Raw genomic sequence first — 1,153,433 nt, forward strand, 5'->3', positions numbered from 1 at the left:
GGGCCCATTAAATGATTTCATTAGACATTTTGAGCCATTGAACTTCCATAAACACATAACCCATTTTCTCGGCAAAATTGTTGCTCTTTCACTAATTACATAATTTGCCACACTTGAGTGAAGGAGACCTGGTGAGCATAAGAGAGCAAAGGGTCGGGGACAAGATGGTTAAACCAACGGAAGCTGGGAGGGAAATAGAGTGATTTTGTTTTTCCTCCTTGGATCCAGTCCACATATTTTCATGTTGGTCTCGGGAAAATGAGCAATGAGATTTATACCTTAGTTGTTTTAGAATTTTATTTTAGTTTGGACTTTGCATCAAAGCAAGACCAAAAAAGAAGTGTCTAAAGATATATCTTCCAAAAGGGATTGGTCTTGTGGGTGATGTTGCGTGAACAAGCCCTTGGATAAATGGGGAACTCCCCAGCAATGTAAGTGTGACTCAGAGCCATGACATATAAAAGAATGATTGAAGAGATTCAGGGTAGAGGGGTGAAGTTGAAGACAAGTGAACGTTTCAGTTGGGTCTTGGTCTTTCCACAGATGGTGCCAAAATGGTACCAAGACAGCTAAGGAAGACAGCATGAGAGAGAGAATAGCGTACAGATGGGAAGCTACAGACAACATTCAGAGCCAGAGGCCAAACAAATTATCCCTTCCTCAAGAGCTCTCAGTGAGTTTCCATCACCTAGAATGTACACTCCAAATGCCAAAGCCCTCAACGAGCTGGCCTAAAATAAATTTTCTGCCTGGTGGCCCACTATCACTCCACTTGCTCAATTGGGACTTTTTGATGTTCCCTGAGCGTTACACATAATTTCAACCCCATATTGTTTCCTTATCAGGGGACACCTCTTCCATGTAGAATCGGAACCTTCCCACACTTCTGGAGACAATGTAAAATGGGACAACCATTTTTGGAAAATAGCTAGACAGTTTCAAAAATTAAACTTCTTGCACTTCAGTAAGTACTGGACTGGACCAGCTACCATATGACCCAGACACTTCCCTCTTGGATAGGCATCCAAGGAAATAAAAGCATCATGCCTACAAAGACTTACACATGAATGTTCCTAGGAATTTATTTGTAATACCAAGAACTTGAAACAACTCAAGTGTTCCATCCACGCCTGAAAGGATAAACAAACTAGGGCACACTCGTTCTATAGAATGCTACCCAGCAACAAAAAGGAACACGCTACTCATACATACTACATACATGGGTGAGTCTCAGAATTATTTTGCTGAGTTAAAGGATCTAGGTGGAAAAAAAAATGCATGACCTATGGTTGCACATATATGTAAAACAAATGAATCTGACATGAAGATAGCCTCCCCAGTTGCCTGGCAGGATGAGAGGAAGGGGGCAGGGGAAGGAGATTAAAACCCTGCGGAGAGATGTGTTCACTGTCTTGGCTGTTGTGATGGCTTCACAAGTGTCGAGATGCACCAAATGTGTACCCTTCAAACATGCACTGGTTACTGTATTTCAGTGCTATCCGAATAAACCTGGGATGAAAAGTGCCCCCTACACTAGTTGATCCTTTCTGGGCTCTCTGTGAGGACTTTCATGACTTCATCCTCTCATCCCTCCACCACATGGGATTTGTTGCTCCTTCTGTGGCATTTTGGTAGCAACTGAATTTGGCAATTTTAATCTTAGGAATTAATAATGGGTGCCCGGCTCCCCAGTCTCTACCAAGATTCTGGAAAGCAGACTCTGGCTTTTTGGCACCCCGTTAAATATTGACTGAATGAAAGAATAAATGGACAGTAAGTAACCCAGTCTGATAAATGTAGGCAAATGATGGGGAAATGCCAGGTGGGAGCCATGTTGGGAATACCACGTAAGGACTGTGTGACTACTGATGGTTCTGCACTGTTGAAGGGTTGGAAGTGAGAAGGTGGGAGAGAGGAGGCTGTTGCTCTAGACCAAACAAGGTGAAATGAGGGAACTAGAGAGAAGATAACTCGAATGGAAGTAAAGCAAGTTGTTTGAAAGACGAGATGGAAGCAAAATTTGGGGACTTAAAAACCCAAGTTGATGAGATGAATAATAAGCAGGAAGGATTAATAAATAAAGCCACTTATAGTCTAGAGAGTCTAGTTGGATGTTTCTTCTGCCACTGCACTTTGGGGGAAAAGACCTTTTGCTAGTTTCTTCTTCTTAAAAAAAAAAAAAAAGTTTTTATGAGAGAGAACATGAGCAGGGGTGGGGGTAGGGGAGAGGGAGAAGCAGACTCCCCATTGGGTGAGGAGCCCAACGTGAGGCTCAATTCCAGGATCCTGAGATCATGACCTGAGCCAAAGTCAGATGCTTAACCAACTGAGCCACCCAGGCTACCCAAGAGTTGTTTTCTTAGCCACGAGCTTATACATAACTGCCAGGGTCTCTGAAGGAAGATTCAAGCTCTTGTGCTCACCATCGCTCATGGTGTCACCATAACACATGGTGTTAGCACTTGTCAGGCACTGGTCTAAGCCCTTGACATGAATTACACTGAAGTCATCCTCATACCAACCCCAGGAGGTCAGTAGTGATATTATCATCTCCATTTCATAGATGAGGAAATCAAGGCACAGAGAAGCTAAAAACCCTGCCTCATTTTCTTGCAGCCAGTAAGTGACAAAGCTGGGATTTGAACCCAGGTTGAATGGGTCCAGCCCATGCTCTGATGGGCTGTGTAAGACAGTACTGGATTTTTTTAAAAGCCAGAGACTAATGGCATAAACTTCTTAATTTCATAATTGTGCACAGAAAATAGTACATCTATGTTTCTGTGCCTTGTTAATTTGAGCAGCTTTCATTTTCTGGATGGAAATGATAATGTGCATAGAGAAGAAGCTATCAGACAAATATCAGCATTTATATGGTATGCAAACAAATGGACATTTAAAATTCAGGAATTTCAAAGGGAATTAAGAGGTTCATTTAACATGCTCTTTCTGGGTTTTCTTGAACATTCTAGACCAGCAGGTGCATTGTTAACAGGAAGGAGCTGGAGAAATTTGCTCTGGACTCCCAAGTGAGAAGACAAGAGGTCTAGAGCAGGATGTGGGCCCCCATGCTGGGCAGCTTCCTTGTCCATATATAAAAGTAGAAAAAGTAAGATGCTATTCTAAGGAACACAGTTCAGCCAAGGGTAAAAGAAAGCCAAAGTGTGAAAAGTAATTCACTGTCCCAAATGGAAAGAAAGCAAAAACAAAAACAAAAAACCAAGCAACTGTGGGGATTCTTTCCATTTAAAAAGCCATTTGCCATGAAAGTAACTAATGACAGTCCTAGGTGTCTAGTGTTTTTTGTTTAAGTTTTTTAAAAAATGATCCTGTTTTAGATACAAAAAGTGTCACATGACAACACTCCAGAAATAGGACATACAGCATAAATCCAAAAACATGCTGGATAAAGAAGAAAATACTGAATAAATACTGAATCCACCAAACATCACCCAGAGCCGAGTGGATGTTGGCTTGTAAGCGTATTCCATATTTGGTAAAAATTGCCCCCCCCCAATTAAAAACACTAAAAATATACCCCTCTCCTTGTCTTATGTTGGATTTTCTGGAAGCAGACTCTGAGCTGGAGATTTGTGCAGAGGATTCCTGGGAATAGCGTCTGTGCAGGAGTGAAGGCGGCAGGACTTAGCAGAAGCTGGGCTTGGATGCAGTCACTCCAAAGGCCTCAACCACCAGCTGGGACCTGCAAAGCATGGATGGCCCTGCAGGGGGCGCCACTTGGAGAGAGGAGCCACTCCGGCCAGGCAGCTGTAAGCAGTTTGAGGCCACACTGTTGGCATCTGGGGAGCCTGGGACCTGACCGGTGGAGTTGGGGGGGGGGGGCGGTGTCTGGACAGTGCCTCCAGTGCCTCTCCTCTTATTCTCTCTCCCTACCTCCTTTGATTTAAAGACAAATCATGAACATGTTTTCCCTTGCTTCCTTCTTAGGGTCTCCTCAGAGGACCCTAAGACTTGAGAGAGAGTATTTCTGACATCTGCACACAGAAGCCACACCCCTGAAATGCAGAGAGTTTTCCAGACTGGCTGAAGTGGTGGGAAAGATCCTGAGGGAGGTGTGGGACTCCTGTCCCTTCTAAGAGGTGGGGGAAAGGGGGGTCCCTGCCTGAGGGAGTCCCCCAAATGTGTGGAATGACAGGACAGATTTTGAAAAGACCCCCAAACACAAAGACAACTGAAATCTGAAAGCATCGGTTCTTCCCTGCTTTTTTTCTCAGAGCTGTAAATTCCCTGATAGTCTTTGAAGGATAGAGCTGTGTTTTGCCTTAGGAAAAAAAACAAAACTGACTTTTGTAACTTGAGCCCATGAGAGGAAAAAGTAGTCCTAGCCATTGCTCTTCTCTTCCAGCATCTGGTTTTTACTTCAAAAGGGAACCAGTCTTGATTTACATACAGTCTTCTGAGATGAATATAAATACTTTGGAGTACTGCTCAAGAAATGAAAATTTTCTTTGTCTACCCTGAATTGATACCAATTCCTGGGAAGCTGTTGGTTTAGAGGAGATTATCTTAATTAACTGCTCTATCTCTTCCGAAGGAGTCAGGGAGGGAGGGGTCTCCCAGGGGCTTCCATCCTGGGGGACTTGCAAAGTCAACGTCCGTCCGTGGGAACGTGAGATGCGGCGGGGTGACAGCGTTACAGTTGTCTTTATAGACAGTTTTAATGGGACAGGTGTCCTCGGGGAGCGGGGAAATTCCTCTTTCCCTCACACATGTGTTAGGCTGGCAGCTCCCTGCCTTTCCTGACAGAAGCTGCCTCTGCACTCGTCCTTACTCAGGCTGTGTGGCTGATTAATTAAAGCAAAGCACCTCCTCTCAGTTTCCAGGCAAAACCTCATTTGACCTGGTGCAGATATTCGATGCCTGAGCTTCTCATTTCCTGGCACCTTCACAGCTGCTTCAAGATGGTGTCTATGAATGTGGGGGCTCTTTTCCAGCCTCCTGATTAACAAGTTCCTGGGTATTTCTGTCACTGGAACCCCAGCCTCCTCAGACACCTGACTGGGGGACTTCAACCTGTTCGAGGGGATAAGGACGCCATCTGTCATTTGCAGATTCCCTGTATTCCTTCCCGATTATGCAAATCCTTCCTCTTTCTATTGTTCCTCTTCTATTGTCCTCTCAAAACACCTCCAGTGTCTATCATGATAAGAACCTGTAGGAGAGGTTGCCAGTCAAATAGAAAATACTGTTTAGTCTCTTTCTCCCTCTTTCGTTCTCTCTCTCCCTCCCGAGCTAAGAAGCAACTGTTTGGCGTTTAGCTCTACCACGTCAGAAGCTTTGTCTATTATGTGTCATCCCCTCTCCTGGGGAAAGCAGTCACTTTTAGTTTTTTTCCATGTTTATGGAAAATTTTTTTTGAGAATAGACTTGATCTTCCTGCCTGGTCAGCTTTCTCCAGAAGCTCAAGCAAGTCCTTGGCGACCAGCAGTCAGTTGCGGTGTTCCCTGGTGCACCCCCCCTGTAGCCCATGGAACCCTGGACTTTGGGACAGCTGGTCCAGGAGAGGAGCAGGTAAATTTCTTTATCTGGTCCTGCTCTTGCCCTCTTATGCCTGCCTGCCCTCCCTGCCCTCCAGGCTGATGCCCACTGGAGGAAGGTCAAGCTCTCACTTCATTTGTCTACACGCCTCATAAGGAGAGCAGGTGGTCGCGTGGGGCAGGCTGGAAGCCCCGGAGGGCACCACGCTCAGGACCAGTCTGTGGTGTCCCTCTCATCTTGGAGGAAGGCATATGTGGGAGGGGACCTGGGGACTACCAACCAAGCTTTTCTCCTAACATCCTTCCAAAGGCCCTGGAAAGTCCCAGGAGCCAGTGGCAAAATGGCCTCGACCTTTCACACCACATGTTCCCCCAAATGAAGTATGTGCACACTTCCCCTCTTCTGGGGGAAAAGTCTGAGCTCTTTCAGAGGTATCTTGATTAGAGTTGCCTAATCCAGCATCTTTGTGGGAAATTCGATTTGACGGACACATAACGTGCAAACACGGGCCGTGTCGTCCAGCCATGAGAAGTTCAGGTGCCTCCTGCCTTCATACTCGCCAATGGGAACGTGTGTGTGTCTCTAGGTCAATTTATGTATTAATTTGTCATTTGATGCATAATATTTAGTACCGCGATAAAAACAAACAAGCCAATCCTATGAGGCATTGATTTTCCCTTCCACAGCTGTTCACGAAGACATAAATCTAAAGTTTTGCTACTTTAAAAGCCTCCAATGCAAATATAATCTAAAATTGCTAGGCTTGGAAGTTGGGCTTTTCTGTCAGAAGATGTTTATAGACCTGCTCCCCGGAGCCTGGCCACTCATCTGCCTCCAGGCCCCAAAGACATTGATTACATCTTGAGGTCCCTTCTGATTTATTCCAACTCCATCTGACGCTGCTGAGAACCTTCCGCGCACAGGCTCCAGGCCGACCATCAGGTTTGGTGCAAGAGCAGCCCAGCCATCACGCACGGGCTAGAGCAGAGAACACAGACTGCACGTGAGCAGCCGCAGGGGAAGTCAGAGAGTGGTTGCTGGACTAAGGATGAAGAGGCATGGCGGCACAGAGGACACACTTGACTTTGCTTTGGGAGGATAATGCAAGGTCCTTGGAGGGAGTGGACTTTGAAGGATGGATGGGATTTGACAAGGAAGTAGGGGAGAAGAGCATTCTAGGAGGAAGCATGGCAGGAGCAAAGTCCCAACGTGGCCAAAGCAGGCTGAGTTTGGAGGAATTGGGGTCGGCTGCAGTACAGGATACATGACTGGGAGGTCTTTGACTGGGAGAGTCTGTGGACACATGCCTGTGGAGGGTCAAGAACGTTGAGGGTATGACCGTCATGGTTTCCCCTCCCTAGGTAGTGGTCTGCAGTTTCCAAAGAAGCTCTTCCTAATGTATTATCTTGTTGGATTTTCACAGCAGTCCTGTGAGCACCCGGGTAGAGGCCCATTATACAGACGAGGAAACTTGGAAAGTTGAGATGATCTGCTTTAGGGGATAAAGCCCAGGTCTTCCCACTCCTTGACCAGAGTCTTTCCCCTAAACCAGTGGTGGTCGTAGGGAGTCTGTGGGAGAACTGACTCCTTAGAACCTGCCCATTCTCCATGTTTGGAGAACTTCTGCGTGTTGGTTTGCTTTCAGGTTCCGTTCACTGATTTTTCCTGGGGGAAAAAAAAAAAGGACCACGTGGTGACCACCGGCAAATATGTCAGCGTGGGTCAGTGAATTCCTGACAGAGAGACTTGGGGAGAAGTCTCTGCCCAGAGGTCAGAGTATGGGTCTTGGATGTGGCATTGGGGTGGCCTTGGCAAAGCTGGCAGAGCTGGCAAAGACCTGTCAGCAGCAGCAGCTTCCTGGGCACTGGAACTGAGACAATGCCAGGGGGACAGGGATGAAGCCCACGAGCACAGAGCCTCAGGGTTAGGTCACCATGTGGGGCTTGCTGCCCCCAGAGTCCTTCTGTACCAGGATGATGGCCAGGATGGAGGCCCTGAGGATGGCAGCAGGTATCTCCTTGAGCTACTTGACATCCAGACTGACATGACTACTATAGTCCCTGATGACTACAGTCACCTTGAACCTAGGCCTAGTCGCCTAGGCCTGCTTGTGCTTTGCACATGATCTATTGGACCTTGTCCTTGAAGGGTATCCTCAGAAAAAAGTCCATGATCTCGAACTCTTTGATGGGCAGAGAAGAGATTGATCTCCAGGGACTTGATCTTCATGTCCCAGACCTGGCCACCTGGTTTGATGTTGGGGACCCACTTCTCATCCTCCGTTTGCCTCCATCAGTTCCAGGCCTCAGCCCTGGTTCTGACACAGCAGAGACTCCAGCTCTGCAGGGCTCCCAGTCTTCCCCCGGCCACACACCTCTTTCCACGCCCTACCATAGTGCTGGCATCATCAGCTTTTGTCTCTGAGAAGTGTTTGTGAGCTCTCATCTGGTCAAACTGCCATGCTTGGAGTTAATTCTGGGAGCCCTTTCCCCCAGGGAGCTCTCCACGACAGCACCTGGATGGTGGGAGTTCGGACATTTGAGTCATTAGGTGCTAGGTGGCTCCAATCAGCTTTGTTTGCCATCTCGTTTGGCAAATGATCCAGAAACCAGAGCATTGCTCTGGGGATGAGGGCTTTCAGAACAGGGGAGCTGTTTCAGTTCAGTTTCAGAACTCTTGAGCTGGATTTGAGAGGGGAAAGATTGGGTCCTTGGAAAATGTCAATTGCTGGGCAAAGCCATAGGTCCACTAGAAGTCAGGTCTGGGGGGTCAGACCACAACAGAAGGTGACTCTGAGCTTCCCCTAACCATTTGCCAGTATGGAATTCTGAAGCATTATCAGGTCACAAGTTAGCCAGGACTTGATCCAAAATGGGAACAGAAACTTCTGGGCTGCAGAAGTCTAGGAGACAACTGCCGGGTCAGTCCTGTATGACTGCTGATGCCTCAGGCTGGACCCGAGATGTGACCTGTGAGGTCCTAGGCAGCCAGAGATGACCAATGAGTCTACATTCAGAGAGTCAGGGCATGGAGGTGCAGGTTGCTAGGAAGAGTCAGATTTTGTTTTTTCTTTGTTTCCTTCGTTTAGGAGAAATGAGTAAATGGGTTGTCACCTGCCTTTTAGGCAGAAGCAAGGGAGGTGGTTGTCCAGCCTGAGTGTGTAGTGAAAGTGAGCTCCAGAAGGCTCTGGGAGAAGAGCGTGGCTGTTCCCAGGGGCCCCATCTGTCCCACGTGCTTGTATTTCCATGCTCTGGGGAACTCTGACGAAGCTTTACATTGACCTTGACTCAGCACTGGAAGGGATGCTGGTTCCTGACATGCAGGGACAGCTTCCTGACCCCAGCTCCTGGCCTCCGTGCTGAGCAGTGTGGCCTGTGATAGGCTGGTCTGAAGAATGCCCCAGGGGGAACAGCTGGCGAGAGTTTCTAAGAAGGACGCTGTGTGCTGGTGGGCTGGTTAGCATGTTAGTCTGAGGAACCCTTTATTTTAGATTCAGGCTGATGTTGGTTTCATTTCTCATCTTGGTCACAGTGGGTTTCTTGGCCGTGACAGAGGTGCTGAAAGGTGACAGTAAGAAGGCCCACGTGGTGCTTCTTTTTTATTTGCTTTCCAAATGTCTGAAATTTGGCACATTTCCTTTTTTCCTGCAGGGCTTTAATTCTGTGAATGGACAGTGTGGGCTCTGTCACAACTAACTCCTCTCAGGTCCCCCCAACCTTCTTTCCGGAGAAGGCAGACAGGTGGGAACAGCAGGGATGAGGGGTAGAGAGGAGCCAGGTGGATAAGACCAAAGGGGCCTGTTCCCAGGCCCAGGAAGCCCAGCCACACAGACCCAGAATCCCCATTCCGATGCTGCCACCCACAGTCAATGGTGAGGGGAACAGAAGAGCGGGAGATGGGCCTGGAGCACAGATTCTCATTCACCTAAATGCAGCTGCTGAGGGGGCCTTCACAAGCCCTCTGCTTGGACTAACTATCCCTGTCCCACAAAGACTAAGGACAGGTGCCACCCGTGGGTGTCAGGATAGGCTAACTGCAGAGATAAACAGTTCCTGAATCTCAGCGGCGTTAACATGAGACAATACAAGGCAGGTCAGCAGGAAATTGCTCCAGACAGGCACTTAGGGACCCAAGCTCCCATTTCTGGTTCTACCGTCGCCTGGAGCCTTAGAGTTCTCCATTGGATCACCTGTTCTACCGTTCCCTGGAGCCTTAGAGTTCTCCCCTCGATCACCTATACCGGCTGGCCGTTGGAGGGGGAGACGGTGTGAAGGATCGTGTGGGAAGTTGAATGGCCCCAGCCTGGAGGGAGCCTAACCCACCTTCCTCCACATTCCATTGGCCATACTAACGGCTGCTAATCAAGGGATACTGGGAAATGTGGTCTTGCTGTGTCATGGGTTGAATCACGCTCCCCCTACCCCAAAGAAAGGGATCTTGGAGTCTTGGCTCTCAGTACCTTAGAATGTGACCTTGTTTGGAAATAAGCTCTTTACAGAGGTAATCAAGTTAAAATGAGGTCATTAGGATCCTAATCCAATAGACTGGCATTGTACACAACAGGAAAATTTGGGGACAGATAGTTGCAGAGGGAAGATAATGTAAAGACAAAGGGAGAATGCCACCTATGGGCCAAGGACTACCTAAGGATACCAGAAGCTAGGAGAGAGGCCTAGAACAGATTCTCCCTCTCAGTCCTCAGCCAACATCATGATTTTGGACTTCAAGCCCCCAGGACGGGGAGGCAATAAATGTCTATTGTGTAAGACCCCTAGTTTGCTGGGACTTTATTATACAGCAGCCACAGGAAACCAACACAAGCTATGTGCCCAGATTTGGGGAGCATTCAACCAGCTCTGCAACGTAAGCTTCTTGTCAAAAGGAAGAGAATAGAAGGCTCTTTGGACAGTACCTGCCTCCCTTGCTGGTTCTACCATTCTGCCCATGCCACCCTCCCTGTGATTCTCTCCCTCCCCAGGGTTTCCTCTCACCTCTCCTCACTGCCAACCCAAATTCCTCCCAGAGGAGATGGAGGGAGACCCATCATTTCTTGCCAGAATTCCCATTTGGAGAAGAGAATGGAACTTTGCTGTCCTCTTCCTCTTTTTGTTCTATTCCCTGGTCCAGAGGAGCACAGACCCTGCCAACATCTGGTTAAATGACCTCAAGCAAATCCCCTGACCTTTGTGGGATTCAATTTCCCTCTCTGTAAAGTAGGAACGATCCCACTGACTTCTTTCTCAACAGAGGAGTCAGTTAGGAAAACAATGCCCTGGCCCTTTGGAAACAGAGCTGCATTTACCCAGGAGGGAAATAATCACTGTAGCCTGAGAGACTGTAAATCCTTCCCAGCTGACTGCCCAGACCTGGACAGGACCCAGCACCTGGGAAATTTGGCTGGATTGGTGAGTGGTGGAGGCAGGGGTAGGGGGATAGTGAGCATGGCCTGGTTGGGGCTGGGGGCAGGACCTCTTTTGGTTCAGCCAGCCTCCTTCCTCCCCCAGACCTAGGGGATCAGGCTGGAGCCCTTTGGACAAGGAAGGGATGTCCAAAGCTGGAGACCCTGGATGCTAGCATCTGTTCCTGCTGCCGTGCTGAGACCTGGCCCAGCTGATGTGACGGGGGGGAGATGGGAGGGTTGTGGGGAATGCTGCCATTTACGGAGAACTTGTTTATGCCAGGCTCTGGGCAAGCATGGTTTCTGATGGTCCAACAGTTGTGCAAGGTGGTGAATGTGAGTTGTATAGGTAGGGCACGAGGTCTGGGAGGGTCGCATCCAGGCTACCTTGGCTATCCGGAGTCATCTTGGGCCAGTTACTCCACTGCTTTGTGCTTTAGGGTCTGAAGAGGTCAAGCGGGACATAGAAATGATCCCACTCACAACCCAGGGCTGCTCCTTGCACAGGGACGGGCAGAAGAGAAGCAAGAGGTGGGGGCACAGGACCCTTGCTGGCAGGGGCAACCTCTGGGGACAGACACACTCCTCCACTCTTGCCTCTGTTGTGCCCTGCAACCAGGTTCTCCGAGCTCCTGCAGAAGGAGGACTCCTGGGCCTGCTCCCTCTGTCTCTGCTTTCTTCCCTCGGCCAGCGGATCTTCAGACTCTACTGGCAATGGCCAGGCTGGGGGCAGTGGTGAGCATTAAAATGGAGTAGCACTCACATGGCTCCTGGATCAGTGCCTGGCTTAAGGCAAGGACTCGGGGGATGGCGGTCTTTATTATCGTCCTCCTTTTACAGACTGTGAGACCAAGGCTAAGGGAGCAGCTGAGATTGGATTTGTTGGACTTGAACCCGAGACCGACAGGCTCTAAGATCGATGTGGAGGTGTGTGTGTTTCTATTATGCTAAAATATGTTGGCTCTTTCCTCATCTGGACCCCCCAGAGGAGGGACAGTTTTGAGCTTTGGAAAATAAGGAACTGGGAGCTCAGAGAGGAACTGAACTATAAGGGCAAGAGACACCTGTCCTTTTAGCAGTTTTCCTCATCCCCCCTCCTTCCTCACTGCCTCCCCCAAGATGCAAGATTCTGCCCTGCCCGCTGGCCAGGTCTTCCTACTAAGGAGAGGTTTATCCACAGCCAAGGAAAGGGTAGGGTGGCCTGCTCCCAGGTCTGTTTCCATAGGAAAGAACCTTGCTGCATCTTTTCCTCTAGGGCTCCAGTTGCTCCCAGTCCCACTCTGAAGGGGATCTGAAAACCAAGCCTTCTTTGTAAAAGCTGATGGGGCCATCCTTTAGGGCCACAGGAGAAGCTTTGGGCATGGAGGTAAGGAGAAGGACCTGGAGCTCGGGGATACAGAGGAAGGAGCCAACGGCGGGTGCTCCCAAGACAGCCTGGCAGAGGTGAAGCCTGTCCCCTCTGCGATTCCCATCAGAGCTGCTGTACTGGCTTTGGGGGCAGGGGACCCTGGGGATGAATGTCGGCACCTCTCTATGAACAACTCAATTTTCATCCTGGAGCCTCAGTCTTCTTCTCCATAAAATGGGTATAATAGTACCTGCTCATAATACTTGAGGAGATCCGGGCATTAAGCAACCAGCAGCACCTGGCTCAGTGCTGCCAGCAGCTCCCTAAGTGGTAGCTATTGTTGTTGTTCACGGGTTTTCTTAGTTTAACAGACTAGTCCATCTGTTCAAATCTCTGTTCTTTGGTAGCTCATCCTGCCCTCTGTTCTAGGGAGCCTTAGTTTGTTTAGGCTGCCATAACAAAATAGCATAGACTTTGTGCTTATAAATAAGCATTTACTTATCACAATTCTAAAGAACTTCAAGATCATGGCACTGGTAGATTTGATGTGTGGTGAAAACCTGCTTCCTGGTTCACTGATGGTGGCTTTCTCTCTGCATCCTCGCATGGTGGCAGCTGGGGGAAGGACTTCTCTGGGGTCTCTTTTATAAGGGCACCAATCCATCATGATAACTCTGCTATCATGACTTAATTGCCTCCCAAAGTTCCCACTGCCATAATCACCACCTTGGGGGTTAGGATTTCAACATGTGAATTAGGGGGGAAGACGCAAACATTCAAACCACAGCAGGACCTGGGAGGGGGCTGATAACAGTGTAGAGAGAGGAGGTCCTGTACTCCCCAGGACCTAATCTGTCCTCTGTACCAGCCCATCTTTCTTCTGAGAAATTTCTGAGCACCTACTATGTGCCAGACATCTCACTGGACACTTGGATTGACACGCTCTTATTGCAAAAAACACCATTGAGCACCTACTATGTGCCAGGGCCTGTACTAATGCTGGATACCCAGAGATGAACAATGAACAATGAGAGATTCCTTCCCTCAAGGAGCCCACAGTCTAACAAGGGAAACACAAATGGACAGTGATAGAACATGGTAAGTGCTTCAATTCATTCCATTTCTTATTTTAAACAAGAGCCACCAAGCTCCTAGTATATATTAAACACTGAGCTGGGTGTTGTGGGGTATTACAGTTGGTAAAACAAGGCCTCTGCCCTTAAGGGGCTCTGAGTCCATGAGGAAGCTGAGAAAGTAACCGGCAAACATTCAAGAGGGTTTGAAATACCCAGATGGCTATATGCACAAGGCCCTGGGACCCTGAGGAATTAGGTGTGAGGGATTATGGAAAATTTCCTGGTGTGGGTGACTCCTTTACTGAGGCTCTGAGGGTGGGCAGAAGTTGGGGAATCCTTCCAGGGATTTCTGGGAGACTGCCAGGGCTCTTGCCACTGACCAAAGCACCTTGGCTGTCTTGAGGGAGCACTGAAGGACAGGGCTGAGGAGACGTTTCTTAGAGAGGGGGCTGCCTGAGCTAGGTCCTGAAGCATGAGTAGGGGCTCAGGCGGGTGAGGTAAGGGAGGACACTCATACAGAAGGAATTACATGTGCAAAGGCAGAAGGCTGCAGGGAGTCACTTGCAAGAAATCCAGTTGGGAGGTAAGCTGGGGGCAGCCCTAAGAAGGCTTCTTAGATACTAAGAGTTTTAAGAACCTGGTCCTAGGTGATAGGGACCCAACACGGACTCAGGGACAAGGTCAGATAAGGGTTATGAGAAAGCTAATCCTCTGGAGATGGGATAAGGAGGAAGGGAAAGATGTGTTAGGAAGAAAGAAAGAAAGAAAGGAAGAAAGAAAGAAAGAAAGAAAGAAAAGAAAAGAAAGAAGGAAGGAGGAAAGGAAGGAAGGAAGGGAGGGATGGATAAGTGAATGAGTGAATCAGACCTTGGACTCACCTTGACACTTACTTAAAAGTTGGGGGCACAAATCTTCCCAAATGTCCAACATACAGCCTCCCAGCAGCTGCAGGGCCCTTCCACAGAAGAACCGGGGCACAGTGCCCAGTAGCATCTATCATACCCAGAGACAGAACCAGCAAGGTCTGTGTATACCCAGCCTTCACTCGGTTGGCTGTGCTGCAGTAGAATGCTGGCTCTTGGATCCCCAGTCCCAAGGAGCCACAGCAGGACATGTGGCGATGAGAGGTAGCATCAGGGAAACATCAGAGGCTTTGGACCTCTGGGAAAGGTCAGCAGTCTGCCACCCAAATGACTCTGGGCTCAGGGGGGCCACCTCCACCCCTGGAGACTTCCCTGTGCCCAATGACTTTAGCTGGGCTCTCCCAAAAGCAGACCCCAAGATGAAGGTTTAAGGACAGGTAGTTCATTTTTATCTGAGAGGTGTCCCCAGGCAGCACTAGTGCCCTACTGTGGGAACGCAGGGCAGGCCAGGGAAGGCAGCTGTGGATGGCAGGGCCTCCACTGCTTGAGGAACCTTGAGAGCCTGGTACACTCTTCTGAGGTGTCCCAACCCAGGGAGAGGAGCTGCGGTAGCTATCCATCCATCTCTGTCCATCCAGAGCTGCTTGAGAGCTATTCCTAGGGGTTCCTAGTCTGCACAAAGGCACCTGCTTATCACAGCAGTGCTGGTCACCCTTGTAACTGTAAGAGAAATGGCTCCAATAATTGTTGAATGTCTCTCTCCTGCACAGAGTAGAATCTTCCTGAGGGTAGAGGCAGCATTGCCACTTTCTCCCTGGGACCGAATTCAGTGTCTGGCACATAACAAGGTGTTCAAGATTATTAAGTATCTATTGAATAAATGTGATTCGGAGGCTGAGAAATTCATGACACATGCCCACTTCTGTCTGAAAACCTTCTCTAGCTTCCTCTTCTCCACAGCTCCCCACCCTGGTACAGCAGAGCCGACAAGTTGTTTCCCTGCATCTGTATCGACATCCATATCATCTATGTCTATCATCTATGTCTATAATCTATATCTATATGTCTATATCTATGTTTATAATCTATATCTAATTTTGCCTTCTTTTAGAGCAATATAAACTCCAATATTTAACCTTGCCAGTGACTGCCTGGGACAAAGAGAGCTTTTCCCAGCCCCCTGTACAGCTAGGACTGCCCATGCATCTAAATTCTGACCAATGGGGGTGCCTGGGTGGCTCAGTTGGTTAAGCATCTGCCTTTGGCTCAGGCCATGATCACAGGGTCCTGGCATAGAGCTGGGCAAGGGGCTCTCTGCTTAATGGGGAGTCTGCTTCTCCCTCTGCTCCCCGCCCCATGCTCTCTTCTCAAATAAATAAATTAAAAAATTTTTTAAAAAAATGGGTGCGGAACTGACAATTGCCACTTTCAGGATGAGCCCTTACCCATGGAGGCGCAACCCTCCTACTCCCCTTTCTCCTTCAGGCTGGCTGGAATTTGGATATCATGGTGAGAGCTGGGGCAACCCCTTGGATCTTTTAGTAGAAGGCTTGGGCCATGAGAATGGTGGAAGCTAGAAGAACAGGGGGAGCGCTAATGATCAGGGAGCCACTGCTCCAGCCCTAGGGTGAACCTCTGGTCTTGTATAGGAGAGCCCTTGGTTACACCATTGCTATTTGGGGTTTTCTGTCGAGTGTAGCTGAACAAGCTCGTAATCCTAAGTGGCACCCCGGAAGGAGAATGTAGACTGCCTTCTGGGCAGGGGAGGGAAGACATGACTCCCAGGTAGTGGAAGTAGAGCTTGCAGGAGTGGATGATTCCTCTGGCGGAAAGGAAGCCCCTGGCTCCTCCCACTGGCTGTCTCCACCCCGCTCCCCCTACTCTATCCTCTTCCCCGACAACTTCCCTCAGGGCTTCCAGAAGTTCTTTCTCCCAGAACAGCAGTTACTCTCACAGACCCTCTTTCCTTTCGGGATGCTCCAGACACCCCCCCCCCCCACCTATGGTGAGTCCAGGACTGCGTGCTGCTGCCACCCCCCTTCCCAACAGTGACATCAAAGTTCCTTTGGGGCTGGGGCAATCCCCTCTTCCCACCCCTACTCTTTAAGGGCATCAGGGAAGTAAAGTCTGCACAGCCTGGCTGTAAGAAGGGAATCTGAGGGTAGCCTGTGCACCACCCGCCGCCCCCCAAACCCTGCCCACACTGTGTTTGGAGCATGAGAGGTGGATCTAAAGGCAGGTAAAATACAGAGTCCCTACAAAGCGGGTGACAAAGATACAGGAGGCACAGGGAACAGCTATGGGCCCAAGTTGGCCCAGGGACACACGGTTCTAAGAGACTAGTGATTCCGAACAAGGGCCGTGGGGGCTGCAGGAGTGGGAGGAAAACTCAAGACCCTCCACTAAGGGCTCCACCGATCCATTTGTCCTGGTCTCTCTGCTCTTCTCCCAACCTTAGTTCTTCCGGCGCGACCCTCCGGATCGAGCTCGGGAATGAGGAGAGGTCTTGGGGCGGGGCAACCCCGCACGGCGGCTCTTTCTTATACTAGTCACTAGCAGCTCTTGGGGTTACTCGAAAGTAACCGGAAACGGGAGGGGTCTTACGGGTAGTGTGACCTTGGACAAGTCCCAAGCGCTGGTCCAGCCCCAGTTTCTTCTGGGGTAGCCTGAATGGGGGGTGGGGGGGGGATGGTCTGGCTTTCCTTAGCCAGAGGAACTTGGGGGAACCTGGGGGAGGCTGGGGGGCGGGGGTTGGGGGGACGAGGGGACCCGCGGCGCTGGGTGCTGGTGGCAGGCTCCTGCGCTTCTCAGTCCGACCGGTCCTCTCCCGGAGCGCAGCGCCCGGTGCCCGCGGTCGGGGTCCGACAGGTGAGAGGTGGAGGAGGCCCCGGGCGGCTGGGGCGGAAAACGCGGGACCCCGCCAGCCCCTCCCGCGGGCGGGGCGGCCCCGCGTCGGCTCCTCCCCCGGCGCCGCCGGCCGCCCAGGATCAGTCGCCGCGCGCGGTTCCGCAGGTGGCAGCGATGGCCCGGTCCTGAGCGCCCCGCCATGGCTCGCGCCCCCAGCCCGCTCTGCCTGGCGCTGCTGCTGCTCGGGGCGGTGGGCAGGGTCGGCCCCCGCCCCCAGGTGAGACCCGTGGCCCCCGGGGGTTGGGGAAGAAGGCGGGGGGCCCTGAGGGTTGCGGGCGCCGAGTCCCGGCAGGGGCGGCCGGGACTTGAGCGAAACTCCGCGACCGCAGGCGGAGGGAACCGAAGCCCTGAGGGGGGAGTAGGCACTGGAGAGTTGGGCGCCCTGAGCCGGGGGCTCAGACGGCGGCCGGAGGCGGAGGCTCGGACGGCGGCCGCGCCCCCTCGCTCGCCGCCCCTGTCCCCCACCCCCAACCAGGCCACCAGCTGCCCCGCAGCCGCCCTGCGCTGACTTCTGCGCCGCATCTCCCCAGACCACTTTCCCAACTCCTGCTCCTCGCAGACTCGTGCCCGCGGCCCTGGCACGGCCCCGGCTCGCCCCCTTCCCTGACCTCACCTCTCCCACCACGTCCCTGAGCCCTTCCCGCGGTGCCTGCCCTTAGCCCACCCCTCTCGCTCCTCAAAGACCCCAAAAGGCTCCGGGAAGACGGAGAGGGCCAGGGTGTGGACACCCAGCTCCATTACCCCCTCACCAGCCCCCCAGCACCGCCTTTGACTCATAGCCCCAGGGACCCTGCGGTGGCAGCTGGTTGTCCTTCTTTCTGACCTCCCAGATGGAACTTGAGTGCCCCCTCCCCCAGCCCCTGCGGCAAACACGTAAGGAGGCTCCCAGCGCCTCTGGGAGCAGCCGGGTCCCCTTTACACACTTGTGTGACCCCCCCCCCCCATTCTGACTAACCTGGTTGACAACATATACCAGAAGGCATACTGGGACACGCAGAGACACCTTGGTCCCCTGGATGCCACTGAGGAGCAGACCACAGATAGACCCCTGCAGCCCCTCTCTGTGGCTCTCACTGCCCTCCCTGCCTTTCCTAGCTGCAGGCTCCTGGGCTGGGGGCTGTAGCCAGCCTGCTGGCAGAGTGGGGAGTTGTCCAAAGATGTGAGACGCTACAGCAGAGAGGAGGCGCAGGCTTGGGTGGCCTGTCTGGTGTCAAGGGAAATATCTCTTCCTGCGGCCTCTGGTTCCTACCTCAGATCTGAAGAACTGAGAGCTTTGGGGGAGTGGAGCTCTACAGGCCTTGGAATTTGTCCCAGCACGGGTGGGGGACATGGTGAGGGGCCATTGCCTTGGTAAAGGCTGACTTGAGCCTGGCTGAGAATCCAGATGTGGACAGATGCCAGCCCATGTCAGCCCCCCAACCCCAAATTCTTTTCCGTATTCATTCCTTCCCTCTACCTGTCCCCCATCCCAGCTACTGACCCTAGCTACAGGAGACACCCCGGCTTCTCCAGCACTTTCCCACAGTCCCTCAGCCAGGCCTTGACTTCCGTGGTGTACTTGGCATCTCTCAGGAGCCAGGACCGCAGAGACATTAGCATGACGGCCTCTCGGGCTCATCTTCAAAGCCTCCGAGTTGGAACTGGGACTGGATGGAGGTGGAGAGCCCTCCGGCCACCTCCCATCCTGCTCCAGGCAGGTTTGCAGACCCGGTTTGGACTGAGGGAAGAGGGCAGGTTCTGGAGGCTGCCTGTCTTCTCCCCAAAATTCCTTTTCCCAGAAGAATCTGGTTCCTTGAACCTGCCCTTACTTCTGATCCCCTCACTCCTCAGCCCTGGGTCAGTGCAAAAGCCAACTATCCTGGAACCCTAACAGGCCTGGGAGGGCAGAGCAGGACAGGAGGAGCTAGGCTCTGAGCAAGGAGATGGAACTTTCCAGGGCTGTTCTTGTTGCGGGGGTGGGGGTGGGCAGAGGGGCTAAGCCTCCCTGGCCATCACAGTGATCTGAGCAAAGGGGCTTTGAGGTTAGACTGCAGTCCTGTGACACAACCTTATGCCCATGTAGAACATTCTAGAAATGGGTGAATTTTGCTTTCTGTTTTCTGTTCATGAGGTCAGCAAGACTAGGGGTATGCAGACACTGAGAGAAAAACGGGTGAGAGGCTGGGCTGGTGCCTCAAACCTGCTTCCTGGAAGGAGGAACACAGAGTAAGCTGTCCACTGTCAGATCTGGCTAGGCTGTAAGTGGCTTCCTTGCAGGCAGGTGGATGACCAAATTGACCTCTAAAGAAGGGGGCCTAGGCCACTCCTTCACTGTTGCTGAAAGGACCACCCCCTTCCCCTATTCCTTACCTCCCTAGGACCCCTGTGAGGGAGCTGGTCTATGAGGAGACAGGTAAGCCTCTGAGACCCAAAATGAGAACCAGCCAAACCTGGGTTCACATCTCAGGTCTGCTCTTAGCTGGTGATCTTGGGTAGGACAATGACCATCCCGAACCTCAGTGTCCTCGTCTGTAAGCAGGAATCACAACGTCTACCACAAAAAGTTATGGAGAGGACTGAGCTACTGGAACCCTGAAATGGCAGCTTTAGGCACATGGGGGAGCTCACCCATTTGTCCTCCAGAATCCAGAAGCCTTCTTCAGAAGGGCAGCCTAGGGCTTGGAGAGAGGCTGTGGGAGGCCTGAGCCTCCGCATTCTAGTGAAGGGTGGAGGGAGTCCGGGGTGCACAGCGGTCAGCATGGACTTTGTTCTGAGCTGGGCTCCCTCCCGGACACGGATCCCAGGTGGGAGCTGGGACAGGAGCCACCAAGAAACCACATCCTGCCCTCCAATTCCTTGCTCTGAGGAAAAACAGGCCCTTCCTTAGCTGCAGCCTGGCCCTGGGCAGATTCCTCTGGGTGTGTGTGTGAGAGTATGTGTGTGTGATAGAGAGACACAGAAATACAGAGACAGAGACAAGTAGAGAGACATGGAAAGTGAGACCAGGGGGAGGAGGGTATAGGTTCTATGAGCCCCTGTTTCTGTGTGTACGTGTGTGTGATCCTGTGTGTGGCAGTCCGCTGGTGTGCGAGTCACATGTGTGAAACATCTCAGCGTGTAATTGTGTGTCCAACAGTGTATATGTGTTTGCAACCCCATGGGTGATACTGTGTCTATGGGGAGGTCTACATGTGTGTGTGTGAGAGACAGAGAGATTTTTGTGTAAATGGGTGTCTGCCAGGATGTGCCAGCACATGGGTGAGAGAGGGTGTGCTCATGATAGAATGTGTGTTTCCCTGTGTATGTGTGTGTGACCACGTGGGTCGAGTATATGTTCAGTCAAGAAGGGGGTATGTGTATGTGCGCATGTGTGTATTGGGGGCAGTGTCTCAGCATGTGAGTGTGTTCCTGACAACCTGTGTGTGTGTGTTTGTGTGGAGGGGGGAGACTGTCATGTAAGCATGTGCTCAACGGTGTGCATGATAATGTGTGTGACAGTATATCTGTGTGAGGGTTCCTGAGCATATGACAGTGCGGGTCAGTGTTCTTTTCCCTGCCCTCTGCTCATGTCTCCGGAGCCCTTAAGAAAAAAAATAATGAGGTCAAGGAACCAGGGGTTGGCAGCCCCCACCCTTCCTGGGCACAGGGGCCAGGTTTGGGCAATGGGAGGTGGACAGAGAGGAAGGAGGCTGGGGGTAGGGGGCGGGACTGCTGGGGAGGGTAGGGGCCGCATCATTTGGGAGGTCCCAGAGTTTTCTTGTGGATCGCTCTTCCTCCTTTGGGGTCCTCTCCCATTTTTCCCATTTCAGTGGCCCAGAGAGACCAAGGTCTTGTTCCTCCTTCCCTCAATCAAAAAAGTTCCCAGAAAAGGAAGGAACTTAATTTACACTGAGAAACCAAACTGGAGGAGGAATTGTTTTTAGGTTGGCACCCAGTCTTTGGAGACCGAGTACCTTCCTAGGGAGAAGGGAAGACTCCGCCACCTTGAGAGCATCCACTCCATCTTCATCCTTCCCTGACTGCCTTTCCTTCTTTCACTGCCCACCTGTACAGGGCTGGAGAATTCAGAAAGATATTCACCTACTTTATGTTGCTGGATCTGTACAGTAACTCTTTGGGGAGAGCAATACGCCCATTTTATAGATGAGGAAACGGAGGCCCCAAAGGATTAAAGTGAATCCTGTCAATCCCACATTAACAGCCAGAACTGGGATTTTAAACCCAGGACTTGTGGCTCTCTGTCCAGTGCTCTCTCCAACACGCCACTCCCTCCTGGCATCCTCTTTCTCACCTCCTGCTTCCTCCCGAAACTCCCTGAATCTGAGAGATGCTCCTCCTTATTATAACCTTCACTGGGCATCGTCTCCATTTTATCCCCTCATCCCCTTCCGAGAGATCTCACAAAGCCTGGCAGGTCCGGATTCTAAAACCTTCCAAGCTGCCCTCACCTGGCCCCATAGCCCCCACCGCTGCCCTTTTCTCTGGGCCATCTCTGCCGTCTCCACGACCGTGTCCTTCCCATCAGCAGCATCCGAAGCTCTGCCTCATCAGTCTTGGAGCGGGGACTCGTGCCAGAGGAGGGTGAAATGGGACAGGGCCTGCCGCTTCTCACGGCTCCCTGCCCACGGACGTTGAGTCCTGAGCCTCCCCACATGGGTTTGCGGCTGGAAGCTGCCACACACTAAGCGGAATGACTGGTCCTTGGCAGGAAAATGTGTTCATTTTCTCCTGGGAGATTGCTGATCCTGGAAGTGAGGAAGGGGTAGTGCTCAGACTCCCCAGGAGGCCAGGCTGCACTGTCCACTCTGTCTTTCTTTGTAAACAGCAGAAGTCCTGAGAAGGGCTGCCTTGGCTGTACAGTTTCCATGGGCCAGGGGCCCTTCTAAGCATTAACTCACTTTTAATTCTCACAACAATCCCGGGGGCGGGGGATAGGTAGGGACTACTATTATTCCCATTTTACACACATCTAAGCTGAGGCTAGAAGTTAAAACTCTTGCACAGGGTAACAAACTTAATCTGTGGGGGAGTCAGGGCTGGGCCTAGATCTGAGCCCAAAGCCAGGGCTGTTCACCCTCCACGGTCTTACTGTGTTCACCTGAGCACTTGGGCTCTGCTTACTGCTGGTCACCATCCTTGTCCCAGACCAGAGTCTCATATCTACCCCAGTCCTGGCCCCTGCTCTCTCCCTGGCCCAGAAATTTCTTTGGAACACCAGCCCAAGGCCTTTCTCTGCTGACAGGAACTGTCCCCACCTCTGCATTTTGGTTCCTGCTGGGTCATCCTGCTGAAATACCCACCCTCCAATCTTGCTAGCCCAGTGTCTTCCTCAGCTCACAGTCCGCAGAGTCCCCTAGAACTGAGTACCTGAACCTGGCCCCAAACACCGCCTGAGTGCTTTCATCCCTTCTTTTTCTGTGATGTCCTGCTAAGCCCTTGACCTGACCCACCCCAAGTAGCCCGAGGACTGTTTCAGGCTAGGGCTCTGCCTTTCCACTATGTGTTCCCCATCTCCCTCATCCTCCCAGAGCCTGGCACAATATGACTTCCATAAACACCAGATGGGGGCGAGGCCAGAGGTCCTGGTAGTTTGTGCTATATATGCAGTGGGGGGAGGGAGGGGGAGCGAAAAGTGCAGTGAGGAGTTTGTGGAGACCCTGGGCTCATGTGGGAAGAAGACAGAGGACCCAGACTGTCAGGAAGCTCTCTCTCTCTCAGGGGAAAGATATTCCCTGCCCTCAGGGAGCCCCAGTCTGAGGGGGGAGACCCAGCGCTGCCCTTGGGGAGCCCTAGTCTGAGGGAAGACACAGCCCTACCTCAGAAAGCCCCAGTGTGAGGTGGGAGAGATACAATCTTGCCCTCAGGGAATCTTAGTCTGAAGACAGTTTTACCTCAGAAGCTCTGCTCAGAGCAGGTGACAGGGCTCCCTCTGTCTTGAAATGCCCTGGAGTGTTTGTGACCAGGTTCGCCATCATGATGCTGTCCTTAGCCTTTAACCTCATTCCTATCCATACCCTGAGAATTCTGGTTTCCATCAGCTTCCTTTTCCCCACTCCCTGCCCCAGACACACCTGCCCCATTTCCCAGCTGTGACCGTGACCTTGCTTCCTTCCTGCTTTCCTTCTAGAAAGGGAGATCAAGGAGAATTTCTTCCCAGTCTTTCTGCCCTTTTACCACCAGCTGCTGTGTTGGGGGTCCAGGGGTGGGGTAGAAGGAAAAGGGGTGGAGAGTGGGATTGATCCACCGGGACTGGCTGTAGTGAAAATTCTGCTGACCTTTCCGTTGTAGCTAAAAATCAAGACACTGCCTTCACTACTGTTGTGTTTTATTCCTTGTTCTTTTATTTGTTTTTTAAAACAAATCACTTGACCTTTGCCCTCAGAAGAGCTCCTTCAGGTGACACTCCTTGTAGCCTCAGCACACTAACTCCTAGAACATGGCTGGGGCTCTAGCAAGCCCCTTCCAGAAGCTTCCACTGGGGGCAGGGATGAACACAGGACAACCTGTGTCTTTGTGGGAGGTGTCCTTTAAACCAGGGCAAGATTACCCAAAACCAGATCCAGCATGTGCTTAGGGCACCACCACCAAGTCAAGGGTACAAGCTTCAAAAAAGTAGCTATTTTGATTTCAGCACACGTGTATATTTTCAAAAAGCGAAATTTTGTTTTCAATTATGTATGAACCTTAAATTTTGTACAAGGGGCTCCCTGGTCATTTCAGCATCTACAGCCTCCAAATGAGGAGTATTTAGAATCTTAAGCCTGTTCAGGAAAAAAACACAAATTAAAAAGGAACACCGTCCCTGGACCTATCTTAAAGAAGTGAACAAAAATTTCTTTTTTTTCTCAGAAGGGTCATTTCTCACGTGGGTGGGTCTGCTTGGGTCTCTGTGCTAAAAAGCCTGTTGTGTCTACCTTATCTAAAACTTGAGGTTCATGTCCCCCTTCCTCACAGATAGGGGGACCCATCCCATTGCAAGCCTGAGCTCCTTTTTCTGGTACTTTTCTGACCCCATGTCCTCAGGACTTCTTCAGGTGGGGAAGCTGAGCTGAATATTTTATCTCTATTGTTACATTAGAAAGGGACAATGCGGGGGGGAGGGGGTCCTGTTGGCCTCCCAGATAATGGCTGTGTATTTCAGGAGGTATGCTAATGATGTAGTCTTACCAGGCTCTGCTCCTTATGTGGCTTCAACTGAACTCCTTTCCCACTCTGGGCCAGCGTGTCCCCTAATGGAATGGTTGAAAGTGCAGGAACCTTGGTGGCAGGCTGACTGGGCACTGGGAAAGGAGTCTATGGCAATCATGAAGTCTTGGGCCTTCAGGAACTCTGCCTTCTCGGTGAGGTCAGAGGAGACCATGAATGGACACCCTCTCCTCCCCCGTCACCCACTCACTCCCCAAAAGCATCATTTCAGTTGATATTTGCTGGCCGCTTCCTACACACCAAGGTATGCGCTTGTCTATCGTGGGGGGATAAAGATGTAAAAATATCCACCTGGAGCCCCCCTGTGGTAGGACTTGCTCTGTCCCCCTCTTGGACATAGCCAGTGCCTGAGGGAGTTTGGGGCTCTAAGGTACCCTGGAGTTGATGAAACCCAGTGTGGGGAACAGGGGGTAAGAGAGAGATTGGCTGGACCCAAAGGGCCTCCATTTCTCCCCTCCCCGCACAGGGTGCCACTGTGTCCCTCTCGGAGACAGTGCAGAAGTGGCGAGAATACCGACACCAGTGCCAGCGATTCCTGACTGAGGCTCCCCCACCAGCCACAGGTGAGTCCAGGTGGGATTTCCTGGGGACTTTGAAGCCCCACTCCCCAAGTCATGGCCAGGCATCCTCTGCCTCTCTAGGATGCCACATTGGCCCTAGGCCTTGGGGTGCCGTCTTATTCCTCCTTATTTTCGGGAGCAGGGACCTGGCCTTTCCATTCTTGGCCTTCCTTCACACTTCCTGGCCTGTGCAGGGGCTGGAGGCCCAATGAACATGTTTATAGGAAGCATTGCTTCAGGGGAGATTGGAGCCAGATGGGCCTAGGTTCAAATCCTGGCCCTGTGATCATAGCGCGTGACCATAGGCAGGTTATTCTAGCCCCATGAGCTACCGTTGCCCCCTTGCCTGAGACAGAGACTTTAAGACCACTTATGTACCATGCACAGGGATGGCACAGGGATCCATGTGACATAACACTGTTGGTCCCCCAAAGGCCCTGTGGGCTCAGGATCAACCCCATTTCACAGATGAGAAACTAGACAGTAAGTAACTTGCTCCAAGTTCCACGGCTGCTCGGGGCCTGAGTCCCCTTGCACAGTACCTGCCAGATGGGAAGAGTGCTGACCATACAGTAAGTGCCCAGCAGAGCTTAGCAGGGCACAGGTTTGGGCCCATCAGCCTCCACAGCAGGGAGTGGGGAGGAGTGCGACTAGCAGACCAGGCAGGAACTCAGAGACTCTCTCTTCTGTCCCCAGGTCTGTTCTGCAATCGGACCTTCGATGAGTATGCCTGCTGGCCAGACGGGCTGCCAGGCTCGTTCGTGAATGTCAGCTGCCCCTGGTACCTGCCCTGGGCCAGCAGTGGTGAGTCCTCTCTCCGAGGTGGAGTTGGAGCACTGCTGCCTTTCTGCCTGACTCAGTACTCAGGACTCAGAAGGTGTTTAGGCCTCCTGATGGGTGTCTCTCTGCCTGTCTTTTCCTGGGAGGGGGTTGTGGGGAGCCTCGGGTATAGCCTAGGCTAGGGCCTGTGCTGGCGCGGGAGGAGAGGGAGAGAGTGTGGGGTTTGACTTAAGAGAGACATGTAAGCCCCCTCCATCCAGTAGTCAGGAAAGGAGCTGGGTGGGAACAGATCCTAGGGTTGGGGAGTGTGTGTGTGTGTGTGTGTATGTGTGTGTATAGGGATGTGTGTTTGTAGGGCCACCTACCTCGTCATGGTGCCCGGCCACCTCCTGACTCCTCAGTGGTTCACTGGTCAGATGAATACAGATGAGATGAGAGCTTAGGGCAGTGGTGATGTTGTCCCTCCCATGACGCCCCTCACCCCTACCGCCAGTGGGCTTCCCTCCCTAGCTCACTCCTGCCTGCAAGGGATACCCTGCCCTGGGAGAGGTATGTCGTTGGAATGCAGGGACCTACGGAGGGTGCAGGGGGTGCTCTGACTGGAGAGGTAGCCAGTGGACCCCCACTGCCACCCACCTGTCCTGGGCACCAGAGAGGTTAACAGGGGACCAGCACCTTTGCCTCGAGGAGCTCATAGTCTCAGTAAAGGAGAAAAGTCACTCTCATAATAAAAATAATAGCCAATACTTACTGACTACCTACGCTGTGCCAAATCTGGTATCTGGTATCTGGTACCTCAAAGCAGGTATACCATTTACTCTTTACAGCCACCTCATGGTTATGCTTGTTGTACAGATGAGGCAATTGAGGCCCCAGAAAGAGGAAACCACTTGCTTCAGATGATGTAAATGGTAGACCCACTATTTGAACCCAGACTGTGCTCTTAAACACTGTGTCTTGAAGAGGCCTCCAAGGAGAAGCCAGCCCAGAAGCAAGTGGGAGAATGAAGTCATACTGTGGGAATCCAGGGGTCTTCCTGGAAGAGGTGGCCCCTTAATGGAACATCAGGGCCCCTGGCAAGGCCTGGCGGTAGACGTCCCCTCAGAACGAAGGACTGACGTCAGATGAAGCCCAGAGAGGGGTGTTGAGGAGGTTCTTTCCTTCTCAGTCTTCCAGTACACCCACCTCCTCCCCAAGGTGCACAAGGAGAGCCAGGGCTTAGAGACAGGTAAGATGCAGAGTAGACCAGTGGCCTCTCCCACAGCACTTCTGTGGCCTATTGTAATCACTTTATATCCCTACACTCACTTACTCCTCCCTTGAGCAAGGACTCTGATTATGGTCTCATTTTACAGAGGGGGGAAACTGAGGCACAGAGATGCCAAGTGCCTTTTCCAAGCTCACAAGCTAGGGAGTAGCAGACCCAGGAATCCCTTCCAGAATCTCGTTGGAATTGGTGGAATTTCTACACCAGGCTCCCTTGAGTGTGCACACACTTGTGTGTGTGTGCCTATGTGTATGTTCCTGTGTGTGTGGCTCTGGGCATGAAGACAGGTGAGCAGCCTGGGTCTGCTGGCTGGGCACACTCCAGGAAACGGCAGTGAGCTACCTGCCCTCTCTACAAATGAAAGAGTTGAGTCCTGCAATCTAACAGTTCTTGTCAGTGCTCTGAGTGGCTCTGGGATCCTCAGCAGATGCCCGGACCTCTTTGTGCCTCAGCTCGCTCGCTTGGAAGATGGGATAAAGCCAGGTGATAAGGGTACGAGGAGGATTGCAAGTTCTTGAAAAACGGCTGCTGTTGAGTTTTTCCACCCACCCTCCTTATCTGCCCCACCTCCCCAAATCCACAGGCTTGCTCTGCCTCTCGGGGATTTGGGACTGGCAGCTCGGCCAGCCTGGGCTGGGCCTCTAGACCCCAGGGAGCCAGGCCCCGGACAGGGCCCATCACTCAGCACTAAGCTGCCCCCAGCTCTGCCTGCCCCTTGCGGCTCCATCCATCACCTTTAATTTTATTTGAGCAGGAAATAGGTCCTGGTGGTGCCCGTTTATGAGCGAACACGGTTTTATTGCTTTCTCCATGAAGATACTGGCCGCTGCCCAGGCCCCCTGCCAGGCTCCGCTCCCTCCCCTGACTCACCATGCTAATTCACTCTGTTTTCTGATGCTCAGGATCACAGGCTCTGCCTTTCTCTCTCCTCTCCCTGAGTTGGGGACCTGCAGAGCCATCATCCACCGTGGACTCCCACAGTACAGTTGCCCGTTCGGCTTGTCCTGCTGGTCCCCTTGGCAGCGGCCCGCCCCAGGGACTTCCCTGACACCCACCATGCCATGTGGAAGCAGGAAGGGGCCAGACCTGGAGTTTCTTGGGCTGATCAAGGGAATGGCCTATGGAGAAACTAGACTCCGAATGACACAGTTAGGGGTGAAGAGAAGGACCAGGGTGTCATAGGCAGGGTCGTGGCAGGGAACACACTCAGCTGAGAATCTGAAGAGAATTTAATGGAGGGGACATTTGCCAAGGTTGGGCACGGTTAAGGGGCCATGAAGGTATAAAGCACCAAGGATTGTAAGAGGAGGAAGCCTTAGCATTCCTGGACCTGAGTGGAGCCCGCATAGGGCCTGGGGCCCCATGGCAGCCGGAGGTGGTGGTGATGGAGAGCCCACCCAGCAGGGCTGTGGCCACAGAAAGGCCCTCCTACCTTTTACTTGTGCCTCCCACTGGGCAAACCCGTAGAGGGCAGGGAGCCCAAGCAGTGCTGTCCGCACAGGTCAGTCTTCTGGAGTGCAGGGCAGGGCAGAGGGATATGTGACCACAGAAAGAATTAAATTCAAAACAATGACCAGACACTCGGGTTAGGTCCATGTCAGGAGATGGGGGTGCCGGTGAGACCTCAGGAGTGTGTGAGTGTGTGCATTGAGGAAAAGGGGGTGACCCCTCACCACAGGGCTGAAGAGGTCAGCTCAGCAGCTCAGGCAGTGGTGCTGAGGAAGGTCAGAGCCCTCTTTTTTACCTGGGGTATGGCATCAGGAAGGCTTCCAGAGAGAGGGGGCATCAGCACCAGGTGTGAAAGAACAGAGAGATGGAGAAAGGGGAAGGAGGGCCCTCCGGGATGGGAGAACAGCCAGGCATCGCCTTGGAGATGGAGCTGGGGCCAGGCCTCAGGCCTCAGAGCCACCTGACATCCAGGGATAGGACGCCAGCCAAACCCTTGACTTCTGAGCCGTTTCACTCAGCATTTGGGACCCCAGAGGGCAGAAGCAGATGACTCAAGGAAGGAACGTGTTCAGAGGAGATGCCTGGCATTAATAAGACTTTGTGAACCAGAAGGCTTGAGTGGCTGCCGAGAGCCCGTTGCCGCCTGAGGGCCATCTAGCAGCCTCGTTTACCCACAAACAGCCGATCCGCTCGTTATAAATCATTCCAGTCTCATTAGCGGCACCCCCTCCTGATCTGTACCTGTTTGTTAGTTTAGTTCTCATTAGAGGAAAGTCATAAAAGGCTTTTAAGATGGCCTATAACTCACAATTCTCAGAAACTCTGACAGGTGCCTCCCTTGAATCTTGTCAAGCCCAGGAGCTTTCTTGACAGGCCGGCAGGCAAGTGTTGCCCCAGGGAGACCAGGGCCAGAGCTTGGCCCTGGAGGAGTGGTGGCTGAGGTGGTGTCCTGCCCCAGCCCCAGCCTCACTGAGGGAGTGCTTTCTGGAGGAACTGGGGTGGGGGCAGCCACAGGACTTTTACTGTGACCATGTCTTAAAGGCCTCCTACACACCAGGCACTTCTCATGCTTTATCTCCTAATCCTCACGCCACATACCTGGGACACCATTACGGTTCCCATTTTACAGATGAGGAAACTGAGGCCCAACGAGGTCTGCCCAAGGTCCCACAGCTGGCTGAGGGCAGAGCTAGGATTTGAACTTGGGTCTGTGTAGTTCAGAACCTGAGCTCTTCTGCGCCATAACTGACACAGTACACCTGTCCCCCAACCCAAGCTGAGAGCTTTCTGTTCCAGCCCTGCCTTTGACCCTTGTTCCACTACACTGGGGCGGGCCTAGGACTCCCCACCCTGAATCTGAGCCCTCCGGTCTGTCAGCTGGGGCCTAGTAGCCCTTGCTGGCCGCTGCTGTTGCCAGGGTGCAGGAGCTAATGGATTCATGAGCAGCTCTCCACAGCCCTGAGAGCCCGCATCCACGTGGAAGGGCGGCTGTTAGCTTGATTACAGACGCCGCTGCAGTTTCCGGGCGGGGAAGTGTTTAATTGGGGGTTTTATTTCCAGCACCAGGGTCCGACTTAATGAAATATCCCTGGGCCTCCTGGCATGCGGCCGGCGGCCTCCTGGTGTTGACAAGACCAGAGCCAAGCCCCTGGCTGTGATTTACCAGCCGCTCCTGGGCCAGATAAAGCTGAGCTGATAAGCAGGGCTGGGCGCGGACCCACACCACCTCCAGCCAAGATGGGCATCTGGGGACCAGAGGCCTGGCCAAGAATGAGTCCTGTCTTTTAATACTGGCCGCTAATGAAGGGTAATTGACAGACACACTCTCATGGGCTCCCTGAGCTTCTCAGGGACACAGTGATCCCTTGACATGGTGCCAGTCACACATCTGGGCGTGTACCACCTCCCCATCTTCCGAGCTGGCCCTGGACAGAAGGCCCAAGAATGGGGCACACTGCTGGGGATCCACACTGGCTGGAGGACCTGAGGGGAGGATGCTGGGAATGTTAGCAAACCGAAGCCCAGAAGAAGGGCAGACAAGAAATGGCACGTGGCCACGGTTGACTGTTAGCAATGAGCTTGGCTGTGAACTTATGATCTCTGAATGTAGAGAGCTGGGGCTCTGGATCCTGACTCTGCTACTTCCTGGCCGGATGAACTTGGGCAAGTCACCTGGCCACTCAAAGGCTCAGTTTGTCCATCCATAAAATGGGACTTGCCACGCCTACCTTGGAATGTGATTGTGTTGTTCAAAGGTGTCAGGCATGCCGCAGGTCAGTGTGTAGCTTGCAGAGAGGCTGTATAAGGTGCATGTGGAGAGGGAAAGCAATTGTGGGTGCACCTGTGTTACCTGTGGTATTATTAGGGTGTTACTGGTGTCACCCTGCTGTGGGCTGAGGACTGGGTAGAGTGGTGGGTTTTGCCCCATTGCCATATCCTGTCCCTTCCCCCTGGGCCCTCTGTCTCCTTTCTCCTCCCCTGCTGTCAGGAGAATGGGTTGCCAGTGAGGGCTCTGACGTCAGTCTCACTCCCTATGGGGTCAGCCCAGATCCCCATCACTCCTCTGACACTATCCCGCCACTGAAGACTGGCTTGGCCTCATCTCAGAAGATTCAAGCTCTGGTGAAGAATTCCAGACATCCATGCAGCACATGAGAGAGGCACTGGGTCCCGAGAGGAACCCTTCCAGTTGCTAAAACCAGACCTTTCCCTGCCTTTGTTTTGGCCTGATTTTTTTTTTTTTTTAAGATTTTATTTATTTATTTGACAGAGAGAGAGGTCTCAAGTAAGCAGACAAAGATAGAGAGGGGAAGCAGGCCCCCTGCCGAGCAGAGAGCCCGATGCAGGCCTCAATCCCAGGACCCTGAGATCATGACCTGAGCTGAAGGCAGAGGCTCAACCCACTGAGCCACCCAGGCGCCCATGCCTGATTTTGTTCATAAACATACTTGAGGGCTATTGGGACTCTGCTCTTCTCACTGCTGGAAGTCCCGCCATTAGGTTGTCAGGTTTTTGTTTCTCTTCCAGGTTAAGTGTCTTAGAATGCAGGTCCTTCTAGAAGCAATGATGCTGCAAGCTAATTTGCCCTACTGTATTGCCAGATACTTCTGTCTCTTGAAGAGGGCCTTGGTTCAGGGCTTGTTTATGAAAGAGAGTGGGAGAAAGGAGAAGCGTGAACAGGGAAGCAGCCGTGGGTGACTGGAGGTCGGTGGTAAGGAAGCACGAGGGTCTGACTGACAGCCCCTGCAGGTGTCTGACATACCAGGAGTGGACAGACTGGTCGTTTGTGAACTGCAAGACAGACCCCTGGTCTAGATGGCTGCGTGCCTACTGGGCCGTTTCGGGGCAGGCCCTGGGGTCGTGGGGCTCCCATCATGCCCACGTGTGAATGAGTCTCTTCCCACACACAGTTCTCACTGCTGCGGCTCCACCAGGAAACTTCTGACCAGGGCCTCCTAAAATTCTCCATTTTCCCTCCCTCCCTTGGCACCTTCATCTCATAGCTGTCTTTAACATCTTTTTGTCCTTTAGAATTTTTAAATCTTTTAAATTTCCTCCTGGCTCCAGTTTCCCTCATTGATTTCCCGGGGCTAACCTAACCCTGTTTTGACCCCGGTTTCCTGGTCCGGGGGTCAGACTTCCATTTACCTCCAGAGAGGTAAGGAGACATTTCCTTCCAGGCAAAGGTAAGCCCCTCATTCCCTCTCATGACTTCCCAGTGAACCGGGGGCCCAAAGCCACCGACCTCCCTGGGCAGGGAGATGGCGTGTGGTAGACTTGATGTGAAAGGGCGTGGGCGTAGAGAACGTCCTACCCCCAGCTCTGTGGGGCCTGTGTTTGTTCTCTCCCAGTTTACATTTATGCTGTATCTTTCTGAGGACTGTTTTTTTTTTCTGTGAGAGTCTCCATTCCCTGAAGCCAGAAACTGTGCTTCTTCCTTCAGGCTGGGAGCTCTCTGAGGACAGGGGCTGGAACTCTCCCTCCTTTCAGACCGGGAGGTCTCTAAGGACTGTCTGTCGCTATATCCAACATCCCCATTGAAGGGAGGAGCTGGGTCTTCCCCCTTTGAGTGGAGTGTCCCCAAGGGTTGTGCCTCTATCATGGAGCAGGCATCTGATTGAGGATCATTTAGATATCATTTAGATCAGGCCATCTTTGAGGATGGGAGTGTGTCATTTTTATCAGATTAGGACTTCCTAAAGGCAGGGCTATGTCTCCTCCCTCAGACTGGGGCTCCTCAAGGACAGAGCTATGTCTTCCCCCTCGGACTGGAGCTCCCTGATGGCAGGGCCGTGTCTCCCCCTCAGACTGGAGCTCCCTGAGGCAGGGCTGTGTCTTCCTCCCTCTCAGCTCTGTAGGCATCTGTTGCAGGGTCTGTCCTGTCTGTGGAGTGTTGGAGGGAGCCAGGGACTGAGTCCCGAAAACCAGAAGTCACAGTGGGTGTCTGTGGAGCTGTCAGGTGGTCAGCGCCAGACCTTGTCAGGAGTGTGATTTGAGGCTAGAAGCAGGACATGGAAATAGGCTAGAGTTGTCTCGTCTCAAAAGCGTGGCCTCATCAGACTGCATCCCAGGATGGCCAAGAGGAAAAGGCTGAGGTGGGGCCTGGTGGCTGCCTTTCCTGTCTTGGGCCACATAGGCACATGACAAGACAGGAGGACCTGAGTGTGTGTGTGTATGTGTGTGTGTAAGAGGTGTTGCTAACTCCTAAAGGCCAATCCTGGAGGAGCAGGGGTGACCCTTGGGAGGGGGCAGGAATGAAGGACCTGTGGCGTTAGGCCAAGGCACAGCTTGTGCGTCTCTCTGCCCAGTGCTGCAGGGCCGCGTTTACCGATTCTGCACAGCGGAGGGCCTGTGGCTGCGCCAGGACAACTCCAGCTCGCCCTGGAGGAACCTGTCAGAGTGCGAGGAGTCCAAGCGAGGGGAGAGAGTGAGTTGTAGATGGGGGCTCTGAGGCAGTGAGGGGTAGCAGGGTCCCAGCGTAAGTGGAGCTGGGACCACGGGCATCTGGGGGGCTGGCCTGTGGCCATCTTATCTATCCTCCTGTCTCTGGGGCCTTTGCACACCATGCTCGCTGGGCAGAGGTGATGTGTGTTCACCCCACTGGCCTTTGGACAAGGCCCTAGACAGCCAAGGGCCATGGCCATAGGTTATTTTCTTTCTTACTTCTGGGGTCCCGTGTGCAGCCTGACTCAGGGCCCTGCCTCTGCCCCTGTCCCCTGGGGAAGGGGAAAGAGGGAAGGGGGAGAGGAGGGTGTGGGCTACCTCATGTGCACCATATCCCTCGTGTGCACACAGAGTTCCCCAGAGGAGCAGCTCCTGTCCTTTTCCATCATCTACACGGTGGGCTACACGCTGTCCTTCTCTGCTCTGGTCATCGCCTCGGCCATCCTCCTGAGCTTCAGGTAAGAAGTGGGGCCGGCGGGCGGGCTGGAGGTGCTGCTCCATCCCAACGCCCCACTCTGTCCCCAGATGAGGGAGCAGCAAATTAAAGTGACCATGCAGCAGGTTCTACTAAGAGATCTCTGGAGAGCCTGTCCTTTTCCCCGCATACGAGGCTGAAAACATGGAATAGGACACAGTATGCTTGGTCTAATCTCTACTCTGTAAAAGCATGCTTAAAATACTGCAAAAAAGGAAAAAAAAAAAAACAAAAAACAAATACCACATAAGGAATACACAAGGCACACCCCCCCCAACCTTAGTAGTGGGTGGCAGGATTAGGGGATATCCTCTCCTGTGAGCCTTCGAAGCTTAAGTAGGAATTCATTATGATTTTAGATAAGAGCTCAAGGATTTAGAGATTTTGCTTGTTCTCTTTGGAGCTTATCAGCCCCATAGAAGAGGTCTTCCTATGGCTAACCTTGATGAGCCATTCCTTCCAGAGGGCGCTCTTCTTCCCACTCCCTCTGCACTTGGTGGGTGTGTGGGAGGGGGCTGGGTTCAAGGTCAGAAGGCATTTTGAGTGCAGGGACCTCAGGCCACCAGCCAGCAGAAACAGGACAGGCTTTATTCCTCTTGCTGCCCCCATGGCACCTGGCACAGTGAATGCGGAGCCACAGTCAGTGCTTAATAAATGCATTCACTCAAAAAAATAAAATAAAATAAAATAAAATAAAATAAATGCATTCACTCAGTGAACATTCCCCCCCTGTATTATGAAGTATTTCTGAAAATAAAGTGGCTGCTACCGATCACTCATGGGCTCAATACCTAGCACAGTCACGCTGCCCTGGGGGGTCCCGCCCTGCCACTGCCTGCCACCCCCCCAACCAGAGGGAACCCCCGAAGGGGCTACTTATAATTCTCCTGCATCTCTATACCTCTGCCACCTTTTTAGTATCTCTGAAAATATGTAGCTGCGGGTCTTGCATATTTTTAAGGGTGTGTTGTACAACCCCTTTTGCAATGTTATTTTTGGCCTGGTGTGGCGTGTTTTTGTGAGATTCATTTGTGTTGATACAGGTAGTTCTGTTTCATTTATTTTAACTGTCACTCCAGACTCTGTTGTATAACATGTTACAATTTATTTGTTATCACTTTAATGGGTACTTGAGGTTTTCCATTTTTTCTTCTCCTCTGAATTACAAACCTGGCTACAAGCAACATTCTTACTTATGACCCCTTGTGTATTTCTCCCAGGGCGGGGGTGGGGGTAGGGGGGGTGGCTGGGGCGCACACCTCTGAGTACCACATGATTTTGTTAATTTATTAGGTGAGGTTGCTCTCCAAAATGGTCATATTTGCCCTCTTACCAGTAATAGATGAGAATTGCCTTTGCTTACCATCTTCACCAGTAGTTAGTAGTTTTACCTAATTGTGGCTAATCTGAAGTGTGTGAACTATCTTGTGATTTTAATTGGCATAGCCTAGATTCCTAGAGGGATCAAGCATTTGCATCTGTTTCAATCTGTGAATCACTTACTGCCATCCTTTGCTTTTTTTATTGGCGCATTTGGCTTCTTTTTTACTGTTTTGCTTTTCATTACATATTCTCGATCCTAATCCAGGGTATATCCTCTCTTAATCTGTGATTTATTTTCTCACTCACTTGGTGGTGGCCTTTATACCTGGAAGTCCTTAATTTTAATGAAATGAAACATATCCATGTATCCATTTTTATTGATAAAATCTATCAGTAAATGTTATTAATTGATACAGATTGATTTTGCCAATTGATTAAAAAAGACTATCAATTTCTTTTTCCCCAAAGACCAAATTTCTTTATGGTCTTGTTTAAGAAAGCTTTCCTTATCCCAGGGTCATAAGTTCTGTGCATTCCTTCTGGCTCTTTAGTCCACCTGGAATTAATTTTTGTTGATGGTGAAATTAAGAGACTTAATGTTGTTTCTATATACACATCAAGTTAATTGCTTCAGTACTGCTTATGATAGCTCATTCTTTCCCCTTCGGGTTTAGGGTGCTTACTCTGTGATGCAGTGAGAGTTATCTTTGCCTGGGTTGCTTTCTGTCATCTGTATTCTTGCCCGTTGGTCTATTTATCTGTCTGATTGTCAGTATCATGAGGGCTTAACTACTATAAACTCATTGAAAACCTCAGTTCTCTTAAAGTAAAAGCCCACTTTGTGGTTCTTTAGGTGTGTCTGGTGTATTCTTGGCTCTTGGTTCTTTGTATGTTTTGAGAGTTCCAGGAAAACAAACAAACAAAAAACCAACCCTGTTGGAGTTTTTACTATGGCTATATTGAATTTATCAGTTACAGTGGCAAGAATTGCCACTCTCAAAATAGTGAGTCTTTCTGTCCGTGAATGTGGGATTTTAAGTCTTCTCTAACAATTTTAAGCAAGTTTTATTATATCCTCCATAGAGAACTTGCCCATCTTCTGTTGGACTTTTTTCTATGTAGCCAATTAAAAAATTGTAAGTGAATTTTTAAAATTTGTTTTTTAAGTGTTTATTGCTGCTCTACATAAACGCACATCAGCAACCTTGCCAGATGAACTCTCCTAATTGGTTCTAATAATTTGTGTGTAGATTATCTTGAATTCTCAACGAAGATACTCTCCTGTATAAATAATGACAATTTTGTTCTTTTATTTCCAATTCTTTTTTTTGCTCTTTAACAAAATTGAGGTGTGTGAAATATCTTGTGATTTTAATTGGCACAGCCTAGAATTTTGAGATTTAAAAATTCTATAAATAATGACAATTTTGTTCTTTTATTTCCAATTCTTTTTTTTCCCTTGCACTCTTCCAGCGGTCAGGATCTGGACTATGATGTTCAATAGACATGATGATAGCTTTGTTAGACTAGGCAATCCTTATTTACTTGAATTTGAAGGAAATGCTTATAAAATTCCTCAGGTAAGAATGATGTTTGCTCCCGGTGTGGTTCGATAGCCCTTATCAAGTTAAGAAACGCCCTTTTATTTGCAGTTAGCTCTGCCTTTTTACCTGAAAGGATATTGAAATTGTGTCTAATACTTCCTGAATCCTGCCATGTGCTTCGCCCTAGCCCTCTGTGAGGCAACCTTGAGGCATGTGAGAGGTGGGTCCTTTCCTCAGGAAGTCTCTCTTGGGCCAAGGGGTCCTCACACACAAATCACTTGGCTTACACACGACTCTGTAGAAAAGAAGACGCCGTAGAAGGATGGATAGTGTGGACGGAGGGTGGCAGTGAGCCTTCAGCGAAACCTGAAGGCTTTGTGAAGAGGCAGGACTTAACATTGGGCCGAGAATTTTCAGGGTTATGAGGAAGAAGGGCATTTTCAGAGGAAGAAAAGATAGTCCCAGAGACAGGTGCATGCCTGAGGGGGTTCGTTAGCTTGAGAACTGAGGCTTGTGGAGCAAACCCACCGGCCATCTTGCCAGGAAGGAGCCCTGCTTTGTCCCACAGACACCTGCACTGCACCCGGAACTACATCCACCTGAACCTGTTTGCGTCTTTCATCCTGCGAGCCCTGTCCGTCTTCATCAGGGACGCGGTCCTCAAGTGGATGTACAGCACGGCCCCCCAGCAGCACCAGTGGGATGGGCTCCTCTCCTACCAGGTGTGTGGTTTGGACAGGAAGGGCCCCGGGGAGGGTTGCACAGTCAGGGAAGGCAGCCTCTCCCGGCCCACCCAGACCTGGCACAAAGAAACGCAAAAGCTGCCCCCACCTGGTCCTCAGGGAGCCCCCAGTCTGATGGGGACAGGCAGTCCCCCCTTGGGGTCCCCCAATCTAAGGAGGTGGACCCTCTCCCTGTCCCTAAGGAGTTCTGTCTGACCCAGGAAGGGGATTTGGGAAACGGACCCAGGCTGGACTCCCAGCTCTGCTCCTTAACTAGCTGTAGAGCTTGGAGTGAGTCACTTAACGTCTCTGGGTCTCAATCTTCTTAGCTGTAATGGGGCTAATGGCTTCTGACACCACCATAGCGATTCAGTGTGCTAAAGCAGGTCCAAGTTCTTAGCGCTGGCCCTGGCAAGAAGGCCTTAGCTCGCTCCTCCTGCATTCAAGGTGGGAGGGTAGAAGCTGGAGCAGGAGGGGGAGAGGGGCCAAGGGAGGCAGAGGGCAGAGCTGTTGTCCCCTGGGGACCCTTTCTCTGCCCCCAGGATTCTCTGGGCTGCCGCCTGGTGTTCCTGCTCATGCAGTACTGCGTGGCAGCCAACTACTACTGGCTCCTGGTGGAGGGTGTGTACCTGTACACGCTTCTGGCCTTTTCCGTCTTCTCTGAGCAGCGCATCTTCAGGCTGTATCTGAGCATAGGCTGGGGTAAGGCCCACAGTCCTTCGTCTCACGCGCCCCTCCACCCCAGCCTGTGGCATGGGAAGTGGGAGACCCTGACCTCTCTCGGGACTGTCACCCTCAGGCCACCCCCAGGAAGCTGGCTTGGTACTGAGAACACACTGCTCGGCCAGTGGAGCCAGGCCTGCTGGATAACCCCAGATAATGGGGCTGTGGTTACCCTCCCCTCCCTGCACAACCCTTCCTACTTTATAGAAGCAGAGGCCTCCACCCTGTCTGACCAGATACACCACACACACACACACACACACACACACACACACTCACACACACTGGCGGCCATGGCACGGTCCTCAGATAGCTCTAAGACCCTTGGGGAGGGAGCCCCAGGCCCTGAGGGAAATGGGAGAGTCCTGGAGCTCCAGGGAGGGTGAGTGCTGAGGGGCTGTGGTTCTGTCAGCCAATGATGATGAGGTGGGCTCCGAGGATCCTGGCAGGGCAGGGCTGGTTAGCCAGAAGCCCCCTGAGGAAGGGTGGACCGCGGATGCGCCAGGAGCCCAGCTGGAAATGTTCTAGCCAAAAAAGTTTGCAGAGAACCATTGTGTCTTTTTTTTTGCTGGAACATTTCTGGTTGTGCTTCTGCCTCTCGCCATGTGGGATTCTGATGAGGACAAGGGACTGTGACCCCCGCCACCGGAAGTCCCGCAGCCCCCACCCCCCACGACAGGGAAAACGAATGCAACGGGAGTATTCATTTTCAGGAGCCCCCCTGGGACAGAGCCAGAGAACCTTGCCCCTGGCCCTTCCGAATCTGCCCATGGCCCTGCCCCCCACCACAGGGCCCTGCCCTCCACCTCTAGCTTGCCATTCAGTCATTCCCTACTGTCATTCCTTCCTTCCCCTGCCTCAGGTTGCTCTGACCACTCTGCCCTGACCTCCGACCTCCGGGGACTTATGGCCTCAATCAAGGCCACGTGAAGTCCCCCTGGCATACAGCCTTCTCATCCATTCAGCCCGCCTCCTCAGGAAGCCTCCACTGGTTGTCTGGCCCTCTTAGCCTCCCTGTTCCTGTTCCCTCCCTACATTCCTTTCTGCTGGTATCCATTAGCCACTTGGCTCTCTATGGCACCATTATAGAAGGAGGCCTCTAAAGGGAGTGATCAATATCTTGAAGACACTGAGGCTCAGATAGGGCAGGGTCTTACCGGCAGAGTAGGCCCTGGAACCAGTCTCCTGACTCCCAGGCCCCGGGCCCCTGCTGCCTGTCATGGAAACTTCTCTGTCCTGTGCTGCCTCTTGAATCCCCTGAAGGCCCAGCTGAGCAAGCTTGGGCCCCTGCACAAGTGGGCAGGTGGGCCTGGCCTCTGGGTCCAGCTCCCTGCTCCCACTCTTCCCTCCCCAAGGGCCCATCTCTCCCTGTTCTTCCTTCCTCCCCTTCTAGGCTAGGGCCGTCAACCTGGCAGAGGGCAGCTGGAGAGCCCTGCTGCTAGTTGAGGGTGGGTGGCTTTACATCACTGAGGGGAGCTCTGGGAAGGCTGTCCTTAGGGTGGGGGACCACACCTATCCATTCTGGGAAATAGCATCAGCGCTGTTAGTGCCTGTCTCCATGGCGACCTGAGGGCAGGAACAATCAGAGGGACTGTGTGATGTATGCAGAGGAGTGGGGGTGGTTGCTGGAGGATTGGTGGGGGCACATGGCATCCTAGGGGTTCCTGAGTGGGAAATGGGGGAGGGGCGCCCATCTTTTCCTACCACCTCATGCCGTGGCTCAGGGTCTGAGGGGACAGAGGGGTAGGACCAGGGGGACCTTCCTTCCATCTTGAGGGATTGGGATGGGAAGATACAGGGAAAGACAAAGGGGCAGGGACAGAGGACACAAAGACAGATCTGCAGAGAGCTCCATTGTGGGTCCTGGGGACCTAGCCCACGTTGGGGTGCTTGGAAACAACTTTCAGCTTCACGTGCTGGCAGGAGAATCAAAATGAAAACTCGGACACAGCTGGGGAGTCCCCAGAAAACATGTCAGCTTCTTTTGCCATCTGCCAGCAACAGGGTGTCCCCATAACACACCACAAAGAGGCTGCCTGGGGGGAGGCATGTGATGGAGAAGGGAACCATTACTTCTCAGGGCCAGTTCTATGTGTCTTACTTTGGGCTTTTTCCCCCTTCAGCCTATCTTGTTGACTTTCTAAGTAGCGGAAAGATGCAGCCAGCCAAGAGCATGTCGTGTTTGCGTGTGGCATAGCTGTGCCTCCATTTTTGAAAAGGCTTTGTTAAGGAGAGGCTGATGAGTGAGTGATGTTCGCCGGGTCTTGTTGATAACATGAGTGAGCTCCCCAATCCTGGAGTGGGGTCTCAGGGAGAAAGGTCAGCAGGTGACTGGGAATATCCAAGAGGGAGGCATCCACAGGCATGCGTAGCTCAGGGAACTGGCAGATTCTTGCCAGGAGACTTCCCCTGCTCTCACTGATAAGTCAATCCACTCGTCATTCCTTCCCTCCATCGTCTTTGAGCATCTTCTGTGTGGCGTGCTATGTTCTGAGGCCTTTGGAAGCCACCCGTCCCTTGTGCAGTCTCATGAGGGCCTGCTGGTAAAGCATCATGGATGCCCAGAGGTCTGGCTTATGTGACAATAAATGACCAGGGAGAAGGAGATCCGATGAAAACTGACGGTCAGCGGCTGTTTCCTCCGTCCCTGTCTTCTCTGTAATTCCAGGCATCTTTCCTGCTCAGGAGCTGCTCTTGGGGACATGGATCATAGCAACAAGAAAGGCTGGGGAAATGTGCTCTTGAGGGAGACCCCTTAAGGCCACACAGGCATAGGCATGGACTGCCCCCCACCACCACACACTCACATCATTGCACGCACACCTCAGTACACACACTCTTACCTAGCTCAGATGCCCGCATCTCCCACCCTGCAAGAGGCACCCTTAGGGACAGGCATGGGGAGCTGGTGCAGAAAGCCACTGAAGGTGGTTGGTGTAGTTGTGGGATGGCAGCCCTGCATTCTAGGTTCTAGTCCCACCTCTGCCCTCCTGAGCTCCTGACTCATCTCTGTCCATTGTGAGGATGGGCAGTCCATTTGGGCGGGTATCTGGGTTCAATGGGGCTGCATGCCTCTGGCTCCAAGTCTCTAACAGGGATGCAGTCAAGGTGTCACCCCGGGATGTTGTCACCACAAGTCCTCACTGGGGTTGGAGAGTCCCCCACAAACTCCCTTGCAAGGCTGTCAGGAAGCACAGGCCCTTTGCTGCCTGTTGGAGAGTCCCCCACAAACTCCCTTGCAAGGCTGTCAGGAAGCACAGGCCCTTTGCTGCCTGTTGGCTGGAGGCCTCCGCCCCTCACCACAGGGGCCTCCACGGGCTCTCTGAGCACCCCCACGACCTGGCAACTGGTGTCCTCCAGAGTAAGCAATCAGATTGAGAGAGAGAGCCAAGGCAAGCCTTTTCTAACCTCTTAAGACACTGTTTTATAACCTAATCTCAGAAGTGACATGCTGTCCCTTTTGCACACGTTATCGGTCATGCAGACCGATCCTGACACGGCGTAGGCTACCCCATGGTGTGAATACCGGGGGCTGGCGGCCGCGGGGGGCCTTCCTAGAGGCCACCTGCCACACCAGCTGAGTCTCAGCCGAGTGCAGAGTGTGGACGCTAGAGCTGTTGTTACACTGGGCCACTGTGCGGTTAGCTGGGCTCTTGGCCTCAAAGTCAGGGTCCCTACCTCCCCTCCAGGCTTCTGCTCAGCCACCTGCAGTGAGAGCAGGCAGGGCACAGGTGGCCGGAGGGACTTCCGGTGCCTGAAGGAGTTGACTGAGTTGGGCACAAGGGCCACAGCAGGGGGAGGAGGACATCAGAGGGTTGGCCTGTCCCCGCCTCACTTGCATGTTCTCCACACTCCATGGTCTTGTTACTTGGGTGTCTGCATCCTCACCCCTCAGCCACGACTTGCGGACAAGCTCTGACAGTGTGCCTGGGAGGGAGGGGCGAGGAGGTGAGGACAGATACAGCCGCAACATGGTGGGATCCTCTCTCTGAGGAAGAGTCTGGTATGTGGGTTGGGAAGTGGGTGTTCGTGCCGCCTCCGCTCTCCCGTGCTCCCAGACCAGCCTAGTTCCACACCTGCTAGGAAGTGGTTTTATGGTCAGGCAAGAGAAGGGCATGGAGGAGGAGAGGCCTGGGGAAGGAGAGGCCCCTGGGTGTGCCTGGTGCTGGCTCGGGCCTGCCAGCCCCTCTCCCCTCTCTCTCTCTTTCCCTCTCTCCTCTCAGGTGTTCCCCTGCTGTTTGTTATCCCTTGGGGCATTGTCAAGTACCTCTATGAGGATGAGGGGTGAGTGTCCTGCTCCTGGGTCCCCATCCTCAGACCCCACGGGATTCCTTGGCCCCTGGGGCATGTCGCTACTACCTGTTGGGAGAGTACACTGAGGGACCAGGAGCTTCCTTTACAGATTCAATTCTCTAGGACCCCTTCCCTGTCCTTCCCCGGGACTGTGTGATGGCAGACGGTGCTGGGTCCAAGGAGCATGTAGTGGCTTTTCTGTAATAATTATGAAATGTCTCTGCTATTTTGTGTATAGTGCTAGGCACACACTTGAGTGTTTGTGGGTTCCTGAAGGGGCCATGTGTGTCTTTCTGACCATGTATTTAGGACTCTGGCTCTGGTGTGTGTGTGTGTGTGTGTGTGCGTGTGGCTTGAAGAACTCTGTGTGAGTCTGTGGGACTGGTTGTTGGGTGGCTCATGGTGGCCATGTCTGTGTGCCCCTGGGTCTGCTCTGTGAGCTGGGGGCTCTGTGTCTCCCCCTTCCCCTCCAGCTGCTGGACCAGGAACTCCAACATGAATTACTGGCTCATCATCCGGCTGCCCATTCTCTTTGCCATTGGGGTGAGTGACGGTGTGGGGGCGGGCGTGGCAGTTCTGGCATCTGGAGCTGCTGCGGAAAGGCCGGGAGATTGTGGGTGTTTTGAGAGGGCCCCCAGCCGCCGCCTCCTGTCTGCCCTGCAGGTGAACTTCCTCATCTTTATCCGGGTCATCTGCATTGTGGTGTCCAAGCTCAAAGCCAATGTCATGTGCAAGACAGACATCAAGTGCAGGTGATGTGCCCGAGTTGTCTCTGCAGGGTCCCCTCGGCCCTTGTTTCCGGAAGAGACGGACAGATTCTGGGGTGCTGAGCTTGGGACCCCACATGAGCTTCTTCTCCCCCCTGGGCCAGACTGGGACCCCAAGCCTTGTCCTTAGTCCTGGATCTGAGCAGCTCCTAGGCTTCTGGGGGTGTTGACCTCTACTTCCCCCTTGCCAGGCAGCCCAGCCCAGTGTGTCTTGGGTGGGAGTGTCTACTGCCCCAGATATGGGGTCGGGGCACAGAAAGGGGAAAAGAGTCCATTGGGAGAGATCCAGAACAATGTCTTCACCCCCCACCCCCTAGACTTGCCAAGTCTACCCTGACGCTCATCCCTCTGCTGGGGACCCACGAGGTCGTCTTTGCCTTTGTGATGGACGAGCATGCCCGGGGGACACTGCGCTTCATCAAGCTGTTCACAGAGCTGTCCTTCACCTCCTTCCAGGTAAGCTCGTGACCCCCTCACTTGCCAGGTCGCAGAGTGGCAGTGGGGTAGAGACCGGCCCGTACCGTGCTGACAGACACCTTGGGGCCCCTGGGGAAAGCGGGCTATGCCCAGGGTTCTGTGGCTGGAGCAGAGCCAGGGCTAGAATCGGCGCCCAGCACCCTCACGTGGGACAAGACGCCTTCCCAGAGGCAGCCGTGGGCACCCTGCCTGGCATCACAGCGGCCAGATCCCAGGCTGTTGCTGGGCGCAGACACCTCACCAGGGGCTTTGCATACATTGTCCTCGCAGCACCCCAGGAGGCGTGTGGGTCGCCCAATTTTACAGAGGGGGAAACTGATGCTCTGATGTGTTAAAACAAGACGTGCCAATCACATAGTTTTCAAAGCCAAGGAGTCATCCTCTCTCCTAATATTAGCTGACCCCACAGGCACAGATATATGAGAGTCTGGTCTCAGTCCCTCAGGAGGCCTGTGGGAGGGCCACACGCATGTAGGCCTGTGCATGTGATCGTCACGTATGTGCGCACACACACCCAGATGACAGCTCTGGAGCACCGAGTATGCTGAGTGAGCAGACGGAGCCATGGTGGGAAGATGGCCCATGATCAGAGGACTTCCTAGGGTCAGACCTCCTCAAGGAGGAAGAGCTTCTGCAGTATCTAAGCAAGGGGCCTTCTTGTATCTCCAGAAAGGAAAGGAGAAGAAACCCACCACATGGGCTCTGGGCCTGCTGGGGCTGCCCATTCTGAGGAGGTGGTTGTTGGGACTAAAGCTCCAAGGAGTTCAGGGTCTCCTGTAGGGCACCTCCTTCCCCCTTCCTCCCTGCTGACGGGACTCTTGTTTCCAGGGGCTGATGGTCGCCATCTTGTACTGCTTTGTCAACAATGAGGTAAGGCCTGAGGGGGAACGGTGGGGACTCTTACAGGATGCTACCACTCTTATAGGCTGTTCTGGAGTTGTCAAGGGGGACTCCCATCCATCTTTTCAGCTGAAACCCCCTACATATCCCACTAGGCACTAGACCTGAGGAAGCATCTTGTCCATGCGTTGTTTTCTGTACACGGGTCTCTCTCTGTCTCTCTCACGCACACACACAGGCATACCCTAATTTGTGTGAACTTGGGGCAAACCCAGCCTGGTGTGAAGGGGGTCCAGAGTGAACAGGTGATGGTTAAAAGATGATTCAACAGTAGACGTACCCAAGTCACATACTGGGGCTTTAATAATCACTATCTTATTTGTCACTGCTTCCCCCACCACCACCAAAAAAAAAAAAAAAAAAAAAACCTGCTAAAATTATGGTTTTTATATTCCCATTTTTCACACATGAAATCATTGGAGAACAGAGAGAATAGGAAGCATGCCCCAGGTTTGGCCTGGAAGTGGAGGCAGAGCTGGGACTGGAATGCATTCTAACAGAAAGAGGGATGTGCCCACTGTGTGTGTGCAGGGGAGAGCCCCGCCTGCCATGGCAAAGGGGCGCATTCCTACAGGGGCTTTCTGCTTGCTGGAGTGGAAGAAGGGGGCTGCTGCTAACCCCCACACCCTCTCCTTTCCTGTGGCTCCTCCTGGACCATAACCCTCCCCTCCCTGAGACCATCAGCCTCTGGGAGGGGTACCTGTGCCTGTGGTGCCTGGGGAAGGCCCCTTCCACCCAGGTACCCAGTTTTGTGCTGGAGCAGATCAGGAGCAGCCCCACACCATCGGACCAGGTGTCACAAATGCCACAGCACCCCCTCCCCCTTCCTTCCAGGAGGGAAACAAATGCTAATACTAGATGTGGCACCGGTGCCCTCTGGGGAAGTAGCCATAGAGGAAGGACCCCAGCAAGTAAGAGGGTGGGAAATCTTCCATTCCAGACTCTAAGGAGCCATTGGAGGCCTCTCTTAACTCTGTTCAGGCGCAGGTGAGGGTTTATATCTGTGAGTCTGGGGCTCAAATGACCCGAGGACACAGCTCCTCAAAGAACCGGTGCTCCTGGTGTGGCCTGTCACCGAGTCTGGGAGTTCAGAGATCTCAAGAGTCTGCATTCATACATTACTTTTACTTGCGCTGTGGGCATGGGGGACATGGCGGTGGCAGTGTGTAGGGACCTTGGTATTTCAGGGAACCGTGCATGGCTCAGAGCGCAATGCGACGTGGTGGGACAGAGGTGGGACGCGGGCTGTGGCTTCAGGTCCCTGCTCCCATCCAGGCCCCACCACTTAATGAGCTGTGCAGCTTTGGGCAAGTCACATGCCCACAGTGGGACACCTGTCTCCTCTTCTGCAAAGTGGAGTTAATGATGCTCAGAGCACATGGATCTCTAAAAGGGAGGGAGACGCTTCCTAAAGATTTACTGTATATGAGGTGCTCACATGTTTTAGTAAATGCTCACATGTTTTAGTAAATGCAATCTATGCAGCAGGGGCTTTTGTCATTATACAGGTGAGGAAATTAAGCCTTGGCAAAATGAAATGAATAGCCCCAGTTCAACAGCTCGAAAGTGGTGGGGCTGCTGGACGGGGAGGGGTCTCCACTAATGGCTCAGCACTGGGAAGGGGAGGCAGGGCCAGGCACAGAGTGGCCCACAGAGGCATTCTGGCCGGTCTCTGAGGGCTTACCAGGCTTTGTGCGGGGTGGTGGGGGAAGGAGAGGAGGCCGGTGCAGAGAACGCTCACAGGGGCCTTGTCCTCCAGATAGGCCCTTGCTCCACGGGAGGCACATGAGATACCAGCAAGCTCTTCCCCACACTTGAGCCCTCCCAAAGAACTTCCTAAAGAACTGAAGAAAATGCTGAGAGACAAGGAACCAGCAGCTCCACAGGGCAGCACTTCCCTCAGGAATGGCTCACAGCCAGAGGGGTGATGTGCCTGCTGGCCCTAGCACTGCTGCTTTACTTCCCAGGAACAGGGCAGGGTGGCAGGTGTCCCCGGTGCGGTGCGGGCTGGAGTGATGAAGCTCCCTTCCGTGCCTTCTCACCTTCTCGGTCCCTCGCGGTTCCTGTTTCCCCCTCCTCCCTCCTCTTCCCCAAAGCCTTGCCGGCAGCACGTGCCTCCCCCAACACACACGCATGCCAGCCTTCCCCACCACTTCTGCAGAAAGTCTCCTGGACCCTGGCTGAGTTTCCTCCCGGCTCTCTTCCTCAAAGCCCATCACCTCCCCGCTTCATCCACCCCCCAGGGCTGGCCTAGTTTTGTCAGGAGGGAGGGTCGGGCACACATCCCACTGGATCCTTGGCAACTAATGACCCCTCAGTCACCAGATTCCCAGCTGGTCTCTCCCAGGCTTAGGCTGTGGGGTTCAAGAGGCCTGCTCGGACACTTGCCTTGTTCAAGTGCGCTGCCCAGTTCCCAGAGACGCCTCAGGCCCTGGCTCCTCCAGGCACCAGGACAGACATGTCACCTTCACTTGGCCACAAAAATACACGTGGCTCCTGAGCTGAGATCTCTGTCCACAAAAGCTGTTCTCCAGGCCCTCCTCCTGGAGGGCTGCCATGGCAATGCCAGGTACTGCCATGGCAATGCCAGGTACTTGTGACCTGAAAAGATGGCCTGGACATGGGTCCTGCCTCAGCTGCCAGGAGAGCAGACCTGGGGAGGGGAGGGGAGGGGGTGGTTCTACTGTGGCTCACGTGTCCTCTCACCGTGGCTCTGACCCAGAAGTCTGAGTGTCAATCCCAGATCTGCCACTATCCAGTTGTGGCACAAGAGCAGTCACTTTGCCTCTCCCCCCAAGTGTAGATAGAATTGAGTGAGCTTCACCCATTCCTCCCAAATCCCAGAGCCTGAGGCCTGGCCAGACAGGACTTCAGAGGCTGAGAGTCGGGTAAACTTAGCAGGTGAGGAAGTGTACCACCATAAGCGCAGGGGCAGGTGTCTGGGACTCGTGGCGTCAACCCCTCTGTTTCACTGTAGTAACTCAGTAGCACAAGGAGCCCTGTGTCAGATGCTTGTTTTGTCACTCGCTCCTTCCCTCAGCTCATTTACAAAGCACATGTGGAGGGCCTGCTGTTTGTGGTGCATGGTGCGAGGTCTGCGGATCCCAGATGAGGACGAGGTGGTCCCGGCAGAAAGGGCAGCATGGGTCAGAGCTCCGAGAAGTCCCAGGCCCGTCCCTTTTCCTGCTGGTGTCCACGAAACCACCTCAGTCCCTGAAGCAGCTTCCCACAGATGTGCCTCCATTTGCCCTCCTTCTCCCCAGCCTCTGCAATTAAGGCTGTGAGACCAGATGGGCCTCCATGCTACTGCACAAGCAGAGGCTCCTGTCTCCCTGGGGTGTCCCCGTACCTCCTGTTGGCACACTCGCCACAGGTCCCCAGCCAGGCAGTGAGCTGGTGTGGAGCAGGGCAGCGGGACGCACAGTCCGCTCCGCCTCCCTCTGGCACCCACGCTTGGGTCCCCCCATGCTGCTGCCCGAGACACCAGGGCGGTCCTGGGCAGGCAGGCTCTGGCCTCGGGGCTCCACGGGGCTCCACGCTGCTCGGAAGTCAGGCTCTCCCTCCTCCTCGTCTTCTCCCCCCGGCTCCGGTCTCCACATTGCTCTCACTCTCGTTCTCTTCCGTTAAACAATAGCGTGATGGATTGCGGAGGGGACTTAGCTGAGTCACAGAGTTTAGAGATGGGAGAGACCAATTAGATCATCAACCTCATCTCTCTCCTGAGGAGAGGCGGAAAATAAGAGACAACGATAAACAGTTTTATTGGCATATTAATTTAGGCGCCCAAAGGCCTTGACTTGTGTCTCTTAATATAATGCAGTGGATATTTTTCCCCCTTCCCTGCTAATGTAATAACGGGGCCATTTCGTGGACAATTGGTTTGCATGATGGCTCTTGTTTCCCTCCTTTTCCCACGGAAGGTCCAGCTGGAGTTTCGGAGGAGCTGGGAGCGCTGGCGGCTCAAGCACTTGCACACCCAGGGGGACAGCAGCATGAGGCCCCTCAAGTGCCCCACCAGCAGCCTGAGCAGCGGGGGCACCGTGGGCAGCAGCGTCTATGCAGCCACCTGCCAGGCCTCCTGCAGCTAAGACCCCCACCCCTGTCCTCCCTGTGGTCTCGCTGCTGGCTGGCTGGCTGGCCATCCCAGGTGGGAGAGCCCCTGCCGGGGCTTGGGTGGGATCGGGACACAAGCTTGCATCCATCCCCGCTTTCCCTTCCCAAAGCCATCAGATGGGCAAACGGGCAGTGCCTCCTGGGACCTGTGGCCACATTTCCTCTGTGGAGAAACAGCTCTGCTAATTTGATCACCGTGGCAGGAGGAAAGAAAAACCGATTGCTGCTGAACTGAGGAGGATTTCTTCCCGTGAAGCCACCAGGCCCCTGGGGTACCCCAAGACAGAGCAGCAAATCAGCCCCGGACTCGCACTCAAGGTCAATGGCTTATTAGCGGGATTGCGGCATGCGAGAGAAGAGGCTCGTATGACCCAGTCACACAGAGCTGAGGGAACGCAAGCCAACCCTGCTTGCCTCCGGTTGGGTCACCGTCCCCACCACCTCCCCGTGAAGGGATGCTTCTCCCACGTCTGCGTTGCTTGTTCACCCTCCCCGGTCATCTCACCACCCAGCTTCTTGGCGGGGGCTTTGTCTGGGCTTCCAGCGGCAGCTGTTTCTAGAAGTGGCTGTGGGTGGTGTTGGGCGTGAAAGCTGAGAAGGTGCCCGACAGGTTCCTTTGCTGGTGCCCACTTCTCCTATGGGTGCCTGCCCTGCCTGGGTGCCCGCTACCCTGTGCCCAGGGAACAAGGCAGGCCCACTGCTGAGGAGCCCAGCATTTGGGACGAGCTCTGAATTCTGTTCTAGAGATGCTCCAGAACCCTCTAGGGTTCAACAAGGAAACCTCAGGACCACCTGCACCGAGGGGTCCACTGTACCTGTAACTCTCGGGAACCCAGAGGGCTGAGAGCTTTACTTCCACCTCTCAGGGGAAAGGCTTTTGTGACCAGATTATGTATCCCGTTAGCATGGGTTTTGACTTTAAGAGACTTCTGGGGTAAACTACCAGTTGCCGCTGCTACCATGGAGGCAGTCTTCCCCTATCCTTGGTTTCTTCCCCTTGAAAGTCCCCCACTTGGGAGCTTGCATATATATACTTGATTCATTTTTCTTTATTGCTGTGAACAGTCTGCATGTGCAAATGTGCGATTCTGATTTCCCCCACCTGATGGAAAAAAGGACAAAACCATTGTGATCGTGGTGGTGTTGGGGGAACTGGGGCATAATGCATTTGACTCAGCCACAGTTTGAGCTCATCAGTGTTTTCCCGGCCTCCGGTTTCATCCCATAAACAATGAGCAGCTGAGAGGCTGCACAGGGGAAACCTCTCGGTCCTGCTCCTGCCATGAGGAGAGGGCAGACAGGGCAGAAACCCAGACAGAAGGGAGACAGGCAGCCCAGGGAGGATGGCAATGGAGTCTTTGGATGCAAAGGAAGTATCCAGAGTAGGAGAGAGCTTTTAAGGGAGTCCAGACCACCTGGGAAGGTACAGGGAGTAGCTTCAAGTGAATTCCTCTATGGGTCCATCTCTCCCTCTTCCTCCTTAAGTGGTAGACGACCCTCCCCCCAAAACCTTGCACCAGACACATTTTTCTGTGCCTCTCAGAGAGACATGTGATGTACAGGGGAAATAATAATGGGACATAAAACACATCAAGCAGAAAATTTCTTATACTTCAGCTTCAGTGGAGTGTTGTATCTATGTTAATGGGGAAGTTGAACCCCAGGCTAGAGAAGAATTGTGCAGAGTTGCTCCTAGAGAAAATGTAGAGAGGTGGGGGATGCGGTAGGGGGGACCCCTGCTTCCCCGGAATAAGGGAGGATTTTCCAACAGGCCCCACTCCTTGGCTTTCTTTTCAGATAGGGGTAAGGGGGAGGTGAGCACCCGTGAGTTGATGTGGGATACAATTCTGGTGCCAGTGTTTCAGTTTGAGATAAACTGGAAGATTTTGAGAATCATGAATACACTGCATAGCAAAAAAAGAAAGAACCAGATTGATATAGCCTGAGAGAAATAAATTGTTGGTGGGGGCAGGAATTGTGGGGAGAAAGTGTTTAGTTAGACACCAGGGATGCTCAGATAGTTTGGTTTAAACTGTAGGTAGAGTTCTTTTCCCAGCTGGCACTGATTCCTGATCTCCGAAAGCTCATCATACCCCCATGCTCGAAGCCTTGTAACACTGAACCATCTCCTTCATAGATACATATCAGATACTGAATAAGTATTTTCTTTGCTCCAAGACCCACACTATTAATATTCATTTGACTGGCAGTGTACTCCCGCCAAACTATTCTCAAGCTCTCCTGAACTAAATATAACTCGAAGAGATCTGGAAACACTCCCAAACACTCCCAAATTCCACTAGCTGTTTACATGCGTGACACTGAAGTGGGAAGCTTGCTGCACACAATTTCTCTGCCTCTGTCCTGAGGGTACGACTGCTGACCAGCAGGTGTGGACGGTGTGTATGTGTGTGTGTCTGTCCACTGCACAGCCAGCAGGGGCTGAGGACTATTGTGAACTGATTCTGAGTTCAGCACTCTGGCCAGCTCCACTCGTTAGGGGCTTAAATTGTGTTGACCCCATCTTTACCCATGTCGATCTTTAGAACAGCTAAATCACAGAACTGAAACAAACCACTTACACTGCAAAGCTGCCTTTGAGACAACTCTCCAGATTGCCTGCATGATTTTCAGTTGCCTCAAGGCAATCCCCACCGAACCCCATACCAGCTGTGTTTTTAAAGACTCAGAGCAGGGAAAGAACGGCCCTCAATGAAGTAAGTGAGGAGGGAGGCTTGCAGAGGTGACTTGGGGGAGGGAGGCAGGGCTCGGCCTCCAAGTCCAGGGAGGCCTCTGGGAAGGATAGGTAAGAAACAGAAATAGCGATTCAAGATCCTCTTAGTAAAAGCCAGCAATGGGTATCTGGAATTTCTGTTAAAAAGGACTTGCAGCCGCAAAAGGTAGGCAGGTCAGCTAGTGAACGCACCCACCTCTTCAGGGACTTCTGCTGAGAGGAGGGGAAGGCTGCACTTCACCATCGCTACTATGGTCCATCATCCTTGTCTTAAAATGAAGAAATTGAAATGAAGCAGAGCACACACACACAGAGCAAGGGAGCCATTTTAAGTATTGACTTCAGCACTCTGGTACTGGGTTGGCTGGGTTTTCTGATGCGTCTGGGTTTAGTTAACAAGTTGCTCCGCCAGCCACACAGAGTGAATTAAAAGAACTGGAAAAAGGTCCAGAAGACTAGCAAACTGGGCAGCGTTAGCCTAGCAGAGACGGCACAGCCCATACAAGGGCAAGTAGAGTCAGCTCATATCTACCCTGAAAGGCTTGGTTGCCTCATCAGCATGGGTCGTGTTTTAGCAGCTCCTGTCTCCATCCAAGGAGAGAATACTGTGTGTGTGTGTGTGTGTGTGTGTGTGCGCACGCGCGCGCGCGTGTGTCCTGTGCACAGCAGCATAAAGTTAGGAGATGATGAGTCTGGAATCATCTTACCCACTGTGAAGGTCATGGGACCACACAGTCCAGGGTGAAGATGGGCGGGAGCCCGAGCCATAGATGCTTCCTCTCCATGCACAGACAGGATTCGCATTATTGCTAATGCCTGCGACGTGCTCAGGGAAGATAAAATATATTCCAGAGGTTTATTTTCCCTCCACTGAATTGATTCTAATCTACGGTGCTGACCCTGCTTTTGGATCCTACAGGGAGCCAAACTCTATAAAAATTCTCAAATAAAATATGTCAGCTTCCTCTGCTAAAACAGTTATGTGAATGACATGCTAAGTATTTCAGTTGAAACCAAATTAGTATCAACTCAAAACTTTTTTTCCTTTCTGTTGCTGGAGCAAGGTTTTTCTGGGAAAGAAAATGTGAGAAACTTCTTTAAACAACATCGCCCTGCCAGGACAGTATTCTCTGCTGGCTCAAAACAGCTCTTTGGCCATGCCTGGAGGGCCAGAACAGGAAGTGTTGTTAAGCAGTGTCATTCAAACACTTAATGCCACAGTGTGTCTACAGTATCTATAATTACTTCTGCTCTGTTGGTGGCTACCGATTGGCAGGAAGCAGATAAGCATAATTGTTTCCCCATTAACGACCCAGATCTCTTGGACTTTGCCTGCATTTGAATCTCTCAGAGGGGGAGAGTTTTTTGTTTCTCCCCTTTGGCCATTTTAGCCGGTTTCTGCGGACCTGATCCAGGGGGTGCATTTTCTCTCTAATGCACCCCAGCTCCTCCCCACCCCCCACTACCTCCCTCACGCCCACCTCCCCCATCCTCACCGTGAGCTTCCCCAGGCTCCTCCCCCACCTGACCACGTAAGGAACGCTGTTCTCTCAGCTGTGACCAATTTGGGGGTACAGCTGAGAGTGAGGCACTGCCAGGGCTGAAATGGTGCATGGTACTCCATGCTCTGGGGCAGTGAGGAGCATGGCAGCCAGCGGCTTGGAGCCTAACTTACACTGGGGTTTTGCAACCTTTCTGATGGAGCCTGTCAACCCGCACAATCTAGCATGACTAATTGCCACTGTGTCAGAGCAATCTGGGAGAAGGAAAACATAAACAAATGAGAGTGTTGGGATGTGCTGGGCAAAAACTCCAAGGAAGTTTGGAACATGTAACAAGTTAGGGTCTTGGCTTCTTTGTAGGGGAGCTGGAGGGACGAGGAGGGCAGGTCAGGAAGAAGCAAGATTTCCCCCAGACAGGGCTGGACCTTGCCAAACCATTCACACTTTCCTTCCAACTCTGCAGTTCTAAGCTCCTCCCACAAAACCATAATCATGTCCTCAAGGCAGATCAGCCTCAACATCCCACTGGTTTTGGAGGGGGTTCCATGCAGAGTTTCAAACTCCAAGAGAGAGGTGAGCCAGGCTCTCAGGAGCTGGATTTCTTTCTTCAGTGCTCTTGGGGGAAGTCTGCTCTTCATGAATGTTTAAACAAGATAACTTCCATGCGATTTCTTAATATATAAATTCATGTACAATACGACCTGCGTCTATAGGTAGCAAACATGTATAACTCCTTGCACAGACGTGAAATGGATGCAGACTCGTCCCTAATTTGTCTTGTAAACGTCAAATAAAGGTCTGTCATTACTGTGTCCCTCTTGCTCTTCCTTTGGGAGAAGAGGTTTTTTGCAATGTCAACCCAGGTGACAGATGGTGCAGTGGGAAAACACAAAAGATGCCGTTTCCAGCCCAAGGGGGGGAAAAGCCCTTGCTCATTACTGATTTTCATCTTCAGAGCACTTACCAAGTACTAATTTATCCATCGCAGCCTTTATACAGGGACTGCACTGCCATTTAATTAGAGAAGTTGGGTGGTCGAGTGGCTTAAACAATGACTGGCGGCCAAATGGACGTGTATTTTAATTCCACTCATTCATTTGATCTCCCCTGTCTAAATGAACTCAGTCCATTAAATCCATTTTTTCAAAAATGTCATAAAAGCACAAGCCTTGTGTGCAGAGCAGCCACAGAATCTGAATGGAGCTGCTGTTTAGAGATTCATCTTCAGAAAAAGGAACTTTCCTCCAATTTAAATAGTCTCTCGCTCTCCAGGTTTGTAACTCACTCTTCCAGCAGAGCAGAGGAATTGCAGATTCTCCCACTTCCTCCACCATGGCAGCTACCCTTGCTTGCAGAGCCACGTGCTTATCTGAAGGTTTCCCTAAATGACCTCTTCTCTAGACAAGCGTTGGGGTTTGTCTCTTTCAAACCCAATAATTCTTCCTCCTGAGAGCAAACAACAAATACAGCCAACTCCTGGTATTTGCATCTTGGATGGTCTGACCAATCTTGCTTTTGACTTCATTCACTCGCCTGTGATATTCTCACCTCTCCCTGTCCTTACTCCACCACTCAGCAGCAGGAATAAGATGGAGCTCAGCACTTTCTCTCCGTACCCCGATACCCAGGGAAAGACCTGCCCAAACCAAGAATGACCAGCATGTTTGTAGGATGTGGAAACCGGACAGATGCAACCTCAGGAAAAGAGGGTGCACTCTGGCCCAACAGGTTGTAACCTCAGGCTGAACAAGGGATAAGGGCAGCTTCCTGCTCTGCTGAAATTCTTGGCTTCCAGACTCACTTGTGTTCACATGTAACATAGAGCCACGTTCCAGAGGCTGATGCCCCACAGATGGGGGATAATTGACCCCCCCCACCCCAACCCCCACCAAATCTCTCACCATCCTTTCAAAAGCCTGTGCTTTAAACATGAGCAGTTCAGTGCCTTTCAATACCTCTCTCTCTCTCACACACACACACACACACTAAGGAGAATACCGAAAATGGTCTCCCTTACCAGAAACAGTGGGAAGAAAGCCTCAGCAGTGCAAACTGGAATAGAAAACAATGTAGGCAGAACGTTGGAGAAGATGGAAAATCAGACCCAATATTGGGACAAGGAAGAAGTAGAAACTGAGTGTCTCCAAAGGTGAGGAGGGGTAGAAGGGAAAGATGATGAGGCCAGAACCTAAGAAAAGTAAATAAGGAAAAACAATAGACTGTGTAAATGTGGGAAGGAGAGGTAGTAAGACACAAGGAAACTGCAGCGGTGGGGAAAAAAAGGGAGTTCCCAGTGACAAGCCCATAGGGAGCCAAGTTAGGAGACTCATCTGTAGCCAGTGTTATTAACTCCTACTTCCATAAATCTGAGCTCTTCCACTGAAGAGGTCTCTAATCCTAAACTGTGATAGAATCTTTTCTTTGGTCCTAAGGCTCCTTTTAACGAACGTAATGATTTTAGAAAGTGAAAACGATCACAGCCTAGAGTAAATCCAACCATTTTTTTCTTCCCACTAGTATAGAGCGCTAGTGTTAGAATGAATTACTGTGACTCCTCCTCATGTAGGACCAATAGACCAGAGGATTTATCTGTGTTGCAACCTTCCAGAATAAAATCAATAGATAAGGATTATAAATACCAAGCAGTCCCATGCCACGAGATGGACTGCTCTGGGGCTGAAGCAGGCGGGTAACACCTGGAGGGGATTTACAAGCAACTTCTTTTTTTTTTTTTAACCTTTCCATATCTCTAGAGTGAAAGAGCAAGGACTTGAAATAATACATAATACATAATACATAATACATAATACATTTACAGAGACTTTTCAGTTCCAATGACCTAAGGTAGAATCAGAAACAGAGCTCAGGACTTGTGCGCATTAATGACACACATTAAATAGCTACAACAAAGCAGCCACAGTTACTGTACTAGTTTGGTCCAATCTTCAACATTCTCTAACCATTTATGTGCATTTCTGTACAAAAGAGACAAGTGTTTTATCACCATATATTCTGCCCTCCAGAAAGCTTCAGAACTTTAAAAATGCCTAGGAAATGAAATTTACAGTTTTACAGAAGCTCAACTGGTATCCACCGATTAGACGGCACTTTACAATGAAACCACCCAGAAGTCCTTTCACTTTTCAAGTCCTGGTTTGGGAAGCAGAGACTGGAGAACCAACATACAGGAGACACACACTAAAGACATCTCACTGTGACGAAGCTAAGCCAACGTCCTTCCAACAGCATCCTTTGGAAAGGTACAATAAAAAATCAGATGAAAAGACATGTATACTGGGGCACCTGGCTGGCTCAGTCGGTAGAGCCTGAAACTCTTGACTTAAAGGGTGTGAGTTCAAGCCCCACGTTGGGTGTGGAGCCTACTTAAAAAAAATACAATAAAAAAAAAAAAGACATGTACACTCATATAAAAGAAATCAGGTTACCATACAAATTATACTGTGTTGGAATATTCTTAGTAATCAAGAGGAATGTCCATAACACCATACGTTACATAAGGTATTTACAAAAACACCTTCTCTCAGAAAACAGTAAAGATCACAAAGCCTGCCAACCAAGGCATGATGGGGCCACAAGCCCAGAAAAGATGCCATAACCATGGAGTCCTGGCATTATCAGCTGCAACCACATTCTCGCACATTCTCCGGGTCCGGAACGCCACCTGCTGCTCAGATACAGCCCTTCTTTGCTTCTCAGTTTCCTTCACGGACTTAGTCTTGGTCTTTACTCCTCACCTAAGAAATGCAACAGTTCATGAAATATTCTGTGTCTACGGTGCAGAGCCTCTGAGGGTATGCCAAGCCACCTGAAACCCAGCAACGCCCCCAAGTTGGAGTCATCCCCATAATGGCATGTGGGGCTCGGGCAGCCTCTGTTCCAGCAGCCACGTGAACAGACCTTCTTCACCTGCTCTCAGAACGTTGCACTGGTGTAGATTTCTAAAGGCTGCAGCAACGAGATCATGCACACCCTGTGTAGACTTTTTGGAATCCAACCACCCTCTCCTCCTTGGGGCTGGATCCCCCAAAGCTGTCATGTCCTAACATCAATTTCCCATTTGATCAATCTCTCTTTAAGAAATGTCCTCCCAACTGCCCTACGCACCCGCATTTGCCTGCCTTTTACAAGGCATGAGGCTTCCTCTGCTTCTGGGAAATGTACAAATGTTAGGAAATTCTCCTCTTTCCATAGAGTTCTTTGAAGATCACAGATAGGAGCAGAACCTGGTCTCACCCACTAGAAGTGCCAGATTAGTTAAAGACATTACTTTCTCACTGATGAGAATCTAGAACAAAGCAATTCTTTCATATGACTCTGTGCCACTTCACCACATGAGATGAGTAGCACTGCTGAACTCAGTCTAAATCTTGGGGGAAAGTCATTAGAAGAAGCGTGATTAAAACCAACTCCGCATAACAAATCCATTTGTGTCCATAGAGATGGTCCGCTGTAAATCAACGGCTAAATGTATAAAAAATGCTCTGCCTATAAACGCATATGCTTTTCCCTAGGAATCATCAAAATATGACCAGTATCATTAGCAAAGCAGTGGGATGAAGTATTCACCGTAGGAGAGAGGTAGGAAGGGAGATGGACACATAGGGGAGGTGTGTTGTCTGTACCGGGGGGTCAGGGAAGGACTTTTGGGTGATGCGACATCAGACAGGCCTGACAGGAGTAAGGGAACAAATCCCAGGCTCATCCAGGGGAAGTGAGTTCGAGGCAAAGGGGACAGCTCGCGCAAAGAGTGTGAAAGCAGAGGCCGCTTCTGTGTGTTGGAGGAGGGGTCAGCAAACTATGGCTCGCTGCTCAGTTTTATAAACAAAGTTTTATTGGCATTCTCATCTGTCCACATATTGTCTCCCATGGCTGCTTTTGCTCTTTGATAGCAAAGTTGAGTCATTGTGACAATTACGGTATGTACGCTCAACAAAACTATTTACTGTCCAGCCCTGTCCAGAGGAAGGCCAAACCTTTTACTTTGCTAACCCCCTGTGTCTGAGGAACATGAAGGAAGTGAGTATAACTGGGAGAGGCAGGTAGGGGCCAGATCACTTAGGGCCTGGTAGGATAAAACCAATAAACCACCAACCAACCACCACACGAAAGATGTGTCCCCCAGGGATAGGAGTTCAGACATCTCTTTGCCAGCTCACTCCAGCGTGCCTGTCTGAACTCTGCCTCCTTGCTGGTCTGTAGGTTCTCAGCCGTTTTTCCCTGGTGGTGGCAACATGCACATCTGGCAATCTCCCATGGACACACCCCCGCTAGGCCCAGGCGAGCCAGCAGGTGTAAAACACAGGGTCACCTTGCAGACACCTTAATAAAATGGCAAAATGAACATTCATGAATCACAGTAATTTCCTAATATGTTAAATGCGTCAGAGGGCACAATGAGAACCACTGCTACGGAGTACGTTTTCTAGCATTTTTTTTCTCATTTGAGCAAAACTCCAGACACAAAACGTATTCAAAGACCTTGCTACTCAAAGTATGGCTGAAGACCTATAGCATCAGCATCCCCTTGGAACTTATTTGAAATGCAGAATCTTAGGCCTTGCTCCAGATCTATAGAATCAGGATCTTCATTTTAACAAGATTCCCAGGAGATCTGAATGGTCACTAGGGTTTGAGACCACTATCATGATTGGTCTCTAAGTATTCTTTTTTTTTTAAAGATTGTATTTTATTTTGACAGAGAGAGAGATCTATCACAAGTATGCAGAGAGGCAGGCAGAGGGGGTAGGGGGGGTAGCAGGCACCCTGCTGAGCAGAGAGCCTGATGCAGGACTTGATCCTACAACCCTGAGATCATGACCCGAAGGCAGACGCTTAGCTCAACTGAGACACCCAGGCACCCCTCTAATTACTCTTTTCTAAGTGTCCGAGATGGGGTTTTAAATTTCAAAGAGGTTAGCTTATTTATACTATTCATACTAGTAAACACTGGCTATAAAATAATGGTTAATAATAATTAAGGATTTGCTAAATAAATAATGATACATTTATCTATACAGAAATATTAGCGGCTGGCAAAATCAATATTGTAGAAGGACGTGGGAATTTTTTACAGCTTATCATGAAGTGAAAAAATATCAATTATAGGCAGGACTAAGACTAAAACAAATGTATAAATGATAATTAAAGAACAAAATGTGGCCCTTATTAATCTAAACAATACAGTAATGATATAACTAATAAAATCAAAGAAAAATAGGTGATAGGAGGTGTACAGCAGTGTAGTTATGCTGATTCCCTCATCTTTCATAGCCATTGGTAGCAATATGTAATTTAAGGCTAATAAATAATAAGTTATAATTATATTTAAAAATGGGAAGTTGATTAACCAATCAGTCAACAGGATTGAGTACTGAGGAAATGGAGAGAAGTAGGGAGAAGGTGGAAATACTAACTTTTTACACTTGTTTTTTACATGATCTGAACAAATACTGGCTAAACATCCAAAGGACTAAGTAATAAAAGTGTAAAAAAAAAAAAAACTTTGGAACAGAAATCTAAGTTTTCTAAATCATCAAAAGAAACACACACACAAAGGGGAACACAAAACAAAACAAGGAACAGAGACCAAGTGGTAAAATCACCCATATAAACCGAAAGCGTAACGTGTGAGAAGGTAAACAAGTCTCAGGAAATAAAAATGAGCTAACCTCATCTAGTAAAAGAAAAATAGTCCCCTCATGTATTACAGAGTAAAAGTCAACTATTCCCTACCTACAAGCAACACACCTGACCAAAAGGGCTCGGGCTGAAAACCACAGTGTGCACTGAGGCATACTTGACAAATTCAAACAAAAAGCAAGCAGGGGTCCCGAGCTTAACATCAGATGAGGATGGATTCAGGCAAAAATGAATGAAGAACACAAATATGGCTTTTTATAATGATGAAAGGGGGACACTCTGTAATGAAAAATAGGCTTTTATATATTCCCAAACCTAAGAAATACTAAAAAATTACTATAGTCTCATGAAAATGATTGATTAAAAATGGCAAGAGTCTATCAGCACATTACAAGAACAGTACATTAAAATCAAGAGTCATTTATTCCAGGAATAAAAGGATGGTTTAATGTGAGTAAATATATAAACTGATTACATTAATTGGTTAAAGAGAAAAATCACATCATCAATCTCCACTACACTGAAAGAGATTTTGTGAAATGCAACATCCATTCTTAATTTAAGAAGGAAAAAGCCTTTTAATAACATAAATACAGATGATAATTATCCATCCACTTACCACAGAGCCAGCAGCACGCTTAGTGGGAAAATACTAAAACATGCTCATTAAGGTCAAGAACAAGACAAAGACATCATTGACTATCATTCTGATTTAACATTTTTCTAGATGTTCTAGCCACTGTTATTGGAAAAAGAGAAAAAACAAGGGCATAAAAGCTGGAAAAAGAGGAGTTAAATTTTACTTTACTGGAAAAGAAAAAATCTATGTGGAAAATCCAGGAGAATCAAGTGAAACACCACTATAATTAGTAAAAAAAAAAAATTCAATAAAGGACAAGAGCTATAACAAAATTAACATGCTGAAATCAACAGTGTATGTGCATATATATATATATATATATATGGAACAACCAGAAGTACTATAAGTCCTCAGAATGCATCACCTTTTCCCAAGCACCCTAGTCTCCCTCTTGTCACCTTTTCCCTAGGTGGTTTCCTGTGACTGAAAGGCTATCTCTTTGCCCCCGCCTCTTTTTCTGGGGAGTACAAGATGCTCCTTCAAACTCAATACAATGTCACCTTTAGGTGACTTTGGCCCTTCCCAACCCCTGAGTGTTCTGATCCCCTTCTCTATGCTCTGGCCCACATTTAGCCATCACACCATCATAGCGCTTACCACACTATCCTGTAACTATCTGATTATTGGCTGCCTCTCCCATTTGACTGTGAGCTCCTTGAGAAAAGGGACCTTGTCTACATTCTCTGTGTGCTCAGAGCCCAGCACCAGGTTTGGCAAAGTTAGTTGCTCCATCAACCCGCACAGTAGATACTCTGTTAGGTTTCTGATTCTATTCACAAGAAATGGCCCAAACCTGAAGACAGGACAGACTGGACAGATCAATGGATAAAGATGGGCAGATAGATATGGAGAGATATGATATAGTCACAGAAGTTTAAAAAGCAAGTGCTGGTTCATAGATTATTAAGTCTCATTTGGTCACATTTATGGATTATAATTCTTTCATTGATGAATGAATTTAATAAAAAATTTATTCAGTATAATGCTGTTAAATTGATGAATGCACAAATGTATCTGTTTTAGAAATAAATGGTTACAGATTTTGTTTCTTTTTCTAAAATATTTGTAATTTTTATTGTGTTGACTTGTGGGATATTTCAATTTAGTTTTTAATTATCATTAATATCATTGGTTTCCCCAAATTTAAACCTTCCACTTTAGCATAAAAAATGGAATGTATAAATACACTTCATAATTCAATAAGTTTGCCATACTGTCAATATCTGTTAAGAAAAATCTTAAAAGCTAGCTGAATAAAAACATATGCGAACATTTTCACACATGGGAACAAAAAGATCAGGTGCTCCATAAATGAATGGATGGGGTGGGTGGGCGGATGGACAGACGGACGAATGAAGGCAACGGAGAATCCACGTTCCACATGACAGTCCAGGTGATCTCTTAAAAATGAAAGTTGGGGACGCCTGGGTGGCTCAGTTGGTTAAGCCGCTGCCTTCGGCTCAGGTCATGATCCCAGCGTCCTGGGATCGAGTCCCACACTGGGCTCCTTGCCCTCCGCAGGGAGCCTGCTTCTCCCTCTGACTCTGCCTTCCACTCTGTCTGCCTGTGCTCGCTCTCGCTCACTCTCTCTCTGACAAATAAATAAATAAAATCTTTTTTAAAAACAAATAAATAAATAAATAAAAATAAAAGTGAAAGTTGGATCATGTCATTCTCTTACATAGAAACGTTAGGTGCATGTAAATAAAGCCCAAAACCTAAAAGAGAAAAAACAAACAAACAAAAAAAAACAAAGGGCAGGATAGCATGCATAGTGTGCTGTCATTTGTGGGCTGGATAGAGCACAGCAGGACATGGGGGAGGGAGATTCTAGTCCCGCATATCTTCTGTGTCTCTTGAACTCTGACATGTATGCATGTGAGTCCAAAAATAAAAATATTCTTTTCTATAGTTCCAACATGTTTTAAAATGAGCACATACTTCTTTTTGTAATAATTGTTTACAAAGAAAGCTTCAAAAATAACACATCTTTAATTATCTTACAGTCTTTGGAGCTAGTTCCTCAGTAGTTTAAAACCAGGCATGGGGTTCTTTTTCTCTGTGTGTTCCCGGTGAACAGTTTGAAAAATGGCAAACCTTGTTACCCCTTTTTAAAATACATACCCAGGGACGCCTGGGTGGCTCAGTTGGTTGGACGACTGCCTTCGGCTCAGGTCATGATCCTGGAGTCCCGGGATGGAGTCCCGCATCGGGCTCCCAGCTCCATGGGGAGTCTGCTTCTCTCTCTGACATTCTCCTCGCTCATGCTCTCTCTCACTGTCTCTCTCAAATAAATAAATAAAATCTTAAAAAAAATAAAATAAAATACATACCCATCTTTCTTTGCTTGAATCTAATACATGCTGTTTCCTTCCTATTTTAACATTTGTGATTTTTTAAAAAAAGATTTTATTTGACAGAGAGAGAGAGGGAGAGAGGGAACACAAGCAGGGGGAGAGGCAGAGGGAAAGGGAGAAGCAGGCTCCCCACAGGGCTCGATCCCAGGATGCTGGGATCATGGCCTGAGCTGAAGGCAGATGCTTAATAACTGAGCCACCCAGGCACCCCAACATTTGTGATTTATGTAGTGGCTCTTGATCTTTGGTGAACTGGAGCTTGCCCAAAGGAGGCTGTTAAAATACAGATTCTCAGGGCGCTCCTGCCATACATGCTCAGGCAGTGGGATCTAGGCGGGGCCCTAGAATCTGCATTTGAGCATCACTACAAGAGATTCTAAAGCAGTTGGTCCATAGTCCATACTTTTCAAAATATTCATCTACGGCTTATTAAGGAAACAGTATTTTCATTTCAAAGTGACAATCCTATGTAGTCTACAATTTAGATTTGAAAGTGATCTCTCCTTCTCATGACTCCTCCCCTAACACACACACACTTAGAACTTTAGACCTTTATAAACATCTGTATTATGTTATATGCCTTATAATGTGGTTCTCTGTGTCCTTTGTCTTCTCTCTCAGCTTTCTGAGAGATCCAGATCTTTATCTAGCTTTATCAATGTTCCAATGTTGCAAAATAAAAAAGCATGTGACAAAAGCCAGAGCGTAGAGTTCAGATTTTAGTTTCTTTGCCATGGGGGTCAAGTTTCTCTGCCAGCTTGAACGTTTCTAGTATCCCCCTTTCCCCAACCCCAACCCCCCCCCCCAAAGCTCTGATATAAACAAGCACAGTGTTAACCCCAAGTGCCATGCTGCCTGCTAAGTCTAGAGACGGGCTGTTGTTTTATTTTAAAATATCAGTATAAATCACTTCTGGTAGCTTTCAGTGCCTTTCCCAGGACCTCTGATGAGCCCTTTCCTCTGTGAATCTTGAAGTGAAAAGAACTCTTAAAAAGGCAGCACAAGTGGCTCAGATAAACATCCTGGTGGGTTTTCCACATTACATAAATTATCAAGTGTTGGGAAGGGATCAGGATGTATAGCAGCAGCTCTATGCTACCCCCTGGTGGCCAGACGCTCCATGGCATCCCAGCCCCACCAGGTATCCTGGCCCTCAGACCAACCGGCCAAGCTCACTTACTGGTTCCTCAGCAGCGTCAAGCCTAACTAAATACAAATTATTTGCTGGTAAACAGCTAACAGTGTGGCTGGCAGGAAACAAAACATGCAGTCAGAATTTTACTTTCTTCTGCACAGCTGAAGATCATCTATCTGCCAATTGTATAACTTCCTTTTAAAAAAAAATTTTAGCACAAAGCTTAAGAGCCTAATCTTAATGATGAGATCAGTCAAAAGGCAAATGTGGAAGACCTCTTACACTCAAAGTACATCCCTAATAGCACAAGATATATATACGTAAACCATCACCGGTGAAACTCCAGAGCTTTTGAGAAAAGTCACTCACTGTACCCACCAACTGGGACATTCACCCCTGCCCTGGCCTGGAACCTCACAGCGGGTCGGGGCTAACTTGAAATTGATTGTCCGAGAGGTACAACATGGATAATTTAGCCTGAAGGACAGGGAGGATTAAGAGAGAATAGAGTAACAGTCCACTGGTCTGAAGGATGCTCTGTGTCCCCTGAGATTAGATGAGAAATAATGTGGGATGGCACTGCGGGTGGCTTAAGTTCTTTCAGTAAAGAATTTCCTAAAAAGTGCCTACATCTGGGTGCCTGGGTGGCTCAGTGGGTTAAGCCTCTGCCTTCGGCTCAGGTCATGATCTCGGGGTCCCAGGATCGAGTCCCGCATCGGGCTCTCTGCTCAGCGGGGAGCCTGCTTCCTCCTCTCTCTCTCTGACTGCCTCTCAGCCTACTTGTGATCTCTGTCTGACAAATAAATAAATAAAATCTTAAAAAAAAAAAAAAAGTGCCTACATCTTGTACCTGGATTCTTCTTTAAGGGTCACTAGGAAAACAAAAAGAAATTGTCAGGAATAAAGTGCCCAAGTTGAGGGGGATGAATTTGGTGGCATTTTGGGGTTCCTTCCGGCCCTACAAGCAGAGGTTCATTTCGAAGTTTCTGTGAATAGACAAGACAGGATAATGTGAATAAAAGCAAAAACCAATTTTCTTGTAAGATTCGGACAGAAATGACCTCACCCATGCACACAGCAATCATAGGGACAGAATGCATCTCTGGGATTTCAAGTTCCCTGGTGACAGAGGCGGCCTTTAATGGGAGCTGCTTGCTGAGCTAATGGTCGGCCCTGAGCGGAAATTCTGAGATCAATAGGCCTTTCTAAATTCAGGAAATCAAGACTCCACCTAAAGCTTAATGGTCTGATAAGAACAGCAAATAAAGACTGTCCCTTCCTCTCTTCCCTGCCATGCATTTAATTGGTTCACACCCCAATTTTCCTAGAAGTTAATGCTGTAATGACATGCAACCTTTGGCAAGAGGTGAGGAAAGAGAAGTGATAGATTGTGCACAGAAAATCCCAGAAAAGATGGGTTTATGGCAATCAAGCTGTACCTCGTTATAAATAGCTACATTTTCAAAGAATGCTAGTGAGATCCTCTCCTAAGGTGAGTCTCTGCTTTGCTTAAGCGAAGTCTCCAGTTTGCTGAGATTGCTAATTGGATCAAATGTTCCCCATTCAGAGTTACAGGCACTTTGTTTTAGGTAAAAATTTGAATCACACTTTTTAAAATGAAAATTCTTCCTTAGAACAAGGCTTACTGAACTGGGCATTGGAGTGTGTCTTTGAGCAGCAATATTTCCTCCTTGTATTTGACTTTTATGAAATGTAAAAGGCCAAATAAAATATCAGAGAAATGAAGAAAGCCTGAAGAAAATAAGTCAGGAAACATTACCATATATCTTTAAATACGATCAAAACTTTTCTGTTTCATAAAGATTCATGTGTTTCCCCACACTTAGATAGAAGTCAAGAAAGAAAAGACTTCTTCATGAGCTAAAGGAAACGTGTGCTGAAGAGATGTCTCCGAGAGACAGCTAAACTCCCAGTCAGCATAGGGAGAGATGATCAGCAGATGAGAAGAATGTTCAACAAGGACTGAAACACATGGGTTAGTTAGCCACGAAGTGTGATTCACGAGAATATCCCCTCTATACTCCTCCTACTACTGAAACTTATCTCACTCTATTATTTTTTAAAATTATTTATTTAGTTTAACTAATCTGTATGCCCAACATGGGGCCTGAATTCATGACCACAAGACCAAGAGTCATAGGCTCTTCCAACTGAGCCAGCAAAGTACCCCACCTGACTCTGTTATTGATATTGCTTGTTTTACTTTGCCCAGCACCCCACTCCCAGCTGGACGATATGCTCAGAGCAATGAGTATATGTTGCTTTTTTCATTGTCCTATCTCAAGCACCTACCAGAGTGCTGGCACTCAGTGAATACAAGTTAAATTTAAATTGAGCTATGGTTAAGCAAATCAGGCAAGAATGAAACAAGACTTTAGCAACAAGCATCATTGTTTAGTAACATCTCATAAATACTAAAGTTACTGTCATAACCTAAGAATGACTGAATTCTGAAGTTGAAAACCTATTGAGGAATCATTAATTTCTTAAAATCTTAAGAAAAAACTATGGCTTTAAAACAAGACTCTTCTTACTTATCAGTGCCAACCATGAAAAAGATATTTGATGGTTTGCTTTGCCCAATTTTAATGAATCCAAACTCTAACTTTGTACTGGAAAAGGAAGGACAACTGAATCATGTCTGGTTACCACTTTTTACAAAATATCTCACCTGAGGCCACAGGCGACAGGACTGCTTACTCTAGAGCCCTCGGAATACAAGAAACACACAGAGCAGCCAATGAGTTTGGAGTTCCACTTCCACAGCTCTTATTTGAATACGCTCAAGAATTTCTTTCTTGCTGAATTTATCATGAACAACCACTTACCAAATCTACCAATACTGACTTTGTGAAATCCCTCCCCACACCTGTCACTTAGGACTCTCTTCTCATATCTTCCGTCACTGAGTGCGAGCAGAATAACTGAGGAGAGTGGAAGATGGTGATGGGCAATGGGGATCTGTTTCTGAAAAGCGGATGTTTTAAAGATATTTTATTTTTCAACACCATTAACGACCAAAAAAAGCAAGATTTAAAGCAGGAAGGAAAAAACAAAAACCCCAAAACAATGAAAAAACAAACATCATCAACAACAACAACAACAAAAAAAACAAACACAAAATAAAAACCGAAAGTTACACTTAAACTTTTGGGGTGGGGAAGGGGAAGTTCTGTAAATATGAAAAGACTTTTAAAGAGAACACTTATTGAATACACAGTCCTGAGGCACCTCCCCATTCTTTTAAACCCTCTCCTTTCTCCTCAGTGCCCTTCTAATGCTCTGAGAATCACCTTTCTCAAATAATGAGACACACATTTCTTTCCTGAGTACATAAGTTTTATAAATTGCATCAGATCCACAGTGAGTGTCTTTCAGAGGGTTTCACCAAAACCAAAGAAAAGCTCAGAGATCAAACTGCAGTAAAAGATCTGGGAAAGAATGCAGAACTTTACAGTCACAGAACTAACCTGCAAGCTGTCCTTAGTCTTGGGAACCTGAAATCAAACCCACAAGCCCACGTCCAAGGGTGAGGAGAACCACGTGGGAGGCCAGCTGCACAGCAAGAGAGTTGGACCTATCTCCCCTCCAGGGGTCTGAACTGTAACTCGCGTTCAAACTGCTCTGCAGTCAGGGTGCCCTGGATAGCTTCGCAGCCTGGGTTGAACACAGAGTAGGCGCTCTTCTCTCCCTCTCTCTTCTCTTCAGGGCCTCGTGTCCCGACATACATCCAGTAGAACAAGGACAGGACAAAATAGGCCAGGCCAAATTCCAGTTCCACAAACAGTCCCAGCAGGACCAACCAGAGAAGAACCTTCAGGAAGGTGACATTGGTCAGGAAAGACTGGTCCCGGGGTGCTGGCAGAGGAATGGTTATATTCTGTGGTGGCTGTGATGTGCTGGTCCGAGGCCGAGCCACTTCCTAGGACACACAAACAAACAAAAGTAAGAATAAAGGGTAATGGGGCTCAGAGGATCAAAACCAATCTGGAGAGACAGCTCTCACTGCTCTGGAAAGGCTTCTGGCTCATTGATTTCTATTTTCTGGCTCTGCTCTCTAAAACAATCATCTCCAAGGAGCTCCCGTGCCCTGCTCTGACTGAATCAAAACTGATCTGCACTTAGTGAGATGTGATCTGATAAAAACCTGACGGCATTCGGATGGATTCCCATTCGTGGGCGTCACTTCCTCAAATCAGTCTGCTGCTAACAAGAACTCATCTGAGCCCCGTACAGAAATTACCCATAATTGATCATGCAACAACTACACCTAATACTTCACACACAGAATCGATATGTTTATTGATTTGATTAGATGAGCTACAGTCTTGTGAGTGACATGATTCTAAAATGAGAACTAAATCAGAAAAGGAAGAAATCCCTTCCACTTATTAAAAACAAATCAGGGGCACCTGGGTGGCTCAGTTGGTTAAGCATTTGCCTTCAGCTCAGGTCACGATTCCAGAGTCCCGGGATCAAGTCCCACATCCGGCTCTTACTTGGAGGAAAGCCTGCTTCTCCTTCTGCCTGCTGCTCCCCCTGCTTGTGCTCTTTCTCTGACAAATATATAAAATCTTTAAAAAATTAATAATAAAACAAATCATTAGTATAGCCACAACCTTTCCATCCTGGGAACATCCTACTCACCGCCAGGTCCAGGCAGTGTGTCTCCTAACTGGACTCCCTGCCTCCTAGCTCTTCCCTCTCCAAACCATCCTATGTAAAGCTGCAAAGTGAATTTCCTACAACACCTACCAACCTCCTGTTCACAAACCTTCAACAAATTTTACTGCCTGCAAGCTAAAATTTAAACTCCATGGGCTGGAATCCAAGCAATGCCTTCCATTTATTTAACACATAGAAATGCCAGTACACAGGCCCCTCTGTTGGGTGCTAATGGGAGAAATATTTAGATAGCTTTAGGGAGGCCTGATCTCTAGTCCAGCATTTTTCCAAACTTTTTTGGGTATGGCCCATAATAAGAAGTACATTTTGTACTGGGACCCAGCATATAAACATATAAAAAAATAGAAAAAGTTTCACAAACCAACAAATATTCATCACCACATACGAAATTCTCATTTTCTATTCCATTTTTAAAAATTCATCTTTAGCAGAGGACTAGATCCTCTAAATTGATTTTACCATCCACCAATTGGTTGCAATTTGTAGTCTGAAAAACAATGGTTTAAAAAATTCCCTGTATAATCCATTACTCTATCAATGAACCTCTACTCAAGTGCAACAGATCTTACTACCCAGAGACACTGCCCAACTGTAGCCTAGGACAGGCATGACTGGTGAACTGTGTATGCTTGACCTCCTTGGCCATCAAGGAGGGGTGCCCCCTCTGTCTCCCAGAGCACTGACTGCCTGTCTTTCTCACTGAGCATGAAACTGTTTGCCAGTTAAGTGTTTTTTCTTTCAATACAGGTCACATGTGTCCCTAGATTGCTACCAGGAGGCCAGTGGACTACCATTTACTATCCTTTGATGTCTCCAGAGCCAAACTCAGCAACCCACACATTGGTTCTCAATGCAGAGCATAACTTTTAGTCCATTTCTTCAATTATATCCCCCATTCTTGCTATGATCATTTAAAAAGGGACCACAAAACATTATTCAGTCTTGATAAAAAATATAGGTCATCGATTTACGTTGTCTCAGAAGTTCTATTTTGTTAGAACCTTTTTTAGTGTCAACGTTGTAATTATTACCTTTTCAGTTAGATTGGAAAACCCCCTAAGATGCTATCAGCAACACACCCCCTCCACACACACACACACATTTGTTAAGTAAATGTGTGCCCCTTGCAGTTAAGTAAATGTGTGTCATTTCAAAAAATGCTCCTTTCAGATTTGACCTGTATGCACAATAGGGAAATCACCAAAAGGCTCAGCAGGGAACTAATATAATCTGATTTATATTTAAGCCAGATAGAGAATGGGCTACCAGAGTAGAAGCAGGGAAACTATGAGAAGCTCACGCAGGAGGCCCAGTAAGAGAGGAAGACTGGGCATAATGGGGGTGGTGACATATGAGTCAGAGAGAAATGATGGACTGAGGGATATGGAATACATTTTGAATGTGTATAACTTGAAATTCACTGTAGTCTGAGTTTATTATTGAGGGAGTATAAAAAGAATAATGCTCATGGCCACCATTTATTGAGTGCCTTCAAGATGTCTGATCTCCTGTCATCCAGGAGACAGGCACTATTGATCCCAATTTACTGATATGGAAATGCTAAGATGTGAAGTAACTCCCCTAACTTCACACAGCGAGAGATAGGCAGGGATGAGACTGGTGTAGGATCCTAGGATGGTCTCCCTCCACAGCCCTTTGTACTTAATTAAGGGCCTTTATGGGGGATGGTAAGGGGAAGGGTTAGAGATCTAGAAGGGAGATGGGGGGGGGGTGGAAAACCAACTGCCAAAGGGAAAAAACAAGAGGAAAGATACAGAAATTCCTTTACCTTATTTGGCATTTGTTTTAGTACTTGTGTGGCTTCTGCTATGAAAGCTGCAGATGGAAGTGTCTGTGGTCGTCACAGCACATAGAGGCATAGTTTGTTTGTTTGTTTTTTAAAGAATTTATTTATTTGACAGAGAGAGATCACAAGTAGGCAGAGAGGGAAAGGAGGAAGCAGGCTCCCCGCTGAGCAGAGAGCCCGATGTGGGACTCGATCCCAGGACCCTGGGATCATGACCCGAGCCGAAGGCAGTGGCTTAACCCACTGAGCCACCCAGGCGCCCCACATAGAGGCATAGTTTAAGGAAAGTACTTCCAGTTCTCAAATATCAAACTGCTTCTCACCTCAGGGCCTTTGCACCTGTGGCTCTTTTTGAGAGGCATGCCCCCTTCCCATCACATCACCTGGCTGGCTCCCTCTTCTCCTATAAAGCTCAGCAAACACGTTACCACATGTGCCCCTGGCCTTGTCCTAGGTTTCTCCAAGAGTAGCTCCTAATTATAAAATGCCCACCTCCTCCTGCCCTGCCTCATTGACAGGTGCACCTGTCACCCCCAATTCATTAGCACAGTATCCTGTTTTTTCTGCTTTCCTGGCATTCATTATTCTGTTCTTCTGTTTAGTGTCTGTTGCCCCAAACGCAAGCGCAGGTTCTTTGATAACAGGGCTTTGTCTGCCCTTATCACCCTGTTTCCCCAGATCTGGGACAGAAGCTGGAACAGAGTGGGCACGTGATAGAATTTTTCTGAATAAATGATGGTGAGACAAAGGAAAAAATTAAAAGATGATTCCTGGGTTGGAGGGAGCTGTACTTAGTTAGCCAGGTGACTCCAAAGAAGGAGGGCACTGGAGCGGTGGGTCAACCTGAGCCAAGGGTTGGGGTGAGGAGTCACAGGATGTGTGGGCACCTTGGGAGCTGCAGAATATGCCTGGGGAAGGAGACAGGGTTTTTTTTTTTTACAGGACTGAAAAAGTCACAAGCATTCCAGTCTTCATTTGGCAGAAGCTTGTCACAAAAAGTATTTTATCTTGGGGACTGTTTTCCTCAAGCTAAATTGGAGAGTGGGGAAGGAGGATATGGATGCTTCCTTATCAATGACAACTGAGAAGCAATTACAAACAGCAGGCTAAAGAAATGTCTGACAAGCACCATGTGTCAGTGAAATTGTTAAGAGAGATGGATTGTAAATTGGGAGGAAAAGATACAATTTAATGAGAATTCTCACACCAGAGCAAAGCCAGGAATGATAACGGAGTCAATAAAAATGAGCTTAAGACAGAGTCCCTTATGAAAAACGGAGTAATTAATAAAAACCAACTGTGGGTCTAGCATTTCCTGTCATCGTTTTGTCAGGATATCAGTTTTGGGGCTTTAAACAATGGAAACTTTCTCCAAGTTCAGCTTTTTAGTCCAATTCAATGATCTCAGACTCCTTTGGAAACGAGACATGCGGGCAAACACTCATTGTGTGGGTCAGACTTTTTTTTTTAACTGCAGAGAGGAAAGAGCGTAGGGAAAGTAGATTCTAAAATCTTAAGCAATTGTGCTCAGTCAGTTCTAATCAACAATGAAGTTATACTGAGACAAACCTCATGCAAGGAAATGGATTGTTTAAACCCTGCTGCACTCACTTTCTGTAAGTCTGATGGACCCCTGTGTGTCATGGAGAATAATATCTAATCAAAACTGAGTAACAGTGAGTTCTCCTTGGTTTAAAAAATTGCCTAAACCAGATGTTGTGCAGTATAGTAATAAATGAACTAAGATAAATAATTTTAAGAGGAGTAAGGTACACTTCTCATCCAATACATTTTCATTTTTAAAAGGAATTTTTGGCTCTTATTACACTTTTGAGATACAAAGGCTTTTTCACAGATTGCCTCAAGGCACCCTTGATGTTGTGTCCTGTATTTCAACATAAATAATCCAGTCTCACACCTGCAAGGCACCTTGCCACTCTACCTGAGTGAAAACTAAATGAAAATACAAAATGGGAATCAAGATCATCTGCAAAATAAGAGAATTAAAGGGTGAAAAGTCTGCAATACTGATCTAATAGTCTAAACAATGTTTTCTCTTGAACATTCACTACTGAACTTGAGTAAGTTTCCCTAACCCAGTAGCGATGCCCCAGCATCAGCCACCTCTGGCAGTGAGAGCGACCACACCTGCGAGTCTTATAGTCAAATGCCAGTTCTAAAGCATAGTCTATTTGGGCTACAGGCTGCATGTGGCCCAGATGCGGAATCAAAGGAAGCCTTAATTACCGCCGCTTTTTAAGCAGTATCCAATTAGACCTTTGACCCTCCATTAGTGGAGGGCTGCGGCTGAAAGCGGTTGTGGGGAGGTTTCTGGAAGGCACGGGGCATCACAATAACTCAAGAGCAGAGGTGCTTTCTTCCAGGGCCCTAGACCCTCACTTCCCGACTGGCATCGGGAGCTGCGTGGGTCGCAAGCTGGAAAGAAAATGTCAAAACCACGGATCAGTGCTGACAGGAGTGACCGGAGACGCCCAGCCCAACCCCGCAGCAGGCGGGAGGCATCAGCACGCCAGTTCTGCCACCGAAGGTGGAAACCAGAGGAGGGGGCGTGGCCCGCTCCTCGGCGGGGGGCGTGGCCTTTAGGCCACCACGCGGTGGGCGGGGAGTGGGCGGGGCCTCGGCCGCAGTTTCCTGGGAGGCCACGACAGCGTCCCTGAAGCCAGGTCCCCGGGGCAAGGCCTCCCTCTCACCTGAGCGAGACAGGGCTGAACCTGGATACTCGCAGGCCTCGGTTTCCACACCAGGAACCGTTTTAGCCAGCCTAGGGCTGCCTTTGGAGTCGTAGTTGCTTCCGCCTTCTCTCCTGAGGTTTGTGCACTCGCGCTTGAAGTGCTAGGTTCGGCCGCCAGCCCGGCCCGTTTCCTGGCCGCCCGGAACTCGGCTAACCGCTGTTCCATGGCGCGCGCCTCGCTCCCCGCCCGCCGGGAGCGCGCATCCGCCGGCCGGGCCCCTGCCCTCCGCCTTACCCGGTGCCCGGCCGCACTGCGCCTGCGTAGCGACGGCACTGTGCCGCGCCTGCGTGCTGGCGGCGTGGCCGCCCAGCGCGGGGTTTGTGACGTTCTTTGAGCGGAATATGCAGTTTATGTCCGTTCTAAGTGCTCGTGGTCGTAGAGTCATACTCTCAGGAGAAATGGTGAAGCATTGAAGCATAGGAGCATCTGGCTGGCGCAGTCGGAAGAACGCAGGACTCTTGATCTCGGACTAGTGGGTTTGAGCCCCTGTTAGGGGTAGCGATTACATGAATAAATAAAAACTTAAAAATCTAAAACATAAAGACTTATATTGTTCCCCTCTCGCTTGGGGGCTTTTCTGAGGAAAGTTCTTCAGAGGTCCATCTCCCTTCAGGGATCCACTCCCTACCAGATGGTGCATGCCTTTAGCTGTTAGGCACTACTATTGCACGCCAGTTTCAGAAGGTCCCAGGGCATTGAGGAAGGCCCATCATCTATGGGAGGTTCTGGATCGGGAGAAACAGGACACAGTCTCCCTTTTCCTTTTAAACGAGTCTGCGACCTTCGCACTCGGAGGGTGACTGTCAGCGCTCACTCAGCAGCAGGCCGTGCAGACCCTCTATTATTGCTTTTGCCACAATGCAAACTACCCCTTCGCTGTGTCTAGATGACTCAGAAACTAAAAACAAAACAAAAACGTTTATTGGGGTGCAACTTAAAATTCACAAATCTTAAGTGTACCGCTCAATGGGTTTATAATGATGACTACACTTACAAAAGTACTACCTAGAAAAAGAACGTTTTCTGGTGCCCTGAGGGCTCCCTTGTGCGCTCTCCTAATCGTTACCCAAAAGGTCACAGTTCCCGTGTCTGTTAGATTATTTTTTGTTGTTGTTCTTGTTAGGTAGATAGATTTTTAAAGCTCTAAACATCTAGCTAAGTGCCACTCATATAATTGAGACTCAAATATCTGTTCCATCTTGCTGCGTTGGAGTCAAGGAACTAGATAGAGTAGAACAGAGTCTTGCATTCATTTAACAGATATTTATCAAGACACTTCTGTGTCAAGAACTGTACCTGACATTAGAGATGCTAGAGTGACTAGAACGAACCCATTTTATCTGCGCTTACATTCTGAATAGACAGACAAATGTGATCTACATATTTATATTTAATGTACTGTCAGGTACTGATTAGTGCTGTGAAGAAGAATAAAGTAAGGACTAGGATGGTGGGACTATTTAGAGGTAAGGGAAGACTCCTCTGAGGAGTTGCCATTTCCCCAGAGACCTAAATGAAATGAGTGAGCCATGTAGGTATCTGGAAAAGAATGTTTCAGTTGTAGGAAACAGTAAGTGCAAAGGTCCTGAGACCTTAAGTCTATGTTTGACTTGCTCCTAGAACATTAGTGAGGCCACCATAACCAGGGCAGAGGGAGGGAGAGAATTGAAGAAAATAAAGGTTCACAGATATCCAGGTGTAAGGCTTTACGCCATGGTGAAGACTTTATATATTGCAGTCTGAGTGATGATAAGTGTTTGGAAGATTTTTGAATGGAAGACAACAAGATACGACATATTTTTAAAGGATCACACTGGCTGCTTCAGCTGGGGCCCTGGAAAAGTGCAAGAGTGGAAGGAGGAAAACCAGTTAGGGGTGCAGTAGGACCAGAGAGGCTGACTGTTGGGCTAGAGTAGTGGTGATGGGGGTGGTGAGATTCCCAATATATTCTGAAGATCAGAGCCACGTGATATGTGGATGAATTAGATGTGGAATGTGCAAAAAAGGAATAGAGCATGATAGATTTCTGCCATCCTCTCTAGCCCCTCAAACACACCTGGAGTAACCAAGTGAAAGGCACTGGGGCCTTCTACTGAAATGAGGGAAGACTAGGAAGAGAGGACTATGGAATGAACATTGAGAGTTTTGCTTTGGATATGCCAAGAGTCTGAGAAGCCTGTTGGATATCCGGTGTAGCCAATTGGATGGTGAAAATTGTTCAGGGAGAAGGCAGACTATAGATGCCTATTGGAAATCGTCAGCATTTATATGATATATATTTAAAGCCATGAAGCTAAGATGAGATCAGTTAGAGGGTGAGTGTGGAGAAGGGAGGGAAGATACTTGAGGACTGAGCCCTGAATGGTTTGTAAGACAGAAAGAATGGGGTCATCATACTACAATGGCCTCTTATAGAGCAACCACAGGGAAAATTTCTTGCCTATCTTGTTGTCAGGAGTAGGTCTACTTCTCTCAAGGAACTGGAGGTTCTTTTATTGATTGTGTTTCCCACTTGATAATCACACTGAGACCTTCTAGTATGTAGTTACACTTAAGGCATGTGATCTGTGGGCTCTTGTAATCAGGGTCCCTGGTGGGAAAAATGACACTTTCAAGTGAAGTAAGGAGAGTTTCACGAAGGAGTTATTACAAAGGTGTGGCAGGGTGGAGGGAGCCAGTTGGGGACGATTCACAGGCAGTGCTACCGGCCTCTAGGCCTCCAGCAGCAAGAGGACACATTGGTCATCAAACCCTGTGAGACCTATAGTATAGGAAAAGCCCAAGACAGCGGATCCCTTTAAGGAGGACAGACCAGGTGGGGAAGAAGGGAGAGAGGATCAGGAGGAGCAAACGGAGACCACCCAGCCCCATCTTGCTATGATAATCTTATTTTCCCTTTGCCTTGTTTTCTGATTCATTATACATTTACTTTGTCTCAGTGCTTTGTAAACCTCTTTAAATCCTTTTTCGAAGAGGTTGAAAGAATGAAAGAAAGTAAAGATAAAAGAGATGAACAACTGCTCACCTGCATTTCCCTTTTGGATAAGATTATGAGACTAGTAAATAAGAAAGGTCCCAAAGTGTACTTAATGTGTGAATTTAACATTTGTTACGAAATAGTTTCTACATACCAAGTTCATACACACACACACACACACACACACACACACACGGATATACATATACAAACCTGGGGTGAACTTGTATATGTATACATATATATCATATTTGTAAGTTAAAAGTAATAAAATATTCACAGGCCCCATGATATATTAAATCCGTGGCCTCAATTCCTCACTCCTTGTATCTGTGCCATAGAAGGCAGAGTATACTTTCCCATCCCTTGACTCTGAACTCAACCATGCAGGTTGCTTTGGTCAACCTTTGGCAGACATTATGCAAGCAGGGCTTGAAGCGTCTTTATCCCCGTGGGTGCACCCTCTCAGTACTCCATGCTGCAGCAAGATGAGCTTGCATGGGCTGGCCAGCGGGTCTAAGAATTATAAACCATGTGGATATGGACATAGCTACCCGGCTGACCCACAGACCTTCAATTTAAAGCTGAGGTGCCCAGCTGAGCCCAGCCTCAAATAGCTGACCCTAGCTTATAACCCCAAGATGTAGTTAAAAAAAAAAAAAAAGTGTGTTTTATGTCAAAGAAATTCGGTGGGTTTTGCTACCCAGAAAAAGCTACACAAGAAAAAGATGTCTCTGTGTGCTCATGGTCCATTCCTGACTCTGTCCCACCTCTTCCATCTATTAATGTGAGTTACATTAATAGATTTTCTGTTAAAACATCCTATATTCCTGGAATAACCCCAATTCAATCACGTTATAGAATATAACATTCAAAGCTAAATTCAGTGTAGTGATTTTTTAAAAGGACTTTTGCATCTATGTTCATTTAATGAGATTTTTTTCCTATAATTTTCTTTTCATGCACTGTACTTGAAAAATTTTTGGTTTTAGGATAATACTAGCTTTATGAAATAAACAGAAGTGTGCCTCCATCTTTGCGCTCCCCCTCTTTTCTAGAAGAGCTTGATTGAAATAGGAATTAACTGTTTCCTGAATGTTAGTAGTAGAACCTTCTAGACCTAGTGTTTTCTTAATCAGATAAATAAATGTAAGCTACAGTTAAGTGGAGTCATAGCTGGTCAACAGGGTCTTTTTTCTTACCCAAAAAGTGTTAAGAAAAGGCTCAATGTTAGTCTGTCCTGTCTGATGTTTTGGGGAGTGGCCTGGATGAAAGTTTTAAAAGCCAGGGGTACCTGGGTGGCTCAGTGGGTTAAGCCTCTGCCTTCAGCTCAGGTCATGATCTCAGGGTCCTGGGATAGAGCCCCTCAGCGGGGAGCCTGCTTCCCCCTCTCTCTCTGCCTGCCTCTCTGCCTACTTGTGATATCTCGCTCGCTCTCTCTGTCAAATAAATGAATAAATAAATAACCTTTAAAATCCAATTTGTATTTTCAGATGACAAAAATGTAATAGGGAAACCTATAATTATGTCCATAGGACAAAAAAATAAATAAACTGAAATGAATCTGATTCAGTTTATTATGATGAGAGGATTGTGGAGATACTAGGAGGGAATACTACCTCATCCTAGATTTGCATTTCTGTTTTTATATCTTCATTCCTTAGTCATTGGCCCTGAGAGCTGTTTGTTTTGATAGAACTCAGAGCTTTTCATGACTACCGACTAGAGAGGAGGGGGCATATGTTGCAGGCACTTCAGCTGCTTATAGTGAGAGAGGATCCCCCCATGTTCCGTGATTTTTGGGGTCCTATCCCTATTCCTGCATGGTCTGAGCACTATGCTTTCATGACAAGCCACAGTATGTGCAGAGAAGAATGACCTGGATAGTATTTCTAAAACAGAGTTTCTCCGCCTTGTTACTTCAGACCTTGCAGGTCAGGTAATTCTTTGTTGTGGGGGCTATCCTATGCCTTTGTTGGATTTTTTTTTTTAAGATTTTTAAAAATTTGCTTATTTATAGAGAACACACACATGAGGTGGGGAAGGGCAGAGAGAGAGAAAGGGAGGGAGAGAATCTCAAGCAGACTCTGTGCAGTGCCTGATGTGAGGCTTGATCTCATAACCCTGAGATCATGACCTGAGCTGAAATCAAGAGTCAGGCACTTAACTGCCTGAGCCACCCAGGTGCCCTCTCTTGTAGGATTCTTAGCAACCTCCCAGGCCACAACCCATCATTGTCAGTAGCACACCCTGCTAGTTTTAACAGCCCAAAATGTTTCCAGACAGTGTCACGGGTACCCTGGGAGGCAAATTTACTTCAGGTGGAGAATGACTAGTCTAGAGACCATATTGTGGTCAGAGTAGTAAAGGCAGTGGATGATTTGGGCCAGAGGAGAGGACTCATAGTGAAAATGTACCAGTTATTTTGGAAGCTATTAAAAGGGCTATTGTAAGTGGGGGAGGAGACATTCTGTGGGCCTCCAAAAGGCAGAATTAAGACCAACAATCAGAAATTACAAGGTAATGTATGTGAATGCTTAAAAAAAAAGGGGGGGGGGATTTTTCAGCAGCTCTCTTATTTTAGCAACAGCATGGGTTGCCTTGGAGCAGTGAGTACCCCGATACTAGCTGTATTCAACCCGAAGCTGACCAGCCCCCTCTCAGGGATGTTGTGGAGGGGCTTTCTGAACTGAAGAGAGATTTGGTTAGCTCAAATGACTACTAAATCTCTTCCGACTGGAAAACTTCATGTTAATGCAAGTAGAGCAAACCAGGAGAGAATGGAAGACTTTGGGGCATCAGGCTAAGAATATGTCATGTAAGGTGTTGGCATCGCTGCCCCTATCCCGTCAGATCTCACTGTGGCTGCACCTGCTGATGGCTTGTTTCTCTAAGCACCTGGGGGCTTGCTGTGGCTGCTCCAGTGTGTTCGACTAGTGCATGAGGCAGACTAACAGTGGTGGGGCTTATTCCCCTCCCCCATAGCGTCCAACCAATTTTGGGTGTGAGTTGGTGGATAAATACTCAGGCTCCCTCACCCCTTATGGGGATGACTCTGAGATGTGTTCCTCCGAGTCTCCTAGGGGTCATCAGGAAGAGCGAGCCTCAGTTGCCCATAGCAGTACCTGCCCATTAAAGCATCCTGTATTACTTTTCTTCCCTTTCTGGTCTCACTTCCCTGCTCCACTGTCCGTGCTCCCAGGACCACTACCCCGGTAAATTTCTTCCATTCAGATTATTATCTCAGGATCTTCTTCCAAGACCCATGCAAGTCCTAAGCAAGGCAGAAAGGGAAATCAAGCAGTGGGCCAGTTGGTAGTTTAGATTTACTACCCCTGTCTTGAAGTTTGAAGCAAGCAAAACAGGACTTTTAGACTGGCACAGTCTAAGCAGAATGATATTTGGAGATGGGAATAAAGAAGAGAAAGGGAGAGGAGGGGAAGGCCCCAATGCCTCCACTGACGTAGCCTGGGCCAGCTTCTGGGAAGACGAGTTGGCCCACACATTATGTTGAGCCCTGCGGATGACGGGTCCAGTCATGCTATGATTCAGTCCTCCAAGGATTTCAGAGACCCGTCAGTCAGCAAATGTTGACAAAAATCTTGTTATAGGCCAGGCTCTCTGCCAGGCTTTGAGGATACAGAGAGGCATAAAATACAGTCCCAGTCTTGAGGAGTTTAAGGTCTAGTTGAGACTCACTAGAAGACAATTACATGTGAAGTTCTGAGGGAGCAGAGAAGGGTCACTGACTCAGGTTGGGGAGTAGTGCGACTTCTTTAGATTTCAGTATGGGGAAACTGATGCCCGCAAAGGCAAGCTGATGAGGTTGTATGTTCCTGGGCATTGCTGTAGACAACAAATTTTTCTGGAGTCTGTTCTTTTCTTGATAGCACTACCTTTTGAATTTACATTGGAAAGTGTTGCCAGATGACCCCTTGGACCACTTCCTCCCACCCCGCCACCACCTGTTCTTGGCTTGGTGGTCATAACTGCTTTTGGCTGACTCCTACTGCTGGGTTTTTTTTTTTTTTTTTTTTTGCCTTTTTGTGTCCCCTACCCAATTTACAGGGATCTTCTGTTCCGAAAGAGCCAAGGCATCTCTGCAGGTGTTTCCCAGTCAGCCCTGCCTAATCCCATCATCTGAAGCTTCCTCATTACCCTCTTTTATCCTGTCTTTAACTCCCTTTTCGCTGGAGACCTCAGATTGTGACAGCTTCTCTGCCCACCTGACTTGGCTGGCATTGTTCTGAGTCCTCTTGTGCTTAGCTCTGATGCTCAGAGAACTGCCTCCCGTGGCTTGTAGGACAGATGATCAGACAAGGCCCACAGAATTATAACAGGGATCATCTACATGTAAATCCCATCCCCAGACTCTCCTTAAAATGATCTGAAAGTATTTGAAGAAGTACCTCTTTGCAATTTGAGGATACACAGAGAGCATAAAGCATTAGGTGTTGTATTTCTGGTAAGCTTGTTCCTCCCTGGTTCTGTATGGGGTTAAAGTCAGGAGGAAGGCAAGCTTTTGCCCTTTAAAGTCCTTTGAAGAAATGGGCTATTTTGGTAAAATACATACATAGGCACTCAAAGTGGTGTCTTTCCTAATTCTTGACAAAATTGGCCGCTCAACCTCTTCTCTGGAAACTCCTGCATTTCTCTCTAGCTGTTGACCTTCTAGAGTTTCTTGCCTGAAGACAGGGGTTTGGGGCCCAAATGGACCCATCTTTCATCCTAATAGCATTAGCTACTGCTTAGGCTTGGAGGGAAAGTTGGCCCCTTCTGCATGACTTAGCAGCAGGAACACTGCCAGGGCGCCTGACTGCTCACTTGTCGCCTGCTCAGCTGTTAGTCATTTCAATGCCCTGCACACTTGGGAGCCATTATTGCTCCAGTAGTAAGGTGGACATGATGGAGGGGAAGTGAGGCAATCCTTACCCAACATTTGGTTTCCTTCCAACTTGCGTGTTACTTTTTTAGGCTTGTATCCCATGAAAAGATTTTTCTATCTGAATTTTTCCTTAAACAAACAAACAAAAATTTTTTTAACCTTGAGGACCAGTTGAGTAATTCGCTATCAACAATGGATACTTGTTGGGCTCCAGTATAGTTGATCTTTGTGGAATGATTCATGTGTGCCAGGCACTGTGTTAGGCCCTGCAAATTATTATGCACTTTAGTTTGCTCAAGGACCCTTCAGGTATGCACTTGGATGGAGATTAAGTAATTCGATATCACACAGCAAGCAGCTAGAAGGGCCAGATTTTGAACCTGAGTCTGACTCAAGAGATCAGGAATCCACTTATTCTGCCTTTTCCTCTGTGCAGACCACTTTCAAAGTTCTACAAATACAAACAGGTATAAATTGTAATCCCTGGCCTTCAGAAAACTTACAAACTCGGTGGGAAAACGAAACGAGAATGTGAAATGCTAAATAATGCCAGGCACTATCTGCTCAGGGTTCTTGTCAGTGGAACAGACAGGCAGGAACTTATTGGGCAGAGGAAAAGATCAGTGAAACCAAGATGGTCTAAAAGGCTCCATGGAGGAGGATGGCATTTGATTGGCCTCGAAAGAGAGAAGGGACTTAGATAAGCTGAGAAGAGGAAATTAGTCAGGGCACAGAGGACTTGGAACACACCGGTTCAAGTCCCAGCTCTGACATTATCTCTACAGTCCTAGGAATGTCCTTATAGTCTTTATTGCTCCATTTCCTTTACTACAAAGAGAGAGGCTCAGGGAGATAGCATGGAATGGGGGAGAAAGCAAAAGTTTGGAACGAGAAGAGGCCTCAGAGAAGTGGGGAGGGAGGAGATAGTGATTTGAGGCGGGGAGGGATGTTGACAGAATTCTCTCTTGACTTAAGTGGTGATTCCCTGAGTAATCACTGTGATAATCCATTGAGCTGTAGAAGTCAAACAAAAACCCCTAGCTTCTAATTTTTATTTTGCCTTAGGCAAGGCAATTGTCCCTCTCTTTCTGTATCTATAAATGGAGGGATAATACCTCACAGGAGGATATCAGGATGAGCTGAGCTGAAAGGGGGTGCCTGGCAGTACCTGGACCATTGAAGATGCTTAGTCAACATGGATAGCTTAAGAGAATAGGAAACCAGCATGGTCCATACTCAGTGCGTAACCAAAGGGCTGGGAAGAAACGGAAGGAAGAAAAGAACATCTTCCTAAGCCAGACAAATTGGAATGCATGTGGAGAATTGGTATGTTGGAAGGTGTTTAGACTGAAGAAAATACCATTCACCTGAGATGGTTGAATTCAGATTGTTGTCAAAACACTGACATAAATGGCTTCTGTTTCTGCCTTCTTCCTAGACTCCTTTCACCCTCTGGAACTTATCTGAGCTAAAATAAGCCTCTTCCTCCTATTTCCTTAATAGGCTTGGCTTAAATTTACTCAGCCATTGATCTCACTTCCAGGTTGGTTTGAGGTGGTATTGATAGGCCTGTCAATCAGCCAGCTTCCCACAGTCTGTTTGTAGGAGGCCCCAGGGAGTCCCTTCTGCCTCACAAGCAATCCTGCTGGCAAGGGCACCAGACTGAGCCCTCTGTGAATCTGGGATTTCCATCAGGAAGCTACCCCTAGGGGAAACCATAGAGCACTTATTGTTGGCTTTCAGTCTCCTTGCCAGGAGCTGCTCAAGACATGGTGAGATTCCATAGTGAAGGATTCTCTGATTAGAGTTTTCGTCGTGACACTACACCCTCTTTTCTTCCCTCACACAAAATCCAGTCCCAAACTCGACCTCCTCACTCCCCACCACCCATTGAAACCCTACTCTTTAGCTATGCTAATTTATAATTCCTCAAACGTGCTGCGCTTAATACATCCTGCCTCATAGCTTTGCCCACACTTTTCCTTGTTATCTGGGGCACCCAGTCCTTCCTTCTTCACCTATCAAGTGTTGCCATCTTACATCCTTGGCTTAAACATCTCCTTCTCTAGAAACTGTCCTAGACCTCGTTCCCTCAGATACATTCTCCTAGCATCAGCTGCATCCTCCGTAGCAGCCTTCATGACCCTTATTAAAGGGCCCTTATTAAAGTACTCGTTAGTAGGATACAGTTTAAGATTTTTGATTAAGACCAAAAGTAATAGTAGCTTGAACAAGATAGAAATTTATGTTTTCCTTGTAGGCATCGCTAGAGAGTCCCATTGGGCAGTGACCCAGGCTTCTCTGTATCGTTCCAATTTTAGTGTATGTGCTGCCGAAGCGAGCACGACCCAGGCTTCTTCTCTTTTGTTGCTCTGGCATCCTTAGGGCATTGACCAGTATGGTACGAGTGGTTCACTACCACACCAGAATTCTGGCCTTCCTTAATTCCAAAGCCAGCCTCTTAACTACTAGGCCATATCGCTTCTGTTAGTGAAATTGAGCTCATTCCAGATTGGGGAGGAAGATATGAAAAATGTTAGGAAATTTCAAGATATGTTGGGAGACACTTTGAGTGCCTGGTGGGAGTGGAAGGAGATGAGATCATGAAGGCAGGGCTTGAGTATCAAAAACACATCTGATGCTGTCAGTGACCTTCATTGTCAGATAGTGTTATTTCTCAAGCACATACTCCCAAATCACTGCCTCTGAAGTGAAAATCAGCTCCAAGTGTCTCTCCTAAATCTTTCTCACATTATTTTGTAGAGAAATGGGTTGGATCTTTACAAAGGGTCATGAAGAAGAGAAGCTAATAATCGGTGAATCACTTTGAAAGCAGGAGCCCAGGACCTGATCCATCTACCTCTGAGCTATTTCCAAACCTGACTGATCATCCTAATAACCTTGTCTCTTTAACAACAACAACAACAACAACAAACAAAAAACAGGATCCTGAGCCCTTCAATGGCTCTTGAATCTCTAGGATGGGGCTCCAGAGTCTATATATTTTTGTAAAATTCTTTCAGTGATTCTGATGAAAAGCTGGGTGTGGGCACCCTTGCACTTAAGAGACCTATAACCACCGTGTATTTAAGTGAGATTCACCAATTGAGCTCTGTTTTTTTGTTTGTTTTTGTAGTGTTGTTGTTTTTTTATGGTGATGTTTTTCTTTCTTCAGATGTTTGGCAAGGTAATTCCTGTTTGACATTCTCCTTGAACTCTAAGTAAACCCCAGGTTGTTGCAATGTCCTAAAAATTTTAGACCTTCTCCAAGGTCTACTCAATGACAAATCCATTCTCTAGAAACTTCAAATAAAGAGCTGAGCAATTCAAAATATCTGTTAACTCCCAACCCAGCATTTTTACATCTTGTAAGGGGGTTTGGAAAATCATTAGACCTCAAAACTTCAAGTGGATCCCTGCTAAGTTTTTTTATTCTTAAATTTGACCAACCATATCCAGGATTCTCATCTCATGAGTCCCTTGGACCAAACTTTCTGTCTTTAGAAAATTACCCAGGCAGAGAATGAACTCACTAGTGATAATAGAACATTTATTTAGTGCCTTCATGAGCCATGTGTTTTATATAGATCATCTCATGAAAACTTCCTTGACAAGCTGGGGATATTAAGATTATTAGTCTAGGGGTGCCTGGGTGGCTCAGTCTGTTAGGCATCGGCCTTTGACTCATGATCTCCATCAGGTTCCTGGGCTGGAGCCTCGCACCAGGCTCCCTGGTCAGCAGGGTGTCTGTTTCTCCCTTTCCCTCTCCCCATGCTCCACTCATGCTTTCTCTCTCTGTAAAGTAGATAAAATCTTAAAAAAAAAAGATTATTAGTCCAAATTTATATGTGAAGACTCAGGCTCAGAAAAGGAGCAGAACTGAAATTCAAACTCAGATCATTTGAGTCCAAAGTTTGAGTTAGTAAACTACTTCTCCCCAATGTGTGTTGGTGGGAGCAGCTGTGTGGGGACAGGGAAGAGGAAGAGAACAAGGGATAGAGGTGTTGAGATAGCAGTTCTTGTTGGGACTGATGCTGATTATCCTTTTCTGTCCCCATCCCACCGCCGTAGTCCCTTCACATTCTCCTGCTAGTAGCAGCTAATACAGGAAAAGCTTTTCATTCTCCAAGGCAAACTTTAGCAAAGAAAGTTGAGCTCCTTTTACAGAATCTAGCTTTCTCTGTGCATCATTTCAGAGCCTCAGTTGGCCCACAAATATCATTTCCAGCTAATCGCATATGCACCAGACAGTTATGATATACAGTAAGTGATTAAAACATTCAGCTGATTCCCTTGAAGACAATTCACCAAATTTATTGGAAGGCACTTTTATTCAAGGTGCCACACAGATTCTTTTTTCCACATTTCCTTCCTTTGCTGATTCACTGTGTATTGTGCCTGAATCATTTGGCCTTTTTAAATCAACAGGGCCGAATGGGAGAAGCTCAGGCCTATGATTACTGCTGGGAAAATGGCAGATTTGTCTCATGAGAAGAATGTGTGGGGCACTCTTTGGGATCAGGAGCATTCTAAATCTGAGGCACTTGAAGAGGGAGATAACCATCAAATTTCGTTCAGAGCTTCCCTTGGAGATTGCTATTATTTGTTGATAGGAGGAAAATTATACTGGATCCCCTTGGTCTGTGGCAGTTAGAGTGAATTCTCCTGTGGAAGCCCAGGCCCTCTAGAGCTTTAATGGATTCTAATGCAGAGCGGCTTAAAATAATTCACTCTTCCACAAGCTAATCTCTCATTTCCCAGAGCAGATGAATTGTTCAGAAATGAGCCATTGAGAGAAATCTTCCCACTCAGTCCTAGATTTGTGGCGTGTCTTTCCAGAAAAGAGGGACGGATGTAGGGGGGCTAGGGGATGGGATGAGGCTGGCTCTGCCTGTTCTGTGACTAACATTTTTTTCTCTAGTCTGAACAGGCTCATCCTTGTCCCCCAAACCTGCTTGATGAACCCAGGATAATGTGCATTTAAAAAAAACAAAAACTATTCTGTTCCTATACAACATAGAGTACTGGATGGTTAAAAAATTGTTAGCCAGTGCACCCATTTGGAAAGAGTGCCATGATCTAAGTTCTTGCCCTGACCTTATAACCAACTTGCTCAGTTTTTTCATCTGTAAAATGAGCCAGATGGATTCCCTGCCCTCTGAAAACTTGAATGTGATAAAATCCATTTCATTATTCTAAAACAGGGTTTCCTAACCTCTGCATGAATAACATTTGGGGGGCAGATAGTTCTTTGTTATAGGAGCTATCTTGTGCATAGTAGGATGTTGAGAAGCATCCATGGTTTCTACCTACCTCACTGAGTAGCACCCACCCCACTGAGTTGCAATAACAAAAACTATTCCCAGACATTGTGAAATGTCCCTTGGGAGGCAAAATTACCCCTGGTTGAGAACTACCTTCAAAAGCGCCTACTGGGGCACGTGGGTGGCTCAGTGGGTTAGGCCACTGCCTTTGGCTCAGGTCATGATCTCAGGGTCCTGGGATCGAGTCCCGCATCGGGCTCTCTGCTCAGCAGGGAGCCTGCTTCCCTCTCTCTCTCTCTCTCTGCCTGCCTCTCTGCCTACTTGTGATCTCTCTCTGTCAAATAAATAAATAAAATCCTTAAAAAAACAAAACAAAAGCTCCTATTGCCTATAAATAATGCATAATTTATTAAATATTGATAATTATTTGTTGGTACTTACTAAGGCCAAAGAATAACTGAGTCTCAGTCCCTGCCCTCAAGGAACTCAAAGTCTAGTTAGGAGGGCAGACAGACAGTTGTAATCTAGTGTAGCATATATAATGATCAGGATGCAGAGGAAGGCAGGGGAAACTTTTTTGAGGGAGAAGACAAAAAGAGCTCAGAAAGCTTTTTGAAGAAACTTATCATTAAATTTAGCATGAAAGGATAAGTAGAAATTAATGAGGCCTTCTTAAGGGAACAGTATGAAAAATAGGCCTAGTGTTGAGAAAAATGACCTATTCCCAGAAAGCTGTTTCAACTGAAGAGTAGTGAAGTCGAGTCCCTCAGGGACAAAAAAGATCCCCAATCCCAGCTGTGTGTGTGTGTGTGTGTGTGTGTGTGTGTGTGTGTGTGTGTGTACTGTTTGTTTTGTTTTTAAGATTTTATTCTGGAGAAGCAGTTCAGAACCCTAGAGAACTCCAGCCATTGTTCTCTTGGATCCCCAGTACAATGTGACGATGTGGAGCTCTCCACGGTACTGAACCGTATCTGTTTAAATTGCCCTTAATCAGCAGCTCTCTACTTAGGAATCGCCTGGAACCCTGCTCTTTCCCGGTCCTTACCCCTGTCCATACCTGGAAAGAGCAAAGGTATACCAGCCTAAATGATTCTAATTAGGAGATAGTCAAAAAATGATTAATTTATTATTATAAATTATGGCATGTCCCTATAAAAGAATGTTCCACATTGGTGGCCTTATATATACATTTTTAAATTATTTGGAAATTTACATGTTTTCTAAGATACCTATAGTAGCATGTATTTCTTTACTTAGAAAATATCATTTAAAATAAAGTAAAAATAAAGAGCCTTGGGATCATAGGATGGGGATGTGAATCCTCTTGTCACTTAATAGCTGTATGACCTTAGGTCAGTTAATTTAATCTCCACTGGCCATTGTTTACTCAACTAAACAATAGTAGGGGGGAAAGGACAAACTGTCCATAAATCCCATATGCCTATAATAGATAATTGTAGATAATTAAATGAGTGCAAGTGCATGTATATACTACTTTAAGTGTTGCTTAAAGAAAAGAAACAAACATGTGGCAAGTGTTTTATGCCATCACTTAGATGCTCAGTTTTCTACTATAGCAAAGGCAAGCTTGGTGTATATCAAGGGTGGCAACATGTTTTGCATGCATGGACTGTCAGTGTCCTTCCCACTTCTCATTCCTGAGGACTTCATTAAAAACAGAGCTCCGTAGTAGGATTTACTCTATATGGGTTTATGTTATTTCCACACTTGGCTCCCAATACATTAGCACCTAGCCCCTTACTCTCATGGCAGGATACTGGAAGATCATTCCCTAGGTAATCTAACTATCTGAAAAGTAATTGCCTATTTTTGATGTTCTTGAAACCAACAACTGAACCAGATCACCCTACTTTGAATCACAAAGTTGTCAGGGCCCCATACCCTGCTTAGAATTTCTAATTAGTTTTTTACTTTCCCATTCATTATCATGAGCATAGAGCCAAATTCACATCTAAGGAAAGCCTGTGTTATGGGAGATAGAGATCAAAAACAGAGGAAAAAAGCAATTTGGAGGAAACAAAAACTATGCAGGGAAGAAAATTTCCCAAACAAATTTTATGATTAATATACTTTGAAAAATAAAAGAACTTCCATTAAACAAGAACTGGATGGGGGCGCCTGGGTGGCTCAGTGGGTTAAAGCCTCTGCTTTCGGCTCAGGTCATGATCCTGGGGTCCTGCGATTGAGCCCCCCGCATTGGGCTCTCTGCTCAGCAGGAAGCCTGCTTCTTCCTCTCTCTGCCTGCCTCTCTGCCTACTTGTGATCTCTGTCTGTCAAATAAATAAATAAAATCTTAAAAAAAAAAAGAACTGGATGCTATATATTTTTAAAAAATGTTCAAGGAACATTATAAGGCTCTTAAAAATGAGAAACTTGATAGGAGAAATGAAAAACTAACTTTTAGGAAGATAATACTGAGGGAATTTCATCTCATTCTCACCTTCTGACTAAAAGAGCAAACATACATAGAAGGAAAATAAGAGAAAACATTAAAAAAGCAGAGACGACCATCATAAATGTCCAACATTAGAATAATGGCATTTCTAAAAAGAGACAACAGAGAAAATGGGGAAGAGTAGAAAATTCTTAAAGAAATAATACAAGAAGTTTCCCAGAATGAGTATCAAAGGACCCACCAAATACTCAGCCTAAGGAATGAAAGAAAGAAAGAAACTTAAAAGGTACATACATCATTGTGAAATTTCAGATCACTAGGGACAAAGAAAAAGTCCATAAGCTACCAGCAACAGGGGATGTGATAAATATATTTTTTTCTTACATTTTGTGATATATAATTTAATATATAATATAATAATAATATATAATCTTATAAATTTTATATTATATATAAAATCTCAAAGATCTAGAATCAGAATGACTTTAGATTTCTTAACAGCAAATCTTGAAATAAGAAGACAATAGAGAAATTCAAAATACTGATGGAATAATTAACCCCCATTGGGAATTCTATACCCAGCCCAAGTATAAATCAACTACTGTGGAATAAAAACATTTCTAGACCTGTACAGATTTCTCTTCCTATGTGCCCTTCCTCAGGGAGTTACTAGAGTATATGCTCCACAAAAAAGAGTGCACCGAAGAAAGAGAAAGACATCAAGTAGAGGAAACATATGCTCCAGAACTGGGCAGGGTAAAAGAATACCCAAGAGGATGGTAAATGGTGGTCTCAGAATGACAGCTGTGTGACAGGCATTAAGGACAACCAGGCCAGGTGATAGCAGAGTGTCTTGAAAGAGATGTGTTGACAGCTGTCATCAAGACTCTCACTGCTGTTAATCATCTTCTTCTTCCTCCTCCTCCTCTTCTTCTTCTTTTAAATATTAAGTACAAAATTCCCAGGTGAGTCTGGCTGAACCCATGATGTGTTCTGACTTGATTTAATTATTTCTAATGTAGCTGCTGCTTTTCCTACTATGGCCTATTTTCTTATCAGCTGAGCATGCTCTTTTCACCCCACAGAAGTACCCTGCTTGGATCTACTTCAGAAGCTGAAAATAGGCTGTGGTAAAGCAGAAAATCCAGAGGAATCCACACTCTGGACCATATTTCTTTTAGATACCCAATGCCTGGCCCCCACTATAACCCTAACTAACCTAACTAACCCTAAATCTGCTTTCCCAGGACCCATTCATGACCTTGTCCACCTACTTCCCCAGAATAGGCTCTTGTAAGTAAACTCTTGAGGAAACTGAAACCAGACTGACCCAAGGACTGTTTAGTTTCTCTCACTCCTGGATGCCTTCCAGCATTGCCCTTTTATTCTTGGCTAGATTTATGCTTCTACGGAATACACATTGTTTAGAAAAATATACCTAGGTGGTTAACCTATCCAGAAAAATCAAGAGAATGATTAGCACAAAAGTAAAGATAATGGTTACTTCAGGGGAAGAGGTTGGAAGTTTTCTTTGGAAAAAGACATTTTGCAGACTTCTGAGGTACTGGTTAATGGCCTATTACTCTTTGTGGTAAGTAAGTAGGCGTTAAACATACTATATTTTCACCTTCACATGTATTTTAAATACTCCCCCATACATACAATATACTTTACAATGAAAATTTGCATACCAAGCAAAGCCACCCTGTGAAATAATGAAATCAAATACTCATATGTACCCTCTGGGCCTTGAACAGAGGAAACTATGAAGAGGAACATAAAGTTCTCCCTCTCTCAGAGCTCTAATCAAGATGCAGCAGGAATAACAAAATACCCAGCCAGCAGCGCAGAGCTGAGGTTTTTCAGACCAGTTTAATAAATTGGTTTCATAGCATTTGGAATCCTGTTGTAATAACCTGCATTCCATGAAAGACATCTCTGCATAGAACAGCAATCCAGAACTACCCCTTTGGCTGTTAGCAAGAGAGTAGGAGGTAGGAGGCTGTTATTCTTCCTTTACCCCTTCGGATCCATTCACCCTGATCCATGCCCTGTCCACCTTGAGTTGTGCCCCAGAGGCTGACTTCTATGGACTATATCACCCAGGTGCCTCTGTTCTTTAGTTTTTAGCAGATTCTGCCAATAGGAAACACTGTTGAAAGAGAGAAGTCAAGGGGATTTGTTCCCCTCTCCCTGCCTACCTCACCATCCCTTTTTGTTTCCTTAATTCCACACACACCCCTTTGAATAGTTCCATATGAAATTTTCTTCAGTCAGACCACTTTGAGTGTCTCTTCCATTTCTTGTTGGGACCCTGACTGATACTTTATTTTAATATTATTTACTTGTCCTTACTGAGTGGCCGACGTTCATATTAATATGGATTGTTGAGGGTCCAAGCTGCCTTATCCAAGGGAAGACGCACACATAAAAATCTCTCTCTCTCCTGGGGGGTCCGCAGCCATGGCTTTTTGAGGAAAGGTTATGTGTTGATTTATTATTCAGTGATTGCTACTGATAGCTAAGTGTAGAAAGGCTTAGGAGACCTTGCTTCTAGCTTGTGGAATTTTCATTCCTTTTCCAACTCTGTCCCGGAAAAAAGGAAGCTCTTCCCTATAGGCCCTTGGCAGAAATGGAGGTTTCACCAGCATCCTTGCTTTGCTTGAAGTGAGGACTTTTTTCCCTCCCAGAGGGTGAGTCAGATGCTGACAGACTCCTAGCATCTCTGATCATCTTCCTGTTGCCCCTTCCCCTCTGAAGATCAAAGCTCACCTCAGGAGAACTTCTAGAGAGAAGAAATAGCCAGCGGAACCTCCAGGGCCAGGCAGGAAAACCCAGTAAACAAGTGATTGACGCACTTTGTAGACAAGCTGGAGGGGCCTTCATGCAGTCCCTGCTGGGGGTGAGCGTGACTGGGGGGAAGTTGAGGAAGTGGTCCAGGATGGGGGCGGAGCCCCGGAGGACTTGGGTAACAGCTCATTGTTCCTCTGGTTCCCAGGGAATAAGGCAGGCCTCCAACAAAACAAACGTGCCAGGAGGACAGGCTATTTGTGTTAAACACGGAAAGAAGGGAAGTGACTAGCTGGAGGGAGCATGGGTTTAAGTGCCTTATCCCAGGCCCCTTGGGACACAAAAGGAAGGAGGAGAAGGAACCTGGACAAAAGGAGGCAGTGCTGGGTGTTAAACACGTGGAACCTGGAGGTCAGCAGACCTGGGTTCGAGTCCTAGGGTCTCAGTTTCCTAACACCATAACTTGGCCCCGTTATCAATTTTCTCTGGTTTTATCATCCTTGAAATGGGTTAATACTTCTTACCCATAAGGTTTCCTTGAGATGTAACAAGGGAATGCACTTTAAGTGACACATAAAAAGTTCTTGTTAGGTGATGCATTAGGGAGCAACTAGAACATGGGGAGGAGGCAGGGTGCTGCTGCATCATCAAGCACGTGGGGTATAATCAAGTCTCTGGCACAAATCCCTTGTGTGAACTTGAGCAAATTACTCTCCATCTTGGTGCGGAGTTCTGCCTTCCTGGAATGAGGGTGCTGAGCAAGATCTCCAAGGTTTGTTCTAGAGCCAACATCTAGAGTTCTAAGGAACGCTCTCCAAGGTGTGGCTAGGAAGTTCCTTGACTTGAAAGAAAAATAATGCAGAAGCAGCCATGTGAGGTGTTTGTACCCATCGTACTGGTCTCCTTGGGAATTTTACTCCTACTAATATGATGCTGCCCTTTCTCAAAACATTTTCAAATTCATTGGTTTAAAATTATCTGTAGAGCTAGTTGTTGGAGACAAATAGGAAAATCATCTCGTTGCTTTATGAATTTCTTTTTTGTTTGTTTCTTTAGTTTTTTTGACCAAAAAAAAAAAATGTTTTCATTCCCTTAAGGTAAATTAGATTCTACTTCCAGAGTTGCCAATAACTGGTGGTAAATTATAATTTGATCTCTTCTGACCTTAAAGATGGGGATAATATTGCCCACATCGTACTGTGGCCACTAATAAGCTGAGGACTAGGAAAGCAGCACCAGCCAGGGTGCATGGTTCAGGGTAGGCAGCAAAAGACATCAACACATGCATCTACAACACCCTCACTCTGCCACTCCCTCCTCATCCCAGTTACCCAATTTACCACTTTATCCACTAAATAAACTCACAGCTCACTCAATCCACCACACTATGAGGCTCTGTAGAGGCAGAACCTGAGGCTTTTTCCTGCTGTGGGTTTCGCTTTCACACAAAACACTTCCAACTCTTCTGGTCACCAAATGTGTGCTGGTTTCTCTGTGGCTTCCAGCTGGCAATTCTCTGTGACCAGGTGTCCTACAATTAAGCAGGTGAAGTCAGCTCCCTGACCATCCCAGAGACAGTGCCAGTTCCCAAAGGTGAAGAGATCAGTCCCACAAGACTTTCCTCCACTTCAGATGCCAATCCCAAGTCATAGGAGCCAGGTTGACCACAACTTCTGTCTGCCTTGGCTACAGATCAGAGGTTCCCATAACCTCCCTTCTTGGGTTTGATTAACTTGTTAGAACAACTCACAGAACTCAGGGAAATACTTACTTGCTGTTACCAGTTTATGAAAGGCTATGATAAAGGATTCGGATGAACAGCCAGATGAAGTGATGAAGAGGGTGAGGTCTGGGAGGGAGCCTCTGTCTCTATGAAGTTGGGGTGCTTCACTCATCTGGTACACAGATACTTTCACCTACCTAGAAGCTTTCTGAACCCCATCTTACTGCGATTTTAGGCAGATTTCCTCACATAAGCATGATTAATTATTAACTCCATTTCCAACCCCCTCTCCTCTCTAGAGAAGTGGGGAGGGGCTGCTGAAAATTCCAAGCTTCAAATCCTGGCTTGGTCTTTCTTGTGACCAACCCCCAACCAGGAGCCATCCAGGCCCCGGATCCAGGGGCTCCAGAGTCCCCTCATTAGCACAAAGGATGCTCCTAGGGCTTGTGCTCCTATTACTTAGGAATTCGCAAGGACTTAGGAGCCTGTGTCAGGAACTGGAGACAAAGATCAGATCTGTAGCTCTCATTATAAATCACAATATGATAGGCTCCAAATGATTTGTTTCCCTTTCCAAAAACCCAATAGAATTTCAGAGGTAAAAATGTGCTACCATGAAGGACATTTCAGAGGAATGTGCTCAGACTTTGAATATTTCACTTTCAGATGATCTACTACATTTATGTGTGTGTGTATTGTGTGCATTTGGTGTTTAGTAAAATCTTCAAACCCTGTGAGAGCAACAGATAGACCTGCAGCTCGCACTGCCGTGCTTAATCTACTCGGCTTCAGAAAGCCAGGGCTCAGGGTAGTACCCAGAGACAGGGAGATGTTGAGGGCACTCTGGAGCCAGCCAGGCCTGGCCTACAGGCTCAGGGCAGCCTGCTTTGGCTGGGTGACCCTCTGTCTGTCAATCACATCACCCTTTGAAGTTTCCGTTTATTTACCCGGAAAATGGGGGAGTTAACCCAAGCCTCATACTGTTCTTTTGAGGATTCTAAGTACGAGTTTTATGAATGACCAAGGAAGAGGCACCAGTAGGCAGAATGTTAGTTCTATGTGAGGCAGATTACACCAGACCCCATGTGGCAGGGAAAGATGGAGAGAAAAGGCAGACAGCAGTCTTAACTCTGTCCAGTGCAGCTTAAGTGCTCTCCCCAGTGAAACCCAGTTCCCTGCCCGCCCCCCTTTCCCAGTTGGAAGAGTAGTGCTTTGTTCTCTCCTTCTCCCAAGGAAACCATTCCTAAGCCTCTAGCCTAAAGCTGCCAGACAAGTTTCAAACATGTTTATGAATGCCTTCACCTGAAGTCACTTGATTGGTTTATCAGCCCTGGCCCTGGACACATTTCCTTACAATGAGCAGTGACATTTACAGCTCCAAGAAGAGTAAGGGAAACATTTTTCTTGCTGACTCCTCTCTCCCTAATGAAGCTGTCATTATAGTCTTTCAAAGGTGGACCCTGTCTGTCAAAATGTGCCATAACTTCCCATAGGAGAAACGCTGTAAATGTCACAAACCTGATAGTATTGTTGAAAGTGCATAAAATCAACCGCTTGAAAAGTGTTGAACAAAAGCCGTGTTTCTTCCTGTTCTGCAGCCCAGGGCCAGGTTCACAGGCATGCAAGCCTGGCAGCCACACCGAATCCTAAGCTCACAAGGGCTGTGCTCTTGGTTTAATAGCCTGCATTGAAAATTGGCATTACCACAGGATAAGGAAGAACAGTAAAATTCATGCTAATAATTGAAAACCCTCAGTTTTCTTTACTTAGAATGACTTTACATAGCAAATAAATAATACCATCACCAGCAGAGACCCCAGAAGAAATGAAAAAATTCTGTTTTTGGACATCTAACAACATTGTTTTCCTACCTTTTGAACAAGGAGCCCTGCACTTTCATTTTGCAAATGAGGTAGCCGGCTCTGTCTGCAATAGTGTGGAAAGAGCAGATGTTTCCATTGTAAGAACAGAAGGTAAAAATAAACACAAATCACAGGCACCTTGGCATAACTCACCTAATGAGGACCACTTTTGGGTGAGTTTTCTCTTCCCAGTTTGTAGTCTATTCAAGCTACGTATGTATTCTTGCTTACGCTAAAAAGCTGCCTACTGCTGGACACAAAAATTTCTCTCTGTTTCAGTTGCACGGTATTTTGTCTGGGGTGGGATGTGGAATACTTTCCTAGGTAACTACAGTTCCTAGGTATCTATTTGTGAACACCTGTGGAAACAAGGCTCTGCTTTCTCCCCGCTCACCCTTTCAATGGCTCTGTCTCCCATCAGTCAAAATAGTGTATTAAAGGCTCAGAGAAATCCTGCAGCAAAAACAGACAAAATATCCAACCTATTTGATTTCTGTTAACCCAGAATTTTGGAAACTTGCTCTTTCCCAAGCTGGTTCCGGTCCCCTTCTTTGGTATGACACCCCTGATCATTCTCTCCAAGTTAGCAATACAGCACCGTGTTTACAAACTTAGTTCTGGGCTCGGACTCTCTAGATTTGATTCATGCTTCCACCAGTGTCCTAGAGGAAATCTCTTAATCTTTCTAAACCTCAGTTTTCTCATAAGTGAAATGGGGCTAATAATCCTCTCTCATAGGATTGCCGTATGGATTAAAGAACATCATATGTGAAATAAACACATAAGCACTTAATAAAGGTAAAAGCTACTGCAATTTTAAAATCTTAAGGAAGTGCTTCCCTGCAAAGCCATTCCCGCCCTCAGCAGTTACATCCAGTCTGTCTTCATGTTCCTGCCTCCCTGTCTTTCCCTGTTTTCTTAATCCTCAACTTTGGGCTCCTTCAGTCAGCACTCCCCAGGCCCCCAGTGTGTCTAAGGTTCTCACCAGTTTTATGAATCCCTCATCTCCCCCTCCAGGGCTGCAGTTGGGGGTGGGGCAGGGCAAGGCTGCTTTTACTACCCTGTGATGAAGAATTTGCGGTCTGGGTCCTCATTTGGGAAATGTGATTTTGTTGTTGGTTTTTGTTTTGTTTTTCTGGAGTATTCCTTTAAATGCACACAAGTGTTTATTGCTATAAATATTACAATGCAATACAGTCTGGCTGCAGGGAGACAGATGCCCAGGCTCGGTCTGAGCAACATCCAGAGGCAGAACATGATGTTAATGAAAGATTCCAGTTAGCAGAACTGTCTGTTCTATGCTGAGGTCTTAATGCCAAGCAAGAGCACCAGTGTAGTTATTAAAATGCCCTGTGGCGGGGTTGGTGGCTCCTGATGCTTTCTCTGTTTAGATCATTATGAGCGCTGTCACCGTGAAGCTCTCTGACAGAGCCTGCTAGGGAGAGGACCCTGGGAACCTTCCTGGGCCTATAGCCTTCCAAATACAGGGCAGAGAGCATTATGAAGTGACCTTCAGTGACGTCTTTTGTTAGCACTCGGGATTTAGTTCAGTAAACAGAAACCACTCTTGATTTTTCAAGCCCAAAGCAATTAGACTTTAAGCGATTAGTTACGGGATCAGAAGTCAGGGGCCACTTGAAGGCTAATAGTTCAAGGTCATACATCCACAGCTGCAGCCAGCGGTCAGGAAACTGCTGTTTCTGCTGCTGCTATCGCCGTGATGTGAACCCACAAACCTGGTGACCAGGAAATTGGACATGGTCTCTGGCAGCTGCAAGCACATCTGTCCAGTCTTCCTTACTTCCTCCTCCTAAATCTTTTCTGAGTTTATGTCAGCCTTAGATCTCTACTGCAAGGGAGTCTGGCCTTGGAAACTTCCAGCCCTTGTGATAGAGACGAGAGTGGAGGGACATGGAAGAGAGTCAGCTGGGTTCTGGGAGACCATGTCAGGCACATCTAGACAAAACAAGGTAGCTTGCACTTAGCAAGTGTGTATGATTTCCCAGACACTATGTTAGGTGGTTTGCATATTTATCCAATTTGATTTTCACAGTGGTCTTCTGACGAAGTCGTAATCACAGCATCACTTTACAGCTGAGAGAACTGAGGATCAGTGAGACTGAATAGATGACTCAAGGTCTGTGGTAGTTAATTGTGTGTGTCTGCTTGGCTAAGCTACGGTGCCAGTTGTTTGGTCAAACACCAGCCTAGATGTTGCTCTGGAGGTATTTTTAAGATGTGATTGACATCTACATCAAGAGACCTTAAATAAAACTGATTACCCTCCATAATGTGGTTGGGCCGCATCCAAACACCTGAGGGCCTAAGAGTAGGAAGAAGGAATTCTTCCTCCAGACTGCCTTGGGACTGAAGACTGCAGTATCCATCAATACCTGGCAGAATTTCCAACCTGTGGCCTGACCTTCCCTGAAGATTTTGGACTTGCCAGCCCTTCTGGTCATATGAGCCAATTCCTTAAAATCTCTCTCAAGATAGGTGGGTAGGTAGATGGATAGGTAGAGAGATGATATACTTCAATAGATAAATCAATGGATAGTTTGTCTTTATCTAAATAACCATATTCATCCATTCTGTTTCTCTGGAGAACCCTGATGGGTACAATATTCAATAAGTGGTAAATGTTGGAGCCGAATTTCAAGCTCAGATTGTCCAACTCAAAAGCCTATGCTCTTGAAAGACAGAGTCAGACAGTCTCGTGTTCTTGGACTTTCCTCAGCGCTCTCAGTGCTTGGGGAGCTCCAGACTCCTTGGGGGAAAGATGTCCATGCATTCTGGGACATCTCAGAGAGGAAGCAGAGGTCTGTCTCAGTTACATAGACCCAGGTTATGAGGGGGTCGCCCTATCTGTCAGCTAGTCATTCTTCCAGCATTTATTGACTCCCTGCTACGGATCAGAGACTGTGTCAGGCTTCATGAAGATGCAAAAGAATGGGTGCAAAACAACCACCATGACGGTATGGTCCCTGACTTCCAGTTGAAAGATGAGTGTCTCAAGTGTTCCTGTTCTGGAAATAACCTACAAGCAGTAAGGTCATACAAGAAACAGAAGTTCAAACTCAGCCTCTGTTCCAGCTCTAAGAAAGTCAGAACTCTAAGTAGGGGGAGAGAGTGTCAAAAGATGTAGAAATACATTGGGAGCTAGGGAGGGAAGAGCAGAGAAGGCAAAGGCGGCAGATGTCCAAGATTTTGCCAACCGCGCTTACCTGAGGTGAGGGGTGCACCTGAAGGGTTAGAACCTCAATCCTTTGCTTAGAAGAGTGAGAAATAGGTACCCAGAGCTGGAACCAGAGCTTCCCTGCATTTAGCTTGGTCTCGAGGAAGGAAGGAGATGGGGAAACTCTCAGTGTGACAGTGGGGAAAAGAGAGGTTTTCCTTAGTATCAGGCCACTGGCTGTCTGTACCTAGTGTCTGAAGAGAAGTAAAAACGAAACTTCCAGGGCGCCTGGGTGGCTCAGTCGTTAAGCATCTCCCTTTGGCTCAGGCCATGATCCCAGGGTCCTGGGATCGAGGCCCACGTTGGGCTCCTTGCTCAGTGGGAAGCCTGCTTCTCCCTCTCCTGCTCCCCCTGCTTGTGTTCTCTTACTCTCTTTGTCTCTCTCTGTCAAATATCTTTTTAAAAATAAAAATAAAAATAAAAAGCCTTCTATTCCTAATGTGTAAAGAAAATTCTCGCTGATTTGGATCCTAACTTCCTGGGTGAACTCCTGCAAGTACCAGCTGAAGAAGAAACACACCTCACTCAGTTTATCCATCAGAAGTCTATATAACAGTGACTTCTGCTTTGGAACAAAATGGCATAATAAGGACTAGATTTACACTCTGTCTGAAGAAAGAAAAAGAAAAAACTGAAAATCAGACAAAATATTTGAAGCAAAAGATGTTCAAAATATTGGGTGTCATTCAGTGGTACTCATTGATTTCAGAGAGATGGGAAGTTCATGAGGTGAGCCCTACAGTTGCCCCAGGTTACTATTTAGAGTTTTTAGGTCATGACACCGAGAAGAGCTGGTGGTCAGAGCTGGTCAGAGCTGGTGCCCTCAGTTCAGTAGAAAGAGCTGGAAGGCCTGAGAGACTAAGGCGACCAGAGTTTTTAGAGAAGAATATGAAAGAGGAAGAGAGAGAGTGTGTGTGTTCTCCAGAGAGGTACCGAAGGCCCTCCTGAGGCTTTAGCTGAATTCTGATAAGTGTATGCAGGTGAGGAAACCACCTGAGGGGGCCAGGGGAGGAGGCTGGGGAGGCTGGGGAATGAACCACCGAAAAGATTAGAGGAAAGATTCTCACTTACAATCAGGCAAGGATGTCTGTCCTCACCACTTCTACTGATACATGCAACAACATGGATGTCTCACTCGTCATGCTGATTTAGAAGTCAGACCAAAAAAAGACTACATACTGTATGATACCATTTACATAAAACTTTAGAAAATGCACACTAATCCAAAGTGACCGAAAGACGATCAGTGGCGCATGGGAATGGGGAAAGGGTGGGAAAGGACACAGGGAGGGATTATAAAGGGTCTCGGGAAATTTGAAGGGTGATAAATATTCTCACTCTTTGCGACAATGGTTTCATGAGTGTATATAGATATTAAAACAGATCAAATTGTATGCTTAACTATGTGCAGTTTCTTGTATATATTTATACCAGCAGAAAAATATGACCCCCCCAAAAAAAGGGCAAGAAAGGTCAAGGAAATACAACATACCAGAAAAGTGGGGTGGCCCTGGAGGGGAATAAAACCCCCAGAAATCATGACTAGAACAAATATTTAAAGATACAATTCATCAAAACTTCCCAGAAACCAAAGAAGATTTGAACTTAGCTATTGAAAGGGAACAGCTAATTCCAGGGGGGAAAAAAAACAAAAACAAGGATTCTCATCATCAAGATCTATCCTAGTGAAATTACTGAACTAAAGAGATAAAGGGGTAAACATATTTAAAAAAAAGATTAGGGGCATTAGGGTGGCTCAGTCTGTTAAGCGCCTGACTTCTTGTTTTGGCTCAGGTCATGATCTCAGGGTTGTGAGATAGAGCCCTGTGTCAGGCTCTGCACTCAGAGCAGTCTGCTTGAGGATTCTCTCTTTTCCCCTCCCCATTCACAGACACACTATCTGTCTCTCTAGCTCTCTAAGCAAACAAACAAACAAAAAAACAAGATTAGTGACTTGCTGACTTCAGGCCTCTCTAAGTCAATACCCATTGCTGGAAGATAATAGAACCAATCCAAATCATCTTTCAAAGGAAAGAAAATGTGCTCTAAAATTTTTATTTAAATTTATTTAATTTTTATTTTAAAATTTAAAAAATTATAATTCAGTGACTTTTATTTAAAAGAAATCAAACTAAACATTTTATGAACATGCAAGAATTTAGGAAAAAATTGTTCTTATGAACTCTTCCTGAAGAAATTACTAGAGGACCAACTTCAACCCAAATGACACTCAGAATGGAAGGATAACAAGGAATTATATGGGGAGCACTGCCCGGGAGAAGAGTCCGTTGTTAAGAATCGAAATGACTTAAAACAATTTAAATATGTTAAAAGAGTCTGGAAACTTAACTGTACATGAACTTGGAAGCCTTGATGCCTTGGAATGTGGCCAAGAATAAATGCAGAAAAGCACCCATCTCTGATAGCAGTGGAGATGATAAAACCTAAGTTGATATGCCAACGGTAGCCAAATGGCCACACCACCTAAGGAATTCAAGCCAGGCTAGATTTTTATCCTGTGCCCTTGGAACATGGAATTTTTACTGCCTTCTTGAGAGAGGTGAATTTGCTCATTTCTTTTGGGGAGGGCACTCATTTCTATAAAGAGTAGAAGATATCAAGTGATCAAATAACAGGTTGCACAGTATTTTTAAATGATTTTGGCAGAATTAAAAGAAGTGATTGAAAAGTTGTCCCACTCATTTTTGGTACAAATAAGGAAATTTTCCATATAGTCATATTGTAGATTTTGGAACTGTTAATTTTCTGAGATGCGAACATGGTATTATGGTAGGAAAATGTTCTTATTTACAGGAGATTTATGCTGAAATATTTAAAGTTGGAATGTCCTATCTGTGATTTGCTTCCAGATTATGCAGCAAAAAAATATATATATCATCATAAAAAGAAAATATAGCAAAACGTTAACAATTACTAAATCCTGGTGAGGAGTATTTGTTCATTACACAAATCTTCAATTTTTCTGTAAGTGTGAAATTTCCAAAATAAAAAGTTATCCAGTTAAGAACAGAACATCAAAACAGCAAAGATTATCTTTTAGGGAAATCAAGATCTAAAAAAGCATCTCCCTAAGGAAGTATCAGGGCTTAAAGATACAATTCAGATACACAGGAAATGTGCTTGCTGCTTGGAGGACTGAGAAGGGCAGAATAGGAAGAATTCACTGGAAAGCTGGCACTCTTTGGGAAGGTCGCACATTTTTATTCACGACTTTAGAAAGCTTCCAGAGAGCGAAAAGAATCCCTAATAAAGATGAGCTAAGTAAAGTGAAGATGATGTCTGCACACTCTTCAGTTCAGGAAAAGAAAATCTCAGGCCAAATCCAGCTTCTCTTAGGGAGGAGATTGGGATGAATGAAACACTGAGCTCAGTAAATGAATCAAATTTTATCCGAAGTCTCAGAAAGTCCTTAAAAGAAGCTGTGCTGCACCAAGAGGATAAAACTCCCCTTCTGAAAAATGGCACTGGGAGGCAGAAACACCTGATGGCCGGGAGTGAGAAGAGAAATGGTCAAAGGAGACAGGCAGTAGCTACCTCTCATCAAAATGAAGAATGGTTGAAAACACAGAGTCCACTTCCCATCCAAACTGAGTCACACGGTATCAACTAGGCGTAGGCTGAAAGCAGAGGGAAGCTAGACCCTGACGCTGGGACACAGCATTCCATCAAGGCTCCCCTAGAAAAGTGATGCACAGCCTTGCAGCCAAAGCCCAAGTTCTCCACTGCCCTGGGCAGGTGGAGAGGCATGGCCCTGCAGGAGCAGGAGCAGGAAGATGGAGAGCAGGTGCTCTCAGCTGCAGAGGAAGTAAAACTTTCAAGCAGAGAGTTTAGGAGCAGGGGGATGAATTGAGGGGGAGGAGAGGATAAGAGGTAATGAAACCTAAATTGCTGTTTGGGATCAGAAAGTCTGTGACAGCAGGTTCCCTGCTGGTGCTGTAGAAAAAGAGTTCTTGCTGGAGGAAAAGGCAAGCTGCTAGCTGGGATAGAAAGGAATACGAGTAAAACCCAGGCACCAGGGCCTCAAACTTTCATGACTAGAACTCCAGGAACACATGATCATCAAGTCCTACTACAGAGAGAGCCAAGCTTCTCCCAGAACTGCAGGTGTCCTCTACCCAGGGCCAACTACATCATTTGCTGTCTTCGTGCAAAATGAAATTTCGGGTCCCTTGATTATTTCCCATTGGAAAATGCTATTAAAGGTACCAGAATACATGCTCGCTCTTTTCTTCTGGAGTCTTTTTGATGTGGCATGGTGTTGGTCATGAATTTTATCATTCATCTTTATATCATCCTGTGGCACTTTTACATGCAAATAGAAGAGCCTTTATAACATCTGCAGAATCACCAGAATTATAAGGTTCTCATTTTGTAGCTTTTACATGTATATGTGTTTAGTTCTTACCAGAATAGTGGAAACACTGCACCAAACAAACAAAACTTTTGAATTTCACTTCTTGATTCGTATGCATTCTACCAACCCTCTCTCCTTTTGGCAGCCTGAGGAGTAAGAAAGACTGAAGGAAAGGGAACTGTTGTCACCCTGTCTTTGCCTTCCCTTCCATGTCATTATTTCAGGGGTCAAGTGGTTGGCAAATACAGGGAATTTGCATGAGCAAAGATGATATGACAGTTGCTTGGTCATTTGTGTTTCTTAGACCATCACTGCCTTCTGGCTGTGTTCAAAGCAAGTTCTAGTTCTAAGGGAAAGTGTGGCCTCACCAGGCTGTGAACAGCTCTGCTCAGTCCTCAAACACTGCATATCTTATACTTGCTGTCCCCCTGGCTTTACTCAACTCCCACACATTGTGAGTCCACCAGAATTCTGTACTCATAAAGCCAAAATACAAGTTCAAAGAGAAAATTAGTAAGAATTTCAAGATGGCAGGGTGCTTGGGTGGCTCAGTTGGTGAAGGGTCTGCCTTTGGCTCAGGTTTTGACCCCCAGGGTCTTGGGATCAAGCCCTGTGTTGGGCTCCCCACTCAGCTGGGAGCCTGCTTCTCTCTCTCCTCCCTGCTTGTGATCTCTCTCCTCTCTCTGTCTCAAATAAATAAAATCTTTAAAAAAAAAAAAAAAAGGAAGAAGGAGAAGGAGAAGGAGAAGAAGAAATTCAAGATGGCAACAACAGAATGTTAAAACCAATTGTGGGGCCATTCTAAAAGGCATGCCCACAAAGCCAAACCTGATTCTTACCTCCCAAACTATGATTTGGGGGAATCCTTTGATCTTTAAGATCTGGATCTAGGTGGGAACTTGTGGCTGTCAACCAGCCTCTACCCAGTTCTAGAAGCCTCTCTCCTTAACCATGATGGATGACATAGTTGATGATGTCCCAGGAGTGCCAGCATGATCTTCCCAGTATGAGGATGCCACCACTTTGGGCGACTGGACCACCTCCTAACCTGTGGCCAACTACCTTCCTTAGGGACCTCCACCCATTTTCTTTGTCAGATTCCCAATACTCTTCCAGACCAGGAGAAGAGTCCCTAGACTAACACCAAGAATAAGGTCCTTCAAGCACTTCATGGACATCCATCTTCTAGGTCCTTGGTTTCTTGGTGTAAACTCATACATTCCTTCTGGCCCCACTTACCACTTACCCTCTCACTGCCATCCGAGGGGTGGCCTCCACATTTTAGCATAGTCACAGTCCACGCACAAAAATTGCTTTCAATGTCACACAGGAAAATCCAGAGGCTTCTCTTGGCCTTTTAGCCTGAATCAGTAAAAGGAATTTTTGGAACACTTCATATTTCAGAATAAAATATGCATTCGCTTTGAATACGGGACTTGTGCTTTCCATTTAAAAGTTCTTTTTCTTTGTGCCTTAGCCTGACCAGGAAAGTCACCCCTGAGTTTTGTAGTTGGGGAAAAAAATTATACTTATTCAAATGAAGATCACCTCCTAAACATTATCCTGCTACCTGCTTTAGTCCTAGTTCCTATAGTTCGGGTAATTGATAAATGTTTTTAAATGTTATAAAAATGTAACATATTTAAATACTTTTCTTTTCCAAATTCCAACAACCTGGTCCCATCCTAACAGTAGCAAATGAAGAAAGGCCACAGGCAAGCCTCACATAGGGAATACTTTGTCTACTCTTCTAAGGAAGCCCCAGATCGTGGTCCATCCCGCACACCCTTCTCCGAGCTCCCTTGGCTCCTTCATTTTCCATCTGATCACCGTCTGCCTACTGCTGAACTATTGATTTTTTTTTTCCAGAGAATATCCTTTATTTAGGGTATCTGGCCCAGAGTTTTTCAAAATGTGTCCAGAGACCCAGATATCAGAATCCCCCTAGAGGAGGAGATCAGGAGACTATTGAAGAATAGAATCCAGAGTCCTTTGCAGACATTTTGAAAAAATCTCTGGGAATCTTGGGAATCTTCAGCTTTAACAAGCTCCCTAGAAAATTCTAATGCCTACTGACCTAGACCCACCCCTACTTTTGCATTTGAGGAAACCGAGGCCTAGGGGGTCACCTAAGTCAGAAGCAGTGAAGTGAGGACTAAAAGCTAGGTCTTTTCTCTCTTAGCCCACCTGGAGTTTCTACACCAGGTTATCTAGTCCCCCCTCCCCCCAACTTTCTCAATATACAACCTGCGTCTCAATCATCTTATAAACTCCTCAATGACAAGAACCATATGAATCATAGTAAGTACCCGGCCCAGGGCTGCTGTGATGCAGTGAGTTACTATTTCAGCCGGTAGACCAATGAATGAGGGAATGAATGACTCCCTACAGTAAGGCTTGAGTTTCATGGCTCATTTTAACTTCACTTGAAGTGTGTCTTTATTGCTAGCCATTGCAAATCCTCTTTGGCAGAGGGCTGGGTTTAAAAGAGAAAAATCAGGTGGATGAAAGGAAGTGGTTCCAGTGGAATGGAACCCCCTTGGCCTGCCTGTCTGCTCTAGTACCCAGGAGGGGGCTTCCAGAAGACTGACTACCCCAGCAGAACCATTGATCATTTCTGCCTCAGGCAGCCGCCCACACCCTCCCTGCTTTAACACACAGCTGTGGCTCTGTGCCCTCCCCAGGCCCCCAAGGTCAGTTTAATCCAGTGTTTATAATTGTTTGTTGCCTCTCATTTGGGCTGTTGGTGCTTTGGTTGTCAAAACACCCACCACCCCTTGTGGGGTCAGGGACTGGGAGGGAGAAGTTCATCAGCCTTCAAAGCTGCAATAATAATTCATGTCCAGGTAGGGGGTGCATGCATGGCTGGCTAGGGGCACTGACTGTATTGATCCCATCTCTAATGAGAGGATGGCACCTTGGCTCTCAGGTAGGAGGGAAAGGATCTTTGTCAAAGGCAGAGCCATGTCTTCTGAGACCCTGAGAGGACACTTTCCTGAGAAAGGTCCTACTGGGTCTCCACTCTTTCCCAGAGTGGCCTATTCCCAGTCCTTCTCTCCACCGGCCCCCTAGACTCTTACTCTTGAAAGGGATGAAAGGGATCAGTGGATGAATGGAATCACTTCAGTTAAATGGGGTAAGTGTTAGATAGCACCTGAAGTGAAAGGGCCCCCACAGATCTTTGAATCCAACACCATCATTTTGATGAGGGAGCAGGAGGCTGGCTGAGAACGGAGCAGGGGCTGGCACCTTGCACCCCCTCTCCACCCACTCCCCTTGGTAATATGTGTGACATTTCACAGGCACCCCTGACTGCCCTAAAAGAAGAGCAAATAGTTATCTTGCAGAGATCACAGTCCTGCAAGGCAGGAGTCTCTCTTGGTTTACAAATGTCCTTTAGATTTACAACAAAGAAGTTGCCTTCTCAATAGCCCAATTTCCAAAGATACATAACTCAGTTCCTCAAGCCCTAACGTCACCTTCCCCTCCATAAAAAAACCGAAGGAGATGGAGGTAGAAGGAAAAGTAAATAAAGTTAAATTTCTTTAAAGACCTAAATCTCACTAACAAGGACGTTTGATAGCAGGAATGTAACATTCCACCAGGAGACTCCCAATTGTCTTTATGTTAGTGCCTCATTAGAGGGAAAGTGGCCTTGGCTTGATAGTAACCAGGCCTTCCATATCCTGACAGTCTTCTTTATCCCAATAGCCCTTCTGAACACCCCTTTGTCCTCACCTACGCAACTCCTGTGTATATAACCAGCCACTCCTCACAACCCAGAGCAGCAGCTCTTCCTGCCCACGGGTCCTGTCCCCGTGCTTTAATAAACCACCATTTTGCACCAAAGATGTCTTAAGAATTCTTTCTTTAGTCGTCAGCTCCGAACCTCACCCCACCAAACATGACTTAGGTTCTGGGACTTCATCAATTTGACAGATGAGGGGAACGAGACTCAGGGGGGAGAAGGTTGTGGGTTTCAAGGCTTCTGACTGGGTGTCCAGATGTTAACAGGCCTTCATTCTAGTAAAAAAAAAAAAAAAGAAAGAAAGAAAGAAAAGAAAGAAAGAAAGAAAGAAAGAAAGAAAAGAACTGTGTACAAGGGGAAGGGCTGCTTCTAGCCCACTGGATGCTTTTTTGCATATAAGAAAGGGGATCCCTATCCTCCTGGCGACACTGCTCTGCCCCAGGGGTGTGTGGCTTGTAAACTGAGGGCAGCTGGATTTCAGCTCCTGCCGGCTTCTTGGCAGGGCACCCTTGTCCCATGCACAATCTCTACGATCACACTGGTAGCTCCGGCCACGGAAATGGAGAGTTTGTCTCGGAGGGCAGGACCTGAGCCTTATTTACCCCATAAATCCTGCCTCCTCTAGACCTATGCCTGTCCCAGGACAGGAGGAAGAGAAATATTTACAGAAGGAAAGAAGGGGGGAGGGGCAAATGCCAATATCCTTGGGAACTTCACAAGGAGCAAAACAAGCAAAACCCAAACAGCCAAACCCTAGGTCTGGTACAGGAAAATAGGCAAAGTGAAATAGAGTCCAATTCGTTTGCTTAAACGATATTAAACTCTAGGGGAAAATGGAAAGATAGCTCCGCTGACAGGACTGCGAGCTGTGGAAAGGGGCCAGGCAATTGCATTAGGGAAAACAGATAAGTTTGTGAGTTGCCAAATAAAGAAGCAATCACAGAGATAAAAGCAGGCGCTTTCCCCCAAACGGAAAACATAACTAAATCATTTGTCAACTTCCTGTGCAGAGCCCAGGCACCTGATCTGGAGACAAATAAGAGGTTTTTGTTGTTGGTTTTTGTTTTTTTTTTAAACCGGTGTTATCTTAAATAGCCTGATTCCTTTGCCTCGGGCTAATTTGGATTAATGTCTCTCCCCAGGAGGCCATAAAATCCTTCCTTTCCTTCATAAACCTTTCAGCCGGTCACTCATCTGCCAGTGAAGTTTGAATTCCCTCCTTACTCCCCTTGGTGGGGAGTGGAGGGCATGGGGGTAGGGTGGGGGGTAGGGGGTGCAGCGGTTGGGGGTGGGGTCTGAGGAAGGTGTGTCTGGAGCAGAGAGGCAGAGAAGAGGGAGAGAGAGTACATCTTGCATTATGTTCAGAAGTAATGTCTTCCGATTCATTTACTGAGACAAGCTCCTGTCCTTTTAAGAGTCACTGTGGTCTGTAAACTTTTCAGAGTCACAGATCCTTTGTTTTTTGTTTTTTAAACATCTTATTTGTTTATTTGAGAGAGGGAGGGAGGGAGAGAGAGCCCAAGCAGGAGAAGGGACAGAGGCAGAGGGAGAAGCAGGCTCCGCACTGAGCAAGGAGCCTGATGAGGGACTGGGGACTTGGGACAGGGTTCCAGCATCCTGGGATCATGACCTGAACCGAAGGCACATGCTTAACCAACTGAGCCATCCAGGCACCCAGGGCACACAGATCCTTTTGAAAATCTGGTCAAAGGATTGGGATCCCCACTTCAAAAAAAATACACATATGCTCGCACACTTTGACAAACAATTGCAAAGGCTTCATGCATCCCCTGAAGCCCAACCTTGGATCCCAAGTTAAAAACATGTGCTCTAGAGCCTGGAATGGCAGTCTTTTGGAGAGGGCCCCAGAAGCTTAAAATATGACAATGCTGTCCTTTTGTATTTTAAATGGGGGTTGAAGGCCTCAATTGCATTATGAGGAGCAACTTGGGAAGTGGCCTACCTTGAGGACCCTGCTAGCTGAGACTAAGGGACAGGTGGGGCTAGGTACGGAGAGATAGGTAGGGGGCTACATGATCTGGCTCACCAAAAATCCCAGAAATGCTGAGGCATAAGGAAACCAGAGATAAGGGAACATAATCAGACCACCTCGTTTGTCTTAAACATCAGAGATGAGATATTCAAAGGAAAAGTAATCATGGTGCTATCCGTGGTGATGTCAAGAACATTTTAGGTCCCTGGTCAGTTCTAGAGAGCTTTCTTTCTGTTCTCATCTTCACTTAATAAATTATCACTTCATCCCTCTGTGTTTGCAAATTCCTTCAACTCCACGCACAAGAATCCGGCAACAAGACCTGGGTGAGGGGAGAAATTGACAGGGAAATGCTAGCACTGTCTTTATTGGGAACACTTAAACCTTCTAAAAGTCAGGTCTTCACTGAAGTTTAGCCTGTAATTTACCAATGCTGCCACAAGGCGGCAGTGCTGCGGTCGTATGGTTTTTCTTGCGAGTAAGCCTGTGTGTGCATATTTCTGGGTTCCAAAACCAAATCAAAATTTTTCCATTCTACTTTTTCAGTAACTCAAGAACAAATATAGAGAGCCAAATACCTGACTACCAAGTGCCTACTGCTGGCTTAGGTATTGGGGGTGCAAAGATAAGGAAGATCCATCAGTATTTTTACGTTCCTTTCTTTTTACTTCCTGCAGCAATAGTTAGCCTTCATGTGGCTAGATTTTCATTTCTGAAACTCTTTCAATCACTTTTCCCTTTCAGAGGCAGGTAGTGAGTACATATATATCTTGTCTTTTAATTTCACAAAATCCGTGTGGGCTGTACCTGGCATTTTCCGCCTCTGAATTTCCTGAACTCTGAGATGATGTAGTGTCTTTTTGCTGAATAACTAAGAATTTTTGTTAAACCAGCTAACTGTTATACAGATGAAGAAGTATTACTGGTCACCAAGGATTCACTAAGCTCTCTTCATAAATTAGAGATATTATTCTTAGATGCCCCTGACCCACACCTCTAACACTCTCTCTCTCTCTCTCACACACACACACACACACACACACACACACACACACATTCTTTAGGCTGCTGGGAAGTAGGTCAACTCCTGTAAGAAAGTTGGATTTGATTTAGGCCTTGAAGGAAATTTTTTGTGATTATTGCTCAAAGTATTTGTCTTCTCTGAATTCCCAAGTTCTTGTGATCTGGCATATGGTGTAAATGACCTAGACTTTCAGCTACTTGTGTGTCTATTCTGTCCTGCAGGATGGGGATGAGTTTCCATCTGCCAAAGCATCGTAGGTAAAATGCCCAATAAGTAACATCGGTTGAATATATCAGCTAAGAAGGATATGAACAATAAGACAAAGAGTTGTGGGGAAGGGGGCACATTGGGCAGAAAGGGCGAAGACAGCTGGGTAGGAAACTCCAAGGCTCTCACAGGAGAAGGTGACTCCTCCCAGTGTGACTAGGGAGAATGCATCAGAAGGGCAGAGGAAGACAGAAGATTGGGGGGGTGGGGAGCAGACAGACTGAAGTCACCTTGAATTTTAACCTAAAGAATCTGGACTTGGTTCAGTAGGCAAAGGTGAGCCAATGAAGGTTTCCAAGTAAAGATTTCAGCAAGACTCAGAAAGAACAGGTTGGGCTAAGCCAGAACTAGTAGTAATCCATCACACACATTCCGGGGTAGGTCATAAGGGGGCCAAACCCTCTTATGAAACACCTTTCACAGTGACAGGGAAGGGTGGACGGAAGTGAGATGGTTAATGGAAGAATGAATTAACAGAAACTGGTGACTGCATGTGGAGTGGCCAAGGAGAGTGGCCTGGGGCCTAGAGGGAAATGAGGTGCTAGATTGGGAGCCAAGATTCACATTCAAAAGAGTACCACTGTAAACTTCTGATGTTATCTCCAAATGAATTTGAATATAAAATTACAAAGACACACACACAAATAAGATTACTCATAGATATAGGCAAGCTGATTCCTAAAATTATATGGAAAGGTAAAGAAGCTTGAATTATCAGAATAATTTTGAAATAGAAAATCAAAATAGAAGAATTTGCACTACCTGATTTTAAGACATACTAGGCACTACAGTAATCCAGATGGCGTGGTATTTGGGAAAGAAGAGACATGGTTCAAAGGGATAAATAGAGTCCAGGAACAGACTCACAGAAATATGATCAATTGATTTTTGACAAAGGTGTATAGGCAATTCAGTGGCATGTTTTCAGCAAATGGTGCAGAGACAGTTGGATTTCAACCTCAACCTCAACCTACCTCACACCATATATAAAAATTAACCTAAATGAATCATGGATCCAAATATAAAATATAAAGCAATAAAGCTCTTACAAGAAAACATCATAAAATCTTTGTGACCTTGAGTTTGGCAAAGAGCTCTTAGATATGACACCAGAATGATGATTCATAAAAAATAATAATAATAAATTTAAATTTCCTGAACTTTAGAACTTTTGCTCTGCTAATGACACAGAGAATGAAAGTTCAAGCCACAGAATGGGAGAAAATATTTGCTAATCATGTATCTGGCAAATATATCTAGAATATATAATGAACACTCAAAACTCAAGAAAACAGGGGTGCCTGGGTGGCTCAGTAGGTTAAAGCCTCTGCCTTCGGCTCAGGTCATGGTTCCAGGGTCCTGGGATAGAGCGCCGCATCTGGCTCTCTGCTCAGCGGGGAGCCTGCTTCCCCCCCTTCTCTCTGCCTGCCTCTCTGCCTACATGTGATCACTGTCTGTCAAATAAATAAATTTTAAAAAATAATAAGAAAACAATCTAATAGTTAAAAAAAGACAAACAAAGGATGACTGGGTGGCTCAGTCAGTTAAGCATCTGCCTTTGACTCAGGTCATGATCCCAAGATCCTGGGTTCGAGTCCTGCATTGGACTCCTTGCTCACTGAGGAGCCTGCTTCTCCCTCTGTGCCCCCCCCACTTTGACAAATAAATAAATAAAATCTTAAGGAAAAAAAAAATTGAACAGGCACTTCACCAAAAGAAGATATACAGATAGCAAACACACACATGAAAAGATGCTCAATATTTCATTAAATAAAACCACAATGAAATATCATTTTATAACTATTAAAATGGCTCAGTTTTTTAAAATACTGAAAATACAAAGTGCTGGCAAAGATGTGGAGCAACTGGAACTCTCCTACATTGCGGTGGAAATGCCAAATGGTACACTCTGGAAAATGGTTTATCAGTTTCTTATAGTTATACACACAGTTACCACACAACCTAGCTCTCCTTCTCCTAGGTGTTTACTCTAGAGAAATGAAAATTTATATTCATAAAAAACCTGTTCACAAATGTGTATAGCAGCATAATTCATAATCACCCAAATCAAAAATAATCCAGATGTTCTGTAACTGGTGAATGGATGAACAAACTAGGATACAACTATACAATGGAATATTATTCATCAACAAAAAAGAATAAATAATTGATGAATGTAACAAATTATATAGGTCTCAAATACATTGTGCTTAGTTATAGAAACTAGTCCCAAATATTACATGATTTCATTATACGACTTTCTGAAAAGGGTGATAGGGACATGTGGTAGGCTAAGATATTCCCCTACCCCCCCACCCCCAACCACCACTGAAAATGTACCCACATCTTAATCTCTGGAACCTGGAAATGTAAACTCATCTAGTAAAAAAGTATTTTGCAGATGTGATTAAGGTTCTCAAGATGGAGTGATAACCCTGGGTTATCCAAGGGGACTCCAGATGCAATCGTAAGTGTCCTTATAAGAGGGAGGAAGGAAGAGATTTCACACAGGAAAAGGAGACATGAAGATGGAATGGAGAGGGATTTTGATGATGCTGGCTTTGAAGATTGAATTGACGTGGCCACACCCAGAATGCGGGCAGCCTTCAGAAGCTTGAAGAATCAAGGGACAGATTCTCTCCTGGAGTCTCCAAAAGGATTGCAGCCCAGCCTACACCTTAATTTCAATCCAGTAATACTGATTTTGGACTTCTGGGTTCTAGAACTGTGAAACAATAAATCTGTATTATTCTAAGCCACCGAGTTTATAGTAACTTGTCACAGCAGCCACAAGAAACTAGTACAGGACAGAAAACAGATGAATGGTTTCCAGAGATTGGCATTCTTTAGGGTGTTGAAATTGTTGTGTATCCTGTGTGTTGTGGTGGTTACAAGAATACAGATATTAATATGATCATCTCAATAATGCAGAAAAGGCATCTGACAAAATTCCACATCTATGATCAAAGCTTCCAATGAAGTGGGTATAGAGGGAACATGCTTCCACATAATAAAGTCCGTATATTAGGATAAGCCCACAAATAACATATATCAACAGTGAAAAGCTGAAGACTATTCTTCTAATATGAGGAAGAAAACAAGGATGTTCACGCTGGGCAGTTTTATTCAACATGGTTTTGAAAACCTAGCCAAAGCAATTAGGCAAGAAAAAAGAAAGAAAAGGCACTTACATCAAGCAGGAAGAAGTAAAACCATTGCTTTTCAAATGATGTATTATATATAGAAAACTGCACCAAAAGACTGTTAGAATAAATGAATTCAGTAAAATTACAGAATATAAAATCTATATGCAAAAATCAGTTATATTTATATATAGTGATAACAAACTATCAGAAAGGGGAATTAAGAAAACAATCCCATTTACCATTGCATCAAAAGAATAAAATACCTAGAAAGAAATTGAACCAAGAAGGTGAAAAACCTGTGCACTGAAAACTGTAAGATATTAATGAAAGAAATTAAAGAAGACACAAAAAAATGGAAAGATATTCCAGAAAATTTAAAGTTGTTAAAATGGCCATACTACCTGCAGCAAGCTACAGATATAATACAACCCCTATCAAAATTGCAATGACATTTTTTTCACAGAAATAGAATAAACATTCCGAAACTTCACATGGAACCACACACAAGAAGACCCTGAAAAGCCAAAGCAATCTCGAGAAAGAACAAAGCTGGAGGCATCGTTCTCCTATTATAAGCTGTATTTCAAAGCTATAGTAATCAGTACAGTATGGTATTGGCATAAAAACAGACACACAAATGGATGGAAAAGAATAGAGTGCCCAGGATTCATTCACACACAAATGGTCAATTAATTTACAACAAAAGAGCTAAGAATACACAAAGGGGAAAGGACAATATCTTCAATAAATTGTGTTGGGGAAACTGGACAGCCACGTACAAAAGACCACTCGACCACTACATTACACTATGCACCAAAAATTAACTCAAAATAGATTGAAGAGTTGATCTGAAGCCATAAAACTCCTAGAAGGAAACGTAGGCAGCAAAACCCTGGTCATCAATCTTGGTGATGATTTTTTGGAGTTGATATAAAAAACAAAGGCAACAAAAGCAAAAATACACAAGTGGGGCTACATCAAACTAAAAAGCTTCTGTACAGCAATGGCAACCATCAATAAAATGAAAAGGCCACCTACTAATGGGAGCAGGTATGCCCAAATCTTGTATCTGATAAGGAGTTAATATTAAAATATACAACGAATTCACACAAGCCAATAACAAAAAACAATCTGATTTAAAAATGAACAGAGTAATTCCAGAATTAACGTTATTAACATTAAAAATGAATCAACGTAATTCCAAAAAAGACATGCAGATAGCCAACAGGCACAGGAGAAGGCACTCGGCCTCACTGATCGGGGGAAATGCAAAATGACTATTATCAAGAAGAGAAGAAATAACAAGAATTGGCAAGGATGTGGAGAAAAACATTTGCGCGGTGTTGGTAGGAATGTAAATTGGTGCAGCCACTTGTAGAAAAACAGCATGGAGATTCCTCAAAAATAAAAAATTGAATTACTAAATGATTAAGCCAATTCCACTTCTTGGTATTTTCTGAAGGAAATGAAAACAGTAACATGTTCACTGAGGTATTATTTAAAAAGCCAAGACATGGAAACAACCTAATTGTTCATTAGTGGATGAATGGATAAAGTAAATGTGATATATTATATTATATTATATTATATTATATATATATATATATTATTTCACAGCCGTAAAAGAGAAGGAAGTCTTGCCATTTGTGACAACATAAATGGATTCTGAGGGCATTATGCTAAGCAAAATAAGTTAGAAGAAATGCGTGATCTCACTTATATGTGGAATCTCAAACAAAGAAATAAAAACAGGCTCATAGATGCAGATAACAGATAGATGGTTGCAAAAGGTGGGGGAGGGGAGGGGAAAATGAATAAGGGGGGCTCAAAAGGCACAAATAAGTCATAAAATAAGTTTTATAAGAATAAAATACCTAGAAATTCTTTATTATTTAAAATACCTATTCTTTAAAATACCTAGAAATTCTTTACTCTTTATTCCAGTCATAAAATAAGTTAGTCCTGGGGATGCAATGTGCAGCATGTTGACTATAGCTAATAATACTGTGTTGCATATTTGAAATTTGCTAAGAGAGCAGATCTTAAAAGTTCTCATCGCGTGAAAAAAGACTGTGACTATATGGTGACAGTCATTAACTAGATCTATGATGGAGATCGTTTTGCCATATATACAAATATTGAATCATTAGATTATACACCTGAAATATACATAATGTTGCGTGTCAATTATACCTCAATTAAAAAAACAATAATTTAGGCATGTGTTAAAAATCAGAAAACTGTGGGTGGCTGGGTCATGATCCCAGGGTCCTGGGATGAAGTCCCACATCCGGCTCCCTGCTCTACGGGAAGCCCACTCCCCCTTTGTGTTCCCTCTCTTGCTGTGTCTCTCTCTGTCAAATAAATAGATAAAATCTTTTTTAAAAAGAATTTAAAAATTAAAAGAATAAAAAACTGTACACCAAGAAAAGTGAATATTACTGTATTTAAATTTTATTTTTTAAAAAAGATTTTATGTATTTGCTTGAAAGAGAGAGAGAGCATGCGGCGGGTAGGGGGGTGGCGGTGGTGGTGGAGAGAAGGGTCTGAGGAAGAGGGAGAAGCAGACTCCTCACTGAGCAGGGAGCCTGAGGAAATGGGAGTCAATCCCAGGACCCTGAGATCAGGACCCCAGTCGAAGGCAGGCACTTAACCGACTGAGCCAGCCCGGCGCCCCTGTATTTAAATTTTTTAAAAAGTGATCAGTAAAATTTTTAAATTAAAAAAAAAAAATACTGGACTTTCAAAGTGGTTCCACTGAGAGCAAAGCTAAGGGGAAGAAGTCCGGTCTCCAGCCCAGGGGATTCCAAGGCCATTACAGGAAGCGGCAGGAGGAGCTGCTATGTCTGTGTCGGGGAGGCGAGCTGGGGAATGAAGGGGAAAAGGCCATCAGGCTTGTTCCAGACACTATGAACTTGAGGAGACCTCTGGCTATCTAGGCGGAAATGTGCAGCAGGCGGTGGAAATGGTTGACTCCGAGAAAGGATGATGTGGGAGGCTGGAGGGTATAGGTGGTTATGAGCAGGCTTTTTAAAAATTTAAATACAATTAGCCAAGGTATAGTACATCATTAGTTTTTGATATAATGTTCAATGATTTATTAGTTGAGTATATCACCCAGTGCTCATCATATCACATGGCCTCCTTAATGCCCATCACCCAGTTGCCCCATCCCCCCACCCACTCTGGTTTCCCAGAGTCAAGAGTCTCATATGGTTTGTCTCGCTCTCTGGTTTCTTCCCATTGAGTTTCACCCCGCTCCCCAACCCCAACTGTCCTCTGCACTATTCTTTATGCTTTACGATGGAACATGTAAAGTTGTAGTTCCATCCATGTGGTTGTAAATGAGTGGACTTTCAGCCAAGACCATATTCCAGCTGTGTGACTTTAGCAAGTTACTCAGCCTCTCTGAACCTCAATTTCTGGGAAATTGGGACAATGTTGGCACTTACCTCATGTGAGGACTCAATGAGAGAAAACAAGGAAAGCAGCTGACCCTAAGCCTGGCACATGGTAGGGGCAGGAAGTGTGAGCTAGGACAATTATTGTTGAGAGAGTGATGGAGACCTAACACATGGAACCACGAAGGGACCAAGGGTCTGTTTTAGGTCTGATTAATTGCAGAGATGCACGGATGGATGTTGCAGGAGTACGGGGCTGGCTGGAGAGATTGAAGAAGAGGGTACAGAAGCAGAACAGGTAGCTAGAAGAGGATGGAGCCGGGGGGAGGGGGTGGTAATTAGATTTAGAGGGCTTCCGTAACACAGTAACCACAGGCGGGTGACTGAAAACAACAGAAATGTACTATATCAGTTCTAGAGGCTAGAAGTCCAAGATAAGGTGTGGGTGGGGCTGGTTCCTTTGGAGGGCTGAGAGAGAGAATCTGTCTGTCTATGCTTCTCTCCTAGCTTCTGGGGGTTCTGGGGTGCTCCTGCACATAATACCTCCAATTATGGAAGTGGCTTTGGAATTGGGTAATAGGTAGAGGCTGGGGGAATTTGACTGATAGAAGCCTAAGTGGCCATGAAAGAGACTGGTGCTGGATATCCCCATGTTCAAGGGGAGGTCTCAGAAGAAAAGGAGGAGGCTGTTGCTGGCAGCCCTTGCTCTATGTACCCCAGAGATGCGGAGAATAAATGCAGTGGTCCCTGGGCATCGGGTATGCAGCAGACATGAGGACTCTGATGTCCCATTACAGTGTCCTGCCAAGGGGTCAGCATGAGGCTCAACAGGGGAGGACTGGAGGGACAGAGGCATAAGAAGCTTTGCCGATGAGATGAGTTTCTTAAAGGCAAGTGTGAAGGATCCTAGGCTTGTCTCTGGAGTCGCCCTGGCTGAGTTCCTTCTTCCTGCTCTCCTTTTCACGTTGTCTCCGGCAGACTCCCCCTCCACCCACTACTTTCTCCAGGCTGCCCCTCTCAACCCTGTCCCTTTCTGCTCCCGTCTTGACAGTGACTCCTCTTTTGGACCCCTTGTACCTGCCCAGGGCTTTATGCAAAGGGGGTTTCTCCAGCCCTCACCACAGGTCCTGAGGCTAGCAGGCCAGAAACTGTTAAGTCTCATCTTAAAAATGAGGCTGTGGAGGCTCAGAGACACTGTCGGACCTATCCAGGACACACAGCATGTTGAAGGCAGTGGTGTTAAAACTTCTGGTATCTAGACTCCAGCCTGGAGCTGGGTTCACAACACCACATGGCTTTGGTTTCTGGAGATTGCCATGCTGGGAGGCTTGACCTGAGAGAGAAAGTGAAGCCAGAGGCAGAGTTATCCTGAGTTTCCCAGTCCTGACCCTGGCCCCAAGATACCGCTCTTGGGAGGCCTTCCTTCCCAGGCACTTTGAGCATCCCAGAGGGACAGAACCTTCAGCGTTGCTCTCAAGAGTGACCACAAGGGGGCAGTAGTGCCCGCGTGATGACCTGCCTGTGGTGAGGCTTTGAGGTCTGCAGAAGTGGGGAGGAGTTCTGCTTCCCTAGATGTTGTCAGAGCTCTGGGCTGCCAGGACCCTTCCCAGATTCCCCTCCTCCACGGAGAGACTCATCACTTTTCAGGGTGTATACATTTGACTCAAATTGGTCGTTCCAGCATTTCCTGAGCTGGGGCTGGTTTTGATGCCGGAGAAGTCCCCCATTTCCCACCACCGAACACATACATTCAGCCTCAACCCAGAATCATTAGAGCCCCTTCCTCTGCCTCCCTGGGGACTGAGTTAAGATGATGTCCACATCCACGATCTCCTCCTTGGCTGCTCCCTGAGCGCTGTGGGCAGAGAAGCTCTGCTCCAACCCACCCTGCTCCCTCCTTCTCTCCCCTTCCTCAGGATCTTAAAATTCTGAGAGATCAGCCCAGATCTCAAACTGGGCTCAAACAGGGCTTATTGGAGCCAGAGAATCTGAGAAGGGGGAGTGGGAGGGAGTGGACTGGGGCGGGGCGGGGGGGTGTCTAACAACTCCCTTAAGAGAACTTCTAGTATCCGCTGTTTTGTATTTTGAGTGTTTTCTTAAGATTTCTTCTGAAGAAAGAGCACCACCGTGGAGGGGGTAGGGGCGAAGTCCTTCCAAATCACTAAACTAATTGATTCTCTTTTCGTTGGAGACACTGACGGAGACCCGAGGGCAGAGAGACTTGCCTGAACACACATCTCAAGAGGAACAGAGTCAACCCTGAAACCCAAGTCTCCTGGCCACCAGGCCCACCCCACACAGCCTACCAGGGGCTTATGGGGTATGTGAGTGGGGTGAGGGTAAGGAGCAGAGGAAACTCCTATAACTGTCAGGAACAAGATAGAAGGGTCTAGAAGTCCATGAAGCCATACCAGTTGAGAATCTGTCACTCACTCAACAAGTATTAATTGAGCACCAACTATGTGTCAGGCACAGTGAACAAAACAACAGTGAATAAAAACAAAGATCTCAGTCTTTAAGAAGCTTACGTTCTAGTGGGAGTCTGTTTGTTCTGTGACAAAGCAAAAATGGCAAAACAGAGGATTAAAAATTCACCCCCACCTTATCCAACTGTATAGTTGCAGTGCCTGTACGTCACCCTTGTGGTGATCTGTCCTTTGTTTTCTTAGAACCATGCACCCATCTCTTCGGTATGTTTCCTGCTTCCTGGATCGCTCCTCTTCATACTCCAGAGAGGCATCATGACAGGCAAGAAGGGGCCTGCCCTTCTGGATCCATGTGGGGCCAAAGGATAAACATCGAGATGGCCATTCATGCGGATGGCCAGGCGGAAGGGAGGAAGCCAGAGGTCCTGCTGTGTCAAGCCCAGAGCAGGCTGCCCCTTGACCCATCATTGGTGGGGACAATCCCCGAGAAGGACCCCTCTGTCAGAGACAGCCATGGTTTTAGCTCTCAGAGTCAACCATCCACACCCCACAGCAGAGGGAAGGGGACAGCCCAGGAATAGGAGGGAGGGGCAGGGTTCCCCAGGGGAGTTCCAGGTCTAAAGTCATCTTTGGTAATGAGGATATCCAGTCTGGACCTCCCTGAACTCCAGCTGAGACAGAGTGCATTTCCTGAGTATTTCTACAGAAGCTTCTGAGATTAAGATAAGTGTACCAGTCAAATAAATCATGGTAAACACACATAGTACTTATGGTTCTTTGTTCCCTGGTAGATCAGCTTCTCAGGCATCCCTAGACTGAGGGGGAAAGGAACAGTCCTTCCAGGGATTTCCAGTATGAGGGAGAGACACAGCCTTGCCCGCAAGGAGCCCCAGTCTGAGTGAAAACACAGCCCTGCCCTCATAGAGCTTTAGTCTGAGGGAGGAGACACAGTCTTACCCTCAGAGACCCCAGTCTGAGGGGAGACACAGTCCTGCCCTCAGGGGGACCCAGTCTAAGGGGGAGACACTGCATAGGGAGCCCCAGTTTGAGGAGTGGAGACAGCCCCATCCTCAGGGTGCTCCAGTCTGAGGGAGAAGACACAGCCCTGACCCTCAGGGAACACTAGTCTGAGGGGAGAGACACAGCCCTGCCCTGAGGCAGCCCTAGTCTGAAGGCAGACACAGCCATGCCCTCAGGGAGCCCTAGTCTGAGGGCAGACACAGCCCTGTCTTGAGAGACCTTCTGTTGTTAGGGGGAAGACACAGCCCTGTCAAGGGAAAACATCCAGTCTCAGGGGAAAGACACACTTTCTGATCTCTAAGTGTCTCTGAGAAGTTATCCTTCTGTCTTCCTGCCCCTGTCTTGCCTCTATGTCTTTCTCACTCTCTGCCTCTTTCTCTTCATCATGTGTGCACACACGCAGAAATACATACACACACACGCACATGCAGAGACGTTCAGAAGAAGGCTGGGGTGTGAAACTCAAGACCAAATTTTAATAAATGCCACAACACACTGCAAACTCTAAGAACTCTGGAGACTTAGACTCAGGGAGGCATCAAGGAAGATCTTGAGGTTGAGCTGCTGGGGGAGGCTCCAGAACTTACCTCAACTCAGGGGTCTTAAAGCCAATGGGCTTTCTGAGGCTCTGAGTGTGACTACCCTTGTCAGCAGATGTGTCCTCTGTGGTCACTATGTTGGGGGTGTGAAACTCCTCACCTTGGAGCTGTTTCCTCCCAGCCTTAGCAGTCCTGATGCATCCTTGGCTTCCAAGGAAGCGGGACCTGGAAGGGTGAGGAGCACAGTGACTGAAGACATCTCAGAGTCAGAGGGGGATGGGGGCAGTGGAGCTGACCAAGAAACAGAGAATCCATACTACACACAAGCGCACACACACACACACACACCCGCCTTGACTTCCAGAGCCCAGGTCTTTGCATCTTCCCAGGGATGTGCTCCATGGCCCTTGTTTGGGACTCGATGCTGGGGAGGGCCCAGGGGTGGACAGGAGGGGACCTTAAATGGATGCATTTCCAGTAATGTTTAGAAAACCTCCTTCTGTTGCTTTGCATGACTCTAGTCACTTTTTGTCTCAAGAAAAGGACCATTCCAATTCATTTATAAACGTGGAAACTAGAGTCTGTCCCCCAGAACAGACACAGTCCCAATGAGAGCTAGAGGGAAGGAAGCCATGATGTCCCATGAAGACAAGGGGTGCAGAGAGGCTGTAAAGTCTGCCTTTCCTGCGCTCTTTAAACTCCGGGCGGGTTGCCTTCTTCCTTGCTGTTCATTTAGGCTGGAGGCTGAGGAATGAAGAGTTGACGTCTTTACCGGCAGAAGCACAAAATGGCAAGACCGCCCATCTCCCAGACAGGGCACTGCTCCAGTGATGGAGAGTTTGCTGTCTTTCAAGGCTGCCTTGCTTTTCACTAGATGCCTCCCACGGGGGCGGGGGGCGGGAGGGTATGGATTGTGAGGCTGCTTGGTCCCCTGCCCTCAGTCCGGCACAGAGGACGGGGCACTGAAGCTCACTCTCCATGTGACACGGAGGCCCAGAGCCTTCCTGGCTGTGTCTGGGAACTGGTCCTGGGAAGCCAGCTTTCACAGATGGGCTTTTGCTCTCAAGTGGCCCCATTGTGCTCTGGGGTGGCGCCAGGGAGGCGGGGGTGGTGAGGCAAGAAGGCTGCACGGGGATCCACCGCGTGATGGAGGTACACGGGGCCTCGGCCCTGGCCCAGCCCCTCCCCAGGCCTGGCCCGGCCCCTCCCTGCCTTGGCACGGCCCACGCCGGGATTATGGTCGAGCCAGACTTCCTGCGCAGGTCTAGCCACTCCTGAGCCCCGGGGGGCCAAAGGAGGAGTTTAAGCCCCGGGGCTACTGTCTGGTGGACAAACAAGATGTTTATTCAGCGAAGGTGAACGGGAAGGTCCAGGGATGAAGCTGCTGGTGCCTAGGCCCAGGTATGCGCCCTCGGACATCAACACCAAAGGATCTATGCTAGACATTATAGACACAAACACACACACCCACACCCCACACACACACACACACACACACACGCGCGCGCGCATGCACCCACAGACTCTCTGTCTTAAAGGAGGGGCTCGGGTCCAAGTCTGTCACAGCAGCTACCAGTGCCAACATGGAAGAGAACTGGCCCAGAGAGGGACGGAGGCCGTAGCTGGTGGCAGGGACAGGGCATGCAGGGGGCCACTGCCAGGTCTGTGGTGTGGCGCCTCTGGAGTAAACAGACTGGGCCTTGTTTGATCTGGGATGCTGTCCTGGAAGGCCCTGCCTCCCCGGACAAGGGATCCATGCTCTGCGGCCCTGGGCATGGAGAGTGGACAGATGGACAGATGGACCCCCAGAGGGAATCTGAGACCCCCTTGGGCCTTGCTCCTCAAAGTGTAATTCACGGACAGCAACATGATGGAAACGCAGAATCTTGGGTCCAACCCAGGCCCACAGATTATGCATTTACCTAATCAGGTTGGGGAGGCACTTCTCTGGGAGCTTCTTGGACCCTGGATGAGTTTCCCTGTGAGCAAGGCACAGAGGACAATGTCATCGCAGCAGACTTCACTGGAGTCTGGAAGGCACCCCGCCATTTCCCAGCCTTGGGGGTGTGGCTACGTGTCTGGCCTCCCAGGTGGATGCATTCCTTCATCTCCCAAGTGTGCACTAAAATACCCTGCAAAGCATGGAAGATACAGGAATAAGCAAAACCCAGACACAGTGCCTGCCCTTGCGGAGTTCTGGGGCTAGTGGGACTGGCAGCTAAGGTTTTCCTGAAGTGTCACTTGAGGTGCATTTGAAGAGGTTCCTTTGGTCAAAAGGGGAGAGGAGCCTATTCCAGGCAGAGGGAATAGCACAAGCAAAGGCCCTGTGGTTAAATGGAGCATGGCTGGTTTGAAGAACTGAAGCTCACCGCGGCTGGAAGGCAGAAAGGGGCAGGACCACTGTATCAGATGACCCTGAATGTGGAAGTCTCCAGTGAGCCAGAGTTCCCAGGTGCCTGCCACACTCATTGATTCAGAGAATCCTAGAATGCCAGGAATGGAAAGAACATCAGGCTTCATCCATGCCGATGCTTTGAACCTGACTTCAAACCTCAGCTCCGTATGAATGAAGGGTAGCAGTGACCTTGGGTCACAAATTTTTTTGTCTGAAAAGTGCAGGAAGTGACACCTACTTTGCCTGGGCTGGGAGTACCTCGTGTAAGACTTTAATGAGGACTTAATTTAGCTAGGACACATTTAGGCTGCTACTAAAAAGAGAACCCCCTGGGTACCTGGGTTGTACAGTCCATTAAGCGTCTGACTCTTGGTTTCCACTCAGGTAATGATCTCCCATACAGAGATCGAGCCCCACGTCTGGCTCTGAGCTCAGCAGAGAGCCTGTTTCTCCCTCTTCCTCTGCCCCACCCCATGCTCATGCTCTTTCTCTCCCTCTAAAATAAATAAGTAAATCTTAAAAAAGAGAGAGAGAGAGGGACCCCCACATATAATGACTTAAACAGGAAACAGTTTCCTTTCTCTGTTGTGTACAGGTCCGAGTAGATGGTCTGGTAAGGAGGGCAGCCAAGTGGTGTTGGAGAGTCAGGTGTTTCCTACCATTTTGCTCTCCCATCCTCAATGCATAGCTTCATCGGATCCAAAGTGGCGGCTGCAGATCCTGCCATCACATTTGGACCCTCTTTCCTTTTAGAGGCACCATCTAGATGTTGTGCCCAGCCTTCTGCTCAGATCTCATTGGCTAGAAATTAGTCATGTGGCCACACGTTGCCACAAGAGAGTCTGGGAAATGAAGTCTGCAGCTAGGCCACGTGTGTGTATTACTATGTGAAAGCGGGAGAATGGATATTGAGGGGCCACAGAGGGTGACACAGAATCTGAAGGTACAGCTGGAGTCAGGACACCCAAGCAGGTATCTCTAGGATTCTCCTCTTAGCATGAGCTGCCCTGGCCCCCCTTTACTGAACTTATCAGGGGTGGGGTCTGTCCTGCCCCACAATCCACCAGCCTTCCTACCAACTTGGGGAAGCAGATCCAGCCTGTGGAGGCTTTGATGGTGAAGGGTCACAATCATGGGAGGAGGCCCCAGCTCTTGAGGGGCCCCCATGACACCACACACTGGGTTTTAGGAGGGTCTGTGGCAGGCTGGTAGGACAGCTCTGGGAGAGGGAGGTTTCCACTGCTCACACTTGTCAAAGGCTACTCTGTCTGTCCTCAGGGTAGTGGGACAGGCCATTGGGGGGTGGGAGTGGGCTGGTTGTGGTTTCATTACCTGCTCCTGAGTCAGGACCAGGGGTGCTCCCATGGAGCATTTTCCTACCGGATTGTGTGACCCTGAGAAGTCCAAAACCCACACCAGGGATTCCTGGGGCTGCGTCCCTCCCACTGTCTGGGCAACTCATCATAGCTGGCTGCTGGCAGTGGCTCCCCTTCTGGGCCTCTGCTCTTGCCTCCCGTTGTCCCTGAGGGGAACTGGGGGAGTGTGTATGAAGTAGGGGTTATAGGAGATTGGAGTTTCTCAATCTTGACACTATTGACCTCTTGAGCTGGATAATTCTTTGTCCTGGGGGGCTGTCTGGTGCATTGAACGGTGTTTGGTAACATCCCTGGTCTCTCCCCACTAGGTATTGGTAGCACCAAGTCCCTCTCCAGCTGCCAGAAGTTTCCCTGAGAAGCAGGGGAAATCAACCCTGGATGAGAGCCACCAGAAAAGATTGAAAATGTCCTGATTTCTTAAAGGAAGAAGTCAGGGATGGTTGGAGAAAAGGGGGGAGAGAGAATGGGGGGAAAGGGAAAAGAGAAAAACAGGTGGGAGAGAAAAAAGAAGGAAGAAGGGATAGTGAGAGCGAGAAAATGAGACAAAAGGAGAGAAACAAAGATAGAAGGAGCAAAAGAGAGAAGCAGATGTAGAGGGCCAGAGGGAGGGCCAGACCCCAGAAGGCAGGGGAGGGCAAGTAGGTCCGGGTATTGTGCAGGAGTCTGGGGATGTAATGGGCCATGCAGGAGCTGGCTTGGGGCAAAGAGACCATCTCAGAACTCTAGTGTCCTGGGCAAAACCGAGGTCCTGTCACCCGACTTTCTGGAGGCTGGGCTGCAGGTCAGAGCTTTTGGGGTCAAGCTTCTCCCAGGTCTCTGGCCATGCTGCTTTCTTAGTGGAGTTAGAATTTGAATGTGGGATTTCCTCAAAGTTTCTTTAAGCCTCAATTTTCCCCGGCAGAGAATGGGCCATTACTAGAGAGAAAGCATGGAGGTGCCTGCTTCTTATGTCTGCTCTCTCCTAGAACCCCACAAAGATGATGACCATAAGGCATGGCCCACAAGGACAAAAAGAGTGGAGCTCAACTGTAGGCAGCAGAATTCTGGAAGCTGGAAAAGTGTGGGCAGTTAGCTTGGCAGAAGCCGCAGCTTCAGTGCCTGGAGTAGGTGGGGTGGGGGTGGGGATGGAAGAAGGGGCTCGTGAGCAGGCTGCTGGGGGGGCACCAGGGGAGCTCAGTCCGTTAAGTGTCTGCCTTTCACTCAGGTCACGATCCCAGGGTCTTGGGAGTGAGCCCCGCATGGGGCTCCTTGCTCAATGGGGAGCATGCTTCTACCTCTCTCTCTGCCTGCTGCTTCCCCTGATTGTGTGCAGTCTCTCTCTCTCTCTCTCTCTGTCAAATAACTGAATAAAATCTTAAAAAAAAAAAAAAAGAAGAAGAAGAAGAAGAAGAACACGCAGACTGCTTGGAGCTGCGAGTGCCTTGAATGGCTCAGCATGGGGCAACAGGAGATCCCTCTGAAAGGAGGTGCAGTTGGGGCTGAGAAGACTAGCTGGAAGTGGGCAAAGGAGAGAGAGCCTCAGGCCGCCTCTCGCATCTTGCATAGCTGGACACTGATTTCCCCACCTTAGCAGAGAATGGGCTTGCTGATCGTCAGAGACGTTTACACAGCTGAGGAAAGACTTAAGTGCCACTACCCTGTACACAAAGAGTAAGCTCCCTGAAGCCCTTCCCCACTCCACATCAGAACTGGAAACACGTGTTCATGTGCTGGCACATTCTGGGGAATCTCTTGAGGAAAATTGGCCTGAGAGAAAAAGCCTACAGAGGCTGACATTTAGGGGGTTCTCAATGAGAGGATCAGCTTGCCACCAAGTCCCTGAGGCACAAGCCCTGGTCCTACAATCAGAGACAGTCTTAAAGATGAATAGACAATGGTGGGTCGCTGGGAAATGGAGAAAGAAACCAAAATAAGCAAGTAAGAAAAAAAAAAAAAAACACCCATAACTCAGAGATGATGCAGAAGCCAGAATCATTTTTTTTTGTCTCTTTGAGACAAAAATATTGTTTCTTTGAGATAATATTCTCAGTGATAATAAAAATGCTGTCACCTTTGAAACAAGAATAGGATGCAATAAAAAAGGAGCATTCAGAGAATAAAAAATAGCTCTTGGAAATTAAAAATATGATAGCAACCTATTTGCATCCTTGCTAAAAATATTTAAACTGATTCTCACCATGATCTTACTTACCCCACAATACAGGGGTTGGAGGGATGAATTAAATGGCATGGTGAGGAAATAATCAGACAAATCCAGCATGTAGGACATTCTGTAAGACAACCTGCCTTAAAAGAAAGAAAACCTGACTGTAAGAAAACCTGACTCTTAAAATGTTCTTTTCTGTAAGAAAACCTGACTCTTAAAATGTCAATGTTGTCAGAGAAATAGAAAGAGAAACTATCATATATTTTTAAAAGACTAAGGAGACCCAACAGCCAAATAAAATAGATAGGATCTCCGTTCAAATAGACCAGCTATAAAAGAAAACGTGGACATAGGGAAATTGGGATCTGGACAAAATATTGAAGATATTATGGGATTATTGTGAATTTTGTTAGGGGTTATAATAGTGGTGTGATTGTATAGCAGAACATTTTTAATTTTAGGATCCGCAGGCTAAAATACTTAAAAATCAAGTGTGGGGGCACCTGGATGGCTCAGTTGGTTGAGCATCCTGCTCTTGGTTTCAGCTCAGGTTGTGATCTTGAGGTGGTAGGATGGACCCCATGTTGGGCTCTGTGCTTATTAGCAAGGAGTTTGCTCAAGATTCTCCCCCTCTCCCTCTATCCCTCTTTCCCCCATTCTCCACGCATTCCCTCTCTCTCTCAAATAAATAAATCTTTAAAAATTATTAAAAAATAAAGTATAATATGATCTTCAAATTCCTTTCAAATGGCTCTACCAAAATAGATAGTTCATAGATAGATATATAATAACAAGCTTCAATCTTGTCCTGTGCTAGTACAATAACTAGTACAATAACTAGTCACATGTGTTTACTAAGCACTTGCCATCATCTATCTGAATTGTGATATGCTGTGATCATAAAGTACACACTGTATTTCAAAGACGTAGTACAAATAAAAGGAATGTAAATTTACCTTGATTGTTTTAATATTTATTAAAATATAGTTTGAAATAAAATATTAATTTCACCTGTTTCTTTTTACCTTTTTAGTGTGGCTGCTAGACTTTTTTTTAAAGATTTTATTTATTTGAGAGAGAGAGAGAGAGTATGTGTGAGAGAGATCATGAGCAGGAGAGAGGGGTAGACGGAGAAGGAGACTCCCCACTAAGCAGGGAGCTTGATGCAGGACTCAGTCCGAGGACCCTGGATTTATGACCTGAGCTGAAGGCAGACGCTTAACTGACTGAGCCAACCAGGTGCCCTCTACTAGAAGGTTTAAAGTTACCTATGTGGATCACATATTTCTATTAAATAGCACTAGCCTAAATGTCAGGAAAAAAATGTTAACTCAGTTATTTTTTTTTTAAACTTTTCTACAATCTGTGATTGTCTTAATAAAAAGTTATGAAGAGAAAACAAATAGTAAAGTAGAGGGCTTTCTTTTTAATCACTAAGAGTATTGACAACAAAGTTTGGAAATTCCTCTTGAAAGTAGAATAAGGGGACACCTGGGTGGCTTAGTAGGTTAAGCATCTGCCTTTGGCTCAGGTCATGATCCCAGGGTCCTGGGATCAAGTCCTGCATTGGGCTCCTTGCTCAGCTGGGGGTATGCTTTTTCCACTGCCTGCCACTCCTCCTGCTTGTATTCTCTCTCTCTCTCTCTCTTTCTCTCTGACAAATAAATAAATAAATAAAATATTTTTAAAAAAGAAAGTAGGATAAGAAGACACAAAGTAAAGATTAGAAAATCAGACCAACCCCAGAGTCCTAACTGAAAATATGTAGAACACAATAAGCACAGAAAGGAGCTGAACAGCATGAGCTTCTAGGTTGAAGGGAAGCCTGAGGGCTAAGTGAACTCCAGAATATACAGACAAGTGCTCCAGTAGCTAAAGAGACCATAAAATATTTCCAAGGTGAAAAGACAACAACACGGATCACATACAAAGGCCCTGGAATTAGAATTTCACGGAACTTTTCTGCAACCACACAGGAAGCTAGAAAACAAGAAGGAAAAACTCTCAAAATTCTGAAGGAAACAATTTCCAACCTAGGGTTAGATACCCAGCCCAGCTATCAATCAAGCTAAAGGTAGGATAAAGATCTTTTTAGATATACAAGATCTCAAACATTGTTCTTCCCTCACACCATTTCTCAGAAAGCTGAAGGAAGTGTTCCATCAGACAATGGAGTAAACAAAGAAAGACGGAAGACAATGGATACAGAAAACAGGGGCTCCAGTGCAGGAAGGAGGCAAAGGGAATCCCCCAGTGAGGAGTGAAAGGACAATCAAGGATGTTAGCTCTGGAGCAGGCCTAGAGAGCACCCAGGGGCAGAAAGATGTTTGGTTCAGAAAGAAATTTATCAAGAAATAAACAAATGGGTCTGATGGATAATCCTGGGAGGAGTTTTACAGCTGTACAGGGGGCTTGGAAATTAATCAGTGACAGAAACTTACAAAATTAAGCAAACAAAACACATGGAAAACAAAATGAATGCAAGAAAGTGTAGCCAAGTACACGAGGTAGAATTTACATAGTCATAATAATGTGAACATATAAATTAAAATCCAACTATAATAGAAGGGCTGGGGAAGAAGTTTGGGTGTTGGAAGCCATATGGAGTTAATCCCCATTTTTTCTAGTAGGGAGATGGGGCACAAAAATAGCTACACGTTATTTGGAGAAGTGGAAGAAAAATAAGAAATGGTTAAAAAGCCTAGAAGAAGTTACCTCTGGGGACTGGGGATGGGGAAGGGTGAGGCAGGCAATGCCTGTTTTTCCGTTACCGTCTGTGTAGTATTTTTTTTTTTAACTTTTTGGAAGTATTTTTATATATATCACTTTGCTAAAAATAAAAATTGAATGAAAAGATAAAAAGAAAACTCAGGCTATCCAGGGCAGGGCAAGTGAATGCCCAGAACTGAAGGTCATTCCAGGTGTCACTGCCTGGCAGCTGCCTACGTCAGCAACTCCGGACATGGCCAGAGGAGCTCTTTTGGAGAAACATTACCCTGCCCACCCCCATGACTCATAGGCTCCCATTGTTTCCACCCCCTGCCATTCTCCCACCATGGCGATGTGTGCGCTGATGTGGGGAGCAGAGACAGAAGAAACTTTCTTGTGCTCTTTGTTTAACTGCGTGCCCCACTCCCATCCCCAGGGGTACAGGCTTCCTTGCCAGGGACCAGGTGTTAAGCAGGGGGGTACTGGGTGCCAAGAAGGAAGAAAAAAACAATCTTAAAATACCCCTATGCTTTCCTATTCTGGAAACTCAGAATCATGTGTTTGAGCGGGACCTATGAGTTCAACTGCCAGCATCTCCAAGGAGTGGACACCGACCCATCGCCTGACTACGTTGAATGACAGGGACCTCAGTGTCTCAGAGGCACAATGTGGGGTTTGGGGGCAAAGGGACGGGTGCATTGGGGTCTTCAGTGCTTATAGGCTTTTGTAGGGGCTGTTCAAGTCCCATTATATTAATCAAGGCCCACTGGTTATAAGAGGTGAGGTTCCACGGAAAGATTCAGCTCTCGGGGAAGCCCAGCCTGTCCAGTTCCTTGTCTCTGCCTGTCTTACTATGTGTCTGTTCTATCCTTCTGCTTCTGTCTGCATACCTTCTTTCTCTGACTCACACATGACCGCAGAGGTCTGCCACCACTCCCAAGCCTCCGTGACCTCACGGCTCTGCTCGCCACTGCTCACTGTCTCAGTCTCTCAACATCCTTGCTTCGAATGCCTAGCTAGGTCATCCCACTGGTGCATCTCGGTTCCAGTTTTTCTCTCCCAGTCTAATCAGCATTGCTAAGGGGGAACACATGGTTCGGAGCTACAAGCGATTGTCTGAAAGGTCCCAGGGGAAGCAAGGGACTCTTCATGAGCTCTGATCTCCTTGAAGCCCAGACATGCTTGCTCCTTTCCAAGGTGGGCAAAACCTCACTGTTTGTCCCAGCCCCCCTTCCCCCCAGCAGTTCACATGGCCAGTCCAGAAGGGGCTCAGTGCAAAGATGTGCTGGACATGTGGCACATCTGGCCATGTAGAACATCTGGCTCTCTGAGGAGGGGAGAGCCCTAATTTGCAGTGCCTGCCCATTTGCATGGTGTCACTGCTCCCACTAGGGCTGATTTTCAGCTACCGACACGATGTCCCAAAACGTGAAGTTGAGGAGAGAAGCACCGTAGTTCTCATTATATAACAGTCCTTCCATTTACCTCCAATAGATGCAAATATCCTCAGAAGCATGGGTAACGGTGGCATGTGATGAGGAAATGAGGAGCTCTGCCAATTTTATCACATTGGTTCTTACTATGACTTGTGTGTTTGTATAATTTAACTTCTAGTACAGCCAGCTTGTGAGATGTCTGAAACTGGAGTCACCGGGTCCCCTGAGCCAGTTCGAACAAGGCTCCTGAGCACTGAGTTGGAAACTTTCCCCTGGTGGTAATCTGAGTGGACAGAAAGACAGAGAGGGGGCCCTGACTGCCTGGCAGGTCATTATCTGTTCCTCATTTTTCCTTCCTCCTTCGTCACTAACATCAGCTGTTCCAGGTAACCTAAGAGGGACAACAAATAGAGATGATTTGAATGGAATGGTGTGTGATGTCAACACCCCAAACAGAGCGGCTGAGCTGCAGGTGAAGGAATCAAAGAATGACAAGGAAGTTTCACATCCCTGGAGGTAAACACGGATTTCAACACAGAATGAAAACACCGGCAGGGATGGATTGCCGGGGGCTCCCAGACACACCGAGGGACCTGCCCTCTAACATCTCCGGCCAGGTGTTGCCAGAACCTGGATATTTCCAAGGTTTTACCCCCAAACTTCCTGATTCAGAATCTCCTGAGATGGAGCCCAGGAACCCCCTGGTGGTTTGGGGGGGCAGTTGCCACAAGGGCTGGGATCTACGGACCGGGTCACTTCCTGGGTCTTGAGGAGGACGATTGGCTGGGAATTGTGACCAGCACACCTTCTCTGGTAACCTCTCCCTTGAGCAGGGGAGCCTGCTCTGGCAACCTGGTGTGGTAGTTAGTAGCCCAGGCTGGGACTTCGTTTAGAACTGAGGCTAAGCGTCTAGCTGTGTGACTTGGAACAAGTTACATAACTACTCTGAGCCTCAGCCTCCAAATGCAGCTAATGATGGGATTAAAGGAGACCATGGACCAACATGTCCCTGTCAGTGCCTGTGTGTGGTAAGGATCCCACAATGGCAGATGTGGCTATGTGGGTCACACTGCTCAGATGGCGGCAGCCCCCAGGTCTCCCAGGACTGTTTAAACCTAGCAGAGAGGGTATCAACATAGTTAGAGAACCCCCCCCCCCAATAGAAGGGGCTTTGATATCTTGCAAGTAAAAATTTTGGTCTTACTTAAGTAAGGACTTAGGGAATGTGCGTGTGTTTGGTCTCAGCTGGGACGCTGCTTCAGTTTTGGATTCAGGGAGGCAGATGCTATTTGCATCGGATGTCCCAGTCCCTCCTCCCGCTCTGGGTGTCAGCCCCGCTGTAGTGGACAGCCCCACACACGCTGCCCAAGAGCTTCCCCAGTGTGCCTCAGTGCCACTCTGCTTTTCCACCTCAGAGCTCTCTCTAAAGCTGGCAGAAAAGTCACTCAGCTCAGAGCAAGTCCGCCCTGTCTTCTCCTTATCTCCTGCCGTGTCACAAACCACCCCAAATCTCAGAGGCTCAAAACAGCGCCTATCATTTATCTGCTCATGGTTGGCTAGGTTCTCTTCCACACGGCCTGGGATGTCCAAGGATGTGCCTTGGCTGGGCAGATTCTCTGTCCCCGTGCCTTCCCCACATGGCTAGTTTGGCTCTCCGCAGCGCGGGGCTCAGGGTACTTGGGTTCCTTACCTTTCATCTGGTTTCCCCAAGAGCTCAAAGGTGGGGGCCGCCAGGCCCCTTAATAGGTAGATTCAAAAAGCACAGAAGGTCATTTCTACAGTGTTCTATTGATCCAAACAGTTGGGTCCCATGCCGAGGGAAGAGACTCCACGTCTTGCTGGGGGAGTAGCGAGGTCACTTTGCCAACAAGTATGAGGGCGGGGAGACATTGTTGTGGCCAACCTCGGACCATGCCAACTGCCACATCCAGCCTGCATGGGAGGAAGGTGGGGACTAATGCCTCTGGGGGCATCCTCAACAAGGAGGGTGGCATTTGGTGGGTAAATGCAGGGCTCTTATCCTCCAGAGGCACAGTTCTGAGGTGCACTGGGCAGGTTTTTCAGAAGATCCCAGCAGGACTGAGCCCCAGTTTCCCACAGTGGAACCACTTCAGCCTCTCCACAATGCCCCCTTTATTTCCTTTTGCTCTTTCCCCATCTTTGCCCCCCCTCCCTTTCTACTTCCTCCAACCACCTCCCGGTTGTGCTCTTAGGCCTTGTTCTCCTGGAAAAACAAACCAAAACACTCAGTTTTCCTCACTTGAAAAAGCCGTTTAAATTGGGCTGTAAAATTTTGCACCTGCCTCCAGGGGCTGTTGAATGATCCCGCAAGAACGGACGGGAACAAGCTTTGTAAACTGGGTGGCCAGCCACAGAGGTGAGGGGTCACCGCGAGTGGAGGTATTACTCCCTAGGGAAGGCAGGGACTTGGGGGCTGCTGGTGTGGGAGGTCCAGTCCCCCTGATCATCTGTGAACGGTGACTGGGGCTGCTGTGGGGGTGATGAGCGGTGAGGGCAGAGAGGTGAGGGGAGCTGGGAGGGGAGGGGTGTGGACAAATAAGGTGTGCTGTGTCCCTGTCCTGGCTGCCAGACGGAGGTGACTTGGCACAGTTACGTGACTCAGCAGGCCACCACCGCCTGGGACAAGGTCCCTCAAGATCATGTACCCAGCTCTGCTGAGACTCGCCCTTGTGGGATAAGATCTGCCTCCTGATTTGGCTTTTGCCCCAGGAAGAGAGACGGAGTTACCACTGGGAGGGTCCAGGACTCTGGCTCATTCACCTCTACTCAGGAAACCCTGAAACACTGAGCCCTTCCTTCTCTGTGGGCCCTGCGGGAAGTATCCGAAAGTGAACAAGCCACTCTCCGCGTTCTTGGGGCTTCCGGGCAGGGACTAGATGTGGGACACCAGGCGACAAGCACCTTGAACCGCACTGAAGCAGCTGCTTGCTGAACTCCTCCCAGAGAAACTGGCCTCCAGCATTAATCCCACAAGGCTTTAGGATACCACAGGGAGAGAGGAAGGGCATAGCCCGGAAACAGCATAGGGCAAAGTCGTGGGCGGCCTGGCTCATTGCAGAAACTTTTCTGTGGCTGGAGCCCAGAAGGACATGGGGGTGGGGATGGCCATTAGAGGAGGCTGGAGATGGGGTGTCCGGAAGAGCAATGGGAGCCCAGAAATTCAAAGCAGGACGAAAAGGGGGGTAGGTTTGAGTTCTGATTCTCCCTGCTGGGGGCAGTGATGGCCAAGTGGGAGAGGGTCTGTGTTAGGGCCAGCTAAGGGTCCTCACTCACTCATTCAACAAACATCTCGAGAACCCCTTTCAGGTGCCAAGCAAGCCCTGATGCCGCTGGTACGAGGCTCCACATGAGGGGCCGCGGGGGCTTGGTTGGAAAGAAGGGGCAGGCGAATTTAGGAGTTCTCACTGTATTACACAAACACATCCTGGAGGTTCTCACGCTGGCTTCCTGAACCAGTTGTGTATGAATTTGGAAGTCGGGGACCTGTTGCTTCAGGGGTGACGAACTGTTATTTCGGGGCTGAGCTCAAACCTCAGGGGCGCCACAGAAGGGCCGCCAGTCCTGGAGACCCCGCCCAGCCTCATTCCTCCCCCTCCTTCCCCTACTCTGTCCCAGGCTCAAGAAAGCATTGACCCACCTCTGCAGTCAGGAGAGGTGGGTCAAGCTCATCCAGTGCAGAGCTACGGGACTCCTCCAGGATGATACCCGAGGTTGGAGGAGACCACTCTTGAAAGGATTTTACCCGGCCCTGGAAGGAGCCCTCCACCCTTTCCCACATGATAGATAGATGACCAAAACCTGATTGGGGGACAGGCACAGGGAGGGTTCATCAGAGAAAAACAGCCCACCAACAAGCCCATCAAAACCCCTAGACATAATAACTCCACGACAGCTCCCTTGGGTCCCCTCCCTCCTCGGAGATGTGCGATCACTTTGCTATCCCCCCCCCCCCCCACCCACACACACACACCTTGCTTCGCTGCCTAGCCCTCCTGGTCTACCTCTTCATTCTTCCATAGCAGCGTGACCAAGGACTGCGGGCACTTAGAGGCGAGGAAATCCTGTAACAGGGTGTCACTGACGTGGGTTATGAATCCCGAGTCAACAAGAGGGTTCCCGTCGGGGTCCTCTCCCCTGACTCCCAACCACCTCGCCTACCTTCCATGCCCGGCAGCTCACGACCGACTGTGACCGTGACTTGAGGTCTCACCACACCCCCACCCACCACGTGGCATGCCCCCTCTGCTTCAATCCCTCAACAACTTGGGGCCTCCTGGGCCCCACCTTTTACTAGGAAATCTCCAGACTCATCTTAGCCAGGGTTGCCCCAGACCACACCTCCACCCCAATTTGGCATTGGTGCTTTCTGTCTGTGGGATGCTGTGCCTGGTAGAGACAGGCTTTCTTGAGCCTTCATCTCCTTAGCTGACAATGGGGCCCAGTGACCTGTGGTGTGGGGACGCTCCGTATTTGTCAAAAGGGCTTGGTGAAGTGGTCAAGCGCTAAATAAGGGTAGCGCTTAGTTACCTTGAGGTTGAAAGGTGCTAAAGCAAAACCAGAGAATCTTGGACCTGTTGTTGGGGGAGGGTGTGGGGGTGGGGTCAGGAAGGTGAGGGAGGGAGGTGGAGAGTTGTTCTGGTCGAGGTAGGGATGATACCAAGTAGCTCTAGAATGGGTTGGTATTGTTCAACACATAGGACTCTTTGTAAACACATCCATGCCTTCATGAAAATTGTGACTCACTCCTGAAACCACAGAACTTTATATTTTTCCCCAATAGACTCCAACTTTTAACTAACGTCCTGTCTGGTGCTGTTTAGGCGACTCTGGAACCATAGAAGAGACCAGTCTCAAACCCTTTAAGTGGACACGGACAGGCTCAGCCTGGTCAGTCCTCCTTTCACATTCTTTCTGATCCCCAGGGCCCATCCCCCCAACTCAAGCCTGGTCCTGTTATTCTCTGGCCCAGATTCCAAGGCAGGAGCCCTTCCAGGGGACATCAGTGGCCACAAGTACAGGCTCGCTCCCTCCTCCCATGCCCGTGGCTGCAACAGGTGCAGGAGCATGGCTGTGTGGGTTTGAATTCAGGCCTACTGAGATCTTGCCCCAATCACCTCTCCACATTTCCCCTGGCCTGTAAAATGGGCACGTACACCCACTGCATGGTAAGATCTTTTGCAAGATCAGAGTTCGTTTGTGGAGCACGAGCAAGAAGCAAACTGCAGACAGTTTACACGCTCCCCATCACTGCCCCAGAGCTCTCCCCGGCTCCTCACTCCTTCCCAGTTCTAGGATCCTTTCTGCAAGGGTCTTCCCCATCCACCTTCAGACCTGTTAACTGCCACCTCCTCCAAGAAGCCCTCCCTGACCACCTCCTCTTAACTAGCTGGCTCCTTCCCACACCTCCTCAACTCTTTTTCTCCCCTTTCCCTTCTGGACCACCCCAATCCTCACCATGACCCGCACACTGTCATCCGTTCTTCCCACCCCCAATCCTCCCAGACTGCCCCCACAGAGCACACAAACGCCAGGCTGCCCTGTCCATCTTCAAGGCTTTATTGTAAAAATGTTAAAATAAATTACATTTAACATCATTGCTAGTATGTACATACAGTGTGTGAGTCCAGGATGGCCAGCGACACCCAGCTAGGTCGGGCAAGGAAACTGGGATGAACTCAGAACATTCAGAGAAACAGAAGGCCGCTCCTTCTCACCCAGCTGCCCGGCCAGCACAGCCCTGGGTCACAGGATGAACGCAGGTGGGGGTCACACACACCCATCACCGTCTTCACATGTTGGTGGCAGGGGAGGGGGCTGAGAGGCGGAGAGTTTGGGTCAAGGGTGATCCCTTGCCTCCTGGCCAGCGTCAGTCACCCGTGAGGGATGCCTCGCCCCTACCACCGCCACTCTGTGTGTGTGTGGGGGGAGCTCTCGACAGCGTGGTGCTGGCTGAGTCCACCAAGAAAGACCCAGCTAAGCTGTGGGTAGGAGGGCAAACAGTTGGCGTCCCAATCCTTGGGAGCCTGCTCTTCCTCCCCTGCCCCCTGCCAACAATGGAGCCAACAATGGAAGATCAAAACAGCAGTTTATTCAAAACCAAACCAAACCAAACCAAACCCTACAGGGCAGAGAGGGCTGGCCCCAGGGTGTACCTGGCAGAGGACCTCTGCTGCCCCACACCAGAAGCAGTCTGTGTGCACTTCACATTATCTTTTGCTCCCCGTGTCCCCAGTCTTTTCTTAAACACACAAACGACAAACCGTGGCTGCAGGTGGGGAGCTGATTCACATCTTTGGTCCCTCCCATGTGTAAGCCAAGAGGGACTCGGCCTCCCCCACCATGGGGGCCAGGAGGGCCAGGGAGCCATGAGGTCCTTGTTCTGAGCACAGGGAAGGCTGGGGATGGAAGGAGCCGGAGCCGAACCCAGCCCTGTAGCCCCCCAGCCACCGCTACCCTCTCTTCCCACAGCATTCCCAGGGGGAGGGAAGGCCTGCATCTGTCACCTCTCGGTGGAAGAGTGAGTCAGGGAACTGGGCTCCGGGTGGCTTGGTCTGGGCAAAACCAGGACTCAGACCCTGGGGCCAACTCAGAGCTTGCTGGGGGGTCCTGTGCATTCGGAGTGTTTCAGCATCTGCCCGGGGTCTTCCCCTCCCTTCCCCTGGGCGCCTCTTCCCTACTGAGCTTGCAGTAGGGCCTGGTGGGCACATGGGGTGGGGTTGGGGGATGCTTATACGGGCATCCCATGCAGCGTGCTGCTATTTGCTGAGGAGCTGGAATGCTCCCCACACCACTGCTGTACCTTCTGCAAAGGCAGGACCCAGGGCTCCTAATGCCCTCCCCCCACCTTCTGAAATACTAGCTACGTGCTGGGCACACAGGAGCTCATTAATACTGGTGAACTCAAATGGCCGGGGCTCCGAGCCTAAGAAAACCGTGTGACATGCTCAACCAAACACCCGAAGACCCATGCAGGTGCAGGCTTCCTGAAGGGTCACCTGCCAGGCCACACATGTCTCTGAACCACCAAATACACCAGCCTCCCACTGCCAGCGTGCCCATTCAGCCAGAGAGCAGGGGCCCTGCCCTGGGTGCACGCTGAGTCTGACCCGCAGCATCTCACCGGAGGGGATGGAAGGTGAGGAAGGGCCCTGGCCCCCCACTCCCAGTTCCAGGGCTGCCCCCCACCAGGGGCCAGAGGTCCCAGCCGTAGTAGGACGCTCCAGGATGAGGGGAACAGAAGCCATCGGAGTTGGGGTGGGGAGCCGGGCCTGCCTCACGTGCCCCTGGGGCAGTCTGACTGAATGTACTCGTTCATAAGCTGTTCGTAAGGCAGAGAGAGCTCTGACTCCGTGCTGGTGAAAGTGGACTCGTCGGATGACGGGAACTCGCCCAGGTTCAGGGGCGCCTCGGCTTCGGTCCCCTCCTGGGGCCTCTCCTCCCCAGCCAGGTTGTCCTCTATGGAGGACTTGGATGTCTCCTCATCCGAGAGGCCGGCCTCCTCGTTTGCAAAGGTGATGCTGACGTTCTGGAAGATGAGCGGGTGGTAGTCCTGGGCGTCCCACGGCTCACCCTCCTCGCTGATTCGGTCCAGCTGGTTAATGAAGACCTCGGAGGTCGGGGAGCCCTCCTTGGGGGGACCCTGCCCCGGCCTCCTCGCTGGGCGGCCGCGACACATGGCCTTTACTCCTTAGTGTCTGAGATACCTCTTCCAAGCTGGGCACCCGGTTCTTGGAGTAAACCACCAGGGGGGACAGGGAAGTGGGGAGGGATGGAAGCCCACCCCCCTGGGGCCCCAGCCCTGGCGCTGGGACCCTCTCCCCAGCCCCGCTCGTCTTCATTGCCTTCTTCCCGATCTGCTTGATGAGGTCATTGTAGGTCTCCTCCTTCTTGGACAGAAAACCGAAGATATTGATGTCCTTGGATGCCGTACTCCCAGTCACTTGCAGAGCCTTTCTGGAGTGTGGGGAGCTCTCAAAAGACTCCTTCCGCCGCCGCCGCCGCTTCTTGATGGCCTTGTGGACCTCCACGAACATGCTCACCTTCCAGTTGACAAAAAGGGACAGCCAGGCCAGTCCCAGGTAGATCCAGAGCTCCACAAAGTAGCGGTACAGGGCATGGTAGTTGGCGCTGGGGTTCACACCTGCAGATGGGACAGGAACCCCCGAGGGTCAAAAGTGGGTCAGCAGGGACCTGAATACACGTCAAGGCCACTGCTGGGTTCTCTGAAAGCAGGCAGTGTCAGAAACCAGACTGTTCCACCATCCTGATGATTCATGTCCCTATCTTAGTCTCCAACCTGCCTGAGCCTCCGAGTCCTCAACTGTCAGAAGCCAAGAGAGTGGTTCACCAGGATAAGGTAGGCTCCAGGTCCCAGGTGATGGGAAATCGGTTAATGTAGCCACCATATGTGTCAGAAAATAGTTCATGAATGTTTGCCTTTCGATTATCCACTGTACCACATCTAGGTGTTCTGTGCACCTTTGGGGACGTATATGTTATAATTCAGTTAAAACCAGGATGGAAACTAAGTGAGCGTGTGGCCGGCATATTCACAGCAAGGGATGGACTCACTGGTTTAACATGAGTGGGGCTGGTGGGTAGGCCAAGAGGGCTGTGCCCACCGGTTTCAGCACAAACTGCTCTAGAAAGATGTGATTCTCCTTCAGTGGGGTCTGGCTGCTCCCGGACTTCCTGTTTCTGCCTTCTTCAGACTGGCCCTTCCCATGGTGGAGAGGGCTCTGCCACCCCACACCCTCCTCTGAGCCCAGGCTCCTGACACCTGCTCCAGAGAGTCAGTCCTCTGGGGTCAGCCTGTGCAGCTCTGACTGATCTCCTACATTCCGGCATTACAAGGTTTCCAGCTTAACTTCACGTTTCTGGACCCACTGACCTGCATTAGTATCTATCCTGCCCCCGTCACCTTCCAACTGGGAGCAGTCTGGAAAAGGGGAAAGGGCAAGGGGGCTTCCTGCAGAGTAGGGCTCCCGCAGGGCAGGAACTATACAACCCTCATCAAATTACAGGTCACAGAGGACAGTGGCTGTGTTTGCCCCTGGAGGCAAGCGGTGTCTCTGAGGGACGCTGGGGGCTCTTGGTCACAAGTGGGCTGAGATGACAAGGAGGGCGCACGCTGACACAGCTGGGTCTTATCCTCAGCACTCATTTGATCTTTGACCACCCTGTTAGGTAGGTGCTGTTCTTTTTAAACCAATCTTAAAGATGAGGAAACTGAGGAAAGGGCCTAAGGTTTTGCTGGAGCCGAGAAAGTATGGGTAAATACACTTTCCCTAGGACAAAGGCTTCTCCCTGCCCACTCGGGGTCCCTTAGACAATGGGTGGGGGGGCTGTGCTTACATCTGAATTTATCTCTCAAGACAGCAGGCCCTGAGCTGCCGACGTCAGGGAGAGTGTCTGGGTCTCTTTCCTGTCCCCCCTCACCACCACCACCCAACCATCTCTCCCAGCGTTTGGAGTCTCCCCTTACAATAAGGCAGAGGGGTAATGAGCTGCTCCTGCCCCTTAGGAAGGGGGAGGGCGGAGACCAGAGGCCCCTGGAGCAAAGGCTGGGGTCGGCTGAGCAGGGCCAGCAGGTACTGAGGAAACAAACACGGGGCCGGCCAGTGCAGCCAAACAGGGGCTGGTTGAGAAGATGAAGGGCCAAGATGCACTGCTGGCCAGAGACACAGGTCTTAGAGGCTGTGGCCAAAGAATTTTATCACCTGCCTGGATTAAGCAGGGGAGGAGTGGGAGGGACTCTCCTGGCCCCAGAGGGTGGGGCAGCTTAGGAGAAGGCCTCTCTTGTTTCTAAACTGCCTGTGGCAAGAGCAAAGTTTCGGGCCTCTCGGCCAAGCCTCTATAACAGCTCCCTCTGCTCCTGTGATGGGAAACAAGGCAGGCAGCTCTCGGACAGGAAGGGGACCCCACGGCTTGGCTGCAGGGCTTTGTGGGTAACAGGCTCCAACTCTGCAGAGGGGGAAGAACCTACCTCCTGCCCCGAGTGAACCTAGGCCTGAGAGCAGGGGAAACAGGGAGAGGAAGCAGGAAAAGCTACGGCCCAAGAAAGGGAAACAGAAGAGGACCCCTTTTGGGGGAGGGGTTGCTGCCCAGGACGCTGAGCACCTGCTGGGGCCCCAAAAATGGTCCCCTGAATTGCACATGGAGAAGCAGAGGTCTGGGGGGCAGGGCAGGACTCACCAGCCACAAAGTCACCGAAGCCGATGGTAGAGATGGTAATGAAGGAGTAGTAGAGGCCCTCGATGTAGTCCCACTCCTCTGTCACCATGAACACGAAGGGTGGGATCACCAGGTGGACCAGGACGCCCCATACAATGAAGATGGCTGTGCACGTGATCTGCGCCTGTCGCTGATGGGGTGGGGGGGATGGCAGGGAGACTGAGTCAGACCCATGGCAGAGACAGGAAAATCAGCAAGGGCATTCAGAAGGCCGGTGAAGCAGCCAGGCGGGAGGCCAACTGGTGCCACGCCTGGGAGAAGGCTTGGCGCCCAGGAAAGGGCGAGGAGCACTGTTCCCAGCCTCAACCAGGGGCCGGGGGTCCCCGAAACTGCCCTCTCGACTCCTGCTCTAGCACCTCTGTCCATTCTTAGATCTTTCCCCTCCTCCATCCCCTGCCAGGGTCTCCCCAGTGCTGCGCAGCATCCAAGGTTTGGGGACATACCAGGCTCACGCCTCTCTTGGTGAGGAACTGGCCCAACCTCTTGGCACGTCCCCCGAAGAACTTTCCCAGGGCACTGATCCACGTCAGGCAGAGTGGCACTCCAAAGAGACCATAGAAGACACAGAAGAGGCGCCCAGCAGGGGTCTTGGGGGCCACATTGCCATAGCCTGAGGAAGAAAAAAAGTGAGGCATGGAGAGCTGCAGCAGGGGTGACAGAGTCAGACTCAGCATGGCCCTGGGCTCCGCTACATGGCCAAACCTACACCCACATCCACACCCACACAGCCCTGTCCTCTAAGATCACTTGATACTGATCTAATATCAGTCCTCCAGAAATGAAATTTTACTTTATTACACAATGGTCATGTCTCTTCCATCAGACTGGGAGCTCCCTGCTGGACAAAGCCTTCATCATTAGCAAGCCCTCCACTAGTCCATACAGCACCACAGTGCAAATTACAAACAGCCTTCTCTGGGGAGACACCCCACAGGCACCACGGGAGGTGGTCTCTAAAGACGGCCGTTCTTTCTTTCTTTATTTATTTTTAAGATTTTATTTATTTATTTGACAGACAAAGATCACAATTAGGCAGAGAAGCAGGCAGAGAGAGAGGAGGAAGCAGGTTCCCTGCTGAGCAGAGAGCCCAATGCAGAGCTTGATCCCAGAACTCTGGGATCATGACCTGAGCCGAAGGCAGAGGCTTTAACCCACTGAGCCACCCAGGCACCCCTAAAGACGACCATTCTTAATCCCTTCCCCTCCTGTGCATGCTGCTGCTCACATCCGGCTGGTGTCTAATCCCCAACCTTGGAAGCTGGGGCTTCGGGGGCCTGCTTAGCCAGCGGATGCAGCACAAGTACTACCAGATAGGCTAAGCCTGAGAAGCCCTGTTGCTTCTCCCCTGGCTGGCTGCAAGTGCTCACTTCGGGGATTCTCCCCCTTGGAATCTAGTTGCCGCGCTGCGAGCTACCCGAGTCACGGTGTTTTCACCTCTAGCCGTGCTCTCAGCTGACAGCCACGGTCCACTATCCAACGTGTGATGGCAGAAGCAGTCCTAGATGTCTAGCCAGTAGTGCTTTTGGCTGACTCCAGCCTCAGACACAAGACCGCCACCGCCATTACTGACCTCTAGCAAGAACCAACCGGCTGAACCCAGTCAACCCTCAGAATAGCAAAAGTAGCAAAATAGTAAAAAACAGTAAGTTGTATTTTAAGCCACTGAGTTCTGGGGTAGTTGGTCATGCAGCCATAGATATCAGAAGATACACCCAGCCTGGTGAGCAAGCATGGGTTGGTTTGGTGCAGAGCACAACCTGTTCAACCTCCTGCATGGCTCGGGCTATCAGGCTTTGTTGTTTCTGCTCCAAGAGCCCAGGTGAGGACTCCTAGAGAAATCTCCCAAGCATGGCCAGTCACCAAGGACTTACTAAATCCCCAGGAAAAATGCTCAAAGAGCGCAATGCAACTGAAGGGCACGGGGCCAGAGCTGGACTCTTATAAAAAAGTTCCGTGGATGGGGGGCATGGACGTGGGTATCTGGAAGGTCCCAAAAGACTTACCAATGGTAGTGATGACCGTGGCTGCAAAAATCATTGCGTTGGGCCAGTTCCAGTTGTTGAAGGTCTGATTCCCCGTAATGGCCACACCCTGTCCTGCAGCATCAGATACTACCTAGAAGGAGAGACACAAAGTGATGATTTCTTCCCAGTGACAGCAGCGGGTGCAACTCCATATGAACATTCTTACTGAATCATCACAATAACAAGGTGGCAGTTACTGTCTCCAATTTATAGGTGATGAAACATTTTACAGAGGATCAGAGAGGTTAAGCGATTTGCCCAGGGCCACACAGCGGGTAAGAATGCAAACTCAGGCACTCTGTCTCTCAAGTCCGTTCCCTCACTGACCCAGTACTTCTGGAACTTACTAGCATGTACCAGCATCACCTGGTGAGCTTGTTAAGTAGAGACTGTGGGGCCCCACCTCCAGAGTTTGATTCAGCAGGTCTGGAAAGGGGCCAGAGAATCTACATGTCTAAAAAGTTTCCAGGTGATGTTGCTGGTACTAGGCCAGAGCCCACACTGTGTTAATACTATTCTGCTTTAAGGCAGGCATATGTGATTCAGAAACACAGGACGCCTATGCCCTACCCAGTCCTCCACAGAGGAGTTTCCTACTGCGGGACAGACCTGGGAGGGACCCGCATCCACTCCTCGTCCCAGCTCAGCACCTCCTGGATCTGTTGTCTGAAAGAGTACACATCGCATCTGCTGGCTTCCTTCTCCCCATGCTTGGGACTCTATCCTGCTCCCCTAAAAGGTCCCCTTTCCCTCTCTTCTCTGGGTCCATCTCTCTGCCCTGGGCCTGGCAACTTCAAGGTCTAGGCCAGGACAGATCACCAGAGATGGTGTGTACATTTCAGGGGGACTCAAAATCAAGTGATCAGTCCCCACGGGGCTCCCAGCAACTGTGGGCAGCAGGTGACACAGGCCACCTGGGGAGTACATTGGTAGCCCTAGAAGAAGACTGATCTATTCCAGGAACTTTAATAGTTGCCAAAACTGCTTCAACCTGTTGAGAACTGGCTCTACCCGCCACATCATTCACCCCACCCTGCAGATGGCGGGGTATGGACCCCAGCAGAAAGCTCACAAGCAGGGTTCAGGGTTTAAGCCAGGAGTTCCAGGACAACCCGAGGAGGACCCCAATCCAGAGACCAGGAAACTCAGCCGAATTTTCTGTACAACTCAAGCCTGGGTCTGAGGGAAGACAGAAGGGCAAGGGATGGAAGCCAGAGGGAGACGGAGAGCCCACAGTTCTAACCCTCCGTGGCCTGACTGAAGTCTGGTGGGAAACAAGGGAGGGGCTAGGCTGGTTCTGAAGGAACCAGAAGTTTGCAGCTGCGATAGCAGGCCTCGTGTTAACGGCTCTGCAGCTTCCATAAAGAATTTTCCATGATGACATGCTCCTCTGACAGGCCATCAAACCACACCACCCGCTGCCCTGCCTCCTCACTGCCTTTCCAGAACATCTCTCTGCAGGTCGGGAGGGGCGGACGGCTGCCCTCCCCTCAGAGAGCTGGCCATCTAGCTGGCCAGGCCACTTCCATGAGAGAGCACCAGCACATCTAGATCCCAAGGGGCCTCCTGGTCCATCGGAAATATTTTCTAAAAGATTAAACCCACGTCCGAAGCAGGAGAATGAGGAGTGGGGTCCTGTGTCTTAGCGTTAAACAGGCTAAGCGTTAAACTGGCCCTTTGTCCTCTCGGTGGCCTGTTGTGCAGAGAGAGGGTCGAAGGCAAAGCCGGGAAGCTCAGCCTGATGGACGAAGGGACATTGAAGGGGAAGCCACCCCACTGAGCCGAGGGCAATGCATTTGGGGCACCAAGGCTGGTCATCCCTGTGGAGTCTCAGGAACACGAGCGCTGTCTTCTCACACAGACGGGAGGGGTGGATTCCAGAAACTCAAACCAGAGTCCTCACCGATGTCTAAATGGGGACATGAGAATGTTTGGCACATTCGGAGGAGGAACTGGCGGGCACTAGGAGCGAGCACAGGTCTGTCAAGAACCAGTCACGCTCAGCTAAGTGCATCTCCCGCTCCACAGGGGCTGTGAGCCCTTGAAGTTGGGTGGAATGCGGTAAATCTCGATTTCAGCAACAGATGGGCTGGCAGCGATTTCATGTGGACAAGACAGAGTAATGCAGGGCGGAGCTGGGATTAATTTGGGCCCCTTTACAGGCAGATAAACAACCAAGAAGTATTGATCGTTATCAATTTGACCGGAGGTCTTGGCCTCTTCCGTATTTTAGTCAACGACACAGCCAAGACGTACGTAGAGGGCTGCCCCGTCCCACTGGCAGAGGAGGCAAAGCGGTAGGCAAGGCGGGGATGGGGAGAGGGCCATGCTCATCTCATCATTGCCGTGCAAGGGCAGTGTGACCTCAAAATCCCCTCCCCCACACTAATGAGACAGGATTATCTTTGACTATTTTCATGTCATCCACTTTGAGTTCCGAAAAGACCAGACCAGGATGGAGGGGAGAAGGCCTTGGGTTTCAGGAGACCACAAACTAGCAAACATGAGGAAAGTCAATAAAATCGCCGGCAGTGTCAACACCTCACGTCTTCAGGGCTGGGCTACACTCGGGGAGCTCTGCCCCACCCTGGGTGTCGGACCTCCCACCATCTGCTAACCGAGAGGGAACGAGGGTGGCATTCTGGATAAGGAGCTACCTGAGAACCCAGGGCTCCCAGCAGCACATCACTCCCGGGGAACAGAACAAGTTTACAGCAAGGCCAAGCAGGGCAACACAGGGCCGCTAAAGGGGTGACAGGAACCCCGGGGAGCCCAGCTGGGGAATAGCGCCTTCCGGGAGAGTCAGCAGGTGCTGAGTGGGGAGCAGTGGGTGTGGGAGACGCTGCCGCAGGTCCCGGGGAGGCACTGTCAGGAGGCGAAATCCCTGTCCTCCCCCCTGTCTACGCCAGGTGATGGGGCTTCAAGCCCCACGACACACAGGGACAGCCCACCCCACGCTGCCCAAAGGCCGTCCATGACTTGGGAATCAGTAAGTGCTCAGGAGACACTGAACAGAAGAGGGGCAAAACAGGGTAACCCAAGATGGCGCTACGGTTGGGAGCTCTGAGGCAGACAGGCTAGGTTTCCTGCCTTTTCCCCCACCAATGCTATATGCCCTTTCAGGCACAGCCTGCCACCTCAGCCTCCGGCCCTGGGTCCTCAGGGGGCCACAGTCCCAGGCACTCTCCCCACGACCCCCATTATCTCTCCACAGTCATCTAGAGAGGAGCACCCGGATGGGTCCCCTGTGTCTGCAGGGCTAGAAGCACCACCAGCCCTTAGAACAGTCCCACTGGTCAGGTCACAAAACAGGCTGAGAGAGGTTAAGTGGCAGAACTGGGCTAGTTTCTGGGCTAGCTGGCTGTCAGCCAATGGGGCTCCCTCCACCTCCCTTCACGGCTCTAACTGCCCCCTGGGCACACCAGCACCGCCCTGCTGTTGCCTCCTCTCTGCCCATGGGCACCAAGCAGCTGGCCTAGGAATCAGCTTGGCTCCATCCCAGCGCTGGGTGTGAAGTAGGATTTCTGTGCTGCTGAATGGCGGACACCCCTTGCTGGGCGTAGATACACACATCACCTATCCTGCCTGTGTCAGGGGAGGAAAGGGAGGCCTGGGGGATGGGGGTGGAAGTCCCAATGTGGACTTGGGGGCCTGTTCCCTGTTCCCACTGTGTGTAGCTGCAGCTCTGGGAGGGACAACTCAATGGTTAGGCTCACGGTCACAGAGGATACAAAGGGGAGGCCTCCCAGAACCAAGGGCCTGGCCCAGGACTGAGGTCATTCACAGGTTACAGAGAGTGGCATGAGGGAGCCAGGCCGACACCCCGTTAGACACGGCGTCCTGTCCCCAGGGTTAGGGAAATAGCTCTCGCAGGAGGAGGTGGCCCCTGTTCACTCACGAGGTTCTTTAACTTGGCTCCCAGATTCACACAAGACAATATTTTCATTTTCCACAGAACCGGGCAGAGTGATGGGAGAAGGGGATACTGCACACAGCCTGGGCTCAGCTCTTATTTGGGGAAGGAACAGAGTTCCTGCCTGAGCTGCCCTCCTGACCAAGTAGCTATGATTTATTGAGGGCTTTCTGTGCACCAAGTGTTGTGCTAACACTTTACTGCCTTTAGCTCATTTAATGAGGACAGAATCCTGCTGGGAAGATACTGTCATTTTTTCCATTTTGCAAATGAAAATTTAAGGCTTGGAGAGGTTAAGTAAGTAGCCTAAGGTCAGAGTGCTCCAAGCGAAGCCTGGAGAGCCCTGACTAGACACGGTTATCCTGCGCACCCCCCCTCCTGCCCACAAAGGCTTCAGGAAGGAGGCCAGTGCATACTTCCACCCCTTCGCACCAGCTGAAAAAACAGTGCCCTAAAACCAGTCCATCCACTCTGACCCGAGCTCAGCATTTCCAGCCAGGCCTCCAGGGAGGCTGCATGCCCTTGCCTTGGCTTCAGGCAACCAGCTGCCCTGACCCCACCCTCTGTCCGCGGAATATGGGGTTCCCGGACATCTCTGCATGCCCAGGGGATCGGGGGTTTCCCGGGCAGAGGCAGCTACCAGGCCTCCCCTTCCTGGAGAGTGGATCGTCCCGGGGCTTGGGACACGAGGCCCACCTTCAGCCCTGGGCTGGTGGGGCCTCTCCCCTCATCTATCCTGGGTGGGCAGGGGTGGGGCACTACAGTCCAGGGACAGGTGGGCTGGCGAAGGCAGCTAGGGGGCACGCAGGGGGCTATGCCCCCCTGGCCTCCAGCTCCCAGGCAAACATGAGGTCTGGACCACAGAGCACTTTCCTGCTATGCAGATGCAGACGTAAGCAGCCTCCGGCATGCCGGCCCCCCTGGACCCACAGGCTGGGGGGGGGGGGGCTCTTACCTGCCCCTGGCTGCATTTCATCCTGCGTTTGTTCCATCTAAATCACTTGGTGCCTCTGGCCTGGAAGGCAAAATAAGGCCGCTGGCCACATACTGACAAGGGGCTTGGCAAGAGAGAACAGGACTTTCTTTTATCATTCTTCTGGTCTGGTCCTCCCAGCTCCCCCTTTTGAGGGGGGAAGGGCAACTGCTGATCAGTCCTTGAATCACAGATGAGCAGAGTTGATATTTGAATAGCAGCTGATTTTGAGCACGGAAGTGACAGATACCAACCAAGCACCTCAAATCACTTAGTTTGCTGAATCTTTATAACCCTAAAACGTGGGGGCTGTTAGCCCGATGAGGACAGCTAGGCACAGAGGCTAATGAAGGAGTGTGCCCAAGGTCACACGGCGAGTCAGTGGCGGAGCTGGGGAGCTTCCTTCCACTCCCAACCCCCACCCCACCCCAACCTATAGACAACGGGGAGGATGGATGCTGGGGTGGGTGCTTCTTAGCTCCAAGGAGTGGAGCCAGGCCTCTGGAGAACACAGCTTTCCAAGCAAGGCTTGAGAACTGTCTGTAGAAACACAGGCTCCCCAAGAACATAAGCCTAACGAGGACAGGGCTTTTCAATCTGCTTGCTTTTCTGCGGCTGTATTCCCAGCATCTACAACACTGCCTGGCACATAGTAGGTGCTCAACAAGGACTTGAGCGTGGGTGAGGAAATTAACTGAAATGATTACTGTACATTCTCTGGTCTAGACTGATGTATCCTCCTGTGTCCTTCCTTCAGTGCTTTCCCAGCACCGTTCTGCAGTTGGGTTTTAACTAAATTCACTAGTGCCGAGGTAGAGCAGGAGAGCGGGAAACAGAGGCAGACCCCAGCAAGGGTGGGGGCTGGTGGGGTTGAGGGCGGGAGCCACGGAAACCACCTGCATCAAAGGGGAATTGAGGGGAGGGGAGGGGAGCAGTTGCTAGACTTTGAGAGGGGGCAGAGGGCTGGGGAAGGGGGTGGGCTGAAGGAGGAAGATGAAAGCCCCCCCAGCCATGGCCAAGATGACAGGAGTAGCAGTGGGGCTGGGAGAGTCCCTGGGGAGACTTGAAGGACTTTTCTGCAGGGAGGGGAAGCAGTCCCCTGTGCAAACTGTCCTGAAGGCAGTGGGTGAGCAGAGAGCAGAAAAAGGAATCTAAGTCACCCCAGGTAGCAACACTTTAGTAAGAAACCCGGCACCTTCCTCGGGGAATGCTTATATGCCTAAGCCCTGCATCTAGGCAGGCGGACGGCTCTTGGGCCCTCTCCAGGGCACTGACCTGGCGGTGAGTCTAGAGGGGCTCCCAATGGCTCATACCAAGTCTCTGGGTAAATAACGTAACCTATCAGCCTCAGTTTCTCCGTCTGCCAAGAATAACACCTACCCTGAGCATACGAAAAGTATGCAGGACATCCAGGCAGGCCGTCATCGTCTGCACTGAATAAATGGATCCACAGTCAGGGCCAGGACTTGCTCCGTGTGTCTGTCAGGAAACCAGACCCTGCACAGACTTGAGACCCGGGCAGAAGGACCACGTGCCCCCAAAGCTACATCAAAGAGCGTGGGGTTAACTCCCCTGCACCTGGAGGGCAGGCCTTGCTGAGAACAGGACACTGTCCCCAAGTTTCCTCACACCTGCCACCTTTTCCCACCCCTTTCTGTTCGAAGACTGAAAGCTGCCCTTCCTCAGTCTCATCAGTCTGCTCCTTCAGGGCACAGGGTGCCTTCTCTGACATCTATGGGGACCAAAACAACTCAAGATGGGGTCAGCGGGTTGGCTGGAGTTGGAGGGGCTGGGGGCACAGGTGTGTTAAAGCTCTCCCTGGAGGAATCAGAGGCATGCCCCAAGATGTCCTGTTTCATCCCTTGGAAGGCCCATCTCTCCTGGTCTCTGCCATCTGGGGGCTCCTCCCAGGCTCCCTGGCCAGTTTCCCCGAACAGCCAAGCAGGGCAGGCAAGCTGGGAAGGAAACAATGCCACACACTACATCCCCTGACACTGTGCCTGCCAGGAGGGGCTGAGCCTGTCTGAACCCCAGTTCCCGCTTGCCACCCCGCTGCCCCCACCTATCCCCCGGCCCCGCCCAGGCTCTCCCCACATGTCCGTGTAGTCCACACACCCATCTGGTCTGACAAAGAACCCCTCAGAACGGGGGGGCCATGGGTGGGGTTGAGGCTCTGTAAGAAGGTGTTCTGAACAGGACACAAGTGGAGGCCAGTAAACCTATCTCAGGTGCTTCCCAAGCAAGTAGTTTGGGCTTGTTTAGAAGTCAAGTTTTTCAAATCCTTTCACACCTGGACAATTGAACAAACAGAAGAAGGAGGGGAGGAGGACCCCAGAGCCCCTGAGTGTGGGGACTCCCTAGAGCAGTCTGAGAAGTGAGAGTGAGCATGTTGGGGGCTCGTCTGTCCAGCCGCCAGGCCAGTCCCCCATCAGACAGTTCTTTCTGGGTCTACTGGCAGATCAGAAGTATCTAGGCCAGAAGGTGAGCACCTGTTAACCCTCATATTCCTAAGACCAATGAAAGAGTTGAAGACCGTTGGTCAAACCCTCCATGATCTCCATCCTCCCTCCCTCTGCACTGCTCAGTTTTCTCTAGCTTTGCCTCACAGGGGATGCGGGAGGGGCTACTGGACTTGTTATCAGATGTGGAAACTGAGGCTCAGGGACCTGAGCCACCACACAGGTCTCAAGTAGTGGTTCTCCGTCCAGGCTGCCTGGTGGAACCACCAGGGAGCTTAAAGGACTACAGTGACGGGGCCCCCCCGGCAGGTGTGCGCGGCTGATCTGGGCTGCAGACAAGCTCTACTGGGCATTCTGAGGGGCTGCCCCTCACTGCCTCAGGCAGGGTGACGATGTTGGGAGGGGTGTTGCGGGGCTCCAAGCTGCCCCATCCCCAGCATTCTCACCGACCTCTAGCCTCAGCCCAGGTGACTGCGGTGTGGCAGGGAGGGCAGGTGTGCCTTAGGGGCAGGGCACTGACAAGGGCCAGGTGGTCACCCTGATACCCATGCCAGCTGCAGACCCAGCTCCCCAGGCCCGTCACTCCCGGGAAGGAGCAGGTGTCTGTGGCAGGTGCTGGAACCCCAGCAGGCAGGGCCACACCGTGACTCTGTGGAGACCAGACTTCAGCTATTGCGGTGTGGATTTTGTTAACTTCTTTTTTGCTTTTCCGCAACTTTCAGCTTTGCTCCAGTGCCTATCAGGAGTAATTATAATGTTTTCGGAAGAAGGAAAGACAAACTGTTAAAGGAATGCTAGGATGGCCACACAGGGCTGAAGGACAGGCTCAGCTCTGCTCTGCCAGTCACTTGCTGAGATTCTCCAGAACCCTTGGACCTCTGCCTGCTTTCTTCGCTATAAAATGAGGCGGCTGGCTTAGGTTGCTGGGGTGCCCCTGTGTTTACAGTCATATCTTCTTCTGCCCACAACCATGACTTTGGAGCCCAGTTCAGCCCTTCCCAAGTTCCCCTGTCCACAGCATGTTCAAGAAAGTACATTTTCATTCTCAAGACTCAGGTTTACTGGCCACCAGCTCCAGCTCCTCCTGAGCCCCCAGCAAGTCAGGCTGCCCACGCCAGGAGTAGCCCACTCCTCAACCACACTTTCTTCCTCATGTCCCTGGGCCCTACTGCAGGATGGAGAAGACGCCTCACTGCGTCCCCTCCTCTCTGGTCCTTCAAGTAACGTGCCGGTGCTGGTCCAGGCTGCCCTCCCACAGCCCATGTGTCTTCTGGGGGACGAGGTGTGTGTACAAAACAAGTCCCCTGCAGCGCTGCTCACACCTACAGACACCCACGTGACTTCATAAGGCAAGGGAGCAAGTGGCCTACGGTCCCATCCTCGACGCACACTTTAGGCGTCACTCGACTCCTGCTTCCCCTGGACTACATGTAGAGATCATCTGGCAGGAGTTTGGGCAAGTCCTCCTGCCTGCGTCCTATCCTCAGGGAACCAGTCAGACGTGGTCTGGGGCATGGAACCAGGATGCTTCAAGCTGTCCCAGGTGACTCTAATATGTACAGCCAATTTCAAAGCCACTGCACTAGACCCAAATCGTCCTTTCGGTTAGGAGGCCAGAGTGCAGCCCAGCCCAGGGCAGCAGGCCTGGAAGCATGGCTGTCCTCCAGGCCACTGCTGGCCTTCCCCTCACACACCCTCCTGAACCATCTCTCAGCAGCCTTTGCGGAGTGCACAGGCACTCCTAGATCTCACGCTCACCGGGGCAAGCCCGTGCCAGAGGTGAGCACGTTTTCAGCAGAAATCTCTGGATTTCCGTCTTTCTCAGGCCCGGGAGCCCTGTCTGTACTCAGGAGGGACAATAAAAACAAGGCAGGTGACCCTGCCCCCATTGTTCTCTGCCTGGGACGGTAACCCTCCCCAGCAGCTGGGAGCCCCTCCCGTGAGAGCTGAGCCCAGGGACGGGCTGACCTGGGAGGGCAGCAGGTTTGGCTAAAGCAAACAGTGAAGGGCTGGTGGGGCTGAGCTCAGGATGGGACGTCAGCAAGCATTCTCAGGCACCTGGAGGGCTCGGCAGATGCGTAAGACTGGAAATGCCTGTGTGAACAGGCACAGGGGACCTCTCTGGTGTGGCTCGGGTCCCACAGCATGGCCAACTCGGAAAGCATTTCCTCCCACCCACCTACCCAACCACACAAAGATTATTCTCCACAGCCATAGTCTCAAAATCCACCTCCCGCTTCATCTTCCTAAGGACTCAGGGCAGGTGGGATGTCCCGAGACATCCTAATGACAAGAGGGACATCCTTTAGCCACCTCAGCTTTTCTACCCACGAGTTCACACCTACTGTCCCGCCTGGGGTGACTGTGGCCCCGCACCACTAATGGCTCCCTACCTGGGATGCCATGACCCGGGGCCTGGCATCATGACTTGGGTCCTCCCTTTCCCCAGAATCCAAATCCTGGGAGTGTCTCCCTCCAGCACGCCAGATGGGCAAAGCAGTCCCCTTCCTCTCCCACAGGGGTGTAGGGACTACGGAGTGAGAGACCCCTACACCGTGCTCAGCTTCTGCCTTGTCCTTCCCAAGCAAGCTAGCAGACCTTTCTGTTGAGCCCCACTTGATGGCTCTAACAAGGAAGCCAGGAAGGGCGCTGAGATGACATCTCCCTCCTCCTTGCCCAAACCCACAATCATTGGGCACCTCTCCCACCTAGAATTCCTCTAGCCCTAATGCTGTTTCAGACCAAGACCCTAGAGGAAAAGGGAGGCAAAATGGATAGTCCTAGTCCCATTTTGTAGCTGAGGAAATCAATCAGAGAGGGCTAGTGACGTGGGAGAAGTCACACAGCAAGGTGATGACAAAGCACTGGGAAGAATCAACCAGAAGAATCCCCTGACTCTCAGTTGAGGGCCCTTTCCACCCATCAACCAGACCACCCACCACCCACCCCTGGACTGGGCTGAGAAATGCCACCCAAAGTGGAGCTGGGAAGGGGACGATAGACAGGTAAGCACAGCTAACAGGTGGCAAAGAGCTATGAAAGGGTTGCGCAGATCTACTTTTGATATTTGGGATGAGCGTATGCGGACACTCTCTGTCCCAGCTCCCGGGATGCCTCTTGGATTTACCCCGACCTTGCAGCGGAGTGGAAGGAGCAAACACGGGAAGTCACTATCCATTCGAGGCTTCTAAAAACAGCCCTTGAGCAGGCCACAAAGGAGGTCACAGGAACTGCTGACTTGCCATCTCCCCATCCAGGGCTGATGACCTGAGGGAGATCTAGTTCACCATCAGCCTGGCTGGCCCCCACCCCACGCCCCACCCCTGCCAGCTTGCTTCCCATCCTGCAGAGCTCAGGTCTGCATGCTGGCCTGGACACCATAAACTGTGGTAGCCATCCACTTCAAAATCACAAGATCACGTTCAGGACTCCACGAGCAGCACAGGGACAAAGCAGGAAAGGCCTGGGCTTTGATGCAGACATGCCTGGATTGAAATCCACGCTCTCCCACTCACCACCAGATCACCTGGGGGCATGTCCTCCCCCTCTCTGAGCTTCAGGTTTCATATTTGTCAAGTGGGGGTACCAAGACTTCGTGGGGTTGGGGTGCGGGTTCAGTGTGGCCGTTCAAGGGCTGCTCCTGAAAACAGGTACTAGGTAGAAAAGTGCATGTGAAAGAACACGGGGGATGGGGAGGCCACCTCCACTCCGGGGGAAGTGCACCTGCTGGACAGGGCCTCTGGAGCTATAGACATGAGAGATGGGCTGTCAACAGCAATGCCCTCCTTCCCAGCTACCACCACCTGGAAGACCAGGGCTTGGCACAGTACTTATGGCTACAGACATTCTAGTAGATATCTGTTATCTAGCCCACTGTTTCATCTCCCCCCAAAAGACCGTGGATTTGGAAGGCAGGCCTCACTCATCCCTTACCCCTAGAGCAGTACCTGGCACTAGTAAGCACTCAATATTAATGAGTAACTGAGTCTCTGAGATGTAAATCTTTTACAACCAGCCCTTCCAGGGCACGAGGGGTGCCGGTGTGTTCAGGGTGGGTTCTGGCTCCACAGGAGCAGATGGGCAGTTCTGGTAGGTGCAGGCAGCCCGGGGTGATGGCTCTGTGTTTCTCTACCCCACTGCCTTTCCCCTGCATCACCCCATCCCACCTGTCTTCAAGGGTAAAGCCCCCAGAGGGCCTAGCCCTGGTGAGTCAGCTGACTTTGCAGACTTTGGAACCATCAAGATTTTAGAGGAAGGAGGCAGATGGGTGGGGAAGGGTGGGAGCCCAGGAGGCATTTCAGGGTGAGGGCCACAGGTCTTCCCACACATGATCCCATTTTCCCACATCTCAGCAGTGGGGCGGGACACTCTGTTCCACGAAGCTCTCTTGGGCCCTGGTGGCTGTCAGCCCTGTTCCTCTGGACACAGCTGCCTGCTGCCCTGGGCTCCCCTGCTGGGATGCTGAGGACAAGGTTCCCTACCTCTGGCACCCCCCACCCCAACCGACTCTTGCTTTCACGGTACAAAACCCATTCTGATGACACCTGCGGCATTCCTGCCTCCTGGGTTCTCCAGCACCCTGGAAAGAAGGTCTGTGGCTGACAAGGCCCCCTCCTGCCTTGTCTCGCAGAGCACACCAGCCCACCGGCACACTCCTCCACACCCAGGGGCCTCGAGAGCAGCCCCTCCTCCTGCTCCTTCCTCCTTTCCCTCTAGCTTCACCCAGGACTGGTAGCTCTGGGTAATAAATAACCACCCACCCTTGAAGCCTGGGGTTCTGATGATAAGGAATTATTAAGCTTACCCATTTATTGTAATTTAAGATGACTAGATGGTTAAACTGTAAGCCCCTTCACTAATTTAAAAAAAAAAACAAAACCACCCAGGGGGTCTTAGAGGGTGGGTGGCAGGAATTCTGCATGAGCGGCAGGCACCTTGAGCTTCTCTACTATGTAGGAACCCCCCTGCCTGCTTCCTACCCAGCACCCACCAACCCCCCAGCCCCTGATCCTGGCCCTACCACCTCCCAGCACAATCCCAGCCCACCGCTCTCCACAAAGCCCCCTGTGGGATCTTCCTGAGGGCCAACCACCTGTCACAAAATCCTTCCTTATTGTCAGACTCTAACCTAAATCCCTCCGGCTGCACTCCAAGCCCATTTCCTCTGGTTCAGTCTCCAGCTGGAGACGAACAACAGCTGGCTTCCATCCTCCCTGGAATAAACTGTACCAGAAACTACCGGCGAAGTGGCACAGGCATTTTGGGGTGGGGGGTACACCTCCCCACTGCAGGGAGGTGGAGGGGCGGACGGCAGCTTCTGCCTCCATGGCCCCCAGAGGCCAGATCAAACCCCATGAGAAGATGGAGTCCCGATCAGAGACAAGGGGCAAGACCGCCAAGCCCAGCTACCATGAGGATCCCTGGGCCAGACATATGGGGAGCAATGTCCTAAAAGACCGACTGCCCACTTCCCAGACAGCCACAGATTTCACACATCCTGGCTGCCAAGGCCCCCTGTTTGGAAATCACAGAGAGGAGATACGAACAGGATCCCCAAAAGGTGTGGGACAGGCAAGGACGCCAGATATAGACAACCAGCACCCCCCACCCCACTTGCCCCCGGGCCAATCCTACCCACGCGGGTTGTGAAGGCACAGGGCCAGACCAGGCACAGTGGCCTCAGCCTTCCCTGCCTGGGATGGACGCGCCCCCCACCCCAGCCCACCTCCCATCCCCAGCCGACTGGGGCATGGACGTGACCAGGAGAAGAAACAGAGAGCCGTTTTGTGCTGAAGGTACGGAAAAGTACAGCCAGGCGCTCCCAGCACACAGAGGCTGGGTGAGGTGAGGGCTGGTGTAGGGGCTGGAAAACCTCCCGTGCCCAGACCTGGGGCCCAGGACCAGTGAAAGGCCGGGTGACAGGAAACTCTCCAGTGGCACAGCCGCAGAATCGTGCCTGTGGGGCCGCCCCACTGCGAACCCCACGAGGCGAAACGGATCAGGACCGCTGCTCACTCGGTCTCTCCTTCACGAGGGCTGTGATGTTAAGCAAAAGGCCCTTCTCAAGTCTGCTTAACCCCTCCGCCTCACCCCACCCCCCAGGCTCTGGCAGCCCTCAGTCTTCTTAGTGCAGTGCAGTAACAGTGAGTGCTCAGGCCTGCAGGGGGCCAGCTAGATCCCCTGCCGTAGAGGTCAGAGGTCACGACCTCCATTTCTTTCCTTGTAAAATGGAATACTACTCCCTGCCAACTCTCAGGGTTCTGGATCCAAAGGCTCAGTGGACGTGGACACGAGGAGGTTGCACAGGCAAAGCTACAGATGCTCCTGACTTGAGAGGCGAGTCAAGATGGCAGGATGGGAAGGGGTTCCCTTCACCCTCAATCCCCGCAAGGGACCCTGGGGTATCCCCTCTTTGGAGGGGCATGAGGGCAGCTATGTCTGACTGCTATGAAGGCCGCATCTGGCCAGGTCCCAGCCCCAAGCCCCATGCAGAACCCACCCAACTTCATCTAACCCAAGGAAAGATGGGGCCAGAAGCACGAACGACCTTGCACTGTGCAGTTCCAAGTCGGATCTACTGGTTGAGTATTTGCTGAGCACCGGCCACATGCCTTGATGCTGTGCGCCAAGCAAGCCAAGTGCAAGACACAGGCCCTGCCTAGCAGGACTCGCCGTCCTCGCGCCAGAGACAATCTGGCACACAGAAGTTTCTCGATGGTGGAAGATACCACGACAAAGCAGTGGACAAACATCGAGGCCAGGACAAACCCCGGGGTTCGAGCCATGCCCTTGTCACAAGTCCCAGCAAATGAGCACAAAGCTGGACAAGGAGCTCAAACACAGACAGGGAAACGGAGGCTCGCAAGACGCAAATGACTAGAGCAGAGCCATCTCCCAGCGAGTGGCCTCCCCCAACTCTGAGAACTGCCTGTCCCGCCCCCTCCGTCCCCACCCTTGGGTCTTGCACTTTTCCTGGAGCGGGACCCCAGAAAGAAGCTGCAAAGCCCATACCAGTTCCATCAGTCACCCCTTCTTCCACTCTTTCCAGATTTGTGATGGAAAACATGTTCACGGTTCTCATCCCAAGGGGAAGATGTGCCAACAGACTCACCCAAGCGGTGAACCTGAACCTTAAGTACAGGCTTCCCTCCCAAGGACCAGAGAAGAAAGTTGATGCTTCACTGGAGATGGGCAGGCCGCGGGAAGGGGGTGGAGTGGGTGATCAGAAGGAATTGAGACCCTGAAGCAACAACTGGAGACCCATGAAAAACGACGAACTTGGGGCGCCTGGGTGGCTTAGTCAGTTAAGTGTCTGCCTTCTGCTCAGTTTGTGATCCCAGGGACCTGGGATCAAGTCCTGCATCCGGCTCTCCGCTCAGTGGGAAGACTGCTTCTCCCTCTGCCCCCTCCGCCTGCTTGTGCGTTCTCTGTCTCTCTTAAATCAATAAATAAAATCTTAAAACACAACAAAACAAAACGACTGACTTCCCACAGTCTGGTCCCACCTCCACCGAACCGAGCCTGACCGATGACACCAGGAATGACCCTCCCACCAAATACCCACTCATCTGAGTCTGATGCAGCTCAGAGGGCAAGGCAGTTCAGGGCTCTCTGAATCACTTTCTGGGGTGGAGGGTGGTGGTGCTCACCTCAGAAGGGCTTGCAGGTTCCCGGTGGGTGGCACAGGGAAACCATGTCTGGTGGGTTCCCGGCACGTCACGCCCGGCACTTCTCTGAGGCGGCCAGGTCAGGCTGGCTGTCCCCTCTCCCACCCCAGAGCGGGAATGGAATTTGACTAGACACCGAGAGAAGCCACTGTGCCATTAGAAACCTCCACAGATTCCTATCAACACGCCAGTGCTGTCCAAGAGAACTCTCTGTGCTGATGGAATGTTCTACATCTGAGCAGTCCCATGTGGCTACCAAGCCTTTGAAATGTGGCCAGGGTGACCAAGGAACTAAATTTTAATTTAAAATTAAAGAGCCATGATATTTAGTGATGGCACGTTAAAAAAAATTAATTAGCTACATGTGGGTGATTACTGATACCGAATCAAACACGAGACATCCTACCCAAATCCTCTCCTAGGCAAGGCGTGCCTTCCCCTGGACCCTCAGGTTCACCCCAGACCTCGGGCTGTCATCTACGGCATGCTCCAGACTCTGAATTCCGTGCACGCTGACCCAAATCTTGCCGGCTTGTGCTTTTGTTCATCGGAAAGGCAGGGCAAGGTCTCCTTGTGGCCCTGTGGGGCTTGCCGAAGCTGGATGCAATGGAACATGGGGGCCGTGGGCCTCCAGAAGACACAGTCCCTTGCAGGGGATGCGAACCCCAGCACTGGGCTCAGCCGTTGGGGCTCCCCAGGCTCTGCCAGGCACCTCTCAGGGAGCCCCACTTGGAGGCTGCCAACTCACAGGCGTCTAGTCTCCAGCAGCTTGGTTTGCAGACTGAAGGCCCAGCGGGCATCCCCCGTCTCTGAGACCCTTCCCCTCCAAGTGTTCAACAGCACTGCTGCTTGGGAAGCCACCACTCTGGCAGCTAAATTTAAAAATAATGACAGGACGCTGTTAGCAATCCCAGGACTGACACCGGGTCTCAGAGTGTGTTCTGTTTAAGACCCGGTTTGGCTTTGTGCTTGGTGTTCCTCACACGTTTAAAAATAGCGAGCCTAGAAGTGGCTAATGATATAAATTCAGTTTCCTTGTTTTAAAGGCAATTCAACAGCATTTCAGAAAACTGGGGAGTCAGAGAAAGAAAAAGCAGCAATCATCCTGCCTCCCACTCAGCACCGACTGCCTTCTGTTTCTGCACCGAGTTTCTGTGACTCAGTGCGAACAGAACCACACGTGCACTTGGGCGCCCTGGCCGCCCTCACCCCCAGGCTGGTTTTTGCCAAACTTGAAGTCTAACTTCCAGCTCAGGCCCACTTTGGGAACACCAGCGGAAGGACTGGGAGACCACCCCCGCCCTCAGGACCTGGGAGTCCCCTGCGCCAGTCTATCTGAGGGGGTCCCATCAGAAGGCCCCACAGCCCCAGCCTGGCCAGAAGGAAGGACCACTGTGTGTGCAGAGATGCAGGGGAGAGGTGTGGAGGGCTGTGTGTGCACACACACAACACCAGCGTCAGGGAAGGGGAGAGTTTTCTAAGACCTGTGTGCGGTGACCCCAACAATGAGCAGGCCCGGGAGGCAGAGGGTCTGACCATACACCGCTCTCAGCCCTGGAAGATTCCAACAAGACAGGGCATGCCGAAATGGAGATCTGTGAACTTGGAGGCCTCAGCTGGCTGGGTGCAGAGAGGAACCTTCTAGAGCAGGACCCGACAGTGTCCCCCACAACTCTGACGTCGCCCTGCCCCAGCACTATGGAGCCTGCCCCAGGTCGAGACGTGGCTCCATGCCCAGGGAGGTAACACTTTGCTGGGCAACCAGCTGAGCTGTCCCAAGAGGACATGTGCACAGGAGGACGGCAGGGCCGTGGGTGGGCCCACGGCACCTAGTGGGGGGGTGCAGCATCTGGGCAGGCAAGACCCCCGCTGGGAGGGTGAGGGACAAGTATCCAGATTGGAGGTGGGCCTAGAAGGAGGGCCGCAAGGGTCCTGCCTCTGGGCTTTGGAGGCTGGAGAAGACAAGCTAAAGGACACAAGCCTCCCAGTTCACAGTGGTTTTTTTACTAATTATCCCTCACGGGGTACTACGTTTGTGATGCAATGGGGCACAGGGTTAGGACCTTGCAGAGCGGGGGGGAAGAGTGCAGACAAGGCAGAATCCCCCAAGGCAACATGCTCTGATGCCCCAGGGTGCAGAGGTGATGCCCCGAGAAGGATGAGGAGCCTGCCCTGGCAGCCACAGCCTACAGTGACTTTTCTCCCTTGGGGCCCCTGAAACCCCTGCCACTTGCCCCATTACTAATTAATAATCCTTGATCTAAGGTCCCACCCCAACCTCAAAAAGCAGGGATGATGTCCAAGTCTTCCCATGATTTCCACAACCCTTAAACCAGCACTGGGCATACAGCAGGTGCTCGGGAGGTTATCTAACTGGCCTTAGTGACCAGGTCCTGGGTTCAGAGAGGGGCAGTGATCTGGTCTAGTTGCGCAGTAAGTCAGCTGAGCAAGCCCCAAGACCTATGAGTCCCCAGCGCACGGGGCCGCTCCTAAGTAGATCTCTGGGCTGCGGCTAGCGTCTGGGGGATGGGAGAGAAGGGGTGTTGAAAAGCTGATAATCAGGACACCCTCCCTTTTCCTGCTCCCCAGAGGGGTGCTGATGAGACACTACTGCATCAGCCTGTCCCACTTAGCCCACTCAGCACTTATGCCTCAGTGAGAGGCGGCCCTTCCACCCGCTGCTCCAGGGGGCCGGGATGCTGAGAAGGGAAGGGCATCCGTCCAAAGCTAACAGTGTCAGTATGCATTCCACGATCCGGGAGGCAGGAGCTTTATTTGAACAGCAGAGACGGGCCAGGCCTGGGGCTGCTGTTCTTTCTCCTCTGGAGGGTCTGAACAGGTGCCATCCTGCACCCGGGATGTGGGAGGATCAAGGAACTTGCACTAGTCACCACGGACACCCACGCCCAAATCAACATTCGAGGCCGTACCCTGGGGTCCTCAGCCTACGGCAGGATCACTGATCCCTGTCATCAGCCACACAGGCAGGTGGCACTTCTACTCCAGGAGAATGGCAAGACTAAAACTATTCCCTCCCAAGGTGGGGACCGGAGTCCTGCTGGGGCTTTGCCCTGGGGAAGCCAAATGTGGGCAGAGGTTACAAGTACAGGTTTAGCTGCTGAGGAGGGAGCAGGTAGTATGGGGACTCAGATGGAAACCCCACCACTGACAAGCAGTTACATTCCCCCTCCAGCTCCCTGATGCTTTTCTGAAGGCTCGGTTGCTGGGTCCCCTGACCCACAAATTCTAAGTGAAGGGTCAGTGCCTGTTGGCTCTGTAAGGATGCTGGAGGAAAGGGGCTGAGAGCAGGAAAGGAGTTGATAGTCCTGACCCTGAACTCTGGCCTCTACTTACAGGACCCCAAGATTTCCTGCTTTAAACCTTTTCATGCTGAAAATGGCAAATATACCTATGTATGGTCAATGTGGTCGGGGAAACAGTGGTGTCAGAACCCACAAGGCTGTAGAACACAGTGCTCAGCAAAGGCCAGCAAGCAGGCCTGGAATGCTTTTGGGGTGCTAGGAGCCAATGGGTCCCAAGGAGAAAGTGCAGCCCCAAGGAGTGGCTGGTAGCCTAGCAAGATGGGTAGGACTGGCGCCAATTTAGGACTCCACAGTCTAAATGACGGGGCGCCTCTACAGAGCTCTGGCTCTGGACACAAAGGCCTGGGTTCAGGCCATTAACTAGCTGTGTGACCTTGGTTATGTCTTTAATCTCTCTGCTTCAGATGCCTTATCTGCAAAATGAGGTTCCCCACAGCACTTATCTTGTCATTGCTGTGGGAGGGGGGTTGATGCGTGTGGTGATGGCCCTCGCCCAGCCTGTGGCTCCCTTTCCATCACCAAGTGCCAGCCACCGTTACTTCTGGTTACGGTTATACCGTGACTGTGGTCCTGCCCCCGCAGCCACCCTTCCCTGCAGTGACTTACGTTACTAGCGGATACAGACCTCGAGTTCTTGGTAAGAACTGAAAACTTGTGATGCTTCTACAACGTCTTAAAACACCTCTCCTCCCTCATGAGATGGCCTTCTGTCTATATGAAGGCCAACTGGGATCAAAGGGACGGGTCCAGAAAGAGGCCAAGACCACGCCGATAGTAGAGTCCAAATGACAGAGGCCACAGCAAGAATGTTAGCTTGGTCTGACCGAGAAGCCACCGAGGGTTTTCTCGGTTGGGGGTCACGATCTGAGTCTATGAAGACCCCTGACAGCTGACAGCCATGACAATGGCCAGGACAGCTATTAGGACGTGTGGTGGTCACCTTTCAACCTAACTCTCGGGGACCTTGCTTCCAAGATGACTTCCCTAATTGCCCCACTTAGCTCTAATTACTGCTTCACTCTCCTTCCCTGCCCCTGGTGAGCACAGTAACCTGGGGAAAGTTACATAACCTCCTAAGGACTGGGCCTTGGCTCCAGGGCTATCCCGGGAGGCCGGTTAGGTAACCACTAAGCTTCCTTCAGCATCCCAATTCATGATTCACTGCCAGGAGAGGTGCCCAGAGCTTGACCCTCCTCCCCCATCAGCCTCCTCTGCCAGCCTCCAAGCGGGGTGCTCTGGGCTCTGGAGAAACCAGCTAACAGCAGCTCCTTGGGTGTCAACACTTGGGGTGCGGGGTCCTGTGACAGGGCGACTCCCTGGGAGGCCTCCAATCCGTTCTGCTCCAGGTTCTGGACAGCCCTAAAAAAAACATCCTCCTTACAGAGCTTACAGTTGCTTCCATCTCGACTCCTGCCTCTCGTCCCACTAAAACTCACTAGTTAGGGTGGGGAAGCTGCCACTTGAGGTGCCAGGAAGGCGTGTGCTGGGCAGGGTAGGAAATCAGGCAGACCTGGTTAGTGTACAGAGAATCAGTGTTCGGCACCCCAAAGCACCACCATGGTTTTGGTTTAAAGGCCATTTAAAAGGGGATTTGAGACAGGGTGACAGATGGCTTGGTAGAAAAATACTCCGGACCTGGGCAAGCAGAGCCGGTTTACCGGTAGAACTTAGTTCTACCGTCTGTCCCCACCCAGCTCCTCACCAGGCCTCAGTTTTCCTACCTAGCAAATGGGATGGTGTTTCACTGCCATACCTGTCAGGCCCAGAGAGGTCACAGGAAGGCACCTTGGATGAACGGGTCTGCACAGACCCATGGCAAGGCCCACGGTGGGAATCTGGGAAGGGCAGGAAGCCTGTGTATCTGCGAGCTTCTTGGGGTCCTCCAGGTACTTCAGGCTACAATGTGCAACACTCCTGCTCTGTTCCCTGGGGCCAACACCCTCAGTCCACTGTGCAAGGCTCCCCATGACTGGGGCCCTGAGGGAGAAAATGCCCAAGGTAGGCTCCAGCCGGGCCAGAGTGATCAGGTTAGGACATGCCCCTCTCCCCGAAGAATAGCCCGGCCTTTGCTCCTGTTCCTCAGCAGGCTCTGAAGGCCTCGACCTGTCTCCACAAGGGAGGGGCAGGGGTGTTGCTTGCCTCCCCCAGCAGGTCCACTTGCCTTCTTGGGTTTCTGCAGTCCTTGGTCTGAAGGCATTCCCCAAAAGGCAGAGATGCGGCTCATTCTCTTTGCAGCAGGTTTCAAACAGGTTTGGGCACATAGTATGTGCTTAGTAAATATCTGCTGAAGAAAGCACTGGATGGCTATTTGCTCTGCCTCAAGTTCCTTGAAAGCAGCAACCACGGTGAGCCTGGCCGGCTGGCCCCAAGTGAAGGGGGGTGGGGACTTGGTGGAGGGAGCAGGGGCTGGACAGATTGGCCTTGTTAATCCCAGGAGAAACAAGTTTAGCAGAAGTTTATGAAATATGGGATGGGGAGAGGAAGCAGGGAAGGGAGTTCCCAGAGATAAAGACCCAGAGAGGGAGAGCTGTTACAAGTTCCTCGAAGAGGGAAGAGACAGCAATAAACTGAATTTAAAGGCTAACTTGGAGCTGACAGCAGGGCCACAGCAAGTGACCTCCACGCACATTTTCTCCTACGATCTCCTGTGATCTCCACCCACCAAGATGGGTAACACTGTTCCCACTTTCCAATGGAATAGTGTGCTCAGGGTTGCACAGCTTGCAAAGGTGCTGGGACTTGAAAAGCCTGTCCTTCATCACTAGGAAACGTGGCCCCGGCTCGTGAGGCTTGAAGGGGAAAGCAGGAGCACATTTGATAATGGCATTCCCCTCCCCTCCTCCTTTCCACAATTCCCAGCCTATGAGGCCATGGGCCACAGTCTGGGCCTGGCTCAATGCACCTAGACAAGAGCCTTGATCTTCCAGAGGCCCAGCCCCTCCTGACTGGACATGGAAATGGAAGGCCCACAAGGCTCGCAGCATCCCCCTCGGAGCCAGGCACACCACTGGGCACTTGGGGCCCAACAGACATTGTGAGCACAGCAGTGGGCAATTAAATCCACAGGCTTCGTGCACGGGTCTGTAGACCTGGGCCGAGGGTGGGGAGACATGTCCCTGCCCAGGCAGGGCTCCTACGGTCTAGCTGGGCCTAATTTAATAGGCACTATGAGCGTTCTTGAGTGCATGGATGAATTTACTTGAGGGAAATGGAGTCCAGAGCTCGGCACAAAGCAGCACCACAGGCAGAACTGGAATCAGGGTAGAATCCACTATTTCCTACACAGCAGTTCAGGTCCGAGCAAGCACAGACAAAGGGAGGGACTTTGAACATGGTACTGGCCTGGCCATCAAGCACCCTGCTAGACTTTTCTCCTGGGGCCCCCTGGGGGGAGGGGAGAGAAAGCTTCTCCCTCCCAGGAAGAGCCTAGCTAAGCAGCTGCAGCCAGATTACACTGGGCCATGGGAGGTGACAACAGCCACAGTACACAATCCTGCCTAAATATTTCGACAGGAAACCCAAATATTTAGATGGAAAAGAGGAAAAATAGAAAAATAGAATGCACATTTCAAAGGCAATCAAAGGGACCTGTCTACCAAGGGCCCTCTGAAAGGGGAAGTGGGTGGGGGTGACTGCCCCCTACGAGGGTATAATTCTGACCCGGGATCCTTTGTGATTACACACCATGTGAGTCCATCTGCACCTGGAATCCTCTAGAATAGGAAAAGTTTGATGGGGACTTGGGACGAGCCCGGGCCCTGCTGGACAGGAAGAGGAGGCCAACCTGCTATATGTTTAGATGTGGACCATTAATTCTTTTGAGGGGAGGGCTGTGGGTGAACTTGAAAGAAATAGGAAATGGTGGGGGACTCCACTAGAAGGAATCTGGTGGGCTTTACCATCTGTATCTCCATCTCCAGATCCAGAGCTCAGTCCGCGGTGGGGCCTGAAACAGCCATCAGAAACAGCCCCCCCCCCCACCCTGAGAGATGGGGCACAGGATCGGGAGCTAACAGGCAGCAAGTCACCAGCTGCATGCGCCAGGCACTCTGCCTAGTACGTTTCCATGGACTCTGCGGACATGAGGGAGATACTGTACTACCGTCCCATTTTGCAGATGAGGAGACTGACCTGCCCAAGGTCACGCAGCTTGGTAAACATCCTGATAGCTAAGGCATTGAAGACACCATGCAAACCTGACCCTTTCCTGCCTCCAAGCTCCTTGTTTTTTTGTGGACTCCAGGTTCAAATCCTCATTCTTAATTCCTAGACGTACAGCCTCTAGGTTGAACCTATGTGGCTGTGGCTCTTACCAAGATGCAGTGCTGGTAAGAGCCCTTCCAGCAGAGGGCTGTGCATGGATTCATGAGGTGAGGCACCGAAGAGTTCCCACAGCCTATGGCTAAACAAGCGCTCGGCTCACACCATTCCTACCCCAACCCCTGTACTCCAACCTCTGGGCTGTTTCTCCATTCCTGGCTCTGAAGTCACCAGGGCAGGATGAATCTCAGCCTCTAGTTAGCCATGTAGACCCAGCCAAATCCCCTGGCCTCCATTTCCCTAGAAAATGGGCGTAACAGTAACATTTCCCCCACTGGACTCTTAAGGAGACAGTCAGAGAACCAGCCCAAGGCTGGCATGCAGTAAGAATTCGGCAGCACGCTCCCAGGCGCTGCTGGCTACACCACTATCTTTCCAGCATGCCTTATATCCTGCTTCTTTAAATCTGAGAGTGAAGGTTCATCTCTCAATGACTGACACTCAGAACCTCCTGGTACACTTACCAATATCAACACGGTGATAGGTCCTTTTACTTTTCTTCCTCTAAACTGGGGGCTCCCTGAGGGCAGGGGTTATGTGTGGGTCAGACCCAGATCCCCTGCCAGCCAAGGGGTCCTACAGGCCTCAGGAAACAGGAACCAAATCCTCTGAGGCCCTGTGACCCTCGTCCATCTCTCTGGCCTCTACCATCTGCAACCCATCACTCAGCACCAGGACCGCATTTCCCTTCATTCCACCACTGTGACCGTTTCTCTCCCTTGTGAGGCTGAACTCCCGAGGGCTAAGGCCCCTGCCTGGTTTCTGAGGCTTCAGCACACACTAAAATGCTGGCTAGCAGGGAGACCCTACTGTGAGCCCACCCTTTCTTTTGCCCAGATCTCTGAAACTTAGGGACCAGATGAACCCCTCACCAAAAACCCAGAGGCCCCAGGCAGCTGTACAGAGCTGGACTACACCAAACGCACTTTTGCTTAAAGGGACAACTAAGGCATAATTTGGTCAAATGGTTTGGGGGGGGGGGCGCTGTGGCAGGGACCCAGACCTGATTGTCCAAGGGGCTCATGGTAAGAGGAGAAGGTGCCCTAACTGAAAGTTGGGTTTGGGGGGGTTGCTGAGGGTTCTGTGGGCTTTGGTGGAAAAACCCATACTCCATCACATCAGAACAAGGAAGGGAAGAAGCATCCTTATCAGAACACCCATGGGGTGAAGGGATCAGCCCACAGAAATGCTGTTAATTTCGAGTCAAATACTCCACTTCTTTAAAGTTGCAAAGCCAGTGAAGGAAGAGGGAACTTTCTGAAATGCTGTTCACTCCCTTACTTGAAAATTACAAAAATTTGGTCAGTTCAAATTCCTTGGCTAAACCCAGAGGACTTCATCATCTGACCCTCACCCTCTAGCCCTGTGGCTGCTGCCCAGGATCATCAGGCAGTTTTCCTCCTCCCTGAGAGCTGTGGGCAAGAAAGATCTATACACCCCCCCCCCCCCCCCCCACCTTATTTGTTCAGCAACTTAAAAATCTCACTGATGCACACCCAGAAGAGGGACTCTGGATCATACGGTTCCACTTCTAATTTCCTGAGGAACCTCAGCACTGTTTTCCATAATGGTTGCACCATTTTTCTCAAAGAGACAAATACTCTGTGATTCCACTTGAAAGGTATTTAAAGTAGCCAGACTCACAGGAACAGAACATAAACTGCTCATTAGCAGGGACTGGGGGAGAGGGGACACGGGAGCTGTTTAATGGAGGTAGAATCTGTTTTGCAAGATGAAAAACTTCTGGAGATCTGTCTCACCACAGCGTGAATATACCTAACATGAAGGAAATGTACTCTTAAAAATGCTTAAGATGGGGAAAAAATGGATATGATGGTAAACTCTGTTATGTGTTTTTTACTGCAATTAAAAAAAAAAATTGGGGGCGCCTGGGTGGCTCAGTGGGTTAAGCCGCTGCCTTCGGCTCAGGTCATGATCTCAGGGTCCTGGGATCGAGTCCCGCATCGGGCTCTCTGCTCAGCAGGGATCCTGCTTCCTTCTCTCTCTCTCTCTGCCTGCCTCTCAGTGTACTTGTAATTTCTCTCTGTCAAATAAATAAATAAAATCTTTAAAAAAAAAAATTGGTTGACATTTCTTCTGCTTCAGGAAGGTCCTCCTGATCCTGTATGAGCCAGACTTGTGTGGGCAGCCCTCTCCCAGTGCAGGGGTGTCTAGGGATAGTAGCAGGGTCAGTGGAACTAACATTTAATGAGGACTGACTATGTGCCCAGCACAGGTCAAGGCAAGCAATGAGGGTGCTATTGTGGCCTGCCTTCCGAGGCCAGCCCATAACCATGACTCACGGCAAGGATGGGACTCTTGCACCAAAAGCAAGGGCCCCGCGGTTGGTGGGGCGAGTGGTCCTTGGAGGACAGCGTGTCAACCCATCCCCCGGGAGGGTGGACAGGTCAGGCCTCCTCTGTCCTATTCAGAGAGTCCCGGAGAACTCTCACTGAAATCTCCAAGGACCCTCGCCTTGACTTGCTCCACTCTCCAACAGGCAAACCTATTTCACTTGGTTTCTTCTGGTACCCAGCACGCTTGGCCTCTCTGTATCACCCAGTTCTGGCCATGTAGTTCTTCAGCACTGGTCCGATCTAGCAATCCAATTTGTAGAAAGACTCTCTTGGGCGTTCTGTCTCAGGAGTACGGCTCCTCTGTTCCCCAAAGCCTTATACTTCCCTGCTCCCCACCCCCACCCCCACCACACATAGAGTTCAGAGGCTGAGCCCAATCTGACAGCAAACAGCCAAGTTCAAGATGAAAGCCCTTGGCCGGAGGTCAGAGCCAGCCAAGCACAGCATCCAAAACTGGAGGACTGTTTCTTTTAAACGCCAAACTATAAATAGGGCAAAATCCCAGGAAAATACTTAGACGCAACAGTCCTCACCTCCCTTGCACCCCCTCCTATAGGACTCCCCCCACCTCCACTAGAATCTTTCAACACTTGCTAATTCCCACCGTCTGAGAAGTCTCTAATACCATGCCATCTGTAATCATCCTAAGGGTTCTAGTAAAACTCTCCAAACGATGCAATAAAAATTCACTTTAACTGTTGAAACTCTAGAGCAGTTAACGGAGGCAGATTTATCGATTTAAGAACTCTTGTTTTGGGGTGCCTGGGTGGCTCAGTGGTTTAAGCCTCTGCCTTCAGCTCAGGTCATGATCTCAGGGTCCTGGGATTGAGCCCCACATCGGGCTGTCTGCTCAGCGGGGAGCCTGCTTCCCCCTCTCTCTCTGCCTACTTGTGATCTCTCTCTGTCTATCAAATAAATAAATAAATAAAAATCTTTTAAAAAAAAAAAAAAAAAGAACTCTTGTTTTTTTTTTTTTTTTTGGCGGCCCTCAACTTTGAGAGGAACATCAACAGACAAGCCATGAGGAGGGGACCTCCTCCTTCCAATTCCTCTCAAAAACCCGACTTCTCTACTTTCCACTTCTCCAGTTCTAGACAGGGAGGACCCAAGTTCACACTACTGACGTGGAAGCCTCCGTGATCTTGGATAATCAAAAGATCTATTGTGTTCCCTTTACTTACAAAGGCAGTTAAGCAGACCAGTGTGCTTTACCACTTCCAACAAGGCTTGAAACAAAAGAGGTTTTCATGTTAACTCTCAATTCTCAAAAAAATTCAATTAAGGTGCCCCACTCTCAGCATTTTGGGCAGATATAACTTTAGCACATAATCCCTGGTTATATTTTCAAATTTTGGGAGGACTGGTGTTAGTGACTTGAGGTCAGACCTTTAAAATTGTTATCAGCTCGACTGGTATAGATGGGAACAGGTATGTTAAGAAGGTTCTAGGAAATAAAAGGAGAGAGGTCTGGCACACATGGAAAACTTCCAATTAGGATAATGCAGTTTGAAACTGGCAAGGCGGCCAGCAGGATCAGAAAGGCTTCTGGGAACTGGTCAGATACATGAGAAGTCCAGCCAAACCCAGAGGTAGGGATGGGGCATCCAGTAGAAGGCAGGGTCTGGAGCCACCCCTACCACACCCCTAGGAGACATGGGGGAATCTGGAAAGCCACAGCAGGAGCACCCACTCTCTCCTCCCTTCTTCTTCCTCTCAAACCCTCCTAATTTCAAGACCCTACTTGAGGTCATCGCCTCCAGAGAGCCCTCCCTGACCCCTCAGGCTGGTCCTGGGGGCCCTCTCCAGCCGCCCCATCCTGGGGAGTTTACTCATCCTTCTTCCCAGAAGCGAGTTTCAGCCTGGCGGATGTCTTAATCCATTTTTGCACTCCCAGAGCCTTGCCTAGTGCCTGGCACACAGTGGGCCCTTAGTAGACACCTGCTGACTAATTCTCATGTACTTCGGAATACAGCACAGTGTGAAATCCGACTCTGTGCCATATAATCCTGGGCAAGTTATATATCACTGTTCCCCTCTATAAAAGGGGGTGGTCACCAAGATTTAATTAAAATAAGAACATCTATAAAGTACTTATTGGAAGCTCTGGTGCACAGTGAGTTCTCAGATCCTTCCTGTTTATGATCACCACACACCGGAGGTGAAGGCTGGAGAAGGTTCACTGCTCCCCTTTACCCCAACCCTTTGCTTTCTTGTGCTGCCAAGGGAGGGGCAGACTGAGGCTTACCGCAGTCACAGAGGAGGTGCTGGCTTTGGCCAGGCCCCACACAGGAGGCCTGTGTGCCAATGCCTGTTCTAGCGGAAAGAGAAAATAGAATTCCCCAGCCGGCCAGAGTCCACCTGAACCAATCCCTGCAGCTCACTCACAGACTAACCAGTCAACAGCTTCACATGCCCGAGGGCAAAGGTGCACAAGGAATGGGCTCTGGAGTGCTCCTGCAGTGTCGCCAAGGCCATTCCAACCTCCCTGAGCTTTGTTTCCTTATCTTAATACGTAAGATTGCTGTAAGGAGTAACTAAGGCAGGTAAAACGCCTTGTCACTGGGTCACCAATAAATGCTAACAACAGCGGGAGGCGTGTCAAGTCACACCCAAGTCACACCTGCACGCATCTTGCCTAAGGCTTCTGCTTGACCTGGTCCTCACTGGACCCTCATTTTGCAGGTGGGGAAAGAGGCAAAGTTAAATGGCTTGATGGGAAAATGGCCAAGCCAGATGGCAATACCAGCCTGTGCCCTCTCTCATAAAATGCACATGCTACCCACAATGCCCAGTGCACGAGGCATTCAGTCAATGCTAACTGCCCTTATGGAAACCGCTGCAACTTAGGAAGAGGCTGGTGGAACAAGGCTTGGGAGCAAGGTTCCAAAGTGGTTCTGAAGGCAGGAAGGAGGGCGACCACGTGCTCTGAGGCCAGTGGGGGTGGGGAGGTTTGAGGTTTGAGAGTTGGCCTTCAACCACAGCTTGTACAGGGAGGAAGCACATGAAACTTGGGGTCTATTTCCAAAGATCTAACGAAAGGTGAGGGGGGTGTGTTGCGTTAACTCCCTTTGCATGCTTTTGAAAGCACAAGCCGTTTCCAGGGTAAGAAAAACCCCAGCCCAGACTGCACCCTCACCCGCTTCTAACAACCCCTCCCAAGAGCCCACCCCAACCCCAGGAATTCCTAGCCTGGGACTTCTTTAGGATTACAAAGGGGATTCAGAACCTGACAAAACACAGAACCTCAGGTGGGCCAGATGGGAAAGAAGTTTAAGTTTTCAAAGACTGAGTCTTCGTGTTTTTTTTTTTTTTCCCTTAAGCCAATTTCCTAGGGCTGAAGGCAATGCTTCAAGTCAGAACAGAAAGCAGAGCCAGGCAATTTCTGCAGACTAAAAGTGACGCTAGCAAAATGCTTCCCCTGGTCAATTTTCATTTCTTGGGTTTTTCCTATGATGGGAGTAGACTCGCCCAGTTGGAAAAGGTTTGAGAGTTTTCTGGCCAGGGATGAGGAACAGGGCTGTCCATAATCGTCTCCAAATCAGACTGGCCTGATGCTCAAATCTAAAAATTACCTGCACACTTCTGCGGGGCCATCATTGGCGGGTTTAAGAGGACCTCCAAACAAGAAGCACAAGAAGTATTTTGTTTCCTCGAACACCTTAGGAAAGCTGTTTAACTTCCAAAGCTACTACCACCAGCTGCACCCGGCTGCCTTACCCTGACCGCCCCCCTTTCCCCTCTCCTTGGGTTTTGAAGTTTATTTTCCCACATTCAGCCTTGAATTCTTTCCTTCCTTCCCCTGCTGTGGCGAAAAGGGAAACACTTCGAGGGCAGCTTGATTCTTCATCACCCGCGCCTGCCCTCTTCCCCCTCTTAAACAAAGCCCTGGAAGAAACTAAACAACAACTAGTTCTCCGGGGAAATTGTTTCCTCAAGGGAAATTATAAAGTGACCCCTCCCCAACGCGCACACACAGGGCACGCATTGGAAGGCGCTCCTGCTATGGGGTGAAACCACACAACCCTCTGAGCCCATGCTCCCCACCAAACCTCATCTCTCCTGGGCCCCCACTCTGGGGATGGCTACAGGTCCAGAGACTCTCCCCACTAAAATCCAACACCAAACCTGCCCAACCTCCCCTCTTGCTGGCCTCTGGGAAGTCAAGTCTGTACTTGCCCAAATGGTGGTAAGTACTTATATGCTCATGTGTGTAAATGTCCATTGATTTCAGGACAAAAAGGAAGTGGCCAAGGCAAGACCTGCTCATGTGCTCCACAGCGTTCAACTTCCCAGCCGTCCAGGGCAGGGAAGACAGATGAAGACCGGTTCGTTCTCATTTCACATATGGGGAGATTTGAGACGGGGTCAAATGAGACAACTAAACAACCATAACACGTTGGGGGCCTGCTACAGATTAAGTGTTTGTTCCATCAAACCTTCTTTCTGGCATCTTTCGCCCCAAGAGAAATCTAACACCTTGGACAATCTCCCTCTATTCCACCCCACAATCTAGAACCTTCACCAGCTCTTATATCCAGGTTCTGGTCCTTCCACTGGAGGGATGCCATTAATGCAGGCCAAGAGGATGAGGCCAAGGACCTCTGAGAAACTGGAGCAAAGGGCCCTGGGTCCCCAAACAGACTCAAGGTCCCAACCAGCATGGTCAGCTCCAGTTTATCCCAGTGAGGTCAAAGCCATCCATAGAACACAGGGAGAAGATAAGAGGCTTTCAATCCCAACACGGAGAAGAAACTACCCCCCAACACCTCCCATTCTGCTCAACCTCTCCTTCCCCCTAAAAATGATCCCCAGCATTTTGTTCCTTTGTTCAAGCTGCTACTTTCACAAACTTTAACTCCAAGCCTAGGGGGAGGAGGGGGACTGTCTCTGAGAGATAAGCCCTGCCGGAAGCGTGAGCGCGTCCCCAGCATTCCAGCCATCGCCCCCCACCCCCCATCCAGGGTGCTCTGGTAGGACAGAGCCCCCTACCTACTTCCTGAGGGGGTAGGCTTTGCTCAGGCTGGGGCTGGGGCGGACCCTCCACCGACTACGCTGGGCTCACATTCGCGAAGAAAAACCGCGCGGGCGCGGCACCGGCCTGGAGCTGGGAGGTGGAGATGCGGAGGAGTGGCACCCGGCTCGCCTCCCGAACTCCGGGAGCGTCTCCAAGTGAAGATAAATGCCTTTATCCGCCCTCCAGCCCCCTTCCAAGCAGGGAGGTACCCGCACACTCACACCGAGCCACCACGAAACCTGGTTCACTCGGGGGGTGACCCTCAACTTCTCTCGGGACAAACCGGGTTCCCAAAGAATCTCGGCGCCTGGGTCACTCCGGCGTCTACCCGTGAACGACAGATCCCAGCAGCCAGACCCATGCGAGACATCCTTTCCTGCCACCCCCAGGACTACCCACGGGGACTGTGGGTTATCCAAAGCTGTGAAGGGCAGCCCTTCAGCACTCCTGACTCTCTGGCCGGCTCTAAGTATGTAGGGGCACGGACGGCGGCTCACCTGCAAGATCTTGTCCAGGCCCTCCTGGCCCAGACACGGGAACTCCTTGAGCAGATGCAGTTTCTGTGTATAGTAGCTTTTCTTGGCCTCTTTCCAGTGCGGCTCCTCGAGCACCTCGAAGATCGCTGCCCCGATGGCCAGGTAGAAGATGATGGCCGAGGTGAGCAATGGGCCCCGGTCCACCATGGCTCCTGAGCGGCTGCCTCCTGGAGAAAGCCTCCCCTAGCCCCAGCGGCTCCCGGTCCACGCGCCCTCCAGCTTCTGCAAACAGCTGTTTGAATTTGGAGCTTCGCATGCGCAGTGTCCTATTCCTCCACCCCCCGGCGCCGCTCCCCGGACAAAGTTGCTCAGTCAAATTGGGCCACCGAGCGCGGGTAACTGTACGAAGCTTTCCTCCCGCAAGCGGGGTTGCGGGGGGGGTGTGGGAGGCGGGCGGACACCAAGGTGGGGGCAAGGGGGCCGCCCTGCCTCGCGGGGCTGAAAGGAGCTGGGAGGGGGTGGAATTAAGGCCAGACTCTGTGGAGACACGTGGGCCGGCCTCCGCGAGCTAGAGCAGTGTGCGCTGCGCCCGCCTCCGCGCGCCTCTTTAACCAGCGCCCCGCGCCTGATTCCCGTGGGGGAGGGGCCCGCGCAGGCCCCGCCTCCTCGCCTGCACTGCCCGCCCCCCCCACCCCGCGCAGGCCCGGCCCTGCGCTGGCCCCCAACGAGGTGCGCGCTGCGCAATTCGGTGCTCGGTGCGCTCCCGGTGCGGCCGCCAGGGGAAGCTGCGCGCCCCGCGGTGCCACAGGGGTTGGGGTCTCCGGGGCTCGCGTTGGTGTTTTGTGCTGATGGTATTAACTAAGAGGAGTGTGTACCTATTGATTAGGGTCGGGAAGTTAGTACTATTCTTACTTTCATTGTAATTCAACTTCCATGCTCTGACGTTTCTGCCAAGAAAGTTTGATTGTCTCGGTCTCTTTCTCTTATACCCTCCTGTAAACCGGGTTGGCGGCGGCAGCGGCGCTGGGCGGTAAGACTAGAAAGGGACTGGAGAGACTGTAGAGAATCAGGATAGCAGGAGCTAATCCAGCCACAAAGGCGAGACTCCCCGCTCTTGGCCCATTCTCACCTGCCTTGGTGAGACCCCCCACATTGAGAAGGCGCTGTTGAGGCTTCATTCTCGTAGGTGCCTATTCCGCAACCCTCATCTACACCCACACATGCGCACTCATCCCCACTGTTGGGAGATATTTTCTTCCTAATTCCTTCTGAGAGACGATATTTAACTAATGCACCCTATAACGGTAAAGTGACTGCTGGGGGAGGGAATCTGGATTGTTCAAGGACATGTCCCTGGACTGTTACGTAGGAGACACTCAATAAGCATTTGTGCAATGAAGGAGTGAATGAATTTGTTAAGAACAGACGCTGAGGACCTCTCTCACTCATCAAGGGGCTGAAAACCCCAGGGAGTACCACATCCTTTCCATGCATCACGATCCGGGCCTCTAATTATACCAACCTTGCAGTGAGGAAACTGAAGTCGTGGTGGGTTAGTATATTAAAAATTTCCAACCAACAACAGCCAGAAATTGGAATGGCACATTCCAGTGCTTGGTACCAAGAGGCTGGCCTTGACCCTGTGGTGGCCTCTGTGGGGGCAAGTGTGGCAGTGAGCCAAATTGGTGCACTGCCTTTAGCCAAGGCCATTTTTCCCCCATGGGGATGGCGAGGGACTTTGTTCAGGTGTTGAGAGTTAGGACGTTTTTTCTTGGGGGGGGGGGGATCTGTGACATGTCCAAATTGGGCAGGGGCAGAAGGTCTAGGGAAACAGGTGTGAAGGGTTGATCTGATTTAGTGGATGTTTCTATCCCTCCTTTATGGCCCCCTGTGTGTGTCTCCAGGAGGCAGGGCAGGAAGTCCCATGTTTCCTGATTTGGTGTCTCTGGGATTTAGGGAGCCAGGTCCCCTCAACAAGGCCTTTCAGTTGCTGGCTCTGGAGCCCAGCCACTCCCCAGCCAGGCCTGGGCCCTACCCCTGGCAGACCACTGTTCTGTAATTCCTGTCTGCCTCCTACTGAGCCTACAGTCAAGCTCTGCAGTCCCGCCGTCCAGCCCTCAGCCCACAGAGCCCCCAGTCTTCTGTCCCAGATCCCCTGTGTCTCCAGAGAAAGTCAGGGACTGTGGTGTGAACCGTTCATCCAGAGGGGGGTGGGGGCAGTTTGGGAGGCCCCAGGCTCTCTCTGTGTTTGGAAAATTCTCCACTGTTCCTCTCCCACCTCCAGTCTGCGTTCTTTTCCTAAGAAAATAAAGGGCCTCTTCCTATTTCAGTTTCACTGTCTCACCAAAACACTGCAGAATGCTTTGGAATGAATCAGGTTTTATTCAAAGTTTTAAAAATTTCTAGTTTCTCTTATTCAAAGTTTTTATAATTTCTAGTTTCTCTATCTTTCCACCTTACCTATTTCTCCCTTTCCCAGCTTTTCTCTTGCCCTCAGTGTGGTGCTCACTGTCTCCTCATCTCTCCTTCTGTGATCCCATTCCTTACCTTTCTGTGTCTTCCTGAACCTCTTGACTTAGCTCTCCATTCACGCGCCTCTCTCCCCTTCCCCGGGCTCCTTCCAGAGTGATTGTGCTTCTCCTCTCCCCTCACTTCCTCCCCCCTCCCAGACCCCATCCATACATTTGGGTCAACAATTTCTTTTCTTTTTTTTTTTTTTTTTAAAGATTTTATTTATTTATTTGACAGAGAGAAATCACAAGTAGATGGAGAGGCAGGCAGAGAGAGAGAGAGGGAAGCAGTCTCTCTGCTCAGGACTCGATCCCAGGACTCTGAGATCATGACCTGAGCTGAAGGCAGCAGCTTAACCCACAGAGTCACCCAGGCGCCCCGGGTCAACAATTTCTGATGGAGATTGGGAGCTATGGCCATTCTCTAAAAGCAGCCAGTGGGGGCTTTTGGAAATATAAACTGTCCTGGGACCAATGAATGTTTAGACTACTTGAACCTTGAGGATGGAAAAGTAAAAGTAGGTAAAAGGTGGGGGAGGGGTATTTTCTTCCACAAGCTGATGTTGGGAAGCAAGAATTTCCTGTGCCCTTCTGGGTCCTTCTAGCTGGACTAAGAAAATCAAATTGACATGAGACAGGTGAACAAGAGAAAATCCAGTTTAATTTCATATGTGCAGGGAATCCACAAAGACATGGAAATTCCAAAGACAGTCTGGCAAAATGAGGTATACCTGTCATTTTGGACTTAGAAGACAGGGGTAGGGGTCTTGGACTTCAAAGGGAAGGATTGCAATTCACAGGAAGATGAAAAAGAGTAAATGTTTGGTAAACAAATGTTTGCTAGGTCACTCAGAAACAATGAGACATAGAGGACTTTGATCAAACAGGCCTTGCCAGATTCCTCTGTCCACCATAGCTAGTTCATAGTGTAATGTAGATATCTGTGGTGATAGCTCTCTTCCTGGAACAGATCCTCTATCTGAATTCTTTTTAGGCAGTTGAGGGCGAAGGTAAAGAACCTTTCCTGAATCTGCTGGGTTTTGATTGCTTTTTAACTCAAAATAATCTTTACGTTGGCATCAAGTGGCCCATCTTGGGGTGGCCTGCCCTTGGCCGCTACACTGAGGCTATGTTTATGGCTGATAATCATTTCAGAGTGCCATCTTTTGAAAGTTAATTAGCTTTGAGAATGGAGTTGAATTTCACATTGATAGCAATAAATCATTAGTGCCCTCTGGAAGAGCAGATCAGCTTCCCCCCCCCAAGTCATGCTCTCGCCACAGAAGGATCCACACTTACTTTTGTTTCTTCCTTGGTTCAATTAGGGGAAGGGGTTATCCTCTTGGTGAATGAATGTTTGATAATACTTTCTTTCTTTCTGTTTTTTTTTAAGATTTTATTTATTTATTTGTTAGAGAGAGAGAGCACAAGCAGGGGGAGAGGCAGGCAGTGGGAAAAACAGGTTCCCCACCAAGCAGGGAGCCCGATGCAGGACTCCATCCCAGGACCTTGGATCATGACCTCAGCTGATGACAGATAGCTTAGCCAACTGAGCCATCCAGGTGTCCCTTTCACAACACTTACCACTTTATTTCTGTTTGGGAATATTTCCGTTGATATTCTGTTTTGGGACTTCAAGGGGAATAATTCCCCTCTGAAATGCACATATGATCTAAGGAGACATATGAAAAACCATTAAGAACATCAAAGTGGTTCAACATCACAATTACTTGAAAACCTTGTTTCCTTAGAAGAAGCTTGGTAGCTGTCAATTCAAAAGTTCAAAAGGTTTGCTTTCATTTTTGTTCCTGTCATATTGCTGGAAGGGTAGACAGTTTTAAATGTCGTATAAAATAGCTTGCATTATGAAAGATTGTCAATTACTTTATAAACTTGCTCTACTTCTAATGGCTCATTTAGAAACCTGGGGAAAATATCTATTAAATTTTCATGTCTACTAATCTCCTGGTTCGTCAGTTAGAAAGGTTCTGAGAAAGGTAAATTAGAAAGTTAGAAAGGTAAATTCAATATACCCAATAAGAAAACCTTCATATTTTATCCTAGGAAAAACAAAATAAAATCACAGAGCAATAAAGTTGTAATGAAAATGGTGTGTACATACAGTAGAATATTATCTAGCTTTTAAAAACAAGGAACTTCTGGGACACCTGGCTCAGTCAGTTAAGCATCTACCTTTGGCTCATATCATGATCCCAGGGTCCTGGTATTGAGTCTCACATCCAGCTTCTTGTTCAGCAAAGAGCCTGCTTCTCCCTCTGCCTGTTGATACCCCTGCTTGTGCATGTGCTCTCTTTCTCTCTCTGACAAATAAACAAGATCTTAAAAAAAAAAAAAGTGACCTAAAGTTCTCTTTATTTAAAAAAAAAAAAAAAAAGAAGAAGGAACTGCTGACACATGCTTCAACATGGATGGACCATGAGGATGTAATGCTAAGGGAAATAAGCCAGTCACAAAGAAGACAAACACTGTAAGATTCCATTTATTTGAGGCATCGAAAGTGGCCAAACTCTTAGAAACAGCTAATAGAATAGAAGTTGCCAGGGAGTGGGGAGTGGGGGAGGGACAGGAAGAGCTGCTCAATGGATATAGAGTTTCAGTTTCATAAGATGAAAAAGTTCTAGAGAATTTGCGGCAGAACAAGGTGCATGTAATTAACACTACTGTCCATTTGAAAATGGTCAAGAGGGTAGATTTTATGTTATCTGTAAAATTTAAGGTAAACACAGACACACACACAATGAAAATCAGTGAAAATCGAACTTGGAAATTCAAGGTGAGATATTTGAAGTTACAAGGATTAGCCAGCCGTTGAGGAGAGAGACGTGGCTAAAGTGGCCGGGAATTAGTGAGTAATTAACCTTCAGCAGGGTTTCAGTTACTCTTAATACTGAAGCTCCATGTCTTTCATTCTGAGAGCTTGTAAAGCTGTGGAAAAACATGACCTTGTAGGTTAATAACAGAGCTCAAACACCAATGCCGGATTTTTGGTCTTGGGAGATTTCAGATATTTCTGTTGCCATTTCAAAGTCTTTTCCTTAAAAAGGGAGCAGGACAGTATGAGAATTTCACTGCTGTCGGACAATGTCTGAAACTTGTATGGTCAGGAAAAATAATTCTGTAAGAAGCCCTCCGCCCCTGTCTGGCCAGTTCAGGGGGTCACCCAGAGAAGTTCTTTATCATTTTTAGGAGTTGGCATAGCAGGTCGTGAGTTCCAGGATTTACCCCCAAATCTTTCTGACTGGCATGATGTCTGAAACCCCATATTCGACACTCATGCCTTTGTGTTACGTGTTATCTTCTCCCTAAGACCTCTTTTTTTAATTCCATGAAAAGGGTGTGGCATTAAGACTCTAACACTTGCAGCGCCTGGGTGGCTCAGTGGGTTAAAGCCTCTGCCTTCCGCTCAGGTCATGATCCCAGAACCCTGGGATCGAGCCCCGCCCCGCATTGAGCTCTCTGCTCAGCAGGGAGCCTGCTTCCTCCTCTCTCTGCCTTCCTCTCTGCCTACTTGTGATCTCTGTCTGTCAAGTAAATAAAATCTTAAAAAAAATAAAAGACTCAAACACTTTGCTTCTGTGGATCTTTCCCTTTTATTGTTTTGTTTTCATGACTTGGAGTATCTGATCTCCTCTGAAAAAATGCACCCATGCACTAAACCCCCAAAATGTTTACACAAGTTCTGGTGGTTTCAGAGGGACACCCCATCCTCACCTCCCACCAGTGCTGCCCCTGACTAGCCAGCTCCTTCAACTCGTTGGACAGGGAGGTTTGGGTGATTGAACAGAGCTGTTTGATGAGGAGAGTATAAGAAGAAGAGGTGAATGGAGGCGCACCTGGGTGGCTCAGTCAGTGAAGCGTCTGCCTTCGGCTCCGGTCATGATACCAGAGTCCTGGGATCGAGCCCCTCATCAGGCTCCCTGCTCAGCACGGGGTCTGTTTCTTCCTCAAGCTTGCTCTGCTTTCCCTGCTTGTACTCTCTCTTCCTGACAAATAAATAAATACAATCTTAAAAAAAAAAAGAGAGAAGAAAGGGAAAGAAAAAGGTAAGTGGAAAGAGGGGCAGGGTACCAGGCAAATTTGACTATCTCTTTTACTTTAGTATTTTATTTCCTTATTTGAGAGAGAGCACAAGTAGGGGAAGCAGTAGGCAGAGGGAGAGGGAGAAGCAGGCATCCGCTGAGCAGAGTGCCTGACGTGGGACTCAATTCCAAGACCCCAGGATCGTGACCCGAACTGAAGTCAGCCACATAACCAACTGGGCCATCTAGGTGCCACCAAAATTTGACTATCTTTACAAATTTACCTATAACAATAATAGTAAGACTCTTTTATTTTTAAGATTTTATTTTTTTATTTATTTGACAGAGAGAGAGAGAGAGATCACAAGTAGGCAGAGAAGCAGGCAGAGGGGGAGGGGGAAGCAGGCTCCCCGCCGCGAAGAGAGCCCGATGCAGGACTCGATCCAAGGAAGTAACCCAAGACCATGACGTGAGCCGAAGGCAGAGGCTTAACCCACTGAGCCACCCAGGCACCCCAGTAAGGCTCTTTTTATGTGTTCACTATGTGCTAGATATTTAATGAACACGAAATGAGGTAATGCAGATAAATAAAGCATATTATTATTATTATTACTATCTTATTTAATGGTTGCAATAACACCACAGGGGGTTATTAGCCCATTTTACATATGAGGAACCTGAAGCTGGAAGAGGTTGAGTAACTTGCTTGAGGTACCTGGTACAGCGTGACCTGAATCTGCAGTCCATGGCTGCCGGTCCCCATTGACCTGAGCACATGCTGTCACTACCCACCCCTCCATGGCCACCTCTGGCTCCCCCTGAAGCCTCCTGGGTTCTTTCTGGACTGTGTATCTTCACCCTGCTGGCCTATCCTGTGTATCCTCCCCAGCTTCTTGAGGGAGTAACTGGGTGCACCTTCCAGTCCTTTGGGGCTACCTCTCTTGTCTCTCTGTTCTGCAGGGAGCAACTTCCTACATAGCCTGCAGTATTTCTTTTGGATGTTGTGGGCTGTCCCTGCTGATCTCTTACAGCCTGCTCCCTTTGCTGGTCACCCTGAACACAGAAAAGAGCTTTGGAAAGAAGAAGAAATTGTCAGTGGGGTCAATTGTTCTCTGCACGTAGAGATGATACTCCTGTATTGACGCTGCCAGTGTCTTTGGGCATCTGTTTATAATGTCTCATATTCATGCATTTATTTATTCATTCATCCATTCTTTCATTTTTTTTTCTAAAGATTATATTGATTTATTTGTCAGAGAGAGAGAGAGAGCACAAGCAGGAAGAGCAGCAGGTAGAGGGAGAAGCAGACTCCTTACTGAGCAGGAGCCTGATGTGGGACTTGATCCCAGGACCCTGGAATCATGACCTGAGCTGAAGGTGGATGCTTAAGGGACTGAGCCATCCAGGTGTCCCTCTTCCATGTGCTTTTGAGCAAATACTATGTGCCAGGCTCTGCGCAGAGCACTGTGGATTCAGCATAATGGGGCCCTGTCTTTGTCCCAAAGGGCCTTTGAATGACCAGGAGATAAAAGGGCAGTAAAAGTACACTTTGGGTTGGGAAGCCAGGGATTACAGAAGTGGGGGTGGGAATCAGTTCCATCTGGATAGAGTCAAGAACAACTTCAAAGAGGAGCTGATCTTGATAGTCATTTTAGAAGCTAGGTAAGAGTTCACCAGGTGGACTGCGTGGGGGGATCAGTGAGAAATGTCGTGAAGGTAGAAAGCAAGGAGGTGGGCTGAGCAGCTGCAGGAGACTCACCAAGCCTAGTGCTCAGGGGAGGGGAGCCGGAGACCAAGTCCCCGAACTACAAAGAGATGGTGTGTGTGTGTGTGTGTGTGTGTGTGTGTGTGCATGGATGCGCACATACGCTCAGGCAAAGGGTTCTAACTGTAGTCAAGAGGTCCATGGCTAAAATTGAGAGGCTCCGTGAACTTAGATGTAGAAACATTTTACAACTTATTTTGCACTCATCTCCATCTGAAATTCTTTTTTTAAAGATTTATTCATTTGAGAGACAGAGAGACAGAGAGAGAGAGAGAGAGAATGAGCAGGGGAAGGGGCAGAGGGAGAGAGAGAATCCTCAGACTCCCCACTGAGCAGGAAGCCTGTGGAGGGGCTTGATTCCCTGACCCAGCTATCATGACCTGAGCTGCAATCAAAAACCAGCCGCTTAACCAAAAGCCACCCAGGCACTCATCTCCATCTGAAACTTACTGTCCAGTTCAATAACAACTGCAGGCTATACACATGGTAGCATTAGCAGTGCTTCAGACTTTTTGTCAACAACAGATAATCACCAACATCACATTTTCATACCCCACGAAATGGCAGTAGATATCTCAAAACATTGTTTCAAAATTATGTTTTTCTTAGCCCCATTGCTGTAACTTACAATGCCTTAATGAAAAAGCAAATTTTTATCTTTAAGGACTCTTGGTTGCCTTCATAATACAGCACGTTGCATTTTATGCATTTAAAGACATTTTACTAGGAAGAAGTTCACAGGCTTCACGGGACAGTCAGAGGGGTGTGTGAAACAAGAATAAGGTTAAGCATTCCACCTGGGAGGGTTTTAAGCAGGCGGGGTGCTTATCACTGCAGCCTTTTCAAGAGTTCACCCAGGCAGCTGTGTCCTTTCGAAGGTAGGGACAGCAGCAGTCCTGGGAGGGGAGACAGGGGGGACCAGAAGGAAGGTAAGAACAGTGGCAGAGAGAGGCAGAGAGGACTCAGGAGATGTGAAGGGGTTGGGAGCTTTGTGATTTGGGGGCCTGTCAATATTTTTGGAACTCCCCTACTTCCTGCTGCTGTTTGCGGACCTGCTCCATTCTGGAGCACCCATGATAATCTTCCTTCCCTCTCGTATTGCCTGAACACAGCCTTTCCCCCAGCCTGCCTCCTCTAGCCTCCCTCAGCCGTTGGCTGCGCCAAGCAACCCCAGAAAGCCTCATTCAGACCCACTGTTCAATGCCTATGACAGCCCCTTCGGGGCCCCAGTGTGACCGTTCCCAAGGGATGTAAACACCCCAGAGACAATTGGTTCCTTGTCCACCAGATGAAAGAGGGGCCTGAGGGTTGGATGAGAGGGGGATGGGGGGAGGGGAGGATGAGGAGGATGCCAAGGGGCAGGAGGAACTGGGATTCCTGAAATTTCTGCCTTCTGAGCTAGTGTCGTGAGTGAGCTGAGCAATAAACAGAACTTGCACACACATAGGACTTTGGTCTCAGAGCCCTGAGACGTGTGTTTCTGAGTGATGGCTCACCGGGCTCTGGGGCTCCAGGGGCTTGGAGCCCCATACCTTGTGACAGAACTCATTATGCTGAAGTTACAACTCATTGACTATCCTGAGGAACTGGAATCCCAGTCACAAAGCACTCCCCTCCTCAAACCAGCCACCCCAATCCTCTTGACCTTGTGTCAGGGACCCAAACTGACCAGGTCTAGAATAACCCTTGATGGGGGTCCTGCTCCCAGACCTTCTTACAGGTGACCATATTGGGGTGAAAGGACTAGCCCCTTCCCTATCTCCATCTTACTCTCAGGGCAAGGAGGGGACTAGTCAGAAGTGAGGCCATGATGGAAGTCACCCTTCCTGTGGACGTCCCCCCCGCCCCCAGCCATATGCCAGGCGCTGGCAGTGTGTACTTCACAGACACATGGCAGTGTGTACTTCACAGTGACCCTCTAAGGTGAGCCTGACCAGTCTCCACATTTTACCTGTGAGGGAACTGAGGCTCAGGGAGGACAGTGACTTGTCCGATCTGGTGTGTGAGGAAGGCAGGAGAGGAACCCAGACTGGTCTGCTGGCAGAGGCCTTGGAGCACTTAGGGCAGGGCCTGAGGGAGCTTCTCTCCTCCAAAACCTGTCCCAATCCCTCCAAAGGCAGGCTTTTACCTGGGGGGTAGGCGGTCTTAATCTATCCATCCTTTCCCACCCCAATAGCTATCTGGTACCTCTATTTTTTTTTTATGGTAAAGTATACGTAATAGAAAACTGATTGCTTTAACCATTTTTTAAAATTAATTAATTAATTTATTTATTTATTTATTTATTTTAAGGATTTCTTTACTTGAGAGAGAGAGTCGGGGGAGAGGGGCCGAGGTAGAGGGAGAGATAGAATCTCAAGCACGTTCCCCGCTGAGCACAGAGTCCATCCACGCGGGGCTCGCAGCTCGGTCACACAACACTAAGATCATGACCCAAGTTGATATCAAGAGTTGGATGCTTGACCGACTGAGCCACCCAAGCTCCCCTAACCTGTTTTTAAATGTACGATTCAGCGGCATTCAATACATTCACCATGTCGTGCAGCCATCACTGTTATTCGTTACCAGATGTTAACATTTTTAAGGTGTAATAGGATATTGTGGCTTAAAAAGAAACATTTTCTTTTTAAGGATTAAAACGCCGAAAGAATCTTGTTGCTTCTCTGTTGAGGCTTGAGACGAAGTCCCGTGTTCTTACCGAGGCCTCAATAGATCCAGTCCTCACCTTCCTCTCTGGCCACGTCTCCCACCATCTTCCCAGCCTACCCACATGGGACCCAGCCACCCTCCGTGCCAGGACGACCTTGTGACTTCCGTGGGAGGTTTAGCCTGTGTGGGTCCCTTTCTTTATAAGTGATATCTTACAAAGGTATTAATATAAAGACCAATACATGAACATCATATTTAAAACAATTTCTTCCACTGAAAAGTTTGTCTTTTTTCTTCTGGTTTTAAAATAAAAATGTTTTCATGGGCTCTTTGTAATCTGGTGGGCCTGGGACACTCTCCCAGCCACAGCTAATGGGTAAGTCAGCCCTGTTCCAGAATCTTCCGTCTCTACCTCCCCAAACACTCTCCTCTCTATCCCTTCATCCTGACAAGCTACTCTTCCTTGGAGAAGGCTTCCCTGACTGCCCCAAGGCCCCAAGAGAGCTAGTGGCCCCCATCACGGGCACTCAGGCTTCCTGTACCCTGGCTTCATGAGAAGCATCACAGTTGAGAATCATATATTAATTTGTATGATTCCTTGCTCCATGTCTGTCTCCTCCACTAGATTGTACATCTCTGTATCCCGGGCCCCTAACGCAGTGCCCGGCATATGGTGGCATTTCATGATAAATATTTACTGAATAAAGAAATGCATCCGAAGTATAAAGAAACATCAGTTGTGTTTAAAAACATTGGAATAAGGAAGCCTGGGTGTTTCAGTTGGTTGAGCATCTGCCTTTGGCTCAGGTAAGAATCTCAGGGTACAGGGATCAAGCCCCGCATCAAGCTCCCTGCTCCGTGGGGAGTCTGCTTCTCTCATTCTCTCCCTCTGTCCCTCCTCATCACTCACTCTCTCTCTCTCTCAAGTGCGTGGATAGAATCTTTAAAAAAAAATTGGAATAGGAAAGAGAAAAACGTCTGGAAAGATATAAAGCCAAAGGGTAACAATGTATTTGGGGGAGGTAGGTAGTAGAAGTTCAAAAGAGGGGTAGGTTTAAGAGGTTTAAGAATTTTTACAAAATTTCTAAGAGACTAGCTCTTGAATGTTCTCATTTCAAAAAAGAAACAATAACTTTGTCATGTGATAGAAGTGTTCCCTACCCTACAGTGGTAATCATGTTGCAATATATAAATGTATCAAGTTGATAGGTAGTACACCTTAAACTTATTCACTGTTTTATATCAATTACACCTCAATAAAAAAAGTGATTTTCCCCCCCTTGGTTATGCTTGAGTTCATTTTCTAGTCATTTCTCTATGAACATCTGTTCCTTGTGTATTTAAAATATTAAATGAAACAGCAAAGAAGCATTCTTTCCAGACAAAAAGAAAGACCCTACTGACTGCAAGCTCCTTGAGATATGGCTGTGTCTGTCTTGTTCTCAGTGGCATCCCTTGTGATGTGCACATTATAGGTGCTCAATAAATATTGGATGACCGATGGAATGCTGATCCTTGAGGTCTGCACTGGAGATGATGACAGCGGGGAGGAGGCGTCTGCCTTGCCCTGGTAAGGAGGAGATGGGCACGCTCTATGGTCAGCAGAATGGGAAGAGAGAGGGACCTTCTGGAGGTAGGATTGTCAGACTCAGATAGAAAGGATGCATTTTATCTGGACAACTGGATGCACGGCAAACTAGAGAATAAGGTGGAGAGAGTAGAGTGGGGTGGGGGTTGATAATGAGCTCACGCTGGGGCTTTTTACATGGAAGGTGCTCTTGGCATACCTGGCAGAATCAGCCCGGAGGGCGGTGAGACCAAAGGACTAGGAATTTGGAAATTTGAAGAGACAAATTTGGGGGTCCCAGCACCCAGATGGTGGTTGTCTTCTTCCAAGTGGATCAACAGCCCACTCCTGCTCCCGGGCTGGAAACCCAAGATGTTAGCAGCACGGCTGGCTTCCGAGCTCTTAGAGAGGAAGAGGGAGCTTCACTGGGACAAGGAAGCAAACTAGTACCAGGGGCCAAACAGAAACTGAGGAGAACTGGATGAGCCTCTGAGCAGAACACTGGAACTGAAACAACTATCAATTACCCCCACTGAGTCAGAGTCCAGGTTGATATTTAAGAAAACAAACACATATGAACACGTAGAGGAGGCAGATCTTTCTGTTCAATAAAAATCACTGCTGTGACCCAGCTGAACCGTCCTGCGGCTCATGCCTGGACTGGAACCACTTCTCATTCCAGGTGCGTCCTTACTCTGAAATGGGCATATGAGTCACTTGGAGAAGAGTATTTGATTAGCAGAGATTCAATCAGACTACAGCTGTGGCCAAAAAGTGGGGCGCACCTGCAGGGCAAGCCTTCCCCACAGGCAGCCAGATTGCCAGGCACCCCATTAATGCCTGCTGCCTGCCAGTGTGCCCCAGATCTCACCATCAGGGGGCATGCTGCTGGGTGAAGGCATGGCAGCCTCTGCGGTTCTTACTGCAAAATGTGACTGTCCTTTCATGGTAGCACATCCCAGTGGTTAAGAACTTGCAGTACATTTATTCCCAAATCTCCTGGAGGGTTCATTAGGATCAGGACCCCGAGAGAAAAGAGTTTTCATGAGGAAATGGAAGGACAGACAGTTGCATAATTTGGTATGATGCAGAGGGTAGACTGCAGCTTAAAGGCTGTGGGCATGGGATGGGGATGGGGTACAGCATGGGAAGGGTCTGCGTGGACTATAGCTGTGCTGTTCTGGAACAGATGTATGCAGAGAACAATTGGGCTGATCCTGGAGTAGCTCACAGCCATCGAACCCTGGGCCCCTGTTGTGGGTTGTTCTCCTGTCCATGTATGCTCTGTGATTTTCCTCCAAATGTATGGAAAACCATTTCTTTTTCCAGGGACCTTTCTTCAAAATCCTGTATCCTTCAAATCTCTGGGCATCGCACGGGGCACATAGTCTGGGTGTTAATAAGTTGTCCATTGTTAGCTCAGAAAAGAAAGCTCTGCCAGAAGCCAAGCATCCAGCAGGTGTACTAGATCACCTCCAACAAATTCTTCAAACACCTACGGATCTGCAAATAACAAAGAGTTCCAGAAAGAGCTGCAGTCTTTACAAACAATGACAGGCTCTGCAAACACCTTCAAGCTCTTCAAACAGCTGTGTATTTTAAAGAAATTACAGTTTTCAACTGTGGTTTAAAATTTTTTAAACATTTACGGATGACAGGCTCTGTAGATGGGGGAGTTCTGCAAACATCTGTGGGATCTGTGAATAGCTATAGGCTTTGCAAAAAGTGACAGGTTCTATAAACACCAGGTTCTATAAACACCTGCAGTCTGCCAGCACCTGCACGTTCTGCCCTGCAAGCAGCTGTAGGCTCTGCAACAGCTGAACACAAGGCTGAAAGAGTACCAACTATAGCCCAAACCTGAGAATCCTATTACAGTTCTGGAAACTGATCGTGACTGACCCTTTACAGAAGGACTAAGTATTAGGAAACAGATGGGAAGGGATGGGAGGACAAGTAAATTCAATAAAAAGAAAAAGAAAAAAAAAAGATTATGGGCTCTGGGTGGGTTCACCTAAACATCAATGGAATCATTTTTGTTGTTGTTTAAGCTTTTATTTATTTATTAGACAGAAAGAGCACAAGCAGTGGGGGAGCCAGAGAGGGAGGAGCAGCCTCCCCGTTGAGCAAGGAGCCTGATGTGGGACTCGAGCCCACGACCCTGGGAGCATGACCTGAGCTGAAGACAGCCACTTAACCGACAGAACCACCCAAGCGCCTCCGCTGAGAATGTGCTGAGAATGGTGCTAGGCACCATGGGAAGCAGTGGGAAATGTGGAGAACGGTATGCATTCCCTGCTCATGGAAATCCAGACATCCTGCGCCGTTTCTAGTAGTCATCGAGAATACCTGTACACAGCTCAGATTGATTTCCTTCTGAGTCACGGTTACCATATTCCTGGCTAATATCCCTGGTTATCAACTGAAGCAATAAAAACCCATCATAATCCACCTGTAGACCGTATCCAAAGGTGATCGACACCTCTGCTGATGTTTGCTGGCATCAGGACCGGGCCAGTCTTGTCTGCAGGGATACAGGCACTCTAAGGGCAAAGAGCAAAGCAGGACTGGGGGCAGGACTCCTGCCTGGCATGTCCCCAGTACATGATGCCCATGTGCTCCTGTGGGTGCTTCAGCACCTATGAAGCACGGAAACGATGCTGCAGCATTTGCTCAGTTGATCTCACCTCCTCTGGCAGGAGGAGGTGAGATCGGGACACATTCCCAGCAGCCAAATGCTAAAGAGGAGGGTGGCTGTTGAGAGGAGAGGAAAGGAACAGTCCTCGGGGAGTGCCAAAGCCACCACACAGACCCCTTCTGGCTGTGTGGCCTTGGAAAGATGATCTGACCTTTCTCAGCTTGATTTTCATATTCTCTGGAAAATGGGGATCATCCTAGGGCCTGCCTCCTGCTGTGAGGCTTAGATGAGTTTGTGTCAACAAAGGGCTCAGAGCAGCAATGGCATGAGCTTAGCCTCATCTGAGTTAGTTAGATGACAGTGATGATGATGAGGATAGTGGTGATGACGATGATGGGGGGTTGGGGGGGCAGTGATGCTGCTGCTGATGGTAATGGAGACTGTATTCATTTCCTAGGGCTGCTGTCACAAAGTACCGCACACTGGTGGCTTAAGCAGCAGAAGTTCATTGGCTCACGGTCTGTGCAGGCCTCAGCTGCAGGTGCTGGCGAAGCTGGGCCCTTCTGAAAGTAGGAGAAAGACTCAGGTCCCTGTCTCTCTCCTAGCTTCCAGTGGTTTGCTGACAACCTTTGGTGTTCTTTGGCTTGTTGACCCATTACCCTGATCTCTGCTTACACATTCCCATGGCATTCTCCCAGTGTGTGTTTGTCTCCCTTCGTGTCCAGATTTCCCGAGGACACCAGTCATATTGAATTAGGGCCCCACCCTAATGACCTCATCGTGATCATCTGCAAAGACCCTTTTTCCAGATAAAGTCACATTTCTGAGCCCTGGGAGTTAGGACTTGAACGTTTTGGGAAGGACACGGCTCAACCCATAACAGTGATGATGAGGATGGTGGTGATGACGATGACGAAGGCAGTGGTGGTCATCTGACCGTGCCCTTCCTTTTTCTCACCTTTCTCTGCCCGATAGCATTCTTCTACACTGTTATTGCTTAAATAAATGCCTGTTCATAGCCCTGTGTCAGATCTTACCCCTTTAGGGCCCATAATCATTGACTTGCCATCAATCCCACCCCACCATGAACTTACTGTCTGTCTGGGGGTCTTCTGTCCAATCTGAGATGGAGGGGGTGGACATACTGTGCTGGGGAAGTGGGAAACAAGTTGTTCTAGCCAGCGTCACTGTATCGATATTCCCAAGACTCCGAGCAAGCCAGGCATGTGGCTGTATGTTTTATGAGTGTCTGTATAAACATATGGCAGGGGAGCACTCAGTTGTGACAGGAAGGGGTGATAAGGCATGAAGAGTCATAAAGACTTGGGTGCTGGCTTCATCCCAGCTGAGCCCAGGCTTGGTGTTTGCCCAGGTGTGGCCCCTCCCTACTCCCAGTGCAGATTGCATCACCTGTTGCCCTGGGGGACAAGGGGTTAATCTGGGGGATGGAAAATAAATAAGCACACACTCCGTGGCAACACCCCCACCACCCCCACACACAGGGCACACCCTTTTGGAATAATCCCACATACCAAAAAAAAAAAAAAAAGAGTATAACAACAGTCCACTTCTTACCTTCTCTGCATTTTCTGAAACATTTCCGTCCACTCTTTAAAAAAAAATTTATTTTGAAATCATTTCAAATTTATAGGAATGTTGCAAGAACAATACTAAGAACTCCCTTATCCCTTCACCCAGATTCTTTAACATTTCACCACACTTGCTTTGTCACCCTCTCCCTTTAGATCCACCCACTAATCTTTTTCTGAATTTCAGAGCAAGCTGCAGACATAATGCCCATCACTCCTAAATACCGAAAAACAAAACAAAACAAAACCAAAAGCCAAAACAAAAAAACCAAACCCAAACAACTCTCCTATGAATCACTCTACGGCTCTCCAGATAAGGGAATGGACATACGTAAAGACTGCTATTCAGTCCACAGACTGTTCAAATGTTGCCCATGTCTCTTTCCTTCCGTGGTCCAGGATAGACTGTGCATTGCGTTTAGTTGTCATGTCTCAACGATCTTCAGTCTAGAAGTTTCTCCATCTTTCCTGCCCTTTGTGTCCTTAGCAGACCTAAAGAGTTCAGGCCTTCTATGCTGTAGGATGACCTTCAACTTGGGTGCATCTGATGTTTTCTCTTGAGTAGCCCCAGGCCACTTATTCATTCTTGACGGAAACACCACAGATAGGACTCTGTGCCTTCATCCTGTGGTCTGGTCGATGTGTGCCAGCCTCCCACCCCACATAGTCACCATCTCTGTGTAGTAATTAACACTATGCCAATCTCCTGATCCTCATCGAACCTCTGCCCACCAGCTTTAACATCTGTTGACAACTCCTCAGTCAAACACTACTACTTTGGTTCCCAAATGGGAACGTTTCCATTTTTGGCATTCTGTCCGTCATTTGTTGGTTGGGATGCGACTACAAGGAAAACCTTCCTCTCTCCCCCATTTGTTTGTTTGTTTGTTTATGTCAGAATGGGCTCGTGGATTCCTATTTTATTTAATCAGTTGAAATGCATTAAAATTGTTATTTATTTTACTGTTTAAATTTTCCCAAGTTGAGCCAGATAGACCCCCTTCAGGTTGGCTCCTTTGCCATGTCTCTATAGTGCTTTGAGCATTTCCTTACTGTCTGGTGCAATAAGCGTTCCAGGCTCACTTGTCCTGTCCCTGCTCCAGCATTGGAATCAGCCACTTCTACAAGGAATCCTTGTTCCTTTTAGTGGAGGGTGATATTTAGAAACCAAGCTTTGGGTGCTCAGTGAGTTGTTACAGGGACATTATTACTCATTACTTCTAGACCCTCTGAAAAGATAGAACTAAGACATACATGTATATACAGCCACTCTCATTCACAGTGATTGTATTTTATAAAGTTTGCCAACACTGAATTAGTGAGCACTGAACCATTGCTCTTAGAATAAATACAAGGTTAGGCTCCTGTGAGCTTCTGGTCGCATTTCTACCAAACAATCAATACATAACCTTGTTTTATGTGTGTTTCTGTTTAAAGACACCTTATTGGGGCACCTGGGTGGCTCAGCCATTGGGCGGCTGCCTTCAGCTCAGGTCATGAACCCAGGGTCCTGGGATTGAGCCTGGCGTCCGGCTCTGTGGGAAGCCTGCTTTTCCCTCTCCCACTCTCCCTGCTTGTGTTCCCTCTCTTGCTGTGTTTCTCTCTGTTAAATAAATACATAAAATCTTTTATAAATGTTATTAAAGACATCTTATTTAATAGATAGTGTTGACTCATGGACATTGAATGCACTGGCATCAGCTCTATAACTTGTGCCTGAACAAAGCTTGTCTAACATGTATTTCCTCCATGAGACACATGGTGGCTTTCCTACCTGCGCAACACTAGACGCACTTTAGCTCTATGCTCGGGCGCTGTTTTAAATAGCAACACCAACAGAAAGCACCCAAATGAGAACAAGGTGGCCCTAAATAGACCATGACAAGGACACTTGTTGACAGCATGAGAGTTGAAACAAGGAGATGAAGCATTCCTTGTTGACCTCAACTGAGACACTCACCGGGACAAACTAAAATTTTTTACCTCTCTGCAGATCCATAACCTCAAAAGTGCTCCGAGTGTTTACTTTGGGGGTTGCAAATATGTTTTAGTGAGTAGGTGCATTTGCAAATATGGAATAATAAGGATCAAAACTCATACAACTCAATAGCCAAAAACCAATCTGATTAAACATGGGCAGAGGATCTGAACAGACATGTTTGCAAAGAAGACATACAGATGGCCAGCGGGCACATGAGAAGTTGCTTAACATCATCGGGGAAATGGGAAATGGAAATCAAAAGTGCAGGGAGATATCATCTCACACCTGTTAGAATGGCCAAAAAAGCCAAGAAACAACCCGGGTTGACAAAGTTGTGGAGAAAAGGGAACCCTTTGTGCACTGTTGGAGGGAATGGAAATGAGTGCAGTTACTATGGAAAACAGTATCGAGGTTTTCAAAAAAGTACAAATAGAACAACTGTGTGATCCAGCAATCCCACCTCTGGATATTTACCCAAAGAAAACGAAAACACTAACTCAAAAAGATATCTGCAAAACCCATGCTTACTGCAGCATTACTTAGTAGCTGAGATATGGAAGAAACCCAAGTGTCCATCAACGATGGATGAGTGGATGAAAAGTTGTTTTATATACATGTGAAATAATAGAATATTATCAGCTATAGAAAAAAATGAAAATCTTGCCATTTATGACAGCATGGATGGACCTAGATGGTATTATGCTAAGTGAAATAAGTCAAACAGAGAAAGACAAATACCATATGATCTCATTTATGTGCGGCATCTTAAAAAACAAAAAACGCCCAAACCCCCAAGTTCATAGATGGACAAAACGGATTTGTCATTGCCAGAGGTAGGGCATAGGGGGGTGGGCAAAACAGATGAGCAGTATTAGGAAGTACAAACTTCCAGCTATAAAATAAATAAGACCCAGGGATGTAATATACCACATGGTGGCTATAGTTAATAACACTGTATTGCATATTTGAAAGTTGCTTGGGATGCCTGCATGGCTCAGTCCGTTAAGCGTCCAAGCCTTGGTTTCAGCTCAGGTCCTGATCTCAGGGTCATGAGACCAAGCCTGGATAGGGCTCTGTCCTGGGTACGGAGCCTGCTTAAGATTCTCTCTCCGTCTTCCTCTCTCCCTCTGACCCCACCCCCACTCACATTCCCTCTCTCTCTAAAAAACAAAAAAACCAAAAACAAAAAAAAATAGGAAAAATTGATGAGAAGAGATCTTGAAAGTTTTTGTCACAAGATAAAAAATTTGTAACTATCTGTGGTGACCGAGGTTAACTCGACTTATTGTCACCACAATATTATTTCACAATATATACAAATATCAAGCCATTATATTGGGCTCCTGAAACAGATACAATGTTGTATGTATTTTTTGTATCTAAATAAAAGTGAGTTCTGACTGTTTATACATACAATACATACATATACACATAATACCTAATACAGAGATACCCACAACTCTTTCAGTATCTATCTGTGTGAATGTATTTTATTTTATTTATTTTTCCTTTTTAAAGATTTTATTTATTTATTTGACAGAGAGAGACACAGCTAGAGAGGGAACACAAACAGGGGAAGTGGGAGAGGGAGAAGCAGGCTTCCCACTGAGCTGGGTACCTGACGTGGGGCTTGATCCAAGAACCCTGGGATCATGACCTGAGCCGAAGGCAGATGCTTAACAGCTGAGCCACCCAGGTACTCCTGTGTGGATGTATTTGAAAACCATGAGCTCATACCAATACTTCCTATCCCAACCCCGAAGCTCCAGATCCTTCTAGCTTTCCCTCTCTCCATGTGCAGGTAAAGCACGTCTCTGACAGTGAGAAACTTAGCTCCCATTATCCCCAATGTATTTACTTCCTGTGCCCACACTCTCTGAGCTGAGTTCTCTCCAGTCAGACACATGGTTCTGTGCAAACCCTTACCCCTCATGGTCTCCCTTCCTTGGCTGCCCCGCGCACTCACCCTCCTGTAAGCAGGGGAGACGGAGGAGCGGGGAAGGAGAGGGAAGCTTGGGTAACCATTAGTATCCTACTGGCTTCGCGAGGTAGACAGACTAAGTATTTTTATACCCGTTTTTCAGTTGAGGCTCAAAGAAATTGACCCTCCGGCCCAGAGGTCAACAATGAGTAACTCTAATTGCTGAGGGAATCAAATGTGCCAGGCCTCAGAAAAGTGGCTCTCGGGCCTGCATGACCTTTAGAATCCCCAGGGAACTTTCCAAAGACTATGACTCTAACTCTACTCCCGGCATCGAGAAAGGCAACTGGGAATGGGAACCCGGCAGGGTTTCTTTTCCAAAGCTTTCCAGGGTATCCCGCTGTAGCCAGGGCAAAGAGCCCCAGCCTTAGGATGACATGAGTCCAGATCAAATTTCTGCTGTGCCACCTGAGCACAGCTCAAACAGGCTGCTGAGATGTTGGGGGAGATCCTGAGGCAGAGAGCAGCTTCCATGGGACTGTTCACCATAGCTGTGGCTGCTAGCAGACCTGTGCCCGGAGGGCATGCGAGGCAGGCAATCAGGGGCATCTGCTTCCAACAGATACCAGAGAGGGGTGATAACTGGAGGCTTACTGGCTCTTCGTTGGTCAGCCCAGAAAGCTTCTGGAAGGGTGAGCAAGCAGGGAGAAGCTGATCCTTATAGATCCAGGATAGGAAGTCAACCTTGATTCTAAGGGTTTTGTTTTGTTTCTAACAACGGAGTGATGAGGACTCACCCTCCCACCCCCATCTGTTGAGGATGATGCCATGATGGTAGATGGTGTCTCAGGCTTGAGCACGTAGAGCACATTCTGTCTGCGCTGCTCCTACCCCCAGTCCATCCCGTCCGATGCCCAAAGACCACAATGCGTGACATCATCCCCTCTTGGCTGAGATCTTTGGAGAAAAGGACCCTATGTCTGTTTGGAGGGAATTTTAGGGAAGCTCAATGTTTCAGTTAGGAATTGCATTTGGCTGCTAGTAAGAGAGAGTCAAAATGATAGTGAATTAGTAAGATAGAGTTTTGTTTTCTCTTCTGTAGAAGAACTCCATAGATAAGCTAGTGTTTACAGTTTCAGCATCAGCTCCGTGTTGTCGTGATGTCCCAGGCTCCTTCCAGCTGTGTCTCTCTCCATCCTTTGCGTGGGTCTTTATCTTTTGGGTCACCTCATAATCCAAGAGAGCAGCTGGAGCTCCAGCCAGCACATCCAAGTTTGAGGAACGAGGGAGATATGGCAAAAGGCACCTGTCAGCTCAATTAGGATGCTCACTGCATTTCCCCCAAAACCTTCCCGCTCCCTCACCATCAGTGCTTCATCAGCCATCCTGCTGTGAAAGGGAGTCTGGGAAATGTTTGTCTGTTTTAAGCTGGGTACCTCATCACCTCCCACAATACCTCCCAGTATAATAAGGAAGAAAGTGAGAGTGGATATGCAATGGCAGCTTTCACTCTCCACATAGGGCTAAGAGCTCTCCCGCGGCGCTCAGAGAAACTGCTTTAAATCCACGATGGACAGAAAACCTGGAAAGAAATCCCACTTGAGCAGCATGCTGTCCACTTCAGATTCCACTTGTACAATACCCTGCCCAGCCTTCAGATGGTGTTGATGAAGTTGTTGGTGGCCAAGGGTAATGGTGGTTTAAGACAAGGGCTCCCAGTTGACAGCAACCTCATTTGGGAAGCCCAGTGTCCTCCACCAAGGGGAGAGCAGACCTGGGACCTTGGTCCTGCTTGGATGCCTTCCCCTGTGATTCAGCTGCACTCACTCTTGTTTTCCACTTGGCTGGGCCAGCGGATGTTAGACCCTTCAGGGATCAGTGGTTCCATGCCCGGGAGGGACTGAGGTCGACCCAGGAAGCAGAGGCCCAGGGAGTAGCCCTGTTAGGAGGTGGTAAAGGAATGGGGAGGAATAAAGTCAGACAGCTACAAACCCAGAAGAGTGTGACCCCCAGAAAAGAACTGCCTAAGCCCCAATTCAATGCCTAGTTCTGACTGAACTGACCTCGGTTAAATGAGAGAGGGGAGGAGGCTCCTGGACTCTAGGGTCTCTCACTACTCCTCCCCCTTGCTCCTGGGGTGGGGCTCAGCCTGACCCAGGCAGCCCTTTCCTGACCTTTGAGGCCGGTGATGGCAGTGGACGGGGAGAGGAGACTACTCTGCCCTAGGGTTCAAGTCTCCCTTTCCATGCTTCTTGCACCTGAATACCCCCCACACTTACTTAGTCCTTACCAGCACCCGAGTGCTTAAACATTTATGGGGCCCAGTCAAGTAGCTTTCCAGGGGCTTTGGCTCCCTCAGGCACAGATGATTGCTAAGCATCAGCCATTTATTTGTTCATGGAGCAGAACTGCAGTTGCTGACTTTGATGCCCTCTGCCCCCAGGCCCTCTGCTCCTGGCCCCCCACTAAGGGATCTACAGGCCAACCACACTTCAGCCTCCAACTTCCTCCCAGACCCCACCCACCATTGCTCTGAGCTCCTTTTATCGTAAAAGCACCAGGTTTGTCCTCAAATGCAAAGGGGGTGAACAGTGTGGGGGTAGGTGTCTGTGGTGGTGGTGGGCGGGGAGGAGCTGGGACTGTTATAGTTACCTCTAAGAGACAGGTCAAGGAGAGCTTTAAACCTGGCTTTGACACCTGTGTAACTTCAGGCAAATGACGTAAACTTCCCTGGGCCTCAGTATTTTCATCTGTAAAGTGGGAAAAACTAGATAGATAGATAGACAGACAATAGGTGATGATAGATAGATAGATAGATAGATAGATAGATGATAGGTAACAGAAGACAGATAGGTAGATAGGTAGATAGCAGATAAATATAGATAATAGAAATTTCACAAGGCTCAAGCGAGATCAAGATAACTTATAAATTGCTGCAGATAGGAAGTATCTACAAGGAAATGTTTAACTCCTGCCTGGCTGCCTTTAGGTGTCTCCCCAGGGGTCAGTATTTGGGCAGCCCAGATGCTGAGCGATGACACATCTGGCTGTTAGGTCTCGGAAGCCAACAAAAACATAGATAATGTCCCCTGTCTCAATTATTCAAAAGTCTCCGACACCCTCAACACTAATGTATAATGTTGGGAATTACCTGAAATATTTTTAAATGGTCCTTTCAGCACTTTTTTCAAAGCACAGTGTTTTCAGTTAAAAAAATTACATCTTTGAAATGTATTATTACAGTTATATTATAGAATTCTTTTAAATACTTGTAATGTATAAGGACTAATTTTGAGGTTTTTCAAGGTAAGTGAGCTTACTACTGAAGGAAAAGCATGCTTTGTCAGACAAATTCAAAAATGACAAGTTATTGTGTGTGTCCATTAGGGACTGAACGTATTTAAAAGTGACTTTGATAGTATTTTCAATTGCAGAAAACTGTTTTCAGGACATAACTTGTGGAATTCTTGTATTTCACATCATGAAGAATCATCTGGCTCCTTGTCATATGTTTCAAGTCTTGGTTTGCACATGATTGATGGGAGAGAAGGTTTCAGGTCACTTCCCCTCCCCCCTCTTTTTAAAGGATTTTGCCTATTTATTTGAGAGAGAAAGAGAACACAAGCAGGGAGAGTGGCAGAGGGGGAGGCAAGCTCCTGCTGAGCAGAGAGCCGGACCTGGGGCTCAATCCCAGGACCCCTGGATCATGACCTGAGCCAAAGGCAGATGATCAACCAACTGAGCCACCCAGGTGTCCCTCAGACTGCTTTTCCTAAGTGTATCTGCACATATAACACAGGGAGGCTATACATAGCCTCCATTTCCAATAAAAGCACAGCCAGGTTGGAAGGAATCAGCCCTTTTTGTTTCATTTAAATATTGTTTAATAATAAGAGCCCAAGACAGCTTGTTGTGCTTTAAAAATAATTTTGATCAGATGAATGCAAATTGCAGATCTGCTGATGAACACTGGGAGGCAAACTGCCAAAGCCCATATCGGGTGCTTATACTCTAGAATCAGTAATTTTTCTCCTTCCCTTTCCTAACCAACCAGCCGTCTTAGAAAGACATAAAACAATAAACAACAGTATCTGAAAATGGTTTAAATTTGTTTAATGGTCAAAAAACAGACATCAACTATCTCCCGTAGCTGAGTAAGTGGCTTCACCCCCACTGAGCCACAAAGACTGTGGGCTCCCCTCATAGGCTCTCATACCTCCCTAGGGAGAAGTTTTTAATTTGTTCCAATTTACTTTCAAACAGTTAATATGGTCAGGTGGTTTCAAATGCAAAAACTGCAAAAGCAAAGTGGAATGGTTAGGTCAAATGAAAGTGCATTTATAATTTTGAGGGCTGTAGCCAAATTGTTCTCCAGTGGATTTGTTCCAATTTACATGCTCAGCAGAAAGATCTGAGTGCTGTTTCTACATATCTTTGCCAAATCAGTATACGGACAAATGTTTGATGTTTGTAGGTAGGAACCGTATGTTGGTGCTTGTTTAAATATGCAGTTCCCTCATTGCAGTTGAAACTGGGCATCTTTTCAAATGTTTGAACCATTCAAACTTTTTCTTTCTGTGGATTGTCTGTTGATGTCCTTTGCTTACTCTTTTTTTCTGTTGAAGATTGTTGGGCTTTTTTCTTATTGATGTGTAGGAGCTCTATATTAGATTGATTATTAGATTATCTATATTAGATTAGATTCTTATTGATTTGTAGGATCTCTATATTTGTAGGAGCTGTATATATTAGGGAAATTAACTATCTGTTTATGATGTTAACCACAAATACTTTTCCAAGTTTGTTGCTTGTCCTTTGGTTTTGTTTATGATAGCATCTACCACACAGAAATTTGAAAAAAAAAAAAAAAACATTTTTTTGGGAAGTCAATTTATCAAACTTCTACTTTATAGTTTTTGTGTCATAATTAGAAAGCCTCAGGGTGAGAAAAGTGATTATTTAATTTGTTGAAGTAATAAGGCACTGACATGGAAAGAGACCCATCATCTCCTTTGACTAGAAATCCCTGGTTAAGAAGACTTTGGGACACCCTGGGCTTCCATAAGCCTTTCGTTGGTATAAATTGATTTATTCCAACGTCTGCATTGGAAAAGAGTGAAGATGGAAACCCGGAGCAGGAAAGTCCACACAGGGTTGACAGGGTCTGCTCACTCTCCCCTTCCTGGGACCTTGCTCTCTCTTCATAAGGCACCCCAGGTGGAGGGAAGCTCCACCCTGTTCCTGACTGCTGGGAAAGCTGGTGGTGGGGGGGGGCAGGTGGCTCCTGTTGGCTCCAAAGAGGGAGGCAGATTCACTGTGAGCAATGACATCTGTGCTTTAAAGGGTGGGGTGTCCACCAGGTGGGGGAGGAGCCTTAGCTACCTTCTCTTACCGCCATCTTCCCTGGTCCTCCCCCTCCTGGACTCCCACCCCTTTCTTGTCAGAATGCCCACCCTCAGTGCCCAGCACCCTTCCCTTGAGCCATATCCTGAGAACTGGTTCCTTTCATTAATATCTGCACTTCTAAGAGGCAGTGCCTTAGGGGGGCACCTGGGTGGCTCAGTTGTTTAAACATCTGCCTTCGTCCCAGGTCATCTGATGCTTGTGCTCTCTCTCACTCACTTTCCCTCAAATAAATAAATAAAATCTTAAAAAAAAGAAAGAAAGAAAGAAAGAGGAAAGAGGCAGTGCCTTAGTTTTACAGTGAGTTGGGTTTACTGAGAGGAGAAGCTCACAGAGCTCAAGCTGCAGGGTCGGGCTTTCACTTTCCAGGCCCCTGTGATGGGCCCCAGCAATGTGTTCCCACTAGCGCAGTTTTCTGTAAAATTTGTCATTTAGAGGGAAAGGATTATTTAGGGGGGGGGTCCCTCCTGCCCTCTCTAAAATCACGTGGACTCACAGAGCACTGTGTCTTCTTCACCCCTGGGTCCCCAGTCCCTCGTGCTGAGCCTGAATCTGGCCCGTAGCATGGAATGAGCCAGCGAGCAAGTGAGGGAAGAAGGTGCCTCACGCATGCGCTGGTCACCTTCCCTATTCAGCCCTTCTCAGAGAAGCAGATGCAGCCAGAGGCCCTGACTCCTTCCCCTAGGCCCAGCTCAGCAGCCCTTTCCTCCGGGCTATGGTCAGAGGTACAGGTGGGACCTTGATTGAGGGGTGGGAAGAAGGTGGTGTCCTTGGATGAGCAGTGCTCAGTGTTCTCCAGGTTGGGGTGGAGTGTGAGTTAAAGTGTGAGTGGAAGCTTCTGAGTGGGAAGGGGGAGGGGAGCAATGCCCCACAGCCCACATATGTGCACCTCGCACCTCCTCCCACACTTTTGGGTGGTGTCTCCTTTCTTCCCTTTCCCTTTGTCACCCTGCCTTTGGAGCCCTTCCTAACTGGCAAGTCTTTCCAGATCATCTCCAATCCAGACCACACCTCCCTTCGGTGGTGTCTCCTTGGGAATTTTGGGTGTGATTAGCTCTGTTTGTTCATCCGCTTGTATTGTTTGGCCTCCTCTGTCCTCTCCTGGGCTCTGCAATGCCTGCTCCTTACAGCCTGTTGGGTCCTCCTTCCTGGTGGAGATAGCCTCCCTCCTCAGGCTAGGTGCTCTGTTCCCCGGTAGCTTGCCATATTAAGAACAGAGGCGTGGGGTAGGGAGGGTCACTTTTAGGTGGGGATATGGAGTTGAGTGGAGACCAAGGGGTCTATTATGAAGACCCCAAGAGGGTATTGGAAAAGCACGTGGACTTTTCTCCCCTTCCTTCTTCTTTCTTAATTAAAAAAAAAAATTGGCACTAGGTTTGACTTTAGCTTCAAAATTCCAACTATATAAGGAGTGCTGAGTGAAACTTAAGTATCTTCTATCCACATCCTCTAAACACCCCCTTCCCCTACTTGCGGTCAAATACTATTACCAGCCACCACCGTGTATGAAAGATGTTTATGTAAGCTTAGACTTTCTCTTTAATTAAAAGAAAATGATTTGCCACCATGTTGGACAACTGGCAATATCTTTAAAGCTGACCACTCGCTTGCCCTAGGACTCGGCAATGCTTTTTTTAGGTTTCTCTCCAAAGAAATGCACGTGTCTGTGCACCATGAGACCTCAAAATATCCATAACAGCCTCATGTATAAAAATCAAACAGCAGAAACCTCCAAAAGGCCCATCAAAGGTAGAATGGGTAAACAGATTATGAACTATTCTTCTAATGGAATATTAGGCAGCAATGAACATGAAGACAGGGTCGTTACATGTGACAACATGAACTGGTCTCATAAACATGATGTTGAGTGAAAGAAGTCAGATTCAGAAAGGGGTGTGTTGTGTGATTCTGCTTTAGACACACTGCAACAATACATCGATAGTGCTAGGTGTCAGGCTAGTGGTTACGTTTGAGGGAAGAAAGGGCAGGTGACAGGGACCCGGGGAGACAGGTAACTAGAGCACTCTGGGTCCCTGCTTGGGCTCAGGACCCGAAGACCATTTTCTGGTCCAGGGTCCATGGCACACTGGAGTTGAGAACCCACAAGAAAGTAAGGATGGGTGTGACATCATGACAGAGGAAAGGCATCCCAGCTTGGGAAATGTGGTGAGCCCCACAAGGGCTGGGCAGACCGGATGACCAGCCCTTCACTTGGTCTTGGCAACATGTCAGCCTGAGCAGGGCTTGGGGACAAATGAGGTGGTGAGTAAGGCCCAGTATTGGAATCAAAAACCTTCCCATTCAGTTCAGCAGACGCTGAAGCACCCGTCCTGGGTCAGACTCAGGTCTAGGCTATCTAGGGATCCGAGATAAAGAAGACTTGGTCTCTCCTCTCGTGGAGCTCACAGTCCGGTGGGAGAATGATATGGCACATAGATGACTAGTTAGCATGCCATGTGACACACACAAGGGAGGTATGTGTTACGTCTCAGGGGCCCAGAGAAGGAAGTATGGAACTTGAACCAGGAGATGACACACGGGAGCTGAGTCGTGAAGGGCAAGCAGGAACCGTGAAGACAGCAAAGGCATTTCTGAAGGGGCACAGCGTGTGCAAAAGCTCCGGGGTAGGGAAGATCATGGTGTGTTGGGAAACTGCATTTTCTCTGGAGCATAAAATCTGTGCAGCAAAGTGAAAAGAGATGAGGAAGCTTCTGGAACAGGGCAGGACCCAGAACCGTGAAGAGCTTGGCTTACCTCACTCAGAAGTTTGGACAGGAATCCACCTTTCATCCATCGTACCGTTCCTCCCTCCCTCCTTCCCTTTCTTTCTCTCTTTCTCTTTCTCCACCCTTCCTGGCTCCCTCTCTCTTTTGCTTCACTTTCCTTCTCCCACAATACAACTAACAGTGCCCCCTGATAACTCTGGGATATGCAAAAACCAAGAGTGGAAGCTCAGTGAAGACAAGAACTTTACTAATTCCCCATCATTTCCCCAGGGTCTATTTGTGGCACCTGACATTTTGCAGACACTCAAAAAAAATATTTGCTGGTGACACGGGTGCTGGGAGGCACCCTGCAGGCAGAGTCTGCGCGAGACAGACAGGGGAACTGTCCCCATTGGAGTTGCTATAATTTGCCAGTAACAGTAACCTGGCAAGTGCCATGGCAGGGAATTGGGGCAGAAACACCTAACCCGTGGGGTGTGGTAGGGGATTCGGGGAAGGCTTCCGGAGTGAGCAGTGCAGAAGCTGAGAACTGAAGGTCTGGGCAGGAATTAGTCCGAGGAGTGTGTTCCAGGCAGAGGGAAGAGCATTTGAGGAAGCCCAGAGGCCAGAGAGCCCTGGTGGGAGTGTGTGGGAGGGGGTGTTGACTTTAAGGATGAAAGGGCAACAGTGTAGAGCTATAGGAGGGGAGCAGAAGTGAGTACAAAGTTGAGTAGTGGTCTTATCCTGAAGGTCAAAGTAAGAACATGGGGTTTTGTCTTGACAATAGCCGGGTTTAGGGAAAAGAGTGCTGTGGTATGTTTTTAGCAAAGAAAATAGATCTGAGGGATCAAGGAGCTGGGAGGCAGGCAGACAAGAGACTGTTAACAGCAGGGCACAGTGGTCCTGGGAGGCCAGCGGCCCTGGCAAGGATTCCAGAAGTCCTCCAAAGGTAGACTGGTCTCAGGGCACCTGGCTGGCTCAGCCGGTGGAGCCTGGCGCTCTTGACCTTGGGGTTGTGAGTTTGAGCCCCACATTGGGTGTAGAGATTACTTGAAAATAAAATCTTAAAAAAGAAGAAGAAGGAGAAGAAGAGGAGGAGGAGGAGAGGAGGAGGAGGAGGAGGAGGAGGAGAGGAGGAGGAGGAAGAGGAGGAGGAGAGGAGGAGGAGGAAGAGGAGGTGCAGAAGGAGGAGGAAGAGGAGGAGGAGGAGGAGGTAGACTGGTGTTGGAGACTGAAGCGCAGAGGGGGCAAAGGCGAGAGGAGTCTAGCATGACACCAGGTTCCTGCTGGGACACTGGACTCAATTCCGGGAGGAGGAGCCCTGATATTATGCAAACGCTAGACAAAGTTCCTGCCACTTCTCCTTCTCATTCAAATGCAGTTTGCTTGTGGTTCCGTGGATGATGACTGACAGAAGTGACGGATGGGCTGCCCGGGAGCTCTGCTGGCTCTCATTCCCCTGCCCTCTCCTTGCCAGGAGGCTCCTTCCTGTCTCAAGGGCTCACCCTGGCTCTGGGTCTCTGTCTTTGGACTTTCTTCAAGGTCCCGTCTCCTCCCTCCACTCCCTAGCTCTTAAGAAAGCAGACATTTTTCCTCCTTGGCCCTGTGCCCAGCTGCTGGCTCAGGATTGCATGCGCCTTCCCTGCTGTCATCTGCTTCTTGCTCATTCCTGCATGGAAATGCCCCGCCAGAGACAGGCTCTGCCACCCCGACTCGCTTTCCCTTTCTTCCGCCTGCAGTTTCCAGCTAGCCCGTCAGGCTGACCCTTCCTCCACCTTTGGTGTGCTCTCTCATCCTTCCAGTGAAGCTGCAGCTTCTCTGAAAAATATTCACCCTTTGAGGACCCCCTTGATTGTGTGTGAGTGCGTGTTCCTCAAGCGTGCATGCACATGGAGCGATAGGTCTGCTCCAACACAGGCATATGCCCCGTCTGACTCTGACACACAGATATGGAGGCCCAGACCTGGGTATGTGCAGGGAGACAGGCCAGACTGGAAGCTCCCCAGGGCAGAGACTGGTCTGATTTGTTCATTTCACATCCCCAGAAACTGGCACCTGGCAGGTGCTCAATAAGCGTGTGTCCAATGGAAGAATGTGGCAAATTTGGACATGAGCTGTTGCCGACTTCCTTTTAACTGCCTGCCCAGTTGCAAAGAGTGTGGTGAGCTGAAGGGTTCTAGGTTTTAGAGTCTTCCAGAAGCCTGGGGCTGGGGCTATAGGATAGGGAGAGGGGGCACCCGGGACACAAAATGTGAGGACACGCTGGCCGTCAAGGTCATGCGAGCACCTCCTGTCAGCATGTGCTTTAGGCACTGCCTCACCTCTCCGGTCTTGACCTTGAGGACCACTGGCTGAGTATATCCGTGGTTCTGGGGCCTGGTCATTTTGCCCGATTCCATCAGGGCTCCTCTGCTGGGCAATCTTTGCTCTGCAGTTCCCTGGATGGGCTGGTAGAGAATGGTCAGATATGCCCAATCCCGCCCTTCACAGAAGTCACTCCCCGGTGACCCTTTCCCATGCCCACCTCCCTCTCAGCAGCTGCTATCTAGAGAACACTGGCCTACTGAACAAGTCCATCCAGGTGACAAAGAAATAGACACTCACACACATACCCGTGGGAGTACCTCTCGCTCAGTCCTGAACCCGGTGCTTGGCATACATTAGGTGCTCAATAAGTCACCAGAGAATGGCTGAATGGAGAGGAGATCCCCAGGATGGTGGGAGGCCAGTGACCAGATATGTTCGCCCAGCTAGATGTCCTTAACTTGGGGTTCCCAAGGAACCTTGAAGACAACAGTGAAGGTGAAAGGGTTCTTTCCGTGGAATCCCAATCTCGTGGACTATGTGCTTCTAGATGAGATAAGGCCATTCGGGCTAACTAAAAGGCCCAACCTTCTGTTTTGGCAGGAATGATATCAGGGTAGTGTGGTAACACGGGGTTATCTTGGGGTGAGCAATAGTTCCCAGTGGCAACTCCATACAAACATGTTTTTCACTGGGCACAGTGGAGGCGGAAGTGAGGACTGGGAAGGCCGTTGGCTCAGGAGGGTCATAGGAGGCATCCTCAGGGGAATAAATAATCCCACATCTCTTTCTGAGGCTTAGCATTCTCACCCTCGGAAACTAACAGGGCCCAGAGTCCGCGGTTTTGAAAGTCAGATCCCAAGATACTTTCCCCTCCATTATCTCCTTTGATTTTCACAGTAATCCCAGTGGCTCCCTGGGCAGGAAGCCCTATTATTCTGATTTGCCTTTCAAAGCCAGCCTAGATAAGCCCTTCTCCAATAAATCCTTCTTTCCCCTGCCCATCCCCCCTTCCCCCCAAACCTGGGCCCCACCTCCAGGTTAATCATTGCATCTTGGGGGCTGGGCGGCCTCTGAATCTGGCAGGGGCTCCTGCCCTTCCACTCAACCCCCAACCTTGCGTTAAGGGCATTGACCGTTCATTGTCCCTTGATTTCCCAGGGCCTGGCACACAGTAGGGCCCAAAGGCTGTTGTAAGAACACCAAACGCATCATTCGCAGGGCCGATCACCCTCTGCATTCTGTCTTCACAGTGTTCCTAAGTCCACTCTGCACCAGCTCTCTCTAGAAACTCAACAGGTGCACAGTTGTGTCTTCCTCCCAGTCGCTAGTGACGATACTGGCCAGGAAGGATCCAAGAGCAGATCCCTGGGCCCCCTCTGTAGAAGGTGTCACTCCCAGGAAACCAGTCTTACAAATAGCTGGTTCCAACACCAAAGAACTTGGAAATTACTGACCTGCCCTGGTCCCAATTCATCTTACAAGCACCATGCCAAATGCTAGTTCCTGCCTCCTCCTTCCCTACTGGGTGAAGGTAGGCAAAAGGGAGACTCCAATGGGTTTCCCGTTTATGCCTTTATCACGGCCCGAGTGCAGGAGCCAGCCTTTTGTACCCACAACCACTTTGTAATTTATCCAGAGTCTGTCTCCTGCTCTCAGGGTTCTGGGTGGCCTTTGAGGAATTTGAGGGGTGAGGCAGCCGTTGGGTCCTGGTCGTGTGCTGGTAAACAGCAAGAATTTGGAGCTGGGCAGCCCCAGCTGAGCTCCCCAAGCAAGTCCCTACCCCTCTCTGGGCCCCAGGATCCTCATTCTGGGAAATGGGGCTAGTAACACTATCTTCTCATTGGGTGAGTAAGTGTTGTGGGTGAGGAAATATTTGTGAAGGGACTGGGCAAAATAAGTGGGAGTAGTAATTTTTTTTTTTTAAGATTTTTATTTATTTATTTGACAGACAGAGATCACAAGTAGGCAGAGAGGCAGGCAGAGAGGCAGGCAGAGAGAGAGAGAGGTGGAAGCAGGCTCCCTGCTGAGCAGAGAGCCCGATGTGGGGCTCGATCCCAGGACCCTGGGATCATGACCTGAGACGAAGGCAGAGGCTTTAACCCACTGAGCCACCCAGGTGCCTCGGGAGTAGTGATTTTTATAATCATCTCCAAACTCAGTTGCCATTGAGGGGCAGTAGGAAAAGCTGGGTAGGAAAAGCTGAGCAGCCTATGCTGCGAACCCCCTAGCCTTGAGGGAGCCCAAGAGCTGCCCCCAGGTGAAGGGTACCCAGGCAGCCCTTTACTCCCTGCCGCCAGGGCTGGGATGTCCTGGGTGCTTGCAACAAATTTGGGATGGGGGATCCAAATGGATCCTTGTTGGCAAAGCCCTGCTCCCCCTGGGCACAGAAGCGGCGAGCCTTAACCAGACTTTGCCGGTGATGAAATGTACCGACTGTGGGTGGGGCCCGTCAGCCGCTGGCATGGCCACGCCGCTCCACCCCACCAGGGCGAGGACAGAACAGCGTGTCTCCCTCTGGGTGTCAGCCTGACCCAGAGTCCCGGGTCCAGGTACAAGGGTGGAGAATCAGGCAGAGAGAGCGAAACAGTGGACCCTGGTTCAAGTCTTGGCTCTGTTTCCGGTAAACTGATGTGATTTGGGGTAGGCCCTTACCCTTGGTAAGCCTCAGTTTCAAGACAGTTCTAAAACCCTTTTCAGCTCAAAGAGGGTCCCCCTCCCACGCTCCCAGGGAAAGGCAGCGGGGGCTAGATGTCTCTTGCCCTCTTGCTTCTGTCAGGAAAACTAGGTTTGGGTTCTAGTTTCTTTTATTCATTCATTCATTCATTCATGCATTCACGTTTTCTTAAGGACTGCGCCCATTTGGCCCAACACCCATTTTTTTTTTTAAAGATTTTTATTTATTTATTGGAGAGAGAGAATGAGAGACAGAGAAAGTGAGCATGGTGGGGGGTCAGAGGGAGAAGCAGGCTCCCCGCTGAGCAGGAAGCCCAGTGTGGGGCTCTCTCCCAGGACCCTGGGATCATGACCAGAGCTGAAGGCAGACGCTTAACCGACTGAGCCACCCAAGTGCCCACCTATTCTTGAGGCTTAAGAATTGAGAGGAGAAGAAAGGTCAAAAGCCCCCGTCTACCCCAAATCAGTCAGATGACAGCAGTGTGGGCTCGGAGGGTGTGACGGCAGCTCTGACGGGTCAGGTGGGACTGAAGGAGAGTAGGATGGGGCACACCGGAGGGAAAGGGGGTGCGTTCTGGCTGAGGGGCAGGGTATGCACCTGAAATGCCAGGAATCAAAGGCCTGGATGGTGAGCAACCTCCCTCAGACCACTCAGACCTTCACTTCTGTGCACTGGACCTAGGCCCAGTTCTGCTGTGGGGGATCCCTGGGGGCTGGGCGCAGCGTGTTGTGGGTCACGCTGGCTCTGTCAGCAGCTTCAGTAGCTGCTCTCAACTGGTCATCAGCAGCCACTGTAGGGACGAGATGGGCCAGCTGTGGAGGCTGTGTCACTAGCTGCCTCCCTCTCATCACTCTCCCAGTTTTCATTCTTGGTTCTCTGTCTCTCTGTCTCTCCCTCTCGGGAGCTGTGATTTTCCTACTGCTGAGTCACCTAGGGAAGGGCAATAAAGGAGGGTGATTAAAAGTGTTTCAGTTCCTGGGATTTCCCACTTCTGTTTACAGGAATTCAAAGCAAAGCCACAGTAGTATTTGTGGCCAGCTAGACAAAAGCCTCTGTGGGGGCCTAATGAGGTTCTCCAACCAGGCTGGGGCTCTCTTAGGGCACAGCCAGGGTCTTCTGACAGACCTAGGGCTCCCTGAGGACAGGGGCACTACCTTCTCTTAGATTGAGGCAAGGTTATGTCTCCCCTCAGACTGGGGTCCCTGAGGGCAGGGCTGGGTCTCCCCACTCAGACTGAGGCTCTCTGAGGGCAGGACTTTGTCTCCCCTTAGACTAGGACTCCCTGAGGTCATGACTGTGTCTCCCCTCATCCTGGGGCTCCCAGAGGGCAATGCTGTGTCTTTCCCTCAGACTGGGGCTCCCTGAGGCAGGGCTGTGTCTCCCCTCAGACTAGGACTCCCTGAGGGCATGGCTATGTCTTCCCTCAGACTGGGGATCCCAGAGGGCAGGACTGTGTTTTTCCTTCAGACTGGGGCTCCCTGAGGGCAGGGCTGTGTGTACCCCTCTATCAGGTGTTTCCCAGGGGATATATTCAGCTCTCATTTATCCATATCAAGCCTCCTGTAGCCGAGGGTCACTATGTACCTCTTCAGGGGAACTATTGGACCCACTGTCAGGAACAGACTAGGTGGCCTTCTGGGGAGGAAGATGCCAGGACATAAAGTCTCTCACTGCTCTTCCATGTTCCTTTTTCCTCTTGCCTTTTCCTGCTCCGAATCAGACCACAAAGGGTTGCAACCCTTTCTTCATCTTCTCCCCACCTATCCGACGTTGAATCTATCGCTACCCAGCCCTTTGGTCCCCTGTACTAGCCTCGAACCACTCTGCTACTCATCGACCAGGGAGCAAAGGTGACAGAATTGGACACTGCAGGTGAAACCAGTGACCAAACAGACGGTGGAAGGACTGGCCGTCTTCCCTCTTGCCTCCTCCTGCCAATGGCTGACCGAAGTCCAGTTGGGCGCGCTCTGGCTCTGTCTTCACCGGGAGTTGAGGGCCAGAGAACCGGCTTGCCCTGTGCTCAGGGGGAGATAAGAGGAATGCTCTGCTGATAACTGGCTGGGACCAGGAGAAGCGAACGTCAGCTCCCTGTGAGAGAGTCTGCCAACATCCGCCATGCCCTACATTGTTGGTGACTCTGACGTCACTGCCTTAGGGCAGCCCAGGGTGACTCCTGTTTGACCTGGCGGCCCCTTCCACACACAGCTGTCCCTGGAAGCAGCAGCTACTCTTTGCAGAGCCTGTCCTTCGGATCGTGGCTGTTAAAGAACGCTGATTTTTCTCAAACTTTTCCACCAGAATGGTGTCCAAAAGGACCAGACCACATTCCCCCCAAGGGCCTTGGCTCAAAACAGCCAGCTCAAAGTCCTAGTTGGATCTCAGGGCTTCTGTTTATCTAAAGCCCACACATAAATTTTGCATTCTATTCCATCATAACTGTGTTTGATACAAAAATAATATTATTTTCCTCACATTCTTTGAGTCAAATGGATGTTGCAGGAAGATGGGGCACATTTATCCCTTGGCTTTGTGGCCAAAGCAAAATGGTGACATAATGGTGCCAGCGGTGGGAACCTAATGCAAGTGGCACAGGGCTCATGTTGCCTTAAATTTAGTCCTAGAGTAAACGTGCCACCCAACATCAGCTGTGCAAGAAGGCTCTCTGTCAGGGCACCCAGGTTGCTCAGTGGGTTAAGCATCTGCCTTCAGCTCAGGTTATGATCTTGGGGTCTTGGGATCAAGCCCCGCATTGGGCTCCCTGCTCAGCAGGGAGTCTGTTTCTTCCTCTCCCTCTGCCCCTCCCCAACACTTGCGCACTCTCGCTCTTTCAAATAAAGAAATAAAATCTTAAAAAAATAAAAGGTCTCTGACCTTCCTTACTTCCCTTACCCAGGTGTTCTAGTTGAAGGTCCACGGTCACTTAACGACCTGAGGATGTGAACAGGGCTGGGTGATGAGTTGAGGATGTGCTCCCCTGTGTGTAGGGCTCTATGGCTCTTCCTTCCAGGGACGACTTGGCTCTGTTCCCTTGAAGAGACTTGAGAGGAGTCCCATTAATGGATTTAGGCAGTTAGTGAATCCAGGGACAGTTGGGGATGTCTGCCATATCTGGGTCCAGAAGGCCTTGTCATGCCCACAAGGCTGGCCACCTGACAGGCAGGCGTGTGGCACACAGCAGCTCCTGGCGGGGTCTGGAGGTTTCATGCCCTGAGGAGGAGCTTCTTTGAGCTCAGGGAGCTTCCCCTTCCTGCTCCAAACCAGTCCCAAGACCCAAAGTTTCTGTCCTCCAAATGCTTCTCAAATCCATTTCATTTCACCCCCCCCCCCTTTCATTGTGAAGTCATTGAGATACAGCACAGTGTAAGTTTTAGATGGACAGTATGACAACTGGACTTCTGCATATTGTGAAATGACTTTCACAGTAAGTTTAGTTAACATCCATCGTCTCATATGGGTATATAAATAAAGAAGAAAAAGAATGTTTTTTTTTTTAAACATTTTATTCATTTATTTGACAGACAGAGATCACAAGTAGGCAGAGAGGCAGGCAGAGGATGGGAGATGGGGAAGCAGGCTCCCCGCTGAGCAGAGAGCCCGATGCAGGGCCTGATCCCAGAACCCTGAGATCATGACCTGAGCCGAAGGCAGAGGCTTTAACCCACTGAGCCACCCAGGCGCCTCTGAAAAAGAATGTTTTTTCCTTGTGATGAGAATTCTTGGGATCTACTCTTTTAGGAACTTTCAAACACACCATATGGCAGTATTAACAATGGTCACTGTGCTACACCTTAACTCCTCAGGGCTTAGCTCACCCCTAACCAGAAGTTTGTACCTTTCAACTACCTACATCTAATTTTCCCTCCCCGACCCCCTGCCTCTGGTAACCACAAATCTGTTCTCTTTTTATGAGCCCTTTCCTTTCGTTCCCTCCTCCTTCCCATCCTCTCTCTTTCCTTCCTTCCCCCATTTCTTCTTCTTTTTTTTAAGATTTCCACATGTGAGATCACAGATTGTATCTTTTTGTCCGACTTATCTGACTTAGCATAATGCCCTCCAGCTTCACCTATGTGGTCACAAATGGTAGAATTTCTTTTTTATGGCTGAATAATATTCCCTTGTATCCATACACCACATTTCCTCTACCCATTCGACTGTCAGTGGACTCTCAGGTTATATTCCATATCTTGGCTCCTGTAAATAATGCTGCAATGAACATGGAGATGCAGATATCTCTTATGTCCAGATATATTCCCAGAAGTGGACTTCATATGATATCATGTGATATTCCTATTTTTAATTTTTTGAGGACCTGTTATACGGTGGAAACAGTGTAGAAACATAGTGGCTGTCCCAGTTTACAATCCTACCAGCAGTGCATAAGGGGTTTGGTATTCATCTCTTTCCTTTTCAGTGACAGCCCTTCCAACAGGTGTGACGTGATATCTCATGGTGGTTTTGATTTGCAGGTCCCTGGTGATTAATGACATTGAGTACCTTTTTATGGACCTGTTGGCCATTCATAGGTCTTCTTTGGAAAAATGTCTATTCAGGTCCTTTGCCCATTTTAATTAAAAAAATTATTTGTGGGTTTTGTTGTTGTTGTTTTTTTTTTTTTTTTTTTTTTTTTTTGTTTTGTTTTTTGCTATCAAAGGACTTGAATTCTTTATACATTTTTGATATTAGCCCACCATGGTCTGCAGGTATTCTTTCCTATTCCCATAGATTGTATTTTAATTTTGTTGACATTTTCTTCAAAATAATCTTTGAATCTTATCTCAAGATCTTATCTTATTTTTTGGTTTAAAACTCTTTAAATCCTCTCTCCCTAGAATCCAGACAAAGTCCAACTGGTCTGGCTATCTCTATCCTCATCTCTTTCCTCTTTCTAGACTCTGACATCCTTTTCTTTTTTCTGTCAGAAGCTTTGCACATGCTGTTCCCTCTCAATATAGAACACTTTTCCCCTCATCCCAATCATGTGCCCCATTCTTCTCCCCCAACAGTCTGACTCTTAATCATATGTCCTCTTACTCATCCTGCACATTCCTGTCTCTCATGCTCCAGGCCTGGGGGGAAGTTCTTCCTCAGGCTCCCAGAGTACCTCTCCTCACAGCTGGGTGAGGAGCTTGTGTAGTGTGATGTGGTGTCCTCTTCTCTCAAGGGTGGGCCACAACAAATCAGGAAGCAGAAAAGACTCTGGCCTTTGTGTCTCAACCCCAAGCCCTCAGGGGAACTACAAGGATTGGGGAATGAAAAATAGGGGAAACATTAAAAAAAAAAGTAAGCCTATGAAAAGATGCTCAAAATCACTAATTATTAGAATCATTAGGGATATGCAAGCCAACACTACAATGAGATATGATCTCACGCCCATTAGCATGACTACTATCCAAAACCAAACAAACAATACAACAAGTACTGACTTAGAGAAGCTGGAACCCTTGTCCACTGTTGGTGGGAGTATAAAATGGTGTAGTAGTGGGTGGCTATTTTGGGTGGCTCAGTTGGTTAAGGGTCTGCCTTTGGCTTAGGTCATGATCTCAGTGTCCAGGGACGGACTCTCCTGTATTGGGCTCCCTGCTCAGTGAGGAGTTTTTTTCTCCCTCTCCCTCTGCCTGCCACTCCCCCTGCTTGTGCTTTCTCTCCCTGCATATCAAAAAAAGAAATAAAATCTTTTTAAAAAATGACATGGTAGCTGTGGAAAACAGTATTGCCGTTCTTCCAAAAATTAAATAGAATTACTGGAAAAAGCAATTTCATTTTTGGATATCTACCCAAAAGAACTGAAAACAAGATCTTCCATTGAGGTTTGTACACCCATGTTCATGACAGTATTATTTTTAAAAAATATTATTTATTTATTATTTGAGAGAGAGAAAGAGAAAAAGAGAACATGAGCAGGGGGAGAAGCATCATGAGATCATGACCTGAGCCGAAAGCAAAGGCTTAACCCACTGAGCCACCCAGGCACTTCTCATAGCAGCATTGTCCACAATGGCCACAATAGGGAAGCAACCCAGCGTCCATTAATGGATGAACAGATGAGCAAATGTCGCCTATCCTCACAATGGTATATCTGTTAGCCTTAAAAAGGATGGAAGTTATGTAGTATACTATAATATGAATGAATCTTGAGGATGTTAAATAAAATAAACCACCCCCCAAAAAAATAAATACAGTTGGATGCCAATTATATGAGGAGCTTGGAATAGTCAAATCATAGAGACAGAAAGTAGAACAGTGGTTGTCAGGGACAGGGGTGAGGAGGGCATGGGGAATTATTGTCTAATGGGTACAGAGTTTCAGTTTTATAAGACAAAAAGAGTTAGGTGATGGATAGCAGGGATGGTTGCTCTACAACATGAACTGTACGCTTCAGAATGGTTGAGGTGATACATTTTATGTTACGTGTGTTTTACCACAATAAACAGAATAGTGGGAAAAAATGTAAAGAGGTCCCCTCTCCACCTGCATGGTAGACAATATTTTCCAAAAATGGTCACAGACCAGTTGCTTCCCCACATGCTCTTCCAGAAGAAGGGGTCTCAATTTCCTCATCCCATGGAAACTGGGTGGGAGCTTGGGAATGCCTGGATGGACAGAAGGCAGCACGAGTATCCTGTGTGGCTTCCCAGGCTAGGCTGTACGGGGCAGCGCAGCATCTATCTCCCCTCAGGGCTCACGCTTGCCCAGCAGCCAGTAAGTCATGAGCAAGCTTAGGTCACATGGAGGTGTGGTAGGTCTCAACCAACAGTCCGTTCCAGACACAAGTGAGCCAGTGACTGTAGATGACCCACACAGCCTTCAAGCCACTCAAGGTTGTAGGTGGAGCTCTCTCTTTCCAGACAGAACTGGGATCGCTTGTTGACATGTTTACGTCCTGGGATCCCTTGTTGACATGTTTACGTCTTTGACCCCATTCCTCATTGACTGGGTTGCCCGTGACTCCTCAGCTCCAGAATAATTCCTGTTACAGACAAGACACTCAACAAATACATGTCAATGAGTCTATGAAAAATGGTGAATGAATGAAACCCAAAGCCCATCATGGATTTTTCGGAAAACTGTTGGTCATTTCTTCAGAGAACATTCATCCAAAGTCAGGCTGGGAGACTTACTCCTTTTATGAATGAGGACACTGAAGTCCAGAGAGATGTAGTCACTGGCTCAAGGTCTCATATCCAGTGGGTGGCAGAGCTGATCCAGGACTCACTCTCCAGGAGCCTACTCCATGCTCCCCACTGGCCCTGACTGCCACTAGGCCACCCAGACCCTGGAAAGGACTGAAAGACAGTCCTCACTGTCTCAAGTCATGATTTGCCCAAGTCTACTGGCTGGTGTGGTCCCAGTCCCTCCAGGGAAAATAGCAAATACAGAGAAATTATCTGAAAGGGAGCCCTTGAGAGCTAGTTACTGGGACCAGGAGGAGGTGCTGCATATAATAGGAATTGAATTGAAATAAACACCAAAATAAATATGTAATTACAAACTTCTAAGTACTATAGAAAAAGGTTTTTGGGGAGATGTGAGAGCTTTCAAGCGGGGTCATGCCTTCCTTTTGGTAAGGTCTCTGAGGAGATGGCAGTGACAGGTATGGGGTTGAGCATGTGGGACGGAGTGAGGGGAGAGCCTACATGCTGTTCTAGGCAGAGGAAACAGTTTATGCAAAAACTTCAGAAAACCGAGCTTGTCTGAAGAACTAAGAGAGGGTCAGCGTGACCTTTGCTGAGGGAAGAAGGCTCTGTATGACAGCGACACAGAAAACAAGCCTGATGAGGTAGGCAAAGACCAGACCAGTGGTGCTCTGGGCTTCTTGTCGTCTGGCTAAAGCACTATATTTCCCAGCTTCCCCTGGAGTGAGATGTGATCTTGTGACAAACTTCTAGCGCTTGAAATAGAAGCCCATGGGTTCCTGGTTCTTTAAGAAATCTCTTTGAGGGGCGTCCGGGTGGCTCAGTGGGTTAAGCCACTGTCTTCGGCTCAGGTCATGATCTCAGGGTCCTGGGATCGAGCCCCGCATCGGGCTCTCTGCTCAGCGAGGAGCCTGCTTCCTCCTCTCTCTCTGCCTGCCTCTCTGCCTATTTGTGATCTCTCTCTGTCAAATAAATACATAAAATCTTAAAAAAAAAGAAAGAAAGAAAGAAATCTCCTTGAAAGTGTGTGGAGTGTGGAGCAACTTTCTTCCTCTTTCCTGAGTGAGCGTGAACAATATGGCTGGAGCTCACGTGGCCCTCCTGACCAGGAGATGATTAGAAGGTGATGATCTCAACTGCTTAGCTTCAGAAACTCAAAGGAGAAATCTGATTTAGAGATGAAAATTTGAGAGAGGTCAAGCTGTGGTTGGTTGTTGAAATCTTGGCAGGCACTGATGGCCTAGGGGGAAAATATGGAATGAGGAAAAAAAGATGGCCTAAGGATGAACCTTGGGAAAAACCAACATTTGCAGGAAATAGAGCTGGTCTGGGATGGCAGCTAGGACTCCAGTTAAAGTTTCTAGGCTCCAAGGGCCCTACTGCAGGAGCTCCAACATCTCCCTCTGGAATTCTGTTATCTGTAGCTGACAACATTCTCAGGGGGCTTCTCAGTCCCAAGGGGCTGGGGGCTGAGGTTAACAATGGGGTGAGAGGGGACTGGAGCCCTGTAGTCTCATCTGCCCACAAATCTCATGGCCATAGGTCATTGTTGTAACTGGTACGGCACATTCCTCTCTCTGAATATCTCTAAGGGTTTCACTAATTGTCCAGCTGCTCCCCCAAGCTCAGAATAATGGGTGCTTGGTTGCCCTGCATTTGAGTAGCTAAGTGTTCACCAGAAGCAAAACTTTACCTGACAAAGGTCAGTCATCCTCCATTTCAGGAAGGAAAGAAAGAGGGAAAGAGGGAAGGAAGGGAGAAGGTAGGAATGTAGGAAGGAAGAGAAAAGAGGAAAGTATAAAAGAAGGACAAAAATAAAGACAAGACGGGGCGCCTGGGTGGCTCAGTGGGTTAAGCCTCTGTCTTCAGCTCGGGGTCATGATCTCGGGGTTCTGGAATCCAGCCCTGCATCGGGCTATCAGCAACGCGGGGAGCCTGCTTCCCCTTCTCTCTCTGCCTGCTCTCTGCCTACTTGTGTTCTCTCTCTGTCAGATAAATAAATAAAATCTTAAAAAAAACAAAAACAAAGAAAAAATGACTATCCTGCTATACCTGAGAAGTGTGTCTAGGTGAGCAGCAGGAAATCCAGCAGAGAATAGCCACACACGTGCCAGTGTGTTATGAGGGACAAGAAAGATGAGGCTGGAAAGTGTAGCTGAGTCTAACAGCTGATTGTTTCCCCCCAAAATTTGTATGTTGAAACACTGCCTCCAAAGTGATGGTATCAGGGGATCAGGGCTTGGGAGGTGCTTTGACCATGAGGGTAGATGTTGTGTGAATGGGATTAGTGCCCTTGCAAAGGATGCTGGAGAAAGCTCCCTGTCCCTCCCTACCCGCCACATGAGGACATAATGAAAAGATGGCATCTATGAACCAGGAGCGGGCACTCACCACACACTAGCACCTTGATCCCAGACTTCCCAGCCTCCAGAACTGAGAGAAATAAATTTCTGCCGTTTCTAAGTCCCCTAGTCCATGGTATTTTGTTATAACTGCCTGAGCTGACTAATACACTTGACTTAACAGCCTGGAGGTCTGTCCTCAAGGAAAAACACTTTGGGTCTGACTCTGCACTGGGAAGAGTTAGGAGAAGCAGCGTCAGGGGCTGTCTCTGGGGGCACTCTGGGGCAGTGTGGAGACCCAGGGCTTTAATGCCAGGTGAGCTGAACAGAAGCCTGGCTGGACGGAACCCCTGGTATTACCACCTCGGTGAAATGAACTGATGAGTCCAGGCATATGGCAGGTGTTGAGGACGTTGGCACTTCCTTCCTTCCCACATTTTATACTGGTTCTTGTTTCTGAAATAAAATGCCCAGCTCCATTGCCTCTCTTCCTCCAGCAGGTTAGTCTAGAAATGTTCTTGTGGCTATGGCAGACAGAGCCAGAGCCAGACATAGAAAGAGAGAGAGAGGGAGAAGCTCAAACTCTTAAGTACTGTTTGAGCCTTTGTGGGCCTCTCATTTGCTAACACCCCATTGGCCAAAGCAAGTCACACAGAGCGTGGGAAAGCATTGCAGAGTCAGCCTGCAAATGGGAGAGATCCAGGAAAAGATGAAGACTTGGGGCCACTTTTCAGTGATGGCAAGCATCACAGGGCCAGGGGTGAGTAAAATATTAGAGTGTCCCCTGAGTCCCCCCTTCCTTCCCATTTCCCAGAACATGGGACAGCTGACAATTTGGGGAAGCCGAGCTGGAGTGCTAGGAGAGGAGTAGCTCAGTGCTGGGAAGAGAACCAATAGTTAAGATTAAGTTTAGCTGTCAGGGACAGAAAATCCCAAATAGCAGTGGGTTAAATGAAGTGAAGGCATATTTCTTTCTCTGGTAAACCAAGCCCAGAGGGAAGCAGCTCAGGGCTGGTGTGGTTGCACCATGTTTAGGGCTGTAGTCCTCCTAAGGAGTCAGTCTACTTTCTTAACACAGCTCTCAGCTCATGGTCCAAAGAGGCCTCAGGCTTCTACCATCATGTCTAGAATATTCCAACAACAGGAAGAAGTAAGAACTGAAAAAGGGAAGGCTCCTTTCCTTTAAGGACAACTCCTAGAGGCTGTGCACACAAAGTGACTCTATCCAGTTGCCATTCATGGTGGCCATTCACCCCTTCTGACAGAGTAATGGCGTTTTTAACGGACTATAAACCTGGTCGACTGACGTGGTCATGTGATATAGTCATGTGACTGACTTCCAAATAATACAGTGTGAATAGAAATGATATTTACAGCTACTAGTTGTGACCTGAAAGGGAACAAGTATGACCTTTTTCCTTTCTCTCCTTCCCACTGGCTGGGATGTGGATGTGATGGCAGGAACTGCAACAGTCATGCTGTATGATGAGATGAAGGCCTTATATTGAGAATGATAGAACAAGATAGAAGGGTCATAGACAACCTAGTAGGCCTTTATATGAAACATAAATACATTTCTCCATTAGTTAGATTACTAACATTTTGCATCTCTGTTTCAGTAGCAAAACAACACCGCACCTAGTATACAACTCTTAGTTCTTTTTTTTTTTTTTTATGATTTTATTTATTTAGAGAAAGAGAGAGAGATCACAAGCAGGGGGAGCAGCAGGCAGAGCGAGGAGTGACACCCCGCTGAGCAGGGAACCATATGTGGGACTCAATCCCAGGACCCAGAGTTCATGACCTGAGTTGAAGGCAGACACTTAACCTACTGAGTCAAGCGTCTCTACAACTCTAAGTTCTTATCATAAGGCTGCACTGCCTCAAAGAAATGAAGTCTTTATTCTGGGAAGCCATTACTGGGAAAGAGCAGATGCTAGAGGAAAACCACCAGTTCCAGACGCTGGAGGAATAATGACAACAGTCACAGTGTCTATCTACTGGGAGTCAGGCTCTGTGTTGGCCACTTTGCCTCCATGTCCTTCTGGAATCCTCATAGCCTCCTGAGGGCAGGTATTAGAGTCCTGGCTTTAGAAGTGGATGACTGAGACCCAAAAAGTTACGTGACCTGACCAAGGTCACACAGATCTGGGGAGTAAAACTGGGATTCAAAGTCAAGGTCCTAAACCAGTGGTTCTTAAAGTGTACTTCCTGGACCAGTAGCTTCCACATAGGAACTTGTATGAAAAGCAGATTGTCCTAGAAATCGCATAGATCAGGGATTGGGCCAGCAATCTGTGTTCAAACAAGCCCTCCAGGGGCTATGGGTGCATAGTCAGGTCTGAGGACTACTCCTCTGAGACGAATCTGGAAACAGCACCCACTAGCCTTTACCTTCTCCTTCCCCAGACAAACCCCACCACCAAGGGAGAGTTCACCCTGACCAGATCCAAGCTTTCGTTCATCTGCCATCCCTGCCCCTGGAACTTAGCTTAGCTGATATAGGCAGGGTCTCTGCCAGATGGGAAATGACTCTGCCTTCTCCTAAGAGATGCCTGAAGCAGGTTGGTGGGGAGGGGTATAGTTGTGGTGTCAGGCCCTGAATGTAGATATGTAGTTTTGGGGTGGAAGGGGGAGATTTGCACAATCTTGTAATCAAGGCTTCCTAGGCATCTGACATTTCCTGTTGAATGCACAACATCGTGCATTCTCTCTCTGTCCCACCTGGTCCTGGGGCACTATGGGCTAGCATGTGGTTGGTTTTCAGTGGCAAGTTGTGGGGTAGGAGGGCTGGGAGTCTATGGCCTAGGCTTTGAGGAGTTGGGCATTTCATGGGCAGGAGTGATGGTGATGACGATGACAAGGACCATCCTGTCTGTAATATTTGTTCCGAGTAACGCCATTTTCTATGCTCATTTTATATATTGACGCATTTACTCTTAGAAACGTTTGAGTGAGGTGGTGTCATTATCCCCATGTTAGATGAAGGAACGGGGAGGTTAAGCAAGGCGTCTGCTATCACACATCTGGTAAATAGTGGAGCTGGGCTCCGAACTCAGATGCTGCGGCTGCACGTCCAAGTGCTTACCCACTGGGCTATTCAGCCGCCAAATGATAGTAAAGATGTTTATGTTCCAGGCACTGTTGCAAGTGTTGCAAGTGTTTTGCATATAAAAAAGTGGGACACTCTTACCATGGTGACAACTGAGATATTTCCAGAAGACACTTGGCATTGGTGGATTAAACATTTGTGGTTTGGGTTATTTTTTATGGCTCCGTATGTGTGGGTGTGTGTATGTGCGCACACGTGTGTGTACGTGCACGCGCGTGCCCATTTGTTTGCGTGGGTGTGCATGTGTGCCTCTCACCAGAAGTGGGAAAGTGAAGGCCAAGATTGTCGCTCTTCCCGCGGTGTCATGTTCTAAAATGAACCTGTGCATCACACTTGTGGTTCCCGGGGGAAAATAAACCAATCCCCACTACCAGTCAAAACAACAATATTTGTGCAGCTCTGGTAATAACCACTAGAACCCGCCCTCCTTCTGGCTTGCTGGCAGCGCCTTGCTCTCTGCTCTCTCTCACTCTCAGGGCCCCTGCAGCTCCTTTTCTTGGGCTCTCAGCAGCTGCTGGCTCAGGGCTGGCCTCCTCTGGGAAGTCTTCCCAGATGGCTCATGCCTCCACTCTGGGCAGGACTCAGTTCCTGAGAACTTGATACTGCCTTGTTCTCACTCTCTTCCTTGGACCTCTGTGAAGCGGGACTCTGTGGTTCTCCCTCTACCCCTGTGATTGAGCTTTTTTGCATCTCTGTTTCTTTTTCTCCTTTCCCCAAGTTCAGTTCTTCCTTTCTCTTTCTCCTTTCCTTTCCTTAATTTTTCCTTCCCTTCATTCCCCTTCCTTCCCTTTCTTTGGCATCGCTTTCTAGCCCTACCCATTCCTGCTTCTCTGCCTTTGCTCTTGAGGTTTTTTCACATGGCCTGCCTTCCCTCTTCCTCACCTGTCAACCAGGGACCTGCTTAAGCCCTTACGCCTTGATCCAACCTTTCCTGATGCCCACAGGCATCTGACCATGTCAGTTCCTCCACTGACTGGCCATGAATCAGTCCCACTAACTCAAGCATTTGAATCTTTCTGGACTTCTTTGGCATTCATTGAAATATTTATTGTGAGCCCATCCCGGGCGAGGCCTACTTCCTGCTTTGCCTAGAAAACTTGTATTCATGCTTCAAAGCTCACTCGGGAAATATCTCCTCCTGCTCTGACCCCCTATCCCACAGCAGGGGCAGGTGCCTCCTCTGTTCCCATGTCTCCTGCCCAGTCCAAGTGTAGTTAACATGTACATGTTACGTGACAGCACCCTGCCTGCTCGGCACTGACATGTTCCCACGTACTCTGCAGATTTCTGCCACATGTGCCGGGCAGGAAACACCTCCCTCTCAGGCAGTAGCCTCACATGGTGAGAAATGGGAGTGATAGTCATATGCCTCCATTTCCTTGCCCCTAGGGATGGGCAGCTCTGAGGCATGCTCCAGCCAGAGTTCTGCATTGAGCTGGAGCCCCAGAGCCCAGCAGCCCTCCCCAGCCTGTCAACTCTCTGGGTTGCTCTCCTTTTCTTCCCATGGTTTTCTTCTTTACTGGTGCTCTTTGGAGCCATGTCCCCAGTCACCTACTTCACACCCAGATCCTGCCCCATGATCTGCTCCTGGGAAACTCAGACCAACAAGGTAAATTGTATAGAGCTGACTTCATGTAGGTGCTTTCTAGGTTCTGGATTTGCACGAACTCATTCCCTCTACACCACGGTTTTCCTCCGGAGGCAGATGCTATTGGCACATAGGGGGAAACTGAGGCATGGGGAGGTTAAGTAGAGCGAACAACTGTCCCACTCTTCCTAGGAGTAAAGGGGGCCTTCAGAGATAGCACTTTCCTAGGGCAGTGACCAGAGAACTGGGACCCGTTGGCCACCTCAAGTTGAAGCGGCTTGTCCACAGGTATATAGGTGTTGAGTTGGCAAGATGGGATTGAAGCCAGGCAAGGGCTCCAGGGACCAGCTCCGGACCACCTGCAGAGCAGGAGCTGCACTGCATTGTGGGCCTTTTCGAGAGACTGTCTCTCCAGGTGGCGAGGAGGAGGGAGCGGGTGGTGGTGGGTCATGCTTTGCACTTGTCCGTGTCTCTAAGGTTTGCACTGAAGACTTGTTTGTTGTTTGAGATAGATGCTGTGGATAATAAGAAAATAAATGAATGAGACCAGCCCCTGCACTCAGCTAGTCAGATGGGGGAGTCATGGAGCTCCCGGTCTGACAAGGAGTTTCCTGTGGGGAACAGGGTCTGCTCCTTCTTCCCCAACTTCTCTGCGTGGCCCAGAATGTGGTTGAGGGGAGCTTTTCCTCCCTTCCTTCGTGTTGCTGTCCCCAGCCAGGCAGAGGCAGGCAAGGGTGACAGGGTATGCCTGGGCCCTGGCCTGGGTTTCCACTCTTGTTACCCAGAGCCAGAGCTGGAGCCTCTCCTGGATCAGGGAGGCTGGGTGGATTCCTCCATGATTTTAATTCAGTGTTTTGAGTTTCCATCTCCCAGCTGGACTGCAGTCTGGTCCAGGGAGGGGGTGGGGAGTGGCTGATGAACTGGGCGCTTGGATCAGTTGGGTCTTTGCCGGAAGCAGATGGTACTTCCTGAGGGTTCATTGCAGAAAGCGTAATGAAAGGAGCATGGAGAGTGTGGGCAGGCCTAGGTGATGGTGCAGCTCTAGGGACTAGAGACCATGGGGAGTCATTACCACCCCGGGTCCTGAAGGGGTGGGGTGGGGGGGCACTCTTACTAGAACCATAGTCAGTGTTGCTACCTTGGGAAGGGCGCCAGCAGGACAGGCGCTGTGCCCTTAGGGAAGGAGCACAGCACTGCCAAAGCCAGGGCCTGCTGGGAGAGGGGGCAGGCACTCTGACTCCTCTCCCCTCTTCCCCTCCCATCACTTGCACTCTTGGGCCTCAGCAAGGCAGAAGCCAAACACCAAAGGAGCCTGGGAGACTCAGTCCATGGGGCTCAGACCCTGTCCCCTGCCGGAGAGGTTCAGAGGTTCAGAGAAAGTCTGAGAGTGCATGGGGAGAAGGAGCCAAAACAGATTATCCAGGAGTGCTCACACCCACCCCTCAGGGAAGTGACCTGACCCAAGAGGTCGGCCAGTGGGCGGAGTGGAAGCTGCTCCTCCAACACACACAGGAACCCTCTCACTTTACACACTGTCTCCAGCCACACAGAACTTTGGCTAATGTACTTCCTCCATCCCCACCTCACTTCCTGTCCCTCCCAAGTCCACTGGAGGCCAAAGGGTGGGAGGGTCTGGAAGGTCTTCTCAGAGGCAAGGGTGCAGAGGGGCTCCATGTGCTGCCTGATGAAAGAGGGTGGGGCGGGGGAGAGCTTCAGGCCAAGAGGAGAAAGGGAGGGGAACAAATATTTCTGAGCCCTACCATGTAGCAGATCCAACTCGGGTGCTTCCTCATTCATTACTCACTCCCCTACATTCATCCAAACATTCCTGAGGAGGGTATCAGCGTTTCCATTTTAGGCTCAGGGATGTTATGTGACTTCTCAAATGTTGCACAGCAAGTAAGTAATTGACAGAGTCAGGATATAGATTCATGTCTGCCCGAATCCAGGGAAGAGTAAGTGAGATAAAAGTTGGTCTGAAAAGATGTGGAAAGGTTGGAATGTGGGTAAAGGCTGGACAGGATCCCAACCCCAGAACCAGGCATGGGCAGGGGGCTCAGTGGCTGATGGGTAGTGAGTCTGAATGATTTTGCTTTCACACTCCTAGATGATATGCTGGTGTGGCAGGGGGAGTATCCCTAGCTCCCCACAAAAGCCATTACTGGGGTGGGAGGTCTCTAATTCTGGTTGCCCTTCTTGGCTCCAGGTCTTCCCAAGGCTGCCATGGGGATTGGGAGGGGTGTTGTGACTGGAGTCTGGGTGGGCTAGGAATCTTGGGCAAAGACCCTAGGAATGGGCTGAGGTGGCCTTGTGGGAGGGAGATTGCTATCTCCTTAACCCCAAGGAACAATTTTAACTGGAGATGAGTTTTGGTTAGCAAAGGGTGAGAAGGGTAGGACATAACAGGGTACAGCACAGTATATGGGGGAGAAGGAGGGAGAGTCAGTGGGGCCAGGGCCCAGCATTGAGCATCTAGGGTGTGGGGGTGGGAGGGACAGTAGAGTGGCGAGCCCAGAGACCATCAGTATGGGTGGTTTAGGGAGAGCACTGGGGGGCTGTCAGAGGGTCAACTTAGGGTCAGTGCTCTCTGGGCCTGGAGCCCAGGGGTGGGGAGCCAGTGAGGTAAGGGTAGAGGGAATTGGGGATGGGGAGAGTCTCAGCATAGATGTTGTCCAGACTGGGGGGGTCCTCTGGTTCCTACTGAGTCTAGCCTTTTCTGGCCCGGCTCCTAAAATGAATGGAGACCCCTCTCACAGCCAGGCTGCCAGTGTTGGAGGGGCCCTGAGGGAAGGGCTTAGGGAACTTTGTGTGCCTGTGAGTCTGTGTGTGTGTATGCATGTGAAGGAGGGAGGGAGAGAGAGAGAGAGATAGAGAGAGACACAGACAGAGTGAGACTTCCTTGGACCTAAATGCTTAAGACAGTCCAGGAGATGGGTGGGACCCAGAACTGACCTGAGACACGGTCAACTAGAACAATCTAGTCAAAAACTGAGGACTAGCGCCAGTAAGATATAGACTCTCTGAAGCCAGCCTCATCTTGTACAGATGAATAAACTGAGGCACAGAAAGGGAAGTGGCTGATCAACACCCCACAGGGCTTAAAGGGAGGGTCTCCCGTTGGGGACCAGGCCCTTATTCTCCTGCTCACCCACACGATTGGAGGCTGCCTGTGCTTTGCATCTAGTGAAAATGTCAATTTCCCCCTCTTAGAACTGCATTACAGAGAAGTCCCTTTCTGGGAGTTGATGGGAGAGGTAAATAACTCAGTAGGAGCAAAGTGCTTACAAAAAACAGTGCCTGGCCCATAAGCACCCCATATATGTTAGGAAATCATGATGATGTCTGTGATGATGACGTGGTAAAGACGAATATCGCTGGTTTAAAGGAAACCACCATGTGATAGTCCGATCTTGCCCTGGCCGCGCTGCGGCCACAGAACTGGACAGCCTGTCATGAGCGGAGATAGGGCAGCCACTGGTGCGAGGGGCCCACCTGCCCTTCTGCCTTGTGCGAGCAGCGGAGGCCGGTCCTCCGACCCTGCGTTTACACACTGGGCACGCACTTCCCAGCCTCTGCCAGGAGGATCCTCTATGACTCATATGTGTCCAGACCCCCTCGTGCTGGCCAGCAGCGTGATGGTGTCAGCCTGGAAGCCCCCCCGGGCGGGGCTGAGTCCTGTGTCACCGCCTGGCCCAGCCCTAAGCCCCGAGAGGGGTCAGCGGAGGCGCTGCCTGGAGCGTGGCCACTAACCTGCCCAGCCCTGCCCCCTGCCTTGTCCCCGGGCCCGCTGTGGGACGCCAGAAGCTGAGATGCGCACCTTGCCGCCTCCTTAGGACGACGCACACCCTGCTGCTACTTGATACACTCATGGAAGCCTGGGCCATCAGCCGGGCTCTTATCTCCCTTTGCGGAAGAAGAAGAAGCCGATGCAAGATGTGAAGGGATTTACACAGGTCACCTAGACGGTGAACCAGGTAGGCTGGCTCCCAGCTCTGCACCCTGAACAGCTGGGCTCTGCCGCCCCGAGGGGCCGCTCCCCCTCCGCTTCAGGGCCCAGGTGGTGCGAGGGAACGAGGGACTTGGTTGCTTGGCCTCAGGCGCAGGACAGCTTTCTCTGGCTGCCTGCAGCACGCCTCCCTCCCCTCCGTCTCGTCTGCGAGTGCAAGACGGCGCTGCCCGTGGTAGTCTATGGTTTCTGTGCTGAGGTCTGACTCCGTTCTGGCGCCTCTCCCAGAACCAGACCTCTCCCAGGGGCTCCCAACATGGCTTCTTGCGGCTTCTCCTCCCTCTTCACAGCGCTCGCTCCTCATCAATGTAACCACCCCACTACTCCTCTCGCTTTCTAGATTTGCGCCTTAGGTTCCAGCGACTCCTCTCTTTGGCTGTGGAGTGGACACCCGCAGGCCACTGGCCAATCAGAAGCCTTCCTCTGCCTCACTATGCGTACCACAGGCTTGTTCTTCCCCAGCCAAGGGCAGGCCTTGGGAGCATGGGTGTGGGTGTCCGTGGGGGTAAAGGGCTTGATGCGCGTGAGAGGGGCTCTGTCTAAGAGTCCAGGCCTGGGAGAGAGGGGCTCAAGGCGAAGCAGAATTGGCACCGTAGAAACTAGCCCAGCACTGGCCTCTCTGTCTCTCCCAATTTTGAGTTACGGGCCTTCTCTCCCGAGTGTGTTAAGTACAAGGACGCCGGTTCCAAACGGCCAGCAATCTCTTCCTCACCTCCATTTTCCTCTGCCCAGCCTGTGGGCCTTAGGAAGAGGGCATGGACCCTGTTGTTTACCTGCTGGTGTTTGCTTCTGGGTCTGGCCTTGGTCCACTTAGGGCCAGGCCAGATGGCGTAAGCTGGATGGTGTAACAACCCCTCCTTCTTTCTTGGCCAAAAGGCTGCCCCTGACCCACTTCCAGGAGGGCTCTGAGGCCGAGGTTTTTGTCCACAGGGAGAGGCCCACATGGAGCCCCCAGGGTTCCTGTGCCACCACATGTAGCCCAGTGGAAGGGAGTCAAAGTCACAGGTATCCACAAGGGCAGGAACCCAGGTGCCCACGGCGACCCTCAGGTGTGGCTAGTACTGCCACAGTACTGGGGCTCCTGGCTGGGCTCCGGGACCTCGGTGTGATAGAGAGTGTGCCACCTTAGTAGCATCCTACATGAGAGTCAGAAATGCTCAGGGTGAGATTATCTACATACTGAATGACATCCACAAAGCCTACCTGGCTTCACAAACTGTGATTGGAGTCCTCAAATGCAGTGGGGTGGGGTGAAGCAGGAGGAGCCCACTGGCCTGCCCCTGGCTCCCCACCCCCCACCCCTTCCCGGTGTGAGAAAGTTCTAGGCTAGGGCAAGGATTCTGCAGCCAAACTGGAACCAGCTACCGCTGGTTATTTCAGCCCTGATAATGATCGGCAAATCTTTAGTGAGTTTACCTAGAAGTTCTCTGGAGGTGGAGGAGGCCTTGTACTTCTGCCTTCAGTCCATCCCTTCCACCACGGAGTCCTGGCCAAACTCATCTGGGAAACAAACATCTCGCTGTGTATGTTCCCGGCTCAGATGCTATCTTTATCTCTGGGTATGTATGTCAATTAGAATTAGCTGCGGCTATGAGTGACAGAAAAGTCCAAACAATACAATAGTCATTAAGACTGACATTTATTTCTCTCTCACATAAATGATGTCTGAAGGTATTCAGTCCAGATTTGTTGTGGTAGCTCTGCAACCATCCATAGAAAGAACCCGGGCTCTTTCTATCTTACTGTGGTAGCTCTTTCTACCTTACTTATGGTAGCTCTGCAATCCACCATAGAAAGAACCCAGGTTCTTTCTGTCTTACTGTATCACCAATCTCAAACGACCTCAACCTCATGGTGCAATGTGTCTGTGGTTGCCAGAGCTCCAGCCATGGTATCAGCATTGCAGCCAACTAGAAAAAGGAAGTAGTGAAGAGGAGCATACCTCCCTGCTGCGAAAAGTCACATTCATTAAGTCACACAGGATACTTCTCTGTGGATTCTATTGAGCAGGATTTAATCATATAGCTGCAAATAGCCTCAAAGGGAGATTAAAAAAAGGAACTTAGTCTTTAGTCTGGGTGGTCATGTGCTAAGCTTAAAACCAGGGGTCTTGGTGCTGAGGAAGAAGATGAACACATACTGGAGTAGAACTAGCTATCCTTTCCACAGCATGAGACCTGAGTAGAGGGTTCTGGATGCTGTGTGATTCCCATAGGCTCCTCCAGATGGCAACCTGGCTGTGGTAAATGGGGTTCTGCCTCCCCATCCAGGCTCTGCCTCCAGCTTCGGGGCTGGAAGTTCTCTTTGGAGCTGTGGTGGTAACAGGAATAAGATCTCCCTGGCGCCTCCAGCAGGGAAAGGGTGAGTTTGATGATCAAGGCCAGCCATGCCATCCCAAAGAGGATCCATAGGGACACTGTATTCTTGTACCACAGTGGGTACCTCCGGGAGGGGTCCATCCCTGTGGGGAGAGGCAAGGTCAGAGGATGGAGGCCTTGGAAGGTCATAATCAAACAGAAACAGACACACATGGCTTGATGCATATGAGCAGAATAAGGGAAGTTCAAGGTTCAAGTTCGAGATTGTTGGACTTATGGCCACCTCTTTAGGCCTCTAAGAAGCCTCCCTGGGTTGACACCTTGGGTTTGGAAGCTCAGTTTCCTCTTATAGGGCTTTCTGACAGACTCTGTGGTCTATCCCAGTGGTTCTCAAAGTGGATTCACTGGACCCGAAGCATCAGCATCACCTGAGAGTTTGCTAGAAATGTAAATGGTCAAGCCTCTCTAGCTACCATTGCAAACTCTGGAGGCAGGTCCGGCAATCTGTGTTTTAATAAGTCTTCCAAGAGATTCGAATGCCCTCTCTGTTGTTTGCCTGTCTCTGTGTTTGGTTTCCTCATATCTAAACAGAGGCAACTTGCCAGGAGCCTTAGGAAGAACAGATGGAACCAGTGGAGTTTGTATCCTGCCTCAGTTCTTCCTAGCTGTATGACCTTCATCTGTCTGAATGTTCCTCACCTGGGAAATGGGGAAGATGATTATTCTGCAGACCACTGGCTTTTGGGATGAAATCATAAACTCTTCTCCCAATGGCCTTATCTACTCCTCTGGCCTTGATTTGCACACCTCTTCCTGCTGAGTGCTGCGCTTGTCACTCTGGAACTTCCCCTTTCTCCATCTAACAATCAGTCCTGCCCCAGGGCCTTTGCATATGTTGCCCTCCCTGCTCACAGTGCTCTTCATTTCCGATTCCTCTTGGCCTAGTTGACTTCCCCTCATCCTGCAGATAGGTCTCAGCTATCTGCTGAGACTCACTCCCAGAGATGAGGAGGGCTCTCTCTCCCAGCCCCTGTGCTCTGCTGAGTAAACTGCTTATTCTCTCTGGGCCTTGGCTTCCTCCTGTATAAAACAGAGAAAACAAGAGGTCCACCTTCCAGGATTGGGTCCAAATATCTAAGGTTTTCAGCAATGTGCCTGGCATATAACAGGTGACCTGTAGTTGGGTGATTGTTTTACTCACCATTAGACCCCGACACGGGTGCCCCCAACACAGTCAGGACTGGGTCAGTAATGGTGGAGGGAAGGGACAGGTGGAGGTCACTGGGAGGCTTAGCCTGCTCCATAACTTAATTTTTCCCTCTTAGCCAGGGGTCTATCTTGCTTCCCTTATCAGATCGGGTTTGTTCAAAGGGCGAGATCTGTCTTATTTCTTCAATCTCTTTTTCTGTCTTGATGTCCTGTTCCACCCACCCCTCTGTCCACCCCCATCCTGTCTGGCTGCCCCCGAGGTAGCCTCTCGTTCCTGTCATTCAAGCCTGGGTCCCTCTCCTGGGCCCCAGCTCGGGAATGAGCCCGCAGCCCTGGACTCCACCTCACCGCCTGGCGGGAGTCAGGATTGGATTAAGCTGATTGGGTTATGGGGCCAAGATTCCGCTGACGGTCCCAAATGAGATCAGCAGTGAGCCAGCTCTCCGCCCCTGCCACCTACCAGTTCGGCTTGCTCCTGGCAACCAAGGGGAGGAGGTGTCCTTCTCCCCTTTTATTTCATTGTTTTAGCCGAAATCATAAGTGGCGGGAGATCTGGCAGCTGGCAAGGCGCTCCAATGAATTGCAAATGCAATTGGGGGACGTGGGGGTGTGAGGCTGGGGAGGAGCAGGCGGCTGGGACTGGGGTGCTGCTCGGGCCACAGCCTTCGGGGGAGAAAGGGGTGGCTTGAAGACAGTACCCCCATGGTTGCTGACACAGGGACAATGGGCACCCCAAGTCTAGATCATGGGCGTCAGCATTCCCATCCAAGGAAAGGGTTTGACCTTGTCCGTGGAGGACAGAGAAGACTGAGAGACAGAGGGCAGAGGTGGGAATGGGGTGTGTCCCCACTCAGCTGTGGAAGATTCTGCAACACAGGTGTCCTGACTTGGGAGTCTGTCCTGTTGGCATGCCTGCTCTAGGACCTTTCCCCTCCCTGGGCCTCAGTTTCTCCTTGCAGATGAGGCACTCAACGCTTCTCCATGTGGTCAATTGCCACAAGGCACTGTCATGCTGCAGAAGGCATCAGAGCAAGCAGCAATGTCTGGAGATGTGGTGGAGGGGACAGCTCTGCCTGGTGCCCCTCCATGGGAGTGGTCTGCCCTGGGGCCTAGAAGAGTTCCTCCTGTGGATCGGAACCAGACCTCCTCAGTCAGGATGTTGGTAGAAGGGCGCTCGGGGAAGTCTTTGCCCCATACTCCAGCCTCCCTGGCCCTGCCACTCCCCTGAGGGTGGCTCACAGGAAGCAGTGACCTGATCAGCCCTCCTTGCTCCCACAGAGAGGGCTTGTGGATGTCACTGGCCCTCCCTTAATGCTGCTGGAGGCCCATTTCCAGGGTGTTTGTGTCTACAGAGAGCTGCCCCTCCTCCTGCCCACCCTGCCTCAGGGGACTGTGGCACCTGAGGACGTCCTCACAGAGATGCCCCTTCAGCCCCATAGAGGCTTCCAGGGGAGACTGCTTTCAGCTATCCCCACCCTGGACCAAACTTTGGGGGACCTGCTGATCAGTGGGCATGAAAAGACTGCAGCAAAGACTCCTGGTCCCACTTTCCCTCCCCTCTCCTTGCACTGGATACCCTCAGAGCAGCAGGCCTCCTGGATTTAGGATTACCACTGGGGCAAATCCCGAGTTTCATGCTCTGAGCTCTGGTGGTAAGGGAGGCAGGACCTGTCACATCTCACATGCCCGGGTTGAGGCTGTTCCAGCTGAGCCCCTGGTGGCCCCGGTGCAGTGTAGAAGAGGGAGGGCTCAGAGAAGAGAGAGAGGCAGGGCTTAGCCACACAGGGGGCCCTCATAGGCCAAGGCATGGAGTTTGGACTCTATCCTAAGACTATGGGAAAACACTGAAGGATTTTGGAGGAGCTGGCTAGGTGACATGATAGCACCTGTCAATTTTAAAGGCCCCAAGGGCCAAGGCGGGGGGACAAAGATATAGGCTGCACAAATCCACAGGTGCCGTTCCATTGTGCTCTGTGTGAATGGCAACCCCTTAGGGTTGTGCATTGCCCAATCTACGTAACCAGTCCTGCCTGGTCTAAGGACATGGCCGTGGGAACAGAGAAGAGAGGACAGATCCAAGAATTGCTCTCTGAGCTGTTCGGGGGGTAGATGTGGTCCTTGGAGCCAGTGGGCTCAGCTCTCCTCAGACACATCTCTTCACTTTGAGGATAGGAATGGGACTGTACCCAGCTGGAGGAAATCTTCTCAAAGATTTCCTTCCAGAGCAACAGGCTTCCTCCCAGGATGGAGGATATCAGGAAGGGACAGAATGTGGCTGACACAGGACCCTTCTACCTAAGGAAGGAGAGGTTCAGGGAAGGGGGGCCTGCACACAGGTGAGGAGGCCATCACCTAGCCAGGTCGCCCATTTTATACATAGAAACACTAAGGCCCAGAGAGGGGACGTGTGAGGTGGTCTGGAAAGAGTATGAGCTTGGGAGTCCATGGATCAGAATTTGAGCTAGCTGTGCAGTCTCAGGCAAATGGCTTGGCCTCTCGAAGCTTCCGCTTCCTTCTCAAGGTCCCTTGATGAGCTAGCTGCTTGTTACTTTTGTAAGACCTCATTTCAATATTCTAGGCTGGGATCAGGACTCTTAAAGATGGGAAGAACAGGGCCTCCTCCCTAACTGAGGGCCAGGGATCTGAGGGAGGGAGCAGAGTCCCTTGCGACCAGAGTGCTGGTGGTACCAGGGGTCACTGCTCCTGTGGGGAACCTTGCCAGGGGGCGGCAGGATGGGGGCAGCAGAGGGGGCCAATGAGGCTGCGTGGAGGGCCCCGTGGGCCCTGCCGCCCCACAGAATGTCCCTCCACCGCCACCTGCTGGGCACCTGCCTCAGCTTTATTATGCAAGGCCAGTGGCCTCTGGGCCACTCACCTTGCCCATTGATTGAACCTCACCTTGGACCTTCTGGACCACACAGCCCTTCTTTGCTGGGCATTCAGAGTTTGTCTGCTGATTGTATTCCAGTGGAGGCCGGTGGGGGTGGGAGGGTGGTGCTGGCATTTCCCAAGTCTTCCAGACTCTTCCTGCCTAGTCTCTGCAGTCTGTGGTGTGGAACATATGGCTCCTCTCCCTGGGAGGGTGGGAGTCTTGGCATTTCATGGGGCAGGGTGAATGGGGAGGACAGACCCTGGAACTAGGAAGGGTCAGGGAGGGAGGTCAGGGACTCCCCTAACTTGGCGGGCGCTCATAACAATAGCTGAGCCTCTGATGTTTCCAGTGCTGTCAAGAAGGCCGGAGTGTGACTTTCAGTCAGCCCCAAGCCCTGGGGTCAAACTCCAGGTGTCCCTTTTTAGCTGGACCTTGACTCATCGCAGGACAGAGCAGGTTGAACTCGCCAAGGACCCAGTCCTCTGGACTTGGAGCCCGCGAGCCCCCACGGGGCCTGGTGCATAGCGAGGGCCAGCCGGCGGAGCGGGGAGGGGACGCAGGGCAGCTGAGTATCCAGGCCGCCCTCCCATCGCCTGCAGGGCTCTCTCACCAATCACATAGTCGCCGAAGCCCACGGTGCTGAGGGTGATGAAGGCGAAGTAGAAGCTCTCCACGTAGCTCCAGCCCTCCACGTGGCAGAAGAGCAGGGGGGGCAGCAGCAGGAACAGCGGGAGGCCGGAGAGGAGGGCGCCGGCGCCCACCAGCCACGGAGCTTTGGTTGGGTCCTGTGGGTGCACAGAGAACCCCGGCCCCCGTGTGGCCTCTAGCCAGTGCTGGGGGGAACAGACAGCCTGGGGTGGGGGTGGGGGAGTGGTCCTGAGCTGGAAGCAGGATAAACAGCCCCTGCCAGGAGGAAGGCGCTGCCCTTGGGGTCCCTCCACCTACCCTAAGTTCTCCAGGTTCCCGGGGCAAGATCTTGGCTGGCTTGTACCCTTCTGGGCAGTGGCCTCCAATCCCACCACACCTGCCCCCCCAGGAACCCTGTTTCCCATAAGTAACCCCACCTCCCCTGTGCCCCCGATTCCCAGGACCTAGCTCATCCTGGAAGGAACCCACCCTTCCCCTCACTCCCACAGCCCCTTCACCTGCCAGGCGCCCCCCAGCCTGCGGGCACAGCGCTGCACTCCCCGCTGCATGAGATGCCCCAGTCGGTTGAGCACCACGAGGTTGAGCGGGATCCCCAGGAGAGCAAAGAAGATGCAGAAAAGGCGGGCGGCCATCGTTCGGGGGCTCAGGTTGCCATAGCCTGAGTGAGGCAAGACGGAGGCACCTCAGGGGCCCCTTCCATCCCCAGGGACCCTCACTCCCACCCCCTCCAGACTGAGCAGCTCGTATTTACTGGCCACGACTGTGCCTGCCTTCCCTCAGTGCCCCCTCACAACCAGCCTTCCAAGTGGAGATGACGCCCCATGTTTTATAGACTGGAAAACGGAAGCTCCAGGAGGCTCAGCAGTGTGAGCGAAACTCCCTTCTCTCCCTTCATTTCCCGCTCTGTGGACAGACAGAAGGATGTGCACAGGGGCACAGAAGGTTTTGAAGCTTCCAGATGCTGCCCCTCAGGGACAGACACCATTCCAGCCTCCGCCCTGCTGCCTCCAGGCTCCTGCCTCTGGGTGCGGCCCCCAGGCTGGGTGTCCCTGGCTCATGTAGCTGGGGTTATGAAGGCTCCCACCATCTTTGCGTCTGGCTCCTTCTTCATCCTTCAAAGACCTCCTTCCCTTCCCCCGATATATCTCTTGTACATCTGATTCTGTCTTGATACCTGATTTCCAGAGGGCCCTCACTAACACACCTGGGCTTCCCTCTGAGCCCCTCAGGGGTGAGTGAGGGGTGGTGGATGGACTGCCAGGTGCCCTGGGGGAGGTGGAGGTTGGCTATCTTCTTTGTCATGAAGATAAGGGATGGGGAGGTGTTCCCCAAGGGAGTCCATCAGTCTGGGCATTCCTTCCCCGTCATTCCTCTCCAGCTCTGTTCCCCTACTTCTTGGTCAGCACCACCTTCCTATCTTGTTTGAAATGCGAGCCTTATGCTATCGTTTCCCAGGTTACGAGCTGTCATCATTTCTCGAGTCTGCTGAGGAAAGCCCAAAGTCTCATCCAGCCTATCTCCAAGCTCATCTGATCCCCCACTTTTCCAGTTCTGGCCATTCTCCTGCCCTGCTGTACCCCCAGACTCCTTTGTGCCTCTGTGTTCTGAGCATGACTCTCTCTCTGCCAAGAGTGTGCATCCCTCCTTGCCTGTCTGTCGATGGTGACCCCCTTGAAGTGGCTCCTCCCAGCACTCTGGCAGCTTGGAGGGTAACCCGCTGTATGAGGACGACTTGTTTCCAAGCCTGCCATCCTCAAAGTTCATACGCCCCTCAAAAGCACGGGCTGAGTCATAATCAGCTTTATATTCTCAGCAACTGGCCCAGGATCTGATACCCCGTAGGTGCTCACCGAATGTGTATTGAATGATTCAGAATGAATGAATGAATGAATGAATGATACAGGAATGAATGAGTAAATAGATGAACAGCTGTCTTGCACCCTGCCTGGCCTCCCCCCACCCCCCGACTGGGTCAGCACTCTCACATGCCTCATGCTCACTTGCATTGGTGGTTTACCCCACCCTCACCTTACTGAGGGGTCTCAGACGTCATAGTCTCAAGAGTAGCCAAAGCATGCACTCGTCTAGGACACAGGCTTTGGAATCAGAGGTGCTTCCTGGGTTTGAAACCCAGCTCTAGCCCTTGAAGGCTGTGGGACCTTGGGCAAGCAGCTTGACCTTTCTGAGCTTCTGTGTCCTTGTCTGTAAGGTGGGGAGGTGGACATGTACCTCGCAGTGTGCTATGGGACAAAAGGAGGCAATGGAGGTGTGTCAGATAAGAAGGGGTCCCCTTTAAGCATCTAGCATGCAGATGGTGCTAAATGGATGTTTGTTTTGTGAATGAATGGATGGTGACCCAACTCCACTGGTCTGAGGACATCAGCAGCCACCTCTAGAGCTGCAAGCATCCTCCATCTCTTGGCCTTCCTAGGATCCCTCACCTAAAGGAGGGAACTCTCTCTGGGCATCCAGGGAGAGGTAAGTGTCTCAGTAAACCTCCCTGTCTGACTCCTTCCTGACCCCCCTCCTCTGACTGTGGGTCCCCCCACCAAGTACCCTCTGTCCCTGGGGGTCTTTCTAACCCATGGAATGGTGGCACTTAGATTCCAAATCTGGGAGGATCCTCCCCACTCCCATGAAGCTCCCACCTTTTTTCAGACTGACATTAAGTGAATTTTCTCCTTCCCATCCTTCTCAGCCAGCCCTAGGTCAGCGCAGTCAGCGGACACCACTGAAGCTGCACTTGCCTGTTCCATGCTTGGAGACCACCACTCCAGCTAAGCCACATCCCACTTCAGCAGGCCTCCCACCTGTCACCTCTTTCCCATTGCTAGTCCAGACCCAGGACATCCTGAGAAGGCCTTGTGTGGCTGCCCTGCACCTTGTCCAAAGTCAGCCTTCATTTCCAACACCTTCCAGTCACCTCGTCCTCCTTCCTGTTGTCCAAGCCCACCAGCCACACTCCTACCTCAGGGCCCTTGCATTTGCTTCCCCAGGTATTCACATGGCTTTCTCCCTTATTTTGCTCATGTCTCTGCTTCAAGTTTACTGTCCCAGCAAGGCCTTTGATAGCCACTCCCTATACAGTAGTCCCTATGACTATCAGACCCCCTTACCTGGCATTATTTTTCTTGAAGCACCTCTCACTCCCTGAATATTGTCTATGTATCTGTTTGTTTCTTGGGTGTCCTCTTGCACTAGAATGTCCATCCGCCAAGGGCGGGAACTTGCCAGTTTCCTCTCCTCATCGTTTCCCCAGAAATGTCGGGCTCCCACAGCTACCGCATGGCTGGATGAGTGAATGGATGAGCAAGCCAGGGATGCAGTTCATAGGCGATGGACAATGTGAGGGCTCAGGCCCGTCTGGCTGGTCTAGAAGTGTTCAAGGCCCTGTCAGACCCTATTTCATTTTGGGTCTTGGAAAGTAACAGCCCTTACAGGGTGCTGGACTCAGGGCCCGAGGGACCCCAAGGAGGCAGTCCTCTGCTGTATCTCTCGGATTATCCCTTCCTTTTCCTGTGGAGGGTTCCGTAGGTACCTGTTTCCTGTCTCTGCCCTCCTCCTCCTCTCTCTGCATCCCCTCCTCGTGCTCGTGCGTGCGTGGTCAGAATCCCAGGGTCATGAGCTTCCCTACTGTCCATCGCAGAATAGTTTCCTCTTTCTTCCTGTTGTTTAGAATTCCCACTCTATCTTGTAAACCTTCTAAAGGCTTACAGTACTGAAAAGAGCAATATTGTCCTCCAGCTGGGTTTCAAATTCCACCTCTGCTGTTCACTGTTACGTGACCTTGGAGAAACTGAGCAAATTCTGCGTGCCTCAGTTTCCTCTTCTATGACATGAAAACAATAAGCCCTGTCCTTGGAGGCGGGGTCATATGGACAAAATGAAATCTCAGTTGTAAAAGAGCCCCCACAACAAGTAGACTGTATGTGCAGTGTGGGGTGGGCTCCCCCTTCCCCTGTCCTTCCCTTCAGAGAGAGCCGGCTCAGGCTGAGTAAAGAGGAAGGGACAGGCTGCTAAACTCGAAATTCGGAATTCGGAATTCGGTGGGCCAAAGTCCCAGGCCTCAGGCAAAGGATGTAGGAGGTGCAGGGTTTAGAGAATAAAGACCCCCATAATTGGGAGGGCTTCCCACAGAGCCCCCAAATCCCCTGGAACTCAAGGAGTCCCCTCCAGCCCTGGGACTCAAGGAATGCAGGTGGAATGGGTATTTTTGGAATTCATTAACTGTGTCAGTGTTTGTTGGGTGCCCATTGTATGCGGGGCCTTGTATTAGGCCCAGGGGGTGTAAAGAGGAATAAATGCCATCTTGGCTAGTCCTTCAGAGTCACAGGGTTCGTGGAGTCTGAGAGGTCCCCTACCAAGCATGTTTGCCTCAAGGTGAAGAGCCCTGAGACCTGCTTCCAAGTAGTATTTGCTGGTTTAAACTAGATGGAGAATCATCTGGGTTTTCTTGCCTGGCTCTGGTCTGGTCTGGGGAGGACAGAAGTTGGGACACTGGTTGCTGGGGAGAGGATCCTGGCTGGCCCAGAGCTGGTGGAGGTGTGGAGGTGGCCCTGGCCAGCCGTGGTGTTAGCCTGCCACCTGGTGGTATGTTCAGTGTCATGCAGGGCGAGGTGACCATTAACACCCCCCACCCCCGTGGGGGGGCTTGGGACTCTGGACTTGAGTTATTTCCTGGGTTTCAGAGCTGGAGGGATCTAGGCTGCTTTTCTCTTATCCTATCTAACATCCCAGAACAAGTTCTACCTTTGCCCTCCTGAAGGCAGGGCTAGGGAAACGGGAGAGAGAGAGGGAGAAAGGGGGCTTGGAGATGGTTGGGGGTGCTGGTGAGGAGCTGGGGTGAGGCCTCCAGGAATGGCCACATTTTCCCAATGCCGAGAATAGGGTGTGGAAAGGCTCTTTATGGATTTCTACCCCTCCTTCCTTCCCAATTTTCCCTTGCCCCCCGCCTCTACCCCTGGGCTCCGTGTTGGGTGGGCTTGGCTTGGGACACTTATAAAGCCAAGAGGCAATTTTACTGCTGCACAGGGGTGACCCTCTGCTTCCCGAGAGGTTGTGTGAGGCAGAACCCTCCAGGGAAGTGCTTCTTAAACTTGAGTGTTGTGCATAAGCCTCGTGGAGACTGTGGTGAAATGCAGAATCGGATTCCACAGATCCAAGGGGACCCCAGGATTCTGCCCATAGGCAGTGGCCACACTGCAAGGGCTAGCTACACTTGGAGTCACAGGGCCCTAGGGACCCCTCCAAAAGGCACTGGTCCCCTGTCCCCCATCCTGTAAGGGGAGGCCAGCCTCCCCAGCCCCATCCACTCTTACCAATGGTGGTGACGGTGGACACGGAAAAGAAGAAGGAGCCCATGAACTCCCAGCGCCCCATGCTGGTGGTGTTGTCAAGGACAATGTCCCCATTTTGGTATGCTTGGATGATGCCCTGGGGGAGAGGCTGCAGTGACCACTAGGCTCTGGGGGCAACTGGGCCCCTTCCCCCAAACATATACACGTGTGTGCATGAATACATGTGCATGAGTGTGCACATACACCCACACGCACACACAAACACTCACGGACAATCCTCACAACCACTCTTCGATCTCAGCCCTTCCAGGGCAGGGAGGCTGTTTCCCTCCACCCAGGGCCTCCCCGGGCGCAGGGGCCATGGGGACAGCTTCTTCCCTTCTTTGCCCTAGAGCCCAGGTCAGCTCAGGGTGTCTCAGCAGCTTGAAGAACGCCATTTGTTCCCCCCTCCCCTGCTTGCCCCATCCTTGCAACAAGCAGTGCCAGGCAGGATACCTGGTGTCTTAGGGGACCCAGAGATGTAAGAACCAGGCCCTCAGTCCTCAGGGGGACAGGGACAGACTTAACTAATACAGTGCAGATTCCCCTTAATGCTTTGGGCATTAAGGCAGTAGAGCTGCATGATCCTGGACAAGATACCCAACTTCTCCGGGCCTCAGTTTACTTATCTGTAAAATGGGAATGCTAATATCACCTCCTTCACAGAGTTGTGTGGGGGTTAAATGAGGTATTCGGTGTATGGTAAGTGTGAGGGGTTGCCATGATTGTCATTGTTACAAATATAATAATAGGAATATAGGAATGCAGAGAGGAAAGGTGTTCATTCTGATGGGGGTAGGGGCAGAAGACTTCATGGAATGGGTGATGTTTTAGTCGGGCCTTCTTTGAGGGACAAAAGGGACTGCTCCTGATGGAAGGACATTCAGGGAAGATGGGACAGCAGGGGCAGAGCCTGCAAGGCAGGACTGTAGCTGGGATCTAGTACAGGGAGACGGAAAGGCCGTTGGGAACCAGGACATGCCTGGCTATGCCATGCCAGGGATGGGGCAGCAGGCCTCTCCCAAGTTCACCCAGCAAAGAGGAAGCAAGATCTGGTTTGTGTGTTCCCTGGCAGCTGGCAGCAGAGGTGTGAGCAGGCCAGAAGCAGAGAGACACTTGCAGGAGCAAGTCGCCTGCACCCTGGCCCTGAGTGGCCCAGGAGGAACAGAAAGGAGATACTCAGAAGCCTGGGACACTGGCCCCATTTGGTGTGGGTAGTGAGGAAAGCCTTTAGGACCGCTGTGAGAGTGTGTGGACGTGGGGCCAAAGACAGAGATTTGGAATAGATGGAGGCGCAGGGCTGGGAGGAGGCAGGCTGCTTGCTCTTGACGTTGGGGGAGTTTGGGGAAGCTGCCTGTATCTGTTGGTACTCAGTGGGAGGTCTGGGCTGGAGACGCCCAATCCTTATCTTGGGGATGATGGAAGCCACGGGATGCTTGAAGCGGGGTGAAGTAGCAGAGGGGAGCAGAGGGGCTGAAGGGGAAGGTAAGGAGATGAAGGCCATGTGGGAGCTTTTCGGAACCCCTCCCACAGATCTGCACCAATCTTGGTGGTTAACAGGCCCAGCATCCTGGCTATGCAGCCATATAGTTGTATTTAATCTCTTTGAGTCTCAGTTTCTTCATCTTGAAAATGGGATGATGAGATGGTACCTACTGGTTAGGTAGGTGAGGATGGAAGGAGTAAATAGGAATTAATTGCCTGGAACAATGCTTGGCACACAGCCAGTGCTCCACAGAAGCACTCCCGGCTATCATTGCCATCACTGTCAGCCTCCCTGGGCCCATGCGGCAGGTAAGGGAGGCCCCCCACCTCTGCTAAGGGGGTGCTGCCCAGCATAGGGGACCAGGCAGTGCCGCCGTGTTTGTGAAAGTGTAGACGTTGGGGGATAGAGGTGCGACAACAGGCCCTTAGCAGAGACAGTCCTTCTGCTGCCCAATCAGCCCAGTGCAAGGCCTCAGGACTCTACCACTGCTCCAATGCCCGGTCACTTCCCACCCAGAAACGTTTTCCTGCGACCTTCTGGGAACTGGCTTTGGATTGGCAGCCCTGGGACTCAGACCCTGCCTGGATGGAGGCGGCGCTGAGACTGCGGGAAAATGGCCGGGCTTTTGGGGCTTGGTCCTGGGACATGTTTGTGTCCCCGGACCAAGGGAGGTCCCAGGACGTTAAAGCACCCAATCCTAGGGGGGTCCCAGTCGGGTGTGGCCTGCCCGGAATGGAAGGGGACCTCCATCCATCTGCAATGCCCCCTCTTTCTCAGGAACCCTCCTGTGCCTTCCCCCTCGCCCACAGCCCCGCTGGGTCCCCCAGCCGCTCAGTAGTGCGTGGCCCGGACACGTCCAGTCCCTGAGTCCGAAGACCCGGAATAGAGCGGGATCAGTCAAAGAGCGCTCCCGTGTCTGTCTCTGCTTCTCTCAGAGCGGGTCTGCGCACTTCCGGCTCCCGTCCCCATCCCACTCACCCGCTGGGACAAGTGCGCCCTGAACCTTTCCCACCCCGACTCCCACTCAGCGCATCCTCAGACAGTGCTCGTCGCCCCCTGCCCTCCTCGCCCCCAGTTCGCATGTTTGCACTCTGCGCAAGGGCTCAGGCCTGCCCTTCCATCCTTGGCGTGCGGTGCGACCCCTGCGGTGCGGGTCTGCTGGGACCGTTGCCCCGCCACCTCCCCCGCCCTACGATCACCGGGCCCAGCTGCGGACGCACCGGGCAAGCCCTGCCGGCCCCGGCCCCGGCCCCGAGTCGGCGCGCCCCCTGCGGTCCCCACGCTCAAATTCCGGTGTTGGGCCTGGCAACCCTCTCCGCGGGACAGGTCGTGCCCTCTCGGCCCCAGAGGGGGACTGACCGCGTGCCGCGCCCTCTTCCCGCCGCCGCAGCCGCGCGTTTCGCAGCGCTCCAGCCAGACCCTCCTGCTCCCGCCCGCCCCGGGATGCCCGCCTCGACACCGTCCGCCTCTCTGTGCCCTCAGTGCTCGCGGCCGGACCCGGGCCGCAGCCAGGGCGTGTCCCCTCGCCCCCGCCGTGCCCCCACCCCCGCTCGCCCGCCCCGCTCGCCCGCCCCGCTCGCCCGCCCCGCTCGCCCGCCCCGCTCGCCCGCCCCGCTCGCCCCTGACCCGGATCAGCGAGTCCAGCGCCGGACCGTCCAGGCACGTGAAGTTCTGCAGCAGCGCCCACTTGTCGCGCTGGAACCTCGCGCTGGAATCGCGCGCCGCGGGGCTCTCGAGCACCCAGAACACGCCGGTGCCCAGCGCCAGGTAAGCCAGGTAGGCGAGCAACAGGAGCACGGTGCCCGGTACCGCGCACTCCGGCGCCCTGTCGCCAGCCGCCGCGGGGGCGCGGGGTCTGCACAGAGCCTGAGAGGCAGGGAGCCCTGGGCCTGGAGCCATGGGCCGGGACTGAGGTGGAAAGAAAGGGCTAGAGACTTCTCGGCTGGTCCTCTCCTCGGTCGACGCCTGCCTGTGGCCAGTTTTCTCAGCAGAGGAGGCTTGCTGGGGAATGGGACAGCCCGGCCCCGCCCCGGCCAGGGATCCAATCCCAGGGACAAAATGAAGCTGGAGATGTGGGGCATCTGGCCCCGCCTTGAGTGTGCGTGGAGTGCTCCCCACCCAGGCCTAGCTCAGGAAGAAGGGGAGGGCTTGGGGTGACCACAGGCACTGAGAATGAAGGGGCCCAGGGGCCCCAGCCTGTCCTACTGTAGGGAGCAGCGGGAGAGACTCCTGGAGACTGCACACTGGAGGAAGAGAAAGTAGAAGCCAAGTTTATTGCCTTAGGGCCCCAGCCCAAGTTCTTGGACCCTGGAACTATCACCAAGGACTTGCCGCCTGTGGAGTCTCCCTGGATCTCTTGTAACACTCTTCTTTCTGTTGTGTACCCAAAGGTGAGGGACCCCAGTTGATCCCCACTTGTCTATGAACTTGGGAGGCAAGAGGATCCTTCACTAGTGGGCTTGTCCGTTCCCTGATTCTGAAGAGGCCCCCTTACTCCCTTCCTGGAGGAATGTAAGGTATGTAAGGAGTCCCCTGGGGGTCTTCGTTTCCCAGGCCTCTTCTCTGTATTAGGAAGTCCTGCCCTATAATCTGGGTCTCTCTTGCTGCTGTAGATCCTTCCCTGTGTGTCCCACCTGGAGCCTTCTCTATGTCACAGCCTTGCCTCAGTCCTGTCCAGAGCCCCTGGACACTTATGGACCTTCCTTGGTGGCAGATGTAGGGGCAGAGGTTGGAGTCCTTGATGAAGTTGGGCTTTAGATGGACTGGTCTCAATCTCTCCTCTCCTTCTGGCCAGAGATGTCACAGTCTGGCAGGAGAAAGGTCAGGGTTGCAGAGCACATTCCCGAAGGAGGCCAGTCCTCCACGGAGCTCGTTTCCTGGAGATCTCTTGGGATCTGCTGGCTCCCTGTTTTCCCAGGCTGTGTTTGGAAAGCTCTTAGGACAGGCACTCAGAAGGGGTGATGAGGCTAAGGGGTGCCCTGAGGAGTCAGGGGAGGCCATACTCCGGAAGGTAGGTGGAACATCCAAGAGCTCCTCCTTGTTGAAGGACGGCTGGCTCCAGACCTCTAGGCAAGGGGCGCTGGCAGGTTGGAGAAGCAGCTGCTGGCTTCCTGAGGGCAGATACTGTGTTTGCAGAAGGTGCTCCAAAGTCCCTGCCCAGCCTCTCTCCTTGATGGTCCCTGCCAGCCATTCCTATGGGCTCTTGTCATACACCCCCTACCCCATTTGGGGCACTGGGTCGGGGCGTCTCTGCTTGTCTAGTCTTTCCACTGGATCAAACACACACAGAGAGTGAGATCTTTTACTGTTGTGCCCCCAGAGCCTGGCACTCTGCCGGACGTGCAGGCAGATGCTCATTGTGCATGTATCACGTGAGGTGAAAATAAAGTCACCCTTTGTCTGCTGTACTGGATTAAGTCTCCTGGGTGGGTGGGTGGGGGGAAATGCAGGTAGGGCGTGATGGGGACTTGGCCAGAGTGACCCATATCTGGATTCGACTTTGCCAGGTCATGTTTGGGGGAGGAGCTTTGGGACAACAATGCACGTCTCACTCCACACACATCTGTCCTTCATCCTGTCCCACATCTCCTTGCAGTGACTTGCTTGGGCAACCCGTCTCCTTTGCTCTCTGGAGAGCTCCTGAGACCAGCCCTGGCTAGGAAGAGAGTGGGAAAGGACACAGAACAGGAAGTCCGGAAGGCATACAAGGGTTGGGGAAGTGGGAAGGGCTCCTGAAGCCCCTGGAGACCTCACGCAGAGATGGGGATCTTCTGAGGTCTGGGGAGCCCATCCATCTCTGGGGCTCCCCGGTCCTTGAGGCTGAGTCCCCTGCTGAGCAGCCAGAGCTGGGAGCACCTGTGCAGAAGCAGAGGGCCTAGTGGGAGGATCAGCGCCAGCCATGCCAGGCCCAGGAGGATCCAAAGGGCGGCCAGGCTCCGGTACACGGAGATGTAATGCTTGCTGGGGTCTGTGCCTGGTAGGGAACGAGACATGATACATGCCAGGGATCCGAAGGCACAATTCCCATCGCCCCAGGTTCCATAGGGGTCCCCGCCAGTCTCTCCATAACAAGGGTCTGTAGTGGGGTTCCCCTGGGGAAAGGGCCATGTGTCCCAGGCCGCAGATGTCTAAGGCTGTTAGAATCCTCAGCAGCCTCACCAACCGCTGGTCTCCCCCGGATACCCAGGGACGATCTGATGCTCAATGGTTACCATCCCCTGAATCCCCGTGGCCCCCACCCTGAGCTATGTGACCGCCTTGTTCTCACCAACAACATAGTCCCCGAAGCCAATGGTGCTGAGAGTGATGAAGGCGAAGTAGAAGCCTTCCCCAAAGCTCCAGCCCTCCACATGGCTGAAGACCATGGGCGGGAAGATGAGAATGACCAGCGTCCCCAGGGTCAGGAACAGAGCCAGGCCAAGGATCTGCAGCAGCTGGGAGAGAGAGAGTCTGCCTCTCAGTCTACTTGGAAGACCCCAGGGCTGTGTATTTGTGTGTGGGGGGGGGAGTGGGCGGACACAAATCTGGGAGTGGAGCTAGACCACAGCTATGTCCCCTCCTTGCCTGCAGACCTTTTTGGGGTAGGGGTTGTACTGTGTGTGTGCGCTCTTGCCCAGGCCGGGGAAATATTTGCTCAGAGGGATTTCATTAGTGGATCAGGCTGGAATCTGGAGACTCCTCTGGGCCTAGAGATCACACTTGGATAGGCCCACGGGGACTCTGATCTGAACTATCCCAGACTCCTCTGCACCTTGGCTTTCCTTCATGCGCCTGGCTTTGCATGCTGGCCAAGCTGGTGGGCCCTGGGGGTGTGCTGGGTGGCCTGGAGCTTATTTTCAGCCACAAGGGGAGGTGCTGGAGCTCTGTGATGACCGCAAGGATGTGCCACCCAGATCCCCCTGCAAAGAAAGCCTTGTTGACCAACCTTCAACCAGTGGCCTCCAGCTCTCAGTTCTTCGGAGGTGGCCCTTGGCTACAGAGGACTGCCTGGCTTAAGGGCACACCCTTCCCAGGATGTGCCTGATGGACACCAGGGAATAAACCCCTGGCCAATTCAGCCCCCTGTGGGGCCAACTCCAATGGCCACACATACAATGCTGAACTCCAGGGGTGGGGGCTGTCCAAGTCTTCATTCCAGCCCAATCACAATTCACCTTCTCCCTCTGCAGGGCCCTTTCTTCCACAGGCATCGACCCTTAAGACCTTGCCTGTCAAACTGTATCTTGGTGTCAACCTGCAACTGATCCCATTGTGGCAGGGCTGGAAGTGGGAAGGGGCCCTACCTGGGAGCGCCTGGGCTGCTCCTCCCATCTCTCCAGGGTAGCCAGGTGGCCATGCAGGCCTGCGCCCAGGTGGTTGAGGAAGACCACGTTGAGTGGGATGCCCACCAGGGCGTAGAAGACGCAGAAGACCTGGCCTGCCTCCGTGCTGGGTGCCAGGTTACCATATCCTGCAGGGGGAGGAGGAGTGTGCAAATATGGAGGAGAGTTCAGAATAGCCTCCCCCACAGACTCGAGCAGAGTGGTGTTCCACTACCTCTGGGGGTGGAGGGGAAGCTCCTCTGTTCCTAAGAACATTCTCTCTGCCGCCACCCACCCCCCACCCCACTAGAATGATCTCTCTTTGTAAGAATTCTGCTTGTGGGGGCACCTGGGTGGCTCAGTGGGTTAAAGCCTCTGCCTTCGGTTCAGGTCATAATCCCAGAGTCCTGGGATCGAGCCCCGCATCGGACTGTCTGCTCAGCAGGGAGCCTGCTTCCCTTCCTCTCTCTCTGCCTGCCTGTGATCTCTCTCTGTCAAATAAATAAATAAAATCTTAAAAAAAAAATCTGCTTGTGTTTGAAAGGCACATCTCCAAGGACTCTGTCTCTAGGAGGCCCTCTTAACTGCCACCATCTTCTTCCCTACTAGGAGTTATTCCTTATAGTGCTTTGTGTCATTCCTCTCTAATTATCTACTTTGCCTTGTACTATTGTTTTTTGTGTGCTTATCTCATTCTTCTTCCTTGGATTAGAAGCTCCTTGAGGGCTGAGCCTGGATCTGATCCAAGTCTGTACCCTCCCTACCGACCCCCGACTCCTTCTGCTACAGTTATCCCCTGAGGTCAAGGAAGGTGAGTGGAATTGAACTTAATTGAAAGGATGGGGAGGCCTTGGATATGGGAGGTCTGGGGTTTCCTTGGGAGAGGTGGTGTGGGTTTTCTAGGTGAGGGGGTAGGTGCTAGGCAGGTGCTGTTGGGTGGCCTGTCCCGTCAGAACACCTGGGGCATCCCCTGCAGCTCGGGGGAGGGGCGCGGTTTCTATATACACAGGTGGCTCTGAATCCCGAGTCCCTGCATTTCTCTCTACCTGAGAGTATGCTGGGTGTATGGGCAAGTTCCGAGCTGATCTGGGATCAGCTCTCATCCGGCGAGGGCAGGAGCTGGTAGGTAAATAGCCCTGCTTCCTCGCCCCTCATGGGCACCATTCTGAGGCTGAACTCTGCCTGGCCTCTGAGAGGGTCCAGGTGGGAGTGAGGCCAGTGGCCCTCCCTGGGACCCTGCACTTCAATGCGAACTTTGCTGCATTTTCTCCTCTCCTGCCCAGCCTTCCTACCTCTCTGCTCATGCTTCCTGGCATCATCTCTTAGACAAACCATATCCTGGTCTCAGCCTCTGCTCTGGGGAACCCAAACCAAGACAGGGGCTTTGGGGAAGCCCTTTCCCATCCCAACCCTTTACCTATGGTGGTGACAACTGTGCCTGCGAAGAAGAAGCTGCTGCCAAAGTCCCAGTTGCTGGGGTTGGTGGAGTTGCCCTTGGGGTTCACACCTTTCACCCAGGCTTCCATGATGACCTGTTGTGGCGGGGGAGGGGAGGTTGGGATGGGGTCGGAGGTGGAGGCAGCAGAGGCATCAGCTGGTGGACAAGCAGGGTGCTTTCCTGTTATCTCATTTAATGATATTCTTAGAGGCTCTTGCTTCCATTTTGTGGGAAAGGAAACCAGGGCTCTGGCTGAGTAGCTAAATAAATGACTTGTCAAGGGTCATTGGATTCCAAATCCACGGCTTGTTCCATGGGCCAGGGCTGACTGCCACTTGAGCTGTAAACATGGGCTGGGGAAGGGGAGACGGGGCCTATGGAGGCAGAGGGTGGTTATGGGGTGGGCCACGTGGGAGATGCTGCCAATGGCCAAGAGGGTGAGGTGTAGGTGTGTTGTGAGGACAATGGGACGACTTCAGGTCAGATGCTTCCAGAAGGGCTTACTGGGCAATGTGGGGTTTGGGGGACCACAGGAAAACCATGGGTCTGCCCTCCCAACAGGGTGTATGATGGAGACCTAGAATCCTATGTTCTCCGAACTTCCAGGTGTGGGGGCGGCTTTGCTCTTTGCTGCCCCCTACTGACTCCCAGCCTGGGACTACGGGTAAGGGACATTCCATCAGAGGCCTGGGCAAAGGTTGGGTGTGTAGCAATGTTTCTGGGTGGTGTGTTGTATGCCTGCGACGTGCATGGGTTCTCCAAGTTGCATGTGTGTGCATATGTGTTGAGTGTGTTACACAACCTGAACGCTTGTGGGCTCAACCAAAGCCCCTGCGTCCCTAGGCCCAGGCCTCTTGGAGATGGTTAGGGGTCCCTCTCCAGTCTGTCCCCCAGTCCCATCCTGTCACCGTGCATTGTCCCAGGCAGCAGCACCGCCTTTCCACTTGATAGAGCCCCCAAAGCAGGAGGAGGCAGTGGGGGAAGGGCAACTCCAGCCTCTAGTTCCCGTGAGAACCTTTTCCCCACTGGCTGCACGAGCGTGCTCCCTGCCAGGGTGGGGTGGCCCTGGTAGGCTGGGCCAGTCTGGGAGTCATGACACAGGCTGTCTGCTTTTCTTCACTTTGGCAGAACTGCTCTCTTCGAATGTGGACTTTGGTCTCCCTCCCTTTCCCACACACCCCGAGAGGCCAGGAAGGAACATTCTGGAACACGCTAGCTCCCTGGAGACCCTCCCCCTTGGGAGCAGCATTTGCCCTGGGCCCAGCTGTCTCCCACGGCCAACCTGAAGATCTCCATCCTACTGAGGAAGAGGCCTTGATTTGGTGAGGGTACTGAGGGTGGGGCCCCCAGTGCAACCTTCCATTTTTCTCTAAGAATCCACATGTAGTTGGGAAAGTCAGACATGAGTCCTGTGACACCGGGCCAGGCCTTTTCCCTATGGAGGAGTCTCTAATACAGCTTCTGGTGCTGCTAACAGCGTTTTCCTCTCGTGATTGTACCAGTAATATGTGTTCTGGAATTCTAGACCAGCATTCTTCCTGTCAACCGGGCATCCCTGGCAACTGACGCTCCCTCCCCAGGAAGCTGAGGACAGGGGTATCCTGGTTCCCCTGAGGAGGCCAGAGCGGGGTGTCATTAATCAGCAGCTGGGGCTACCATCAAGCCTGTTGTCTCCCACCTCTGTTTACAGAGCTAGTTAGATCCCGGCTTCCGATCCTTCTAGCACCCTCTGGCTCCTGGGTTTCGCCTCTAACCCTAGGCTGAGGGAGGAGGAGGTGTCATGGACTCCGGGGCTTCTGCCTTATCCCCTGAGGTCTTGGGAGGCTCCAGAGCCCTTCTCAGCCCCACAGGGGTGCCATGGCCCCAGGCCTATACTGCCGGAGAGCAAAGAATCCTCATTTCCTGGGAGCAAGACATGGACAGGGGTCTCACATCTCCAGAACGTTCTCTCTGACCACTCAGCCAACCCATCATCTTCTATGTCATCTCATCTCCATCTTGAGGGTATGGGCATGGTATGGAGGACTGATGAAGGACAGGTTGCTGGGCTGCCCCCAGAGCTGCTGATTCCAAGGGTCTGGGGCCAGGTGCCATTGCTGGCATTTCCAAAGGACTCTCCCATGTGATGCGGTCACACTTGAGGAACCGCTGCTCTAGGCCCTATTCTACCGGCCCCCAACCCCGCTCTTATGCTAATTTGTATGGTAAGAGCATCTGGCCTAGGGTGAGATCTGTCTCTATCACTCACCCTGCAGTCTTGCCAACACTCCGCCCCTCTCTGCCTCAGTTTCCACCTGCCGACTGGAGACAGTGATGGTAATAGGTTGTTATGAGGAAACACATACAAAATGCTCGACTCCAGAGGATGCATCTTGACTGCTCTGACCCCATCAGGATGCCCGTCTTCCCCACTGTTTTTGGCAAGCCCACTAAGTGTCATTTGTCTTTGTGATGACTCTGCACTCGGCTTGTTCCTTCGTGGTACGTATTGTCATTCACGGGGCCCCCTGGTCTCCAAGGCGTTCATTGTGATTTTGCCTTGCTTCTTGATGAGAGGGTGCTGGGGCCCCAGAGTTTGTGCAGGGAAGCAGAAGGGGCCCAGGTCAGGTGGAGGGAACAGCTCTGCCACCAGAGACCTCCCCCTAAGGACATCTTGCTGGGGCTGTCTCCCTGGCCCCGGCTCCCCATCCATCTTTGTCAGCCCTCACGGGTGTGAGCAGGGAGAGGACAGCAGGATTAGCAGCTGTGCCGTTGGGAGAGGGGAAGGGCAGAGTGTGGGAGAAGGAAATTGGTGATGTTGATAACACTGACACGTAGTTCACGTTTATGCCGCGAGTGTCAGCTTAAAAAGGTGCTTTTGATTTGCTGTAAACGTCTGCAGCTCACGTGAGGTCATTCTCCTCACCTTGCAGAGGAGGACGTTTGGGGCCAGCGGGTGGAAGCAGCTGGCTCAATGCGGCATGGCAATCTGGTTCTGGACCTGGGGCCAGAACCCAGCCCAGGGCTCAGCCGGCATGCTCTGCGTCTGAACAGGGCACCGGCCCCTGGGGGGCAGCTCTGGACCTGCTGTGAGAACCTGCACTATGCCCGCCATCCCATACCAGCCTCTCCCCTTCACCTGTACAAACTGCTCCAGGGCCCGCTGGTCCAGGCAGGTGTAGTTCTCCAGGAAGCGCAGCTTCTCAAACTGGAACTGGTCTCTGGACTGAGCCTCCGCCTGCTTCTCCAGCAGCTGGAAGACAGTGGCGCCGAGCAGCAGGTAGCAGACATAGGCCAGCAGCAGGGGCAGCACCCGGCCTCCCCAGCAGCTGCAGAGCCCGGCTCGGGGCATGGTGTGGCCAGGACGCTGCTGGGGCCTGGGGGGCTGCCTGTGGGAGGAGAGGTGGAACGTGCGTAGGGACCTGCGTCCAGCCTCCTGCCTGCGTTGCTCTTCTCGTCCTCCTCAGCACAGCTGTCTAAAGGCCGGGGAGTCTGTTTGAACAGTGCGGCTCAGCTTGGCTGCGCTAAGTGCCTCCAGTGCAAACAGGCCTGTCACCCCCAACCAGCCTTTTTTTTTTTTTTTTCCACCATACAGAGCACAAGTCAGTGGCATGGACCCTCAAAGAGACCTATAGGGTCCTCCTGAGGTCATCTTGCCTTGTTGTTGGCCTCTAGGTTGGATGGGTACTTCTGGACCAAATCAAATGCTTCCCCCTTGTTCTGCCCTGGTCTGAAGGGGTGCCCTCCGCAGCCCCCAGTTTTTCATCCATAATGCTTCAGGCCCCAAGCTGGGAAGAAATCAGGATGTTTGTTGGTGGGGGAAGGGCACCTGGATTGCTCAGTCATTTGAGCATCTGACTCTTAGTTTCAGCTCAGGTCATGCTCTCAGGGTCCTGGGATCGAGCCTCACATCGGGGTCCCTCTTCAGTGTGGAATCTGCTTGAGATTCTATTTCTCTCTCCCCTTTGCCCCTCCCACTCATGCTGTCTCTCTTTCTCAAATAACTAACTAACTAACTAAATAAATAAAACCTTACAAAAAAATAAATCGGGATGGGTGTGACTCAGCCTTGTGCTCAGTTGCCCTGGCTACAGAATGGGGCTGGGAGGATTGACCTGCCTATTGGGGAAACCCGAGGGTAAGTAAACTCGATGACAAATCAGGGCAAAGCAAATAGACACATAACAGCCTCCATCAGGAGCGGTATTGGGGTTGATGTCCCTAAGCAGTTGGACCCACTTGCTTCATAGCTTTTGCTGATGGTTTTCCGTGCCTGAAGTTCTTCAGCAGGTTGCCTTCAGAGCATACCACAACGGCAAGATGTATGCATGAACAAAAAAGAAGCTCGAAGTCTATCCTGACCTGAGATGTTCACAGGATTCTCCCAGGGGAGTGGAATTGAGGGTGTTTTCCTCTTTTTCTCTTCTTTGCTTGTGTGTGTATTTGCAATAGCTTTATTGAGATATAATTCACATACTGTATCATTCACACGTGTATTTTTTTTATATATTTTATTTACTTATTTGACAGAGAGAGATCACAAGCAGGCAGAGAGGCAGGCAGAGGGAGAGGAGGAAGCAGGCTCCCCGCTGAGCAGAGAGCCCGATGCAGGACTCGATCCCAGGATTCTGAGATCATGACCTGAGGCGAAGGCAGAGGCTTAACCCACTGAGCCACCCAGGCGCCCCACGTGTATTATTTTTTAAAAAGATTTTATTATTTATTTGAGAGAGAGAGAGAGAGTATGAGGAGGGGGAAGGGCAGATGAAGAGGGAGAAGCAGTCTCCCCACTGAGCAAGGAGCTGGATGTGGGACTTGATTCCAGGACCCTGGGATCATGACCTGAGCCGGAGGCAGACGCTTAACAGACTGAGCCACCCACGTGCCCTTCATTCACACTTTTAAAGTATACCGTTGGATGGCTTTTAGTATGTTCAGAATCATGCTATGTCCCCAATTCCCTGTCCCCTCTTAGCTATCCTCCCCGTCCACCCAGCTTGCCCCCTCAGCCTCAGGCGGCCATCCATCTGCTTTCTGTCTGGGTTTCTCTGTTGTGGACATTTCATAGACGTGCTGTGATACCATACGGGGCTTCTTGTGTCTGGCCCCTTGGTTTGGTGTTTTCAAGGTGCATCCGTGCCATGGCACGCATCTCGGCACTTCATCCTTCTTTAGAGCTGTGTCCTTTTCCGTAGCACAGAGAAGAGAATTTTATTTATCCATGTGTCAGCGGATAGATATTTGAGTTGTTTCTACTTCTCAGCTCTTATGAATGATGCTGCCACGAATATTCGTGGACAAGTGTTTGTGAGGATGTATGTTTTCATGTCTCCAGGAGTGGAGTACTGGTGTGGGGTCACTCGAACTTTCTGAGAAGTGCCAGACTGTTCTCCCCAAGCAGCCGCACCGTTGTATCTTCGTACTGGCCCTGTGTGAGAATCAAGTTCCCTGCTCACGTTTTGTCTGATGAGCTGGGGCAGTGGACAACACCAGCCTCCGCCCGCACCCTTTCCCTCCCTCCCAGCTAACACAGCCCCACGTGTGTGTGTACATGTCAGCTCCAGGCAATGGAGCGTGATCCGTCCAACCCATCATGATAAACCTGCTCCCCAGGCTCTTCATCGGGGTCTCTGGGAGCAGCCCTGAGAGCAGGATTTGTGTGTGAACAGCGGACAGCGAACAGTGCTGTGTCCCCTGTTCTTCCTCTTGCTACTCTTTGCCTCAGGTCCTCTGTGGTGAGAGGCCAAGGGTCTGAGGGAGCCTTTTCACGTGGGCCACTTCACATGCGTCCGGCCATCCTTGTGTCGGGCACTACCTTCAGCCTCTCTGCCCCAGCCAGGGGTGTGGGGGCCGCACACGGACATGGGTCCCTTGGAAGGGGCTATGGGGAGGCAGAGATGGTGGCCATGTATGTCCAGGGCGAGGGAGGGGAAGAGAGAGATGGTAGGAAGTAAAAGCCAAGGGGAGAATTTTACCATCCCAAGTACAGGGATGATCAGGAGAGCGGGAGTGTCATATCGTCTTAATCTGCTCTGAGGCCCGAACCGGCACAATAAATCCCAGGGAGCCGAGGTGAGGGCAGGATGTGGAGGCTAAGCATGGGGACATCTCAGCGCTGTAACTGGTGCCGAGGGCAGGCCGTGGTGTCCTCCATGTCCTCTGGAGCACCTCATCCATCCCGGGGTTTAGGTGGGGCCCGGCCCAGCCTGGCAGCTGCCTTCTCTGCCATTCTACATGTTCTGGGTTCCCCAAAGCCACCTGGGGGATCTCAAGCTCTCCTGTACGACACTCCTCTGCACCCAGGGCTTTCCCAGACAGCACCATGCCAGGGACGTGGGCTCATCTTCGAGGAGGAAGGAAGTGTCAGGACTTTTCTTTCTGGTCTGGAGAAATGGGATGACAAGGTATTGGCCACATCCCGTCATTACAGACTTGCTAATAATTCCTGACGTGAAGCTAGGGTTGTAGTTACACCTGCAAGACCATGGAATAATCAAATCCCATTTTATTGCCCTAGAGAAGCTCAACGCGTGACGCATTCTCTCCTGTATCATTTAGAAAGCTCATCTGTGGATGTCTGGGGGATCTCAGGCAGGTCTTAGCATCATCCCCTGTAGCCTGAGCGGCCTCGACGGTCCTGGACACAGTCCAAGGGGAATGGTGGTGGTTCTCGGGTGGAAGGAAATGAAGGGGAAGAGCGTGGACTACCTGTGTGGGAGAAAAGGGTGGGTGCAGGGGGCCAGAGGTAGGTCTCTGATGTTTTGGGGGTGGAGGGAGGTCTGGATCAGTCCTCCCTGGAGCACCCGCTCCCCTCCTCCTGCTGCCTCTGGTCCTGGGCAGGTTCATCGGGAGCAAGACAGTCCATTCACTTGCAGCCTACCTACTGGGGGCCTCCTGTGCACCAGCAATGTTGTCTCCCCTTGCCCGGCCTCTTGGCCTTCCCTTCTGATGTTCTCCGCTCCTCGCTCCTGCACCCTGGGTCCTGTCTTCATGTTCACTTTTCGCACATCCAGAGACCTGACGGGAATTTAGATAGAATCCTTCCCAGGAGCACTGCCAGTTTACTGGGTCGTTAGGAAAACCCTAAGGCCACAGAGCCAAAGGGTGGTTAACGGAATGGCAGAACCGGTGGATGGGGGTCAAGTCAAGAGGCCTTCAAGGCCCCTTTCTCTGTCCCCGTACTCAGTCAGCGCACACTTGTTGCTCGTTGAACCCTCTGTGCTGGGACCTTTTTAAGGCACTCCTTCTGTCGGCTGAGACCTCCCTCCATCTGGTTTCGGGGAGAAGCTGCATGACCGCGGGGACCTGCCCTGGCCCTCAAGCGCTCCGTCTCCCTGCCTGACACCTCCCCACATGGGCACACAGCGCTGTGAGGGATGGGTGGACGCGGGGCCTGATTTATAATTCCTTTCAGGGAATTGTTTCTGCTAATGGGCAGAGCCAATTTGTGCTCCCCAAGTGGGGAGGGCAAAATCAATTAATGGAGAGCCGGACCTGGCCAGGCCTGGTGGCAGAGTGTGGCCTGACATCCGGCAGTGATAAGGGACTTTCTGAGGCTGAACTAATAAGGAGATTGGAGGAAAAAGAAAAAAACAAAACCCCTCTCAGATCAATTTTGTGTACAATGGGCAGAGAATGCAGAGTAAACAGAGCAGCTGGGCCTGGGGCCCCTTTCCATCTGAATGAGCCCCGAGATAAGGAAAAGGACAGGCCACCACCCCACCAACCAACATCGGCATTCGCTTGGGGAGTCACTCGATAGGCACATATCCGCACGAGCGAGACAGGGCACGTTCCAAACCGGAACTGCAGGGAAAAGATAAGGCCCACCCGCCCCAGGGACGTCCCCTGTGGGGAAAAGGGCAAGGGGAGGAAAGGAGCGCGGGTTTCAGACGCCGCCTCCCTGTGCCCACCGGACGGGCAGCACCGTGGGGCCAGAGCGGCAGGTCAGGTCCCCTGTGTGGATGTCCCCCACAGTGAGGGGTGCGGGAGAGCATCATGTCTGGGGGCAGGGGCAGCGTGGGTTTGTGTGGGGCTCTGCTCTCATGGCCAGAGAGTGGGACGGCAGGGAGGCCCGGCCCAGCTCTGTGGCCGGCAGAGAGGAGGGAGAAAGCTGAGGGGTGATTTGAGGGAAAAGATTAAAACAAACAAACACACCTGGTACTGACCTTGTTCAGATTTTCCATTGTGTTTTTTCGGAGCAGCAGGACTCCTTTCGCACATGAACTCTTTCCCTGTGGCCCAGCATGTGGCACCGTGAAGAGCAGGGCTTTGGTTGAAGTTGGGGACTGGACTCCGGCGCTACCAGCCCAAAGGCTTGGTTGCAAGAGCGCCCCCTACCGTGACTTTGAAGTAGATGCCCTTGTTCACCTTGGGCTTGCTTCAGAGCAGACCCTGACGCAAAATCTGGGTGTGAGCGGTTCATGGGGCAAGTGATGCCAGGAGGTGATCCCAAGAGACTGGGGAGGAGAGACAGGGGCAGTCAATATAAGGTGAGTTATCAAACAGGTGACCGCGGTGTGCCGCTGGGGAGCTCTGGGACACTGTGTGGGACATACTTCAGAGCTCTGTTGTCCCACAGGGAGGCGAGGAAGCTGGGGGTGTTTATCTACCAGCCCCTCCCCAACTCATTAGTTTAGGATTATTCTAGGAGAGACTAACTCCTGGGCTGCTGGTCTGCCCTGCATGTGGGCCGAGAGAGCTGCCAAAGAGAACCTTCGGGTAGAGACAGATGGGTACTTGAGACGGAAAGCCGTTGGTGTGGATGGGGACTGTTCACATGGGACCTCCGGGGCGGGGGGCGGCTAGGGAACACTGCCAGGGTCTGTTAGACTTTTGGTTCTCTGCCTCTTTTCCTGAGTCATTATAGTTGTCAGTTCTGCAGGGCAATAGCTCATCCGTGGAACTGAACTGGAGTCGTTCAGCTTGTCAGACAAATGCCCTTGGGAGATGACAGAAGTGGGAAGATCATGCCTCTCTCTTGACGGCCACTAAATTTGAGCAAGGCAGAGGGATTGGTAAGGGCTCCATCAGATACCCTGTATGAAAGAAGCCCTCCCACACCCCCTAAGAAACCCCTGTGTCTCCCTACATCTGCCCTGTGTCTCCCTACATCTGCCTACTATGGAAAAACCCAGAGCTGTAAGATGCATTGGAGCAACAGCAGAAATAAGCCCAGGAAGAATGGACCAGGGTGTGGACGTGGAGTGTTGACCAAGGTAGGGCCCATCCTGGCTGCTGGGAGGAGCGGAGCCTCCCCAGGGCCCGAGAGACATAGTGAATGGAGGAATTGAGAGTACAGGAAAGGCCAGGCCTGCTCCTGTTCCTAGAAGCAATTCGATTAAAATTGTCCCATGTGAGGTATGACTTATTGGTGAAGATTCAGAATGGAGCAGAGAGCAGGTACTCATGGATTTGTTTGTGGAGCTGTTCTTACAGCTCTGGGTTTTTCCATTGAGGGCATGTGGAGATTCTTTGTTCTACGTGAGAGTCATTTAAGTGAGTGGGTCAGCACCACTCTGGTGGCCCGGTCTTGAGCAGGGTCATGAGCGGAATGCTGCACCGCTCAGTAGAATGACCTGCTCACCAGGCTGTTCTCCTGGAATGAAGGATTGCTTAAGGGACCCCAGAACACCTCCATAGGCATGAATTCTAGAGTAGCTTGGGGCATCTGGTCAACCACCCCATGCAAGAATGATCTGAAAAGGGACGCCTGGGTGGCTCAGTTGGTTAAGCGTCTGCCTTCAGCTCAAGTCATATTCCCAGGGTCCCGAAATCAAGTCCCCCACTGGGCTCCCTGCTCTGAGGGGAGCTTGCTTCTCCCTCTCCCTCTGACTGCCTCTCCCCCTGTTTGTGCTCTGTCAAATCAATCAATCAATCAATCAATCGACCAATCTTAAAAAAACATAACCTGAAGAAAAGGGAACAAGGCCCACATGGGCCTTGTTGATGACCCTGTTGGAAGATTTAGAAACTTTCTGGCAAGATACTTCAAAGTGTCGGCTACTCTGAGGCATGGCCAAGGGCATCTCCTTGCCTTGTTTCTTCTTTTTTTTTTTTAATTTATTTGTCAGAGAGAGAGAGAGCGTGAAGACAGGCAGACAGAATGGCAGGCAGAGGCAGAGGGAGAAGCAGACTCCCTGCCGAGCAAGGAGCCCGATGTGGGACTCGATCCCAGGACGCTGGGATCATGACCTGAGCCAAAGGCAGCTGCTTACCCAACTGAGCCACCCAGGCGTCCCTCCTTGCCTTGTTCTAAGGAAAGTCATGGAAAAGGCAAACCCAAAAGATACTTCCAAGGAGACATGACACTAGTATCTCATGCCGGGGATGGAGTGCAGGCAGTATAGGGCTGCTCTAGGGAAGGGCTGCTTTCTCAAGACAAGGAAGTGAGTGAAGTGAGAGGGAGGGATGCCTCACCTGCTTTTTGCTTGCTGGTTGTTCTGAATTCCCCCTCAGTGTGCGTAAAACGGGCCTAGGCCTGCTCGCCAGCACTTGGCCATCGAAACCCAAACAGAGCAGTTAACCCTAAAAAAGTTTGCTACTTCCTCCCTTGCACTGACAGAAGCACCGGGGGCCATGGTCAGTGGCCACTTGCCACATTGGAGATAGAAATGCTGTTTTTCCTCCCATATTTTATATGGATATTTTCAACTTCCGACATTCACAGCCAAGCTTTCCACACCTCCTCTGCCTGGCTGCCCTGGTAGACCCCTGGACACACATCATGAAATAGTCTCCCTCCATAATCTTCGATGGCTCAGATCCCCAAAGGGCCCCCTTTGCCATGCTCCACATTCCAAATCCACAGCTCAGCCCCAGGCCTCTTCACATCATTGAACCCCTTACCTACCATTCTAGTCCTGAGCCTGACTCTCCCACCTTCCTTTTGGTACCCCGCCCTGGCTCTCATACTCTGACCCACCTTGACATTGAGCCCAGGCCCACCCTATCCCTTTGCAACTCTTTCTTAGCTCAGTTTCCCTTGCTTATTTGTTGTCCGTCTCCCTAATTAGAACATAATTTCGAAGATGGTTGTCACTTTCTCTGTCCTGGTCACCTCTGAGTCATTGGAATTTAGCACAGTGGCTGACACATCCTTGTTAAAAGAATGACCAGATGATTGAGTCATGTTTACATTTAAGGAATTACAAGGTACATCTTTCTCCCTATAGTTTAAACATATACCCATTGCATTAAAAAAAAAAAAGTCCCTGTCTATTAATTCAATTATCTGTGTCACTCATGGGGCTGTTTCTAATTCTTCTGACTGGTTTTTCTATGGGCTGTACTTTCTGCCTCAATGAATGCTTGGTAATTTTTTTTTTTTTTAACTGGGTGTCACTTGTACATTGCTAGGGGTTAGATTATTTTTTATTCATTTAATTATTTTTTTAAAAAAGATTTATTTGTTTGAGAGAGGGAGTGAGCATGGGGAGGAGCAGAGTGAGAGGGAGAGAAAAAATTTAGCAGACCCCTCACTGAGTTTGGAGCCTGATGTGGGGGCTTGATCTCACAACTCTGAGGTCGTGACCTGAGCCAAAACCAAGAGTCAGATATTTAATTGACTGCGCCATGCAGGAGTCCCTCCTTTAAATATTTTTGAGTGTTGTTTGGAAACTCACTGAAAACAGTTTGCCTCTCTTGAGGCTTGCTTTTTTGATTTTATTAGGCAGGACTGGAAGAGCTTTGATCTACAGCTAATTTGGTCCCAAGTGCATGGCAGCACCTTTATGGGATTTCTGTTCAATGACTCTTTTGTGAGAAGGTTTCTCCATGGCAGCTGTTGGGAGCACCAACTATTCCCAAGCTTGTGTTATTTCTGGAAATTTTTCTACTTGCTCCTTTCTGGTGGTTCTTTCCCCAGCACTGAGTGATTTCCTCCCCCACATGCACGGCCCAGCTGTAAGCTGAAGACCTGAGAGTAAGCTCTGAAGATCTTCGGAGTCAGTCCGCTCTCTCACTCTCTGTGGCTCGCTCATCCCTTGCCCCTCACCTTGCCAATGGAAGCCACCTTCGCCTCCCTGGACCCCTGGTACCAGTTCCTCAACTCAGGAAACTACTAGGCGCCCCCTCGTGGCCGTTTCCTGGACTGAGGCCCAAGCCCTGTGGGCCGCTAAGTTCCACCATCTTGGGCTCACCTATCTCACTTGTTTCCCTTCCCTTGGGGTCCGTGTCCTGTAACTGCCTTTTTCCATTGTTTTATACATTTTGTCTAGTCTTAAGTTATTTCAAGCAGGAGGGTAAGTCAGGTCCCTGTTGCTCTATCATGGCCATTAAGTGATGTCCTGCTTTTTTATACACAGCTTACTCTCAAGTGCAACTCTCAAGTCCTTACTCTCAGTAGGCAGCATGGAAAGAAACAGTGAACTCTGAGAAGTCCTGCGTCTAGCCGTATATCGATTCTGGTTTTCAATATCTGTGTCTGTTAGCCATTGCTACAGTTAATGCTCCATAACATATCACCCCAAGTCTCAGTGCCTTATGTCACAAGTGTTTATTCTCCTGATAGTGGAGTGTTTGGGTCAGCCGGGGTTCAGCTCATCTGGGCTAGGCTTGGCCGGGAAGCCCTGCTCCAAGCTATGGGTCAGCTGGGCTTGGCTCCAGTATGTAGGCTGGGCTCGGATCTGCTCTCCAAATGTTCTGGGATGGAAGCTGAAGGGGCAGCACCTATTCCGGGCATGTTCTTCTCAAGGCAGATCCCTGGAGTGCAGAGAGGCAAGCCTGAGCACTCAAGACTTGAATCATGCATGTCTGCTAACATCCCATGGACCAAGGCAAGTCACAGGACCAAGCCCAGATTTAAGGGGTAGGAAGTAGACCCCGCTGCCGTGAGGCCATGGCGAAGCTTTGAATGTGTAATTTTATTATAGGGGGTAAAGCCTTAAGACTGGCTATTCGATCTACCCCAGTTTCTCTATCTACCTTCTAAAAATCCCTTTTAGTAAGATCTGGGCAAGCCCTCCTCCTAGCATCATAGCCGCCTTCCTCCTCACATCCCCTATTAAGTGAACAGCAGAGCAAATTGAATTCTAGTAGGGACAGGGCTAGAGTCACTGGCCAGGCTGCTTTCCAGAAGATGGTTTGGAAAGCTCCACAGTTTGGCCTGGGGTGAACTCAGGCTTGCTGGACAGTCTTTCCAGAGCCTTGCATCCATTTCTCCCCTTTCAGAGGCCAGTAAATTTTGGAGAAGATGCACTATGGCCACGCCTGTGTCCATGTCCAAGGGCCAGCCTCCATCGGGAGGGGAAATTTGGAGAGAAGCTCCCTCTCTAGGGGCTGCATATGCTTTGTATATGACTCCCCGCAGGACGCCATGGCCCAGCTGTCTGTTTTTCTCTCTTCTTCATTTCCTCCCTTGTCTTTGTGGGTTCACACCCTGCGTGGGGCCATACCACACATCTCTGTCAATAAGGCCTTTGGATCCTGGAGATAAGTTCTCAGCAGGAGATCTAAAGTCAATAGACTCTAACCAGCTCTAGAGGGTGGCAGGCCCTCAGGTGTGCTAGGTACACTGAGGCTGTCTCTGCGGGGCTCTGGCCAACACCATGCTGCTCTCTGCACTCTTGAGAGTGTGTGTGTTTGCTACGTGTCTGCCCTGTGGCTTCGGGGAGGATTCGAGGATCATGCTGCAAGGGCTCTATGTGATCTTCCCGGCTTCTATAGACTTTATGGAGGACTTACTATGTGCCACAGAACCACGAGGGCTGGAAGTTGACCAGGGAGACTGGACTCTGCCTCAATGGGCCTTGGTCACAGAGCCAGAATAAAGGCATGGGACAGATGTGAGCCTGAGAAATAGGAGGTCTGGGCTCCGACTCTGCTGCTCATTAATTGAAGGAGTATTTATTTGGTTCCAGCTTGTGCTGGGCACACGGCAATGAGCAAGACACACAGGTCCCTGTTGTCATGGAGCATTTAGTCTTGGGGGGATGGGGGGAGGTGGCAGGCCATAAAGAAATAAGCAAATAGAGAAAGATGATATGTCACGTAGTGATGGGCAAAATGAAACAGAGAAACGGTGGTGGCTCCTGTCAGGGGGTCAGGGAAAGCCCCCCAAAGAGGGGACACTTGCCACTAACTAGCTCTTAGAAGCCAGCCCCTCCACTTTGTTTCAGGTTTCTAATATTATCAATGAGGGTATGGGTTAGAGGGGCTCTATGGGCGGCCTGGCTCTGAACTGTCATCATCAGCTTCTTCTGCATGATCCTTTTACCCAGTCTGGGCAAGGGGAGAAAATAAGCCACTTATATGTATTTTCTCTCAGCACTCTCTCCGGGGTGGTAGGTCTTGTATTCACAGGACAGAGACAGTGGGGGTGGTAGACGAACATTTTTATTCACTTAGCTTCATCGCAGGTGCCATTCCTCTCCCGACTCCACACCCCTCCCCACCTACAGCTGACCTGGGACCTTGCTGCTGCTGTCCAGATGCAGGCCAGGCAGTGGTTCTCCAAGGGCCCCTTGTATCCTGCAGCCAGGCCCTGGAGTGTTGGAAAGGCTCATAGAGGCAAGCCCCTAGCAGCTCTGTTTCCCTGGTGGGAGTGGGAGGTTTCAGCCCAAATCCTACAGAGCCCCAAGTGGCTGGGTGAGGGTGTGAGGCCCTAGGTGCCCATACCACCCCTTCTCAAGCTCTCTGCAGAGCTCTTGGGAGCCGTCTCCTGCTCTCGGGGTGCAGTGATGTCCTTGGACCCTACTGGGTGGCTCTCTGGAGATACGGCTGATTCAGGCACTGCCTATGGTCACCCGGGCCATGAGGGTGATGGTAGAAGTTTGGTTTGGGAGATCAGGACTGGTCATCAAGATGCTTTGTATTCTTCTGTGTTGTATTCTGCTACCTGGCTTGTCCTAGCCATTCCTGGGCTCGTGCAGCTGGCTGGTAGGTAGCTTTCTCTGCTATTCTACCAGCATGAGCTTCCCCTGCCACTACGTTCTGATGGTACTATTTCATAATGTCTACTATTTCATAATGTACTGTTTATAATCAACCATGGGAAGCATCACTACAAGAGTGAGTAGAAGCCCCTGTCCCACCCCTAGCATCCTGGCACTATCTCCAGCACCCACAGCAAGGACAGCACCCTAAGTCCTAGCCCCAGGCTCACTGGTGGCTTCCAGGACAACATCCTTAAGGAAACACAGCCCCTTCTATTGGAGCCAAAATCACTAGAAGCTCTCAGCAGCCCGCAGATCACATCTGAAGCCAGGCTGAGTGAGAAAAGGCGCCTTCCTTCATCCGTACTCCGTTCCTGCAGCTGGACACCTACTGGAAACCTGAAAGGAGATGGGATGTTCTCGGTTAGGATGTGTATCGGGGCACCAGTTTCTCTGCAGATGGAAGGGCAAGGAGCACGGGGAGGAGGCTGTAGGTCACTTCCCTCGGCTCTGGGGTGGTGTGCCTCCCAGTGCCCCGACTCCCAGGGGCTGTCTTTATCCCCCAGCTCTGCAGGATGACACCTCCTTTGTCCTCTGCAAAAGCTTAATTTCTCCGAGCCAGGACCAGTACTCCTTGTCCAAGCCCACAGTTTTCACAGACTCTCCAAAAGAGTCTCTTTTTGCTTTTGGCTCCTGATGCTCATTTTATTCAGGGTGGCTCTTTCTCACCACACAGCTGGACAAGGAGAAGGGTTCTCTGGGCTAAGAGCCAGGGCCCCTGGTTGTAGCCAGGACAGTCCCCAGCCCGTGGTGTGGCTGGGCAAATCATGTTCATTCTGTGGGCCTCCTTCCGAGTATCCAGACTGATGGAGCAGGTGAGGTCTCCGGAAGAAGCAAGCTAGCTAGCATGGCTCCTTGCTTCTCAAAGTGTCCATCAGCAGCACTGGCGTCCCCAGGAAGTTTGTTAAGAAGTGCGGAATCTCGGCCCCCAGCCCAGACTTACTGGACCAGGACCTACCTTTTAACAAAACCCCTAGATGTCCTGGCATATTAACACGTGAGAAGAAATGGTGTGAGTGACAAGCAGTTAATTTGTTTAAAGTTTGGCTATCTTAATAGGCCAGAGGGCTTGGGAAGAGAGTGTTTCAAACAATTGCAGTGGGCAGAGAGCTTGAAGGCAGCGGCCATCTGAGTGTGCCCACAGGGACCTGGCCTGGGGGCGGCCAGGGGCAGGGAGTATAGGGCGGGCACGATCTGTCTGACATTGCAGAGGACGACCAGGTCATTCTCAGTGACACACTGAATGTGGCAGGTGATGGGGAGGAAGAGGTTGAAAACAAGTCAAGGCAGTGAGCTCTTGGTCTTTCAGATCTAATTCTGAGTGCAAGATCCCAGGCTGTTTAATGAAATAGAGCTGGTCCTTAGCTTTCAGACATCCCTCGTTGTTTTTACTAAATCTTAGGGCAGGAAGGAAGACCAGGCACCCCAGGGCATCTGAAGGGATGCGTTCCAGGCACTCTGGACCCATGGTTCCCAGCTCTGCTGCACATTGGAAACCCATGCCCAGGGCATGGGGCAGGGGTGGGTGGGGGACAGTTAGTACCCATGAGGAGCCAGGGCTGAAGCCCACTGTCTTTGGCTCTCTAGTCCAAGGATGGTGAGGGCAGGTACTGGGGCTCAGCAGGCACGTGGGTCTGGCCACGTGCAGCCTGGGCCAGGATGCGTCAGCGCTGCCAATGGAAAGGGGCCTAGGGTCTGAGCCAGCTCCCGGCCAGACACTGGCCTGCAGTGGTGACTGGGGCAGGGGCGGGGCTGGGGTGGAGCGCCACAGAGCAGGGCTCGTAGGGCCCCTCAGACACAGACCTCCACCCCAGATAAAAGGTGCCCTTTCTTGATTTGATGAGCTCCGGGAAGTGGTGGAGCTGTCAGACTGTGCTGGGGTTTCTTGACTGTAGGTTCCCAGACTGGAGGGTATTGCCGCAGAGAAACCACGGACAGGAAATCATCCCTTACCGTGTGGGGCCAGTTCTTACCACCAAGGCCAGTTTCCCCACTAACGGCTCCCTGGTGCTTGGCTGCGTAGAGGGGACTTTTATGGACGTTATCTCAGGAGGGGCTGGCCACGCAGATGGAGGCAGAATCTGAACTTGATAGATGTGCAAGGGGGCCGGGGGAGGTGACGTGCCCAAGGTCACACAGGGCTGAGGGCTTCAAGGAGTCCTGCCTTTGGGCCTCCTCCCTCACCCAGTTCTAGGTTCTCTCCATTTCACTGGGATGGATCCAGCACAGAGGAGAGCTGGAGGGTTTCTCTGGCTGGGGATGGAGGAGTCGGGGGAGGGGGCAGGAGGCTCTGAGGTCTTTGGCAGAGCCTCTTCCTGGCACCAGCTAGAGAAAAGGGCACAGTGGTCATGGGGGTCACACCAAGGTTCCTGTCCATATGCAAAAAGTTCCAAACGTTTTGCAGGGATTAAGGAAGTTTTTTTTTTTTTAAGCACTCTAGAAAGGGGTTAATCTCATTTTCTCAGATTTTAAAGCCGTGCTCGGCAGTTAGAAACAGCAGATTTGACACCATGGATGACAAACGCCCCATAGGGGGGATATATACCTGTCCACACGTGCCCCTGGCAGGGATTTAAACGTTCCACAGCTTTTCCATGGATCCTAAATCAACTAGATTCATCCTGGCCCTTGGTGGAGTGCGAGAGCCGGCGGGCGAGGCGTACGTTAAATCACCTTTTCTGGGCTCCTGCTCCCAGGCTGATAGTCACAAATTCCCCATAATGAGCACTGCTGAAGAAGCCCAGACAGACAGCGCCGCTAAATTAAGAGCAGAGGGAGCCCAGGGCAGGGGAGAGGGAAGTGTTTGCTTTGGCTGGGGAAGGTGCCTGGGGCCGGTCTGCATGTTTGCCTGACGGGGAGGCCTGATAAGGGGGCTGCATGGAAAGTGCTGCCTGTTGGGTCCTGGCCATCTGCCACTGGGCGGTGAGGCCGCACCTGCTGGCCCTTTGGCCCTGACCTGGCGGAACGGGGATCCCCCGTCACCCTTCTTCAACTTCCTTTGCAGCCTCATGGTCACTTATTTATTTATTTTTTTTCCCTTAAGAATAAAAATTGAACCCTTGAACTTTTGTTTTGATGGATTACTTCCAGGCGACTATTTGTTTGGAGAACAAAGCTCCCCAGCTGCGGGGATGGTGGGGGCCAAGAGACTGACACCAGGCGGCCGCAGAGCGGCTTTTCAAGACAGTGTGGCCCGGGGGTTGTCCTGGCTCTGCCAGGCAACTGCTGTGTGCCTCAGTTTCCCCATCTGCCAAAAGAGGGTTTGGACTCTTGGCTCAGTACATGAAGAGGGCTTTGCCTTTCAGCCCAGCTTTCTGTACCATCTGGGCACTGTGTACGTAGCAGGACCCCATCCTCACATAGGCCTTGAGTTAATGCCTTTCCTTCTGGGAGAGGGCTGGAAAGGGCGTCTTTATTATCCAGGCAAAAGCTTGGTAAACATAACTTAACAATGTTGCTACGTGTTGGCTTCCTGAGGGGATGAATGACGGTTGATGTCTACGCATTTTCTCCAGGCAAGAGGAGCCTCCCAGCTCCAAATGCCAACCGCAGCTCCACTTAAGTCCCGGCTGCCACGCCCTCTACTTCCCGGAAGAGTTTCCCCTGTAGATCTGGTCCTTGTTCCCACTTCACCCACCTCCTTTCTCCCGCTGGCGCATTCCTCTCAGCGCGAGAACACGGCTGCACAACCACTGCTTCTCCTTGGCCCCAGCTCCGGGCTGCTCCTCCTCCCAGCTCAGCCCCTGGGACAGCTGGCCCCATTCCCCATCTCCACTCAGGCTCCTTTCTTTTCTCAACAACAACCTTGGGCCTTTCCTCCTCCTGGTCCCCTGCCTACAGGGCAGGTGTCCTCGGCCACTGTGACAGGTGGAGTGGCCGGTGGGCAGTGTCCCATCCATGCTTCCTCAGCCTCCAGCAACGCTGGGCTCTACTGGCCCTTCTCCCCTGGACCATGTTCTCCTGCAGGCCTGCCTGAGGCCACGCTCACTCCACCGCTGGCCCTTCTCCCACCCTGGCCGAATGTTCTCTGTAGCTATGGCTGGATCTTCCCGCTCACCTCCAAACATCAGATTGCCCAGTGGTCTGAGCTAGACATTAGAATAACCCTATTTCTCTCTTCCACAGGGATTTCACTCAGGATGTGGCGCAATACTCCACCCAGACTCGTGTTCAGAGGCCTACTTACCTCCTGTGGGGTCTCAGAGGGCTTCTGAAACTTTGAATGGGCCAACTGGAACTCTGAATGCCCCAGCAACTTCCCTCTGGCGTCCACCCTTGCCTGCCTTTCTGTCAGTTGACATTGCTGTTCTGTTAGTTGCTCAGAGCAGCTGCCCACCGGCCCTCCTGGCTCTCCTCTCCTTCATTCACACTCATGGCCGACCTGCTGCTGGGGTCAAGCTGCCCTCACGCCTTGCCTGGACCTCCCAGGATCTGGAAACTGCTATTCCTGGGCCTCTACGGTCTCTGCTGTATACAGTGGCTGGAGTGAGCCTGCCAAAGCTCCAGTCAGACCACATCACGCCATGGCTTAAATTCTTCAGGGAGCTCTCAGAACACCTGGAATAGAAGCCAAGCCCCTTGCCCTTGCCCACAAGCCTGTGAGCTGTCTCCTGCTCTCTCTCTCAGCACCTCAAACAATCTTACGTATTTGTTGATGTCCTTTCTTTTTTCAACAAGGAAATGGAGGAGAGAAGGCAAGCTATGGTGTAAGGGGGTTGGTGGCAGAGCCAGCCTATCTCAGGTGTCAGAGGAACCCCACCACAGAGAAGCTGATCCCAGTGGTAGAGAGAGAACAGTGGGCAGGCTGGCATTTCAGTGAGGGTGCCTGCTTGCTGCTGGAAGGATGACGTGGCATGGCCATCCTTTGCTTGTGATGCTCCGTCCATGTGCAGATCTCCTAGGGTCTAAACTGCAGAGAGTTGGCCGTGAAACTGACTGTGGGCCTCTCGGGGCAGGTGTCAGTCCTGATTATGATCCAAGTCTGCCATTTCATCCATCAGAGTGTTGGCACAGGAAAGCAATGCTTGGCCCATCTGGTAGCTTTTGGCTTACTACTGGGACGAGGTTAAAAGTAGGGCTCGGGTAAGGGGTCTTGGGTCTTATCCCTGGGGGTCTCTAGGGAGAGGGGAGGCAGGAGAAGAGAAGGCCTGTCCACAGTCGGGGGGGCAGCTGCCAAGAGGAAGATGGGGGCGTGGGGGAGGAGGTGACAAAGGCCAGGGAGGACCTTTTCTTTCTCTTCCTGTTGTCTGACACGCCACCGGTATTTCTTCCTTAACTGTTACAGGTGTCCTCAGGCCTGAGCCTTCAGATGGTGATTACGTCTACAACTCACTGGTAAGAACCAGGCTCCAATAGGAGGGTGATATTTCTAGGTGGGGATTCAAGTTATCAAACCATCACTCAGCCTCTTGTATGGAGAAGGCTAAACAGAGGTGAATGGCTTTGGGAACAGAGAACACAAGGAGCTGAAGGTCTGGAAGAGGGCGGGAGGCTTTGCCAGGAAGAGTGGGAGGGCCTGGGCCCGCTGCCCCCTTGGGTCTGTCCTGGTGTTTGTGATGTCGCCTCCTGGAACTTTTTCCTGGAGGAAGCAGAGGCCAGGCACATGTGAGGTGATCACAGGGTCAGTCCTGTGGTTTCAGGAATAGGCGGGAAGCTTCCTACTTCCTTCTCAGCCCACTCCTTGCTCTGGCCTCCCCCCATTCCCGAGGGCTGGTGAGCAGAGCCGTGGAGGAAGGCGCACTTACATTTCTTCTGGAGAATGCTCTGTCTGGCCTTGATGAATGCCAGGATGTCGGAGTCCGTCTGGCTGTCCCCGGTGAGAGGGATGGATGACGCTGGCCTCTCAGAGATGCTGAGGACAGCCACAAGTCACGCATCACTGCGACTTACATTTGGACCCCACGCTTACCTTTCCAAAGTGCTTTGCATAGATCAGTGACCCGATCTCACCCAGGAGGTCGTGGGATGGCAGTCTGCCTCCTCATCCCTCCACTGTATCTGGGCAGAAGCCACAGCAATCCCTTCATGTGCAAACGTGTCATGTGCTCCCCTAACCCTAACCCTTAAACCCATTAGTGGCTTCTCACATCACTCTTGGAATGAAACTCAGACTCTCTTCTTGTGTGATCTGGCCCCTTGCATACTGTGTTCTGGCCACCCTGCCCTTCTTTCTGTTATTCTGTTACTCAGTAACATGAGTTCCTTCTGGCCTCAGGACCTTTGCTTTAGCTGTTTCCTTTCCCTGGACTGTTCTACTTCAAGACCTTTGCATGGCTGAATGTGCTTTGTCTGAGCACCTTCCCCATCCCTCCCAACCCCTGCCTCCACCAAGTCTGATCCACCTGGGGCTTGACTGTCTCCTTCAGCACCCAACTTAGATGGCACATCCTTTAGGACGTCTCCCCTATGTGTACCCTTACTCTACCATGGCTTCGTTAGTTGCTCCTGGGACAGATAACTATTCTCTCCTCTCTTCATAAAAACGTATTTAGCTGAGTATGTTACCATGGCTGAAAAAAAATACTACATTTCCCAGCCTCCTTTGCAGCTATGTGTGGTCAGGTGATCAGGTTCCAACCAATGAGATTTATGAGAAGTGTGGAAGTTCCAAGAAATCCCCTTAGAAAAAGGAAGAATGTTTGTGCTTTCCTCCCTCTTATTTTCCCATCCAACAAATTGTCCCTATAGAAAATTCAAAGCAGTTCCCTCCTGACTCGCCAAGCATAACCCACATCCTGTCACTCCACCCAGCAAGTGACAGTATCCACTCTCTTAGAAGGCAGTGAGGACAGGACATAATAAAGGGCTGTTCACGATCACAAGTAATTGTGTTGGCATCCAGCTGCAATCCAGAAGTGGTCCCGCGAGGCCCGCGGGGGTATAGCTTCTGTCTGGGCTCCAGGAGGAGTGTGGCTGGACCTCACCCTCGGACAGTTTGGGGGGTATGTAGGTGAAGAGGGGTGCTCAAGCCTTCTAGTTAGAGGGCACAAAGAGCACTGCTGGGGAGAGGTCTTGTCAGCTTTGTTCAGTCTGCAGTGAACAGTGCACAGGGCCTGAGGCTAGTCTTGTCAACTCTCTGTCCTTCCCTGCCTGGGGACACTGTGGTGGGACTGGAAAGACCTGTGAGCCAGCAATTCTTTCCTTTAATGGCCCTGGGTACATCTCTTTACAAGGGGACTTGAAGCAAGTCTGCCTGCATGGAGCCACCAAGACCTCTGGGAGAAAATACTCCAGCTTTGGCACTCAGCATCTATGAGAGACTCCATAGGGTACCGGGGTAGACCAGCCCTGAGCTCTGTTTGTGTGGCTACCACACAAGGGGCTCCTCGGGATGTGGGAGAAGAGAACTGGCAATTTTGACTCATCCCACGCATAGCAGGGACTGTCACAGGCATCAGAGGAGGAGAAGACAGACCTGCTTTCCAGGGAGGCGCTGGTGCTGTTGTGCCCCCAACTCTGTGGGATGGGGTGAGGCGAGGGCAAGATTTTCCTGGTGTTCACATCACTGCAAAAGAAAAAAAATGACAAAAGGAAAAGGAATGGGAGGAGGTTTACAGACAAGAAATTTAGGTTTATATTAGGAGATGTATGGGTTGAATGCATGTGTCTCCCCAAATTCATCTGTTGAAGCCCTAAACCCCAGTGTGATATATTTGGAGTGGAAGACTTTGGGAGGTAATTGGGCTTGATGAGGTCATGGGGGTGGGTGACTTTGAGGGGACTGGTGCTCTTACAAGAAGAGGAAGTGAGATCAGAGTTCATTACCATGTGAGAACACAGCAAGAATGTACTGTCCGTAAGCCAGGAAGAGGGTCCTTGTCAACAATTGAATTTGTTGGACCTTGATCTGGGAATTCCCGCTTCTAGAACTGTGAGATATAAATACGTTCCTATTGTTTAAGACAGCTTGTCTATGGTATTTTGTTATGGCAGCCTAAGCTGACTACGAGAGGAGCCAGGAATCCCGTGTCATGGACAGTGTCGTGGTCAACTCAGGCTGCTGTCACAAAACATCCTAGACCTGTGTCTCACACAACTGGAATTCGCTTCTCAAAGTTCTAGAGGTTGGGAGTCTGAGGTCAGGGTACTGCATGATCATGTTCTCAGGCCGGTCCTCTTCCAGCAGATCGCCAAACTCTTCCTGTGTTCTCACAGGCAGAAAGAGAGTGAGCTAGCTCTCTGCCTCTTATGAAGGTGCTAATCTCCTTCATGAGGGCCCCATCCTTGTGATTTAAAGACCTACCTCCAAATATCATCATATGTGGGATTAGGTTTCAACAAATCAATTTTTAGAGGACACATTAAGTCCATCACATACTAACCTGCCCCCTCCCTCCACTCCTGGAAAATTCATGTCCTTCTCATGTGCAAAATACATTCCTTCCATCTCACCAGCCCCCAAAGCCTTAACTTGTCCCAGCATCAACTCCAAAGTCCAAAGTCCCATCTAAATCTGATATGGGTGAGACTGGAAGTCATATCCTCCTGAGGTGGAACTCACCAGCTGGGAAAACAGACATGTGATGTGCTTCTAAAACACAGTGGTGGACAGGCATAAGTTAGACATCTCCATTCCACAAGGGAGGAAGAAGACAGAAGGAAGAGCTGTGAGGTCCCAAGCAGATATGAAACCTAGCAATGCAAACTCCATGAGCTCTTAAGGCTTGAAAATTATCCTCTCTGGTCCATTGTTCTGCCTTCTGAACTCACTGGCATGATGGTCCCGTCTTCTAGATTCACTGAGCAAAGGCCCTGCTGGGCTCTGCAGGGCTGGGGTCATGCCTTCATGGTTCTGCAGGGAGGCCCTGCCCAGCAACTTGGGTAGAGGCTATCTGCTCTGTTGAAAGCAAGGCAATGCCCACCACTTTTGAAATGGAGGCAGCCGGGATGATGTCTCAATTGCCTTTGGGGTCATTCTTCCCTGAACTTGGAAGAACAGCACACGCTCACAGAACAGATGGCATTTATAGACGCTGTCTACTCACCAAGTCTTGGAAAGTGCTCTGCACACATCATGCCATTTTCTCCTGCCAAGAGCCTCATTTTCCCCATTACACAAGTGAGGGAATGGAGGCTTAGGGAGGTTAAAGAAATTCCTTACCAGCTGGCTAAGGGCAGAATCTGAATCTGACCCATGATTCTGTGAGGGGTCAGGATCCGTGCTCTCAGCCATGACACTTTATCAACTGGACTCGGCTGGAGATGCATAGCTCACCCCTTGCCACCCTAACTGACCAGCCCCTGCCCCTGAGTGATGAATCAGACCCAATGGCGCAGGCATCTGATTCATTCAGGCTGCTTGATGGGTGCGCCTTGCCTTGGATTCCTGCTTGCAAACAGCAGAACCCAACACTGCCGCTTGGGAGGTGAAGAGGCCAATGCTGTCCCAGGTGCCAGTGACAGGCTGGGATTCTCTCCTTTGCTTTGGGATGGTCCTGTCTAGGCACCATATCAGAGCTGGAAGAGACCTGAAAGGTGACCTGGTCAGAAACTTCCTTTACAGATGGGGACACTCAGGCTGCGAGGTGGGTTGGGGTTGGACAGGGGGGCTAGCTTTGCCTAGCCTGAACCAACAGTTTGAGGTGCTCCACAGGCCGGACCACCTGCTGCCTCACCCATAAATACAACACTTTCCCTCACTCTAGCCTTCTACTCTCTCCCAACTCAGCTAGCTGCTGGACCTCTTTCCCTGGGCCTGCCTCCATAGGTTCGAGACTGGGTCAAACGCATGGAAAGAGATATCAGGGCCTGCGAATCCGAGCCACCTCACGCCTATTTCCCTGCATCCCAGAGACTCCACTGGGTGGTGGGGAGAGAGGAGCATCTGTGCTTCTGGTTGGGGTGCTGTAGAACCAGAGGCAGCCACAAGGTGGCAGGCTCTGCACGCTTTTCCTTGGAGAACAGTGGCCAATGATCAGGACTCCTGAATGGTTTCTGGTGCAGGCCTCCAGGAAGGAAGGAGAAAGAGCTTTCCATTCTATAGGAGCTTGGATTATGCCAGGCCAAAGTCAGTGTGGAAACTGTAGCAAGTCTTGCAAAATCAGGTCGCAGGCACTCAAATGGCTCATTAACTCAATGGATTCCCAGTGGGTCCCCAGAGGCTCCTTATTTAAAAATCCAGGGAGGTCTATGGGTACAAACTATTAAGGGTTGGCAGTGGATGGCAGAGGGGTGGAGATGGATATGGACAGGGCATCAAGGTATCATGATCACACCGTGGAAAGATGGGGTTGTTCAACACCCTCTGCCCGAGCCCAGTTGCCCAGTATCTTGCCACGACTGTGCAATAGGACGGCACACCATGAAGGCTTGGGGGTCCTAAGGGAGTTGACTCTTCCAGTCTTGAAGCTACTCGAGTGCCCCTGGCTGCCACAGCTCAGTTTCTGACCCTCGGGATCCCACCACAGATTCTTTTTTTTCCTCTTTCCTGACCAACCAGCCTTGCATAGTGCATTCATTTCTCATGTTGACATGCCTTCTGGAGAAAGAACACACCAGCCATCAGAATTAACTATCTTTTTCTTAATAAGGATTAATAGGTAGTATTAATAATAGGTCTCCTGGGTTGCCAGTCAGAGTGCTGGGAATTTACTGTGATTGGTCCGCAGGCCCTGGGCATCCCTGAGGAAGTTTCTTCCAGAACCTGAGGAGCAGAGGACCAGCCCCAGGCTTGCAGCGAGTCCATCTGGAGCAGGCGCTCTGGAGGTGGGGGGAGGACAGCCAGCAGACTCTGGCTCTCTTGCCCCTGCAGCTCTTCCATTCCCTGGCACATTTGTCTGTTTGTGGTGTCCCTGCAGAGGGACCTTGATGCATCTCAAAGATGAGTCGAGGAAATCCGCAAGGGGGTGTGTGGGACTGTCTTGCACAAGAGCATGCTGCTTGAAAGAACTAAAATGATGATTTGTTTCAGACATCCTTTGTGGAAGTCTAAACCGAGGGAACTCCTTGCAGGTAACCCATGGTGATGTGATGCACCCCTCTGAAATCCACTGCGCAGAGCTTTGGGGCTAAGGCTCTCTTTCACCTGAAATATCTAAGGCATGTTCAGGAATGACACTACTTCTCTCACAGGTCGGTGCTAGGAGGGGAGCATGATTCTTGGTTCCTCAGGAAGATTCTAGAAGGCCCTGCCCAGTGGCTGGTTCTTAGCCTTTTCCATGGTGGGCACTCCTTCACAGAAGCTGGCAGGTAAAGGCTGGTGGCAGAGGGGACAAATGGAAAAGCAATATGGAGAGGCAGCCTTGGCTAATGGAGAGCATGGGAGAGGGACAAAAGGTCTAGGGAGAAGGGAAAGGAAAAAAGAAGAGGGAGGAGGGCAATGGAAGTTGGGGATAAAGATGAGCAGAGCAAGAAAGTGGGAGAAAGGAATGGGGAAGAATAGAGTGCAGGAGTGAAGCCAAGAGAGGAGAAGAGGCAGGGAGGGGGTGGGGGGAGGGAAAGTAGGATGAAAGGCAGCACCACCGCTCAGCCTGGAGCCTGAAGTTCAGGACTAAGCTGTAGCTCTTTGCATTATCAATGACAGCCAGAGAAACATCCCTTTTCCTTTCTGGGCCTCAGTTAGTTAAATGAGGGGGGTGGAAATCAGGGCTTCTCGGCAGAAATGGTGGGGGCAAGTAGCACGAGGGCTGGTTTTCCAATCAGAGGTTGGCTCTGTAGGCAAGGGTAGATTTACTTTTTGAGAATCCTGGCCCCTTGAGAAAATTAGGCTGTGGACACATGGAAAGAGCAGAAGGCCCAAGCAGGAGGACCTGGCATGTGGCACAATACAAAGAAAGCGTGGTTATACAGAATAGCACAGAATATGGGCTGGAAAATGCCTCCTTTTACTAAGCAACAGAAAATACATGTGCCTCTCAAGGGCAGTCATTGAGGTGAGGAGTGAGCAAGTAGCTGGAGACTGACAGGCCTGGGTTCCAACCCTGCCTTACCACTGATTAGCTGGGAGACCCTGAGCAAGTCAGTTGACCTCTCAGAGCCCAAGTGTTCTCATCTGTAAAATGGGGACAATGATTTATGTTGCACATTTGCTCCGTGCTTGGCCTACAAGGCCCAGGAGAAGAAAAGAGAAATAAAAAGAAATAAGAGAAGAGAGCTAAAGCTGGCTCCTCAGGGGAATTTAAGGACACTGACAACTCATCCTCCACTGCTGGGTGTTGGCAGAGAAGGTCTGAGAAGCCATGATGACGTGGGACATCGTGTCCTTCCCGTCTCACTCCTGCTAGAGTCCTGTGAGTTCTTTTCTGCCAGCATTATAAAGCACGTGACAGGTGATTTCTTTGTCAGAGGTGGAGCCCCCATACCTTTGCCTTTTCAGGCTCTAGCAGGGAGCTTTTCCTCTTACCTATTGCAAACTTTCTGACTACAATTTTGGGTATCCAAACTGCTGCGTGGAGGGAGTTTAGGGGTGCCAACCACCTGCATTTGAGGTGTCTTAGCAAACACCATTCAGAACGCTTGGTTATCTCAGAGGGTTAGAAGACAGCCAGAGCACTGGCTGCCACTGGGGTTGAACAGCACTCCAAGGCCTATCTGGGCCATCTCTCCAAAGACCTTCCTGCCAGCAGTCAGTGAAGGGGCTTGGGGTAGTGCTCTGGGAACAAGATTTTGAGAAAAGCTCCCATGGGTAATCTGATACACACCTTTGAAATTCAGGGTTCTGAACTTTACTTGGAAGGCATAGTCTATTTCCACCTTATAGTCCTGGAGTGTGTGTACTGGGCCTTTACACACACACACACACACACACACACACACACACGTGCTCACAATGCATTATCTTTGAAACTAAAGAAAACTTAAAGTCGGAGCTTCCTATTTGTTGGACAGGATATTTCTATCAGTAAGGAAACATGCAAGAGATCTGGAAAAGTGGCTGGGGAAATAGCCAGGGGTTCTGAGCCTCATCATTGGGAAGAGACCTTATTAATGCGTGAAACACACAACAGGTTCGGGACTGAGCCAGAGCAATGACCAAGGAAAGGCTGGGTCAGTGTTTTTCAGACACGTTCTGTGCAGTCCAGGAGTTTCAGGGGAAGGAGACAGCTATACAGGGGTTACAAACTCAAGTGTCCCAGAGGTTGGAAGGTACCTGAGGGAATGCACAGACAGGACCAGTGTAGGACATTAGTGCTAAGCTGCCTGTATTGCCGTAGAGCAAGTCTACTTACACTGACGTTTTAAAAAATTTAAATTTTTTAAATTTAAAATTTAAATTGATAGACTAATTTTTTTGAGAAGTTTTAAATTTTCTATAAGAGAATTTAGATCTCTGTAAGAGGTCTTGAGGTAAGAGAATTGAGCAGATGGTACAGAGAGTTCCCATATAACTCCCCTCTTGAGCCTTGTGGTTTCCCCTATTATTCATATCTTGCATTAGCTTTGTACATTCGCTACAACTGATGAACCAATATAGATACATTGTTATTAACTCAAGTCCACAGTTTATCTGGGGATTCACCCTTTTAGTTGTACAGTTCTATGGATTTTAACAAATGGGTGTTATCATATGCCCACCATTATGTATCACACGGAATAATTTCACTGCCTTAAAAATTCACGGTGTTCCCCCATTCCTCCTTTCCACCCCTCCCTTCTCACACTGGCAATCACTAGTCTTTCTATTGCCTCCACAGTTTTGCCCTTTCCAGAATATCATGTTGGAATCACACAGTATGTAGCCTTTTCACATTGGCTTCTTTCACTTAGTAATATAAATTTAAATTTCCTCTATGTCTCTTCATGGCTCAATAGCTCATTTCTTTTTAGCACTGCATAGTAGTTCATTTTCTGGATATACCACTGTTCATATATCCATTCATCATTTGAAGGGCATCTTGGTTGCTTCTAGCTTAGGGCAATTATGAATAAAGTTGCTGTATACACCCACGCATAGGTTTTTTTGTATGGACATAAGTTTTCAGCTCATTTGGGTAAATACCAAGGAGCATGTCTGCTGAATCGTATGGTAAGAATATGTTTCATTTAATAAGAAACCACCAAACTGTTTTCCCAAGGACCACACCGTTATGCATTCCCACCAGCAAAGACAGAGTGTTTCTGTAGCTCCACATCCTCTCCAGCATTTGTGGATGTCAGTGTTTTGGAATTTTAACCATTCCAATAGGTTTGCAGAGGAATCTCATTGTTGCTTTAATTTGTTCGTTTTCTCTCTCTTTCTTTCTTTCTTTCTTTCTTACTTTTTTCTTTTTAAATAAACATATAATGTATTATTAGCCTCAGGGGTACAGGTCTGTGAATTGCTGGGTTTACACACTTCACAGCACTCAATATAGCACATACTCTCCCCAATGTCCATAACCCTGCCACCCTCTCCCTACCCCCCTCCCCTTAGCCACCCTCAGTTTGTTTTGTGAGATTAAGTCTCTTATGGTTTGTCTCCCTCCTGATCCCATGTTGTTTCATTTATTCTTTTCCTACCCCCCAAACCCCAACATTGCATCTCCACTTCCTCATATCAGGGAGATCATATGATAGTTGTCTTTCTCCAATTGACTTATTTTGCTAAGCATGATACCCTCTAGTTCCATCCACGTCGTCACAAATGTCAAGATTTCACTTCTTTTGATGGCTGCATAGTATTCCACTGTGTATATATACCACATCTTCTTTATCCATTCATCTGTTGATGGACAGATTCTTTCCATAGTTTGGCTATTGTAGACATTGCTGCTATAAACATTCGGGTGCACTTGCCCCTTCGGATCACTACGTTTATATCTTTAGGGTAAATAACCAGTAGTGCAATTGTGGAGTCATAGGGTAGCTCTATTTTCAACATTTTGAGGACCCTCCATGCTGTTTTCCAGAGTGGTTTTTCCAGAGTGGTTGCACCACTCTGGATCTTGACTGGATTATTTTTTCTTTGGCTGTTGAGTTTGATAAGCTCTATATAGATTTTGGATACTATCCCTTTATCTGATATGTCGTTTGCAAATATTAATTTGCAATTTCTTAATGCCATATGATTTTGAGCATTTTGTCATACACATATGTCTGTAAATCATCTTGGGTGAGGTGGCTATTCAGACACTTTGTCCATTTTTAAATTGGGTTGTTTTCCTTATTTGTCAAATTTTAAGCTTTTATGTATTCTGGAATACAAGTCCTTTATCAGATTCATATTTTGAAAATATTTTCTCCCAGTCTGTGGCTTATCTTTTCCTTCTCTTAGCAGTGTCTTTGCAGAGTAGTGTTTTAGGTTTTAATAAAGTCTAGCTTAGCAATTTTTTCATTTCTGTATCTACACTACCTTTTAAAACACCAGTATAACTAAACAGAACACACTTTCCCTGCTGTTGACCTTGGATTTAGGGGCTCAGATAGGAGGTGTTTCCTAAAACTGGGACATAAGTGGAAGTGCTGGCACCTAGGGCCAGCTTTGGGGGGAGGGGTGAGCAGAAGCCCAAGGAAAATGTCGATAAGGTGATGGAGGGCTCACTGGCTGACTTTTTAAATTTTCTTTTTAAATAATAGTTTCAGATGATAGCATAAGGTATAGACTTATGGAATTACTACGTTGTATACCTGCATTAATTTAACAATGTAGTGTGTCAACCATATTACAAACAGCAACAAAAACATAGTTCTAGGTTTACAGAAAATTTGTCAAGATAGTACAAAGGGTTTCCATGTCCCTCATACCCAGTTTCCCTTATCATACAATTTTACCTTGGTATGGTACACATTTTCCAACTAATGAAACAATGCCGATACATGATTATTAATTAAAGTCCATGCTTTACTTAAAGTTTCTTAGTTTTTCCCTAATGTGTTGTTCTGACCTAGGACCCCATCCAGGCTCGCAGTTTGCATTTTGTTGTCCTGTCTCCTCAGTTGCCTTTTGTCTGTGACAGTTTTTTACATTTTTCTTGTTTTTTTTTTTTTAAGATTTTATTTATTTATTTGACAGAGAGAAATCACAAGTAGATGGAGAAGCAGGCAGAGAGATGGAGAGGGAAGCAGGCTCTCTGCTGAGCAGAGAGCCCGATGCCGGACTCGATCCCAGGACCCTGAGATCATGACCTGAGCCGAAGGCAGCGGCTTAACCCACTGAGCCACCCAGGTGCCCCATACATTTTTCTTGTTTTTGATGGCCTTGACAGTTTTAAGGAGGACTGGTCAGGTATTTTGTAGAGTGTCCTCTGGTTTTTTCCTCATGACTGGATTGGGGTTATAGGATTTTGAGGAAAAGAGCATAGAGGCTGAGTGCCTGGGTGGCTCAGGTGGTTAAGAACTGCCTTCGGCTCAAGTCATGATCCCAGGGTCCTGGGGTGGAGTCCCCTGTTGGGCTTCCTGCTCAGTGGGGAGTCTGCTTCTCCCTCTCCCTCTGTCCCTCTCCCTGATCATTCTCTCTCTCAAAGAAATGAATAAAATCTTTTAAAAAAGTCATGTGACATTCTCATAACATACATTAAAGATACTGACACAACCTGCCCCCCTGAACCCACCACTTCTTCCCTCCTTCCTTCCTTTCTTTCTTGATTTTATTTATTTGAGATAGAAAGCGAACATGAGAGAGACAGAGAGAGAGAGCGAGAGCACCAGTGGGGTGAAGGGGGTGGTGGGTGAGAGAGAGGGAGAAGCAGATTCCCCACTGAGCAGGGAGCCCAAGCAGGGCTCGATCCCAGGACCCTGGGATCATGACCTGAGCCGGAGGCAGACACTTAACTGCCTGAGCCACTTACGTGCCCCACTACCTCTTTCAAAAGCTCTATTTCACATTTTCCACCTTGAGAGCTCAGTCCCTGTTCCAATCCAGTCAAAGGATTGCTCCTCGGTGGCAGAGGCCAATGCCCTACTTGTGCCTCCCTGGCCTCTGTCCTGACAGTAGTGGATCTGTCTGGGAGAGGGAGGGTGGTTGAGGCCTGCGTCCTTGGCCTTACCACCTGAGTTGTGTGGTTGGAAAGGTAATCGTGTGAATGGCATAAGAAGGAACCTACCTTCAGAAGTGGGCGTGGGGTCAGAGGAAGTGGAGTCCCTTCTGGATCATGCCAGCAATCAAGGAAACTGGCTCTGGGCTGTCCTCGGGTGGAGGCTGTTCTCATGGGAGGCTGCCCACCTCTGTCCTGAGTCTGTGCTAGGACAGAGTCATTTCCCAGAGCTCCTCTGTATCCTGACATGCCTGCTAACCTCTGATCTACCACCAACATCCCCCTCTCTCTCCCATGCCACACCCCCCCTCTACTGCCAGCCCCTTCTTCCTACCCAGGGGGCAGGACCTGGGCTTCGTACAGTTAAACCACTCGTCTCTTGTTGCCATGGCAGTAGGTCTGCTGGCTGTCAGAGCCAGGGGAGAAGGACCAAGGAGGTGTGCTCAACAACCTTTGCTCAAAACATCCGAAAGCCATTGGCCTGACGCCAACGCCACAGTACACGCGATTCATCTCCCTGGGTCAGGAGGTCTATAGAGACACACTTAGAGCAGAAAAACCGATGGGGAAGAGGTGAGGAAACTTTCTTGCAGCCTCCCTCTGTTGGTAGAGTTCTCTCCTTACCTCCTGTTAGAGACAAGCTGAGACCTTTCCTGCTGGGACTCAGGCGTCTGGGGAAAGGGCCTCATGTGGTTGAGTGAATTCGTTGCTGGCGAGTTTACCTGTTGGACCAAGAAAGAGTTTCACAGTATGACCTTTTCCCTGACACGGAAAAGAATTCCCCTAGTTAGGGAAAAGGTCCTTGATGTATTTTTTAAGGTGAAAAAACCTGCTCTCAAAGTTGCTATGTACAACACGTGTGGGAGAAAAAAATTAAGCTAGACATTGCATGGCTATGATGATGGGCATCAAAATATTGTCTCTGGTTGGCGGGATTGTGGATAATGGTTGATGTATTCTCTGTTCCTTTCTGTGTTCCGCCTTCCAAATTGAGCATGTGTTCATTGTTTGTAGGTAGGAAAAAGGGTTTAAAATGCGATCTGACAATTCTCCAGAAGTCCTCTCTGCTTTTGCCTCCCCTCGTCCCCCGAAGAGATGCTACTGGAGGCAGGAGAAATCCATTGAGCTCTTCATCTACAGGAAGAGTGGCGCCCCAGCAACCCTGCATGTCTCCACACAGGGCTTGTGAGCACGGCTTCAACGGCAGCATCTCCGAGTCTTGGCAGAGTGCCCTGTGATCCTCCCCGAATTTGAGTGGTTATTCTAAGGCCCATTCCCCACTTGCCTTCCTAGCTCCCCAGGAGATGGTCAGGGGACAACTGAGGGACAGTTTCTCATCACCTCTCATGTTCTGATGAGGTTTAAAGCTTTCTGCCTCGCTCCCCTCAGGGTACATTTGCAGGCTATAAAACCGCCTAGAGGCAGCATAGAATCGACTCCTCAGCAACGGGGTGCCCCATCTTCCCTATTGCAGTCATCTGGTCTGTTTTGTTTCAGTGACTTCCTGTGGGGTGGAGGACACGCAGAATGGACATTTTGGCGACACTAGTTTTCACTGTCTCTATGAGCAACACGCGGCCTAAATCCAGCTGCCTTGCCTTGACTCCCTGCGTCACCCAAAGTGACCCTCGTCATCTACTACCCAGTGACTAAACGCCCCTGGGCACCAGCAGCGGTTGATGGCCTCTCCTCGAAGCGTTCTTAACCAGAGAATGGACAGAATGCAGGGGGTGCTGGGAACATGGATAGGAACCAATGACATTTTCAATTTTCCCAACTTCCACCTGAGATTTAGCATTTCTTTCAACAACACAATGTGGACAACAGACCATAGCAGTATATGTAGTATCAGTGACTTGTCACTGGTTAGAAAGCACAGATATTTTCATATCCTATTACTCCATTGCAGAAATCTTAAAATACTCTGTTCCCCATTACTTTGAAATTATGTTAAATATTGAGCCCACCCCCTAGATCTTATTAATACATTTGTAAAGTGGTTTACATCTTATTATACTATGACTTTGCTTTAAGAATATTTTGATAATTTATTTCCATCTTACTGGATTTCTTTGTCATCTCATGTATTAAATTTTATCCAAATATTCTCTCTAGTGTCTAGTAACCATGGCTATTGGTAACATACTGGTTACTGCTTGGCTGTGTGTCATTGGCTAAATAAGTTCTTGGGCTCTCTGCTTCCTTGTCTTTAGGATAAAGGGATCAGCTGTTCATCTCTGAGCATTCCACCAGCCACACTGGTGATTGGATAGTATGAATCTTGTCACTTCCATTATACCACAGCTGATGAATTACAGGACAATTGGAATTGGGGTTTTGTATTAGCTTCTTATTTTACATTTATTTAGCCATTTTACTTTCATAGTATTGTAGAGAACTTCCAGGAATCTGTCTAGTAAATGTGTGAACATTTATCTATAAATATGTCTCCAGTGTAAAACTAGAAACAACCTAAACATTAAACAGTAGAAGATTAAGCAGATTAAAATAAATTCATAGGCGGGAACAATGATGGTCACTAGAATGATACAGAAAAGTATCACAGAAGAGCTGTCATGCAATGCAGTGAGATCCACAAGCAAAAGCCATTTATGATACTTGAAGACCAATATGATTCTATATTTATAAAAATAAATGGAAATGTATGCATCAGAAAAAAGATAAAATAATCTAATCCAATAAGATAATATTGGTTATCCTTAAGTGGTGATGATTTTTACTTTGTGTTTTCCTCTATTTTTCAAAATTTCTATAGCTTATATATAAATTAGAGAAATATATATTTACATATATGTACATTATGGATACAAACACACATATGACTCTAATAAAAAACAGTTGATATTGTCAATGAGGTATTACACAAAGCAACAGTGGCAAATCTGCCGGTCTGGGCACCCCTTCCGTCCCCCACCTTTCTACGTGTCAGGCCCCAGAGCACGGAAACAGGGAGCCCCTGGCTGTGGCATTGTTACAAAGATAAGCACTTGCCTCGCGAACCAAAGCTGAGATCACGTGGCCTGTGGGTCGAAGCCCCCACTCTTCAGCCTCTCCCCAGCCTCCCTAATATTCCCTGGGCCCTAGGAGGAGGGCGGGCTCTGGGGCAGGGAAGGGGACCTTCACTAATACCTGCAGGTTGGTGGCTTCCTCTGTCCACCATGCTTCAAACTCTTTCTGCAGCTTCACCTTGGCTTTGTCCATGAGCAGCTGCAAGTGTTCAATCTCCACCTTCAGGGCCTTCAGGCGCATGAACATTATTTTATACCTACAGTGGAATCAGGGAAGAGCCTTGAAAGTCACTGGCAGCAAGGAAAGGCCGGGAATGGAGTGTTACTGTGGGGTTTGTGTCTTAGAAGTCTGTCAGTGTCATGCTGGAACCAGGGATAGGGACCCCAGGGCAGTCCACGGAGGCCAGGGGCTGGGGACCTGGGCTTGAGACCCTCACAGATAAGCAGACCCCATGGGCTCTGTGTATGAGATGAATACCCCCTTCTTCCAGAAGGATGGCTACCATTACTGAGCACTTACTAGGGGGTAGGCATTGTTCTAGGCACTTGGCATAACAATGGATTCAGTCCTCTGCACTGTCCTGTGAAGAAGATGCTCCACTTTACAGATCTGGGGCCTGAGGCATGGAGGTCCCATAAGTTGCCCCCCCATACATAACTTGCTCTGTGGCGGGGAGGCTAATAAACAGAGGGGCCAGGATGTGAGCCCCCACCATCCGGGTCTAGAAACCACAGTCTCAGCCACCTCTCTATTCCATTGGTTCACTTTGTACTGAGGACAGAAGTCACTCTACATTTATTACTGTGCGTATAGATTTGGGGCATGTGGCCGTGAAGCAGAAGTTGTCCAACGGGAACTGCGGACACAGTGTTGCTCCTGAGGACGCTGAGGTTGGGAATGCGGACCAAGGAGAAGACACAGGGTGGGGTAAAGATACAAGAAAAGTGGGTCAGAAAGAAATGAGGAAAAACAAACAGTGAGGAAGGAGAGCAACAGTGGCACATCTGAGAGGCCAGCCCAAGGCTTTCTGGAAGGAGGATGTGGGGAGGCCAGAATGCCTGGGTTTGCTCAGGGAGCACAGCTCCCTAGCCCAGCAGTGGCTCATGTAGCATTGACACCCTCAGCAACCCGAGGGCCCGGAAGGTGACTTTTTGACTCTCCCCAGAGCCTCTCTGTGGCCTGAAGGGCATAGCAAACGTTGGTCAAATGCATCAATCAGGGAATGAAGGCCGAAGCTGGACCGTGGCGTTTAATGAGATTCTGGGGCCATCCTGAGGATCAGTTACGGCCACGTGTCTGCCGATGCTGGAGGTTTCTCGCCGCTTTGTTACTGACGTCATCTTGGGAACCTGACTGGCTGCAAGAGGGTGTGAGGTTCTCCGGATGCCCTGCAGGTGAGGAGACTCCGGAGGGAAGTGGGGGCAGACATGCAGGCCGGAGGGAGCCCTCCATGGTCCTACTTCTGGGCTCCACTAGATGGCAGCAGTAGCTAAGCCTAGTTGCTCCTGAGGGGCAGCCCAGGACCTTGGGCTGGCGGTGGGTAGGATGCCAACAAGCAAACCTCCCTATGGGCTCGAGGGCCTGGCTAGGCCTTCTGCTCTGGAGATTCCAGCCTCATGCTGCTTATGGTCCCTGCATTCCATATCTGTCTGCTCAAAGGCAGCATGCCCTCCACCTACTTGAGGACCCAACCACTGGACCTGCTTCCCAGAGCAGCTCCAGACCCAGGCTGGGGAGTGGCCACCCCGCTTGGCCTGGGCCGCTCCAGGTCATCCCCGAGGGCCCTTGCAGGCTGGGGTCAGGGTGTGTGAGGTGAAAAAAAGGGTACCTTCTCTTTTCTTCCTCCAGTTGGGATCGAAGCTTCTCTTCCAGCGAGTCTGGCATTGAAGGCAAGGCTGTGTTTTCTGAGAGGCCTGTGGAAGGGAGATGGCGATGGGTTACTCCAACAAGGCAGAATGGCAAAAGATGTGTGAGATTCAGGGCGAAGGACAGGGAAATGTGAGCCCCAAGATGAAAGGGGACTCTGTGAGGACCTTCTGGGGCCTCTGGGTGAGAGTTCAGCCCCCTCCTCTGGATGGCAATCTCTGCTTGGTTGAAAGCCTCCCAGGAGAGGCTTCCATGATGATTTCCACCGTCCCTCCCCCAGTCCAACATCTGTCGCTGGAAGAGAACCCGTCCTTACATTGCTATTAATCCTTTTACTGTGGAGTTCACTTATTTCCTCTTGAATCCTCAGGGAAGATGCAAAATAGCATTTTCCCATCCTCTGCTCCCGAGCCCCTCACAAATGGGAAGACATCACTAACCCGTCTCACATCTGTCACATCTGTCACATCTGTCCCTGTACCAGTTGAGGGGCTGAGGGTCTCTGGCCTCCAATCATGTCTCCAGTTTGTGACTTCCCTCCCAAGAGGAGGTTGCCAAGCTTGATGACACTGAGCAAGGGTAATATGCAGCCAGAGCTGAGAACAGGCTCAGACCCCTGCCATGGGTCTGTGAGACCATGGCAAGGTCCTGATGAGGGCCGTGTTCCCAGGCATGCTGGGAACCCCTGCTGCTGGTTACAAAGCTGCCCACTGTGGTTGGTTGCTTGTTGGGGGCCTGGCCCCTCCCTAGCGTGCTGGGCAGTCTCTATTTATCCTCCTAGCAGTCTCCGTGGCTGCTCTGCTTTTCCTAGCCTCAGAGAGGGTGTCTTGGAAGTCACACAGGTCTGCTTTTTTACTCCAAGTAGGCGAGAATCTACTTTGGGCCAGGTGCTTTCTGGACATGATCGGACTTCATCCTTCTAGTACTCATTTGAAGCATTATCATTCTCATCTGGCAGAGAAGGACACTGAGGCTCAAAGACGTTAACTTGCCCCAAGGCCATCCGGCTAACTTCAGGAAACCGGATCCAAAGCCAGCTGTGTTTGGTTGCAAGGGCCTTGGATCCAGAAATTTCTTCTGTTAGCTTTTCTGACAGATGGTCATCTATTTTCTGCCCAAATACTTCTAAGGGTGGGGAGCTCACTTTTTGGCACCATAGCGCATTTCATGATGGGTAGCTCTGTTTCCTTTTCCTTTGAGCTGAGATCCACCCCAATCACTTCTTTCCACCTCGACTTTGGGTCTTAAGAGCGGCATAGCTTGTCTTCCTTCCTCTGATGGCTCTTTAGAGATTTTCACAATGATGACAAAAATATAATTTACCAACCATGTTTTTGGAGCTTTATTCTCAGGCTAATTCTACCCAACTCCCTCATCAAGGGCTCAGTGACATGGTTGCTTTCTGACTGACCTTAAGCATTAAGGACTAAATCTGGACATAATATTCCAGAGAGCTTTTACTCCAACTTTTAAAAAATGTGCGTTCTCTATTTCTCTAGCAGGTAAATAATGAACAATGACTATTATTGAATGCCTGTTGTCTGCCAAGTTCTACTGGGTACTGGGCTAGGTGCCAACTCACGTTACTGATTCTCAAAGTAACCCAGGAGGGAGGGTCTTATCATCTCACTTCAGTTAGATTCTGAGTTTCAGAGAGGGCGATGAATAACCCAAAGTCACACAGCTAATGTGCAGAGCTAGGATTTGGACTCAGATTTTTCTGTTTCCAAAGAGCTCATTGTGTAGACCAGGCATCCCCCCCACCCCATGCCATTTTTGTTTTTCTGCAGTTTTGTCATTGTCATGGCCTGTCGGTTTGTCACTGGCCTCTATTAAGCTTGTGGTTCGTTTCAACACTTTCATATTTTTATGAGTGGTTGTCAAAACACATCCTATTTCAGTGCGATTGTCCTTTGACTCTAAATGCTACACTTTCGATCTATTGGGGGTTAAGCCTTCTGAGAGGTCCTTATTCTGCCATGCCTTTATTCTGTCCATTCTGTTGCCTTTTGTGCCATTATCTAACTCATTGATAAACATGCAAAGCAGATCAGGAGTCTGTCCTTTATCTTCTGGGCACTGATACTCTCTCTTCCATGAGCCAAGTGACAACTGTCTCTTGGAAAACTGACTGGATAAGTGTCTTCCTTACTCCATCTAAACATGGGAGATGCAGATACCACTCGACTTGCCAACTCAGAATGACATGTCACCTGGGCTAGTGTGATTTTTGGCCCTGATGATTTGGCTGCCTGTCTACATTGCCCATGCTCCCCCAGGCATAGGCACTGGAAGCCCCTGGAGGGCGGGGACCGGTCCTGCTGTGCATCGTATCTCCCCTGCTCTCTGTTCAGGCCCCATGTGCAGGGGACACTCAGTGCTATATGCGTGCACCAGCCCTTGCTCTCTCGGAAAAATGGTAGCTGCGATAAACCAAAGATAGTATCTTAACATCAAACTGATAATGGTAGGACTTGAAATGGACAGAATGTTTCGCTGTCTCCTAACAGTTTCAGAAATGAGCAAATCTGTCTTCTGGCCTGTTGAAAAAGAAAAGCTGTGGATCTCCTTCTTCCTTTTAACACTTTTTGGCTCCGTGCCCAGGGAACCCCTGAGAAACTCAGCGAAGACCCTGCTCCACAGTGGCTGGCCGGGCAGCCCACAGATGTACTCTGTAGGAGAGGTCACGGGAGGGAGTGGGGCATGGCAGGGCCGCTGGATCAGCACAGAGACGTCTCACCCAGCCTGGAGGAGGCTGTCTCTAAGGACCTCATGCAGGGAGCCCGAGATGACCTGGTCTCCCACCTAAGGGCTGTGGTTGCCCCAGGAGGAGTGTGGAGCTCATATGCAGGAGAGGGCTCTCACCCTGCCCCATTGCTCACTGTCTTTTCATCGGGCACCTGGCAGGCTCCCCTGGCAGATCACAGTGGCAGGTGTCTTGGAGATGCGTGGGTGTCCAGGAGCCTAGGGCAGGTAGAGCATTGTTCCGAATGCAGGTGCCCCCAGAATAAGAGATGATGTCAGCTCCCGTGTGTGGGGCATGTTCTGGGTTCTATCCTCTGTACTGCCTCATTTATTCCTGTAATTCTAGCTAGCAGATATGATCACCGCTGTTTTCCAGACAGGGAGACCAAGGCTTGGGGGACCAGGTGGTTTGCTTGCACCTGCCCTAAAGCTACCAAATAGAAAAGGCAGCTTCGAATGCAAGGCTGGTCATTCATTCACTCATGTAACAAATGGGCTGCCTCCACAAGGGGCAGTCTGCTGGGGAATGTGGACATTGAACCAACGAAAAACTGAGCTGACATAATGCCAGGGGCTGAAGGGCACCACGAGGAGAGAAAGCTGGATAAAGGGTGGAGGGCTGCGATGTTAGGTAGAGTGGTCGGGGAGGCATCTCTGAGGAGGGGGCAAAGACCTGAATGAAAGGAAGGAACAAGCATGCAGAAATCAGGACAGAGAGTATAGCAGGGGGTGCAAAGGGCCCGAGATACATCTGCTTGGTGCTTCTGAGGAACTGTGAAAAGGCCGGGGTGTCTGGGAAAGTTGGTAGGGCAGAGGGGTGGAAGCTGAGGTCAGATCACATAGGACCTGTAGGCCCTGATAAGGATCTTAGCTTTGAGAGAGTCAGAGGCTAGAGCATTTTGAGGACAGAAATGGCTCCATCTATTCCTTTGATAGCTAAGCCAAGCAGTTTTTTGCTGATCAAGAAAAGCTGCCCCAAACTAAAGAATGGTCCTTGTGAGTTGGTGCCAGGATGCTGTAAGCCTATTGAAAAAATGTGGGAAAGAAAGCTGGGGCAAGGGACCTCGGGCAGCCAGAATGAGGGCACAACATATCCCCAAGACACAAGCTGTCCATGTTGTCATGGCAACCAATGGGTTATTGCCAAAGGTGATGTCTACTTAGTGAAATGCATTGTAACCCCAGCAGGAGACAGCCCCTGGCTGCTTCTGATGCTTCCTGAGGTTGGGCTTATCAGTCTTGTCTGAAGAGAAAGAGGGGCTGGGAACTGAAAGGAAAGGGAACAAAAAGCGGCTGAGCAAGAACAGAGGAAGAGGGAGTAACTGAAGGGCATTCGGGCTTTGTAGGTCTCCGTGCCCACTGGGACCGGGGCCAGGGACAGAGCCTCCAGTCACCTGACAGGAGGCACCGGGGGCCATCCTTTCAACCACAGGATTCTGGCTGGGACAGGAACACAGGGGGTCGTAGTCCTGAGTGGCCTATGAGGTGACACAGTGACTCTGCTCAGGCAGCCGGCTCCAAAGCAATACAAAAGAAAGAAAGAAGGGTTTCATTCCAGCAGGCGCAGACCTGAATGTCACACAAGGAGGGAGCCCTGAGTGGTTGAACAGTGTATGAAACTTCAAACAGGGCACCCCCCCGTCCCAGGCTGGCCCTGTGTCTGATGTGTCAGGTGTTCGGGAACCAGCAGCACCAGGACAAGTGAGGCCTCTGCTGGGCAGGCCGGCCTATGGTGGGCCCCCTCCTACCTGGTGGGATCTTGGGACACTGAAAAGATCATTAGACACTGAAAAGATCTTTCTGCTTGCCCACACCTTCCTCATGCACCCCAAACTCTCCTACAGTTCTTCAGTGTCTGAAATGTGCAGAATTTCATTTTTTTTGGTTTAGTGGCTCTCTATTGGATGTGCACATGAGAGGCTGGTAAAAGTACAGAGAGAGTGGGGCCCTGCACTACACCTACTGAACTAGAATTTTTCAGTAGCTTCCTCAGAGACGCAGATGCTCAGCTCTGGTTAAGAACACTGCTCCAGGTTTTGAGACCAGGTTCAATGCAACAGTTCCATGCAAGCGTTACAAGGAACAAAGAATCTGCAGTGGTTTAGATGGCACAGTATATGGGGCTAGTGTGTCCATTTGCCCCCATCTGCTTTCCAGACTTTTGGGAGCCCCATTGGGGAAGAGGGGCCCAAGCGTTTCCAGGAAGACGACACACTCTTTGTAGGGCTGGAGCTGCTTGCACTTGACTCTTGTAAAGGGTAGACAAAATGTGAGCTGTGAGATCCCCGACCAGGCTCCTCTGTGGGTCAGATACTTCCTGCATCTTATCTTATATAATCTTCACGACCCCCCACTACAGATGGGGAAACCGAGCTCTGATGGGGTAATAATCCACCCAGGATCACACTGCTAGTCAGTAGAACTGGAGTCAGGACACAGCTCTGTCTCACTTCAAAGCTGGCACTTTCTCCTCTGGAAGTGATTCTGATAATGAAGGAAGCCATGGGGGAGATCATTGACATCAGTATTGATTTGTCCTTGGTATTTGAAGGCAATGCCCTTTTTCCATGAATGCCCTTCATATCTGGGGGCTGGGGCTGAAAGAAAGCCTCAGCCTCTCCTCGAGTGCTGACCTGTGAAGACTGGCCTTTACTAACCAAAACCATGGCCTGCAGCCTGATCTCACTTGGTATTTGCTGCTCACCTGCTGGGTGTGAGTTGTCCTTGTTGGAATCGGCGCCTTTCCTAAGTTTAGTTGCTGGAATACTCAAAGCCAGTCTGCTCATCTCCTAGACTTGGTGCTAGGGATCCTAAGGAAGGCAATAATGAAATTTCCAACTGGGCACCAGAGCCAAAAGGGCCCCCGAGGGCTTCTGGAGGCTTCTGTGGAGCAAAAGCTACAGGGTCCAACATGCAGTTGCTGGTCCAGTGCCCTGCATGGAAGGAAGCCATGAGTTCTGTGGCTCTACCATGACCAATAAGACCTCAGGGCCAGGGAGGTGTTCTAGCTCATCTCCTCAGCTGTCCAATAATGATTCATTTGCTGAACACCCACTCTGGGCCTTTTGGGGCTAAACCATCTCATAGAGCCATAGATCACTCAGCCTCACCTGTTTGAGAGGTCAACGTGTCTATTCTTACAGAGATTGATGGTGTCACTAGCTCAATTACTACAATGGCAAAGATTCTGGCTTTCCAATCGGACCATTTCCTGTTAATGGCTCAAATTTATTGTCAGCTGGGGTGATCACGCACTGACAGGTGCTCAGAGCCACCATCCATCTTGGTGTTGATTTTGTAACACCTTAGCTGCCTGTGGCACTCTCAGGCTTAAGGGTGTGATGAATACCCTGAGGACCGATAATTTCTTGGGCACACTCACCCCTACAGACACAGGCCCACAGTCACTCAGCAAATCCAGAGAGCAGCCATGCTTTTGGACAACTGGAACTGTTGGGTAAGCCTTTTTAGAACAAAATGCAGACATACACACTCCCTGAGAAGGCTGCTGTCTCCCGCTGCTCGAGTAACCTCCCCTGTTCTACTCTGGGCTTCTCTGCCCAAGATCTGCTGGCTCTGGGACGGCGGCCCCTCTCCTGCCTTGGTTTCTTCTCTCCTTCTGTGTTCCCTGTCGGGGGAGGTGAACTGCTCAGAGAGTCAGTGTGCAGCAGAGACGGGGTGGACTTGCAGGTACATCCCGGGAGCATACTGCAGACACAGGAAAGACATTTCTATTGCCATTACTTGCTTAAGCTTGGCACCGGGTCCTTTCCATGTTCACCTCTGTTCAAAGAGGATCTCCTCTCTCTCCACCGTCCTTTCTGTTGGAGCCCCAGATCCATCTGTGGTTTGCAGTCAGTGTTCTCTGGCTGCGACCACTCAGAGCCTGGCATGGTGTCTCTCCTTTGGAGGGTCCGGATGCTGCTCCCACCTGCTTACTGGCCCATCAAAGCTCCCCACTCCTCAGAAGCAAGCTCATATTTCGGAACATAGGATTTCTCTCAAAACCCAAGTCCCTTGGTGAGTCTACTGTCTGTCACTGCAGCCTCCCTGACCAGTGGTGTCCTCAGTCTGAGTGGCTTTTCCAACAGAAGTTAGCAAGAAGTTGGCATCCCTAAAACTCAGTCACATCTTTGTCACACTGGAACAAGCCAGTCTGGAGCATTCTCAGGACACATACGGTCTTGTGGGAGGGCAGATTTTCTCATGCCTCTAACAGTAAGCATGGGCCTTCCTCCTCTAAAAACCCCTAATGATGATGGTTTGCAGGATTTAGTTCAACTCGGTTGATTGGCTTAAAAGAGACGTTTTAGGACTTTTAGGAATTGAGTTGAGGATCCTTAATAAAACCATCTCCTGCCACTTTGAGGAAACTTATCTGCTACTAGCCAATTTGTAAATCATCTGTTCTTTTCCAAAAAGTTTATTACACACTAGAGTCAGAAGTGAGTTCTAAGATGGACCACACAGTCAAGCTGGCACATTTTCAAAGTACGATGGCAAGAGCTTGCAAGACAACCAAAATACCCCACATCGAGACAAGGGCCAAAAGAAATTTTTGGAAAGAATTTCTCTAAAGAAAGTTGGCAGATTGCTTTAAGTCTGCCTTACCTTCTTCATGGGGGGCAGTGTGTGTGGAGGTCCTTCTCCCTCCCTCAAAGGTCTTGAGGGGGTTTGAAGATGCTCAGAAAGATTGGTTAGAATCCTCAGGAATCTGTGCATGTGTGTGGGGTGTGCTGTGTGTGTGTGTGTGTGTGTGTGTGTGTGTGTGTATACATGCACAGTGGACAGAAATCTGATTCCCATTCAAAAACTCTCTAGCAGGGCATAGGCTGACATGCTGGGAGCAAGACCAGAGCTGCAGCTGTGCTCCTGTGGAAACAATGTGAGGTGTAAATACTCCCATTATAGCTGATTTCAAGCTACCAACATGATGTTCCTGAATTCGGGGCTGAGAAGAGATGTACACGGTCAACTCTCACAAGCCAATATAAGCTGACTCTGCACACCACTTACACCCTCTAGCACACACTTAAAACTCCTATCAGTTTTTTTTTTTTTTTTCAGTGCAAAAATCTCAGATCCTTTTTAGTGGGACAAGTCAGAAGGGCAATGGGACCTGGGTAGAAAGAAACTTGGCAGTGGACCACAGAATGCTTGTGGGCTGAGTCCTGTACCTATCTATTTTTCTCCCCTAAGTTCCCCCTCCATCTTCTTCTACTCTTCTGCTACTTGCCCTGGGAGGCTGGCTGGTGGAACAATGGGCTCCTTTACCCCTCACTTCTGGCTGGGCTCAGCCAATGGTGAGCATGGGCAAGTGACTGGAAGTGGGGGAGGGGAGAGAGGTTGAGGGGCCATGAGTTGGATGCACTGCTTGACTGAAGGTCACAGCTCCTATCAGATGGCCTGAGCCTTTCTGCACAGCCCTTTCTGTCTTTGGGTTCAGGTAACTGCTCACTCTTCTTGCCCCCTCAGGTCTAGGGGCAACAATGTTTCCTGTCCTGCTGGTTATGACCTCTGTATTTCCCTGGACTCTGCTAAGACCTTTGTTAATAGGTTTTTATTCAACTCTCTTTAAAACATCTAATTTGAATTTTTTTTTCTTTTTTTGAGAAAGAAAGAGTGCAAGCAGGGGGAAGGGACAGAGGGAGAAAATCTTAAGCTGGCACCACTTCAGCACAGAGCTGGAGATAGGCTCCATCTCCTATCTCTGAGACTATGACCTGATCTGAAATCAGGACACCTCACTGACTGAGCCACCCAGGTGCCTCACATAATTTGATTATTGATTTGAGTAATCTGTTTTGTGTTTAGAACCTGACCCATAAGGCTCAAAGTGGGTAAGCAAATGTCCAATCAGGTACATTCCATCAGGTCAAGGGACCTGCTGCTGAGGGACCTCCAGGGACACAAGAAGGTACTCAAAGTGAGGAGGAGTCAGCTTGGAACATCTGCCTGGCCCAGAGAGCACAAAGCCATGTTACAGAGTACCAGTCAAGTAACAACTTTACCAACTGCCCTTCCTACTTCTCTCCAACTCCTTCTTTGGAGTCAGGGGAAATTGAGCTCATCAGACTGAGGAAGGAAGTGTCTTAGAAAGAGAAGGAGCTGACTGTATCCCTTTCCTCCCAGGATACCCTATCCTTCCAGGAATACCTCCTCCTGAATTCGGAGTTAGCCTTAGCTGGGGAAAAGGAGAGAAGTCTTAGCGTTACGTGAAATTTGAATTGTTGAGACTGTAGTTAAAATATAAAATGACCAATATTTTTTGGTACTTGTTTGCTTTGTTTGTAATTAGCAATGAAAGAGCAATTGAGTTACTGAGCTGTCCAGTTTCCAACCAGGGCAGAGGCCAAACTGTCACGACTGTGAGGACTTAAAGAGATGGTAGAAGAACAACAGAAGGTGGTCTTACAAGCACTTCCCCCGCATTGCTCAGTGGGTCAGGCACACCTTCTTTAGCTATGAAGTCCCTCCTAGAGGACACAAGGTACCTAGAGAAGGGAATAAGAAGTGGCAAATTTTCTGTTCCCATCTTTAAGTGAAATGCTCCTGACACAAACGGTAGTGAGGAAATGAAGGTTAATCAGAACTGAATAGGGATTTGGGTTTTATAACCACCGCTATTATGGGGATTCCACTAAACAGTAATTGTTTGATCTCTGAATCCTTGGAATCTAATCCTTCATCGAGTTCTGGAAATTATTATAAACCATTTCAAACATAAAAAAATTTAGAGAATGATATAAATAACACCCACATACCGCCTCCATGTTTTGAAAAAATCCCTATAGTACACCATAGGTGCCTCCATGTGTGTGCATATGTGTTGAACAAGAACGGTGCAGAGCTGGGAGAGGCCTCCGTAGCCCTCCTTCCCATCCACTATCCCTGACCCCCAAAGATAACACTATCCTGATTGTACTGCAGACCTCCCCTTCCTGCTGGCACTCTCTTACCCTGTATCTCGAACATCCCTTAAAATTACTTCATTACTTAGCTATTTTTTGACCTAAGGGGAGGTGACAGAGGGGTTCTATTTGTAAGTATTTGTTGGATTGTACATCTGTACATATGTTTTATGCATTTTTCTGTACTTACATTATCTTGCACCATAACACAAAGCTCCCACTCCCCTCCCCCCGATACACAATATCAGCAATTTTAGAATTTACATAAAATGGCATCATTCCACAATATCCTTCAGCAATTTTCTTTCTTGCAATCATCATTGTGTTTCTGAGATTTATTCATATTGCTACATGTAGTTCTAGTTTATTCATCTTTAATTCTCTATGATGTTCTATTATATGAATATGAATTATATGCATATATCATAGTCCTAGATCATTTATCTACCTGCCTACTCAGGGGACCTTTGGGTTATCTTCTGTCTTGTTTGTTGGTTTGTTTGGCTGTTTGCTATAAGAATGATGCTGGTTTCCTGTTGGTAGGTCTTCCCCAAACTCAAACTCATGATCAACTTCTTTGGGGAAATGAGTGAGCTTTTGGGGAAATGAATCTTACCTAGCTCCATTACTATGCAACAGAATTGTTCCTAGGGAACCCCAAGACCTTTCTTGGGCTGGTACTTGTCAAGAACAAATGGTGATTTTTATCACCATATCTAGCTGTCTTATGTCAGTTAGAGGGGCCAGCCATGATACATTTTAGCCTACCAGATGACATCAAGAGGTTAGAATTTTGTCTTCTATATATTTGACTGGTTATATGTTTATTATCTGTTATATATGTTGCACATATTTGTAATATATTATATATTTGGATATGATTGTCTGTATGTTTGTTTGTGTAACCCCAAAATTTATATGTTGAAATCACATCCCCAATGTGATGGTATTCAGAGATGAGGTCTTTGGAAGGTAATCAGGTCATGGGGGTGGAGCCCTCATGAAGGGGATTAGTGCCTTTATAAAAAGAGTTCAGAGAGCTAGCTCACCCCTGTTCTGCCATGTGAGGACACAATGAGAAGCTGGCAGGGTGCGACCCAGAGGAGGGCCTTTACTAGAACGACCATGCTGTCACACTAATTTCCAGCTTCAAGCCTCTGGAATTGTAAAAAAATAAATTCCTGTTGTTCATCGTGCAACTGGCCTACAGTACTTCGTTAAAGCAGTCCCAACTAACTAGGACATTGGTCAAATGCCTCATTAATTCAAAGTATCATACATGGTTCCCGCACATTTACATGATGAATAAAACTGCCCTGGCAACTGGTGAGAGGACCATCCTTAATCAGTGCTCAATGGGAGAGACAGTGACTGTATTTTTTCAGGGTAGAGTGATTAATGGGGCCTGTGAGCATATGTGGGTGGAGGGATGTGGTGAATGCAGAAATGTGGCGACCTTCACCAGTTATGCCAACTGGTGCTGTTGGCCCAGAGCTGTGGTCGGTTCTGTAGCTGGGGACTGTGTCTGCTGCCTGGCATCTGGTTGTCTGGTTCCTGGCACTCAGAGATAGGTTCCATGTAGATTTGCTGAGCATCTACTCTGTCCTCAACTCCGTCACACACGCATTTCACCTGGTACTCAGACCAGCCCTGGGGAACAGATATTCTTCTCTTATAGACAAGGAAATGGAAAGTCAGGAAGGTTGATGGACCAAGGTCACATGACTAGCAAAGGGTAGAGGTATGATACAATCAGGTCCCTCCTGATTCCAAGGTGAGTGTTCTTTTTAACTATACCACAGCTGTAGTTCAAGGCCGGCACTAGGGCTGATGCCCAGAGCCTCCTTCTGTTCTCCAGAATGGCTGGTGGGGAAGTCTGGAACTACTCAAAGGGACTGGAGCCTTGGAAATTGGGAACTCGGCAAGGAATTGGGGTGGGAACTCTGCAGGCTCCAACTTGAGCCTGGGAATCTGGCCAAATTTGGCCTCATGTCACAGAAGCTCGTCCTGTATTCACAAGCTACTGTGTATTAGGATTGACTCAGGTGGACAGAATTTATCACTGTTCTCTTACAGAGCCAACTGAATCCTTCTGGAACCAACTGTGATGTCATCTCAACCTCTGGGACAGCTGCTTCCTTTACATTCTGCCTTACTCCAGGGGTTCACATTTTGATCATTCCTTTCTGAGAGGAAGAAGACACCTATAATCCAAGCCTTTATGTATCTTTTCACCAAGGCTACCTTTCCTGCATGTCTTAAGGAAGTGTGCATTCACAAAGAAGTAAAATCATGGCATCTGAGGGCTGAGGAGTGTTAGATTTGTTTATTCATTCAATAGGCAACCAGCAAACGCCAGCTCAGTTTCAGGATGTGCTGGGCACAGGATGTCAGTTGGTCCGACCACCTCATATTATGGATGTTGGAACCTTGGTGCAGAGCAAACCTTCATGGAAGACCTACTGTGGGCCTACCACTGTGCCCAGTGTTGGGGAAATAAAGATCCTCTGTCCAGTGGGGGAAATGAAAAAAAAAGGCTGATTAGTTATCACACAATGTGATAAGTCCTATCAGAGAGGTACAAGCAGAATTCTGTGTGAATCCAGAGGACACTCAGAGAGTTCTTGGGAGGGGAACTGGGTATTTGCCTCTGGAAATATCTTGGAGCCACAGGTTTGAAGCAAGATGTGTTAAACGCTGCAGAGCCTTTTTTTTTTTCTTCAAACAAAGGCTTCATGGCAAAAAGAGAAATAGCAGTTGCTTTGGTTGAATCACGGTGGGCAAAAATCCTGGGGTCTTGCCATTTGCCTCTCTCCCCTTTGCCTCATGCTCCCCAAAAACACATAGGTCCCAGAGAACTCATTCTGAAAACCACTGAGCTAGAGAATGCAGGGAGGCCCCTCTAGTTCCATGCCAATCAGTGGGTCCTCCCCACAGCCTGGACTTCCTGCTTTCACACGCTGTCTGGACCATCGGAGGTGCTCAGTGAAGTCTGATATAGAAATGGATGATTCTCACGTTTGTTATCCCCAGGAACAGAATTCCAAAAAAGTGCCAGATTCAGTCTTTAACGACAGTTCAGAGGGGCAGAGGGATGGCAGGGCCCTCCTCTAGAGAGTGGTGGAGATGGCTCAAGAGGCCACTGTGGGAATTCTGTTTGGGAGAAGAGAACCCCTCGGCAGACTAAGCTGGAACAACATGGTAGAATAGGCTGCCTCTGGCCTCAGTGGCTCTCCCAACCCTCCTCAAGTCCCCTGCTGGGGACGAGGAGCTGTCACTGCCCCATTTTCAGGGTCAGGGAGCATACACCACCCAAGGAGCAATCCAAGGGTCCATGTGGCACTGCAGCCACAACAGACTGTTCTTGGGGGCTTCTTTTGTTCAAAGGATCTCTGCTTCTAGGGTGCTGAGAGGGATGGGGGAGGGGAGAGGAAGACTAGTGTTCAAGAGGCTAGTATTTGGGGTGGGGGCAAACTCAGGATGCCATTTGGAACCTGCCAATGCCATGTTCATGAATTTTTATTTATGAGTCACTATTATTTTTATCTTCTGTAACAGTATATAAAAAAACATGCCTACACATAGAGGTAATGGAATGTTCCAGTAGGTTATGTTTTCACAGAAGCTGGGTCAAGGGATAAATGCAGAGAAAGGTGTGGTGTTACCCAACATGGACAGCTTGTGTGGGGCACATCTGTGAGCTTCTCAAGGGCAGTGATCTCCCACTTCCATCAACCACAGAACAAAAGAATGGATTGACCACCTACTCACAAAGGACTGGGCCAGTGCTCAGGACAAATGGTCAGTGTGCCACTCCCCGGGACATCATTATATCCCAGGGGGTGAGGTTGCCAACAATTTACTAAGATAGCCAGACATCCTGGAGACCCTCCCTGAGCTTGGGCCAGAAGCATGTGTGCCCAGAGGAACAGCTATCGTAGGGCAAGTAGGCAAGGGGCTGGGGGTGGTGTGGTACAGATTATTTACTCATCAGTGAGTCAGAAATGCTGAAGGATTGGAATGGCTGCTTGGGGGCTTTTTTTTTTTCTTAAAAGGCCTCTTTGACCAAACATTCCTTGCTAAAATGATCAGATTCAAGGCTCTCAGTCAACTGGCCCAACTCCCCATTTTAGATTTTTGCCTCCACTATTTCAAATAACTTCTCAAGAAAGTCCTCTCACTCTACCCCTGACACACAAAAACACATACCCCACACAAAACATACAGCCCCCACATAACCGCACACACACCCTCACATACCAACGGCACACCATATACACACATACCACACACGCCAGACCTGCACACACACACTACACACACACACACACACACACACACACACGACAACTACCTCCCCACTCCGCTCTGAAGTTCTGAATCCTGCCCGTTCTTCATGGTTTGGCTTAGACCTGTGGCCTTGGTGACAACTGCTGGGGGTCACTCCCTCTGGGAAGTTCCCAGAGCTCTCATGGCCTGGCTCTCTCACCTGACACATTTCATATACTGCTAGTACCATGTGTCATAGATCTGAATCACTGGCATTTGGTAGAGTTTGGACTGTGAGCAAAGCAAGAGCTTGTTGCTGACCAAATATTGCTCAAAAGAGACACTTAAGAGAGAGGCCATGGCCCACCTTCCTGGGGCTGGCTTTTCCTGGTTTTATTCCTGCTCTGTGCAACCATCAGAAACCAGAACACCTGCAGCAGAGGACTTCAGCCACTCACATAAATGTTTTCGATGAGTTATGCTTTAATGTCAGGCCTCTTGCTTTTATTGAGGGTCGATATAAGAATCATCTGGTAGAACAACATTTCGGTATCTTTTTAAGACTGCGGCTGAAGACATTGTTCACTGTGTCACTCAGTGCCTTTTAATAAGAATCTGCCCAATAAATTCTGGTTTGTGTTTCGTTCCAGGAAGAAATTTCATTTCTGCAGATAAATTAATTGGTACGCTTCCTGTTGTCAGAAAATGAAAACTATGTAATACTGGGTGCTTCTTGTTTTGCTTAGTGACTAGATAAGAGGGAGTCAAATTTATTGCTCCTGTATTGTGATCAGCTCAGCTGTGGGGTCCAAAAGCACTTACTCCTTCTACTTCTTTTAAATGGGCTTATTTTATTTTATGTTCAAATGCCTCATTATACTTTTGCAAGATATGTGAGTCTGGCAGTCATCTGGAGAAGCACTGATTCGCCCTATTTATCACCTGCACTGGCTGCGAGGGGTACAAAGATTAATTCGAACCACCCAGCTTTCCAGGAGCTCATGTTTCAGCATGGAGAATACAGCTATGGAAAATATACATTACAAAAAAAGGCTGATGCCTTTTGGAGGTGTGTGAGGTTAGAGGACAAAGCAGGCTTGGGGAAAAGGGGCCAGGCAAGGCTTCATGGCAGAGGCCGAGGCTGAATTGGTTTGGGGCTACAGTGGGATGAGCACAGTGAATAGCATAATATGTGTAATTAAATACAAAATTGGATAAAGAGTTACCTTTTTATGTGTATTTCCCCTTAAGCTGGCTAGAGTAGAAACCCTCTGAGAGTGGACCTTGTATCTCTGTCCCTCTGTGAATGCTACGATGCCCTTCACAGGGCTGAGGGCAACACGGTACGGGGGTTACCGCACAGGCTCTGGACATGAGTGTCCATTTGCATCCCTGAGCTGAGCAAAGTTAGGCAGGTTCACATAACCCCTTTGGGATTTAACTGTAAAGTGTGGGTAACAGTAAAGTCTCCCTCATGGGGGTTTGAGGAACATTAAAGAAGAAGCTACACATAGAGAGCTTAGATCCACGCCGAGCACACACCAGGTTCTCAAGGAACATTAGCTGACCAGCCTCGTCTGCGTTACCGACAACATTAAACTGTTCAGGGCGGCCAGTACAATGAAATGGGAGAACAACACACAACTAAATGAAGCAAAGCCTGCTCAACCCAACCTGCTGAATCTAGTTCAATCAATACCAGTTCCAAATGAGGCCTGGTTAAAAAGAGCACTGTTTTCTTGTTTCCTGAAATGATGTGTGGGAGTAGGCTCTCCTCTAAGACCAGGGGAACATGTGTTTGTTGATGTTCATAGAACTGATCATTGGTACTTCTCTTAGAGGTCCCAAGACTCTGGCTGTTACATTGAGGGGCCCTTTGGGGCCAGTGCTTCTCCTGGCCCACATCTGTCTTCCCTGGTTTCTCTGTCTACTCATTTTCTAAAGGGCCAGGTTTCCCCAGGGTAGGCAGTAAATGGAGAACTGTCATCTAGATAGTGAACCAGGAAGAGGAGAAGAAGTCTTCCCAAGAACATACATGTGCACAAAACTGTCTTCAAATGGGTGCTTATCAGGATGCCATGGTGGGGAAAAAAGTGCCCCAATTTATAATAAAATTTGTCAATTTCTGTGGTGTAACTAGTCCCACGAGGCTGGTTTCAAGCTGCCGGAGTGACGTTACTGCATGCAAAATTAGGAAGAGGTGCACAGTAGTGCCCCCTAAGACAGTATTTCCATGATATAGACACAGTGGCAGCAAATAACCCCAAGGGCAGAAATAATAGTAAAATGTAATAAATAACAGATGGTCACTAACTTACCATGGTTCAATTTAGGACTTTTTGGCTTTTGGATGGTGCAAAAGCGATGGCCATTTAGGAGGAATACTACTTTGAATTTTGAGTTTTGATTTTTCCCCAGGCTAGCGAGAGAAAGCATGACGGGCAGGCTTTTGTGATGCTAGGCCATGGCAGGGAGACCCCAGCTCCCAGACTGCCCTGTAAACACCTGGTAAGCTTGCAACCACCCTGTACCAAGACACCCATTCTGCTTTTCACTTTCAGGACAGAATTCAATCCATTACAGGAGCTACTCAACACTTTATTATAAAATGGGCTTTGGGTCAGATGATTTTGCTCAACTGTAAGCTAATGTAGGTTTTGTGAGCATGTGTAAAGCAGCTAGGCTAAGCTAGATGTTTTGTAGGTGAGGTATATTAAACACATTTCAAGTTAATGATATTTTCAACAGATGATGGGGTTATCAGGATGCAACCCCACTGTAAGTCGAGGAAGATCTGTAATTAGGAGGTGATACATTTTGAGATTTGTTGCCTTTGTTTTTTAATAGAACTAACTTAGTTGTAAGTTTCTATAATTTAATTTTTTAAATGATTTTTAAAATTTATTTGAGAGAGAGAGAAAACATGCGTGCAGGTGCAGGATACGGGGATGCGGGGATGGGGAGAGGAAGAGAGAGAGAGAGAGAAAATCTTAAGCAGACTCCCCGCTGAGTGCGGAGCCCTACACAGGGTCGATCCCAGGACCCAGAGATCGTGACCCGAGCTGAAATGAAGAATTGGATGCTTAACTAAGCCACCTAGAAGTCCCTCTCTAATTTAATTTTTAACAACAGTCGTGTCTTATCATGGCTCCCCAAATAGCTGAAATGGTGACAGTCGCTTCTCCGATGGGTGCAGAGCTGGCTCCAGCACATCACTGGCCGACAGCTTCTTACACGTGGCGTTTCTCATGCTACCATGAAGTCTGTGCTCCATTGAGATATGAGATTGCCTTCACACACGTCTCTCTGGGGCATACATCCCCTCATCCATACACAGATCTATTCTGACACAAAATACATGAGGAAACCTCTCTTGCTCAGCCTTGCTCATTACCTCCTCTGTTCTTCCCCCCAGAACAACCAACCAAACTGACCTACACTTTCATGGAAACCTCAGAGCATGGAGGCAAAAGAAAGAAACAGTACCGAAAGGGAATACTTAAAATGGAGGGGAAGTAGAGAGAAGGAGACAAAGGAAAGAGAACAGAGGGCAGGGAGGGAAAGGTCAGATGTCATGCCTGCCCTGTTCCTCCAACTGGAAACCCCAACTATGGAACACCAGGACATGCCGAACATCAAGTACACTGAGCTGCTTTGTGTCTCACTGGAGCCCTGGTTCCCAGCTCTCAGCCCCAATGTGGGCCTGAGGGGCGAGGGTGAAGGCAGGAAATGACTCTGGAAACAGTCTGTTGCAGTGAGAGGTTTCTCCCCATGAGAAGAACTCTGAAATGTGGTCGCCAGGGAACCTATGAGCGCCGGTGGTTCCAAAGCTCTGTCAGACAAGCTCCTGAGAAGTGTGGACTAAAAACATGGCATTTAAGCTCAAAATGGCAGCTGGGAGATGTTAACACTTCTTTTCTAATTGGGATAGTATGCTTTTAAAATAAATAGGTATTTCAAATGCTCTTAATTAGACTTCCATCCAGAGTGTTTTCCATTTGAAGTCTGCTGATTACTTCAGGCAAAGCTGGGCCCTGTTGAACCTGACACCTGCTGTAATTCAAGAGAAGGCTCCCAGACAGAGGAGCAAGGGGAATTGCGGAGAAGACATGCAGCCGTTTCCCACAGGCCCAGGACTGTCTGGGATTGGGGTGGGGAGGCGGTCAGAGAGGATGGAACATCTCTTGCTCTGACAGCCCCAGGAACTGACCAGTGTTTTCCAGTCATTGTTTCTAGTCACACAACATCATGAAGACTGGAGAAGAGGCCACACGGCAGCCCTCAGATACAGGGTCTAAAGGCAGTCCTTAGAGATGCTGCCCTACCCAGTGACTTACTGGTGAGGCCCAAGGATCACTTTGGCACAGCTTCCCAACAGAGGTCCTTAAGACCTTCCCCAGCCCAGCCCTATGAGCTGGGGCCCTGGGGGAGTCCTGGCTGCTTCCTGAGAAGCAGTCAGGAGCATCTCAGCTCTGACTCCCTGCTTGCATCTCTGGCCATGGGAGGGCCAGCCTGGCATGTTGACCTGAGCTCTCAGCGCCAGGGTCAATGGTGGGAAGCTCAAGTTCTGGTCAGTGTGCCTCAGGCTTCCTTCTTCCTTGTTTCTGATGCAACCAGTGGCTCTGTGATGTGTTCATTATTATTACTGAAACTAAACAACCCACCTTCCTAATAATCCAAATTACTGGAGTTCAGTAGGTCATCTCTCTGACTCTGGGGCTCTCCTCCACCTCCCCTCTAGAGGTCCTGGGTGTTGGAATTCTCTAATTTCAGGAGGTTCCAGGGGCCAGGCCATCTCAAGGGAACCCTTTGTTTGGAGTACATGAATTGCTTATTTAATCAGAGCACTCTAAGCACTTGGTCCCAGGCCAGCTGGAGAGGAAACAAGGTGGTCGTGCCCAAATACCTGCTCCACCAGCCTTTCCGGGAGCTGAACTCTCCCCCCAAGTGACTTCCTTGGGTCCCCTATCAAAAGGGGGGAGTTTTCTGCAGAGGTCCACTGCTTGAAAGGGGCCAAGTTCCTCTTAGAATATCACTGTTTTGGTTAGCGTTTGCATTATTAATGTATTAAGTGAGCCCATCATTGTTGGCGGTGAATAGCATGGGGGCTGAGAGCACCAGGTGTGTACTCAGAGACCTGGGTTCACATTCTAGTTTCGATGATTTCTAGCTATGTGACCCTGGGCAAGTCATTGAGTCACCTGCATCCCCAAAAATGCACTTACTTCTAAGGACAGTCGCAAGGCAGAAAGGAGGCCGTGCATACACAGCAGCGCCCGGGGTGGTTCAGAAAACATGATTTCTTCATCACCCATGGTTGCTGTTAGGGTTAGTTAGTAGCAGCTCTGGAAAGCTCAGAGTAGAGCCCTGAGGAGCTGGGACCTAGGGGTGAACTTAAGTTGGGGTGTGGGGTGGAAAGGTCAGGGGGATGAGGCAGCAGCTGGGAAGGTGGAGTGCCAGGCTGGAGGGCTGGGAGCAAGCACACAGGATGGGGGTAACTAGTCCCAGAGAGGAGGGACATCCAGAGGAAGCTTTACTGACAGCAAACCTTGCTTTCTTTAACCTTCTTGAGGGTTCTAGATGCATTTCTTTTTTTAATTAATTATTTTTATTAACATATCATGTCTTATTTGCCCCAGGGGTACAGGTCTGTGAATCATCAGGCTTACACATTTCACAGCACTCACCATATCACATACCCTCCCCAATGTCTATAACCCAACCACCGTCTCCCTACTCCACTCCTCCCAGCAACCCTCAGTCTGTTTTGTGAGATTAAGACTCTCTTATGGTTTGTCTCCCTCCTGATCCTATCTTGTTTCATTCTTTCCTTTCCTACCTTCCAAACCCCTCACCCTGCATCTCAAATTCCTCATAGCAGGGAGATCATATGATAATTGCCTTTCTCTGATTGACTTATTTTGCTTAGCATAATACCCTCCAGTTCTATCCACGACATTGCAAATGACAAGACTTCATTTCTTTTGATGGCTGCATAGTATTCCACTGTTTATTTATATACCACATCTTATTTATCCATTCTAGATGGATTATCTTTTAGCTAGGTTTCCAAGACCACACAGCTTGTCTTACCTTCACCTTTTTCCCGCAGACTTCACTTTGTACCTACCTAGAGCTACCTGCTGCATATGTCGCTGGGTGATTTCTTCCTTCAGGCGACCTGTCAAAGACACAAAGGAAAACCATTAGTGAGTTTCCTGCAGGTTGGAGGAAGACTTTGCCTCCAAAGCATGTAAGCAAAAAAAACAAAAACAAAAACAAAAACAAACCAAAACCATCCAAACAAACAAAAAACCCCAAACAAACAAACAAACAAACAAGGTAGAGTAAGGAAGATAAAAGTGGGCATAGCTTCCAAGAAGAGCCCTCCATGCACTGGATGGTGTTGGAAGAACAGGCTGGCATGCTGGATTCTTGGCACATCGATGCAAATACACATTTCACTTTTGGGTTCAATTCATCTTTGGGTTCAGTTACCGTAGGCTGTCACTCTCAACATTTGTTGGGGTCCTAGTCTCCTCAGTAGTTCTGTCTATTATTAATGAGAGGGGTGGCAGGATTGGATCTTGTAATAATGTACAGGGCTATTTTTAAATCTACTTTTTTTCAAATCTACTTTTTTTCTTTTAGGCTGTATGAAACTGTGTCAAGGAATAAAGATGGAGGTTTTAGAGGTCTAAGGTCTAAGGTCTAAAGGTCTAAGGTCTAGTATCTAAGGTCTAGAGGTCTAAGGTCTAAAACCTTAATATGAACACAGCAGTTGATCATTTACTATGAAACATATATTATTCTAGGTTGCATTAATAAAGGTATAGTGTGCAGTTGAAGGGAGGTGATGGTGGTAGACCCTGCATATGTACTCTGTCATGGTCAGACCACAGTTGGCATTTATTCTGGGAGTTTATTCTTCATAAGGAATACTAGTCAAATAGAAAATATTTATAGAAAATGGTTAGGGGTCTAAAACCATGCTATATGAGAAATATTTGAGGTAATTTGAGATGTTCAGATGGAGAAGGAAAGACTTGGAGGGAGAAGAGTCTCAGAGATAATGGCTGTCTTTAAAAATCTGAATGTTGTTGGGGTGTCTGGGTGGCTCAGTCAGTTAAGCATCTGCCTTTGGCACAGGTCATGTTTCAGGGACCTGGGATTGAGCCCCATACGAGGCTCCCTGCTCTTTTCCTTCTCTCTCTGCCTTCCCCCCCATACTCATGATTTTTCTCTCTCTTCCAAATAAATAAAATCTTAAAATCCAAACCTTGTCATCTGGATGAGAGAAGAGATTTTTGTCCCACTGCTGAGGGCAGAAGTCAAGTTGAATATAAAGACCAAGTAGGGGCTCCATATGAGGAAGAAACAGTTCACAACAAACACTGTCTCCACATGGATTGAGTTGTCTCTAACTGGACTACATTTCCTGGCAGAGCAGCGAGGGCCTTCCTGACAATGTTAGAGCACAGGCTGGGGGACAGTTTGTGGGGTGTGAGAGCAAGAACTCCTGCCCTGGGGAGGACTTGGGGTGAAGTGGCCTTCAGGCTTCCTCCATCTCTATGATACGGCTATGAATTCCTGCTGGATGGTGGAGTGAAGCATCCTCCCCCACCGGGGTTTGTTCATATCCAAGGGCTCAGAAGACTTGTTAAAATGTCAGTGCCGTCTGCATCACGTGTCCCATTTGGGAGATGTGATCAGGCTCCTGGGGACCCTGAGAAAGCCTGGGAATTTCGCTGCTCCCTGGTCTAATGTATTCATTTCTTCACATGAGGTACATTGGACACCTCAAAGGTGATGACTGACCTGAGTTTTCAAAAGATCAGTAGACAATGAAGCAGTCACAGAAGACCCCATCACTCACAGAAAGTTTCTACAATACTGTGACTGGGAGGCATGGCAGAAGTCATTCACTTTAAGGTCTCACTCAATTCAGGAGTCCCTGCTACTTGTATGACTTGTATGTGTCCAGGCTGTTCCACTGATTAAACTGTATATAAGGAGTTATTGATATGATATTGACACCTGCTTCCCTGTAACTTCCAGATTTGGACCTGGTTGGTTCTCTGGAACAGCACAGAAGAAGGATCCTCTCTCATTGAGAGTGAGGGTCTGAGGATGCCATGATTTCTTGGACTCGTCCTCTCTGGGTTAAATGTCACCTGTCCCTCAGCTCCTGCCAGAGTGCGAGTCTGTGCCTTGCCTTTCATGTGTCCCCACTGGAGAGGACTGTGAAGAGAGGAATCCAGGAATTGGGCATATGCAGTATTGCACCCTGATTCGAAGTGAGGGTGAGTAAGAATTTAGGGAATGTATTGGATGGGGTGGGGGGAGAGGTGGGAAGTAGCAATCTGGCCCATGGGTGAGAATTTGACCAGCCTGACGCCAACAGGAAAATGACCTGAAACCCAGGCCAGCCACAGCCACAGATGGGATCTTGTTCCCACTCTCAGCAATATGACCTTTATTGTCTACATCAGTAGAGAGAAGAAGATGGGGGTGCAGGGTGGTGCTGGGCTGAGATTCCAGTCTATGTCCAACACCACTGAACTGAATTGTAAAGAAGCATAGCACATGTGTTTTTCAATAAAAGGAGGTAGTGCTGTGACAAATGCGACACACCATTTAGACACAGCCCTTGGTGGAGAGTAGGTCATTAAGGGCTTTCTTATGCCCACAGCAGGAACAGCGAATGCCGCTGTGGTGCCTGGTCTGGGTCCTGGGTATCTGGCATAGGCACCTGCCACCACAAGCCTCGTCTGTGCCTGGCTACCTCCTTCCTGCTGACACTGGATGGGGACTTGCTCCTTTGGAGGACACACTGGGCTGCGTTCCTCCTTGAGAAACTATCCCCCTGACATACTCCCGACAGCTTGTCCCCCTGACCATGGGCCTCCCCAGCAGTAGGTCTCCCCAACTACATAGCTCCCATGCTCATGCCTCACCCCTGTAGGTACTCAGTCTAGTGTGGCATGATTTCCCCTGCTCCCAGCAGAATGATCCACTGGGCTCCCTTCTGCAAATCCCGGGGAAGCAGGGTTAGAGATTTTCCGGCGGTCCCCAGCAAGAGCTGCTCTGGTAAGTAAACAGCGGGATTTGTCCCCAGGACTGCGGTTCTATAAACTCCGCAAACAGAAATATCTATTTCCAGAACAAGGAGCCATCCTGACGGGATGGGTGGGTCTTTATAATGCTTTATAATGCCCCTATTGAGAAAGGTAGGTTTAAATTGTGCGTATGGATGTTCAATTTGGGTGGCTCGGATAACATTGGCCTCCACATGGCGATCTTTGTTTCTGAGATGTTCCCAAACAAGCATCTAAAAATAGCCTTAGAGCTGATACCTAATTGCATTTTCTACCAGAGCCATTCTTCATGTGAAGATAACAGTCTCTGTAATCGGCTGGATCTTGCAGTTCCACAGGTTTTGGCAAAAGAAGGAGTTGAGGGGGAAAGCAGAATTCACTCAGCATGCGGCTTGCTGTCATTAGCATGGTGATAAATTTGCTGGTTTTGGCTGGGGTTCCTGGACACATCTCCATCCTGAGGTATGGAAAAGAGATGAAACGGAAACAGAGAACTCCCAGCCTGAGGCAGGACATGGTCAGGGAGGGAAGCTGGGGTGCGGTGGGGGCGGGAGGGAGGCTCGGCTTGTACTCAAATGGTGGTAATTAGTAATTTTGTCTCCAGTACCTTACAATAGCGTATGCCAGAAACACATTCTCTCCCTGTCTGATTCACTGATGGCTGGAGTTGGGGTGTTAGCAGGGGGTGGAGGGGTACTTGGAACACGCAATCACCCACGGAGAGCGCCAGTGGAGATGCCTGGCCTTTGTAACTGCCACATGTTGGGTAGCGTGGTTTAGTGATTTTCTGTACCAAGTAGTTCATATGAAAAGTATTATCATCATCGTGAAGAAGCAACACTTATTATTATTTTTTACAATGATAGTCTTTTGGATACAACAATTTTCCTTACATTTCACGTTTTATTTTGCATGCCTGGTAGTTTGAAGTTGGTCACCAAGGGAAAGCTGCTTGAGTGGGATCTGGAGCAAGCCCTTCACTTTGACTCCCACCCAGAATAGGGCCCTCAGGCAGGATGCTTGCACAATTTGTGTGATGTGGTGCCTTACTGAGGATGCTGATGTCACTACCAGGCAGTAAATATTTCTCGCTCATGAACTATATGTTAAGCACCATGTTCTAAGTGCTGTGGAATAAATAGACTAGTTAAGAAGTCTCTTCTAGGGTGCCTGGGAGGCTCAGTGGGTTAAGCCTCTGCCTTCGGCTCAGGTCATGATCTCAGGGTCCTGGGATCGAGCCCCACATCGGGCTCTCCACTCAGCAGGGAGCCTGCTTCCTCCTCTCTCTCTCTGCCTGCCTCTCTGCCTAATTGTGATCTCTGTCAAATAAATAAATAAAATCTTAAAAAAAAAAAAAAAGAAGTCTCTTCTAGTTTGAGAAAGTTAACCTGATACAGGGGACCATAAACAGGGCACCTGCATGTTCTTCCTGTTAAAAGCTGGACCCCTGGCAGACCTTGCTCTTCCTTCCTGGACGGTTTGTGTTCCTGCTGAGCCTGGGTTTGGCTCTTCAACACAGCACTTTGGGCAGCTATGTCTGATTGCTGAGAGTTGGCATTGAGATGAAGCGAACTTCTTTGCCATTTTGGTTAAACTAGAAGATAATTACAAACTTGTAGTTCTACAGATTTTAAGTTCAAATCCCAACTCTGTGACTTCTACTAGAGTACGTTACTTAATGTCTCTGAGACTCCATCTTATCACTTGAAAAATGGGTCACAGTAAAATAACTGGGATAATATCTGTTTTACCATCTCTCAAGACGTTTGGGAGGATAACGGATAATGTGTCAGCATATGTGGCACACCAGACTAGTTTTAGTCATGAAGGCACTTTCAGACATATGGAAAGGTTATTATAGTTACAAGATGACTGGCCTGAAGGACGAGTGGTTAAATGTCAAATCAGTGGTAAACCTGAGTTTAGAGGAGGAAAGGTAGGTTAGCAGCATTAGGAGAGGCATCATCACTAATGGTGAGCCTTGGGTGGATTGTGAAGGGAGCAGAGATGTTAAGGTGAGGCTGGGGAAGGCATGGCAGTCAATGGCAATGGTGGGGGCCACAACGGTGGAGAAGGCCAGGCATGCCCTTGGTTGGGGTGGAGGTTGGAAGGGAGGGCTTGAATGGAGGAGTAGGGCTGGGGGGAGACTACAGTTCAGGGTCCAGGGTCATCCCTAAAGGGTCTGGACCCCAGTGAAAATCTGTTCTTCTATTTGACTACTACTACAGCAATTCAGTAAATCAAATTAAACTTCAGTAGCAGGATTGGGGTGTGGGAAGAGGACACAGAATTGTGTTGCCTGCCTGAGGGGCCTCTTTGAAAGGAAAGTCTAGTTTAGTGGGTATGAACTCAGAGTGTGGATTATAGCTGTGACGTGGGATGCCAGTTTCTTTGTATTCTAACATAGAGGACTGTGATTACAAAAAGGTTAGACTCCCCAAAGACCATTTGTAAGTCTATTTGTAAAATTAATGGGCCCAGCATAAATTATGTGTGTAATGCTTAGATGAATTTCCAACAAACAAGAGTATGCAAATCCTTTGAAGTCTTAAAATCAGGCACATTCATCTCCTTCTTGCTACTCTTTCATCAGGTTGTACCTAAACTTGTTTGGATAATTTGAAAATCAATTGAGGCAGCACCCACCTCTTCCCACCATAGCAATAGTGAAGAAAATAAAACAAGAGAATATTAAGGAGACTTTGCTGGATTAGCTTTCAAGACAGATTTCTGAAGATTTGAAGTGGGACAGAAATGAAGAATGGTTGGAGGAGCCCAAGATTTTGGCTGGCAGGGTTCCAGGTCCAGAAGCAAGAAGGTGACTAAAAGTGCATCTGGCAAGCAAGACACAGTCTGAAGCAGCAGGGTGGGGTGAGAGTCCCCCACCACCCAACCTGTGCCTGAAGGGGGACTGAGGAAAAAACGTGCTGCTAGATGTTGCCTAGGGCTATAGTTCATGTCCTACTGCAAGCCCAAGGAGGAAAATAGGGTACACCTGCAGCTACCTTCAGTTGCCCACCAAGCTGCCCACTGATAGTCTGTCTGCCCAGGTGGGCCACATCCCAACATTGCCATGGAGCAGTCACTCCCAATTGTCCTCCTGATGGGGGGCCTGGAGGGCCTGTCAGATAGAGAGGGATGAGAAAAAATGGACAAAGGGAAAGAGAGAGAAATAAAATGGGTTTCATTAAAAATGGACCTGGCCACAAAAATGCCAAAATGTATGAATAAATCTAATGCTAAAAAAAGATAGTAAAATTAATAGCTGGAACATGAATTCATTAGAGATGAAAGTAATTTTCTGGATAGACAGCTACAGACACTTATTGATGCAGAATTACAAAGGGTTGAATTAGTCTTATTCTTTAGTTAACAGCACATTATCCTTGTCAGTATGGATAAAGCCCCGCGTGTGTGTGTGACAGAGAGAGAGAATATGTATATATGTGTGTTTATCCCCATACCTTATGCCCCATCTGCAATTCCCCTACTGTTATGCCTCTAATAGGTGGCCATTCTGATTGGTTTGATACATACTCTTTTATCACATATATTCTTATAATTTGTGTTAATGTTTTCTGTGAAGTTTTTAAGCTATGAAAGAAATACTGAGCTACAGATCTCATTGTGTTTCCCATTTATTTGCTAGCACTGTGTTTTTGACAACTACCCATTTTGCTATATGCGCATCTAGTCCTCAGTTTCTAACTATTGCATACATTGCATAGTGCATTTTACTTCCCTTCCCCAAGTGTAGGACAACTGGATTGCTTCCCACTCCTGCTAACACCAGCAGTGCTGTGATGGCCATGCTGGAATATGAAATCTTATAGGTCTGAGAGAGAAGCCCCTGCTGGGTCTCAGCAGATCCGTGTTAATTGGAGGTGTTGCCTCCATAATGATCGTACCACTCTAGGCTCCTGAGATAGACTTCAAAGTAAGTATGATGAGAATACTCAAAGAGATTAGTGACAGCTTATGTTTTCTTTGAAAAGAATAAGAAATCATAGAACAAATAGGTATGAATAAGAATGAAACCAGAATAATAGGCAGATAGGAGAGATGTTTTGAAATGAAAAATAGAGTCATTGACCAACAACCAAGAACAATAGAGAGAATAAGGGAATAAACCCCAGACTGGACATAGCTTTTAAAAAGACATTTATTTATTTATTTTTTTAGAGCGCTAGTCAGGGGAAGGACAAAGGGTGAGGTGGGGGCAGAATCTCAAACAGGCCCCATGCTGAGCATGGAGCCCAAGGGGGGGGGGATTCACCTCACAACCCTGAGATCATGATCTCAGCCAAAACTAGGAGTTGGCTGATTAACCAACTGAGCCACCCAGGCACCCCCAGATGTATTTTAAAGGTGAATTAGCTTTTCACCTTTTTTAAAGGTGAATAAGCTACTGAATGGCCCTGTGCCTCATTTTCTCTTCTATGAAACAGGGTTAGTACCAATATCCGGTGTGAGGACTGAATTAAGTCACCTATGCAATATCTTTAGGAGAGTGCTTAGGATATAAGAACCAAATAAGTGTAAAAAGTTATTATGATGATCAGCAAGAAGAAAAATTAACACAGAGAAATATGTAGGAAATATGTAGGAAAAAGAAACAGTGATGAGCATAAAAAGAATAAGTAAGAATACTTAACTACTGACCACTACTAACCATAAAAGCCCTGTATGTGAGTGTGTGTGTGTGTGTGTGTGTGTGTGTATGAAAACTAAAACATGAAGCCATAATAATAAGATAGAGATACAGTGAGGGGATGTTCAAGCTACAGCCCTGGAGGTAGATGGTGGAGGGTATATTTGCAATAACTATAGGCATCGTTATAGTTACTTTTAAACTCTAGAAGAAAAAATACATACTCTAACAACCAAATCAATAGAGGATCAGGAAAAAGACAGCAGGGAGGACTGTAGGGAAGGAATGCCAAAATTTTGATGATTCAGTAGATCAGGGAAAGAGAAAAATGAAGCAAAGAAGACAATGGGGGAAAACGGTGTAAAAGATCCTGCATTTGATCAAACAATGGATATAGAACTCTGTGTGTGTGTGGCACATACACACATATGTGGCCTTATTAACATGGAAGCACTTTTATTTTTAATTAGTCAATTTTTAAGAGAAAGTGCACAAGGGGGTGGTGAGGCAGAGGAAGAGAGTAAATCTTAAGCAGGTTCTGCACTCAGCATGGAGGCTGACTCAGGGCTCGATCTTATGATCCTGAGATCATGACCTGAGCCGAAATCGAGGCAGGCACTCAAGGGGACCCTCAACCCACTGAGACACCCAGGCATCCCTGAACATGGAGGTATCGTGAATGGGTCCCCATAAAGCTGTTACAATGAGTTACCCGAGTGTGGAGGATGAATTGGGTCAGAAAGGTGAGAGCCGAGAGAGATGAAAAACAAACAAACTGCTATGAATAATATTATGATTTATGTAGAAGTCTGTTTATGTGTATTTATAAAAAGAAATTAAAATTTAAAAAACCACTACAATTTGCTTCCTTAAAAGGGAATGGGATGTTCCTCCCGCATGTTGACAATTGTTTTTGGGTACTGTCCACACAGTGACACTCATCAGTCCTGTGTGCTGACTGAAGATGGTCAGCCTGAGTCCCACCCACTGCCGGGCTGGGGGTGATGAGGAGTTCCAGCTTATCCCCAGAACTCTGTTCCAGGTTATCCTCAGCACACAGGACCATGTGCAAGAAAGGTGAGGATTGAAGGAGGATAGTCAGAGGAAACCCAGAACAGCGGCAACAACCCAAGGGATTTTGACAAGCTTAGGCTGGGGGAGGTCCCCGAGAAGCCTTCAACCCTCCCTGGGAGAGGGAGGACAGGTCTTTTCCTGGAGTCCCTGAAGAAAAAGGTTCAGTGACAGGGCACTGAGTGGGAGACCAGGAATGGTCTAAATGTTGGGCAAATGTTTTTAAGCCTTCTCATTCCAACATGACATTTCAATTTTCCAGATTCCAAGACTTTTCTTCCACTTGGTAACATTATTAAGTCACGGAGAGAGGAAAAAAAAAGCAGCTCATTCTTCATATCAGTAATTTCAAGAAAAACACATTGTAACCTGCCTTGATTTCCCCCCACCAGGATTTTCTCAAAAGCACCCCATCACCTTGGCCTTATCTTGCAGAGGAGGACATGCCCTGTAATTGATGAGCATTTCAGTTCAGGATGAAAACACCAGACCGCAGTCTGGGCTTCAACACAGCTCCTTTCTTATCAATAGGACAGTACATGATGATCACATTTTGGGGGAATGCTCTCATTTATAAAAAATGACCAAATTATACCATGTCTGGGAGACCTGATTCTTTTCCTGTGGGATATTCATTCTGGTTACCCACGTAATCATAATAATCATACGAGATTAGCACATTCTGTCTGAAGCTTAGGCATTTGGCTATTGTATCCACTTAATTAAGCTAAGGAGCTTACTGGTATCACTATTCCAGTAGGTGATAATATTCCATAAACATATTTGGAGAATTAAGTAAATAAGCACATTTGTTAAAAGCTCAAATAAATGTGCAAGTAGGTAAGCAGAAGGAAAATTTTCAGCTCAGCAACCAGCATGAATTGTTAAATACTAAACATCTTAGGGAGCTGAGGGCTCATGATTGTGTTGGCTTCCATTCAAAAGATGTTACTTAGGTGCTTGGAAGTTCTTAGCTCAGCAAGGGAAAGATCTAACCACCTTTCAAGACCTGCCCTGGAAGAGTAACATAGATCACAATCCTTCTTTCCATTTGAAGATGTGGCTCTGGTTGCCAAGGCTGCTATCTGGGGCAAGGAGAGGGTCCACAGCATGGCCTCTGATTTCCATCCCAAAGCTCCAGAGGTAGCCCAGGGGACACACCCAGGGGACACACTCAGGGGACACTCCCAGAGGTACCTAGGCACATTCAAGCCTCTTCTGCTCCAGTGTGGGTGGAGCAGGTATATTCTACTTCTTAGTGCCCCCAGCCCACACAGGAGGATAGTTTGTACAAGCCCCTTATTAACTGTGGATATAGGGAGCAGGGCTCATTTAGGAATATAAAGTAAAGCCCAGGCACTAAGGTGTTTGATTTGGCAGTGTGTTTAGTTTTCAGATGAATTAAAACATGAAATTTTTTTTAAACAAATGTAGGCATCCCCCATTCTAAACCTCTACCTTCTGATCATTACTCACCCTCAAATTCACTATTACTTACATTAATATCTGGGTCTTTCATATTCCTTCATAAAATCAAAGATGATTGATTTCCGTAATTGGAAATAAACGACTTTTTAATAAGCTTGCTTGAAATGCTGGTGGTAACAGTCTTGTTTTCAGAGCCTGGGATGATTCCTACCCTCATCCTTTTATTTTATTTTTCTTCCAGAAAATAAGCACCAGAAGTCTTCCTCTTTTTGTTTCTGTTATGGCTAAATATTCTCAAAGAGGAGAGGGGAAGAAAGAGAAAGGAAGAGACTTGCTGACCATCTTGCAGAGGATGCTTTACAGAAATGACATGGTTCAGGGAGAATATAGTTTTCCCTCCTTGAACTTGAGCTCTGCCTACATGAAATGCTCTATTTCTGTCGAGATTTCTATCCCAGGTACACATTTGGGGGATAAGTGGAGAAGAAGGAAACCAAGGGACTTAGGACTAGAGAAAGGAGGAAAGCAGACAGCAAAACTGGAAGGGAAGTTTTGCGGAGAAGCTTTGGGAGAGATAAAGGAAGTTGAATGGTAAAGTCCACCTAGCCTGAGAACTACCTTCTTCATTCATCAGAATGGGTGAGGAGAGGGACTGGGGAGTTGGAAGGGGTGTGAGTAGGATCCATGGCACACGTTTTGATGCTGTGTCTCTGAGGAGTACTGCTCCAAGTGATAACAGCAGGCAGGGAACACTCAGAAGAAAAACAGACACAGAGAAGGAATTGCCATAATATGCAAAGATAAAAATAACTTACAAGCTTCATGTTGAAACTTCTGGGGAGAGAGATCCTGAAAAAATTTCAGCGTATTAAGGAATGATAAGTGGAAGTTAAATATACACAACCCATTATGACAAGTTGAAGATGAATTAGATGCTCTTATATGCTCTTTGGTGTCTTGGTTTTACTGTTTTGTTTTGTTGAATATACAAATACTGTAGGCCTTTCATAAATTTACTTGCAGACTCCATCTTATTTTTCATATAAAGGCTTACTCCTTAATTACGGCTTTTCTTATCACAGGGGTGTTCTGGTCCCTCACGGTTGGGGATGGATGGACAACTGCACTCTACAAATCAGAAGACAAAGACAGTGTATATCCTAGGGTCCAGCAGTTGTTGGGAACTCTCATTTCATCAGAAGCTGTTTTCTCTTCAGCTCGTGGAGTGTATTGGTCATTAGCTGCCCCAGGGGACTAACAGGGGCCAGGGCAGAAGACCTTCATATTCTTTGAACTTGGGGAAGTTAAAATTTTCAGAATTAGGAGCAGTTTCTGCCTCTTATGGGGGAGTCTAGATATCATTCTCAAGGCAAACAGTGCTGTTTGAGATAATCTAATCATTTAATGGACCATTTGAGGTCCCTACATATAAGGCTAAGCTCCACTATTCTTGGGGAAGATCTAGAAATGGGATAAGCCAAATGCAGGTGTTTCAGGGTAAGAATTAGGTGCTCTATGTTCAGAAACACAATGGATCTGTGTTTCTTTAGCAGAACTGTGTCGGCGCAGCTACAGAATTTTATCCCCCTCCTAAATCTCAATGTAGGTTGTCATATGCCTTAGAAGTACTGTTTGTGCATAGACCATGTGATGGCTCATTTTATGGGCCAACTTGGCTGAGGTATGCTGTCCAGATGTTTGGTCAAACACCAGTGTAGATGTTGCTTTTAGATATCAGCAGAGTTTGAATAAAGCAGACTACTCTCCATCATGTGGATGGGTCTCACCCAAAGTTTAAGAGGAAAAAGACTGAGGTTCTCTGGGAAAGAAGTACTTCCAGAATGCCTTGGGTCTTGAGTTGCAACAGCAACTCTTCCCTGGGTCTCCGGCCTACAGACTTAGCCTACAGATTTGCACAGCCTCACAATCACATGAGTAAATTTCTTAAAATAAATCAGTGTTTCGCCTCTCTCCCCCTCTCTCTCTCTCTACACACACACACACACACACACCTCTATTAGCTCTAAGTCTCTAAAGAACTCTGACTAATACAGGTGGCGTGGGTGTGTGTTCTTGTCCAAGCACTTGCTTTAGCACTTTGGAAGCAGAAGACAGACCACGGTGGGATAAATGTCCAGGCCTATTCTGGTCCTCACCTTGCACATGAATGGTGTCTCTCATTTAGAAGCCGAACAATGATCATAAGACCAGGGGACAGACACAACTAGTGTTTAGTGAGTGGAATCTGGTCCTGTGCAGCCCACTAGGACTAGCCACTTGCTTGTGTCCTTTAAGACTGAATAGCCCAGGTGTGGGGAAACCAAAGTGCTATGAACTATTTGTCAGGGCTCTGAGTCAAGGCAATGACCTAGAGAGAGTGAGTATGTAAAGAGGCAGTTGGGCCTGGAGGCCAAAGAGCCCAGAGCCATGGGTGACTGCCCTCTAAGAGCCCCACTTCCAGAAAGAGATATTATCTCCTGTTCACTAGTCTCTGTTAGCGCAAGCTCTGGTAAGGTCTTATAAAAGTCTTCCTGGCCTAGTCAAATGTGGTAGCCAAGGAAGCAGGGTGCCCAGGGCTGGAGCAGTGGCCCGCAGTGATGCTGGAGAGCAGGCCCAGCATATAGCAGTCCCTGCAGTGCGTGGAAAGGTGAGGAATCCAGGGAAGACGAGCGATCCTGGGCAAGTACCTGGGCATGAGAATTCAAGAGGCCGTCCTTGGAGACCCTCTCAGGATCAGTTTGGGGACTTGTTTTGAGACAAGTGACTAATTTTTAGCAAGAAAGCTTCAGAGACTTCAACCTTAATAATTTGGGAATAAAAAGGAGACCCAGCTTTGTTGGGCCATCACTGGCTGGTGAGGCCAAGGGTACACGAGACTCACTGGGAGGGGTGTCCTCTGATGCTATCCCCTCCAGAAATGAGAATGGAAGCCTTCTAAGGGCAAGTGAGATGTAAGAAGGCCATGTGAAAAGGACAGAATCTTCCAGATATGGCTGGATGATTCCATTCCTAACCAGCGCCAGTCTGCACTCCCTGACTGCTGAAGAAATGAGATCTGGTTAAATTTGTCCTTTTTCACCCTCCTTAGAAATATCAGAAGCTTATATTTTGCAGATGGCTTTATGCTGGCCACGCTGGCCAGGCTTGGTGAGGTCCAAAACAAACATACCTGACCTACATTTGGTCAGCATTGGGAGGCCCAAGGAGGCCAAGGAATTAACAGAAGAATTCAAGGATTGTTCCTTATCCTGAAAGTCCTCAACTTGAAATAGCTCTTGCTCTGGAGGACTTGGGTGAATGTGTGGCAAGGAGAGGGGGCAGGGCTGTGGGAGAGAAGCTTGTGAATCCATTCAGGTTCATATAAAAGGATTTTGATGCTGATCTGTCATTGGAAAGAGATCTGACTCCTTCTTCATGGGGATGAATATAATCTTTTTACTTCATAGTCAAGGGTGTAATGAAGAGTGAATATGGGTGACATGCAATTTTTGGTGGGAACTTTGGTCTGGGCCTGAGGATATTGTCTACTGCAGACAATATGTTTGAGGTAATAATTTTCGGTACCCCAGAATCACAGAAATCTGTTTTCTATAGAAGACATGTTAGCAGACTAACATGAATGATCCTCTGGGGGTTGTTATTTTAACAATTAGGGGGCGTTTAGTGGAATTGGTGGTCTTTACCTAGATCTCAGGAACTCACCAACTATGCCAATACAACAGATGAATGATGGTTGAGTTAAGATCTTTCACGTACTGAGGAAACAGCAAAGCATCTGGCTGGCAAACAGGCACCCTAATTTCCTAACAGTGTGATATTATCAATACTGACAGGACTTCTAGGAAGCTCTCAAGGAGTGCCTGAGGCCTTCCTGCAGTTTCCCAATCCACTTCCGTGCTCCTCCATCCAGCCTGCATAACCCTGATCACAGTTTTTTTCTGTCTTCCCTTGACCATTGGAGTCGTGGAGACCCCCTGTCTTAACGTGCAGTGGAAGGAAGGCAGTGATGTGCGGCTATGGCAGTAGAAGTCACTTTGGCCTACCCTTGCAGAGGTGGACACCGGCTGGGGGCATGAAGGACCAAGCCATTTCAAGGACTCATCTCTTCCAGGAGCAGACCCCAGGACAAGTAGCTTATTTGGAAAGTGAGCCTTGGACAAATGGATAAGAAAGAGGGGAAGTGAGTCAGGGAGGGAGAGCAGTGAAGGGAGCAGTAGGAGCCCAGCTGTCAAGTATGGGCAATGCAGCTCAATCGCACTGGGCGCCTCTGGGGGACAGTGCAGGACCCACATCTCCAAGTTGTCCCTCCTGGGTCCTGAGGGGGGCGGAGTGGGGAAGGTGTTAATTTCCTGGCACTAGTCTTTTCTAGATGGCCAGGGAATGCTCTTAGGAAGACAGGAAGGTGCTAGCAGATGAAACCATGCTAGTGTACACACATTGTACCCAAGGGCATATGGGTTAGGCTCTGACAGCATCTGGTCTAGCCTTTGTTTCTCCTTCTTCATCCTCCTTGGCTGAGAAAGACCAGTACCTCCTGCTGTTAGTATAGTTTCTTACAAACAGAGCTAATTCTCTGGCAACCAAGCCAACCAATCGAGGAGTGACAGGTAAAAGAAATGAACTATTCTAGCCAGTCCATTGCCCGATTCCTTATAGGCCTGGCTAGTATCTTGGGGCCAAGTTTATTTTCTGACCTGGCAGATAGGAATGCCTGTAGCAGCCACTTGTTTTCTACTGACCAGATTTTAATAGAAACCAGATGTCTATGGGTGCTGGGGTGGCCCAGTCAGTTAAGTGTTGGCCTCTTGATTTCAGCTCAGGTCATGATCTCAGGGAGGTGAGATTGAACACAGAGTTAGGTTCTGTGCTCAACAAGGAGTCTGCTTCTCTCTCTCTCTCTCTCTCTCTCCCTCTGCCCCACCCCCATTCTCTCTCTCTCTCTCTCAAACAAACAAATAAACAAATATTTAAAAATTTACTCATTTTCCAAGTATGAACTTTGGAGGGTTTATATTATTTATTTATTATATTCTGAATATAGGTCTTTTATCAGATATGGTATTTGAAAATATTTTCTCCCAGCCTGTCACTTGTCTTTTCATGCTCTCAACAGCATCTCTCATGGAGCAAAAGCTTTAATGATGATAACCGCAGTATAGCACCTTTTTTTCTTTTGTGGACTGTACTTTTGGTATATCTAAGAACCCTAGTCATGAAGAGCTTCTCTAATATTTTCTTCCAAAATTTTGTCGTTTTACATTTTATATTTGGATCTTTAATCTATTCTGGCTTAATTTTTCTATGTGGTATAAGAACATAGTTTTGTTTTGCATCTGGATGTCCAATTGTACTAATATTGGTTGTCAAAAATGTGATTCTTCCCTCTTGCACTGACACCTTTACTGAAAAGTCAATGGATCTTCAATGTGTGGGTCAGTTGTTCAGTTTCTGTATTTTCTTTTTTTTTAAATTTATTTTTTATTTATTTTCAGCATAACAGTATTCCTTGTTTTTGCACCACACCCAGTGCTCCATGCAATCTGTGCCCTCTCTAATATCCACCACCTGGTTCCCCAAACCTCCCACCCCCCCCACCACTTAAAACCCCTCAGATTGTTTTTCAGAGTCCATAGTCTCTCCTGGTTCACCTCCCCTTCCAATTTCCCCCAACTCCCTTCTCCTCTCTAACTCCCCATGTCCTTCATGCTATTTGTTATGCTCCACAAATAAGTGAAACTGTATGATAATTGACTCTCTCTGCTTGACTTATTTCACTCAGCATAATCTCCTCCAGTCCCGTCCATGTTGCTACAAAAGTTGGGTATTCATCCTTTCTGATGGAGGCATAATACTCCATAGTGTATATGGACCACATCTTCCTTATCCATTCGTCCATTGAAGGGCATCTTGGTTCTTTCTACAGTTTGGCGACTGTGGCCATTGCTGCTATAAACATTGGGGTACAGATGGCCCTTCTTTTCACTACATCTGTATCTTTGGGGTAAATACCCAGGAGTGCAATGGCAGGGTCATAGGGAAGTTCTATTTTTAATTTCTTGAGGAATCTCCACACTGTTCTCCAAAGTGGCTGCACCAACTTGCATTCCCACCAACAGTGGAAGAGGGTTCCCCTTTCTCCACATCCCCTCCAACACATGTTGTTTCCTGTCTTGCTAATTTTGGCCATTCTTACTGGTGTAAGATGATATCTCAATGTGGTTTTAATTTAAATATCCCTGATGGCTAGTGATGATGAACATTTTTTCATGTATCTGATGAACTTGAAAGAAGTTGCTGTGGCTGATATCAAAGAGATTACTGCCAGTTTTTGTATTTTCTAACCTGTCCCATTGATCTGCATGTTAATCTTTTTGCCAATGTCAAAATTGTCTTGATTACAGCAGCTTCTCAAAGTCTCAAACTTGGATAGTGCAGCAATACTCTTTTATAAGATTGTTCTGGCTATTCTAATTCCATTGCCTTTTCATATAAATATTAGAATCACCTTCTTTGTAACTACAAACAGTTCACTCAGATTTGATTAGAATTGTATTAAATCTAAAGATAAGTTAAGGAGAACTGACATCTTTTCTTTTCTTTTTTTCTTTTTCTTTTTTTAATTTTCAGCATAACAGTATTCCTTGTTTTTGCACCACACCCAGTGCTCCATGCAATCTGTGCCCTCTCTAATATCCATCACCTGGTTCCCCCAACCTCCCACCCCCCACCACTTCAAACCCCTCAGACTGTTTTTCAGAGACCATAGTCTCTCATGGTTCACCTCCCCTTCCAATTTCCCCCAACTCCCTTCTCCTCTCTAACTCCCCTTGTCCTCCATGTTATTTGTTATGCTCCACAAATAAGTGAAACCATATGATAATTGACTCTCTCTGACATCTTTTCTATATTGATTCTTCTAATTTATGAACACATCATGTCTCCATTTAGTTAGTTCTTTTTTGATTCCTTTCATTAGAGTTTGGTAGCTTTCCTTCCATATGTTTTACTAGTTTTATACCTATTTCTTTAGTTTTCAAGATCTATAATCATGTACTAATTAATATATGTTATATAACTATGTATTTTAAGGTATGAAATGATAAATATTTGGTTTTTGTTGTCAATTATTTGTGATTTGTATATAGAGTATAATTAAATTTTTAAAAAGAGATTTTATTTATTTATTTGGCAGAAAAAGAAATTACAAGTAGGCAGAGAGGCAGGCAGAGAGAGAGGAGGAAGCAGGCTCCCTGCTGAGCAGAGAACCAGATGCAGGCCTTGATCCCAGGACCTTAAGACCAAGACAGAGAGGCTTAACCCACTGAGCCACCCAGGCACTCTAGAGTATAATTAACTTTTGTGCATAAACCTTGGATCATGCAACCTTGTTAAACTCTATTGCTTCAAGGCAGTCTTATAGATTCTTGGAATTATCTAAATAGACAAATATGTCACATGTGAATAGGGACAGTTTCATTGTTTCTTTACAAATTTTATGCCTTTTTAATATTTTTCTTATTAAATTGCACTGGCTAGAACTTTTGGTATTAAATTAAATTTTGGTGTTACATGGGCATGATCTCAATTGTTGCCAATTTTAGAGTGTTAAGACATCCACCAGTAAGTATGATGCTAGCCATGAGTTTCTCAAGAGTTGCCCTTCATTAGACTTAGGAAGGTCCCTTCTATTTCTAGTTTCCTAGAGTTTTTGTTGTTAATGAATGTTAAATTTTATCAAATATTTTTCTGCTTCAATTGGTATGATCATGTGTTTTTCCTTGGCTTGTTAATATGGTGTGTTATATGGATTGATTTTTGAATACATCAAAATTGTTTTCCTGAGGTAAACCTCATTTAGCTGTAGTATGCCATTCTTTTTATACATTGCTGGATTTTATATGCTGGTATTTTAAATGTATGTTTATAGAGGATATTAGTCTATAGTTTTATGGTGATGTCTTTGTCTGATTTGGCATTAATACTGTCCTCATAAAATGTGTTGGGAAATGTTCCTTCTTGTAGTTTCTGGAAAAGGTCGTGTGGAATTGTATTATTTATTTTTTAAATGTATGACAGAGGGACGCCTGGGTGGCTCAGTTGGTTAAGCAGCTGCCTTCAGCTCGGGTCATGATCCCAGCGTCCTGGGATCGAGTCCCACATCGGGCTCCTTGCTCAGCAGGGGGCCTGCTTCTCCCTCTGCCTCTGCCTGCCATTCTGTCTGCCTGTGCTCGCTCTCTCTCCCTCTCTCTCTCTGATAAATAAATAAAATCTTTAAAAAAAAATAAATGTATGACAGAATTCTATAGTGAGACAATCTGGGCTACTAAATTTCTTTTTGGAAGACTTTTAACTACGAATTCAATATTTAAAATAGATACAGAAGCATTTAGGGTATCTAATTCTCCTTGTGTGAGCTTTGGTAGTTTGTGGCTTTCAAGGAATTTGTCCATCTTATCTGAATTGTGAAATTTGTATAGATTGTTTGTGATGTTCCCTTATCCTTTCAATAATGTAATGATATCCCTCCTTCATTCTTGTTATTGGTTATTTATGTCTTTTTCTTTGTCAATCTAGGTAGATATTTATCAATGTTACTGATGTTTGATCAAAGAACCAGTTTTGATTTCACTGATTTTCTTAATTTTCTTTTTCATTGATTTTTGCTCTTATTTTATTTCCTTCCTTCTGCTTGCTTTTGAATTATTTTGTTCTAGTTTCTTAAGGTGGTAGCTAAGGTTGTTGATTTAGACCTTTTTTTTTTTGCCAATAATATATGTATTTAATGCTATAAATTTCCTCCAAAGTACTGATTCAACTAAACCCAGAAATTTCTATGTGTTTTATATTCATTTTCCATCACTTGAGAATATTTCCAATTTCTCTTGAGAATTTCTTCTTGATTCAGAGGGAAGCGTATTGTTTAATTTCCAAGTTTTCAGAAACCTTCCATTATCTTCTGTTATTGATTTCTAGTTTAATTCCATTACTTTAAGAGAATATCTATTGTATTATTTCATTCATTTAAATTTGTTAATGTTTGTTTTATAACCTAGACTGTGGTCTCTCTTGGTGAATACTTCATGCACACCTGAAAACAATATATATTGTATTATTTTTGGGTAGAGTGTTCCATAAATGTCACTTAGATATTGGTTGACCAAGCTGTTCAGTTCTTCTATATCCTTGTTAATTTGAAGTCTATTTGTTCTGTTGATTACTGAGAGAAGAGTATTGACATTTCCAACTATAACTGAATTAATCCAACTCTCCTTTCAGCTGTACCAGTTCTTGTTTCATGTATTTTGAAGTTCTGTTTTTAAATATATATGTGTTTAGGATTGCTAGGACTTCTTGGTGAATTGTTTCTTTTATCCTATGTCATGTTCTTTTTTTAAAAAAAATTTTTATTTTTTAAATTTCTTTTCAGTGTAACAGAATTCATTGTTTATGTACCACACCCAGTGCTCCATGCAATATGTGCCCTCGATAATACCCACCACCAGGCTCACCCAACCTCCCACCCCTGCCACTTCAAAACCCTCAGATTGTTTTTCAGAGTCCATAGTCTTATGGTTCATCTCCTCCTCCAATTTCCCTCAACTCCCTTCTCCTCTCTATCTCCCCATGCCCTCCGTGTTATTTCTTATGCTCCACAAATAAGTGAAACCATATGATAATTGACTCTCTCTGCTTTACTTATTTCATTCCACATAATCTCTTTCAGTCCCGTCCACGTTGATACAAAAGTTGGGTATTCATCCTTTCTGATGGAGGCATAATACTCCATAATGTATATGGACCACATCTTCCTTATCCGTTCATCTGCTGAAGGGCATCTTGGTTCTTTCCACAGTTTGGCGACCATGGCCATTGCTGCTATGAAATTTGGGGGTACAGATGGCCCTTCTTTTCAGTACATCTGTATCTTTGGGCTAAATACCCGGTAGTGCAATTGTAGGGTCATAGGAAAGCTCTCTTTTTAATTTCTTAAGGAATCTCCACACTGTTCTCCAAAGTGGCTGCACCAACTTGCATTCCCACAAACAGTGCAAGACAGTTCCCCTTTCTCTACATCCTCTCCAACACACGTTGTTTCCTGTCTTGCTAATTCTGGCCATTCTAACTGGTGTAAGGTGGTAGGTCAATGTGGTTTTAATCTGAAACTCCCTGATGGCTAGTGATGATGAACATTTTTTCATGTGTCCAATAGCCATTTGTATGTCTTCTTTGGAGAAGTGTCCTTTTTATCCTTGTAATTAAATCTGAGTAATTTCCTTGCTTCACATTTAATATGAATTTAATATAGCCATGCAATATTTCTTTTAAATAGTGTTTTCATGCCATATACATTTCCATCCTTTAATCTATCTCCTATTATATTTAAAATAGGGTTCTTGTAAATAGAACAATGGTTGGATCTTTTTTAAAAATAGATTTTGCCAATTTCTCCCTTTCAGTTGGTATGTTCAGGCTGTTTATATTCAATGTAACTACTGACATGTTTAGATTTAGGTATTCCATTTTCTTGTCCTTTGTTCTTTCTGTTTTTCATTCTCTCTTCCCTTTCTTACCTAATTTTAATCTGAGTGTTTTTGAATTCCATCTTAATTTATTGATTCAATGTTTGATTATATTTCTTTGAATACTTTTTTAAGTGACTGGTTAGGGGTCACAATATAGTTACTTCATTTTTCAAAGTATACATAGAATTAATACTTTACCACTTTGAGTGGGATTTGTAGAAACCTTATCAACAGCAAGAAGCAGTGAATCTCTGGTATGCTAAGGTTCTATACATATAAAAGGGGTGAGGCACTGCAGTGACAAAACAAGCTGGAGAATGATGGATTAAACAAAACTGTTGCATGGGGAGATTTCCCAGAGAGACTTTGAGTAAGTTAGTGTACAGTATGACTCTTTAATGGGGAGGGTAGACTATTTAGCATCTCTCAAGCTTTCTGATCAGAGAAGCCCTGGCTTATGGATTTTCCCCAGGACTATGCTTTACAGAAGGCTGCCTTCTATGTGGGTAGGTGCTCCATATTTTTTTTTAACTGAATTGACAAAGGATAAGTCTTACCCCTTTCATTTGATATTTAAGGACAGCCTATTTCTCCTTGTTTTTTTCTTTTCCATATTAACTATTCTCTTTAGACTTTCTTCCTCTGTAATTATTACCATTCTTTCTTATCATTGCCTTATTAAGTCTTTCTGCATTCCACACTGTAAAAACTGGGAAGGCAGTTTCACCACTTATCCCCATGAGCTCTCTCTTTTGGGTATGTTTATGAACAACCTTGAAGAACTGGGTATCCAGAATGAACCTGCCATGTCAGAGGTGATCCAACCAAGGCAACCCAATGGGTGAAAATGTCACTATTGCCGTGCTTTGGACACTGACTTTCTCATCTGCCCAGGATCATTTGGCTTTGTGGGCAGCCATCACATGATCCTGCTGACTCACACAAAGCTAGCAGCTAACTGGGATCCCTGGCCCTTCTATATAGGGAGCTGCTTCTCCTGATACTCCTGATACTTCTCCCTACTTTTGCCATTTTCTTTTTGTTTGTTTGCATGTTCAAAACAGCTTTATGGAGATGTAACTCACATAGCATAAAATTCACCCACTTGAAGTATATAACCCAATAGGTTTTGGTATATTCACAGTTGGGCAACTATTGCCACAATTAATTTTAGAACATGTCCATCATGACAAAAAGAAACACTGTACCCTTCAGTTATTACCTCTGAGTCCCCCCAGTCCCTCTGGACATAGGCCACCACTAATCTACTTTCCGTCTTTATAGCTTTGCCTATTTTGGGCATGTCATATAAATAGAATCATATGTGGTCTTTAGCGACTGGCTCTTTCACTGAGCATAATGTTTTCCAGGCTCATCCATGTTGTAGCATGTATCAGTAACTCATGCCTTTTTGAATAATATTCCATTGCATGGCTGGAGCAGAATTTGTTTATATATTCATCAACTGATGGATATTTGGATTGTTTACTTTCAGCTATTGTGGAGAATGGTGATATGAGCATTTGTGTACAAGTTTTTATGTGAACATATGTTTTCAATTCCTTTGAGTATATACCTGTGAAATGGAATTTCTGGGTCCTGTGGTCACTCTATGTTTACCTTTTTGAGGAACTGCCAGATTATTTTCCAAAGTGACTGCTTCATTTTTCATTCCCACCAGCAGTGTACCAGAGTTCAAATTCCTCTACATCCTCTCTAACACTTGATGTTTTGGAGCTGAGCTGTTGTAAGATGTGTGATGTGGTATTTTATTGTAGTTTTGATTTTCTTTTCCCTGATGATTAATGATGTTGAGTATCTTTTTATCTACCTATTGATCATTTGTACATCTTCTTTGAAGAGATGTTCATTTTAATCCATTGCCCATCTATTAACCGAGTTTTTGACTTTTTATTGCTGAGTTAAAGTATTCCTTTTACATTCAGGATAACAGACCTTTCTCAGATATTTCATTTGCAAATATTTCTCCTATTTTTAAAAATTTTTTCTCTTTCTTGTTTGTGTCCTTTCAAGCACAAAAGTTTTGAATGCTGGTGAAGTCCAATTTATCTTATTTTCTCTTTTTCTGTTTATGTTTTTCATGTTATAACCCCCAAACCATTGCCAAATCCAAGGTCATGGAGATTCACTCCTATGTTTTCATTTTAGCATTCTGATCCATAATGAGCTAATTTTTCCATATAGTGTGAGGTAGGGTTCTAACTTCATTCTTTGTAATGTGAATATCCACTTGTACAAGTGCCATTTGTTGAAAAGACTATTCTCCCACCTCTTTAATGGTCTCAGTACCTTGTTGAGAATCAACTGACCATAGATGCAAGGGTATATTTCTGGACTTCTAATTCTAATCCATTGGTCTGTATGTCCATCTTTATAGAATTACAACACTGTCTTGCTTACTGTTGCATTGTAGTAAGTTTGAAATTGGGAAATGTGAGTCCTCCACCTTTGTTTTTTTCTTCCTAAGATTGTTTTGGCTAACTTCATCCCTTGCATTTCCCTATGAAGTTTAGGATGAGCATATCATTTCTACAAAGAAGCCTGCTGGGATTCTGATAGAGATTGCATTGCTTCTGAAGATAAATCTGGTGAGTATTACCATCTTAACAATATTAAGTCTTCTGATTCATAAACATAGGCTCTTTATTTAGATATTTCTATTTATTTAGATCTTTAATTTCTTTCAGCATTGTTTTGTAGTCTTGAGAGTATAAGTTTTGTACTTCTTTTGTTAAATTATTCCTAATATTTTTTAAAAAAGATTTTATTTATTTATTTGACAGATCACATGTAAGCAGAGAGGCAGGCAGAGAGAGAGAGGAGGAAGCGGGCTCTCCACGGAGCAGAGAGCCCAATACGGGGCTTGATCCCAGGACCCTAGGATCACGACCCGAGCCAAAGGCAGAGGCTTAACCCACTGAGCCACCCAGGCACCCCTATTCCTAATATTTTATTCTGGATGAATTTGTTTCTTAGTTTTCCTCTGTTCACTGCAAAGTATATAGAGATACAATTTGAATTTTATACATAATCTTGTACCCTGCAGCCTTGATGAACTCTATTAGTTTTAATAGTTTTTTTTTAGTGAATGTCTTAGAATTTTCTATATATAAGATCATTTTATTTATGAATAAAGATAGCTTTACTTCTTTCTTTCCAATCTAGATACCTTTTATGACTTTGACTTCTTAATACTAACAGCAGAATTTTACATTTATTCCTATTACATTTAATTTTGTTTGTTTTAACCATAGCTCAGGTCTCTTAATTTGGATGGTCTTCTAATGCATTTTATTTGCAATTCATCTTTTTACCCCAGCAGTTGGCACTGTGTCTTGTGCTTTGCATTCAATAAATGTTTGCAAGATTAAGATTATGTTATGGATCTGCAGTTTTGGCAAGGATGTCTTCTTAGTGTTTTTTACTGTGTTTATTTATTTACAAGTGTCAAGCAACAGGGGTGCCAGTAAAATTTCTAGGGCCCCAGGATATCAAGGTGGTGGCAGTGGCATCAGAAGCTACACTTTCAGGGTACCAAGAGGCCACACCAGAAGCAGCTTCAAGAAGCAATGGGGACATTTGTACAAGTACACTTGTACTTGTAGACACTAATTCCAGAGGACAGAGGTGAGGTATTCTCACTTGACTCAGGCAGCAAATGGTACCAAAGAGGTCAGAGCAGGAAAGGAGGATAATAGCTATCATGATGTAGCGGGAGAGACCTTGGTCATGTGCAAATGTGAAATGCTTTCTATGGACCCTTAAAATTAATGGAGGGGAATACTCTCAGTGGTCTGGGGACCCCAGAATAAGAAGTTGGGATGAGAGTTAAATGTGAGTCACTCTGTCTCAGGCAGCTGTGGTGTGGGAAAACTTGAGCTGTCCATGCAAAAGTCTCTCTGTCACAAATGGTTTCTTTGATTTTTCCTTCCCTTCAAAATGCTACATCAAAAACTAATGATGGGGCACCTGGGTGGTTCAGTTGGTTAAGTGTCTGCCTTCAGCTCAGATCATGATCCTGGAGTCCCAGGACTGAGTCCTGCATCAGGCTCCCTGCCCAGTAGGGTGTCTGCTTTTCTCTCTGACCCTCCCCATCTCTGCTCTCTTTATCAAATAAATAAATAAATTCTTGGGGGAAAAAAACCCCTAATGATGTATTAGACATCAGCTAACTTAACATAATAAAAGAAAATGCAGAATGATTTTTCTTTTCCTCTTTAATATTAAACCCCTAACCCCCTGCTATTCTTCTTCAGATCCCACACTGTCCAAAACATATTGCTGTTGGTTTCAGTGCCTACCATCTACCAGATCTGCCTGCAAACCCTCTGATTCCACTCTCCCATGACAATCAGTCGATGTGTTCACGTTTTTGAAAACATTTTTTCTGTCTATTATTTGGATTAGATAATTTCTATTGTTCCCTCTTTAAGTTTTCTAACTTCTCCCTATGTCTTCTTCATTATTTTCTTGAGTCCATTGGCTATTTTATTTTTCATTTATAAAATTTCCCTTTGGTTCTTTTTATGTTTTCTGTATTCTTGTTTATTTATTTATTTTTTTAATTTTCAGCATAATAGTATTCATTATTTTTGCACCACACCCAGTGCTCCATGCAATACGTGCCCTCTCTAATACCCACCACCAGGCTCACCCAACCTCCCACCCCCCCTGCCACTTCAAACCCTTTAGATTGTTTTTCAGAGTCTATGTTCACCTCCCCTTCCAATTTCCCCCAACTCCCTTCTCCTCTCTAACTCCCCATGTCCTTCATGCTATTTGTTATGCTCCACAAATAAGTGAAACCATATGATAATTGACTCTCTCTGCTTGACTTATTTCACTCAGCATAATCTCTTCCAGTCCCGTCCATGTTGCTGCAAAAGTTGGGTATTCATCCTTTCTGATGGAGGCATAATACTCCATAGTGTATATGGACCACATCTTCCTTATCCGTTTGTCCGTTGAAGGGCATCTTGGTTCTTTCCACAGATTGGTGACTGTGGCCATTGCTGTTATAAACATTGGGGTACAGATGGCCCTTCTTTTCACTACATCTGTATCTTTGGGGTAAATACCCAGGAGTGCAATGGCAGGGTCATAGGGAAGTTCTATTTTTAATTTCTTGAGGAATCTCTACACTGTTTTCTATATTCTTTGTTTTTTTTTTAATTTTTAAAATTTATTTATTTTCAGAAAAACAGTATTCATTATTTTTTTACCATACCCAGTGCTCCATGCAATCCTTGCCCTCTATAATACCCACTACCTGGTACCCCAACCTCCCACACCCCTGCCACTTCAAACCCCTCAGATTGTTTTTCAGAGTCTCTTATTGAGACTTTTTATCTTTCAGTTTGTTTCCAGAGGGTTGTCTTTAATTCCTGAAGCATGGTTTTAGGAGCTGCTTTAAGTCTTTGCCTTTTAATTTCAACACTATCCAGTTGGGGCTGGTCTCCAATGATTGACTGTCTTTTCTCTTTTGAGTTAAAAATTTTTATTCTTATACCAGGTAATTTTCAGTCACACCCCTGAACATTTTCAGGGTCTTGTTTAAATTCTAAGAAGACCATTTTGTTGTTGTTGTTGTTTCTTAGTTTAAGCAGACAGTCAGTCTGGCTAAGGTCAGGTCACAAATTCCAATAGTTTCTTTCACCTGTGGTTCCAGTGTCAGTTCTGTTTTTGAATGCTTTGTAGTGATATTCAGATTTGGCTCATGTGTGTGTCACTCAGTGGCCAGTATGGACCTGGGTGTTGATCTACCTTATAGCAGGATTGTTAGAGCCTTTGGATTCAAGCATGCTCAGTTTGAAAGTAAGGAGAGTATGTAAACAACTTTATGGAATCACTGTCTTGATTTCCTTCCTCTCTGGGATCTATCTGCCTGACACATGCACTCCCTGAGGCCCACTTATGGACTCCTCAATTCTGCCATGCAATTCTCATGACTATATCTACATTTGGGACCAAGTGGTGGAAGGATGGAGAGAAGATAAAGCCATGGATAGTCTTCTCATTTTTGGTACCACAGCTCCTGTGTTCAAAGGAATCTCTCTCCATTAGAGTTTTAGGCTTCTGTTTGTCTGCTTCTGCTCTCACTGCCACCAGAGGATTTTCTGAGTGGTGTTGACTTGATGGTACTTTGAATTCTGGTCTCCTTCTCTAAGTTGCCTGCTACCATTTATTCTTCTGAGTTCTTAGCTAGCTGCTCCATTCATTCTGTCCATGGTTTACAGTTCCTTCCAGTGGGAAAGACAAGATGGAGTGTGATTACTCTGCCTTCCCCAGAACTGGAACCTTACACTATTTTTTATTATAAGCAAATATCCATCTCACTGGCCAGTTGTATGGTTCGGTCTGAAAAGTCTCATCTATAACATTTACCTCATTTCTCTTTCTCATCATATGGCCAGATACAATCTCCCTCCTTCACCAAGTTCATTAGCCAATTCTATTTATATTGTACTTAATGCTTTATCACTCCCGAGATATTTATGTTTACATAATCCTCGGACCTCCTCATCAGGCCAATGCTCAAATACAGAATCTCTCCATTACCTCTCCTGCCTCTGGAGCACTATGGATCTCTCTCATCTCAAATTCACGTTATGGAAATTCTAACAGCCCAAATAAGGTGATATATACAACCCTTACTGTATTCATATGATGTCTTCTGTCATTCTAAATTATGTAATCTTAAGCTGTTTTCATTATGCTCAGGAACAAGATCAGAGAGGCTGTTACTGCTATGAGCTAAGAGTGAGCAGCTGAATAGTGATTCAGAGGCTCCAATGAATATAATAAGAGAATAAAATATTGAGTGTAAATATTGGAAAACAATTTTTCTTTTGTGATGAATAGGACTATATTTATGGAATTCTCAAGAAACTATAACAAGAAAAATCCCATTGAAATTAAAAAGGGAATTTGGTACGATGACTAGGTATAGGAAAATATTTTTTAAAAATAGATTTTTCTACCCCAGGAAGTAGAAAAATATTCCATTCACAAAAGCAGGAAAAAAATATAACATACTTAGGAAGAAATCCTACTCCTTGGACTCTTACTCCAAGGACTGGCAAACTGGGGCTGGCAGGTCAATCTGTCCTGCGGTCTGTTTTTCTATGGCTTTGGACTGAGAGCTAAGAATGGTTTTTAAATTTTTATGGGACTGTGAAAAGAAGAATATGCAACAAAGACCATAAGAAGCCCACAAAGCCTAAAATATTTACTACCTGGTTCCTTATAGGAAAAGTTTCCATAGAAGTAGAAATGCCAGTATAGAAGGATATATGTGGATACTACAGCATAGTTTCAGAAAAATGGAAATAAAGCAAATACCTGTCAGGTAGAAAATTATAGAATATATTATGCTACAACCATTCTGTAGAATATTATGCAGCCATTAAAAGGAATACAATATAGCCATATATGAAATTTAGGATGTAGTGAAAAGCAGGATACAGAAAAATTGTACATGATGATTTCTATCTTTTTTTTTGTAGGACAAGCAACCTAATCCCCCATATAAGTAAGTGAATGTTAATATAATTATATCAACATGGATACAGAATCTGAATGTTAGATTAAGGGGCATGAACATTTTTGTAGGTCTCAGAGGTTTATGAGTGGGAGTGAGGAGGAGAGAGATTGGCTGCAGCTGTGGTTTAGGGATATGAATATAATGCAATCTTTATTACTTATTACCTGATTTTCTAATATTAAAGGTGGCTAACTTCCTATTGGCAGACTACTGCCAAATCTGCTGTTTCCTTCACCACCAAACCTTCTCCCAGTGGATTTCTTGTTTAGAAACAGCATCCATGGATTATTCTCTAGCATTTGAATAGCTCTGTGGCTTTGGCAGCAGTCTGACTCAACCCTGACTCTGAACTTCTTCCTCTGCTGCAGCCTATCATTTCCCCCTAGGTGACAACAGAAGAAAGGTATTGCCATTACTGTCCTGTTGAGACCTGCCTGCCTAGGGAGTCCCCATCACACATGGATTAGTGGCTGTTAGGCCAAAGGCCTGCCTCTCCAGTTCAGCTTCACCCCTTGTGGATATGGTATAAGGCCTCCCGAGTATTGGACCCCTTTTTGCATGGCATCACCTCTGTCATGGGGGCTAATAAAGGTTTTGTTCTAGTTATCTCACTGTGTATAAAGCAAAGCCAAACCTTCATGACTCCTCTCCATGACATATATACAAGACTGGAATATTTACCCCTGCAGGAAGGAGTATATCATTTCATAACTTTCAGACATAGATCTACCCTTGCTTTAGGTTATTGGTGCAGGTGATTAGTAAACTTTTTGTCTTTGATGTCCCTTGTCTATTAAGTTTACTTGGTACATTACCCATTTCTGTAGCCATTCCTTAACTATATGCTTTTGTCTTCCAGCAGAAGGGTCTACCCAAGGACCTTGCTATTTGCTAATGAGTTGCTAGGTACTGCTGTATTCCAATTATTTATTAGGAGGTTTTCTAGACTTCAGCATCATCTCAACATGTGTTAATAAGTTGTTTTGCAAAATACAATAAAAATTTAAAAATATTCAGGCACCATTAAAGATAACTTCAATAAAGATTAAATTAATAAAATCAGTCATTACAAAGCTTATGTCTTCAGCAATAAAATCACCAGACTAGTGGTCTGGTAAAAGGTTTAACATTCTGTATGCAGGGGTCATGTACTGATGTAGTGGTCAGTGGCTACAAGACAAATGATCTGAAATGGTCATATCCAGTTTGGGCCCATATATGTTTTGGTGAGTGCTATGCAGTGTGATCACATTACCCTGGATATCTTCTCTAGGGCAGTGCTATGGTTAGGCAAGGTGATGGAGAGATAGATAAGAGCCGATCTGTGGTAAGGTAGGGTGGATAACTCCCAGTTACAGGCAACTTCCAATGAAGAAGAGCAGAAAAACCAGTCTTACCCAAGGCATTTTTTTTTTAAGTTAGGGAAAAGCAACTGTCCTAGAGTTCTTCAAAAAATCTTAAGAAAATTAAAACAAGTGGCAGACTGGAAGAAAAACATCTGCTATTTACTCCATTGACAAAGGCCCAATATCCAGAGGACACAAAGAACTCCTACAAATCAAAAAGAGCAATTCAACCAACCAATGGGCAAAAGATATGAGACACATGAAAAAGCATTCAATTCCACCAGCTGTCAGGGAAATGCAAATTAAGACAATAATGAAATACCATTTTTTGCTCTCCAACTGGCAAAACATAAAATGACTGATATTATCATGTACAAGTAAGGGGACAGGGGGATGGGTACTGTCACACACTGATGGGAACACAAACTAATAAAATCCTCTTGGGAAGGCAACTGGGGAGCACTCATTAAAATGAAAAATACACATCCATCATTGTTTTCTCCAACTCTACTTCCAGGCATATAACGCAAAGAAACAATCACATTTGTACACAAAAATGCATACAGTATTTGTGACACAAAAAAATTGGGGGAAAAAAGTGAAATGGCCATTACAAGGGAGTAGCTAGATAGATCATGGTTTATTCATACTTACAAATAGCCCCATCAAAAATAGTGAGCAATAGACCCACACTCACTGGTACATGAGAAAAGCAAGGTGTGAGTAAGATGTACATTATGGTCTCATTTATGCAACAAAACTCTCCTCTGGTTACTCCCCTCTGGGGAGGGGCTATAGTTGGTACTGGGGAAAGAAAACTAAGAGGGCTGTCACATTTTGATTCGTATATTAATGTAGTGTTTGAACATTCTGCAGTGAAACTACATCCAAGAATCCCGTGTACAATTAAAAAGAGACAGAAACTAAACCTCCAAGCAATTTATAACTTTCTAAACTCCACATCAGGGGAGAGAGCCTAGGAAGGTAGGCCTGCTCTGCCTTGGCTGACTTAGCCCTTTTCTACCTCCTGCCAACCTCTCTGTCTCCTTCCCTTATTATGTTGTTGAAAGTAAAGAGGGGGGTAAAGCCTTTCTTTGCTGGCTCCTTTTCCTTCTTTTTATCATTAACTTGGACTCAGAGAGAACATGTGACCTTCCTGGGCACTTACACAACAGGAGCCTAACACCTTTTTAGTTGAGTTGTGAATTCTCCTGCTAACCGAAGGTGTTGGCCTTGGAGCCCAAAAGAAACTGGTTCCAGCTCTGGCTCTACCCCTCACTAAGTGTGGTATTATTGAGCATGTTTATTAACCTCCTTCAGTCTCAGCTTTTTTATCTATAATAACAGGATAATACTGTTATTTTTTTAATCTATAATAACAGGATAATACTAGTATCTCTACCAAAGTTAATTATTATTACTATCATGGTGGGGACTCTACCTCTTTGACTCTTGCTGGCCCAAAGTCTGTGCTTAGACACACAATGGTTGGCCTCAAGTTTCTCTGTTTATTCCCATTCCTTTCAGGCAACCCCAATCTGTCCAAATATTGATCCCAAACTTCAGGGAGTCCCAGTGGTACTCCTGCTGGTCCTGCTTATGGCTGCCCTTTCAGGTTTGCTCAGCCAGGTGCCCAGGGTCCTGTTGTTACTATTTTCCCCACACAAACTGCTAGGGCTGGGCTTTCGTTCAGGAGATGCCTGATTAGTAATGCAGTGTGAATGTGCTTGGGAAGATCTCAATTTTTTAAATGTTGCCCAACAGCAGACACCTACCTACTGGAAGAAGAGTGCTGAGTCCCTGCAGCAGAGACAGATGTCTCTGAATGGCATCTGGTCCCCGCTCTGCAGGTCTGTGCTTTAACCAGCACAGCTTGTGGTGGAGCTGCCAATGCCTATTTTTAGTCTCACTTTGGTAAGCTGTGGTGCAGACTGTATGTTGGGGGTATGGCTGGTCCACAGGGTCGTGTTACTACATGAAGCCAATAGCAAACCCAAGCTGTCTCCCCACTGAACAGAACGACCACTGTGGGGGGAAGAACCACCCTTGCGTGTCTTCTGCTTTTGAAAGCTTTTGCTGGTTTTTAGCGGGGAACGCACTAGTGTTTTCAGGGCGGTTGACAGGAGTCATGGCAAACCCTTTGCTAGGTTCAGCTCTTGCCTGCACAGCATCATTGGCAAAGGCTGTACCCAATTCTAAGAGAGCTATAATTATTTCTCCTGTTTAATCAATGTAAGATAATGTAACTCACGTTTTCTCCTTAGAGGTGAAACAACATGGTACCATTTATCTTCCCGAGCTCGTGCTGCTGGGTTTAAAGATAACCTCCTTAAAAGAGCCCAGATGTCTATCGACAGATGAATGGTTCAAGAAAATGCAGTAGGCATCTACAATGGAATACTACCCAGCCCTCAAAAAGAATGAAATCTTGCCATCTGCAATGACCTGGATGGAGCTAGAGGGTATTATGCTAAGCAAAATAAGTCAGTCAGAGAAAGACAATTATCATATGATCTCACTCATATGTGGAGTTTAAGAAACAAGACAGATCAATGTAGGGGAAGGGAAGGAAAAATAAAATAAGATGAAAAGAGAGAGAAAGGAAAACCATAAGAGACAGTGAACTCTAGGAAACAAACTAAGGGTTGCTGGAGGGGAGGTGTGTGGGGCATGGGGTAACTGGGTGATGGGCATTAAGGAGGGCGGTTGATACAATGAGCACTGGGTGTTCTATGCAACTGATGAATCACTAAATTCTACCCCAAAACTAAAAAGATACTGTATTTTAACTAAACTGAATTTAAATAAAGAAATTAAAGGAAAAAAGGAAAGCCTCCTTCCTTCACAGGGTTTAGAGAGGGCCCTTAGACTGCACGGATCACCCACTTACAGATATGTGCCCACCACTCCCCCTCCATGAACTTCCTGGTTTACATAAAAGTTGGCACTCCTCTGCAGGCTTATTCTGATATCCAGATAATAGTATTGGCTGGCAAAGTTATTTTTGTAATACTTGTAAGAAAATTATCATGTCGAGGATGTACATCACTGCTATGATGAGATTAGATGCATCAGCTGCCTTCTGAAAATCTGAAATGACTCTCTTATGAGGGGAAGAAATTTTATTTTAAGGCATTTCATTAAACCAAATAGGTGTTGGGAAAATTGGTTCTTTGCAAAAGATTCCACTTTGAGCCTTAGCTGATGCCATATTCCACAGTAAAGCCTAAATTAGTTGAGTGTGAAAAATAGACAATAAAAGAACTATAAGAAAATTTAGAAAGCTTTAAACAAATACTCAGCAATGAACAACCCGTAGTTATTATTGTTCCAATGACCCTTTCTAAGTACAAAAGCAATGAAGAAAGTCATAAAAGAAAAGATCAATGGGTTTGAGTATATAAAAATAACAAAATAAAACCCTATATATTATAATACACTTTACAAAGATTAGTCACTAGTACTGTTGGTAAACCATAGGCAAAATGGTGCACTGCTTCCTTCAGAACTTGCAAATGAAGGAATTGATCGAATCTTGTAAGAGCTGAACTAGCAAACATCTGTACACAACTGTAAGACAAAGCCCAGAGGATACAGGACATCAATCCCTGTGCCTGCTCTACCAATCCTCCTTTAAAAAAAGAAATCTCTCCTGCTGTCTAGGTGGCCTTTTTCTGAGACCTCTTTTCCTCCCTGGCTGCCTGGACCAGCAGTCGGTTTCTGACCTCAAGACAGCACATTCTTAAGCTGACCTGCAGCTGCTGTCCTGGAGGCGTAGAAAGTATAGAGCAGGCCACTCAAGTTCTCTTTCCTGTAACTCTGAGCTAAGAAATAGGCAAATAATGAGCCCACTCACCTTGGGGACAGAATGTTAAAGGATGCTTTCAGGTCACCTGGGGCCAGAGCAAACCAAAGATGAGAGAACAAGGCCTATGGTCAGCAAAACCAGCAGGTTGCAAGAATTGGCATGAGAGAGGTGGCAAGAGACCCTGAGGAAGGCCTGGGGAGGGTGCACTGGGCTCTAGAGCCAATCTGGTTCCTGAAGTCCCCCTGGGTCCTGGTTCTGGCTCCCCTCAGTTTGCACAGGTCTCAGCTCTTATTACTACATATTGAGGAGATTTTTGCCTCCTAAGCCTGAGCTAGGTGAGGTTTTTAGTTCTGAAAATTGAAAGAACCAAACTAAAAGGGATTGTTTCTAGGACCCAGAGCACAGTTCAAAGTGATGTGGACTTCATCCTTGAGAGACGGGTATGGGAAATAATTACAGGAAGTAGCACCCTAATGAATGGTATTTTATCTTTTCTGGAGAAAGGGTTCTTCTGCACAGAAGGGGTCTGGTCAGCCTGGAGACCAACTGTAATTGCTATAGGGATATTGGCTCCTGTGGGCAATGGACACCCTGGGAGGCTTCACCACGACTGTGAGAACTTGTCTTTCAAAGCTTTTTTCTTTGTTTTGATTCTGTTTGTGCTGAGGGCTGCCTATTTGCCAGCCTTCCAATAACTAATCTACTTTGTTTCTTAAGAGAAGATGCCCCAGACGGAGGCAGTTTAAGAGCTTCTGTCTGTAAAGGAACATCTTCCATGGTCCATTTAACACTTGCTTCTTCAGTTTATAGTGAATTTGATTGGCATGACTTTCCTGAACCCATCCAGAAAGGCCAGATCCCAGATGCTGGTCCCTTCATTAATGTAAGACCACCCTGTCAGGATGCCAGGAGAGCAGTCATCCATCTTTCTTGGCTGTCATTCGAACCAAATCATGGCTTCCTTCCTTATACATGACAATTATTAGTGTTACCTCTTGTCATTTAACATACTCTACAGCTCTCCAGCTTGCTCAGATCATTTTTGTTTGTTTGATCTCCAAACTATGACAGCAGAGCACTCAGTCCATTCCGTGAAGACATCAGTCATGCTGGTTATGGGCTGTCACTCGTAACTGCCTGTCTTGGAGTTTCAGTGCTCCAGATTGCTGCAGGAGGGACCTCGAGAAATCAGCTTCGCCCTTTTTGTTTCTAGCTGCCCTGAGCCATCTCACAAAGAGGCCCACCTCTCCTGTTTCTAAATAAGATTCCTAGAGTCTCTATCCATTTAATTACGACAATTAAAAACACAATGTCTTTTCCCACGGTGAACTGTGTTTTCTTCAATACAAGTGAAAATTATCTTCTTCCTTTTTCAGACCCTTGAAAGGTGAATTACGACTTGTTGGTCCCTCTGTATGACATTGTGTCATATACAGTCAGCTCGCCTGTATGACTTTGTTCCTTTGGCAGAAATCCATATCACGCAGGAGACTCATCTGCTCATAAAGGATTTTTTCACTAGTAAGTTAATGTTTTTGCACAACCAGGAAAAATGTCACCAAATAAAAAGCCAGCTTGCAGAGCTGAGCCCCCTTGGGCTGTAGAGAAGCAAGGACTGTACACAGCGTTTCTTCTCCTGGTCTAGCATGGTCAGTGGGCTTTCTTGTTGTGCGGCAGTTCCAGTCTTTGTGGGTATTGGTCACATTTCCGTAACTCAGCACCTCAACCCTTCCTGATGGCCCCTCTTCTCTCGCAAAGCCTCAAACTGGACAACAAATCAATGTTTTAGATAGTGTTTCCTTATCTAAATTTAACACTTCCTTCTGTTTATAGCATTATTTTTATTTGGATTGTAATTGGTTTCATTAGAGCTCCAGTTATAAAGTTACATGGGTTTTGAGAGGTCGCCCCAATCTCAATTTTCTTGCCAGCCTGGTTATTTTTTCACATGCAATTCTGCATTTCTTCCATCATAATAGAAGCACTGATACTTAAAACAAACTTTTTAAATTTCCCGTGCACAGATATCTTTTGTATAGGATAAATCACTTTAACTGTTATCTTTTCTCATAGGACCTACAATTCATTCCCTTACAGATATTTTTCTGTTTCAAACCACAGACACATTTCTGAAAGGTCTGTAGTGAACTTGGTTGTTGTGTGCCCAGCATTCCTTCCTTTGGAGAAAGAAAACTCTTCAATTCCTCACAAATCTTGTTCAGTTTATGTGGTGCAGGCGGATTAACCCTCCCATCCATGCAACCTGAGGAATGGGTGGAGCTTCTGGGCCCAACCAACAAACATGTTTCATTTCCCTTGGCTGGAGGGATTGCTTTAGGGATGGACACATGACTTAAGTGAGGCTAAGTGTCCTCACTCCAGGGACTTTCTGCCAATTTTGTTGGGAAAGATTGCATTACTGGGATTATGAATTCCACAGGCCATGTAAACTGAGATTTTTCAGGGGTACCTTGTCACTAAGTGGGGTTAAGCCATTAGGGAACTTAGTCAAGTAGAACCGAAGGAGGAGGAATGGAAGGAGGGGTAGGCAGGGGAGGAGAAACAGAAAAGGAAGAAGAGGAGGAGGAGGGAAAGAAGGTACATGTGAAGCCAACTGTACTTCTTCCGGGTTACATGAGACAGTAAATTTCCTTTCATGCTTATAGCCAAACATCCTGGCCAATACAAGTTGAGCATAAATGAATGGAGTTTTTTTTTTTTTTAAAGATTTTATTTATTTATTTGACAGAGATTACAAGCAGGCAGAGAGGCAGGTAGAGAGAGAGGAGGAAGCAGGCTCCCTGCTGAGCAGAGAGCCCGATGCGGGGCTCGATCCGAGGACTTGGGAGTTCATGACCTGAGCCGAAGGCAGCGGCTTAACCCGCTGAGCCACCCAGGCGCCCCTGAATTGAGTTTTGTTGATAAATGTAGTTTAAAACAATCACACAAATACTTTAGAGCACAGACAGAGCTTGTTATTTAAAATAAACATGTGGTGAACTGTTTCATAAAGCCAAAGATCTACTCATTCCCTCAGCTGCTTTTCTCTGAACCATCTCTCTCCTCATGGAGCAAATGCAATGTGCACAAGGAAGTGCTGGGCAGAGCGGAAGTCTTGGCTTCTGCGTTTCTTAGTTTTGAGAATGTAGTATTTTCTCACTTGGTGGTAACATATTTTTATCTTGTGGTCACTCATGATTTCTATGCCTTTCCTTAATCAGGCTTTCTCCAGTGCTTATTGGTTACTGTTTTACATGAAGCATAAGTACTTCATGACACTCATTCCTACTACACCTCATCTAAGTTACTGCTTTAAATTCTCTCATGTTTCCTGAAGCATCAGTAAACCCACTCAGTTGTACAGAGCTTGAAAATACAACCCCACTATTTCATTTTCTAAACCACTGAAGAGAATGGTTGAAACCCATGTGGGGCACTGAATCCTACCAGGCTTGCTGCAAGTCCATAGCATATCTTTCTGCAAACCAGAAAAAGTCATCCCTTCCTAAGAGCAGACACAAGCCTGGGCTGGTGCACATGGAAATGACAGCAAGGGCAGGCTGTGTTTCAGGTACCACCCGCCCCTGCAACTGAGCCCCAACAGGCACAAGACAACCTCTCGTTAATCATGTTACAAAGACCCTTTTCACCTTCATGAGCTGTGTGTCCATGAGCTAGACTGAAGTTTGAGTCTTTTGTTGGGTACAACGGATAAAGGCCAAAGAGAGACCTGAGTAACAGCTGAGTAAAATTTTAAACTCAGAAACAAATGTCAAAGTCAGATTAATCTGAATTTATGGAGATCATAAACTGTATTTAAAAGTTTTGGAGGATATTAGGAGAAGGAAAGGAAAAGTGAATTGGGGGAAATCGGAGGGGGAGGTGAAGCACGAGAGACTGTGGACTCTGAGAAACAAACAGGGATTTGGAAGGGAGGGAGGTGGGAGGATGGGTGAGCCTGGTGGTAGGTATTAAGGAGGGCATGTATTGCATGGAGTGCTGGGTGTGGTGTATAAACAATGAATCTTGGAACACCAAAAAAAGTAAAATAAAATAAAGATGTTAAAAAAACATTTTGGAGTTGGACAGAAATGAAATTTGATTCTTACTTAGTCACATAGCAGGAAACCTCACTGAAACTTCATTTTTTAAAAAATCTGCAAAATAATGATAATTCCCTATTTCACAGAACCTAGATTACATCAATGTTAAGACTCATCTTCATTCTAGAGGCTTGTAAACTGTGAAAAAAATGGCCAAATATATCTTGATTTTCAGATGCATTAACACTAAAAATCATTATCTATAATATATGACATAAGGTAATACTCCTGTTCCCCTGTAGGTCATGGCTCTTCTTTGTGAGGATTAAATGAGATAGCGTATGTCAAATTTTGGCACGACACAGTCAGTGCTTAATACATGGTGGAAGCTGTTGTTAGGGCAGTTGTTAATTGGGACTAGTGACAAAGAGTAACAAAAGATATACTTAATTCAGGTCTTCATAAGCTAGCAAAATGACCCAGATGTCATCTTTCCCCTACTCCTGGATAAGCTACTAGAAATCAACATGCACCAACAGGTCCAAAAGCAAACCTCAAGGGAAGATCCCAGGACAGAAAGGCACACAACTGAAAATCATCCTATTTACCCTGCTGATGGAGACCTGGATCTGAGAAATGATTTTTCTTAATGCCCAAATATGTAAGAGAAACATTTTATAAAAGAGTGTTGTTCAAATGTAGGGAGGGGTGGTTGGGGTTCTTTGAAGTTGAGTTAGAAGAAAGAAACCTTCCAGAGCATTTTGTTAGCTTTCTAGCATTTCCCTTTACCTCCTGCTAACAGCTACTGCCATTACATTTTTTGTGACTTTTGAATTGATCACTGATTGGCCCACTAGTGAAAACCCTTCTGTGTGGCATCCTGTGATGTTAGTTTTCATTTAGGCCTGGAGGGGTCAGTGGAAGATGAAGAGGTTGTCAATCAAGCTCTTTCCTCTCTCCTAAAGGAGCTGACTCCTGGACTGGTCTAGGTGTGGGCCTCATGCCAAAGGACAGCCCTTCATTGTTCCTTGTTGCCAAAGACAATGCTGCCTGTGGTAGAACACTGATGTAGAAGAAGGAATGCCAGAATTCTAGCAAGTGAAAAGTGGCTTGGTTGATGCCACTGCTTCTCACACAGTCTATCTTCCTTCCCCTCAGTTTGGACTCAATTGCAGTGTCAGAGGTATGATGAATGGAAGCAGGGCATATGTGAATGTGTCAAATACACAGCCCAGGTGGTGAAATGCAGTCTAATGCTCTTGTGTATGGGACACATAAATACAATGAAGACACCTCTTCTACAGAAACAAAGACTCTACATTTTTCGGGGAGATTCTAAATTGGCTATTTCTTCCATTTCTGATTTCAACTGATTCGACATCAGAATTGATGTAAATGGTGTACAGAAGAGGGACAGAAAAGGATTTTATGGCAAGAGTTTATCCACCTAGTTTGTGTTGGCTTATTACAAGAAAAGAAAATAACATGGGAGTTTTGGTTGACATTATGCCATGTAAAATTAGATATTATGTGGTTATAACTGAATTGTTAGCCTTTAAGAATTTTTGAGGATGACACTCAAGTGACAGTTCTAGATCACAATATCAGAGAAAAATTACCCAGGAAGGAACCTGAACTTGAAACACATGGGCTGGGTAATCTGTAGTTCACAAACAGTTTTCATTTCCTTTCTGCAGGCCAATTCCATGTGTACTCCACAGCATCCCATTCCTGCCTCAGGGTCCAGAGGCAGGATGTGGCACAGTTTGGGAGTGGAGCTGAGTCACCATACCACACATGTGATGGTACAACTGTGCCAAGCTCCCACCTCCTGACTTTTAGATTCACTAAGTCTAAGATTTCAGTCACTGGGGACTAAAAATTCCACTTGATTTAATTTCTCCCTAGGAAAAAGCGTGCTTAGAAAGGTCACAAATCTCCTGAAGTCAGTTTCCTTCAAGACTCCCTTGGAGATTTTAAATTTAAATGTGTGTACAAGTTCCACCTAACACTTCCTTAATCTTAACCTTGTCTCTGACATGCAGTGATGGCAGGCTGCTTCCTTAAGTCACGGACCATGACAACTTGTTCAGTAATAAGGCTGAATATCAGTGATCCATCTCACCTGGGCCACCTTGGATCAAAAGCACATTAGGAAGTTGGGTGGCCAGGGGATGGGTTTTAGTCTTCTCTTTGCACAAAGTAAGGGAAAAGTGACATTGGGACTATTGGGACAACTAAACTAGCTACTTTCTTGGTAGTGGTGAATGCTTGAATCTCAACACTGGTATGAGCTCTGCTTGTTATGACCCAGAAAAAACAAAGGTCCACTTCCCAGGGTTTCTGCTGACATATCTGGACCCTTTGTGTGTCCAGATCATCCTCACTGAGAATAAATTACAGCACCCCCCCCTCGGAACCTGGACTTGGACAGGGCACAACCTGCAGAGCTGTAGGTCAACGTCTGACTTGCCTCCTCTTGAGAATGTGGCAAACCAGATCTATGAACATACAATATTGCACCAAAACTAGGGAGAAATTCAGAATTATTTGTGACAACCACCTGTACTCACAGTGAAAAACTATATTAGTATAGGCCATTGGTGTCTTTCATCATGAGTCTATTTCACTAGTGTTGGAATGAACACTTTGGTTTATTTTGGTTGAGAGAGATATTTTTCTTTTTTCTTTTTTAACTCCAACCTATAATTATTTTTATTTTTATTTTTTTAAATTTTTTATAAACATATAATGTATTTTTATCCCCAGTGGTACAGGTCTGTGAATTTCCAGGTTTACACACTTCACAGCACTCATCATAGCACATACCCTCCCCAATGTCCATAACCCCACCTCCCTCTCCCAAACACCCTCTCCCGAGCAACCCTCAGTTTGTTTTGTGAGATTAAGAGTCACTTATTGTCTCCCTCCCAATCCCATCTTGCTTCATTCATTCTTCTCCTACCCCCTTAACCCCCCATGTTGCATCTCCACTTCCTCATATCAGGGAGATCATATAATAGTTGTCTTTCCAATTGACTAGTTTCGCTAAGCATGATACCCTCTAGTTCCATCCACGCCGTTGCAAATGGCAAGATTTCATTTCTTTTGATGGCTGCATAGTACTCCATTGTGTATATATACCACATCTTCTTTATCTATTCATCTGTCGATAGACATTTAGGTTCTTTTCAAAGTTTGGCTATTGTAGACATTGCTGCTATAAACATTCGGGTGCACGTGCCCATTTGGATCACTACGTTTGTATCTTTAGGGTAAATACCCAGTAGTGCAATTGCTGGGTCGTAGGTTAGCTCTATTTTCAACTTGTTGAGGAACCTCCAAGCTGTTTTCCAGAGTGGTTGCACCAGCTTGCATTCCCACCAACAGTGTAGAAGGGTTCCCCTTTCTCCACATTCTCATCAGCATCTGTCATTTCCTGACTTGTTAATTTTAGTCATTCTGACTGGTGTGAGGTGATATCTCATTGTAATTTTGATTTGTATTTCCCTGATGCCAAGTGATGTGGAGCACTTTTTCATGTGTCTGTTGGCCATCTGGATGTCTTCTTTGCAGAAATGTCTATTCATGTCTTCTGCCCATATCTTGATTGGATTATTTGTTCTTTGGGTGTTGAGATTGCTAAGTTCTTTATAGATTTTGGAAACTAGCCCTTTATCTGATATGTCATTTGCAAATATCTTCTCCCATTCTGTCAGTTGTCTTTTGGTTTTGTTAACTGTTTCCTTTGCTGTGCAAAAGCTTTTGATCTTGATGAAATCCCAATAGTTCATTTTTGCCCTCGCTTCCCTTGCCTTTGGCGAAGTTCCTAGGAAGATGTTGCTGCGGCTGAGGTCGAAGAGGTTGCTGCCTGTGTTCTCCTCCAGGATTTTGATGGATTCCTTTCGTACATTGAGGTCCTTCATCCATTTTGAGTCTATTTTTGTGTGTGGTGTAAGGAAATGGTCCGATTTTATTTTTCTGTATGTGGCTGTCCAATTTTCCCAACACCATTTATTGAAGAGGCTGTCTTTTTTCCATTGGACATTCTTTCCTGCTTTGTCGAAGATTAGGTCTATTTCTGGGCCCTCTATTCTGTTCCACTGATCTATGTGTCTGTTTTTGTGCCAGTACCATGCTGTCTTGATGATGACAGCTTTGTAATAGAGCTTGAAGTCTGGAATTGTGATGCCACCAACGTTGGCTTTCTTTTTCAATATTCCTTTGGCTATTCGAGGTCTTTTCTGGTTCCATATAAATTTTAGAATTATTTGTTTCATTTTTTGAAAAAGATGGATGGTATTTTGATAGGAATTGCATTAAATGTCTTTAGGTAGCATAGACATTTTCACAATATTTATTCTTCCAATCCAGGAGCATGGAACATTTTTCCATTTCTTTGTGTCTTCCTCAATTTCTTTCATGAGTATTTTATAGTTTTCTGAGTATAGATTCTGTGCCTCTTTGGTTAGGTTTATTCCTAGGTATCTTATGGTTTTGGGTGCAATTGTAAATGGGATTGACTCCTTAATTTCTCTTTCTTCTGTCTTGTTGTTGGTGTAGAGAAATGCAACTGGTTTCTGTGCATTGATTTTATATCCTGACACTTTACTGAATTCCTGTACAAGTTCTAGCAGTTTTGGAGTGGAGTCTTTTGGGTTTTCCACATATAGTATCATATCATCTGCGAAGAGTGATAGTATGACTTCTTCTTTGCCGATTTGGATGCCTTTAATTTCCTTTTGTTGTCTGATTGCTGAGGCTAGGACTTCTAGGTCTATGTTGAATAGCAGTGGTGATAATGGACATCCCTGCCGTGTTCCTGACCTTAGCAGAAAAGCTTTCAGTTTTTCTCCATTGAGAATGATATTTACGGTGGGTTTTTCATAGATGGCTTTGATGATATTGAGGATGTGCCCTCTATCCCTACACTTTGAAGAGTTTTGATCAGGAAGGGATGCTGTACTTTGTCAAATGCTTTTTCAGCATCTATTGAGAGTATCATATGGTTCTTGTTCTTTCTTTTATTGATGTGTTGTATCACATTGACTGATTTGCGGATGTTGAACCAACCTTGCAGCCCTGGAATAAATCCCACTTAGTCGTGGTGAATAATCCTTTTAATGTACTGTTGAATCCTATTGCCTAGCATTTTGGTGAGAATTTTCACATCTGTGTTCCTCAAGGATATTGGTCTGTAGTGCTCTTTTTTGGTGGGATCCTTGTCTGGTTTTGAGATCAAAGTGATGCTGGCCTCATAAACTGAGTTTGGAAGTTTTCCTTCCATTTCTATATTTTGGAAGTTTCAGGAGACTAGGAATTAGTTCTTCTTTATACGTTTGGTAGAATTCCCCTGGGAAGCCGTCTGGCCCTGGGCTTTTGTTTGTTTGGAGATTTTTGATGACTGTTTCAATCTCCTTACTGGTTATGGGTCTGTTTATGTTTTCTAATTCTTCCTGGTTCAGTTGTGGTAGTTTATATGTCTCTAGAAATGCATCCATTTCATCTAGATTTTCAAATTTGTTTGCGTAGAGTTGCTCATAGTATGTTCTTATAATTGTTTGTTGTGATCTCTCCTCTTTCATTCATGATTTTATTTATTTGGGTTCTTTCTCAGATTTTCTTTTTGATAAGTCTGGCAGGGGTTTATCAATCTTATTAATTCTTTTAAAGAACCAGCTCCTCTTTTCATTGATTTGTTCTATTGTTTTTTTGGTTTCTATTTCATTGATTTCTGCTCTGATCTTTATGATTTCTCTTCTCCTGCTGGGTATAGGGTTTCTTTCTTGTTCTTTTTCCAGCTCCTTTAGGTGTAGGGTTAGGTTTTGTACCTGAGACCTTTCTTGTTTCTTGAGAAAGGCTTGTACCACTATATATTTCCCTCTCAGAACTCCCTTTGCTCTGTGTCCCACAGATTTTGAACCATTGTGTTTTCATTATCATTTGTTTCCATGATTTTTTCAATTCTTCTTCAATTTCCTGGTTGACCCATTCATTCTTTAGAAGGATGCTGTTTCGTCTCCATGTATTTGGGTTCTTTCCAAATTTCCTCTTGTGATTGAATTCTAGCTTCAGAGTATTGTGGTCTGAAAATATGCAGGGAATGATTCCAATCTTTTGATACCAGTTGAGACCTGATTTAGGACCCAGGATGTGATCTATTCTGGAGAATGTTCCATGTGCACCAGAGAAGAATGTGTATTCTGTTGCTTTGGGATGAAATGTTCTGAATATATCTGTGATGTCCATCTGGTCCAGTGTGTCATTTAAGGCCTTTATTTCCTTGTTGATCTTTTGCTTGGTTGATCTGTCCATTTCAGTGAGGGGAGTGTTAAAGTCCCTTACTATTATTGTATTATTGTTGATGTGTTTCTTTGATTTTGTTATTAATTGGTTTATATAGTTGGCTGCTCCCATGTTAGGGGCATAGATATTTAAAATTGATAGATCTTCTTGTTGGACAGACCCTTTGAGTGTGATATAGTTTCCTTCCTCATCTCTTATTATAGTCTTTTACTTAAAATCTAATTTATCTGATATAAGGATTGCCACCCCTGCTTTCTTCTGATGTCCATTAGCATGGTAAATTGTTTTCCACCCCCTCACTTTAAATCTGGAGGTGTCTTCGGGTCTGAAATGAGTTTCTTGTAGGCAACATATAGATGGGTTTTGTTTTTTTATCCATTTTGATACCTTGTGTCTTTTGATTGGGGCATTTAGCCCATTAACATTCAGGATAACTATTGAGAGATATGAATTTAGTGCCATTGTATTGCCTGTAAGGTGACTGTTACTATATATTGTCTCTGTTCCTTTCTGATCTACTTCATTTAGGCTCTCTCTTTGCTTAGAGGACCCCTTTCAATATTTCCTGTAGAGCTGGTTTGGTGTTTGCAAATTCTTTCAGTTTTTGTTTGTCCTGGAAGCTTTTTATCTCTCCTTCTATTTTCATTGATAGCCTAGCTGGATATAGTATTCTTGGCTGCATGTTTTTCTCATTTAGCGCTCTGAATATATCATGCCAGTTCTTTCTGGCCTGCCAGGTCTCTGTGGATAAGTCTGCTGCCAATCTAATATTTTTACCATGGTATTTTACAGACTTTTTTTCTCGGGCTGCTTTCAGGATTTTCTCTTTGTCACTAAGACTTGTAAATTTTACTATTAGGTGATGGGGTGTGGACCTATTCTTGTTGATTTTGAGGGGGGATCTCTGCGCCTCCTGGATTTTGATGCTTGTTCCCTTTGCCATATTAGGGAAATTCTCTCCAATAATTCTCTCCAATATACCTTCTGCTCCTCTCTCTCTTTCTTCTTCTTCTGGAGTCCCAATTATTCTAATGTTGATTCATTTTATGGTGTCCCTTATCTCTCGAATTCTCCCCTCATGGTCCAGTAGCTGTTTGTCCCCCTTTTGCTCAGCTTCTTTATTCTCTGTCATTTGCTCTTCTATATCACTAATTCTTTCTTCTGCCTCATTTATCCTAGCAGTGAGAGCCTCCATTTTTTATTGCACCTCATTAATTCCTTTTTTAATTTCAACCTGGTTAGATTTTAGTTCTTTTATTTCTCCAGAAAGGGCTTTTATATCTCCCGAGAGGTTTTCTCTAATATCCTTTTCTAATCCTTTCTATCCTTTCTTCTAATATCCTTCCATGCCTTTTTCGAGCCCGGCTAGAACCTTGAGAATCATCATTCTGAACTCTATATCTGACATATTACCAATGTCTGTATTGATTAGGTCCCTAGCCTTTGGTACTGCCTCTTGTTCCTTTTTTTGTGGTGGGTTTTTCCGTCTTGTCATTTTGTCCAGATAAGAGTATATGAAGGAGCAAGTAAAAAACTAAAAGGGTGGCAAAGACTCCAGGAAAATATGCTTTAACCAAATCAGAAGAGACCCCAAATCGTGGCAGGGGTGGGGAGAAAGGGGATAAAAAGAGGTTCAGAAAAAAATAAAAGAAACAATTAAAAAAAGAAAACAAATAAAGAAAAAATAAAAATATATATATATTAGATAAACTAGTTAAAAAAGTTAAAAAAGAAAAGGTAAAATTTAAAAAAATTTAGCAGAAGAAAAAGAAAAAAAAATTGAATAAATAAAACAAAACAAACAAAGAAACAAAAAACAAATTAAATTAACTGCAAAACTAATGAATCATGGGGGGAAAGCCATGAGTTCAGTGCTTTGCTCTCTGCTCCTCTGGAATTCTGCTGCTCTCCTTGGTATTGAACCTGTACTCCTTGGTAGGTGAACTTGGTCCTGGCTGGATTTCTTGTTGATCTTCTGGGGGAGAAGCCTGTTGTATTGATTCTCAAGTGTCTACGCCCCAGGCAGAATTGCACCGTCCTTACCAGGGGCCGGGCTGAGTAATCTGCTGGAGTTCGTTTTCTGGATCTTTTGGTCCCTGAGCGCTTTCCATAGAGTTCCAGAGGATGGGAATGAAAATGGCGGCCTCCCAGTCTCCGGCCCAGAGGAGCCAAGAGCTCAGGGCCCTGCTCCTCAGTGCGCCCTCAGAGAATAGCACCCAATCACTCTCGTCTCCCTGGCCTCTGGCTGCGCTCCGAGCTCACCCAGGCTGTGACTGGTTCAAGGTAACCCCAAATTGAGAGCTCACTCCTCGGCTCTGTCTCTGTAGCTGGCTTCCCCATTCTAATACCTATAAGCTCTGCAACACTCAGACACCCCCAATCCTTCTGTGATCCTGTAGGACCTGGGGCCACACTGACCCCGCGTGGGCTTCACCCCAGTTTAGCCTCTGGAGTGATGTCACTCAGCGGAACAGACTTTTAAAAGTCCTGATTTTGTGCTCCATCCTTCCACCGCTTGCCGGAAGCTGGCCTCGCCTGCCACGGTCTATCTTCCCGTCGCTTTGGATTCACTTCTCCGCCAGTCCTACCTTTCAGAAAGTGGTTGATTTTCTGTTTCTAGAATTGCTGTTCTTCTCTTTGATCTCCCGTTGGATTTTAGGTGTTTGCAATGTTTAGATAAGCTATCTAGCTGATATCCTGCTAGCTGAAGTAGTCTCAGCCTGCTACTTCTCCGCCATCTTGACTCCTCCCCAGAGAGAGATATTTTTCAAGAGAAAAACTTCATATTACTTTTTGGGGAGAAGCAGTTTATAAAAGGTCTTTCCCTCTTATCCCTCCTGGGATAAAAACAGACCACTGGATCCTTTGAGTCGCATAAGCCTGCTAATTCCACCCCAGATACACTGAGGCCTGCTTCTCCTTCTCTCCTTACCTCCCTTTCTTCCAGGTCATCAATCCAGGTGGGCCAGAATGGTCCTGCTGCTGGGCCTGGGCTTCTCCTTAGCCCTCAAGTCCTGGCATAGCTGATGGGGCACTGCCATAGAGCCAATTTCCTTACTGGTTTGGGTCACTGACCCTTCTGATAATCAGACCTCTCCAGAAAAATGTACACACCCTTAACATCCAGTTTTCTTTTTCATGCAGTTTTAGGGGTTTGGAAATCCAGGTCAAGAAAGGAGTTTGTAATCTTTGTTTTTTGCCAGGGATCCTTCTGGCAGTCTGATAAAACCATGGACCCTTCCTCAGAATGATGATTTTTTTGGTACATAGCATGGGGAAAAAAAAGGATTTTAAGAGAAATGAGTTATACTGAAATAGTTATCCAAATTTTACTTTTTGTGGTACAGAAATATCTATATGCTTTTATATAAATGCATCAAATAATAAGATCAAATGCTGAGTCTAATAACTACCATAATTTTGAAGTCCTGATGTGTATAAAAGATATTTTTTGATATCTGCCACACTGGGCTGTGGAATGAAAATGTCTGCAATTTCCATGGATGACAGGTGTTGCTAGTCCTACTGGGGTCAGCTGCCTCCATTCATCCCTGAAAATACGCTTAATTGCAGTTAGAGGTTGGTGAAAATAAAGGCTAATTTTCCCCCTGTCCGAGTTCCCAGATCTTAGGTTACGAACCCCTAAGACTATAGAGATTCTCTGCATGGTGTTGGGCATGGCCCAGGGCCTGGCTGCCTCAGGCAGCAGAGAAGAACGTAAGACTCCTATTTAGGGACTGAGTGTTTGAAGCTGCTGTAATTTTCCATATTCTGCAGGAAAAGCCAATGAGGACACTCACAGTGGCTTCTGTCCTACCCTCATGTATGAGGGGAGGAAGACGGGGACAAGGGAGATAGATGTAGGAAGTCAGCCTCTCTGACAAGAGGCAAAGGCACTGCTCTGCTCTGCTCTGCTCTACAGAGCTGCCCCAGCCTGGGAGATGGGTCCCTAGGTGTCTTCTAGTTTGGGATAAAGGCAACATTTTCCTCTCACTTTGAGAAAAATATGAAGCATACTTTAATTGAGTTTGCCTCCTGCCTTAACCTCATCTTTCCAGGGATGTTCACCTACATGGCGGGGCCCTGCTGGGCAGCCTGTGTCCTGGCAAGGCACAGAGGCTCATTTTCCTTCTCCTCCTTCCACGGGCTTATTGAATGGTGCTGAAAAATGCATGCCTGTGCCAAAAATGCTAAGTATAAGCTTTTGGGGGGTGGGTGTAGAAGTGTTTCACAGCACTTGAAAATATGAAACTTCACTGTAGTCTTGCCTTTATGACTAGTTGAGCTATTGTTGAGGAACACTGGGGGAAAAGCAAAACTTTCTCATTGGGATGCTAGAGCTCAGGCCTTCATGAGGATGAAAAGTTCAAGTTCTAGACAAAAGAAAACACTTTTCCTGATGGATGGTAGGGGAGATGACAAACTTCCAAGGAAAGGCACTCTCAAAGCGGCTTCCTTGGCAGGGATGTCCTGAAACTCGGCCTGATGGTTATTTGGAGGGACATCATGACCTGATTTTCATCAGGAAAATGGTCTGTGAAAGACGCTTACAGAATAACATCTGCTTACCAATTTTGCTTCTTGTTTCATTTATACTTTCTCCGAGGGCCTTCGCTTCAGAAAATCTGCAGGGAGAAAAAAAAAAAATTGCCGATTTCTGTTCATCCCAAATTATGCATTAAAAATAATAATTTCTGGGAACCCTCTAAAATAATTTAAAACTTTATGGAAAGAGATAAAAGAAAATCTAAATAAATGGCATACATATAGTGGGCTTAAAAATAGAGCTAAAATTTGTATTAATTACTGGTACTGTGAATTTTTACTTTTTTATCCAGCACAGAATTATGACTTACAATTTTGAGTGTTTTATGATGCAAGGGTACTGGAATAAAGCACTGTAAGATGTTTGTGCCCTGCTCTTCTCTATTAATCACATTATCGAGAGCTTTTAGTTATAGTTGAGAATACATGCTTACTATAACTTAAATAACATTTTTTTCTGATTATTAATTAATAGGTCCGAGGCTGGCCAATTATGGCTGGTTGTGAAACACATCCAGTCCTCCACCTACTTCTGTAAATAAAATCATATTGAACCAGAGCCACCACGATTCATTTAGATATTGTCTATGGCTGCTTTCAGGTAGTGTTGGCAGAGCTGAGTAGTTGTGACAAAGACTGTATGGCCTGTGAAGCTGAAAATATTTACTATGTGACCCTTGACAGAAGGTTGCTGACTCCTGTTGCATATGATGTTAAATTACACTTTGAAAGTATGAAAACAAAACAAAAAAAGATTCCTAATAACCCCGCCCCAGAAACCCGCTCATTTTGAGCTCCAACCAGTCTTTTTTCTACTCATACCATGGGGATGGATCATACCATCCCCATGATTTTGTGCATTGATTATTTTTTACATAACAGTACTAATCCCTCTGCACATCATTAGAAACTTGTCCATTATCTTTTTAAAAATTTTTATTTATTTTTTTGATTCCAGTGTTCCAGAATTCATTGTTTATGCACCACACCCAGTGCTCCATGCAATACGTGCCCTCCATAATACCCATCACCATGTTCACCCAACCTCCCACCCCCTGCCCCTCCAAAACCCTCAGATTGTTTTTCAGAGTCCACCATCTCTAATGGTTCATCTCCATGTCCATTATCTTTGATGGCTGTCTATAGTCTGCTGGGTGGTCGTGCTGATGTTTACTCAATGACTTCTACATATTTGCCAACAAATATGTATGAGATACCTGCTGAGAGCCCAACATTGCGCTGGCAAAGTGGCCTAGGATCTGGTCTATGTGAGAAACATGCGGTCTGGTCTCCTATACATGGGGGACCCTTAAGAAAGAAAGGGAAAGAAGCCTTTCCCTTCTCCTCTCTGCCATGGAATTTAAAGGGCAACTGAAAGGCTATGAAACAAATCCATAATAAATGGCTACAGTAAATCATTGCACCACTGTGGCTAACCCTGGCTAAGCCACTAGGGTATGACTGGGAGGGGCCTTTCCATAAGTGGAGCGTAGTCAGGAAAGCTACATGACAAGGTAGGATTGACCCGGCTTTCATGGATGTATAGGACATATTAGAAAACTCTACCCACCATCATGCTTCATTAACTATAGACACTGAGTCAATTTGATTTTAACGATCTCTTCTCTCCGCATTCCCTCTCCACCCCCCAAATCTTTCTGGATCCCATATATCCCAGGTATCATGTTGTTTTGTCTGTTAAGTTCTTTAGTGGTGTAGGATTTTGTTAGAGGAAGTAGGAAGAGGAGGGCATTCCAGGCAGGGGAACAGCGTGAGCAGAGGCCAGAGTGCCGCGACGGCCCTCTGCTTGATGAGGGAGAAGTGTGAATTATGTCACTGCTATTTTCCGAGTCTGGCTGCTTGGCTTGTGACTGCAGATGGGAAGTTTCCAAGGAAGGGGACTAAATTTCCTCTCAGTTTAGGCTTCTTGGGTCTCCACCCCAGTTCCCTTATTAGGGTGTTCAGGCTTGTGACAGATTTATGGATGTGCTCTCTTCAGCTAGGGCCTGTCCCCTTTGGGAGAGAAATGCAGGAACATTTGATGCCACTCAGACTGAATTCGGTTCAGCAGACATTCTCATAAGTCTCTGTGCTGGGCTCTGTGGGCTCAAGCTGGCCTTTGCCTGCCAGACAGGCAGCATCTTAGCTGTGGGCCAGGCCACTCAGAAGACGGGGCTATTTTCATCCTGTAAGTTCTGCCAAGCGGGGGGACTCTAACTGTCAGATTGTTGGCTCTGTCCATCCCCAGAACCTAGGACTCCACAGGGCTTGATAATCCTTCCCTGCTTGGTGAAAGACTCCTCGTAGTGCCTGCTCCCATAGCGTCCACTCACCCATTTGGATTTTCGAGAATCAGGAAGATATAAGAACAATGTTGCAGAGCTGCTGAAATTCATGTCAATTCTGGAGAAAACCAGAGTAGAGAAAGAAAAGGGGAGATACTGAGGCAGTCCAGGCTGTCTCCACAGTGACTCTTCAGAGAAGCCCTGACAGAGGGCCTGGGCTGGAGTCCCCCAAGCCTTGGTGGTGCCCACATTTGTCCTGGAGGGAGCTGCTTTGTGCTGAGGTGAACCTGCTCAAAAGAGCTGCCGTGCCAGGGCTGGCAGACCCAGCGCGGGAAGCCATGAGCTGTTCCAGTCTCTCCCCTGCAGCACAGCGCTCAGCTAAAATGGACTTGCCCACTGAAGAGGTGTGCGCCGAGGGCCGTGCTGTCCACATGGGACCATTTTCCCTTAACTCTGCACTTGTCACTGCTCCAGGCCACCCCACCCACATGTGTTCCTGATCTCCAGTTGTCAAGACAAACTCTTCCCTGAGAAAGCCCAGCCCTGAGGAGAAGAAGAGAGTGCAGGGGAGGCGGAAGAGATGAGAAAGAAGGTGACCCCCATTTCTGCCACATTCTTCCTTGCCCACCTGCATCTCTGTACCTGCCCAGCCCACACCGCCCTCAGCCCCCCTGCTTCCCCTCTCTCAGGCTCCAGACTGAGTTCTGATCATTAGGAAAGGGAGACTCCTGACTCCTTCCTGACCTGACAGAGGCACATTCCCTTAATGAAGTGGCTCAGGAAGCTAGTCTGGGTCCCTGGTGCTTGGACCTGTGCTGACTTTCTCCAGGGTGCACTGTTCCTCTGGAGGACAGCCTCAGCTGCTGCTCATGGGGAGGAGGCTAGGTCTATGTCGGGGAGGCTGTACCTTGGGCAGGGCCAGGGACAAGGCTCTGTGACTCAACCCGGGCGCTCCTGAGGGTCTCCTCCTGGCACCAAGGCACTCCTATCTGGGAGTCGTTGGCTGCACGGCTCATTTCAGGAAGGCAGCTTTGCTGAGGGGGTATTTCCAGCATGGGGGCTGGCAGGCGGCTCTGTGCACTGCTCAGAAATCTCCACCTCGGGGCAAGGCCTGGGCTTGGAAGGGAGAAGGAATGCAGTCCTCTGGCTGCTCTTTCACAAGCCTGGTTTCCCGTGACACTGAGCCGTCACTGATCCCACAGCAGCCATGGTGCGCCCAGGGCCGTGCCGGATACTGTCCGCAGAGTGCAAACCCTTCTCTTTCTTGGCTTCCACGTCACATCAGCCCTCTCTCGCCCGGGTTGCTCCTTCTGTCTCCTCTTCTGCAGCTGTTCCTTAGACGCTGCGAATCAGGTGTGGGCAGGGTTTTGTCGTGACCCTCTCCCCGTGTGACCTCTTCTCCCCAGACACCCCATCACACCAGTGCCTTCACTTGTCATCCCCACAGACAGCTCCCAGATCTCCCTCCCTGTCCTGGTTTATTTCTTTATTTCTTTTCTTTTTTTTTTTTTTTTTTCTTGACAAACACACTTGAGGAACTGATCGTCCCCCAACCCCCACCCCGCTTCCCCAAATCCCTCTCCTTCCTCTTGCTTTTTCTCATCTCACCGTCCAGGATGGGCACTCCCCCACGTGCTCCTGCCCCTCCCTCCACTGCCATCCTCACTCAACGCATCTATCCCCTGTCCTCCCCTCTGTCCTCGTCCTCTGTATCTCTCACAGCATTCCACCTGGTTTCATTCTTCCTCTCATTGCCTCAGAGAAGGAACAGTTCCCCCACCCCATTACGTCCAAGGGACAAGGACTTCAGTGGCTCCCTGCATTCATGCTATCTGCCTTCAGGCCAATTCCCACACTTTAGCTGGTGTAAGCCACCTTCTTCTTCTTTTTTAAAAAGATTTTATTTATTTATTTGGACAGCTCACAAGTAGGCAGAGAGGCAGGCAGAGAGAGAGAGAGAAGAGGAAGCAGGCTCCCTGCTGAGCAGAGAGCTGGATGCAGGGCTTGATCCCAGGACCCTGGGATCATGACCTGAGCCGAAGGCAGAGGCTTTACCCCACTGAGCCACCCAGGTGCCTGGTGTGAGCGTTCTTAAATGCATACCTGATCTTATTAGTCTCCTGCTTAAAACTCTTCAAGGGCTCCCCAGGGACCACAGGACAAAATCCAAATTCCTTAACAGGGCTAAATAAACTCTTCATACTCTGGCTGGTGTGGACTTTGCCAGAATCTTCTCTAACACCCCCACCCCCGGCCTTTTTCGGCTGGCCCAAATGGTCTCAGTTCCCTCAAGTGTCACACTGGTTCACCTGAGGGCTGTTCCCTTTGCATGGGATGTCTGGCTAATTTTGACCTAACCCTGCCGGTGCAGCAGAGATGTCTCTTTCTCTGTAGGGCTGTGCAGATCTGCAGCCCCGTGTGTTCCAGAGAACTCTGAACTTCTGTCATCATGGGCAAACCATTGGGAATTGCCTGCTGACATGCTTTGTCCCCTTTCTCAGTATTGTAAGCGCCTCGAGGAGAGTGACCACAGCTGTTTAATTCACACTTCTCTCCCTGGAGCTTAGACCCGGGCCACGTACTACGTGAGCATACTATACCTATCTGTAGCATGCAAGTGGCAGTGTGTGAGGGAGCATGTCTCACAGGCACGGTGTGCAATGTAGACAGCACTCCCTGGGGTGCAGAGACTTGGACTTGAATGTCTAGATAAATCTGAGAGCCCTTGTTTGTAAGATTAATATGAGACGGCTCTCCGGGGAGGGTTGATGTGGGAAGTACATGCATACAGATGTTCTTTGTACCTAGATCATGACCACTGCCTGGCAGTGTAGGGACCTGCTTGGGTGATGAACTGTGATGTGGGATTGAGTGTTGGAAGCAGCAACCACAGACAGGAATGATGAGTATCATCTTCTCAGCAAACCAAGGGGTCAGAGGAAAGATCCTTGCAAGTCTGTGGTCAAGGACACCTAGGATAGTTGCTGAGTTTCTCAATCTTCAGGGGGAATAAAAGGGATGGGAGTTGAGGTCGAATGTCATATGACTTTCAAGACCAGCAGTTCCTGGGAGAATTCCATCCTGCCCTTGGTGTGTGTCAGGCAGAGATAAATCCCCACTGGGGGAGTAGCTGAGGAAGCAAGACACGTGGCTCTGCCCCAGGGCAGTTAGAACCACAGACAGTTTGCTGGGGACCAGGGGCAGCAGCTGCTTTAACCTATGGGCTAAGACGAGGAGCTGGTATTCATAAGTCACTCAGTCTCTAAGAGCCTTTGCTGTCTATTCCCTGTCACGTCATCTGGGAAGGTTTTTTAGGCCAGTGGGGCAAATATGTCATTGGAGGGCAAGGGGGTTCCTCTTAACACCTTTCCTAGTCTTCTTGTCTAGAGCAATTAACTTAATATGTTGATTATTTACAGAGTGAACATGCAATACTGTTCCCTATCAGAGAGGAAGAGTAGGCCTGCATCTATGCATTTCCTTCCTCTGTAGACCCATCCCTGACATGGCATCTTAGCTCTCTCTGTTGTATTGCCGTGAAGATCCACCTTTCATTTCCCTTAGCCTTTTCCTTCATACCAATACTTCTTCTCTATTCCATCTTGTTTCCCATCAAGATGGCAGCCCCCTCCTGTGTCTTGTTGAGCTGATCCTTTTCTGAGTCTCGAGAAGTCTGCCATTGCATTCTCTTGCTTCTAGGAAGTAGGTCTTGAGCAGTCTGCTTGGCTGCTAAGACTTCCCAAAGCCAATTTCAAAGTATCATTCTCGAGCCAAAGAAGTATTGTTGAGTACTGTTTTTGTGGCCAGCACTGTGTTTAAAAACTATGGGGAGGCTGGGAAGATTCTAATCTAATCTCAGCTCTCAGAGTCCATAATTCTAGTTCAGGAGACAAGGTGTAAATACAAAAAACAAATGGAAAAATAATAAAAGTTAAAATTGGAGTCTAATAGGAACCAGGGAACTCCTATTTGTCATGGATGTTATTTCCAGATGGTGCCATGAGATTGCTCTCCAGCCTCGGTCCGGTTTTCCTGTTGGTTTTAGATTGCTGTTGTATTCTGTGTCTGAAGGATCCAGTGGAGAGAAGAGACGCTTTTCTGGGTTGAGTTCACACTATCATTGCCTTTGTTTGCAATTGCAGTTAATCTCCCTATTTATCTCTTCTTTTGTTATTTAATGGAAGTCTGTGACAGAGGGACTCAGTTTGTATCAAAGACCTGCCACAGAAGAAGGTTAGCTGTGTGGTGCCTGGGCACTGGTCTTTGCCAACCATGGGGTCTCCAGCCTCTCTTCATATTACCATGTACTACAAGGATGAGTCTTTCCTGAAAAATGTGATTTTGAGTTGTAGTTGTCTTCCACTGAAAAAATCCAGCTTAAGAATTGGCTCACATGCTCTAGTTCAGCAAAGGGTAAACACCCCATTAATGTGCCAGTGTCTTGTTTTTCTTGTCACAGACAGGCAGCACGAACTCCCCCAGACTGGGGACTAGGGCTAGGAGATCCTAGAAATTGCCTGGGAGGACAGCAAAGGGTCCAGGTAAGATGGGGAAGAAAATCTTTCCATCCAGTAACATGGGTGTGTACATGTGAGCCACGGATGGACCCCTCTTGCAGCTCCAAGTCAATCCTTGCACTCTGGGGGAACTGAGCGATCGCAAGGGATCCAGGGCCACCAATGGTTCCTTCATTTGGGCTTAGAAGCCCCTTGCCATGGTCTAAAGAGGCTGAGCTGCCCCCAGGCTCTTGTGTGGGTGCAATGAGTCCCTTTGCCAACAATGTCCCAACATTGGAAACCTGGATGGTAGAGTGATGTGATGTGAAAAGTTGGGAATGAATGGCAGGCCAGGAAGATGGGGTCTCGTTGCTGGGGGCTAGCAGAGAGTGAGACTTTCTCTGAGGAAGTCTCCTGGGAGCAGAGTGAGGAAATGCATTTAGCACCATCCTGACTAAAATCTTGGGGAGAATGTCTGCATTCCTAGGACCGGCCAGCCCTCCCGCAGATGGGGTGCATGGTGCTTCCCGTCACCAGGGAGACCAGCAACAGATGCTTGGAGGGGATAAGGGTTATGGAAGACTGCTTCCTGAGGTAAGGGCGGTGTGGAAGTTGCACCTGTGGGACCCGTTGGCACCAGTGGGACCCTATTCTGATGTATGCGGTAAGAGCGGGGCTTTAGCTATTTCTTTTCACAGAAAAACATTTTCTTTTAGTCTTCTGCCTCAAGCAGCTATGAGCATGTAATACTTAGTAACTGAATACTCTCCACGAATGCAAACAAAAGCTCCAATCCTGAGAAGGGAGTAGACCCTGGGTTACACCCCTTCGGTACCAAATATTCATTTAATGATTGTTATTACAATAACATTAAACAGATGTAGACATTTTTAAAAAATGTGGGCTTGGTCTTCCTGACATTTCATTTGATTTAAAAAGACTGATTAGCTGCTGGGAAAAACCCTTTCAAAGCTTTGTGTGAGTTTCATTAATTCCTTTGCTCTATGGCCACAAGCAAGATGGGACCACCAGTGTTACCAGCTCATCCTATCTGATTGGATATGTTTCAGCCCAAAAGCACATTTGTCACAGGGTTGTCAGAACCTTACTAGAGTTAAGTGAGCTCTGTATTGAGAGGCTTTCAAAGACCACATCTTCAGCCCTGCCATCCCAACCCACTCTCCCGCTGGAAACAGACCTGAACTCTAGTATAAACCAGAACCAGGAAACATACCAATTCCAGAATAATTCCTGGGGTGCCTGGGTGGCTCAGTCAGTTAAGCATCTGTCTTTGGCTCAGGTCATGATTCCGGGGCCCCAGAATAGAGCCCCAGGTCAGGCTCCCTGCTCAGTGGGGAGTCTACATTTCTCTTCTCCCTCTGCCCCCGTCCCCTGCTCATATTCTCTCTCTCTCTCTCAAATAAATAAACTCTTTAAAAATAGAATTCTTTTTAAGCTTGTGTTTCTTAAACTCAAGTGTACAAAAGAATCCCTTGGGAACTGGTTTTGTCTGTAGAGTTTGGGGATCCTGCCTCAGAAGTTCTGGAGCTCCAGGACTCTGGACACTGTTCAGCTGGTGGTTTTCAAACCTGCTTTCATGTTGAAATCTTTAGACAAATGGATGCTTCGCTCCTACCTAATTAAATTAGAGTATCTGAGGGATGAGGCCCAGTGTTGGGAACTTTTACAAGCTATGTGGCTCATTTTCCTATAAAGTCAGATTTGTCAGGCACTGATGTAAGCTCTGAAGCCCCAGGGAAGGACAAGGCTGAGGGCCCCGTATTGGATGAGGCAGCTAGTGTGACATGCTCATCTTCAGACAGACAGGTGTTTTGCTCCAACACATCCAACTGACGACCCCAGAAAATCATGGCTTACTGTGGATATGTGTTAGAAGGTTTGTGAAACCCCAGGGTTCATTTGCTAAAAGTTGTGTGGGTGAGCATATAGCCATTTTTCCAGAGGGAGTGTCCTCAGCTTTCACTAGAGGTACTTTATTTTCTCCCCCAGCCCTTGTTTTATTCATTTATTCATTCCCGCCACCCCGTCCTGCTCTCATTCTGCTCCCTCACACAGGTAACCATTCTTATGGTTAAAGCATGTGACAGTCTATCTTTACCTTTGCCTCTTCTGTTTGTTTTGGGTGTGTCTATTTATTATCTCCATGAATTGTGCATTCTTAGTGCTGTCTGTGCTGGTGTGTGTATATTCATCCATTGCTCCTGACTTCATGGGCAGCTTCCCCGAGATTTTATCTCATTGCTTCCCCAGGGATGGACACCCAGGCTTCGGGCTCTCCTCAGCCACAAACTGAGCTGCTGAGAACATCCTCGTGTATGTCCCTTTCGGAGCCCACAGGAGAGCTTCCGGGGAGATAGACCGGGAAGCAGAAGCACTGGGCCGCGGGGGCCGCATGTACTTGCATGGACTAAGGGGGCTGCACAGCGCTCTGGAAGGCTGCTCCTGGCTACACCCCTCCCACCATTGCTGGATTCCTAAAGTGATCTGAGACCCCCCCATTCACAAGTGAGAAAGCCAGTGGTTAACCATCAAGCTGGGCCCTCCGTACTGCTTGCGCTTTTCTTTTTTCAGCTCTACCTTCTTTCCTGTTCCCTATGACATCTGTATGAAACCTCTGCCACCACATCTGCCACTACCCTCACGACTCTTATTCCACTTCAACTTCCACAGAGAAAATAGAGGCCATCTTTAACTCCCTCCCTTCGCTTCCAAGGGCATCAACAGCAGCCCTGTCTTGCCTCGTTTTTCTCTCCAGGCTCACTTCACTGGGATCTTTGAGGCCTTCCCTCCCCAGACCTTCTCCCTGAGGCCTTGCTGCATCAGTCCTTCTCCTTCTGTCCGTCTGTCTGCCTCTCTCTCCACAGGCTTGCTTCTGCGGCCTGCAGTGTTCACCACTTCTCTCCCGTTCTGAAACAAACCTCTCTTCTCCTGAGGCCTCCCTTTTCCCTCCTTCGAATGTTTGTCGTCTATCACAGACTTTTTTTTTTATTTTTTTAAGATTTTATTTGTTTATTTGACAGAGAGAGATCACAAGTAGACAGAGAGGCAGGCAGAGAGAGAGGGAAGCAGGCTCCCTGCTGAGCAGAGAGCCCGATGCGGAACTCGATCCCAGGACCTGAGATCATGACCTGAGCCGAAGGCAGCGGCTTAACCCACTGAGCCACCCAGGCGCCCTATCACAGACTTTCTGAACACATGTTCACGTGTGCTCCATTTGCTCAGCTCCTTTTCACGTGCTCCCTCAGTCCCAGCCCTCCGACCCATGGTCCATGGTCGCCTGTTTGCTTGGTGCACTGGGTCCAGCCTCCCCTGCTTCTTTCTTTCTGGTGTTGGACACCACTCACAGCATGCTTCTTGGAGCCACTCCCCTCTTGGTTTTCAGTTCAACATGTTCTCCTGGGTCTCCTTTGCTTCTCTCTCTGTTTCTCAGCCCCCCTCTGCTCCTTAGAACTCCCTGGATCTCCCTCGCTTCTCTCTCAGCCTCCCTCACAGCCTCCTCTCCCTCCCTGTCCTTTAGAGCTTTTCCCGTTTCTACCCTCTAGACCCCTGCATCTCTACCTGTTTTCCTGAGCTTGGCCACTCCTTAGACTTCCTTAAAGCATTGATAAGCATATGACTCCCAAACCTGGATCTCCTTTTAATTCAATGCATTGGTTTTGAACATTTTCAAATGTTTGTGTGCTAAGATCCAGAATCACGTGTGACTCAGTTTAAGAGTTCACAGGCTAGGACATTCTCTTCTGAACTCTGGACCCAGGCATCTGGCCATCTTTCTGTCTGCCACAGTCTGCAGCTATGCATCTAAACTGCGTATGAGCTGAAACGAATTATGTACCCTGAAGTTTTTTCTAAAGGTTCCAGAGGCCAAATTGACAGTATGTCAGCAGACGCTGCTGCCCGCTCTGCTTCCGGCTGGAGAACGCACCAGAGGCCTCTGGGTCACAGGCTGTGCACACGTTTACTCCCTTTGAGTAGGAAGCACAGGGCTGCAGCAGCTGGAGGGTCCAGAGTTCTGAGATGATAATTCGGTCTACAGACTTTTTTTCCTTTGCCTTTGGAGCAGTATGACATGGACAAAGTCACAGGCAGATAGGAATTAGTGTAACAGGGGAGAACTGGAGACAAAGTTGGTGCTATCAGTGTCAGATCCCGCCCTGATGTTGCATACCCCAGTGGTACAGGGATGAGGAGGTTCCCATGTAGGAAAAGTCCTGCCGGGCTGGACACAGTTCACTGTGAAGCTAAATACACGTCAGGCCCTTCTTTTAGAAGTTAGGTTAAGCAAGTTAGGGACAATGGAATAGCAAGTTTCTTTGAGACTGGCCCAGCTAAGCTTCGGGGGACCAGTGGCCCTGTGAGCCAGCCTTACCTCTGCTTCAAAATCTGCTTGTTATCTTCGATGGTAATGCTGTCAGCGTGGTCCCTCTTGAAGATTTCAAAAGCCTCTTGTCGTCCTAAGGACATTTCTTCTCTCATCCCTGTTTGGAGACACGGGGAAATGGCCTCAGTCATGGCATCAGGATCCCATTAATTTCACTGTCATTTTAGGTGGACCACAAAGCCAGCCCTGGCTCCAAGAGGCTCACAGCAGAGAGGCTCCTGACCAGACAGGTGGCCCTGGCCTCTTCCAGCTGGCCACCGACCCAGCAAGGAGGCCCTTCCAGCGACAACCTGCACCCTGCAGGGCTGTGCCTGTGCAGGCATGTGAACTTGTGGGGGGTGGAGTTTGGAATGTTTGGTCGGAGGAAATGAGAACCAGAGTGCCAGGCCCTGGATTGCCGAGAACATCTGCAAATGCACTTTCTGCCATCATTCGGTACCACGGCTCTCCCCATTTTCCTGCTATGCCCTGTTTTGGTTTTCTGTTCAATTTCATGCTGGATTTCCAGGCATTTAGTTAAAAGTGGTACAGTCCAGACTGAAAGATACAGAATCTAGAAAATTCTACTCTTAGTCTCCATATAATGACTCATCCTTGTCTCCTGTGTCTAGAGAGGGGCCTTGGTGCTTACTCTGAGGATAGATTTTCCATCGAAAGATCCATGAGCAGGTTGTGATGGAAGCTCCTAGGCCATGTCTAACTCCAACATTCTGGGTTGCTATCCTTGCTACTGGGCCCTGCTCAGGAGCCAAATTCTGAAATCCAGAGTCAGGACAGCTAGGGATGATGTAGTGAACAGGTGGCATTTCTGCACCATAGACCTCTTTCTCCCAGCCTCCCAGAGGAAGGGTCAATGCTGGTGCATGCCTGGGATCCCTACGTGACAACTGAATACATAGCTGGATTTGGGGTGAATCTATAGACTTTTTTTTTATGCCTCTTTTAAGTTTTGGTTCCTTTTCCCCATGTTTTCATCCAGTTAATTCTACTTATCTTTGAAGCCCTGGCTGAGTGTTACCAACCCCAAAAAGCTTTCCCTGAGGCCCAGGCAGCATGAATCCTCCCTCTATTATGTACCTATCAATGCATCTGTAACACGTACAGCCCAGTAGACACTGTCACTTCACATGACAATCCTTTCTGGTGACAGGCATGTTTCTAGGAGGTAGAGATTACATCTTTGTGAATCCCTAGTGTCTTGTTCAATGTCTAGCATTTAGAAGGTGCTCAACAGATGTGTGTTAAATGAATCAGGTCAGGAATGAACCAGGAGTGAAAATGAGCCTTGCTCTAATTGCCACATGAACATGATCCAGGGTGAGAGGGGTTTGCTGTGAGGCCCCAGGTTCCGGAGACCCATACATATGGGCCACATACCACATCTCCTCCTGCCTGGAAAAAACCCGTGGAGTCTCATCACCAGGCCTCGGGGTAAGGAACCGGACCAGCCCATCTGACACCAATTTAATGATTACCATTGATAAAAATAGCACCATGAAGAATGTCTAAATGGTGAGGCACACAAGACGCCCCACCCTTTTCCAATCAGAAGCAAATGGGCACGTCTTGGCTTTGTCTCCACATCTGCCCTGCACACTCCAGAACCGGGCCGGCCTGGGAACGGGTTTGGGGGGGACTCGGAAAGATGAGCTCTACTGTACAAGACGCATTAACCAAGGGGCACTTTTCATCCAGCAAAGCCCACAGGGAGCCGAGGGACTCACGCCATACCTCTCCCTGCCCCTGATCTGTGCCTAGTTCTGACAATGTGTGCTTTTCACTGCTAATGAAACAGCAACAGGGGGTAGAGGGAGCAAATCTCTCTGGAATGGAGTGGGGGTTGAGGAGAGCGACGAAGACCACAGGAGAGCCTGCCTGGGGGATCCCCCAAATTGCTTCCCACAGAGGAGGTGATGAGAAGGCAGCAGCAGGGGTGAGGGGCGGGGAGAGGGTTGTTCGAAAAGCTGCAGTGAAGGAGATGGGTTCATGGCCTTTTCTCTCCCAGGCTCTGCTTTCTTTCAGAGCTGAGAGTCCAAAATCGACAGCTGGGAGCAGTGGCCATGCCGAGATTTCTCAGCGCCCATGGCACTGTTATAGCAGCCGGTCCTGGAAGAACTTAGAACCAACTGAAAACCCTGTTGCATCTTCCTTGAAGTGCAGAGGGGGCCTGGGTAGTAGGAACAGAAAGGACGTGGGGTGAACAGGAGAGAGAAGCTCAGGAAGGTAATTTGCTTTCACTTTCCAGAGGATCTTGAAAGTCTTGCTAAAAAATGTGGGGCCAGTGCCGTATCACAGTATGTGGGTGCCACCAATTTTCCAAGACTTAAAAGTCAGTGAAGTACATGTTACGAGAAAGAAAGTTACACTGGAAGCACTTCATACTTTTGATTTAAGAGGTCCTTGGGGTCCTGCAGTGCTTTGGGCGTATTGTCAGGAACATGGGATCAGCTTTCCTCCAGTGACGATGGAGTTCTCTGATGGTGGTGAGCTCAGGTGAGTGGTCGTTAATGTGAGGGCTCTAATTCTGGCAGCTTGTGTTCCCCATGTCTGCTCAGGGAGGCCAAGGAGTGGTGGCTGTGATGCCCAGCTTCTGAAGGCAGAGAGGCAATGTAGGGCCTGGAAGCCCACTAAACAGTTGTTTTCCCCTCTCAGGATTTAGAAAACAGCTTTCTTATATGGCAAAGCTCTGGCCTCCAAGTACACAATGTCCCCATTAGAAGGAGTAAGAGCAGTTGGAGCACTAGAGTGACTAAAAGCTAATGAGATAATCATCTATTTATTTATTCTCTCCACCAATATTTATTTCTCCTAGGCACTGCGGTTGGCATGTGGCCGAGCTATAAACTTGAACAAGAAGATTAAAGCTTTGATCCTTGCCCTTCAAGAATTGAAAGTCTAGTGAAGGAGAAAGAAACGTGAGTAGTTGCCACAAAAGCTGCTATTTGCTGTAAGGCAGGCATGTGTCCAGCACCAGGAAATAAAGAGGAGGAAGGTCAGCCCTGTCGGGGAGACTGGGGAGGATTCCGAGGGACAAGCAGCATTTGCCAGGTAGAGCAGGAGTGGAAGAAGATCCCTGATGAAGGGGGAAGAGGAGGATGGAGCAAAAGGGCAACTTGATTCAAATGCACGGTTCTGCCACAGAACAGGAATGGTCTTTGGGGAGAATAAAATGAATTTCTTACGTACTTTACACTAGTCACCGTGTTAAGTGTTTCCTTACCTATTGTATCAGTTAAACTTCTCCATGATCCCAGGTCAGATACCATTTTACAGAGGAAGGAACTGAAGCTCAGTTAAAGAAATGTTATAAAGGGGTCAAAACAGCCCGGCGCTTTAGCGGAAGTCAGTTCTGCGCTCAGATCCACTTCTCCAGGGAGTCTGAGAGAGGAGCCAAGTGGTAGGCCTCAAAGTGCCCTGCTAAGGGTGGATCTGCCCATGTCCATGGGATTTCACTCTCATTACTGTCTATCTTGTCCAAAACCCTGAATGTTCTTTACAGTATCACAGAAAAAACAGAAGCACAAATTTTGTTTTACTGTTTCTATTATTATTTCTAGACTATGTGCACTCCATGGGGCAGTGATTTTTGTGAGTTTTGTTTGCTGCGGTATTTCTAGCACCTGGATGGTGCCTGGCATGTAGGAGGAGCTCAAAGTCTTTGGAATGAATAAATGAATGTCTTATGTGCTTAATGTTCTTCCTTCTAGCATAGCATACTGTAACATGACAGGGTAAGCGCTCCCACGGCTCTTCCTCCCTCAGCCACCACACCCCTGGGTGGGTGCATCTCCTGTATAGTGTGATTTTAGAAATTCACACACACACACATGCACACACACACACACACACACACACACATGAAAATCAACACCATCTTTTCCCACTACATGTTATTATGCTTCATAGCCCGCCCTTAGAGATTCCAGCTCCAAGAAGCTTTTATAAAAATGCAAATACTCTTGAAGGCATCCCTGTCTTGGAGCTAGCAAAGACAAACTCCACAATCTGTTGACAATTAGCTAACAGGTCCTGCAAAGACAAGACATAAGATGGTGTCTCAGGCTGGTGCCAAAATGGGGGAAAATCTGAGCCTGAAAGGGAAGGCACAATGGCAAAGACCAATTGTGCCTTCTCCCCAACTTTGTTTAGTCTGTTAGACTCAGCTGCGCATCAAAGCAGAGGACCTTAGGAGTTCCTGCTTGCCCTGACCATTTCTAGTTCGTGGTTGTTTCCTTTTAGTGAATTTCAGTCGTAGGTCACAGTGTCGAATCCCAGAAAGCATGGATGACTCAGAGGAGCCTGCTGGCTTGCTGAGGCACAGGACAGTTTAAGACCCAGAGGAGAGCACATAAAATATTACAGGCCAGGATAAAATTTCAAACGAAACAAAGCAAAAACCAAAAGGCAAACAAACGAACCAAAAACCCTAAAGAAGGAGAGGAGTTTCTCCATCTCAGTCCCCAAAACGCGACATTGCAATTCTAGGTTGTGAGCTAGATGGAAAACACTTCCAAATCCTAAAGACGTAGCCTCTTCTGGATTTTGATAATTCTTATGAACAGCACTTTGGTAGAAATGGGAGACAACAAGGCACTCACAAAATCAGCCTTGACATGTAGCTTCTGATACTGTTAGGCATACAAAATTCTTCGGTTCTTGTCCCTCACCCATTTCTAAAATGTGCGCGCTCTCTCTCTTTTGCCATCCTGAAATTTGGCCCTTTGTTTTGCTGGAGAATATGCATCAGTCCTGTTAGAAGCTCTCCCCGCCCCCAAGACAGGATCCCATGGAAACCAAATGGAAAGGAAAAACATCGGAAGTGGAGAGTTTATGCTCCTGCCTTTGGGCCTGCTGTCTGATTTCCTTTAGTCTGGAGCACAAGGGCCAGAGCTCATTTTCCTGGCTGCCCCAAACAACCTACTGCTGCTTAAGCTATTGCTTAAAAATTGACAAAGGTAAAATGATGGAGAGTTGTGTTATTCATGCTGAAAAATGGATTCCCTGGTCAGAGCCAAAAATCTGTTTTCCTTGGGAATGACGTCCATTCATGTGGTGCCTCAGTTCCCTCTGACTGAAGAAGGAAGGGGAGAAAAGAACACCCACAGGGAACGAAGAAAAGTGAGCCATGGGGTGGGATTCTGACAGGAATGGGGGCGTGGATCACACTGGTGGGGACTAAAAGCAAGAGAAGGCTCAGAGCTGGGTAGGAGGCATTCAAGGCTGAGACAGGGAGGAAGCTGGATGTGGGGCATGACTACATGACTTATGGCTTGGTAGCAGAAGTTTTTGAAACCACAGGTGAGGGAGTGGCTTTGATATAGTGGCATGAAGAATTCCTACAATATATAGGACATGGAAGTGCAAACAGAAATGAGAAGCAACGGGCAGAGATAGAGTGTGGTTTTGTACAGTATGTGATACAAAATTCTCTAGGCACTGAAATTTCTCAGCAAATGTTGACTTAGGTGAAATATACAAAAGTATCCTCCTAGGACACCTGGGTGGCTTAGTGCGTTGGGGCCTCTCCCTTCGGCTCGGGTCATGATCTGAGGGTCCTGGGATCAAGCTCTGCATCGGGCTCTCTGCTCTGAGGGGAGCCTGCCTCCTCCTTTCTCTCTCTGCCTGCCTCTCTGCCTACTTGTCTGTCAAATAAATAAATACTATCTTAAAAATAAGTATCCTCCTATAAATAATTTTAAGAGAATTCCATCCTTTGGTGTATAGAGAAGTTAGAATGAATGGATCAGTAGGAGGGAGAGGAAGGAGGAATTTAAATGAGAGGAAGGGATAAATCTATCAAAGCAGCATGAAACGTAAAACGTCAGGAGGGAAATGAAGGAAAGCTCAGTGGTCCAGCACTCTTGGGAACGATGTCTGGAATAAAGATGTCCCAAGAGCCATCGAATGGAAATGATGGCTACAGCCAGAAACTCTGCGGCGAAGGACAAGTCAGCAGCTTCTAGCATGGAAAGCAAAGTGTCCACTGCTGCTGGACTGAAAACACGCATGAGATGGGGAGGTGCTAAAAGATCTTATAAAGAGAAATGGCCCATTTTCCAGAAAGATTCAGAGGGACATTTGAGACATTTTACCTTCCTCCCCTCACTGTGGGGCAGATGCTGCGTTTAGGAAGGAGGAGGTTTCTGGAAGTTATGTGAAAGACCTGCATGGTGCATAGGTAGACACTGCCTTCCCATGTTCCTTCCTCACACTCACGGAAGGCATTTTCAGGCAGCCTAAGTCACTTGTCTCCTTTCACGCATGGCTCCCAGATTACCATGCAATCAAATGACAACTGTTATTAACTTTTCTCATTCCTATGTTTCTGGGGAAAAATAACAGCCCAGTTCTACCACCTCTGGGGCTGACATGCAGGGGATTTTCCCCAGGGAGCAGCATCATGCCCCAAGTACTGGAGTCACTGAGAGGGGCTGTCTGGGAGCATATGCCAAGGAGCCCTCTGTCCATGTTTCCCCGCCACCAGAGCGGTGGAGGCCACCATAGGAAACAGTGTCATGTGCCATGGGTCTGTTTACTTTAAGGACCAGCTCAGCTACAATTTGAGGGGGTGCTGGGCGGGTGCAGCAGGGTATGGAATCTGAGGACGAGGGGAAGACAAAACCACTTAGCCACGGCCAAAGTGACTGCAGATGTGAAGACCAAGAGTAGATCTTTTGGGGTGACCAAGGAAGCTTGCCCAACCTACTTCCTGCTTTTCAGTGACACTTCTGGAATGAGTTGGTGCCCTAGGCCTTGGGGTTAAAGGCCTATGTTCAAACCAGAAGATACCACCTGGGCTGAAGTCCTCAGATTAGGACTGGTCTTGGAGTTTCCTAAACTGCCACATGAAAGCCATCAAAGGAGAACCTTTAATTTGTAGATTCTTAGGGCTGGCTTGGACCAGACTGAAGCATGGTAAGCTTGGCAGGGGCTCGAGGGAGTGGAGTAAAGGGAAAATCTGAAGTGGAAAGCCACGGAAACCTTAGGAGACCCACCCAGTAGTGGCACCACATCTAAATAAATCAAATGGGCTCCTGGTTCCTGGTGCCAGAGATCACACATACCACCAGCAAGCCTTGTAGGCCCAGCAGCGCAGACCATGTGGGCTGGGTGGACTTAAGGGGCAGTGTTCGAAGCTGGTTGTGTTTTTCTTTCGTCTTGGTAACCATGTCTGATTCACCCTCCTGCTGCAGCTGCATGCTGGATGTTAGTCTGAGAGGGTGCTGAAAGGCCTAGTGTGCCAACTGAGTGGACAGACTTGGAGCACCTAGAAGAATGGCAGCTGCTTGAGGGCAGTGGCTCATTTCCAACAGTCACATTAAGTCTGTGGTCCTGAAGGTCATCTGCCGAAGACCTTGCATTTCCTAACCCGGCCTCTCTGGGGTTTTTCTTCTGTGAGCGTTCTTATTCAGGACAAAGTGCCCATGTGGGTTGCTTAGAAAAACCCATGGACAGACACAGGCATGGAGCTTGGAGAAGAGCCTGGGTCATGTTGGCATTTCTGCGTTTTGGAGTTAACTCAGGAATCTGGAGGCCAGCAACATTTCCATTAAATAAGACAGCATGGCGTGGCTCCTGCTGCCAGGCGAAACTGGATCTATGGAGTCTTTTCCATCGATTTCAGTCAGCCTTGGTGTCCAATTCCATGCCCAATATTTGGACCAACACTGGAAATGTGGGTGGAAGGACATGTGGGCTCAAGCCCTTTATGGGCTAAAGGGCAGTTGATGGAGTGGCCCACTGAATTGAAAGGCAGCATTTCTCTTCAGCTAATAAGTGGCTCCAAATGCTGCAGAATCTGAAAAACACAGGATTCCCTGAGTTTGAAATGTCCTGACCATTTCCAAAGGCCATGGTCAACAGGGTTCTGTTGGCTGGCTTCTATGTCATCCTGTGCTTTGGGGGAAGTGGTTAGAGCATTGCTCACATGCCCTATTGTCTGACAAATGAAGGCAGATTTCTATCTACTCCTGAATTAGGAATGAATTCCACTGTACTCTCAAATTTATTCTGCTACATTCTTAAAAGAGAATTTAAAAAAATACATTCTAGACTAGTAGCCTGTTCCCTGAAATGCATGTAGATTTAAATAAAATTCTGTTTCTCTGGCTTGGAAGTAAGCAAAAGGTAAAATGGAGTTTGAGGACACTGGTATTCATTTTTTGGGGGCAAAAAACAAGGAAGGAGGAAATTACTTGTTGTGTGTCTTCTATGTGGCAGGCACTCTTTCATGCTTCACAAATAAGAAATCACAGATATTTACTAATCTCACAAGTCTATTGGTGGTGATGGGGGGGATCTAATGCTTATTGAGAACTTTGCATGTGCTAGAGGCATTACGTATGTTGTCTCATTTAATTCTCACAGTGACCCTATCAACTAGGTAGTATTGGGCCCATTCTACAGGTAGGGTAATTGAGGTTGAAAGAGGTTAAAATGACCCCAAGACAACAGTTAGCAAAATGGCAATGCCATAACTTTATCTCAGCTTTGTTTCACTCTGGAACCCTTTTTCTGCATGCCGTGTTAGAAGAAAATCACTCGCCTAGTAGAAATGACCTCACTAATACCAGCAAACCACTGAGGTCAGACCTAAGGGGTCAGGAGGTCATGAGAAAAAGACCGTGTTGGGAGGGTTGTGTGTTGGGTTGTGCACTGAAAACCATGAATGCACATGGCAGCTCGGGAGAGCTGGAGATGTTCATGAATGAGAAGCTTGGGCAGGCACCAGATGGCCAAGAAGAGCTGCTCCACCTGGAGCCCCAGGGCCTGGGTGAGGATCAGAGGGAAAGGGAGGGTTGTAGGGGAGGCTTAGCTCTCTGCCATAAGGACTTTATTAGTTAACCAACTAGGTCGGACCCATGTAAGTATCTTTCCCTAATCTATATGGAGCTTCAGTTCTGAAGAGTCTCCATAGTCAAAGAGTTTATGCACTTAAAATGATGGTGTTGGACCAAAGCAGGGGGATACTATAGAGAGAAGGGGTAGGGTCCAGGTTCTGAGAGTGTGGACTTTGGCAGAGAGTAATTTCCTGTCCCCAAATGAGCAACAGCCATGAGAAAGAGATGAAAAGGATCCAAGGGGTCATCATTTTCCCTTTGGCCCCTCTTTATCCTGACTGCTTTTCCTCTAGAAAGAATTTCATTGTTTAAATGTAACATTTGTTTATTCACTGAGACAGTGAGACAACTGGTGAAGTAGACCATCTGTCAGTAGTACTGAGTATCTGCTCTATTGACAGTCCTCTTCTATGGTTAATGGTACAGATAAATAGAAGAAATATCGTCCTTGACATTGTGATAGAAAGCACTGGGGGTGTAGGAAGGTCAAAGCTTACATTAGAAAGCTGGCAAACACTCATAGACAATGCATTGGTGGTAGTATGGAGCAAGTGGTGTAGATGATCACAAGAAAGTGAAAAAAGGACCGTGGTCAGATTGCAGAAGACTTTTCAATAAATGTGCCACCCAAGGCAGGGATTAGGGAAACTGAGGAGCAGGAGCTGGAGGAATGGAGGCCAGTGTCACTCCTTGCATAGGGAACACAGAGAGGCAAGGTCAAAGGGGCGGGGAGGGGCCCACCATGTTCAGGGACAGGCACAGAGATCGACTAAAAGCACCTTGGGTTTCATTTTTTTTTTTTTTTAAAGATTTTATTTATTTATTCAAGAGAGAGCACAAGCAGGAGGAGCAGCAGAGGGAGGTGGAGAAGCAGATTCCCTGCTCGTGGGCTCGATCCAAGGACCCCAGCACCATCACCTGAATCGAAGGCAGACATTTAACTGAATGAGCCATACAGGCAGCCTGAGAATGACCTTGGGGTTTCCTCTGACTGTGGGGGGAAGTGGGGCCCAGTGACCTCTAGGTCCAGACACCACACCCTTAATGAGTTCCCTGCATTCCCAGGACATTCCCAGGAGAAGCACACTGGAGTTTTCCACAGACTTGTCAAGCTACTCTCCTCCCTCAGATGATGGATGAATACCTGCTTTAGAGTATAACTCTGGGCTACTCTTCTGCTCTTGTGCAGTGGTTGGGAAAAGGTGATAGAATTTCAAGTAGGCAGACATGGGTTTGAGCACTGGTTTAACTCACTAGCTGTATGACCTAGGATCTGCCATTTAAATTGCGGTAAGTCTCAAGCTCCTTGTCTATCAAATGAAGCTAATAAAAACTTCTGTCTCTTAATGTTACTGTGAAGTGTTAATGAAAGATGGTGGCACTTGGAGCATCTCTCCATTTTGGAACCGGTGAATATCTTTGCCATGAACTATCTGCATGACTACCATATCTGCCCACCTTCTTCACCCCTCAGGCTCTGAGTCTCCAAAGGCACGTGATTTTTCCTTATGCGTTTGTAGCCCCAGCTCCAGCTCGGTGCCTGGAATACTGCAGATACTCCAAACAAGGTTTGTCAAATGAATGATCAACGATGAGATACATCTAGTGAACTTGTTTTTCTTAAAAACATTATTTGTTAAACTGTACATGCATCTCTAGGCAGTCTTCTAGGTATCTATTTTACAGTAATAGAACTGAATACAGCAGCTATGAATCATTTATTTGAAAGTCTGACAGAATAAATGAATAAATATGGGCTCCACTACAAAAAGTGAATTGTAAAAATGAGTTATTATTATCATAAGTAATAATGAGTCATCTAAAAACCTACCCACAGCAAGCTGTTTAGAATGCAAGAACAACTTAAAAACAGTAGGAACGTTCTGGAGGTAGTTGCTAGTTATGAGTTAGCAATGGAGAAGAGAGAGTGGTTTAAACGGTCAGGTGGGCTTCACTGCTTCTGTGTTCTCTGGTTCCTGACCACCCCAGCCAGGCTCATTCCACAGTAACAATCTGCTCTCACTGGGGAGAGATGCACAACAGGACAGGGGCTTCCTCATCAGTCCTGCCTGGTGAACTCACAGCAAACCAGGCTTTCCTTCTGGTGACAATGGATTAAGCATTCATCATCAAAGGCCAACCCCTCTACCTGAGCTGTGGTTCTCAAACTCCCTTGGCCTTCTTCTCTTATCCCTTCTCTCTTGCCTGAGCAACTGTCCCCCTCTTCTTTGGATTATTTCCACACCTCAAAACCATATTTTAAAATCCCTGTTGAATGGGATATAGTTAGATGTAGCTATCTCTGAATTTGTAGGTATAAAATAGAAAGCTAAAATATTCAGTGTTCATTGGTCTTGGTTTCATTAGTGAAATAGGAGCCAAGTTCATCTATTTATAGAGGGATCACAGAGTAAGAGATTCAAGGGCATTTAGATTCTCAGAGGAAGGAAAAAATACTGTTTAAAAATATCCACCTCTCCCCATTAACCTTCCAGTTATCTATCTATTTCTCTGGTCACTTTTCATTAAAAAAATAAAAGCCTCTTCAGGGTTATCTGTATTTACCATCTCTATTCCCTCATTTCCCATTGTCTCCTCAATCCAGTCTAAGGGAATTTCATTCCTTCCATTCTACTGAGAGTATCCCTTTAACATCCTTAGTGATCTAAGCATACCTAAAACCAGTGGTGAGTTTTCTGTTCTCATTTTAGTTGACCTCTCAGCAAATGGTAGAGAAATAAAGTCTCCAACCATTAGACATGCCAGCACCCAGTCCCTAAGTGCCCAGTGGGTTGGGAAGGTGCACATGACTGCTTCTGGACAGTGGGTTGTGAGTGGCTGTGATATGCGTTGCCCCGTGGCTGAAGCACGGAAGACTCGCTGTGCCATTTTCCATGCTCTCTCTTATCTCACTTTGGTGATCCGTGTCATCCCAGATATGGAGTCTATATCAGCCCGGGGTCCCTGATACTTATGGAGCAGAACTTCCACCTTTTCTGACCCACAGCATTCATACAGTGTGAATGAGAAATAAATGTTGTGATCAGCTACTGAGAATTAGCGCTAATTTATTACCAGAGGATAACCTAGTAAATCCTGACCAATACACACCACCATTCTACATGGTTGACTCCTCCCTTCTGCCTGAAGCACTTCCTTCATTGGCCTTCTGTGAAATCACTCCCTCCTGATTTTTCTTCCATCTTCCTGGCTTCTTCCAACCTCCAGATGTTGGAGTGCGGTAGGGCTCAGTCCTGGGTACTCTTGTCTTTCAACAGGTGATTTCATTTAGTCTCATGGCTTTAAAAGGTATTATACACCAACGGCTCCAAAATTTATATCTTAAGCTCTGACCTCTCCATTGAGGGCCATATTGGGACATTTAACAGCCCACTTGAAATCTCTACTTTTTTTTTTTTTTTTTTTTTTTTTTTTTTTTTTTTAAAGATTCCATCCATTCATTTGACAGAGAGAGAGATCACAAGTAGGCAGAGAGGCAGGCAGAGAGAGAGGGAAGCAGGCTCCCTGCTGAGCAGACAGCCCGATGTGAGGCTTGATCCCAGGACCCTGAGATCATGACCTGAGCCGGAGGCAGAGGCTTTAACACACTGAGCCACCCAGGCGCCCCGAAATCTCTACTTTAATGTCTAATTGGCATCTCAAACTTAACATGTTCCAAACAGAACCCTTAATTTCATGCTCCATTCCAAAATCTACCCCAAGATGTTTCCCCTAATTGTTTCCATATCAGTAAATCATACCACTTGCTCAAGCAAAAAATCCTAGGGCTCATCCGTGAGTCCTCAGATCCCACAACTGTTCTACCAACAGATTCTGTCTGAACTCTTTTAACAGTGTACAGTTTGCTTATTTGTGGAGAAAAGGGAATAACACTGAGGACATGGGGAGATGGAGACAAGAAGGGAGTTGGGGGAAATTGGAGTGGGAGATGAACCAAGAGAGACTGTGGACTCTGAAAAACAATCTGAGGGTTTTGGAGGGGTAGGGGGTGGGAGGTTGGGTGAACCTGGTGGTGGGTATTATGGAGGGCACGTATTGCATGGAGCACTGGGTGTGGTGCAAAAACAATGAATTCTGGAACACTGAAAAGAAATTTAAAAAATAAATAAAAATTAAAAACAACAAAACAAAACAGTGTGCCTTAGACCTTTTTGCTTCTCTTTGTTTCCTTGCTTATCCCAACTGAAGTAACCATCATTTTTCACTTAGGCTGTCTCCTACTTTGCCACCATTCATCTTGCCTTCCTACAACATATTCTCCACTTAACAACCTAAGCGATATTTAAAAGAATATAATCATGTCATTGCTCTGCTTTAAACTTTTCAGTAACTTCCCATGGCTCCTGAACAAATCCAAACTACTCAGTTTGGCGGACTTCACATCATGGTGTCTACCTACATCTCCCTTTCCTCATGCTCCTCATAGATTTCATTTGCTCACATCTTCTCAGCTCACTGCCCTTCTTCCAGCTCCTCAAATATGTCAACCATGTTCCTACCTCTGGTCCTATACACTTGCTGTTTGTTCCTTCTGTCTGGAATGTTATTTCCCTGAATCTTTATGGCTCATTCAGTTCTCAGCTCCCATATCACCTTCTCTGGTCTCCAACTCACCCTGTTTTGTATCCGATTGTTTTGTTTTAGATCCTTCCTAGCACTTGTCATCCTCAGAAACTACATGTATATATGTATTATATAGAATGAGAACTCCACAAAGGTGATCTGTCTTGTTTATTGCTCCTTTTCTAACACTAGGAGGGAAGGAAGAGAAGAAGGAACTAAGCATGAAAGGAAGGAAGGAAAGAAGAGAGAACTAAAGGGAGGGAGGAAGGTCAACAGTTTTGTTAAAAATAGGGGCCACTAATATGTACCAGATTTGCACCCTTGCTTCCTGCCCTCCTGCTCAAGTCCAAACTGCTCTCCTATGAGAACCCTGATGCCCATGTTTCAGCTCCCACCCCTCTACACCCACAGTCAGAAATTTTTAAAAAGATTTTATTTATTTATTTATTTTGAAGGGAGAGAGAGAGAGACAGAGAGACAGAGAGACAGAGGGCACAGAAGGAGAGTGAAAGGGAGAAGCAGACTCACAGCTGAGCAGACAGCCGATGTGGGGCTCAGTCCCAGGACCCTGAGATCATGACCTGAGCCGTAGGCAGACGCTTAACTGACTGAGTCACCCAGGCACCTTCCACAGTCAGAATTTTTAAAGTTCCCCCTCTTTCTCAGGAACCCAGCCCTCAGTCAACTTCCAGAGCTCCCTGCTAACCCATTCCCTGAATAACCTCACCACCTCACTCCTTAATCTCTCTCTCCTTTGGTTTTCCCTTTTGTGGTGGTTCTTTTTTGTTTCTGTTTTATGCATATTAAACCTATAAATAATTATTTCTAAAGAGAGCCAGACTAAATGCCACACCTAAACGGTGAGTGGGCTTGTGAGAATATCTCCTCTTCTTTTTCCTGGAAGGAGCTTCCATTTCTGAGACAGAGAAATGAGAATCTTTTGGGACGTCTAGCATTATTTCAGAACACTATAGGGTCACCCAAATGCTGTGCCTAGCATTTGTTCATCCTCAACAGAGAGAGGTAATTTACCGTTATGAACCATTTTATAAGAAGTTGTTCAGGAAGGCTTCTGAGGAATTTTTCTTTCAAAGATGCATTATCTTTTAGGAATTCAGAGAGGAACATAATTCATGCAGAAAGCAAGTTCTAAATATTTAACCCCCTATATCTTTGCCTGATGAGGTAAGAACATCTATAAGGTATTATTTTGCTTTTCTAATCATCAAGGTATAGCTTGTCCCTTGCAAAAATGTGGGAATTAAAGAATGGTAAAAAGCAGCAAGAAAAAACTAACTCACAATCCCTCTACTTTCCTTGCCGTTTTTTCTCTGCTTTGTTTTATGACATAGTTAAGAGGATAATGTATATACAATTTTGTAGCTTGCTTATTTCAGTTAAAATTATCTCATAATTCTTTTTCTTAATCATCAAATTCTTCATAAATATTACTTTTTTGTGGTTATGTAATATTTCCTCATTATCGTCTATTCTCTAGAATTAGAATTGTACATTATTTTATATATATGCATATATGTATATCTATATATACACACACATATATATATATGCTATATAAGTAATGCTGCAGGGAGTGTCTTGGTGTGTAAATGTTATTCCACATTTAAGTACTTAATTAGTTAATTAACATAAATATTTACTGAGTGCCTACTATATCCCAGTTACTGTTCTTGGAGCTGGTCAATAAAAGCTTATTTCCTTGGAGTGCTGACATTCTACTGAGGATGACAGACAACAGAAACAGAGAAACACTATCCATTGGCTCTGTGAAGAGAGGTAAGGCAAAGTATGGGGATGGAGAGATCCCAACGATGCAGGAGGCTGTTTTCCTTAGGGGTTTAGAGAAATGTCTCTCTGAGGAAGTGGTATTTGTACAGGGCATTTTGGATTATTTCTGTAGGCTAGATTCCTAGAGGGAGTTTCTGAATTAAAGTTCTTACTTTCTAGGAAGCCAGTTTATTTCAACAGCAGTTCTCAGCAGGGCCTGGAAGAAATAACAGTCATAAAAATGTACCCTACTAGGGTACGATCTTGAAAAAGTGACTTAATTCCTGTATTCCTTAATTTTCCTGTGTGAGGTGGAAATAATTATGTTTGTATGTGTACATGCTCATGTGTGTGGGCACACATATGTGGTGGAGGCAGGATGGTCGGGGATGGCCATGGAGAGGAGATGTTAATGGTTTTTGCATTCCAGAAGACTGGGTTAGGGAGTGAACACATGTCTGTGAAAAGGGAATGTTTGAACTGTGAAATGTGTGCAGGGCATTCTAGTTGATGGAGACTTGATTGAAAGAGGGTCTGGAAAGTGTGGCATGAACGTTTACTGTGCCTGGTACATAGTAAGTGGTCAGTAATGCAGGCTAAGTAAAAGAAAGAACCTAACCTCTTGGGAAGAGCTTCTTGATACTGGGGAGCTGAAAAAGGAAGGTCTTAGATGACCAGTCACCACACAGCAGTACAATGTGTCTCATGAGGTGTCAGTCAGACAAGCTCCTTTTTATCCATAAGTCTGCAAATAGGTGTTATCCTCCGTTTACTCAATCAAAGAAAACAGGGCTAGTAGTATTGACTTCATAGGGCTCTTCTGAAGATTTCAAGGGATTGAAATATGGAAAGAACGCAATACTGTGTCTTGGTCATAGTAGACCTTCAATAAATGCCTGTTTCTCTCCTTCATTTTGTAGATGGATTAGGTAGAAAAGGATCTGGGATAGTAAAGAGGTAGGGCAATGGGATTTAAGTAAATTGTGTCTCTCCCAACTCCAGAACTGGAGAGTGTCTTTGCATATACACCTGCATTTGGGTGGTATTCTTTTGAGTTCTCAGATCTATCACAATAAAAACATTTTGTTGCACCTAAGATAATTAAGGTGTGTTGCTGTTGACAAAAAACTCCAAGGAAGGAGTTTCGAGGCCCTAGTTTATGGCTGATCATAAGCAAAGTTATCAAAGCCGTCTATTTTAGCATCAGACTTAAATGCTCTCTGCATTTAAAATGATTAACTTGATTTAGGGGCGCCTGGGTGGCTCAGTGGGTTAAGCCGCTGCCTTCGGCTCAGGTCATGATCTCGGGGTCCTGGGATCGAGTCCCGCATCGGGCTCTCTCTGCTCAGCAGGGAGCCTGCTTCCTCCTCTCTCTCTCTGCCTCTCTGCCCACTTGTGATTTCTCTCTGTCAAATAAATAAATAAAATCTTTAAAAAAAAAATAAAATGATTAACTTGATTTAGAAAACAGCTGGAATTACATCTCCTTATTTCCTCTTGGTCCTTCCAGCAGAGTGTCTCCCTCATATTAAGATCCCTCCACCTCTACCCTCCACCCCTCTTCTTAAGCTTACTCCCCACTTCATATCTTCCTGATCCCAGAAGAGGTTCTTTGTAAGGTCTGTCAGACTGGGCACCCTGCACAACCTGTTTGGAGAGTGCAGATCTGTATGGGGTAGGAAACACATTAAACAGAACTACCAGTATCACCCTTTGTGTTCCCAAATTCAGTGATGTCCAGGGTTCCCTAGTCTTGAGGCAGCCAAGTTGCAGCCACAGATCTGCTCCATCAACTGCTGGGCTCCTGGCTCCTACTTCTGTCTATCTTCTGCTCTTGGTCACCTCTCTTCATGTGGTAGCAGCACATAAGCCATACTTGCAGTAATAGCTTTGTCTGAATTCTTTCCCTACTGTTTAATTTTTTTTTTTTTTACTTTTTAAAATCCTGTCTTTGCCTTAAGCCAGAAGCAGAACTAGATTGTGGAAAACAATGCCAAGGGCATGGGGCCCCGACTGCTGCCATCAGCTACAATGGTAGGAAGAGGAAGAAGAAGGAGAGGGTACTAAAACTTAAGTAGATGAAGTAGTTAGTCGACAAAGAGGAATCTAAATTTAATTTGCTTAAAGCTTCTCAGACTGGCATTCATCTGTGGTGGAAAATGCTCACTGGCAGATGCTCTAGGAGCTGGTTAACTGTTTGTGGTTTGCATGGCAGGGTAGAAAGACTCCTCTCTGTCCAAGCTGAAGAAGCTGCCTGTCTTTGCTGGGTTCAGTAATGAGTTTTGGGTTGCCTTGGGCAGTAATTTGCTCTCTGGATAAAAAGAATGCAAAGAGTGAGCAGGCTGAAAGCCCCTCTGGCTGGGTTTCCTCTTCTTACAAACAGCCAGGCTTTGAACTTGTAATTATGAGTCATGGGGCTCCCAGTCTGGCGCAAAAGTGACTCATTTTAAGCAAATTATCAGTTTTTGCCCTGTTACCAAATCCTGTGATCAGCCATTCTGTATTAAAAAAAAAAAAAAGGAACAGTTTTATTAAAAGAGCAGGATGTGTGGAAGGCAAATGAACGGCACTATGCTTTCCAGACGTATGGACCAAAGTCAAGCTCAGGCCCAGGGTAAGCCAAGCAACAAAAAATAAATAGTAAAAATGGACCAGAAAGCAAACGATCAGGAAAATTAATTTCAGAACAGATGCAAACCCAACTTTTGCAGCCAACAGCATACGATGCCTATAATGCTAGGATTCTAGGACATTCTCCCCTGCCTAGCTTCCAACTCACTTGGACCTACTGGAATTGAGGTCAAGGAAGAAATGTCCTTCTTTGGGTTGATTTAACCCACAGTTTTGTTAGTCAGTGATGAGAGATGCTTCTGAGTTGCCCAAAGCTAGTTACTTAGACAGATGGACTGATAGAGCATAGTAAATAAATGTGATCTAGTGATGAGTCTGTGGTGGAAGGAGAATTCCAAGGCCTTCTGTTATAGAGCCTTCTCCTGAGGACACCTGCTACATTAATGGACTTTAGTTGAGGAAATATTAGAAGTGATCATTACTTCATCAGTTGCAAGAATAGTAACTGATCTGAAAGATGATTTTTTAAAAAGGTTTTTATTTATTTATTTCACACACACACACACACACACACACACTCACAGTGAGCACACAGGCAGGGGGAGTGAGAGAGAGACCCTCGATGCAGGGCTCAATCCCAGGACCCTGGGATCAAGACCTGAGCTTAAGGCAGATCTTTAACTGACTAAGCCACCAGGCATCCCTAAAAAGATACTTTTTCTTCTCTGATGCCTTGGGTATGATTAACACTTTCCTCAAACAATGATAAGGAGAAAAGGACTGAGAGTAGTAAACTGTAAGGCTATGTGGCCAAGTATATATTTTCTTGAAGAGTGGTTTGAAATTTCTAACTAATCCCTTTAAATAGCTGCCCATTCATCTACACCACTGTAGAAGACACCACAAACTACCTGAAGAATGTGGCTCTGGGTTAAATGTGTCTGACTTACTATGATAAAAACTCTCAACAAAATGAGTAGAGGTGGACCATACCTCAGCATAATACAGGCCATATATGGTGAGCCCACATCTAATATCATACTTAATAGTGAAAAGCTAAAAGCTTTTGCCTTATGATCAGGGACGAAACAAGGACATCTACTCTCACCACTTTTATTTAGCATAGTATTGGAAATCTTAGCCATAGCAATTAGATAGGAAAAAGAAATAAAAAAGCACCCTAATTAGAAAAGAAGAAGTAAAATTACCACTACTTATAGAATACATGACCTTATATTTAGAAAACCCTAAAGACTTCACCACAAAAAGTTAGAACTAATAAACAAATTCAATAAAGTTGCAAAATAAAAAATCAATATACAAAAATCTGTTGTGTTTTTATCCACTAGCAATGAGCTATCAGAAAGAGAAATTTTTAAAAATTTCCTCTAAAATTGCATCAAAAGAATAAAATACCTAGAATAAATTTAACCAAGGGGGTGAAAGACCTGTACACTGGAAATTATAAGACATTGATGAAATAAATGAAAGGAAACACAACTAAAGACACAAAGATATTCTGTGCTCACGGTTTGGAAGAACTAACATTAAAATGTCCATATTACCCAAAGGAATCTAAGATTCAATGTAATCTTTATCAAAATTCCAATGGCATTTTTCACAGATATAGAAGAAACAATCCTAAAATTTGTGCGAAACCATTAAAGATCCTGAATGAAAAGAAATCCTGAGAAAGAACAAAGCTGAAGGCATAATGCTTTCTGATTTCAAACTGTACTACAAAGCTAATCAACAGGATGGAATTGGCATTAAAAACACAAAGGTCAGTGGAACAGAACAAAGAGCCCAGAAACAAACCCACACATATATGGTCAATTAATTTATGACACAGGAGGCAAGTATATACAGTGTGGAAAGGGCATTCAATGAATGCTGCTGGGAAGCCACATGCAATAGAATGGAATTGGACCACTATCTTAAACTGTACACAAAAATGAATTGAAAATAGATTAAAGATTTGAATGTAAGACCAGAAACCATAAAACTTCTAGAAGAAAACATAGATAGTAAGCTACCTGACATTAGTCTTAGCAATATTTTTTTGGGCCTGACTCCAGAAGCAGTGGTACCCAAAACAAAAACAAACAAATGGGACTACATCAAACTAAAAAGCTTCAGCACAGCAAAGGAAATCATCCACAAAATTTAAAAAGCAGCCTACTAAATGGAAGAAGATATTTGCAAGTCATATATGCAATAAGGGGTTAATATCCAAAATGTATAAAGAACTCATACAAGTAATTAGCAAAAAAAAAAAAAATCTGATTAGGTAGTGGGCAGAGGATCTAAATAGACTTTTTTCTAAAGAAGACATACAGATGGCCAATGGACACATGAAAAGATGCTCAACATCACTAATCAGGGAAATGCAAATCAAAACTGCCATGAGATATTATCTCACATCTGTCAGAAAGACTAAAATCAAAAAGGTAAGAAATAACAAGTATTGGTGCAGATGTGAAGAAAAGGAAACCCTCAGTGTGGGAATGGGAGATTTGTGCAGGCACTATGGAAAACAGCACAGAGATTTCTCAAAATATTAAAAATAGAACTACCATATGATCTAGCAGTTCCACTCCTATGTATTTATCTGAAAAAAATGAAAACACTAATTCAAAAAGTTATATGCAAAATCCCCATGTTTGCTGCGGCATTATGTATAATAGGCAAAATATGGAAACAACCTAAATGTTCACTGATGCATGAATGGATAAAGATGTGGTATATACACACAGTGGACTACTACTACCCAGTTATAATAAAAATAAAATCTTGTTATTTGCAATGTGGATGGACCTTGACAGTAAATAGTGAAATAAGTGAGACAGAAAGACAAATGTTGTATGATTCCACTTGTAGCTGGAATTTTAAAAACAAAACAAATGAACAAACAAAACAAAAATCCAGATACAGAGAACAGATTGGTGGTTACCAGAGGGGATGGGGACTTGGGGGTGGGTGAAAGGGTTAAGGAGTACAAGAGATACTAACTTCCAGTTATAAAATAAGTAATGGGGATATAATGTAAGCATGGATCTATGGTCAATAATATTGTAGTGCAAGTTTGAAATTGGCTAAGAAAGTAAATCTTAGAATTTATCATCACAAGAAAAAAAAATGAACTTTACCTCATTGGCCCAGCCTGTATAGGCACTCACTACTACCACCTCTGCCCAAACCTGGAGTAAAGTGACCCCACCAAGAAGAAAGAATCTAAGGCATGGGAAATGAATATAAATTGTTTATTGTATAATGAAAAAAAATTGACTTACAAATTTTACATCCTTTCCAAATTATTTTCAATTTAAAACTGCCTTTCTTATTTTCTTAGTCTATTATCTTTTGCCCCTTACACAGAAACCATGGTGATTAAATGGTTATCTTTGTATGTTCCCAAATCCCAAACAAAATTCATTAATCAATCACTTAATATTTTTTGAATATATATCTTCTATGCTTTCTGCTCATTACTGTAGTTAATAAGAATTCAATGAAATCCATGAAAAGTAAAGGCAGAATAAGGGTCAGCAATCATCTCTCCATTGGCAATTCCATTGCTCAGTTTTCAATTCTCATACTTCCTTGGCCTCTCTGCAGTATTCCCTCACTATTAAACTGGATATTATTTAACTACTCAGTTTAATATTCAATTTATTCAATATTCTGTAACTATTCAATATTCAATATCCCTTAATTATTCGATTTAATATTCCTTAATTATTCAGTTTAATATTCAGTTAAATATTTAATATTCACTTAAACTGAATATTAAACTGAATATTCCTTAACTGTTAAGATTTCATTCTCTGGCATCTTGGCACAGTTCCCTCATTATTCTCCTTCTATGTCTCTGACTGTTTATTCTGAGCCTCCTCTACTGGCTGCTATACTCTCTGTCTATCTGAGCAGCATAACTGACAAGGAGAAGTTCAGTGGCGATGGAAAGGAAGTGTTGAATTCAGTACACACTTCTTTTGGAACATGATGGCTAGCTGTGTGTGAGTATATATTAGAATTTCTGTGTTGCAAATAATAGAAACTAAACTTTAAGCCAGCTTTGAAAAAATGAATTGTATCAGGTAATTGAAAAAATGCAAAGGCAATGCTGATTTCAGTCATTCTTTGAGACAAAGACTCAAAAAGCAAAAGAAAAAGACTAATCTAAGGAAGTCAGTCAAAAGGTAGCACAGACATCTAAAGAGATAGTAAATAATGAGTGAAAGATTAAGATGTGAGATATAGAGTAATAAAGTCAACATAGGTCTAACAGGAATTTCTAAAGATGAGAATACAGAGAACAGGGTAGACTCAATGTTTAAAAAGATAATGGCTTTGTATTTTCCTGAAATAATAAATATATAAATCCTGGTACTTGGGAAGCATAATGAATTCTGGGCAAGATAAAAACAAAACTCATTCTCTAGGCATAACATTGATACCAAGAGCACCAAAGATAAGAGAATCTTAAAAGTAGCCAGGGGTTTAAAACCCATATTATTTACTAAGGAAAGATGGTTAGATTGACAGCATATTTCCCAATAATAACAATGAAAACAAAAAAACAATAGGATAGTGCCTTTAAAACGCTGAGAGAAAATACATATTAGCCTAGAATTCTATACTCAGCTGAATATACCTCTCAATAATTGAAAGATTAGAAAAAAATGAGTAAAAATAAAGAAAATTTGAAATAACCAGTTCATCAAAAGAACACATGAAAATCATATAACCACAAATAAGAAAATATACATTCTTTTAAAACATACATGGAAAATTGACAAAAGCAAACATGTACTGGGTCCCAAATCAGGTTTTAACAAGTACAAAGATTTAGTCATAGAAACCATGTTCATTGGTCATAGTGCAATAATATTAGAAACTAATAACAAAAAGACAGCTTTAAAAAGTTCATATGTTTGAACAATTATAGAACATCCCCAAATTACTTGCGGGTCAAAGAAAAACTAAAAAGGAAAGTAGGTGCTATCTATAACAATGTTAATGTATTCATATCCAATCTTGTGGAATAGAGTGAAATCAGTTATTAGTGGCAATTCTATAGCTTAAGGGTTATATTAGAAAAGAAAGAACACTGTAAGTTAATGAAATAAGCATATACTTTGGAAAGATAGAGACACAAAATCAGAATAAATCTCTTACAAGGAGAAAGGATATAATCTGTTCACATCATCTGCCTGCTTAGAGAAATATCCTGCTTATTCCTCACTTCACCCTTACAGAATGCCCAAATTCTAGCCTCAAATCCAAGCAGCCTTCTCTAGCTACACAAAATTTTCACAAGTATCCAAAGGCACTATGTCTTTTCGTGCTTTTGCAATAATATCTCCTCATTTTGGAATGCCCATTCCCATGTGGTAGGCTCCAGCTCATTCTTCTAATTTCAGTTAAAGTGCAACCTCTTCTGGGAAATTTTCATGACTCCTCCTGGCAGAATTATTAACTTTATTATTGCATTCTTTACCATTTATTTCAATGTATAATAAATTTTTGTTATATGCAAGTGAGCATGGACATAGAGTAAGAGTGCTGAACTAGGTGATCAAAGAAAAATGTTTGGAAGAGGTCAGCTTGAAGCTGGAATTTACTTAACACCCAGTTAGATCTTGTTTAAAGGCCAGCCTAATAGCAATAGGAATAATAATAAATCATAAATAGGATTTATTGAGCACTGTTCTGTACCAATTAACAAGTGAGATGGGGGCGCCTGGGTGGCTCAGTGGGTTAAGCCGCTGCCTTCGGCTCAGGTCATGATCTCAGGGTCCTGGGATCGAGCCCCACATCAGGCTCTCTGCTCAGCAGGGAGCCTGCTTCCTCCTCTCTCTCTCTGCCTGCCTCTCTGCCTACTTGTGATCTCTCTCTGTCAAATAAATAAATAAAATCTTTAAAAAAAAAAAAACAAGTGAGATGAGAGGTATTCTTCATGTGTAGGTATTGCAGGCACATGAGTGAGGCCAACTGTATTGGTTGGCTAACCGAAAAACCATTCCTAATCCTCCTAACCTTTATATTCTCCTAGCTCTAGACAAGCACTATTCAATAAAAAAGTAATGCAATTTGTATATATAATTTTAAGCTTTCTAGTAGACACATTAAAAAAGTGAAAAGAAACAGGTAAAATTAATAATATATTTTTTAACCCAACAGATTTAAAATATTATAATTTCAACATGTAATCAATATTTACAAAATCAGGAAGATACTTTACATTTGCTTTTTTACATTAAATCTTTGGACTCCTTTGCATATTATATACTTATAGCACAGAGGCTGTGTTCACACAGGAAATATCACTTATATTTATTTCATAAAATATCCAATTGTTCCAAACAACCTTAAAAATTTTCAAATAACCAAAGTGAGAGCTAAAAAATGTATTGTCCTTTAATATTTGAATCCTATTGACAAAACTTGTCAATGAAATGTTTATGTGTAATACTAGAAACAATTTCTGTGTCTGTTGACATGTGTCGCATAATAAAATAATAATATTTTGTGCCATGCAATGATTAAAGTGAAATATAATTCTACCAAAACAATAAAGTTGTAGCTAGTGGAAAATTGCTTTTTACTGCTTCAATTTGATATTTAAATTAAATTAATTGAAATTAAATAAAATTAGCAATTCAGAGCATCACACACACTCACCACATATCAAGTACTCCATGGTCACATGTAGTTAATGGCTACATTGGACAGTGCAGCTCTACAGGCTGGAAGCCATAACCATGTTTTGAGACCTCCTTTCACGTTAGGGTGGTTTTGTGATGTATTTTTGACCTAAGAAAATGTGTGAGAAAGTTTGGAATGGTCTTCTGACCCTAATTTTCTGACAAAGAGATAATCACAAGAAGAAAATTGGCTAATGCTATTCCTTTCTTCTCCTTCTTGCTTTCAAAGTAAACATGTGATCCCTGGGCTATAGCAGCCACCTTGTCACTATGAGACAACCCACAAGGATAAAAAATCAATTCACTAAGAATGATGAAGTAATAACTTAGAAATATGGATGATAATCAATGGACCAACTCTGAGATTCCCTGCCATTTAATTTCTTCATAAGAAAACCACATCTGTCCTTATACTGTAAGTCATTAGTAGATAAAACTTGCAATGGAAAACATTCCTACAATGAGTATGGCACACTAGTAAAGAGACACTAGGCATCAGGAGCAAATAGTGGTGTATATTGAAGAATAATGGTATATGTTGAAGAATAATAGTAAGTTAGCAGAAATGGGGCAGAGCCAGATAATGGAAGGCAAGGCTTCTCAGCTGAAAAATCCAGTCATATGCTTTGTCATATAGAACTTATTATATCCTCTCTTTTCTATGGTAGTTTATACATAAGTCATTTTTTTTTGGTTATTAAATTATAAGGGCTGGGGATTTCTACAGAGAAAGTTTAGTAAATAGTCATTAGCTGAATGATTAGATACAGAGTCAGGGGGATCGAGACTGGGTTTTAACATAGATCAAATGCTTAACATTAAAGAAACCCCAACAAAAGAAAGCCCTCAGTGAGGAAACCTATTAAGGGTTCCATTATCAGTATGTCAAATAGAAAGTCTTTGGCCTAACTTTTATATCCCATAAACACTTAAAACAAAAAGGACCATATTAAATTGAATTTTGCCTAACTCTTTCTACTTTCTACTTTCAACTTAATTACTAGGTAGCACCTTTATCCTTCCTCTGACATTTGGCTTTTATTGTCATCTCTTTGAACATGTAATACTTAGCTTCATGGTGTCCTTTCTGTTATTCTTCCTAAATAAGCTCCCCTATTTTATCATCTTTATCTCACTCCCACGGTGTGAAACCAGGTCTCCAACTCACTGCTTGAATACTGTGCAAACCCGTACTGGATGATATGCCACCAGCCTCACCAACTCCAACCTATAATCCAATCAAATTCTTCTGATACTATTTTTCAAAGAACACACATAATTTTTTTCTTTTACAGATTTTAAAAACATATTCTTTGGAGTCTATTTGGAATAAACTTTTAAATGGAAAAGAAAAAATAAGACAGTAAGATAATATACTAATCAGATAGAGATATTAACTGTACTTTAGTGTATCTACTTGAATTTTTTTCTATGTAGGTTTAGATCTTGGTAACATAATTGAAATATTATAAACAAAACTTTGCATTTATCCTTTTCATTTCTCCTCCCATCATAAAACATTTCCTGTGTCATTAAAAGTTCTTCAAAAGCATTAAAAAATAACTGTATGAACCCATCAGGTGGCCATTCTTGAACTTGTTTAGCCATATTATATCATCACTTTTATATCATATTATATCATCACATATTATATCAACTCTTTTCTGCATCCCCACGGGGGACTGACAACTGTCTTTTGAATTAAATAAAAATTCCCATTCTTGGATCCTGTCAGGTGCTATAATTCTACATCTGCTTCTATCCTCCAGCTGGTGTTTCATATTCTAGCGAAATAAATTGGCTCCCTCCTTCCCATATACAACTTGTTTCTCTCCTGAGCCATCATTCATTTTCTTTCTCTTATATCCCAGGCAAATCACTGCTCTTCTTAAAATTTACCTCGGTGTCATTCCCAAATCTCTCACTACCTCCTTCTTTATATCTCACATATCCTGGTTTATCTAGAGCACATGTTTATGACCTCAGCAGTGTGCTGGTTGTGTTTATGTTTCTAGCACATGTAGATGATCTGATAGGGTGCCAGGGACATGCATGGTGGGCCAAGCAAAGGAGGAGCAAAGCTAGTAGGTCGGGGGCCAGTTCTTCTTGACCCCCCATTGCACTTTATGAGGTTCTGGAAGGGAAGTGTGAGGTAGGACTACTCTCATGCTCAGAGCTGAGCAGCAGGGAGTGGTTAATGTTGGCCCGACTATGATTAACAAGATAGACTATCAGGCATTTGGAGACCATCTGCATTTCCAGGCTAAATGAAAACATATTTATTTTGGCTGCTGAGTATCTGGAGGATGAGGGATCCTCTGAGCATATGGGAGGCTTACCCTCCTTTTGGAAAAAATGATCTCAATTAAATCCAATATCTGCTTTAGATTAGCCAGTATGTTAAGCATAAATTTGTGCACTAACTTAAGGACCCCATGAAGTTCCCTACTTTTGCATCTAATGTTTCTTTATCTTATATGGCTATTCTTTTATAATTGAAAATTGTGAGCATCTGGTTACAGGTTGAATGTGAAATGCAAAACAGTCTCTGGCCTCCTCCTCCTCAGCCTTGTCAGGCCATCACTTGGCAGCTTGCCCCACACAGCCAGGATGCCAGCAGGCTGAAGTGGCCAGGTCAGACCAGTACTGAGCACCACTCAGTGGAACAGAGCTTGTGCTAACAAGATCCTAAAGGAGCCCACTGGTCTCCTGATTGTGGGTGATCATTATGACTTTTTGAATTCAATGCAGTGATAGAACTACAATGGATTAAATGCCTTTCAAATGCTTGTCAGGAGTATCCTTCTAAAATAAACCTGATAGTTTTTCTCTGACACTTAAGCACTTTCAGAGGCTCCTTAGTGTTTATGTTTACACCATCATTTCCAAGCCTTATGGATTTAGCAACTGGGCCCCAACTGAAGTCTCTTCTGCCACTCCCCCCACAGAGTACGTTTTATATTCTGACTGTGTCCCACAGTCAAGTGCTTCAAGTCCTCTCGATGTTTTACATATCATGCTTTCTCGTGTCTCTCTTCTTTTTGCCCACACTATTCCCTATTTCTCAAATGTTCTTCTCCACCACTACTGTGGGCTTTATTTCAAGAGGCAGCTGAGATGCTGCTGTCCCTGAAGTCCACCCTAACACTTCCAGGCAGAATGTCCCTCCCTCTTCTCCATGGCACAGCACTTTCCACATGCTTCCCTCATCACTGCTGCATTACACGGTAAGGGCTCCTTTACTTTTATCCACCTCTTTGACTTCTGTGAACTCCTTGACCTCAGGACTTTGTACTCCAGGAACTAGCATATGTGTATAGTGTTCATTCATGTTTGCTGAATACATAATTATGATAGTGGAGGAAGTTATGATGATAAACAATTTTGTGTGACAGTAAGACCAGCTTGCTTGTTTCCTTCCTTCCGACCAACAGACACTGTACCAGAACTCTTTTGGACTTTCTGGAAGAACAGAGAGCAATGGTTCCTTAGTTAAAAATAAAAGATAAGAGATTGGTATGCCCAAAATGATGGTGTGAGGAGCTCAGAGGGTCCTCTCACCAGGAAAACAACCATAGCTAGTGAAAAATTACTAAAAAAAAAAAAAAAAGAAAAAACACAACCAAAAAAGCCCACAACTATTTTAAGTTCCTGGAAGTTATCCTAAGGGCACATAGCAAATGGAGAAGTATTAATTTGAAAATATCCACTAAATCTTGGTAAGAACATCAAAAGTTTGTGGCATTAGAGCCATGACTCCCTTCCCTCCCATCATTCACCTCAGGGTGATGGAAATTGTATACTGGGTGAGTTCAGATTAGAACACAAGGCTCCCTCTCCCCATATCTCGCAGTCTGGTATTATGGTATCTCCCTAGGAGAAGAAGGCTACCACAATTTCTCATGATCCCCAGCTCTGTGTTGCAGAAGCTTTATTCTAGGTAAGAGCAGGTGAGATGTCTGGAGCTCCCTTCTTCTCCCTATCCCCCATTTGTAAGACAGAAGCTCTACCCCAAGAGTAGTGGGCCAAGACTACTGGGTTCTGCTCATCTCTTCCTCAGTTTGTTTATAAAAAGATGGTTACATACTGGAAGAGGCAAGGTGCTGAGGGAAAAGGACACAGCTCCTGGCCAGCACCTCTCTCATAAACTAGGTATGACGTTGCTTCAAGAGAAACAGACCACTGTCCCCACCCTCCACTCCAGAGCAGAGGTTCAGAGGCTTGACTCATGGGAAGAGGCAGGTATAACACCAGAGAGCTTCACAGCTCTCCCAGGGAAATGCCTTATTTAGAAAGAAAGCATGGAGATGTTCAAGTCTAAAGGTTCTATGGAAACAATGGAGATTTGGGTGGCAAGTAATTAAAAGTAAACTGGTAGCTCCCTGAAGGCAACAAACTAAATATACTTGTTTAACAGAGATGAGACAAGTTTTACATAGAGAATAAGGGAAAGACACTGTTAATAAGAGCCTTTCTGGGGTTAGAACAATCCTTGAAGACTGACCTTAAAGACTACTGCAAAGGGGCTGGATTTAATTGTATCAAAATCTGGAGCAATTTATGCCCAAGTATCTCTGAAAACAATGGAGAAACCAGCTGTCAATTAGTGGAGGCTAACAGGTAGGTGTGATATCAACAGTGACAGACAGCCCAACAGAGAAATCAGGAAAAGAGGCTATTAAAGAGAGGCCTGCTAAAACCGCTGTCATCCCAGGTGACTATGCACCTGCCTAGGATTGTGCCCTCTGAGGAGCATCACTAGAACTTGCACACTGCACAGGATTAGACTTCACTGAGATAATCCAGCCAAATCACAAAACAAATAAACAAATAACTATGCCCTGGGGGATGGGGAGGGATCACCATCTAGACTTGCTACAATATATGATCTAAAATGTCAAATTTTCAATGAAGAATTATGAAAAATGCAAAGAAATAAGAAAGAGTGAAAAAATACACAAAAAAGGAGGCAACAGAAATTGCCTATTAGCGGTTTCATATGTCAGCTTAGCTGATGAAGACTTCAAACCAGCTATTATAAAGAACCAAAGAAAACCATACTTTATTAAAGGAAGGTGTGCTGCATGCCTTATGAAATACAGATTATCAATAAAAAGATAGATATTATTATTATTAATAATTTATTTTTTATTTTCAGCATAACAGTATTCATTGTTTTTGCACCACACCCAGTGCTCCATGAAATCCGTGCCCTCTATAATACCCACCACCTGGTACCCCAACCTCCCACCCCCCGCCCCTTCAAAACCCTCAGATTGTTTTTCAGAGTCCATAGTCTCTCATGGTTCTCCTCCCCTTCCAATTTCCCCCAACTCCTTTCTCCTCTCTATCTCCTCATGTCCTCCATGCTATTTGTTATGCTCCACAAATAAGTGAAACCATACGATAATTGACTCTCTCTGCTTGACTTATTTCACTCAGCATAATCTCTTCCAGTTCCGTCCATGTTGCTACAAAAGTTGGGTATTCGTCCTCTGATGGAGGCATAATACTCCATAGTGTATATGGACCACATTTTCCTTATCCATTCATCCGTTGAAGGACATCTTGGTTCTTTCCACAGTTTGGTGACCATGGCCATTGCTGCTATAAACATTGGGGTACAGATGGCCCTTCTTTTCACTACATCTGTATCTTTGGGGTAAATACCCAGGAGTGCAATGGCAGGGTCATAGGGAAGTTCTATTTTTAATTTCTTGAGGAATCTCCACACTGTTCTCCAAAGAGGCTGTACCAACTTGCAATCCCACCAACACTGTAAGAGGGTTCCCCTTTCTCCACATCCCCTCCAACACATGTTGTTTCCTGTCTTGCTAATTTTGGCCATTCTATGTGGTGTAAGGTGATATCTCAATGTAGTTTTAATTTGAATCTCCCTGATGGCTAGATATTATTAAAATAAAAACCAAGATGGAAAGTCTGACATTGAAAAGCACACTACTCAAAATGAAACTTTTACTGGAGTGTCTCAATAGTAGATTTGAACCAGCAGAAGAAAGAATTAATGGATTTCAAGAAGGATCATTAGAGATTATGCAATCTGAAGAACAGAGAGAAAAAAGAATAAATTAAAAAATAATAAAGCCCCAGAAGAATATGGACATGGTTAGCACATCAACATACAAGTAATGGAAATACTAGCAGAGGAGAGTGAGAAGAGCAGAAAAAACAAAAAAAGAAATAATGCTGAAAACTCCCTGATTTGATTAAAAAAATAAAAAAGATTAACCTACACATCCAGGAAGCTCAGTGATTTTAAGTAGGATAAATACAAAGAACCTTATACCCAGGCACATCATAGTTAAAACGCTGACAGCTGAAGATAGAGAAAATTTTGAGAGCAGTAAGAGAAAAATGACTTGTCGTGGACAAGGGAACCTCAGCAAGATTAAGAACTGTCTTCTCCTTAGAAATGATGGTGGCCAGAAGGCAATGGGATGATATATTCAAAGTCCTGAAAAGGGGAAAGAAACCCAACTACCTGTCAACAAGAACTTATATCCAGCAGAACTATTTTTTAAAATTAAGGTGAAATAAAGACATTCTTAAATAAAAATGGACAGAATTCATTGCTAGCAGATCTGCTTTACAAGAAATACTAAGGGATTTCTTCAGGCTGAACACAAGTGGCTCCAGACATTAATTCAATCCACAAGAGAAAACACAGAGCATTAGTTAAGGTAATTATGTGGGTATTTATAAAAGACAGTATATTGCATATTTCTTTTTTTAACAGATTTCAAAAGTAATAGCACAAGACAATATGAAGGTAGTTGTAGTATGTGGCATATAACACACAAAGATTTAATATGGTTGACAATAACAGCACAAAAGAGGTGGGGGAACAAAGCTGTATTGGTGTAAGGAAATTACTAGGTTACCCAGGTGGTAACTTGAATCCACTGGAATAAATTAGAGGCCCAGAAATGGTAAATCAAAAAAATAACATATTCTGTAAATATATAATTGCTCTCCTTCTCTCAGCTTCTTTAAAATGCACAGTTTTATAAAGGAATAATTATAACAATGTATTATATGTTTGTAACACATAGAGATGTAATATGTGTATTAACAATAGTTAAAAAAAGGAAAGATGGTGTAGAGTTATATAGGATTCATTTTTATATCTCACTGGAATTACTTATTATTAATTAGGTTAATTAGTATTGATTAGAATTAATTAGAATTAATCTGAACTAGATTCTGATAAAGTTCAAAATGTATATATAGGTATGTGCATATACACATATATAACTATATATATAACCATATAACTATATAATATGTAGTTTATATATATTATATATAACATATATATTATATAGTATGTGAACTATATAATATATAGTGACTCATTCATTCTATAACTGGAAACCTGCACACTCCCCTTCACCTATTTTGTCCTTCCCCCGATACCAGGCAAACATTAGTCTGTTCTCTGCACTTATGGGTCTGTTTCTCATTTTTTAAATTTTTTTCCTTGGTTTGTTTGTTGGTTCATTTGCTTTGCTTTTTAGATTCCACATATAAATGAAATCATATGGCATTGTCTTCTTCTGTCTGACTTATTTCACTTAGCATAATACTGGGCCTCTAGGCCCATCTATACTGTTGTGAATAGCAAGATCTCATTCTTTTAAAAAAATGGCTGAGTAATATTCCTTTATATATATCTTTATCCATTCATCTATAAATAAACACTTATGTGGCTTACATGACTTGGCTATTGTAAATAATGCTACAATAAACATAGGCGTGCACACATCTTTGAATTACTGCTTTTGTTTCCTTTGAGAAAATACTTAGTGGTGGAATTATTGGATCATATGGTATTTCTATTTTAAAATATTTGAGGAACCTCCACACTATTTTCCACAATGGCTGTACCAATTTCATTCCACCAAAAATGCACAAGTGTTCCTTTTGCTCCACATCTTCACCAACACTTATTTCTTGTTTTCTTTGCTCTAGCCATTCTGACAGGTGTGAGGTGGTATCTCATTGAGGTTTTGATTTGCATTTCCCTGATAATTAGTGATACTGCACATCTTTTCAAATGTTGGCCATCTGTATGTCTTCTTTAGAAGAATGTCTCTTCAGGTACTCTATCCATTTTATTTTTTATTGATTTTTTTTTATATAATTTTTTTTATTTTTTATCCCGAGGGGTACAGGTCTGTGAATCACCAGGTTTACACACTTCACAGCACTCACCAAAACACATACCCTCCCCAATGTCCATAATACCACCCTCTTCTCCCAAACCCCCTCCCCCCAGCAACCCTCAGTTTGTTTTGTGAGATTAAGAGTCACTTATGGTTTGTCTCCCTCCCAATCCCATCTTGTTTCATTGATTCTTCTCCTACCCACTTAAGCCCCCATGTTGCATCACCACTTCCTCATATCAGGGAGATCATATGATAGTTGTCTTTCTCTGCTTGACTTATTTCGCTAAGCATGATACGCTCTAGTTCCATCCATGTTGTCGCAAATGGCAAGATTTCATTTCTTTTGATGGCTGCATAGTATTCCATTGTGTATATATACCACATCTTCTTGATCCATTCATCTGTTGATGGACATCTCGATTCTTTCCATAGTTTGATATTGTGGATATTGCTGCTATAAACATTTGAGTACACGTGCCCCTTTGGATCACTACGTTTGTATCTTTAGGGTAAATACCCAATAGTGCAATTGCTGGGTCATAGGGCAGTTCTATTTTCAACATTTTGAGGAACCTCCATGCTGTTTTCCAGAGAGGTTGCACCAGCTTGCATTCCCACCAACAGTGTAGGAGGGTTCCCCTTTCTCCGCATCCTCGCCAGCATCTGTCATTTCCTGACTTGTTGATTTTAGCCATTCTGACTGGTGTGAGGTGATATCGCATTGTGGTTTTGATTTGTATTTCCCTGATGCCGAGTGATATGGAGCACTTTTTCATATGTCTGTTGGCCATCTGGATGTCTTCTTTGCAGAAATGTCTGTTCATGTCCTCTGCCCATTTCTCGATTGGATTATTTGTTCTTTGGGTGTTGAGTTTGCTAAGTTCTTTATAGATTCTGGACACTAGTCCTTTATCTGATATGTCATTTGCAAATATCTTCTCCCATTCTGTCAGTTGTCTTTTGATTTTGTTAACTGTTTCCTTTGCTGTGCAAAAGCTTTTGATCTTGATGAAATCCCAATAGTTCATTTTTGCCCTTGCTTCCCTTGCCTTTTGCGTTGTTCCTAGGAAGATGTTGCTGCAGCTGAGGTCGAAGAGGTTGCTGCCTGTGTTCTCCTCAAGGATTTTGATGGATTCCTTTCGCACATTGAGGTCCTTCATCCATTTTGAGTCTATTTTTGTGTGTGGTGTAAGGAAATGGTCCAATTTCATTTTTCTGCATGTGGCTGTCCAATTTTCCCAGCACCATTTATTGAAGAGGCTGTCTTTTTTCCATTGGACATTCTTTCCTGCTTTGTCGAAGATTAGTTGACCATAGAGTTGAGAGTCTATTTCTGGGCTCTCTATTCTGTTCCATTGATCTATGTGTCTGTTTTTGTGCCAGTACCATGCTGTCTTGATGATGACAGCTTTGTAATAGAGCTTGAAGTCCGGGATTGTGATGCCACCAATGTTGGCTTTCTTTTTCAATATCCCTTTAGCTATTCGAGGTCTTTTCTGGTTCCATATAAATTTTAGAATTATTTGTTCCATTTCTTTGAAAAAGATGGATGGTACTTTGATAGGAATTGCATTAAATGTGTAGATTGCTTTAGGTAGCATAGACATTTTCACAATATTTATTCTTCCAATCCAGGAGCATGGAACATTTTTCCATTTCTTTGTGTCTTCCTCAATTTCTTTCATGAGTACTTTATAGTTTTCTGAGTATAGATTCTGTGTCTCTTTGGTTAGGTTTATTCCTAGGTATCTTATGGTTTTGGGTGCAATTGTAAATGGGATTGACTCCTTAATTTCCCTTTCTTCTGTGTTGCTGTTGGTGTAGAGAAATGCAACTGGTTTCTGTGCATTGATTTTATATCCTGACACTTTACTGAATTCCTGTACAAGTTCTAGCAGTTTTGGAGTGGAGTCTTTTGGGTTTTCCACATATAGTATCATATCATCTGCCAAGAGTGATAATTTGACTTCTTCTTTGCCGATTTGGATGCCTTTAATTTCCTTTTGTTGTCTGATTGCTGAGGCTAGGACCTCTAGTACTATGTTGAATAGCAGTGGTGATAATGGACATCCCTGCCGTGTTCCTGACCTTAGCGGAAAAGCTTTCAGTTTTTCTCCATTGAGAATGATATTTGCGGTGGGTTTTTCATAGATGGCTTTGATGATATTGAGGTATGTGCCCTCTATCCCTACACTTTGAAGAGTTTATATCAGGAAGGGATGCTGTACTTTGTCAAATGCTTTTTCAGCATCTATTGAGATTATCATATGGTTCTTGTTCTTACTTTTATTGATGTGTTGTATCACATTGACTGCTTTGCGGATGTTGAACCAACCTTGCAGCCCTGGAATAAATCCCACTTGGTCGTGGTGAATAATCTTTTTAATGTACTGTTGAATCCTATTGGCTAGTATTTTGTTGAGTATTTTCGCATCTGTGTTCATCAAGGATATTGGTCTATAGCTCTCTTTTTTGGTGGGATCCTTGTCTGGTTTTGGGATCAAGGTGATGCTGGCCTCATAAAATGAGTTTGGAAGCTTTCCTTCCATTTCTATTTTATGGAACAGTTTTAGGAGAATAGGAATTAGTTCTTCTTTAAATGTTTGGTAGAATTCCCCCGGGAAGCCGTCTGGCCCTGGGCTTTTGTTTGTTTGGAGATTTTTAATGACTGTTTCAATCTCCTTACTGGTTATGGGTCTGTTCAGGCTTTCTATTTCTTCCTGGTTCAGTTGTGGTAGTTTATATGTTTCTAGGAATGCATCCATTTCTTCCAGATTGTCAAATTTATTGCCGTAGAGTTGCTCATAGTATGTTCTTATAATAGTTTGTATATCTTTGGTGTTAGTTATGATCTCTCCTCTTTCATTCATTATTTTATTTATTTGGGTCCTTTCTCTTTTCTTTTTGATTAGTCGGGCCAGGGGTTTATCAATTTTATTAATTCTTTCAAAGAGCCAGCTCCTACTTTCGTTGATTTGTTCTATTGTTTTTTTTTGGTTTCTATTTCATTGATTTCTGCTCTGATCTTTATGATTTCTCTTCTCCTGCTAGGCTTAGGGTTTCTTTCTTGTTCTTTCTCCAGCTCCTTTAGGTGTAGGGTTAGATTGTGTACCTGAGACCTTTCTTGTTTCTTGAGAAAGGCTTGTACCGCTATATATTTTCCTCTCAGGACTGCCTTTGTTGTGTCCCACAGATTTTGAAGTGTTGTATTTTCATTATCATTTGTTTCCATGATTTTTTTCAATTCTTCTTTAATTTCCCGGTTGACCCATTCATTCTTTAGAAGGATGTTGTTTAGTCTCCATGTATTTTGGTTCTTTTCAAACTTCCTTTTGTGGTTGAGTTCTAGCTTTTAATCTCTCCTTCTATTTTCAATGATAGCCTAGCTGGATATAGTATTCTGGGCTGCATGTTTTTCTCATTTAGTGCTCTGAAAATATCATGCCAGCTCTTTCTGGCCTGCCAGGTCTCTGTGGATAAGTCAGCTGCCAATCTAATATTTTTTCCATTGTATGTTACAGACTTCTTTTCCTGGGCTGTTTTCAGGATCTTCTCTTTGTCACTGAGACTTGTAAATTTTACTATTAGGTGACGGGGTGTGGGCCTATTCTTATAGATTTTGAGGGACGTTCTCTGAACCTCCTGAATTTTGATGCTCGTTCCCTCTGCCATATTGGGGAAATTCTCCCCAATAATTCTCTCTAGTATACCTTCTGCTCCCCTCTCTCTTTCTTCTTCTTCTGGAATCCCAATTATTCTAATGTTGTTTCGTCTTATGTTGTCACTTATCTCTCGAATTCTCCCCTCATGGTCCAGTAGCTGTTTGTCCCTCTTTTGCTCAGCTTCTTTATTCTCTGTCATTTGGTCTTCTATATCACTAATTCTTTCTTCTGCCTCATTTATCCTAGCAGTGAGAGCCTCCATTTTTAATTGCACCTCATTAATAGCTTTTTTGATTTCAACTTGGTTAGATTTTAGTTCTTTTATTTCTCCATAAAGGGCTTTTATATCTCTCGAGAGGGTTTCTCTAATATCTTCCATGCCTTTTTCGAGCCCGGCTAGAACCTTGAGAATTGTCATTCTGAACTCTAGATCTGACATATTACCAATGTCTGTATTGATTATGTCCCTAGCCTTCGGTATTGCCTCTTGTTCTTTTTTTTTGTGTTGAATTTTTCCGTCTTGTCATTTTGTCCAGATAAGAGTATATGAAGGGGCAAGTAAAATACTAAAAGGGTGGCAACAACCCCAGGACAATATGCTTTAACCAAATTAGAAGAGATCCCAAATCGTGAGGGGGTAGAAAGGGGATAAAAAGTGGTTCAAAAAGGAAGAAAGAAAAAAAAAAGAAAAAAGAAAAAAAGAGAGAAGAATTTTTAAAAAAGAAAACACCTAAGAAAAATATAAAAACGAATATATATATATGTTAGATAAACTAGAAAAAAATCGTATAAAAAGAAAAAGGTAACAGTTAAAAAAAAATTTTACCCGAAGGCGAGAAAAAAAACAAAAAATTAAAAATAAAAAAAATTAAATTAACTGCAAGACTAAAAAAAAAATCACAGGGAAAAAGCCATGAGTTCCGTGCTTGGCTTTCTCCTCCTGTGGATTCCTGCTGTTCTCCTTGGTATTGAAACCGTACTCCTTGGTAGGTGAACTTGGTCTCAGCTGGATTTCTTGTTGATCATCTATGGGAGGGGCCTGTTGTAGTGATTCTCAAGTGTCTTTTCCCCAGGTGGAATTGCACCGCCCTTACCCGGGGCCGGGGTGAGTAATCCGATCGGGTTTGCTTTCAGGAGCTTTTGTTCCCTGAGCGCTTTCCGTAGAGTTCCGGAGGACGGGAATACAAATGGCGGCCTCCTGGTCTCTGGCCTGGAGGAGCCGAGAGCCCAGGGCCGCACTCCTCAGTGCACCCTCAGAGAACAGCACCCAGTTACTACCGTCTGCCTGACCTCCGGCTGCGTTCTGAGCTCACCGAGCTTGCGACCGGTTCAAGGTCATCCCCAGCTGCGAGCTTACCGTCGGCTCTCTCTCTGTAGCCAGCTTTCCCGTTCCAATACCTGCAAGCTCTGCGACACTCAGACACCCCCGATCCTTCTGTGACCCTGCGGGACCTGAGGCCATGCTGACCCCGCGTGGGCTTCGCCCCGGGTAGCCTCTGGAGCGATGTCCCTCAGTGGAACAGACTTTTAAAAGTCCTGATTTTGTGCGCGGTTGCTCCGCTGCTTGCCGGGAGCCGGCCCCTCCCCCCGGGGTCTATCTTCCCGTCACTTTGGATTCACTTCTCCGCCGGTCCTACCTTTCGGAAAGTGGTTGTTTTTCTGTTTCCAGAATTGCTGTTCTTCTTCTCTTCGATCTGCCGATGATTTTCAGGTGTTTGCAATCTTTAGATAAGCTATCTAGCTGATCTCCGGCCAGCTGAAGTAGTCTCAGCCTGCTACTTCTCCGCCATCTTGACTCCTCCTCATGCATCCATTTTAATGAGAGGTATTGTTCTGTAGTTTTCTTGTAATGCTTTGATCTGTTTTTGTTATTAGGGTAATGTTGACTTCACAGAATAAATTAAGAAGCATTTTCTCTGTTTCTACCTTCTGAAAAAAATTGTGGAAAACTGGTCTAATTTCTTCCTTAAATGTTTGATGAAATTCCAGTGAACCCACCTGGGCCCATTGTTTTAGAAGGTTATTAATTATTGATTTCTTTAATAGATATAGGCTTAATCAGATTGTCTATTTCTTCTTCTTAAGTTTTGGCAGGTTGTGTCTTTCAAGGCATTGACACATTTATCTCATCTAGGCTATCAAATTGATGGTCATAGAGTTGTTTGTATTATTTCTTTATTATCCTTTTAATATTCATGGGGTTTGTAATGAGGTCTCCTCTTTCATTTCTGATATTAATAATTTGTCTTTCTTTTTTTCTTAGTTAGCTGGGCTAGAGGCTTATTGATTTTACTGATCTTTTCATACAAACAGCTTTTGGTTTCATTAGTTTTTTCTATTGATTTCCTATTTTTCAGTTTTATTGATTATTGCTCTAATTTTTATTTCTTTACCTCTGCTTACTTTGGATTTAATTTGCTCTTCTTTTTCTAGTTTCCTAATGTAGAAGTTTAGATGACTGATTTTAGATCTTTCTTCTTTTCTAATATTGCATTCAATGCTATACATTTTCTTCTGAGCTCTGCTTTTGCTGTATTCCACACAATTTGATGTTGCATTTTCATTTCATTTACTTCAAAGTATTGTTAATTTTCTCTTCATATTTCTTGTCTGACCCATGTATTATGTAGAAGTGTGCTGTTCAATCTCCCAGTATTTGGGGATTTTCCAGTTACCTTTTTGCTACTGATTTTTAGTTTAATTCAATTGTGGTCTGAGAGCAGACATGTGTGATTTCTATTCTTTTAAATTTGTTAAGGTATACTTTATAAACCTGAATGTGTCTATCTTGGCATATGTTCCATGTGAGCTCAAGAAGGGTATGTATTCTGCTGTTTTTGGGTGAAACAGTCTATAGAGGACCATTATATACAGTTGAATTATGGTATTATTGAGTTCAACTATGTCCTTACTGATTTTTTGCCTACTGGATTTGCCCATTTCTGACAGATGTTGCAGTCTACAACTATAATAGTGGATTCATCTATTTTTCCTTGCAGTTCTATCAGGTTTTGCCTTAAATACTTTGATGCTGTTGTTATTTGCACACACATTAAGAATGTCTTTGTGTTGAATTTATTCCTTTATCATTATGTGATGTTCTTTATTTCTGATAACTAATCTTGCTGTGAAGTCAGCTCCAACTGAAATTAATATAACTAGCTTGGTGACTTTTTTCTCCCAAAACTTTAAACGTGTCACTATACTCTGTTCTTGCTTGCATGGTTTTGGAAGAGAAATTGAATGTAATTCTTACTTTTCCTCCTCTGTTGGTAAAGTGCTTCCCTCCCACCCCCACCTTCTTTCAGGATTTTGTTTTCTATTTTTGATTATCTGTAGTTTTAAAAGTATATAAATATATGAAGTTTTTCAGTCATTTTCCTAGTTGGAGTTCTCTAGGCTTCCTGGATCTGTGGTTTGGTGCTTGAAATAAGTTTTAGAGAAATTTTCAGTCATTATTGTTTCAAATATGTCTTCTCTTCCTTTCTCTTTTCTGCTTCTGGTATAGTCATTACATCTATGTGACCCCTCCCTTTGTAGTTGTCCCATAGTTCTTGAGGATTCAATTCTATTTTTTTTTTCAGTCTTTTTTCTTTCCAGTTTGAGAGGTTTCTGTTAGGATATCCTCAAGCTCAGAGATTCTTCAGCCATATATCATCTCCTAATAAGGCCACCAAGAACATTCATTTCTGTTGTGGTGTTTTGGTATCTAGCATTTTTGAATTCTTTCTTAGAATTTCCATCAGTCTGTATACATTGCCCATCTTCTCTTGCATGCTGTCTACTTTATCCACTTTAGGACCTGGGATATTCATCATTGTTGTTTTAAACTCCTGGTATGATAACTTCAACACCCTTGCCCTATCAGTGTCTAGTTTTAATGTTTGGTCTATCTCTTTGAGCTGTTTTATGGGTTTTTTGTTTGTTTGTTTGTTTTTGCCTTTTAGTACATCTTGCAACTTTTTCTTTATAGTCAGACATTATGTATAGAGTAAAAGAAACTTCTATAAATTGGCCTTTAGTAATGTGATGGTAAGATGCAGGAAGAGGGGAAGCATTCTATACTACTGTGATTATGTCTCAGTCTTTTAATAAGCCTATACTTCTGGCTAATGAACTTCATACATGCTTCTCAGTCTCTGCCACACCCCACTTGTACTTAGGTGGAACATGATTGCAAGAATAGCTGGAGTTGGGTATTTCCTCTTTCCTATATAGAAAGCTAGACAGGGTTGCAGGTGGGCATTTACCTTCCTCCAGGCCAGTTAGGGTCTGATAAAAACTCAGCAGGTGAGGCTCATGTTAAAGAGTTTATCCTAAGAGCAGACCTTGTTAATAAGAACAGAGTGCTCTGGCATATTTAAAAATGTTCCTTTCCCCTTGCCCCTGCTAGAAGCATTAGGAGATTTTTCTTCAATATTCACTTTGAGGATATAGTAGAGCTCTTGGAGGTAAAACTCACAAAAGTATGGGGACATCCAACAATTTGTCAATTATGGTTCAGTTTCCCTAACTTGCCACTAGTTTCTGCACAGATGTATCCATATATGAGTCTCTGTTCCAGTAAATTGTGGTTCTCTGTCTTCACCTGTCTCCAATTTTGAAGTCAGGGCCCTGTGACCTCACTTGTTTTATAAATCTAAAAAGAATTGTTGACTTTTCAGTTTGTCCAGCTTTTTACTTGCTGTTAGGAGAGAGTGATGACTTCTAAGCTTCTCACATGTTGGATCAGAAATCCCCAATAGTGTCTTTGTAGTCCTCATCTGATTTGATACCATGAACTAATCCCAGTTTTGTTCTGTTGGTTCCCAGTACTCCTCATTGCTGGTTGTCCTCCCATTGCCCTGTCTATCTACCCCTGCTCAGTTTTCATAGCAGGCTCCTTCTCTACTTAACACTGGCATTGTATTCTTTCTTACCCTCTAGCTAGAAACTTTCCTGTCTCTGGGTGAAAATGTAATTCAAAAATTGTTATTCCTTGTCATGTTCCTGATCTCAAAGGGAAGGCTGTTATGCCTCCACCAGAAAGGAAGAATACCCAGCTTTTGCCTCAACATGGACGGGACTGGAGGAGATTATGCTGAGTGAAATAAGTCAGGCAGAGACAGTCAATTATCACATGGTTTCACTTACTTGTAGAGCATAAGGAATAACATGGAGGACATTAGGAGAAGGAAAGGAAAAGTGAATTGGGGGAAATCGGAGGGGGAGACAAACCATGAGAGACAGTGGGAGAGACTCTGAGAAACAAACTGAGGGTTTTGGAGGGACGCAGGGTGGGGAGTTAGATATCCACACTGGTGGTGGATATTAAAGAGGGCATATAATGCATGGAACACTGGGTGTGGTGTTAAACAATGAATCTTGTGACACTGAAAAAGTAAAATAAAACTTTGAATTTCAAGTGGAAAAGAAATATGCATTGTTCACCTGCAAAAAAAATTGTTACTCTTAAAATGACAAATAATGAATGACTCCAAAAGATTAATCATTGGTGTCTTTGCTTATACATTGCTGGGGAACTAAACATAGCCCCATATTGTAAAGAAATGGTTGGTGCCAGTTGCTATAGATTTCAAGGACTTTCAAGCAGATTTCTAGGACTTTCCCCAGAATGCAAAGTAAAACCAAAACAATTAATAACAACAATACCTCTCCACCCCCTGGAACATATACATATTCTAATGTGACACTCTAGTTTGAAAAAATGTAGCTGCCTGGGCTTTCTAGGTCTTGCTGAAAAATCAAGCACTTCAGATTTTCTGCTCCTACAGATGAGTCCTGGCCAAGCAGGTCAGTGCAATTCACACTGTCTCTGATAAATCCATCACACTTTTTTTGTTCTAATGTAACTGCAATGCCAATACCACAAGATTCTCCAATAATAAAAATGTTGCATATTTTTCAATCACTTACTGAGCATAAAAATTTCTACTTTCTAGGCATTTGCCTAAAAAGAAAAAAGATAAAATTGATTTTTGTAGAAAAGATTTTGTTAATGTTTCTGTATGTTTGACATGACAAAAACTTTTAAGAGTACTGAAGTTCATATATTTCTCCTACACATTCGCCAGTATATTAGATGTACAAGAAGACTTGCTTCATGTTAATTTAGTGGCTTTGAATCCTCTAGACCTACTGCTGCTTACCTGTGGATATTAAGTTTAAGAAGCAGGGCCCTATGTATCAGGAAGGGACTAAATGTTGTACAATATACTTTCCTTACACTGACAGAGCAATGCAATTGATTTTTAGGATGTTTCTCAAAACATAAAATTGGTTAAAATGAAAAAGAAGGAGATAAGCTTCAGTTTTTTGCAAATTTCCCTTATCTGAAAAACTTCATTGACCACTAGTACAGGACAAATGACTCTACTAAATATGAGGCCAAAAACTAAGCAGAAATCAGGGTTAAAACACTGGGTATATTTATCTCTAATTTTGACTTTTAGCTTTATTTTCCCTTCTGCTGAAGAGCTTCACTGATTAATCTGGTAACTTGAGTATGGTAGAAAACTCAAAACACATCCTTTTTCAATGAATAATTTTCTTTGTGGAAAATTCATTTGAGTTTTGATACAGGACCAGGATTCTGACCATGACAATATCAATGATTTCTGTTCTTTATTTGGCCTTTGGAAAATCCAATCCTTGGAAATAATAGATGTGTACTTCCAAAGAGCTTTCATATTATTTCTGTGTGACTCTGTAGAAAAGCTTTTATCTGAAAACAGGTAAAGACTGGGGGAAGGAGTCTTTGATAAGGGAATGTTTAAACGGGCAGTTATTTTTAAAAGTTTGAGATATTTATAAATCTTTGGTTACATGTAAGCCATGATGTGTGACTAAATACAAAGTAAGCAAAATAATTAATAAATATATAACCTTTTTTTCAGTTAATCTATTTATTCTCAAAGCAAATTTCTTTCTTTGTTAAGAAGTTTCTTTAATTGCAGGCATCTGGTAACTAAAGTAACTGGTACATAGTACTGCTCAATAAATTTTCCTTTACTTGCGTGAATGAAGTACATTCACGTAATTGGGCTGGAACTGATAAGTTCCTCCTGTGAAAGTTCTGTGGTCATGTGGAAGAACAAAATAAATCCTTAATGGAACTGTGTGTTGTCACATTGTGGTTTATGAATTGTGACCTAGCAAGTTTATCTTTAGGTAAGTGGCAAATCTTCAAAAGTGATTCCAGTTCTCAAAAGACTCCACCCCAAACTACTAGAACTCATACAGAAATTCAGTAATGTGGCAGGATACAAAATCAAAGTACAGAAATCAGTTGCTTTTTTATACACTAACACTGAAAATATAGAAAGGGAAATTAGGAATTGATTCCATTTACTACAGCACCAAGAACCATAAGATACCCAGGAATAATCCTAACCAAAGAGGTAAAGGATCTGTACTCAAGGAATTACAGAACACTCATGAAAGAAATTGAAGAAGACACAAAAAGATGGAAAAGCATTCCATAATCATGGATCAGAAGAATAAACATTGTTAAAATGTCTATACTGCCTAGAGCAATCTACACTTTCAATGCCATCTTGATCTAAATTCCACCGGCATTTTTTAAAGGGCTAGAACAAACAATTCTAAAATTTGTATGGAACCAGAAGAGACCTCGAGTTGCTAAGGCAATGTTGAAAAAGAAAAACAAAACTGGGGGCATCACATTGCCTGATTTCAAGCTTTACTATAAAGCTATGATCACCAAGACAGCATGGTACTGGCACAAAAACAGACACATAGACCAGTGGAACAGAGTAGAGAGCCCAGATATGGACCCTCAACTCTATGGTCAACTAATCTTTGATAAAGCAGGAAAAAATATACAGTGGAAAAAAGACAGTCTCTTCAATAAATAGTGCTGGGAAAAATTGGACAGCTATGTATAGAAGAATGAAACTTGACCATTTTCATACACCATACACAGAGATAAACTCAAAATGGATAAAAGACCTTAGTGTGAGTCAGGAATCTATCAAAATCCTGGCGGAGAACATAGGCAGTAACCTTTTTGACATCAGCCACAGCAATTTCTTTCAAGATATGTCTCCAAAGGCAAAGGAAACAAAAGCAAAAATGAACTTTTGGGACTTCATCAAGATCAAAAGCTTCTGCATAAAAAAGGAAACAGTCAACAAAACAATGAGGCAATCCACGGAATGGAAGAAGATATTCACAAATGACACTACAGACAAAGAGCCGATATCCAACATCTATAAAGAATTCCTAAAACTCAACACTCAAAAAACAGATAATAACATCAAAAGATGGACAGAAGACATGAACAGACACTTCTCCAAAGAAGACATAAAAATGACCAACATACACATGAAAAAATGTTCATCATCATTAGCCATCTGGGAGATTCAAATCAAAACCACATTGAGATACCACCTTACACCAGTTAGAATGGCCAAAATTAACAAGACAGGAAACAACGTGTGTTGGAGACAAGTGGAGAAAGGGGAACCCTTTTACACTGCTGGTGGGATTGCAAGTTGGTGCAGCCACTTTGGAAAACAGTGTGGAGATTCCTTACAAAATTAAAAATAGAGCTACCCAAGACCCTGCAATTGCAGTACTGTGTATTTACCCCAAAGATACAGACATAGTGAAAAGAAGGGCTATCTGTACCCCTATGTTCATGGCAGCAATGGCCATAGTCACCAAACTGTGGAAAGAGCCAAGATGCCCTTCAACAGACAAATGGACAAAGAAGATATGATCCACATATACCATGGAATATTATGCCTCCATCAGAAAGGATGAATACCCAACTTTTCTATCAACATGGATGGGACTGGAGGAGATTATGCTGAGTAAAATAAGTCAAGCAGAAAGAGTCAATTATCATATGGTTTCACTTACTTGTGGAGCAGAAGGAATAACATGGAGGACATTGGAGATGGAGAGAAGTGAATTGGGGGAAATCGGAGGGTGAGACAAACCATGAGAGACTGTGGACTCTGAGAAACAAACTGAGGGTTTTGGAGGGGATGGGGGTGGAAGGTTGGATGATCCTGGTGGTGGGTAATAAGGAGGGCACATATTGCATGGAGCACTGGGTTTGGTGCATAAACAATGAATCTTGGAACACTGAAAAAACATAATAAAATTTTTAAAAAAGTGATTCCAGTTCTAACTTTTAGTTGAACTGCCTTGCAGTGGACCCACTGCCCTGTGGCATAATCCCCAGGATGATCATCCGGAGGTATGGACTACTCACTTAACCCTCTTTGGATACAGCACAGTTTCTAAGGCTTCAGATGATCACAAAACAATTTTAGAGTGGTTCTGTTGCTGAAAATGAAGATAACCCTTCTTTTTTGGCACTTCTCAGCACCAGAATGTCTTCCCTGAGACCAATTTTACAACAAGCTAAGAAACAAATCTTTACTCCAGTTTGGGGTTCAGAAGACGTAAGTCAAAATCTGGGCTCTTTTTTATGAAGTATGTGACCTTGATCAAGTCATTCAACCTCTTCTGGCTCCTCTTTGTCTACAAAATGTGTGAGTAGTAGAGATGAAAATAACACACAGGGTGTTCATTATAGGAAGTGACACAACAGACACACATGCATTAAATAGACTTTTAAACATTGAACATATGTTAAAGTTGTTTCTTTTTGATCTGCCATTTTAACACACACACACCCGCACCCCCCCCACCCCCCCAAAAGTAACAACAGAAATGGAAAGAACCTCTAATGGGATGGTTGCAAGTATCTTAATTTTCCAAGTATCCTTATTTTAAATAGTTAATCTCCATCAATAGATTCATTCAAAATACTGAATCCCCACTCATATTATTTTCCCAGGTCCCTGACAATAGTCCTTAGTTATTTTTAGTTATAGAGGGTCTGGAATCATGATCCTAACCTGAATTCAGACTTACCTTCTCTTTCTTCTTTTCCTGTCCCCTTTCTGCCTCCCTGCTCTTTAGGTGGCTGTCAGAGCTGACTAAACCCATTGCTTGATGTGATTCTATATTCTGGGCTATGACTAGGAGGACAGCTCTTGTTGCTTAAGGATGAAGGGGGAGTCTCCTAAGTAGGTGGAGGGCTTCATGGGTTTTTGGGGTAGGCTTTCCTTTAGGGAAAGGTTCAGTTCAAGCACAGCTGTTAGATAAGTCACTTCTGGTAAGAATACACCATGGAAGTTCTGCTCTGGTCTAGCTGACAATTGCTCTCACCCTCCACCCGTCTAGCGGGGGCTTCTCTTTGACTGGAGATAGCATAAAGCAGACAGTTGGCAAATGTGCTCCTGGAGAACAGAATTCCATACAATTCATAAAACTAGCAAACAAACAAATATGCTTTGCTGTGGCTCACAGTATTTTGATGTGAGAACACAGAGGAACAATTAAGAAACTCAGGCTTCAAACTGTAGCTAATGACAGTTTACTCTACCACAGGATCTGAGTTCTGGGTGGATTATGAGGAGAAACGAAGGTGGAAGGGGCCTGAGAACTCACATGCTGGGCCTTATTTTGTCTGATTTGCTACTAGTTCTATGGAAACCACTTAATCATACCAGCTCCAAACCACTCTTTTATTTTTTTTTTTTAAGATTTTATTTATTTATTTGAAAGACAGGGATCACAAATAGGCAGAGAGGCAGGCAGGGAGAGAGGGGGAAGCAGACTCTCCACTGAACAGAGAGCCCAATGTGGGGCCTGGGATCATGACCTGAGCCGAAGGCAGAGGCTTTAACCCACTGAGCCACCCAGGCGCCCCCCAAACCACTTTTTAAATAAACAAGAAACTATGGAAAAGAGCTATGGGATTCCTTCATCCCTTTCTGGGGATGAACAAGGTATTTCATGTAAGTTTCTTCACTTTTCAGCCTAAGGCAAGTAACTACTCATTCTTAGAATAGGGCTTGTAATCTTTGAATTTACAAGTATGTTACTTTTATATCTGCCCTGTAAGCTTATGCTATCTTATGCTGGTTGAGGGAAGAATCATACCTAATTGAAGATTTATAGCTCCAACAGCATGACCATGTATTCAATGACTTATCTATTCATTCACGCAAACTTTTCTTGGGTTTATAAATCTTGACTGAAAACCTGCTCTGTAGAGAGGCCTTTGGGGAGGCCTGGAAAGGGTGGCACAGAAATGATGAAGTTAGCCCCCTAAGAAGGAGCTTAAAATCTACTGGGTCCATAAACATATGAAAAGATGCTCAACTTCACTCATAATAAGAGAAAAACAAATTGGAGCTGCATGAAGATTTCACCAACAGAACAGAAAAGTCCCCAAAGTGATAACCCACTGTGTTGGCAAGGCTGTGGGAAAGCAGGCAATTCCAGATATCCCTGGTGAGAATGCAAATTAGTACAACTCCTTATCAGGGCAATTTGCAAATTGCTATTAAAATTATAAATGTGGGGTGCCTGGGTGGCTCAGTGGGTTAAAGCCTCTGTCTTCAGCTTGGGTCATGGTCCTGAGGTCCTGGGATCAAGCCCCGCGTCAGTCTCTCTGCTTGGGGGGGAGCCTGCTTCCTCCTCTCACTCTGCCTGCCTCTCTGCCTACTTGTGATCTTTGTCTGTCAAATAAATAAATAAAATCTTTTAAAAAAATAAAATTATAAATGTATGTAAACTTTGATGCAATGAAACTATTTGTGGAAATTTATTCTGTGAATATATACACACATACAAAATGGTACAGGGCAAGTTATTTTTTACAGCACTATATATATATACAGTATCAAAAGTATGTTAGAAAACACATCTCTCGATACGGGTCTTGTTCTCTACATAATATAATACTCTGCCACTGACAAGAAGAATGATGTGGAAAAATCTTCAAGATCAATTATTTATTTATTTTTTTTTGAGGAGTAATGCCATTTTATTTTTTTTTCTTTTTTTTTTAATATAATTTTTTATTTTTTATAAACATATATTTTTATCCCCAGGGGTACAGGTCTGTGAATCACCAGGTTTACACACTTCACAGCACTCACCAAAGCACATACCCTCCCCAATGTCCATAATCCCACCCCCTTCTCCCAAACCCCCTCCCCCCAGCAACCCTCAGTTTGTTTTGTGAGATTAAGAGTCACTTATGGTTTGTCTCCCTCCCTATCCCATCTTCTTTCATTTATTATCTTTAACAAGAAAAGCAAAATTCAAAAAGAGAAGTACATAGGCTATTATCTTTGGGGTAAAAAGAAAAAAAGATGAGAGCATGCATTAATATTTGCCTGAATTTGCATTAAGAAGCTCTGGAAGCATACATAAAGAAGCCATGTACATGGCTTGGAGGGGTGGTACTGCGGGGCTGGGGGTGGGGCATGTGCCAGGTGGGAATGAGACCAGTTGAGACCAAGGTGGGAACAGATCTCTTCAACTGTACACCTCTTTATATTGCTTGGATTTAAGATCCACCTGGATGTATTACCTCTTCAAAAAATAAAATAAGTATGTTCTTAAAATTTTTTAGGGAACACACACACATGTTCCAAGAATATGTATAATACACACTGCTGCCTTATTTTCTAATTAAACTTAAAACTCCTCAAGGGATGAATCACATAAGAGCCTTTCAAGTTAATCTCTCCGACAGTTTCTCCCTCTGCTCTTCTGTTATAAACCCTTGCCAGATTAATCTTCCCTTTAGACAGATTGCCAGAAATGTTTCCTTATGGTCTCTGCATCAAATTCAAACATCTCTGTTTGACTTTTAGGGCTCTCCACAAACCCATCCACCCAAATGATGCAATCTAATGTCCACTGTTAAGATACCCAACAAGAACCTTGTGCTTCCATCAGGCTGAATTTGCCATTGTTCTTGAACGTTTCCATTCCCCTGCCTTTGCTTGGGCTATTTCTGCCTGGGAGTGTCTTCTACCCTGCCCTCTGTCTATCCTCAGCCCCAGTGTTTTCCAAGGCTCCTCCCTTCCCAAAAGGCTGTGCTTTGAACCCATACTGATCTATTCCTTATGTGACTTCCATGATACTTAACCATCAGCATTCCATACTTAATTCTGATTTCATGGTGAGATTGTTAGGTCCTTAAAGTCAATGAGATCTACAATGGGACCTACACACACACACACACACACACACACACACACACACCCTGAGACCCTTGACAGGCAGCAACATCCACGACACGCATCTCCAGCTTTCTGGGTCTTACCAAGAGGCTATCCATGTCACAGCTGTAAGGACTGTCCAGACCCCAGCCCAACCCCAGTTGCTGCTTCAGATGGGGGTTTAGAGACCCTGAGCCAGGGTCTGTTAATTGTTACTTGCATAACAGACACCCTACCATGGGGCCAGACTGAAATCCAGACATTACTGGTTGTGTCTGCTGAACTGAAGAGTGGTCCCATGAGGTGCCTGTTTGCTTGTCAGTCCCCACACACCTACCACCAGATGAGGGAAAAGGAAGGAGGGCACTTGACATAAGAGAGAAGAGGATACAGCGTCTGTTCCCAGTCCCTATGAGCCCATGTCTGAGCACTATAGAGTGAGAAACAGGGGCAGACCCAAAGGGTCTGCTTCCATGAGGAATGCCAAGAACCACAACATATAATTCGTAGTCTACCAGCAAGCCATCTATTCATGCCAGAATGTTTCTGGGACAGTGAGAAGTGGAGAGAAGGTAAGGCAGATCTGACTTTTTTTTAGGTTTACAACTCTGAGGAGCATTAGAAGTGACAGCCTTAGCAGGGTAACTCTGGCAAGGGTAGGGCAACAAGTGACACCTCAAGCCTTGAATGACAGGGAGGGGACCACTATGGAATTACAAGAAAGAGCAGTTCTCGAGCTATGTAAGATACCCCAGAAACTGTCAGAAATCCCTGGGTGGTGAGGGGGTTCTGGATGAAAGTGGGTAATGGCAAGAGCAAGAAAGATCTGAATTAGTTCTGTTGATTCAACATCATCCACACCACCCAAGTAGATGACGCCTTGAGAACTTCAACTTATACTTGATACATTCCAACTAGCTCCTCCCGCAGGGTAGAGACCATGGTCTCACTGACACAACGAACACATAGTCCGAGTGACAGAATTTTAGAGCCAGTGTTAGGAATGGACAACAGGTTTCATCCTGAGTGCTGACTGTCTCCCATCAATTCATAGTGGCTTCTTGGAATCCTGTTGGGAAGGATTTTGAAAGCCAGTCTGGCTCATTGGGAGAGAGTACCATATTCCATTAGGATGTCTGCCGTGTGCTCAGAATGGGAGGCTGCTTTTTGTGTGTGTGTGTGTGTGCATTTGTCATCCTTCGATCCTATCTATATTATAGACAGGGAAACTGAGCCCTAGGGAAGGGAAGTGGCTTGTTCAAGTTCTCCTTATCAAGCTAGGAACAAAACCTGGATCCCTTCTTTCTCTCTCTTCTCCATTACATTGTAAGATTTTATTTTTGTTGTTTTGTTTTGGTCCTTTCTTTCTTCCCTCCCTTCTTCCTTCCCTCCCTCCAACTCTCCCCACCCCCTTTCTCCCTCCCTCCATCCCTTTCTTCCTTCCTTCCTTTTGATAAATGGAAAAGTAAGGATAAGCAAAATAACAAATTACCTAAAACCTTGATTTCTAGTTAACAGTTTTATTCTTCCATTCCTTCCCACTGCCCCTCTACAAAAGAAATTATGAATGTTTCATAAAATAGTCAACAGATTTGAGATATTTTTCTCCTTTCTCTCTGGCTCTCTGCCTATCCTTTGTGCGGGGTGGGGGGAACTAGATGGAACTGAAGAGGCAAAATATAGGCAGTCTGAAGGGGAAGGAGGTAGGAAAGTATCTGGCTAGTACTACACAAACAGAGTGAATATTCTAGAGTTGATGGTGCCTACAAACCTTTCTTGCATGTGCCAAGGTCCTTTCCCTCCACAACTGCTGTTCTCCTGAAGCTACTTCCTCCAGCTCTGCCACATACAACCCCCACCCCATTCCACATCTGATTTCTGCAGCTGAGTTTATGAGGAAACAATGATTTTTTAAGATTTCCCACCTGCCATATCACATTATGAGTCATCACACTGGGGTGTACCTTTGGCCGACATGCCAAGTTTTCTCTGCTAGCTTTTTAAAAGGTATTCTTTCACTCACAGTAACAATTTGAAATCCACTGATATAGAGTAGGTTTTAAACTTGTGCATTTCAAGCATCTGAAAGAGATCTAAGGTTTGACCCCAACATTAAGGGCATGTGCACTTAAATGTTTCACTGCTCTTCCAGGCCTTTCTCCGGGACTCAGAGGAAAAACTCAAGCACTGGTGCTGTAAGATCCAGGATATTAGCCCTAAGAGAAAAAGGAAATGGAAAAAGGCCTAACAGCATTTCAGGATCAATAAATGAAATGAGACAGGCTCTGACGGAAGACAAGGTATTTAAAAGTGACATTCTTGGTGACTAGCTGCTCTGTTCATTCCAAAAACATTTATTGAATTCTGACCGAGGGTCAGGACCCAGGGATAAAAACATGAATCAGTCATATCCCATGCTCTTCAATTCACTGTGTGGGGGAAGCCCACACGCGTCAGCAGGTAATTTCAGGACAGTGTAACAAATGATAATGAAGATGAGGGCACAGAGCAAAGGGGATGCTTTCAGGACGGACTCAAAAGGACTTCCTGCTGCGAACACTCATTTTGTGCTAATTGTACACCACTCTACATGCACACCTGTGCATTTCTACTTTATCTCCCTACTACGTTGTAGGGGCCACTCTTCAACTTACTCATTTTCTTTACAGGGTCTGCTCTATAGCAGATGCATAATAATTATTTAATTAGATCCACAATTATTTATTGTGCAGCTGGGACCTGGTGTAAGACAAGAAGTCGAGGAGACTCAGGATGATGGATACACTCAGTCCCACTTGCAGTGAAAACGGAAGACACGGTGTGAAAAAGGGTTATAAAAGAAACACAAACCAGAGTGCTGTGGGAATTCAGGGCCAGGACGATCTGTCTGCTCTGAGAAACAGGAAGGTCTGAGGTCCAGGAAAGAGCAAGGAGCAGTGTGGACAAGAACCACTGGAAAGAAAGTGGTGGGAGATGGAGTGGCAGAAGCTGGAAGTGCAGACAGGCTGATGACGTGTGGAAGACCTTGAACTTTATTTTCCAGGCAACAAAAAGTCTATGGTTGATAGATTGATGGAAGTAATGAATTTCAGAAGTCGCAGATGTGGGCAAACCCGGCAGTATTACTGGAGTTTAGCAATTACTGAAAGCCACCTGGACTGTGAACCTTGGTGGGATTGTTGCATGCATTAAGCAACATCCTCTGTGCTACAGTCTGGGCCTGTCTATACAAAGGTAACACCTTTCCCTCATTCAGAGGCCAGGCCACAGAACAGTGGAGTGGCTCAGGTGGTCAGCCCACCATTGTGACTGCCATCATTTCCACCCCTACTCAGTCTGGTGTCTGCCTCCCCCAGGGAAGCTCCTCTTACCAAGTCTACACCACGTGGACTTACCAAGCCCAGGCCCTTTCTCTGGCCTCTTCTCTCCACTTGGGCTACTTTGTTTATCAGCTTCCCTCTTCCCAACAATTCACTATCACCCATCACCCATAGAGCTTTACCCTTGCCCTGAAGATTCCTCCATTTTGCAGATGAGGAAATGAAACCTTTGTGAGTTTAAGCAATTTGCCCACTCTCACACTGCTAAGAGGTACAGTTAGTAGAAAGGGACCTGTAGTGGTGTCCTGGGGCTGGGACACTGGTCATTGTCTAGCTGTGACACTAATACAGTCTCCACAGAGTGGGTGAGATTAACCACCTGCAGAGCTACTTCATACATAGGATGTCCCAAAAATTAAGGAAGAAAGGAAAGCCCTAGAAACTTAAGGTATGAGGAAATGTGAAACTGTTCACAGGTCAGGTCTCCTGAACAAAGAGCTCTCCCCTAATACTTTATCTAAAGCCATTGCCCCCATCTTCCCCTACTGTTCTTGATTTTCTTCAGAGCATCAATCATATCTTTGCTTACTTGGTCACTAACTGTGGCACTTAGTTGAATATGAGTCCCTTGAAGGCTGCAACCTTGTATCTTAATCAGACTCAAATCCCCAACACTCAGAACAGGGTTTGGCAATGAACAGTAAGCCATGGATTAATACAACCTATAATTTTGGGATTCTCAAGGAAGAACTTGAAAAAGCACCACTCACACTCCCACCTCTCAGTGGGAGATTCTGATCTCATTCGTCCCATTGATCATCAGCATGCAGAGAGCACCTGTCACGAAAGCAGTGTGTTGGCCTCTCAGGTATATTGGACCATAACAAAAGGGCAAGTCACTGATGTCTAGCCTAAACAAGGGTATGGACACATTTTTAGAAAGAAAGTCTCAATGCAAGAACAGTAAAAGAAAGAAAGTAAAAAAAAAAAACAAAAGCCCCTGATATGAGGAAGTGGTGATGCAACATGGGGGCTTAAGTGGGTAGGAGAAGAATCAATGAAACAAGATGGGACTGGGAGGGAGACAAACCATAAGTGACTCTTAATCTCACAAAACAAACTGAGGGTTGCTGGGGGGAGGGGGTTTGGGAGAAGGGGGTGGGATTATGGACATTGGGGAGGGTATGTACTATGGTGAGTGCTGTGAAGTGTGTAAACCTGGTGATTCACAGACCTGTACCCCTGGGGATAAAAATATATGTTTATAAAAAATAAAAAATTTAAAAAAAATCCCACAAACAAAACAAAACAAAACAAAAGCAAAAACAAAAAAACCCTTATATAGCACTTTGCTTCTTTCATCCTGTCCCACCGGCCAGATGAACAACTGCGATGCATACTTCAGGACCCAACAAAGATGCTCTCTTCTCCCAGAAGCCTCCCTTGCCTCTCTGGGGCTGGGTTAGATCTCATTCCTGTGTCTCTGAAGCTGACCATTATCCTTGCTGTTTACTAGGTGGTGAACTCCAAGAGCTTAGGGACTACATCCAGTCCCTATATCTTATATTTCACTTAGCTATGACTCCCTAAAACCTGACATGGTGTTTGGCACTGCTTGACATCTTGTAAATATCTGCTGAATAAGCAACTACCTGTTTAGCCATGTACATAGTCCTACTAGAGACAGATTGTCTCCACTGGCTATTCCCTAACCAAACACTAGAATCCTGTCTCGCTTGGTAAACATAAATAATTGTGAATTATTGTCAATCGACATTTTGTGATTTATAGCTCAATGTTCACATGAATCAGTCTTCATTAGTTTCATAAACTAATGTCTTGATCACAGCCATCTGATGTGTGACTCTGATAATCTTACCTTGTTCCCTGACATCAATTTTAAGTGCTGGGCCAATACCTGAAATCTAGAGTTCTTGGCCTTTAATTATTTGGATTTCTTTTGTAGGATTTTTTTTTTTCCTTTTTGAGGCTTAGTTCCACCCCCCATCCCCAAGGAAGACTATTAACAATTTTCCAAACTGCTTTTGTTCAAAATCACATGAACTGGGGCACATTGAATACATCTGTTAGTTTAAAAATCAGGGGTAGTCATGGCAATGGATTTGAGAGAAATCTCAGCTGGAACCAAGCAAGGTCTGCATGGACCTATATAATTACTGTTATCATTAAAAATAACCTTCAATTATTTCTTACTTGTTGCCAGGATAGAAAATGAACAATACTAGCACCTGAGCAAAAATCTCCAACAGGAAAAGTAAAGATCAGAGAGGGATGCTAACTGCGACAAGGGCAATAGTATTTCAGGGCCTTCAAGTGGCCATACTGTTCCAGGACAGAACATTTTCCCCCAATGGCTGGCTTAATAGAACCAAGAAAAAAGCTGCCAGGGAGAGCCATCTGAGAAGGGGAAGGAAGGATAAAGGTCTTACAAATGAGCAAGCCAAACCTTACAAAATTACTTAATACAAACCTAGAGGCATTACGACTTTATATCGTTATCAGTCATTTCCAAAGGAAAAATTAAGGTCTTCTTTAGAGCAGGGCACAGAGTCCAGGGAACGATGCAGAAAGCAGAAGGCAGAAAATACATTCAGAAATGAACTACTGGTGATGTACATGACCCGTGACAGTTTTGTTCTTTTTATCCTCTGGTCAAATTTCACTCTTAGATATATATGTAACAGTTCTTACTAAATTAAATGGAAGTTAAATGTGAATGCTCAAAGGACAAATTTGGCCTGAAGTATCTTTTCAAAGACATTAATAAAACAGAAGCGGACGTGATTGTTGGGCCATCAGTTCTTGTTTCAGATGAGGAATGCTGGATAGATCGGAAGCATGGTGTTATGTTCTCTGAAGAGGCTCCATCTCTGCATTCCCTAATGTCAGTGTGTTCTAACACTTGGAGTGCCCAAAGAAGCTTCGTGGATTCCAAGTAAACTTTCTGATACCCTGCAGCAGTAGGCTTCTAGACTATGTGAAAGCAGAAGGGCTTGGGAAGACATCCAGTTAGGGAAAATGGAAGCTTTTATCCTAAAGGAGAAGTGAGTCATCATGCCTTTCTTGATGAGACAAGTGGGAATGTTACGTGGGAAGAAGTATGGGTCTGAGAATCTAAACCAGGGGTTTTGGGGTCTGGTGTCTGTGACTGATAACTTGCCTTTGTGTGTGGAGCAAGTGTCTTTGCTGTGCGAAGCTTTGGGTTTGTCATCTCTAACATAAAATGGTTTCTTGAGATGATAAATAAGGTATATAGCCCTAATATTCTGTGATTTTATGAGATTTAAAATTATCTATAGAAGTAATCTACTAGCAATTAAAGGCATGATAAAAGTTATAAAGAAGATGGAGAAAGGAAGTTAAAACAGTACGTTATCTGAGAAGATTCTGATAACACTCAGGAAAAAAAATACTGAAGAGTAAGAGTAATAATGACATGAGTAATAATAACAATAATTTATTTAGCAACTACTTGGCTGTGTGCCAGGAACTTTGCATTTACCGTCCCTAACCCTCATTGCAGTCCGCACCCTAGGTGTGGTGGATTGTATTTTCCAAAGATGGCCACAATGCTATCTTCTATCCTATGTGGAATTTTGTCCCTTCATCATCAAGCGGTAGAGTCTAATTTCCATATCTTTGAATCTGGATGGACTTGTGACTCATTTATAACCAACGGGATGAACAGATGTAATTCCGGATGGCTCCTGGCTCTAGATCATGCAAGGTAATGTAGCTTATGACTTGTTAGCTGGAATTCTTGCTCTTGAAGACTCTAGCTGCTGAACAAGCAATCTGGCTGCTTATATGCTGGAGGCTGCCATGTTGTAAGACAGCCCATCCAGAGACTACAAGGAGAGGTCCTGAGACAATGTGAAGAGAGGCTTAGACAGTTCCCAATTTCTCTAGCATCCTTTCCCCCACTCTTCTAGTTCTAGCTACCATCTGACTGCAACCACGGGAGAGACTCTAAACCAATACTGCCCAGTCAAGCCCTTACCAAAGTTCTGATTCAGAGAAACCATGAAAGATAATAAATTGATTGTTGCTTTAAGCCAGTAAGCTTGGAGTAGTGGTAATAGCCAGCAATAGTTAGTCAGTAGATTTGGGTAACGTTGCTACCTGAAATGGGGGTATTGCAGTAAACAAAAACCTGTAGCATGTGCCTTTGGCTTTGGGTTTAGACAGCAGTAGGAATCCAGAAGGGACATAAAGAGTATGCCAGTGAAAGTCTAATGAGTTTTAAAAAGCATGTTAGCAGAAGCCTTGAGGGGTGTTGATGAGGGCTTCCCAGAAAGTGAGAGAGATATCATTTGAGCTGGAGGAAAAGATACTCATGTAATGGGGGAAGTTTCACAAAAGTGTCACCAGCATAATGTGGTAAGTAGAGATTGTACCTAATGAATACAATGACTGAGATAGGGAGAGTTCCAGGAAGAGTGGTAAGGGTGCTGCTCAGTTTCTTCTAGCTGTGTATATATTTTTTTAAAAATATTTTTATTTATGATAGAGAGAGAGAGGGAGAGAGAGAGAGAGTATAAGCAGGGAGGGAGGGCAAAGAGAGAGGAAGGAGGGAATCCCACTGAACAGGGAATCCCACATGGCACTGGATTCCAGGACACTGGGATCATGACCTGGGCTGAATGCTTAACTGACTGAGCCACCCAGGCACCCCCAGCAGCCTATATTAAAATGGGAGAGTAGAAAAATGAAGTAAGGAATAAGGTCCAGAAGAATCTTTTCAGCCCGCAAAGGTGTTCTTAAGGAATGCTTCCTGGAAAAGATATTACCTAGAGTGAGATGTTAAGATCCTCTGTTAAGACCTCGTAAAGTTTAGGGCACCTCAGTGGCTCAGTTGTTTAGCACCTGACTCTTGGTTTTGGCTCCAGTCATGATCTCAAGGTGGTGAGATGGAACCCAAAATTGGGCTCTGTGCTCAGCGGGGAGTCTACTTCTCTCCCTCTGTCATGTTCACACTCGATACCTCACCTCTCTCACATACACTCTCTGTCTCCCAAATAAATAAATAAATAAATCTTAAAAAAGAAAAAAAAGGCCTCATAAAAATCTAGAGCAGGATCTCTTTGGCCCTCTCAGACAGTCAAAAGTTCTCTTAAGGATTTTAAGGGCATGTCTCACTGATCCTTATAGTTAAGTAATAGGACTTCAAATGATTTTAAGGGTATCATCCCACAGAAGCCTCACAGGGAGCTGAAAGTAGAGAAGGACTCATCTTGCGGAGATTCGTGGGTATGGGTTTTACCTAACAGAGTGGATTATAAATTGAGATGCAGGCAGGCCATAAAGTTTTTTTTTTTTTATAAATTTTTTATTTTTTATAAACATATATTTTTATCCCCAGGGGTACAGGTCTGTGAATCACCAGGTTTACACACTTCACAGCACTCACCATAGTACATACCCTCCCCAATGTCCATAATCCCACCCCCTTCTCCCAAACCCCCTCCCCCCAGCAACCCTCAGTTTGTTTTGTGAGATTAAGGCCTTATGAAACAAGATGGGATTGGGAGGGAGACAAACCATAAGGCCTTAAAGTTTTTAAGGAAATTGTATTAGTTTGGGCTGAAGTAGACTGAGATAGTATGAAATATAAAGAAATCTTTGGAGTCCCAAACTTTTGCAGATAGGAAGTAAGCTAAAGTGTTCAATTGGGAAAAAAAAAAACAAAACAAACAAACAAAAAAAAAAACAGTTGCTCATTGCTAATACAGGCCACTTCTTTGGGGGAAAAGAGCATAACCCAGAGACTAGAACCAAAGGCAGAGCCAAAGCCATGGAACTCAAACACTAGGAAGTCAAATTAGGTTTGAATGAGGGTCCTGAAACTATGTAGCTGGATAGACTTTATAAAGGGGAGAGGAACCCTCTCCCCTTCTTTTAAAAGGGAGTATCTACTGCACTTATCTGGGTTTGGCACTAAGCTCAGCATATCCATTGTATATTGTATCTGAGGGGGGTGGGTAACTTGTCCCTACTGGTCTTCAGTTGGTAAGTGGGCACTCCCAGAGAAGTATTCAAGGAAGCACACCAGATTTAGAGCCTAGACCTTGAGCCTAATGCTTGCTTCAGGCTCTTGATTTTTATAGGAAAAATTATAGCTCAAAGCACAGAAACTGTCTAGATTTCCTTTTCTCCTTAACATATAAACTACTAACTTATCTAAACTATTAACCATGACTACTTCATAACTGAAAATAAGCTCCTTTGGAGCAGGAATGAAGCTTCACTTCACCAAGCATGCAGCTCAGGATCTTATGTTTATTGGGCTTATATTAAATGCCTGATGATAACTAAATGGTGATGAAAGCCTTGTACCCTTCCTTCTCCTTCTGCAGAACATAGAAGGTTATACTTCTCCTAGCTACAGAATTCTTAGTTCAGTTCTGGATGACTCAGAAACTATGCAAGATAATTCCTGTATATTATGGAATTTTAGAACTGGAAGGGACGGGAGAGATCCAATAATTCAATCCCTTCATTTTACAGATGAGGACATTGAGGTTTTATAGATCAGTGGGATGATTTATCATAATGTGGTTGAGTAACCTGCCCAAGGTCACATAATTAATGACAGAGCCCAGACTAGAAATTTCTCCTGTCCTTCCATTCCTGCATTCAACAAACTTTTCTGAGAACTTGCTATTTGTAAGGCATGTGGTCGAGTCTTTCCTTTTCTGTTTCCCTTTGATATATATTCACTAGATGTCCTTAAACAGAATCAGGTAGTAGAGATGCATTCAAGCCAGTCTACTGAATCCCCTTTTAATAGTTCTAGAAAAAGTCTGATGGGTGGGGATGTTAAAACTTGCCTTTGGCATAGTATTGCCTGTGATTTGATATTATTAAGGCAGATAGTTTTTGTACCACCTTACCACAGATAATCAAAACCTAAATAAGTTGGCTATTTTCCAAACAGAATATTCTTCTTTCTCAGATAGCCACCTTCAAGTTGTACAAGCTCCATTTAATTCAAAGTTTTACAGCAATCCTTCTTACCAGTGCTTTGGCCTATTCCGGAATACCACCTGGCCTTTCCCAAAACCCATCATTGCCTCTCAGCAAGATGAAGCTCAACTTGGAACCCCTCCTGGCTCTCAGAATCTTCTTTTGATCTTTTTCTGCACACAGCTTCATGATGTCTTGGCATGTTTCATCAGGATTTTCTCCACCCCTGGCACCAAACTTCTTATTGCACAACTCCCTACATGAGGAATATTCCCTGTTTCCAAGAACAGTAAGAACTTTCTTGATATTCTTAGGAAAATCTCACCAAAGAACCCACTACATTTTTAATCTGTAGGATTTTTAGTGTGCAATATGGATTCTCCCATCCTTACTACTTTATTTCTTGTCCTGAGTTTATTATTGACTTGATATGTAGCTTAGAAGGTGAGAGTGATATCTGGTCACTGACTCTGGGTAGTCCCGGTATATCATTAGGTACTCAACAGAATTTAATACTACCTTTAGTATAAGACTGCACCCTGATTAAATTGACTAAGGTCTAGCAACAGTGCTCAGTTTTATCACTTGGATGTTTCTATTAAGAAGTAGATACAGCCTCTTCCTTAAGAAGTTTCTAAAATAAAAGGTTTATAGTGAAATGAGTGACAAAGTAACAAATTAATACTCAACACCCAATAAAAAAAATCGTGTTTTTTTCAAAAGGTTAAATAATCATAGGCATTTTTGGAGTATTAGAGAAGGTGTAGACACTTGAAATAGTATTTTTGTAAAAGAAATATGGAGAACTGTATTATTCAAACAACAGCATATGTTTAATTTGATAACAAATCAATGCTTTTATGATTCTGAATTTTTGAAAGAAACTATAATATTCATATATAAAATAAGGTGGTACTTTATTCATAGGCAGAAAAGTTATGGTGATATTTTCTTGTTCTCAATCCTTGCCCCTTTTGTAGGAAAAATAATCAAGATCAATAAATGGTGAGGTACCTAATAGCAAACAGATCAAACCTATAAGAAATGCTCCTAAAAACTTTGCAGACCAAAAAAAAGAAAAACTAATGAACATGATGAATTAAAAAAAAAAAAAACAACTTTCTAAACAGGCAAGGTAGATGCCAGGATAATTTTTTAAAAAAATTTTATTTATTTTTTGTAATTTCTTTTCAGTGTTCCAGAATTCATTGTTTATGCACCACACCTCCCGCTCCATGCAATACATGCCCTCCATAATACGACCACCAGGCTCACCCAACCTCCCACCCCCTCCCCTCTAAAACTCTCAGATTGTTTTCCAGAGTCCACAGTCTCTCACGATTCATCTCCCCCTCTAATTTCCCCCAACTCTCTTCTCCTCTCTATCTCCCCATGTCCTCCGTGTTATTCCTTATGCTCCACAAATGAAACCATATGATAACTGACTCTCTCTGCTTGGCTTATTTCACTCAGCATAATATCTTCCAGTCCTGTCCATGTTGCTACAAAAGTTGGGTATTCATCCTTCTGATGGAGGCATAATACTCCATAATATAAATGGACCACATCTTCCTTATCCATTCATACGTTGAAGGGCATCTTAGTTCGTTCCACAGTTTGGTGACCATGGCCATTGCTGCTATAAACATTGGGGTACAGATGGCCCTTCTTTTCACTACATCTGTATCTTTGGGGTAAATACACAGTAGTGCAACTGCAGGGCCATAGGGAAGCTCTATTTTTAATTTCGTAAGGAATCTCCACACTGTTTTTTAAAGTGGCTGCACCAACTTGCATTCCCACCAACAGTGTAAGAGGGTTCCCCTTTCTCCACATCCTCTCCAACACATGTTGTTTCCTGTCTTGTTAATTTTGGCCATTCTAACTGGTGTAAGGTTGTATCTCAATGTGGTTTTGATTTGAATCTCCCTGATGGCTAGTGATGATGAACATTTTTTCATGTGTCAGCCATTTGTATGTATGTCTTCTTTGGAGAAGTATCTGTTCATGTCTTCTGCCCATTTTTTGACATGATTATCTGTTTTTTGAGTGTTGAGTTTGAGGAGTTCTTTATAGATGCCAGGATAATTTTTAACCAGCTTCCAAACATACTTTTTGCATCAGGGAATTTCTCAGGGGAAGTGGAGATAGGGACACCAGACACCAGGACACCAGGGCCTCTGAACTGCCAAATTTATTTAGGGAAAGGAAATAAAGGTAGAAAAAAATGTGTACCCACAGCTCCTACATCCCATGTTGGTGGGCACTTCCAACTAACTAGTCACCAACAACATTTTCAGCAGATGAGATAGCTACATTCTCAAGCAGCCACAAAATGGACAAATTACCAAAATTAAAAGTTTCCATAGAGTTTTAGTTCTTTTAAGGCACTAGTGAAGTGATAACTGACACTCAATTTGGGCTCTGGTCTCCATGTCTCTATACTTAAGGAAGACCTAATGGGGAAGAGACACAGGATTTAGCAATTTGCAGCAACAAAACAGAGCAACAGTTCCTAGGTCAAGGGGAAGAGAAAGTGCTTGGTACAAACATGGGCTCACTGGGTGCTGAGCAGCACCCTGTAGCTCCAGCCCTAACTTAGACTGAGATGGAAGCTTCCTAAGGGCAGGCAAAGTGACCATCATATCTATTCTTTGTATCACTCTTCAGTGGCCACACTTTTGTGCCTTCTAACAACATTTGCTGCAATATGCTGCAAGGAGCAGTGAATCTGCTATGCTAAAAGTTCTAAACATTTAAAAGGTGTGGGGAAGTGCAGTGACCAAACAAGCCTAAAAAGTGATCGAAATTGGAAATTGGAAGGGGAGGTGAACCATGAGAGACTATGGACTATGAAAAACAATCTGAGGGTTTTGAAGGGGCGGGGGGTAGAAGGTTGGGGTACCAGGTGGTGGGTATTATAGAGGGCACAGATTGCATGGAGCACTGGGTGTGGTGCAAAAATAATGAATACTGTTATGCTGAAAATAAAAAAATAAATTAAAAAAATGATCGATTAAACAAAACTGTTGCATGGGGAGATTTCCCAGAAAGACTTTGAGTAAATTAGTGTACACTATGATCTTTAAAGGGGGAAAGTAGACTATTTAGCATCTCTCAAGCTTTCTGATCAGAGAAGCCTTTGTTTATGGATTTTTCCCAGGACTGTACTTTATGGAAGGCTGCCTTCTATGTGGGTAGGTGCTCCATATTTTTTTAAACTGAATTGACATAGGATAAGTCTTACTCTTTTCATTTGATATTTGAGGACAGCCTATTTCTCCTTGTTTTTTTCTTTTCTATATTAACTATTCTCTTTAGACTTTCTTCCCCTGTAATATTACCATCCTTTCTTATCATTGCCTTATTAAGTCTTTCTGCCTTCCACACTGTAAAAATTGGGAAGGCAGTTTCACCACGTATCCCCATGACCTCTCTCTTTTGGGAATGTTCATTAACAACCTTCAAGAATGGGGTCCAAAACCAAAAACAGATTCTTAATTATTGAGAACAAAATGATGGTTACCAAAGGAGAGGTGGGTGGGGAATGGGTGAAATAGGTGATGGAGGGAGTAAACCTGTTATCATGAGCACCAGGTGATGCATGGAAGTGTTGAATCACTATATTGTAGTAAAACTAATATAACATTATAGGTTAACTATACTGGATTTTAAAAAAAGAATAGAATGACGTGTCCGGAATGAATTTGCCATGTCAGAGGCAATCCAAACAAGGCAATCTAACTGGTGAGATTGCCACTACTGCCATATTTTGAACACTGTCTCTCTCCATCTGCTCAGGATCACATTGGCTTTGCTGGGAATTCATCACACGATCCTGCTGATTCAAAGCTAACTCAAAGTTAGCAGCCAATGGAGATTCCTGGCTCTTCTACACAGGGAGCTGCTTCTCCTGATACCCTATTTTTGCCATTTTCTTTTTATTTGTGTGTTTGTTTAAAGCAGCTTTATATGCTGAGTGAAATAAGTCAAGCAGAGAGTCAATTATCATACGGTTTCACTTATTTGTGGAGCATAACAAATATCATGGAGGACAAGAGGTGTTAGAGAGGAGAAGGGAGTTGGGGTAAATTGGAAGGGGAGGTGAATCATGAGAGACTATGGACTCTGAAAAACAATCTGAGGGGTTTGAAGTGGCGGGAGGGTGGGAGGTTGGGGTACCAGGTGGTGGGTATTATAGAGGGCACGGATTGCATGGAGCACTGGGTGTGGTGAAAAAATAATGAATACTGTTTTTCTGAAAATAAATAAATTGAAAAAAAAACAGCTTTATAAAATTTTTTTAAATATAAATTCAATTAACCAACATATAATGCATTGTTAGTTTCAGGTGTAGAGTTCAGTTAATCATCAGTTGCATATTGCATAAAACAGCTATTGAGATGTAATTCACATAGCACAGAATTTACCCACTTAAAATCTACAATCCAATAGGTTTTAGTATATTCATAGTTGTGCAACTATTGCCACAATTAATTTTAGAAAATATCCATCATGCCAAAAAGAAACACTGTACCCTTTAGTCATTACCTCCCAGTCCCTCAACCACTCTGGACACAGGTGACCACTAATCTACTTTTTATCTCTTTAGATTTGCCTATTTGGGGCATGTCATATAAATAGAATCATATGTGGTCTTCTGCAACTGGCATCTTCCATTGATGTGAAAGGCTCATCCATGTTGTAGCATGAATCAGTAATTCATGCTTTTTTGAAACTGAAAAATATTCCATTGTATGGATATAGCACAATTTGTTTATATATTCATCACTTGATGGACATTTGGGTTGTTTCCATCTTTCAGCTATTATAAAGAATTGTGCTATAAACATTTGTGCTCAAGTTTTTGTGTGAACATATGTTCTCAATTCCTTTGGGTATATACCTGGGAATGGAATTTCTGGGTCCTGTGGTCACTCTATGTTTACCTTTTGAGGAATTCCCAGACTGTTTTCCAAAGTGACTGCTCCATTTTGCATTCCCGTCAGCAGCATACTAGAGTTCCAATTCCTCTCCATCCTCTCCAATACTTGACTTTTTGGAGAAAAGCAGTCATAGGGAGTGAGATGTGGTATCTCACTGTAGTTTTGATTTGCTTTTCCCTGACCACAATTGATGTTGAGTATCTCTTCATCTTTCTATTGGTCATTTGTATATCTTTGGAGAAATGTTTACTCACATCCATTGCCCAGTTCTTAATTGGGTTATTTGGCTTTTTATTGTTGAGTTAAAGTATTATTTTAAAAATTGTTATTATTATTATTATTTTGGAAGTTTATGACTAAGAGGGCATTTATTTTTTGTTTCTATTATGTTTAGGTTAGTAGGATTTGAAAAATTGGCAAGTAGATACTTCAAATCAACACTTGAAATGTATTTTTTTCATGATATATATCAAGTTAAACAAAATGTGAAATGCCTTACTTAAATAACACATCATCATGAGACAAATTTCTGATAATTTTTCATGTTTTCACAAATTGGAGAAAGTTCATTTGAAATAAGTTGACTGCTCTCCTCCTAAAATTACATCACTAGCTTTAAAACATAACAAATATGATTAAAAATTTTTTTTTCCTTTTTAAAATTTATTATTTTTTATTATGTTCAATTAGCCAACATATAGTACATCATCAGTTTTCGATATAGTGTTTGATGATTCATTAGCTGCATATAACACTCAGTGCTCATCACAATACATGCCCTCCTTAATGCCCATCACCCAGGTAACCCATTCTCCCTCCTTTTTGTTACCCTCAGTTTGCATCCCAGAGTCCAGAGTCTCCCATGGTTTGTCTTCTCTGATTTCTTCCTATTCAATTTTCCCTCCCTTTCCCTGTGGTTCTCTGTGATATTCCTTATGTTGCACATATGAGTGAAACCATATGATAATTGTCTTTCTCTGCTTGACTTATTTCACTTAGCATAATCACCTCCAGTATTCTTTATATATTCTGGATACCAGATCCTTCTTAGATATATCATTTGCAAATATTTTCTCCTATTTTGTACATTGTCTTTAACTTTCTTGATGATATCATTTGAAACACAAAAGCTTTGAATGCTGGTGAAGTCCAATGAATCTATTTTCTTTTTTGCTTACACTTTTGATGTTGTATCCAGAAGCCATTGCCAAAGCTAAGGTCACAGATATTTATACCAATTTTTTTGGTAAGCATTTTGCAATTTTATCTCTTTGATTAATTTTGACCTAAGTTTTGCACATGGTGTGAGATAGGGGTTCAATTTCATTCCTTTGAATGTGGATATCCACTTGCCCCCTTCCCATTTGTTGGGAAGGCCATTGAATGGCCTTGGAATCCTTTCCCCCCATTGAATGGCCTTGGAATCCTTGTTGAAAAATCAATTGACTTTAGATATATGGGTTTATTTCCAGATTATAAATTCTATTCCATTGGTTTATATATCTATCTTTAAACCATATCATTGTGTATTTATAACTGTTACTTTGTAGTAAGTTTTGAACTGGGAAGTAGTGAGTCCTCCAATTTTGTTTTTCTTTTTCAAGAACATTTTGGCTATTCTGAGTTACTTGATTTCCATATGAATTTGAGGATGAGCTAGTCATTTCTACAAATAGCCAGCTGAGATTTTGATAGAATTTCTTACCTCTGTAGATTAATTTGGGGAGCATTATCATGTTAACAATATTATGTCTTCTGATACACGAGCATGGGCTACCTTTCCATTTATTTAAATCTTTAATTTCTTTCAATAATTTTTATAATCTTCAGAGAAGAAGTATTATACTCCCCTTATTAAATTTGTTCTTAAATACTTTTTTGTCTTTGATTCTGTTATCAATGGAATTGTTTCTTTTTTTTAATTTTTTATTTCTTTTCAGCATAACAGTATTCATTGTTTTTGCACCACACCCAGTGCTTCATGCAATACGTGCCCTCTCTAATACCCACCATCTGGTTCCCCCAAACTCCCACCCCCTACCCCTTCAAAACCCTCAGGTTGTTTTTCAGAGTCCATAGTCTCTCATGATTCACCTCCCCTTCCAATTTCCCTCAACTCCCTTCTCCTCTCCATCTCCCCTTGTCCTCCATGTTATTTGTTATGCTCCACAAATAAGTGAAACCATATGATAATTGACCCTCTCTGCTTGATTTATTTCACTCAGCATAATCTCTTCCAGTCCCATCCACATTGCTACAAAAGTTGGGTATTCATCATTTCTGATGGAGGCATAATACTTCATAGTGTATATGGACCACATTTTCCTTATCCATTCGTCCGTTGAAGGGCATCTTGGTTCTTTCCACAGTTTAGCGACCGTGGCCATTGCTGCTATAAACATTGGGGTACAGATGGCCCTTCTTCTCACTACATCTGTATCTTTGGGGTAAATACCCAGTAGTGCAATGGCAGGGTAATAGGGAAGCTCTATTTTTAATTTCGTAAGGAATCTCCACACTGTTCTCCAAATTGGCTGCAACAACTTGCATTCCCACCAACATTGTAAGAGGGTTCCCCTTTCTCCACATCCTCTCCAACACATGTTGTTTCCTGTCTTGCTAATTTTGGCCATTCTAAGTGGTGTAAGTTGGTATCTCCATTTGGTTTTAATTTGAATCTCCCTGAGGGCTAGTGATGATGAACATTTTTTCATGTGTCTGATAGCCATTTGTATGTCTTCATTGGAGAAGTGTCTGTTCATATTTTCTGCCCATTTTTTGATATGATTATCTGTTTTGTGTGTGTTGAGTTTGAGGAGTTCATTATAAATCCTTGATATCAACCTTTTGTCTGTACTGTCATTTACAAATATCTTCTCCCATTCTGTGGGTTGCCTCTTTGTTTTGTTGACTGTTTCCTTTGCTGTGCAGAAGCTTTTGATCTTGATGAAGTCCCAAAAGTTTATTTTCACTTTTGTTTCCTTTGCCTTTGGAGACATATCTTGAAAGAAGTTGCTGTGGCTGATATCGAAGAGGTTACTGCCTATGTTCTCCTCTAGGATTCTGATGGATTCCTGTCTCACGTTGAGTGAGGTCTTTATCTTTGTGTACAGTGTAAGAGAATGGTCGAGTTTCATTCTTCTACATATAGCTGTCCAGTTTCCCCAGCACCATTTATTGAAGAGACTGTCTTTTTTCCACTGTATATTTTTTCCTGTTTTGTTGAAGATTATTTGACCATAGAGTTGAGGGTCCATATCTGGGCTCTCTACTTTGTTCCACTGGTCTATGTGTCTGTTTTTGTGCCAGTATAATGCTGTCTTGGTGATCACAGCTTTGTAGTAAAGCTTGAGATCAGGTAACGGAATGCTGCCAATTTTATTTTTGTTTTTCAACATTTCCTTAGCTATTCAGAGTCTCTTCTAATTCCATACAAATTTTTGGATTATTTGCTCCAGCTCTTTGAAAAATACCTGTGGAATTTTGATTGGAATGGCATTAAAAGCATAGATTGCTCTAGGCAGTATAGACATTTTAACAATGCTTATTTTTCTGATCCAATGGCATGGAATGGTCTTCCATCTTTTGGTGTCTTCTTAAATTTCTTTCATGAGTGTTCTGTAGATCCTCGAGTACAGATCCTTTACATCTTTGGTTAGGTTTATTCCCAGGTATGTCATCGTTCTTGGTGCTATAGTAAATGGAATCAATTCTCTAATTTCCCTTTCTGTATTTTCATTGTTAGTGTATAAGAAAGCCACTGATTTCTGTACATTGACTTTGTATCCTGACACGTTGCTGAATTGTTGTATGAGTTCTAGAAGTTTGGGGGTGGAGTCTTTTGGGTTTTCCATATAAAGAATCATGTCATCTGTGAAAAGAGAGAGTTTGACTTCTTCATTGCCAATTTGGATACCTTTTATTTCTCTTTGTTGTCTGATTGCTGTTGCTAGGACTTCTAGTACTATGTTGAACGAGAGTGGTGAGAGTGGGCATCCTTGTCGTGTTCCTGATCTCAATGGGAAGGCTGCAAGCTTTTTGCCATTGAGGGTGATGTTTGCTGTGGGTTTTTCATAGATAGATTTTATGAAGTTCAGGAATGTTCCCTCTATCCCTATACTTTGAAGTGTTTTAATCAGGAACGGATACTGGATTTTGTCGAATGCTTTTTCTGCATCAATTGAGAGGACCATGTGGTTCTTCTCTCTCCTCTTACTGATTTGTTCTATCACATTGATTGACTTGCGAATGTTGAACCATCCTTGTAACCCAGGGATGAAGCCCACCTGGTCGTGGTGGATAATCTTTTAAATGTACTGTTGGATCCTGTTTGCTAGGATCTTGTTGAGAATCTTAGCATCCATATTCATCAGTGATATTGGTCTGAAATTCTCCTTTTTGGTAGGGTCTTTGCCTGGCATGGGGATCAGGGTAATGCTGGCTTCATAGAAAGAGTCTGGAAGTTTTCCTTCTGCTTCAATTTTCTGAAACAGATTCAGGAGAATAGGTGTTATTTCTTCTTTGAAAGTTTGGTAGAATTCCCCAGGGAATCCGTCAGGTCCTGGGCTCTTGTTTTTTGGGAGGTTTTTGATCACTGCTTCAATCTCGTTACTAGATACTGGTCTATTCAGGTTGTCAGTTTCTTCCTGGTTCAATTTTGGGAGTTTATAGTTTTCCAGGAATGCATCCATTTCATCTAGGTTGCTTAGCTTATTGGCATATAACTGTTGATAATAACTTCTGATGATTGTTTCTACTTCCTTGGTGTTAGTTGTGATCTCTCCCTTTTCATTCATAATTTTATGAATTTGGGCTTTCTCTCTTTTCTTTTGGATTAGTGTAGCCAATGGTTTATTGGTCTTATTGATTCTTTCAAAAAATCAGCTTATAGTTTCATTGATACTTTCTACTGTATTTCTCGTTTCTACCTCATTGATCTCTGCTCTAATCTTGATTATTTCCCTTCTTACGTGTGGAGTTGATTTGATTTGTTGTTGATTCTCCAGTTCTTTAAGGTGTAGAGACAGCAGGTGTATTCTGGAATTTTCAATTTTTTGAGGGAGGCTTGGATGGCTATGTTTTTCCCCTTTAGGACCGTCTTTGCTGTATCCCATAGGTTTTGGACCAAAGTGTCTTCATTCTCATTGGTTTCCATGAATTGTTTCAGTTCTTCTTTGATCTCCTGGTTGATCCAAGCATTCTTAAGCAAGGTGGTCTTTAGCTTCCAGGTGTTTGAGTTTCTTCCAAACTTCTCCTTGTGATTGAGCTCCAGTTTCAAAGCATTGTGATCTGAGAATATGCAGGGAATAATCTTAGTCTTTTGGTATTGGTTGAATCCTGATTTGTGACCCAGTATATGGTCTATTCTGGAAAAGGTTCCATGTGCACTTGAGAAGAATGGGTGTTCTGTTGTTTTAGGGTGGAAGGTTCTGTATATATCTATAAGGTCCATCTGGTCCAATGTGTCATTCTATGTTCTAGTTTCTTTATTGATTTTCTGCTTTGATGATCTATTTCTGAGAGAGGCATGTTAAGATCTCCTACTATTAATGTATTCATAGCAAAATGACTCTTTATCTTGATTAATATTTTTCTTTTTCTTTTTTTTAAGATTTTATTTATTTATTAGACAGAGATCACAAGTAGGCAGAGAGGCAGGCAGAGAGAGAGGAGGAAGCAGGCTCCCTGCCGACCAGAGAGCCTGATGCGGGGCTCGATCCCAGGACCCTGGGATCATGACCCGAGCTGAAGGCAGAGGCCTTAACCCACTGAGACACCCAGATGCCCCCCCCCCCACTTTTTAAAGATTTTATTTACTTATTTGACAGACAGAGATCACAAGTAGGCAGAGATAGAGGAGGAAGCAGGCTTCCCACTGAGCAGAGAGCCTGATGTGGGGCTTGGTCCCATGACCCTGAGATCATGACTTGAGTCAAAGGCAGGGGATTTAACCCAGTGAGTCACCTGGGTGACCCGCTGATTAACAGTTTTCTTATGTAATTGGCTGCTTCCATATTGGGGGTATAGATATTTACAATTAGGTCATCTTGGTGGATAGTCCCTTTAAGAATTATGTAGTGTCCTTCTGTATCTATGACTACAGTCTTTAGTTTAAAATCTAATTTATCTGATATGAGAATCGCTACCCCAGCCTTCTATTGAGGCCCACTGACATGAAAGATGCTTCTCCATCCCTTCACTTTCAGTGTAAGTGTATCTTTAGGTTCAAAATTGGTCTTTTGTAGACAACATATGGATGGGTCCTGTCATTTTATCCAATCTGCAACCCTGTTTCGTTTTATGGGCACATTTAGGCCATTCACATTGAGAGTGATTATTGATAGATACGTTTTTATTGACATTGTGTTACCTTTGAAGTCTTTCTTCTATAGATTGTCTCTATATTTCTGTTCAATGCTATTCTTAGGAATTTTCCTCTTTTATATAACACCTCCTTAATATTTGCTGCAGTTTTGGCTTGGTGGTTGCATAGTCTTTTAAGCCTTGCCAATCTTGGAAACTCTTTATCTCTCCATCCATTTTGAATGTCAGTCTTGCTGGATAAAGTATTCTTGGCTGCATGTTCTTCTCATTAAGTGCCCTGAATATATCTTGCCAGCCCTTTCTGGCTTGCCAGGTCTCTGTGGACAGGTCTAATGTTATTCTGATGGGCTTTCCTCTGTATGTAAGTAGCTTCTCTGTCCTAGCTGCTTTCAAGAGGGTCTGCCTACAATTGTAATTCTTCATTCTTACTATTAGGTGTCTCGAGGACTTTCGAGAATGTATAATCTTGGGGGGAAACCATTCTGCCTCTAGTACATGAACGCTGGTTCCATTTGTGAGATTGGGAAAATTTTCATGGACAACTTGTTCCACTATATCTTCTAGACTTCTTTCTTTCTCCTCCCCTTCAGGGATTCCAATAATTTTGACATTGGAATGTTTCATGGCATCATTTATTTCCCTAATTCTGTTTTCGTGGCTCCTAAGCTGTTTGTTCCAGGCTTCCTCCTGATCCTTTCTCTCTATCTGTTTGTCCTCCATATCACTAATTCTACCTTCTCTCTTGGTTACCCTAGCTTTTAGAGAATTTAGATTAGATTGGAACTCATTGAGAGCATTTTTAAATAATTTTTTAAAAAATTTATTTATTTTCAGCATAACAGCATTGAGAGCATTTTGAACATCATCCCTGGTGGCTTTCAGTTCTGCCCTAACATTGTGAACATCATCCCTGGTGGCTTTCAGTTCTCCCCTAATCAATTCCATTTGGTCATCCATGGCTTTCTCCAACCTAGCTATTGCCTGGATAATTGTTAGCCTGAATTCCCTTTCTGACATATTGTCTATGTTGATAGCCATTAGCTCTGTTGCAGAAGGCCCATCCTCTGTATTTTTCTTCTGTTGGGCATTCCTCTTCCTAGTCATTTTGATGAGAGATGACCGAATGGATGTAGCTGGATGTATCAACTGTGGTGCAGTCAAGGTACACCCAAGGTGCACGCTTCTGAGCAATCAGGATTCCCCACCCAAATGAGAGAAAAAAGAAAAGAAAAAGAAAAAAGAGAGAGAAAGAAACAGGGAAAAAAAGGGAAGATAAAAGAGAAGGCTCAGCCCAAATGGGCCCCAAGGTAAGATTTATGAAGTATACAAACAAAAAGACTGATAAAAGTATATGACAAGAGAAAAAAATATATATGCAAAAGAAGGAAGAACCTCATCAAAAAGAACCCCAAGTATAAGATTTATATGCTATCAGGACAAACACAAATACATAGAAACATAGGCGGAAGAAAAAGATGGGAGAGTGGTTATAAATTCTCAGTGTGGGTGAGGAAGTTTATTTTGATTCTTCCTGGATGTATATGAATCCTGACGTTTATAGTACCATTGTCAATAATAGCCAACCTGAGCTGAGGTAAACTCAAGCCCGTCTTGACGAATGTTTAGCTGCGTTTATGCAGCTTTGCACCAAGGGACTCAATTATGAACTTCCGCTCTCTCGCGGTTCCCTAAAGAGGGTTGCTGTTGACTTTACACTACTTTCTTTTGTTTACTTTCCTACCTGGAATTGTTTTATTAATTTTATTTTCAGATTGTTCATTTCAAAATGTGTTAAAATAGTTCTTTACATGTTAATCTTGTACTTTTTAATATTGCTAAACTCTTGTTAGTTCTAATAGTTTTTTTTTAGTAAATTCTTCAGAATTATCTATTATGTCATGTCTGAGAGAGGTAGTTTTACTTCCTATTTTCCAAACTAAATGTTTTTTCTAATGTTGGCATTCTAATACTAAGAACATAACTTTATATTTATTTCTATCCCATTTAATTTTGTTTGTTTTATATAAACATATATTTTTATCCCCAGGGGTACAGGTCTGTGAATCACCAGGTTTACACACTTCACAGCACTCACCAAAGCACATACCCTCCCCAATGTCCACAATCCCACCCCCTTATCCCAAACCCCCTCCCCCCAGCAACCCTCAGTTTGTTTTGTGAGATTAAGAGTCACTTATGGTTTGTCTCCCTCCCAATCCCATCTTGTTTCATTGATTCTTCTCCTACCCACTTAAGCCCCCATGTTACATCACCACTTCTTCATATCATGGAGATCATATGATAGTTGTCTTTCTCTGCTTGACTTATTTCACTAAGCATGATATGCTCTACTTCCATCCATGTTGTCGCAAATGGCAAGATTTCATTTCTTTTGATGGCTGCATAGTATTCCATTGTGTATATATACCACATCTTCTTGATCCATTCATCTGTTGATGGACATCTAGGTTCTTTCCATAGTTTGGCTATTGTGGACATTGCAGCTATAAACATTCGGGTGCACGTGCCCCTTTGGATCATTACGTTTGTATCTTTAGGGTAAATACCCAATAGTGCAATTGCTGGGTCATAGGGAAGTTCTATTTTCAACATTTTGAGGAACCTCCATGCTGTTTTCCAGAGTGGCTGCACCAGCTTGCATTCCCACCAACAGTGTAGGAGGGTTCCCCTTTCTCTGCATCCTCGCCAGCATCTGTCATTTCCTGACTTGTTGATTTTAGCCATTCTGACTGGTGTGAGGTGATATCGCATTGTGGTTTTGATTTGTATTTCCCTGATGCCGAGTGATATGGAACATTTTCCATGTGTCTGTTGGCCATCTGGATGTCTTCTTTGCAGAAATGTCTGTTCATGTCCTCTGCCCATTTCTTGATTGGATTATTTGTTCTTTGGGTGTTGAGTTTGCTAAGTTCTTTATAGATTCTGGACACTAGTCCTTTATCTGATATGTCCTTTGCAAATATCTTCTCCCATTCTGTCAGTTGTCTTTTGATTTTGTTAACTGTTTCCTTTGCTGTGCAAAAGCTTTTGATCTTGATGAAATCCCAATAGTTCATTTTTGCCCTTGCTTCCCTTGCCTTTGGTGTTCCTAGGAAGATGTTGCTGTGGCTGAGGTCGAAGAGGTTGCTGCCTGTGTTCTCCTCAAGGATTTTGATGGATTCCTTTCGCACATTGAGGTCTTTCATCCATTTTGAGTCTATTTTTGTGTGTGGTGTAAGGAAATGGTCCAATTTCATTTTTCTGCATGTGGCTGTCCAATTTTCCCAGCACCATTTATTGAAGAGGCTGTCTTTTTTCCATTGGACATTCTTTCCTGCTTTGTCGAAGATTAGTTGACCATAGAGTTGAGGGTCTATTTCTGGGCTCTCTATTCTGATCCATTGATCTATGTGTCTGTTTTTGTGCCAGTACCATGCTGTCTTGATGATGACAGTTTTGTAGTAGAGCTTGAAGTCCGGAATTGTGATGCCACCAACGTTGGCTTTCTTTTTCAATATCCCTTTGGCTATTCGAGGTCTTTTCTGGTTCCATATAAATTTTAGAATTATTTGTTCCATTTCTTTGAAAAAGATGGATGGTACTTTGATAGGAATTGCATTAAATGTGTAGATTGCTTTAGGTAGCATAGACATTTTCACAAGATTTATTCTTCCAATCCAGGAGCATGGAACATTTTTCCATTTCTTTGTGTCTTCCTCAATTTCTTTCATGAGTACTTTATAGTTTTCTGAGTATAGATTCTGTGCCTCTTTGGTTAGGTTTATTCCTAGGTATCTTATGGTTTTGGGTGCAATTGTAAATGGGATTGACTGCTTAATTTCTCTTTCTTCTGTCTTGCTGTTGGTGTAGAGAAATGCAACTGATTTCTATGCATTGACACTTTACTGAATTCCTGTATAAGTTCTAGCAGTTTTGGAGTGGAGTCTTTTGAGTTTTCCACATAAAGTATCATATCATCTGCGAAGAGTGATAGTTTGACTCCTTTACAGATTTGGATGCCTTTAATTTCCTTTTGTTGTCTGATTGCTGAGGCTAGGACTTCTAGTACTCTGTTGAATAGCAGTGGTGATAATGGACATCCCTGTCGTTTTCCTGACCTTAGCGGAAAAGCTTTCAGTTTTTCTCCATTGAGAATGATATTTGTGGTGGGTTTTTCATAGATGTCTTTGATAATATTGAGGTATGTGCCCTCTATCCCTACACTTTGAAGAGTTTTGATCAGGAAGGGATGCTGCACTTTGTGAAATGCTTTTTCAGCATCTATTGAGAGTATCATATGGTTCTTTTTCTTTCTTTTATTAATGTGTTGTATCACATTGATTGATTTGTGGATGTTGAACCAACCTTGCAGCCCTGGAATAAATCCCACTTGGTTGTGGTGAATAATCCTTTTAATGCACTGTTGAATCCTATTGGCTAGTATTTTGGTGAGAATTTTCACATCTGTGTTCCTCAAGGATATTGGTCTGTAGTGCTCTTTTTGATGGGATCCTTGTCTGGTTTTGGGATCAAGGTGATGCTGGCCTCATAAACTGAGCTTGGAAGTTTTCCTTCCATTTCTATTTTTTGGAACAGTTTCAGGAGAATAGGAATTAGTTCTTCTTTATACGTTTGGTAGAATTCCCCTGGGAAGCCATCTGGCCCTGGGCTTTTGTTTGTTTGGAGATTTTTGATGACTGTTTCAATCTCCTTACTGGTTATAGGTCTTCTATGTCTTCCTGGTTCAGTTGTGGTCGTTTATATGTCTCTAGGAATGCATCCATTTCTTCCAGATTGTTAAATTTGCTTGCATAGAGTTGCTCATAATATGTTCTTATAATTGTTTGCATTTGTTTGGTGTTAGTTGGGATCTCTCCTCTTTCATTCATGATTTTATTTATTTGGGTCCTTTCTCTTTTCTTTTTGATAAGTTGGGCCAGGGGTTTATCAATTTTATTAATTCTTTCAAAGAACCAGCTCCTAGTTTCGTTGATTTGCTCTATTGTCTTTTTGGTTTCTATTTCATTGATTTCTGCTCTGATCTTTATGATTTCTCTTCTCCTGCTTTGCTTAGGGTTTCTTTCTTGTTCTTTCTCCAGCTCCTTTAGGTGTAGGGTTAGGTTATGTACCTGAGATCTTTCTCATTTCTTGAGAAAGGCTTGTACCGCTATATATTTTCCTCTCAGGACTGCCTTTGTTGTGTCCCACAGATTTTGAACCATTGTATTTTCATTATCATTTGTTTCCATGATTTTTTTCAATTCTTCTTTAATTTCCCAGTTGACCCATTCATTTTTTAGAAGGATGCTGTTTAGTCTCCATGTATTTGGGTTCTTTTCAAACTTCCTTTTGTGGTTGAGTTCTAGCTTTAGAGCATTGTGGTCTGAAAATATGCAGGGAATGATCCCAATCTTTTGATACCGATTGAGTCCTGACTTAGGACGGAGGATGTGATCTATTCTGGAGAATGTTCCATGTGCACTAGAGAAGAATGTGTATTCGGTTGCTTTGGGATGAAATGTTCTGAATATATCTGTGATGTCCATCTGGTCCAGTGTGTCGTTTAAGGCCTTTATTTCCTTGCTGATCTTTTGCTTGGATGACCTGTCCATTTCAGTGAGGGGAGTGTTAAAGTCCCCTACTATTATTGTATTATTATTGATGTGTTTCTTTGATTTTGTTATTAATTGGTTTATATAGTTGGCTGCTCCCACGTTGGGGCATAGATATTTAAAATTGTTAAATCTTCTTGTTGGACAGACCCTTTGAGTATGATATAGTGTCCTTCCTCATCTCTTATTATAGTCTTTGGCTTAAAATCTAATTGATCTGATATAAGGATTGCCACTCCTGCTTTCTTCTGATGTCCATTAGCATGGTTAATTCTTTTCCACCCCCTCACTTTAAATCTGGAGGTGTCTTCGGGCTTAAAATGAGTTTCTTGGAGGCAACATATAGATGGTTTTGTTTTTTTTTTCCATTCTGATATCCTGTGTTTTTTGACAGGGGCATTTAGCCCATTCACATTCATGGTAACTTTTGAGAGATATGAATTTAGTGCCATTGTATTGCTTGTAAGGTGCCTGTTACTGTATATGGTCTCTGTTCCTATCTGATCTATCACTTGTAGGCTCTCTCTTTGCTTAGAGGACCCCTTTCAATATTTCCTATAGAGATGGTTTGGTGTTTTCAAATTCTTTCAGTTTTTGTTTGTCCTGGAAGCTTTTAATCTCTCCTTCTATTTTCAATGATAGCCTAGCTGGATATAGTATTCTTGGCTGCATGTTTTTCTCATTTAATGCTCTGAAAATATCATGCCAGCTCTTTCTGGCCTGCCAGGTCTCTGTGGATAAGTCAGCTGCCAATCTAATATTTTTACCATTGTATGTTACAGACTTCTTTTCCCAGGCTGCTTTCAGGATTTTCTCTTTGTCACTGAGACTTGTAAATTTTACTATTAGGTGACGGGGTGTGGGCCTATTCTTATTGATTTTGAGGGGCGTTCTCTGAACCTCCTGAATTTTGATGCTCGTTCCCTCTGCCATATTGGGGAAATTCTCCCCAATAATTCTCTCCAGTATACCTTCTGCTCCCCTCTCTCTTTCTTCTTCTTCTGGAATCCCAATTATTCTAATGTTTCGTCTTATGGTGTCACTTATCTCTCGAATTCTCCCCTCGTGGTCCCGTAGCTGTTTGTCCCTCTTTTGCTCAGCTTCTTTATTCTCTGTCATTTGGTCTTCTATATCACTAATTCTTTCTTCGGCCTCATTTATCCTAGCAGTGAGAGCCTCCATTTTTGATTGCACCTCATTAATAGCTTTTTTGATTTCAACTTGGTTAGATTTTAGTTCTTTTATTTCTCCAGAAAGGGCTTTTTTATCTCTCAAGAGGGTTTCTCTAATATCTTCCATACCTTTTTTGAGCCCGGCTAGAACCTTGAGAATTGTCATTCTGAACTCTAGATCTGACATATTACCAATGTCTGTATTGATTAGGTCCCTAGCCTTCGGTACTGCCTCTTGTTGTTTTTTATGTTTTGAATTTTTCCATTTTGTCATTTTGTCCAGATAAGAGTATATGAAGGAGCAAGTAAAATACTAAAAGGGTGGCAACAACCCCAGGACAATATGCTTTAACCAAATTAGAAGAGATCCCAAATCGTGAGGGGGTAGAAAGGGGATAAAAAGAGGTTCAAAACGGAAGAGAGAAAAAAAAGAAAAAAGAAAAAAAAAAGAAAATAAGTAAAAAAAAGAAAACAAATAAGAAAAATATAAAAAAGAAAATATATATATATTGGATAAACTAGTTAAAAAATGTTAAAAAAGAAAAAGGTAAAAGTTAAAAAAAAATTACCAGAAGGCGAGAAAAAAAAAAAAAAAACAAAAATTGAAAAAGAAAAAAATCAAATTAACTGCAAGACTAAAAAAAATCACAGGGAAAAAGCCATGAGTTCCGTGCTTGGCTTTCTCCTCCTCTGGAATTCTGCTGCTCTCCTTGGTATTGAAACCGCACTCCTTGGTAGGTGAACTTGGTCTCGGCTGGATTTCTTGTTGATCTTCTGGGGGAGGGGCCTGTTGTAGTGATTCTCAAGTGTCTTTGCCCCAGGTGGAATTGGACCGCCCTTACCAGGGGCCAGGGTGAGTAATCCGCTCGGGTTTGCTTTCAGGAGCTTTTGTTCCCTGAGCGCTTTCCGTAGAGTTCCGGAGGAGGGAATACAAATGGCGGCCTCCTGGTCTCCGGCCCGGAGGAGCCGAGAGCCCAGGGCCCCACTCCTCAGTGCGCCCTCAGAGAACAGCGCCCAGTTACTCCCGTCTGCCTGACCTCTGGCCGCGCTCCGAGCTCACCGAGCCTGCAACCGGTTCAAGGTAACACCGAGCTGTGAGCTTACTGTCGGCTCTGTCTCTGCAGCCGGCTTTCCCGTTCTAATACCCGCAAGCTCTGCAACACTCAGACACCCCCGATCCTTCTGTGACCCTGCAGGACCTGAGGCCACGCTGACCCCGCATGGGCTTTGCCCCGGTTTAGCCTCTGGAGCGATGTCCCTCAGCGGAACAGACTTTTAAAAGTCCTGATTTTGTGCGCGGTTGCTCCGCCGCTTGCCGGGAGCCGGCCCCTCCCCCCAGGGTCTATCTTCCCGTCGCTTTGGATTCACTTCTCCGCCGGTCCTACCTTTCGGAAAGTGGTTGTTTTTCTGTTTCCAGAATTGCTGTTCTTCTTCTCTTCGATCTGCCGATGGATTTTCAGGTGTTTGCAATCTTTAGATAAGCTATCTAGCTGATCTCCGGCCAGCTGAAGTAGTCTCAGCCTGCTACTTCTCTGCCATCTTGACTCCTCGATCAATTTTGTTTGTTTTAATCCATAGTTCTGTTCTTTTAATTTGGATAGTCTTCTAGTGAATTCCATTCAAAATTCATCTTTTTATCTCCAGCAGTTGGCAGTGTCTGGTGTTTTGCACTCAATAAATGTTTATAAATTACAATTGTGGCATGAATCTATAATTTTGGTGAGCTAACTTTGTTCTGTGTCTTTCATTAACAAAAATGTTAAGCAGAATGGGTGCCAAAAAAATTTCTAGAGTCCCATGATATCAGTGTAGTGGCAGTGGCACCCAGAACCCGCCCCTTCCCAGTACCAAGAGGCTAAACCAGTGGCAAGAGATGGCAGCCTCAAGAAGCACTGGAGGTACCGCTATTATGCCTCCATCAGAAAGGATGAATACCCAACTTTTGTAGCAACATGGACGGGACTGGAAGAGATTATGCTGAGTGAAATAAGTCAGGCAGAGAGAGTCAATTATCATATGGTTTCACTTATTTGTGGAGCATAACAAATAGCATGGAGGACAAGGGGTGTTAGAGAGTTAAGGGAGTTCGGGTAAATTGGAAGGGGAGGTGAATCATGAGAGACTATGGACTCTGAAAAACAATCTGAGGGGTTTGAAGGGAGGTTGGGGAACCAGGTGGTGGGTATTATAGAGGGCACAGATTGCATGGAGCACTGGGTGTGGTGAAAAAATAATGAATACTGTTTTTCTGAAAATAAATAAATTGAAAAAATTTTAAAAAAAGAAGCACTGGAGGTATAGCTATTATGAAAAAAATATGAAAGTTCTTAACAAGTTAAAAATAGAACTGTATAAAATCCAGCTATCCTATTCTTGGGTATAGATATCCAAAGAAAATGAAATCAGTATTTCAAGGAGATATGTGCACTCCTCACATTCATTGCAGTATTATACACAATAGCTAAAAAATGGAAACAACTCAAGTATCTACCAGTGGATCAATGGATAAAGAAGAGAAACATACACACACACACACACACATATACACACACTGAAATATTATGTAGCCTTGAAAAGAAGAAAATCCTGTCATTTGCCACAACACTGACAAACCTGGAGGACATTATGCTAAGTGAAATAATGCAGGCAAAGAAAGACAAACATATTATGATCTTACTTATATGAAGAATTTAAGAGTCAAACTCATTAAGCAGAAAGTAGATAGTTGCCAAGGGCTAGGGGATTGAAGGTATGTTATTCAAAGAGTTCAAAATTTCATTTATGCAGAATGAATAAGCTCTATAGCATGGTAACTGAAGGCAATAATACTCTATTGCATTCTTGACATTTGCTAAGAAAGTAGATCTTAAATATCTTTACCACATGCATAATAAAGGTAAATATGTGAAGTGATGGATATGTTAATTAGTTTTTATTATAGTAATCATTTCACAATATATGCATATATCAAAACAACATGTTATAACCACACACACACACACACACAGTTTTTGTTTGTCAATTATACTTCACTAAAGCTGGGAAGAATTTAAAAAATAAAAAAAGAGAAGCAGTGGTATCACCACTGGAGCAAACATTGGCACTGGCCTTGTGGACTCTAACAACAGAGGATAAAAGTGAGACATCCTCACCTGGGGTGGGTAGTAGATGGCACCAAAGAGGCTAGAGCAGGAAAAGGGGGAAAATGGTTGCCATGATATGGGCAGGGTGCAAATGTGAAATGCTCTCTATGGACTTTAACAATTAATGGAGGGGAATACTCTCAGGGAGCTGAGGACCCCAGAATAAGAAGTAGGGGTGAGAACCAAATGTGACTTATTTCATCTCAGGCTGCTGTGGTGTGGGAAACCTTAGCCACACATGCAAAGGTCTCTATCACAAATTATTTCTTGGATTCTACTTTCTCCTCAAGATGACAGTCCATTTTTCTTCCTGTAAACCTCTAAGCTGCCTGCTCTGATTCATCAAATCCCATACAATTCATAGCCCATTACATTCTGGCTGCAGTATGAACGATCTACTGAAGGAGATCTACTTAAAGTCCCTCAGATCACTGTCACAACACACTTCATTTTCCATACAACCAAAGGATGGATGGAAGTCATAAGGGGAGACAGAGCCTTCTACATGTAGACTATGTGCTCAAAAGGCTTAGTTGCCTCCCATAGTAATGGTAATAGTCACAGTGTCACTAACATTCCTTAAGTGCTTATTGTGGTCAGTCATGATTTTAAACACTTTGTATACGTGTGTTTGTGTGTGTGTGTGTGTGTGTGTGTGTGTGCGTGTGCATATGTGTGTAACCTCTGAGGGTTAAGAAACTTTCCCTTTCCTTGTAAATGGCAGATCCTACACTTGTACACCTGTCTTCCTGCTCAGACTCAAGAGAAAAAATGAAGTTTAGATCAAAATAAGCCTCCCCCCACCATTTTCAATCCTGACATGTCAATAGGGTAACCGTCTATTTATATGTGAAAATCTTACTTATGGAGAAACTATGCTCACCACCTAACATCAACAGAAGCCACTTAAAAACAGTAAATTACTAACATTTTCACATTGAGCTCAGAACGATGAATATACATTTAGTTATTACATGACTAAAATGAGCCAGAGCTTGGGTTAATATAGATCTAGATTTTGTTTTGTTTTGTTTTATTATGTTCAATTAGCCAACATGTTCAGGAACTCTACTTTTTTGAGATCCTTCAGGAAGTTAACAAATTTAGGAATTCCACTTTGACTTACAGTGCTTCATCAAATTGCTTAAAAAGTCGAAGTCTTCATCACTAGCCATCAGGGAGATTCAAATTAAGACCACATGGAGATATCACCTTACACCAGTTAGAATGGCCAAAATTGGCAAGACAGGAAACAACATGTGTTGGAGAGGATGTGGAGAAAGGGGAACCCTCTTACACTGTTGGTGGGAATGCAAGTTGGTGCAGCCTCTTTGGAGAACAGTGTGGAGATTCCTCAAGAAATTAAAAATAGAACTTCCCTATGACCCTGCCATTGCACTCCTGGGTATTTACCCCAAAGATACAGATGTCGTGAAAAGAAGGGCCATCTGTACCCCAATGTTTATAGCAGCAATGGCCACGGTCACCAAACTGTGGAAAAAACCAAGATGCCCTTCAACGGATGAATGGATAAGGAAGATGTGGTCCATATACACTATGGAGTATTATGCCTCCATCAGAAAGGATGAATACCCAACTTTTGTAGCAACATGGACAGGACTGGAAGAGATTATGCTGAGTGAAATAAGTCAAGCAGAGAGAGTCAATTACCATATGGTTTCACTTATTTGTGGAGCATAACAAAAAGCATGGAGAACATGGGGAGTTAGAAGGGGGTTGGGGTAAACTGGAAGGGGAGGTGAATCATGAGAGACTATGGACTCTGAAAAACAATCTGAGGGGTTTGAAGTGGCGGGGGGGTGGGAGGTCGGGATATCAGGTGGTGGGTATTATAGAGGGCACGGATTGCATGGAGCACTGGGTGTGGTGAAAAAATAATGATACTGTTATGCTGAAAATAAATAAATGAAAAAAAAAGTTGAAGTCTTCTATCAGATTTACAGAACCATCACCAAGCTAAAATAATTGCTTGGGTCACAAAATGAAGATTGCAAACTGGAGTTCTAAGTGCCTCCTCCACAGAGCAGCAGCTGGACTACACCACACATAGAAAACTGCTCATGCTACATCAACTCCCTTTTCCAATCTTGGTAAGTTCCTCAGTGACAGGAGCCAGGCTGCCAAAAGTCAGCATCAGGCTTGGGTCCAACATCAACACCGGGCATTGTGTGGCTAATGCACTGAATTAGAGTCATGCCGCCACCCCACCACTCCTTACTCAAAGACGACTTTCCAGATCCAAGAAAAACAAATCTGTCTGCATGAAAATTGGTATTGTTGTCAAATAAAGTCAATGCCATTCAAGTGCATTGTCATCAGCCAGGTCTGAAGAAGACCTAAAGAACTGCAGGTTTCTGACAGACCTGTTGCTTGGGATCACCAGATTTTATTTTTCACCTCCCAATATCTCAGGCAGGTGGTTCTGTATGGAGAGGAAGAGATTATTTGATCCATTTACCACCCAATTCTAGCACAAAGCACAGTGTTCAAGGAGACTACCCACCGGCCTAAGGCAGGCTAGAACAAAACTTTGTTCCATACATTAAAAAGTAAGAAATTTCAACCATAGTGACAGCTTCTGTGTGGCCCTATGGGGCCAGACCTCCAGGTAAGAAACATATTGAAGTCCACTTTTGACAACCCCTCACTCTCCTGTTTTTCCCCTTCCTGACCCAAACTCCTGTTTCCTAACTTTTATTTCATGTTCTTACAGATTTTCTCCCTGTCCTCTTTACCAGGCAGCCCTCTCCTTGTTCTATTTTTCTCCAGATTTCTGTAAGTGAACATCTAGTATATTACAAATGATTGCGCTCTAGAGAGTCAACTGAATTATTTTGCAACTAACTCTTGTTCATCTTTAAAGAAAGCTTCTAACCTATAACTAAGAATCTAGGATGTCTTACAGAGAGAAGAATTCTGTGATTCTCAAACTTCAGGATGCATCAGAGTCATATAAGGAACTTGGAAAAATGCAGTTTGCCTGTGGGGGGGGGGCCCACACGGAGCTCAAGATTTGGCACTTTGACAAACCTGGCCTAGACAGAGACCAAGACCCTTCCTCTCTCTCAATTCCTGGGCCCTGCATAGTCTACATTTTCAAAAGCTCCTCAAATGATTTAGATGTAACTGAGCCACAGACCTCACTTAAAAAATATTGGCCCATACAGTTCCCTCATCTTCCTCCAAAATATCTCCCTAATCAGCTGTTGATAATTCCAAAGCCCATCAGAGAAGACATTCACTTCTCCCTTAGCAGATGCACCAAGTCGAGGGTGAGGAGAATTTAGAAGGTGAAGAGAGGGGCAGAATGATGAGTGCTCAAATAATTGAGTCTACAACAGAAAAGAGAAGGTTGGATGACCACAGTCAAATATTGACTCCTTAACAGTTTCTTTTAGAGCAGGGGTCAGCAAATTTCTTTTGGAAAGGGCCAGATAGTAAATATTTTTTTTCCCTCTGTGGGCTATATGACATGGTCTCTGTTGCGTCTAGTCAAACTACTCTTATAGTATGAACGGAGCCACAGACATGCAAACATATAAACATGACTGTGATCCAGTAAAACTTTATAAAAGTGGGGTGCTGGCCATAGGCTGTGGCTCATAGTTTGCTGATGCCAGGTTTAGACTCAATATTATAATAAATAACTTTAAGCAAAATTCTCAGAGAAGAGATGCTAGGGTGCTGAGTTCTAACTGCATTTTTGGAAAATTATTTTTAAAACACCTGGAAAGAGAAAAACTGAATGGCACACTTGCTAGAAGTGGTCTTCTCAGCAGATAAGGAATACTGAATATTGAATATTAGCATATTCAAGCCCTCTGGCCTCTGCTGTGAGCACATGGAAGAAGAAATAAATAGAGAAGGGGGAAAAAAGAAATCCTAATTTAAAAAATAGTTGATAAAGGCTCTGGAAATAATGAGGAACCACTTATTGCTATAGAACCTGTGATAGAAGCTAAAGAGAGTACTAAGAATCTGGGGCCAAAAGACCTTAATTCAATTCTGTCAAGTGGACTGGGCACTGAGCATGGCTAAAATCCTCCCCTAGGGATACTGAATCCCATGGGGTATAGGTTCCTAACCAGATGGCTGGAGCTGCATGTGTAAGGTTAGTGGAGACCCAAGAGAAGATGATCTAGCTCAGCTTGGTGGTGCGGGAGTGCTTCCTGAAGCGGGTGACACAAATAGAACCTTGAGAGTTAAAGAGAAGTTGGCTCAATTTTTTAAAATGAAGAGGAAAAGGGGCATTACAAGAGTCAAAAACACGAGGAAAAGCATGCAGATGAGAAATGACAAAATGGTGATCCCAAGCCTGGGATCAGGTTCACGTTGCATGGGGTTGTGTCCCACTGGCATATCTGGTTTATGGCCAACTGGGTCACAGTTTCCCAACAGCCCAAAGCCCCTATTGGTCCCCTCCCCTGTGCACTTCTTTAAATATTTCCTTCCTTTACAAACCTCTGCAAATATCCCAGCTGAGCATGCCATCTCTGTCTGATTCTTGCTGGGACTGCAAAGTTTGAATGGAGAAGATGGGTAAACACCTCCACCTCTCCTTGGGCCAGCAGTAGGAAAGTCTTTTTCTCAGAAGAAATCCCCACTTTTAGCCTCTTTTAGATAGCCTCAAAGTGAGTGATAGAAAGTTCCAGGTAGCAAAATTGGTTTCACCTTATCTGGAAAGTGCTTACGTTTTAGTTCAGTAGTTAGACATGTGAATTAATTCTCCCAAGCAAGGATGAGGAACTGCTTGATAGAGGTACAGGCAAGGTGCTGTGGTTTCATGAGGGAGACAGTGATGAACACTGCCTGGTGATGTCCTGCCCCCACCTAGGGAGAGGCAGCGTGATGTATGTATATTTGGGATGGGGGATGACATCTGAGGTGCCTTCAGTCAGGGAAGGGCAGAGTGGGATGTATATGGAAGATGAGGTTAGAAAGGGAAGCTGGGGTTGTCCTATGCTCAAATTATGGACTCTAATGAGTCAGGGATGGGAAGATGGTGAAAGGAGCTGAACAGATGAGGGACATCCCAGCAGTCCTGTGGGAGGGTCACCTGGTTGTGGCATGAAAGTGATTGCAGATGGTACAAATGGAGACAAAGAAACCAGATGCAATCATACAGGTGAGATGAGGGCAAGGGAAAGAAGAGGCAGTCTCCAGAGTTCAGGGGGAGAACTGGTCAGAATAAATAACCACTTTGGTAGTGGGGAGCTAGGGGATGAAGGAATCTGAAAATAGATGCTTTCCCACCATGACCACTGCTGATGTCATTAACTGAGGAAGAAAAATATAGGAAGAGGAGCTAGGGATTTATAATTAGTTGAACTTGGACACATTTCCCTAAGGGGGTGTCCTGAGGTACCTTGGGGATTTTGGCTGGGTACTTACCAGCATTATGACTGAAGGCAAGTTACTTAAATTTCTCTGCCTCAGTTCTCCCATCTGTAAAATGGGCAGTGTTACTTAGCTCAGGGGCTTCTGGGAGAATTAAATGATAAGGCAAGAAAAGAGTTATCCCAGAGCCTGATACATAAAAGTGCTTGACAAATGTCATTGTTGTTGTGACAGGGTCATCTCAACAGAGATGGGAGTATGGAGTTGAAGACAGGGATAGAGCCAGAGGTAGAGAATTGGAAGTTGCCTCCAGAGAGAATGTAGCTGAGCTCTTAGAGGGGCTGAAATCCATTAGGGAAAAGACTAGAAGGAAATGGACAAAAGTCTGGGAGCTAAGGGTTTGTGAATTTGTTATAGGCAGATCCAGTGGGAATTCCCCCTCCCCCAGTGAAGCCATATCCTACCACTTGCCTCTTCAATTACTTTATAAAAGTTGTTCTGCTCTTTGGGTGTCCATCCAGGTGCCATGAAAATTCTCATGTTTTTGACAAAGATGTTTTCTCCAGATATGACATACTTTTGTCTAAAAATTTAGTTCCTAGGAGTCTGGACTTGGGAGGCAGTAAGAAACAAAACTGGAACAGAGACAAGGACTGGGGTCAGGAGAGTTCTAAGCATAGGCTGGACAGTCTTACAAAGTGTGCTCCATGGGTTAGCAATGCAGGTTCCCAGGGCCTAGCCACAAAGATCCAACTGGTGGTTCCTTTGTGTGAGAAAGTTTGATAACCAATGGATTCCAGATGCTATAATCAGTAACAAAGCAGCCAGTATAAAGAATCAGAAATAAAAAAAAAGAATTTTTCTTCTGTGCAGAGAGATGAAAGGGGTGGTGGTGGTTAGAAACAATAATGTTATTATTATTATTCTTATTATGTTCAATTAGCCAACATACAGTACATCATTAGTTTTTGATGTAGTATTCAACAATTCATTAGTTGTATATAACAGCCAGTGCTCATCACAACACTTTTCTTTCCTTTTGTCCTGATTCTTTTTTGATGTGTAATATAGGATTTTGTAGATGTTTTAATTGCCTTCCTTTGTTCATATGCTTGTGATACTGATGGGCCATGAAGAAGGCAGGCATTTCCAGGTTTTCTGAAAGTTGCCCATCCACTCCTTTGTAACCCACTGGGGTGTGTGGTCTCCATTGCCTCCCACTCACAGCCTGTATCTGTCTTGGCTGTGGCAGGTTGCACATTAGCAACCCTAGTCCTTGTGCTCTGCTGTGAGTTTTACTACCCTTGGTCAGTGTTCTGATGTTTCTGGTGGTGAACCTGGGCACTTTTCCCCTTCCTCCCTCCATGTGGGCACAGGCTATATGACAGAAAGAATTTTACCTCAGTTTCTTTGCCTACTACTTCAGATCCCCATTGGAATGCAGTTCCATCTTGAGCTTCATTCACCTTGGCCGGGACCCTGACATCCATTTTCACCCCCACAGATCCTTTCAGCCTACAGGACTGGCTTCTATTTCTTGTACCTCCAACCACAGGCTAAGATCTTATTACAAACTGATAGCTGATGAAGATTGATGGAAGGTTTCTGACCTGAGTTTTGCCTGCCTCTAATAAAGAAGTGCACTAAAATTTGGAATATGAGCCAGGCATATTTGTATATTTTTGTTTTCATTTCCCAATTAGTTCTTTGGCCCCCTCCCCAACAAAGTAGATTTTTAAAGATAAGGGAAGTAGGGCTCAGAGAGGCTAAGTAACTTGCCTGAAGTGACACAGCTACTGAGTACATATTCATGAAGATTCTAGTCCTGGTCTTCATGACTCTAGAGCTCATGTCCTTTCTTCAATACCACAATGGGAGGCTCCCTGCTGGTTGTCCCCATCTGAGTCTACCATGATACTTGAGCTCCCACAGCTGCCTTTTTGGGGGTCAGCCAACCTGCAGCTAGGTTTGCTTCCCCAAGTACCTGTGGCATCTGCATCAGGTTTCCTCTTCTTCCTCCCTACCAGACTTCCAGGTGCCTGAGCTCACCCAAGTCCTTTAACAGCAGGTACTGGCAGGCTGACTGCTTTACCCTCTTGGTCCCGGATCACTGTGATTCAAAATATGCCATGGCATCATTGCCCAAAAGCTAAGGAAGCTCAAGCTTTAGGACCTTTTCTTGCATGGGCCCCTAAGTGGGTCTTGGTAGCATGGACACATGGCCAGGAGGTGTTAGTATTTTTCAAAGGTAGGAATTTTAATTGTGATCAGTCAAGACTGCTGGATCTTTCACTTGGACTTGCCCTCAGTTACACTTCCCATCTAGTCTGGAAGTTTGGAGCAATGGAGTGACTAGTGGCATTTGGTGATCTGACGAAGGAGGTTTTAGAGTAGGGTTTGAGAATAATATAGCTACATGGTTCTTAGTGGCTTCTGTTTATGCCTAACTTATTGGCAGTGGTTCTGGTGTAGGAACAGTTTCCAGCAATAGATTTTCCACTCATTGTGCCAACCCACCTGGCACTTTGGCATGAAGATACGGCTCTGGAGGTTATTCTATGATATGAACATCCTCTGTGGCACCCAGCACTGGGAGATTTGGGCATTGGGGTAGAAACAAAGTTGAAATGTAAGAATACGGAGATGGGTCTGTGCAGGTACACAATTCCTCCAAATGGGATGGCTTGCATATGAAAGAAACATGATGGGAGTTTCCCCAAATTTGAGAATACTAACAATTTACATGACATTAACAATGACAGGCTGCAAAGATGAAAGGATCTTTTCTAAACTGCCAATAAGAGAAATGAGTTTCAGCCAACCATGTTTAGAAAAGGAATTGAAAAAAAAAAAAGAAAAGGAATTGAATAATCTTCCTTTTCTTTCTATAGAAGATAATATGACAAGATGGTTATGTGAAGTAGTGAAGATTATGAAGTAAAAAATACAAGAAAAAGTATTAGCAGTGTGTCAAGCACTTAATTAAAATACTATATTTTTATGGATTTCATTATTTGTTAGCTTTTTAAAATTTATAATGTGCTATGATATAGTTCTTTTCTAATTATTTCATAAATATTCAATTTCATGTCTGCATTTGAATAATTAATTTTGAATTTTTTTCTTAAAAAGGACCCCCTACCCCATCAATGCATAAGCTTCAGGTCCCAGGAAACCTGGATCCTTCTCTGATAGTGGAATTTGCAAAAGGGCTATCTAGTTATAGAGGTACAACATATAAAAAGTCAGCAGGCTTTTTTCTTTTTAAAAATGTTCTTGTTGTTCTTCTGTTTCCTTTGGGGGTTAAATGGTTCAAATGAGGAGCAAATCCCTGTCCTTTCCCAGTTTCCTGGTACCAACTGTGAACTGACTCCCCCCGCCCCACCCAGAAATCTGCATGTAGGCAGAGCAATGACATCAGAGATTGAAAGAAAACCCTCTTTCATAGAGGGCACAGAGTTGGAAAAGAACACAAAATGTCTATTAATAGACATGAAATGTCTATTAATTACATGCAAACATAAATATAAAATGTAAGATTTAGTGGTGCCCGGGTGGCTAAGTTGGTTAAGTGTCTGACTCTTGATTTCAACTCAGGTCATGATCTCAGGGTTGTGAGACTAAACCCTAAGTTCAGCTCTGCACTGAGTGTGGAGCCTGCTTGGGATTCTCGCTTTCCCTCTCCTCCTCCCCAGTTTGCATGACTCTCTCTCTCTCTCTCAAAAAAAAAAAAAAAAGTGTATAAGATTTAATTTTTGCATTCCTTAGAATAACTCTGAAATGCCAAAAAATGAAATCATTCAACTTCAATTAAGTCCACCAATATTTGCCTTGCTAATAAGCACATATAGAAGCCATATATAATACTCACATAGAAGATGTCATGAGGTGCATTTGATTATCTCATTTATGAAAATACTTGGATGAAGTTTCCAAAAATAATCATCCAAACTCAAGACTTTTTATCTGGAGATAATTCCTGTTACTATTTGGTTTAACCATTTTCAGGTTAAATGACTAGATAGACAAATGGAAAGTATTAGCACTAATTTGAACATCAACACTTGACTAATCATGGAAAAATCAGCATTATTTTCACTGATGATTAAAGTGAAGAAACCAAAGAAAAGCTTAAATCATGTTTTTATGTTATACTGTGATAAAGCAGATCTATAATAAACTCCCTGAAGCCTCAACTGGAAAGAGAAAACCATGAAACCTACTAATTTTCTTTAATGATATGACAATAAGTTTTCCTATATAATGCACATTAAATGCATGCAGATCAGAATGAGGTAAGGAAAATATTTCCATCATGAGGACTGGATTTCATTCCATACTTGAAGCTCTTCTCATAAGTCTCATTCTATTTGTTCAGACAGAAGGGCTTTTTCACATCCTCATCAAACCCGAATGTCTAGAAACAGGAACTCAGGCTTTCCTAGTTCAGGGGGATTTAAGAAGGGAACTAGGTGATGTCATGAATAAGAACCATACTGGAAGATGAAAAATAGAAAGTTAGTACCAACATAAGCCTTCCTCATGTTTGATGTGGACTCGGATAAAGCTGGCCCCCTCCCCTTTGCTCTGATAGATCATGGTCATTTGCTGCTGTCATCCAGGCCCTGCCCCCAGTGTTCTCCTGCTGCCATCCTTCACAAGTAGTTTCTGGCCACAACTGTTTCATTTCTACTCCCCTGGTCACCACTCTCACTTTGATTCCTATCATTAAATCTTTGATGCATTATCCCAAGGAAAAAAAGAAATTTTCCCTCCCCAACTCGTTCAAATATTTCTCTTGCCTTATTCTTCTGGTCTGACAACCCAGGATGCAACCAACTAAATCATCATAAAATGATATAGGAGATGCAGTTACTTTATCTCTTCCACCACAAATAGGGAAGGAAGAGCTACAAAGGGGGCCTTCCCCACAGCCAGTCAACTGTAAACAAATATTTAGCAGAGCCTATCGCTAGTTCAAAACTTCATGATGGAGAGGAGTCAAGATGGCAGAGGAGGAGCAGACTGAGATGACCTCAGGTCAGAGGAGTTCAGCTAGATAGTTATCAAACCATTCCAAACACCTACAAACCCAACAGGAGATTGAAGAGAAGAAGAGCAGCAATTCTAGAAACAGAAAATTGACCACTTTCTGAAAGGTAGGACTTTCAGAGAAGTGAACCTGAAGCAATGGGAAGATAGACCACGGGGGGAGGGGCCAGCTCCCAGCAAGTGGTGGAGCAACGGAGCACAAAAGCCGAACTTTTAGAAGTCTACTCCACTGAGGGACATTGCTCGAGAGGCTAAGCAGGGCTAGAGCCCTCGTGGGGACAGTGTGGTCTCAGGTCCCACGGGGTCACAGAAGGATTGGGGTGTCTGACTGTAGCAGAGTTTGCAGGTATCAGAGCAGGGAAGCTGACTACAGAGATGGAGCCAAGGAGTGAGCTCTCAGCTTGGGGTTACCTTAAACCATGATCTACGGCACAGTCAGGCCACTGCTCTTTGAGCAGGGACTCCACAAGTGGCAGATCTGGGGAGATCCACCTTCCTCCGCCAAAGAGCAGAGCAGCAGGAATCTGCAGGGTTTGGAGACGCCAAATGGGGTTGTGTTCCAGAGATAGAAATGCTTGCTCACAGGCCAGGTGACCTCAGTCTGGCCAGAGACCAGGGAGACAGGAGGGATTGACAGTTTTTCTCCGAGGGCACACTGAGAAGTGGGGCCCCTGAGCTCTCAGCTTCTTCAGGCTGGAGACAGGGAGGCCACCATTTTCATTCCCATCCTCCAGAGCTCTATGGAAAGGGTTCAGCGAACAAAAGCTCCCAAGAGTGAACTTGAGCAGATCACTTAGTCTGGCCCCTGGCAAGGGCGGCACAATTCCAGCTCCGGCAAAGACATTTGAGAATCACTACAACAAGCCCCCCCACAGAAGATCAGCAAGAACATCTGGCCAAGACCAAGCTCACTGATCAAGGAGAACAGTGGAATTCCAGGGAAGGAGAAAGCAAAACATGGAATTCATGGCTTTTTCCCCATGATTCTTTAGTCTTGCAAAGTTAATTAAATATTTTTAATTTTATTTTTTTCTTATTTTAATTTTTTTGAACTTTTCCTCTTTCCTCTTTTAACGTTTAACTAGTTTATCTTAACAATACTTTTCTAAAAAAATCTTTTTAAATATTCATTATTAGAGTCATATTTTATCCTTCATTGTATCTACTTTAGTTTTTATATACATTTGGAGTTTTTTCTTCTAAAAATTTTTGGGTTACAATTTCTTCTAATAGATCAAAATATACCCTAAATCTAGCACAGGGCTTTGTTCTAATTTCCAGCCTGAACAAATTCTCTCCACTTTCTTTTTCCAACCAACTTATCTTATCAATTCCTTTTTTAGATTTTTTTTAAAAATTTTCATCTTTACACTCATATTCCATCCCTTCATCGTGTTTAGCCTTATTTTTGTATATATATAACTTTTTCTTTCTTTAAAATTTTGGAAGGTAGTTTCTTCTAAGAGACCAAAATACAGCCAAAATCAAGTGGGTGGCTCTGTTCTATTCACCAGTGTATGTGTGTGTGTGTGTATATACATATACACACACACATATATATGTACATTTTTAAATTTTTAAATATTTTTTAGAAAGTACACATATATACATATATATGTATGTGTGTGTGTATAAATATATATATATATATATACATATATACATATATAATTTAAATTTCTTTTTAACCCCTTTCTTCTCCCCCTGATTTGGGGGTCTCTTCTGATTTGGATAGCATACATTTTTCTGGGGTCTTTGCTACCCTTTTAGTATTTTATTTGCTCTTCATATATTCTTATCTGGACAAAATGACAAGGCAGAAAAACTCACCACACAAAAAAAAAGAATAAAAAAAGAAGAGGCAGTACCGAAGGCTAGGGACCTAATCAATACAGACATTGGTATGGTAATATGTCAGATCTAGAGTTCAGAATGGTGATTCTCAAGGTACTAGCTGGGCTCCAAAAAGGCATGGAAGATATTAGAGAAACACTATCTGGAGAAATAAAAGCCCTTTCTGGATAAATAAAAGAACTAAAATCTAACCAAGCTGCAATTAACAAAAGCTATTAATGAGGTACAGTAAAAAATTCTCTCTTATGGTATAGAGATTAGAGATAAGTGATACCATAAAATGAAACAGTATTAGAATAATTGGAATTCCAAAAGAAGAAAAAAGAGAGAGGGGGCAGAAGGTATATTGGAGTTAATTATTGTAGAGAATTTCCCTAATATTGCAAGGGGAACAAGTATCAAAATCCAGGCGGTACAGAGAAGTCCCCTCAAAAATAAATAAAAATAGGTCCACACCCCATAGTAAAACTTACAAGTCTTAGTGACAAAGAGAAAATCCTGAAAGCAGCTCAGGACAAGAAGTCTGTAACATACAATGGTAAAAATATTAGATTGGCAGCAGACTTGTCCACAGAGACCTGGCACACCAGAAAGAACTGGCATGATATATTCAAAGCACTAAATAAGAAAAACATGCAACCAAGAATACTATATCCAGCTAGGCAATCATTGAAAATAGAAGGAGAGTTTATGAGGCCAGCATCACCTTGATCCCAAAACCAGACAAGGATCCCATCAAAAAGGAGAACTACAGACCAATATCCTTGATGAGCACAGATGCGAAAATTCTCACCAAAATACTAGCCAATAGGATTCAATAGTACATTAAAAGGATTATTCACCATGACCAAGTGGGACTTATTCCAGGGCTGCAAGGTTGGTTAAACATCTGCAAATCAATCAATGTGATATAATACATTAACAAAAGAAAGAACAAGAACCATATGATACTCTCAACAGATGCTGAAAGAGCATTTGACAAAGTACAGTATCCTTTCTCAATTAAAACTCTTCAAAGTGTAGGGATAGAGGGCACATACTTCAATATCACCAAAGCCATCTATGAAAAACCCACTGTGAATATCATTCTCAATGGAGAAAAACTGAGAGCTTTTCTGCTAAGATTGGGAACACGGCAGGGATGTCTCTTATCACCACTGCTATTCAACATAGTACTAGAAGTCCTAGCCTCAGCAATCAGACAACAAAAAGAAATAAAAGGCGTCCAAAGCAGCAAAGAAGTCAAACTATCATTCTTTGCAGATGATATGATACTTTATGTGGATAACTCAAAAGACTCCACTCCAAATCTGCAAGAACTTGTACAGGAATTCAGTAAAGTGTCAAGATATAAAATCAATGTACCAAAATCAGTTGCATTTCTATACACCAAAGCAAGACAAAAGAAAGAGAAGTTAGTGAGTCAATCCAATTTTAATTGTACCCCAAACCATAAGATACCTAGGAACAAACCTAACCAAAGAGGCAAAGAATCTGTACTCAGAAAACTATAAAGTACTCATGAAAGAAATTGAGGAAGACAAAAAGAAATGGAAAAATGTTCCATGCTCATGGATTGGAAGAACAATATTGTAAAAATGTCTATGCTCCCTAAAGCAATCTACACATTTAATGCAATCCCGATCAAAATCCCATCCATTTTTTTTCAAAGAAATGGAACAAATAATCCTAAAATTTACATGGAATCAGAAAAGAACTCAAATAGCCAGGGGAATGTTGAAAAAGAAAGCCAAAGGTGGTGGCACCACAATTTTGGACTTCAAGCTCTATTACAAAGCTGTCATCATCAAGACAGTATGGTACTGGCACAAAAACAGACACATAGATCAATGGAACAGAATAGAAAGCCCAGAAATAGTCCCTCAACTCTATGGTCAACTAATCTCTGACAAAGCAGGAAAGAATGTCCAATGGAAAAAAGACAGTCTCTTCAACAAATGGTGTTAGGAAAATTGGACGGCCACATGCAGAAAGATGAAACTGGACCATTTCCTTACACCACACACAAAAATAGACTCAAAATGGATGAAAGACCTCAATGTGAGAAAGGAATCCATCAAAATCCTTAAGGAGAACACAGGCAGCAACTTCTTTGACCTCAAATGCAGCAACTTCTTCCTAGATACGTTGCCAAAGGCAAGGGAAGCAAGGACAAAAATGAACTACTGGGGCTTTGTCAAGATCAAAAGCTTTTGCACAGCAAAGGAAACAGTCAACAAAACCAAAAGACAACTGACAGAATGGGAGAATATATTTGCAGATGACATATCAGATAAAGGGCTAGTATCCAAAATCTATAAAGAACTCATCAAACTCAACACGTGAAGAACAAATGATCCAATCAAGAAAGGGGCAGAGGACATGAACAGACATTTATGCAAAGAAGACATCCAGATGGCCAACAGACACATGAAAAAGTGCTCCACATCCCTTGGCATCAGGGAAATATAAATCAAAACCACAATGAGATACCACCTCACACCAGTCAGAATGGCTAAAATTAATAAGTCAGGAAACAACAGATGCTGGCGAGGAAAAAGGGGAACCCTTCTATACTTTTGGTGGGAATGCATGCTGGTGAAGCCACTCTGGAAAACAGCATGGAGTTTCCTCAAAATGTTGAAAATAGAGCTACCGTACAACCCAGCAATTACACTACTGGGTATTTACCTTGAAGATACAAATATAGTGATCCGCAGGGGCACATGCACCCGAATGTTTATAGCAGCAAAGTCCACAATAGCCAAACTATGGAAAGAACCTAGATGTCCATCAACAGATGAATGGATAAAGAAGATGTGGTGTATATATACAACGGAATACTATGCAGCCATCAAAAGAAATGAAATCTTGCCATTTGCAACAACGTGGATGGAACTAGAGGGTATTATGCTGACTGAAATAAGTCAGTCAGAGAAAGACAATTATCATATAATCTCCCTGATATGAGGAATTTGAGAAGCAAGTTGGGGGTGTAGGGAAGGGAAAAAATGAAACAAGATGGGATTGAGAGGGAGACAAACTATAAGAGACTCTTAATTTCACCAAAACAAACTGAGGGTTGCTGAGGGGAGGGGGGTATTGAGAGGGTGGTTGGGTTATGGACATTGAGGAGGGTATGTGCTATGGTGAGTGCTGTGAAGTGTTTAAGCCTGACGATTCACAGGCCTGTACCCCTGGGGGAAATAATACATTATGTGTTGATAAAAAAAATCAACTTCATTACAATAATTCCACCAATGTGGGAATGTCTAAATCACATGTGATGTAGCCACATTTATGCATCATTTAAAATTACCGAGGTACATTTTTATGTATGAAAATGAATAAACCTCCAAGACAATTATGGAGTGAAAGAAGAGTTCGAGAATGACAGCACTTACTACAGTAAAAGTTTCATGAGGGCAAGGATCTTTGTTTTATTTAGGATTCAACTGCCAGCACCTAGAAGTGTTTCAGGATAGAGCAGACACTTCACATTTGCTGAATATTGAATCATTATTCACGGAGCAACACACAAATATGTTCACATAAAATAATATTAGATATTCTCTATGGATTTACTATATGTAAATAAAAATAGGTATTCATATGTAGTAAACATATACATATATTTCTATTATTTATTTATTTAAATATATTTATGTTTAAGATATTTCTATTTACATTTAAATATATAAATATATTATATAAGTAAAATTTTATATTATTTATATATTTTGAATTATGTATATCTCTCTAAAAATACAAACATATATGTATAAGTATATATGTACATACATACATATATAGAAAAGGGGAAATTACACACACATATATATAAAGAAAAAGTAAGAAAAATGATCTCATACACACAATTCTATCTGGGGAGGTAGGGATTTAGAGATTGGCATGGGTTGTCAAATGGAAGTTAGCGCTACTTATAAGGTTTTAATTATTTTTAAAGGAAAATATGTGTAAGTATTACTTGTAAAATTAAAAGTTCTATGGCATCATTCTTGCTAAACTATGTGGATGTTACAGCCATATGTGACATATAAGAAACTTAAAAAATCCTTTTTGTTACAAAAATTTTGTTTGTTATAAAAATCCTACCGGCAGCACAGAGCAAATTTGGGGTCTGTCTTGATAATACACTTCCCAGATTTCTGTGCCTGTTACCACCAAGCCAGCTGTGGTTGCTTCCCCAACTCCTTTCCTGCTCTTTCCTAATGTGGAATGAGCCCTGGGAGAAGGGAAGGTAGGAGCAAGCACATTTCAGAGTGGCCTACTTCATTCTTCTCGCTCTCTCACTGTGCCTCTGTCCGTCTCCCTTTGGCCAGCATGCTGCTTTCCAGGCTTCTGGAAAATGGGACCTCACCTCTAAGTACCCTGTCCATGCATGCAGCCTCCTCAGATTACCTCCATTTATCTTAGCTAAGAAAAGAGGTGACCAAATGAAACACACTAAGGTAGATTGATAGATATTCCTAGCTTAACCTTCTTAAGGTTTTTATCCCATTTACCCCAATGAAACTGAAACTAACAAAATTTCAAGCTTAAGAGAGTAGGAGGATATTTGGGGCAGAGCATTTCTAGCCCCCACCAGAGGTCTCTACTGTTAGGGACATGGAAAGGAGAGAGAGTTCTTTTGAGAATCCAGGCTGCAGCAGGGACCGGCTGACCATCTTGCATCTTAACATTTGGCAGATTTGAGTTGTGACAGTCAGTGACACAGACTGATGGGAATTCCCCTCTGTGGACAAGTAAGATACCATCCATAGCACTGTCACCTACTGCACCTGGTAAAAAATGGTGTTTTCAATCCTGAAGTCAATCTTCTGTCCCACAAAACTATCCCAGGAAAGTGGTTAATTGAACACAGAAGCAATGAGTCTGGGATAATGAGGTTCTGTGGGCTCTGTTTGCTAATGGCAAAAACTGATTATTTCACACAGCATATGTAATTAAAATGGAAGGGGTAATGAGCAATGAAGTTATGAAATGAATACGCTAACCAATTAGGTTTTTACTTCTCCTTAAATTTTTTTTTAAAGAGCCTATCTATTGTATATCCAAGCTAACATAATCAGCTTAACAAACCTTTATGAGCTTGTAGAGAGCAATAGACCACTAAATCCTGTCTATCTCCCTGTAGGGCATTACCAAAAACCATCTCGGGCCTTGGTTAGAAAAATCTTTCTCCCTCCCTCCCTCCCTCTCTCTCTCTCTCTCTCTCTCTTTCACACACACACACACACACACACACACACACACGGCAGAGGATCATTTTTCCATGATCTCATACATATCAAATATTGTTTGGCTCCTGCCTGTGTTCACAGAATAAAGTGGGTCACAGGAATTTACTGAGATCATAAGAGCCAGATAAATGCTAGAGGACAGCAACCCAGTAGCTGCCAGATTTAACAGAGTGGAACAAAATTGAAATTTAACCTATGAGTCAGTAAATCAACCATTTAGATAGTTCTGGACCAGTAAATATGGCAGGACATTTGCTTAATTTAGTATGGACTAAGAAGACTAGACTAGACAGGATATACTAGAAAACGACAAAGAACAAAAGAGTTGGTGTGCATGCCATGTGTTTTATGTGTGAGTGTGGTGTGTGTGTGTGTGTACACAGTGTATTGTGTGTCTGCGGTGTGTGTGCATGAAAGTATATGTACACACACATGTATTTGCATAGCTGTGATTGACAGAATGATCTAGTCACCCCGTGTTATTTGAGTTAAGTGATGAGCATTGCTGACTAATAGTTTAAAAGGCTCAATTTCTCTTTCTCATATAAGTGACTGTAAAATTCTAAGGTGACATATCTCAGTGTGAGTTTTACTGTAATATGGGAGAATGACTGAGCAACGTGGGACTTGAAATATGAAGTACTATGCTACAGTCTTGTAAGAAGAATATGCCAGGCATTCGCTTGTGATTGCAAATATAAATTTCTAGTGAAAGAAAAAAAAAAGATACCATGCCTACATTCAAAATCCAGATGGTGCTTAAAGTCAATTAGATCACATTTAGAAATGAGACCTGAAGGCCACGCTCATCGCTTTATGGCACTTCTTGGAATAACCATTGTCGGACTCCCACTAAACTCTTGTGGGTAAAGTAATGCACTTGTTGCAAAACATCGCTCAAACCATCCACATGGTCAATGTTGAGCTCTAGAGAAATAAACCTCTTAAAAAGGGATTTGTAAACTCAGCTAAACCGCACAACTGGTGAGGGGAACCTGGCAATGAGATAATTTCCATCATGCAGTGAATGGGAAGGCTACTATGTTAAATGTTAATATCCCCTATTTATACCTGTCACCTTCACAGAAGCTATGGCATCGTGCACAGAACTGAGCTACGAAAGCTTCTAAGTGTGGCTGCCTTGAGAATTTCAGAAATATCCACAGGTTATCCTGACTGTATGGTTGGTCAAGTTAGAGTGGGAGTACTTCACTGGAAGAAAGTACTATCTATGATAGCTCTACTTTGGCTTTTCAGCTTAAGGAAACTAGGCTCAGAGTATTTCTGGGCATCTGAAAAACTTCCAATAGAAATAAGCTACATTATTAATGAGAGCATTGGTTATAAACCTCATTTCCAAAAATAACCGTATACTAATCACTGGGCACTAGGAACACACTGTCAACAAGATACAGAGTTTATCATGCCATGGTTTGAGCCAGTACTGGTCCCTGACAATAAATCTGAAGAATAAATAGCTGGGTAGAGTAGCTTTGGATGAACTCTACATGGAGCAAAAAATGTTCCTGGGAAACACTGCCCAGCAGGTGCTCTAGACAGTGCAAGCCTCCTGTGAGGTACTGACAGGCATTCTCTGTCTTCCTGCTAGGATCACAAACTGGGAATTCCACCAGTCTAGAAAGTGGTACCTGTAGGACAAAGGATAAAAAACTGCAGTGTTTGGTGCTAGCATGAAGATCAACTCCGCCCCCTCCCATGTCCCCACACCCCCACCAACACAAGAACCCTGCAGGAGTCCTGCATGCCAATGGACCCACACAGATCTCCTATTCCTCTGCTGGAGTGGTTCCTTAAAGGCTGTCTGGGAACACTTATACCAAGGAAACATCACAACAAAGAAAAGGGCCAGGGGTAGTGTTGTCAGGTAAAATACAATATTGCCCAGTGACATCTGAATTTAAGATGAACACCAAACTTAATGTTTTCGAATAAGCGGGTCCCATTCTCTATTTGGGACACATTTACACTAAAATATCATGCATTATTTACTCCAAAATCTGGAAATCCCAACCAGAAGCACACCTCTTCTAGAGGTTTTGGGACAGTACTCAACACAAGCTTATGAGGTTCAAGATATTCAGAAAATGGATGGCTGTAGGAGTCCCAAGAAATCGCTGTTCATCAAAATGAAGTAGAATAACCTAAAGTGAAAAATTTACCAGAGCCACAGAAGCATCACTAGAAATCAAGAAATCGGAAGGGGAGGTGAACCATGAGAGACTATGGACTCTGAAAAACAATCTGAGGGTTTTGAAGGGGCGGGGGGTGGGCAGTTGGGGGAACCAGGTGGTGGGTATTGGAGAGGGCACGGATTGCATGGAGCACTGGGTGTGGTGCAAAAACACGAATACTGTTACGCTGAAAATAAATTTAAAAAATTTAAGAAAAATAAAACCACCATGTCTAATAGAAAAAAAAAAAAGAAATTAGGGAATCGGAAGATCAGCCTGAAATGCAGCTGGAGGGCATGACGTAGTTAGTGTTTCTGTGCAAAACTTTCTGGCTGAGGGAGGTTAAGAGGTAGAGTAACAGGTGACAAAAAGCTTTTCAAATGATGACTCAGGGTCTAATCAAAAGACAAACTTCATGTGTACAGTGGAGAAAGGTTCATTGTTTCCCAGGTGGTCTTTGTAACCACACCTACTCTGCTCCTCAACCTATAGACTGATTGTAGTAAATATCAATGACAACCATAAACATGACAACTTAACTCAAGTAGGAGCAGAGTGGTAAATTCTGGTTTGGGTTGTCAGAGCAATTGATAGATGTTTTACAAAGTTCATTTCTTATGCTACAAATAAAGTCAGGGTTCACCTATCACATTTTCAAAATACATTCCCTGCTGAATACAGTGACAGAAACTATTTCCATCTTTGTTGGTATAAATCCCAGAAAACCATATTTAAAAAAGGAAGAGCTGGTGCATTCTCAAACTCCATGGTCAAGGCAAATGCTGTAGTTCTGTGCAATTACTGTCTCTCATTGCAAGAGGAAGTCTGATTATATGATGGCCAGAGGGAAATGGCAGAGTTAACTTTGTCGGATGGGAGGCTTAGAGATTCTCAGCCCTGTGCCTGACCCAAATCAAGCAGACCAGAAAAAGGATCTTCTTGATTCAATTCTATTTCTCTTGCTTTAGTGTCTGTTACCTCCAGAGGGGGCTCTGTGGAGGCCTCCGAACACAAGGCCTATTTAGGAGCCTACAATTTAGGAAATGCAATACCAAAATTCTAAGTATCTGACTTAGGAATGACCCCTATCTACAAAGCCACAGAACTAGCATTGATGCAAGCGTCCCCATCACTAGGAGAGTCGCTGCTACTGCTGGAATCACCCAGGACTCCTTCAAGGGAAGAATGTGTGGGAGATGTACAAACTACTCCCCATGATGTGAGGAAAACTCTATCAGAGAATTTCCAGTCCCTTTCCAAGCTTTCCCATGCTGTACCTTTGTCCTAAGCTCACAGGGTCCTGTGTATTTCTCTGGAAGTGGAATGTTCCAGAAGCCAGCTGATCTTTCGCCCCAACCCTCATTCCAAAACATCATCCGGGGAGAGTTCATGTCAAAGGAAATCATCAGAAGCATATCATTTAAAAACCAATAAGAGACTGAATCTGCCACACTTCCCAGGCCTGAAGCCTCAAGGATAATCAATCCTGCCATGACTTCTATCCCTATCATCTTTGGCCACCCACAAAATGCAAGCCCCTGCTGGCAATTGTCATCTCACTTATTATTCTTTACTTCCTTACCTTACCTCAATGTCATTCTACCCATTCCCCCTTCCACTGCTGGCCTCCCTGCGAACCTGTCCTACTCTGCTCTCTGGACCCCACATTCATTGTAGATTAAGCTCTCCCATGTGCTCATCATTTTTATGGAATACCCCCTTCAGTTTTTTCTTTTTAGTGAAAACTGACCTTTCCTTCGAGGATACTGACTTATCTGAAGTCCTCTCAAGTGGAGGATGTTCATTCTACTCTAGTGTAAACACTGGAAGGGCCAGAGACAGTGTGGCCTTTTTCTGAGGCAACAGTACCATTTCAAAATCACTATTTTTAACATCAAGGCTCAGATCTTTCCTCCTCTGTGATTTGTGCCATTTGGTCCTGCTACCCACTCTCTCTGATGCTGCAACTTAAGGTATATATCAGTCTAAAGAGTGAACAAACCACTCAGCTACCCTAAGCAGAACTTGGGCTCCTGGCTCACAGTTTTCCTTTCCATCCCATTTCCTGCCAATATCCGAAATGACTTCAACACCCACAAAGAAACTCCATTTAACAATGCTAGCCTCAAAATTCTTTCACTTCCAATGATCTCTGTGACTATTTCTGCCTCACTTCCTCTCCTCCCACTCTTCAATCTGGTACAGTGAGCTTTCTGCTCCCTCACTCTTTGAAAGTGCTTTGGCAAAAGTCACTGATCACTTCCCATCCAAATCCAATCAACTGTGCAGTTCTCATCTAACTTGACCTCTCTGCAACATCCAACACTGTTAACCACATCCAGCTCCTTGGAACACAAACTCTGCTGGGGTTTCTGAGATCTCACTCTCTCTTGACCTCACTTGTCTTTCACAGTTCTGCTTTGCTGGTTATTTTGCTTCAGCCCACCCCATTAATGTAGGGAATCTTAAGTGTTCTGCCTTTGGCCCTTTTGTCTTCTTTTTCCTTGCTACCAATTTCTGGACCACCTAATCCCCTCTCATGGCTACAAGTCAGCGATCCAAGTCCCTAACCCCTTGCCTTGAGCCCTGAAACTGCATATTTACTAGCTTAGACACTCCCATTTCATACTCCTTCTCAATGTATTCATAATTAAATGAATAGACCCTCCTTCCTACCTGCTTCCCTTCATGGCTCATGGTCTTGGTAACCTGGGAGTCATCCCAGATTGTTCATCTCACCCCCATTCCAACCAGTCATAGCCAGTTCTCCTTCCTATGTATCCCTAATACTTTTCTCATCTTTTCAATCCCTACTGTGGTTTGATCCAGGCTCTTATCATTTCTGACCTTGGCTAGTACTACAATAGCCTTCATTCTACCTTCCCCTTAGTTCCCAGTTTACTCAGCACATTGCCGTCAATGATCTTTCCTTAACAGAAATAAGATCATGTTACTTTCCTATTAAAAAGCTATAATGATTGCTACGACATGGATGGAACTAGAGGGTATTATGCTAAGTGAAATAAGTCAATCAGACAAAGACAATTGTCATATGATCTCTCTGATATAAGGAATTTGAGAGGCAGGGCAGGAGGTCATGGGGGAGAGGGAGGGAAAAAAATGAAACAATATGGGATTGGGAGGGAGACAAACCATAAGAGACACTTAATCTCATGAAACAAACTGAGGGTTGCCAGGGTGTGGGGGGGTATAGGCTGGCTGGGTTATGGATAATGGGGAGGGTATGTACTATTGTGAATGTTGTGAATTGTGTAAGACTGATGATTCACAGACCTGTACTTCTGGGGCAAATAATACATTATATGTTAATTAAAAGTAAGCTATAATGGGGGCATCTGGGTGGCTTAGTCAGTGAAGTTTCTGCCTTTGGCTCAGGTCATGATCCCAAGGTCCTGCAATCAAGCCTTGTGTCAGGTTCCCCACTTGGTGGGGACCACTCATACTCTCTCTCTAATATAAATAAATAAAAATATTTTTTTAAAGCTATATAATCTTTTTTTTATATAAAGCTCCTAGCTGCCAGGACAATTAAGTTTTAAATTTAGAAGCATGGCTTTTAAGCTTCTCATGAGCTCCTCCTTCTTTATCTTTAGTTCTTGGTAAACATGATCCTATTCACACAAACCTTACGGTCTGGCCAAACCAAAAGCTTTAACATCACAAGCATACTATGTTCCACACCTCCATGCTGTTGCTTGAGAAGTTTCCAAGGTGCTCTTGTCTTTTCCTTCCCCCTCTATTCATTTTGCTAGACATAAGTGTGAATTCTTTAAAGATTTTTTCAAGTACCACTTCTTCCATACAAGTTTTCCTGAAGCTACCCAAAAAGAGTTGACCATTCCTCTTCCACATCCCATGGCACTCTCTGTGCATGTTCACTACAGGTCCTCTTCTGGATTGTAAACAGGTACTGGGGCTCATTCACCTAGCATAATAACTGGTACATAGCTTCAAGTCAATGTTTATTAAATGAATTAATAAGAACCACTGCTCCTGAAGCTAAGAATAGTCCTTCATGTTTCCCAGAGCCTCTGTAGCAGAATACCTCATATTCTCCACATCATCTAGAATAGCATCTGCTGCCAGAGTGAAAGGGCATGTGTTTTTGACACCTGAAGTAGGAATGTAGAATAACAATGCTAAAAACAGTGATTGGATAAAACAATTATATTTATTTTTTTGTGTGTTTTATAAAGCAAATACACAATTGGTGAAAAAGTAATGTTTTATTGCCAAAGTCTGTGTGAGACTTTGAATGGATATGCATGTGTGCACATGCATGTGTGTGTGTGTGTGTGTGTGTGTGAGAGAGAGAGAGAGAGAGAGAGAGCAAGATTCTGTTCCTCTGCTGCCAGAGTGAAAGGGCATGTGTTTTTGACACCTGAAGTAGGAATGTAGATTAACAATGCTAAAAACAGTGATTGGATAAAACAATTATATTTATTTAGCTTTATGAGTCATACGACTATAGAGTGACATTATGAGCTGTAAGTAACATAATTCAGCAAATTAAGCACTACATTGGTATTTTGGATATCCTAGAAAACTTACTATCTTTGGTGGATACTGTGATGTGCCCTCCAGATACCCCTTCAAGAATGAAGAACTTCAAGAATAAAACATCTAGAAATAAATTTAACCACGGAACTGAAAGACCTATATATAGAAATCTAACAAGACATTAATGAAAGAAATTGAAGAACACTCAAATAATGAAAGAAATTGAAGAAAACACAGTCTAGTTCATTGACTAGAAAAATCAACATTGTTAAAATGTTCATGCTATTCAAATCAATCTACATATTAATGCAATCCATATCAAAATTCCAATGGAATTGTGCTAAGAAATAAACAGACTTCGTCAAGATAAAAAAACTTATGCACAGCTAAGGAAACAGTCAACAAAACTTAAAAGCAACTTATGGAATGAGAGAAGATATTTGCAAATGACATATAGATAATCGGCTCATCATATCCATGATCTATAAAGAATTTATCAAACTCAACACCCTAAAAACAAATAATCCAGTCAAGAAATGGGCAGAAGACCTGAACAAACATTTCTGCAAATACATACAAATGGCCAACAGACACATGAAAAAATACTCCATATAACTTGTCATCAGGGAAATACAAATCAAAACCACAATGAGATACCCTTACACCAGTCAGAATGGCTAAAATTAGTAAGCCAGGAAACAAAAAATGCTGGCAAGAATGTGGAGAAAGGTGAACCCTCATACACTGTTGGTAGGAATGCAAGCTGGTACAGCCACTCTGGAAAACAGTATGGAGGTTCCTCAAAAAGTTGAAAATAAAGCTACTCTGCAACCCAGCAATTGTACTACTAGCTATTTACCCCAAAGATACAAAGGTATTGATCTGAAGGGTCACCTGTGCCCCAATGTTTATAGCAACAACGTCCCCAATAGCAAAACTGTGGAAAGTGGCAAGATGTCCATCGACAGATGAATGGATAAGAAAGATGTGGTATATATATATACAATGGAATATTGCTTAGCCATCAGAAGGATGCACACTTACCATTTACAATGACATGCATGGAATTATAGGGTATTACGCTAAGAGAAATAAGTCATTCAGAGAAAGACAGTTATCATATAGTTTCACTTATATATGGAATATAAGAAACAGTGCAGAGGATCATAGGGGAAGGAAGGGAAAACTGAATGTGAAGTCATTGGAGAGGGAGAAAAACCATGAGAGACTCTTAATGATAGGAAACAAACTGAGGGTTGCTAGAGGGAACTTGGGTGGGGGGATGGGGTAATTGGGTGATGGGCCTTAAGGAGAGCACAGGACCCAGACCACTGTGTGTTACATGCAACTGATGAATTATGGAACTCTGTATATGAAACTAATGTTGTCCTCTATGTTGCCTAATTGAATTTAAATAAAAATAAAAATTAAAAAACTAAACAGTCATAAAATTTATGGAATCACACACACACACACATACATGCCAAAGCAATATTAAGAAGGAAAACAAAGCTAGAGGCATTGTGCTCCCCAATTTCACACTATATTGCAAGCTATAATAATGAAAACAATGTGATATCAGAATAAAAACAGATATATAGATCAATGGAATAGAATAAAGATTCTAGAAACAAACCCATACACACATGGCCAATTAATTAATGACAAAGGAGACAAGAATATGGAATGGGTAAAGGACAGTCTTTAATAAATGGTGCTGGGGAAACTGAACAGCTACATAAACTAGAATGAAACTGGACTGTTATCTTATAATGTACACAAAAATTAACCCAAAATTGATTAAAGATTTGAACATAAGACCTGAAACCATAAAACTCCTAGAAGGCAGTAAGAATTTATGAATCTGACATCAAAAGCAGAAATAAACAAGTAGGACTATATCTTACTAAAAAAGCTTTTGCACAGCAAAGGAAACAATCAACAAAATGAAAAGGGAAACCACTGATTGGGAGAAGGTATTTACAAATCATATATCTGACAAGGGGCTAATATTCAAAATATAAAGAACCCATGCAACTCAAAATGAAACAAAACTACAGCAACAAAAATCCCTCAACAACCCAGTTAATAAAGAGCAGAAGATCTGAATAGATGTTTTTCCAAAGAAGACATATAGAGGGTCAACAGGCACATGAAAAGATGCTTATCCTCTTTAATCATTAGGGAAATGCGAATCAAAAGCATAATGAGGTTTTGCCTTACATTTGTGATATCAGCTAATATCAAAAAGATAAGAATTAACAAGTGTTGGCAGGAATGTAGAGAAAAGGGACCCCCTGTGCACTGTTGGTAGGAATATAAATTGGTGCTGCCACTATGGGAAACAGTATAGAGGTTCTTCAAAAAACTAAAAATAGAACTACCATATGGTCCAGCAATTCCACTTCTAGGTACTGATCCAAAGAAAAGGAAAGTAGTAATTCGAAAAGATATATGCATCTCCCTGTTCATCGTAGCATTATTTACAATGCCAAGATATGGAAATGACCTAGTGTCCATTGATAATGAATGGATAAAGAAACTGTGAGATTGATATGGATATCATTCAACCACAAAAAACAATTAAATTTTGCCACTTGTGATAACATGGATGGACTGATTTCAAGAGCATTATACTTAGTGAAATAATTCAGAGAAAGACAAATACTGTAGGATCTCTCTTATATGTGGAATATAAAAACAAACAACTCATAGATACAGAGAATAGATTGGTGATTCCCAGACATGGGGGGTGGGGGTGATGAAAATAAAATTTAGGGTGAAAAACAAGAATGAAGGACTTGTTCCTCCAGCTCCTAAGTACATTAGCAGCAAGTTGTCAATTGTCAACCCAATTTGGAGATTTTCTCAGCTGAAGAAAACTACCTAATTCAAAGCCTTGCCTCCTTTTAGGGGCAGGCCCACATCCAGTGACTGATCATCATGAAGGTAGAAAGGCCTGTCCCATTGTCTCAACTTTGGGCAACTCTGAAGGACCTGTGCCGTGTCCGAGCCCTTGAAGCCTTTGTCAGTACTGCATCATAACTCAGCCTCTCCCTCTGCCAAGTCCCGCATTCTTCCTCTCCCGTCCATAGCTGTTGGTCCTAAGGGCCCTCTCTAATAAACATCTTGCTGAGACTTTGCTTCCCAGGAAACCCAACCTCCCTGTATATGGGAGAATGAAGCCCAAGCTCTAAATAATCAGCAGAAAAATCATTTTTCAAATGCAATGTTTAAAAAAATGAAAATGACCTGTGTTCTGATCCAATCTTCATATTTATGATCTTTTATCCTATAGCCAAAAGATAGGGTTCCCAGGCCCAGAACTATCACTAACTTTTAGCTGCATATAAGTACAACCCTTTGGGCAACTGGTCTTCCATGGTTGTTTGGTTAGGGTCCTCTACCAGGCCTGAGGATGTACCTTTTGGTAGCAAGTTTTGAAGGAGATTTGGGGGTGTCCCTCCTATTAGAAGAATCAATTTGTTGAGCAGGCAATATTCTATCTACTCTATTGACATAATGGAATAGAAATACAGCCTTTCACCCTGAACTTCAGGGCAAGGTAAGGAAGATGGCATTATCTCAGAATAAGAATCTTCCTACAACCAAGTAGGGAAATGAGGATGTTGGTCTTCATTTTATCTGCTTTCTCTTGGTGACCCTAGAATAATACTCACTCATGCTAATGGAAATAAACACACAAGCAAAAATACAATGTAGGCAAACCTTTCCCCATTCAAGCTCATTCCATCTGGCTACAGCTTCTTCTACTCTCTCTTTCTTTCTTTTTTCTTTTTTTTTTTTTTTTTTTAAGATTTCTTCTGATGTCCATTAGCATGGTAAATTCTTTTCCACCCCCTCACTTTAAATCTGGAGGTGTCTTCGGGCTTAAAATGTGTTTCTTGGAGGCAACATATAGATGGGTTTTGTTTTTGTATCCATTCTGATACCCTGTGTCTTTTGACAGGGGCATTTAGCCCATTAACATTCAGGGTAACTATTGAGAGATATGAATTTAGTGCCATTGTATTGCCTGTAAGGTGACTGTTACTGTATATGGTCTCTGTTCCTTTCTGATCTACCACTTGTAGGCTCTCTCTTTGCTTAGAGGACCCCTCTCAAGATTTCCTGTAGAGCTGGTTTGGTGTTTGCAAATTCTTTCAGTTGTTGTTTGTCCTGGAAGCTTTTAATCTCTCCTTCTATTTTCAATGATAGCCTAGCTGGATATAGTATTCTTGGCTGCATGTTTTTCTCGTTTAGTGCTCTGAAAATATCATGCCAGCTCTTTCTGGCCTGCCAGGTCTCTGTGGATAAGTCAGCTGCCAATCTAATATTTTTACCATTGTATGTTACAGACTTCTTTTCCCGGGCTGCTTTCAGGATTTTCTCTTTGTCATTGAGACTTGTAAATTTTACTATTAGGTGACGGGGTGTGGGCCTATTCTTATTGATTTTGAGGGGCATTCTCTGAACCTCCTGAATTTTGATGCTCGTTCCCTTTGCCATATTGGGGAAATTCTCTCCAATAATTCTCTCCAGTATACCTTCTGCTCTCCTCTCACTTTCTTCTTCTTCTGGAATCCCAATTATTCTAATGTTGTTTCGTCTTATGGTGTCACTTATCTCTCGAATTCTCCCCTCGTGGTCCAGTAGCTGTTTGTCCCTCTTTTGCTCAGCTTCTTTATTCTCTGTCATTTGGTCTTCTATATCACTAATTCTTTCTTCTGCCTCATTTATCCTAGCAGTTAGAGCCTCCATTTTTGATTGCACCTCATTAATAGCTTTTTTGATTTCACCTTGGTTAGATTTTAGTTCTTTTATTTCTCCAGAAAGGGCTTTTATATCTCTCGAGAGGGTTTCTATTTATTTATTTGACAGAGATCACAAGTAGGTAGAGAGGCAGGCAGAGAGAGAGGAGGAAGCATGCTTCCTGCTGACCAGAGAGCCTGATGTGGAGCTCGATCCCAGGACCCTGGTATCGTGACCTGAGCTGAAGGTAGAGGCTTTAACCCACTGAGCCACCCAGGCGTTCCTACCCTCTCTTTCTTACTGTCATCAGAAGTTCTCTGCTTTCATAATTTTACTGAGCACTTGGGTATTGGGCCATGGTTTTCCTCTACATATCCAACTCAGCAATTTTAATGTCCATAAGCAATAGAACACTGCTTCTTTGATACATCTAGTACTTTGATTCCTCCCCATATTCAGAATCTGTGTTCCCCTCCTGACAAAACTGTTCCCCCTAATAATATGGAGTTGATGGTCAACTAAGCTACAGTTTTGGAGGAATCCTCAAATCTCCAATCCCCTTTCTTGAAGACTCTCATTATACTAAAAACAGCTCTATCTACCTACTTATCTCCCTGACAAAATTAAAAATTCCTGAGATGCTCATAGATGATGACTTCTAAGATAGTTGAGTCCCATCTAGGGTCATGCTGCTTTCCTTTAAAAAACACACTGACTTGTATTTGTTCACTTTTTAGGTTTGAAGACCTTTTTGGAATCACAAAGATTATCAGATAAAATAAAATGAAATGGGGGTAAGCCTTGATTTTAAACCTAAAGCAGAGATCTGTTCTTAGTTTCTCTCTCTTCTCTCTTTCTTGGACATCATGTATTCATTTCATCCAATCTATGGACCCTTCAAATAGGAGGGATGCAAAGATGCATTTCTCAGGGATAGTGCTCAGAGTAACCTCAATACTGTGCCAGGCAGAAGTGAGATTGGCCAGGGAGCTACAGAGAAGGCAATGATCTATTTACTGACCATCTCTTTAAGTGCATTTATAAGGAAATGCAAGGCAAAAGTGTGGTCAGTTCCAAAAAAGAGGGTAAGATGGAGCATGAGAGGTTTGAAAAGCAACAAATGTAGTGATCTGAAGGGGCACCTGCACCCCAATGTTTATAACAGCAAGGACCACAATAGCCAAACTATGGAAGAGCTCAGATGTCCACTGGATAACTGGCTTCTTTATGCCTATATTATATTATATTATAATATAATATATAATATAAATAATATACAATTATATATTATATAATTTATATAATTTATATTTCATATATCACATATTTATATAAATTATTATATAATTTATATATAAAATAAATATATAAATTATATATTATATAATTATATATTATATAATATATAATTTATATATTATATTATATATAATATATAGGCATATTACTTAGCCATCAAAATTGAAATCTTGCCATTTGCTACAATGTAGATAGAACAAGAGTGTATTACGCTAAGCAAAATAAATCAATCAGAGAAAGATAATTATCATATGATCTCACTGATATGTGGAATTTAAGAAACAAAACAGAGGATCATAGGGAAAGAGAGGAAAAAATAAAATAAGATGAAACCAGAGAGGGAGAAAAACCACAAGAGACTCTTAAACATATGAAACAAACTGAGGGTTGCTGGAGGGGAGATGGGTGGAGAGATGTGTAACTGGGTGATGGACATTAAGGAGGGCATAAGATGTAATGATCACTGGGTATTATATAAGACTAATGAATCACAATAATACATTACATGTTAATTTAAAAAATTAAAATGTAAACCACTTAAAAAAAAAAAGAAAGAAAAGCAAGAGGTGAACCTTTGTGCCTGAGGCTTACAACAAAGCAAGTTGGAAAGGATCTTAGAAAAATCTAAACTCTATTCTTTTTCTCTGGTTTTATGGGTGAGTTTTGCTCTATTGATTTCTCTTTGAGCTTTTTTTTTTCAACTTAGTGATGATGGGGGTATATTAAACCTTTGTAACAAAAGCCATTGGTCCAGAGAGCAATCATTTGAGCATGGATGAAACAAACTTAAGGAACGGACTCCAGGTTTGATGCAGCATGCCAGAGAAGCTCTAGCTTTCCTGTTCTCCTGGCTATGCCTGTGGCTGCATTCTCAATGCCAGAACTGGGAAAACCAAGAAGAGGGAGAAGAAAGAGTTGTTTATGCCATGGAGAACTGTTGTGGTCTCCCTCCATTGTATCTCTTTCTTGCCCTTGCCTCTTCTGCTTCTATCACTCCCACCTTAGACTATTTTATTCCCTAAACCATTTACTCACATCTCTAGGCATCTCATCTCCAAGATACTCTAAAGATTTCTTCCACAAATGCCTTCTAGAGTATAGCTATCACCATGCCCCCTCTGTCTTGGTGGTTCCCTGCAACTTGAGGAAGGCAATTCCCTGGCATGGCAGTCAAGGGTTTTCCTAACATGGTAAGAAATTAAAACAACATGAAAGCATATAAAATTAAAAGAGGACATTCCCATCTATTCCTCTACTCTCTCTTCCTGAAGCAGCCATTCCAACAATTTTCCACTCATTTTTCTAGCCTTATTTCTTTGGACTTCCTGTACCTCTCCAAGGCCCCAGCTAAACAAGTACCCTTGCCAACTCCACATATTTTCCCTTGCTTTCCTGTTCCCAAGCCTTTACTCATAATATTCTTTAAATCTGGAATGTAAGAGAATGTTCTTCCCTCCATCTTTGTCCAAATTCTACTAATCCTTTGAGACCTAACTTCCATGTCACTTGCATTGTAATGCTTTCCCAATCATTTATTAAAATCCTGCCTTCTCCTTTGACTTCCCATGGCATTTCTTGTAGCTCCTGAGTATAGCACTTGTTACTTTATTCTCTACTCTTTAGGTACCAAGCCAGCCTCTGCTATTTAAATGTAAGCTCTCAGGGGCAGACACCACTTTTCAGTTTCTGTTGATGGCCCCTACCACCCTACCCTTGGACCTTCCATGCACATAGTGGGGATTCATTACATTCTTAAAAGTGAATAAAAGAAAAGATGCTAGAGCCTCCAGGCTACGGTTTTGGCTTTCAATTCACACTTTTTTTTTTTTTTTTTAAAGAACTTATTTATTTATTTGACAGAGAGATCACAAGCAGGCAGAGAGGCAGGCAGAGAGAGAGAGAGGAGGAAGCAGGCTCCCCTCCGAGCAGAGAGCCCGATGAAGGGCTCAATCCCAGGACCTTGAGATCATGACCTGAGCCGAAGGCAGAGTCTTAACCCATTGAGCCACCCAGGTGTCCTTCAATTCACCTCTTAAAAAGCCAGTGTCATCACCTGTGATGAGTGGGTGCTGTTAGCATCTCAGTTAAAGGATGTGGTGAATCATCAGGAGGTTTGGGAACACTGACTAGTTCCAGGTGACCATCTGGGACACACAATCAGAGAACTAAAAAAGTAAACAACAACAAAACCCCAAAAAACCAAACAAGAAAACCAAACTATCAAAGTCCTGCTATTTTAAAGAGAACCATATGACTCTTTTCAAAATGTGGAGCTCAACAATCCCTCTCATTACTTCAGTGAGAGCAAAACAGACACTTAACCTCCAAAAAACCAAGAAGCCCCAGAGTGCCTAACCTTCCTTCCTCTGCCTTGGCAGGCTGCTTGCACAGTGACTGTGTGGGTTCTCTAGTGAACCATGAATTAAGTCTCATTTTCTTTTAGTACAAGAAATTTGAAAGAAGTCATTTTTTTTTTTCAGGATGAAGTGGGGGTCAAAGGAAGAATGAGGAGGGTCATCAGAGCGGAGACAGTTTCACCGCAGTCTCAGGGTGGCCAAGGTCAAATCTTCTTGCTTTCTGCATTGAATGCAGCCCAGTGGATGGTTAACAGACATTGATAACACCTACATAAGGCGGAAATCTTTCAAAACAACATGCTTCTTAATTTTTTTTTTTGTATTTGGGTTCATTTACATGAGTTTCTTGTATAAAATAATGCAATAATAAAAGCTTAATCAGCTCCCAGGATCTTAAACATTGTAATAAACTCTCCCATTACCTGTTGCTTTGCAGCACAGATTCATCCACAATTTCATCCTATCTGTAGTTTTGCCAAAAAATAAAATCAATCCTTCATCAGTCCCTCCTCCAAATGCTTAGATCATTATCAATCCATTTGTGAGCCTACTCCTATTTAAAGTCTTTGGTAGAACTATATCCAACAACAGTTAAAACAACTCAAAAACCCTTTCAACTATAAGGCTCATCTCCAAAACTCTTTTACCTCATTCATACTTGGACTTTACAAACAATTTCCACTATTATTATTATTTTTTAGTGATTTTCTATGCAAGTGAACTTAATTCATTCTCCAAATAAAACTACAGTATGTCTTGATAGTAGTATCAAGGGAGGAGAAGGGTTACTGAAAAAGTTGACTATAATTATGAGTTAGGAGAGAGATTACGAGATGCTGTGGGGAAGAAGAATTATGAGAAGGGAGATGGTGTGGGCAAGAGAAAATAGAAACAGAAAAGGTCTGGCACACAGCAAGGGGTGGGGCAGTGATATCCCGGGCCGTTTCTTCACAGGCGTAATGGTGTGCATCTTTGGAGAAGGCCAGTGAACAGTTCCTTCCATTGTGAGCACAGGGTTCTAATTTGGGTACAGACTCCCACCTTTCCTGTCAGTAGAGATGCCAGGCGCTGCTCTGTATAGCTAACAATGCCAACTGTTGCGTGAAGAGCCTTACCAGCCACCAGAGATCTGGGGCCCTCCTTACCCTTACCCTTCAAATTCATTAGTCACCAAACCCTGCTCACTCTCTGTCCTAAGTGCTTCTGATCCCCCTATCTCTCTCTCATCATCCCCATCCTTTGGTCTGGACCACTGTGCTACAATGACCTTCTAATTACTCATGCATACTGTGTGTCCTGTGCCTATCTGTTCTGCGCACATTACTCAACCTGTCTTCCCAGCCTCCCCCTGCCCACATCCCACCCATCAAGGCCTTTTTACTTCTTAAAATGCTCCTTTCTACCACAAAGGCCCCAAAAACTATTCAAATGATTCCTTATGCTTACAGTATTGCTTCCAGCCACATTCTGCTCCTCATGACCCTTTTTGGATCCTTCTGATCTTAACTTGAGGTTGGGTTCCCTGATATGTGCACTGTCAGTAACACAGAGGTATAATTTTGTAATTGTTCAAAGCTTTCTTCTCTGTCAGTCTCTAAGTGCTGTGAGATCAGAAGCTGTTTGTCCTCATATGTTCTTGTATAGTATGGGGGCAAAACAACAACCTATAGAATAAGGATTAAATGAATTAATTCAATCAGACAACTTTGAATAAATGACAACTTTGAATATATATTTATTCATATATATAAATAACAACTTTGAATATATTCAAAGTCATCTGATTGGATGTATACACATATACATACATACATATATACAGGCTATGTAAGCTGTAGCCATAATAGTAATAATTAGCATGGTACCTAGAACAAAGTGTGTGCTCAATAAATATATGTTGAAGAATAAAGGAATATATAAATTGATGGATGAACAAATGAATTCATGAATCCAGAGGGTCTCTTTTATTTTTTAGAACCAGCTGTTACCCATAACAGAGTACAGGAATGCTGTATGGTAAACAGTCACAGAGAGAAACAATTGCTTTCCTTGTCTACTGCCACGATCATGGTAAAAATAGGATTTTTGGTTTCCTTTGACTTTGAATTTATTCTACTGTATTGCTAACTAAATATTCAAAGCAAGGAGATTCAGAATTAAGAGATAAAGGGATATAATATCATGAAGTATATTTCCAGGCTTCTCGACCTTGTCTTTATTAATTAAAAAGTGTCCTTCTTAATGAATACCATCCTTTAATTATTCCCCAGCTAAATCCTGTAGAAAACCATGCATATCAGATCATCTATCCCAACAAACATTTATACAGAAAATTTCAACCTATATTGCCAAAAAGGGAAGGTTTTCACCCCTTTGTTCTAGTACATTTCCATATTTCAGATTTCTCAATGTCTTCAAGAGAAAGGTACCAATCACATGCCTGTACATCATGATCTGCTGGTCTAACAGAAAGAGAAAATAACACAAAGCAACCAGGGCCTCTAGTGTGGTTCTGTAGTTGCAGAACTGACATACTGATCAAAAGCTATAAGTGGGGAAAGTGCCCCTGAGTTGGTCCAACTCAGTCAAATCCTACTATCTGATAAAATATTGTTTGTTTAGTATCCTTTAAGGCAGACTGTGATAATATTTTTAAATTATTTTGCTGCAGATAGCTTATTCAGATTTAGAAATAAATACTGTGTCATCACGTTGGCAATGCAACATCTGTCCTTACTCCTTACCTCCCCTATCAGAGGAAAGGTTTTGTTCCTTTCTCTAAATTTAACTTTTCTCCTGTTGCCCTGGACCCACCTGTTTCTGCCTCTGAGCTCTGTCACAATTTAAACTTTGTGTTTTCAGTTCAGTCATCAATTTTGGAAACTGGTATTTAAGAGATTTGATAGTTATAAAAAATAATTATAACACATAAGTTGCCATTTCTTCATATTTAAAACCAAAAATGCTATGCTGAATTCCATTATGGAGGATGAGGAATGCCAGACATTTATCTATTTTATTTTATTTTTATTTATTTATTTATTTTTTCTTGATACGTTTTACTTGGGGATTTTTGTTATTACTGCTGGAGCTGTTGCTGGTACAACTTTAAAACCGCAAGAAATACTAGTAATAATACCAACAATAAGAATTACAATGGTGAAGAATAGAATGATAAATTATAATCATTTCTATGTTTATTTACCTTTTCTGTAGATGTATGATTTATGATAGCCTATTTTTCTCATTTAAGCCTATGTTTTCCATACTTCAGATAATTTATAGATCTATATGTGTAAATATAACTGACCTGTTTTTCTGTGGAGCAAACTGGATCTGTGCTCGACAGTGCTGACATCCTGGACCTGTGTGGTTGCTGAGGATGGCAACGTCCTCACACCTTCTGAGTTCCCAGGTGGCAAGGGCGAGCTCTGTGAATGTCTCCATTCACTTCTACCCATGCTGGATAAGTGGAGAGCATCTTGAGCTTTCTTTTTTTCCTTCTTTAGCATATTGACCAGAATATCTGAAACTTGATTTAAGGATTTAGTGACTCATGCTAAGTTGCAATGATTAAAACACTAATGTTTCAGTTGACATTATTATATCCAAAAATATTTGCTATTTGTCATATGGTAAAGAGACGACTGAAGGAAGACTTCAAACTTATATAGTTACAGACAGTTTAGGAAGCAACTGGTCTTTCAATATGGCACCATTATATGAAAAGTTAGCAAACCCGAAGGTCTTTAAAATGTTTTGAGATTAAACTTGTTAAGACCTAAAATTCTTATGAAAGGTTTTACAAGAAATAAAATGAACACGTAATAGGAGCAGGCAATGGAGCTATGGATGTATCTGCATAAGTATGACTTGAATCCATGATGCTGCTCAGGAGGCAGCAGGAGGAGTGGAGAGGGAGAACACCAGAGTCCATCCAGCTGGCAGAGCAGCTAAATCCGCTTTGGTGGCCAGAGTACCCCACATTCAACACATGCTGGCTTAGCATACATAAGAATGGGACTTACGGTTACTTTTTTAAGAAAGTCTCTAAATCTTGGTCCCAAATGGACTTGGAAAGAAGTGAATGGTTAGTACAGACATATCATTTTACGGTGCACATTTTGGTGGGCGATTTCAGTATACTGGGAACACTGATGAGGAGCAATGGTATCACTGCCTGCCACCCTCCTTTGCTGTTCTTTCGGGCTCAAGATGCTGAGAAACCTAAGGGATTTCTGCCATCACTGGAAAAACAGACTAAAATCCCTCTTGAGGATTTCAGAACTCCACAAGTGTTCACGCAGTAAGCTGAACTGCAGGCCTTCAAGCATGCCCAGAGATGGGGAGTGAGGAAATATGGAGGTGGTGGGGAGAGAAGACTGTAACTCTGATGCCTGTTCTTGGGCAAGTCTCATGGGGGGGGTCACTGGATTTTCATCTTCCTCTTCAGCTTTAACTCCAAATTCTTGGAGATTTCCAGAAGCATAATCACTCTTTCTCTCAGAGTCCCTGATGTGGCTTCCAATCTTTGCCTCAAAAAATGTGTTCTTACCAGAGGTGGTGTGTGGGCCTTGGCCTGGCAGAGAGGAGCAGTGCTCTGCCCACATCTTCCACTTCTCATGCGGAACTGATTATCCACAGCATCAGAAGCTTCTGCTGGTTCACACTGGCAGCATCCATGTGCTCACCCATTCGACTATGGGCCATGGAGCTTATACTCTATGCCAGGCATGACTCTAGGCAGAGGGACGGAACAGTGAAAAGGCATATGAGTTTCTTGCTCTCACAAAGCAGAGGTCCTACTGGGGAAAGTCAGATCTCAAGTACACATACCTCATGTTAGAGGATGAAAGGGTAGCTCATTTTTAAAAGGTCAAGAATGACTGAGTGGCTACTCTCTGCTGGGTGCTCACAAAAGACTTTCCTAAGAGTGACATTTAAGATGAACATCAAGAGGCAACGGCCAGAGGAAGAATATGTCAACAGAGTTCATGGCCAGTGCTAAAACCCTAAGGAGAAGAGCCTTGTCAGTGGCTCCCAACAGGGGCTATTTTACCTCTCAAAGGACGTCTGGCCACATCCAGAAGCAGTTATGGTTGCATACTACAGTGGCGGGGTGGGGGGGGGCAGGTGTTGTTACTGAAGTCTAGTGGGTAGAGGCCAGAGAGGCTGCCAAACATCCTATAATGCACAGGGAAGCACCCACAACAGAGAATTAGACAGCCCCAAGGGTCGAGAGTGCCAACGTTAACAAAGCCGGTGTTAGAACCACCACAGAAAGGACACTGTGACCAAAGCCTGATACATACAGGACAGAGACAGAATAAATGAAATCAGAGGTGTGGCAGGGGCACTGTCATGTAGGGCCTTGTGATCTGGAGTAAGGAGCTGAGGTTCATTCTAACCGGCTCTGGCAGAATTTAACCAGAAACATGCAGCGTTCTAATGTACATTTCATAGAGATCAGAGTACAGATTTATCTGCTCGGCTGCCTTCCTTCTTCCCACCTTTCCTTTGTCTTCCTCCCCAGCCCATTCCACACTGTTACAGGACACATTGTTACATGACACACTGTTACATGTTTGGTGAAGGGGTTTCTGAACTTTACGCAGACTGATAATGTCACTGAAAATGTCATTTTCACTCCCTTACCAAGAAGAGTGTTCTGTGTCATTCACTGTCATTTTGGTTGCGTTACTGTCATTTGCTGAGCTCAAGTATTACCACCTGTTTTTCCCATATACCAGATCTTTCTCATTCCTCCTGTCAGTCTTCGCCTTGGTGGTTCTACAGACTAGATGTGAAAATATCCTCCACCCTGGCATGAGAAACTTTCATATCTCCCATCGTATCACACCACATGCTCAAGAGTGCTCAAAGCACTTTCCAGCACCTTACCTTACCAGCTCTGCTCAGCACTGTGAGGTTGGCAAGGCAGGCTTTATGGTCCTACTACAGAAGAGGAGGAAACCATTCCATGGAATAGCTGTGGAGCTAAGCAGGGGGAACTAGGATATCAATCCAGGTGTGAATTTGAAGCTCCATGATCTTTTCACCATGGCTCCTACACACCATCATGTTGAACATGAGTCTCAGAAGGAGGAGACACTGCTCAGGTCATTCCCAGTTAGTGAAGAATCCAGGCCAGCCTCACATAAACAGTGGCACCTGAATCGGGTGGTCAATAAGGGAGATGATGTATGTCTCTTTGTCACTCTCTTGTTTAAATAAACATACATGCAAAAGCCCAGACTGGTTCCTTGCTGACATATCTCATATCTCATCCCTCCTATCGGCACACATATTCATGAGCCCAGCAGGGGATTAAGAAGTTGGTAGGAGTGTTTAGGGGAGAAGATCCTAAAATAGGATCAAGGTTTGGAAAAGATGCAGAACTCAGATGGGTGCCAGACCCAGGTTTGAGGTCTGGGCTGGGAGCATCCCTGGAGCTGGATAGGGTAAGAGAGAGGAAAAGGAATGCAGGGTGACCCCGTGGGCAGCACTCACAGACAAGGCCTTGTGTGGGAGTAGAATTTGCAGCTGAACCTACTGTTGCTGGCTGGATAAGAAAGCAGCTAAAACTCACTTGGATCAGGCATACAGGGTCTGCTAATACTCAGCTAAAATTAGAGACCGAGGTTAATCAGGCAGTGTGCCTACCTTGTGTGTGGTTTGTTTTTACCTCTTTATTTACTGGATGTAGGTGATTTTATGCATTTTTTTTCACATTAGCTGCAGCTAAAAGGCCCTTTAGTAATTTTTAGAAATGAACACAAATACCTGTTGATGAGAGACCGAAATAGCCTCTTGTGCACGTTTACAGTCTGCAAATGCAATGAAAATGTCAAATCTTTTTACAAGAAGCTGAGCTGGACAGATAAAGTGAGAAACAAGACTGAAGAAATGCTGGGGGGACCTGAGGTCTAGGCCCCCTTCCCCACCCCCCTGCCTGTACCTGGAGGCAGCTCCAATGGGCTGCTGGCTCACCCCGCACCCTATACTGCCTCCTAGAGTCAAGAAGGATTCTATCTCGAATGCCCATCGATACTCCTTTCCAAATTTGGGAACATCTGCTAAGTGGAACCCAAAGCAGTAGAACTGGCCTTTAAATGAAAAAAGTTACATTTAAATCAATCTCTGCTCTCCATAAACTAAATACCATTTGTCAGTTTTCAGCCACCATTTGAGTGCCGCCCACACACCAGCCACAAATTCTGGGCCCTGGTGAGGCTGTGGTGGGCCCAGTGTCCGGTCAGTCAGCTAAAGATAACCAGCTAACTTCTTGGCTCAGAACTAAAACAGAAAGAGCACAGTGGAGTAGTCCAAAAAATATATTAAAAAAACAATTCCTGTTAAGAGATGGTGTAAAAAAGACCATGCTTTTCATTAAACTGAAATATTCCCCATAACAGTCACTATCTAGCTAAAAACAAAGTCAAAATGTTCTTTTTTTAGTAACTGTATTTTTCACTGGTGGCTACATTCTGTGCGTCGGAGGGACCTCTCCTAAATGACAAGAAGCATTGTGAACTGGACGCAGGGTGGGGATCTAGGTGATGTGGTTAGCGGAAAGCATCAAAGTTGTTCCCTCTCCCTCTTTCTGGCCAGGAGAGGGTCAGTTTCTAATCACTTTGGAAAGGATACTGATTTCATTATCCCTCTGCTGTAGAATGTCTCGGAGCTTTTGGTATTCTTCCTCCTTTAATGGTTCTTGGCAGTCTTGATCTTTGATTTCGGAGGAGACTGTGCTTTTTCCATGAATCTTCTTGTCATTCAATAGTTTCTGTAAGAGGAAATAAGAGTTTAGAGCCCATACTTCTCTTCCAAATCTCTGGGTTTCTTGGACTCTTTTTGCCTTAGACAATTCTTTGCACAAATCAGGCATGCCTGTCCCTTCTTGCCTCCTTGTCTCTACAGTGCAGCTGCCTTCCCGTCTCCCTGTCCCCTCTCCTCTCCCCTTCCTTATCCCGTTCTCTGCTATTATCTGTCTCTTTCCCGAAACTCAGAAATTCCTGCTCAAACATGATCTCCTCTTGAACTTCTCTCACTCCTTAACCCCATATCGCTTGATTCACACTTTTAAAAATATCACATATCATGTGTTATAATTATTCTCTACACATAAGCCTTCTTCATGACTTAACTTACTCAATTTTGCTTTCCCAAAGGCCTGGCCCATAGCAGACTCACAATGAATGTTTATTATCATAGTGAAGAATGCCAAATTACAAGTGAGGTAGAAATAAAAGATAATGATATTCCTACTGTGTCATCATGAAAGGTAAAATGTAAGGCAGAGAAAAACTGAGGGTTTATGTGGATAAATCTAAACTGCTAGGAAATACACAGGACACAATTTTCTTGATATATGTGCAAAATAAATGGTTTTTGAACATGGAATTATTCTGTGTACAAGTTAGAGGTTCCTGGCAAAAGAATTACAAGTCTATGGTCTGAGCTTATTCACTGGCAGGTAAGATAAAACCCCTGAAAAAATTCCAGAATAATCCCAGCCTTTTTGGAAGATCATACCGTTCTGCACATGTGAAGTTGGGTCCTGACCTATTAAGAGTTGGTCAACTATGTGTTGCCACACTTTTAGTATTTTACTTGCCCCTTCATATACTCTTCTCAGGACAAAATGACAAGACGTAAAAATTCAACACAAAAAAAAGAACAAGCGGCAGTACCGAAGGCTAGGGACCTAATCAATACAGACATTGGTAATATGTCAGATCTAGAGTTCAGAATGACAATTCTCAAGGTTCTAGCCGGGCTCGAAAAAGGCATGGAAGATATTAGAGAAACCCTCTCGAGAGATATAAAAGCCCTTTCTGGAGAAATAAAAGAACTAAAATCTAACCAAGTTGAAATAAAAAAAGCTATTAATGAGGTGCAATCAAAAATGGAGGCTCTCACTGCTAGGATAAATGAGGCAGAAGAAAGAATTAGTGATATAGAAGACCAAATGACAGAGAATAAAGAAGCTGAGCAAAAGAGGGACAAACAGCTACTGGACCACGAGGGGAGAAGTCGAGAGATAAGTGACACCATAAGACGAAACAATATTAGAATAATTGGGATTCCAGAAGAAGAAGAAAGAGAGAGGGGAGCAGAAGGTATACTAGAGAGAATTATTGGGGAGAATTTCCCCAATATGGCAAAGGGAACGAGCATCAAAATTCAGGAGGTTCAGAGAATGCCCCTCAAAATCAATAAGAATAGGCCCACACCCCGTCACCTAATAGTAAAATTTACAAGTCTCAGTGACAAAGAGAAAATCCTGAAAGCAGCCCGGGAAAAGAAGTCTGTAACATACAATGGTAAAAATATTAGATTGGCAGCTGACTTATCCACAGAGACCTGGCAGGTCAGAAAGAGCTGGCATGATATTTTCAGAGCACTAAATGAGAAAAACATGCAGCCCAGAATACTATATCCAGCTAGGCTATCATTGAAAATAGGAGAGATTAAAAGCTTCCAGGACAAACAACAACTGAAAGAATTTGCAAACACCAAACCAGCTCTACAGGAAATCTTGAGAGGGGTCCTCTAAGCAAAGAGAGAGCCTACAAGTGGTAGATCAGAAAGGAACAGAGACCATATACAGTAACAGTCACCTTACAGGCAATACAATGGCACTAAATTCATATCTCTCAATAGTTACCCTGAATGTTAATGGGCTAAATGCCCCTGTCAAAAGACACAGGGTATCAGAATGGATACAAAAACAAAACCCATCTATATGTTGCCTCCAAGAAACTCATTTTAAGCCCGAAGCACCTCCAGATTTAAAGTGAGGGGGTGGAAAAGAATTTACCATGCTAATGGACATCAGAAGAAAGCAGGAGTGGCAATCCTTATATCAGATCAATTAGATTTTAAGCCAAAGACTATAATAAGAGATGAGGAAGGACACTATATCATACTCAAAGGGTCTGTCCAACAAGAAGATTTAACAATTTTAAATATCTATGCCCCCAACGTGGGAGCAGCCAACTATATAAACCAATTAATAACAAAATCAAAGAAACACATCAACAATAATACAATAATAGTAGGGGACTTTAACACTCCCCTCACTGAAATGGACAGGTCATCCAAGCAAAAGATCAGCAAGGAAATAAAGGCCTTAAACGACACACTGGACCAGATGGACATCACAGATATATTCAGAACATTTCATCCCAAATCAACCGAATACACATTCTTCTCTAGTGCACATGGAACATTCTCCAGAATAGATCACATCCTCGGTGCTAAATCAGGACTCAACCGGTATCAAAAGATTGGGATCATTCCCTGCATATTTTCAGACCACAATGCTCTAAAGCTAGAACTCAACCACAAAAGGAAGTTTGAAAAGAACCAAAATACATGGAGACTAAACAGCATCCTTCTAAGGAATGAATGGGTCAACCGGGAAATTAAAGAAGAATTGAAAAAAATCATGGAAACAAATGATAATGAAAATACAACGGTTCAAAATCTGCAGGACACAATAAAGACAGTCCTGAGAGGAAAATATATAGCGGTACAAGCCTTTCTCAAGAAACAAGAAAGGTCTCAGGTACACAATCTAACCCTACACCTAAAGGAGCTGGAGAAAGAACAAGAAAGAAACCCTAAGCCCAGCAGGAGAAGAGAAATCATAAAGATCAGAGCAGAAATCAATGAAATAGAAACCAAAAAAACAATAGAACAAATCAACGAAAGTAGGAGCTGGTTCTTTGAAAGAATTAATAAAATTGATAAACCCCTGGCCCGACTTATCAAAAAGAAAAGAGAAAGGACCCAAATAAATAAAATCATGAATGAAAGAGGAGAGATCACAACTAACACCAAAGAAATACAAACTATTATAAGAACATACTATGAGCAACTCTACGGCAATAAATTTGACAATCTGGAAGAAATGGATGCATTCCTAGAAACATATAAACTACCACAACTGAACCAGGAAGAAATAGAAAGCCTGAACAGACCCATAACCAGTAAGGAGATTGAAACAGTCATTAAAAATCTCCAAACAAACAAAAGCCCAGGGCCAGACGGCTTCCCAGGGGAATTCTACCAAACATTTAAAGAAGAACTAATTCCTATTCTCCTGAAACTGTTCCAAAAAATAGAAATGGAAGGAAAACTTCCAAACTCATTTTATGAGGCCAGCATCACCTTGATCCCCAAAACCAGACAAGGATCCCACCAAAAAAGAGAGCTATAGACCGATATCCTTGATGAACACAGATGCGAAAATACTCAACAAAATACTAGCCAATAGGATTCAACAGTACATTAAAAAGATTATTCACCACGACCAAGTGGGATTTATTCCAGGGCTGCAAGGTTGGTTCAACATCCGCAAATCAGTCAATGTGATACAACACATCAATAAAAGAAAGAACAAGAACCATATGATACTCTCAATAGATGCTGAAAAAGCATTTGACAAAGTACAGCATCCCTTCCTGATCAAAACTCTTCAAAGTGTAGGGATAGAGGGCACATACCTCAATATCATCAAAGCCATCTATGAAAAACCCACCGCAAATATCATTCTCAATGGAGAAAAACTGAAAGCTTTTCCGCTAAGGTCAGGAACACGGCAGAGATGTCCATTATCACCACTGCTATTCAACATAGTACTAGAGGTCCTAGCCTCAGCAATCAGACAACAAAAGGAAATTAAAGGCATTCAAATCGGCAAAGAAGAAGTGAAATTATCACTCTTCGCAGATGATATGATACTATATGTGGAAAACCCAAAAGACTCCACTCCAAAACTGCTAGAACTTATACAGGAATTCAGTAAAGTGTCAGGATATAAAATCAATGCACAGAAATCAGTTGCATTTCTCTACACCAACAGCAAGACAGAAGAAAGGGAAATTAAGGAGTCAATCCCATTTACAATTGCACCCAAAACCATTAGACACCTAGGAATAAACCTAACCAAAGAGACACAGAATGTATACTCAGAAAACTATAAAGTACTCATGAAAGAAATTGAGGAAGACACAAAGAAATGGAAAAATGTTCCATGCTCCTGGATTGGAAGAATAAATATTGTGAAAATGTCTATGCTACCTAAAGCAATCTACACATTTAATGCAATTCGTATCAAAGTACCATCCATCTTTTTCAAAGAAATGGAACAAATAATTCTAAAATTTATATGGAACCAGATAAGACCTCGAATATCCAAAGGGATATTGAAAAAGAAAGCCAACGTTGGTGGCATCACAATTCCGGACTTCAAGCTCTATTACAAAGCTGTCATCATCAAGACAGCATGGTACTGGCACAAAAACAGACACATAGATCAATGGATCAGAATAGAGAGCCCAGAAATAGACTCTCAACTCTATGGTCAACTAATCTTCGACAAAGCAGGAAAGAATGTCCAATGGAAAAAAGACAGCCTCTTCAATAAATGGTGCTGGGAAAATTGGACAGCCACATACAGAAAAATGAAATTGGACCATTTCCTTACACCACACACAAAAATAGACTCAAAATGGATGAAGGACCTCAATGTGCGAAAGGAATCCATCAAAATCCTTGAGGAGAACACAGGCAGCAACCTCTTCGACCTCAGCCACAGCAACATCTTCCTAGGAACATCGCAAAAGGCAAGGGAAGCAAGGGCAAAAATGAACTATTGGGATTTCATCAAGATCAAAAGCTTTTGCACAGCAAAGGAAACAGTTAACAAAATCAAAAGACAACTGACAGAATGGGAGAAGATATTTGCAAACGACATATCAGATAAAGGACTAGTGTCCAGAATCTATAAAGAACTTAGCAAACTCAACACCCAAAGAACAAATAATCCAATCGAGAAATGGGCAGAGGACATGAACAGACATTTCTGCAAAGAAGACATCCAGATGGCCAACAGACACATGAAAAAGTGCTCCATATCACTCGGCATCAGGGAAATACAAATCAAAACCACAATGCGATATCACCTCACACCAGTCAGAATGGCTAAAATCAACAAGTCAGGAAATGACAGATGCTGGCGAGGATGCGGAGAAAGGGGAACCCTCCTACACTGTTGGTGGGAATGCAAGCTGGTGCAACCTCTCTGGAAAACAGCATGGAGGTTCCTCAAAATGTTGAAAATAGAACTGCCCTATGACCCAGCAATTGCACTATTGGGTATTTACCCTAAAGATACAAACGTAGTGATCCAAAGGGGCACGTGTACTCGAATGTTTATAGCAGCAATGTCCACAATAGCCAAACTTTGGACAGAACCTAGATGTCCATCAACAGATGAATGGATCAAGAAGATGTGGTATATCTACACAATGGAATACTATGCAGCCATCAAAAGAAATGAAATCTTGCCATTTGCGACAACATGGATGGAACTAGAGCGTATCATGCTTAGCGAAATAAGTCAGGTGGAGAAAGACAACTATCATATGATCTCCCTGATATGAGGAAGTGATGTTGCAACATGAGGGCTTAAGTGGGTACGAGAAGAATAAATGAAAGAAGATGGGATTGGGAGGGAGACAAACCATAAGTGACTCTTAATCTCACAAAACAAACTGAGGGTTGCTGGGGGGAGGGGGTTTGGGAGAAGGGGGTGGTATTATGGACATTGGGGATGGTATGTGCTTTGGTGAGTGCTGTGAAGTGTGTAAACCTGGTGATTCACAGACCTGTACCCCTGGGGATAAAAATATATGTTTATAAAAAATAAAAAAATATATTAAAAAAAAAAAGAGTTGGTCAACTATGCAAACTTTATTGCAGTTTCAACATGGCACACAATGGCTTCTACTAGAGGAAATGCTGAACTTTACCTTTAAATGATGGAAACAGTGATGAATTTTACGCATATCAGTGCCAACATCGAGTCTGCTCTCTGGATCCTGGTCTTCCAAAAAGGATGTTATTAGTTTTTCCAGCCTAAAAATACATAATGTATGAGAAGCAACTATGAGCTAGAAACTTTAGAAATTCTAATGGCATTACTTGGTTAGTTAACATTCAAAGTACTGGATATTTTCCTACTTTTTAATAGAAATACAGTTAACTGATTTAACTAAAAATTAAGGGGAAAGAAACATATTGACAAAGTGAAATCTGAAATGATGCAATTATTTGACTACTTTCGAAAAATTTTCATACCCAGCTTTCAACTGAAGAATCCCTTGATTTCTACAAAATACGCATTCTGGTGAAGCTGAATTTCCATGCCTCTATGCCCAGCTGCCACAATGCCAAAGAAAGTAATGCAAAATGTTTCTTTTTATTAGTTTCATTAAAGATTCATGCCACTCCACCTCAGGTGGGACCTCAGTGATGTTCCACAACCCTGCTAATGCTCCCTGGTTGATATTCCAGTTAGTTAACATATTCTGTATTATTAGTTTCAGGCAGACAATACAGTGATTCAACACTTCCATACATCCCCCAGTGCTCATCACAAGTGCCCTCCTTAATCCCCATCACCGGTTTCACCCATCCCCCACCCACTTCTCTTCTGGTAACCATCAGTTTGTTCTCTTACAGTTGAGAGTCTGTTTCTTGGTTTGCCTCTATTTTTTCCCCTTTGCTTATTTGTTTTCTTTCTTAAATTCCACATATGATTGAAATCATACGATATTTGTCTTTCTTTGACTAACTTATTTCACTTAGCATTATACTCTAGCTCCATCCATGTCATTGAGAATGGCAAAATTTCATTCTTTTTTGGGCTGAAAAATATTCCATTGCATATATGCATATATATATTATATATATATTTCAGATATTATATATATATTTCAGATATTCTTTATCCATTCATCAATTGATAGACACTTGGGCTGTTTCCATTGTACTGTAGGTAGTGCTGCTATAAACAGGGTAGACAGCAACAGTGCAAAAGAATGAAACTGGATCACTTTCTTACACCACGCACAAAAATAAATTCAAAATGAATTAAAGACCAAATTGTGAGACCTGAGACCATAACAACCCTAGAAGAGACCTCTAGGCAGCGACCTCTTTGGCAGCAAAATTAAAAATAAATTAAAGACCAAATTGTGAGACCTGAGACCATAAAAATCCTAGGGGAGACTTCTAGGCAGCAACCTCTTTGACACTGGCCATAACAACTTCTTTCCAGGAATGTCTCCTGAGGCAAGGGAAACAAAAGCAAAAACAAACTATTGGGACTATATAAAAATGAAAAGCTTCTGTACAGTGAAGGAAACAATTGACAAAACTAAAAGGCAAACTACAGAATGGGAGAAGATATTTGCAAATGACATTTCTGATAAAGAATTAGTATCCAAAATATGTAAAGAATTTATAAATCTCAACACCCAAAAAATGAATTATCCAATTTATAAATGGACAGAAGACATGAGCAGACATTTTTTCCAAAGACAACATCCAGATGGCCAATAGACTCATGAAAAGATGTTCAACATCACTTATCATCAGGGAAATACAAATCAAAACTGCAATGAGATATCACTGCACACCTGTCAGAATGGTTAAAGTTAGCAACACAAAAGTTGGTAAGAATGTGGAAAAAGTGGAATCCTCATGCAGTGCTGATGGGAATGTAAACCAGGCAACTATTCTGGAAAAGAGGATGGAGGTTCCTCAATATGTTAAAAATAGAACTACCCTATAATCCAGCGATTGCCTTACTCCGTATTAACCCAAAGAATACAAAAGTACTATCCCCTGGTTGACTTATATTCTTCACAGTGGCTGTTTCAAGTCTTTTCATAGCCCCCAAGCCTACCATGACTCTTGTTCTGGCAATATTGTAACTTCCACTAAATGGACAAAGTCAAACCTGTTATAAATGGACTCTTCCAGTTTCCTCCTCCTTCACCTCCTGGAGCATCTCTGTCTCACCACACAGACCCTTTTCTTTCTTTCACATGCTTTGTGTAATATCCTTCCTCCTACTCATGGCTTTTCTCTCCCCTTGGCCTCTCTCTTCAGGCTTCTGTCTGGGTTACCTCCTATTCATCACCTCCTTTCTCTTACCCCATTGTCACCTCTCCATGCTGACTTACAATAATGTTCATGTTTTTTCCATTCTAAAACAAAAAAAAACAAAAAACAGAACACCTCCCCTTGGAGGAAGCATCCATCCCCTCTATTCTGAAGTCCTAGTTTAGTTTACCCATCTGTGTGCCTCCTACAGTCCCCATGGCACTTCAGAGCTAGTGCACCACCTTAGGTCCCCCACTAGATTGCAAGCACCAGGAGGCAATGCTTAGCTCTTCTTCATCTTTGCGCTCCCCTCTCCCACCCTGTATCTAAAGCAGTCCATGCATTATGTTCTCAGTACAAATGTGTTCTTAGTTAATAAGTCTTAGTTAATGGACTTATTTCCATGGAAATTATTCACCTCTATGTTGAGACAAAATTCTTGAAGAGGAGGGCATAGGGATGGTGATCAGTATCTAAGATGCTAAGTATCCTAATAGAGCAGCAGCATATCTTTCTCACATTACTATCTTTCTTAAAGATTTTATTATTTATTTGAGAGAGAGATGAGAGCCAGAGTATGAGTGGAGGGGAGTGGCAGACAAAGGGAGAGGGAGAAGCAGACCCCGCTGAACAGGAAGCTCAATGCAGGCTCCATCCCAGGACTCTGGGATCATGACCTCAGCTGAAGGCAGACGCTTAACCAACTGAGTCACCCAGGCACCCCATCTTTCTCACATAATTATGAAATTATTTGCACACTTCTAGCATCTTTTTTACCTGTACACATTTCCCTTCTGCTGTTACTATCACCCTCTCAAACTAGATGTAATGATTTCCATCTATAGCAGCTTTGGACTTAATTTTTTTCTCTTCTTATAATCTGTAACATGTACAGCTGATATTTACAAGTGTGAGACAATTTATAGTGTAATTTGTAAGGCGTTTCTTAGGTGGAGGAATACTTGTCATTTGCACTATTGGCTGCATGATACCATGTTTCTTTGAAGAATAGAGCACACAGATTCATTTCTGGTACAAAGGTTTTATATGGCTTTTCATATAAAATATTATAATAGTATAATATAAAAATATATTCATATGAAATATTATAAAAATGTTTAAGAGAACAATTCCAAACAACACAGACATGAATAAATTAAAAAGTAAACATACCTCTCTGTTCCCCTCCCCCCTACGCCATGCCACCATTCGCATCTCCTCTATTCACTTGCAATAGCTTGGGAGATCCACTGCCAACAACTGAAATACATTCCTCTAGCTCTGACCCAAGCAGGCACCTAAGTCCTTATGTTTATACGTTTTGTGTTTGTCTTTACAAAATTGAGAGATCACATTCTGAATAGTACTCTTGCCATTATTTTTCTAAACAATTTATCACAGATCTTCCAGTCATTTTATTTCATTTCTAATGCACTAGTGTATTTCATTTTTATGTATTCCATTTTAATAGCCATATAATATTCCATAGCATAGGCATACTGATCCTTTCATGATTAACACAGAGGAGACATATTCACAGTTGCTACTTTCCTCGGTAACCTCTGAGGAGGACTGAATCTACAATTGCCATTTAATGAGGCTTCAAAAAAATAGTAATGTTTATCTACTTGTATTTTCTCTGAATATTTTTCCCAGAAGTTCTGGAACTCTTAAAATCCCTATTAGTACTAGGATATACCCATTTTTTGAAGTAAAAACATTTTGTGGTTTTCAGTGTCCATAATATTTTCAACAGAAACTATTCTAGGAGCTATGGTTAATCAATTTTTCCTTCTTGCTTTTTCTTTAGAATATTATTTCGTCTAAAGTATAGTTTGATCAGAAAGCATATATTTTAGGAAATTTCCTATGAGGGAGGGCTGAAGTAGAATCCTAGTTCTTAAGAAAGCATTATAACATACAAGCCTGCTGATAAGCTGAGTAACTACACACAGATCACTAGCCCCACTGGGCTTTGGCTATTCCATTAAGATTCTTGTCCTGAACAGTACTAGTATAAGATTACAAGGAGGACCAGGAACTCCTGTCTAAATGAAAGAACCAGGTTGCCTTACCCTTTCTAGTACAAAACTAAATCTGGTACAAAACTAAGCATGAAAATCAGGCCTTTTGATGTGCATTTTTTTCTCAGTGCTTGAGACTATGAGCCTCTTTAGATAAGAAAAATGCCTGGTCTTTCCTTCATACATTTGATTTATTGTAGAATTTATTTTCTTATCAACCAAGGACTTGATCTAACAATTAAAATACAGAAAAATGCCTAATTCAAATGTTTCTGATGTACTTCTCTAGTAGTTAAGAGTGAACGATTGACCCCAAATTCCGTACATTTTCCTATCTCCCAAAAATAGTTCCCAAGTTCATACCTAGTCACTGCTCCCACTGAGGGGTCTCCCAAATGCCAGAACCCTGCTGGATAGTGAAGAACTGTTTGCAGAACAGGCTCTCTAAGGAGGTCAAATAGAACAATAAAGTCTGTTCTTTAGGAAAAGCCCAAGTAAACAAAACAAAACAAAAAACACTTTATTTTCTCTCTACTTTCACTAGGACAGAAGAAGAAAGAGCAAAGAATCCTAGGGGAGAAGTAAAAATAAATGTATGCCATTCAGTTCTAGTCCATATGGACAGGAAAGATCACAGATAATCTACCTGTGTCTGAACACAAAACCTGGTTGACGGTAGGTGACTGGTGGATGTCTGGTGACTATGTTTATCTCCACCACCTTGACTACTAGAGAGATGTCTCTGATAGCTTGGAGCCTAGTCTAGCAACTCTACCATATTAAATATTTGATACTTAAACATGTAATAAGAATTGACCATATTGAGATTACGTTAGTCTTCTCTTTCTGCTCCTAATATTTCTTGCTGAAAAATGAAGTTTTGTTTGCAGCCACATTTTGGTGGAAGTTTAAGTTAAAGAATGTGAATAAAAGAGCAAGTTAATTATCATTAACAGTGGTTAATTTAACTTGAGCAAGTACTAAATGCTAGATACTATTCTGTACCATTTAAATACATAGTTTCCTTAATCTTCACAACTAGATGAGATAAGTACTATTTTATCCTCTTACTGTAGGTGAAGGAACTAAGGTATAAAGAAGTCGAATATCTTGCCAAAGGCAAGAGTCTGCTTGAGATTCTCCTTCTCTCCCTCTCTTTCTGGATCTCCCCTCCCCTCTTGCTCTCTCTCTCTCTCAACTAAATCTTTAAAAAATAATGGTAAAAATGTGTATGTATTAACATTAAAAATATTTGTGCTATATTATAACAGGTAAACAATGAATCCTTTACAGGGATTCTGCAAGTACCCTATAACATACCCAAAAGACAGAAGATAAGAAATAAAGAGGGAAGGAAGGAAGGAAGGCAGTCCCGAGACTTATACCCAGTTGTTTCTGGCTCAAGAACATTTATTATCTCCCTGTGAAGAAAGACCAGTGATCCAAACTAAACTGGCTCTTCTAAAATATTCTTATGATTATGTTACATTTAACTGTTTATTAAATTAAAGTCATTATTTATACCTTGAGTGTGATTATGACATTCTCGTTATTCTGAATTAATCTTTGTTTAAAAAAAAGTTTATGAGCCTGTTCCCATCAGCATTAGCTTCTAAAAATGAGTTAGAAACCATAAGTCTATGGTGCTGGATGTGGGAAAGCTGGGAGAAAAGAGGAATGCGGCATTATTAAGAGCATATCTAACTTGGCTCATGGAGACCCTGGCTGGTTAACCATGGGGAGTGTATCCTGGGGAGAGGAAGGGGGGTGTGCCTTCATAAAGGGGGTACAAACATAATAGAAGTATCCCAGAGCAGAGTATTTATTCCATGGAATTTACAAAAATGAGGCCAGGGAGTCCACAGCAATGGAAACTTGTTCTCTGATATTGACCTGAAAAGACTGAAGTAGATAAAATAGATCCCCATTGGTGGGTCAGGGCTGTTTTGTGGTTAGAACAATGGAAATGCCTAGCATCCCTGAACTGACGGCTCTTAGATTATCTGTCTTCTCGTTGGTTCTAGGGGAGGGGTAGGCAGCTTATTCCAAAAAACTAGAAAGGAGTTCTGATATAAAAACCCAACTGCTATTAACTATGCCAAAAAGCATCAAAATCTGCCTGACTTTTACCAATCATTTTGCCACTACAGAGGGCTCTATCAAGGATGGGCTGTCTCTTGACTGGGTTATGCAACGCGGAGGCTGACAAACTATGGTTCCATACAAACATGAGCAAAGATCTCAAAAGGAGATGGAAAATAGTAATAAAGATAGAAGAAGAAACTTGATTACTCTTAACTTCTAGGAACAAAACAACTAAATAAGAAGGATGAGAGAACAGTTAAACAATTAAAAAAATTGATCATGGTAGATAACAAATGTTGCTGAACTATAAGGATGAAGGATCTCAACTATTAACTTATTCATCAACCTCTGTGGTCACAAATTGCTCATCTGTAAAATGTGCAAAATAATATCATCTCTAAGCTCTCTCAGCTCCATGAAATAAGATATTGTAAGAAGCAAAGGCAGCATATTTATTGTCTGGCCCATTGATGCCATGAGATTCAAAGTGTGAGCACTAAGCCAACCTCAAGGCATCACCTTGGAGCCTCTTAGAAAAATAGAGTCACTGGTCCCACCCTGGACCCACGGAACCAGAACTCAGGCCCTACCAAGATCCACTGAATCTCTACTTCAACAACATTCCTGGGTCATCTCTGTGCACATTAGTATTTAAGAAGCACTACAAGGAGGCAATCTACTGTTGAATGCCAAGTCAAGAATATCTTGTCAGCCCTGGAAACCAAGCAAATATATAACTTGAAATTTTGAATAAAAGAGTAACTAACATCCCTTGATGGCCAACTATGTCCTGGCCACTGTGCTAGTTACTTCACATTTTCTTTTTTTTTTTCTTGTTTAAGTGGAAAAAGAATTAAAGAGAATTTCATAGTCTGTTTCTCTTTAAAACTGCCTTTTTCCAATGATTTTATTATTACTTTTATTGAACATCCATTACACATCAGGCACCCTCATATGCATTTTGTTATTCAGCTGGACCATAAACCTATAAATTATTTTCCCTCTTTCAGAGATGAGGACAGGAAAGCTCAGAAGTTAAGTAATGTGCATATTATTACAAACTTAGAAAACTGAAACACAGGGATTTAAAAACTGGTCTTTTGCATCGGAAACCCCTCCTCTTTCCACATATTTCACAAAGCCTCTCAATCAACTCAGAAAAATGCCTCGCACTTGCCATAATCTCTGTTATACTGAATTTTTATTTTCTATTCAAAACTGCCCATAGACTTTAAAAAAAATTTTTTTTTTAAGATGTAAAGATGCAAACAACAAGGTCAACTTTGTGTCTGGCATCTCCAAGACAAGAATTTTTAACAAGACACAACAGTGGGGATTCTTGAGACCTAATTATGGGGGGCAAAGGAAGGCCTTATTTTGACCTTCCTAACATGACACGCCTCTTTTATGGGGTGTCACCCTCTAAAACATAGTGTTGGGATGGCATGTAATTTACAAAAGGAGAGTTCAGATAAGAACAATAAATTCACAATTTATGATTAACTATAATCCACAGGACACGAAAAACTAAAGGCTGAAAGTGAGCCAATAGGACCAGGGCCAAAGGAAACTATACAAATATTTTTCAGGGTCATTAGTTTCATGTTTGTTTTTTGTTAGATTCTGCTGAAAGCAGCATTCCCAATTGGCTTAAAGGTGGTTGCTTCAAGATTTTTTCCTTTTAGAATTCCCCGGCCTGTGACAAGTATTAGAAACGTTATACACTCCCCCAGCTCTAATCAGTAAGTGAGAGACATGGACTTTCATGCACAAGGAATTGAGTTCAATGTCAGCCACTTTGTTGGAAGGAGCTCTTTTTAATAACAGTAGGGGGCCAGAAAAGTCATAGTTTCTGTGTTGCAGAGGAAATTCCTATGCAAAGTTTATCTTCAAGATTTGTCTTAGTAAGGAATATTTCCTTTACCTCCATAAAAGCACAGTTATCTGCCACCTCAAATGCAGAGTCGCACAACTGCTTGATTCTTTCTGTGTTTTGAAATGACAACTGTGAAAAACCCATATCAAAAACCAGACTGGTTTGCCTCTTTAATGGTGAAGGTATAGCCTATTTATAGGAAAATGCATTTGTGGTCATGCACTTCAGTTTATGGAATTTTCAAAAACTACTTTGAAATAATTTTTTTTCCTTTTGTCTTATTCTTTTTTTTTTTAAATTTTTTATTTTTTATAAACATATATTTTTATCCCCAGGGGTACAGGTCTGTGAATCACCAGGTTTACACACTTCACAGCACACACCAAATCACATACCCTCCCCAATGTCCATAATCCCACCCCCTTCTCCCAAACCCCCTCCCCCCGGCAACCCTCAGTTTGTTTTGTGAGATTAAGAGTCACTTATGGTTTGTCTCCCTCCCAATCCCATCTTGTTTCATTTATTCTTCTTCTACCCACTTAAGCCTCCATGTTGCATCACCACTTCCTCATATCAGGGAGATCATATGATAGTTGTCTTTCTCTGCTTGACTTATTTCGCTAAGCATGATACGCTCTAGTTCCATCCATGTTGTTGCAAATGGCAAGATTTCATTTCTTTTGATGGCTGCATAGTATTCCATTGTGTATATATACCACATCTTCTTGATCCATTCATCTGTTGATGGACATCTAGGTTCTTTCCATAGTTTGGCTATTGTGGACATTGCTGCTATAAACATTCGGGTGCATGTGTCCCTTTGGATCACTACATTTGTATCTTTAGGGTAAATACCCAATAGTGCAATTGCTGGGTCATAGGGCAGTTCTATTTTCAACATTTTGAGGAACCTCCATGCTGTTTTCCAGAGTGGCTGCACCAGCTTGCATTCCCACCAACAGTGTAGGAGGGTTCCCCTTTCTCCGCATCCTCGCCAGCATCTGTCATTTCCTGACTTGTTGATTTTAGCCATTCTGACTGGTGTGAGGTGATATCTCATTGTGGTTTTGATTTGTATTTCCCTGATGCCGAGTGATATGGAGCACTTTTTCATGTGTCTGTTCGCCATCTGGATGTCTTCTTTGCAGAAATGTCTGTTCATGTCCTCCGCCCATTTCTTGATTGGATTATTTGTTCTTTGGGTGTTGAGTTTGCTAAGTTCTTTATAGATTCTGGACACTAGTCCTTTATCTGATATGTCGTTTGCAAATATCTTCTCCCATTCTGTCAGTTGTCTTTTGATTTTGTTAACTGTTTCCTTTGCTGTGCAAAAGCTTTTGATCTTGATGAAATCCCAGTAGTTCATTTTTGCCCTTGCTTCCCTTGCCTTTTGCGTTGTTCCTAGGAAGATGTTGCTGCGGCAGAGGTCGAAGAGGTTGCTGCCCGTGTTCTCCTCAAGGATTTTGATGGATTCCTTTCGTACATTGAGGTCCTTCATCCATTTTGAGTCTATTTTTGTGTGTGGTGTAAGGAAATGGTCCAATTTCATTTTTCTGCATGTGGCTGTCCAATTTTCCCAGCACCATTTATTGAAAAGGCTGTCTTTTTTCCATTGGACATTCTTTCCTGCTTTGTCGAAGATTAGTTGACCATAGAGTTGAGGGTCTATTTCTGGGCTCTCTATTCTGTTCCATTGATCTATGTGTCTGTTTTTATGCCAGTACCATGCTGTCTTGATGATGACAGCTTTGTAATAGAGCTTGAAGTCCGGAATTGTGATGCCACCAACGTTGGCTTTCTTTTTCAATATCCCTTTGGATATTCGAGGTCTTTTCTGGTTCCATATAAATTTTAGAATTATTTGTTCCATTTCTTTGAAAAAGATGGATGGTACTTTGATAGGAATTGCATTAAATGTGTAGATTGCTTTAGGTAGCATAGACATTTTCACAATATTTATTCTTCCAATCCAGGAGCATGGAACATTTTTCCATTTCTTTGTGTCTTCCTCAATTTCTTTCATGAGTACTTTATAGTTTTCTGAGTATAGATTCTGTGTCTCTTTGGTTAGGTTTATTCCTAGGTATCTTATGGTTTTGGATGCAATTGTAAATGGGATTGACTCCTTAATATCTCTTTTCTTCTGTCTTGCTGTTGGTGTAGAGAAATGCAACTGATTTCTGTGCATTGATTTTATATCCTGACACTTTACTGAATTCCTGTATAAGTTCTAGCAGTTTTGGAGTGGAGTCTTTTGGGTTTTCCACATATAGTATCATATCATCTGCGAAGAGTGATAATTTGACTTCTTCTTTGCCGATTTGGATGCCTTTAATTTCCTTTTGTTGTCTGATTGCTGACGCTAGGACCTCTAGTACGATGTTGAATAGCAGTGGTGATAATGGACATCCCTGCCGTGTTCCTGACCTTAGCGGAAAAGCTTTCAGTTTTTCTCCATTGAGAATGATATTTGCGGTGGGTTTTTCATAGATGGCTTTGATGATATTGAGGTATGTGCCCTCTATCCCTACACTTTGAAGAGTTTTGATCAGGAAGGGATGCTGTACTTTGTCAAATGCTTTTTCAGCATCTATTGAGAGTATCATATGGTTCTTGTTCTTTCTTTTATTGATGTGTTGTATCACATTGACTGATTTGCGGATGTTGAACCAACCTTGCAGCCCTGGAATAAATCCCACTTGGTCGTGGTGAATAATCTTTTTAATGTACTGTTGAATCCTATTGGCTAGTATTTTGTTGAGTATTTTCGCATCTGTGTTCATCAAGGATATCGGTCTATAGCTCTCTTTTTTGGTGGGATCCTTGTCTGGTTTTGGGATCAAGGTGATGCTGGCCTCATAAAATGAGTTTGGAAGTTTTCCTTCCATTTCTATTTTTTGGAACAGTTTCAGGAGAATAGGAATTAGTTCTTCTTTAAATGTTTGGTAGAATTCCCCTGGGAAGCCGTCTGGCCCTGGGCTTTTGTTTGTTTGGAGATTTTTAATGACTGTTTCAATCTCCTTACTGGTTATGGGTCTGTTCAGGCTTTCTATTTCTTCCTGGTTCAGTTGTGGTAGTTTTATATGTTTCTAGGAATGCATCCATTTCTTCCAGATTGTCAAATTTATTGCCGTAGAGTTGCTCATAGTATGTTCTTATAATAGTTTGTATTTCTTTGGTGTTAGTTGTGATCTCTCCTCTTTCATTCATGATTTTATTTATTTGGGTCCTTTCTCTTTTCTTTTTGATAAGTCGGGCCAGGGGTTTATCAATTTTATTAATTCTTTCAAAGAACCAGCTCCTACTTTCGTTGATTTGTTCTATTGTTTTTTTGGTTTCTATTTCATTGATTTCTGCTCTGATCTTTATGATTTCTCTTCTCCTGCTGGGCTTAGGGTTTCTTTCTTGTTCTTTCTCCAGCTCCTTTAGGTGTAGGGTTAGGTTGTGTACCTGAGACCTTTCTTGTTTCTTGAGAAAGGCTTGTACCGCTATATATTTTCCTCTCAGGACTGTCTTTGTTGTGTCCCGCAGATTTTGAACCGTTGTATTTTCATTATCATTTGTTTCCATGATTTTTTTCAATTCTTCTTTAATTTCCCGGTTGACCCATTCATTCTTTAGAAGGATGCTGTTTAGTCTCCATGTATTTGGGTTCTTTCCAAACTTCCTTTTGTGGTTGAGTTCTAGCTTTAGAGCATTGTGGTCTGAAAATATGCAGGGAATGATTCCAATCTTTTGATACCGGTTGAGTCCTGATTTAGGACCGAGGATGTGATCTATTCTGGAGAATGTTCCATGTGCACTAGAGAAGAATGTGTATTCTGTTGCTTTGGGATGAAATATTCTGAATATATCTGTGATGTCCATCTGGTCCAGTGTGTCATTTAAGGCCTTTATTTCCTTGCTGATCTTTTGCTTGGATGACCTGTCCATTTCAGTGAGGGGAGTGTTAAAGTCCCCTACTATTATTGTATTATTGTTGATGTGTTTCTTTGATTTTGTTATTAATTGGTTTATATAGTTGGCTGCTCCCACATTGGGGCCATAGATATTTAAAATTGTTAAATCTTCTTGTTGGACAGACCCTTTGAGTATGATATAGTGTCCTTCCTCATCTCTTATTATAGTCTTTGGCTTAAAATCTAATTGATCTGATATAAGGATTGCCACTCCTGCTTTCTTCTGATGTCCATTAGCATGGTAAATTCTTTTCCACCCCCTCATTTTAAATCTGGAGGTGTCTTCGGGCTTAAAATGTGTTTCTTGGAGGCAACATATAGATGGGGTTTGTTTTTGTATCCATTCTGATACCCTGTGTCTTTTGACAGGGGCATTTAGCCCATTCACATTCAGGGTAACTATTGAGAGATATGAATTTAGTGCCATTGTATTGCCTGTAAGGTGACTGTTACTGTATATGGTCTCTGTTCCTTTCTGATCTACCACTTGTAGGCTCTCTCTTTGCTTAGAGGACCCCTCTCAATATTTCCTGTAGAGCTGGTTTGGTGTTTGCAAATTCTTTCAGTTGTTGTTTGTCCTGAAAGCTTTTAATCTCTCCTTCTATTTTCAATGATAGCCTAGCTGGATATAGTATTCTGGGCTGCATGTTTTTCTCATTTAGTGCTCTGAAAATATCATGCCAGCTCTTTCTGGCCTGCCAGGTCTCTGTGGATAAGTCAGCTGCCAATCTAATATTTTTACCATTGTATGTTACAGACTTCTTTTCCCGGGCTGCTTTCAGGATTTTCTCTTTGTCATTGAGACTTGTAAATTTTACTATTAGGTGACGGGGGGTGTGGGCCTATTCTTATTGATTTTGAGGGGCATTCTCTGAACCTCCTGAATTTTGATGCTCGTTCCCTTTGCCATATTGGGGAAATTCTCCCCAATAATTCTCTCCAGTATACCTTCTGCTCCCCTCTCACTTTCTTCTTCTTCTGGAATCCCAATTATTCTAATGTTGTTTCGTCTTATGGTGTCACTTATCTCTCGACTTCTCCCCTCGTGGTCCAGTAGCTGTTTGTCCCTCTTTTGCTCAGCTTCTTTATTCTCTGTCATTTGGTCTTCTATATCACTAATTCTTTCTTCTGCCTCATTTATCCTAGCAGTGAGAGCCTCCATTTTTGATTGCACCTCATTAATAGCTTTTTTTGATTTCACCTTGGTTAGATTTTAGTTCTTTTATTTCTCCAGAAAGGGCTTTTATATCTCTCGAGAGGGTTTCTCTAATATCTTCCATGCCTTTTTCGAGCCCGGCTAGAACCTTGAGAATTGTCATTCTGAACTCTAGATCTGACATATTACCGATGTCTGTATTGATTAGGTCCCTAGCCTTCGGTACTGCCTCTTGTTCTTTTTTTTGTGTTGAATTTTTACGTCTTGTCATTTTGTCCAGATAAGAGTAAATGAAGGGGCAAGTAAAATACTAAAAGGGTGGCAACAACCCCAGGAAAATATGCTTTAACCAAATTAGAAGAGATCCAAAATCGTGAGTGGGGAGAAAGGGGATAAAAAGAGGTTCAAAAAGGAAGAAAAAAAAAAAACAAAAAGAAAAGAAACAGAAAAAGAAAAGAAAAGAATTTTTAAAAAAATAAAATACCTAAGAAAAATGTAAAAAATATATATATATTAGATAAACTAGTAAAAAATCGTTAAAAAAGAAAAAGGTAACAGTTAAAAAAAAATTTTACCCGAAGGCGAGTAAAAAAAAAATGAAAAAGAAAAAATTAAATTAACTGCAAGACTAAAAAAAATCACAGGAAAAAAGCCATGAGTTCCGTGCTTGGCTTTCTCCTCCTCTGGAATTCTGCTGCTCTCCTTGGTATTGAAACCGCACTCCTGGGTAGGTGAACTTGGTCTCGGCTGGATTTCTTGTTGATCTTCTGGGGGAGGGGCCTGTTGTAGTGATTCTCAAGTGTCTTTGCCCCAGGCGGAATTACACCGCCCTTACACGGGGCCGGGGTGAGTAATCTGCTCGGGTTTGCTTTCAGGAGCTTTTGTTCCCTGAGCGCTTTCCGTAGAGTTCCAGAGGACGGGAATAAAAATGGCGGCCTCCTGGTCTCCGGCCCGGTGGAGCCGAGAGCCCAGGGCCCCACTCCTCAGTGCGCCCTCAGAGAACAGCGCCCAGTTACTCCCGTCTCCCTGACCTCCGGCCGCGCTCCGAGCTCACCGAGCCTGCGACCGGTTCAAGGTAACACGGAGCTGCGAGCTTACTGTCAGCTCTGTCTCTGTAGCCGGCTTTCCCGTTCCAATACCCGCAAGCTCTGCGACACTCAGACACCCCCGATCCTTCTGTGACCTTGCGGGACCTGAGGCCACGCTGACCCCGCGTGGGCTTCGCCCCGTTTTAGCCTCTGGAGCGATGTCCCTCAGCGGAACAGACTTTTAAAAGTCCTGATTTTGTGCGCGGTTGCTCCGCCGCTTGCCGGGAGCCGGCCCCTCCCCCCGGGGTCTATCTTCCCGTCGCTTTGGATTCACTTCTCCGCCGGTCCTACCTTTCAGAAAGTGGTTGTTTTTCTGTTTCCAGAATTGCTGTTCTTCTTCTCTTCGATCTGCCGATGGATTTTCAGGTGTTTGCAATCTTTAGATAAGCTATCTAGCTGATGTCCGGCTAGCTGAAGCAGTCTCAGCTTGCTACTTCTCCGCCATCTTGACTCCTCCTCCTACTTTGAAATAATTTTTAAATAAACTAAGACAACTTTGAAGATACTAAAGCCTTTTTGACTTTTTGTTGTTGCTGCTTTTGGTTTTTTTTCCTTTCTAGCAGTTCAGTATTTTTTTTCTTCAAAAGACATATTTTAACAGTTTTGTTTTGTTTTGTTTTAAATAGGTTCCATGCCCAGTGCAGGACTTGAACTCATGACCCTGAGAATAAGACCTGAGCTGAGATCAAGAATCCAACAATTAATTGACTGAGCCACCCAGGTGATCCTCAAAAGACATATTTTAAAAGTACTTTTGTAATGCAATGATGAAGGCTTTGAAAAGTTACAGAAAATGATTATGATTTTGTCAATCCCGATATTCACATACCCAATTTAATGGCATATAGTTCTTGATATGATCAAAATATCTTAACTTCAAGATGTAGAAAGATTCAGTGGTTTAGAACAAATGTAAATAAGAAATGAAAATAACATAAATCAATCAATCCACAGATCTTAATAACTATCTCTTTAAATTCTGTTGTATCTTTTGAACCCTTTGTTGGCTGTAGGCAAACACTATCTTATTTGTTTTCATGTAAACATGGGTACTCATCTACATAAATGCATAATAAATAAGAAATTGACTTACAGGAAAGAAAATGGTGGTCTGGTAGGATGGGGGAAGAGAGGCTAGTTAGTGAGCAGCAGAGTAGCTGGAGTCAGGAAAACATAAAAGACAAGTCACTTTCTGGAAGGCAGCGATGACAGTGAACAGAAACAAGCTAGAAAAGATTTCCTGTCATTGTGTCAGAGGCTCGGGGAGCTGAGAGAAGTGAAACTGGGAGTAGAGAGACAGACACCAAAGGCAAGGGGGAAAAGGCAAATTGGATTAAAACGTGCAGAAGCGGGGTGCCTGGGTGGCTCAGTGGGTTAAAGCCTTTGCTTTCTGCTCAGGTCATGATCTCAGGTCCTGGGATGGAGCCTTGCATCCGACTCTCTGCTCAGCAGGGAGCCTGCTTCCCTCTCTCTCTCTGCCTGCCTCTCTGCCTGCTTGTGATCTCTGTCTGTCAAATAAATAAATAAAATCTTAAAAAAAATTAAAATAAAATGTGCAGAAGCTACAGAGAGAGCCCCTCTGAGCAGAACACTGGGGACTGTGAGAAGATCAAGTGTGGGGACTGAGGCAAGAGAAGAGAGAAGGGACAGAGAGGCAGGAAGTGAGGCAGGAAATAGGTATAGGAAGGTGGGGCAGGAAGAGGATGAGGAGAATAGAAAGGGAGAAGAGACAGAGAAAGACATATCTCCGAGGGATAAAACAGGAGCCTACCCATGGAACAAAAGTTTACTGGGAAATCTGGAGGAATAGGGCCTGTGGAAATGGGTTGGACTTTACCATCACTATATGGCTCCATGGTTCATTTCTGTCCACAGAAATGTGGACCTGTCCACAGGTCTCTCCAGACCGTTCATTAATTTAAAGGCGTAGTGAGAGTTTTATCCACCCCTTGCTCCAAGTCTCTGAACTCCTTTTCTATAATTCTGTCTTGTAAGAAACTATATTTGTAGATAACATGAAACTTTAGACATAAACATTTCTCATCTGGTTCCTTTAGTGAAAATTTTGAACGGCGGCCTTGGTTTATATACAAAAATGCGGAACATATATATATTTTTAATTAGAAAAGTTGTAAAAATTTTTATATTTTATTTGTTTATTTGACAGAGAGCTAGAGAGAGAGCACAAGTAAGTAGAGTGGCAGGGAGAGGGGGAGAGAGAGAAGCTCTCTGCTGATCAGGGAGCCTGATGCGGGGCTCGATCCCAGGATCCTGGAATCATGACCCGAGCCGAAGGCAGCCGCTTAGCCAACTGAGCCACCTGGGCGCCCCATGTTGTAAAAATTTTTAAAAGACAGATTTTACAAGATTCTGGTATGTAAAAATACAAGGAAATCCTTGTGGGTATGTTACCAATTATTTGATAACAAATAATTTGTTTTATTCTATCATATGGAAAACGGCACATAGCTATTTATGAAATGTGTATGAAACAGGTATAAAACGTATGTTCATGCAATGTAAATCTAGAGTAAATTTGTGTAAATTGAACCTTACATTATCACTATATATTCTATATTAGTTCTATATTAAACTGAAGATGAGTTTACAAGGTAACAAAAGAGACCTTGAGATATAATAAAAATCATAAGAAATATCTAAACCTTAATAAATTCAATGTTTTTCTTAAAAAGATGACCATTAAGTTATTAAAACAGTGACGGAGGACCTATACAGAAAAAAGTAAAAATTTAGAAAGGGAACAAAGAGGACAAGCACACACTGGGAGGCTTACTGTACTCCTGAGTGAGAAGAGGCACGACTGTAATCTCTCCCTAACTTTATCACTAAAAGTTAAAGTAAATCAATAAACATCTGAATGCATCTTTTTTTCTAGAAATATATATACACATAGCCCCCACAAAATTTCGTATCGTTTTTGGGGGGTGCAGGATCCCCAAATCCTGGCAAATCTATACGTGGATCCTAGACCAAAGATATACATACATATTGATATGAGAATATGTCACAATCAAATTAAAACACAGGTTAAAAAAACAGTAAAAGTGTGAGCTCATTTTGGGGCGAGGGCGTGGGCAGCAAAGCAAGGTTTATTGAGTGAGGGATAGCAAAGTGATAGTACAAAGCTCCTATGGAGGGAGGGAACCCCAGGGGTTTGCCGTGAGCTCATTTTATTAAAATACACATTTATATGTATTCACTGAAAATACTGAAGGATTACAACCAAATAATAACAGCTGTTATCTCTGAGCGGCACAATTACCAGTGGTTTCTATCTTCTTTTTGTTTGCCTGTCCATTAGCACTTTTCCAAAATGAACGTGAATAGTTGGCAAAATAAGAAATTATAAAACCCCTCCATTCTCAAAGCAGAATTGGAAAAAAAAAAAAGCAGATGAAACTCTAAACATGAATTTATAGCATTTCGCATTGCTTTCCCTGAAGATGATACTATAGGAAAGAGATACACTTTATTTGCTATTATGTGCTTGAAATGAATTAGATCCTTTGGTTAAAACCCAAAGTCATTCCTCTGCTGCTTCCAGATGGGCTTGATTTGTTAATATGATCTAATTACTTATTTTATGGCCCTGATTATACTGGTTGGTGGCTATTTCTGCATTTGTTCATGCATCCTTTGAGCAAGCTATCAGGAACCAGGTGTTAGACATTGCTATAATTTATTATTTCCATAAGTGCACACTTTGACACTGTAGGTTTTCTTTAAGTGGCATAAACTATATAAAACTGTAATTAGAACAAACATTTGTTTCAGGAAGTCTTTAAAAATGTCTAGTGCCATGTGTAGGCAAACTTTTCCCATGAAAAGGTTATTGGGGAAAGCAAGAGAGAAATACAAATATTCCTGGCTGTGGTGATGGGTCTCATTTCTTCTTTTAAAAGAATTCCCTGGAGCTCACAAAACCCAACTAGCAAAAAGCATTAACAGTGAGAAAGCACTGAATAACTAGAAGAATGAAACAGTATGTTCATGCTTTCCTACTCAAGATTCTCTAATTTAGAATCAAGTACTTGGACTTCTGAGGCAAGAGCTGTCCAGGCCAAAGGAATGCAATGTGTCAGCTGTGGTCCAACAAATAGCGTTGCCGCTCACGCCCCGTCCCCTTTTCATTATCTGCTTTCAATATCCATTCATCTGGCCTATTAGAGCTCAAAGCACTTAAACTTCAGGACAATCAAATAATCATTAAAGTACAGAAATAGACCTAACACGGAGACAGGCCTTTTTAATCATATTAGATAACTATGTCTTAAGAACTCAACGCTTTCACAAACTACCCAAGGATAATTAACACAAGCTGTAGACCATGCTTTTAGTTTTCATTTTAATACCTTCAAAATGTAGTGTCAAGACCAGAAACACTTTGTACAAAAGTGGAGAAACCTCATCTGTAGTGAATTATATATCTCATGAATGATTTCAGGGATCTGATTTCTTACAAAATAAGAGAGGGAGCATTAGCCATTAATGACCTCTGGGATATGTAATCCACAAGTGTAGGTTATTGCTTTATATTCAGCCATTTTAGAAGCTAGGGTAAGAATGTTTAGGATCCAAGAGATGTGAACTCAGGACCACGTTAGCAGATAATCTGCCAATTAAATAGTTAATTAATTAATGTAAACAATGCCTGATTACTTGGGCTACTTCTCTTCAGGAGGTGTGAATTAACCCACTGGCAAACACTAACCATGATATGAGATGTTTCTCATTCTCTACCCAATGAGCTATTTTAGAAAAGAACTACATTTGGGGCTTAAATTTATCACTGCATAAAGGGAGACTTTCAGATGACAGGGTATAAAAACCAGAATGGGCTAACTCCTTCATTCTTAAGTTTATTCAGACACCATTTACTGGCCGTCTACCATGAAGCAGCTATTGGGTATATAAAGATGAAAGACACATTCAAGTCTATTCTCTTCACCTTAACTTCCCCTGTATCTTGATCTTTAAAAATCTTTAAGGCTGTGTTTAATGGTGCTTAAAAAAGAAAAAAAGGAAAAACACGAATGTCAATTAGTTGTTTTTAAGACAAAACTCTCCATGGGAATTAAATAAAAGTAAAAACTCTGATCATACAAGAAACTGAAATCAGGTTACAAAGGTCACATTGGACACACTTCTACAAAAAAAAAAAATGTTGTTTATTTGAGATTCAAATTTAAGTGGATGTCTTGCATTTTTATTTGTTAGATGTGGCCATCCTAGGCTGGAAGCTGGAAAGCCTGCAGGGAATCCAGTGCTATGCTGGCCTATGGAGGCACATGGCTGGGGTGCCTGGATCTGGCAGGTAGGCAGGCACTGGCGACTGCTGTTGGGTTCCTAACCTACTCACTGGTCATAAAGACAGGCAAGGCCCAATGCCACCATTCTTCCCTCAGAAAATAAAACACACCACAAACACTGTCTGCAGTGTCTAAATGTCTCCACACTAAATAATAATATTGATACCCTACACTTTCAATTGATTTTATTATTATTTTTAAAGATTTTATTTATTTATTTGACAGAAAGAGACAGCTAGGAGCCTGATGTGGGGCTCAATCCCAGGACCTGAGTGGAAGGGAGATGCTTAACTAACTGAGCCACCCAGGCGCCCCCAAGTGATTTTAAACACTAAAAATTCAGAGACTGATAAAACTGTTTAGAGCCTTCGGGGAGCCAGGATTTGTGCAGGCTGATTTTCTCAGGAAAATATCTGACTTGGTAGTTATCTTTTTTAAGTTATATCATTTCTCTGGATCTGTTTATGAATCTATAAAATAAGGAGACCAGACTACAGCTTTGCTCCTTTTGATGCTCCTCTTTCTGAAATGTGCTCCCTGCCCAGCTTTCTTTCCTAAATTTTGTCTTAATTCACAAGTCTGCTAAAAGTCATCCCCGATCTTCCCACTCAAACATAATTTCTGCCTTTCCAATTATCCCAGCAATTTTGTATCAGGGGTTACCTTTCACCTTTAGTATAGATATTCATGTATGTGTCTCTCTTACAAGACTGAAGCTCCTTAAAGCCAGAGTCTGTCACTAACTTCATCTTTGTTGTCCCTTCCTGGCCATCCCTGCATAAAGGACCTTCTTTTATCTAATGCCCCTGCTGTGGGCTGAGGACACAGTCTTTTTTTTGTGCCTCAGATGCTGCAGCCTTTTCAGAGGCAGAAGTTGTTTGCTGGGCATTTTCTGATTCAAGTCAGACTCTTTAAGATGTCCTGCCTTTGTACAGAGCCGAGCTGTAGCAAACAGAAATAAAAATAGCTAAAGCAAGGAAACTTCCATTGCACACACTGCTGAGCTAGTGTAATTGTGGTAGAAAGTCTGGATTTAAAAATGCACTTATGGGGGGCTGGGTGGCTCAGTGGGTTAAGCCACTGCCTTTGGCTCAGGTCATGGTCTCAGGGTCCTGGGATCAAGTCCCACATCGGGCTCTCTGCTCAGCAGGGAGCCTGCTTCCTCCTCTCTCTCTCTCTGCCTGCCTCTCTGCCTACTTGTGATCTCTCTCTGTCAAATAAATGAATAAAATCTTAAAAAAAAATGCACTTATGGACTGAGCAGATAAGTTGCCTTAACAACAAAAGCATGGGTTAACATTCAAACTAGACAGATAGAACCAGACCCAGGAGAGGGGTGCCTGGGTGGTTCAGTTGGTTGGGTATCTGATTCTTGATTTCAGCTCAGATCATGATCTCAGGGTCCTGGGATCAAGCCCTGTGTCCAGCTCCACACTCAGTGCAGAGTCTGCTTGAGATTCTCTCTCTCTCCCACTGCCCAACCCCCATAAACAAAACAAACAAACAAACAAACAAACAAAATCTTTTAAAAAAAAGAACCGGAACCATGAGAGAAGGGTACCTAAGCTAGAATCAGAAGAAATCCTACCTTAGGAGAGGATCAACAGCTAAACCCAACCCACATAAGTTATTACAAACCTATATATTATCGGCAAAGAATATTTATGAAAGTCATAAAGTGTTTTTCAAGAAAAGAACAACCAGAACAAACATGAATATCAAACTCAAATCTTTTAGAAACAAGTATGTGTAACCTGTTGTTTCCTAACTCAGTGAGGAAACAACAATGCTTTGGTTCAAAGCTTAGCTCATACAAGGAAGAAGATTCTACTCAGCACCTGGAGGGGTCCCTGGGGAAGTCATGGGCAGGACAGGGTCACCCAGGGAGTCCCAAAAAACTACATCCTGCATTTATGAGATTAGGCATGAGGAGATCCCAGGGTTTCTCCCCAGCCATCTGAACTTCTAGTTGTGTGACACAGTCAACAGAAGTCTTCTGAGAACATGTTTCTGTGAAATCAGTGATACTGACCGAAACAAACAAAAAATCCCATACATTTCCGCTATTCCCCTTTGGCTGATAACAAAGAAGAACGAAGGAATGAACTTTGGAAAAGTTAGTCATTTGACCCAAATGGTGGCTAATAAGAATAATTAGAATCTGTCCCTGTGTTTCTTAGCAACTACCTCATAGGTTAGTGGCCCCATGATTACTTGAACTATGAGGAATTTCATTATTGGCATGAACTCTTGAGTTTTATCAGCTGTGGTTACTTCTACATAAACTGTCTCATATTAAAACAAGCACTAGTTAATACACTTCTAACACACCAAAAATGAGCCAACAGCAGTGGGCGGATATTTACTTTATGGCCCTGTTCTCCATCTTAGTTCAGAAGCCAATCCCCTAGGACAGAAAGGGGGATACATTTCCTCACGAGGGAAAACATATAGATCCTTTCCTTGTCTCTTATTGGACAGTCTAGACAAGACCATTTCTATATGACAGAGTGAATGAACAACAGTGAAGTCAACCCAGAACTCTAGACAGCCCTTAGTTTCCGACAGTGAGCAATACAGAGAAATCCTGCCAGTTCTAGAACAGGGCATGCATTTTGCCCTGTAATCCTCTTAGAAACAGGATTCAGGTGCAAGTCATCACAACACCTTACATCTTTGTGGCTCGAGGGCCACAAAAGAGCAGCTTCGGAGACAGACAAAATAGGATTCACATTCTGATTCTGTATCTCATCTTGCTAGCCTCATATTATCTGCCTCATGGAGTTATTGTGGAGTTTTTATCTGATTATGCATACAAAAAATTAATGAAATGCCTATCAGCAAATGCTCAATACATGATATTTATTTTTATAATAATTATTACTGCATGCTTGCTGAGTGATTTGATTATAACTTATGGAAAATGTTATGAGCTAGAGAATATTTCACTTTTATATCTTTAACAGGATTTAAATACTGTTATTTCATCTGATCAAAAAATGATACATGCCCAATGCAAAAAGTATGCAGAATGAAAAAGAGTACTCTAATTTAAGAACCCAGAGATAAGATGGTGAAATTCTGGTGTTTACAATTCTAGACTAGTTTATAAGTGTGTATATGTGTGTGTGTGTGTGTGCGTGTCTGTGTAAGTGTATACATAAAAATGCATTTTTTTGGTTACAAAGTAACAGAACACATAGTTGGGAAGTGTTCCCAGGTCAGTATTTACACAGATCTTCACTGACATTGAAAATATGAATTGTATTCCCCTTAAAGGCATTTTCCTCTCTGTAATACTGTGATAGGCATTTATTCATGAAGTAAAAGAATGAACTTTTTTTTTTTTTTACTATTGACAACATAACAAACGTATGCCAAACATTGCATACATTGAATATGCCTTCCCCTAAGAAACTTATGGTTAAGTAAGCAGCATGAATGTGCACAGTTCACACTCTCATGGAGAGTATATTTTTCTCCAGAGAAGTTGAATTGAGATCCACTCATAGAGATGAGCACAGCTGATTCTGTATACAGCTGATATTAATAGAATAAAATGGTGATTTGAAGTCAATAGGTTTTTTTTGACAAGTTGTATAATCATATTTTTATATCTGAGATAACTAATAAAAATAATAACTGAAAATACTTTGTTTTTTACTGTCCATCACTAAAAGCAAAGCTTAAACAAAATCCAGGGATGCCTTGGTGGCTCAGTGGGTTAAGCCTCTGCCTTTGGCTCAGGTCATGATCTCAGGGTCTTGGGATGGAGCCCCGCATCGGGCTCTCTGCTCAGCAAGGAGCCTGCTCTCTCTCTTCCTGCCTCTCTGCCTACTTGTGATCTCTCTGTCAAATAAATAAATAAGTAAAAATCTTTAAAACAAAACAGAACAAAACAAAAAAAAAGAAAGAAAAGAAAATTACTGCATTATTGTCAATTAAATGAATGTATCAAAACCCAATTCCCTATTATAAATGGTGTAAAAAACAACTTCATACATACATCTTTGTACATTTAAGGACAAATTTCTAGAAATTAAATTACTGAGCCAAAAAGTATACTCACTGAAAAAGTTTGGAGAAATGCTTTTTAGGGCGGTCCAGGAAGAGGGCACAAGATAAAAATGTTACATGAGATTTACCCCAGGCCCAGTCCTTTGGACCACCCACCTTTGGCCCTGTCCACTCTACCTCCGGTGTAGAAGCTCATCCATACCCTCCCTGACATGGGATATCATACCAATAAGATTGGCAAAAAATTGCATCTCATTTTAATCTGCTTTTCTATGATAACTAGCAATGTCTCGGTCTCCTGATGGTTGCTTTCTTCATCCACATTTATAGGAAGAGTTATGGCTATTAAACAGGGAACATGAGAAAAAGTGAGATGCACAAAAAAGGGGAACGTGGCTGTAATTTTCAATTAGAGTTTCAGATTCTATAGCGAAGTAAATATACAGTACTGAACTCGGCACAGCACATGCTAGATGACGTATCTGGAAAGTACCTGGATGAGCAAAGCAGTGGGAAAGCAGTGATAGTAGAAGGTGGGTTTATGAATGAGAAGGGGAAATCTTATTCCTCCAGGAAACTGAAGAAATTATACACTCGGCAGTAGCTATCTTGACATTAATAGTGACAAGTTCTGGAGTCTGAGGTTATGGTCATCCGTATGATCAGTTCATGATAGACACAGAGAGAACCATAAGGAAATTAGGCTGGGAGGATGGGAGTGAGAATGAGGAATACAGTCAAATGAATGAATACGAGTCAAATGAATTTTTTTGGTTTCCCCATGTATATGAGTTATGTTCACACTATATTGTAGTGTTTTAAGTGTGAAATGCCATTATGTCTAAAAAGGCAATGTAAATACCTTAATTTAAATACTGATGGGAGGCAGACAAACCATAAGTGACTCTTAATCTCACAAAACAAACTGAGGGCTGCTGGGGGGAGGGGGGTTGGGAGAAGGGGGTGGGATTATGGACATTGGGGAGGGTATGTGCTTTGGTGAGTGCTGTGAAGTGTGTAAACCTCGTGATTCACAGACCTGTACCCCTGGGGATAAAAATATATGTTTATAAAAAATAAAAAATTAATAAAAAAAATACTGATGGCTTAAAAGTGTTAGTCATCTGAGATCTCAGTGAGTTACAATATTTTTGCTGGTGGAGAGTATTTTCTAATGTTGATGGTGCTGACTGAGCAGGGTCATGGGTACTGAAGACTGGAGTGGCTGTGCCAACTTCTTAAAATCAAACAATAATGAAGTTTGCCACATTGATTGACCTTTCCTTTCATGAAAAATTTCTGTGTAGCATGAGATGCTGTTTGATAGCATTTTACCCACAGTAGAATGTCTTTCAAAATTGGAGCCAATTCTCTCAAACTCTGCCACTACTTTATCAACTATGCTTATGGAAGATTCTAAATCCTTTTGGTGTCATTTTAATAATCTTCACAGCATCTTCACCAGGGACAGATCTCAAGAAACCACTTTCTTTTCTCATCCTTAAGAAGCAACTCCTCATCAGTTCAAGTTTCATCGTGAGATTGTAGCAACTCAGTCTCATCTTCAGGCTCCACTTCTGATTCTAGTTCTCTTGGTATTTACCCCCCACCTTCAGTTGCTTCCTCCTCTGAAATCTTGAATTCCTCAAAGTCCTCCATGAAGGTTAGAATCAACTTTTTCCAAACTCCTATTCGTGTTGATATTTTGACCTCTTCCCAGGAATCACAAATGTTTCTTAATGGTATCTAGAATGGTGAGTCCTTTTCAGAAGGTTTTCATTTGACTTTGCCAAGATCTATCATAGAAATCACTATCCATAGCAGCTATAGCCTTATGAAGTGTATTTCTTAAAGAATAAGTCTTGAAAGTAAAAATGGCTCTATGATCTGTGGGCTGCAGAATGGATGTTGTATTAGCTGGCATGAAAACAACATTAATCTCATTAAACGTCTCCATCAGAGCTCCTGAGTGACCAGGTGCATTGTCAATGAGCAGTAATATTTTGAAAGGAATCACTTCTTTTGAGTAGTAGATCTTAGCTAAAGCTTAAAATATTCAGTAAAAAGATGTGCTGTCATCCAGGGTTTGTTCCATTTACAGAGCACAGGGAGAGTGGATTTAGCATAATCAACATAATTCTTAGGGGCCTTAGGATTTTCAGAATGGTAAGTGAGAATTGGCTTCAAATGAAAGTCATCAGCTGTATTAGCCTCTAATGGGAGAGTCAGACTGTCCTTAGAAGCTTTGAAGCCAGGCACTAACTTCTCCTCTCTAGCTATAAGTCCTAGATGGCATCTTCTTCCAATCTGTTGTTTAGTGTAACCACTTTCAACAATTAGCATAGGTAGATCTTCTGGAGAACTCACTGCAGCTTCTACCCCAGCACCTGCTGCTTCCCTTGCACTTGTGTTATGGAGGCAGCTTCTTTCATTAACCCTCATGAGCCAACCTCACGCTTTCAAACCTTTCTCCTGTATCTTCCCCACCTCTCTCAGCCTTCATAGAACTGGGATTAGGGTCTTGCTCTGGATTAGGCTTTGTCTGAAAGGAATGCTGTGGCGAGTTTAATCTCTACCCAGAGAACTAAAATCTTCTCCATATCAGTAATCATTTGTGTGTTCACTGGAGTAGCACTTTTAATTTCTTTCAAGAACTTTCCATTCACATTCACAACTTGGCTAACTGTTTGGTGTAAGAGACCTAGTTTTTGGCCTGTTTAGGCTTTTGGTATGTCTTCCTCATTAAGCTTAATCATTTCTAGCCTTTCATTTTAAGTGAGAGACATGTGACTCTTCCTTTCACTTGAATACTTAGAAGCTACTGTTGGGGTATTAACTGGTCTAGTTTCAATATTGTTGTGTCTCCAGGAATAGGGAATTCCAAGGGGAGGAAAAGAGATGGGTATTCCAGCTGGTTGGTAGAGCACTCAGAACACATACCACATTTGTCGATTTAAGTTTGCCATCTGACATGGGTATGATTTGTGGTGTGCCCAAACAATTACAATAGTAATACCAAAGAACACTAACCACAGGGCACCATAACAAATTAAATAATAAGGAAAACATTTGAAATATTGTAAGAATTACTAAAATGTGATACAGAGATATGAAGGGAGCAAATACTGTTGGAAAAATGGTGCCAGTAGACTTGCTTGATATAGCATGTGATGAATCTTCAATCTGTAAAAAAATGCAACATCTGCAAAGTGCAGTGCCATAAAGCAAAGTACAATAAACAAGGTATGTTGTACTCAGAGGAATAAAGTACAAAAACACCCAGTCTTGAGTCATGACTGAGCTTAGCTCCTTAGAGTTAGGTCTTCTAGAATTTGGACAGGTTGTCTGCTAGGCCAATCAGGGTAGGCTAAGAGCCTGTCCTTGTATGGTCTTGGGGGATGTTTGTCCTTCACTGATAAGGATGTAAAGGCAGACTATAAAGCAGGGTTTCTATAAGAAAGCCTATCATCATTTGGAGGTAGAAACAGAATACTTGCATGAGGCATCTTACATTTTATTTTGGTGTGCCTCTGTTGGGAGTTGGAGGTATACCATGAACTCAGATTTATGTTATTTGGAGACAATTCTCCATGATATTGTGCCAAACTAAAAGGGTCTGTCAAACTACCATTATCAATAGGTATAGAATTAAAAAAGAAGTAGGATTTATACCAATGTTCAGCTGAATACAAAATAGTCACCATTTCATAGTCCAGTGAATGACACAAATTACCCCTGTTCCATTTGGGAGCATTCTTAACTTTACTGGCACTGGGATGTCCTGTGCTGGGGTTCATTAATGTATAAAAAAGTTGTTGGATTTTCTCACAAGTTCTCAGATCTTTATCTGAATGGCAGGGGGCATGGCTATCCATCCTGGACACAGAGAAGAAGCATGGGTGTCCATACTGTATAGAGAAGCTGAAAAATAAAAGCCAGTTGTCTAATTCTAGATTCCACGCAACTTGGTAGCAGTTCTGAGAGTCCTTAAGAGTTTTCCTTCATATTGAGTTTGGACAATTCCTCAGGCAGGCCACTTTTACATTTTATTAAGAAAGCTGGATCTATACAGACAGTTATTTGGGTAATTAATTAATCTTTCTTTTCATTAAGTCCTTTATGCTCCTGGTTGTTATTGCTTATTCTGTACATAACCATTTATATGTTTTAATCTTTAATTTGTTTTTTTGTTGTTGTTGTTTTTTCAAAAGCAGATGTCACATGTCCTCACATAGTTCCCTCTGGCCAGGCACCGTGCTTTATGCTTCTACGTCTTTGCAGCTTCTAGCCTAGTGCTGTGATGTGCTTAATAATACTCAGGGATTGACAATTAAGTCCCAGATAGAACTGAATCACCAATTTTCAGCTGAAGCAGGGCCAAGGATTAGAATAAAAGGAGAAATCTTTACATGTCCTCTCCCTAGCCTCAAAAAAGCCAAGACCAACTGTTCTCTTGGAACTCTCAGGAGTCCACAGATTTGTAAGCAAATGAGCTATATTACAAGACATACCCAAAGGTTAGGTTCTTAAGGTCATAAGACAAGTTAGCCTCCCTTTGCCCCCCAAAAAACAAGTAATCAAACAAAATTTTTCTCAGTAATGACAGCTACAAAATCTCAACTCAATCTATCTTGCCCATTTATAAGATTTTAGGATGTTCACTAACAATTGTATGTTTGAGTATTTTTAGTAGAGCTATTATACAGATGTTGAAATGCTAAATTCAGAAAATGGGAAACAGAAGGCTTTGTTGACAATTCCGGCATTGGAAAGAAAGAATAGGGGACTCAAAAATAAAAACAACTGGGAAGTACCTGAAAGAAGTATGAAGTTATTAAAATAAATTAAACTATTCACATTTAACTTCCACAGAGAGATGTGGGGAATTCCAGCTAGTGGGGATCCTGAAGAAAAGGGATGGGGGAGAGAGAACAGGGGCTTGCAGGATATGCCTTAATATTGGATAAAACATCTACAAGTGGCTGGCAAAGTCACCTGGGGGAAAAGCCTTCACCAACAACATTCAAGAGAAAAGCATTTGCTTTTCCCTCTGGCATGATGCTCATGCACTCAGATATGGGCCTGTGCATATACAGATGGCTTTTTTATTTGTCTGTCTCTGTTTTTCAGAATTTCTGTTAAGTACACGTCCCTTATATACTTATACACATAAGTGTATACATAGTGTAAAATTACATACATACATTTACAAAGACTTTATTCTAATTTATAATGTTACTTTAAATACAAATAAAAACTTTAGGCATCAGTTCTCTTTATGATTCAGGCTGCTACTTTATCTTTAATTTTCCAAATTATCTGGAAAGTTTCAACAAATTGTTCTCACTTTTGGAGTATGTAGAGCACTGTTATGGTTAAGGAAGTGGACAGGAAGATGCAAAGCAAGCAAGTCCAATTTGGAAGCATTTTATGAACATTCCATTCTGGTAATTTATAGGTTTTGTTTTATTTAGCCATTTAGATATACAGTCTTAGATCAACTGTCTAAGAAAAGCAGCACTCTGAAGTGACTGATTAATAATACACAATATTATAGCCCAAATATACAAAAAATAATATGAATATTAACTATAAAACTAAAGTTAAAATTCCAGAAGCAGATGTAATTTAGATCTCAGGACCAAGTATGTGGGTTGTGCAATAATTTGCAATATGCCAAGAGAGAACATTTGCTTTTAATTCAGCTGTGAAATTTAGTGTAAAAGTAGAGTTAACAAAGAAGGACATTTTTTTCTGCTGTTCATTAATTAGGTGAAATGACCTTATTTTGCCACTTGGAGCTGTAAAATAGACAGGAGACATTTGTTCTTTTAAAAGTAAACTTTAATTTTCCACAGAAATTTTAGGAAATAGAGTCAAGTAAAAAGAACTAGAAAGCAAAAGCAAAAACCTGGTAATTCAAATAACATTTTTGTGGTGTTTCCTTCTGGGACTCCTTTGTGTATGAATGTGTGACTGCATATAGATTCTAAAGAGAGATACTAAAATGTGGTTTGCTTCTTCATTTCTAAGTAAAGAAGCCTGACAAAATATAAGTAGATTCTTCAGCACCAGTAAAAATTATATCAAAGAATCATAGGGAAATAATAATAATAATAATAATAATAATAATAATTGTGTTCAATGCATAACACGGGTTTATTTATCAACCCTCAGAACAGCACTGTGGTTAGATACCATTATTCCTCTGTTACAACAGATTAATACCTGGGACACACAGAGATGATATAATTTGCCCAAGGTCACACACCTAAAATTAGAAAATTGAGGTGGAGTGAACATTTTAAGTAACGCATCTCAGCAGGCTAGAAGACAGGTCACAATTAGAATTCGAGTCTCTTGACTCAGTTCCTTCCAATAAATTTTCTCTGCCTGATCTCGGTAACTCTGGACAAAGTTCAAAAAATAGTTGTGGGCCAAATTCTGAATATTGCAAATAATTCCTCATCATTCACACTGATAAATCCTTCAAAGACCTAGCAGACCGTGGATCCCAAACCAGTGAAGTTGAATATGAATGTCAGGAAGTGCTTTCTATCCACAGAGACTAGTTCTGAGGGGCCCTGCTCACACACAACATGTAGGGGCTGCTCTGAGTGGGGCCCTGGAGAGGTAAAAAGCCAGGGAAGGGGTGGGTGTCAGTTGGCACTGCGTGGCTCAATCAGTTGAGTGTGATTTTGGCTCAGGTCATGATCTCTGGGTCATGGGAACAAGCACCGCATTGGGCTCTTTGCTCAGCCTGGAGTCTCCAGAGATCTGCTCATGCTCTCTCTAAATAAATAAATAAATACATAAAATCTTAAAAAAAAAAAAAAAAAAGCCAGAGATGGAACTCAGACCCCCCACAGAGTGTTGACCAGTTCATTCACCACATTATCTTCATGGGCCTGGTACTGTTTTAGGTGACAGGGACATAATGGCAAACAACACAGACGAAGACCAAGGTCTCACAAAGTAGGCAGAGAGGCAGAGACAGACAATGGACAATGAAACATTAAAAATCCTGTTGCTGCTACGAAGAAAAATAACTCCATATACAGGGGATAAAGAGTAATGGGAAGGTGTGTTTTAGATAAGGTGGCCTGGGAAGGAAGTCTTCCTGATACTGTGACACTTGAGTAATGAAGTGAGGGAGGAGCATTTCAGGAGCATTTCCTGATGAGGAGGCCAGGGGGAGAGAGGATGGAGGTGGGAACAGGTCCCAGCAGTTGCCAGGGGCCAGACCACAGGCAGCCCCAGCAGGTCCTGGGACTAGATTTTGGAGAATCAGAGATAATCCATATCGCTGTCAACAGGATAATTTCATCCATAATGACAAGAAATTAGGCACAAACTTTCTTGAGACTTTTCATTTTCTGATGGGCAATCTGGTGCAGGAAAAAGTTCAGTCATGTTTCAAACAATTTTCAAGAGATTGTTCAGACTCCTGCCTGGGCTTCTCTCTTTCTCTCCCCCATTGTTTCTCTCTCCCCACAACCTTCTCTCTCTCTCTTCCATCCTTGGGGAGCATGGTTTCCTGAAATCCATTCCTCCCTGCCTCCACAGTGAAGACTCTTCCACAGACCAATCAGGATAGCTCGTCATGTCATAGGACTTACACAGCATAAGTTATGATTTTGAAGCATATTTTTAATAACAGCTTGACAAATAAAACCACTCTGGAGGCCAGTGACAATAAACTGAATATAAAAAGGATAAAGTATCCAGAGTTAAGTACTGACAAGAGATTCTCCCCCAAAAGACTGGTTTGGTATCTAATTCTCACTAGAACTATATTAACTCCAATATTGTGGAGATTTATTTATTTTTTTGTCTGCTTCATCTCATTTCTCTAATAGTCTGAGGGTACAGTACAAGACTTACAATCATGGTGATGGTATATCTCAAATTCTATGGGATGGTCTTGATTTTAATCATTTTGTCCCATACCTTGGGGAACAAGTTATCAAATTTTAGGTTCAGGAGAGCCACTATATCTGGAGTTGAAATCTATTTTATGGTTTTAATCCAGTTCAAACAAATTGAGGAACTGAACCCAATTAAACTTTTATTAGACTAGTCGAATAAAAAAAAATCTTAACTTCAAGTTAACTGTGGTGGAAATGACTTCTCCTGAAGTCACCTTGAAATGCTTACTGCAAGAGGCTGAAAGCACTGATGGGTTTTCTGTGTGTCACTTCCTCTATAAAGTCTTTCTTCTGTTCCCCTGCCCCTTACAAAAACTCCCCTCCCCATCTTGGACCCAAGCGTCTCTGACAGCAGCTCAGCATCACCAGGAAGCATGTACGTCTGGTCATCTGCCCCTGGCTCTGAGGTCCTAACAGGTCCCATGACATGGGATCGTTGGTACCCAGTGAGGGTTTCTTCACTAGAAAGAATGAATGAAAGTATAAATTACTTCAAAGTGAGATTTATTTGATGGGAAAATGAAGATTTAGAACTCTTCCTTCACGTATATTCATTTATATGTCCAAGTAGAAGTCTGGGCATCAAGGAAGCTTTTATTAGTACAGATCCATTCTTTTGAAACAAATTCTGTGTCTGTGCTTCTGATAATACAATGTGCTTGATTTTAAACTATATTTAGTCTTAAATTATTTAACTTGACAAAGAATAAACAAAAAAATCCCATCAGATAACAATCTCCAAATGAGCCCCAACACAGAGTATAGATAGCCCCAAGGATGGAAAGTGAAGGCCTACTCTCTATCTGAGGGTCAACTCCAGCACAGCTGCCAGCTTAACCAACTGTTTCAGTCTGGAAGGATGGCATTATTTCCCAACAGGAGCAATAAGCCCAGCAAGAGCAATCTGGGAACTCCTGAGGAGTAGGAGTGACCCTGTCACTGCAGGAACCACTTCCCATTTGGTAAACTGCACACCAAACTAAGGCCTCATCTGCTCAGGGTGATACATGCTTGCATGGATGGATTTCAGTAGCTCCATCTCTCAAATTGTGCAATTAAGTGTTCATGAACGGGTCAAATACCTCTCAAGCTTTTTCCTGCATAATGTAGCTTATGTGTATTCTTTGCTGTATTAATATTCACTGCATATTCTTTGATTATGTGCCACAAAATGATACAAATTAAGGTGCTGTGTATCTTCACTGTAAGCAGACATAGCCTCAAATGACTTTCAGTGTGGTGGAGGACAACAGATAGCAACCAAACAACACCCCAGGTACATGATTCTAACCAGAGATAAGTATTCTGACAGAAATGTACAGAAAAGGTGAAAACCTGTCATGATTTAGTTGGGGCTGCAGATCAACCAAGGAGGGAGAATTTAAACCGAGATTTGGAGGAGGAGTAGAACAAACCAATCAAGATGTATGTGTGTGTGTCCCATGTACACACAGGTCATCCCAATCAGAAGGCAGAGGCAATTCCAAGTGCAAAGGCCCCAGGGTAAGAGACGGAATGAAATATTTAAGGAACCAAAAGGCTAGTGCCGTTGAAGCTCGGGGACAAGGGGGAGATGTATGTGAAGTGTGACTGAAAACACAGAAGAGGGTCAGATGAGGCAGACACTTACAGATCATAGAAAGAAATCTCGTCTCTTCCCAAGAACGGTGGGAAGTCAGAATTCACTGAAGAGTCTTAGAAAGAGTCAAATGATAAGAACTTGACTTAAAAAAAAAAAAAGAGAGAGAGAATATTCTGGCTGCACAAAAAAAAAAAAAGAATTAGAAGCAAAGTAGGGAGCAAAGTAGATTCAGGAAATCCTATTATGGCAGCATTTTAGTAGTGAAAAGATGGTGGCTGAGTGGGTGTGAAGTTGTCTGATTTAAGACACGCTTTGAAGAATCAAAAGGACTTACCAATGGGTTGGATTTTCCAGGGATGGGGGTGAGAAGAAAAGTACGGTCACAGGTAATTTCCACGTTTCTGGCTGGGGAAATTATAGGGCTGGCTGTGACAATGACTAATGGGGATACAGCGGCAGAGATCAGGTCTGGAGAAAGATCAGAGTTCAGTTGGGGGCAGGTGGAGTTCAGAGTGTGCTGGCAGGTAGGCAATGCAATTGATAAGTGTGGCATTCAGAGGAGAAAAAATGTGGGCTAGAAAAATAAATCAGAGTCACCAGGGTTGTGTGGCTGTTGATGAGATCACCTAGGAAAAAATATAAAGTAGAGAGAGAAGGGGAGGCCCTGCAATAGTACCTTAAGGAATGCCAACACGAAAGGAGGAGAATGTGCCAGGGAAGCCAAAGAGCATCAGGGGAGGGGAAGGTCCCAAGAAGACAGTGTGTCAGTGAGAGGGTTGTTAATAATGGTGAATGCTGCCAACAGGTCAAGAGAGATGAGGATTGAAATTGACCCATTACATTTGTCCACATGTAGGTCATCAGTAACTGTAAGAGTTATGGCTCTTCAGCGGGAGGCAGTAAAAGCCAGATCGGAGGGTGTTGAGGATGACGGAAGGGAATGGACACTGTGAGTGAAAGCAACTTCTTGGTGTAGTTGAGCTTCAAGAAGAAAAGGAGACACACACACACACACACACACACACACACACATATACATATACATATACATATACACATATACATATATACATATAAGAAAAACTTGAAGATTAAAAAGAAGGCTAAAGGATGTTCCTGAGATGGCAGAAGGGACTGGGACTGAGAGCACGTTTGGTGAGGGGAGCTCTAAGCAGGAGAGGGGACACATGACTGCAACAGGAAGGAAGGAGGGGTGGGGAAATACTCAGATTGGTAGCAGAGCAGGAGACTGAGGAAGTCCTCCTCAATTTGGGCATGCAGTAATTAATGGTAAAAAGATATGTCTCTGTGAAACGAGGGGCTTATAGTCAAAGATAAGTTTCTATTATTAAACTAACTACAGCACAGTTTTACCTAAGGAAAATTCCTCACTGTATGGTTTTGTTTTACTTGGCTTTGCTGTATTTAGTGATTGGTTTTAAAATTTTATATTACCTTTTATCATACAGATTTTTCAAGTTGTCTTTAAAGGTCAGGTTAGTTGAGGTTAAATTTACAGGTAGTAAAATTTTTAATTCACCTTTTCTAGATGTGTAGACTATGCATTTTGACAAGTGTGTATAGTTATGTAACCACCACTAAAATCAAGATATAGAATATTTCTATCACCCTAAACAATTCCCTCTTGCTCCTCTGTAATCAGTTCCTACTGGCCCCCACCAGCAACCTTGGAAACCACTAATATGATTTCTCTTATTATACTTTTGCCTTTTACAGAATGTCCCATAAATAGAATCATATGGTATGTAGCCTTCTGTATCTGGCTTCTGTTACTTAGCATAATGCTTTTGAGATTCATCCAAGTTGCTGAATGCATCAATAGTTTACTCCATTTTTACTGCTGGGTGTGATTCAACTATATGGCTGTACAGCCATTTGCTTAACCACTCACTGATTTAGGATGGTTCCAGTTCTGGGAGATTTTGAGGAAAGTTGCTGTAAATATTCATGTAGAAGTCTTTGAGTGGGCATATGCTTTCATTTCTCATAGAAAAATTCCTAGTAATGGGATTGCTGAAGTTTATGGTAAGTATAATATTTAATGTTATCAGAAATTGCAAAACTGTTTTTCCAAAGCGGGGACTCCCACTTGTAACATCCCCACCAGCAAAGTAAGAAAGTTTCAGGGTCTCATCCTTACCAGCGTTGACTATGGCTAGTTTTAAAAAGCTATTCTAAAAATTGTATAGTATCATTACACTAAGGTTTTAATTTGATTTCCCTAATGACTAATTATGTTGACCTTACATCCTTTTTTGCCATTTATCTTTGATATACGTCTGCTCAAATATTTTGTACATATTATTGTTTGTTTTTTTATTATTGAATTGTGATCATTTTTTTTTTAAATTTTATTTTTTAATTTTTTTATAATTTTTTATTTTTTATAAACATATATTTTTATCCCCAGGGGTACAGGTCTGTGAATCACCAGGTTTACACACTTCACAGCACACACCAAATCACATACCCTCCCCAATGTCCATAATCCCACCCCCTTCTCCCAAACCCCCTCCCCCCGGCAACCCTCAGTTTGTTTTGTGAGATTAAGAGTCACTTATGGTTTGTCTCCCTCCCAATCCCATCTTGTTTCATTTATTCTTCTTCTACCCACTTAAGCCTTCATGTTGCATCACCACTTCCTCATATCAGGGAGATCATATGATAGTTGTCTTTCTCTGCTTGACTTATTTCGCTAAGCATGATACGCTCTAGTTCCATCCATGTTGTTGCAAATGGCAAGATTTCATTTCTTTTGATGGCTGCATAGTATTCCATTGTGTATATATACCACATCTTCTTGATCCATTCATCTGTTGATGGACATCTAGGTTCTTTCCATAGTTTGGCTATTGTGGACATTGCTGCTATAAACATTCGGGTGCATGTGTCCCTTTGGATCACTACATTTGTATCTTTAGGGTAAATACCCAATAATGCAATTGCTGGGTCATAGGGCAGTTCTATTTTCAACATTTTGAGGAACCTCCATGCTGTTTTCCAGAGTGGCTGCACCAGCTTGCATTCCCACCAACAGTGTAGGAGGGTTCCCCTTTCTCCGCATCCTCGCCAGCATCTGTCATTTCCTGACTTGTTGATTTTAGCCATTCTGACTGGTGTGAGGTGATATCTCATTGTGGTTTTGATTTGTATTTCCCTGATGCCGAGTGATATGGAGCACTTTTTCATGTGTCTGTTGGCCATCTGGATGTCTTCTTTGCAGAAATGTCTGTTCATGTCTTCTGCCCATTTCTTTTTTTTTTTTTTTTTGAGATTAAAGATTATTTATTACCTTAATTGCTAAAATTAAATGACGCACTTAATAAAAACTATGTTAAAAATAGTAAAATACAGAATCTAAATTAATATGGGGAGAATTATAAAATTATACTTTTTATTACCCCCAGAAAAGAAAGACAGCTTGTATTTTTTGAAGAAGCACTGTATTTGGGATTTAACCAACTCTGCATCTGTGAGACTTCAAAAATGGACCTAGTCTAGATTAATTAGGACAACCTTAACCATACAAGGCAATCAGTACTGTGTTCTTATCATGCCCAGGATAATCACCCACATCCTAGGCAACCAGAAGAATTAATTAAAAAAATATGAGAACAGATAAAAAGAAGGATTTTCATTCTTTCTTGACTAGTAAGAAATATCACTAGTAACATCATATATAATAGAGAAGATACCAGATAATCAATGTCAGGGATGATCATTGATTTCCTTCTCATGCATGGCACAGAAATACAGTTGTTTCAGTTTGATTAAATCCATTACTGTTTTTATTACCATGTGTATAATAGTAATGGGAATAGCATACAATGATTATGTAGTTTATCTCATTTTTTACTGACCAGAATAGAGAATAAAATTGAATATTCAGCAAACTATAAAGATTAAGACTTTTGGCTTTTTTGTCATTGTAATATTTGACTCCATTCACATTTTTTCATTTGGTTTCTTTCATTTTTTGATGTTAACTTTGCAGTTTTCAAGGTTCCATTTCTACTTAAAAGCGCTTAGTGCCTTCAAATTGCCAGTTCTAAAATTCTTTTTTTTTGTTGTTCTAAAATTCTTTTTTTTTTTTAAGTTTTTAATTTTTATTTTTTATAAACATATATTTTTATCCCCAGGGGTACAGGTCTGTGAATCACCAGGTTTACACACTTCACAGCACACACCAAATAACATACCCTCCCCAATGTCCATAATCCCACCCCCTTCTCCCAAACCCCCTCCCCCCGGCAACCCTCAGTTTGTTTTGTGAGATTAAGAGTCACTTATGGTTTGTCTCCCTCCCAATCCCATCTTGTTTCATTTATTCTTCTTCTACCCACTTAAGCCTTCATGTTGCATCACCACTTCCTCATATCAGGGAGATCATATGATAGTTGTCTTTCTCTGCTTGACTTATTTCGCTAAGCATGATACGCTCTAGTTCCATCCATGTTGTTGCAAATGGCAAGATTTCATTTCTTTTGATGGCTGCATAGTATTCCATTGTGTATATATACCATATCTTCTTGATCCATTCATCTGTTGATGGACATCTAGGTTCTTTCCATAGTTTGGCTATTGTGGACATTGCTGCTATAAACATTCGGGTGCATGTGTCCCTTTGGATCACTACATTTGTATCTTTAGGGTAAATACCCAATAGTGCAATTGCTGGGTCATAGGGCAGTTCTATTTTCAACATTTTGAGGAACCTCCATGCTGTTTTCCAGAGTGGCTGCACCAGCTTGCATTCCCACCAACAGTGTAGGAGGTTTCCCCTTTCTCCGCATCCTCGCCAGCATCTGTCATTTCCTGACTTGTTGATTTTAGCCATTCTGACTGGTGTGAGGTGATATCTTATTGTGGTTTTGATTTGTATTTCCCTGATGCCGAGTGATATGGAGCACTTTTTCATGTGTCTGTTCGCCATCTGGATGTCTTCTTTGCAGAAATGTCTGTTCATGTCTTCTGCCCATTTCTTGATTGGATTATTTGTTCTTTGGGTGTTGAGTTTGCTAAGTTCTTTATAGATTCTGGACACTAGTCCTTTATCTGATATGTCGTTTGCAAATATCTTCTCCCATTCTGTCAGTTGTCTTTTGATTTTGTTAACTGTTTCCTTTGCTGTGCAAAAGCTTTTGATCTTGATGAAATCCCAGTAGTTCATTTTTTTGCCCTTGCTTCCCTTGCCTTTTGCGTTGTTCCTAGGAAGATGTTGCTGCGGCAGAGGTCGAAGAGGTTGCTGCCCGTGTTCTCCTCAAGGATTTTGATGGATTCCTTTCGTACATTGAGGTCCTTCATCCATTTTGAGTCTATTTTTGTGTGTGGTGTAAGGAAATGGTCCAATTTCATTTTTCTGCATGTGGCTGTCCAATTTTCCCAGCACCATTTATTGAAAAGGCTGTCTTTTTTCCATTGGACATTCTTTCCTGCTTTGTCGAAGATTAGTTGACCATAGAGTTGAGGGTCTATTTCTGGGCTCTCTATTCTGTTCCATTGATCTATGTGTCTGTTTTTGTGCCAGTACCATGCTGTCTTGATGATGACAGCTTTGTAATAGAGCTTGAAGTCCGGAATTGTGATGCCACCAACGTTGGCTTTCTTTTTCAATATCCCTTTGGCTATTCGAGGTCTTTTCTGGTTCCATATAAATTTTAGAATTATTTGTTCCATTTCTTTGAAAAAGATGGATGGTACTTTGATAGGAATTGCATTAAATGTGTAGATTGCTTTAGGTAGCATAGACATTTTCACAATATTTATTCTTCCAATCCAGGAGCATGGAACATTTTTCCATTTCTTTGTGTCTTCCTCAATTTCTTTCATGAGTACTTTATAGTTTTCTGAGTATAGATTCTGTGTCTCTTTGGTTAGGTTTATTCCTAGGTATCTTATGGTTTTGGATGCAATTGTAAATGGGATTGACTCCTTAATATCTCTTTCTTCTGTCTTGCTGTTGGTGTAGAGAAATGCAACTGATTTCTGTGCATTGATTTTATATCCTGACACTTTACTGAATTCCTGTATAAGTTCTAGCAGTTTTGGAGTGGAGTCTTTTGGGTTTTCCACATATAGTATCATATCATCTGCGAAGAGTGATAATTTGACTTCTTCTTTGCCGATTTGGATGCCTTTAATTTCCTTTTGTTGTCTGATTGCTGACGCTAGGACCTCTAGTACGATGTTGAATAGCAGTGGTGATAATGGACATCCCTGCCGTGTTCCTGACCTTAGCGGAAAAGCTTTCAGTTTTTCTCCATTGAGAATGATATTTGCGGTGGGTTTTTCATAGATGGCTTTGATGATATTGAGGTATGTGCCCTCTATCCCTACACTTTGAAGAGTTTTGATCAGGAAGGGATGCTGTACTTTGTCAAATGCTTTTTCAGCATCTATTGAGAGTATCATATGGTTCTTGTTCTTTCTTTTATTGAGTGTTGTATCACATTGACTGATTTGCAGATGTTGAACCAACCTTGCAGCCCTGGAATAAATCCCACTTGGTCGTGGTGAATAATCTTTTTAATGTACTGTTGAATCCTATTGGCTAGTATTTTGTTGAGTATTTTCGCATCTGTGTTCATCAAGGATATCGGTCTATAGCTCTCTTTTTTGGTGGGATCCTTGTCTGGTTTTGGGATCAAGGTGATGCTGGCCTCATAAAATGAGTTTAGAAGTTTTCCTTCCATTTCTATTTTTTGGAACAGTTTCAGGAGAATAGGAATTAGTTCTTCTTTAAATGTTTGGTAGAATTCCCCTGGGAAGCCGTCTGGCCCTGGGCTTTTGTTTGTTTGGAGATTTTTAATGACTGTTTCAATCTCCTTACTGGTTATGGGTCTGTTCAGGCTTTCTATTTCTTCCTGGTTCAGTTGTGGTAGTTTATATGTTTCTAGGAATGCATCCATTTCTTCCAGATTGTCAAATTTATTGCCGTAGAGTTGCTTATAGTATGTTCTTATAATAGTTTGTGTTTCTTTGGTGTTAGTTGTGATCTCTCCTCTTTCATTCATGATTTTATTTATTTGGGTCCTTTCTCTTTTCTTTTTGATAAGTCGGGCCAGGGGTTTATCAATTTTATTAATTCTTTCAAAGAACCAGCTCCTAGTTTCATTGATTTGTTCTATTGTTTTTTTTGGTTTCTATTTCATTGATTTCTGCTCTGATCTTTATGATTTCTCTTCTCCTGCTGGGCTTAGGGTTTCTTTCTTGTTCTTTCTCCAGCTCCTTTAGGTGTAGGGTTAGGTTGTATACCTGAGACCTTTCTTGTTTCTTGAGAAAGGCTTGTACCGCTATATATTTTCCTCTCAGGACTGCCTTTGTTGTGTCCCACAGATTTTGAACCGTTGTATTTTCATTATCATTTGTTTCCATGATTTTTTTCAATTCTTCTTTAATTTCCCAGTTGACCCATTCATTCTTTAGAAGGATACTGTTTAGTCTCCATGTATTTGGGTTCTTTCCAAACTTCCTTTTGTGGTTGAGTTCTAGCTTTAGAGTATTGTGGTCTGAAAATATGCAGGGAATGATCCCAATCTTTTGATACCGGTTGAGTCCTGATTTAGGACCGAGGATGTGATCTATTCTGGAGAATGTTCCATGTGCACTAGAGAAGAATGTGTATTCTGTTGCTTTGGGATGAAATATTCTGAATATATCTGTGATGTCCATCTGGTCCAGTGTGTCATTTAAGGCCTTTATTTCCTTGCTGATCTTTTGCTTGGATGACCTGTCCATTTCAGTGAGGGGAGTGTTAAAGTCCCCTACTATTATTGTATTATTGTTGATGTGTTTCTTTGATTTTGTTATTAATTGGTTTATATAGTTGGCTGCTCCCACATTGGGGCCATAGATATTTAAAATTGTTAAATCTTCTTGTTGGACAGACCCTTTGAGTATGATATAGTGTCCTTCCTCATCTCTTATTATAGTCTTTGGCTTAAAATCTAATTGATCTGATATAAGGATTGCCACTCCTGCTTTCTTCTGATGTCCATTAGCATGGTAAATTCTTTTCCACCCCCTCACTTTAAATCTGGAGGTGTCTTCGGGCTTAAAATGTGTTTCTTGGAGGCAACATATAGATGGGGTTTATTTTTGTATCCATTCTGATACCCTGTGTCTTTTGACAGGGGCATTTAGCCCATTCACATTCAGGGTAACTATTGAGAGATATGAATTTAGTGCCATTGTATTGCCTGTAAGGTGACTGTTACTGTATATGGTCTCTGTTCCTTTCTGATCTACCACTTGTAGGCTCTCTCTTTGCCTAGAGGACCCCTTTCAATATTTCCTGTAGAGCTGGTTTGGTATTTGCAAATTCTTTCAGTTGTTGTTTGTCCTGGAAGCTTTTAATCTCTCCTTCAATTTTCAATGATAGCCTAGCTGGATATAGTATTCTTGGCTGCATGTTTTTCTCGTTTAGTGCTCTGAAAATATCATGCCAGCTCTTTCTGGCCTGCCAGGTCTCTGTGGATAAGTCAGCTGCCAATCTAATATTTTTACCATTGTATGTTACAGACTTCTTTTCCCGGGCTGCTTTCAGGATTTTCTCTTTGTCATTGAGACTTGTAAATTTTACTATTAGGTGATGGGGTGTGGGCCTATTCTTATTGATTTTGAGGGGCATTCTCTGAACCTCCTGAATTTTGATGCTCGTTCCCTTTGCCATATTGGGGAAATTCTCCCCAATAATTCTCTCCAGTATACCTTCTGCTCCCCTCTCACTTTCTTCTTCTTCTGGAATCCCAATTATTCTAATGTTGTTTCGTCTTATGGTGTCACTTATCTCTCGAATTCTCCCCTCGTGGTCCAGTAGCTGTTTGTCCCTCTTTTGCTCAGCTTCTTTATTCTCTGTCATTTGGTCTTCTATATCACTAATTCTTTCTTCTGCCTCATTTATCCTAGCAGTTAGAGCCTCCATTTTTGATTGCACCTCATTAATAGCTTTTTTGATTTCACCTTGGTTAGATTTTAGTTCTTTTTCTCCAGAAAGGGCTTTTATATCTCTCGAGAGGGTTTCTCTAATATCTTCCATGCCTTTTTCGAGCCCGGCTAGAACCTTGAGAATTGTCATTCTGAACTCTAGATCTGACATATTACCGATGTCTGTATTGATTAGGTCCCTAGCCTTCGGTACTGCCTCTTGTTCTTTTTTTTGTGTTGAATTTTTACGTCTTGTCATTTTGTCCAGATAAGAGTAAATGAAGGGGCAAGTAAAATACTAAAAGGGTGGCAACAACCCCAGGAAAATATGCTTTCAGAAAGTGGTTGTTTTTCTGTTTCCAGAATTGCTGTTCTTCTTCTCTTCGATCTGCCGATGGATTTTCAGGTGTTTGCAATCTTTAGATAAGCTATCTAGCTGATCTCCGGCTAGCTGAAGCAGTCTCAGCTTGCTACTTCTCCGCCATCTTGACTCTTCCCCGAATTGTGATCATTTTTAAACTATATTTTGGATACAGGTCCTTTGTCAGACATCTGTTCTGAAAATGTTTTCTGCCAGTCTGTGTTTTTAAAATTTTTTAAAGTGGGTTTCAAAGAGTAGTTTTTTTTAGATTTTGATGGAGTCCAATTTATCTTTTTTTTTCTTTTATGGTTTGTGCTTCCTATGTCCTATACAGTTTTTGCCCAACTCAAGGTCACAAAGGTTTTCTATCTTTTCTTTTAGAGGTTTTATATTTTACATTGTATATTGAGAGCTATGATTCATTTCAAATGTTTGTATATAGTGTAAATTATGGATTGTTTTTCTTCTACAAAGTCATTTTATCTATTCTAGGTCCTTTGCAATTCTGTGAATTTTAGAAGCAACTTGCCAATTTCCATACACAAACAAAAAGCGTGCTGGAATTTGGGTTGGGATTACATTAAATCTCCAGATCAATTTTGGAAGAACTGACATTATAGCATTAAATAGCCCAATCCATGTACCTAGTATATTTTTGCCTTTACTTAAGCATTTTTTAATTTCTTCATCAATGTTTTATCATTTTCAGCATATGAATCCTGTACATATTTTGTTAGATTTACCACTAAGTATTTTGGGTTTTGATGATATTATAAATGATGCTGGATTTATTTAAATTTCCAGTTGTTCATTATTAGTATATAGAAATATAATTGAGTTTGTATATTTACCTTGTATCTTACAATCTTGCTAACCTCATCTATTAGTTCCAGTTGCCTTTTTATTTTCTGGATTTTTTTTTTTTGAGTTTTCTACATAGACAAACATATTGTCTGTGAATAAAGATATTTCTATTATTTCCTTTCTAATCCTTTATGTGTTTTATTTATTTGTTGCTGTATTGCACTGACTAGATCTCTTAGTATAATGTTGAAGAGGTGAGAAAAGACATCCTTGCCTCATTTCCCATTTTAGGGGGAAAGAATTCTTTCTTTTACTGTCAATTGCTAAATTAGCTCTATTGTTTTTTGTAAATATACTTTTTAGGTGGATGAGTGGATGTCAAAGTTTGTACAATGCTTGCCTGCATCTACTGAGATGATCAAATATTTGTTGTTAGTTGTTGTTGTTAGTTTGTTGACATGGTGAATTTCATTGATTGATTTTTGAATGTTAAACCAGTCTTGCATTCCTGAAATAATCCCCACTTGGTTATGATTTATTAATTTTTTTATGTTTGGTATACTCAAGTTGCAAATATTTTTTTAACATTTTTACTCATAGGGGGTGTTGGTTTCTGGTTTTCTTTTTTCGTGAATGTATTTGTCTACTTAAGATATTAGGGCAACAGTGGCCTATAAAATGAGTTGGGAATTGTTCCCTCCTCTGTTTCCTAAAAAAAGTTTGTGTAGAATTGGTATTATTTATTCCCTAAATGTTTGGCAGGATTTACAGTGATGCTATCTGGGCCTGCAGTTTTCTTTGTTGGTAGGCTTTTATTACAAATTCATTTTCTTAGGTAGATATAGGACTATTAAGTTCCTCTATTTCTCCTTAGTAGTCTGCACCTTCAAAATCCGTCAGATTTATGTTAGTAAATATATTGTTATATGTTGTTCATAATATTCCCTTTTTATCCTTTTAATGTCTCATCTTCCTATACTGTTTATTATTAACACTATGAGTCATAAAGGAGAATTTTTTCCCATTGGAAAATAACCAAGAATGGAATATCTAATTATATGTACATCGACATAAAGGAGGGAATGGATATGATGTGGCCAAGTACAAAGGTAAATTCAGTTGGCAAGCTGCCTACAGTAAATTTGAATGTAGCGAGACATGGTCTTGTTGATCCTGATTACTGCACATTTCAAATCAGATCAGGGAATTTCTAAGCTGGCTTATGGACTTGACTTCAGCATTAAATCAACTCAGTATGAGTCATTCCAAAATTTAAGTCTTTAGCCTCAACCTTCTTGTAAAGTTCCAGAACTTTAAAAGTTCTGTATATTGTATATTCCTTCATCATGTCAGGAACTGAACATTTCTTATCCTTAACCAGCTTTTAAAAAAAAAATTTATTTATTTGATAGAGAGAGAGAAAGCATGAGCAGGAAGGAACAGTAGAAGGAGAGGGAGAAGCAGACTCTGCTGAGCAGGGAGCCTGATGTGGGGCTCGATCCCAGGACACTGGGATCATGACCTGAGCCAAAGGCAGACGCTTAACCAAGTGAACCACCCAGGTGCCACTTCAACAAGCTTATTTTTCTAACCTTTGATAATTCACCCAAAGTCTTGACCTTTTACTATTCTTCCTTCTTTATCTTTTATATTGGTAGTCATCACTGCTATTGATTTTTCCTCAATAAAGTATCTCACATTTGTCTCGTCCTCTGTATTCACTGTCATTACTGGAGCCTTTTAATCCTCATCACTCTATACCTAATGGTAATATCATCCTGGTTTCTCACTTCTGCTCATTTTATTTGTTGCTATCACATCTACTTGTTGCTATAAGCAGCCATTAAAAAAAAATCTTTATCCTATAAATTGCAACTCCTGTTTTATTTTTCTTTTTGCACTTTCTACTCTCTGAAATGCTCTGTATTTTAGTTATTTATCTTGTATATGATCTCTCTCCCCACCAGAATGTAAGCTCCATGAGTGCAAGGACTTTGTTTTGTTCATTTCTATATCTCTGGCACTTAGAACAGTGCCTAGAACAAAGGAAGAGCACAATAAACATTATTATATAAATGAATGAATTGCAGTACTCCCAAGCACAATGTTTCCTAGTCCCCATTAAATAAAGCAGTAGCTCCTCTACACATGGTGTTCATAACTCATCATGAGATTACTGCTTAAGTGTCTAACCCTATTCTTCAATTCTACCAGGAGAACCCTTGGCTCCTGCCAGGCCAGTTTCATCCAGATCCTCATTAGGCAGTGCCTCTTACACGCAAGCCTCCATTCTGGATTCTTGCCACTGTCCCCTGCCCCCCAACACATGCACACACGTGCACACGCACATGCATGCACTCACAGACACTATGCTCTTTCCCTCTCAGCACCTTCCTTTATGTGGTCTCTCCTCTTTCTCTTAGTGAGGTACCTTCTTCCTCTTGACGTCCTTTAAGGCTTATTTAGCTTCCTCAGTGGTGATACTTGTAATGACTTCCCCATTTCTGAATTCCTACCTGATTGAGCTTTTCATTATCATAGATAATGAATAAATAACATATTAAACCATGTGTAATAAGTTGATATGACATTTAAAAACATGGAGCTGAAAGAGGCCCAGATAGCATTTAGTCCACTTCTCTTACTTTATATACAAGGAAACCCAAATCTAGAGAGTCATTAAAAACCTAATACAAGTAGAATTAGAACTATAATTAAGGTTTTACAGTTCTTAGTGCCCATTTATTCTTTTCACTAATATGCTATCTTATTCCCTGTTTTATATGTGCATGTGTGTGTGTAACTGTGTGCATTTGTTTATATACACTATGTCCCTGATAAAACTGTCACTGCTTAGAATTTTTTTACATGCCCTATATTCCTGAAAAGCCAAAAGTACCTATTAAAATGATTAGCATCGAGTAGGTGCTCAATAAATTCAGGATGAAGGACTGACTTGCAAAAAATAACTAAGAGAAACAAGCCAGGGGAAGACCAATACTATATAAAGTCACGTATGTGTGAAAAATAAAAAGCTGGACCCAGAGAAATGGAGACTAGACTGGTGTTTGCCAGGAACTGGGAGGAAGAGAAAACGGGGGAGATGTTGGTCGAAAAGGCAAAAACTTCAAGTTATATGATGAGTAAGTTCTGGAATCTAGTATATAGCATGGTGACTATAGTTAACAATACTATACTGTGTACTTGAAAGTTGCTAAGAGAGTAGATCTTTAGGTGCTTAACACACAGACACACACACAAACACACATGAGGTGATAGATGTGTAACTAACCATATTGTGGTAATCATTTCACAATATATACATATATTAATTCATCACACTGTACACCTTAAACTTACACAATGTTATATGTCAATTATGTCTCAATAAGGCTGACAGGAAAACAGAAAAAAAAAACAACAAAAGGATCCAGAAGTTTACTTTGGGCAGAGTTGAGCCCATAAGATCCAGTTCAATTCCATCTCAAAGGTAAAATGTTGCTATGCAGAAAATATTCTACTATTTAGACTTGGGCCAGGATATAATACTTCCATCTTAACCAGAGATCTACAGGCTTATTATTATTTTTTTAAACCAGAGAAAAAAAGAGGTATGTGTTTAGAGAATCAATCAGAATCAAATCTTCACCCAAGAAGCTCTGTATAAACATTAACTTGGCTATCCAGCCTTCATCCAGCTGTCTCTTCTCAAATTTACACAGGCCAAAAAAAAAAAAAGATGTAAACTAAAAATATCAGAATAACTGGAGGCTGACATCTGTAAGCCTCTTCAGTTGAAGCATCCGAGTCAATGCAACAAATATTTACATTAAGAGCCAGAATGTTAGGAAACAGTTCAAAAAATCTGATAGGGCTAGATATTCACAGACATCTCCAAAGTGTTCAGTGCACATAACATAGAATATAGAATAGGTTATGTATTAAATATCTGCTTTCTAATATCCTTCATAGAATCTCTGATAGGAATGTCATGCGATCAGCATAAAGCCTGGGAACAGCAGGACAGCAGGACAGAGAGAGTAGACCAAAGCCACTACATTTCTGCCATTCTGTCCTGCCAAGTCATGGGACTCTTCTCTCCAACAGCACTATCCACCTCCTACCCTCACCATCCATGGAGTCCAGGCACAATGAGAGGCTAGATCGAATTCATACTCCTGAATTAATGTCCAGCGTCCCCAGAAGACAAAGAAGCACAGACTAATGATATTAAATAGCAGTGCCACATGTCAGGCAAATTTTAATTTCTCTCTTTGATTTTATGATGATACAGAACTCTAAAGTCTGATGAATTTTAAGTTGTGCCAATATTCAATCCAGTGGATTCTGGCAAAACATAACTGTAACAACAATAGAATGAAAACCATAACAAAACCCCACATTATCTGAAAAATCTTTACTATCAGTATGAACAAGCACCCAAGGTGGAGCACCAGATGGTTGTGAACCCCTGTGCTTTGCTTTGGCAGAGTAGGTATAACCTTTTGCCACATTTGTTCTCTCTCGCTGCTCATCAAAAGTCATTAATAAGATGTAATGCTATATGGTATACTTAGCTTGTCAGCAGAGAAGTCATTTCACTGGGAACGGCGGAAGCACACAAACTAATTTTACATGAGGATCCTGAACTCAAAATTAATCCGTACTATCTTCCCAAACTCGTGTTTTATTTATCTGTTCTCATAACACTTACATTTTGCATTGTGATTACTTGTGCTGTGTCTGTCAGTGCCAGTAAATTGTGAACCCTTTGAGAGCCAGCTCTAGGTTTTGTTCATCTTGTGTTCATCTCTCAAGGCCTAGGGTGGAGTTTTATAAACACTAGATGAATAATAAATGTTGAATGAATGAATGAACCAACTGCCCAGAAAAACTAAAGACAACACTACACACTGTATATAGAGAATCTGTTCAATTGACATGTGTATATGTATTGCTACCTGTGGATCAAAGGAAACCAACTACATCCAAGAGTCTGTCAATATTTTAAAACAGTTGTCCCATTTTTATTTCTCTCCAGTCTACCCTCCCAAACTTCTGTGACTGGCAAATTTGATTGTTGTCAATAATTTTTAAACAACAACATCTGTGTATGTGGGAAGTGGCAAGTCAGTAAAAGAGACAATGTAAATATAATACAATATTAAGTATTGTAAAGAAATAACATCTGCTCATTGTTTTTTATACTTTGTAGCATTTTTCTTTTTGTGAAAATGTAGTCTGTTGTAATCTCTTCTAGAAAGGGACTGGGGTGGTTAACTTTCTCAAAGCTGGTATGTCTGAAAAAGGCATTGTTTCGCATTTGCATTTGAATGCTAATTTGGGTAGATACAGAAATCTCCATTCAAAGTCCTGTTTTGTTTTTTGGCACCAGAGGTCCAGAGGTTCCTGTCTCCCAGAGAGGCTGATGAGAAGTTTGCTCTAAATCAGATTCTTCATTGTAAATGATATTTTTCTTCTTTGATAACTTTTAGGATTCTTTCCTATACTTTGAGGTCTTAAAATTTTTCTACATTATTATACAGCTTAGTACATGGTAACCTTTTCATTATTAAGTCTTTTTTTTTTTTCTTAGTTCTAAGAAATTCTTAAGAGAATATTTATTTAACCATTGGCTCCTCTGTGTTACCTCTATTTCTCCTTTAAAAAACGTCTCTTTGTTAGATGTTGGTAAAGCTAGAGCTATTCTTCAAGATTCTTTTCTTTTCAACTTTCTCTTTACCCTTTCATCTTATATTATGGAAGAATTCCTTAGCCTTGCTAAGTAGTCCTAGCTGACTAATTTGTCCCTCTGTTTTTTCATGCTGCCCCTGAGCCATCCTTTAAGTTCTTAATGGTAACAATTACATTTCTTCATTTTTCAGATTTCCTCTTGAGTCTGTTTTATAAAAATAAAGATCCTGTTGTTTCATGGATGTAATGCCTTCTTTTACATCTCCAAAGGTATTAATCACTCTTCCTATCATGTTTGGTTCTGAAGCCCTCCAAGCTTAGACTAGACTCCTTGTTCTGGTCTTTCTCCAAGTCAGCAGTCCTTCTATTTCTGGTTGTTTCCGACTGTGAGCTCATCTTTTCTAGACTCTCTGCGAAGGCAGCTGGTCCTGGAGGAGGGGCTAAGCAGCGGTGGGTGCTTGTGCTCCTTGCCACTTTCAGTGGGAACGGGGGACAGGCAGAGCTGAGGACAACTGCTCACTTCAGAGCTTTTTAGGCCCCCAAATTATTCTGGATATCATCAGCTACCTGGAGCCTTTCCCTGTTTCTCCATCCTAAACTCTGACGTAAACACTGGATGGAGAAGGGAAGAAGGAACGTACAGGGATCCACAGGACAAATTGCTCCCACCACTAGGGCTGTACCAAACTCAAGTGTACCAGGCTATTGCCACACTTCTCCCACTCCAGGGTGCCAGCACGCAGAGTGATGTAGGTTTTCCATGGTGGCTCTGGGTCGGCCCCACCCTTCAATCTGCTAGGAATTCCTTGAAGCCCCTAGTCCCTTGAGAGATTTATGTATAATTCCTCGGTATAGCTAGAGATTCAGATGTCTCTTTGTATCAGTTCTAAAATTCTTCAGATTTGGCACAGTGGAGGGACCGGACATCTTGAAACTAGCACATGCATAATCTTAACCTTACCTGGAGCCTCCTGCACAACAGATAGGATATATTGGAATTGGAGAAAACTCTGGTATTTATTTGACATGTTGGCCATTTTCCTTTTTGCTCTTGGATCCAACTTCTATTTTTCCCCTCTTTGACCCTGCATCACAGGAAACTACCTTCCCTGACTCTCCTAACACCTGGTTTCTGGGCCAGTTCAGCCAATAGGCTGACGGGTGGATGATGGGAAGTGATATGAGAGAGCAGCTCAGGCTCCCTGCCAGGATGACGCCTCTGATAACACGTGTCGCTCTTCCCTGGCCCCAGCACTCATCATGAGCTCGCTCCACTGGTCGGCTCTAGTCTTAGACCTTACTGACATAAGCTTCTACCATCCTCTCCCCAGTCCCAGGAGTATAGGGCTCACTGCTGTTCCTGATCTCTGGGGTGCTGTGTTATTTCCTATAATACCACCTCCTTACAACATCTCCTATGTTTAAGTTTTGCTGAGAGGCCTAGGATGCTTTTGTTTTCCTGGCTGAACCCTGACTTGAAGCTCACAGTTCTGAGGAGACATCTTCAAAGATGATAATTGATAATTCCTTTCTTTGAGGGGAAGGGAGCATCAGAGTGAAGGAATACTCAACCTGGAGAAGTTTCTCCATATCTAAGCTATCCCAAGTTATTTCAAGGAGTGACAGGGAATTCTTCAAAATGTGACTTTGGGCAAGTAGTTTACTTGAATTGCATATATGCGATAAAGCGAATTTGCAAGGAAAGTCTTAGGAGCCTCTCCTGTTATTAAACACAGTGTTCTAGAATTACAAAATGGTATCCTAGAGGAGTGAAATCTTTGATTATAGCAGAAACCTTGCTTAGAGCTCCTCAAGCTTTAGGCCTACCTCTGGCCTAAAGGGGCACAGCCATGAAATAGTTTAAAGAAAACACTTTCATCATCTCTACTATTTACCATTTTCTCTGTTAGGAGAGGATTAGGTGAAATGATACCAAACCCTTAGAAAAAATCTTGTGTAGCTCTATTTCTCATTTGGAAATTGAGAATATCACTGGCTTTTAGGCCCAGCCCATTATTATCACTCCATAAATGCTTTGTGAGTTGCACAGAAACAAGAAAACCCAGCAGCGTGGCTCATGATCAGAGAAAAAACGAGAGCCACACCATGCCCCCAATATGCCACATGGCTGCAGATATGAAAGGCCCTGAATCCCTGCTTTCATTCCCATTTCCAGTGTTTGAACTTGAATATATGGGCCATCTATTTATTAAAGGAGAGAGCTACATTGGCATGGGATAAATTGGTGTTTGCAGCAAGATGCTTTTTAATACAAAGGATGTTTCTTGAATTCCTTTTAGATCTGAGATCCACAGCTTAGGAGTGTTTGGTGTGTATGTTTTAAAATTGCATGACTATTATACAAGCCCTTCTCTTCAGTTGGCATGAGAAGGCTATTCCCATCCTTTATGGGCTCCGTTCTTTACTCCCTCAAAGCTGAGGCGGCAAAAACACTGCCAGCCTTTGCCAGCTTTTCGTGGAAAGCTGCCACTCTTAACTGGCGCCTACATGCAATTTCAGACTCTCCCAGGAGACCTTAATGCTTTGAGGTGAATTCGTAACACTGGGGCCAACAAAGAAGTTAACACAAACTTTCACACTTAAAGACCCAAAAACAAGTCTGCAGGCTTACTGAAGGAGCTCCGCGTCTGTGAGCGCCTCTGTCCTCTGCTCCCCAGTGACCACAGCCAGTTCATCCTTCAGTTCCTGGATTTCTTTTTGTAGGCGTATAATCATCTACAAATGGCAAGGCGGGAGAATAAATGTCAACTCCTCATTAAAGGGAACTTGGTGACAGAGAACATAACATCTTTGAAAATTACGAGCAATTTAGAGGATGCGAAAACGTACAGAGAATGATACAAAAGCCACCCCGTACCTACCACCAGCCTTCGTTAATTCTTAATGTTTTGTCAAAATCATTCTAGAATTCATTTTAACAAATAAGGCAGTGCTTATGTAACTGGAGCCCCTCATTCCTATTTCTTTTCTGTCTCTTGAGGTGATCACTGTACTGCATTTCATCGGGAGCATTTCCCTGCATGTTTTCATATGTTTACTCCATCTTTATGGATTAAACTATAAATAATATACGGTATCATTCTGCATGCTTTAAACTCTATGTAAATGTTACCATGCTGCGTGGAATGGTAACTTGCTTTTTTCTTCCTCACATTAGGTTTTTGGGATTATGTATCCTGCTTCATGTGGCTCTAGTTCATTAATTTGCATGGAAATATACTACTTCAGTGAAGGAATATATCACAATTTATCCATGTCTCCTGTCGATGGACATTTAGGATTCCTTCCTCTTGCTATTACAAACAGTGTTGCTGTTAACACTATAAATCTCTGGGCACATATGTGAGTTTCTCTATAGGAGGTGCTTAGAAATAAAATTGTGTGGTTGTAGAGTATGTGCATCTTCTCTTTAGTATATATTGTTAAACTGCTCTTCAGAGCCATTTTATAAACCTACATTCTGCATAAGCAATGTGTACAAGTTCCTGTTTCCCCACATTTACTTCACTATGTATGTAGTATTTTTTTTTTTTTTATAATTTTTTATTTTTTATAAACATATATTTTTATCCCCAGGGGTACAGGTCTGTGAATCACCAGGTTTACACACTTCACAGCACTCACCAAATCACATACCCTCCCCAATGTCCATAATCCCACCCCCTTCTCCCAAACCCCCTCCCCCCGGCAACCCTCAGTTTGTTGTGAGATTAAGAGTCACTTATGGTTTGTCTCCCTCCCAATCCCATCTTGTTTCATTTATTCTTCTTCTACCCACTTAAGCCTCCATGTTGTATCACCACTTCCTCATATCAGGGAGATCATATGATAGTTGTCTTTCTCTGCTTGACTTATTTCGCTAAGCATGATACGCTCTAGTTCCATCCACGTTGTTGCAAATGGCAAGATTTCATTTCTTTTGATGGCTGCATAGTATTCCATTGTGTATATATACCACATCTTCTTGATCCATTCATCTGTTGATGGACATCTAGGTTCTTTCCATAGTTTGGCTATTGTGGACATTGCTGCTATAAACATTCGGGTGCATGTGCCCCTTTGGATCACTACATTTGTATCTTTAGGGTAAATACCCAATAGTGCAATTGCTGGGTCATAGGGAAGTTCTATTTTCAACATTTTGAGGAACCTCCATGCTGTTTTCCAGAGTGGCTGCACCAGCTTGCATTCCCACCAACAGTGTAGGAGGGTTCCCCTTTCTCCGCATCCTCGCCAGCATCTGTCATTTCCTGACTTGTTGATTTTAGTGTCTGAGTGTCGCAGAGCTTGTGGGTATTGGAACGGCAAATAAAATCTTTTTTAAAAAAGAGTCATTTGGTAAGACTTATCAAATTAATAACATTGAATCATCTCATCCACAAACATAATATGATTTCCACTGATTTCTTTCAATAAAGATTTACCATGTTCTCTATAAAAATATGTTTAATCAGATTTTTCCCTAGATTGTTAGTTTTTGTTGCTTTTTTTTCATTTTATTTCTATTCAATATTCCAAAATTCATTGTTTATGCACCACACCCAGTGCTCCAGGCAATAGATGCCCTCAGTTTGTTTCTCAGACTCCACAGTCTCTCATAGTTTGTTTCACCCCCAATTTCTCCCAACTCACTTTTCCTCTCCATCTTCCCATATCCTCCATGTTATTCCTTATGCTCTACAAGTAAGTGAAACCATATGATAATTGACTCTCTCTGCTTGACATATTTCACTCAGCATAATCTCTTCCAGTCACATCCATATTGATATAAGTTGGATATTCATCCTTTCTGATGAAGACATAATACTCCATTGTATATATGGGCCATATCTTCTTTATCCATTCGTCCATTGAAGGGCATCTTGGTTCTTTCCATAGTTTGGTGACCGTGGCCATTGGGGTACAGATGGCCCTTCTTTTCACTACATCTGTATGTTTGGGGTAAATACCCAGGTGGGCAATGGCAGGGTCATAGGGAAGTTCTATTTTTAATTTCTTGAGAAACCTCCACACTGTTTTCCAAAGAGGCTGCACCAACTTGCACTCCCACCAACAGTGTAAGAGGGTTCCCCTTTCTCCACATCCCCTCCAGCACATGTTGTTTCCTGTCTTGTTAATTTTGGCCATTCTAACTGGTGTAAGGTGATATCTCAATGTGGTTTTGATTTGAATCTCCCTGAGGGCTAGTGATGATGAACATTTTTTCATGTGTCTGATAGCCATTTGTATGTCTTCATTGGAGAAGTGTCTGTTCATATCTTCTGCCCATTTTTTTGATATGCTTGTCTGTTTTGTGTGTGTTGAGTTTGAGGAGTTCTTTATAGATCCTGGATATCAACCTTTTGTCTGTACTGTCATTTGCAAATATCTTCTCCCATTCCATGGGTTGCCTCTTTGTTTTTTTGACTGTTTCCTTTGCTGTGCAGAAGCTTTTGATTTTGATGAAGTCCCAAAAGTTTATTTTCACTTTTGTTTCCTTTACCTTTGGAGACATATCTTGAAAGAAGTTGCTGTGGCTGATATCGAAGAGATTATTGCCTATGTTCTCCTCTAGGATTCTGATGGATTCCTGTCTCACATTGAGGTCTTTTATCCATTTTGAGTTTATCTTTGTGTACGGTGTAAGAGAATGGCTGAGTTTCATTCTTCTATATATAGCTGCCCAGTTTTCCCAGCACCATTTATTGAAGAGACTGTCTTTTTTTCCACTGTATTTTTCCTGTTTTGTCGAAGATTAATTGACCATAGAGTTGAGGGTCCATATCTGGGCTCTCTACTCTGTTCCACTGGTCTATGTGTCTGTTTTTATGCCAGTACCATGCTGTCTTGGTGATCACAGCTTTGTAATAAAGCTTGAAATCAGGTAACGTGATGCCCCCAGCTTTATTTTTGTTTTTCAACATTTCCTTCGCGATTCGGGGTCTCTTCTGATTCCATACAAATTTTAGGATTATTTGCTCCAGCTTTTTGAAGAATACTGGTGGAATTTTGATTGGAATGGCATTAAAAGTATAGATTGCTCTAGGCAGTATAGACATTTTAACAATGTTTATTCTTCTGATCCAAGAGCATGGAATGGTCTTCCATCATTTTGTGTCTTCTTCAATTTCTTTCATGAGTGTTCTGTGGTTCCTTGAGTACAGATCCTTTACCTCTTTGGTTAGGTATATTCCTAGGTATCTTATGGTTCTTGGTGCTATAGTAAATAGAACTGATTCTCTAATTTCCCTTTCTGTATCTTCATTGTTAGTGTATAAGAAAGCCACTGATTTCTGCACATTGACTTTGTATCCTGCCACGTTGCTGAATTGCTGTATGAGTTCTAGTAGTTTGGGGGTGGAGTCTTTTGGGTTTTCATATAAAGAATCATGTCATCTGTGAATAGATAGAGTTTGATTTCTTCATTGCCAATTTGGATAAGTTTTATTTCTCTTTGTTGTCTGATTGTCTGATTGTTTATCTTTTTCAACATTTCCCTAGGAACTCGGGGTCTCTTCTGGTTTCAAACAAATTTTAGGATTGTTTGTTCCAGCACTTTGAAAAATGCCAGTGGAATTTAGATCGGGATGGTTTTGAAAGTATAGATTGCTCTAAGTGGTATAGACACTGTAACAATGTTTATTCTTCCAATCCATGAGCATGGAATGGTCTTCCATCTTTTTGTGTCTTCTTCAATTTCTTCTTCGAATACAGATCCTTTACGTCTTTAGTTAGGGCTATTCCCAGGTATCTTATGGTTCTTGGTGCTATAGTAAATGGAACTGATTCTCTAATTTCCCTTTCTCTATTTTCATTGTTAGTGTATAAGAAAGCAACTGATTTCTGTACATTGATTTTGTATCCTGCCACATTGTTGAATTGCTGTATGAGTTCTAGCAGTTTGGGGGTGGAGTCTTTTGGGTTTTCCATATAAAGTATTATGTCATCTCTGGAAAGAGAGTTTGACTTCTTCATTGCCAATCTGAACACCTTTTATTTCTTTTTGTTGTCTGATTGCTGTTGCTAGGACTTCTGGTACTATATTGAGTAATGGTGGCGAAAGTGGGCATCCTTGTCATGCTTCTGATCTTAAAGGGAAGGCTGTCAGCTTTTCCCCACTGAGGATGATATTCACTGTGGGTTTTTCATAGATAGATTTATGAAGTTGAGGAATGTTCCCTCTAACCCTATAGTTTGAATCATTTTAATCAGGAACGGATGTTGTATCTTGTCAAATGCTTTTTCTGCATCGAGAGGACCATGTGGTTCTTCGCTCTTCTCTTATTGATTTGTTCTATCACATTGGTTGATTTGTGAATGAACCATGCTTGCATCCCATGGAGTTTTGTTGCTACTATTAATGAAGTTTTTGTCAAATTGTATTTTCTAATTGTTACCTTTTCATTTATAGGAAGGCAATTAATTTTTATATATGGACATTGTTTGGTTCTGTTTATCATTAAATATTTTTAGGTGTTCAATATAAGCAATCAAATTGTTTGCAAGTAATGACAAATGTTTCCTCCTTTTCATATCCTCATACCTTTTATTTTTTAATTGTCTCTTTCCTAGCTAGAACTTCCAAGTATAATGCTTCAGACGTTCATTCTTACCTTATTCCTTCTAACATTTCACCTTCAAAATGTTTGCTGTAGTTTTTGGTTGATAGCCTTAATCACTTTAAGGCTGTTCACTGATATTTATAGTTTGATGAGTCTTTTCAAACTATGGATGAATGTTTAATGCTAAAAATAACTCTTCTGCATCTAGTGATGTAAGCATATAATTTTTCTCTTTTTAACTGTGACTGTTATGAATCACCTTCATTCATGTGACTTCTTATTTAGTATAAACTACTTCAGATATACAAAAAGATATATAAAGGGTACCTTGTAAACCCACTACTTAGCTTAAGTGAACACCATTATACCTACTATGTAGCATAAGAAATAAAACATTACAGATGCTTTTGAAGCCTGAACCTCTGTATAGCTTTCTCTAAATAAATCTCTTGTTAGCATTACCTAAAATTTGGTGTTTATTTTTCCCATGGCTCTTTTTCTTTTGTTATATACACTAAAATGTTTTCTAATGACACATTATCTTTCAATTCCCCAAATAAACCCAACTAGCTCATGATACCACGTATTAATAATCATAATGCAAAGTTCCTAAAAGAAGAATTGGCAGACTGATTTAAACTTATATTCTTCCTTCAATATTTGATAAACTTAAAAACAACATGGGGTCTGCTCCATCCTTCCTTTCTTCCTGTCTTCTTTCCCTCCTTCCCCACTTTCCTCCATTCTTTCCTTCCTCTTTCTCTCTTTCTCTTTGTCTTTCTCTCCCTTTGGTACCTCTGTTAGTACTAAATCTATTTAATAGTCATAGATATATTCATGTTTTTAAAAATTCTTCTTAAAAATTAAAATAATAAAATAAATTCTTCTTGCATTAGCTTCAATGTTGCTTTTAAAGGAAATTGTCCATTTTTGCTTTTAAATTTACTGCCAATAAAGTCATTCAAAATACCTTACTATTATTTTAAGCTATCTGTTGTACCTATGGTTAAGTCTTCTTTTCATTCCAAATACTGGGTCAATTTCTGCCTTCTTTATTCCTTTCTTAATTAATCTTTCCAGAGATTTGTTCATTTTATTAATAGATTAAAAGTCAACTTCAGTTTTGGTTACTCCTTTCTACTGTATCTTTGCTTTGGGTTTTGTTTTTGCTCATTTTTACACTTTTTAATTTCTGTCTTTCTACTCTTTTGAATTTATTTTAGTGCTTATTTTTCTAACTTCTTGGCTTGGGGTCCATTAGACCAAGGGAGTTTGTAAATTTGAACTTTGAAGTCATGGGAAGCAGAGGCTTAGGATTTAAAACTTGCAGAGAAACCAACTTTTGCTCCACCTGAAGCCCAGGCTAAGGCAGATAAGCTTCCCTAGCATCTCCCTATGCCAACTGGCAGATTTTTTCCTTTCTGGTTCACCCTTTCACCGGTTTCATATTGAGAAGCAGAGAACATATGTTCATTGCCCATCTTCCAAGGTTCCAGGGCTCCATATTTGATGGCTTTCTTACAATTCCCTTCATCCCTCTACTCCAGGACAACTGCAGCCTCAGCTTGGTTTCTGAGCCCTGGAGAATTCCCTTCACTCATTCAACCTCAGACATACATTTCATAAGTACTTGTTAAATTTTATATATAGGTAGGGTTCCTATTATCTCTGACATATTGACAGGACCAGAATTTCCAAAGAATGGGACACTGAGTATTTTGAACATGTCAGTTCTCCTGGAATTTCATTTAAATGCACAGGATAGGGTGGGTTTTGGTTATTTGCTTCTTTTCGAAAACATGGTCAGAATCATCCAGCTCTGCACAGTGAAAATTCTCAGACAGGAACTATGTGAGTTATTCATTTGTATCTCCTTCCCTTCACCCCCAAATTAATATTGATGTCATATTTTCTAGTCTGCTAAGGCATTCAAAGTAAAATATAACAACCAAATTAACTTCTGTCACTGAGCAGAAATCTCAAAACTAAGCCAACTTTCATGATTTTGAGATTATTACAATCATACCTCCCATCAAATTGCTGTAGAAACTTTGGAATGAGAGCCATCCATAGAAGATTTTGGCCCATGCTGAGTCACCACAGACTCTGGCCTCTTTATAATTCTTTTATCACCTTGTCTTACTGAGATTTGTAAAGAAAGCAAGTCAAAATCCTGGTGATCCTGATCTTAGAGGGCTGGTTTCATGTGTGCCATTGGATTCTGAGAGCTATATATTGGGAATCCCCTCCAAATTGTGTTTTGGGTGGTTTTGAGGACAAATTTGCAATTGTCACCTGTGCTTCAGAAAAGCTCTGTCCATAAAGTCATGAATAGTAATGTCAGTTTTTTGAAGCCATTATAAAAGAGAATGGGAGATAACACTTATCAATTATAGATTGTTTTGCACCAGAAGATATCTCTCTCTCTCTCTCTCTCTCTCTCTCTCTATATATATATATATATATATATATATATATACATATATATATATATATATAAAACAAATCTTACTTTATTTCTTATTTAGATTCAATAAGCCAACACATAGTACATCATTAGTTTCAGATATAATGTTCAATAATTTATCGGTTGCATATAACATCCAGTGCTCATCAGCTCATCACCTCACAAAAGAAACTGGACCGTTTTCTTACACCATACACAAAGATAAACTCAAAATGGATGAAAGACCTAAATGTGAGGCAGAAATCCATCAAAATCCTAGAGGAGAACATAGGCAGCAAACTCTTTGACCTTAGTTGCAGCAACTTCTTGCTAGACACATCTCCAAAGGCAAGGGAAACAAAAGGAAAAATGAACTATTGGGACTTCATTGAGATAAAAAGCTTCTTCACAGCAAAGGAAATAGTCAACAAAACTAAGAGGCAACCCACAGAATGGGAGAAGATATTTGCAAATGACATATTAGATAAAGGGCTGGTATCCAATATCTATAAAGGACTTATCAAACTCAACACCCAGAAAACAAATTATCCAATCAAGAAATGGGCAGAAGACCGGAAAAATAATTTCTCCAAAGAAGACATAGAAATGGCCAACAGAACTATGAAAAAACACTCAGTGTCACTTGGCACCAGGCAAATACAAATAAAAACCATAATGAGATACCCTACACCAGTCAGAATGGCTAAAATTAACATGGAAGACCTCAATATTTATTCAATTAACAGCTGTCAGCTTTGATTCAGATTTCTCTCTTCTTTACATATTTTGCAGTCATACATCAAACACATGACAATGCTCACCTTTCTTCACATTCCTCAAGTAACTTCAAAGTCTCTCTAGCCTAATTTAAAGAAAAAAAAAAACCCCTCCAGCATTTAATATGTTTATTTTCCTTCAATTACGCTCTAATTTTTGTCTTCAGGCTAATGACTCATGGCTGTCTTTCTCGGGTTGTTCTGTGATGCAACAGGGCTGTTTGCTGGGGAGGTGGGGATGGCAGAAAAATTCATCCTATGTGTTTCCTTCCATTTGACTCAAGCCTTTGAATTCCAACTCCTTCTTCCAGTGGGGGCACTGTGTGTTGCAGGTGTCTGAGCAGGGTCTGTGCTGGAAAGAGACCCTGCATCACCCACTTGGTTTCTCCAGAAGAGATTTCCAGCTGGGCAGCTCAAGCTCCGGAGACAAGCGGGGTAAAACAAATAACCCCACTATCCTTTTAACCTCCTTTGCCTCTATACTTCAGCACAATGATTTCAGGGAGACACGGCAAACAATCAGAAGGAAATAATTAATATGGGTAACAGTGAATTTAGAAGGTTATTATTATTATTATTTTGGAATTTGAGGAATTTATAAATGAAGCACTGTTGGTGAGATTTCACACCCTTTTTATAATGCATACTGCTAAGCCTACACCAGCTTATGTTCTAGAGAAAATTTTTAAAAACTGAGTGATCTGGAAAGTAATATAATCTTAATTTGGGAATGTATAAAATTAAAATATTTTATTTCTACATTTTCAATGTTGGCATAAGTTGATTTTATGTTGTATTTCATTTAGAGAAGACTAACAAAACAGAGAAAAAACATCTGCATTTAAAATGAGGATCTGAGTCATGGAACTTGCAAATATTTTTGCTTTAAAAAAGCACTCTGATAGGAGTGCCTGGGTGACTCAGATGGTTAAGCATCTGCCTTTGGCTTAGGTCGTGATCCCCAGGTCCTGGGATGGAGCCCCACATCGGGCCCCCAGCTCAGTGGGGAGTCTGCTTCTCTCTCTTCCACTGGCTCTCCCCCTGCTTGTGCTCTATATCTATCTCTGTACCTCTCTCAAATGAATAAATAAATAAATAAATAAATAAGCACTCTGATAAAGCAGGATTCATTGTTGGAGAACTAGAAGTTTAGCTATTTTTCCATGGACCCAACTAATGATTAAGTTTTTTAAAGACTTGTTTATTTATTTTGAGAGGGATAGAAAGTGAGGGAGCAGGAGGAGGGGCAGAGGGAGAGGGAGACAGAGAATCTCAAGCATACTCCCCACTGAGCATGGAGCCCAACATAGGACTCAATCCCTCAACCCTAAGATCATGACCTGAGCTGAAATCAAGAGTTGGATGCTTAACAGACAGAGCCACTCAGGGACCCCACTGATTAATTTTTTTCTAATCTCTAAAATAAGCAGCAGGGAAGTTGTACAAAATACGGTTTTACTTAATAACCATTAGAACTTCGTTTTCCTCTGTTAGCTTTTATAGAAGATGGTCTATTTTTATTATTATCTCTAGAAACTTCAACTGAAGTTTTCTGAAAGGCTACCACCTGCATGTAAATAGAACTGGCCCTGATCAAGTCCCATGCATCCTCAGGACTCACTGCACTATCTCAGGAGCGGACTGAGGGGACTGCAGCTGCCAGGTCCTTGGGTCAGACTGTCTGTACCTAAATCCCGGCTCTGCCACTTATGGGGGCTGTGACTCTCAGCAAGTTAGTTAATATTTCTGGGCCTCAGTTTTGTCATCTGTAAAGCAGGGATGGGGATGACATCTACTCTAAAACTTGTTGTGAGAATTCAATAAATTAATAGGTTTCTAATACTTAGAACACTGCCTGGTATGAAGGATGTGCCTCTTGAGTTTTGCTAATCTTTAATCCACTTTGATTTTTCTTCCAACCTAGTAAGTTCAAAGTTGCTTACCAATCTGGGATCGATTTCTTCATTAAGAACAGCTTCATTCTTTATGAGTGCCACTCGTTGTGCAAATCTGCAGGTAGATATTGACTCCTGTAAAGCAAAATAACTCCTTAAAATGTTATGGCTTAGAAAGATAACCCTTCATTTTTGTTCACAGAAGAAAGAAGCACATCTAAAGAGTGATGTGTATAAAACACAATGAGGGACCAAACCTCCAAATGAGGAAGTTTTGCTCTAGAACATCAGTTTAATTAAAATTTTATTTTGGCCTAATAAAATGATCCATGGTAAACAGGTGGGAGATCATGAGGTCCTACATGGCAACTTATGTTATTTTTCAACTACTGATCTATGAAACCAGAGCCCCATATAGAAATCATAATTATGGCAGATACTATTATAACCCACAAACTTGAATGACTACAAAATAAACATTTGTAACAGGCCAGAAAGAGGCTTTGCAAGACATCTTAGAATGCACTTAGGGGTTGGCCTCGTTTTGGAAGATGTCCTGCCACTTCTTATTTTCCTCTTCTAGAGAAATTCTGGATCCTAAGAATTGGACTGCAATACATAAAACATGAAGTTGAGTCTAAAGCAACCCAGGAAAGTCAGTCAGTAGCCAGGCCTTGATAAAGTATCCTGTACACTGAACTCAGTGACAGGTCTAGGGACATCTTAGTAATCAAGAGCTAAACAGAAAAGCAGCTAATGGATCTCCTTTCTTATATCCTCTGGCCAAGATAACTAACCCAGCAGGAGGCTTCCCAAAATCTGTATCTGAGCCTTCTTCCCACCATCCTGGACTGTGTGAAGTCCATTCTCAAATGGGGGTAATTATAATGCTGGCCAACCAGCCAAAGCTGTGAACTCTGCAGGCTTCACAATTTTATTAGGCCAAAATAAAATTTTAATTAAACTGATGTTCTAGAGCAAAACTTCCTCATTTGGAGGTTTGGTCCCTCATTGTGTTTTACATCTCAAAGCATACCCCAACCTGGCTGAAAAGATGGAAACCCTCCCGGGACCTTCAGTGCCATCTCAGACACTGGCTACTGAAACTCAGACTGAGATCTCTGGAAAGAACCAACATACGTCAATATTCCTTTTCTCTAAAGAGAGTGTTGCAATCATGGTTGTCATGCAGTTCCCTCCCAAACTGTCCCTTAGGACACTGGTCATCATGGAGTTCCTGTAGGGAATGTGTGCACGGTGTTTTTCGGAAAGAGCAATGATCACCTGTGGTGTGGCAGAAAAATAATGGCATTAGATTAACAGAAAATGCACATCTTACGCTCAGCTAAAATGCAACTGCAGTGAAAATTCAAACAGAAATCATAACTGATTGCAGGGTGACATCTAAAACCTAGGCTCATAATAAATATTTTAACATGATTTGGTACACTAATGGTGAAGATGGAGGGAAGTAAACTTAACAAAAACATACCACTGTGAACACTGTAATTTTTGGAGAGAGGATATAACTTGGCATAGAAAAGGATACATTATTATCCTGTCTTTGGCCATTGGAATATTCATGTAAAACTCAAGAGTAAATCATGCCAGAGTTTTAAAATCCCCACCAAAATTGATTTCTATGACCCATCTTCAAGGTAGAAGAGGCAGAGCAGTAAAGAACTATGAGAGACAGTAGGGGTTAGTGATGGAGACCCAAGAATCTGGTATCACATTGTCCACGTCCAAATTCTAGCCTTACTAGGGCATGTCACTCAACATCCCTGCCTCAGTGTCCTCAACTGTAAAACAGAGAACGGATAACAGCTACCTCACAGGGAGTTGGAGTGACTGAGTTAAAATGCACAAATTTTGAGAAGCAGCTAGCTAGCTCAGTGCTGTGTGAATGGCTGCTACCAGTCTAAGTGATGGGGGTAAGTTTATGTTGGGTCAACTAAGTCTCACTCATCTTACTCTTCATTTAATAGGAAGGTACCAGCTGGATGAAAGGCTGCTGCCCAAAGGGAGCCACTAGGGCTTCAGGGTTTCCCTGGGAAGATGAACCCAGTGCTAGGATGTCCATCCCAAGCATCAGGAACAAGGCACCCACAGATGTGACTTCAGAGGCATCATGAGGCCCAGACCCTTGAAAATTACCTCGGCTAACACCTACCATTGTTCTAACCTTCCCTCCCCTCAGGTGTGTAATCCCCACCAACAGAACTTCTTCTACCCTCCTGGTTTATAAAACAAAATTGTTTTCAAAGGCTGTTTGGGGCAAAAACACATAATACCACAGGTCCTGCTTTAAATTCATGACCACAGATTTTATTTCTCCCAAAAATTACTGATCATTTCTCTCAAAAATTACTTCTCCAATCTCAGAAATGAGGATTTCATATTTTATCATTTTGTTTCAGACCTCCATCCAGCCTTCCCTCCCTGCCTTTAGTCTTAGCTTGATTGTCACACACCCTTCCATTAGAAGGGAGCAGCCTGACCAGAACCATCTCCCGTCCCATCATTAAATGTCCCGCTCTGCTCTTCCTGTGTCACCAAACTGCTCCTTCTAAGGTTAGCCCTTCATCCTCTCCCTCTTCTCTTCTCACTTACCTTGCTCCTACAATTACCCCTTTACTTCTTTTTTTTTTTTTTAATTTCTTTTCAGCGTAACAGTATTTATTGTTTTTTGCACCACACCCAGCGCTCTATGCAATCCGTGCCCTCCTTAATACCCACCACCTGGCTCCCCCAACCTCCCACCTCCCACCCCTTCAAAACCCTCAGGTTGTTTTTCAGAGTCCATAGTCTCTCATGGTTCACCTCCCCTTCCAATTTCCCTCAACCCCGTTCTCCTCTCCATCTCCCCATGTCCTCCATGTTATTTGTTATGCTCCACAAGTAAGTAAAACCATAGGATAATTGACTCTCTCTGCTTGACTTATTTCACTCAGCATAATCTCTTCTAGTCCCATCCATGTTGCTACAAAAGTGGGGTATTCATCCTTTCTGATGGAGGCATAATACTCCATAGTGTATATGGACCACATCTTCCTTATTCATTCGTCTGGTGAAGGGCATCTTGGTTCTTTCCACATTTGGTGACCATGGCCATTGCTGCTATGAACATTGGGGTACAGATGGCCCTTCTTTTCACTACATCTGTATCTTTTACCCCTTTATTTCTGCATCAATTTCTCTCTCTCACCTGGATCATTCCCATCCTGTGTGTCCTCTAGTCTAAAAACCAAGATGGCTCTTCCTAAGGTTTTCAGCAGTCCCCTGCTGTACCCAAAGTATTTATGGCCATCTTATTAGACTTCTGAGTCGAGTAAGCATTCAACACAGGTACTCTCTGCATCCTTTTGGAAACACTTTATTCATTGGTAACCAGGACATCACATTTCCCTGGTTTTCATCTTTTCTCAAACATTAGTTAATGAATGCTTCCTTTCCTTCTTCCTAAGTTATAGACATTGGAATACTCCAGGGTTTCTCATTCTTATCTATACTCTCTCCATATGGAATCTCATCCAATCCCCTTAAATACATATATACACATATATCCTGCTATCTCCCCAATTTATACCATCAGCTTCCCCCTGAGCTGCTCTCTCTGTGGCAACCCTAAATCTCCACTTGAATGTCTATTCTTGACCTTCTCTCCCCTCTCCACACGAATCTGATTCTTTTCTGGGTTTTAGCCATCATTACTGATGGCACCACCATCCACCTACTGGCTCAGGTCAAAACCCTGCACATCATCCTTATTTCCCCTCATTTCTGACATCTAATCCACTAGTTATTTCTATTCGTTTTACCTAAACAGCATGCCCAGAATTGGGCCACTTTTCCCACTTCTTCTGTCACCACTCCAGGTCAAGCCTCCATCACTCCTTCCTTGGACAGCTATACAAGGCTTTGACTTATCCTTGTTTCTCTTTTTGCCCACCACACCCCTCACCTCCCTTTGATCTACTCTCTGCAGAGAAATCTTTACAAAATATAAGTTACTTCAAGTCACTTCACTGCTTACAACCTTCCCGTAGCTTCCTGAAACACCATAATGACCCAACTCCTGCATGATCTAGTCCCTGTCTACCTATCTGTCCTCATCTTCTATTGTGCTTTCCTTTCACAGCCCACATTGGCCTCACTGTTCCTCCACCATAACAAGACTGTCTCCACGTCACCACCTTTGAATTTGTTCTTTTTACCTAGAATATTCTTGCCCAGATTTTCATATAGCTTCCTATGTCACATCATTTAAATCTTTGCTCAAATCTTGTCTCCTTACAAGGGCTTTCACTAAACACCTTGTCAAATGTAACCTATCTCCAGGATTTTAATCGATTTCATTTTTCTTCCTGTTCTTATCACTATTTGAAATTCTATTCACTTATTTACCTTTTTTTAAAAAATCTGCTCCCTCACTTGGCTTTCAGCTTCATTAGGCCAGAGATTTTGTTTCTCTCATTCACAATTCTACGCCACCATCTAGAGAAGTGTCTGGCCCCCAGTCTATGGGGCAGAAACTACATTGTCTTTTTACTCCATTCTCAGGATAACCCCCATTCTAGTTTCATTCACTATGAAGTTACACTTCCTAGTCTCTCTTAGGAGACCTAGCTCCATCAAAAGGACACCTTGTGTGGGGCTGGGAGGTGAGTGATGAGAGGTGGTAGCCACAAAAAGGAAGATCAGATATATAGGAGAGAGTGGTGGTGAAGGCATCTGGTTCCTTCGAGGTAGCTGCAACAAACTTCTGGAATCCAGGACTTACTGTCCTGGGTGCCAAGGGCGGAGTTCTGAACTGCCAAGAGCAGTTCAGTGCTGTGGCTGGACTGTCTCCTGTTTGCTCTGCTCTAGGTTGTGTAGTATCCAAGCCCAGTTTTCTAACTTTTCTTGCGGTTCTTTATGTTTAATAAACTCTACATTGCTTAAATCAGCTACAGTAGGGTTTCTGGTTTATGATAAGGAAATCTGACAAATACAACATGTGTTTGACACCGTTATGTGAAATGAACAAATAAATGAGCAGATTAATTAGCTTCACCTAGGAAGATAGTGCAAGGGTCAACAGTATGGAGTGAGATTTGGTGGAACTGAGTTTCAGTGTAATTGGAAAGGAAGTAGGGAACATGGCAGACCCAAGTCTGAGTGGCAAGGTGGTAGCAGGGAATGCTGAGCAGAACTCCAGACCCTCAGAGCTAAGAGGGCAAAGGAAATACCTCTAATAATTAAGGCAGGCCCAAATACCAAGCCAAACCAAAGAGAGGTTGGTCTGATAGATGTGTGGGGAGGGTGGCATAACTGCTTATGAATCATAATTAAGTGTCTGACAATGCTCTAAGTACTTTGAAATTCTTTCATAAAACAAATGTCACTTTTTTTTTCCTGCTCCAGGAAACAATATTAATACCTCCTCTATTCAGCAGCTTTATGACAACTTAGGTGACATAAAAGAGAATATGCTTATTAAGCTTCCCGCTGATAGTAAATTCAATGGGGTTAGTTAATTTACTATTGGTTGCAGCAACAGAAAATGTAACCCAAACTGGATTTAATCATAAGGGAAATTTATTGGCCCATGTATCTATAATAGGAAAGGTTTTAGGTTACACATAACCCAAAAGGTCAGTGCTACCACCAAGGATTTAGTTTTCACCAATATCTCTGCTCTACCTTCTATGTTGTAGAAGTCTGCCTCTCTTCACAGCCACGGGATGGCTGCCAAATATCCTTATTTATAACTGATGTGAGAAAGTTCTCTAATCATTAAATATATACCCTGAGCTTCCCTAGGGACCAGCTTGGGTCATAGGCCCATCTCTGAACCAATCACTACAGCCAAGTCTCCAATTGGTTGAGACTAGTCAAGGTCTACTCTTGGAGCTGGGATGGGCTCATGGCTGCTACTCTTGCAGAGAATGTTGTAGAGGAAATTCCAATGCCCTTTCCAGAAATGGTTCTAAAATGGTTCAAGAGAATAATTAAAATTCCAAATGTGATTATGGATTGGAAAGCATTGTCTTTAGAATTGGGAAAAATGAAAGCAGTTCATAATAAAAGAATGAACCCAGGACTTAGAGGCAGAATCTAGCTGCCCCACTTGTGCAATTTTAGACAGATCTCTTAAGTTTATTAGTCTCTGTCTCCTCACCTGTAAAAGTAGGATTAGAATACCTGCCTATCTCAGAGAAATGTTTTAAAGATGAATAGAGATTGTTTCTGGGATAGTAAAACAAAATGCACTCCATATAGCAGGGGTATCCAGGCTACGTTCTTTAGGATCCCTCTGGACACTTGTTATAGCCCTATAAAGCTAGTCCTGGGCCATTTCTCTAACAGAGGGCCCTGAAAAGGCACCTTCTCAGCTCTAAAGGAGCCTGGGAGTATCAGAATAAGTCTAGACCCCTTGGAGAAGATATAGATCTTCAGAGTGACCCAGAAATGGCCAGTATTCGGGAAAGAGGCAAAGGTGGATTATTTTTTATGGGGATGCTTTGGGCTCTCTAAATTGGGCCAGAACCAAATGATCTGAATGTCACAAGCTAAGGAGATAGTTACACAACCTGGATTTTTAAAAAAATGTTTATTCCCATTTGGGATTTCATACATAAATATAACAAAATGTTCCTGAAGACATTCTTTAAGCAACAAAGAATGGAAACTCACATTATACTTAATATCTCCAAGTACCTAGAAACTATTCTTAGAATCAGTCACTCAGATTACTATTTAATGAATTGAAGAGATTTTCTTTTAAAGAGCTCAGAAGCACATGGAAAATTATCCTCTGAAAACTGACAATGATTTGGAGTGGTTACAACTGTCATTGGCAGCATTCGTTTTTCTCCTCAACACACACATTCAGTGGAAGCCAAGTGGAAACTGAAACTCTGAAGAAATCCTGCTTATGGTGGATAACTGGTTGAAGGGAACCCGGATTCTGATTTCTGTAAAGGCAGAGAGCAAACACACTGTTCCCAGTGGTTTCTCACTTGATGTTTGGGCTGACAGAGAACAAAGGTCACACCAGGAGCACTCGGTGAGGCTAATGGTTAGAACAAGTATGCATGTCCCCTTCCTTTTCTTCCATGCACTTAATTTCCAGGGCTGATATGCACCCTGTTATTGTGGCTTAAAATTTTTTCAAGGAGACTTTTTGGAAAGAGTACCACATACACAAGGAAAACTCCAAAACCAACAGTACTCTGACAAACAGAAATTTATTTACTGATAAGTACAGTAAGGGGCATGCAACTCAGAAAGTCTGTAAGCTGCGAGCAGATGTAAGGCCCACAATGATGGCCAGAAGGACAGTGGCAGTTCTGCATGGAATTTCTATAACCAACATGGGCTAATAAGTGTAAGAGAGGTTACCAAACTATTTCTTAGGACATTTCCATCTATATACTGAAACTAAGATGGAGAGGATGTAATTAATTACAAACATTTACATGAGTTGCTGAAACAGCATTTATCTGACCTTATGTAAGGATCTGTTTATACGTGTTGCTCCTTCACTAGATAACATGATAGCACCATTTCTCAATGATGCATTTATCCTCATTGTCTGACATAATTCAAGCACTTCACAGACAGTTACAGTTTGTTGAATGAATGAATGAATGCAGTTAAACTAAAGTGTGTTACACTTCCAGTCTCATTAGCCACAAAATCAAGTTCTGCATAAAGAAAACCCGGGTATAAAAATCCTTGAATTCTATTATTTTATTAATAGTATCTGCCCCCTCTTTTTATTACTCTTATTCCCCTGTACTCCTTGGTTCTCCCTCACTTATCTCTTTCTGTGTGAAATTCCAAAATTTCGCTGTGACCCACCTATTTCCTTATTTGCCACAACTCCTAGATTTACTCAACCCCACATATCTATGTCCATACCTGCAGTTTTCCATATTTCTGTCCCTCTTTTTTTGTTGTTGTTTTGTTTTGTTTTTTAAAGGATTTTATTTATTTGACAGACAGAGATCACAAGTAGGCAGAGAAGCAGGCAGAGAGAGAGAGAGAGAGGAGGAAGCAGGCTCCCTGCCGAGCAGAGAGCCCGATGCGGAGCTCGATCCCAGGACCCTGGGATCATGACCTGAGCCGAAGGCAGAGGCTTTAACCCACTGAGCCACCCAGATGCCCCTATTTCTGTCCCTCTTAACTCTGATGCTAATCTTTCTCCCCTTCTCTCTGTTATCTTATGCTATAACCTCTAGGAAAACCCTTGTAGAGTAGTGTAGGTAGTTAGCAGCTAGAATCATGCATTGGGTACATATAAAACAGATAGTTGACATTCAGAAAGCCAAAGGTCAATGACATGTGAGTATTGCTGTGGCCCTGGCTGAACTGAGCCCCTGGACTGGAGCTAAGGTTTAAAGGACTCCCAGTTCCCACTGCCTGACATGCTCTAACCCCAGATCTGCCTGGTTCTCTCCTACTTGTTCTTTGAGTCTCTGTTTAATATCAGCCCTGAGAGAACTTTCATTCCCTTTGCCCTGCTCAGCCGAAGACCGGTCCCCCATTATAAGCTCCCCTCGCCCGTTGGCCTTTCTCTGCACAACTCACCTGGATAGCAGCCAAGTATTTAATGACTATTTATTCCATGCACATATCCCTGCACCAGCCCCTGAGACCTTTGGTGCAAGGACCATTTCTACTTTGCTCAGCACTATGCTCCAGTGCCTGGTGTAGTCCTCAGCATGATACTGCTCCTTACAAATGTTCGTTAAATACATAAATTCATTATACAGAAAATCAAGTGCATAGAGCCACCAAGATTACTCACATGAGGCTGATGTTGCAAGAATTTTGAAGAGAAGAGATGTGGGGAGAGGAAGAGTTTTAATGAGAAGTAGCAGCTTGCAAAGGTTGTATAGAATGAAGGGAGAGGATTAGGGGCAGAATGTTTTCCTTGAGTGATAACAATTGGTGGAAATTCTGATTTAACTAATGAATATAATTTTGTATGAACAGATGGGCATAATGGGAGTTAAAGCAGACAGTGCTACCATCAGAAACAACTAGGAATATTTCTTTGAAATAAAGCACTTTGAATACAGTCCATTATGTTTTCATATCAGGGTTTTATAAATGTTCAATTAAGAAAAAGCTCTGTTAAGCAAAAGTACTACTTAATATTTGAGCAAGAACAGCTAGGGAAGGCTGAGTCTTGTCAGAAACACTAAAATCATCTGAACACATGCAGGCCATTAATCTCTGGGTCCTGCCTTACTGGGGTTCATTTAGTCAGAGCCTAACTGCAGGCACCTTGTTCAGATACAGCTCCCTTAGGTTTCTCTCAATCTGCTTTCTCAGCCAACTTGACCATTAGAAGCATTTAACATCAGGACAATATCAGTCTCAAAAGGGTTCATTAGGCAGTAAAAGAAAAGAGGGGGGAGTTCTGTTTGTTTTTTCAAATCTTTTAGCCTCCAACACTCATTAGCAAGTCCTTCTGCCTTGCCAATATACTCTGTACTTCTCCACTCCAGTTTTTGATCATGTTTCTTCCCCCCCCCCCCCGCCTTAGAATTTGGAAGTAGTTGCCATCTTTAACATTCAACTCACAGCACTTTACTCATGGAGCTGAAAGAACTTGAGAAATCATCTAATTCAATATGCTCATTTTAGGGGTGAGGATTTTTTTTTTCTGGAAAATTTATTTAGCTAAATTCAGATGAGCTTTCTTTGCACTTGGGAGATAAATTCAGAAGTCAAAAATAGAGCATACACTGGGGTAGACTGCAGGAAATTTGGGGTAAGGGCTGGAAGGGGAAGCTAAAGCAAAGAGAACTTTCATAGAATCACAATCACCAGCTAGATGAAGTCACCAGAAGCTAAAAAGCTATTAGTCATCTTTAAATTATGTTCCCACAACAAATCTACTAGCCTGAAAAGACAGGCCATGGGAGGCCATTTATAACCTATATTCACACCCATTACAAATTTTATAACAAAAATAATAAGGTATAGTGAGAGAAGACGCGGGCTTTGGAGCCAAGCAATTCAAGATTCAAATCCTCATCTCACCATTAACTGGTAACCTCAGGAAGGTCTCAGGAAGACCCGAGTTTCAAAATATATAAAATGGGAATAACTAATACCCACAGAGTAGGGTTGTTGCAAGGTTTAAATGAAATGGTATAGACAAAATGCTGGTAGCTACACCAATGTTCACAGCAGTATTATTCACAATAGCCAAAAGGTAGTGAAAACCTAAGTATCCATTGATGACTGAATGGATAAACAAGACATGGCATGTGCAATAAGAAAACATTACTCAGCATTACAGAGGAATGAAATTCAAACACATGTTAGAACATGGATGGACTTTGAAGACATTAATCCTAAGTGACATACGTCATACTGAAAAGGACAAATATATGATTCCACTTACATGAATACCTAGAATAGCCAAGTTCACAGAGACAGAAAGTAGAATAGAGGTCACCAGGTACTGGGAGTATAAGGAAATGGAAAATTATTGTTTAATAAGTACAGAGTTTCTGATTGGGTTATGAAAAAGTTCTGGAAATAGATGGTGGTGATGGTTACACAACACTGTGAACTTAATGACACAGAACTGTACACTTGAAAATGATTAAAATGATGAAGTGTATATTATGCACATTTTACCAAAATAAAAGAAGAAAACAAAAATAATGCTAGCAAAGTGCCTGATGCAAAGTCTTTTAACAAATGGTAGATACAGTTACATCCCATTATGCCTATTTTTACCTGTTCTAAGTAATGTAGGGACAAGTTGATATACTTGGCCTCAGTTAGAAGTTGGCCCCCTACTCCAGTCTTTGCAACTCGCTCTGAACCAGCCAGGTCAACCAAATGAAGTTTGGCATGCCGGACAGTCGCAGATCCTGGTTCCTTGCTTGATAAGTGAATAGTGAAAATGCAGTGGGATCGAGTTGAAGCCTGGTTCATTGGAGTCTATAAAATGAAATTGCAAAACAAAATTAATGTGAACACTGAGAATTTTTGCAAACTATCAAAAAGTTTAGATGTATGTCTCTAATAGTATGACTTTGAAGCCAATGCTGTCAAACTCAGCAAAAAGCTTGTAGCTGAGATCACTTTAAGTGAGTTATTTTTAATATACTGTCTCTTGAATGACTTACAACAGATATGGGTGGGTTGATTCAGAAAGTGAGGAAAGAGTTCAAATGAAGTAAAGCATGAATCCTCTTACTAATACGGTAACTTAATTTCATTACGTGACCACAGTCCTTATCTTAACCTTGGGTAGCCATACTTGCAAATGTTCGATGGGAATGTCATGGGGAAAAAAGTGAAAATGGATGCACTGGGGGAATTCATTACACACTTGTAATTAACACAACCCACAGATGAGAATGCCCAGTATCACTGCTATCATAGTGAATGAGGATCCCAGCCAATGCATGGACAGGACTGGAAGAGATTATGCTGAGTGAAATAAGTCAAGCAGAGAGGGTCAATTATCATATGGTTTCACTTATTTGTGGAGCATAACAAATAGCATGGGGGACAAGGGGAGATGGAGAGGAGAAGGGAGTTGAGGGAAATTGGATGGGGAGGTGAACCACGAGAGACTATGGACTCTGAAAAACAATCTGAGGGTTTTGAAGGGGTGGAGAGTAGGAGGTTGGGGGAACCAGGTGGTGGGTATTAGAGAGGGCATGGATTGCATGGAGCACTGGGTGTGGTGCAAAAACAATGAATACTGTTACGTTGAAAAAAATAAATAAATTTTTTTAAAAATGTGGAACTATAAGAAAGAGGCTGAAAATTCTGTCTCTACGTTTATATTTGTAACTTTAATTAATTATACATTTATATTTCTGCAATCCCAAATATTGATGATAAATTGTTAAGAATTTATCATAAGTATTAGTTGAATCTTTCCAAGATGCAAATTATTAATCTGGACTAAAAATGATTCTTTATTGAAAAATATAAATACAAATCAGGCAATGGAAACTTATACTTGGTAATAAAAGTTTATCTAACACATAATCTGTGGTTTCTAAATTATTCTGGGATCACAAGACTAGATTTCATCATAAACTCTAAATTTTTTTAAAAAATAAAAATGTGAAATCTTTAAAAAAAACAAGAAAAAGAAATACAAGTCATAGTGACAGGAAAAAAAGAGGTTAAAACATAATTGTGTACAGAAATATGATGATGTACATAGAAAATGCAAAAGCACATATAAACCGTTAAAAACTAAGAAGTTTAGCAAGGCTGCTAGATGCAAGATCAACATGCCAAATCAAGGAAGTTCTAATAACCCGGCAATAATTAAGCAGGAAATACAATATTACTCATAATGGCCACAATGAGATAACAGGGGATTAATCTTATAAAAATGTGTGATTTGCTGGGAAATGATATTAAAAGATTCAAAAAGGAAACCTGAGTAAAGGTATCCTAGATATTAATATACGATGTCCAGGATGGGAAAACTGAAAATTCATCTCTATGTTAATTTCTCTGTATTAACCTATATATTCAATGCAATTGAAATAAAAATACCACACATTATGTTTGTGGAATAGAACAAATAAATCAATTCTAAAACACAGATGGAAGAGCAAATATTAAAAAAATAACAAAAATAATTCTGTGAAAGAAGAATGAGAAGGCAACGTGTCCTGCTGTACATCAGGGTATATCAGGAACAGATAACACAGTCAGTAAAACAGGCTGGGCTTGGGTAGGCACTCTGCATAGGATAGAGGACACACGGAGCACAGTGGAGAAAGGATGGACTAATTAACAAATGGTGTGGTAATTATTAAAAAAAATAATAAATTAAGGTTTCTTTCTCACAGCAGACACACAAATAAAGTCCAGAATGTATTAAAGACTTAAGTGTAAATTAATACAATTTTAACATTAATATAAGAAAATATGGAAGCATATCATAGTCAACCCAAGGTAATAATGGATCTTTTTTTGTTAAAAAATAAATATTTGTTTATTTATTTGAGAGAGACTGAAAGAGCAAGTGGGGAGAGAAGCAGAGGAGAGAATCTCAAGTAGATTCCCCACTGAGTGCAGAGCCTAACATGGGGTCAGTCTCATGAACCATGAGATCATAACCTGAGTCAAAATCACAAGTCAGCAACTTAACTAACTGAGCCACCCAGGCACCCTAGTAACGAATCTTTTATGATAAGACATTAAACACAAAAATGAAGTGATTGAAAGTATTTGACCAAATTATCTAAAACTGAAGAACTTCTGGGTGATAAAATCTGCCACAAAGTTAGAAGACTGGGAAATGACATTTGAAATCCATATGGCTAACAAAAGATTAATATTTGAAATAAAGAACTCCCATATGTCAATATGAAAAAGACAACTCAGAAAAAAATGAGCAAAGGATATGAATAGGCAACCCATAATGAGGAAATCTGAACATGGTCAATAAGTATTTTTTTTAAATGCTCAAATTCACAGATAATCAGGACAAAAATTTCAAGCCAAAATGATAAACTATTTCATTCACATCCATCAGACTGGCAATATTTTAAAGAAACAAAGTCTAAAGAGATAAGGTTTGTAAAGATACAAGGAAACAGGAACTTTTACATACTGCTGGTGACAACATAAATTAAGAACCCATTTTGAAAGCAACTTGACAATATGTGGTTAATATTGTAGATGCATAAAACCCACAATCCAGCTGCAGACTATGAGGTGTATTTCCTGGGGAGAAAATTTGGAACAAGGAATACTAGGAGAGAGAAAAGTGTGGATCATATACACACATATGAACATTCACTATGACACTGTTTGGGGATAGCAAGAAAGTGGTGCAAGATGTATCACGTAAATGAACATCTGTGGTGGAAAAGATGAATACACTGGGATAATTCAAACTATAGAGAAGTTAAAATGAAGCCGTTTGGCAGATGGGATTTCTGAAACACTGAAGAAATAAAAGTATATTAAAGAATGATGTAAAGTTAGATGATCAAAATGATATCTATGTTAGAACTTAGGGAACCAAAGAAGCAATGCTATCTAAAAGATTTGTTCATGGCTCTATAACTTAGGTCATTAAAGTATAAAAATACAGACTGGAAGGACATAGCACATTAACAATAAGAATTGCTTTTGTGAGGGATACAAAGCAAAAAGCCAACAAGAGGACTTCAAGTGTATGTGTAATAGCCTATGTATTTAAAATGATCAGAAGCAAATTCTGATACCTAAAAATAAAAAAATCATCTAAAAATATTCCAAATGAATGCTCATATAAGTAAATATGTTCATCTTTCTACCTCTGCAAAATGGGATTTAATGAAAGAATTTCCATATGGATGCACATGTATTTGGGTAACATACTTGGATGTTATTCTATGTTATTTTATTTTATTTTATTATTTATTTATTTATTTGAGGGGGAGAGAAAGAGAGAGAGAACACAAGAGGTAGGGAGGGGCAGAGGGAGAGAGAAGCAGACTCCCCACTGAGCAGGGAGTCCACCCTGGGGCTTGATCCCAGGACCCTGAAATCATGACCTCAGCTGAAGGCAGATGCTTAACCGACTGAGCCACCCAGGCACCCCTTGGATGCTATTTTAACCAGAAATTTCTTTCTGTAAATATGAGTTCTTGATATATAATCCACTGTTGATTTATACCAAGAAGTAAAATACACAGATGTCAAAATACTAACATTGTTTTGGTGATCATGTAGACAGTGAGTTAAATAGGCTGAAAATGTGACCCATTACTCGTTGCCACAATAACTATACCCAGATCTGGCCAGTGTGTGATTTTGCTTGCTGAAGTGGATCGGCAAATAACTGTGCCTGAAAAACCGCAAACTCAAATTTAGAACCCAAGTTGAGGTGTCTTGAAAGTGACTGGAAGTTATTTGCAGAACTTAAACATGGGTTTCATTTCACTGTTACATTCGCACAATAAATCCTACAGTACTGTCACAAAAGTCATATTGACGATCGATATAAATGAGTAACACGGAGACTGTCCCCAGTGGCTGTCTTCAGCCTCTATGTGGATATATTGAAATCACAGTAAAATGTGGCCATTAGCAAATAATGGAAGAGCATGCCCATTTCAAAGGAATGTGAGATTTACATTAAATTAAATTGTATTTCTGGAGTCTGTAATTAAAATGCTGTCGGAGTCCATGCCTACAATTTTGTAACTTCTCATAAATATTTCCTGCATGAAGTAGTAGTTGGTGTCCTCTCAGCTAAAATTTTCTTAAACCTCAGAGAACACTCTTTATGTGTAGCTGTTTTAAGTGTGATTGAATGTGTTGGTGTCTGCTCTGTGTTTGTTTAGGGGTGTCTTTATGTCTCATAGGCATGCTCCTACGTTTGCCCTTTCAAAGGTAAAATTGTATTAAAACATTTCTGAAACTGCCTAAGAACAGATGGCACCATTTAGGCAGATTCATTCAAATTTAAGCGCACATTTTAAACAAATGTGCTCTTGGCACTACAGCTTATGTCTTTGGAAAAATTTTAGTGATGATTAATCATCCGCATGGAGAGAGCTTTCACATTTCATATCAGTCTATGGCTACAGCTCTGCATCAGGCAGCACAAAGACTAGAAGGAAAGTAAGACATAGACCTTGCCTTCAAGGAATTTATAATCTAGTTCAAGAGCTAAAGACAAAACAAGAAAAATGAGAATGAAAGATGAGAAAAGGGCAAATGTTCAGTGAAGTGATCTGTTCTCAGAACTGAGCATCCTGATCTTTTAGGTAATACCCAAGAATGCTAACCATGCCCTTATTCTGGAAGTTCCAGCCACCCTGTCCCTCCTTGTTCCTATAATCAAACATTATTCTGGCATATTTTTTTCTCTTGAGAGAGAGAGAGAGAGAGAGCTCACATAAGCAGGGGATGGTAGGAGGGGTTGGGGGGAAGGAAAGGGCAGGTGGAGAGAAAGAACCTGAAGCAGACTCCACACCCAGCTCAGAGCCCAACACTGGGCTCAATCTCACATCCCTGAGATCATGACCCGAGCCAAAATCAAGAGTCAGAAGCTTAACCAACTGAGCTACCCAGGCTCCTTGTGTTCTGGCACTTTCTGTTGTCTTTTTCCTTTATTGGATCCTTTTCTTTCCAATCCATAAAATAGGTATGTCCCACGCTGTGTTCATCATATTTCTTCCCCTTGGAGAGTTCTTCTTCTATAGCTTTGATTATCAAGGGAGAGACACTGTAGTGTGATTAAAAGTCACGTACCAGTGATTTTAGATTTTGGTATTGGAACACCTGGCTTTAAGTCCTGGTTCTGTCACTCACTACTGTTGAAATTTTAAGCAAATTTAATTTTGGTTTTCATGTCCTTGCAGTGCCATAATAAGACTTGCATTGCTGGATGTCTTGGTGGTTTAGTTGGTTAAGCATACCACTCTTGGTTTTTGCTTAGGTCCTGATCTCAGGGTAATGAGATCGAGCCTGGCATCTGGCTTAATGCTCAACAGCGAGTCTGCTTGAGATTCTCTCTCTTCCTCTCCCTCTGCCCTCCCTCAATTTGCTTTCTCTCTCTCTCTCTCATAAATAAATAAATAAATAAATAAAATCTTAAAACAAAAGACTTGCTTTGTTGCAAAGAGCTACAGTGACTGTTGTAGTGGCCCATGAACCATAAAATATCATATAAATGTCCATCCCTGCTGATATTCACCCAATTCAGATGCTTCCCATAGCCTTATTTCCAACCACAATTTCTCTGTACACTAGATTAGAATGTCTATAAGCTTGACTGATAATCATCTCTAAAATGACTTGCCAGCATCTTCGACCTAATGCTCCCCCCAAACCACCTCAATACTTTTCCTCATTCTGTATCCTACGCATGGGTATCCAATTCATTCTATTCCTGTTGAATTTACCTCCACTTGTCTCCAAATATCCTTTATCTTTCACCCAGGTCATACTCTTGTCTCCTCTGATTGTTCTCCACCTTCCAGACAGAGTAATAATATTTTTAAAAGATATATTTGATTATGTCAATTCTACCTACATCCTTGAACTGAACTATTACACTCCCTAAGACTAAATATCTCTAGTTCCTTCAAATGTTTCTCAAGCAGCTGTAACTCAAAATCTTTTTTTTTTTTTTTAAATATAGCAGGTACTGTGACACCCTGAATTGCCTACATTCTCTCTAATATAGCCTTACCACAGTAGAGGACATTGGAATTGGGGCATTCTAAATCTTGTGTTGCTAGTAAATAGCACTTAAAGTATTCTACAATATTTGCTCTACCTTTTTACCCATGCTATGAAATTTGTTTGGGAAACACAAACACACATGCATACACACATGGACATGCACACACACACACACACACACACACACACACACATTTCTTTGATGAGTGATCTCATTAGAATGTTATAATCTCTTGAGATATTTCTGGAACTGATTTTTTTTTTTTTTTGCAATTTTTTGCTATCTACAAATGAAAATATCCTTATTCAAATAATTTGTAAGACATCTAATAGAGCAGAACAACAACACTTCATGAACACTCCTTCTCTCTGTCCTGTTAGGCAATAGTTTTGGACATTTTCCAATTGGCTTCAACCCAGTACTTTCATATACCTTCAGTTTCTCTTTATATCCCCAAGGATATTTTGAGATACTTTATTAAATATATTGGATTCATTTTATCTATGAATTTTTAAAACCTTATCAAAAAAGTGAATGGAATTAGTTTAGGGTGAATCAATGTTGACCTTTTCCTAATTGCTTACTGAAAGTTATTTAAGAATTCTTAATCAGATTCTTATCTTAGGACTTGGTGTCAAAAATATCAACTTGCAGGGTACCTGGGTGGCTCCATGGGTTAAAGCCTTTGCCTTCTGTTCAGGTCATGATCCCAGGGTTCTCTGCTCAGCAGGGAGCCTGCTTCCCTTCCCCTCTCTCTCTGCCTGCCTCTCTGCCTACTTGTGATCACTATCAAATAAATAAATAAAATCTTTTAAAAAAATCAACTGGCCATTTTCCAAATATGTTTTCCTTTTTGTAAAAGTTAAAAAGAGATGACTTTCTTTTAGGATACAAGTGTCTAAAAACCCAGGCTCACTGGGTCCCTTACATATTCATCATAATAAGGTCTGTCTGAATGATTACCTCTTCTAACAAAAGCTCTCTACTTCCTCCTCCAACCCAGATTCTGAGTTCCTTCAGGCTGAGACTATGTCTTATTCATTATTGTGACCCTAGCATAACATAACATGTGTTCAAAAACACTTGTTTAATTGCTGACCTTATTCATTTCTAGTTTTCTGGAATCTCTATGACATGCTCCATAATTTCTAAAAGTCTCCGTACCATTTGGAGACCACATCTGAAAACTTCTTCTCCCCCTCAATAAGTCCATGGAATATAACTTGTTTAAGTCTAAAAATTAGGATGATTTGAAAAAGTAAGACCAACTCAAATCTGTCTACCTATCTTGGGCTTCCATTATTTTTTGTGCCTGATTCCAGAGCTCTCCCACTACCCTCTGTATCTTCTACTGCCTTTTCTCTTACCTAGAATGTCTTCTCGCTATTCAAGTATCACCTAGCATTTCTTACTGGAAAAGTATGCCCTCTTCCTCCTTCCCAAATAAGCCAACTCAAAATTCATTTATTTTCATGAATTCGCTTGGACTGTTCACAGCTGGCATTAGCCATTGTGTTCAGAACGGACATTTGACATTTGTGCATATAGTAGAAGATCATTAATATCCAAATCTGGAAAAATTCAAAGGATTGATTGTTCCAAATGGATTTTTAAATGTTCACCATTTTAAAAATTATAAATATGAATAATTGCTACAGTGGGCAGTGAGGGGTGATGGTGTGCTCTATGAGTGTTTGGTGGCCAGCCCACTTTGCACGGTATAAAAAGCAGTGCACATTATGAAAGGTGACTCAAAAATGACCCTGTCAGACAATGGGGACTTCAAACTGTCTATAAAGAAGGGCTTGGAGCAGCAATGTGGCTGAGGAGTGGTACTTGAAACTGCTTTTGCAGGAGTACCTGGGTGCTCAGTCAGTTAAGCCTCTGGCTCAGGTCAGGATCCCAGGGTCTTAGGGTCAAGTCCTGCATTGGGCTCCATGCTCAGTGGGGAGCCTGCTTCTCCTCTCCCTCTGCCGCTCTCCCTTGCTTGTGCGTGCACTTTCTTTCTTAAATAAATAAATAAATGAATAAATAAATAAAATATCTTTTAAAAAAAGGAAAAAAACTGCTTTTGTAGAACGTTTTACATAATATAGCATTAAATCAAGAAAATACCACATGCCCACAGTGAGGACTAAAATTCTTTCTCCTGCCTTCCAAGCCTTTACTGGCTCTGGCTGGGCTACCACTCCTAGAAACTATTTTGTAAGTATAAAAATCTCAAATTTTATTGAAGAAGAACCATTTTCTACAAAGCAGGAGACTTTGGTAGGCTGAAAGAAATTTTTGAAAAGAAATGGTTTAGTGACGAGAACATTGATGAACATTTTCAAAAGGCTGTTCATTCACCGTACCTTATTAAAAAAAAAAAGATTTACTTATTTATTTCAGAGAGAGAGTATGTGAGAAGGCATAGAGGTAGGGGGAGAGGGAGAGAGAGAATCCTGAAGCAGACTCCTGCTGAGTGCAGAGCCCTACACAGGACTTGATCCCAGGACCCTGAGATCATGAGCTGAGCCAAAATCAAGAGTTGGATGCTTATCTGACTGAGCCACCCTAGCACCCCTCATCTTCCCTTTTGGATTGTGCAGATGTACAACAACCAATCCCGATGCCCAATTATTTCATTACATATATTCTCTTGTTGTTGTTACACATATTCAATTTTTGGCAGATCAACAAGGATTCCCTATGAATTAAAATTTTCACTTTTTTTCCCATTATTTTACAACAGGTTTTATGTGTGTGTGTGTGTGTGTGTCATTGTATGTATGTATGTGTGTGAGTTTGTGTGTGACCATTCTCAAGGTTGAACATTTTGATTTTATGGGCAAGAATTGATAAGTAAAATACTGTTTTGTGTTTACATAATATACTACTATGCTTTTGGTAAAAAAATTTTCTTTTAGTTAATATGTCTTCAGTCAAAATGATTATAGATAATATAGTCTACAATAATTCAAATAATCTCTTCAAATTACATATAACATTATGTCTAGGATCTTTTGAATACTATTTTATTTCTTAAAAGCTTATATTCCATTCCTATGTACCAAATTATTATTTGTTTCAATCACCCCTCTATTTTGGAGTGAAATATCTCAACAAGAATTTCCACTACACTAGAACAAGTCAGGTGAAGAAAATCTCTTCAACTGAACAGAGTATATAATGTATACACTTGAGATTCTTTAAAGCAAACCAACTAAGGACAAAAGTGCACACAGAATCCAGAATTCAGATTTCCACTCCAATTCTCTTTGTTTGATAATACTTTCTAGTTAGATAGCCTAACTGATCTGTTCCTCTGCTCATTTATTCTATCTGAATTAAGGACTGGAAATACTAACTTCTATGTGTTTTCTAGGCTACCCCAGCCTTTCAGGTTGAAACACTCCCTACCGCCCCCCATCCCGCCACTGGTTAAATGATTCCTTGTCTAATTCTTCCAATAGCAAATGGGTTGGATTAGGAGGCCCATTACGCCTTTGATGTACACTAACTCAGACTGAAGTGAGGCCTGAACAAACCTGGTGGTACAGCACTTGACACTATAAACACTGGCCTTGATCCCTCCTGAGGCTGGTTTAGACCATAGTGCCTAGCAGCAAAATATCTCCAATTAGAGAAACTTCTGTTGGAATTAATGATCCTAACTGCTTGTTTTTCAGAGTTTTCCCTTTATAAGATCCCTGGATTTTAGAAAAGTAGTCAATATCATTTTCTCTAGTTGTGGGATTAGGCCCTGCATATTGTCAAAATAGTTTTGTAGAAGAGAAAGACAGATTAGGCACACCAATTTTGTTTAAAATTTAAAAGCAAGCTTTGGAGCAACCTGGAACATATAATAGGAACATTCTAGCAAGTATGATTTACTTTTCTGATAAGAATAGACTATTATATTTTATTATATATCCCTCCTAACAAGTCTGGAATCAATTTGATGCATTTTTTTTTTAACTTTCACATTCCTCCAAGATGTATCAATTAGGTGACTTAATTTTAAAAAAACTAAATGTCAGAATTAGGGATGGCTCTTCCTCTGTTAGATGTCAGAATTCAGAAGATTGCCTCCCTATGGGTCATTTCTTCAGGATTTGACAATGAAAGTCAAGCACATTTATATAAAAAGCCAAGTATGCTAAAATCGGCACATATGCAAACTGAGAAGGAATTTTACCCATATCTTGAATCAGAATTCTGTTCAATTATATTCTCTTTTTATCATCCTTGAATGAGGTATCATCATATTATCTCCAGAGTTAAGGTCTGCTCTCTGAACAATGGAAATTATGAACCAAATATTCCCCGACCTCCACCCCCCCTTTTTTTTACTTGACTGCAAGAAGAATCATAGCTAAATTTATTCTTTGATGCCAATAAGTAACTCATCCTGTTATCTAGCACATTTTGCACCTTTTAAATTGAATTTAATTTTTTCTCTTTTCCTTTTAAAATTCAGTGTGGCTTAACAATTTCCAAGTGTGACCATACACATAACTGGAACAACAGTATTATGGGGCCCAAAGGCTAATGATCTCAAGAATTTGACAGCAATTAGTGGATTTGTCTTTAGAGAAAACCTATTTTATACACATTACATAGCTTGAGATTGTAGGAAAGCTGAAAATACCCTTTCCTATCCTGTGTACAGACGATGAGATGAGTACTGATAACATGCCAAGCAGAATTCATATATACATTCGCATTATAAATACGAATTCTTTATAAATAAAGAAGTTTACCCCATCTGATCGATTGTGATAACTCTCAATGCAATGTTTAAGGTCAGACATCAAGGTGAGTAACAGACATGAATTTGAGGATAGTGTCACTCAGCTAACAGAAGAACTCTAGAAGCACAGAAGGTTACTATTAGATACATTATTTCTTTCCTTTTTTTTTTTTTTAAAGACTTTATCTATTTGACAGAGAGATATAGATCACAAGTAGGCAGAGAGGCAGGCAGAGGGAGAGGGGGAAGCAGGCTCCCTGCTGAGCAAGGAGCCCGATGTGGGGCTCAATCCCAGGACCCTGGGATCATGACCTGAGCTGAAGGCAGAGGCTTAACCCACTGAACCACCAGATGTCCCTAGATACATTATTTCACTCTGTTTTATAGTCCAATATTTGTTCCACATTTTGAAGATTCTACAGTTCTCTCTATGATCATGAAGATCTCTTGCTGTTACAACTGGCAAGACTCCAAATGGCATACCCAAAACATGATCAAATTACTTGCTGAAGGTTTTTGGGTGATTGATAAGCCCCCTGTATCCTCCCTCCGAGCTTGGACCAATATAAGAAATAGATACAAAAGTTAGCCTGCCAAAAAAAAATTTAAAAAATCTATCAGCAAGAAATGCTAAAAGAATAGCTTCTGTGCTTAAAACCACAGCCAAAATGGACTTCCTGCCAGTTCCCCCATGTGTATTCCTGATTTGTAAGATAAGCCAAAAGCAATCTATCTGAGCTATTATCTCAGTGTCTTATAGAAATAGTTTTATTCAGGGGCTAATCCTAGGCTTCTTTGCCCTCTGATCCATTCCTCCCTTCCTCTTTTTTTTTTTTTTTTTTTTTTTTTGTTAGTTTGTGTTCCTGTACCACAGATTTTGAGCCCTAAAAGTGGCATCTTCCCAAGGCCCCCTTTTTTGCAGGCATCTAACTGGAGAAGTCAGGGAGCGGGAGAAATCCTCTGGCTTTTCTCTTGCTCATGCCCTCCCATCGCCTGCCAGTGCTTTGGCTGGGTGAGATCTGCCTCTGAAGAGTGGCAGCTCCCAGGGCTTTCTGAGCTCTCTTCCTAGGTGGCACCTTCTCTCATTTTTTGCATCCTTATTTCTCCATCACATTTCTTCCTCTTCTTTTCTCTCTCCCGTCCTCAGCTTCCTCATTCTCTTCTTTCTCCTTTTTTGTTTCTAATGGCACTTTCATCTTTACAATGGCTTTCTTCTTTGTCTTTTCTTCTCTGAGTTCTCCAGGTTTGCTTTTCATCTTCTTCTCTTGTAATCCCTTCTATATTTTAGAGCTATTTTATTTTTTTAAACACAGATTAACTGGAGGTAACATATTTAAGAGTATGAAGTACACTTTCTCTGCTCGCTGATGTAATTAGCCTTCAAACAGATGTTCCTTAGCCATCCTCCACCCTATTCCATATACATGGATAAGTCTTCAGCTGTTTTCTTTTTTTTTCAAAGATTTTATTTAATTGTTTGTTTGTTTGTTGGGGGGGGGGCAGGTGGAGAGAGAGAGAGAGAGAGTGGTGCGAGCACAAGCAGGGGAAGCAGCAGACGGAGAGGGAGAAGCAGGCTCCCTGCTCAGCTGGGAGCCCTATGTGGGGTTTGATCCCAGGACTCAGATCAAGACATGAGCCAAAGGCAGATGCTTAACTGAGTCACCCAGGCGCTCCTCGTCGCCTGCTTTCTTTCTGATAATTTTACCTCTGAATACATCCTTTTTTTTTTCCCCTAAAGAATAGTCTAGGGGATGGGTGAGGGAACATTCAAATTAAGTTTGTGCTCTGAATACTTCTACTTTATATCTGTTATATTCTGAGCCTGAAGAGTATATAGTTTCCTTGATTTTTTACCCAAAGAGGCCTGGGATGGTACAACCCCTTAAGTCACAAATTCTCTGAACCCCATTCACCAAACACCATCTTTCTGGCCATGAGCCAAGACCTCTGACCATAAAAATGACCTGTCTTTCAGGCTTCTTCCTTGGATCCACCTTTCATAGTGTAGAATGAATGTGTCTAATACTGCCCCCTTCCCTGTACTTGCCTATGTTCTTAAATCTCATCACTGTAACCAAAGGATCATTGGATTTTTGTTTGAGAATTGTGACCCTTTCTTTAAGGGGAAACTGTATCCTGCCTGAGGTTGGAGGATAAATGTGTTGGCTCTCAGCACCCTCCCTCATCATAATTCAAATTTCATAATATTTGGCAGCTTTCCTCATGGTTTGAGGTTAGGGCTATTTTCTTTTTTCACTGAAGATGGCTTTTTTCCCCTCTGTTTTTATATTTTATTGCTGCTGTTGGGGAATTTCGATAACAGGGAGTAGGGCAAAAATTACTTTCTTCTCCTCGTTTAATCATAAATGAGAATTTGAAAGATCACGAGAAACTTCGGAGCTAAACTTTTAAGTCAAAATTTATGTTTCTCAAAAGAAAAATTATGTTTCTCTTACCATGTATATTGAATATGTGTCTTTTAACTTTATAATAATGGCTGTACCAGACCCCTTCATTTATTTTAATAAATAGTTTAGATTTCAAAACTCATAGTTCACGTAATACTACTTATCAGGTTAGATGAGAGCAGAATGCAAACTATGTTATAACACAGAATCACTATCTTTAAGAAATTATATATCTCATATATAAAATATGAGAAAAAGAAAGAAATGTCTGGCATATAGTACGTACTCAAAATTAAAGTTTCCTTCCTTCAGTGAATAAAAGAGGTTAGAATTATCAACACATCCACTTGCTCTGTGGAGACCTACTAATAAGAGATGTTATTTTTATAATAAGAGCAGGGCCAGGGGCAGCTGGGTGGCCTAGTGGTTAAGCGTCTGCCTTTGGCTCAGGTCATGATCCTAGGATCCTGGGATTGAGCCCTGCATTGGGCTCCCTGCTCGGTGGGAAGCCTGCTTCTCTCTCTCCCACACGCCCTGCTTGTGTTCCCTTTCTCGCCGTGTCTTTGTCAAATAGGTAAATAAAATCTTAAAAAAAAAAAAAAAGAGCAGGATCAATATGTAGTTTTCATGCTGTTTTTTGCTCTTCCCAGCCACACAAATCTTGGAATAAACTTGCTAATTACATACAATTAATATATCTTTCAAACAAAAAGCTGTGGGGATGTGTTAGTCAGTGTTCCTTCTAACAGTCAGTCTTGCAGAATAAGATCCCAGAATGCTAAGTGCAACCCAAATCCTCTTGTTTCCCACACACACCACACCAGATCAAGGCTTAGAAGGTTGTTAGCAAACACAATCACACACTAAAAGTGCTCTTTCTTTCCTTTGCTGTCCTCATGTTATTAGATTACATGTCCAAAGCCAGTGGTTCCTTCCAACTCCACTTATGCCCTATCTCCAGCTGACTTTGCACTTCCACAGGATCCAACAGTCACTCCACAAGTTGGATAATATGCAAAGTCTGAGAAATTATAAAACATATCAGTGCAACTCAGATAAATCTACCTTTTTTATTTCAAGCAAAGAATTAGGTAGAAGGACCACTAATATCTCCTGACAAAATGACTTCTAAATCCCATAAACACTGTTGATAGGCTGATTATTTGGAAAGTAATCTCTTCCAAAAGGTCTGGAGTATCACAAATTTTAAAATGTCAAAGTTGTTTGGGATGTACCCTGTATTCTCCAATAGGGATGGTGTACTATAAAACCACTTTTGATTCTAGGCCTGAGATTGTAGGTCTTCTCTCCTAAAATCACCAAATCTTCCTCTCTCCAGCAATGGAACTAAGTAATTAATTAATGACTGATCGATGGTTGCCAGGTGCTGAGAGAACAGAGTTGAACAGGCTGATATGCTTACCTTTAAATAGTTGTTAGCTGAAAATTTTAAGGTCTTTCCAAATGCTACTTAATTCTTACTATAACCCTAGAAAGTAGGTATCATTGTGCCCATTATATGGGTTAGAAACCGGATTCACATCAGGTCACTGACTTGTCCAAAGACAGACACTTATCAAGGTGGAGCCAGGAGTGGAATAGGTAGGTGGTCACCTCCAAAACCCATGCACTACACCACTGCCTGGCAGGAATGCCCAGTGATGGTGAAGAAATGAAAGAGTGGATATCAACACTGACTGGAAGAATTTACCTGATGGTTCACTCAGGAAAGGAAGGGGAAGAAAGCAAACAACCTGACCAGTGGGACCCTGGACGTTCTTAATGTTGGCACAAAGTGTTCTTTTCTCATCCTATCTTTGATAAGATCTGCTCCATCCTGACGATTATCATCCCTTTCCACATCCCAGGTCAAAATGTGAACAATGGGGTAGATGCTACTGGGCATAAAATTTCAATTAAAAAAAACAAAATGCTTTCTATTAAGTAGAATTATTCATCAATGAGCTACTGCATGTCTAAGCATGGCATCTAACACAGAAACCATAAAATAAAAAGACCCAATTAACTACAGTTAAAAAAAAGAAGAAGAAGAAGAAAGAAAAACCAAAAGAAAATTTTTAAAATTTAAAAATATTTGTTAAATATATGGCAAGGGCAAAAAGCTATTATCTTTAATGTTCATTCATTCAATTATTATTTACTGAGCACCTACTGTATATCAGGTTCTGTTTCTCGGTATCATGGATGTGAACAAGACCAAGTCCCAGCCCTCATGGAGTCAACAAATCAACCAGACCTATCCTAAGACTCCAAGAGAAAAACAATTAGAAGACATAAACAAAAACAGAAATACAAATGGTAAATAAATTAAAACAAGATTTTTTTTTGTGTACCAAATTAGCAGAAGTTTCAAATTTTGTGGTGTTGGCAAGGGTATGGAATATGGACTTGGTCACTTACTTATCTGAGAGTGGGTTTCAACCAGCTCTTAATGATAAAACCCAAACTGTCCTCAAGTTTAGCCTGAACACATTTAAAATACTAAGATGGCAAATGACATACCCAATATCCAAAGTAGATAAAGAACTGATAAAACTCAACACTTGAAAAACAAATGACCCAATTAAAAAATGGGCAAAGGGGGACACCTGGGTGGCTCAGGTGGTTGAGCAGCTGCCTTTGGCTCAGGTCATGATCCCAGCGTCCTGGGATTGAGTCCCGCATCGGGCTCCTTGCTCGGCAGGGAGCCTGCTTCTCTCTCTGCCTCTGCCTGCCATTCTGTATGCCTGTGCTCACTCTCTCTCCCTCTCTCTCTCTCTGACAAATAAATAAAATCTTAAAAAAAAAATGGGCAAAGGATGTGAACAGAAATTTCTCCAAAGAAGACATACAGATGGCCAACAGACACAAGTAAAGATGGTCAACACCCCTTATTATTGGGGAAATGCAAATCAAAACTGTAAGATATCAGAATGGCTAAAATCAAAAACACAAAAACAACAACAAACGCTGGTGAAGAGGTAGAGAAAAGGAACCCTCATGCACAGCTGGTGGGAATGCAAACAGGTATAGCCACTGTGGAAAACAGCATGGAGGTTCCTCAAAAAGTCAAAAATAGAATTACTATATAACACAGTAATTGCAATGTTGGGTATTTACCCCCCAAATACAAAAACACTAATTCAAAGGGATATATGCACTAGTATATTTCTAGGAGAATTATGTACAACAGTCAAATTAGGGAAGCAGCCCAAGTGTCCATTGATTGATGAAGAGGTAAAGAAGAGGTAGTATAGAAGTAAAATGGAATATTACTCAGCCATAAAAAAGAATGGGATCCTGCCATTTGCAACAACATGGATGGAGCCAAAGAGTATAATGCTGAGCTAAATAAGTCAGTCAGAGAAAGACAAATACCATATGATTTCACTCACATGTGGAATTTAAGAAGCAAAACAAATGATCAAAGGGGAAAAAGAGAGAGAGACAAATGAAGAAAGAGACTCTTTAACTATAGAGAACAAACTTATGGTTACTAGAGGGGAGTGGGTGGGGGTTTGGGTGATGGGGGCTGAGGAGTGCACTTGTCCTGATAAGCACTGGATGATGTATGACAGTATCAAATTACTATATTGTACACCTGAAACAAATATAATACTGTAACCTCCATGCTGTTTTCCAGAGTGGCTGCACCAGCTTGCATTCCCACTAACAGTGTAGGAGGGTTCCCCTTTCTCCGCATCCTCGCCAGCATCTGTCATTTCCTGACTTGTTAATTTTAGCCATTCTGACTGGTGTGAGGTGATATCGCATTGTGGTTTTGATTTGTATTTCCCTGATGCCGAGTGATATGGAGCACTTTTTCATGTGTCTGTTGGCCATCTGGATGTATTCTTTGCAGAAATGTCTGTTCATGTCTTCTGCCCATTTCTTGATTGGATTATTTGTTCTTTGGGTGTTGAGTTTGCTAAGTTCTTTATAGATTCTGGACACTAGTCCTTTATCTGATATGTCGTTGGCAAATATCTTCTCCCATTCTGTCAGTTGTCTTTTGATTTTGTTAACTGTTTCCTTTGCTGTGCAAAAGTTTTGATCTTGATGAAATCCCAATAGTTCATTTTTGCCCTTGCTTCCCTTGCCTTTGGCGTTGTTCCTAGGAAGATGTTGCTGCGGCTAAGGTCAGAGGTTCCTCAAAATGTTGAAAATAGAACTGCCCTATGACCCAGCAATTGCACTACTGGGTATTTACCCTAAAGATACAAACGTAGTGATCCAAAGGGGCACGTGCACCCGAATGTTTATAGCAGCAATGTCCACAATAGCCAAACTATGGAAAGAACCTAGATGTCCATCAACAGATGAATGGATCAAGAAGATGTGGTATATATACACAATGGAATACTATGCAGCCATCAAAAGAAATGAAATCTTGCCATTTGCGACAACATGGATGGAACTAGAGCGTATCATGCTTAGCGAAATAAGTCAAGCAGAGAAAGACAACTATCATATGATCTCCCTGATATGAGGAAGTTGTGATGCAACATGGGGGCTTAAGTGGGTACGAGAAGAATAAATGAAACAAGATGGGATTGGGAGGGAGACAAACCATAAGTGACTCTTAATCTCACAAAACAAACTGAGGGTTGCTGGGGGGAGGGGGTTTGGGAGAAGGGGGTGGGATTATGGACATTGGGGAGGGTATGTGCTTTGGTGAGTGCTGTGAAGTGTGTAAACCTGGTGATTCACAGACCTGTACCTCTGGGGATAAAAATATATGTTTATAAAAAATAAAAAAATTAAAAAAATATATATATAATACTGTATGTTAACTATACTGGAATTAAAATGAAATGAAATGAAATGAAAATTTTTATACCTGCAGATTTTGCATTCATTAAGCATTTCTGTAAGAACTTACTGTATACCAGGCAGTGCTTGAGGTACTGGGGACCCAAAGATGAAGAAAATGTAGAAAGATCTGGGCCCTAAAAGAGCTTAGTCAAGTCAGGGGGACAAATGAAATTTTTTTAAAGTAACAGTTTCGTATATGTTCTAGCACAAAGAAAAAAAAGGCTAAAATGTATATTCCTGGGCTCCACCACGGAGGTTCTGAATCCATCGATCAGAAATGAGATCCAAGAAAGGTCTCTTGACCACTACAAGGTATTGTGGTGCAAGTTACCTCAGGCCAAACTGGGGCACAAAATGGTCTAGACTATGGGTGGGGCTGAACCAATGGTCCCAGCAATAGGACTTTGCAGGGCTTAACAGTCAAATGCAGAATGTCTTGGTCAATTAGATTTGATTAATTGATGGAAACATTTCCGTGATAAGATAGAAAAGGATCAAGTCACACTTGCTACTGGTGGGCTTTGACACTGGGTTACACACAGTTCAGCTTTGACAATTCATCCTCTTTGGCACAGCAAGTCAAACATTTTTAAAAAAACCTACCCTAAGGACATAATCAGGTTTTAGTCAAAATATTAGTAGGATTACAGAAATTATTTAAGAGTTCTGAATAAATAAGAAGAGGATGAAGCTATTCTTAATTACTTTTCCTTAGAATGCTGGCTAGGGGTAGAGAACACTGAGGGAAAGAGTGCTCCACTCTGTGTCCCTCAGATTCAGGCTCTGTTTTGCAAATGTTTTCTGGTTACCATGACAACTTCTGGATGTCTCCGTATAAATGGGAAATTGGGAACCTCATTTAAAAAAATGATTAGTGTGTTCTTTTTATCCTGGTAAGCTCATTCTGTGCTGACAAATTATATTCTGACAGCTACGTTGTAATCTAAAACATACTTTTTTAGAGGCTCCGAATAATAAAGTGTTTCCAGGGGTTCCTTTATATTTTTATGTATTTGCTTTCAATGAATTCGAGAGATAAACTGAAGCACTGAATAACTGCTATACTTTTTAAATAACTCAGAAATATGTCCTCCCTTGAAAAAGTTGATGTATGTCACTTTGATTATTGTACTTGTGAGGTATAATAAAAGGAAAGAGCAAAAGCTTCTAAATCAGTCAGACTTGAAGATGAACCATGACCCTGTCACTTGCTAGTTAGTTGTGTGACCTTGGGTAAGTAGTCTAACTCTTTGAGCCTTAGTTTCCAGCTATAAAATAAGAACCAAAAATAATATATACATACAAGTGTTCACAGCAATGCCAAGTCTATTGAGCAGGTTCTCAATATAACACGGTGGCTATTACTACTAAAGAAAAAATAAAAAGCAAGCAGAGAAACATCTAAAACCCATCAGACTTGGTTTAAAAGAAATTGGGCTTTACCTAGAAAAACAATGAATATATAAAAAAATAAGGCAAAACCAGCATCATTAGGATTGAACTTTGTCAGGTTTTAGCTATATATGATACTATTATTAGCTACACAGCACTAATAGGAAAACACTGTTGGAATTCTGTAAGGTGGTGGAACATGACAGATCCTCTGGCACAAAAAGTTTAAAGTTCTCAAAACTTTAGAAAACAATAGTCTGAAAATATGCCATCAGCTAAAGTTAATGCATAACTTTGAAATATCAAAGCTTTTAAATAATAGAGGTCATGGTGAACCAGGGCCAGGAGCCCTCCCTCGGTAACCTATTCAAGATGAGAGAATGTAATTGTGAGGGGAAGGCCTTGGTTTCTGTAGGGATGAGTCACCTCTAGAGGAAGGTTAGCATCATGGCAGGGACAGGTTTCTCTATTTGTTTTCTAACAGCAGGTACAAATTAAGTTTTTCTCTCTTTCATAGTTGGTTGGTGGCCAGGACTCAGTTATATCCTGTATCTCTAGGTTTGCTCTTTATTAAACTGTGTATGGAGAATGAGGATTTTTAGTAGGGAATTCTAAATCTTTTGTCATTATACTCCCTAATTCTGAATCCACTTTTATTTCTTAAGCTTCAATTATCATGACAAATAAGAGCATGGTGGATAATCACATGGGCAATGAATGTTGAAGCAAAACACAAATGCAAAACACTAAAGCAAAACAAGGTATTTGGAAATTAAAAAATACATAAAACTTTCTTTAAATGAAAATAATAATTTCAAGGTTCTTAAATCCATGCTATATGTGGCACATAAGCTCAACCTATATAAGTTAGTCTATTGGAAAGTATTCATGCGGAACTGGCAAAATAAATAAACAAACAACAGCAAAACCAAAAATCCAGAGTAACAGATGTCAGCAGCACGCTTTCACTATCTGATTTTGGTTTCCATTTATTTATCTTATATCTAAAGCAGTACAATCTGGAGAGTAGAAATGGACAGGAAGAAAAAGTCATTTGATAGAGATTTTCTCAGACATCTTATCCCCCCTGCCCCCACCTTACTAACCTTACCTAATGCTTGTTATTTAAGACAAGGTAAAACAGGGAACTCAGGGAGCATGGTTTACAAAGGAAAGTGCCAAGAATATAGAATGGGGAAAAGGCGGTCTCTTCAACAAATGGTGCTGGGAAAAGTGGATGGCTACATGCAAAAGAATGAAACTGGAGCAGCTTATTACACCATACACAAAAATAAACTCAAAATGGATTATAGACCTGAATGTGAGACCTGAAACCATAAAAGTCCTAAAAGAAAACATAGGCAGTAATCTCTTTGACACTGCCCTTAGCAACATATTTATGGATATGTCTCCTCAGGCATGAGAAACAAAACCAAAAATAAACTATTGGGACTACACCACAATAAAAAGCTTTTGCACAGCAAAAGAAACCATCAACAAAACAAAAAGGCAACCTAGTGAATGGGAGAAGATATTTGCAAATGATAAATCTGATAAAAGGTTAATATCCAAAATATATAAAGAACTGATACAGCTCAACACTCAAAAAATAAATAATCTAATTTAAAAATGGGCAGGAAAAAAAAAAAAAGAACATGCTCACTCAGTACTTAACATGCAAAAAACCCCAAAAATGGTTAGAAGACATGAACAGACATTTCTCCAAAGAAGACATACAGATGGTGAACAGACACATGATGATCATCATCACTTACCATCAGGGAAATACAAATCAAAACTACAATGAGATATCACCCCTCACCTATCAGAATGGCTCGTATTAAAAAGACAAGAAATAACAAGTATTGGAAAGGATGTGAAGAAAAGGGAGCCCTTGTCCACTGTTGGTGGGAATGCATACTGGTGCAGCCACTCCAAAAAGGTATGGAGGTTCCTTGAAAAACTAAAAATAGAACTTCCATATGATCCAGTAATTCTACTATTGAGTATGTACCCAAAGAACAACAACAAAAAAAAAAACACTAATTCAAAAAGATATAGGCATCCCTATATTTATTGCAGCATTATTTATAATAGCCAGGATATGGAAGCAACTCAAATGTCCACCAGTAGATAAATGGATAAAGAAGATGTAGTCTGTAGAAGCAACGGAATATCACTCAGCCATTAAAAAGAATGAGATCTTGCCACTTGCAACAACATGGATAAACCTAGAGGGCATCATGCTAAATGAAGTTAAGTCAGACAGAAGGACAAATCCTATGTTCTCTTACTTTTATGTGGAATCTAGAAAACAAAATGAATAAATAAAACTCTTAAATACAAATAGACTCTTAATACAAAGAACTCTTAAATACAAAGAACAAACTGGTGGGTTGCCAGAGTGGAAGTAAATGAGGATGGGCAAAATAGGTGAAGGGGATTAAGAGGTATAAACTTTGAGTTATAAAATAAATAAGTCACAGAGATTAAAAGTACAGCATAGCAAATATAGTCAGTAATACTGTAGTAACATTGCATGGTGCCAGTGGTGACCAGACTCATGGTGGCAAGCATTAAATAACATACAGGCTTGTCAAATCACTTTGTTGTATGCCCAACACTAATGTAACATCACATGTTAACTATATTTCAATTAAGGGACACATGCACCCGAATGTTTATAGCAGCAATGTCCACAATAGCCAAACTATGGAAAGAACCTAGATGTCCATCAACAGATGAATGGATCAAGAAGATGTGGTATATATACACAATGGAATACTATGCAGCCATCAAAAGAAATGAAATCTTGCCATTTGCGACAACATGGATGGAACTAGAGCGTATCATGCTTAGCGAAATAAGTCAAGCAGAGAAAGACAACTATCATATGATCTCCCTGATATGAGGAAGTGGTGATGCAACATGGAGGCTTAAGTGGGTAGAAGAAGACTAAATGAAACAAGATGGGATTGGGAGGGAGACAAACCATAAGTGACTCTTAATCTCACAAAACAAACTGAGGGTTGCCGGGGGGGGAGGGGGTTTGGGAGAAGGGGGTGGGATTATGGACATTGGGGAGGGTATGTGATTTGGTGAGTGCTGTGAAGTGTGTAAACCTGGTGATTCACAGACCTGTACCCCTGGGGATAAAAATATATGTTTATAAAAAAAATAAAAAAATAAACAGAGAAGGAAATGCCACTGGTAATAATAAGCTGTTCATTTGGGGAACTCTTTCCACACCACCCCCACACCCATTCCTTTACTTCACTGTCACTGGGTGAAAGATTTGTGACTATTCATCTTCAGTCAGTAACTGGTTGGGGTCAGGGCCTCTGTCCAAGCTTAGTCAGTCCTGGCTCCTGTGTAGGGCTTCCAGGTGAAATATAGGCACCCAGTTAGGTCCAAATATAAGATTAGCAATAAGTAAGATTTAGTATAAATATATCCCAAATATTGCATTGAGGCATACTTACTACATTCCATGGCAGTATTTGCAAATCTGCCAACAACAGGGGCAAATACATACAGCCCATCTCATGTTCCATGTATTGTTCTAAATGCCATATAAATATTAATTCCCTAAATACACGAAAATATATGGATATGTAAACATATGCTGATGTTTGGATGATCTGAGGTTAGGAATAATGAACTGTGTATTTTTAAATTTTAAAAGCTATGCAAAAATTCCTATGATTAAAACAATTAAGGAGTTTTCATTGGTTATCTGTAAACTAATTTGCATAAAATTGAAAATATCAAAGTTGTGAGTCTAGATTTCAGTCCCTGCTCATTAACTAAGCCAAATGACCTTGGGAAAGTTTCAATTCTCTGAATCTAAGATTTTTTATCTGTAACATGAGATTTGGATGAGATTCTTTTTAAGGTTGTGCTGTCGCTAAAATTCTATTAGATCGTATAATATGCGAAAGCAACTTGCAGAGAAAAGTTTATTACCTCTGCAATCATTCTGTTCGTGTCTCCTAAGAAGAGCAAATTTAGAGCTTCTTCCTCCGTGGCTGCCTGATGGAGAGACAGGTTTTTCAGGTGAATGTTCTGATCAGGGTCCTCCAATATTGTCACTTTCCTAGGGAAATGGGAAGCAACAAAACAAGGGACTTTGAGAATGAAAAGAACTTGAGGTCTTCTTATAGGTTTATTTTTAAAATGCTGTAGAATACTACATCTTGAACTTATAAACTCAAACAATACACAAGACACCATACAGTACTGGATTCACATCAAACACCGACATCCCCTTGATAGTACTATTAAATAGTTTGGGGGCTGAAAAGTATATCACAAGCTCCTTCTGTCTTTGCAATCATCACTAAACCATACATATTGTTGTTCAATTAAAAATGCAAATAAATAATCTTCTACCTATATATCAGAAAAGTTGGCCACATTGCTTTTTCTCTGTCATAATTCAGTTTCTTACCTAGAAAATGCACGGATTCTTCTTCTGATTTTTCCCTTTTGTTCAATTTCATATCACTTTCAATTTACATAACCTTTCAAACTGGTTAGCTCATCAATTTAAACATGCTGGAAATTGAAGTATCTGTCATCTTTCCCGCAGTTATTACCTTGTCTAGTTTTCTTATCAAGATGAGTTTTAAAATCCTCAAGAAGTTTTATAATAAAGTTTTAGTTTGTCATTAATATTTTCATGTCCATCAAATGTATTTCTTGATCCTTTTTTGTAAAAAAAAAATTTTTTTTTTTATAACATAGCATTTCCCTCCATTACATCCTTATGGCCAAAGCTTTAGGTCTGGAATTATGTTCATCTATTACAACTGCCTTCATTTTCTTCCCAAGTGAATCTTAACCCTGTTTCCCAAGTTGGATTATCAATACTCTCCTTGGAGTCCTTTTAGGACTTTCTGCGACTGAATACAATGTGAACTCCCTATACTCTGCTTCAAAGACCCACCGACTCAAGCAATAAAATTACTAGAGAGAGTTCCCTTCTGACTCTTGAGTTTCACCTCCTTGATTTTCTTAAGAATTGTCAAGGAAAGAAAATCTTATAATTCACTAGTACTGCCAAAAAGTACCTTGGCTTATCTGCACTTGCTTAAGGCATTCAGAATTGATACAAATGAAGGCTGGCATCATCTAGCATTACTTCTCCTTTAAAAATATAAATAGCCAATGGACTTGTGTCACTTGTCTATAAAATCACATTTAGAATACCTTAAAAATAAAGATTTGCAAATATCATTATTTTTCTTCCTTCCATTTGGTAAAAAGGTCATCTGAGCTTTCATATGTAGTTTGTGGGTAACATACTAACTGATAGAAGAAAATGTAGTTCTAACAGCACATCTGTGACCAATATGTCACTAATAATATAGTCCTTTGCCAAGTTTTGGACTTCTTTTTGTCTCCTTCAACAATACCAACTAAGATGGAAAAAGATCTTTTCCCTTAATGAAAACAAGTGTATTTTATTTATTTTTCAACAAGATTCATAAGTGAACATATTAAAAATGCTTAAGAGTTGAAAAATGCTTGGAAAACATGAAGGCATTTTTAACTGAAATGGATGAATTGTCGTCTATTTTTAGGAACCCTCTCTGTTCCTTAAACTTTAGATCCACCCTGACTTTATAAAGTGCTCGAGAAGGTTTAGCTAAATTCAATCACTAGGGACACAGAAGTCAGAATTCTTCCTAAATCCACTGTTTCTGGATGCAAGAAATTAAGTAATACTGGAAGGAAGATGAAAACAGGAAACAAGGGAGGAAATGGTACATTCAGAATTAAAATAGAAGAGAGTTTATTTTCAACACAGAGATAAAAATCAATTCTCTAGCTCTGAGGCCAAGCCATCTGTGATACATGTTGAATGACCAAGCCAGAGACAGCACTATCTTGTGCAAGTTCAGAAAAGGGGTGGCTGGGGGAGGAAATCATTCAAAGAAGAGAATGCTCATGCTCTTTGGGCACCCAAAGTATGCCAGGCACCAGCATTGTTTCATTTAATCCAGTTTTCTTATCTTGGCTGCACATCAGAATGACCTGGGGAACTATAAAGCAAATAATAAAAAGCTGATGCTGGGTCCCATCCTAAGAGATATTGATGTGATGGTTCTGGGGCTTGGTCTGGGAAAAAAAAAAAAAAAAAAAAAAAAAAAAAAAACCAAACTCATGAAAACTCCAAGTGAGTCTACCATATAGTCAAGATTGAAAGCCACTGACTTCATCTTTAATAACCCTATAAGGTAAATACATGGGGGTAGAGATTTCTGGTTTCTTTATCTTTACTTTCCCCCCAGATCCACCCCATGCCCAAAGGGGAAAATTGCTCATCTTATGGGCTGCAGGAAGTTACCATTGAGCTATACCTACCAATAGGCAAGATCAGTGTGAATTTTAAAAAGCTAGTCTTTTCACAGGAAGTTTCTTGTCTACATCCCTGACTTCCCATACAGTTGATGGGTCAACTAAGTCACCCAGCAGCCACTGCAATAACTAATGCTCAACTGGGGATTATGATCTACTTAAACATCCATACGGTTTTTAACATTACCGAATCAAAAAAACCCCAAGTACTGGTAGGGACTCACCTTACTCACCATTACTTCACTGAAATAAGAAATGCAGAAAACAAGCAGGTTTGGAATTATGAAAGTGTTCATTTGTTAGGCAGCCTAAATAGATCACTGATTTGGGATTATATTTACACAGAATAGTTAGACGCATAAGGTATAAGTGTGAAAGGTCATCAGAGGCATTTGGCTAAGCTACTTCTTTCTTCTAAATCATTCAGAACCTTTGATCTCCAGTGTGGCTACTTCAGGGCTACTACACTTCTGTATGTACTTCCAGATCCTTGCCTAGTTTTGTCACTTTGATCAAAATACAACTTGCACACACTCGCAAATTATCTGTTCGAACTTTCAGTTGTCTTTTGTGACCCATTGCTATGCATCTCTCTGATGGTTTTCTGATATTATATTTCCCTCACAATTGTCTGATTTCTTGCCCATGGAGGTTTTGAAAAGTAAATGAAATTGCAGGTTGGTGTTCAATTTACTTTGGCTTCTTTCATGATTCTCTCTCTACTTAGGGCTCATCTGTGGCCACCCTATAAAAGGCTCTACCTCTGGCATCCTTCTGGAATCTTCTGTGGTGCAACTTTCTCTCTCCAGTCAGGATCTCCCTTGCCAGTTCTCCTCCTCAGATTCTTTCCTGGTTTCTGCCTAATCCCTTGGGCATGAGACTTTGTACTTTCCTTCATAGCCCTGCCTGTCTTCACTGAAAATCCCTTTTGCATTAAGCCTGACAGCCAACGTGTCAGCCCCACCCACACTCATGCCTTTACTCACAGAAGCCCAGCCTAAGCCATGCCCTGGGTACTAACTCTTGCCTAGGTGGGCTAACCTGGGAGTGAGAATGTTTTAAACTTTGTTGCTAATGAAATGCATTTTCAAAGGTGGGAAAAATAAGAACTATTAGCAAAAGTTTCTCACCAAGTTGCTTCTCCTTCCTTGGCATTTTTCTTTCCCTCTCTCTCTCACAAATCAATAGCTATTTCCTGAATCCTTAGTCCACCACTCAATTCTGACTATAATTTTCATGGGCTTGAAAGAGGACTTTATTAGAGTTTCTTAAATAAACATCCTAATTCCAAGATGGAAACCCCCCAAACTATTTATTTGATTCTTTTTGAAAGGGCCTGTGAATAGTTTTCCCTACAAAATGTTTCTAAAATGTTTAGATTTCAAGCAAAAAGTCACTGATAGCCTTAACTTGGATACCTAAGTGGAAAAGTTCAGCTAAGTATACTCGGCCTGTTTAATGATGGGGAAGAAGCAGGCTTTGTGTTTTCTCTGTAAACAGAGAATCTTTTCCATTTGGCTAAGTAGTTGGAATTTGTACACTCTAACTGGCTGGAAGACAGAGAAAGAGCAATAGCCAAGCTCTTGTTCTCAATAATGGAGGCCATCAATGAAAGAACCCTCCCCTCCCCACACACTACCTCCACAACATTCCAATACCACCAACTTGCTGAACAGGAACTTTCCAGGAGTTACTGCAATGAATCTGGCTTCTCATTTTCATATTGTAAACATGTGTTGCCATGGTGCTAATTTTTCCCCCCTACTTGCAAATGTCCTGTGTGATTGGGCAGGCGATGCCCTACATAAGGACACTATGTCTAAGGGGGTGCAATTCACATCATAAGTTTATATATTTATTATGAAAAAATGTCTGTCAGAGGGCAGTAAGCATCTTCTAACAAAACTAGCATATTACAACAGTTTTCCAACAGATGGCAGGGGTGCCTTTTAATAATTCACATGAAGTTGCTATCCAGAAAAGAAGTAGCCCTCTCTAGTTAATTACCTTGACTCAGAAATATCAATAGCAGGTCAGACTCATGAAAACAGAAGGGTGTCCAGTCAGGTTCTTCTAAATAAATGGATATGTTGCACATGTTGTAAATACAGTCACACTATTCATTTTAATGAAGAAAACACTCTCTCCTTCAGTGGTTTTCAGCCTCTCCCCCACCCCCACCCCAACACACATTCTCAGAAGCTCTTTAATGGTAAAGATTTGAGAAAAAGAAAGATGCAAATTTTTAGAAGATATGTAAGTGGAACTATCCTTCCTGCACTTAAACAATTTTAAAGGTAGATTTTCTTCAGATTGACTAAAAATTTAAGATTTCCTCTTTTGTATAAATAATTAAAACATATCCCTTGAGGAAGTTTTCCAAACCTGTAATACATTTTTATATTGGTCTTAACCTAGACAGAAGGGACTAAAAAGAAATGATATTTTTTCTGTTTATTGAAAATACTTTCTAGTAGGTTGGAAAACATTTCTTTTCTTTATAGTTTTATCTAATATTGTATCTTTTTACTGATAATGAAGAATATACCAGTCACATGACATTTTAAAAACTAAGTTATTTAATTTCACCTACTAAAAATACCAGTTTCTCTACTAAATATTTAAGGAATCAGTTATTTCAATTCTCAATAATCTCTTTCAGAAGAAAGAAGCAGAAGAACTATTTCCTAACTCATTTTATGGGAATTACCTAATATCAAAAATATACAAAGACGTTGCAAGAAAACTATAGACTAATATCACTCATGAACACATATGCAAAAATCTTCAACAAAATATTAGCAAATCAAATCCAACAAAGTAAAAAAAGAATTTATGCCACAACCAAGTGAGATTTATCCCAAGTATATGTGGTTGGTTCAACATTCAAAAATCGATTAATGTAATTCATCATATCAGGCTAAAAAAGAAAAACCACGTGATTATATCAATAGGTACAGGAAAAGTAACAAGATCTACCATCTATTCATGATAAAAACTCAGTAAATAAGGAATAGAGGGGAACCTTCTCAAGTTAATAAAGACTACTACCAAAAACCTAGAGTTAACATCATAATTAATGGTGAGAAACTCAAAGCACTTCCACTAAGATCAGATATAGGACAAGGGTGTCCCTTTTACCACTGCTTTTCAACATTGTACTGGAAATCCTTGCCAATGCAACAATGCAAGAAAAGGAAATAAAAAGTATACAGATTGGGAAGGAAGACCTATAACTGTTCCTGTTCACAGATGACATAGTCATATATGTAGAATACTGAAAGAATTGACAACACAACTTCTAGAACCATAGTAATAAGAGCAATATTGCAGGATACAAGGCTAATATACAAAAGTTAATTGCTTTCTTATATTCCAGAAATGAACAAGTAAAATAAAATTAAAAACACAATATCACTTACATTAGCATCCAAAAAATATGAAATACTTAAGTATAAATCAAACAAAATGCACGTAAGATCTATTTGAGGAAAACTACAAAACTTTGGTGAAAGAAACCAAAAAAGATATATTCCATGTTCATGGATAGGAAGATTCAATACTGTCCCGATGTCAGTTCTTACCAACTTGATCTATAGATTTAATGCAATCCCAATAAATTCCTTGTTATTTGTGGATATTGAAAAGGTGATTCTACAGTGTATATGGAGACACAAGGGACCCCCAAATACCAAAAACAATATTAAGGGAGAACAAAGTTGGAGGATCAATATCATTTGACTTCAAGATTTACTATAAAACTATAGTAATCAAGACAGTGTGGCACTGGTGAAAGCATAGATAAACAGATCGATGGAATGAAATAGAGAGCTCAGAAATAGATCCACATGAACACAGTAAGCTCACGTTTGGCAAAGCAGCAAAGACAATACAGTAGAGCAAATATAGTCTCTTTAACAAATGGTGCTACAACATTGGACATCCACATGCAATAAATAAATAAATAAATAAGAAATAAAGAAAGAAAAGAGAAAGACCTGCTATCCAAAATATACAAAGAACTCTGAAAATTCAGCAATAAGCAGACAGACAATCCAATTCAAAAATGGTCCAAAGACTTTAACAGATCCCTTACCTAATAAGATATATGGATGGCAAATAAGCATATGAAAAGATGATTCAAATCTTATTTCATCAAAGAAATGCAAATTAAAATGAGATATCACTACAAACCTGTTAGAATGGTCAAAATCCAGAACATTACCAACATCAAATGCTGGTATAAGTGAGTAAGTGGAGCAATCTCATTCACTGCTGGTAGGAATACAAAACAATACAGCCACTCTGGAAGACAATTTGGCTATTTCTTATAAAACTAAACATGCTCCATTAGATGTTATATTCAACTGATGAATCACTAAACTCTACCTCTGAAACTAATAATACACTATATGTCAATTAATTGAATTTAAATTTAAGAAACTTTTAAATTAAAAAAAAAAAGTGAGGAAAGAGAGAAAACAAAACAACTAAGCATGCTCTTACCAACTGACTCAGCAATCATGACATCCAATCCAGCAATTATGTTCCTTTATATTTACCCAGAAGGGGTGAAAACTTATGTTCACACTAAAATCTTCACATGGATGTTTATAGCAGTTTTATTCATAATTGTCACAGTTTGTAAGCAACCAAGATGCCCTTCAGTAGGTAAAGGGATAAATTAATTTTGGTACATCCAGACAATGGAATATAATTTTGAAAGGAAATGAGCCATCAATTCATGAAAACACATGGAGACACCTTTGATGCATATTACTAAGTGAAAGAACCCAGTCTGAAAAGGCTATATACTGTATGACATTTTGGAAAAGACAAAACTATGGCGACAGTAAAAAGATCATTGGTTACCAGAGGCAAGAGGTAGCAGGGGATGGACAATTAGGTAGAGCACAGAGGACTTTTAGGGCAGTGAAAATACTCTGTATGATATTATCATGATGACAGGTGCCACCATATATTTGTCCAAATCCTCAGAATGTACAATACCAAGAGTATTACAAACATACAGTAAACTATGGACTTTGGGTGAGTTTGATGTGTCCATGTAGGTTCATTCTTGGTAACAAATATATCATTCTGGTGAGTGGTGGGAAAGGATATGCACATATAGGGATGGGAGGTGATGGGAGATTCCTGCACCTTCTTCTCAATTTTGTTGTAAACCTAAATCTGCTCTAAAAATTTAAGTCTTTAAGAAAAAAAAAAAAACTTGGTTTTAACTTTTTAAAAGACACACATGGTATATGAACAAGTGAAATACTTTGTCAGAAAAAAGAACAAGTCCAAATTCAAAGCCCCAAAATATTCTGAGTGAATGTTGTGATGAATTCTTGTTTGTTATCCGTATTAATTTCATTCAGTTGGTAAATATCCTCTCCTAAATAGTGTCATTACTATTTCTAACCTAACTGTATCTACCTGTGTTGCTAAATTATAACATTATTAGACTTGAACTCTCTGATCCATTTGATTTCCCAAAGAAGTTAACCAACACCCTAAGGTTTATTCTACTTCCATAGTCTGCCATTTCAGAGATGCTGACACCTGTACATTATTTATTCACTGTCTGAAAATGAGCAAGGATTAAGTCATCTAAGGTAACTTATTATGCTCATGCTTTCAAATGCTATGAAAACAAAAGTCATTAAAAGAACTTAAAACAGAGAACTGGAAGCTGTTGGCCACTGCTATGGAAATGGAAGACTAAAATGAAAATTATCCATAGTAGTCAAAGACAGAATCATACTCGGTACAATTAATGTGTAAGAGAACCAAAACTTATGTATTTATTGGTTACTGTAATTCAGTTATTTCACTAAGATTTAGTATGCATATGAAACATCTTTTCACTTCTATTTTTTTCCCCAAATTAATCTAAATAGAATAAATTTTTTGACTGTTAAGAACTTGGTAAGGTCACTTTTCTGTATTATATTTTCTGAATATATTATATTTTCTGTATTATATTAAAGTAACTGGACTTCTCTGATCCCCAAACAGTATCACTGTGCAACCACGAACAAACAAATGGCTCCCAAATCTAATGTACATAACCAAGGCTTCCCCTACACTTATCTATTGTCTACAGGCAATTTGCATAATTTTCCGAAAATGAATATTTTACACATCAAATACAAGGCTTATGCTAGTACCTCTCTCTTACACTAGTATGCTTTGCTAATTTCCAGTTATATCCTGCCATATATATCATGTTCCTTCCAGTGTTCTAGGTTCACATAACCCATCATTTAATAGAAATGTCTTATTTAACCTAATTCCATATGGTAATTATAGAGCCATACACTAAAAAATTTATCTTTTTCAGAGCAATCAACTTTTTTTCCCCAAAGAAAATATTTTTCCTCTCATTTTTCATTAATACTTGCTTTCTCATTCAGACTTCATGGTTGCACCATCAAAATTATGTGGTCAAGTTTTCCACATTAGGGGGAATTGTAGCATCAAATAGATCTAGAGGCCATGGATTTCTAATTTTGGAAAACCATAGCCTTTCCCGCAGGAAAATAGCTTTATACACCTCTAAGATTATGCCATTACATTTGACAAGTTCTGTGTTTATTTACTTTTATTTATTTTCATTAAAACATAAGGTTTATTTTTGTCCAACTATAAAAGTAATACACGCTTCTTGTGAAAAAGTTTGAAAATTTTAAAAAGTTGAAAGAATTTTAAAAAATAAAAACAGAATCCCACCACAGGGACAATGATAATCCATTGATATATTTCCTTAAAGTGATTATCTTAGGCTAAATATTTAGCAGATTTGTGGTAAAAAAAAATAAATGCATGCATGTTATTATATCCTTTAGTATTAATAATACATTTTCTTCTATTTTTTAGGATGCAGGTGCAGGGAAGGAAGTAAGGGATATACACGGATTTTCCTCCCCAGATAACAAATTGTGACTCACAGTGCAGGTTGCCTTTATGGAATCTGTCCTCCCCGTCTGTGTAACTGCTAAGCTCTGATTTTTGTTCAGGTTATTATTTAAAAATACTAGACTTTCCCTGACTCCTTTGCAACTAACTACCACTGGCCATGTAACATAATTCTGGTCAGTGACAAGTAAGTGAAAGTCAGAGGACAGAGCTTCTGGGGAAAACTGTTAAAAGGACAGGCTCAGCTAGCACATGCCTGCTTTCTTATTTTTTCTTCCAGGAATGTGAATATGCTGCTGAAGGTACGGTAGTCATTCTACATGAGGACTAAAGCCACCTGCTAAGCATGGCTCTAGCAGAATGATAAAAGAAAGCCTCGGCGGCATCCTGCAACTTCTATAGCAGCCCTGGCTCCCATCTCTAGAATCTTTACTGTGTGTGCAGGGTTGCGGCAGGGCAAGGGCAGGAGTCATGGGTGGGGATGGACAGACTATTTAATCAAGCCACTATAAATTGGGCTGCTGTTATAAGCCGCTGTTAGTTAATTCATTAAAGACGATGTTCAATCCAGTGACTGAATAACTCTCCCCTTTATCCACATTAAAGAGTGACATGCTATAGAATCTAATTCTGGTTTATCTGTTCTCTCTTCCTCATCTGTCCAATTCTGAAGTGGTACAACACAATTTCATTATTAGAGTTTTACCTAATTTGAATATATGGCATCTCTGGTCCGCTCTCATTTCTCCAGTCTGTTTCAGACATTTCTTTGCTCATCTTGGTTGTTTTTCCTTTCAGATAAACTCTGGACTCCTATTTGTTTTTTTTTTAAGTCTTTAAGATTTGGCTTGGAACTTCACTGAACCTCTAAAAATGGGAAGAGCTGACCTCTTCAAGATATTCACACTTCTCATTCAGAACCAGATTAACAGCTCTCCATTTATCTTCAAAGTCTTTTATTTCTCACCAAAGAAGGCACTACCTGTATTGTCTTCACAAAGATCCTGAACGTTTTACCTCTTTTTGCTATTGTAAAAGGGATCTATTTTTACCATTATTTCTTCTAACTGGGTTATTCCTAGGGTTTCCTTCTTGGATTGAGTCACACATGTACTAAAAGATAATAGGTGGCTAGCCAGCCTAAGTAGCATTAGTCTGATCTCTGGCTTACAATAACTTACACTTTGTATCTTACAGTCTTCAGCTGTCTTAGAACTCAATATGAAAACACAAGGTCAATTACAGTTAGCTAAACAGTACATAAGCTAACTGGCATGGAAGTTTCAGAGCAGCGAGAGTAATGCACTACCTGCTACACTTCTCACCTGGTGCAGATGAGCCCTCTAGCTGTCTATAGATCCTCTCCCCCTCACTCTAGATTTCACTGGAAAGGCTTTTCCCCATGCATCCTCTCTCTAGATTGGCTCACATCTACAGCACTGCCAGCTCTCAGCTCAGTTAGAACTCTGGTCTTGGCATATGCCAGTAAAATGAGAAGATCATTGAGGGTGTAGGCTATGACAGGAGATCATTGGTTGATGTGGCCCATTCATGAGACTACTGCAGCTATAAGTCATTTTAATGTCTTTTAATGTCTTTTTTGCATGTACACACATTATTGGCTGCACAGTTGAGAGTGGTTGTGTTTTGCAGAGGTTTCTTGTGGTGTTTCATGTGGATGCTGCATATTTCAAATAAATGGTAAGTTCATTGACGATAAACATACAGTATGAATTCTTTGTAATGCCCCAGAAGAGCTGAGATTCCTACAGTATAATAATTGCTTGGTATATATATGATGCTGACACTCACAAACGGTTGTACTCATTTTTTCTGTATTGTTGAGCTGTACTAGTCAGATGGGTTTCCAAACACTATGTATTCTTCTAAATGAAAGAATAAAGTGACCAAGCAAGCCTAAATTATTCAACACTCTTTTAGGTAATCTTATGGTTTTGCTTTTATACTCAAAATTTAAAACAGATTGAAAAATTACATTGTATAAGACCAAACCAAATGATTCATAGAGCAATTATGAAGAGTAAGTGGACAAAAAGTCAAAGAAAAACAAATCCACAATAACACATAGTTTTAAAAGTGCATTTCAACTCTTAATCTTAGAAAAAGAAACTGTATGCATTTGTTTATATGTAACATACGAGAAAGATGGAATAGATTGAGGTGACAGTGTTTTCCCCATCGTTAATTAATCTCAAGTGACTAACAACCCTAAATATCACAGATATATTTTTACATTCCAGATGTATGGGTGAAAATGCTGCATCTGTTTCTTCCCATCCTTCTACACATCACATATGAGGCAACTGTTTGCGAAAGCTAACACCTTTTTTAGGGACTGAATGGTTATGCCCCACAAAAACTTGTATGTTGAAGCCCTAATCCTTAATGCAATAGTATTTAGATGTGGGACTTTCGGTAGGTAATGAGGTTTTGGATAAGGTCACAGGATAGGGTCTGTGCCTTTATGAAAATAGGAAGAGAGACCAGAACGTGCACTCTCTCTCTCTCTCTCTCTCTCTACCATGTAAGGACAAAGCAAGAAGGCAGCTATCTATTAGCCAGGAAGGCAGGTCTCACCAGGAACCAAATATGCCAGTTCCTTGATATTAGACTTCCCAATTTCCAGAACTATAAGAAATAAGTGTCTTTTGTTTAAGCCACCCAGTCTACAGTATATTGTTCCAGTAGCTGAGCCGACAAAAACAGTCTCCTATATGAGACATTTCAGATGTTGAGAATGATCTCTTCCAACTGGCCATTCAGAGTAAGGGTTATTATGCCAATAAGACAGGCTTTGGGAAAAAGTGTCATTCTGAGCCTGTAACGGTTCTCTATTCCCTCTGTTATGGTCATTGCCAATGTTCTGTTTCTCCAAGAAACAGTGTCTGGCCAATCCATGAAGGACATAAAGTGTAAGTGACCATCACTAGTCACGGGTCACTTGCTCAGATCATCCTGTAAGACAGCAGCCCTACTTCTCAAGAGGTTGCCTCCCAGCTATATCAGTAATTGACTCAGTTGAAGACTGGAGTTAGTTTTAACTCTAAGATCTGTATTTATAGGCCCAGGAACCTCCAGAAGTGTTCAATGGGACCAGAAAAATAACACAAATGAAAAATATAATGCAGTAGGTAGGAATAAAAACTGAGGACCCATGCTTCAGCTAAAGGCACTAAATTCAAAAATTTTAAACATAAAATGTGTAGGCCAAATAAAGTAGATTTGCTGCCCATCCAAGGGGAGTCCTGAGCGTAAGTGGGAATATTGAGTTGTAAAAGGACAGAGTTTCCCGAGGCTAGAGAAAAGTAGGTGAGTGGAACATATTTGGCAGCTTCTGAGGTAAGGATACAAGTGGCTTGGAAGAGAAATGGAGCAGGTAGTTCATGACAACAGAGAGAGACATTTGATATAAATATTGTGGGCAATGGGAGAAAAAGTACTGGGTACATGAAGGTATTGCTTAGCAGACTGAGGGTGTAGCTGAGCTTGGAGACCATAATGTGGCAGACTTTTTCTCTAGCCTTCTCTGAACCCTCAGGTAGAAATCACCATCCTCCTATGTACCTTTAAAGAACCCAGGACATCTTACCACTTACTGTATAAGCCTGAAATGATCAATTTGTGAGTCTGTTCTATTAGACTAAGTTCCCTTGGAGGTAAAAGAGCAGGTACTCTCCAAGCCTTGCAGAGGGTTAGACACACAAGAGACAGAGCTGAAGAGGACTCAAAGCTTTGGCTCACACAAGAGGTTCCAGAGGCCAGCAGAAGCCCAGAAACCATGGCTCAGAGCTCAGAGCTCAGATGGAATGCCAGGACACAACACAGATCTCCCAGGCAAGAGCACCAGGATTCCCAGCTCTGATGTTTGATGGACGGAGGTTGATATCCTGGTCCATTCTTGGAAGACATGGAATCTTACGGAAATATCACACTACCTGTGTGAACCCCAATTTAGTCATCCATAAAACAAAGATTAGGATACCTACTTCCTCAAATGAGATACTGTATTTAAAGTCCCTAGGACAGGGACTAGCACACAATAGGTACCCATGTCCTTCTTTGGAGAGATTTTTCTGGTATCTCTAAAAAGAACTTTCCCTAGGTGGATGAGGGAAGAGATGACTATAAACCGCCTTCATTAGAATCACCTGGGGTATCCGAAGGGGCACGTGCACCCGAATGTTTATAGCAGCAATGTCCACAATAGCCAAACTATGGAAAGAACCTAGATGTCCATTAATAGATGAATGGATAAAGAAGATGTGGTATATATACACAATAGAATACTATGCAGCCATCAAAAGAAATGAAATCTTGCCATTTGTGACAACGTGGATGGAACTAGAGCGTATCATGCTTAGAGAAATAAGTCAAGCGGAGAAAGACAACTATCATATGATCTCCCTGATATGAGGAAGTGGTGATGCAACATGGGGGTTTAAGGGGGTAGGAGAAGACTAAATGAAACAAGATGGGATTGGGAGGGAGACAAACCATAAGTGACTCTTAATCTCACAAAACAAACTGAGGGTTGCTAGGGGGAGGGAGGTTGGGAGAAGGGGGGTGGGGTTATGGACATTGGGGAGGGTATGTGCTTTGGTTAGTGCTGTGAAGTGTGTAAACCTGGCGATTCACAGACCTGTACCCCTGGGGATAAAAATATATTATATGTTTATAAAAAATTAAAAATTAAAAATTAAAAAAAAAAGAATCACCTGGGTTGCTTATTCATACATATCTGAACTTTCTGGAGGTGGAGGCCAGGAATCTGCACTTTTAACAACACTCCACATGATTCTCATACATGGTTAAATGTCAAGCCACTGGATTATGTATTCTAGTTATGTCTCTCTTTTTTATGTCTCTCTCCCATTGCAACGTAAATGGTCCTAATCATTTCCCACAATGCTCTGGAGTCTCTCTCACTCCCATCCATCTCATTTCAGCCCTACATGCTACTGACTGGGTTCTCTTCCTAAAAGGCAGTTCTAACCTGCTATACTCTTGAATAAAAAAATCTCTGAGGGCTACACCTTCCTACCAAATCCACGCATTCCTGCCTTTCCAGTCTTGATGGTCTCACCTACTCCCTTACTGGAGTCCAGTCAAACAGGTCTATTACCTATGACAGAACAAGCTTTATGCTTTTCCCTACCTTTGTGTCCACATGAATGCCACTTCCACTGCTCCAAGTCCTACCCCTTCCCTCAAGGACTATATCATGTACCACCTTCTCTGTGAATCTCTTTCTGATCACTTGACCTAATGAAATTTCTTTCTCCTTTAAGCCCAAGTCATTCTTTGTGCCTCTCTTATGATGGTTTTCATATTCCACTTTATGCTATTTTGTACAAGGTGTACCTACTCTGCTGTGAGCACCAGGAAAGAAGAAACTATGTCTCCGTGCCTAGCACTAAGTGTGGAATCAAGCTGGATCTCAATAAATGTTGAAAAAATGAATGATTCTACATGACCAGACTATAAGTCATAAGAACAGACACTGTGCATTAATCTTTTCTGTAACTCATGCAACATTCAACAGTGTTTCATATCCGGTAGGTATTAGAATTGTGATGAATTAAACTTAACATTCATCAACTTTTTTTTCTTTGATGACAAATTATTTTACAATACAGCCAAGATTTCAATACTGGATTCTGGGGCTTATGGACTTTTTTCTAACAGTAATAACCATGACTGTCTTTGAAACCTTAAATCTATTATGTATCCTTATTTAGGAATACTAAAATTACACTAAAGTAAGGTGACTATTTTCCTTATGGTTAAGACCAGTAGTTATACTATTTTACTTCATAAGACATACTTAGATTCTAACTATATTCCATTTATAGCATATGACATAAGGACTTTCAAAAATAGATGTTTTATTTTCATTTAAATTACTAAATACAGAACACATTAAATACACATATGTCTCTACATAAATATATAGACACTTTTTAAAATTAAACTTTGTATTTTGTGATCCTTGTAGATTTGCATGCATCTGTAAGAAATAATGCACCCATTACCCAATTTTTCCCAATGTTTACATCTTGTAAAATTATATTAAAATATCACAACCAGGACATTGGCATTGATACAATCCACTGATCTTATTCAGATGTCCCAGTTTCACCAGTACTTTGTGTGTGTGTGTGTGTGTGTGTGTGTGTGTGTGTGTGTGTAGTTCTATGGAATTTAATCACACGAGTAGTTTTGTGTATCCACAGCCATAGTTTAGATACAGAATAGTCTGTTACCACAAGCATCTCTCACTGGCCTTGTATAACCATTCCCACCTCCCTCTCTAACTTCTGTCAACCATTCAGCTGCTATCTACTTCTATAATTTTGCGATTTAAAAAATACTCCATAAATAAAATCACACAGCATATGACTTTTTGGGATTGGCTTTTTCGCTCAGCACAGTTCCCTGGAGAGTCCCCCACACTGTTAAATGGATCAAGAGTTCATTCCTTTTTGCTGTTGTTATTTTATTAATGAAAGGTCTATGGCTTCCATTAGGGCTCTCTTGCTGGTGTACATTCTGTGACCTTGGACAAATGCATATCATGCAACCGCCATCATACTACCGTATACGCTAGCTTGTCTGCCCCAAAGCCCCCTGTGCTTCACTTACTCATCCCTCTACCTGCCCTCTCCCCAGCTACTAGCAACCAGTGATTTTTTTACTGTATCTATATTTTTGCCTTTTTCACAATGTCTTATAGTTGGCATCATGCAGCAGGTAGACTTTTGATATCTTTTTGTGGCTTGATAGATCACTGCTTTTTATTGCCAAATAATATTCCACTGCATGAATATCCCACAGTGGGACATGTTGGTTGCTTCCAGTTCTTGGCAATTATGAATAAGGCTGCTATATCCACTCATGGGCAGCTTTCTGTGCTGATATAAGTTTTCATTTCATTTGGTTAAATACCCAGGATCATAACTGCTGGGTCATATCCTAAGAACTATTTTATTTTTTAAGAAACTGGAAATTGACTTCCAAAGTACCTGTACTATACTGCATGAGTGAGAGTTCTAGTAGCTCTACATTCTTTCCAGCATTTGGTATTGCTAGTTTTTTTTTTTTTTTTAGATTTTTGCCATTCTAGTAGGTGCATAATAGTTTTAATTAGTGATTCCCAAAGACAGATGATGTTGAGCATCTCTTCACATGCTTATCTGTATGTCTTCTTTGGTGAGGTGTCTGTTCAGATCTTTTTCTCATTTCCTCATTGGATTGTTAGTTTTCTTATTGTTAAGTTTGAAGAGTTCTTTGTATATTTTATATAAAAGTCCTTTATCAGACATGTGTCTGGTAATATTTTCTCTGTCTCTGGCTTATCTTTTCTTAACAGTGTCTTTCAGAGAACAGACATTTTTAATTTTAATGAAACGCAAGTCAACTATTTTATTTTTCTTTCACAGATCATGCTTTTGGTGTTGTATCTAAAAACTCCTTGCTAAATGACTAGAGCAGTATTTTCAAAAAGCAATTGACTTTATTTTGGCACCCTGACATCATATATACAAAGTCTGCAGGCAGTCTATAGGTAAATGCTTCAGTAACAGCAGGGAGTTGGAGCTCAAATTAGGATGTAAAAGAACAAGAAGGAGAAAAGCAGAGTGCTCATGAGAAGAGCATCCAGCAGGTGAACTGGGGGAAGTGGTGTTCCTGCTCAGGGGTAAGAAACGTGCTACTGATGGCTATTACTACGCAACATCAAAGTGATCTTGGATTTGATTGCACATGGCTATGCCAAGTACAAGAATGTGGAAATGCAGCAACCTCTTCGACCTCTGCCGCAGCAACATCTTCCTAGGAACAACGCAAAAGGCAAGGGAAGCAAGGGAAAAAATGAACTACTGGGATTTCATCAAGATCAAAAGCTTTTGCACAGCAAAGGAAACAGTTAACAAAATCAAAAGACAACTGACAGAATGGGAGAAGATATTTGCAAACGACATATCAGATAAAGGACTAGTGTCCAGAATCTATAAAGAACTTAGCAAACTCAACACCCAAAGAACAAATAATCCAATCAAGAAATGGGCAGAGGACATGAACAGACATTTCTGCAAAGAAGACATCCAGATGGCGAACAGACACATGAAAAAGTGCTCCATATCACTCGGCATCAGGGAAATACAAATCAAAACCACAATGAGATATCACCTCACACCAGTCAGAATGGCTAAAATCAACAAGTCAGGAAACAACAGATGCTGGCGAGGATGCGGAGAAAGGGGAACCCTCCTACACTGTTGGTGGGAATGCAAGCTGGTGCAGCCACTCTGGAAAACAGCATGGAGGTTCCTCAAAATGTTGAAAATAGAACTGCCCTATGACCCAGCAATTGCACTATTGGGTATTTACCCTAAAGATACAAATGTAGTGATCCAAAGGGACACATGCACCCGAATGTTTATAGCAGCAATGTCCACAATAGCCAAACTATGGAAAGAACCTAGATGTCCATCAACAGATGAATGGATCAAGAAGATGTGGTATATATACACAATGGAATACTATGCAGCTATCAAAAGAAATGAAATCTTGCCATTTGCAACAACGTGGATGGAACTAGAGCGTATCATGCTTAGCGAAATAAGTCAAGCAGAGAAAGACAACTATCATATGATCTCCCTGATATGAGGAAGTGGTGATACAACATGGAGGCTTAAGTGGGTAGAAGAAGAATAAATGAAACAAGATGGGATTGGGAGGGAGACAAAGCATAAGTGACTCTTAATCTCACAAAACAAACTGAGGGTTGCCCGGGGGAGGGGGTTTGGGAGAAGGGGGTGGGATTATGGACATTGGGGAGGGTATGTGATTTGGTTAGTGCTGTGAAGTGTGTAAACCTGGTGATTCACAGACCTGTACCCCTGGGGATAAAAATATATGTTTATCAAAAATAAAAAATTAAAAAAAAAAAAGAATGTGGAAATGATCAAATGTGTATATTATCATTGTCCCTCAAATGGATGGCTGCAGGAGAGAACCAAAGTCAACAGACATTTTACCTACTATTTTTTGGGGATTGTATTCAAAGTGTTTGGGACATTCCAGCTTGTGACAATGAAAGCAGTCAACCAGAAGGATAGTATTGCAGAGTTAGAGCTCGTCCCAGTTCAAGAGTGTGTGAAACCAGAATAACTGAACATACTCTTAATGCAACCCAGGTATAGCAAAAGTCACCTTCCATTATGAAGAATTACTTGATAATCTTAGTAAAACACAAACCTAAAATCCCCAGAAAGCCAGCAGACTCAATACCAGCCAAATCTTAAAATCCCCACACCATAAGATTGCAATTCTCAAGTTGTTTTGGAATTTTATAGTTCTGAATATATTTGAAGTAAATAGGCTATACTCCTGGGATATGGGAATCTTCTTTCATAATGAGAATCTTCTCATTTTTATTTTAATGAGGACTGTTGTCATGTAATTATATCCCAAAACATAAGATAAGAACATCTTTCTGTCCACTTTTGTATGCCTGTGGGAGAGGGTGATAGTTCACTGAAAATATCTGTTTTGTAACTGAGGTTACTTCTGACTTGAATCGGTAAACTCATTCTCCAACAGGAGGACAAGGCTACCAAGGAAGGAGCAGTAGTTTAAGATAGAAAGCTAGTGACATCTACAGAGACAATCTGATCTACATTGAGAACCATTACTGTCAGGCATGTCAGGAAACACAGACACATACAGTGAATTAAAGCATTGTCCTTGTTCTCAAGAGGCTGAAGGCTCTTTCTAGGAGAAAAATATAAATACTTCTTAATCTTTTTCAGTCTTTTTTTTTTTTTTTTTTGACAGAGATCACAAGTAGGCAGAGAGGCAGGCAGAGAGAGAGAGAGGGAAGCAGGCTCCCAGCTGAGCAGAGAGCCCGATGCGGGACTCGATCCCAGGACCCTGAGATCATGACCTGAGCTGAAGGCAGCGGCTTAACCCACTGAGCCACCCAGGTGCCCCACTTCTTAATCTTTTTGTGAGAGGGAAAAGAGTAACCAAGTAAGTCCTATCCTGTGAGGTTACCAATCTTTGAACTCTAGATATTGGAAATTGGAAAGTTGTTAAATATTATATAACTCAATGGCCACATTCTATTGATAAACCTAGAAAAGTGAAATAAATGCATCTAAGATTGCAGGGTTGGGACTAGAACCCAAATTTCCTGACTTGTAATCAAATATTCTTGACTCTATTACACTGCCTCTCTTAAATTCAATGACTCTTCTCACTCCTGCTTCTCATAGTCAGGCTGTGTCTCGTTATGTCTCTATTAGACTCTGATTTATAGAACTTACGCTGTTTCCCCTTTCATGCTCATCTTCAAAAAGTCTATGTCACAGCTCCAATTTTACAGATAATTTTCTAAAACATTAAGAACTGGGGTGCCTGGGTGGCTCAGTCTTTAAGTGTCTGCCTTTAGCTCAGGTCTTGGTCTCAGGGTCCTGGGATCAAGCTCCATGTCAGGCTCCCTGCTCAACAATAAGCCTGCTTTGCACTCTCCCTTCCCCCTGCTTGTATTCCCTCTCCCGCTATGTCTCTCTCTGTTAAATAAATAAATGGAATCTTTAAAAAAATAAATAAAATATTAAGAACTTATTCTGGTTGAACGCAGTAGAGAGACTACCAACTCAAGTAAGGCATGCTTCCTACCTGTGATGAACTTATTCTAAACATCAAGTGGGGTACTCTGAGACACCAAAGTTATGTATGTATGTGAAACTCATTACCACCACCCAATCAAGGTTTCTAGCAGATCATCTTTTAAGTCAATGCTTCCTTAATTCTCTGGGCTCTACAGTAAAATCTTGAAGCTATTTTTGCTACTTGGGCATGGAAGTGGGACTATGTGGTTTTCAATTCCTGCTGTACCCATTAACAGATCAGTTTGAAACCCTGGGCAAGTCATACCTCTCTGGGTTTACTCTACTCAATCAGTAAAATGCAGGGAATGAACTTGCTATAATTCACCTTCTTTTCAAATCCAAGGTGAGCATAATCAATGTATTTTATTTCTATCTATGTATCTACCTAGCTCTCTATCATCAATTTATTTATTTATTTTAAAGATTTTATTTATTTGTCAAGAGAGAGGGAGAGAGAGCACAAGCAGCAGAAGCAGCAGGCAGAGGGAGAAGCAGGCTCCCTGAGCAAGGAGTCCAATGGGAAACTTGATCCTAGGACCCTGGGATCATGACCTAAGCTGAAGGCAGATGCTTAACCAACTAAGCCACCTAGGTATCCTGTCATCTATTTATTTTTTTTATGCATATCTCTTACATTTCTCTCTCCTCCTTCATGTTTATCAGAGCCAAACCATTTCTGAGTTATGGCTAAGAGGCTTCAAGCTTCTTCAGTGTAGATGTGACTTGCTAAAAGTAATTTTAAGCAAGATATAGCCTAGAGGTCCTGGTTAGACTGGAGGCTAGAAAACTAATTTAAAAGCCTATTAGAATAAAGATCAAACTCACAGCAAAAGCCTGTCTTTCAAGTCCCTCAAAAGTAGTTGCTCAAAAAAAGGCCTGTTGGCCTTTCTGATTTTACTTCACATGACTCCTCACCACATGGCTTCTCTGACCACATCTTCATGGTTGTTTTTTTTTAAATTTAAAATCAATTAGTTAGCATATAATGTATTATTAGTTTCAGAGGTAGAGTTCAGTGATTTATCAGTTGCGTGTAACACCCAGTGCTCATTACATCGCATATTCTCCTCAATGCCCATCACCCAGCTGCCCTGTCCCTCTACCCACCTCCTCTCCAGCAACCCTGTTTGTTTCCTAGAGTTGAGTTTCTTATGGTTTGTCTCCCTCTCTGATTTCATCTTCTTTTATTTTTCCCTCCACTTCCCTATGATCCTCTTTTGTTTCTTAAATTCCACATAAGAGTGAAATCACATAATTGTCTTTCTCTGACTGACTTATTTCGCTCAGCATAATACCCTCTAGTTCTACCTTCATGTTTTTAATGTTGTTGTTTCTAACCTTCCTATGAGGGACTTCTTACCTTTCCTCAAACTTAATTTCAATAGCTTCCTTAAGACTGATTTCTTCCATGGAGTCAGATTTTTCCTCTCTCTTCTTATATTATTTAATTAACATAAATATTTAGAGTACCAATAATAATCCCCTTTTCTAACTCCCTCTAATGAATATAGCTGGCATAACAGAGATGCTATGTAAAGACTGTCGTCAACATTAAAAGGAAGAATACATATAAAGGTGATGTAAAGAGTGTAACTTATTTTCTTTAGTATTTTCTCTTATTTCCTTTGCCAATTAAAGCAAGCAACTAATTGTTGGTCTCTGTAGTAAAGGATTAATATATGTTTTTAAGTTGTTTTAGAATATTTAATAAGAAAATGAAAGTACATTCTATTTATTTATTTATTTATTTAGAAAGTACATTTTCTTGGTTACCAGCTTCTGATATATGAAGATGTCTGGACAAAAGGATATGAAGTATTACCATTAATACCTAAGTTAGACAGCTATTCAAACAAACAGCGAATATTGTTACACAAACGTTGGCAGAGTAACTGACTCAGTTAGTAGGTAAGCTCTTAAGACTATTTATATTTCAGTCATGATGTAATCAGTGCCAATCTGACCAAATGATTGTCAATGTCAGTCTTAATAACAGTAGAGAAGCAATGAGGAAAACAAAGTTTTTATTTTCTCTCTTTCAGATTCTCTTATTGCTGCCTGAGCCCTAATTTGAATCCCCTCTTCAGAGCCCACAATTAGATGAGTAAAGGGTTTGATCTGACAAGAGTAAAGCAATACTGGCATATGCCACCAGTCCTCTCAGCACCCACTCTGAGAACATTCAGCGTATTCTCTTGTACCGCCTCCAAAGGAGATTTTCCCAAGAAATGGGTTTCAAGCAATTTTAACTCCCATCAATACTGTTTGTCATAACTGAAAAAATATCCATTATATTACAAAAAGATTCTGTTATCCAGTATTTGTTAATTATGATTGAGACCAGAAACATACAGAGTTTCAAAGGAAACAATTGAAGAGAACATCTGAAAGTGATTTCCCCCCCTTCTTTGTTGTTCTGCTACTCACGGCAAATCTTCCAAACTGGAGGCTTCGTGTCTTGGATCCAATAGATCATAACCACATTCATTGTAGATTTCCAAATAGGAAATGTGCGTTGTATGTATTGTGCTGCTGTCCTGATTGGAAAAGGGGAAGACACTGTTTAATGGCTATAAATAGCGACTCAGCTCGGAGGAGGATGAACACATTTATCACTCCAGTTCCTCACAGCTTTCTCTCCTTTACTCTCTTCACTTTGTATGGTTTCCATTTTCAGTTCGTGACACTTTCAAGTTGCCAGTTACCATATGCATGAAGCATTTTTTTAAAATGGCCAACACCCATGATTACAAGCAACTTTAGTATGTTGTTTTTTTATTGGTTCCACGTTATACATGAAGAGTCAATATACACTTAAAATGAGCCAACTTGGTTGCAGAACTGTATAACACATCATTTTTTACTTTCCAGACCCCCCAAAAAAGGTTACTATGAAAAAATAAACTTACATCCTGTGAATAGCCTATTCATAAAAGAAAACAGAATCATGACTTCAGTTTAAAAACCTCAGTAGCATAAGAGTTTCCATCTTTAATCATAATTATTTTTTTAAAAAATTTTCCAATATTCAAAATTTCTGATGAGACAAAGAGATAACAGACAATAGAAGAGAATGGAAAATGAATCCCAGGGGACAGAAATACTTTAGATCAATCAGGTAACAGTGAGAGTGGACATTCACAGTTCAATGCCTATATCTTACTGTTGGGTTAATTTTTCTGGCTACGTGGCAGGTCAGGGATACTGAGCTATTGGTTTGAGGATATTTTCTGTGGGTCATTGCTGGGGAAGTGCAATGACACAGGCATCAGTGTCATTAGGTAAAAACTGCTGTCTCAGTTCTGCCAGCAGACAAAAAGTACCTGTTCTCTCTGAGATGGAATAAAATGGAATTTTTTCAGGTCTCAAGAAAATTCCTGGCTCAGTTTTCAAGACCAAGTATCACTTTCTAGCACTTTTTCTTGCTTTCCCCAAAATACAAATTCTTCCATTTTGGCAAATAGAGCCCTACTTCTCATAAGAGGACAAGATATTTGTGTCTTATGGCAAGAAGGTCAGCAGATTGCCAGAGAATTTGCTCAGGATGACTTTCCCATTGATTCTCACCCATATCCAAGGCAATCCATTTGACAGATACTATTCAAAGAGAGAGAGGACCAAGTCACAGAAATGGGGGAAGAGCAGGGGCCTACAAATCCAAAGCTGGAATCCTAGGCCTACTTGCTATGAGCACCTGTGATGTCAGGCTTCAGTTTCTATAACCATTAGTAAGGCAACTGAATAACGAATCCCCATGTGTTCTTCAGTTAAAATTAGTATGATTCTTTGGTCCTAACATGGCTCAAACTACCCAAAGAAAAACACCAAGATTTCATAAAAACAAAACAACACCTGAAAAATTAAGACAAGTCTTAAGCAGCACATGACTATGAAATACTCAAGCTACTGCTGAAATTCCATGTTCTGGTGGTTTGGGAAGGTGACAGAATGGACTGAGTCTACACTAAGCAAATTTCTCCCAAGAAAATGCTGGAAATCTTCCTGATGTGGGCGACTCTGGCTGCTTATCCTAACACATGGCCTGTCGATCAGATTAGTGTAGTAAAGGCACATTTCAACATCATTCTGTGGGTTATAACTTGGCTTAGCACAGGTATCAGAGACCATAAATACTAGGCAGATTCTGCATGGCCTTTAGTCTAATAGTTTTCCCCAAAATGTCCCATGAAGGAATTTGTGGAAAAAGTGTTCCATGATCAATATATATGCTGTCCCTCTCTAGAAGATTCTCAGAGCATGTTAAAGGCCACGGGGATCATTTACCAACTTCCTGAGATCCTGTTCAAAAGCAATATATTTCTAAAACCTATCTGACCATATCTAAAATATCCCATCTATAATAGTTTGAGATTTTAGCAGACAGTTCAGCGCTCATCTTAGCATCAGAAAAAGCTGGGTCTGAACACCAAATCTGGCATTTATAACTGAGTGATCGTGCATTATTTGCAGCTGTTTAATTGTGGAATTGGGGAGAATAACCCTCATCTTGCATAACTGTTGTGACAGGGAAATGGGGTTCTGAACTTAAAATCCCACCAAGAACATGTGGCCCTGTAATAATCCCTAATAAATCTTTGCTACTGCTATTATTATTGCTATTGTTATTGTTTCTATTATTTCTAAAGGGCTCCAAATGGAGAATTCAGCACATGACTATAAAAGAGAAAGCAAAGAAAGGAAAAACAACAGCCAACTTGTATGTTCATCTGCAGTGAAGAAATTCTCTTTCTTCCAGAAAGTAGAAGAAATCATCGTAAGTCAGGAAAATGGCAGGTCCACTCCCCTGAGATGATGGGGATAATGCCTTTGGCTCCTCCAGCTTCTGCATTTTCTGGACTTTTATTGGAATATACACTTAAAAGTCACTGAGCAATGTGGCAAGCTACCTTTCCTTATTACTACTTTTTTAGTGTTTGGGATTGCCAGACTATAATGTAACACACATGTTTCCTGCAGACAGCCTTTTCTCCTGCCCCCAAACAAGTCTGAACCTCAAAATACTCAAAAATAATGAGCAGTGATTTCTAAAATAAATGGAATCAATTGTCTTCTGTTAAAATCACTGTAAATGTGCTCCCATCACACTCACAGCATTTTAGGAGCCAGTATACAATTGTTCTTAGTTTATCTTGAAATAAATACTTTGCATAAGTCAAATATTTCCTTTAAGAATTCTAGAGAGCTCCATGTGGCCCTCTGAAGCAATTGACTGGTGGCATCTGAGTACCTGTCTGCATTTTTCAGCTACACAATGTGGACAAACTTAATGATGAAACTCAGGTTGCCTCTGACTAATTTTGCAGCAGTTTGGTTTGATTATAATGAATGTATTGTGCCCCATCAGGGAAATCCATCCTTTTACAAAGAGCTGTCCTGGATATAAATTTGTCCAAGGAGCTCTCTCTAGTCCAGGAACTGATTTAGAATCATTCAAAATGAAATGAGGTTTACAATAATGTCAGTGACCAAACAGATATATAACAATGGACCCAAGAGATGGTAGGTACTTGGGAGACATTTTGACTTTTACAGCATTTGGTATCCATAGAGAAAATTTTAGAAGGGATAAATGTTTCTGTTAGGTAAGGATTTGTTTATTCTGTTTAACTTAATCAGGGAAATTGGTTTCATTTGTTCTAGTTTCAAAGGATTCTTTGAAATTAATCAGGATTGTTTGGCCACAACGTGTGTGTGTGTGTGTGTGTGTGTGTGTGTGTGTGTGTGAATATACATATTAACAGCAATTGTAAATGAGCTCATTTGTTGAGCATATACTATGTGCGAGGAACTGGACAATATCTTTAGATACAGTATGTTCAGCCCTCACAGCGAGTTCACAACCCTGAGACCTTAAGTCTCAACTGCCACCAGGACACATGCTATAAGTGGTACACTTTCTCAGAACCAGATTGGCCTACACCAACTTCAGTGATATTTCCAAGACAACATTGGACCACAGCAGCAAAAACTATTAGAAATTATATTCCCAGTCTGTGAAATCTGGGAACAAAACAAAACAGCTAATGTCAGAAATAAATGAGTAAATGAAAAGACAGGATCTGAATCCAACTTATACACTGTACTCAACCCTTTCTCTTCTACGTTTTCTGGCATGCAGAGTTGGCATGTTTGAGCAAGTGAGAGATGAGTTGAACTAATGGGTAATTGCTACTTTATGGATGGAAATTAGAATTATGCAGATCTCAGCAATTTCTTCTCATCTTTGCAACTCAAAAGGCAAAAAGCATACAGTCAAGAAATTTTGGAAAAACTGTTACAGTGACCTAGTTAGAATATTTGTTATACAGAATTCATAAAAACCAAGTAAGTGTAGGAATTATTAGTAGGGCCAATGGAGATCTTCTAGTACGATGCACTCCCCAGTTTCACAGAGGGGGGAAATGAAAACCTACTGAAGTTATGGGACTCACTATTGTTTAAATACAACCAACAAAATAAAGCCAGTCTGAGACAGAGAGGCAGTGTATGTAGTGGTAAAAAGCACAGAGTATGGCATCACACAGACCTGGGATGGACCTCTAAGTCAGTTATGAAGACTCAGAGAAAGATATTTAGACTCATTTTTCCCAACTATGAAATTGGGATAAGGATACCTACTTTGCTAGTTGTATTATATGTTATATTAATATATAATAATGTGTATATGTTATATTAAAAGTATTATATGTAATAAAGCAATAGGCACTTAGAGACACACAATAAATGATGCATATAATGCAGAGAACATCTCTTCATAACAGTATTAATTGCAATAGGAGTTTTACTCTGGTAAAAGTCTTTTGGGCTTCTATTACAATTGTGAAAAAGGTACAATCACATCATCTTATTCAGTGTTTTAGTAGCCGAAATAAAGATGTCTTAGCAAAAGGACATCCAGTTTCTTAATGAGAAATATAAGATGTTAGTTGGTAAAATGTGTTATCTGTTCTTTTAACCTCCATGGATGTATCAGAAGGAACTCCCTTTGAACCTTTGCTGAAACAGCATCCCTTTAATGAAAAGCACCTTAATTTCTACTTCTTCAGCAAAATCCCAAACTTCCCTTAAATATAAAGGCCAGAGTTATTACAAAATAATACTTCCTCGTTTAGATATAATAAAATGTCACAATAAATTTTTTACTCACCATAAATTTCTGCTGAATATATCAAATAGAAAATGAACTTAAAGTTCCATACCTTTTGTAATTGCTCAAAAATGTATGACAATGTCCTTGGGATAATGCCTCGGTCACTATAGCGTTCTGCCCCACCCGTGATGGTGAATGTCTTCCCACTGCCTGTTTGCCCATAGGCAAAGATGGTACCATTGTAACCTGCCAAGACACTACATAAAGAAATGGCACACTTTAATATCAAAATGACTAACTGCACAAGTATTAAGTGGCTTGTATTCTAATAGCAGCCTTATTCAACACTAGTGAAAAGACATTTATAAAGTATCTCTATATGTGAGTATCTACCTAAAATAATTCAGATTTTTTTAAATCCAGGAAAATCAGCACAACCAATCCTTTTCTCTGTATAACTCAAATGGAGTCTGTTCATCTTAAGTATTTTTTAACCTAATTTTTCTTTAGAAAACTTTTATATTTACATAAAAGTTATAAAGATAGTGCAGAACTAACACATGCCCTACACCTGGTTTCCCCTACTGTTGATAACATTATTATTGTGCACCTGTTACAACTAAAGAAACTATACTGATATATATACATTTTATAAAAATGTCCTTGGTTTTTATATATTGTCTTTTAATTTTTTTCCAGCTTTACTGAGATATAACTGACACATAAATGTAAGTTTAAGGTACACAAATGTGATGATATGATACATAAATATACTGCAAAATGATTCCCACAATAAGATTAGTTAATACATCCATCACCTCACATAATTATCATTTTTGTGATAATATCTAAGATCGATACTCTTAACAACTTTCAAATATATAATATATAGTCACTATGCTGTACATTCGATCCACAGAATTTATTCATCTAATAACTGGAAGTTTTTACTCTCTGAACAACATCCCCACATTTCCCCCACCCACCATCCCCTGACAACCCCCATTCTTTTCTTGATATTTATGAGTTCAGTTTTTTAGATCCTACATGTAAATGAGAATATACAGAATTTGTCTTTCTCTGTCTTATTTCACTTAGCATAATGCTTTCAAGCTCCAACTACATTATTGCAAAATAGCAGAATTTTCTTTTTTTTATGGCTGATTAATATCCCATTGTGTGTGTGCACGCACACATGCATGCACGTGTGTGTGTGTGTGTGTGTGTACACCACATCTTCTTTGTTCATTCATCCATCTATAGGCATTTAGGTTTTTCCATGCCTTGGCTACTGGGAAAAATGCAATGAACATGGGGAGGCAAATGCCCCTCTAAGATTTCATTTCCTGTGAAATACAGGCAGAAGTGGCATTGTTGGATCATTATTGGCAGACCTAGTTCTAATTTTTAAAGGAAACTCCATACTGTTTTCCATAGTAGCTACACCAGATTGCATCTCCACCAATAGTGCACAAGGATTCCCTTTTTTCTACATCCTTGACAGCATTTGCTGTCCTTGACAGTGTGATAATAGCCATCCTAACAGGTATGAGGACATGTCTTATGTTTTTGGTTTGCATTTCCCAGATGATTAGAAATACTGAACACCTTTTATGCATCTGTTAGCCATCTGTACTTTTTCTTTGGATAAATTTCTATTCAAGTCCTCTACCCATTTCTTAACTGGATTTATGCTTAACATGTAATCTATCCAAGAGAATGTTTCATGTGTGCTTGAGTAGAATCTGTATTCTGCTGTTGCTGGGTGAAATGTTCCATATATATATATGTCTGGTAGGTTCATTTGGCTTAAGGTATAGTTCCTATCCAATGTTTCCTTCTTGATTTTTTTCTTTCTTTCCTTCTTTCCTTCTCCCTCACTCCCTCCCTTCCTCTCTTCCTTCCTTCCTTTCTTTCTTTCAAGATTTATCTATTTATTCTTTGAGAGAGAAAGAAAGAAAGAAGGGAGAGTGGGGGTCAGAGGGAGAAGGAGAGAGAAGATCTCAGGAAGATTCCTTGCAGAGCACAGAGCTCAATGTAGAAGTTGATCCCATGACCCTGAAATCATGACCTGAGCCAAAATCAAGAGTTGGATGCTTAACAAGGTAGGCCACCCAGGCACCTCTCCTTACTGGTTTTCTATCTGGATGATCTATTCATCATTGAAAGTGGGGTGTCATCAGAGACCAGTGGAACAGAGTAGAGAGCCCAGATATGGACCCTCAACTCTATGGTCAAATAATATTTGACAAAGCAGGAAAAAATAGACAGTGGAAAAAAGACAGTCTTTTCAATATATGGTGCTGGGAAAATTGGACAGCTATATGTAGAAGAATGAAACTCGACAATTCTCTTACACTGTACACAAAGATAAACTCAAAATAAAAGACCTCAATGTGAGACAGGAATCCATCAGAATCCTAGAGGAGAATATAGGCAGTAATCTCTTTGATATCAGCCACAGAAACTTCTTTCAAGACATGTCTCCAAAGGCAAAGGAAACAAAAGCAAAAATAAACTTTTGGGACTTCATCGAGATCAAAAGCTTCTGCTCAGCAAAGGAAACAGTCAACAAAACAAAGAGGCAACCCACAGAATGGGAGAAGATATTTGCAAATGACAGTACAGACAAAAGGTTGATATCCAGGATCTATAAAGAACTCCTCAAACTCAGCCCACACAAAACAGATAATCATATCAAAAAATGGGCAGAAGATATGAACAGACACTTCTCCAGTGAAGACATACAAATGGCTATCAGACACATGAAAAAATGTTCATCATCACTAGCCATCAGGGAGATTCAAACTAAAACTACATTGAGATACCACTTTACACCAGTTAGAATGGCCAAAATTAGCAAGACAGGAAACAACGTGTTGGAGAGGATGTGGAGAAAGGGGAACCCTCTTACACTGTTGGTGGAAATGCAAGTTGGTGCAGCCACTTTGGAGAACAGTGTGGCGATTCCTCAAGAAATTAAAAATAGAACATGCCTATGACCCTGCCATTGCACTACTGGGTATTTACCCCAAAGATACAGATGTCATGAAAAGAAGGGCCATCTGTACCCCAATGTTTATAGCAGCAATGGCCACAGTTGCCAAATTGTGGAAAGAACCAAGATGCCCTTCAATGGACGAATGGATAAGGAAGATGTGGTCCATATACACTATGGAGTATTATGCCTCCATCAGAAAGGACGAATACCCAACTTTTGTAGTAACATGGATGGGACTGGGAGAGATTATGCTGAGTGAAATAAGTCAAGCAGAGAGAGTCAATTATCATATGGTTCCACTTATTTGTGGAGCATAACAAATATCATGGAGGACATGGGGAGATAGAGAGGAGAAGGGAGTTGGGGGAAATTGGAAGGGGAGGTGAACCATGAGAGACTATGGACTCTGAAAAACAACCTGAGGGATTTGAAGGGGCGAAGGGTGGGAGGTTGGGGGAGCCAGGTGGTGGGTATTATGGAGGGCATGTATTGCATGGAGCACTGGGTGTGGTTCAAAAAACAATGAATACTGTTACGCTGAAAAGAAATAAAAAAAAAAAAGGGGTGTCAGATTCCACTACTATTATTGTATTGTTGTCTATTTCTCCCTTCAGATCTGTTAGGCTTTGCTCAATATGTTTAAGCATTCTGATGTAGGAGGCATATATATTGTTATATCCTTATGATGAACTGACTGTTTTATCACTATAAAATGGCCTTATTTGTCTCATAGCCTTTTATAAAGAGTCTAATTATTTATCCAAGAGAGAGACAGGGAACACCAGTGGGAAGGGGGGAGAGCAAAGGGAGAGGGACAAGCAGACTCCATGCTGAAAGCAGAGCCTGACAAGTGGTTCGATCTCAGGACCCCAAGATCATGACCTGAGCAGAAATCATGAGTTGGACACTTAACCGACTGAGCCACCCAGGCACCCCAGCCTCATCATAGTTTTGGCTTAAAGTCTATTTCATCTGATAGAAGTATACTACTTTTGCTTTCTTTTGGTTTCCATTTGCATGGAGTATCTTTTTCCATCCCTTCACCTTAGTATAAGTACGTCCTTAAAGCTGAAGTGAGTCTTTTATAAGTAGCATATAGTTGGGTCTTGTTTTTAGTTCATTAGTCACCCTATGCCTTTGGATTAGAGAATTTAATCCATCCATTTACATTAAAAGTAAATAAGGCTTACTAATACCAACCTATTCACTGTTTTCTAGTTTTGTATTTCCTTTGTTCCCTTCTTCCTCTTTTACTGTCTTTCTTTGTGAAGTGATTTTCCCTGTGGTATGCTTTGATTCCTTCTCCTTTATCTTATGTGTGTCTACTATTGGTTTTTACCATTCATCCCATTTTTAATGTTTTTGATGTCACAATTAACTTCTTTTACAGTGTGTCTTCATTATCAAATTATTGTAGCTATAGTTGCTTTTAATACTTTTGTCCTTTAACCTTATACTAGATTAAGTAATTAACACATCACCATATTATAAGAGTATCATGAATTTGCTTATGCTTGCTTTTAGCAGCATACTTTATATTTTCATATGTTTTCATGTTTCAGCATTTCTTATAAGGTAGGTCTAGTGGTGATGAACTCCTTCAACTTTTGTTTGTTTGGGAAATCTTTGCTTCTCCTTAATTTCTGAAAAAACAACTATGTTGGGTAAAATACCCTTGGCAGTTTCTTCTTTGAGAAATTTGAATGTATTGTCCCACTCTTTCAGGGCCTGTAAGGCTTCTGGTGAGAAATCTGCTGATAGCATTATGAGGGTTCCCTTACTGTGTGGGTATTTTTTTCTCTTGCAGCTTTTTAAATTATCTCGTTGTCTTTGATTTTAGATAGTTTTATTTTAATGGGTCTTGTAAAAGATCATTTTGGTTTGAAATTATAGGGTCACCTTTTAGCTGTATGAACATGAATGTTCAAATCTCTCCCTAGATTTGAGAATCCTAGGCCATTATTTCTTTAAATATACTTTCTCCCCCTTCCTCCCTCTCTTCTCCTGAGACTAATAATGTGAGATTGTTTCCTTTAATGGTATCCCATAATTCACAAAGATTTTCTTCACTCTTTCTCTTTTATTTATGCTTCTCTGACTGGATGATATCAAATGACATGTTTTCCAGTTAACTAATTTATTCTGCTTGATTATGTCTGCTGTTGAAGCTTTCTATTGAATTTTCAATTTGACCACTGTGATTTTTTAACTATAGGATTTGCTTGAGGTTTTTTTATGGCTTCTATTCCTTTGTTGAATTTCTCATTTTATTCTTGTATTATTTTCCTAATTTCATTTAGTTGTCTTTCTTTAATTCACTGAATTTAAGAGTGTTATCTGAATTCTTTGTCAGACAGTTAGTTCCTAGATCTCCATTTCATTAGGGTCAGTCACTGGACCTTTGTTAGTTTCCTTTGGGGATCGCATGCCTGTGTGGTTGGACCTGGATGCTGGGTACACAGTGACTGGCCAGTCGCTGGGAATCACTGGGATGGGCCCAGTATCTGGATCCACAGGGACCAGTCTAGTGCTGGGACAGGCGCGGAGCCTGGTTTCACAGAAGAGAGCCAAGAGGCTAGGGCCACAGGAATTAGAACCAGCCTAGAGTCTTGGGTCATGGGAGTCAGTTTATAAAATAGGGCCTCAGGGGCCAGGTTGGGTCTTCAGTGACCAATGTGGTGTTGTGCAGGCCAGGAGCCTAGATCTGTGGAGCCAGCCTTAAAGCTCAGGCTGCAGAGGCTAGCCTGGCATTAGGGAGGGCTTGACATGTGGGTCTGGTGGGAACCCACCAAGATATTGGAGTTACAGGAGCCACCCAGGACCATGCTGGCTGACAAACAGGGGTAGACTGGGATCCTGGATTTCCTAGAGTTTGCTGGGAGCCTGGTATGATGGGAGCTGCCTGGGGCCATGGGAGCCTTCTGGCCCCAGGGTAAATCAGAAGCCTGGTTTATGGGAGCCTGCTGGTAGCCTGCCACTTCAGGATCTGCTTGGGGCTAAAGGAGTGGGCAAGTGGTAGGGTGGGCCAGGGGACTGGATTCTCAGTAGCTTGTCAAGAGTCTGGTGTCACGAAGTCAGCTGGGGCCATGGATGTCACCTAGGCCATGGGAGCTGCCTGGGGCCACTGGAACCAGCTGATGCTGGGATGGGCCAGCACTGGTGTCTGCAGTTCAAGTCAGGTGCTCACTTCAGTCTCCTTCCACGGGGATGGTGTCTTTCTCAGTGCTAGGATGGCTAGGCTTCAGGGAGGGGTAATGGGGTAATGTCAATCTATCTTTTCTACCCTCTTCAACATGTCTTTTTTTTTTTTTTTTTTCCTGTGCCCCATCCCAATGCTCTAATTCCTCAACTGGAATCCTTAGCTTTTGTGAAGGTATTTGCATGCGTGGTAGTTATTCAAATTGATATTTCTGGAGGTACAAGTGTTAGAAATTCCTGTACTACCATTTTGCTGAAATCACTCTCTAAGTATTTTCTTCATCTTTAGTATACTTTAGTATATGTTGAAGGTAAAAGTTCTGAGGAAACCATACCTATAATTTGGCAAACTACAAACCTGACAACTGGCACTTCATGGGGCAAATACTCACAACATTAAGTTACCTCCTAGAATACCAGGTATAGAATGTAGAATGTTTACCACTACATACCTTGTAATGTAACCTCATATAATTTAACAATCAACACCAACTATAAATCCTTTAAGAATTCCCCTCCTCAGTTTTCGTGGAATGACTTTTGGTAAAACAGTAATCCAGATGTGCTCTTCAGTCATAAAGAGCAGTCTTTGATTTGATGGAAATTGTAAGAAACCTAGACTTCAAGTTATATTACAAAGCTATAGTAACCAAAGCAGTATGGTACTGGCACAAAAATAGATCCATAGATCAGTGGAACAGAATAGAAAATTCAAAAATAAACCCACACTTATATGGTCAATTAATCTACAATGTGGGGGCAAGAATATACAATGGGGGAAAAGACAGTCTCTTCAACAAATGGTGTTGAGAAGGTTGGATAGCAGCATGCAAAAGAATGAAATTAGACCACTTTCTTATTCCATACACAAAAACAAACTCAAAATGGATCAAGGACCTAAATGTGAGACCTGAAAACATAAAAATCCTAGAAAAAAACATGGGCAACAATTTCTCCAACATCGGCCATAGCAATATTTTTCTAGATATGTCTTCTGAGGCAATGGGAATAAAGGCAAAAATAAACTATTGGGACCACATCAAAATGAAAAACATCTGCACAGTGGCAGGAAACAATTAACAAAACTAAAAGGGAACCTATAGAATGAGAGAAGATGTTTGAAAAATGACATACTCAATAAAGGTTTGGCATAAAAAATATCTAAAAGACTGAAACACCTCAACACCCAAAAAACAAGTAATCTAATTTAAAAATCGGCAGAAGACATTAATAGACATTTCTCCAAAGAAGACATACAGATGGCCAACAGACACATGAAAATATGCTCAACATCATTCATCATCAGGGAAATGGAAATCAAAATTACCATGAGATATCATGTCACACCTGTCAGAATGGCTAAAATCAACAATCCAAGAAACAACAGGTGTTGGTGAGGATGTGGAGAAAGGGGAACCCTCATGCACTGTTAATGGGAATGCAAACTGGTACAGCCACTGTGGAAAACAATATGGAATTTCCTCAAAAAGTCAAAAATAGAACTACCCTATTATCCAGCAATCACACCAAATGGGTATTTACCAAAATACAAAAACACTAATTCAAAGGGACACATGCAGCCCTATGTTTAGTAAAGCATTATTTACAACAGTCAAATTATGGAATCAGCCTAAGTCTCCAATAATAGACGAATGAATAAAGAAGATGTGGTATATGTATACAATGGAATATTATTCAGCTATAAAAAAGAATGAGATCTTGCCACTTGCAACAGCATGAAAAAAGACAAACCAAGAAACAGACTCTTACCTATAGAGAATAAACTGATGGTTACCAGAGGGCAAGTAGGAGGGATGAAGAAAATAGACAATGGGGATCAAAAAGCATACTTATGATGAAAAAATAAAATTTTTAAATTTTTAAAAAGAAAAAGAACACTAGATCTTCTCAGCCACCATCTCTCTTCTCTCTTTTCCTCTCTGCTTCACTTCTCCCCCTTCCCATTCCCTTCTCTCTCCCTCTCTCTTTTTATCTCTCTGTCTTTCTCTTTGTCTTTACAAGTGGATCTTTCCTCTACACTGCACAGAACAGCAAACTATTATAGCATTATGATCTTTTTTCTTCAAAGTAACCCTTCATCTGTGAGATGTTTTCAACCAAACAATTATGAAGATGTCAGCTAATGGTGGCTTCACTGCAAATGGATGTTTGATAGATGGCTCCTGTGAGAATCACCCCTCACTATTCACACTGAGATTCCTGCTCTAGCACTTCTTCTGAGATAATGCTCACAGTTCTATGTTTTGCTATGCTTTCATGCTTGTATGTTAAGTGATTTATCATCATCATGCCCCCTCAAAACACATAGGTTTTGCTTAGAGCTTCTTGTGAAGTAATCAGTTAAGTCTCAGGCACCTTATACAACTATGAAACTAAGAATAATATCTATAACAACAACTCAATGCATCATTTGCTATGTAGGTAGAAGGTGTTATTGGTGCTTATAAACTTAAAAGACAGCACATTAAGTAAACAAAAAATGGATGAGTACTGTGTGGTTCAACTTCTCATTTCTGAGAGGTTTAATAATTTTTCTCTGTGTCTTCACATGGAGTTGGAACTATAATGATTAGTTGGATGATTACAGAATCTTTCTTCTCAATGACATTTGTCACCAATGAAACAGCTATGTTCCATTAGCAATTATCATTTGAATATATGCTATCTCTTGACCATAAATGCTCTAGGTAAATGAAGTTGATAACTTAAAGAATCAAACTTTAAACATTTTAAAAATGTTTGATAGAAATTTTTCCAAAATATATTAGTCTGTCCTTGTCTTGAAAAGCAAAAAACTGTACAGATTATCATTTTTATTTTGACTTCGTGACAGCCTAAGAAAAGTGAGTACCGTGGTATGCTACATTGACATCTACTGATTATTAGGGTTTTTTAAAAAAAATATTTAAGTCTTTTTCACTACCAGTTGTCCTAGTATACTCTCTTCCTTTCCCCCCATCTGCTGTGGAAAACTAGATGGCAAATCTTCATAGAATGCTATTTAAAATACAAAGGATGTAGGTTCCACCAATATATAATCTATTGATATTTGTTACATTGCTACAATAAAAAATTAAATGAAAAAATGTGAATGGGCAACATTTATCTCCAATTCCTCTCTCCAGAGCATTTTCTACTTAATCTTGCACCTCCTTTCCATTGAACACTGGACAATTTCATATGCTTGTAGTCTCATCCATTCTAAGAGAAGTTACTATTAAAAACAAAGAGAAGAGGTGGAGTAAAGACTTCTGAAAATCCACTCCTCCACAAGAATAATGAGAACAGTGGCAAAATTGTCAAAATCACTTTTTTTTCAGAATCCTGGAAGTTATCCAAAAGCTCACAACAATCCAAGGAGTGTTTACTCAAGTAAAATGGCTGAATCTCAGTAAGACCAGTGAGCTTTCTGACATTGTAACTTGACCATTCCCATGCCCTCTCCCCAACTCCATAATAGTCTTGAAAAATAACAGACTTGCAACCACATAACTGTGAAAAACATAAGTACAGCAACCACTGGATGGGTAGTACAGGTTTGGAAATCTCCAAAAGGTCCACAGAATTGTACTTCTCTGACCCATCTCGCAGCTCCCTGGAATAGCCCTACACATAGTACTTGTCTTTGTGTGACCTTAGTTTACTGAGTAAAAAAAAAGTCATATCCCCATGGAGTTTGCTGAAAACAAATCAGCAGAAAGTGTTCAACATGACAGTTGCCCTAGGTTGCAATACCAGTGAGGCAAACAAGAGGGTGATCAAAACTTTAAAGTAGGGCGCCTGGGTGGCTCAGTGCATTAAAACCTCTGCCTTTGGCTCAGGTCATGATCCCAGGGTCCTGGGATCGAGTCCCACATCGGGCTCCCTGCTCAGCGGGGAACCTGCTTCCTCCTCTCTGTCTCTGCCTGCCTCTCTGCCTACTTGTGAACTCTGTCTGTCCAATAAATAAATAAAAATCTTAAAAAAAAAAAACTTTAAAGTAAAAATCTGTGGAATACCATGCTATATAAGGGGCTTTGAAAAGTAACAACATATTTTTGGGACTCTACAAGACCATACACATGTATGGGGCTGTGTGCATGCCCAGAAGAGACCAGAGAAGGCCCTATATCTTACCTCTGGCTGACCTTGAGGCCCTGAACAAGCGTGAAGTGAGAGCTAAGACAAAATTATAAACTTCCAAAATTATAAACTTCCAGTACTGAATGGGTACCCCAACACATGCAGAAAGTACCTTACCAAAGACTCAGAGTGATAGATTCAAGGCATTTTTAAAAATCTCTGTCCAGGCACTAACTGACCACTAAATTTACTGAACAGAGATTTCAGGGGTTGCATATAACAAAAAACACAAGTTTTATGAAATTAGGCAATAAAATTTACTAAACAAACAAGCAGCCGCAGCAACAATAACAACAACAAAACTTGGGGAGGGTTGGAATCTGATTTCCAGAGCTGTCATATCCTATTACTTAAAATGCCCAGTTTTCACCAAAAAAATATATGAGAATCTCTAACAGCAAAGTATTTCCCATGCACAGGAAATAAAATGTTTCATAGGAACAGCCCTTGAGGAAGCCCAGATTTTGACTTCTAGCGGAAGAGTTCAAGTTAGGTATTATAAATAAGCTCGAAGAACAAAAGTAAAGCATGTTTAAAGAATTAAAGGGAAGTATGAAAATGATGTTACACAGACAAGAGAATATGAATAAAAAGATAAAAAAAAGAATAAAACAAATTTTGGAGTGGAAAAGTATGATAACTGAAATAAAAAATTCACTAAAACAGTAAATTTGAGTTGGTATAAGAAAGTAAATTTCAAGATAGGACAATTGAGATTATTCAGTCTGCACAATAGAAATTATAGAGACTGAAGAAAAATGAACAGAGAAATCAGATCAATATTTGTGTAAAGTCCCAGATGGTGAGGGGAGAGAATGTTTAAAAAAAAAAATTATGGCCAAAAAGTAGCCCAATTTGATGAAAAACATTAATCTACATATCCGAGAAGCTCATTAAACTCAAAGGTATCCAAACTTCAGCACATCATAATCAAATCGTCTAAAGTCAAAGAAAATCCTGAAAATTGCAAAAGAGAGGTGACTAATCACAAACAAGTATTCCTTTTTAAGATTAACAGTAGATTTCTCAGGGTGGGGGGGTGAGGAGTCAAGATGGCAGAGAAGTAGCAGGCTGAGACTACTTCAGCTAGCAGGAGATCAGCTAGCTTATCTAAAGATTGCAAATACCCACAAATCCAACAGGAGATCAAAGAGAAGAAGAACAGCAATTCTAGAAACAGAAAATCAACCACTTTCTGAAAGGTAGGACTGGCAGAGAAGTGAATCCAAAGCGATGGGAAGATAGACTGTGGGGGGAGGGGCCGACTCCCAGCCAGTGGCGGAGTGACGGAGCACTAAATCAGGACTTTTAAAAGTCTGTTCCGCTGAGGGACATCGCTCCAGAGGCTAAACAGGGGTGAAGCCCACTCGGGGTCAGCATAGCCCCAGGTCCCGCAGGGTCACAAAAGGATTGGGAGTGTCTGAGTGTCACAGAGCTTGCAGGTATTAGAACAGGGAAGCTGGCTACAGAGACAGAGCCAAGGAGTGAGTCTCAGCTTGGGGTTACCTTGAACCTGTCGCAGGCTGGGTGAGCTCGGAGTGAGGCTGGAGGCCAGGGAGAAGGGAGTGATTGGGCACTATTCTCTGAGGGCGAACTGAGGAGTGGGGCCCTGAGCTCCTGGCTCCTCCAGGCTGGGGCCTAAGAGGCCATTTTCATTCCCATCCTCTGGAACTCTACAGAAAGCATTCAGGGAACAAAAGGTCCCAAAAGCAAACCCGAGCGGATTACTCAGCCCGGCCCCTGGTAAGGGCAGTGAAATTCTGCCTGGGGCAGAGACACTTGAGAATCACTACAACAGGCCCCTCCTCCAGATGATCAACAAGAAATCCAGCCAGGACCAAGTTCACCTACCAAGGAGTGCAGATTCAATACCAAGAAGAGCAGCGAAATTCCAGAGGAGGAGAAAGCAAAGCACAGAACTCATGGCTTTCTCCCCATGATTCTTTAGTCTTGCAGTTAATTTAATTTTTTTTCTCTCTTCTTCTGTTAAATTTTCTTTTAACTTTTACCCTTTTCTTTTTTAATGCTTTTTAACTAGTTTATCTAATATATATGTATACATTTTTCATTTTTATATCTTTATTTATTCGTTTTCTTTTTTTTAATAGTTTCTTTTTTTTCTGAACCTTTTTTTAAGATTTTTTTTTTATTTATTTGAGAGAGGGAGTGAGAGATCACAAGCAGGCAGAGCAGCAGGTGGGGAGTGGGCAGACTTCCTGCTGAGTAGAGAGCCCAATGCGGGGCTCAATCACAGGACCATGGGATCATGACCTGAGCCGAAGGCAGAGGCTTGACCCACTGAGCCACCGAGGCGCCACTCTGAACCTCTTTTTATCCCCTTTCTCCCCCACACGATTTGGGGTCTCTTCTCATTTGGTTAAAGCATATTTTCCTGGGGTCTTTGCAACCCTTTTAGTATTTTATTAGCTCCTTCATATACTCTTATCTGTAAAATGACAAGGTGGAAAAATTAACCACAAAAAAAAAAAAAAAAAAAGAACAAGAGGCAGTACCGAAGGCTAGGGACCTAATCAATACAGACATTGGTAATATGTCAGATCTAGAGTTCAGAATATGATTCTCAAGGTTCTAGCCGGGCTCAAAAAAAGGATGGAAGATATTAGAGAAAACCTCTTGGGAGATATAAAAGCCCTTTCGGGAGAAATAAAAGAACTAAAATCTGACCAAGTAGAAATGAAAAAAGCTATTAATGAGGTGCAATCAAAAATGGAGGCTCTCACTGCTAGGATAAATAAGGCGGAAGAAAGAATTAGTGATATAGAAGACCAAATGACAGAGAAGAAAGAAGCTGAGCAAAAGAGGGACAAACAGCTACTGGACCACGAGGGGAGAATGTGAGAGATAAGGGACACCATAAGACGAAACAACATTAGAATAATTGGGATTCCAGAAGAAGAAGAAAGAGAGAGGGGAGCAGAAGGTATATAGAGAGAATTATTGGAGAGAATTTCCCTAATATGGCAAAGGGAATAAGCTTCAAAATCCAGGAGGTGCAGAGAACCCCCCTCAAAATCAACAAGAATAGGTCCACACTCCATCACCTAATAGTAAAATTTACGAGTCTTAGTGACAGAGAGAAAATCCTGAAAACAGCCTGGGAAAAGAAGTCTGTAATATACAATGGTAAAAATATTAGATTGGCAGCCGACTTATCCACAGAGACCTGGCAGGCCAGAAAGAGCTGGCATTTTATATTCAGAGCACTAAATAAGAAAAACATGCAACCAAGAATACTATATGCAGCTAGGCTATCATTGAAAATAGAAGGAGAGATAAAAAGCATCCAGGACAATCAAAAACTAAAAAAATTTGTAAACAACAAACCAGTCCTATAGGAAATACTGAAAGGGGTCCTCTAAGCAAAGAGAGAGCCTAAAAGTAGTAGACCAGAAAGGAACAGAGACAATATACAGCAACAGTCACCTTACAGGCAATACAATGGCACTAAATCATATCTTTCAATAGTTACCCTTAATGTAAATGAGCTAAATGCCCCCATCAAAAGACACAGAGTATAAGAATGGATTAAAAAACAAAACCCATCAATATGCTGTCTCATTTTAGACCCGAAGACACCTCCAGATTTAAAGTGAGGGGGTGGAAAACAATTTACCATGCTAATGGACATCAGAAGAAAGCAGGAGTGGCAATCCTTATATCAGATCAATTAGATTTTAAGCCAAACACTATAATAAGACATGAGGAAGGACACTACATCATACTCAAAGGATCTAACAAGAAGATCTAACAATTTTAAATATCTATGCCCCTAACGTGAGAGCAGCCAACTATATAAACCAATTAATAACAAAATCAAAGAAACACATCGACGATAATACAATAATAGTAGGGGACTTTAACACTCCCCTCACTGAAATGGACAGATCATCCAAGCAAAAGATCAACAAGGAAATAAAGGCCTTAAATGACACACTGGACCAGATGGACATCACAGATATATTCAGAATATTTCATCCCAAAGCTACAGAATACACATTCTTCTCTAGTGCACATGGAACATTCTCCAGAATAGATCACATCCTCCGTCCTAAGTCAGGACTCAATCGGTATCAAAAGATTGGGATTATTCCCTGCATATTTTCAGACCACAATGCTCTGAAGCTAGAACTCAATCACAAGAGGAAATTTGGAAAGAACCCAAATACATGGAGACAAAACAGCATCCTTCTAAAGAATGAATGGGTCAACCAGGAAATTAAAGAAGAATTGAAAAAAATTCATGGAAACAAATGATAATGAAAACACCACGGTTCAAAATCTGTGGACCATAGCAAAGGCAATCGTGAGAGGAAAATATATAGCAGTGCAAGCCTTTCTCAAGAAACAAGAAAGGTCTCAGGTACACAACCTAACCCTACACCTAAAGGAGCTGGAGAAAGAACAAGAAAGAAACCCTAAACCCAGCAGGAGAAGAGATATCATAAAGATCAGAGCAGAAATCAATGAAATAGAAACCAAAAAAACAATAGAACAAATCAACGAAAGTAGGAGCTGGTTCTTTGAAAGAATTAATAAGATTGATAAACCCCTGGCCAGACTTATCAAAAAGAAAAAAGAAAGGACCCAAATAAATAAAATCATGAATGAAAGAGGAGAGATAACAACTAACACCAAAGAAATACAAACAATTATAAGAACATACTATGAGCAACTCTATGCAAACAAATTTGACATCTGGAAGAAATGGATACATTTCTAGAGATATATAAACTACCACACCTGAACCAGGAAGAATTAGAAAACCTGAGCAGACCCATAACCAGCAAGAAGATTGAAACAGTCATCAAAAATCTCCAAACAAACAAAAGCCCAGGGCCAGATGGCTTCCCAGGGGAATTCTACCAAATGTAGAAAGAAGAACTAATTCCTATTCTCCTAAAATTGTTCCAAAAAATAGAAATGGAAGGAAAACTTCCAAACTCATTTTATGAGGCCAGCATCACCTTGATCCCAAAACCAGACAAAGATCCCATCAAAAAAGAGAACTACAGACCAATATACTTGATGAACGCAGATGTGAAAATTCTAACCAAAATACTAGCCAATAGGATTCAACAGTACATTAAAAGGATTATTCACCATGACCAAGCGGGATTTATTCCAGGGCTACAAGGTTGGTTCAACATCCACAAATCAATCAATGTGATAGAATACATTAATAAAAGAAAGAACAAGAACCATATGATACTCTCAGTAGATGCTGAAAAAAACGTTTTATAAAGAACAGCATCCCTTCCTCATCAAAACTCTTCAAAGTGTAGGGATAGAGGGCACATACCTCAATATCATCAAAGTCATCTATGAAAAACCCACCGCAAATATCATTCTCAATGGAGAACAACTGAAAGCTTTTCCGCTAAGGTCAGGAACATGGCAGGGATGTCCATTATCACTACTGCTATTCTACATAGTACTAGAAGTCCTAGCCTCAGCAATCAGACAACAAAAGGAAATTAAAGGCATCCAAATCAGCAAAGAAGAAGTCAAACTATCACTCTTCACAGATGATATGATACTATATGTAGAAAACCCAAAAGACTGCACTCCAAATCTGGTAGAACTTATACAGGAATTCAGTAAAGTGTCAGGATATAAAATCAATGCACAGAAATCAATTGCATTTCTCCACACCAACAACAAGACAGAAGAAAGAGAATTAAGGAGTCAATCCCATTTACAGTTGCACCCAAAACTATAAGATACCTAGGAATAAACCTAACCAAAGAGGCTAATAATCTATACTCAGAAAACTATAAAGTACTCATGAAAGAAATTGAGGAAGAGACAAAGAAATGGAAAAATGTTCCATACTCCTGGACTGGAAGAACAAACATTGTGAAAATGTCTATGCTACCTAAAGCAGTCTACACATTTAATGCAATTCCTATAAAAATAACATTCTTTTCTTTTTTTTCCAAAGAAATGGAACAAATAACCCTAAAATTTATATGGAGTCAGAAAAGACCTCAAATAGCCAAAGGAATATTGAAAAAGAAAGCCAAAGTTGGTGGCATCACAATTCCGGACTTCAAGCTCTATTACAAAGCTGTCATCATCAAGACAGCATGGTACTGGCATAAAAACAGACACATAGATCAATGGAACAGAATAGAGAGCCCAGAAATAGACCCTCAACTCTAGGGTCAACTAATCTTCGACAAAGCAGGAAAGAATGTCCAGTGGGAAAAAGACAGCCTCTTCAATAAATGGTGTTGGGAAAATTGGATAGCCACATGCAGAAAAATGAAATTGGACCATTTCCTTACACCACACAGAAAAATAGACTCAAAATGGATGAAGGACCTCGATGTGAGAAAGGAAGCCATCAAAATCCTTGAGGAGAACACAGGCAGTAACCTCTTCGACCTCAGCTGCAGCAACATCTTCCTAGGAACATCACCAAAGGCAAGGGAAGCAAGGGCAAAAATGAACTATTGGGATTTCATCAAGATCAAAAGCTTTTGCACAGCAAAGGAAACAGTCAACAAAACCAAAAGAAAACTGACAGAATGGGAGAAGATATTTGCAAATGACATATCAGATAAAGGGCTAGTGCCCAAAATCTATAAAGAACTTAGCAAACTCAATACCCAAAGAACAAATAATCCAATCAAGAAATGGGCAGAGAATATGAATAGACATTTCTGCAAAGAAGACATCCAGATGGCCAACAGACACATGAAAAAGTGCTCCACATCACTCGACATCAGGTAAATACAAATCAAAACCACAATGAGATATCACCTCACACCAGTCAGAATGGCTAAAATTAACAAGTCAGTAAATGACAGATGCTGGTGAGGATGGGGAGAAAGGGGAACCCTCCTACACTGTTGGTGGGAATGCAAGCTGGTGCAACCACTCTGGAAAACAGCATGGAGGTTCCTCAAAATGTTGAAAATAGAACTACCCTATGACCCAGTGTGCAATTGCTCTACTGGGTATTTACCCTAAAGATACAAATGTAGTGATCTGAAGGGGTGCATGCACCCCAATGTTTATAGAAGCAATGTCTACAATAGTCAAATTATGGAAAGAACCTACATGTCCATCAACAGATGAATGGATCAAGAAGATGTGGTATATATACACAATGGAATACTATGCAGCCATCAAAAAGAAATGAAATCTTGCCATTTGCGACAATGTGCATGGAACTAGAGGGTATCTTGCTTAGCGAAATAAGTCAAGCGGAGAAAGACAACTATCATATGATCTCCCTGATATGAGGAAGTGGAGATGCAACATGGGGGGTGAAGGGGGTACGAGAAGAATAAATGAAACAAGATGCAAATGGGAGGGAGGCAAACCATAAGTGACTTAATCTCACAAAACAAACTGAGGGTTGCTGGGGGGAGGGGGGTTGGGAGAGGGAGGTGGCATTATGGACAATGGGGAGGGTACATGCTATGGTGAGTGCTCTGAAGTATGTAAACCTGGCGATTCACAGACCTGTACCCCTGGGGATAAAAATACATTATATGTTTATAAAAATAAATACATTAATTAATTAATTTTTAAAAAGCTTAATGAAAAAGATTAACAGAGGATTTTTCATTAGGAATCATGGAGGCCAGAAGGTAATGGAATAACACATTCAAAATACTGAAAGAGTGTTTGGTATATCTTCCTTTGCAAAAATTAACAAGACTCCCAAAATTTACATTTTAATTTTGTTTTCAGATTTTTTATTGTTACTCTACAGAACTATAATAGATTTTTCTATATTGACCTTGGACACTGAAATTTTGTTGAAATTGTTTACTTCTTCTTATCCTCCAAGAGTGGATTACCTAGGATTTCTACATACAAAATCATATCATCTGAAAATAAACATTTACTTCTTCTTTTCTAATCTAGATGGCTTTTATTTATTTTTCTTGCCTAAATGCATTAAATTCTCTCCACTTCTGTTTATCTCGGAATATCAATTTCTCCTTCACTTTCAAAGAATGACTTTTTGCAGATATAGAATGCTCTATTTGTAGATGGCATGATCTTGTACATATACAGAAAATTCCAAGGACTCTACCATAGAACTATTAAAAGCAATAAACAAGTTCATCAAGGTTGTAGGGTACAAGACTTAATGAAAAGTGGCATTCTCCCATCTGACCTATAGGTTCATGCAAACTCCATTAAGATCCAAACTGTTTTGTTGGAAAAATTGACCAACTTCTGAAATTTATATTGAAATTCAAGAGTTCAAGAAGAGTCAAAACATCTTGAAAAATAACAAAGGTAGAGGACTCACATTTCTTTGTTTTTTTTTAATTTTCTAATTTATTATTTTTCACTTTCCAAGTAATCTCTACACACAATGAGGGGCTCCAACTCACAACACTGAGATCAAGAATTGCATGCTTTACCAACTGAGTCAGCCAGGCACCCCTTAATTCAAAACCTACTATCATAACAGTCATCAAAACAGTGGGATATTGGCATAAGGATAAACATACCATGAATAAAACAGAATTGTGAGTCTAGAAATAGACCCTTATGTTTACAATCAATTGATTTTTGACAAGGGTGTCAAGAACACTCAATAGAGGAAAGAAGATTATTTTCAAAAAACGATGCTTAGACAATGGATAATCACATGTAAAGGAATGAAGCAGGAATTCTACCTCATACCACATACAAAAATTCATTCTAAATGGATCATATACCTGATAAAAGAGCTAAAAGTGAAAAAATCTTTTGGCAGAAAACATGGGGTAAATCTTCATGACTTTGGATTAGGGAATGGTTTCTTAGAAATTACATCAAAAGCACAGCATCCAAAGAAAAAAGATAAACTGGATTTCATAAAAAATAAAAACTTCTGTGTTTCAAAGGACACCATTAAGAAAGTGAAAAGATAACCCATGGAGTAGAAGAAAATGTTGGAAAAATCATACATGTATCAGGACACTTATCACAATCCATAATCCATAAAATACAAAGAATCTTTACAGCTGAAAAAATAAAAAGACAGATAACTCAATTAAAAAGCAAAAGCAGAAATAAACTATTGGGGCTATACCAAAATATAAAGCTTTTGCACAACAAAGAAAACTATCAACAAAACAAAAAAACATTCTCTAGGGAATGAGAGAGGATATTTGCAAATGATATAAATGATAAGGAGTTAATATCCAAAACATATAAAGAACTTGTACAACTCAACACCAAACAAACAAACAATCTGATTAAAAAATGGGTAGAAGATCTGAATAGACATTCTCCCAAAGACAGATGATTGATACATGAAAAGATTTCATCACTAATCATCAAGGAAATGTAAATCAAAACCACAATGAGCTATCACCTGACAGCTATCACTGTCAGAATGGCTAGTATAAAAAAGATAAGAAATAACAAGTGTTGGCATGGATATGGAGAAAATAAACTCTCATGCACCACTGGTGAGGATGTAAATTGTGTAAGCACTGTGGAAAACAGTATGTAGGTTCCTCCCAAAATTAAAAATAGAAATAGATATGATCCACTAATTCTGCTACTGGGTATTTACTCAAAAACAAATAAACAAACAAACAAAAACCAAAAAACACTAATTCAAGAAGATATATATGCCCCTATGTTCATTAGAGCATTATTTACAATAGCCAAGATCAGGAAGTAACCCAAATGTCCATTGACAGATAAGTGGAAAAGAAGATGTGATATATACACACACACAATAGAATATTACTCAGACATAAAAAAAAAATGAGATCTTGCCATTTGCAATATGGAAGGTCCTAGAGGGTAATATGCTAAGTGAAATAAGTCAGAGAGAGAAAGACAAATACTGAATGATTTCACTTATCAGTGGAATCTAAAAACAAAACAAAGGAACAAACAAACAAACAAAAAAAACAAACTCTTAAATACAGACAACAGGCTGATGGTTTATGGAGAAGAGGTGAAGTGGGATGGGCAAAAGAGATGAGAAGATTAAGAGGTACAAACTCCCAGTAATAAAATAAATCAGTCACAGAGATGAAAAGTACAGCATAGGGAACACAGTCAATAATATTGTAAGAATATTGTATGGTAACAGATGGTGGCTACACTCATGGTGACACTGAGTAATGTATGGAGTTGTCAAATCAATATGCTATACATCTGAAACTAATATAATTTTTATATCAATTATACATCAATGACAAAATTTTAAATAGATAAATAAATAAGAACACATCAGAGATTTTTGAGAGAAAAAGAATTGGCAAAGGATCTGAATGGACATTTCACTAAAGGAAATATATGGATGGCCAATAGCACATGAAGAGATGCTCAACATCATCAGTCACTAGGGAAATGTAAATCAAAACCACAATGGGATACTCATTTCATAATCACTCTAGAATGGCTTAAGAAAAGAGAGAGAAGGAAAAAAGACAACTGCAAGCATTACTGAAGAAATGGAAAAACAGGAAACCTCATACATTGTTGGTAGGAATGTAAATGGTGTAGCTGCTTTAAAAAAGGTTTGCAGTTTTTCAAAATGTTAACACAGAGTTCCCATAAATAAGACCCAGCATTCCTGGGTATATACCCAGTGGAATGGAAAATATGTCCACACAAAAATTTGTAATGAATGTTCATAGTAACATTATTCATTATGGCCAAGAAGTGAAAAGAACCCAGATGTCCGTCAACTGATGAGTGGATAAACAAAATGGGTCATATCCATACCATGGGATACTATTTGGCAATGAAAAAGAATAAACCACTGATACATGCTACAATAATTGATCAATCTTCACAACATGCTAAGTGAAAGAAGCCACCAACGAAAGGTCTTATACTGTATGGCTCCACTTACATGAAATGTCTAGTGTGCAAATTCATGGAAACAGAAAATCAATTAGTGGTTGCCAGAGGCTGAGATAAGGGGAAAGGAGGAATGACTGTTAATGGGTATGGTACAGGGCTTCTTTTATGAAAATGTTTCTAAATTTAGATTATAGTCAATGATAGTTGCACATTTGTACTAAAAGCTACTAAATGTTCATTTGAAAATGAATTTTCTGGTATGTGAATTATACCTCAATAAAGTGTTATAAAAATAAAATAATAAGGAATCTATTCTACTTTGGTACTAATTAGATGTGCTTCAATTGCTTAGCAGTAGCATTTTTTAAAGACAGAATAGTAATTAATAAAAGGATGAAAAGCTAGTATTAAGTTTCAGCAGTGAACGATGGGATGGATGTTTTTGGTGAGAAATATTTCTCAACTTCCTAAAATCAACAATGCAGGTGACTGCCTAATACATCCCAGCTAGAGACAATTCTGATATGTGAATAAATCAACGTTTTTAAACCAGCGTTTGGTGATCAGAGGAAATCTCCAGAGTAGAAACTCTCTCCTTCCTTTTGCAAAATGCATTTTCCCTAGAAATCTAAATTACAAAGCTGAGATATTTTGTCATTTTTTACTTTTAATATTTGCATGACTAAGACAAAAATAAAGCTTCTACTCTCCTGGAAATTATAAACTGCAGTATTACTCCACACACATTACATGTACATGTCAGAAAAAAATACAAACCATTTACGTTCAGTTTTTCACTTATATTACTCTTTATTTAACTACACCCCAAGTAGAAGAAAGCTGTTTTGAAGTATATGCAATAAAGTGAGAGCTCATTTGGTTTACTCAAATGCGAAGGCTTTAAGAATCTCCTTATTCGATGTCAAAATCAAAGTAACCAACAAAAAATTATTATTGCTATGAAAATTTAGTTCACAGAGCCAAACAAATGATATTTTTTAGTCCCTCAAATCTGAAGATACAGCATAGCTGTAAACAACATTAACAACTAAATAATGGGATCATAGATTTTATAATTGGTATCATCAGAGGCCTTTTAACATGTTTTGTCCAACAGAAGATTTCCTTCTAGGGCATTTCTGAAAACCATATATCTGAGCTATGCTTAAACAGCTGTTAGATTCAGGAACAGGATAGAATCAGAGAATCCAGGTGAATTCATTTTTGAGAGTAGAGAGTGAGGTGAGGTGGTACTTTAAAAGATTGTGATATTCAGCCTTAGAAATATTAAGAGTCCCAGAAAAAATACATACTTATATATTTATTTTTTTATTTATTTTGAAAGGAGAGAGAGAGAGAGAGCAGGAGGAAGGGTAGAGGGGGAGGGAGAGAGAAAGTCTCAAGCAGACTCCCGGCTAAGTGCTGAGCCCAACGTGTGGCTCGATCTCAGGACCCTGAGATCATGACCTGAGCTGAGTCAGAGGCTTAACCTACTGAGTCCCCCCAGGTGCTCCTACATACTTAAACTTTAAAAAACTGTTTATCAGAACTAAGCCAATTTATTCATTCAGAAAATACAAATAAATCAGACAATATGAAGAACAATTTTTTAAGCTAATAGAAATTATACTACATTTACATTCAACTTGATTAAAAATCTTTGCTCAAGGTTAACAAAACTAATCTGGAAGAGAATTATCAAAATTAAGCCCTCTGTTTTAAATATAATTACCCAATTGCTCCATCTTATATCTCACACAGTTCTAAAAGCCCCAGTAGCTGGAATATACTTATTTTCATTTGTTTTTGATTCTCAGAACAGTTCACTGCTCTCCATTGCCATCCAGTTCCTAGAATAAAATCCCTTTCGCGCAGACTCCCCAGCTCTTTGGTGTGGTCCATTGTTTTTTGCAGAGAAAATGGGAAGGAGACTCTTAGACTCTTAATCATTTCACTTTCAGAATATTTCTCAGTGCATAATTTTCAAGAGGAATTTGAACCAAAAACAATAGCAACTCATAATTAACACAATTTAACACAACTCATTTTACCATATATAAAAATAATCTTCCCATCTTTTAAGCCAAATGAGCATACAACTTGTAAAATTTCCAGCAAAATCTGGTTATGGGGCATTCCCTTTGCTGTGAGGAGAAGGAAAAAAGAAGTTGGGGAACTACCCTTCTAGGGAGTTAAAGAGGGCAGCCGACTGGGAGAATTCTAGTTTCTGGCTAGAAAGCTTGCTTAGTCTCTCTTCTTCTGGTAACAGCTCTGCTCCCAGTCCATTCTTCCACTCCTGAGGAGCAGGCTGTGTGGGGGGCACAAGACACAGGACTGGCCAATCATGCTACCTCATTCCACCATGACTACCCCCCCTAACCCCAGACCCCTCTGAATAGCTACTAGTCCAAGATGATGGGTCTCAAGCCGAGCAAATAAGGTTCCCTCCTGTCCAGATTCTTAGAGGAACAAAAGCTCTCTTTCTGCTAGGGTCTTTAAAGCACTGCTGCCAGAGGCCCTGTCTCCTGCCCTTCTGTACAAGGAAGCAGGGCCAAGCAAAGGTCAGATGGGTGGAGAAGTAATCTTGGCTTTGTCCGGTACTTAGTTTAAGTAGCTACAACCCTGATTTTTATAGCACTCTCTTCAATTCTCTGAGCTAACCCAGTTTTGTGAGCCAAGAAATCCTCTCTTTTCTTTGAATTGGAATTCTGTTATAATTAACCAGCAAAGTCCAAACTCATGCAAAGTTTCTGAAAAACATCTTTTATCCATTAGTGTGGACCATGGGTCTCAAGCTAGCGGTGAATCTTACCTATAGAAGTGTTTAAACTTATCTCAATGTGAATGCTTTTATGTGGGATGTGTGTTCTCCAGTTTGCCACTGTCCCTCAAACTCCCTCTTGTCTTAGACTCATTTGCTTCCCAAGCGCATAACAACCAGTCCAGGCTTGAAGGCAGGACTGCACTGCTGTGCGCTAAGGATTCGCCAGTCTTGGTGTAGGCCACTTGAATGCCACTGCTCAGGAGACCTGCCCTGCGCTCAGTCATCCACACAGGCTCCGGTGAATCACGCCCCCTTGAGGTATATAACGTGGAAGTCCTAGTTAAAAGCATCGGAGCTTAGTTCTCCGGGTTTAGACCTCATTCCTTCTCAAAGTATGTTCTGGCAAGATCATTCGAAGGTCTTGAGAGCTTTGCTTGTATGCTATATTGATGGAGTTATAGATCCTGATACAGAAATAAAGTAGGTTACATAGCTAACCTTAGCTCTAAATCAGAACATTAGCTACTTGGGGCAAAGGATTATCTAAGGCAAGGATATCCAGATTGGAAACAATTAACTACACAATCTAAAATATGTCTTTTTCAGAAAACTAAAGCTGTGCATGTAGATTAAGTGGTAACTGAAACACTGGAGATCATTTAAAACTCTTCTGTAAGTGCCCATGGGCAAACTGGCTGTTGGACTCGGGTCACAGATACGAAGCCGCATACTAAATTTAGCCAGCAGAGCATCTGTTGATCCAGCACTGTCATTTTTAAAGAAACCCAAATGGAACGTTCTTTGCTACCAAGACTTGTGCTCCCCATTCTGCACAGACACCACTACTTCCTACTGTTCTCCTTGGCTTACTACAGATTAGCTGCCTGCCCTTCATGGAATTTTGAGTTTTGCAATCCCTGGTATAAAGCAACACAGATAAATGTGAGGAGAGGAGCTCTATGATTGAGAGGGGAAAAAAGAAAGAAAGAAAGAAAGAAAGAAAGAAAGAAAGAAAGAAAGAAAGAAAGAAAGAAAGAAAGAAAGAAAGAAAGAAAGAAAGAAACTAACCTATAAGAACGATATGACTATAGATCTTCCAGATTTTTGAAATGTCCTAGGCAGTCCCCTTCCAGTCAAGCACCTAAGAAACAGACAGGCTATCTCTCTCATCATTGCTGGCATTGTAAGTTTTAACATGGGATAGGAAGATTGGAATTTGGGGCCCATTTTTCTCAGTCACTTTGGCACAATCAGGACATCCACTCCTGGATGTGTCACAAACACAGGATCAGTCACTGCCTGTCTTGAATGACTCACAAATTCTCCTCCCTGGATATGGGGTCTGAGAAAGAGAAATCTTTTTGAGGTTCTTTCCAGCTCTGTGATTCTCAGGGATTTGTTCGCAGTCTTGTCCCCACTACTTCAAAACAAACTTTGCAAGAGGCAAACACATCATGGGGTACAAAATCTAAACAGTCTCCCTTGAAAGGATCCTCAAGATCTTAAGCACACTAAACAGCTCCACATCCATAAGCTCATGGACCAAATCCAGGCCAAAGTGCTCTCTAAATGAGGCTGTTTATTATTTCCCAAGTTCCTGAAGAAACCATTTTCTTTAGTATTAATAATAAGCAGCTTAAAGCTGGAAACATAAGAGAGATGCATGGAACTTTAATAGAAGAAAATGACCCCTCTGAACACAATCCAGCTCTGAAATGTTTCAGTTGGAAGTCCAGTAGACTGTATTAGAAAGCAAAAGCTGTGTTTTTATCTTATTTACATTATGAAAAATGAATTTACTGCAGCATTTCTGACAGATTTTTTTTCATGACCCTTGAGAATAAACCCTTAGATTCATTAAACATAATCATTCTCAGATGACCATCTAAGGAGGCAACTCAAATGAACCAACAGAAGTTTTATATGGTAATGTGGAAAAACCCATTGTCTATAGAAATTTATTTGGGCAGAATCTTGCATAAAGTCTGAATTATTACTTTGTGTTTCTTTTCTAAGGACACAAAAGAAAATAGAAAACACTTTTTCCTAAAATTGTAACACTAAGTTTTCTGTCAGTAAATTGATCAACCACATTTTTAAAGCACTGACTATATTACATTAGAGGCCTGCTACTATTCTCTATGTGAATTTACAGGAAAAACAAACAAACAAAAAAATGCAAGGTAAAAAAATAATTAGCAAGATAAGTATCTTTAAATATATGAACATGTGCATACATTACGACTACATAATCTTTTAATTTACACATTAATCTTTAACCAGAACAAAACTAAACAAAACAAAATGGCTTATTTATAAACATATCTGTAGAGAGATGAAGAATTTATAGAAAGTCCTCTGTGAGGATTTCCTGGGGATTCCATTTTTCCTCATAAGGCTGAATGCAGCTTTGGGGTTCTCCAGCTGAGCAGGGAGCAAAAGAAATGTAGGAACCCAAGAAGGAGGGAAGATGGGCATAGGACAGAAGGGACATAGGGGCCAACCTCATGGGGAAGTGCAGTCAGAACAGTTCTGAAGGGGTCACAAGTGGGAAACAGAGAAGTGAAGGGTGGTGGGGAGGGCAGCAGGGAGTGGCCCTGGGTGTGGGAGCTGTTAACAGAAATAGCAATGGGGAAGGGACTCTGAACACGACTGTGCAGCACTGCAAATACACTTTCCTACCCCACATATTTCCTCGAGAGCCTGAATAGATCCAACTTCATGATTCTTCCAAAGTGACACTGTACACAGACTGGACCACCTGGAGCTATAGCAGAGTTTGTATTTGAGTTACAAGCCTTTTTCTCTGTACTTGGAGTCTCAAGATTATTTGCTAAATAAGACCATCTAACTTGATTTCAATTTTGTGTGAAATAGAAGACAGTTTTCACATGCTTGGGAAAATCCACACACATTTTCATTTCAACAGACAATAACCAAGATGGGGGGGATACTGCCATTTGGGATAGAAAGATAAGTAAGGATACATCTCATGAAGTTGCTAATCACTCTTCTCTGTGGTTTTAGTTATATCAGGCCAACAATTGTCCAATGAAATTTAAGAGCTGCCAGTCTAAAGTAGAAAGATGTGCCTTGATTGGGACCACTCATAAGTGAAGGGGATGAAGGAAAGGAGCAGAAAATGATGTAGAATGTGTGGGCCACATCATTATTCAGCTGACTGTACAGCTGAGTAATGTCAAGTGCATCCTGCTGGCCATGGAGAGCCATTGGAGGGTTTATACAGGGGAGAGGTGGCCAGAGGTGACTAGTGGTGATGAGGGAGGAAGGAGAGAAGCGGGAGGCTGGGAAGACTTCATACCGGGGGCTTTCTTACAGCACAGGGTGAGACAAGACATGAGGAGAACAAGAGGGAAAAGTTCAAAAACTTTTGTGAGAAACATGTCCTACTATTAGTTGATGAATCGTATAGTTGAAATACCATCTTACCAAACACTTTGAATAATATGGTCTCAATAAACTAAAAACTCTCAAGTCTTAAAGCAGTCAATCAAAATTTACATATCTAAATGTTTCTGTAGCACTTCAAACTCAGTTTGAACAAAACCGAACTCATTATTTCCCCCTCTCGAACATATTCCTCCTCCTTCATTCTCTAGAGAATTTCTCCTGAGACATCTCTTTTATCCCCACTTTAAGATGGGAAAAAAAAAAGTAATCTGAGAGAAGTTAAGTACATCAAGGTCACAGTAAGTGATAAGACCGAAATCAAGGTCTGATTCCAAATATAATAGTCTTTCTATTACCAAATTACGTTATCCAATGGATTTGGCCACCTTTAAAAAAAAAAAAACAAAAAACTTAATAATCCAGTGTGCCAGGGTGGCTCAGTGGGTTAAGCCACTGCCTTTGGCTCAGGTCATGATCTCAGGGTCCTGTGATCGAGTCCCTCATCAGGCTCTCTGCTGGGCAGGGAGCCTGCTTCCTCCTCTCTCTCTCCCTGCCTCTCTGCCTACTTGTGATCTCTCTCTGTCAAATAAATAAATAAAATCTTTAAAAAATCCTAAATAATCCAGTGTGTTCACTGGAATCATATCTAGAGAAATACTCATCTCAAAGTTGCTTTCTTCAGAAGTTCACAGGAAAAATAACATAAAAGTCTTAGAGATTAAGTTTACTGACTTCATTTAAAAAATAAATGTGAGAGCTAAGAATATTAAGATATATACAATTAAATTACCCATTCAAATAGTTTTCATCTGTTCTCATCATAAAGTCACACCTTTTTTGCTCACACTGCATGTAGTAAGCAGCTTATAGGTATGAATGTACTACATATTTATAATCCTTTCATCAAAAGTACCTTGACTTGTATTAATTATACAGCATAATCCTGCAAACACTTCATAACGCTTACCACTAAGTAGGATGGTTAAAGGTAAGGACAGAATGTTAACAATAAAAAATCTGTATCACCTATTGAGAAAGAAGCGAAAGATGTGCCTTTATGTTAGTAATAGGATTAACAGCATAGAAGACAGAACAGAATGGCTAATCTGTTTAGGATTTTTCCTTTTGGAGGGAGCTATCAAAGGGAGAAAGTACCAGAGACTTGGGGGAGACAGCCTCTAGGAAAGTCAGAAATTTCAGAGCAGAAGAAAGGACTCAGATATTTATTTGCCTTAATGTCCTTTGATGCCTGATCTAAAAACTCTTTTCAATTCCCCATCTGGAACCCGAGGATCACAAAGGAATTGAAACAAGCAATGAGTGGCTAAGTATATTTTACATAAAAGGTAAGGTCAGGCTGTTGGAAGGCTCTTAAAATCTAAAAGAGAGGGAAGGGCAGAACCACTTCTTCCCAGCTTCACAGTTAGCTGATGGTTAAAGAACAACAGAAGGCTTTGTGAGGCTGAAAAAAAAAAAAATAAGAAGAAGAAAGAAAAAAAGGAAAAAAAAAAAAAAAAAGAAAGAAAGAGAAAGAAATTCCAGAGAATGTTGGTGTGGGGAGGTTTCTCTGGGGAGAAAGCTGGGAACATGGTCCTCTGAATGCAAAGGAAATAGGAAAACTTTTGGGTACAAAATGGGATACACTAGGAATGAAAGCAAGACATTTGAAAGCAATTACCCGGGTTCCTTCAGACAACAGAAATTGGCCCATTGTTAGGACCTTGTGTTCAATAGCACTGCACAACTTACGGGAGCATATGCAATGGCAGTAACGAGCTAATCTTCACAAAGATGGCAAGAGGACGGAGTGCAACAGCAATGAGATACTAATAACATTAAATGTGCTTGAGGTTAGCTGTGGAGAAGCCATGCAGTCACATTACTGATATCCACAGCGATATGACAGGGCATAAGGGTGGTGGCAAACAAATTGTTACTTCAAAGAGAAAACAGAGGTCACCCTAAAGGAAATTCCTCAGCTTCTCTCTCCACGTGCTACCTCCACCCATATATATATATATATATATATATATATATATATATATATTCCTCTTCATCATTAACTCATCCTCTGTACTTTTCTCCTTCCTTTCTGTTGTTTGCTTCCTTTTTAGAAAATAGGCAGACACAAGTTTCTCTCATTGTGGAAAATATTTTCATTTATTTTGATTAGTAGTTCATAAATGCATGCATATACATGTCTTAAATTTTTTATTTTTTAATTTATTTTTTAAAGATTTTATTTATTTATTTGACAGAGATGGAACACTAGCAGGGAGAGTGGGAGAAACTTTTTTTAAAATTTTAAAAAAAAATTTTTATTTATTTTTAAAATTTCTTTTCAGTGTTCCAGAATTCATTGTTTATGCACCACACCAACTTCATAAAATCTGTCTATGAAAAACCCACAGTGAATATTACCCTCAATAGGGAAAAGCTGACAGGCTTCCCTTTGAGATCAGGAATACGACAAGGATGCCCACTCTCACCACTCTTGTTCAACATAGTATTAGAAGTCCTAGCAACAGCAATCAGAAAACAAAGAGAAATAAAAGGTGTGCAAATTGGCAATAAAAACGTCAAACTCTCTCTCTCTTCGCAGATGACATGATACTTTATATGGAAAACCCAAAGACTCCGCCCCCAAACTACTAGAACTCATACAGCAATTCAGGATACAAAATCAAAGTACAGAAATCAGTTGCTTTCTTATATACTAACAATGAAAATACAGAAAGGGAAATTAGAGAACTGATTCCATTTACCATTTAGAGAACTGATTCCATTTACCATAGCACCAAGAAAAAGCCCTTACCACTTCTCTTTAGTAGATGGTCCGAAGCAAAATTTCTGGATCACGGAGCAGGTATCCTTGGGAGTTTTCATAGATACTCACAAAGATGCTCTCTAAAGTGACCACAACAATGTTTATATACATCTATAATGAAAGAGTTCCTATTTTCCTAGATTCTCATCCTTAATACTACCAAATTTTTATTTTGCCGACTTAGTGAGGGGAGGAGGCCTCTCATATCTCTAATTTCCATTTATCTGATCACAAGTGATTAAGCATATTTTCATATTCACAGAAGCATACTTTCATATGCTTATTGACTAATTATATTTCCTCTTTAGGGAACTGACTTTTCATGCCATTTGATTAATTTTGTAATAAATTATTTGCCTCTTTCTTAATTGGGAGGGGTTATTTCCACATTATGGATATCAAGCCTTATATATATTTTATATCTTCTTCTAGATAGTAGCTTACCTTTTATTAGTGTTTATGATGGCTTATGTTGCCCAATTGTGTTTTTTTTAATCATGTCAAATGAATTTGGTTTTGGCTCTTTTTTTTTTTGGAAAAATAGTACTTGTGTGAATGGGGGAGTAGGTAGGGGAGGGAGAGGACTGGCAGAGGAAGAGAGAAACTTAAGCTGAGCATAGAGCCATCCAGGTGCTCTTCTTTTCTTTTTTTAAGTAGGCTGCATGCCCAACTTGAGGCTTTAACTCATGAACCCAAACCCAAGATCAAGAGTTGCATGTTCTACCAGCTGAGCCAGCTAAACACCCTTGTTTTCTGCATGTAATAAGCAGGGCCTCTGTTTTCCAACATCATAAACATGTTTCCTCCATTTCCCTGTTTATTGCCTTATTTTTTAATTATTTATTTATCTTATGTTTGTTCTTTGTTGAGGGCATGAATTTTAGCGCTTAACTTTGTTTTTGCTGAGTCAATAGCTAGTTTCCCCAGCACCAGTTATTAAATGACCCAACGTTCCTCGACTCATTTAAAACGCTACTCTTACCATAAACTAAGTTGTCAGATACATATGAGATGGCTTCTGAAACATCCATTCTATCTTATTAATTGATTCATCCATTTCTGTACTGATAACCACACTATTTTCATGATCATAGATTTATAATACGGTTTAATGTCTGGTAGGGCATGTCCTTGTTCTTCTACAAAATTATCTTGGCTATTCTTGCACATTTTCTTTTCCTTGTATCCTTGTGAATTTTAAAATCAGTTTTGTCAAGTTCCAATTGCTTCTAATTTATTTGACCACAGAACTCATTTTTCAAAGATCAATGTTCAAAAGAACACACTTCAGTGATACATTGGCTTAGGCTGTATCTGGCCCTAAGATTTATTTTGTTTGGTCAGTATAGTGTTGACCTGTTCATGTTTTTAAAAACGCTTGACACCCATCTGAGAGCCAAAAGTAAATAATGAATGTGCAACAGGGTGTGTGTATGTGTGTGGTGGGGTGTCTTTGCTTTCCCAAATGGCAACAACTGCCTGCAGCCAAGTAGTGTGACTGCCCCTTTTATTTACTTAGGCCCTAAGTCCAAGTTCTCCAGTTTCTGAATTTGGCCTGTTCACTTATTTGTGCTATCTACTTAGACTTTAGGCAGCCTCTGCCTCTGAGAACCCTGCGTTACAGTAACTCCATCCTCAATAGCCTTGTGTCCCTCCAATTCATCCTTTCTCTACATTGCCACCAGAACGATTTTTCTATAACCTACATAACTGGGCCACCGCTCTGATTTGAATTATTTGGCAACTTCTCACTAGTTCTAGGATAAGATCCAGTTTTCTCTGTAGACCAAAGGAGGCTTGCCATCACCTGAAATATTTCTCATGTGTCATTTCCCATTATTTCTCCTCTTCTCTAGCCATTGGGCCTGTTTACGGTTCCCAAAGGATTTCCCACATATTCATCCATACTTGAATTTAAGTTGTTCTGTGTGGAAGGAAGTTTAAATCAACCCACCACCCATAAACTTCACTCTCCAACCCTTTGCCCCAACCAGACTTCTTTTCTCACATGAGTTTGCTTGTATAACACCTTCAGCTCCAAGTCTCAGGCATAATTCCATCACTAGCTTCTCTTTACATTTCTTCCTGACTGTTTCTCCACTGTCACTTCCACCTTCCCAGTGCTATCCCAAGAAAAGAATGGAACGTCTTCTTCTGTATCCCTTTTCCACCCATTATATTTCCCACTGAATCAATACGTGACTGATGTTCTTGTCTGTTTGATCCATAAGGTTGTGTTTTCCTTGTGGTCAAAAATCCTATCTTAGGGGTGCCTGGGTGGTTCAGTGGGTTAAAGCCTCTGTCTTCAGCTCAGGTCATGATCCCAGGGTCCTGGGATCGAGCCCCAGATCAGGCTCTCTGCTCGGCGGGGAGCCTGCTTCCCTTCCTCTCTCTCTGCCTGCCTCTCTGCCTACTTGTGATCTCTGTCTGTCAAATAAATAAGTAAAATCTTAAAAAAAGAATCCTATCTTAATCAAGTCACTGTCTCCTAAGCCTAGGATAGGGTAACTAGAAGCCGAGGTATTCAGTGGAATGGAATGAAAGAAAAGACTGGAGAGAGGGAGAGTTTAATGAGTAGATCACTGCCTCTACTCTTGAAAAGCTTAGATAGATAGATAGATAGATAATCACTATTTAAATTAGTAGCATCACCTCATGACCAAACAACTAAATCTCCAAGGAGAAAGTGGAATTAACCTTATCTTCTATCTTAACAAATACCATAGACACAATCACATAATTGTTTTTCTGGCACACTCATAAGAATTGTGCAATGCCACAGACAAATTCTCTCTAAATTTAAAGTTGCTAAGGTTATTTTGCCTTTAGCCAATATATTTTGAAATTTTCATTTCTAAAATAATAAAGGAATTTGTGATAAAATATACAAATATTTGCTTTGCCCACAGTCCTCCACTAGTCTGTAAAGTTAAGACAACCTGTACTCAAATAAAACTGAAGGATGCTCTTTGGCATATATGAACATTCTTCTTGCGTATTAAAGGTCAATCAGCTATGCCAGCTTTGTCAGAAAACAAAAAAAAAAAATATGATCTCAACAAGATGCCTAAACCCTATAATCACATTTACAGAACATTTTTATTTGTTTTCTTAGTTGTATTCATCCTGTTTTGGCATTTTTACCATCTGCCTAGCAGATTTGCGCATGCACATATAAAACACAAAATTCCATTAATACAACATTAAGGTTTCAAATTTAAACATATAGGAAACTGAGAAGTTATAGCCCTCATAACAACTTTAACTCACCCTCCTTCCTTATTCTACGTGTGTTAAGTTTAGATACTAAAAGGTTAAGCATTGAGCTAGAACACAAAACGGACACATATATGAATAGTCCAAACTCTCACATTGCTTAGGATGTCTACTTTTATTTTCAAAGAATTACACACTAATATGATCTATTTTCCATATACATAATGGATACATGCAGAGGAGTTGGAACTGAGCCGATTTTATTAAAATATTCAGGAGGTTTAAAGTTGAATATTCACACTGCATCAAAAACATCTCCACGGTGCCTTAAAGAGTTGCTATGCATTTTTAGCATATTCTTAGTTTAGAAAATTAAACAAAATATAGAAAGCACCTATTCCCAAGTAAGAGAAGACATGATTTGATTAGGTATCTTGAAAATTCCGTAATGGTTGAAAGAGCAAAAAAAATTATACCTGAGAGTCTTATGACATCTTTTTTATTCTATTTGTTATTTTATTTTCTCCCTAAACTCTTTTTATGCAAAAATATTAGAAAGAATTCTGTTGGCTTGGAAATAAGCACCTACTTCTCTTGAAGAGCATCATTTGTTTCACAAATGAGGGGAAAAAACCTTATTTTGTTCTACCAATGCTTGACTTAGTATATTAAGTTTAGAGTTATACATTAAATAATTTCCCCATAAACTGAGGCCAAGCACACATATTTCCACCAAAGGGGAAAAATTTAGAGTGAATGAAAATAAAACTCAATAATGAAGGTCTTCACACAGAGGTGGTCAGCCAAGCTAGAGTGTAAAAATCCAACATGGTGTGTGGCTCTCACACATGAAAATACATGAAAAAGAACTACTAAAGCATTTAAGTACCACAGGCTTCCTTTTGGGTTATAATGAACCACCAAACCTTGGGGCTATAAGGACCTATCTGGTTTGTCCTTCTGTTCTCAGGTAGGCCTACATAATCTATCCTGGACAGAGGAGGAACGGAACTAGGTTTAGAGCCCGCCAAGAGAATCCACTCATTCTAGTATTAAATAGCTCTGTCAAGAAATCTTCCCAGTATCTCCAGTAAATCCTTTGTGCTGAAATTTAAACCGGAAAACCAGCCCCAATGTGACTTTAACATGTGGTCCCTTAACCTGGAGGTTATACTGTACCATAAAGACTCATACAATAGGACCAATTATCTATATTTTATAGCAATTTCCCAACAGTTACTTAAGAGTATCTGGGCCAAGAAAGTGTTACATATAGAAAATATATGTCCTATTTTGTTTCAGTATTTGGAATATCATCTCATTAATCTCGGTTTCTTTCTTTAATTGTGGCCACAAGTCTAAGGCCAGCAAAGCAGCTAATCACAGAAAAAGACCTGTTCTATATATTATCACTGCACTGGTCAGTCAGCAGTCAAACTGGATTTTTCACCACATTCATGGTTGTTGATCAGCTCAACTATGCAACAATCAGAGTCAATAAAGTTGTATTTTGTATGACTTAGCTTCAAAGAAATGGCTTAAATTTGGCCAGGCTGAAAACTAGCTAAGTTGGCCAACCTAGCCATAGAACATCCACCCATAAGTTCATGTTCATAGTCATCATAATTGACAGTCAAAAATTTGTGGAAGGCCTATTATCTATCCCCTCATCCATTTCTTCATGCATTCATTCCAACAAACACTGATGATTTCCCTTCTTCCATAGCACTGTTCCATGTAGAGTCTAATATAAATATGTAAAATTATAAAACAGCCTTTAAAGAGTCAAATTTTGTTGAGCTAGGAGCCCCAATATTCAGTTTATTCTATTCAATGATATGACTGTCATCAGTCTAAACATACAGGGTATGTTCTTGTAAAAGAACTTTGCAGCAACTTCAAAACGCTAACAATTAGCATGAGATAATAATATTGTCTAAGTAGACTAATGTGATCCAGAAACTTCCACTATCTTTTCAAATAAGTAAAAAGTTAAAATACAGTTATTCCGGTCAGCAAGGACATTATGCATGATTCTATAATTACATCACGTTTTCTAAGGCAAGTGATAATTTCCTTTTCATTCCCTGTAAATCCCATGAAAGCACCTTGAAATGCTTCATACAAAAAGCTGGTGCTCACAAGATCCAAATTGGTCTTACCTTCACTGCAATTATTAAACTGTGGAAACAATCACTCTCCCAAAAGGCTGATAAATACAGAAACCTATGCACAGTGACTTTCGTTCGCAATCTGTCTGAAAAGACACATCAAAATCTACTATTCAAAAGCTGTTCTTACCCTATAATTATATATTGATAGAAGATTAAATAACAATAATGTTGTTTTACATAGGTAGGCTCAATTTTCTTTTTTTTTAAATTTTATTTATGTATTTGTCAGAGAGAGTGAGCACAGGCAGACAGAGTGGCAGGCAGAGGCAGAGGGAGAAGCAGACTCCCTGCTGAGCAAGGAGCCCAATGTGGGACTCGATCCCAGGATGCTGGGATCATGACCTGAGCTGAAGGCAGCCGCTTAACCAAATGAGCCACCCAGGCATCCCTAGGCTCAATTTTCCATCCAGATTCACTCTACCATCTTTCGAAGGCCTTTGTAATTCTATTGCCACACTAATCCCTGCATCTCTTTTTATTTATTTTTTAAAATTTCTTGGATTATAGGAACAATATATGTTTCTTGTCAAGAACACAGAATAGAGTATAAATTCAAAGTCAAGAACTGTGTCAAGAACACAGAATAGAGTAGAAATTCAAAGTCCTTCATAACTTTGTCCTACAAATACAGGTTAACATATGCTGTGTATACCTTTAGATTTTTGTCTACGTGCCTGTGTCGAGAATGTTCTCTTTCTTATTTTATTTTTCCATTACCAACTCTAATCCCCAACCCACTTTCTTATCAGGGCCTGATTTTCCTCCACTCCCAGCATTGAAAGCATCTTACCTCACCTCCAATAGTAGAACTAGAAGCAAATGAAAATCAAAGGATCAGAAAAGGAGTTAGAGGGGTGCCTGGTTTGCTCAGTGGGCTAAGCCTCTGCCTTTGGCTCAGGTCATGATCTCAGGGTTCTGGGATCAAGCCCCGCATCTGGCTCTTTGCTCAGCAGAGAGCCTGCTTCCCCCCACTCTCTGCCTGCTTTTCTGACTACTCGTAATCTCTCTGTCTGTCAAATTAATAAATAAAATCTTAAAAAAAAAGAAAAGGAGTTAGAGAAGCACATGGAAGGGGAAAGAATAAAAGAGAAGGGTACAAGAGGCAGCAGAGATGTGAAAACTATTAAGAGTATCTTAAGAGAGTCAAATAAAGTCCCTTCCCATGAAGACGCTGATGAAGTTAGACCCTTGAGTCACTGCCAGACTGATATTCTCTGAGCCACACCCCCCTTACCCCCCTTCTCTGCCCACCACTACCATTACCATTAATCCTTCATCACCTAGACCAGGAGCCATCTTTGAAAAACAGAAATCAGGCCAATCTCTGAGCAATCACTCACCATAGGAATATATTGATTGTTCAACCTAATAACCTCAGCCCTCCAAAGATAGTGTAAGTCCTTACCTTAATTGTATTGGTGACTTTGCCACCCAGGAAAGATTAAATCAATAGAATAGAGATAACAAAATAAATCAAACCCACACTCTTTATACTTTTTATGGAATATGTTTAAAAGTAATTTTCACATCACTGGCTATTCTAAGTATGTTTACTTAAAGAGTCTGAAATACTTTGAGATTATGATTTCAATTTGACACATGCAATTGATTTCAAACTTGTGATATTAAATTGGAAGGTGTAAGAACATTTGATTTAATTTTGGAAACAGTGTGGAAGTGTTTAACAGAGGTTGATTTACTACATGTATATGTTTGATCGTTATTTTTTAAGTTGCTTATGTTCTTAGAATGATTTGCTTCTTAGGTTTGTAAGTCTGCCCCACCAGGCAGTTGAGGTGCTTGAGAAATCAGATATATTAAATGTTTAAAAGAGGTTTAAAATGCTTAAGGGAGCTGAATTACCTAAACTAGAATCAGAATAATTATTTAGAGAAATTTCAACTTTTAAACTTGAATTAACCAAATGTTAATAAAATAAAATATGAAAGAACCTGTTCTTATTATTATATAATAATGACTTGATTCAAAAATAGACTCATAAGATTTGTAGGTTGCATAGGTTTCTGAATGCACATCTTTAATAGATTAAATATTAATTTAAAGCCCAATTAAATGTAAGAAGGCCCTTTTTAAAAATTCCCCTTGGACAATAAAATGCTCATACTGAAAGTAAGCTCCAAGAAAGCAGGGGTTTTCTCTGCCGTGTTAACCCTGGTGAACTCAGAGCCTAAGACAATGTCTGCAAATGGCAGGCAGGCAGAAATACTTGTCAAATGAATACCAGAATGTAGGACTTTGAGCTGGGAATCTATCTTAAACTTCAACTTGGTATCACTCAGAAAATCAAATTAGAGCAGCCAGTCATACCAACACTAATGGAAAAACCAGTGTTCTAAGATATGTGTAGATTTAAGGAAATACAAATTTTGGAACAAAATTGTCAAAGGATGCTGCGGGGAGCCAGAACTATAAGAATGAGACTACAAGGATTTGTTCCCTGAGTGGTGATTACAGATGGAAACAAAGAGGTAAGGAGTTGGGCAATACATTGTAGAGTAAGAAATAAAGCTAACCAGCCTCAAAGTCCTCTCAGAAGGATGCCCCATGTGCTACTGAAATCAGAGTAGAAGGATGGCCAATTGCATGGTATTGGACCTGTAGAAAAGGTCAAAAAGAGCATAGTATAAGCAGTTTTAGATGTGGCTATGAGATGTTGTAGGAAGAAGTGTGTTGATGAGAGGAACTTATGAAATATAAATATAGCACAAATCAAGCTGCAGAGAGTTTTAAAGGGAACGTGGCCAAGATGGCAGAGCAGACCATCTCTTCCAAGACCTGAGCTGGGAATGGAAGTAATGACAAGGAATAGTAAGTAAAAAAACAGAGACAAGTCTGAGGAAGTAGTTGCCTTTTATCGTCTTGTTTAAGCTGTGAGAGCTGGCTTCTCTTAAAGATGCAGACCGAGGAGAACATTTTATAATGACAGGAAAAAAGTGAGGATTGGGGGGAGGCAAGGAAATCACATCAGATGAGGAAGCACAATTTTACAAGAGAAATCTAAGTCAATTCAATGAATGCTGCCAGAAATTTCAGCAGACAAATGCAGCAATAAAAATGTGGGAAGATTTATCCTTAGCACGCATATATACCAGGTCCTAACTCTATGAGCTGAAGAAACAGCAGTGACCAAGACAGACGGGTCCCCTGCCCACATGGGACTTACAATCTAGTCAAAATAATTAGGATCAGAACTAATACTAATTTAAAAAGTAAAATAAAAGCTGTATATAATGCAATCCCACGTGGTGTTATCAAGAAACATAATAAAGCAGGGGAGGGAGAAAGAGAATGAAAGGACTCCACAGGACTGTTGAGACAAGGAGAAACAGATCAGAGAGTCCAGCTGGCCTTTTGGGAGTGGGAGAGAGAAGGCTGAGAAAGGAGGGAGGAAGCTGGGGATCCTGAAATCATAGTCTCTGGGAATCTCATTCAGCCTTAGACAATGGCATGACAATTACCTCTAATTTCCCCACTTGATGGCAGCCTTGATTCTGAGACTAAAAACTATAAGGCTTCTTTTTAACCCCCTTAGCATCTCACTGGCAGATGGTCGGATGTGGAAGGAGCTGTCGTTATAGGTCCTTTCCTGACATTTCTAAATAAATCTGGGTCCTCTGGTCCCCAAATGCACCATGTTATTCATGACAGTTGACCTTACATAAAAGTATGTGAAACATGTTTGGCAGTGAATTAGTTATGTACAGAAGAAACATGAGCTGACTACAAGCAAGATCAATCACAAGCACAAGAAATCTAAAGGAAAAAAATAGCTAAAACATGTTTAGTTTCCTCTTCTCCAGCTGGAGTTCGAGTTGTAAGGGTAACTAGTTAGAGAGACCTTTTGCATTGCCTTTCAAAACTTGAATAAATCCTTTTCCCCTGTGTGATTTATCTTAAGCTTAGAAAATTAGAAAAGTTAAGCATTTAACTGCATCTTAAATAACCAAGAGAAATTTCCCTTAGGTTCTGTCTTCAAAATTAGAGTGATCATAGAATGACTTCAAACACCGACTCATCCAACCAAAAGTACATGACTAAGACAAACTGAACTACTTAGAACTCTTGCCCTAGATAGAATGCAAAGAGCCCTCAGAAGTCTCTCCCTACCAAACACCTTCCCACAAAACGCAGAGACCCAGTATAACTCTAGGATCCCTGACAGAGGGACATTCAGCCTTTGCTTGAATACATCCTGTGATGAGAAGTTCATAACCTCACAGAACAGCCATTTCACTTTGGGTCAAGTTTCATCACTACATAATCTTTCAGTACCCAGAGGTACAGGGCATCTCCTGGTAACTCACCCTAAGTGTTTCTGCTTTGATCATCAGGTCCTCCAAATTAAGTTAATTGTTCTTTAAATCTCTCAAATAAGAAACACAAATGCAATTTAAATCCTCCTACATTGTAATTTTAGGAAATATTTAATATTGATTTCAATGTAGTAAAGCAATTCTGTAAATACACATTATTTAGCCCCTTTTCAGTAATGAAAAATGGAATCTACTAGAAACCAAATTTATCTGGAAAATACCTAAAATTAAAAAAAAAAACACTGAAACATTCATTCCTAAGATTAAATATTTAGCACTTGGGAGTATACCAAGTATACCATAAAATCCTTATTTTAGTTAATGTCCACAAAGTGAATATTTGCTTTTCAAAATAATTTATTTATTTTTACTTAACACCTGTACATTTGACTTATGAAATCGAGGGAAAATATATTCTCTTGAAGCATTCGCTTAGATGTTATGAGAAGTTGCAAAAACAGACCTGAGGGGAAAAAAAATAAATGAGAAAATCTAACAAAACAAACCAAGTTATGTGTTTCAAAGGTCACTTTTTTAATTATGTGACAAAGTGTCCATTGTGGATATAAAACTCTGCTCCACAAGTCATGCTACACCCCCTTCCACCATTCTGATTCTTAAGAGGAAACAGCTAAAATCATTCAAAGGGGCTCCTTTCCCTCTGAGTTCTAATATTAAATACTCTTCCATGAGCATTATGCAAAGCACACACATATGGATTTATCCAAGACATAGAGGTTCTCCACAGAAGTTAAAAACTGACCTGCATAATTCATCTAAGTGCCACGTCGCTGAGGTGCTGAATCATTTCCTTAGCTTTAAAATATTTTCCACATCTCACACAGGTCCATTCTCAGTTTGTTTTCTTTTGAAAATGTTACTGTTCACTCATAGCTACTTTAAAAATGTTAATTGTAATAACAAACCCTGTAATAAAAAACCTGGATTTTTTTCCATAGCCTGACTTATCTCTGTCATGCCAGGGTAGTTGGGCTTTGTGCCTCAAACAAGATGTTAAGAGATCCAGTTCTCAGAAATAGACTAGATGTGCTGAGACACAGCTTGGAGCCTGCAGTCACAGCTGGGGGCCAGGTCAGGGCAGAGATGGCAGGTGCTGTCTGAGCAGGCTCCTGGGTCCTTAGGCCTGGACTCCAGGACACTCAGACTTGTGGAAATGTTGCCAGTGATGGCAAACTGCATGTTGTTTGTTTCTCTACCTTTAAAAGTGCCTTTCTAACTAGTGAGTGAAAAGCAGATGGACCACTCTCCTGGAGACCCTGAGAAAGGGTCCATTGTGGAAAAGGCTACCCCAGGCCCTAGCTCAGCCAGTAAGAAAGTCCCCATTCCATGGTGATGCTCAGGGAAATCCATAGGGCTCTGCCTCCCTCTTTCTGTGAAAGTCTGTGCTTGTCACCCACTTCTCTGTACCCAAGTTCATACCCAAGTCTGTACTTCAGCTCAAGCTGCCATTAACAAAATACCAAAGACTGGGTGGCTTGAACAACAAAAATTAATTTATCAAAGTTCTAGAGGTTGAAAGTCCAAGATCAAGATCTGGCAGGGTTTGGTTTCAGGTGAAAACCCTATTTCTGGCTTGCAGGTCTCTCCACCTTTGCCTGGTGTCCTCACATGGCAGAGAAAGCCTCTTCTTATAATGCTAGAGTCCTGTCAGATTAGGGTTCCACTCTTATGACCTCATTTAACCTCACTTCCTAACCTTACTTCCTAAAGACCCTCTCTCCAGATACAGTCACATTGGGGGTTAAAGCTACAACAATGAAGGACAGGTGCACAATTCAGTCCATAGCAAATAGACAAGAAACTGACTGAATGGAAATGAAGCAGCTCATAAAATCTCCAGGAAATTTAGAGTACCAGAATGACAAAATAGGCAAAAGCAAAAGGAAGCTACACATCCAGAAACATTCCCAAACTATTCTCAAAACCATTCTGATGAGGCCCCACTGCTACCAGGGATGCCACAGCCATGGCTGTTAGCCCATGTGGTTTAGAAAACCAAACACCAGTGCATGGTCACTGACACTACCATCAGCCTCCATATTCACTTTCTCTGACCCTATCAGTCCCAATTCAACATCTCAGACAGCTGGTAAGTGAGCCTTAGTCAGAAGCCAGTGCTTCAGCTGCAAGGGATGCTGAAAAGGCAAGCCATAGGCATTTTTTTCTTTATCTGAAATACAAAATGGGTCCTACCTCCTATCAAGACTCAGATGATTGAAAATTCTCTAGACTTAGGGAAAAGGTTCAAATGCTAGGGAAATACTCCTCCAAATGACAAAAACCCAAGCAATTATTATCTATCTCCTATTATTAATAATAAGTTAATGGTTGGTATATGTATATAATAAAAAAACAAAATTTTAATGAAAAAACAACCTGGTTATAGACATGGCCTGCAATATTATCTCTCTCTTCTATCTTACATCATTAGAAAATTCTGATCATAAATAAGAAAATTGACTTTATAACCTATTAGATTGGGAACTGCAATGTGAAAAACACAGGACTTTAAAGTAAGAAGAAATGGAAAACATTTAGGAAGTGACCCAATTATCAGTTAGAAAGGATAAAGGTGTCAGCCGGGACACTAAATGTGGGACTAAGATACCAGGAAAAGATATGAAATATTTCAATGGGAAATACTGATGGGACTTTCTGCTTAATGAATATTGGTTGAGGTTACAGAGAAGAGTAAAGATCAAATCTAAAACTTCTAGTTCCAATAAAAACTCATCCCTCATGAACTATTGGGATTTCATCAAGATCAAAAGCTTTTGCACAGCAAAGGAAACAGTTAACAAAATCAAAAGACAACTGACAGAATGGGAGAAGATATTTGCAAACGACATATCAGATAAAGGACTAGTGTCCAAAATCTATAAAGAACTTAGCAAACTCAACACCCAAAGAACAAATAATCCAATCAAGAAATGGGCAGAAGACATGAACAGACATTTCTGCAAAGAAGACATCCAGATGGCGAACAGACACATGAAAAAGTGCTCCATATCACTCGGCATCAGGGAAATACAAATCAAAACCACAATGAGATATCACCTCACACCAGTCAGAATGGCTAAAATCAACAAGTCAGGAAATGACAGATGCTGGCGAGGATGCGGAGAAAGGGGAACTCTCCTACACTGTTGGTGGGAATGCAAGCTGGTGCAGCCACTCTGGAAAACAGCATGGAGGTTCCTCAAAATGTTGAAAATAGAACTGCCCTATGACCCAGCAATTGCACTATTGGGTATTTACCCTAAAGATACAAACGTAGTGATCCAAAGGGGCACGTGCACCCGAATGTTTATAGCAGCAATGTCCACAATAGCCAAACTATGGAAAGAACCTAGATGTCCATCAACAGATGAATGGATCAAGAAGATGTGGTATATATACACAATGGAATACTATGCAGCCATCAAAAGAAATGAAATCTTGCCATTTGCGACAACATGGATGGAACTAGAGCGTATCATGCTTAGCGAAATAAGTCAAGCAGCGAAAGACAACTATCATATGATCTCCCTGATATGAGGAAGTGGTGATGCAACATGGGGGCTTAAGTGGGTAGGAGAAGAATCAATGAAACAAGATGGGATTGGGAGGGAGACAAACCATAAGTGACTCTTAATCTTACAAAACAAACTGAGAGTTGCTGGGGGGAGGGGGAGTTGGGAGAAGGGGGGGTGGGGTTATGGACTTTGGGGAGGGTATGTGCTTTGGTGAGTGCTGTGAAGTGTGTAAACCTGGCGATTCACAGACCTGTACACCTGGGGATAAAAATAAATATTTATAAAAAAATAAAAAATTAAAAAAAAAAAAACCTCATCCCTCAACTAAATTAAGCTCTTTCACTGAAAATGTTGTTGCATCACTAGTTTGCCTAACAAATTTTCAAAAACTAACAATAAAAAATTAGCTGAAGTCTTGGACCAAGTAGGATACCCTGGATAAAAAAGTCAACATAAGAAACCAGGCCAAAAAACATAAAATTGATATCAGACATGTATTATTGCACTATCTTTCTGGGAAAGAGGAAATTTGGAGAAGAGAAAATTTGAGAAATTTTCTCAAGGGGATAAATAGAATAGAAATAAAAAGCAAATAAAATATGAAAGTAACCTAACATGTGCCCCATAGTTTTAGTAATCCTTTATTGATATAAAAATATTCTGAAAATTTAGGAATATAAAATACCAAAATGAATTTATTCACAAAAGATTATAGAGAGGAGAGATATGAAAAATAGTCCTGTGGAACTTTTCCCACAAATCAATCATATAAACTCAACTGATATGTCCATGGTACAGTAAGAAAAAGCAAAGAGAGTGCCATAAACTAGCAATCAGTGAGAAAGAAGCCAATCCTGAGCAAAATGCAGAAAGAGATTACCATATGGCTGATTTATTTGCTTACCTGAAGTTTTCCTCTACGAGGTATGAGCATCATGAAGGAAGGAACTATGGTTTACTCTTCTTTATGTCTCAGTACACACAGTACACACAATGGCCCAGAGGGTGTACTTAAGAGATATTGGTGGAAATAAATTGGACTGAGCTGAGCAAGTTCACTAAGAATAAGCCTTGTGAGCCAAGGTGAGTGTAAGCTGAATTGAATAGCAGAGTTGGACATATATATAAATAATTTCAAAGAGATATAATCAATGTTCTCTGACACAGAGATCTTTAGTGGAATATCCTGACTATGTGTATGGATTGTCCCAGTTTAATATTTTTACCAAACACTTATGGAAAAATCAAAAGGTATGTACTTGAAACATACAAATGACTTGGGTCTGGGAGGTAAAGCTAATGTATTAGATAACTGAGTCAGGATTTTTCTTTTTTTTAAAGCTAGAAGGAGGGACCACACTTAATGAAAACAACTATAAAAATGTAACAGAGATCAATAGAAAGTTCTGCAGCTCAATAATAACAACAAACAAACTCACTACATTAGCACAGGACAGGAAAATGTAAAATGACTGAGGCCTCCAATTCTGCCATTATGGTTGTCCAGAGTGGTTGAAAATTTATCCTCCAAAACCTACTTAGAAACTTGGCGGGGTGCCTGAATATTCAGTTGGTTAAGCATCTGACTTGATTTCAGCTCAGGTCATGATCTGAGGGTCCTAGATTAAGCCCTGTGTCTTGTTTTATACTCAGCAGGGAGTCTGCTTCCTCTTCCCTCTCCCTTTGAGCAATCCCCCCCGCCTCCCCAAATAAATAAATAAATCTTTTTAGAAAGGAAATGTGGGATAAAACATGATGTAGAAAATACAGAGGGACCATGAAAGTAAAAGTACATGAGATAGTACTGGGCAACCCCAGGAGTATGGAAGTAGGAAAAGAGTGCTGGTATCAGTAACCAGGGTTTAAGCCAATGGGAACTGGATATTCCTAAATATCCAGTTCCCATTGGATAAATGGGATTCCTTATAAGCCTGGGCCCATCACTAAAATAACAAACAAGGAAAGAAAATCATATCCACCTAACAGCATAGGAAATGATAAAGAAACTTATCTATCTCTGCTTTAACTATGAGTAGGAAATAAAAGGTCATCCTTGAACATTTGTAATCATTGACCTATCCACATACATAATGGAGGCATAAATATACAGTAATCAACAGGTCTGCAAATCTCAATCCCTAAAAGTAATACAAAAAGTGGTTTGAAAGTGATGATAGCCCTGAGGCAATAGGCAGAGGCAAAAATATATCTAGCCTAGAGTCACATGCCCTTAATGCTGTAGTACAGGATTCTGACAAACAAAACTCCACTGAAAATGAATTCACAGTCCAAAGCAACAAGATCCATAAAAATACAATCTGCCAGAAAAGGGCCAACAGGTGTACTAAATAGCAGGTCCCCACCTACAAGAACTATTGATATATAGACTATGCGATAAATGTGTGTAAAACTACTAAATACTTGGAAAAAGTAATAAAAAATATTAAACGAGAAAGACACTATGAAAAGCAAGAACAAATAAGAAAAGATGACTGGGTAGTACTTCTAAATATTAAGATATAATCATTGAAACTTAAAAAACTCAATAGAAGAGTTAAACAGATTGGACATAGGTGAAGAAAGACTTAGTGAACTAAAAGAGATATCTGAGGAAATTATCCAAAATGCAACAAAGAACAAATATAAATATAGAAAATACATATTTTTTGAAGTTAAGAAATCTACACAAAATGCAAAGGAATGTGTATTTAATATGAGTTACAAAAGCAGACACTTAAAAGAATGGAAGAGAGAAGCTATTCAAAGAAAGTATAGCTGAGAATTTCCCAAAATTGATGAGACATGAGTTCTCATATTTAAGAAGCACAAGTCCGAAGTAAGATAATTAAAAATAAATCCATATGGAGGCACACCATTATGAAACATCAGAACATAAATACAAAGAAAAGCTCTTAAAAATAATGCAAAAAAAGACATTGCCTAAAAAAGACCAATTAGACTAAACAGACTTCTCAAAAGCAGAAGTTAAAATATGATGGAATGATTATCTTTAAAATATTGAGAAATAGAACTATTAACCAAGAATTCCATACTCAGCTACTATGCAAATCCAATAAAATTAACATTGAAAGGGTGAACCCTTTATAGACCTTTTCTGAAAGAACTACCAAAGGGTGTGCTTCAGGAAAAGCAAAATGGAAGCCAGAAAGAAGTAAAAGAAGACAACACTGGGCAAAGAAAAGAAAGTATGGGGAAAATTTAAGCATTCATTTTTTTAAATAAAATAACAATGAGGACTAGTTTGGATCATATTTTAAAAATGTAGTATTAAAACATTTACCAATGTTAAGATAAAATGGGGGGAATATGATTAAAGTTAATCATAAAGATCAGCAGATAAGAAATATTAATTCTAGACTTCATAAAGTCAAGTATCCTTATAAGCTTTTATTGATAACTACTAAAATTAAAGACAGACAATATAAAATTTCCATAAAAGAAGTAGAAAAAATGAATAAGGAAAAGTTGATTAGCAAAACAGAAGGTAGGAAAAAGAGGGAGACAAAGAAAGGGAACAGGAAAAAAAAAAACAAGAAAAATAGAATGTAAATATAGATAGAAACAACTGCAAATATCAGTAATCACAACTAAAACTTGGTTGACAAAGTAAAAGTCATTCATTTGTCATTTTTTTTTTTTTTGAGATTTTGTTTACTTATTTGTGAGAGAAAGAAAACATGAGTGGGGAGAGGGTAAGAGGGACAAGGAGACTCTGTGCTGAGTGGAGCCTGACATGGAGCTCAACCGCATGACTTGAGATCATGACCTGAGCCAAAGTCAGTTGTTTAACTGACTGAGTCATCCAGGCGTCTCTCCATGTGTCATTTATAAAGGGACACAACTGAGACATAAGAACATAGAAAGGTAAAAAGGTGAAAAATATATTTTTATTTACTCCATTTAGTTAAATAGTCACACCTTTTGTTGTGATTTTATCAATGTGCTTGATTACGGCATGCTGGCCCAGACCCTTTAGTGCTGTTATATAAAACTCTGTACATGTACTGTTGCCTTTTGATATGGGCCTAGATGAGTTTTTTTAATAGACTTTAGGATATAAAGAACCGTTAGAGATAAAATCATCAATTTCCTTTCATCATAGGATAAAAGGAAAGCTTCTCAGAAAAATGAAGCAATTCTAAATAATATAACCTCCAAATATAAAAGACATAAATTGACAGAATTACCAGTATAAATTCACACATCTGCAAGTTTTTACACACCTCTTTTGGTTCTTGATAGATTAAAAAGAAAAAAGTCATACAGATACAGCAAACTTGGACCACAATGTCAACAGGCTTAAATCAAAGGACAAACATGGACTCCAGCATTGAAGTTAATTAGCTCTTAAAAGACTTTAAACAATCTGAAATTGATCGTTGGGAATCACGTATCAGGTGGAGAGTCTGGTCAAATGGCCTCTAAGATCCCAACTAACTCTCAGATTGTTTAGTCTAGTTTCAATAAATATTTCACTCAAAGATTTAAAATCCAGGCTTTTCTTTTTTCTTTTTTTCAAAACTGGGTAAAGCTCTAGGATGAGTTATAGCTTGAGGTATAAACCTCAACATTCCCACTGTTTTCCACTTTGAGTTTGGTGTGGGGTGGGGATCACCAAGCTAAACCCAAAGAAATCTTCATGGGTATAGTCCAAAGGGAACCAAATCAAACAAACCAACAATTTTGCACAAATTCCCATGAGCCAAACCACTGAATTTCACTCGGCAACAAAGACCTATATTAGACCCTCCTCAACAACTGGAGCCAAATTTTCCTAAACCTCAGTCATGTCATCAGTTTGAAAGATGAGCAAAAAACTACATTTCAAAATAATTAACTTGAAACTATTCAAGTTTCTGTAACATTTTGGAGTCTTTACAATACAACATTTTGGACTTTTTACAATGGAATAAAATTAGAAGAAATAAATCATACAAGGCCCTAGTCCCCTCTGCCAGGCAGCAATATTTCCTCCCAGACATTCACCACAGGGACACAAAAAAACAACCAAACAAACAAACAAAAAAAAACCTGGTGTATTGATGTTCAACAAACAAATGACAGCAACATTCTAGAAGGAAAAATAAATAACAAAGCACATGCTGAAATAATGTAACAGGCTAAATTTACAACTAACATCTTTCTAAAGACAGACTTGGCCCAAACATCAGTCTGTATATACAGTTATAGTTCTACTGTTATAAAAACAGATAAGGACAAAAGGGAGCCATGATTTAATTGGCTCATACTGTACCTACTTGTGTGGAAAATAGTGCTGTGTGTACTGATGTATGAATTTACATTTACATTTACAAATTTATGATATCTCAGTGTTCCTTTTAGAGAGTCCAATTAGGTTGCTTACCTTACATCGTTTTAAAAGGAAGGATTAAGGAGGAATTAACTTCACTGATGTTTACCTTACCACCAGGGAAGAGCAAGGAGGGTGGAAGAAAAAGTCAACAGAACAATCATTTGTCCCACAAGTTTCTGGATCCTTTAGCTTTTCCTTAAATTCCTTTAGGCTTTCATACATGTCATGCCATCTCTCTGGAATACCATCTGGGACACCCAGGCTTGTGGATTTGAGATTAGTTTTACAAGAATTGTATAGACATCACATGGCAGGGTTTCTGTTCTTACATGAAAGCTATTACTAACATAATGGTCTATCTCACCAAGTTCTGGCATCACGAATAAAGCAAGCATGGTTAGTTTCAATCCCCCAAGCACATTATCAGTTCCTTGAGAGCACACAGAGCATCTTAATATTTGTCGATTTTCCCACTGAACTGGTCGCAGTGTTTTTAATGAATATGCCCTGACTGGCCTGATAGACTGGCCTTCAAACAATTTAGTATTACTTAGATAGATAACTGGGGAAAAAGACAAGTAAGACAACACCAACAGAAAATTCACTGAAAAAAAAAAGACAAAGAAAATCCACTGAAGCATATGTAAAACCGTAGAATGGAAAGGGATCAGGTGTTTTTTTAGGGGGCAGATTATGCTTCTTGGTAGAGGAAGACAAGACGGACTTTTTTTTTTTAAGATTTTATTTATTTATTTGACAGAGAGACATAGCAAGAGAGGGAACACAAGCAGGAGGAGTGGGAGATGGAAAAGCGGGCTTCCCACAAACAGAGAACCTGATGTGGGACTCAATCCAGGACCCTGGGATCATGACCTGAGCTGAAGGCAGACGCTTAATGATTGAGCCACCTAGGCGCCCAACAAGATGGACGTACTATCAAAGAAGACCTTACTCTAAAAACTAAAAGACAGGCGAAAAAGGCAATAAAACAGGCTGGGGACAAGCTAATGTCCCACCCTGCTTGATAGCTTGACAAAGACTAGAAATAATTGCCCATTAAGCAAGCAGCTTTGTTACCAAGGGCAGGATAAGAAGTAATGGGCAATGTAAGGAATAGGCTAAGGTAAATATAGAAATAGATACCACCAATCCATAAACATGTATTTAAAACCCTTTCTTGCAGGGACCATTATACCAGGTGAAAGGGGGAGTGGAAGGGAGAGTACAGGTGATAAATGCACAAAGGAGTAAAACACAGCCCGTGTCCTTAGTATGTTGGTTCACCGTACAGGACACAGACAGATGAACACAATCACAGTACGAGAAGCACCATGTACCAACTATCAAAAGAGCAAGGGAAAGGGTAGAACTACCACCATCTGAGAAGAAGTTCTTAATGGACGACTTTAAAAAGTAACTCAAGACATTTTTATATAACATAACATTTATATGGCTCCTAACATTTGAGCATTAAAGCAGAAATCTGAGGATCTGATTGGAACACAATTACCATTACAATGAAAGAAAGATCTTTATAATGTAACAAAGGTGTTGCCACATTTCAGAAGACAATGCAATTAAAAACAAAAACAAAAAAACCTTCACGGCTCTGTTTACAACAAACTGTCAGCACCAAATACTTCAAAATAGGGACTGTGTTCTGTTTTGTCTTGTTTCGTTTCCTGGCCCTTGTTCATTTTATCTTCCCATGTGTAAACACAGTACCTGACTACGCAGCTGTTCACGCTACAGAAAGTAGGAGAGAACACCGTTGAGCTGAAACTTTAAAAAGGTGAACGTAGAATCTTTTTGTCACCAAACAGAAATTGCCTGTTCATTGTTCTCTCTTCAACTACCCCTCTTCTTCCAGTCCTCGAATCACTCAGCAAGAAACACACAACTCCCAAAGCCAGCGTTCCATGTAGAATATCCAGGAGCCTGGACAAGGCAGTCAGGAGATTCGCTACACCTCACTCACTCCCCCTTTCAAAGTCCAAGCTTTTCCCTTCCCATTCTTCAGAGAAATAGAGAATCAGCTGTTTCACCCCTAGTTCTGTGGACTGGAAATGCAATTTCTGGCTCTGCGACAAATTCCACTGTAGCAAAGCCAATAGCATCCCCCATGGAATTCACCATAATGGGATTTTAACTGTATTGGCATTATGTATAAATTCAAGGAAAATTACATTTCAGGGAATGGTGAATATTGTAAAAGCTTCAAGTTCAGAAGACTAGAATTAAGAAAACTCACTCCTCCTCCCCCGTTCAGAACAAAGATATAGATATATAGATATATATAGATATATAGATATATAGATATTTATTTATTCATGGAGGTGAACAAATGAATTTCTGTCAATTCTCCCATTCTATCAACATATATGAATGTTGATACATACCAGGCACTGAATGAAGTGAATGAGGTCTGGGAATGCAGCAATGAACAAGAGAGAAAAGGACCCTGTTCTCATGGAGCTTCTGTTCCCGTTGTGGGGAAACAGTAAGTAAAACAGAAAAGGATAAGGAAGTGTTAGTGCTATGAAGAGGATGAAAATATGGTGACACAGTAGAAAGCAACTAGATACAGTACTTAATGTTGAGAGGTCAGAGGTGGCCTCTCAGAGGAGGTGATTTAAGCTGAGCTCTGAGTGATGAGGAGGAAGAACACCGAGGCATGAGATGGTAACAGGTCTGATGGCAAAAATGACTTTTACCTATGCTAGGGACAGAAAGAAGGCTGTTGTGTTTGGAGCAAAGGGAAGGAAGAAGTAGATCTGGGGGCCAGAACAGGCCAATTATGAAGGTTTTTTTTTGTAAACAACATAAGGCAATCTGGGTTTTGTTCAAAGTTCAATGAAGAGCCTTTATAGTACTGTAAACAGGGAAATGACTGGACCCAATCCACATTTTTAAAAAGCCCATTCTGCCTACTGAGTGGTGGGTGGATTATGAGTAGGCAAGAGAGAGGGCTGTTGCAACACTGCATAGGGCAGCATCTGTGAAGACAAAGAAAAACGGATTGATCTGGGAGACACTCGAGTTCAGTGGCTAGGACTTGCTGATGGGAGAAGAGAAGAGACATCAGGAATGACTGGCGCCATTTACTGAGACAAGGGCTACTGAAGGAGAATGGATATGGATGAGAATCATGACTTCCCTGGGGTGCCTGTGTGGCTCAGTCAGTTGAGCATCTGACTAATCTGACTATTGATTTCAGCTCAGGTCATGATCTCAGGGTCCTGGGATCAAGCTCCGTGCAAGGAGTTGGCTTGGGTTTCTCTCTCCCTCTGCAACCCCCACCCAACTCTCTCTTTCTCTAATAAATAAATAAATCTTAAAAAAAAAAAAAGGCTTCCTTAAATCATGTTACCTTTCAGATGACCACTAAAGATCCAACTACAGATGTCAGAACATGATTAGGTATAAAAGAAGTCTAGAGTTTGGAGGAAAGATCAGAACCAGAGATTTTTCAAGTCTTCCTTCTGTAGTCATGAGGATGACCAGGTTTGTGCTGCAAACGAGCCAGCACCATGTGGCTACTGCTCTGATTGTTCTCAGATGAATGTGTATACAAAATAATATCTTCATTTAGTTTATAAACATACACAGTGCTGTTCCTTTCAAATTAAGGAAAAAAAAAACCACACACAAATACTGCAAAGTAGCAAAATACAAGGGGAAAAAAAGCTACTTTTGGTTTTGGCAACATTAAAAAAAAAGAAATACAAAAAGCAATGTGGCATTGGTGCCTGTTTATAAAAAAAAGGTACTTGGGCACGACACTGAATCAGAATTGGTTGGTTTTCTAAAATTCAGAGTATCAGAGATACAGATTTGCTAGTAACATAAAGATTGTATTTAAAGCAAGGAATGAATGAGGTTCCAAAGGCATAAAGAAGAACAGAGCTCGTCCAGGAATGGAGCCTATCAGTGTTACGGGCTGGTGGAAAAAAGGAGGTGAGAAGACAAGGAACTGCCAAGCGAGTGAGGGAATAGGATAGTTTGTGAGTACATTTGAGCCCTCTGGGAAGGTGACACCAAAGTGGGATGAGACATACAAGAGAAATATAAAGGAGGAGGGGTCAGGAGTAGGTGAAGAGGGTTTGTAGGTTTGACATCTATGAAAGGGAGAGGGATGGAAGGACTGCGAATGAAGTGCTTTAGACCACAGCCCCGTTCTAAGAGAGAGTAGGCCTGGCCAATGGGGACTTTCTGATCCAATATATCTATTGGAGGAATCTCACGTAGTGAAAGAAGTTCCCAGTTCTCGGTTATTCACTGGGAACATTCTAAGGAAGCCTGGACTGTGTTTCCACTGTGTTGGATGTAAGGGTATGGTAGCTGAAGGCTTCAGGCAGCTATTGCCCTGTAGGAAATTCTCATGAAGGGAGATCTAAAAGGCACACCTCCACAGCCACCATGGTGTGATGTTATGTAACCCAAAAGTAAAAGAATGTTTCAAAGAGAAGGGAGAAGTCAGCCCTGTCAAATGCTGCTTAACCATCAAGTAACACAAGAATAGGCATGTGGCTATTGTTTTTGACAACATGGAGGTCACAAATGACCTTAACAAGATCAGCTTCAGGAGAGCATAGCAGACAGAAGCCCACCTGGAGAGGGTCGAAGAATGAACAGGAAGTGAAGAAGTGAAACAAGAGGACAGATAACTCTTTTCAGGTAGTTTTGCTGAGAACAGGGAGCACAGAAATGGAAAAAAGCTGGATGGGATACAGGTATGTGAGGGCACTTTTTAATTTTAAGATAGGAGATACCAGAAAATACTGATGAGACTGATCCCATAGATATGAAACATCAATGATGCTGCACAAAAAAGAAAATTAAAAGTGCAGCATGCTTGAGAAGGTAGGAGAGGACGGCCAGAGGATACAAATGGAGAACTGGCTTCTGGCAGGGAGAGAGGAGTTCTGACAACCATAACAGGAAGGAAGCCATAGAGTTGGGTACAGATGCAGGCTGGTAGACTTGGCAGCAGGAAGATAGGTAATGCTTGTCTCACTGGGTCTGTTTACTCAGTGAAGTATGAAGCAGCTGAGGGCAAGGAAAAGCGAAAGGAATGTAGGGAGCCTGAGAAGAATTAAATTGGGAAAGCGTCATCTCAGAGAGTGAGAAAGCAAGCACACCAGGAAGTGTATTAGGACTCTCACATACCCTGAGTGTCTACTTGAGGTGTGTGGGCATGAGTTTATGGTGAGACCAATCAATGTGATGTTTTTCTGTAGCAATATCAGAGGCCTAAGTGTAGGCACGGTGTAGCTGGCTGATTAGGTTTAACAAGACAAGAGGTTTTTTAAGTATATGATGGGGAAAGAGGCAGAAGGATAAGTGGAATTTCTTGGCCATGGATCCAACCCCAGATGGGGCTCAGAAGTCATAAATGGGTACACCTGATGGCGGTTAATACTGACTGAGTGGCTACAGCTCCTTCAATTTTCCAAACCCCTAGAAAACCTTCTACTCCTTTGCTTTTCCTCCATTTGGGCAATCTCTGTACTTACTCCTCCTCTGTTGCTAATTGAACTCACAGATATCAACATTTATAATGAATACAATGCAAAGCCCTGTGGCAAAAGTTTATTTTTCTTTAATTGATTTAAATGACAAGTTTTCTTGAAATCTTGTTATTTTAGAAAGAGGGTTGGATTTTAAAACATCTCTGAATTTAAATATCCCTTATTTGGATGACAGATGAAAGAGCCTTTTGATGAAAATAAACCAAATAGCTCAACATGACACTTTCTTCTTAAGTCTTTGCCAGGAAAATAGAGTAAATCATATTTGGTGAGGTGTTTAGCTTAATAGATCTATCTAGATCTCAAATGTACATAAAATGGTTTTTGTTTTCTTTTTTAAAGAAAAGATACTACCACATAGATCTTTTTTTCTGGAAATTTACCTCAGAATTTCCCTATTTGAGGAAATCTTTGAAAATCCACTTGAGATATATCATAAAAAACTCCTGACTATAGGAAACAAAGTGAGGGTTGTGGGAGGGGAGGTGTGTGGGGGGATAGGGTAACTGGGTGATAGGCAGTAAGGAGGGCACATGATGTAGTGAGCACTGGGTATTATATGCAACTGATGAGTCACTAAATTCTATCCCTGAAACTAATATACTATATGTTAATTAAATTGAATTTAAATAAAAAAATTTTAAAAACATATACCTTCATCAGGCAAAAGCATTTGACCAAAAAGGTGCTATCTATACCAATCACGTGGTGAAACAGAACCTTTGCAATATGCAGCTTTCTCTTACAGCCTTAAAGCTACCGTGTGTTTCAGAATAAATCTTAAATACAACACCAAGGTAAGTAGTTTGAGAGAATATAAATGATTGCTTGTACTCACAGATTTGAATTTCTGATCAAATTCCCGAGTTTGGCAGTTGAAGCCCATGGTAATAATGGGGTTCCAGGCAACAAGAAAAGAGAACTGCCAAGAAACTCTGGCCTTCTCCCATGACCCAACCGCCCACGTTAGAAAAAATGACTGGGAAGCAAATTTGTCAAGAACAGGACAGGACCTTCGCTACAGAATAACCACCCAAAACCCAGACTATAAACAGCCACTCATTCAAATGCACTATTTTTAACAAGAACACCTGAAACACAAATGTATGTTTTTCTTCTCCAAGCTGCTAAACACCAACTGCATTTTCAAGTTTGCATATACCCGAGACCAGTGTAATTATAGGCGATCATCCTGTGAAGTTTTAATGATCCAAGGATCCCAAAGGGACTGCAAGAGAGCTGTTTCTTTATTCTCACTATTTTAGCATGAAGAAACGAAGCTACACTTTAGGAAGCTGCTGTGTTGGAAAAAATGTTAACTGCCAAATAAGTCAGGCCAGGAGCAGCACAGTGTAGCAACCGAGGATATCCAGAGTCCAGAATCAACATAGTGCAGCTGCATTCAATAGCGGCACAACACAAGCCCAAGGGGACGGAAAATGTGACAGGTTCCACCCCAGAAGAAGATGGAGGACAATGAACAATGAATAATGTGTGGGGACTGTGGGGGGTAGGGCAGAAGAAGACACATACCCAACACAAAGCAGACAACAGAATGATGGCTACGTCAGCTCTGGGAACGAACTGACAGGACCAAAATTATGTAAAAAAAACTAGGTCATTGTGAGAAAGGAATACTAACTCCTAATGTCAGGCTCTTAAGAAGAGAAAGAAGCTAAATTTGAGCCTTTGATGAGTTCATATTTTAAAAAGAATACTTGTTATGGGTGAAGAATTTTTTGAATAGGGCTGAGGATAATAAGTAAAATTTGAACTTCTTATTTCTTAACATCAAAGAATATCATTCTTTCAATCTTTCCTGGATAACAGAGAAAAAAAAATCACTCTCTTTTGAAGTATTCAGATGAAAGTTCTACGTGGGGAGAGAGCACTGGCGATAATTTGATCAATCTATACATGTCATCAACATAGGTAATGTTAATATATTTTGTTATTGTGAATATTCCCAAAACAATGATAAAATCACTGTTGTTCATACTATCATAGCTGGGTATAGAGTAATGGTTAAGATGGTGTAGCCTGGATCCAGGCTTTAATCCTGGCTCTGTCACATATTAACCCTGTGATCTTTGCAGGGCATTTAGTGTTTCTGTGCTTCACTCTCCCTTCCTCTAGAATAAGGATGCTGTTTGTGCTTATTTCATGGTACAGATGAAGGGATTAAATTAGTTTCACCATGTAAGGCACTGTATCAGTGAGATCCCAACAGGAAATCCATGGCACACTCCATTCACTAAGGGACTGTTTACAAAACTGTGGGACACAGGGAAGAGTGTGAAATCCAGGGCTGGTAGTGATGGGTCTGATATCACCTCTAGGCTTTCAGGTACAAGGAGAAAGAAAGATTCTGGAACCCAGACACTGTCCCTTCCCCTCTTATCACCTCCTGGACCTTTCCATTGGTTGAAACCACTCAGAAGCTGGAGGGCAGTAAGCAGGTTGATGAGCCCCCACAGGCCCCAAATTGGGGTGAGACCAAGTAGAAAGGGCAAGACAGGAGATCTGGAGAGACAAAAGAAGAGATCCAGCTCAAGCACTTCTATGTACTGAAACTCTGATGATTTTAATCCTTCACATCTACAAATACACATTAACTGTAATTCATTACAGCATGCCGATCAGTACCTATCTTGAGATAAACTCAGCCAGACTGCAGTTCAAGATTAATACAACCTTATTTTCATTTTACTATAGGCCAGAGACCAGACACTCATTATTTACTCAACTTATTATGCCTCCGGAGAAAGAATGAGAAAAGAAGTATCATGGGAACTAGCTGTAGACTTACAAGAGCTATGACAGTATCTTATAACAAAGCCAAACCCATGTCTGAAAGATATATTCTCCAGAGCCTGGGCAAATGGTGTCATGAGGAGAAAGCAGATGACTACATAGTTGAGCTTTTTATTTCCCATGAATAAAGATTATCTAATTCTGAAATATATGACCTATAGAAAATGCTGGAAAATGGCAACTTGATACCTACTTTCTTATCACTGAGAAATATACTGTAAGCAAGGTATGAAATTTTTGAAATTACAGAAAAGTTTGTTTTTAAGAGCAAAATGTTAAGAATTAAATATCAGGTCATGAAATGCTGCTGCTACATAGTTTAATAATACACATTTCCATGTGCGTTTGGTCACAAAGCCAAACAGAATGCAAGGAGCCATTTTAAACGTTAGTAAGTCACATTTTTCTTATTTAATTAATTCAAACCACAAGAAAGGATGTGTCATTTGGTAAATGAGGAAAAGTCAAAATATTTCTTTGTATTTACACAATTTGGATAGTATTAAATTTTTATTAGGAATAAACTTTATAAGGTAACACTTACTAATACAGTAACATAAAACTGAGATATTACTTCCTTTTAATCTATATGCCTGGGATGCCTAGGTGGATCGGTCAGTTAAGAGGCTGCCTTTGGCTCAGGTCATCCCAAGTTCCACATCAGGTTCCCTGCTCACTGGTGAGCCTGCTTCTCCCTCTGCTTGCCACCTCCCTGCTTATGCTCTCTCTCTCTCTCTCTCTCTGAAATATATATCTTTAAAAAAATTTTAGAAATAGTCTATATGCCAAAGTATTACATAATTTGAAACATTTCTAAGGGAGTTTCCAATATTATATTATGGTGAAAGGTTAAGTGAATCTAAACAGGGAATAAACACTGATCAAAGGTACTGATGCAACCAAGACTAGAGAAATCAGCAGAAATCAATTGGGGAAAGTATTTTGTGGGAGGCCTCAAATAAGGAGCTTAAGTTTCATTCTGTGGACCACAGTAAGTCACCAAAGGCTTTTAGCTGAGAAGGAATAAAATTGGTACAATAGTTTAGAATGTGAACCCCAATTTCAGAATGACTAGGGGTAGGAAGAGACTAGAGCTAGAGGCCAACTGGAAAAGTTGCAGACAAGGACCTAAACTGCAGGCAGCGAGGGGAATGGACAGATGAGGGCACTTGGAAAGAGAAAGAGAGAGAAGCAGAGGGAAAGGCCAGGAAAAAGGGAAGGAAAAACAGACTGCGAAGGAAGAATGGATGGCCTTGATTGACAAAAATGGAGCACAAGGGTAGAGGTGACTCAAATAACCTGGGGGTGTCAAGCAAAGACAATACCATGTCATTTTGGGGAGGGGTCAGGAGGAGGGGTGGATGGATGAATGACTGCATTAAGCTGGTAAAGCAACAAAGGAAGAAGAGAAGCCATCTGGATGGAAATGGCCGCAGGCAGAAGGAGATATAGGGACAGAAGGTTGTCAGCATAGGTCAGGACACTGATGGAGATGTGAACTCCAACGAAGAAAATACATGACAACAACACAGTGATAAGGGCTGGAAGTAGGGTTTCCAGTTCAAATAGGGGATGCCCCGCTAGATTTGAGTTTCAGACAAACAACAAATTAATTTTTTAGCATAAGGATGACCCATGAGACATTTGAGACATATCTATACTAAAACTGTATTTGTTGCTTATCTGAAATTTAAGTTTAATGGTGGCATCCTGTATCTTCATTTGCTGTATCTGGCAACCCTAGCTGCATGTGAACTGGGAGACAAGCTTCTGAAAGAGGCTGACTAGAGACAAAGGCCTATGTGGTAAATTTAGTTAAGAGAAAGTCAAACTTAAAACTAAGTCTCTCTATGCTCGGTTGTTTTTGAAACCACCTAATTTCTCCAAAGTAACCATTGACATTCTTTTCATAACATGATGGCCGTAAGGAGACAACACTACACTTTGGTTTGTTGTAAAGTCACTGGAATAGGTCACTCAGAATTATGCTCTACAAGAATTTTATAGAGGAAGTTTCACATTTGCTTTCTTGTCTGTACTTCTAATCTTCGAGAGGCTGAAAATATCAGGTAAATTGTCACACAACTTTTTCAATATAAAATTGTGATATATGACTCATCACAGTGCAGCCTTAACCACATTTGAACATGTTTATGGTTCAAATAAAATATGCTATGTGTTTTTATATGTCTAACAAAGAAGAATAATGGCTATATCACTGAGATATTTCCGAACCTCTGTTCATTATTTTGTCAAGTAATCTCTAAGGGGAAATATTTTTACCACATCCACACTTTAATAAATTTACTCGAGGCTACTTAAAATACAACCTTATTGTACTCTTACTGTTCCTTAAAGGATTTGCAATATGTGAGGTGAAACAGAAGAGTTATACTCAATAATTTCTTTTCATGAGAGAAGAGTTTGCTGTACTTAATATATAGAATCCTCACTTTCAAAAATGACACAACAAAGCAACAGCTAGTTAGGACAGAAATGAGGTACCCTCTCAGCAGCAAGAGGACTATCATAAACTCTCACCCTCCGATTCATTTAGGGAAGAATGGTGGTAGTAACAGATGGCATCTGAGAAAGCAGTGGTCACATGCAGTCTTAGTGTAGAGCCACACTCCCCGAGTTCACAGGCACAGAGGCCCCTGGAAAGTCAGTTCATACCAGGACTCTGTGAAGATCCACCAAAAGCCTCTTTATAGCATGTCTGAGGCCTTATGTAAGAGAAGGAAGGGAGCTCTTAAGGATACCAAAGTAGTTCAAATCCAGAGATAGTAAGACTTTTCCAAAGTTGGATCACATGGTCTTCCAGCTCCACAACCAATGTTTGCTGTACACCTTAGGAGATAAAAGTATGAGGCAGAGACTCCTGGTTGCCTCCCAATGGTCATCTGCCCTTCTTTCTTAGTAGCCAAACCCCAGACTTTAGCTGGGCACATGGCTAACTATAGGAATTACATCCCCCCCCCGACTTGTTGTGTGTTATGGCCATGTGACTAAGTTAAGGCTAATGAAAGCCAAGTGGAAAGTTGTATGGGACTGCCAATAATTCTCTTTAAAAAGGAGTGGCTGCAATCTTCTTCTCCTCTCTCCTTTCTGCTGCCTACAAGGAACATCTTTGCACTGGAGTACAAGCAGCCATCTTGTGCAATGAGGTGGTATAAAATAAGGATGGTGGGACATGAGAGAGGGTGCCTGGGTCCCTGGTGGTCATGGAGTTTCCCATACAGCCTTGGAATGCCTATATATAGGTTTCTTTTATGTGAAATAATAAATGCTCATATCTTTAAACCACTATTAAGTTTTTCTTACTTACAGATGAATCAATGTCTCATTGTTTCAACTAGAATGTATACCTATGTGTGTAAAATACTGCAAAGTGTGTATGGCCTAACACCTAGTAGAAACCTAATATGCATTTAGTTCTTCTTTATCTAGTGTAACTACAATCAGTCCCGAACATACAGACATCCGTAACTTCCCCTTATTAGACAAATGAGCTAATTGTTCGATACCATAAAAGGACACAGCCAAAATGTGAACGAGCCCTGCTCTTGGTCTTCATTTTCTATAGTCACCCCTGAATGTCCTCAAGCTTTAAATATCTCATAGGTATCTTCTTATTTATTTGTTTTTGTTTGTTTGTTTTAACTTTGCCTATAGATTCAAGGCAGAGACCGATCTGTCTAGCTTATCTTCTTATGCCCCTTTTTTCGGGCATTGCTAATAAATAACCTGTCCTTTGGCAGAACCTCTTCCTACCTCCAAGTGGTATTGGGTAGGGCTATCACTCAGGTTGGGGAAATCTAGGTAAAGAGAGTACCCCATCCTCTAATGATAGTGATTTGTTTGGGGATGGCCATGCAAATAGAGAACCTCACATGATCATTCTACTGAAGCTATTAAGAAAGGTAAATGTCCTGTTTTGAGGGTTGGGGTTCTACAAGCCTGTAAATTTGGAGCTGCTGGCCACCTGGAAGAAGCTGAGTCTGGAGTCAACACATTTCTTGACTTCCTACTAACATAAGCCAGTAAATTTCTTTCTCTAGGATTTGAGGTAGGTTTCTATGTCTTGTCATTGAGAAAGTTCTGAAGACTAATATTATACTGATCATTTTTTCCATGGTTCAATGATATTGAAGATAAAAATAGATCAGAAAACTACAGAATCAGCAACTTTGTAGTATCCATCTTAGGATCTTCTTAGTACCATAAAATTTTAATTCTTATTGCTCATATATGAATATCATATGGAAATTGAGAAATCTTTGGAGCCATGCCTTTATATGATACAGATATGAAGCTATCATCATGATTTTCACCTTCTAATTACATTTAAAGAAGCTAATCAAGATTTTATGTCATATCAACATTTAGAAAATAGTTTTGATATGTTACTTAAATGTTTCATTATTCTGGTGGCTTCCTTGAAAATTCAAAATTTTATTGTCCTGATATAAATACTCCCTCTCCCAGAAACATACAGATAGCCCAGCAACTTTCAATAACAATTTCTCCCATTAAAGAAGCTATTCCATTTAGCTATTCCATTTTTTTTTTTAAGTAGCAAGCAAAACAAGCTTGTTATTTAAAAAAAAAAAAAGATTCTTCCTAGTTTAATAACCCTGATTTCATCTCAGTGAGAAAAAAAAATGGGTGTTCTCATAATAAACCAAAATTAAATCAGAAGTAAAAGGAATATTGATTTTCAAAGATTCTAGTGCTCGCAAGTGCACACAAGCTAGTAAATGAATTTTTGCAGAGCTATGGGTGAAGAATATTTTATCTCCGAATAAGAATAATTCCTGATGCAATTGCCTATTCACCTAAATTAAGAATGAAAATACAGACACTCCTAAGTGAAAACATACTGTACTTCTATTATCATTTAGATTGAGGCTAAACAGGGTCTCATAGGGGATAAATATTCTTAACAAGCAAATAAAGAATTCAGCCACTGGGGTTTTCTTTTTATTTTAACTGTTTAAGCTTTTATAACAAAGTTTTTAGTGTTCTGAAAGCCTTTTATGGCTACAATTATATGAACAGCACAATTTAATTAGCATGCAATGAGTATATGGTCCTATAATGGGAATTTTCATTAATTAAAGTAGATGGAAATACAAAAGCATTAGCTGTAAACAATTTGAGGAATCAAGAATCTGATTTGCCTATGTACAACAAAGGCAAACACACTGCAGTTATATGAATAATTTTGGTTTGTACAGTGACTACACGTTTATCTAATGGTTTCAGACTTCATTCCACAAATACTCACCGGGTTTCTATCATTATTGGTTCTTGGGAGTCATCAGCAAACAGAACAAAAATCCTACATACTAATTCTGACATTCTAGCAGAGCAGACAGATAATGTACAACAGACAAAATACGTAGGCAATTATATATGTCAGAAGGTGATAGGTTCTACAGAGAAAAAGAAAAATGCAGAGTAGGGTACGAGGTCTATGGTAGTCAGGGAGAGGGATGGGATACAGTTTTAACTAGGGTGATCAGGCTGTGCCTCATTAAGAAGCTTGACATTTGAGGGGCGCCTGAGTGGCTCAGTGGGTTAAGCCACTGCCTTTGGCTCAGGTCATGATCTCAGGGTCCTGGGATCGAGTCCCGCATCGGGCTCTCTGCTCAGCAGGGAGCCTGCTTCCTCCTCTCTCTCTGCCTGCCTCTCTGCCTGCTTGAGATCTCTCCCTGTCAAATAAATAAATAAAATGTTTTTTTTTTTTTTTTAAAAGAAGCTGACATTTGAGCAAAAACTTTAAAGAGGTGACAGTATGAGCTATGTGGGTATCTGGGGGAAGAACATTCCAGGTAGGAAAAAAAAACAGCCAGGGCAAAAGCCCTACCTGAGGCTGAAAATTCCTCGAGCGTTAAAACCTGAAGCATAGTGAGTGAGCAAATGGGAGAATATAAGAGAAAAAGAAAAAAGTTTTCTGGATAAGGAAGATGTGGTCCATATACACTACGGAGTATTATGCCTCCATCAGAAAGGATGAATACCCAACTTTTGTAGCAACATGGACGGGACTGGAAGAGATTATGCTGAGTGAAATAAGTCAAGCAGAGAGAGTCAATTATCATATGGTTTCACTTATTTGTGGAGCATAACAAATATCATGGAGGACAAGGGGTGTTAGAGAGGAGAAGGGTTTTGGGGTAAATTGGAAGGGGAGGTGAATCATGAGAGACTATGGACTCTGAAAAACAATCTGAGGGGTTTGAAGTGGCGGGGGGTGGTGGGAGGTTGGGGTACCAGGTGGTGGGTATTATGGAGGGCACGGATTGCATGGAGCACTGGGTGTGGTGAAAAAATAATGAATACTGTTTTTCTGAAAATAAATAAATTGAAAAAATTAAAAAAAAAAGTTTTAAGGTAAGTCCCCTTTGTTTACAAAGGGGAAGCAGATCTTGAAGACCTTTTATGGTAGGGCTAATTGTAGTATTTGCAAGTCCCAGTGAATGATGAAAAAGCATAGCCCCTTTATTCAAAATGAGAAAAAGTGCTGTCAGAGTTATTAGAATATAAAGTGTTTTCCTTAAAGATACTTTAGTATTTATAATATAGGGATTACTTCTAATTCAAGGCATAATGGTATTATATTGCACAATGATAAACTTTCAAATGTCCAATAAATTGGAATTATAATTTTATACATATAAAACTTTATTATTTAATGTTTACATATATTATCTATACAATAATTTATAAATATTTTATTAATATGTCTTGATTGACCATATAATTTTCCTGGCTTGCTTTTACTATATATTCATTTATTAGATTATCAAAATTTATATCTCTCACATCATTTTCAATTGATTTAACTGAAAGGTGTCAGCAAATGCAAGATCATAAATAGGCTTTTTTTCAAAAATTATTTTTCTTGTGATGAAAACTTTTGGATCTATTAGCAACTTTTACTTAAATATAAAATACAGTATTGTTAACTATAGTTACCACAGTGGGCAGAGGGGGTCAAAAGGTACAAACTTCCAGTTATAAAATAAGTAAGTCATGGGTATGTAATATACAAATAGTTTTTGATAGTCTTTACTTATGAGAAAGATCTTTCTGCTGATCCAACTGTTACTGGAGCTATTATGAGTATTTTATAGGTTACGACAACATTGAAATAAATTTCTTACAAATTACTTCAAAATACAAATTTTAGTACCTCTAAGCTGATGAATCTTACAAAATAATTTCTCTAAAAAGATTGAACTCTTCATACAAATCAGTTTCATGTCGTTTGGATGTAATTTTAAATGCAATTATACCCAATGCATTTTTTTTTTTTTTTTAATTTTTTATTTTTTATAAACATATATTTTTATCCCCAGGGGTACAGGTCTGTGAATTACCAGGTTTACACACTTCACAGCACTCACCAAATCACATACCCTCCCCAATGTCCATAATCCCACCCCCTTCTCCCAAACCCCCTCCCCCCAGCAACCCTCAGTTTGTTGTGAGATTAAGAGTCACTTATGGTTTGTCTCCCTCCCAATCCCATCTTGTTTCATTTATTCTTCTACCCACTTAAGCCTCCATGTTGCATCACCACTTCCTCATATCAGGGAGATCATATGATAGTTGTCTTTCTCTGCTTGACTTATTTCGCTAAGCATGATACGCTCTAGTTCCATCCATGTTGTTGCAAATGGCAAGATTTCATTTCTTTTGATGGCTGCATAGTATTCCATTGTGTATATATACCACATCTTCTTGATCCATTCATCTGTTGATGGACATCTAGGTTCTTTCCATAGTTTGGCTATTGTGGACATTGCTGCTATAAACATTCGGGTGCAAGTGTCCCTTTGGATCACTACATTTGTATCTTTAGGGTAAATACCCAATAGTGCAATTGCTGGGTCATAGGGCAGTTCTATTTTCAACATTTTGAGGAACCTCCATGCTGTTTTCCAGAGTGGCTGCACCAGCTTGCATTCCCACCAACAGTGTAGGAGGGTTCCCCTTTCTCCGCATCCTCGCCAGCATCTGAACAGACCCATAACCAGTAAGGAGATTGAAACAGTCATTAAAAATCTCCAAACAAACAAAAGCCCAGGGCCAGACGGCTTCCCGGGGGAATTCTACCAAACATTTAAAGAAGAACTAATTCCTATTCTCCTGAAACTGTTCCAAAAAATAGAAATGGAAGGAAAACTTCCAAACTCATTTTATGAGGCCAGCATCACCTTGATCCCAAAACCAGACAAGGATCCCACCAAAAAAGAGAGCTATAGACCGATATCCTTGATGAACACAGATGCGAAAATACTCAACAAAATACTAGCCAATAGGATTCAACAGTACATTAAAAAGATTATTCACCACGACCAAGTGGGATTTATTCCAGGGCTGCAAGGTTGGTTCAACATCCGCAAATCAGTCAATGTGATACAACACATCAATAAAAGTAAGAACAAGAACCATATGATACTCTCAATAGATGCTGAAAAAGCATTTGACAAAGTACAACATCCCTTCCTGATCAAAACTCTTCAAAGTGTAGGGATAGAGGGCACATACCTCAATATCATCAAAGCCATCTATGAAAAACCCACCGCAAATATCATTCTCAATGGAGAAAAACTGAAAGCTTTTCCGCTAAGGTCAGGAACACGGCAGGGATGTCCATTATCACCACTGCTATTCAACATCGTACTAGAGGTCCTAGCCTCAGCAATCAGACAACAAAAGGAAATTAAAGGCATCCAAATCGGCAAAGAAGAAGTCAAATTATCACTCTTCGCAGATGATATGATACCCAATGCATTTTAATCTTTGCTCTGACATCTCCTGTCACTCATGGAGATGGAACAAGAAACTGGAAGTGGCTTCATAATTTGTGCAGAACCCAAGACACCTATTTATGAGTTTTATTGCTATATCTATGATTATCAGGAAAAATTTAATTTTAAAATTATCTCCTAAAATTTTCATTTTAAAATATCAGTAACTGGTTCATCTGAAGCTTCTTGTACAAATAGTATCCTTTTCTGTTGCATGATCTTAAATTTAATTTCTGTTTCTAAGCCTGGGGATATGTGCTTTACCTGCAATGTTTTCAAAATGGGAAATTCTGACCTCTTTGAGGAATTCTAACTCTTTGATATGCTTTATTGCCATGTTCCCATGTCCCCCCTTTTTTTTAAATTTTTTTAATTTTTATTTTTTTATTTTTTATAAACATATATTTTTATCCCCAGGGGTACAGGTCTGTGAATCACCAGGTTTACACACTTCACAGCACTCACCAAAGCACATAACCTCCCCCATGTCCATAATGTCCCCTTTTATTTTGTCATAGCTTACTGATCAAGTCTGCACCCCGAGTGCTAGCAGTTCTGTTCCAGTGCCCAAAACTAAGAGTTAAATATCACACACTGTCAGGACCAGCTCTGGGAACACACAGGGCAGCCAGCCTCCCGTGGCTGTCATGGTGTTGCCCCCTTAAGAAGCCCCTGCTTTTTTTTTTTTTTTTTTAATGTTCACCATCTTTCAGGTCCTTAGCTCCCCATTGTCTTGCATGGCCGAGATGCCCTTCTGTTGATGTTACAGTGGTCACACTCTGCATCTAGAACCATGCCCCAGCATGCCCATGCCCTCAGGGACGTGCGGCACCCTGGACTACTCTGATGTGCAGCTGGCCAAAGGCTACTGGGTGGGTGCTGCCTCCTGTGCCCAAGGCTGTGTGCGTGTCAGCTGCTAGCTGGACCCCAAGCACATGTGCAGCCTGCTGCTACAGGGAATCTCTGCTCTTCAAGAAAATGCTCCTCTGTCCCATTGGACTTCACTTACAAAATGCAAATTCAAATATAAACTTATTAGGAATTCCAAGATGTCAATAGCAGAGGACGAAACCAGGCATGGGGCCCTTTTCAGTATAGGGCCCTGAGTGGCTGCAAAGCCAAGGTCCATAAAGCTGGAGCTGGTTCTAAGCCATCATAAAGAGCTGGGCTTTTTCTCTGAATGAAACAAGGAGCCACTGAAGGGTTCTGAGCATAGAAATGACACATGCAGTAACTAGACAGGAAGATAGGCTTTGCATTTCACACCAGAAAACTGGACTCCAACTGCTCAGATTCAAGTATTAAACATAATTTTTACAACCATTAGGTTGCTTTCGAACATTCAGTATACTCAAAAAGTAATTTTTTTAAAAACAGAATGTTGAACAATCTAAATATATACTTTTAATTTTGTCAGTCACGTCTCAACAAAAGTAGGAATAAAAATAATTTCTACATCTGTATTGAGGCTAACATCAGGTATAAACAAAGTAGATCAAGTCTACTTATAAAATAGACCTTGATTTAATGAAATGCATTTGGTCAGAATGAACAAAGACCCAGAGAAGCAAGGTAACTGCAAGAGCATGAGGACATGTAGAAACAGGGATTTCCTCCAGGCCTCTCTTACAATTAGGACCTTTATCTTGTGCACCAGTTATGAACTAGCAGAGGCTATGATAATTCCTAACTGTCACCGCTGTGTAGTCCACGATGACCCCTTCAGACTCTCATTCTCTACCCTCACTCTTCCAGCTCCTGCTCCACTGGTCTGCTTTGTCCAGATTTGTCTAGTTCATATTCCGCCAAGAGTGACACCCAACCAGCCCCAGCCCATTTCTATTTGGGTAACACTTTTGGCCCTAGATCTCCAAAGTCATGGGCAGCCTTTGCACTGCTGCCCTTGACTCGGATTCCTTGCTCTGGTCCCATCGGCCATGGCTGCCAGAGACCACATTACAGGGTCACAACTGTCCTGCTGGAAACTATAGTGAGACAGTTTTCCCCTATCATAATCTGTGAGAATGACGGGCCTGGCAATGACCTAATTCGACACTTGATCAAAACATCTTCCAACACACAGCTTAACATCTCTCATTTCAGTGTATCTTCATGCCTGAGATGCTATCAGTCCAGGTCTGATTTTGGTAAACAAGGATCTTTTCATATAACAAAAATTCCTCTAAGAAAGTTAAGACTTAACTTTCAGTGCCTGATATATACCCAGCGCTCAGAAAATGTTAGCTGAATGAGTGATAAATAATGGTTAATTTATCCAATCTAGTTCTTTTCCTCAAAGAATAGCCACACTGAATGAAGACATTTTATGGACAAAGGGAAGAAAAGTCATCTGGAGGACATGAACATTTGAGAGGGCATGGGAAAAAGGCACAGTGGTTACAGGACCACAGAGATCATGGATTCTAGAGCACAGAAAGAACAAATCCAGGAGGGAACTGAAAGAGAAGTTGTGTTTCACTTCCCACACCTGCGGAACCCCCACCCCCGGCACTTACCAAGACAAAGCCAACACCTCAGTTGTGTCTGTTTACAATGGCCAGGAGAGAAAGAGCTAACACTGCTGAATGCTCCTGAAAGTCAACCAGGATGAGGACTGAAAGCTGCCCACTGATTTGGTGACACCAACCTCACTGGTGAATTTAGAAGGGTAATCTCACTGAAATGCAATGAAATACACAAACACTGCTGTGTGATAGAGCAATGTAGAGATCAAAGGACCATGAAAGAAAGACCTATTCTAGTCTCAGTTCCACAACCTAACTACCGTGTGACCCCAGGGAAGTCAGTTAAACACTCAGAGCCCTACTTTTCTTATCTAAAAGGGGAAAAGTAAGACCTGCCTACCCATGGGGTTGAGGTAAAAACTGTGCGAGATCATGTGTGTGCAAGTATTATAAGGTTGGCAAAGCTCCACATAAAATCAAGTGTATTCTCGCTGTTATCAAATGACAATAAGTAAGTCTGTTCATGTTATTTAGCCAGAATTATGTTAAAAATCTGACCAAAAACACCTGGCCAGGCATAGGAATGGCCACATTCACTGAGAATGACAGAAATTCTGCTAAGAGATCTGCTCCAAGTAAAACAACTTTCAAAAGAAGACATTTAGATCGCGCACTAAGTAAATTTACTGCTGTATTTACCCCAACAATTTAAACAACATATTTTAACTATGGTTGTGCTTTTTGCCAGTCAATTGTAAATTCAAATAACTATAGTAAAAACCTTGCCAGTTGTAATCAATCACTTCACATTTGTGTAGGAAGGATTTTCCAGAAGCCTTTGCATTCCATTTGCTTTCTTTGTTTATCATTCATTGATAAGATAAGAAGGTGAATAATAATAACCGGAAATATCTCTGGATCATCTGGGACTGCATCTTCATTTCCAGAAGTAAAGATTTCTGATAAAATGGCAGATTTCTGCCTCACCAAAAACCAAAGCTAACAAGAATCAGGGGGCAGGGGAGGGAAGTCCATACAGAAAAGCATTCACAACTTGGTAAAACCCTGCACTGGAATGAAAAATCTTAGTCCAGAAAAGTAGTGGTGACGAGCCAAAATGGGTGCTAGTTAACACTTCCTGAGCCCACACTGTATACTGGGGCATGTTTTTTGTGTCCAGTTCATCTGATCCTCACAAAGTAGCTACAGTGGCGCCATTTTCCCCAACTACAGATAAAAAACTGAGACATGGAATGAGTAACTTGCTCAACGCCACAGAGTTATCCAAGGTGGGAACTGAACCAAACTTTTATGGCTCCAAAGTCCACAGTCTTAACATGTTACATAGTCTCCCTCATTTATTTCTTTAGAGAAAGTGTTCAAATTCCTGAAAACTAGTCATAACTGATTAAGAACCTTAGCCAAATCGTTTCTGATTTCTCTGTTACTTTTTAATTGTCCTATAAACATGAACAACAGAGTGTTAAACTAAGACAGGTGCCCTTCCGCACAGGGGGCCCTGCACATGGGGCTCATACTCAGGAAGCCTTCCTCAGCAGTAGGGTGAGGTGTTTCCACTAATTTTAGAAAGAAGTGGCATGACAATTATAAACACGCACCAAAATTTCATAAGTGTAAAGTTGCTCAGAGTATATCTCAGATCTCTGGAAAAGATACCCCTCCAGACAAACACCAGGAGTGTACTCTCCCAAGCCATCTGCCTAGATGACACAATCTCCAGCTTCAGTTTCTGGGTTAGTGTATCAGAAGCATGTACAGGCCTTTTTAAGAAGAGACTGCTCTGATTCAGCAGGTCTGAGTGAGGCTAGAGAATCCGCATGCCTCCCAAGTTCCGAGGTCACCACTTTGAAAACCACCAGACTAGACAAAAAAGAAAAAAAGAAAAAAAAAGCAGCTATCTGTCATGTTTAGATTCACCGGGAAGGCCTCTGTCCACAAAAATACCTCAGGAAGGAAGCAAAAGTAAAAACTGCTTTTATAACAAAAAGAGCCCATCACCAAGCATTCAACAAGAGAGGGAAAGCTACGGCCCTGAAAGAATGATCCTCCTCGTCCTGAGCCTCTCCCTCAACAGCAATTCACTGAATATCCAGTATATATCCAACGCCTTCCTAGGAGCCAAGGTTACAGCAGTAAGTGCAGATGAAGAGTCTGTGCTTTCATGAAGCTTCCATTTGAATGGGCAGAGGCAGGCAATATACAAACATGACAAGTAAACTTTGTGTACAGTATGTTAGTGGGTGACACATGCTATAAAGAAAAATCGAGCACAGTAAGAATAAGAGCAGGGTGGGGGCTGTTTTCTTACATGGGTGGTCAGGGAAGGTCTCACTGAGAAGACATGGGAGCAGAGACCTGCTGGTATAAGCCAGGAGCAAGAAAGAGTTCCAGGCAAAAGGGATAGCAAGTGCAAAGGCCCTGAGCTGGGAACACACTTGCTGTCTTTGAGGACCAGCACATATTAAAAAAATGTTCTTAATGGACAAGGAAACTGTTTTACTTCCTCAAGGATGAATGGGCAAAATGATACTGAGTATGTGAAGTTCAGAAAACTGGGAAGAAAACATGCAGATAATTTCTCTTCATTCCAGTATTACAATGTTTTAAGAGCACAGTCTTAACATAAGACGTAGTTACTGATCACATCGGGTTTCGTTTTCATTTTGAATTTTGTTTTGATCTGCTTTCCTATCAGGGCCATTGCGGAGGAGAGAAGCCCAGATGTTCTCTGGCGACAATCAGCAGAAATGCGGGTGTCCTGCCGCAGAAATTAGAAGGGGCCCCATCCCTATCAACTCAAGACTTGGCTGTTCCCATTCACGCAAATGGCTTCTCACTGCAAGAGCCTGCTGCCCTCTTCCCGCATACTCACCAGGCCTAGGAGGCTTGTTTAGTCCACGTAGGGTGAGGCTAGAAGTGCCACGTGTTCATACCCCGGAAGCAGCCACCAGCCAATGATAGACAGGTGTGGTGGAATATAGAGGAGGTTCTTTGCCTCTTGGGTGGAACACCTCTGAGGCATGCCCTTCACAGTCCCCCAGAGAACTCCAGTGGGATTGAGTCCCAGCTCCCAAAATAGTAACAAACTCTCTTGACATAACTCCTGGTGGCTTCCTTTCTTTCACTGTCTCACTTCCCAACTCCCTGGTGGTGCTCCCTGGGCTCACCTTCACAATCCTGGCCTCATGATCTGTTTTAGTAGGGGGTATGCTAGCCTAACACAAGTATCTTCTGGCTAAGGAAGGAGTCACATCACTGTGAGAGAAAGCACCCCTGATCCACAAGTCAGTCTCTTTTATTGTCTTTTTAATTTTAGCCATGCTACTTATTTTACCACTGACCCAGCAATTTTCATCGCATATCTCTGCTCTGTCAGAGAACTCCTAGTTCCCACAGTCAAACTGCTTCATACAACTCTCAGACCATTTCTAGAGGTATTTTATCATGTGCATCACAAATAGCTTTAATTTAGTTATCCTTGAAAAACTGACGGTGGCATGCAATTTCTTGAATGGCCATTCCTAAGAAGAGACATCCAGATTTAGACTCATTTGTTTACCTACAATAGTAAATTTCATTACTTTAAATGTGCACCCTTAATACAATCTGTGTTTGTCAGGTAGACTGCCATGCTCTCTCCAAGTTCACAAGCTGTGCACAGCATGGTAATATGATCCTTATTAAACATCTTTAGGTCATCATCTTATATAATTTCAGGGGAGTTTAAAAGCTGATATGTGTTCTGGTTTTTAAGCACAAAGCCATGTTTTCAGTTGATGATAAAATTTTAAAAGAGCTACACTTAAGAGTTTCCATTTAAGAATAATAGTGAAATCACAAAAGTTAGAAATTCAAGAAATTCAGCAGAGCAGGAAGTGGAGCCAAGCACAGGTACGTGTTTATAAACAATCCATCTGGTGAAATAAAACTGTGGCCAGAAGTTGAAAAGATCTGTGGGAGCCAGTGGGTTTTTGTATAATTTGGTGGTGACCAATGTTTTCTACTAAAAAGCCAACTTTGAGAAAATAAAGTGTTTACTGGCAGGCATGTTGTGGTCAATGTCTAATAGAATTAGTTTTACTGAGTCCCATGAGGGAGAAGTCTAATAATTTGTATTACCAAATTTACTGAATAGAAGAACATCACAGAACAAATGACACTAAAGTTTTCAGATCTGTAAATATTAATTTTTTATTAAAGTAAATAGTTACAAATTTTCAGGAAATGGCAAAGAGAGGACAGAGTGGCTCTGTGTATCCTTCACCCAGTTCCCCCCAATGGTTATTTCTTGCATAACTTGAGTATGTTGTCAAAATCAGGAGGCTGACATCAGTACAATATGTATGTCATTTTATCACATGTGTAGGTACAAGAAACCATCACTGCAATTCAGATCCAGAACTCCTTGGGTGCCTGGATGGCTCAATCATCTGCCTTCAGCTCAGGTCATGGTTCCAGGGTCCCGAGATCCAGTCCGACGTCGGGCTCTTGGCTTAGCTGGGAGTCTGCTTCTCCCTCTCCCTTTCTCTGTGCCCCTCTCCCTACTTGTGCTCACTCTCTCTCTCAAATAAATGAGTTAAATCTTAAGAAAAAAAAAATATCAAGAACCCTTCCATCACCAGAGATCTACTGATGTTGACATCTTATCAGTTTGAATAAAGTATAAAAACCTTCTACCCTCCCTTGTTTACAATATAATTGTCATCAAACAGTGCTTTATTTTTTGCTTCACCAAACACAGTTTGAGGAGAAACACAGTTTATTTTATTAATGCATATTTTTGCTCTTTCTGTTGTTCTCTCTTCCTTGCTAGTGTTTCAAGATTCATTCTTCTTTCATTTCCCTTTTTTTCAAGAACCTCCCTTATCCCTTCTTTTAGGGAAGGTACACTGGCAACTAATTCTCTTAGGTTTTCCTTTGTCGGAACTTATCTTTATTTCCCCTTGATTCCTGACTGTTAATTACACTGTGTATACTGTGTGTACATTCTGGGCCGACAGTTCTTTTCTATCATCACTTGAGAATATTCTACTTCCTTCTAGATTTCTTGATTTCTGATGAGAAATCCACTATACTTCAAATTATTCTTTTTTCCTGTATGTAAAGTATCATCTCTCTCTCTTACTGCTTTCAGATTTTCTCTTTGTCTTTAGTGTTATGAAGTTTAACAATGATGTGGCTTAGTGGGGATGTGAGTTTATCCTGTTAGAGGTTTGCTCAGTTTCTTAAAGCTCTAGATTTATGGCTTTTGCCAAAACTGGGGAATTTTCAACCATTACTACTTTGAATACTTCTCAACTCCACACTCTTTCTCCTCTCCTTGGGGACTCCAATGACATGAATGTTAGATTTTTTGCTATAGTTCTCAGGAGGTCCCTGAGGGTCTCCTCACTTTTTTCCCAACCTATTTTCTTTCTTTCTTTCTTTTTTCTTTCTTTTTTCTTTCTATTGTCCATATTGGGTGATTTCTATTGTTATCCTCTTCAAATCCATTGTTTGTTTGTTTTTTTTTCTCTGAGCTCTCCCTTCTGCTGTTGAGCCATCTGTCATTCTTTTTTTCTAATTTATTTAAGTCATTATACTTTTCAGTTCTAAATTCTAATTTGCTTCTTCTTTATATCTTCTATTTTTTTGCTGAGACTTTGATTTTTTTCATTTGTTTCAAGCATGTTCCTAACAGCTCATGGAAGCAGTTCTACAGTGACGGTTCAAAATCTTTAGATTGTTCCAGACCTGTGTCATCTATGTACTGGCTTCTGTGGATTATTTCTTCTTATGTGAGCTGATGTTCTCCTGATTCTTGATATTTCATATTTGATGTATGATTTTCAATTGTACCCTAGATAGCTTAGGTACTATGTTATGAGATTCTAAATCATAATTCCAATCTTGTTTTGGCATGCTGTAGGGGTGAAATTTCAGGCTCCCTTCTAGGCCTCATCTGACACCCACCCTGGAAAGGAGAGGAAGGGGGACCTTGCTGCTGCCCACTCATTCCACATCGGGGTGAGGGAGGCCTTGCTCCTATTGGATGGTGGTGAACTCCAGCATTCCACATAACTTCCAATGACAACTTGGGGCAGGGGAGAGGGAGAAGTTCTTATCTCCAAGTGGCGATGAAATTCTTTCCACTCCTCTGATACCACCCTGGCAGTGGGGAATGGGGTCCCTTGTGACAGCCAGGCCTTTGCTGTTGGGGTGGGGCTGGGGATTTTTCCATGGTATCTGGATGGAGTAAGGCAACTAGTATCTAGAAGTTTCTGTCTCATACAGTTGCCCCTTTCCTGGTCCTCTGGCTGTAGAGAACGGACTTTTCTTGTCACTTTTGACTGAGATTATTAGTGTTTCTGGGTTGTCAGTTTTTATAGCATCCAGTCTGGGACACATGAGGGGAAAAAAACCCGAAAAATAAAACAACAACAACAACAACAACAAAACCAAACCAAACCCACATCATTCCTCAGGTCTTGAGTTCCTCTGGCTCGTCTACCTTCTTCTCCCCAACTTTCAGAATCTTTTTATGTCTCTTTTATATATAATGCCCAGAGTTTTTACTTGTACTTAGAAGAATAGAGAGAAGTGTATCTACTTCATCTTGGTCTGAAGCCATAAGCTACTGGGCATATTTTTAAAGTGGAAAAAAAAATGTCTAATTTTTTTCAACCCTGAGAATAAAGAAGGCACTGAAGTTCCCAAAGTACATTTGAATGTACTCTTTCTTTTCATACCAAAACAATCTTGTAAAGTTGGTCATATTGGTGTCTGCCTTTCTCTGAGGGGATAACTGATTTGGAAGGGGCAGGTCAGACCCAGAGTCCCAGAGTAACTAAATCACAGGGCCGAGAGCAGAATCAGATCATTCCATTGCCACACTGTTGGAGCCAGATAAGGTAGAAGCATGAGTACACAGAGGTGAAAAACCGGCCAGTGAGATTTGAGTTTACTTTTTTCAGTACTCCTGTTGTGGCTTCTCTTGTACTCCACTCTGGTCTCCTTGTCTCTGCTTAGTGCAGCAGGCCTAGACAAGCTATGCAACTAACAGCAGCATCAGCAGAGCCTGTTTCCCAGAGCCACAGCATGCTGCAGAGTCCTGACCCTGCCCCACTGGAAGTGTGGGACCACCCCTCCCATAAGCCTATCTCCTTGACCGAGGCCTGTCCTACTGCCCAGCCACAGCACCGGGCAAGTATTCTAATACATCCCTCTTTAAGACTGCGCTGGCAGTCCTGGAGCCTGCTTTCTCTCTTCATGCTCTTCTCAGCTTGCACTTGGTATTGTTCAACCGTGGTAAAATCAGAGGTTAAAAAGAACTGGTTCGGAGTGCTTGGATGGCTCAGTCAGTTGAGCATTTGCCTTTGGCTCAGGTCATGACCCCATCAAGCTCCCTGCTCAGCAGGGTGTCTGCTTCCTGCTCTGCCCCACCCCCCCGCCCATGCTTGTATGCACACACACACACACTGTCTCTCTCTCTTTGAAATAAATAAATAGAATCTCAATTAAAAAAGAAAGAAAGAAAGAAAGAAAGAAAGAAAGAAAGAACGAACGAACTGGTTCACAGGGTGACTAAAAGCATCATCACCGGGCTGGCCTCATTGCACTGCAGATGCATTAGCTTGTCCACTGCCAGCTGTGGGGACCTCTGTCTTTGGCTTAATCAATCCCCCTGATGGTGTGCACCCTACTCATTTTGGTCAAACTACATTTTTCTAAAATACTAAATTTCTATGTTTTTCCAAAAGCACCCACTGCACATAAAAATATATTTCCTACACCCCAAGCTTTTAGGTAAAACCTAAGACTGAAAAATGGGGATTCTGTAGACTTACAAGTGCATGGGATAGGACCTCAGAGAAGTTGAGAGTTCAACCTCCTCTCCTTCAATTTTTCAGTCAAATTCGCTCTCAGGATGAGGCACCATATTTGGCTTGTGACTTTAGGCAACCCATGAGAGTCTACTACATACTCCCAAAATAGTTGCACACCAGCTTGAAAACCAGAACACTGGGTGAAATGTCACATCAAACCACAAATTCCTTATACCTTAAATGAATATTACACTGTATGACAACTATACTTCAATAATAAACTAAAAAAAAAAAAAAACCCTCTACAATCTCTTTCATATCACACAATACCATGTACTAAAAACATTTGTGTGATTTGTGTGCCTACTAAATTTTATCTTTATAAAAATCTAATCCAAAATCCATAAGCAAAACTAATATGAAAAAAGGCTGTTTCTGCATGTTACTAAGCAACACAGGATATATTTCAGAAAAAGTTCAAAAGACGCAGGATGACAAAGTACTTCCTACAGAAATGTACTCAATAATAAACAACTAACCACGAAGATTCCTTTACTTAATCTCCAATGACACAAATGTAAATCTTTATAAATTCTCACACTGCACCACCTCACTTATTTGTGGAGCATAACAAATAACATGGAGGACATGGGGAGATGAAGAGGAGAAGGGAGTTGAGGGAAATTGGAAGGGGAGATGAACCATAAGAGACTATAGACTCTGAAAAACAACCTGAGGGTCTTGAAAAGGTGGGGGGTAGGAGGTTGGGGGAACAAGGTGGTGGTTATTAGGGAGGACATGTATTGCATGGAGCATTAGGTGTGGTGCAAAAACAATGAATACTGTTACGCTGAAAAGAAATTTAAAAAATAATAATTAAATTAAATTAAATTCAAAAAAAATTCTCACCACTGGTCATGCAGCTCTGCAGTCTTGTAGTCTTACCATTCTCTGACTTAGGTAGGATAAGATGAGTCTAAATTAGCGAGACTCCTGAATTGCACAATTTTAGAAAGAAATAGAACTAATTTTTATTTCACTTTAATTGTACACAGCAACCAAAATTAAGCTACAATATATTAACCCAACAGAACAGCTTGAAAGGGCCTGTGTAGAGTGGCTGGATTTCCACTGGGCTTTTATTCCTGAAGACTAATCACAGGGAATAGAAGGTATTTCTTAAAATCACCAAATATCTGAGGAAAATCTGCACCAGGAAAGCAACAATCGGCACAAAAACTTAAAAAAAGAAAAAAAAAAAGCATGGGGGGGGGGGAGCCAATCCAAATAATTGTCTTCAGAGTGAAAAGGGAGGACATTACAGACATTACATCAATAAACAAGAACAGACCTTCTCTCCCCATCTCTAGAATTTAAGCAGCCAGTGAAGAGAATGCACATGACACAACTGAAAAGCAAATTACCAATGCTGGAAGACTGAGCTAACAAATTTTTCAGAACTTAGAACCAAAATACAAAGAGATGGGAACTAGGAATGGACAATTATAATATTTGAAGGAGAGAAGTGATAGTTCTGGAAATACAAGTTCCAAAAAGAGAAAATAAAAAGATGGACAGAAGGAAATGATTTTGTTCATTCTTAAAGATATTATCAACATGATGACCTGACCCTTGAGCTTGAATGTAAGAGTTTTCAGACTGAAGTGGCTGAATGAGACAAGAATACATGAATACATGAAAAAACAATCATGCCTACATGATCTGTTGATTCATTGATACAAAAAAAGAACAAAATCAAAAAATCCTAAAAGCTTCCAGAAAGGAAAAAAGAAAGGCATTTTCTACAAAGAAATAAGATCCAGATTGACACTGACATCTCTTCAGCAACACTGCAAATGAAGGGGCAATGGAGCAGTATCTTCACAGTTACAAGAGAAAGGAAATGTTTAAGCTGGGATTATCCTAGGCCCAGTCAAATTCCATTTAAAAATTTATTAAAGGACGATGACTAGCAAAAAGGAATCTAAGAAGTAGAGAAGAGTATAAGGAACAATGATGAGCAAAGTAATAAATATTAACTCAGGGACACATTTAAATAAATGCTATTAATAAAAATGATTAAAAACAACCCAGAATGCAGTTATCAGTTGGTCTCAACACTGGAAATGATAGGGGTCAGAAAGACAAAGTTAAGGTGTGCAAAGTGAGAGGCAGAGGGAAAAAGTTAAGATATTGAGAAAAAATACAAATGAGTTTAAATATCTGAACTTACAAATGAGTTTAAATATCTGAACTTACAAATGAGTTTAAATATCTGAACTTAAACTACACTGGGGCTGTTAAAGTACAATGTACACCTTCAGGGAGAAAATGGAAAGCAGCAGCAGCAGCAACAAGTATTGTCAAACCAACAAATAGCAACAAAGGAAAACAATAAAGTATGGTGAATGGAAAAAATAAATTAAGATCGAAGAATAGCTCCAAACATCATTATCATCATTGTGCATTATATTTATAAATATAAACAGGTCAAAGTACCCAGTTAAAGATCAGGGACTCTGAGTGTGGCTGGAAAAAAAAAGCCAGCTATATTTTATTTAGGTCATACTTAAAAACAAAATGTTGCAGGGTAGTTGAATTAAGAGATGGAGAAAGATAAACCAGATAAAGGCTAACAGAAAACAAAACAAAACAAAACAGCAAAAATAGTTTCAGAAAAAATGGGATATAAGGAAAAAAGTCTTAAAAAGGACAAAGAAGGCACCTGGATGGCTCAGTCAGTTAAGCATCCAACTCCTGATTTCAGGTCAGGTCATAATCTCAGGGTCGTGAGATCAAGCCCCACATTAGGCTCATGCTGTGCATGGAGCCTGCTTAAAATCCTCTCTCTCCGTTCCTCCCACCCCCCACTCTGCTCTCTCTTCTCTTCAAAAGATAGAATCCACTAAGAACACTTGAGCAGCCTGGATAAAAATGCTTGTCATCATCAGGTTGGGTGTCATTGCCAAGTCAGAGAACAAAACAAACCCCAGCCTTTGTAGAGCTTTTGTTCCAGTGGAAGACAGACCAAAACACTAACAAACAACAAAACTACACAGCATGTTGGATGGTGGTAAGTGCTAAAAAACTAAAATAAAACAGAGAAGGGTGAAAGGGAATGCAATTTCAAGTGCAGTTATCAAAGGCAAGCCTTACTGAGAAGGGAACATATGGGCAAGACAGCAAAGCTAAGGGGGCAATGATGCAGATTTCTGAAGGAAGACAATTCCAGGCCAGGGACCCAGCAAGAGCTGGAAGGGGAAGTGGGCTCAAGATGGATGAGCTCATTAATAGTGGAGAAAGAACCAGACATCCAGGAAACAGAAACTAAGGCTCCCTCCCTGAAGGACTTTAGGAAGTTTCAAAATAAAACACATGAGGTCAGCTTACTGAAAAATGACATAACCCAAAAGATTACTACAAGGAAGAGAATTTTAGAGATGTGTGACACACAGTCAAGGAGACCTGAATTTAATCTGGAGAGGTTATCGGATTGTGACTCTAACTGAAACAGCCAAAGCCTACTTGATTGCATTTCACTCACCGTAAAGGAAGACTGTCTTAACAGAGAAAGGCTTCGTTTGAGTAGGATTCAGAAAACAGCGGGGAGCCCACTTCCCCCTCTCTCTCTGCCTGCCTTCTGCCTACTTGTGATCTCTATCAAATAAATAAATAAAAATCTTTAAAAAAATTAAAAAAATTAAAAATTAAAAAAAAGAAAACAGAGTTTGAGAGACAAAATGTGACTATGGGTTTCCAGCAAGGTCTACGGGAAAGGGTATACTGATGAGTGGAATTGAAAAATGGGCTTATTTAAAGGATACAGATCTTCCTCCATTTATAATAGGGCTCTGTCCAAGAAACCTACCACAAGTCGAAAATGCATTTAATACACCTAACTCACCAGACACCACATGTTAGTCTAGCCCACCTTCAGTGTGCTCTGAACCTTCAGTGTGCCAGAAAGCCTGTTTTATAATAAAGTATTGACTACCTCATGTAATTTAAAAAATGGAATGGTTATATGGGGACAGAATGGCTGCAAGTGCATTGGTTACTGACCCTTGTGATCACATGGCTGGCTGGAAGCTGTGCCCACTGTCTCTGCCCAGCATCACAAGGGAGTACTCTACTGCAAATCACTAGCCCAGGAAAAGAGCAAAATGCAAAATTCAAAATAGGTTTTCTACTGAATGCCTATCACTTTCACACTACCCTAAAGTCAAAAAATCATAAGTTGAACCATCCTAAGCTGGGGACTGCCTGAACATTTTTCATTTTAATCATGAATATAGATGTATCTGGAGATTATGAGGTCACTGGAATCACCCAACTGATACAAGGATAAGAAAGCAACTGTAGGTAGTGGTAATTTCTCATATAGATTTCCTATAAGAGGAGAATGTCCTTATCAAAAGGGCCTGAGTGTCTAGTCCAAAGGAGACTTTTGCCAATATATGCTAATAAAATAGCATTCTGATTTATTCGGTATTGTCATGTGAATTTGGTTCTAATAGTCAATAGCCTCGAACTATCTGAATACATAGAAACACAAGGGACCTAGAAGTTAAGGGCCAAGCTTTGAAAAGTAGTTATTACTGTGAGATTGGGCTGAGTCAACCATTAGTAGGCCTCCTGGTGTCACCCATACCTCAGCCTTCATCCCTCTGGTCAGATGTTAGAAATGCTATATTGAAGGAAGAGCCTGGATGTAACAGTATGGCACTCCATTACCATGAGCCACACAGTACTGAGCAGTTACACAGTCCTCAGTTACACAGCCTGTAAAATGCGAGTAATAATGGCTCTTCTACCTCTCTGGTTTGTTTTAAGGCTCAAAATCTACATCTAAAATGAACAGCTATATAAGTAGAAGGTATTAATACTAGCATCATTGCATGTCCTGAAGCAATGAGTATATGATTGATACATTGAAGCACATTACCACAATTATCTGAAAATTGAAGACAAGATGAAAAACCACCAACCCACCGAATAAAATACAGGAAATCCTACCTCTCGGCAACTGGTTTGGCAATATTTTCAAAAATGGTCTCTTGGTTTGCACCCTGATCAAAAATCTTTTGAAATCTGCAAATATGAAAGTGGTAGTTATTGAAAAGCTGAGCTTCAAACACAATTGGATTAATATTTTTTTTCCTAAAAGCTTTGCAAATACTCCATATTTACATCACTGGGCTTACCTAACCTGACACAATGTTTGCCCTGTAGTCCTGACCACACAGCGCTGTTGTACCCCTGTATACAAATGGTGGGTAAACAGTATTGCTTTGACAAGATCTGCACAATAAATCCCTCTGAAAAACTGCAGCAGCTTTGAACCAAATAATAAACTGTGTGTTCTTTAGCCCTCAAGAGGGACAGTGTCTGCAACTGGCATCAAATTCAAATCCAGATAAGTATGTGAAATGGAAACCCAAGAACAGGATGTAAATAAGCCAGTGAACTTCTGATGTCTGACCTGTAAGGACAGAACGCAGCTGTGAAATGTATGATTATTGAACTTAGTTTTTAAATTGTGAACTGAGGTTGATTTTTCATCAGTAGGTGCTACATCCTGGTATCGGCCACTTAAACTCTCAGGGTAGTTTTGCCCCATTGGGTTGATCATGAATCAAAAGTCAAAAAGTAAATCCAGATGGGTCTGTAGAGAGATGTCTTTATCAGAATGCCAAGGCCAGGGGCGTGCAGTGGTGGAATGGTGTCGATGCTGCCTATCTCGCAATGGTGCGGTGACTGAGCTTAGTATGAGATCATGAGCACAGTGGGAAAATCAAGGTAACTTTTATAGTGTGATAAGTCGCTTACTGGCAGGAATGGCCCTCATTAAAACATCATGAAGGAAGTAAGAGGAAGAGGGAAACACATGGGGAGGTAAAGGAGGAGAGGGGCTGAAGGGGGAGCAAAAGAGAGAGAGAGAGAGAGAGAAGCATAAGGATATAGGGCAAAATGTTAACAATCAGTGAATCTCCCACCAAGGGTCCAAGAGAGGTTATACTGCATTATTCTTCCACCTCTTCTGCATGTTTAAAATTTTTCAAAAATAAAAAAAAATAAGGATGGTGTGGCTTTAAAGCAAAACCTTTAAAACAAACATATGTGAGCACATCCTAAGCGGCTTTCAGAATAGCTTAGGAACTTCTGGTCCATGGGTCTCACTTGTGACTCACAAGTGGGACACATGGTCTATTAAAGTAGAGACTACATGGGGACGCCTGGGTGGCTCAGTTGGTTAAGCATCTGTCTTTGGTTCAGGTCATGAACTCCGGGTCCTCGGACTGAGTCCAGCATTAGGCTCCCTGCTTGGTGGGGAGCCTGCTCCTCTGCCTGCTGCTTCCCCTGCTTGTGCTCTCTCTGACAAATAAAAAAATAAATAAATAAAATAAAAAATCTTTAGGGAAAAAAAAAATGTGGAGACTACAGGAGATGTGGGACTATTTTCATGACCCAGGAGTTCAGATGAATGTCTGGAGCTGGGCAGGAAATACAAAATGGAATGAAATTCATGGTCTTTAATCAACATTAACTTCAAAAGATCCTTAGAGCTTATCAACCTCCCTTTTGAAGAAGCAAATAATGAAACTATACAAAGAGAGGGATTGTCAGACACTCTGGCGACCAGGTCATTTAGCAGGCGAGATTATATCTTAGACAGCAGTATTTACCGGTTTGCTCAGAACACTCCTCAAAACCCTGCAGGTGCGTCACAGCTTCAGATATGAATGCTGACATAACACAGGGCCGCTCAAGCGCTCTTCAGAGCTCTACCTACTGTGATATCTGAGCACAGACCCAGCGGTGCTTTTGAGGATGATGGCGATCGGGCTGCTTTGCTTCTTCAACCAGGCTGGCCATGCCTGAGTGAATCCATCAGCCATTGCCAACTCCACCCCCCTAAGTAATAGGAATTACATCGATCACCATGTAAACGCAAGAGATAGCAAGAGTTTCAGTAAATCATACGATGGTACTTAAAGACCAAATATCATCATCCCAAAATATTTAAGTTTATGTAATGTAGTTACCTAGTAATTTGAAAAGTCATTAAGGATCAGCTGGCATCTGAAAACCATGGAAGGACAAAATAGAATCAGAGAGTTTAAAGAGTTCCGTGGAATCTTTTCCAGAAAAGGAAGTTGAGGCCCAGGGAGAGAAAGCAATTTATTCACAGCCCTGGAGCTAATCAGTACCGCACCCTGAAACATAACTTCGGTGTCCTGATTCTGAGGAGGTCTTTTCAGTTATCAGGAAGTTGAGTAGGCTTTTTGTAAAATCTGTTTCGACCTTGGCATATGTTGACCTCTTCCCACCCCAAACCTGTTCTTCCTGGTCCTCCACATCCTGGTACAGAACAACTCCATCCTTCCAAACATGCAGCCCAAAGCCCTCAGGACATCCTGACTCCTCTCTTTCACCATTATACTCTCATTCCCACCCATTCACTAACTCTGTCACCTTTGACCTTCAAAATGCATCTAGAATCCAACTATTTCTCCACATTTCCACTTTCTACTACCGTGGCCCAAACTACCATAATTTCTTGCCTGGACTTCCTTCAAACAGACTGCTCTTACAGTCAATTTTTCAGGTGCCAGGACAAATGATCCTGCTAAAACCTAAGTGAAATTATTTCATTCTTCTGCTTAAAACCCTCCATTATCTTCCCAAAAGACATTGGGAGGGAAAAGCTTACAATGACTTTTCCCCCCAAACAATCCTTACAATGACTTCTAAGGCTCCCTAGGATTTGGCCACTCTGCTGCTCCATTAACCTTCTTCTTCTCCAGCCACACAGACCCCTTTAGTCTTCCTCGGACATGCCAGCACTCCCGTCTCTAAGACTTGTTCTTGGTTTTTCCTTGACCTGGAATCCCAATCCCTTCAATATCTGAATGTCTGACTTCCTCACCTCCTTTAAGCCTTTGCTCAAATATTACCCTCCTAGGATGCCCTCCCTGACTGCCCTATGAAACACTCTATCCCTCTCCTTTGCGGCCCTTCTTCTTGGCACTCTTTATTACCCTTGCCTGCCTTATTTTTCTCTGTGGCACTTAACACTTTCTAATATACACTGTACTTAAGGGTCTGCCTATCTACCTCCTCTCACTAAAATGTAAGCCCTATAAAAGCTGGACCTTTGCTGCATTCTCTACTATGTTCCTAGCCATTAAAACAGCACATGGAGGACAGTCAATAAACATTTACTGATTGAATGAATGAATGTTCTTGGGACGAAACACCCTTAAGATGCTGAAATATTTATCTCTGAACATAGATATAAGTTAAATACCTTACTAATTTCTTGATTTAATGTGCAAAGCCAGGGACGCCTGGGTGGTTAAGTGGGTTAAAGCCTCTGCCTTCAGCTTAGGTCATGATCCCAGGGTTCTGGGATTGAGCCCTGCATCAGGTTCTCTGCTCAGCAAAGAGCCTGCTTTCCCTCCTTCTCTCTTTGCCTGCCTCTCTGCCTGCCTGTGATCTCTGTCTGTCAAATAAATAAATAAAAATCTTTAAATAAATAAATAAAAATAAAATGCAAAGCCAATATTTTTAATCCAGAGATTTAGAAAGAATGAGTAAGATTTTTACAAAAGCAAATAACACATTTTCAATGAACAGATTTAAATGCACTGTTTCTATCTATATAATATAAAGAATACTTTGGAAAAGGACAATAGATAGAGACATGGCCAGTTGTTCCTAAGAATCACATAGAATCATGCTGAATAAAATGTTTCAGCAAACTGTGGCTTTATAAAAGGAGACTGACCCCGCTCAGCTGTCATGAAGTCATAGCCACTGAAGTATGTGGCATGCTTACATCAGTGGGGGAAGGCCCACTTCAGAAAAAGTAAGTCATGTATTATAAAGCTGTTCCTTAAAGAACAAAATGAAAGGCAATGAGGAGCCAAAAAGACAGGGTAAGCACACCTTACTATGCAGCCATGTGCTAGACACAAGAAGATGAGCTATAAAAGAAGATGGGGTAAATGAGACACAAAGGATAAACTGTCAAGACCAATGGGAATTTTATAAGACATAAGTAAATAAATATAAGAATTCAAGAGAAAACCATAAAAATATCTGGACTGGTTTTATGCAAAGGGCAAGGGCAAAAACAGTACGAAAACAGGGCCCAAGCCAAACAGCCCAGAAAGAAATGCAAGACAGCAATTAGGATTCCTTCCAGGGGACCCAGAAATCCACTACCTAAATTTAGGCAGAGATCAAATATGGCTTTGACTTGGGCTCAAACTTCTTCAAAAGCCAAAAGTGGGGAAGAAAGAAAATAGCACAGACTGAAACCAGAGAATAAAGGCAGCATAAAGGAGCCCAAATCCCCCATTTCAAGGAGAATTTGGACTGGGACACATAGGTGGCTCAGCCAGTTAAGCCACTGCCTTCGGCTCAGGTCATGATCCCAGGGTCCTGGGATAAAGTCCCAAATCAAGCTCCTTGCTCAGCGGAGAGACTGCTTTTCTCTCTGCGTCTGCTGCCACTCTGCCTGCTTGTGCGCTGGCACGCTCTCCCTCTCTCTCTCTGACAAATAAATAAATAAAATCTTAAAAAAAAAAAAAGAAGAAGAGAATTTGGACAAAAGGCACTGACGACAATCCAGGGGTGCCTGTTGGTTATGTTTCGCCTGATCCCTATAGCTCAGCACTGTCCAAGAGAAATATAATGCAATCTGCACATGTGAGTATATATGTAATTTAACATTTTCCAGTAGCCACTTTTTTAAACAAAGAAACAGGTGAAATTAATTTTAAGAACCTATTTTTAATCCAATGTAACCCCAAACTTTATCATTTTAATATGCAATCAGTATGAAAAAATTCTTGAGATGTTTTACATTCTTTTTTTTTTTTTCTTTCCCACACCAAGCCTTCAAAAATCCTCAATGTATTTTACACTTAGAGCACATCCCAGTTCAGGCTGGCAACATTTTAAGTACTTAAGAGCTACCTGTGGCTCGTGGCCACTACATGACACAGTAGAAATATGGAGAGTGCATATGGGCATATGAGACCCAGATATCATTTATGTTATAAAGAAAGCTCATGGATACAGCACACAGATTATACCTTGAGTTACTAACTTGAATAAAGTTTAGTCATACACTGAGCTTCCTATAAGTCCTAAATCATAGTGGGCCAAGGAGGAAAAGGACAACACTGGAGAAACAGATGTAACAAAGAAAGGCTGGGATTTGGGGACAGCATCTTAGACAGAGAGAAACACATCCTCAGGGTGCTGGGATGGCTCAGTTGGTTGAGCTTCTGCCTACAGCTCAGGTCATGATCCCACATCAGGCAGGCTCTCTGCTCAGCGGGGACCCTGCTTCTCTCTCTCCCTCTGCCTACTGCTCCCCCCTGCTTGTGTGAGCTCGCTCTCTCTCTCTCTCTCTGTCAAATAAATAAATAAATTCTTAGGAAAAAAAAAAAAGAAAAGAAAGGAAACACTCCCTCTTTTCAACTCTGGGCCCAGCAATGAAAAGGCAGCTTGAAATCTACTAGATGAGACAGAAAATAGGACCACATTCTTCCCAAGAAATGGCACTAGTGATTTTACAGGGGATAATTAATGCACCACAAGAGTTAGTTCAATAGTGAAACAGAAACAAAGGCAAAAGAGAAACTTACTTAAATTTGTAGCTTTCTCGCTTGTTATTCACAAATCCATCTGCCAAATCACGAGGTAAGATAATTTCCAGGCTAGGGGTTAGTTTTTCATCTTCATCTATAGAGTAAATCTGCAAATGTGAAGACAGCAAATGAATATAGCATAGTAAAATTACAGCTTGAATTATGACCATGTTATTATGATAGATATTGTAATTGTATAAAAAATTGCACTCAAGATAAGTCATAACATAGTATAATTTGGATAATTTTCCTCTTTGAACTGTGCATAGACTCTGAAAAATATATGGAACAGAAAAAGAGGTAAAATCTAAATCAATGCTCTACCAAAGCTCAGGTCCTCTCTGAATGATCTACTATTCAAATTTGAGCATCTGAATGTCTCTGTTGTTGAGAAACTAATAGTTCTGAAAGCAGGACATTAATCTAAGTACTGCTTTGGAATTATGTACCAGAAATTAATATCATTCTATGAGGAATAAGCATTTCTGAGCATTTACAAAGTGGCCGACATAGATCAAAGGACTAGGTCTGAGACTTCTCAGAGAGCTCACAAGAATGCTCTAATTCAAGTTATATTCAAAGCAGCCCAAGTTTCCATGAGACATATTCAGGATTTGATAAAAGACATGTGGTTTCAAAAGATATATATAATTCATGTCTTTGATGTCATCTTCAAGGTTCTCTTCCCAGCTCAGCCACTAATTAGCAAAGGACCTGGAAGAAATCACTTAACCTCTCTAAACTGATTTGGAAATGAAGGGTCTTAACCAAGCACCTGTTCCACTGCAAATTCTCTGATTCTCTTCTTGGTTACCTACTCCTTTATTTATTGGCCAGGAAAATCATGGATTAAACCTATAAAGAGGTCACGTGTAATAAAGAATAGCATGACTTGGTACCCAAAGACTGGTGTCCAACACTGAGCTCAATTTACCAGCTGTGTGACCAGCCACCACATTCAGAATCTCACTTCCTTTATACATAAAATGAGGAGAACAGAATTGCCTCCCTTACAAGATTGCTTTGGGGATAAATGATGTCATGGAACTGGAAGCATTTTGTAATGCACTATAAAAAATGTTAGTCATTAGATCGAGAGGTTCTTTTTGGTTTTTTTGTTTGTTTTGTTTTTTTAAAAGACTTCTTGTCTTTCACCAGGAAATAAAAGTCTTTCTAACAGGGAATACTTCCTGTTCAAGATTCATTTAGATGCTTGATTATGGAGGAAAAGTCATATTCTTAAACAAGTAAAAGCTTACCTAAATCTCCCAAAAGTAAATAATTTTCCTAAGCAGTTTTTTATTGAACCTTCTCACCTAAAATGTGAATAATTCATGCAGAAAAGTCATTCTGTAAAATAAAATTATTTGTAGAAAGTAATGGCATCAAGTCCGAGACTTTCCATAACTAGGCTTCTCAAGAGACATTTAAAAATTATATCCTGTAGGGCACTACACCAAAAAAAAAAAAAAAAAAAAGTTAATGACTAGGCAGGTGAGTGAGTGAAAGGGGTGTGTTAAGACATGAAACATACAAGAGTGAGGTACTCCTTTCAATGCGAGTCATGGTGTTTTCAAAAATTCTTTAACACTCAGTGCTCCGAAGACAGAAAAGACCCTCTACCTCGCTGATTAAGCCATTCTTTGAGGCATTGAGAAATGTCCCTCTCAACCAGAAAATTTAGTTAGTCTAATAGATTGACTTTTTACCTTTAGTCATAACAATACTTATTTGAGACACAGTGGGGGTTTTTAGGCCCAGAAGGCAATTACAAGAAATGCAAGAATGAATGTGAACATGTTTTGAAATGTACTGAGCACTATACAAATGAAAAGCATGGCCGTTGTTAAAATTATCAGAGGTTTGTCTTATGCATCTTCTAAGTTACCATTCTAAAGATTATTATAATTTACTTTATATTACCTTAAGGAATAAGAATAATGAAGTAATGGAACCACAAAATGAAGAGGAAAGAAAGAAAAATACAGGGGTGCCTGGGTGGCTCAGTCAGTTAAGCATTTGCCTTCGGCTCATCATGATCTCAGGGTCCTGCCATCATGCCCTACATCAGACTCCCTGCCCAGCGGGGAGCCTGCTTCTCCTTCTTCCTCTGCCACTCTCTCTCAGTCTCCCTCTCTCAAATAAAATAAATAAATAAAATATTAAAAGAAAGAAAGAAAGAAACCAACCTTTGAATCACTCCTAGTTGAATGTCACAGGCAAAGAAACAACCATACATCTCCAGGAGCAAAAAGATCGGGTGTTAGAAGTGGGATTTCTAAGGGAGAGCAGGAATACACTAACTCAAAGTGTGTTCAGCTATGTTCTCTTATTTTTGTGTATGTGGCATAATGTTGCATCTTGGTAAGTATCTGCTATTTAAAAACATAGTAACACCTAAAAATACTTCCTGGAGTATCAAACAATCCACCCTACAGAATCTCACCAAAGAAATGCAAAAGGCAGCACAGTAAAATATCCAAACACTGCACTTTAAAAAAAGAGAAAGCTCAAAATAGCACCCAAGATTCTTCATCAACCCCCTATCATACTCCCTCTACCCCCTCACCCAACCAATCTTCTAATACTACCAAATCCAAACACCTGCTTCCCACTGCTGAATCTATGTAGACAAGCTCACTATTTTTGGCTAAGAACCTGAAGAGGTATGAAGGGACTTTACATATAAAACACGTGGTATACATGATTAACTTTTAAAAACCTTATTGTAAGTGAATATAAGAGGAGAGAAAATGCTAAAGTATCCATAGTTCCTTTCTATACTGTTTTATTCCTTTAAAAAAAAAGTCTATACTTTCTATGGAGTCTTCTCATGCATCTTATCCTCAGGTAGTCCATGAGTAAAAAACTTTTGATGATGATGATGACAAAGATGCCATATTCTTGCTCCAAATACATAAATAGCACAATGCAAAAGCTACATTATGATATACTATGATGTTACATATATATCATAGATATGGAATAGATATAAAATATTATTAATAATATACCCATTCCAGGCACTCATGAGTAAGATCCAGACTGCCCTTACCTAAGTTCTCACTTTGGGAGGCAAAATGTTAGGTCTTGAGAGCCAAGAACTGTAGAATAAAATCCTTCATTAAAATTTGGTTCTGCCACTCACTGGGTGGATGGCTTAACTGTATTATTTAACGTGAGACTCAGTCTCCTCATCTACAAAATGAGGAAAACTACATCGACCTTGCAGAGTTCTCCTGAGAATCAGAGATAATGCCGAATCTATGAATCTAAACGACTATGCTCTTTCTAGAGAGGGGGAAAAAAAAGTGTTTTGAAACATTTAAGAAGCACATCTCTTCTCAGGGCAAGGGCAAAATCTTAACCTTTTTGTACCTCTGAGCTTAGCACACTAGACGAAGCACCTAGTAAATACTCACTCAGTCGATGTTTTCTGAATGAAAAGTATATATATGGATACATTTATATACTTTTAAAAATGTATGTATTTAAATATATAAATATATTTAAAATACATATATATGCTTTGAGATGCATAAATATGTATATCTGCAAAAAGTATTATGTCAAAGGTTCATGTTTGTGTCGCAGAAGGACGATGTAGTTAGGCAACAAATTCCTAAGGGCCCACCGTGCACAGAGCCACAGTCATAGGTGTTGAGTTTGTGTAACTACCTGCATCATCTGTAACATCTCAGACAGGTATGGACACATCTTCAGCTGGCACCTGCCGCTCGACTGAGAAAGACGTTTGGGCTTATGTGTGCGCAGAGTGTGCAGAGCTGCGTGACCGCTTGCCAGAAAGCAGCCAGAAGTGCGCAAGATGAGGCGCGGCCCGTGTGAGCGCGTACACGGGCACACCCGCCCGCGTCGGCCCCCGCGTGAACACGTGCGCCGGGCGCCTGTGTGGGGCTCTGTGCACAGCGTCCGCGTCCGCGCCCGCGGGGCGCTGCAGGGTGGGAGTGGCCCGGCTGTCTGCCCGCGTCCCTGACAGCGCGGCGTTCGTGTCTGCGTGGCCGTCGGGGCGGCGCCTTAACTGAGTATGCGGGACTCGGGTCCACATCCCGCGCCCGGCGCCAAACCCCCTTCCTAGCCTAGGCCCCCGCGTGCCGTCCCTCCCCTGCCTGGGGGGCCCCGCCGCGCCGGCGCCCTCGTTGCCCGTACCCCTTGTTGCTGCTTCCGGACAGTGGGCTTCACCCTCGCGAAAATCTGTATGGTCTGCTTCACCATCTCTTCTTGGCTCTGCACTGACCCTTGACCTCTCTCAGGAGAGGGCTCCTAAAACTTCTGACTCCCACCACTTCCGGCCAGCCGCAGCCTTAGCAACAGTAACTAGGGACACTACCCAAGGAGCACCGCGCCACCCAGGACCGCCTCCTCTCCCTAATTGGTTACGGACTGCAGAGGGGGCTGAAGGGAAGTCCCGAGGGGCGGGGTTGGGGCGGGGTTGGGGCGGGGCCGAGTGGCCAGCGCTACGCACGCGCGGGGTCAAGGTCTGGGCACCAGGTTTAGCTCCACAGCTGGCCTACTTAGTGGTTAATGGGGTGACAACCACCATGCCCTGAACGATTCCTTAATCCATTCTTTCTCTGTGCCAACACCTCTTTTTAGCACTGAAGTCATTCCTTTTTTTTATTGTTCATTCATTGAAGAAATGTCACTTAATCTGTGACAAGCAGTATGCTGGCTGGGCGTTATCCTGAGCTAAGCACAACGGCTTCTGCCAACTTAGAGATCAGGGTCTGATGAAGGAGGTAGCTTTTCCACAGGAAGTTCCAAGTTATACCAGGACTGGGCACAAGATGCACCTCTTCTATCTCTGTCTTGGAAGAGGTCAAGACCGGAAGAGAGAGGGGCCGTTTGCCCTGCCGATGGCCCTGTCAGGATTGGCTGGGCTCCCCTGGGCAAGGTTAGTAGGAAGGTAAATTTGTGCAGTCACTATGGAAAACAGGATGGAGGTTCCTCAAAAACTGAAAAATGGAAGTGCCATGTGATCCGGCACTTCCACCTCTGGAAACATATCCAAAAGAATTGAAATCTGATGCCAAACAGATCACTGCTCACCCATAATCATTGCAGCATTAACCAGACATGGAAAAAAAACTTAAGTGTTCATCAGTGGATAAATGCCTAAAGGAAATGTGATATGGGCATATTTGAAGACTATTTAATATATTATTTCTCTTCTATGTATAATGGAATATTTTTCTGTCATTAAAAAAAAAAAGAATAAATGAAACAAGATGGGATCAGGAGGGAGACAAACCATAAGAGACTCAATCTCACAAAACAAACAGGGTTGCTGGGGGGAAGGGAGTAGGGAGAGGGTGGTGGGGTTGTGGACTTTGGGGAGGGTATGTGCTATGGTGAGTGCTGTGAAGTGTGTAAACCTGGCGATTCACAGACCTGTACCCCTGGGACTAATAATACATTATATGTTTATAAAAAATTTTTTAATTTAAAAAAAAGAAAGAAACAAGGAAACCTTGGCATTTACGGGTACACAGATGAAACTGGAGGGCATTATGCTAAGTGAAATAACTTAGAGAAAGCAAATAGTGTTTGATCTCACTTATCTGTAGAGTCTAAAAGAGCTGAACTCATAGAAACAGAGTAAAACAGGTAGCCAGGGGCTTGGGATGCAGAAAATGGGCAGATATTGGCCAAAGGTACAAACTTCCAGTCATAAGACAAATAAGTTCTGAGAATCTAATGTACAGCATGGTGACTATAGTTAAAAATATTGTGTTATATATTTAAAAGTTGCTAAGACAGTAAATCTTAAATATTCTTGCCAGAAAAATATATGGTAATTATGTGAAATGATGGAGGTGTTATCTTTATCGTATTAACAGTTTCACAGTACAGATGATCCCTGTCTTACCATGGTTTAACCAATGATTTTTCGACTTTATGATGGTGCAAAAGCAATATGTATTCACTAAAAAATGTACTTAGAGTTATGAATTCTGTTCTTTTTCCAGGCTGACAATATACAGTATCATGTTGTCTCATGATGCTAGGCAGTAGGAGGGAGCCATAGTGAGCCCCAAATGATCATAAGGTTAAACAACCTATGTACTTAGAACTATTCTGTACCCATACAACCATTCTGTTTTTCATTTTCAGTGCATGATTCAATGCATTACACGAGATGATCAATACTCTGTTAAAAAATGGACTTCGTGTTAGGCAATTTTTCCCAACTGTAGGCTAATCTAAGTGTTCTGGCACATTTAAAGTAGGTAGGCTAGGCTAAGCTACAGATATTTGGTGGGTTAGGTATGCTAAATGCATTCCAATTAATGATATTTTCAACTTAAGATAGGTTTATTGGGACATAACCCCATCAAAAACTGAGGAAGATCTATATATACATGGATCAGATTATCACATTGTACACCTTAAAACTTGTACATCAATTAACTCTCAATAAAGCTGGAAAATACATACTTACATACACGTATACATATATAAATACATAAGAAAGGGTGACTACCTTGGAAGACACTGTTAGCACATTAAAAAATGTTCAACATCATTATCCACCAGGAAAATATACCTTAAAACCAAAATGAGATGTCTCTACACATCTCTCAGAATGGCTACAATAAAAAATAGCAACAAAACCAGGTCCAACTGGGATACAGAGAAACTGAATCACACATACATTACTGGTGGGGATATAAAATGTAAAATGTATTGTGGATAATGGTGCAGCCATTCTAGAAAAACAGTTTGGCAGTTTCTTACAAAACTAATGATGCAACTACTGAAAGATCCAGCAATTATGCTCATGAGCATTTATCCCAAAGAAATGAAAACTTGTGCCTACATGAAAAACCAGTACTTAAATGCTCCTAGCAGCATTATTTGTAATAGCTCCAAAATGGAAATGACCAGAATGTCCTTCAAACAGTGAATGGATTTAAAATAACAACAACAACAACAACAAAACTCTATGGAATACTACTCAGCAATAAAAATGAAGGGACCACTAGTACATATAACAACTTGGATGAATTTCCAGAGAATTATGTTGAGTGAAAGAAGCCAGACTCAAAGTCAAATACGTATGATTCCATTTATATAACATTTTTGAAATGACAAAATTATAGAGATGAAGAGGAGATTAGTGGTTTCCAGGGGTTAGAGAGGAAGGGAGGGGGTAAGATGGCTATGGCTATAAAAGGATCCTGGTGATGGACTGTTTGTATCTTGGCTGTGGTGGTCACAGAAATCTGCATAGAATTTCATAGAATGAAGCACACATGCACACGCACACATACACACACGCAAAATGCATATAAAGTTGGTGAAAGTTAAATAAGATGGATTGATTGTATCAATGTCCATTCCTTGGTTGTGATGTTGTATTATAGTTATGCAAGATGTTAACTTTCGGGGAAACCGGGGGAAGGGAACGAAAAATCTCTCTGTATTATATCTTACAACTGCATGTGAGTCTACAATTATCTCAAAATACAAAGTTTTTAAAAAGAAACCCTTAGAGAATAAAAAGACAAGCCACAAACTGGGAGAATATTGTTGCAAAACACATATCTGATAAGGAACTTGCATCCAGAATACCTAAAAACTCTTAAAACTCAATTAAAAAAATAGGAAAACAACCCAATTTACTTTTTGAAGGGGGGAATCAAAGATTTCAACAGACACTTCCCAGTATATGGATGGCAAATAAGCATGTTTAACATAAGATGTTAACATAATTAATCCTTAAAAAACTGCAAATTAGGGGCACTTGGGTGGCTCAGTGGGTTAAAGCCTCTGCCTTCAGCTCAGATCATGATCCCAGGGTCCTGGGATCGAGCCCCGCATCGGGCTCTCTGCTCCGCGGGGATCCTGCTTTCTCCCCTCTCTCTGCCTGCCTCTCTGCCTACTTGTGATTTCTCTGTCAAATAAATAAAATCTTAAAAAAAAAAACCTGCAAATTAAACTACAATGAGGAGCACTTATTGAGCGTCCAACTCCTGGTTTTAGTTCAGGTCATGATCTCAGGGTTGTGAGATCTAACCTGGCCTCAGTCTCCAAGTTCAGCATGGAGTCTGCTTAACACTCTTTCTCCTCTGCAAACCATCCCCCAACTCTGTGCTCTCTCAATCTCTATCTCTCTAAAAAAATAAATAAATAAATCTTTAAACACACACACACACACACACACACACACACACATGCACAATGAGGCACTACTACAAACTTCTTGGAATGGCTAAAAATAAGAAAATAAGACTGGAAATACCAAAAGCTGGCACAGATAGAGAACATCTGGAGCTCTCAAACATGGCTGAAGAGAATGCAAGATGGACCAGTCACTTTGAAAAATAGCTTCATTGTTGCTTATTTTATAAAGTTAAATATACACTTACTATATCACTCAGCAACTACACTCCTAGGTGTTTACCCAGTTCAAGGAAAACTGACATCCCCACAGAGAGGTAAAGGTGAATGATTATTATGGTTTTATTCACTACTGCCCTGAACTAGAAACAAAGTAAATGTTCTTCAACTGGTGACCTGGATAAACTAACACATATACATGATAAAAATGAATAGACTGCTGATGCTTGCAACAATATAGCTGAATATCAAATTTATTATGCTAAGTAAAAGATGCCAGACTCAAAGTTACACACAGTATAATTCCATTTATATCACATTCTAGAAAAGGCAAAACTGTAGGGTTAGAAAAGAGATGACTGTTTGCCAGGGCTAAGAAGAAGGAAAGAACTGAATGCAAAGGAGCATGGGAGAGTTTGGGGCCAGAGTGGAAGTTGTGGGACTATTTCATATTTTGACTGTAGTTGCAATTATATGACTATATAGTTTGTCAAAACTCATAGAACTTAAAAGTGAGAATTACATGGTATGCACATTATACTAGTATAAGAAAATTTTTTAAAAAATCAAAGAAAATTAAAAAAAAAGAAAAGGACAGGGTATGAACAGGTATAGGAGGTGTAGTGGTAGCAGGGATGGAGAAGAGCAGAGAACCAGGACAGAACCAGGTATTTATGAAATAGACTTTAAGGTCTTTTTCACCTGGAACTGGGTGGTAAGGATGAGATGATTTAAGATGGGGCAGCATCCATATCTTAACTGTTGTGAGCAATGCTGCAGAGAACATGGGAGTGCAGATACCCCTTCAAGATACTGATCTTGTTTCCTTCAGAAGTGGGACAGCCTAATTGTCTATCTATGGATAAAGAAAATTTGGGAAACGCTATCTATGTCTATCTATACACATAATAGAATAGTACTTGGCCATAAAAAGAAGAAAATCTCGCCATTTATGACAACATAGATGTACCTTGAGGACATCATGCTAAGAGAAATAAGTTAGAAGAAAATACTCTGGGATCTCGCTTATATGTAGAATCAAAAAAAAAAAAAAAAAAAAAAGAGAGAGAGAGAGAGAATCAAACTTACAGAAACAGAACAGAATGGTGGTTGCCGGGGACTGGGGAATTGAGGAGGAGGGGAGAATGGGAAACATTGGTGAAAGAGTATAAACTTTCAGTTATAAGATAAATACATTCTGAGGACCTAATGTACAGCATGTTGACTATAGTTAATAATACTGTATTGTATCCTTGACAGCTGCCAAGAGAGTCAATCTTAAGTGTTCTCACCACAGAAAAATTTAAAAGGTAACTAGGTGAGGTAATGCATGTGTTAATTAGCCTGACGGCGGTAAAAGTTTCACAATGCGTATGTATATTAAGTCATCACATTGTACACTTTAAATATATACAGTTTTATATTTTCAATTATACTTCAATGAAGCAAAAAAAAAAAAAAAGTGAAGAGAGAAATTGGGCTATTGGGTTGATGGTGCAGATATGTACCCAGATAGGTAAAATAGGTTAGAATGGAGAGCTGGGAAATAAGATGCTGCAGATGTTCTAGATGTCACATGCCTATGGGACTTCTGTGGGTAGATGGATAAACTTTAGGAGAAAGCTCTGGCTAAAAATACAGATTTGGGAGTCATCACAGAGTTTCTTTTCCAGAAAGTGATCAAGTGTCTCATTAGGAATGAGGGTGCAATTCTAGTGCCGATAGTTGGAGGTGGAGGGGGGCTGCCAAAGGGACAGAGAGGAGTAGCTGGAGAGCAAAGGTTGGAGGGAGGAAGGGGAATGCTGTTGTCATGGACATTTATGGAAAAGGACTCTTTCAGAAGAAGAAAGTGCTCAATAGTGTTGGATACTAAAGAGGGTGTTTTGAAAATGTCCATCCACTCGGACAATTGGAAAGTCACCTGTAACCTAGACAAGGCTCCAGTGGGGTGATGGGGGTCTAGGTCAGACTGTAGGTGGGCCAGGAGTAAATGGGAGGTTAGGGAGTGGAGGCAGCCAAGTGAGGCTACTTTTCAGGAAGCTTGGTGGTGTAGAGTTGTAAAGAAGAAAAGCATGGGATAAAAGCTCAGGAACCCAGGGTCAAGAAGGGTCTTTTGTTCCTATCTAAGGGGGCAAAGCCAATAAAGAAGGGGACATTGAAAGAACAGGAAAGAGGAGAAAATGTGTGGATGTCTCAGATAAAAAGTTGGAATTATACCAAGAGAATGCAACAGAGGAGGCAAAAAAGCCAAGGGTATTGGCAAAAGATCATCTTTAAGTGTTGAATCATAAGATCCAGGCTGCTTAAAGATGTTAGTGGTCTTCGACATGAAAGAGTGGAATGAGATTAGGAGGACAATCTGTGGGATCCAGGTGTGGGAACTTGATACTTCCTGTTTTCTACACCAGGTCACATGATCAAAGGCATTGACAGGGTGGAAGTGCAGGTTCAAATCCTGCTCTGTATCAACCTGAAGTTGTGACCTTGGGCATGTATTGGGATCGATAATTGACAGCAGCTACCTCATGCAGTTGGCATGCAGGCTATCTATGGACGGTTATGTAAGAATGTTACTCTGCTGTCCTGTATTCTAAACACTTCCTAAGAAGCAGAAGCAACCATGTATGTATGTACATAAGCCATACAGAAGATTGCAAACTCAGTTATTTCCTGGGCCCACACTGATGGTGTAAGTGTGCTGAACAGACAGGTCTGTGACAATAGGCAGTTGTCCCACTGTGAACTGGAGACTACATGCCCTCAACTAAAAACATTCACATGCGAAACAGTTAAAACACAAGGCTGCCTAAATAAAGTACATTTGTGAGCCCCAGTTTACAACCTCTGTTTCTGTTCCTGGTATAGTCGACTTCAATAACTCCCAGGCCAAAGCCTCTGACAGGTTTACCTAAATCTCAAACAGATGGCCCAAATGGGTATTAAATAAGTTCTGAGATTAAATCTCCAAGTTACAGTGTCTTTCCCACAACTGGGTATATATTCCATATTATTATTTGCACCTTATCTACTTGCTTAAGTGGGGGAATTAAGATGTCTTTAAATTGTTGAAGGGATTCTTGAGCTCTGTAGTTGCCAAAATAATGTATAATTGTACCACACAAATTAGCCAGGGTTTATAGGCCTCAGATCTGAAAGAAGTTAAGCTGTGCCTGAAGTGAATTAGTCCATAGGCAAGTGAGTTGGGTTTTGTTTGTATGTTTTTTAAGAAAGATTGAAACTGTGTGCCGGTATGAGTTTTCAATTACTTCTTTAGCTGTTGGTGCTACAACTGTAAAATGCATAATTTTTCTTTGTAAGTCTGAATATGTACATAAAATTACCTAATTGCAGTATACTTTCCCTCCCCTGTTTTTTCCGTGACTTTGGGGGACTTAATGATAGTTTGTTCTAACATCTTTCATTGCTACAACACGACACTGCCCCTTTACTATCAGATGAACAAGCATGTTCAGACAGGAGTGGGAGGCTGCTCATTAATAAGACAGAAACCATTTGATTGGGGCCTTTTTCTATTAGTTTATTCCAAGAAGCAAGACCAGAAACCTGAACTGTGCTGCTTATTGGCAAATGGTGATATTAATAGAACAAAAATCAACTGATGAAAACTGTGCCTACAGGATCATGAAAACTGCTTTGACTCCCAGTAAGAATGTGTTTGGGGATAATCAATAGGACATCAGGCATGACTCCCGAGTGTCCCTGATTGAGGATTTTAAAAGATGAGCAAGAAAGAGCACATTTCCTGAGGAGGACATATTCCTTAGGAATCCCTTCTCATCTGAGTCCCCATCCCTCTGTTTCTTGTGTGGTCACTACAAGAGGCCTCCCCTTATTCCCATCAGTTCAAAAAGATCCACTTAGTCCATTGTTTCTGAATCTTATAGAGAATACACAGAGCATTTTCTGGTACTCATTAAATGCTAAATAACAGCATCATGCTGTTAAATTGCAGAGAGAGAGTACCGCAAAATCTGCAATGTATAATTTCAGCAAAAAAATTCTTTGAGAATATGTTCAGCTAATTTAAAGCATCATTTAATTAACATAACCATCCTTGCACACATAGCAGAGTGGAATTCATAAAACTTAGTAGTGCTTTGGGTTGCTTGGGTTTATGGGATCAGTGGGAATCATTGGTTTTGGTAAACGTGGGCTCTTTCCCTTTTCCTACGAGATGGCGGATACAGATTTTTGACACCTTACTGGGTTCCTTCTCCTTTGGGTCCATCCCCTCTTTGGCTGAGAAGCAGAGGCTCCTTTTTCCCTGCTTTGTCTGATCCTCTTCCCGCAGCCCTCCTGGGGCTCCTCCTGAACAGCAACATCAAAGTCATTTATGGCTGGAAGCTGGTGGCCAGCCATATGGAATTACAGCCCAGGCTCTTGCCGGATTACAGAGTGTAGCATATGAATCAAATGACAGTCCATGACATGGAGGGAAGGCTGGTAAGGCCTCCAGTTTTGACTGGAAAATATGACTGTTTGTGTATTTATACCCAGGCTCCTCATAAACAACCTGAATGTTTCACCAACATCCCAATGAAGCAAGGGATGGGCTGAGTTAGAAATAGCTCCAGAATGCCTCTCTTCTAAGTAAATTACCCACCCTGTCCTATCTTCTCTGGGTGTTTAATGTGTTTCCCTGCATATTTCAGAATTACAGGAAGTGCTTACCAAATAGCATAACTTAAGACATCAAAGAAAATGGTTTGCATAGCAGAGTTCCCTTATCTAACTCATTACGATTGCCACCAAATCCAGTCTTGGCTCCTGCATCCTGAATCTAGCTTCTTCACAATCTAATCTATCCAGACCTCTACTTCCTCATCTCCTCTTCCCTTCTCAACCTCTCATAGTCTGGCTTCTCCCACACTCCACAGAACTTGTTTAACTGTTTTAACCTTTGCAACTTTACAGTAATACTTTCTGTCTGCACATACTGGAATAGCATCATGATAGACCCAACTGTCCGGGTTTGACTTCAGAGCTGTCCCTTGCTGCATCCTGTCCCTTTGATAGCTATATTCCATTTGCAAGTCCTGAGGATCCTGCCTCCCAAAGATCTTTTGTCTCTTCCCCATCAACTCCATGCCCAATGCTTATTGCCTGACTGTGGCTTTTCATGTCTGCCTGAACTAGGAAAGGTACCCTGACTGCTTTTCTTGCCTCTAATCCAGTCCTCTCCTTTAACCCATCTTCTACACCTGTTACTGGGTTAATTTTATACAATGCAAATCAGTTCATGTCTCCTTGACATCAGTTCATCTCCTTGAGAAATCAGTTCTCAAACTCCTTGTTTGAGAACCTCCAAAACATCCCATTACACACAGAATCTAGTCCAAAGAACCTTCATAAGCTGGTCCCAAACTATCTTTACATCAATTTCACAGCCCTTCTTTGTGTCCTCCATCCTTCTTCCCTGAGCCTCTACTCTAGCCACTGATTCCCTGTAGTTCCTAAACATGCCATACCTTTGCATGTCTTCATGCCTTTGTCTACGCTTCTGTGTCCACCGTCTGTGTTCAGTGCCATTTTCCACATTGCCCATTAAGAAATCACACACACACACACCTTTCAAGATCTGACTCAAATGTCACCTGCTCTGGAAAGACCATCAGCCCCATGTCCCCTAGTCAAAGTTAGCGACCCTCTTCTGTGCAGCTACATCTTACATGTTCCTTTGGAATAGCACTTCTTGTCTTGTCAGTGTTGCCTGTATGTACCTGCCCCCCCACCCATCACACTGTAGATTACTTTAGGGCAATGGCTGCTTGCTGTTTATCTGTCTGTATTCTCAGTGACAAACAGGGTTTTAGGCACATACCAGAGATTTCTACATGTCTGATGAATGAACGAGTGGACTCATGACTCATTGCAAGAAATCAATAAAATCAGACTCTTATAATTTAAAATTTTTATGTGAGGTTCATATTTCCATGGAGAAAATGACTTTCTCCTTTCACCCAAGAGAACAAAGGTAATTTACACATTGAGTAGACACTGAACAAGAGAAAGAGTTGGAAACAAATACAGCATCATTGTTTCAATTTCTGAACCCTCTTTCTTCAGGCACAAAAAGATGGTTACAAATTTCCCATGGTTAACATTTGTATCAGTGGAAGATAACAGAAACAGAATGATAAGTACAGAAGCAAAGTAGCCCATTGTTAAATTAGTGAGTTTCATCCAGGATGCCTGCCACCCATTTAATGAATCTAGGAATTAACTGCTTTTTAATTTAAAAAGAAGGCACCATTACAAATAACCAATTAAAGGGAACCTGGGTAGCTGAGTCGTTAAGCCTCTGGTTTTGGCTCAGGTCATGATCCCAGGGTCCTGGGATCAAGCCCCACATAGGGCTCCCTGCTCATCAGGAAGCCTGCTTCTCCCTCTCCCTCATCTTCGTCATCTCCCTCACCCTGCTTGTGTTCCCTCTCTAGCTGTCTGTCTCTCCCTCTCTGTCAAATAAGTAAATAAAATGTTAAAAAAATAACCAATTAAATGATTACTCACCTTCTTTTGTTTCATATTATGAAAGGCTTATTCTGAAGTTTGACCCAGGCAGTCTTTGGTACTTCAATCAACTGCTCTTCCTCTTCTCCACGATTTTTATTCCTGCAAACATTAAAGAAATATTTCCTAAATTACACAGCTTGTTGTACTTTTCTCCCTCCTGTTTCCCCAGCCCTTGCTTATTGGTCAGGCCCCAGGTTAAATACCTCTTTCTCTGAGAAGCTTCTCCTGATTTTCTCAAACTATATAGAGAGCTCAAGCTACATGTGCCCTTAGCACCTGCCCACACCCCTTGTATCCTTACACCACTTTGTCATCATTACCTATTACTTACTCACCATCAGACTCTCAGTCTATGTAGGTAGCAAGTGCTTAATAAATACATATTTAATGAAAATTGATACATTTGTTGAATTGATTGAAAGTGGGCTTGGTGGGGGAAAGGAATCAACATTGTCTGAGACCTGCCATCCTCCTCAAACAGACTTTAAGGTAAGGATTTGAGTGTAAGAAATTTATGTGGGAAGGGAGGAAAACAATGGTGGGTGCATTTATGGGTGAATTGTCATGGTAGGAAACTAAGGCATAATCCCACCCAGGACCTTCTGAAAGATTGTGCATAACACAGCTCAGTCTTGTTCCCCTGAGGAGTAAGGCAGCTGGGGCATCTATCCAGCAGCTCTTGCTCCTCATTATTTGCAGGCTGCTCTTGTGGTTGCAAGTAACTCCCTCTCCAGCACTCTCAGTCCACCTGGTGTACCAACATTTCAAGAAAGCCCTTGGGCAGATAGAGGTCCAAGGGCTTGAGGTAGAATGCTATTGGCATGCACAGGTATGTCCATCAGAGTTGCAGTGGCATGTGGAGTGAACTGAAGAGATAGCAATGGGTCACCAATGAGGTCACCAGTAATATCTTCTACAGTAAGTACTACTACTGTTTTTCTTATGAAAAAATTTTTAAAAAAATGTATGTTAGAAAATTACCAAGTAGTTCTAAGTCTTACATAATTGGCTACCTCCAGGTAATAGTATCTACCTCTAAATAATAGTGTAGTGCCTTCTGCAGTCACAGGAAACCACATGAGATTTGTCTCCTATAGAAACACATGACACCCAATCTTTGAATAGATGTTTACTGGCCACCTTTACCAACCAACCACACCTTTGATATTACTTGCTTACTTGATGATCTTTGGTCTATGTCTGCACCATGTTTTACAGTGTCAACATATATTTATGGTAATATTCGATGTTTTTTATGAGCTAAACATTTGTACTATGCATTTTCTCCTGTGGATCAGTTGGTAAATCAAATGTATTTTAGCAAAAAGCTAGTGTTATCTCTCCCAAGAAACACGCTGGTATACCATCTACACATTTCAAGTTTTAAGTGCCCCATGGTCAAATGGTCTTGAGAAATTTTGTCCTAAAGTCAAGCCCTACAGAAAGGTTTTTGGTTTTGTTTTGTTTTTGTTTTTGTTTTTGTTTTTGTTTGCTTTCCACTGTCTATTGAATTAAGAATATCTTGCCACACCATCCAAGACACCCCTTAAATTAGCTCCAACACTTTCCACTTTTTCTCCAAAATAAACCACTTGCTGTTCTCTCCACACAGTCCGCCTACCTACCTGCACCCATGCTATTATGCTTCCTTTGGACCTGACCTTTCTTCTCTCCCATCTTTGATCCCTGTCTACTAAATGGTGCTTCTATTTTAAAGTCCATCTTAAATTCCCTAAGTCTTTTTTTCTCATCATGTCTACAAAGTGGTCTCTCCACTGTCTTCCCTTTAAGCGCCTTGCCCCTGTATGTACTTTTCTTGAAGCTCTTTATATAGACTGCTCTCCAGCACAGTTTTTAGTGACAATGTGTCATTCTCCACCCTTGCCTAAAGGCTTGCTTTTTAAATATTTAATAAGGATGGGGGCTCTGACTCTCATTTTTGTATCTTATACTACCTTAGCAGGCTTCCTGGCACATAATATTGAAACATTAAGTTTTTGTTGAACTGTATTTTTAAAATTTATTTTTAAATTTATATGCAGTAAAATTTGCTTTTGAAGTGTACATTTCTGTGAGTTTTGACACGTGTAGAGTGGTATAACTATCACCATAATTGGAACATCGAACAATTCTATCATCTTCTAAAAATTCCCTCATGCTACTCATTTGTCCTCAAACACTCTCCTCTCTTAAGGCCCCTGACAACCACTGATCTGTTTTCCACCATTTGGTTTTACCATTGCCACAATCACATGAATGGAATCAAATGTTAGGTAGTTTTGATTCTGGCTTCTTTCACTCCGTGAGATGTATTTGAGACCCATCCATTTTGTTGCATGCAGCAGTTCATTTTTTCATATCGCTGAGTGGTAGTCCATGGATTTGATGTGGTATAGTTTGTTTATTCTCTCACTCACTGAAAGACATAAGTCTTTATATATCCAGGTTAATGCTTAGTAGTGGGATTGCTGGGTCATGTAGTTAGTATGAGATTAAATTTATAATAACTGGCCAAAACTACTTTCCAAAGTGTACTATTTTGTATTCCAATGATCACTATTTGAGAATTCCACATACTCTGTGTTCTCATCAACATTTGTTATTGGCACTTAAAGAAAAAAAAATTCTAGAATTCTACTAAGTACTAGTATCTCATGTGGTTATAATTTTCATTCTCCTAGTGACAAATGATGTGGAGCCTCTCTTAATGTGCTCATTTGCCATCTGTATATCTTCTTGGTGACATGAAAACCTTTTGGCCACCTTTTAATTGGGTTGTTTATTTGCTTTTTGTTGAGTTTATATATGCATGCATACATATATACATACATATGATGCACAAATATTTTCTCTAGTCTGTAGATTTTCATCCTCTGAACAATGTCTTTTATAGGGCAAAAGTTTTTAAGATGTTAATAAAGTCTAATTTATTATTTTTTTCTTTGATGGCTCATGCTTTTGGTGTTATAGCCAAGAACTGTCTAATTCATGGCTGTGAGGACTTTTCTACTACTTTTACCCTCAAGTTCTTTTTTTAATTGTTATGTCACCATATGTAATGATGACACATGTCATCATTAGTTTTTGATGTAGTGTTCCATGATTCATTGTTTGCATATAGCACCCAGTGTTCCATGCAATATGTGCCCTCCTTGATATTCGTCATTCAGCTCATCCATCTCTCCACCCCCTTCCTTCTAAAACCCTCAGTTTGCTTCCCGGAGTCCATAGTCTCTCATTGTTCATCTTTCCCTCTGATTCCCCCCTCCTTCATTTTTCCCTTTCTTCTCCTAATGTCCTCCATGTTATTTCTCATGTTCTACAAATAAGTGAAAACATATGACAATTGACTTTATCTGCTTGACTTACTTCACTTAGCATAATTCCCTCCAGTTCCATCCATGACAATGCAAAATTGGGTACTCATCCTTTCTGATGACTGAGCAATATTTCATTGTATATTGTATATAGGGACCACATTTCCTTTATTCCTTCATCTGTTGGAGGGCATCCTGTTCTCTTCCACAGTTTGGCTATTGTAGACATTGCCACTATGAACATTGGGGTGCATGTTCTTTCCACTGTTCTAGATATTTCCACTACATCTGTATCTTTGGGGTAAATACCCAGTAGTGAGATTGCAGGGTCATAAGGTAGCTCTATTTTTAACTTTTTGAGAAACCGCCACACTGTTTTCCACAGTGGCTGTACCAACGTGCATTCCTACCAATAGTGTAAGAGGGTTCCTCTTACTCCACCACCTCCCAACATTTGTTCTTTCTTGCCTTGTCAATTTTGGCTATTCTAACTGGTTTAAGGTGGTATCTCAATATGGTTTGATTTGAATTTCCCTAATGGCTCATGATGATGAACATTTTTTCATGTGTCTGTTAGCCATTTGTATGTCTTCTTTGGAGAAGTGACTGTTCATGTCTTCTGCACACTTTTTGACATGATTATTTGTATTTTGGGTGCTGAGTTTGAGAAGTTCTTTATAGATCTTGAATATCAGTCTTTTATCTGTAGTGTCATTTGCAAATATCTTCTCCTAGATTTCCCTTAAGATCAGGATTATGACAAGGATTCTCACTCTTACTACTATTATTCAGCATAGTATTAGAGGTCCTAGCAACAGCAATCAGACAACAAAAAGAAGTAAAATGAATTCAAATTGACAAAGAAGAAATCAAACTCTCTCTCTTCAAGGTGACATTATACTTCATGTGGAAAACCCAAAAGACTCCACTTCCATGTTACTAGAACTCATACAGCAATTCAGTGATGTGACAGGATACAAAAATCAATGCACAGAAATCAGTTGCTTTCCTATACACTAACAATGTAACTGTAGAAAGAGAAATTAGGGAATCAATTCCATTTGTAATAGCACCCAAAACCATAAGAATAAACTTTGGAATAAACCTAACGAAAGAGGTGAAGGATCTATACTCTAGAAACTACAGAACACTTATGAAAGAAATTGAAGAAGACACAAAAAGATGGAAAATCACTCCATGCTCATGGATCAGAAGAATAAACATTGTTTAGATATCTATGCTGCCCAGAGCAATCCATATTTTCAATGCTATTCCAATCAAAATTTTACTGGCATTTTTCAAAGTGCTAGAACAAACAATCCTAAAATTTGTATGGAACCAGAAAAGACCTTGAATTGACAAGGAAATGTTGAAAAAGAAAAACAAAGGTGTGGGCATTTATGTTGCCTGATTTCAAGCTATATTACAAAGCTGTGATCACCAAGATGGCATGGTATTTGTATTAAAACAGACACATAGATCAATAGAAAAGAATAAAGAGACCAGATATGGACCCTCAATTCTATGGTCAACTAATCTTCGACAAAGAGGGAAAAAATATCCAATGGAAAAAAAGTCTCTTCAATAAGTGGTGCTGGGAAAATTAGACAGCTATATATATATATATATATATATATATATATATATATATATATACACACACAGAAGAATGAAACTTGACTATTTGTTTACACCATACACAAAGATAAACTCTAAATGGATAAAAGATCTCAATGTCAGACAGGAATCCATCAAAGTCCTAGAGGAGAACATGGGCAGTAACCTCTTTGACATCGGCCACAGCAAATTCTTTCAAGTCATTCTTCTAAAGGTAAGGGAAACTAAACCAAAAATGAACTTTTGGGACTTCATCAAGATAACAAGCTTCTGGGTGTGGTGAAAAAATAATGAATACTCTTATGCTGAAAATAAATAAATTAATTAAAAAAAAAAAGATAACAAGCTTCTGCACAGCAAAGGAACAGTCAACAAAACAAAGAGGCATCCCTACAAGTTTTACAGTTTTACACCAGTATCTTTACTTTTAACTCTATCATGCATTCCAATACATTTTATGTTCACTTTTTAAAAAATTTCTTTTCAGTGTAACAGAATTCATTGTTTTTGCACCATACCCAGTGCTACATGTAATATGTGCCCTCCCTAATACCCACCACCTGGCTCCCCCAGTCTTCCACTCCCCCCCCCTTTAAAACCATCAGGTTGTTTTTCAGAGTCCATAGTCTCTCATGGTTCACCTACCCTTCCAATTTCCCTCAACTCCCTTCTCCTCTCCATCTCCCCAGGTCCTCCGTGTTATTTGTTATGCTCCACAAATAAGTGAAACCATATGATAATTGACTCTCTCTGCTTGACTTATTTCACTCAGCATAATCTCTTCCAGTCCCATCCATGTTGATACAAAAGTTGCATATTCTTTCTTTCTGATGGAGGCATAATACTCCATAGTGTATATGGACCACATCTTCCTTATCCATTCGTCCGTTGAAGGGCATCTTAGTTCTTTCCACAGTTTGGCGACCGTGGCTATTGCTGCTATAAACATTGGGGTACATTGGGGCCCTTTTTTTCTCTACATCTGTATCTTTGCCAAAATTAGCAAGAAAGGAAACGAGTGTTGGAGAGGATGCGGAGAAAGGGGAACCCTCTTACACTGTTGGTGGGAATGCAAATTGGTGCAGCCACTTTGGAGAACAATGTGGAGATTCCTTAAGAAATTAAAAATTAAAATTAAAATTAAAAATAGAGCTTCCCTATGACCCTGGAATTGCACTACCTTCACTTTTATACAAGGTATGAGGTGCATTGAGTTGAATTGAGTGCCTTTGGAGACATTTTGCCTTTACCTCAGAACACTCTGCTTCCAGTTTGACCATTGCAAGCTTTAAGATGCTCTATTTTCTGGGGCCCCTGGGTGGCTCAGTCGTTAAGGGTCTGCCTTTGGCTCGGGTCATGGTCCCAGGGTCCTGGGATTGAGCCCCACATGGGGCTCCCTGTCCTGCAGGAAGCCTGTTTCTCCCTCTCCCACTTCCCTTGCTTGTGTTCCCTCTCTCACTGTATCTCTCTCTGTCGACTAAATAAAAAAAAAAAAAAGATGCTCTATTTTCTTACATCAAGGTTTTAACTCTAGAAAGATATTTGAGGTTGGGTAAATATGAATTGAAGAAAGCTTAATTTTTATCAGATAAGATGACTACAATGAGTCTTAGTAAAGAATAAGCAATAAGCATACTGAAATATCAAGTCCTTTCTTTGAGAAGTAAGTATTGGTTGGCAAAATGAACGTATAGTATGTGTGTTTATGTATATGCATGCATTAATTCACCTACATGCACACATGCACGCACGCACACACACGTACATCTATACTGTCTTAAATATTTCTGAGTTATTGCCTCTCCCTGGAGCTTTAAGTCCTAATTATACTTTTTCAGTAATTCCAGCTACCCTTTTCCCAGGGGCAGGAGGTTTTGGTTAGTGGCTTTAGAGTTTGTCACAAACTGTCACATTATTCAGTTTATAAAATGTCCTTGACTTGGGTAGACCAAAGATGGGTTTTCCATTACATCACTTAGAAATGGATAGGTCTTTCCATAAACACACTTCTACATTTGATCCCAACTTTCCTTAGTTTTATATTTCATTTCCATTTTTTAATGGCACTTTTACTGGCAGCTAGAACATCTTTTTTTGGAGTCACTGGCAGTGTCAGGAAGCTTGAGTGTGTCTGCCCTGCCCTGAACCCACTAGAGTAGCAGTGTGACTTCTCTGCTCAGCCTGCTGAGGTTTGAGGCCTGAGGCATCCCCATCACTTCTGTGCACTAGAAGACCTTCATACAGAGCTGGGAGTATTTTAAATTTCTTGGATTTATGGTGAATGACTTTCTCACTGTTGTCAATTCTTTCATGATTATGGGTACACTGAATATAACACTGTCAGGCTTTAGCCTAAAATATTATCCTTGCATTAAAAAAAGCAGTTACCTAGGCCAGATTTTACCCAAAAAATAGCACATGTGCGCGCGCGCGCGCACACACACACACACACACTCTACTTACTCTGGAGGAATAAACTTTGGTCCAACTCTTTACTTACCTGCAATAGGATTATACATATATACCTTTTGCCTTGCATCTGGTTCTGCCCCCCACCAGGACAATGGGATAGCAGAGGGACTTAGCTTCCCTCCAAACTCCACTTTATTAGCAATTGGTTTGACCAGTGGAATGCAGTGAAAATTACATGACTAGGCTTTATGCATGCCTACATGGATTGGCTTGAATTCTTGCACTCCTGTGAGGTCCATGAGAGGAGCAGGGCCAGCTAGCTTCTGTCCCTTCAATTTGGGCCCATAATGTAACATATTAAGTTTACACAAACCTGATCTGCAACCTTGACCTAAACTAGTCAACCTGCAACCTGAAGCAGAGCTGTTCTGGCCAGTCCACACACCAGTGAATAAGAAAAATAAAACACTTGTTGTTTATAAGCCACTGAGTTTTGTTACACAGCATATTAGAGCAATAGCTGGCTGAAAACTTGTCCATCTTCCAGTCATGTGTCCCAGAGACAGTGGAGTCAATATAAAACCCATCACAAGGCATTAATTTGCCAGGGTAAACACACAAGTGAATATTTGTAGCTATGGATCTGACAAGTTAGCATCTTCTCGTGGATTTTTTTTTTTTTTCCAGCCTAGCCCATTCTTCAAGAATGTGCTCTGAGCAGATTTTCTGAGTCTCATTTAATAGGATCAGTTTGTATAGAATTATAGAATGTAAAGGCTGTCATTTCTGAGTTGTCCTTACTGGTGGTAGGTCTTAACAACTGCAATGTCTATCAAGTTGTTATGTTATGATTTACACAAGAGTGATGGCACAGGTTCTAAGCTGTAAGAGCCAAGTTTCACGACAATAGAAAAAGTCATTAAAATTTAATCTTTCCCCAAGAATACTAACAATCTCTGATAATTAGTTATTGTTCAAGTGTCCAGGGCAATGCTCAGTGAACATCAACATGAAATGACAGGATCTTCCTTGTTTTACCTATATCCCCAAAGAGAGAAGTGCATTTTCTCGGATTCCTTGCTCCACAGGTACAACATTTTACAGTTATATTATGGAGTGGGCTGGACCTCACAAGTATATTTCCTTTTACTGAGATCTTTAGCTAGATAATTTTAATTGGAATCCTTTATTATAGTACGCTGTTTCAAATCTAAGGTCATAGATTGATACTGCCTTTAGGAGCATATCTCAGAATAAGATGTCATCATTTTATCAGGGTAAGTTCCTAGGTTACTTTGAGCCCCAGATTTGTATCTTTAAAACATGGTAAAAAATAGTCTTCCTACTTTTAATAGGAGTCTTGAATTTTTAAAAAAATAGTCACCAAGAACATAAAAGTTATATTTAACCTTATAAAGCATGTGCTGGCTCTGTTTATTCCCTCAAAGCTCACCTCCCCTTCTCTGCCTTGATATTTTCTACTTCTTGTCCCCCCCACCATTTATATTCCATCCCCTCCTTTTTTTAAATTTATTTTTTATTTATTTTCAGCATAACAGTATTCATTATTTTTGCACCACACCCAGTGCTCCATGCAATCCGTGCCCTCTATAATACCCACCACCTGGTACCCCGACCTCCCACCCCCCCTCAAAACCCTCAGATTGTTATTCAGAGTCCATAGTCTCTCATGGTTCACCTCCCCTTCCAATTTCCCCCAACTCCCTTCTCCTCTCTATCTCCCATGTCCTCCATGCTATTTGTTATGCTCCACAAATAAATGAAACCATATGATAATTCACTCTCTCTGCTTGACTTATTTCACTCAGCATAATCCATCCCCTCCTTGAATTAGACTGTTTCTCTCCTGACTAGCCAAGTGCAGGCAGATTGGGCAGGGCTTAATTGCATGGTAGAAATTTAACCTACAATAGTAAATACTAAAGGTAGACATTATCACCACCTTTTAAAATTTGGTGATCTGTGTTATAGAAGGAGTATGCTTGTCCTGTGTTACCACAGAAAGAACAAAGCTACACCAATAATAAGTTATAGGCAGGACAATTGGGTTATTTACAAATCTTTCAGAGAATTGCTAATGTTCAGGAATAAAAGAGAAAGCAATGAGCTCCTCATCAGTGGATGTGTTCAAACTTCTCAGGCATAGTAGAGACATAATACCTATATTTCTGAGTAATTTCCAACTCTAAACTATTGTGATTTGATCTATTTGATTCTCTATAGTTTATTAATATGAATGTTTGTACAATGTGGGATAACACCAGCCATAACATTTTTATGATACTATGATTAAATGGAAATGACAAGCAAAATTTGTTGTCTTGAATCCAGTATGTCCTTCTGAACATATTATCCAGAGATAATATGTAAGATATAAAGTGTTCCATTTCTTCACATTCTGCTGGCTAGTTTTTCATTATACCCATAGCCTGGTCTCCACTGTCTAGAGATAAATATACACACACCTTTATGGCTGAGATAATGTTAACACACAACTTCCCATAGTGGTCCTGAAAGTCCTTGTTGCATTCTTTTCTATTTTCTGACCACAACAACTTTTGGGTTAAATTTCATTTAATCTAGTTGTATCAACATACAGTATATACTAAGAGAAATACTTTCTATATAGGCTTCTTAAATCAGGAATACAATCAAAAGGAACAAAAATGGTACATAGTGAAAATTATCTCTCCTTCCCTTGTTAATAAACCTAAAGATCACATGTTAAAAATGTATTTAAAACTTAACTTGACCATTCAGATTAATTAATTTGAGATTTGAGATTATTTTCTTCTACCTACAGAGAACCTTTAGAAAATAATTCACTGTGATCAATTAGTGATGATCTATCTCAATGATTAAAAGAAAGTATCTTTCCTGAGGCACCTGGGTGGCTCAGTTGGTTAAGCATCCAACTCTTAATTTTGGCTCGGGTCATGATCTCAGTATTGTGAAATTGAGCTCTAGCTTGGGCTCCATGTGGTGGAAACTGGAAAGTGCTTAGGATTCTCTCTCTCCCTTCCCTCTACCTCCCCCATCCCCCATACCTCACTTGTGCACACTGTCCCTCTAAAATAAAATAAAATAAAATCGAATCTTAAAAAATAGCTTTCCTGAAGAATATTTTTCTGGGTGAAGAATTCTAGATTATTGGTTACTTATTTTTTCTTCAGCACGTCAATGACATCAATCTGTTGACTTCTGGCTTCTATTGCTACTATTGAGAAGTCAGCTGTCCATCTAATTATAGTGTATTTTGAGGTAGTCTGTTTTTCCCTTTGAGGAGATTTAAGATTTTTTTTTGGTCTTGGTTTTCCGTAGTTTCTCTTAGTATGCCCAAGTATGAATTTCCTTTATTTTTCTTGTTCTTGACTCAGTAGGCTCCTTGAATGGGAACATGAAACACCAGATTGACGGTTTTCATCAGTGCTGTCAAATTTTCATCCGTCATTCTTCAAATACTGCTTCTTATCCTTTCTCTTTCACTTTTTCTTCTTGAATCCAATTAGACATCCTAAAATTCCTCATTATGTACTCTAAGCGCCTTATCTTTGCTTCTGTATTTTCTAGGGTTTTTATATGTGTTTGTTTCTCAATGCTTCATTTTAAAATATTTTTGAACCCATTTTCCAATTCTCTAAGTCCCTCTTTGAATGCTACTACATCTATCCACGGAAGTCTCACTTTGGCAATTATAGTTTTCACTCTTAGAGTTTTTATTCAATTGCTTTTCAAACATTCAGGTCACCTTGTATGGGTTCCAGTTCCATGTGGTAATTTTCAGTCTGTCTTCTTAGCTCATTGAATATATTAAATACAGCTTTTTAAATAGTCTATCTCTAATAATTCTGTTATCTGGAGTTCTATATCCTACTCTTTTCACTTCATATTACATTATACACATAGTGTTACTTAATCTTCTTACTTATAATTTTGATATCTGTATAATATTCTGTTGACCAAAAGAATGATAGTTTACTCATCTATAAGATGGGACATTTCCACCTCTTGGGGCAGCTGCCTGGCTCACAATGATAATCTTCTCATAGAATGGACCCTAATTAATGATATCTGTCCTCCCAGGTCTTTGCAATGATTATGACTTTAAAAATAATGTTTGTGTAGGGCTGAAGGTTGTCAGTTAACCTCTGCCTCTTGATCTCAGCTTAGGTCATGATCTCACAGTTGTGAGATTGAGCCCCATGTCAGGCTCTACGCTGGGCATGGATCCTGTCTAAGATTCTCTCTCTCTCCCTCTCCCCTGGTCCCTCCTCCCAACTTGTGCGTGCACACACACACACACACACACGCTCTCTCCCTAAAATAATAATAATAATAATAATGTTTATGTAAAAATGGGGACCTGAAGAGAACATGGAAAAATGAAATCAATTGATAAGGTATTGGTATTGTGTGTGTTTAAATTTTCTATTTATATTGAAATATATTTTGTATTAAACATAAATTATAAAAAATAAAATGAAGCCTTAAGGTAAAGGTAGAATGGTCATAACTAATATTTTAATGAGCTCTTATTATGTACCAGGTCCTATTCTAAGCCTTTTAAGTGTATTAGCTCATTTAGTTATCTCAGTAACTCTCTTTGATAGGTATGATTATTATTACTACTTTACAAATGAGAAAAGTGTTAAATTACTTTTCCATGGTCACACAATTAGCAAGGTGCATGACCAGGATTCTAACAAAGCAGTTCAGCTCTAGAGCTCACTTTCCTTACCATTTCTTAACTAAATATTTCTTAACCAAACATTTCTTAACCAAAAGAAGCAGGAAAGAAAAATAAAACAAAAGTATCATGTCATTTTACCAGTCTTATTATCACAACTTCCTTGATATTCCCCATGCCATTCATACTAACCTTAGAGGACTAGGAAAGGGAAAACTAGGAAGAGAAAAAGAAGTGTTCTAGATACAATGGATGTGTAACAAATCACCTAAGACTCAGTGGAATAAAACAATCATTTATTTTGCTCATGGATTCAATGGATTGGGAGTACAGAAAGGATAGGATGAGCAAGGCTTTTCTTTATTTCACAATGTCTGGAGTCTCTGCTGGAAGACTTGTAGCAAGGGATAGGAATCATATAATCATCTGAAGGCACCTACACTCTCTTTCATGCACATATCTGGCTCTTCATGATGACTATTTGCTAGGAGTCTCAGCAAATTTCTATAAGGACTTCTCCATGAGACTTTCCTCATGGAGTAATCTGAACTTCCTCATAGCTTAGAGTTGGCTTCTTCCAGAATCATCACTTTTAGTGAGAGAAAAAACAGATAGAGAGAAAGAATAAGGCTAAAACTATTACCACCTAGCTGGGAAGTCAGATAGCATCTTTTCTGTCATCTTTAGCTCATTGATGCAATCAAGACCCCCATGCAGACTCAAAGTGAGAACAGTCATATTGTAAGAAAACAACTTGAGATGGAATATATATTAGGAAATATAATATGCCTTAGAAGGAATATACAAATTTCATTTCCATATTGCACTGAGGCCAATAGCTATAAACGTGGTGATTTAGGCACTCTATAAAATGTGAATGATATTCTTTTTTAACCTAAAAATGTGGTTAACAAAAAAAATGCATCTTTACCTAGAGTAATAGCAAACAAGCAGATATATTAATTTACATAAAAGCAAATGACTTTAAAAGTAACAATCCTTATAAATATGTCTTGAATAATTTATAAAATGCATTTCAATATTTTATGGTAGGACACCTATTCTGAGGGAAGAAAAAAATTTTATTTTAAATACAATGACTGATCTTTACACCCAAGCAAATTGAGAGTGGTTAAATTGAGAGTGCAGCTGTAGAACAATGTTTTTCATTAAGCAGGCAGATTCTTTGATGTAAAGGATGTATCTGGGTTGGCAATTTGGTTCTTAAATGTAAATTATGGCCAAGACAAGCACTTTGGAGAATATAAAATGGGTCCTTAGTGTCACTGAAAAGCAATGACAACAAAAGAAGAAACTTAAGGTACAAATATGATCTTTCAACAAAAGTGTCAATGAGACTAGGTTGGGCATTTTATTTATGAGATGAAACTAACACCTAGACCGAAACAACAGATTATGAAATACTGTGTCTTTTTGATATGGCATCTAAAAAACCTGAAATATTAAGGAATTTTCTGTGTTTTTTGGCTTTCTCTATGATTCTGGTTTCAAACTCAAATGTAAAGCCTAAACAGTGAAAAAGAAACTGGCTTGTGAGTCTCCAATGTGTTAGATCATCTCTGTCTCATTATGCATCCAATGAGATGGGACAAATTTCAAACCAAACAGACTCAATAAATCCCAATTCAGGAATAAAATCAATATGTATTAAAAATAAAATCCAGGTACTCAATGTGTCCAAAAGCACAAAATTTTTCTCAAAGAAAATTTTCTTAAAGAAAATTACAGAATTCAGAGGCATCAAAGGCAGATATAAACACAAGAATGTACAGTCCTATCCAGGGCAGGTAGATATGTGGTTGGGGCCAAAAGCTTTATGGGAGCCTCAGTAGATGTGCAAATCCCTCTGTGGGAGGGAGGACCAGAAGGAGTCAGGACGTCTTGCTAGATCCCTGCTCATGTCTACTCAAGCTCTTGGGAATATGTGAACTCCACCTCACACCAAATTTTTTTGTCCCATGTATTCTGATAGCAATACCTTTAAGAACAAGAACAATGACAATTCTGAAGCAAAATGTGGTGATTACAATAACTGTATAAGAATCTCTGTGTATGCTTGTTATTCATCCTAATAATCAGCAAGATTATATGGAGATAGATCATCTGCCCATTTTTTTTTTTAAGTCATGAAGGTTTTCTTTTATGGTGGTAGGAGTCCATTTAACATTTGTAAGCAGTAGAGAAATACTATGGACATAATTGAATACAGCTTGTGTAAATCAGAAATAAATCTAAATTCACTATTTTTTTTTTACTTTACTTCAATACTATAGAGGGTATATATACAAAATTCTTCCTCTTGAAAGTGATTTTTAGATAATTTAAAAATATAGCTTAAACTGACAAACTTGGATTTGGAAAAAAAAATCCATTTTGCATGCAAAAGGAAAAAGAAATTTCCAAAGGATGTTAACACATTTTGCTTTTTTCCAGTGGTACTTAATTGCCAGAGACAGTTCTGAAAGTGTATCTTTGGAGATATATCTAGCTTAGTGGTAGGACATTGGCTCTGGGTCGCACTGAAGCATAAACTGTGGATGCTGACATGGTGGCATACTCCTTCCTCCAGGTCGTTCTGGAGCTCTTGGCTGATATTCAATTGGAGGACAGCAGAGACATGCCATTCTTTGACCACATTTTATTTCAAGCTTACCCAGAGTTTACATGGACCTAAGATAGTATGTGTGTTCTTTCTCTTGTCTGACAGTGGAACCCATGGCCCACTCCAGCCCTTTCTTACCTGGAGCTATTGGGTCATTCAGAACATGACTGTAGTTGTCCACATAATGCATTGTAGGGGGATGCTACCCAATGTTGTCAAAGCATGTTGTCTCTCTGTGTTCTCACTTCTTAATACCTGCTTCTTTTTTTTCTCCTCAGTGGCTTTCAGAGGCCTCATTACCCATTTGTCAATCTCAGCCAATAAGCTCTTTCCCTCTGGCTAGAGTTTTAAAGTTGCCTTTCTCTTTCATAACTTAACTCACTTGTCAGATCCAGCTCAAGTTCCTGCATCTGTATTTCCATGTAGGAAGGTTGTTTATGAAAGGGCCAGGAGCCTGCCTCATTTCTCTTTTGTCTGGAACACACCCATTTTGTAAGGAATCGCACAACATATTAATGGCTTCTGAAAATAATGCTTACCATGCCTCTTGGAAAATCAGGATGAAATTTACTTCAAATAAAATGACCAATGCAAGCTTAAAAAAGAAACCCACAAGAAACTAACTTTTTTGAAACAAAACAGAAGCCCTTTTGGCCTGAGCTGCTTCCTTAAATTTACTTCCAGTCAAGGCTTATTTTAGAGACAAGCAACCCAACAGATCTTTATAGCCTTTTCCTTACCTTAGAGGACAATGGATTCTTAGTCCTTTTTTCATCATTCCTAGCCCACCTCAGGATCCCTATGCTGAAAAGTATAGAATCTATAAGATTGGATTATGTACTTCTTATAATCGGCTTCTGAGACTTAAATTCCCTTGCAATCCTAAGAGTGTTTTAGTCCATTGTCATGCAGATGGAAAATCCTCAAATATAGTTAATTTGCTATAGTTCAGCTTCCAGTTATGTGACATAAGATAAATATTTGACAGCACAGGCTAGATTAAATTACCTCTGCTTATATAGTTCTGACATTCAGAAGCAGAATTTCCAGTGTTTTGAGCTATCAGACAAATATATGAAATATGGGAAAATTCCTTCCTATCAGCACAAAAGTAGTGAAGCACTCTGTAAGGAAACTGACCTTCGTTGGGCTACTCATAATTAGTTGGAAATGTATTTCAGTTGAACCAGGATCCCTCACACTGAACATTATCTCTGTATGATCTCGGCCACTCATATAGCTTCAGCCACCTCCTAAAAGTGTTTGATTTTCAATCACTGTGCAACTCATATCCCTTCCATGACCTCTACACCACTGATTCCAAGTCTGTACTGGAAACCTCCACTTGGGTGTTCAACAGTCAGCTCAGAGTTAATATGTCCAAAGCTAAACTCCAAATATGCTCTTTCTTATATTCCAAATACTATTTTATAACACTATCCTTCCTACTGGACCCTAGCCAATGAGACCTTGTCATTGTTTACGACATTTCCTTCAGTCTTACTCTCTAGCAATTCAGTTACCATGGCCCATCTTGTTTGCCTTCTTAACTCTTTTTATTTTTAACAGTTATTTGAGATTTAATTTACATTCCATTAAACTCACCCATGTTAAATATGTTCTTCAAGGTGTCTTAATAAATGTATATAAGTGTGTAACCATAATCACAATCCAGTTTTAAAATATTCTCATTACAACAAAAAGTTCCCTACACCTTTTTGCACTCCCCCCCTGGCCTCAGATAGCCAACTTATCTGCTTCTACAATTTTGCCTTTTTAGAAATGTCATGTAAATAAATTCACACAATATGAAGTCTTTCGTGTCTAGCTTCTTTCATTTTTTCATGTTTTTGAAATTCGTTTATCTTATTTCATGTTTTAGTGGTTAGTTCCTTTTTATAATTGATATAATGTACAATTTTATAATTGATATAAGTTTAGTTACTCTTTATAATTTTATGATAATGGTTAGTTCCTTTTTATAATTATAATTTATAATTGTAATATGATGTTCCATCATGTGGGTATGCCACGTGTTGCTTGTCTCTGGATATTTTGGTTGCCTTTCCAGTTTCTGGCTACTATGACTAGCATTGCTATGAGCATCCTCATGTAAATCTTAGTGTGGATGTAGGTTTTCATTTCTCTTGGGTAGACATATAGGCCTGGAATTGCTGGTTTACATGATAAGTGGGTTTAACTTTTTAAGAAATTGCCAAACTGGATATTAGCCCTTTATCTGTAGTATCATCTGCAAATATCTTCTCTCATTCCGTGCGTTGCCTCTTTGTTTTGTTGATGGTTTACTTTGCTGTGCTGAAGCTTTTTATCTTGATAAAGTCCCAAAGTTCATTTTTGCTTTGGTTTTCATTGACTTTGGAGATGTGTCTTGAAAGAAGTTGCAGTGGCCAATGCTGAAGAAGTTACTGCCTATGTTCTTCTCTAGGACTTTGATGGATTCCTGTCTCACATTGAGGTCTTTCATCCATATAGAGCTTATCTTTGTGTAGGGTGTAACTGAATGACACATGAAAAAATGTTCATCATCATTAGCCATCAGGGATATTCAAATCAAAACTATATTGAGCACTGTGTGTGGTGAAAAAATAATGATACTGTTATGCTGAAAATAAATAAATGAAAAAAAAACTATATTGAGATACCACCTTACACCAGTTAAAATGGCAAAAATTAACAAGGCAAGAATCAGCAAATGTTGGAGAGGTTGTGGAAAAAGGGGAACCCTCTTACACTGTTGGTGGGAAGGCACAGTGGTACAGTCAAAATGTTAAAAATAGAGCCATTCTATGACCCAGCAATTGTACTACTGGGCATTTACTCCAAAGATACAGATGTAATGGAAAGGAGGGCCACATGCACCCCAATGTTTATAGCAGCAATGGCCACAATTGCCAAACTTTGGAGAGAGCTGAGATGCCCTTCAACAAATGAATGGATAAAGAAGATATGGTTCATATATACAATGGAATATGACTCAGACATCCGAAAGGATGAATACCCAACTTTTGCATCAACATGGATGGAACTGGAGGAGATTATGCTAAGTGAAATAAGTTAAGTAGAGAAAGTCAGTTATCATATGGTTTCACTTATTTGTGGAACATAAGGAATAGCATGGAGGACATTAGGAGAAGGAAGGGAAAAATGAAGTGTGGGTGAAATCAGAGAGGGAGACAAATTCTCCCCTGAGAGACTATGGACTGTGGGAAACAAACTGAGAGTTTTAGAGGGGAGGGGGTGGGAGGATGAGTTAACCTGGTGGTGGGTATTAAGGAGGGCACAGATAGCATGGAGCACTGGGTGTTATATGCAAACAATGAAACATGGGACATAACATCAAAAACTAATGATGTACTGTGCAGTGACTAACATAACATAAAAAAACCCCAATATGCTAATTTTTCCAAGGCCTGAGAAAAAGAAGGACTAAAGCCAAAGCTCATTTAAAAAAAAAAAAAAAAAAAGCTGCCAAACTGTTTTACAAGTGAGAGGGGTTGTCTTTTACAATCCCACCAACAGTGTATTTAGGTTCCAGTTTTCCCAAATCCTTATCAAAACTTGATAGAGTTTAGTTTTTAATAGTTGCCATTATAATAGGAGTAATGGGGGATTTCATTATTATTTAGTTTGTATTTCTCTAATGACTAATGATATTGATCAGCTTCTCAAGAAATTTGTCATCTATTTATCTTCTTTGATGTTGTATCTATTCGACATCTTTTTCTTTTTGTTGAGTTGTCTCTAATCATAGAGTGGTAAAAGCTGCTTAAATTTTCTGGATATAAATCCTTTATCAGGTGTATGTTTTGCCAACATTTTGCACAGTCTGTGACTTGCTTTTTCATCTTCTGAATATTGTATTTTGGAGAGCTAACATTTTTAACTTCTTAGCTTTCTTGAATCTAGCTCATGCCTCCCTTCACAGAGTTATTTCCTCAAATTCAGTTCTTTTCCATTCTTGGCTGGATTTCTGCACTATCCTACTGAGCAGTCTTTTTATCTCCACAGTATATTTTCTGAAATCCTCTTTGCTTCCTGGATTAAGCACAAATTCCCTAGCCATGCATATGTGACATCTATGGAGGGACACCCTCAGACCTCTCCCCAAAGAACCTGCAGCAGAGAGCATGCTGGTTGAAATCCTCCAGCTACCACAGCTGTGGATCCAACATAGCACTCAGTCCAAGGTCTTTCTTGCTCCAGACTGGCCCTAGACAATGACTGAGCAGAGTGGTAACACTAGAGCCAAGCCAGCCTTCACAGTGCAAGACTCTCCTGACAGGCAACCTTTGCTCAGAAACTCCTAAACTTTCTCAGGCCAAGGCTTTCTCAGGACTTTGCTGCAGTTGGAATACTTTCCAACAACTTTCCAACAATCCCTGCTTCCCTCTTTCCTTTCAGAGATGTCAAACCAAATCACAACTCAAAGGATGCCCTAGCCTTTGCCTGTTTCCTTTCCCTTTATCCTTCTCTTTCCTTCCCTTTTCCCCAATAGATCTCTTGCATGTCTAATCCTATCTGTACATCTGCTTCTCAGAAGACCCTAACTGACACAACAGGTGAGGCCATTCTTGATCCAGACCCCACTACAAACTTGCTGACTCCTCAGTCATCAGTGGGCTGTGTCTACCCTTTCCAAATACCATGACCATGGAGGGAAAAGGGCTTCCTATGCTTTATCCAAGATTCCTCTCTTTTGTTCAAGCTCCTGAGGCAGCAGAAGAAAGATGAATGTGCAGTATTACAAAGGATGCAATAATGTGCAAAGAGAACATTGTCTGAGTTGGAAGAGCAGGGACTTCAAGGAAAACCCATCCCCTGCCCCATCTATACCCCGATCTCCGTCTTTTGAGCTAAGAGTATTGGAAGGAGAAAGAAAAAAATGACCTTTTTCCTCATGGAAGTTATTCTCCTAGTACCCTTAGATAAATTCACTCTTCCTTCCAAAAATGCTGCATCCGACAGCGTACGAATGTGCTTTTGGAGGGATTTCTTCAGGAGTGAAAGGTAGCAGAAGGAAATGAAGTGTTTCTCATTGTAAGAATCTCACAAGATTCTGAAATTATAGTGCTCTGGGTTGCAACTCAAACCTTCTAGACAAGAGTCTCCAGAGAAAGGCACTGGGAAGAGTATTTTTAACAAGTGCTTCAAGTAATTCTTAGGAAGTTTGAGAAACACATTAGAATGATTAAGAACATGGATGGGTACTAAAGCTAACCTGATTCACTTTGATTTTTTATTCTGACCTTCACTAGCTGTGTAGTCTTGGACAAGTTCCTTAATATTTCTGTGCCTTAGTTTTTTATCTGTAAAATGTAATAATGAATAGTACCTCCCCATAGGTTATCCTGAGCACCCAAAGGTTAATGGTTGCAGAATGTGTAGGACAGTGTCTATCATGCACTAAATTGCTCACTAAATTTTAACTTTTTGTCATTGTTTTTATTGTCACCATCATCATCATCATCATCATTCTCATTAGTTATGGATCGAACTCAACAAAGATCATGAACACCTACCAGTATTTTGTGAGGGTCCAATGGAGAGACAGTGTTTGTGATGATAGGGCTAGGAAATTGAAACAAACAAGACCTAACATCTGCTCATAAGTTGTGAGTTTTTTTTTTTTTTCTTACCCATCCACTTTCTTCTATCTAATCTCCATTACCCAGGGCACGTATTTGGCAGCTATCCACCAAGATTAAAAGTGGGGTCTGTGTTCGTGCAGAGACAAACTAACAGTCTTTGTTCTTGGCGTCAGAGGGTCTCTGATGTGTAGAGGAAAGAGTCTCTGAGTCATCAGATCAGAGTTCAAGTCCCAGGGTATCTCATTAAAGTAGGGAATGACCTTGAGCAAATTATTTAAGCTCTTTGAGCTTTAGTTTCCTTTATTTCTGAATGTTTTCTACCTCTCTAGGCTATTGTGAAGCTTAACTAAGATTATGTATGTAAACTTGTGGCACACTGTAGGGGCTGGAGAAAGAGCTGTCCCATCTTTTATTCACTAAATTCACCCACCCTCAGAGCCCGAGTGGGCCCCAGCTGTATCTCTCTATAAGGGCAGAGTTGAAAAACCTAACAGGCTTCCCCAAACTGCCACATCTATAATTCAAATAACCCACCTCTACTTTGGATGTCTCTGTGGCACATGGGACTTCCTACTCCTTATTCTTGTATTGCCTTGTCATTTACTCCTATAGTCTAGAAGTGGCATTTCCAGGGCCATTTAAAAATACTGATAGAAATACATCTCAGCTCAAAAAAAAAACAATTATTTCTCCAAACTTTGGCTTTGGTTTCATCAACATGATTTTGAATTCTTGCCCTCTGCCTCTGTGTTGAACACATATGGCCTTTATAAACATGTCTTCAAAGTGTTTTCAAAGTTTCCCAAATGAACTTTGGAACAGGATAGCAAGTAATATCACCAAAGCAGCAGTCATTGGTAAAATAATCTTTTTAAGCATGCTGATATGTTTTGGACTTTGATGTGTCCAAATTTTAGAGGAATGTATAAACTAGTTGGTATGAATTTTATTTAAAAAAAATTAAAACATTTCTCTTTTTTAAGATTTTATTTATTTATTTAAAAGAGAGAGAGATCACAAGTAGACAGAGAGGCAGGCAGAGAGAGAGAGGAGGAAGCAAGCTCCCTGCTGAGCACAGAGCCTGATGCAGGGCTCAATCCCAAGAACCTGAGATCAGACCTGAGCCTAAGGCAGAGGCTTAAGTCACTGAAGCACCCAGGTGCCCCAAAACATTTCTTAATAAAGTAGTTGCCAAATGGTGCCTAGTTTAGAATTGTGCTTTCCATTCTGTTTTGCAAGAGATTTGCTATGGGGTAAGGTTATATAACAGTGATTACAAATCAAAATTTACATCTCACAGTTTTCTAAACTTAAAGTGAAGTTGGTTCCCAAAAATGGATTGGAAAGAACTTGAAAGTTTTGTGAGGTGAAGGGCAGGATTATGCAGAGATAATAACAGACAGTTCGTCACATTTTTGCTCTTTTTCAAATGTGATGGTGAACTCCTACAAGTTAATAAAGCATAGGAATAGAGATACAACAAAAAGTCTTCGGCATAGAGAATGAAAATGTGAGAATATTCTAAAAATCTGGTAAGTAAGCAACTTGTGTTCAATAGGGAAATAAATCATACAGATTATATGATCAATTTACTTAAACATGAGTCTATACTTCAAGGAAAAAATGATCTCTGGAGCAATAGAATGGAAGTCCCCACGTGGTTACCAAGACAACCCTTGAAGAAAAATTACATCTAATAGATAAAACTAGGATGGAGTCACCACAAGAGTGGAACACCAATTCCTAGGAAGCTTAGCTACAGCTGATTCTTGTGTCCTTTATATGAAAAGAAGAGGTTGGACTGATAGGAAGAAAATTCTTTCTTTGACAAGATGCTGCAAGAAAGTGGAATCCTACTAAAAGGAATCTAAGAAATGCCAGTGGCTGAGGGCTAGTGCAGCAGCTAGCAAGCCCTCTCCTTTTCTCCTTCCCTAATGTGATCTGGCAAACTGTTGAATACAGTTCTGCTCAAATTAATAGATTTAAAGCATAGTCCCCAATGCTGCCTGGGACAGAGGTTTTTTTTTTTTTTTTTAAACACAGCCTGTGTTTTAGTTATTTATTGCTGTATAACAGATTATTCCAAAACTTAGTAGCTCAAAACAACAATTTATTTTTCTAATTTTGGACGCAGTTGAGTAGTTTTCTTCTCCATGTGGTGTCAGTTGGGATACTTAACATTCAGCTGGTGCTTGGGCTGGTGGGTCTAGGAAGGCTATACTTATAGGTTAGCTGACTTAGTACTCCTTCTGGTTGTCTCTCCATGTTCTTAGTTTGGTCTTCCTTATAGCATGTGGTCTCAGAATAGTCCAACCTCTGACATAGCAGCTCGTTTTGCAAGGTCTCAGAAGTTACTACTCATCATTTCTCTTGCTTTTGATTGTTCATAGCCAGACAAAAGGCCAGCCAAAATTCAAAGGGAAGTAAAATAGATCCCTCATCTTGAGGGAGGAGCATGTACATACAGGAGGAAAAGAATCAATGGTAGCTCTCTTTGGAGAGTCTCTACTATAGTATAGTATAGAAGATGGGGCTGGCAGTGGACAGCTGTGGGGGAGAGAATGAAATCAGGTTAAGCGGGGAGAGCCTTATCTGGAGGCAAACGTGGTGTGAAAATCTTTTTAAGCCTTAGACAATTTGGCACCAAAATTTAGGTAGAAGTTCAGAGATACAGGAAGTTAATCTTGAGGAATCCCAGGGGATAGGAGAAAACGGAACTGGGAAAGCTATACTAGCATGAATCAGATTTGCCATAAAACCATGACTTTTTAAAAAATAATTGAATGTCTATACAAATACAAGGACTTTTTGTATCATCTTTGTATCATGGATGACTCTCAACTTGTGGCTTTAGGAAACGAGCAGGGAGATGAGTGGCCCAGAAAAGATGGGGCAAGAAAAGTAATCTGTTGCCTGGCCCTGTCCTGATTGCAACTGGCTTTCCTGCTGCTGCCTTGGAGCCTTCACATGAAGTAGCCAGTGGTTCTCATAAGGGAGATAGAAATGCCTTCTAGGGAGTGCTTGTAATTGTGGTGTAGGCCCTAAAAACTTTGGGGGTATGGGAGTGCTACTGGCTTTTAGTGGATAAGGGCCAGAGAGACTAAACATCCAAACACCCCACACACTTGAGGAGAATTATTTCAGCCAAAATGCCAGAAGCACCCCAGTTGAGAAACTCTATGTTTGATAATAGAGCTGATGTAAAATATTTGGGTGGAAAGCATGAAATTTGGAACATGCAAAAACTATGAGATCCCATTATAGGTCATTGTCCTCGGGTAAGACCAGAGTCAAGCTTGATGCTAAATTGTAGGAAGTACAGTGCCTATAGAAGACACACTCTTCAGATCACATACCAAAGAATGCCACCATTGGAAACACACATTCTCTTACTTGTCTCAACCCTTCGGAAATATTAAATGGAGAATCAAGAAAGTTTATATATTTTTTATAGAAATAAGACTCTACCATAATCTTTTGAACAATTCCTTCTAGGGATTGGCTTATCTCCATCTGTGGAAATCATGGTGTCCGATTTTTGCTGTTCTTCTTTAAAACCAAATATGTTCAGTTTTGCTGTGAAGATAGGTTTCTGCTAACTGTGTTTGTGATCATATTTTGTTCTTCCCTAATGTAACAGATTTCCCCTGTGCCTATCAACTAGCTCTACATTGTCTGTCACATCCAACCTGTAATAGTAGTTGAAATTGACTTATATAAAAATCCTTACATGGGATATAATAAGCTAGTTCTCTTCCAGAGTGAAATTTACCTCATGCTGTAGAAACATACTCTTGCAGTGCTTTATCTAAGAAGCAAGCTTGAGTTTGTGAGTCATAATTGCTCTGCTCAGAAAATCGCCCCATCTCAGCTTCAATCTCTTTCTTCTTCTCCTTTTTTTTTTTTTTAATGCTTTCATTCTTATATGTGGCTGTGACAAATATAAGATTTTTCTCAGAGAGAGGAGAGCATTCCATGTGAAGCTTGGTATTGTCCATCCAAAGTCTGGAAATGGCTTAAGAGTTTGCTGCTGTGTGGTCAGCAGATGGGACTTATAATGTAGTAGTGGCCAAAGGGAGAGAGTATGTCTCACTCACTCTTAAGCTCAGAAAGTTTCAAATTTTAAAAGCTTTTTAACCTCTTCGGATTTGTCAATGAATATTACAGATTAGGCACAAACAGCAGTGATTTAATTGGGTACACTGACATCTGCTTTTACAGATTGAAAGTAGTACTTGGGTATTTTAGTTGAGTTCATGTTGACCATGAAGAAAGTCAGGAGAGAGGGAAGTTCTAACAGATGTAGTACAGATTTTTATTATCCACACTTTGAATTACCTGTGACAAATTTGAAATCCCCACTTTATTTCTTCTTCTACCTAGCACTTATCTGGACTCCTGCCCTTTGCGGTTGGTTGATGTGTGCCCTGGGAACGCAAACTCATTTTAGTGCATTCTCTTTGATGGCTTGGAAGGCATTTGAGACCATGCAGAGCCCCAGGGTCATGATTATGAACAACAATTATTGTACTGGAGATTTACAGATGTGCTGGTTACTAGAGGGTTGTGGTTAATAGAATGTTGAACAACAAAGAGTTTATTGTATAACTGAGGAGGAAAAAGCTGCCCAACAGCAAAATACATAATCTCAGAAAGTCAAGGGATTTGGAGGAAAACATATGAAGTTGAGTTTTTCCTTTATAAAAAATATTTTTTTTGTTCTCCCAAATTAAATGGTTAGAGTTTTAAAAAGTCACCCTGTAGGAAACATGCTGCTTCAAAGGAGAAAGAGATCAAATGTAGATGCAACAAGCCAGCATCTCCCATATGTAAACTCTTTTCTACAATATGGTTAAGCATTTGGTGAAATCTGATTAACTCAGGTCACTAGGGAACTGTTTAGTGGCTTTTTACTTCATGGCATTGATTCAATTCTCATCGACCTCCACTGCACACGGAACATCTGACCTGATCTTTCTGTGGCACATTCAAAAGCAGTTCAGGAACTATCTTTAACTTTCCACTCCAGATCCATTCCCTAGTCCCTCTTACAGTCCTCTGTTCCTTGGGGAGATTGACCTTAGATTTGTCCCATGTGAGGGTTCCAACCCTGGGAGACTCAAAGAAAGAGATCAGCTTTGCCTCTCCCACCCCTGGTTTCCAACCTGTGGCAGCCACTTCCCTCTACTGAAGTCTGGAGCTCACTCTGTCTTCTGCCCTCTAGTAACCACTTTCTCCCTTCTACCTTTCAGACCTAGGAATTGTAATAACTCTCTACTGTGGCTACCTAGCCCCCAGGACATAGCACTATCTTTTGTGGATTCTTTCTCCCACTCACAACTTTGGAAGAAATCTCTTCATTAAGCTGGTCTTAAATAACTTAGTTTGGGGGCGCCTGGGTGGCTCAGTGGGTTGAAGTCTCTGCCTTCAGCTCAGGTCATGATCTCGGGGTCCTGGGATCGAGCCCCACATCGGGCTCTCTGCTCAGCGGGGAGCCTGCCTCCCCCTCTCTCTCTGCCTGCCTCTCTGCCTGCTTGTGATTTCTGTCTGTCAAATAAATAAATAAATAAAATAAAAACCTTTAAATAACTTAGTTTGAGTGTGACAGCTTCTTTCCTGCTAGAACTCTGATGAACACAGACTTAGCCCCACCTGTCTTTATATGTAACTCCACATTTCCCAGGCTATACTATAATAATAACAGACACAAAATAATATTTCTGTTTCCCTTCTCCCATGCTCCTTGCCCTACAACAATTTCCCATGGGGTGCATTACCTTCTTCCATTACTGCTCCAGCTCAGTGTGCTAACAGCTCTAGCCATCTCAAAAGGCAGCAGCAACCATTTTGCCCCTCGTGGCTTCCCTAGTTCAGCGGCTGCAGAATGTTTGGGCCAAGGTTCCTGATGCAGACACTAAAAGCACCTGCATAGGTTATATACATTATGACTTACAAACTACAGCAGCCATCACCAATTTGGGTGGCCATGCTCTACTCCTCACACTTTCAGTGTTCTATAGAGATGATGCTCATCATCTTTGCTTGCTCTTTATCAGACAGAACACTTTTGGCCAAAGACTTGGGCATAAGCCCAGTAGAATGGCTCTGAGTTTGATATGAGTAACAGATAATACACCAATCTAGAATCAGGCCTCCCTTTGTTTTATTAGCTCATTGTCCTTAAGCCAACATCCCCACCTCTACTCATCTATCCCTGTGTTCTTTCTCAGGAGTCAAGCTACTCATGTAAACAGTGCCCTGCTATTTATTCTTCCAGACCTGCCTAGAAAAGTCTGGATTCCAAGGAGAATACTGCCTAGATTCACTTGATACCTTCATAGGCTGGCCATTCTGCTTTCATCCCTAGAGACCCACTCTGCTCTTATCTGCCCCAATCTGAACCTGGGGAAGTTGAACTCTATGGACTCCTTCACCTCAGCTTCCTTGCCCTCTGAGTGCCAGTTGGGCCTAGGCAATGGAAGGTCGTGACAAGACATCAGCGAGTAAGCAGAGAGAGATCTCAGAATGTTTCCTCCCCATCCCTCCCTGCCAGGCTGCTGTTTGGCAGTAGTTGGTCACCCAGTGTATGGCCCCAGCTCCTACCTCTACCAGGGCTACTGTTTTCATTGCATTCTGGTAAGAGTGCCCTCTCTTAACCTTTTCAATCCTAGGGGTGACATGGTAGGCAGAATAGTCCCACCAAAATGACCACACCTAATCCCTGGAAACTGAATATATTACATGACGTGGCAGAAGGAGATTTGCAAATGTGATTAAGGTCATGACCCTTTATTTTATTTTTTGAGAGAGAAAGAGAGAGAATGAGCTCTAGTAAGGAGTCAGGGGCAAAGGGAGAAAGAGTCCCAAGCAGGCTCCATGCTCAGTGTAAAACCCAATGCAGTGCTTGATCTCATGACCCTGAAATCATGACCTGAGTCCAAATCAAGATTCGGATGCTTTGCCAACTGAGCTACCTAGGCACCCGAGGTCATGGTCCTTCTAAAACAGAGTATCTAGGATTATCCAAGTGGGCCCAATTTAATCACATGAAGTTTATATGAACTTTCTCTAGCTGCAATAAGATGCTGCAGTGGAAGAAATCAGAGAGATTCCAAGTGTGAGAAGGATATAATACTGGTGCTGGACTAGAAAGGAGGAGGCACGAGGAGCTAAGGGCAGCCCCAGATGACAGTCAGTAAGGAAACAAGTCTATATCCTACGCTCATAAGGAACTGGATTCTGCAAACTACCTGCATGGGCTTGGAGGCAGACTCATTCCCAGAGCCTCCTGAAAGGAACATAGGTTTGGCAGCATAATAATTTTAGCCTTGTGGGATGAAGTAGAGGACCCAGCTGAATTACACTACAAGTACAGTTTTGACTTATTCAGCTGTGATAGATGGGTGCCATTCTAAGCCATTAAATTTGCAACAATTTGTTATGGCATCAGTAGGAAGCAAATACTGGTGGTAATGGGTTTCCACTGTTGCTAGCCTTTGGGTGCAGCACCACTCCTGGTTGTGGTGCTCTGCCCACAGCATGTCTTTACACTCTTTTCAGTCATCCCATTTGAATAGTTGCCTCTTTCCTTCTGGTACCCTGACTGATACACCCTGCTCTATTTAAAAGCCCTAAAGATACTCATCCAGATAATTGCTAAGTGATTAGGGCATATTTTTTGGTTTATGCAGTTTCTCTTTTCTTCTTCTTCTTCTTTTTTTTAAATATAACATCCAGATTATTTAATTATCCTTTAACATTGGATGTGAATGAAAAATGTTGATTTCAGTACTGGCAAACATTCACGATTTCACTGACCTCTGATAAATAATATGGTCCTGATACTGCTGGTAGCTTATTGATCACATTTTTGAAAAAAAACAAGAAAGGACATTTTATGTTGGATTCTACTGTATGCTGAAAAAAAATTTCCCCAATGAATGCATTCTGAATTTTCCCTCTTATTACATCTCTTTTTTTGTCTTTTTTTTTTTTTTTTTTTAATTTGAGTCTAGTTGGCTCACGTGTTACACTAGTTTCAGGAGCACAGCATAGTGATTTGACAAGTTTATACATTATGCTCTGTTCACCATAAACATAGCTACTACCTGTCCTAAAGCATCACTATTACAGTGTCATTGACTATATTCCTTATGCTTTGCCTTTTATTCATTGCATAACTGGAAGTCTATAACTCCGACTTCCCCTCACCCATTTTTTCCAAACTTCCCTGCTCCCTGGCAGCCATCACTTTGTATTTAGAGATCTGAGTCTGCTTTTTGTTTGTTTACTCACTTTTTTTTTTTTAAAGATTCCACATAACAGTGAAATTATATGGTATTGTCTTTCTCAGTTTGACTTGTCTCACTTAGTATAGCTCCTTCTAGGTATATCCACATTGCATTAACTGGAAAAACTCATCTTTTTTATGGCTGAACAGTACTCCATTGTGTGTGTGTGTGTGTATTTATGTGTGTATGTACAAAATCTTCCTTATCCATTTATCTATTAATGAATAGCAACACTTAGGTTGCTTCTATATCTTGACTATTGTAGATAATAATGCAATAAACATAGAGGTGCATGTATCTTTGAATTAGTGTTTCATTCTCTTTGGGTAAATGTGCAATAATACAATTATTGGCTCATATGGTATTTTTAGTTTTAGTTTTTTGAGAACCCTCCATACTGTTTTCCATGGTGGCTGTACCAATTTACATTCCCACCAACAGTGTATGAGGGTTCCTTTTTTCTCCATATCCTCACCAACACTTGTTGCTCCTTGTCTTCTTGGTTTTAGCCATTCTGACGGGTGCTAGGTGATACTTCATTGAAGTTTTTATTTGTACTTCCTTGATGATGAACATCTTTTTGATGGTGATATAGTGATGTTAAACATCTTTTCATGTGCTTGTTGGCCATCTTTATGTCTTCTTTGGGAAAATATCTATTCAAGCCCTCTGACCATTTAAAAATCAGATTGTTTGATTTTTTTGGTGCTGAGTTATATAAGTATTTAATATATTTAGGATATTAGCCCTTGTTGGATATTTAATTTGCTGATATCTTCTTTCATTCAGTAGATTGCCTTTGTTTTGTTGAGGTTTCCTTCACGGTGCAAAAACTTTTTATTTTGGTGTTGTCCAATAATTTGTTTTGCCTTTGTTTCCCTTGTCTCAGGAAAGTATCTAGAAAAATGTTGCTAAGGCCAGTGTCAAAGAGTTTACTCCTTATGTTTTCTTTAAGAGTTTTATGGTTTCAGGTCTCATTTTTTAGGTCTTAAATCCATTTTGAGGGTTTTTTTTTTTTTGAGTCTTGTATAAGAAAGTGGTTAAGTTTCATTCTTTTGCATGTAGCTATCCAGTTTTTCCAGAACCATTTGTTGAAGAGACTGTCTTTTCCCCATTGTACATTCTTGTACCCCCTATTGTAGATTAATTGACCATATAAATGTGGGTTTATTTCTGGGTTTCCTATTCTCTTCCACTGATCTCTGTATCTATTTTTATGCCAGTACCATATTGTTTTGATTACTATGGTATCTTGAAATCTGGAACTGTGATACCTTCAGCTTTGTTCTTCTTTCTCATAATTGTTTGGCTATTCCAGGTCTTTTGTGGTTCCATACAAATTTTAGGATTATTTTTTCTAGTTTTATTTAAAAAATGCTGTTGGTATTTTGTTACTACTTGCCTTGAATCTGTAGATTTTTCTGGGTAACATGGACTTTTAGCAGCATTAATTCTTCTAATCCAAGAGCATGGATTGGCTTTCCATCTCTTTATGGGTCATGACATGTTCTTGATACACAAAGTATAATAGGTTTTGCTGGTGTATATAGGCCATGTATCTCATAAAACCCAACCCATATTAACTGATGGGGGGATTTGAACACTAACAAAAGAGTTTATGTGAGGGGTCTGTAATCTAAGAGAATCTTTCTTCTTTTACCTCCAGGATTTCTGAGGTCCTTCTGGGATAGAATGAGAACAAAAATCAGAAAGACATGACATTTAGTACCTCAGAATATGCCCAAGAACTCAGCCATAATGAGACCTATGTGCAAAGGTGGGCTAGGCAGGTTGCTACACCAAGCGTAAGATAGAGATCTGGGTCCAGCATGTAGCCTGTTCATATCTGTTCATGGGCATGAAGGATACCCAGCCCTGCCAGCCATCTCACAATCAAGTTCCCTTCACAGTCCAGATGAGATAGTATAATAGATCCATGTTGCTTGTTAAAGACCTGCAGGTGGTAGGTCTTTTTCATTTGCCAAATACAATTAATACTGGGATACAGCTATTCTGTCTTTGCTCCCCTGAGTTCACAAATACAATACAACTTCAATGTCTAGGCTTTTGAGTTGTTCCCAATGTAGACAGTTTTAAAAAATCTGCTTCTGGCCCAAGAGAGGGAATTGAGGCTGTGTTTTAGAGAAGCAATGTGGTAAGCATTGGAGACATGATGAAAAGACAAATGATTGGCTTTCACTTTACTGTGAAGTGAAATTTCCCTTCATTTACATTCCCCAGGGGTCATTTGGGTGTTGGGCATTTTCACTGGAACCTGGACCTTGCTTTTATTACAATAAGCCATGGATGTTGTGCCATAAAACTCTGCAGCTTAAATCAGAGCACAAACTAGACACTTCATAGGGCCTTTGTTTCCTTCACCAGTCACAACCAGTCCTAGATGTAATGGGTAATATGTCACTAATTATAAACAAGCAGACAATGGAGTTTGTTTTTTGCCCTGAGAATCTGCACTTGCTCCCAGTCAGATGTGAATACATTTTCAAATGTAATAGAAACCAGAACTGAGTGCTTTGGGGCTTTATGATGTGTCCAACAAAACAAAACAAAACAAAACAAAACAAAAATCAGGAGTAAATGGAAAACCCAATCCAAGTTTTAAAAAATTGAATATTCACTATGTGTGAGTTGCCTTACACACATTTTTTTCTAGCAAGTAAAATAATCCATAAAATTTACTATCATCCCCATTATCCTTAATTTATAGCTGAGAAAACCAAGGTTTAGTATTATTATTTTTCACTTGGGTAGGGCCACCCAGTTAACAAGTGTTGAAGTTTAGATGAAACATTATGCCCATTTGGCTCCAAAGCCCAGGCACAATGCAATTCACCACACTGCCACACCAACTAATTTTTCACCAGAATTTAAGAATATTTAACTATCTTCTCAGGTATGGAAGGTAGCTCTCACCCTGTCCATTCTTTTGCCTTCTCATGAAACTACAACCACAATATCTTAGATACATACTATTTCTAGAACTTTCTCCTAATGGTTTTCACTGCCTAGAAGTCCTTACTTATGTCTGACCCAAATAGTCCTTGCTTTACTTGGTAACCTTCTTTCTTGCTACACTCTTACTGTTTAGAAGAGCTAAACATCAAATCACCTCTCAGACATGTGGATTGTGAAGTAGCTGCTTACCCCCACCCCACCCCTCTGTGGAGGGGAGAACTCATCTTCTCAGACCAGACAGCTGATCAGCCAGAGAATATCCACCTTGTCTGTGAGAACTCAGTACAAGTTTAACCTTTCCTGAACTCTCTAGTCTGAAAATACAACTTAGAATAAATCTTCAGTATTCTTAACAATCTTCTCCATACTTCTACTTTTTTCTCTACTCCCTGCCTTACTAGCTTATTCCCCACCATCTTTGAGTTTAAAGATAAGTAAAGAGACAGAAATGGTAAATGAGAAGAATTGGATTGAATATAAATAGCAGTTGTTGTACTAAATTTTTTATGGAAAAGTGTCCTTATGACGATCACGCTGATAAGAGTATGGAAAGGCTGGAGAGCTAAGGAGGCATCCTCTCCTGCCTGACACATCAGTCATCATTAGACACACCTGACTGGGTATATGAATGGCTCAGTGGAACCCCTGATGAGGTTGGAGAACCAAAGCAAAGTCCCTCTACAGGCTGGTCTCTTCTGAAGGAGCCTTAGACTCATCTGGGAATGAGAACCCAGCTGAGGGAGGGCCTGCCATGGATGGAGATCAGAGGGAAGGCTGGGCAGCGTGGTCAGTGGTTGGTAAGAGTATTCCAGTGTAGGACTAGCAAGGCTTTGAAAGTGAGCCAAGGAGCTAGATGGCAGGCCCCAGGCTTGGTTCAGAGGAACCACAGAGGATACCAGGATGCTGAAGATCTGGGAGCTGATTTGCTTCCCAAAGTTGGCATTTGATGCTTTGGATGTGCTAAGAAAAGGACAGAACCCCACATAAGCTGGGCTCTCGCCATGCTCTCTTCTGCTCTGTGAAACCTCCGTGAGCTATTCCAACCCTTCCCAGGGCTTGACCAAGATTTCCCTCCATCCCCACTGATTTCTATGTCCAGCCTGGAATGCTTGGTTTCCTATGCAACAGACTCCTCTTATTTTAAAAATCACAGAATATGTCTCTTTGGGGGCCCTATGGACACCTCCAGCTTAATATCCCAAACTGAGCTTGCCATTTTCTCTTCTTCAAATATTCTTCCCCTTTGCTTCTCATGTAAGTCATTAGTGTAATTCTTTCCAATTCCCCCAAGTGGGAGAATTCAGAATCCTCTGATTGAGGGTCTTCTGAGACCTCACTGTTATCTACAGTCCATCTGTAGCTGTCTTCACTCAGATCTTTTTCATCTCCATGGAGGATTAAAACAACTCGCTGTTGGCTTCCCTGCCACAGTCTTTACTCACTATTGAGCCCAGCCTTCACCTAGCCTGCACTGTCCTTCCTAAACCCTCTAGATAACAGCCATGCCCTGCTCTATAGCTGTAGAGGCTTCCTTGCAGTCTGCAGGACACAGACCAGACTTGTTAGTCCTTCACACTTCAACCTACAATTTACCTCCCTAACCTCACAGTCCCTCAGCCTTCCTCAAATCCTGCAGTCTAGGTTCTGGGATCAGCTTGCCAATGTTAGAATCCTGGCATCTTGGGCAAGTGTTTGTTTTTATTTTCCCCTAAGGCTGAAAGACTCTTGGGAGGTATCTGCCAATCTCTGTCACACCCACTGGTAGATCCTCTAACACTGCTGGAGTGATTTATATGTATCACTCCATATATATCATATATGTGTGTGTGTATGTATGTATGTATATATACATACACACATAGGCATATACATACACACATAAATGCATGTAGACATATAAACATATATGAAAGTATCTGTTGAGCACTTACTGTGAAGGTAAGCATAGTTCTAAATATCTTATGCAAATTATGTACTCCTCACTCAGTCCTCTGAGGTATATTATTAGCCTCAATTTACAGATGAGGAAATGAAGGAACAGAGAACCAGCTCAAGGTTGCAGAGCTAGGGAGTAGCAGAGCCTGGGTATGAACCACTGCTGTGGAACTCTGGAAACTTCCCTATTAACTACGATGCCATACTTCCTGCCATTGCCTTATTCCCCCACAGTGTAACTTCTGGGTCTGGGATAGCCCCCTTGTCTGGCCAAACTGGGGATTTTTTTTTTTTTTATTGTTAACTCTTCTATATCTTGGAGCCCTGGAAAATCAAATTTGGGAAGGCTCTTGGCTCTGGTCCAGCTTTCCACTGTTCAGAGAAGGAAACAGACTTATTTAGAAGCACACAGGAGATCAGACAAGACCAAACATAGAACTTCTACATTGCTTTTGCTTCATGTTTCTGGATATAAGTTTTCACTCATCAGCCCATTTCAGATTTGGGATTTCTGCAAGATCTACATATTTCAGAACAAAAGGTAAAAAATGTGTGTAGGTGTATATATATATACATATACTCAGTTATATAAGTGAAGATATATTCCCATCTTCTCCCTTGTGAGTTCTCTATCCCCAGCCAAATCCTACTTTCTTCTCCATGGTCTTCTAGCCATAGCATCCTTCCTAGTTCTTGTTGATTTCATCTAGGCTAGAAATGTGGAAACAACTACAGAGCCTCAAAGAGCTAAATACCTTACTATGACTGTGCTCATCTGTTACTAATGCCCAGCGAATGCAAACAAGGACTAACAAAGGCAGAGGGATAAACACATTTAAGCCAGACCGATTTCCAGAGAAATAATTTAAAGACGGTTCAAACAAGTGCTTCAAGCACACAAGAATAATGATTTCCCCATGGAAACATTGTGTGTTTTCTGGCACTATAACTTTGGTCTTACATGCAGAATCCCATAAAAAGTTAGGGGTAAGATAAAAAGAAACAAGTAGTGCACAATGAGAGGAAGCCATTTGTGCTGCAGCCAAATATCCCTGAGTCTGCTGTCTGGGGCTTCCAGACACCTAGACTGCTGCAAACCCAAGGTCTGTGGCTGTGTCTTGTATGGCTGCTGGGGCACATGAAGACAAGATCCCTACCTATTACTTCCAAGTGATTTTTTTTCGAGTAAACTTCTTATCCTACTCACAAGGTTTGCCAATGCTTATTAATCTTTTTTGTAGAAAAAAAAATGCCACAGCACACATGCATTCGGGCAGTGGGGAAATGGCCCAGTTCCAATGAGTGAGACCAGAGTAACAGAGGAGACTGATGCTGGTGCAGTCTACCCTTATAACCCTTCAGACCACTGGAAAACATAGTGGTGGTTTAGTCAAGTTAAGGGGGTTGTCTGACCCTGATCTCCAAAGACTCCCTTCAGGTATTCTCATCACCCTACAGTAGGTTCTATGTTGGCAGGAGAGATTCAGGGGAAATCATTGTGATTGACTGTATCAATTTTGATCTGCTCCTAAGCACCCCCCCACACCAAGGACATCATCAACGATAACAACAACCTTGAAAAGGACTACCCCAGTGCTTCCTTGTTTAGGGTTTTCAGGCTGTTGGGGGGGGTCCATCAAAAGTGATGAGTTGTTTTCAGTGTTTCAAGGAAGCTTTTTTTTTTTTTTAAAAAAAAAGGCTATTTCTTCAGTAATAAGACTGTACATGTTGGTTGAAGAATAAATTTCTTTGTTTATGGCTAGAATTATATTAACTCAAAATGTCACGATGCTAGGACATCCTTCTCACAAGTGTTGATTGTTATTGAGTCCTCACTTTGGGACTTGCTGGGAGGTTTAGGACATCAGATCTAGTTGTTAGAGCTGTTTGCTTTTTTTCCTCCCAATGTGCATCCTGTCCAACTCCTCACTGCTTGCTTAGGGTTCTGAAAGGTGTGATACTGGCTCCACTCCTGAGTTCAGAGTTCCTGAGTTCTGTTATCTTTACCAAACTTGGGTTCCCCATTTACTCCTGCACACAGATGAGACACTAGAGAGAGCACAATAAGCACTCTCCTGGTCTTCTTTCAAAGGTCTCCCAAGTAAGGGAGTTAATAGGGGACTCAACAGGGTTTTATGCTCCAGGGGCCTCAGTATGGGTCCTGGATACAGACTGAGTTTCCTTACTGAGATATTTAGGGCAAACTGATAAGTTGTAGGGTCAATCAGGAACCTGAGTTCCCAAAGGATCTCATCCCTTACTGGATCAGGCTTACAAATAGATGCAGAAAGTCTCCTGAGTTTGAACTGCCCATCAGAGAAAGAGAGCTATGAGGGACTTGCAAAGTGCTGTCTCACCTTGCAAAGGCTTCACCCACTGTTCTAGAATAGGGAAGCTTGCCTGGCCCCTTGGGAAGGGCTCCCAAGCCCCAGGACCCCATGTGTCACTGTTACATGTTTGAAGATGGGTTTGAAAATGCTAAAGAGTCAGAACCAGGGATTAGAATTCTGAACACTCAAGAAAGAGTCTTGCTTCCTCTGAAAGGGATTAAATCCCACAACACAAAGACAAGACTGAAATTCATTTTCAGTATCTGACTGAAAGAAGGAAATTCTAAGGGCTACATTAACAGCTTCCCTTACTCTGGGCTCTTATTTTGACCTATGATTTAGGTAAAATTCCCAGGAGCAGATATGAGACAATGACTTGTATATAAGTATTTTTAAAAGAAATTGTTGCAAGGATACCCCTAGGGGAGCTAGCAGGCTTAATAGGGAAGGGGGAGAATAGGGAGCAAGGAACTATCTCAAGCAAAAAGCTACAAGGAAAGGGGATCAGCCTGGTTTAGCAGGAGGCCTCTGGCCTAGAAGTTCTGTATCCAAGTGGCCAAAATCTGAGGCAAATGACCCAGGCTTTTTTACTCTCCTTGCCATAATCATGGGCCTTAGGGGTGGGGAGAGGGTCATAAAGCAACCCTCTAGTTCTCTGGGAGGGGACAAAGTGGTTCTAATAGCCAGAAGACAGGCTGCCAAAGATGAGTTGCAGGTGCAGGTAATTGAACTCACACATCAAAAAAAGTAGGAGGTAGACAGAGACATGATAAAAAGGGATCCTAGGAGGCTGCCTTGGAGCACTGATGTTGTCTGCCACAACCCAGCTTCCCTTCATGGATTCTTCTCTGTGACCTGGCTTCTCTGACTTGACTAGACCCTGAGTCCCTGGTTTGGAATAGGCCACTCAGACTCTGACTTAAAAAAACACATTCTTCTACCCTCTCTATCACAGGTATAAGGGTTGATGGTCTGTTCTAAAAGGAGCATGATTGTCCTGCCATTTGGATCACACTCAATTCTACTGCAAACACCAGCAAGAAATGCCCTGGATTTGTCCATGCAGCAGATCTTGCACATGCCCAAATGATCAAATACTGATGACCTGCCAGTTAGGATTATTCACACCACTGGTCCTTTTCATTGTCCTGTTTATAGGGTTTTTCATCTATGTGCATGAGTTTATTTATTGCCTAGATTGTTCAGATGAAAAGATAGAAAATAATATATCGCATGGAGCACTGGGGGTGGTACATAAGCAATGAATCTTGGAACACTGAAAAAATAAAATTAAATTAGAAAAAAAAGAAAATAACATAACAATGTGTGTGTGATTTGTGTCAAGTGAAAATGTCCATATTCTCTAAAGAGCATATATTAATGCTGTCCATTCTAGGGCTATTCATGTCGATAATAATAATAAAATACATGATGTAAATATAAATTAATATATATTAATAAATTAAATTAATAAATATATATAAATTACATGATTATTATTGCTCTAACAACAGTAGTTAGTGGGTTTTTGTGCCATGCATTACGCCCTGCATGCATTAAGTTGTTACCGTTTCAGGGTGGAAGAGCAAGAGGGTGGAGGAGTAGGAGACCTAAATTTCATCTGGTCCCAGGAGTTCAGCTAGATAGTTATCAAACCATTCTGAACACCTACAAACTCAACAGGAGATCAAAGAAAAGAATAGCAGCAATTCTAGGAATAGAAAAGCGACCACTTTCTGGAAGTTAGGACATGTGGAGCAGTGAATCTGAGGTGATATACGGGAAGATAGACCTTGGGGAGGGGCAGACTTCCATTAAGCAGTAAAGCAGTGAAGCAAAAAATCAGAACTTTCAGAAGTCTGCTCCACTGAGGGATGTCACTGTAGAGGCTAAGTGGGGGTGGGGGGACCTCTCACAGGGACAATGTGGTCTCAGGACCCACATGGTCACAAAAAGACTGGGGGTGTCTGAGTGTGGCAGAGTTCCCAGGTATTGGAGCAGGAAGCCAGCTACAGAGATGGAGCCAAGGAGTGGCCTCTGAGCTTGGGGTTACCTTAAACCATGATCTGTGGTACAGTCAGGTCACTGATCTTTGAGCAGGGACCCCACAAGTGGTATATCTGGGGAGACTCACTTTCCTCCTTAGGGAGGAGTGGCATGGGAGCACACGACAGGAATCAGCTGGATTTGGAGACTCCAAATAGGGTGGGTACCAGAGAGAGAAACATTTGGTCACAGGCTGGGTAAACTCAGAATGTGGCCAAAGACCAGGGAGATGGGAGGAATTGACTACTTCTCTCTGAGGGCACACTGGGGAGTGGGGCCCTGAGCTCTTAGCTTCTATAGGGCTGGAGACTGGGAGACCGCCATCTTCATTCTCATCCTCCAGTGCTGTATGGAAAGCATTCAGGGAACAAAAGCTCCTGAGAATGAACCCGAGCAGATTACTTAGCCTGGTCACTGGCAAGGGTGGTATGATTCCGCCTTGGGCAAAGACATTTGAGAATCACTACAATAGGCTCCTTCCCCAGAAGATCAGCAAGAACATCCAGCCAAGACCAAGTTTACTGATCAATGAGAACAGCAGAAAGAACTCCAGAGCTAGGGGAAAGCAACACCTAGAATACATGGCTTCTTCCCCATGATTCTTTAGTTTTTCAAAGATAATTTTTAAAATTTTCTTTATTTTTTTCCTTTTGTATTTTTAAAAAATTTTTCCTCTTTCCTATTTTATTTTATTTATTTTATTTTTTTATTAATTTATTTATTTTCAGCATAACAGTATTCATTATTTTTGCACCACACCCAGTGCTCCATGCAATCCGTGCCCTCTATAATACCCACCACCTGGTACCCCAACCTCTCACACCCCCGCCACTTCAAACCCCTCAGATTGTTTTTCAGGGTCAATAGTCTCTCATGATTCACCTCCCCTTTCAATTTACCTCAACTCCCTTCTCCTCTCTAACACCCCTTGTCCTCCATGCTATTTGTTATGCTCCACAAATAAGTGAAACCATATGATAATTGACTCTCTCTGCCTGACTTATTTCACTCAGCATAATCTCTTCCAGTCCCATCCATGTTGCTACAAAAGTTGGGTATTCATCCTTTCTGATGGAGGCATAATACTCCATAGTGTATATGGACCACATTTTCCTTATCCATTCATCCGTTGGTTGGTTCTTTCCACAGTTTGGCGACCATGGCCATTGCTGCTATAAACATTGGCAGATGGCCCTTCTTTTCACTACATCTGAATCTTTGGGGTAAATACCCAGGAGTGCAATGGCAGGGTCATAGGGAAGTTCTATTTTTAATTTCTTAAGGAATCTCCACACTGTTCTCCAAAGAGGCTGCATCAACTTGCATTCCCACCAACAGTGTAAGAGGGTTCCCCTTTCTCCACATCCCCTCCAGCACATGTTGTTTCCTGTCTTGTTAATTTTGGCCATTCTAACTGGTGTAAGGTGATATCTCAATGTGGTTTTGATTTGAATCTCCCTGAGGGCTAGTGATGATGAACATTTTTTCATGTGTCTGATAGCCATTTGTATGTCTTGATTGGAGAAGTGTCTGTCCATATCTTCTGCCCATTTTTTGATATGATTGCCTGTTTTGTGTGTGTTGAGTTTGAGGAGTTCTTTATAGATCCTGGATATCAACCTTTTGTCTGTACTGTCATTTGCAAATATCTTCTCCCATTCCATGGGTTGCCTCTTTGTTTTTTTGACTGTTTCCTTTGCTGTGCAGAAGCTTTTGATTTTGTTGAAGTCCCAAAAGTTTATTTTCACTTTTGTCTCCTTTGCCTTAGAAGCTGCTGTAGCTATGTTCTCCTTTAAGATTCGGATGGATTCCTGTCTCACGTTGAGGTCTTTTATCCCTTTCGAGTTTATCTTTGTGTACGGTGTAAGAGAATGGTTGAGTTTCATTCTTCTACATATAGCTGCCCAGTTTCCCAGCACCATTTATTGAAGAGACTGTCTTTTTTCCAAAGTCAATGTGCAAAAATCAGTGGCTTTCTTATACACTAACAATGAAAATAAAGAAAGGCAAATTAGAGAATCGATTCCATTTACTATAGCACCAAGAACCATAAGATACCTGGGAATAAACCTAACAAAAGAGGTAAAGGATCTGTAATTGAGGAACTACAGAACACTCATGAAAGAAATTGACGAAGACACAAAAAGATGGAAGACCATTCCATGCTCTTGTATCGGAAGGATAAACATTGTTAAAATGTCTATACTGCCTAGAGCAATCTATACTTTTAATGCCATTCCGATCAAAATTCCACCGGTGTTCTTCAAAGAGCTGGAGCAAATAATCCAAAAATTTGTATGGAATTAGAAGAGACCCCGAATCGCTAAGGAAATGTTGAAAAACAAAAATAAAACTGGGGGCATCATGTTACCTGATTTCAAGCTTTACTACAAAGCTGTGGTCACCAAGACAGCATGGTACTGGCATAAAAACAGACACATAGACCAGTGGAACAGTGTAGAGAGCCCAGATATGGACCCTTAACTCTATGGTCAATTAATCTTTGACAAAACAGGAAAGAATATACAGTGGAAAAAAGATAGTCTCTTTCCTATTTTAACCAGTATCTTATCAATACCTTTTAAAATTTTAAAATTTTATTTTTTCAGTATTCCAAGATTCACTGTTTATGGAGCTCACCCAGTGCTCCTTATCAGTACCTTTTTAAAAAATCTTTTTTAATTTTCATTTTTATAGTCAGATTCTCTCCCTTCATTGTATTTAACCCTTTTTGTGTATATATAAGTTTTTCTTTTTTTTTAATTTAAATTTTTCAGTGTTCCAAGATTCACTGTTTATGCACCACACCCAGTGCTCCATGCAGTACATGCCCTCCTTAATACCCACCACCAGGCTCACCCATCACCCCAGCCCCCTCCCCTCAAAAACCTTCAGTTTGTTTCTCAGAGTCCACAGTCTCTCATGGTTCATCTCCCCCTCTGATTTCACCCAATTCACTTCCCCTTTTCTTCTCCTAATGTCCTTGGTGTATTCCTGTGCTCCACAAGTAAGTGAAACTATATGATAATTGACTTTCTCCACTTGATTTCACTCAGCATAATCTTCTACAGTCACATCCATGTTGATATAAAAGTTGGGTATTCATCCTTTCTGATGGAAGCATAATACTCCATTGTATATATGGACCATATCTTCTTTATCCATTTGTCTGTTAAAGGGTATCTTGGCTCTTTACACAGTTTGACAATTGTGGACATTGCTGCTATGAACATTGGGGTACAAATGGCCATTATTTTCACTATATCTGTATCTTTGGGGTAAATAGTAGTGCAGTTGCAGGGTCATAGGGTAACTCTATTTTTAATTTCTTAAGGAATCTTCACACTGTTTTCCAAAGTGGCTTCACCAACTTGCATTCTCACCAACAGTGTAAGAGGATTCCCCTTTCTTCACATTGTCTCCAACACTTGTTGTTTACTACCTTATTAATTTTGGCTATTCTAATTGGTGTAAGGTGGCATCTCAATGTGGTATTGAATTGAATCTCCCTGATGGCTAGTGATGATGAACATTTTTTCATGTGTCTGTTAACCACTTGTATGTCTTCTTTGGAGAAATGTTCATGTCTTTTGCCCAGTTTTTTGATGTGAATTATCAGTTTTGTGACTGTTGAGTTGTAGGAGTTCTTTATAGATCTTTTATATCAGCCCTTTGTCTGCAGTGTCATTTGCAAACATCTTCTCCTATTCCATGGGCTTCCTCTTTGCTTTGTTGACTGTTTCCTTTGCTGTGCAGAAGCTTTTGATCTTGATGAAGTCCCAAAAGTTCAATTTTACTCTTGTTTCCTTTGCCTTTCAAGACATATCTTGAAAGAAGTTGCTGTGGCCAATGTCAAAGATGTTATTGCCTATGTTATCCTCTAGAACTCTGATGGATTCTTGCCTCATGTTGAGGTCTTTTATCCATTTCAAGTTTATCTTTGTGTATGGTGTACAACAATGGTTGAATTTCATTATTCTATATATAGCTGCCCAATTTTTCCAGCACTATTTATTGAAGAGACTGTCTTTTTTCCAGTGTTTATTTTTTCCTGCTTTGTCAAAAATTATTTGACCATAGAGTTGAGGGTCCATATCTGGACCCTCTACTCTGTTCCACTGGTCTATGTGTCTGTTTTTGTGCCAGTATCATGCTGTCTTGGTGATCACTGCTTTGTAGTAAAGCTTGAAATCAGGCAATGTGATGCCCCCAGTTTTGTTTTTCTTTTTCAACATTTCCTTAGCAATTCAGGATCTCTTCTGGTTCTATACAAATTTTAGGATTGTTTGTTCCAGCACTTTGAAAAATACCAGTGGAATTTTGATAGGGATGGCATTGAAAGTATAGATTGCTCTAGGCAGTATAGACATTTTAACAATGTTTATTCTTCTGATCCGTGAGCATGGAATGCTTTTCCATCTTTTTGTGTCTTCTCTAATTTCTTTCATATCTTTAAATAGTTTTTCTATCTTTAGATTTTTGGAATACAATTTATTCTGAGTCCACAATAGACCCTAAATCTAGTGTGTGGCTTTGTTTTAGTCTTCTGTCTGATTACATTCTCTCTTTTTTAAATTTTTTTCTTTCTTTTTTCAACCAACTTCTTATCTTATCAATTCATTTTAAAAAATCTTTTAAAATTTCCATCTTTACAGTCATATTCCATCCCTTCATTGTAGTCATCTTTATTTTGTGTGTGTGTGTGTGTGTGTGTGTGTGTGTCCTTCTTTCTGTAAAATTTTGGGAGGCAGTTTCTTCTACCAGACCAAAATATACCCAAAATCAAGTATGTAGCTCTGTTCTGTTCAATATCCTGATCATATTTTTGTTTGTTTGTTTTCTTTCTTTTCCCCCCAGATCTGGATCTCTTCTGATGTGTTTAGTGTATATTTTTCTGGAGTTATGCTTTTAGGATTTTGTTCTGTCATTCATCTGTTCTTCTTTGGACAAAATGACAAGGCGTAAAAAAATCACCCCCCCCCCAAAAAAAAGAGGCAGTATCAACTGCTAGGGACCTAATCAATGTGGACATTAGTAAGATGTTAGAACAAAAGTTCAGAATGATGATTATAAAGATACTAGCTTGGTTCTTTCCACAGTTTGGCAACCGTGGCCATTGCTGCTATAAACATTGGGGTACAGAACGAATGAATGGATAAGGAAGATGTGGTCCATATACACTATGGAGTATTATGCCTCCATCAGAAAGGATGAATACACAACTTTTGTGGCAACATGGACAGGACTGTAAAAGATTATGCTGAGTGAAATAAGTCAAGCAGAGAGAGTCAATTATCATATTGTTTCACTTATTTGTGGAGCATAACAAATAGCATGGAGGACATGGGGAGTTAGAGAGGAGAAGGGAGTTGGGGGAAATTGGAAGGGGAGGTGAATCATGGGAGACTATGGACCCTGAAAAACAATCTGAGGGGTTTGAAGTGGCAGGGGGGTGGGAGGTTGGGGGTACCAGGTGGTGGGTATTAGAGAGGGCATGGATTGCATGGAACACTGGGTGTGGTGCAAAAATAATGAATACTGTTATGCTGAAAATAAATAAATTTTAAATAAATTTAAAAAAAAATAAAGATACTAGCTGGGTTTCATAAAAGCATAGAGGATACTAGAGAATCCCTTTCCAAAGAAATAAAAGAACTAAAATATAACTAAGTTGAAATCAATAAAACCATTAATGAGGTGCAATAAAAAATGGAGGCTCTTGCTGCTAGGATAAATGAGGGAGAAGAGAGAATTAGTGATATAGAAGACCAAATGATGGAGAATAAAGAAGCTGAAAAAAAAGGGAGATAAACAACTATTGGATCATGAGGGGAGAATTCAAGAGATAAGTGATACTATAATATGAAACAATATTAGAATAATTGGGATCCCAGAAGAAGAAGAAAGAGAGAGAAGGGGAGAAGGTATATTGGAGCAAATTATAGCAGATAATTTCCCTAATTTGGCAAGGGGAACAAGCATCAAAATCCAGGAGACACAGAGAACTCCTCTCAAAATCAATAAAAACAGGTCCACATCCCATCATCTAATAGTAAAACTTACAAGTCTCAGTGACAAAGGGAAAATCCTGAAAGAAACTCAGGACAAGAGGTCTGTAACCTACAATGGTAGAAATATTAGACTGGGAACTGATCTACCCACAGAGACCTGGAAAGCCAGAAAGGACTGGCATGATATATTCAGAGCATTAAATGAGAAAAATATGCAGCCAAGAATACTGTACCTAGGTAGGCTCTCACTGAAAATAGGAGAGATAAAAACTTCCATTACAAACAAAAAGTAAAAGAATTTGCAAACACCAAACCAGCCCTACAGGAATTATTGGAAAAGGGTCCTCTAAGCAAAGAGAGAGCCTAAAAGTAACATAGACCGGAAAGGAACAGAGACAATATACAGTAATAGTCACCTTACAGGCAATACAATGGCACTAAATTCATATCTTTCAAATGTTACCCTGAATATAAATAGGCTAATTGCTCCAATCAAAAGACACAAGGTATCAGAGTGGATAAAAAAATAAGACCCATTGATATGCTGTCTGCAAGAGACTCATTTTAGACCCAAAGACACCTCCAGATTTAAAGTGAGGGGGTGGGAAACCTTTTACTGTTCTAATGGACATCAAAAGTTGTTACCATTTCAATCATTCCCATTGTGCAGAGGAGAAAATCAAAGCACAGAGAGGTTAGGTAACATGATCATAACCAAATAGCTACTAAGACATAGTGAACAGATTTAAACCCAGGTCTGGCAACCCCCTGAATTCACCTTTTACTCACATTGCTGCCTATGTTGGTTGCTGTTGCAGACATGCCAACATGCCAAGAAGTTTGATAAATCAAAGCCAGCAGAATTATGAACTCTTCACTTCAGAAAAGGCAAAGATGCCTGAGGACACTTAAGAATACTCAATAAAGTGGAAGGGCACTGGCCTTTGAGTGATTAAATCTGGTCTCATTATAAGGTTGTTGACAGTTGCATGTCTAACCTTAATATAAACACAGACAACTGAGCAACGGATGAAAACTCCACAAATAGATAAATATGGTAATAGCTTAGCTTCAACCCATACTCTTATTTACTCCTCTCCATTTTATATGTATGTATGCATTTTTCCTTACCTTCAAAGGAAAGTTGGAAAAACAAAAATGAAGAGAACCTGGAAGTCTACTGACAGTGGTTTTGCAACCTCTCTCGCACATTCTGAGTGCACACTTGCGTAAGAATGATGAGAATTCTCATGTTGACATCTCCACACATAGGGTCAATGGTGTCCATAACATTTGGACTTTGGAGTAATAAATAAAAGGGTATGGCCTAGAAGTCAATGAAGATGGTACTCTGTAGAAAAAGGGAAGAACACTTTATGAGGTTCAGGTTGTATTTTTTAAATGGACGACACAGAAAGATAACCTGACTTGTTTGAAAGGGTTTATTTTTGATTTAAAAATGACTACTTTCTAGTAAAAGGGAGACTTGGGGAAGTAGAGAGAAATAGCTTTCTGTGGATGAATAATGCAAGTTATTTGTGGGGATTAAGACTGTCTACCCGGGTTTGAGTAATTTGATTGCTTAAAATCTTGAACGGACACAAAGCAGTTAATTTGTCGGCTTTCTGATTGACCTCTGTGGCATCATTTTTCTCTCCAGGGGAGTTCTGGCAACATTTATCTGGGGTGGCTGCTCAGTTGTGGTACAGGGCCTGCAATAGCACTTAGTACCTCTTCCTCCCAACAGACCCTTCTTTGGGGTCTTTCACAATGGTTTCCTTTGAGCCCAGAGATCCACAGTCTTACAAGCCTCTGTCTAATGTCTCAGAGGAAAATGCTAGAATCCCTCAGAACAGAGCAGAACTGGAAGAGGTCATTATCCCAGAGCTGACTAAATTTTGCTGTTTAGTCTGTAAAGCAATTAGGTCTGCGGAGTGTAATGTGATGCTTTAGGCTGGCTGGCCTTTGTGGCCCTTGTAGGTCTGTCAGTTCTCCATGGGCACCAGCACAGAGCTTTCTGAGCCAGTACCTTGCTCTCCCTAACCCAAACAGATACTCCAAAATAGATCAGTTTCCTCTTAGGAGTTGAGTGGCTGTACGCACAAAAGGCCTGGACTTGGATCCTGGACTTGGGTTCAAATTTCAGTGTTGCTTCTTTCTTGCTATTTAATTTGAAGTAGGACCAGTCATTGCAGCTGCCCAGAGTGAGCATCAGTGACATTAGTGGGCCTCATCTTCTCTACCGTGCAGGCTTAACAGAACTGTGCAGGGCTAGCACGTGCCTGGTTGTGGTTAGAGTGCTATGCGTTCTCCTAAATCATGGGAGTCCCTGTGCAGTGTGGCTGACTGCTACTTGGTTGGCAGCAACAATGTTCTGAAGATCTGCCATCATTTCTATCTGCTTCTTGAGAATCCTGGCTGGCCTGCAGACCTCCATGGATATTTTCCCCTACCATTTCTGTAGGTCATTCCTGCTATTCTATATCACAGCATCCTTTCTCTTTCCTTAAACCACTTAGCCACAATTTTCATTTCACTTGCTTATTTTTTATCTGTCTTTCCCACTTAATTATGAGCTTTGTAAGAGTGTGCAACCTAGTTGTCTTAGTCACACTATGCCCTACCACCTAGTGTAGTACCCAGCATAGAGTGACCACTCAGTAAATATTTAGTAGAATGGATGAATGAAAAATAATAAACATCTAGTAGGCATATAATAGGTAAATTGAGACAGATGCCCTCCTCTTCGTTGGTCTGATGATGGCTCAAGGTCAGAGTCATGTCCTTGGATGTTTCGACAGAGCAGCTTCATTCCTGGGTACACCTGGTTACATCCTTATATCCTCTGTACCATGCACAGACCTGGACTCCCTACCTCTGGACTTCTTTTACATGAAGAAGAAATAATAGTCTATTACATTTATGCTGTTGTTATTTTGGATTTTCTGCTTTATGCAGCCAAAATTTACTTAGTTGATACACCGGGAAATTTATGCTCAAGGGCAGCTCCGCTGGGCCAGAGGCTGCTTTAGAATAGCAAATAAAATGAGGGGCCTTTGTGTACTTGTGTGTTTTGAGAGAGGGAGGTTTCAGCAAAATCTTAGGTATGTTTGGTGCAGGAAGGAGTCTCTTTTCCACAGCAAAGATAAAGCACTAGGAGAACTCTTGCTACACTGCACATTAAGCCAAGCCTACTTTTCTCTTGTAGACTCCAGCACACATTTGTTTTAAATTATTCTCTAATTGCTTAAGTGTTTGTGGTGTCTTTGCTCTTAACTTGGGGGCCTGGAGAATGGAAGGAGGGAATCTTATTGTCCCCATCCTGTTACCCCCAGGATGGAGACCCTCACAGAAACTCCCCTCTCTAGGCCTAGTCGGAGGACAGTTGGTCAGAAAGCCAAGACCCCTGGATGTGGGAAATGGAATAACCACTGGACTTCCCTTTGAATCCTTCAAATTCCAAATCCTGACTTGGTGTTGTGTTGGGAAATCTGACTGTTTTGCTTTTGTGGCAATGCTAACATATACCTAATTAGTCTGTTTGTCTTAATATCCACCCACTCTTCAAAAGAAAAGGAAAATAGCTGGGACTTAAAATAGTTCAGTTGTATATGTGGGAGCCATTGCCAGAGCTTTAATAAATACCAAAGCCTCTTTTTGGTCTTTGCTGGACCTGCTTCTGGGACAAAAAGTTGCAGGGACCTGTCTGATGCTCTCTCTCCTGGGATCCTGGGTGAGCTGTTATGGCAGCAGGGCAGGAGGGACACCCGTCTCACAACAGTTAGGAGTCCCCACACTATCACAGACTGTCATAGATAGGAGAGATCAGGAAATCTTGAAGATCAGTCCTACTGCTTTACATCCCAGATTACAGAGCTGGGGAATGACTTGCCCAAGGTCTCAATGGTTTGTAATGGCAGAGCAGTAACTTGAACATGTCCAATGTTCACTCCTCTCTTTATACTTAAAGTCAGGTATACAGAGTCCAATTTCCTTATTTAATGGGCAGCCCTCCCATAAGCCTCACCCATGATCTCTTCTTATCCAAATTCAATGCCTTCTAAATTCTGTTCATCTGTAAGAACAGTGAATCATTTGTTGAACGCTCACTCTGTGCCTTTGCTCTGTGCTTCACACATGGAGTTCCTCTGATACTTGCAATAACCTTATAAGATTATATTAGGTAATTATTATAACAATTTATGGTTATAACTTGTAGATAACTACTATTATCCCCCCTGAGGCTTGGAGAGATCAAGTTATAAGTGACATGCCCAAACTCAAACAGCTTGAAAGTGATGGGGGCTTAGATTTGGGTCTAGGTGTTCATGCAGTCTGACTGCAGAGTCCCCAGTCTTAACTACTATACCATGCACTCTTCTAGACTTTTTATATCTTAGCTCTTCTGTTCAAGGAATCCAGTACTACTCACCAAGCATCAACAGACCATGTCCCAGGAGTGATCTTTTTTTGGAGGATGATAGAATCATATGGATCTATGTATAATTTCTTGTCTGCTCCACTTTGTGGCCATACTTGTGACCCATGCCTAATACACATTACTCACTTAATTTTTTTAACTTATGATTGTATAGTTTTGAATGGGGTCCCAAATAAGAAAGGGCATCTCAGTGGATCCAGGTTGCTGTGTAAACTGTTTTTCCACTTGGACTAGATGACCCAGCATATTCAATGGTGCCCTAAGTATCTGGGGTGGATCGTGCTGCTTATGTGAAACCCATGGCAGGCCTTAATTAGTGAGTCAAAACAAAGATCATCAGCATTTTGAGCAGATATGCCATCTTCTATGGATAACAATTTTCCTTTGAGAAAACACCTTTAGCTTGCTCCTTGGCCCTAGTAGAAGCTACACCTACTTAACTATGAACAAGCATGTTACCATGTGACTTCAGTGGCTCATTGTGAACCAGGTGTTCATTGTCTAATATGTTAAACCATAAAGTTGAGCATGCATGCATCATTCTGTCTTCAAATGGAAGTGGTATACATGAAATTAGGTTCAGACAGGTCTTAAAGCACAAGCAATATGTTTACTTGCATGAATAAGTAGCCCAGATGCCATGGCCCATACTCCTGCAGAGGTCAGCTTCATGGGCATGTGACCTGGGCATTCTCACAGGGCCTATGTTCAGAAGGACCCCACATTTGGTTTAAGGCTCTGCTGTCACTGTTTTGAAATTCTTAATAATTTTTGAATAAGGAGTCCATTTTCATTTTGTTCTGGGCTCCACAAATTGTAGTCAGTTCTGTTCCTGCCAAACTGCCTCTTCCCACTGAACATGCATCTATGATTGCATGGGGAGTTTTCAGTGACCAATTGACTGAAGAAGAAAAAAAATCAAGCTTGGTTTATGTATGATTCTTGCAAGACGCTGACATTACTCAAAGATGGATGGTTACAAAACTGTAGCTCCATGCTACAGTGTCCCAGAAAGACAATGATGAAACGACAATGTCCCAGAAGGACAATGACGAAGAATTATCCTTTTAACATATAGAGTTATTCATCTTTCCTGGAAGAAGAGATTGCCAAAGGTTGGATCTACACTGATTCATGCATAATGGATAATGGTGTGGCTGAATGGATGGTGACTTGACAAACTGGTGACAAGGAGGCCTGGGAAAGAGGTATATGGATTGTCTTCTCTGAATGGGCACACAGTGTAAAGATATTTGTATCTTTGCCCACCAAAGAATAATCTCAGCAGAGGAGGAACTTAATAATCTGACAGACAAGATGACTCAGTGAAGAGCTCAGGTGGCCTCCTTCCCCAGCCACCTTTCCTTGACCAATTGGCTTGTGAACAATGTGGTCATGGTGGTAGGAAGGGAGGTTATACATGGGCTCAGCAACACAGATTTCCCTTCACCAAGGCTAATCTGACTATAGCCCCTGCTGAGTGCCCGATATGACAACAGCAGAAACTGACAATGAACACTTGATAGTATACCATTTCTTGTGGGGAATCAGCCACCTGATGGCAGGTCAATTATAACAAACTGCTTCCATCATGGAAGGAGGTAGCACTTTGTTCTTTCCAGAGTAAATACTTTCCTTGGAAATAGATTTGCCTTTCCCACTCATAATACTTCTGCCAAAAGCACTCTACATGGAATTATAGAGTGCCTTATTCACTGTCATCTTATTCAATGCAGTATTGTTTCTGACCAAGGAAACCATTTCACAGCCAATGAAGTATAGTGATGAGCTCATGCTCATGGAGTTTCCTGATCTTACCCTGCTCTTTATCACCCTGAAGCAGCTGAATTGACAGAATAATGAAATATTCTTTTGAAGACATAGTAATGGCATCATCTAGGTGACAATACCTCACAGAGATGGGGCAGTGCTGCAGTGCTCTACAGGATGAGGCATATGTTCTACATCAGTGACCAATATACAAGTGACACTTAAGCAACACAAGGATTAGAGGTGCAGAGGGGTGCTGACCCCCACATGGTTGAAAATCTGCATATGACTTTCAATTTCCCCTAGACTTGACTCCTAACAACTTACTGTTGACTGGAAGCCTTTGATAACATAGTTAATTAACACATACTTTGTATGTTATGTGAATTATGTACAGTATTCTTAAAATAAGGTAAACTAGAGAAAATGTGATTAAGAAAATCATAAGAAATAGAAAAATAAACTTACAGCACTATACTGTATTTACTGAAAAATAAATCTCTATATAAGTAAACCTGTGAAGTTCAAACTGTATTGTTCAAGGGTCAACTCCTTAGTGCTTTTTTGTCCATTGTCAAGATTCATGCATTTTTGAAGCAAGGAGTGGAAGTGGGAGTGTGTTCTGTCACTATTACCACTAATGATATCACTAGTGAAGTTTTGCATTTTATCCCTGCATATTTGGACTCTTCTCATCTGGAGGTCTTAGTTTCCAAAAGAAAAATACATCCATCACAGCAATAATTCCATTACACTAGAAGTTGGGACTGCCTCCTGAACTCTTTAAGCTCTTCATGCTAGAGAATCATTAGGCAGAGAAGGACTCTCGTGCTAGCATAAGAAATTTATCTTATCAAGGGGAAATTTGTTGCTAATATACAATGGGGGTAAAGAGGAATATGCTCATATGCCTGGAATGCAGGAGATCCCCTGAGGCATCTCTTAGTTCTCCAACGTCCTATGACAAAAATCGATGGGAAACTATAGCAACCTAGTATAGGTTGTTCTGCTAGTGGTCCAGACCCTTTAAGGATGAAGGTTGGGTCACTCTCATCAGGTAAGAAATCTTGGCCACCTGAAAATGCTCATTGAAGGCAAAGGGAATATTGAATGGGTAGTAGAAAAACATAGTTTATAATTACCAGCTACAGCCACATGACCAGTTGGAGGGTACTATATATATAATAGTCCCTCTTTATCTGTGATTTTGTTTTCTGTAGTTTCAGTTACCTATGGTCAACTGCCATCTAGAAGCAGGTATCTTCCTGATGCATCATCAGAATACCAATGGTAGCCTAACACTACATCACAATGCCTATGTTGTTTATCTCACTTCACCTCATCATGTAGACATTTTATTATCACACATCATCACAAGAAGGGTAAGTGCAGTATAATAAGATATTTTAAGAGAGAGGTATAACATTTATTACAGTACATTACAGTAATTGCTCTGTGTTTTTAGTAGTTATTTTTAATCTCTTACTGTGTCTAATTTATATATAACTTTATCATAGGTATGTATGTATAGGAGAAGACATAGCATATATGGAATTTGGTGCCATCTGAGGTTTCAGGCATTCATTGGTGGTCTTGGAACATGTCACTTAATAGTTATCAGTATTTCTTCCTTATTTTTCTATGATTATATTAACTTATTTTTCTCCTTTTTCCCCCCTCTGCCCCATTTATTTACCTCTAACATAAGATGTGTTAATAGTAGTGTAAGGGCCTACTTAGCCAGAGGGAGCCATTTTGTTGTTTATGCAGTAAACTTAGATTGACCCTGACCTCCCAGAGGAACTTACTAAAAGCAAGTCCCGGAAACCAGTCCCAGGTAGCAAAGCCCAGATACAAGGGCGGGTCAGGCCAGGTGGAGACATCCAATCAGTGGGGTGCGCACACTGTCTTCCTAGCTACCAAGGAGAGTGGGCCTCGCCTTTTGGGTGGCAATTCTGACTAAGGTGATAGGCTAGTTCAAATATCTACTAGGGTAAATTGAAATTCAATTGGCCACCCGTGTGTGACCTAGCATGATTGTGCAGTTTTCTATGTGTTTTGCAATCTCATTGGCCACCTCTGTGTGGCCAGGCTCAACCACATGGCCTTTGCTCTATAAAAGTTAGCCTGTGAGGCTGGGAGGGGTCACCTCTTTGTAAGAGATGGCCCCAACTGATCGGTTTGATTCTCAATGCTTGGCGCGAAATAAAGCTTTGCTTGACCTTCGCTTTGTATCAGTCTTGCTTCTTTGATCATGGACCCATTTCTTGGGGATCTATCACTAGTTAGCTTGATTTCTTAGTATTTAAGTTACAAGATAGCCCCAGATGAACTTGACTCAGCTATAAGAGGAATGAACATTACCTAAAGACAAGTAAAAGAATTCTGTACCTTCTTTACAGAGAAAGATCGTGTGTTTTTGGTGGTACATGAAATAGTTGCATTGTGAGGCAAAGTGTAATCTTGCTATTATCTTTATTTGGACATTAAATATGATTGCAAAAATATGTTTGGACACCAAACTCTCATGGGGTGGACTGTAGTGGCATTGTAGTATGTCAATCTAAGTTGAAACTATGTTTCCAAAATTCTCTTCTCTCCATGGTTCCAGGTTAAGATTGGCCACAAGAGAAATTTGCATTAGATTTGAAAGGTAAAAGTAAAACTGTAGTCATTTTCTTATGCTTTGAAGGCTGTTGTAAAGCAGATGTTGAAACTCAAATGCCTTGTGACTGATATGCTGGCTCACCTTGGTGAGGGGTAGAATCTGGGCGTGCAGTTCTACCATCTCCCACTGGATACTCTCCTTCCTTCTCTTAACCCTGAGCTAGATACATGTGAATATGTGTGGAAAAGGTGCCAACTTATACTGCTGCAGGATGTTGGGTCATTTAGAACTGAGGTGGTGAAATACAGACATGGTTCTAGTCTACTCTTCCAAGTTCCAGCTGAATCTTAGTTTTCCCAATTCATATCCATCCTCCATTTATAGCTTCCAGCTCTACTGATTTTGTGCCCAAAACAAGATATAGAAGTAACAGCCTTAAATAGACTGCATTACTGTCCTCTACACTGGGTCTCATTCCTATAATACATTTCTTATTCTGTATCATACTTAGTGGTTCACCTTCCCTGAGTGAACCCTGACTGATACACCTAGACTGATAAGTTGTCTCTCAAAATCCTTTTATATTTATTATCTACTTAATCTTACAGTATCCCCTTGAGGTTGATATTACTATTGTTATTTTGAAGACAAGAAATTTGAAATAAGAGAGGTTAAGTAAAAATTCCTGAAGTTATATAGCTATTAAATAGCCAAGCTAGGACTCCAAACCAGGTCTAAGCCTGAGTTCAAAATTCTTCTGTTGGCCAAACACTTTGAATTTTTGTGTTTTGTCTCTGTTTCTGGTCCTTGTGGCACCAGAGGTGAAGCTAAAAATTAGTTTTCATGAAGGTGATCATGAAATCAACTTTACCTTTGTCTCCTTCTACCCTGTCACACCTGCAACATGAGGGTGTCATTTTTTGGCTGTCAGGTAAAATCTCAGGCCCTGTGACTTTTCATTAGTAGGCAATAGAATGTTCTACAAACATGTTAGGGGGGGTAAAACATAGCCTTATCTTAAAATACCTAATTCTGTATATTAATTGGGAATATTCATTTATATTTAGAACAAGACTCTTCTTCTCTGACCCCCTATACCTATCTCCTCCCACCTAACTGCTGTCTAACTGCCCATCTTTGGAGAAAGGATGTGGTTAGCATCCTTCTCTCTCTCTGGCCTGATTATTCCCCTGCTTTTCCTCCAGGATTGGAGCTTAGAGGAGAGAGGAGAGACAGGAAAATCATTTTGTTTGTTTGTTTTTTTAAGCAGTTTTGCATACCATAGTTTATATGCCATAAAATTCATCTCAGTGTATAACTCAATGATTTTTAGTATATATGTAGAGATGTGCCACCACCATAATTTCAACTTTGTTAGAACATTCCCATTACTTCAAAAAATGTTCTTGATTTAACTTGCAGTTAAACCTCATTTCTTCTCCCAGTCAAAGGCAACCACTGACCTACTTTCTGACTTTATAAGTTTGCCTTTCTGGATATTTCCTATAAATGGAATCATATACTACATTTGCATCTGGATTCTTTCACTTATTAATTTTTGATATTTATTCATATCATGATATGAGTCAAAAATCCATTCTTTTTTTATTGCTGAATAGTATTCTATTGCGTGGCTATATCGTATTATTTATTTACTCATCAGTTGATGAATATTTAGGTTGTTTTCAGTTTTTGGTTATTATGAACAATGCTGTTATGAACATCCACATATGTGTCTTTGTGGATATATCTTTTCATTCTCTTGGGTTTGTTCCTAGAAAAGGAATTTTTGACTCTAATGATAAGTTTATATTTAAGTTTCTAAGAAACATGCCAATTGTCTTCCAAAGAAGCTGTACTTCATTCCCATCAGCAATGTCTGATGAGTATAGTCTCTTCATATCCTCATCAAGTTCTTTATTTTAATATCACTATAGTTGATATACAGTGTTCTACTAGTTTTGGTTGTACAAGATAGTGTGTTTTCTGTCTTTTGAATACAAAGGCACTTTAGTGGATGTATAGGGGTATCTCATCGTAGCTTTAATTCTCTTTTCCCTAATGACCAGTGATGTTGAGCTCTTCTTCATGTACTTATTAGCTTTCTAATTCTTCTCCTAAAATGTCTATTCAAATTTTTTGTCCATCTTAAAATTGGGTTATTAGTCTTTATCTTGCTGAGTTACAAAATTTACATATATTTTTTTGCCTATTAGTCCTTTATCAGATATATGATTTACAAGTATTTTCTCCACATATGGCTTGTCTTTTCATTCTCATAGGGTCTTTTGAAATGCAAAACTTGGAACTTGCAATGGAGTCCAATTTGTCCCTTTTTTTCTTTTTAAAGATTTTATTAATTTATTTGACAGGCAGAGATCACAAGTAGGCAGAGAGGCAGAGAGAGAGGAGGAAGCAGAGAGCACAATGCGAAGCTGAGCAGAGAGCATGATGCGAAGCTCAATCCCAGGACTCTGGGATCATGACCTGAGCCGAAGGCAGAAGCTTAACCCACTGAGCCACACAGGTGCCCCCAATTTGTCCCTTTTTCCCCCTCCTATGGATTATGCATTTAGTGTCATATTTAAGGACTCTGCTAAACCCAAGTTCACAAAGGCTTTCTCCTATTTTTATTCTAAGATCTATAGTTTTAATTCTTTCACTTAAGTCCATGATTAGAGTTAATTTTTTTCATATGTATCTCCAACTGCTCAGCCATTTATTGAAAAAAAGTCCTTTCCCCATTGAATTGTTGGAAATCAATTGTACAGAAATGTAAAGTTTGGGGGCACCTGGGAGGCTCAGTTGTTAAGTGCCTCCTTCAGCTTGGGTTGTGATCCCAGGGTTCTGGGATAGAGCCCAGCATTGGGCTCTCTGCTGAGCGGAGAGCCTGCCTTTCCCTCTCCCTTGCTTGTGTTCCCTCTCTTCCTGTGTCTCTCTCTGTCAAATAAATAAATAAAATCTAAAAAAAAAAATGTAAAGCCTTATTTTTGAACCATCATTTCTATCCCATTGATCTATAATAGAGGTCATATGTAGATTTTATATGCCCATTTGTATGCTGCCATGCTGTCTTGATACTGTACATTTATAATGGGTTTTGAAGTCTGGTAATGTAAATTCTCCAGCTTTGTTCTTCATTTTCCATTTGTTTCCATTATTCTAGTTCCTTTACATTCTGTATGAATTTTAAGATAAACCTTCCAATTTCTTTTTCTTTGCCAAAAACAAACAAAAACACAAACTTTGGTTAGATTTTGATAGGATGGCCTTGAATCTATACATCAATCTGGAGGAAATCTCATTTAAAAATATTGAGTCTTCCAATCCATGAACACTTTGAAGTATAGGAATCTGCCCTTATCTGTGGTTTCACTTTCTATGGTTTCAGTTACCCATGGTCAGTCACAGTCCTGAAGCAGATGCTCCTCCTTCTGAAGTACTGTCCATAGTAGCCTAATACTATGTCACAATGCTTATATCATTCCCCTCACTTCATCTCATCATATAGATGTTTTATCATCTCACATCACCACAAGAAGAATGAATATAGTACAGTTGATATTTTGACAGAGAGAACACATTCATAGAACTTTTATTATAGTATATAGTTACAGTTGTTCTGTTTTATTGTTGGTTGTTGCTAATCTCTTACTGTGTTTAATTTATCAATTAAATTTTATCTTAGGTATGCATGTTTATGACAAAAACATATTATATAGAGGGTTCAGTAATATTTGTGGCTTCAGGCATCCACTGGAACTTAACTCCTACAGATAATGGAGGGTACTACTGTATATTGTTTAATTTTCAAATATCTGGGGACTTCCCAGATTTCTTCTTGTTGTTGTTTCATAATGTAATTCCTTTGTGGTCAGATATCATACTTTGCATGATTTCAATCCCTTCAAATTTATCAAAACTTATTTTTTCCAGTATATAGTCTCTACTGAAGAGTGTTGCAGGTATACTAAGTAGAAACAGTATTAGAGAGAAAGATACTTCCTAGTCATAAAATGGTCACCCAGTGACTGGAGATTATCAAGCACATTTGAAATATCCTTCTGGAAAGGATACAATAGGCCATAAAACAAGTCTTAGTACATTAAAAAAGATTGAAATTACACAAAGTATGGTGTTTGACCACAAAGGAATTAAATTATAGTATCAGACAAAGTAGACTTTAAGACACACACATGTACATACACAATACATACCAGATGTTAATTATGTCAAGTTGGTTGATAGAACTGTTCAAGTCTTCTATATCCTAGCTAATTTACTATCCAGCGATTTGATCACTTATTATTGAATTTTATATTTCTTCTTTCAATTCTGTTACTTTTTAACTTTATGACTTTTGAGGTCCTATACTTTTTTGTATCTTTTTTTTTTTAACCATTTTTTGATATAATTGTCTTTTTTGTGTGTGTTGAGTTTGAGTTCATTATAGATCCTGGATATCAACCTTTTGTCTATAGTGTCATTTGCAAATATCTTCTCCCATTCCGTGGGTTGCCTCTTTATTTACTTGACTGTTTCCTTTGCTGTGCAGAAGCTTTTGATTTTGATGAAGTCCCAAAAGTTCATCTTCGCTTTTGTTTCCTTTGCCTTTGGAGACATATCTTGAAAGAAGTTGCTGTGGCTGATATCGAAGAGATTACTGCCTATGTTCTCCTCTAGGATTCTGATGGATTCCTGTCTCACATTGAGGTCTTTTATCCATTTTGAGTTTATCTTTGTGTACGGTGTAAGAGAATGGTCGAGTTTCATTCTTCTACATATAGCTGCCCAGTTTTCCCAGCACCATTTATTGAAGAGACTGTCTTTTTTCCACTGTATATTTTTTCCCGTTTTGTTGAAGATTATTTGACCATAGAGTTGAGGGTCCATATCTGGGCTCTCTACTCTGTTCAACTGGTCTATGTGTCTGTTTTTATGCCAGTACCATGCTGTCTTGGTGATCACAGTTTTGTAGTAAAGCTTGAAATCAGGTAACATGATGCCCCCAGTTTTATTGAACCAGGCAGAAACTGACAACCTGAATAGAACAATATCTAGTAACAAGATTGAAGCAGTGATCAAAAACCTCCCCAAATACAAGAGCCCAGGACCTGATGGATTCCCCAGAGAATTCTACCATTAGAATTCTACCATTCTAACTCTATGGTCAAATAATCTTCGACAAAACAGGAAAAAATATACAGTGGATAAAAGACAGTCTCTTCAATAAATGGTGCTGGGAAAACTGGGCAGCTATATGTAGAAGAATGAAACTTGAAAGAAACTTCAAAGAAGAAATAACACCTATTCTCCTGAAGCTGTTTCAAAAAATTGAAGCAGAAGGAAAACTTCCTGACTCTTTCTATGAAGCCAGCATTACCCTGATCCCCAAACCAGGCAAAGACCCTACCAAAAAGGAGAATTTCAGACCAATATCACTGATGAATATGGATGCTAAGATTCTCAACAAGATCCTAGCCAACAGGATCCAACAGCACATTAAAAAGATTATCCACCATGACCAGGTGGGATTCATCCCTGGGCTACAAGGATGGTTCAACATTCACAAATCAATCAATGTGATAGAACAAATTAAGAGAAGAGAGAAGAACCACATGGTCCTCTCAATTGATGCAGAAAAAGCATTTGACAAAATCCAGCATCCGTTCCTGATTAAACTGCTTCAAAGTATAGGGATAGAGGGAACATTCCTGAACCTCATCAAATCTATCTATGAAAAACCCACAGCAAATATCATCCTCAATGGGAAAAAGCTTGCGTCCTTCCCGTTGAGATCAGGAACACGACAAGGATGCCCACTCTCACTACTCTTGTTCAACATAGTATTAGAATTCCTAGCAACAGCAATCAGACAACAAAGGGAAATAAAAGGTATCCAAATTGGTAATGAAGAAGTCAAACTCTCTCTCTTTGCAGATGACATGATTCTTTATATGGAAAACCCAAAAGACTCCACCCCCAAACTACTAGTACTCATACAGCAATTCAGCAACGTGGCAGGATACAAAGTCAATGTACAGAAATCAGTGGCTTTCTTATACACTAACAATGAATATACAGAAAGGGAAATTAGAGAATCGATTCCATTTACTATAGCACTAAGAACCATAAGATATCTGGGAATAAACCTAACCAAAGAGGTAAAGGATCTGTACTCAAGGAACTACAGAACACTCATGAAAGAAATTGAAGAAGACACAAAAAGATGGAAGACCATTCCATGCTCTTGGATTGGAAGAATAAACATTGTTAAAATGTTTATTTTAACATTTGGCTGAATAGACCAATATCTAGTAACGAGATTGAAGCAGTGATCAAAAACCTCCCAAAAAACAAGAGCCCAGGACCTGATGGATTCCCCAGAGAATTCTACCATTAGAATTCTACCATTCTAACTCTATGGTCAAATAATCTTTGACAAAACAGTAAAAAATATACAGTGGAAAAAAGACAGGCTATATTGGGGGCACCTGGGTGGCTCAGTGGGTTAAAGCCTCTGCCTTTGGCTCAGGTCATGATCCCAGGGTCTTGGGATCGAGCCCCGCATCAGGCTCTCTGCTCAGTGGGGAGTCTGCTTCCTCCTCTCTCTCTCTGCCTGCCTCTCTGCCTACTTATAATCTCTGCCTGTCAAATAAATAAATAAAATCTTTAAAAATAATGTTTATACTGCCTAGAGCATTCTATACTTTTAATGCTATTCCGATCAAAATTCCACCGGTATTCTTCAAAGAGCTGGAGCAAATAATCCAAAAATTTGTATGGAATCAGAAGAGACCCTGAATCACTAAGGAAGCATTGAAAAACAAATATAAAACTGGGGGCATCACGTTACCTGATTTCATGATTTTTTGTATCTTTTCTGATACACTGACTGTTTTATCATTATGAAATATTGTTTGCTTATAACATAATTTCTGGTTCTGAAGTATGTGTTGTCTGGCATTAATACTGCCACTCTAGATATTTTGTGGATGCTGTTTGCACAGTATATTGTTTTTCCAAACTTTTACTTTCAACCTGTTTGTGTCTTTCAACCTAAGATGCTTTTCTTGCAGATAATGTATAGTTGATTCTACATGTACTTATTTTTATGGTTGGATTTACAGTGATCATTTTGTTTTTCTTTTCATTCTTTTCTGTTCATTTTCTGTTCCTTCTTGGCAGCTTTTTGTGTGTGTTAAATAAGGTTTCAAGGAGTATCTTTTTAATTTCTTTTTATTTTAACTATGCTATGGGGGTAATTTTGCCAAAATTTTTGAAGAATAATTTTGCTAGATTTAGAATTTATTAGTTAGGAATATTTTTCTTACAGCTGTTTGAATATGTCATTTTACTGTCTTCTGGCTTCCAATGAGAAGAGAGAACCCAGCCATCATCCTATTGACACTCCTTGCATGTAATGAGTCTTTTTTCCTCACTTCTTTCAAGATTTTCTCTTTGTCTTGGCTTTGAAGAATTTGACTGTGATATGTCTAGGTCTGAATTCTTTTGTGTTTATTCCACTTACAGTTTTTGAATTTCTTTCATCAATAGCTTAAGTAGATCATTGCATTTTCATTAAATTTTAAAACATTTATACCATCATATTTAAAATTTGGGGGGATCTAATTCTATCTTTTTTCTCTTGGGACTTCCATTATATGCATATTGGCACAGATGATGTTCCACAGGTCTCTGAGGCTCCACTGGTTTTTCTTCTTTTTTTTCTTCTTTGTTCTTCAGATCGGTCATTTCTTTTTTTTTTTTTTTTTTTTTTTTTTTTTTTTTTTTTTTTTTTAGAGAGAGAAAGTGGGGAGGAGCAGAAGGAGAGGGAAAGAGAGAATCTTTAACGGGCTCCACACCCAGCATGAGGCCCAACTCAGGGCTTGATCTCACTACCCTGAGATCATGACCTAAGCCTAAATCAAGAGTCAGATGCTTAACTGACTGAGCCACCCAGGCACCCCTAGACTGGTAATATCTATTCATCTGTCTTCAAGTTCACTGATTCTTTCTTCTACCATCTTGAATCTCCTACTGAGCCTTACAATGGATTTTGCACTTTAGTTGTATTTTTTAAATCCAGAATTTTCATCTTATGATTCATATTATAGTTTTTTTCAAACTATAATATCTGTGTCCTGATAAAGAATCCCTATTTATTCATTCATTGTTGTTACTCTTTCAATTCTTTAAAGATGGCTTTCTTCAGTTCTTTAGACGTATTTAGAATAGTTAATTTAGGTTTTTGCTAAACCCAGCATTTGAAGACAGTCAAACAGTTTCTATTGACCACTCTTTTTTTTTTCTTGCATATGGGTTACACTTCATTGTTTCTTTGTGTGGCTTATAAATTTTTTGTGTTGTTGAAAATTAGACATTTTAGAAGGCTTATTATAGCAACATTAGATTCTTATCCTCTCCTCAACACTAAAGGTTCCTGTAGCTGTTATATTTGTTTGTTTTGTAACTTGCCTTGGCTAAATTTGTGAAACCTGCAGTATACAAACACTGATGTCTCAGCTCAGTTATATTTTGAATATTCTTTCTTCTATTTGTAAAATTGGCTTCCCAAAGGTCACCCTTGTGTCTTCTTAGTGGCCAGTCGGTGATTTCATACAGCCTTAAGCCAGAACATCAAAGATTCCCTTATTCTTACTCAAAGTTCATCAGTTTTTGAAATATAAACCACCTCTCAGATTGTCATATGCCTTTAGTTGATTTCCAGAGTGCTGAAATGGCTATTTTTATCAATCTAATCCAGATTTATAGTTGCTTTGGGGACATAAGGTATGCTAATCTCCTTACTCAGCCATGGTCAGAAGTCCCTCCTTTCACAAAGAAGTTTTTATCTGATTGGTATTGTTGTGAAATGGTTTTGCATATATCAGATTGTTTTTCCTGATTCCTTTGGTATATTCTTCAGAGATTACTCATTTGGGCCCTTGCAACTCCTATTTTATGTGCATTTTCTTCTTTCATCTGCTTTTTCTCCACTTAGTTTGGTTTTCCAATGGTCCACTCCATGTCAACTCTTGATATTGTGGTTCCATAATTCTTTCAGGTAGTCCTTTTTGATAGGATCTAAAAAGGGCTCCTGGCTCACTTTCTCTCCCATGTGGCCCACATATGGTCCTCAGGAAACATGTATTAATCCATGTCCTAGCAAGCTCAGAGAGTGCTAGCCTTCCCAATAAAGCAACTGCTCTCTCCTTTGATCCACCACGAAATCAATTCATCATCTGTCTCTTGTCCTCTAGATTTCCAGGCTGGGGTCCAACACTGTCCACAGTTCCCAGCTTCGGGAAGCACTTTGGTCCTTGACTCATCACCCTCAAGCTGTTCTCATTGTGGGGGTAAAGGCATGGAATTCTGGTGCAGGTCTTTCAAAGAAATCCTCTTCATAACAATCTTTCTCAACTTCCACATTTCCAATTCTTTTTATAGAAAGGGGTTTTTGGAGGCATAAAACCAGTACCCAGATATTTTCTTTTTAAAGTCTGCTTCTCACTCTGAAATATTATTTTAGAATTTCTTATCTATTGTATCTTGCTGCCTCATTAAAAATTCCAATTCAGCATTCTGTTACACTTGTGTTTATTTTTAGAAATTTCTTATGGTCCCCTTTAGACTAAACAGTGTTTCTTCAAGTTATGGAATGTTCATAAATGTTATGTGAAAAATGGGTCCTATGAGTAAATAACTTTGGGGAATACTGTGCTAAGCAAAGATAGGCAGGTCTCTTTTTCTGTAGGCCTTCTTAGAACCTTCAATTTGCTAACATGCATTGAGTAATTGTAAGGGGGTTGGGGCTCATAGAATTTATAATTTTATCAAACTTACTTGACCATGAGGAACTCTCATACTACCTTTTTGGCAAGTCATTTAAGGAATTTGCATTCTATAAAACACAACTTGGAAATATTGGCCTGGAAGGTACCAGTAAAAATTAGGGATGGTATTTTCTTCTTCATCCAGAGAACTCCCTTAAGGCAGGAAATGTGATACTGCCTTTTACCTCCTGCTAATCACAAGAATTCTGAAAGTTTCATGATTTCTATTTTTTTTTTTTAAACCTGAATGTAGTTGATTTTGACTGCATGGTCTCTCCACTAAACTAAGTTTGTCATTGATAAGAATCCCATCTTGTTCATCTTTGCATCTCCAAGGCTTACCACAGTGCTTGGTGCTTGGCAACTAACAGGAATGAATGAACAAATGGCATTAGAGGAGGATTTCTCACCTTCCTTGTCCTCTTGCTTCTTGTGTCTCTTCTTCTCCTCCTCCACCTCCCCCTCCTCCACCTTCTTCTTTTTCCTTTTCTTTAAAGAAAGTAAGGAAAGGTCTTCTCACCAGAGTCCCAAACCACATATATAGAGCAATCAAACCTACTGGGTGACTATGAAAGTCCCCAGTGTGTGAAAATTTGTGCTTGTACATATTTACAGGAGAACTCATTAAGTGTGCAAATGTCCTGTGCTCTTTCTAAGGGCAACCAGGGTGGGTTTTATCTCTCCTTCTATCTGTGTCTGATTGTGTACACACAGCTGAAAAGACGAGTTACTGAGAACTTTCCAAAAGAAGTGAATGGGATATGCCAGATCGCCAAGTTACTGAGTGGTAATTAAGAACAGACTCCTAACATCATCACTTTGCCATTTTTAAGATATTTTCCTTTAAAAGACAAAACCACCAAATGATGAAACATGTCATGCTTCTCTCAAAGTCCCTTAGTCTCACACAAGTTCCTGCTCAGTTGTACACACATATATATTTACCAGCCCAGAGTCACACATGCTTGAAGATTTTAAGCAGTCTCAAATTATTTTTCAATGGAGAAAAGTGTGTGTGTGTGTGTGTTTGTGTAACCCATTCTCACCCTCAATAGAGATCAGTGGAAAGATTCCTTTCTCTCACATTTCAAAATACAACTTACCCTGAAGCTAACCGAAACACTTGGCCCTGAGCATTATTTTTCACAGGGTTTTGAGCTACTGAAAATGGGACTAGAATGGCAGACTGTATGCCATTGTGAGTGGGCAAGTATTCTGACTCCAGAAATAACATGAGCAGCTGTGGCTACTAGCGGGCATGGCCTTCCTCAGCCTGGAAACCTTAGGCTCTGATCACACATTGTCTGGAGTCGGGGGGAGGTGGGAAGGAATCTCACCCCTTCCCTGCCCACTCGAGCCCTCTGCACACTGTGTGATATTCCATCCTCCATCTGGCCAGGTGCGGAGCCTCACTGGCCCTGCTGGGGGGCCACATACCAGATTAGACACACGCGTGGCCTGCCTCGCCGTGGGGGTGGAGGGCTGCCGCCACGATGTCCCAGGATTGTGTGTCTTGTGGTTAAACACTTAGGGTTTTGACGTAGGCAAGGCAGCACAGCCGACCCTCAAAGCCACTGCAAACAACCTGAGAAGGCTTCTCAAAAAAATGCAGTCCTGCGCCTCGGAAGGAGACAGCTTTTATGGGGCAATTTTCCAATCGCTGCCTATTTGGTGTGGTCATGTCTGATCCCGGGGAAGTTTCTTAACTCCAGGCAAAGATGTTTGCAGAGAACTGGATACGAGGAGCCTAATGAATTGTACATCAATGTTAAGTGCATTCTCAGTATTAACTAACACAGGAGCTGTGTGTGTGTTGAGGGGGTTGGTGGGAAATGGGAAAAGACAAAGAGAAAGACAAGCATATAAGAATAATGGCTGTCTGTAAGGTACGAACGTTCTGTAGTTCAATTCTCACTTTGCATTATGGAGTTGATCCTCCTGCTAATCTGTATTGTTCAGAGAAGCCAAATGATACTTGTACTCAGCTATAAAAGCCGGAGCTGGGATTAGAAACCAGGTTTTCCTGTTACCATATTTGGGGGCTTTTCTACTATATACCACAATGAGGACCTAAACCATTCATGATCAGCTCATGTCCTCCTGATCCTTTCCAGGAAAGAACTGTGGTAGCTTTGGACTTTTTTCTTTCTTTAGTTGTATCCTTGGATGTTACTGTCTGATAATAGAAGGCCAGGAGTCCTGATCTAAACAATGGAGATTTCATCCCTTATTATAAGTGAGAGAAGCGGGATGGAGGCTGTGATCAAAATGCCTGATATGAGATGTGTCCTTGCTGAACTAGGTCCGCTTTAGAACAAGCTTCCTCTGCCTTCTAAGCATTCACATTGCCCTTGATACAGAGTTTGGCACTTTCATGAGCAGAGCCTGGGGGCCAGTGAGGCGGTTCTGACAGCGTCCGTGGTGAGATCAGGGAAAGCTTGCAAATCAGTGATCTTTCCTTCCCTGTTTCAGAAGGACTCATTGGGGTAGGGACTTTCAACCTGCTCTCCCACAATTCAACAATCCTTTGAAGTGTGATGATCTTCATCTCATGTTATTGATGAGAACATTGTACTAAGGTTCTCTAGAGAAACAAAACCAACAGGGTGTGTGTGTGTGTGTGTGTGCGCGCGCGCATGCGTGTGTACAGATGCGTAGATGGGTTTATTTTAAGAAATTGACTCATGGGGTGCCTGAGTGGTGCAGTCAGTTAAGTGCTGCCTTCCGCCCAGGTCATGATCCCAGGATCCTGGGATCGAGTGCTGCAGCAGGCTTCCAGCTCAGCAAGGAACCTGTTTCTCCCTCTGCCTGCTGCTCTCCCTGCTTGTGCTCTCTCCCTCTCCATCCCTGCCATAAATAAGTAAGTAAGTAAGTAAGCAAGTAAGTAAATAAATAAATAAATAAATAAAATCTTAAAAAAAAAAAAGGCAATTGGCTCATGCAATTGTGGAGGGTCGAGAAGTACAAAATCTGATGGGGAAGCTGGCAGGCTGGTGACCCAGGGAAGACTTGCAGTTCAAGTCTGAAGGCCAACTGCTGGCAGAAGCCTGGAGATCAATCTTTATTCTATTAAGGCCTTCCACTGATTGATTGAGGCCCACGACATTAGGGAGGTTCCCCAATTTAATTGTTAATCTCAGCCTAAAACATTCTTATAGGGCATCTGGAATGATGGTGGACCAAATATCTGGGCATTGTGCCTGAGCCAAGTTGACACATAAAATTAACCATCACAACACTAAGCTTCAGAGAGTTACCTACCATGCTGAGATCACACAGCATTGAGAAGCACGGCTGGGGATTTAACCAAGGTCTCTGATTCTAAAGAGTTCGTTTCATGATCTTCTATAGCCCATATCAGTAAATCAGGGAAAGCGGCATCTTATACATAGAGAGCCTCATCTTGATTAGATGTCCTGTTCACTGGCTTCTCACTCATTCTCCAAAAGGTCATCATTAAATGCCACTAAAGTCCATGCATTATAAACTGGGAGTGAGCAAGGAAGGACCTTTGTGAAGCCTAATTCTCCCCTTGAATAGGCTGAGTCTTGGAAGTGCGTGGTTGACTCTGGAAGCCAGGGCAAGTTCGGTGAACTATTTGAAGATACTTAGTGAAGAGGCAGACTTTTCCAGATGACTGGTGTGCTATACAGAGCTTACTGTGTGTTCAGGGAACATGTCTGGAACATGATGATGACTGACGGGTGAAGGATGATGGGGCTCCCTCCCTGGTAGTCTTGAGAATAGGAGACACTTCCTTACCTTAGGGCTTTACAGGGTGGGGGATAGGGTACTGAGTGAATCACATGACCTTGGAAAGGCCCCTCCACTTTATGAACTCCTCAGGGCTCAGCAGCCTCAAAAACAACTCCTTGGGAAGTGGTGATACAACATGGGGGCTTAAGTGGGTAGGAGAAGAATCAATGAAACAAGATGGGATTGGGAGGGAGACAAACCATAAGTGACTCTTAATTTCACAAAACAAACTGAGGGTTGTTGGGGGGAGGGGGTTTGGGAGAAGGGGGTGGGATTATGGACATTGGGGAGGGTATGTGCTTTGGTGAGTGCTGTGAAGTGTGTAAACCTGGTGATTCACAGACCTGTACCCCTGGGGATAAAAATATATGTTTATAAAAAATAAAAAATTAAAAAAAAAACTCCTTGGCACTGAAATCCACATGTTTTATGAGCTTCCCTTGCTCCTTTCCCCAACAGAACCTGAGTAAGCTCACCTGGGGAGGGATAGACTCCCTTCTCCTAGACCTGGAATATTCCATTACACAGCCTCACTTCTCCTGTTCTCACGCACCACGGCTAAGTGTCTGGCCCTATCCCACCTCATCTTTAATTCCTTCCTTTCTCTCTTTTCTCTGGAATGAGTTAATGAGGATATTGTAAAAGGAGTTATTTCTAAAAGCAGTTAATGAAGATATTCTATTTCTCATTAGGTCCACCACTTCATTTCCATTTGGACTGCTGCTGCTCATTTCCATGAATTATACCACATCTTCTTATGACTGTAGACAATTCAATTGGCCTATGGTATGATTTTCAAGGGAGAATGGTCACATCATAGCTCCTGATACTAGAAATGAGTCAGTCATAAAAGTCTCTTATGCCTGAGGAACTTTTCTGCATCTTTTAAAAAACAGTAATAATTAAAAATACATACCATTTATTTAACCATTGACACATGCTGGGCCATATGACAATAAATAGCTGGAAAAGTGAGAAGAAAATGGTGGTTGGCATATACATTTAGTTGTAGAAACAGTGGTTGACTTTCCCCAAGAACTTGGGGTGGAATTCACAACAAAGGATGAAATCATAGGACAGTCTGTGACTCTCAGAAGGACAGTTGCTGACAGATTCTAGGGGAACACCAACATCTAGATCAAGGAAGAGAAACCACATAAGGAAGTCAAAGTGATGGGAAGATGTCCCTGAGAGGAAGGAGCTTCAAGAAAAGGGTGGCATACGCATTTTAAGGGATGTGGGAATGAAGAGGGACAGGACGGATTCATAGAAAAGGTCATTGACTTAAGAAAGAGCGATTGCAGGGATTCAGGGCAGGATGCCAGAAGGGAGCTGGAAGGTGAAGGGGATCTGGGAACTTAATTCCCTAGTGGACTGTGGCACTTTCCAGTTTCAGAATTTACTTGCAAACTGCTTCATTTAGGTTGAAATAAGTAAAGTTCATTTCAGCTTAGTAGGAATACAGATTCTTCATTATACATTTCTGTTGTGATTTTATAAAGGTGTGGAAAATCCACAGAATCAGAGTCCGAGAAACTAGGTTAGCATTCAAGGTATCTTATTTGCTGACTGTGTGACCTTGGGCAAGACACTTATCAGATCTGGCTTTTCTTATATATATATATATAAATACGGAGGCTATAGTGATAGCTCCCTGAATTGTGAGGTTCAGAGGAGATATATGTGTATAGGCTTTGAAAACTATAAAGAATTATGCCAGTGCAAAGTTTCATGTTAAAAATAATCATCCCTATAAGCTAATGTTTTTATTTGGGAATTGTCCCAATATTATATCTCGGTGAGCTGATCGAGATGTATCTGGTAAGATTATACTTGGCTGTAAACAATGGAAGACTCAACTCTAATTTAAACACATACACATTTATTTTTCTCACCTAACAAGAAGTCAGAGGAAGGCACAGCCATTTATGGATGTCCTCGGGCCTCAACTCCTTCTACCATCCTGCACTCAACAAAAGTGAGTGACTTTTGTTCTCAAGGCTACAGGATGGCTGCTGTGTCTCCAGGCATGATATCCGTGTTCCAAAAGAGAAGAAATGGTGGAAGGAGGAATACGGAGCATCAAAGGGTTGAAGGGGCATGCCATCTGAATCTGACCTTTTCTTACAGAGTTTTTCTGGAAGCTAACTCTTGCCTTCTGCATGCCAACCTCACCGGCCAGAAGTGGGTGTCCTAGCTATCCCTAGCTACCACGGAGTCCGGAGTGGTGAATATTGTAGACTTCCGGTTTCTTTAGTTGTGGAAGGCTGGGGACAAGGAGCCTGTCAATGGCTTCAGGAAGTCCATTTTTAATGTCTACTACAGAGCCCAGTTCATCTTGCCAGTGGAGCCTTAATGTGAGGAAGGGGATGGAGGGAGATGGCAGTGGGATATTATGCTCAGGAGGGCAAACTGACAGTGACCAAACAGCAGGGCTGTGGGCCCTCTGTGGCTTGGACCTAAACATTTTGGCTGTCCCCCACCAAGAGGCTCAGACCCAAGACTTGGCTCCTTCTGGCAATCAGCCCTAACCAGCTGCTGCCAAAGGGGTAAACACATTCCAACTCCTTGAATCTCTGCTGCACTGTAACTGTGGTTAAGACATCCCCCCACTTCTACCCCATCTGGGCTAATGGAAAGTTCACCAGAGTTGTGTTTTTTTAGTGATGCTTTGCGGTTATCTGTGCTCCTTCCCATTAACAGGGAGTTGAATACATACACATTTCTGTTAATCGAACTACCCGAGCAATTTATACAATCATGTGTATCACATTTATGTTTATTCTCCAGTCTGCAGGAATCATGAAAGATAAAGCATTATGCCTCTTATTTTCCTCTCTTGAAAGATGGCAGTTAAGCCAAACCCTTTTAAGTCCCTTTAGCTGGGTGGAGGGACAGGTGACTGCTGGAATCCAGTCCTAAACACCTAGAAAATTCTGCAAGAGTCATCACCTAGTGTGGGCACCCTTGCTTGCACACTCCTGGGATTGGGGGATGGGGTAGAGAGATCAAACACTCACCCTGACAATGGTGCCAATCATGGAAGACACGGTTGTTCTTGACTGAGACGATTTCCAGTGGAGTCAAAGAGATGGATCACAATCACTTTTAAGAAAAAAAAAAAAAAGTAATTTTTTAAAACTATGAATAAGAGCTATTGTAAACGGCTCAAACTCTGTATATAAGCAGTGAAGTAAGATGAATTGACTGGCACTGAGTTGGAAAAGCTATACAGAGGCAGGGAGTGTGGAACGTAATTTAATAAAAATAAACTTTTTTATACGTACACACTCCCAAAGAAGAAATGGAAAAGTTGTTAGGGTGTGGACCAGGGCTTCTAATTAGCTGTTCTGGTCTGCCTCGTTTGTCTCTGTCCTTGCCCCAGCACCTTCCTGGGACTTGTGGTCCCCCCTGGAGGGACACTTTGGGGAACGAGAGGCATCCCCCGGCACCTGACCCCCGCAGCCGGCTCAGACCAGGTCTTCTTGCCCCTTCCCCAGGGGAGGAGAGGCCCCAAACCCCGCTGCCCAGGTCGCCACTCTTAGCCTCCTTGACCCTCAACTTGTTTCCCAAACAGAGGGAGCCCTGAGAAGGCTCCTTGCCAAAGTTGGAAACAGCTACCCTCATTGTCTGCCTCGCCCTGCCGGCCGCGCTCGCCCTTCCTCCCTCCCCTCCTTTCTGTCTGAAAGTGTGAAAATTACAAATCCCAAGGAGCTGCAATCAGAACTCTACCTAGGGAACATTCAGAGTATCCTTGCCATAAATATCCCGCTCCAAGACGCCTGACGTCAGAGCGGGGCGGGCGGGGGCGCGGGCCGGCCGGGCGGGGAGCCGCGCCGCCCGCTCTCGGAGCCCGGGGGCGCCCAGAGGAGCCGGGGCGAGCGGCGGCCGGCGGCAGCGGCGGCAGCGGCGGCGCGGCGGCTTCGGGGCTGCGGGGAGCGGCGGCCGCGCCATGGGGTCTTCGGAGTAAGTGCGCGGCCCTGCCTCTGCCCCGCTTCGCGCCGGGCGGGGCGGGCGGAGCGGCGGGCGCTTTCTGCCGGCACCTCCACACTTCTTCTCCAACACCCCTCACCCCCCAACCCCGCTTTCTTTGCAGTGCTGAAAGGGGACCGGAGAGGCGGCAGCTCCGCAGGCTGCCTGTTTTGTTTCTGCAAAGTGTTTGCAGGAGCCACCGGTCCAGGAGTGGGCTCCCGGGGCCTGTGTGCGTGTCTGTGCGCCCACGGGTGTGATTCGCGTGTGTGTCTGTGTCTGTGTATTGGCACATCTGGACACAGGAAATGTCTTTGGGAAACTTAGAAAAAAAAAATTTTTTTCGTGGCTTTGAAATCTGATTCCTTGTTGTCACAAGTGGACGAACATAGCCACATAGCCAGTAACCCCTAAGCGGACAACTTTTTGGTGGTGGCTTTTCCCCCCCGCTCAGCTTGTGACTTCGTTCCGGTGATTTAACTCTTCCCCAGCCCCAGCTCCCACTTGAAGGCTGGCCTCTGGCCAGCAGGCAGGGCAGAGGGAGCTGGAGGGTCTTGCTCTCAGCCACAGTGGGACCTGGGGCGAGGGAAGGAGCATCCCAGAAAAGGGGTTCTGACTCTGGGGACCTCAGCACCTGCGGCTGCCGTCCAGCCTCCTGCTGTGGCCCTGACATCACCAGGCAATGGGACTTTGACTTAACAGAGGAAGGAAGGATCCGGGCTGGAGGCAGGTAATTGTAAGGAGGAAGAGGAGGCAGAGGTGGTGGTGGTCTGGACACTTCTGTGCGGTGGCCAGTCCTGCCCCAGGAGTGGGAGGGGTGCGTCTGCCACAGGGGCCCACAGGGAGGGATGTGCCCGGTTCTCGAGGAGCCGCGGTGCCCCAAACAAGATGCAAGCTCCTAACATAAAGAGACATGTCTGAACTGTGGGGTGGAGGAAGGGGGGTGGTGGGGGAGAGGGAGAGAGATTTTTATCAAAATTGAACACAGATTGCCGAGGTCTGGGCTTGATTTAACTCTTCTCTCTCTGCCTTGGCCACTTTTCCACCTCTCTGGTGAATTTGCAGAGTTCCTGGGAAGGTAGGAAGGAAAATTACACCTCTCCAGGAAAGAGTCCCTGGAGGTTTTCCTTGAAATCTACATGGGAATGAAAGCAACTTCCCATCTTTCAAGAGTTTAGTTTTGTGTTTCCCTTCTTCCGGGTTTGGTGTCAGTTTCTTGGATTTCTCTGAAGAGTGGGCTGCTGGAGGGAGTGGATTTTCCCTAGGAAGCAGAGGCGGACTGTGCTCTCAGAGCCAGTAGCTAGGCATTGGCTAGCCCTGGATGGCCCCAGGCACGGTGCTGGACGTCAGTAGTTGGGCCCAAGAAACAAGGACCACAAAGAGAGCCCTTTCACTTTGCCCTCACTCGGTCTCTGGTTTTGTATTTTGCAAGAGAGCCAACCTACAATGTTTGGGTGGGAGGAAGATTGCCGGACTCTCCCCGTGTCCTAAGGAAAAGGAGGGATTGAAGGAACAGGGAGGTCATCTGGATATAAAAACGGACCCACAGGAAGTTCGAGATTTGGGGTAGATTTTAGCCATTATACAAATTGACCCCTGCGGAAGTGCCGTAAAGGACCCAGCAGACAGCAATGTCAGAAAGACTCCTTTCACTTCAGAAGTTGTGTCTTCAACTTAAATGTCATGAAGAAGAGGGAAACCATTCCGAGGGCAGTGTAAACAAAAGTGCGTGTAAGCAGGGGTCATTGGGTACCACGAGATGCACGTGCAGGCACATGTTTATGCCTTCGTGACTGTGCGGGGATGGTCCTGGCCTCAGGCATGAAAGCACAAACAGCCCATTTCTCTTCTGTTCTGGGAGCTGCAGCCGACTCCCGTTTCTTCCTTTACCAAAAACAACTGTGCTATTATTGTCTTGCTGCCTGCTTCTGTTGCCTGCTCTGGCTCCTAACTCCCGAGTTTCCAGAGCTTTTCCTCCAGATCCTGGGATGCTGAGCGAATACTCGTGCCCCCCACAGGACAGAAAGAGGAAACTTCTCCTGGGCCTTAGCCCTCAGAAGAAAGTCAGGAGTTCAGGAAGCGGGAGGCAGAGAGGGCAGGACCAGTAGGAAGGCCTGTGAATGTGTTTTCTTTTGGTGAGTGTGGGGGAGGTTGAAAGCCTACTGCTTTCTGTGGGAACATGTTCTCTCCCCAGTCTGCTTTCCCAACCCCCCACTCTTAGAGTTCTCGAAACTAAACAGGTTAAACTCTGCCTTTCGCTGAAGAGAGTTGTCCAACTTTACCCCTGTAAAGAAGGGGGTGAACCTAAGGGCAGGTGGTTGGGACACTATAAAGATAATCAATGAGGCAGAGGCTTGTTTCTTTGATTTTAGTGGAGCCAGTGGAAATCCCATTTTTTAATGTTCCCACCCATTCCTGCTATGTGCAAATAGAAGGCTGAAGACTCAGGGACACAGGAGATGTGGAGCCGGTGGACTCTGAGAAATACTCTCGTCCCTGTGCAGGAACCCTCAGGGAAAGCCGAGGGCAAGAACTGCGCTTACAACTCTTCCGTCATGTCAGCTTTCTCTGGCGGGCTCATGGGGTTCTAACCTTTCTGGGTTTGCTCTGGGAGATGTTTCGTCAACTACAGACCCAGGTTGAGTTCCCAGAACATTGGCGTTTGGGCTGATCTCATTGCCTCTTCTGTCAGCTCCAGCTTCTGGCCGGTTGTTGGGTCATCTTGGAGATTGGCATACTTAGATAGGATGAAACTCAGGCTCTTTCCCGAAGGTCCCTGCACCTGGCAGGCAGAACAACTTGGCTTTCATAGCAGAGAGCCTCCACAGCCTGAGTCTCTGTGGTTGGGGATCTTGCATCCTTCAGCCCTGAACTTCAAATACACCCTGGGATAGCAGAGAGAGTGCAGATCTCAGAGCAGACGGCCCTGGGAAAGGATTAGGAACCCGAGGTAGATAGTACTTACTCCTTCTGAGCCTCAGCTTCCTCATCTGTAAAATGGGGATAATGACCTCACAAGGTTATTGCAAAAATAGCATTTGTGCAAAAGGACTAAGAACAAAGTTAACGATGTCATAGGTCCTTAATGAAGGGAAGAGCACAATGTTATTTCTTCATTTTTCAGCCATCAGGAATCCATGTTTTTTGGAAAGGACCTCTCCCCAAACCTCATGTTTTCCATTATTAAAAGCCAATAGGTGGCAGTCCCAGGGCTCTGGTCACCCTTATTTCCTCCCTTTAGAGAAGATGACCAGTGGGGATGATCCGGGAGCATGCCCGGTCTGTTACCCCGAGTAGTGGGAGGAGGTGGCAGGCCTCCTGGGTTTCTGGCCCAGAAACCACTTCTGTGTTGGAGATCTCTCAGAAGGGAGGATGGCAGCAGAGTCATTCATATGGGCCTGGGGGGTGTGGGTGGGTCCGGAAGATCAAGAACCAGGTGAGTCTGGAAGAATCAGCCCAAGGTCTGAGATCCATTAGGCAGCCACTGTTCCTCAGGACGCTCGAGTCAGAGTAAGGGGAGACTGTGATGGGTCATAAGTATGGAAGCTATCCCCAAGTGTCTATGGCGTGTATGGAGTGGGGAGGTGGCCCCCCATTATACACTATCTTGGGGAGTGGCTAGTCCCACAGACAGAAGGAGCACCAGAGGCTGGAGAAAGCATCTGCAGGTTCTCCGGGCCCATCTCAGAGCTTCTAAGTTATCCGTCAACTTGACATTTAAGATGTTGAAGATCACATTTGTTTCTGTTTTGTTCAAGCTCTCTCCTTAACCATGGCCTGGGATGACTTTTCAGCTTTTAAGAGGCTCAGCCCGTGGCCAACTTCTCTTGAGATGGCCCAGATTGGGGGTCAGTGAATTCCTCACTCCTGGCAGTATCTAGTTCTCCAGCTCCCTTCTCACATTTTTTGGTGTTCGGTTTTTGTTTTGTTTTGTTTTGTTTTTTTGTCTTTATGAGGTTGTAAAACTGCACTGTCAAGACACTGTGTAGAAACAGAATGCCTTTTCTTCGGACTCGTGTGTGTCATTCTGCCAGTAATGTGCAAGATTAACGGACTAAGGGGGTTAGCAGGTATTGTGGGGTTCTTTCTGGGGTTCCCATCCACAGGAGAAAAAAAAAAAGCAAAGAACAAAAAGAACCCAGAAAAATATAAACCTTAGGCAGTTTGGTATCTCTTTGGGTTCTGGCCGGAGAGGAGCTGAGTTACCTGTAGGCTACCTCATGGTTCTATGAAAGGAGGCTCAGAATCAAGCAGATTCAGGTTTGAGTTTGGCACCAGCGGGTCACAAGCTATTCTTCCTTTCTGATCCTTCTTCACCCGTCAAATGAAAACAATGACTCTTCTTACTTCACAGACTTGTTCTGAAGGTAAGACAGAATAATATATGGGTAGGATCTAGCAAACTGCCCAGTGCTTAGCAAAATGTTAGGGACCTTTCCCCCTCTGGTTCTAAGCTCAAGAAAGTGCATAGATTTGGACATTTGTCCACGAGTCAAAGCAAATAAGCTACTTATTCAAGGCTTAGCAGCGTGCTCAATGGTCAGCTAAGCTCAGGCTGGAGATGGAGACCTTTAATTCAGAAGTGGGGCGGCACAGCTTGGTGTTCCCCATGCCAAACAAATGGGAGCCCCATGTGATCTTCTATGGGAAGAAAGGAAAGGCCACCAACTCACTGACCCACGAACCAGGGCTATTAGTGAACTCTCCATAGAGCGTGTTTTAGAAATCCCAAATGCAGTCTGGGCTCAAAGAATTAAAGTCAACACCAGGGAAAGAAATCACTGATATTGAAACCGAATAATAATGGCACGATGTCAATAGCGCCTTACATTTGCATAACAGCCTACAGTTTGAAAAGCAGGTGGCCTCATTTCATCTTTAGAACAATCCTATGAGATTGGCATTGACCATATTTTACAGCTCAAACTCTGAGGGCTTAAAAGACTTACCCTATTTCCCCCAGCGGGTGGAGGCAACAGGAAGGGAACAGCTCCCCAGGCGATGGGGCACAACACTGGCTGCCCATTAGAATCACCTGGGAAGCTAGTAAAAGTCTCAAATGTGTGGGCCTGGGCCCACCCCAGAACAATTAAATTAGAATCTCTGGGGAGTGGGGCCCAGGTATGGATAGTTTTGTCTTGATAGTTCCCCAAGTGATCCAAATATAAGTAACCGCCTAAAGTCAAAGTGGAGAGTACCAACGTTAAGATTCAGGGTGTCAGGCATGGGTTAAGAAAAAGAAAGAAAGAAAAAAAAAAAAGAACCAGCCAATATTTTGCCTGGACTTAAACTTCAAAAGGGCCGTGCTTGTATGGTGATCCCTGTAGCCCCATAACGTGCCGGGCACAAGGTAAGTCACTCAGCGAATGTTGGTTATGTGAATGAATGAACAAACTACTATATATTAGGAGCCAGCAATTACAACAGCCAAATCCAGCCTATCACCTTGTCTTGTGAGTAAAGTTTTATTGGAACCCAGCCATGACATTTGTTGATAGATTGTCTATGGCTGCTTTTGCACTAAAAGGGCAAGAGTTGAGTGTTGTGGCAGAGACTATCAGCCTCGCAGACCTGACAGTACTTACTGTCTGAACCTTTAACAGAAAAGCAAAGGTTTGATGGTTCCTGCTCTGGACCTCTGAAGGAAACAGAGGGCATATTTTGGAGCTGGACAGGACAACATGGTGGTCAAGAATATGGGTTCTAGAATCAGGTAAATTGTGCTTGCATCCTGGCTCCCCCACTTACCTGATGTAAGACCTTGCATATTATTTACTCCCCGAGTCTCAGTTTTCTCACCTGAAAAAGGGGGATGGGGGATGATAATGAATCACGTGTCCCTCGCAGGATGGTTGAGAGGATTTGAGAGGACTGGTAATTAACCAAGTAAAAGCAAAAAGAACTAGATTAAAGTAAAAAATCCACACCTAATATTCTTGACAGAAATAAGGGAGGTAGTGGTCAAACAGAATCAGTTAGTGAGGTGGTATGATGAAGAAAAATGGGTTTCTGAGGTAATGATTGTCCTTTCAAGACAACACAGGTGCTCCTGAATGTCTGAGTGTTATGTCGACCAGCAGTTGTCATCATTCCTCCGGGTTCACTTAGGATTTATTGCGCTCAATCTGGTCATAAGCCCATCCCACCTCTGCACCCTTGTTCATAGTTCTGTCTATCTGAAAAGCCCTTCCCCAGTCCTTGTCTTCCTGCCAGGCTCACTCCAGTGTCCACTTCTCTGTCAGATGCCCTCTGTAAGGCTTCCCCCAATCACTGTTTCCTCTTGACTCACAAACACAGCATCCAGCTCTGTCACAACATCAAACACCTTGCATCATCAGACAAGAAATGAGTCTCCTTCATGCCTTCTACGTGTGGAGCTCATAAAAGTCAAATTGCATCATTGACTCCACCTGGTAGCCAAATTATGTCTACTAGACCCTTGATTCAACTCCGTGATATCTGAATTAACTCCTGAGGGGTGAATAGGGCTTACCCAGGTGCTAACGGGGCTTCAAGAGAAAATCCCCATAGCCAACCGCATAGAGAAGAGCCACTCAGTTTATAGACGATGGGACCCTTTGTGTCTTCATTCCTGAGCTCTCCTGGTTCCTTCCCTCTGGAACACCTCTCCTAAGGGGTAGCCAGGGACAGGGAAAGGCGGAAGAAACATAAAACCAACCCTTTGGTTTCTGGTCAGCAGATGTGGTGAAAAGTTGGGTTTTGGCTTCTCCAGGCTTTGCATGTATATGTGCCAAGATAATTGGGAGTTGGCTTGGTATGGTCAGCTTTTGTTAGCATGGTCATAGAGAGAAGCACGGTCACGGATAATAGCAAACAGCAGATAATTCACAGCATTGCCATTTAGAACGTGTTGCATAATTTTTATAGCTTTCAGTGGCAGATTTATTTTGATGGCAGACACATATTTTGTGTGGAAGATTATTAAAGTTCTCTTCTAATGATTAAGAAGAGGGCACAGAAAAATCTTGGCCTTTTGATCAACCCCCAATGAACCATTCAGAGCTACTTAAATTGAGGTGAGGGGCAGGGAGGGGGAATGAAATAATACTTCTATATAAGACCCTACTCTGCACCTGGCACTATGCTGATCATTTTAAAAAGCATATTCTTTGATTTTTCCACATTCTGAATAATTCTTACTTGCTTAAACAAGTGAATCAATATCATGCAGAAAAATAAGACAAGTGGAAAATGAATAACATTATCCTTCCACCCCCTCGCCATTAATGTTAATAGCCTAGATTACAGCCAACTTACCTTGTACTTCGTTGATACAAATACTACCAGTGCATACACAGATAGATGGGACCTGTTGTCTGAACATTTATTTCTCATAAAACTGAATATACCCTTGTATGTTACTCCATGGCATACTTTTCTTCCCCTTGATCATCTATCAGGTCACCCCCGCCATGCATCAACTCCTTTTTATTTTTTCTGATTTCTTTAGGCTGAGATACACACAGCTCTATATATTTGAGATCATGCCATTCTTGTAGGCATATTTATTTTTGCATCAGTCAGTTATTAAACATGGTTTCATCCTGGATAATCACCAGTTTGGGTCTCTGCTTCTGACATATCAAGCATCCATCACTCAGGAAAGTTGCATTCTGGCACTCAGGCTGAGCGATGGACATACCTAGGCTGGTGACCATCTGGGATAGGAGCGCATGTTTCACGTAGTCCTCCTTGGTTCCCTAGGGAAGCTGTCGAGCATCAGGCCTTCTGGCTCGCCCTCCCCCTTCTCATCCAATTTAACCTTCCTGGCTTCTTTCTCCTCTATCACTGACTGAGCAGGAATGCAGCGGGAAATATCAAAGACATGCATTAGATGGGAAAACCGTCCTGATGGAAGTAGATTGGGCAGTGTAGTGTAATGGTCAGGTGTGTGGACTCCACACTCAGATCACCTACGGGGTCCAGATCCCCACATAGCGGAAATAGGCTGTGCCAAAGGCTGTGCCGCTCTGACCCTCTCTCTGGACTGACCCGGTGGCCAGCCCACTTTGTGCTGGCCTCCGTTGAAGAGAGTTGCCCTGCCCACCCTCCCCTCCTGGGTCACCTGCACCCAATGACTGGTGGGAGCGATGAAGGCTTGGGCTCTCTGTACCAATTCGGGAAGCTTCTAAAGGGCATCCCAGCTTCCGGGCTCTGCGTGGGGTTGACCGAGGCCTTCACTGAGGGCCTGGCAACTGCACTTCTCCTTCTGCCCAGTGCTCCCTCCTGTCCATCCCTCTGTCCCATGGGGGATGGATTCTAAAAGCCCTTCCAAAAAACCTGCTGCCTGCTTCAGACATTTTGACTCTTTCATATGAAATTGGTTTGGAGCAACCCATTATTTTCTAGGTAATCATTCGTGGCTGTGCTCTATCTTGTGTGTTTTCTAGGTGAGACCCAACTGATTTCCCTACAAATAGCGCTGTGTCATAACTGGACAGACTGAGCAAGAGTTTTGAATTTTATTGCTAAACTTGTGTTTGCCCTGTCCCAACCCTGTGAGGCCAAAAGGTTTGGGTATATGTGGATAGAAGCATGACCAGATGGAGAAGGGGGGCAGGACAAGTTGGCCTTTGGGAATTCCTTTCCATCTTAATAGTGCTTCTGTAATACAAAGTGGGGTGCAGTGTACGAGAACCCTGCTGGCCCATCAGGAGCGGCTTTCCCACCTGCAGACATATTCACCGAGTGTTTGCATGGATCTCTGGTGGATCTGAATCACCCTTAGGGATGTTTGTTTCCCTTTGCCTTGTCCTAAGCACAGGCAGGCTTTGGTGCTGTGTTGAATCTTCTGCCTCTCGGGTTACATATACTGATCATCTACCTGAGTGCCAAAGCCAAGCTTGCCTGTGAGATAGATGCACAATGTATCAGACTCAGGGACCTAGACTCACAGCTCAGGGGCCACGTCAATACTTCCTCACTTCCTCCCAGATACCACAGTCCCCAGCGTCAAGGACCCAGGACCAGGCAGCGAGGGAAGGGAGTGACTTTAGGTCAGTGGGAAGATCGGTTAGTATTTCTATACTGCCCAAGGTGGCTTTGGAAGTTGGAAGCAAATTCAGAGTTTCTGCAGACTTGGGGCAGTGGAAAGGCCAAAGCATTTTAACCTTCCCTTCCTTTTTTTAATCTCTGTCAATATATTTATCAGTATGTCACCTGTCATGTAGAAGGGGGCTGGCAGCTGCCCAGAATTAGGAACTGCCTTTCCAAGACACACATGATCATTTCCCATCACTGCTGCCCTGAGCAGGGGTCATGTTATGGAGGTTTGCAGCTGTCTAAATGGGAGCAGGGGCTAACAGAGCTGAGACTCCAGTTTTCTGAGGAGAAGGCTGTGGGTCACTCACTGCACCGGCCCTGGGTTCAGATTGAGGTTTAAATTCTTACTCGCTCTGTGTCCATGCATGAGTTACTTCACCTCTCTATGAAGATTTTAAAGATTTATAAATCTTTAATATATAAATGTTAAAAAAAACTTTTTATTGAAGTTCAAAATGATTCAGAAAAATACACAGCCTATAAGTATATAGCTCAGTGGGTTTTCACCCACTAAACACACCTATGTAGCCAGCATCCAGATCAAGAAACAAAATACTATAAAGCGCCCTCCACTGTCTCTGTGCTAAGAGGCTCTGTGTGCATTCCCACTTCTGGCTACTACCCTTTTATAATTCTGACTTCCAACACTGTGGATTAGTTTTGCCTATTCTTGAATGTCATTTAAATGGATCATACGACATGTCCTCATTTTTGTTTGACTCCTTTTGCTCAGCATAGTGTTGTTGCATGGAACATTCTTTCTTACTGTTGTGTAGTATTGCATTATGTGACCGTAACACACTTTATGTATCCACCCTTCTGTTGATGGGCATAGAGTTGGTTTCCAAGTTTGGGGCTGTTGTGGACAGTGTTGCTAGGAGCATTTGTGCACTTGTCCTTGGGTGAACCTATGAATGCGTTCCTCTTGGTATGTCCCAGGAGTGGAAATGCTGGATCTTAGGGAATGCGTGTGGTCAGTTTCAGAAGGTACCATCAGTCTTATGAAGTGCTCATGCCATGTTTTCCATTTTCTGTAAAAATGAAGAAGTAGCTCCCACTTGGTGGGAGGGTGTGAAGGGTGTGAGTCCCATTGCTATAGTGCAGTTCCTGAGATGTTCATATCCTCCATGCCTTTTACTTCTGAGAGCTCATGTGTTCCAGAAAGCCTTCTGCAGGTAGATGTGTCCTAGACCAGTAACTGGGCTGGGTGTTTTCACTTAGACTACTTCCAACAAGAGTCCCATAAGATGAGATGGGTGTCATTACCCCCTCTTATGGATGAGGTAACTGGGGCACAGAGGGACTGAGTGGCTTGCCTAAGATCACCCAGCCAGAAACTTTCAGAGTCAGGCTACAGGACAGATATGCTTGAATCTACAGCTCGTGCATTTGGGGATCAGATGGTGAATGGTTTTGACTTCAGTGCTAACACTGAGCAGAGACACACCATTGTGAAGGTTGTCCTCCTTGAGTCTGTGCTGGCTGCAGGATGGTGGCTGTGAGGAGAAGCTCTGTAACAAGGAGCAGAAAGAAGACAACTCAATGACCCTGGGAAGCCAAATTGTTTTCCTGCCCAGGGGCTGTTGGAAAAGGTCATAAATTTCCTGGAAGGCAAGGATGACATGTAATTTACTGTCTAAGCCAGGACTCTTTCAAGAGTGAAAGGGTCACTGGATGGAACACTGTGGAAGCAGGCATGTTTTGACACTGTCCCGGGTCAGCTCGGAGGCTGAGTGGGTTTTGCTTCCCTGGTCAGTGGGGCCTACAGGTGTTTTTTAACTCATTCTGAACATTGTCTGTCTGGAGTTTTCCCCAACACAATGTACTTCTGGTCTCCTGCTTATGCTAAAACAGGATCTGGTTTTCTTCTTCCCCTTTGCACACCATTCCTTGCTCAGAGGAGGCTCAGACAAAGTGAGCTTCCTTTGACAGATCTAGTTACCATGGAGACACATCTGCTAATAGACTAGAAGCTCCTAGAAGGCTAGGGCTGTGATTTAGTCGCTGGGGGTCTTTGTAGCCCCTAGCTGAGTGATAGACACAGAGCTAGCATCCAGGGAATCCTTGTTGACTGTACATAACTCTTATCCGTGTTCTTATTCATTCATGGTTCATAGAACAAGAGCTTACTTTAGATGGCTTTCCTTTTTTTTTTTAATCTGACTCCTATTCCACTGGTCCAGAAAGAGAAGTCAGTTGTGTATGTGCGTACATGCCAAGGACAGAAAATAAAAGGGACCAACTTAATGAGTAGGAAATGACGCTGTATCATGGGATTCTAAGTCAGGATCTAGGTTTGAATGTAAACATCTGCTAATTAGCCAAGCTTCTTTACATAAGGAATTTGGCATTTTGGTATTTCTGAGCCTGGGAATTTTGTCATGTGTGAAATTAACATACCGGGAATACCTGTGGCATAGGAGCTAAGTGAGTCTGTGACGTAGAGTCAATGAAAAGTGCAAAGGGCTGTGCAGTTACCATTGGTGGTGGCTCAAGGATTATCTGAGAAGCACTGGTTTAAGGCACTGCGTGCTGGGGTGGGGGTGGGGGCAGCTGTGAGCCACATTGCCTCTGCCTCCCTCCGGGGCCTCTCTGGCCTCAAGGAAGGCAGACCCAGTGTGTATGTGGCCAGTCCATGTGACTGGAAGCTTTCATTAATAAATAGGGAAGGGATCAGCAAATTCTTCAGGGCCTTGGGGATTTGATGTGGGTGTTGGAGATAAGGATCCAGGGATAATTAATTTCTCATTAAGCATACAGCTGTATTTTCACTAGAACAACAGCAAGAAGCATTTGAAGTGCTTATGTATGTCTAGCTAGCTGTAGCTTTGGTGTAGCATAGTGGCTTCTGGTACAGATCCTGGGTCAAACTGCAAGCATCCAACTTTAAATCCCACCATTTCTAGAATTGTATCCTCCCTGAGACTCTGTTTCCTCAACTGTAAGATGGGGACAGTAATAATACTTACCTCCAAAGGAGGACAAAATTAATATTTGTAAAGTACTTAAAATTGTGCCTGGAACATGGTCTGTACTCTGTAAATCTTTATGATCGTTGTTTGCCAAATTACTTGCTTTCCATCAGAATACTAGGGACTGTGTGGTACTGATGTAATTAATACAGAGGAAACAAGATTATTTTGAGGTGAGGGAAGTCAAGGAAGGGTTCATAGGGAAGATTTCCAAGGTATTTTTTAGAGTTCTATGCCCTGAACAAGAAGATTCATTTCCACAATTACTCTGGTCTTCAGGCTTGGAAAAGAAGATTTAGTATGGAAGAAATGCCTTCCCTTAAGAAATAGAAATCAAATGTGTCCTGGAATTTGGAAGCTGAATAAGATGTGGTCCTGGCCCTCATGCATATCCAACTGTTCATCCACCTTTGTGCTAGGGATAGGAGACCTTCAGATGAGCCCTCAAAATACTAACAGCATTGTCAAGACAAAATCTAGAAGTGAAGGGTACTATTCCATGACATCAGTGCTGTGAGAGAGATGTGTTCAAAGTGGAGAAATTTAGATTCCACTGAAGAGTGTTTGGAAATGTGAGGAAGTTGTGAAATCTCCTTTCAGGCTTGAGTTATTAGAGGAGCGATTTTGTGTGCTGGAATGGTAAATACGTGGTGCTTTCTGTGGCAGGAAGATAGACAGCTGGTTCCGATGGTTCCTTCAGCCCATTTGTAGTGTCCACCTTGTGTGTATCTTACAGAGGTGGAGGGCACAGTGCAAACACTCTGAACTTTTCCTGGACAGGGTTGATGAGGTCTAACAGGATGTATTCCCCACATTGCCCAGGGATCGTTGGAATTCCTGCTTCATGTACTTGATCTCTAAAGTTAGGGCTTATCTGAAAAATCCCTGTCTCAAAGCCAGTATGCAAAGGGAGGTCTTCCCTTTGCAGGTATCCACAGCTCTTCCTGCCTCTCCCAGTTTTCCAATGAGGAAGTAATGAAGTACTCAGTTAGTTCAGACTTTGATAAATTACAAGAATGAATCTTTTGGGTTTTCAGAGTATGCAGATCTAACAGTGAAATGATGCTGTGGAATGATAAGCACAGGAAAAGATGTTCAGCTTTGCTTGGAATCAGGGAAATAACCAGACATTGAAACCACAGGGAGATATAATTTCACGCTCATCAGATTGGCCCCCAAAATGATACTCTTCACATTGAATGTAGAGCCAAAAGAACTCCCATTCACTAATAGTTGGGGTTAAGTTGGTATGCACACTTTGGAGAGCAATTTGGTAAATCTAGTAACACTGAAGATGCACTTACCCTATGACCCAGCAGTTTCATTCCTAGGTAAATCTAGAAGAAGTCTAACACCTATAAAAAGGAACTGTGTTCAGGAATATTTGTTACAGCATGGCTTTTAAGACTTAGAAAGCCTCCCCACTTTCTGGTACCCAGAAGATTCGCTAACTATTTTGATATGTGCATGCAGTGGCATCCTATGTATTACAGAGAAAAAAATGAATAGATTGTTCTCAGGAGGTATAATAATATTAAGTGGAAATTATATTGGGTGGAGAAGCAAATTGTACAAGAATGTTATTAATATTGAATTTAAAATCCTTCCAAATAAGTCTTTTATTTACAAGTATTTACATGTATAAGTAAAGTTTGAAAAAGGGTTTGGAATAACCAGCAAATTCAGAAAATGGGCTCCCTCTAGGGAAGGCAAGCAGGAAGGGGTACAGAGGGGCTCCATGTAAACCTGTAAGATTTTATATCTTCTACTGGGTGATGGGTACACAAATGTTTATTTTATTATTGCCTGTATCTCTAGATAGTGATAATTGTTTTTTCATTTGAAAAAACGTAATTTTAAAAAATGGGCACAAACTCCTAATCTGTCTCCTCTACCCATTGGCTAGTGGGCATGCTGAAAATTGAATAGGAAGGCACTTCCCATTTGCTCCAGGTTCTTCTGGGAAATTTCAGGTAGAAACGATCCTCTTCAAATGAGCTGTTCGCCAGACATCTACACTGGGCCCTGGTAATCCCTGTTTTTGAGTGAAAAATCCTGATCTGTTTTCTTCTGATGTTCGGGATCGTATTTTGACATGTTAGTAAAATGCAAGATAGGGTCATACTAATAGAAACCAAACACCAGCTCTCTAGCTCCTTTTCTATATAACAGATTGCTGGAGTCTTCTCTCCTCCCACCCCTTCCATGGGAGTTACTGGGGTTTCTTGCATGTGCTGGCAAGTGGCCATGACCATCATCCTGACAGCCCTTTGATAAGGGCAATGGGACCAACAGTCTCAAGTATTTCTCATTGTCCCAGACTGAAAGACTCTCTCTCTCTCTCCCCATAACTGTCTGGTATAGATGAAGTTTGCCATCCTTCTGACTTTCATTAATACCACCACTTCTCCATTCCTGTTCAAGCATCCTGCCCCAAAGTGGGAAAGTGCTCACCACCGGGAGCTCCTTCACTTTCTTTTACTGGACAATGAAGCCATGCTATCTTCTTCTCAGGGTGCTTATTGAAATCCAGTTGATTCAGGCTTACTCTTTGTCACAGCCCCCTCTCCCTTGGAATCTGGTCTGAGCCCAATCCAAGTAACACAAACTGTTGGCCTTGAGTGCCCTGTCCTCTATTATGCAGCCTCTGTCCTTGACCAAGCTCATGAACCTCAGTGCTCAGTTCTGCAAAAGGGAACCCCTCATCTGGCTGGTACGATGCTTGCATGGCAGCCTAAAGCTGGGGTGGCTTTCCTCGGCACCTCCTGTTTATTTATACATCATGTAATTCACTTTAATTAAAAGGAAGAAAATCACACAAAATTGAGAGCTGTTTCAGAGCAAACCCAGCTAGATGGTTGCTCTGAGGATGTACATTGCAGTCTTATATCAGTCAGGCTCCGGGCGGGAAACAGTTGGCACTCCCAAAAGGGCTTAATTGATAAGAATGTAATCAGAGGACTATTTGCAGAGAGAAAAGATCCTGGAGGAGATGGGAGACACCCAAGGATGATCAACAGCAGGAAGATGTTAACACTTGTGCGCCTGAAGGGGCGAGGGGGAGAAATGGTTTATCAGAGCCCTGTGCCCACTGAGGCTGAGGAATTATGGCCTCTTGGCCAGATCCCTGGCCCTAAAGGAGCACCGTCACTGCCAGACCCATGGCTGAGTGGAGAGGGGATAGGGGAATAAATGCCTGTGGTCCCTCTCCTTCTGCCCTCCAGTCTCCTGCTATTGCTGCCCACTGATTGAATCACCGGGGCACCCAAAGCCCAGGAATCTGGGTGATGCATTCTGGAGAGGTCTGCCCCCTGGGTGGGAGCATGGCAGAGAAGGGCAGGGAATGAAGGTAGAGGGGCAAGCCGGGAATAGTTAGAGCCTTGGATATTTCTGTGTGCATTCATTGTATAACTAGAGAGACCAGGCATGAGGGGAAGTCCCCCTTTGATTCAAACTAGAATTGCTTTGGGGCAATTTGGGCTGTTTTTGGACTGGGGGACTCCAGGAGGCTGACATGGATGGATAAGTCAGGAATGGGGTCTGGCAAGAAAGGAAGAGGTATTTCTGGTTATGGGTCAGATACTTTGTGAAAATGAAGATGTTTTGAATGAGACTTGGGGATTGGCTATTTGTCATGTTCTAAATACTTTACAGACCAGAGAATGGAGCATGTGTCTACCTTGAACTGATTGAGCCAGTGGGTTCATGTAGCAGGCTGAAGACTTTGAGACCTGGTCCGAGCCCAGTACATGTGACACACATGATGCTGGTCTCAAGTGCCCTGATAAGCATGTGATGCTGAGAATGAGCTTAGCTGGAGCTAACCATTCCAGCATTTGCCTCCTGGGTCCATCTCCACCTGCACTACTCATCACCTTTATCTGAAGGCTCCCTTGAGCACACCTTAGCTCCTGTGAAGTCTGTGATAAATGTCAGAGAGGCAGCCTTGACTGAGTGGCATTGCATGGTGGAGACATAGTCTCTAAATATTGTGGCAAAGTACAGGGAAAGGAGAAAATAACATATCTGAACTCATGGGGGTAGGGGACCTGCCTTTGACAATTCCCAGTCCAGTCTATGAGTCAGAGTGTCCTCACCCAATTCCTAGGGACACCAGCAAACAGCACTTCAAGTGAAAGTTCACAATATACAAACACAATGGCTGCTTGGCAGAGAATTGACACCATTGAAGTTGTGGGCTATGGGGGCAGAGGGTCCCTGTTCTGTCAGGTGGTCATTGAGTGACCCTGGATAACTGTGTGACATCTCAATAAGCCTTAGGTTTTCCATCTGCAAAGTGGGTAAGTGGAAGTTCTTTTTCTTATTAGACAATTATGAGGATTGCTTGAGGGCATTCGTGTGAGGTACAGTGCCTTGTGCATAATGAATGCTCAATAAATGTTGGCTGTATCAATGTCATTTATTATGATGATAATTATCTCTGGGGGCAAGTGCCTATCCCTGCTTGGGAAGAGGAAAAATTCCTCCAAAATTCCAAAAGACTTGGTCTTTCCTTGAGTCTTTTAATTCATCTAGCTCATAGCACGTTTCCAACCATCTTCATAGGACTTAATTCTTTGGTGCACACACATGTCCATGGAGGGGTAGACGCTAAGGCCACTGTGGGTCTGGCCATCTGCTCAGTTCCCCCCAGGTGGGGAATCATGAAATGTTCAAAAGAAAGGAAGTCCTAAGAGGTCATCTAGACTAGCATTTCCCAAGTCCCGTTTGATAAAACACCAGATTCTCACAATGGTCCTGGGAAGAAAAGTTCTGGAATTAAATAATGCATGCAGCACTCTTTCTTCTCCTTCACCCTCACCAGCACAGAGCCATGCACTTAGAAAAGCATGGTAACAAACAATAGGTTCCACATTGTTCCAACTAGCGTTCTCTCAATTTATTTATCTTAAGAAGCCTTTTTCCATAGGATGCCCCACAAAACTAGTGCTCATGTATCCACTAGAATTTGTATTCAGCTACATGGTATGGAAAGCTGACTTGTCAACAAGAGGTCATTATGTTTCTTACATGAGTCCAGCGGACATAGTCCAGAGTCGGCAGAGTGGCACCACAGTGCTGTCACGGACCGAAGCTCCCTTTGTTTTTCTACATCAGCCTTCTTTAGAAAAGACTTTTGTCCCTGTGCTCACTGCCTCATGATTCCAAGATGGCTGCATCACCTCTTGCTTCACATCTGCATTCCAGGCAGAAAAGAAAGTACAAGAAGTGTATGCCAGCTAATTCTGCTCTCTTTAACAAGATTTTCTGAAAGGTCCCTCTAGAAACTGGCCCAAACTGTAAGTAGTAACCTCAGACTGCAATGGAGTCTTGGGGGAAATAGAATAATTTTCAGTTGGGCGTGCTGCTGCCTCACACAGAAGCTGGGACCTATGAATACGGGAGAAGGCAAGAAGAGATATTACGGGGGCAGTTTGCACTGTGCACTGTGTTGGTCACACTTCCGCTTCTCTCTTCAGCAGGATAATTCCAAAAGCATTGCATGCAAAGGAAACAAAACCAAACAAACCAATAAGCCTTTGTAATCAATAGAAAATACAAATTCTAAGCAACAAGGCCCTTGGGCTCACACACCCTATACAGAAGTTGCTGTAGGTAGCTTGTGAGAGTCCCCAGCTGCTGTGGGTTCTCCAGCTAATGGCTTGCACCTGTACGGATTGACCTTGGCTTCTTGAACCACCTTGTGCAGAGGTGTCTGGAGCTGCACCATGCTTGCCCAGCCATTCCCCCGAATTCTGTGGCTAATGACTAGCAAGGAGAAAGGAACAAGAGCTCCACTCCCTTGGCCCAAGGTAGGATGCCATGTGGCAGGGCAGTTCTCCTCCATGGCTCCCCACAGGGCAGAACTAAAGCTAGATCTCCCCCAAAACCACATCCTTGATGGATCATTCCTCTGCCCTCTTCTCTTTTCCTCATTCCCTTCCTGGTCTCTCCCAAGAGAACAGTTTCCATACATGACATATATATATACAAATCTCTGTCTCAGACTCTGATTCTGGGACCCTAACACAAGGTGTCCAGGGTCCAGCAGGGTGCTCTTTGTTTCCTTCTAAGGGGTTCCATCTAAAAACCGTTTCTGTCAGTCCTGATGGTAGCCATTGCTGTGCTCTGATTTGGCCTGTGTGTTGTGGGGACGGCTTCATGTTTGGCTCTGGAGATGGCTTTAGAGATAACTTCCTTCCAAGTCCTGCCTTGGACTACATATTAATAGTGCCCAGATATATTTGGGGAGTGCAAGACACAAGATAACTCTTAGGGCAAGACACTGAGCAAGGGGAGTCTAGGACTGCATCTTCTCAAGACAGAAATATTAATTTGCACAAAATGTTTGAAGGGATTTGTGTGTGCATGTATGTGTGTGTGTGTGTGTGAGATTTTCCATCTTGTGGCAATGGCAGTTGGGTATTTATAGCTGGATCTATGGGGCCATTCTCACGTGGCTAAAGAAAATTAAAACCTCATGTGGATTTTGTTTTGTTTTCCCCCTCTGCCTTTGCCATTGCAAACTCTCCAGTTCTTCAACCCTTGTTGTTGTAACTAGAGCTGCACTGAGCATCGCTACGATGGCGAGGTTATGTAAATTTACTATTTCAGGCAAAAGTGCTTGTTCTCCGTCAGTCAGGCCACAGGGTCTGACTGTGGGAGAGAACTTGTGGTGGCACTAAGTGGCAGGCCTGCCCATCACCACTCTGTCTAGAAAGTCTCCCAGGATTAACCCTGTGGAATGTGGATTCCTTAGATCACCTCATGATCCCTCTGCATATATGAGCTCCTTTGAAAGAAAATTATTTTCTTTCCCCCTTGTTTTTTTGTATTCTTAAGTCTTTTATGTCTGTGTTTTGCCTTCTCAGTTAGACTGAGAACACCCTGGGGGCCTGGTCTGTTTGCCCAGGTTACTGGAGCTCTTGGCAGGGGGCTCATGGGGAGATGGGGGGGGGTAGCAGGAACTCGGCTGCTGTGTTCTTCAGGATGTCTTAGGAACTCACGGAGGTCTCTAGACAGCAAGGATTGTGTGGTTTGCTTGATCTTTGTTGAGAGGCCAGTATGCTTCCTGCCCCAGGACCCCTGTGGACCCTCTACCATGTCATTCTAGTGATCTGGAATGCACACATTCACGTTTTGGATTCAAGCAGACCCTCTACAGGTGGGGTGTCAGGTTGGGTGGCATGGCCCAAACCCTCCAAAACCTGTGAAGGCTCCTGAGGAATGTGTGAAGGAAGGAGCTTAAACTTATCTGCCATTATTCTAGAGAGCTACACCTTCTTACTGCGTGGTCATCCCCAGGGCTGTCAGACCTTCCACAGCCGGCCCACTACACAGAGAGCTTTATGAACATTTTACTCTTCAAACTCACTAAACAATACCTACCATCTTGAAGGACTACTATGTGCCAGGCATGGGGCTCGGCACTTGGCACCCTTCAGCACATCCCTGTCTCATGGTAGACCTGCAAAGGAGCTGTTATCCCATTTTACAGAAGAGAAAACCAAGGTTCCAAGCATGCAGGTACCTTGCCTGAAGTCACGTGGCTTAGTTAGAGGCACAGAGGGCATTCCAGGTAAGGTATGCCTGGCTCCAAGACCCATGCTTTCTGTACTGAACCCTGATAGGTCACAACCTCCTCCCTTTGTGAGAACAAAACCACCAACAAGCTGACTTCCAACCTATTATAACTCTGGAGCCCCAATAAACATTCAGTGTTGCCCACACCCCAGCCTGCCTCCATCAGCCTTCTAGTCCCAGAGCAGAAGGTGACTTTTAACTTGGGAGTCAGTGGGTAGTTTTTGGAGTGGCTGCCCCTCGGACACTGGGATCCTGCTTCTCAGTCCTGCCAACTCCTCTCTACAGCAAACACACCCACAGCCTCTCTCCCTGCCTCCCATTTTCCCTCCTGCCTGTGAGTTCTAGAGGGTTTCCAAATCTAGAGTAGAGCCAGCAATTCATTAGTCTTTGTCCAGATTCCAAGAATCCAAATATACAAGAATTCTTCATTGAGAAGTCCAGCATTCTTGGGGAAAGTGTGTGTCACCAAGAGAGAGCAAGACTCCTCACATTGAGAAACGGGATCCTAGTCCAGTACGGGAAAATAAGTGTGAATTTCAGAGCCAGATAGCAGCGGATTGGCTCTGACACCCACTCCCAGCTGCCCAACCCCCTCACAAACCACATCTGGGGGATTTGCCTTCCTGGTTCGTCTGAGGGCACTAACCGGATGACATTTTCCTCCAGATACAGAAGGAAGGCAGGGGCAGATTGGGGTGTGTGAGTGTGTGTGCACGCATGTGTGTGAGGAGGATGTGTGTGTGTGTGTGTGCGCATGTGCACAGTTCTCACCCGCAGGTCTCCTTTGTTGTTCCTCTTGGCATGTATCACTTGCTTCACAAAGAAGCATCTAACGAGCTTGTTAGGGCTGGGAGTGGGTGCCAGGACAGGGAATGGCAGGTGGTGGGCCTGCCGCTCTTCCACAGGAGGAAACCTCTCCTCCCACTTGGGGGCCATTCCACTTACCAGTGAATCTCAGGCCAATGCACGGGAAATCTGCTCAAGAACATGGAGAAGGAACCTTCTCATGACTACTAGTGCAAACTCATGCTAGAGGACAAGAGCCAGGAGGCAGCACGTGAGCAATGTGGACGAGGTGGCTGTGGAGTGGGTTATAATTAAGAAAAGCTTTGGAAGGATAGGAAGATTAAAAAAAAAAACTGAAATAACTTTCCCTCTTTGATTGTAAAAGAAAGGCAGGTTCATTACAGAAAATGTGTAGAAGCGGGAAAAAGAAATTAAATTAGTCTCTATGTCCACCACTGGATGACTGAGAGGTTCCTGGAACTTTCTGCCCTTCTACCCAAGCTCACACACCCCCCCCCCCCCCCCCGCAGTTTCCCACCTGCTCACAAACCACACTTGGGGAACTTGCCTTCCTGGTTGAGTTAACATTTGGTAATTCACAAGCTAGTCTTTTCTCTCTGCAGGCATTTCAAAGCAAAGTTGAGTCCCTATTGTATGTGCAGATGTTAGAGAGTTTTGTATTTTGATTTCATCCCCTTTCCTTAGTGTTACTAACTTTATAAATGAGAGAAGTGTTGAGTGAGGTGTGGAAAGGGGTCATTATACATGGTTTGATAAAGAACAAGCTCAGAAGGAGGGAAAGGTCCTAAAACATTGGAGGGCGTCCACTGGGATGGGAGATCTTTTCAATTGCAGACAGTGAGGGAGATCCAAAATTTAACCTCTCAGCTCCCGCAAGAGCAGTGAGCAGCCCAGAGCAAGTCTTCCTTTGACTGTGGCTGGTTCCCTGGCCACAGACAGAGCTCTAATGCCATTATTGGGACTTGGTGTAGAACGGGCACGGTCACGAGTGTGTCACATACAATTGTTTTCTGTAACTCTGAATTTTAGGTTGAGTTCCTCCATTTTACAGATTTGGAAACTAAGGCTTATTTATAGTTAAGAACTTTGAGGGGGGGTCTGTATGACACAGCAGTAGAGCTGAAATCTGAACTTGTTCATCATTCTTCTAACTGCTGTCCTGCGCAGCTTCCCATTCTGTGAAAGAGTTTGTCTGCCAGTACACTTTGCTGCTTAGATTTCCTGGATGGACTCACCAAAGAACAAGGGGGTACCCTCCCAGGAGTTGGAGGGGAGGTAGCTAGTTGGTATTAATTGAGTTCCTCTAAAACGGACCTTGCAGGTTTGAACCTGCTATCTGGAGTGTGTATCAAATGAGTAATGCTAGTGTCTCTTCTTGCCCCGTGACTCTTCCTCCCGGAAGCCTTCCAGGTTGAATTCTACTTGACACTCTTCCTTGCCCTCCCTTCTCTTCATTATTAGCCTTCTCCAATTCATAGCCACTTTGTAGTTGATCTTCTGACCAGATGTTGCACTGTCTTCGAGATTCAGCATAGATTAACTAAATCCAGCCCTCACAAGAAGAGGAATACCCACATCCTTCGGAAGGAGCAGCGGTTCTCAAGGAGGGGCCCTTAGACCAGCAGAATTAATTAGCATCACGCATTATTAGGGGTGCAAATCCTTGCCCACCCCCCCAGACCTGCTAAATCAAACTCTGGGGGGCACAGCTTAGCTGTTGGTGTTGTATCGAGACTGGTCACACTCAAGTCTGGGAACCTCTGGTCTAGGATTCTAAAGTAAGGGCTCATGGCTTACACATTTCCTGTTACCTCCTGCTCTGACTTCCTATTTCCATCTAATTAGTTATGAGTATTAATTATTGCTGGTTACAAGCAGGGCAACCCAGAAGTGTAGAACATGTTCTGGAGCTAGAACATGTACATCTGAGTTTTGTCTCTACAGATAGCTCACTGTGTGTCCCTCAGTGAGTGGCTTAAATTCTCCCACTGGAGACTTGTTACTCCTACGGGACAGCTGTGAGCCTCCAGTGAGACTGCACACCACTTACTCACATACTGCCTAACCCACAGTAGGCCTGAAGAACATGTTCCCTAGATCAATGGTGTTCACATCACAGCAGCCCAAACAATTTGAAATTGGATGTTGGACAACCTTGTTCTAAAAGAGGTTGATTGCTTGGCCAGAGGTCCTGTCGCTTGGCCTTGCTTCTGTCCTCCCTGTCTGTGCTCACCACAACTTACCCGCTCTATTTGTGATGCTGGCTTTATTCCCCAGCCCTGCGCTGATCCTTTGCTTCTCACCTCACTTTGCAGATCTCAGGACAGCTTCTAAACAATGGACCTGCTACTCTGAGTCGCAAGGTGGCTTCCTCCCTCATCAGAGAGGCGAGGGAGCAATGCAATTTATTTCCCTACCAATGGGAACTGTGCTACCTCTCAGAAAGCTTCAGTGGTACAGTCCGTTTATGTGTATCTATATATGGAGTTGAATATTTATGTAGATATGAATATGTACATAGACATAAATATGGATCTTTTTAACCTGGCCCCCACTGGAGCATTTCACTCCAGAGCATTTATTCCTGCTCTTTGTTCTAAACCTTTACACCCTATGGGGCACCTGGGTGGCTCAGTCCTTAAATATCTGCCCTTAGCTCAGGTCATGATCTCAGGGTCTTGGGATTGAGCCCTGCATTGGGCTCCCTGCTCAGCGGGGAGTCTGCTTCTCCCTCTCCTCACGCCCCAAACCCCGCTTGTGCTCTCTCTTGCTCTCTTTCTCTCTCAAATAAATAAGTAAAATCTTTTTAAAAAATAAGAAAATAAATCTTCACCCCCTCATAACTAGGGACTTAGTGTTTCCTCAACCTTCATACTAGCCAGAATAATTCTTTGTTGGGGGTGAGGGCCTGTCCTGTGTGTCATAAGATGTTTAGCAACATTGCTGGCCTCTACCCATTGGATGCCGAAAAGGTCTCCCAACATCACCAAATGTCTCTGGGAACTATCCCTGTTGAGTCACTAGCCTAAGCTTAATTCTTCCTATAATAGTTTAGGTCTGTTATATCTTTTTTAAATTAATTAATTAATTTGAGAGAGAGACAAGGTTGGGGCAGAGGGAGAGAGAGAGGGGAGAAGTGGACTCCCCACTGAATAGGGAGCCCAGTGCAGGCCTCCAATCCAGGACCCTGAGATCATGACCTGAGCTGAAATCGAGTCAGAAGTTTAACTGACTGAGCCTCCCAGGCACCCCAGGACTATTATATGTTATGGTATCCCAGAGTTCATCTCTGTAGCATATTTAAGGTTAGGAGACTGGGCTTATCCATTGAGAAGGAAGATACAGAGTCCCAGGAGCCTCTGGGTTCCCCTAAGGAGAATCACCAGTTACTCTGTGATAGCTTTCCTCAAAGGTCCCACACTTAGCCCACCTGCCTTCAAGCCAAGGACATCCCGCTCCCTTCTAATACCTTCTCTCATGTGCTTGACTCTCCCTATACAGCAGGAAACCTCGTAGGAACCAGGGAATGGCCTTTGGATTTTGGCTTATAAATACCCATGGTCTCATTTTTCTTACTGAGAAAAGATTTTTTTTTTTTTTTAAATCATGTTTAACATTCTTGTTGCCGTAGTGGAAACTTTTGTTCTTTGGAGAATTTCCCATTCCAGGCCCAGGGTCAGATTCCTCAGCAGAAATCTGAACATTTTCTAGGGAAGTTTCTTTCACCAGTGAGATTGTACCTTTGATACATTTACACAACTGTGTTTGGATTGTGTGTTAAGATGTCCCAGGATCCCAACATAGACTGTGAGGGAAGCTGTGTAGCTGGGGAGGAGCCATGTATCTGGGACTCGGTGGCCAGCCAGGATCAAAACCTTTTATGATTCCTTTACTTTTTTAGATGTCTTTCCTCACACTCCAGCACCTCAAATCTAAGACAAACAGCCAGTGCTTTTGTCAATATAAGTTGAATTATGCTGTGCTAACACACAGTCCCCAAATTTCAGTGACTTAAAACGAGAGGTTTATTTCCTACTTGTGCTATTGTGTGTGGTGGGTCAGCACAGACTTCTACATATCATAATCACTCAGGAACCCAGGCTGGCAAAACTGGCCCCTCTTAAATGTTGTTGATTGTTGCGCCAATGAGAAAGGGGATTGTGTCCTGCTGATTCTACATTCTAGCCCACTAATTAATGACCAACGGTATTAGTCAGGGTTCTCCAGAGAAACAGAACCAAAAGGATGTATATATATCTCTATATCCATCCATCCATGTATCTGTCTGTCCACCTTACCTATCCATCTTACCTATCTATCTAGATTTATTTTAAGGAATTGGCTCACTTGATTGTGGGGGCCAGCACATCTTAAATCTGCAGAGCAGCCATGCGGGCTGGAGACCCAGGGAAGAGTACATGTTGCAGCTTCTGTTCAAAGTCAGTCTGAAGGCAGAATTCCCTCTTTCTTGGATGGTAGTCTTTTCAATAAGACCTTCAAGTGATTAGATGCGGCCCACCACATTATGGATGGTAATCTGCTTTACCCAATGTCTACTGACCTCAGTGTCTCTCTTATCTAAAAAAATACCTTCATGGTGAAATCAACATTGACCAAGTATCTGGTACCTTGGCCTAACCAAGTTGATACATACGATTAACCATCACAACACTCAGCTTCTACTCACAGCTCATGGACCAGAACTAGACATGTGGCTGTACTCAAATACAAGTGGCCAGGAAGTACAATCTATTTCATGCCTGGAGTGAGGGGTGGGGACCAGTGATATTTCACTAAGTACCAATAACTATCACAACTGTAAATACTGTTATCACTTCACAGTATCCTCACTTCAATGCATTCTGCTGAATTCAACCCAGAAATAGTTTTGGACTTTGACCCACATGCCCCCTTTGCTCATAGGAGATGAGCATAAGGAGATGGGTGGGTTAAGACATGGCCTGGCCTTCAGGGGTACTAAAATTTAAGATTGTTACCAATCACTTTCCTCTGTTTTTCCGTCATTAAGTGTTTTCTGTGTGTGGTATTGCATTCAAATACCATTTGTATGTTGTGTTCTTGAAGAATGTCCTGCCAAATAGTTTGACTTTTGTGGCTTCCTTTTAGTACCAGTTGTGTTTTCCTTGGTTGGACCCAAAAGGGCTCAAGGGCCAGCCCTCCATTTGCCACCAACTCCCTCTCTGCCTCTGACAAGTCCCTTCCCAGTGTGTGCTTGATTTTCCTGGCTGTCTGGCGGGGCGGGGAGGGGGGGGCGGGCGTTGGACAATGGGGTCTCTGAGTTGCTTTCTGGCTCTAATACTCTGTGCACCTTCAGTTCTCACCCTCTCCCTGTGACCCCAAAGCCAGTTTGTGGACTGGCTGTCTGCTTGGGTACAGCCAGGTCTTCATGACAGAGTTTTATTCCATAAAAGTAACAAGATCATTCTGGGTTCTCACTAGAAGCTATGGCCTCATTAGTGTCCTAGTCTTGCTATGTTCACTTGCCTAGAGAACATGAGTGCTACTCACCACCTGGGAAGCATCATCTCCAGGCCCACTGGCCATCTGGTATCCCCCTGCCTGGCTGATGGGGGAGCCTGGGGCAAGGAGATGTTGGGATGGAGTACCAGAGATGGCAATGGTCTGGCTTAGCTGAAAGGGAGGTTGAGGAACCAGGCCAGCCCTTCAGGGCCATCTGGGCAAACCTAACCTGCAAAAGGTAGAGTTCCAAGGACCCCAGGTACTACTCGCTTCCTTCCTTTCCATCCCAATGAACTGCTTCGAAGCTCGAATGAGATAATGTTGGAGAAAGTACATGGAAATCTATAAGTGCTCTTCAGATAATATTATTATTATTACTATCATGTATTGCCTTATTCCATGGCTATTTTGACGCTAGGTGCTAGGGATAGAGAAGTGAGCAAAGACACTAACTTAATTAGAATTCAGTATGGTGCCAGCTCTAATAGCATGTTCCAGATGAGCCAAGCCTGTGGGAGCTCAGAGAATGAGCCAATTAATTTTGCTTGTGGGGGTGGCAGGCTCCATGGGAGCAGTGACAAGTAAGCTGGGTCTTAAAGGATGTCAAGGACTTTATGGGAAGAAAAGGAAGTGCCAGGCAGAAGGCATTGCCTGAGCAAGTGTCAGAGTTCTGGGCAGGCACAGAGAAAGCCCTGGAAGACTGGCTTGGCTGATGGGTGGGGGTGGGGGGAACAAAGTGAGGGGGAGCTTCCCGGGAGGGTGGTGATCAAATTAGGAAAGTTTTGGAATAAAGTATGAGGCATTGGTTCTTAAGCGAGTTTGGAAATTACCTAGTTTGAAAACACTTTGTTATTTTAGTTTTGGCTGAAGGAAGAAGCGATGGCTTTAAATTGATAAAAAAAAAAAAAAAAACAGCCTATGGATTTATAATGGGCAAAACTGATTTATAAGAAGTAGATTTACTCTCAGCATTGCTGCACCAACCTGTTTATTTCGCTGCTTTCCTTCCTCCTAGAATCCATGGGGAGCACTCAAGTGGTCCTGCTCTAGTCTTGGTCATTTGAAATATTTGAGCAGGAGGTAGGAAGTGGGATCTTTATTATTTTTTTGCTCTTTATAAAAGGGAAGTGTGAAAAATAAAGAAATCTACAAAAAAACAAAAAGCACAGTGATGCCGCCCGCCCTCCAGACAAGTCTGGTGTTACTATTTGGGTAATTCCTTCCAGCGAGCATTTACAGGGCAGACACCTTGTTTCTTTTTCCACTGCATGAACCTGACTCTGGCAAGTGGTCCACCTGAAATTGATCATTATCATGATGCTCCCATAATCCTTCTAGAGAAAGTTCAGTGGTGGAACACTAGGAGAACTTCTGTTCAGGTCCTAATGTTTCCATTCATTACCTGTGAGACCTCAGCAACTTAGTCTCTCTACAGTTTCTTCATCTGTAAAATGGGAACAATCCTAACATTCTAAACAATAACGACATCTACATCCTCAAATTTGGGGACCAGAGTTTGGGCAAAACACTTAAGAAACTGTCTTGCACATAGTAAGTGATCAATATTTGTTACTGGTTATTGTCCTGTCCTGTGGGTCTGTTCAGCCCTAAAGGAGGTGCCACATGGGGGAACCTTCTGCTGCAAAAGGGTCTTTCTATGGAAGTGTCCCCCACATCAGGAGAGGGGCAAGCCTGTCAAGTTCCCAGGATTAGGCAAGCACCGCGCCAGGATCCTGGTGATTTTTCACAGATTTTCTCTGGAGGAAGCTGGCTCATCCTTGCTTACTCCTTCCTGTCTTGCTTTTCCCCACGGGATCTCTGGGCAGGCTGTTCCTTTAAGAAAGGCAGCCACACACTATGGGGCCCTGCCTCCCCTGCTGGGTGCCTGGCTGGGCCACAGCTGGGACCCTCCTGGGCTGGATTTGAGTGCTGGACCCTCTGGAGAAGGGGGGCTGCTTTGAATCAAGTGCACATCTCCCAGGAATCCATGCCCGAGGAAGGACTCCCTGTCATCAGCCCCCACAGTGGCCCCTGCCTCCCACCCCCCAGCCCTGGCTCTGGGACATATAAGAATCATTCTTAAGGACTGAGCTCAGGATCCCTAAAAAGAAAGTTGGAAACTAGCTGGATAAACTTGGTAAGTGAAAGAAACCCACGTTGCATCCTCCTCCATTCTGCGGAATACAGATTTGGGTTGGAGTTTGGTGATTGTTGCTGGATGGAATCTGATGGGCAAATGTGGGAAGGAGGAGACAGAAGTGGGGTTGGGATTCCCCGTGGGTAGGGAGTTTTGGATTGGGGATAGCCTCCGCCCCCTCCTCCCACTGCTTGTCACCCTTGAGGCAGGGAGCTGAGGGTTGACATCTGGAAGTCTCTGGAATTTGGTGGTTGGCGGGGCTGGGGGTGGGGAACAGGGAGAAATGGTGAAGATCAGGGAAGAGCTGATGCCAGATTTCTCTCTCATTTGGAGAAAACAAAGTGTGGGGCTGTTTGTAAAGATGCCCGAGGCCAAATGACACTTGCAGCCTGAGGGTGAAGTGATGACCCGGGAATTCTGTCTCAGCAGGGAACTCAAGCCAAGTCCTCTTCCTCCTGGGGTTGAGGGGACACCCCAGGCTCTGGGCTTGTTCTCCAGGCCCCAAAGAGTCTGTGTTGGCCCTTTGGACTGGGGCAGCTGTCGTGAGCAGCAGCAAGGCTGTGCTGTAGTGGGAGAAGGCTAGTCTGCCAAGGGCCGGGAAGAATGGAGGCCTGTTGTTCTGGAGCCTGGGAACGCCATCCTGGGGGGAGGTTCAGGATGCCCTGTGCTCAGTGTGAGAAAGAAACTGGGAGAAAGGTCTGTGCAGTGGGCAGCATGGATCTGAGGTCAAACCCCACCTCTGCAGAGCCCCATGGCCAGCCAGCCCCCGCCTGGGTACAGGTGAGCTCCCTGGCCTTGAATGCCAGGTGCAGTCTGGAGGCTGGACTCTGGGCACAGGGGTGGCCTCCCACAAAGGAGACAGGAGGGAGTCACAGGCTCTGCTCCTGTGGTTACACAAGACCGTGAATTCTGGATCAGCGAAGCCCCATGCTGAGTTCTGCTCCAGCGGCTCTTTCCTGTGCCCCAACCTGTGCTGAGCTGTAGATGGGGGTTTATGGAAACAAAAATGGAATGATGGAGTCAGGAGGGTGTGAGGGTCAGGAAAGGGGTTTTGAATGTGTGATTGAAGACATCTTTGAAAAGTAACAATAACAGTTGCCATTTTTCCTGGGGTGTGAATGTGCCGAGGGCGTTATGAGTGCCGTGTCATTTGGTTCGTTCAGTAGTTTTTTGAGTCATGAATATAAGCCTATCTCACAGTATTACACTTGGCAGATCATTGTATTTTTGTTTCTTTGGGGTTCTTTGTTTGTTTGTTTTTTGTTTGTTCTTTTACAAATTGTAGGTTTGTGGCAGCCTTGTGCGGGCAGATCTATTGGCCCCATTTCTCCAAAAGCATTTGCTCACCCCCTGTCTCCGTGTCACATTTAAAAAGAATTCACATTTAATTGTCACAATACTTCAAACTTATTATTGTATTTGTTATGGTGACCTGCAAACAAGGATTAAGACTCGCTGAAAGCTCAGAGGTTGAGTGACAGTTTTTAGCAATAAAATATTTTTAAATTAAGGTATGGACACAGTTTTCTTGGACATAATGGTATTGTACTCATCATGGACGACAGTACAGGGCAAACATAGCTCTTGTAGGCACCAGGAAGCCACAGAACCAGCTTGACTTGCTGCATGGCGATGTTTGCTTTGTTGCAGTGGTCTGGGACCCGACCAGTGAGACCTCTCAGGTGTGCCTGTAATTGGAGGGGTTTTTACCAGTGAAGAAACAGTGGCTCAGAGAGGTGCAGGGCCTTCCCTGAGGACATAGGACTGGTAGATTGTCAGCAAGGATGCAAACATCTTCATTCAATCATTTTTTCATGCTTTGATTCAGCAGAGTTGAGCTAATGGTCTCTGTTTGCTGACTCTTCTTGTGGGCACTGAAGACATGGAAGGGTGTAAGACTGGAGACCTAGCTGCGCATCCAGGGTCCTCCACACCTGCAGAGTCTTCCAGATGGGTGCCGAGACACCTAAGAGGAGTGCGTTGAGAGCTCTGTTTGAACAACTTCTTTTTCTTGAGAAATATTTCATTTTGTTTTCATTTTAATAGTCACCTAAAAACTGAATGCATTCATTCTGCATTGCCTGAATGGCTATCACATAACCTCCAACTGGCCTGCGATTTGAGACCTGAGTTTATGTTTCTGTGCAAGTTGGCACCAAGCGGTTTCCTAAAATGATAGTGTTTAACTTTTACGGCTTTGTTTCTGAAGCTGAGCTTTGCATCATGAGCTTGGGAAGCCCAAAGTGCCAGAGATGAAGAAAGGCTCCATTGATCTAGTGCAAGATGGGAGAGGTGTGGTCAGGGTGACTGGGGGAGATCGGTCAGCTGTCACCCCTCTCCTTGAGGCAGAGTAAGTCGGGCTCAGCTGCAACAGAGCAGTGGATAGGTGTCAATCCTTACAGGAACAAGGTAGACCCAGGACAGAGACTCAGGGGCATGCAAGTCAGGAAAAATGAAAGACCCCAAATTAGGGGACCCCAACTTCTGACAGTGTCTCTGACCTACAGTGCAAGGATGTTCCTCTCTCAACCTTGACAGATGGAACAAGGTGTGCTAAGGCGAGGAGGGGTGAGTGTGGGGCCTCCTGGGAGTAATGGGTTGTCTCCTCTCACAGGGGGTTCTTCTTGGAACTTTCTAGAATTTCAGAACTTTCCCAGGGTCCAGCTGTTAGGTGAGAAGGCTGAAGCAGGATTCTTGTGATTTGTAGGCACACCATGCTGGCTCTGTATCTTGGCTATCTTGGCTCTTACACAGGGCTGGGTCACGAGCCCCCTGGGGGGATCATATATCCCACCAGGCAGGTGGAGACAAGAGATCTAGGACTTCTTCTTCCATCTCTTCTTCCTTCTGCTGCTGAGATTTTGGGTATGGCCATGAGGCAGCTCATGGTCACACCTACTTTTGAGTCATGACCCCCTGTATCTTCACTCTCTGGTTACTGTCCCTCACTTGGATCCTGGGCATTCATCTGGTCTTCTCTCCAGACCTCTCTTCCCTGTCCATCTCCTGTGTTAGGAGCCATCAGACATTTTCTGTGAGGGTCCCAAGAGCAAATATTTTGGCTTTGGGGGCCCCACGGTCTCTGCTGTGATCACTTGACTCCTATACCAAAGCAGTGCCAGATGATATGTAAATGAACAGGTGTGCCCATGACCCTGGCAGTGGGCAATGTTGGGCCTCCCCTGACCCAGATGGAGATAGCTTCTGCTAAAAAACATTTGCTAGTTCCCCATGGTCTACTGGACCCTTCACATGTGCCCCCCACCCCGTTCCTCATCTCCGGGTGCATCTCCCACAGTCCTTCCAAAGCCCCCAGCAGTCCCTCTCTCTAGCCACACTGCCTGCCTGCCCATTATCGAACACATTCTATCTTTACACCTAGCCTTCACCCCTGCAGTCCCCTCCACCCGGAATGCCCTCTTCCTCTTCCTCCCACTCATGCAGCCTCTCTACTCCTGAGATGTTGACTCCTTATTCAGATCAGATGTTTCTCTTTTGTGTCCTGCCATGACCCTCTGCCCCTCAGCCCTCCAACACGCTGAGTTCCTCCTCCGTGACCCTGTCACTTTGCGCTTGCCTGGGGAGTGACCCTCCATGTGCTACACTTCAGTAATTTGTTCCTGGCTTATCTCTTCAAGGGCCGGAATTGGTAGGACTTGGCCATCTCCCCCAGAACAACACCAGGCCTGCCGGGCAGTAGGCATTCAGGAAACTGCCTTGGCATAAACCCCATGACCTCTCCTCTTCCCCCAGAGAGCCCCTGCCACAGCAGGTGGCTTTTCGGGGTTGAGCTGAGCAATTTTGGGAAATCAAGATCTCGTGAGTAGGACAGTGAAGCTGTCTGTAGCTAAATCCGTCACTGGCCTGAAACCTGAGCCTGCCCACTCCCCGTGCCCCATGATCAGGTGTCCCGTTTGTTTTGACATCCTGCGAGGGGCATGAGGGGAGACCTGAGAGATCCAGATTTCAAAGCAAGAATTTTCTCTAGCAGCCGCAGAAGGCCAGGCCCCTGCCAGTGCCTGGGCTCCCGTGTTAACATTTTCAGTTAATTAAGAAAACAAACCCCAAATCCCTGACAGAGATGGTTTTGCAGAGTCAGGACACAGCGTTCACATCAGCCTGCGGGAGAGGCCTCCAGCCTCTGCGGGCTGGATGGGCTGGAAGATGGGAATGTGTGAGCCAGAGGGAACCTACTGGTGCTTTCTCCATGAGAGAAGGTGCCACGGAAGCCATGTCCTGGGGAGCCAGCTCCAGGTGTGGCCCAGACATGAACCTCTGGTCCTCCCTCCTCTTCCAGAGCATTTTCTGAGTGGTTGGAATTTGGAGGGAGGCCAGCTGGGTGAGAGAATAGGAGAGGAAGATCCAAGAGAGTGAAGAAGCAGGTTCTCTAGAACCTGGTTATTCCGAAGGCCTGGCTAGTGAGGGACAGTGGAGAGAGGTAACCTGGGCATGGCTTCAAGTGGAGCCCAGGTGGCTGTCCTGCCAAGGGGAAGTTCTGGTCAGGGATGCTGCTTTAACGTGACGTTAAAGAGTGGTGTTCCTCAGTGGGGGGAGTAAGCTTACTGCTGTAGAAACAGCTAGCTCACCTCTTCAGTGTTCTCCAGTTTCTAAGGGAAACTGGGGGCGAGGCTCATACTATATGTGTGTCCTAAAAGGTAGGCATGTTGGGTCCTTATGAGATAAGGCATATCCCAGGCCTACCTCAGTGAACATGGTTTCCTTCCCCATCAGATATCTGTTGTAGTTCAGCTTCTGCCTGCAGGTCGGGTATGTGGTCAGGGGTGGGAAGAATGGCCTAGGGAGGAAGTAGTAGTAGGGCCAGATCTCGGGATCTGGTGTAACTTGTCCAAAGAACCAACACTTGGTACAGATTTTTTTGGCTTTTGAGAGCCTTCCTCTTGTGCCCTTGGGAGTTTCTGGGATCCCTGCCTTCTGGAAGTCCTTGCTTCATCACTCCCAAGACAGGACACATTCTGTGAACAGGTAAGATCCTATTGGAAAAGCAAGTCTTTCAAAAGTTGAGCATCTCTGTGGTGTTCAGAAGCTGGAGAAGAGTCATTTGGGGCTTGGGGGGAGTCTCAAATCTCTTTCTCTCTGTCTTTTTGCATTTCCATCAGAATTCTCAAGTTGTATAGCTTGGCATGACTGATGGCTCTTCTTTTCTGGAAAATCAAAATATCACCTCATTCTCCTAAAATTCCCAGGTCCCTGGATACCAGGCAGGTTTGTTTGCTTGATGCTATTGCTGCTGCTGCTGCTGCTGATTCCTCTCACTGCGTCTTAGAAAAGATCCTGCTGATGGCAGGCAGGTAGTGATCTCTGTACGCACACTCAGAGTTTCTAGATCTTTGACCTGGCAGATCAGAACCTTTCTGATGGACTGTTGGGAGCCCCTTCTCTCATTTAAACACCATTTCTAAGTATTCTCCAGGCTTCAGAGGGAAAATTTGCGGTAAAGACCAGAAGTTGTGAGTTTGCTTCCAGCATATTAGGTAACACCATTCAAAGAGATGGGGGAATGTAGTTGGGCCCTTGCAGGACTCACAGTATTTAGGGAAATGTTCACCAGTGCATCTTGGCTGAGAATTTCAGAGGTATTATTTTGTTTTTAATTAGACTTTTGTATTTGTTATTTCTACTATGGACACTACCTTCAGGAGAAAGCACTTAAGGGGAAGTCAAGAACCAAAGGAGGGTATGCCTGCCACTGTCCCCTAGTGGGAAAGGGGAGTCCTGTGCTGAGAATTTGGGGTTGGGGTTCTAGACCTGGTCTGTCATGAGTTTGTCCTGAGGCAAGTGGCCTTGCTTCTCAATCCTGTGTTCTTCCCTGTAAAATGGTCTTGGTAAGGATAGCTACCCCCATGGTCAGTATCCTGTGCCTCCCAACAGCTGTGTGGGAGTCACCTGTAGGGTATGTCAGAGAAAAGTTGGGACTGAGTTCATTCACACACAGGCATCAAGAGTGTCGCCATTCATGGTGGTCTGCCCCAGGGTCAGATTTTTGCATCCGAGCTTGTGGAATAGGATTTGGTCGCTCTGGAGGTCAGGGGTCCTCACATCTCAGCTCTCTGAGTAGGGGTCTGTCGAGGCAGCCCTGACCCTGATGGGGTGGGGAATTGTCCCAGAGCTGCTGAGCTGCTTTTGTCTCTGTGTGTTGTGTGCTTCCCCTTGACCTCCTTGGTCTGGAAATGGATTCTCTCAATGGACCAAAGGGGAATTTGGAAAATCCCAAACTTAGTTTCAGAATCCAAGGAGGGTATTCCCCTTCATGACCAAGCACAGGACCATATCTGTGCGCCCACCTCTCACAGCCTATATTTAAACTTTCCCCTTCCTTCTGTGTGGAGGGTTGGTACCTCCAGAGGTGAATACCTAGCCATCCTTCGAGATATAGTTCCAAGCACAATTATGTCTATAGCTTCTCTAATTCCTCTTCCCCTCCCCACCAGTTTAAGGGAGGTGAGGTTCTCCTTCATCTGTGGCCTTGAAGACCTGCCCTGGATGTAGCATAAATGCTACAGAGTATGTGCACAGAGTATGAAAACCACAGTTCTCCCTGTCTTTCCCTAGACTAGGGGCTTCCAGAATGCAGGGGTTATGATAGGGCCAACTGTGCATTCCTAGTCCCAGTGACAGGGTCTAGCCCATATTAAGTCCTCATTAAATATTGGCTGAGTGAAGAATGAGGGGAACCTGTAGTCTTCACGATCTCCTGCTAAGAAATAAGAATGGCTGGTGTTTGGGCAGTTGGCCCAGGGGCCAGTTCCATGCTGGTATCCAAACCAAGCACTCTAATTGGTGTTTCCTCTGTGTAGGCTTCCTATGGTGGGGGTGCTGGGGACCAGTGTGTGCACAGGCCTGCAGTGTGCCCGCAGCTGGGTGTGGGTGGCAACACCGTGCTTTTCTGTAGAGACCCAGGTGTGGACATTGGCACCAGCTGCCTGCTGTCCCCATTGGCATGTGATTCTCATAGTTGTGGCCAGGGCTTTTGGAGGGAGTGTGACTATATGGGGAAGCTGGTGGCACTTTGGGAGACAGACTCCACTGCTGGTGCCTTGGAAAGACACCTGTGTTGGAGGCTAAGAAGGTATCTTATCTGTATGAGTTAGAGAGTTGCAGCATGCAAGAAATTGCAAAACAGAATTTTTGTGAATCCTGGTAAGATAAGAAGGGTGCAAGGGCTCTTCTGGGTCAGTCCTGACCTTACCTTCAAGGAGTTTATTTACTAAGTGACACGTTCAGGCACATTTGCCAAGTGCCTCCCATGTGCGTGTCCATCACTATTCTAAGCTCGGAGGGTGGAGACTGATCTGACCCTGTCCCTGCCTCAGAGGGTTTATTTCCTTTCTTTTTTTAATTTAAATTCAATTTTGTTAACATATAGTGTATTATTAGGTTCAGGGGTGGAATTCAGTGATTCATCAGTTACATATACTGCCCAGTGCTCATTACATCATGTGCCCTCCTTAATGCCTACTTACCCCATCCCCCAGCCTTCTTCCTTCCAGCAACCATTTTGTTTCCTAGAGTTAAGAGTCTCTTACAGTTTGCCTCTCTCTGTTTATATCTTTTAAAATTTTTCTTCCCTTTCTCTACGTTCATCTGTTTTTTTTTTGTCTTAAATTCCACATATAAGTAAAATCATGTGATCTATGTCTTTCTCTGACTGACTTATTGCACTTAGCATAATACCCTCTAGTTCCATCCACATTGTTGTAAATGGCAAGAGTACATTCTTTTGGTGGCTGAGTAATACTCCATTGTATATCTACATACCACGTCTTCTTTATCCACTTATCTGTCAATGGACATCTGGGCTCTTTGCATAGTTTGGCTACTGTGGACATTGCTGCTGTAAATATAAATATTGGGGTGCATGTGCCCTTTGGATCACTACGTTTGTATCCTTGGGGTAAATACCTACTAGTGCTATTGCTGGGTCATGAGGTAGTTCTATTTTTAACTTTTTGAGGAAATTCCATACTGTTTTCCAGAGCGGCTGCAAAATTTTATTTATTTATTTATTTATTTATTTATTTATTTGGGAGAGCATGTGTGGGGAGAAGCAGAGAGAGAGAGAGAGAGAGAGAGAGAGAGACTGAGTGCTGAGTCTGAGGTGGGTCTCTATCCCTTGACCCTGAGATCATGACATGAGCTGAAATCAAGAATCAGACACTTAACCAACTGAGCCACCCAAGCGTCTCTTGGAGGGCTTCTTTTCTAGTGAAAATCCCTGAAACCTGAGGGGATGGGCGTTAAGGCCACCATCATTCTGGAGACAGTGTCCCCTGCAGATTCTAAGCCAATGTCATGGTGCGGGATGTGGTTTCTTCATTCGTCAGCTTCTTATTCTCCCCCAAGATGCTGCCTGCCAGACCACTGTGCTATCACCCTTTCTGGATTCCTGGTTCCGCCTCCTTCCGCAGGCTTTATTAGAGACCCCTCCCCTGTTTCCCACCACGCCCTGTACACTACCCTGCCCACTACCCCTCCCCTGTCTGCTCACCACTCGGACCTGCTTCCTCTCCAACAGTGCTTTTGATGAGCAGCTCTGTTGTATTCTAGCTCATATCCCCCAGTGGACCGCGTCTGGCACCGGGTAGAATTTCTGTATGTGACTGTGGAAGGAATGAATTCATGGGGTGCACGCTGGGTTTCATTTACTCCTCTTCACCATCCGTGCTGAGCCTGTGTGCCTGTTTTCATTTCTTCCTGGGTCCATTGTCAGAGAGTTGATACTAGGGGAAGTGGCTGGAAAGCTGGGGAATTGTGAGAAATGGGAAAAGCAGGAAACCCCTGCTGGAAACCATCTCTTCCCTGTGTCCCCTGCATGACTTGGCGTTTGAGCACACTCCCTCCCGTAGGCTGGGCAGGCAGGTGGGCTGCAGGGCTCATGGACCTGCGCTCCAAACTCCAAGCCCCACCTTGTGCTGAGGTCTGGGTCTGCCTTGTCGTGTGTGGGGGGACCAGGCAGTGCTGAGGGACAGACTTGCTCCTCCAGCCCTCGGGTTCTGTCGGCGCAGCTGGGCCGGCGGGAGAGCAGGCCACCCGGGAATGGCTGGGAAGCGAGTCCCAGCCTTGGGCCCACCTCCCCCAAGGCCAGGATGTGGCGTGGGACCCAGGCGGGTGGAGGTTCCCACCGCTCAGCTCCTTCTTTGGCTCCCAAATGCTGCAGGCCCAGGCAGTGTCTCTCAGCAGCAGGGGGCGGGGAAAGACTCCAGCTGCCTGGGTCAAGACCCCATATCAGGACCAGGGCAGCCCTGCGGGCACCCATTTCTGACATTTGCCCTCTCCTTGGATGGCTGCCAGTTGTCCTGCTGGCCAGCCTTGCCTCACATTGGGGGAAATGAGTCTGGAATTAACCGTTGCAGACCCTGCCCCAATGAGGGGCAGGACTTTCTTCCCAGATGGGCCAGCACCCATCCGTCATGTACCCAGGGCTGGTGTGGGCATAGTCACAAATGGTGCCTCATTTAATCCTCACATCAGTTTGGCTATATGGGCACTGAACCCCATTTTCCAGATGAGTAAACTGAGGCATGTGGCATTCTATATAATCTGCCGAAGGTTAAAAGTGAGTAAAATTTCATAAGAATTCCTTCTATGTGCTAGACGGTGATTCTAGGCCCTGTGGATAGAATGGTGGATGATGAACAAAAATGTCTCAAGGAGAGAGAGATAATAAAAAAGTAACGTTATCTCACACAGTCGTAAGTGTATGTGGAAAATGGGAGGCAGAGGGGTTGTTTGGAATAGTCATTGAGAACGTGTGCAATTGTTGATGCTGGCACAGTGCTCGCCAGGGGCCAGACACTCCCTTGTCATCAAGCGCGCTAGTTAACCCCGACGGTAATCTTATGACGCATGTGGCTGAGATTCTCTTTCTCAGGGGGGACACTAAGGCACAGGGAACTCGCCAGAGATGATAGCAGATGAGAAGCGGTGCTGGGATCTGTGCTCAGGCCACCTGATTCTCCAGCTCTGGCTGGTGACCATGACCGTGACTGCAGCCAGGGGCCTGGTGAGAGAGGAGGAGCCCTGTTACCTCTGTAGCCCCTACCTCACAGGCCAGGTGAGTATAGAGCAAAGGGTAGAGGGGAGGAGAGATTCCTTAGCTGTAAACCTGGGTGAAACTGTAGGGTTTGACTTCTTTACAAAGACTAAGAACAGGAGAGGGGACGTAAGGCCCAAAGGTGGTACCTTGCCCCTCTCCTCCCCTCGCTGTCCCTTGCCTCCAACCAGCCACCCTCTGCCCTCCTAGGACTTGGATCTGACACAAGTAGGACTGTTTTTGCTCTTTCCCTGGCCTTCCCTCCCTCTGTGTCAATTTGAGAATAACTTATTTTGTTACTGATGATGGTGATAGCAGCTAATATTGGCCAAAACCTTACAGAAATGGGAAGTTCAAATATATACAACTCCCACATTCAGGGAAAACCAATTATTTCCTGTAATCGGTCACTTGCCGTAAAAATCTTAGCTCAGTTAATAAAGGTACTTTAGCCTGTCCTGATGTGAAACTGGCTCCTGGTTCAATGAGGTCCCAACTCAGACGCCCTGGGAGGGTGTCTCCCCGTGGGACCTCAGGGTCCCTGTTGATCTCCACAGATGTGTTCTCTGTCCCGTCTGCATCTGGAGCTCCTGTGCTGGAATTCACTGAAGGGGCCGTGTCTGGTCTTGTCCCTAGGGCTTTCGAAGGCAGACCTGGGGCCTGCTGCTGAAGTTTCGGCATCCTCAGGCTCCCTGGCTCTCCTGGGACTCGCCCCTGTCCCTGGAGGGCTTGAGTGTCTAGCTCTTCTACAGACAGATGCGGGGATTCTAGATGGGCCGGAAGGCAGCCCCTGGTCCTTGTGAACCTTCCCATGTTGCTCTGGGCCCCGCCAAAGGCTGGCCTTGTCCAAGGCGTTTCCCTGTTCTGGGATTCTGAGTCACTGGTCGTTTCTAATGTTGTCCCTCTCCCCACCCCCCTGTTGGGGAAGGGAGTAGTGAAATCATGGCCATTGACTTCATTTCCCTCCCAGTCCTGGAAAGGTTTCTTCTCAATTCCTGACTAGAGAAAAGAGCATTACCTCTCCGCAGCCATTTCCAACTCTGCTGACCTTTGTTTTCTGGGGGTTCTTCGTGTGTTCTTTGCCTGGGGGAGAGAAGGTCTTGGCTTAGGGCTGATATTAAAAGGGTACAAGAGAAAGGAAAGGGAAAAAAATGAAATACCTGGATTTCCCAGGGACAAAATATATTAGGAAATATTTTAAATATTTTCCTTGTAAAATACTGTGGATCAGACAAGCAGTATTATTCCTGAGTTGCCAGTTACTCCTCATGACTATGTCACGGGTATGTCCTGTCATACTCTCTTTGAATAGATGAAAAAGGTGAAACTCTGAGAAGTTAACTTTCCTGGGGTCTTATAGCTAAGTAGCAGCAGAGCCAAATTTAGAAGGTAAAATTCTAGATTCTCAACTGCATCCGATCCCTGAGGTCTTAGCTACTTTTCAATAAGCAGTTTCAAGGCCAAGGCTCTTCAGCCAAGTCTCAGTGAAATAAAATGTTGCCCCTTGAATAATTGATAAAATCCCCAGAGAAAGGGGGATTGGCTTCGGTCAAGCCAACCAGGAGTAAATATCAGGGCAAACCTCTCGCTTGAGAGGAAATCTCGATTCACGTTAGCAAGGGCTATTCAAGCTTCTGAGTCTCTCCTGTTCCTGCACACACAAAAACTTACATCTTTCTGTTCTTCAGTCTTGACACAAACAATGATTTTTCGCTACCTGTTTGGATCCCTGTGCTTGATCAGAATTTGGGGCGACAACCTCATTCCCACTCTGCTTCCCGAGTCAAAGAAGCCTTTGGCTCGCAGTTGAGTTCCTTCTTTGCAGAGCCTGGGACAACTCTGATTTCCAGCCCTCTAGTCTGCTAAAGCACTGCTTGCTCCCAGCTAGCGAGGATAGGGGTGCCATATTTGAAAACTCCACACTGGCCTTCATTTACACTGAAGGTGAAAGGCCAAGGTGGGTATCTAGGTGGGTTTTCTGGGCAACCACCTAAAAATAGCCAGGGGAAATAGCTTCTTCTTCTATAAATTTAGTTTTTATTACATAAGTAGTTCTTGGTATTATAACGTTAACTCTAAATCAAAGGAGAGAGAAAATCCACCCATAATCACATCGTTTGCACATGGATTTGTTTTTCCAAAACCCCGGTGTCCTGGGCTTTCAGAGATGGAGGGGATGGGAGCAGAGTCAGTGGTAAGTGATTAAGACAGCCTGAAATGACAGGTACTAAGCTAACGCATAGGCTCAATTTCAGACTTACTTCTTCTCTTGATAGCCTCCTCCAGGAAGCCTCCCCTCGTATCTTCCTTGTCAACAACTGGGAGGTATTAGAGGGGATGTATTATTCTGCTCACATCCCAAAGTCTTGCTTGAGTGTCCCATATTGTGTTATGACTGTTTAAGTGCCTGGCTCTCCCACTAGACTTGGATCTTTAGGTGTTCAGGAATACAGCTTATTCTTCTCTGTATCTCCAGTGCTGGGACATCCAAGAGGTCAATAAAATTAAGTTGCCAGATAGAGAGGTCAGGGCAGGTATTGAAGAAGACCTACACTGAGGCTCAGACAAATTTCTAAAATCCACAGAATGGAGAGCAGCATGGAACCATGAAGTGTGATGGGCGTATTTTCTTTGGTGTGTTTTGTGTGGGTGAGAGAGAGAGAAGAGGGGAATTTGGGGCACCCCACCACTGGCTGGGGGGTCTCTTCTCACATTAGAAGAGGAGATTGAAGAACAAGAACATGAACTTGAAGAGCATGGCAAGGCCCCCCATTTTCTCCTGTGAGTTCCAGATCTAGTGCTGCCTTCCTCAGCCCATGGGGGTGGGGCAGGGACTGTACCTTCTTCATGTTGGAATCCCCACTGCCCAGCATAGTGCCTGGTCATGGAGTAGGTGTGTGGTGGACACTTATGGAATGGATGGAAGGAATAGGTGTACACACAGAGGGAGAAACTCTTGTAATCCCATGAAGTTCAGGAAGATGAGCGCTGAGTCTAGTTATGAGAGAGGAAAGGGTCATGGGTTGGCTGACATGGCAGAGGCAGCTTCGTGGTTGGATGAAGGGAGGCAGGGCCACTAGGGTCCCTGTTGGTTTGGATACTTTTAACCAGATGCTGACTCAGGACGGCTATCTCCTGGGGGAGAGGAGGACTAGGGGGCTGTGGGAAGTCCTACAAAGACACAGGCCTAGAGAGAGAGCTTCCCCCCTTTTATTTTGCTTCTTTCCCTCCAGCACAAGAACTGGACACATTGCTAAAATTCCTTGAGTCCCTAGGGCAGGGGTGGGGGTGCAGTGAGGGGGGGCAGTTCTAACAAATGAGCCTGGACAGAGGCATGTGGTGTAGGGCCCAGAGAGATGAGGGTGGCGGGGTGGAGTAAATCGTGAGCTTGGAGAGAGGAAGTTCTACTTTGGGTGCCTCTGAATCCAGCCCCTCTCCCAGCCCGATCGTTGCAGCCCCCACCCTGCATCCTCTGCCAGTTCTGTGCCCTGGCTTATGCTCCGTTTCTAGCTCCCCTTCCTGCATCCTCTTAGTCTTGGCTCACTCTCTCCTTGGTGTTCTGCCTCTTGGTATTTTTGCCTGCATCCCCAACCTCCTTCCAGTCTTTTCAAAGCCACCCCTACATAGCAATATCTACAAATAATAATTAACATCTACAGTTTATCCCCATTCTGGGCCATACACCACCTGGGGAGCTTTGTGTGTCCCCTGTCATCTCCTAAAAAACACATGAGGTCATTACTGCTGGGATGTGTGTTTGACAAATGAAGAAACTGAGCCTCAGAGAGGTTGGGTGAGTCAGGAAAGGTCATCCCAAATCCTGTTGGACAGCTTTATCAGAGCCTGGCTGATGTTGTGACCTCCATCTGTCTGAGAGAGACCAAATCAGCCTGTCTTCTCTCCTCACAGCTACACAGCCCTCCCTCTGAATCAGACTTGCTTGGGGGTGCTGCTCAGAGAACTGCATTTTAACAAGCCCCCCAGGAGATTCTAGAACTTCTGCTTTAGCTGATCTGGCTCCAAACTGGCTGAAAACCCGTAAGTCTGCATATTTGGAGAAAGCAGATCTGTCTCTTGCCATTACTCACCCTTACAGTTCTGTCCACCAGCTCTGGGTATAGGGAGAGATGTTCCTGAGCACTTGTTTCCCTGGTTATGAGATAGGAACAATCCAACCCATACAGAGGACATCCCTGGTATCTCGTTTCTAGGAGAGGATCTCCCCAGGGTGGTTATGCAAGCCTGATGGCCTCTAGGGATTGCCAGGGAAACTTATAAGACATCAGTGACTGGCTCCTCCCCCAGACCGGGCCAGCATCTCTGGGGGGTGGGCAAGGGCATGAGGGTTCTAACATGCATGGGGAGAAGGCGGGGGACAGCCCTGGCTGTTCACTCTCACACCTCATCCTCTCCATCACTTCCTCTAGGGGCGAGGCATCTCTAACCAGTGACTCTAGAAGAAGTTATGAGGTGGGCCTGCCAATACTTCTGCCCCTTTCTGGGATCTGCTGTCTGCAGGGTGGGTGTGTCTGGCCAGTTCTGGGAGACGAGCCCACTCCTATGTGAGGTCCACGGTCAACCCTCCTATGCCAGTGCCTGGACCTGTGTGCTGGCCTAACTGAGTGGAATGTTAGGCAGTCCATTCGTCCAGAGGTATAAAGCTGCATACTTGGATAGCTTTATCAGAGCCTGGCTGATGTTGTGACCTCCATCTGTCAGCTTCACACATCCCTTTCTCAAATGGTCCTGAGCTCAAGCAAGAGAAGGCAGCAGGTTTTACCCAACACCATGTTAGTATTGAATTTAGTGAAGTGGCATGAACAAGCCTGCTGGTTAGTTAGTGGTCAGCAAACATTTGTTGCATCTGACACAAAGCCAGGCCCCCTCTGAGCGCCACTACACCTCCCTGGGGACTGACCTCCCAGCCTCAAACCATCTCCACCATCATACCCTCTCATGCCTGACAGTTAACTCCTTAAACTCCACTTCTTTCAAATCTGTCAATGCCACTGGCTCTCAGGAGGGATTTGCCAAAGATCTAGTGAACATGAGAGAAGAGCAAATGATTTAGAATTAGCTCTGCTTTTTATTAACAAGTTCCCAGGTAATGGGATGCCATTGGTCTAGAGAGACATTTTGAGATCACCAGAGTTAAATGAAAACAAAAGGCAAATGAACTCCAGCTTTAGGGAATGTCCTGTGGCAGTTGTCTGAGTGAGAGAGACTCCTCTGGACCCAGATGTGGTCCAGTGTTTTGCAAATTAGAATCACCTAGGGAGGCTTACAAAGGCCAGAGCCCATGTGGTCACTACTGTTCTGGTTTTCCCAGGACTGAGAGGTCCCCTGCGATATGGGACTGTCATTATTCAAACCAGGGAAATCTGGGGTAAAGCGTGATGAACTGCTCGCCTGATACCCGCCCAGAGATTCCGTTTTAGTTGGTTCTGGCTGGGATCCATGCGTTGATATTTTTGAACGGGCCCTGTGATTCTCCTCTACTGTGAGGTGTGAGGAGACACCGGAGGACCTGACCGCAGCTCGGGAGAGAAGGGGTGAATCGTGAAGAAGTTTGAGGACAGATGCTGGTGTAAGAGGAGGTAAGAGAACCTAGAGAGAATGAAACTACTTGCATTCCTGGTCCCTCCGGGAGCTTGTTAAAATACAGATTCCTGGGTCCTTGCTGACTCAAACTCAGATCTCAGGGCCCTGAAACCTGTCATTTTGCTCAGCCCCTGAGGGTGTGCTATCATTGGAGATCTCCTGAGAGTGGGCAAACCAAGAGCTAAATCAAGGGAAAAGGGATGAGAAGCCATGATGTGCTCCTAGGAGGGAGCTTGTTGGTGGTTTGGCCTGAAGCCAAGAAGAAGGTGTGAGCAGGTCGCCTGCCTCGGATCCCAGCTCAGTGGATTATGTGCTTGACCTTGGGCAAGTCCCTTGACTTGGTGGAGACACCCATTGCCTCCTGTGAACATCCACTTCTAAGTGTTCATTGCACTGAAATAATGCATATAAAATCCTGGCATGGGGCAGGGCTTAAGACAACAGAGGAAGAGTTTAGGATGATTCCATAGCTTTGGACCTCAGGACTGTGGTGTCTTTCACTGAAGGAAGCCAGGGTGGCCTGAAGGGACATGAAGTCCATTTGAGAGGAAGTCGGTGGGACTGTGTGAGCCCATCCAAATGGAGAGGTGGGGAGCTGGACATATGGAGGTGAAGCATGGGGGGAGGTGGATTTGGGAGTGACTGTCACCGGATTAGTTGAAGTAAGGATATGGAATATTTGTTTGAGGGAGAAAGGCCAAAACAGGATGGAGATCAGAGATATGAACCTTGGCAAAGCCCGGGCAGGTCTGCTGAGTGCCAGGCTCTGTGTGGGTTCCTGATAAACCATGTGGCACTGTCCCCGACCCCAAGAAGGTCACATTCCAGGGATAGTGACCACAGTTCAGGAAGAAATAGCAGGTCTGTCTGACGTTTGATGGTGGGAGAGACGCAGGTTGCCAGGGAGGGGTGTCTAAGTCCCGCCTGTGGGGAAAGGAGTGTGGCTTGCCCTGTGAGTGGCCAGGCACCTGGGGAAGGCCAGAGAGAAGCTGCTCCAGACAGGGGGAAGCAGCTGGTTGAAGTCAGAGGCATGAGAGTGGCCTGGACCATGGGGCCAGGTATCAGCATTTCAGTGTTCCGAAATACCAGGGGGGAGGGAGAAGAGGTTAACGAGCCTTTAGAGGGGTGACAGGACAGAAGAGGTACCCAGAAGTGAGGTTTCAGGAGGGTCATGGGTCTCTATGGCTGGGCACTAAGGGGGCAGATGAGCAGTCCTCCTAGGTTAATAAAGCCCCTTTGGTGGAGAGAATCAAGGCAGAGCTTGCAGGGATGTCAGTCCAAGAAAGGTGGGTTAGAAATGAGAGAGTCCACACAAAGACATCTCCTGGGGCTTGTAGCCATTGGGAGGGGTGGCTTGGCTTCCAGGGTCTCAAGTCCTGGAGCCTGGGTCCCCATTCCCCTGGAGAAAACATCCCTTTCCTCAAAGCATAGAGAAGAAAAATATCTCTTATGCCTTTTATACAGGGCATACGCCTTTTGTTTGTAGGATGGAGGGGGGCAGAAAATAGCTACAAACAGAAATGAAAATGTCCTGCTTTTTGTCTGGGAATGCCAAGATGTGATTTAACCATGCAGGTTCATAAAGGAGCATGCCTTTGCTTCCTGCTGAGTGTCACTTGCAATGCCTCTTCAGGGTATCTGGCCAAGGTCTGGATGTGTTTGACCTCTTGTGGACTCCAGAAGAGAAGGGATCAAAGTACCTAAGCTTATTTGGTTTGCCACGAGGATTTCCTTCTTGGGAATTAATAACTTTCTCTCCTCTTTTTGCCCCACTACCACTTACTGTCATTAGACGTCTTTCCATCAGGGAGATGACCTGCAGCATACATGGCACTGTGCCAAGAACCATTCCTGTGGGGGCTCAGAGCCTAGATAAGGAGGAAAGTTTGCTGATGTAAAAAATTTAAGTTAGCACAAGAAATCCAATAACATGGGGGTGCCGTGACGTGGTATATGGTCAGGTGTCCTCTAAACAGAACAAAGAGTGCTCAGAGTGTGTTTTGGAGAATTCGAGTAGGTTGGGATGATCAGGAAGGCTGCCTAAAGAAGGGAGGACCTGCAGAGGGTGGGAGAGGAGGAAGGGGAAGCAGAGATGGCCATGGGGACAATAGGATGGGGGAAATATTGTGAGCCCAAATGGAGCAGAGTTAGAACTAACACAGTCTCTTGTATTTAGTGCTTATCCCATTGCAGAAGGTAATACAATCTCTGTGTATATGTAATGTAATGTCACATTGATCTGTCTTATGATAGGGTCAGGAATTCAGGAAATACTGCCATTTATTTAAATCCACCCACACTTATCAAGTTCCTGCTGCGTGTGCTTGAAAAAGCTCCATGGGGGGAATTGGGGATCTGAGCGGAAATGCCCATGCTCTCTGGGAATTTCAACCCTGTGAGCTATGGTGCGTTTAAGGAGGAGAAGGACAACATGGTTGGAAACCAGGGGATGTGGTGGAGCGGAGGAGTGAGGTAGGATACCGAGGAGACACGGGGCGAGGAGCTGTCTAGCAGTTACTGAGTTGCCCATCAAGGCCAGGCAGGCAGGAAGCCACTCCAGATTAAAGTAACTTGTCTCTGTTCTGTCCTGACCATTCAGGGGCTGTGGGTAACATTTTTGGAAACACACAGGGAGTGGCTGGCGGGGCTGCTCTTCCTGGGAAAGGCTCCCTGAGCTCCCTGCCGGGGAAGATGGGCAGGGCCAGCTGCACGATTTGCGGGGCCCCGTGCAAAATGGAAATGCAAGGCTCCTTGTTCAAATGTTAGCAGAGATTCAGGACAACAACAGGAGAGCCTTCAGGCAAGCAGGGGGCCTTTCTGAGGTTGCCCAGCACATGCGCCCAAGAAGCTGACCCAGAGGAGGAAACCACCTGGACCCTTCTATGACTCAGTGTGTGTGGTAAGATAATGGGCCGGGTTGCTCTCTGTGGTCGTGGGACAGGGTTTCTCTGTCCTAGTAGTGCTGTGTCGTCCCCTGAGAGTTGGCATGGGGTGATGGGGAAGGGACGGGGCACCACAGGAGGCTGCCATGGCTGTGGGGGCACCAACTGTTTACACACCCTGCCATCTCTGTGCCGTAGGGAGGCCGTGTCTGAGTTTTTGGAATGGACCAAACTGAGACTCACATGTTTTATGTACTTTACTAATTTGGGCAAGTTGCTTACCTTCTCTAAGCCTTAATTTCCCTATAAGTAAAAAGGCAAACCATAATATCATCTTTGCAGGATAGTTCAGTAAAAGCCAATGTGGAAGTTTGAGCCCAACCTATTTTTAAGTGAATCCTTCTTCCTGGAAATGTTTTGAATATCTATCTTGTAAAAGTGTGGCGCATGGGCTAGTTTGGGGATATATTTCAAATAGCAGAGGCTGAGAGATTGTGTATTTCCTAAAGGAAACCCAGTTAATTATACCTGCTAGACCCGCATATACACAGACACACATACACCCATAGATACAGATACACGTGGTCACAGGGACGTGCATATGCACGTACCTGGAGTGGAATAGGGACTGGGTTGGAATGAGATGGTGTGTTACAGGAAAGAGCCCCAGTCTGGATGTCATTCTGTCTTAGCCTTGAACCTCCATGTTTCCTCAATCAGAAATCCTGACCTCACTGGGCTTTCTTGAGATGAAATGAGATTATGAATGGGAATGTTGGTCTTGGGTCCCTGGCAGGGGCAAGCATCTTTGGAATGGGTCTCCCCTCCCAGGCCATAGTGAGGCACACAGTGAACTGAAGGGCAAATACTGCGTTCCCTACAGTGATACTTCCTGAGTGTCAGGCGTGGGTAACTTCTTATAAACTAAGGGGGCTGATTTTGTGTGGTGTTGCTATTTCCTCTGCTTCTGTACTTTGGGAAACTAACTGGGTCTTCTCTCTGCTGAGACTTGAAAGTCCATAGAATCCCATGTATTTGTTTCCTGGAGATGAACACACATATACATAGACCAAAAATATATGCACACAGATAAAGACACACCACACGTATCACACATAACCATCCTGCATAGCCACCTCTGCATCACAGAGTTGAACTCTCTCACACACTCCCATGCATTAGTTTCTTCTTTCCTTTTATTCTTTGGTCAGTTCTGGGCTTTTCCTATACCTACCTGTGTAGTGTACCAGGGTCAGGTGTCTTCCTCTTCACACCCTACTAAATCCACATCCTTCCCCATCCCTTTTCCTGAAAACTCCATGTCATGGCCACTCTTCTCAACTCCCCTCAGCATCTCTAATGCTTTTAACAAACTCCAGGACTGTAACCCAGGCTATGAGTGTCCATTTCGACCCACCCAGAGGCCCTGGGCTGCTGTGAACTCAGCCCTAGCCCCAGAGACTTCCCCATGGAATCAGGTTTGTGCCTGTTTGAGTTTCACTGGGCTTCTAACCTCCTCCTCACTTGACTCCTGGGAGTCCCTCAGCTTCTCCTGCTTTGGTCAGCTGAGCTATGAACCTTAGCACCACTGTGAGGAGCCTAGGGCTGGGAGACGAGGAGGGAACAGAATTTGAGGGCCTGGGATGTGCCCGGTGCTGAGCTGGGCACATGATACGTGTCCTTTCATAGGGCGCTCGTGGTGGGCTCCGTCATCCGTGTGTCCACAGGGAACTGAGGCTTTTAGGAACTAAGTAATATAGCCACAGGCTTAATGAAAGTCTATACTCTTTACAGTTTACCACTACTGTGCCTCCAACAAGATGGGACCAGATCAGCTGAGGTTTGGGCCTGGGTTGGGGGATTCCTTCTTCCCGTCCTGCACCTCTCAGGTTTTACCTAGAATCTTTACAGTAGTGTATAATATTAGGAACCTTCTAGAGAGTAACCAACTGTAGTGGCCAGAGCCCTTGGTGCTTTGATGGTGTGAGGCTATAAATGGACCTGTTTTGTTTTTCATAACTTTATTGAGGTATGATTAGCATGCAATAATCTTATTAATTAAAGTACATAATTTGATATGTTTTAAGCTATGTACATACCTCTGAATCCCCTACCACAGTCAAGATTATGTACATATTCATCATCCCCAAAAGTTTCCTTATGCCCTTTTAAGATCCACCCCCTTCCTGCCTGTCTTCCACTGCCTCTGGAGGCAACCACCGACCTGCTTTTATTCACTATGGATGACTTTACATTTTCTCAAGCTTTAGATAAACAGAATTGTACAATATGAATCCCTTTTTCCTCTGACTTTTTTTTTTAACCTACCATAATTATTTTGAGCTCTGTCCACATGTTGCATGTATCAATAGTTTGTTCCCTTTAAATTCGGAGTAGTATTCTATTATATGGATAACTGTACAATTTGTTTATGGATTCCCCTGTTAATGGGCATTTGGGTGCCCCCTGTGTGGAGCTATTACAGATAAAACTGCTAAGCACATTCATGAACAAGACTTTATATGGGCATATGTTTTCATTTCTCTTGGGTAAATACCTAGGATTGGAACAACCGGATCATATGGAGGTGTCTGTTTAACTTTTTAAGAAGTGGCAAAACCATTCTCCACAATAGCTATGTCATTTTACGTTCCCACCCGCAGGTGCAAGAGAGTACCAGTTCTTCGAATCCTCATTGGTCTGTAGGGTGTAGATCTGATTTCAAGCTTTGGTTGGTATGGAATTTGTGAGTCCCCCCCAATGGCCAAATCTAATGATTGAAGCAGATGGCTTTCAGTTTAGACTGGGGACTCTGAGGGATGCCGACCCAAGGGATGCAGAATCAGGTGCTCCTGGAGACATCAGTCAAAAACCTTTTGCAGGATGCTGAGAAGGGGAGGCATGTGGAGTCAACACTGGTCCCAGCATGAGACTACATGGGATTGGATCAGGTCTGGAATGTGGTGTTTGGGAATGAAACACACATCCCTGAGGCATTTTGGAAAAGTGATGGCAAGAATCATTAATGGGATAGGGCATTAGGGGTGGAAGAGAAGAGCAGTGGAAGGAGGCCTTGAGCTTGGGAGACCTAGCTCTGTGAGGGGAGGAGCAGTGCGTGTTTCATTAGTTGCCTCTGCACCCCCAGCACCAAGAGCAGTGCCAGGCATGGAGGGAGTGCTGACAGCAGTGGTGGTTGCAGGAATGAGCAAACGGGTGAATGAGGAACTCGTCAGAGCTCAGGGGATAGGATCTGGTTGAACGGCATTATTTAGTACTTTATGTAGCTTGTGGCACAGAACCTAGTGTCAGGGCTGGAAGAAGCTCTGAAGAGCATGGAGTTTGCCCTTCTCATTTACTGACAAGGTTCAAAGAAGTTATGCTCTCTTGTCCCAGGTAGCCTGCAAGGGCAGAGACTGGATTCAGTCCTAAGCCTCCTCTTTTGTAGTCTAGGGTTTATCTTCTTTAAAAAAGAACATCATTTTTTTCTGATTAAAAGGATAAATTCACATTATAGGAAATTTGGAAAAATAAGAAAAATAACCCCAAATTCCAGCAACCCAAGTATAATCACTTTAGGCAGCCATGTGCACATGTGCAAGTGTGTACAATTTGATGTCTCTATGTCCATCTGTCTAAACTATCCCCTATGGTTTAGTAGTTTGGGTGTTTGGGTGTTTTCAGTCTTTTATTATATTATGAATCCTGGGGTGGACATCTGGTCCTAATCTTGGATAGCACCCTGAGTATTCCCAGCACTTATTCTCTTATAGGATGTCTCCACTAAACCGTTAGGATGAGCAGAGTGCTCTGGGAGGAATAGAACACCTGTTGGGATGGAGTTCCACCAACATTCCTCACACTCAAACATTTGTACTTTGATCCTAACCATGTCTACACTTTAGTATGTTGGTTTGCTTGATTCTCTTCCCCACCAAACTGAGCTCCCATTTACCATGGTATTTTTCCAGCCCTTTCCATAGGGTATTTTTTCACACCCTTTCCATGGTATTTAGGTGTGCAATGAGTATTTATTAGAATGAATGAACGAACCGATGGAATTGTATAAACAAGAGTGAAGGGCAGCAAGAGGTCACCTGGGTCTACATTTTCAATCACATTTACCTTCTAGGGGTCAACCCCATTCCTAGTCTCCCCTCCCCCAGTTCCTACAGTCCCCCTCCCCCTGCCTCCTACCCTGGAGAGTTGGAATGTGCTTGTGGTCCAGGATTTATGTCCAGTGGAGCCCTGAGGCCACACACAGGGCCTTTTCTGGTATAAATGCAGGACTGTGGGAAGGCCTAGCAGGATGACAAGGGCGGGGGAGGGGGGCACCATGTCTGAGGAAGACTCAGCCCAGGGTCCAGAGTATGACCATGAACATAGCCCAGCTGAGGGTCCCAGGGCTGACTGGCCCTGGCAGCTCCTTGGGGCTCTGCCTTCCTGAGGGAGAGAATGCTTTTGTGCTGGGACCCCAGGAGAAGAGGACCAGGAGGAGTGGTCAGGAGGGAGCTGGGCTGCCTCCAATAATGTGGGTTCTCAGCATGTTTGGGTGTTCTGATGTAGGAGTGCGGGGAAGAGGCTGTGCGCTATTTTCCCTTGCATCCTTTCAGTAAGGACAGCACCATCTGTGTGAACCAGGGGAGGGACTTGGCTTCCCAGAAGCAGAGGCGGGGTGGGGGGCGGGAGGGAGCAGGGTTGTGAGGGAGGGGCAACCCATGTCACGTGTAGGGTGGTTTCCCTTTGGCCAGGAACCCCAGACCTCTGGCTCTAATGGGTAGCAGAGACTTGGAGTGGAAATTCCTTCTTCTCTTTTACTTCACAGCTGTTGCCCAAAGAGCTCCCCACCACTCCCACTCAATCTCAGCCCAAGTCCTTGTTTTCTGTGTCCAGTCCATGTCTTGCCAAAGCCCCCTCATCAGCTCACACATGTGTTAGTGTGCACACCCCTCCGTGACATCTCTAGCATCCATCCCCTCCCCTCCATTCTCGACAGTGTGGGGCCTCATTAACTCTTACTCACGCAGAGATGCTGTCTAGATCTTCCCTCTGATGTCCCTTTTTCCTGTAATGCCCTCCATCAGGGCCACCAGAAATTGCCTGTCCAAATTCCAGCTCTGATCTGAGTCCCAACTCAAGATCTCGCTTCTATCAGCCAGCCACCCATCGTTCAGTGACTTCCCCTTCCTTAACCGGGCATTCAAGGCCTTCCTTTATCTGGCCCCAATCTTGTTTTCCACCACCCCTCTTTAAGTCCTACATTTCAGCCTGAGAAAATAATAGTGAATCTTCAAACAACGTGTGTGTGGGCTGTGCAGGTCCACTTCAATGTGGCTGTTTTTCAGTAAACATTTTGGAAGATTTTTTTGGACATTTTCAGCCATTTGAAAAAAAAAAAAAAGTGTAGATGAACTACACAGCCTGGAAATCTCGAGAAAAAAAAATTAAAAAGTTCGGTAGGTCATGAATGTGTAAAAGTTTTGTAGATGCTACTCTATTCTCTGATATGCTACCAAAAAATAGACACAAATCTATCACAAAAAGTTAAAATTTATCAAAGCTTGCACAAACACAGACCATTCATGGCGCCACCACAGTTGAGAGAAATGTAAACAAAGGTAAAGATGCCGTATTAAATCATAACTGCATAAAATTAACTGGAGTACGTGCTGTCCTGTAAGCATTTCAAAGCCACCTCCTGTTACTCTTGCTGCGAGCTCAAGAGCTGTCCCCGCTGAAAACACTGTGTGACACTAATCCTTTCTTCGGGAACAAGGTGTCTCTTCAGTAAATGGCGGATAGCAGTAAGAAGTGATCTCTCATGGTTCTTGCAATGAGGAATGACATTTGGGGCAGTCATAAGTTCTATGTGGAGTTGCTACTGGGGTGGGAGAGGAGTCTGTGTCCCGAAAACCCATGGTTCAAAGGTGAGTGGGATTTCCCTTCACCTCATGCTCAACTTAGGGTTTTTCTTGACACCAAGTCCTCCCTCTGGCATACCTTTTGTTGTGAATGATTTCTTGGACCATCCCCATGAGATGCACCCACATCTTTCCTTCCTCTGACTCTCAGCTTCAATGCCATATCCATGGGTGGATGTGCTTAGGCCTGGGGTCTGTTTATGCCCATGCCTCCCCAGAAAGTCTGTAGACCCAGTGGGGCTGGAATTTGATGTTGGGTTTATCCAAAGCACCCAGAATATTGCTTTGTACATGACGGTCACTCAGGGCATAGATGGATGAACGAATGAACGCATGCTTGACTGGGACATAGGAGAGCAATTATGTCCTTGTTTTCTACCCTGGTGAGACAAAGAAATCTATGTTCTCTTTATCATTTCTCAAAATGAGAAAACGGATTGGGAAAATCCACAACTGCCACATAACACCCCCGAGTCAGAGAAATGTCACATTGGGGAATTTTCAGTTTTGCTTACCCAGAAAGACCCCTCTTTTTCCTCATCCCTGTTTCCCCTGGCTCTGTATCTCCCACCCCTCAACCTGCATGGAGGGGGACCCTGGGGCTGAGACAGTTTACTTTTGCTTTCTTTGCCTTTCCCAGAGCAGAGGGGGAACCGTAATTTAGGCGGCTGCTAAAAATAGCTCCCCCAGTCCTGGAAAGAGAACTTGCTTATTTTTGAAATTGCTCCCTGCTCCCTCCCCAGCCCTGCTGGGGACTTGCACTACAAGCCAGATGCTTCTGAGCACTGTCCTGAGGCTGGCAGGGGAGTCACAGCATGGGGCCTTATCAACCAGGGGGTCCGAGCCCTGTCTGAGAGATGGACCAGCAGAAAAGTGGGAGGGATGAGACGTGTTTGTGCTCTCCAGGTCCTGTCCAAATCAGATGGGTCTCCCTCCCCACGGCCTCTTGGGGAGCACTGTGGGGGGACAGCCCACCAGCTGTGTGACGCAGCCACCAGATGTGGGAGAGGTCGCCAGGTCTGGAGACCTGGATCAAGTCCGAGGCTCACACAGCACATCTTTCCAAGCCTCAGATTTCCTCTTCTCTACAAGCTGGGGTGATGGTCATATTTACCTTGCCAGGGTGTATTGAAAGTCTGAGGTAAACTTTGACTATAGTAGGGCTCAGTGGATGATGACCATAACTTTGTTATGATTAGAATCACTGAAATTAGAGCACGCCGCTCTGTTTTATTGCAGCAAGGCAATAGGACAAGCGATAAGCCAATTTGAATTGCTAAGTTGAACCACATGAAATTGATGATTTTGTAGATTGAGCATAATTGAATACCGTCACTTATATGATTCAAGCTAATAACACAGAAATCAGCAAATTTTCTGTAAAGGGGCAGGGACTGTAGACAATACTTACATGAAAGGGTGTGGCTGCGTTTCAGAAAAACCATATTTACAAAAATGGGTTGAATTTAGCCTCTATAATATTTGCCAACCCCCATCAGACTATGTCAGTTTCATTCTTATGTAGAGTGAACTTTCTGTGATTCATACAGTCAGTGTCCAGGAATCTTCCCAATTATAACTGTAGCTTAGCTGTAGAGTTCATGATGGTGTTTATTATTACCAGACCCTGTTCCAAACACTTTACAAAGAGTAACTAATTTATTCTCACGACAACCCTATGAGGTAGGGGCTGTTATTATTGCCCCATTTTATGGATGAAGAAAGTGAGGCTCAAAGAGGCTGAGTAACTTGTTTGAGGTCCCATAGTTAGAGTGGGTAGCAGTTGAAAAAAACCCAGCTGAGTTTGTAGGGTCAAGTTTGACATCTGCAAAATTCAGGCTGCTTCAGTTTGGAAGTGGGGGTTATCAAGCCTGTTTGCTGCTCACAAAGCATGGTCTTCAGGTCCTTAAAGGGGCAGCAGGCATGGTAGAGGTGGGCAGTGAGGAGATGGGTGGGCAGAGGACCTGGGATGGAAAAGCACAGACTCTTCTCTGAGAAGCTAAGCCCTGGGTCATGGCCCTGTGTCTGGGGCTGTTTCCTAGGTGACCTCCAGTGACACATGGAGGGTCAGTATATAGGGAGGAATCTCTGGCCTGTGGAGCAGGAAATTGTTTACATTCCTTATGTTCCATGCAGTATCTCTGGGGAATTCTGGGCCCCATTCCCAGACCTGGGCCCCAGGGGACCTGGTAGGAAGACGGGGGCAAAGAGCAGGCTCCCCAGTATGCTTTAGCTCTGGTGTCAAGCCAAGGGACTTGTATACCTTGTTGATCCCCTTTGCCTACTAACTTAGCCACCAATGAGCAGGCCACTGGTCAGGACTCTGGCCTTGTGCACACCAGGCTTTTTCTCTTTATGCCATTCCCCTTGCCCAGAAAGGATTTCTTACCTCTGTACCTTTCCTTAGTCCTCTCACCTCTTTCAAGACTGGCTTGGTGCCACCTCCTGGAAGTCTTTTCTCACTTCCTCTTCACACCTCAGGCCCCCTTCCTAGTGCTGCCAAAGCCCCTGTCTCCTTAACCCTTCTGGCTTCCCTACCAAAAGGGGACCCCTCAAGGGAAGGGACTGTACCTTATTTGTTCTTGTGTCCTCACCACCAAGGTGAACCCCCGTGTCCAGCGTAGCCTCCACAGGCTAGAAACTGGTTCAAAGCAACCTGTTTGAAGCAACATCACCATCCACAAAAGCTTGCCCTTTCCCCTATAAGATGTGGCCCTTGGACGAGTTGCCTGGGCTTTGGGAGTCTTAATGTCATCACCAGGAAGGGACAGTGATTTGAGGGTTGGGGGAAATAAATGAGGTAAAGCAGAAAGATGCCAGCACAGTGACTGGCTCCTAGCAAGCACTTTGGAAGTGGCTATACGTATCCTTGCCTCCATGACCCCCATGCATGGAGTAGGGGAAGATGAGAGGAGAAGGCAGTTCGAATACCCCAAAGCTACAGCATTGGCCTCAAGTACTAAAGTCAGGGTTCATGCATCAGCTTTGTTTTTGCAACAAGAGAACTGAGCCTGGAGTCAGAACATTTAGTTGTGAATTCCAGCTCTGCCTCTTAGCAGCAATGGGCACCATTGACAAGCCGTGTGACTGCTGGTAATACCATTATAAACCTCAATATTATTATCTGTTGGGGGGAGAGTAATGATGACCTCATAAAGTCCTTGTGAGGCTGACATGAGATTGCATACCTGGGAAAACACTTGGTCCAGCTCTGAGGGAATGCTCAATCATGAATTATTGAGTCTGGATCTATAGAATGCTTGAGAAAGCTCTGAGTGAGGCTCAGCTTAGGGTGTTTCTTGGGCACATGCCATATGGCTTAGTGGTTTATAGCTTTAAAGTCATGCCATCATGAGCTTGAGTCCTAGCTATGCTACTAATTGGCTGTGTGTCCTTAGGTAAGTTACTTAAGCTTTCTGAACCATGGTTTGTCTTTTAAGGACTTTTTAAAGATGATGCCACATATCTCAGAGAGTTGTTATGGGGATGAAATGTGAGTAGATCCCAGGGTCTGGTCTACACCAAGTCTCAAGTATTAATATTATTCTGCTTTTACTTATGACTTAGGAACAAGCATTGATGATATAGGGCTTTTGAAGTCCTAGTTAGTGTAAAAACTGGTATATAGAGGGCCACAGTTTGGGGGTAAGGGTTAGATTTTTCATCTTTGCAAGCCAAATGGGAGTATTGCACTCAAGTGATAGGAAGTACTTCCTGGCTTGGGGTGGAATGTGGGAGGCATGCTCTGTGCACATGAGGAGAGCCTCTGGGGAAATCTTTGGGGCTGGAATGGAGCCAAACAGTATGGTTGACCAGGCCCCGCCATCACACAGGGAGGAACCCAGGTCCCAGAGAGCCTAAAACCTTGGCCCTCTGACCCACGTCTGGATAGTGTGAGAGCTGGAACTAGCCTCTGTCTCCTGAGTTAGGTATGATTTCTCCAGGATGTAAAAGGATGTGAGTAAGAGTTAAAATCTGGCAGGAACCACAGTACTAGAGAAAAGCCTTGAAAGGGACCTTACAGTCCTACAGGAAGACTATTTCATCATTGATGGTTGTCTGTTTTAGGCCAGTTAGTCTGTGTTTAGGTACCCACAGGCTTGGGAAGACCTTGATCCCCCAGGGAGAAGAAGAAGGGACAAGGAAACAGGATGTGGAGTGCACAGAGGTGTTGGTATTCAGTGAATATTCATGGAGAAAACAGTGGGTGGTGGTAGGGATGGGTTGAATCCCTCTTTTGGGGTTTAAGTCCAGTGGATTTTGTTCTATTGTTGCTTCTCATTTTTCTATATTGCTCCTCAATTTATCTTTTTTTAAAAAATTTTTAGATTTATTATTATTTTATTATAAACATATAATGTATTTTTATCCCCAGGGGTACAGGTCTGTGAATCGCCAGGTTTACACACTTCACAGCACTCACCATAGCACATATCCTCCCCAATGTCCATAACCCCACCCCCTTCCTCCAGCCCCCCTCCCCCCAGCAACCCTCAGTTTGTCTTGTGAGATTAAGAGTCACTTTTGGTTTGTCTCCCTCCTGATCCCATCTTGTTTCATTGATTCTTCTCCTACCCCCCAGGCCTCCCATGTTGCATCTCCACTTCCTCATATCAGGGAGATCATATGATAGTTGTCTTTCTCCGACTGACTTATTTCACTAAGCATGATACGCTCTAGTTCCATCCACGTCATCGCAAATGGCAAGATTTCATTTCTTTTGATGGCTCCTCAATTTATCTTCAAGGTGGGCACCTCCATTGCTTCTCTTGCAGAAAGGAACACTCTGGCCCCCTTCACTTTTCTGCTCCCTTCCCAGTGTCAGGGATGAGGCTTTCCCCTTCTAACCAGAGCTAGCTTAGAGCCCAAGGAAAATCCAAGCCCCTCAGGTCCAGACTTTCCAGTGGCCTAAGGCAAAGCTGGGTGGCTTCTTAAATCAGGCTGGGCAGATCCCTACAATGCCAGGCTTTGGTGATCCCTGCTGTGCCTGGAGAGAGCTTGTGGTTACAGGCTGTGTCTGGGCAGGGCAAGCCTTGGCAGTAATGATAACAAAATCATAGCAGCAGTGCTGGCCTCCTTCAGAGAGTGCCCTGTGTGCTCCAGACATCTTATCTACATTATTGGACAGACTCTTCACCAAAATCCACTGAGGAAGGTGCTGTGATTATCTTGGTGTCACAGAACCCAAGGCTTTGAGAGGTTAAGACTTTAAGAAATGTGCTTCAGGTCACCCAGCTGGGAAGGCAAAGCCAGAAGTCAAGTCCCAGTCATCTGACTTGGAAGATTGCTAGGGTGAAGGAGGCCTTAGCACAGGATGGATGAGAAATGGGGCAGTGGGAGGTGGAAGCTGTCCTCACAGTGGAGAAGAGGAAGATCTCAGGATCTCTGTAACCCTCTTCTGGCCCCAACAGCATCCTCAGGACTGGAGATATTTCTAAACAAAGCTGTCAAGATTTATCTTCTCTGATGGAGAGGTGTAATAGAGTAATAGGGTAATAGGCAATAGAGTAATAGGGCTGTGGCAAGATGGGGAAAGGGGCCACTGATGTGGGAAGATGAGTACTAGATCACAGCCTGAACACTGGGGTCTTCAGTTTTAAGCCCAGCTCTGTCCCTAGCTGTGTGACCTCAGAGAAGACTTTTCCCCCTTTGATCTCAATTTTCTGCTCTATGCTCTAAAGCTACATGCGTTCCAGCAGAGAGCTTATGGTTTTAGTCTTAAATGTTCAAGTGGGGCCTCAACAGTCTTAAGAAACAGTTATTGGGAGTAGGGCATTCTGGGGAACATCAGCATAGTGGGGAGCTGTTAAACAGGCTGCCTCTTTAAAGGGTAAATACGCAGTCTCCCCCTGGTGTTCAGGCCCTTCTCTGTGGGGACAGTACTTCCTGTTTGGAAGGTCAGTATCTCTGTCTCCCGTCCTCTTGAGGCCATACCGCCTCACTCCCTGTACTGGGGGAAAATGTTAAGAAGTATATAATGACAAATACAGCATAACCCGACCAATCAGAGCAGTCATGGCTGTAAACAGCTGGTATGAGACTATAACAGGGTGTGCCAACTGTATGCCCACCCTGCCCCCGACTCCTGATTGTTCCTAAGAAAGTCTGGCTCAAGAGCTGAAAAGCAAAAAGTTGAGGAGGTGAAGGCAGGGAGCAAGTTCACTGGTCTTCCCAGACATCAGCTCGTCCCTCCCTTGAACCCTATCATCCTGTCAGCTTAGCCTCACTGTGGCCTCTGGGAGTGTCCTTCTCATGCTTTGTCCCCTGAAAAAACAGCCTCTCCACTAGCTACAGCTGCATATTGGAGGCTGACGAAACAAAGGGGACTTAGTCTGTACTCTGCAGCATTATCCCGAACTTGACAATGGTCAGGGGACCCGCAGGGTGGCTGACCCCAATCTGCTTGCAGAATTGGTGCTTTACTAAGCCTGATAGTCAGAGACGAGGGCTTTGCCTCACCTACTCTTGGCTACTGGCTATCAAGTCCCATAGAAAACCCCAAAAGCCTCCTTTCCTCTTTCATTTTCCAGCCTATTTTTGGTCTTTGCCACCAGGTACCAGGATTGCTGAGTTAGCTCACTGGCTTCCTACCTTATCCCCAGCCTCAGGACTGTTGCCTTTTCTCTTTGTAAAGGTTCCTGATTGCTTATCAACTTCTAGGAGTCAGAGATTTCAGCTAATATTTCTTGACTGATTAAGGAAGGCCTGTCTTTTCCATGAGCACAGGCCATTTCCCAATTGAGCAAGAAATACTTACTGAGCACCACTAAATGCAAGGCATTTTATTAGCTGTAGAAATGGGAGGGGTATCAAAGAAGTAGGAAGCATGGCCCCACCCTCAAGAAGTCTTCACTATGCCTGTGGAGAACCAATATATAAACATAAAAAAGATAACCAATAATATGAGACCACTGCAGTGTGTTAATTGAGGCTCTTCTGGGTCTATTAAAAAGCTTGTCACAAAGGTTATAAAGAAAGATAAAATGGAGCTAGTAAAAAAACCTCTAGAATGACAATTAAAATGCGTGATGACTTAGAGGCCTGATCAGATTAGACCGTTACTAGCTGGATTGTTAGGGTTTAGGAAATAAAGCAATGTTCACCAGAAGTTACCTTGAGTTCACTAGGAACAAGTTATGACACATTTATCTTTTTCTGATAAGGTTCTAGAGCTCCATTCTGAGGTACACCTTACATTTGGCATTTCTCAAATTCCACAAGGCTTCAGGAAAGATTTTGTATGCTGTCTTTATAGCAAAGAGGGCAAGATAAGAGTGTGGGTTTATGGATTCCAAGCTGGTTGAAGGACTGTTCCCTGAGAGCGTTGATGACTAGTCTGTTGGCATTCCCAGATGTTGTAGCTATGTCATCTGGCTCTGTCTGAATCTTTTGTTGTAATCAACATTTTTAGCAATGGTATGGGTAAAGAACATGAGTATATTCTGAAAGTTTCTGTTAATGACCAAATCTAGTAGAAATAGCTTAGAGTCAAACTCGAAAATACCCTTGTGGGTATGTGTACCAAAGCATTGAAAGAAGAAACATAAAGAGATATTTGCATACCCATGCTCATAGTAGCATCATTAATAATAACCAAAAGGAGGAAGCAACCCAAGTGTCAATTGATGGTGAATGGATAAACAAAATGTATGTAAATACAGATGAATAGTATTTAGCCTTAAAAAAAATAGGAAATTCTCATACATGCTATAACATGTGTGAGAGACATAAATAATGTCTTTAAGTGAAAAGTCTTTAAGTGAAATAAGTGAAATAAGTGAAATAAGCCAGTCACCAAAGGACAAATGCTGTATGACTTTAATCCCATGATTCTACTCATACTTCTGCTTAGAGTAGTCAAATTCATAGAGATAGCAAGTAAAGTGGTAGTCGCCAGGGGCTCAGGGGAGAGGGAAATGAGAAATTAGTGCTTAATGAGTACAGAGTTTCTATTTTGCAAGATGAAAAAATTATGGAGATACATGGTAGGGATAGTTGCACAGCAATGTGAATGCACATAAAACCACTGGACTGTATGCATAAAGATGGTTAAAATGATCAACTTGGTGTTGTGTATTTTATAATTAAAAAAAAAAAAAACCCTAACCCCAGGCCTGTGATAATAGGGAAAAAAAGTAGAATCTTTTTTATGTTTAATAAAAAAACAATAACATCCAAACTAAGATATACAAATACTGAACGAGGAGAGCATGGCTGGACAGCAGTGTTGTGGGTAAGCTCTCCCGAGCTTCAGGTTATCTGAAAGCATATTTGGGAACCAGTAATGGTCAAGGGTAGTTTTAACACTTTGGGGAAGCCTATGTACAGGTAGTTGGGCTTATCCATCTAGAAGCTATGTGGCATCAACGACTAGGGCTAGCCAGTGTTTCTTTCCAAGCTCAGGCACTGTTGAACAAGTTTTTCCCAGGAGCCAGCTAAAAACTTAACCCTTTCTGCTTCAATGACCACTCAACTGTTGGGTGTTCATGAATTTTGGTGTCTGGCCAAAGTGGTATTCTCTGTTCTTGGTTGGTATAGAAAATGAATCTGACCATATCTCCTTCAGTATTGGCTCAACACTGTTCCAATGATCAGCCCCATTTCCTTTCTCAGGGTTCACTCTGATGACTCCCCCAGGTTACCTCTCCCTCCAGATAGATGGGTGATGAGCCCGTGTTCTATTAATATTTCACATTCATTCAAACATGCCTGGGCACAATGGACAGAAAACCCCGTGAGTCTCTGAAGACTTCTATCCTCTGCTCCCTAGGAGCCATGCCATATAATTAGCTTGCTGTCTCTTCTCCAGCCTACTTTAATCCTTCCCTTCCCACTGGATGAAACCCTTAAACCAGGCATCCATACATCTTAAAATGGATCTAGTGACTGAGTTGGCCCTGCTGAAAATGGCTCTGCTAGAGGAAAGGGACTGGGATATCCATCTGTACAGTCATGGAGAAGGTGCAATTTACGTTCTGTGACTACCACCCACCTCTGTTCTCTGAGGGCATGGAGGGAGTACCTGCAAGTGTTTGTGGCAGGAGACACTGGAGGGGATGATGGGGAGAGAATGCTTCCAGGTGGAAAGAAGCTGTGAGAGAAGGGAGGGTGGGCCTGATTGTTGGGTCGAGGGCTCCTAGCAGTTGGGCAAAGAAATAATGGTGGCTCAGTGACCACTGTCCCTGCCTACCTGGCTGCCATTGCCTGACCCCTCTATGCTGTCTGTTTTCCTGTCCAGATCACAATGAGGACCTAGGACATCGACTTTGACTATCCCCCCTGGCCTGAAGTGATCATGGCCTCCCGCAAGAGGAGCCGCCATGGCCTGGGCTTCTTGTGCTGCTTTGGGGGCAGCAGCCTCCCTGAGATCAACCTCCGGGACAACCACCCTCTGCAGTATATGGAGTTTTCAAGTCCTATCCCGAACCCAGAGGAGCTCAACGTCCGCTTTGCAGAGCTGGTGGTCAGTGAGGGGACAGAGAAGGAAGGATGTTGATAATGGGGAGTGGGATTCTGGGGTAGGCAGAGCAGGACAGAAGGCAGAGACCCATGTGCTGGGATCTCTACCTATGAAACTCTGCTTCGGGTGAGGGTGAGCCCCCCAGGACACCTCAGCTATGAGGGAAAAATAAGTCATTTACTGGGAAGAATACCATGAAATATGTCCCTAGAAGAATGGACCTACCTCATATCTCCAGCTGGTTCTGGATCTCATGGTACAGCAGCTAGGCCATCTTGAAATGAATAGGTCCAGGCTTTTGTGAAATAAGGCAGTGAGGAGCTTCAAAGAATACCAGAACATTTGACACCTTCTTTCTGGAACTTCCCTGGAATTCTTTCAGAATACAAGAATACAAGAATACAGAATACAGAATACAAGAGCAAGGGACAAAGTTGGACTTTGTAGGCAGAGACCAGGTCCTCAAAGCAAGTATGATTAACTAGAAATATGGAGGTAGAGGTGCCTGTATTGTAACTGGTTCATGCCTGGTCCCAGGCTGGGTGATTATATTCCATGTCTAGCCTATGGCAGGTGGAAGCTCTGTCTTTGAGACTGGTCGCAGCTCTTCCTGACTCTGTGATGTCCATTCAGACTAGAGCAGCACTACACCTTTGTGAGAACCATTCACAAAGTGAGCATGTGAAATTCTATACTCTGACCACAAGGAGACAGAGCAGGAAAGAAGCATGATTCTTCTTCTTGGAGGTATGGTGGTGAGACAAAGTCAAAGAGACTCTCAGATCAGGGATGCCAGACCGCCCCTCCCCCCGGGATTCAGGGCTGAACCCTGTGTAGAGCAATGAATGGGAGAGAACAAAGTATTTACTAGTATAGAATGACATTTGGAACATGATTGGTGTTAGTACTTCCAAGATCTGTTTGTTTGTTTTCTGTTTATTTTACTCAGAATACTGCTGACAGTAAATATGTGGGTTTTTTGATGCCAAGCAATTTCCTAGTTCATTGCAGACACCAACTAGTGTCCTACAACTTAACTCCATGCTGACACTAACTACCCAGAGTTCACACAGACCCCATAGAGGAAGGGCTCAGATGGCCCCCTACCCAGACACCAATCAGAAGTAGTAGGTCCCCATGTTGCCCTACACTTTAGAGAGACATGGCTGTAAGTCATAAGTTCCCATGATCCTCTCCTCAGGTTGGATAATTTGCTAGAATGGCTCATAGAATGTAGGGGAAGGCTTCACTTACTACTATCAATGCATTATAAAGGATATTCTGAAGAATACAAATGAATAGCCAGATGAAAAACTATATTTCTTATATTGCCACAGCATGGACATTTTCTTGAACAGAGCACATGAGTTTTGAAAGAAGGACAGGATGAAAGATGTTCCTCTCCTTGGCCCTTTTATTTAGTGAGTATTTATTGAGCATCTTTAGTGAGCAGGATTCCTTACAAAGTACTTTGACAAAAACAAGGATGAGTCACACAAGTCTTGTCTGCAAGGAGACTGGCATCTGCAAACAAACAGAGCAAACTAACATTGAGCCTGTTTTGTGCATTGAGCTAACACTGAGATTAGCATTGAGCAAATGAAAAATATTCCTTGAGAGCCCGCTGTATGCTGGTCCAAGAACATAAAGTCTAATAGAGAAGACTGATTTTGAACAGTTATGACAAATGTAGTGAGTGTTTGGAAAGGGAACATTCATGGGCCTGTGGCAATGTCTAAACAGAGTTTAATTCCTGACTGAGGGTTAAAATGGTGCCCCCAAAGGATGACATTTCCATTGAGATCCAAAAGCAGATTGATAGCTGGAGAAGTGAATAGGGTTGCAGAGCAGTGACAGAGGTTGCCCCAGTAAGAGAAGCATAATATGTGAGTCTTCAGTCAGAAAAGAGCTGGGCCTTTAGGAGTTCACCATGGAAGATGAGAGCAACAGAACTTCATACTTGACCTTAAGAGTAACAGAAAGTCAATGGAGCAGGGTGGTCTTCTAAAAGAAGAAGGATTATGGGTAGGACATTAAGAGGGTTTTAGTGCAATCCAAACTAGGGAGAATGGTGACTTAGACTAAATGCTATTAGTGAGAATGGAGAGAACAGATTGAAGAGCTATTTAGGGGGATATATAGGACTTGCTGGGCTTGGGGAGTGACTAGAATCAGGGAATACCCAAGTTGCTGATGTGAGGAACTGGGTGGATGTTGGGACCCTATAAAAGACAGGAGATGCCAGATGAAACTCAGGGTTAGGGGCCAGAGTGATGAACTCAGTTTGCATGTTCTTTCTGTGCCTCAATTTCCACATCTTTAAAATGGGTTGTTGTAATCTTAATGAGTAAATATTAAGCACTTAGAACAGTGCCTGGCACGTAGTGATACTACATAAATGTGTGAGGTACCTGAGGGATGTCAAAATAGATGGGCATGGGAGGCAGTTGGATCCCAGGGTCTGGAGCTCAGGAAACTGGGGAGCTAGAGACACAGGTTTGAGAGAGTTTGGGGTAGTAACAGTTCTTGGGAATGGCTGAGAAGTCTTTACTGGGAAGCATGGAAACAGACCCCAGAACCCCAGGATCCAGGTTGGTGCCCTGAGGGATTTCACCCATTCTTAAGATTTTATTTATTTATTTGACAGAGAGAAATCACAAGTAGGCAGAAAGGCAGGCAGGGGGGAGGGGAAGCAGGCTCCCCGCTGAGCAGGGAGTCTCATGCGGGGCTGGATGCCAAGACCCTGAGATTGTGACCTGAGCTGAAGGCAGTGGCTTAACCCACTGAACCCCCCCAGGTGCCTGCACCCGTTCTTAATTTTTACTATGACGAGCAATTTTTTAAAAATACATTTGGCTCACCTTATATTCACCTTATTTTTCTATTGGACAGTTCTGATCTATTAAAGGAAAATCTTCAAGTTCTTCCTTAAAGTATAGGGATAAGAGATACTGATATTTAAGACATATTTTCTTAGATATTACTTTCACTGTTCGTCCTTGAAAATATAAAGATTATTAATAATGTGCCTTATTATCTTTTCAAAAAATATTTTATTTAGTTATTTGAGAGAAAGAGAGAGAGAGAATAAGGGAGGGGCAGTTGGAGAGAGAGAAGCAGACTCCTGGCTGAGCAGGGAGCTCAACATGGATCTCAATCCCAGGACCCTGAGATCATAACCTGTGTCCAAAGCAGATGCTTAGGTGCCCCTACTTTATTGTCTTAATGCAAGTATTGCTTTTTATTTAAAAAGAAAGCTCACAATACTTGAGCTGAAAAGCAGGCTATTTCCTGTGGCCTGTTAACTCTTTCTTTTATGAGCCTTAGCACAGCTCATGAATCACAAGAGAAAAGTCTTCAATAAGAGAGCGTCTTAGAGCCCATCTAGTGCAGCCAAACCTACAGTGTCACTCCAAACTACATATGGAATGACCCTACATTTGATGATATCAGAACTACCCAACTCTACTCCTAGTCGAGTGGAACCTCCAGCCTTGTGTGGGCGGAGGAGCTGCCCCTGACAGGCACACCTCCATGGGAAGTGGGTCAGAACCTCCCTTTCCACGGCATACTCTTCTTGCCAAGAGAGAACAGCTTCTTGTCCTCACCAGTTCTTCTCAGCCTGTGCTGAGACCATGCTGAGGTTTTGGGGAGCCAGAATTTCTGGGGTAGAAACACAAAGGACAGGGAAACTTGCAGGATGGGGCAAAAACTAGATCTATAGACTGAGTGCTTTGTCAGGCCTTGACTTATGATGTTGACCAGCTTAAGAAGGACAAAGGAATAAAGAGCAGAAACCTGGGGCAAGATGGTTAGGAACTTGCAAAGCAATGCAGGAAGGAGTTGAGCAGGGAACAGGGAGTTGGAGGAGGAGGATGGATTTGTAGAGACAAGTGGGAGTGGACAGGAAGTAAGGGAAGCATGAATAGAAGCAGCCCAGGCTTGGGTGGATGTAAGGGAATGGGGGTGGGGGTATGGGGCTGTATTTCTAGCTGAAGAAGAATTGCCCTATCATGCTTTGATACTCTCTGGAGGGAGACAGTAGACTGAGGGATAGGTTTGGAGGAGTTACAATTTCCTGAAACACTGAATATTCTAATGTCAACCATCTCTGGGTCTGACATATTTCTTGTCTTTGCAGGATGAATTGGATCTCACTGACAAGAACCGAGAGGCTGTGTTTGCACTGCCTCCGGAGAAGAAATGGCAGATCTACTGCAGCAAGAAGAAGGTGCCCTGTCTGACCCCTTCCACGGCCACCTCAGGGTCCCCAGCATGGGGCAGCTCTTGCCTCCATGCTTGCTCACTCAGTCAACAGATATTTATTATATGACGCATCATTCTAGGTGTTGGAGGCAAAAAAATTCTCCACTCTCATGGAGCTGACCCTCTGGGAAATGGGATTCTGTTTTCCAGAAATCTTTGGTGCAGGTGCCCACTGGGTTCCAGGAGCAGGACTAGGTCCAGGAGACACCAAGATGACAAACCTATACTCTCTTCCCATGCCTGCCTAGAGAGGGTGTTGTCCTGTGCTGTACCTAAGGGCTGCCTTGTGTTGTGAGGTATCAGTTTGGAGCCAGGGTGGCCTCTTCAGGCTCTTTGGCCCCTCTACCCATCCCAGGCTTGGCCTTACAGAGCAGCAAGTATATCAAGGTCACATATTGGTCTCCATTCTCCCCACTTTCTCCTTCCCCTCTTCTTCATTAAGAGATGTCATTGGTCTCCTGATTATGGTCCTCCTTAGGAAGGGGTGTTCCAGGCGCCAGTTGGGGCTTCATTAAATCTTATCTCCTCCCCTCTGCTTCCCTTGGTCTTTCTCCATATGTGTTTCTCCTATACATCTTTTTGTCTGTATCTCTCTTGCACCCCTTCTATTTTATTAGCCTCTATCTTTCTTGGTCCATCTTCATTGTCTCCCCTCCATCCTCCCATTTTTTTAAAAAATTTTTTATTAACATATAATGTATTATTAGCCCCAGGGGTACAAGTCTGTGAATCACCAGGTTTACACACTTCACAGCACTCACCATAGCACATACCCTCCCCAATGTCCACAACCCCACCACCCTCTCCCTCCCCCCCTCCCCCCACGACAACCCTCCTTTTTTTTTTTTTTTTTTTTTTTTTGTGAGATTAAGAGTCTGTTATGGTTTGTCTCCCTCCCAATCCCATCTTGTTTCATTTGTTCTATTCCTGCCCCCTAACCCCCCACGTTGTATCTCCACTTTCTCATATCACACCCTCCCATTTTTAAGACTAGCAGCTTGTTCCTTTGACCTTAGAGTATAGGAATTTGGGAGTTAGGACCCAGTTATTCCTGCACCTGAGGCTCGGACCTGCTCCTGCTGGGAGGAGACAGGCAGGTCTGGGCAGTCCTGAGCCTTTGCTTCTTTATGTTTCCTGAGCCTGTTTGTTCATGGCTCTTTTCATCTTCTCCTCACCCAGGGTATTTGTCTCATCTGGGGCTCCATGACCTTATAAAATTGGGGATTAGGGGCACCTGGGTGGCTCAGTGGGTTAAAGCCTCTGCCTTCAGCTCAGGTCATGATCCCAGGGTCCTGGGATCAAGCCCCCGCATTGGGCTCTCTGCTCAGCAGGGAGCCTGCTTCCTCCTCTCTCTCTGCCTGTCTCTCTGCCTACTTGTGATCTCTCTCTCTCAAATAAATAAATTCTAAAAAAATTAAAAAAAATAAAATAAAATTGGGGATTAGACTGCTATAACATTCTAGAGTTGGAAGGAGCTGAGAAACTTTTCAGTCTGGTCCTTTCTTCTGCATATGAAGTGAGGACAGCCTAGGGAGGCAGTGGACTTGCCTGAAGGTCCCAGCCAGTCATGGCCAGTAGCCACACCATTGCTAGAACCCAGACCTGCTGGAGTCTGAGGGCCTGTGGCAAGATGTAAGGGCTATGTACACTAGTCTAGTATACTTGATGCACATTTATTAGGTAGAATACTGCAGAATACCTGCAGAATACTATGTGCTGTGTCCAGAGCTCTTATAGTGAAAATGAAGATCTTTAAAAAGTGCAAGTTATGAGAGGGAGGGAGGAGAAAACTAACTTCAGGAGTAGTTTATCATGTCTTGTGCTTCTCCACTTTCCAAATGGATTTACTATGGAGTTCCTGCAAGTGGATCTCTTGCACAACTTCAATAAAAAATGAATTAAAATGTAAGAACAACTTGTTCTACCTTCCAAACCAGATTGCTCGTAATCTCCCTCCATACTTTCACACACCCCTTTCTTGCTATGTGGTGCTTCCTCTATCCTTAACATCCTCCCCACCTGTATTAGTTTCAGTAAGAAGTTGGGGCATCTAACACAGAAAGCTCTTGAGGGATCTCTGAGAGAGAGCCCCCACCCTGGGCTTCCACAGCCCACTATAGATTCTTCTACCACAGAGCATTTGTCACTCTACCTCTGGCACTAGACTATTCTCTGGAAGACAGAGACTGACTTTTTAAAAAAAAAATTTTTATTAATATATAATGTATTATTAGCCTGAGAAGTACAGGCCTGTGAGTTGTCAGGCTTACACACTTCACAGAACTCACCATAGCACATACCCTCCCCAATGTCCATAATCCAACCACCCTCTCCCTACCTCCCTCCCCCCAGCAACCCTTAGTTTGTTTTGTGAGATTAAGAGTTTCTTATGGTTTGTCTCCCTCCTGATCCCTTCTTGTTTCATTTTATTCTCTACCCCCAACCCTCCACTTTGCCTCTCAAATTCCTCAAATCAGGGAGATCATATGAGAATTGTCTTTCTCTGATTGACTTATTTTACTCAGCATAATACCCTTTAGTTCCATCCATGTTGTCGCAAATGGCAAGATTTCATTTCTTTTGATGGCTGCATAGTATTCCATTGTGTATATATACCACATCTTCTTTATCCATTCATCTGTTGATGGACATCTAGGTTCTCTCCATGGTTTGGCTATTGTGCACATGCCCCTTCAGATCACTACATTTGTATCTTTAGGGTAAATACCCAGTAGTGCAATTGCTGGGTCATAGGGTAGCTCTATTTTCAACTTTTTGAGGAACCTCCATGCTGTTTTCCAGAGTAGCTGCACCAGCTTGCATTCCCGCCAACAGGGTAGGAGGGTTCCCCTTTCTCCGCATCCTTGCCAGCATCTGTTGTTTCCTGACTTGTTAATTTTAGTCACTCAGACTGGCATGAGGTGGTATCTCATTGTGTTTTGATTTGTATTTCCCCGATGCCGAATGAAGTGGAGCACTTTTTCATAGTCTGTTGGCCATCTGCATGTCTTCTTTGCAGAAATGTCTGTTCATGTCCTCTGCCCATTTCTTGATTGGATTACTTGTTCTTCAGGTGTTGAGTTTGATAAGTTCTTTATAGATTTCAGATATTAGCCCTTTATCTGATTTGTAATTTTCAAATATCTTCTCCCTTTCTCTCAGTTGTCTTTTGGTTTTGTTGACTGTTTCCTTTGCTGTGCAAAAGCTTTTGATCTTGATGAAGTCCCAATATTTCATTTTTGCCCTTGCTTCCCTTGCCTTTGGTGATGTGTCTAGGAAGAAGTTGCTGTAACTGAGATTGAAGAGGTTGCTGCCTGTGTTCTCCTCAAGATTTTGATGAATTCCTTTCTCACATTGAGGTCTTTCATCCATTTTGAGTCTGTTTTCATGTGTGGTGTAAGGAAGTGGTCCAGTTTCATTTTTTCCACATGTGGCTGTTCAATTTTCCCAACACCATTTGTTGAAGAGACTGTCTTTTTTCCATTGGACATTCTTTCCTGCTTTGCCAAAGATTAGTTGACCATAGAGTTGAGGGTCTATTTCTGGGATCTCTATTCTGTTCTGTTGATCTATGGGTCTGTTTTTGTACCAGTACTATACTATCTTGATGATGACAGCTTTATAATAGAGCTTGAAGTCTGGAATTGTTATGCCACCCACTTTGGATTTCTTTCTTTCTTTTTTTTTTTTTAAAGATTTTATTTATTTATTTGACAGACAGAGATCACAAGTAGACAGAGAGGCGGGCAGAGAGAGAGGAGGAAGCAGGCTCCCTGCTGAGCAGAGAGCCCCATGTGGGGCATGATCCCAGGACGCTGGGATCATGACCTGAGCTGAAGGCAGAAGTTTTAACCCACTGAGCCACCTAGGTGCCCGTTGGCTTTATTTTTCAAAATTTATCTGGTTATTCAAGGTCTTTTCTTGTTCCATATAAATTTTAGAATTATTTTGTTCCATTTCTTGGGGAAAAAAATGATGGTATTTTGATAGGGATTGCATTAAATGTGTAGATTGCTTTAGGTATCATAGACATTTTCACAATATTTGTTCTTCCAATCCATGAGCATGGAACACTTTTCCCTTTCTTTGTGTCTTCCTCAATTTCTTTCATGAGTACTTTATAGTTTTCTGAGTACAGATTCTTAGCCTCTTTGGTTAGGTTTATTCCTAGGGATCTTATGGTTTTGGGTGCAATTGTAAATGGATTGACTCCTGAATTACAGAGACTGACTTTTTGCTCAGTACTTTCAGGGCTCAGAACAGTGGTTGGCATGTAGTAGACACTCATTTAATGCCTATGGGATGGATAAATGATGAGCTGGCAGAGGCAGAAAAGGGTATATTTGATGATGCATTTGTTTTTAGTTCTGCGATCCCCTTTCCAAGGTCAGAAGATAGGATTGGGGGTCTTCCATCATGAAGAGTTAACACATAGCCATGTAGAAGTCATAAAGGCCAAATCAAGGCAGGTTTCTCACTGATCTAAGATTTGAATTTTGTGAAACGAAATTGTGAAGCTTGAGTAGATAGAGCTGAGGGATACAGGGCAAAGTCCAGGTCAGCTGACAGACAGGTAGTTTGTCAGCAGGGTTCTGCAAGAGGAGGCAAGTTTTTGTGCAGATTTGAAAGCAGGAAATTAGCAGAAGGCAGGTGAAGAGGAACGTCCAAATAAGACAGGGACAGGAAGGAGCAGGGTGTATGTAATGTGCAGAAGCAGAGTCACTGGCTGAAGGACAGGGCTAGATCTTCAATCAACGTTAATATTTACTCAACTCTCATTGTTCTTGCCCATCCTGGGGAAGGATTGAAGCTTTCCCTTGGCACCTGAGGGCTGGGCCAAAGGCCCTATGCTCTGGGTTCTGCCAGAGCTATAGCTACACCAAGCCCTACCAAGTCTCTCCATAACCCAGGGCTTTGGGCGTCTCTCTCCCTCTTTTAGTGAAGTTACTATTCACAGAGTGCCTACCATGTACCAAGGAACTGCACCAAATGCTTTATATCAGTGCTTCTCAGACAATCTGGGAGAAAAAGCAAGTTTTTTTTTTTTTTTTTAAGTTCCAAACTCTCAAAAATCAATACTTTTGTAAAATACAATAAGAATGGTATTAGAAAGTAAAATTTGAAAAAAACAGATGTATAAAATATAAGCACAGATTTTTATCAGGTTCAATAGACATAAAATTATATTTTATTAAGAAGCAAAGAGGTAACAGATACAACAGGGAAAAAAAGAATTTATTTTTAATTTTCTACCTTGTTCATGGAAAATGCACATATCTGTGTGATTTCTGTCTGTGTCACTGGCTGGTCATGAGAGTCAGTGTTCATTATCTACATTTTTACCATGGAAGAAATGGAAGCCTGGAGAGATTTTGAAACTTCCTGGAAGTTATCCCTATCTGGGTGGGGCTGGAGAGTGAATCTGCTGTCAGTGAATGAAGCTCAGGACCTCAGGCCATGGGCCCATCTTGCCAGGTGGTCCATACAGTCTTTCTCCTTCTTCCAGGAACAGGAGGACCCCAACAAATTGGCGACCAGCTGGCCTGACTATTACATTGACCGCATCAACTCTATGGCGGCGGTGAGCGATGGCTCCTCCCCTGCCCCCCCTACCTGGAAAAGCCAATGGAGAGAGTGATCCTCTTGCATCTTTCCCTGCCCTTCACACCCCACTCACTGGGGATCAGTAGATTTCCAGTTACTTTTTTAATCATAATGCCTCCCTTCTCTGTGTCTCAAGAGGTCCCCAGGCATTTAAACACTTATTAACCATTGGTATATCACACAGTCTTGGAAAATAGGCTGAGCCAATAATTTTCCCCATTCCACAGATGAGGAAAGTGAAGTCTGGGATTGGAACCTGGGTCTTCTCAGAATCTGACCCTCTTAGGAAACCATTCCTTGAGACCCCACCCTTTCTGAGTCAACGGTGGCTCCTGGGTCACACCTGGGCTCTGGGGGGGTGCTGGCGGCTGGGAATCAGGCAGCCCAGCAGGACCTCTACCCCTTTCCACCTACCTCAGATGCAGAGTCTGTATGCCTTTGATGAGGAAGAGACCGAGATGAGGAACCAAATTGTGGAAGACCTGAAGACAGCTCTCCGGACACAACCCATGAGGTGATCTCATGTTTCCCCTTCCCACTTCCTTCCACACCCCTTCACTTGGTGGTTCCCCACAATTTTCTGAAGCTTAACCCAAAGCTCTGCTCCCATCCCAGGCCCCTTACCATCTCCACAGCTTCCTCCCACCTCCCCACCGCCGGCATCTCCTAGAGCTCTCTGCACTCTGTTCCACTTCCTGCTTCCTACAAGCTCTCTCTCTCTGAAGAGCTGGGAGGTTGCCAGAGGAAGGGCATGAGGGGAACCAGGGTAGAGGGCAGAGGAGTGTGGCATAAACCTCAGGTCCTGAAGAGCTATCTGAGCAGAAATTGAGGGCAGGTACTTGTTTTTCTTGAGAGAACAGAATGGGAGAGAAGGAGGTCTTATGTACAAAGTACATAAGAAAGAGCCCTGAGAACCAGTGTCCCTACCATGGAGGAGGGCAGTGCGGGCGAGAGAGACTCTAGCCACTAGGGGGAGATGTGGTGTCTGTGGACCAGATTCCACCACCTAGAGTGATGCAGGCAGGGCAAAGGGAATGATTTTAAGAAGGAACCTTCCCCCTTCCCAGGCCATACTGCACAAACGTCCAAAGTGGGCCAAGAGCCACAGCTTCTTCTCGTGCCAGAGAGCTGGCTTGTAGCTGCTCATGGGAACTGACTGTTAAGTTTTCAGCAGTTTTGCAAGCTGCTTTTTAAACATGGCTATGATTAGAATATAAGTGGCATAAACTTAAAACTAAATAAATCATACCAAAAACAAAAGTAATAAATACTTGAAACTTTTCACTCCCTAATTACCTAATGATCTTACTACATTTTAGTTTTATGTATGCTCTCGACTGTTATATATGCTCTTGAGTTTATATTCGTTGTATATGCCTGGTGGAAATACAGCTGACACTGAACAAGGAGGGTGTTAGGGGTGCCAAGCCCCGTGCAGTCGAACATCTGCATATAACTCTTGACTCTCCCAAGACTTAACTACTAACCATCTACTGTTGACCTGCAGCCTTACTGATAATATAAACAGTTGATTCGTACCTATTTTATATGTTACATGTATCTTATACTCTTATAACAAGGGAAGCTAGAGAAAAGAAACTGTTAAGAGAATCATAAGGAAAATGTAACCATAGTATTATACTGTGCTTACTGAAAAACTTCCCATATAAGTGGACCTATACAATTCAAACCTGTGTTATTCAAGGACCAACTGTGCTATAAATGTTGCATTTCTTCCCAACTCCATGTTCAGTGTTGTCACATTGATAGCTTGAAATCAGCTATGCTGGGGATATGTATACTGTGGAAATTGGCAAACACTATCATCGGGCTTTTATTTCTTTCTTCAGAGAGCCAGTTGTTAAATGTTTTTACCAGCATACTGGTCTGCGTGTGTGTGTGTGTGTGTGTGTGTGTGTGCGTGTGTGAGTGTCTGTGGTTTGGGCTGAGTTCTCTACTTTCTCTACTTTGGGAGCCTGGAACTAGAGCCTCAGGAGAATGGGAACATCTTAATCCTGCATGGTTCCAGGGGTGGGGCACTTGTAGGAAGGGGGTGCAGGAAGGATGAGGACATTGAGAAGGAGAGAGGTTGAGGGAGGTTTGCCAGGTTTCTCTCCCACTTCAGTTTACTGTTCTTTCCCTTAATAAAATTCTGACAGTCATGGTGGACAGTCATGTTAGAAATTCTCAGAATATAGAAAAGCATATAATAGAAACAAATAATACCTATTTCAATGACTTAATTTGAGAGTATATTTCATTTTGTAGAGATATTTATATAATAGTGTGGAAATACACAAATACACTTGGGACCAAATGTATTAACTATATGCAAGGGTTCCCTCAGCTCCATTTATGACATTTCCTTGGACCGTTACTGTTTTATGAATTCGAGTGTTCTAAGCATCTTTGTGTGTATGTGTGTGTAAAGACATGTGTGCCGTGGGTAACTTTGACACCAGATGAAAACTATTGACCTCTTATCAAAATGATGCTTTTAAATAACAAAATAGATAAGATGAAAAATAAGCCACTTAAAGTGAAATACAGTTACCAAATATGAAACATTTGTGAGATAGCGATTAAGGTGCTTCTTTATGTCTTAAGCGGCATGAGCTAGCAACCACCATGATATTGAAGTGTTGATGAGTAGAAAGGATAGTCTGAGACACCTGTAACAGCTATAATTTGATATGAAAATGGCTAATTTCTTTGGGTGACAAAGTCACAGGTTCTACTAATCCCACTATAGTTTATTGTCCACGTTCATCATAAGAGGAAATGATACACTTCAGGTAGAGGTTACCAAAAATAAAAGTATAACTTATTTTTCCCATCCACATTCACAGACTTCTGCAAGATAGCCATTGGCCCCTTAGGGGAACACAGACTCCAGGTTAAGAACCTCTGAACTAACTAACACTTTTTTTTAAATGCTTTTTGTTAATATTCAAGATAACTTCGCTATTTTCTTCAGGATCCTTTGAAGGGTGCCTTTCCCAGCCTTGGTCCTTTGATTCAGTGACTCTGATGTTCCCCCCCATTTGAAAGTTCTCTTTGTCTTCTGACTGTAATTCTCTTAATTCCCATCCTCTCTGGAGATGAATTTTCAGGTTTATTAGCCGTGATAATTATAGTAATAATTATTGCAATCGTTCCCTTCATGTGTATACCATCACAGCCAGGCGACTGACAGCCGATGACCTGCAAAAGCATGGTATTTAAGGTGCAAATAAGGCACAAGTCTCCTGTGAAGGGGATAGGATTTTAATGCCTTAGATAAACTCACTAAATGAACCAAATGGCTACTGTAGGTGGGACACAGTGTTACACAGGTCCCGGGGTAACTATTTGCAAAGTGTATACAGAATCCTATACAAATTCAGGATACCTGTTGTGCTAATGGCGCTGGCCTGGACAGGTTCGTGACTCGCTTCATTGAGCTGGAGGGTTTGACCTGTCTGCTGAATTTCCTCCGGAGCATGGACCACGCCACCTGTGAAAGTCGTATCCACACCTCCCTCATCGGTTGCATCAAGGCTCTGATGAACAACTCCCAGGGACGGGCGCATGTGCTGGCACAGCCAGAGGCCATCAGCACCATTGCACAGAGTCTGCGCACAGAAAACAGCAAGACCAAGGTGGCCGTGCTGGAGATCCTGGGTGCTGTGTGCTTGGTTCCTGGTGGCCATAAGAAGGTGCTGCAGGCCATGCTCCACTACCAGGTGTACGCAGCTGAGCGGACCCGCTTTCAGGTGAGGGGCTAGCTGAGCACTTATATGAAGAGACATAAGGGACCTCAAGAGATATGGGTTTGGCTAGGATAATGGTCCTCTCACTAGACCATGGGTTCCTTGAAGCTGGATTCTTGGTATATGGGTCGACGTCTCTGAGCTCAGTGCCTGATGAATCACAGAGGTTGAGTCCGGAATGGACCTGAATGCAGTTGCTGGGGCCAAGATTTTAAGCCCTATACCTGGGCCAGTGCTTACTGTGGGGACCCCAAGAACAGTGCTGGATACTTAAGTCATGCTATTCTCTTTTTGTCTCCCTGATCTGCCCCAGAAAAGTAATGAGATAGTAAGTATAAAGTGTCTTATGTAGAGTCAGTGTCAATAGATCTAAACTGTCACTAAAAATGCTATGGTTTATCTGTATAAGCTATTTGTATATTCTGTCATAAAAGGTTTTTAAGCACTTATTCTGTGTGGAAAGTGGCCCCTGACCCTTTGCCAAAGAGGTAAAAGGCAGTGTCCATGCTGTCAGGGAGCTGGGCAGGAAGATTTATGAGCTGTAAGCAGCTGGAGCTCTAAACAGCTCTAACATGCTGAATCAGCGTTTTGGCACAGCCCTACAAAATAAACTAAGCTCTGGAGGTGAGTGGCAGGACTGAGACTGAGGCGTGGAGAGGCAAAGGACACTTCTTGGAAAAGCTGAGCTTTTAGGAAGGCCCAGGGTAAGCTAGATGGATTGGGTATAGCAAGCAAGTGGGGCATGCTAGGTCTTTAGAATGGTGGGAACACGGGCACAGAGGCTGGACTTGTAGGGTCCTGAGCCCGCCTTTTCTCTCCTGTCCTGCCTTTCCATCCAGACACTGCTGAATGAGCTAGACCGAAGTTTGGGCCGGTACCGGGATGAAGTGAATCTGAAAACAGCTATCATGTCCTTCATCAATGCTGTCCTCAATGCTGGAGCTGGAGAGGTGAGGCATCTTCTCCTTGCCCTTACTGTTCCTGGACTTTCTGGCCCCAGGGGAGTGTGTGCAAGTGCCTCCTGGGGATGTAGCAGAGGGATGGGGCCAAGACCTCCAGTTGGTGGGGCTGTCACTACCATCACTGTCTTCAGATTACCTTTATCAACTCTTGCCTCTTTCACTTGGGGCTGAGAAAGAATGGATTATCATGAACCTTGCTGTCATGAGGGGTTCTTGAGGAGTTTCTTGCATGGGTAGCATTGTGCATTAGGTGTGTCCTGGACAAAACCTAAGTTGGCTGGCTGATGCTTGCTTAGGATGGTGGGGGATCATTTATGGGAGGAGGGCAAGTGTAGGCCATTCTTTCTAGAGTTTTCCAAAGACCTGCTTCTGGACTAAGTCTGAGCTAGTCCAGACCTTCTGAACTGCTTCTGAGTTGGCTGGCCATGCCCTCTATCACCTTCTGTTAGAAGGTTAGGCTTCTGATTTTCCTTACTATGGGATCAGAATAGGATCTCAGACTAAAAATAGCAACAGTTGAAGAAGAACTTGAAGAGCAGATTAACTCCCCAAATTCTAAGGGAATCAGATGCTCCAATCAAGGTCAGTTTGTTGAAGGTCAAGGGGGCAATTTAATGATCTCTACATTTCCTTCTTTTCTACCAGCACACTTTTCTTGCAACCAGCCCTGATGAGCTAAGTTAGGTGAGGTGGGTGGGAGAACAGTCTGTCCCTGAGATGTCAACGTCACCCTTGTCAATACTAGCTATACTAATCCGTTCTGATTAGATGGTAACGGTAACCATACTTCATCAGGTAATGTAATATCATCCTGTTGGTAATATCACTGCCATTTTATAGATGAGAAAACTAAGGTTTTCCCCAAATGACAAAACTGGTGAGTGTCAGAGCAGGGATTTTAAACAAAGATCTGTCTGAAATCAAAGCTTATGTTCTACGTTATGATCCCACTCTTGGAGGCCAAAGGCTAAGAAAACTGGTAAAGGACTTAAAGGAAGTGAGGCAGGACACCTAATGGGAGTAAATAACAAGGTCAAGTATGTCTCCTCCTGCCCTTTCTTGGAACTCTGGACCCAAGGCAATTCCAGATGGGTTGTTGCAGGTGATGTAGTGGGACAATGACTGGAGTGGGTCTGCTGGGGACTCTTGTGGAAGAGCCACAAGCCAATGAGTCTGTCCTGCTTCGGTGACCCCCAGGATAATCTGGAGTTCCGCCTTCATCTACGGTATGAGTTCCTGATGCTGGGGATCCAACCTGTGATTGACAAACTCCGGCAGCATGAGAACGCCATCCTGGACAAGTAAGACCCACCTGTCCCCACTGCAGTCATATAGGGACAGTGCCTCAGTTGGGGATGATCAGGACTTTCAAGGAGGCTGCCCTTCCTACTGGAAACCACCTGCCATACACAGTATCAATTCAAAATAAGTTCTATGTGGGGAAGGTGGACAACTCTCACCCCCCTGTCCCACATCCTACCTATGTCCCTGCCTGCTCTCTTGGCTGACCTGCTTTCCCATTTCCAATGTTATAGGCAGGTAGACCCAGTAGTCATCAATCATGGCAGTACTTCCCCAGGGTGGGTGGGGGAGCATTTGGAAACACTTGGTGGTATTCCTTTGGCTTTCAGACTGGCTGGTTGGGGGACACTAACTGGTATTGATAGTTGGAAACCAGGAATACTAAACATCCTGCAGGGCACTCCTGCTTAGCAAGGGAATTGCTCCACTCCAAATGGAAGCCATAAAAGCCTTCATTGATAAAAGGGCACAATTAAATTCCTATGTCTTCCTTAATTCCAATTAAGTTCCTATCTGTCTCTTCTGGTTCTGTCCCATTGGTAGACTATTTTATTGCACTGAGTCTTAAAGGAGACAGGATGGGCCCTTTTGAAATGGAGCTGGAGAATGGATGGGGTGGAAAATGACAGAGCCATAAACTGGCTTCATAGGTTGACATATGGACAGTAGGAGAGTCCTGGTGAAGGCAGAACAGTAGTCCTTGACTGGGTGATTTTTATCCCAAGGGGCAGTTGGCGAAGTCTGGACACATTTTTGTTGTCACAACTTCAAAGGTGGGGGCTGCTACTGGTGTCTGGTGGGTAGAGATCAGAAATGCTGCTGAACCTTCTACATCACACAGATTGGCCTCCCACAACCAAGGCAAATCTAGCCCTGGGTATCAATAATGACAAAATTGAGAAAGGCTGATCTAAGGGGACAGGCCTCTGGGCTAGCCGCCCTGAGGAGGGGGCATAGGGTTCTATAAAGGAGGAGAGTGCTGGCCTGCGACAGGTGGCTTCTTTCTGATTTTGCCTTGGCCTCACTGGAATGAAGCTTTCAGATTTAGTTCACTGGGGAGTTAAAGGGGTTGACCCTCAAATAGGGACATCCTCAAAGTAATATCTACTCTCTCTATCCCCCCATCCTATCTAGGCATTTAGACTTCTTTGAGATGGTTCGGAATGAGGATGACCTGGAGCTAGCCAGGAGGTTTGACATGGTGAGAAGCCTACAGGGATGGGGCTACAGAAGTGGGGTCCCAGGTGGTCCCACAGACTCTTCTCCAGATCCCATGATGTAGTGGGTCCAGTGTTGACTGGCTTCCCTGGTGAGTGGCCCTATAGCCAGGTCCTGCTTCTGGAGCCTGGCAGTGTGTTGACTCTGCAAGGCCTCACCTAGCAGGCCCACCTACCAAGGGCATCTCCTTTGCTGGGAGATTGCAACCCCCAAAGGAAAGAGGGCCTGTTCTTACATGTGATAGTCTCAAATTCTCTCCAGGCTACTCTTCCTCTGCCCTTCAGCAATTTCCTGAGTCCTCTTTCCCCGTCACTAACCAGATCATGTTTCACAGACCAGATTGTCTTTTCATTTCAATCTCAATAACCCTGAAAATACACAATTCTGCTACTTTAATATTATATTATAAAATCTCCACTCAAATAGAAACCTACATCTGGTGGTGCTCCAGTCACCCATCACTATCCATTTATATTGTCACATAAACCTTGGATTTACAACAAGGAGATTGAGATTTGCCTTGTCACACAATGAGAGTAGATCTGGGATTTGAACCCAGGTTGCGTGAAACTATGCTACGTGGTCCTCGAATTGCCTATGTCCCTGTCCCCTTCCCTTAGTTTAAATCAGTAGCTCTCAACCAGCAGTGTCTTTGCTTCCTTCTTCCCCTGTGGACATTTGCAATGCCTGGAGACAATTTTTGTTGTCACAATTGGTGTAAGAAGGTTGCCCTCCTTACATCTGGCATCTGATAGATATGGACCAAGGATGGTATGGAACAGCCTACAGTGAACAGGACAGATTCCCATGCCGAAGAATGATCTGGTTCAAGATGCCAATAGTGCTGAAATGGAGAAATCCTGCTTCGTGTAATTAGGACAACTCCCTCCGCCTTTTCTCTGTGCCTCTCTTTTGAAGCCTGGCCAGAAGCAGGAGAAGGAACATTGTCCTGGGAAATGGGGCTCCGTGGATGGAAGTAGGTTTTTCTCCTCTCTTCTTCCATGGCTTGCCCCTCCCTGTTTACTGTGCCCTCCACTCCCTCAGGTCCACATTGACACCAAGAGTGCTTCCCAGATGTTTGAGCTGATCCACAAGAAGCTAAAGCACACTGAGGCCTACCCCTGCTTGCTGTCTGTTTTACACCACTGTCTGCAGATGCCCTGTGAGTACGCTACATGTACCACTTCCTCAGCTGGCCTGAACGTTGGCCTGGGGCAGGTTGAGACAATGTGTCAGGACTTCCCTGAGTTGGTGAGTCTGGCTGGGTCTCCCTTGGCACATGTCCCCAGGAGGCCTGGCCACAGGATGCAGGCCCTTGTCCTTCTCTCTCTTTTTGGGGTCAAGACTTCCACTGTCACCCAGGTGAGCAGCTGGGAACTTGGGCCTGAACAACGATGTTCTGGTCTACCAGGAAGAAGCTTGATCATTGTAAAATCAAACAGAGCTGACTGTCAGCTTATGACAGGAGAGTGATCAGTCCTCTTGGGGGGCTCCCAGAAGCAGCTTTGTATTTGGGGGACTGCCACAGATCTAGACTGAGCATGCCTTTTTCCAGAGTTTCATCAACTCCTCCATCCAGGTCTTATGAGCTCCACTTTAATGCACTTTCCCCTGCCTCTCTTTGCAAGTACTGGATGTTAGCATATAAGCTTAGCAGATGCTAAGCTTTTTAAGATCCAGGTGTGTACAGTGACTGAATAAATTACATATAATCACTAATAGCCACCCCAGCATGCAATTTGAAATGAACTGTAACTGTATCACTTGGTATTTAAGCTCTTCACAAAACCACAAATTTGGAAGACTAGTATGGCCAACCAAGATGGTCAACCTGGGAAGACTCTCTACTGGTGGTGATGGTGGCATTTGTTTTTGTGGTGATGGTGGCAATGACTACAGTTTGCTGTGTGCCAGTGCTGGGCCATGCATGATGCAAGGCACTTTGGCACAGTGTCTCTAAACCTCAAAATGACTTAAGGGTGTGCATTATTGTACCTGATTTATAGTGGATGAACTTGAGGCTTGGTGATTCTGTACATAGAAAGGAATTTTTGTTTCTTTGGGGTTATGGCTTTAGATGAAACCTGTTCTACTTCTGTGAGCCAGTTACCTGGCTTTACCCTGTATTCCTGGGTGAAGGGTAAATGGAAAACTATGCCACATTACAGTGCCTTTGTCAGTGAAGTATTGGAAAAGAAACCGGACACAGTGACCTAGACCAGGAACCTATCAGTTCTCCAAAGCTCAGTCCAGAGACCTTCACGAAAGATGTAGGAAGTGCCTGAGAAACCCAAATTCTCCTCTCTCAGATTCTGTGTGTGGTGCTCCATGGGTAATGTCAACGGGTGTCTTCCTTCAAAATGGGGCTTTGCAGACAACCTTCCACCTTTAAGCATTATGGTTTGACTCTGAGATCAGCATCATGTTGGCTGACCTCCTTTGGTTGGTCAGAGTACTTGGGATCAAGATGAGAAGAGGGGCTTGTGGCTAGCCATGAAAAGAAAACCCATGTCCCACCAAGCCATGACTACAGAGGATAGGAGTGGAGCCCTGTGAGGTCAGGCATCACACACAAGCCTTTGCCTTCACAGTTCCGGGTCACCTTCATCAAGAAATCAGCCTGGATTCCATTAGCACTTCTCCAACACATTCTGACTCTCTCTCTTTCTCAGTGCATACCTGTAATGAGTTTCCATTCATCTTTCACCGTAGAAAAATAGCCTAGATAATCCTAAAACGTTTTCTTTTTTTAAATTTCCCTGGAGACTTCATTATTTAGCAGGTAATATTTTGGAGCAGATTTACTTTTTGAAAGGTGCTTTTTTTTAGATAATGGACAAGAGAATTTATATTCCCAAGGTGTAGGCTATTCAGGGTGCCTACAGGGAACAAAGACAGCCAAGAAGCCCTTCAGGGAGTAGAGAAATGTATCTAGAGGATTGACACACTCATAGAAAGTCAGCTGCAGATCATCAAGAAATGGCTGCATTTGTGAATCTCCATCATCACCATCAGCATCAGTAGCATCATTGCCTCTTCCATCAGACTGGGAGCTTTCCAAGGGCGGGAGAGGGCATGTTTCATCAGCTTGTGCCCATGCCATGATTCTAGGGCAGGACCCCAGGGTGTTCCAGGGCTCAGTAAAGTTATGATGCCTATTGTCCTTGCAGACAAGCGGAACGGTGGCTACTTCCAGCAGTGGCAGCTCCTGGACCGAATCCTTCAGCAGATTGTCCTCCAGGATGAGAGGGGTGTGGACCCTGACCTGGCTCCCTTGGAGAACTTCAATGTCAAGAACATTGTCAACATGTGAGCAGTGGCCAGCTCTCACCTGTCTTCCTCCTCCTTCCTCTCTCCTCTCTCTCTCTTGTAAACCAGATGCCTCCAAATGCACCTTAAGGAACATGCCCAGTATAGAATTCTCTGATATGATAGAAATGTTCCATATCTTCCCTGTTCAAACCTGGCTGCTGAGCACTTGACATGTGGATAGTGTAACTGAGGAGTTGAATTTAAAATTTTATTTCATTTAAATTCAGATAGCCATATAATGTGGCTAGGGACTATCATATCAAACAACACAAGTTTGTAGGGAATGTAGTCAGCTTTTTTCTTCTCATTTTTAAAATTTAATTTCATTTCAGTGTAACACAATTCATTGTTTATGCACCACACCCAGTGCTCCATGCAATATGTTCCCTCCATAATACCCACCACCAGGCTCACCCAACCTCCCACCCCGCCACCCCTTCAAAACCCTCAGATTGTTTTTTAGAGTCCATAGTATCTCATGGTTCACCTCCCCCTCCAATTTCCCTCAACTTCCTTCTCCTCTCCATCTCCCCATGTCCTCTGTGTTACTTCTTATGCTCCACAAATAAGTGAAACCATATGATAATTGACTCTCTCTGCTTTACTTATTTCACTCAGCATAATCTGTTCCAGTCCCGTCCATGTTGATACAAAAGTGGGGTATTCATCCTTTCTGATGGAGGCATAATACTCCATAGTATATATGGACCACATCTTCCTTATCCATTCATCCGTTGAAGGGCATCTTGGTTCTTTCCACAGTTTGGCGACAATGGCCATTGCTGCCATGAACATGGGGGTACAGATGGCCCTTCTTTTCACTCCATCTGTATCTTTGGGGTAAATACCCAGGAGTGCAATTGCAGGATCATAGGGAAGCTCTATTTTTAATTTCTTAAGGAATCTCCACACTGTTCTCCAAAGAGGCTGCACCAACTTGCATTCCCACCAACAGTGCAAGAGGGTTCCCCTTTCTCCACATCCTCTCCAACACATGTTGTTTTCTGTGTTGCTAATTTTGGCCATTCTAACTGGGGTAAAGTGGTATCTCAATGTGGTTTTGATTTGAATCTCCCTGATGGCTAGTGATGATGAGCATTTTTTCATGTGTCTGATAGCCATTTGTATGTCTTCATTGGAGAAGTGTCTGCCCATGTCTTCTGCCCATTTTTTGCCATGATTATCTGTTTTGTGTGTGTTGAGTTTGAGAAATTCTTTATAGATCCTGGATATCAACCTTTTGTCTGTACTGTCATTGTAGTCAGCTTAAAAAAAAAATATTGTTTGAGAGAAAGAGAGATCATGAGAGAGCACAAACTTGGGTAGGGAGGAGAGCCAGAGGAAGAAGCAGACTTCCCACTGAGCAGGGAGCCTGATGTGGGGCTCGATCCCAGGACCCTGGCCTGACCTGAGCCAAAGGCAGATACTTAACCAGCTGAGCCACCCAGGTGCCCCTGTACTCAGCTTTTAATGATTCATTGCATGGGGTGGATAGAGGAAGAATTTAAACTTATTAACAATGGTCTGTGAGATAACCAATCCTCCAGTTTGCTTTTGCATGACCCATGAGCTAAGAATAGGTTTTACATTTTAAAGTGTTTTTAAAAACAAATGAGAATATGTGACAGAGACTGTACCTGCTATATGAAACCTAAAATATTTATTCTAACCCTTTAGGGAAAGTTTGCCGATCACTGAAATAGAGCATGGCAATTTAACTAAGGCTGTTGGATAAGGATGTCAGAGCCTAAGGTCTTCTGGCTTATCTTTGACCCTGTGTACTGAGAAACACAGAACCAAGTTTAAAGTCACGTCAAGTAGTAATCAGATGTTAAGCTAACATACTAATTTTTAATTTTAAACTTTTACTGGACTTTATTTTTTTAAGTTTTTAATTTCCAGTTAGTTAACATATAGCGTTATTTTAGTTTCAGGCATGCAATGTCGTGATTCAACACTTCATATATCACCCCGAGCTCATCATGACAAGTGCCTTCCTTAATCCCCGTCATCTGCTTCATCCATCCCTCTGCCCCCTCCCCTCTGGGAACCATCAGTTTGTCCTCTATAGTTAAGAGTCAGTTTCTTGATATGTCTCTTTTTCTTTTTTTCCCTTTTCTCATTTGATTTGTTTCTTAAATTCCATCTATCTGTGAAATCATACGGGTTTGTCTTTTTCTGACTCATTTGTTTTACTTAGCATGATACTCTCTGGCTCTGTCCATGTCATTGCAAATGGCAAGATTTCGTCCTTTTTAAAGGCTGCATAATATTCCACCATTTTTAATGCACCACATCTTCTTATTCAATAACCAATTGATGGACACTCGGGCTTCTTTCAAATCTTGGATTTTTCAAATAATGTTGCTGTTAGTGGAAGTCTGATCCAGTTGCCCTTTAAGGAGATAAGTTGGCTCTCAATTTGGTCACATGCCAAAGCCAAGTAGATAATGATTTTTTAACTATTCATGCTATTGTTTTCATTTTACAAGTAGTTAGGTATTGATGTGGTTAATCCTACCTGGTTTGCTGGATAAGTGCAAATAGAAAAGTAATCAAAATGCAACTTTATTTCTGATTTTTATTTTTGTTTTCTACCAGTTCTTTGCACTATTTAGTGGGGAAGCTTTTCCTCTGTCCTCAGATCCAATGAAGTTTTTGCTTCTTCTTGCACAATCATTTTAAACAGTCTCAAATCTGCAACTACTAGAACTAGTCCCAGATGTGAACTATGTGAACTCTAGATTAGATTTAGCCTTCACTCTCTCTCTTCCCTGGACTGGAGCTGGAAGTTGTAGTGGGAAGGGCATGTGTAATGATTGGCTTTCTTTCTCTGTTCTGTTTTTCTTCTAACCCATTGTACACACATACCCCCTTCTATTAGCTAACCAGTTTTTAACCCCTATCACAGTGCAGGGGAAGGAAGGAGAAGAAGAAAAGATCTTATTTGATCAGGTAACTTAGTAAACAGTCTTCCTATTCTCTGGCCTTGGCACATGGGTGAAGACATGAATTATTTCTGGGATCTTCTGAAGCTCTTTGGCACATGCATCTTACTATAAAACCCTGGCCACTGACCATTTAAGGCCTTTTTATCACTTGGGACTGGGTGGTACCACCCCTTCCATCAGCCCCTGATTCACTAGCAATCTAGTACACAATGGCACAATGTTCAAGTGTCCACTTCTCTGCTAGGTGGACATCTTAAACAGGACTTAAAATGGCATCAGCCCAATTTCTCCATGATGCTTGCATGAGAAATCCTCATGCAATCTCTGTGCCAACAAAGTCTAAGAGTGCTGGATATCCCAGCAGAGCACCACTCTCTCTCTTGTTAATGTTTCTTCACTCTTTGGACCTGCCTGGCCCCAAGTTGGACCCCAGTTCACCAAGCCTCCTTCCCAACATCAGGGAATGTAGGTCAGAACACTCTGAATTGGGTTCAACAAAGACAGTGGATGATGGTGAAAGAGGTAGGATCTCCAAGAAGGACAGCAATGGCTCTCCCCAAAGACTCTCTTAATAAATTATGTTCCCTTCCATACTCTGTCTCCTCTTTATATCTTTCATCTGATTGAGGAAGCCAAAATTCATGGATCTAACTCTGCCATGTTTTTAGAGTTACAAAAAACAAAATCCTGATTATTTGGGTCTCCTTTGGGATTTCATTTCTATTACACTGTGATGTCTAGATAATAGCTTAATCCCCATTACAAGAGTTGGGCATGAATGAAGACTTCCTGTGATTTAGATACATCCCCTCTTTACCCTCAACATATTCATTCTGTGGTGCTGGGATGGGTGACTTCTCTTACTCTTATACATTGGTCTTTGGAAGCCCGTACCATGGTAGGGCTAACATTTTGATCTCTTTCAATGCAAAAACTTATTTTTACAAAGGTGTACAAGTCATCAGACAACTAAAAGAAGCCCGAGATTTAGTCCTAGTTCTACCATTAGTTAAGCTATTGTCTTCATCTCTGCTCTCAAGAGCTTCAACTATATCCGAAGGGGTTGGATCATAAGTTATTTGAGGGTCTTTTCAGTTTTCACAGTCCACAGAGAGACACATGAGAACTGGGAAGACCTGGGGACCTGAAGAGACATCTGGAGAGTCAAAAATCCTAGCCTCCTTGATGTGGCTGGACTGGGATTGGAGATCATGGAACTGATGTGGGGAATAGGGGGATAATATATCTTTTGGGAAGTAATAAGCCAACAATCAACAGACCCTTCCCTGTGTTCCCCCACCAGGCTCATCAATGAGAATGAGGTAAAACAATGGCGAGACCAGGCAGAGAAGTTCCGGAAAGGTAAGGGGCTCTGCCTCAAACCACTGCGTGCTCTGCACAACCCCTCCCGTGCCCAGCCCAGGACCCATTAGAGGTAGACCCATGCATATTCAATTGTCTCTTCCCATTTTCTCTCCTGTCCTACTCCCATTCCAGAACACATGGAGCTGGTGAGCAAGCTGGAGAGGAAGGAGCGAGAATGTGAGACAAAAACATTAGAGAAGGAAGAGATGATGCGGACACTGAACAAGATGAAGGACAAGCTGGCTCGAGAGTCCCAGGAGCTGCGCCAGGCTCGAGGACAAGTGGCAGAGCTGGTAGCCCAACTCAGTGAAATCTCAGTACGTAGATACCCTCCTCTCTTTACATATTGAGCTGAGACCTTCAGGATGAGGTGGGAAGAACAGGTATGGGGAAGGGCTGAGGACCTCAAGATGAAGGAGAATTTAGAGGAGCAGCTCAGGCCAGGATAGAGAGGACCTCTGAGTCTGTAAGGGTTGCTATGTTTGTGTTAATTAGGGGAAAAAGAAAAACAAACCAATACTGCAATACGGTTTTCCTTGGGTGACACTGTCCCAGGAAGCACACCTGGCAAAGCAGAGTGCAAGTATGGTTTTGTGCCCCCTCCCTATGTAGCTGTATGTCCTTGTGGAGGTGGTAGCATACATAACCATATGTAGCGCTCCTGCTGTTGCATTGTGATAACTATGACTTTGTCCAGTGTTATGTATGTGCGTTTTACCTATGTGTATGTGTCTGTGGTTGTGTCTCTGTATATTGGATATTTGGGATACAGAGAGGAAATGGGGGGATAAAATGCATGGGAGAGGTGAGAGCAGGATTGGGGTTCTAGTATAGATGAGTAAGAATAAGGAAAGGAATAGTGTGGTGCGGACTTGAAAGGTATCCTTGCTTGATGGCTTTGTCTTTTTGATTTTTCCATCTTCCCACAGACAGGACCAGTATCTTCCCCGCCTCCCCCTGGGGGCCCACTTACCTTGTCTTCCTCAATGACAACCAGTGACCTGCCTCCACCTCCGCCCCCTCTCCCATTTGCCTGCTGTCCCCCACCTCCGCCACCACCTCTTCCACCTGGTGGGCCTCCCACTCCTCCTGGTGCCCCACCGTGCTTCAGCATTGGCCTGCCTCTCCCTCCAGACCCCTGCCCCAGCAGTGATATCCCACTCAGGAAGAAGTGTGTCCCCCAGCCTTCCCATCCACTGAAGTCCTTCAACTGGGTCAAGCTAAATGAGGTAAGTAACAAAGAAAAGATCAGTAGATCCATTCTCCCATAGCCAGTGACAATCAGCCCCACAGACTGCCTGCCCATTGTTTGTAGATCTCCCATTCTGGGTTCCTTCTTTGGGCAGGGGGAAGGAAAGGCACAGTAGATGCAGAAGATGGGATTGCTCATTCCAGACAGCTCACTGTCCATTGGGAAGAACATCTATGCTGGGAGAAGATAGCTTGGCATGTGCTAAGGGTCATTTTGGAAAAGCCACCTGCAGACAGAATGTGTACATGATGAGGTTTAATACGGTTATGTTGATACCAAAGCGTGGGCCAAACAGAGTCACTTTCTGGACAATACAATGGCTGGGCTAGAGTTTTAAGAATAGGGTCTATTTGAGGAAAAGAGTGGAAGATATAGGCAAATAACTTGGGCCAAGATCTAGAGATGGTAAAGATCAGGCTGGTGTGTTCAAAGGACTGAAATGATGAGGTCTTGGCAGGGGACAGGACAGTACCCTTGCCATGAATAGTTTCATGTCAAGATGTAGCCATTCTGGCATCCTCCCAGTGGGAAGTAGACACACTGGGTACTTTTCTAGACTGCTCATGAATGTTATCTATTCTAATAATCACCAATCCCAGGTCCATATGTGGGTGTTGGTTCCTCTGTCGGACTCTCACAAACATGGAGTAGATTTGCCTTGGGTTACATTAGGCTCCTAGTAATTTAAGTCCAGTTCTAGCCTGGGTTGAGCCCTACCTCTGGTTCTGTACTAAATCCTATTAGGACCTGTGACTTTGTCCTTTAGCTGTAATACATACATGGTAACTGCGTTCAGTTAGCTGACCCATACACACACTTCAGCGGCCATGCAGACATCATTTTGGAGCTTGGACTAAGGGATGCCCTCAAACCTTTTGTATGATCCTCTTGGTCTGACTCTTGGGGAATTCATAACTGTACCATTCTATGCAAGCTTAAATGAGTTCAGAAAGAGACTTAAGTGGGAAAAGATGTGGAATTGTGAAATAGATGGGCAGCTAGCTATGTGTTAGCTGCCTCTCCTAATGTAGACCAGCTAGCCAGTCAGTCTGAGGGCTTCTTTTTGTAAAGATTTGTTGCTGGAGGTCATAATGGATAATAATAAAAGGTGAGGCAAAGCATTGCCTTGTGAGAGTTTTGAATCTTGCAAATTAAGGATTTTGTTCAAGGAAACACCTAGAGATCCTAGACAGGGATTGAAGGGGAGGTTCTAAACTCCAACTAAACCAGGTTTGGCTCTAATTAACTGGGCAACCTGCGTAAATCACTCACTTTTTACCTCGGTTTGCTTATCTATGATATTTCTAAGATTCCTCTTACCTCTGGTTTTATAATTGAGGTGGAAAGACAAAGCATGAATAGTTATGGGTCTCTGATAACATCTCCAATCTAAGTTGGTAAAATTTTAGAGCCACCTGTTAGCAGAATTTTGAAGTCACATGGTTGACATTTGTGACAACTGTACTGCACAGCTCTACCCTGTGGGTCCTTATCCTCGGTCATGAGGCAAGTGGACAAACTACTCTGCAGTACCAAAGGGCACAGGCTATGTGAAAATTTTCATTGTTCATAATCAGAAATAATAGATATACCTCTTTGTGGTGAAAAAAAAATAATCTCCTACACTTATAATGTATAACTTAAAGGTTTTTGTTTTATTTTTGCTTTCTTAAAAAAAAAGCTTAAAATCTTTTATTATAGTTGACACAATGTTACGTTAGTTTCGGGCATACACATAGTGATTTTATGACTTCTATATGTTTTGCTATGGTATGGTATTTCTATTTCTATTTTTTTGAGACCTCTTTATACTGTCTTCCACAGTGGCTACACCAGTTTGCATTCCTGCCAACAGCACACAAGGCTTCTCTTTTCTCCATATCCTTATCAACACTTGTTGTTTCTTGCCTTTTTGATTTTAGACATTCTGACGGGTATGAGGTGGTAGTGGTTTTAATTTGTATTTTCCTGATGATGAGTGATGTTGAGAGTCTTTTCATGTATCTGTTGGCCATCTCTATATCTCTTTTGGAAAAATGTCTATTTAGGTCCCCTGCCCATTTTTAATTGGATTATTTGACGTTTTTTTGGTGTTGAGTTGTGTAAGTTCTTTATCTGTTTTAGGTGTTTAGCCTTTACTGAATATACCATTTGCAGATATCACCTCTCATTCAGTAAGTTGCCTTTTTGTATAGTTAAAAAATTTTTAAAGGTAATGAAAAGTTGATTAGACCCCTCAACAATTAAGGAAAATAGACAAGGCAACTAATATTTTTGCAACATTTTCATCAAATGGAGCTATGGATAGGGTTTTCTCTGGGGTCCAGTAATAATAAAATCTATATAAATTCCTCAGGAACCCAAAGCAGGCCAGAGTATCATTCCTGGACTGGAAAATACAGGTGTGATGGAATGGGGGAGTAGGGGGGGCACTCACAGGAGTTGTAGACATTGCTCAGCAGAAGTGAGTGGAGGGGACTGAATAATATTTGTGGACCTGTTAGCCCACTCCCAAGCTTTTAATCATGTTACCAGGAGTTATTTAAGCACTTGGTCTTCAGGTTCCTGATCTACAAAATGGGGGGAATTATGACACCCACATCAAATGATTATTGTGAGGATTAATTGACATATGAAGTACTTGGAATGGTGACTGACTCAGGAATTCATAATAGTATTAGGTGAGTTATTAGTGGCACAACCATGCACACCTTAAGTATGTTATCTCACCTAATCCTTCAACTCACTAAGCAAGCATTGCTGAGACTGCTTCCTTTTGTGCGAAACAAGAAGAAAATGATACCCTCCTACTTGCCAATGGTCCCAAGTAGTCATGAGGCTGGGAGTGCAAGCTCACTTGCTCAGTTTTGACCCCAAATGCTCAGTGAGAGAAACACAAAGAAAAAGGGTTTTGGAGAAAGATTTCCCTGGCGTATAAAGGGTATGTCTAGAGGAACCGAAGCCCCAGGGATTTAAACAGGAGTTGATGAGGTTTTGGCCAGAGTGATGCAAATTTAAAGCCAGGGATCATTCTACACAGTGGGCCATCAGGGCGCCTCAGCATAGGACGTGGAGAATACTAGGAAATGGGTTATGGCTCCAGAGCTCGGCTTCACCTCCGCCTCCGCGAGGGGCTGTGTAGGGGGATGGGGTGGCTTTTGGCAAGGAGGGTGGGAGAGCTGGGCACTCAGTCTGTTCTCCCCGGGGAAAGTCTCCCTGCTGTTGTCCATCCAGCTCTTGCATTCCAGCCCTGTCTTAGCCCCTCCTCAGCGGGAGTAAAGAACAGCAGCAAGCTTTACCTGGGTGGGCTTTCCCATGGAGCTCACTTCCACTCCAGGCCTGGCCTCTGATGGGGACCACTGAGAGCTTTCCCTTCCCTGCTTTCCTGATTCAGTTTCCCTTCCCATCTTCTCTCTGTCTCCCATCTACTCCATTCCAGGGGCCTGGCTCCTTTCCCCAGTCCCCTTCCCTTACTCCACGCATGCTCCTGTGCGCACACACACACACACACACACACACACAGTGGTTGTTTCTGCCATGAAAAGAATGTGTCTGTGTTGGGTTTGGCCAGTTGCCTGTATCCCTTGCTGCTCTAAGCTTCCCAGCCCGGCATTCCACAAGAGGGTCCCTGGCCTTAGGAAGGCCACAGGAATGTCCCCACACCCCCCTGCTCTGGCCTAGCCTCCCCTTTCCAGAGTTTAAGAAAATAAAAGTGAGTGAAAGGTATGTTTTGCTCTCTAAGCCTTGCTGAGGGGGAGATGGAGGAAGAAGGGGGTAGTGGCCTTAGGAAGGTTCCCCAGCTGCCCCCCAGGCAGAGGAAAGTGGGAGATTCCATTTTAAAGGACAGCAAAGCTCAGGATAGGGCAAATACTCCTAGGAGGACAGAAGTGAGCACCCTGGGAGGGGCTGAGCTTTGGCCTCTGAGCCATTGTTGGGGTGCTGTAAGACCACTGGGATGTTCTCAGCTTTGCTGATGGAGCCTCTCCCCAGTATGGGGGTTCAGTGCCAAGGTCCCACACGGAGGTGGGGCAGTGCTTAGGTGGGAAGAGCTGGGAATGTGAACCCTTGGATGCATTCCAACCATGAGGGATAGGCCACTTTCCTTGGGTCTGACCAACAGGAAGCTGTGGCAGTCTCGCTGGCCTGAGCAGTCACTCCAAGGATCAGGATGTCCCAGCCTTTGGCATTTCCCACTTTCTGACAATTTGTCGTTCCCACTTTCTGGGAATCTGGGAAAGTGGGAGGAAGACCCTCTGGGAGAGAAAATGACCATCTCCGATATGGGAAATCTAGTGCGCATTGAGGATTTGAAGATCTCAGATATGTGCGGGCATTGTCTCTTGTAGTGACTCTAGCCAACCCTGACCTATAGGGAGTGTGCCCCAAGAGCACTGGTTTGGTTTGGTTTTTCTGGAAGGAGTTTGCATGCCATCATTCATATTGACCTACCCATCACTCCTGCCTTCTGTTTGATTTATGGAACACATGTCTGTATGGCCCCAGGAGAAAGGAAGGACAAGGAGGTTGACTCTGGCCTCTGCCCTGGAACAGAGTATTGAAGGTTTGGGGGAGACGAATGGACTCCCTTTCTGAAGGTCTGAAAGCCTATTATAGTTTGTGCAGCTGGGAGCAGGCGGAGATAGAGAGACATTGGACCATTCCATCGTGAAGGAGTTGGGTCAAACGCTGGGTCTTGTCCTTCCTGAATCTTAGGCACGTGTCCCTGGCACCGTATGGAATGAGATTGATGACATGCAGGTATTTCGGATTCTGGACCTAGAGGACTTTGAAAAAATGTTTTCAGCTTATCAGAGGCACCAGGTAAGACCCTTCCCCACCCCCATCTTCTTGGGTCTTGACTTCTAGTTTTGACTTCACCTATGCCCCTTGAACCCAACCCTCAACCTTTCTTCTTTCCCTCCCTTCCTCCCATGTATACTGAATGATTTTATTCCTTATTAGGTACCATGCTTTACTAAGCATAGGGATTGGAATTAGAGACATGCAGTGCAGCAGGGGAAATATCCTGTTGTATTATAGTTCCGGCACACAGTTGTGTGTATTTATACACTGAGGGATGAGATAACATTTTGTCCATTTCTCTTTCATCTTGGAGCCCTGGAGGTGGAGTCACAGCCCTGACTACTGTTGAACCCTGTTCTCTCTTTGACCCCAGGGTCTGGAGACTACATCTAGCAGAAATGATCAATTTCAAACTGCTCTCTCCACCATAGCCTACCAGCACCCCTGCAAGTCAGTTAGCTGAGGATGTCCTTGTTTCCAGGAAGGTGGAGCTGCTCCAGGTCATGTTGTGGGGTTGAGGTTGGGTCTGGGCCTGGGCAGGCTGGGAAAGCCCTGAGCTTTGCTCTGCAGACTGTGCTTACAGATGGCTGGCCTGTCAGCTGGCTCTTCCGACCGCAGTAGGGGGAGTGGGAGTGTGGCAGAATGCAGGGCACTCCCGAGGCAGTGCGGTGCGGATTGCCAAATGTGCTGATTCTAACTCCTCATCTTCGCATGAATGTGAGTCAGGAGGTGAGTCGGGCCGGCCGAGGAATCCGCACTGTAGCTAGCACATCTGGGGGCCCTCCCCCGCCAAGTCCAGTTTGGGCATTCCCAGCCTTGAGGCTTTAGAGTGAGCTCTGAGGGTTGTTTCCTCTCCACACTGTGCCACTTTCTCTGGTCCCCTCAGCTGAGCCCAGGGTGCCAGCCCTGAGGACACCCCAGATGATTGTGAGTAGGGTCTGGGCTTCCTGGGCCCTGAGTAGCAGCTGCTTGTTGTGGCTGGGCGCCCCCTCTGCATTCTGACAAGTTTAGACCTGTGGACAGTCCCTTCTGAGGGCACATGAGACTCCTCTTAGGAGCCTAGCCAAAGGGACAGAGCTGGGGCAGGGCTCTGATCCTGACTTGGCATTCTAGAAAAGCGATTGTTATTTAAGTTAAAAGTAGGTGATCAAGGTATTTGATTCTTTACCCTCATTCCAGGCAACATTTTTTAGCCTCTGCCCACATCAGGCTGGCATGGCAACCAGCAGCATCTGTGGTCTAACAGGAGTGGAAAGGGGTTCTTCTTGAGTCCTTGGTGCTCCTGTGCCCCGGTGCTCCCAAGTGGGATGGAGGGGGCATGTACAAGGGGTGCATCAGGCATGGTCAATCACACAGCTCCTCCTGGTTGGAGAGTCTTTCTCTTGGGCAGTGTTCCAAGCCAGCTCACCCAGTGTCTGGGCTCCAAGGTGAGGCTAAGATGGGGAGCAGTGGGGAAAGAGGTCTATGGGGTTTAGAAAAAACTGGGTTTAGGGCCTTTTGGTTTAGTGACTGGAGAAAAATCAATGTGGAAAGTCCCGTTGAGTCCCCTGTCTCCTTTCTTAATCCCCTACTGAGGGTCTGGGCTCACCCAGACTATTGTCACTTGGTGGGTCGCCCAGACTCAGGCTGACTTCACAGCAGCAGAGCTGGAAAGATCCCAGAGGCTGTGTGGCCCTGGTCGCCTCTCCCTATTTTGGGTCCCAGGTTGCATGTTTTGGTGGGGAGGGAAAGGTCCCATGAGCTATGGTCTTCCCACTGTGTCCTATGCAGCTCCTGAGTTAGTGACTTCAACTCCATTAGGGCCCAAAAGGGAGAACTGGGTGTGGGCCCTGCCTCCTTAGTTCCCTTGGAAACCAAAAGACAAAGGGAAGGGGTGAAACTCAGGGACACCTGCTTTCCTCTGCCTCAATGAATGCAACTTCTGCATGCTTCTGGTCCCTTCTGGTTATATCTCCTCTTCTGTTTAGAAAGGTGAAGTCATCCAGCAGCAGAGAAATGCTCTCTGCCCTCTGAGCACTTTCCCAACAGAGAAGAAAGGAAGAATAACAACCAAGGCCTGGTGTTGGGAAGCTTGGGGGCCTAGCCTGCCCCAGCTGGGGAGTGGTGGTCCCACTGGGCCCAGGACAGGCAGGGGACCTGCCTGCTCCCCACTTTGTGGCTTCTCTGGGAGTGTATGTCCACTAGAAGCACCTTCTGTCCAGGGTAATTGCTAGTCTCCATTTCCAACCATGCAGGTCTCATTGGGATGGGTTGGACAGAGTCAATGCTCAGAGATCCCCATGTCTCTCCTACTGTCCCTGGGGTCCCTGAAACTCTTGGCTAACGTTGTGCATGTTTAATTCTCTGTTGGCTGTGGCTGCTACCTGCCTAGGAGCTGATAACTAATCCTTCTCAGCAGGTGAGTCACTCTTGGGGCTCTGGACACTCTAACTTCTAACCACTGTCCTGGGCTGCTGCCCTGTACTTGTCAAAAGAGAGGGCTTATTCATTCTGCCTTCTACTTTTATGACCAATCCCTATAAGCAACACAGGAAAGGGTTCCCAAAGAGAAAGCAGAAATGTAGGGGTGGGAAGTAATTCAAAAAGACCCCTACCAGCAATGGAGGTGATTGTCTACTGTAGTAAGGAGAAAGATTCCAGGTCTGTTGTCTTACCTACCTGGCCCAAGGCAAAGCCGTCCTGTAAGACTGCATAGGTTGGGCACTGCATAATCCCAAGGGCACAATTCATAAGGATAATGATGTGAGTGGCAGCCTCACATCATTGTGCAATATAGAGCATGTGCTTGGAGGGACCTCTCAGGGTAAAAACTAGTTTCCTATCTGCCTCTTTGAGGGCCCAAGAGAAGAGAGGGTGTCTGATTTTTGGGGAATCTGCTGCTGGAACCCCAGTGGAGAGAATTCTTCATGGAACTCTGCCTCAGTTTCCCCACTTCTGAACTTGTGGATGCCCTCTAATCTAGGCACATTGAGCTGTGCCTGAAGTCTCCAGGAATCCAGGAACTGTAGCTTGATGGGGATTTGGAAACTACTTCCCATAATAAGCTTGGAGAAGCTCTCTGGGTAGGGTGGTGGAGTGAGGGCTGATTCTGTGGATGTTGGGGATTGCATAACATTGCTCAAAGCCATAGGGACCAGTCACCCCCCCTCCACTGGAATAGTTCTTTCCTTAGTTTGTCCAGAAAGGGCGGTCTTTAAAAAGGGGAGCTCTTCATTGCCCTCAGTCCGTTCTAGCCCATGGTAAAATCCCAGATGTCTCCTAGTAGAGATGGTTATTAACCACCTTCCTTTTTCTCTCTCCTGTCTTTTTCTTTCCCTGTCTTTCTTCCCCTCACACCAGGAGTATCTCTTGGTTGGTGTGGGAGTGGCTCCTGGGGGGTGGGCAAGGAGAGGATTGGAGCATACATGTATACCTCAACCTTTTTACTTGGCTTGTTGGTTTCAGAAAGAGCTGGGCTCTACAGAGGACATCTACCTGGCCTCCCGCAAAGTCAAAGAGCTGTCAGTCATTGACGGCCGAAGGGCACAGAACTGCATCATCCTTCTCTCCAAGTATGTGCTTGTCCTGCCTCTTCAGCCCCTATTGGGAGGGATGGATCCCTCCAAGGAAGTAGAGCCCTGGGAAAGCTAGAGCAAAAACATATAGTGGAACTGAATGCCTGGGGGACAGGGGTGGCCGAGGAATGGGGTGAGAGCTGTCTCTCTGCTTCCCCTGCCCCCACTGTCCCCTGGGAATGGGAGGAGACCACCGATCTAGAACCCTGTCTTGAGAGCTTATGTTCAGCAGCAGTGTGGGGCTCTGCAGAAAGGAAACTGTCCCAGTCACGATGACCAGCCTGGTCATCGTCTGGCAGCAGAATTGCTCTAAGCCCATGGAGGGCCCCACTAGGCTTAGGCCACAGAGCAGCATGATCTCAGCCCCCAAGCATTTCCCGTGGCTGCAGAACAAACAGGGCAGTATCTGCATGAACAGCACAGCTTCTGTGTGGGTCCTCCCCCCGAGCCAGGGTCAGAGGGCACCGCCACCCATACTATTCTTAGTGCTGCCCCAGCCATCTCTGGGACATCCATGCCCCTTTCTTCCCACAGGCCTCAGGCCTCAGTTTCTCTCTCTTGAAGATGAGGGAGAGTTCTGTATCTCCAGGGCTCCAAGTGGTGTGCATCTGGAGGGAAAAGGGAAGGACTGTGTGTGTTTGTGTGTGTGTGTGTGTGTGTAGGGAGGTGGCTTTTCCCTCACCCAGACAGCAAGATGTATGGGAACACAGCTGTGTGGGAGCTGAGGCACTGTCAGAAGACTGAGGGCTGTTCTGTCTCTGACAATGAAGGAAGCAGGAAGCAGCCCCCTTTGTGGTCTGTCAATACTCCCATCTTCGCGTGGAGGTGCAGTAGATATTTTAGGCATAAGGAGAAGAAGGATCAGAAACCTTTTGCCCTGTCTCTTTGTCTACACTAAAGATGGCCCTTTTACTCCCAAATGTCCCTATCAGTTATGACAGAGACTCTAGCAAGACAGCAGATTCAAGTTTATCCTTAAAAATCAAAATATCTCATTATTATTGAGTTCCTTCAGTAGACCATATGAGTTTAGTTAGAGAAGGCTTTGCAGAAGAGGTAAGTGGGGAGCACTAAGGGATACAGTCCCATATTCATGTGAGTGAGAAAATGCAGGGGAGGAGAAGGGCTGGGGTTTGTCCTGAGCGGAGGGGCCAAGCCAGACTGCTTAAGGGGCAGCGTTTTGCCTTAGGTTGAAGCTTTCTAATGAGGAGATCCGGCAGGCCATCTTGAAGATGGATGAACAGGAGGACCTCGCTAAGGACATGCTGGAGCAGGTGAGGTCCCTAGTGGGGAAGGGATGAGAGCAGAAATTAGGGGGCAGCTGAACCCCTCCCTGTCCCCAGAGAGGCCACAACTCTTAGGTCAAGGAAAAAATCAGACTGGAAGATGAGGAGGTGGGGAAAGGTTTATAGATACTCCATGGACCAGCCTTTCTGAGGGGAGGCTGGAAAAGGCTGCATCTTTTCTAGGGGATTGAGGTCTTTGACAAGAGGTATAAGCTATGATTCCCCCCCTGGGTCTCAAGGCAAAATCAGAGTGAGCCATAATCATATATTTCCCCAATCTCCTCCACCTCTATTTATTGGGTCCTTCAAGAGAAACCTGTAAGGTACCAACAAAAGCACCATCAGTTGGACCTCATTAGAATGAAGAATTCTGTTCATCAGAGGATACCATTACTAGAGTGAAAAGACAAGCCAAACTTTAGAAGACATTTACTTTATGTACATGTAGCAAAGACTTCCTATTCAGAATAAAGAGCTCTACAAATCTGGGAGAGAAAATGACAAATACCTCCACCTGAAAATAATCAGAAGCCTTCAATGGGTACTTCATGAAAGACAGTTTCCAAGTGGCTTGACACTCTTAGTCATCAGAGATATATAGTAAATCACACTAAGGCAGAACCACACACCTACCGGAAGAACTATATTGAAATGACTGACAATGCCAAGTGTTGGCAAGGACATCAAGCAACTGGAATTCTCATTGAGTACAATTTGGAAAACAATTTGGTAGCATACACAAAGGCTAAACCTACCCTCCTGCCCAGCAGTCCCACTACAGCATACAGAGAAATGACTACAAACATTGACTATAAAAGATATAGGCAAGAATATTTGTAATAGTTTTATTCATGGAACAACCCAACTGTCCATCAGTAAGAAAATGAATAAATACATTGTGGTATATTCTTACAATGGAATACTGTTCATCAATGTATAAAAAGCAAACTACCCATACTTACAGTATGGATGAGTCTCAGACATTATGTTGTGCAAAAGAAGCCAGACACCAGGGAAAGCACACAGCATGAATCCATTTATACGAAGTTTAAGAACAGGCAAATCTAATCTAAGGTGATAGAATTCAGTTGGGAGGCTATAACGGGGACGGGGATGGGTTGCTTATGGAAAAAGTACAAGAGAACTTTCTGGGGGATGGAAATCTGTATCTTAATCTGGATGGGAGTTCACTGGGTGGTTTTGTCAAAACTCATTGAATTGCACGCTCAAGATGGATGCATTTTGGGGCACTGGGGGGCTTAGTTGGTTAAGCATCTGACTCTTGATTTCAGCTCAGGTCATGAACTCAGGCCCTGGGATTGAGCCCCGTGTGGGGCTCTGAGCTCAGCACAGAGTCTGTTTGGGACTTTTCCTCTCCCTCTGCCTCTCTCCCCTAGCCTGTGTGCATGTGCTCTCTCTCTAAGATAAACAAATAAAAAAAATTTTTTTAAAGAAAACAAAAGGTGGATGCATTTTATATAAGTTATACCTCAACAAACTTTAAAAGAAAAAAGTGTTTAAAAGGAAAGTCATTGAGCTGTGCACTTAAGAACAGTATACTTTACTATAGACAAGGTGCATCTCAGTTTTAAAAAGTGAAAAAAGAAAAGTCTAGAGCAGGTGCCCTGAGGCCCCCTTTAGGCAAATGAAACATAAACCCACCCCTTTAGGCAAATGAAACATAAACCCACTGCATGAAGATGCCTCTTTTAAGGACCACCCCGCCCCCATCTTGAGCATGGTCAGTGTATGGGCATCTGTGCAGGGAACTCCCAATATCTGCTTCTCACCAATTTCCTGTCTGATGTTCATCTGATGCTCTTTGCAGCTCCTCAAGTTCATTCCAGAGAAAAGTGACATCGACCTCCTCGAGGAGCACAAGCATGAGATAGAGCGGATGGCCCGTGCTGACCGCTTCCTCTATGAAATGAGCAGGTCAGGGCAGCAGGCATGAAGGAGGGGCTGAAGCTAGCTCCTGGGGCTGGAGGGGGTGGCCTCACAATGTAGCTTGCCCTGTCCACAGGATCGACCACTACCAGCAGCGACTGCAGGCCCTTTTCTTCAAGAAGAAGTTCCAGGAGCGACTGGCTGAGGCAAAGCCCAAAGTGGAAGGTATGGTTGAGGGTGTGGGGAGGCCTAGAGTGGAGAGACATCTGGGAGGGCCCAGGGGTGGAAATCAATGAACAGGGGTAGAAGAAAACTTTCTCATTCTCAATCCCCGCCCCGGCCTCTCCCCACAAAAAACCAAAGCCAAGGACAAATTTGAAACTATGATTATTATAGATATATGCACTTGTTTATATGAGCACATGTGCCAAACATGTGATATGTTTCCTGTGCCTCAGCCTGGATACTCTCCGGGAAGTGGGGGGGGTCTGTTGACATTTGCCTCAGCATGGGACAGAAATGCTGAACAGATGATGATAATAGCAAGTTCCTAGAACAGGGCCTGGCATGTGTTGGGCTCATCAATCTTTACCCTGCCTGAGAGGGGCGAAGTTCATAGAAGGCCTCTGGACACATTATTTTAAGTGTGAGCTTTCAGAAAAGTAGGAAATTCGCAAGGTAATTCCTGGCGGTATCTGGTTTTCCGGGTTAGGGAACCCTTCCGATGCAGGCCTTTTCCAGATGGTCAATTTGTAATTCAGTGAGAACTCTGTAGCAAGCACTGCGTGAAACATTCCACATGGGTGGTCTCATTGGTCCTCACAACAGCCCTCTGGGTGTGTCCATTCTCTCAGGTCTAAAATGGGGTCATGCTGCCTCAGGCCATGTTCAGGGAGTGGTGGACCCAGAATTAGAACCCAGATCTTGTTCTTCAGAATTCATCCCCCACTCTTTGTCCTGCAGTACTTGATAGATGACAGCAGAAGACAGAGGGGCAAAGATTTGGGGAAGAACGTCCACGAAGGTCCAAGAAGACCCACGAGCAGAGAAGTGGGAGAGGCTGTGAGGCTCACTTGGGGGAAAGATAGGACAGCAGAGTGGAACAGGAGATCCTGAGTCCAGGAGGCTGAGGGGGGTAGGCTGGGAGTGGAGCAGAGCGTGGACCCCTCTGCTGGACACCAGGGCTGACCAGCACTCCCTGGGATGCCCAGTCCAGAGATGGGCCCTTCCTAGAGTTGCTTCAGGGAGGTTTGGGGGTGGGAGGTGGGGGGTGTGTGACAGAGCTAGAGGTAGACATTTTCTGCAATCTGCCCCCGCCCCCCTCCACGTGTATTCACACACACAAGGCAACTGCAGGCTGGGTGTAATCATAATTATTGATTGTTCTGAGGGAGAAGGATCGAGGACAGCTGTGACTCTGCAGGTCTGAGGTCTGGCAGTACCTTCTGCCCTGTGATGAGTGAATCCCTACCTTCATACAACCTTCTTTGTCCTCCTGCAGACTGCCCTTGGGGCCTGAGACACTGGATGCAGGGATGAGCCAAGATATTTGCTCAACCATTTGTGTGTCTTGGGTCAGTGGAGCAAATGTGAGCAACTGCCACTTGGAGATGTGGAACCAGTGTAGCCTAGCCCCTGGGTAGGGTGAATCTCAGATAATCTCAGAGCCCACTCCAAAACTCCCCCTAAGTGTTACCCTATGAATGCTCAGGAAAATCTCCCTTTAATATCAAGCTGTGCAGAGCAAGTCATGTTTTGGATAACCTACTGGGGAAAGTAAGAATTGCTCTGCAGTAGCAATGGCTGCTAGCTGTTCTAGAAAGGTCTGGATGGCTCTTCCTCTGAGAGTCAGAAGGAGGTGGCTGAAGCGGTATCTTACAGAATCAGGTCAGTGGCTTGAACTAGGGGTGGGGACCAGAGAATTAATTGTACAGGAGTTGGAATTCCTATTTTTCCTTCCAGTTCTAGGAAATATTCCTGGTAAGCTAATATTTGGCCTATCTCAGCTGCTGATGAGCTTTTGACATCTTACCCTCCTCAATTTCCACCAGGGCCTTTGGGTCAATTTGCCAAAAGCCAATTCACCAAATTTGACAGATTTACCAATTCTATGAATATATTCATGAAACATATTTTTCTTGAATATATTCTTATGAATCTGTTCATTGTTGAATATACCAAATTTACTGATTCTCATTTTGAATACATTTACTGAATATAGTCAAGATGAATATGGTTTCAAATGTAAACATTCTTATGAATATATTCAAGAATATATTATTCTTATGACTTTATCTAAAATGTCTGCATTGCAATGGGAGTTTTCCCATTTATACTGATTTCCTTTGAACTCTTGTCAATTTCTGTTTTGCCAACATTTTAGCATTTTTAGGAGGATTCTTTTGCAAATTTCTCAAGTAGCATATCAACCTTAGAAAAACCATCCCAACCACTATGAATTGCCAAAAACTTTAAAGAACTACTTATAAAAGTAAACTTTTTATTCAAATATGCATACAGAAATGTACATAAATCACAAGTGTCCTACTTGATGAATTATCATAAAGTAAACTCACCTGTGAAATCAACACCCAAGTCAAGAAATGGAATGTTGCCAGCCCTAAACACCCCTTCCTCATGTCTCCTCTCAAACATCACCCCTTGCAACCATTGGTCTAGCTTCTTTAAAGGTTTTGTTGGTCTCAAACTTTATATAAATTGTATACTGGAGTATGGATAATTTTATGCTGGTTCCTTTTGCTCAGCATTATGCTTGTAAATTACCCTATTGTGACCGCCAACAGCGAGTTATTCATTTTCAGTGTTGCACTTTATTCCATTGTCTGAATACCATAATTAATTTAACCAATCTGTTTGTAATTTAAGAAAAAAAATGACTAGAAACCACTCTAATACCCTTCAAGAGTAATTCTGCTATTAGGTCATAGACTGACTATGTACTGACAAAACTTATCATTGACTTTTATAGCTTCTTTTTTTTCCAGTTTAAGCTTCTACTTTTATTTTGTTGTTAATTTCATGATGTGTATATAATGTACAGTTGACACACATGTTATATCCATTTCAAATGTACAATATAGAGATTGGACAAGTCTATATATTGTGCTATGTCCACCACAAGTGTAGCTACATTATGTAAGGCTATTATAATACCATTGACCATATTCCCCTTGCTGTACATTTTATCTCCATGATTTATGTATTCCATCATTGGAAGGCTGCATCTATCACTTCCCTTCACTCATTCTGCCCATCCCCCCACATCCCTCCCTTCTGGAAACTATCAGTTAGTTCTCTGTATTTATGAGTCTGTGTCTGGTTTTTGTTTGTTCATTTTGTTTTTTATTTTTCTTTTTTTAAGTCTTTATTTAAATTTAAATTCAAGGGCGCCTGGGTGGCTCAGTGGGTTAAAGCATCTGCCTTTGGCTCAGGTCATGATCTCAGGGTCCTGGGTTCAAACCTCACTTCAGGCTCTCTGCTCAGCTGGGAGCCTGCTTCCCCCTCTCTTTCTCTGCCTGCCTCTCTGTCTACTTGTGATCTCTGTCAAATAAATAAATAAAATCTTTAAAAAAATAAATTTAAATTCAATTAGCCAACATACAGTTCATCATTAGTTTTTTATATAATGTTCAAAGATTCATTAGTTGTGTATAACACCCAGTGCTCATCACATCACATGCCCTCCTTAATGTCCATCATCAAGTTACCCCATCCCTCTACCCAACTTCCTTTCTGCAACCCTCACTTTGTTTTTTAGATTCCACATATAAGTAAAATCATATGGTGTTTCTTTCTGACTTATTTCACTTTAGCATTTTACTCTCTAGATCCATCCATCCATGTTGTCACAAATGGTAAGATCTCATTCATTTTTATGGATGAATAATAGTACATTGTATCTTCTTTCTTTGTTGGTGTACTGAAAAATTTCTCCCAGCTTCATTGAGCTATGATTGACAAAAATTGTATATATTTAAGATGTACAAGTTTATATACTTAAGATTCACAATTGTATATATTTAAGGCAGTGGCTTTTTTAAAAAATTCCAGTATAATTAACATGCAGGGTTATATTCAGTTTTGGGTGTACAGTATAGGGATTCAACAATTTTATACATTATTCGGTGCCCATCACAATAAATGTACTCTTAATCCCCTTCACCTATTGCACCCATTCCCCAACCCCCGTCCCCTCTGGAAACCACCAGTTTGTTCATTATATTTAAAAGTCTGTTTTTTTTGTCTCTTTTTCCTTTGTTCATATGGTACGGGCTTGGAAATAGACACATAGAACAATGGAACACAATAGAGAGCCCAGAAATGAACTCCCAGTTATATGGTCAATTAATCTATAAGGGAGGCAAGAATATACAATGAGAAAAAAACAGTCTCTTCAACAAATGGTGCCGGGAAAACTAGACAGCCATGTGCAAAGGAGTGAAACTGGACAACTTGCTTATATCATACACAAAAATAAACTCAAAGTGGGTTAAAGACCTAAGTGTGAGACCTGAAACCATAGAAGTCCTAGAAGAAAACATAAGCAGTAAATGTCTTTAAAATCAGCCTTAAGCAACATTTTCCTAGCTATGTCTCCTTTGGCAGGGGGAACAAAAGCCAAAACAAACTATTGGGACTATTGGGACTATTTTTATTTTGATAAAAAGCTTTGGCACAACTGTGTTTTTTTTTATCCATTCATCTATTAGTGGATACTTAGGTTGCTTCCATATCTTGGCTATTATAAATAATGATGCGGTAAACATAGGGGTACAGATATCTTTTTGAATTACTGTTTACATTTTCTTTGGGTAAATACTCACTGGAATTATTGGATCATGTAATATTTCTATTTTTAATTTTTGATGAACCTCTATACTGTTTTCCACAGTGGCTATACAAATTTACATTCCCACACACAGTGCACAAGATTTCCTTTTCCTCCACATCTTTAACAACAGTCGATATAATCTTTTTGATTTTAGCCATTCTGACATGTGTAAGGTGATATCTCATTGTGGTTTTGATATGCATTTCCTTCATGATCAGTGATGTTGAGCAGATGTGTCTGTTGACCATCTGTATGTCTTCTTTGGAGAAATGTCTATTCAGGTCCTCTGCCAATTTTTAAATTGGATTGTTTTTTGATGTTGAATTATATAAATTATTTATATATTTTGGACATGAACCCTTTATCAAATATCACTGGCTATTATCTTCTCCCATTCAGTAGGTTGCCTTGTTATTCTGTCAAAGGTTTCTTTTGCTGTGCAAAAGATTTTTATTTTGGTGTAGTCCCAACAGTTTATTTTTGATTTTGTTCCTCTTGCTTAAGGAGACAAATCTAAGAAATTGTTGCTAAGGCTAATGTTAAAGAGATTACTACCCATGTTTTTTTCTAGGACTTTTATGGTTTCAGGTCTCACATTTAGGTCTTTAATCCATTTTGAGTTTATTTTTGTGTATGGCTTCAGGAAGTGGTCCATTTCCCCCAGCATCATTTGTAATCTTTTCCCACATTGAAAGTTATTGTCTCCTTTGTCATAGTGACCATTTAATTGTGGGTTTATTTCTGGGTTCTCTATACTATTCTATTGACCTATGTGTCTATTGTTGTGCCAGTTTCATACTGCTTTGATCACTACAGCTTTGTAGGTTATTTTGAGATCTGTAGTTGTGATACTTCCATCTATGTTCTTCTTTCTCAAGACTGTTTTAGCTCCTTAGAGTCTTTTATGGTATGGTACAAATTTTAGGGTTTTTTTTTTGTTGTTGTTGTTGTTGTTGTTCTAGTTCTGTGAAAAATGCTATTGGTACTTTGATAGAGATTGCATTGAATTTGTCAATTGCTTTGGGTATTACAGACATTTTAATAATACTAATTCTTCCAATCCACAAGTGTGGAATATCTTTCCACTTGTTTTATTTGTTTTTACATTTAAAATTGAAAATGTTTTTTTGTTAAAAGATGAATAACCAAAGACATATGATTCTTATTGTCATTGTTATTTTAGTTTTTCTCAATCTTTCAGCAGTGTCTTATAGTTTTCAGAATACAGGTCTTTTACCTCATTAGTTTATTCCAGGTCTTTTTGATACAAATATAAATGGAATTATTTTATTAATTTCTCTTTCTGCTTCATCATCAGTGTATAGAGATGCAACCAAAATCTTTGTACTAATTTTGAATCCTGCTACTTTACTGAATTCATTTATTCCAATAGATTTTTAATTGAGTCTTTAGGGTTTTCTCCATACAGTATCATGTCTTCTGTAAGTTGTGATAGTTTAACTTTTTATCAGTTTGAATACCTCTTATTTCTTGTCTGGTTGCTGTGGCTAGAACTTCCATTACAATGTTATATAAAAGTGGTGAGAGTAGACATCCTTGTCTTATTCCTGATCTTAAAGGAAAAACTTTATTTTTCACCATAAAGTTTGATGGTAGTTGTGGGTCTTTCATATATAATCTTCATTATGTTGAGGCATGTTCCCTCTAACTACTTTGAGAATTTTTATCATGAACAGATGTTGAATTTTGTCAAATGATTTTTCTGCATCTGCTTAAATGAACATATGTTTTTTTTATCCTTTCTCTTGTTTATGTGATGTATCATGTTGATTTTTTAAGTACTGAACCATCCTTGAATCCCTGGAATGATACCCACTTGCTCGCGAATGATTTCCTTAAGTGTATTGTTGAAAGCAGTTTGTTGATACTTTGTTGAGGATTTTTACATCTATGTTCATCAGGGATATTGGCCTATAGGGGTTTTTGTTTCATGGCTTTTTTTGTTTTTGGTGTTTTGTTTTGTTTTTTTGTAGTGTCTTTGTCTGCTTTGGTATCTGGGTGATGCTGTCTTCATAGAATGTATTTGGAAGAGTTCCTCCCTCTTCATTTTTTTTTTTTTTGAAAGAGCTTGAGAATAGGTGTTAACCCTTCTTTAAATGGTTAGTAGAATTTACCTATGAATCAGTCTGCTCCTGGACTTTTGTTTTTTGGGGAGTTTTTGGATACTTATTCAATTTTGTTACTAGTAGTTGGTCTGTTCAGATTTTCTATTTCCTTCTGATTCAATTTTGGAAGATTATATGTTCTTAGGGCTTTATCCATTTCTTTTAGGTTGTTCAGTTTGTTGGCATATAATTTTTCATAGTACTCTCATAATCCTTGGTATTTCTGTGGTGTCAGTTGTCACTTTTTTCATTTCTGATTTTTTTCATTTGTGTCCTTTATTCCTTGATGAATAGGACTAAAGGCTTATCCCTTACGCCTGTCTTTTCAAAAACCCAGCTCTTGGTTTCATTGATCTTTTTCACTTTTTTAAAAGGCTCTATTTAATTTATTTCTGCTCTTTTATTTCCTTCCTTCTATTCGCCTTGGATTTTTCTTTTTCTAGGTCTTTTAGGTATAAGGTTAGATTGAGATTTTTTTTTTTTAAATTTGAAGTGGACCTGTACTGCTATAAATTTCCCTTTTTGAACTGCTTTTGCTGAGTACCAAAGATTTTAGATAAGTGTGGTTTCATTTTCACTTCTCTCCTTGTATTTCTTTTCTTTTTTTTTTTTTTTTTAAAGATTTTATTTATTTATTTGACAGACAGAGATCACAAGTAGGCAGAGAAGCAGGCAGAGAGAGATGAGGAAGCAGGCTACCCGCTGAGCAGAGAGCCCGATGCGGGGCTCGATCCCATGACCCTGGGATCATGACCTGAGCCGAAGGCAGAGGCTTTAACCCACTGAGCCACCCAGGCGCCCCTCTCCTTGTATTTCTTGATTTCCTGTCACTTCTTATTGACCCATTGGCTATTTAGTACATGTTGTTAGCTTCCATATGTTTGTATTTTTCCAGTTTTTTCTTGTGATTGATTTCTAGTTCCTTACCACTGTGTTCAGAAAAGATGCATGATATGATTTCAATCTTGAATTTATTAAGACTATTTTGTGGTGTAACACGTGATCTATCCTGGAAAATGTTCTTTGTGCACTTGTAAAGTGTATTCTCTCATTTTGGGATGGTATGTTCCGTGTATATCTAAGTCCATCTAGTTTGATGTGTCACCGAGCAACACTATTTCCTTATTGACTTTTCTGCCTGGATTATCTATCTGTTGATGTAAGTTGAATATTAAAGTCTCTGCTATTATTATTGTCAATTTCTACCTTTATGTCTGTTAATATTTGCTTTATGTGTTTAGGTGCTTCAATGTTGGGTGCATAGATACTTACAATCGTTACACCCTCTTGTTATGTTGACCCCTTTATCATTATGTAATGCCCTTATTTGTCTCTTATTGCAGTCTTTGACTTAAAGTCATTTTGTGTAAGTATTACTACCCTGGCTCTTTTTTTTTTTTTTTTCTGTTTCATGGAATATCTTTTTTTTCGATCCTTTCACTTTTAGTCTGTATGTCTTGTGTCTGACGTGAATCTCTCATAGGCAACATATAGAGGAATTTTTCTTAATCCATCATGCACTCTAGAGTTTAGACCATTTGCATTTAAAGAAATTATCAGAAGTTATATATTTATTGCCATTTCATTATTTGTTTTCTGGTTGTTTTTGTAGCTCTTCTGTTTCTTTCTTCTTTTCTTGCTTTCTTTCCTTGTGATTAGTGACTTCCTTTAGTGTGACTCTTTATCTTTATTTTTTTCTGTGTATCTATTACAGATTTGTGGTTGTCATGAGGTTCATATAACATCCCAAGTATATAGCAATCTATATTAACTTGATGGTCACTTAAGTTTGAAAACATTCTAAAATGATTTTTTACTCCCCCCTCCACATTTTATGTATATGGTATCATATTTTACATCTTTTTATTGGTATATATGTATACGAATATGAATTATATATTATATACAGTTATATAATATATAATTTATATATATATAAACTTCTAGTTATGGCCCTTTCTTTTCCACTTAAAGAAGTCCCTTTACCATTTCTTGTAAGGATGGTTTGGGGTGATGAACATCTTTAATTTTTTTTTTTTTTTTTTTTGCCTGGGAAAATCTTTTCTCTCTCCTTCAATCCTGAGTGATAATCTCATCGGGTAAAGTAGTCTTGGTTATAGATTTTTCCCTTTCAGCACTTTGAATATATCCTGCCACTCCCTCCTCACCTGCAAAGTCACTGCTGAAAAATCAGCTTATGGGGGTTTCCCTTGTATGTAACTTCCCTTCTGTTTTGCTGCTTTTAAATTCTCTATTAAATTCTCTTTAATCTTTGGATTTTTAGTTCTTATGTGTCCTGGTGTAGACCTCTTTGGGTTCATCTTATTTGGAACTCTCTGTGCTTTCTGAACCTGGATGTCTCCAGGTTAAGGAAGTTTTGGCTATTATTTCTTCAAGTAACTTTTCTGTCCCTTTTGCTCTTTTTCTGGGATCCAATATGAATACTTGTTCACTTGTTGTTGTCCAAGAGATCCCTTAACCTGTCCTCGTTTAAAATATGTTTCTTTTTGTTACCCAGCTTGGTTGTTTTCCATTACTCTGTCTTCTAGATTGCTGATCTCTTCTTCATCTGCTAATCTGTTGATTCCTTCTAGTGTATTTTTCATTTATGTTCTTTAATTCTGAATTTTTTTCATATTTTCTATTTGTTAACTTTATCAGGAATAGTGCTATCTCCATTTCATTTTGTTCTTTTCCTGAGGTTTTGTTTTGTTTGGAGCATATTCCTCTGACTCCCCTTTTTCTTAACTTTTAGTCTTTATTTCTGTGATTAGGCAGAACAGCTAATTCTCTAAAACTTGAAGGAATGGCCTTGTGTATGGTTATCCCCCGTGTAGGCTATGTGTATCTGGTGACTTTCCCTTCCCTGTGGCTGGTGAGGGCTGAGGACACCCTGGTGGGATTGCTGGAGCTGAAGTGGTTGCAGGCCAGGGTGTTCCTGGGACTTTCTGCACAGAGAGTGTCCTGGAAGGACAGCTGAGGCTGAAGTAGGTACAAGCTGAGAGGTCCTGATGATCTCTACATTACAGCCTTTCCCCCCTCTCCCAATTACTTACTTTTAACTGCTTTTGAGGATTTCTGCAAACTTTTGGTCAGATGGTTCTCATTTTAGATCCATAGCAGCATCTTAAAGAATGTTCAGTTTGGCATAAGCTAAAATTCATGGGATGGTTTGGTGTTCTTATCACCATGCTTAATAATCAGAAAGCATATTCCATAAGTAGTAGCCAAAATTTCACTGTAGGATTTGTATCCCATTAGTACACAATAGCTGAGAATGGGCCAGCGCATCCATCCTCGAATGAAATACTGAAGTTTCAGTTACTGTTAACCTTAAATCATATTTCTAGCAAATGTATCATTTAAGGCATTGGGGAGAAATTGTTAAAATTCCTAAAAGTTGGGGAAAAATTTAAATGATGTTCAACAAGATGTCAAGTAAACTCTTAAATCAAAATAGCATTAACTGCAAGGCATACCCTTATCTTATAGAACAAAAATATGGAAATATTATATTAGTGACATGATAATTTAATTGACAGGGATTTTTTTCTTTAAAAAAAAAGTTAAACAGCATTTTAAAAGAGGCAGAAACAGTCCCATACTATGTAAAATGTTGAAATTTAAAATTTTAATCACTAAGTTTAAAAAAGTAAAAGTATTATATCCTTGTATATATTCATAGAAAGAACTACTAATCATCTTTGGATATATGTAAGAAAAGATATTCTTAAATATATTAAGAAGAATTGGCACATTCTGAGAATGAGTTATTTGTTAAATTGGCTTTTGGCCAATTTACCTGCTTCCCTTGGAAGTGGGCAGGTATGAAGTAGATCAGTCTGTTGAGGTGTGGGTATAGTCTGCCCCTCTGAAAGTTGAAGACTGAACTGTGTGGTGGCATCATCCTGGTGTTCAAGGGGACCACCTGCCCTGGCCCAGTTTCTGTAGGGCTATGACCTGTCCCTCCTCTCCTAGCCATCCTGCTGGCCTCCCAGGAGCTGATCCGCAGCAAGCGTCTAAGGCAGATGCTTGAGGTCGTCTTGGCCATTGGCAACTTCATGAACAAAGGGCAGCGTGGGGGAGCCTATGGGTTCCGGGTGGCCAGCCTCAACAAGATTGCAGATACCAAGTCCAGCATTGACAGGTGGGATCTTGTCTGCTGCCTTATCTTCCATCTCACCACCCCCCCCCCCGGCCTCTTCCCTCCTCCTCCCATTTCTGACTCAAACTCCTTGCCTTTTCCCCTGACCCCTCCCGCTCGTTTCTTCCTGGCCTTCATTCCTTTGTCCCTGACCTTTCATCCACAGAAATATCTCTCTGCTCCATTACCTGATCATGATCCTGGAGAAGCACTTCCCTGACATCCTGAACATGCCCTCGGAGCTACAGCATCTTCCAGAAGCCGCCAAAGTCAAGTGAGGGACCCTTCTTTCCCCTGTGATCATAGCACTCTTGTCTAAATTTCCTTTCATTGCTATTGTGGGATGACTAGGGATGGGCACTGTCTCAGCGTCTGCCTTTAGGAGAACCAAATGAAGACTGGCTACTTGCTCTCAAATTCTTATTTCAGAGATATTCCTAGGAAACAGTGGGGAAGTGAGCCAGGGGTGTCTCACTTAATAACAAAGTATTATTAAGCCAGCTACCCCTGGAACCTCCCTCCATGGAAGTCTGTGAGACAACATAGGACACTTACTCAACTTACCCCATCCGAGAGGTGAGGGAACTAGGATATCATAGCCCATCTCCTGTCAGTCATTAGCTGAACGTCTCTGGGCAGGGCATGACTCTGGCTATAGGTACAGGCAAAGGGAACTCTGGGATCCAGAGAAAGTGCTCGTATCATTAGAAGTCAGGATTGTACACTACAATGGATGGTCCAGGGAGATATGGATGTAGCACCAATGATATCTCCTATAGGCAAAAAATCAGACCTGAAGAGACATAGGCTGATAGAAGCATTTCTAACAGAAGCAGAAATACAGTAGAAAATAGTTAATATGCAACAAATGCTTACTGCACACAGGACAACATGTTAAGAGTTTTAAGTATTACCTACTGGTATTAAAAAGAATTCAAGTCAGAAGCCATGTGTTAGAAAGCTAATATTCAACATAACATTTCTGATCTGGAAGGATCTTCAGAACCTAAATTTCAATCCTATTATTTTATAGAAGCACAGACAGAACACAGAGGGGAGGTGATGCAGCAGGCCTAGAGCATGGGTCCACTGACTCCAAGGCCATTGTGCTTTGCACTGCCATCTGTCTGAACCATGCTCAGCAATTCTCCCTTCCTGTGTGTCTCCCTGCAGCCTGGCAGAGCTGGAGAAGGAGGTGGGCAACCTCAGGAGGGGCCTCCGAGCAGTTGAGGTGGTGAGTACACCATCTATGCCTGCCTGGGTTTGCGGGGTTGCTTTCTGTGTCTGTGCTGAAGGCCAGACCCTGTGCCAGTAACTCTGGCACCCCAACCAGGAGCTCTGGGACACAGAAATGCATCAGACAGTGTTTTCCATCTGGGGGCCTACTATCTGGGGACCTATCATTTGACCAATTAATAGGCAGCAACAGAGCTAGCCCTCAGGAAAGAATGACTGGATTATTTAGGACTTAAATTTAGAATCTCATGGAGGGGCCATCTGAGACTAGCCAGGTCACTGTCCAGCATGTCTGTTGGACACTGGTGGAGAATGAATCGTAAGTTGGCCCCATGCCTAAGTCTAATTCAAGTGGATAGGAAAGAGTTTCTGCATCTCTCAGAAGCCAGCTGGCACAGGTAGCCCATAGTGTGTGACACTGGGCACAGTGATCTCCAGAAATTCCTGCCAGATGCCTCTTCTCCTTGGGTCCGTAGAGGACCCAGGGGCTGCGCCCAGGAGTCTCGTCTTCACCAGTCCTGCTCTGATGGCTTCTCAGATGATATGGTCTCTGGCCTGAGGCTAGGCTAGTCCCATATGGCAATGGCCCCAATCATTTTTCTTCAACATTTGGGAACTTGAGAATGTTTCCATTTTTACTGGGGGAAGGGGGTGGTAGGCTGGTAAGGGGACAATGAGTTAGAGAATGAAGGTAAGTAAGAGAAAGAAATATTCATTGCCACTATGGTGGGGGTGGGGTCAATTTCCAATTTATAGCCCTTAAAAGTGCTACTCACAGCAGGGCCCATGACCAGCAGCATCCGTATCAGCTAGGAGATTTAGAAAGACATCTCACACTTGAATCGGCCCATGCATTACCTAGAGGTCTTGTTAAAATGCAGATTCTCATTCCCTGAGAGTCTGTATTACTTCAGACGTCCCAGACCACCCTGGGAAGCAAGGATCGAGAGAAAGAAAGATAGCAGTGGTGCACGAGGGATAGCTCTCACAATCTTTGCCGCCCTCAGAATTGTGTGAAACTAGGCAGGAAGGGTGGGAGATGGGGGTGACCCTCAGAGTTCCTGACTTCTGTGCTGGTGCCCCTCTAACCAGCGCATCACTCTCCCTCCTCAGGAGCTGGAATACCAGAAGCGCCAGGCACGGGAACCAAATGACAAGTTTGTCCCTGTCATGAGTGACTTCATCACTGTCTCCAGCTTTAGCTTCTCAGAGCTGGAAGACCAGCTGAATGAGGCCAGGGACAAGGTAAGTGTGGCCCAAGCTCCCAGTCTGGTCCCCATCCTAACCCTATCCCTCTTTTTTTACGTAGAAAAGGCTCCTTCACCCATTCCTGTGTTGGGTGGCCCAGAGGGACAAACCCAGAGTCACTGAGCTTTGAGGAAAAGTAATTTCGTCACTCCCTTAAGAAAAGCAATAGCAAGTCTGTTGCAAAGGTCATAATCCTTTTAGTATGGGCTTCTTAAAAGGTTACTACCCCATTGTACAAGTATGTACACTGAGATCTGGAGAGGTTAAGAAACTTGCCCAGGGTTTCCCAGCTGTGTTGGACAGACCTGAGTTAGAATCCAGACTCCAGAGCTCAGTTTTGGTCACAGTTGTTATTGCCTCTTCCTGGCTTCTCACACTAACATCCCCATGGATCCCACTGGTAGGCCTCCTCATGCAGGAGGTCTGAGATGCCCCTGCTGGTCCAGGCTGCACACCCTGGCTTGAATTAGAGATGGTGGCTGTCAATAAATGTTGGAACAGTGCCTGACACCTATAAATAGAGCTAATGCTTTATGTCTAGTAACTCACCTCACCCTCACAACATGATGAGGTAGAGTCTATTGTCGCCATTTTACAGCTGAGGAAACTGAGGAAATAGAGGAATTAAATTAGTCCAATAACTATATGAACTCTGGGTCGTTTTGAGTGTGTGACCTCAAGAAGTACTTCCCAAGGTCTGCAGCTCCTGACCCATACCTACACCAATAACAGACCCCATGGTAGCTCTGGGCAGCCTCTGTCAGATGGCTTGGATCCCCCACCTCCCCTTGGTGTCTGCCTCAAGCTTTTCCTTCAGCCTTATCCCTGCCCTGGTGCTAGCAGGCATCCCCCGCTCTCCTCCAGCCCTGCTCCCCTTGGACTGGGCTCTGCTCTGACTGGAACCCAGCTCACCACAGGGGCTGAACCCACCGTGCTTGGGGGCAGGGGCAGACTCTCACCACCCCTTGCCCCCTAACAGTTCTCCAAGGCCCTGATGCACTTTGGGGAGAAGGACAGCAAGATGCAGCCAGACGAATTCTTTGGAATCTTCGACACCTTCCTGCAGGCCTTCTCAGAGGCCCGGCAGGACCTGGAGGCCATGAGGAGGAGGAAAGAGGAGGAGGAACGGCGGGCACGCATGGAAGCCATGGTGAGAGGGCTGAGCTGAGGGGGGTGCTGCTGGGTGAGAGCAGGAGGCAGGCGGGGAGACAGGAGTGTCTTAGGAAGGAAGAAAGTGGAGCCAGCTGGTCAACACGGGCCTCCGGGCAAACAGGTGGGACTTTGTGCCTGCTGGGAGGCCACTGGTTCGGCGGTTGGACTGTCGGTGGCTGCTCTGGTCTCAGCCCACCTCTCTCTTCCTCCTCCTCCAGCTGAAGGAGCAGCGGGAGCGGGAGCGGTGGCAGAGGCAGCGGAAGGCCCACGCGGGCAGCACGCTGGAGGAAGGGGGCGAGTTCGATGACCTGGTGTCGGCGCTGCGCTCTGGGGAAGTGTTCGACAAGGACTTATGCAAGCTGAAACGCAGCCGCAAGCGGTCGGGGAGCCAGGCGCTGGAAGTCACCCGGGAACGGGCAATAAGCAGGCTAAATTATTGACCTGGGGACTGGCCGCAGCAGGAGGCAGGAGACGGGGTGGGCCGAGGGGCTAAGCGGAGGCGGCCGGGATCCTTAGACAATTTGGTGCTCGGTTTAAACGAGCCCTGGGCTGGGTCCTGGGGTGGGGGCGGTGTGTGGCAGGACCAGGGGTCCCCACACTTACCTGAAGGGGCTTCTCGCATCTCCTGTTCCGTTATTCTTTCTGCATCCCGCCCCCCCCCCCAGGGTCACTCCAAGGCAGACTTGGACATCCCTGGCAGGTCCTGCTGAAGGAGCCCTGCCCCCTGGCCTCCAGCAAGGGCATGCACATGTTGGTACACAACTGTTCCAGATCTAGACTGGACAGGTCTATGGGCCTTGTCTGGATTCAATGTCCAGTAGGGAGTTCATGGTGGGGTGGGCCCCCTGAGAGCCAGTGAGGGAATGCAGGCCCTCCCATCCACTAAGAAGAGGCATAACGGAACATGGATCTGGGAGCAAACTTTCCTCTTGGATGTAAAGGGAAGAGGCATTAGATACTCTAGCTAGATAGGTTTCAGAAAAAGTGTGGGGAGGACGCTGCAGGGACCAAGTCATCAGGACACAGAGTAGCAGTGCCTGTTTCCTACATCACAAGTCCCCTGGCCCCTCTCTTACGTGTAAGTCTCTCCCTCCCTTCCCTACTGCCATCTCTCTCCTATCTACTAATCCTGAATCCCAGAACACTCACCTTTGGGTTACCACAGCTATGGCTCACGATCAGGTACTTGATGAATCTGGTAAGGGAAGGGGTTCAAGAAAGACTCCAATCATCACCGCACCTCGTGCCTTGGGCCTACGGACCCTGGAACAAAACTCACACCTCCTCTGTACAACCCAACCCTGGTCTATAACCACACGCATTGGCTGGGAATTCTGCTAGCCCCTCACTAGAGGGCAGCACTTGAACGCCCAGCTCCACTCTGGTGCTCCCAGTCTACCACTGCATACTGCATGTTCATCAGACCCCAAACTCTTTCTCTAAGGTCTGCCTCAGGGCAGAAGCCACGGAGACCTCCCTCTCTGTCCAGCCTGTGGAAGGCCACTTCGAACCACGTGCACCGGGCTAAGGCTGGCCCTGGAGTGTTTGTTCCTGAGATGGTCCAAAGGCCAGAGCTGCCCTCTGCCTTTACATGTGATCTCTGAGGCATTCAGACTGGGAGCCAGAGCAGGCAGGGGAAGCTAGGGAGATGGAATACAGAGGAAAAGGGCCAAGTTCCCTGGGGGTGCATTGCCTGAAGGAAATCAAGGATAGAAGGCTGGGTACCAGACATGGGGGCTGGGACCCACCTCTCAACTCATTTCTTCAATTGGACTTCCAAGGGCTCCTATTCTAGCCCTCCGAGCCACTCCCACCATCCATGCTGTTCATTTTGAGTTGTCCTTGGTTGGGGGAGGGGATCAAGGCTGTGTCTAAACAAAACTATCTTCTGAAAGAAGGAAGGAGAGGTCAACTCTATCAAGGTTTTTGTTTTCGATCCATTTCTTCCCCCTAGAAGTTGACCTATCATCCTCAGTGTGCAGCCCTCCTGACTCTCCATCATCCAGCTCCTGGCCATTCTATCTCCCAGCCCTTGTCTTTGTGTCTCACTTTTCAACCTACTTCTCCAGCTCAGGGTTATTGCCAGTGGCCACACTGGTGGGCTAGGTCCACTCTTCAGCTGCTTATCTCATCTTTTCCCTACATCAGACTCGGGGGGGTAGGGCCAGAGTAGCTGTGGTGGGCGGGGAGAAACATAGAGTTGGTGAGCCCAGCATGTGTGTTGGTTTGAGTGGGGAGGGATGTGAGCAAATGCAAGCCTGGCCAGGCTAAAGGGAAAGGCCATCCTGGAGTCCAGTTGAAGGCAAGATGAGGGCTTTGGTCTACCCATCTGTCCACCAGACAGCCCCCACTGCCAGAAGCTGGCATTGGGGTGGTGGGAAGGTCACAGGTGGGGTCTCTGAAGTTCCTCTCTCAAACTGGCTGGGCTGAGGTTAACCTCCCCAGCAGGGGACAGGGGAGGGCTCTGTTTCTATCACCAGCATGTCCAAACTCTGGCCTTCCCTCAGGCCACGGAAGACTGGATTTTCCAGGAAAGACAAGGAACATAGAAGTTGTTCAAGGTATTTTGGATCCACAGAAAAGCACACTTTGGTTTAACTGTTTACAGAGGACACATACCTTGTTCCAGGGCTCAGGCTTCTCACCCCAAAAGGTTTTTTTCCCTTCTCTATTTATTGTTTTCTAGCTCTGGCCAGTAGAATAGCCAGATCTACAACCGTGCCTTGGACCACTCACCATCCCAGTTGCCTCAGCAAGGAGGGGCTGGTGCCCCGTGGGGCTGGGGGAGTTGGTCATGGATATGCTAAATGTTTACGCCTATTACACTTGTTCCTTAGTCTTTGCCCAGTGTCCTTCTCACCCCTCCTGCTCCCTTCAGGTAAATTTCTCCAGCTGTCTAATGTTGTGTCCAATGTAGAATGCAGTTAACCTAATCCAACCTGTCCCTTTCTCAGCAGCAGCACCCACCCCCCTCCCCAGTGAGGGAAGGTAGGTTTTCTGGGGCAACAAGAGGAAACAAAATTCTCCGGGTGGAGAGGGAAGGGTCTGGTCCAGACTCTCCCCACCCCCATCCCATTTTTCCAACTGGGGTGCCATGACTGTTCCTCCAGCCTCTACACCACAGCTGCTGTCACCAAGCTGTCTCAGACGACAAGTGAGGCTAATGTACAAAATCAGCAGTGTCCTTTTTACCTGCACCATTTTTATAAGAATATATTGTAATACTAAAAAATATTAAATCCATACCATCCCCCTCCAGCCTGCCGTGAAAGCTGTGCCTTCTTCCCGTGTGGGCACAGGAGCTGTGCTCAGGGGCGGTCACAGCCAGTGGGGGGTTGGAGCCTGCTCCCATCCACTCTGAGAGTACCAATTGTTCCGTTTCCAGAAGTTCTGCCAGTCAGTCCACATCGTATGGGCAGCTTGATGTTGGCCACAGAATTTGGCTTTTTCTTTTCCCAAGAGGTGGCTGTCTGACACACGCCAGCACCCGTGGGTGTTGGGCAGAGGGGAGGTGAGCAGGCAGGGGGTGCCCCTGAGGATAGACCCACAAACGCCAAGCCACAGAGGTGAACCCAGCCAGCCAATCCAGGGTTTGGGGAGGTGCAGACCAGGAACCTCTAAGTGCACCCCATGATCTCTAATAGCCAGCAAACCCCGTGATGAGCTTTGGACACCCCCACTGGCCACGTACGGCAGGCGGTGCCTCTCTTGGCCTCCCAAGGGAAGACAGGGGATCCACAGAGAATGTGCCCCTTTGGCTCTGATAGCATCCTTCCTGCTCCTCTTTCCCTGGGGGGGGGGGCGAGGGTGCGGGCATGAATTCATGGCAGCTCAGAAAGTCCCCATTCTTGCATCTCCAAAGTTGGCATCGTGGCTTTATTTTGTGCGCTATGAGGGTGAAGGCAGTCTTCCACTCTCTTCTTTCCCTGATATGTTCCAGAACAAAGGGCTGTGGGTGTGGGGTGGGGGGTGGAAGAGCAGTGTGCAGGGGCAGTTGTCCCCAGGGCTGCTGTCCGTGTGTGTCCTGTCCCAGAGCTGGGGGGCCCAGGAAAGGGAGCTGCTAGCAGAACAAGTGCAAGGGTGAAGCCAAAACCCTGCAAGTCTGAGGGGACCCAGACGCAGGCCAGAGGAGGGGAGAACTGGCCCTTTCGGAGGGATGGTGGGGGTGCGGCTCCCCAAACTTGGGAAGGCAAAACCGCTTTAGAGAAGTAGTGCAACATTCTTAATGCAAACCGTGCTCTTCCTTCCTCACAGTGGGCTCCCTCTGTTTCATGAGCCCTTATTCTCTCCCCAGGAAGGAGAAGAGAAAACCCAAAATGAGGAGTGGAAGTTAAGGGCCGTCCTGTCTGAAACTACATGTGTTATCTGGGGACTACTGCAGACCATGGGATTTCTCGGTTCCCTAGTGCTGCTCACGGCAATCCCCTACCCGTGACTGGAGTGTCCAGGAAGGGTGACAGGAGACCATGTAGCTCACTAGAGATGGTGTAGCGGTGAAGGGGGCGCTGACCTCGGGCTCCTGCTGGCGGAGGTACACAGGGATGGAGTTATAGGAACTTGCCGGAACAGCAGCCCATCTTGACCTGGCTGGGCCGGGGGTGGAGAAGCAAGAGCTCTAAGTCCGCTGGAAGTCCCCGCGCTGACCCCCGGTCTTGCTCAGGAGCTTTATCTCCCCCAACACGATGTCTCTGCTAACAGCCTTGCACATGTCGTACACAGTGAGGGCAGCCACGGCAACGGCGGTCAGGGCTTCCATCTCCACACCGGTAGGGCCCCGAGCCCGGCAGGACGCCCGGATCCCCACCGCGTGGCGTGTGGCATCCAGTTCCAGCCACACCTGGACGTGGCTCAGGGCCACATGGTGGCAAAGAGGGATCAGCTGGCTGGTCAGCTTGGCCGCCTGGACTCCAGCTAGCTGGGCCACCGCCAGGGCATCACCCTTCTTTAGCTGGTTTTCCTGGACGAGCTTGAAGGCCACGGACCCCAAGAGGACCACGGCTGAGGCCACAGCCACCCGCTCCGTGTCAGGTTTCCCACCCACATCTACCATAGCTGCCCGTCCTTCCGTGTCCACATGGGTTAGCTGGTCCGCAGTTGGCAGGGGTCCTGAGGGGGTGGCAGGAGCCTGGGCCACTGCGCTAAGGCACTTCGGGTTGGCATCGGAGTCGAGGTGGGAGCTGTAGTGTCTCTGAGGGCAGCTGGACCTCAGCCGCCACTGGGCAAGAAGAGGGGTCCGGGGGAACCAGCCTCCTTCCCACAGAGTTGCCTTCTGGTTGGAGAAACTCACTCTGTGTCTTATACCCTGAACACAAAAGGGGTCCTGGGAGAAAATGCTTGGGATGGCTGGTGGGGAATCCTGGAGCAGCAAAAGAAACTCTGGAAAGCAAGAAGGAAAAAGAAGAAAGACTAAGCCCCAAAGGGAAGTTTCCCTCCCCACCTCTTCTCCCACCCCTTCCTGCCCACCTTGAGTTCAGCTTCCACCGGGGTGGGGGTGGAGGGCGTGAAGAGCAAAGAGCACAGGAGGAGAGAGAAAGCAGGAGGTACAGACAGAGGGTCCCAGAATACAGGTCTGCAGCCCCTCACGGCAGGCGGTATGCGGAGCACAGCCCCATCAGTGTCTCTGGGCCTACCGGGGTGCCGGGGAGCGCTTCCGGGGTCCCCTCTGCACCAACTTCCTCGCCGCCAAGGTTCCTTTCACAAACACCCAGGGGCTGAAGACTGTAGCCCGATCACGTGACCTCTCCCTGTCCCGGCGTTCTTCTAGAAGCTATAGTGGGGTCTCAGCCTGAACTACCAATCACAGTTACTCTCCTCTTCACATTCTCTAGAAAGATTTAATAGTAATTACTGAGTTTATAGAGAAGACAGAGAAAATATTGTATCTCTTTCCACAACGTCTTTGAAGGCCCCTCAAGGCCATCAGAAGGACCCGCAGAGTGACAGGCAGATACAAACAGTGCCAAGGGCCTTGGGAGACTTGCAGGCTCTTGTTACCTGAAGGGTGGTCTGGTAAGCCCAGACCTCCTAAACCCAACTCTGAAATAACAAGATCCCCAAGTGATTCACGTGCACATGAAAGTCAGAGGCCCTTTTCTAGGCAACTCCTGCGTTTATAGAAACCAGACCAACTTATTATTCTATGTCCTTGAGAGGAATAATATACCTCAGGAAACAAACAGTCCTTCTAATTTCCAGGTTCCCAGCTCTGGGCTCCCACCCGGCCAATACCAGAGGTACAACCTCCCTCCCAGAGCAGCCACGAAGGCACACCCACTCCTTGCCGTCAAGATGTGTCAGCATGGGTCAAGGCCCAGCCGTAGGACTATGATGCTGGAAGTGAGGGAAGAAGAGAGATGGTCAAGTTTTCTTCCCAGGGCAGAGCTTTGGTGAGCTGCCTTTCCTTCTCTGGGAGGCTGGTATGGGAGGCAGTCCTTGGACTGTCTCTGGTCCATGCCAGCCTGTCTTCCTCTGGGCCCCTGCACTCATTAAGATCCAACCCCTGGAGAAGAGAATCCCTTCCCCTAGTCTTTCTCACTGCTTTCTCTTGCCTGCTGGTACAATTCAGAGGCCCAGAACTGGCTGTGGCCAAGTTTGGGGCAAGGTCTCCCCTGTTCTCGTCTGGGTATCTGGCAGAAGGGTTACAGCATCCCTAAAGCTCCTGGTGGACCAGCCAGTTCCCCAGAAAACACACAGGACTTTATGCATGTAAGTTCTCAGGAGTGAAGGAGTTAGGCAGGCCTCCTTCCTGAAAAGATCAGGAGCACTCTTAGCTGGCTGTCCAAAGCTCTGCCCAGGTCTTATAATGGCATCTAGGCTGGGAGGGTCTAGAGCCAAGGACGGGGTCTCCATCTTAACCAGGAGTTCCATGTTTGGGGCACAACAACCTTAGTGATCATAATTCTGAGGACCCCCTGCCTCAGTTTCCAGTAAGACAGAAGAATGATTTCTACGGTACGCAGAGGGAGGGGGAGCAATGGCCAGGGAAGAGAAGACATAGGAGACCTGGAGAGGCGAGAGCAAATGGAGGAAGAGCAGAAGAAACACAAAGATGCCAACATCAGGATGAAATGCAGGATCGGGGGACAGGGTACCCTAGGGCCGGGGCCCCACCCTGCGGGATCCCCAGGGCCAGGGTGAGTGGTTACGTACTGATGGGTCACCCACCGATGAGGATCATGGGCCGGTTCTTCATCTGGGCAATACTGAACATGCCTGGGGTGCGGGAAAGACGGGGAGGGAGAGGAAAGCAGGAAAGGGAGAAGGGAGGGGCAGGGAAAGGAGAGTTCACTGAAACCGTGGTGGACACAGTGGTGGGACAACCAGGGACACGCACTCACCTGGGTGCGCCCTGACAGAAAGCCCCCGCTGCACACTGCAAAGTCATCCCCGACAGAGCCTGAATGGGTGCCCTTGGGGGACACGGTGGATGCCTGGGACCAGCCCCAACAGAAGGCATTGTGTGGGATGACAGGTGCAGTGCCCCCCCCCCCCCCGCTTCCCCTCTACCTGATAAAACAGCTCAGGAGAATTCAGGCACCCTGTCCTGCACGGGCTCTGCTGTACCCATGCCCCCGAGGGAGGAGAACCATCACCACACCCCTGGTCTACAAGTGCCACAGGAGGGACTGAGCACCAGGACTGGCACGGAGTCCTGCTGGCTTCCTGTCAAGCTTTGCTCTGTCCCCTCAGCCCCTGCGGCCCACTCAGCAGCCAGCCCAGCCTTCCCTGTGCCCACCGCTTACCTGCGTGCTGCCGCTTCTTCCTGCCCACAGCGGCCCCGATGACCCTCCTCAGCTCCTCCTCGGAGGCCCCTGCCCGCAGGTGGTCCCGGAGAGACACTTCTGAGTTCCCAAAGAGGCAGACCTGTGGGCAGTCACCGTGGGGGTGAGGCAGACATGCCTCCCTTGGCCTGGAACCTTGACTCCCCCTGCCTAGAGTCCCCTGTGGCCTGAGTGCCAGCACCCAGGCCTCCTATGGCTGGGTCATACTCAAGGCAGGACTTCCGGCAGGGAGGGATAGAAGGTGCTGGATGGTGAAGTCACAGAAGCCAAAGGGCAAGAAGCAAACTCAGACATCCCAAAGTCTGTATCTGATTTGCAGTCATGTTACCTTCAGCTTACAGAACATACCACAAAAAATTAAAGAGCTGCCAACAGAAACAGCACATAAAAATCCTGGTCCATACCTTCTGAGACATTCCACAGAGTCGCCTCTTTATGGCCTTGAGAACAGACCCCAGTCAGCTGAGTCCCCGCAGTGCCCCCAGACGTGGCATGAACATCCCACTTTACCCCTGGCCCCTCATGATCCCTATGTGCCCGGATATTACCCGCCTGCCTCTGAACCCACTCCAGCTTGTGACCCGGGCTGATGGCTGGACAGCACGGGCCTGCTGGAGGGGACAACCGGAGGCCATTCAAACTGATGCTCCCCGGCTTCTAGGAGAGGCTAGATGCTGTGGGGGCTCAGGGCTGGATGAGACAGTCCCAGCAAGCGAGATCCCATACTTCTCCCACAAAATATTTTAAAGCACCTCCTAGGTGCTTATAGAAGGCACTGTGGACAGAGGACGGAGGGAAACCTGAGAAACCTGAGGGCAGAGAGCACTGGAGAAGCTACAAGCAGAATCTAAATCTAATCTAAGAAGGCATACCTACTTCCCCCAGCTGCTAGTCCCCCTCCTTTACTCCCCACCAGGTCCCAGGGCCACCCTCTGCCCCAGGGGCTCCACCTCCTGAGAGCCTCCCCACCTGGCTCCTGCCTCAGTTGGCTGGTGGGAGACTGGAGAGTGAGAGGAAAGAAAGAACAGGCATTTCTGCCCCGCTTCTCCCAGGCTCTGCTGTGTCAGGAGGCGACTGCTCTCCCCAACAGCTGTAGCGCCAACCAGGTGGCTGCCCACCTGGCTCTAGTTCTCAGTGGGCCCCGGGGGACCCTGCTTCCTCCCCTCCCCCTCCCCCAGGTGCCCCGGGATCCCCTCTAAGTCCCCATTCACCCTGCGCTATAGAGAGCCTCTCTTCAGAGAGACCCAGGGAAATCCCCCGGCTCTTGAACAAGCACTGGATGGTCCCTGGACGTCCTACTCAATGAATCTGCCCTCCAACCCCCTCCTCCCCAGTGCTGACCAGCTCCCAAAGCCCACCGCCCCCACCCCCAGATGCCTTCTTGGGGCCCTCCGTGGGCCTTACCAAGCTCCTTCCTTCTTCCTGTCCTTGCCTCACATTCTCCCCTATGGGGAACACTGTTAAGTGGCCCTCTGACTAGTCTTCCTGTTTCCAAATCCAACCAGTGGGTTGTCTCCCTCAAACATGAACGGGAGTCACGTCCTCCCTTGTCCAGAAACCGCACAGCCCCCGACCACCCACAGAACACACACCGTACCTTTCCCTTGGGCGCTCAGGCCCTCCAGCACGCGGTCTCCCCATATCTGGCATTCGTCGGCCCTCGCATGTCAGTATGAACTCCAGACAACCGTCACCCTCACTTCTCCACCCTTCAAGGTCACCAGTGTCCACGACTCACTCTCTCCAGGTCCACCACCCTTGCAGCTTGTCTGGCCACTCGTCGGACGCAGAATCACGTCCTTACTAGGAGGTCCTACCGGGGAGACTTTACCTCTGAAGGGAATGCTGTGTCTACAGCTCTCAGATATTCCGCACAGTGCTGAAGGCACAGCGTGTGCTGAGCAGGTATGAGTAATGGATGCTGGTTTCAGAGCTGAGCCCCTGGCCTGGAGAGGGGCCCACTGAGGTGATGGCTGGGGCCCAGTGCACGCAGACCCTTCACCTCTCCCCTGCCCAGCATGCTAACATCGAGTCCAGGCAAGTGGCTCTCGATCAACCGGAAGGTACCTCAGGGGCCCCAGGAAGGCAGGCCATGGGTTTACTTTCCCCTTCTGTCCCCATGTGCTCCTCAAAATGGGCGCTATTTCACCAGCCATGCTATGTGTCCTGCTACCTGCTGGTGTCCCCTCCCACTGGGGGCACAAGTGCGAAGGGAGATTCATAACACAGAAGGGACAAGGGGGCCCTTATGGGGAGAGGGACACTTACCTTGAGGTTCCCATCAGCCGTGATTCGCAGTCGGTTACAGGTTCCGCAGAAATGTTCAGACATGGACGTGATGAAGCTGACCTGGCCTCGGAAGCCAGGGATTTTAAAGGCCTGGGGTGAGCAGGGAAGGAAGGGCAGTGGAGGAGCTGGCACCCGATGGGCCACTGAGGGCACCGGAGCCCCCCCTCCACAGCTCTCTCCGGAGGAACCCAATGGAAGGGAGCACCCCTGGCCCCCAGCCAACAGAACACTGGCACGAGGCATGACCTAGGAGCTCTCTGCCTGCACCTGACCTGCCTGACAAGAAACCAGTTATGGATTCGGAGGCCTGTGGGCCACAGGGCCAGAGCACCTGCCCACTGTTCACTGAAGTGTGGCCTAGGACAGGGTACTTATGGCCATCCTATGCCCCATGCCCAGCCAGCTGCTCTGTCCATGAGGAGGGAGGCAGCTGTGAAGGCACGGTCATGCCTCCCGCTACATGGCACTGCCCTGCCTCGCTGCATTCTGACCTCAGCGTCCACTCTCCCACGCCCCTTCTCCCAACTTGGCCCCAGCCTCCGACCTTGGCTGTGTTGGATTCCCCAGCCCCCAACCTTGGCTGTGCTGGATTCCTCCTCAGGCAGCTTCTCCAGCTCTGGCCACTGCTGCCGGAGGGTGTCCAGCATCTCCTTGTAGCTCACCATCTTCTTGAAGTTCCACCTGTTACCTGTGTTGGGGTTGGAAGCGACTGAGCCACAGAGTTGCAGTGACCTGGGGTCTTCAGGTCCATCCTCCCACAGGGCCCAGGAATCAGTTCCGCCTCTTGGATGGAAGGGTGGGAAGCCCGGCCTAACCCGGGTGGGTCAAACCATACCAGTGCTCAAGTTGGAGATGCCTCTGATGCCCTATCATAGCCCAAGCCCTGGCACCTGCCCAACTCCTCCCGCCCCCACCCCCACCACTATGCACAGAGCCAGACCTAGGATCAGCAGCATCCACAGGCCCAGTCAGCAGACCTGTTCCACCCCACTCAACTCCTCCCAAAGTCCTCAGCATCCCTGCACTACACTCTCAGCATGGCGCCGGACCAGCTCTGCCACCAGGCCCCATCTCCTCTTCCCTCCTACCCCAGGTCACTGACCATCGAAGGGCATGTACTCTATGAAGCGCACGTCCAGAGGGAGGCCCTCCGTCAAGGCCACGAAGTCCAGGAGCTCGTCCTCGTTCAGGCCTCGCATCACCACACAGTTCACCTGGCCAGGGACAAGGGGAAAACAAGGGGGGGCTCCCCCTGCGATCTTCTTCAGGAATGACCTTAGGGGGTCTGGTGCTTGCCTAGGCTCTCCACTGGAGGGCCCATTCCTTGTCTCTCTCCCCCAGTTCTGAAGTTGGGGATTCCAAGGGGGTCACTGGTTTTCTCCCCTCCCTTGTAGGGGCCTGCTGGATACCAGCAGGGGGCAAGAGAGTGGTGGGGGGATGGCTGCACTGGCCAGGGCAGGGGGCTGCCATGGACCCAGATGGTGGCACTGGAAGGCCTAGCCAGGGTAGAGGGGCAGAAGTCAGAAGTCAAAAGCAACAGTATGCACTCACCTTCACAGGGCTGTAACCTAGCTCGATGGCCTTGTGGATGCCCTCCATGACCTTATGGAAGCCTGCAAGGAAGAAGAGAAGGGTCTGGAAACTTTATCCTTCTCCCCCGCCTCCCTTACAACCAGAGGGAAGCAGCAGAGCAGTAAGGCGCCTCAGAGACCACCACATCCAGGGGCTAGATAGTAAATATTCCAGGCTTTATGGGCCAAGAGGTGAAATTGAGGAAATTATTAGGTATATTCTGTAAAGACTATATTAGCTAATTTCAGAGTCTAGTAATTGAGTACCATTTTTTATAACATAGCTCTACACATATAATGGAGGAATGGAATTCTTTTTGCCAGGATAATATTTTGCTTAACTGGGAGTTCATAGTTAATGTTCCCTGTCATTAAGTGGATTATAAATATTATTTGCCAAATTCATTCTTGGCTCCTAGGCTATAAAATTAAAACAAAAAAAGGAAGGGGGCTGGATTTGGCTGGTGGACCGTAGTGTGCCAACCCTGATCTAGGTGACCCCCTCATTGTCCAGATGGGGAAACCGAGGCCCTAAGGAGAGGCAGTGCCCTGCTGGAGGCCTCTCGCTGCATGCCCAAGAATGCAGGTTTCTAGACTCCCTTGTCAGTGCTTTACAAGTCTGTCCATTCATGCACTCTGCCTGCTCTCCCCATCACTGACTCTGTGCAAGGGCTGTACCAGTGCCGGTGAGCGATTAGTATGCAAGTGGGTCTCCCATCTCTGTGGTTGACCCCCAGTACCTGCGATCACACCTAAGCTCCTTCTCACTGTCTGGCTCACTCTTCACTCACTCGTGCGTCCACACATTTGAGTGCCTCCTACACACCAGCCCTTATGCCACACCACACAGCCTGGGGATGGTGTGTGGTTCACAGCTGGGCCATCCCCCTGGGGGAGGGAGGACGGATGATGGTCTCCACAGTTTCCCTGCAGCATTTTTAGGTGGCCTGGCCAGGGAGGCAAAAGGGAGGAAAGTGCAGCTTTCGTAGAAAATGCTATTATGATCATCTAGAAGTTTTTGGCTTTGTGAAGCATTCTCCCTCCAAAAGGAGGTGGTGGACATGGGAGTATAAATGGGAAGGCAGATCTGACATCAGGATCTACTGTCTCCAATTCTCGTTCTAGGAAATGAGGAGGCAGGGGAGACATGGAGGTCAGGTTGCGGGGGTGAAACCCACAAATACACTTTCCACTTGCCTGCCTCAGAGCCCTTGCAGGTTCCCAACTGACATTCTCCTTCAAAGTAAGCTCCCTTCATCTAACTCCTCTCCCCATTCCTCATTACTCAAAGCCCAGAGTAAGTGCCTCCTCCATGGAGCCCTCCAGGTCTCCCTTGCTGAGTTCTCTCTCCTCCTCTGTAGCACTTTAATCAACACCACAAGGCAAACAAAGGTAATCTAGTAGCATCATATATTTTGGCGTGTAAGGCACAGCAATGTCCTGTGTGTCTCTGTCCCCACCCCAGCACCGGAGCAGCTCTTTCCAGAGGGCAAAGACTCCATGAGCCCATCCTCAGCGCACAGTTGGTGTAAACAGGGAGTCACCGCATGGAGCAGGGGAAAAAGAAACTGGGACTGGGAGCTAGAAGCTGTTTCCAGAGAAGAGGAAGGATTGCTGAGTCTCTGACCCTGCAGAGAAGTCTCAGTAAGGGACCACCCTCGCCAAATCAAAGGGCATCCAACCCTGGATACTTCCTATCTCAAATTAAAGTCCATGGCCCAGGAGATATTGGGTGCTGATCTAATGAGACATGGGGCTTAGGGCTGCTCTACCTCCCCCCGCCAACGCCTATACCCTCCCTGATGAAGCTTGGTAAGGGAAGGCCACAACAGTGCTGGCCTTGACCCTGGCACCTCCAGGCAGCTGCTTTCACCCTGGGCTGCCCCACATTTCCTCAGAGCTTATTATGGGGTAACCGACTTGTCCCACCTGCCAGCGACCACCTTGGTTTTAAAATGAAAAGGCCTGCACTCTAGCAACACTCTTAGTCCTGGGAACATTGGGGGCAGAGCAGGAGGAGACTGGTCACCACAGGTCTTAGCATCGAATCCCACAAGACAGTTGGTAAAGCTGAAGGGTGAGGAATAAGTGCCCCGGTTCATCTATAGCTCAGACACCAAAAAGGGAGCAGCCAGGCCCCCTGCCATGGCTCCTCCGCCAGGTGGGCCCCTGGAGGGCTGCCCTCAAATGCAAGCCACATCTGCTCACCCTTCCTGCGAACGATGAACTCAAATTTGGCTGGCACGAGAGTATCCAGACTGATGTTGATGGCACTGAGACCGGCTTTCTGCAGCTGAGGGAGCAGCCGGGCTAGGTTGATGCCATTGGTGGTGATGCCGATGGTCCTCAGCCCTTCTAGCTGGTGGAGCCGTGCTGTAGACAGAGCGGGAGTGGGGAGTCAGTCTGGGTACTCCTGGAGAAGCCTGGGGAAGGGCTGGAAGAAGAAACTCCAAGTCTAAATGAGATGGATGGAAAAGGGGTTGTCTGGACTCTTCTAGTAACTGGGCTTCGCTTAATAAAAAACAAAACAAAACAAAACAAAAATACTCCAGAAAAACAGAAAAGATTCTGATAAAAATAACCAAAAAGATTAAACACTGAGTGCTCGCTCTGGTAGAGGCCCTGCTGAGGCTTTGTGTGCCTCAGCGCACTGAAGCCTCACAACAAGGGTCATCCCCATTCACTAGATAAGGCAAGGGAGACTTGGAGAGATTAAGAAAATTGCTTGAAGTCGCACAGTTAGTAAGAATGGCTGAGATTCCAATCCCCCTGTACTTGACTCTAAGACTATGCTCCCAGTTAACCAACTCACAGCTGCTCATACTCTGCACAAGAGAAGCAAAGAAGTGTTTGGATTATTTGCTAAACTGCCTCCTCCATTCCACCCCATGTCCCTAGAGTTAACAGAAGGATGAAAAAAGAGTCCACAACAGCCTCAGAAGGCAAGGAAGCATGCCTTCAATGGCCCAGATAAGTGGAGGAATCCTGAAAGATAGAAAGCAGATGGGCTCACGTGGATTGAGGAAACCATAGCCCAAAGCACATACAGAAGGTTCTGTACAGAGTAGGAGGGGAACTAGCATACCCCAAATTTAGCAGTCACCTACACAGGGTGTAGGAAGGACCCTGCGCCTGTTGAGGATATTACCAGTGTGGGGAACTGTATTTGCCTGAGTTGGGTAAGTTGGTTTCCCTCCATCCCTGCCTGAAGGAGGAAGGCTGCAGCTTTTACCCCAAGGCTAGAGGACTTAAGCTAGTTGAGGGAGGTAGGGGAAACCAGCATGAATACAAACAACACTGACGCCAGGCCAACAAAAGCCCTGGGCACTGAGATGAGTACAGAGCCAAGAGTCAGCACACATTTAAAAAAACATGTTGCAAAAGAAAGATAAATTCCACAAACAGAAGAATGACAGAGGAAGGAAAAGTGACAGAGATAACAGAAGAGGATTCTTTTATTAAAAATCATAGTGTCCATCACCCCAATTTACTGAACACTACACCTGAAATGCATGATGTACTATCAGTTGGCTACTTGAATTAAAAAAAAAAAAAAAAATCAGAGTTAGATGAACATAATGCAAAGTCCTCAACAAAGTATTAGCAAACCCTATTCAACAACATGTTAAAAGGATTATACATCAGATCAAATGGAATTTACCCCAGGGATTTGAGAAGGGTTCAAACATTCACAAAATCACTGTGATATATGCTACATTAAAAAAAAGGATAAAAATCAGATGACTATCAGATTAGATGCAGAAAAAACATCTGACAAAATCTGACAAACTTTCATGACAAAAACTTTTTTTTAAATTTAAGATTTTTATTTATTTATTTGACAGGGAGAGAGAGAGATCACAAGTAGGCAGAGAGAGGGGGGAAGCAGGCTCCCCGCCGAGCAGAGCCCGATGTGGGACTTGATCCCAGGACTCTGAGATCATGACCTAAGCCAAAGGCAGAGGCTTAACCCACTGAGCCACCCAGGTGCCCCAAGACAAAAACTCTTAAAAAGAAAAAAAAAAAGTGGGTATAGAAGGAACATTCCTCAACATAATAGAAGCCCTATATGACAAGCCTACAACTAACATCTTAGTCAATGGTGAAAAGCTAGATTAGGAACAAGACAAGGATATTTGTTCCTGCCACTTTTACTCAACATAGTACTGGAGGTCTTATTAGCTAGACCTTAGGGGGAAAAAAGAGATACAAGGTATCAAACTGGAAGAGAAAAAGTAAAGCAGTCACTATTTGCAAATGACATATTACATAGAGAAAGCCCTAAAGAAGCCACCAAAAACCCATCAGAACTAATAAGTGAATTTAGTATAGTTATAGAATATAAAAGTCAATATACAAGATTTTGTTACATTTCTAAATAGTAATGACAAATTATCAGAAAGTGAAATAAAGAAAACAATCCCATTTATAATTGTGTCCAAAAGAACAAAATACCTAGAAATTAATTTAACCAAGGAGGTGAAAGACCACTACACTGAAAACTCTAAGACATTAATGAAAGAAGTTGAAGAAGACACAAATAAATGGAAAGATATTTTGTGCTCATGAACTGGAAGAATTAATATTATTAAAATATTCATTCTATCCAAAGCGATCTAGATTCAAAGCAACTTCCATCAAAATTCTGGCATTTTTTCCACAGGAATAGAACAATCCCAAAATATTTATAGAACCACAAAAGGGTCTACATAGACAAAGCCATCTTGAGAAAAAAAGAACAAAGTTGAGGCATCATGTCCCCTGATTTCAAACTAAATTACAAAGCGATAGTAATCAAAACAGTATGGTATTGGATAATAACAGACACATAGATTGATGGAACTGAACACAGAGCCCATAAGTAAACCCATGCATACGTAGCCAATTAAGTATGACAAAGGAACCAAGAATATGCAATGGGGAAAGGAGAGTCTTTTCAACACATTGTGTACCACTACCTTATACCATGTGCAAAAATTAACACGGATTAAAAACTTGATCTAAACCATAAAACTCCTAGAGGAAAGCAGGGGTGATAAGCTCCTTCACATCAGTGTTGGTGATGATTTTTGGAGTAGACACCAAAAGCAAAGGCAATAAAGGCAAAAATAAACAAGTGGGAAAACATCAAACTAAAATGCTTCTGTTTACAAAGGAAACCATCAACAAAATAAAAAGGCAACTTACTGAATGAGAGAAGATATTTGTAAATCATATATCTGATAAAGGGTTAATACCCAAAATACACAAAGAACTCACACAACTTGATAGTAAAAACCCAACAGACAATTTAAAATGGGCAGAGGATCTAAACAGACACTTTTCCAATATATATATAAGATGGTCCAACAGATATATGAAAAGCTGTTCAACATTACTCATCATCCAGGAAATGCAAATCAAAACCACAGTGAGATATCACCTCACACCTCTTAAAATGGCTATGATCAAAAAGACAAGAAATAATGTGTTGGGAAGGATGCGGTGAAAAAAGAATGCTTGTACAATGTTGGTGGAAATGTAAATTGATACAGTTACTATGGAAAACAGTACAGAGTTTCCTCAAAAACTTAAAATTAGAACTATCATATGATCCAACAATTCCATTTCTGGATATGTTTATCTGGAAAAAAAAAATCCCACAACAAAAACACTCACTCAAAAAGATATTTGCACTCCCATTGTTCACTGCATTATTTACAAAAACCAAGACATGGAAACAACCTAAATGTCCACTGATGACGAATGGATAAAAAATAATGTGGTACACACACACACACACACACACACACACACGCGCGCGCGCGCGCGCGCGCGCACGCGCACACGTGCAAATATGCAATGGGATGTTATTTCACCATAAAAAAGGAAGTGTTGCCATCTGTAACGACATGGATGGACCTTGAAGGCAAACGCTAAATGGAATAAGTCAAACAGAGGAAAACAAATACCATGTAAGCTCACTTGTATGTGGAATCTAAAACCAAAAAAACCCTGAATTCACAGATAAGGAGAACAGGTTGCCAGAGGTGAGGGATAGGAGGTGAGCAAAATGGGTGAAGGGGGTCAAAAGGGACACGCATCAGTTTTAAAACAAGTCACGGGGATGTAATGTACGGCACGGTGACTATAGTTAATACTGTATTCAACATCGGAAAGCTGCTAAGACAGTAGATCTTAAATAACAAGGAAATAACAAGGAATCATAAATAACAAGGAAAGTAATTATAATTATAATTATAAAATAATTATAATTAGTGAGAGATGTTACCCAGATTTATCATGTTCATTTTCCAGTATATACAAATATTGAATCATTGTGCTGTACACCTGAAGTTAACAATGTTATATGTGAATTACAGGTCAAAAAATCAGAGTTAATATCCTCGGGAAGATAAATATTACATCCTGAAAACAAGAACAAGAACTAATTAGAACTCTGGAAAATAAAAGTATAGTTACAGAAAGAAACAAAACAAAACAAAACTAGGGTGCCTGGGTGGCTCAGTCAGTTGAGCATCTGACCTTTGATTTTGGCTCAGGTCATGATCTCAGGGTCCTGGATGGAGCCCCAAGTTGACCTCCATGCTCAGTAGGCCATCTGCTTGAGATTCTCTCTCTCCCTCTCCTGCTAGTGCACTCACTCTCTCTCAAATAAATCTTTAAAAGGAAAAAAAAAAAAGGAAAAAGCTAGATGGGAAAACAGAATGGACAGCTATGAAGAGCAAATGAGTGACCTGGAATTGAGCAAAGGGATTCTCCCATAATTACATACAAAACAATGAAATGGGACCCCCCAAAAACAAAACAAAACAAACAACCCCCCCAAAAAAACAAAACCCAAGGCTTATATATATATATTTTTTTAATCTTTTTTTTAACATTTTATTTATTTATTTGACAGAGATCACAAGTAGGCAGAGAGGCAGACAGAGAGAGAGGCAGAAGCAGACTGCCTGCTGAGCAGAGACCCTGATGCCGGACTCAATCCCAGGGCCCTGAGATCATGACCTGAGCAGAAGGCAGAGGCTTAACCCACTAAGCCACCCAGGCACCCCAAGGCTTATATTTAAATATAGAAAAAGATACTGTGTAAAAATGTCCCCAGTAGTTATCTTTGGTCAGGAGGGTTATAAGTGATTTTTATATTCACTTATCCAGAGTTAAAATTTGTTTCAAACTACCTGAATGCACGAATCTTGGTGAACAATCAGTTTAGCTGTGCATGAGCGCAGAAACCAGAAGTAAAGTGCCCAAGACAAGCTGGACTGAGAAAAAGACAACAGCAGCTCATAAAGTTAACACCCAGTTTAGGTAGGGGTGTGTGGAAATGAACATGATCATGATTTAAGAGTATGATTATGTAACTTTTCTGGAGATAAGCTCTGTATCTGAAGACAGAAAACTGGCTAAGTTATGCTTTGTCTGGATGATGAAATATTAGGTAACCAAAAAATGACTCTTAAAATGGTGTTAGGGATATTGGGAAATATACATGCTATATTAAAGTCCAGGTTGAAAACAGTAGTTAGGAACCAGATGCAAAGCAAAATGACAGGCAGGTCACCAAACCAAAATATTGACAGTTGTAATGGGGGCAGTAGTGATATTCTTTTTGCTTATCTGAAATAAACATGCACTATTCTTGTAATAAGAAAATAAAAGCTTAAAAATAAAAGTTGTTGTTTTAAAAAGTGTGAAAATTAATCATGGGAAACCCCACAAAAATGAAGTTGGGAGGTTTCCGCAGGGGGAGCACCCTCAAACTCTACCAAGCTCTAACACCTGCAGAGCAAACATGAAGAGGGACTGGATCTTGCAAATGGATACTACTTTATTCTGCCAGCTGGAGAAACACTTTCCTTTTCCCCTTCGCAACAGCTCAGCCAATGAGAAGCCACCATAGCTGCAACTCCCTGTTGATTTCAACGGATTTTTCATTTATAGCAGCCTTTCTGATTTACCCCCTTTCTTCACAAAAAGCCTACCTCCTTTTGTTCTCCAGACTCTCCTCTGGTTTTGCCACAGCTTGTCTAGCCCAGATTGTAATTCTCTTTCATCCTCGAATAAACCCATTTCTGTTGGTGAATAACTGGCAGTTTTTAATATTAAAAAAAGGAAGAGAAGAGCCCGACGGTGAGAAAGTAAAATATGGAAAATTAGCAGTAGTTGGCTCCCTTTAGCAAATCAACTCTGAAGAAACACAGTCTAGGAACTTTTACAAAATGAAAATCTCCAGGAACACCAGAAGGAGAGTAGCCTGGGGTTGAAGGCAACTGGCAGAGAAAGTCAGCGGTTCAAGGAAAATGAAACAGTTCAAGCTCCATTCTTGCCCTCAGCCACTGATGCCTTAGAGCAATCATCACGTGTCCCTTCACTGAAGAAATCTGGCATCAACCACTCCAGCGCACTAGCTGGGGAATCCACTAGAGGTAAATTCAGGGAATCTGCCAGGGCCCTTCTGGAATGGGAGTGGACAACAGTCTTAGGCATTCCTTCCTCCATCTACCTCCTCCAAAGCCCCACAACTGGTGGATTCAAATCAAGGGTAACTGCCTCTTGCCAAATCTGTTTCTCGCTGGGGGTTTGAAGGTGAAGACCTGCAGAGCTGCCATATTAGATAATGGTGGGAGGTGCCATTTCCATCATCTAAATGAATAGTCACTCCCGGGGTCATGCAGTATATGATTCATGCAGTCGCACATGGCAAGGCCAGTTTTTTGGTGGGGAGATGACAAACATGAGTGGTAACTGTCATATTCTCAGTTCTTTAGCCCCATGGGCCTATCAGAGACAAAGATCTGGCCTTAAATCTTTTTCCATCAAGTACTGACATACAGAATAGTGAATATCCTCAGGGGAACAAATTTACCTATTTAAACTAAGGAGACTTTTGGGAAGGACAACTGGGATCCCTGCACCCCATCCCCCAGAAACCCTATAAAATATATACCAATAGAAGTATTGGTATATATTTTTATATACAGACTGATTAAAACAGACTGAAGTAACAGAAACATGATCAATACAGTAAAAGAAATAACAAAAGATATTAGTAAGATGAATCATTTTTCATCATAAAAAACAAGGGTAAAGAAATAGTAGGTAAGGGCATAATCATGAAATAAAGAACACAAGAAATTAGATTTACTATTTACTGTATATCTAATTTCTTATTACAGATAAGATTCAGGGCTCTCCCAGGAAAAGGAGGAAGAGAGGGGCACCTAGGTAGCTCAGTGGGTTAAATGCCTGACTCTTGGTTTCCACTCAGGCCATGATCTCAGGGTGGTGAGATCGAGCCCTGAGTCAGGCCCTGCACTGAAGGCAGGGTCTGCTTGATGTTCTCTCCTTCTCCCTCTGCCCCCAGTCCTGCCTGCTTGCTGTCTCTCAAATAAATCTTTGAAAAAATGAAACAGAGGAAGAGAATAAGAAATCAAAATATAATTTAAAAACGGTGGTGGCTATACGTAGAAAGGCAACATCCAAATAACAGAGGTCCCAAGGAAAAAAAAATTAAGCTGGCAAGGAGGAACTATCTGAAGAAATAATGGAGAGAATTTCCCCAAATTTAAAAGCAATGGCTTAGTACTGAAGGAACAATTTTGTTGAATGTCAACAGGACAAATAAGGAAAAGCCTATTCTAGGGGTCTTATTGCAAAATTTAAGAAAATCAGATACAAAGGAAACACTCTAATAACTTCCAGAGAGAAAGAACACAGCATCCACCAGGAGCAAGAATCAAACCAACATCAGACTTTTCTCAACAGCAATACTGGCCGTCAGGAGACAATGTAGTGACATTCTTAACAGAACAAAGGAATGAAACTTGAACCTAAAATTTTATATGCATTCAAATAACATTATAAAACTACTACTCTAAAACATTATAAAAACTACCTGCCAGATTTAATTAGATTCACCACCAAAATTAGATTCACCATTAGATACACAAATAAGATGAGAAACCAATTTAGTAGATGCTGCAGGAATTACAGGAATGCAGGGTAAGCAAATATCTTAGTAATTCCTTAAAAAACAAACAAACAAAAACACTTTTTTTTTTTTTTAAGAAAAGCCGAAGGAAAGGGATCCTGCTCAGACCCCCCACAGGGGACATCTGCTCTTCATTAGTTAGGGTGGCCAGGCCTGAGACAGCAGAGTAGTAACTGCTGGGATAGACCAGTGTGAGACCTTGTGGGGTAACTGGGAAGCCAGGAATATTAGTGGGGAGCCAGGACACTGGGGTTCCAGTTATGGCTGGCACAAGCCACACCCTCCCATCTCCTAGGAACTGTGCATTAGGGGAAAAAGAGAAACAGGCAAACCACAACACAGGAAGCAGTGGGAGGATTTTACTAAACAGTATTACATAACTTCCCCATGCCCTGGGAGTATCAGCATCCACTGAGGGGGGCACCTGGGTGGCTCAGTCTTTTCAGCATCTAACTCTCGATTTCAGCTCAGGTCATGAACTCAGGTTCATAGGATCAAGCCCCACATCAGGCTCCACGCTCAGCACGGAGTCAGCTTGTCCCTCTCCCTCTATTCTTCCCACTTACGTGCGCTCTCTCTCTCTCAAATAAATAAAATTGATTTAAAAAAAAAAAAAAAGCATTGTTAAAGAGGGAGTACCTGGGTGGTTCAGTCAATTAAGTGTCTGCCTTCAGCTCAGGTCATGATCCCAGGGTCCTGGTCAAATCCCACAATGGGGCTCCCTGCTTCAGCGGGGAGTCTACTCTCCCTCTGTCCCTTCCCCCCAACTTGTGCTGGCTCTCTCTCAAAAATAAAAAAATAAAATCTTCAAAAAAATATTTTAAATTAAAAAGAGAGAGACACACACACAGATGGGCAACCTAGTCCTAATAACATAGAGATAAAATTCTAGAAAATATCAACAGTAAGGGTGGGTGAGGGGTGACAAACATAAGGGCCTGAGAGTGTGCTAAAGTTCTTGCCTTGTTAGGAAGAAGAAGGAGGGATCATTTAGTTAAAAGCCAAAAGAGAAGAAAAAGAAACATAGAAAAAGTGTGACAGATAAAAGATTATAGAAACAAGTCCAAATATTTCAATAGTTAGAATAAAGTTACCTAGAATCAACTCACTAGTTAAGTCAGAGATTGTCAAATTTGGTAAAAGAAACGCAAGTGATAGCTACGGGCTGTTACAACAAACAGATCTCAAGCATAAGAACATAAAAAGGCTTAAAATAAAAAGTGAAACCAGATACAAGGGTCTTACTAAAGCCAAAAGCAAGCTGACACAACTTTAGTAAAATAAAATACACAGAGCTTAAAGATCCAAAATATCATTATAGAGAGAGCTACTACATAGTGATAAAAGACTGAATTCATGAAGAAGACATAACAATTCTAATCACATAAGAACCTAATAAAATCATCTCTATTATATATAAAATAAAAAGAAATGGGACCTCTGGGAGAAATTAACAAATCTACCCACTTATTTATTATTGGCAGGCCAAACAGGTAGAAAGCCAGCAAATGGAGATAAACAAAAATTTGAACAATAAAATTAACAAGCTGGCTCCAAAGAACAAATAGAGATGTCTCCATCCAATAATTAAATAACCATTCTCTGCAAGCACACACAGAACATTTATAAAATCTGCCAATATACTAAGTCATAAAGAAAGTCTCGATAAATTTTAAAGAATAATTATCATATAGATATCTGACTACTACACAATTAAATTATAACTTAATAAAATATAAATGAAAAATTCTTATATATTTAGAAATTAAAAACAGTACATAAATGTCATAGATCAAAGAACAAATCAGAATTAAAATTAAATACTTATAACTAAATGTTATAAAGCAATAGGCTACACCGGGATGGAAGGCAGAAGTAATAAAACAGTATACAAATATACAATAAGATTCAACAAATGCAGAAGTTGGTTTGTTGAAGACTAGCAAATTAGACAAACCTCTGGTGAGATTTATCAAGAAACAGAAAAGAGATAAGGTACAAATAAAACATAGTAATATTAAGAAATCCCAAACTGCAAGTAAAACAGATTAAAAAATAAGAAAATATTATTAGTAATTTCATACCAATAAATTAGAAATCAGAAATAATGACAAATGTCTAAAAAAAAAAAATGAAACAAAACAGAGAACTACCAAAACTGACTCTAAAAGAAGTCAAGAATTTGCCTAATGCAATAACTATTAAAGGAATTAAAGCATCTGTTAAAAATCTCCCTGCAAAGAATATACCAGGCACAATTTTACAGGTGAGATCAAATTTTCAAAGAAGTGATTCTCAGACTAACACAAACTCTTGCAGATGAAAGAACTGGGGGGAATACTCTGTGCTATGATGTTTGTCTCCTGCTCACCTCCCCCCAAATTAACATGTTGAATCCTAATGCTAGGTGTGATGGTGTTAGAAGGTGGGGCCTTGGGGAGGTGATTAGGTCTTGAAGGTGGGAGGGTTAGTGCTCTAATACGAGATACCACAGACCTCCTTCTGCCATGTGACCAATACAATGGTAACTCTGACCCAGAGGGGAGCTCTCACCTGACCATACTGGCACCTTGATCCTGGATTTCCAGCCTCCAGAACTATGAGAAATAAAGGTTTGCTGTTTATAAACTACCTAATCTATATTTTGTCAAAGCAGCCTGAATGGACTAATACTACTACTCAACTCATTCTTTGAAACCTAATTTCACAATCAGTTAAAGCTGGCATGAGGAACTTACATGGCCATTTCACTCATGGATACAGATGCAAAAATTTAAAGTATCAATAAATTGAACTTAATAGTAGATAAAAGCACAGTTTACCATGACTAGGTCGGGTGTACTACAGGAGTAATAGAAGATAAGCCATAATGTCATTCAGAGTACTAGGGGAAAAGAAATCATAGCTCATCCTAACATACCTAAAAAAGTATAATCTTAAAAAAATTTAAACTAGGGAACTTCATTATTTGATTAAAGTTGCTGGTGAAAAAAATAAGAAATATTCTAAATGGGGAAACATTAGGAGCATTCTTTTATTACTACTACTATTGAAAATTACACTTGAGATTTTAGATATTGCAACAGGACTAGAAAAGGAAATTAAAAGCGACAGATAAGGGGAAAAAAATTCCCTTAGTTGCACATGATCTAGTTGTTAGTATAGAAAACTCCAAAGAATTTAAACATATTTTCCTAAGTTTCCTATCAATGCTATAATATATCAAAAACAATTAGAAAATGTAATTTAAAAAAAGACACTATCCATCAGGGTCTTGGCATAAAACAAGATTAATCCCGATGGTTAAAATGAAGAAGTTAATGAAAGAACTATTTGTCCCAGTATGGACAGAACTAAAAGCTCCAACAATGAATAGCATAGCACTCAGACTAGCACCATTGGGGAAAAATGGTGCTAGGGCCAAAGGCACATGGAGGAAAAATTAATTTAGGAATCCAACTAAGTCACCATGGGGGCAAGGATCCCCTATGGGAGTTTTAGTTCTGGAGAGAATTCAGCCTCTGTCAAAAACCAGGGCAGAAACTTAAATGCATCAGAAACCCAATAGGCAAGGTCACCATGGGTGACCCCAAGTGTCAGCCACCTAGAGCAAAGAGAAGGGCAAAGGAAGTAGATGGCTGTGACAAGGTGGGGGTATGAACAAAAAAGATGCCAATTCTCAACAATTTGATATATGGGTTTAATGTAATTAAAATCCCAACAGATATATAAGCAATGAACCCTCTTAAAAAAAAAAAAAGAAAACTACAGAAATAATTCCATTTACAACATCCAAAAGAATAAAAGACTTAGGAATTAACTTAACCAAGGGGGTGAAAGTTTCCTACAATGACAACTACAAAACAATGCCAAGAGAAATGAAAGTTAAATGGACATGCATGATGGATTGGAAGACAATATCATTAATTTGACAATACTCCCTTAAAAAACCTAAGGATTCATTGCACGATCTATCAAAAGCCAATGGCATTTTTTTATGGAAATAGAAAAAAACACCCTAAAATTCATATGGAATCTCAAGAAAGTCCAAATAGCCAAAACAATCTTGAAAAGGAAGAACAAACGGAAGACTCACACTTCCCTGGTTTCAAAACCTATCATGAAGCTACAGTAATTGAAACAGGGTCGAACTGGCATAGATATACACACTGATGAAATACAGTCCAGAAATAAATCCCTGAATGTATGGTCAAATGATTTTAAGGGTACCTAGACCATTCAAAAGGGAGGGGCACCTGGGTGGCTCAGTGGGTTAAAGCCTCTGCCTTCAGCTCAGGTCATGATCCTGGGGTCCTGGGATCAAGCCCTGCACCGGGCTCTCTGTTCAGTGGGGAGCCTGCTTCACTTCCTCTCTGCCTGCCTCTCTGCCTATCTGTAATCTCTGTCTGTCAAATAAAAAATAAATAAAATCTTAAAAAAAAAAAAAAGGAATGGGAAGAACAGTGTTTTCAACAAATGGTGCTAGGAAAATTGGATACTTATGTGCCAAAGAATGAAGTTGTACCCTTACCAAACATCTTATTCAAAATTAACTTGAAATAGCTCAAGGACTGAAATATAAGTCCTCAAACAATAAAACTCTTGAAAGAAATCATAGTATAAAAGCTGTGACACTAGATTTGGCACTGGTTTCTTGGATGTGGCACCAAAGGCATACGCAAAAACAAAATAGACAAATTGGACTTCAGGAATATTTAAAAATTTGTACAGTGGATGGCTGGGTGGCTCAGTGGATTAAGCCGCTGCCTTCGGCTCAGGTCATGATCTCAGTGTTCTGGGATCAAGCCCCGCATCGGGCCCTCTGCTCAGCAGGGAGCCTGCTTCCCCCTCTGTCTCTGCCTGCCTCTCTGCCTACTTGTGATCTCTCTCTCTGTCAAATAAAATAAATAAAAATCTTTAAAAAAAAATTGTACATCAAAAGACACGATCTACAGGGCAAACACAGAATAGGAGAAAATATTTCTAAATCATGTATCTGATAAAGGGTTAATATCCAGAATATAAGAGAATTTCTAAAATTCAACAACAACCAAACAACCCAATTCAAAAATGGGTAAAGGATGTGAATAGACATTTCTCCAAAGACGATATAAGAATGGCCAATAAGCATATAAAAAGATGCTCAACATTACTAGTTATTAGGGAAATACAAATAGAAATTACAGTGAAATACCACCCCACATCCTACTATCAAAAAACAAAATAAAACAAAACAAAAACAGAAAAACAAGTGTTAGTGAGGATGTGGGGAGTAGAACCTTGTGCACCGTTGGTGGGAATGTAAAATGATATAGCTGCTGTGGAAAACAGTATGGGTATTCCCCCAAAAATTAAAAATAGAATTACCATCTGACCCAGCAATTCCACTTCCACAATCTTTCTAAAAGCAGAATTTTGAAGAGATTTCTACACACCTGTTCATAGCAGCATTATGGTGGAAGCAACCCAAGTTGACCAATGATTGGATTATCAAAACATGGTATATACATAAATATTATTCAGCTTTAAAAAGAAATGCTGCAATAGGCTATAACATGAATGAACCTTGAGGACGCTATTCTAAATGAAATAAGTCAGAGACAAAAAGACAAATCCTGCACGATTCCACTTAACATGAAATTCTTAGGGTAGCTCAACTCATAAAGACAAAACATAATGGTGTTTGCAAGGGGCTGGGGAGAGTGGAGAATGGAAATTATTTTTAAATAGTTAATTATTTTTAAATTGTTAGAGAGTTTCAGATTTACAAGATGAAAAGTTACGGGTATTGATGGTGGAATGGTGCACAACAGTATGATGTACTTAGTACCACTAAACTATTTGCTTAAAAATGGTTAAAATAGGGGTGCCTAAGGGGCTCAGTTGGTTAAGCGTCCAACTCTTGATTTCAGCTCAGGTCAGGATCGCAGACCCCTGCTCTGGATGTGGAGCCTGCTTAACATTCTCTCTCCATTTCCTTTGAATGCACCTGGCATACTCATATGTACATGTCAACACACATGGGTGCGCTTTTCCTCTCCAAAGGAAAAAGAAAAATTTTAAGTTGGTAGATTTTATGCTATGTGTATTTTAACACAATAAAAAAAAAAAGAATCCAAACAGAATTTTCCATGGAACGTACTAAGCTGATTCTAAAATGTCCATGGACAAATCATAGCTAAAACACTGCTAAAGACTAAAAAGAATTTGCTTGAGCAGATAGTGGCCTTACTGTGAAGCTACAGTGATTGAGGCATGTGATACTGGCATGGAGAGAGACGAGCCAACCAACAGAACAGCACCCAACACACAAATGCACATATGGCAGATTTACTGAGGAGCCAGAGGCTTCAGTAAGAAGGTGCAGAGTGCAGAGAAAATGAGACTATCACATGGGGGAAAAAAATGAAATTGGGTTACCAAAAACTGGCCACAGATGAACTGAGGACTTAGATAAGCAAAAAGCAAAATTCCATTTATTTATTTATTTATTTACTTGATTTAATTTTTTTTTCAGTGTTCCAAGATTCATTGTTTATGCACCATACTCAGTGCTCCATGCAATACATGCCCTCCTTAATACCCACTGCCAGGCTCAAAAGGCAAAATTTTAACTGTTTTGGTGGAAACAGAGGGAGCTGTTCTGACCTTGGGTGAGGTGTTTCCTTAAAAAGACATAAAAAGCATTGACTATAAAGGACAAAAGGGATCCACTGAACAACCACTTTTGATGAAAAGAATTCTTATACAAAATGTTGCTTATTTTGTCCAACTGGGAAGAGACATTTGCAACATAAGAACTTTTACCACACCAATATGAAAGAAAAACAGGAAGAAGAGAAACAGGGGCAGAAGACACAAGGTGGTATTACACAGGAAAGAAAAATGATATTTGGAGCTGATCCACATGTTGAGAGATGCTTGACCTCATTCTTAAACAGGGAAATAAAAATTAAGACCAAATTAAAAAAAATTAAGACCAAATAAAATACCATTTCATCCTTGTTCAACTGGCAAAAATCCAGAATAAGAATACTGAGTGCAGAGGAGGACTTGGGTCAGAGGAAGCTGGAAGGAACTCTTTGTAAGATAACACCAAATTGTTTTCCAAAGTTAAACATTCACCCATCCTACCAGGCAACAGTTCCCCTCCCACAGGAAGTGCACTCCGGGACACGCGAGCCAGAATGAAAATGTTCCAAACAGTGCTGCCTGAAACATCGAAACACTGGGGACAGTCCAGATGCTCTCCAGCAGGATAAAGGGTGCTAGCCTCACATAAGCAGACTGCAGCTCAGGAGGACCTGTGCGAAGTTTGGTTGGATGGAAAGGGGAAGCCCTGAAAGACACCGGGCAGGATCCTCATCAAATCCAAAAACATTTTTAAAAATGAGATATGCAATGATAAATGCAAAAATGCCGCAACTTCACTGTCCAACAGCATGGCCATTGGCCATGTGCGGCAATTTCAACTAATTAAAACATAATGAGTTACATCCACTCAGTTACAATCCCACCGCAGCCACACACCAAGTGCCCAAGGTTGCATGTGAGCACCAGTCACCCTGTCGCACAGCACTGAGAGCAAGCGATGCCACCAGCCAGAAGATTTCTGGTGGCCTGTCCTACTCCAGAAAGGTCCGCTGCAAAAGAAGGGGTAGAGGAACTCCTGCACACACAAGCTGGCAGGGAGGAGCAGTGAGGAGTTTGGGTTGGCCCAGGGGGATCAAGGTCATGGCAGATAGGGACCCAGAGTGGGCTTCCACTCGGGAATTCTGCTGCACCAGGGTTCGGGCAGGGATCCGAAGTAATCAAGACAGCAGGCTCCCCCAAACATGCAATGCTTTTGCTCTGCTCCCCTGGGTGGGGTCCTTTGTTACTCCCACCTGAGGGTGGGGACAAGGATTGGTAAGCATCCCAGCTTGGAGGGCTAATCCCTCCCCACCCCTTAGCCCTGCTTCCCCACTGGCACCTACCTGCCCTGCCCTTCAGGGCAGCTTTGCTCTGAGGAACTGTCTCTGGGGAAGACCAAAGGAGCCAGGCTCAGAGATGTCCAGATATTAGCAAGCTCAGCGCCACAGTGGTCAGCGGCCTAGCAGCTGTCATCTTTTGCAGCACTGGGAGGAACGGGAGGCCTGTCTTTCCCCCTTAACCAGCACTCTTGGAGGTGGGATAAATCCCACTTGAGGTTACTGCAGTTGGGGCCTTATCCTACCTAACATCTACATGCAGATCAACTCTTATTGGTCAGCCAGGACCCATAAACCATGGGCCAGCACAGCACAAAAGGCCCTTGAAGGGGCCACTGAACAGATGAGGACACTGAGGTTCAGAGTGGGGAAGGAATCTGCACATGTTCCCCTGGCTGGGCAATAGCAGAGTGCGAACGGGGCTGCCAACGTTCCTGGCTTCTATTCCTGCCACTATGCAGGTCGGTGGCTACTATGGAAAGGCCTGTGTCCTTGTGTCTGTACTCAGTCCTCCCTCTGACCAGCAGTGATCCCCACCCGCTCTGCTCTCCCGCAGACCATGGGATGGAACGCAGGGGTTTAAGACAGGACCCATGCCAGAAGGCAGATGATGCAGCCTGAATCAGGGGGTGGGGCCTGGCAGTCAGCGGGGCTCAGCAGGTTCAGCTCTTTCCTGGAACCCAGGCTGTTTTCAGCTCTGAGGGGCCCTCTGGAACAGGGGGTCAGCTCCGTTGGGCCAGCTCCTCTAGCACAGGAATGACGGCAGGATCCCAGGGCACGTAACCAGTGGCAGCTGGAGTCAGCTGGCCATGGGGAAGGAGGGAAGAAAAGACTGTCAGGGGTACCTCCCCTAGGCTTGCAGGGTACCTGGGTCCCTCATGCTCTGTCCTTATCAGACATTGGCTCTGGTGGCTGTTTCCACCAATGGGCTGTGGATCATCAATGGCCGGGTCTGCAGCTTATTCACCTCTGTGCCTCCAGCACAGTACCAGCCACGTAAGAAGCCTCCAGAGAACATTCACTGAACCGGCAAATGAGGCAGAGACCGGATGCCTGGGAGATCCCACCCAGGGCAGCAAGGGTGGGGGCTCGGATCTGAGAACTGGGAGCCTTATTTTCCTCTGATCTCATCATCTACAACTATAGAAGCTTAAGGTCTCTTCATGCCTGACCTTGGGGCTCAGAAGCAAGGCATGGCAAGAGGCCTTCCCGGGTAACCCCTTACAGAGCACTTTGCCATGTGTTAGGCGCTTCTGCTCATTTCCTGCTCAGGTAAACTTTATCTCTGCCTGGGGACTTAGAATGGATTTTTAAAAAGGTTGTGCAGGGGCCCCTGGGTGTCTCAGTCGGTTAAGCGTCTGCCTTCAGCTCAGGTCCTGATCTCAGGGTCCTGGGATGGAGCCCCCTGCAGGCTCCCTGCTCAGCGGGGAGTTTGCTTCTCCCTCTCCCTCTGCCATTCCTGCCTCCGCTCCTGCTTGGGCTCATGCTTTCTCTCTTTCTCTTTCTCAAGTAAATAAATAACTAAAAATCTTAAAAAGAAAGAAAAAAAAACTTGCCCAAAGGTATGCTACTAGTAAGAGGCACAGCCGACATTCGCACGCAGGAATGTTCTACTTGAGAGATCACACATCAAACCAACAAGTCTCAGCGAGCACCAGCTACGTGTCAGGCATGTGCCCACATGCTGGGAACGCGGCTGGGAACCAAAGCTGCCTCGGCTCCCAGAGCTTTCATGCCAGTTATTGGGAGGGAGAGACAGTACAAAGGAAACATAAACATAGAATCAAGTAACGTAACCACAGATGAGACAAATGCTATGAAGAAAAAATAAGGAAGAACAAGGGGATAGAGTAGCGGCAGCCACACTTTTTCTGCAAAAGGCCAGACAGTTACTACTTTGGCTTTGCTGGCCACATGGTCTTTGTGGCAACTGTTCAGCTCTGCAAAAGCAGCCCTGGGAAATACGTAAATGAACGGGTGCAGCTACGTTCTAATAAAATTTTATTAGCAAACAGTGAATTTCTGATTTCATATAACTTTCCTGTGTCACAAAATGCTATTTTCTTTTGATTGATTTTTAATCCTTTAGCAATATAAAAACCATTCTTAGTCTGCAGGCCATACAAAACCAGGTGGTGGCCCAGATTAGGCCTGTGGACTCTAGCTTGCCAACATCTGGGACAGAGAGTGGCTGGGGTGTGGGTGTGGGGATGTACTTTGGAAAGAGTGGTCAAGGAGGCCTCCTTAGGGAAAGGACATGTGTACAGAGACCTGAACGAGGCAGGCAGTGTGCCCTCTGCTCCCAGCAAGGGGAAGAGTGAGTCCAAAGGTGTGGGGGTGTGCACGGAGGGGCGGGACAGAGGCAGAAGGCAGGCGAGAGGTCCCAGAGGTCAGCAAGAGCCAGACCACATGGTCCTCAAGGCCCCGGTGAGGACTTTAGCCTAAATGCGAGGGCAAACCACTGGCTCTGGCACTTAACAGGTCTGCAAGCAAATCACTGAACTTTGGGGCCTCATTTCCTAACAAGATGGGAATAATGACAGTTTCAGAGGGCAGTAGGGCCAAGTGAGCATTATGTTCGGAATGGACGTCGGCCGCTGATATGAACACTGAAATCCAGCTGGATACAGTGCGAGCTGGAGAAGTGGCCGCGGCTTTTGTCAAACTTACCCACTATGTCCACCACGTCTGGCCGGATGAGCGGCTCTCCCCCCGTAAGCCGGATCTTGTCTATACCTTCCTTCACAAAGAGCCGTGCGAGGGTGAGGATCTCCTCTGTGGTCAACAGGTCGGCCTTGGGGGTCAGTGGGACGCCCTCCTCGGGCATGCAGTACTGACCTGAGGAAGGGAGGGGCTGCAGAGGTAAGCCATGACCATAGCACTGGGGCCCACGGGGCTTCCAGACCCCCACTTCCCTACCAGGACAGAAGTCTCTCCTGAACCCCACCTGGATGGTGAGGAACGAGCTTGCCAAATCTGAGCGGGTACAAATGCTACAGAGTCTCACCAGGCCTTGCCTTTCTCACCTGTGACACACGAACACCGCCTCTTCCCTCAGAGGGGAGGCTGAAGGAATGGGTTGAAGAGGATGAATCAGGCAGAGAGCAGAACCCGGCCTGAGGTGGGGGATGTCAAAACACTGATTCCCTCAGTGTGGGGGGCGGCTAAGCAGGGTCTGCCTGGCCTTCAGCCCATTCCTTCTGGCACTGGTCACCCTCTTTCATTTCATCCGGTGCGGCAAATAGTGACCCCTATGTGTTTGGGTCATGAGGCTGGGAGGTACTCTCTGACCCGTGGAAAGTCACACTCCTCTGTAGTGACAAGTGCCCTCATGTCCAGTCTATTTCAGATAATTAGTCCCATTTCACAGGTTGGGAAAACTGAGGTACTACTTGCTCAGGGGAGGCAGAATGGGGCGAATGAGGGGAGCTCTGGCAGGTTAAGGGGGCACCATGCCCTCCCATCAGCTCCCATGGGAGTTTATCAAGGACTGGGTCAAGATCTAGTATAGGGTTATTTAGTCAAATTAGTAAAGGGTCCAGAATTAGTCTTTAAAGATAGAATAGAATAGCTAAAGAACATCAGAACTGCATGCAGTGAGTATTGTTTGGCTAAACGTTTACTATAGACGTGCATATCTTTATTGGGCCATGAAGTAAACACATTTCTTATTGGGAGCAACCATGGAAAGCAGGAGAGAGGGAGACAGAGAAATTTTGGAAGTCCCTCCAGCAGCAGCTACACCTCCAAAGCACTCCATAAACGATTACGAAATGAATAATGAATACTCAGTGTATTAGCCTGGGCCATAGCAACTTCTGTCACAGGCCTGGGTGTCTCAGTGGCTGGCAGTGCGGCCGGCACTGCTGTGTACCTCATGTGTCAGCGGTGTCCAGCATCCTCACTCCTGCCCCTGGCCACATCCTAAAAGCTGGGAACCATGGGAAACAGGAGGAAAGAAGGAAGAGCCCTGAAGACTGAGATTTAGGACCAATCTCCACTGCAGTTCTGTTTTCAAATCTAGTTCCAAGTAGAACCCAGCTCCCAGGATCCTAAAAGTCAACCTTGACCCTTATCTTGACCTACCACCCCACCCGGCAAGCAGGGAAGAGGGGTTGGGAGGAGACACTGGGAAGGGAATGGGGAGGGATGAGGAGGCTTCCTGGATGTGGCGAGATTTCACAAGCTGCCTCAGCAAGGGAACAGGGGCCCAGGGAGGGAACTCACATCTGAGGTTGCACTTCTCGGTGAGGGAGATCCGCAGGTAGCTATGTTGCCGGCCAAAGCTGTCAGTGAGGAAGGCGGAGAAGGGGGCCGCGTGCTCCCGCAGGAACTGTCTCCTCCTGGACAACTCCTGCAGTGTCAGGCAGAGGAAACGTGGACCTCTGGGCCCTGACTGGGGGAAATGGGCATGGAGAGCCCACCACCTCCAGGACATAAGCCCCCTCCTATCAGGCATCCCCTCCCCCACCCTCATCTCCTCAGTCCTAGGGGAGCTGAGATTCTCCCTCTCATTCACAGACTGGGGTACAGGCCTAAAGGTTAGAACCTGTCCCCAAGGCCCCAGCTCAGCCCCAGGGAGCAGGACCTCTATAGGAACACAGCTGCCTGCACCCTACCCCCACCCCCTTTCTCTCCCTATTACCATCCTACTGCCCAACCCCCCTCCTTCAAAGGAAGCCTGTCCAGGAACAAACATCTCCAGTATTTCTTGGATGGGCCAGTGGGAGAGAACATGCCACTCAGCACCTGGTAACAATGCCAGCTGGCAAGCGTGTCCAGAAAGGAGAGAGGAAGCAGATAACTGAGCAGGATGGTGGCTGCCTGGGACACGACGAGCCACTTCTCCAACCCAGACCTTCCATTCCCTCCCTTTACTATAGGAAACGGAAAGAACTCAAAGCCAACTCACTAACTCGGGGGGTGGGTGTCACACAAGCTGACTCCCCGTAACTACTCCCCCATCCACTGGGCTCCCTGGGACCTCAGCACTGCCCAGGAAGACCCAATAAGCCACTGGGAGCTGCTGAGGACCACACCGAGCTGCAGGGGCTCCCCTCATGCAGAAGGCTTTTGGGGCAAGGACAGCACAACCAGGGAAGCCTGCAGAAGGAACGAGACTGCCAGCCTCTCAAAAGGTAGAAGGGAGGGGCCCAGACGATCGCCCACTAACCCCCTGCAAAGATCATTACTAGGCTTCATCCTTCACCTCACCCATTGCTGGAAGGAAGGATTAAACACTGTCTGGGGGCTCAGAGGGAGGAGAATCCTGGAGCCTCCCTGCAAGGTTCACCCAAACTCCTCCCAGGGGGAGAGAAAGGAGGAAAGGAGACAGCCAACCCTTGCATTTCCCCAAGTCTGATCTAGCCTGAGCTCCTGCCCTGAGCATACAACCCCAGTCACAACAGATGCTGATGAGGTCATTGCTCCACAGAAGCAACATTTACAAAACACCTTTAAGTTACCAAAGAATGTTCTCTGTTTAAAAAAAAAAAAAAAAAAGGAAAAAAAAAAGAAAAAGAATGTTCTCTGTTCCATTCCCACACCTACCCCATAAGGGATTACCATAACTTAAGCTTGGATGGGGTTCAAGAATACCACTGGCAGAACCAGAATTCAAATCCAGGTCTTTTGAGTCCAAGATCTAAATTCCTCCCTCTCACTGCAAAAGGCGAATCCAAGAAGGAACACAGTATAGTGCAGTATAGGGGAGAAGTCCTTTCTTTAGAATCTTTATAACAAAGAAATCATGAGGTCGATCATGAGGTCGCTCATGAGGTCTTCGGACAGGGCTCTGGACTGGATACGGGGTCAGGTGTGACCTGACATCCTGAGAAAGTTCCCTCACTTCTCCAGGCCTGCCTTCCCCGCTGTAAAATAAGAACACAGCTATGGCCTTGGGTAAGCGAAGGGAAGGGGGTCAGGAAGCTGGCAAGTAAACACCTAGGATTATTGTGATCTTGTAACCTAAGAGAGGAGAAGGCCTTGGGCCCCGCTTTAGGGACTTCCTCCACCTGGGCTGCAAGTCAGAAACACCTGGCAGCTTAAGAAATGACTTGCACTGGAAAGCAACTGAATTTGGATCTCTGAGCACTCACATTTTAAGTCTGTCTAGGTGAATCTAAGGTACATCCAGGGTCAAGGGCCACTGACTCAGGAGATAAAAGGGACAGGAGTGAACATATATGGGGCGTGCTTCCAGGATTTTCCTGGGTGCCTAAGTGACCTCACTCTGCTCACCCAAGACCAGTATCCCCCTTAATCTCCAAGAAAGTGCTTATAGTCCCATGACAAGCAAGCAGGACTCACTTCTCCAAACTGCTGTCTGTTACAATCCTAACAGTGCTTCTTCCTACCTCCCAACTCACCCCACTGCCTTTCCGCCTGTAGCTTTGGGGGTGGGGCAGAGGACAAGACAGACGGGAGCCCCACTGGCCACTGCAGTCCAAGAGATCAGATAACTGGAAGCCTGAGTTTCCAGCAGAGTTGCCCCAATCCTTCAACAGTTCTTTGCAACTTAGGAATCTGTCAGTCACTCAGGATCCCTGCCCCTCAGGAGTCGCTCTCACCCCAATCTAAACATACCGGGGGTTGTTGGCTGGGTGGGGGAGTCAAAGTGTACCAACTGGGAGCAAGTGAGAGGACCAAGGAGCATGACTCAGCAAAAACCAGGGAGCAAGCAGAGTAACGGGCACCAGAGGAACTCCCAATCAGAATCTCTTGTTGTGGCCCTCAGTGGGGGCAGGGAGGATGCTGGATTTCACCGCTGAGACCTGGAGTGACTTTATCTAGATTCAGCAGACTCGGTACTGGCAGGAGGACACACGCTCGCTCGCACGCATACACACAGTCTCTCACCCCGCCAGCCTTGCAAACTCCTCACTGTGATGTCACCCCTGCCTCTTCTCTCCTCCAGCACTGCATGTCCTACTTTCATTCTTCCATCTGCCTTTCCTTTAACCCTCCTGCAGGAAAAAAGTATCAGCACCAGTCAGAGGAACCCTGGATCCAGAAGGCATGACTGGGCAGGGTGGACAGAGATGCCTCTCACCCAAGAAGGGCTGGGACATGTCAGAAGCAGCTCATAGCCTCAGAGCCCAGCCTCGACTAGGCTGTTGCCTACCCATCCCCCACCACCCCATGTGGGGAGCCCCCCAGCCTGATTCAGAATCCCGGAGTCTACACGGTATGTCAGGTATGTCACTGTGTCAGTGGACTAATTGGAAGAGAAAAGTGGTGTATGCAAAACTAGTCACACTGGGGTCATCCTTCATTTCCGGGGTGGTCTCTACTGTCAAAATGGTTTTGCCTAGGACAGTGGCTCTCAAAGGTTTACACATCAAAATTGCCAGCAGTATTTCTAAGAAGTGCTGAGGCTGGAGAGCCCCACTCCAAAGATTCTGACTCCATTGCTCTGCGATAGGGTCCTGAGTTGTTTTGTTTTTTTTTTTTTTTTTTTTCACGTCTCAGCTCTTCAGCCTGCAGTTTGGCTGAGAACCACTGGCCCAGCGACACCCAGATCAGGAACTATTTTAATCCAGGGCTGGTTGTTGTGGTTCAGAGCATAGGCTCTGGGAGTCGGTAAACCTGAATTTCAAGCTCGGCTTTATTACTAAGTAGCTGTTGAGCAAATCACCCAAATTCTTTAAGTCTTAGTTTCCTCATCCACAAAGGGTGGAAAATAATTCTCCCAGACTCAGCTGGAAGAGTTGTAGCACAGAGCAGGTATTCAGTAAGTTTTCTGAACAGAATTCCTATCTATATCCATCTATTTATGACATACATATTTGTGGAGGAGCACTAGTTGTGTGCTGTGACTCGTTTTCCCGCACTTGCCGGCTCCCCGAGTCAGTCCCGCAAGGCCCAGCCCTACTTAATGGCAGATGGGCCAAGGCTGGGGTTTCAGACCTGCTGTCACACCCCCCCCCCAAAGCAGGGCAAGTGGATCCTGCACTCCTCCAGGACCACAGATGACCAGGCACAAGGAAGCCTGCCACCTGCTACTGAATGTGTCTTTTCTACCTGCCCAGTGCGGACTGGGGCACGGGGTCGGGGTGGGCAAGGGTGGTGCAAAGGAGTCAGTTAAGGGAGGGATGCTGCCCTCCGAATAGTCACGAACTCTGGGATTTGGTTTGAATGATAAAGGCCAGCCCCCAAACAGTTCTAGAGTATCATAAATAGGGTTATACAGGAGAAAAAGAATACATTCCAAACTCAGATATCAGTGGCTCTGATTTGGGATCCTTGCTATTTGGGAGGATGTACTTGGGTGCCTTGAAAAGCATCTCTGTTAAACAAGAAGACCCAGCAAGGTGCCTAGCCTGAGGTCTGGATCCCCCCTCTTCCTCCATCCCTCCCTAAGTGTGGGGTCTTTACACCTCAGGCTCCCAGCACCGACAGTCACACTTAGATTGGAACTTCTTTCCCTTTGTGCGTCATTGTCCCAGGCCAGGCCTACTGTCTCCTCCCACCTTCTCCTACACCCACTTCCTTCCTTCATAACACCCCTTCTCCAATATTTGTTCACTGTGACCCTCTGAATACTTGGTGTCTCTGTCCTGCAGAAAACCACCCTCTCTCTGCCCTGCCCATCCTAAAGCAACAGGCCCAGGACCTGAGGCTAACCCCTGTGGTCCCAACAAAGCCCGCATGGATCCTGGGAAGAAGAAAGAAGGGTGTCATGCTTCTGGGCTGGGGTAAGTCCTGCAGAGGTTATGTGGGTCACCCCAATCAGGACAGCCAGTAGTTGTGTCTCCCCAACCACTTCCCCACTTAACTCACACCCCACCACCTCCCCTTTCCACCTGTAAAAGTCGCTCAACCCATCCTTGGACCAAGCCCAAGGCTCACTTTCCACTGTCCTCACAGCCAGCTCCCATTCCACACCTCACATTCTCTCACACCCCCACCTTGAAACACAAACAGACAATACTCGGTGGCTTCTCGCTCTGTCTCTCCAAACACTTCTCAGGGTGGAAGGAAAGGCACCCTGCAGGATGGGAGGTGAGGACAGGGGTTCCCAATGCCCCATTCCTGCTCTTGCCAGCTGGCAAGTTCTGTGAAGAAGCTGACCATAGAGATCTCTAGATCCGGGGCACCTCGGTGGCTCAGTAGGTTAAGCCTCTGCTTTGGGCTCAGGTCATGATCCCAGGGTCCTGGGATCGAGCCCCACTTTGGGGGGGGGGGGGGGTCTCTGCTCAGCAGGGAGCCTGCTTCTTCCCCACCCCCACTCCCCTGACCTGCCCACTTGTGATCTCTGTCAAATAAATAAATAAATAAATAATCTTTAAAAAAAAAAAAAAAAGATCTCCAGATTTGCCTCACCTTAGGAGATTTTCTTAAAGACATTCTGTGCCCTCCCTCATGGTGTAAATATGGGCTGGTTCAGCCCTCTGGCTGGAGAGGGAAAGTGACAGCCCCAGAGCAAAGTAAAACTGGAGACAGAGTGAAGGTGAAAACCTGGGAATTCCTGGGCAATGTTCTACCATTCCATGTGTCCCCCCTTACCAGGTGAGTTTCAAACAGCCAAAAACATCTGCTGACCCCACTGCCTGCAGAGTACCATGTTCAGCACCTTGCAGAAATACCTAGAAAGGTGGGAGAGCACCCGGCACTCGAGGAGCAATCCGCCTGCTGAGGATAACCCTAATAGGGAGTGTCGGGCATAGGAGGTCTAGAACCAGAGAGTTCACAGAGTGGCTATCCTGAGTGTCCAGGGGGAGGGGGCTTGTGGGACACATCATGTGTCCATGGTGGCAAGACTGACAGTAATTACAACAAATATGTACATAACACAGCACGTATGTGTGTCAAGCTTTGTTCTAAGTACACATATCAACATATACTAATTCTCTCAATCTCTAGGACTATGAAGTAGACACATATTCCCATTTTATAGATGAGAAGACTGAAGCACTGGGAGGCAAAGGGACTTGCTGAAGTTCATACACCTACTCAGTGGTAAGGCTGGGCTTCCCAAGCTGGCATCCTGCTCTAGAATCTGTGTTCTTCGCTGCTAGTTACACTTCCCTTTACAGGGTAAAGGAAAGGGTGGGGGTGCCTCTCATCCTACTCTACCTGAAAGGAAGAGTAGGGAGCACAGGTGCTAGAGTTTGAGTTACTGCTCCATTATTTTCAGCTCTGTGACTCCAGGAAGTTAATTTCAGTGAGCCCCCTCACCTGAAAATACAAACTCTTGACCTCACGTGGTTTACCGTGAGGACTAAAAGAGACCAAGTACGGAGACACCTGGGTGGCTCAGTTGGTGCCTTCAGCTCAGGTCATGATCTTGGGGTCCTGGGATCAAGTCCTGCATCGGGCTCCCTGCTCAGCAGAGATCTTGCTTCTCCCTCTGCCTGCTGCTCCCCCTGCTTGTGCTTTCTAGCTGACAAATAAGTAAAATCTTAAAAAAAAAAAAAGAGAGAGAGAGAGAGAGGGAGAGAGAGAAAGAGAGATCTGTCACTTGGCATGGATCCCTTCCTAAAGGAAATTAGGGGCATGAGGAAGAAGAAACTTCCCTGTCCCTGAACTCTTTAAAGCTCTCTCACCAATCCTTGCATTCCTACTTTTCCCCTCAATAAAGTTCGCAGTTCAAGGAAACTGAAAAATTTCATTTCGCAGCAATGAGGCCTGATTATCTGAAGATCCAGAAAGGATCAGACTCCAGGAAAGCAAGTTAGACCAATGCCCTCCCCCTGAGGGTGTGGGGGCATATGATCTGATGATTCCCAGGGTGTGAAGTCTTATTCTAAGAAATGGGAAAAGAATGACCGGGCAGGTCGAGAAAATGAAAAAGAGAGGCTTCTCCCCAAATTATTTCCTGACCACATGGGCAAAAGAACACCAAACTTAAAAAAACTTGTTATGACATGAATCACTCTGTGGAACGCTATCAAGCACTTGAAGGGGCCTATCCCAAACCTTCAGGAAAACTGAGTTCCTCATCTGGACGGGGATCCTGCTCCCTTCTGCTCAAGAATGAGGTTGAGCCTTCCTAAGGGGCATGAAGATGAAACTGAAAGTGTGAAGGACAAGTCACAGAGCCCTGTAAATACAGACGTGACCAGTGACTACTGGTGGCACCAAGGTGACATTTTTAACCACTGTCACACTATGAAGCAGGGTGTCACAAGAACACCCGGTCACACACACACAGCCTCCACTGTGGAGGAAAGAGGAAAGTGTTCAAGAAACAGGGGGGGTGAGGCAAGGCTGTGAAGGGGTTCAGTTAACAACTCACCGGACCCAGAGTCCTACCTGCCTGCTCCCCATCTCCGGTAGTCACTCAGACCTGGAAGGGGGTTGCATGGCTGGGTGGGCAGGAAGGTGGTTGGTTAAGCGGCACCCCAAGGAGCGCCCGTCCCTTGGGTATCAGGTGAGACTGGACAGCTTAGAGAGTATCCCTCCACACCTTTCCCCACCCCCAAGGAAGCGCTGAGGGGGTCCCTCCCAGAAGCCGCCGTCGCAGCCCCGCCTGGGTGCTTCTCGGCGTGAGGGTCAGAGGGCCGGTCGCCCTTTCCCGGGGAAGGTGTGGATGTGGGCGGGCTCACCTCCGCAGCAGTTTGGGGGGGCTCCCCGGGGCGGTGCTGCGTCACTGGAGCCCCGGAGCTGCAGCTCCGGAGGCCGGACCTCAGCACCCGCTGCAGCATCCGGGACACGGGCCTCGCCGCCATGAAGTCCGGGGGCCAGGCGAAATTCCACTGGGTAGCCGGCTTCGGAAGCGCTTTAGACCTGGGCTCGGTGCCCTAGGGCCTCGCGGTAGGGGCGGGGCGGGGGCGGGGCTCGCGCAGCCAATCCAGCGAGGGCGCTGTGCCGTGGGGCATTCTGGAAGTTGTAGTCCACTTCTTCTCCTTCCCTCGCCAGTATGCATTCTAGGACTTGGGGAGGCTAGGTCAAAGTCAGCTGGAGGAGATATGCTGAATGAAATGAGTCAGGCCGAGAGAGTCAATTATCATATCGGTTTCACTTATTGTGGAGTATAAGGAATAACATGGAGGCTATTAGGAGAAGGAAAGGAAAAGTAAATTGGGGGAAATTGGAGGGGGAGACCAACCATGAGAGACTGGGCTTTGAGAAACAAACCTAGGCTTTTGGAAGGGAGGGTGTGGGGGGATGGGTGAGCCTGGTGGTGGGTATTAAAGAGCACACATATTACATGGAGCACGGGGTGTGGTGCATAAACAATGAGTCTTGGAACACTGAAAAGATTTAAGAAAAAAAAAAAATGATGAAGATCTTGGGTCTTTTTTATGGACTTCTTCACCTGCGCTAGTCTAAGACCTAGATGGTGGTGTGACCAGCACAAAGTGCTGTGGGAAGAGCAGGACTAGAGCTGGGTGAACGAAACCTTGGGCACAAAATGGAAAGGGGTGCCAAAAAAGTAGGTTATTAAGATAAATAATACTTAACGCAGTATTTTTAGAAGTCAGAATCAATGCAAAAAAAAAAAAAAAAAGACGTCCATGATGAACAGAATATCAATATTTTATATAAAAACAAGATCTGGCCCTGCACATTTATGACTTTCCTCACTCCCTTGTAGGTAGTTTAGGCCCTGGCTGAAGTCTGGTCAGCTCCCTCTTATAGATACATTTCCAATTGTGCCCCCAAGGGACATTAACGCTTACCCTCTCTGCTTTAAAAAAAGGGGTATATGGGAAGAAGTCATAGAATAAGTGGATACCATTTTTGGAACACTTCTTACATGCCAAGAACCATGCCAGGCAATGTCCAATACTTATAATAATCTTGCAATTAATAGAATGAATTTTGCAACTAAAGAAATGGAGTCTTAGGTTAATTTTCTTGAAGGCATACAGTTGATAGGTGGCAAAACGGGTTTAAATCTAGGACAACCTCACCCTCCTTCCCTCCAGCAGCCCTCCATTTGTTTCCTATAGTTAAGAGTCATTTATGGCTTTGTCTCCTTCTTTGATTTTATCTTATTTTATTTTTTCTTCCCTCCCCCATGCTCCTCTGTTTTGTATTTTAAATTCCACATATGAGTGAAATCACATGATAATTGTCTTTCTCTGACTGACTTATTTCACTTAGCATAATACGCTCCAGTTCCAACCACATCATTGCAAATGGTAAGATTTCATTGTTTTTGATGGCTGAGTAATAGTCTATCTCATATATATCTATCTATCTATCTATCTATATATGATGTTATATATATATATCACATCTTCTTTATGCATTCATCTGTTGGTACACATCTGGGCTCTTTCCATAGTTTGGTTATTGTGGACATTGCTACTATAAATATCGGGGTTGCAGATGTCCCTTTTGATCACTATTTGGATTTTTGGGTAAATACCTGGTAGTGCAAATCCTGGTAGCTGTCTTTTTACCCTTTTGTTGTTGTTGTTGTTAAGATGTTATTTATTTATTTGACAGAGTGAGAGATCACAAGTAGGCAGAGGAGCAGGCAGGCAGGGAGAGAGGAAAGCAGGCTCCCTGCTGAGCAGAGAGATGGATGCGGGGCTTGATCCCAGGACCCTGAGATCATGACCTCAGCTGAAGGCAGAGGCTTAACCCACTGAGTCACCCAGGTACCCTTTTTTTAACTTTTTGATTAATCACCATACTGTTTTCCAGAGTGGCTGTGTCAGCTTGCATTCCCAACAAGTAGTGTAAGTGGGTTCTCCTTTTTCCACATCTTTGCCAATATTTGTTGTTTCCTGACTTGTTAATTTTAGCCATACAGAATGAGAGAAGATATTTGCAAATGTCTTATCAGATAAGAAGCTAGTATTCAAAATCTATAAAGAACATATTAAACTCAACACCCCCCAAAACAAATAACCCAGTCAAGAAATGGGCAGAAGACATGAACAGACATTTCTCCAGAGAGGACATACAAATGGCCAACAGACACATGAAAATATATGCTCAACATCACTTGGCATCAGGGAAATACAAATCACAACCACAATGAGGTAACTGTTAGTTCTTAATCAACTCTGTCCCAGCTTTATGAATTTCTTATAACTTCTTAACCAGTTGCCATATGCTTGGTGGCTTAAAGCAAAATTAATTCTCTTACAGTTCTAGATGTCAGACTCACTCCCTCTGAAACTCTAAGGGAGAATCTGTTTTCTTTGTCTTTTCTGACATCAAGGCTGCATTCCTTGGCTCATGGTCACTTTCTTTATCTTCAAACTGTCGTAGGCAGGCCCCTGGCCAGGGTGGCCTCCGCCATTAAAAGATGGCACCTGGCTAGTTGCCAGGTTAGGATTGCCTTGTGAGACTAAGCACGCCCAAAGAGGAAGTAAACAGCATTGGTTGCTAGCGAAGTTGTTCGTTTAGGTGCACAGCCTGATTCGCTCCCTCCTGTACCCTGCTCGCTGATTGGTCATGTAAGCGTATATAAGTGTGTAGACTTGCGGAAATAAAGAGAGAAGATACATCTGAACTGGGGCTTCTTGTCGTCCTTGTGGGTCGAGGGCGACAAATGGCGCCGGCACCCGGGAACTAAATAAAGGAATCTTGCAAGGTAATCCGCAGGAAAGCGGGGACATTAGCCACGTTCAAAAGTGGGAATTCCGCGGTAAAGCGAGGAGTAAAGGTCAACTGAAGTATATGCGTGTAAAAAGTTAATGTGCTAGTTAGTGTCTTTAACGTCCGCGTCTGTTGTCTGTGTGTTCATAATGGGATCTGAAATATCTAAAGTGCGGTTGGAAGGGTCTTTAGAAGACCTGCTGAAAGCTAATGGAACTCCACTAAAAGCAAAAACTGCTTGGGCCTTTTTGAATACAGTGGAAAAGGCGGCTCCATGCTTCCTAGATGAAGGCTTGCTAAACATACCTCAATGGGACCACTTGTGATCCAGGGTTTGGCCCCTGTGAAACCTATTAATGCCTCAGGGCCATATCAACCTTTTAAGTTGCCCAGGTGCACCAATAACAGGGTATGGCCACCGGAGTGGTCTGGATGTCAGAGTACCTTGCGCTCAGTTTACATCAATGAAATGCATAGCTTTACACTCACTCCATGCTTTCCTACTCATAAAAATAATACCTTTACAGGTTACAATTATTCCTTTCAAAATCCTAAGCAAGGCAATCTCTCCTCTCCCTTTGATGCATGGCAGGTCTGTAACTTGCTAGGAGCATGTACTGATATCTCAGCAGTGTCCATGTTAAATGGTGGCAAATTCCTCAACTGTTCTTATAAACAAAATTACTCTAGTACCTTTGAGACAACAGTTATTGTGTCTTGTCCCAATAATATTACTTATCAGCCCACTCCCATATACATCTCGCCACTGTTCCTTTTCCTCGTAACAAATGCTAGCGAGTTGAATGATACATTAAATTGCACTAAGAATCGCTGTCTTTCCCAGTGCTGGAATGTCATGGCCTTCAACATCCCTACCCATGTTCCTATCCCAGTTTCCATTCCAGAGGACAAGTTACCGGTGGTGCTATCCAGAAAGAAGAGAGATTTTGGTATCACAGCCGCCGTTGTGACAGCATTGGCTATATCTACAGCAGCTGCCGCAGCAGCAGCAGTCTCGCTTTTGCTACAACTATACCCACTGCGGAAGCTGTGAACACCCTTGCAGAAGGAACAGTGGCTGCCCTTCAAACACAGAGTCAGATCAATGCACATCTGCAAGCAGGAATCCTGATAGTCAACCAGAGAGTGGATTTGGTTCAAGAACAAGTGGACATTTTGGGGGCCCTATTGGGACTGGGATGTATAGCACCCTTCCCGGCAATTTGTGTAACTCCCATAGCCTATACTAATATGAGTGACTTACAGAATGTCTCCCGACAGCTCTCCCAATACTTGCGGGGGAATTAATCCACAGAATTCCAAAACTACACTCAGCACCTGCTACTAGGCATAACAAGGATAAATAACACCAGAGTTGAGCTTGCAACCCTCCCAGAGATAATCAAAACATTGCAAGATGGGTTAACCTTTACAAAACAATGGGCTAGGGTAATTGGTCTGATGACAATCCTCGTAGTGGGCTTGATTCTACTAGTAAGAAAACTGCAAATTTGGAGGTGACAGCAACCTAGGCAACAGCAAGCCATGGTGCAGGCCTTGTTAGCCATCGAGGCTGGAACATTCCCCCAAGTGTGGCTAAGTATGCTGGATCGGTAGTCAACGATGGGTAAGATTGGTGGGGGAAATATACCAACCTAAGACAGGATGCAGATCATTGATATCTGCCGTCTGATGACAGGTAAGGATATTCCCCGCCACTGACAACCTAAGACAGGCACGATCCTTGCCATAAAAGAAAAAAGGGGGAGATGTCGGAGGCAGGCCCCTGGCCAGGGCGGCCTCCACCATTAAAAGATGGCGCCTGGCTAGTTGCCAGATTAGGATTGCCTCGTGAGACTAAGCAGAATGCCCAAAGAGGAAGTAAACAGCATTGGTTGCTAGCGAAGTTGTTCGTTTAGGTGCACAGCCTGATTCGCTCCCTCCTGTACCCTGCTCGCTGATTGGTCATGTAAACGTATATAAGTGTGTAGACTTGCAGAAATAAAGAGAGAAGATACATCTGATCTGGGGCTTCTTGTCATCCTTGTGGGTCAAGGGCGATACAAAACCAGCACCATTGGGATGCCTGGGTGGTTAGTCAGCTAAGCTTCTACCTTTGTCTCAAGTCATTACCTCAGGTTCCTGGTATCATCTGTAATCATAGTACCTGGAACGGTGTTTAATGCACAGAAAACTCACAATAAATGACCATTAAATGGTGTGTTCCACATCTTTGACTGACCTTTCAAGTGAAGTGTCTATATCGTCAAGATGAGCTAGATTGTGCAGTTATAACAAACAGTTCCAACAACTCAATGGCTGAAAACCACAAATGTTTCTCATTTGTGCTACGTGTCCAGCAAGGGTTAGCTAGAGATTGTGTCTTATCAGTGTTGCCCTCATCCTTGTCTCCATGCTAACCGGGCAGCTAATATTCACATAGAATACAGGTGATTGCCAAGAGGGAAAGAATGTGATAAAGAACAAACTACTCTTAAGCTTCTTCCTGGAAATGCCACACATCTCACTGCTTCAGACAAGTCATGTGGCCACATCTAATTTTAAAGGAAAAGAAGTTCAGCTCTCCCACAGAGAAGTGTGTTTGGGCAGAACAGTAACAATCTTGTCAAGGAACACTTGTGTGCTCTAATGTATCATAGAGACTTTTCCATTCCCAGGACTTCCTTTTATTCATCCTTGTCACTTCTGTTGTATAATGAAAACAGTTATGGTGGCCTTATGTGTCTGCACATGTCAGCTATAGTCCCAGAGCCATAAAGCACTGACTCCAGCACTGTCTTGTTTAGAATCTGCCATCAATGAAATTAGGAGGAGAATCTGTAATACCTCTTTATTTCACTGGTTCTCAAAGCATGGTTTACTGAGGTCAACTATTTTCACGATACTACTAAGATATTATCTGCCTTTCCACTCATGTTCTAATGACCATATGGTGGAATTGTTTACAACCCATCTGATTGTGATTTCATATCAAATTGAATGCAAAAGCGGAAAGGTGAATCCAGTTGCCTTTTGGTAAGCCTAGCATTAAAGAGATTTTAAAAAATAACCTTTTTTTTTGAAAATGGTCATTTTCTTAAATGTGTTATGCTAACATATAGTATGATTTACTGTCCTTGTTATTTTTAAATGAGTTAAATATTTATTTTTTTTTCTGTTTTAATTTCTAATATGGAAAATAGAAATTAAACTGATATACCAAATAGATATTATATAGATATAACAAACAAAAACAAACATTCTTTGGGGTCTTTGATACTTTTAAGAGTACAGGTAGTTCCTGGAAAAAGTTTGAGATCTGCTGCCATAACATACATTCCCTCATCTTTTGAGGCCCCAGAGGCATCCTAGAGTGCTTTGTAATTGTTCTATGCCTACATTCTCCTCCGCAAACCATTGAAAATAAAAGAAATTCATGCCAACCCCCTTATTTTCCTGGGCTCCTGGAATGAGCTACTTATTTTGCTAAGGGGGCAATGGTAGGATAATGGCTTCAGGAGTCCTCCCTAATAGATCAGATTCAATGAAGGAGCCTCATGCTGAGAACCAACCCCACACTTCATGTATAACCTCTGACATTAGGTCACTTTCTCTCTACTGGCTTATGTTCCCTGTCACTTAGTAGTAATAAACTTGTCTTCATTTTTGTTGGGACAATTAAGTCATAAAATGTGTAAGCAAGTGCTCTGCTATAGCATTGTTTGGGAGCAAGGAGTGTCTTATTGCTGTCACTGAAACTATCTTTTCCCCACATGAAATAGATTATAGAGATTGATTCCTTTGGGTTTATTAGGAATCCAGGGGGGAATTTATTAGAATTAGGTAAACCCTGGTTCAATTTTGGGAGTTTATAGTTTCCCAGGAATGCATCCATTTCATCTAGGTTGCTTAACTTATTGGCATATAACTGTTGATAATAACTTTTGATTATTGTTTCTACTTCCTTGGTGTTAGTTGTGATCTCTCCCTTTTCATTCATAATTTTATTAATTTGGGCTTTCTCTCTTTTCTTTTGGATTAGTGTGGCCAATGGTTTATCGATCTTATTGTTTCTTTCAAAAAACCAGCTTCTAGTTTCATTGATACGTTCTACTGTATCTCTAGTTTCTACCTCATTGACCTCTGCTCTAATCTTGATTATTTCCCTTCTTGTGTGTGGAGTTGGTTTAATTCGTTATTGATTCTCCAGTTCTTTAAGGTGTAGAGACAGCTGGTGTGCTCTAGATTTTTCCATTTTTTTGAGGGAGGCTTGGATGGCTATGTATTTCCCCCTTAGGACCGCCTTTGCTGTATCCCATAGGTTTTGGACTGAAGTGTCTTCATTCTCATTGGTTTCCATGAATTGTTTAAGTTCTTTGATATCCTGGTTGACCCAAGCATTCTTAAGCAAAGTGGTCTTTAGCTTCCAGGTGTTTGAGTTCCTTCCAAACTTTTCCTTGTGATTGAGCTCCAGTTTCAAAGCATTGTGATCTGAGAATATACAGGGAATAATCTCAGTCTTTTGGATTCAGTTGAGCCCTGATTTATGACCCAGTATGTGGTCTATTCTGGAAAAGGTTCCATGTGCACTTGAGAAGAATGAGTATTCTGTTGTTTAAGGGTGGAATGTTCTGTATATATCTATGAGGTCCATCTGGTCCAATGTGTCATTCAATGCTCTTGTTTCTTTACTGATTTTCTGTTTGGATGATCTGTCTATTTCTGAGAGAGCGTGTTAAGATCTCCTACTATTAATGTATTCATATCAATAGGACTCTTTATCTTGATTAACAGTTTTCTTATGTAATTGGCTGCTCCTATATTGGGGGCATAGATGTTTACAATTGTTGGATCATCTTGGTGGATAGTCCCTTTAAGAATTATGTAGTGTCCTTCTGTATCTCTGACTACAGTCCTTAGCTTAAAAACTTATTTATCTGATATGAGAATCATGACCCTGACCTTCTTTTGAGGCCCATTGGCATGAAAGATGCTTCTCCATCCTTTCACTTTCAGTCTGGTATATCCTCTTACACTGTTGGTGGGAATGCAAGTTGGTGCAGCCACTTTGGAAAACAGTGTGGAGATTCCTTAAGAAATTAAAAATAGAGATTCCCTATGACCCTGCAATTGCACTACTGGGTATTTACCCCAAAGATATAGATGGAGTGAAAAGAAGGGCCCTCTGTACCCCAATGTTTATAGCAGCAATGGCCACAGTTGCCAAACTGTGGAAAGAATCAAGATGCCCTTCAACAGACGAATGGATAAGGAAGATGTGGTCCATATACACTATGGAGTATTATGCCTCCAACAGAAAGGAAGAATACCCAACTTTTGTAGCAACATGGACGGGACTGGAAGAGATTATGCTGAGTGAAATAAGTCAAGCAGAGAGAGTCAATTATCATATGGTTTCACTTATTTGTGGAGCATAACAAATAACACAGAGGACATGGGGAGATGGAGAGGAGACGGGAGTTGAGGGAAACTGGAGGGGGAGATGAACAATGAGAGACTATGGACTCTGAAAAACAACCGGTGGGTTTTGAAGGGGAGGGCAAGAGGCTGGGGGAGCCAGGTGGTGGGTATTATGGAGGGCACGCATTGCATGGAGCACTGGGTGGGGTGCAAAAACAATTAATTCTGTTACGCTGAAAACAAACAAACAAACAAACAAAAAACATGGATGGGACTGGAAGAGATTTATACTGAGGGAAATAAGTCAGCAGAGAGTCAATTATCATATGGTTTCACTTATTGTGGAGCATAGGAATAACATGGTGGACCTGGGGAGATAGAGAGGAGAAGGGAGTTGGGGGAAATTGGAGGGGGAGATGAACTATGAGAGACTGGGGACTCTGAGGCAATAACTGAGGGTTTTGGAGGGGAAGAGGGTAGGAGCCCGGTGAGACTGGTGGTGGGTATTTTGGAGGGCATGTATTGCATGGAGCACTGGGTGTGGTGCATAATCAATTAATTCTGGCACACTGAAAAGAAATTTAAAAAATAAAAAATTTTTAAAAATCTTTAAAAAAAATAATTAGGTAACCCCTATAAGGGATTTGTGGGTCCATTATAAGCTGTGAATACCTCAAATTAGTTTAACTATTTTTTAAGAATGGGTAGCCAAGAACAATAAGGGGGAATAAGGTAGGTACAACAATGAGTTGGGAAGATCGAGAAGGCAGAGGGATTCCCAGAATGATGAGTCCTGACAAGGCCCGAACTTCCAGGCATCCCTGAGACCCTAGTGTGTGGGGAAGAGGAGGGCTGAAAGGATATCAAGAGCCTGCTGAGATCTTCCTAGATCTTTTGTAGACTGGTCCTTTAACCCTATTCTAAAATCACCCCAAACTATTTCTCCTCCTAACCTCCTTCTGAGTGTGTGTTGTTTTAAATTGGCCTATAAATTCTTAAATACTCTGTACTTCCAAAGATGGACCTAGTTCCCCACCCCCTAACTATGGGCTGAACTTAGAATTCTAACAAATAGAATGTGGCAAAAGTGATGGTACGATGCTTCTAAGGGCAGTTAATCAAAGACAGTGTGGTTCCCTCCCTGCTTTCTCTCTTGACTCACACTGGGACAAGCCAGTTACATGTTCTGAGCAGCTCTTTGGAAAGGCCAACATGACCAGGAACTGATGTGACCCACTGACAGACATGAGGAACTAAGGCCTCCAGCCAACAGCCTTGTGAGGGAGCCACCCTGAAGACAGGTTTTTCAATTCGAAGGGGAGCTTCAAATGACTGCAATCTCATGTGATACCCAAGCCAGAGCCACCCAGCTGGCCAATGCCAGATTCCTGACTCTCAAAACTGTGTGAGATAATAGATATGTGTTGTTTTTAGCTAGTTTCTAGTGGGGTAGACTTGTTACACAGTGATGGGTAATTAATAAGTGTGTCAATTCTTCCTATGACTTACTTTTTCTTTAAAGGTATTACCTGTCCCCACTGCAAGGAAAGGGATGCCCTTTGATAACTGGATTGGAGGAACTGGTTGTTTGTTCCCTGTTTGCTCCACTCTTACCTGGGGGATCCTTTCCTACCTCTTTCTGCCCTACTCTACTTTAAAAGATTGGTTCCATGGCCTCCTTGTCCTCAGCTTTTTGTTTGGTTTCCATTTATGGAAAGCACAGTAGGGGAGGAGAGGGCAGGATGAGAGCACTCTGGCCATCTACACCTTTGACTCCCCTTTTCTTCCCACCAGGCCTAGGGAGGCAAAAGTTGATCTTACACATTACTTTATTTTACTCATACCTGTGGAGGTGAAGTTCACATGTTAAGCCCCATGCATTTAGAAAAAAAGCAACTCACTCTTCGTTCTTCCTTTAAACTAGAAACTAGCCTCTAATTCCCCTAAGACAATCAAATCCACTTATTCAGGCTTGATCCCTCTGCAAGCAAAATCAGGGTTTCACTATCTGGATTATGCAATTGTTTTTTGTTAAATCATCAGGGTGGAGATGTAATACAAGGAATATCAAAAGGCTAATATTTCTGGGAACACCCCAGGAATTCTTCCTGCTTGCTTGAGAATTGGCTTGGCCAAGAAACTCCAAGTAACCTGTTTCCCTCCTGGAGCCGTCAGGGAAGAGCAAAGATCTATGAATTAGGCAGGTGGGAATTGGAAAGAGACCTAGTTTTGCAGTGGGGAGATCTTACTGCCAGTCCTCACTTGCCCCAAGTTCAGTGCCTGATCTTGGGCAAGTTGCTTAACTTCTCTAGTTTCCTCATATGGGAAACTTGTCTGTCTTACCTACTTCACAGGATGGTGGTTGTGAAAAATCAATTAAATGGGATTTGAATGTATTATTAAAATATAAGATGAAGCACAAAGAAGTTAAGTAAGGAGCCCCAGAGCACATAGCTAGTAAGTGGTGAAGCTGGGATTTGGACTTTGGAAGTCTGGCTCTAGAATCTCTGCTCTTAGGCACTAACTTCCTTCATGGCCTTCATGCTGACCATACCCCTCAGTTTTTCAGAAAATTCTGAGCATCCCTTAGCTCACTCATCTCTGTCTTAGGATTCTGTACTATAGTCTATTGTCTTTCACAATTGTATATAACATTCAAAAGGAGGAGGGAAGATAAACTAATTTTGAGTTAAAAGAACTTTATATCATATCCAAGTCAAAGTCCAAGTAAAGAAGGTCTATTAATTATAAATGCAGAAGATAATGTTTCCTCTCTTTTTTCTAAAGAACATTATGGAGCTAAAGTGAAGGAGCATACAAGTCCAGAAACTTTTATCTGAAGTCCTAGGGACCAGAAAGATTTTGGAATTTAGAAATGTTTCAGAGTTTTGAATAGTCATAGACTGAAGTTATATACACAATATGTGTATATAAAAGTATATGAATATGTTACATAACACAGAATCTAGGAAAGTTTCCGATAATCAATTAATCTGCAAGAAAATAGATGCTCCAGCTAATAAATAGTTTAATAGAATAATAAATAGAATAATAAATAGTTCATGTCAATAGGTCATATTTTGCTGACAAAGTATGAAAAAACTTTGTTTCCAGAAGTAGTTTGAATTTTGGAGTTATGGATAGATAATTGAGGACATGACATAATATAGAATTGGGACAGGGGTAACTTAATAATAATCATTATGTTTCATCAGAGGGAGGAGTACACACTTCCCCTTCTAATTCTAGTTTCCTCCTCAGGGAAGAGGATAGAGTTTTACAGCTTTGTTTTCTCCCTTGGATAAGATCCGAACCTCTTGAGGTTTGGATGACAGGGGCAGTCCATATACTATGCAATACTGATCCTAAGAAGGAAATCAGAATTTTTGCTTTGGGTAGGGAATATCTTCTCTTTGCACCTCTAGACCCCCTCTCCATCTTCTCTACCTTGCTCTGGGCCTTAGAAGCCTGGCTCATGGAGGTGAAACTCACCCTTTGGCTTTTAACTGGGTTTGTCCAATGGGAAACCCTGGCAGAAGATCAGAGTGGGGAGAAGAGTAGAGTCTGGATGCCAGTCCCTCAGTTCCTTTCCTGTGTGATTACCCCAGGAGAACAGATTGACTCCATGCATGGTCTGTTTTAAATCCTTTCTGGTACAAAGTGGGATATAGGCATGTTGGACCATGAGCCATATGGTGGTCCAAGGGCTTGTTGGTGGCTCCAGGAGGCATCTGGAAAACTAACCCTTATTCTGTTTCAGAAGTTCTTACTGCGGGAAAGTAGTGCTTGGACCAGGTTGTGCTGTCACACAGAGCTTGAGGATGATGCCCTATCTGTACAGTGTCCCCAACAATCATACACCCTTTATATCACCACAAGGAAGATAAGGCACACTTGGCCAGGGGAAGAATTCTTTAGCACATGTACAGATTATAAGTGTGTAAGAGCTAACCTGGTCTTAGACGGGCATGATTTATTCTTCTAGATAATCTGAAAGGGCTCTTAGTCCTGGCAAGGCTTTGTCGGACAGGGAGCTTGCAACCCTTCCAAGGTAGAAAAGCAGGGATTATGAGCATGGGCTCTGCAGCCAAGGTGCCTGGGTCAGATCTTGTTCCCACCACTTGCCAGCTTCCTCTGTTATATACACAATATGTGTATATAAAAGTGTGAAGTTCAGATGTGTTACTACAGAGAGCTTGGGCTTACAGTCATTCCTGGAAATTTGGACACTCATGATTGTTACCTAGTTTATTGGAATTGGTTGCTAACCTCTCTGTGGTGTGTCTTGGCTGCTATCTTCCTTCTCTATTTTCTAAGTAAGTGCATTTGGGGCGGCTTTTCAGCCAATCCAACTACCTCTGACATCCATTGGTCTACCTGCCATCTATCTTTCAAACCTTCATTGTATCCATGTCTGGCACCACCACACTCTTCATGAGGTCTGTGTAACATGCAGTCAGCACCTAAGCAGGGCTGCTCATCACTTCAGTTATAAAAATGGCCATTTCCCACATGGGATGCACAAACCAGAGGGAACATAAAAATAATAGTAATGCAGAGACCTTGGAAGAGCTTGCAGGGAGGGTAGAAGTCATTCCGCTGTTCTGGAGGACAGTGAGTGGAGGGAAGTGAAAATGGATTTGCTCCCTTACAAACATGGTTCCCACAGTCCTGTCTCCTTTTGCTGGGTGATCAAGGAAAATTTCAGAGCTGCAGTTTGAGTTTCTTCATGCAGACAGGCAGAGAGCTTGAAAAGCTAGAAAGGGAAGACATTGTGAGCCTGGAAAAAGCTGCAAGGCCACACCTGAGCAAGGGGTAGGGTTGCTCCCTGGAGAAAGAAAGGCAGGCAGAAAGAAGGCTTCAGCTGGAAGCTTAAGAGAGGAGAGGAATGTGCCCTTGAGCAGTGAGTGGTACCATCCGAGTCATGGGTGTGAGAGTGTAACAATAAGAAAAATGTTTGTCTCCGGCTTGAACCACAGACCTCTGTCCTGGCATCATCTTCCACTCTGTTTCTAAAACAAGTCCATCATTAAGCCCTTCTAAATGCTCGTGGTTCCCCCTTCCTATTTCCCAGCATTTGTAACTTTATAAATATGCATGCTTCTTCCCCATTGTGTTTTTATCTATAGAGTCTTTTTTTTCAGACACAAGAAGGGCCCCAGAAATGTGTGAGGGGCTAGTGATTAATCAAAGCTAGCCACACTGAGGTCATCTAGGGAAGACCCAAGATCACAGGCATCCAATCCTTCAGTTCACTTCCTAAGAGTTTACCTGTGGGTCACCTGCCTTTTCATTCATTGGCTGTTTCCCCCTCCTCCAGACCATGTATCCAGGAGCGATGGATGTGCCCTCACAATTCTGTCTCTACAATACAATAGATGGGAGACATAACACGGTAGAGCTGGAGGTTATTAATGTCCCTCACAACTCCCCCAAACTTCAGCTCAGCTTTAAGCACTTCCAATCTCTTCTAGCCATCTTGGTTTTATTCTTTCCTCAGCACACCTTGCTTTACTTGCATCCTTGACCTTTGGAGAAAGGGCTGAGAGTGGAGAGGGAAGGAGGAGGAGTCATTGCCTACTGGGTCATCTTACAGCCATGCTTGCTTCAGGACTGCACAGTCACAGTCCTGGAGCCAGCCATTTCTTGTCTGGGTCTAAGGTTCATTGCTCACCTTTAGGGCAAATTGTTTCCCCAGCTCTTAGCACATGGTGCATGATCAGTAACTGTTGAGGAACAATGATGGTATAGGTATATGCAAGAAAAGAAAGGTCAAGTCAATGGGCTATCTTAATATAGAGTATATACAGCTCAGTCAAAAAGGAAAAAGGTAGTAAGATGACCTAAAAAGAGGTTGGCTACATCCTTCTTCCCAACTTCTACAACAAAGGATCCAAGGGTAGAGTGTTGTGATACCACCTGCACATCTCCCTACTCCTCCCTCTAATTTCAATAAGAAAACATGGGGCTAAGAAACGTTTTTTACCTACAACTCAATGGGACCTCTCCTACCTCTGCAAGGATTAATCTCCTTCTGCCATAGTATATTTTTTATTTACTCTGCCATGCCTGCCTTGAGTTACTTCAAAAGGCTCCCTCTTTTATTACCTTAGCTATGTTTACTTGGTGAAGTGGACATGTGTGGGGTTGGTATGGCAGACAATGGGCTGATGCCCTACCCCACATTCCCTGAACTGCAGCATTCATAGCAGCTGTGTTTTTTCAGGTCCTACACAGTGAGTTCTTCCCACCTGTAGTCTGAAGGTTTTCTCAGATGCCATAGGAACCTATTTGGCAAGTGTGAGGGTGTGAGTGTTGGAGGGGAAGATGCCTCCAGAAGCATCCCTAACTAACAGGGCATGGGAGTCAGTGGATACAAGTCCATGGAACCACGCTGAGGCCTGGTGCATAGTCTTGTCAATTAGTGCTGCCTTAACTGTCATTTTTCCCTTCTCTGTCTCCCCTTTGCCCTACTTTACTTGTGTTTCCAGCGTTCATCTCCCAAATATACTTACTGTGGCTAAATACTCAACCAGAGTCTGTTCTTGGAGCAATCTTCTAACTAAGAGTTGGAAAGGGGGAAAAATCATATATAGCTGTTCTTTCCTCCTCTTATTGACCTCTCATTTATTCTCTTACCTGACCAAAAGCTGGCTTCTGTTCCAGCCACTTTGAAACTCTAGATACTGCCAAATTCCATGATTCTGTCCTACGATACTTGACTTCTTGGTGACAGTTGACTGACAATTTCCTCCTTGGAGCATGCTTTTCTCTTGGCTCCTCTAATAGCCTCCTTTCTTATTTTCCTCTTACCATTGAGCATTTGTCATGATTTCAAAGAACTCTTCTCCCACTTCCCTGTAAAACATCCATGTCCCCCAGAGCTCCACCTCAATTCTCATCCTGTTCCTACTCTTCGTTTTCACTGGGAGGTCCCACCAACTTCATGGGTGTGAGAGTGTAACAATAACAAAGCTCAGTGAGGTTTCAACTTATGTCTCCTGCACAGGCCTCTGTGTTGAGCCACCTCTCTTTCTCTCTATGCAAACCTGCCTACTAGGTGGAAATCCTATCCATATTTGAACATGCCCCCAACTGAAGTTGCTACTTTTCCCCAAAGAAATTTGGCAATGAAGGATAGAAGAGAGTCAGGGACATGAGGAAGTGGGGTTGAGAAAGATTATGGCGGTTTTTACTTTGGGAAGCACTCTAAACTAGATGAAAGGCAAGTGGAAGGAATAAGTGGAAAGAAAGAAGGCAAAGATACAGGAGAAGATGAGTTTCTGAGCAGGTGGAAAGACTAGAAGGAAGGAATAAGGTAGGTTCAGATTCAGAAACACTAGTAGGTGACAAGGAAATAAACTGATGGCATTCCTGCTAATTGGCCTCAGTTTCCTCCTTGAACCAGGAGACAAGATTATTTGCTGGGGTTAGAGGGGAATGGGGAATTTGACTGTAGAGATAGAATTTTGGAACCGGGCCTGAGTTAAGATGCAATAATAAAAAGCTCAACACAAATGGTTTTAAAAACAATGAGAAAATTTACTAGTAGAACTTGACAATCTAAAGGTAGACCTGAATGCAGGCATAATTTGACCCACTGGCTAAGGATTTTACCTGGCTTCTGAGATTCATGTTGTCCAACCTGTCCTTGTGTTTCAGCAGCTAGAGACACCATACCCACGTTACAACCTCCCAGAGAGGGAAGGTCTCCTCTGAGGCTCCTGCAGAAGAGACAGAATGCTTATTTCCCAGAATCCCCTACAATTGTCTTCTGGTGTCTCATTGACCCAAACTTGGTAGTGTGCTCATCCATGATAAACCAATCTCTCTGGCCAGAAAAACTGGAGAGCTGATTATCTTAGCCTCATCAGGCCCACCCCTAGAAATAGAAATGAGGTCAAGCCCACCCAAATGGTATCATTGGGAATGGGGACAGGGAACTTCCTCAAAGGAAAGTTTGGATGCTTGGGGGAGGAGAAGGAGGAGTGGATGCTGGGAAATCAACAAACAAATGTCTACCACAGTTTCTGAGGAAAGGGAAAGCAGTTGAAAGAAGGTATGTATGTGCTGAGGTGGGGTTCTGATGAGTGTGGAGCAGAGGAATTTGTAGTGGCTTTATGCGTCATGGTTTTAGGATTGTCCTCAGCAGCTCAAAGTAGGCTCGTTGTAGGAGGAGAGAAAGTGAACAGTGGGATTGATTCAAAATTGGAAATTTGCCAGGTACATGTAAGGATAACTGGGCAAGATCTGAGTTGAGGGTAATAGAGTGGTTGAAGTGATGGATGGGGAAAGAAGGGAATTTGGAAGGGAGCTGATAGATTAGGATAAAATGGAATACTTCAGGGACTTAATGTTCAGATGAACTCAGAGGGGGAGGGATGGGAGAGGGGAGTGGAGGACACACACAGGAGACAGCAAGCAAGATATAGTGAGCTAGAAATAAAAGCTAATGAGGAAGAATGAGGGTAAAATATTGGCATTTAAAATTCAGAGGTCATTTAGAAAATAAAATTCAGAGGGAGATACTGATGGCAAGAGGTTTCCTGGGTTCTGTTTTCTAAATGAACACATCATAATTCACACGTGACAAATTATAGTAGGCTTGATGGCAACACAACAAACATTGAAAAGCCCAAACTAGACTCAGAAATCTGAGAAATGTCTCTGGGGTTTCATCTTCCTGGATGTCATGTCCCCTAAATATCAGTCCAGCTGGGCTCTTAGTTCAGAAGGGCTCCTGGGGGCTATGGGCCCCATTCCCTTCATCTTCAAAATTAAGTCCTTATAACTTTGGCCATTTCACAGTTTTCCTTTGACCAGGGGCTCTGGAAAAGTGTTTGTTGTCTTTTTCTTCCAAAGATGGGTTTGGTCACTTTGGCTCTTGGGACAGAAAGAATGGAAAGGGAGCATGCTAGGGATCCAACACACCGTATGTCTATTTTTTATTTTAATCAAACACTCTGAGCTAAGGAGAGCTGCATAGAATTTCTATAGAATGAGCAAGTGAGAAAAGACTTATATGGAATCTGAAGTACTAGTTGACCAGCTGGCTCAACCACTAACATGCTCTAAATTAAATCCAGTTATTTAAATATATAGACCATCAGTTTCTACATACGGCAATGAGTTTAATAATGGCTTCATACCAGGGATCAGCAAACTTTTTCTGTGAAGGACCGGAGAGCAAGTATTTTAAGTTTTGTGGGTCATACAGTCTGATTTGATACTAATTCTGCTGCTGTAGCATGAAAACAGCACAGAAAATATGTCAATGAATAAGTGTGGCTGTGTTCAATACAGCTTTATTTACAAAAACAGGTAGTCACAGACTTAAGTATAAAATGTAAAACTAAACTCTAGAAAATAACAGGACAAAGCCTAGGATGACTATGGTTGCCACAGATGACTTAGATACAACATCAAAGGCATGATCTATGAAAGAAATAATTGATGAGCTAGATTTCATTAAAATTAAAAACTTTTACTCTACAAAAATCAATGTTAAAAAAAGCCACAGACTTGGAGAAAATATTTGCAAAAGAAAATCTAGGGGTGCCTGTGTGGCTCAGTGGGTTAAAGCCTCTGCCTTCAGCTCAGGTCATGATCCCAGGGTCCTGGGATCAAGTCCCTCATTGGACTCTCTGCTCAGCCGAGAGGCTGCTTCCCTCTCTCTCTAATAAATAAATAAATAAATAAATAGAGATAGATAAATAAATAATCTTTTTAAAAAAAGAAAATCTAATAAAGAACAGTTATCCAAAGTTTATAAAGAACTCTTAAAATTCAGTAAGAAAACACATACCCCAATTTAAAAATGGGCCAAAAATTATAATAGATACCTTCCCAAAGAAAATGTACAGATGGCAAATAAACACATGAAAAGACGTTTAACATCGTAGGTCACCAGAGAAGTGCAAATTAAAACCACAGTGAAATGCTAGTACACATCTATTATAAAGGCCAAAATTTAAGACATTGACAACACCAAATGCTGGCAAGGATGTGGAGAAACAAACTCATTCTTTGCTGGTAGAAATGAACAATGATACAGCCACTTTGGAAGACCATTTTGTGGTTCCTGTAAAACAAAACATATTCTTATAATACAATCCAGTGATCATGTTCCTTAACTTACCCAAAGGAATTGAAAACATATGTTCACACAAAAGCCTGTACACAAGTGTTTATAGCAGGTCTATTCATACTTGTCAAAACTTGGAAGCAACCTAGATTTTTCAGTACATGAATGGATGAACAAACTATGGTATATCTATGCAATGGGTTATTATTCTCTGCTAAAAATAAATGAGTTATCAAGGTATAAAAAGATATGAAGGAACCTGAAATATATATTACTAAGTGAAAGAAGCCAATCTGAAAAGGCTTACAAATAGTATGATTCTAATCCCAAATGATAATTTGGAAAAGGCAAAACCATTAGTGGTTGCCAGGAGTTGTGGGAGGAGCAGAGAAGGGGCTGGGAAGGAATGAGCAGGCAGAGCACAGAAGAATTTTAGGGCAGTAAAAGCACTCTGTAGGATACCAGAATCATGGATACATATCATTATACATTTGTTCAAATCCACAGAAGATACAAGGCAAAGAATGAATCACAACTTAAATTATGGACTTTGGGTAATTATGATGTATCAATGTAGGTTCATCACTTGTATCAAATATATCACTCTGGTGTGAGATGGTGATACTAGGACAAGGTGTAGGGGGCAGGAGGCTTCTGGGAAGTTTTTCTGGTTTCCCCAGCATTTGTGAAATTAAAAGTGCTCTTAAAAAAAAAAAAAGTCTTGGGTCACCTGGGTGGCTCAGTGGATTAAAGCTCCCAGGGTCCTGGAATCGAGCACCGTGTTGGGCTCTCTGCTCTGCAGGGAACCTGCTTTCTCCCCTCTCTCTGCCTGCCTCTCTGCCTACTTGTGATTTCTCTCTTTCTGTCAAATAAATAAAATATTTAAAAAAAAAGTCTTAAACAGGTAGCAGGTAGGATTTGACCTCTGAAGTATTAAAAGGGCTATGGGGAGAAACATGTAGCCTATGTTCCTTGGGTCTCCTTGACCTAGCTTTGGCCACTAACAGGGGAATTCTGGGAGGCCCAGTGGAGGTCTCAAAGCTGCTAATACATGCAGTACATAGTATTTCCCCCCTTGCTCCTCTCCCCCACCCACATGATGTTAGTAACTAAGACATGTTCTATGATGTGAAAGACCCTCTGCCTTTAGATGTGCTCACCCTTGCACCCAGTGCAAAGCTGTACTACTGGATAGTGGCACCATGTGCTGCCAAAAATTACACAAATTACACTATGTTCATAGCTAATAAGGTTGAAAGTCTCTCTTTTGTTTTTTGCTTCTTAATTTTTATTTTTATTTTTTATGAACATATACTATATTTTTATCCCCAGGGGTACAGGTCTGTGAATCGCCAGGTTTACACACTTCACAGCACTTACCATAGCACATACCCTCCCCAATGTCCATAATCCCATCCCCCTTCTCCCAACCCCCCTCCCCCTCAGCAACCCTCAGTTTGTTTTGTGATATTAAGAGTCACTTATGGTTTGTCTCCCTCCCAATCCCACTTTGTTTCATTTATTCTTCTCATACCCCCTTCACCCACCATGTTGCATCTCTACTTCCTCATATCAGGGAGATCATATGATAGTTGTCTTTCTCCGCTTGACTTATTTTGCTAAGCATGATACCCTCTAGTTCCATCCACGTCGTCACAAATGGCAAGATTTCATTTCTTTTGATGGCTGCATAGTATTCCATTGTGTATATATATACCACATCTTCTTTATCCATTCATCTGTTGATGGACCTCTAGGTTCTTTCCATGGTTTGGCTATTGTAGAAATTGCTGCTATAAACATTCAGGGGCATGTGCCCCTTCGGATCACTACGTTTGTATCTATAGCGCAAATACCCAGTAGTGCAATTGCTGGGTCACAGGGTAGTTCTATTTTCAACATTTTGAAGAACCTCCAAGCTGTTTTCCAGAGTGGTTGCACCAGCTTGCATTCTCACCAACAGTGTAGGAGGGTTCCCCTTTCTCCACATCCTCGCCAGCATCTGTCATTTCCTGACTTGTTAATTTCAGCCATTCTGACTGGTGTGAGGTGGTATCTCATTGTGGTTTTGATTTGTATTTCCCTGATGCCGAATGATATGGAACAATTTTTCATGTGTCTGTTGGCCATCTGGATGTCTTCCTTGCAGAAATGTCTGTTCATGTCCTCTGCCCATTTCTTGATTGGATTATTTGTTCTTTGGGTGTTGAGTTTGCTAACTTCTTTATAGATTTTGGACACTAGTCCTTTATCTGATATGTCATTTGCAAATATCTTCTCCCATTCTGTCAGTTGTCTTTGGTTTTATTAACTGTTTCCTTTGCAGTGCAAAAGCTTTTGATCTTGATGAAATCCCAATAGTTCATTTTTGCCCTTGCTTCCCTTGCCTTTGGCAATGTTCCTAGGAAGATGTTGCTGCAGCTGAGGTCGAAGAAGCTGCTGCCTGTGTTCTCCTCAAGGATTTTGATGGATTCCTTTTGCACATTGAGGTCCTTCATCCATTTTGAGTCTATTTTTGTGTGTGGTGTAAGGAAATGGTCCAATTTCATTTTTCTGCATGTGGCTGTCCAATTTTCCCAACACCATTTATTGAAGAGGCTGTCTTTTTTCGATTGGACATTCTTTCCTGCTTTGTTAAAGATTAGTTGACCATAGAGTTGAGGGTCTATTTCTGGGCTCTCAATTCTGTCCCATTGATCTATGTGTCTGTTTCTGTGCCAGTACCATGCTGTCTTGATGATGACAGCTTTGTAATAGAGCTTGAAGTCTGGAATTGTGATGCCACCACTTTGGCTTTCTTTTTCAATATTCCTTTGGCTATTCAAGGCCTTTTCTGGTTCCATATAAATTTTATGATTATTTGTTCAATTTCTTTGAAAAAAAAAAAGGATAGTATTTTGAATAGGAATTGCATTAAATGTGTAGACTGCTTTAGGTAGCATAGACATTTTCACAATATTTGCTCTTGCAATCCAGGAGCATGGAGCATTTTTCCATTTCTTTGTATCTTCCTCAATTTCTTTCATGAGTATTCTATAGTTTTCTGAGTACAAATTCTTTGCCTCTTTGGTTAGGTTTATTCATAGGTATCTTACGGTTTGGATTGCAATTGTAAATGGAATCAACTCCTTAATTTCTCTTTCTTCTGTCTTGTTGTTGGTTTAGAGAAATGCAACTGATTTCTGTGCATTGATTTTATATCCTGACACTTTACTGAATTCCTGTACAAGTTCTAGCAGTTTTAGAGTGAAGTCTTTTGGGTTTTCCACATAAAGTATCATATCATCTGCGAAGAGTGACAGTTTGACTTCTTTGCCGATTTGGATGCCTTTAATTTCCTTTTGTTGTCTGATTGCTAAGGCTAGGACTTCTGGTACTAAGTTGAATAGCAGTGGTGATAAACACCCCTGCCATGTTCCTGACCTTAGTGGAATAGCTTTCAGCTTTTCATCATTGAGAATGATATTGGTGGTGGATTTTTTATAGATGGCTTTGATAATATTGGGTTATGGGCCCTCTATCGCTACACTTTGAAGAGTTTTGATCAGGAAGGGATGCTGTACTTCGTCAAATGCTTTTTCAGCATCTATTGAGAGTATCATATGGTTCTTGTTCTTTTTTTATTAATGTGTTGTATCACATTGATTGATTTGTGGATGTTGAACCAACCTTGCAACCCTGGAATAAATCTCACTTGGTTGTGGTGAATGATCCTTTTAATGTACTGTTGAATCCTATTGGCTAGTATTTTGGTGAGAATTTTCGCATCTGTGTTCATCAAGGATATTGGTTTGTAGTTCATTTTTATGATGGGATCCTTGTCTGGTTTTGGGATCAAGGTGATGCTAGCCTCATAAAATGAGTTTGGAAGTTTTCCTACCATTTCTATTTTTTGGAACAGTTTCAGGAGAATAGGAATTAGTTCTTCTTTAAATGTTTGGTAGAATTCCCCCAAGAAGCCATCTGGCCCTGGGCTTTTGTTTGTTTGGAGATTTTTGATGACTTTTTCAATCTCCTTACTGGTTAAGGGTCTGTTCAGGTTTTCTATTTCTTCCTGGTTCAGTTGTGGTAGTTTATATGTAGCTAGGAATGCATCCATTTCTTCCAGATTGTCACATTTGTTGGCGTAGAGTTGCTCGTAGTATGTTCTTATAATTATCTGTATTCCTTTGGTGTTAGTTGGGATCTCTCCTCTTTCATTCTTGATTTTATTTATTTGGGTCCTTTCTCTTTTCTTTTTGATAAGTCTGGCCAGGGCTTTATCAATTTATTAATTATTAATAATTATTAATAATCAATTTATTAATTTATTAATAATTAATAATTAATTTATTAATTCTTTCAAAGAACAAGCTCCTAGATTCGTTGATTTGTTCTATTGTTTTTGTTTGTTTGTTTCTATTTTCATTGATTTCTGCTCTGATCTTTATGATTTCTCTTTTCATGCTGGGTTTAGGGTTTCTTTGTTGTTCTTTCTCCAGCTCCTTTGGGTGTAGGGTTAGGTTGTGTACCTGAGACCTTTCTTGTTTCTTGAGAAAGGCTTGTACCACTATGTATTTTCCTCTCAGGACTGCCTTTGTGTGTCCCACAGATTTTGAACTGTTATGTTTTCATTATCATTTTTTTCCATGAATTTTTTCAATTCTTCTTTAATTTCATGGTTGACCCATTCATTCTTTAGAAGGATGCTGTTTAGTCTCCATGTATTTGGGTTCTTTCCAAATTTCCTCTTGTGATTGAGTTCCAGCTTCAGATCATTGTGGTCTGAAAATATGCAGGGAATGATCCCAATCTTTTGATACTGGTTGAGACCTGATTTAGGACCCTGGATGTGATCTATTCTGGAGAATGTTCCATGTGCACTAGAGAAGAATGTGTATTCTGTTGCTTTGGGATGAAATGATCTGAATATATCTGTGATGTCCATCTGGCCCATTGTGTCATTTAAGGCCTTTATTTCCTTGTTGATCTTTTGCTTGGATGATCTGTCCATTTCAGTGATGGGAGTGTTAAATCCTCTACTATTATTGTATCATTGTAGATGTGTTTCTTTGATTTTGTTATTAATTGGTTTATATAGTTGGCTGCTCCCACATTGGGGCCATACATATTTAAAATTGTTAGATCTTCTTGTTGGACAGACCCTTTGAGTATGATATAGTGTCTTTCCTCATCTCTTATTATAGTCTTTGGCTTAAAATCTAATTGATCTGATATAAGGATTGCAACTCCTGCTTTCTTCTGATGTCTATTAGCATGGTAAATTGTTTTCCACCCCTTCACTTTAAATCTGGAGATGTCTTTGGGTTTTAAATGAGTTTCTTGTAGGCAACATATAGATGGGTTTTGTTTTTTTATCATTCTGATACCCTGTCTCTTTTGATTGGGGCATTTAGCCCATTAACATTCAGGGTAACTATTGAGAGATATGAATTTAGTGCCATTGTATTGCCTGTAAGGTGACTGTTGCTGTATATGGTCTCTGTTCCTTTCTGATCTACTACTTTTAGGGTCTCTCTTTGCTTAGAGGACCCCTTTCAATATTTCCTGTAGAGCTGGGTTTTTTTTGCAAATTCTTTCAGTTTTTGTTTGTCCTGGAAGCTTTTAATCTCTCCTTCTATTTTCAATGATAGCCTAGCTGGATATAGTATTCTTGGCTCCATGTTTTCTCGTTTAGTGCTCTGAATATATCATGCCAGCTCTTTCTGGCCTGCCAGGTCTCTGTGGATAAGTCTGTTGCCAATCTAATATTTTTACCATTGTATGTTATAGACTTCTTTTCTCAGGCTGCTTTCAGGATTTTCTCTTTGTCACTAAAACTTTAAAATTTTACTATTAGGTGATGAAGTGTGGACCTATTCTTGTTGATTTTGAGGGGGGTTCTCTGCACCTCCTGATTTTGATGCTTGTTCCCTTTGCCATATTAGGGAAATTCTCTCCAATAATTCTCTCCATATACCTTCTGCTCCCTTCTCTCTTTCTTCTTCTTCTGGAATCCCAATTATTCTAATGTTGTTTCGTCTTATGGCATCACTTATTTCTCGCATTCTGCCCTTGTGGTCCAGTAGCTGTTTGGAAGAAGCTTTTGCTCAGCTTCTTTTTTCTCTGTCATTAGGTCTTCTATATCACTAATTCTTTCTTCTGCCTCATTTATCCTAGCAGTGAGAGCCTCCATTTTTTATTGCACCTCATTAACAGCTTTTTTAAATTTCAACCTGGTTAGATTTTAGTTCTTTTATTTCTCCAAAAAGGGCTTTTATATCTCCTGAGAGGGTTTCTCTAATATCTTCCATGCCTTTTTTGAGCCTGGCTAGAACATTGAGAATCATCATTTTGAACTCTAGATCTGACATATTACTAATGTCTGTATTGATTAGGTCCCTAGACTTCGGTACTGCCTCTTGTTCTTTTTTTTGTGGTGAATTTTTCCGTCTTGTCATTTTGTCCAGATAAGAGTATATGAAGGAGCAAGTAAAATACTAAAAGGGTGGCAAAGACCCCAGGAAAATATGCTTTACTCAAATCTGAAGAGATCCCAAATCATGAGTGGGGAAAAGGGGGATAAAACGAGGTTCAGAAAGAAAAAAAAAAAAGAAAGAAAGAATTTAAAAAAAGAAAACGAATAAGGAAAAAAATATATATATTAGGCAAACTATTTAAAAACGTTAAAAAAAAAGAAAAGGGTAAAAGTTAAAAAAAATAGCAGAAGGAGAGAGAAAAAAATAATTGAAAAAGAAAAAAAAATTAAATTAACTACAAGACTAAAGAATCATCGGGAGAAAGCCATGAGTTCCGTGCTTTGCTTTCTCCTCTGGAATTCCGCTGATCCCCTTGGTATTGAAACTGCACTCCTTGCTAGGTGAAATTGGTCCTGGCTGGATTTCTTGGTGATCTTCTTGGGGAGGGGCCTGTTGTAGTGATTCTCAAGTGTCTTTGCCCCAGGCAGAATTGCACTACCCTTACCAGGGGCTGGGCTGAGTAATCCCCTCGGGTTTGCTTTCGGGAACTTTTGTTCCCTGAGCACTTTCCATAGAGTTCTAGAGGATGGGAATGAAAATGGCGGCCTCCCAGTCTCCGGCCCAGAGGAGCCGAGAGCCCGGGGCCCCACTCCTCAGTGTGCTCTCAGAGAACAGCGCCCAATTACTCCATCTCCATGGCCTCTGGCTGCACTCCGAGCTCACCAAGCCTGCGACTGGTTCAAAGTAACTCCAAGCTGGGAGCTCACTCCTTGGCTCTGTCTCTGTAGCTGGCTTCCCCGTTCTAATATTTGTAAGTTCTACCACACTCAGACACCCCCGATCCTTCTGTAACCCTGCGGGACCTGAGGCCATGCTGACCCCACGTGGGCTTCACCCCAGTTTAGCCTCTTGAGCGATGTCCCTTAGTGGAACAGACTTTTAAAAGTCCCGATTTTGTGCTCCATTGCTCCGCCGCTTGCTGGGAGCTGGCGCCTCCCCCCCAGGGTCTATCTTCCCTTCACCTTGGATTCACTTCTCCGTCAGTCCTACATTTCAGAAAGTGGTTGATTTTCTGTTTCTAGAATTGCTGTTCTTCTTCTCTTCAATCTCCTGTTGGATTTGTAGGTGTTTGCAATCTTTAGATAAGCTATCTAGCTGATCTCCTGCTACCTGAAGTAGTCTCAGCCTGCTACTTCTCCACCATCTTGGTTCCTTATGTTATGTTAGTCTCTCTTATGTTAACATCTAATAGAGGGCTTTTAAAAAATATAATAGGTAAACTGGTATCCCCTTGGCCTGATGTAATAGGGAGCAGTTTAAGTTAGGAGTGGCATAAAGTTAAGGTTGATGTATTTAACTAGTGTATGTATTGCTAGGTATATAACTGATGAGTTTGTATTGTCAAGCCACTAAATGGTTTTTCATTTATTATAATTCAATGCATATTGGGGCAGGAAGATAATTTCTGCTCTGCGTAATTATTCAAGGACCTGATTGCCTTCCACCATAGGACTTTGTTGCCTTTCTCTACATCCAACCAGTGCTGGAAAAGGGTGGGGAAAGGGAGGCCATAAGGAACTATGTGAGGAGGTTTCACAGGCCATATCTAGACATGGCAACATCAGTTCCATCCAGGTTTCATTGGCCCACTCATTCATATGGCCAAACCTAACTGCAAAGGAAGTTGGGAAATACAGTCAAGCTGTGGGTCTAGACAAAGAAGAAAGGTTTGTTGAATGTATAGGAAGACTATGACACCTGGGGACAAACTCAGTGGCATCATTACCCTCTACTCAAACATTTTCCCCAGGTAACAACTGAGACTGAATTACTGTTGGAACACAATTCTTTATGGGTCTCATCATCTGAGCAAAGGCATTGACAGCACTCTGGACTCTCTTCCCACTGGCGTCCTACAAGCATCCTTGAAAGATGGAAATAGTGTCTCCCTCTGTAATAGAGCACACATTTGGTGTCCAGGATAATAAATATAATGTCTCCTTTTGAGGCAAAGGTTCAACACATTTGCTTGCAGAGCCTATAAAGACTAGAGTTTCTCAAGTTTGGGGTTTCTTGGGGGGCAGTGACATAAATTTGTTTGGGACTCAACATTCACCTGGGCCCAGCCCTACATTGTCCCATGGCACTCAGTGGGCAAGGAGAACCAATGAAAACAGGGAGCTCATATTGCCCGCTGTGCTAGTAGTAACAAAGTCTCTTGTCCAAGCATTCTGTGCCTTCTGGAAGCAGCCATCAAACTTTGCCAGACCAACTGGTTAGCTTGTAAGTAAGGCAAAATCTCAGACCCTTCACAGTTTTTGAGAATCATCTGATCAAATGTACCATGGTCAACACACAGTAGATGCCTCTGGCTCATCAGCCATCTCTAGCCTTAGGGAACATCAAGTAGATCTGGGTCAGGCTTAAGATGAATACCCTGTGCTCAGGTAAATGAAGTGATTTTAGAGGTAATGGTATAAACTGTGAAGCCCCTTGGAACAAGTGACCTAATATTAGGGCCTCAACATTATGTAACTCCAAGATAACTATTCACATCACAGTTTGTGAACATGCCATGTGGCCGCTCTATTACAATATTTGATTATATCTAACACCATCCATGGTAAAATGCACCATTATATTAGGCACCACTGAAAAAGCAAAAAGCTGCCAATGGTTTAAATGTAACAAAATGCTCTCATTATTTTGATTTTTTTACTGTATTCATCAGAAGAGCTCTTTTATACTTAGATTTATCATCAATCAGCCTCATATATACCAAGGGAGGAAAATAACTACTCCTATTCAACATTGCACAGGAGGGTCTAGTCAGTGCAACAAGGCAAGAAAGAAATAAGTCATAACAATTAGAAAGAAATAATGCTGTTTGCAGATCACATGATTGTCTATATAGAAAATCCCAAAGAATCTAAAAACAAGTTACTAGTGAATTTATCCTGGTTGGAAGATACAAGGTGAAAATATAAAAACCAATTTTATTTCCATACACTACCAATGAACTATAAATTTAGAAATATACCATTTACAATAGCATTAAAAAAGCTCATGAAATATTTATAGATAAACCTTACATATATCTGCTTTATACTTAAAACTATAGGAGAGTGGTGAGAGGAATAAAAATGACCACCTAAATAAAATACAGAGAGATACTGTGCTCATGGATCAGAAGATTGTTAGAGATCCATTTGAGGACAACTGGTATCTTAAATTCAACACAATCCCCAAATCCCAAATTTTATCAGGTTTTTTTTTTTTTTTTTTTTTTTTTTTTTAGAAATGGGGAAGCTGATGCTAAAATTTTATGGCAGAGCTATGTGACAACAGCCAAAATATTTTGAAAAACAAGAACAACGTTGGAGGACTTGCACCATTTAATTTCAAGGTTTACTATAAAACTATAGGCATTAAGATAGTTTAGAATTGGCAAAAATATAGATGAGTAGATCAATGGGACAGAACAGAAAAAAAGACACAATGTTACTGATTTTCAATAGCAGTTGAAAAGCAATTAAATGGAGAAAGTTTTTCAAGGAATGATAATGAAACAACATTAACCCATACTTTGCACCATATACAAAAGTTAACTTGAAATAGACTATAAATCTAATTGTAAAAAATAAAGCCTACAAAACTTCTACAGGAAAGATAAAATCTTTGTGAGCTTGAGTTTTTCCTAAGATACAAAAAAAAAAAAAAAAAAAAAAAAAAAAAAAAAAACACCAAGATTTCCTAAGATACCATAAAAGGAAAAAAAAAACTTGACAAATTGGGCTTCATAAATATTAGAAAGTATGCTCTTTGGGAGACACTAAAAGAAAATGAAAAGAAAGGCCACAGACTAAGATAATATTTGCAAACACATAACTGATAAAAGATGTTTGGAACATATAAAGAACCCTTATAACTCAATAAGAGTATAATCCAATTAAAACTGATTTGAACACGCATTTCATCAAAGGGAATATGTAGATAGCAAATAGGCCCATGAACAGATGCCCAACACCATTAGGGAAATGCAAATTAAAAACACAATCAGATACCACTACAAATATATGCAATGGCTACAGTTTTAAAAAGCTGATCATATCAAGAGCTGGTGTTGTAGAGTGACTGGCATTTTCATTTATTGTTGGTGGAAATGTACAATGGTGCAGACATTTTTGAAAAAAATTCAGCAGCTTGTTACAAAGTTAAATATATACTTACCATATGACCAGCAACTCTACTGGAAGTTTTTACCCATGAGAAATGAAACTATATATCCATACAAAAACCTATACCTGAACATTTTAACTTTTTCATAATTGACAAACAATAGAAAACAAACTGTGGAATCCTTGCTACTTAGCCATAAAAAGGAATGAACTACTGATAAATGCAAAAACACTAGATGAAAGAAGTTACATTTAAAATGGTGCATGACGTTATAGAAAAGGCAAAACAATAGAGATAGAAAACAGATCAGTGGTTGCCAAGGGCTGGAAGTATGGGTGAGGGATTTACTATGAAGAGGCATGGAGAAACTTTCAAACTATTCTATTCCTTGATTTTTGTGAATATATGACATACATTTTTATCAATCCATAGAACTGCATACCTGAAAAGGGTAAATTTTACTATATGTAAATTACATCTCAATAAATCTGAAATTTTTAAGAATTGGTTAAAACATCACTAAACTTCCCCCCTTAGAATCCAAGTCCTTTGAGTTATTTTCAATGGAGAATTGATGTCAGAGTTTCCACACTTTATTATCCTCTGAGTAATCTGGAGCTCTGGTAATATTTTTAAGAATGTTCCAGTATTGTCACTGGGATTTTTTTTCCCCCAAGCTGCCAATTCTCATTCTTTGAGCTCATTCTTTGATGCTGGCATTTTAGTGATTTTACTGAAACTGTCAAAATTTGGCAGTCAACAGCCTGGATTCATTTCTGGTGGCATTTTGGACAACTGTAGCTCTTCTCCACTTCAGTCAACAAACCATTTAAAGACAATGGGAATGAGGGCTGACGTCTAAGTTTGTGCATGGACAGATAAAAACAGCTATGTCATGGCTGTCACCTGGATAACAACAGTTATAAGAATTGGTCAACTTCAGAAATATTAATATGTGAAAAATGCTCATTTTCAAACTGGCAAGATACATTATTACTGGAAGAAGCTGAACTCCAAATGTCCTTTTGAAAATCCTATGGAGGGGAGTGACCTGATGGAATATTTTAAACTGATCTTTAATTTTTTTCAGAGAACCACATTTTCAATTATTTTAGGTAATGTGTATAGAGGATATAAAATCATAATGCAACACATAATGCAGTAAAAAGGTCCTCAGACACCAAGTTCCCCACATGAGAGATAACCACAGTTGGGGGCCAATATGTCTGAACTATTTAAGAAAGATCATTCTGGCAACAAGGCAGAGAATGAAGAAGGGGGGACAAAAAGCTATTTGTTAACTAAAAGTAAAGACAATAGTCCAGGGGAAGAACAAGAAAGGCATATACTGAGTATATACCTATGAAGGTATAGCATTGAGAGTTGTATTTAGCTATAAATATAAGCAATCTGAAGAACAGTGACTTAAGACAAAGGCTTATATTTTTCTAATATAAAACAAGATCAGGGTGGGCATTTCAGGACTGACTGTAGTTGCTCCTTATTATTAATGCTCAGACCTCGTCCATATTTCCATTCTAGTAGCCTTAGAAGATTGTTTCTATCTTCAGGTTTGCCTCAAGGTTACAAAACGGCCAGTCCTGCTCCAGCCATCACATTTGTATACCAAAGGAGAAGGAAAAAGGAAGAAGAAAAGTGCATTTGCTTGATTTTGTCCATATATTCTAATTCGTATCGATTCTCTGCCTTTCTCCTGTTCCATCTACTCTGTGTCAGCAGGCTGGCCTGTGTGGGCTCCATCAGTGATCTCCTTGCCCTTGGCTTTCTGATGGGTCCAACCAATAGAGATCCATGAGAGGAGATTAGAATATGAGAAAAGAATGAGCTTAGGATATTTTTTTCCCCTGACTCCTTTCCTACAGTCACATCTGGCTGGCTGCATCTCTCTACCTATTCTCGGGGCAGTCTGCTCTACCCGACTCTCTCTTTACCAGTTCAGAAATAGTAATGATAACAGCTCAGCTGATTCTAATCTCATGCTCCTGTGCTGTTCTTCATGATTTCCATACATTCTGCCAACACCTTTAACAATAGTCCCATTACATAGAAAACCTCCCCATGTTATCCTAATTTTAGTGTGCTATCTGTTTCTTTGCTGAATCCCTAAAGGATACAAGTCCCAAGCCAACTGAGTCAACTCCTTTTATGAAAGTTTCCTGAAAGGTTCACCCAACAATTTTTACTTATACTTAGAAGTTATTTAGATGGTCATAGTGACATATGAGGGATAGATGGGTAGCTTATTGTTGATTTTTTAGGGATAATTAGTAATGAAGAGGGAAGATTGGATATTGAGTAGGCAGCTAGATGTCTCTGTCATGGGAGGGAATAGAGGGGAAAAATAAAGATGTACTGTAAGAAACAAAAGTTATAACTAACCCAACTGAGGAGAGAAATGCATCAGTATTCATTGAATTTCTAGGGACATCTGGGTGGCTCAGTTGATTAAGCTGCTGCTTTCAGTTCAGGTCAAAATCCCACAGTCCTGGGATGGAGTCCCACATTGGGCTCCTTGCTCAGTGGGGAGTCTGCTTCTCTCTCTGCCTCTGCCTGCCACTCTGACTGCTTGTGCCCTCTCTCTCTATCTCTCTCTGACAAATAAATAAATAAAATCTTTTAAAAAATAATCATTGGGTTTCTAGTAAGAGTCACATCTGAGATGTCCCTGTTAAACTCATAGGCCTCTGCCCTTGAGGGTCCTAACTGTTAAAGGTTTTTTTGAAGTGTGTTTTTGCCCCATCATAGACCCCCTTGTAGAATCTGATTAAAAAATAGAACTTTCCTTATGAAAATATATACATAAATTATAATTTACATTTATATACACACATATTTACATATAAAAATAATTTTATATATAAGTTATAATTTATAATACATGCACATTTAACTTAATACTTTTCCTACATGTAGTTCCAATGCAATAAGATTAATCTCCATTAGTTTGTGTATACGTACACACATTTATACATGCACATAAATGCACACATACACACATTTGTACACTATATATATATATATATATATATATATATAAATAGACACACACTATACACAGGTTCCTGCATGCACACACACACGTATATATATGTATGTATATACACTTATATATGTATGTATGTAGCTTAGATGTGTCCTAGAGCTAAAGTACTTAAGTTTGAATCCTGGTTCCAATATGTGCCAGCTGTGTGCCCTTGCACAAGTAAACTGTTAGCTAGCCTCTCTGTGCTTGTTTCCTTCTCTCTAAGGTGGGTATGGTGGTGGTGGTAAAAATACACCTGGCAGACTTTCTAGTCCCTGGAGCATGAATAGCTGAGGGCCCCAGCTGCTGCACTTTGGAATCCATCATGGCATCTGTGACAGGGTCATCTCTTTCATGGGCTTCTCTCCAGCAATGATTGAATATGGCAGGGACAATAAGGTAGGTCGTGGGAAAATTGTGGGACTCTTTGTCAGTCAACATTAGCTCAAAGACACCTCCAACAGCACTGCTAAATCTTACTAAGACTGCTCTGGAGTCTAAGACCTTCAGCCCATGTTCCCTCACTTTCTTTTTTACCAAGGTTTAGACTTTGACTATGGTCTAATGATTCTCCCAGACTTCACCAACCTTTCCCCCACATCCCCCATTTTATTTTTATATGCATCTTTCTTTTTTTTTTTTAATTTATTTTCAGCATAACAGTATCATTATTTTTTCACCACACCCAGTGCCCCATGCAATCCGTGCCCTCTATAATACCCACCACCTGGTACCCCGACCTCCCACCCCCCACCACTTCAAACCCCTCAGATTGTTTTTCAGAGTCCATAGTCTCTCATGATTCACCTCCCCTTCCAATTTACCCCAACCCCCTTCTCTCTAACTCCCCATGTCCTCCATGCTTTTTGTTATGCTCCACAAATAAGTGAAACCATGTGATAATTGACTCTCTTTGCTTGACTTATTTCACTCAGCATAATCTCTTCCAGTCCCGTCCATGTTGCTACAAAAGTTGGGTATTCGTCCTTTCTGATGGAGGCATAGTACTCCATAGTGTATATGGACCACATCTTCCTTATCCATTCATCCGTTGAAGGGAATCTTGGTTCTTTCCACAGTTTGGCGACTGTGGCCATTGCTGCTATAAACATTGGGGTACAGATGGCCCTTCTGTTCAAACATCTGTATCTTTGGGTAAATACCAAGGAGTGCAATTGCAGGGTCATAGGGAAGTTCTATTCTTAATTTCTTGAGGAATCTCCACACTGTTCTCCAAAGAGGCTGCACCAACTTGCATTCCCACCAACAGTGTAAGAGGGTTCCCCTTTCTCCACATCCTCTCCAATACATGTTGTTTCATGTCTTGCTAATTTTGGCCATTCTAACTGGTGTAAGGTGATATCTCAATGTGGTTTTAATTCGAATCTCCCTGAGGGGTAGTGATGATGAACATTTTTTCATGTGTCTGATAGCCATTTGTATGTCTTTATTGGAGAAGTGTCTGTCCATATCTTCTGCCCATTTTTTGATATGATTGTCTGTTTCATGTGTGTTGAGTTTGAGGAGTTCATTATAGATCCTAGTTATCAACCTTTTGTCTGTACTGTCATTTGCAAATATCTTCTCCCATTCCATGGGTTGCCTCTTTGTTTTCTTGACTGTTTCCTTTGCTGTGCAGAAGCTTTTGATTTTGATGAAGTCCCAAAAGTTTATTTTTGCTTTTGTTTCCTTTGCCTTTGGAGACATATCTTGAAAGAAGTTGCTGTGGCTGATATTGAAGAGATTACTGCCTATGTTTTCCTCTAGGATTCTGATGGATTCCTTTCTCACGTTGAGGTCTTTTATCCATTTTGAGTTTATCTTTGTGTACGGTGTAAGAGAATGGTCGAGTTTCATTCTTCTACTTATATCTGTCCAGTTTTCCCAGCACCATTTATTGAAGAGACTGTCTTTTTTCCACTGTATATTTTTTCCTGTTTTGTTGAAGATTATTTGACCATAGAGTTGAGGGTCCATATCTGGGCTCTCTACTCTGTTCCACTGGTCTATGTGTCTGTTTTTATGCCAGTACCATGCTGTCTTGGTGATCACAGCTTTGTCATAAAGCTTGAAAGCAGGTAACGTGATGCCCCCAGTTTTATTTTTGTTTTTCAACATTTCCTTAGCGATTTGGGGTCTCTTCTGATTCCATACAAATTTTTGGATTATTTGCTCTAGCTCTTTGAAGAACACCGGTGGAATTTTGATTGGAATGGCATTAAAAGTATAGATTGCTCTAGGCAGTATAGACATTTTAACAATGTTTATTCTTCTGATCCAAGAGCATGGATTGGTCTTCCATCTTTTTGTGTCTTCTTCAATTTCTTTCATGAGTGTTCTGTAGTTCCTCAAGTACAGATCCTTTACCTCTTTTGTTAGGTTTATTCCCAGGTATCTTATGGTTCTTGGTGCTATAGTAAATGGAATCGATTCTCTAATTTCCCTTTCTGTATTTTCATTGTTAGTGAATAAGAAAGCCTCTGATTTCTACACACAGTTGACAGAAAGAATGACTTTAATGTTAACTCGACGTCAATAAAAACGTATCTATCAATAATCGCTCTCAATGTGAATGGCCTAAATGCACCCATAAAATGGCAGAGGGATGCAGATTGGATAAAACGACAGGACCCATCCATATGTTGTCTACAAGAGACCCATTTTGAACCTAAAGATACAACCAGACTGAAAGTGAAGGGATGGAGAAGCATCTTTTATGCCAATGGGCCTTAAAAAGAGGCTGGGGTAGCGATTCTCATATCAGATAAATTAGACTTTAAACTAAAGACTGTAGTCAGAGATACAGAAGGACACTACATAATCCTTAAAGGGACTATCCACCAAGATGATCTAACAATTGTAAATATCTATGCTTCCAATATGGGAGCAGCCAATTACTTAAGAAAACTGTTAATCAAGATAAAGAGTCATATTGATATGAATACACTAATCGTAGTAGATTTTAACATGCCTCTCTCAGAAATAGATCATTGAAGCAGAAAATCAATAAAGAAACAAGAGCATCGAATGACACATTGGACCAGATGGACCTCATAGATATATACAGAACATTCCACCCTAAAACAATACAATACTCATTCTTCTCAAGTGCACACGGAACCTTCTGAAGAATAGACCATATACTGGGTTACAAATCAGGACTCAACCGATACCAAAAGACTGAGATTATTCCCTGTATATTCTCAGATCACAGTGCTTTGAAACTGGAGCCCAACCACAAGGAAAAGTTCCAAAGGAACTCAAACACCTGGAACCTAAAGACCACCTTGCTTAAGAATGCTTGGATCAACCAGGAGATCAAAGAAGAACTGAAACAATTCATGGAAACCAATGAGAATGAAGATACTTCTGTCCAAAACCTATGGGATACAGCAAAGGCGGTCCTAAGGGGGAAATACATAGCCATCCAAGCCTCCCTCAAAAAATTGAAAAATCCAGAATACACCAGCTGTCTCTACACCTTAAAGAACTGGAGAATCAACAACAAATCAAACCAACTCCACACATAAATAGGGAAATCATCAAGATTAGAGCTGAGATCAATGAGGTAGAAACCAGAGACATAGTAGAACATATCAATGAAACTAAAAGCTGGTTTTTTGAAAGAATCAATAAGATCGATAAACCATTGGCAAATCTAATCCAAAAGAAAAGAGAGAATGCCCAAATTCATAAAATTATGAATGAAAAGGGAGAGATCACAACTAACACCAAGGAAGTAGAAACAATCATCAGAAGTTATTATCAACAGTTATATGCCAATAAGTTTAGCAACCTAGATGTAATGGATGCATTCCTGGAAAACTATAAACTACCAAAATTGAACCAGGAAGAAATCGACAACCGGAATAGACCGATATCTAATAATGAGATTGAAGCGGTGATCAAAAACCTCCCAAAAAACAAGAGCCCAGGACCTGATGGATTCCCTGGGGAATTCTACCAAACTTTCAAAGAAGAAATAACACCTATTCTCCTGAAGCTGTTTCAAAAAATTGAAGCAGAAGGGAAACTTTCAGACTCTTTCTATGAAGCCAGCATTACCCTGATCCCCAAACCAGGCAAAGACCCTACCAAAAAGGAGAATTTCAGACCAATATCACTGATGAATATGGATGCTAAGATTCTCAACAAGATCCTAGCCAACAGGATCCAACAGCACATTAAAAGGATTATCCACCATGATCAGGTGGGATTCATCCCTGGACTACAAGGATGGCTCAACATTCGCAAATCAATCAATGTGATACAACAAATTAATAGGAGAAGAGAGAAGAACAACATGGTCCTCTCAATTGATGCAGAAAAAGCATTTGACAAAATCCAGCATCTGTTCCTGATTAAAACGCTTCAAAGTATAGGGATAGAGGGAACATTCCTGAACCTCATCAAATCTATCTATGAAAGACCCACAGCAAATATCATCCTCAATGGGAAAAAGCTTGCGTCCTTCCCTCTGAGATAAGGAACAAGACAAGGATGCCCACTTTCACCACTCTTGTTCAACATAGTATTAGAAGTCCTAGCAACAGCAATCAGACAACAAAAAGAAATAAAAGGTATCCAAATTGGCAATGAAGAAGTCAAACTCTCTCTCTTTGTAGATGACATGATTCTTTATATGGAAAACCCAAAAGACTCCACCCCCAAACTACTAGAACTCATACAGCAATTCAGCAACGTGGCAGGATATAAAGATTTTATTTTTAAATAATGTCTATACCTAATGTGGAAATCAAACTCACAACCCTAAAATCAAGAGTCACATGTTCCACGAACTGAGCCAGCCAGGTGCCCCAGAATTATTCATCCGTAGATGCCATTCAGCCATCCTTTGATGCCACTTAGGAAACCAGATCTGTCTGGAAGTAGAATGGCAACTTGGTGCAGACACCCCTGGCATGGGCAGTGTGAAAGAAATGCAATCAATCCCAGGCCTCCTGCCAGCCCAGGGAGCTCAGCAAAAGCCGAATGCCTGCACACTCCTGTGAGTTGCTGGGGGCTGGACGAACTTTGAGAACAAGGAACGCATTGTGACTCTGATGTGGGAATAATCCAGTCAGTAAAATTCTTAAACACTTTGCAGTGCATAGATTAAAGACCTCACTAGATTGTAAGACTGGAAGAGATAATTTTAAAAAGTTACTTGATTGTGTTATATTCTAGATAAAGAAGTCAGAACGAGGGGAAGGGAGTGGGAGGGAAAGAAACGTGGAAGACAGAGTAAAAGGTCCAATGAATACCCAACGAGAATTTTAGAAGGTGTGATTAGAGAGAATGAGCAAGGATTACATTGATTAAAAATGTGAAGACTTACTTTCAGTTTCAGTGTGAGACTTTTGATGTCCGAGGACAGCTTTTATGTGCAAAGAAGGTTATTTTCATTGGGGTTTAATTTTTTGAACTTATTACAATTATAAGTATAAAAGCCTAGTTTGTCCAAACCTCTAAATTTATCTTATAAATTTTATATAAAATAGAAATAATTTTCATGGAAACTTTAATATAAATTGGGCTGAGTACTTAAGGGAGTTTGACTTTGATTAATGTTAAATAAGCTTGTGTTAAACAGACTAATTACTTTTAAATACTTTATTTATAAATTTTTAAAAAGATTTTTTGTTTATTTATTTGAGAGATAGAGAATGAGAAAGAGAGAGCATGAGAGGGGAGAGGTCAGAGGGAGAAACAGACTCTGACTGCAGGGAGCCCAATGCGGGACTTGATTCCAGGACTCCAGGATCATGACCCGAGCTGAAGGCAGTTGCTCAACCAACTGAGCCACCCAAGCGCCCCTTTTTTATAAATTTTATGTGTTCAATTTTCTTTAAGAAACTGAGGATGTTGGGGCGCCTGGGTGGCTCAAGTGGGTTAAAGTCTCTGCCTTCTGCTCAGGTCATGATCCCAGGATCCTGGAATCGAGCCCCGCATCAGGCTCTGTGCTTGGCAGGGAGCCTGCTTCCCTTCCTCTCTCTCTCTGCATGCCTCTCTGCCTATCAAATAAATAAATAAAATCTTAAAAAAAAAAAAAGAACTGAGAATGTCTACAGTCAACAAACTCAAGACCCAAAAGTCTAAGCTTTCCCATATTATTAAACAATTCTTTAACGTAAGTTCTCTTAACCCCTCCATACTCTATGAACTGAGTCACTTCCTTTTATACCATTCAACTAAAATCAAGCATTTAATTTGGAATCACAGGCCAATTTGTCATATACTTTAATATGCCAGATTCAATTATAGTTTACAAGTATTTTAAATACCACAGAGATTATTTTGAATGCAACACAAACCAAGAGTTTGATACATTATATAAGATCTCTGTCTCTGGGGTTAAGAGACACAATCCACTAAGCTTTACTGTAACTTCAGATTCATGATGAGAATGATTGTCACCTGAGGCAAGCTGGGTTGCTTATTGGACAGACACATTTAGTGCGGTGATGCCAAGCCTGCTGCCTATGCCCAGCAGGATTCTTCCTGGATCATAGATTGACATGCTAAGTCCAGTTTTAGTAATTTTGAAATTATGGGATAGTCTATACCCTTCAGGTAGGGCTGTTGCCTCCTGTTTCAATTATACAATCATCACACTTTTGTAACCTCTTCCAGTTTTGATTACCTGATTTGATCATCTAAATTCCACAACCTCCAAACAGATGGCAGATGAATTTGTTCACTAATCTCATAATTACCTGACTGAACTTTGTATTTTCATTTTTTCCTATGTGTTTGGGGTATAATGTTTTGGAAGAATCCAGGCATATTCTGCTTATTTTCTTTAACTGGCTTTATGAGCACAACAATCCCAAATGGCACAAATAAAATACGTACACATTTAGACACACTGAAGTGCAGAAGAACAGCAAAGACAAAGAGAACATCTTAGAACAACCAGAGCTTTCTGTGCCAATAATAGTCCTGCAAACATGGTGAGTGTACCTAAAACCCAGTGAACTTTGTGTGAGAAGTGTGGCAAGCACCAACCACACAGAATGATACAGTAAAAGAAAAGCACAAATTTTCTGTATGCCTAGAGAAAGTGGCAGTAAGTAAGGAAGCAGAGTGGGTATGGTGGGCAGACTAAGTCAATTTTCCAGGAAAAAAGCTAAAGCCACAAAAATGATTATGCTGAGGTTTGACTATATTTTTTTAAAAAACTTTTTTTTTTAAAGATTTTATTATCTATTTGACAGAGAGAGAGAGAGAGAGATCACAAGTAGGCCGAGAGGCAGACAGAGAGAGAGGGGGAAGCAGGCTCCCTGCTGAGCAGAGAGCCCGATGCGGGGCTCGATCCCATGACCTTGGGATCATGACCGGAGCCGCAGGCAGAGGCTTTAACCCACTGAGCCACCCAGGTGCCCCGAGGTTTGACTATATTAAGCCCAACTGCAGATGGAAGATAATTCTGCTATTCAGAAGTGCAAAGATTTTGAAATGGGAGGATTTAAGATGAGAAGGAGCCAAAAACTCAGTTCTAAAGCTCTATCCTTTGATTTATTATGAAGGCAATAAAATCCTGAGATTCTGTTAAAAACAATAGAAAAATGATAAATTACTAAAGCAGAATGATAATGACTTTTGATAAATAGCAGGCTTCTAATCAGCATCACTTGAATATTATCTTCACAGTACTGACAGTAATAATGAACCTATAATTTTATACCCAGTCAAGCTATTATTCAGAAATGGGGAAGCAAAAGTCATTTTCAGAAAGAAAAACTAAACTCCATAACAGACACTTACTGAAAAACACTGCTGAGCTGCTCTCTATGAACACTCTTGCTAATTGCTATCTGAAATACAGGATAAAAAAGATTTGCATAACAGAGTATACTTTTCAACCTTAATACCAAAATTCATTATCCAAAACTAGGAACTGAATAATTCAAATGGTGATGAAAATTTACATTCAAGGAAGAAATTAACCCACAAAGAAGTGAGATTAAGAACAAAGGATGGTCAAGGAAATTGATAAATATATGGGTGAATCAAAGTAATCATTGGTTGTTTAAAATAACAATCATTAGTTTTTTGAGGTGCCTGGGTGGTATAGTCAGTTGTGTGCCCGACTCTTCATTTTAGCTTGGGTCACAATCTCAGGATTCTGAGATCAAGCCCTGAGTCAGGCTGTGTGCTCAGCATGGAGTCTGCTTGGGTTTCTCTCTCTCCCTCTGCACCACTGTCCCCTAGCTCAGCACATGTTCATGCACTCTCTAGCATAAATCAAAAAATCTTTAAAAATAAATCACTCTTTGTAGAGGTATATGTGTAACTAACGTAATTTAAATGTAACTAAAATATATGCTGAGAACACGTAAAGTAAACTAGATGATGGGAATGAAGAGTTCAAGGTTGTGGCAAAGAGCAGGAAGAGTTTGGGAATATTGATTGTAGTAGACACTAGATATTCCCTCTGTATCCTCTCTGCCTACCCAAGTTCATGGGTAGCTGTGGGAGACTGTTTCTCGAACAGGTCCCCTTTCCATTCCTGATGGCTTTCTCCTGCACTGTAGACCTTTCTCTGACTGGAGGTTCAGGGATAACTTTCAACCATTGAGGGAGTCAGTAGATAAATACCCAACCTCCTTATCTCTAGGCAGAACAATTCTGAGTCAAGTTCTACTTGGTTGTTCAGAGGGGTTGAACTCCTGTTACCCACAAAAATAACCTGCTTGTGAGTGTTTCCGTATTGTCTTTTCTCTTTTCCTGGCTCACTTTCTTATATTCCCTTGTTTGTCTTCCTGATGTCACTTCACAAATGCCGATGGCCCAAGGTTTCAAGGGCAACTTTTGGGAGATCTGACCTAAGACACTGATTAGTTTTAGAAATGAATTCAGGTATGCTTGTTACAATTTTAAGAGAAATTACACAAATGATACAGATAGAATGTGTAACTGCCAAACAAATATAGGTGAAAAAAAGGAAATTAAGAAACCCTTAAAAAAAAAAAAAGAAACCCTTAATAACATTGGGGAGGGTATGTGCTATGGTGAGTGCTGTGAAATATGTAAGACTGATGATTCACAGACCTGTACCCCTGGGGCCAATAATACATTATATGTTAAAAAATAATTTTAAAAAATCCTTAATAAGTTGATAAAGATAGAGAGGGGAAGGGAGAGAAACAAGAAATAAAAGAGTAAATATCATTTTATAGAATCTAAGTTGGCATAACTTGTAAAATACACCTAGGTTTTACATGCTACTAAGAAGTAAAAGCTGCTAATTACAAATCAATTAGAAATATTCTAATTTCAAAGATGTTAAAATATGGGGAAAATGTCTGTTTTATAATGGATGAACTCTTTTAACACAAAACACAGATGAAGGGACTAAAACTATTTAAAAGATCAGATTGTCTAATTCGATTGTATTTTTAAAATTTAGCTGTAGGCAAATTCATAAGAGACATACTTCAAGCACAAAGAAAAAAAAGGTCACACATAAAAGAACTGAAAAAAATACCAGGCAAATACTAACCAAAACAAAGCTGGAATAGGTATCTCAAAAAATGAGATAAAGACTTTATCTTCAGAAACACTTTTTGCTTTAAAGAGGGTCACTTTATTGATCAAATTTCAATTCATAAGGAAGATATGTTTCCAAAATTATATACCCAAAACATAGCCTCAAAATATATAATGCAAAAAATTCAGAGAATTACAACAAAAATGTCAAATTCTACACTAGAAGGGAATTTTTCACATAACTTATCAAGCAAAGTTAAAACGTGTAGATATTAGTAATGTAACGATTGTGATATAATGAACATATATTGAACCCTATCTCTCAAATTAAGAAACATAAATTTTGCTCAAACACGAATGGAACACTTAGGAAAATTAGTCACATATTGGTCCACAAAACAAGTCTCCAAGTGCTACAAGAATCAACATTAGATTATATTACCTGACCATAGTACAATTCAGATAGAAAGCAATAGCAAAAAGATCATATAAAAATATTTAGAAATTTAAAAACCACACTGTGAAGTAGTCTGGATCAAAGAGAATAATGTAAGGGACATTAGGAAGTATTTCAGCTGAATAATAATGAAAATCTACATATCGAAAACTCATGGGGTGCAGCTAAAGTAGTACCTTTAGAGAAACTTACAGCCTCATTCTCAAAGAAGTCAATTTATGAGTTAATCATCCAACTCAAATTAGGAAGAGAACAGAGTCCAGAGTAATTAAATGGGGAATAATAAAGATAAGATCAGCAATTAATTGTGGTAGATTGAATTATGGGTCTCAGTTCTTCACTTTCTTTTAGTAGGATTATATATTCACACCTTTCACCCACAGTAAGAGAGTACTACAAAATTATCAGGCAGAATATACTTTTTCGCTCCAATTGAAAAGGGGCTTCACCATCAAAATTTGTTTAGCCCAGGTAATGTTAGAAAATTTGATAGGAACAGGAGACTTCCATATGTTTGTCCAATTTAGTTTGGTTTCTTGTATGCCTGGCATTCACCATGAGAAGAACACTCCTGGGCAACTGCTGGTCCAGCTCAAGGAGGATATGACCTAAACAGAACCTGCAACTTGGGAGCATAGAGACTGGATTTTAGCCTCTTCCAGCTTAGAGCAGGTGACTCATAGAATTGTTTAAATTCTGAGTTTTGGTTTGTTATGAAATATTATGACAACAATAACTGATTCACTCATAAAACCAAAGGTATAGCAGAGCATTACCAAACCTAAAATCTGATCTTCTGAAAAGACAACTGTCACAACTTTTGCCAAATACAATGAAAGGAGATGGGGGCGGGGTGGGGGGAAGGTGGAGGAACCGGGAGGAAAGAGACAACCAAAATGATGAACAAAAAAAGGAATGTAACCCTAGATCTATCGGAGAACTTTGAAAAGAAAGAATGCTGGGAACAATTTCATGCCAATGAGTTTAGAAGCTTAGACGATGCCCTAGAAAAACAAGTCATTGAAATCAACTAAAAGAAAAAAAATGTATAACACCTGAAATTAATATAACATTATGTTAATTAACTGGGGGGAAAGAGAGAGAGAAGGGAGGGAGGGGAAGAGAGAGAGAGAAATAGAAAATCTGAATAGGCTTATAACTACTTTCTAAATGAACCAGTAATTTATACTTCTGATAAAATAGATGGAGTAGATTATAGTTAAATATATTTTCTTCTATTCCTTCCTCTGGAAGTTGAAAGAAGGTAGGGGGGTGTGTGTGTGTGTGCGTGCATGTGTGTGTGCGTGTGTGTGTGTGTGTGTGTGTGTGTGTGTATATAGTCTATCTCCAAGATTTGAAGCTATATGCTCCAGAAACCAAAAAGCCAATGGGTACAGACAAAGAATGTCCAATATTATGCCTTCTCTAGCCACAGAAGCAAGAAAGGGTCAGCCTAGCAAAAGCAACAATTTTTGACCAATAAACACTCTACCAAATATCACAGAAAAAACTGTGGCCTCACCCCACCCATGCTAGCAAAGGCTGAATGGAGAGTCTTGCTAGGCATCAAAAAACCCCACCCTACCATGTTGTTAGAGGAGGCCAAGTAGAGAGATGGGGCTTTCACAGCTGCTCAGGTAGTAAGTAATGAGGCTACTTTCTACCCCTGTAGAGTCAGGGGAGGTCATTTGGGGAGCACTCATGAAGCACTCAGGAAGACCCTCATAGGGAGCCAGAACTCACATCCCTGCCTGTCTGTAACAAGGAAACCTCCATCTTAAGTGTTAATGGAGGCCTGGGAAACCTGGATTTCTACCCCACCTGGCAGTAAAAAGATGGCACTCCTTTCCCCTAACAGAGCAGTTTCAGAGGGAAACCAGCTAGAACAGAAGGTTTGAATAAGATCCAGATTCAGACCCAATACCCCAAAAGCCCAAGTTTTAATAATAATAAAAAAAAATCAATCACTCATCCCAAGAACTAAGGTCTCAAACTGAATGACAAAGACAAGAGATGTGATACCAAAATGGCAGATGTTAGAGTTATTGGACAAATAGTCATCATAAAAATTAATCAACAAAAACCAAATAACTTGGTTAAAAAACAGTCCAAAGGCTTGAACAGGTATTCCTCCAAAGAAGATATTTGGATGGCCAAAAAGCAAATGATGAAACATTAAACATCACTAATCATTAGGGAAATGCAAATAAAAAACACAATGAGATACCACTTCCATTCCATGGGGGGAGGATTGGCGAGGTATGGAAACATTATAATCTTCGTGCCCTGTTGGCAAGAAACACAAGAGAGTAGAGAGTATGGGGGGGCACCTGGCTGCTCTATTAAAAATCCCAGGGTCCTGGGATCGAGCCCCACATCGGGCTCTATGGTCAGGGGACATCTGGGTGATCTCTCTGTGTTAAATAAATAAAATCTTAAAAAAAAAAATCATTATGGTGGGGACATTTGGCTCAGTTCAGGGCTCAGGTCATGATCCCAGGGTCCTGGGATCAAGTCCTGCATTGGTCTTCTTGGTCAGCTGGGAGCCTGCTTCTCCCTCTGCCTGCCTCTTCCCCAGCTTGCGCTCTCTCTCTCTCTCTCTCTGACAAAGAAATAAATAAAATATTAAAAAAAAACATTATGGTGGTTCTTCAAAAAAATTAAAGGTAGAATTACTGTATGGTCCAACAATTCTACTTTTGGGTGTACGTTTCAAAGAAGTGAAAGCAGGATCTCAAAGATGTATTCCCACACCCATGTTGATAGCTGCATTATTCATAGCTGCCAAGAAGGGGAAGCAACCCCAGTGGCCGTTGACAGACAAATGAATAAGCAGAAGGTAATATACACACACTGCAGAATATCATCCAGTCTACAAGGGAAGGAGGTTCTGACACATGCTGTAACATAGATGAACTCTGTGGACACGATTTCACATAGCAATAACAACAACAAAAACAAGTTCTATATGCTTCTATTTATAAGAGATATGTAGAATAGTTAAAATCATAGAGACAGAAATTAGAATGGTGGTTACCAGGGATGGGGCTGGGAGAATTAGTGTTTAATGGGTATGAAGTTTCAATTTTGCAAGATAAAATGTGTTCTGGAGATGAATGGTAGTGATGTTTGCATTACAATATGAATGTTCTTAATACTACCAAATTATGCTGCATGGTTTTACTGTCAGTTTGACAGCAATTATTAAGATATTAGAAATTAAGATATTAGAACTCCTCTGTAATGTTTTCTTTCTTCCTTTCTTTTTTTTTTTTTTTTTTTTTTTTTTTTTTGAATTTTTAACATCATTGGACTTGGGACCTCAGTCCAGGGATGAACTTTGCCTTTCACCTCTAATTATTTTTAGGATTTTGCTACCTTCATGAGATAAGGATATGCCTTCTGATCCTTTAGGCTACTTTCTGTGTGCATATTCCAGGAGTTTTCTACAGGAAATCCTAAGTAAATCTTTTAAGAATAAACAATTCAGAGGCAGATAGTATATATTAAATAGATGTTTATGAATGAACTAAGGACATAGTCCAGCAAAAGTTAAACCCAACCAGAAATAGTATCAAGACACTTAACGTCTCTGACCCAGCTTAAAATGTTTGCACTCAGGAAAAAAAAAAAATTGCAGTCTCCCTTAAACTAAGAATGTTAGATGGTTTTCATGGGTGCGTAACTAAAATTTAAAACTTTTCCTCAAATAAGAGGTGTTTTCTCAATATCTAAGAGGACCCTTTAAATACTTAAAATCTTAAAATAATAAAAATCAATCCACATGTATAACCCAAGCAATGTAGAGTAGCATAAAACAAATTAAAATCTCCCTCCCTAGTCCTATTTCCCAAGGAAAACCATTTAAACTTCCGATATTACCTCTGGTAGTTATCTGTATATCATTTTAGGTAATAGAGCAGCGCCGACTGCTCATATTTAGATATACCTACAGTATGAAAGGTGAGAAAATTAGTAGGCTTACTTCTTTCTGTCTCCCTTACCTCTTCCCCCCTCTTGACTTACTATGCTATCCTTTTCACTTTGTCAAGGTTCACAAATATTTTTGTTTTCTCCTTTAAAATTACTCTTTCTGGGCGCTCTTTCTACTGGGTTTCAGTTTTCAGAAATTGATTTATTTATATGATTATGATCATCCAGATTTTTATTTGTAGCAGAATGTGAAGTGGTATAATTAAAAGGGAAGTGCAATGTTTTATCATCTATGTCACTTAAAGGACACTGGGCCAGGCACTGAGGTTGCATGGGCTTCCCTTTCATAATTATTTAGCTTCTTTTTCTGGTTCTGGGATGCACTTAGCTCCTACTATTTCTCATATTTTACTTCGGATTCCTTTTTTTTCCTCCCAATACATTCTTCATGTGAGTGGACTGCAAACTTTTATAATCCTTGCACATCTGAACTCCTCTGTGGCTACCATCAGTGTGTGTTCCTTGGATTTCAGATTGCAAAGAGGAGCACTGAGTCCCTCCTGCAGCCTCTGAGATCCATTAGCAAGTTCATGGTGCATCTTCTCAGAGCTTGTGTCCAACCCAAGATGAGCAGGGAGACCAGAGATTCTGCTTGGACTTGAGGACTTCCTGGAAGCTCTTTGAAATTTCTAAAATTGCACTGTAGGCTAAGATACTCCGTTTACCCTTTCTTCCTTCTCTCTCTCTCCTTTGTCTGGAGTCAGATTAGTCTCATGGTCTGACAGCTCACCCAACTTCTCAGGCTCTCTGGTCTCTTTCAGGTGTTTGTTCTGATACATTTCTTATACCCACAATACCATTTTGGGATGTTTCTCATAGAGTCTGTACTTATATTCTATTTTTCCCTCATATTTGATTTGGTATTTTCACTTAGAAATCTATACCCAGTCATTTTCTTTCTCATTTTTGAGGGCATTGAGCTCCATTATCTGTTAGCATCCAGAATTGCTGACAAGGTCTTATATCTTCTTTTATTCTTGTTCCTTTACTATATATATAGATATATATATTTTTTTCATCCCAGAAAGCTTTTGAGATTCTTTTTATCCTTGAGATACAGAAATGTCACTAGCACATACCTAGGTATATTTTTAGAATTTTTTCCTGCTTAAGACTAGATGGGCTCTTTCAATTTAAAGACATATTCTTAAATACTTTATTTCCTTTCTTCTTGTCCTACCCTCAGTTTCTCCATTCTGTTTTTCCTGAGACTTCTATTAAAACTCTTATCTCAGTTTTAAACTCCTAATAACAGTGTGTTTTGGAGAAAGAGCTTAGTATGAAATTTTTTTTTTTTTGTGAGTCGTAGTTGATTGTAGGAATATGAGAAGCCCAGGCCGGGTTGTAGAACCAGAATGGGATTTTCCTGGGTGAGAATCCTTGAGAGAATAGGAAAGCAGTTACCAGGCCAGGTGTGTGTGATTTTGGATTCCTACCAGGTAAGGCTGTGAACTTAAAAATGTGCTAAAACCCTTTGTGGTTATGGGTAATTCATTTCAGTACAAATTGCCTTTTCAAAGTGTACAGAGATGAGAATATATAACAGTGAAATGGGGAAGGGAAAGTCACTGTATTTGAAAGCTACCATGTCCATCCCTTTTTAGGACCTAGTGAGGCTGAGATTTATTTTGGGAGCAGATGGTCTAGAACATCTCGACAGTGATGATGATTGTGTTGATATCTTGAGGCCTTCCTGGAAGAACCAGGCATAGGGATTAACTTGGCCTGTCATCAAGGAAGTTGACGGCAGTTTGGGGAGGGTTATGTTCCCCCTATGTAATGGGGCCCTTACGCCCAGCAGGAGATAAGGAGGGGATGGAGGACTAGGGAGTCAGACTGCACCAGGGCCTTACCTGACACCCTGTATTAAATGTGAACTTTCTTCTGAAGGAGTCTCTGAAGTTTTCTGAATAGGGAAACATTATGATCTGAGTTTTAAGGATGCTGCTGGTGGAAGGTAAATTTAGAGTGAGAGAGGAGACTGTCCGCCTTGGGGGTAAACCAGTATTTGTTTCCAAGGGTGGGACAGGGACACTGGTTGAAGGCAAGGTGGTACTCTGTCCAGGATTTTAGTGACTGAGAGTCTGAGAATCAAGGTGGCAAGTGGGGGAAGGCCAAGAGAAGAAAACTAGGAAAGTACCTATCTGTTCCTCTGACAGGAAAGGCGAAATGAAGAAAAGTGGGTCGGCTCCTTCCTTTCTCCTGAAGGAACAGGCTATCTGAGGGTTGTGAAGCAGTTGAGGATGGGGAAAGTGGAAGGAATATGTGGCCCAGTCAAGAACAGTACCCAGCGAAGACTGAGGGGGAGAACTCACTACTGTTACGGCTTACTTAGGGTAGGAAAACATCAATACATGGGACAAACAAGCTCCCTGGCTCTGTGGGTTGATACAGTATCTCAGTGGCTGCCAAGTGGGTGTGCAGAAAAATCAAAATTTTCCTTTCTGACATGCTGCTTCTTTGCTTCCATGACATTGGGTTCATCTGGTTTTCCTTCTACTTTTCTGGCTCCTTGTTTCAGTCTCCTTGGTTATTTTTTCCACCCTTCTAGACCTTTAGATGTCAGGGTATCTCCAGGGCTCAGTCCTTGGATCTTTCCTCTATGTACACCCACTCCTTAGATGATCTCATCCGTATCTTGGCTTTAAACATTGGTAATCTGATGACTTCATATTGTCTGTCAAACTGCCTGCTTAATATCTTCACTTGGATACCTAACAGACATCTCAAACCTGTGAAAAGAACAATTCTTGATTCCCTCTTCACCGTCTGCCAACCTACTCTTTCTCCCGTGATTCCTCTCAGAACATCTCTTTTCACCTGGAGTCATTCCCTAGTGTCTTGTCACCATTCCCTAATGAGTCATATCCAGTCCATCAGTGAATCTTGTCAGTTCTACCTATGAATCTATATCCTGCACCTGAGTACTTATCACTTCTAATGACAGCCTCATCCAGGTATAAGCCACCAATGCTTCTCCCCAGGACTCCTGCAATAGCACCTGGTTGTTTCCACTGATTCTGTCACTTTCTTTCTCAAACATTCCCTCCTCAGTGTCTTCCCTCACATTTAGAAGTCCAACATGGCCTACATGACCTTATCCAATCTGGTGTCTGACTTCTATTTCTTACCACTCTGTCAGTCATCTCAACCAGCCACACTCATCTTGCCATCTCTTGAACACGCCAACCCTATTTCCCAACTCAGGGCCTCTTCCTGGAATGTTCTTATCCAAAATAACGTCCTGCCCCACTCTTACTTCATTTATGTCAAAGAGTCTTTCCCTGACCACCCTTTTTAATCATGTTTGTGTGGCCCTTATCACTATGTGATATTATAATCTACACTTACTTTTTATTATATATTTATTCCTTATGTGAAAATAGTACTAAGTGCTAAGCCGCACAGGGGATTTTGTTCTTACTGATTTGTCCTCAGAATCTAGATACCAAATGACCTGAAAATGTAGATACTTTCTACTTTTCTTAGAATCTTGATTATATCCTCCTTATGCTTAATGACCTTAAGGAGCATTTTTTTCAGAAGATGGAAGCATGAGCTGGATCAAAATGGGAAACTGGCAGAATAGACAGATCAAAGGTCAAGGGCACCAGGGATTTCAGGGGGTTGGTGAGAATGGATTCCAAGGCACATATAAAGGTAAAAGAGTTTAGGGAGCTGGACAAACTGGTAGATGTATGGTGGACGTGGTCATGGGATCAGTGAGTGCATACATTGGGAGAACTGGAAGAAATGTGTTCTAGTTAAAAGAGGAATGCTGGAGTTAGATATTCTGGAGTAAAGGAAGCATGACTATACTGGGTAATTAAGAACTCTTTAAGAATAGGAGCTGCAACTTACTCATTTTTATCTTATGCACTCAGTATAGAGTTTACTATATACCAGACACTCAATCCATTTGTGAATGAGGAGTCCCAATTTTCAGGCTCTGCAAATGCACTTTTATTCTGGCTCCTTGTACTGTCTAAATTGTACAATGAGAACACATTATTCTTATGCCATGTTTGTGTCTTACAATAAATGATTCCTTCATAGCCATGTGGGCTCTTCCCTTCTTACAGGAACTTGGAACAATGCAAATCGGGTCATCTGAGTTGGAAGTAGAAAAACTTGTCTGAAATTGCCCAGATACTGGTGGCAGAATCAAGAACACTACCTCCTGGGCACAGTGAACTTCCCTAAACTCTATTTCCAACACTGCAGGATTTTAGTCTCAGATTGTTTTTAAGTGCCTCTGTAGGACTTTCTCTTTTTTGAATTTGTCCTTCCCTCTTCTGTTGTAGTCCACCTCTCCTCTCAACTACTGAATAGCTTCTTCCTTTATTGTTCCTACCGTCTTATATATTACATCTGGATCAGTCTTTGGGTATTTCCCCATTACCATGGCATTCTTTGCTAACTTGTAGATTTCTTGCACCTAACATATGCCATGATGCGCAGTAGGGCTGCAATGAGAGTTTGCTACGTGGGATTGAACAGTGTTCAACGCAGGAATGGTAATTCAGGAGCTAAAGCCCAGCCTTCTGCTCTATGGACTTGGGCCATTTGCCTCCTCTCGGGGCAGTTAAGGTTCAATCTCTTGAAAGCCTTTCAAGTCTCTCCTTCCTCTGGGTTCTTTTCCAAGTGATGGGTGGAGAAGACAGGCCCAGTTCCTCAGCAAAGTAGGGTAAGATCTTGAGCTGACAGGAGACAATAAACAATCCTTGGGATGTACGCTAACAACAGCAACCTTGCAAAATGCACCACCCAAAATAGATACAAAAGAAAAACACCCCTTCTCTCTGTTTCCCCACTGGCAGACTTGAACATACACCAAGTCATCCAACAATTATTTTAATTCGACATTACATGAAAGAAAAAAGAGTCATGTTAAAAGATACCAAATGACCTGAAAATGTAGATACTTTCCACTTTTCTTAGAATCTTGATTATATCCTCCTTATCACTTTCTCCCTTCTGTCAACTCCTCTGTTCCCTCCTCCTTCAACTGAGGTCCAGGCTGAAGCAGTTGTTGTTCAAGGAATTACCTAGTTCTAGAAGTCCATGGAGGATAGTATCACGAGTCCAGATCAGCGAGGAACAGAACACTAAGGTATGGCCCTCTACTTCTTCTCCTACCCAGTCTCATAGCTGACCTCATTCCAATTTAAGTTTTAGGGGATGAAAGAATCACAGATTACTTTTGTGAAACTGCCCAGGGTTGCAAACAGAGGTATTTGCTATTCTGGCCACTGGGTTGAAAAGAAGTGAGTAGAAGATAGGGTATAGAAACAAACAAGTAGAACTGGAGATAGGCATAGCTTTTTTCATTAGGAATATTTTGCCAAAATTTTGGCTGTAGAGCAGGAATGTTGCCTTCTGGTGTCTTCATAGGACACGGGGTGTCTAGAGTTTCACTGATGACAACAGCTGTGGTGAGGAGACATGGAGCGGGGTGTTGTTCTGGTAATAATACCCACTTTAGCACAGCAAATATTCTTGACAATGGAACCCAGTAACTCACTTATTAGGGGATATCTGATGGTGACCTTTTCAGCATAGACACCAGTGCCCCCAATATCTCCTATGCCTTTGGTAGCTCATTAAGCAAAGGTCTGGAAAGGATATTCAAGAACTACAGAAGGACAAATCAGCCCATTGAGTGAAAATAGAGACTTTTTATTTCATTTGTTTTTTAAAGCAAACATGGTAGACATTATAGTCACCAAGATGACTGGAGTTGTCAACTGGCATTGACAACAGTTCCCAAAATCATTGGGGAAGAATATAAGGGGCCTGGAGGTCATTCAAACAGACAGCAAAGATCCAGAGAAATCCCATGTTTTAATAGTATTGGCATTCTGTTTACGGGTGTTTTTGATGAACTTTCCACAGAGGCTGATAAGTGAGCATAGATTGCAGGTTATAGAACCCAATTCCTATGCAGGCAGTTGTATTCATGTGCATGGCAGTGAAAAGGCTGGGGCCCGGGGTGGGGAGGTAGAAGTGGGGAGGTGGGGGCAGAAATGATCTTGTGAGATGATTTCCAAAGGTTCCCACTAGATGGCGGTGTCAGTCAGCACATGAGTCTACAAAGGTTTCTCAGAAGGAGTCTGGTCTGAATGGGAAATGTCATTACACAGATGAGAATATAGAGGATTGGGGAGGCAGGACAGCATGGTCCAAGATCACCCATGGCTAGTACTGTTCCATTCTCCTTGCCTCAGGCTTCTAAGGACAACACAATCATCTCAGTTTCTGCTTCCAATACTCTCGAAGGTTTTTGTCTTGTTTTGTTTTAAATCTTTAACCTCTTTTCTTTATTTACCTCCTAACAAAAGAAGTGCTTTGAACAGAGTGGTTAGAAGTCTTGGATGGCAGCTACATTGTAGCTCCTCAGGACCTGTGGGATAAAGTTCAAATGCTATAGCATAGTTTATAAAATATTCCCCATGGTGCAGAATCTCCTCACTTTTACTATAGGGTCTATGTTACTTGAAGCTCTGTCAACTATGTATGGCACTTTTTATGTTCTGAAACCTAAACCTTTAACAGATCCCAAACTGCTTCTTTAGGAAGCATCTCCTGGCCCATTTGGGAGATTTGATCACTGTTGACTTGTGCCTTTACTTTACCTACTCTGTATCGTTTAGCTCATAGGTTGAAGGTTGTATAACAGCCAGGGACCAAGAAATGCCCACATTACCCCCCCCCCATAATCCCCTACCAAATTAGTCAAGAGTTTCTTGGTTGTGACACAAATCCAATTAAGTCTACCCTGGACAAGAAAAGAAACATTACTGGCTTCACAAAGGGTGCAGGTACAGGTAAGAAAGGTTGAAAGCAAGGTTTATATTATCTCTCTGAACATTTTTGCTGTTTTCTCTGTTGCTTTAAGTGTCAAATTCATTCTTTGCTGTGGAAGGCTGATTTTTTCCCACTGGTAGAGGACATGGATCCTAACTGCTTTATGCTTATTTCTTGCCAACTTCACCACCAGGAAGGAAAAACCTCTCTTCAACGAAGATTCAGTTAAATAACAAGGAATGACACTTGCAAAAAGATAAGCCTGTGATCAAATCAGGGTCAGTCATTACTATTGTCATCAAGGGTTTATGTGTCCTGATTGGTTTTTCCTGGGTCATGTGCCCATAGTCTATGACTGACAGCCTTCGGTTCAATCGGCATGACTGGGGCAAGACAGGAGAATTTCTGAAAAGGAAAGTGCTCTTACCAAAGGAAATGATAGCTGTGAGGGGGAAAGGGTGCTGGGCAAGCAGTAATGGATGCCCATTTCCCAGCCACCCACGTGCCCAAAGGAGACATTTACAAAAGAAAAAATAAAATAAAAAAAGGAAATTAAATTAATCTCCAAGTGTCTATTACTAGTCAGGTCAGTAACATGAAGCCCTCAACACAAAGTTCTGAATTAAGCACAAGGCTTCATTTTGAGGTTAAAGTCGAATTTTCTGCCTATCTCTTAAACTCAGAAGTCATAGATCAGTAACCACCATGCTTAGGAAAACAGAGCAGAGCTTCAAACCACAAGGAGGAAGGAATTTGGTGAAGTCACCGACACAATAAAGACCATGAAGCTTGTTGGGGCACTTTCTCATTCTAGCTGACAGAATCTGAAACCCCCTAGGAAGCCGAGCTGTGTCCCAAATAGTAGATCTGTGTCTCAGCCACCTGTATAGATAAATGCTCCCTGTGTGGTCGGTAGGAGTTAGGAAGGGGTGGGTTGATTGGTGGAAGTGTTTGGAGTGTTTCCTCCTCTGCATTTGTTCCTTCTGTGTTCTGTTGGCCCAGTGAGCTCAGAGGCATAGTCCTCACTCAAGTGTATGGTCAACTAGGAATGAGATAACTCCCCTGAGTGGAAAAGACCAACAGTCACCAAGGGAAACCCCTTGGCTGTCCCCAATATTTACTACTAATTCTTACATGGTCCAGAAAAATAGGCAGTTCTGTTGCTGACTTTAGAAATTTCTGAAGTTGACAGAGTAACACATTTAGCCCAAGGTCATAGATTGACCAAATATTGACCCAACATTGACCCGTGCTTTATTTCTCAACTCAAAGAATTCCCAACCTCTTAGAAAAATCTGGTTCACTGGAACACTAAACACCTGAGTAGCGCAGTGTCCATAATATAAAAAATGCCCCCAACTGAAACTATATGAATCCCCTCCCTTTATTAAGTTCCCTCGGAGATATTTAAGCTCTAGTAACAAACTCCCTTTCTTTGTTGCCATGGAGAAAACAAAATCTCTCTTCCTTTGGGGAAATTAAAGTTCCAGAGAAATTAAAGGCCAGGAGTCTCATAGCAATTTCCTTATTTTGTCCAATCCCAGCTGGAGACAGCCTCACTGTGTTGATTGGTTACTCCCCTGCAGGGCCCATCTTCCCACCCCTCACCTTCCTCTGATCCTTTCCTTCCCTTCCCTCTGCCCAGAAAGCTGGTGCCTGGGAACTGCATCATTGGTGCTCCCTTGTCAGCTGACTTTTCGTCAGGTTCAGCCAACAAGAGAGATTGATAGGAGATTGGCAGTTGGGAAAAAAAGAGTTGGAATAGTTCTTCCAGCTTCCTCCCTGCTTTGGGACACATTTCTGGTAGTGGTTCTGTACTTCAACAACTATAGATTCTGTCCAATAACCCCATCTCCCCAGTTGTATCTCTTACTGAGCTAAGAGACCAGTTTTTCCTGTTCTTTCTTATTGAGAGTATTACCAGGTTTCTGCTATTGCCAGCCTTGGGTTCCTCAGCAACCCTGTTGACTCTCCAAATTCTGTCCACATCTCTGTTAGTCTTTTAATTAAGGCCTATTCCTTTGAACGACTGGACTTGCATCCTGCTTCCTACTGTGACCTTGACTTCCCACTTAAATACCTGGCACAAGGCAGCCTGGATACAATGGGCTCTTCTCCAACATCAGCATTCTGGGATGTCTTCCACCAGAGTGAATGGAATCATTTTAGCACCTGCATTATTGAAATAATTCCAACTTGAAGTCTCATCTGTTCCATTTTTCCAAAGTTCCAAAGGATAAGAGGACACACGGATGTCATGGTACCAATTCTAGACCCATACTATTTAGTTACAATAATAGCATTTCCTAAACAAGAGTGATGTTTCCAGAACACAGTGCTTATTACGGTCTCTAGGCCTACATTGCTCTTGTCAGCTGTCAACATTAACACAGGCAAAGCTCTATCTGGGAGAATTAAGGTAGACAAGGAAAAGAGAAGAGACAATCTGGGTTTTAGCTTCCCTGGGATGGCTGTTGTGGTCCTCAGAAATGCTGTTCTCCAAATACCCTCCCGTCTGCCCTATTCCAGGCACAGAAAAGGGCTATATTTCCTGGTCTTTTCTTGGCATTGAGTGGGGTCTTATGGCTAATTCAGGCAATAAATTATGATTAGAGATGACTAAAACTGATGTGTGTCTATTTGTGGCTGAGCATTTAATACCTGGAGCAAGAATCATTAGAGCACTCATTCCTTCTGGCATTCTGACCAGCTGAGTTCAAAATGGTAGATGTTTCACAAACCTGAGACCCTGAGTGACTAAGATAAGCAGAAGACCCAAGTGAATCCATTATGAGCATGAAGTAGAAGGGAAATATCTTTGAGCCACCAAAATTTGGAGATTGTGTATTTCTACAGTACAATCTAGCTTATCTTGAGGGTTATGAAATATTTTAACATAGAACCCTTGTGAACTCAATGATGTTTACCACTTGTTTCTTCCCTAAGCCTCATAGAAGCCCAACTTTTAAAAACTACAGCAACTGTCCCTAGCTTATACTTCAGAAACTCAGGGAAATACATTAGGGCATTTGCCCCCTACTCTCTAAAATCTTGTCTCCCTTAAGACTTGGATCACCAAGACTTTGGCTGATGTGTTACTCTGAAGGCAGTACCCAAATCCCTTTCCTCTACCAGTTTGCCTACAGCAGCAGTTCCCCTGTGGAAGAAGAAAAAAACTCTTGAGTAGCATTTGAGAATGAGGTGCTTTTTTTGGTTTTGTTTTTGTTTTTTGTAGATGAGGAAGATGGAGTTGTAATCACAAAAGCTATTCTACCCACCAAAGATTAAAGGGCTTGTTTTGAATCCCCTTTGCTCTGGCCCAGGCCAGAGCCCCACCCTCTCCACTTGCAGTGAGGTTAGCAGGCAGAGACATATTGTATGCATAATTACTTCCACAGTATAATGGTCCCAAGTAAGTCTCCCTTGACCCTAGGAAAGACATTTTTAATGCAGGCCAAGAAAAGACCCAAACTTATTCAAGATCCTGAACTAAGTATAATACTAGAGACCTCAACCTTCTAATATAGTGCTTAGGTCCCCAGTTCTGTGAATGTACTCGATCTGTCATGATTACCCAAAGAGGGGGAGGAGTTTAATAGTGTTAGATGGTATACCATGAGACTCCAGAATGTCAGTTGTCCCTCCAGTTCACAACATTCTTTAGAAAAACACAAGGAACAGGAGCTGAATTGAAAAGAAATGACTGCTTGTGGCTGGACCAGGAACTTTCTTCTGATATTTATTCTTTGAAAAAGCTAGTAGGAGATCTAAGAGGGCTTGGTAGCGTACTTCCAATATGGCCCACAAAGATTCCCACCTAGTGGTATCTACACTTTTGTGTAGTCCCCGCCTTCTTTGTATCAGGGCTGTTCTGTGTAACCAACAGCATGAAGAAGTGATGGTATGCCACTTCTAAAATAAGATTTTATGATACTAGGCTTTTTTTTTTTTTTGAGGGGGCAGTCCTTTCTCCCCAAAGGCTTGGATCACTTGAATCTCCCTTTTGGTTCTGAGGGAAGTCAGTTGCCTTGGGTTTTGAACACTCAGGGAATCCTGTGGAGAGGCCCATGAGGTCTTCATTTCAGCAGCCTGGGGAGAAATCAAGGGTTGCCAACACCCGTATGTGTAAGCTTGGGAGTGGATCCTCCAGCCCCAGATGTCTGGTTTCCTAAGACAACAGTTTGACTGCAAATTCTTGAGCCAGAACCAGCAAGCTAAGTCACTCCTGAATGCCTGACCCTTCAATCTGTGAAATAATATTTGTTCTTTTAATCTGATAAGTTTTGGAGCATTTTGTTACATATCAAAAAACAACTAATAAAAGGCCAATGACTCTGAATCATTGAGCCTTCCCAAACTCCAATTGGCCTACTTTGGACTGGAACTTGAAGCAACATTCAGCCTCTTGGTTATACATTTTGAGGTTGAGGGTCATTATCCTGGGCACGAGTAAACCTGGCCTGCCCATTAACTCTTTATTCTTTTGGGAGGGGCAAAGGAATAGGAAGGGAATGGGTATATAAACAGCTTGAGAAAGAGGTTAGAGATTTATTTTTTTACACTTACCTATGCTAATGCTTTTCTTAATTATCTGTGCAATTTTTTTCTTGTTGGCTGCTGAGCTGGGCAACACCTCTATTCACTCTTTGTCAAATGTACCTGATTATGTGCGTAGATGCTGGATGGGAGGTTTTCTTATAAAAGTGGTGGAGGTCTGAGTTTAGCTCCAGCAGACTGAGGCTCTGGGCCCATGGAGAACCACTGTAGAGTTGGGGAGGAAGCTTTTCTCTCTCTTCCTGAGGTAACTCAGGAAATCAGGTATCTCTAGGATGGAAAGGCATCTCTAGGATACCTTGTATTCATGCCGCAGGAAGCGGCGTGCCTCCTGTCTCTCACAGAGAGGGGATCAGATGGATTAAATCCCTAGAAACAGAACAGCTGAGACTCACCTTAAGTTTCCCCCCACCACCCCCTGGAATACTTGGAATAGTTTCCATTGTCCTAACTGGACCTTGACTAACATAGGTTCTATCCTCTAGGAAATCAGAAGAGGACAAAAATGGAGTGAATAAACATGTAAGTCTCACTTTTTCACACCAACTCTGACATCAGTTAGGTATTCAATGCTGATGTTAAGAGCCAAATGGAACAGATGCATAGGGCAGGGTAGAGGGGTGGGGTGGTCCAGAGCTTCCATTTCCATGCCTTTTCCAGCAGTACCACCTGCCCAGCCCGTCTCATTATGTGCACTAATCAAGAAATTCCTTCAACCTCATCATTTAGGGATTTTTATGGTGGTTTTATTATGTAGGCACGATTGATGAAATCATTAGCCATCAGTGATTGAGCTCAATTTTGAGCCCCTCTCTTCTCCCAGAGGTTGAAGGGTAAGGACTAAAATCTTTAATCTTCTAAGTATGTGGTTGTTTTTGTGGCAACCAGTCCCATTCAGAGGCTATCCAGTGACCCACTTCCAATCCAGGAGTCACTTCATTAGCATACAAAAAGAAAAAAAAAACAGTGAATTCCAAGGGTTTTAGGAATTCTGAGCCAGGAACCTGTGACAATCAAATGTTAGTATATCACACCTTGAGACTCTAGAATAGAGTGGCAAAGAGTTGGAGTGATTTTGTATCCCACACCAGGGATACATACAGGGCTATATTGCTGGGATTCCAATTGTCCCAAGTCTCTAAAATGGGCTGCTCTGGGCTATAGGCGTATATCTTACACATCAACTCTTATCACATGGAAGAGTAAGGGAGCTAGAAATAGGAAATATTTTTTCTTTAGAAAGGAGTCACTTTAGGCAGAAACCAAACCCTTTAAAAAAATGCCTTGTACTGCCTGCTTTCGGATTATTTCAAACAATGTCCCAGGTGACAGTTTCCTTTATGCTAGGCTAAACCTAGGCTTTGCCAAAAAACACAGACATGACTACCTAGAATATTTAAAAATTTTCACTGAGAGTTTTGAAGCATAAAGAAAAACTGAGAATTTAACACAAGAAGCAAATGATTCTTGGCTCCAAGAAAAATCAGACTAGCTACACTTTGATTTCAGTGTAATTGAATTACCTTTATAATTAAGCAAGCACCCTATAGGAAACCTATAACTTTCCTTTTAAAAGGTGCTTTTATTTTTCCCCCCTTTATATGTATGTATATATTTAAATCTTCAGCTGAAAGCTCTATTACCAATACCTAAACCCATTTATGGTTCCTCAGCACATTTCACTGGATGAGACTGGTTTCATTGGGTTTCTCATGTGGGCATATGGTACTTCTAGAGAACTAAAAGTTTGTGCTCACTGTAGGGAAGAGCTGGTCTCCTCCTTCCCCGGGAGTGAGACTTTCTTCATTTGAAAATAAAGTAGGGTGCACCGAAGTGAAGGGAAATAGCCGACATTTTACTTAGTGATTTTCTGCAAAACAAAATATCATGGAAACAAAACAATTCTTGAAACTTGCCCTATGGTGTTCCACTGCACAGGAGCTGTTCAAAAATTAAAATAAGCCAATAAACTGGAGTTACTTTTTTATTTCCATATGGGGGAAAATATGTAAAGCTATGGTAATATATACGCACTCACAAATCCCAAAATGCATGTATTGCAGTTGGTAATGTTTTCATAGACTTGCAAATGTCAAGATAAAAGTCAAGAGTACTTCAATCTTGTACTATTTGTGACTATACAAAGTTTTGCATGTGATTCTTTTACTCATTAAAACTTGTGGCTTTTAATATTTAGTTTTGAGGACTTTCTAATTCTTTTTTTTTTTAAGATTTTTTTTTTCTTTTGACAGAGAGAGAGAGAGAGAGCGAGCATAAGCAGGGGGCGTGGCAGGCAGAGTGAGAGGGAGAAGCAGGCTCCCGGCCTAGCAGGGAGCCTGACATGGGGCTTGATCCCAGGACCCTGGGACCATGACCTGAGCTGAAGGGAGCAGCTTAATGACTGAGCCACCCAGGCACCCCAGGACTTCTTAATTCTTGTTCGAAGATACATGCACATACTTTTTTTTTTTACCTCCAAATCTTGCTTTTATTCTTTATAAAGAGGCTGGTCAAATCAAAATATTGAAATGTTTTTAGAAATTAAAGGAAAAAGTATAAAGCAAGGTCATATAAAGAACTCTTAAGTCAGGCAATAGGGATGCCAAGAATATATGGGTCACACGCATCTGATTTCTCATCAAATAATGGTTTATTAAATGCCTACTGGGTATTGGCACTAAATATTCAAGAATGTTCATTTTTTTGTTTATATTTTTTTATGCCTTTTAGGACTCAGTTTCCTCCTTTGTAAATTGAGTCTCTAAGAAGACCTCTAAGGCCAGGAGGGCCTGGGCCTGTTTTTAAAAACTCTTAAAAGACTGGAACCTCTGGCTTCTCAGTTAACTGTTGAAAAGGATCATCTCCATTAGCTATTATCTCCATTATCTCATAGGTTGCTGCCCACAACATGATGTGCTCAGATCTCATTCCTGGAGCCTGATTTTACTGGTCTTGGGTGTGACCTGAGCACAGGGGGAATGGGCAGTAGGTGAGGTATGGAGTGTGGGGGTGAGATGTTATACACTGGAATCACCTGGGGAGCAAAATTTAAGAACTACAGGTCCAGGTTATATTGAGAAACAACCTAGGTTTTCCCAATAAGGTACAGATGTCCTGCACTCAGGCCCAGAGATTCAGATTCAGTGGGTATAGCATAAAGCCCAGAAACCTACTTTTTTTTTTTTCTTTAGCTTTCATTGATACCAATACCTATAGATCTATATTTGAGTATAGGTGACATGGAATGTTACATTAGTTTTCGGTAGACAGTAGAAACTCAACTCTGTGTGTTATGCCAAGCTCGCCACAAGTGTAGCTACCATCTGTCACCATGCAACACTATTACAATACCTTTTTAACAAGTTCCCCCAGTGCTTGATGCAGGGGTTCTCATGAGAAGTGCTGCTTTAGATTATAAATCTTAGGTGCTCTCTAAGCACCTAATAATTGGGACTAGCCTTCAAAGCAGCTTCTCTAAATTGGGTTCTAGCTTTGGGAAATTGTGGGGAGGGTAAAGAGGACTGGGCAAAAGGTCATTCCTTGTAATTATTACACATTGAGATTTACTTCAGAAAAATTAGTTAGTGTTTTTAAGGTAACATGCTGAGAGTAAGAAAATCCGACCAAAAATGAAATCCTCTCTAAAAAAACAAAGACCCAGATCTGAACAGTTAAGATATGGCCATAGAAGAGCACACCGTAGGCCAGAGTGTCTGGGGCTCAAGCCACCCATTTCTTTTTCATGAAGGATGAACTTCTGGGTTCTCAAAATTTTGGACACGAGTGCTCAGGAACTTTCTGAGTAAGATAGCTCTGAGGCACATTTCCTGTAATGCGTCCCAGAATTCCTCACCTGGATTAAGATTCAGGGCCCACGGTGGCAAGAAATACACATTTTATTGATTGCTTCTCTTCCTTGTCTCACTTCTCCACTCCCCAACCCATGTTTCCTGGGATCACATCCAAAATAAACTACTTGCCTTCAAATCTTCGTTTGGGTTCCTCCACAAACAGATGCTGAGACAAAGACATTGGGATTGCCTGCTTCTTGTAACTAATCCCCCATGTTTACAGCTCAGCTAATTCTGCATATTCAAATGTGATGTGCTCGGATAGAACTAAGCATTATCTTCAGTTACAGAGATGGTTTTGGTGCTCAAATATCTGAACTAAACACCTTAAATTGTCTATAATACTCGAAGGGGCCGTTTAACTTTAGCCTTTATATAAAGACAAGAGAATGGTTTTACAAATTGCAAATATTTTATGATATGCATAGTCACTCACTCATTTTTAGAATAAGTAGGCATGAATAAATCCAGAGTGGCTGGTAGGCTAGATTATTAAGCTTAGTTTACAAACATTATTTCAAGCCGCATAAGCCTAGTATTGCTGATCTTTTGTGCTAGGAAGTTGATGAATCTCATCCAGGTCCTCTTCCTTCCCACTCCGGTCTGCATTATTTGCTATTTCTTCTGTTCCCCATGCTGTTCCATACCCCATACAAGTTTTTTTAGATGCTCTCTATTGCAGTGAAGGTAAGTGTAAGGTAAACCTTGCACATTCAAGTGATTGTTTATACACACCCATGTATATAAAATATGTTTTACGTTTTCAAAGAATGTGCAGAATGAATTACAGGGCCTGCTGCATGGAGATCATTTAGAGGGTGTATTAGGGTTCCCACAGGAAACCGCACACTCGGTTTTATGAAGAAAGTCTAAAGAGTTATTCACAGAGATGTGGGCAGAATAAGATAATCCAAAAGGACAGATTTGAAGATTAGCAAGGGTGAGAGACTTTGACGCACCAACCCCATAAGACATTGCTCAGAGCTTTCATTCACTATGCTTTAATAATTCTAGTTATCCATAATTTGCTACTGCAGACCTCTGTGATTTAGAACACAATTTATTTCTCTTCAATATACTTTGTAAAATAAGTGAGAGCCAGCAGTGATAGTGTCACTATACTGTGGCTCTCCTTTTTGGGTAAAATGACAACTTACTCTCTAAAAGTTATCCCTGCTGCCCAGACACTCTGGCCTATGATGTACTCTTCTATGGCCACATCTTAACTGTTCAGATCTGGGTCTTTGTTTTTTAGAGAGGATTTCATGTCGTTGGTGGCATGTTGCCTTAACAACACACCTAATTTTTCTGAAGTGAATCTCAATGTGTAATAATTGCAAGGAATGACCTTTTGCCCAGTCCTCTTTACCCTCCCCACAATTTCCCAAAGCTAGAACCCAATTTAGAAAAGCTGTTCTTTGAAGGCTAGTCCCAATTATTTAAACCGTAAAAGAGCACCTAAGAATTATAATCTAAATGTCCATTGGTGAACATTTGCTGGTTGAATGGTGAACTTCTGGCTGGTTCAGCCAGAAGCCCATGGGACTGGCAGCCTGTGTGGACAACCCATAGCAAGTAGTGTAGCCTCTGGGAGTATCACCCATTTTCTAAATTCTCATAACCAGCTAGAATGTAAACACTGGGGACAGCCCAGTTGAGATCAGCCTATAAACTTTGTTGCTGGCAGTGATGGATTAGAGAATGTGGCTTGGATCTGAACCTCAATCTCCTAAGATCCTCCCTCCTCCAGCTCTGTAAGTCTATACTCTATACCCTTAGAGCCTATAAAGCAGACACATGCACAAAATCAGTGGGTAGAACATATGACCTGATCATAGGGGGGAACCTGGCTCAGCTGACCAATTCTACCCATAGAGGAGGCTACTCTATAGAAGAAAGTAAGAGAAAACCATCCCATATAAGAGTATTGACATAATAACTTTGCCCGCTAGTGAAATATAGACCTGTGAATGTCATATTCTGAGCTATTGCTTTAGCCATTCTTCTCCTAGATAGGAAGGAGGTGGTGCTGAAAGATATTAGACATTCTAGTGTTCTCATGATTCCACATGGACAGGGAAAGGAAGTCCATTTTCCTGTGGTCCATGTCTGTAGTACTTGTATGCAGTACCCGTTCTACTGATCATGGGTCTATTTGTTGGATATGTTTACCAAATCTCTTTCAGGTTTTCCTATTTCTCTTTATCTCCTGGGCCATGTCCCCAGCTCAGGCCACCAAAACACTGGGATCAGCACTAGAGCCTTACATGCAATCTTTTCTTTACTTGCCCCTTCACATTCTTCTCTGTGCCCCAGGAGGCTGCCCTCCACAGACTGCATCACCCAAGTTCCCATACCATCTATATTCTGGTTAGGTTAGACTATCAGGAAGCATGGACTGAAGTCATAGGGGTCCCGATCTGATCTCCCCTTTTCCCTACTTGCTGGGTATGGTTTTGGCAGTGGCTGTGTTCCTCTACAGACACAGCTTGTGTTCCATGGCCCCTCTCCCATGCCCCGAGTCCCTCCCCAGTACCCTATGGGGTTGGTGTGTCAAAGTCTCTCACCCTTGCTAATCTTCAAATCTGCCCCTTTGGATTATCTTAATCTGCTCATATCTCTGTAAATAACTCTTCATTAGATTTTCTTCAATAAAACTGAATGTGCGGTTTCCTATGGGAACCCTAATACACCTCTAAATGATTTCCCTGCAGTAGGCCCTGTAATTCATTCTGCACATTCTTTGAAAACGTATCAGCTATCACTCCCCTGATTAACACACTCCAAATGACTAATTGCCCTTAGGCCAAAGTCCAAAGTGCTCCCAGGCACCCGGGTGATCTGTTTCTTCTCACATTTCCTCTTTTCATCCTCCCTGTTGCTCTTTTCAGTCCAGAACTGAACTTGAGAGTTGCTTAAAATCTCCTTCCCTTGAACATTTTTACACATACTGCTTTCTGCCTGAAACATGCCCTTTTCTTCCTTTATTTTCCACCCTATTCTCGTAACTCCAACCTTTTACCTGGATAGATCCTATGTAGTGCCTTAGGCCTTAGCTTGGATGTCACCTCTTCATTATTAGAGTAGAACTAGCACCCCCTTATTTGCCTACATGTCCCAGCCAACTATGACTTCCCTACTTTCCAAAGCACCCTTTGTACCATTCGACCCTCGGCTCTGGGAACAATGACTGGCAAAGGAATAGGAACAAATGAGTAAGATGGCCAACAGGTCAGCAACCATCATATTTGTTAATCTTTTTTTTTTATTATTTGCAGAAATTACCTCCTAATCAGCCTTTAACTGGCGTATAGAACTAAGAACCTTATAGGAAAAGAAATGGGATACATGAACTCTCAGGCTGATGGGGATGCTATCAGAAAGAAAAAAAAAATCCTTTGGTCCCATATGACGCTACTTCCAGGGCTTAATGTTGATGGATGGTATGCAAACATATTTTAACTTTTAACTCTCCTGGATGACTGAGAATCCCTTCACATACATAACCCTCTTTTCACACAGGTAATGACAGTGGGGCCATTTCCATTATCATGGTCTTTTAAAATACCAGGTATGTAGAATTGGATTATGGATTAGTAATAATTTTGGTTTATAAAGCATTATTAATCCACAAATAACCTGCCAATAATTTATTTAGCTATTCTTAATACTTATGTTCTTCACTCACCATCCTCTCCATCTCCCCCGCCCCTCCAGTTAAGATCTTGATAATAACCTACATCTAACAATGCAGTTTCCTCCATCCCATGACTTTGGCTCTTTCTGCTTCAGGTAACCATGATCCTAAATCTTGTGGTTTTCACTTCCTGTTTCCCTTTTTAGAAGATTTTGTTATACCAGTATTTTTTTTTTTTAAAGATTTTACTTATTTATTTGACAGAGAGAGAGATCACAAGTAGGCAGAGAGGCAGGCAGAGAGAGAGGAGGAAGCAGGCTCCCTGCTGAGCAGAGAGCCCGATGCGGGGCTCGATCCCAGGACCCTGAGATCATGACCTGAGCCGAAGGCAGAGGCTTTAACCCACTGAGCCACCCAGGCGCCCCATATACCAGTATTTTTAAAGAGTGTTTGCATTTTAGTTTTTGATTTTATAGGAAAGTCATGTTGATATATATAATTACATATATTATAATCTTTTGGATTTACTTTTTCAGTTTATGTATATTACTTAAGCTCATACATATTGTTATAGGTCACTATAGTCATTTTGCCCTCACTGAATAATCTCCCACTTAGTAAATGTACCACGATTTACTCATTCTTCCTTAGGGGACAGGCATTTGTGATGGTTTTCAAAGCCATTGTGAATACTGTGCCAGAACCAGACTTCTAGATGTCTCCTACTGTACAAGTATCAGTTAGCATAAGATAAACTCTGCTGCAGTAACAAACAGCTCCCAAATTCTCAGCAGCTTGAAACTAGAACGGTTTCTCCTTCATGCTGTATATCCTTTACAGTCAATGGAGAAAGCTCTGCTTATTATAATCACTCAAGGGCCAAAGCCTGCAAAACAGTCATTATCTCAAATGTCACCAGTAGCTGTGCCAGAGGGAAATAAACAACATTGAAAGATCTAATATCAGCATTTCAGTACTCTCCCATGAAAGTGACATAAGTGACTTCTACTCATAACTCACTGGCTAAAACTAAATCTGTAGTCCCACCCAACCACTAGAGGCCAAAATGTACATTTCCATAGGTGAGGGGAGAACCAGATGTATTTGGAAGAGGTTGAATATTCAGTTTTAAGAGATACTTTACAGCCCAGCAATTCCTCCCCTTTACATACATGCAAAGAATTTTGCATTATGGAATTAATGCTATCTTCCAAAGTGATTATACCAATTTATATTTTCACCTGCAATATAGAAGAAATCTGGTGGATACATAGCTTTGCCAACTCTTATTATTGCTAGAATTTAATTTTTTTGCCAACTGAATGGTTATAAAATGGAATCTCATTGTGATTTTGATTTGCATTTTTATAATCATTAATGAAATTTCTTCACATTTTAAATAGTTTTTTTTAAAGATTTTATCTATTTATTTGACAGACAGAGATCACCAGTAGGCAGAGAGGCAGGCAGAGAGAGAGGAGGAAGAAGGTTCCCCACTGAGCAAAGAGCCTGATGTGGGGCTTGATCCCAGGACCCCAGGATCATGACCTGAGCCAAAGGCAGAGGCTTTACTCCACCGAGCCACCCAACCACCCCTTCATATTTTATTATACAGGTTTCACCTACTGTGAAATGCCCATTTAAGTCTTTGTCTTTTTTTTTTTTTTTTTTTTGCTTATTTACTTACAGGTGTTCTTTCTATAATTTGAATATTAATCTTCTAAGTTGTATGTTTTACAAAAATCTTCACTTTGTAACTTATCTTTTTACTTTGTTAAAATTAAAAGTTGTTTAAAAATAAGTTTGTCAACTTTCATGGTTAAGGCTTTTCATGTCATAAGAAATTTTTCCATATGTCCAGATTTAAAAAATAAAACTTCCAAATGCAGTACAAAATATGAATGAAATCTTTAGTTCATGCAAAGTTATTGGATATATGTACATACACATGTGAGTTGTGTGAGGATATGATTTTATCCTATAAGGATAAAATTTTCTAGCAATATATCTATTGAAAAATTTTTTTCTTCAACAACATGATATTCCACCATTATGTTCTGTTTTGGGAGTTCCTTATTCTATACCATGTGTCAATTTGTCTATTCTGTCAATGCCACCCGCTTTAATATAGTATCATGTTTAATAATTATATTTGATATAGAAAGACATGTTGAAAAAATATTTTTGGCCTTTACTATTCCATATAAGATTTATAATTATCTTATTAGTTCTATAAAAGTCCATCACTAAACTACCAACATGCTATAAATCATTTGTTTATCTCTTTAAAAATACGTCTTAAGGTTTATTTTTCCTATAAAGATCTTTCACATTTTTTGTTGGATTTATTAGATCTTTAATATTCTGGGACTATTGTAAGTGGTATCTTCTCTTCAATGACATTTGCTAGTTGTTTATTTCTGGTTTACAGAAATACAACAAATTTAAGTGTACCATCTTTATGCACAGACATTCTAATACATATTAATTCCAATAACTTTTCTGATTCCTTTGGGTTTATCTCCCACAATGACCATTTTATTTCCTCCTTTTGGATCCTTATGATTGTTTTTCCTCTTGCACTGAATAGGATTGTTGATATCATATAGAATAGATTATGGTGAAAATTTTTGTTTCATTTTATTTTAAAATGAATGTTTCTCCATTTAAGAATTTTCATCATAAATTGTTATAAAATAGTATCACCTGCTTTATTGTGACATTTTAAAATAATTATCAAGAAATGTGAAGGGTTCCAGATTTTACCTTTCTTAGAAGCTAGGAAGTTATCCCGCCATAATTTTTTTTTTTCCATTTGTAGACACTTCATTGAAATGAAAATGTACTCAAGGTTTCAACAATTGTCTTGCAGTTTATAGATCAAAAGACAAAAAGGAAAGGAAAGTTGTGGTTCATTGTACTCTGTAGTTGGTTTCTTTTTTTAAATAAAATTTATTTTTTAAATTTCTTTTCAGTGTACCAGAATTCATTGTTTATGCACCACATCCAGTGCTCCATGCAATACATGCCCTCCATAATACCCGCCACCAGGCTCACCCAACCTCCCACCCACCCGCCACTTCAAACCCCTCAGATTGCTTTTCAGAGTCCATAGTCTCTCATGGTTCACCTCCATTTCCAATTTCCCCCAACTCCCTTCTCCTCTCTAACTCCCCATGTCCTCCATGTTATTTCTTATTCTCCACAAATAAGTAAAACCATATGATAATTGACTCTCTCTGCTTGACTTATTTCACTCAGCATAATCTCTTCCAGTCTCATCCCAAAGTTGGGGTGGTAATATTCATCCTTTCTGTTGGAGGTGTAATATTCCATTGTATATATGGGCCATATCTTCTTTATCCATTGGTCTATTGAAGGGCATCTTGGCTCTTTCCATTGTTTGGTGACTATGGCCATTGCTGCTATGAACATTGGGGTACATATGGCCCTTGTTTTCACTCTATCTGTATCTTTGGGGTAAATACCAGTAGTGCAATTGCAGGGTCATAGGGTAGCTCTATTTTTAATTACTTAAGGAATATCTACACTGTTTTCCAAAGTGGCTGCACCAACCTGCATTCCCATCAACACTGTAAGAGGGTTCCCCTTTCTCCACATCCTCTCCAACACACGTTGTTTACTGTCTTGTTAATTTTGGCCATTCAAACAGGTATAAGGTGGTATCTCAATGTAGTTTTGATTTGAATCTCCCTGATGGCTACTGATGATGAACATTTTTTCATGTGTCTGATAGCCATTTGTATGTCTTCATTGGAGAAGCATCTGTTCATGTCTTCTGCATATTTTTTACATGATTATCTGTGTTCAGTTTGAGGAGTTCTTTATAGATCTTGGATATCAGCCCTTTGTCTGTATTGTCATTTGTGAATATCTTCTCCCATTCTGTGGGTTGCCTCTCTATTTTGTTGACTGTTTCCTTTGCTGTGCAGAAGCTTTTGATCTTGATGAAGTCCCCAAAATTCATTTTTGCTCTTGTTTCTTTTGCTTTTGGAGACATATCTTGGAAGAAGTTGCTGTGGCTGATATAAAAGAGGTTACTGCCTATGTTCTCCTCTATGATTCTGATGGTCCTGCCTCACATTGAGTGCTTTTATCCATTTCAAGTTGATCTTTGTGTTTGGTGTAAGAGGATGGTCAAGTTTCATTCTTCTACATATAGCTGTCCAATTTTCCCAGCCCCATTTATTGAAGAGACTGTATTTTTTCCACTGTATATTTTTCCTGCTTTGTGGAAGATTATTTGACCATAGAGTTGAGGGTCCATATCTGTGCTCTCTTCTTTGTTCCACTGGTCTATGTGTCTGTTTTTGTGCCAGTACCATGCTGTCTTGCTGATCACAGCTTTGTAGTAAAGTTTGAAATCAGGCAACGTGTTGCCCCCAAATTTGTTTTTCTTTTTCAACATTTCCTTTATAATTTGCAGTCTCTTCTGATTCCATACAAATTTTAGGATCATTTGCTCCAGCTCTTTGAAAAATGCTGGTGGAATTTTGATCAGAATGACATTGAAAGTATAGATTGCTCTAAGCAGTATAGACATTTTAATAATGTTTATTTTTCTGATCCATGAGCATGGAATGGTCTTCCATATTTTTGTTTCTTCAATTTCTTTCATGAGTGTCCTGTAGTTCCTCGAGTACAGATCCTTTACCTTTTTGGTTAGGTTTCCTACCAGGTATCTTATGGTTCTTGGTGCTATAGTAAATGGGATCAATTCTCTAATTTCCCTTTCTGTATTTTTTTATTAATGTATAAGAAAGCAACAGATTTCTGTACATTGACTTTGCATCCTGCTACATTACTGAATTGCTGTATGAGTTCTAGTAGTTTGGGGGTGGAGTCTTTTGGGTTTTCCATATAAAGTATCATGTCATCTGCGAAGAGACTTTGACTTCTTCATTGCCAATTTGAATACATCTTATTTCTCTTTGTTGTCTGATTGCTCTTTCTAGGACTTCCAATACTATGTTAAACAAGAGTGGTGAGAGTGGGCATCCTTATCATGTTCCTGTTCTCAAAGGGAAGGTTGTGAGCTTTTTCCCATTGAGGATGATATTTGCTGTGGGTTTTTCATAGATAGACTTTATGAATTTGAAGAATGTTCCCTTTATCCCTATACTTTAAAGTGTTTTAATCAGGAACGGATGCTGGATTTTGTCAAATGCTTTTTCTGCACCAACTGAGAGGACCATGTGGTTCTTCTCTCTTCTCTTATTGATTTGGTATATCACATTGATTGATTTGTGAATGTTGAACCATCCTTGAAACCCAGGGATGAATCTCACCTGGTCATGGTGGATAATCGTTTTAATGTGCTGTTGGATCCTATTAGCTAGGATCTTGTTAAGAATCTTAGCATCCATATTCATCAGGACATTGGTCTGAAATTCTCCTTTTTGGTGAGGTCTTTGTCTGGTTTGGGGATCAGGGTAATACTGGCTTCATAAAAAGAGTCTGGAAGTTTTCCTTCTGTTTCAATTTTTTGAGACAGCTTCAGGAGAATAGGTATTATTTCTTCTTTGAAAGTTTGGTAGAATTCCCCAGGGAATCCATCAGGTCCTGGGCTCTTGTTTTTTGGGAGGTTTTTGATCACTGCTTCAATCTCATTACTAGATATTAGTCTATTCAAGTAGTCAGTTTCTTCCTGGTTCAATTTTGGGAGTTTGTAGTTTTCCAGGAATGCATCCATTTCATCTAGGTTGCTTATCTTATTGGCATATAACTGTTGATAATAATTTCTGGTGATTGTTTCTATTTCCTTGGTGTTAGTTGTGATAGCTCCCTCTTCATTCATAATTTTATTAATTTTGACCTTCTCTCTTTTCTTTTGGATTAGATTAGCCAATAGTTTATTGATCTTATTGATTCTTTCCAAGAACCAGTTTCTAGTTTCATTGATGCATTCTCCTGTATCTCTAGTTTCTATCTCATCAATCTGTGCTCTAATCTTGATTATTTCCCTTCTTGTGTGTGGAGTTGGCTTAATTTTTTGTTGATTCTCCAGTTCTTTAAGGTGTAGAGACAGCTGGTGTGTTCTGGATTTTTCAATTTTTTTTTTTTTGAGGGAGGCTTGGATGGCTATGTATTTCCACCATAGGCCTGCCTTTGTTGTATCCCATAGGTTTTGGACCGAAGTGTCTTCATTTTCATTGGTTTCCATAAATTTTTAAGTTCTTTGATTTCCTGGTTGATCCACGCATTCTTAAGCAAGGTGGTCTTTATCTTCCAGGTGTTTGAATTCCTTCCAAACTTTTCCTTGTGGTTGAGCTCCAGTTTCAAAGCATTGTGATCTGAGAATATGCAGGGAATAATCTCAGTCTTTTGGTATCGGTTGAGTCCTGATTTGTGACCCAGTATGTGGTCTATTCTTGAGAAGGTTCCGTGTGCACTTGAGAAGAATGAGTATTCTGTTGTTTTAGGGTGGAATGTTCTGTATATATCTATGAGGTCCATCTGGTCCAATGTGTCATTCAATGCTTCTGTTTCTTTATTGATTTTCTGTTTGGATGATCTGTCTATTATTGAGAGTGGTATGTTAAGATCTACTATTAATGTATTCATATTAATATGACTCTTTATCTTGATTAACTGTTTTCTTATGTAATTGGCTGTTCCCATATTGGGGGCATAAATATTTACAATTGCTAGATCTTCTTGGTGTATAGTCCCTTTAAGAATTATGTAGTGTCCTTCTGTATCTCTGACTACAGTCTTTGGTTTAAAATCTAATTCACCTGATATGAGAATCACTATCCCAGCCTTCTTTTGAGGCCCATTGGCTTGAAAGATGCTTTTCCATCCATTCACTTTCAGTCTGGATGTACCCTTACATTCAAAATGGGTCTCTTGTAAACAACATATGGATAGGTCCTGTCATTTTATCCAATCTGCAACCCTGTGTCGTTTTATGGACACATTTAGGCCATTCACATTGAGAATGATTATTGAAAGATATGTTTTTATTGACATCATGTTACCAGTGAAGTCTTTGTTCCTATAGATTGTCTCCATATATTTTTGTTCAATGGTATTCTTGGGGTTTTTCCTCTTTTATAGAACCCTCCTTAATATTTCTTGAAGTGCCAGCTTGGTGGTCACATACTCTTAAACCTTGTGGATCTTGGAAACTCTTTCTCTCTCCATTCATTTTGAATGTCAGTCTTGCTGGATTAAAGTATTCTTGGCTGCATGTTCTTCTCATTTAGTGCCCTGAATACATCTTGCCAGCCCTTTCTGGCTTGTCAGGTTTCTGTGGACAGGTCTGATGTTATTCTTATGGGCTTTTCTCTGTATGTAAGGCCTTTCTTCCCCCTAGATGCTTTCAAGAGCTCTTGTCTAAAATTATGATTCATCATTTTCACAATCAGGTGTCTCGAGGTCTTTCTAGATTCTATGATCTTGAGGGGAGAACTTCCTACCTCCAGGACATGAACATTGGTTCCATTTGCCAGATTGGGAAAATTTTCATGGAGAATTTGTTTAACTATATCTTCTAGTTTTATTTCTTTCTCCTCCCCCTCAGGGATTCCAATAATTCTGACATTGGAATGTTTCATGGTGTCATTTATTTCCCTAATTCTGTTTTAATGGTTTCTAAGCTCTTTGTTCAAGGCTTCCTCCTGATCCTTTTTCTCTGTTTGTCCTCTAGATCACTAACTCTATCTTCTGCCTCAGTTACCCTAGCTTTTAGAGAATTTAGATTTGATTGGAACTCATTGAGAGCATTAACATCATCCCTAGTGGCTTTCACTTCTGCCCTAATCAATTCCATTTTGTTATCAAAGGCCTTCTCCAACCTAGCTATTGCCTGGATAATTGTTAGCCTGAATTCCCTTTCCCACATACTATTTATGTCCATATCCAAAAGCTCTGATGGAGAGGGCCCAGTCTTTGAATTTTCCTTCTGTTGAGCATTCCTCCTCCTAGTCATTTTGGTGAGAGATGGCTGAATGGATGTGTAGCTGAATGTATTAAACATGGTGCAGGCAAGGTGCATCCCAGAATGCTTCTGAACAATTGAGAGTCCCCACCAAAAAGAAAGAAAAGAGAGAGAGACAGGGGAAAAAAAGAAAGATAAGAGAGAAGGCCCAGCCCAAATGGACCCCAAAGGTAAGATTTATGAAGTATGCAAACAAAAACGGACAAACAAAAAGACTGACAAAAGTAGATGACAAGAGAAAAAAATAAATTAAAAAAAAGAACCCCATCAAAATGAACCCCAGGTATAAGATTTATATACTACCAGAACAACAAAAAAATACACAGAAACACTGACAGAAGAAAAAGATGGGAGGGTGGTTATAAATTCTCAGCGTGGGTGAGGAAGTTTATTTTGATTCTTCCTGGATGTATCTTGATATCTTTGTTAAAGGATTCAACTTTACTGAGATAAAGGGGATTAAAACTGGTTTACATATAGGGTTAACATTGATTGGGGAAAGAGGATTACCTTGAAGCTTATTTCTATATGAATATTAAAAGAACCCCAAAAAATTAAAAAACAGAAAAGCAAAAGAAAAACACAGGTATGTGTATCAAAAAAGTTTAGGTTAAAAGGTTATTATGAAATTTGATGTACTGAACAACTCATTGTGTTGGTAAATAGGTTAAAAAGTTATATAAAAAAAATGAAAAGAACCAGAATAGTGGGAACGAATTAAAAATAAAAGCTGTATCTATGAAGTAGTGGTGGTTATCCTGTTGTTGTTGTTTTTGGCTGGCTTTCTGCAGGAGGGACTTGCCTTGTGGTTTTTCAGGGAGTCTTGCTAGAATTGAGTCCTCCTGCTCCCATCAAGGGGCTGGGCTCTGAGAAAACAGGTTTTTCAGACTTTTGTTGTTTGGAGGTTTTTTTGTTTGTTTGTTAGTTTGTTTTCTCTCCCCTTGGTGGCTTTTGGTGGTTCTTTGGGGGTTTAGAGGAAAGCAAACTGTACCCAGACCTCCATCTCAGTCTGTTTCCCTCTGGGTTCTCCAGAGCACATAAATTCTCCCTCTGCCACTGGCAGAGGATGTCCCCAGTCATAGTCTCTGGAGTCACAGGAACTGTCGCTTGTACCCCAAACCACGAGAAATACTAACTGCAGCTGTCTGGGCAGCTCCAGACCACCAGAGAGGCCCCAAGCAGAGATAGTGCATTGAGATTTTCATGCTGGCCTGGGCTGAAAATGCTCAGACTCTCTGGGTCCTGGAGAGCACTGGCTGGCTGGTGCCTGCACGGACCTCTCTCAGGGGAGGGTGTGGGTGCAACTCAGACTCTGGTTGTGCAGCAGGTGTGCAGAGTGCAAAAGGCTGTGGTTTTGCCAACTGGTGTCCACAGCAGGTTCCCTCACTCTAATGGGTGCTGCCACCCAGACACTCTTAGGCATGCCAGTGACTCAGGGACCAAGACCTGGTTTCTTCAATGTGCTCGCTCTCTGGTTCCCTGCCAGCTGTGGCTGTCCTGGGTCTGTGGGCTTAAGTCCCTGTCCCTAACTTCCCAATTCCACCAATTTCCCCTTAAGATCTTTTGCTCCTTTTGAGTGTTTTCAACCAGACTCCAAGTTAATGCTTGTCCCCAATCACAGGGCACTCTTGTATTGGGGTATTATTTTCCAATGGGTCACTTCTGGTGGCTCCTTCCCCCTTTTGTTTATCTTGTGATATCAGTCCAATGTTCCCACTCCACTTTACCTGTCCACTGACATCTTCTGCCCCCATAGAGACCCAGAAATGTATAATTCTAATATCAGGCTGATTTCATGGATGATCAGAGTTCTTTGGTAGGTAATCAGCTCACTTTAGGGGACAAGTTGAAACAGTGCCTCCTACTTCTCTGCCATTTTGTCTCTATCCTGCCATAATTTTATAGATGCTGGCAGAAGACATGACGACTCTTGGGTAAGAAATAAAGGACTATGACTCATGGTGCACTAGGGAGTATGATCTTCATGTTCACGTCAGTTCCCTTGACCCCTGAGCCCCATGGGAGCAACACAGAATAGCCAAACTGCTATACAAAGTAGTAGATTTGCATTACAGCTGAGGAAAACTGAGTTTTTAAAAATAGGCTACAGGTGGACTTGCCCAACACTTTCCCTGAAGTGAGATATTTTCCTGGATGATAAAAACCTTGACATCTGCTTTAGGAAGTGGCACAACATATTTAAAGGTTATTTTCTATACAACAATCTTAAAAAATATAGTCTAGAACAAAGGTCATGGGGGTTTCTCACAAGATGTACAGAAACCTAAGAGACTAATGGAGAACTGCCTTTCAAAAATGTTTTCTTGTCAGTTTGTTGATGTGGCAGAGTATATTAATGAGTTTTCTAATAGTAAAACATCTTTGTAAATACCTGGCTTGAACATGGTATCTTTTTATACATTGTATTTAATTTACTAATATTTGGGATTTTTACAACTATGTTTATCAAGGTAATATGCTTGTAATTTTTTTCCACAATGTTTTCACTAGGTTTTACAAAGCCTTGCATCTTCGAATGAGTTTGAAAATCTACCTCATTTTCTATTATGTTTAATATTAATTACATTAAAATGTCAAGGAACAGATTATTCTATCTGTAAACCCTCTAGGTGTGGTCTTTTCTTTGGAGAGAGATTTTCGATAGTTGTTCAGTTTCTTCAATAGGACTATTAGAGCCTTTTATTTCTTCTTAAGTCAGTTCTGATTAGACAAAATGAGAATTCCTAAAACAGACAACTAACTTTTTAAAAATTATTGGTATATGGTTAATAGTATTTTCTTATTATCTTTTGACTGTCTACTTCATCTGTAGCTATCTCCCCCATTTTATGTATATAATTTGTGTCTTATCTTTATCAGTGTTATTGCAGGTATGTACTGTGATATTTCGACAATTCCACTTTTTGGCATTTCTTGTTGAAGGTTTTCTATTTTACTCATTTATGTTTTTAAATAATATATTTTTAATTTCTTTGGGTTTATTCTCTTGTTTATTTTCTATCTTCTTGACTCATTGTTTTTGAATGTTCTCATTTATGGGAATGCCTGGGTGGCACAATTAGTTAAGGATCAGACTCTTGGTTTAAGCTCAGGTAGTCATCTCAGTGTCATGAGATCCAGCCCCATGTAGGTAAATAGGTGGATGATCAGCAGAGTCTGCTGGAGATTCTTTCCCTTCTCCTCTTATTCTGCTCCTTCCTCCACTTGTTCTCTAAAGTAAAATCTTTTAAAAAAAATTTAAAAAGGTATTTATTAAATATTAGCTTCAATCTCATAAGTTATAATATATCGTTTTATCACCATTCAGTTCTAGATATTCAAGTTTCTCTTTAGGTTTTTAGTGTTTAACTTCAAATATGCTGGAATGTTTTAAATAAGCCTCTAATTTATGATCAGACACCATTGTCTTCATGAAACCTGCTTTTTAAATGTTAAACTTTATGTCCTGGTCATACTCATTCTTTTGAAAATTTCCTTGCATGGTTGAAAAAAGTTATTTACTCTTGAAAGTTGATATAATTATTGAATACTAGGTCAACCTTGTTAACCGAATTTTTCACTTATATCCTTATTGATATACTTTTTATTGATATACTGTATTGATATACCTATTGATATACTTTTTTCCTATTTGACATTTCCTATTTGACCTTTTTTTCCTATTTGAGAGGTATATTGAATTTTCCACAATGGGATTTCATTAATCAGCATCTTTCTAAAGGTCTATTAATTTTTGCTTCCATATTATAAAGCTTTTGTAATGCATGTGTGAGAATTTAAAATTACTATATTAAAAAAAACTCAACATTATTTTTTTATTAGATCCCAAATTGCTAAATAAATGTTGAAAAGGAAAAAAAAACTGGGGGCATCACGTTGCCTGACTTCAAGCTTTACTACAAAACAGTGATCACCAAGACAGCATGGTACTGGCACAAAAACAGACACATAGACCAGTGGAACAGAGTAGAGAGCCCAGATATGGGCCCACAACTCTATAGTCAAATAGTCTTCAACAAAGCAAGAAAAAATATCCAGTGGATATTTTAAAGAAAGTCTCTTTAATAAATTATGCTGGGAAAATTGGACAGCTATGTATAGAAGAATGAAACTTGACCATCCTCTTACACCATACACAAAGATAAACTCAAAATGAATAAAAGACCTTAACATGGGCAGGAATCTGTCAAAATCCTAGAGGAAAACGTAGCAGTAACCTCTTCGACATTGGCCACAGCAACTTCTTTCAAGACATGTCTCCAAAAGCAAAGGAAACAAAAACAAAAATGAATTTTTGGAACTTCATCAAAATCAAAAGCTTCTGCACAGCAAAGGAAACAGTCAACAAAACAAAGAGGCAACCCACAGAATGGGAGAAGATACTTGCAAGTGACACTACAAAGGCCTGATATCCAAGACCTATAAAGAACTCCTTAAACTCAACATTTAAAAAACAGATAATCCTGACAAAAAAATGTGCAGAAGGCATGAACAGATGCTTCTCCAAAGAAGACATATAAATGGCTAATAGACACATGAAAAAATGTTCATCATCAGTAGCCATCAGGGAGATTCAAATCAAAACCACATTGAGATACCACCTTACACCTGTTAGAATGGCCAAAATTAACAAGACAGTAAACAACGTGTGTTGGAGAGGATGTGGAGAAAGGGGAACCCTCTTACAGTGTTGATGGGAATGCAGGTTGGTGTAGCCACTTTGGAAAACAGTGTAGATATTCCTTAAGTAATTAAAAATAGAGCTACCCTATGACCCTGCAATTACACTACTGGGTATTTACCCCAAAGATACAGATAGAGTGAAAACAAGGGCCATATGTACCCCAATGTTCATAGCTGCAATGGCCATAGTCACCAAACAATGGAAAGAGCCAAGATGCCCTTCAATAGACCAATGGATAAAGAAGATATGGCCCATATATACAATGGAATATTACACCTCCAACAGAAAGGATGAAGACCCAACTTTTGTATCAACATGGATGGGACTGGAAGATATTATGCTGAGTGAAATAAGTCAAGCAGAGAGAGTCAGTTATCATATGGTTTCACTTATTTGTGGAGCATAAGGAATGACATGGAGGACATTAGGAAAATGCAAAGAAAGTTGGACGGGGAGATGAATCATGAGAGACTGTGGACTCTTGGAGAAACAAACTGAGGGTTTTAGAGGGGAGAGGGGTGGGGGGATGGGTGAGCTCAGTTATGGGTATTATGGAGGGCATGTATTGCATGGAGCACTGGGTGTGGAGTATAAACTATGAATCTTGGAATACTGAAAAAATTAAATTAAAAACTGAATAAAATGTGGTTGACATATAAAGTTACATTAATGTTTCAGGTGCATAACATATTGATTTTACAGTTTTATATATTAATACTGTGATAAGAGTAGTCACCCACCCATCACCATACAATGTTATCATAAAATATTGATAATATTCCCCATATTTTTCGTCTCCATAGCTTATTATATAACTGGAAGTTTGTACCTCTTAATCTCCTTTATTTTTCCTATTCCCCAAACTACTCACTAATCCTCTGTATTTTATTTTAATTAATTAATCTATTTATTTATTTTGCTTTTTAAGGTTCAACATATAAGTGACGTTGTATGGTATTTTTCTTACCCTGAGTATTTTGACTTAGCATAATTCCCTCTAGGTCCATCCATGTTGTGATGAATGACAAGATCATTCTTTTCTATGGTTAATATTCCATTGTATGTATGTATATACACACACTCCGTACATCTTTATCCATTCATCTACTGTTGGACACTTGGGTTGCTTCCATATCTTGGCTATTATAAATAATGCTGTAATTTAATCCTTTAGGGCTATGTACTACTTTTTCTATCACCAATTATATATTTTGTCTATTGTATTTAGTATCAATATGCTACAGTAGTTTTTTAACCTATTTATTCATTCTTTTAAGTCTTTATTCTTATATATTAGATGTATGTCTGATAAATAGCTTATACCTGGATTTTGTCACTTTTTAAAATTACTGTCAAGATTTCTCAGAAGTTGGTGAATTTGAACTTATGCCAATTTCTCCCAACCAAGTACTAACCAGGCCCAACCCTGTCTAGCTTCTGAGATCAGATGAGGTCAAGAGCATTCAGGGTAGTATGGCCAGAGATAAATTTATTCTGATTTCTACCATCTTATATTCTTTTTTTCTCCCATTTTTAAAATATTTTATTTATTCATTTGAAAGAGTAAAAGCACAAGCTGGGGGAGAGGCAGAGGGAGAAGCAGATTTCCTGCTGAGCTGGGATCCCTACATTAGGCTCTATCCCCTTACCTGGAGACCATGACCTGAGCCAAAGGCAAACAATTAACCATCTGAGCCACTCAGACACCTTCCCATTTTTTTTTTCTGTATCTTTTATATCCCATCTTACTTTTATGTAGTTAATAATCTAGGTCTTCTTCATAGCATGACAGCTGTAGTATGATTTTATATCCCTTGTTTCTCTTTCTCTTCACACAATCTGTATTATTTTAATAGCCTATAGACTCTTAACACTGGGTTAAAATATTTTCTCCCTTTCCTTTGTAAGGCTATTGTTATCTTAAGAAAAATAGCTAAGACCAAAGGCATCTGATCATTTTTATTTCATTTCTCTCCTGCAACAATTCCTAGTTTCATCTCTCCTTACATAAGTGCTTTGTCTGAAACAAATGTTTCCAATGTGTTTGTTGTTGTTGTTGTTGTTGTTTTTATGACAAGCTTCTAAAGCCTTGATTACCTGAGAATGTTTGAATCATTTGTTAGCTTGACTGGATATACATTTCTGGAATAGCAATTATTTTCTTTTAATATTTTGACATCTAATATTTTGATAAATTTTTCAACAAACTGAATACAAGATAATAAATCTCTGTAGCTTTAGAATCTATTGTCTTTTAAAGTCTTATATTTCACTATAATGTGTCCAGAGATGGGTTTCTCCTCCTCTCTTTGGCCCTCTATAGGCCTTTTCAATCTGAGGTGTCTCATTGAGTAATTCATCTCCATCAATTCTTCAGATATTTTCTTCATGGTCCTTTTCATTGAATTCTCTTGTCTGGAATGTTAACACTTCCATTTCTATTCTCCAAAGAAATTTTTTTTAAATTAATTTATTTATTTTCAGCACAACAGTATTCATTATTTTTTCACCACACCCAGTGCTCCATGCAATCCGTGCCCTCTATTATACCCACCACCTGGTACCCCAACCTCCCACCGCCCCCCCGCCACTTCAACCCCCTCAGATTGTTTTTCAGAGTCCATAGTCTCTCATGATTCACCTCCCCTTCCAATTTACCCCTTCTCCTCTCTATCTCCCATGCCCTCCCCCATGCTATTTGTTATGCTCCACAAATAAGTGAAACCATATGATAATTGACTCTCTCTGCTTGACTGATTTCACTCAGCATAATCTCTTTGAGTCCTATCCATGTTGCTACAAAAGTTGGGTATTCATCCTTTCTGATGGAGGCATATTACTCCATAGTATGGACCACATTTTCCTTATCCATTCGTCCTTTGAAGGACATCTTGGTTCTTTCCACAGTTTGGCGACCGTGGCCACTGCTGCTATAAACATTGGGGTACAGATGGCCCTTCTTTTCACAACATCTGTATCTTTGGGGTAAATACCCAGGAGTGCAATTGCAGGGTCATAGGGAAGTTCTATTTTTAATTTCTTGAGGAATCTCCACACTGTTCTCCAAAGAGGCTGCACCAACTTGCATTCCCACCAACAGTGTAAGAGGGTTCCCCTTTTTCCACATCCCCTCCAACACATGTTGTTTCCTGTCTTGTTAATTTTGGCCATTCTAACTGGTGTAAGGTGATATCTCAATGTGGTTTTAATTTGAATCTCCCTGAGGGCTAGTGATGATGAACATTTTTTCATGTGTCTGATAGCCATTTGTCTGTCTTGATTGGAGAAGTTCCAAAGAAATTTTTAAAAATTTATTTAAATTTAATTTAGTTCTTTAGTTTATTTAAATTCAATTTAGTTCTTACACCATACATAAAAAATTCAAAATGGATGAAAGATCTAAATGTGAGATAGGAATCCATCAAAACCCCAGAGGAGAACACAGGCAGCAACTTCTTTGACTTTGGCCACAGCAACTGCTTGCTAGATACCTCTCCAGAGGCAGGGGAAACAAAGGCAAAAATGAACCACGGGGACTTCATCAGGATATTCTCTAAAGAAATTTGAAAACTGTTGTATTTCTCCTCATGTTTCCTTCCCATTTGCTTATTTCTTAATTGTATCCATAATGTTATTTTACCTATTGGTTTATATAATGTGTTTATATTATTTCAGTTATATTTTCAAGAACTATCAGTGCTTGTTCTTTTGGATATTTTGTTTCAAACTGTGAAATCTCTATCTTTATTATGGTTATTAGGTTAGTTTTAAATCCTTGGCCTATCTTTAATATTTCTGCTCTTGAGAAAAATTGTAATCCTGTGTGTGTGTGTGTGTGTGTGTGTGTTTCAATAGTTGGCTCCCAAAACTTCTTGACCTGCAAGCATTTTCTTCTGGGATTTTCATCTTTCATGGTGGTCATGCTTATGAGAAAGGCTAAACTCTAACTGAGGTTGACCCCTCAGGGGTTGTAGAGGGAGCACCTCTCGTGTGGAGTGTTCCAGGTACCAGAAAATCCCAGTCAACTTTTGTTCTGAGCTCCTCAGAAAATAAGAATGAGAAGGTATCTTTTATAATTACCCAGTCCTGGTCATTAGGACAGTATCCTTTGTGAGTCCCTCTCACCTCGCCCTCACTTTATAAAGAGCCCCCATACAAATAAACCACCCTCCAACTCCTAATAGAAGTGAGCCATCTGTTTCGGTTGGAACTCTGATGTTTGTAGCCTTATAAGTTTATAAAGTTTATATAATTCCATAAATATACTTGTGTTTATAGTTCTATTTCTTATAAATATGATTTAATTTTTTATTACAATATTTATAAAATATTTCTTCTGAAAAATAACATTACGATACCTGCTGTCAGGCACAGCATATTGAAGAAAGAGGATGAAAAATCAATTGGGCTATTAGGGGGTGCTAACACCTACCACAGGGACAGAAAGCCCCATTTCTTAGGTGGTGAGCAGCAGTGTTAGCATCTTGTCCCAGAACCCACTAAGCACAGGGCCAAATACATGCAGTGTCTGTGGTTTGATGGAGCAGCTGGGCACTGGCTGGGAATGGCCCATCACTGGGCCAGAAGAAGGCAGGGAGCCTTCTCTGTGGTTGCTGAGCAGCAACCCCCACCTGGGTAACTGTAGATGTCGAAAGACAAATTTTTGTGTTTGGGATGATTGTGTACAGCTGGGGATATACTAGCTGATATCTATTTTATTGGATCCTCAACAAGCCTCTGAGGTCAGGTGTTTAGTTATACATCAAGAGCATTTCCATTTCCCCCAAAGTCTCAGAGCTGGTGCTCTTAGTCTGATGACACTTCTCTAGGCCATGACATGGGACCCTCTGCCTCCTACCCTCCTGACTCACCTCTGACTGCAGTCATTGCTCACTGTCATTCTACCCAGGATTCTCCCACTCTGGACTCCTGCATGCACAGCTGGAAGCATGGCCACAGAGCAGTTAGTGTACAAAGGGAAACTTTTGACCAATGGAGGAAGAAACCAAGAAATATCATGCTCTCCCCTTTTGCCCTGTGGATGGACAATTCTGAGAGGCCCTGCTGTAGCTCCTCAGAGTCCCCTAGGAGAACATGCCTGCAGTTTCACAGCGATGACCAGTTTGATAGAAAACATGGACTTATTTTGGTGATCTTTCCCGTTTCACTTTATCTGTTTTCTCACTAGATGCTTTGGATTCCCTTCTCATTTAAAAAAAAAAAAAAAGATTTTATTTGAGAAAGAGAGAAAACCAGAGGGAGATAATCCTGTGAATTTTGGCAGTCTAGACATTAGGCATTGTTGTGGGTGCAGTCCCGACTCTAATAATGCATAACAAAATGGACAGGTATTTTTAAAGTAATAAACACTGATTATGGACCCATATACTCCATATACTTGATAGAACTTGGAAAACCATACATGCTGCCTGTAATAAAACCATACCAAATAAGCCATTGTTACATTTAATGTTTGCACAAATGAGACTACATTCTATAATGTTTTTAATTCACCACATTTTGTGTTGTACATGTCAAAGTACGTGTTGACATTTTTTATGGCTATAGAACATTCTGTTATGTCGAGCTACCATAATTTAATCATGTTACTGAGTATTTAAATTACATTTCTAGTTTTTTCCTTTTATAAGCATTACAATGACTCCTTTTTTATACCTGTCTAATGACAAATTCTCCAAGTGAAATTTTCTAAGTTAACAGGGGTATGTGTTTTCTTCCTGCCTTCAAGCCTAATTTTCTTTCACTGGGGTGAAATTTACTTGTAGATCAAGTATACAACCCACTAAATTTTGACAAAGGTATACACCTATTTAACTACCATCTATTCAAGATTCAAACTGTTTCCATAACCTAAGAAAGTTCTCTCATGCCCCCTTTCAGTTGTCAATTCCTACCCCAAACCTTCATAAGCAATCCCTTTGGATTTCCTTCACAATAGATTAGTTTTGCCTGTCATTGAACTTCATAAGTAAGGACCATAGTTTCTCTTTTGTGTCTGGCTTTTCACTAAACCTAATGTTTTTCAGATTCATCCATATTGTCATATGTATCTACAGTTCATTTTTAAATTAATTTTATATTCTGTGTTAATTTGTACATTATTTCTATTAATTTTTATATTTTACCATGTATTTTTATTTGATTGTATGAAATATAACTTTTCTTATTTTATATTTTTATTATACTGTATGATTATATCACAATTTGTATCAGTGCCCCACAGTTCTGACTTAAACATTTTCCTGTGCCCTAAGTCCTGGTCTAAAGGACTCCCACATCTTTGCCCTAAAAATAAGCTGGAGAAGATCTAACACCCAGGGGATGATGATTTGCTCATGATCACACAGATGTATAGAGTCCAAGAGTCTTTAGAAGCTTTGGGTCAGAGGTCACTCATTTACCACTTCCTTCAAAGAAAGATGGGGAAGGATTGGAGGAGAACACTGGGAATTTTTAAGGATTGAGCTTCTGGATAATAGAATTTTTTTCCCTGCCTGGTAATTTAACAACTCCAATACACCAGAGAGCAATAACTCCGGAGGAGGCCTATTAATTACTGCCAGGCTACAGAACGAAATTTCCCCAAGACCCCCATATTCTGGGCTGCATTTCATACCAATTAGAAGTCTAATCCAGTGGGACTCTTTCCTGGCAAATTAACATCATGGACTTTGATGAACTGATGCTTTTAATAGACTGTGGTATTTTGGTGGACTTAGTCACAGATGTAATTCCTCTCTACCTCCTCAATGAGGTCAGCACAATTAATTTGATCCAGGGGATTCAACCCATTGACACAAGCTGGGCAACAACAGTGAGGCTAAAGGAAAGTGGGAAATTCCGTTAGGAAAAGTACCCTTAGTGGATTCATTCATTTTTTGACCAGCTCTCTTTATGGTTGGAAGCGACTGACAGGGAATTGGTTACATTTTAAGTTGTTTAATTATATATGTCAGATACTGGGGTAGAAAGATAAATAAGACTGTTCCAACACTCTAGGAACTAGGAGTCCATAGGGAAAAAGTCTTCAATGCCCGTCTGCCCTCCACTTACATACATTCACATCTCAGATCATGCCCCATTTCCTGACTTTATAGTTGTTCCTATAAACTAAAGCTTTATATCCAGAATGTTCTGGTTAATAACTTATCCCTCAAGGAACATTTCTACTTTAAGTTATGATCTGGGCATAGAACCGCAATAAGAGTGCTGGAGTAGTAGAAACATAAAACGGGACAAATGAAGACAAGGACAACCATAAAATGTTGGGAATTACATGTTAATAAATGGCTGGTGAAGCTTTAATTAGTATAATTTGACTCCCACTCCATTAAAAGTAAGTTTATTTTGATACAGGTGCTATAGTAGACAAATCCAAGGGTATATCCTCTCCTGTGATTTTTAAATGGAATTTGAACATATATTTATGTTATGTCTCCTCTCCTGGTACTGTAGAGTGAAAGAAAGAATACAGAAGCAAAGGAAACTGTTTAAAAGAATCACCATCTCTTTAGTCTGGAGAATGTTCTTATAGAATCTAGAATATTTGATTGTTTAATTTCAGATAAATCCCCACATATGAATTATTTCAGGGGTCCTCTAAGTAGTATGATCAGAGAGCAAGAGATTGGGTGAGATCATGGAATTCTAGTTGTCAGACCTTAATTTTAACATGGGCTCTTATTTTCTGAACCCAAATCAGAGAGCTTGGGTCTAAAGCATTATGTTTCCTTCTGCTATAACTTCATCCCATTCCTCCTTGTTGTAAACCTGTTGTAGGCAAGAAAAAACAGCCATGGTTACTACTTATTTCACCGGAGATAATGTCATGGTGAAGACCTTCTACTCAGCTTGTCACTCACTGAGGAGAGGGGTTGGGGAGCTAAATGCTTAGAGGGGTCTAGTCAGTTCAGGGACGTAGCAAGTTATCTAAAAAGATCTTAGATACTGGGAAATCTCACACTTGCCAACAGAAAAATTGGGGGTTAAAGTGCCCTGGACTTTCTCAGGCTAGGCTCTCCATCTCCACTATAGCAGGTGCCAGCATGGGTACACATGACAGGTTCGAAAAAAAAAAAAAAAGTATGAAATATCCATAAGCACTCTACATTCCCAAACCATCAGAAGTTTTGCCTTAAATTGCTTTGCACAATTGTCCAAATGTGTTGTTAATATTCCTACTCCTAGACTGTTTTCCCCACTCACACTGAAAGTCTTATTCCTTAAATGCTTGCAGACCTTTATATGTTCCTTTTTAGGGGCACCTGGGTGGCTCAGGGGGTTAAAACCTCTGCCTTTGGCTCTGGTCATGATCCCAGGGTCCAGGGATCGAGACCCAAGTCAGACTCTCTGCTCAGCAGGGAGCCTGTTTCCTCCTCTTTCTCTGCCTACTTGTGATCTCTGCCAAATAAATAAATAAAATCTTTTAAAAAAATACATGTTCCTTTTTAGAAAGAACGCTCTTCCACCTTCTACCTACCCTTCTTTCCTTGGCCAACTGCTACTCATTCTGTAAGTCTTAAGTTTTCTATACTTCTGGGAAGAATATACCTTCTGATAGAGCAGAAGGCAAGCCAGAGACAAAACACAAGCTGACACCCTACAACATACCTTCACACCACTCGTTGGTGGGATATCTGTGACACTTCTCAGTACTCTTGACTGCCTAAAACCAAGGGAAGGGAACAACAAATGGGTAACTGATAGAGATCACAGTCCTGAAAGACATGAGTCTCCATCAGTTTACCAAAGTCTTAGTAATTTATAAGGAAAAAGCACTCTTATCAATAGCCTAGCTTTCAGAGACCCATAACTCAATTTCCTGGAGCCCTAACATCACCCTGTCTTCCATGACTGATCTGGAGAACATAGGCATAAGGAAATATAAACAAAAGTTTCTTTATAACCTGTAGCCTATTGACAAGGACTTGTAATAGAAAGAGTATAACTTTTCTCCAGGAAATTCCCAACTGACTTAACATTAATGCCTTCCTAGAAGGAAAAACAACCTAAGCTTGGCAATAATAGCAAGGCCTCCAGTACCCTGTAAGTCCTAATCATATGAAAGTCCTTTAGGATACTTCCTTTTGTCCTTACCTCTTCAACTCCCAACTATATAATCAGCTATTCCTCACAACCTCAGTAGCTTTTTCTGCCCACAGGTCCTTTCCCCGTGCTTTAATAAAGCATTGAGGACCTAAAGAATTCTTTCTTGGCTGTCAACTCCAGACCTCACCAACATTTCAAAACTACATCAGTTCCAAGATTTGGGAAGCTTCTGTAGCAGGGAATGTGTAGCAGATATTACCACTATTCACGGATATCCATGAGGGCACTTGTACTTTCCCATCCCCTTGAAGTTAAGTGTGACCAGGTGATGTAATTTGGCCAATGAAATCTGTGTGTCGTTTCTGAGTAGAAGCATTTAACTGCCGATCACTGACTCACTACCCCACCAATGATCATTCTGTTCCCTTCTACCCCAGTTAATAGTAGAAAAAAGTATTGATGTGAAGCTACAATATCACATGGAAGAGAGCTAGTCTGGAGAATCTCTGGAGCCCCAAACTGGATTTTACATGAATTTAAAAATGAAAACAAGCCTACCAAGCCTATTGTATTAATCACAAACCTTGAAATCTCAGCCACTTAATACATTAAAATGTTAATTTTTGCTCATATAAAGTACAATGTAGATTGGGTCACCTCTCTAAATCTTGCAACTATGCCATCTGAAACTCTAGGCCTTTGTGATTATCATGGCAAGAAAAGAGAATGATCTAGGGAAAACATCTTAACTACCTTACCCTAAAAGTTATACATGTTATGTTCACTCATTGTCCATTGGCCAGAAATAGTCCCAACCTAATTGCAAAGGAGTCTAGGAACGTTGGGAAACACATGGACTATTTGATGGAAACGAACTGTCTCTGATTCACCTATTGTCCATCTTCTGAAAAGCTGGAGATATAGGATGAAGGATTATATCCTTGCAGAACTAGAAACAAAAAGAATGTTATACCCTTCCTGAAATACTCAGCCAGCCTCATCTCAAAGTTCTTCACTGGACACCTTTCCATTGGAACCCTTCTGCTGCCATTTCCTGCAAGCCTCTTTTCTTTCCCTTTCTACACGAAGGTCAGTGGTTCCTCAGCATTTAGCCCCACACCATGCTCTGGGATATGTGTTTTGCCTTTATACTGATGCCTGCATGGAGCCATATGTCACAGTCTCTATTTTTAACTAAAGACTTGTGGACTCAAGACTCATTTTTCCAAATTTGGATTAGATAAAATTCTCCAGAGTTCCCTCTTCTAGTGTTTCTAAATCTAAAGAGATTGATAGATTATTCTTCCTTAGTTTAGGTAAGTTGAAAAACTATGGCGCTTAGTCTAAATGTACTCACTACTGCTACCTGTTTCTGTAAAAATTTATTAGAACATGGCCACAGTCATTCTTTTATGTGTTGTCTTTTTATAAAATTTATTTTTTATTTATTTTCAGCATAACAGTGTTCATTATTTTTGCACCACACCCAGTGCTCCATGCAATCCGTGCCCTCTATAATACCCACCACCTGGTACCCCAACCTCCCACCCCCCACCCCTTCAAAACCCTCAGATTGTCTTTTAGAGTTCATAGTCTCTCAGGGTTCACCTCCCCTTCCAATTTCCCCCAACTCCCTTATCCTAACTCCCCATGTCCTCCATGCTATGTGTTGTCTTTTGCTGCATTTGAGCTACAGTGTATGTTTGTGGCAGATCATCTTGCCCCTTAAGACTTACTGACTTCTGGCTTAGAACTCAAGGAGTATATTTTCTTCCTCATGCACATGATTTTTTCCTAAAGCTCTCTAACCTGTCTCCTCTCCCAACCCACCCCCATAACCATGCAGCTCCTTTGCAAGTGCCTTTTTCACCATCTTTCACATTATATTGTGACTGCCTATTTATTTGTTGAGGGGACCATTCCATCTACTTCATCAGATAATCTCCAGTCCCTGCACAGTAACTGGCTCATTAAAGACACCCATTATATTTGCTAAATGAATGAACCTTTAAGTTATTTCATCCAGGTCTGGCCTTGAAAGTAATTGACTTTTCTCTATTTTTTTTTCCCCCATGAAAATGGGGTGTTGTGGGAACAAATGAAGATGAAAACTATTTAAAAGGAATCTTTCCAATGGACACTTGGAACAGGTTACTGGGGAATGGAATACAGGTTCCCTTAGTTCTTGGGACAGTTGGTAGGAGCCTGAGTAGCTGGAGCCTCCAGGCAAGTGGCCTTCAGAGACCTCAGTACAATGAATGTTCTCTCTGTGTTCCTTGGAATAAAAAGGGATGGGAAGCACTGACTTAGAACTGAACACAAGAGTCAGGGGTATTCCAATAACTGCATGTATCTATCTAAGGCACATTGACAACCCTAAAGTCAATCTGAGCTGAAAATTCCTTTTGCAAAGGAGGCAGGTCTGTGATATGGAAAACAAAAGCAGAAGGAAATATAGATAAAGTTAAATATTCTTCTAACCATTGACAGATACTTGAGATAAGCAGATTATAACATTCCTCCAGGATCCTGAGATGTCTTTCATATATGAAAGTCCTTTTGGAACTTCCTTTATCTTTACTTACCCCAACTGCCAGGTATATAATCACTTGCTCCTCATAATTCCAGGGCTGCAGAGGGCAACAGGGAACAACAAGCAGCAGCAGCTCTTTCTGCCCACAGGTCCTGTCCCTATGTTTTACTAAAACCACCATTTCGCACCAAAGGTATATCAAGAATTCTTTCTTGGCCATTGGCTTTGGATTCCACAAAACCTCACCAAAACATTCTAAAAACTGTATCAGTCTGGACTGACGAGAACCAAAAGTGTAGACACCTGTGTATGGGAAGGCTGGGAGGGGAAGGAGCATAAAGCAGGAAGATTAAAGAGACCCTTCCCCTGCCCTATGGAACTTGGCTGCCTACTCCACTTGGTAATTTCCAAAATAGTTCATGGAGCCGGGCACTTCTATAAGCTCTGGCTCATGTTTTAAGTATCAGGACTGTAATTACTTCTCCCTTCTGAGGATCCTGATGTTTATGGAGCCCAGATCTCTGAGCTCGCCTCCAATAGCCCAGACAGTTCCTGGGAGCTATTTGATCAAACTTGCATTTTCCAAACACAAACTTGTATCAAAAAGTCTTACTTATCATTAGGAAATGAAGGTGGATAAGACAGTCTTGCCTTCCTTGAGGCAGCTTACAGTCTTGCAGTCTTACACTGGTCTGCAACCTGGCCCAGCTTCCAGATGCTGAATTGGTGACTTGGTCATCTCTGCCTAAGATTTAAGAAGCTTCACCAGAACCCTCCTCTTCAAATGGACCACATGGTGGCATGGATGCTAAATATTCACCTTGTAACCTCAGTCACATATACCGGTTTATAGATATTTCTGGAGATAAATGATAAACTCCTTATTCTGCACAATTTGTTCCAGATCCTCAGAGGGATGACTTCAGCAAAGTTCATCCTTCCTCTCCTTCCCTCCCAAAAGTCTTGCTATGAATTATTTTTAACTGGGGAGAAATTTTTTTAAAAAATAAGGTAACTAAAAGGAATTAAACATAAGATTCTAAGCTTATGGAATCCTACACTATGTCTCTCCATTTTGTCCCCTTCTCCACAAGGCCATCTGAAATGCCCCCTCCTACTAGAAAACCCCTAGATGAAAATCAAGGAACACAGAGGGCACTTCTCAGTACCAATGAAAACCAGAAACAGAAAACCAAAGGGTACTGATGGATATATCTGTTGCCTTTGGCTATAACTTGATACACTGGTAGCAAATTATAAATGATATTTACTTGAAAAAGGACTGGATGTCATCTCAAGTCAAAAATTCATTTTCCCTGTAAAGATCATTTGATTCTTCTCTGTTCCTTCTTACCAGCTCAGGGTCACAAAACCTCTGATCATGGAGCCAGGCACTTCTATAAGCTCTATAACATGAGTTGGTTACACACAGGGTGTGAAGGAGCCCACAAAACAGGCCCATTATACCATCTAAGAGACCATCACTTTCTCCTCTTCAAAAACATGAAATTCTAAATGCCCCAGGCAATCTGTCCATAGATGGGAATGTGAGGGGCAAGTGAAATAAAGAGTATCTGTCCATACTAACTGAAACCTCAGCCAGCCCAGGTCTTTGGACCTGCATTAACTTCAACCTCACTCCTATCTAGAAGAAACTAATTGTCACTGACTGAATTTTATTTGTTGATATGGGAGCCAGCCAATAAGCCTGTGGGGTTTGCCTCAGTTTTACTCAATTCTCCCTTGGGAGAAACAATGCATTTAAAGCTATAGTAACTTCACCAATCCTCCAGTCAACAACAAAAAAGAGACCCTGCACCCAATTCTGTGGCTATAGGTAGAGACAGGTTGTTTGGAAACCAGATAATTCTCCTGTAGGAGACAGTGGTAGGCATCCACACAGTAGTCCTCCTCAAATGGACTACAAAAGGCACAGACATTAAAGACTCACCTTGGAAACAGAATAATCCTTATACCTTTCTGGAGTTGATAAATAGGTATTTTTCAGGGTAAGAGAACAGAGAATTAGAACTTGTCCCTCTGTGCCCATCTATGCCCTTGTTTTAAGAGGTGACCTTTCAGCGACTAGCCAAATGGGTTTCCTATTACTTCCAGAGTGCAGCTCCCTGAACCCTCCAGCCCAATCCAGCTCTCATGACTCTACCATGTGCAGCTTAAAGGCTTGTATATGAGAGCATCCAGGCTACACCTCTCCTTCTCATGAACTTTAAAGACAGAATATGTGTGCATGTGTGTGTATGCATATACACACAGGTCTGACATTCAATAATTCAAAGTACGGTGTGTAAGGAATTTACAAAGCTCAGGTCTTAGCTTATATTCCCCCGGAAACAGGCCCTAAGATGAAGATTTGGCTTATTTGAGAAGTGCAGAGGAACTCATAGCAGTGTGGGAAGTTATTGGGAAAGAAGGAGTATCAAAGCTATAGAAAGCAACTGGAACTTAATTCCACTTGGAGACCCTGGGTAATTGTGCAAAACAAATGCCTCAGAATAATCCCTCTAAGGTGTAGGTGTGCATGTGAGTTGGGGTGTTTATACTCTTCTTAGTCACTAATTGAGGGCAGCTCCTAGGGAATGTTAATTGCCTAGTGGGTCTGCTGTCAATTGTCCTATAAATTGAGACAAAACTGTCAGGCACAGAGATACCAATACTGTAAGTTATAAGTCAGTCCTGATACAAAGTCCAAGGGAAATGAAAATCACAGATTCTGCCTTGGCAGATAACATACATAACCAGATGACATCCAAAGGGAAGCTCATAAGGGCATGGCAAGACCATCTCTAGAAGAACCAGGATCTATATGGCTTGATGTCTGTCTTTCCTCCCTCTTCCACTCTTCTAGCCAATGATCCTAGAAATCCCCCACAAGAACACAACTCTCATTTTATAATAAGTAATTAGAAAATGGTTTTCACTAGTCACTTTAAATCTAATACACACAGTTCCAATCATCTTATTATGAATCCTTTTTCATAAGAATCTTCCTCCAATGGCAGTTAAATAGTAAGCTCTCCCAGGGCATTTAAAAATGATTTAATTTTCACAGGTTCAAAAACATGTCTAGGGTGGGCATGACTATATGCAGAATTGCAAATCATAATAAGTTTGCTGGAATGTAATTTCATTTTTTCTTAGATTTAAAGGAGGTCAGAACACTTTTCATACCTATTCTCTCCCTCCTTCTTCTAATAAAAATCCCTGATCAGGCAATGAGATATGAAAAGGTTTTAAACAGGAAAGATCTAGAAACAGAGTTGATTTCAGAGTGTTTGGTCAGAACAGGGTCCCCTCAAAGTCTAGTAAGCCTGAAAAACATCATTCACAGATGTTTGAAGTGATCTCAGTCTCTCATGTGACCACCCATCCAAGGTAGTCTCAAAAACTCCGTTAGCAGTCCAGCCAAGGAGTGAACCTGTAGCAGCTGCTGCTCAAATACTTGTACTGGAGGAGGGTCCCCTGGCTCCTGGGAGGATTCACTCTATTATTCATCTAGCTCTAAGAGCCAGGAAGTTTCTTCTAAAGCCAAATAAATATGTCTTCTTTCAACTTCTACTGTCAAAGCCATGCAGAGCAACTGCTGCCCCTTTTCCATAGGTCTGCCTTCAAACATGGAGTGATAAAGGCAGTGACCACCATATGTTGATTATTTACTGAGCGCCAGGCACCATGCTAGCCCGTTGACCTTGTTGGCTGCTGTACTCCTAACACCCTTAAGCGTTACTTATAAATTCCCATCTTATATAATTTAAATAATTATAGTGGAAATCAGACAACTTGTCTAAGTTCTCTTATTTTGTAAGTGGTTACACCAGATTCAAACTCAAGACTAATTTGAAAACCACATGCCTATGTGACCATTCAATCTCTTCCAAAATATTCCTGAAGTTTTTGAACTCTTCTTCATAATATGAGCCTTTTGGTCATACTATTACTTCTGCCAGCCTACCCTTTCCTCAGTCCCACCCCCTCTATCACAGTTTTGCTCAATATTCCTCACCTCCAGTACTTCTGAGACGTATTCTACCCAGAATTCTCATCTGGTACTGTCCTGCCTCCCTACTTAGTCTCACAAAGTAGGAAATGTCAGAGCTATTAGTCCACCATTCCCTTCTCTCCAGCCCTCACTCTCATCCCTGGGATAAGAAGTCTTCTCAGTGCTGAGATTAATATTATGTAGTTCTACCTATTGGACTTCAAGTCATAGACCAATGTTAGATCATCTAACAGAATAAAATTAGTATGTATTGTGTATTAGTTGATACAATGAAATTAAGATCTGATTCAATAATTCAGTCGAAGTATATTATATTCAGGACATATCAGATACTTCCTGTGCCACTGACCTATAGATTTGTCTCTGTCATGTCTTAAATTCCCCTGGAACACCACTTCTCCATTATTCCTTCTTACTAAGAGGGTACTAGTAGGTTTAGCATCATCGTACATTTGAAAAAATAATAAATTTAGCAGATGGAGTTGCCCCCAGGCTTGGGTACCAAGAGAACCTCACTTGTGCCCATTGGTATCTTAAATACAAAAGCACCATGTATACAACTGGTTCCAGCTACTTGCTCCAATAAAGAAGGTAAACTTAGAGCTCAGGCTCTTTAGAGAAGAGAAAACCCTCAGGTGCTATTTCTCATCATTGTCCTTTCTTGCCTGATCTACTTAAGCAGCTACTCAGGGAAGCACTCTTGACCATAGCACTGATAGAAGGTAAAGAAGAGTTGGTTATTGTGCCTAGAACAGGGATAAATTCAGAAAATTTCATCTAGGATTCCAGACTCAGGGATTCACATAAGAACTCTTGGGGATTTTTGAGAATTCTCATTCATGTCAGGATTTGATATTCCCATTTTATAGATGAAAACTGGAAAAAATCATTCTGCTATCAAACCAAAGACACAGCAAATAAGTGACAAAAACAGCCATTGGAATCAGCCATCTAGGCTAAGTCTAAAAGTTTTTCAGGCTATGTTATGTTGAAATTTCTTATGTCTCAGGTTGGGTTCTGACATAAGGAACTCTAAGACAAAGATCGGAGAACAAGTTTATTTAGGAGGTGAGCCCAGGAAAACACCCATAAGGAACAAAAGAAGTGAGACAAAGAAGGAAAGGCAGTCAATGCATGGTAGTCATCAAACTCATTATCACTGTGGGTAACTGGAACATAGTTTCACTGGGGAATCTGGAGAGTCATATAACTCCCCTCAGGGTAGAGGTGTGTTAATACATCACCTCCTGTTAGTCATTAGCAAAGGACTGCTGTGAGTGACATTAATTCCCTGACTCTTCAAGACTGCCATGTACCCGATTTCAACATCCAGAAAAAGCCCTCAGGTAAAGAATTATAGGTGCAGTTAGAAGTCAAACATGAGTGTACTAAAGTGGTAAAAGCCAGGAAGCATGGACAGGTCACCAACACCATCTGACTTTAATGAGTTTCTCACATAGAATACCAAGTTCGATAGTACCTATTTAAAGTGCTCTATACTATATTTAAGCTGTTCAGGCTGCAGAATCTTGGAATCCACAGCCAGATGTCATCCTTAAGACTCTCAGAAACCCCAGCCCCAGTATCTGTAGGGATAGCCTAACTGTAGTCCTGAGGAGTATTTGGGGGTGTCTAGTCACCTAGGCTGCTACCAATGTGGAGGTTGAAAGACTTTGTATCTCCTCTGGAGTTGATTTTCACCATGGGCTTATGGTCAAGTACTAGTAATCTTTTCCATAAAGCACCAAATCCTAAATATTTTAGGATTTGAAGGCCAACTGGTCTCTGTCTGAACTATCCAACTAATGCCTCCATTGTAGAATGCCATGGCAGCCACAGACAATAATTTAAATTTTCCTGGGTGAGCCAGGATGAATTGGTCACCATAACCACAGATACATGAGTCAGCCACCTTGGGAGCAGACCCTCTAGCACCAGTCAAGCTTTCAGAAGATGCCCTATATTAGAACCACCCAGCTTTGCTGCCTCAGATTCCTGATGAACAGAAGCTATGATAGAATGTAAGCTCTACCTCCTTTAAGAACATCCTTATATTTTCTTGAATAATTATATGATTTCTTGAGTGTTAGTGAAAGAAAACCTAATGTTCAACATTATTGGGATGTGTGCTAACCTGGTTAAGAGTCTAAGAATAATAAAGCCAGGATTTGAAATTAAAAAAAAAAAAGATAATTTGTGACACAGCAATAGATATCAAATACGAGCACATAAAGATACAGTCTTTCAGTTAACTCTTGAGAATGAGATTTGATGAGGGCATATACTTACTAACTGAAAAGGAAATTAGGAAAACCCTACCAGATGGGTTCCACTTGTTCACATTCACCATTCCCAACCCTTTCTGCCATGGGAGGCCGAGCAGGATGGACAGGCTCTGCTGCCACCCTCTGGTCCCTGGTTACGTTCAGTTCATGGGGAGGACAGGCAGGATATCAGCAAAAGGGAGGGGAACAAAGGGAGGATAGGATTTATTCCCGCTAGGAGGTCACCTTCAGCTGGTTGTCACCTCTACCAAAGGGTGCTGCTACTCTCAAGGTGATCTTCTCTTCAGGACTTGCTCCCTGAGTTCTGGAAGTCTCCCCTCCTTATCACCTCTGGGCCCCAAGGTGAGGAAGACAAGTTTATTGCTTGTTATAGGCTACTTCTGTGGTTCTCCTATATATCACTCACAGCTTTTGAGGAGTTCTTTTAGAAATAATCCCTCACCGAATGATCCAAATTTGAGTGAGCTGCCTGTTTCCTGTTGGGACTCCACTGGCACATATCCAGAGAGATGAGACACTGCAGAGCTCTATCAGCCTCAGCATTAGTAGTACCACCTGGCATGCAGCTCCCTTCTCTGATAGAGGTTGCAGAAGGCAGGTTTTGGGAATTGCTTGCTTTTCTACTGACAGGTGCCCAGAGAGAAAGAGGAATAGCTTTAGTGTTCATCAGCATCTGTTTCACCAACCCTATGCCAATAAGCAGTATTTTAGGTCATGCAAGGAGCCCCTGACAGTGGGACATACCCTGAGAGGTAGCATATGGCACAGTCAGATTCAGGTCTGTGGGAAGAGGTGGCTCTTGAGGTCAGAGACTGGGCATCCCCAGCCAGGAAGGATCCTGAAAGTTGGTGAAGTTAGCCCCAGTGCCTATGAGAATTGGCTTAGTGCAGTCCTGAGGGATGTCACAAAGACACTCCTCCAGTTGCCTTTCAACTAGGGCTGGGCAGAAGGCAAAGTGGGCCTCACCTGTCCAGACAGCATCTCAGGAAGACAAGTGACAAGCGGCCAAATGGCTACAGTTGGGGTCAGGTAGGGAACAGAGGTAAATGGGTCCTAGGGTCTAGCTAGCCCTGCCACAGCACAGCCTTCAGCCAACTACCCAAAGGTGGAGAAAGAGTAGGTTTATGGGAATCTTCAGGGGACTGAAACTGCTCTAGAGCCATTTCCCAGCTTCTGGACAAGACAGCTGGCCTAAAATGTTCCTCCTGCTCTTGACACCCAAAAGTGGGTCCCTGGGAGGCTGGGAGAAGGTTGAAGGACAGAGAAGGCACTTCAGTTCCTCTAGCTCCAAAACAGCAGAACTGCTATTCTAGATTATCATAAAGGACAAAAAGTATCCAAGAGAGGAAAAGCATTCTTATCTCAAGGAAATACTGCAGCTTTGCTAACTCTGAATTACTGTGTTTATCTAATTATCTAGTTCTTTAATGCATTTACTTTTCTGTAATCACTAGCTCTCTCCGAGGAGGATTCCCAGGGCCTCTGTCCTGTTGTCTCAGTTTGAATCTGGCTGTTTAGGGAAGGAGGAAGGAGCTGGAGGTGCCAGAGGTAGCTGTGACTCTGGTTCTAGCCCAGCTTTTCAAGACCAGCTCAAGTTAGACATGAAATTCATGTCTAACAGGAACTACCATGATCCCTTATAGGGCCCCACCTGCTTCCTTCTCAGGGACTCAGGGGTTGTTATCCTTCCCCTCCACTGCCTGGAGTCCACAGAGAATTGGCAAGAAAAAGCCTCATCTAGAAAAACATCAGACATGGAAATGTGCCACTGAGATGTCCATCAAGAAGGAACCGGATGCCCTGTGTTTCTGGGGTAGTTTGTGCCCGTAACAGGAGTATATGAATAAAGACCTGGCATTTCAGCCCAATACTGAGGGCTCCAGTGTTTGCAGAGTTCCCTGTAAGGTTGCTCCGGGCTTTGTCAGAGTCTGAATCTCAGTTCTTTCTCTGCCCCATTTTGCTTCCTCTCTCTTCCTTTTATAGGTGTTGACCAGGGATCAACACCTGGTATTCCGAAGTCTGTCTCAGTCTCTCTCTGCAACATGGAGAAACTTGTTGCAAAGGAGATATAGTCCCATCCTTAAAGGAGCTTCCCATGTGATGGAGACAGGATTCAGAGTAGAATCAAGAACAAAAACAAAAACAAATATTCAGATGCAAAAAAAAAAAAAAAAAAAAATCTGGTTGAGATGCAGAATTACTCAAAGAAGCCAGAGGGGCTGAGAACAAATAACATGGCAGTCAGAACAGACTCTGCCTTAAGCTTGCTTCAGTCCAACAGCTCTCCATCTCAGTGGCTCCTCACTGCCCTTCAGGTCTGAGCACAGCATGCCCCAGTCCTAGGACAAGGGGCATTCACCATAACGGCAGGCGATCATGCTAGCCACCTTCACTAGAATCCCATTCTGATTCCCTCAGGCATGTCCCCAGAAGCCTCCTCGTCTCCCAGGGAAGATTGGGTAACTGAACTGCTTAATCAGCTCACTTAGAGCCACATCATTTAGCATTGTGTGGGGCTTCCCTTGATGGCACACAGCGGGGAGCTGCACAAAGGCCTGACATGCATCATGCAACACAGGTCCCAGGAGACATGGTGACAACGTGTACAGATTCTCACATGGAGTGTATATGTGACAGGGATAGCATGTGAGGGTATATACACCTCACTACAGCTCCACCAGTCCCTGCACATGTCTTCAAACTGCGTGAGCGCCCTCAGATCACAGGGCACTGGGTTCACTTTCACTCTACACTTAAAGGAAAGGGAGGGAGCAGTTGAAAGCACAGGACTAGGAGTAAGTGTAAGTTTATGAGTTATTTGTTGGTTGTTCTGCATTTACCTTTCCAGAGCTATTCTCTATCTTGCTCTGTACATAGGAGGATGTTTTATTGGGAAGGCAGCACCCATCTCTCTTGCTGTCGTGGGTTTATCTCTCTAGGAGACACTGAAATAGAATTTGGGATGCAGGATAATTACTAGGTATCAACACCAGTGAAAGTGAGGGAAGAAAGCAGGACCAAGCAGAAAGAGACCAAACTGAAATACACCCAACAGACTTTGACCAGCCTGACTAAGACTTCTGAAGCCTTGTCCATTTTAGTGTCCTTTGAGTGGAAGACATAGCTGGGACTTTATAACACACCTTGCTCAGTCACTGGATGTGGGCTGCTCCCACTCCGGCATAACTTTGAATGATTGGCTTTCTGCAGCTGGGCAGAAAGGAGGTCCTTGGAAGGAATGACATATGTGCCTTCCACACTTGTCTTCTGACTTGAATATTCAGCCAATGGAAGGCACTCACAGGAGTTCAGAGGGTGAGTGGAATGAAAGGATGGAGTGTTTATTCCCCATGCTTCCTTCCTGACAGGCCATGATGAGCAGTGGCTGTATTGCTATACCAAAAGCCACAACTCCTGTGTGATTTCTCCCATGGCTACAGCTTGTACTGGGTTCCATTAACAACTTCCTCCCCATATACTTCCAGGTCCTGGTAGCCATAACAGATCAATCTGTTGATGTTCTCTTTGTGCTTCACTATTCTTTGTTATCTCTCTTAACTTTACTTTTGCCTCATTAAATTGTCCCCTTTTTAACTACTCTTTAGTTAAATCTATGAAATGTACCATATATTTCCTGCTAGGATCTGAATGGACCAGTAATCAAGGGATTTTCTCCTCCATGCTGATTTCCCTTGTCCCAAATTCCTGTGCAATATCTAAGATCTTCTGCAAATTAGACAGTTTAGGAAAAGCCTACTTTCAAAATCTATAATGAGGAGCTTAATGTAGAGTAACGTACAGTTTTTGGTTTGATTAATCTTGATGATCTGTAAGTTGCTATTTGTTGAGGGAGAAATGCAACATATACTTTGTATTGTCTCCAGAAACAGACCCTGACATGAGGATATGTACATGTGATTAGGGAAAAGTTCCAAGGAGAGTAGCAAGGTAGTCTGGGAAGCAGGGCAAGGAAAGGGGAGAAATCAAAGCAGGTATAGGGTTCAGGCAAGGTCACACAGAGGGTTGGGTATAGCTTGATTCTACAAGAGAACTTGAGGATAAAAGCTAGGTTTCCAAATTTTATGGGTACAGAGATAGGAAAACCCAGCTCCCTTTGCCTCAGGTAGAGACAGTCATTGGCTAAAGATGGCCCCAGGGAGAAAATTTCCCAGATTCTTCTGATTCCCTGTACCTGCAGATGAGGTGGTTCCAAATTTGAGGGAAATCCTCCAGACTGGCAGATTCAAGTACAGACATTCAGATGCAGGCTATTGGAGGCAAAAGTTCAAAGCTGGGATATACAGAAATGGTAAAAAGGAACTGAGAGTACCCCCTGAATAAGCAATATGTAAGCCAAAGTAGCTTTGAAAAACTCCAGAACCCAGTTAAGAAGCTGCACCAACCACAGTAAAAACAAAAAGCTGTACTCAAAATAGTAGAAAACTGACATTTTTGCTACCCTTGCCCCATCCTGTCTGTCAACAGTTGAGAAAAAGCTACCCAATTCCTGGTTCTTCCCTCGGGAGGGAAGGAAAATAATTAAACTTGCTTACAATATTATGATTTGTCTGGGGGCTGCCTAAAAGATTACTTTTTTTCTCAATTCAGGGAAGGGCAGGATTTGGATATCTGGTTGGAGGTGCCTGAAAGTGGGGGCAGGCACCACAGTCCATGAGCTGCTGGGGGGCTACAGGCACATGGGCTCTTGGGATCAAGAGATTATGGACAAAGAATACAATAAGACATGAAAGCCTCTTAAGAAGCAGAGGTAAGACTTGGAATGCTTAGGGAAGTTAAGATCTTTAAAAGCAACCTAAATATAGGGAATTGGAATAAGCACACATAGGCCCAGGGAAGATGCATCACCAAAAAAAGGTTGGAGAGAACGCTACACCTTTATGCTGGACTGCTTAAAGTTCTTCCCTGCATAGAAGTCTGCAAAGATAGAGAGGTGAATTTTTTCAAATTCCCAATTTTCAACAAAAGATCACAATGAAAATGAATAAAGAGGGCAATGTGACCCACATAAAGGAACAAAATAAAGCTCTACAGACTTACCCTAAATAGATACAGTTCTCTGACTTATTTGAGGAGTACTTTAAAACAACCAACTTAAAAGTATGTTCATGAGCTAAAGGAGAACAGAGACAACGAAACTAAATCTGGAAAATGATAGATGAACTAAACGAGAATGTCAACAGGTGAAAATTACAAAACAAATTCAGGTAGGTTCTAGAGCTGCAAATACTATAACTGAGGTGAAAAATTCATTAAAGAGGTTCAACAGCCCATTGAACAGGCAGACATAAAAAAGATCAGTGGACTTGAAGACAAGTATTTACAATTATTCTCTTTCTTTCTCAAAATAAATAAAGTGAGTAGAATCTGAGGGACTTATGGAGCAATACCAAATGTGCAAATAGATGCATTATAGGAGTCCCAGAAAAGGAAAAAAAAGCTTGCTTGTAATGAGAGCTTACTTGTATAATGGCCTAAAACTTCTCAAATTTGATGAAAGAAATGGGTGTACAAATGCAAGAAGCTCAATAAACTCTAGGTAGGGTAAAATAAAATAGATGAGCATGGAGACCTAATCAAACTGCCAGAGGTGGAAGACAAAGAATCTGAAAGAGAAACATAACTTGCCATGTACAAGAGCTTAAAATTATCAGATTTCTTATAGACCAAAAGCTAATGAGATGATCTATTCATAGTACTGACAGGGAAAAATAATCTGGAAATTCTGTCCTCAAAAATGAGCAATACATTTCAGGTTAAAAAAAAAAAAAACCCAAAACAAAACAAAACTAAAGGAGTTCATGCTGTCCTACCAAAATACTAAAGGGAGTCCTTCAATTTGAAAGAATGCCAGACAGTAACTCAGAGCCATATGGAAATATAAAGTTTTCTGGTAAAGGTAAATATATAGATAAATATAAAATCCTGTGCCATTTTTTAGTTTATTATATAACTCTTGTCTTATAAAATTTGAGATAAAATCATAAAAACTAAGTCTCTGTTAATTGGTATGTAATATAGAGATATCATTGTGACATAAGATCAAGTGTGGGAGATGGAACTGTAAAGGTAATTTTTGTATTCAACTGAAGTTATCAGGTTAAAAATAGATTGTTATAATTTAGGTTGTGTTATGTAATCCTGGTAGGAGCCACAGAAAATATATAATATACACAGAAATGAGAAGGGAATCAGGGCATGTCATGACAAAAATATCAAGGCACACTAATACAGAAAGTAAAGGAGGAAGTGGAAGGCAGAAAAACTAAGACATACAGAAAACAAAGTCTAATTTAAATGTAGATGTATTAAACTACTTGATCAAAAGACAGATTAGCAGAATGAATAAAACACAGTATCTTACTATATGCTGCCTACAAATTAATCACTTTACTTTACCTTCATTTATTCCCTCTTTGATTGTCTTCCTTTTTTATATAAATCTGAGTTTGACCTATGTTTTCCTTCTCTCTAAAGAATTAAAATCTTATGGTTTTGTATATCAGTTATACCTCGATAAAGTTGGAAAAAATACTCTAGGAAATATGTATTTTTTTAAAAAAATTAAAGAGAAACTTAAAAAAAATATTACAACAGTGCTTCAGTCTCCCAGGGCTTATTCTTCTTCCACAGAGGTCATATAAGGGTATCTGGGAAAGATTCCCCTCTACCATCTCTGCCATTTCCATGACTCAGTGGTCTACAGAAGGTGGCTCAGCACCTCTCCTAGATGGTCTTACCCAGGTCAGCCTCAGACTCAGTTGTAGGGCCTCTTTTAGAGGTCATTCCACCTGCCATTGGGGTGCCATCCTCACCTCCACCCAGCCCATACCAACCATATGGCTGGCCTTACTTCCAATACTTCAGGTGTCTCCCATCTACTTATTTCCAGACTCCTTAAGGATTGTTGAGGGGCATCAAGGTGTATGAAGAACCAATATATTCCTGACAAAATTCTGGGATGACAGAAGGGCAATAGTGATTTTTCCCCATACCAACCAAATCCTTGGATTAGGGGTCCTAAACTTTAGATTCCAGTTTCCTCAACTGACTCAACAGCTAAAGAAATTTTTGACCTTTCTTACAAAGAGGGTCTACTGGCAATGAATTCCCTTAATTTGTCGGGGACTCTTTCTCCCTCACTTTTGAAAGATATTTTACAGGGTACATAATTTTAGGTTGGTGGGTTATCTTAATACTTAAAATATTTCACTCCCCCTTCTTCATGCTTGAATTTAAAAAATTTTTTTTTTAAATTTATTTTCAGCATAACAGTATTCATTGTTTTTGCACCACACCCAGTGCTTCATGCAATCCGTGCCCTCTCCAATACCCACCACCTGGTTCCCCCAACCTCCCACCCCATGCCCCTTCAAAACCCTCAGATTGTTTTTCGGAGTCCATAGTCTCTCATGGTTCACCTCCCCTTCCAATTTCCCTCAACTCCCTTCTCCTCTCTAACTCCCCTTGTCCTCCATGCTATTTGTTATGCTCCACAGATAAGTGAAACCATATGATAATTGGGATTTTATATATTTATTTGACAGACAGAGATCACAAGTAGGCACAGAGGCAGGCAGAGAGAGGGGGGAAGCAGGCTCCCCAGACTTGGGGAGAGAGCCGGACTTGGGGCTCCATCCCAGGACCCTGAGACCATGACCCGAGCCGAAGGCAGAGGCTTTAACCCACTGAGCCACCCAGGTGCCCACTCTTTGGCTTCTTTTAGGATTTTCTATATCTTTGATCTTCTGTAGTTTATAAATATGCCAAAGCATAGATTTTGTTTTTCATTTGAGTTTTATCCTGTTTTGTGTTCTGAGGTTCTTGGATCTGTGGTTTGAGGTCTGATATTTAATTTAGGGGAAAATCTGAGTTATTTCAAATGTTTCTTTTGTTCCTTTTTCTTCTGATATTTCCATTGTACATATGCTGTAATTTTTGTAGTTGCCCCATAGTCTTTGGACTTTTAGTCTATGTTTGTTTTTTGATTTAAAGATCCCATTAATATATTCTCTAGCTCAGAGATTCTTTCCTCAGCCATATCTAGTCTACAGGTAGTCCCAAAGGCATTTTTCACTTTTTTTTGGTTTAATCTCTAGCATTTCTTTGTTTTTCTTAGGGTTTCTATTTCTGCTTACATTGCCTATCTGTCTTGGTATGCTGTCTGCTTTATCCACTACACCCTTATTATAATAATTATTTTATATTCCCAGTTTAAATCTGAATCTAAATCTAAAGCCAGATTTAGATTCAACATCTCTGCCATGTCTAGCTCTAATACTTGCTCTGTCTCTTCAAATTATGTCCTCCCCACTCCTTTGGTATGCCTTTCCATTTTTTTTTTTAAATTGAGGTATAGTTGACATAGCATTAGTGTCAGGTGTACAGTGATTGAATATTTGCATATATTGTGAAATAATCAGTACAATTTTTTCGTGATAGCCATAGCCAGACTTGATGTACCAGGTAAAAAAGAACAGTAAATAGGCATTCAATAATGTGGTGATGACATATGAAGGGAAAGGGAGAGGGAATATTCTGTAGTTCTATAATTAGGTCTCAGTCTTTTAGTGAGCTTCAGGACTAGATTTCAAATGTTTTCCAGTTTTTCTCCATTATTTGGTGAAACAGGCTGGCAGGAATGGGTTGGAGTTAGGGATTTCCTGTCCCCAGGTCAGTTAGGCTCTGATGGAACTCCAGCAGGCTAAGCTGTAGTTAAATAGTTTCCACTGAAGGGAGGCCTTCCTAGAAAGTACAGAGTTCTCTGGCATATTTCAAAATGGTTCCTCTTTCCCCTCTTCCTGCAGCAAGCCTGAGGAAATTTTTCTCTAATATTTACTGTTGAAACTTGGCTGAGCTCAGAGGTAAATTTCAAAATACTGTGGTCCCCTAGAGTTTAACTTTGAGTTGTTCACACTAAGCCTCCAGGAATTTGTGAATTACAGTTCAAATTTTCTTACCCAGCACTGGTTCTTAATAGTTTTTGCTTGTATTGGCTCTGTAAGCCATGACTACCTATATTTTCCTGCTCTCTCTCTAGTCTGGGGACAGCAATTTGCCTTATGTCTTCCCCCTCTCTTATGGATATAAGAGGAAGTGTGAATTTTTCCTGCTTGTTCAACTATTTTTTGTGAAGACAGTGTGGTGACGTCTAAACTGACATTCAGAACCTGAGACCCACTTTAGATCTAAGTACATGCATGGGTTAAAAGTGAAAGGATAGAAAAATATATTCCACACAAATAGGAACAGAAGAGCAGGGATGCCTGTGGTGATATCAGACAAGATAGACTAAGTCAACTGTTACAAGAAACAAAGAACTTTGTATAATGAATAATAAAAGGATTAGAATTCAAATAATGATAAACACAAGCACCAAACATCAGAACTCCTAAGTGTATAAAGTAAATATTGATAGAATTGAAGGGAAAAATAGTTCTAAAATAGAAGACTTCAATACCTCACTTTCAATAGTGGACAGAAAGAGGAAAGAACACCATTAAAGAAGTAGAGTACTTGAACACTATAGACCAATTGTCCATAAGAGACATATATAGAACACTTTACCCAAAGAAGGAAAACATTTTTCTCGAATTCACATGGAACATAATCCATGAAAGACCATATGTTAGGCCACAAAACAAGACTTAATAAACTTAAAAGGATTGAAATCTGAACAGTATCTTTTTAAAAAAAGTTTCTATTTTTATTTAAAATCAATTAGCCAATATATATTACATCATTAGTCTCATATCTTTTCTTATCACGATGGACTGAAACTAGAAAACAAAACTTCCAGAAATTTTTGGATTTACATGTTAGACAACACAATCCTAATAGATCAAAGAAGAAATCACAAGGGATGTTAGAAAGCATCTTGAGATGAATGGGGGAAGAAAAAAAAAAAGCCCAGACTAATGAAATGTAATGAAAGGAGAGGGAGTGAAAAGAGGAGAATTTTTTATTTATCTTTTAAAATATTTTATTTGACAGAGAGAGAGCACAAGCAGAGGGAGCAGCAGACAGAGGGAGAGGAAGAAGCAGGCTCCCTGCTGAGCAAGGAGCCCAATGTGGTACTTGATCCCAGGACCCTAGGATCATGACCTGACCTGAAGGCAGCTACTTAACCAAAGGAGCCACCCAGGTATCCCCAAAAGAGGGGAATTTATAGCTGTAAACATACTTTTTAAAGACCTCAAAAAAAATTTAAATCAGTAATTTAACCTCACATGTTAAGAAACTATAAAGAGTAGTAAAATTTATTTCCTTCTTTGTCTAGCTTTAAAGATTAAAACAGAAATAAACAAAAAAGAAGAGAAAAAAAAGGTAAATGGAACCAAAAGTTGGTTCTTTGAAACAGTCAAAATTGATAAACCTTTAACTAGATTAAGAAAAAAGATTCAACTAAAATCAGAAATGGTTTTTGATGAATCTGAATAGCTTATTTTTTTTTTTAAGATTTTTTTCTTTATTTATCTGACAGAGATCACAATTAGGCAGAGAGGCAGGCAGAGAGAGAGGAGGAAGCAGGCTACCTGCAGAGCAGAAAGCCCGATGTGGGGCTCGATCCCAGGACCCTGGGATCATGATCTGAGCCGAAGGCAGAGGCTTAACCCACTGAGCCACCCAGGTGCCCCTCAATAGCTTATTTTTGCTTTTGTTTCCCTTGCCTTAGACGATGTATCTAGAAAGAAGTTGCTATGGCCAAGGTCAAAGAAATTACTGTGTTCTGTAAGATTTTTATGGTTTCAGGTCTCACATTTAGTTCTTTAATCCATTTTGCATTTATTTTTGTGTATGATGTAAGAAAGTGGCCCAGTTTTCCTAACACTGTTTGTTGAAGAGACCATTTTTCCCATTGAAAATTCTTTCCTGCTTTGCCAAAGATTAATTGACCATATAGTTGTGGGTTCATTTGTTTTATATTCTATTAATCTGTGTCTATTTTTATGCCAGTACCATACCATTTTGATTATTACAGCTTTCTAATATAACTTGAAATCTAGAATTGTGATTTGTATCTCTTTTTCAAGGTTGTTTTGATTACTTGGGGTCTTTTGTTCCATACAAATTTTAAGATTGTTTGTTCTAGCTCTGTGAAAAATGCTGTTGTTATTTTTATGGGGATTGCATTAAATGTGTAGATTTTTTGGGTATAAATACTTTAACAATATTTGTGCTACCAATCCAGGAGCATGGAATGTCTTTCCATTTCTATGTACTGCTTTCAGTTTCTTTCATCAGTGTTTTAGAGTTTTTAGAGTATAGGTTTTCAACCCTTTGGTTAGGCTTATTCCTGCATATCTTACTGGTTTTTGTGCAAATGTAAGGGGGATTGATTTCTTAATTTCTCTTTTTGCTACTTCATGATTGGTTTATAGAAATGCAACTGTTTTCTGTACCTTGATTTTATATCCTGTGAGTTAACTGAATTGCTTTATCAGTTCTAGCAGTTTGGTGGAATCTTTCTGTACAATGAGGGAAACAATGAAACAAAAAGGAGACCTATGGAGTAAGAGAAGATCTTTGAAAAAAATCATATCTGATAATGGATTAGTATCTAAAACATATGAACTTATAAAACTCACTCAAAAAATGAGTAATCCAACTTAAAAATGGGCAGAAGACATGAAAAAAAAAAAACATGTTTTTCCAAAGAAAACAGAGATGGCCAACAGACACATAAAAAGATGCTCAAGAGGAGGAGTCAAGATGGCAGAGAAGTAGCAGGCTGAGACTACTTCGGATAGCAGGAGATCAGCTAGATAGCTTATCTAAAGATTGCAAACACCTACAAATCCAATGGCAGATCGAAGACAAGAAGAACAACAATTCTAGAAACAGAAAATCAACCACTTTCTGAAATGTAGGACTGACGGAGAAGTGAATCCAAGGTGACGGGAAGATAGACCCTGGGGGAAGGGGCCAGCTCCCAGCAAGCAGTGGAGCAATGGAGCACAAAATCAGGACTTTAAAAAGTCTGTTCCACTGAGGGACATCACTCCAGAGGCTAAACTGGGGTGAAGCCCACATGTGGCCTCAGGTCCCGCAGGGTCACAGAAGGATCGGGGGTGTCTGAGTATCACAGAGCTTACAAATATTAGAACAGGGAAGCTGGCTACAGAGACAGAACTGAAGAGTGAGCTCCCAGCTCGGAGTTACCTTGAACCCATTACAGGCTCCGTGAGCTTGGAGCATGGCTGGAGGCCACTGAGACAGGAGTAATTGGGCGCTGTTCTCTGAGGGTGCACTGAGGAGTGGGGCCCTGGTCTCTTGGCCCCTACAAGCCAGAGACAGGGAGGCCGCCATTTTCATTCCTGTCCTCTGGAACTCTACGGAAAGCGCTCAGGGAACAAAAGCTCCCGAAAGCAAACCGAAGGGGATTACTCAGCCCGGCCCCTGGTAAGGGCAGGGTAATTCCACCTGGGGCAAAGACACTTGAGAATCACTACAAACAGCCCCTCCCCAAGAAGATCAAGAAATCCAGCCAGGACCAAGTTCACCTACCAAGGAGTGCAGTTTCAATACCAAAGAGAGCACTAGAATTCCAGAGGAGGAGAAAGCAAAGCACGGAACTCATAGCTTTCTCCCCATGATTCTGTGGTCTTGTGGTTAATTTTTTTTTCTTTTTCAATTTTTTTCCTCTTCTTCTGCTAAAATTTTTTTTAACTTTTACCCTTTTCTTCTTTTTAACATTTTTTAACTGGTTTAACTAATATATATTTTTGTTCTTTTTTATACTTTTTCTTTATTCATTTTCTTTTTTTTAATTGCTTCTTTTCTTTTCTTTTTTTTTCTTTCTGAATCTCTTTTTATCCCCTTTCTCCCCCATCACGATTTGGGATCACTTCTGATTTGGTTAAAGCATATTTTCCTGGGGTTGTTGCTACCCTTTTACTATTTTACTTACTCCTTCATATAATCTTATCTGGACAAAATGACAAGATGGAAAAATTCACCACAAAAAAAAGAACAAGAAATAGTACCGAAGGCTAGGGACCTAATCAATACAGACATTGGTAATATGTCAGATCTAGGGTTCAGAATGACAATTCTCAAGGTTCTAGCCAGGCTCAAAAAAGGCATGGAAGATATTAGAGAAACCCTCTTGGGAGATATAAAAGCCCTTTCTGGAGAAATAAAAGAACTAAAATCTAACCAAGTTGAAGTCAAAAAAGCTATTAATGAGGTGCAATAAAAAATGGAGGCTCTCATTGCTAGGATAAATGAGGCAGAAGAAAGAATTAGCTATATAGAAGACCAAGAAACCTCTGGACCATGAGGGAAGAATTTGAGAGATAAGTGACACCATAAGATGAAACAACATTAGAATAATTGGGATTCCAGAAGAAGAAGAAAGAGGGGAGCAGAAGGTATACTGGAGAGAATTATTGGAGAGAATTTCCCCAATATGGCAAAGGGAACAAGCATCAAAATCCAGGAGGTGCAGAGAACGCCCCTAAAATCATTAAGAATAGGTCCACACCCTGTCACCTAATAGTAAAATTTACAAGTCTTAGTGACAAGGAGAAAATTCTGAAACCAGCCTGGGAAAAGAAGTCTGTAGCATACAATGGTAAAAATATTAGATTGGCAGCAGACTTATCCACAGAGACATGGCAGACCATAAAGAGCTGGCATGATATATTCAGAGCACTAAATGAGAAAAACATGCAGCCAAGAATACTATATCCAGCTAGGCTATCACTGAAATTAGAAGGAGAGATTAAAAGCTTCCAGGACAAACAAAAACTGAAAGAATTTGCAAAAAAAACCCAGCTCTACAGGAAATATTGAAAGGGGTCCTCTAAGCAAAGAGAGAGCCTAAAAGTAGTTGATCAGAAAGGAACGGAGACAATATACAGTAACAATCAACTTACAGGCAATACAATGGCACTAAATTCGTATCTCTCAATTGTTACCCTGAATGTGAATGGGCTAAATGCCCCTGTCAAAAGACACAGGGTATCAGAATGTATTAAAAAAAAAATAAAACCACCCATCTATATGTTGCCTACAAGAAACTCATTTTAAACCCGAAGACATCTCCAGATTTAAAGTGAGGGGGTGGGAAAGAATTTACCATGCTAATGGACATCAGAAGAAAGCAGGAGTGGCAATCCTTATATCAGATCAATTAGATTTTAAGCCAAAGACTATAATAAGAGATGAGGAAGGACACTATATCATACTCGAAAGATGTATCCAACAAGAAGATCTAACAATTTTAAATATCTATACCCCCAACATGGGAGTAGCCAACTATATAAACCAATTAATAACAAAATCAAAGAAACACATCAACAATCATACAATAATAGTAGGGGGCTTTAACACTCCCCTCACTGAAATGGACAGATCATCCAAGCAAAAAAATCAATAAGGAAATAAAGGCCTTAAATGACACACTAGACCAGATGGACATCACAGATATATTCAAAACTTTTCATCCCAAAGCAACAGAATACACATTCTTCCCTAGTGTACATGGAACATTCTCCCTAATAGATCACATCCTGGGTCCTAAATCTGGTCTCAGCCGGTATCAAAAGATTGGGATCATTCCCTGCATATTCAGATCACAATGCTCTGAAGCTGGAACTCAATCACAAGAGGAAATTTGGAAAGAACCCAAATACATGGAGACTAAACAGCATCATTCTAAAGAATGAATGGGTCAGCCAGGAAATTAAAGATGAATTGAGAAAATTCATGGAAACAAATGATAATGAAAACACAACAGTTCAAAATCTGTGGGACACAACAAAGGCAGTCCTGAGAGGAAAATATATAGCAGTACAAGCCTTTCTCAAGAAACAAGAAAGATCTCAGGTACACAACCTAACCCTACACCTAAAGGAGCTGGAGAAAGAACAAGAAAGAAACGCCAAACCCAGCAGGAGAAGAGAAATCATAAAGATCAGAGCAGAAATCAATGAAATAGGAACAAACAAACAAAAAAACAATAGAACAAATAAACGAAAGTAGAAGCTGGTTCTTTGAAAGAATTAATAAGATTGATAAACCCCTGGCCAGACTTATCAAAAAGAAAAGAAAAAGGACCTATTTCATGAATAAAAGAGGAGAAATCCCAACTAACACCAAAGAAATACAGACCATTATAAGAACATACTATGAGCAACTCTACGCCAACAAATTTGACAATCTGGAAGAAATGGATGCATTCCTCGAGACAATTAAACTACCACAACTGAACCAGGAAGAAATAGAAAGCGTGAACAGACCCATAACCAGTAAGGAGATTGAAACAGTCATCAAAAATCCCCAAACAAACAAAAGCCCAGGGCCAGACGGCTTCCCGGGGGAATTCTACCAAACATTTAAAGAAGAACTAATTCCTATTCTCCTGAAACTGTTCCAAAAAATAGAAATGGAAGGAAAACTTCCAAACTCATTTTATGAGGCCAGCATCACCTTGATCCCAAAACCAGACAAGGATCCCATCAAAAAAGAGAGCTATAGACCAATATCCTTGATGAACACAGATGCGAAAATTCTCACCAAAATACTAGCCAATAGCATTCAACAGTACATTAAAAGGATCATTCACCTCGACCAAGTGGGATTTATTCCAGGGCTGCAAGGTTGGTTCAACATCCACAAGTCAATGTGATACAACACATTAATAAAAGAAAGAACAAGAACCATATGATACTCTCAATAGATGCTGAAAAAGCATTTGACAAAGTACAGCATCCCTTCCTGATCAAAACTCCTCAAAGTGTAGGGATAGAGGGTACATACCTCAATATTATCAAAGCCATCTTTGAAAAACCCACCTCAAATATCATTCTCAATGGAGGAAAACTGAAACTTTTCCGCTAAGGTCAGGAACACGGCAGGGATGTCCATTATCACCACTGCTATTCAACATAGTAGTAGAAGTCCTAGCCTTAGCAATCAGACAACAAAAGGAAATTAAAGGCATCCAAATCGACAAAGAAGTCAAACTATCATTCTTCACAGATGATATGATACTCTATGTGGAAAACCCAAAAGACTCCACTCCAAAATTGCTAGAACTTGTACAGGAATTAAGTAGTGTCAGGATATAATATCAATGCACAAAAATCAGTTGCATTTCTCTACACCAACAACAAGACAGAAGAAAGAGAAATTAAGGAGTCAATCCCATTTTCAATTGCACCCAAAACCATAAGATATCTAGGAATAAACCTAACCAAAAGGGCAAATAATCTATACTCAGAAAACTATAAGTACTCATGAAAGAAATGAGGAAGACACAAAGAAATGGAAAAATGTTCCATGCTCCTGGATTGGAAGAATAAATATTGTGAAAATGTCTATGCTACCTAAAGCAATCTACACATTTAATGCAAGTCCTATCAACTTACCATCCATCTTTTTCAAGGAAATGGAACAAATAATCCTAAAATTTATATGGAACCAGAAAAGACTCGAATAGGCAAAAGAATATTGAAAAAGAAAGCCAAAGTTAGTGGCATCACAATTCCAGACTTCAAGCTCTATTACAAAGCTGTCATCATCAAGACAGCATGGTACTGGCACAAAAACAGACACATAGATCAGTGGAACAGAATAGAGAGTCCAGAAATAGACCCTCAACTCTTTGGTCAACTAACCTTCAACAAAGCAGGAAAGAATGTCCAATGGAAAAAAGACAGCCTCTTCAATAAATGGTGTTGGGAAAATTGGACAGCCACATGCAGAAAAATGAAATTGGACCATTTCCTTACACCACACATGAAAATAGACTCAAAATGGATGAAGGACCTCAATATGAGAAAGGAATCCATCAAAATCCTTGAGGAGAACATAGGAAGCAATCTCTCGACCTCAGCTGCAACAACACCTTCCTAGGAACATCACCAGAGGTAAGGGAAGCAAGGGCAAAAATGAACTATTGGGATTTTATCAAGATCAAAAGCTTTTGCACGGCAAAGGAAACAGTTAACAAAACCAAAAGACAGCTGACAGAATGGGAGAAGATATTTGCAAATGACATATCAGATAAAGGGCTAGTGTCCAAAATCTATAAAGAAGTTAGCAAACTCAACACCCAAAGAACAAATAATCCATTCAAGAAATGGCAGAAGACATGAACAGACATTTCTGCAAAGAAGACATCCAGATGGCCAACAGACACATGAAAAATTGCTCCATTTCACTCGGCATCAGGGAAATACAAATCAAAACCACAATGAGATACCACCTCACACCAGTCAGAATGGCTAAAATCAACAAGTCAGGAAATGACAGATGCTGGCGAGGATGCGGAGAAAGGGGAACCCTCCTATACTGTTGGTGGGAATGCAAGCTGGTGCAACCACTCTAGAAAACAACATGGAGGCTCCTCAAAATGTTGAAAATAGATCTACCCTATGACCCAGCAATAGCACTACTGGGTATTTACCCTAAAGATACAAACATAGTGATCCGAAGGGGCATATGCACCTGAATGTTTATAGCTGCAATGTCTACAATAGCCAAACTATGGAAAGAGCCTAGATGTCCATCAACAGATGAATGGATCAAGAAGATGTGGTATATATACACAATGGAATACTATGCAGCCATCAAAAGAAATGAAATCTTACCATTTGCAATGATGTGGATGGAACTAGAGGGTATCATGCTTAGCGAAATAAGAAAGACAACTATCATATGATCTTTCTGATATGAGGAAGTAGAGATGCAACATGGGGGTTTTAGGGGGTAGGAGAAGAATAAATGAAACAAGGTGGGATTGGGAGGGAGACAAACCATAAGTGACTCTTAATCTCAGAAAACAAACTGAGGGTTGCTGGGGGGAGGGGGTTTGGGAGAAGGGGGTGGGGTTATGGACATTGGGGAGGGTATGCACTATGGTGAGTGCTGTGAAGTGTATAAACCTGGTGATTCACAGACCTGTACCCCGGGATAAAAATATATGTTTATAAAAAAAATTAAAAATTAATTTTAAAAAAAGATGCTCAAAATCACTGATCAGAGAAATACAAATCAAAGCCATGATGAGATAACACCTCATACCTGTCAGAATAACTAAAGTCAACACAATAAATAATAGGTGTTGGCAAGGATGTGGAGAAATGGGAAAACCCTTGCACTCTTGGTGGGAGTGCAAATTGGTGCAGCTACTCTGGAGAACCATATGGAATTTCCTCAAAAAGTTACAAATAGAACTACCCTACAATCCATCAATTGCACTACTAGGTATTTACCCAAAGGATACAAAAATACTAAGTCAAAGGGATACATACATCTTTATGGCAAAATTATCTACAATAGTCAAAGTATGGAAGTAGTCCAAGTGCCCACTGATGAACAAAGAAGTGTCTTCTGTATATATACACATTTTTATTTACTCAGCCATAAAAAAATGAAACCTCACCATTTGCAATGACGTGCAGCTAGAGAGTATTATGCAAGTGAAATAAGTCAGAGAAAGATAGGTACATAAGATTTCACTCATACATGGATTTTCAGAAAAAAAAAAAAATGAGAAAGTGGACAAAGGATCCAAACCAATCCAACCAAGAAAGAGGCTCTTAATTATAAAACCCAAACAGGTGGTTACCAGAAGGGTGGCGGGGAAGGACAGGTTAAATAAGTGATGGGGATTAAGAAGAGCACTTGTGATGAGTATTAGATGTTGTATGGAAGTGTCGAGTCATATTGTACACCTAAAACTAACATTACACTGTATGTTAGCTGGATTTTAAGAAAAACTTGAAAATAAAATCAGAAATGGAGGAGGGGGATTATTATAATCCTTTTTTTATTTCTGTAAAATTAGTTGTAAAAATACTATGAATAATTGTATGTCAAATATATTGGACAATCTAGATGAAATACATAAACTACTAGAAACACTCCCCCCCCCCCCCCAAAATGAATCATGGAGAGATAGAAAATCTCAACAGACTTATGAATTATAAAGAGATTGAATCAGTAAAATCAAAAAACTTTCCAAAGAAAAGCCCAGGACCAGATGATTTCACTGGTGAATTCTACCAAACATGTAAAGAAGTGTTAACACCAGTACTCCTCAGACTCATCAAAAGAAATTGAAGAGGCAGGAACATGCTCAGACTCACTCTATGAGACCAGCATTACCTTAATTACAAAACCATATAAAGACACATGGAAACTACAGACCAATATTATGATGAATGTTGACATGAGAAACTTTGGCAGAATACTAGCAAACAATTCATCACTACATTATACACATGGTCAAGCCGAATTTATTCTTAGAGTTCCAGGATGGTTAAACATGTGAGAAATCAATATACTACATTAACAGATGAAAGCAGGGAGTGAAGCCTGGGTGGATCAGTGGATTAAGCATCCAATTCTTGGTTTCAGCTCAGGTCATGATCTCAGGGTTGTGAGATCAAGCCCTGCATCGGGCTCTGCTCTCAGCATGGAGTCTACTTGGGATTCCTCTCTTCTCCCACTGTCCCTCCCTGTACTTACACTCATGTGTACACTCTCACACACACACAAAAAGTGGGGAAATTACACAATCAGAGATGCAAACAAATTGACATAATTCAATACTCTTTCATGATAAAAACAAGCCAGAAAGGAAATGAAATTATCTCAGTATAATAAGGTTATATATGTAAGTTTACGCTAGAATAATACTCTCATACTTCATTGTTAAAGACTGAAAGATTTTCTTTAAAATTAGGAACACAAGGATGCCTATTTTGACAACTTCCATTTAAAATCATACTGGATACTGGATAGTCTCTGAAAAACAATCTGAGGGTTTTTAAGGGGTGGGGGGGTGGGAGGTTGGGGGAGCCAGGTGGTGGGTATTATGGAGGGCACATATGGCATGGAGCACTGGGTGTGATGCATAAACAATGAATTATCTTACACTGAAAAGAAATTAATAAAAAAAATCATACTGGAAATCTTAGTACAATTAGTACTTAGTACAATTAAGAAAAACTGAAAGTAGTAAAATTATCTGTTAGCAATCTTACATGTAGAAAATCCTAAGGATTCTACACAAAAACATGTTAGAATAAATTAGTTCAGTAAAGTTGCAGGATATAAAAAATAAGAATTCAGTTGTTTTTCTATATATGAATGATAAACAACCTGGAAAAGAAAACAATTCCATTTCCAATAGCATCAAAAATATAATACATAGAAATATCTTTAACTAAGGTGGCAAGAGAGGAGTATACTAAAAAAATGCTGAAAAAAATTAAAAACACACATATGCAGAAAGAGCTAGCATGTTCATTAGTTAGAATATTAAGAAATTAATATGTCCAAATTGATGTACAGATTTCTTGCAATCCCTATCAATCTTAATGGTGTTTTTTATAGAAATAAAAACAATCCATCATAAAATTCAGGAATGTTAAATGTGGCCGGCGCGACAAATTGACCAGGAATGTGAGGGTAAGAGGATGAAGAAAAAAACTCGAGAAGCAGAGAGATGGGGGCAGGAGGAGCACTGAGGAGGATGACCAACAGTGCTAAGTTTATTCAAAGCATTAAGGCCATATATATAGTGATATTACAAAAGGAGAAGCAATACATCTGTGTCTAGTTAAACAACCACGAGTGTGGAGAGCCATCCAGCAGATGCTAGGAGTCACGTAGACGGGAGTGCCTGAAGATTGAGGAACTGAGAATGATTGGTTTAGGAGGATGTGGGTGCGCTCGTGGCTGACGCACACAGCACCAGGAGCCAAGAGATAAACGCATGATCACTGCTAGAGAACAATAGAGTCCTGTATGGTTACATAAGGGTCCACAAGGACACTGCGTGCACGGCGTTATGATTGGCCAAATAGGGGGGCGAGAACGGGTGAACTTCGTGGATAAATACTGCTATAAGTGCTTGGTGCGGCGCGGCCGCCATTAGTATTAGTAATAAAAGAAGCTTGCCACTCACCTCGTCTGTGGGTCGTTCTTGCGGGCCGAGAGCGACACACGAGTTCCCATAATAAGTTTCACAAGTAACTATAAGCAGACCTCTGGAAGCCAAATAGCTGATGCTGGTACAAGTGTTCTGTATTGATACAGCAAACATGAAAGTAATTTATGGGCTGTACTAGGGCAGCAAGGACCAGCCATGAACTTATGACCCCAACCGAATTGTTCTCACTTGTTTGGCAAGTGTGTGGGAAGTCACATAGGTGAGCGCACAACACATAGCACAGACCCTTTCTCAGTGCTACTCAACTTTTCCCGTCCTAAACCTTTTGTTAGATTATTCAGACTTTAAAGGAGGCACAAGTCAGGGCCTGGTTTGGTCCTTGTCTCAAGCCTTATTGCGGCCTCCCACATCACCCCCTTCCTTTTTAAATAAGTCAAGCATATGAATTTGTGCTTGCGCATGTAATCATTGCTATCCTAGTACAAATCTGTACAATGCACCATATTAAAAGAAAAGCAGGTAATATAATGAGGAGTCCAGTAAACAACCAGAATGAGTGTTACTAGTACTGCTATTCCTGCTATCAATAGACCCAGAAAACGTTAGACTCATTTCAGCTGCAACTGCAATTCAAGGGCAAACTGATAACCATAATTAGCATACCAAGGTCCTTTCACTTCCACAGGTAATAACATATATGGAGGTTGCATAGTTACAAACACTATCTTGGGACCTGTGCCTGACGAAGGCAGGGACACAGGTAGACAATTTGTTAACACACAATGGTCACAATGGATATTATACAATTGATGTCCCCCTTGGAAAGAGGTGAGAACTATTGATCCTGAGCCCACTACCAGTGAAAAAGGTCTAGGAACACAGGTCCGTAAAGTCAGATTGAAGTCTTTTGTGGCAGTATAACCATTTCTGACTATTTACACTCAGATTGGTCCCAGGGCAGCAACCAGTTTCCAGAGTTCTGCATGAAACATCCCTCTGGCTGTAAGCAAAGAGACGTCTTTTTCTCCATCTGTTCTGGCTATTCAACGTGAGGTGAGCCATCCTCTGCTGGAGATGAGAGGATACGGCACCACCTTTCTGGAAGTCAGCGTGGTGTATCCTCATCCTGAGGAAAAACACAAGCATGACCGCATCCTCTGTGGAGGACAGGATCAGGCATCTGGTCTTTTTCTCCTTTTCTGAAGGTTTCACTTCATAAACCTTCTACAACTTTCTTTTGCATTTAGGTTTTGTCCCAAGCCATTTTCTTCCAAACAACCATCTTATTTAGGACAAAATTACCTTTTATATTTAATACAATGTATTTCAATTCCTTAAATATTTCTTACATATCATCTAGTTTTCCATAGATTTGCTTACTTTGTTTTTATCAGTCTTACAGTTAGTAGAATTTTGTACTCTTAAAAACACCTTAATCTTTAGTGAAGACTAAGTATTAACCAATTGTGAACAATTACAACAGAATTCTTTAGATGCCAATTTATGAATCAGTTAAGTGCAAAACATGTTTACCAACAGATTTAAATATTCTTGTTTTCTTTGTTGTAAGAAGTCAAAAGTACAAACCTATGTTTAGTAATTAATGACTTAGCATTTTACCCTGTTTGGTTAAGACCAAGATGTCCATAATTTAATTCCATTTGTCATACAACCAAAACTTTAAACTTTTAGGTTACTAAAGACTTTGAAAGCTACTTCAGTAATTACCCATTAAGACCTTGAGACAGTTAACTATCAGTTTAGTCATTTCTTTGCTAACAGATTTTATCAAATAACATAAGCTTATTTCACCTTCAGTAAACTTTGATAGAATAAAAGTTTCACATTTACTGCTGTAACTTCAAAGACATGTCTATCTTAATTAAACCAACAAACTTAACTTAGTTCCAATACTGATTTACGTTCCACCTGGGGCCACTCCACTTTGAATGTTTACCTGAGACATGAGTGGGGAGATCTGGAGTGGGGGGCGTTAGGTCCAGGGGGTGCTCTTCTTGCTCCTTGACAGTGAAGAGAGAAGGAGCCATGGTGCGTGATCTAAAGGCTAGTCATGCAGGCTTCATGCACATTGGTGAAGAAACAGGAGAAGGGGGAGACAGAAGAAACAAAGTGCTGATAGGAGGCAGAGAAAGGATTCCCAGTTTTAGAGCTCATCAACTCCAAGAGAGGAGCAGACACCACGTTTTCCCACCAGCAAGGGGGGAAGGGTTAAGCAGTCCAAGTCGGGCCAGAGAAGACAGGGAAACTTCCCCAGAACAAAGAGAGTTTCAGCAGCTGCTTGGGAATATATTCCCTACAGTCTCTGTCTCAAGTTAGACTAATCCCAGTTGGCTTCAGTTATAGCCATTAACAAGGGAAATGAGTGAGGGAGAAGTCCCCACATATATTAGGAGAAACAGAGGGAGAGAAAGTCAGAGTCCCCTTTGCTAGGGATGGCCAAGCAACCTGGGTATACTAGAAGAAGGCTTATTTACGTAATTATCTGCAAGGCCCTTTTAGAGACCTTGGACCCTTTTTGCTTCATAAGGGCCTGCAAAGCCTTATGAAGACCTGTTCTATAGACTGCGATTGCTCCATGTTATTTTGCTCCTGCTGTCACCTGTCAACCTGGGCTCCCCTTACCTGACAGTTGACTACTTACCTGTATGTGCACTCCCTTGAAATGTTCTCAGGTCCCTGTTTGGGCACGACTTGTTGCGGCCGGCATGACAAACTGACCAGGAATGTGAGGGTAAGAGGATGAAGAGAAGAACTTGAGAAGCAGAGAGGTGGGGGCAGGAGGAGCACTGAGGAGGATGTCCAACAGTGCTAAGTTTATTCAAAGCATTAAGGCCATATATATAGTGATATTATAATAGGAGAAGCAATACATCTGTGTCTAGTTAAACAACCACGAGTTTCCCATAATAAGTTTTTCACAAGTAACTATAAGCAGACCTTGTGAAGCCAAATGGTTGATGGTGGTACAAGTGTTCTGTATTGATACAGCAAACATGAAAGTAATTTATGGGCTGTACTAGGGCAGCAAGGACCAGCCATGAACTTGTGACCCCAACTGAATTGATCTCATTTGTTTAGCTAGCGTGTGGGAAGTCACGTAGGTGAGCACACAACACATAGCACAGACCCTTTCTCAGTGCTACTCAACTTTTCCCATCTTAAACCTTTTGTTAGATTATTCAGACTTTAAAGGAGGCACAAGTCAGAGCCTTGTTTGGTCCTTGTCTCAAGCCTTATTGTGGTCTCCCACAGTTAAAGGACCCTGAATAGACAAATCTTGAAAAATAACAAGTCAGAAAGACAAATACCATATGATTTCACTCATACATAAAATTTAAGAAAAAGACAAAACATTCTTAAGTACAGAAGTGGTGGTTGTCAGAGGGGAGGTGGGTAGGGAGTTGGGTGAAATAAAGGATATTAAGTGTACACTTATCTGGAGCACTGAGAAATGTATAGAATGGTTGAATTATTACATATCTGAAACTAATACTGTATTTTTATACTTTCATAAAAAATTTTAAAAAGAACAAATTTGGAGGTCTTACACTTCCTAATTTCAAAATTTATTACAAAGCCCCAGTAAGATACCAGCATAAAGACAAATATATGGACAAATAGAGAGCTCAGAAGTAAACCTTCACATATATGGTCTAATGATTTTTGACAAGGGTGTCAAAACCACTCAACAGGGGATAGAACAGTCTCTTCAAATGGTATTGGAAAAACTGGATATATGCATGCAAATGAGTGAAGTTGGAACCTTTCCTTATAGCACAACTTAAAAGGAATCAAAGACCTACACATCCTAAGAGCTAAAACTGTGAAACTTAGAAGAAAACATAAGGGGAAAGCTTTATAACACTGATTTAGTAAGAATTTCTTAGATACTATAAGAGCAAAAATAGATAAGTTAAACTACATCAAAATTTAAAACTTATGTGCAAAGGACACAATAAACAGAGTGAAGAGATGACCCAAGGAAAAGGATAAAATATTTCCAAATTATTTATCTGTTAAGGGGCTACTTTCCTGAATACATAAGTCATACCAACTCAACAAAAAAAGACAACCCAACTTAGAAATGGGCAAAGGACTTAAATAGATATTTCTCCAAATATGATATACAAATGACCAATAATCCCATGAGGCTGTTTAACACCACTAATAGTTAGGGAAATATAAATAAAACCAAATGAGCGATCACCTCACACCCATTAGGGTGGTTACTATCAAAACAAAACAAAACCCAGAAACCAGTTTTGATAGTTATAAGTTTCCAGGAATGCATCCATTTCTTGCAGATTGCCTAATTTGTTGGCGTATAGTTGCTCATATGTTCTTAAAAATCTCTATATTCTTTTGGTGTTGGCCATAATCTCCCTCTTTTTATTCATGATTTTATTAATTTTTGTCCTTTCTCTTTTCTTTTGGATAAGTCTGGCCAGAGATTTATCAATCTTATTAATTCTTTCAAAGAATTAACTTCTAGTTTCGTTGATCAGTTCTGTTTTACTGGTTTCTTTTCATTGATTTCTCCTCTAATCTTCATTATTTCTCTTCTTCTGCTTGGTTTAGGCATTTGCTTGCTGTTCTTTCTCCAGCTCCTTTAGGTGTAATGCTAGCTTGTATTTTTGAGATTTTTGTGGTTTGGGGAGAGGTTTGTATTGCAATGTACTTCCCTCTAGGGACTGCCTTTGGTCTATCCCAAAAGATCTTGTACAAAAATGTCTTCACTGTCATTAGTTTCCATGAATTTTTAAAATTCTTCTTTAATTTCCTGGTTTACCCATTCATTATTTAGTGGGATGCCCTTTAGCCTCCAAGTGTTTGAGTTCCTTCCAAGTCTTGTGATTGAATTCTAATTTCAAAGCATTGTGGTCTGAAAATATGTATGGTATATTCTTAGTCTTTTGGTACAGGTTGAGGCCTAATTTGTGACCAGTATGTGATCTATTCTGGAGAAAGTTCCATGTGCATTTAAGAAGAATGAGAATTCTGGTGTTTTAGGATGGAATATTCTATATACATCTGTGAAGTTCATTTGGTCATTCAAAGCCCTGGTTTCTTTGTTCATCTTCTGCCTGAATGATCTATTGCTATGAGTGGGGTATTGAAGTCCCCTACTATTATTATATTATCAATGTGTTTCTTAAATTTGGTTATTAATTGGTTAATGTACTATATGTTGACTAATTGAATTTAAATTAAAAAAAAAGAGTTGTATTCATGCCTAATAAAAAGTAAATACTCTGGGGAAAAAAAAAACAGAAAATAAATGATGAGTGAAGAAATTAGTGAAGAAATTAGAACACTTGTGTGTTGTTGGTGGAAATGTAAAATGGTGTAGTCATTACAGAAGACAACATTAGTGGTTCTTCAAAACAAAAAACAAAAAAACTTAAGATAGAATTACCATATGATCCAACATTTCACTTCTGGGTTTATAATCAAAAGAATTGAAAGCAAGGTCTTGAAGAGAGATTTGTACTCTATGTTCATAGTAACATTCACAATAATCAAAAGGTGGAAGCAACCCAAGCATCCAACGGGTAAATGGATCAGCATAATGTGGTATATACATACAATGGAATGTTGTTCAGCCTTAATGGAAATTCTGACAAACAAGTTCACGAGCTTCAACACAGTGGAATCTTGAACCCATTATATTAAGTGAAACAAGCTCATCACAAGAAGACAAATGTGATTCTAGTTGAAGTACCTAGAATAGTCAAATTCATAGACAGAATGCAGTTACTAGTGGGAAGGAGAGAAAAGGGATGGGTATAGAGTTTCAGTTTTGCAAAATAAAGAGTTCTGGAAATAAGTATATTCACTGTTGTGAAACCAAATATTAAAAATGTATACTTAAAAATGGCCAAGATGTTAAATTTTATATATCTTTGCCATAGTTAACAAAAGGAATTGAGAGTCTGCATGGAGCACTAAATGCCCACCATACTTAATTTTTCCTTATGTATTGTGAAAGGCATTTTGTAATTTTTAATTAGCAACTTAGGACATACAATCACTAACATAATAATAAACAAAACAAAAAAAAAAAAAACAATTGAGGACAGTCACATTGCCCTGGGCTTTATTTGTAACATGAACTTCTGCAAAGGGCAACTCTTATTTTGGTGTGCAAAATTGGGACATAAAAAGTGAAGAGATCTCTTTCGAAGCCCCTGGGCTTCTCACACTATATCACTACTACTTCTCCCCTAGATTAAAAGGGGGAGTGGGGGGTGGTGTAGGCCTTGGCAAAGTACAATGAGGTCCCTGAAATAGGTCTAGAGAAAGAGGGAATTTCAGGTTGATAGTCTGGGCTCAAACTGACATTAAATTGATGCTGGATGCTCCCTTGACACAAACATTGCATTTTGGAAACAATGGTTGAACACAGGAATATGATTTTTTTTTTTTAAGAAGCTGTAACTTTGGCATTGTAACAGAATCCCATTGCATCTCTGACTGGATTTGGATTAATAGAATAAAAAGATATCCAGACTCACTCTCAGGGACTCCACCCTGTGGAAGTAACTAACAGGAATGAACAGGACTGATCTTCCTTCACAGGACCACACTTATCCCTACGGCTCTCAATACTTTGGGGCCAGCCTCCAGAGGTAGATACTAGATTTTCTGAACAAGAATAAGTATTAAAGGAGTTCATTATAGATCCTGGATATCAACCTTTTGTCTGTACTGTCATTTGCAAATATCTTCTCCCATTCCGTGGGTTGCCTCTTTGTTTTCTTGACTGTTTCCTTGGCTGTGCAGAAGCCTTTGATTTTGATGAAGTCCCAAAAGTTCATCTTGCTTTTGTTTCCTTTTGCCTTTGGAGACGTATCTTGAAAGAAGTTGCTGTGGCTGATATCGAAGAGATTACTGCCTATGTTCTCCTCTAGGATTCTGATGGATTCCTTTCTCACATTGAGGTCTTTTATCCATTTTGAGTTTATCTTTGTGTACGGTGTAAGAGAATGGTCGAGTTTCATTCTTCTACATATAGCTGCCCAGTTATCCCAGCACCATTTATTGAAGAGACTGTCTTTTTTCCACTGTATATTTTTTCCTGTTTTGTTGAAGATTATTTGACCATAGAGTTGAGGGTCCATATCTGGGCTCTCTACTCTGTTCCACCAGTCTATGTGTCTGTTTTTGTGCCAGTACCATGCTGTCTTGGTGATCACAGCTTTGTAGTAAAGCTTGAAATCAGGTAACGTGATGCCCCCCATTTTATTTTTGTTTTTTAACATTTCCTTAGCGATTTGGGGTCTCTTCTGATTTCATACAAATTTTAGGATTATTTGCTCCAGCTCTTTGAAGAATACCAGTGGAATTTTGATCGGAATAGCATTAAAAGTATAGATTGCTCTAGGTAATATAGACATTTTAGCAATTTTATTTTTCTGATCCAAGAGCATGGAATGGTCTTCCATCTTTTTGTGTCTTCTTCAATTTCTTTCATGAGTGTCCTGTAATTCCTTGAGTACAGATCCTTTACCTCTTTGGTTAGGCTTATTCCCAGGTATCTTATGGTTCTTGGTGCTATAGTAAATGGAATATTCTCTAATTTCCCTTTCTGTATTTTCATTGTTAGTGTATAAGAAAGCCACTGATTTCTGTACATTGACTTTGTATCCTGCCACGTTGCTGAATTGTTGTATGAGTTCTAGTAGTTTGGGGGTGGAGTCTTTTGGGTTTTCCATATAAAGAATCATGTCATCTGCAAAGATATTTGCAAATGACAGTACAGACAAAAGGTTGATATCCAGGATCTATAATGAACTCCTCAAACTCAACACACACAAAACAGACAATCATATCCAAAAAATGGGCAGAAGATATGGACAGACACTTCTCCAATAAAGACATACAAATGGCTATCAGACACATGAAAAAATATTCATCATCACTAGCCATCAGGGAGATTCAAATTAAAACTACATTGAGATCTTGCCTCAAAATGTTGAAAATAGAACTGCCCTATGACCCCAGCAATTGCACTATTGGGTATTTACCCTAAAGATACAAACGTAGTGATCCAAAGGGGCACGTGCAAGCGAATGTTTTATAGCAGAAAAATGTCCACAATAGCCAAAATGTGGAAAGAACCTAGATGTCCATCAAAAGATGAATGGATCAAGAAGATGTGGTATATATACAACAATGGAATACTATGCAGCCATCAAAAGAAAATGAAATCTTGCCATTTGCGACAACATGGATGGGAAACTAGAGCGTATCATGCTTAGCGAAATAAGTCAAGCAGAGAAAGACAACTATCATATGATCTCCCTGATATGAGGAAGTGGTGATGCAACATGGGGGCTTAAGTGGGTAGGAGAAGAATCAATGAAGCAAGATGGAATTGGGAGGGAGACAAACCATAAGTGACTCTTAATCTCACAAAACAAACTGAGGGTTGCTGGGGGGAGGGGGTTTGGGAGGGAGAAGGGGGTGGTATTATGGACATTGGGGAGGGTATGTGCTTTGGTGAGTGCTGTGAAGTGTGTAAACCTGGTGATTCACAGACCTGTACCCCGGGGGATAAAAATATATGTTTATAAAAAATAAAAAATTAAAAATAAAAAAAATTTTTTTGACAAGGAAAAAAAAAAGCACATTGAGATATCCCCTTACACCAGTTAGAATGGCCAAAATTAGCAAGACAGGAAACAACATGTGTTGGAGAGGATGTGGAGAAAGGGGAACCCTCTTACACTGTTGGTGGGAATGCAAGTTGGTGCAGCCTCTTTGGAGAACAGTGTGGAGATTCCTCAAGAAATTAAAAATAGAACTTTCCCTATGACCCCTGCCATTGCACTCCTGGGTATTTACCCCAAAGATACAGATGTCGTGAAAAGAAGGGCCATCTGCACCCCAATGTTTATAGCAGCAATGGCCACAGTCATTAAAACTGTGGAAAGAACCAAGATGCCCTTCAAACAGATGAATGGAGAAGGAAGAGGTGGTCCATATACACTATGGAGTATTATGCCTCCATCAGAAAGGATGAATACCCAACTTTTGTAGAAACATGGACGGGACTGGAAGAGATTATGCTGAATGAAATAAGTCAAGCAGAGAGAGTCAATTATCATATGGTTTCACTTATTTGTGGAGTATAACAAATAGCATGGAGGATATGGGGAGTTAGAGAGGAGAAGGGAGTTGGGGGAAATTGGAAGTGGAGGTGAACCATGAGAGACTATGGACTCTGAAAAACAATCTGAGCATTTTTGAAGGAACGGGGGATGGGAGGTTGGGGTACCAGGTGGTGGGTATGATAGAGGGCATGGATTGCATGGAGCACTGGGTGTGGTGAAAAAATAATGAATATTGTTATGCTGAAAATAAAAAATAAATTTAAAAAAACCCTTAAATAATAAACTAAATAAAGAATAAGTATTAAAAGGAAATTGATAAAAACAATCTTACATTCATTTTTAAAGTGATATAAGCAGACAAAATATAGGATAAAGTTATTTTCAGTGATTAATATTCTAATCTGTTCCACCACAGGCAGGTCAGATAAGCTTAACTCCAGCACTGAAGACACTGACCCCTTTTCTAATGGAGTCCAGGCACCAGTTTGTTACCTCCATGAAAAATATTTGTTACAACTCTGACACAGGGGTCTAGGATATATCCTATTCCCCTGGATTCTGTTCTCTGCCCATCAACCTTTGACAAGATACTTATTTTTTCCCCTTCTATGAAACCTGAGTTTTAGCAGAGCCTCTATAGTTTAAAACCTCTTTAACATCTTGCACCTGGCCATGGCGCCAGCCCAAGATAGCTTGGGTATCTATTCCATCTTGTTCTAAAACAATTTTTTTTAAGATTTTATTTATTTATTTGACAGAGAGAGATCACAAGTAGGCAGAGAGGCAGGCAGAAAGAGAGAGGAGGAAGCAGGTTCCCTGCTGAGCAGAGAGCCCGATTCGGGACTTGATCCCAGGACTCTGAGATCATGACCTGAGCCGAAGGTAGTGGCTTAACCCACTGAGCCACCCAGGCGCCCTCTAAAACAATTTTAACTTCTGTCCCTTCTCCCTTTGCAGTCTGACATTTACATTGAGTTATTTACCATTATTTTCCTGAGATGGTGTTATGTTAATTTGGTTCTTCATCTGGAGATAAAGAGGGATAATTGAGTAATGGTTAAAAGAACACCCAATAGCTTGATACAACTGAAGGAGAACAGAATATGCCACCCACAAAACATGCCAGTTGATAGATTGATAGTTGAGCTTTGAAGCACTTGAGAAAAAGCAGATGCAGAAAGGGCTCTCTGACCCCCTTCTTTCTTATCATTGGAGACAGGGAGTCAACACTGAGAGGCATCTGTACAAATCAACCCCCACTAACAAACTTTACCTTTCATTAATTTCCACACTACCTATTTCCTCAATCAGTCTACAATTTACTGCCCCTAGCCCAAGCTGCCCTTTACTTTGCCTGTGTCTCTCCAGTTTGTCATTCTTTGTTGAAAAGGTATGCAAATCCTATCTGCTTCTTTGGTCTTCATTTCTTATTTTCAAACATACATGAAGAACATCTAATCATGTAAAGTTTATATGCTTTTCTCCTGTTAATCTTTCTTTTGCCAGTTTTTTTAATAATCAAGCTTAGTCCCAGAATCTAAAAGGTAGAGGAGAAGTCTTTTCCTCCTCTTCACAACCCCCTGAGTGTGCCTCTTAGGAGCTGCTGCTTATAGCCAGGATCTGAGGCAACTGGTGAACCTCGGATTTCTCATCTGAAGACTGGCCTCAGAGTTGCAGAGGATTGAAAGAATCCCTAATCAAGCACCTGGTACTATCAGGTGATCATAGTCTAGCCTCAAAGACAATCCAGGTCCTTGAGTCTCTTCAAAGAAACAGTCTAACATAGTGAAGTATGTGTTGTGACTGAGTAAAATCCTGAAGAGTAAACTGAAAATCTTTTGTTCAGTGAGAGATCATGAATGTTCTCCCCCCGTTTCAATGGCCTTTGCCATTCCCACAGGAGGGCAGATCTCTAAACTCTGCTCAGGCCTCCAGAATCACTCCCACTCATCCCAAGATGTTTTTTTTTTTTCCCGTTTTAACTTCTACAATAATTTTCTCTCCTGGCAGTAGGAGAGTCCCTCTTTCTATTACAAACATAACTTTCCTCACTTTTCGTGTTTTTTCCTCTAAATGATTACCTGAATCTGAATGACTCTCAAGAGCTTGAGGGATGGCAGAGATGCAGAAGAAGGGGAGGAGGCAGAGGACACTCTAATATTCATCATTTGACCCTATTACACTAGCGACTGTTTGTTTTAAAAGTTAGCCATGTGTCATGCAGTATGCTGCCAGGACTGTGGGTTATGAAGAACATATGGCATATGCCTGGATATAACAATTTTCCCTCAGAGCTCATCTCTCAGAAAAGAGAGATTATGAGGCTCTACAATGACTTTGAGCTTTACAATGACTGAGTTCACAGTGACTCACATTTTTGGTGCAATCTTGCAGTGGCTTTTATTTTGAGTAAAAGTGGGGGATTGCATTAATCACACAATACTCCAATCGATGCTGGTTCAGAACTATGCTACAGGTCATCTGACCGAATTGGCAAAAGCAGTGAGCAGTTGTGTGCACCACAGTGACACCAGTTTGTTAATTGTTCATCAGTTTGTTAATTGTTATTTTGTAGATCTCCTGTCCTCAACCAAAGTTTTGGAGGGTCACTATAAACACAACCTTTTAGAGATCCCTTTTAGAAACATCAGAGTAAGTTATGCTTGTGGGAAACAAATCTCTTGTCATTGGAAAAATAAGGGAAAAGGCTGATTACATTGTGTAAAATGGGTCCTTGTGGCCTGGTATCAACTTTCCTGAAGCTGTGTCTGATTCAAGTATTATTGTCTGTTATGTGACTGAGCACATAAGCTCTGGAAAAAGATTTTTGATGACTCCGTATGTTTGCTAGTGATCAGAACACTAATGTTTGAAGCTGCATATGAAGAGTGAATTGTTCTATAACATGACTACCAAAAAAAAAAAAAAAAAAAAAAGACCAAAACAGTAGTTAAAAAAAAAAAGTTTGATGTTGTAAAATAGGCAGATCTAACATTTAATAGCTTTCTTTCAGCTCTATTATTTGTCTATTCCAAGGTGTCCAGAAAGCATTTGCAGTCTTTCACTGGGGGATGGGATGTGCCTTACATTTATTATCATTCTGTATTTGGGCATTTGGGGCACTTGTTTGCCTATATAGAGTCCAGACTCTTACTCTGCCACTTTTCTGGTTTGAGATCCATTGGCTACCACAACTGTAGCTTTCATAAACCAGTTAGTTTTCAGAGGAAGAGCAAGGTGACTGTCTTGAAGTTAACACATATACTTCCTTAGCTCTCATTACATAATGCGACTATTGTAATATTTTTGTCTCCACAGACCTAATGCCCCTTCCTTCTAGCACATAGCCCTGCCTCCAGCTTCTGAACTCCTTCAGTGCTCTATCTCCAAAGTTACTTAGGATCTTCCACCCCATTTCAATTTATCAGGAAATGGCCTCTTCTGATCTAGAAGGCTAATCCTTCCTCATGTTTTCCTATATACCAGGCTTTTCCTTATTTTTCTGACTTACTCTATTATTTCTCTTCCTGTACCTTTGGGCTTTTTTTCCCCAGTGATTCCCTTCCCCTTAGCCTAATACTACTGTTACCCTTTCTAATAAAAAAAAATTAACTTTGATTTTTTTCTAACTGATTTCCTTATAGATCAGCTCCTTAATATGTTTGTTTCATACAGCAGGAGTCTCCAAATTGAGATGGATTATACCTACAGACTATTCCAATAAAACGTCTTGGGGCAAAGAGATTCTCACATTCATGTTGGTAAATTCTGATAAGGACACTGGACATACAGGTTGATTTCTTCTCCTCTGTGCACTGGATAGTCATAGGTTTACCTGGGACACAAGATGTGGGCAGAGAGGGAGATCCACAATCTGGAAATGCTGACAAAGTCTCCCTTAGGGCACAGCCTACCCATCAATCCATTTAGGTCAAACCATCACTGAGTGATGACAATTATTTTGTTCAAATGAATCCTCACAACATGGGCAGCATGTGATTTAGGATTGTTTGCAATGAAAAATACAGACTGAAAAGATTGATACAAGCAAACTGAGCAGAGCTGAAAACCTAATAGTTTTCTATTTCCTAGTAGAATTCTTCAATAGCCATGTTATTATAACTAATCAGTTCAAGAAATCTGCCAGAAGAATTAAAATTATCAAGACTATTAGGGTAATGTTTTGTGAGTAATAGCAGAAAAATTCCATTTTTCTAAGTATACACAGTGACTGGGTAGGTTAATGTCATTTTTTGAAGTCGTGCTAATCCTGATACATTTATACTAAGCATGCAGAACAGAAGAATTTCCCACTGACAGCAGTGCTCTATAGAGTTATGTAATTCTTATTCCAATACTCCATAAGATTTCACTAAATTTAGTTGCAGTTGGTGTTTTAAGAGTGAAAGATACAAAATCCATTTGTCACTTGGTCTCTTCTTCCTACCATTATAGAAATTGCTAGAATACACCAAAACAATAGAATAAGCCAAATAAAAAATATTCCTCTATCACCAAATTCTATTGGCAGATGCTAACATCAGAAAATACTTAAGATTTGCAGCAGCAAAGGTTTAGAACAAATTACATAGTGTGGGAGGTTGCAATACAGTTGGATGAAAGTATAAATGTTTTTGAACATGTCTCAGATTGTGGTACCTGCCCAGGTTCTATTTCAAAAAAATGATATACACCTAAAATTACTTTTGTAAGCCACACTACAAACAATAATGGCCCCTTCATGGAAAATATAAGTATAGCTACTATCCCAGAATAAGCTTACAGATATTACAAAATAAATAATACACCGTGTGCAATTCATCTGTCACAATCATTTACAAATAGGAAGTTGCCCAGGAAGAAGTTGAAATCAAGGTACATAGTACTAAGATGTCATTCATGGGACTAATTTCATGAACACAAGACTTTTACAAAAACTATAGTCCGCTTTTTATACTTTGCACTTGACCCAAATGTCTTTGTAGTAAACAAATGAAAAAAATTAATCACTACGCCCTATCTCTAAAATGGAAAGAATATACTTAAAAATGAGTTATGCGTTTGTCCTTTAAAAATTTCTAATATTCCATATTTGCTGATCTGACAAGAGATAAAGGTGAAGTTGTAGGAGTGATATAGGGACAAAACATCTTTTGAAAAAAATCATGCTATGCACAGAGTATTTTTAAAAGCACATTTTGACATGTTGCTACTGTTGAGATTGCATACTAGGAAAAAAGTATCTACTAAAGTCTCTTATGCCTGCATACTTAAATCTGGAAGAGTTCAGCAGACTAGAAAATTAGGTTAGGGACCACATCTTTTGAAAAAAAATAAGTATTTTTTTTCGGCAGGTTTTGGGGGGCTAACTGTTTTAAAATGTAGAAATGCAACACCACCTTCCAATTAGTTTGCACCCATTAACTGAGATTGAGAGTAGGAATTTTCCAGAAGTCACAAAAAAATCAGTTTTGCATGATTTGGTAGATGGAACTAAACATTGAGTTTCACAATTTAACAAACCACAAGCGGTGTAGAGTTCCTTCATCCTGAACTACCAATCTTTGTAAAGTATCTTTCTCAGCTACGTCAATCCTTAAAATCAACAATCAAAACAAAATTAAACTTAGATCTTAAAAATGCTGTATTAAATGAGGTTAAAAAAAACTTGAAAATAGCGCACTTATTTTCACATCACTGACAAATTAATGTTTTCATATTTTTGTGAAGAGGTTTTGTATTAAATGTTAGATGTTTTAGGGCATTTGTTTTTCCATGACTGTTTGAAAATGTACATACCACAGTATAGTAGCATATACATATAGTAGGAGTATACAGACATACTACGTCATTGGTCTACACAGATCACAATATATTTACTGCTTTTTATGTTTGTAGCCTTTTAAAATCATTTTCATTCCAGAACTAGACTTTAGCTAATGACTCCCCAAATGTATTAGTCACAACCTGCCTTGCTCGATTTTTGCTTTATTTGATACCATTTTTCTAATCCCCTCCTTTTTGAATCCCCCCCATAGCTTTTGGGGTAACTTTCCCTCTTTCCTTTCCTATTAATCCTTGAAGTCTCTTCCTCTAGGCACCTGTGTTCTACCTATCTCTTAAAGGTTGGTATTGCCAATTATATTTACTTCTCTGTGTGCTCCCCCTGAAATGGGTTGGAAATGTTTTGTGTACCACTTCTCTCTGACCTCACCCTCTCTCTTTTAAACCATTGCTACAGGGGACTAGTTTTCACCCAAGAGCAACCCAACATCATGTCACCCACCCGGCTTTCTGTTCTGGAACTTCTATCACATAGACGCTGTTGGAAATCTGCTCAGTACTTATGCACACATGACTAAGAAACCATGGAGTTACATTTGACAACATTTGATCAATAGAAGCAAGAACCCCCCCCCCCCCCCCCGGAATAAATTCTTCTCTCTTCTCCTGGCAATCAGTGGATGAAACAATCAGTCACCTGTAGTGATGACCAGCTCAATGCATCTTTCTTGTCTCTCATTTCCCACTAACACTTGGTCCTGCTATGTTTGCAATAAACTATCTGCATATCAGCCTCAGCTTGGGTTTCCCCCAAAACAAAGGTCTAAAAGACATGGAGTAAGCTCAGTCACTAACTGTCTTGTATTTTGCTCACCTACAGGTCCCCTTCTCCACCCAGGATTCTGTCCAGCCTGCTACCAATATCCGTTTCTACATGAATGAACTACAGGAATCAAGTTCCAACAAAATTAAACTTCTTCTTCCTCTCAACTTGCCTCTCATTTTAGTAAGAGACACCATCATCTGATTGAGCACCTCTGAGGACCTTAGAATCATTAACATCTCTATTACCTCAAACCTTCAACAGGTCACAACTGAATATTACATCTCTCACCAATTCTGTACATTTTTCTTCCAACTACTGGAGACTTGGAATCCTCTTAACCAAAAACCTAACTGCTGTCCCATATCCAATGTGTGCTCCTCCTCCAACTTTTTGACCTGGTCTGGTTTTAGGAGGGGAAATAGTTATGGCCCATGTAGTTTTAAAGAGTTAGTAAAACATCTATGTTTATAAATAATTCATCTCAAGAAATAAAGTTTCACAGCCAATACCCTTGAAGCCTCTTCTCAATTAAAATCTAAATCCACTCAGTTTCAAACAGTTCCTTAAAAGTGGATCATCTGCTCTGTGAATAGTTTCCAGAATCTAGATTTTGGAAGATTTTTATTCCCTTGGTGTCATTTGTGTTCTGTCTCATCTGTCTTCTACACATTAAAAGTTAGATGCAGGCACTTTAGAATCAAAATTTGTATTTTAGCAAGAACAATAAAATAGGGGTTGATTTTAGACCGTGTATTCCAGAACAGAGCCTGAAAAAATTTTTTTTTTTGCTGATAGGATTATACTTTATTACAATAAAGAAAAACAGGAGGGAAAAAACAAGGGAGGGGGGGATGGCAAATATAATAAATTATATTTCTGGGTTGGTCATAGCTCCCTAAAAAGCTGATTTCTTAATTGGCCTGAAAGTCTTTAGAGACCAAGGAAGTAATTTTCCCCCCAAAATCCCTCCAAGTGATGGAGAATATTCACCACCTACTTTCTCCCCACTGTCAAAAATTGCCCCAAGGACTATTAACTCCTATGCACATCTGATGTGCAATCAGAAGGTCCCCAGTGGTCTCACACTCCAAATGAGGCACAATAAGGCAAGGCTGTGAACAACCTGACGACTCATAATGCAGCTCTTAAAAATCCCTTGTTTTTGTGGCAATTAGCTCAGGTAGCAGCAACCCTTCTTCCTAGGCACAATATGCTTTTTTCCATTTAGGCACAATATGGACACTGATGGGGCAACACTCTTATATCAGAGCAACCCTTCTTCCTAGACTGCAGAAAAAAGTACTAATCAGCATTAGAGCTGTGCTGGAACCTGACAGGTGAAGGAGTCCAGAATGGTGCATGTCTGAATCCAGAAGTGCTGTGCTCTGAAACTTGATCAGAAGATACTAGTGTCTGATTGTATCTTTCTGATAAAACATTGATGATATTTTCCTAGTTCATATTTTTGGGATGAGATTTTGGTAAATCCTTTATTATAAGTTTTGTCCATGTTGACTCTGCTTATACTTAATTTTCTCAGTTAGCTCAGCCTTCCCAGACATCAGGGCACCCTGCTGGTAGTTGGTCAACTTTATGTGTTTTCCCAGCTGAAATCTGGGGTACCTTCATTCCTACTATTAGAAACCATGTGGTCACCTACCAGCTCAGCTCACTCCAGTGACTGGGATGTCTCAATGTAGTCAGGCTAAAAGAATTCTGATAACACTGGGCCCTATAGGGAAATCCATAATAGGGCAGGAATAGGACTATTACTAGGTGGGGAGAAATCAACCTTGGTATGGCCCAAGGTCATACCAAAACACAGAACAATCTAGGGAAATAAGGAATGAAGAAATTTCAAAGAGACTGAGAGCAGCTTTATACTAACCAGGTTACAACAAAAAGGGACAGCATCAGTTGACAGCCTTGGTAATATAGGGGAGAGCAGACCCCCACTTGTAAACAAACAGAAAGGTTGGCAATTGGCAAGTTCAAGCATGTGGGTGAAGCTGCTGATGTGATCTACATCTATTTCCCCACTTTTCATAGGACTTCAACTACCTTCTAACTCCACTATGACAATCTAGCCTGGCCAACATGCTGCCCCATCCTGGAATTGGAAGTTGCCAGTTCACCAGTTCCTTTAAGGTCTATACCAGAGCCTTCCCACTCAATGTAGATTTCTTCCTGGGGTAGCACAGTGAGTGAAGAAGGAAAATAAGGCAATGGCCATTTAGGCACAATATGGGACAACTGATGGGCAAACTCTTATATCAGAGCACCCCTCAAATTGGTCAAGGTCTCTCTAGCATGCTTCAACTTGACTTCTTTATCTACTTAATTGGCTTTGGCTTTCCTCCCATTCCTTTTGCAGCTGCTCATCCTTAATACTTATGCCCCTATTTGTATTGTAGCACCTGTTTGGGGGAGAAACCAATTTGTAATGGGTCAGGATTGATATTCCTCTTCTTCTCATTCCTCTTCTACCACCCATTCTAGATTTTTCTTACCCTCAGACTCTCCATGGCCCTGGCTCACTGTGGCTGTTGGGCACAGAATATGTACCCATCTATCAGAATGGCAGAATGTCAAGTGCACCAAAGCTGATGTATCAACTGTAGACCAGAGGGCCATACTCAAGTATGTCAGGCCCAGCAGCCTCTGGGCTATGCAATATACAATAACAGACTGTGTTCCTTTTTGTGCCTATTGTTGGGCTTGGTCATGATCTAACCATGAGTCCATCTGATTATTGAATGTACCATGCACACAACACTGAATGGGGATATGATTGATGAAGAACCATGAGTTCCGGTTCCTACATCTCTTGTAAAATTTCAAGGTAAACAGTAGTACCGTACCGTAATCCAGTATACATTCTAATATACAGGCATTCCAGTTTTCAGTCTTGGGTGGGGTAGTTAATTTCAACACAGGTTTCAATTCGGCCATTGAAGGGTTAGGATTTGAAATGGAGGTCTGTTCCTGGCCTGTTATAGAACCTTAGTCCACATACCAGGAACAACACGGCCTTACCAACTGCACAAGTGGATCCAACCACTACAGACAGGCCTTCAACATTTAATGGGAGAAGGACCACAGACATGGATCAGAACAAAGAAACTTGGGAGGTATGATAACTACCCCCATACCCTTTAATCAAAGAAAAGTTGTAAGTATTGTGCAGGTCTCTCATATCAGTAATCGTATCCAAAACACAAACTCCTGAAAATCTGAGTAGGTTTCCTTTTCATAGGGTTGAGTTCCTCAAATTAAGTGAACATAGATTGCTTTTGGGGAAAGACTTGGGGGCGAGTGAACTGCTGCTGGGGTACTTATCACATTAGCCAGCTGGCTGAGTTGTGAGTACTGGGGCAGGGATAGTGGACTTTTCACTGGGTCAACTGGTCTTAGTCCTCTGCTCATCTACTCTTGGTTCCTTTTGGTTGGTGGGGTTAAATCAAAACTTCTGTTCACGTATCTGACTTCCTTATTAACCTCATAGATTTCTAGGGTCTAGTAGCCCTGTGGATGAAGTCTCTCCTTTCCAATCCCCTCTGACTTCATGGTGTTTTTCACGGCAACCAGGCTTAGAGGCAATGTGGATATGTAATTAAGTGCTTGTGATGGATACCCTCTGCATTTCTGAATCCTTCTGTCCCCAGCAGACACCAGGAAAAAGCCTAACTCTGTGTAGCCCCTGCCATAATACAGTGTGTAGCCGTGGCTTACAAGAGACCTCCAACACACCAGGGTGCTGGCTCTCATAGAGACTGGCATCAGTCCTACATATAAATGCTTTCCTTCAGTTCTCAGAGAAAGGAGTGACTGCTGGGGCATAGGTCTAGGGAACAGGTAACACTTGATTACTCTGGTCAAGATATTCAAGCCATTCAGGCCAAACCTGCTTCATATGTTTTTTAAAAATATAGTCCCCAGAATAGGAGAAACATGAGAGTTTTCCAAGTATACCTTCAATAGTTAACTCACTGAGGAGTAAGGAAATAACCATGGAGTGATACCAGACATTCTGAAGAATCCTTGACCAAGGATTTTACTATACCCCCTACATCCTGTCTAGTTGGAAATTCAAGAGATTTTTTTTTCCATCCCTCATATAACTAACATGTGCAACTCTTTATCCAGCACTTTCTGAAAGAGCTTAGTGTAGTTTCTTTTTCTTTAGTATATAATTCCTCACACAAATGATCATAGGATGGAAATGGACTTTGGGGAATCACTTACTGTAGGGGTGTATGTTGCTGTAATATCACAGGGTCTTCCTTCAGAGTGAGTTAGCTGGCTGGATTTAGCTCAAGTGTGAAAAGTGAGTAAGAGAGAGCTGCTCATCCCTATTGGGACAAGCCTGTTTAAGTTTTTTTCACCTGCTCTTGATTGCTTTTGGTTTGTGTATACAGGTCAAGCAATACCTTTGTGGCTGATCAATCTTTTGCACTAGCTGTGTCATGGTCTATTGCCCCTCATGGATTCAGACTTCTACTTGCTACTGGACTGGCTTTACACAGCAATGTAGATGTGATCAGTGCTGTTGCATGACCTCTGCTATTTCTGAATCCCTACTATATTTTCATGACACCAGTGAGTACCAGTTCAATATAAACCCACCACCAACCCAGGCCTGTAATGACTTGCCACTGGTTTTACTTGGCTTAAATTTAGTGAGGCTGGTGCCCTTCTATCACTAGTGTGAAGCACTTGTTTTAAGGAAAAAGACTGATCCCTGGAGCACCCTGGTGGAACATCCTGACGGTTGTTAAAAAAAAAAAAAAAAAAAAAAAAAGAAGAAGAAACAAAAAGCTTGTAGCTGGGCCCATCTCTGAGCTCTTTCCCCAAAACTTAACAAGGTAACTGTTGCTATCGCCACATTTGCTGTTTTGGCTCTCAAACTTGGCTGATGTCAAAAATCACCAGGGGAATTCCTAAAAACTGATGTTTGTGTGCTAGGTCTTGAGATTGATCTATTTGTAAGAGATTATGGGAAGGGTTAAGGGTCAGAGATTAAAAAAAAATCAAATCTCCTAGACATGATTTGAATGTACAGCAAAGTTTGAAGACTGCTGATATAGGCCATTTTTCCACATTCCCACCCTATCTAGAACTTCTGATAGCTATACGAGCAGCATATCAAGACTGGTTCCACATCTTTGCCAGGAATTAGTTAGTCCTGTGCGGGCAACCTCACATCAATCAACTCTCCATTGTCTGGCTTTTTTCTTCTACCTTCTCTGCTTTAGAAATTTTAAGATCCATAAAGTCTGTTCTGAGTTCCAAATACTGACCAGAGTAGCCACAGGGTCATATAGTGAGTCTTTTGTTGGATAATCCTTCCTCTTTGTCTCAAGGAGAGACTGCCTGGCCCACTTAGGTCGTTGCAGAACTTGCACCACACCAGTATAATTGGTCTGGAAGCTGTGTCGGGGATATGGGGCAATCTTTAAATTTTTTTTTTTTTAATTTTTTCAGTCTTCCAAGATTCATTGTTTTACCTATCACATTCAGTTCTCCATTGCATATACGTGCCGCTCCTTAATACCCCCAACCAGGCTCACCTATACCCCCCGACTCTTCTCCCCATGGAATGGGAGAAGATATTCACAAATGACACTACAGACAAAGGGCTTATATCCAATATCTATAAAGAACTCCTCAAACTCAACAACAACCCCAAAAAAACAGATGATATCACTGGTCAGAAAATGGGGCAGAAGGCATGAACAGACACACTTCTCCAATGAAGATATATAAATGGCTAGCAGATACATGAAAAAAAAATGTTTATCATCATTAACTGTCAGGAAAAATTCAAATCAAACCCATATTGAGATATCAACCTTACACCAGTTTAGAATGGCAAAGCATTAACAAGAAAGGAAACAACAAATGTTGGATGTGGAGAAAGGGGAGCCCTCTTACACTGTTGGCAGCATCTCTTATAAAGGAGTAAACACCTGTGAGGGACATGTCTCAGGTGAGGCCTCTGCATTACCCTTAAGCAAAAGGAGAGGTCCAAAGGATTCTGAGAAATGAGTAGTTCAAGGACTTAAAGTGCATCTTCCCAGGTGTGTGGTCTAAACCAGTATTCTAACTCCTTTACCAAGACCCGACTTTAGAAGACTTTAGTATACCAGAGGTAGAATTTAACATCCATTGTAATTCTGCTATTGTCCTAATCATATCCTGGGTCTGATTCTTAGCATGTGCACTTTGGCTATAGAAGAGATGAGAATTCCTTTAGAAGAGGCCATAGTTTGTAGTTAGTTTGAACTGTGTTTCCCTTTTCTTTCACCAGTGCTACTCTGGGCCATTAACAACCAATTTCTCAATCCTGGTAATCACTGTTGCCTCCCTTGCTCTCAAATGATAGAGAAATTGTATAAACCAATATATCCTCTTTGATTTCTAGGTCATCTTCATTCACCATGCAAGGACCTATTTTACTGTCCCTGCTCCCCTCCCCCAAGGGACTTAAAAACAAGTCCCAGAAACCAGCTCCAGGTGTGAAGGCCAAGAAAAACAAGGCTGTACCCACCTCGGAATGCCCTGACATAAGTACAGCCATCTTGGCAAGATGCAAGCAAAAGCTGGCCTCTTGCACTGTAAGAGTGGATTAGCATAAGAATAGCCATTCTGAAGGCCGGGAAGCCATTTTACTGAGCGTCCCTAACCAGCCCACAGGGCACATGTGACATGAGATAAGAGACGAAAGTAGCTAAAACCTGAAAAATCAACTTAATCATATACCACCAGGGCAGTTAGGCGAGGGTGCCACAGAGACCAGATATTAAAGAAAAACAAATAGTTAACTTACAGAGATCACAATCCTGCAAGACAGGAATCTCACTTGGTTTGCAAATATCCTGGTGATTTACAACAAAAAGGGCTATCTCTGCAAATGGCCCAATTTCCAGAGACAAAGGGCTCAGTTCCTCAAGCCCCTAAGGTCCCACCTTAGAACTGAAGGAGGCTAGGGCAGAAGGAAATGTAAATAAAGTTAAATTTCCTCTAAACCTAAATCTCTCTTCACTGCCAGGATGACGCCAGGGTGACCCCGGTGTGGCAAAAGGTATTTTTTAAACAAAGTTAAACTATCAAAGTAGGGTGCATGATATGTATGTAGCTATGAAAAAGTGCCTTGAAAATGCTATATAAACCCTTGGCTTTAAGTCCTCAGGGTCCTTGTTGAAAATCGCTGCGCCAGCAGATACTTGGACCCCAGCTAGCTGGAAATAAACCTCGCTATGTGACTTGCATTATCGAGAGTGTTCTCTAATTGAGGGGTGGTCGATTCTGTACCCTAACAACCACAGATGAGAACTCTGAGAACCTTCTGCATTATAGCATCATTGCTACTAAAATTCTGTATCTGAATCCCCTGAAATGCTAATCAAGCATAAAGGCCCAGACTCATTGAGGCAGGAAATGGTCTTGCTTTTATATTTTCCACCAAGTTTGGTAGGTATTTTGATCTCCACCAAAATTTGGGAGTCATTGGTATAATAGAAGTTATTGCCACTCCCCTAATATCTGCAATTTGGTCTTGATGCCCGAAAGTAGATGAGAACAAATGTTGTGATGAGCACTGGGTGTTATACGGAACTAATGAGTCATTGAACACTACTTCAAAAGATAATAAGTGTATTTATACAGTGGCTAACTGAACATTTAAAAAAAATCCTGGAGTACCAACTCTAGGCAGAGGCTTTCACTGGCTGAAGATAGAATAAATACAACCTCAACAGATTAAACACCTCAAATTTGTAAAGTTGTCTAGGCAGAGAGCTAAGCTACTGATTATTAGCCGTTAGTTAATGCATTTTGTAATTTTTAACATTGCCACTAAAATCACAGAAAGAATAACCTCATTAACAGAAGGAAATAGTGGGGAAAAAAACTGTAATCAGTTCAAAAGAAAGCAGGGAGAGAAAAAGAATCAGACCTTGTGGAATAAATCTTAAATCCAAGTATTAGTAACAAAGGGCTAAATGCTTCAGTTAAGATGTCAAGCCTCAGAAAACCTAGCTATGCACATGATCTACAAAATAATTATGTAAAGAGATGGAGGGAAATAGAAAGAAATTAAAACCCAAAGTTATGTCTAACATGTCAGAAAAAAAATTGAGATCAAGTTATTATGTGTACTCAAACTGAACAATCATTTTGAAGTAACTATCTCTAATGCTTTTCTGCCTCAAAATATGTCAGCTAAGATTTGTAGTTCTTTTGACATGAAAAATCCATAATCATATTGGACTATTAATCTAGTTGGCTTAGTAACTGATAGAAAAACAGACAAATCAGTAAGGAAGTCAAAGATTTGGCCACTGTAATTAATAAACTGGAGCACATACAGCGAACACTGTACCCAGTAAATGCAAAACACATTCAAGCACATGCAGAACTTCTGCAAAATAAAGCAAAGCAAAATTCAAAAGCAATTTATACTGAATGCCAATTAAATGAAAGTAGACTAGAAATAAGCAATAAAAATGATGGAAAATATATAATATCTGGGAATTAAGAGTTTCACTTGTAAGGTAATCCATAGATCAAGGAAAAACTCAGTACAGATTAGGAATTGGAGAGGATAAGGTATACTTTCTGTTCAGAGTGTAGAAAACTTCAAAAGAACACTCTTCCCTTAAGCCAGATGATCTACAAAATTTTAATTTGTCTTGAGCCCAGAGGCCTAAGGTTACAAAGCATCCAAGTGAACTAGATTCCAGAGTGTTAATCTCCTCTGAGGAGAGAGAACAATCTTACATTGGCAGAACACAGAAGGGAGGGGTAGTAGCCTGCATAGAAATGAGTAAGAAGAAATCAGAATGTTCAGGAATTCTTAAAGGCCAAGTGTGGGGACAAATTTTTGAAATATTTGGGTATGCAAAAACATGAGATGTTCACATTCAAGATCTTTGTCAAAGGCCTTCTTGAGCTGTTCATGAGAAAGAGTAGGGCAGAGACCAGAGAGTTCTGCTTGGTAGCATAGCCATGTAGCTCAGGATTAACTGCAGCTGGATGCAAGGTACAAATAACTGCCCCTTCCCTGGACCTAATCTCAAAAGGGAAATAAACTATTGTGCTACTGGGAGAGGATTGAGAAATGCTCTCCTCCCAGAGCATGGCAAAGACCAAAGCTTATGGAAGAGAAGCAAAACTCATCTTTTTTGTAAGAGAGGTGTTTCTCTCCTGTTTCCAGGACTAAAGACAAGTGCCACAGCATCTGGGAGAAAAAGGGAGCAGAAAACCCATAGCCTGCCCCCATTCCTACACCAATATAGAGGCATGATACCATTGGTGGTCAGGTAGGATATGTTTGGCTGCTCAGACCAGGGAGAGTGTTGCAGAGTGGTTGCCATGAGTACAGGGTAGAATAGCTTAGAAACCACCACCCCCAGAGGACCAAGCACACAGGACCAACCTGAGACTAAGGCTGGTCAAGGAGAATAGAGGACAGCTTTGCCCTTGTCATAATCTTAGCACTTGTAACAAGCTCAAAAGTCTACTGCAAGGGCAGAGGAAGGCCATGGAGAGATCCCTTTTTATGGTATAGGCACTGAGAAATGGCTAACAGCAGAGGATGGACAGGAAACACAGAGAAAAAAAAACCAACCAACCAACCAACCAAACTCTGGCACCACAAACAAAAGGGGAAAGCAAACTCCAGTACAGAAACTGAAACTCATAAAGGTAAGAGAATTAACAAAACCCCCAAAACCAAGTCGAAAACATCCGATCATATTGACTTACTACCTACCATACCCTCCTCCACCTCTAACTGCCCGGTAGCCCACTTCTAAGTGAGAATTTTATTTATCTCTTCACAGTAGCTGGTGCTCAAAACTGAGAATGGGAAGAACTGCTTATTACAAAGGGGTGAAATGGTCAACACAACCGACAAGGAAAATTGAGATGCTAGAACAGCAGACAGGTTTTAAGCCATCAGATAAAAGATTTGGCAGACAATATGCATGAGTAGAAAATTTCAGCAGAGAAATAGAAACTATTAAAATGTTAAATGGAAAAGTTACCAAAAGACATGATATCAGAAAAAGATTGTCTCTATATGTCTCCTCAGAAGACGACTTAACCTAATTGAAAAACAGAATCCATGAACTTGAGGACATTTGAATAGAAAAAAAAATGGTAAAAACTGAAACAAAACAAACCCCTCAGAATCCAAGACATACAGAACAATATCTCATGGTTTAATATTATCAAATTCCCAGAAAGAGAAGAGTGTAAAGAAGTCAGAAGAAATATGTAGGAGATAGAACAGTGGGGCCAAGGGATAACATTTGAACACTAACTTCTGCACAATTTTGCTATAAGCCTAAAATTACTTTAAAATAGTCTATTTTTAAAAGTGAGGGATAAAGATAGGCTGAAAACTTAAAAAAAGTAACAACCACATATTCTAGAAGCTCTAAGAACACAAGCAGAATGTCAAAATAAATACATCCATAATCAGATTTAACAGGATTATATTAAACTCCAAAAGTTTTGTTTTCTCTAGTAATTGACAAGTTCATTCTAAATTTATATGAAAAGCAAAAGGACCAGAATAGCTAATGCACTGCTAAAGAAAAACAAAGCAGAGGCATGTTCTACTAGAAAAAGACTAAAAAGTGGTAATGAAGACCAACAGAACAGAATGAAGAACCCAGAATAGACTCAAGTATGCGGAAGTCTAAAATGACACAGCTGCCTCAGAGCAGGGAGGGGGTGAGTCAGGAATGAATGCTTCCACAAATGAGTCTAAGACAGGAAGTTTATTCATATAGAAAAACATGAGTATGGACCCTACCTCTCGCCATGTGCAGCAGAAAGTGTCAATTCCAAATATATTAAAGATGTAGATGTAAAAAGCAGCTTACTCTGTTGTCTTCTGAAGTTATCTTAGGACTTTGAGGTAAAGTAGAAGAAATTTTTGGTATGTAAAAAACCACATTAAGCATGGATTAATTTGTGCTATATAAAAGAATTGAGTATTAAAGAGGCATTATATAGAGAAAAAAACACACTTTTAAGTTTGGAGAAAATATTTTTTACCATATGAACCCAAAAAGAGACTAATATTCAGATTTACATAATGAACTCCTGTAACTCAGAAAAACTCACATAAGCAGAAATAGCCAGTGACATGAAGATGTTCAATGACACTAATGACTGGGGATGGAAGTTGAACACAAGATTATGGAAGCCCAGATTGGCAACCATTCAGAAGATAAATACTCTTTATCCTTCTGAGACCCAATGGGAACTAAATGGCTTAATCAGTTTAAAATAAGACAATTTGCAAAGGGATTCTTTACAGTAATGTTGGCAGTATATAGAGGGGAAAACACTGGATAGTGTAGTAACCAAGGGGAAGAGTGAAGAGTGAAGAGTGGCTATCTACCCCTAGAGGGACCTGGAGGAAGAATAGTTACCTTCCTTCAGATCTCTTGCCAGTGTTCCCCATTGGCAAGGCCAATCAAAGGGCTGGGAGTCTGAGTGATAAAGTGTTCAGGTCAGCCTCTGGAAGCACAGAAGAGAATGGAGAAAAGAAGGGAGTCTGGAGAAGCAAACAAGATCCCTGAAACTCATATTGTTAGGGACAAGGATCAAGAACTTTAATACACAGCTGAGGATAGAAAACATACAAGTGCACTGTAATATAGTTTGGTGGTTTTTCCAATAAAATATAAGGTCTACATGCCCAACAGCTCCTGGATTACACCATAAAGAATCTCTTAAATATGTACACCAGGAAACACATTCAAGAACGTTCATAGCATTGTTCAGATAGCAAGATCCTGGAATGAATCCAAAACTATTGACATTTGTTTTCAGTTTCAGTCTTTGTCCTTCTGTTCTAGTCAGTGTACTACAGAGGGCTGACTGTACTTGCAGGCTGAATTTCCCAGGCTCCCCATTCTGTTGGGTCTTAGCAGTTTTTGCCCAGTGAGAAGGCTGGTAGGGGATTGGATGGTAGCAGAAATCCAGGGTATTCCTCCCCCTTCTTTGTCTCAGGCAGCTACTCTGGGACTTAGACCCACCTTGGCTTCTCTTTCTCTCCAGGTACCCCAACCTGGGCTTCCTAACACAGTTTCCTCCTCATTATCTCCCCAGCCTAGGCTGATATTGGATCCCTGCAGCCTCCATTTTTTCAGTTTCTTCACCATCTCAATCCCCTGTTTGGCTTCTAGCACATTCATCTTCAGAAGAACTCATTATCTGGATTAGATTCCCTTTGTAGTAAATACTTGAAATGTTTTCTGTTTCCCTGGTTTAGACCTTGAGTGATAAAAGAGGATACATTGTGCAAAGAAAGAAAATGCCAAAATAAAGATGAAAAAATTGCTTAGTTTTATAAAGCTAGCATAATTTGATACCACAGAGAATGAGAAACAGCAAAGCTATAGGTCAACATCATTAACAAAGATTCAAAGAAGCTAAAAATATTTGAAAATCAAACATGGCAGTATATTAAATTAATAAATATATAGGGACAAAGTAGAATTTATCTCAGAAATGCAAGGATAGATCAATATGAAGGGAATATCAATAACTCACTGCATTAACATGTTAAAGGAGATAATGTGGTTTATCTCAAGTTTCAAAAAATAAAAAGCATTTGCAAACTTTGAGTAAATTTTTGTCAAGCTAGGAATAAAAGGAAATGTCTGCAACTCAATACAAGGAATCCTCCAAAGGCTTAGAGCAAACATCATTTAATGATGAACCATTAGAAGCATTCAATTTAGTTAGAAAAATGACATTACTGCTACCACAATTTTTCACCACTGTAATGTTATCCCAGCAAGTTAAATAATGTTGATGTTAGAGAGGGAGAAGTATTTGTAGCTATCATATTTCAAGTTCAAGGTGGTAAACTGAGCACATGCTGAAGACATTTATTATTCCTTACCTTATTTGTCAATGTTAGAAAGAAGTTCATAAAGTACAATGTGGCTATGTTTGAAATGGGAGGTCAAAAGCGGTGCTAGACTTGAAGTAGTCCTACTCCCCTATAACAACGAGTTCATGTCCCACGAGTCCTGCACAGAGAACTATCTTCTGCTTAAGACAACACTGCCCACTTATCTCTATCACCCTAGGGATGAGTACAAACAACTTCCTGTAGGTTATGCTCAAAAGTAGAGGGTAGGAGAGGGACCTCTACTGAACCGGATAGACTCAGTGGCTTAAGCCTCTTGACATCCATAAGCTTAGATATTCTGGCTCAATAGTTTTGAAGTCAAAATTAAGACTAGTATTTACTTAAATAGTATGTTGTCAAACCTCCCTCTCTCCTCCCTTTCTTCCCCCTGATCTCAGCTTATCTTAGAGATAGTAAGTTTTAAACAGAGAAGAGAAACCATTTGTCCAAAGCTAAGTGACCAGTTAGTGGCCAGGTCCTATCTTTTATCCAATACACATCTACTTCATAACCCTCAAAAAGGCTAGTGGAAGCCTATTCCCCACTCAGCCCCAGTTCCTTGAAGAGCAAGCTCATTTACCAACTGTGTGTCAATTTCTGCTTGTTTTCTTGTTCTTTAGTGATTTTTTTGGTAATTTTATTTTATTTTATTTTTCAATGTTCCAAGTTTTATTGTTTATGTGCCACAACCAAGTGCTACATGCCATCCTTAATACCCACCACCAGGCTAATGCATTTCCCTACGCCTTCCCTTCCAAAAACCCTCAGTTTTGTTTCTCAGAGTCCATAGTCTTTCATGGTTTGTCTCCCCATCTGATTTCCCCCAATTTCAGTTATGTTTTTTCCTTTCCTTTTTCCTAATGTCCGCCATTTTTATTCCTTATGCTCTACAAGATGTTCATAGTAACAATGGCCACATTCACCATCCTGTGGAAATAGCCCAGACCCTCTTCAACAGATGAATGGACAAAGAAGACATGGTCCATACATACAATGGAATTCCAGGCCTCCATCAGAAAAGATAAACACCTAACCCTTATGAGTAATTTTAAAAAATTTCTTTTCAGTGTTCCAGAATTCACTGTTTATGCACCATGCCCAGTGCTCTATGCAATATGTGGATACCCACCACCAGGAACAAAAAAGTGTTTGTAGAATTTGGCCAAAGCTATGGTTAGGCTTGAATGTTTTGTCAAAAAAAGAAGTTTTTATTTTTTTAACTTTCATTTTTCATTTTGTTAAGTCATCCAACATATATATAGTACATCATAAATTTTTGTTGAATTGTTGAGCACTAAATTAGTTGCATATAACACCCAGTGCTCGTCCCAACATGTGCTCTCCTTTATACCCATTACCTGGTCACCCTATCCCCCTAACACCTTTCATTCTGTAACACTCATTTTGTTTACTGGAGTCCAGAGTCCCATGGTTTGTCTCCCTTTCTAATTTCTTTGCATTCAGTTTTCCCTCCCTTCCCCTGTGGTCCTCTGCTCTATTCCTTATGCTCCACACATGAGCAACATCATATGGTAATTGTTTCTTTCTGCTTGGCTTATTTTACTTAGCATATCCCCTCCAGTTCCATCCACATGAATGCAAATGATGGGCATTCATCCTTTTTGATGGCTGAGCAATATTCCATCATATATATGTACTGTTCCTCAAGACATTAAAAATAGAGCTACCCTACGATCCAGTGATTGCACTACTAGGTATTTACCCCAAAGATACAGATGGGGCGCATGCACCCCATGTTCTTCCCCCTGATCTCAGCTTATCTTAGAGATAGTAAGTTTAAACAGAGAAGAGAAACCAGTTGTCCAAAGCTAAGTGACCAGTTAGTGGCCAGGGGCACATGCACCCCATGTTCATAGCAGCAATGTCCACAATAGCCAAATTGTAGAAATAACCAAGATACCCTTCAACAGACAAATGGATCAAGATGTGGTATGTAGATACAATGGGAAAAAATGTTTTTTTTGAAAGTATTTAAGGCTGTGGTTTTACCTCTGGGTATTTATTCTTTGACCCCAGGAGTTATGAAGCAAAGCACTTCAAATTAGAAGGCTATAGGAAAGGCTATAGGAAATTTTTTTTTTTCTCTGCAAGTTATATTTTCTTGTAACAATGTAATTTCTATGTTTTTGAGATTTAGGAATCTCTAATCCACTATAATATTGATTTCCCATTAGTTTTCGAGGAATGTTTGGAAAATGTATGCTCTGTTAATAGGATACAGAGTTCAATGTATAATTATCAATTTAGCATAGAGCTCCAGATTTTTTCTTCTACTTTAATGGTATCAGATAGGAGATGAAGAGATGTAAGCTAATGAGTCACATTCCTAGAATTATCAGACAGAATTTCATAGATTCATAAAGGGAATATTCTAGAATATTCATTTTGGTGTTAAGAAAAGCTGGCAATGAATCTAGAGGTTTATTCCAGAAAATGAAAAATTGAATTGCAGAAGTTAGAAACCATAAACTACATGTAGTATAACAACCATCACCAATCTTGGAGTGTTTAATGAAAATGAGAGATCTATAGCACAGTATCATTTATGTAAATTAAAAATACCTATAACCTATTACCCAAAGATAGATGCATTTTTTCAGACATTTAATACATGCTAGAGTAATTGGCTATAAGAGAGGTTGGAATGGAGTGAAATCAATAAGCAGAAAAGGAAATAGATGTGGCCAAAATAGTTCTGGTTCAAACCATTTGATATTTGACACCTAAAAGATCATGTTCATGCAAGTCCTTTGTTTTGTCTTTAGATAATTGCTACCCTTCTCTCTGCAAACCGGACTTTCCAGGTTCCCCTGCTAGTGATGCACCACCTCTGGAGATAGCCCTCATGGTCCTCGCCTCTTCACATAGTTGTGAAGATCCTCAAAAATGGGCAGGACCTGTTACCTGAGTCTAATAAGACATAAACAAAATGAAAATCTGCCATTTTCATGCTTACTTTATGTAAGATTGGGACATTCATCTTGTAAATATATTATTTCCCTTTCGACTTTTATGAAGCACTCACTGGTGTCTAGGGAACCCATGTGGCAAAAAACCCAGAAGTCTCTAGAAAATGAGGATGGCTGCCAGCCAAAAACCAGCAAGAAACAAAATCTTAGTCCAAAACCACAAGAAATTGAATTTTACTAACAACCATCTGAGTTTGGAAGTAGATTGTTTCCTAGTCAAGCCTTCAGATGAGAATACAGCTCACCCAACACCTTGACTGTGGCTTTGTGAGACCATGAAGCAGAGTAGCCAGTTAAACTATGCCTGGACTCTTGATCCATTGGAATGGAGCTAATAAATATGTTGATTTAGGCTACAACAGTCATAGTATTCTTATGTAGCAGTAGATAACTAAAACATCTGTCAACAAGCTTCTGGCTTGTTCAGCAAATGGCACATACTAACAGAATACTGGACAGTAGAGGAATAGAAACTCAAATACTTTGACTTTTCTCTCAGATTTGAGTACCATCTTCTAGTGAGTACATATTCTCCATGCTGCCTGCACTTGCCAGATAGCCTTCAGGTGACCCTGGACTGCCATATTTTCATTTTTTTATCTTATTAGTCTAATGAGGTGCTAATGGCCTGCCTGCTATTTCCAATCTGAGTTACTCCACTGATTCTTTTTTGCTTTTGTTTTAGGATATACTGATTCTTCTCTTGAAGTGTTTGTTGGACTAAAGTCCAGTAAAAAGAACTGAGCCAATGTTGACTGACAAAAGACCTTATTTTCAATTTTTTTTAATTTTTGAAGTATTAACATTTATCTAAAATGTTAGAGAAAAAGATCTAAGTAGAATGATCTCTAATGCATTAGTAAGACCTAACTCATGTTAAGATGGCTATATAGATCTATGGGAGAGAATAGGCAACATAATACTAAACAAGATATCAGCTCTTTCTGTAGTAATTGACAATAATTCATACAGAAATAAATATTGATTAGCTGAGGTAATTCTAATATAGAACAAAGTAGAGGACCTTTACTACCCAATTGAGACCAAAAGCTACAATAGTCAAGATAGTGATATCGGCATAAGAGTAGTCATAGATTACTGGCCAGCTTAAGATTTCTGAGGAGCATATTCAAGGCTTAGGGATGCAAAAAATTTGAGGGAGTTAATACTTGGAAGAGAGAGAGGATAAGAGGGTCCACAAGATTGCAATGCAGACCCGGAAGTATCTGCAATGGAAAAAATTTTCTTCAGAGGGGAGGGCCAAAATGGATAGAAATAGCTAATTATTTAACCAAAGTAGCAGTAGACTAGGGCAAGCTCTTCTCTGGACAACCTCCAGCCAATGACTGACCAACGTGGTGATACAGTCATTGGTTGGAGGCTTCCCTGAAGAGCAAGACCTCACATCCTCACATTAAAAGCTAAGGCGGACCCTAAAGAACAGATGGAAGGTGACCAATAGTCCTATACCTTGTATTTGGGCATTGAGTCCTTCCCTGAGTACAACAGGAGTCCAGAAATAGTTCTCTATGTTCAATCTTTAACAAAGGTACAAACATAATTTAGTAAGCCTTTTTCTAATAAACATGACTAAAATAATTAGGTATTCATATGGGAAAGAGTTCATCACAATTCTTCTACCCTCATACCTTAATCCATACATAAAGGTTAATTTGAAATGGATTACAGACCTAATTTAAGAGTTGAGGGAGAGTGGAAGGGGAGATGAACCATAAGAGACTATGGACTCTGAAAAACAATCTGAGGGTTTTGAAGGGGCGGGGAGTGGGAGGTTGGGGGAGCCAGGTGGTGGGTATTATGGAGGGCACATATGGCATGGAGCACTGGGTGTGGTGCATAAACAATGAATTCTGTTACACTGAAAAGAAATTAATAATAAAAAAAAAGAGTTAAGCTATAACAATTTCTGAGCTTATATAGGACTGCTGCTGACCTGTTGTTTTTCCACCTTTTTGGAGTTGTCTATAGCTGCTTTTGCACTACAGTAGGAGAGTTAATATTTGCAGATGCCAGATGTCTTACAAAGCCTAAGACATTTAGTACTTTAACCCTTTCAGAAGGGATTGCTCAGTCATGCTAATAGTGTTTCTAGAGGATCTCAAACAGCATAGGCTGGTTTACTAAAGAGCCAGTTTCTTCTCTGGGCCCCACTTGGAGTTTGCAGCCTTCTTTGTCACACAGTATGTGGTTTAAAGTAGTCATCCTAGGTGGGAATATACTGCCTTCAAACCTAAGAAGCCCCACCAAGTATTAGGCTTTCTTCATGGTATATAAGGTATAGTAATTCATCTTTTACTTTGCATGAAATAACACAACACACACCCCTGAGTTCGAGTTATAAAAACTTTACTTATGGGGGCGCCTGGGTGGCTCAGTTTGTTGGGCGGCTGCCTTCGGCTCGGTCATGATCCCGGTGTCCTGGGATCAAGTCCCGCATCGGGCTCCCATGCTCGGCGGGGAGCCTGCTTCTCCCTCTGCCTCTGCCTGCCACTCTGTCTGTTTGTGTGCTCTCTCTCTCTGACAAATAGGTAAAAATGAATTAAAAACAAAAAACAAACAAACAAAAACTTTACTTATGAGTAGGCCCCTGAATATGAATGGTCTTCTACACTAAGAAGCATATTGCCTTACCAATATCTCTAATGTGTTAACCTTTTCTGCTCATCTAGTCCAGTTAGCATGCCATCAGTAGGGTGAGTCAGTATGCTGTCCTTCAGACATTGATGGTTCTGATCTCTTCAAACTTTGAGAGTATGGAACAGTTTACACAGCTCTGGGAGAAGACAATTTAATAATGCTATCCATTCAATGGAAATGTGAACTACTTCTGTTTTTCTGATAGAACATATTTATCATATTAATGATTGGATACCATGTTACGTAAGGTCAAGTTAATCTTTTCTTTTTTTTTTTTTTTTTTTTTACAGATTTTATTTATTTATTTGAGAGAGAGCATGACAGAGGAGAAGGTCAGAGGGAGAAGCAGACTCCCCAAGAAGCTGGGAGCCCCAATGCGGGACTCGATCCTGGAAGTCCGGGATCATGACCTGAGCCGAAGGCAGTCGCTCAACCAACTGAGCCACCCAGGCGCCCCCAAGTTAATCTTTTTTAACAAAGATATTTGATATCCCTGCAGCTGCAAAAGAAGCTACCTAGTAGACATAGCAAACTCACTCCAGATCCTTTGTTTTTTTGCAGCCATCAGACTGGTGAATTCAATAGAGATATGATGAGTACCACTGTCCTTGTCTCTTTTAGATATTTGTAAATGTAACCTTCCACCACTCCCTTCTGGGGTGTGATACCGTTTTTGATTCACCATATTTGCTGGTAAGTAGGAGGAGGGCAGCTGTTTTAGCATTTTACCCAAAATGCAAGTGAAAGCTATTATGGTTAAGTAAAGCCAAGGGCTTGACTTGGAAGTGTGCCGACTACCAAATCAGTTTCTTAGGATTATACAAGCTGTCAGTTTTGTATAGGTGTAAAAGTATGGTATTGGGCTGGGATGTCCAAATAGACTAAAAGAACAGATTTTAGACATGAACTCATGCATACGGCAACTTAATACTGACAGTTCTATTGCTGGCTAGTGGCAGGGGGAGGGATGTACTCTCCAATAGGTTATAGATAGGGAGAAAAATAGAATTAAATTCATCTGTACTTGGTTTGTGACTAGGGTGAATACTTAAACCTGAGGTAGAACTTTATATAATATATATTTATGACTTCAGTAATAAAATGTTTCTTAAATATAATAAGTATTATCCATGAACTATTAAGAGTTTATGTTCAAAAGCTAAAGGAATGAAAATAAAAGGTACAACCAGAAGATTTGAAGCCTAAAATAAGTACAAGGTTAGTACCCAGAATAGATGGAGAACTCCTAGGAATCAGAGCACAAAAATAAGGTTATAGATCTACCATGAAACCTTGCCAAAAAATGAATTCAAGTTGAACATATTTTCATGTATATAATCAATTAAAATTATGATTCTTGTATTATGTTATTATGATTTTTGTCTGATTTAGAATTTTTTGCCTATATTAAGAGTTGGCAAAGGTGTGGAACAAAAGGAAATTATTATATCCCACTAGTAAGAATGTATAACTCAGAAACATAAGGTTTAAAAATATCCAGGCTCTAAAAAAACCCACTTCCAGGTATATACCCTTGAGAGATATACGTGCAAGGAGATAGTGTATATCCGTATAAGAGTTGTCCAGGAATGTACAAAGCAACACTAATCATAAAAGAAAGCATCTGAACTCAAAGTCCACAAACAAGAAAATGCACAAACCTTTACAAATTATCAATTGGAATAAATTGGTGATGAATAATGTGTAAATCCAGGAGCATACCTGGATAAATATCACAATGAGTGAATAGACCACAGAAGGATTATGGTTTATATAAAAGCTTGAAAAAACACAAATATATTTTTATGGTTCAAAGATATGAAAATAAGGAATTAATGAGCAATTCTGGAGAGGTAGCCAAGGAGTTGGGCATTGGGGTCACAATGAAATGAACTGGTTGATCCATTGAAGTAAAAATTAGCAAAAAAAAAAAAAATTAGCAGCATTCTTCAACTAAAGATACGTTATTTTAATTAAGATCTTATAGAAGGTACACATAATTAATACATATATGCTAAGTGTACAGTGAGTTTTGATATGTTTATTCTTACCTCTTTCTCTGGGCAAGAACATTTCTATTACCTGAGAAAGCTTCCTTCTACCCCAGGAAACAATGTATCAGATTATATGGAATTCAAGAGTAGTCAAAACTAAATTATAAAGTGTGTACTCTTGTTAATTTCTGGGTTGGTTCAGGAACCCTGTTAAGCTTTTCCAATTTTCCATCACCTATATAAAAGTCAGTTGTACTAGAAAACACTCTGGATATACCAGTCAATGTACAGAAATCAGTGGCTTTCTTATACACTAACAATGAAAATACAGAGAGGGAAATTAGAGAATTGATTTCATTTACTATAGCACCAAGAACCATAAGATACCTGGGAATAAGCCTAACCAAAGAGGTAAAGGATCTGTACTCGAGGAACTACAGAACACTCATGAAAGAAATTGAAGAAGACACAAAAAGATGGAAGACCATTCCATGCTCTTGGATCGGAAGAATAAACATTGTTAAAATGTCTATACTGCCTAGAGCAATCTATACTTTTAGTGCTATTCCTATCAAAATTCCACCGGTATTCTTCAAAGAGCTGGAGCAAATAATCCAAAAATTTGTATGGAATCAGAAGAGACCCCGAATCACTAAGGAAATGTTGAAAAACAAAAATAAAATGGGGGGCATCACGTTACCTGATTTCAAGCTTTACTACAAAGCTGTGATCACCAAGACAGCATGGTACTGGCACAAAAACAGACACATAGACCAGTGGAACAGAATAGAGAGCCCAGATATGGACCCTCAACTCTATGGTCAAATAATCTTCGACAAAACAGGAAAAAATATACAGTGGAAAAAAGACAGTCTCTTCAATAAATGGTGCTGGGAAAACTGGGCAGCTATATGTAGAAGAATGAAACTCGACCATTCTCTTACACCGTACACAAAGATAAACTCAAAATGGATAAAAGACCTCAACGTGAGACTGGATATACCAATCAAAGGGACTTTGTTTTTCTGTTTGGACCCTGATGGATATGCCAACTTTGAACCAAACTTTCATTCCTGAAAAATACATATATAAAAGCGCTCTAAAAAGGGACATGTTGCTCAATTTTATTAGCTATATAGTCTGTTGAGATTATTCATGAGTAACAGCCCCCAGTTTTCTTTCTGTGCTATCCTTAGTTTCATTAATAAGGTTATTTAGGCTTTAAATGAATTGAGAAAGGGTCCTCTCTCTTTTCTCTCGAAGACTTTGTAAGATTGGAGTTAACTGTTTGAGAGAGCTTAATTAAGAAACAGTCTGGGCCTGAGCTTATTTTTGGAACTATTCAGATATGTTATTTCTTCATTGTGTTATGGTGAATACTGTTTTTCTAGAAATGTTCATGTTATCCAAGTTTTCAAAATTGGCATAAAGTGGCTCATAAAATTCTTATTCTGTATCTATAAATACATTCCATTTCAAAAATCCAAATGTTTACTTGGAACTTCTTTTGACCAATTAGTTTGAGTTTTCCCAAAAGTAGACCCTAAGAATTTGGGTGCAAGAAGATTATTTAGGAAACACCAGTAAGCAGAGTGGAGAGGAGAGACCAGGGAAGACAACCAATACGTGATGGGTTATTAAGGCTCTTACCACTGGGAATGATTGGAGCTAATCTCCTGGGGGAAATTCTGATGTATCCTGTATAAACACACTGGGACATTTAACCGACTAACTTCAAATATGTGTTAATTTCCCCAGCCTGTCAGACCTGCCCTGTGCAAAGACAAAGAGGTCTTCTACAGCTTTGGGGAAAGCCCTCACACAGCGATGTGACAATTGCAGCTGGAGATTAGCCTGTGTTCACTGATGTGTTAAGATTGGAGGAATATCACCAACAGAGCCCACTCACACCAGTTTCACCAGGCTTCTATTTCCTTGGCCTTTCCACAGAATCACTGCTTTTTAGTTCATTGGTTTCTGCTATTGTATACATATGATTATGTATATATACTCACACACATATATATATAGTATGTGTGTGTATATATATATATATGTGTGTGTGTGTGTGTGTGTGTGTATATATACACACACAAAAAATCCAAAAAGGCAGAAGTGACATTTGTTCACAAACCTAGGAAGTGCTAAAAGTAGTTTAAGTAAGTTTTTTTTTTAAATTCTATTTTCTGTATCCTTTAAGTTTTGATTTATGGCAGCACTTATCTTTTATTTCTAGTATCTTCTACCTTTCTTTAGGATTTTTTCTTAGACCAAGAATTTATCGATGGCTCCTAGATTCCAAATGTGTGGGTGTTAAGCTGAATTCAACGAAGATAACAAAATTTGGGTCAGAGAAGGCGATCTGTGTGTAGCAGATAGTTTTGGCAGCCCAACTCAATCCCCTTGGCCCACCTGATTTCATGCTAATTAGGTCCTTTCTTTCCCATTCTTCAGGGATTTCTCCAAAAACCAGAAACTCACTCAATCTGGAGATAGGGTAACTCAGCGTAAGGGAGTTGATGATCCTGAGGGCAACCATCAAATTAGCAGAGCTGAAAAGTAATGGATACATTCTCTGGCTTCCCATACTTCAGAGGCACACCTGCTGCACATTTTCTAGGGTTCCTCAGAGGCCCCCAGTGGGGTCAAGTCTCACTAGCTTCCTCATGTTCTTTACAGCCCTTTCTTGTCCCCCTCCTCCCTCCTGCTCCCAAATAAGTCACCTGTACCCAGGTTGTTTTCCCAGGCTCTTGTTTCTGGGATAACCAGACCAAAACAGGTGACGGCAGTGCCTTGAAGTTTGTTGAAACTTTGTGGCCTGATGTCGGGTGTTTTCTAAGCATTTCATGTGTACTTGAAACTGCATATAGTCTGAATTATTAGGTTCTGATTGGTGAGCGGGATCGTGTGTCCTTCAGGTCATATCTGTGTAGTGTTTTTTTTTTCTTTTTTTTGATCAATCTTTTGACATTCTTACCTATCTTTGCCCACCTAACGTATCATATGTTACATCATACCTTTTGCGTAGAGCTTCAGATCCCTACAGTCTCACCTATTCCTTGCTCTAGCAGGAGGTTTCGCAATGATATAACCTAACAGCATGTTGTATCACATTCATGTTAACACCTCAACTCCTGCCCCTGGGTTTCCCTATTCAGATGTGGGACATAGGATGGCCGAGATCTTTGCTCGGTGCCCAGGCACATGTGAATGTGATGAAAGGGAAAGGCTACATGGAACCTGCCTCTGACTCATGGGAGACAGGAGCTGGAAGATCAATTCTTCCTTTCTCTCTTATGAGTGAACTGCCAGCACAAATTACATAGAGTCTCAGGAGGGTCTGACAATATTAAGAAGTCAGTCTGGTTGTTATTGCTCCCTTTTCCCTGACAGTAACAGGTCCTTTTCTGAGTCACACTCCCCTAGCTCACTTATAATTTTGGCTATAGATGTTTTGGGCCCTTCTAAAATGAGCTTGAACTCATGCTGACAGCATCTGGCTACAAGTGAACTACGTGTCTTTGTGCTTTCTGTTCTCAGAAGCCCCTGAAGTCAGCTCAGCACACATGTAAGCACATTTTGGAAGTGAGGGGTATTAACTTCAGGGCATATCTCCACCAACATGTAAAAGGAGTAGTGGATACGTGCCCCAGATGTGCATCCTTCATAGAGATGATTTTGGAAGATCTCCCTTGTCTTGATTCTGTTGAGATCTCAAGCACACACCCTACAACACAACCATTTAAAACTCACCTTTCCTGGGTGGAGGTACAAGTAGAGAGGGAAGCACTGGATAATGCAGTGGCTCTGGTATTGCAATACTGAACAGTATTGTAATAATGAAAATTAAGGGTTATAGAAGAGCTGAGCTTTTTTAAAAAAACAATTTAAAAAACTTGAAGATAGATCAACAGACTACTATCAACTCATGCTGTAAAAGGACATTTCAGGGACTTCACTTAAGGAAATCTTCATTTCCTGTAGCTGGAGGGCAGACCACATTGATAAATCAGGTTGAGGATTTGACTATGAAGGTAGCAGAGATACCAATGACATTGGATGTGAGGACTCTTGATGGGGTTTTTCTACATTCACAGCCTTGGTAGGGCAAAAAGTGGGGCCCTGCATCTCAGGATGGGTACATTTGGGTGATGTCCAACAACCAAAATCTGATATCCTTTAAATCCTCCAAACTTGGAGAAGTAATCCTCCCCTCTCCTCTGCTGGAAAGCAGCAGGCTCTCCTTGACTGGAGATCATGAAAAGATTACACAAGGCAGATCCCTTGAAGGATGTTACATGCCTAAAAATCCACCCCCTTCTTCTGCTTATTATTTTCAAGGGAAATAAATAGGGTCAGGTCCCCCAAGCCAAGAACTCAGTTTCTGTCCTGAGAGATGAAGAAACTTCTCACTGAAAGGATTGCAAGCCCTGATAAATTCATATGGTAGTACCTGTAAGAACATGGAAGTTTTTGTTTTTGCTGTTGTTGTTTTTTTTTAATATTGGAATTATGCAGCTTAGAAGAACATAAGTTTGGATAAGTGAGTGTGTGACACAAGAACACTCCTCCATGGCTCAGGACATAATATCCTGGCTAGGATATCTGGACATGACCCTAATCAGATGTCACGTAGAGGGTTCTTTTGAAGCTTGGAAATATTGACCTATAGCAAACAAAAAGGAAATACTTGAATTTATTCAGCAGAGTATTGTAAAAGGGATCAAAAGGTGAAGGGAGGATGTTTCATGGATTTTTGCTTGAGATCAGAGAATCTTTCACCTAAATAGGCTGGTAGTGTCTTCTACATTCTCCTAAGAGACTCAGGCAATAAAGAACCCATTAGGGTGGCAACATCATTGCTAAACTGTCCTTTCTAATCAAAATTTGGCAGTAGAAGATGTTGCCGTGGAATTTGGCTCCTAACATCAGTGGGGATAGCAAGATTCTACACTGGTCAGGAAGTAGCATTTTACCTCCTGACCTCATATCTGTTGATAATTTCTATAAAAAGCAGCAAAGTCTGCATAGTCTCAGGATACCTTAACCCACAGAGATCTGTGACATTGACTAATACATGGCATTCCAGAGGTGAGACAGATGAGCAACAAAGGTATTTCCCCATTTGTACAACTAGAAAAAAAATTCAAGGGCCAAAACCTGAGTCTGATGTCAGTATTACAATGAAAAAAGTCTATGCAGTTTCCAGGTCTGAGCAATATGTCATATTTAAGGAGCATGGGTCTTCTTGAGGAAAACCCTACAATATCACAAAAGTAAATATTTCCCTAATGTTTATTCAAAAATATAGAGAGCCATTTTAGAGTTGTACACTAGGTAAGGAATACTCATACTTGAGTAGCATCTATACCAGGGAACTCCAAACACAATGGGCTTCATGTTCACATTAGGTTTAATGAAAAACAGGGAGTAAATAGAGTCCTGGTTCACATTCATGCCACTGTGGGGCCAATGGCTCAACAAATCCACCCTGTGTCTTTACAGTCCTTAGAGTGAAGGATTTTGATAGAATACTTAGAAGCTTATTAACTCATTTTGGTTCATTGACCATAGTAGAATAAAAGATATGAAGGTAGGGAAGGCCAGACCAAGTAGAATTCTCTGAACTGTATCACCGTCTTAACCCATCCCAACCTCCCAATATTTATCGAAAACACAGATTCCCTGGAGGAATTATAGGGATTACTACCAAACACCTAAAAGGATGTAGGGGCAATTGTTTGTTATCATCCCATCATTTCTCTGATCCTTAAAAAAACCAGATAGGTATGACTGACGACAATTGATCATTTTAAATTTAAATAGTAGATCTAATCACAGCTTCTGTGCCAGATGTTTCTTTATGGGAGCATATTAGCATAGCTCTGACACTTGTATGTAGCTATTAATCTGTAAAATGCATTTTTCAGAATCCTGTCAGTAAAAAATGACATTGCCTTGTGGCAATGTTTTGTTCTTTGTCCCCTCTGTTACAACAGTTTGGTATGACAGAAATCTTGACATTCTCCAGAACACTGGGTACTTGGTGACATCATGATAACTGGACCCAGTGGACAGGAGTAACCAGTTTATTAAATGTCCAAGACATGTATGTCAGAATGTAGATGATAAGACATGAGAGTTTACCACGACAGTAAGGCCTAAATGGTACAATATTCTGGAGGCATGCTGCAATATTTTAAGCTAAAAGACAACTATTCTAGTGTGACCACCTACAACTAAGAAGCACAGCCCTTAGATTTGGGAAGAACACATACACTATTCTTAGCTTCCCCTTCCCCCATTTCCATGAATGTACATTGCATATGCCACAGCCTTGGGAAAATTACTTTGATCCATTTCTTGGGTCCTTGAAGTTGTTTGAGTAGAGTTCAGAGAAATAGGGAGTACTACAGTAGATCCTGTCTATAATGCAAACTTGGACCATATTGACAAGCAATCCTAGTGATATTTGAGATCTCAGGGGCAGATAGGCATGCTATGAATGGTCTTTGGCAAGCTCAAGCAGAATTACAGCTCTGATCCCTTGAGTTCTAAGAATATGACACCCACAACAAAAAAAGCAGATCCTGGGTCCTCTCAGAGCTTGCGTACTGACCACAGGATATCAAGATTGACTGAGCTGCCAATAAAGCACTTGGTCACACCCACTAAGTCTATCTTATGATGGAAATTGTCCATTTGAGAGAGGGCCTAAGCAGGTCTGGGGTTGTCATTTCTTCCTTCCCTTTCCAAAGTAAGGAGAGGTAGGGGAAGTATAGATGGGGTCTACTGTCCTACAACATGGCTTCCAACTAGATTTGATGGCTCTCTTGGGTTTAAAAGGTCTTTTAAATGTCAATAAATGAAATGGAAAATACTTAGTTGATTTCCAAAAAGGAAGGCTTGGATAAATATTTGGTGCCCTCTGAATACCTACATTTTTTTAGTCAAGATCATTTGACTCACTGGAGAACTGTCCTCCCATCTATAAAGGCTTATGATTATTTTAGAATTTTTATTGGATGGTCAAATCAGGTGAGATTCTGTACTCCAACAGGAAACAGTAAGAAGATAATAAAGGACAGAGAAGTTTTATAAGGTGAGCATAAATCATAGTTATGTATGGTGTTTTGGTGGATACTAGCCCCTCATCCATAGAAGCAATGAGATACTCTGCCAGGGATTGTCAAGGGACAGGCAGAAAGAATGACAGGGTGTGACAGGCAGAATCCATCGTCTCTTACTTCACTGGGTTGACTGTAGATATCAATTCAGTCTTAAGCCCACTATGGGGCTTTCTCTCCACAGATAAATGAACAGCTCAATTCTCTGGTGAGCAACTCCATATTAGCCAGGGGCTGGAAGAGACTGGGAGACAAAATAGGCGTAGTTTAATAGGTCTCCATGAATAATAAAATCTACATAGGAGCAGGGGAGGTTCGTCTGGGAGGAAATATAGCCATAATAAAGATGAAAGTAAGACTTTACTTTGGTGGCCTGTGTCCATCCATATGAGAAGTTTTCTAGATAAAGTTTTCTAGATAAAGGGTATAGATCCATTCCTGTGCTATTCTGCCTTGCCTACTAGTAAGGATCAACTCCTATTAAAGGAATTTCTTTTCCCAGGTTCCTGGCAAACGAGCTTCTAGCTGAGGTTTGTCTAATGGGAGGCAGTGGGTTAAGATGGGAAAGCCAGAAAGAAAGCACATTTCTCCACCTCTACATCTGCTTTGGGTGGCATCTGTTTTGCCTCCCCCTGGAATTATGCCCCTTGGACTAATAATAACACCTCTATTCATTACCCCTCCAGCCACAGAGATAGTAGAGATTTCCTCTGCCACTAAACTCTGAGGTGCCTCAAATTTCCCGTTGGCCTTTTCAGTCCGTCTAACATCTTTACTATGATGAACTAGATACAATTCTTTCATTATAACCTTGTGAATTAGGTATGATAATTGGGATGTTTTTCTTGGCTGGACCCTGATGGATACAAAGAGAGTACACAGCATCCTTTGAGACTGAAATCTATAGGTTGTCTGACACTGCCCAACCCATGCTATAGCTCCTGTACTTTGTATGTTCTTGAGTCTTTTTGGAAGATCATGGTGCTACTTTGTTCTTTCCATTTATTTATTCTCCAGACTGAAACTTGTGGGCCTTGATTAATGTAATTTCTTTTTTTTTATTTAATTTTTAAAATTTATTTTCAGCGTAACAGTATTCATTATTTTTTTTTTTTTTAGATTTTATTTATTTATTTGACAGAGAGAAATTACAAGTACACTGAGAGGCAGGCAGAGAGAGAGAGAGAAGGAAGCAGGCTCCCTGCTGAGCAGAGAGCCTGATGCGGGACTCGATCCCAGGACCCTGAGATCATGACCTGAGCCAAAGGCAGCGGCTTAACCCACTGAGTCACCCAGGCGCCCCACAGTATTCATTATTTTTACCACACCCAGTGCTCCATGCAATCTGTGCCCTCTCCAATACCCACCACCTGGTTCCTCCAACCTCCCACCCCCCCCCCCCCGCCCCTTCAAAACCCTCAGATTGTTTTTCAGAGTCCATAGTCTCTTATGGTTCACCTCCCCTTCCAATTTCCCTCAACTCCCTTCTCCTCTCTAACTCCCCATGTCCTCCATGCTATTTGTTATGCTCCACAGATAAGTGAAACCATATGATAATTGACTCTCTCTGCTTGACTTATTTCACTCAGCATAATCTCCTCCAGTCCCATACATGTTGCTACAAAAGTTGGGAATTCATCCTTTCTGATGGAGGCATAATACTCCAAAGTGTATATGGACCACATTTTCCTTATCCATTCATCCATTGAAGGGCAGCTTGGTTCTTTCCACAGTTTGGCGAGCATGGCCATTGCTGCTATAAACATTGGTGTACAGATGGCTCTTCTGTTCACTACATCTTTGATTGTAAGTCTTGGTAACTCTTTGGTGCTAAGTCTTTGATCTACTTTGGCTACCAAAATCCAGCTCAGTTATGAATACTCAGACTGACCCTTGTATATTTGTACATTTGTATATTACATTCTTTTTGTTCCAGAGACTTCATGTCTCAGCCTGTTGTTAGGGTCTACAGTGATATATACTAGATATATATTATGATACTTGATACATACTTGATACACTGATAGCTTGGATCAAATGTTCTCTAGACTGATCTGTATGTTGGTTGGTGAGAATGCCTTCCACATTCCACTTACCTAGAAACTGGAAACCAACCCACTAAAAACTGAAAACAGGAAACTATTGGCTTCCCAAGTATCGTGTGGGATGTACGTATATGTATGTTTTGGTGGGGAGGGGGGTAAACCTAGAGGCAGAACTTAATAGAAAACATTGGATGAAAGCCTCCTAGGCTGGCATCTTCCACCTGCCTGGTTCAAGGAGAGAAGGTGGCAAGACTCATCCAAGAAACCCAGGATAAACAAAGGTCTATAAAGAAAGTATCCATTCATTGTTTGATCTTTGGGTCTACCTGTAAAACACCAATTTTCTAGGTGTTTCTCTTCTTAAAGCAGATCTAGGCCTTGAAAATAAATCAGGCCCATTTTCCAATGGAAAGTCCTTCTCCTGAAGCCAGCTTCTCTCCTGAAGACCTCAAACTCCTAAGGGGGCAGGATGCATTCACACTATTTCAAATACAGAGGAAAAGGCTTTGGAATTTGGTGGCTTGAGATAGCCATTTTCTCTGATGTGGTTAATCCAAGATATAAGAGCTCAGTATCTAGGGATATTATCTCCCCCAAAGATCTTGAAAGCACAAATGCAATTCCACACATGAAGTGTATAAGAGGTCAGGTTTCAGGAAAGGAAGTGCTAAGGGAAAAGCCTTACTCAAATATCTGTTGTATATCAGTGAGATGATATTTCAAGTAGTACTGTCCCTAAGTGAATCTTTTAGATACAAAAGTCAGAAGCTGGTGCTATCTAGCCATCTGTAAAGGTAGTGCACCAGAGCCTAGATCCTTCATAGAAGACTATCCATAGAATAGCCCTATTCAAAGGCAAGTCTGATAAACTATTTGCATAGCCAAATGAACTACCTCCCCAAGACATCTGCTTCAGGGATTCAAAAGATCTTGAACATCTTGTTAATAATATCTGTAATGGAACCCCTTCTTACTGCAGTTTCCATGTTAGTCTTTTCTCCATTTGCAGAGCAAACTGAAGAGGCTGGACTCTAGGTCCATTTTAATAACCCCCCTCCTCTAACCAGTTTTTGGTGGTGCCTTCCCCCACTGCATGGGGAACTATTTTGTCATCTGTGAAGCCTGTCTTTATAAGGCCACTTAAGCCTGTCCAAGTCATCACAGCATTTTAAGTTCACTGACTAATCATCCTTGATCAAGTGCGGCTTTCCTGAAGAAGTCTCAGATCAGTGTAAGAAGAGATCACAAGTTAGGATCCTCTAGGACCTTAATATTTCATATACAAGCATTTAGAGAGAGAGAAGAGCTTGGTGGCAGCAAGATAAATTGTGCTATTAGTAATATGTCATGACCATGGGATTTATGCTACATCCTGGTTTTGTTTTCTTTAAAGTTTAAATATGTTCATTAAAGATATAAAAAGTTAGAAGTTATGTACTACTTTTTCATTATAGTTAGAAAATGTAGTGATTATAAATTCAGTATAATTGGTATCTATAGTTCTATTATGGTTTTCCCCAAGTGTTTTTCTATGGCTTTTTAGACTGGATGATATCCCCTGTGGTGGCTATACTACAGTTTATTCAAGAAAGGTACAGTTAAATATTTTGAATCTTAACATTTTCCCAAGCTATATGTGCATTTTAAAAAAAAATTTAGTTTTATTCTTTTTTTAAGATTTTATTTATTTATTTGATATGTGTGCATTTTAAATTTTCTTCAATATTTGGGGCTGGTGCCTTGGAGCAGGAAGGGAGGAGTCCAGGGCTGCTGGAGGCTCTCTGGGTAAAATAATCCACTGGAGCTTTCTTCATTATTCAGCAGCTTAGAACACCATATTTAGAAACACTTGTGTTAGACGAAACACAATGAGGACAACAGCAAGCCTGAGGAAGACTTCCTACTAACCGAGCAGAAATGGCAGACCAGCTACTAGTCAAAACTGAAGAAGAGAAGCCAAGAACACACCCTGTTCACCTCCTATCAGAAGGCGGAGCTGGAAACCTTGTTTCTCCTGACTCATTTTACAGATTATATCACCCAGGAAGCACTGGCATAAAAAAATTTTTCAAAATCAATTTGCAGTACACCGTAGGGAAAATCTGGTTTAAGTACCACTGAGTTAAATGGAGAAAAAGTGTCCAGGAAGAGCCAGAAGCAGGGCTTCCAGCCCATACCCCTTCAACCAAGAGGAACACAGTTCCAGCACCCAGACACCTTGCCAACAGTGGGCCTATTCTCCCCAGAGTTTCTCATTTCTCAGAGGCAGGTACTGGAAACCCAGACAGGGTTTTTCAACAGTGTGACCCTGAGCTGGACAGGCGGGTGGCCACAGTGCCTGCCTTATCCTCTGTTTCTTACAACGTGGAAGTGTATGGGTGTCTGGAAGAGGAGAATTCCAAGTTCACTTGCCTTTATCAGTACCTCTCCCAGTCTGAGTGCTAGCAGGAGCCAGAGTACTACTAGCTGGTCCAGTCCCAGCTGCTCTGCCTCCTTAAGGCTATTGATCCCTATAGCACAGGAACAAACTAGATATCCAAAGAACTGCCATAATGGTTAAGCTCCATAGATTTAAAAAGTTATGGTTTTAGGGGTGCCTGGGTGGCTTAGTGTTTTAAGCATCTTCCTTCAGCTTAGGTCATGATCTCAGGTTCCTGGGATGGAGCCCACATTGGGCTCCCTGTTCAGTGTTCAGGGAGCCTGCTTCCCCTCTCCCCTACTCATTCTCGCTCTCAAATAAAATGTAAATATTACGGTTTTAGGTCACACCAGAATTTCCAGGGGGATCTCTCCACATTTTCTCTCACCACTGTTTTCCTTTAGGTCTGATTCTATACCCAAAGCTATGGTTTAGAGATATTCATTCCCCTATTTTTTATGGTAGAAAAAACACAACAGAAACCAGAGCCTTTGGACCCAACTGTCATACTTATTTTCCTATAAGAAGAAACTGTCTGCATATTGGGGTGGACAATTACAGATAAAGTTGGCTTTTGCTCCTAAAAAAAATAAATTCTCCAATATTTGGTATTTTTGGACTCAACTTCTAGAGCTAAAATTAAGCTAATAATGATAAAAAAAAAAAAAAACCTGATGGTTGACACTGTCCAAACTTCTCTCAGAAGGATCCTGTCAAACATGGGCCTATCCCCCCAACATGAAGAATTCTGCATGGAGAATTATTATTTAGGTCTTTTAGAAAAATCTATTGGTATTTTCTATTTGATGAGTCCTCTTTCTCATGACTTCCTGTAGAATACTTTAGACATGGCTACTTTAGTTTCTTTGAAAATATTTGATAGCTGGTTTAAGTCTAACAAGTTCAATGCCTGGGTTTTCCCAGGACAGTTTGTTGACTGCATTTTTCTTGTAGATAGGCAGTTTATGTTTCAACTTTGTTGAAAATTGGACAATGTAAGTGGCAGCTCTGAAGATCAGATTCTCCCCAGGGTTACTGTTATTTGCTCAATTAGTAACTTTATTAAGTAAGATCAGTATTCTTTGTCATGTGACTTCTGAAATCTATCGGTTAGCTAAGTGATTAAGGAAAACTGTTCGATCAGTAGCTAATCACCTGGGACCATAAGTCTTCTAGCCTTTTCTGAGAAGCTCTGTGCCTGTGTCCTAACAGAATTTCTAAGTCTTCAGAACTCAGCCAAACAGTTGAAAACTGCCTTAACCTTCATTTCCAGCTTTTGCAGAGCTTTAAGATCAGAAAGAGGTGAGACCACAGAGCCTTCTAAGGTACTTCCTGGCATTTACACAGCCACATGTCTTTGACTTTCTAGTATTCCTAGGAATATATTGGAGCTTTCTAAATCTCCTCCAGGCATCTAATTTCTGGCTTTTCCTCTTAAGCTTTTTGGTTAGCTTAGCATTCCCCCCAACTATTATCTTCCGTCTTAGGAAACTATTATGGTGTTATTATGAGATGTTAAACTATTGATGTTTAATTGTTTTTGGTGAATTCCTTCAGGAAAAAGCTTTTTGCTATAGGTGACCATGGAGTCAGGTTGAAGAAAGACGGCATTATGCACGGTGTCTTCCACTAAACTACCACATAGGACAGATAGTGACAATTCGTAAATCAAGCTTTGAAAGAGTTCTAATCCTATTCTGTTCTCTTGTTACTGTCAGGCTGCTGATTTCATTAACTACAGAGCTGGCATTGAGGATGGTGGAAGGGAGTAGGACATTTTAAAATACCACAAATCTTGCAATTATATTGTGCTTTTTTTTCCCTGAATTGTTGCAAGATTTGTTAATTTCCAAGTTTTTTTAAAGATTGATTGAGGGGCACCCCAGTGGCTCAGTTGGTTAAACGGCTGCCTTCGGCTCAAGTCATGATCTTGGGGTCCTGGGATCGAGCCTCATATCGGGCTCCCTGCTCAATAGAGAGTCTGCTTCTCCCTCTTCATCTGTTGCTCTGCCTTCTTATGTTCTCTTGCCCATCAAAAATAAAGATTCACTTGAGAGAGAACACACAAGCAGCAGGGGAAGGGCAGAGGGAGAAGCAGACCACAGAGTGGAAAACCAGGTATGATTGGGGAAGATACAGCATCATCTGATACAATGTTTTCTGGGTTCTTACAGTTAAGTGGGAGCATGACTGAGTCTGGCCCCACTGTGGAGAAAACAGATATACATCAGGGCTACTAAGTCTGATCCACACACCAATGCCATTCTACAAACTAATATCAGTCCATGAGGAGTTAATGAGCTTGTATCAGACCATAATATGCATTAGGAATTTAAATCACAAAGGTGGTTTTCTCTCTGTTCTGTTCTATTTTTGTTGTTGCTGTTGTTGTTGTTACCTTAGTCACCATACAGTACATCATTAGTTTTTGATGTAGTGTTCCATGATTCATTGTTCCATGATTCATTCTACACCCAGGGCTCCATGCAATCTATGCCCTCCCTCATACCTGTTGCAGAGCTAACCCTTCCTGTCACCCCTCCTCTCTAAAACCCCTCAGTTCATTGGCTGATATTTTTATTGTGAGGTTGAAACCACTACAATAGTGGTTAACAGGATAGGGCTTTTTCCTTTTAACTTAACATACTATATTACCTTTATTTTTTATTTAGCCCATAGAATTCCAATGGAATTTTTAAGTTCACCACTAGTTTTCCTAGAATTTTGGATATTTTAATACCATTTGAAGATAAAAAGGTTCAACTCAGAATGAATGCATTATCCACAAGGATGTTGTAGGTAAGAGGCTCAAATTAAGAAACTGGATATGGGGAGTTAGAGAGGAGAAGGGAGTTGGGGGAAATTGGAAGGGGAGGTGAACCATAAGAGACTATGGACTCTGAAAAACAATATGAGGTGTTTGAAGTGGCGGAGGGGTGATGGGAGGTTGGAGGAACCAAGTGGTGGGTATTAGAGAGGGCATGGATTGCATGGAGCACTGGGTATGGTGCAAAAATAATGAATACTTTTATGCTGAAAATAAATAAAAAATAAATTAAAAAAAAAAAAGAAACTTAAAGTTCACATAGTAAGAAGTGGAGATGGGAGTTAAACCAGGCCCTGACTTCAGAACATTCACTTGTTTCCATAAAGAATGCTACTTTCATTTTAATCACCACAAATGCCCTGTGATATAACATACTATGTGAATTGCATAGCTTAAAGCTAAGCATGTAGGAAGTTGTCAGTATATTAGTTAAAATGAATTTTTAAAAATCTCAAAATAAAGCATACTACTTGCCAGTCTACAAATTTCCCTTAGAGAAAAGACAGACTTCAGTGGAACTGACCCAATGATCTTCCTTCCCTGAGTCTAGCAGGCTTATAGCATCTACCAAAATTTAAAAGGATTATAGACTGCTATGCTCATTTCCCAAAACAGTATAAGGAGCAAGTCCATTTACCATCCTACAGAGAACCCTAACTAGAGAGTAGGGTTCTAGCAACCTAAGCCTGTGTTTCTGAGCTGCCACTTATCCCAATCCTAATCTTATTTCAGTAGCCTCTAAGAAATTGGACAGAAACAAAAATATCCACCTGAATTCCAGGATTCCTCATCTATAAACACCATTAGCCAAGGAAGCTTGACCAGAATTTTGGTGCGAATGGGGTATTCTTCTAGGACTACTGAGCCAGTTCAGGAGTATTGAATTCTGAAATACCATCGTTATCTCAATACCAAAAGGAAACTTCCTTGGAAGGAATCAGACTGGCTGTTATGGGCCTTGCCAACCAGAAGACAGTACTTGCAATAGAACTATCTAACCCAAAGCCCTAAATGAGCAAATTGTGTATGTGGATCAGGATAAAAACAATTTGGGTAAGCCCATTATGCTTTGGGACATTCATACCATTTACCAATTCTTTTGCAACATGAGCATGACAGACTCATAGGGCTTGACAGGGCTGGCAGAAGGCTAGCTACAGCATCTACTCATGCCTTGGGAATTCTGATGGTAGTGGTTATTGAATACTATGGTTTGAAATCACTTATTCCTTCTTCATGTTTCCCCAAATGCTGGGACTGATGGGAAAAGCATGGCAAAGTGGCAAGAGCCCATATACTACATTTCTTTCATGTAGCAGTTAGGTTTGTGTAGCTCAAACCAGCTTTCCATTTTTATTGACAATATTGGCAGAAATCCAGGAAGTACTTTGCTGGAGGCTAAGGAAATAGGACTGAAGCAACCATTGTCATACCTTCTCTAGCACCTGGGCACATAGATTCTAACCTTATGAATCTCCATTGACCCTTAGGGTTAGCATCCTTGCTAGCAGCTGTGACTAGGGAAAATATTTTGAATACTGAGAAATATTCTGAAGAACTCTGGGAGTCTGCCTAGCAGTGTTTTTATACGTTTGGCCTCAAAATGTTTTATAGAGGTAGCTCTCTATAAAGGTCAGCTCGCCTAAGGCTGGTCTAGAATGGTTTCAGCTGGGATAACAGGATGCACTGATCTCCAGTCAGCTCACCATAGCCTGGGCTCATTCTCATGAAGAAGGAATGAAAACACACAGCTCACTGAAGCCTAGGCTTGACCTTGCAGTTTCTGCCACATTCTAGTTTCCAAGGCAAGTTAAAGTCAACTCAGAGTCTAAGAGCAAGGAAACACACTCTTGACTGGAAGAACAGCAAAGTAATATTGTAAAGGATATGGATAGAGAAGCATGCAGAACTTGGGTTTTTAGTTGTAACTTAACCAGGAGTTCAAGTCCTGATGAGAAACTATCGTTGATTTAGCACCACTGCAAATGGAACAGGCACATATTGCACTTTCAGAGGTGATGCAATGCAATAGGAAGCACAGGTCACCTACAGTGTCTTCTCACCAAAGAACATTTGAAACTTGTAGCATCACTACCAGTTTACAGTAAATATAGGTAAAAGCAGGACAAGTTAAATACTGGGTGGAAAAAGGCAAGTATAGAAAGTAGGGCATTCTAAAAGACATGTGACCAAGTTTCTTTAATTTATCAAGGACACTGGTAGAGTTACAAGAAGTTTAAGCAGCCTAAACACTAGTGGAAACATTGGATGTATCCCCTCAGATTCTCTTGGAGTCACCTGTCTTCCAGACACCGACTAACACTATGCTGTTCTATACCTTTACACTGCTTGCTAGCATGCCTAGAGCTTCTGTTCCAAGTGCTTCTGGGCTCTGATGAGGTGCCATACTGTACTCCTGGGATTTGTATTTCTCTCCAGCTGCCAAATGGATTAGCTAACCATCTGTAGAGTGGTAGAGCTTACTCAGAGGTAGATTTTGACCAGTGAGGGCTAAAGGGCAGGACAAATCCACAAATGAATTCTTCCTTCTTCCCCCTATACTGTCTATGATTCAGATGCAGAAACTAGCTGTGGTCTTGTGAAGCAGTGGCAACACACAAGTTTATATGTATTTTCTATTCTTCTTCTTTTTTAATATTCCTTTTCCCTCAATGCTGCTTGGGAGTTGCACCTCTCGGATTAAACATTACCAATCAGTGTTTGCCTCAGTTCCATTTCCTAGAGAGCTTGGGTAAGGCAGCAACCAAAGGCAGTGGACTTGTTTGGAGCCCAAATTGAATGAGCCAGATGTAAGACATTTGATAAAAGCAGTGCAGTTTGATAAGATTATTAAGAGATTGTTGGTTTTGTAGATGCAGGACAGGGATTACCAAAAGGAAAAAAAACACAAAAACAAAATATTTTCAATCCATATTTGTGGGTAGAAGGATAGGAGGCCATGTATTTGCTTTGAAAGAACTTCAGCAAGGCAAACTAAGGTAGAAACCCATAAAGTTTCTTACCTATATCAACATTTCAGGTAAAATGACTGAAAAAAATGTAGTTCCTAAAGCTGAATAATGGGCACATTGTTCATATTATTTTCTACATATGTAGTTTTAAAGTAGTGCATAAAATCAAGTTCAATTCTTTAAGAACTGTTCTCTAGCATTTACTTCATCTAGTGTTTGAGCCCTGTGAGATTCTGATTCTTGTTCTGTAGGTAATTTCTCTGGAAGCTTTTGGATTTTTTTTTTAAGGTTTTATTTATTTGACAGAGAAAGACACAGTGAGAGAGAGAACATAAGCAGAGGGAGTCGGAGAGGGAGAAGGCGGCTTCCTACTGAGCAGGGAGCTTGATCTCAGGGCCCTGGGATCATGACCTGAGCCAAAGGCAGATAATGACTGAGCCACCCAGGCACCCCGGGAATGGTTTAAGTGTTTTTGTTATTGCACCTAGTTGTAGAGCTTCTTTCTACATTCTACAAGCTCTTGGAAAGTGAAATTGTGTCTGGGAAGTTTTACTACTTCAGCTTTTTTTTTTTTGAAGCTATGTGCTTGTTTATAGTTTTTCTATCCTCTACTATTTTCCTTATCTTCTATGTGTCTGTCCCTTCAGAGAGAGTTCCTCAATCTGATCTTGGACTCCATAGTTTTTTCTTCAGCTATATCTGTTCTTCCATTATGTCCTATTAACTTCTATTTTTTCTTACATCTGATTCTTTGATTTTTGTTTTCATTTATTTTTTTTTAAATTTCTTTTCAGTGTGACAGAATTCATTGTTTATGCACCACTTTAATGAAAAGATCTTTTATCTTGGGTCTATTTGTTATAATTTATGTCTTCAGTCTGAATGTTCCAGTATTTCTGCTTCCAGTGGTCTGTGTTGTTCAATTTTCCTTTTGACGTATTATACTCCAGGGTCTTGTTTGGGCCTGTGAAAATGCCAGTTCCCTAAGGAGGATAGGATTTATCCAATAATACCATGTTGAATAGAGACCAAAAGGCAAGATTCTGGTTGTTTCAGCACTGGTAATTTCGGGGAAGAAGTTTTGTAATTTCCAGGAAGAAACTTTAGATTATGGGCTCCCTGCTTGAGAGGGGCAGCACTAGGAAGAAGCAGGATCCCGGACTGGAATTCACCAGCTCCATAGGAGGATAGGATGAAGGATAGGATTTGTTTCCAAGATTGGAAACAAATGAGGGCTGATCATTGCCCCCTTAGGTATCAGGGCTTCCATGCTAACCTGATCTTATTTAGTAAGCATCTGTATCAGCATGTGGTGTTGCTATTGATTTCTGCTAGGCAACAGTCAATGATTATCTCAAAGCAATCATGTGGAAGAGGCCAAGAGCAGAACTGAAGTCACATTCTCTAACACAGTTCTGCCAGCTGCTCTTTGTCTCAGGGCACAGCCATTATACTTATGGACACGGTATGGGTCAGCTTGCCCAGGTAGTTCCAGTTTATGCCTGTTGCCCTAGTGCAATTACGAGTAGTAACTGTTGTCCAATTATGATACCTGGATTGTAAAAACAATTATATGGGCATTGTAGCAACCATGGAGATGTACCACTCAGATCTCCCTGAGAGAATCCACCCAATTTATGCAGTTAGTGCACAGCCTTCAGCTGCAGCTTCTTTGGGATCTGCTGTAGTATCAGAAATAAGGACTTCCCTATGACACTGCAATTGCACTCCTGGGTATTTACCCCAAAGACTCAGATGTAGTGAAAAGAAGGGTCATCTGTACCCCAATGTTTATAGCAGCAATGGCCATGGTCGCCAAACTGTGGAAAGAACCAAGATGCCTTTCAATGGACGAATAGATAAGGAAGATGTGGTCCATATACACTATGGAGTATTATGCCTCCATCAGAAAGGAAGAATAGACAACTTTTGTAGCAACATGGATGGGACTGGAAGAGAGATTATGCTGAGTGAAATGAGTCAATCAGAGAGAGTCAATTATCATATGGTTTCACTTATTTGTGGAGCATAACAAATAGCATGGAGGACATGGGGAGTTAGAGAGGAGAAGGGAGTTGGGGGAAATTGAAAGGGGAGGTGAACCATGAGAGACTATGGACTCTGAAAAACAATCTGAGGGGTTTGAGTGGCGGGCGGGTGGGTGGGAGGTTGGGGTACCAGGTGGTAGGTATTATAGAGGGCACGGATTGCATGGAGCACTGGGTGTGGTGAAAAAATAATTAATACTGTTATGCTGAAAATAAGTAAAAAATAAATAAAAAAAATAAAGTCAATCACCAGGAAAATAAAAAAAAAAGAAAAGAAATAAGGACCATCTTCACCCAGGTAGCTCCTCCCCAATGACTGGGCAGGGCACAGCACACCAGAACCTGGCTAGTTCTGCTCAAAATAGGATCCCTCTATGGGCAGTCTTGGTACCAGAAAGTACCTGTTAGGGTGACTGAGATTTTCTTAGAGCTGTACAGAGTTCTGGGTATCTTTCTTCTGGTCATGAGCTAACCTAGTCATCTTATGTATACCACTTCATATCACATCAAGAGCCCCTACCCCTTTTAGTCTGTCCAGAAGCCCCCCATGGTAATTATTCCTGGATTCCATGTTTGCTTCTATATGGTTTCTTCAGGCTTGATGGCTGAGGAGGGAAGATGGGAGCCAATGCTGATCTGTTAAGAAATCTCAGGCTGACAGTGGAAGATGGGAAGCAGTGGTGTTTCCAGCACTCATAGTCTTAGCACCATCCAGGTGGATGTTATGCACTCCTCAGAATGTTAGATTTGCATTCCATCTTTTATCCCTCCAGTAATTACTAGAACTACTCTTTTAGGAGTATTGTCCCAATGCCATAGGTTACTAGATCACATTCATTTCTAGAGCTATGACTCTAGATGCTCTCAATGTTACCTCTAAAAACAGTTACTAAGCCTCCCCACAGACAGCTAAAGGCCAAATAGATCACAATATTAAGTTACTAGATCTGCTAATATAAAAATCAAGTAGCAAGAATCCTGAAATCCTGATTACCCTGTTATCCTTTTTAAAGACAGCTCCTTCCTATGAATGTGTTATGTACCTGGTGTTTCCAGTACCAATTTTATCCATCACACCATACTAGCTCATGATAAAATCTTAGATAATTTGATATTAAACATGTGTCAGGTACATTATTCACTGATGAGGGAACTGGGGAACTAGAAGGCAGACTATTCTTGGCTGGTAAACACTGAAGAGCACATCCTAGGTATAACGTGGTTGGGATGTTGTGCTAACCCTTGTCTTTGCTATATAACACAGACCAAAGCAAGAAGAAAGTTTCATGACCCCAAGAGCAAATTGTTCCCTAGGTTAGCTTGCTATCTGGCTTTCAGCTGGACTTGGCCAACAGGAAGTTTTGGTGGGGGACTGGAAGGCAGACAGAAGGGAGACACCAGGGTATATCACAACTTCAGCAGAATCCCTCCAGAAGTGGCCATTTCACTATATCTTCTAGAGTGAGCCCTTGTCCAGTTTCTTTCAACCATCCCCTGCCATGGTTCTAAACCCCTCTGTGGAATCTCCCCTACTATAGTATTACCATTGCTCCTCCTTTACCCTCCAATCCTTAAAGGTAGAAGTGGCTTCTTTTTTAAGATTTTATTTTTGTTTATTTGAAAGATCACATGTAGGCAGACAGGCAGGCAGAGAGAGAGAGAGGAGGCAGCAGGCTCCCTGCTGAGCAGAGAGCCTGATGTGGGGCTTGATCTCAAGACCCTGGGATCATGACCTGAGCCAAAGGCAGAAGCTTTAGCCCACTGAGCCACCCAGGCAACCCTAGAAGTGGCTTTTTGCTAGTAGTCTAGATTTCTCCAGGATTTCCTGTTTGGCTTCCAGCTCTTAAAATGCCTTTGTAGCTTACTGCCCATATTAATTCCTTCCATTGAACTACTTAGCTTTGACTTTGGCTTCCTGAGTGGACCCAAACTATTAATAGCTGACTTATTTAAGGAATAAGCCATTAAATTGCCATATCTTTCAGTTGTCATGGGTTAATGTTTGGGGCATGGGATATTTAGAGGCATCTTAATACATGAGCCATTAATCATAAATAGCAAGGAATAGATATAGAAGCAAACCACGAGCAAATTAATCTATAACCATTAGATGTGCCAAGCAACAAGAGTTTATTCCTAATAAGGCACTACTTAGCATGGAGGTATGAAACAGGCCCAAGGCAGCTTGCAAAAGCTCAGGGTCCTTATCTTTTGAGCACATAAAATAACTTTCTCTAACAGTCTTTTAAAAATATTGAATGTCAGCTTAATTCCCATCTTGGGACCATGATTTTAGTGGTCAGACTAAATATACTAGATTGATCCTCAGACCACCCTCCATGAGTTCATGCTCTAATATCATCAGCTACCAATAGTCCAGGGAAGCCATACTCCAGGAGGCTAAGGCAAAACTTTGTAAACATGTCTATATCTAACTGCACCTCCAAGAAACCAAATGAAATACTTGTTGCTTATTACTGATTATCAGTGCCATTAACTTATCCCTCACTCAGAGCCTCTAATTCACCTATTTCACTAACTTCTCTACTTGTTAACTGTACCTAGATGCATAGTGGTGAACATGAATTCAACTCTGGATGTGGGGATTTCCAGGATGCTTTAGTCGTTGTCCTGTAAGGAAATGTTGAAAAACAAAAATAAAACGGGGGACATCATGTTACCTGATTTCAAGCTTTACTACAAAGCTGTGATCACCAAGACAGCATGGTACTGGCATAAAAACAGACACATAGACCAGTGGAACAGAGTAGAGAGCCCAGATATGGACCCTCAACTCTATGGGCAAATAATCTTCGACAAAATAGGAAAAAATATACAGTGGAAAAAAGACAGTCTCTTCAATAAATGGTGCTGGGAAAACTGGACAGCTATATGTAGAAACAGGAAACTCAACCATTCTCTTACACTGTGTACACAAAGATAAACTGGAAATGGATAAAAGACCTCAATGTGAGACAGGAATCCATCAGAATCCTAGAGGAGAATATAGGCATTAACCTCTTCGATATCAGCCACAGCAACTTCTTTCAAGATAGGTCTCCAAAGGCAAAGGAAACAAAAGTGAAAATGAAATTTTTGGGATTTCATCAAAATCAAAAGCTTCTGCACAGCAAAGGAAACAGTCAACAAAACAAAAAGGCAACCCACGGAATGGGAGAAGATATTTGCAAATGACAGTACAGACAAAAGGTTGATATCCAGAATCTATAATGAACTCCTCAAACTCAACACACACAAAGCAGACAAGCTTATCAAAAAATGGGCAGAAGATATGAACAGACACTTCTCCAATGAAGACATACAAATGGCTATCAGACACATGAGAAAATGTTCATCATCACTAGCCATTAGGGAGATTCAAATTAAAACCACATTGAGATATCACCTTACACCAGTTAGAATGGCCAAAATTAACAAGACAGGAAACAATGTGTGTTGGAGGGGATGTGGAGAAAGGGGAACCCTCTTACACTGTTGGTGGGAATGCAAGTTGGTGCAGCCTCTTTGGAGAACAGTGTGGAGATTCCTCAAGAAATTAAAAATAGAACTTCCCTATGGCCCTGCCATTGCACTCCTGGGTATTTACCCCAAAGATACAGATGTAGTGAAAAGAAGGGTCATATGTACCCCAATGTTTATAGCAGCAATGGCCACGGTCACCAAACTGTGGAAAGAACCAAGATGCCCTTCAACGGTTGAATGGATAAGGAAGATGTGGTCCATATACACTATGGAGTAATATGCCTCCATCAGAAAGGATGAATACCCAACTTTTGTAGCAACATGGATGGGACTGGAAGAGATTATGCTGAGTGAAATGAGTCAATCAGAAAGAGTCAATTATCATATGGTTTCACTTATTTGTGGAGCATAACAAATAGCATGGAGGACTTAGAGAGTTAGAGAGGAGAAAGGAGTTGGGGGAAATTGGAAGGAGAGGTGAACCATGAGAGACTATGGACTCTGAAAAACAATTTGAGGGGTTTGAAGTGGCGGGGGTAGGGTGGGAGGTTGGGGGAACCAGGTGGTAGGTATTATAGAGGGTACAGATTGCATGGAGCACTGGGTGTGGTACAAAAATAATGAATACTGTTATGCTGAAAATAAATTTAAAAAACAATATAAAAGATATGTCTCCAAAGGCAAAGGAAACAAAAGTGAAAATGAATTTTTGGGATTTCATCAAAATCAAAAGCTTCTGTACAGCAAAAGAAGCAGTCAAAAAAAAAAAAAAAGAGGCAACCCACGGAACGGAAGGAGATATTTGCAAATGACTGTACAGACAAAAGGTTGATGTCCAGGATCTAGACCAGAAATGAAAGTATTTTACACTGATTCTTAAAGGACATACCCCTCTTATCTCGATCTCAAACTCCCAAGTCACACATGCCCTTTCAAGTTGTTTAGCAGATAGTGTAGCTGTCATTGGGGCGGTGAGTCTTCAACACAGCCATCTTCATAAAGGAGGAGAGTCACAAGAGGAAAATTGAGTTATTCTGTCCTTTAATTCAAATCATTTTCTAGTCTGGCCATGGACCATTTTTGAACCTCTGATTTTCTACCTAACACTCAGGATAGTTCTTGCTTAAAGGAATACTCCTAGGCTCTCCATGTTTTGGTACCTGCAACCTACTCTGTTTACTTAAACCAGAAACTTCTGGTTTAAACCCTGAAGTCTAGCTCTGTAGCCATTATGAAAGAAATTGTTGATAACCAAGCTAGTTTTCACTTTGCTGAAATCACTAGTCTTTTGGTTCTGAAACCCTAAGAGAAATACCAAGTTTAGATGGTCCAGTGGGAACTAGGACACATCTTGATATATATATCTTGGTACTAATGTTCTGAGGAGTTTGTGTGTACCTTTAGCCTTGAGCATTCCCCTCTTGACTCTCTGGGACGCCATTACTGCCATTGCTTCAAGTTCATAAAGCAGTTCCAAACCTTTGGCTAATGACTGACAGCTCCCTAAAGCTGATTATAAAGCATGTAATTGCTACCTGCTATTCTCAAGAACTTCTACTGGGTCAAATTTCTGAGGATATGTAGTCAAATCAGCAGATCCAAGACTGTCCTCCCACATAACCATAGAGAACAATAGATACAACTTAGAATTTCTTGTTTTGAATACTTTTTTTAATTTATTATTTATTTTCAGCATAACAGTATTCATTATTTTTGCACCACACCCAGTGCTCCATGCAATCCGTGCCCTCTATAATACCCACCACCTGGTACCCCAACCTCCCACCCTCTCCACCACTTCAAACCCCTCAGATTGTTTTTCAGAGTCCATAGTCTCTCATCGTTCACCTCTCCTTCCAATTTCCCCCAACTCCCTTCTCCTCTCTTAAGCTCCTGATTCATCCAAGCATCGACATGACATTTCTACATGGGCACCATAATAGGCATCTCAAGTTAAGCGGGCAAAAAAATTTGGATTTACTCCTAACTTTATTCTAGTCCTTCCCATCTTATTGGTGGCACTAAAATCTACTCAGGGAGACAGAAAGCAAGGAATCCTTCTCCACCTTCATTCTCTATACCTAACAGCAGGCACTGTTCACTTCATTTCTAGATAGAAATATATATTTATAAACCTAAAATACACTCTGGATCTATCCAACTTTTTAATTTCTACTGTCCCACCTTAGCCCCAGCGACATTTTTTTCTGCTCCTCTATGAGCAGATTATAGGGACCAAGAGTGGAAGGAGAGTGAGGATTTAAAAAGGGATTCATGTTGCTCTATGCTCCACTGCTTGAAACTTTCCTCATGGCTTTCCATTTGTTATAGAATGAAACTTACATTCTTTACAATGGACTTGGGATTCTTCATGATATAGGCCCTCCTTTTCACTGCCTCTTCCCTCTGCTCATTAAATATTAGCCACATGACTTCCTTTTGGTCCTTCAAGCATTCTAGCTACTTATGCTCCAGGACTCTTGTGATTTCTGTTAAAGTCCTTACATTCTAAAACCCAAAAATTTAAGAGGACAAAATGTTAATGTCCTCTCTGAAAGATTCCTGACCACTCTCTTTGCCTTTACAATGAATTCCAGATCCTATCTTTAACTTTATAGAATTTATCACTAATCAAAAATAGCTTGTTTAAATCTTATCTATTTCTCCCATGAGAACACATCTGCCTAGACTGATGTTCAGGCAGAAGTATGCTGTCAGATCATCAGGGAATGCACTAGCCAACAGCCTCCATCTGTAGCACCTGCAAGATCCACCACAGCATGTGAACTAAGGCCACACTTAAGATAGAAATGTTCTGGTTACCCTTGCTATGCTTTAAGAACTCCTCTATAAGTATTCTTTGCAATGAATCTTCTTTTTGGAATTAAGACTCTCAGGATGGCACTGCAGTCTGAGTTGCTACCTAATCTTCCAGCCCTCCTATTGATCAGTGTCAGATCAGCATTGCCATCTGAAGGCTTGCCTTCCTGATGCCTGCCTCTTCTTCCTTTTCTCTTAGGTATTTTCCCCTATAAGTCTTGTTTCCAACTTTGCTCAGCATTTACTCTCTTGAGGACTCAACATAGTTAGAAATGGTTTGGGGACTGAATTACCTCTGTCCAGACAGCTAAGAAGGACCCAATCCCAACTGATGTGTGACAAAAGTAGCTCCTGATACAGAGTGGTGAAAATTTTTAGCAATTTATTTGCCAACCATGATCAAGAAGATGTTCCTGTTAAGGGGGAGTGGAGGGAATTCTCTGGCCAGTGGAGGGAATTCTCTGGCCAGTGCAACGATTCAGGTTTTTAAGTACTTGGGAAATGGAATTGGTTTATTAGTACATTGTAGTGATGCCCTGCTGAAAGATGAGAGACTGAAGAGTTCATTAAGGCCAAGTGAGAGCCAGAAGGTATCTCTGGTAGCTAGCTTCTAAGAGGCCCTCATCTCCTGCAATAGAGTGGACACAGCTGAGGAACAAATTCAGGGTCTCAAAGTTACCAAGCTTAAAAAAGATGGTTGAATGCTCTGTGAAGGCAGGTCAGTCACAATTTCAGAGCCCTAGTTCAAAAAACCTGGGGACTGTGAAACATGAGGTGGGGAAATCTGAGTAGATGTGCCTAAAGGTAGAGATCCTTTAGTCAGCTCTGAACAAATGCCTTTATGGCCAATAGCAGGTACCTACCTCTATTAGGACCTTGCCTCCTCCTCCCCAATTTAGGAAGACACCACAAAGGCTTCTACCACACAAGCTAACGGACTACCCCATAGGGAGACATCCTTTCCTGAATGCCAGGTTAATAACCAGGATTAAATCTCAGCATACCTCAACATAGTTGAGATTAGGACATACTGAGTTTCGATAAATGAAGAAATCAATTATATCCCAAGAAGATATTAGAACTAGTTAGCAAACATCAGAAACCCAAGGAATATTTATAGGACTAGATTTTAAGGATACTTGCTCAAAGGAGAAGAATGTAAAACCTAGGAGTACTTTCTCAGGACACTATATTTAAACACTGGTAAGAACTCCCAGAGATAAGGCAATTTCAGTTTTAGGAAACTTATGTATTTTAACTTTCCTTAGAATTGACCATCTCTATCATTCTGAAATTGCAGAGCAAAGAAGAAAGCACTAGAAATCTCTGGGCATTCTGGAATGAATTGCATAAGACCAGAAAATCCAGATGTTCCATGAGAGGACACAGATATATCATTAATCAAGGCCATCAATGTACTTTGAAAGAGTTCCATATTACTAAGTTTAGTGGTACCTTTCCTGCAGGCTAAGGCTGTTGATAGAAGCAATCCTAAAGCTGGATTTTCTTGGAGATGGTACAACCTTGAGAGGCAGGGCAGGAGATGGGGTGCTCTGAGACACACCAGGCAGGGGTCCTGGCTAGACTATCACAGCTTGTCACAGAATATCAGTGTTCAAAGAAAGCAGCAGATACATTTGGCATGATAGAATATTCACGTCAGGGACTCACTTTTCCTAGAGACTTATCGAAGCACACCTACTTAAAGGTCCAAACACTCCCCACTACCAACAAGGAGGAACTCTTAGAGGAAGGGCCAATGGGAAAAAGTAGCCAAAACACAACAGCAGGATGTACACAGCATACACAAGAAATACTTTCCAAAATAGTGTTATTGCTTTTTGCTTTTTTTTTTCTCCTTTCTTTTCTGGACACAGTGACTAGATGGGGGAAATTCACCCCAAAAGAATGAACAGAAGGTAGTACTCATTGCCAGGGATTTAATCAATATGGATATAAGAAAAATGTCTAAACTAGAATTTAAGATGGTCATACTCTTCAACATTGCCCACAGCACTTTCCTTCAAGATATGTCTCCAAAGGCAAAGGAAACAAAAACAAAAATGAACTTTTGGGACTTCAGCAAAATAAAAAGCTTCTGTAAGGCAAAGGAAACAGTTAACAACAAAAAAAAAAAAAGAAAGAAAAGAAAAAGCAATGGGATGGGAGAAGATATTCACAAATGACAGTACAGAAGGCTTATATCCAAGATCTATAAAGAACTCCTCAAACACTCAAGCAGATAATCATGTCAAAAAAAAAAATGGGCAGAAGACATGAACAAACACTTCTCCAAAGAAGACATATGAATGGCTAACAAACACATGAAAAAATGTCCATCATTAGCCATCAGAGAGATTCAAATCAAAACCACATTGGAGGGGGAGACAAACCATGAGAGTGTGGACTCTGAAGAACTGAGGGTTTGGGGGGGGGGGATGAGTCTGGTGGTGGGTATTGTGAAGGGCACATATTGCATGGAGCACTGGGTGTGGTGCATAAATAATGAATTCTGGAACACTGAAATCAATAAATAAAAATTTAAAAAGACACACTGACATACCACCTTATACCATTTAGAATGGCCAAAATTAATAAGACTAGAAACAACAAGTATTGGAGAGGATGTGGAGAAAGGGGAACCCTCCTACACTGTTGGTGGGAATGCAAGTTGGTGCAGCCACTTTGGAAAACAGTGTGGAGGTTCCTTAAGAAATCAAATATAGAGCTACCATATGATCCTGCAACTGCATTACTGGGTATTTACCCCGAAGATACAGATGTACTGAAAAGAAAGGCCATTTTTACCCCAATGTTCATAGCAGCAATGGCCACAATCACCAAACTGTGGAAAGAGTCAAGATGCTCTTCAACAGATGAATGGATAAAGAAGATATGGTCTGTATATACAATGGAATATTATGCCTCCATTAAGAAGGAGGAATACCCAACTTTTTTTATCAACATGGATGAGACTAGAGGAGATTATTCTGAGTGAAGTAAGTCAAGCAGAGAGTCAATTATCATATAGTTTTACTTACTTGTGGAGCATAAGGAATAACATGAAGGACATTAGAAGAAGGAAAGGAAAAGTAAGCTGGGTGAAATCAGAGGGGTAGATGAACCATGAGAGACTGGACTCAAACAAACTGAGGGTTTTGGAAGGGAGGGGGTGGGGGAATGGGTGAGCCTGGTGGTGGATATTAAGGAGGGCACATATTACAAGGAACAGTAGGTGTGGTACATAAACAATGACTCTTGGAACACTGAAAATAAAACATTTATTTAAATAAATGAATGAATATAGTGGTTATAGAAGTTACTAGCTGGGCTTGAAAAAAAGCATAGAAGACACTAGAGAATCCTTTACTATAGAAAGAATGAAAATCTAGTTAGGCTGAAATTAAAAATGCCATTACTGAGATGCAGTCACAAATGGAAGCTCTAATAGTGAGGATAACATAAGGTAGAAAAGAGTCAGTGATATCGAAGACAAAATGATGGAAAATAAGGAAGCTGAGAAAAAACTATTGGATCATGAAAGACTGAGAAATTAGCAACACTGTAAAATGAAATATCTAGATAACAGGGGTACTAGAAGATGAGAGGAGAGGCAGAATGTTTATTTGAACAAATCATAGCTAAGAACATCCCTAATCTGGGAAGGAAACAGGCATTCAAGTTCAGGAGTTACAGAGAACACCCCTCAAAAAATTAGGGTAACACCTCAGCATATAATAGTGAGGCTTGCAAATCAGAAAAAGAAAATCTTGAAAGAATTCAGGACAAGAACTTCTTAACCTACAAGGGTAGAAACATAAGGCTGGCAGAAGACCTGTTCACAGAGACCTGACAGGCCAGGAAGGATTGGCATGATATAGTCAATGTGCTAAATTGGAAAAATATGCAGCCTGGAGTATTTTATCCAGCAAGGCTGTCATTCAGACTGGAAGGAGAAATAAAGAGATTTCAGGACAGACAAAAGCTAAAGGAATTTGTGAACACTAAATCAGCCCTGCAAGAATTAAAAGGGGATCCTTTGTTACTTTTGGTCTCTCTTGTCAAAGACCAGAAAGGAACAATATTCTCCAGAAGAGATCACATATTGGGTCACAAATCAGGTCTCAACCAGTACAAAAAGACTGAGAATATTCCATGCATATTTTCAGATTACAGTCCTTCAAACTTGAAGTGAACAACAACAAGAACAAAATGGGAAGGATGACAAATACATAGAGGTTAAACCATATCCTACTAAAAAATGAATGATGGACGCCTAGGTGGCTCAGCTGGTTGAGTGTCTGGCTTTGGCTCAGGTCATGATCCCAGGGTACTGGGATCAAGTACTGCATTGGGCTTCTTGCTCAGTGGGGAGCCTCATTCTCCCTGTTTGCCACTCTCCCTGCTTGGGTTCTCTCCTTCTGGCAAATAAATAAATAAAATCTGAAAGAAAAAAAAATGAAAAAAAAAAAAAGAAGAAAAATGGGGTCATTTAACCAGGAAATTAAGGAATTTAAAAGAATACATGGACACAAATGAAAACATGACAGTTCAGAACCTTTGGGATACAGCAAAAGCAGTCCTAAGAAGGAAGTATGAAATGCAATATAAGTTTTTTGAGAAATAAATATTATACAACCCAACCTTATACCTAAAGGAGCTGGAGAAAGAACAGATAAACTTTAAATTCAGAATAGGAGAAATAATGACTAGAGCAGAAATCAATGAAATAGAAATTTTAAAAAATAGATTAACAAAATTAGGAGGTGGTTCTTTGAAAGACAGATAGATAAATCCCTAGCCAGACTTATCAAAAAGAAAAAAGAGGAAGGACCCAAATATAATTATGAACAAAGGAGATCACAAAGAAATACAATTATAAGAGAATATTATGAGCAATTATATGCCAATACATTAGGCAATCTGGAAGAAATGGATGCATTCCTAGATACAATCTAACGAAACAAGAAATAGAAAACTGGAACAGACCTACAACCAGCAAAGAAATAGAAACAGTAATCAGAAAGCTCCCAATAAATTAGAATCCATGGCTGGATATCTTCCAAGGGGAATCCTACAAACACCTAAAGAATTAATACCTACTCTTCTGAAACTGTTCCAATAGAGGAAGGAAGGAAAACTTCTAAACTTTTTTTATGAGGCATTACCTTGATCCCTAAGCCGACAAAAGACCCAATCAAAAAGGAGAATTATGGACCAATCCCTCATGATCATCGATGCAAAAATTTTCAAAGATACTAGCAAGGAGGATCCAACAGTACATTAGAAAGATTATTCATCACAACCAAGTGAGATTTGTCCCTGGGCTGCAAGGTTGGTTCAACATTCCCAAATTAACATGACACATCACATTAATAAAAAGGATAAAAACCGTATGATCCTCTCAATAGATGCAGAAAAAGCATTTGACAAAGTGAAGTATCCTTTCTTGATTAAAAGGCTCTGGAGAATTATGCCTCCATCAGAAAGGATGAATACCCAGCTTTTGTAGCAACACGGATGGGACTGGAAGAGATTATGCTGAGTGAAATAAGTCAAGCAGAGAGAGTCAATTATCATATGGTTTCACTTATTTGTGGAGCATAACAAATAGCATGGAGGAAAAGGGGAGATGGAGAGGAGAAGGGAGTTGAGGGAAATTGGAAGGGGAGGTGAACCATGAGAGACTATGGCCTCTGAAAAACAATCTGAGGGTTTTGAAGGGACGGGGCGGGTGAGAGGTTGGGGGAACCATGTGGTGGGTATTAGAGAGGATATGGATTGCATGGAGCACTGGGTGTGGTGCAAAAACAATGAATACTGTTATGCTGAAAATAAATTAAAAAAAAAAGGCTTTGTAGTATAAGGATAGAGGGAAAATACCTCAATATCCTAGAAGCCATATAGGAAATACCCACAGCAAATCTCATCCTCAATGGGGAAAAACAGCTTTGCCCCAAAGGTCAGGAATACCACAGCGATTTCCACTCTCACCATTACTATTTAACATAGTACTAGAAGTCTTAGCCTCCACAATCAGATAAGAATAAAAGGCATCCACGTTGGCAAAGAAATCAAACTTTCACTCTTCACAGATGAAGGATATTCTGTGTAGAAAACCCCAAAAGACTCCAGGAAGAAGTTGCTAGAATGATACAGGAATTCAGCAAAGTGGCAAGATTTAAAAAAAAAAAAAAATCAAAGCACAGGTGTCAGTTGCATTTCTATACACTAACACTGAAGCAGATAAGTCAAGGAAAATCAATCCCAATTATAACTGCACCCAAACAAAAAAGGTACCTAGGTAAATCATGAAGACCAGCAGAGGTGATATCTGAGAGCAGAGAGAATTGAAGTATAGCAGGAAGTGAAGACATGAGCACTAGTTGTGGCTCTGGGGACAATTAAAGCAATAGGATAATTCATCACACAAGTATTTATAAGAAGTTTTCTTTCAGTACAAGACACTTACCAGAACCCTGGAGGACCTGTTCTTTGAACATGTATAGAAACCTACATCCACGTGGCATAGGGGTTGGACTGTAACAGCCATAGAGGTGTGCCCTCCAAGCTTCCTATCAAGAAAGAACTGGACACTAGTGAGGAGGAATGTCTGACAGCCTCTAACTATAACACTTTTGGAATTCAGAACAGCAGTTGATCTGATGCTACCTTCTCCAAGCAATCCCCAGAATGGTAGAGGTCCTGAAGTCTAGCTATCTGTACTCAGTGAGGGAAATGGTCAATAGAAACATATTTGACTTGTTGTTCCCCCATATACTGAGCAGTAGTCTGAGCCTATACACTTTTTAAATAGATTTTCTGACACTAGTTAGTCTGGAGGCTTTACCTGCAGATTTCTGGCTCCCTAACCCTCTGACTTAAACATGAGGCCAACAGAGCTCTGGTGCTTCCAATTCTATTTGGTGTGCTTCCAACACATTTGGTGTATGCCCAGCACTTTGGAGTGTGCCCAGCACAAAGTAAGTTTTCAAATATTTGATTAATTGGTACTTGGTGCAGAGACAGAAAGGCAGAGGACTTCTCCAGGTTTCATTTTGTAAGAAGTTTTAGCAAGGGTGAGTAGAGAATGGATGCAAATAGGTGTGTGTTTGTGCTGGATATTACAGAGACCAGAAGAATTGGACTTGAATGAGTATTTTTGCTCACAGTCATTTTTCCTTGATAAGAGAGGGAAATAAGATTCTTGATAACTGATCACCAGACCATGTCCAATCCCTGAGATGTTAAGGGGGCATTGGCCAGAAGAACAATTCTAAAGTCTGCTTCTTCACATGATCATAACCTGAACCTAGAGAAAATCTAGCTATAACAACAAGGTATCTGTTTGGTTATTGTCTTATCCAGCCAGACTACTTATTCAATAGGCTCCTGTTGGAACATAGACATGAACTGAGAAGGCTAATACTGATATAAGGGCACCCTCAAGTTCTACTTCCAATGCCTCTGGACACAGTTCCCAGTCAATTGCAGCAGTGGAGTTGCTCCTTCAACCTATGGTCCCTACTTGTCTTTGTGGCTCTCAGACCTCTTATTTCCCTCAGGAGACCTCACCTCCTACCCTGCTCTTGGCTTCCCCGGACCAAGCTACGGTCATTTAAACAAGTACCTGGCCAAGCTAATTTTGGCCCCTGAGAAAAAGAAAGTAGAGATGTAAAAAGGAGGAGACAAGAATTGGTACATCACTTAAGTTACAGAAATATTATTGTATAAATACAGGTTAAACAATGCTTCATCCTTAAAGTTCTCTGGAACATGCACATTTGCCTATTCCCATTAGTTTAATTCTATTATAAGGATTTCAGCAAAACCAAGATGTACTTTCTCTGGTTGTTCTTGTCCTAAGAATTTTTTTTTAAGTCAGAATAGATGCAGAGCATTTCATCTCTCAGGATAGAACATCTTCATGATTCTGAAAAAAAAATTTTTCCTGTAACTAGTTTCTACTATTGATTCAGAACCAGAGATGTTCAAATGGTTGTTTTGTAGGTGTACACCCAGAACAGAGTGTAATGTTAAGCAACAAAAACAGATGTACCATCCAAGTTGTCTGCTTGGGAACTGGAAACCACCCAACTTGAGGTTCATCAATACCATCCTAGCCAGACTTAGACAAAATTCTTGCTTTTGCATTGTGGTGTTTTTGTTTTTTGTTGTTGTTGTTGTTGTTTTTTCTTAGGATTTTGCCATGGCAGTCTGTGTCAAAAGGTAGAAATGATATAGCAATATGAAAATTTAGACACTTCATGGGCTAGAAAAAACAAGACTTTCAGCCCCTGAGACATAGTAGTATGTAAAGGTTTTATATGCCATGTAGACACAAAGGAGTACTGAGCTAGTACTCATACCCTACTCCTAGTACGCATACCCTAAATCCAGGCTCACTTCAGAAGCTTGCTATGTTCCTTAAGTCCCGGATAGTTCTAGGTTAGACTTACAATCTCTCACGTCATTCATAACATCACAAACAACCAGTACTAAAGGTGCTAGGTCTTTCCCAAACTTGAGAGAGGTCTTTAAGCTATGGGTCAGGCAGGGCTTTGCCATTAATCACAACTTCCAGACAAAGTTAGTCCACAAGTAGGCAATAATCTGAGAGGCCCCAGAATTCAGTCCTTTTCAACCTTGACTTGCCTTGAGATGTCTTCAATAAAGCCATCCACTTTGGCTAGACACCAATGGGATCAGGTTTAAGCCATGATTACACCTCTCTGAACCATCTGGCACAAGTATTGCCCCTGTCACTGCTAAGTACGGAGAGCCCAAGAAGCTCCAACCCGAGGGTGCACCAAACTGAGTTCTCAGTACAACTTCAAAGACAAATCTAGCACTTGGGACTGAGACATCACTTACACCAACAAAGGCCACATAAAAAAGGAACTCCTGTGCCTAATCTACCTTGAATGTGACAGCCTTCCTCCAGGACATGAAGGACCTATTGTCCTTTGGTCTGACTCTTATAGCTAAGTTGTTATTTATATTTTTTACAAGAGTCAAAATTTAGATTCATAGCCTTAGAGTATGGCTGCTTTGTTACTAAGATTCTGAAACACATCTTGTGCCTCACAGTACAAAAGTCTTGGGCACCCTATACCAAAGATAACACAGGATCATGCCAGAGGAAGCCATGAAATAAGAACAGCTCCTCATTTTCTAATACACTGCAACCATAACTGCAACCAGACCAGTCCAGATGGTAAGGGCTACACACGGCATTTTTTTACTTTAAGGATTTTATTTGGGAGGTGGAGAGAGTGAGTGAGCACACATGGGGTTTGAGGGAGGGCAAAAAGGGAGGGAGAGGGTTAAACAGACTTCACACTGAGCATAGAGCCAGATATCATGACCTGGAGATCATGAGGTCAAGATCTGAGCTGAAATCAAGAGCCAGAGGCCCAACCAACTGTGCCATCCAGGCACCCTAAAGATTTATCTTAGGGTGCAAATACATGCGAGGGGGAGGGAGGGCAGAGGGGGAGAATACCCAGACTTCCCACTGAGTACAGAGCCCAAAAAGGGCTTGGTCCCAGGACCCTGAATTCATGACCTAAGGAGACAGAAATTGTGGGGCACCTTCATGAATAAAACCTACCATCTCAGTTGGTAGAAGCTTCCTATAGTTCATGTTTCTCAATACCAGGAATATTATGAACAAGCCTGTTGCTGGAGGAGCTGTGACAGATGACTACTGTCAAGTACATGTCGGCCCCTCAGAATAGGCTTATCCACCAATGCCAACATTGCCAAAGTCTACCTACCCAATACTGAGGGCTCCAGTATTGTCCTAGATTACCACCATCTTTGCTCTTTCTTGCTGCTAGTCAGAAAGACACCATCCTGATCATGGGAACCATACCAACTAACTAGAATCTAGAAGATCTGGTATGCCTAGCTGTTTTTGTTATCATCTGCAAGCTGATGCTAGAGAACATGCTGTGGTCAAGTCCACCTCACTTCCCAAGCATCTGGCTCCAGCTCCCATAGTGGGGGTTGGGAGAGATGATCTAGAGCAGTAGTAGTATATACTCAATTAGGTCTGCCCTTCAACTCCTAGGCCATGGCATAGAAATGTGACAAATAGAGAGTCTTCTGTGACAACCAGGGGATGAATCTCAAATCTGACTGCAGGGAGGATGACTAAACAATGTCCTGCACTACTGTGCTCAAAACCATATCAGTGCATAGTACACCAAGGCTACACTTCTCATGGCTACTCCCAGGCATTGACTGATAATGGCAGAGGGGGAGAACCCTCAGGTACAACTAATGGTCTGTTCCTGGGAGAGGTGGGACTCCTGACAAGCAGCTTTTGCTGGACTCAATGCAGCTTAAGGCCATTCCACCAAAACTTCATTCCTTCTCCATTTACTTGAGGCCAGACTTCTATTGCAGTCTGAGTTTTCCAGCCTCATTGATTCTTCCCATTTTCTCACAACTGTTGTTTCTTGCAGTAAGTTTCTTCCATGGTTAATCCAGTCTTGACATCTTTCTTGCAAAACGTGGACTATCATTTTTCCTCAATTTATAAAATTTAGCATGTATCAGACAAAGAAGTGATTCCACATAAACTCAGAAAGGAATATTTCAACTTGTTTTTAAGGCCAGAATAACCTTGATATAATTGAAAAGGGTATTACAAGAAAACTATAGCTCAAGATGCCTCAAAGTATTTCAAAGGTCCTTTTGCGTTTAACTTAAATCCAACAAATATAAAACTATCATAACTATGTAAAACTTATCCTATAAATGCCACGTTAGTTTAACATGAAAGAGAAATATCAATTCATCACACTAACTGGAGAGAAATCATAGTAGATACAGGAAAAGCAGGTCAAAATTTAATATCTATTCATTACAATTATTCAGCAAATAGGAAATAGACAACTTACCTAACTGAAATAATATTCATAAAGTTACCTGTGGATTGTGCCATCCTTGATTATGAAATATTGTTTTCCCCAAGGTTAAAAGACAACAACTATTTCTATCCAACACCATCCTAGAAGTCATAGCCAGTGCAAGAAGTTTATAATGTTTATGTCTATGCACAAGTGTTTATTTACCCTATGAAAGTGGGTAAGGAGGTAAGCAGGCAGTGGGGTAGATCCAAGTTCATCTTCCCCAGTAGACTGAAGTGCAATTGGAGGTTCCCAAGACCCTTTTGCTTCACTTCTCACCTCAAAGCCTGGGTGCAGGGGTGCCTCAATTGTAGTGCCTTTCCACAAGCCCCCAGGAATACATCAAGTTCCTGAAAGAGTAAGCACCAAGTGCTGAGGAAAGAAGTATGGTCCAAATAAGCATGGACTTGGCCAGTTGAATGGGGATACTTATGCTAGGTCAGCCCCTCTACTGAGATCCTAGCCACCATCTGGTGAGCAGAACAGGTGGGCAGAGCTTGGAGCAGAAAGTTGTGGCTGGGTTGGTATCAGAAATTTTTTCCCAATTCTAACCTCTCCTCACTCTACCCCCTCCACCTTGGGTCGTCTCCACTCACAGCTTGGGTAGGAGGGTAGGAAAGCAGGGAACTCCTGCCTTAGTTCATATCTCCAGGGGCCTCTTCACATCTAGCTCTTTCACCATCTTCCCAAGGCATGGAGCCAACAAAAGTTCTGTGAAGGGACACATGGAGACCCAGGGGACATTGGATAATTCTTTTCACCCCCTTAAGTTGGAAACTTCCTTCCTACTTCAACCTTAAACCAGACAAATCATTTAGATGTGGTCAGAAAAGCAAAACTGGAGAAACACAGGCTCATAGCCTCTCCCCTTCTCAGTTTCTGGAGCCAACAAACTCCCTTAATTTGTTAATGGAGAATATATCCCCTCCTAGAGAAGGGTATCCTCCACCTTAATGGAAGTTCACAAAACTCTAGAGAGATTCCTAGATATGATCTGAAACTTCCCCCATATGCAGAGAGCAGGGAGATTAAAGAGGCAGGCCGTTGCAGTTTGGTAGGTGGCAGCTTTAACAAAGGGACCTCACATGAGGCTGGTTTTGGACAGCAGCAAGACAAATAGATCCCCTCACTCTAATTCCTGGAATTTATAAAGAAGCCTTAACGGAGTTTAGTCATTTATACTATGCAGGTGTTCAACACCATATTATCTAAAGGCTAGGTCCTTGGAACAGACTTTGAGGTAGAAAAGGCAAGTGAAACCCACATTCCATGCCATGGTGGTGAGGAGTCTGAGGACCCAGGTTCAGGTCATGGGGCAACTAGCAGTCATGTCTTTGATGACCTTCCCCAACACTTAGCCATTAGCCCACAGAGTCCTTTCATTCTCCAAGTTGTCTAGTAGATTCCTTCTTTTCCTGGCAGGTACAGAATGAGCTATTTAGTTTCTATGTACTTAATATAGAAAAAAAATCCTTAGCTTTGAATACTTTCCATTACAATGTTTACTACATTCTAACAAACTCATTGATTTTTTTCTGTGACTAACTTACATGTCACTCATGGCCAAGAAAACATTCTAATTCAAGACTATGCTAAGATGATTTAAAAGTAACAAGGGTAAAATTTAGAAGTAGTTCATAACATTTTTCAAATGTTTATTGAAATACTAGAAGAATATACAGCTTAACATATCTGTTGTCATATACCCTCTGCCCATTGCTGATTTTAGCTGTAGTTCCATGAAAGTGGAGATTGATACACGAGGAACATGACTGAGGTGAAACTACTTCTTGCCCCAGATCAGTTTCCAGCGAGCCACCAACAGCTCTCAGGCTAAATACCTGAAAGCAACCATCTACCAATGGAATGCAGAAATCCATTAAGTAGAAGAGGTTCCTGATTCCCAGGCTTCTGGCTGACAGTGTTGCAAGGCATCCTATACATCTCTGGAGATTTCAGTGGCATCAAGTTCCCATTGCCCATGATAGAAACCACAATGCTTTCCTTTTCACTCTTTTTTTTTTTTTCCAAGTCCTATTCTGTGGAATTCATTTTCAAGTAGACCACTTACACTGAATTTTTGGTCTCGAGTTCTGCTTTCAAGGAAGCTGAGCTAAAACAGAAGAGGCCCTAGAAAGAAAACTTTTAGGAGAGCAATTTGGAACTGGAAAGTTGAAAGTAAGTATTACAATGCCGTTGGTAAGTGGGCTGGTGATAGCTGCCAGCATGATACAGTATCACAGTTGAGACTCACCTATGGTGTATTTGGATAAGACAGAATAAAGGGGAAACATTTGGGGTTTCCAACAGTTCTAGCACTTCTACAGTATGGGAACAATGGTAATAGTTGAAGAGTTGGCTGGTACTTGCTAATTGCTTTAGAAATCTGAAGAAAAAAAAGGACAGACTCCTAGCTGTCAACTAAACTTAGGGTGTGTGGTGACAGCCAGGGACTCTATGGCAACCTAAAAAGAGGGCATTGTATCCTACACTAAAGGGCTATAATAATTTAATTCTGGGCTTGAAGAATAGCAAAGATGCAGAAGATTAGATGTACATTACTGGTAGGTCTTCCGTACTATAGTCAAAGACCCAATAAGGGAGGAATAGAACTCAGACCTGGGTCAGAGTTATCCTAAGTAGATGGGCCCAAGAATATTGAATCAGATTTCTCTGAAACCTTCAGGATGGCAGACCCTTTCACCTGCAAGTGGAGATCCACTGCCCATTTCCTGGAGATCATGCTAAGATACCACCTGAAACAGATACAAGATTCATTGTTTACATAACAATAAAAAAATGAAAAAACCAGATACAAGATAATGCTTGTCATCAAACTAGTTCCGCACCTTTTCTCAATTCATCAAGGCAAATAACTAGGGCTTCCTGAAGAGGAAAATAATCTTTCTTTAAGAAGAAATAAACATTCACTGAAATATTTCTACAACCTACTATGTGTCAACAGGAATTGGAAAGTAGATATTGAGGGTGTTAGAAAGGGTGTGGGCTGATTAAAAAGCCAGATAGACTGACATACCACTATTGCATAGGATTTAACATCCTAAACAGGGCACCCAAAGCTGGTCTAATGCTGAGATTTTTTTCTTCAAGCTTCAACATCATAATGGCCTTTACAAATAAGGTGGAAGTTCCAGAACTGACTATAGTGTCAAGGCTTCAATGCTCAGCAGCATTAGTCTTATATAAGTGTACATAATATATATAATATATGTAATATATGTAATATACCCATCAGCTGATTGCATTCCCTCTAGTAATCTCAGATGACATATCCTTCACTAAGACAATACAGAATACATTAAAGAGGACAAGTAATTGTTTATAAGCTTAGGGTGGACTGTTTGTCCTTTACAGGCCAAAAAGGAGATAGAAGTTGCTCCGAAACAGAGCTCCCTAGTATCGATGGTTATAGCAACCAGAATTGGCATGTAGCCTTTAGAGGCAAAGAAATTATTCTGAAGAGCAGAAAGCCTGGCATAGCCACCAGTGTATTGTGGCTTGCAGGGACTTCTGATCATGGCTAGTACACAATATTTCCTAACATGCAAGGAATATGTGCAAATGACTGGAATATTTGACTTGCAGATTGGGGGCAGTGAGAGTCCTGAGAGCTGGGAAGGATGGTATTAACCAGAGAAGTATAAATCATGATTCTTCACCCAGTTGCCAGATCTAAAGTAGTCCTCAAACTTAGACCTCACTACCAAAGTGTGTCTCCAGAATGGTGTAAGTATGCCATAACTATTTTAATCCTTTGTCAAGGCTGTTTACCAAAGCTTTTTTTTTTCCAGCATAACAGTATTGTTTTTGTACCACACCCAGTGTTCCATGCAATCCGTGCCCTCTCTAATACCCACCACCTGGTTCCCCCAACCTCCCACCCCCCCACCACTTAAAACCCCTCATATTGTTTTTCAGAGTCCATAGTCTCTCATGTTTCACCTCCACTTCCAATTTCCCCCAACTCCCTTCTCCTAACTCCCCATGTCCACCATGCTATTTGTTATGCTCCACAAATAAGTGAAACCATATGATAATTGATTCTCTCTGCTTGACTTATTTCACTTAGCATAATCTCCTCCAGTCCCATCCATGTTGCCACAAAAGTTGGGTATTCATCCTTTCTGATGGAAGCATAATACTCCTTAGTGTATATGGACCACATCTTCCTTATCCATTCATCCGTTGAAGGGCATCTTGGTTCTTTCCACAGTTTGGTGACCGTGGCCACTGCTGCTATAAACAATGGGGTACAGATGGCCCTTCTTTTCACTACATCTGTATCTTTGGGGTAAATACCCAGGAGTGCAATGGCAGGGCCATAGGGAAGTTCTATTTTTAGTTTCTTAAGGAATCTCCACACTGTTCTCCAAAGTGGCTGCACCAACTTGCATTCCCACCAACAGCGTTAAGAGGGTTCCCCTTTCTCCACATCCTCTCCAACACACATTGTTTCCCGTCTTGCTAATTTTGGCCATTCTAACTGGTGTAAGGTGGTATCTCAATGTGGTTTTAATTTGAATCTCCCTAATGGCTAGTGATGATGAACATTTTTTCATGTGTCTGATAGCCATTTGTATGTCTTTATTGGAGAAGTGTCTGTCCATATCTTCTGCCCAAGTTTGATATGATTGTCTGTTTTGTGTGTGTTGAGTTTGAGGAGTTCATTATAGATCCTGGTTATCAACCTTTTGTCTGTACTGTCATTTGCAAATATCTTTGCCCATTCCGTGGGTTGCCTCTTTGTTTTTTTGACTGTTTCCTTTGCTGTGCAGAAGCTTTTGATTTTGATGAAGTCCCAAAAGTTTATTTTCACTTTTGTTTCCTTTGCCTTTGGAGACCTATCTTGAAAGAAGTTTCTGTGGCTGATATTGAAGAGATTATTGCCCATGTTCTCCTCTAGGATTCTGATGGAGTCCCTGTCTCACGTTGAGGTCTTTTATCCATTTTGAGTTTATCTTTGTGTATGGTGTAAGAGAATGGTCGAGTTTCATTCTTCTACATATAGCTGTCCAGTTTTCCCAGCACCATTTATTGAAGAGACTGTCTTTTATCCACTGTATATTTTTTCCTGTTTTGTTGAAGATTATTTTCCCATAGAGTTGAGGGTCCATATCTGGGCTCTCTACTCTGTTCCACTAGTCTATGTGTCTGTTTTTAGGCCAGTACCATGCTGTCTTGGTGATCACAGCTTTGTAGTAAAGCTTGAAATCAGGTAAAATGATGCCCCCGGTTTTATTTTTGTTTTTCAACATTTCCTTAGCGATTCGGGGTCTCTTCTGATTCCATACAAATTTTTGGATTATTTGCTCCAGCTCTTTGAAGAATACCAGTGGAATTTTGACTGGAATGGCAGATTGGATAAAACGACAGGACCCATCCATATGTTGTCTACAAGAGACCCATTTTGAACCTAAAGATACACCCAGACTGAAAATGAAGGGATGGAGAAACAGCTTTCATGCCAATGGGTCTCAAAAGAAGGCTGGGGTAGTGATTCTCATATCAGATAAATTAGATTTTAAACTAAAGACTGTAGTCAGAGATACAGAAGAACACTACATAATCCTTAAAGGGATTATCCACCAAGATAATCTAACAATTGTAAATATCTATGCCCTCAATATGGGAGCAGCCAATTACATAAGAAAACTGTTAATCAAGATAAAGGGTCACATTGATATGTTTACCAATGTTTTACACAAGAGGCTACTTAACATCAGAGCTAAAACTCAGACCAAGAGATTTGAAATGTTGCCATGTTCCTTCAAAGTAGAGGCCATGTAAGAGTTGTAACTCAGGTCAGTCTCACATAGTCTAATGGTTCCAGAGCTATAACTTTACCTTGTGAAGTATTTCCTGAGTGTAGGCATGCATACTTAGGATGAATAGACCTGAATCTAGAATAACTCAATTTGTTCCTTAGCCTGGTGTATAGAGCAATGGAGAAGAACAGTCTCAAGGGCTTGGAATTGTTCTTTCCAACATACTGATTCTAAGCAATACTGAATTCTGGGATGATACCATAACAAAGACTCAACATGGGGATCACTAGCACTGCATCTTATTTATGGTCTTTATACAAACAAGATGCATCATGGCAGATATTGATAAAGGTTAGTTCTCCATGTGAACCCCAACTGCAGCTGCTTTGTGAGATGTGGTATCTTTGAAAATACCAATATGACATGCACCTGATATGCTCTAGGAGCATGGCAGAAAGGTTCTCAATTCCCATGAGATGATTTGAGGCAGTTTACACTTGTAGGAGGAGGTCAAGCAGTACAATTCCAAAGCCTTAAAAGACTTAACTTTCCTACACTTTGGTTATAAAGGTCATAGCATCTTGATCACCCTGATATACCACAAAACACCACATTAATCCTCAATGTTGAGGCCACGCAAATCATACCTGGTGACAGGACTAGCATGTTCCCTGGCTGCCCTAGAAAGACATGCCAGGTGTCAAGAGAAACCACACCCAGAGTGTTACCAATGTGAGGATTTTAAGATTCCAGTCATCTGATATATACTGGGACACTGGAGATAAAGGACACAGTATGTGCTCCCTACTGCCAGAGAAAGTGACAAAATTTGCTTTTTTTGGGGGGGGGACAGTTTTAAAATGGAAGCCGCATATGACACTTGGGAACATTGTTCCAATATATTTGTCAGAAGCTTTATATTTTGATGAAGTCCCAAAAGTTTATTTTCGCTTTTGTCTCCTTTGCCTTTGGAGACCTATCTTGAAAGAAGTTGCTGTGGCTGATATCGAAGAGATTACTGCCTATGTTCTCCTCTAGGATTCTGATGGATTCCTGTCTCACGTTGAGGTCTTTTATCCATTTTGAGTTTATCTTTGTGTATGGTGTAAGAGAATGGTCGAGTTTCATTCTTCTACATATAGCTGTCCAGTTTTCCCAGCACCATTTATTGAAGAGACTGTCTTTTATCCACTGTATATTTTTTCCTGTTTTGTCGAAGATTATGAGTTGAGGGTCCATATCTGGGCTCTCTACTCTGTTCCACTGGTCTTTGTGTCTGTTTTTATGCCAGTACCATGCTGTCTTGGTGATCACAGCTTTGTCAGGTTATGCTGAAGGCGTAAGTTCCAATAGGAAAACAAAAACAAAACAAGTTTCAAATGGGCCCAAAGGTAGATGGCTCTGTAAGGAAGTTCTGCCACTTGACCTATAGAACCCAACCAAATCCAATAAGGGATAGCTTTGGTACAAACACCAATAGGGAATGTCTAGCAAGCCATAGTTTGAAAGCCCTAAGACTTCTGAAACAAAGCCATTTTAATTGCAGCATGGAACCATTTAGTCATAGATTAGCTCCTGACATACTGCAGGGCCCTAGAAGACTATGGGGTCTACCTTTGGGACTTCTAAGTGGCTGGGTACTTGCCATCATGAGCTAGTATAGAAAGACCCACCAAATCACAAGGTTAGGTGGGCAAAGTCAAACATTTTAAAAATGGACATAGTACATTCAGGTGGGATGTGAAGTCTTGAAGGCACAAGTTACATAAGCATGTGGTCCAACCTAGTATCATCTCTTCCCCCAATTTCACACATTACCTCATGGGGAGTAGTTTCTTACAATCAATCAACAGGAGGAAAAAGTGACTCCAGGTCAAAGCTCAATGAAGGTGCTAGTAGAATGTCCACTGTTGTATTATAGCTGTGCTAGGGTATAGTCTGAAAAAACACTGTCCTCTTAGTGGACATAGATTTGGAAAATACAGACATATACCATTATATTACGCCACTTTATTGGGCTTCATAGCTTTTTTAAACTGAAGGTTTGTGGTAACCTTGTGTCAATCAAGTCTGTTGATGCCATTCCCCTCCCCCCAAATATTACTATTCTAGGAGTGTTACATTTTATAGCTCTTCTAGTGAAAATGTTTGAAATATTACCTCTGTTATGGTGATCTGTGATTGATAGTCTTCGATGTTATCATTATAATTGTTATGGAGTGGCATGAACCATGCCCATGAGACTTCAACTGGCCTCTTAGGTCTCCCCATCTTATTCCCAGAGATACGGAATTAGATTAGGCCAGTTAATAACCCAATAGTGGCTCTAAGTATTGAAGTGAAAGAGGCACATGTCTTACTTTAAGTCAAAAGCTACCCAAGATTAAGCTTAGAAGCTAGAACAGGGAAAAGTTAGGCATCTTGCATCAGTAAGCAAAATGAAGTTCTGGAGGGGATTATACTGAATGAAATAAGTCAACCAGAGAGAATCAGTTATGTGGTTTCACTTACTTATGGAGCATAAGGAATAACACGGAGGACATCAGAAAGAAAGGAAAGTGAATTGGGGGAATCGGGGGTTGGGGAGACAAACCATGAGATACTGGACTCTGAAAGACAAACTGAGGGTTTTGGAGGGGGAGGGGGGTGGGAGTTAGGTTTAGCCTGGTGGTGTGTATCAAGGAAAGCACACATTTCATGAAGCACTGTGTGTGGTGCATCAACAATGAATATTGGAGCACTAAAAAAATAGAATTAAATTTTTAAAGTACAAAACATTAATTGCATGGAGCACAGGGTGTTTTATGCAAGAATCATGGAACACTACATCAAAAGTTAATGATGTGTTTGGTGTATGGCAACTAACATAAAAAAAAAAAGTGCAACTCTAGTGAACACAAATAAGCAAAACTGCCTTATTGCTGATACGGAGGAAATTTCAGTGGTCTGGATAGAGATCAAACCAGCTACAGCATTCCCTTAAAATCTCAGTCTTCAGCTTAATCCAGAACAAGACCCCGACTCAGTTCTGTTAAGGCTGAAAGGTGAGGAAGGTAGCTTTAGAGATGAACCTAGAAGTTGGTTCATAAGGCTTTAGAAACCATGCAAGATGAAGCAGCAAGTGCTGATGTAGAAGCTGCAGCAATTATCAAGATCTATCTAGGATAATTAAGGAAGTGGCTACACTAAATAGACTTTTAATATAGAAAATCCGCCTTCTGTTAGAAGACATCTAGGACTTTCATAGCTAGAGAAGTGAAGCCAGATATGGTTTTAGCTTCAAAGAGACAATTAACTTTTTAATTTTTTTTTAAATTTCTTTTCGATGTTCCAGAATTCATTGTTTATGCACCACACCCAGTGCTCCATGCAATATGTGCCCTCCACAATACCCACCAGATTGACTCTTATTAGGGGCTGATGCAGCCAATGACTTGACCATCAGCTTCAAATTCATTTATCATTCTGAAAATCCCAGGGCCCTTAAGAATTATGCTAACTCTACTCTTCCTATGCTCTACAAATGAAACAGAGCCTAGAACAGCACATCTGTTTACAACATGGTTTACTGAATTTTTAAAACCACTGAGAACTACTGCTAAAGGGAAAGAGTCCTTTCAAAATATTACTGCTCATTAACAACGTGCCTGGTCTCCCAAAAACTCTGATGGAGATGTTCAAGGGGATTAGCATTTTCTTGCCTGTTAACACAATATCTATTCTGCAGTCCATGGATCAAAAAGTGATTCTGATTTTCAAGTCTTACTGTTTAGAAATACATCTCATAAGGCTATAGCTGCCATGGATAGTAATGCCTCTCAAGAGAAGCCTTCTGGAAAGAAGGCTATCCTAGATGGAACATTTGTGATTCAAAGGTAATTGTCAAAACATAAGAGCTTGGGAGAAGTGGATTTCAACCCTCATGGATAACAAAATTTTAAGACTTCAGTAAAGATAACTTCAGATGTGTGGAAGGATCAAGAGAACTACAAGAGTCTGAACAGGTGGCTGAATTGCTACAGTCTCATGATCAAACTTTAACAGAGAAGTTTGAAAAAAAAAAAGGAAAGAAAATTTGAGATGGAATCTATTCCTGGGGAAGACGTTGTGAAGATTGAATAATAAAGGATTTAGAATATTACATAAGCTTAGTTGATAAACATTGGCAAGTTTTGAAAATATTGACTCCAATTCTGAAAATTCTAGTGTGAGTAAAATGCCAACGTAGGTCATTATATGCTGCAGAGAAATCATTCCTGAAAGACAAGTAACGTGGCAAGCTTCATTGTCTTAATTCCCATAGCCACCTCAACCTTCAGCATCCATTACCCTGATCAGTCAGCAACCATCAAGCAAAACCTTCCCCCAGCAAATTATAACTCATTGAAAGCACAGATAAGGTATGTACACTTAGTAGACTGAATGTGTAGACAGCATATATGTACTGGGAAACCAAAAAAAATTCATTTGACTCACTTTATTGCAGAGGCATGGAACCTTACCTGCAATATCTTCAAGGTAATCCTACATATCTAACCCTGTACAGGAAAGACAGTGGCCTGAGGCAAGGATATTCAGGGACTTCTAAGCAAGTGGTTTTGTTGTTTCGTCAAGTGTCTGGAAGAAATGAGAATGGAAGAAGGACTATAAAATTCTGAGGAAGGGGCAGGTCATTTGATCAGTAGAATGATTTGAGTGTCTAACAGCAATGTTCATTAAGACATTGAAAGATACTGAACAAGATAAAATGATTAACTTGTTTATTTGAAATCAACCAGCTTCTGTCCTTAGTCACTCTAGTGCTTCCTGAACCAGTGAAGTATTCATGGTGACAAGAAAGAAAATTATTTCATGGGACCAACAGCATGAACTCCTTCTCAACAAAATTTATCTAGTTATTGCCACCGTTGAATATCTAACCTGTAAGCAGCATATGCTTACATCTTGATGGTGCTATGTAGAGAAGTTCACTCTCTCTCAACGAGGTAGACCAGTAACTTGGGGTCATGTTGGATATTGGATCCCATTGGTCCTAGAAGGAGCAGTGATTAATCCTTAATGGAAATATGCATTTTTTAAGTTCTTGGTATGGGCTTGCTTCTCCTGTTCAGTATCTTGGCTGGCAGCTGTACCCAAGGGTTTACTATACATTATATAACAGATCTCAAACTAAGAAATCCATTCTATAAGTAGATAGACAATGGGAATATGACAACAATTTTTGGTCCTACCAGAGGACCTGGAAACTGCAAGCCCAATAAGATTCACAGACCTGTACCCCTGGGGATAAAAATATATGTTTATAAAAAATAAAAAATTAAAAAAAAAGATGTTAGAATGGCTTTTTGAAGGTATGGCTAAGACATAAACCAACATAAAGACATGAACCATAAAGACCTAAACCAACCGAGACATAAAATACTTCAGTACTTGGGCACAGTCTTTAAGAAGAGATATTTCAAGCCAATAGCTATTATATGGGGTCTTCTTCCCACTAGCTAGAGAACATGGGTCTTGGAAGCAAGGGATAGAAGGAGCATCACTCCTTTATCATAGCCCACTTGAAATTAATGCTTTTCCATAGACCTTTAAGTGCTGTTGACTTGATGTGTGGTTATCGAGGAGGGAAAGTAGAATGCCTCTGTCAGGACACAGCAAAGGGTCTACTGAATCTGAATTCCTAGATCAGCAAGTAAAGAAAGTAGTTTATTAGCAGGAATAACTAGTGAAGGAGCAGTGATTAATCCTTAATGGAAATATGCATTTTTAAAGTTCTTGGTATGGGCTTGCTTCTCCTGTTCAGTATCTTGGCTGGCAGCTGTACCCAAGGGTTTACTATAAATTATATAACAAGTCTCAAACTAAGAAATCCATTCTATAAGTAGATAGACAATGGGAATATGACAACAATTTTTGGTCCTACCAGAGGACCTGGAAACTGCAAGCATGTTAAGATAAGTCTATTATGTTAAGATAAGTCTCTTGCCACATAACAGGGATTTAAGAAATGTGTCTGGAAACATGAGAGGCTTCTTGGTATTCCCATGTTTTAGATAACTGTGTAAGTAATTTCAACAATATCATGATAATGACTTATTAACTAGGGCCTCAGTCCTATTGGAACAGTGGTGTCTTAGATTTTCAATAGGCAAGTAACCCAGATCAGCAGAAGTATAGGCATATGAAGGGAAAGGGTGGTAGGAGGAAGGGGAGTATCAATCATCACTGGACAAATTTCAGCAAGAGACTGCAGCATATCCAGCTGGCCATTCTGAAGTAATATTTTGTAGGTTTATTAAAAAAAATCTCTGCTTCTTACCAACGACATACTGTATGGTGACTAATTAAAAACAAAATGACAAACATCTCTGCTTCTTTTAGTATTCCAAGATGCAGGGAAGTAACGGGGCAATTGGCCTACTCAGAAGGTGTCCTAGTAATGTCAGAAGCAAATTTAAATCAAGTCCACAATGAAGACACTTGTGCCACCTTTCAAAAATGTTAAGTAAGGGGGTGCCTGGGTGGCTCAGTGGGTTAAGCCTCTGCCTTCAGCTCAGGTCATGATCTCAGGGTCCTGGGATCGAGTCCCGCATCGGGCTGTCTGCTCAGCCAGGAGCCTGCTTCCCTCTCTCTCTCTCTCTCTGCCTGCCTCTCTGCCTACTTGTGATCTCTCTGTGAAATAAAATCTTAAAAAAAAAAGTCCCAACCACAGCTTTTTAGTGGGCCTGTTTATATTACTATAAATGAATGAGGAAAGATTCAAAGTATAGTTCTGTGACTGACTGATTTATTTATTTTTATTATTTTTTTTAATTTTTTATTTTTTATAAACATATATTTTTATCCCCAGGGATACAGGTCTGTGAATCACCAGGTTTACACACTTCACAGCACTCACCAAAGCACATACCCTCCCCAATGTCCATAATCCCACCCCCTTCTTCCAACCCCCCTCTCCCCAGCAACCCTGGGTTTGTTGTGATATTAAGAGTCACTTATGGTTTGTCTCCCTCCCAATCCCATCTTGTTTCATTGATTCTTCTCCTACCCACTTAAGACCCCATGTTGCATCACCACTTCCTCATATCAGGGAGATATGATAGTTGTCTCTCTGCTTGACTTATTTCGCTAAGCATGATACGCTCTAGTTCCATCCATGTTGTCGCAAATGGCAAGATTTCATTTCTTTTGATGGCTGCATAGTATTCCATTGTGTATATATACCACCTCTTCTTTATCCATTCATCTGTTGATGGACCTCTAGGTTCTCTCCATGGTTTGGCTATTGTGGACATTGCTGCTATAAACATTCGGGTGCACGTGCCCCTTTGGATCACTACGTTTGTATCTTTAGGGTAAATACCCAGTAGTGCAATTGCTGGGTCATAGGGTAGCTCTATTTTCAACATTTTGAGGAACCTCCATGCTGTTTTCCAGAGGAATTACACCATCTTGCATTCCCACCAACAGGGTAGGAGGGTTCCCCTTTCTCCGCATCCTCACCAGCATCTGTCATTTCCTGACTTGTTGATTTTAGCCATTCTGACTGGTGTGAGGTGATATCTCATTGTGGTTTTGATTTGTATTTCCCTGATGCCGAGTGATATGGAACACTTTTTCATGTGTCTGTTGGCCATCTGGATGTCTTCTTTGCAGAAATGTCTGTTCATGTCCTCTGCCCATTTCTTGATTGGATTATTTGTTCTTTGGGTGTTGAATTTGCTAAGTTCTTTATAGATTTTGGACACTAGTCCTTTATCTGATATGTAGTTTGCAAATATCTTCTCCCATTCTGTCAGTTGTCTTTTGATTTTGTTAACTCTTCCCTTTGCTGTGCAAAAGCTTTTGATCTTGATGAAATCCCAATAGTTCATTTTTGCCCTCGCTTCCCTTGCCTTTGGTGATGTTCTTAGGAAGATGTTGCTGTGGCTGAGGTCGAAGAGGTTGCTGCCTGTGTTCTCCTCAAGGATTTTGATGGATTCCTTTCTCACATTGAGGTCCTTCATCCATTTTGAGTCTATTTTTGTGTGTGGTGTAAGGAAATGGTCCAATTTCATTTTTCTGCATGTGGCTGTCCATGCACTAAATTCATCTCTCTCAATAGTTACCCTGAATGTTAATGGGCTAAATGCCCCAATCAAAAGACACAGGGTATCAGAATGGATAAAAAAACAAAAGCCATCTATAGGTTGCCTCCAAGAAACTCTTTTTAAGCCCAAACACACCTCCAGATTTAAAGTGAGGGGGTGGGAAAGAATTTACCATGCTAATGGACATCAGAAGAAAGCAGGAGTGGCAATCCTTATATCAGATCAATTAGATTTTAAGCCAAAGACTATAATAAGAGTTGAGGCAGGACACTATATCATACTCAAAGGGTCTGTCCAACAAGAATATCTAGCAATTTTAAATATCTATGCCCCCAACGTGAGAGCAGCCAACTATATAAACCAATTAATAACAAAATCAAAGAAACACATCAACAATAATACAATAATAGTAGGGGACTTTAACACTCCCCTCACTGAAATGGACAGATCATCCAAGCAAAAGATCAGCAAGAAAATAAAGGCCTTAAATGACACACTGGACCAGATGGACATCACAGATATATTCAGAACATTTCATCCCAAAGCAACAGAATACACATTCTTCTCTAGTGCACATGGAACATCCTCCAGAATATATCACATCCTTGGTCCTAAATCAGGACTCAACCGGTATCAAAAGATTGGGATCATTCCCTGCATATTTTCAGACCACAATGCTCTGAAGCTAGAACTCAACCACAAGAGAAAGTTTGGAAAGAACCCAAATACATGGAGACTAAAGAATGAATGGGTCAACTGGGAAATTAAAGAAGAATTGAAAAAAATCATGGAAACAAATGATATGAAAATACAATGGTTCAAAATCTGTGGGACACAACAAAGGCAGTCCTGAGAGGAAAATATATAGTGGTACAAGCCTTTTCTCAAGAAACAAGAAAGGTCTCAGGTACACAACCTAACCCCACACCTAAAGGAGCTGGAGAAAGAACAAGAAAGAAACCCTAAGCCCAGCAGGAGAAGAGAAATCAAATATCAGAGCAGAAATCAATGAAATAGAAACCAAAAAACAATAGAACAAATCAATGAAACTAGGAGCTGGTTCTTTGAAAGAATTAATAAAATTGATAAACCCCTGGCCAGACTTATCAAAAAGAAAAGAGAAAGGACCCAAATAAATAAAATCATGAATGAGAGAGGAGAGATCACAACTAACACCAAAGAAATACAAACTATTATAAGAACATACTATGAGCAACTCTACACCAACAAATTTGACAATCTGGAAGAAATGGATGCATTCCTAGAAACATATAAACTACCACAACTGAACCAGGAAGAAATAGAAAGCCTGAACAGACCCATAACCAGTAAGGAGATTGAAACAGTCATCAAAAATCTCCAAATAAACAAAAGCCCAGGGCCAGGCGGCTTCCCAGGGGAATTCTACCAAACATTTAAAGAAGAACTAATTCCTATTCTCCTGAAACTGTTCCAAAAAATAGAAATTGAAGGAAAACTTCCAAACTCCGTTTATGAGGCCAGCATCACCTTGATCCCAAAACCAGACAAGGATCCCATCAAAAAAGAGAGCTATAGACCAATATCCTTGATGAACACAGATGCGAAAATACTCAACAAAATACTAGCCAATAGGATTCAACAGTACATTAGAAGGATTATTCACCACGACCAAGTGGGATTTATTCCAGGGCTGCAAGGTTGGTTCAACATCCACAAATCAGTCAATGTGATACAACACATCAATAAAAGAAAGAACAAGAATCATATGATACTCTCAATAGATGCTGAAAAAGCATTTGACAAAGTACAGCATCCCTTCCTGATCAAAACTCTTAAAAGTGTAGGGATAGAGGGCACATACCTCAATATCATCAAAGCCATCTATGAAAAACCCACTGCAAATATTCTCAATGGAGAAAAACTGAAAGCTTTTCCGCTAAGGTCAGGAACACAGCAGGGATGTCCATTATCACCACTGCTATTCAACATAGTACTAGAAGTCCTAGCCTCAGCAATCTGGTTTTTTAATTTAAATTCAATCAGTTGAGAACTGGGACATTTTTTCTAGGAAGACTATCATTTCTCTAACAGGATTTAAACAAGTTTGTGGTTCAGTTAGGTTTTTGCTTCAGAGGGGTGGGGTACTGCTGTTAGAGTTAGGCTTTCCTTATATAAGACTTTCCATCCTTAAGATGCATTTGTAGTGATGAAGGTGGGGGGGGGGAGACAAGATGGCGGAGAAGTAGGAGGAGGCGCCCGTTCAACCTGCACCCTAAAGTGAGCTGATTACCTTCCAAAGATCTCCAGTCACTCACGAAAATCAGCCTGAGATCAGAATTATACACGTCTGGATCTCTACTGGAGCAGAAGATGCCAGTGGGAAGGTAAAGCAGAGTGGGAAAGTCGGACTGATATCAGAAGATAAACAAAAGGGGGAGATGTTCATCATCAGTAGCCATCAGGGAGATTCAAATTAAAACCACATTGAGACATCACCTTACACCAGTTAGAATGGCCAAAGTTAGCAAGAAAGGAAACAACATGTGTGGGAGGGGATGTGGAGAAAGGGGAACCCTCTTATACTGTTGGTGGGAATGCAAGTTGGTGCAGCCTCTTTGGAGAACAGTGTGGAGATTCCTCAAGAAATTAAAAATAGAACTTCCCTATGACCCTGCCATTGCACTCCTGGGTATTTACCCCAAAGATACAGATGTAGTGAAAAGAAGGGCCATCTGTACCCCAATGTTTATAGCAGCAATGGCCACGGTCGCCAAACTGTGGAAAGAACCAAGATGCCCTTCAACGGATGAATGGATAAGGAAGATGTGGTCCATATACACTATAGAGTATTATGCCTCCATCAGAAAGGATGAATACCCAACTTTTGTGGCAACATGGATGGGACTGGAAGAGATTATGCTGAGTGAAATGAGTCAAGCAGACAGTCAATTATCATATGGTTTCACTTATTTGTGGAGCATGACAAAAAGCATGGAGGACATGGGGAGTTAGAGAGAAGGGGGTTGGGTAAATTGGAAGGGGAGGTGAATCATGAGAGACCATGGACTCTGAAAAACAATCTGAGGGGTTTGAAGTGGTGGGAGGTCCGGGTACCAGGTGGTGGGTCTTATAGAGTGCACGGATTGCATGGAGCACTGGGTGTGGTGAAAAAATGATACTGTTATGCTGAAAATAAATAAATGAAAAAAAGATGCATTTGTAGATTGCATCCCTTGAACAAACAATTGTGAGGGTCATAGTTCTTGTCAATGTGTCATCTCTAGAGAACTGGCCATCTTGGATCATAAAGACAAGCTTTACCATACCTTCATTAGCATGAATCAGATATTAAAAAATGGTAGAATAGTTATTAGCAATATTTGACCTTTCCCCCATGCTTGTGGAAGTCCTAAAACTTGGAAGATGCTGAGAACTTACTAGACAAATGGGCCAAGCGTAGACCTAGATTTACAAGTAGAGCCAGCAAGCAAGTTACATCTTTGGCATCCTAGTCAGACTGAAAAGCGTTTTAAGGAACACAGATCAAAACAGGGGTCCTTGCTCTCAGCTTCAGACCCAGGTCAGTGACCACTTACTGGTATTTTCATGAATTCTGCACTGGTCTTGAATTCACTCCTTCTTTCCATCCTGTGCATCTCAGGCTGAGTCATACATTAGAAGAGTTTAAGCAAATTGATACTCTCCCCCCACTCAAAGGGCAAGACAGTCTGAAAGTTAGGATCAAGGTGATGGAATCTGCCAGTTATTCCCTCAATGTTCTTTCCTTCAGTGGTAACAGGTTCTCTCTAGGCACATGGAAACACAACTAGAGACTGCTTTTCCATATCTTTCTTGCAGTTAGATATAGATGCATGACTAGACAATGGTGAAGATGGAAGAGTTGGATATAATTTGGCGGTCCTTCCACTGAAAGTACGTCTCCTAACCCCTTTCTTCCCTCCAAGTTTATTGGACTAGAAGTATTTTGAACTCAAAGAAACCTAATGTGGCATGTTGGCTCCATAATGGCATTTGAGCATAATAATTTAAGAACTAGGTGCCACTCAACAGCAACATACCTACAACCCTATCCCAAGGACTGCTCCATGAATATATTTTACCCCTTCTCTCGACTTTTCTCACACCAGGACTTAGAGTTGATCCCTGAAGATCTACCAGGAAGCTATTAAGGTAAACACGGGATTAGATAGAACCATGAAGAATGGAAAAGGAACCCCACTAGAATAAGTAGAGGTTTCAAAAACAACAAGTAGAGGATGACTGGAGAGAAAGTTGATCAAGATACTATTGTTTCAGGTTCAGGAAAACCAGAAAAATATTTTGTACCAATGGTTTACTTAGGGACATGATCAGGGAATGATTTAAGAGTAAAGATAGGGGGAGGCCAAAAGAAGTTTGCATTAAGTTGGCCACCAATACCAGCAAATGTTTGCTTCTCCAACAATTTTACTTAAGACTTATGGAATCCATCCCAGGACTGAAGATAAGGAAATGCATTTATCCATTGGATCCCAGCTTCCATCTGCCAAGGATTGCCTCCGAATGCTAAGTACCCCATACTACCAGTTTGCTTGGCATGAATACTCCATGTATTCTGAACATCCTATGCCTCCAAATTAGAGAAAAGCTCTGAGGCAGAAATTAAGAAGTAGCGGGTATGAGAGTGAATTAAGGTACTATCAGTTATATTAGGAACCATAGCTGGATCAGAGGTGAGGCAGAAGGAATGTGAAATGGTACACAAGAGGAAGCAATAACAAACTGATGTAAGAAAGGATTAAGTATGAAAGATGTAAAGGTTTCAGGTACAGAATGACATTTCTTATGCCATAGGCTTTATCCATTTTATTTAAAAACATAACTTATAGTAGGAAAGATGAAATAACAGAAGTAGCCAAAACTAACTGCCAAAACTAACTGCCAAGTACTAATATATGCCAAGTACTAATACAGTAGTAAGAAATTGAGTAATGCAAAAAACCAGAAACAGTAAAAGCTGTGACAAAAAAAAAAAAATGGTAATGATTTTAGATGTGTTTAGATTGTAAGTCAAGTCTACCTATGCTTAGTTCTCTCTCCCCCCACAGGAGAAAAAGCCAGAGTTTTATTACATGCACAGGGAAGCCCAATAATGAAATTGAGACCAAAGAAAGGATCACAGCAGGAGGTTTGTATACTTCTTAGACAAAGACAATATACCTGTGAGGAAGTCACAGGTGAAAGAAAAACGTAATTTGAAGAGGCTCAATTAGTAAAGGATTTTCAGTGGCATTTGGGGGGAGTGGTACATTAGTAAAAATAACCAGGGTTGTTTCTACAGCCTACTTTGCTCAAAATTTCCCAGTCTGGGGATGGGGAGGTCTCTCGACCTCCTGATATGGGGAGGGTAGTTTTCACTTGGGAGACTTATTTCCTGCTTCCAAGGTGGTGGAGGAGGGTCTGAGCACCCTTCCTCTACCAACCTTCTCTTCAGCGACCTTCTCTTCTCTTCAGATTCTCTTCAAGAATCTTCAGATTCTTTTATTTAAAAGAATCAATATGTCAGTGGCACCTGGGTGGTTCACTTGGTTAAGCATCTCCCTTCTGCTGAGGTCAGGATCCCAGGGTCCTGGGATTGAGCCCTGCATTGTGCTCCCCACTCAGAGGGGAGTCTGTTTCTCCCTCTGCTTAGGTTTTGAAGTGAGAATTCCTAGAAACTTAACTTCCTTGAAAGATCAAGAAATCCAAGATATAGAGGGTTTGAAGAATGATTCACCTAGCTCAATATGGTACATATATAGATTTCAGACCTTACAAAGATACATTCTTATCTCTGAATATTGATGCAGCTCTGAGTAGGAGCCTTTCAACATCCCTTTGCCAGCACAGTGTGGCCACTGGGCTTAAGTTGAATAGCATTCTGTCTTATTCTTCTCATTTTTTTATCTTTGCTTCTGCCTTTATAGGGCCTGAAACCCTTCTATTCTGAATCTCATAGTCAACATCAGTTCTTCCCTTCAGCGTCACCCTTGTTTTAGACTGCATTATTTTGGACCACTGACTCTAACTGGCTCTGAGGACCTGCCCAGTTTTGATGATGCCCTTTGTTCCCAGCAGGGAGAGCCTGATAGAGCTTGGATGCCATTTGAGTTTTAGTTTACCTTGACATCTGACTTCCTAGTAACGGTATGTCTAGAAGCAACAGATATTTTCAACAATGGACTGATGAGACAGCTTCACAGAAGTCGTTACCTCACTCCCCGGGTATATTGTTGTAGGAGCAGTGAACTGAATGTTACCTGAGCAGTACTGAGTTAAATCCCCATAGGGGATATAGGCTCCAAAAACCAAGTTCCCACAATAGGGATTATGTTAGGCTATGCAAACAGGTGAAGACACAGGGTAAGTACTTTGGGATGATTCCCTAGACCAATTCCAAATAATCCTGAAAGGAGAGGTCTGCATTGTTGACTTTAATCTCACCCCCAAAATGAGACCTATTCTTGTAATAGGAATCCTTTAACATGGAGGCCACATAAAATTAGTGTTTAGATGTTGAACATATTCCTTGTTGCCTTTGGTCATAAGGATTTATAGATAGGACTATATTATGCTTTAGGGGTCTGTTTGACTCATTTAAAAAGTTGAGTCCCTTATTTTACCTTCTTAGATTAAATGAACCTAATCTGAACAAATACCTACTGCCTCTCTATTCCATCCTATAATCTGATCATACTTCTGCCAAAATAGACTGTCCCTCAAATATAGTACATTTGAAAGTACATTTACTTGCCAAAACAAAGTCAATCAACCATGATTCTGTAGTACCCACAGTTCTGCTTAGAATATTTGGAGTTAGATGATTATCACCTTTTGGTTCAAGTGCTCGTGAATAATAGCTATAACAATGAGTTTATATGGTTGATACTGGGATCAACTACTCTATCCAAGAAAGATAACCTATCTTATACCATTTCCATCACTCAAAATCTGACTGGCTTCAACTCTAAATATTAAGCCCTTGATTTCCTACTATATGGCTTCCTTCCACAGTTCAAACTCACATTTTGTACATAGGGTTACCCTGCAGTGGTGGAGAGTTAAGTACAAGGAGTGGTGATCTATAATCTTCAGACTAGAAAAGTTCTCTGGGTTCTTGCCAACTTTTAAGGCTGTAGAAACTCTACTCATCCTGATAGCTCTTTTGCTATCCTGGTTAGGGAGATAACTTGGGACTGCAAAAACTTGCTTTGCTTATGTGCAAAGAGGGAGCCTGAAGTATCTGGGGAACTTCTATTCCCCTGTGACATTCAAGACTGGCATCTGGAAATTCCCATTCTTATCATCTTGATCCCTCAATCCTACGTTAAATCAGCCAGACAAATCCACTACAAACCCTCGAGCCCATGGAAACTTTACACAGTGTTCTAGGGGGTCAGCTCAATAGCCAATACTTGATACTTTATCATCCAAATCCTCAAAGTTCTACCATCCCAAAAAGTCATCTGTCTTTTCCAGAATGTGGTTCCTTATCATAGCATATGGGCTTTGGTTTTTGGCCTTCTACTTATTTTTTTTCATTTATTTATTTTCAGCATAACAGTATCACTATTTTTTCACCATACCCAGTGCTCCATGCAATTCGTGCCCTCTATAATAACCACCACCTGGTACCCCGACCTCCCACCACCCCCCCCCGCCACTTCAAACCCCTCAGATTGTTTTTCAGAGTCCATAGTCTCTCATGATTCACCTCCCCTTCCAATTTACCCCAACCCCCTTCTAACTCCCCATGTTTGATTTTTAAAGTTCCGCTTACTAAGGAACTCCTTATCCTGCCTCAGGCCTCTGAAATTGTCCTGGCCCTAGTCACCTGTGACACACTTGCACATTCTGAGCTCCATTCCTCAATATACCTGAGCCGTGTTCATTCACAGGACTTCTCCTTGTCCATTGATAACACCAGCCCCAGTTACAAAAACATCTGGAGGCACTAAGACATCTGATACCAAGCAAGTCCAGAGCACTTGCTAGTCAGCCAGGGAGGCCAAAAAAGAATCCTAACTGGCAGTGCCCACATTTGGTCATTTGTTCCATAGGTCTTTGATGAAATCTAACAACTTACTTGTGCAGGTCAAATTGAGACATTTAATCAAATGTTTTCTTCAGGCAACATGCATCTTCTTGTCTTTCTCCACTTGACTTATTTCACTAAGCATGATACCCTCTAGTTCCATCCACATTGTTGCAAATGGCAAGATTTCATTTCTTTTGATGGCTGCATAGTATTCCATTGTGTATATATACCACATCTTCTTTATCCATTTATTTAGGGTGCACAACTAGTTTTGGTTTGCCAGAGATGCTCATTTAGCAGTGAAAGTGTCTTCTTCCCAGGGAAACTGGGACACTCACTTACCACGTTTATGGCAAGCTCATGAAGTCACTCCCTCTACCCCCACCCTGGCTTAACAATCCAAAACTAGCAACTAAAGTACATACTAGAAACAGAGGTATGACTTCTTTCAAGGATGCATATGCCTTTTCAGTGTGTTTTCTGCAGGGAGAACAAGAACACCCAAATTTGGCACCAGGTACCCTACCAGGGTGATTTCAGTGGATTATAATAGAATTATAATCTTAATTCCCTCAGAGCCTGCTGCAGACACACACACACACACTTCTGGTCAAAAAACAAATATACGCCTGGACACAACTTATGAATAGAGCATTAGAGAAGATAAAAATTAAGGACCATGGTCCAGGGATTCTCAACATATTAGCTGCCATGTAAAGTTGAGTAATAGCTACAACTCACAAGAAGTAATTTAGACCTCCATACCGAGGTATAGGTATATCAAAGATGAAGGTTAGACACCCAACCTGAGAAGGGATGTGACTGTTAGGTGCTCTCCCTTTGGGGATAAGATGCTGGAGCTGACAAGGACCCCCAGCTATAGACTAGTGACTATTTGTTGACAGTTTGGCCTTGCAATGAAATCCATCTTCTAGCTCACAGCAAGCAGTCATTTTTCTGAACAAATCTCAGACCTCTGTGAGAATGCCATTCATGGCCTGTGTCCCCAGGGATATTAGTGTCTGTTTTGATGGTACTGTCAGACAGTCTAAGTCAGTCCAAGTCTTAGAACTAAATTTTCAGAATTGAGAAATGGGTTAATTCCAATGCCAGTATAATCATTAAGTATTTTACTCATTTCATTGGGTTCTTCCACAACTATCAAATCACACACATGTGTTATCACTACTGGAGAGTTTTATTATTGTTATGTTAGTCACTTATTCTATATTTTAGGCAAATCTAGTTAGTGCCATGGTTTAGTCTGACCAATCTATTGACTCAATACACACAGTTTTACTGCTTTTCTCTAACCCTACCTCTTCCATTTAGGAGACTGAAATGGGTCAAAGGACAGTTTGTGGTTCTTATAACCTCTGAAAAGCAGTTTGGTAACTTACACCACCAGTAAGGTCTGAAAGGGCCAAACTAAATGGAGTTCATAGATGACAATTCTACATCATTCATTCAGCATGAAGTTAATGGGAGTTATCTTTATTTTGCTTAAACCATTTGCTTAAACTGTTGAGCTTGAGGATTTATTTCCCTGTGAGAGATTGTCACTACTTTTGACTGCATGGTCACGGAATTATGCCTAGCCCTATGTAGTATCTACATCTTCATAAGTTTTGCAGATGCTGCCATTTAGTGTACAGAAATAAAATTTTGCCTTGAAAAAACAACGGAAAAAGACCATGTGTCCAAGATTTTTGGTAGATAATTTAATTTTTAATTTTTTTTATAAACATATTTTTATCCCCAGGGTTACAGGTCTGTGAATCGCCAGGTTTACACACTTCACAGCACATACCCTCCCCAATGTCTATAACCCCACCCCCCTTCTCCCAACCCCCCTCCTCCCAGCAACCCTCAGTTTGTTTTGTGAAATTAAGAATCACTTATGGTTTGTCTCCCTCCCAATTCCATCTTGTTTCATTTATTCTTCTCCTACTCCCTTCACCACCCATGTTGCATCTCCACTTCCTCATATCAGGGAGATCATGATAGTTGTCTTTCTCCACTTGACTTATTTCACTAAGCATGATACCCTCTAGTTCCATCCACATTGTTGCAAATGGCAAGATTTCATTTCTTTTGATGGCTGCATAGTATTCCATTGTGTATATATACCACATCTTCTTTATCCATTCATCTGTTGATGGACATCTAGGTTCTTTACATAGTTTGGCTATTGTAGACATTGCTGCTATAAACATTCAGGTTCACATGCGTCTTCGGATCACTACATTTGTATCTTTAGGGTAAATACCCAGTAGTGCAATTGCTGGGTCATAGGGCAGTTCTATTTTCAACATTTTGAGGAATAATTTTAAAGTGAACTCTTGGGGGCACCTGGGTGGCTCAGTGGGTTAAAGCCTCTGCCTTCAGCTCAGGTCATGATCCCAGGATCTGCATCGGGCT

General features: G+C 43.1%; 8 protein-coding genes and 1 long non-coding RNA gene across 23 annotated transcripts; 3 read left to right on the top strand and 6 right to left on the bottom strand.

The window, feature by feature from the left end:
- The first annotated feature begins 17,184 nt into the window (after positions 1–17,184).
- On the top strand, positions 17,185–53,658 carry GLP1R (glucagon like peptide 1 receptor). Its single transcript, XM_045071149.1, has 13 exons — positions 17,185–17,305; positions 24,740–24,836; positions 25,530–25,637; positions 33,138–33,256; positions 33,625–33,731; positions 37,184–37,337; positions 37,880–38,039; positions 42,284–42,344; positions 42,827–42,896; positions 43,017–43,105; positions 43,438–43,576; positions 44,426–44,467; positions 48,418–53,658. The coding sequence occupies exons 1-13, from the start codon at positions 17,228–17,230 to the stop codon at positions 48,583–48,585; spliced, it is 1,392 nt and encodes a 463-aa protein (XP_044927084.1). The 5' UTR covers positions 17,185–17,227; the 3' UTR covers positions 48,586–53,658.
- A 2,025-nt stretch (positions 53,659–55,683) lies between these two features.
- Positions 55,684–73,187, bottom strand: SAYSD1 (SAYSVFN motif domain containing 1). Of its 2 annotated transcripts, XR_001181608.2 has the most exons (3): positions 72,864–73,187; positions 67,130–67,581; positions 55,684–56,601 (listed from the first exon to the last, which is right to left on the bottom strand). XR_001181608.2 is itself a non-coding variant. In XM_004739986.3 (2 exons), the coding sequence occupies exons 1-2, from the start codon at positions 73,068–73,070 to the stop codon at positions 67,237–67,239; spliced, it is 552 nt and encodes a 183-aa protein (XP_004740043.1). In that variant the 5' UTR covers positions 73,071–73,187; the 3' UTR covers positions 66,792–67,236. The 2 variants fall into 2 exon arrangements, 1 of the variants encoding a protein (XP_004740043.1); XM_004739986.3 differs by lacking the exon at positions 55,684–56,601 and having other exon boundaries at positions 66,792–67,581.
- Positions 73,188–135,619: 62,432 nt separating this feature from the next.
- KCNK5 (potassium two pore domain channel subfamily K member 5) lies at positions 135,620–173,444 on the bottom strand. The gene is given in 6 exon segments (XM_004739985.3): positions 135,620–137,706; positions 137,708–138,219; positions 140,274–140,442; positions 140,756–140,922; positions 142,316–142,427; positions 172,860–173,444. Coding segments are annotated over 6 exon segments (1,500 nt in total). The 5' UTR covers positions 173,046–173,444; the 3' UTR covers positions 135,620–137,352.
- A 52,944-nt stretch (positions 173,445–226,388) lies between these two features.
- On the bottom strand, positions 226,389–240,692 carry KCNK17 (potassium two pore domain channel subfamily K member 17). 2 transcript variants are annotated; one of them, XM_013062643.2, is made up of 6 exons: positions 240,264–240,692; positions 237,134–237,248; positions 232,313–232,473; positions 231,778–231,952; positions 227,999–228,166; positions 226,389–227,229 (listed from the first exon to the last, which is right to left on the bottom strand). In XM_013062643.2, the coding sequence occupies exons 1-6, from the start codon at positions 240,534–240,536 to the stop codon at positions 226,919–226,921; spliced, it is 1,203 nt and encodes a 400-aa protein (XP_012918097.1). In that variant the 5' UTR covers positions 240,537–240,692; the 3' UTR covers positions 226,389–226,918. The 2 variants fall into 2 exon arrangements, with proteins under 2 accessions (XP_012918097.1, XP_004740041.1); XM_004739984.3 differs by lacking the exon at positions 227,999–228,166 and having other exon boundaries at positions 240,264–240,688.
- A 199-nt stretch (positions 240,693–240,891) lies between these two features.
- KCNK16 (potassium two pore domain channel subfamily K member 16) lies at positions 240,892–248,875 on the bottom strand. 2 transcript variants are annotated; one of them, XM_004739981.3, is made up of 6 exons: positions 248,494–248,875; positions 245,355–245,469; positions 243,920–244,086; positions 242,905–243,070; positions 242,470–242,610; positions 240,892–241,306 (listed from the first exon to the last, which is right to left on the bottom strand). In XM_004739981.3, the coding sequence occupies exons 1-6, from the start codon at positions 248,704–248,706 to the stop codon at positions 241,128–241,130; spliced, it is 981 nt and encodes a 326-aa protein (XP_004740038.1). In that variant the 5' UTR covers positions 248,707–248,875; the 3' UTR covers positions 240,892–241,127. The 2 variants fall into 2 exon arrangements, with proteins under 2 accessions (XP_004740038.1, XP_004740039.1); XM_004739982.3 differs by lacking the exon at positions 240,892–241,306 and having other exon boundaries at positions 242,159–242,610.
- Positions 241,066–279,900, top strand: LOC123389509. Of its 3 annotated transcripts, none has more exons than XR_006604100.1 (4): positions 241,066–241,153; positions 244,650–244,748; positions 264,413–265,621; positions 278,674–279,900. It is a non-coding gene; the product is annotated as an uncharacterized LOC123389509 (long non-coding RNA). The 3 variants fall into 3 exon arrangements; XR_006604099.1 differs by lacking the exon at positions 278,674–279,900 and adding an exon at positions 271,358–273,499; XR_006604098.1 differs by lacking the exons at positions 264,413–265,621; positions 278,674–279,900 and adding an exon at positions 246,504–247,551.
- KIF6 (kinesin family member 6) lies at positions 259,671–714,088 on the bottom strand. 3 transcript variants are annotated; one of them, XM_013062608.2, is made up of 22 exons: positions 714,009–714,088; positions 699,114–699,223; positions 693,466–693,540; positions 612,353–612,500; positions 607,560–607,669; positions 585,115–585,244; positions 561,366–561,572; positions 551,757–551,900; positions 550,665–550,751; positions 540,570–540,673; positions 488,948–489,053; positions 482,772–482,910; positions 478,435–478,650; positions 361,552–361,660; positions 350,405–350,460; positions 302,128–302,178; positions 282,035–282,119; positions 280,327–280,462; positions 277,801–277,898; positions 267,702–267,791; positions 266,032–266,138; positions 259,671–260,626 (listed from the first exon to the last, which is right to left on the bottom strand). In XM_013062608.2, exons 1-22 carry the CDS (start codon positions 714,021–714,023, stop codon positions 260,616–260,618), a joined length of 2,334 nt encoding a protein of 777 aa, XP_012918062.1. In that variant the 5' UTR covers positions 714,024–714,088; the 3' UTR covers positions 259,671–260,615. The 3 variants fall into 3 exon arrangements, with proteins under 3 accessions (XP_012918062.1, XP_012918057.1, XP_012918066.1); XM_013062603.2 differs by lacking the exon at positions 714,009–714,088 and adding an exon at positions 703,284–703,450; XM_013062612.2 differs by lacking the exons at positions 693,466–693,540; positions 714,009–714,088 and adding an exon at positions 703,284–703,450.
- Positions 714,089–784,124: 70,036 nt separating this feature from the next.
- On the top strand, positions 784,125–901,752 carry DAAM2 (dishevelled associated activator of morphogenesis 2). Of its 4 annotated transcripts, none has more exons than XM_045071226.1 (26): positions 784,125–784,263; positions 846,001–846,225; positions 850,364–850,453; positions 855,995–856,069; positions 856,512–856,606; positions 859,514–859,847; positions 860,684–860,794; positions 862,004–862,107; positions 863,243–863,309; positions 864,371–864,488; positions 866,497–866,635; positions 870,893–870,951; positions 871,087–871,271; positions 871,884–872,183; positions 876,920–877,027; positions 879,381–879,407; positions 880,454–880,560; positions 881,753–881,837; positions 883,678–883,784; positions 883,873–883,961; positions 894,693–894,861; positions 895,025–895,132; positions 896,032–896,092; positions 897,208–897,339; positions 898,322–898,492; positions 898,713–901,752. In XM_045071226.1, the coding sequence occupies exons 2-26, from the start codon at positions 846,058–846,060 to the stop codon at positions 898,932–898,934; spliced, it is 3,231 nt and encodes a 1,076-aa protein (XP_044927161.1). In that variant the 5' UTR covers positions 784,125–784,263; positions 846,001–846,057; the 3' UTR covers positions 898,935–901,752. The 4 variants fall into 4 exon arrangements, with proteins under 4 accessions (XP_044927161.1, XP_044927164.1, XP_044927163.1 ...); XM_045071228.1 differs by lacking the exon at positions 784,125–784,263 and adding an exon at positions 784,289–784,996; XM_045071227.1 differs by lacking the exon at positions 784,125–784,263 and adding an exon at positions 830,584–830,861.
- A 587-nt stretch (positions 901,753–902,339) lies between these two features.
- On the bottom strand, positions 902,340–939,865 carry MOCS1 (molybdenum cofactor synthesis 1). 5 transcript variants are annotated; one of them, XM_045071232.1, is made up of 12 exons: positions 939,652–939,781; positions 939,359–939,392; positions 932,330–932,456; positions 930,773–930,940; positions 912,344–912,508; positions 910,116–910,177; positions 909,667–909,778; positions 909,140–909,252; positions 908,544–908,654; positions 906,237–906,357; positions 905,659–905,706; positions 902,340–903,870 (listed from the first exon to the last, which is right to left on the bottom strand). In XM_045071232.1, exons 2-12 carry the CDS (start codon positions 939,371–939,373, stop codon positions 903,110–903,112), a joined length of 1,803 nt encoding a protein of 600 aa, XP_044927167.1. In that variant the 5' UTR covers positions 939,374–939,392; positions 939,652–939,781; the 3' UTR covers positions 902,340–903,109. The 5 variants fall into 5 exon arrangements, with proteins under 5 accessions (XP_044927167.1, XP_044927165.1, XP_044927166.1 ...); XM_045071230.1 differs by lacking the exon at positions 939,359–939,392 and having other exon boundaries at positions 939,652–939,865; XM_045071235.1 differs by lacking the exon at positions 939,359–939,392 and having other exon boundaries at positions 903,732–903,870; positions 905,644–905,706; positions 939,652–939,865.
- Between the last annotated feature and the right edge of the window lie 213,568 nt (positions 939,866–1,153,433).

Source organism: Mustela putorius, unplaced genomic scaffold (genome assembly GCF_011764305.1).
Source record: "Mustela putorius furo isolate JIRA1106 unplaced genomic scaffold, ASM1176430v1.1 tig00003983_pilon_pilon_pilon, whole genome shotgun sequence".
NCBI classification, from domain to species: Eukaryota; Metazoa; Chordata; class Mammalia; order Carnivora; family Mustelidae; genus Mustela; species Mustela putorius.

Coding starts and splice junctions, on each gene's coding strand:
- GLP1R (XM_045071149.1), top strand. CDS start 17,228: ATGGCTCGCGCCCCCAGCCCGCTCTGCCTGGCGCTGCTGCTGCTCGGG. Junction 17,306..24,739: donor GGGTCGGCCCCCGCCCCCAG/GTGAGACCCGTG, acceptor CTCCCCGCACAG/GGTGCCACTGTGTCCCTCTC. Junction 42,897..43,016: donor CCATTCTCTTTGCCATTGGG/GTGAGTGACGGT, acceptor TCTGCCCTGCAG/GTGAACTTCCTCATCTTTAT.
- SAYSD1 (XM_004739986.3), bottom strand. CDS start 73,070: ATGGAACAGCGGTTAGCCGAGTTCCGGGCGGCCAGGAAACGGGCCGGG. Junction 67,582..72,863: donor TTCAGCCCTGTCTCGCTCAG/GTGAGAGGGAGG, acceptor TGTGTGTCCTAG/GAAGTGGCTCGGCCTCGGAC.
- KCNK17 (XM_013062643.2), bottom strand. CDS start 240,536: ATGGCTCCAGGCCCAGGGCTCCCTGCCTCTCAGGCTCTGTGCAGACCC. Junction 231,953..232,312: donor GGCTGGGGGGCGCCTGGCAG/GTGAAGGGGCTG, acceptor GTGCACCCACAG/GACCCAACCAAAGCTCCGTG. Junction 228,167..231,777: donor CTTCGGCGACTATGTGATTG/GTGAGAGAGCCC, acceptor TGTTTTATACAG/GAGGAAGCCAAGGCCCAGAG.
- KCNK16 (XM_004739981.3), bottom strand. CDS start 248,706: ATGCCCCGAGCCGGGCTCTGCAGCTGCTGGGGAGGCCGGGTGCTGCCC. Junction 245,470..248,493: donor CCCTGGAGCAGTTTGTACAG/GTGAAGGGGAGA, acceptor CCGCCACAACAG/GTCATCATGGAAGCCTGGGT. Junction 242,611..242,904: donor CTTCGGGGACTATGTTGTTG/GTGAGAACAAGG, acceptor GTTCCCTACCAG/GCACAGACCCCAGCAAGCAT.
- KIF6 (XM_013062603.2), bottom strand. CDS start 703,349: ATGGTGAAGCAGACCATACAGATTTTCGCGAGGGTGAAGCCCACTGTC. Junction 540,674..550,664: donor AAGAAATCGATCCCAGATTG/GTAAGCAACTTT, acceptor TGCCATTTGTAG/ATGATTATACGCCTACAAAA. Junction 302,179..350,404: donor TGAAACAAGAAGCAAAATTG/GTAAGCAGATGT, acceptor TGTCTTTGACAG/GTCGCCTGAAGGAAGAAATC.
- DAAM2 (XM_045071226.1), top strand. CDS start 846,058: ATGGCCTCCCGCAAGAGGAGCCGCCATGGCCTGGGCTTCTTGTGCTGC. Junction 850,454..855,994: donor TCTACTGCAGCAAGAAGAAG/GTGCCCTGTCTG, acceptor TCCTTCTTCCAG/GAACAGGAGGACCCCAACAA. Junction 864,489..866,496: donor CCACTGTCTGCAGATGCCCT/GTGAGTACGCTA, acceptor TTGTCCTTGCAG/ACAAGCGGAACGGTGGCTAC.
- MOCS1 (XM_045071230.1), bottom strand. CDS start 939,774: ATGGCGGCGAGGCCCGTGTCCCGGATGCTGCAGCGGGTGCTGAGGTCC. Junction 932,457..939,651: donor CCCCCCAAACTGCTGCGGAG/GTGAGCCCGCCC, acceptor CTGACACTGCAG/GAGTTGTCCAGGAGGAGACA. Junction 905,707..906,236: donor GAAGAAGCGGCAGCACGCAG/GTAAGCGGTGGG, acceptor CCCGCACCCCAG/GCATGTTCAGTATTGCCCAG.